Genomic DNA, 1,153,433 nt, shown 5'->3' on the forward strand with positions numbered 1-1,153,433 from the left:
CATTATTTGAGGTCTGAAAGCTCTGCATATGTTTTGTTATTTCAGCCATTTCTCTTTTTCTGCAAATAGGAGGGGGGGGGGGTAAAGGGGGGATTTGGGAGAAATATTGTCCGTAGTTTATAGAATAAAACATCAATATTCATTTTACTCAAACATAGCACACCTATAAATAGCAAAACCAGAAAAAAATATTCAGAAACTGAGTGGTCTCTTATTTTTCTTCTCAGAGCTGTATGTGCAATAAAACTGTTTACTTTTTTACGGCTCTAGTGCTCTACTATGTAAAGTATCTCAGATCACCATATGTAGTATAATACCATTATGTCACACATATAATCACTATGTATTATATCACCACTTATTTAGTATTTATTTGCTTTTTATGTATTGTTAACCTATGTGTAATACACTGTAAATTGCTTAACATGCTTCCTTTAAATCTTAGTTTTCTATAGTCATACTTTTTACTATTTTTATGTTATGTATGTTTTGTATGCTTTTTTTGTATTCTATATTTTTGTATATATACATTTATGTTATGTCCTCTGCTGTAACATTGTAAATTTACCCATTGTGGGATTAATAGAGAATAATCTTAATAAAGGAATATTGAGTGGAATTAACTATCCAGCAGTGTCACAAAGATGGACACCAAGTGGCCTCTCTTCATTTATAAAGCGTGCAAGATCAGGGATCAATGATATAATCAATATTAAAAATACAACTTGTAAAAAAGCCTGTAGATTTAAAGACATGTGGAGACATGTGGATACAGTATAATAAAATGTTTTTCCTTTCAAATTCTGTGTTCTTTCTTAAAGAAATTCTAAAACAAAAAAATGTGTTTTTTCCAAATACTTACAGACAACACTGCCAATACAGTGACATCATCTTTAGTAGCTTTATTTGTAGCAACTTTATTTTCCTGAACATCTGAGGCTATGACTGAGTCAGATTCTTTCATTCCAGCGCTCAGTTAGAAGTGCTTACAGCAGAGGTAGAGGTGAGAGATCTCTGTGAGGAGGAAAATATGTCAGCAATCTAAACAGCAGGGTGGGGTTTGTCTCTGTGGCCTATAAAGTAAAGCATGTGAACATGACATCCAGTTTGAACATTCTTTAATGAGATAAGTGCAGGTTTGGGGTAGGCGTCAAGTGTAGGCTTTGAGGGTGAAACATGTTGTTTTTTTCCAGTTATCAGATAGTGTAGTCCGTGCTGACCCTCACACTTCACTGAGAAATTCATGTGAAATGCTGATGAATGGAAGATGTTACTTATGAGCACAGCTAGTTCATGGAAACTGTGATGGGTGGTTAACCCTTTAAGGCACAGCGTCACTCTAAGAATCCACCTCATAAATGTAGCACACAGGAAGTGATGTAAGACCTTCGGTAAGGCAGAATTTATTTGATTTAAATATTTAGATAATTTTAGCACATAAACCAAAATGTTCATTATCCAAGCTGAGAAAACTTTGTAAATGATGTAGTCAGCACAACTTGGTGCACAGTGGTGACTCCTTGAGAAATAACACTTTAGAAATTATCTATGACCATGGCAAGCAGCATGACCTGGGATTTGAGCCAGCAATCCTTGGATTATAGTGGCAGTGGCTTACTCTGCTGCAGGGTTGTGCAAAATTTGGAATTTTAGAATTTAGTAAAAGGTTTCACCCAACAGAATTGGATTTGAATTGGAATTACAGGAAGTAGAATAGAATTTATTCCAATTCAGAGAAATTAATTATTTTCCAGATATCAGTGAGAATGTGATACTAACATACAACAGTCAACATTTCCTCAAATGGCCTAAATGTTTGGACAACTGTCACATTCTCATCCTATTCCTTGTCCTTCCTGATCTATTTTTGTGTTTTTTTCTACGTTGTTCTCCTTGCCTTTGCTCTAGTCTTCAGTACTTCCACCTGTGTCATTTATAACTCCACCCCCTCATTACTTGCTCCATCTGTGCTGCAGGAATAATTTAATAAATTGCAACAAAAAAAAAACTTAACATAGAGGTACATGGAATATACTGAGACATAAAAGACCTAGACAGACATGGAACCTGCACAAGAACAGACCCCGGAACACAAAAACACAGAAGCTATAAACACAGGAAACAGGAAACACCTAGAGAAGGTTACAAGGGGGCGGAGTTACAAATGACACAGATGAAAGCACTGAGGTCAGAACAACACAGAGCCATGTGCTAGTGAGCACATGGCTAGGAAAACATAAGGAGACCGGAAAAACCACAGAGATAGATCAAGAAGGACAAGGAACAGGACAAGACATGACACAGCCAATGAGGACCTGGATAAAGTAAGATATTCTGGGAAATTAGGTGCTGTCCTATAATTTTTTAATAATTTGAATGTAACAATTTTACATAATAACCATTTTAATAATCTGTTTTATAGCTTTATAGCTTTTATTGTTCATTTGCAGTCATATATTAATATCTGTATGAAATTCATATTGTAATCAAACAGTATGTAATATATACTGTCAAGTTTTTTTGTTAAATACACCTTAATTGTCTAGTATGAATTTCTTTAAATGTCATGGGATTCTAATTCTGGTTCCTGCAACTTAAGTATGAATTGTTTGAATTAAAAATTAAATCTATGAAAGGATTATAGCAACCCTACAATTTTGCTCATTTCCATTTTCCCCAATGGAATATCCAAAAAAGCAAAAAACTGAGAAACACTTTGCTTTGCTTCTTGCTTTATTGTTGCTGGGCCCAGAGCAACAGGCTGCACTGGAGGCAGGAGACACCTCCCACCCCACAGTGAGTTTTACAGCAGGCAAGCGCTGCAGAAGGCTAATTCATGCTTGCTGATGCAGTAACTGCTTTATGGTGACGTACTGAAGCAGGTCGAAGGCCATTAAAACATAATTACACAGCCTGTGAAACACAATGAGGATGCACTGCGCCAAACTGGCTGCTGTGTGGTGTATTCCCATAGCATGGATTGGGTCCAGTGGTCCACCTAAACATGTCATTAACCCATGACTACTATGTTTCACAGCTTGGTGAGCATTTGCATCCATTCATGAACTTTATGTAGCCATATAATAGGATATTCCAGAAGATTCCAGTACATCATGCATTCAGGCCCAAGCTGTCCAAAACTGGTTCAAAAGACATTATGTTTGAATAGTGCGACTTGAATGTTTGCCAAATATGAGACCAAGGAAGCATTTATGGGATGTGGTGGAGAGATGCGTTTGCACCAGAGATCCTGGACTTAAAAATACCACAGAGCTGTGTATGGCTGTCCACACAACATTGCTCAACATTATTCCATAAATGTTTCATCCACTTGGAATCAATGCCACTTGTATCAATACAAGGGTAGTGGGGGCCCCACACATTACCCGTTCATGTCCAATTACTTTTGATATGTTAATGTATACTCCTATTCATATCCTACTCAAAATGGAAATACGTGAGACAAAATATAAATATGGAAATACATTAGAAATCGTACTTTTAAAAGGTAATAAATAAATAAATAAAAATATTTTATATATATGATTTTGCAATTTAGGCTTTTTAATTCATGCAAAAAACAACTGTGTGTTTGTTATTTAGCCTTTAGTCAAATCTTACATCTCAAAAATTCATTTTGTTCTGTTTTGGTTTTGGCCAAAAGAAATCCATTTTAATGCATCACTAGTACGATACACACTATATAATCTATAACTGCTGTTTTACCTCGGTATCAAAAGAGTTAAACTGCAGTTTTGATCTACACAGACAAAGCACACATTTTCCAATTTAAGAATAGCAAAGTGATGACCGTGACATTTGATTCGCTACACTCATCCTATTCCCAACAGCCTCGTGCCACCTTCAATCACCCTACCCCCTAATAACTTACAGAGCTGCAATCAAGCAAAGTCAGTAGCGTGAAATAACATGTTTGGGAGCTTTAACTCTTTTCTTAGTAAACAATCAAAACATATCATATATGGCCCATGGTAGTAATAAAACCCTTGATGTTAGAGAGTAAAATCTTAAAATAATTTAAAACTTGTTTGTGTACAATAAAACTGATATAAACCAAATGTGTGTAAAGATCACAGCATGACTTTTATTAGTGTATTTCATGGCATCTATACACACTAATGAAATAAAGGTTTGAATCGGCTGTTACAGTCTTCTCAGGGTTATTGGCAGTCTGCCACACTATCTAAAGTTAATCTGATACATGTTTTTAAAACAAGCTCAAAGCCCTTTTGCCTCTTTGGAGTCAATTGAAGCAAATTGTGATGATCCTAAATTACATGGAACTACATATTACCAGGGATAGCTACAAATTATTTTGTTACTGGGAGAAAAATGCACTGCAAACTGCATGTAAGCATTATGGATTATCTCTATGCTCTTTATATGAAAGACACTGTACATTCACACAAAAACACAGAACCCTTCTAATCATACTGTGCTCTGTTTCAGCGGGTACTTTTTTTTTTCTACATGGAATTAGATATTATGAGGCATAGCTACACATTCTCTTGTTACGGGGAAAAATGCAAAATGAGCTTTAATTATCAAAAACATGTTTATTACTCTCCATGACTGATGATATGGTTACAGCTTTGTTCTTTAATGCAATATTCTGAAGTACACTACTCAGTCAGTGTGGCCCAATACCTTCTGATTTGCCAAAGGGGGATTTGGGCAGTAGTTGATTTAAAGCGTTGTCATACAGGCAACATGTCTAAACATGGACTATACTTTTAATACATTTTTAAGAAAATATGGTTAACTTTTAAGGATTTTTGATCATTTTGATAACAGGTGTTCATTTATTAAATTCTTTCAAAATGTAGAGCGCTGTTCCATCCAACAATCATGGTACTTTCTTAATTGTATTAATTGAGTCGGCTCCACCAAACTTTAACTTTTTAAATGTCTCACGTACCGGCAAGAAAGGTGGAGGTGTAGCTATGCTGTTTGATGATACTTTCCAATGCAAGCAGTTATCACTTGGTGATTTCACATCTTTTGAATATTTAGGTGCAGTTTTAAAAGGGACACCAAGAATATTACTAATAATTGTCTATAGGCCTCCAAGGTACAATGCTGATTTTATTGATGATTTTACAGATATGCTGTCTTTTATTTCTACTGAATTTGATCATTTTATTATTGCTGGTGATTTTAACATTCACATTGATAATCCCAAGGATAATTATGCCAGAGAACTCTATGATGTATTTGACTCTTTTGAACTCTCTCAGCATGTGACTGGAAGCACACACTGTCATGGTCACACCCTGGATTTGGTTATTTCGAAGGGTCTCAACATATCAACCTCTATTAAGGATGTTGCACTGTCAGATCACTACTGTGTATTCTTAGAAATGTGGACTTCAATACACAGTGAAGCCAGACAGATTAGGTACAAGAAGAGACAGATAAATGACATGACAGCTGAACTTTTTGTGAGCAAAGTGTGCTCTGCACCATGCAAACCATCAGACTCTGTAGATACTCTGCTGGATAGTTTTAACTCAAAAACTGCTAGAGTTTTAGATGAGATTGCACCAGTTAGAGTTAAAACCATGCCATGCAAGCAGAAAGCACCATGGAGAAATGATGCTGCAGTTCAGCTCCAAAAGAAAGAATGCAGAAAAGCTGAGCGCAGATGGCGTAAAACCAAGCTTCACATTCACAAAGAAATTTTTAAAGATAGATTGCGTGATTACAATAAAATAATGTGCACATGTAGACAAACCTACTTCTCCAGCATTATTAACAATAATATTAACAATAGCAAAGTTCTTTTCACTGTGGTTGACAGACTAACTAACTCACCTATATATATGACCCCTGAGCTAGTTTCAACTGAGAGATGTAATGAGTTTGCTAAATTTTTTAATACTAAAATCCACAATATCAGACAAGCCATCAGTACATCTCTATCCACCAAGGAGCCCATGTGCTCTCCAAAACCATGCAAAAGCATCATAGTCAACATGTGCCAGTTTAGCACTATTAATGAAGAAGTTTTAATTGATACAGTGAGTCACCTCAAATCATCCACCTGCAGTCTTGATACATTACCAACCAAGTTTTTAAAGAATGTTTTTTACTCAATATCAGCAGACATTCTTCAAATTGTAAATACCTCACTCATGTCAGGTGTTTTCCCAAATGCATTAAAAACTGCCGTTGTGAAGCCTCTCTTAAAAAAGAAAAATTTAGATACAAACTTATTGCACAATTACAGACCAATCTCTAATCTACCATTCATTGGAAAAATACTTCGTGGAAATGGAAAATAATGTTTCTGAGACTGTGCCAGTGACCTGTGGTGTACCCCAGGGTTCAATTCTTGGGCCACTCTTATTTAATTTATATATGATTCCTCTGGGTGAAATCATGCGTGACTATGGGATATCTTACCACAGCTATGCAGATGACACTCAGATCTACATGGCCCTCTGCCCAAACAATTTCGGTCGCATTGACTCACTGTGTAAATGCCTTGAGCAGATAAATAAATGGATGGGACAGAACTTTCTGCAATTAAATAAAGATAAAACAGAGATTATTTTATTTGGGAATAGTAATGAGAGGCACAGACTAGCTGCCTATCTGGATTCAAAAAGCCTAAAATCTAAAGAACTAGTGCGTAATCTTGGTGTACAAATGGACTCTGATCTCCTTTTAACAGTCACGTCAAAGCCGTCACCAAATCAGCATTTTATCACCTAAAGAACATAAATAAGATCAGAGATTTTCTGTCTAAAGCAGACCTGGAGAAACTTATCCACGCCTTTATTTCTAGTAGGATTGATTACTGTAATGGACTCCTAACTGGACTCCCAAAAAAGACCATCAAACAGCTTCAGCTGATTCAGAATTCAGCAGCCAGAGTTTTGACTAGGAGTAAAAGAAGGGAGCACATCACCCCATCCTTAAATCCCTACACTGGATACCAGTATGTTACAGAATAGACTTTAAGGTACTGTTACTGGTCTATAAATGTGTTAATGGTGCAGGACCAGCATATTTATCTGATGTGCTCCAGCAGTATGAGCCGAGCAGAACTCTCAGATCATCAGGAACTGGTCAGTTAGAGCTTCCTAAAGTAAAAACTAAACACGGAGAGGCAGCGTTTAGCTACTACGCTGCTCTTAAATGGAACCAGTTAACAGAGAGCATTAGAAGAGCCCCAACACTAAACATGTTTAAATCCAGACTGAAAACCTACATGTTTGATCAGGCCTTTAGCTCAGCTTAAAACACTGCAGCTCCGCCCACTTTTATTCTGTAACGGCACTTTTATATTATGTTTTATTCATGCTTTATTCTTATTAATTCCTTGTTGTTCTTTTACATGTTTTTAATTTAATTCTCTTTGTTTTAATCATGTTTTAATCAATCATGCTTTATTCTTATTTTAGTTTTTATTTCCATTTTTACTGTTAATCTTTTACATGTTTTTTTTTATTTTTATTTTTTTTATTTGATTTCTCTGTGTATTTTCTAATTTGTAAAGCACTTTGAATGACCGTTGTGTATGAAAGGTGCTATATAAATAAACTTGCCTTGCCTTGCCTTGCCTTGCCTTGCCTTGCCTTTCTTGTCACACTCTCTTTTAGCCTACCAATTCTGCATTTATTTGGTTTATTGATGCATGAGTTATTAGATGATGGCTAAGTTTACTATTTTGATACCTCTATGTCTGCAGTAGTACTTGTTTCAGCACCATTAGCAGCACCTCGTGGCTTAGAAAACCAGCCAACGTTGCCATATCCTCTTTCAGAGACTGTGTATGTGATGCAAGTCAGCACGATGTGGGCATAAAATCTCAGCAAAACTGGTCAGACATTTCAGTTTTTAGAATGAATATACTTATAGTAATACTAATATTACTAAATATATCTGGATTTGCAGGGACGGTTGCATCAACACACTGATGACCATTTATTAGAATATATTGTGACCTCCCCACTCAGAAATACACACTAAATAATCTTAAGAACAGATGCTTTAAAATTCACCAACAAAAGCTCTCAATACAAAGGAATGGATTGTTTATAGTATGTTTAGATTTCTATACAGTGGAATCTAAACCACTTCAGATTTGGCTCCCAAACAGACAGAACAGCTCTATTTGGAAAGTTATGCCTCTAAAGTGGGTTATTTGAGAATGAGTCAAAATGCACCGCAGAATGGATGCAAGCATTATGGATTATGTGTATGCTCTATATATGAGTGATATAGTGCAATTTAATGCTATATATTTGCAATACAGAACCCCTTCTAATCATAACCATTTTTACTGTGGTCTGAATCAGCGGGTGCTTTTCAATAAACTTCAATCTTAAAGGAAGCATTTTAAATGGCACATTTGGTTCGATGAATGAAACACTGCATACTGCTGTTTTCAATATTTAAGGGGGAAAAAGTATGATATTGCATAAGTTACCACATGTTATGCGTTTTTTTGAGAATACGAGAATCAGAAAGTGAATAATGAAAGAGGAACATTCCTCGGTGTTTCCTGTGTGGTAAAGCTGTATAAGTAAGAACAGAACAGGTAGTGCTGGGGTAAACCGAGCCTAGATAAACAGAGAGACGGAGAGGGAGGTGAGGATTGAAGAGGCAGGGATACTGATGCTTTATCATTAGGTGGATGGTGTGGACACTAATCAACACAGGAACGCTTGGCATGCTGAAAGAGGGTAATTATCTAGAGCAGCATCTTGTAGACTCCCATTCCTTACTTACGGCTCTGTACCTGATCTTTACCACATCTCCATTAAACACAAAGCACGTTCACGGCATCTACCGCACAAAACCTGTCTGCATTCCTAGTGCGAAACCTACAATAGAAAGGCAGACAGCATGAAACTTATTAAGCTCTGAAAAAAATGAAGAGACCACTTCTGTTTCTGAATCAATTTATTATTTGCAGAAAATGAGAAATGGCAGATTAAAAAAAAAAAAGATGCAGAGCTTTCAGACCTCAAATAAAGCAAAGAAAACAAGTTTTAAGAGTTCAGAAATCAACATTTGGGGGAATAACCCTGGATTTTAATCACAGTTTTCATGCATCTTGGCATGTTCTCCTCCACCAGTCTTACACATTGCTTTTTGATACATTTATGCCATGCCTGGTGCAAAAATTCAAGCAGCTCAGCTTTGATTTTCTGTTTTGTTTGTTTTGTTTGTTTTCAGCCATGTTTTCTGTTTTGGGGTTGTAGATCCTCCTAATAAGTATTACTTTTCAAATCAGGACATATCTCTACTTCTGTAATAATGTACTGCACTGTTCTCACCATATCTTGAAGTAACCCCGCCCCCAAGTCCATCCCTAAACACGTTTTCTTTCCCACTGTGTAAAAAAAGAGAAGAAACCAAATCATTCCACCTTTTAGTGATTGATGTGGCCCCACGGGGTTCACTTCTCTTCTCTGAAGAGGAAACCTCTCCTTCAGGCACCTTTGATGGTGACATAAATAATACTGTGATGTTTCAGTGCGCATATGACCTGATTATTTCCACATACGTATGCTTTACCTTTGCCATTAAAGATTGCTCATTCTCCATTCAAGCCAAGGCACGAGTCTGACAAGTTGACTGAGAAGTGGGGTTATACAAGCCATGAGATCAGAGAGATAAATGAACTATGCGCACATCAGGTTCTGCTTTCTGCTCTGTCTGAAGGACGAATAATTGGCATAAAAATGGCATGACCAAAACAGAGCAGTGTGGTACAGGTTACATAAACACTTTAAAAAGAAAGCCCTGCACTCTTTGAGAAGATCTGTCCCTTGTGAGGCAGTTCACAAAGAATAAAGAACTGATGGTAACGATTACGATCCACTGGGAAACCATTAGGACCATGTTTTTGAAAAAGCACCTACAGGAACAAAGACAGGCTTAAAGCGAACACATGACTTAAACATCTGCAATGACAGATACATTTAATAAAAGCAAATCAAGACAAAGCTAAAATCTCTCCTAAATGCTTGAAGGATAAAAAAAAAAAAAATTTTTTAGAAAGATCTTTTTTATATTAGGTCTTTATATTAGGTGCAATATGTGCTGCCATGCATAAACCTAAGGTCACTCTGCACAATGTTCAAACATCATCAAGAAAAAGAGAAGAGAAATATACATTCACATGCCAAAAGTCATGGGATATCGGCATGTAAACTGACCATGAAGTGTTACCTTTGGTCATGCTTGGGAACGCCCACACTTGTGCATGTTAATAGGTGTTATCTTGTGAGTGAGGAGTGAGCTTTGCGGGCAGGGCCGTTGCAACAAGGCAAGCAAACCAATCAATGGCCAGGTATGTGATTCTTGTAGTCGGGAAAATATAAAATGTTTGCAATCATTTAGGAAGAGGAAGAGGAAAAAAGTGCAGTAGTAGTAGAAAAGACAACAGGAAGTAAACATTTACATTGGATAAATTAGGCCTTATGTGTCTAGGCCTGTACAAATGGTGTAATTTAGCAGCAGGCAGGCTAGCAAAATATATAGGTAATGTTTATGTTAGCTACCTGCCTGGCGGTCAATGAATTTTGCCTTAAAATGGGGCATTTAACATTCATCGATCCACAGTGTGAATCTTTCTTTATTTATTTCTTTATTTAACATAATTCCTATATTGTAGCTTAATATTAAAACATTAAAACAGTTAAGGGACACATATGGAACTACACAGTAAACAAAAAAGTGTTTGGCCTCCACAATCCTCTGATCTAAACACCAACTGAGATGTGTGATTTGAGATGAGCTGGAGCTTCACAGTGTGAAGAAAAAGCAGTAACTTTTCCTCCAAGCACCTCCAGGAACTCCTTCAAGATGCTGAGAAAACTATTTCAAGTGTCCAAACTTTTGACTGGTACTGTAAATGCCACAGGTGAGTACAGTACAACATTTCTTTAGCTTTCATGAAACATGGAAAAAGTCTTGGGACAAAATAAATGGCATGTCAGTGTAGAATTCCCTGCTTTGGGTTTACAAACAGATCAAAATGAATCAAACAGGGTCTGTCCACATTTAATCGATATTTGAATGTTTTCCTTCTAGCCTAGCATTACAGCAACATAGCATTACAGAATGAATCTGAATAAACTATGCCTTTAAAAAAAAAGGTGCCATTTCATCAAGGTTTTACAATAGTAGTGCAATTAGTCTTTTCTAAACCAGTTTCTGTGTTGCTTTCTTGTTGTGTGCAGTTATATCTTAAATTTTTGGACTGTAGAGCTTGAGCTCTTTGGGTGGCACCATCCGAGGAGGCGGGGCCTGCTGATGCTTTGATGCATGAGCTTTCTAGGACACGGTCTCTGTAGTGGGTGAGCTGGGCTGCGCTAGGCTAGGCTATGCTCAGGGCTAGGCTATGCTGGGGTACTGGTGGTGGCTGGCGTCGTTTGGGTATGTTGTGGGATCACATGACAAGTGGGAGCTCTTCATTACATGACACTGTAAAATGTGTGACTCATCTCGGAGATCGTTAGTGGCTTTCCAGCCGAGCACCAAAGACAGATTTATGCTCTCCAGGATTTTTTCTAGAGGAAACAAAACTCGAGGGATCGTCAATGGGCTTATCTTCACCAGGCAACACCGCCTGGTGATGCTATTAAACAGCCTGTGGCGTAAGAATACGAATGAATCAGAATGGAGCGTGAAATGATAAACAAATCACCAACGGCTTTCGAGAATTGCCATATGTTTCTAGGTTCAGGCTCTTCACAGAAGCTCTTGAAAAGATGGAATGACACTGGAGTCAGATGGGATTTAATCTAAGAGTCTTTGGGGTATGCTTTAGATTTCGCCACAGCTATTTATGAGACCACAGGAAATGTGAGGCAAATGATCCAGCAATTGACATGTCTGGTACTGCTCCCTTCTCTCTGGTCAGAGCATTGCTTTGTGGTCAGTTAGCAGGCATCATGGGACAATAATTCAGTTTCTGCTCTTAGTTATGACTCATAGAAATGTCTAACAGGGACTGGGCTTTGCCATGACCCGAACACACATGGAAAAGTCTGAGGCTTGCTAATGTAGCACATTTAGGACATGGTAGGACAGTATGTTAATGTAAAGATAGTTCATAAATTACAACTAAAAGTACTAAAAGTACAACTTTTAATTCTGCCCAACACAATGAAGCAAATGGGGTGTGAAAAACATTTATATTTAAAATTACACATCCAGCATGTTTTGGACAGTTGTTTTCTCTATTTTCTGCAAGCTCCCGCAACATTAATACCAAACCCTAGACATTTTCTTCACAAGGAGGAGTTATTTACAGATATTTTCCAGTAATGTGGTGATAAAGTGATTGAAAGCTCATGAGTTAATAGACAGCTAATTATGCAATCATCACACATCTCCATGGCACATGCTGGTGGAGTGGTCAAGTGGGCTAAGCGCTGCCACTATGATCAGGAGATCGCTGGTTCGAATCCTGTTCATGTACTGTGCTATCAGCTGCCAGAGCCCTGAGAGAGCACAACTGGCCTTGCTCTCTCTGGGTGGGTAGATGACGCTCTCTCCCCACATCACTCCGAAGAGTGATATCCGCAGCACAAGGCATCTGTGAGCTGTGTAAATTTGAGGGAAAATGAAAAAACATTTAAATAAAATTAGTAGCAAAAACAATATGGCAGCAATCATCTTGAGCTAATCTTAACATAGCTTAATGTTTTCTTATGGAAATTACATTTTTTAAATTTGGCTGCCACATGTTCTCTGTATGACTGCATGCACTAAACTTAATGTCAGAATCATGATGGTTTGGGACAAACATGTGCCATTACAAGCTATTAACTATCCTTAAAAATTTGAAATATCCTGTCACCACAGGCCTCACTTTGCACCATATGCTTGTACTGCCTTCACTGCTTAGTAATTAATCAACATCCATACAAGAATACTGTAAATATCATTTTTCATTTTGCACCTGCACTTTAAAAGAGTCCATATTTTTTCTCTTACCCAGAACAGACCACTTCCTTTGCTTTATCACATAAACTCATATAAACAAATCCCATACAGTCAAGGTGCAATGAGGCACTGTTGAAATCTCTAGTGGTGCATACATCCCTGCTGAGGCAGTCCATGTGTACAGGGGATCCATCGACAGAAGACGACAGAAAGAGCAAATGAAGACAAATTTAGTGCTGGGTGAAATGACTTCAAATAAATATAGAGTTAATTGGACATTGAGTGTGTGTTCACTGCACAGATGGGTTAAAGGCGAAGGCCAGATTCCACATGTGCCCATCAAGTTGTCCAAACTTCTCCTTTTGAGACTGTACATCTGCAACAATTTAAAAGTACCGCCCATCTTTTGCACTGTACTTGCTTCACAATGGTGGACAGTGCTTGGACCCCAATAATCACCACTTGCAATGCAATTAAATGACAAAATGAAGAATTTATAGAAATCAACTGATTGTACATTAGACCAAAATTACATATTCGATTGTCTCAGAGCTGGAGTCTTTCTTTTAGGGTCTTTTTTAGTCAGGTTCACAGTCCAAAAACATGGAGATTAGATCTGTGTGAATGAGTGTAATTCCATATGCCAAGATTGACTGGATTAAAATAAAGCTCTGTGCAACTGGCTCCACTGTCGGAGTTTGTTAGTTGAGCGCTGAGTGTAAATGATGGTGTAGAGTGTTGATTGCTAAATGTTCTTGAAAGATGGAATATGAGCAAGACTTTTATTCATTCATTAAAAAAGGACTACAGTGTACAGGGATGCTATTGTTACAACCACAAACAAATGCGTAATCCAGCAGCTGATTAATCCACCGTCTTCATCAGATGCTAAAGAATTCCAGTAACATGACAGCAAAGGTCAGGATGGCCTGTCTTGATAGGAAACAGATGTCTAAAAACCATAGAGTTCTGTTGAACACTCACAACTTTGGCTCCTCCTTTTGACTTATTAGACATCCAGGGATTTTATCAACCTAATGTTTAACCCAGGCACTTACATCTTTCAATATCACAACAATTAAATAGTGCATTCTGAAGTATTACACAGCATACCTCACCTCTTAATAAAATAACTTCTAATTCATCACAATCCAGCTCATTTCCTGAAATGGAGAAGCTAAAATTGGATAATGCTTCATTTAGAAAAAAAAAATGCAACGGAAAGGGCCTTGTAGCCATAAATAAGATTTACAGATTGTGCTGTTAGATGTGTGCGCTGGCTTACTAAAGTGCATTAACTTATATAACCCAGCTAAATGTCTGTAATTTCAAGACAATTAGGCTCTCTAAGAATGGCTAGGTACAGAAAATAGCAGTTGGCAACTTTTGTAGAAAAATCCTAGTAAATGCCTGGCAAAACCTAAAGGTCCGGGTAAACATCATGGTTCAGTGCTATGAGAAAAACAAGCACCAAAACCTCCTAACTCATGGAAATGCAAACAGACAGTAGTACTCATGCTGTATATTACACTCTGTGGTAGCTGGTACCATAGACTGTAGGTGTTAAGAGTAGACTGGAACACAGCAGTTGAAAAGTGAAGCCCCAAAATTCTCTGGGGGGCTGGCTGCTATAGAACGTTTAACCCTGCCCAATCCCATGTGAGCAAATGTGGCATAAAGGAAACTTTAATTTAGAATGGCACATCCATTTTTTTACTGTTGTTTTCGGTGAATTCTCCAAGCTCTCCCCACATTATTACTTACCCCTAGTGTTTTTCTACTAAATAAAAAAACACTCAATGCCCAAACACAAACATTAAAAAAATAAAAGCTCTAATGGACAACTTTCTCACTGATTTTAAACGAAGCAGGCGCCTTAGTCAGACACCAATTGGTCTGAGCCAATTTCAACACAACGAAGGGTTGGGGAAGTTGAAACCATGTGTATTTTATGAACGAAAGCATGCACTAAACTGCAGTTCTTACATACTGATGGTTTAGGAGAAAAAAACATGTACAAATACACCCCATAAGGTTGTTATCTTAAAATATGAACGCAACCACTGGAAATGTCCTGTCACCAAGATCATCACTTGTCATCAGCATGGTTGCACTGCCTTTACTGCTTAGTAGTAAACCAATATTCCTACATGAATACAGTGAATATAATTTTATTTTGCACCTGCACTTTACAAAAATCCATGATGGTGGAGTTAATTGGTGGAATCAAGCAGGTTTTCTAATCGTTCCCAGAACAGACAGCTTCCTTCTTCTGCTTTATCACAAGTCATATAAACATATCCCATACAGTCAAGGTGCAATGAGGCACTGTTGAAATCTCTAGAAGTGCATACATCACTGCTGAAGCAGTCCATGTGTACAGGGACTCCATCTTCCAAGCTGCGGAAACAGAAGAAGGATGAAGACGACAGCATAACTGAGAGATGCTGTTGAGCAAGAGCAAACAAAGCATGCGCTAGAAAATACAGCGGGGACCAGCTGTATTTAGTGACCTGTCAAACATGGTTTGCCTAGATGAAATAGTGCTTTCGGATCTGGAAACACTGCGGCGCTAGCGAATAAACACCTGCAGTAAAGCACAGTAACAAAATATACAGAGAGAAGCTTTTGACTGGGGAGAGGAAAGATACAGGAGAAGATAGTACAACTGATATGTAGGACGAAGTTAACAGAAAGGGAATGAGTTCTCGACTATTCGAAAAAAAAAAAGAAAAGCTTAAAAAAACACCATAGAAAGAGAAAGAAAGACGGTGTTGTAGGAAAAAATGGCACTTTTGGATATTGTGTTGGTTTAAAAAAAAAAAAAACTCAATAGCTGCAGACCACCTCGGAACAACCTGACATCTGCTTGTGCATGAAGCAGATGTCATGGTGAATCCCATCACAGCAGCCTCATCTTCCTCATTCTCGCTTTCTCCACCCGGGACTCTGGCCGGCGCTCTGACATGTTTAATCCTGTCTAGTCAGGAACACGCTCAGTGGGAGCACCGAAGGAGCCCCAGTGACTCAGAGGTTTCGCTAAAGCTAACAGCTGCATGCTCTTGACACAGCCTCACTTGTGGAGGCATGGGCATTCCTTGAATAACTCCCTCCGAGATGGGAAGCAACCCATTGCCCTAAATATTTACCCACAGACTGGGGCCGAGCCCAGACATGGCCTCTCGATGGAAGATGCGAGAGCTTGAGCCAGCCCTTGTTGGTGTTAGTTACTGCCCCCATGTAAATACAGTGCAAGATCAGAGGCCATCAGGCCCATAATTAGTAGCGAGTTTATACCCAAACATCTGGCCAGACCAGCTATGTGCTGACTGATGTCTCACAAGGAACTTTTATGATGGGAACAAATCGACCAGTTTAGCAAAGTACTGTACCATAAGCTGCGACAAGAGAAACACGCCCTGCAGCGACGGCACTGAAAATATAGCAGTGTCAACGTGATTTAGCAGTAACCTTTAAATTGCAAGTTACTCACATTTAAAAGTGAAACTGTGGAATGAGTCTGGAGCAGGGAACATGTTTGACTGTATTTAGATCGCATGAGAAATTAAAATTAGTGTAAATTAAAATGAGTAATTCACCCAATTACAGTGCAGGAGAAGCTACCCCCACTTTGTGATTTAAATATGGAACCACAGTCTGTGAGTGGAGACATCTATCAAAGGTGGCGTTTAGCTTAGCTTTTAAATGGTCTGTATGGGAGCCAAGGGAAATGTCTGCCGGGGCTCACCCACACTTCCTGTGCAGGCTTGCCTCGACAGAGAGCAACACAAACCCCAAACAGCCATCTGAAATAAAACACAGCTTCCACACATATCAGCACCGGAGCACCGAGTGAAATAGTGCGGATGCCATAAATCAGCATAAACCGTTGAAATCAGACACACATACCACACATCTGTTTGTGCGTATGTGCATATACACAATCAAAACTCTTAGTAAAAGTAATAGTGCTACACTACATTAAGTAGATAACATTACATTCTCTGTATTTCTTCAGCTCCTAATTCATATGATAGCATATGAAACTGGTCTTCTACAGTAAAAGATGTATTAAAAGATGTACTGAGTTGAGGAAACATCCCAGCTTGAAGTGCACAGAAGTGCTCATCTACAGTATATTATATTGACTGACAGCGACTCTGTAAATAAAGCTTTCCACAAGCATTGTCTCCCTCATTGTCCCTTCTTAGCCTTAAATATAGAGTTTCCCAAAAGCCGCACAGAACTCTAAATATGTATTTCTGCTGTTCAAATTAGAGACTGCCTCTCCTGGTTGGGCAACAGAGCTCAACATCAGGCAGGGCTAAATATACGAAAACAAAACAAATGAAAATTATGAAAAAAGAGCCATGAAACACACCGAAAACACACGGAAAATGGCTAAACAAAAGCAAAAAACAAAAACACACACTTTTTTTTAACACCTCTGATCATTTTTGTGATGAATTTAAATTCTATTAGTGCAGAGAAACACATTTCTGCACAATGTAATGTTTTATTTAAATAAATAAAAAATCTATATTTATTTATTTCCTTTAAATGAATTACATTTAAATTTATTTCCTGTACAGATCTTGATCACTTTTACATTTAAAATATTAACAACATGCGTTATTTGACCAGAGGTATATGCTGTATATACTCTACATGATTGTAGTGTGCTAAATTTTGAGATACCTGGTCATTTTTCTTCAGAAATGAAGGGTATTAAAAATAGGTTTATCTTGATTCTGCTGGAGTCCATTGAAGGCTTTCTCTTAGCTTCTGGGGCATTTCTGTGGAATCATTCATCATTACTGGGGTCAGGATGTTGGATGATCAGCACCACCATTCCAGAAAACACAGTTCCACTACTCTCACCACACAACACAATTTAACTAATTTATTTGAACTTATTTGAACTTATTTTAGCTATGGGGAAACCAGAGGTAAGCCTGTGATGGTGTGAGCAGCGCTGACTAAGCTTTCTCTTGATATTTTTAAACTCTAACCTCACACTCGACTAAACAGACAGGGGCAATGTGTGAATGGGAGTTTAAAGACTCAATACTATACAATCAGCACACAGTAAAATAGCCTGAGAAAGTTTTGTTATTGCCACTCAAATGTGAATTACTAAATTGCGGTTCATTACTCAAACCCTCCATGCTTTGTGAGAGTGTAATCAAAATGGCCCATTTAGTTTGTATGATCTCGGTCCAGCTACACTGGGCAAACACCCTCATGTCTTATACTTCAGAAACTGGAAAGGTAGCCCAATTTAAGAATGTTAACCTTTAGTATCCTCCACAATAGCAAAGTGATGGAATATATATTTTTAATTGTGGCCATTTTTGTTTGGAAATGTAATGAAGACAAGTGTTTTTTTTTCTTTTTCTCATAAACCAGTATACAATGTTTAAGATAACACATTGAAATAAAATCAGTACATAAACCACAAAAACAAATAAATAAATAAAAAGAATATGTTGTATAAAACTACATAATTCCATTAGTAAAATATTTTAGCGTTTCGGTCACATACATTATTGTTATATCAGGCTTTGCCAATGGTCAGTTGTGAAAGATGGTTAAAATCTTTTTTTTTTGTTTGTGTTCGAAGATATCTTGAGGCAAAAAGCATTAGATCGATGTAGATTGATGTAAATAAATTTGTTAGCAGGGAAGCCAAGGCACCCCGCAAAATACAAATCCCCAAAACAAAAGGAGAATAAAAGTGATTAAAAGCTGCAACTAAAAGCTGGATGTTGGATAAGCTGGACAAGCTTTCTACTGGTTCAATGGGCACTAATTTGGCCATAGATGTTCTAGACATTAATAGACTTTGCGTAACCTACCTCTGCCGAGTAAAGTTTTAGGCACACTTTCTTTATTATGTTAAAGACCTTCGTATATTCTGTGCAAGGTGCGTCACAATGCTCGTTGCTACCTTGCACCCTGTCAACAGTTTATTTTATGCCTTATGCCCACGCCGTTAAAATAGCGAGTTCATGAATATATCCACACTGATGGGTGTGGTGATCTGGAAGTTAGGTGTGTTCAGGTAGATATCTGGCGTATTTCTATCTTGGTGGAGGGAATGACAGGTACGCCACTGACTGAATAAAACCCTGACAACAATGAACAGTCCGCTGCCCAATTCTGTCTTAGCCCTCAGGGCTGCAGAGCATAAACCGGACTTTTAACTCAACAATAAACAGAATAAAGAATTAAATAACATTGCTGTTCCCTTAAATGAGCTGCTCGCGTTCTGTCACAGAGTGAACACGGAGGTCTTTATTTTTTTGCTGAGATGCACAGAAGCGCTGCGCTGTTAAGATATGAACACGCCAAAGTCAGAGCGCACCTGACTCTTAAAGGGAATGACTGGGACACTGATTTACTGGTTTATTTCATGTTTTACCCAAAACACACCCATGATTAATTAAGAGAATTAGTACACGCCTTTTGTGCATTTTGAGCTGCGCAAGGCATATTTTTCTGCCCTCACGATACCAAAGACACACCCTAAATCACTCCCTAAATCCTGCTGTGTGAGGCGCAATTGACTAAATCAGGTCAAGGACTTGCATTATAGATCTAAAAAAAATTGCAGCTAATTAAATGAAGCCAAATCAACAAACTTAGATTGAACTTCATGAAGCTTTTTTTTAAACACAAAAGTAGAGACAATGGGAGATTATTTATCTTCACAACCATACCAAGCAGGCTACTGTAAGCAATTTCATGCCTTTACTCGAAACAGAAGTCAGTATTGCAAAAGAATTGCTTCCACGTGTATCAGCGGAGTGGATAGAGGAGTGGAGGGATATCTGAGGGGCTCACACAGAGCCCAGGCTTAATTCGGCATTCTTCAGCATTCTACCACAGCAAGCGATATCTCCTATTGTGCCCATCTGCCTGAGCATGCCCTGTCGCTTCCATGGGGGATAATCCACGATGGTGAGTGTATGTGTGTGTGTGTATAGTGCATATGGTGTTGAGTGCATATTCAAGAAAAGAGGAATGCTTTCCTCCTCATCTTTATTCCCTCAATGACCTCAAATGACTCATCCCCTTTCTTCACCCTAATTCCTCAGTGTTGGATCAGTCAGCGCTGCTGCAGCCATTTCTGACAAACGTTCTGCTCTGTGAGGGCTTAAGCACTCACGACTGAGTTTACAAAAGCATTAAAATTGTGAGTGATACAAAGGTCATTTGGATGGGAAAGCTTGGGCTCATTCCTGGACGAATGAAATCTAAGAAAACACGTCACTTTGAGTGATGGGCTCACAAACCAGTGTGAAACATGGTCAAAGTGAAGATTTTATACAGCACAGCGAAAGAGAGATAAATAAAGGAGATATCTGAAGCTACAGATGTCTAGGTGCATTTTTTTTGCCCCCAATCTATTAATTCTTAATGGATCTTTAATACATTGGCTAGTCATCTTTGATATTATCAGGCCTTCTGGAGCGCTTTCTGGAAGTGCCGACAGAAGCTAACATTAGTCTCTGTCTGAATATCACCTTTTCCCACTGAATCAAGGCTTGTCGTGTGGTTGCCAGCATTTAAATATGTATTAAATAAAAAGATTCACAGATTAAACAGCAGCAGACATGCTTCAAAAGAGGCCATGAAAATCCATCAGGAGTCTCCTGTGATTTAAATGTGTTGAAAGGCATTATACTAAATCTTTTTTTTCCTCAATTCAGGAGTATAAAAAAATAAAGCTCTAAACATGCCACAACACTCTCTTCATTTAAAATATTAAACTACTGCTCTAGGTTATCAAACATTCTAGATATTTTCTTGGATGACAAAAAAATTTATGGGCGATAAATCTGGCAACTGGGCAGGCCAAAGAAGTGTCGCAATCTGGCAGATACATTTCTGGGAACCCTTGCTCCCATGCTGTGTGTGGGCAAGCATTGTCCTGTTGAAATATGTCAGTTGGAAGCTCTGGCATGAGAGGAAACACTAATCCCTGACCTATCCTGAGACCTGTTAAGTCCTCCTACGTTGTGTTTTCATTGGTCTGAAGCAAATCGGACCCTAACCCTATCCCTATCCCTACTAGAGCTTAGATCGGGCCCAAAAATTCCGACCCGAGCCTGTGCACGTTCTGCCCGAGCCCGACCCAACCCGAACCATGAACTGTCATTATGAGCCCGAGCCCGATCCGCCCCGCCCCATAAACTGGCTGTTTTCGGGCTGATTGAATGAGCGAAATATGATCAGAATTATGTTAATTAACACTGTAACATAGAAGCATAGAACTATTATTTAAGTAAAATGATTTTTAAGAACAGCTACACACAGTGCTGCAAGTCAAACGCGGAGGAGTTCACGTGCGAGAGAGAGAGAGAGAGAGAGACACAGAGAGAGAGAGAGAGACAGAGAGAGATTTGCGTGTTCTGGTGTATGAGCTACTCACAGGTACAGGTTCTCACATACTGTATCTTCTGTTTCTCTTTTATCTCCTCGTGCTCATATTCTAATCCCATACATAATTCTGCAGCTCCCTCAGTGTTTTCTGTCGTATTTTGCGGCTAGCGGGAGCGCTTACAACTAACACCGAGGACTGCGAGGTGCCGCCGTGCTGCCGCTGTTGTGCCGACTCCGACTCCCTGCTGAATCCGAATCCCGCTTCGCGGACAGAATCGGCACAACATCCCCCGCTGTACAACTGCGGAACTGAAAACAGCGATTATAAATAAATTCGTTTTTTCACCTTCAGTTTTCGTTATTTGGTTTGTTTTTTTGTTAACAATAATAATTGGTTACTTAGCAACATTGTTATTATCACACCCGAGCTTTATTTAAAAATAAATATATAATTAAAAAACAGATGCCTACATCTCAGACTATTTTCTGGAGCCTGACCTGACCCGGCCTGAGGAAAGTGGTGGGAAATCTCAGCCGAACCGACCCGATTTCACCTTGGACTTATGGGAGAAGTTGGATCAGATCCAGCCCCACTTCCTGGACTTGTGGTTCTGCAGAAAGCAGAAACTTGTTAGCATCCCTCATATTACTACTTGAGTAACTAAAAAAGACCTCAATACTTCAACCTGACTGTCGTCGTATTCATTGCTAAAGATTCCAGTTTACAGCAATCCAGGTTTCTCCTGGAACACTGGCTGACGAATGGCCACCTGTAATTATTTACATATCTGCCTGGGATTAACTTTGCAGCAATACGGCATTATGAGGGTATTTACAAAAAACAAACATCATTCAGTCATTTTGGCACATCGCTAAAGTTTACCCAAGGCCGCAGAACCACACCGTGTCCAATTAGGATCCATTATCTTTAAATCCTGAGGTCATTCTGCCTTTTAAAATCCATTCATACTGTTTACACCATTGACCAGCAGCTGGCCCATGCTTTCTTTTCTCTTTTTTATCCAGGCACCTTCCTCCAGATGGTGTGCATGTAATATTATATCAGCCCACACAAAGCTCTTTGAAACGCTAAGAAGGACTGGATTTGTAAAGGCCTGAGGAAAAAAAAAAACCCAGAATGCCCTTGGTGACGACTGACTGGCTGATAGCCAGCGTACATGCACTTAGCTCTCGAGCTGCAAGTCTGAGGTGTTTTGTTTGCTACAGGGCTTAAAGTGTGAACCATTACATGAAAGACTCCTTAAATTAGAGATGGAAATTATTTAATCGTCACACGCAATCAGCGCTTCTGACGTCACACGAGACGGAGCTGCCCTGTCTCTAACAGGATGGCATCTGTGTATAAACAGTCTCTCTCTCCAACTGTCAGCCAAATTACCTCCTCTGACCAGTGTTTTTCTGCCTCCCCTTAGCAACCGTTAGTTAGCACCACAGCTTAAGCCACACAAGCCACACAAGGATGAATCGATGAAGGAGAAAAGGACGCCTCACTTGCTTCAGTCTCAAATATCCTTGTATTCTATCCAATTGTATCCCACATGATCACATTAGTGGCTGCAAGCAGTATCCCAGTTCTGCCGCAATATTAAAATGATGCATGCAAAAATGATTGTGATACTTTAATTGTGGATATACACAGTAAATCTAGACTTAACTGCAATTATTACACTTGGACAAAGCTGTAACAAAGACACACTCCCACTGAGCAACTTTATATTAACTTAGAGAGAGAAATCACAAAAAACAACTGTTAATGAGAAATAGTTCTTTTCTAAAATAGTGGCTCCACTGGTGGAGATTCTTATCCACCCTCCACTCCAAATTTAGGAGGATCAATACCTGCCACAACAAAATTAAGCTCATACGCCCCAAACAAAGAAAAGGCATCCACTAAGAATGCTAGGACCTCCTCCATAAAATATCCCACACATATCACTGCCACAATATATTTTAAATAGGATAGAATAATTAACTTCGGTTCAGACATAACTAGGTGATTTACTACCTAATGTCCTTGATGAAAAATACACCTCAAAGCTTGTTTTCTGCTAGTAGCTGTAAGAAAAAGCTCTAAGCTGGTTATTGGTGAACAAGATTGTTGAAAAGCTGGTCATTTAGATAAAAACATAACCTATACTGGTGAATAAGCTGGTTAAAAAGCTTTTGACTAACTTGATCATACCATTGGTCTAGCATAATCAGCTTGCTTGAAAACCAGCTACACTTTAAAAATTGAGATCTTAGCAAGGGTCTGGACTCTGTGGTGGCCAATTTATGTGAAAAAAAAAATGATCTCACCAAACATTTAAGTGATTCCACATGGTCGTTTAACAAATGAGAAGCTACTCCCTGCATCAGTTAAGCTTAAATAACTTGATTCCATCTAAAACATAATTGCCCATGGAGGAACTATCCAATGGGAAGATCTTATGTATTTGTTTGGTTAAATCCAGGTGGTGACTTTTTTGGCCAGGCAGTGTATATAAACTATATTAAAGAGTTATATATTTTGTTGTGTAAACCATCAAACTCTGCCAAGGCTTTTTTAGCAACTATTTTTAGTAACTTTCTGTCAACTTCAATCACCATACACATTTATCCTTTAGCCAGAATCAAAACAGCACATATTTAATTGATCTTTTTTGATGGAACTGTGTTGAATACAAGTCACTTTGGATTTTTAGTAAGCTCTTCAAAACAACAAATTCACAATTCTCTCCTCACAATACTGGCAGTAATGCTACATCTGTAGCTTTAAGTCTATTACAGTTACAACTGGGCTGCAGGTACTTGTTCATGCTGCATCCAGTTAAAAGTTCATTTAAACCATTCCTGTGCGTCTCATCCTGGACAAAGCAACGTTCATTTTCCGAAGGAAGAAAAAAAAAAACTTGACACTAAATCAGGAAAGATGACAAAACATTGGACGTGTTTTCTATTATTATCCTGTTTGGGCCACAGGGTTCCCATGTGGAGGGAAGAAAAGCTTGGAAGACAGAAAGAAAAAGAGAGAGAGCGCAAGACAGTGGAGGACCCACCCAAAAAGCCTCCCAGGGGAGGTGATAAGGGTTGAGGCAGCTCACAGAGGAAAAAACAAACGAAGCCGAGATTTGCCAGAAGCCCCAGCAGCTCCTGTGAATCCATCCTGTACTACACACACTAAAATCCTGCATTCTCCAGGCTAGTCTTGGCTAATGACATCTTTATCATAACTCATATCACTTATTAAAGGATGCACAAACTAAAGCCTGTCAATCTGAAGATTTGTTGCAACAATCTTTCTAAAAATAGGCCTACATTCAACCACAGGACCCAATTAATATCTTGAGACAGCTCATTCATAAACAACAGGAGGCCCTAAAAAAACAATAAAATACATCATCCCTTGAAAGCAATACTCTAATTCCTGCACCAAAGCCAAAAAGCAGAGTACACACTGTGTGTGCTGTCTATTAGAGAGTAGTTATTAGGCTTATATGTAGGGCTGTAAACTGGTATTAGTAAAAAAATAAAAAATAAAAATAAAAAACTATATAAAAATTGAAGCTTGTCCTTCGGAATTTCCTTCAAGTGAACACATGCATTTTTTAAACTGGGAGTTCATTTGAGTGTGCCAACGAGAACGGAAGGGAAAAGAGACATGAAAGAGAAAATCTGAGCACATCTGTTCATTCAACGTTTCTTCAGAAATCAAAGGTATTAATAGGGAGTTTGTCTCTCCTTTGCCGCATTTAACAGCCTCTACTCTTCTGGGAACACTTTGCGCTGGATGTTGGAACATTGCTCCAGCTGGTGCCTTCAATGCCAGCATCAACTCCAAAAAGCCAAAGACAGAATGTGTGCACTCAATTTTAGAACAGTTTGTGGCTTTAAATCAGCATCTACTATGTCTCTGTTCCAAAATTACTCCAATAAGAATGCAATCCTATTGATAATATACACAGTCTAGTCAGAATTTTATGACCACTTCCTTCTTTCTACACTTACTGTCCATTTATTGCAGCTCTAATGAGCATATAAGACATATGTGTAGTTCTTCTGTTTCTTCATATACTTTTAGGATACAGTTATCCTTCTTTCACTCTGTTCTTTAATGGTCAGGACCCTACAGAACCACAGGCACAGAGCCGGTTCTATTTCAGTGGTGGGTTATTCTCAGCACTGCAGTGTTGCTGGCTGACATAGTGGTGGTATGTTACTGTGTGTTGTGCTGATACCAGTACATCAGACACAGCAGTGCTGCTGGAGTTTTTAAACATGTCTGTGTCACTACTGGACTGAGAATAGTTCTGCCATGAGGTGGTGATATTATTCTGACTGTGCTGTGTATGTATACAGTATATGTGGTATGGGGAAGCAAGGGGAAGCATGGGGAAGTGGCCTCAGTCAGTCCCAGAAAGAGCAGCGGTGGCTCAGTGGTTAGAGTTATTGATGACAGGGTTGTGGGTTTGATACAGAGGTTTGGCAAGCTGACACTGTTGGGTCTTGATCAAGGTTCTTAACCCTCTTTGCTTCGGCCACATGTTCTCAAAAAATCACTGTATGGATAGGTTTTAGATAGGGGTGTAACGGTATAGGAAATTCACGTTTCTTTTCACACCTTGTGATAAATCCTACGGTTTGGTATGTTTATGATACGTTTTCGGTGGAAAAACAAAGAGGCTTGGCATTCTGTACAGCCTCATCTTTATTAACTTCATAATAACAACGGAACTTTATTCTCATTTATAATCATGTTTTGTTTTTTTGGGATGGAATGTTTTAATGAGGCTCGAGCACTTTTATTAAATGATTAAGACCAGGGTTCTCTCCTACTCTATCATCATCATAAGAGGCCCCATCTTTTGGATCTTGTTGAAACAAACAAATGGTTACGCTTTATAACATAGCCCGAGTTAAAACACTGTACACTACATAATACAGCCCGCTCCCTGTTGTTTTTGAGTATTTACTGAGTAAGTATTGTGTACTTATAGAGTAAGAACAGTAAAAATCAGATGAGCTGTGGGTTTATTAACAATTACTGTAAAACCTTGTGGTGTCTGTGTATTAATCAATACATGTTCTTTAAAATCTCAGCATTCCTGACTGCGTTATTGAAGATATATAAATATTATTGTATGTTTTATAGTCTTGACATTACAAATTATATGTTTTCTTCCTGCTCCACTCTTGACAGTTTTAAAAGCATAAATCAAATTCTCATCTTCTTTTTTCAAACTCATAAAATGATTAATTAATTAATTTTATAATAATTCCCTGGAGTGTGACTGGAATGAAGCCTTTAAAACTGCCATGAACAAAGAGCAAAACAATTATATATTATTTTACATGAAAATTGCACAAGTTTAGGGAATTGCAGGTTATTCTGTGCTTTATTTGTACCTACATTTATGTACGAGTTGGACGGTTCATAAAGAATACACGTACTGTTACACCCCTAGTTTTAGACACAGGACGATTGTCTTATCTTGTCACTGGATTGCAGGGGTGTCGAGTAATGAAATACAAATAGTTAGTTAATAGTTATCTGTACTGATTATTTTTCAGCCACCTTTTTCCTTCTACCTCTTATATTTTCACAAAATTATCTGAACTTTCTACTCCTTACATTTAAAAAAATAGCTTCTTTCATTCTAATTCATTTCAGTTCATTTTTATTTTAGCTTGTTTTGTCCTCTCATAAAAAATACAGATTAATTGCTCCATCCAGAGTAAATTTGATTGTGGTTGGATGAGAAGTATAAACATATATCATTCCGACACCCTGTTGGATTACACAAAATCCATCACACCTGCATATCATGTCACACTCCAGCAAGGACATAGCAGAGGTATGTAGCCAAGCATTGAGATGATCCATGGCTCAAGAGACTCAGGAGAACTTGAGACAAATGTCCAACTTAGCTTCTTTAATATATTTGCATTGTACTAAAATGCATTAATTTTCAATGGGCATATATGCAGCTGAAACATTAAGCCTAGTGCATTGAGCCTAGTGCATCCTTAAATGTTGACATTTTAATAGACCAGCATAGTCTTTATGGCTTTTTGAAAAATGTGTGTGTGTACATTATTTTACTTTTATACTTTAGTATAAAAAACAGGACTTTTACTTTGATACAAAAACTTGAGTTGATACTTTAACTTTTATAGAAGTTTTATTTAAACCCTAGTATTTATTATTCCACCCGAGTAAAGAATGTGAACACTTTTCACACCTTTGGTGTAGTCATAACGGTAGACTAGCACAAGTTTGGTGAAAATGGTTGTGTATCGGTGCATGTAGTCGTTTGGAACATTCACAGAGTGAGGGTCACTATAGAGTTCCACAGAGAATACATGGGCAAATAAATAAATAAGTAAATAAAGACTCTCTAATTTTATTTCAACTCATGAAATCATGGTGGACAAATGAGGTAAATGTCTGGGCATTGTTTGAGCGTTTACACTCCTTATTAAAAACACTGTCTGCAGAAGTCAAAGAAATGTGAGAAACACTGCTTTTTTCATACAGACCCAACATCTGATTTGGGGTTGTAATACCACTTTTATCCAAAGGTCATCTTCACTACCTCGCCCAAGGGAGGGCCCTAGTCTTCACTGTGGTCAGGCTCAGCTTTCATTTCAAACCAAAATGACAGATACTATTTTATCTCTGCATTCTCACCATAATTTGTGGGCAGAAAGCTCAAGAGCCCTGAAAGCCCTCTTTGATGCTTTCATGAAGTTTGTAGATACTTAGTGATTAGTGACATTGTCTCAGCAGTTTGTTGGAAGGTTAGCATGCTTATTTCCTTTTTTTATGTTTGACAGAAAAGCCACAACCTCCCACTGAAATGAATCAAAAGGAGGTACATGATGTGTGGAGTCAAAAATGAAGGAAGACTTAAACAGAAACACAAACAAAGCAGGATTATATTTAATAATGGCCTCATCTGTTAAGTGTTTATTTAAAGGACCAAAATTATATTTTCTGTAACAATTTATAATCAGTATGTCATCAGACATTAAGGAAACATTTAAGCGCATATTTTGACAGCAGTGCTTAAACCTGTATGTTCTTTGAATTGTCCATTACAGAGCCTCTAATCCTACACACTGCCCATTCTCCAAGTCCTGCTTACACACCCTGGGTTGCCAGGTATGAAGCACAATAGCAGGCAAACTGTGTGCTGCAGCCTCAGTATTTATGTAAAACATTTTGTGACTAGTGAGAGAATGCAAGTAAATATCGAGATCTGTAAAGTAGTAAATCCAAATCCAGAGTGTGTATTTTCAGAGCATTGTTTTTTTTATATATACAAGTACTTGAAAGCACTATATATTGTTGTGTATGGCACTACTTGTGTACCCCTTCTCCTAGGAGGAAACAGTCAGTATTAATTAACAAGCAAACGTGTTGTGAACTGAACCTCCTACCTATCCGTCTCAGCGTGTTCTTTGTTTTCTAAAGCCATATTTGGACGGAATTAGTTTCTCAGAGGGTCCTGGGGTAATTTTTTCTTTCTGTGGTTTTATTTCCATCCAGAACCACCATATGTGTGTTTTTCTCAGACGTACTTTGAGAAAATTACAGGGTGAATTTCCTACTGTTTTTCGCTGAATGTAAATTTTAGTCTCGCCTTTGGAGCGTCTGACGAAAAGACTAGCATGTTAGAATTTTTTGTATTTCATCGCCTAGTTTGACATTAGCCGCAACGTCCTCCCTGACTGATAATTATTAGGAAGACAGAGCTTTCTGTGGCGCACAGATGTAAACATGGGAAAAGAAAGTGAGACGGTGCTCCTGCAGTTCGCTGGACCAATGAAACAGAAGAATAATCTAATAATTATCTAATAATCTACTTCATCCATGAGATATTCTGTTTACAGGCACTGAAACCTAAGTAGTTACATCTTTACCATATCTCAAATTCTCTCTGGAGTACCTAAAGCCCATGATGTCCTCTTTGGGTCACCCAGGAATGAGCCCAGAGTCGCTTCTTCTTTGTCAGATTCTATGCTTCTCCCCTGAGATGAACTACGAACTCACGCAAGGACGTGGACGATGACTGGTCAGTGACTAACGAGTAGTGCTGCCAGTTCCCCAAGAACAACACAAAAACGAAGATAACTGCTTAATCAATCTGACATAGTGAACATCATGAGGGGCAAAAATGTTGTGTAGTCTGATCTTGGCATAATAAAAGGAGTTACCATCTCTGCTTTGTCATGCTTTGTTGGATGATATACTAGACTCACACTAGATTTGCATGATGTCATAAGAAGAAACCGGATTGACAGAAGTCCTGAACAAACATGCTGAAGTGTTTAAGAATGCATTTAAATACATGAAAAACATTAACATCAAACTGGACACTAAGCCAGATACCAAGAAAGATTTCTGAAGGCCAGATCCCCTACGCAATGAGGCCTACAGTTGAAGCGCGTTTAGAATCCTTACTTCAGATCAGGGTTCTGGAGTCGGTCAGTGTAATTGCTGAGCTAGCTGGAGGACAAAAAACCCTCAAAATGTTCCTTAGTCAAGCCTATAAAAGTTCAAGAGAGCTGCTTACTATAATCACACAAAGACCTCGGTAACACTTTAAAAGAAGATTACCTTTATAAAGGGTTTATAAATGGTTTACAATTAGTTTATTTATAGTTACTAATTAGGTTGTAAATGCCTTAAAAATCATTATTAGTCAGTTATAACACATATGTAGAAAGGGCAACAATGACCTGTTGTTTGCCAAATAGTGACCCCACAGCCATCTATATTGTTGCCCTTTCTACATATGTGTTATAACTGATTATTAATGATTTTACAAACAAAGGCATTTACAAACTAATTAGTAACCATTAATAAACTAATTGTAAACCATTTGTAAACCCTTTATAAAGGTAGTCTTATTTTAAAGTGTTACCGAGGTCTTTGTGTGTGATTAAAGTAAGCAGCTCTCTTGAACTTTTATAGGCTCTATCTCTAACATTGTCTGCTGTATGGTGTCATTTCTGCCTCATCTTTTTTACAAAGAGCAATGGATCAAATAAAGAGCACTTGAAAAACCTGGAGCTAAACTGAAAGAGCATGAGACTCAAATATGCAAATTTGAGTATTCAAATCCAAATGTGAATTCTTCCAGCGATTCCTAGAATACTTGGGCCATTGACTCAAAAGGTCTACACAAAGCTCCATCCAGCACCTCCAGCACGCTCCTACCTTGGCCTGCTGAACTAATATGAGAGGTTAATCTCGAACCTGGCATCACTACTTAAACTGCTGCATAAATTACTCAGTCAAGACAAAACCGTCAAGACTAGATCCGTGTGCACAAGCTTTTCCAAAACAAAGAAAGCTCTGCTAAAGTCTGAAGTCTCGACACATTTTGATCCAGTCCTGCCATTACAGTTAGCGTGTGATGCTTCACCCTGTGGGGTTGGCACTGTTATAGCACATATCACACCAGATAGGGATGAAAAAACCCATAGTGTTTGTGTAACGCAGTAACTAAAGCCCAGAGTTAAGAGTTTCATGCAAATGTGGACAGCCTCCCTGGTTGCCATTCCTGTGAGGCATGCTAAATCAAAACAAGAAGATATCGAATATGCACCAGAATATAGAAAATGCACCCGTTACAAGTGCAGCAACACACAGGAAATACTTCACTACTGTCTACATTGATGGTTATGAAGGTTAGTGGACAAAACATAACCAACTCTGTGAAATTTGAAGCCCTATCTGGTCATGCGCAATGACGTTACTGGGCAAGTGATTTGAAGGTCATTATGGAAATGTTTGCATGAAAGCACTTGTTAGAAGTTGCTTCTGGTGGCCAGGACACGGTCGACAAATTGATGACATATCAATGTCATGCTCATCATGTCAGAAGGTTTGCAACATGTCACAACTGGCCCCACTTCACCAGTGGGAATGGCTGGAAGGATCATGTCAACAGGTTCACTTTGATTTTGCTGGTCATTGTGAAGCAAAAATGTTCCTTATGTTCATTGAAATGCATAGCAAATGGCAGAAAAGTGTGTATAAATCCACCACCACAGAGCTTACCTGAACAGCTCATAAGCAACGTGAATTGTGCACAGCACATCCGGTCATCTCCTTATTAACAGGATGGATTGTGCAGAGTTTGAAGCATTCCCTGAAAGATTCGCATGGACAGAGTTCACTCCATCAGCAACTGAACAGTTTTCTACTGTCCTACAGAAGTGTGCAACATTCAACTACTTAATTCGCCCCTGCCCCACTTCTGATAAAAAGATGCTTGCTTACTAGTCTTGATCTGCTCAATCCTTCCAGGATGAACTTAGAAAAAACTCAGATTGAGAGATTGAAACAAAGCAGAGATTGGATCATCTTTTCAACCAGGAGATCAAGAATTGGCATGCATCTGCACTTGTGGACCAAATTAAGTTCCTGCAACTGTCATCATAAAGACAAGATCATTGTCTTTTACAGTCAAGACTATGGAGTATGTCATCTGGAGACAAGGAGCAGCTGCACCTACAGAGTTCTTCAACAAACTTTCCTGAACCTTTACAGTTAAGTGGTCCAAACTAGTGTCCACTTCATCTAAAGAGTCACTAGCTCAACATGCTGCATATGTCCAGAGCCTGTCACTGCTACAGGTTAACCAACACAGGTGGCATTTCCAACTCCCTCTGACAGCCCTGCTTCTACATTATTCTGTGAAAAAAAAAAAATCCACAATAGCAACCTCCATGATGTGAGAGTTATCAACTAGTGACATACCCTTAAGAATGGGGCAGGATAATTCCCAGGGTTATGGTTTGAGGTCGTCTACTTGGAAAGAAGATACAAACGGACTTATTTATTTGCAAGATTCTGCCGTTGCTAGAATTTCAAAGTCAAAATTGCTTTGTTACAAAGACTAAATTGAACCGTTTTCAAAAGTAGCACTTCTTGTTTAAGGGTGGAATAATAGGTCATGAAAAAAGCATCTATCATAAGTATTTGAAAACACTATGTTACTGTTACTACTTGTGTATCCCTCCACCTAGAACAAAACCATCAATATTAACAAGTAAACCAGTCCAGAACTGAACCACTTGCCTCTCTTCTTCTTTGTATTGTTTGTTGTGTAGGTATAAACTGATATAACACTAAAGACACAACAGTTGAAAGTTATACAAAATCTATATGGGATGGGAAATAATGTATATTGCAAACATATAGAGTAGCTAATATCTTGCCATTGCAGAGGTTACTGAGCTCGTCATGCAGATTTAATATCCTTAACATGGCAACACTCGTAGATGTTGTACTGCAGTAGCCATTCAAGATTCAAGAGGTTAAATCATGGAATTCTGGGAAATCTGCTTGTGTTACGTTGTAATTATATGAACAGGGTCTCAGCTTCAAGTTCTCTTCTGAATGCAAATAGTTCTTGCGAGGGAAAGCCAGCAGCAAAAATAGTGCTCCATGTTCAGACCTAGACCTGCACGTATTCAGTTCAGCTCATACACATGAACGTACAATACTTGACACATGATGTATGATTCCTGCCTTTAGGTACAGTGCATCACGTTGACTCAAAGATATTCCTTCATAAAATGCAGGGTGCTGAATGCTGGCGGACCAAATCAGCCATAACATTAAAACACTGTGCAGCTCTCCCTTGTGTCACAACAGCAGCTTCAGACATGTTGAAGCATGGACCCAGTGAGACCTCTGAATTTTGGGGGTCCTGAGCTTGATCAGTTGTCCTTCCTTGAACCACTTTGGTGGGTATTGACCACTGCATACCATAAAAACCCCCAGAACACCTCCCTGGTGTTTTGAAGATACTTTGACCAGGGATCTGGTCTTCCCTGTGCTTCCCTGCTGTATTCCACACCAGTTATATATTTAGGCCCAACTAGTGCTCCAAAATAAAGTCATTTTTGCTTTTGTTTTCTTACTGCTCTCTATAAATCAACTTCAAGAACTGACTGTTCACTTGCTGCCTAATACATACATCTTCCACTCCTTGACAGGTGCCAGTGTTTTGACTGATCGGCGTGTTTCCACACGTATGTCCACATTATACTGAGAAATAAATGGGTGAAGTCCAGGCATGCTCAACTCAAAAGGAAAAAAAAAATCCACATGCAGCACCAATTTGTTCAGTGACGTTCACACCAAAGAGGCACAGCCACACTATAAGAAACTCCTCTGTAGAAATAACAACCACTGGCATGATCATGTCTATCTTATAACATTTTAGTCATAATGTTAGAAATATACTGACCTTCATGTGGAGATGGAAAAAAGCATATTTTAGTCAATAAGTTAACTGTAAAATATATGCTGACAGTTTAACAAACACTAAAAACAACACAGAATCAATATACAACGAAATCATTTTAATCAAGCTTTACAGTTTGTTTGATGGGAGAATGAAATGTCTTATTTTACACTACACTGTTAATGGATTGGTGCAAAACTGCCTTAGATCAGATATTTGAAGACACTGTTCAGACACTGTTCACCTCACAAGGGATAGTAAGGGAAGGAGTGGAGGAATCACTGTACAACAGCATGAACAATCCCTTTAATTCCCCCAGAAAACACCACTCAATAATTAATAAAACAGGAGATCAACAAAAATAGATCACACGGTTAACAGCAAAAACAGAAACATTCATTTTGCTAACTACAACAGCAGAGCACCCACTAGATATTTGCTGCATTAGTGTTCATGGCTGGTGCTCCACAGCGTGGACCGTAGAAATTCTGGAGTTACAGTCCATGTTTAAAAACCGCACACGTAACAGTCTGTCAGTCAACGAGGCCAGAACCTCTGTGCCCATGTCTTCCTGTCAATTCTGCAGACAGGAGAAAAAAAGCAAGGATGTGAGAGTTGTTTAATAAGGTGGATCACAAATCTAGAGATAAAAAAGGTAAAATGTGTCAAATTAAATATTTAATAAGCAGACAGCAAACACAACCACCAAACACAGTAAATTTCATAAAAAGCAGAGCGCGAAAAAGAGGGAGAGACAGAGACAATGCCATAAAAATGAACTCTCAGTTAATTCCATTCTCATTCTTATTTAATTGAAATGGGTGGATTGGATGATTGCCTTCCCTATAGAGATTTTATAACTGCGCTCAAAATGACACACACAATTAACCATGTTATAAACCAGTCGGAGAAGACGAGAGCAGTGGTGTTATTCATTTACACCGCATTACTCAGGCCCAAACAGGCAACATCACAGTACAATTATCACTACAATAAAATAAAAGCATGCATGAAAAATACAATTTAACAATGACAGCAAACGGGACAGACTGACTGAAGCCTCTTCTTTATAAGTTTCTCAAATGTCTTGAAATTTCACAATATTTTTGATCACCGTACTTAAACGCAACAACACGAAATGGCCCAGTGACTGGAACAAAAAAGAACTAAAATTATTACAATTTTTCACAGATGTTAAGCAAAAACAGGAAAAAAAAACTGAAAATAGTGGCTGAAGTTTTTATAATGGGATTTAATACCCATTTAACTGTGCGTGTCATTTTTAATGCAGTCATAAAGGCAATGCAGGGAAAGCAGACATCAAATCCACTTATTTTAATCGCTCAACTATTGCTCAACCAAATCAGAAAAAGGTGAGACAGAAACACACACTCTTAGTGTTTCTTACTGTTACTTTTATTAAATCACTTATTTCACTGCCGACAGTGTGAACCAATTCAATTTTCTGTCTGCTCAGCTTCATTTAATTTGTTAATATAAATCTACTCCTGCATTTCAGGGCATGCAACACATATAATATATATATATATTTTTTTTTACATTGTCTTGTTAAAACCTACATCAACATTCTTTGCAGGCAGCATATTTTGCTTTGAGATGTCAAATGGACATTTCTGGCATCACAAAAGTGTACTGATACAACCCAATACCATGACAGAAGCTGCTAGCTTTTGAACTTGTCTAGAGCCGGTTTTCATCTTTGGTCTGAAACACACATTGTCCATTTCTGAAGATTTGTGGCCTTGCCTTTTATGCACTGAAATACCTCCCATGAGTCCATAAATGGATTAATTATATTATGCACTGTAAAGGGAGGTATATTTAATTCCCTTCTAAACTTTCTTTAAAGAAAATTGTTTTTAAATAGTTCAATAATTGTCTCACATTTGTTAGAAACTGAAAATCCTCTGCCCAATTTTGCTCCATTTATGGATACTGCTTTTGTAGCAAATTATGATACACTCACTTGTTGACATCACCTGATGTCTTTCCTCATTACTAGCCCTAAAATACTCCCGTCTTATTTTTCTGGGCTGTGTTGATGAAATGGAGGGATGGATAAATATTAACAAATAAAATGATGCCGACAATATAGAATGTGTCTGCAGGTGGTATTTTTTGTTTCTATACTGTTCCAACTTTCTCTGAATTGGGGTTGTAAGAAGTGATTAAAGCAGAACAGAATAACATTCTTCTGGTACATTACTGTGTGTTTAGACTTATATAGACGTTTTTGTTTTCCATTAACCATTCCAGTTGATTATTTAAAAAAAAAAAAAAAAAAAAGAATCCCACTTTTTTATTTAAGGTTTACCTGGTATCAGTAGTTGATCATTCTTTTGACTGCTTCAAAACACTTCCACTTGTCTGGGATGTAGAAGGGCTCGAAAATGTGAGGGAATGGTGTGTCGTACCCACAAACCCTGGCGATGGGTGCCTCTAGGTTTAGGAAACATTGTTCCTGCAAAAAAATAAATAAAAAGAGAGAGACAAAACACTGTTAAGTCAAAGCTGCATGGATATCACAGGTCTGCTATTGCAGGTAAATAAGAGATGATCGGTTTAGGTTGTGTGAGGAACTCCACCTGTAACCCGAACAAGGCTACACTTCATCTGAGTTGAAAGAGTTGCCTTGTTATTGTTTGTCTTCTTATGAACCGTGAGCAGAGCTCTAAGGACTGTGAATATGAAGCCCGTGTCAGCAGAAGGAGAAGAAACTTAGGGACGTGATTAGGGACGAGCGTTTCATAATCTCTGGCAGAGCAGGTTTGTACCTCATCCCACACGGCTGCAGAAGAGGGAGACTGAGCCAGCAGACGAGAGCCAGGAAAAACCTGAGCCAAAATGACCCACACTCGCTTTCATCAAAGCCACTCAGTCATCAAAACACTGCTGTCTGTAGCAGAGAGAGCACAAAGCAAGCGTCTGAGTCTTTCTTCTCTTTCTGTTTCCGCTGACCCTCATAGAGGAAGAAGAAACTGGTACATTTAAATTACATGCTGTTGTCCTGTTTGCTCTTTGACCCTGCACCGACAGCCTGCCAGCGTGTGAAGCAACAAACACACACGTGCCTCTTCTGTTCAATCAAATGCAGCACATGCCTGAGCTCATGCTTTCTGGAAATGGCTGCAAAGGAACGCCAAGCTTTTTGAGAAGGCCCCTGGGCAATGTGTTATTCAAATTCAGAGAAGGAGAATGAGAAGGAGGAGAAGAAAACAAAGGCTAGACAACCAATAAAAAGACAGATTCATTAGACAAAGATGAATTAGACAATAAAGACAAAACATAAACAAAGAAAATTATCAATAAAACAAAGAATAGGATGGAGAAAAAGAATAAGATCAAGAATAAAACGAAAAAAAAAAAAAAACAATAAGGAAGAGCCATAAATTAAAGAATTAAACAGAGAAAGAGGAACGACTAAAACAATAATGAAGATGAATTAGACTAAGACAATTAATTACATTAAAATAAGATAAAGAAGAAGGCAAAGAATAAAGTGAAGCTGAAAAAGAAGTGGACAAAGATGCACACAAAAAGACAAAGGCATATGAAAAATAAAAAGAAAGATAAATTAGATAAATAAGACAACAAAGAAGACAACTATGAAGAAAAAAAAATACCAAAAGATGAAACTGATTGAATAGTCTGAATACAAATAATTATTATTATTAAATAAAAATAAAAAAACAAGACAAAGATGTAGAATGAGGAGAAGAATACGAAAAAGAAAGAATACAGCCTACACCCACCTCACTGCATGACTCGCACATGCATGGCGATGGATCCTGCTGTCCAAATTCTTGACAAATTTACCCCAACCCACGGCTCCTAATCCCGGTCTGCCTTATTAACAGTCATTAGGCCTAATGGATGTGGGAAGTTTCAGCCACTGCTTTCCTCCCTTAACTCATTCCTCTTTATTGGCTATGCGAGTCAAGGCAGTCCCAAAACAGCATATATCCTATCAGCTCCTCAGCAGAGCTAAAACACAGACACAGCTTGATTTGTGATGTGCATGTAAAATCTGGTGAAGCAGAGTTCCAGCTTCTATTTTTCATTTGACATTACTACCACTGTGTATTGACCTCAGTATCTGGATGTCAGCTTGAATGTAAGTGTATTTACATCTACCCTCAGTAGGCAATTTATTAGGAGGACTCGTACGCCTGCTTAAAATCATGCTAGTATGAAGTCAGCCGATCATGTGGGAGCAGTGCACTGAATACAATTATAAAATCAACAGGTTTAAGGTAATGGTTGCATTAACCATCATACTGTGGATGGGGAAAATACAAAACAATAAAATCATGATGCATGGTTGAGTGTGCACTGTTTGTTGGTGGCAAATGGCCTTGTCTGAGTATTTCTAGAACCTGCTGATCTCCTGGGACGTTCACAACAACAGTCTCAAGACTGTACTTAGAATAGTGCATAAAAAACGCTCTGTGGCCTTGTTGATGAGAGGTCAATGGAAAATGGCAAAACTGGTTGGGTAGCTCAAATAACTGCTCTAAACTTACTCAGTTGTGGTGATCATCAAAAAAGCACTTCTGAATCCACAACATGCCAAACTTTGATGCAGACTGTTATGTCAGTTCTAACTCTTTCTGAGTCAAGAACAGAAAGCCGATACTGAACTGGAATTGGAGGCTATAAACAAGCATGAAGAGTTAAAGACTCTCAATTTCAAATCATTGCTTTCATATTACAGTCTATTTTTAATCATTATTGCTGACCCTGTGTATCCCTTCATGGCGTTAAATTTTACCCATCTTTATCTAATGGCTACTTACAGCATTATAATTCATCCTGACGTATTTTAAACTGGTTGCATGAACATGACAGTAAGTTTAGTGTCCTTTAGAGTCCGTCCCAATCAGGCGGAATGCTATTAATATACGCTTGAACAGTAGATTTGCATCAGAAAAAGTGCTGCAGGACATCTACAAGACCTACATGCTGCAACTCCATAAATTACTGACCCGAATCACAAATTGTTTTCCTAACACCAGAGACAGTGTCATTGGAGGTTCCAATAGACGCAAATTTCTTTTGGAAAAACTGTGGAGCACAACCTGACAACCATACTCGCATATTTTGCCAATGCCATAAGCTACAGATCTTCAGGAAAGAATTATAGAGCAACCTTAAAGAAGTGTTTCATGGTGCATGTCCATAAAATATTATACACAGATTTGTATCACAATTAAATAAATAAAAGTCCCCTCCCACCTCAACACTATAAATTATTTTTCAATAGGTATAAGATGGCTACCAAATGGAACATAAGGTATCAAAATTTGGCCTTGTCTGGATCTTTTAAAACAGTGATTATATATATATTATTTGTTTATACATTATTCACTCAATGTATACTTTATCAGCTACTTCTGATAGTATAGCCCTTATTCATTTTGGCATTGCTTATTTTGCAATGCATTTTTTTGTTACTTGTTAAGTTTTTTTTTTCTGAAAGTCAACTGAAGAAAGCATAGATATTGCTGAGCTCAGCTGAAAAAATATATATGAAAGTACCTTGTAATATGACTTAAAAAGATTAGAACACCAGACTAAAACACTAGTACTACTATAGTGTTCCTAATAAAGTAAGGGTATATAAACGCTTATTACGAAAAATGCAGTACTAGCCAAATGAACACAGGATTTAGTTGCAATAACGCAGAGATCAGTGTAATAACAACAGCTGAGACTTTTCAGTAAAGACCTAAGATCAAGCATGAACTAGCGTTATGAAAACACTGGTCCAATGTTGGCACATTTCAGCTGAAAGCAAGTACATGCCTGCTATATACCAGAAGCAGAACCATTTCCCAGAGAACACAGCTACTCTTACACAGATGTGTCCTTTCAAGCCCACATATTTAAAGATTTTGTTGTAAGACGAGAGGTCAGGATGTCGGCGATGAGTGATGTGGCTTGATTCTATAATAATCCTATTAATTTGAAGTAATAAGTCATCACTATTTTCTATAGCTTTTTTTTTTTTTTATTAAATAGCTCTCTCCTGGGGGCCTACATTTTCACAGTATCAGCCCAGCAGCTGCCAGAGGCCATCTTTTTAAGATTTGTAGCCAGGTGTAATTTTATGGCATTTAAGTCTTTACTTAGCCCTAAAGCAGATGAGTCCACCTGCCAAGCCAGCATGTGTCCGGACAACAGCTTCTCCTCAGACCATCTGACAGACTATTTCTTTTCTGTAATAAAAAGGAAGCAATCTTTCTAAATACGCTTACTGGAAGGGCACAAGAAAAGAACAGTCTGGTAGTAAACCACGGCATCTGGACAGTGAACTTCCGCAGAACTCCAGTTTCACTAAAATCAGTGTTTATCTACGGGAAGTGCATGATTACATGCAGCGTATTTTAAATGTCAGTATGAAAATATGGCAACATGGCAGACTTAACAGGGATAGAGTTTTGTATTGAGGTACGACTTTAAAATATGATTTCAGAGCTCAAAACTGCAGCTATAAATTTTGTCTACTCTACTGTCAGAAAAAAAAATAAAAAAAACACCCCGTCAGTGACAGCCGCAGGTTGGAGATTATTGAAAGCATAGAGCGACGCGGAAATGCCAGTATTACCAACCGTGCAAGCCAAAAAAGACAACCGAGAACTGCCTCCCTGTGGAGCCCAAAGTCAGATGAGGATAGCCACATTCGGAAAGTCGTCCGTCTGGTATTTTTTTTTATTCATGAAGAAGATTTAACACTTTTGAGATTTCACACTCGCTGAGAGCAAAAAACTTTCATTCAGACGGAGTAAAGGTCGTAATATTTAATAGTGACTCTTTGCTTTTCTTGAAATTAGGTCTGACTGAGGAACATTAAGACAAAGTAGGCCATAGTTCCTCAAATGCTTTAACACATGGGACAAATGTAGGCAAATACAGCCCGAAATCGTAACTCAGCTCTGCTGCCTTTCTATTCCTCATCATGTGTTTGTGATCTTACTGAAACTCAACCAAACAGAAACTTGTGCTCGAGCTCCAGAAACTCGTCTTAGTAATGAAACTGGACAATCAGCAACTACAATTTAATAAAATCTACAACACTGGAACACAAGCTTGGAACATCTGACTGGTTTACGTGACAGCAGCACACAAAATCAGTCTCTTTTTCCTCCAAAGAAACCATAATTACATGTTATACATTACAACATGTAACCTGGGTATTAACATTCAGAATTAATTTAAAAACAAATCAATGACCGACTCTAGCTAGATTCACATTCATTTTTAGATTTACTGCAAAACGTTCAGTACTGAAACACTTCCTATTATTAAAAAGATTAATCAAAAGCCCTGACTACACCTGGTCACTTGATGAATATTGTGTATCAGGATTGTATCTGGATAAAGCCAAAGCACATAAAATTGCAAGTGTAAATGCACCAAGACAGGTTTAAAATAGATACAAATTTGATCACTCAGGAGGTGGTCTGAGATGTGAGCCACATTTTAGTAGTGTAAAAACACCCATCTCTCCAAGATACTTTCAACAATCAAAACACTCCCAGTGCAACTAAAACACCAGTAATAATTGCTGTTAAATAAGTTCATCTACATATTTCATCCAACACAGTGATTGAATTTCAGTCTAAACTAAACAGAGATACAATCCAGGTACCAGACACATGAGGTGACCAGATGTAAACAGAGTCAAAGACTATTTTAATACGTGATGTCATGATCTACGCTGTACCTGATTAACCTGGATAATTAATAAAACCTGGTAGGCAGTAAATTTGGCAAAGGTAAGACTTGTTGACCCAGTAATTCAACAGTTTTAAGGACTAATAAATATTTGAACATTTCATTAGACAAGTTTAATTTGACTTACTTTCAAACAACACAGAGCAGGCAGCACCAAGAGAGTTAAATCAAGGGATGAATTATGCTTATTTTTTACATTCATTTTCAGTTTCTCTGCTGTCTTCAGTGTTCGAGCTATTTTTCCAAATTACGCCTCAATAATACTTGAAACACAGCACAAACAGAGTCAAGTTTAACTACTTTGTACACTGTAAAACAACCTTGCCTATAATTTCAGTTTTTAGTACATTAGCATCCCTCCAGAGCACATGAGTAGGAGGACATTTTGGAAATTCCTCCGTATTTCAAGCACATCACCAGTGAATGAAAAATGAGGTGGTCTGATTCTGCTGACAGTTATGAAAACAGCGGATGTCCTTTAACCTCAGCAGCAGTCAGATCAGAGTGAGGTTAACTGACTTTGATGTGCTGCTCACCTCCACATCTCACAGGGAAGAGCTCTGAGACTTTAACGCTTCATTCCTCCTGATTTCAAAATACAAAGTTCTGGGTGGAATTGAAGGCCAGTAGATCAGGCAGCTGGGCTCTTGTAAAATGTGGTAGGTCTGCTATAAATGCAGCACAGAGCTGGGCAGAGCACTCCTAGGAGCAGAAATTTATGGCAAGAGTACATAGCATATGGTATGAATTTATCACTTCCAAGAATTGGTTGTGTGGAATTCTAGTATTCTGAAATGTAAATATAAGAATATAACATGAGTAAGATAGATATGATAGTATGATAAATTATGGCAAACATTATTTTGATTAAGAACAATTAAAGTAAAGTGGGCTTTCAATTAATGAACTGATATGCATTTAGTATTCAAATATTAGAAAAGAAATAATCTGATTTCTTATATGCAACCAGCAAATAATCTCACACAACAATGTTAGGTAAACTGCAGAAATTCAATTTTGCTTAGATTACTCATTGAATAAAATGTATTAAGTTCATGTTAAGAGACTCAATCCTTTCTTTGAACTGATCTCTTGCTGGAACAAAATGTGTGTATAACACGCATTTTTAAACGTATGTTGTGATTATAAAGTATTATTACATGATTTAATAATAATTTCTGAAATCAACACAGGGCCAAACAGACATACAATGTCAAATATATAAATACAGACTTTCAATAGTAGTTTAGTGATGCAAAAAGTTCCTTAATGCATTAGTGATCATGATTTACTACAGCTTGAAGCTTCTTGCTGCCCACATAAAAAGGGATTGTTTGAAAGAACCCGTTGGCCTGAACAACACACATTACATCAAGTTCAAAGTCCAATGAGCTCAGTGCAGATCAGAGGAGGATGAGGAATGATGAGTCAGGAATGTCTTCAAGCCATTTTTGAACAACTGCAGATTCTAAGATTATATGTTTTTGTATTGTAATTTCAGAAAACCCCAAAGATTTAAGCATATGTAATCTTCTGACCACAACTATAGGTTTGTATATAGTGTATTGTGTATCTCCAAGATAGATATTCTTATTTAAACTTTTATTTGAAGAATCTACACAGCATTTATTATTATTGTTTCCTCCTCTCTGTTTAATGTGTCTTCCTGTGCAAAGAAAGCACTGGTCTACAATTTCTAACATTTCTAACATTTCATGAGAACTGACAGACACTTTTCACCATTTCATTCCATCTGCCCCAGAAGCCCATTTGAACGTACATGAGTTTAACCACTTCTCTCACATGTGCGCACACACACACACACACACACACACACACACACACACACACACACACACACACACACACACACAAACACAAACACACACAAACACACACACACACAAACACACACACACACACCTCACCACCACGCCAATCAAAGACACAAAGAAACAGCTCCAGGCAGGACAGGAAGCCTTCGTGCCTCACACAATTCCAACTGCTTCATGAGCAAAAGGGAGAGAAACAATAATCCAACTATTCCACTGAGGTGTCCAGGAACAGCCAGATTGACCTAAAAAAATTCCCCTGTTCCAGCAATGAATCCAGAAATAACAGGACACAGAACTCCTCTTCCAGTCTCAGAGTCACTGTAAGACACACTGAAGAGAGTGGTGAGGGAATATCTCCTTTAAGGCCTCAAACCTTCCTCCATTCCTATTTACTTCCCTTGTATGGACACAATATTACCATTGCTAAAATAAAAAAAAATGTAACAGGCCACAATGTACAAACATCTAAACTGAATGCAATGACTAATCGCAATATGTTTGCAACATGATATTTCATCTGTACTGGGCAGCGGTCACTCAGGTTAATGTGGTGTGAAAGTCGTTGTTCTTAAGAAACTTGCAGAACTTCGTAGAATTGTTCACACCAGTGGTGATGGGAAATAGTCAGAAGAAGAGCTAAATGCCTCTAAAACATAACAAAGCTGCACAAAACCGATTCAAATATGTTCACTGAACCCAGTTGCAAGCTTATAGCTTCTTCTGTTCATCATAGTGTTTAACTCTCTGTGTTAAAAGAAGTACAGCAATATTTTTTACATTTAAGTGTTACTTTTGTTAAAGGTTATTTGTGTGTTGTAGACACGGTCCCAATGGTTCCTTTGACTAAATTAGCAATGTCTAAATGCTGTTGGTCAGTCGGGAGTGAGGAGAGTAATAAAATACAGCAAATCCAGTAAACTCTAGAGGCAACTCTACAGGGCACACCACAAACATTCTCATTTTTCAACACCAGCAAGTGGCAAAATCAATAATGTGTGTTTTGTTGAAGTGTAAATTATTAGGGGAAACAAAGGAAATTATGAAATGACAGAGCATTAATCAACAGGTCTTTAGTTGGTGCAGTTCTTCTGGGTCCTTGGTGTATCTGGGCTATTGTGTCTTGTGTCAAGTGACATGCTTTGTATTTTTGGCCCAGGTTGATATAATGAAGACTTGTTTATTTGAGTCTGTTATTTTAAGCCTAATTGAAAAACACAGTTTTAAGAAGACCTTTTAAAAACCTACAAGACATGGCCACTACTAAAAGTCCTCTTTTTTAACATTTGTTTCTTTGCAAATGCTTCCCTTGCTAGTTTCTCACAAATATGCTGCAATTCTTTATTAGACTAAGAGAAAGGGAACAGCATTCCATATTTAATGGTGTACTTCATTCTCAAATATTGAGTTGTATACCAGTTTGTTGTTTGTCCCTCTTTAGGCCACTATCAAAAGGTACTGTCCAGAGATGACCAAGAGCACTCTGCAAGCTTTTCTGTTTGAGAGATGTGTCTACCCAGCTGTCCCTTTAATAATTATTACACAATTATTAACAATAAGTTATTGACTTGGCCCTTATCAATAATAGTTGCTCAGGCAATTCCTCCAACATCTAATACGTTATCTAAAAGAACTGAATATTTGCTTATCATCTAACGTACATCGCAGAACTTGACTATTCTGAGATATTCAAATGTCATGAGAACGGTATGTTGTGGTTTGTCAGTGTATATTTTATTTTGCAGGCAGAGTCTGTTTTGGTTAATCAGTGTATATTTGGTATGCTGGAAAAGACAGACCTCCACCTTCTGCAGTAGGATTTTCCAAATCACACTACAAATTCCTACAGGAACTTCTGTGTGTATGTAGGCATGGATGTTATATTTCAGGTTTGGATTAAACCCATACGATCAGACTTCAAATTTTCTATTCCCAGAAGGTCACCATTTTCCAACAAATACCTTGATTGTTCAAACCATTTCTTCTGTATAATTATGTACAATTAAGTAAATTGTTGTTTCTTAACCAACAAAATATTTGGGTTTTTTTTTTCATTATGATGTAGATCAGGGGTTAATCTTAATCTTAAACACAAACAGGCGGTGTGCCTGTGGGTTTTCATTTCAATCAAACAGAAGCATGTTTGATCACTTGTTTAATCATTTTTTTTTCGGTCTACAGATAATAACTAGCTATGAGGCGAGGTGACTGAAGAGTTGCAACCCCACCAGCTCTTTGCTGAGAAAACTGATGACCTCAGATTAGATTATCAGCCATTTAAAAGCATGACCTTCAAAATCCAGAAAATACCAATTTAATTTGGTTCCTGACAATGTGATCTAAGGCACTTGTGTTAACAAGAAAGTGTCAGTCACAGTGGCAAAACAGCAGACCCTTGAGGACTTGTGAAAGTAGAGGAAAAATAAATGCAGCAAAATATAGGCAAATCATGTAGGACAATCTGATTCAGTCTGCAAGAGAAATACAACTTTTTCCAGTAGGACAAAAACCTAAAGTATACAGTAAATGTTTAAAAAGTATTTTTGTATACTGCTCCAAAACATACAAGGGGGTAAATACTGTTCTCCATTTTTTTTTTACTTTTCTAATTTTTATCTAATTTTTCTTCTCAATTTGCACGGCCAATTACCCAACCCACTCATCAGGAATCCCCCATCACTATCATCAGTGATGCCCCAAAACCAGAAGGGTAAAGACTAGCACATGCCTCCTCCAGCACATGTGAAGTCAGCCACCACCTCTTTTCTAACTGCTGCTGATGCAGCATTGATGAGTAGCATTACAGCGCGCTCGGAGGAAAGCACAGTCACTCGGTTCCGATACATCAGCTCACTCTAGGAGTGATGTGGGGAAAGAGCGGCATCTACCCAAAGCCAATTGTGCTCTCACAGGGCTCCGACAGCTGACGGCAAGCTACATAAACGGGATTCGAACCAGCGATCTCCCGATCATAGTGGCAGCGCCTTAATCCGCTGGACCACTATGAGCCCGGGGTAAATACTTTTTAAAGGCACTGTAACTAAATGTATTTATTTATGTCCTACAAGTCAATGTGTTCAACAATTTCTAATTACTTGTCTCTCAGGTCGTTACCTGTATAGAAGAGCTGATCTCTGCAGCGAAGCCTCCGGTCACTGGAGCTTCATGACTGATCAGCAGCCTCCCCGTCTTCACCACCGACTATAAATCACAAAGAGAGTACAGTAAATTAGTCACATAATTCAATTATTTACTAATTAAATCAAACAGGAATTTACAAAAATGCATATCACACAATGTAAGATAATAAAAATACTAAGGGTGTAGAAAAAAATATATATACAAAAGTATTACAATATGTTTTGCAAAACTACTCTATCAATATGTTTTAATATTTTTAATGTTTAGCTTACATATAAAGGTTGGTAGATAGCAGTGTTGCACTTTATGCAATCAGATCAATAGGACCTAAAGATAAAGAGTAAACTTTTCTTTTATTCATGTTTTATAAATATATTGAACTGTAACCCCTTAAGTGTATCACCAATTTTCTTAAAAATACAACAGAAAGTTAAGAAATACTGACAAATACATCAGTCTGACGTTAGGATCTAAACTGAGCACTTCTTGTGATGTTTCATTACATTTTGAAGTGTTTAGTCTTCATTCAAAATCACATTAGCTTTTTCCTACTTGAGACTTTACAGCTACACTATGTGACCAGCAGAAAGACCTTCAGAAACACTTGGCACAGTAAAAGCATTGTTGAATGTCGAATTTGTACAAGTCAGCATTTAGAAGACCTTCCAAACAGACTTTCTTCCAACCAAAATGTCACATTTAGGTTCTTTATTGCGTGACATCTGCTGCGAGTGTATGAAGAGTTACAAGAAACAAACAGCTACAATCTTGGACCAGTACGTTTCTAGGACAACCTGTGCCACGGTGGACGGCCACCGTAATGCCTTATAATGACCATATGCCTCAGTGTTTAAATACAGATTATAAATTCACTCAAAACACCCCATGTTGCTCTTAGCCTGTTAAAAATAAACATGGAGCCGCAGCTGGCCACCCTCGGCAAAGCCACCGCAGGATTAGTCAGAGGCTGCGATGCTGGGAAGGGTCATCCTGCCAGCAGAGCATGTGTCACTCTATACTCAGAAACACAGAGATCACACACCTCTGGAAGTGAGGGCTTAAGAGGAGGGCAGAACCAGGTATTCAAATTCTCTTTAATTTGGGTCATTAAAAAAAAAAAAAAAAAAAAACGCTACCCGTCAAAACATCAGCAGTTAAGCCACACTATACACTAGCCATGTGTTTATACACACATACACACACACATAATGTAATGTAAACACACTCACACACACAATAGTACATTACTACAAATATCACATCTCCACCCCGTATGAACCCACTGTGTACCCAGCACTGTACATTACTTACATTACAGTCACATAAAAACACCCATCAAAACTTACATATACTTTTGAATTCACATTATCACCCAATTGTCCATGTGTAAATATCAATGTAAACACTGGTGTATTCGTAGATTATACATATTAACACCTTTAACAGACTGACAGTTCAATAAGGCATTTATAACGTAATTGTTTGTAGTTCCATATTTTTTATATTTCTATTATTATTTTTTTGGTACACAAAGACCAATCACCTAGGTTTTTCACTCACCTGTTTACCTGTATTAGGAACAATTTATAATTCTGCGTTGAACCTAGGCCATAGCCATACACATACTATATGCCGTACCCTCTGGCATGGCCTTATGCTCACCTCTTCAGAAATGTAACAATTGTGAAAAGCAGACAGCAGTAGCTGTGATTGGTCCCCTCATACTCATTTTGTTGCAGAGCAATGCAGAGTCACGAAAACATTTTATAACCTTATAGTATAAATGCACACAGCAGCGTATGGTACTCGCCAGGCTACGCAGCAGATAACACATTGACTGGATGCAGAACTAAAATAAATAAATATTTACTGTCATGTGAAAATAAAACTATATGATAGGATCTGCTTTTACTTAATCCTAACTCATATCTCAGTATCCAAAAGTAAATCCTTCCAAATATTTTAGTTTATCAGGTTAAAGTACAAGTTCTGTAACAAAGCATAAACAAACTAGTCAAGACCACACAAAAATCTTACAAGATGAGAAAAAATGCTATTTTGCATTTAGTCTTGTGAAGATATCTGGCCCTAACCAGTATACCAACACAAGTACACACACACACACAGAAAGAAATTAAATAAGTAGGCCACACACCCAGATTCTGATAAGAAGCTAGGTACTTCTTCGTTTAATGTCCACCGAGGATAATGATGTGATGTGAATGTAAAGTGATGCCTGTTTGCTGATTCAGTCTGATGAACACAGTGATTAAGAACAGCAGGCATCTCATCTGACTCCACTGAAGCCCCACATTACTGCAGGAGCAAGAGGCTCCACCCACAGCATACCACAGCGCAACAGGCTCCTCTGTCTCATATATACTTTACTGTCTTTCTTTCAGCTCTTCATCTCGCTCCCTGCACCTCCATTACCCTGAATTCCAGACTTTTCTCTCTTAGTTAAATACTGGATATAATATCTTAGAAAGAAACAAACCTCCGCTTCAAAGTGTTTAACTTAAAGACAAAAACTGTTAATATAAATAATTATTTTTTATTACACAGTCCAAGCAAGGATGAATGACTGGATAATCAAATCATTGTCTTTTTTTTTTTTTACCAGACAGAATTTTTCCGAACATGGCAGCAGAAGTATTATTAGTTTTAAGATTATTAGTTTTCAGATTTAATTTCTATTGAGGATTTACTACTTTTCTACTGGAGAACACTTTGTTTGTTTAGCAGGTACACTGAACAGCTGAAACTGAACAGCACCTGATTACTCTATGATAAACAGAAAAGCTGGAAATAAAGTTTTAATCATTCATTGTTGGGCAGAGATGTTCACAAGATGGTCCTTGCATTGTGAATTGAGTCTTTGGGAGTGTCAGTCTCAGATCTTTAGAGTGCAAATGCATGTCTAGAGTTATTGGTATGCGAGTGCAAACGAAGTCATACATCAAGTCTCTGAAATCAGTGTTCATTTTAAATCTAGAGTCTCTAATGTGACAGGTCTTTAAGATATTAATGCCAGTCCTGAGTCTCTGGAATAATAGTTCAAATGAGAGGTCTGAGTCTATGGAATACAAGCGCAAGTTAAGTCTCTGAGTCAAATCTGGAGTCTTTGGTATTCAAGTGTGAGTCGAATCTCCAGTTTCTGGAATACAAGTGCACATTGAATCTCAAGAACAGTCGAATTTCGTGCTGAGGGATGAGTGCAGGTCAATCTGGAGACTCTGGTTAAACCCTAAGTCTCTGATACAAAAGAGCAAGTTAAATATACAGTACAATGCTTGGTATGCGGATGTGAGTTGGGTGCCCAGCCTCTGGAATGAGAGCGCACATCAAATCTAGAGTCTAAGTCTAAGATTACAAAAGTATGAATCTAAGAGTCAAATCTCAAGTCAAGCCTTCAGTCTCGGAAATGAGATTCTGAGTTGAATCTCTGAGATGAGAGTGCAAACCTTAATCCTAGGTTTCAGTTGGCCAAGTGTAAATCAAGGCTCCAGTCTCTAGGCTGAGTTGAGTCTCATGGGTCTAGAATGCAAGTCTCTGCTTCGAGAGTGTAAGTCAAATTTGCAGTCTCTAAAATGAGAGGTCTCTAGAATATAAATGCCAGTCCTGAGTGTGAGTTCAGTCTCCAGTCACTGGAGTCAATAGAATGCGAGTGCAAGTAGAGTCTGTCAACTCTCTCAAACAAAAGAGCACATAAATTCTAGAGTCTCTAAAATAAGAGCATGAATCTCTAAGGGTCTAATATCTAATATATATATTACAGAGATTACAAGATATTACATCAACAATTAAAAAGCAATCATTCCCTTTTCAATCCATGTGGAGTGGCTAAGTGATGAACTACACATGACTCCTGGGGGAAGGGGAGGGGAAGCTGACCTATCTATCCCCTGTGTGTCACAGCTGCGGTGGGAGCAGTTTTTATTAGCATTAACCATGACTGACAGCTAGGATTCCACTTCTATGAAGCTAAGAGATTACCTCAGCCCAAAGCAACCAAAGCACATTCCCCAGATGCTTCTGACACAAGAAATCCAGGAGTGTTATTGCAGTACAGTGAGATCAAATTTCACTTTTCCTCTGGGGAGAGAAACTGGTGGCCCAGTTAAAGGATAAGCTGCAAGCTTTTAACTTTTCTTTTTTTTACCAGTACTGCTGTATTATATAAAGGCACTAAAACAGTGAATACATAATGGAACGCACCTTTGGTCTGAGTGCTTTAAATGCAATAGCAGTGAAACACAAGGCACTGTTTTGTCCATCAGTCATCACACAAATATTGTAAAGAACACCGTTTAACAGTCACTGAATCAGTCACAGAATCATTCGCTCAGTGACTAAGACCCTATCCACACGTATCTGGATATGTTTTTTTTGTCTGTATTTTGGCCTTTGACCTTGCATTCAAAATGCCATTCTGATCATCATCAAGCAGGATAACCCAGCCACTATGATCAGGAGATTGCCGATTTGAATCCCGCTCATTTAGCTTGCCATCGGCTACTGGAGCCCTGAGTGAGCACAATTGGCCTTGCTCTCTCTAGGTGGGTGAATGGCGTTCTCTCCCAGCTAGAAAAGAAGTGGTGGCTGACTTCACATGTATCGGAGGAGGCATGTGTTAGCCTTCACCCTCCTAGTTTTGGGGCATCACTGATAAGATAAGGGGAGTCCTAATGAGTGGGTTGGGTAATTGGCCTTGTAAATTGGGGAGAAAAAAATAAATACATTTTTGACCAGTCAAAAGCTTTTCAAAAAAGCTCACATCACATGCGTTTTGCTGGCACAAATAATTCCTTACACACTATATAGTGAACTATGTACGGTAAAAAACTGTATTTTTACTTACCTACTTCATATATAATATATAATGCAGAACACTACTTGTGGACTAGTGTGTAATTTGGGATTAAACCTCTATGTTTTCCTTCTTCACCATGGTGTGCAAAATAAAAAAAACTCAACCTCATGCAAAATTTCTTTCTTTATTGCTGGTTTTTATGGGCACAAATATTGGAAAATCTCTATTTAAAAATATCTTTTTGTGTGAATGTAGCCTAAATTAATAAAAGAACAGACGTGGAGTTTTTTTTTATCATTTAAAGCAGACATAAATTGTTTGTTCTGGACTGATGTGAGCATTAAACCTGTTAAGCTAAAAGCTGTTAATGAGAACATCACTGTAAGCGTCAGCACAAGATCTGCCTCAACGTTTTAGTTGTCAAGGATCGGAGAAGTGTGTGTAGTAGTGCAACACCACAACGACTGTCTGTTGTTAAGGAAAAGCAATAACATCCTGTGGCATCAAGCCACTACCTGTCAGCATGACTGTCAAATTCATCTCTCAGTTTGTTACATTATGCCTGTCTGTGACTGGCCTGGTCTTTAAAACGTCCTGCCAGAAACAGACAGCTCTCAGGATCATAACTGAATACCATAGATCTTCTTTCACATTATGAAATTCATATTCTTCACAGTTATATGTTAAAAGAGAAGAAATGGCAGGTCTGAAACATACATCCTCCTCTTTATGACTTCAATTACATTTAGCTCACAGCTAATGTGCTGACACTAATCACGGCCTACGCTTCAGCTGATGAGTTTATAGCAACATGTGCGGTCCATCATGAGAGGCGCTTTCCAGCGCTTCACAAGCATTTTAGTTTCTCTCTCACACTCACACACATACACACACACACACACTCTGCCACTGCACATCTGCCTCTGAGTGCCTGTCTCTCTCTCTCTCTCACTCGTTTATAAAAACGGCACAGGCAATAGCCAGTACTGTCAGCCAACAGTTTATTTACTCCTGGCCTCTCAACACCACCACTGTCCAACTTACTCACTTCAGTGACTGCCTGACCCAAGGGACTGTGCATGATGAATAAATAGAGAGAGGAGGTTTTTCTTGGACACTTGCTGCTGCACTCGCTTCACTTTCTCTGACTGAGACACACACACATACACACACACACACACATACACACATACACACATACACACACATACACACACACACACACACGTCTCCTACGTTTTTAAAGGCAAGTTAACAGCAGGGAGTTCTAAACATACTAATTGTGGGCAGCTCTTTAACCCCGTTGGCTCTGCAGTAGGGTTAGAGTTCTGAGAAGCAGGGATCAGGGTGTGGTTTGGTAAGATGTTTTATATTCTTGAGAGGTTATCTCATGCCAGGAGACTTGGGCTCTACATTATAATATAAAGTGACTGTAGAGACGACTATAGTAGAGACGATACGACTAAAGCGGCAACAGCCACACATACCACTGCTCTGAGAAGAGAACATGCTTAAAGCAGTTAAGTAAAAAAATAAACAAATAAATAAATATGCTTTTCAAAAGAGTCCAGATTTCAGAAAAGGATTTTAATCATTTTTCTGAGCAATTTTTGAAGTTTTTAGCAATCATTTAGAGACGGCCTGTAAAATGTTTTAAAGACCTTTTTTCAGATGAGAGCATGTGGAAGAATGTTTTTAATGCAGATCTTTGTAAATCAATTGTGTGAAATTCTTTAAAATGTAGAGAGACCAGAATCAGAATCAGACCAGAACATATTAGAATATATGTGCCCTCTCAACACAGGAAAATACTGTTTAAATACTACTTTAAATTTGTCAGGAAAAAATATATTATATTAAGGACTGTTGCTTCAAAGGCAACCAAAAATAAGTCTCTGTAATATGATAAAAAATATTATGTTTTTTTTATTTATTTTTACAATACACAATATATATCCCAAGAGTTTGACTGTTTTTTTAGATACTTAGTAAATTATTCAGATACACTGTTTGTTAATGAGATGTGCTGTTGATCAGTGTTTGTTAAACACTGATAATATCCACAACAACGACAAAAAATATTATGATACAATAAAAGATCTCCTAGCCTTTCCCTGAAATCCAAAAAGTAATAACAATAACAATTTTAACTTCAGTCAATGTCCTTTTCCTAAAGACAAGGTCTAAGGCTTTGTTTTAGCATAATCCTGCACTAAAATACTAAACTACAATAATAATAATAATAATAATAATAATAATTACAGTAATAATTTTAACTTCGGTCCATGTCCCTTCCCTAAAGACAAAGTCTGAGTCTTTGTTTTAGCATACTCTCTTTAAATACCCTCTTTAAAAAGACTTATTTCCAATGCTTAATTTTACTGTGCATCAAAAGTTAGCCCAAAATATTATGATCCACCTAGCACCAAGCTTAAATGCCTCCCTAATACTGTGTTTCACTTAGCAATAAGTCACAGAGCATAAGCAGTCCTCCATTTAAAAACTCTAATTAATATGCATTAGCACATATTTTTGCCTCATCCCTCCATCACGACTCCCCTGAAACTAAATACTGCAGCCTACTTCACACTATGGCTCGTGCTAGGGAGATGAATTTTATAGTCCACAGTCCATGTTGGTTATAAACACACGCTCCGTTGCCAGTTAGTAACATCTCACACACGGCCAACACCTACTTAAAACACAGATGTTAAGAGATATATGTGCACAAACAAATCACTTCTGTTAACAAGCAACAGCTTTTTTATTATTTTAATTTGTTTTCTTCATTTTCTTTAATTTATTTTGGGACACAGTGTGTGTATATGCATTGGGGTACATTAAGAATGTATTTTTTGAGTAGCATTTAGTAATACTTAATACTAATGCTAAATAAATCCCACAGATCTTCTACCTGTCCGGTGGTAAATGAGGTAACCTTATGACATACACTAGAGTATATGGACATTAGTAAAAGACTGAGTGGTTTTAAAATAGCTTACCAACTTTGACTGCTGTATTGTAAAAGAATGTCACCAAACCTGTTCATTTTTCACTCAACTACCTTGATAACCCAGCTGCACAAAGACCAATACTGCACTGCAATGCTAAAATTATTTAAAACACCCCTCCCTAATGCGCTAGTGGTGGTGAATTTCCCAAATATGGTTAGAGAACCTTACTGAAACTCAGTGATTACCCGTTTGTGTGCTGTGTTCTATATATGGCAACCCGGGGTGTGGAAACTGGACTGGGGGTACGGCAGTGGGCAGGTTTGGATGCTAAAACTCACACAGATTAGAATGACCTACCACACAGTTCAAATAAGGACACACTGACTGAAGCAATGCAGACACAAGATATGACGGTACCTAAACTCAGGATTTGATCATGATAGGAGTTACTACAGAAAATATCAACCATATCCTTTTCAGACCCTGCATCCATTACAATGGACATCATACATTTTCTTTATTTTAAACGTTATGTTGCACAGAACACTATTTAAGAGCTGTTGTCCATCAGAATAGATCAGGAACCAGCCAATTAACAAGTTTATAAATCAAAAAACCAGTAGCTTGTCACAATCCACTGCAAAAACACTGGAAAAAAAGTAGTACTAGAGCAACTGAGGCAAAGGAACAGCTAATTTTTAACAAATATAATGTGATTTAGAAAACTTTTTAATCACGTTTTTTTTTTTTTTTTTTACTGTTTAGGGATGGTTTGTGAAATAAAAAGTGCACTATGAAATATAAAATATTACACACAGGCTTTGAATGAAATGGATATAAAAAAAAAAAAAAGTTTATTGTATTTATTTGCTATAGAGGTTTTATAGTAGAATATTATAATCTTCTTTTCTGTTTATTACAGAGAAAACAGCATTACATTTTTTTTCATCACTGGAGATAATTAAATGTTATCAACCTTTAACCCTCCTACTACCCTCAGATTTGCCGACACTCTTTTTCCTCTGGATAAAAATGATCCCAGTAATTTAAACCTCTTATGAGTAAATTTAGATGAACATGTTAGTGAAGTTTATTCACCAGTTACTTTATGTTTATACATTATTATAATGTTTTATTAGTATTATATAAGTATTATAAGTATTCTTTTATAAAGTTAGGCCTTAAAGTAAAGGGATGTTTAGAGAAATACTATACAACTGAATGTCATAGAGACCTCAACATTATTACCACACAAATGAGTGTATAATATTGATATTTCTTATGTTTAATGCACATAAAACAGCCTTAAAAAACAGACATATTTAAAATATTTTATAATTTTTTACATATTGTCTTCGTCAAATTAAGAAAAGACAATAAATATGAATCACAAAACTAATGTCAACCATTTCATTCAGAGACTTTAAACATGGAATGAGGTCAAATTGACCCCAAAGATAATAGGAGGGTTAATGTAACTTGATGGGCTTGGCTTCAACAGTGAGCAACGAGTTCAACTTTTAACAGTAAACTACACTACCTAAGATAAACTGACTGATATATTTATGACAGGTGAGAAGAAAGGGGATTGAGAAACAGCATAAAAACAACAAAACAACAAATTAGATCTCAATGGAATCTACATATTCGATAACTAAACATAATTAAAAGTGAGAAGGAGCTGAGGACACAGGCTTTCATATGAGCAGAGAAGACAAGAACACGGGGACAGATAGACAGAAAGTGAGTGTTAAAGTGAGAGAGTTATCAGAGGGGTTAATGTCCTCTCTGCCCTTCGTCACGGTGCCTCAGTGTGCTTAAGTTCTGTTCCGGAGGCAGCGGTGGCTTCCCTTTACTGCTCATTGTGCCACAGGTCTATGATTAAACTGGGCCGCTTGCAGAAGGGGAATGTCATGTTTACAGCCATTCCCATACACGCCCAACATAATGAGAGTCGCTCTCACTCTGCCTACGCTTACCACCACACCACGGCAGGAGAAGACACAGCCACCAGACCTTCACTCGGACACTCACCGGAACTGCACGCATTCTTACTTACTCATTTTTTCTCTTATAAACATTTACAAACCATCACAAAATAAATATAGCATGGAAAATGCTTTAATAATTAGCTACATTTGGAAAAAGCCCACAAAAAACTGCTATAAAACATTAATCACACATTATAACCCTGCAAGACATATCACTGAGCTCCTTAGTATTTGTAAAACACTAGTCAGCTGGAAAATTCAGAAATAAAAGAGCGCTTTAAACCTTTAGGATCATTTTAGGACAACAGGTTCTTTATGTTAGTGCTGTGCCCGCACTCAAAACTGAAACCCACAGCTTGGCTTACGATGTCTATAAGTTTAACCATAGTTTTTTTTTGTTTGCTTGTTAATGTTGTCTGCATTTATAATTAGAAGTACACTAAATGACCAACACTGCGGTTCCTGGAACTCATAGTTTTGTTAGAGCATTATCAGTTCCTATTTTAAACAGAACAGAAAACTGCTCTTACCTAGAAATCTCAAACCAACAATGTAAATGTATTGTTACATATTTAGTGTTCATTTTGTAAATTCAATTATTATGTCTACAATACGCTTGCTTTCTGTAAATCTTAATTTTCAGCATCACGGAAATGAACCCTTTGACCAGGCCAAAAACAATTTATGCATTTAAAAGGTTCTGAGTGTTCACGGTACTATATACAACCACTAAAGAACCTCTGAATAATCTTAGTATCACTGCAAACCAAATTAAGATAAAATTTTCATACAGGGCTATATTTAAGTCAGTTTGTAATCTGCTCCAGGTGGAATATTTTTTACGTAAACAAACTTAAAACGTCGACATATTTGTAGAATGTGTAAAACTAACAGGTCTCACAAAGCAGAGTAGCGTTTTAAGACCATAGACTAGAAACCCCTTTCGAGAGTATGGTGAGGTCCATAACACAGCAGAGTAAACAAACACTGCTAACAACACATTGATCTATTCCCTACGAATTCACACACTCTCAGCTGGTGCACAGAGTTTGACAGCATTTTTAATGTGGTTGGTTCCAAAAAGTACCGTAGATTACAATTTGAGAGACAATGCAGTACATTACAGAAGCCCATGACGGTGCATTTGCATGTTGTAATTTGTTTAACAAACACCCAATATTGTAAAAAGTATTAAATATTGTGCCAAAAGTCAGTTGTTGCAAAATGACATTTTGACTGTGTGACCCATGCCTAGGAACGAGCAGAGTAGCAATTCTGTCCATCACCCTGCTGTGATCTCAGAGCCTCCTCCAGAGTGCAGGCCATCAAAATGTGACAGGAAGTGAGTGCTGAAATGTTCTGCCGCCAGTGCGGAGTCAGCCTGCCCGCAGAGCGCTGTCTTTGAGCGGTCTGTGTGCCTTTAATTGGAGGGCCACCACCGGCCATAACTCATACGCCACCATGTGATCTCCCTGACAAATAGAGTCCCGGTGCAGCTTGACTTCTTGCACACAGTCTTTTAAAGTGGGCAAGCACGATTAGTGCGCGCACACACACAGGCACACAGGACTGGCTGTCAAGCAGCCTGCATGCCAGGGGGAGACCTCAGACTGAAATAACTCTAAACATCCCATAAAGTCCCATTAAAGTCAATTCAGGCCAGTTAAAGCCTGATGTGCTCTACCTTTAGTGCTTACAGTACATCACCACCCACAAGCTTCAGCCACAGACCTGAGGGAGGGAAACAGTCTTATTAAACACACTGTAAACAGATATACATTAACTTTCCGTAGACACCTACTACAGAAGAGAAACAGTGCGAGTGCTGGGATTTTTTTCTAGTTTGCATCCTTACTGCAAAATCTGCAGGTATTTCAATATTTTATGCATCTTATCCTTATTTCAATTTTTTTATGCATCTTATCCTGTTCATATTCAACCGTCCTAGACTCGCTTTCCGCAGAGCTACCTCCAGAGGGTTTGGACGGTGGCCATGAAGGACACTTTTAGCTCTGGGATCTGATGCATGACCTGAAGCGCAGTTCAGTCAGCCCATGATTACACCAGAGCAGAGGCCAACACCGGCCTCACGCCATTCACTATGGCTAAATGGAGCTTCAACACATCATACGCTGCCCCATCCATGAGACAAAAAAACAACACCCCCACCCCCCCTTACGTGCATAATGCAGTCTCTGCCTCAAGCCGAACCCTCCAGGATCACAAGGACATGCACAAAAATAATACGCTCCTGGCTTTCCACGAGGGCCCTGCTATCTGCCTCAGCGGTGACCTCAATGATCTCAATCTGTCCAGAGCACTGTCCAAAAAACTCCAACCACCACGAGTGGAAAACAGCGAAACAAGCAGCACATCTACTCAATAGCCAAACATAATGGGGTTTGATGCTAAGTGGCCAGCAGTCCTCGCTGAGCATCCAGGCCTTGCCTGTCTCTCGCTCACTCACTCGCTCGCTTGCTTGCTTGCAGGCACAAACACACTCGTGTGCAAAGGCTGACAATATGAGGGCTGCAATTTATGACGACTTTGATTTACGAGCTCCTGCTCTCCTTGGCTCCGGTAACAGCTTATGGAGGCCAGAGAGCCTGCAAAGAGATAGATTGATGAGAAAGCTGCTTCTCATTGAGAGCACAATCGCTATAAACTTCGCAATCAAGTAACACACTGTAAGCGTGCAGAGAAGTCAGCAAAACTTTAAACAGTAAAATGAAAATAAGATATCACTGACAAAAAAAATCAGAAACCACTTGTCCTTTTTCCTCGCTTTTATGAGCCTGTGCGGACAGCTTGCTCGCTTCCAACGGTGACACAGAGAGGAATTTTAGAAATTTCACGAGTGCTGAACAGAGGAATGCAAGCGCTGGCTGAAGCTGCGGGAGTGTGAATGGAAAAGCAGACCTGATGAGAGGAACGAAGGAAGGAGGGTGAAAAAAAGACTGCAAAAGAAAGCACAGAGCACGTGAGGGAACACAGGAAAGAATGACACTAAAAGAAAAAAGGAAAGCGAAACGTTACATGGTGGCGGAATAGGAGGGTTGAGGAGGGTTGAAGCAGGCACTGAGCCATGAGCCAGCTTTTCCTGTAGGCATCTGTGTACAACCTGTCACAACTCCTGATAAATACAGCCCTTAAGGTAGCACACGTCTGGCACAGGCCACAGCGCCCATGTTGTGCAGCACTTTGCGGACTATGCGGAACTATGATCTGTTTTCATGTGGAGAAGTCAGCTCTCCTGCTCCCTTGCTTACTCCTAGCGTCCCGAGGGAACCTTTCGAAAAGCCACAAGGCTCTTAGGCCCCACTAAGCAGGTCTTTAGCAGGAATATGGAGATTATGCGTGTGGACCACATTAAGAAAAACATAAAAGAAAAAAAAAAAGCGCAGTAGGTTTTCAGGGCAAGTGTCAGGTTACTCCACATTTCAGCCTGCCCAAGGAGCTGATGTCTGGATCAGCCGCTGAAAAACAACCATGAGTAATTTTCCACTGATACAACCACCAAAACAACACCGCAATACAACACATGAGAGAGTTATGACACCCTGACCAACAGGCATGCACCGCTAGCTCCCCATTCCCCACCTCAGCCGAGCCCAGCTGGCCAGCTCCGACAGATGTGGATTAATAATGTAATTATATACATCAGCTTCAATAATAAAACGAGCAGGATGAAAACCAAGCCACTCTCCTTTATTCCGCTGCCATTTGCTCCCAATTGTTTCCAGAGACTTTCAAAAGCAACTTGCCAAAAATATTACAGTTGTGTGTCTCTGTCAGCAGATATAGACTTCAACCTCGTGACTAGCAGCTCTGGTGCCCTGTGCCTCAATAACAGCTTCCCTTTGAGGGAAGAATGGCTGCTAATCATTAGCAGCCCATCTTACATAAGGAACAGTCCCATTCATCATTTATACCCCTACCCCTAGTTTCTGCAGGTCACCCATACCATTGGAACTTACATCACCTTTGAGTTACAATTATTATTATCCACCCCTATGTCTTTGGTGATGAGGAGCTAAAGGTTCTTCTAGTTTGAATTTTCCCATCCATTTCACCATAAATAATCCAACAGCTTCAGGAGCTAGAATGTGCTAGAAGCTGCTGCACCATTTAAGGTAGAACGGCTAGCTAACTAGCTATCAAGACACACTATTATGGATGTATATGAAAGTTATGAAGAAAAGAGACAACATACACTGAAAATTTATTACACTGAGATGTTGCAATATACATACCCACTACATATGTGGGTTATTTGGTTGCTTGTGCAGGCATTTTGCTGCCGATTTCCATTTTTCCAACCTCTCACCTAGACCTAGACCATGTAGCCCTAACACTTTACCCACTTCACCCTCTATCCCAGCAAGTATAGGGGCAGCACGGACATTTAGACCTACCCTTAGGTGTGAACGTGTAAAATGGGGAAAAAGGTCAAAGTGGTAAGAAAGTAGAAGAGACAAGGAGTGAAATAGGATTGCCTCTTAGTCTGACATAGTGAAACAAAAAACGAAATATCTAAATCATTTACTGACAGCTCAGTGGACATGACTTACTGCCACAAAGGACAGCTTCATTTAAGCTTTTCAATCAGAGATTATTTTGCAGCCAGTTGAAGAAATCTGATTTCTAACGTCTAATCAGCATTTCAGCACTTCATCACGCCGGGGAATTCAGCAGAACACAACGGGCGACAGATCGGCGAGTTAGCTCAGGCTGGCTGTAAATAGCAATAATTGAAAAATCCTGGCGCAGCTGGATTTGGAGCCAGGTTTATGTTTGTTTGCTTTGGTTTAAAACAACCAACTGATATCCAGACTAATGAGAGATGGATCTCCGCCAGGACTTTCAATAACTGCACAAACACACCAGCTGCAAAGCTTTGCTGCTACAGCCAGTAAACTAAAAGTTGGCAAGTTAAGCTTTGTTTAACAGTGATGCTGTGAAAAACGTGCTGAGTAAAACAAGCCGAGAGCAAGGCAAAAACTAACAGTGTAGAATGTAACATGAATTTATGAAGTTTCACTGATTCAAAACACGCTTTCAGCATCAGTGCCACAGAAGCGTCAGATGTAAATTATTCTCAATTCTATTTCTTGTTCAAAAAAGAACCTCATTTACATGAATTAGAGGGCCTAAATTCATGTAACATTACTGAAAAGCCTACAAAATTAGTTAAAATAAATAAATAGATAAATAAATAAATTAGTCTTTTCACTTTTTCAGCCAAGCACCAAGTGTTATTTTGCCACAAATAAGTGCTCAGGAAGTACAATAAAAGCGTTTGTTTTCATCATTTTGTTTTTCAAAAGCCCGCTCTCTGAGCTACGACTAGCATTAACTAGGCTTCCAGATGGCAATAAATTGAACACATTTGTGTATTTTCATGCACGACATTAATGCAAATGAGACTTGAAATGCATAAATGTTTAAGAAGTTCTGTTTTTGTTTAAGTGACCCAGTATTCATTCATTCCTTTCAAACCAAATTATTTGTTATTCAGTGAACAAGGCAGCAGACATTCATCTTTATTGGCAGCATTCAGCTTTAGGGAACAACCCATGTTCAAGAAAAAAAAATTGATTTGACAATGTATACACCACAAAATTATTATATGTAATATAATTATTTTGTTCATAAGTTCTAGCCCATGTTAATAACGGTGTTAATTTTAAAAAAATGTGATTGCGGGAGTTACTTCTGTTAATACTTTCTTCACTTTTGTGCAGATTCATGTAATGTCCTCTTGAAAACTTACCATGTAAAGTGACATGACTCCACTCTCCCAGTCTATGATATAGAAGCAACATTAAGGAGAACTTAAAACACTAATCCAACAGAGCAACTCAGGCAGCATGTATCAAACAGGTTACTGTAGAAGTCATTAATTTACTTAATCATTGATTGAAAATTTCAACTGAGATAAAATGTTGACATAATCATGGTACACCACCCATAACCAATGTAATGTGATGGTAATTTAGCAGATTTCACTCTTGGAAAAGCACTCCAAGTAATGGTTCATCAGTCTACACAGAAATCCTGACAGATGTTAGCTTATTGGTTTGCTCTACACAAACTTGTGTATTGCATCCAACACACATACTCTGCACAGCTTCCAAAACTCAACAGAGGACATTTTCCAGACTTATACAACAAATTGTTCTTCATTAACACTCAATTGCCTTTCCTTTAAAGATCTGAAACTACCTTAAATACTCACTGAACACATGTGAACTGCATGCACAAACAAACTGTATTCAAGCTCTGACAAGCTGCCTCTCAAACTACTTAAGTGTTTAATTAATAAAGTGTGCTCAGTGCTGGTAAGAGCACGGAGGCCCTTGTTCCAGGATATTTCCACATGTCCTTCCAAAGACCTGGAGACTGGAGTCAGACCACATTGTGTTTGCAAAAGAACACAAATCAACTGAGGAACATGGCCCACTTTCTCAAATCTGAGTCAGAGGCGAGGAAGACTGAACCATGAGCCAGAAATGGTACAGTCATTTCCAAGGCAGGCAGTTCAGGCTTATGTCCTATAATATACTTTACTATGAGCTTAAGAGTTGTAGATTATCTGAAGTTAACCATCAGGAGAGACGATGGAAAAGCTCATAAAACTGGCAGTCAAAATACATGTTTGAGGCCAGTCCATAACACCACAACACACGCTGCCTTGTTTTATTTGAAAGAAGCATTATTGCACAATTTTTTGAAATGTCCAAGCTGTCAGCTTAAAATGATAATGCTTTGCCCCCAGAGCTACCTTTTTTCTATCCAAAATATAGGTAGATATTGAAATATTGAAGGTAGATAAAATTAACAGAAACTAGCATTGTGTCCCATGGCTTCTGCCATGTCTCATGGAGTCACTTCTCCGTTTCGGATATACAATTCTAGCCAGATGTTGCCAATCATTATCATTACCACCACCCACTGTGGTGTCCAAGGCACCTCCCTAAGGAGGATGGATGGATGGTTGGTAATGGCTTATACAATGTATTTCCCATACTTACGTGACAATGTTGACCAAGCAATGTTAAACACTAACACAACATCAGAAATGGAACATCCCATTTGTCAGGCCATTGCCTTGCCATAAGCATGCTGGCCAGTGGTTAGCTTCGCTCACAAGATGAAACCTCACAACTTATACAGGTATGATCATCTCAAAGTGGCCTCTAAGGTAACACTTCAAGTAACTATCCTACTATCAGGTAACTTTATTTTCAGTGTACTTTATAATCAGCATAGGGTGCTTAAAATAAGAGACTGCCTTTGGAAATTGCTATTTGCAGAGTTGTGTAGTTTTTTCTTCTATATTCCACCATCATGAGCAATTGTAGACAATCTGACAGAGTTTAAGCAGATATGCAGAATACAGGCATGCACCAACTAATGCACCCAACTGGCATTAAGAGTTGGGCAAAATGTGGTGTGGCACTGATCTGCTGCATAAAAAAAAAAAAAACTTGGCAAACCATAACTTAGGTTTCCATTCTGTCCAGCCAGTGCAGGGATTATACAAGGAGCAAAACACATCTTACACCAAATACAATTTAATACACCCTTTTATTAAGATTCTTTAGCAGCCATAGGGCTTTAGTTCCAGTGGAAAGGACAGCGAGACACTTCCTTTAATATTATATAACTGATGATTTTGGGGACTTGTCACTACGCAAGTGAAGAAGGACTTCCACTTAATATGGGTTTTTAACGTACTCCCCCATGAAAAAAAAAAACCGTGTGGTCTATCATTAAAGCACCACCCTGCCTTTTAATATGGTTTCATATTACTTCCACCTGGCTTCCTAACAAATAAACAGGTCTGCACTACAGGTTCTTTCAATAAGATCTGCATTATAGTGCAGAAGCACTTAGTAAATGAGGCGGACAGGTTGATAAGGTGGGCTGTGTGCAAAGGAGGGAAGCAGGCTAGGTGACTCTGGCACGTAGTCAGCTATCTTGATTCCTAGAATCACAAGGCCACTAGACACACACACACACACACACACAAACACAGTCACTTCACATACACACACTTCACTGGATTTATCATCATTACAAGACTTATTCTTAAGCCTATGCACAACACATACCAGGGAGTGTTCCATAATGAGTCCTTAAATGGCGTGAGCCTTCATTAAGAGATCCAACAAGCTTAGCCAACAGTACTGCATCAATACACAGCCCCAGAATTTTTTTTCCCCCTCCTTCTCCTCACACTGTCTAAAGCTGTGCGACTGCATGCTAAACAGACCTCAGATGAGCGATGTCACGTAGTCACTGTGGCTAAACTGACTGAATATTTAGCAAACAAAAGTATTCGACCGAAAACTGCAAAGAAAGTTGTTTTTTTTTTATTTTAAGTCATATTGCAGTTTCTTCTTGTGTTAGAATACATTCAGGTACGTCAGACTCACACTTCCTCCCCTGTTCCCACCTCCCCCAGCAGCACTGCACATCAGATTAGCAAATGGCAGACAAAGAGCAGAGAAATGGCAGGTTTACGTTCATTTTTTCTGCTTTACTCGCATTAATTAAATAAAGCATTCAGCCTCACTTTTATCTTCAAAAATCATTTGTTTTACACCTGAAACACACAAGCAGTACAGGGCTAGCTGAGCTAAAATTAGCATCTTTTGATTTCTCAGTGGAAGTCATGTGACTCAAGTAGCACTACTGGGGTAATTCATAACTAAAATTTTCACCTTTAAAATTTGTTTAGGGTTGCTTTCCTGAGTGAGCTATTAAGCTAGCTAAAAGTCTAACAGCAATGCTGAAGTTAATTCCTAATTAGAATAGCACTACAGTAAAAAAAAACAATGATTAAAAGATCACTCCCAAAAAAATCCAAGATTTTGAGTAGCACTACTGAGGGAATTATACTGTGCATTTGCTGGTTCAATTGTTCCATATTTGGCCACAATTTTCCATGCATCCCTGTAAATATATTAAAAAAAAAACACAACTCTATACACACTTATTCTGTTTGTCCAAACTTGTTCACATTTTAGCAACACGCACCCAATGCTTGTAGCTAAGAATTGGCAACTGTAGCCATCTGCTTCAGTAATGAAAATGCAGGGACTCCTCTCACTTTCATTAAGCCAAGGGAACCAAGTTCAAGATGAGGACACCTGAAAGAACAGCATTAACAGCCTATAACCAAAGCTACACTGTGGCCAGAAAATGTGAAAGTACAAAGCTCACCTTGAGTTCAAAGACTCGAGAGAGCAGGACCCCAAACTCCTGCTTTTAAACATCTAGAATGAAAGAATGAAAGAAGAACAAAAACCTCTACATGCTCGTCCAACATCCCTCCCATCCAGAAGCCGAACACTCAACACGTCAAAACTGCCTAATCTGTCAACCACGGGCAGAGCATAGAAAGAAGTGACTCACTTGTTCACTCCAGCGTTGCTGGGGTTAGCTGGGGATACCATATGATCGGAGCGACAAACGTCAGAGGGTAGGAACTACGCATGTTTACGACCACAGACTAGACAAGCAGATTTGCACATTTTTTTTTATTATTATTTCTGCCAAAAGCTACATATGCTGGACCCTTCAAGTTTAGCATTGCTCAACATGTGTGTTTGCATGTTGTTATCATTAATTAAGCCCTTCAAACAAATAACCATGTATCAACTATTTCTCACCACTGAGAGAAATGAGTTTCTTTTTTTTCTTTTCTGTAGTAAAGCAGTATTGGAATTAATGCATTCTCTACTGCAGCATTTACACAACACATGGCACATTTAGACTTGTATCATCATAATAACTAGAAAACAACACAAACACATAACTCTGTAACTATTAGTATTAAGACAATTTTCTTTAGAGAAATTACAGATGAAGACAGAGCACTGAGTACTGCTTCCTTCACCTTCAAACGACTATTGGAAACTGGAGAAAAATGATACAGGAAGAGTCAGGTCTGGCTGACCCACATGGCAACAGTGCCTTTAGCTCAGCTTAACACTGGACTAAGTCTCAGTTTCAGCAGTAAAGAAAAGAATTAGAGGTCTGACAGGTATGGTTATTTATTGGAATGGGATAATTATCAAAAATAAAAACTACAATATGTAGAGCAAACAAACATGACAAGACTTTGAAGATTTTGGGACCACTAATAAGATAAAGTCCCCAAACCGCTAATCATAACTTCCAGTAAGTCAAAGCTATTTTGCACAGGTCTCAGCAGGAATACGGCAACACAGCCTAAATAGATTTTAACGCTCCATTTTACCATGCATTTAACTGAGGGAGATTGAAGAGCAGTGAACCTCTGGGTTCCAGGCACATCTTGATCATGTTAGCCACGCGAACCAGGAGCGTTTGCTTTGGAAAGGTTGCTTTACTGTAGCGACTTACAGAATACGAAACAGTCAAAACAGCTCTAAAAAGAAAGGAGTTTAAGCCTTAAGATGGAAACAAGACTTCTATTGTAGCAGGAGCTGAGCTCTTCCAACTCTCACTGCCTGCTGGCCTTCAAACTACAAGAGAAGTGCCATTCCCAGTCAAAAGTAATAGACAGACAGCTCAATAATGGACTACAGATCTCCCATCACTGCAGTCGAGCTTAGAAACATATTGTTTAGCAGTTACCTACACAAGTAATGGAGGACCCTTCAGATAGCGTACCTTTTTCCATATGCCAATAAAAACCGAGAGCTTAGTCACGGATTCAGATGAGAGGCTGACTCAATGACTGACTCAAGCTTGGAGTCAAATAATGTAGACCTCCAAGGAAAAGAGTCCCGCTGAGGAGCACTAATTTAACTTGGATGTCGATATCATGGTTAGTAAAGTCATGTGGCTTAGTTTAAATATGTTAGTTACAAGGCTCCAAATAGGGGTGCAGGAAAAATTGATTCGAGCTTGAATCGTGTTTCTAACATTGAACGATTTAGAATCGATTCTCATTTTCAAAATGAGATTTTTTTTTTTTTTCGGGTGCAGCTACTGTCACGCGGAGCTTTTTAACTGTACCGCGGAACTCCTCTACTGTCGTGCGGAGCTCTTTAACTGTACCGCAGAGCTTAGCTACTGTCCTGCGGAACACTTTAACTGTCCTGCGGAGCTTTTTAACTGTTAAAGAGCTCCCCAGGACAGTAAATGAACTCCGCAAAACAGTTAAAAAGCTCCACGAGACAGTAGCTGAGCTCCACGGGACAGTAGATGAGTGTCGTGAGACAACAGCAACAGAACAGGGAAAGTTTTTGCTCTTACTGCTTCTCCCTATTAGGTTACAGAGAGGTGTGTAGTGTCGTGTTACGGTGTTTGTTGTTGCACCGCTAAAGTATGGAGGATGAAGAAAAAGAAATCCAAGCCATTTGAAAGGATCGGAAAAAAAATCTAATCGTGACCCCAAGAATCGATTCTGAACCGATTTATGGGATTCCCAAGGATTCACAGCCCTAACTCCAAGTGTATAAAGTTTGTACTAAGCATACTGAATTTTAACGGTTATCTTTAGAAGTTAAATGAGAAACTTAGTAGGTTGTCGTGTCAGACTGTCATGGGATGACTCTCGCATCTTCTTCAGTGATGAGACCCACTTGTTGAATCATTGTGTGAAGACACGGTTATCAACATCAAGACCAGTTTGTTAGATGTCACGAATCACAAACTCAGAAAGTCATGGTCATGGTTTGGGGTGCAAATTTGTAGAGTACAGAGTGGTGGGTCAAATGTGGCTGCTTTTTCTGATAGCCCAACTTTACATTAATAAAGTCCTGCAATTAGTGTCCCAACCTATTCTGAATTCAAGTGAGATTCTGCAAAAGGATAATGCTCACGCGCATACTGCTACACCACCACTCTACCATTTAACCTGCAGGAACTGTGTGAACATTCAAATCACGTGAAATGAATTATCACAGGACACCATGAGGAACCTCTACAACTTAATGCTAAAACATCTGGCATGTTCTATCTAATACATACTTAATTCAGAATAGTACTGCAATGAGACACTTCCTTCTGTATGCAATTATTAATGTTTCTGGGGTTCAAACAGATTTAAAACAGAACAACTATTTTCAATTAAACCAAGTATCTGTATCTTTTTTTTTTTACCAATACTACTTCTGTATGTATAGCTGAAAGAATACAGATCATGTCATATATATGTTTAATCTTTTACTGTTCCTTGTAACCCTTCGTTCATTATCAATAGCATTGCATTCAAACACTACTATTTTTGTGCAACAATTTCTTTGATAATGAGTATAAATTTTTCTTCCAGTATAGGCAATTTAAAAGGTTTCTTAATTTTACACACTGGCACTCAATAATGGCAGCATCTTTAAAAAGTACACAATGTTAATCAAATAGCTCTCAGCCAGGCTGTGTAAAACGGCTGTTTGATCATCAAATCTGCATACGCTCTTTTTTGCGTATTGCTGGGATACTTCTCTATAAATTGCACCAGATGAGTGTTTGTGTTTGAAGTATTGGCTTGTGAATTGAATGCTTCTAATCCCATAAAAAATAAATGCTAAGAAATACAAATACAAATACACTCCAAATCCAATCAATATCACCAGTAGTTTGTTTCTCTGGTCTGAATCAGTTAACAAGTTTGTTTACATGTTGCTTTTTTCCCGTCTTGGTTTGGTTTGGCTTCACACAAGAAGAATCTCAAGTGGAACAAAGTCCATTACAACAAACCATGTGAGCATGTTGATTCCACAAATTGGTTAGAGCTTTCTGGGGCAGGAGCAAGAAAGTAAACCCAGAAAGGTCCTATGTTTCAGACCAGATCGTATATCTGTGACGTAAAGCTGCTTTCACACACGGAAAAAGTGCCTCTGCATTTCCAAGTAGGTTTTCATTTTCACCATTTCAATAGTATGTGGGCAATAAATGACAAATGTGGTTAAACTGTAATTGAACAGCCATTCAGCTCCAACATGAGGAGCGTATTTGATAGTTGGGTCAGACAGAGGTCAGATCACGTTCTCAGCACAATCAAACCATTTCAGAGTTAAGGTCTCAGTGCAGTTGTTTCCGTCCGCACTAAAGTGTGATTACTGCTTTCACACCTGTGGAAACGGATCACGCTCCAAGAAAGAAAATGTATCAGAGTCTATTTCAAAATGTACTAAGTAGTGCTAGTGTGAAAACTCCCTCACTGCCCTAAACTAAACTGAATAGTAAGTAATTTAAATGGGTTAAAAAATAAAAATAAATAAATGAATACATTCAGAGTAAATAAGTAAATGTAAGGGAAAAAAGGAAAAACATTTCCATATTATATCATCCAGGCCACTGGTCTGGCAGGGATAAACTGGCCATTTTGTTTATCCCTTAAATGACCGACTATTACATTTACTGAACAGTTCCAGACACCAGAAAGGGGGAAAAAAAAACAGCTTTTCTCAGTTTTACTGCAATTTCAGCTGATTCCTTTTGTCAACAAGCAGCACGTGTATATATAGATCTGCAAGTTGATTACCAGTCCTGTGGATCATCCAGAGAAAGCAACAGGAAACCAGAAACAACATGTTACAGTGCAGTGCCGTTTTAATGACCGGGATACTGATCCACAGACGAGACCCATGTCTCCATACATGCAGAGGGCACCGAGCGGTGTGTACGAGCAAACTCTGACTCATAGTGAGCTGGAGACGCAGTCACTCTCAGTTGGACCGGACTCTGTTTTAGCATCTGGACCTAGTTCATAAGGTAATGCAGCAACTAATGAACTCTAGCCAGGTCATTAGATTCAGTTCAGTGTCTGCGCAGAAATGCAGGCTGACTTACCAGGCTCCACAAATGTTGGGATAATTGTGACCCTTCATTTCGCTATTAGGAAATACCCTGGGTTGAGGGCTTCAAATAAAAATAAAACAGCATGGCATAGGCCATTCATGTGCATTCTACACACAGCTGCTTTGTATCAACGTGTCCATGTCTGAAAAAAACATCTCAGATAATAAATGTTAGTTTTCAGAGCAAACAGGCCACACTACTGTGTGCAGACTGTGGCAGCGGTGATGACGAGTTTAGAAATGGATGTGAGTTTTACAGTAGCGACATACCGGAGATTTATTTAATCATTATATACGATTTAAAAGGTATACCAAGGTATACAACAGTTCCTTTAGAAGAGCTACAGACTGGGAGTGCTGTGGAACTTACTGTTTGGTATAGGGCTGCTATAGAGGTGGGAATCACAAGGCACATTTAAATAATAATAATAAAAAAAAATAAAAAAGTGCGATAAATCCAGTTTAATTAGACAAAGAACAGGGCAATCTAAGTCAAAATCACTGTTATAATATAATACATGATCTAATATAATCTAACATAATATCACCCAGTGCCACCTTAATTTTTGAGACTGTTTAAAAGTCGTAATTCTAACATTATAATCTAGAAATGAATGCTGCTGCACATCAGTTAGACATCAGTAAGCTACAGCAAAACAAAGAGGGCAATATCACTTTGAGATTCCAACCTCAGAAGTATTAAATGAGGTCAGAACACCTTCAGTCATTCTGTAGGGCTTGTCAAAAGAAGATAGTAAGGCAAAGCTCTATTGTGTTTCAGTGAGAATTAGATGAAGGACAAATAACTGCATTGTAACCTACATTACTACCTAGCAGAAAAATCTATGGCTGGTCTCTGATGATTGGTCAAAGTGGTTGAAAGGATGCTCATCCAGGAGAAAACATACTGGTTCAGCAGCTTAGCTCTTGATCAGCACAGCATATTCTTTGAATTCTTTTGAATTCAACCTATCAATGTGCGCAATTTGGCTGGCTATTAGCTACAAACACTAGCATTACAATAGAACATTACAGAGGCAGCTTTTATGAAAACCCTAATCATTTTTTGCCATTGAAAATTGAGATTAGGAGCCAGTATAAACATGGATACTGACCAACTTTAATCCATGATGTGACAGATAACGTCACTCTTCTGATCACACTGTGGCCATAGTCAATCCTTGGATACTTAACAAACGCATCTTGAGCATTGAGTTACTTCTGCAAATTACTGACTAAAAAAAAATACTGAATATTGTATTTATGCCAAATCACCACAAGCCACATTTGCCTAATCTTACTCTTAGGTTTAACTCTTAGCTAAATATACTTCAAAACCTATAAGCACACATGACAGTTACAGCCAGGCTGCCTGAAGATTCCTTAGCTTAAAAGAAAGTTACCTCCCAAAAGGACCTCTAGTGGTTGCACTCTGAACCTCTTCCTCAAGAACATGAATATTAGGGTGTTCCACAAATATGTACCCATCACACAAAGGCCTTCATCATTATTTACAGCCATGTGGGTAGATGGTAACCTCAAAAGAAATTCTGAGCCATTAGAGGAGGCACTTTCCTGTCCCTTCATGACAGGGCCAGCTTTCTGAGCTCAACGCAGGGTGGCCTTCCCACGCTACCTCCTCGTGCTTTTATGGTTACACTTAAAGATCACACATTAGGCCGTGAGCAGCGGTAATGGTATGCTTCCAAAGGAACTTTAAATACAGAAATGTAAGATTGTGAGAACGTACAGATTTAAAAACAGGGTTTACAACAAACTTGTTTTGCAAGACTCAGTTTTGAACTGTTTTTGTTTACTTGCAGAGCATTGTTTTCATCTGCTGGTCACACAAGCCAATAAATTCTATAAATACAAATCCTCTGTTTCCAATGGATTCAGAGCTTTATGACAGCTTCAAGAGATTTTTGCATTTGTTTCCTCTTTACTATGACCTTCACACACATCTGGCTATAAAATGTTTCTGCTTTGAGCTCTGATACAAAGTGAAAGGAAAAAAAAAATGGGCTGGGAACAAACGATTGTATTTTCGCACCCAGTAATCGCTGTTTTCCTCCACAATTGATTGATTTATTGTTTTACCTCTCAGTTAACAATACTGCAAAGTCTGATTGAATTTTGGAAAAAAAAACAATTGCGCTACTAAAAGTTGCACTACTGCTCCTACTCTTTCTCCCTTAATTAGAACCATTAGAAAAATCCAGTTAAAAGCAGAAAAGAATAGGAACATTAAGTTTATGAGAGGTGTCGTTTAGGCAAAGACAGCTTCATTCCCGATTACGTCAGCTTCCCAACACGCAGGACCGCCAAACAGCACATTACCGTAAACATGTTGCTCAGTTTCACAGAGTCTGTTTAACGGGGTGATATTCAAATACCACTTTGTTTATTTGAAAAGACAGCTTCGAACAAACAATCCGTGACGGAATAGCAAAATTTTTAGTCTTACTGCCAAAACAATGTGTGATAGATTCCAAATGACCCGCTCTTTTTCAGCACCATCCTGCCTCAGCCCGAGCAATATGAACGCTAGCCGTCAGTTAACAGTACATTTGTCAAAGAGGAGCTCTAAACCTCTATTTCAAGCTGCCTCCAAAAGCTCATAACCGTACAACCAATATTAAAACGCCAGGATCTGATCAGACATTTTCCATACTGCTTGGTTTGAAAAGAAAACAGTATTCTGGAATATTTTGGAGATGAACTCGTCGCTCCAAGCTTTTAAAACGCAAAATACGGTTGGACAGGGCTGTAGCCGAAATATGCTGCAGATCACATACACAAAAATACTGGGTAGAAAGATGTAATTTAGTGTCTGGGGGCACTAACATGCTGCGTTAAAAACAGCCCTACGCTTCATGAAGCGGTATATAAACTTTCACATTGTGTGTGGCATACAACTCAAGCATAAACAAAATGATGTTCACGCTCAGACTTCTAAGAAAGAAAACTAGATGAGGACAAACCACAGATCTGCTGTTTCTATACAGAGCAGCTTCTAGATATGCACGGTTTCAGTAATCTAGATCGATGGTCTGTTGATACTGGAGTTTAAACAGACTGTGTGTGTGTGCTTGTGTGCAAGACAAATACCATGCCCTACCTTGCATACAGTCTCTATATCCCATGGCAAAATAGTCTGCAGGTCAATGACCTCACAAGACACTCCAAGCTTCTCCTGTGCCATGGTAGCAACCTCCCTCATTACGTGGACCTGCAGAGCACAAGAAAAATATTATTGGTTTAAATCTCTTCCCAGATCAATGCATTATAACTCTGGCCGAAGCCTGACAATGCTTTGTTACAAAAGTTCTCCATATCACTAAATCAACTGTAGTACTGTGCACGTGTTCAGAATTCTAATCACTAGAATGGAATAGCGCCATTATTGTGCAAAAATGTTTTTCCCCCATCGGTAAAACACTAAAACTATATTACGTACAAATAAAATGTATGCCAGTAGAGTAGTGATTTAACATCAATGTGTTCTTTAAAACATCTCCAAATCTCTCTAATGGAAGTCAAGTGAAGGTAATCGTGTAAATATGTTTAATCCAATCAGGATTTTTTTTTTCGTAAAAAGTGCCCTAGAATGTAAAATTGTATTTAACTTTAAATAATTCAAAAACAAAAATCCAGTACATTTAAACTGTGAATCTCAAATATTGTTTTGTCCATTTTTATAACAAAATCACAAAAAAGCAAAACTGAATCTTTTATTAATCGCAGCATGTTCAAAACCCAAAGAGTGTCTTGGCTCATTTTAGTTGCACTAAAATTTACAGAACAATTTGAACTTTCTAGCCAACTAGCAAATGCCCTTAAAAGGCCTAAAGGCCAGTTTCGAGTTTTGCATAGAACCTATACTGTAGCCTACAATGCAGGGAGAGGTTTGTCTTCTACATTTTGGCCTCTTGTCCACACAAGTTTTACGAAAAAGCATGTAAGTGTGTGAATGTGTGTGTGTGTGTGACTTTACTTCCTATATAGAGAACTACAAAAGGCACAATATTACAACAGAGAGCATTAAACTAAATTGAATTCTGTTATATATTATTCTATAACAAATACAATGATATATGCTCGATTTAGAATCTAGAATTTCATGATGTGCATTATGTGTACAGCACATAAGAAAATAGTGTAATGAGGATTATTTTTTTTTATTATTCATGGTGTACTGATGTCTAATCAGGGCTAGCATTCAGAAGATTTTTTTTTGTATGATATAGGAACACACCAAAAATAGCAGAAATGCAAGAGAACAGAAATGCAAGAGAATTCTTCATCAGATCGTGTAAACTTTTTGTTATACAATATGAGTCTTTCCGCTTTAGGCTTAAATATACTTTATTTCAATGTGAGACAAGAGAGGACAGGCCTGAACAGCCCACTCCATGCATTATTGAGTATTAAGCAGTGAGGAACTCGTCCGTTTTACTTCATTAACTGCCTTCTTGCCACAGATTGAGTTGGAGTGCTGATGAATAGGGGAGTAATGGGGTGAGAAAGAAGAGGGAGTGTTTGTTTCGCAACAAGCTTTGATTTCCACTGTTTCAATAGATTTTTCCTCCTCCACAAAACACTGGCGTGAAACGAGGTGATTTCCTTGCTTCCCCCATGTCCCCTTACTCGCCTCTGCTCTTTGGTTAAAAAGTAAATTATCCTGCAAGCGGGATAAACCTGTCGAGTGGGAGCGCTGAGGCTTTGGACACCCAGAGAGCTATTGAAACCATAATCCTATCCCGCACACAGAGGGGATGAGGAGGAGAAAGAATCGGCTGAGCAGACGAGGCCTGTTCACACAGAGACGAGAAACGCAATTGGTCAGGGAGAGAGGTCAGCCCTGTGTCCAGCGGCTGCGTCCCTCGGAGCTCCCCTGCTAAGAGAGCCGAGCTTTTCTGATAGAACCTGCTTTAATCCACGGTTCTGCTTCTTACTTGAAAATGTCACAAAGCTCAGGGTCTAAATTAGAGTTCCACTCAGCCTGCTGCACCGTTCCACACGTGTTTTCTGTGGCTGAACCTGTTTGGCCTCCACCTGCTGCTGCTCATGGGGCCTACCTGTGTTCCCCAGGCAACCAGCGTGACGTCACTTCCCTCCTGCACGACCTCGGCCTGCGACAGGGGGAGGTGGTACGGTTCGGTGGGGACCTGCTCCACTGCAAAGAAAACAACAAGAAACGGAACATGCATGAGAACATGTTTAAAAATATATATTTAAAAATATCCAGTCCAGCCTGTCCTCGCTCATATCTGGATATGCTCATTATTTTAATAAGGCGTTCTTGGCAAAGAAAAAAATAAAAAAAGAGAAGAGACTCCAAACCCAAATAATAAAACAGTACAAGTCAACTGGAAACTCTGCTCACGAAGCCAATACGCTATACACCAGTCCAAAGTATCTGGACAATTATTAATGCATTTTCACAAGGCTTCATCAGTCACTGGAAGTCTAGGGGTATTCCTCTAAGCCATATATCAAAGCTGTCCATTCAGAAGACGTCAACTAAAAGCAGAGGGCTTTAATCAATAATGACAACAAATGTTTTAAAATGGGTCTAAAAAAATGAGATGAATAATTTGTGCCAGCACTCTCTGAGAGGTCATACATTCATATCTGTATGTCTTGGAAGAACTGCTCAATTAGCCATCCAAATGCAATTAATTGTCAATGACAAATTGTTTTTTTTCCATGTCACAAAACATAATAGATCCATTTAAATCAGGATTCCAAAGGTCTTTCTGCCACTTAATTCTTGATCTGGTGGCAATGAGCATGCCTTAAATGACACCAGAAAGACTAGGAATGGCCACTGTCACCAAGAAGGACAGGTATAAATTGGTTAACCCCATAACTTTTCCTCTACGCTAGAGTCTTTGTAATTTATTCCTTCTAATATCATATGAAAAGGATATTAGAAGTCTGATTGTAAAATTTATACAAATTGCCAGAGATATATTAGACTATAAAATCCACTAGAGGTCAATTTGTCTTAAAATAAAATATATTTTCATTTCTCACCCATACATCACTGCATATATGTGGACAGTTTAGGTGGGATTTTTGAAGTTAAGCATATCATTTTCAACATATTACAGTTTAATAGATTTTTGCCCCTAAAGGATACGGACAAAAAAAAGAGAGCTATTTCATTATTCTGTGTTTAATTTTTTCCTGTATTATTTCACAAAAATCAAAAGACATGCTCTCAAATGTGAGCCTGATTTCGGAGGACTCTAAAATATAATCAGATAGAGTGTAATATTTTCTAATTATCAAATTATCTAAAGGAAGGAAATTGGACAGTGTCTATATAACACCCAATGTATTTATTTGAATTGCATATGAATATTTGGCCCTTTATGAATATAAAGCCCTCACAATTGCCTACAAGGTGATGACAGAGCAGGGTCCCTCCTACCTGCACTTACTCCTAAAAGCTTCTACCAGATCAGGAGCATTGCTCACTACCTTAAATCAACTCCTGAAGACAGAATTCTTCAAAGAGCACTTACTCTCCTAACACCTCTAACAAACTAACTACTTCTAACCTCATTTAGTTCTCCCCCTCCTTACCTCCTCTATCCCACAATTTCCCTTGGCATCCTTTAGGCCCTGTCAAAAAATATTTTTGCCTTGAACTTCTATGTCCTCTATTGCTAAATGTACATTATTATTTGTTAGTGGTTTTGGATAAAAGCAGCCGCTAAATGCAATGTAATATGTTCACATTTTGGCATGCTGAGGAAGGCCTAAGGACCCAATCATTGCATTTTGTCTGAGTAAATTAAACACATAATCGGATATTATACTGGTGCTATCCAATTTCTCTCAGTCTTGCTTTGTTGTTTACAGATTCAACACTAGAAAAGAGGGCCTTCAAGGGGGTCTGTTCTTTTTCTTTATGTTCTAATTACTGCACAAATCCTTTATTAATTGAGGCCTTTTGTCAGAGCCCATGCAACCAAGCATAAAGCATCTGTGTAGAATTCAAGTAGAATGTCAGTAACAGCGGTTGCTGGCTGCAGTAATCAGTGCCACTCAAAGCAGTCTTACGACCCCTAGTCTCCGTATCCAGACACCCGTTTGGTTGGCTGCCACTTTCCTTCTTTTGAAGCATGAAAACCTCAACCAAGAGCAAGTTTCAGCATTTCCAATGAGAAAGACCACAGATATTTTTCAAGTGATTTTATAACGAAATCAGTGGATTAGATTTTGACTTGCTGCCCTAGAATTAGATCAACTTATGAGCTGACAAGCCTGGCGTGTTAAACCTAGTTCTCAGAAGTTTAAGGTCTGCTTTGCGTCGTGTGATTATTTCAAGGCAAAATGACCTCAGTGAGGTTCCAACATATGAACTAAGTAGAGCATTCGCAGTTCTCATTTGGAGCACAACACTGGTAGTGACGCACACTCTTGATAGTCACTGCACTACTGACTAGGGGGAGTAAGAAAAAAAAATCAAAGTATTGCATATTGTTTTGCTATAGTTTATCAATTATCAAAAGTTTAGATTTTTAATTATTAGTTTACATGTAAAGATTGGGCTGCATATCAGCAAGAACTTGACAACATGATACATATTGCATACAGGGGGTAACTATTCAGTTTATCGCAAAATACTGCAATACTATAAGCAAGGTTATATATTTTGATTGTTTAAATCTAATTTAATGAAGTAAAAAATTATATAAATATTGGGCTCTTTAATAGAATTTAAAGAGTATGATCTAAAAACAGACTACAACACTGCATCTAGTCGGCAGGGTTTAAATAACAGAATAGGAACCACAGTTCTCTTAATATTTAAATTAATAATTAAAAAAAGCAATGGTGTGCTTAAAAAATAGCAGTGTCATACACTGTTCTTAGACTCCACTGTTTTTGTTGCATGAAAAATAAGCTTTAACCCCTGAATCATTATAAGTACAGAGCCCTACTACTTACATTGTAATTGCATCTTTTTACAACAATTAAACTAGCGAGAAGTGACCTTAGTGTGTGCTGTAATGTGCTCCATATCAGAGAAACTGTAGTGTTTGAACTGAAAAGCTGATTTCCACAAGTGGAATAAAAAAAAAACCTTACCGGCCAAAAAAACCCACTGATTTGTCCAAAGACATAATCCCTCCTTCAGACAAAATTAAACTTTAATATATAAATAAGCAGTTATAGCTAGCAGACCCAGGGTGTTTTAACAGTGGTTTCTGGAATTGCATGTACTCGCATCAAATGTGCAATTTCCATCTATTTGAGAGCCCTGTTTTGTTTTTTTCTCTCCATATTGCCAGAACAGTCAGAGAGATACTCAAGCTCAGAAAAGCACAATAGATCAAATGCACCCGTAAGATAAAATGAAGCTTTAACAAAAGGGTTGAAAACAGTCTGTAATTAAATGTCATTTAGCTGTGAAGATAATTTAGTATTTGAGATCAAGTACAAAACCTTTAACGACCCATGATAGCTGTGATTAAGTAAATTGACGGCTAGAAGTTAAGAGTTGTAGCTTTACAGTCTGTGTGAGGGGAGGAGAAGGTTCTGGTGTTTGAAATGTGATCCACTTATACGTAAGAAAGTGCTGGGGACTGATATGTATTGCCTAAAACAGAACAAAAGCCTTCTTTTACTTTTGTTTTTTTTCTCTGCCTATATGCACTTGACTAAAAAACATTGAATATCTTAAATATATACACTACAAATCAATTTACAAAAAAGAGAAACCAGGACCAGTATCTGATCACTAAATACAGGCCACAACATCTAACTAGACAAGTGCATTTGATTTGTAAAGGAACACATGATTGTTGTGCAGCTAAAGAGGCTCTCAGTGGGTTCATATAGTATGGTATCCCAGGTTGTGGCATATAGCCATTGCACTGTGGATTCTCTGTGGTTGCTAGCAGGTGGTTGCAAAGGTGTTGCCATGCAAAGTGAAAGCTGTGGTGCACATTTATAGCAGGAGTGCTCGATGATGGTCTTGGAGATCTACCCTGTACAGTTTACCACCCCCAAAATCTAACACACGTGATCCAGGTCAATAAAAGTATCCTGGGACGTGCAAACATTTTGGAAACATTAAATATATTTAAGGTGTTAGACCTCCATGACCAGGAATGAGCATCACAAAACGTTTACACCTCATTCCTAAAGAGAAAAAAGGTGTATAAAAGCATACGTCACACAATCAGTCCTAACAATCTGGAGCTAGATTACAATACAAGATAGATAAAAATAATAAGAAGCAAACGAAGAAGATTAGCAATGTAAATCCACAATTAATTGCAAAGATTATTTTCCAATGTCTACCAAGAAAGCACATGCCTACAGATCAATCAGCTCTTAAATTAGCTCCTTCCCTAATCTCCATAATAAAAGAAGTGCCACATTAGGGTTTGCGTCATGTAACCAGGCTGCAATTTCAGAGATTTAACACAAGAGGGTAATAATAAACATACCAGGAGGCCCATTGTAACCTTTACTATCCCTTGCCCTCGCACAGATGCAGATGACTCAAACGAGCCATTATACAGTACGTTATGTACCTCCCATCATTCCAAATGTTCATCTAGCTGTCCCGCCAACAGTGGAAACAATCCGAGGAGCACATCAGCATCTGCCATATCCACTTGTGTGCCACTGTAAATAATCGACTCCCTGAAGTCTTAAACAGGCTATCTGTGCACATTTCTGCCTGCCATGCTGGCCCTGGCGAGGCGACTGCGGCCAAGTGCTGGAGTCTTAATAACGAAGCATCATGAAACGTCCATGAAATACTCATGGGGGCAAGTTATGGAAACACGCAGCCGCTCCCGGGGCTTAACTGTTCACAGTACACCCGTTTATGGCCTATCCATGTCCGCCTGGAAAGCGACAAAATATAAATATATTCAACAGCCTGCTTGTTTTCCACACTAAATTAATCTGAGCACACAAATATCAACTTACACAACAAGCAGAACAGTAATACCAACTACAACACAGGGGATGAATAGGAGCAATATTTCTTAAGACTGGTGGATGGCTGGGAATGTGGTGACACTTTTTAAGACTGGTTTCTCCCTAGACTGCAGGAAACTGTTTGGCTAAGGTTTTTTTAAACCAGGTAGCGAGAAAAATGAGAACCTTTCATGCATATTATAGTCATAAACCATTCTGTACCAGTATCAAAATACCACGATGTTATGCAACAATCTGTATTGGCCTGTCGTAATAGTAATTTTTAATGCATGATATATTGTCCCAAGAATAACTGCAATTAAAAATAAAACAAATCAATCTATGTCACTTACATAATGCTGACATAATAGCATAATAAGGCTATAGCCCTATCTGGACGGGATCACCTTCTCAGGGAGACATCTGTGAAAAATATTTAACCTTTCTACTCAGTGATAAAACTCTTGCATTCGGACTACAATTGAAAAAAACAGGAGGAAGGAACAGCAGTTTTTTTCTGGCTTTCTCGGTCACAACATCACGTTCAGTAGCTCCTCCATTTCCACTTGCTATTGTGATTACGTCGATCTCCGTGGAAACGCACGCCCAAAGTGTTATTACAGTGTCTGAAAGTGGACAAATAGCTATTTTATCAAACGCAAGGTGGCGAAACTCAGAGATGTGAGTCCGGACGGGATTTAAAATACCGTAGGAGCACGGACTTCATAGAAAAACAGTATGTAATTCAGCCTGTAATTTTCTCAGAGGACATGGTCATTCTGGATGGTAATAAAATCACAGAGGACACCCCATAAAAGAGAAAATTACCCCAGGACCCCCTGAGAAACTAATCCCGTCCAGATAGGGCTTATGACACCCTGTCATAAAGCAATAAACTTTAAGTTATTTTCATTAATCGCACGATAGGTTGATAATGTAATGGTCATGAAAAGTCTAAATCTGTTTCAATGTGTATATACAGTCTTCGCTCAAACGTATAAAAAATAAATAAATAAATAAAAACTCATACATGAGGATCATGGGAACAAACCTGCTGCTCTGTACAGAATCTTGGGCTCAAAGAAGATGCAGGGGTTTTCATCAGCAATGCAGGACAGCAGCAGCCCCTTAGCCTGAACTGGACCTCTAGGCACAACAACCTGAAGAAGTAAATAGATATTAAATAAACTTAAGGTGGGTTAAATGAACCTAGTTTAACCTTCACAAGCTTTATTTATTATTAAGAACAACAAAACTATTGCACAGAGCTTTATTAAGTTTTTCAGTGAGAGAAATGTTTTATTATGAACTGAGTTTGATGAAGTGATACTGTAGTGAGTGCAGACCTGTTTTCATGGAACATGGAAACAAAATAACATGGAAAAAGCCAGAAGACTTAACGCTGATTATAAATCTAGTGGAAACAAAAGTAATTTATTGTACCACTCCTCACATAATTATATTTGACTAGTGTACTAAAACAAAGTAACATATTGTTCATGGTTTGATTTCTTCACAAAGATTTCTGCAATGTGAAGAACACCGGCAAAATGATGAAACAGAGTCATAAAAAGGGATTTCAAAGATTAAGAAGGAAATGCATAAAACAGACTAGGTTTGTGTAAGCCAATAGCATAAAAACACTGTATGAACAAAACACAAAAAAAAAAAAAATCAGAACACAACAGTACCTGAAAGATTTGCATGAATCAGGACAACAGCATTTCTGTTTTGCTAATATACTATAGTCAAGAGATGAAAAGACAGTTATAACGACCATATCAAATCTAAAACACACCTCGAGATCAGAGTGAAAGAAAATTCAGCAAGTCTGCCCTTCCAAATAACAAAACTGTCTGAGGTGAGAATGTGGAGGATTTTAACTACAAGAAAAATTTGAATATGTTCCTTCAAGATTAAAAGTGGTTGTCTTGTGGAATAGCTCTAAGAAATATGTATGGTGTAGGGCTGCAATGATTAGTCATCATAATCAATTTTTATAATGTCAATTATAAAATAAAATTCTGACTAATTACTATCTTTATTTAAAAGATTACTTGCACTTTAATACACCACAATAAAAATGAAATAAATAAATGTTACAAATACATTTGATTACACTGTCACGTTATGGTAACTTGCTGCTCAGAAAAAAAAGAGACCACTTAAAAATGATGTTTCTTTGCTTTTACCCAATTAAAAACCTCTGGAATATAATTAAGAGGAAGATGGATGATCACAAGCCATCAAACCAAACTGAACTGCTTGAATTTTTGCACCAGGAGTGACCTAGATTTATCCAAAAGCAGTGTGTAAGACTGGGGGAGAAGAACATGCCAAGATGCATGAAAACTGTGATTAAAAACATATTTGGGTTATTCCACCAAATATTAATTTCTGAACTCTTAAAACTTTATAAACTATGAACTTGTTTTCTTTGCATTATTTGAGGTCTGAAAGCTCTGCATCTATTTTTGTTATTTGAGCCATTTCTCATTTCTGCAAAAAAAAAAAAAAAAAAGCTTTAAATGACAATATTACTATTTGGAATTTGGGAGAAACGTTGACCGTAAAAATCACTAAACTGACTCAGAAACTAAAGTGTTTTCTTAATTTGTTCCAGAGCTGTATATTATGTTAAGGCAGAGACTGAACAAAAAGGGGACAGTGACAGGTTTGCAACCTTAAGTAGGTTAGGTAAAACGTGCATTGGAACAGCAGCCGTGCTCACATTATTTAAATTTGTTTTAATAAATACTATTTCATTTTGTTACTGTTTGTTTAATGCATTTGATTATGGAAATTTCCTTCACAGAAAAACAGTTAAAAAAAAAGATCTGAAAGGTAATAAAAACTGAAACAAAACTGAGTGTGTGTGGCAAACATATACAATGTTTCATAAGAACATGCACCCAGCAGAGCAAACCCAATATAGAACTAATCCGTTTTATCCAGTTTGACCTTTCTGAACTAAGAAAAAAGTTTGTTATTAAGTGTGAAAGGCAGGCATAAAAAGAGCCGACATGTTTAACACCTACTACCCTTTGAGGGCTATCATTAAAATGCCAAGCTCATAACGGCTTGTCGGATGAGGCCCGAAAGCTGGCGGGAGTACAGGTTACTGTAAATCTGATATTAAATTATATTTAGCTCATTCTCAACTCCCACAGAAATGATTTATTTGTGTTGTCCTTGGACCACAGACCTGCAACACGGCTTTCCAGTCTGGTAATTTAATGTTTCACAGACTAATCTGAACATCAGATAAGTGGTGCAAACGGATGTTTTAGCAATGTTTTCAAATAAAATAAGGCAACAAACATTTTAAGAAGATTTAACTGCATCCCTCACACATCAGCAGCTACAGTCTTAGCTAAGGCTGGATTGCATTTATAAAAAAAAATACCACATAACTCAGTCCCCGGCCCAGACTTTCCAGATCTCCTACTTATTATAGACTAATTTCTGAGACTTTAATGTCAAAAAATGCCTTGGTGTACATACAGGCTCACCCTAGCAACACAAAAGGAGCCAGTGTGCTTCACTGTTGACATTAAATCTAATAAAACAAAGTTAGGTCTGATGTGGCTGAGAAGTAACCACAGTTCCAGCCTTCAATTGCAGCCCCAATTTCCCCATTTCTCGTCCACTTCCTGCTTCATATCCCAGTTTCCATTATTTTCAGAAGCACGGTCGCTTTGATTAATCTCCCCATCATATTTTAGGAGCCTAGAAGTGTTTACTTTAAAAAGGACATTAGTTGAGCAGATCACGGAAGCAGGACTATAACAAGCAGTTTTTCTCATGCATGATTCTAAAAATGCTTACCTTAAGGCCGGGGCAGTGAGCGAAGTAAGCCTCTGGGCTCTGTGAGTGGTAGAGAGAGCCATGACCCACACATCCCCATGGCGCTCGGATGGTCAAGTTCCCACAGTCATAAAGGTTGCCCGAGCGGTACCGGTACTTAGCAGCCTCATTTACAATCTTCAAAAAGAACAAAAAGGAAAAACACAAAAGTGTAGTGAGAAGACATGTTAACTAAAAAGCAAAACAAAAATGTTTAAAGATTTAAACATACTTGAATTTCACACTAAAAGTTGTTAGTTTAAATTATCTGCCCCTACCAACCAAATAATATATGCACTCCACTGCAAAGAATGTCTGAGTCATTGCAGCACTCGAGAATCCAGACATTTCAATTAGCGAAAATTGCAGTAGGTCTCCTCCTCAGAAGGAACACCTCTTCAAACTTTTTTATTTTTTATTTTTGTCCTGCAAGAAACCTTTGAACTGCACTAATGGAACCAAAGTAGATGTCCTACTGTAACAAGACATACAGAGCCTTGATTTCCACAACGTTTTATATGAACTGGCTGTAAGTAACTGTAAAAGATTTTAAAAGTGATGAATAAATTGGAGACATTCAATTATATTACCATAACTATAGGAAACTATACAATACGCAACACACAATACACAATATATTGTACGACTGTGTGATTTATTGTATTTCTATCTTGTCAATACATTAAAAGAGTTGCAGCAAAATCAAACTGCATTATCAATTGCAGCGACAGAGGGAGCCCTTCGCACTACAGACTGATCACATGACATAATGAGGTTGGAGGCAGAGTGAGATAAAAATAAACAGTGAACACACACCAAACTTCTTATCCTGGGAAACATTTGTGCACCCAAGCATATTGCCAAAAGTGCACTGCTAAAGCGAACATATTTTAATTTTCAATTCTGGTCTATCCAATATAGATCATAAATATAAATATATTTTTAACTATTTTTAAATAATAAAAATGACCAGATTCGTAATATTGTATCTGCAATTAAAAAAAAAAATACATGCAAATGTAATTTGTGTTAACTTAAATTGGTTTTTGGAGGTATGACACTTACACAAAGAATTTTAGACACACCTAATCATATATCATTTCATAGTCTAACATGGCCACAATCTTGAAAGCCACCATATTTCGTTTCCAAATTAAAAGGGTGTCTTGAGATTTTTGACTCACTCTGTATATTGAAAACTTTAGTTCTAAAAATATAGAATATTTGTTTACAATTAAAAAAAAAAAAAAAAAAAAAAAACAACAACAACCACACCAACAAGAACAAAAACACTGATCACTCTAGCATAAAACGCCTTAGTAAAGAGCAGTGAGGAAATGTGATTCAGAGACTGGCTCATGCAGCAGGAACCACTGTGGTAAAAATATTCCCCCATTATCACACACATCTGATATTCTCGGTTGCCTTGACGAATGAGCAAAAGCTCATTCATCTTCAGCGAGGCGAGGACACGCAGGCTCAGCATCAGGCAGGCAAAAGCTGCACATTATCCCTGCAGGTCTGCCAGCCAGCGACACATTCATCTTTACAAGGTAAAAACCACAACTCCTGTCAGGTGTAAGACACTGCATAACTACAGATACAGGTGTTTAAATGCTTCATTTCTTTTTTTTTTTTTTTTGATTGAGCTGGTTGCCTTCAATCAGTTAAACAAGCTCAAACTGTTGCATGTAAATGCTGTACAAGTTTAATGGTACCACTTTAAAATAAGACTACCCTTATAAAGGGTTTATAAATCGTTTACAATTAATTTATTAATGTTTACTAATCAGGTTGTAAATGCCTTAAAAATCATTAATAATCAGTTATAACACATACGTAGAAAGGGCAACAGTATAGATGGCTGTGGGTTCACTATTTGGCAAACAACAGGTCATTGTTGCCCTTTCTACGTATGTGTTATAACTGATTATTCATGATTTTTAAGGCATTTACAACCTAATTTTAAACCAAAAAACTAATTGTAAACCATTCATAAAACCTTTATAAAGGTAGTCTTATTTTAAAGTGGTACCAGTTTAATATTAGTACTAAAAAACATTTCTGCTAATGGTGTTGAAGTACCTGCATCTTTTAAGAGCACACTGGCATTCATGAATATTAGGGGTGTCACGATCTCGATATTTTATCGAAATCGATCGAAATGAGGTCATGTTGGGTTGGGGTGCGCGCAGGTTTTGTATCTGTATCTAACGGAGGGGTGGGTGCGCGCAGGTGAGAGCGTGTGAACTCGCTGAAATGCGTGTGTCAGTGTGACTTGAGAACACTGACTATAGATCACAGTCAGGTGGATTAAAAATCTTAAACTTATGATTGACTACACCTGTTGCTTTCCATTGAATTAAAAAAACAACTTTCTCTCAGATAAAGTTAATAATATATCTTTCTTAAAGAAAAAAAATTGTAATTCTCAGGGACCGAGTCTTATTTTTCATGTTTAACTGTTATAGTAGGATAGAGTTCAGTTTGTTAAGGCTTTAATTGTTCCTATTTTTTTATTTATTTTATTTTATTTTGCACGTTGCAGTCTTAATAGTGCACACTGTTGCTACCAAAAAAGTCACTAGATGGCATTACCATATATATATTAATAAATAATAATAATAATAATAATAATAATAATAATAATAATAGATAATATATTATTTAAATTTTATGAGGCATAAAATAATAAAATGTAAATATATAATAAAAAAGAAAATCGAGAATTGAATCGAATCGTGACCGTCAAATCAGAAATAAAATCGAATCGAGGATTTAGAGAATCGTGACACCCCTAATGAATATGTGTTGTGCAATATACTCAAAAAACATTCCCAAACAGCAAAAGTATGTTTAATCAGCATTGATTTACAATGTCAGAATTGATTTATTTATGCAAATAGTTGATTTTAGGTTAATTTAGAATTGGTTTAACTTAATGGTTTATATGTACTGGTTGTATTAAACTTGGCTTATATTAAACATGGTCGGTATTCTCTCCTTATATCTTGTACAGTGTCGAAAAAAGATTTAAATTAGGGCTAAGTGATTTTGAAAAATAAATATTTAATATTCTTTAAATATAAGCAATTCTCGATTATGATTTTTAGTTCTTACATAACTTTAGTTTTTTTATATATATGAGCAGACAGCTCAATTATAAGGGATGCACCAGCTGTTTCCTTTCCATTTAATGTCAAATGTTTCAACAGTAAGCAACCCCTTTGAACCTTACATGCAGTTTTTATATTAAACACAGTGCAAACAAAACATCCTTGTATTTCAGTTACGTTTTTTTTTTAAATATTAAAATCATTGCCACACAAAAGAGTTCACCTGATATGCCCACTGGCAGCTTGTATGAAAATGTACAATCTCGATAATCCCACTTTGAAAATAATTTGATTAATCAAATTAATTAAATTAACCTCCCAGCCCTAATTTAAATAATTTTAATAACTACTATTATTATTGTAGGCTTTGGCCTACAATCATTGTACATTATACACTGAGTATATGAAAGCCCCAACCTTTTAAAGCATTTAAACTGATTTTTTAAAAATATTGCCAAAGAGATTAGAATACAAAAACCTACAGTGTAAAGCCAGTGCACCCACCTGATCGAAAGCTGGAAAGATGTAGTCAGCAAACTGAATCTCTGCAATGGCAGTTGCACCTGCAACAGCTACACCTATTCCAAATCCCACTATGCCCTGTTCACACAGCGGGGTATTGAACACCCGGTCTTTTCCTGGTGAGGAAAGAAGCAAAATCTGATAAGCAAATTTGATAATAAACTGTGACACAACAGGCCAAAGAACAGACATCACAGACAGTATAAATAGGAATAAACCAAGATCCAGTGCAGACCAGTTGATTTTTAACTATATTAAGAAACAAAGCAAGGTAAAACCGGCACAAAGTGGCAGACTCATCCGTAACCACAATAACAAGGTTTTCCTCCTCTATCCTATAATCTAACAACAACCCACAAGAATTAGACTGCAGATATGGTCAGAGATTCTATTTTGGTTCATGCCAAGTGGCAATCGGCTTCTCTATTCTAGCCTTCTGGTCTGGTATGTTCTGTAAGAGCTGGCCTGTAAACCTGATCATTCAAATTAATCTGAAAAACATAGCCTGTCCATATATCACTTCCATGATTTACATTCATGGCTTACATGATCTACTGCAAGCACAGAAAAGTAGTTTTAAATTAACCAGTAGGCAAGAAAGTCTGTAAAGCATCTGATGAGTGACAGAAACAAAGAGGAATCTGATGGATATTTCAGAGTTAGCATCGGATCCAGATGTTAAATCTCCATTTAAACAGAATTATAAATCTACTGTTCGCAAATGGAAATAATAATTGACACTGAGTTCAAGGTAAGCTCCTTTCTGAGGATGGTGACAGTCATTTCAGAGATAATGCAATGTTTCCTGGCTGCCGTTTGCAATTGATTTCACAGAGAGAGCAATTTGAAGTGGATTGGCGGGAGGAGAAGTCACGCTTATAATGTGGAATTCAGGTGGACGGCAGCGGCACTCAGTAACGCTCAGCAGAGTGTGTGCGTCACTCGTGCAGGTAGCCATTGATGTGCCATCTCTCCTGTCTAACGAGATGGCATGGAAAATAATGATTCCTCACAAAAGGTCAACACCTCTGACGTCAATGAAAACAAAAGGGAGGGAGGGAGGGAGAGGGGGAGAGGGGCGAGAGAGAGAGAGAGAGCAAGCGAGCATGCGAGAGAGTGAGCATGCGATAGAGAGACAGAGACAGAGAGAGAGGGAGAGAGCACATGAGAGACACCAAATTGTGTGTATTTTAACTACAAGTTGCCAAGCAATCCATGAATCACCTCGTGTTTGTCCGGCATCATGAATATAATCATTTTAATGGAAGCGAACAGAAAAAAAAACAATACTGCTATTGATCTTAAAATTAGCGTGGCCAAAAATAGAACCAAACACAAACCAAAAACATCTTTACAAAAACGCAAAGCTACATGCACTTAATAATCCAATTACTGCAGAACTGATGTGATGAACGTGATTATATGAAGATGGGTAATCAGATAATGGGAAAAGAAAAACATTTTTTACATGAATCAGGCAATGATCAAACTTTTGCTTTGCAATTAGCCAGTAAACTCACAGAATATGACATTAAGTAAACATAATCTAAAAGCCTAACTTTATGAACATACACCAGTTAGAAGATTATTTAAATCCCTCAGGTCCTTTTGTCGCCTTTTGACTACATAATTAATCATATAACTGCTGTAATCTGATAATGAATAGATTTGGGGTGCATGTAAACACACTCACAATTTAACCATATACTGAGAACCTGACAGTGTGTCTTACCATCTTTACAACTTAACAAACCATAATGTAAAAATGGACAAAACCCACCTTTACTCCACATATTAAAACTAAAAAAAAAAAAACGCCCAAATAGTGGCATTACTCCACACAAAATTAACCCAATCTATGGCTTGCACTGGATATTTTGCTTTTAAACATATTCTGGGGGAAAAATACAACAAACACACCGCACAGGCATACCAGACAGACAAAACAGTGCGTTATCTTTTCAAAAAGTCAGATCTTAACTCAGAAATAATCATAACATGAACTCAAAAGTCTTATGAACATTATGTCTTAAAAGCTCAAATCCTGGTTTACAAATCCTGGTCAAATCAGTAAAAATCATGTAATCCTCATAAAAAAAGAAGGCAGCTGCTGCCATCTAGTGTTAAAATATGACCTACAACATACACATGCTTAAAAATGTGAAAAAACAAAGAACCAATAAGAACCATAGGCTACAGCGCAAAACACTCACCATATTTGTCCCGAAGTCCAACAGTACATCGAAAAACTCCACCAAAGGCAACGTCCTCTCCAAAAATCACTTTAAACAAACAGAAGCAAAAGTTACAAATAAGTTACCACAACAAGGTCACATCATAGAACATGCAGAAAGTTTGGTGTAGGAGGAATAATGCTATGTTTTTTTTTTTTTGTAATGCTAAGTTTTTTCACACTAAATCTTGTAGAAAGTCTTTTCAGAACACTGGAAGCTACTGCAGCTAAGTAACACCAAAATAATGCATCTTTAAATGTTGCACATTTTATGTTTTTATTTATTTATTTTTCATTCCCAGCTGACTGTGGTACTCCACAGTTCAATACTTCAATATTTGTAATATGATTTTAATCCAGGTCAGTTCCAAGCTCAGAATAAAAACATAAATATCACCTCCACAACATGAAAACCACTCTTAGCATTTTTAATATGCATCACTAAACAAAAACAAACAACAACAACTAAAGAGATCATCAGTCTCACCTGCTGTGGGGTCACTTGCAAGTGTGTTATCCAAGGCACTGGTTATAGACTGGAACAAGTTCATCTTCACGGTGGGGCCTGGAGGAGATAAACACACCGGTAAAGTTACAGCCATAATGGAAAACAAATATGTATTAAAAAACTGAATAAGCATAACAAAATAACTGAACCTATTTAGTAGCCATATGAGTCTGTATTGATTTATATTATCTGTACCCTGTATTTAAGAATAAATCTGAGAGGAATAAAGCGGCGTACTGAACTGCTCATGCCAAAAGAAGTAACATAGAAAACTGAATAAACATAGGATAATAGTAACACATCTTACAGACACTACAGCCACTGGTCTACGAAGTATTTACAGCGCCTTAACACATCCAATAACAATTTAACATAAGGAAGACTCAAGACTCAAGAAAGGACTTAACTAACACAAGCTAAACAGAAAATAAAACATACTTATTGAAAATATTTCTACCACACACACACACACACACACACACACACACAATACAGTTGTCTGAAAAAGATTTTGACCCATTAAATGTTAGTCAAAATCAAAACAAGTAAACACAAAATGCATTTTTTTAATCAAGGGTTTTTATTATTACAGAACAAAAAAATCAAACCTACATGGCCCTGTGTGAAAAAATGTTTGCCCCTAAACCTAATAACTGGTTGGGCCACCCTTACCAGCAACAACTGCAATCAAGCGTTTAAAGTAACTTGCAATGACTCTTTCACAGAGCGAGGAATGGATTTTAGCTTCACTCTTCTAGACTAAGACTTTGGTGTAGCCTAGTCTTAGGTCAGGACTTTGAGTAGGCCACTCCAAAGCATTCTATTTGTTTTTCTTTAGGCATTTAGAGGTGGACTTGCTTGTGTGTTTTGGATCATTGTCCTGCTGCATAACCCAAGTTTGTTTCAGCTTGAGGTCACAAACAGATGGCCGGACATTCTCTTTGAGAACTTTTTGGTAAGCTAACTGATTAACTAGCTCTTGAAGAATATGTTGTATGCTTCATTTGATTTTAGTCTGGCTGGCCATGCTTGTCAACCAGCTTGGATTTTATGAAGGTGCCTACTGCCTAGGACCGTGTTTTGTATTGCTTACAGGTGTAAGCAATACAAAAATATTTTTCTGTAGCAAAATAACTTAATTGCATCCTGGAAATTTGAGAGCTTTTAAATCTCTGAGAGGACACTTTGAGAAGTTGCCTGTTCACTTTCTACTCCACTTAATAATTTCAGATAAGTAACAGGAATCAACCCCAATTCTGCATGTTTGATAATAGATGTAAAAACTAGACAAACATAATGAAAGGACAGGAACTGTTTGATTTGTATTCTGGAAAATATTGATTTTACAATGAAGTTCAGGAAAGAGCCCACTTTATGATTTTATTCAATATATTTTGACATTAGCAAATTTACTTAAATATATATATTTTTATTACAAATACAATCATGATATCAAACATGAAAACTTTTTTATGTAATACTTGAATAGAAACACTCAAGATTTAGTGGTGTAATGTCAATTGACAAAAATCCTGGGCTGTTACCAGCCTGACATGCTGCTGTTGTTGTCTTTTCAGCAGGATACAACTAAAGACTGAAAGACAATTAAGCTATCTTATTATTACTCAAAGCAAACTCGTGCACAGATCAGGTCATGCTGAAACATTCTGTACCCAATGAAGTTATAACCTGTAAACCTGCTGTGACCTTCAGCTAACCACAGCATACACTACAGAAACCTGTAGTTATTTAGTTATACAGATAGTATGTATGTGACTCTGATAAATTTCCAGAGTCAGTATAAAATCAGGATAGTCTTGCTAGTGTGGAGCTGCAGTAACATCATCTCGACAGTTTAGTGTGAGGTGGTTAGGACTGAAAGTCTTTTTTGTGTACTGCGTTCAGCCGTGTTTCATATTATCGTAAATCTTGAGACTCGGCTCACGCAAACAGTGACGTGAACAATGTCAACAGCCAATAGGAGAGCTACGGGAAGAGGCAAGGCAAGAATATTTTACGTGACTGTTTACAAACGATTTAAAAAAGAACACATCTTACCTTTTATGGTTCTTACTTTAATATGTACACTATTTTAAACACAGGTAAAACTTTAAAGTAATTATATTTAAGTTATTTTATTTTGCAATAGTTTGTCCTACTGTGCAGTGTTATGTTTAGATACAAACAAGTTTAATAAATACACATTTAGCAAGAATAAATGTTCTTTATTGCATTAATAATCTAAAACAAAGGCAAATATATAGCAGTGAAACTGTGATTCTTTGCTATACAAGGTTGTAGCAAAAAATGGGGGTAATGAAGCTTATAGGCAGAGTTGTACACAAGGTGTATTCTATTAAAAAATATTAAGAACTAACAGTGTGGCAGTAAACAGACAATAAACTGTTTATGGGGACAAAAGCTGATTTATACATTATTTGTAACTTGTAATATGTATTGTATATAAACTCCACCAGAAGCATAATGGAAAATAATCTCAGAAAGAAACTAGCTGCAGTCTTGCAATTAGTGACCCTGTAAGATCCCCAGTCTTTCTAAAATCTTAGTCAGTGACTAAAAAGTCTGTGACTTGTCTTTAGATGTGAGAGGGTGTCACACTTCTGTCTTTTAAAAGTCTTTTAGTGTCTTTCGAAGTCGTGTAGTGTATGGACAGCAGTCAGCAGGCTGTGTGTGTGGTGAACAGTGTGTGTGTGTGTTGGGAGTGCAGTGTTCACCCCGGGCCCGTGTCCTACCGTATTTAGTGGGGACGGGGTCTGGGTGGAAGGCGAAATGAGCTGCATGCCGCCTCTGCGCTCTGGGTCTGGAGCTGCAGGTCGGGGAGAGTCTGAGCAGCGCTGTCCCTGAGCCGCTGTGCGCACAGGAGGACGCGGAGCTCACAGTCCGGAGGAGAAGCCGCACTGCCGCCATCATACACACACACACACACTACACCGGAACTCCGCTCGAAACGTCAGCGGAGGAGCAGCCGCCCGCCGCTCTGATTGGCTGAAACCAGGGGGCGGCTCTTAAAGAGAACCGGCGTGTTGATACAAAGGTAGGAGTATAATTCATTGTTATGTTTTATAAAAAAGAACTGCTAATTAATTCAGTTTAAATGTATTTATATTATGGGGGTCATTTGTGACAATATTATATAAATAAATGAATAAAGAAATAATTAATAAAAACGGTAAATGAATATTTAAAATGAGATTTAATTTATTCAAATATTAATATATTTATTTAAATATGAAAACGAAGCATAAATAAGTTAATGTAATTATTTTTTCGTAAATTTATTGTTATTTTTATCAAATTAATTGTTTAACTCAAATAATACATTTAATTATTCCGTGCGCGCCGTAGCAGTATGAAATAATTAAATCTGTCAACATCACCCATCAAGCTCAGTGGGCGGGCCTAACTCCGATCGGTTCAGACTGATTGGTTAGATTGCACAGAAAGCATTGATAAGAGATTACAGATGCTCGAGAGCAGTTCTAGTACGCTTTCACCCTTTTCTGACTGCGGCCATGCCAGCCTCTTAAAGTGTTCTTTAAAATTAGTTTTAAACAAGTTCTACTACTTCTAAAACTAGCCGCCGCGCTGTTTCCCAGATCGCGCATACACTAAAATTTACAGCGTGTGGAGGAACACATTTCAAAATAAAAGCCCCCCTCAATTCTTCATATCAAGTCAACTGCTGTGGTGTGGTATTAAAAGGAATCCACCTGTTATCACAGATCAGTTTCACCTAGCCCTGATAGTAGACTTCTTGTAGGTGTTACTTACTTAATAACAGGACATTATGGTGTGTTAATTCAAAATGAAGGCCCTTTAAATTATAACACTTGTTAAAAACAATAATGATTGTTTTCAGTCCAGAGTTCAGGATTATCTAAAACAACACAAAGAAAGAATAGGTACACTCTTTCAATTGGCTAAAAAAGGAATTCTTAAATAAAGCCACAGGTTCAGCATAGAATCATAAAACTCATTGAAACACTGAAACATCCATAAAGAATGTAGCATGTGAAGATTATTTTCCATACAACAAGCCATTAACGTTTTTCTGTATGGCATTAAAAAGCTTCAATTATCAAATCTGAGACCTATGATTTTATATTATATAGAAACATGTCTAGTGTTGTCCCTAGTGAAGATGTAAACACATTATGTTTACATATTTTAACAGTTGGAGAATTGGACCCTTCAGTTGTATTGCCTGTCTATGGGATAAAAAAATCAGCATGTTTAATTTATTATAGATATTTATGTACAGTGGTGTGAAAAAGTGTTTGCCCCTTCCTGATTTTTTGCATATTTGTCACATTTAAATATTTGGATTTTTCCTCCCTTAATAATTAACACCTTCATTTAAAAATAACATTGTGTTTACCTGTGTGGTCTTTGACTAATATTTAAATTGGTTTGATGTTTCCAACCAAACCCACCTTACACACCCTCTGCCCACCTTACCCTACCATCTGCTCACAATTTAAACAAAGATATAGTAAACACATTCAGATATAATAGATGTTCAGACATGCAGTTTACTGGACTTCACTGGAGGTCTCCACATTTTAGCATCAATCTGCCTATCCCTATAAATATTGCATTTATTGTTGGGAGAAAAGGGAAAAAAAACAGTAGCCAGTGTAGAAAACCATGAACTACAAATCTGGAGTAAGCAAACTGTCTTTTTTATAGTAAAAAATATTTTCTTCATTAATTGCAAGAAAAAAGTGTGTAGCTTCACACACGTTCACTACTATAGCACATAACTACTGGGGAAAGGTATTTCACAGGCACCAAAGGACTTAATATAGCGTATAGGTACGTTTATTTGTGAGAACACAGTGTATAAACAAAGACATAGAAAATGAAGGGAAAGTGACAGGTACAAATATGATTAATGGAGCCTATACCTGATATAATTCTCACAAGATAGCAACACAAGTTTGACAGACCACAAGTTTTTTAATCAAAGAAAAGCACAGAAATGTTTCTACTAAGCATTCTTCTCCATTCAAAAAACATCAATTGGCCAATATTAAAACTAAAATTTCTCATCTCAAGAAATCAAAAGATATTTAAGCCACTGGCTGGCATGTGCTCTTTATTACTCTTCACTTCCATGTGGACTGACTGGAACTCTTGACGCACTCGGAAACGTCCAATTTTTTCCCACTATTACACATCTTTGCCAGATTCTGTAATGTGAGGTAGAAAGATAGGGTTAGATTCGAATCAGTGACAAGCGTATGGTATTAAAACATTTGATGAATTTCAAAAGCAAGCAAAGAAATTACAGTAATAAAAAATGAGAATATTTTTACACAATCTCTAATAATTACAGACAACATTCAGCAGAAGAACACTCACACTTGCAGCTCTTGCAATGCTGTTGGGAGACTGCAAAGCAGCCAACTCATTTAGAATCCTCTTTAGATCATTGTTGCAGCTTTCTGTTAGGGATAAGAAAAAATACAATAATTTATTTATTTAGCACTGCATACCACTATTCTTTCAATTATTTGTCCTGGATGACAATACAACTAATCAGAGCAAACATGAAAGCACCCTTACATTTTTCACAGAACCTGCTAGTTGATTAAAAGAAACTGTCATGGTATTTGGGGACATGTTTTGTTTTTTTAAAGGTGATTGCAGGGCATGGTTGTGCAACATATCAGTGCTAAGCATTCTCCTCTTTAATCTGCGTACCAGATATTACAAAAAACTCATACCATAGGAATAATGTTTACTTCTGACTAGTTCTATCCATGTCTGGCAATCTTTCTCTTTCATCTGTTTGTGTTTAGTACTAGACTGAAAATATATAGCAGTCACCTGGCTCAGGAGGTTTCTGAGGCTGCAGCCATAAGTATGGATGGTCAAGAAGTTCTGCAATCGAGATCCGCTCTTTAGGATTCCGAATCAGACAGCGCTATGTACAAGAAAGAGATATTTTGATTAGATTTTTTAAATGAACTAAGTTATTGCAATCATTTCAGAATTATTGCACATTAGTCACATGGAAATGAAGACAATAGAGACCTTCAGCACATCCAGCAGATCCTTCTCTGGGATGTCAGGAAAGTCAATCTCATGGGACGGATCAATAATAGCGTGTAGCTTGGTAATCTGGTTGGTGATAGTTTGGAAAGGGGTTTTCCCATAGGTCATACAGTACAGGATACAGCCAAGTGACCACACATCACCCTTTGGGCTGATCTGTAGAACACAAAAGTTTAAGAAAGAGAGAGTAAAAACAATAATACCTTTAAGACACAGGATTTCCTTAATCAGTCCAAATAGTATTCATTATTAGACCAATGAGTACTCCTATGATGCATGTAATGAGTTTATACATTTACTTTCAAATATAAAACAACAAGGACTGCACATTACAGGAGAAAAATAAAATTAGGCATTCAGTTTTTCCTTTTTAAAACATTTCTGTGACATACTGCAATATTAAAGAGTCATTAGATTACATCAAACGTCAATGATATTTAAAGTGCACTCGGTGTATCCAACCTTACAGTAAAATGAATTATTAATATATAGTCTGCCCCTTGTAGATAAGTCATGAAAAATGAAAACAGTGAGAATAACATGTTATATAACAGGTTTGTCTATATTTGCCATACATGTCATTTTACATCATTTTAATGTGATTCACATGTGCACACAATGCAATGTTGATGCTGAAATATATCGTACAGCTCTAAAAAGAACTATTTAACATACTGTTAAAAGCATAACTATATGGTACCATGGTTCAACATTTTGCACATTAATCAATAACAATATAGAATAACAATATCCTCTCACCTTTGACCTTGGCTTTCCCCCCTTTGAAGAAGTGTCTTTTATGGCCTCTGGCGGCATGTAGTTTAGAGTTCCCACCTGACAAAAAGCATTATATTTATAACTTTAATACACACACAGATAGACAGCAAATAACTGCTTCAATCAAATATTTCTGGACTAACCTGCGAGTCCTTCACAACACTCGTCATATCTGGCTGAATGTGGTTGGCTATGCCGAAGTCAATGAGTTTTAGAGAGGCATTCACAATCACAAAATTAGCTGGCTTCAAGTCACTGTGGACAATACCTAGAAAATAAATTAAAAGAAATTAAATAAAACAAGTTTATCATTTCAATTCTAGTCCTAATATTGTATAGTTGCCAATTCACACTTACCATGTTTGTGGATGGTCTGCACTGCCTCCAGCATATTCCTCCAGTAGAACTTCCTCTCCAGCGAGTTGACAGTCTTGCGGTTGCGTAGCCAAGTGTTGAGGTCCAGGCTGCCACACTCCATTAACATGTAGATGTAGCTGTCAGTGATCTCACTACAACCAGAAAAGAAACATTCAGCATACAAGGGGAAGAAACAGATGCCATCCAGAAATGTTAGGGCAGAGGACAGACACACTTACTAGTCATACAGCTTGATGATCTGATCACTGTACTGCTGAAGGTGATTTAAGTGCTCAATCTCATTCTTGTAGCTTTCAATGGTTTGGGTATCCGCCTCATCCAAATTTACATATTTCACTGCATACAATTGTTTCTTATGGTCCAGAACTTGATACACCTGAAAACGCAACAAAAATTATATTCTCCATCACCCTATTCCAAGCTTAAAAAGTGTAAAAAAGCAAGATCAATTTTAAACAATTTTAGTGAAAATCAGTCATACAATACCTTACTGGAACCTCCTCTGCCAATCATCTTCAAAATGAAGAACTGTCTCCCTTTGATTGTGATTGACTCATTGGTGAAGACATTCACAGACGCCTGAAAGCAGAAAAACGCTCATGGATAACTGATACACAGACACCAGTAAAACAAGGACCTACAGTAACATGAAACTACTATAATTGTTTTTTTTAGCATGTTTGTGACCCAATAATCTTATAATCTCAAACCGTGATAACTGTAATAATTACCATAAACATTGTTACTGTCATTCTAAGATAATTTTATGCCACTGACAATGATATCATAATCTAATAATGCAATACGAGTTTTGAACATTTAATTATTAAACAAAACAAAAATACTGCAACTTGAACATCAAATGTTTAAATAGCCTACAGCCTATATCCTTACCTGTGATGGCTGTTGTGGACAGGATATCTGATTCTGTGGAGTGCAGGGTAAGGGAGTGTGGCTGACTCGCTGAGCTGTAGATGGAATGGACACTACAGGTGGTCTCTGCTTCACTACAGGCGTAACAAAACTAATGAGGAAGAATATGAATATGATCAGGTTAAAATGTCCAAACAAAGCAAATACTGTATGTACTTTAATATGAAATGCACTGTTATGTCATTACCTGTTTGGATTAGGTTCTCTGTAGTTGGGAGTCTGACTGCTAATGGCCATATTTAACCTGGGTGGCATTGAAGCAGAGGGAGTTCTCAGCGAATGAAGAGGTCCTGGTGTGGGAATGGGCCCAACAGCGGGTTTTTGTTCCTAAGGAAGTACATCATTCATATTCACAGGATGAACATTTGGCAAAAGACTAATGGTGTTGATTGTAAACAAAAATAAAAGTTCTGCCTCAAATCTAGTATAATTCCAATAACCCGGCTAATGTAATTGCTGTAGAAGTTCTTATTTGATTTTTTTTAGCTACTTGATGCAAAATCCATTAGCTTAAATAGTGTAAACATTTTTTTCTCTACGACATTCAATTTAATTGAGCAGATTTAATAAGAACAGAAACATAATACTGCACATTTGCAGAGGTCATACCTCTGGAGATGCAAATTTATTGATTCGTGCTGGAATCTTCCATTCTGATGAACTTTCCACAGCATTAGATTTTGGCTGCCAGTTATTTGTTGAAATCCTTAGTGGTGTCTCTTCTGCCCTTCCTCCTCCATCACTGTGAGTGCTTACTGCATCTGCAGAATCACGACAAACAACTAATGTGAGGCATTAAATTAATGATGTGGCTATATGAAATAATGCTATCATGGAAAATGAATAACCTGCAATGTGCATTCTGTCCTCTGCTGGAAGCAGCTGTGCTTTTCCTGACTTCAAATTGGCCATTGCCATCTGGAGAAGTTCAGCAGGTTTTGCATTTGACGCCATGGCCTTCTGCAGAATGTAAGTACTTTTCTTAGTGTTACCTGCATGGACAAAAATTAAGCAACGTTCAGATTCATGTTACTGCTTGAACATAAGCAGGTGCCTACAACCTTAGTGATAAATAAAATGTTATGTTTGAATATGAAAACTATTTATACATTTTTACCAACCTCGCGAGAGCTCAAACTGAGCATGAGCAATATGCACAAAAGCAAAAGCTTTGCTATTGGTTCTTGCAACGATGAAATTATCCTCAGCATCATCAGGGTCTTCAATTCTACATAAAGGAAAATGGCAATAAATGTATCTACTAATATCAATGTGCCAATTTGTAAAGATACCAAGTAAATCAGTCAAACTCCATTCATTTACCCTTTCAACTCAGCATATCTGATCAGCATTCGAGCATAGCTTTCAGTTTTGCTATGACGTGCTAGGGGAAGCCTGGAAAACACTTTAGAGTAGCATTCCAGCAGCCTGCACAGAAAGGCAGCATCTGTATAAGGGTCACCCGTTTTCTCCAGGTTTGTGAGGTAAGTAAAGCAAGCTTCAGGAGAGCCTGAGTTCATAATCTGGTTCATGTTTCCAGTAGTATCTGAAAAGAGAGATATATAGTTAGAACAAAAAAAAAATTATAAAATGATCACATGATATGATGATATATATATTAGAGAGAGAGAAAGAGAGACAGAATGGGGTTAAAAATATATATATAAAAAAAAAAAAAGAAAAGTAGTACCATCGAGTCTGGTGGTATCTTTCCTTTCTGGTCTGTGTAGGAGTGTTGTGGTGGAATCCGCTTCACTAGTGTCCTCCCAGGGACGTGGCTCCGGACTGACAACAGGTGGCTACACAAAACACCCACAACTATTTAACTATATACACAACACATTTTACAGGAACAGGTATGACTATATGAGATAAGATTACATTCAGAAATGTTACTTGTTACCTTCACAAATGTTACCTTGTTTACATTTGGTCAAATAACTTGGACTAATGTTTGTATTAGATTCTGATGAGAAGCATTTACACTTGGCAGCCGAATGCATCTCCAGTTAAACAGATTGGTTAGAGTGAATGGATTCGAAAATAAACTTGATTTACAACTAGATATAATCCTGATGCTCAAGATGCAGGGGGCTACCAGGCAAACACAGGGTCTTATACTATTACTTTACTGTAAATAGTACACAACTATGTGTAGTGAGAATACCTTCAGATTTAGCAGGTTGTAAGAGTCTCCATCTCCAGAACTCTTTTTTGAAGAGGACAGTGAGAACACAGAGGATGAACTTGATGTATATGTCAACCTAAGAAATAAAACAAAAACATTTGGGAAATATAATATAAATACATGCATACTATTATGGCTACTACTATTAAAACAACAACAACAACAACAACAGTATCATTAAGCTAAGAAATATACTCACCTAGACAAGGTACTCCCCTGGCTGACAGGCTCAGATTTGTAAACAACATTCTCATTTTCAGGGATTGACAGGGGTATCATAGGAATCCTCCCAGGCTGCACAAGGAAAGCAAAGCAATTAGTATCAACTGCATGTCAAAAACTCTTTCTATGAAAAACTTTAACCCTCACTTACCATGGCAATTGTTCTTTTGTGTTGTGAGCCAGACCTCCAGACAGGGAAATGGTCGTCCTGTGGACTGGTCTTCTGATCAGCTCTATGATGGCAAATAAGATTTTTTTATTTTATTATTTTAGTTATAGAGTTCATGTATTTTATGTAAAAACAGGTATAGACTTGTCACCTACCCTAGAGAAAAACTGCTAGCAAGCTGAAAATCATCCATTGTATCTGACTTTCCAGAGCCTCCTTTAGCCACAAAGTTGCTTTTTAGTGGTTCATGAACATTTTCAACTGCCGCCACTAAAAAATAATCATAAAAATAATAATTTTAAAAAGATTAAATATTCATAAAAAATGTCATAAAAATCACCACAAGTGTAAAAATATATAGTAAAAAATGTATTACTACTATTTAGTCTAATTTTAGAACACAACCTGCTAAATTCTCTTTATCCTCCTGGGAAAGGAGGCGTCGTCTTCCCAATTTTAGATTCTGCATTGCAGCTTCAAGACTTTTGGGTGGTTTGGCACCCATTTCAAAAGCCTTCTGAAGAATCCATGCACTTTTCTTCTCATTTCCTGTTGAGTCAGACCAATAAGATAAGAGTTCTTATGTTCTGTTTTCTTTGCTTTGAAGTTTGAACCCACTCTTACACAAATATACATACATACATACATACATACATACATACATACATATATATATACACATATATATATATATATATATATATATATATATATATATATATATATATATATATATATAGAGTGGTAAGCAAAATCTGGGCACCCGTGCTTAAAATATCTGGACTAAGTGAGCAAGAAAAAAAAATCTTAATTCAGAAAAACATTCTAAATTACAGGATTCTTTTTTTTATGTATTATTTTTTCTGTGTATTCAAACTTAAAATAACAAGAAGATCCAAATCCAAAGTTTGAGACACTACTTTTTTTACTTTCTTACATGCACTGCTCCTTTTTAACATTTAACAATGTAACATTTCTATTAAGTGGTATTTACAATACACATCAAAACCTTCAGACACTGTGGATTTAGATGTTCACACATTTTATAGTCATTTTTGTCACTTTAATCGCTGTAACTTCTACACTATTTGAACTAAATATGATTGAAACAATTAATCATTCTTCTTACCTTGCAAAAGCTCAAACTGAGCATAAGCTATATGAACAAAGGCAAAATCCTTGCAGTGGGATCTTGCAATGTCAAAGCTATCCTGTGCATCACCGACATCTTGAATACTGTTCAGAGTGAAAAGATTACAGATGAAATTACAATCATTTTAGATTCCCATACGTTTTCATTTGTAAACTGTAAAATCACTCATTTCACCAAAGAAGAATGATAGAATGTGACTTACGCTTTTAGCTCTGCAAATCTGACCAGCATCTTTGCGTAGCTTAAATTCTGACTGTACTTTCCTAATGGCATGCTTGAAAACACTTTAGTGTAGAAATCAATTAATTTAGAGAGAAGACTATGATCTGAGAGTGGATTGCCTTTCTTCTCCATCTTAGTCAAAAACAAATGGCATGAGTCTGGAGAATTGGAACTGATGATCTGGTTAATGTTGTCTGTGTCATCTGCGAGAAAAGAAAGAAAACATTATTGGACAGCTAGATTTGGTTTGGTAAGTCTGTTTAAAGCAGAATTTTAGTATAAATTAATCGTTAAGTTGTAACTGCAATGCAGTAAATGTCTTCTGGCCATTAAGGCATTCTGTTTGGCTGTTTCTATTCGTTTAAAGTTGAGTACTGCAGAGCCAGAGCCTTTTTTGGTCACACAGTGTACAAATTTCTGAATAAAAGACCAAGAAAAAGCCAAAGCCAATAAACAATCTGTGATAAACTATGATACACAGCCTTTTAGACATTGACTATTTTGAATTAGATATTTGCACATATTCTTCTGACATTTATTTGTATTGATTTTTTGTGATTAAATATATTGTTACAAAAACTGTTGGTTAGGTCTGCCACGATAATTATATTATCAACTTATTGTACAGTAACTTAATAGATTTCGATAATTGTGATATTGTTATATATGTTTGTCCGCATAAATAACAGTGAACAGTATTTTAGACAGTCGTGCAATAATCAATGCTTCAATGACTGTGACTCCATACACACAGTGTAAACTGCAGAAGTTGAAAAGTCAGGTATACAGTGGTATGAAAAAGTCTGGGCACCCCTGATCAATTTAATGATATTCCTTTTTAATCATTGGTTGTTAGGACGAGCAATTTCAGTTAAATATATCATATTTAAGATGAACACAGTGATATGTAAGAAGTAAAATGGAGTTTATAAGATTTACAGAAAGTGTGCAATAATTCTTTAAACTAAATTAGGCAGGCAGGTGCATAAATTTGGGGAACCCAACAGAAAAATTCCTCCTTTTGCAGAAAGAACAGGCTTTTAACACTTCTTATAGCTTACAATGAGAGTCTGGCTTCTGGTCGAAGGTATTTGGGACCACTCTTCTTTACAAAACATCTCCAGTTCAATCAGGTTTGATGGTTTCCGGGCATGAACAGTCCCCTTTAAATCACATCACAGATTTTCAATAATACTCAGGTCTGGTGACTGAGATGATCATTCCAGAAGGGTGTACTTGTTCCTCTACATGAATGCTTTAGTAGATTGTGAGCAGTGTTTAGGGTCGTTGTCTTGTTAAAGTATCCAGCCCCGTCGCAACTTTGTCAAGGAATCTTGAACATTGTTCTCAAGAATCTGCTGATACTGACTGGAATCCATGTGAACCTCAACTTTAACAAGATTCCCAGTACCTGCACTGATCACACAGCCCCACAGCATGGGGTAGTAGGTGTTTGTCTTGGAATGCTGTGTTCTTTTTTCTCCATGCATACCGCCCTCCAAATAACTAAATTTTAGTTTCATCTGTCCACAGCACCTTATCCTAAAATTAAGCTGGCTTGTCCAAATGTGCTTTAGCATACCTCAAGCGACTCTGTTTGTGGCGTGTGCGCAGAAAAGGTTACTTCTGCATTACTCTCCCATATAGCCTCTTCTTGTGTAAAGTGTGCTGAAGCAAGATGATGTAGGTCTTTAAAGCTGGTCTGTAGGTTGACTATGACTTTTCTCTCCAACATATTCACCTCTGCTTATCTAAGGTTTTTCTTGAGATGTTCCTCACAGTGGAATCTGACAGCTGAAATCTCTGAGATTTTTTGTATCCTTCCTCTAAATTCCCTCAACCATGATGTTGAACAATCTTTAATTTTAGGTCATTTGAGAGTTTTGAGGCTTCCATGTTGCCTCTCTTCAGAGAAGATGCAAAGAGGAGAAAACTATTGCAGCCCTTTCTCATAATTGGATTCACCTGTGGATGTAGGTCAAGGGACAGTGAGCTTACCAAACAAATGTTGTGTTCCAATAATTAGTGCAAAAAGTATTCAAATCAATAAAACTGCAAGGGTGCCCAAATGTATGCACCTGCCTAATTTTGTTTAAAAGTTTATTGCACACTTTCAGTAAATCGAATAAACTTCATTTCACTTCTTAAATATCACTGTGTTCATCTGCTATATTATATATTTAACTGAAATTGATGATCCAAACAACCAAGGATTTATATAGGAAAATCATTAACATTTTTCATAGCACTGTATATTTCCCAAACTTTGATCAATTAAAATGTTGTTGTTCTAAAAAGGGTAGACTTGCTTTGTTACGCTTTTATATTATCATCATTATGTTAGTGCCATTTATTGGTCCTGAAATGACAATACCATTCTTTATTGCAATCATTCCTTTGACGATATTTTGTCCACTTAAAAAAAAAAATACTGTGATAGACTTACTGTCGATTGAGTTATCAAGCTTAAGTTTCATATTTGTGTTTTATGGCACAACATTTTAATTTGCTATGGCTAAGACTGGACAACAGGGTGACATTCAGGTGTGCAGGTCAGGTAAAGGGTATTAGAACAGTATCCATGCTAATAGGAATCAGAGATGTTGAGCATGAGAAAATAATCACTGACTTAACAAAAATTAGTCGACTACCAAAATAATGAACAGTAAGAACTATGAAACAGTTCCTCAATATAATCACCATCATTGTAGTATCTCTTAATCTTCTCCAGTTTCTGAAACAGCATGGCCAGCTGGTGCTGCCGGTCAGTGCTCTCCTCCTCATCCATATCTACAGCTTTGGAAAAAAACAAGAGACCACTTAAAATGAGGAAGAGGAAGATAAATAATAACAAGTCAACAAACAAAGGTGAACTGCTTCAATTTGTGCACCAGGAGTGGCATCACGTTATCCAAAAGCAGTGTGTAAGACTGGTGGAGGAGAACATGCCAAGATGCATGAAAACTGTGATTAAAATCCAGTGTTATTCCACCAAATATTGGTTTCTGAACTCTTAAAACTTTATGAATATGAACTTGTTGTCTTTTAATTATTAAAAGTCTGAAAGCTCTGCATCCTTTTTTGTTATTTCAGCCATTTCTCATTTACTGCAAAAAGAGCTAAATGCTCTGAATGACAATATTTTTTTATTTGGAATTTGGGATAAATGTCCATAGCTTATAGAACAAAACAACAATGGTTATTTTACTCAAACATTTACCTATAAATAGCCAAATCAGAGTTGTACATACCTACAAACAATCAATCAGTCAATAAAACATGAACAAGACTGTCATTCTTTTCACATCAAAACTAATCAAGTGGTCACACCATAGCTGGCATTCTGCTGTATGTTTAGCTGACTTGATTAGAACTATAAATAGAAGAGAATGTTTAGTTTTTGTGTTGTTCTATAACTTTAGTGCAGTGAACCAGCTATCACTAGCTAGATTAGGTTAGAAAACAAGTTAACTAGCTAGGTTAATATGCTAATAGATGCTAACAGGTCCAGACAGTAAAAATCCAACCCAGGGTTTTGTACCAACTGCCTGGGCGGCTCTGCTGCAGATTTTCACTTTCTGGACCTGGGTTATCCACCTCTATCATTAAGCTAGCTCGCCTAACTAACTTATATATCATATAATTAACTACAAGACACGAGTCTCGTATGGCATATCAAACACACACAGACACACAGCAGAAACCACGAACAGAGCTGGGCTCATAATGCAGTCACTCAACACCGAGCAAGCATTAGCATTAGCTTTAGCTTTAGCTTCTAACAGATAAAATAACAACAACGCACTCCTGGGCATAAACTCTCCTTCCCCGGCGCTTTAAACGACCTCTTACCGTCCCAAAACAGCGGTGCTCCTCGGATAACTGTGTATTCTCAGTGTTAAACAGTTATTAATACAGTATATTCCGTACAGGACACGACCACAGGGCTGATATCTGTTTTCTCCCCCACAACTTTCAAAAATCTCCACCGAGCAGCGGCGGCGCCTGCCATTGGTCCGTTCAGAGCTGACCCCGCCCCCTCTCAGCTTTTCCGCTAAACAGACGACCTCTAGTGGAGTCGATGAGATCAGAGAACTTGTCGGACCACCAGGGCGCGCTCCAGAGTCCAAAATGAACGGGGCTCACAAGGTCATTTGAGCAAAATCATAATTTAGAAATAAACATGAATATACTTTATACCATAGCTGGGCGATATGGTAAAAAAGGAAATCTTAATATCATTTAAATATATTAGCGATTATCGATTACGATTTTTAGTTATTATAAAACAAGTTACATTTTTAATTTGTAAAATAGCACAATTTAAAGTGATGTGCAATTGTTTTTTTTCCAATATGTATTGTTTCCTTTACATTTCATTTTATTTATTTTTTTCATTTACAAATTGTAAGCAACCCCTCCAGCCTTACATGAAGCTTTTATGTTAAACACGCTGCAAACATAACCTTCCTGTATTTCAGTTAAGAAATAGTGTAAAATATGTACTAACACATAAAATAGTTATTTACAGATTTCTGACAGAAGCAAATTTCTTTTTATTGATATTCTTTCTTGCAGCTTCTATATATAAAGATATTGGTTTATGTACAATCTCAATAATTCTATTTTGAAAATTACATTAAAACAGTAAATTATAAACACAGATATTAAAGGTTTCAGCACCACATAGAGCATTGTAAACATGCAGCATCAACTCAACCACTCAGCTCTCAGTTTGTTGTTTTAGCAAAATAAATTATAATATTTTTTTAAATTAAATGGATATCCTGGACAAGTAGTTATTCAGTACTGTTAATTACTGCTCCATTCACCTTCAGGTATTGAGGACTCACTCGCGGGTTCCCTCTAGTGGTTTTCAGTCATATTCTGATATAACGGGAGAGATAAGAAGTAAGCAGGCTCTCCTTAAACCGCTCTTTAGGCCCAGTCTTACTATTAAACCTTTTGGCCCTAGTGTTAGAGCTACTTGGGCTTCAAACATAGATTTTTCAGAATCACACTCAAAACAGAGAGCTGAGAATCACTGGCAAGATGGCAGCAAAAAAAAAAAAAAAATCCCAGAAATGTAAGTATTTTCCTTGTTAAAGATTATGATAACCAATATTATCTTGATATTTTTGCTTTATATATATATATATATATATATATATATATATATATATATATATATATATATATATATATATATATATATATATATATATATATATATATATAAATGACTGAAAAAAACAATAGATGTAGTCCAGATTCAAAAACTAAAATATTCATCATTTTTTGCAAGTGTTGCAAGTAGTTTATTTTAAAATGTACGTCTGAAGTGCTGAAAGTAAAAGTACAGTACTGTGTTGTGTAGATATTACAGAAAGCAGTGGAAAGTTTGCAGAGCTAAAGGCAGAACGAGGTCCAGTTATAAGATCAGCTTGATCCCTTGATTCACTCAATAATGAGGAGCTTCATCAAACCCAGTAACAATGCAGAACATCTACCACTCTGGCTCCAGTGATAATGTGGGTAAATTACAATGAGTAATACTGCAGCAAATGTATCAGAGTAAGAGTATTACACTTATGGAAAATACGTAGTTAAAAAAAAGGAAGTAGGAGAAAAAAATAATACTCCTGTAGATACATTTTAATACTTAAGTACAGTACTAAAGTAGTTCTACTAAACATTTTATTCAAAAACAGTTTATTCCATTCTGGACACTGCATAACATGTAATCCACTGGGGTGCTTCAGGACACTCTCAGGACACAAAATTTTGTAACAACAACCTTTTCTCTTAAAGGAGCAGAGGGGCACCTGTATGGGAAGTCATTAAGATGTATTTTGAAAATGGCTTGATTTAGGGTGCTGAGTACACAATCATTTTTTCTAAGAAGTGGGCACTTTGTCTCTTTCTACAAAAAGTAGTATATGTCTCATATTGTGACCTATAATGTGAAACTGTACCTTAGTGAAAAAGACAAATAATTATAATTCCAATATTATTACAACACTTGGCATTGAAAATAATCATCAATATATTGAGCTGTCTATTTAATAAACTTCTTCAAAAATTGTGATTAAATTAGCACATTTTTATAAGCTCTTCTATTTAACCTTCAGTAGTTTTACAAAATGTTTCACCCTTTTTGAAAGAGCCTAGTAAAAAAAAACACATTCATCCTAACATCTTGTATTTGTCTTCACATAAATCAACAGAATAAGAAATGCGGGACAAGCATGCAAAAAAACTACAACAGTTTCAGACAATTCTTTTTTTAATGTGGATATACAGACACAATCCTTCTGGGATAACAGCTCTACAAACAATATCCTGTTTTGACAAAAGCAGAGCTTAGGTAATAAATAATACCAGAAAAGATTTCTTAAACAAAAGGTATGTGGTCCACAAAAAGATGGAAGTAAACAAACCAACAGGATAACCTTTTAGAAGCAAGATATTTAAAACAAAGGCAAATATATTTAAACATCTACATCTACATCTGCTACATTTGAGGAGCAAAATGAATAATGATGTGTGCACTTATTGGAGAAATGTATTGAACCGTGTGAGTATACAGTAGCATTGGAATGATAATATTGATCATGGTAAAAATTGCTAACGTGACATTTTATAAATGATCACCATTTATAAATGATGACTTTGCCACATCTCAATGCCATGTATGGTCTCCTTAAGTGAGTAAATTAATGAAATTGTCTACAAGAAGGGGTCCTAACATGCCAGTTTGGCACATGTTTGGTTGCTGCCATTTTCTTAATCATTTTAATGTTAATTTTGAATCTTGTAATAAAGTGTTCACACTGAAATGCAGCTGTAGTCTGTAAGATGAAACTGTCAAACGAGACACTTCATTATGGAGTTTGCATCAGAATAGTGTTTAATAGCAACAATTCTGCAGACAATATTCCTGCTTAAGCTTAGCAATAAGGCAATATACATATACCTACACAACACAGGAGTTTGTTATTACAACTGCTTTATTACTCAGGATTCAGCATAAGTACTACTACAGGATTGAATAGTTAGTAAACATGAGTAAAGCTCACGCTTCTATTTAACTATGAGAACATGTATAACTGTAAGAGGTGCAAGTCAACAGTAAGCAAAATAAGAAGCATACATACAAGAAAAAAGGCATGAAGTTATAAATATTAAAGAACTAATCAGTTATTCAATTGGCTGGCCTTGTTTGGGGGCCTCCAGTTTCCGTAGGGTTTCATCCCACTGGGTAAACTGCTTTGATAAAAGAAACATCTGGGCAAGTGTTAAGGAACAATACTTGTATGTGTCTTTATATCTGCAGCTGCTTTAGTGCTACACTTCAAATTCCTGAAATCACACGAGTAACATGTGAGCAGTGATAAAACATATTTCCCCACTTCTACAACATTAACAGAGAGACCATTGTGCAAAGAAGGATACCATCTTGTTGTATTCTTCAATCAGCCTCCTCACTTCTGCTGATAACTCTTCACTTTGGCCCTGTGAAGTTTAAGAAGAAAATATATTACAAGAGATCATGTAAAATGCCCGTTATATATATATATATATATATATATATATATATATATATATATATATATATATATATATATATATATTGTAGAGCTGGTTAGGGACATACTTTAAAAATTCAACAATGTGTTTTTATATTACAGTCAGAATATTAAAGTTATGTCTTACATTCTGCTTGATGTGAATTTGAGACAGGCGCTGCACCTTGGTAGTGAGCTCTGGAACAGCTGTGTTAATCAAGCAGAAGGAAGAAAAAAAAATATTACATTATTTTAAATATATATAAAAATATGAACATTTTGACATCAAGCCAATTTTGCCTTTTTAATATCCACCCAAGTTTATACCATGTAAACAAGCTATCATTATGTAACAGTCTACAGATGTGTACACCAGCTGGTCGACTGCACCTAAAATTACTAAAACCCATCATCTTACCTTTAATGTGATTACTGTCCAGCAGAGGTTGCAGGTTATTCACCTGTTCCAGCAGGGCAGCCTGGGAGCACAGGAAGTCTTCCTCTGTGAAAGGTTAAGAAGGAGGTGTAATATGTAAGGAAGTGTAATGCATAGCACTGAGCTCAGACCGATACTTGTGTTTACCCTAAAATATTCTAAAGATTACATTAAATAATCTGCAGTGTCCCCCTTATGTACTGATGCGATCCAAAGTGAATTAATGTACTTTAATCAATAGGTTTCAAATTTCAACAAACAGCAAGTAATTAAGAATCACTTAAAATCACAACACACTGACCAGACAGAAAATAAGAATTTAAGACTTTACGAAGAACATATTTGCTAGTGAAACACAACTACAACTAAGAAAATAGAAAGTGCTGCCATGCAGCACAATCTAATTTTCCCACATAATGTTAAAAACATTTGCCAAAACAAACGCAGACTGTAAACTAGTAAAATCAGAAAAACATTAACGAAAATCTTCTGACTGCTTTATTCCATAAGACCATTAGCAGATAATCTGGGTCTTGTTTAACTGTACAGTAAGGCAAGAATCAAACAGACTACCAAGCCAAACAATATGGCAACCTAAAGAGATCACATCTGTGAGTAGTGGGCTGTTCAGGGCCTGTTCTGTAATTGTAATTCTTCCACAGAAGAGAGCGAGAAATCACTGACCTGCTAATATAAACTCCAGTTTCATGGCATCGGGCACAGCAATGTGGGCTGTAAATTGTGGATCCAGATACTTCAGCAGATCTTCAACTGGTGAAGCAATAAATGGAAACAGGCAGATTAAAGATGGTGCAAAAAATCACAAGGACAAGGTGTAACAAAAAACATTGATCAATCCTCACTTTTTTTGTGAAGAATTTTGACTCGTTCCCTCTTGTTGGCTGTGTTAGCGAGGGCAGTGTTTATCCTCGCCAGAGATTCAGCACACTGAAAAATAGGTAATGCATTTGTACTTATTCAGGAATAATATTGACAGTAGCTACAGTATAATGTCACATCTGACATTAAATGCAGCTTGTGTTATCTAGGGTAATTTAACATTGGTAGATAGCTAACGTCAATATATGCATAGAATATCATGTACTTACCCAACTAACTTAGGGGACTAAGCATTTCCACCTGATGTTACACAAACATACAAATGCATCCCAAAAAATTGAATATCATTGAAAAGTTGCTTTATTTCATTAAATCAGTTCAAAATCTAAAACACGTAATATTATATAGATGTATTACACCTTGAGTGATCTACTGTAAGCATTTATTTCTTTTATTATTGATGATTTTGGCATACAGCCAATGAAAACCCAAAAATCAGTATCTCAAAAACTTATAATATTATATAACACCAATTGGTGCTTTTGGCAGTGTGGGCAGTGTGGCAAGTCCTGATGGGAAATGAAATCCGCATCTTTATAAAAGTTGTCAGCAGAGGGAAACAATAAGTGCTGTAAGATTTTCCAGGAAAACACTGCACTGACTTTAGACTTGATATAACACAGTGGACTAACACCAGCAGATGTCATGTCTCTCCAAACCATCACTGATCATCAGTAAATTTAAAATAGAGTTTCCATAATCATTGATGGTGTGCAGTGCTGTGTTTTTCCTGGAAAGTTTTGCAGCACTTCATGCTTCCCTCACTGACAACTTTTATGGAGATTTGGATTTCATTTTCAAGCAGGACTTGGCACACTGCCCACACGGCCAAAGTTGGTCTTATATAATATTTTGACTTTCAGAGACACTGTTTTCATTGACTGAAACTATAATAATCAACAATAAAATAAATAAATGCTTAAAATAGATAAACCTGTGTGTAATACATCTATATAATATGAGCTTCACATTATGAACTGAATTACTGAAATAAAGCAACTTGTCAATGATATTCTATTTTTTTGAGATGCACTAGTACAGCTACCACACCCACAGCAGGGCCAGTCCATCAAGCTCCAGAGCAGCTTGTCATCCAGAATAAAAACATAACATACCCAATGCGGAAGGCTAGGCTAGCTTGTTAGCTAACTAACGTTAGCTCTTGACATAGGGTCTGTTTTTCTGCATGACCAGCTGGTCTTGGGCTGTACCTTTTAGCGGGTTTTGCTAACTAGATAGCATCAGGATCAGCAGGGCGTTAGCCAGAAAAATAAATATTTTATATATTTTATTCTGTTTCCACCAAAAGCTAAAACACATAAATTTTTAGTTTAATACACTAAATACAGCAGGATAATATATATGTAGTAAGACTAAGCTAATTCACTATATCTGTAAACTGCTCTTTAAATCGCTTTTCTCACTGATATAGTCCTGCACTGCAGCTACACTTAGCTAAATCCGGATAGCAGCTAGCTTAGCTAGCGGCTGCTAACACCATAAAAGCGAGCGGTTATCTAGCTAACTACGTGTTTAGAGTTTCACCGTGTGGTCCAGCGATACCTTCACTGGTCTGCTGTTCCTCCCTCGTTCACTGTAAACGCGTTTCTCCAGCGCTTGAAGTCTGGCATCCAAATCCTGAAGACCTCCGCCCTCCATCTTTCTTTCTGCAGCTTCTCCTAAACGGAAATGACGTTTATTTTCTTCATCTGTTTCCTCTGGTTATGACTGCAGAGCAGCCTCCCTCTGCCCTCTCCCTCAGCATGAGCTTTCCTGCCCCAATATTAATAATAACTATTTACATTGCTCCATTTTCTTAATTTACTCCAACCTTTATTTAATCTCAGAGCACATTGTATCTACATTTTCAGTGTAGTCCAGCCATTACATACAATATCACAGGTGTCAGTGTAATGAAGTACAAATACTTTACCTTACTTAAGTAGAATTTTTGGGTATTAACATTTATACTGGAGTAATTATTGTATCAGACTAATTTTTACTTCTACTTCTTACATTTTCACACAATTATCTGTACTTTCTACTCCTTACATTTTAGAAAATAGCCTTGTTACACCTATTTAATTTCAGTGTGTTTTCATTTAAGCTTCTTTTCATTCCAGCCTATCCAGAAAAAATCTCTTCATCCAGATAAAGTGAATTTGATTGTGTTTGGGTAAGAAGTTTAAACATATACCATACTGAAACCATTACATTGGTTTATACGCAATCCATCGCACCAGCACGTCAGGGCACACTCCAGCAAGGACATAGCAGACGTATGTCAGTTTTCCAGACAGGAATTAAGCCTAGTCCTAAACAAAATGTTCTTTTCAATAATAATAAAAAAAAATCTAAAATGTTGTATATCCAAGACTAGGCTTAATCTCTGTTTGGAATACTGCCCCTAAGACCCTGCTAAAAATCCAACTCAAGCACAGCTGGTCATCCAGAAAGAAACTACCCTATGCTGGTCATTTAAGAAAATAGCAGAAAGACAGTTATCATTTGCAGTTTGTCGTTAGCCGTCATTAACGTCTGGAGTCTGTTAGCCTGGCTAGTATTGTTCCGACAGCTGCATCCCTGTGTTTTGAGGGTAAAAATTTAGAACTCAAGTAAACTATAGCCATAATCCATATATCATATCAAACAACAAAACCTACCCACACTAACCAGCAATCTGGTTAATCTGTCGATCTGTTATTAAAAAGCAGTGATTAATTCAGCTCGAAAAGACATTTAGCATCGCCAGTTAACCGTTAGCCATTGCTGCTAATCCGGTATTGTGAACATCATAACAGTCCTCAGCTTGTAAACTTACACTTGTATACCAATAACAATAAAGATCTTTTTTTTTGGACTATCTTTTTTATTGTATAAGTACAGTCTTGTTCAAAATATGGCCAAATAAATGACTAAAGTCTCTTAATATGGCCAAACAACAGAAGTTGACTATCTAAGGGGCATGTGACTGCAATGGGCCTGACTTACTGCATATTTTAATTACTTTGCCAAAAATGTTGATAATGACCTTTTTATACCCCAAAGATCAACTAGTTTTATATTTAAGTGACAATTAAATATGCATTTTAAGTGATAAATGTGTAATTTTATTAAAATATACTAAGACGGCATATAGAATCAAATAAAATTATAAATGTATATATTGTTATATTGTCATGTATACTGTTAATACACACAGTTTAACAGCCTCTTTACTGTTAAAGTAGGAAGACTGAAAAGTGCAAGTGGACTACTGACTAGTCCATAGAACCTGTAGGAGAATAACCTGGGGGGGGATCATGAAGTGATTGGGGAATGGAGATTACCCTGATGGGAAAACCAGTTCACGCCTCCTACCATCTGCACTTAGCAGAGAGGGATTATGAGGTCCATCCGGTCTCTTTGTTAACTCTGCTGTATGCACTGCCAAGGCCCTTTCCTTGTGTGCATGTCTGTAATATTTTCCTAATCTGAGTTTCCCTGCTTTATACATTTTATTTACCCTGATTCTGTCATGTTGTTACTTTAGCGCCATTTCATGCAGACTAAGATGAAATACGAACTAGAGAACTACACGTGTTATCTCATGTATCAAAACTATTATTAGTCTATGACTGGTGTATGCCCCATTTTCTGACCAGCAGTTGGTGGCTCAGTGTAAACATAAAAAAGGGCTATATTTTGCATAAATATGTTATATTTTTATGGTCAAACTTAATTCATCCTTGTGCTGTTAATTATATTATCATCATATTGAGTTCACATTAATAAAATATAAGATAAATAACCCTTATTTACAGATTTACAGTAAAAATAAACCATGTATGGTATGGTATGGTTCCCTTATTTTTAAAAAGTTTAAACTGAAAGACAGATTTGCCCCCCCTTGTTCCACAGAACAAGAGATCAGAACTGCTGCACGTTCAAGTCAGTTAACCTACAGTCAACTGATGTAGGGGACAATTTTTATTTTTTTCTATTTTATCTCAAAGTGGGGCATGGCATCATAGATTAAGCTCAGGCCAACAGGCATGGCTAACCACAAACCTTCAGTTAATTCAGTGACTTTAACTGAAGAGCAGAACATATGCATATATAGTATAGTTAGACAAGGGCATTACATTGGACATTCATACAGATTTTAATACATATTAAGAAAAAAGGAAAACCGAGAGGGGAAAAAGGGAGCAAGAGGGAATACATCATTAAAGGAAAACACTCAATCAAGTGCACACGTCCATTGTTTTAGCTGCTTTAGCTTCTACTAAAAATACAATAAAATTAGGGTTAGCAATTTTACATTTTGAATGTAATTTTTCAAAAAAAATAAAATAAGTGTTGTATTCTTTCATTTTATCATTCTTATCATAATCAATAATTTAAAAAAAGAGAGAAGGAAAAAGAGTGTGTGGGGGGGTTGTTTACAGAAATACATTGAATATTGTATTAATAGTGTATAGAACAACGGTAAGAGAATTAACATTATAAAATATAGTTAACTAATAGAATAGAATATTAGTAAGTGCTTATTTTTCATATACAATAAACTTAGGGTTTAAATGACTAAATAGTAATTAAATTAACAGTGTTATATTTTTTATTTGTTTATTTTATGATGATCAAAGCCATACTCAAACTAAACAAAGCTTAAAATTATGGACAATAAGCTGATGAATTTTTATTTAATCCATGGCTTGTCTGTTTAGGTTCTGCTTAGATATAAATCGTAAATATCCTTTTTATTTTTAGAAAGATATTGTTTTACATGACCATACTGATATAGGGTAGCTAACTCAATACATCATGACTTCTGATCCTGGATCAGCACAGAGCTCAGGGCTCCTTCAGCGCATGCGCAGTTCACTGCGCTGCACTCCCTGTTCGTTTTTCTTTTTTATATATTGAGACTGGAGAACCGCAGCCACGAGCGAGCGCACTCGTGTCAATAGCCATTAGGATGCTCTGCTCATGCCCATAGGCTGCGTTCGGGCCCGTTTCTTCAGTGATCCGGATTTAACTTACAAGCGAACCCGCTTTATTGGGGCGGCTCCTTTGTTCTGCAGCATCCAGCGGGATATCTGTGCGGTGTGACCTTGCGCTGAATGTCCTTTGAAACGGATTTTAATCCCTGAACGGTAAGGACACCGCTAAGATCATCTGGAGCTGATCTCCTGTTCCCCCTATAGCTGAGTAGCGGTGAATGGTGGATGATCGGTGCTGCTGCTGCTGGTGGGTCATAAATGCAGGTGCATCAGCCACGATAACCACGCTGACCACCAGAACCGGCTGCAGCGATAACACAGCTAACGCTAGCATAGCTAATTTTACCCTGTATCAGTTCAATAGTTAACCTAGCGTAGCTATCAGTTCACGGCTTTTTACCCTCTGCATACACCACGCTGCTGCTGCTGGTTCAGCTGCAGGTTTTAATGGGCAGTATCTCTAATTATCTCTGCTGTGTGGTTCATTTCTGCAGCTCCTACTCTCTGTTTCAGGCTGTGAGGGGATAAAAAGGTGGAGGCCCATTCATTCCCTTCACCAGGAATGGGATAGAAAAGATGCGAGGCTTGATTTGGTTCCAGGTCCACCTTAAATAGTGCCGCAGTTATACGCTCCAGAGGCTGCACAGGCCCCCAGTGGAGATGCTGCACCGTTTAAGGTGGAACGGACCGTTCCATAGAGCAGCCTGCTTGATCAGCCCTGGTGGGACCAATTTGTGAAGCACCTGAGTGATTCTCGTTGTACAGAGAAAGAGAGAGGCTGAAATAAGGTTAAATCTGAACCTCCTCGCGCGTTCCCGGATTACAAAATGGCTTCAGCTGTTGCCTGATTCTGATGATCTTTTACATCTCTGTCCGTGTAGGGATGTGCTGACACATGCTACCACAGCCTTTGTGCTCCAGGCCTCATTATTAGACCCCCCACCTCACCACCTCACTCACCCATTTATCGCCTAAAGTGTGGACAGTTAGATTTCTTGAAGCTGTGATGACTCACAGTTAGAGGTGTGCAGTATGACGACATTATGATGTAACTTAGTCATGATGATGTATTATACAATATGCTTTAGATAAATTTTGGGGGGTATTATAATCATTTTAAAGATCATCTGATTTGTGATCTGGAAAGGATGTTTCTGTTGCTTGTTTTTGCCACTCTCGTGCAGAACACCCGTATACTGCACTATGTAACTTTGGTGGAGTTTCACTAGACCTCTTAAGACCATTTCACACCAGCACTGCTCGCACCTCCATTTACTACGTGTACATCCGCACTGCATTGTCTATTTAAAAAACACTTTGAAAGTGCGGCGGCAAATTTTGAGATAAAGTAGCTTTACACTGCACAGATATACATGCTGGAAAACAGAATCTTCTTGCTATGTTTTGTTTCTTGCTCTTGCACCAGACAGCTCCAGTCAAAGGACACAGCGTATTTGCGTGGATTATTAGTGCGTACTTTGGTGCATTTAGGTTTACGCCTGTGTGAAACCAAACCAAACCAACAGAAAGAGCGCTCCAAATAAAATAACTCCTCAACTGATTCGGACAAAAGAAACAAAGTGGACCAAAATGGCCGCGAACCACAGACCAGATTAAAATTCAGTCCTACCAAATGATATGGTCCCTGCTGATACATGGTTCGGTTCATCTGCAGTGTAAAAGCACTTTATAGTTAGTTTGAATTTTTAGATCAATTACAGAAAGCTGATGCAGGCTGTTCTCTGAAATCCGGCTCCTCTTCGGCGTGCCTCCAAACGCTTAGTCTTGTGATTCCTGTATCTTTTGTAAAAGTGTAGATTAACCATTATTTATAAACAGAAATAAAAGGAATTCAAGGGTGTTTTGTTAACACTCATTCTGCAGGGAGACCAGATCCCAGTTTTAGAAATATAGTGTGCAGCCAAAATATAATATAATATAATATTCATCGGTGTTACTGCTTTTAATGTTGTACTTAATTAACCAGTCTCCCTTTATTCTTTCTAATTTAAGGAAAATTAAGACTTGAATTGCAACAATGGATATTGTAACACATCTCATCAACGACACAATTGAATTCTACAAATGGAGCCTTACCATTGCAGGTACGTCCACTTTTCTCTTTTTTCCTACTTTCTGAAACTGTCTCGAGTTGTTTTGCCTAATGAAGGAATTTCTTAAAGAGAAAGCGGTCATTGTCTTTCAGTGGTATCACTTCTGAGTGCTGTTTTTTTTGGGGGGGGGGTGGGACTTACCCATGATTAATATATGTGATCATGTATGTTCCCCATATTTATCCATCTTTTTGGAGTTATACCTCAGACGTCTGTTGATGTTATAAGAATTGTGAGTATTAGTAATGCAGACCTCCTTGAGATCTTAAATTAGAAAGATGGAGAGAGAAAAACACTAATTTTGTCTGAAGGATATAAATAATAGATACCGTATTTTTCGGACTATAAGGCGCACCGTATTATAAGGCGCACGATGAGTGAACGGTCTATTTTTAGTGTTAGTCCATACACAAGGCGCACTGGATTATAAGGCGCACTAAATGAAACTTTATTTATATCAGTTACAATAACTCTGAGCAATAAATCCTTCACAATATCTGTGAAAAATAACAACATCTGAGCAATAAATCAACAAGCACAGCAAGTACGTATTACTCCGCGACGCTCCTGACAACGGTAGCCGCAACGCTCCGACAGACCATAATATTATGTTGAAGCACAGCAAGTACGTATTACTCCGCGACGCTCCTGACAACGGTAGCCGCAACGCTCCGACAGACCATAATATTATGTTGAAGCACAGCAAGTATGTATTACTCCGCGACGCTCATGACAACGGTAGCCGCAACGCTCCGACAGACCATAATATTATGTTGAAGCACAGCAAGTTACGCATTACTCCGCGAGGCTTCTGACTATAATAGCGTGTTGTGCCGAATTCGGTGAATAAAACGGTTTTAAAACAGAGATAAAGATTGGATAAGTTTCATTTCTGGATGAAGTGATTTCCAGCGCTGTTTGGATATAACTGTGGATTACAGGAGACTGGATTGATGGATTCTCTTTAGTCTGGACGCGTTTTGAAGGTAGGACCTGTGGCTGAGCGCGGGTGTGTGTTCGGGGGGTGGCGGCAGTGACCGGAGGTTACCCCAGGACAAAAGGAGAGCCTTTTATTACTGGAAACATGCGCTCTGACGCAGCTCTAATTCATGAAACATACATCCTACAGTAAAAGCACAGTTCTGGAATCCGGAGAGCCAGACGGTTCGAATGGTGTATGACATGACCGCATTCGATGAAATATGGACGAACGATAAACGCAAATATGAGAGTTATGAATTATTAAAATCATAACCAAGGCATATTTCGCCCTAAATGTTTATTTTCTGAAAGGATATTCCGCTAAATAGGCTAAATAGCTCAAAAGCAGAGATTCTAAGCTTTAAAATGGTATATTGGATGTCTATATTGAACCTGTAACTGTTCATAACTATTCAGAAACACAGCCAGTTATGAAATATTAAATATTTCTGGCCAGCACGTGTTAAGAGGTTAACTTTACTTAGAAGTGGGCGCTAAAAAGAAACAGTTTGTGCTATTACCCCAGAACGGGTGGAAAGGAAAGTTTACCGGCACCTTGTTCTGGCCACGGAGCTACAGTGGAAACTAGCTACCCTGAACCACAGCCGAGAGGCAGTACGGCAGTCAAAGGTAACCGCGCGCTAGCCCAAGAGGGGGATCTTTTTCTGGCGTGGGTGAGGAATTCTGCACAACAGAGCGCCGTGTACCACATAAAAATCGAGGTCAGTAAACACAAGCAAAATCCATACACAAGGCGCACTGCATTATAAGGCGCAATGACGATTTTTGGGAAAAAATAAGTATTTTAAGTGCGCCTTATAGCCCGAAAAATACGGTAATTCAGTTTTTAAATTAGACATACAATACATGATGCAGAGGTACAAATCATCTGTTGTGTCCACCCTGAATGGAATCAGTGCTGTCACTATGAAGGAGACTTGCTGGTTTGAACCAAGTTGCATGCCATCAGCAGTTGGAGTCCAAGAGAGCCTAATTGGCCTTGCTTTTTCAGGTTTCTCGACATCACTTCTAGTGTGAGAATGTTCAGTACAGCCCTGTACATATCAGCACTGGGGAGTTGCACCTTCTGAAATGAGTTGGTGGCTGGCTTTACGTGTCCTGGAGGAGACATGTGCTTGTCTTCTCCCTCCCTTCTAGTGTTGGGGGAAATTGTTAATGATTGGGGAGTTCATATGAACAGGGATTGGGTAATTGGCCTTCCAAATTAGGTAGAAATAAATATAAAAACCCCTCTGCTTTAAAATAAGCTCTTTTAATTGAAGTACGTCACTTAGGATAAGCATCTGAAAGTAGGTTGTCGTCCTTAAACTACTCAAACACTTGACTACCCCACAGGGAATAACACCCAACTAACAACTTTGTATCAGTGTGAGTGTGTGTGCTATTTTAGGCGAGATTTATTACATGAACTGGATTGGATTCATACTTTTTATCCCTCTGGGACAAATTTGTAGACATAGACATGTCAAAAAATCACCAGTAGAATCTCAAACTCTATGTAATCCAAAGCACACAGTTCATCTGTACACTGTGGTGGCACTGCCATGTGTTTTGTCTCGTTTGGTTTTATGTGTTTTGGCTTTTGTTTTTATTAATGATGTGAGTGCAGACAGCAGGAGTGGATAATTCCTCACCTTGCAGAGGGATTTGAGACAAAAAAATGGAATGTGCTTTATTATCCAAAAGCCTGAACTCTGCCTCAGTGAGCATGCATTTCATGTACTAAATGCTGAACACTAAACTGCTGGCCCCAAACTGACAGGAACTGAAAATAGTAGAATTAGAGGCCTGGAAGGATGCCATTACATATCGTGTATCTGTGAGCAGCAAATGTTAAAAATCCGGCTTCCCTTTGGCGTGCCTCCAAACGCTTTAGTCTTGGGATTCCTGTATCTTCTGTAAAAGTGTAGATTAACCATTATTTATAAACAGAAATAAAAAAATTCAAGGGTGATTTGTTACCATGTCATTCTGCAGTGTGACGCACATGCTTGCTGATGAACTAACTGCATTCTACAAACCAATTAATGTGAAGTATAGAGAGACTGAATGTAGTAATGGTTATGTTATCATCAAACAGCAGAGTGAAACCAGTGTTAAAAATTACACATTTTTGAGCACAGAGTGGTCCCTCGGTCTAAAGTGCTGCCACTATGAGTTCGGTTCGATCCCCCGCTCATGCAGCTTTGCCATCATGCTGCCGGTGCTCAGAGGGAACAAAATTGGCCCTGCTCCCTCTGGGTGGGTAGATGGCGCTCTCTCCCCACATCACTCCTAGGGTGATGTCTGCAGCACAGGGCGTCTGTGAGCTGATGTACCGGAACCGAGCCGCTGCGCTTTCCTCCGAGCGCGCTGGCTGCTCTGTAATGCTGCAGCGGCGGCTGGCTTCACATGTATCGGAGGAAGCATGTGTTAGTCTTCACCTTCCTGGTGTTCTGGGGCATTACTAGTGATGGGGGAGTCCTAATGACTAATTGGCCGTGTAAATTGAGGAGAAAATGGAAAATTTTGAAATAAAATTAATAATGAAGAAAAAAAAATCCATTTTGTGCCATGAAATGATAGGACTATGTGTATAAATATCCAAATAATAAATCCTTCCTATGACCATTTTTACTGCAATTCCTTGCATATTCAACCTTAAAAATAAACATCATGTGAATCAGTAAATAGCTAAAAGAATAATTTTTCGCAAAAGTATTCACTAGATATACACACTAGTCTGATGCAGAACGTTTTTTAACATCTAATTTGCAAATTATTTTCTCCCGTTTCTTTCTGACTGATTTGCTGCAGATTGTTGTGGTGGTTGGATGATGTTTGTTAACCACAATTTTTTAACAGTGCCAGATTCTTGACTGGACTGAGATCAGCGGTTTGACTTGGCCATCATAAAAAAATAATAATCTTTTGTTATTCTACCACTTTTGTGTTCCTTGGATTCATTGTTATGTTGAGTGGTGATGTTTTTTATGTATTTGGCATCATCCATCTGTCTTGCCTAGACTCCACTGAGGAATCATATTCACATATTCAGAGCATGATTCTGCCAGCCTCATACTTCACTGTGTTGCGTAGTGCTTGTTGAGCAATAGCTATTGTACCTCATGTAGGGTTTTGAAATTTTCCTAAAATGCTCCATTTTTGTCTCAGCGGAGTACAGAACATCTGGAAACTGCAGATGTGCTTTGATGTGTTTTTTTTTTTCTTCATTATTTCTTCACTGTATTTCTTCACATTGATTGCGTCTTTGTGGTCTGCTTTTAAGGGCTGGCCATAATCTTTGCAGTTCATGATGGCATGATTCAGCTTTCATTTCCTCGCAGTTGCTCTAGCAGTAATCTGTGATCTCTGATATACAAACACTTTGATATTATTTTGTGACCTTTTCTTATCTTGTGCATTTCTGGGTTTTGTTAAATTGTATGTTTTTTCCTTTTTGTGCCATTTGTAATCCAGACTAGTTTGATGATATTCAAGGTGCTTGAATTCCTTTACCAATTAATGTACAGGGGTTGTCCAATACAGGTATAAATACCTCCAAATAATAAAAATTCACATTTAGGTTCTTTTAAAGATAAGCAATGTTTTGCTTCAACATTATTTTCATTGCACATCTTAGTGTGCGGAATTGTTAACTGAATCTGAACATGACTTTCCCTGCTTTTTATATTTTTTTTACCTTAAGGCAACTCAAGTTTTGTTGTTTTTTGTTCTTGTTTTGTAAATTCATAATGTAAAAATGCTATTTGATGCTTGTCTTTCGAATGCCTGTTCAGTTTAACTGGAAAAAAAAAAAACAATTACTGTTACAAATCCAAAATAAAAAAGCTAAAAGATGACACTGTCCAGTTGCTCACACTATGCAGATCTTCCAGCTAAGGGTATGGTACATTCATAATTAGGGCTGTCCCTAACGATTATTTTTTAAACGATTATTCTAACGATTATTTTTTTCGATTAGTCGACTAATCTATTCATTGAGAAACATATTTAAATAATTATTTTACGTTTTAAAGCAAACGATAAATTACTATATTTATATATAATAACAACAACAACAACAACACAAGCCTACTAAACCAAACCCCACACTTATAATCACTTACATGTACAGCACGTTGTTTAGATCTATAACGCTAAAAATGGATAAGCTCCCATACACCACAACCGTGTGTTGCACTGTTTTCTGTGACCGCTAGATTTTGTGACCACTGGCAAGTAGTTCTCAGCAGACCGGTGCACTGGCCGATTCGAAACGTGTTCGTTTCTAATGTTTACCCCGACTGGCCAAAACGGTTCAGTTTAGGGCTGAGGGTAAGGTGTAGGTATAGAAAGCTTCCGTTTTGCCAATGAACGCTCATAACCGTGAGCACTGGTCACAAAATTCCGACGGTGACAGAAAACGGTGTAACACCGCAGCGCCGACGGCGCTAGCTAAAATAACTTAAGGCAGCTAGCTTAGCTAAACACCTGAACTTATGAATAATGCTACTGTTTCTGGAAACTGCGAAATGCCATGCACAAATATAAACCAAAACTGTATAATTTCTGCCTGTGGCAGGTTTAAAACCTTTGGTAGACAGCCTTAAGTCTTTTTAAGGACACCCGCGGAGACCCTGATGTAAACGGTAACTTACTGTGTGACCCTGTTGACATAGTGCTCCTAGATGTTTGCGCTTCAAGTGCTCCTTTTGCACGTATGGCAGAGGACCACATTGTTGCCCTTTTGCGTGAAATGCTCCCAAACTTTAGATGCCCGCTGGCGTTTTTTTGTAGCTGGAGATTGCTCTCCGGAGTCCAAGCTCTCTAGAGCTTAGATTCTCTGCCCGAACCCGACATGACCCGAGGCCCGCCCGTAAATCCGACCCGGGCTCCAGAAAATAGTCCGAGATGTAGGCGTCTGTTTTTTAATTATATTTTTATTAAAAAAAAAAATAACGAAAACTGAAAGTGAAACTAAACTAATTTATTTATAAGCGCTGTTTTCACTACCGCAGTTCTACAGCGGGGGTGTTGTGCCGATTCTGTCCGCGAAGCGGGAGTCAGATTCAGCAGAGAGTCGGATTCGGCACAAACGCGGCGGCACCCCGCGGTCCGCGGTGTCAGTTGTAAGCGCTCGCGCTAGCCGCAAAATACGGCAGAAAACACTGAGGGAGCTGCAGAATTATGAATGGAGCTCTCACCAGAAAAAGCAAATCTCTCTCTCTCTCTCTGTCTCTCTCTGTGTCTCTCGCACGTGAACTCCTCCGCGTTTGACTTGCAGAACTGTGTTTAGCTGTTCTTAAAAATCATTTTAATTAAATAATAGTTCTATGCTTCTATGTTACCGTGTTAATTAACATAATTCTGATCATATTTCGCTCATTAAAACAGCCCGAAAACAGCCAGTTGGAATTTTTGGGCCCGATCTAACCTCTAATGCGCTCCACAGGCGCCGCCATGTTTACGACGCGCCGACGCACGTTATGCAAATCGATGTATTTTTGTAATCGATGACGTCGATTATGTCGACGCGTCGCCCCAGCCCTATTCATAATGTTAAGTTTTTGATGTGTATTTGTAAAATAAACTGCTCTGCTTATTCTCCCCTGGTTTACAGACAAGCGAGTGGAGAAATGGCCACTGATGGACTCTCCTCTCCCCACATTGGCCATCAGCTCCTCATACCTCCTCTTCCTCTGGCTGGGGCCAAAGTTCATGAAGAACAGGGAGCACTTTCAGCTCCGAAAGACCCTTATTGTCTACAACTTCAGCATGGTTATTTTTAACCTTTTCATCTTCAAAGAGGTGAGTCGAGAATGTGTTGTTGCAGTAATTAACCAGGGACAGATGTGATAATATTCACAATTTAATAACACAATTTGAAGTGTCCTGTAAAAATGTTTTTTTTAAAGAAGTAAAAAAGTTTGTTGTTTAAAATACACTGACATGTCAGATGTTATGGGACCTGGGACTAGACCTGTGTCCCATGATTGTTGTTGTTGTTGTGTCCAATGGAAGCTAAATAAAAACGCACTGGGGGGGCTTCCTGCATTGGAGTTGGATATGATCTCTGTTTCCGGAGAATTGTCTGTCGGCACGGACAGTTCTAGCCAGACACCATAGGTCACGATCATTACCTTAATCACTCTGTGGGTGGGAATGCCTTCTGTTATGTATTCTCAGTACACATAACGGTGTGGTTTAAGGAATGTTTAATTCCGGCACAATCCATCTGGCACCCACTATCACACCTCGCTCTAACTCTGTGCTCATAGCAAAGCAATGTGAACTACCACTGTCCAGTGTTCCACTTCCTGCAAGATAGCACCTCCAATATATACAGATATTGGCAGTTCCAAGCCATCGTTTGAGATGACTATTCATGTAAATTTTTTATACTGCAATCTATGACTTTTGGCATTGTCAGTGTATAGGGAGTACAGAGGTATTTGAGATTCAGCCAGAAATGTACGTGCATTGAGAGAGTAGTGTTTTCATATAGCATAATTTTCCCAGGAAGTACAACAAGATTGAAAACCAAGTTGAGAATAAAGCAGAAAAACTTACATTTTAGCCACCAAAAATGGCATTCTGTGGATGGGAGGCTAATATGCAGACAACATTTTACACTTTTATAAATCTAAATCTAGATATGTGTGGACAGGGCCCCATAAGATAGGAAAATGTAGGTGATTCTGGGATGCTAAATTAAAATATCAGCAGTTTGTTAATTTACTTTGTATCAACAGAAATAGCTGCTTTATTTTTCTTTCATTTTAATTGAGTTTAATATCTCCATATCGACACCTTTCTAAAATAATCACCTAACTATTTTTTTAAGCCATACAGAAAGCAAAAAACATATAACAGTTGTTTAATGGCTATTTAAATATTAGCAATGGTTTAAGAGGATAGTTTATCATACAGTTAAGCAGGAGAACATATCAGAAACAATACTTACTAAAACTAATTGTAGAGCATTTCAAGCTAGCTTATGGACTTGCCTACTTTTCTGACTAAAATGCAGACTAATAAGTTAACTTAATATTATAGTAAATATCTCATTACATACGAATTGGGGAAATTATTTAGTTTAAGTGACGGTAGTCCCCATCTTGGAAACCACCTTAATATAATAAGTTCCTTAAGTCACACTCGTACATTGGCCATTATCCTAAAGGGAAAGAATCAGATAATCTCGTCAATTCAGGATGTAGGTGAATCTACCACAGGTCTCTATGCAGCATCATGAGGAGATTATTATGAAAAAAAAATACAACACAGGCAAGATGCTAATTCCACTAATCAAAATGTGTTAACTGTTAACTGTATAGGACTGTAAGAACTCGCTGACCTCACCGACTAACACAGATCTTTGCATGTTTGTAATCTCCTTGACTGTCACCTCAAGTTTATCACTAAGGCTACTGCATGCTCTCTCCTTGATCGTCCCGTTCTTCAATCTGATGAGTCTTCTAATGGCTCTATTTTTACCTGTCCTATTTCAGCTCTTCCTCGCAGCACGGGCAGCAAATTACAGCTACCTCTGCCAGACGGTGGACTACTCGGAGAACCCTAATGAAGTCAGGGTGAGTAGGTTCCTGGAGCCCTTGTGATTAGCATCAGTGTGATTAGCATCAGCGTTCCTATGACTGCCTCCATGGCTGTGTCTGGCCATCGGAAACAAAATACAATGTTGATGCTCTGCAATATGATCCTGATTCTTATCAAGAGCATTCAGAGTGGGACTGTACAGGAGCTCAGTTTCACTGATCTGTGACACCCACAGACAACCCCTTCCCCCTTCTCCCAATACCTAAAGACTGACTGTCACAAATGTCATTGGGGCCAAAGATTACCCAGCCTGCGTAAGTCAGGGGTCATGATGGACTCCAGTGGTTATTTTCCACTACTCTATTTAAAATCACTGAGTTGAGGTCAAGACATGACACCCTTTCTAGGCCAGGAAGAGACATTTGGTACTGACCTAAAAGTGCCTTGTTAAAGAGATAAATCTATATTAATTTGTTTTTCCATTTGGTAAAATGCAAAAGTATATTTACTGTTTATTATTAATGTTATTCTAAACAGATGGCAGCTGCCCTGTGGTGGTACTTTATCTCAAAGGGAGTAGAGTACCTAGACACAGTGTTCTTCATCCTACGTAAGAAGTTCAATCACGTCAGCTTCCTGCACGTTTATCACCACTGTACCATGTTCACCCTGTGGTGGATTGGCATCAAGTGGGTGGCAGGGGGACAGTGTAAGTATTTTATAAGCATGTTTGTGAGTAAAAAGTAACATTTTACTACACTTGCAGTTGCTAAACCAGTTATATGTGAAATAAGCCTTTCATAATAAAAATGTCCCTGACTTAAGCCCTATTCGGACAGAATTAGTTTCTCAGGGGGACCTGGGGTAATTTTCTCCTTTATGGCAGGTCCTTTGTGATTTTATTCCTGTCCGGAACGACCATGTATGTTTGTTTCTTTTTGGGGTTTTTTTCCCCCTCAGACGAATTACCTACTGTTTTCTGTGAACTCCGTGGTGCTCCGGTAATTTTTAATTTTAGTCCCATCCGGACTCTTATCTCTGAGGTTCATGACCTCTCGTTTAATAAAACAGCTGTTTGTCCACTGCCACACACAGTAATTACATTTTGGGTGTGCGTTTCCACGGATATCCACGTAAACACAACAGTGAGTGGAAACGGAGGAGCTACTGAATGCAATGTCACATGACCAAGAAAGACAAAAAACTCACTGGTCCTCCTGTTTTTTTTGTTTTTTTTAACTATTTTTCACAGACATCCCCCCTGAGAAACTAATCCCGTCCGGATAGGGTTGTAGTGTACAATATATGGATATAACATAAGATATAACAGTTTTTACTGACCTCATTAATGTAGCTGTGGCAGTATGCCAACTTTTGTTTTAAAATAGTTTAATAATTTATTTAATTTCTGTTTTGATCATGTATGATATTTATACTTTATTCATACTTGTAAGTTCTTAATAATTTAAACTTCATAATATATAAAACAGTCTTAAAATGACAATAATAAAACAATACTTTTTATCACAATACTTTCTGGCACAAATTATCAAAAAATGTCATGTCAAAATAATTTTAGAGAATTGCCTAAATGTATGAGAAATGTTTAATTTTTTTCCTCTTGCAGCATTCTTTGGTGCTCATATGAATGCAGCTATCCATGTCCTCATGTATCTCTATTATGGGCTGGCTGCCTGTGGGCCAAAGATCCAGAAATACTTGTGGTGGAAGAAGTACCTGACAATTATCCAAATGGTATTATAAGCTTTCGTTCATTGTTGTTGTTTGTAATAATGCTGCTGCCATTAATAGATGTGATATTGTATGCCAGATGTTTGTATCTCTATTGTAAAGCCCGTGCCTCTAAAATGTTTGGTGAGAGCTAGTCAACTATAAATATATAAACTTAATTACCACTACAACTACAGATGAATGTAATTGTATACAGACTTGCAAAGCTCATTTGCTGTGAACACAATTTAACTCTTAGGGGTTGAAAGATTGGAATATTTTCATTTGTAATTGAGTGGTTCTATTATTATTATTATTATTATTATTATTATTATTATTATTATTATTATTATTATTATTATTATTATTAAATAGGCACTTACCTAAGGTTTACATTTATTCATGGTTCACCTTCTGTATTTAAAGGTATGTCTAGTTATCATGTATTTTTTTCTTTTCTTCATTTATAAGACATGCATGGTTTTTATGTGCTTGAAAAAATTAAGATGCTTTAAATGCTTCTTTGAGCAATTGAAGTTTCTGTACCAAAGACTGAACCAAGATTTATGTATTTGTTGCATTGTTTATATTCAATCAGGTTAGTTTTGATTTTGCCTTGCAGTTTAGTGGACTAATGAACCTGTGTTCTGTCGTCATCCCCTGAGTCTACCTTATGCTTGACACTAATTGGTTTGTAGAAAGTGATGCATGTGACATTGGCCTGTTAGTTCAGTGAATTGCTATTTTAATTCTTCCTTCCTGTCAGAATCTGACTTTCTCTGACTGCATGTGTGTGAACCAGTAGAATGAGCGTTACAGATTCCTTTTATTTCTCTTAATAAAATTTAATTTGTAGTTACAGCAGATGCAGAAATTGTCTGTGAGGATATAAGCACAACACTTTTTCATCTTGTAATGTTTAATAGGTGATGATGTAATTGATCTGAAAGGCTGACCCATTTAGAAAAGTGCTTTACATTGCAAACGAACCAAACCATGGTTCACCTCTTTCGGTCAAACCAAATTTAATTTTGGCCTTTTTGCTTGTTTTACACATGCAATTTTAGTTCTGAACCAAGATGGGTATGAAGGCCACCTTGCAAGACACACGTTTGGCTTCCTTATGAGATGGAGAATGAGTAATATAGCTAGAACGCTTATACACAATATTTCTGAAAACTAACTTTGAGCAAACTCACATGTTTCAGCCTACTTTCGTCATTTGCTGAGGAATCATTATACCCTGCCATATTCAAGTTAGCTTTATCATTAATGGGGATTTCTAAAGGTTGTTAAAGGTTAATTGTTGTGCATTTTTGTGACTGTATATCTGTTCTGTACAATCTCCTCCTCAGATCCAGTTCCATGTTACCATTGGCCACACTGCTCTGTCCCTCTATACTGATTGCCCCTTCCCTAAGTGGATGCACTGGTGTCTGATTGGCTATGCCCTCACCTTCATCGTCCTTTTCGGAAACTTCTACTATCAGACCTACCGACGCCAGCCCCGTCGTGAAGGTCCACCCAAGGCAGGCAAAGCTGTGTCTAACGGGGCTCCTAATGGCGCGCTGGCGGCCAGTAATGGAGTCACTGGCAAGATGGCAGAGAAGCCAGCGGCGGCAGAAAATGGAAGGAGGAAGAGAAAGGGCAGGGCGAAGCGTGACTAGAGCAGGGAGGGGACGAGGGGCAGGAACAGGCAGGATTCCATACAGACGCTGCCAAGACCACAGACTAAATAGCTGATGGAAGTGAAAGGACATTGGCTGCCTGTTTTGAGAGAGCTGTAAGATTTACAGCTCAGTGTAGGAGGTGTTTTTTCACCACCAGGCCTGGTGGATCAAATTAGAAATATCTGATAAGAACAAATTGTATTCCCTCTCCTTACAGCTGAGTGTTTTCGCTGATTATGTGCATAAGCATCACTGTAAGGAGAATTGATCTACTTACGCTGTGCCCACATATATTCTTTCATCACAGTTGTCTCTAGGTTGAGCAAGCTTTACGAAATGCTGGAAGAAATCTTGTTTGTTCTAAAATTAAATTAGTTTGAAGTTTATAGAAGATTGAATGTCAGGCTGGTTGGCCCTAGAGAGGTTGTTAATTACAAAACTTAACAAAAACTACACGTTATCTATTACAACAACAAGGGCATTTACGATCCGATTATGGATTTCTGCAGTTATTTGATTATTCAAACTCTCATGTAAACTGCATACTCTGATTCCTCAAAACGGATTAAGGTTTAAATACCAGAGAGCTGAGGTTCACTTTATAATTGTATTTCTTCATTTCGTCATGTACTGGAGAGTTCTGAGAATTCTTAGATTGCTCAGTTTGTGCATGCATGAAAACAGAACTTGGTACTGGTCTGTTGTGGCAAAACACTTTCAGAGCGATGATTAATCAGTTTGAATAATCTCATATTGTGGATTGATGGGTTAAAAAACACCAAAATTTGAGATTTACATGCTGTTTACATCACATCTCAAACACATTGATTGGGTTGCTGATAAACTCTTTTCTTTTTTTTTTTATTCTGCAGTAATTGGATGCTTGTAAACACACTCACTGTGACTTTTCACATGCATAAAAAATGATCAACACCCTCCTAACTTTACTTTCCTTGCGCTACTTTGTGTGATCATGCACTATTGTTTCTCATTTGGCTGAATAGGGTTTTAGATGGCATTCATTAAAGCTTGTTCAACCTCACAACTACTTTAAAGGAACAAATTTAAGGGGCAGAGCCTGATAGGTCAGTGGAATATCAACTCATGATCAAGTGGGGCTCAACTCCTTATCAAGGCATGATATCAGTATTCAGTAAATCAGTAAATCTTTCATATCTTCACTCTTTGCCTGTATGTCTGCCTTGTATGTCCTTGTCCTGTTGATTCCCATAAATTAGGTGGTCAGGCCAGTCTTTCTCAGAACAACAAACACTGTACGTTTACAAGCGCCTATACACATGCTCCAGGACCGGCTGAAACAGGCCCTTATTTTTTTTGTTTGTAGCTTATGTCTAATGACGCATCAAAAAGATTTTGATTAGTTGAATTAGTTAATAATGCTTGTGGAAAGATAATGCCATATATATTCCACTGTAGTGTTTTTCAGTTCCAATCTTAGAGTGCCCTGTTCAGAGCTCATGTTAGCATATTCTCTGTTCCAACACAGCTGTTTCAGCCCATAAAGAAATTAATAAATAACATAAAATTGCACAGCTGTGATCCAACAGGGGAAGTAGCTAAACTGTGTTTTTAATTATTAACAGGCGTACTCCTAAACACTTAAAACACATAAAATATGGCGAAACACCTGCATTATCTATTTGAATGTTATAGGCATCAACTCTGACGCACATCAAGAAGCATCAAATTATGCTGTCTTATATCTAGCTGAAAAAAAAGGGGTCAACCAAATGTGATTTATTTTTGTTGTTATTTATTAATTTATTTACTTATGTATTTTGGTTTACTTAATTGCTTAAGTGTTAGTTTTCTTTCACATTTCCTTGCATAATCTGATCGACATCGCCTAGCTCCTGTAAAATTGCCTTTTCCATCAGGTTCTTGGAAGGGAAAGTTTCACCTTCAGTTATAATCATGCATATGTTTAGAGATGTGATGCTGTTATTACATTTAGGCAGCTGAACTGAAGTTACATGAGCAAGACATGTCTGTCTATAGAAACACTCTCTGAAGCCTGCACTCTTTCTGAAATGTACGTCTATGAGGTCTGAAAATGTTACTCGTCATAAGTTTTCATTTTGAGTAATTATCCAAAAGAAAATGTAATGCTTGTGTTTTGTGTTCTTGAATAATTGTTTTTTTTATGTTGTATATGCTGTGTGATTTTGTACATTTGTGCTTTTAAAAATAAAATGGGTATCATGAAGGGACATTTCTCAGTCCAGATTGCAGTTTTTTTGAGACTACTTAAAAATGATGAGTTTCTTTTTTTTTTACCAAATTTAAACCCTCTGGATTATAATCAAGAGGAAGATGGATGATCACAAGCCATCAAACCAAACTGAACTGCTTGAATTTTTGCAACAGGAGCAGCATAAAGTTATCCAATAGCAGTGTGTGAGACTGGTGGAGGAGAACATGCCAAGATGCATGAAAACTGTGATTAAAAACCGGGGTTATTCCAGCAAATATTGATATTTGAACTCTTAAAACATTATGAATATGAACTTGTTTTCTTTGCAGAATTTGAGGTCTGAAAGATCTGCATCTTTTTTGTTATTTCAGCCATTTCTCGTTTTCAGCAGAGAAATGCTCTATATAATATTGTGGCGTGGAAGAGAAAGAAAGACCTGTGAGACTTATGCTGAATGCTCAACAGCTCCTTTATTGAACCAGCTTGCCACTCACTCACAGCCTTTAACAAGACTAGGAGAGCTAAAACCATACCCACAGAGCTCAAACAGCCCAAAGGCCACCAACCCAGCTGTGTGTCTCCCAGATGGCAGATCCAGAGTGGTGTCCACCCTCCCTTCATAACCCCTCCCAAGGGAGATGCCCCACCCCTGTCATCCTGGCACACAGGAGAACAGAACCATGCCTACAGGCAGCCACACACACAACCCAGAGCCGCCACAATATTTTTATTTGGAATTTGGGAGAAATGTTGTTCGTAGTTTATAGAACAACAAAACAATGTTCATTTTACTCAAACATATACCTATAAATAGCCAAATCAGAAAAACTGATTCAGAAACTTAAGTGGTCTCCTAAAAAGGATCATTATATATATTAGGGTTAGTTTGAGGTTTTTTTTTTTTCTCTTTTTGCCTATTACTTGAAAAATGAAAACTGTTTCTACAGCTTTCTACATTCTCTTTTACAGGTTTTAATTGCTCTTTCTAGCAGTGATCAATTCTGCAGGTTTTACCGCCAACCCAAATCTATCACACTTCAGTCAGTCGGTTGATTAAGCACTCCTAAAGGCAGAAACTAGATGGATCAAGTGCGCTTGACTGGGACTGGAGCTAAAGTCTGCAGAAGTCTGATGTACAGGAGCAGGGCTGCACTGATTTATGAGTTTTACTGGAATCTTGCTGTACCTCTGGTCACCAGTTGGAGGAGAATTGCTCTAGCAGCCTCTGCACAGTTCCACATGGGGAGCACATGCTGCATTTTTCTTCTGTATTTTATTGATTTTCCACTTTGGGTCATAATTCATTTCTGCATGACTCTTTTTCAGCTTCTCTTTATCTCTTAGATTTACACAGGCTGTTATTATCCTTACTGCCTTTTAGTCTGGAACATGCAAATGAGCTCTGTTTTGGTTGGCTACAGTGGGGCTGAAAGACTCAAGTCAATTGTTATGTCATCTGAGTACCAGCACACAGTGCTAAATTACAAATGGCAACATAAAACAAACAGTATGAGACAGATAATAGAGTACAAATGTGCAAACATGAATTGTAAAAACATCACAGTGTAACTACAATAAATACAGCAGGCATTTAACAATTAACAAATAGGACAGTGCAGGGCTGGCACAATGCTTTCTAAATGTGTGGGTTGAGAATATGGTGCTGAATTATGTAACAGGCTATGACAAATAGGTATGTTAGCTTATTACATATGTGAATACTATAGTTTCTGACGTAGGAAATATACAGTACTTTGCTAGAATACAGTTTTTTTCATTTTATTTCTAACTTTTGTTCCCATTTACCCCCAGTTTACTTGGACATTTACCTAACCCACTCATTACGATCCCCCTAACCATTACGATGCCCCAACACCAGAAGGGTAAAGACTAACACATGCCTCTTCCTATACATGTGAAGTTGCCCAGTAGCATCACAGTGCGCTCGGAGGAAAGCACAGCAACTGGGTTCCGATACATCAGCTCACAGATGCCTTGTGCTGCAGACATCACCCTTTGGAGTGATGTTGGCCTTGCTCTACCCACCTAGAGAGAGCAAGACCAATTCTGTTTTCCTAGGGCTCATGAACAGGATTCGAACTGGCGATCCCTTGATCATAGTGGGAGCCCCTACAATACAGTATTTTAAAAGCAAAGTTACCTGATAGTGTAAAAGGAAGTACATCAATAAAGATATACATGTTAGTGTGTGTGTGTGTGTGTGTGTGTAAGGAGCATGATGGTCATCCACAATACTGTTGCCTTTGCAGATACGTTTATTTTGTGTGTGTGTGTAAATATCCACAATGGTGTGAGGAGAGACCCCAATGACCTCCTAAGTTGACGTCTGCTGTAGACATTTGCATTGTGAGATTTAGAAACTGATTCTTTCCAACTTCCACACTTCAGACTGAAATGGCAACAGTTTCAATGATATTACTTGATTCATTTTTCTTCTTTGTGTATTTCTGGACAAACCTGGCTTTAATCATTGGGTTCACGATGATAATATCTCCTAGACAGGGCACTGTAGGACACCACAGGGTTTCTCCATGACATGAGCCTACTAAAAGACAGCCTGAATTAGAAAGCCTCCGTATGACATATATCTATCTTGAATACACAATTATACTCTATAATGGTCTACTTCATATTGCATTTATTTCATAAAGCATCATTGTACATCCATCCAATTCAACTTAACAGTCCATATGACCACCTCTCCCCTATTCATGCTCTCCCCCGTAGGAGCTGCCAGAAGGTAACCTCACACCGACACACCAGCTGCATCATGTCCCAGTGCCCCTCCCACCCCCTTTACCCTCCATCACTCAAAGGCTATGAGGGTCTCAAAACACCAATCAGAAGCCAGCTTCTCCTCCTCCTTGTGAGCGAAGGAGACAAAGGTTACCATGGTAACTGTACACAGCTGTTCTACATGCAGCCGTCTGGCTCCCCCTCTCCTCCACCTTCTGCTCATATGGGAGCCGTCATTTTGTAGGCCTTCATTCTGTACCATTGATTTTAGTTACTGCCTGTTTCTCTTTTTATGATGGGGCCTACACACTAGCCTTAATTTGGGGAGGGGCACAATGGTATGCCTTTATCCTAAAAAAAAGAAAAAAACCTTTAAATCAATCTTACTTTATTGCATGTATAATGTACATTATCAGTACATAAATTCCATCCATATTTGAGTGTTTTATGTATTAGCACTACATATAAAAAGGTTCTCCATATGTTGGACCTCCATATGTTGAGCCCTTACAATAAGTACCCATATATCATCCGTTTCTTCTATTTGGAAGTATATAGTTAATGTCTTTACTATTGTAAGTTAGTGTCTTTATAACGCCCAAAAGGAAGATAGAGTTGGAACAAAAATTCTATTAGAAAAGGGTTGTTTAGAATCATACTAAAAGAGCCATAAGGCATGATAAAAATCCTTTAATTTCTCCAAAAATGGTCAGTGCGCCTTATAATCTGGTGCTCCTTATGTATGAATTCTACCAGTCAGGTTGTAAGGAGAAGTAAAGCCACTAAGCTGAAGTACAGCGTTTCAGTTTAGTTCTTTAGCACCGGGACTGGAGCAGTATTAGCATTAGAGGCCTGTACAGCCTTGGACAGCACTGAATTAGTATAAGCATTAGCTCTTTCGCCATTTAGAGGCGAGTATATCGGACTGTAGCCTGTGCGTTTGCCGTCCCCAGTGGGACTTATGTATGAAAATAGACTAGAAAATAGGCATTCATTGATAGTGCGCCTTATAGTACATAAAATAAGGTACATGGCCTCCTTTATCTTAAATTGATCTTACTGTAGGATAGTGGTAAACTATAAAACATAATTTCTGAAGTTTTTTCCCTTATTTTATCTAAGCTAGCTAATCAACCCACTCACTAGCAATGTTCCCAAGAGCAGGAGGGTGAGGACAAGCACATGCCTACTCTGATACAAGGCAAAGGACAGGTTAAGTCAGACAACCAAATGCGTATAACACAGTAGAAACCAAGCAAATACAGTTTTCTCTAAGCTTTCTCAATTTATTGTTAATATTCTAACATGTTCTCTTCCCTAACTGCCAAAATATTGGATTTACAACCTGTCCTGTCAGTCCACTGAGTTTATCCATGAAAGTTATTTATGGAGTATGGAAAAAAGAAATATCAATTTTCTCTTTTGTAAGACAGCTTCTTCCCTAGACAGGAGCAGCAGACTGAAGCCTGCTCTGAAGACTAAAGCTTCTTGTCTTTGATGCTCTGTGTAAGCCCAAGTAATATAATCTCCTTCCTGCCTGTCGGAAGCTCAGCTCTGTGGATGAAAGCACAGCACATAGCAGCGAGAAGAGCTTGTGCTCCAGTTGAAATTCCTAGACATGCGTCAAACACATGCAACAACACAGAGTTATCCATTACAGATGATACAGATGAGATGAGAACATGGTCATATGACTCTGTTTTATTTTTTGAGCTACACATACAGAAGTAGTGTGTAACGGATGTGTAAAAAAAAAAAACATGCTGGACCTTTTGCAACTCTACATGAAACTATGTACTTAACTTATTGGTATCATGTGATAATCCATCCCATGCAGCTTCAATATGATTTATTCTGAATTTGTGGTAAGGTTGGAGTGTTGATAGTGCATCCAATAGAATCAATAGTGTCCCACGCATTTTCATCTTCTCTTGACAGAGCAAAATTAGCACACCACAGTGCATGTTCAGAAAACGTAGAAGATAGAAAAGGGCCAAGATTACATAGTTATGTCTATATATGGCTGAAATATTTTTGTCTCTTGTTTTTCCTTTTCTTTTGTTATTGGTTTTCTTTTTTTTGTGTATGTATTTTTTATTAAACTATTATTGCAAAAAAAAGGTAGGGCCAATGGTTGCAGGACCTCATTAACGTAATCCTGGCCTGTTAAAGTGCCTGTAATGAAGAACAAAGGTGATCTGGCACTGTGCAGAACTGCACCCCACATCATGATACCAGGCCCTCTGGACATGTAATGTGTGGCAACAAACTGTACCCCCAAACACAGATTTGTTGGTCATCCCCACCAAATTAAAAGTAGTACTTGCCACTGAAGATCATCCACTGCCATAACAGTCTGGCATGACTACCCACCAAGTTTAGTTCCTGTTGATTCATTCTTCCTGGGTGCAACCATGTTTCTGATGATAAGTGTTGATAGCAAGTAGCTGCTGACCTCACAGTTGCTGGGCAGTGTTTTTCTACATGTGTGTTTTCTAGGTATGTGTTTGTGTGCGATATTAAAGTGATTTTAATTTTGTCATTTCAGCCTGTATATGATATTCTGCTCAGTTAGTTTTCAATACTCAAGCTGTAAACCATTAATGATGTGGCTAAAATGTTAATGAACACTGAGGCAGTCTAATTATGGTTATCATAATAAAGTGCCTCACATTTCCCAGCTGCTGCAGATCCGTTCTCATACAGCTACCAGCTCTCAGCCACATATCATCATGTTGGTCTAACCATTTTAATCCGTTTTATCCATTTCCTTCATTTGCACACTCACAGCAGGGTAGCAGCCAGCTCATCCCATGATATCATCTTAGATGGAGAGTGATGTTAACTATACAGGATGAAACAGTACACTATTAACTCTGCCAGAATAAGACCTGCTACATGACACACAATACAGTTTTAAAGGTCTAGGCATTTTTTGTATGAAAATAGATCAATAGGGCTTGAATAGAGCTTCTCCTTGACAGGAGTTAGTGTAAGTTGTTTAAAATATAGATTCTTAGATTTGCTGCTGCTGTTGTACCATCAAAATAGAGGATACTTACCAATATTCTCTCTCTGTATAACTCTCACATCTGCCGTGAACACATATGAGCATTGTCAGAACAAATCCTTATATCGTAAAAATAGTAACTTTCAACTGTTTAAGGAATATGATAACTGACCCTGATTTGTGTCAGTATTACAGTAGCCAGATTTTTTTATATTTTTTTAGATTTTAGAAATATGATAGCTTATCATGATATGTGGCAATGATATAATAACTGATTAGAATTTATCTGAATAGTACTGTAATTAAGTATGTTATTTGCATCAAAAATTGTGATAGCAGATCATGATTTTCATATAATATGATAACTGATCATGAGCTGTGTCAATAATATGATAACTGAAGGTCTGTGTCAGTGATTGTGTTGTTGATTGATCATGATTTGTCTAAAAAATACAATTCTGATCATAATCTGAATCAACAATACAATAACTGATGATAATTTATCTTAATAATATGATATTGGATTATTATTGTCAGTATGATATGTAATCATGATTCTTCTCAATTATACAATAGCTAATCATAATTTGTGTCAAATACACAATAACTGATTAATCTGTTCCAATATTATCTAATTATATTTTGTCTCAGACATATGATGACTGATCATGATTTGTCTCCATAACACAATAAGTAATGATTTGTGTCAATATGGTAATTAGTAATGATTTATCCTAATCATACAATAATTAATCATGATTTGCATCAATAACATGATAAGGGATCATGGTTTGTCTCAATAATAAAATAACCAATCATGATCTGAATCAATAATACAATAATTGATATAATAGCTGATCATGATTTGTGTCAGTAACACAGTAACTGATTCTGATTTATCTCAATATGATATCTGATCATGATTTAACTCAATAATATATGATCCAATTCAGACTGTTCTCCTAACTAGTTCCCCAATGGTGTAACAAACTACCGTCCACTATTAGAGCAGAAGTCACCTCCTCCTTTCCTCCTCGATCCCATTATTACCCTGTTGGCCTCCTTTAGGCCCTGTCAATAGTTTTTGCCTTGGACTTGAATGTTGCTTTGGATAAAAGTGTCCACTTAATGCAATATAATGTAATGTAATTTATCTCAATAATATGATATATGATTATAATGTTTCTCAATATACAGCTCTGGAAATAATTAAGAGACCACTTCAGTTTCTGAATTAGTTTCTCTGATTTAACTATTTATATATGTATATGTATATGTATATGTATATGTTTAAGCACAATGAACAGTGCTGTTTTATTCTATAAACTACGGACATTTCTCCCAAATTCTAAATAAACATATTGTCACTTAGAGCATTTATTTGCAGAAAAAGAGAAATGGCTGAAATAACAAAAAGAGGCAGAGCTTTCAGATCTTAAATAATGCAAAAAAAAAAAAACAAGTTCATATTGATAAAGTTTTAAGAGTTCAGAAATCAATATTTGGCTATATCAATAGCCTGGTTTTTAAGCACAGTTTTCATGCATCTTCTTGGCATGTTCTCCTCCACCAGTCTTACACACTGCTTTTGGATAACTTTTGCAACTGCTGATGCAAAAATGTAAGCAGTTCAGCTTGGTTTGGTGGCTTGTGATCATCCATCTTCCTCTTTATTATATTCCAGAGGTTTTCAATTTGGTAAAATCAAAGAAACTCATCATTGTGGTCTCTTATTTTTCTCCAGAGTTGTATGTGATTTTGATTTTCATAATACTCAAAATACTAAACATGATTTTACACAATAATTTAATTTAATCTGTGCCAATAATATCTGATTATGATTTGTCGGAAATACGATGACTGACCACGATATGTCTCCACACACACAATAATTAATAATGATTATTTTCAATATGATAATTCATCATGATATGTGCTAAAGATACAATCATCATTCATAATTTGGATCATGGTGTGTGTCAATAATGCAAAACTGATAATGATCTGTGTTAATGATGTGATAGCTGAAGTTTTGTCTCAGCTCATAATATATTAACTGATAACTGCCAGTCTAATTTATCTAGCCTATACGTGCCTCCAAGACACACACCAGCTTTATTACTCACAGTATTTCTTGTGAACAAATACAGCAGAATGATCAGCTGTGAAACGCGCTGTGGGCCTATGGCTGATGCTTTAAGTAGTGGGTTTAATTTTAGTAGTCTACATCATCCTGTCCCTGTCAGACAGACTCCTCTGTTCTCTATAATAACCGAGGCCCCGCCCCCCCGGTGACGCCATCGCCTGTCGTTCAGCGGTGCTGTTGCAGGAGCGCCCCCTCCTCCTCCTCCTCCTCCTCCTCCCTCTCTCGCTCCATCCCTCCATCCCTCCATTCAACAGAGTGCAGGACAGGAAGGGATGCTGAGACGGTAAGGCCTCTCTCTATTAAAGCGATATGAATTTAGGGATTTACGGGTTTTTTACTGTGTTTTTCGCGGCGGTCTGTTGATGAAACCCGCGCCTGAAGAAGCTCTGATTAGAGAACAGCTGTAATCTAGTCATTTTAATCGGTCACCTTGGAAAGGTTATAAACGACGGGGTTCAGTTTATAGGGGCCTGAATAGATCAGGAATTATCACAAAAATGACACGTTTGTGTAAAGCACTGGATGAATGAAAACAGCACTGAGCTATCTAGCTATAGCACAGGCTACACCATCAGATTACAGCTGGGCTCTGGAGCAGGGAAAGGCTATCAGTATCACCCTGCTTCATATAGCTCCTCGTCTGCAGATACATAAATCACACACAATAACCCACAAATACACACACACACCGCTAAAGCTAAAATTACCCAAAGCCAATGACTGGCAGGTGAATCTGTTTATAAGCCATTTAACTGCATTTAAGCCCCGAGTTAGCTGAATATTAGACCAGGGTTAGTAGGTCTAGACACGACATGCTGCCATTAAACAGGTCTCTATGCATGTCTGCATATCCTTAGTATATCTGATCTATGTGACCAGCTGTTTTAGCAATAATTACACGATTATAAACATATCTATTAGGGCTGTGCCATATCGTACCCTACATAATAATAATGTTTTATTTAAATACCGTTATTGCAAAAATACCCCGAAATATCATAATATTATTTTAAGGCCAACTTTTTTATTTAAAAGGAAAATTAACATTGTTCTCATTTCCAATTAAATATCTACTACATACAGAATATATCTGTCCATTATCATTTATTTTACCTAAATCCTGTATATATGGAGTGCATTATTAATATCATGTTATGTTGGATAATAGACTTCTGTTACAGTCTGGTGAAAATCTCTCTTACAGTTTGTGCCATATCATTTCATATGCAATAATATCGCCAAATAAATCTGTATATTCATTTTGTTGCAGTAGTGTATTCTTGATATTTCTATTCAATGTTTTGTCATGTCCTTAAATTGAGTTACTATTAATTTCAGTCTCATATCTGCAATTATTAGGTTTTACCAGTAAATACTTATGCTAAAATCACCTATACTCACTTAGTTTAGTAATAAAAACTAAAATTACAGACGTCTACAGATATCTGTAACTCTTACTGCAAAATTAAGGTCCACATTTTCACCAATTAATTCTGACCAGTACAAATGACAATTAAAGATTCCTCTAATGTAATTTGACTTAAAATGATGAGCATTTGAGTTTTGACCATTAATTATAATAAAATTATTATTAATGAATAAAATCAACCTACAGTTTATTTTAGTGTTTAAGGGAGACCATGCGTAAAAGCGACGCCTCTATAATCAGCACCAGCGCAGCTCCGTGTTCAGATTAACTTGTCAAAAGATAAATCAGATGTCTTTATGGTAATTTACTTTTAAAACTTTAAAAACGTATTTTGATGTTGCTAAATAACAACCAACACACATCATTTACGACTCAGTAAAATATTAATGCAGTACACAAGGGTGTATGTCTGTATGTATTTAAGTGGCGTATGCTAAGCTAACTAGCTTCATTACTACTGATCGAATTTTCCACCTTAAATCGTGTAGCTCAGGAGCGGCTCCATAATGTAAACCGTCCTTGCGTTTAAGGTGGAACTGAAAAGCCGATAGGATACGCTGTTAAAATAGCAGTCAGTGGAGCCATTCCGAGCTCCAAATATAATGTACACTGTGTATACACGGTATAGTTCCGTTCTACCTTAAATCGTGTATTATAGTTTCTGTGGCACGGGAGAGGCTTTATAATGTAACCGTCGCTCCGTTTAAGGTGGAACTGAAAATTCCAAGGATAGGCTGATCAAATAACAGTCGGTGGAGCCATTCTTAGCTCCAAATAGACTGTCCACGATAACTTATATAGTCTGTTTAACTCCATATACACGGTATGGTTCTGTTCTACCTTAAATTGTGTGTGGTTTTTGTGTGGCACAGGAGCGGCACCATAATGTAGCTAACTGTCGCTCTGTTTAAGGTGGAACGGAATATGTCAAATTAGCAGCCAGCCGGAGCCATTCAGAGCTCCAAATAAAATGTAACTTACCCGGTGTTATTGATTACTGATTGATTATTTACAGTAGTTACAACTAGGCATGTTTGTGTGTAACGCTATATTTGCTCCCTCCATCCCTCCTTAAATGCAGCGGAGGAGAGGAATGGACGATGGTTGACACCTGAACACTAGAGAACAACGATGAATCCGGCCACAGGAGGCGCTGGAGAAATCCCACGGCAGGCAGACAATAGCAGCATGAAGCAGCAGCAGCAGAGAGCATCCTCCCCGGCCAGAGGCAAAGACGTTACACCCAAAACGCCCTCCAAAACCAAAGCCGTGTCCTCGAAGCCCAGCGGCAGAAACAGCCGCAGCAGCTCTCCCGCCAGCACCGCCAAAGACAAGCCGCCCGGCAAGAGCTCCGCGTCTGAGAGCCCCACTCTGAGGAGAGCAGAAAAGGCCAAGAAGCTGGAGGAGCGCACCAGTTCCACTGAAGACTCAGGGGGCACCGACGACTCCCCTTTGAAGGGTGACACCTACCGCGTAGTGTCTGATCAACCCAGCTCTTCCAAATCCTCCCAAGGGAAGGGCAAGAGTCAGAGAGCAGAGGGGGCAGCCTCCAGCAGCAAACAAGCACCCAAACACCCCGTGGGCTGTGGCCCTGGCTTTTGGAGAGAGGGATGCCTGCAGTCTGAGCTGATCCAGTTTCACATGAACAAGAGCTTGAAGAAAGAAGGAGGAGCGCAGTCCAAGACAGCAAGTTCTCCACCCAAGGAGAAGATGGAGCTGTCACTGGAGGCAGCACACAGGCCTCAGGAACCTGTGTCTAAGATGGACCAGGAGTTAGAGTCAGAAATTGACAGGCTGAATGATGAAAATGATGACCTCAAGGTAAGCCCTAAAGATCTCAAAGAAGGTGTATCGTAAACACGTCTTTAGATATTGTCGAGTGATATTTTTACCATGTTGCCCAGCAAAAGCTGAAACACTCTGTCACTGATGACACTGATGTAATGTGTTATATTTATCAGCATGAAATAGAAGAGATGCGAGCAGAGATGGATGAGATGAGAGACACTTTCTACGAGGAGGATGCCTGCCAGCTGCAAGTCCTGCGCAGAGAGCTGGAGAGGGCCAACAAGAACTGCAGGATCCTCCAATATCGCCTGCGAAAGGCAGAGCGGAAGCGTATGCGATACGCAGAAACAGGCGAGATTGATGGAGAGCTTCTGCGGAGTCTGGAGCAAGATTTAAAGGTGCAGTTGATATTGTGATAGTGAAATTGTGGGCTTTAGGCCAAAGATGTTCAGATATGGATTCTTTCATTCAAACCCAGTCCTGGATGTTGGACCCATTTCACTTCACTGGTACAGAGTGGATGCAGATGTTAATGGAACAGAAGGTTATTTGAGGCAGTGATATAGTTTGTAATACACATATCAGAGACACTATATGAGAAAGCTGGTCTTTTATGCAATATCGAATTTTAAAATATGTTTTATCAGGCCATATGATGTATTTTGTCTATAAACAGATCAGATGTTGCATACTTATTCTTCATAATAAAAATAACATTATAAAATGGGGTGACCAGGTTTGTGCAATGGACCTATAATGGAAATTTAATAGGAGGCTAAGTCATTCACACTAAATTTGAGTGCCAGAAGCAATGTAAATGTTAAGTCATTAATCATTAATTTCATCTGTTTAGACATTTAACCCCATTCCCTTTCTCATTTTTTCAGGTGGCAAAGGATGTATCTGTAAGACTGCACAATGAGCTAGAAAATGTGGAAGAGAAAAGAACAAGAACAGAGGATGAGAATGAAAAACTGAGGCAGCAGCTGATTGAGGTGGAGGTGACTAAGCAGGCTTTACAGAATGAACTGGAGAAAGCTAAAGAGGTGAGGGGTTTAGCATTAAATATTGAAGTGAAGTAAACTAAAGCACAGCACTACACAAGCAACTTATATAAGAGATGCCTCATAAAATGCTACATTAATTATTTAATAGTCCACCTTTATTGTTGCATGTCCAATGCCCAATGTTTTATAATCCTGGCATTTATGTTCCATTTGTATTAGGCGTCTCTAAAACGGAGAGGAGGCAAAGATCCACAGAAATCAGAAAAGAGGACTCCACAGACCCCAACAGAGGTAACAAAAATGCAGAAAAAGCAATTACTCGTAAACATGGACAGAATGCACTGTCTATGCATAAACTGCATTAACCTGCACACAGTCAGGAAACATAAAATGGAAGAGCAGGCAGTTCAGTTTTAAGAGCACAAAAGTGAGTGGGGGAAAGATTGCCAGTGAAACTCCAGTTTAGTTAGACTTAAAAGATATTCAAAATACTAACCTCTTCTTAATCCGATTTTTGCAAGCATATTTATAGATGCATAGAATGCATAAAATGCATAAAATTGAATCGCCTAATTTAATTTAGGCAGACCTGCTGCAATCTACTTCAAATAAACCTATTTATTAAATGCGTCTAGATTAGATTTGGTCACATTATTTGATTAGGAGAAAACAATGGTGATAAAACTCAGACCTTTTTCCCCAAGTTTATTTACTTTTCAGTTTCAACAGTTTCAAAATGTGTTGAAATGTTTCTACAGGAGGAAAATGATGACCTAAAGTGCCAGTTGGCTCTCATTAAAGAAGAAGCTGTACTGATGAGAAAGAAGATGGCTAAGATTGACAAAGAAAAGGACCGACTTGAACAAGAGCTCCAGAAGTATCGCTCTTTCTATGGTGATGTGGACAGTCCTCTCTCTAAGGGTGAGGCTGGAGGACCCCCCACCACACGGGAGTCTGAGCTAAAGCTGCGTCTTCGGCTTGTAGAGGAAGAAGCCAACATCCTGGGAAGGAAGATTGTAGAGCTGGAAGTGGAGAACCGTGGGCTGAAGGCAGAGCTGGATGACGTGCGTGGAGAGGATCTGGCCAGTGGAATATCAGACCCCTCATCCCGGGAGCAGGGTGAGGCACTGTTAGAGATGCGACAGCAGCTGCAGTTAGTGGAGGATGAAGCTGAGCTGCTGCGTCGCAACCTGGCTGATATGGAGGAGGAGAATAAGCGGGTGACGGGTGAGCTGAACAAACTCAAATTTAAGGCCGGCTCACATGAGGGCCCACGACACAGTGGAGGTGCGGCGGCAGACGGGGCAAAAACCGAGGCTCTGCAGGAGGAGCTGAAGGCTGCCAGGCTGCAGATTAACGAGCTGAGTGGGAAAGTGATGCAGCTGCAGTACGAAAACCGGGTGCTGCTCTCCAATATGCAACGTTACGACCTGGCTTCACACCTGGGTATCCGGCCCAGCCCTCGGTAAGGCTGAACAGTATTGTTTAGTTTCTTTTCAAGCCATATGCTTAGTATTATTTTTAATCTGAATTACTTGTTATATATTGAAACAGGTGTTCTAGTTATAAAAGAGAAAAGCAGTGGGTTATTTTTGAAATATAATTCCAAAAGAAATATAACTCCAAAAAACACATCAGTAGCTTGTGGACAATGCTACCATTGCAGTGAGTTAGACATGGTGCTTTGATCCAGAACTAATCATTCAATCAGTAGCTGACCTAATTTTTGGTCATCAGATCCTCACAGCATCAGTCATGATTGGAATGTGGTGTTTTCTTCGTCCTTTGCAGTCACAGCCCCAGGGACAGTGATGCCGAGAGTGATGGAGGCCGCAGGGAGAGCGATGACGACTCCTCCCGCCTCCCGCCACATCGCAAGCGTGAAGGCCCTATTGGCGGAGAAAGTGACTCAGAAGAGGTCCGCAACATCCGATGTCTCACACCCACTCGCTCCCTGTACTCTCCCGATAGTCGTTTTTTATCCCGAAGCCTCAAAGATCGGCAGCAAATGATTGATATACGCATAGAGGCAGAGCGTCTAAGCAGGACCATCGACAGACTTATTGCTGATACCAGCACCATCATCGCTGAGGCACGGGTCTACGTGACAAATGGTGAGCTGTTTGGCCGGCTGGACGAGGATGAAGAAGGCAGCCGAATACGTGAGCATGAGCTTCTCTACCGCATTAATGCTCAGATGAAAGCTTTCAGGAAGGAGCTCCAGAACTTTATCGACCGGCTGGATGTTCCCAAACCAGAAGATCGGGAGAGTGAAGAGCCCCTCTCTGTAAGTCTAAAGACATGCAGATCAAATTCTTACGTATTTCAGTCATCAGACACAAATTTTCTTCTTATTTCTCCTTCATATTCTTGCACTAGAACAAAAGTGAAATGTTTGATGCTTAAAAGTTTTCTTTCTTGCATAGCTGTTTTATTTCTACTTTGTTATTAAATGTTTAGTTAAATGTAGTAATGATAATTTCTGTACATACTCTTGGAGTGATATAGACTTTTAATAAATTGGTAATTATTGGTTGTTTATCAGTGCAATAACATCTCTACATAAGTACAATTTCTGACTTCTTCTTTGTTCACATTTGCTTTTCCTCCACATTTGCTTTTCCTGAATTTTATTTTTTTTGTATGTTTTTACACCCACTCATCCAGATGTTCCAGCCTATCATTTTGCTCATCCTTATTCTTGTTTTATTCTCCTCCCTATCATATGGTACTATTTTCAAACTGGTCTTTCTTTTTACCCTTTTTTTTGTTCTGTAAGCCCGCCATCTCCCCTCCTTTTTTTTACAGTCATATTTTTGTTTTCCTTTTCGATTTATTTTGGACATGTCATTAAGGTTATACAAGGTACAGGAGGCTTTTCATCTGTTTACGCACGGGCTACAGTTACTCAACCAAACACACGCTTTCAACCTTCAGTGATTTCTACAAATCATCTTTACAACAGCCTATTAATGTGGTAAGTAGAACTAATATTGAAATATCCTGGTTGCTTTGCTACATTAAAGTATAGAACAGACATTTATAATGCACATAGAAATTATTAATATAAACAAACTATGTCAGTGTTTTTTTGTTTGTTGTAGTTGTGAATATTTTGATGATATATGACATATGTCAACTTTTAAAGCTGTATTAATCCATTTAGGTAGTCCATGGTGAATTTAAAGTCATATTGTCAGCTTTAGTCTTCTAACAGATGGTTTTACTTGGATATTTGCTGGTATTTTATAGAATTCGTCCCTTCACCTGTACAATACTGTCAGTGCTGTTGACAGCAACACAACCCCAAAGCATGATAGATCCAAAGTGTGGCCAAGGAGTTCTGTTTTGACTTGAGTTTACAGCACATGTTTCCAAAACTCATCTGCTTGTCTGTAGAATTCTTCAAACACAGAGTTTTGTGATTTTAAGATTTTCTTCTTAAAGCTTTAATTCGGATTATGATTGTGCAAGCAACTCTAGTGTATATACACTAGAGTTGCCTGCACAATCAGAATCCTCAAGCTTACAATGCTAGTAATAGAGGCATTGTTCCATTCCACGGAAATTCATAAATATTACAGAGAAATTTTCAGCAACAGTTAGAATTCATGCATATCCACAGAACTAATTTTGCAGTCTGTTCACCTATCCTACCTAATTGTTCGTGCTTATCAGTCTCAACTTAATGTTGAGATGGCAGCACCAGGAAAACTACTCTGTGTTTAAAAAGTTTTTTTTAATAAACTACCTTTGTACTTTTAAAGTTTTCAGTGCTTCGTTTTATGTCAAGAATCTACCAATTAAGTATGGAGATACTTTGAGATTGTTAATGGCGTAAAAATAATGATTCCTTTGCACCAGAAACTCTATGCTAGCATATCGATAAAAGAGCTATTTTGGAATGCTGGGGGTGAAAAACTTATTTGTTATCATTTTCATTTCACTCTGGATGTCTCCTTTAAGTAATAGTTTGTATGTCTGATTAGAATGTAAAATTATTTAAGATTTATTTAGATTCCAATCAATCTGGTAACTCTCCTTAATTTCATGTTTGTTTTTTAAGGGGGAGCGTTGGGGCTGGATTTGTTTGGTGCTAGGCACCCCTAAACCTCTGATGCTAGAATATACAGCTCTGGAAAAAAATAAGAGACCACTTAAAAATGATGAGTTTCTTTGATTTTACCATGTTGAAAGCCTCTGGAATATAATCAAAAGGAAGGTGGACAATCACAAGCCATCAAACCAAGCTGAACTGCTTGAATTTTTGCAACAGAAGTGGCATAAAGTTATCCAAAAGCAGTGTGTAAGCCTGGTGGAGGACAACATGCTAAGATGCATGAATAGTGTGTTTAAAAAACAGGGTTATTCCACTAAATATTGATTTCTGAACTCTTAAAACTTTATGAATATGATTGTTGTCTTTGCATTATTTGAGGTCTGAAAGCACTGGATCTTTTTTGTTATTTCAGCCATTCCTTATTTCTGCAAGAAAAACCTCTAAATGACAATATATTTATTTGGAATTTGGGAGAAATATCTGTAGAATAAAACAACAATGATCATGACTCAGAAACTGAAGTGATCTCTTAATTTTTTTCCAAAGCTGTAAAATCTGGTTATTGCAATATTTTTCCAGTTGCTGTGCAGCTCTGAGTGAGATCTGAGCTCAGTGAGCTTTGGGGCGGGAGCTGTGTGTTTTGAGAGAAGGGCTGTAGAGAAAAACTCACGTCATGTGGGCAGTTATAAGCAGCTGGAAGAGAGATGCGCGGAAACGGGCAAAAAACAGGGACGTAAAACAGGCTGAAAGCGTTTACGGTCTTAGTGAGAGCAGCTGACATTAAATTTGGGTCCGTTTGGTGCGTTTTGAGTGCGTTTTCTACCTACCTGGATATAAACGGAGCTCAGCTTGCTACATACTGGAAGGTAAGACAAGGAGAGAGCAGCGCCTCACAACTCAACTAACAATTTTTTTTGTAACTTAGCTAAATTAAGCTGTTTACTTAAACCAGCGCGGCCAGTAAAACGAGGCAAATCAAAGACAGGTTAGTTTATTCTGGTTTATTATAGCTTACTGGTGGAAAAGGTGGCCTTGTAGGCTAGTAAATGAAGCGAAATTGGGACTTTTTAGGCGGTATTAGGGTAGATAACGTAAAGAAACAACACGGAAAGGACACGGGGACGCCAAACGGAGAGGAGAGGCGATGGTCAGCTCCGGACCTCCTCCTCCTACCTGTGATAAATACGGAGCTGAGCGCGGAGCTCCGCCGTGGAGCAGCAGAGTGGGCTGTGTCAGATAGCTACAGAGGAGTAAAAATAAACCCAAACTCTTACATCAGTGCGGCTCCGAGTATTTTGAGCGGTGGACTCTTGAACCGGTGTCATTTTTCCGTCGGCTGAGGGGACGAGCGGCTCGCTCCAGCAGTCTTCTAGCCGGAAAAATAAATAAATAGCGCATTAAAAACAATGTAAGAGAAGACGCTGGCTCTCTCATGCCGTAGCCAGAAGCTGTGGAGGTGTGGAGAGCAGGTGTGGACCGGCGGACCGTGGGGGACATGGCCGGGACAGCGCAGCGGACTCGGGGACACCCAGCAGCGGCAGCAGCAGCTCCGGGTCCTGATGGAGGACTTCAGACGAGCTTTAATACAGGATCCGCGTGGAGTGCCTGAGAGATGTGGAGCCCGTTTGGGAATGGGTCTGGGCTGCACAACAGCACTACTGGAGCTGCAGGAGGAGGTGGTGGAGGTGGATATGTAAGCAAAGCGCAGGGTTGGGAGTTTGTCCCCTGCTCCAGGCTGGAGAGAGAAGCTGCTGGTGGTGTTGGAAGGAGAAGGAGCAGAAGCCCCAGACCCTCCCCTCGCTCTCCAGCCTCTCCAGGGGCTCGCTTTTTCGAGGCTTCACCCACACCTCCAGCAACAGCACCAGCATCATCACCAGCAGCCTGTTCTGATGGACAGAGCCCGTGGCGAGAGCTGCAGGGACAGCATGCCAGGCTGAAGAAGAAGCTGGAGGAGATGAAGAGACGCCATGAGCAGGAGAAGGACGATTGGTTGAGGGAGAAGGAAGTTCTGTTGAGAGAAATGGCCAGCATACAAGTAATAATGAACAACCAATACGAATGAATGGGGGGGGGGGGGCAGTTAACACTGAAACTCCCACTGACACATTATTCTGACATTTTTCAGTCAGTGTGGTAAGGGTTGGGGGTTTCCAGCCTGTGGTTAGGGGCCTGTTATAAAAATAATTGTGTGATTTAGAACAGTTTGTTACCACACTGATATACAGACTGGATTAGTTTCTCAGGGGGTCCTGGGGTAATTTTCTCTTTTATGGATGGGGATAAAATCGTCCTCTGCGATTTTATCCCCATCCAGAACGACCGTGTATGTGTTTTTCTAAGATGTCCTCTGAGAAAATTACAGGCTGAATTACCTTTTTCGCTGAACTCAGTGGTCCTCCGATAATTTTAGTCCCGTCCGGATGGACATCTCTGAGTTTCGCCACCTCACTTTAATAAAATAGCTATTTGTCCACTGCTACACACCATAATTACACTTTCGCCACACGTTTCCATGGAGATCCACATGAACACAACAGCTAGTGTAAATGGAGGAGCTACTGAACTCAATGTCACGTGACTGAGAAAGCCTAAAAAATACTCACTGGTCCTCCTTTTTTCAATTTCAGTCTGGATGCAACTGAGTAGAAGTGTGAAATATTTTTCACAGACGTCCCCCTGAGAAACTTATCCCGTCAGGATAGGGCTTATGTTAGTATAGCAATAAAATTTCACACACATTTAATTAAAAAAAAGCAATTAACTGGTAATAAATAATAATCTGGGAAATATGTTGTTGTTGTTTGGCAATTCGTACTGCCCAGCCTATTTTGCTAATAAATGCTATTTGCTTAGTATCAATCATGCAAGTAGTATACATAATAGACACTAGCAAATTAGCAAATAATGTGGAAGTCAAATCGAGTTTTGATTACCCAGATTGGCTTTTGCCTTTTCTTTTCAGGGTGGGGAGAACCGGAGGATATTGCTGGATCTGAAGTCAGTTTTGGAGGAGGTGCAGTTGGAGGTGAAAAGGGAAGAGGGCAAACGGAGCGAACTGCAGCTGCAATACACAAAGGACCGCTGTGCCTGGGAGCTAGAGAGAGCTGACCTGAAATGCAGAATTGCACAGGTACTGAAATGTGTCCTTTCCATGTGAATAAAACATAAATTATTACCATAATCCATGATAAAATGGAAGAGCACAGAGAAATATTGATACATTTCAGTTTCACAATGTTTTCCATATGTCAGTGTATTTAATTTACCATGACAGGAGTTTGTGTTTTTGTCTGTTTACATTTTGAAGCTCCTGGCAGCTGACAACAGTTACATTACATTACATTTGGCAGACACTTTTGTCCAAAGCGACTTACAATAGTCGCGTCCTGATTACCACAGTGTAGATACCACTGCTTTTATACAGGGACAAAATGTTATGTTGGTATTTATCTATCAGTCATGTCCTTTACAATTTAACTGTAACTACACAGGTATACCCTTTCTTAGCCCTATCAGTTTCCAGTGCAGCATAAAGCATGTTTGGTTTCTATAACTAAAACACCGGGTGACTGAGAGTTCACTGAAGCCACTGATGACATGATTTTAGAAATTTCTAAAACAATTTAAGAAACTTAATTTTAAGAAAACTTTATTCCAGTTTCTATGAATGAAAAAGAGCATTTTTAGTATACTATAAATAGGATAGTTCAATGACAAAAGTAATTTGAAGCAAGAAACTCAATAAAAGGCCCGTTTCAGAGTCTATAGCGTGTGCCCCACATTACAGTGTAATACTGATATCCCATATGACCTGATGTCTCATATGACCTGCATTTACCCATGTAGTAGTAGTCACTGACATTTGGCCTTGGTTGACCCCAGCCCACCACAGATTGTTTGCATGTACACTGAAATTAAACCAGCTAATAATACATTGGCACCTCTACAGTATATTATACTGTATGCACTTGACTATAACAAGTACATTTCTTTCTCAGTATTATGATTTATTGTACTGTCATGTTTAAAAATTTCACCAATTATTAAGATAAAAAAATAAAAGACTAAAAGGCTCTGTGAAATTTCAGACATTCTCAGACTTCCTTTGTCTTTTTCTCTGTCTGTTTTAAACACTGGAACTTATTGATAGGTTCTGCTCCCACAGAACTTCTGTGTTTGACACCCTTATAAAGACACAGGCCAGACTTCTCTAGTGTGTTTACTGTCCTCAGAGAGAGCAGGTTTAATCCCCTCCTGTAGTTTATGCATTAAGCTTCGAGTGAGTCTCGCTAGAAGGCTCTCCTAATACAGTAGTGCAATGTAGTACTGTTGGGCTGAGGAGATGGCGAGGAGAGCTGCTGTGGAATGCTGTAGGGGTGTACGCACCTCAGGCAGGAAGTGCTCTGATATTAGATACAGATTTGTCCTGGCAGTTCATGCCGGACTTGGACCATGAATTGAGACAGTTTTGCTTTGTTGTGGCCAAGTTGCTAAAAAAGCTTAGCTGTGTCATTTGTGGATCACTTAATCAAGATTTGTGCATCTAATCTAATTGACTTTGGTAGTTGTGGCAGTGTTTTTTTTTTTAAAGACGGCCATTTTATTTCGCAAGTTGACTCACAATAACACGGCTGCACTTGTTTCTCTTCAAGAAATGTGGAAAGGATCTGTGTTTAGCTGCACACACCAAGCCAAAGTATTGGTTGGCATAGAGAATAGAATCCAGGGAGGAGTCGAATGAAACTGCTAAAGCCGCTTTCTCTGCAATCCACATCCTACCGCAGCTTATACTGCAGCCTCAGAGGACATCCCTGGTTTACCACCAAGCATGCATGGCCGGGTATTTGCCAGCATATTTCCCTGCATATTTTTGATTTTTATAACAGAAGTGGTGTACTCTGTGTGTCCCTGTTGCCCCACCCTTAGGAATGTGAGATGCTAAAGCATTGGTTCTGCTGTCTATTTATAGTGGTCCGCCTCTGTGACACTCTTACCCAGAGACAGAGCCTCAGTCACAGAGCCACCGCAATGATCATATTTTAAACTGAGCTCCAAAACAGCAGGTTGTTTCCCTCAAGCCAGATCACATGACACAAAATAAATAGTGCAGTGTTGTACATGCCCTTGGTTTGTAAACACACTGTCTCAACCCTTCTAGTAGGATGCATGTATATGACCATGTCCTAACCCCTTTTCATGGTCCAGTGGGTTGTTGTTTGTCCCGGACAGATTTGAATCTGGTTTTGTTGCTATGAAGCGCTGTCCTATTTCTGTCAGTGTTTGTGCTTTGGGACAGATGGTGAATCACTCATCATGTGTTTACCTGGCAAATGTGACTAAAACATATTAAAGGGGATGTGGGACAAAGTCAAAAATCATTATTTACACTGCTGTAACTAATTACTACTATTTATCTACAAGTTGTTTGTGCTGAATTACTATGAAAATAGAACATACATGTGCATAAAGAGGTTGGTAAATTAAATAAGTTGTGTAGATACTGTGCTGTAGTATAAAAATAATGACGTATTACAGTGTAAACCAAAAGCTTTTCATCATATCCTATTGGTTAGTAAACCATGTCCAAGAAAAAAGCGTTGGTACAAAGGTGCCAATGAAGCTATCAACAGCTTCTCAAGACACAAGTATCCTGTCACTTACAGTAGTTGTAGCAGTCAGTGTTGAGGAGAGCTACACAAGATTCTTGACAGGAACGCAGGGTTTCCATTTTAAGAGCAGCTCAATGGGATATGTTCACAAAGTCAAAGGACCAGGCTGTTTAAACACCTGCCACTGCTGCAGACACAACACCATGATTTATACTACTAGCCAAGGCATGCCCATAAATCACTGTGCTGCTGTTCACATCTGAATGAACTCAAGTACCAGTAACCAAAATAAATAGGCAGAGTATTCTAAAAATGTGAGGCCAGTGATCTATAGCCAGGAACCGAACCTGTGTAAATAATTCTACTGAAATAATGTTTTACTGTTTGATCTGCTTTCTGCTTTTGTTCTGACATTATACAGTGTTTTATTGGCAATAACACACTTGTGGCCAAACAATACTCACATTTTTAAATTTTTCAAAAGTTAATTTGTAAAGTCTACAGTTCTATACATAATACAATACGCAATACAATACATATCATGATACATGGGTTTCAATACAATTAATTGCAATAAATTGTAATACTGTAAGCAAGGTATAAAAATACAGCATCAATCAGTGTACTGTGTTTTTGCTCAACAAAACAAAATATTGTGATTCTTAAATATATTAATATATTCTTACACCCCTAATGGATAGCCTTTTGTACACAGACATGCCAAAAGTCATGGGATAGTGGTATGCAAATTGATCATGAAGTATTACCTCAGGGGACTTGTAAATGGCCACATGTCTATAAGTTCTGAGGTTTTATCTTGTGATAGGGCTTGAAAAGAACCTTACCAAGTTATACCACAAATGCAAAAATGGTCTCACTGTTGTTTACTAAAATATATAGAAATTGGCCTGTCACGATAACAGTTGTTTGTCCCAGAAATTATTGCAATAAACGATATTGTTGGCATTTTGAGACCATTAAATGCCACTAATATAATAACATAATATCACAAAGGAATTAAACCCTTTTAAAGACAGTATACTTACATATATACACATGTATATACATACTCATTGTGAAGTGTGGAGGCGGGGATACCATGGGTCCACCCCACACCATGACGTGCAGCCCCGTTCTGTCCCAGCTGGCCCGCATTGGACTGGCATAGACCTTGCCTCATTTTGTGCAAACACAATGGACGATATCACGATTAATGAAATGGTTGAGGTCATGTCCATTTATTGAACGATAAGTCGATAATGTTATTATTGTAACAGGCCTATATAGAAATGATTCAGTAATATATAAAATCTAGAACTAAAACTAGTTTCACTGAATCCATTACTATGAAGCTGCATCAGTTTCTGGCATCACTGCAGGCATGCATATTTCTCAATGGCATGGATCTCCTCTTTCAAAACACAGTGAGTATTGTGTCAGTGCTCATTAGACAGTCATGGAGGCCAAGTCCTTGTAACGTCTCTATGGCATATGGAATCTTTCAACACCTACTTTTCCAGTATGTGTAAAATTGGCTTTGGCTAATAATCTTATGGGATAAGTGTGAGGACAGAAGTCCCTTATATCCTCACAGCGTGCCAGCCATCCAGACTTTTCCTGTCCTCCTAACCCCTTTATTTCCACTTCTCCTTAAAAAAACTGTTTTAGCGTTTTCCTCGAAATATCCTCCACATACCCTTGTTTCCCTGTGGTACTCATTGAATACTTGACCCTTCCCCTCTGCAGTTGGAAGCCAAAGGACATAGCTCAGTGGTGGGAACGGTAAAGAGCTCGGAGGGTGGCGATACACTGAGGAGGGACCGAGAGGAGCAAAGGAGGCTGCTGGCTGACACCCACACTGCAGCAATGGACCTGCGCTGCCGGCTGGAGCACAGCGAGAGGAGCTGGATGAGAGAGAAATCTGAGCTGCTGGAACGATTTGACTTGGAGAGGAAGGAGTGGGAGAATCAGCTCAGGGACATGCAGTGCAAGATTGAGGAGGTGAGTCTGCAGATGGAAGCCAAGCCCAGGATATAGTGTGCCACACCCTAAAAGTCAGCTAAACAAACTTAATGCTGTCAAGCTTATATGGAACTAATTACTAAATTGATAGTGAGCTCCAAAACGCACCAAAAAAGGTCAGAATTAAACATGTATTAGACGTACAGTCGAATGCTGTGAGCAGACATTTATGATTGCTGAATTTGTGATTGTTGTTTACTGCTAAAAGTAAGAATAGGCTCATTATGTCGGATTTAATACATGCTCTGCTGCAGTCTTGGACTGTTAGTGGGTGGTGAAAAAGAAGCGAGATGGAATTACTGAACCCCAGGGGAGATCTGGCAGAATGGATTTAAATCTGACACTCTTTGGAAAAGAGATTAGCTTTTTAATGACACAAGAGAACTGGATTGAGAGCTTAACCAGTGGAACAATATGCTTTGAAAAATGTGAGCTGTAGCCCTCCCAAGTACAAATTCAAAGCCAACAAAAGAACAAATGAAAAGTGAAGGAAATGAATAACTCATTCTTATTTTTCTGAGCTCCTGCACTGAAATATATTATATATTGTGTGTACAAATGTCAATCTAGAGGTATTTGGAGGCAAGTGTGAGAATTCTCAAAAGTCTGTCTATCTGTTTCAGTTGTATAATGAAGTGAAGACCCACAGAGAAAGAGGTGCTGTTGGACCAAATGCAGATGCACAGAGGGGTGCCATAAGGCTCAGCACACGCTCTGCCAGCACTGTGTCCAGCTCCCTAACGGACCCCTCAGAGGCCCAAGGCAGCAGCTACTCTGAGCCTCTCACGCAGCGCAGTCACAGCAGCACCGGTTCCAGTCACAACCACAGCGAACTCAGTGACCAGCACTGCCGTGTTCAAAGTGGGCCATCAAAGCAACGCAGCTCCGGGAAGTTCGAGCACGGGGAACTGGAGACCATTAATACTGCAGAGCTGGAAGACATGCTGCAAGGGTGTCTGAGTAAAGTACTTGACAGCACGCCCACGTCTACTGGACAAGAGGACCTCCTCAACCCCTTCAGGACTTTTCAGAGCATGGACATCAACTGTGCGAGTGATAAAAAGAAGAACACAATGGCTCTCAATGCTGTGAGTTTTCCTGGCTTTCAACATTTGGTCACATAAAACATGACTTGGGTTACTGCCACCGCTTAGTTTCACTATCCCAGTGCTGTTGAATATTTTATTACAGTGCAACCCTTTTAAGTTTTATCTGGCAGAATTGTTGTTTACCGTAATACCATCTGACTAGCTGAGTTACTTATTTGTCTTAGGCTCTTAAAGAAATAGCAAGGGTAAGTGAGGAACTCTGCAGCTACCAGGATGAGATCCGAAGGAAGTCTGATGTCAAGAGGTAATTCCTAATAAGTTTTCATGAATTAAGACTGCGCTACACTTGCTTCATTGAGTAAATCTTATTTTCTTCCTCAGAAGCCGAAGTGAGTCAGCGTTCTTTCCAGAACAGGTTGAAATGAGCGAAGAGTTGGAAACAGTCAACGCAGATTTCAGCTTGAATGAGTGGTGCAAAGATCTTCAAGCCCTTGACAAGCAGAAATGGATCAACTGGGAGGATATCAAAAAGGAGTCGAGCAGGACGGATGACATTAAGCCGCTTGTAAAGAGAAGACAAGCCCCTCCCATCCCTGTAAGGAGCACATCTTGGTACCTGAACAGTTCCCCTGCCAAAGAAGTAGAGGCCAGTGCACCCGAACCACTCAAAGACAGAAGGTGTCGAAGCCCTTGCATTCACAGAAAGTGCAACAGCCCCTCCATAGTTCGGAAATTTGAGGCAATGCTACAAGAGAACGAGGGAAAGATTCTGACAGACTCTGGGATTGTGTCCTGCTCAGTGCCTCTTGATTCCAAGTGCAATATCAGCTGCTGCCAGAGCCGGTGGTCCTGTGATGGAAGCAGGTTTGGCAGCAGCAAGTCATCCACGTATGTGCCTGTCCAAAAATGCTTCTCAGATGTTAACATTGCGGCTGCAGGGGCTGAGTGCAGTCAAAACCAAATAGGTGTAGAGAATAAACAAAACCTGAATGGAGAGCATCTCATGGACTCAACACACAGGGACATAGCTACAGACTCTGCACAGTCTCTGGATGTAACCTCACCTTGTATCAATACCACCTCTCTGAGAAATGAGACATTAGAAAGGAAAACGGCTGAGTTCAACCGCATGCTCTTCCAGGCAGGCATGGGTCTTCGGTGCAATGAGGACAGTTTCAGCTCCACAGATGAGCACGGCACAGCTGACAGTACCACTGCCATTCCATTATCATATCTTGAGGACAATCCAACAGATATGCTTGCCGATCTCATGGTACAGCTTCCAAGGGACAAATGTGCAGAGACTGCTGCTCAGACATCACCACACTTAAAGAGCCACACAAGGAACTCCATTTCTGACCTTCCACCTCTGCAGCAGGGTCTTAAAATGAAGAAGGTTCCCTCAGACATATCCGAGCATCTAGGACTTAAACACGAAGTCTCTAACTTTGTATGCCTGCCAGTGCACACAGAAGACAAGGAACTAAAGCCTTTGTGCCTGGAGCACAGGAAGTCTGCTACTTACTTTGATGCAGGTATGAGAATCGATCAGACTACTTTAGATGTAAGTTCACCCCAGCTGAAACATCAGACAGATAAGCCCTGTAAAACAAAATCTGACAGCTCAGGTCAGCCTCCCGCTGAACCAAAATCCAAACAACCTGAACGTACACAGCAGGACACACCTAACACCAGGGCAAGAGTTTTAGATGAAAATCCTTGGAAACCTTTGACTCTGGCTGCTTATCCTCGACCAGTAGAGTCTCGATCCAACTATGGAGCAGTAGAAAGGATTCTGAAGAGTTATGAAAATATGGGACGACCCCAGCAAGACTCCAAAATGCAGTCCAGTCCAGGCAAGGAGGAGGATCTTAAAGAGCTTTTGGATATGCTGGAAATCCAGCATCAATCTAGAGCCAGTCATAGACTCACACACACACCTCACCACCAGGCTGTAACCCACAAAGAGGCACATGTAACTGTGAAGGTTAGTACCCCAGTGCAGAGAAAAACACTCCCTGAAACACAGCCATGCAAATACACACAAGACTGTTCAAATGAGGGAGGAATGGTATATGAGGTGCAGGTGTAGACGTCTCCTCTGTGTGTGTTCTGCATACACACAAACAATAGTGTGCCCAGCCAATACAACTATTAGTCATGAAAAGTCTTTCTCATGGTCTGAAGGCACACTGTAAAACAAAATGCTTTATATCCTATTATTTGCAGTGCTGTAGTGAGTTTTTCATGCATCTGGAAATATTTAAAATTTATCAGGGAAAATACCCTGACTCCAGAAACCTTTAAAAAGCACAATTAAAATTCCTGAAGTTGAATTCCATCAAAAATATTTCCAGGTTGCACAATGCCAAGCCCATAGCTATTAAGAGCTATTCAGTTTTGGTATGTGCAGAAAACGAATGCACCTTCTTATTATGGAGGTGAAGCTTTTTCTCTAGGCCACTTAAGTCAAAAAACTAGTAGCACAGTATTTTGGCATCGCCACCAGGTCTAAAATCAAAACCTTTCATCTCTGGCCCTGTTGGAAACTGCTTTTAAGAGAGGAGGCAGGGCTTGCAGTGCAATTACCAACATATTTCCATTCGGCCAGGAGAAAAACAGCTCTTGTCACAGGTTATTTTTGTAGATTACTTTACAGACTACACGCAAGTCAGCCACTCAAAAAGAGAGATTAAATGTTTCTCATCTACGGTCTGCTCAAAATTGAGGCCATTCACAGCAAACAAGGCTGCATCTGCATAAGGAGCAGTCATTTATGTACAAGCCAGGAATGCTTAGATATCATCCCGTAAGGCTATTCTCCCTTTGTTTTTCGAAACCTTACAGAGTGAAAGAGACATCAGCACACCAAAAAGAAAGAGAATACAGAAGTTTAATCCTAAATTGCACATAACTTCCTAAGTAGTATATTATTCATGCTACAAATTCTTAATCTAAACAGAGCAGAACAGAACAGCATTTACTCTAATTCATATAACAGAATCTGAAATATAGTGTTGTTTATGTGTAGTCATTGTACGATTTAGATTACTATATTGGGAGTACTATATGGGGACTTTTTGATTTGTTTTCAAAAGAATCCGTTTTCCAAAATTTTCACCTTAAAGAGGATTTCAAAAAGCTGTGATCAGTGTCCAAAAATGTCTATTTCCATGAGGCATAAAACTCCATTGATAAAATATCCAGATACCTTTGGAAGCAGCCTAAGTTTGATAAATGGTAGAAAACAGCTTACTGGCAGCTTTAAATGTATGAATTATGCATGCAACATTAAGGTTTCTTAAAAATGTTTGTCTCTACAGCAAAACAAAGAGTCCACATTAAGCGCCAAGAAGAGTTTCTCACGCCCAGCCTGTCCTGCAAAACGACGTCTGCCCTCGCGCTGGGCTAACCGCTCTTCCTCCACCTCATCTACATCCTCTCCCTCTCCCTCACCAACAGCACAGCCCACAATCTCCACACCACTGCAAATGTTCACCTACTCCGCCTATCACACAGAGACAGTCATCATGTGAGAACGTATAAATAAAAAAATATACGACTGATCAGTGTTACAAACAGGCTAACGGAGTACAATGCCTTCCTAGCTGAATGTTGCCTCATCTCTTCCTGAATACCTTTGTACATACCAACAATGACTGTTAATCCAGCTCATTTATCAAGTTACGTCCTGTCCTATTGTTGCTTTGTATTATTTACAATTTTGTATAGTCTGCATATCAAGCATATCTCTATCTGTTCCCATCTTGAGTCATGAAAAGCAGCTGCCCCTTTTCCATGATTCATACCAAAGGCTGTGTTCAGAAACCAATGATCAGATTTCCATTCTTTGTACCTAAAACTGCCGTGATATTTTTCCTTACGTTTTTAGATGCCTCCTTAACTTGAGGCCTAGTTTGTTTGTTTTTTTAATCATACCTTAAAACTGTAGTGTTGACAACTGCAATGAAATCATTTGTTATATTTCCTGACTCTTATAAAAATGACTTGTATTTAAAAGACTAGAATTATAAACTCACTTACCTGTTTAAACTGAGGTGAGACATATCATTAAAGTAAAGCCTACAGCCTCTGTTTCCTAGTAATAATGATCTTGAATGCGATGGCTTTTATCAGGTCGACACAAATAAAGTAAGTACAACACCTCATTTTCCTTCTCCTCATTGTTGAATGCGTTGCCTTTTTAGTGTCCAGTCAAATGCATTTTCTGCCCACAACAATTATTGTTCATTGGACAGAGACATCATATACCGATCAAACATTTTAGCTGTTACCTTGAGTGGGTGGGGGTTGTTTCTCAGTACTGCAGTGGCACTGGAATGGTGGTGGTGTGTTAGTGTGGTGTGCTGTACGAGTTGAGATTCTCCTACTGAGCTGCACCACCTTGTAGATGCAAAGTCAGACAACTTGCTGCACAGTCTGTATACCTCATCCTCTATTCTGTTGTCTCACAGTACTATGTTGGTGGACTGTTTTCTGTCCAGCAGCACTGCTGCATCTGACTGCCATGTCTGTGACACTGCAGTGCTGAGAATGATTCACCACCCAAACAATATCTGCTCTGTGGTGGTCATGTAGTGTCCAAATTATTAATGAACAGGGTAAATAGAGGACAAAAAATTATGCAAAGAAACAGAAGGAATACAGGCTGTAATTATAGCTCTACAGAATGTCATGCGAAGTCGAAAAAGTAACAATGGGCGTAGAAACAAGAATGTGGTCCTAATGCTACGATTGATTGGTATATATCAATAACATTCTGCCAAGCAACATCCTGTTCCTTTGATATTATGATAGCTACGTAGTTTGTTGACAGCCCCATTTCAATCCAATCACCTGAAATGGGTTCTGATTTCAGTATCTAGGACACAAGTTTGGACTGTGACCAACTTTAGTAGTCTGTCAGTCTGTCTGGGGATATTTTAACAGCCAGAAGTCAATAAGGTCTACCAAGTACAAGCACGGAGACACCTAACCCTAGCTGTAAAGTGGTACCCTTTGACTAAAATAGCAGGTGCGACAATGTTTTGGTGCCAGAAACCCTACCCAATGCTGATATAAATACTACGTCCCTTTCTTGAAGTGGAGTCATGCACAATTTCCTATTTTCCAATTGAGGTATCTGTGTAGGATCTGTGTTACCTTTTAATGTGGTTATGAGATTTGCTGCACAATAATCGCTTCATGACAAAAACAGAGCAACATCATAAGTTTGATGCAGTAGCCTTTACATATTAGAAACAATTGTTCTTTCCCTCATTGTGCACTTTTAAAATAAATCTAGAAATGTACCTAAAACATTTAATCACAGCTGTGGCATCCTGTTAGCTAAGCTTAGAATAAAGGCTGTTCCCATGTGTTTCACCCCATCTTTCTCCACCACCACTCGTCAACCATTCAGTCCCTCCTCCCCCAGATCTTTCCCACCAGGAAGCAGAAGGCCATGTAAATAGAAGTCCCAGAGCTGGGGCATCTGTCATGCTGTCACTCACTAGACCTGAAATAGGCATTTTACTGCCACCTTAACTGTCCTTCTCTCTAAGGGTGTGGTTAGATTTTGCATGCAACAAATATCCAAGACTGTGAGGTCAGAAATTCAATCTCACGAAAATCAGAACAGATCTGATTTGATTATTGAAAGACAGAGAACCTCAAAGCACCAAACAAACAACTTTTAAATGCAGTTATCAGTCTATTTATAGTGTCATGTGAACAGCACACTCTAATTTTTTAGATCGGAGTAAAGTATAGAAATCCGATTAAGAAATTATATAAAGAGAGATGAATTTTATCTCAGTAAAGCATATTTCTCAGTATTTGTATAGTCTTAAAGTATTCTAAGATTTTTTAGTCTGTGCATGCAAAAACAGAGTTTAACACAGCACCCGCAACAAGAAAACAAACCACTTTCAGAGCAACACTAAAATTGAAGGATTAAAAAAGGTATGTTCATAGTATGCCTCAGTGTATTAAAAATGTTAGGAAGTTGGGGTTTTCCATGATATTTACATCACATCTGATTCTGGATGGTTACTGGATGGTTGCAAAACAAAAAAAAATGATTACCTACTTGTGTAGACTGAGATTTCCCATTATCTGATTACCCAAGCTCATTCAAAGGTCTTAATTAGATTACCTACAAGGGCCAATATTCTGCAGTACTCATAGTATGAAATGCATTCACTGTGACATGGATTCCTTAAGATACTGAAAACATTCTTTGTAGGTTCTGGTACATGTTACCATGATTGATACAAGCACTTTTTATACTGTGATTCTCCCTTTTTCAAAAAATCTCAACGATATTCAACGATATATTGGATGCACATGGTCAGCAACAACACTCAAATAGAGTGGTATATTTAAGTAATGATTGATTGGTATTAACTGGCCAGAAGTGTGTCAGGAGAACGTTCACCACAATTAGACCACCTCTTGACACAAGGCCGGTTGGGTTCATAAATTCAAGCTATTGGCACCAAATTCTGACTCTACCATGAGTCAAATTCATCAGACTAGGTTATATATTATTTTTTATTTTTTATCTCAAGCTACTTCTTATATAGTATTATTGTTTTTAGCAGTCTGCAATCAAAGCTTATGCTTGGAATGCATTATGCAAATAGTACTTGATATACAGTACTAGATTTACACTAAGTGTAAATACCGGCAGAATAAGACAATACCCAAAAGTCGTTTTTATTGCAGTATATTGATATTGTTGCGATTCATTGCTCTCATCACTGACCTCGCGCGTAAATCCGGTGTTGTGCCGAATTCAGCACCCCTGTCAGGACAAGCACCCTCTCTTGGGAGTGTGCACCCACATCTTCTTGGCTTTGACTTTACTTAGAAAATTAAAATACCCAAGATGCTGTTCTAAGCTACACTGTCTCGTAAAAAACAATAAAAAAGAAACATATTATTTTTGGGAGGGACAACTCCACATATGTCTGATATCCCCCCGGTTTCTACGCCAATGAGTGTACCTAACAACATAATTGTTGTCAATAGTGTGATGTTACACTGAGAGTTATTAATAGAATGCTGTTATTTACATTTAGTGCAAATAGCATCTGCCTTATTTTTTGTATTTTATAAAATATATAGGCCTGTAAAATAGTTACATTATCTATTCACTGTACAATATATGGAATTGTATTATATCGATTGTATTATTATCATTATATTAGAGGCATAATATTTTGTTAAAATAATAAATAATAATATTGTTTATTGCAATAATGTCTGGGACAAGATATTGTCACAAAAATAGTTATCGTGACAGGCCTAGATATAGACCAGAAGAGAACATAAGGATAAGTCTGGGGAATGTAAGTCTAGAACAGGTATTCTAGCTCTTTTGTTATTATAAGTGTTCTAGTAAGCTCTAGCTAATCTTTTAAAGTCATAAAGCCATAAACGCTGGTCCTGAAGGCCCACTGTCCTGCACTTTTAGTGTTTTCTGTTCTCTGCTTCCAACCTAATATAACTAAGCCAATTTTTAACCTCTATGGCATGAATTGAAGAAAATATTTTTGGGGAGAAAAAATAAATTCACTGCATTTTTTGTGAACTTGGAAGCCCCTGTCGATATATTAAACTTTTGAATCAGATGTGGAAGGGAAGGGTAGGGAAGAATTAAAAAATGAGGGGAAGGGAGTCTCCTGGATTAAATATGAGATTCACTATTTTATCAGGATTGCTTCAACAAAGGAGGTCTACATGCATAATGTTTATAAAACTATTTAACTAAATATACAAGAAGAATATATGTTTTTAATATTGCTATTCATGACTTGCATGCCTCATTGTGTTGTGTGGAGACATGGCCTCTTACATTAGATTTATTTTTAAGAAAAAAATATTTAAAAAATTAGAGTATGGTATAAAATAGTGTAATAAACAAAAATAATGGTAATTGCCTTGGGGCAACACCATGCCATCGAGTAGAATGGGTGTGTTAAAGAAATAAAAACATTAAAATATGCCTTAAGGACCGTTACTGAGAATCACTGGCATCCAGGACGTTTATATATTTCTACAGTGTAATTCAGTCCTTTTGTGTGTTTTGGCTTTCAGTTCACTGTAGAGCAGCACATGAACAAGGACAGACCTGTAGAAAAATGCCCTTTAGAAGCAGGCCTGACTGCCTGCCCTTTGAAACCCAAAGTCGCAACCTGTAGTTAGAGCTGGTGTTTGGTGCCATCTAGTGACCTAAGTGACGCGCGATTTTTATTTTATTTCATTATTTTTTAATTGTTTAAACGCATCAATGTCTCTATTATTAAATTTTAATGATGAGAAGTGCAGTCAGGGACGTGTTATTATTTCTGACTGAAGGGCTGCAGGAGATGTAGGCTTTAGTTTATCACACAGTGATTTCTGACTCTGCTGACAGAGGAACTGAAGTTCAGCACTGCAGTTTCCGGAGGACTGATGAAGAGGCGACACTGAGCGGGTCCTGCAGGTCAGTAGTAGTTTGTGTAGTTTCTGTACTTTATGGGCTGTATTGATACATGTGACTGAAATGCAGTCCGATGTATGTTTTAAAGACGTTTTTGCGTGTCGAGTTTAAAGCGCGTATCTGGAAGAGTTTGGCTTTTTATGACCAGAGTCCCAGTCCTCACACTCCTATAAAACACACACCTAAACTCCTGATCTCTTTATTTTACTGTTTAAACTGCCTGAGACATTTCATCTCTGTTCCTAATTTATATAATTCGACACTGACTTCTGGTCTACAGTGTACACAGCTACTGTTCTTCCTCCTGATAGAGTGATGATCAGCACGGAGACAGTTCCTGCAGAGGGAATGTCTGTCTGTCTGACTTTCTGTCTGTCTGTCACTTTATATCTTCTAAAGATCGCGCATTGCAAAGCTTTTTGATCGGACGTACGGTTTGGCCGTTTTTTGCCAATTTTTTTGCCCAAAACACTTTATAATCTGATTTATGCAAATATGCTACTTAGCAACCGCCTAACAACACCCTAGCAACCACTTAGAAACGCCACAGCAACCACCTAGCAACACATTAGCAACAACTTAGCAACCACTTATAAACAACATAGCAACCACCTAGCAATCACCATGGATACCATAGCAACACCTTAGCAACCACTTAGAAACAACATAGCAGCCACCTAGGAATCACCACGGATACCATAGCAACAACATAGCAACCTTCACAGATACCATAGCAACCGCTTATCAACATCTTAGCAACTACCACAGACACCATAGCTACACCATAGTAACCCCCACGGATACCACAGCAACACCTTAACAACCTCCGGGAAACACCTTAGCAATCATTTTAGCACCTACCTAGCAACCTCTTGGCAACCACCATAGTGAGCGGATGGAGCAGATGCACTGCGTTTGCTTCAGGAAATGCACTTTTCTAGTTTAATTAAGTGATGCTTTTTACAACACCAGATTGGTTTACATCAGTATACACCCCTGAACTTCCTGTATGCTGCCATTAACATACAAAAACATAGTTTCAATTTTACTATTAATTTAGCCTTTGGATTATTTTTGCATGTTTTATTTTTCCTCTTTATCATATTATACGTTGTGCTTAGACTATTGTACCACATCCTTATCTATACTCCACTACAGAATTAGCCTAACAGCATTTCGCTGTACTGTTCAACCCTGTATTAGAGTTTTAGATTTTGGAGCATTACTGCTGATCCATTTTTTTTTAAAAGAGATACAAATGTCATATAATTGTATGAATGTGCATATATTTTATTTCTTATTGTATTTCTTTATATAGGTGACTTTCTGGCTTTTTTCTTCTGTCTCTTTAGTTGAGACAGCAGAATGGCTCTCTGTGCTGCTGGTCGTCCACTCCAGAACACACGCAATGCATTGGGAAGGTTTTTTAAGCAGAGCAGCGCGTTCAGCTCAAACACTAGTAACCCTCAGGAGGAAGAGATTCGACAGAAACTCCGGCAGTTTTCAGGAGGGTCTATAGATCTTCAGAAGCAGGAGTCAGGCATTGCAGTGATGACAGTCAATAATCCTGCCCTCATGAATGCCTTCTCAGGTACATAGTGTGACATGCCATTTGATCTTAACTACTATTGTGAGCTGGAATATTCAGCATTGTGTATCTGTTCAGTATTGTCCTGCTGTCTCTTTTGCAGGAAGTATGATGATAGAACTGGAGGAGCGAGTGAGTGAGTTAGAGACATGGACAGAAGGAAAAGGCCTTATTGTCAAAGGATCAGCAGGAACATTCTGCTCGGGATCTGATCTGAATGCAGTCAGAGCAACATCCAAACCAGAGGTATAATCCTTAAGTAACTGATATCTACATAACCAGCATTGTACCTGATAAGTAGTGTTCATATATCTATATTATATATCTATATTCATATATCTCACTGCAGAGTTCTAAGATTGAGAACTTGATTAAAAGCATTTTAGCAAAGGTTTCAAGTAACTAAATGCAAGTACTTTGTTACTTTACTTAAGTAGAGGTTTTGGTTATCTATGCTTTACTGGAGTAATTATTTTACTTTTTTCAACTTTTTACTTCTACTTCTTACATTTTCACACAGTTATCTGTCTTTTCTATTCCTTACATTTTAAAAACAGATTTGTTACTCCTATTTTATTTTAGCATGTTTTAATTCCGACTTTTCATTGTTAAAAAAAATATATTCAGATAAATTACTCAATTCTGATAGAGTGAATTCAATTGTGGTCGGATGAGAAATATAAACATATAACATTCTGATACCCTGTTAGTTTATATATTGGTGCGTGATCCATCACACCTGCTTATGATGCATCACACTCCTGCAAGGACTTCTTTAATATATTTTTATTGTACTAAAATGAATTAAAAATCTATATTTCTACCAGAGTAATGAATTTGAATGCTTTTGACACCTTTGCATTTTTGGTATTGATGAATTACATTTGTATAGTATCTTAGATATCCATATTTTTTCCATGCATGCACATTTTTATACACACATATGCAGGAATTTCTGTCTGTACACGTTTTTGCATCCATGTTTCTGAGTAATGGAACAAGCAGAGCACCAGCGTGTTGGAAATCTTACAGAAGGCAGAGCCAATGCATTTAGAGGAAAGCTCTTTCTGGCAAGTTAGCGTGCAAGGTCTAATAGTGGGTGCCAGATGGATGGGACATTCCTATTATGAAGTGTGTGATCATTTAAAATTCCTCAAACCACAGCGTTATGTTTGTAAATGTAATACATGCTAAACAGACGGGCGATTCAATGCAGGTCATTCATTAGAACCATGGGACTTGGCAAAAGTCATTGGACTTGCTACTAGTTCTATGTACTGTGTGGAGTGTAGCAGCCAGGTAGAATTTGGCAATTTCCTGTTGAATCAATTAAAAAGTATAGTTGTGTAATATAACAAAAACCCTGCTCTGTGCAACAGTGGTTCATGAGCTAATACCATATTTTTTTTCATCCTTTTAGGATGGTATGAAAATGTGCATGTTTATGCAGAAGACTCTAACAAGACTGCTTAGGTGGGTCTACGTCATGTTTTTTTTTTTTTCCAGAAATAGGACTAAACGTTATATCAAAACTTACCTTTGTCTCTTAGTTTAGGTTGCCTCTCATCTCTGTGGCTCTAGTTGAAGGAAAGGCATTGGGTGGAGGTGCAGAACTCACTACTGCCTGTGACTTCAGGTAAAAATACCCATTTACATTTTTATTTATAGCATTCAGCTAACACTTTTATTCCAGAAAGACCAGGAATCAAACCCCAGTTTAACAGATACTTTATTAATACCACTGATTTTATCACTTTGATATTCACTTTGGACATAGAGTGTATGTGACAGTAGTATGATCAGATATGAAGCTGTTCCTGGTTGTACTGACAATGAAAAAAACATGTTTCTGCTGGCAGATTGATGACATCTGATGCTGTGATCCAGTTTGTCCATAAACACATGGGCTTGGTGCCTGGATGGGGTGGTGCTGCAAGGCTTGTCCAGATCGTTGGAAGCCAGAATGCCCTACAACTGCTTGCTGGTGCAAAGAAAGTTGATCCACAGTTGGGAAGGCAAATTGGACTAGTTGATGAGGTGCTGAGTTTATCCCTTGCTTCAGAAAATTCCCTAATGGAGGCAGAAAAGTGGCTGAGTCAGTTCACAAAGGGATCGGCTCCAGTAATCAGGGCTGTGAAGAAAGTGGTGGTGTCTGGAAGAGAGCTTCCCTTGGAGGAGGCCCTGAGAACTGAAAAAGATATATTTGGGACTGTTTGGGGTGGGCCGGCCAACCTTGAGGCTTTGGCACGAAAAACAAAACACAAGTAAATAAAACTATGCGGATGTTTAAAATAATTTGTCATGTTGTCTGTTTGATCACTGTATTTTATCTGTATATCTATACATGAAACTTAAGACAAAAGTTGGGAACACAAGAGTAAACACAGCCTTTAAACAAGGTTTGAGCCATGCTATGACTACAAAACACTTCTGAGATAGTAAGAATAAAAAAGGCGCACTATCAATAAACGCCTATCTATATAAAGATTATAAGACACATTTTAAAAAGACACTATAAGGAACTTCTACTTTAGCAGGTCTCACCGCTGGAGGGTTGTGGGGGGGTAGGATGTTGGATGTTAATCTACACAGATTTCTCTCCTGAAAACTGTTTATTTGGGTGAGTAAAGTGCTTTTTTAGCGCTATTTTCAGTAAGCTTAGATTCCTGAATTTCTGCAGCACTAGGCTGGAGCATTAGCATTAGCAGCTAACCGCTCCAGAAGTGCTAATCAGGGTTAGCAGCAGGCTACAGGCCCATAATACATTTAATTAATAGTAAATACATTTCATTTAGCTGACGGAGTAATTACTGATGGTAACATTCCCCTGGCCTATTTTCCTAAATCTGGGCATTTACTATGCTTAGGGTATCCAAAACTTTACAGAACACACTGATGATTTTAATAATTATTTGTAATGTTCTATTAGGCATTAGCTGCATTAGGATTTGTTTTTTTATGTTTGATTAGGTACAAAGTGTGCTACTGTGTTATTGCCTCTCAATATAAAACAGTAAAATACTGTGTATTTGTATCTGTCATAAAATAAACATTTGTCATGAAGAAAATGGTCACACTTATAAGGCATATTATTGTATTGCAATGGTGTGCACTTTTTTTTCTGATTGCGGTCATTTATTTAAATTGATTTGAAGTTGGAGCTTATGTAAAAACTGGTGATTAATTAAAACTTTGTGCTTTTTTTCCAAGCACTCCTAGAAAGATCTGAGTTCCTATGGGATTCTTGATTATGATGCACACTATCAGGCAAAAGTTTGGACACATGTTAAATTCAGAGTTTTTTCATTATTTGAATAATCAAATCATCAGTGATGATGATTATCGTGATCAGTGATGGTTTGGAGAGACATGTCATCTGCTGGTGTTGGTCCACTGTGTTATATCAAGTCCAGTCAGTGCAGTGTTTTTCCAGAAAATCTTACAGCATTTCATGCTTCATGCGGATTTCATTTTCCAGCAGGACTTGGCGCACACTGCCATAAACACTAACTAATATTTAAATTTTGTGATTTTTTTTCTGACACTGATTTTTTGGAGTTTTCAGTGGCCATAATCATTAACAATAAAAGATATAAACGCTTAAAATAGATCACTCGGTATGTAATACATCTGTATAATATATGAGTTTCACATTTTGAACTGAATATACTGAAATAAAGTAACTTTTCAATGATATTATCATTTTTTGAGATGCGCGTGTACATAACAGTGGAATACTAAGAGCGCACGCTTTCGATTGGCCCAGCAAGTCGATGTGAAAAAGCTTATTTGTCCTTTCGCTCTTGCCGTAGCCTCGTTTGGTGAACTATTTTGCTGTCTAGCCTGAGTGTTTAGATAAAAACCTAAAAACATAAAACCACAGCCGAGCTGAGAGAGTCAGTGTTTGGTCTGCTGCTGAACTGAGATCTCCCTGTGCTCTCCTGCGGGCTGCTCTTCATACAGTAAGTGCTTTTACAGTTTGTTGCGGGTTTAGACGGTTTGTTTTGAAGTGACACGCGGGTTCAGCGTGCTAACAGATTAGCCCCTGAGCTAACCAGCAGGTCCATGTCTCTGAACTGAAAACGCGCCCTGTCTGAGTTCAGACACATTTTAGACCAGGGGGACTTTATGATCCAAAACTTCACCCGATACAGATACAACTGCCAGAGTGAGACTCTGTGATAGATAGATAGATAGATAGATAGATAGATAGATAGATAGATAGATAGATAGTAGGGGTGTAACGGTACAGAAAATTACACACCTCGGTATAAACCCCACGGTTTAGTACGTTTTAGGTACGTTTTCGCTACGGTTGGTGGGAAAATAAAGAGGCTGGGCATTCTGTAAAGCCTCACCGTTTGTTGACTTTATAATAACAATGGAACTTTATTATAAGCATGTTTTGTCCTTTGGAATAAAATGTTGTAACGGGGCTCGAGTACTTTTATTAAATGCTTGAAACCAGGGTTCTCCCCTACTATCATCGTGAGAGGCTCCATCTTTTAGATCTTGTTGGAACAAACAAACAATAAGCCTGATTGTGGCGCTTTATTAAAAACAAAAACAACAGCATTACTTTAACTGCTTAAACTACAAATATTTTTCCTAAGACTGTTTACAAAACCCACCTGGGGAAATCCATGCAGTTCCCAATCATAATCCATGCAGTTGCACACTAGAGACCCAGCACAGCTTGTTTTTCCAATGTGAGGACAATAAAAAAATGTTGGTTAGACTACAATAAGCCCATTTAGACAAACTAGTGTAAACCCCAGATATTTTAAAGCTAGTTTCATGAGTACAGAGATCTGAGAGCCTGCAGACTAACACATGAAAAAACAAAGAGCTGTTGGTGGACTTGCGCAGGTCCAAATACTCTCCTCTGGTGCCTGTGGTCTTTTGGCATGCAGGGAACATTTCTGACAACTTTCTTCGATACAGTGGTGGCATCAAACATCATTTATGGAGAGGTTAACTGAAGCAGCAGCATCTCCAACACTGACAGGAAAAGACTGAAAATCATCAGGAAGTCCAGCCATGTATTGGGTTGTCATATTGGCCCAATGGAGGTGGTGGGAGATGAGAGAATGAGGAGGATAAGGTTAACAAATACTGGAGAACCTGTCTCACACCTGTACCACTCTCTGATAGCACTGCCAGGCTGCTACACCCATGGTGTATAAGGGATACCTGTCTGGAACAAACAAACAATAAGCCTGATTGTGGCGCTTTAATAAAAACAAAAACAACAGCATTACTTTAACTGCTTAAACTACAAATATTTTTGCTAAGACTATTACTGGATGCATTTCAGTGTTTGAGTTCTTTTTAAGAAATATTAGCATTAGATTGTTAAAAATAAATTATATTAGTGGGGTCAGTCACTTAAAAATGGTAAAGCTGGAGCATAGAAGTAATTCTTTAAAATAATATACACTTTGAGAAGTGTTTGTGTTGGCTCAATTTGCAACAAATCTTTTGAATAGTATACCTGTAGCTCTCTTGGACTCACCGGTTCTTACTGTCTATTCTCGAATGACTGCAGCCCACATTTGGCCGCAGGACCGGAATCACCTAAAGAACCCTCTGAAGTCCCTCTATTTTTATGTGTAGTATTTAATATATAATATAAGAATATAAGTGTTTTAGACGTTTTAATGTAGTAGATATGTTAATCTGGTTTAAGTTTATAAGCTATGTTAGCTAACCCAATGTACAGCTCTTTTTGGCCTAACCTGAATGTAAGAATTTTTTCTCACACAAGAATAGATCCAGCATGCCTTCTTCGTGTGACCCCTTCGTTGATGATATTGAGGACATAGCATCCAGCCATGACCCAACCGCCCACCAGCGTCAGTTCTCCAGGCAGAGCGTTGTTCCCCGGGTACGGAAGCGAAAGGAGCATCTACCTGGTGAAGAGCTGCAGGCGGACAGGTGGGACTTAACTCTAGTGCATGCCTGCATAATATTTTGAATATATGTTTCATAATATTTGTTCTAAAGTGAGGTATGTTTCAGAGCAAAATCGTTGCTGTCAAATCAGCTTTCTACTAGACCTATGAAGATCCCACGAATTGTTTAACACCAAAATGTTAGGATCAGATCTTTTAAAACTCCTGTCAGTTGTAAGGGAGTCCACTGCAGATGCAGCACATCCTACAGCGTATATACCTGCTGTCAGTGGTCTGTGTATGGACATGACCTTAATCATTTTTGATTACCTGAATATTACCCTTGTTTTTTTATAGTGAGGAGATCCCAATGGGATAAAAGAGGACGTATGCTGACTTTGTTCAACGTGTTACTTTTTTAGTTATAATTTATATTTATATTTTACTGTTTTTCATTCGTTCATTAAAAGTGTGCAACTGCTTATCATTTTTAAGAGGCATGCAATTGTCACAAATTGACAATAATGTTGTTAATCACAATTATTTCTGGGGCATTATATTGTTCATTATACCACAGTTAGTTCCGACCCTGCAGTGTGATTGGCTGACAGGCGTTTTGTGAGTGCTGTTATCAGCCAGTAATGCACTGTTATCAAAGCTTTCCATGTGTTACTCAGCCAAATACAGGTAACCAAGCAACGATGCAGCTCTTACAGGCCAAACAGCGCAGCTACGAACAGGGCAGCAATGAAACTGTTTTAACTCTCAGATAAACTTTATAACCAAACGGATTATTTTTTCTCATCCTCTTTAACTTACTTGAGGTTTGTTCTACAACGTGTAATATTGGCACTGCAGCCTCGTGCATACGACCACAGCACAGCAGTGTCAATATTACACATTATAGTACTCCCTCTCGTGTATTATTGCTTAAATGAAATAAAGTTATTGCATAACCAAGCCTTTGTTAGTTACATTTAAATGAAATAATCTTTCATCACATCTTACCACAAACCTCACTGTTTTAGAGATATCTTCTAGCCAAAACTATTTTTACTATGTCAATGTTTTAGGGGCTTTATGAATGACTGTTTGCTCTGTTGTAATGATGTAAGTAATGATGGCCACTCATTTGTTCTTTAGTTAGCTGATTGCTTCTTGCCATAATATGAATTTTAACAGTTTTCCAATAGGGCTGTTGGCTGTGTAGTAACCTGACTTCTGCACAACAAAACTGATGATCCCAACCCCAATGACAAAGCAAGAAATTCCACTAATTAACCCTGATAAGGCACACCTGAAAACCATTTCCGGATACTACCTCTTGAAGCTCATTGAGAGAATGCCAAGAGTGTGCAAAGCAGCAATCAGAGCAATGGCTTTTTTGAAGAAACTAGAATATAAAACATGTTTTCAGTTATTTCACCTTTTTTGTTAAGTACATAACTCCATAGGTGTTCATTCATAGTTTTGATGCCTTCAGTGAGAATCTACAATGTATATAGTCATGAAAAAAAAAAAAAAAACGCATGTATGTAAATGCCTAATATACATCAAAAAAGAGTGAATAAGCCACAATGTTGTTTCTTTTTTGTCAGTCTTTGTCAGTCTAGTCTTTTACTGTTTGTGTTACGCAGATATGTATGTATTCTGTATTCTGCTGTATGTTTGCAAAGGTGTTTCTCAAATTATGTCATTTTTATATGGCTGCAGTGTGTTGGTGAAATTTTAAATGTTTTCTTTTTACAGTGTGATCCCGGGTACACAAAAGGTGTGGGTGAGGACATGGGGCTGCTCACACAATAACTCAGATGGAGAGTACATGGCTGGACAGCTGGCAGCAGGCGGCTACAAAATGACAGGTACCTGTGTAGACACACACACACTCCTCCCAACCTTGCATTATGAAAGCCAGTGAATACCTATCTGCAAATGTGGGCAAGTGAAACTGTGTGTGTTCTGCTAACTACATTGTTAAAGACTAGAAGATATGTCAGTTTTTCATTCATTGATCTGAATGGGTTTTTATTACTGTTAAGTGATATTTTTTATAAAGGTATTGGGAGTTTAAAGTGGTTAATTTGATCAAGGATACTTAAGTTTTTTTTACTGTAAAGGCTGTAAGCGTTTATGTTCGTACTGTCAACACCAACCGATTTACCGGTTAGGTGGGAAAATAGGAGGTGGTCTCCATATGTGTAAAGACTTATAAATCCTTATAAATTGCAAGTTTATTTCAAAGGCTCCCTCTTTTTAGCTAGTTTAAACGCTGTTACCCAATACCTGAAAGACCAACTTAGGCTGATGTGCTTCCATGCTAAACCTTTTCTGACAGGTCATGATAGAAACAGATCAAACTAAACTAAGTTGATGTGGCTGGAGCCAGCGCTGTAGAGATTCAGTCATAGGTTGCTTGGTCTTTGTAAAATCTTTGAGGGTGACAGGACTATCTCTGGTGGAGATTCTGACAGTAATTCAAAGGTCTGAAATGACTCGTGAGCTCTTACAGGAGATAAGTTGTTTGGATTAATGGTAAAACCAGCTGCATATTTTTCTGTATTTTACTGTAATCAAAGTATAAATTCATTATAAGATGATTACCTATGAAAATGTTTACACATTTATGTACAGTTCTGCGTTTTGTGAGTTTCAGTCAAATAAAATTTTAAGCTCTAACAAAAAAGAGGATAATGAGTTGATTTAGCTCTGTTTAAGCAGAGTCTAAACATCAGAATAGACTAGAAATATTTAAATAACAGTAAAATATAATCAGGCAAACTATTAGAAGAGGCTTGTCAGTTTTACTGAAAGCCACTAGATGTCAGTCTAACCTTTTTTAAACAAAGATGTTGTGAAGTCATTGCCAGCATTTACAGCAGTATAATAGTTTAGATCTGTGTGTATTTTTATAGTTTGTGCAGCCTGGCAGTCTGACTATTTCTGCTGTGCAGATTATACTTGGATTCATAAGTATATGAACAAGGACTTTCTGCTTTTGATGGGTTAAACCAAAAATATTGCATTAGCAATTTTGTTTTATAAATTATTTATTTGTTTATTTTTTTTACATTCCCTCCATTTCCACATGCTCTGTTAGTCATTGGATAAACATAATTATAAATAGTTTTTTTTTTTTCATACTTTACTGCAAAGGATTTCCAATGAACACTTGTGGTGGTGGTTGTTGCTGCTGTCATCATTGACAGTGACTATGATGATGGTGCTGATCTCGAAAACATCTAAAACACATCTTTTTTTGTTTTTTGTTGGCAGTAAATGTGATTTGTACCAAACTGCAAACTTGGCACTAACAACATTTCCATAGAATTAGTATTAAAGGATGTTATTATTATTCTAGTGGCTTATCGGAAAATGAAAGATGTATAGACTGGTCAATTACAAGGTTTACGCTGCTGAGTAATAGAATACACAACACAAGTAGAGCTTCAAATGATCTAGTCATTTCTACATGTGTTGTCTTTGGGTTTTAGGACACCGCCCATGTTATATTGCTCGTCTCAACCATTACTTGTCACATACTGTACAACCCTCCCCCCCCCCCCCCCCCCCCCCATTTGGAAATGTGAAAGATTTGAGTGTCATTGATGTGTTTTCTACTGGAGTGCATCTTTGAATTTGAATTGAAGGAATATTATTCAGACTAGATTATCGATTAAACAGAGGATGTGACAGGGTTATTAAACAGAGGATACGACATACTGTCATAATGTTTATACTGGATGAGGTGAAAGGAGGTGAGTGGAAATATATGCAGGCATGCACATTACAGACATGGTTTGAAATCTCTTTTATACTGTAGATTGACTATAAAGGTTAGACAGTAATATATTGAAAATGGCTGTTATATTATTGCAATATGTATCTCCAAAACAAACACTGTACAAGTGGAAGTAAATAATTTATTGAAAGAATTGCTTTCAATGGAAGTCAGTGTAAAATGGATTTGGAGCATTTCTATTGATCCATTTGTCATGACATTTTCACACAATGTAAATAGGCTGTAAAAACATATTAAAATAAAAATATTTTGTTTTCCAATGATGTATTGATTTTTAGAAACACAGTATTGATTTTTAATTATTAGTTTAAATGTGAAGGTTGGTGTCAGTCAGGAGTTAAGATGGTGTTGTGTTTGAACTCTGACTACTGTCCGGGCAATACTGAAAAAAGTTTAATCTTGATATTCTTCAGATATATGAGTGATTCTCGATTTGCAAATGTTATATTAGCTGTTCTTTAGCCAACAAAGAATAGCCAACAGCAGCTCCCATAAACTTTACTTGCAGCTTTTATATTGAACAAGGTGCAAATATAACCACCTTATATTTCAGTTAAGGAAAAATAAAAAAATATAAAAATTCCTGCCACATAAGAGTTCATTGCACGTTTCTTGACAGAAGCACAATCCTATCTACTGAGACCTCCTCTGGCAGGTTCTGAATGTTAAGGTGTATAATATTGATTAACTTTTTTTTTTTTGTTTTTTTTGAAAATCACATTAAAACAGTATTTCAATCAATTAAATTATTTGGTGGTGAGCTTTTTAGTCCTAACTCAGATTCGTACTGTACATATGATTCACAGCTGTAAATAATGTTCAGATGATGTGTTTCTCTACCCGGTGACTATATGTTCAGTAAAGGAAAAGTTGTCCATGGTTGGACAGTGCAGAGGTGGTGAGCTGATAATCTTGAATGTGGGCTGGTTGCTCAGTGCTGGGAATTGCCCGAGCTAACACTTACTTGCTCTGGCTCTGCTGGTGTTATTTCTATGGGACTTCAGTAAGCTCTCTCTCTTTTTTTTTTTTCCTCTGTCTCACTCTGTCTCTGTTATCCCACTCCCAGCAGGAGTTAACCAACAGCTCCTTGCCTGCTCCTTAACTGCTACAAGAGACACAAGGCCCCCGTTGTGTTAGCGCTTGGGCCCTGGCCTCTCAGGCTGGACATCTGGTAGCCATCAGCCTGGCTCTGTGAAAGTAAACTGGCTGCAGGAGCGACTCGGGTGCACCGGGTCATCTGGCTGGCTGTGTGCTTGTGTAAATCAGATATTCAAAGCTAAATGCAGCCTAAACAAGTGAACCAGGCTGACCGAGCTTGGTATGATGCTGAATGAATGAGAAGTGTGTGTTTTAGGGTGTATATATGGAACACATTATACAAATTTAGCCTTTTATCTCCTTTGTGGTGATTTCCTTAACTTTGACACTTGTTATCGATATGTCAGAATAACTGATCAGACTGACCCGACCAAGCTGAAAAAAATCAACCTTAGTAATGTGGTTATAAACACAACAATCACTCACTTATTTGGACAGTAATGTTGTCCATGCTCTCTGTTCTCCTGCAGGGCCACGGGTCCAGATGACAGTAATTATCTGGAGATATTTTAGGCCGAATGCAGCTACAGTCCGCAGCTGCCTTGAATTACATGAGACTCAGTCCAATAGGCAGGGTGTTTTAACAGCTTTCTCAGCTGGTGTGTGTTGGCTTGTGGTGTTTAGCTCTGTCCTCAGGAAACTCAAAGCACTTTGACCTTTTTCTTAAGTGCTAGGGATTGAGTTCATCAAGAAATGAGGTAAACAGAGAATTATGTCCCTGATGGAAAACAGAATGTGCTGATTTGTGCTTTTTAAGAGCAGAATGGTTTCATAGTCATTTTTAGGTTTGAGTGTGCATGGTATTCTAAGCTCAGCTGCATTAAATGTAATAAAAAAATAGACATCTTGAACTATTTTTAAAGGAGTTCTTTAATGATTGCACAATTTTCTATTTACCAAACTGTAAGTTAAGCAAGATTGTATCTTGGGTTTGCTTTTTCAGTTTTGCACTGAAGCTGAAAAGCTGGCAAACAATAGAAATGTAAGTCTATGTACACCATCAAGAAAAAAAGTGTGCTGAACTGTCATTACGGAGGTTCTGTTAAGGATATGTTTTTAGTAGCTTGTGACTACAACAAAATATATTTATACTGTGTGTGTATACAGCTCTGGAAAAAATAAGAGACCACTCAAATTTCTGAATCAGTTTCTCTGATTTTGCTATTTATAGGTATATCTTTGAGTAAAATAAACATTGTTGTTTTATTCTATAAACTACAGACAACATTAATTTGCAGAAAATGAGAAATGGCTAAAATAACCAAAAAAGATGCAGAGCTTTCAGACCTCAAATAATGCAAAGAAAACAAGTTCATATTCATAAAGTTTTAAGAGTTCAGAAATCAATATTTAATGGAATAACCCTGTTTTTAATAAGTTTTCATGCAGCTTGGAATGTTCTCCTCCACTAGTCTTACACACTGCTTTTAGATAACTTTATGCCACTCCTGGTGCAGAAATTCAAGCAGTTCAGCTTGGTTTAATGGCTTGTGATCATCCATCTTCTTCTTGATTATATTCCAATGGTTTTCAATTTGGTAAAATCAAAGAAAATTATAATTTTTAAGTGGTCTCTTATTTTTTTTCCAGAGCTGTATACACTGACATGACTGATCAGGAAATGGTATTGTACTGTATTTGTATATGTATTGTACACCACACAACTTAAATGATCAGTTAACATACTGATATGCTTACATTTGCCGTGTCCAAAACATGGAATACACCGTCTAGCTGAAAATCGAGATCTGATCAGTACTGTTTTGACTTTTTTGGCTGAAAATTGTTACGATCTAGTGCCCTTACATTGAGCTCTACATGTGTGCCAAAAACAGAAAGGTGTGAGGCCAGCATATTACACATTGCTTCAGCACTGCCCTGTCTGTTTTTAGGACAGGGTTCCTGGAGCTCTACTCAGAACCAACGCAGCTGGCTCTAATGTTCAGAAGTCCTTAAAGCCCTGAAATACTTGAGTCAGGTGTGTTAGATTAGAGATGGAGCTAAACTCTGTAGGGTGCTAGATTTCTAGGATATTGACTGAGCAACTGTGATAATGTATTGTGAATTTGAACACTGTTGAAGCACAGTTTGATACTGTATGTAAACCAGTAACTATGACTTCACTGGGACCTTTTCATGTATTTGTGGCTCTATGTTGAATAGGGCTGTATATTTTAATACTTCAGTGACACGATGCATATTGTTTAACAGGGGTTACAGTAAAATATATTTTAATATATTGCGCTACTAAAAGTAAGGCAATATGTTGAATTTGTTTAAAAGCAAAAAACTTAAAAGTAAAAAAACTTTTCATGGTATTATAACAGTGTGATGTTATTACAGAGTAAAATACAGCTATCTAGTGGTCAGGGTTTAAACATGACACAAAATGAACCACTGTCTGACACTGTATAAAAGAAATAAAACAGAATACGATAATTTGCAATTTTTTTTCAACTTATATTCAAATTTAGTACACAGCAAAAACAAGAGATTTAATGTTCAAACGGATTACCTTTATTGTTTTTGTAAATATTCACATTTTGAAAATTATGTCTGGAACACGTTCTAAAGATGTTGGGACAGGGGCAACAAAAAACTGAAAAAGTTGAGGATTGACCGAAAAACACCTTCATAGGAAAAGGCATCACCTTTGGGAAAAGGTGAGCGTCATGATTGGGTATGAAGAAACATTTCTGAAAGACTCAATCGTTCACAAGCAAGAATTGAGCGAGGTTCACCACTTTGTGCACAAATAGTCTAACAGTTTAAGAACAACATTTCTCAACGTGCAATTGGAAGGAATTTAGGGATTTCATCATCTACAGTCGATAAAATCATCAAAAGGTTCAGAGAATCTGGAGAAATCTGTGCAAGTATGCAGCAAGGTAGACAACCAACATTGAATGTTTGTGACCTTTGACCCCTTAGGTGTCACTGCTTTAAAATAAATTTCTGGTGGATTGCAGACAAAACACAGCACTGCTGAGCACAAAGCAAACAAGAAAATGGATGGATGGATGGATTGATAGTTAGATTACCATCTAGTACTAATATTAGCTACTAGATAGTACATCAATTTACTTTCTAGGTAAGTTAGGTAGGCTGAATGAATGAATTACACCTACCTGTATCAGTGAAATAAGTGAATGTCTGTGTGTGTAATATCCTGTGTTGGAGTAGAGCCCTGTCCAGGTAGTATTCTTGTCTTGCTCCCAGTAGTTACTGGTAGGTTTCGGACCCACCACAACCCTGATGAGCAAGAAGCATATAAGAAAATGGATGCATGGACCGATGGCAGGATATATGGATGTAATTGTGGTACTAATATTAGCCTACTCTACAGAGAGGCCTCTGTAGGGGCAGTAGTTCCGTCACTCCAGCTGAAAACATCAGACCTGTGAAACCCCAGCCTCTGTCTGTTGTGTTGGGCGCTCCCCTGGCCTCTCAGGCCGGATCAGTTCACAGCTGTGCTCTGCATGGGACCTGAGTGTTGCTCTGACAGTGGAAATGAGTCATGGGTGAAGTAAAGAGCTAAGAGCTTGTGGTTTGTCAGGGAAGAGGTGTGTGTTTGTGTGTAGGCAGGGTGGAGGGACCTGCTGCATGTATATATTTGTGCAAGTGTGGTTCAGGTATTCGTTTTTATCTTTTTTTTTTTCATGATGTGTCGTCTAAGATGTTGTTTCAAATGAGTTTCCTTTGTGATGTTTTTAGGGCTTGTTTAATAGAGGGTGTGTCTGTGTCTGTGTGCATGCAAGTGTGAGGGTGTCTAAGGTGAGCATGTTCTACTCACAAAGTCAAATGAATAGTTTTGTGGACTTCGTATTAACTAACACTTAAAGCAACATTATGTATCATTGTTCCCTTAAAATAATTGCTTCAGAATCACTGCTACACTATCCTGTAATATAGAGAATGGTGTGTTTGTGTAAAATCCTGTAATATTAGTTGTCTGTCTCAGTCCACATGCTTCTTTCCCTTTTCCATGACCGATCTGTCTTTCAGCTTGTCAAGAAATGCATGTGTAAAGCACTGGTGGCTCCTGACTGTAGTTTTTCATTGTAGTTTATTGTGTTTTTCATCAGTGTCAGGCTATCCAACAGCGTTATTTTGCACCACATTTTTGTCCATATGGTTAACCCCTACTTTGTAACAGGGAGATGGCATAAAAGCCTAGACTAGTAGTACTCTACCCCTTAATTCCACATGCTGTTTTAAATGCAGATGCTGGTTTTGTCTCTCTTTAACTTGTCAACAGATGCACATGTTCCGTTGGGGACATTCAAAACATAATTTGCATTCAAAACAGAGGTGCTGCAAGTATAATTCATTTCTCAGCTATATCAAAAAATAGCTAAAACAAAGGCAGTATTAGCCTTAACAGCAGTGTTGGGACATGAAACATGTAAATTTAACTAGTGATGGTCTATATTGAGGAATTTGGATAATCCATAGTACACTGATTTTTTTTTATTTTTTTATTTATTTATAATCAACCTTTTGTATTTGCATTTGTAATGCTCAACCCTCATTTCAAGTATGTGTAGGTGTAGATGAGTGAATACACAGGTAGCATTTGCTGTGTCCCTTTGAATACCAACCCTGCAGGCGTGGCTCCTATTGGGAGCAGCTAGTCATTTTTCTACAGATGCACTGGGAAAGTAAGTGCATTTTAAACATTCATAATAACCCACCCGTCCCCTTCCCGCAGACGTGCACACACGCAGCCCTGTCAGATTCTTTTTAATTGACTTGCTTTTGGCCGTCTGTAATTTAACACAATGAGTAAAAGCAGGTGCTGATTTTATGCACAGTTTCTTCTTTTCTCTCTCTCTCTCTCTCTCTCTCTCTCTCTCTCTCGTTCTTGCTCTGTTTCTTTCTTACAAACACAGTCAGACAGTGTCTGTCTGACTGCCACTAAAGCATTGTTTGTTACCACACAGGATGTGCATGGCTTGAAGACTAATTGTGCTACTGTTGTTTATTTCTTCCTTTTCAATTGTAGGAAAATAACTGTAATTACAGCTCAGGAAATCTATGATTTGAAGATTTAGATGTGGTTTGACTTTGGTGATGTTTTCCTGTCCTCATTTTTCTAAAGCACAGCAAGAACGTCTGTTAGTCCAAATCTCAACAAGCTGAGCTAGAGCTCGTCTTTTAAACAAACTGGTTCCCACCACTATTTATCTTTCCCTATTATAGTTCACATGAGTAAGTATTCTATTTTTAGTCTGTGGAGACAAAGGCTAATACATGGCTACTGAGACATGCTACTTTTAATATTTTACGTATTTTAGTTTTGTAGTTTTGTTTGGTTTTATTATCCTCTAAAATAAACTAGATCTGTCACGATACGTTTTTTTTGGACAATCTTTTTTTTTTATTGTAATACATTTTTAATTATTAAGAATAGGCAATATCCAGGTAAAAAGAAAATTAGCTGATGTTGCTAATGTTATTGAACAATACATTGAAATAAATTTATTGTGACCATTCGATAGGGCTATAGTGTAAATCATATTCAATTGTTTTTCCAACAAACACGTTGAAAGAACTGTGATAACATTGGGTATATCAACAATCCTAAACTGCATTATCTGCGTGCAGCAATAGTGGCAGACTGTGCTCACATGGCAAAACTAGGCTGGAGGCAGAGTGAGGTAAAGGCCCACAGTGAACACACTTAGCAATCTACTTCTTATTCTGATAAAAAAAAAAAAAGCCAGCCAAATCAAGCTGCAAAAAAACGTAATAAGCTTAAGCTCGTTTAGAATTTAAATTTATTGTGTTTCATATTGATATTGGGATAAATAAGATAAATAGATAAATAATATATATAATATAAAATATATATAAGATAAAAATATAAATAAATAAGCAGTAGTTTTTGTTTCACTAGACTTTACTTATGACAGATGCTCTGTGTTATTGATGGCTTTAATCTGATGTGTGAATACACACAGGTTCTTTGCATGAAAGAATCAGAACCTCTGTACAGCATTTTCCTTCCTTTTATTCAGTAATCAGAATAATGTTGGTTGTGATTCTGCCATACATTGTCTTGTAAGAGAGGTGTTGAGGAAAAGTGACTTTAGCAGCTGTGATTTCTGCTGCAGCGTCTTGCCTCCAGCATCAGGAGTCTCATTAGAGTCTAATTGTCTCATTAACTATGTATTACTTTAAGCAAGATGCATCACTTGAGGAGACTGTGGTTATTGTACCTCATGTATAAATTCTTATTAGATGGTATTTCCCTGCTTGGACTCCTGTATCTGGAATGTTGTATATATTAGCCTCAGTAGTAGTGGAATAACTTAAATTGAAACATTTTGACTGGGCCTGTCATACTACACTACAGTAGACATTGCACACAATTAATGACTCAGTTGATATCAACATTTAGTTTTCATGTATATTTATATGTAAATTTATTATATAAGAATCAAACATCAATATTTATCTAGTTGCACAGTGACATTGGATCAGTAATTGGGAATCCATACACAAAGGGTGGAATGTGATTGCTAAAGAAAAAGTATACATATCCCAAAATATTACAGCTCTGGAAACAATTAAGAGACCACTTCAGTTTCTGAATCAGTTTTTCTAAAGTTTGCTATTTATAGGTATATGTTTGAGTAAACATTGTTGTTTTATTCTAAAAACTATGGACAACATTTCTCCCAAATTCCAAAAAAATAAAAAATCACAGAGCATTTATTTGCAGAGAATGGGAAATGGCTGAAATAACAAAAAAAATGCAGAACTTTTAAAGTGAACAAGTTCATGTTCAAAAAAGATTTTTAAGAGTTTAGAAATCAATATTTGGTGGAATAACCCTGGTTTTTAACCACGGTTTTTATGCATCTTGGCATGTTCTCCTCCACCAGTCTTACACACTGCTTTTAGATAACTTTATGCCACTTCTGGTGCAAATATTCCAGCAGTTCAGTTTGGTTTGATGGCTTGTGATAATCCATCTTCATCTTGATTATATTCCATTTTTAAAAATCCGATAAATCAAAGAAACTAATCATTTTAAAGTGGTCTCTTTTTTTTCCCAGAGTTGTATAAAATAAAAAGTTGCGAAATATTTTATTGTTAAAGGCCTAATTTTGACTGATCTGTAGTAACTAAAGAATTGTTTGCATAAAAGTGTCTGAAATCTGATTTTATAAAATGTGTTCCAATACCTGTGTTCCACTTGTTTTTATCCCAAGTCCTTAATAGCAGAGCCAGTGTAGTTTTGGGAAGGTAGTTGGGATGATTGATTGATTTGAATAGACAGTAAACTGTACTACATTATAGTTATTTTATTAAACCTGATCTACACACACTTAAACAGCCATCTTCTGTAAAAACAGGTCAAATGTCCATTCATCCTCTTCTCTGGACATCATCTCTCTCAGTTCATTCTTAATTCCTCTGTCTGTTGAGCTTGAATGGTGTTATGCTACTCATGTAGTGAGCTTAGTGGCCCACAGGTGGCACTGTTCATCCACTGAATGGAAGCAGTTCTGTACCCAACGGTTGCTTAGATGACTACTACTCTCCTGAAATAAATGACATCAGATTTAATTTACCAAGGAGGGGAAAAGTAGGCTTGTGGCTTTTGTAAGGATGGAAAAAAAACACAATTTTGGGCAGTTCAAAGATATGTTTTTTTTGTGATTTATTTTTGTGAGTATTATTTTGAGTATTAGTCTTTTTATTGAAGTTTTAATGAAAACAAAGAATTAGTAAAGGCAAACACAAAAAACACCCCTAATAGGTCTTTCATACACTGTTAAAACAATCCTTTAACATTTACACTACACTATTAATATATATGTTTGGAATGTATAAGACATTACAGCAACATTTAAATGGAACCAAAATACATTGATATTAAAGAGCTGTTTTGTTTTTGATACATTGCTGAGAAAAAAAATATATATATATACAAATACAGTGTAATGCCACAATTACCATGCTGCATGTATTTGGCCACTACAGTAGTATGGCTGATGTATTTTTACCTATTTAAGCATTAAAAATATCCTTTAAAAGGTTTTATTGGTTAATGTGGGTTCCAGACTACAAGTAAGCAATGTGTAGTGTGTTTTATAGCCTTATGAAATTTATGTTGCTCCAATTATTCCAGTATATATATTATATATATATATATATATATATATATATATATATATATATACATATATATATGTATATATATATATATATATATATATATATATATATATATATATATATTTTTTTTTTTTTTTTTTTGTAAATGGCTCTTTTAAAGTGCAGTTTAATTCTGCTGTACCGTAACTTCACCTACTTTAAATGTCCACCCATAGATGGCACTGTTGCTCAATGCAGAAGGAAAAACTGACAGTTGCAGGAAAAAAACAAACCAGTTCTGTGCCAGACATTAACTTCATAGAAAGCCAGCTCGTTTACACCCTCCCAGAGATGGAGAGACGCATTGTAATAATGATTTACATAAAACAGATAGTACTCCCTGTAAACATTAACTGCCAACGGTTCCTACATCCTTGTTCCAAAAAGGAGTTTCAGGACGCATGGCCTTACGGATAAACAAGTTTAAGGGTGATTCACTTTTTCTTTTTTTTTCTTTTTCTTCTTCTTTCCATGGTCAGTTAGCATGATAAACGAATGCAAATTAATACCAGATATTACGTATGCACACATTTCTGCGGTTAATCATCTGTTTTGCTGCTTTGACCTGTTGAAGGGATGCTATGTCTTTTTATGTCTCTCTTTTCTGGTATCTGCTGGAAACTGAACACCTCTACCTTCCTTCCATTTGTTTCACGTGCGTAACGAGAGTAGTATTTTCAGTAAATGTGTGTGTACACCTTGCTAGTGCTGTTGCTCATTCATGAAAAAGCCAGCACTCGAAGCGCTGCGATTGGCTGAGCAGCATCTACGCAGCGCTACTCGTCTCTCGGAGGCGACCAATGAAGAAAGCCTTAGCAGCTCGCGATGGCTGAGCCTCTGCTGTTGGAGAGCAGTTCTCTTCTACACACTTACTGCAGCCTCGCCGACTCGCCCGGCACAGCGCTCCGCTGGAGCAGTTTCCAGCAAACCAGCGAGACCTCGCCGACTTTTCCCCCACCGCCACCAGGCTCACTTCCACCCAGACCACAGTGGTGAGGAGAGGGAACAGGGAGAGAGGAAAGGAGGGAGGGAAAAAGGGAGGGATGGATGGAGAAAACTTGGAAAAGAAAGGGACTACAGAGCAAGCCGTAGATGCGGTCTGGCCGAGTCAACAGCGAGGCGTGAGCTGCGGTTCCTAACAGTTCTGCCGAGCGGGGAATAAGATCAACTTTCAGACGAGAGAGAGAGAATCTCTGTGTCTTACTGCTGGAGTGAAACAGAGAGCGATCTCCCCAGATCTCACAGTAGAGGACCTGTGGAGCCATTTGGACTGTGTTAAATTTGCATGCCTGTGTGTGTGTGTGTTTGTCTGTGTGTCTGTGTGTCTGTGTATGTATGCGTGTGTTAATTTGATTTTGTTTTTTGTTTTTTTCCCATGTCTTTAAATCAACTTGCAACAGACATGAGGAGACTTTGAGACGGCAGATGAGAATTGGTCATGATATCAAAACGAGAACACATCTTCAGACCTCCCAACACCTTCTGCGAATGTCTTTGTTTGACAGCTCTATTTTAGGAGAACATGGAGAAACTAGAGACATATTTGTGTAGTAATATGTAATGTAATGGTTCCATTAACTTTTCTTTAGAAACAAACATATCTTGTGTAACCTCTATAAAAATGCAATAAAAATGTGTTGCTGCAAAATTGGTGAAGGAGACGTTACAGGAATTCAAGTGTCCCGTCACACTGTCCTGCCAACTGTCATCCACTGGGCTGTAGAACCATGCAATAAACATGTCTGATTTTAGAAAAGGTATTGGGACCAAAGGGAGCAGCCCATGGCATATTACACATTTAGAATTCTCTCATTTTTCAGAAAATATCATTTTTTTTGCATGTTTTTTTATAATGTGTGTCCCATACATGGTGCTTTAACTTTTTGCTTAGTGCAAGAAAGTAAGTCCCAAAAGCATTGCTTGGTCTGTAAGCTGTAAATAATAAAAAAATAATATTTATTACCCAATTTCCCTTTTATTTTTTTTATTTGGTTATCCAAATAACACATCCACTTAGTATGACTCCCCTTTTTCGCTTGCAATGCTCCCAACACTGCAGAATTACCTGGCAACCAATTCTGGGTATTCTGTGAAAAGTGCTGGATCCCCAGTTCTGATGCACTGGCCAACAGACACCTGTGCTTGACCTGTTATGCTGCGAGAGAGCAAGGCCAATTGTGCTCTCTCTGACTCTGGCTGCTGAGGATAAAGGTGCATGACCCTGTATTCAATCTTGCATTTATCAGGCCTTAGTGTAAATGCCTTGGTCTGCTGCGCCACCCAGAACCTCAAAGTGATTTATTATATAAAACATTACACATGAGCTCAAAACATTTTCTTTCTTTAAGGAATGCACCAATAACTACTGGTTTAGGGTCAGTATTCATATTCTCTAATGCACCGATGATGATAAACAAATAAAACCCCAGGTCAGCACTCTTAGACTCTGTGCCATGTTTCCTGTCCACACATAAAAGAGCTCTCACAGCTTGCTTGGAGAGCGAGAAAACATGTCCTTGACAGGCACTGTGCTTGTTTGGTCTGTGGAAGGTCTGGATTCTTTCAGTGGGCTGTTTCTTTGCTTGGTGGTCCCTCTTGACCTTCTGTTAAAGTGAGGAGGGAGGACGAGGTCTGCATGACTTATGTCAACCAGCCATTAAGCAGTAAATCCAAACTAGAGTGCCTTTTAATTGAAGCTCATCCTGAAGTGGCCTCTTCTGTCTATCCTTGGCCTATGCCGAGTAAATGTGCCGGCTGAGGTAAACACTGTTCTCATTCGGCCTTGTTTAAGGACAATAGTGACCATGTGGTCTCAAGCAGAGACTTGTGTTCTCTATTAGGTTTTAAGTTTGATATGCTGAGGTCAATATGGACCTGGGAACAAGTGCTGATATCAGATAAGCAGAGCAACACATGATTGATAATGACCATTTCTACATATGCTGAGTATCATGGCCAGGGATTGATGAAACGAGGCAAATTATATGTGGCCTTCAGGACCAGAGTAGGAAATTGAAACCCTTACACAATTTGCCCTATTTCATCAGACCCTGGCCAAATTGTCATATATATATATATATATATATATATATATATATATGTGTGTTTGTGTTTGTGTGTGTGTGTGTCTGTATATATTTATATATTTGATTTCCTACACATTGTAAGGTGGCACACCTATTTTAGGTTGTGTTTTGTAAAGGTTAAAGATTTAACATTACTGTACTTATTGTACAGGCCACACTTGTTTGTACCTATAGCCATGTTTACACCTGGTCGCTTCATGTTAATTGTGTCTGTATTGTATGCTGATAAGGTTCTCTTGGTAGTCAGATTTAAATCAGATTTCTTCAGAATTTGCTTGTTTCAGGTGTAATTGGTGGAATTTGTTAATTTTCTCAGCAAGACATGTGTGTTCACAATACTATAATGTGGCCCAAATGCATTTCAGTCAACCTCCTGGGGTGTTTTGAGGAATTGGATTAGTATCCAATAAATGTTTTAGAAATGACCTATTTTTGGACTTCCAAAAACTTAAGACACATGATTTGGCCAGGTGTAAACAGGGTCTAAATGTATAATAATATGACAAAAAATATTAAAAGCAGACAAGTACTCATTTAAAACCATGTTTATACTTGATGTGGTGCAACTGGTTTGAGGGTGTGTTTAAAAAAAAAATTATGCAATCATGGTGATTTTGCCTTCTTAGATTTACCCTGCATGATGTTTTGGTGCATAGTAGTGTACACATGCCTCTAACATTTGCTCAGGTTTTCATGCCATCTACTGATTTTGCATGGACCATACAGATCTTATTCAGCCTTCTCATGCTAGAATGTCAAAAACATGCTTAACAAGCTTAAAACATGCTTAACAGAAGGGTATGCATACATCACACATTACCAGTCCATCGCTGTTTTTGAACAAGGATGCGTTTAGCAGACAACTTTGAGTTTCATTGTATAATAGCCATAAAATTCAATTCCATACACTTCAATTCCATTATGGTTCTTGGTGATGTCAAATGGAGTGCAGGTCCTTTCATGATCATCAGTCAGACCAAGCTCTGTCCTATAATCTCCACCTTCCAGCCCCCCGTCGTGTAATGTTACTGTGACCCACAGTGGTCCTCATCTGATGAGTGCAACTTGCACCGCCCCTCTGTTTTTCACTCAGGACTCATATAAACCAAGCCCATCTCCAATCTCACATCTTCCACCTTGAGGTACCTCAGACTGTAAAGCCATTATTTTCAGTTATGATAGAGAACTGTTATGGGGAAAAGGAGAACCTAGATTGATCCAGAAGAATGGAACAACCAGCTATCCAACCCCCACAGCCATTTCCGCCATAGGCCTCCTGCCTAAGGAAAGGTGAAACAGTGGCCTTTCACCCTGACTTAATAAATCCTGAATCCCTCTTTTGGAGCCTGTGCTGCTGCTGGACTGGCTAGCTCGTATCAATTTTTATCCTAATGAAGTTTGATTGTGGCGGGAAGAGCTCTGGGAGATAGTGGGCCATTCCAACATTGCTGTCACCTCTGACATGTGGAAACTGTGGACTAGCTTTGTTTCAATTTGGTTCCTCAGTATAGGCTGTTGTCATACTGGAACTGATGGTTTCATTACTTCATTGCTCTTTGGTGATGACACATACAGAGCAGATCCAGTCATGACCATCAGTCAGACAGATCAGTCTCTGTGCAACCTTCTACCAGATGTGCGTAGAACTTCAGTGCCAGTGGATATTACACTCCGGTCCTACAGCATTAAGCCTAAGAAGATGATCCAGAACGCAGCAGCACGTCTGGTCTTCAACCAGCCAAAACGGGCACATGTCACCCCGCTGCTCATTGAGCTCCATTGGCTACCAGTTTCAAATTTCAAAGCTCTACCAAATTCAAAGCTCTTACAATCGCCTACAAGGTGATGACAGAACAGGCTCCTTCCTACCTGCACTCGCTCCTGAAGGCTTACGCTACCTCCTTGCCAAACATTCACACAAAGCAATCCAGACTTTTCTCATACAGAGTTCCCCAATGGTGGAACAAACTACCTTCCACTACCAGATCAGGAGAATCTCTCGCTATCTTTAAGAAACTCCTGAAGACAGAACTCTTCAAAGAGCACTTGCTCTCTTAACACCTCTAACACACTAACTACTTCTAACCTCATTTCCTTCTTCCCCTCCTTCACTCCTCTATCCTATTATTCCCCTTTGACCTCCTTTTATCCCTATCCAAAGTTGTTTTTACCTTTAAACTTATTTTACATTGTACTTGACTATTGTAAGTCGCTTTGGACAAAAGCGTCTGCCAAATGTAATGTAATGTAAAAAAAAATGTAATGTAAAAAGATGTTTCAGTTCCTAGACGTTATTTGTCTAAGTCAATACCAGACTTTGTTTTGTCAGACTGAAGAAGAGTCAAGTGAATGTCACAACTGTGCTGTTCTGCCCCAGCACACTGCAGTCATGTCCTTGTGGAAAAAAGAAAAGAAGAAATTGCAGCCATGAATAGATATGAAGAGAAAAAGCAAGCTCTTTAAGTCCTCCACAAAAGGGTGTGTAATTAAAGTGGCAGCAAAGGCCTTGTTTGGTGCATGAGGGGGCTGTGGGGGTGGCAAGTACGACAAACCAAATACAAGCCTGTTTGGAACTACAGTCGAACAAGATGTTAAAGAATGAGGGTTTTCAAGGCGGTCTTTAAAAGCCACTTTCTTTTACTTCCATATTTCTTTTCCTGCCTCGTCTCTCGTTCTTCTTCTCTTCTCTCACAAGATAACCCACTTTGAGTTTTCGCCCATCAATTTTAATGACTGCATTACCCTGACCACCTGCCGGAGCTGAGTGGGGTGGAGGGGTTGACCCGAGAAGACAGGACTCGTTACGGATTAATTCTGCATGTCTAGATCCTGGACGTGCTCTGGCGCGAGCCTCGCCAAGTAAATACAAATGAAAGGGGCAAAAGGAGCAAAATGCTTTTGAAAGCCCCCCCCACCCGACAACTCGGAAAGGCAATAGTAATTTGCATGCGGCGTGGACTTTTTGATGTTGTAAAGCAAAAAGGTCTGACTCAAGGCAAATGAGAAGCCACTGACCTTTCTGTGTTGTGGAAATGGTGAATAATTACGCAGACATGATGCGCATGAGCAATTCGGCAGCCAAGGCAAGTTGGTCAACTTATAGTTTCGAAAGAACGAAGAGTTTTGACAGCAGAGGTTCTTAAAGTTTGTGTTTTCGCATGCCTTCAAGTAGCAAATCGACTACTTGTGGAATTGTTCAGGTAACTGTTGTATGGATTTTGTTGGTCACTGGCGAAACTTAACGAAGTGAATATTGTATTTTGAATTTAAAGGAATCCATAGGGCTGCATTGATTGGGCATTAGTGACTTGGTTTGGCTTGGTTTCGATTCTGAGAGGCTGTCTACTGCTAAAGTGTCCTTGAGTGAAGGCTATTTATAAAAGCTCTGGTTCAGGGCATTAATATGCCTTGCAGTTTATATTGGTGGGATCAAGAGTTGCTGAAGTGACAGTAGGCCATTCTCCAGCCACTGATGCTGTGGGAGCGAGGGCCGCTGCCTGCCCAAACTGTCAACACCGATCAGCTGCAAATGTGCTCCTCTTTACATTCTCACACCAGAAGCTCCTTCTATCATCTCATCTCTCCTCTCTCTCTTGTCCTTCCCAGGAAATAAACAAGGGTTGTGTACAAATGTGGCCCTAGCGGTATAAGGCACCTAGAGGAATGTCTGGTCAATTTTGTTAATTAGATGTTGATTGGTTCTGTCTGTGAGCTAAACGCTAGTCTTCTATAATTGTTTAGATTTATTTTGTGTGTGTGTGTTTGTGTGTGTGTGTGAGTGTGTGTGTGTGTGTGTGTGTGTGTGCTGTGAGCAGAGCAGAGTAGGGCAGCAGCAGCAGCTGCCGGGAGAGTAAATACCTCTTAACAATCAGCTGGATTATCCATCACCATCAGCGCTGTCCTAGCAGCCCGGGCGTCCGGATGATGGCTGCTGACATTGCCCACTTGCGCACAGTCACTCTGGAAACCTCTTGGCGATGGCGTGCGTTAATAATGAAACATGGGAAAATTTCAGAGAAGTAGCAGCCTCTCAGTAATGCCATCTTTTAGATGCACCCCCCCAAGCTACTCCCCTTACTGCTCTGTCTCAATCTAGCGAGTGCGTCAGTCTCCCAAAACCGTTCGATTATTCAGGCAGTTCCTGGTGACAGTTTCATAAGTGGCATAAGTGAGGTAACTGCTGGACTAAAATTGCGTAGTGGTGCCACTCCAGTCCTGTTGAACTCTGCCCACAAAAGTTTGCAGCCTGCAGTACCTCAAAAACTCTGCAACCTGTGTGTGTTGTGCTCATTAGTACACATAAGGTAAATCTGATATCAACGTATAATAAATTGCTTTTCTAATGATTAAGAGTAAAGCATAGTTTTAGGTTTTATTGGAAAACTGAAGAGTTTCAGCATGCTACTTTTGATATACACAAACATTTCAGAAGTCATGGGATAGCAGTATATACATTGATCACGAAGAAGGCTGAAATTGGGAAAGTGGTGAGGTTTTACATTGTGATTTAAACACTGGCCAGCATGTTTATGGCAAGGAAAAATAAATCATTAGGCTTCAAGCAAGGCCTAATAGTAGGTAGGGGGTGGATGAGACCTAACCTTTCTATAGTAGTGCAGGAATTTTCACCTTCCTCAATCAACAGTGTTGTGTGTGCTGGAAATATGTGAATGTGTTAAATAATATTACCACTCACTGCACTGTCTACTGAGAGCGGTAATCTCTTAACATATCTTTATAGTACATGCAACTTTGTTGATTGTGACTGTGGCATCTGGCCAGAATGATCCATGCGAACAGAGAAGCAACTCTGGCAGAAATCATTTTTTTGTTTGGACCATTAATTGTCCTAGAAATAACTGCGATAAATGATCTTGACAAATGGCAAGGTTCATAACCAGCTCATTAACATTCCCAGGTTAAAACATATAGCGGACAATATCAGGGTTAGTGATATTGATTGATGATTGAGATCATGTTCATATTTTGTGCAATAAGTCATTAGTTTCCATGGCACATGTCAAACGGCTTAGGATGTAATACTAGTCCAATGTCCCATGTACAGTATGTGCACAGTTTGTACCTTTTATTCTTGGATAATCTGGTTGCTCTAAAAGTATCGTGTCAACTTTTGATATCCTAAAGTGAATAGAGTGAACAAAACCAAGAATTAAACATTAAATATTCAGATAAGTGAGTTCCCATTCTGCTACCATCTGCTACTGTTCTTGTCTTTTTACACAGTATGAGGTTTGGAGGGGCTGACCGCATTGCTCATAACTGGAGCAGAGTGGTTCTGCTTATATCCGTTACGATGAGTAGGAGATGGAATTGAGAATGGGTAATGGCTAAAAGCTTTCCAGGCTCTTGGTGTTTGTTTGGTGTGGTTTTTGTAATGGGCCTCTTAAAGGCACTGGTGGGTGGGGGTGCTGAGGTTAAGAGAAAGAGAGAGAGAGAGTGTGCGAATGCTGTTTAGTTTTTGGTTTGTTTTTCAGCTTCAACCCTGGTGCACTTGCCGCTTCTGCAACATGAATATGCCATCTTTTGAAAACATAGCTCTCAGAAGCAAGCGGAGCGGCATGCATTTTCAGACTGGAGCCTCATTCATTTGAATTAATGATGAGCGTTTATTTAAGTGAGATGAATTACTGGTGTGTGTCGCTGCGGGTTGGTTCTCAAAACATCACTCCCTCAGCAAGAGGCTCTTTGGCTCTCGGTAAGGAGCTATGTGTAAAACACTTCTGCTGACTGCTTGCTGTGTCCCTTTTTGGTGAGAGAAAATATTGATATATCAAAAGTATTGCGATATTTCATTTTGCAATACTGTATCAAAACATAGTAAATGTTTTAAATGAATAGTTTTACCTGTGGTAGACAGTAGATAATTTAGTGTTAAAACCTGACTGATAGGTCGGAAGGTTGTACTCTGTGGTTCGATATACTCTGTATATCCACTGTTGTGATTGTATATACTCAGATTTTATAAGTATAATTGGCTGTTTTTTTAATTTGTAGGAGTTTTTCTAAAATTATATTTAAAAATTTCAGCATCTCATGACAAAACCATATTGCCCTATACAGAATCATAACCCCTGTTTTGTGATGTGTACCATATTCCACTAACAGCTCTGTTTACTTCCTAGATGTCCGAAATCAGCTTTGCTTGCCCGTCAATGTCTTCATCTCCTCTCTGCCTGCTCTTTCACTCTCTCTCTGCCTTTCTCCAGCTGCCTCTAATAACCCCTGGAGGCCTCTCATCTGAGCGTGAGAGCTTTGTTTTTCTTTTAGGCTTTATTCCTGGTCTTATCAGCATATTAGTGAAGGAGATTTCCTCTATCTGTTCTGTATTTGTGCATGTGCCGAAGTGTGATGTCACCATGGGCCATCTGCTAGTCTCTCAGGCTAGGAGTGAAGGAAAGGGACGAGTAAACATGGATGAGGTCAGTGTGGCCCGTCTGGCGACTCCTAGGCCCAGTGGGTGAGCGTATGTTGTGGCTTGGTGTCCAGGCAGCATGGTCAGTGGGATGGGCAGAGACGCTACCTGCTGTGACTGTCTGCTATAGCCTATAGCCTACAGCCCTGTTTGTTACCCATCAGCCTGCTGGAGCAAACACGACAGGCAGCACTGCTTTTACTGGACCCCCGTGGTACAGTAGAACATTGGTGCTACTCAACATCTCCAGGCTGTACTCATCAGTATGAACACACACACTTGCACAGTCAGACTTCTGTTGTTTTCCTCTTAAACGTCTATTGGTTTGATGTAATTCTATGTATGAAAATATATATCATGTATTTTTTCTGTTCGGTTTTTACCAGTTTTACTTGAAAGATGCCTATAATACTGCATTCTATTTGAACTGGGAAGTTCGTAGTTCTGATTAGGACATTTTAAATGGAATGCTCCCCTAGGTCTGATTATCTACTCAGAAAGTGGAAAGAGCCTCACCAGTACAGAGTTCAGAATACAGGATGGCTGCCCCCACATCAACAGTAATAAAAGCAGTAGTATTAAGGCCAATTTTAACTTCTGGGTCAAACCTAGTCAGTCTGCTTGGATATACTGTTGCAAATAAGCAAATATTTGTGCCCCCATGGCAAAATTACATGTTTAGTTGATTTTGTAAGTTTAAATAAGAAGCATATTCACTATAGGGAGTTTTAATGCAAACATGCTATTTTAACAAATGGTGGGATTTGGATACAGGGCTGTCTCAGATCAACCTGACTGATCAGGACTGATCAACCACATTTCTTCGTGTTTCTGTTTTTTTTCTGTGCTATGTAGTGGTAGTGGTAGTAGTGGTAGTAGTGGTAGTAGTAGTAGTAGTAGTAGGAGAACCTACAGTGAAGGTCTAAGGGGTCGTGCAGTTGGTCATGGCTAACGTTCTTGTTTCTTGCAGAGCAGGGTTCACCAACCCTTATCCGAAGAGCTTCTAAGTTGCACCTGATTCACCTATTTTTTGCCTTTAGGAGTTCTTGATCAGTTGAATGGAGTATTTTAGATTTTAAATAGAGGTGTAAGCCACAGGATTGTAGCTCTCCATGAGTTGTGACCCCTGTTATAGATGTCAGCTTGGTACAGGGCTGGCTGCTAATCTATGCATGTTTCGCCTTATAATAGTCATATACAAAAACACATATTTCTCTATGTAACCCTGGAACAGATGAACTGGGTAGAAAAAGTCCCACAAAACTTAAAACAGCTTAGGATGCAAAATTGCTAAAGTCCCCTGTGGTCATCTGCTTTTAATGCATAGGAACACTGTCTCTCAGAAACTGGACTAATTTAAGTTTTGACATATACTTGTGCTTATAATCAGGGCGTGCAGTAAACTCCAATAGACCCGAAGTCTCTGAAGTTTTTTCAGAGTCTCTCCTGAAGGACTACCATGGAGGTCCTGTCTGGCTAATGTGAGGCTTCTCCAGGGGCTTCGTTTTAAAGGGACAGCTCCCCGGCGTCCTCATCTCTGCCATTGATGAGGATAATAAGGGCGTCCATCTCTCGGGCGACTTGTCTCAGTTGAAAGGAATGTTTATCAGTCCGCATGCTGTTTTCCCCCACAAATGTCTCCGTTCTCGCTCTAATGGGAAGTGATTGTCCCAACACAATTTAGATTTTCAATTTTGATATTCAGCATAAAACATTGGGAGTGCTTTATGCCCAATTTACATATAAAGAGGTCACCATGGACGAGCTGCTCGCTGGTAACATGCACAGGCATCTGTTTTGGGGTAATGGTTTAGATGTGTTAGATACTCTACGTGTGTGCGCACATGTTTAAATGGAAAATTGTCTAAAGCTGAAGGGACTACTACGTCTTGCGTCTTGAGAAGTATTTCACAAGTGGACATCCTGAACATTGTGTTTGTCTATTTGGCGAGATTTCAGGCTGGAGAGAGAGGTGAAAAGTGGAAAAATGTGACTGTATCTAAGTCATACACAGGAGGGAAGATCTGATCAATTATTCATCACGAAAGTCATTTGAAATTGCCTTTTTTTGTTTTGTTTATTAATTACGCTTTAAAGCAGATTGTGCTGTGGGATTTGCTGCATCCCGCTCTGCCTGCTGAATGCCTTGGGCAACTCTGTCACAGCCACTTTCAACAACTCCACAGGCAGGATTAACCGTCAAGGTTTCCATAAATTACTTATAGGTTTGCTTTTGATAACAAAGTTCTCCTTTCTGAACAGAGGCTCAGTGGAAGCTGCGGTGTAGAGGATTCATTTTTAATTGAAGACGTAGACCTCTCTAGGCTTGGCTGATTGTGTAAGCATGTTTCCTTGTGATGCTTTTAGGCCGGAACTTTTTTCTCCCCCTTTATTTTTTCAGTTAACGATGAAAGGAAGAGTCAACAGGGGACAGTTTGAGTCTTCCGCTAAGCTGTTTGCCTAATTGGCAAATTATTCAAGTGCCAAATTCACTATGTAGATTTTTTTTTGGGGGGTTATTTTTTTGGGCTATGTCCTTTTTGTGAGAATCATCTAATGATTAGAAAAGGTTCTGATTAGTAATAAACTTTGTCCTGTAGGTAAATATTGTTGGCAGCAGAACAGAGATTTTTTTTCCATAATTGGAAATGGTATTCCTGGGTGGGACAAGAAACAAAATATTTTAATAAATTGCATCACTGTACTGGTGTGACCATCCTTCCCACATTTAGATCCAAACAATGTAATTTCAATATTGATACGAACATTGCTTGGTTGCCTACACAAATACAGTGCTGCTGATACATGCAGTGCACTGATACAAGTGCTACTGTAGACATGGGGATTTTAGAATAGTTAACTATTGAGAAATCTGAACTAGGGCTGCAACGATCAGTCAACTAATCGTTAATTTGTAACAGTACCGCGTTACACAAAGTGCTGAGGACAGAGGTGCAATGGGAGATGGGTAAACGTCTCACTCACACAGGTCACACTTAACTTAGTTTGTGTTTTCAAAAGTGCCCAAACACAACAGATTATATATTTACTCACTAAATATCAGTACTTTCCACCAAAAAATAACATCTAGACATTTAAATGTCTTTTAAATCTCATGTTCAGCTGTTTCTGTTTTTTTTTTGAGATAGAGGACATGGCAGAAATAATAGCTGACTAATCGAAAAATTAATCATCAGATTAGTCGACTACCTAATATAAACAGTAAAATCAGTATTCCATAAATTAACAAAATGAACTTCAAGGTGAAATTCAGGTGGCAATTTATATAGCTTAAACTGAATTAGTTTTAGTTAAAATTTACTATTGTGGAATTTGTTTGTTTTTCTCTATAAATCTGTATATAAAGGAATTACAACCTAAATAATCTTATAATGGAAATATGAACAGATTCATCTGCTCTGATTTGGGACTCCACATCCATGTTTTAAAAGGACTCTTCCACCTGTTCAGTGTAACTTATCATCAGAGGGATATGATGTTTTATGTAGGAGCTACAGTTTCAAAATTGACAGTTTAGTTGTTTAGGCCACACAGGTTAGTTGATTAGGCCTTTTGCCACTTATATTCTGTTACATATTTCTTTCTTTCTGTTCTAGTTAAGTGTATGCACTAAGTTTCAAGAGAGTTTGTTAGTGTGTACTTTAGAAAATTACACCCACTGCACTTTGAAGTGTCATTGCAGTTTCGTCAGCAGAGAGATGAGAGGCAGGAGCTGGAGGCAGTTAGAACCTTCACAGAGGCAGTCTTGAAGCGTGTGCCATCAAGGATAGGGGATTGTGCTCGTGGGACAGCTTGCCCAGCCTCCTTAAGAGCATTAGCCCTCGCCTCCCAATAAAGGTGCTGGAGTTTGGCTGCGGCTCGACGCCTCCCTGCTGCCAAGCGTGTAACGCAGGGAGACGTTACCGACTGCACAAGGCACCTTCTAAGCCTATCAGACTGCACCAGGACCGAGCGTGTGCGTCGGATTAATATTGGGGGCGCCGGGGCGGGGAGGGTCTTTTTTTCCCTGTAGGTGGCAGATCTATCAGCTGAATTTCATTTCCATTTCAGTGGCTTCAGACGCACGCCGCCTTGTCTGTTAACAGCTCAGAGTGTGCAGGCAGTATTAAACTCTGCACCTTATCGCTGATGATTTATTTGATCGTAGTGATTACTGTGTGTGTGTGTGTGTGTGTGTGTGTGTACATTCTGTGTGTTTTGTCTTTTTCTTGTTTGACATAGTGGGCCAACCGAGCCATCTCAACTAAAAGACTGAAAGCAGAAAACAAGGAGCAATGGGTTCATAAGCTATTAAATATGATGTAAAACTGCATTTTGTGTTGATGGAAAGAAGATCACAGTAAATTCTTCATTCAGAACCTTATTTTTGAAGATCACAGTAAATTTCAGGTGTGTTTCTAATTTCAAATGCTCTAAACATAAGGCGTTTTATTTATAGCAGCAAAGCAATAACAAATCAAATCAAATTACTCAGAAATTCACTATTAAGACAGTGGATCGACAGACCAAATCTCCGTTGCCTGAATCTGCTTTAAAATACTGAAAAAAGTGCATGTATTAAAGCACAAGTATTTTTCGTTATGATCAGCTATACTGTTGTCATTGTAGAAATAGCAAAAATAATAAAAGTACAGCTGATGGGTAATGGTGGTGATAATAGAAACAGTTACTGATACTACGAGCAGGTTGCAGTATCTTGACAGAGAGCAGAAAGATGATATCTGGACGGACGGGTAGGAATAGAGAAGGAAGGAAAGAGCCAGAAGGTAACATGGACATGGGAGCACCCTAAAGTACTGGCATCTATCTACTGTTCACAACAGTCCACAAAACTAAGTGATTGCGTATCAGTTTACCACAATTTCCTGGAACACTGGTTGGATCTTTGTCTAAGTAGATGTTGATTACCAGCAGAGAACAATTAAACAAGTGACAACTCTTCCTAGATTAAAGAACAAATGAATAAAACAAAATAGCACAGAGTTTTTAAACCTTTTTTTCTTTCTTTCTCTTTGGTACGCTTTGTTATTTTGTAGTTTGTAGGCTGTTTGTAGGATGTATAACGGTGTGGAAGGTACCGTTTAAATATCTTAAATATCTTGTTTATATCACTTCTGCACCACAGCCAAAGTGACTCTGTAGTGAATATGTATCTGCTGCTTTTCATGTCTCTCCACTTTCTTTGCTGTGATCAGGGCTCACTGGGATGAATAGTGTTCACTAATCTGCTGCGGTCGCCAGGTGAATCTCCGTGATCCTTGACGGTCTCGCTTTACCTTCTGACCTCAGCGCTCCGTGCTGTGGTTAGTTGAAGCCTGAGGGCCTGTACTGACAGGTCCTAACCGCCTGGCCCTGCTTCCTCATGCAGTCATGCTCTGTTGTCATAGGTAAAGCTTAGTCAGGCTAAAGGGACCTTTCCCTTAGATAACACCACCAAGATTATAGTTATTACGAAACAGGACACGTTTCAGATGATCTGCTATCTACAGTTTCCAGGAGACTGTTGCAGGCCTGGATTTGCATAGGAGATCTGTGAAGGGATTTTAGTTATTTTTTTTTTTTTTAGTGCTCTGTCTGGGACGTCAGGTGAACAGTCAATGGAAACATTCAAATTTCCTTTAACTGCTCTTCTCGTGAATGCTCCCTCAAACAGAACTCTCCAGAAGTTTACACTACAACACATTCCTTAGTATGATGTGGAAGTTCTGTCCGCGGTGACCTTTTGAAAATGGAGAAACAGATCTTAGCCGTTCTGTTGATATCAGACTGTACTAAACAGAGACAAGTCCTGCTTTTGTACATGGCCTTCACCTCGTTTTGGCCTTGCTTTCTTTGACATGCTGCTATAACATTCACTTAATCCCATATATCTCCTTCTGTTTACACAACAAGCTGACACAGAGTTAGTGTTTCTCCCTGTTCAACGTCTCCTGTGGTGTCCGTGTGTTGGAAATCAGAACACACTGTTCTGTGGGCCTGGAGCAAGGCTCAACTGATGGTTAGAAAAAAAAAAGAAAACCCAGTCTGGCTACATTGCTGACCTTGAGTGGAATTTTATAGCGAACATCATATATTATTTGTTAAAGGCCTTGCTGGTGTATATCACCTTTCAGACTAGTTGTGCAGAGAGAGGAGTTGTTTAAGATTTCAGCCTGAGAGTGGAAGTCAAGTTTGGGCACTATTCTGGCTTTTTTCAATCAAATTCAGTGTCCTCAGTTGCTCTCTCTGCAAAACTGTAAGAAGAAGAACTCTATGCAGTAATATGTGTATAATAAGGCTCAGCAACTTTAATTATTGTCTATATTTGGACAAATCTAACCTTAGTCTTTTGTTAGAACCAGGTTTATCAGTATTTCCTTAAAGTTGATTGGAACTTGTAGTAGCCATCCAACACCTGATTGGCCTGGTCAGGTCTTTATTACGTTAAAACAGAAAAAAAAAATGATGAGAGCATCCAGTAGAAATCTGAAAGCATTTTTAATTGAAAATCAAACGTAATGCTACAACTATTATGTTTTTTTTGTATTCTAAAACTCTTCTATTCGACAGTTTTTATATTCTATAAAATAAAAATTGGGCATAACTTTATGGTCTCCTCCTTCTACACACATCCATTTTAGCTCAGTTGAGCATAAACAGCTCTATGGAAAAAAAAATTAGAGACCACTTTAAAATGATTTTCTTTGACTTTACCAAATTTAAAAACCTCTGGAATATAATCAAGAGGAAGACGGATGATCACAAGCCATCAAAGCAAGCTGAACTGCTTGAATTTTTGCACCAGGAGTGGCATAAAGTTATCCAAAAACAGTGTGTAAGACTGGTGGAGGAGAACATGCCCAAATGCATGAAAACTGTGATTAAAAACCAGGGTTAATCCACCAAATATTGATTTCTGAACTCTGCATCTTTTTAGTTATTTCAGCCATTTTCATTTTCTGCAAATAAATGCTCTTACTAAAACATATACCTATAAATGTTTAAAATCTGCAGCAGGACTACTGTATAATAAGATATTATTTGTTATTTCTGATAGTGTCAGACTTTTTTTATGCCTGTTCTGCGACACACACACTCATACATACACTCCTTCTCTCTCTCTCTCTCTCTCTCTCTCTCTCTCTCTCTCTCTCTCTCTCTCTCTCTCTCTCTCTCTTTCTTTCTCATGCCATCTCTACTGCCTGGAGCTTCTAATCGGTGACAAGCTCTCATGTTTGCCCTTTTCAAATCAGTTCTTTTAATGTCTGTGTTCTGTGCTTTCCCCCCCACTTCCTCTGCATTTGTTTGTTACAATTCGTCTGCAATGCTTTTTTTCCCCTCCTCTCTTTGCTTTTTACAACAATGATGTCCTCCAGTTGACCATGTACAGGGGCCGACTGCAGCGTTTATAGTTTTGCACATGCAAGCGTTAAGTTGTTGGGAGGGTAGGGAGCCCCCTTTATCTGGAAATAAATGCAAGAGGTATTTGCATTTCATTTGCATACGGCCCCTGCAGGCTGTTTGGAATGGCAAGAGGCTAAATTCCATATTTATTACCCGAGTCTTAACTAGTTTTCAGTTTTGTGCCATTTGCCTCTCATTTGCATGGGCTTGGCTTGACTGGGAATTGGGGGTTCGATGACCTAAATTGTTTTAATTCTTGAGAACGGAGAAAGCAAGCCTTGATTATTATTAATTAAATTAGGCCACTTGAGCGCAGCCATAAATATACGTTGGGATATTAAATGAGCAGCAGCATATGATCCACTCGCCGTGAAAAAGTAGTATATAATGTGTGTGTTTCATGGCTGACGCTTCACGAATGAGTGCATGGAGTACCTACTGAGAATTCATTACTTATTAATCGCCCTCCCTGGCCGGCGTGAAGAATGGGTGCAGAGGCTTAAGGCACACAGCCTAGGAACACACTTGTGAAGAAAATTACCTTGCTTTACACAAGTTAATTAGCTTTTCTTAGGTTTCTTTGTTAACTCTTGTGAAACGTGAATAATAGAAACTGGTATGGCAGGGATTAAATCTGCTGCAAAAAACAATGAGGCTGTATAGAACAGGAAGAGTGAATGTTCCTTTCTGACCTGTGAAGATTTCACATTGGCAGAGGTTTTGGCCAGAGAAAAGACGTTTTTCTTTTGCCTCTGCTCTTGGTTGCATTTCCAACTCTCTGCCATTTTGTTTTTTTTGTATTCTGTGCCACAAGTGCACTTAAGGCAGCAGCAATGGCACTTTTTGTGCTACACAAAAATAATAAAAGTAAAAATGATCTCAGTAAGTGTGAACACCCCTGATTGATTGAATATTTGTTTGTAAATGTATTTAAATCCTGTTTACACTTGGTCCCTTCATCTATCCACTGAGTATAACAGGCCTATTTGGAAGTTGTAAATGCACCGAAGATGCATTTGAAAAAGTTACAAATCTGATGTAACTGTAGGAAATGCTCTCAGACACCTTTGAGCCACGTTGTAAGCTCATCTGTCTCTCGAAGACGTATTAGACAAATACATTTTTGCTAGTGCAGCCAAAGTGGAGTGGATTTGGTTCTTCCATCCCACACTGCAATCAGAATTCAGTCTGACTATACTGACTAGACTATTTGACTACCAGTTGTTAATACATGTGGTTAAAAAACATATTGGGATACAATTCAGATACTAGTAAAAGGACGTGGCATCTGTAAATTAAGCTGGCACTTAAATGTTCCACTGGGCAAACAAACAAAAACTTCTGTAGACTGAATACTAAACTGAATATTTTTTTTCACCATTTATTAAAGTGGCAGTTTGTAAATTTTTGTTAAAAGCGATTAATTTCACAGATCGTGCTAAAAAGTGATTTTTCAAGATTGAATGCATCTGCCAGCTCTCATCGTTTCTAATTCTGCATTGAAGATCTGAGTGAGCAGATAAAGACTGCTGTTCGGATATCACCATGTGCACAGTAGTTCTTGTATTAGCACTATTAGCAGCATAACTGTTGCTCAGCTAACCAGAAAAAGCAGTTTCAGCCAGAAAACGGCTGAAAATGTTGTTCGTCTATTTCCAAACATTTGATACATGCCTTTTAGAATATCTTTCTAAAGCAAATGGATAAAATGAAGGTGATGCTTATGTATTTATTTCCAAGACTAAACCCTTTAAATAAAATAAAAAAGCCTCCCAACAAGTAGATTTCTCTAGTGAACAGGTGACTAGCTTGTGTTGCATAAACCTCCTATGGATTGGTGTGCCTAATCTTTTGACTGGTAATGTCTTTATTGCTTTCTGTGCACTGCGTCTCCATTGCTTCACTTTATTTGTACTTTTTCTTTGTGCTTTCTTAAATTTTTTTCTTACCAATTGCCTTTTTCCTCCACTTTTTTCACCTTTTTCCCCTGGGGAACTCTAATCTCTTGTGCATTTTGATGCAGCTCAAAGGCAAATTTGTTCCTCTCCACCCACCACGTCCTCCTCCTGCTGTGGCAGCTGCTTTTGTACCTGTGGCAGGTGTCAGTACGTAGCAGCTGGCTGGAGGGAGGGTCGCATTGAGGCTTTCCTCAGCGGGAGTGGCGCAAGTTTAAACCACCAGCTCACCAAAAGCACGCCATGCCAGACGGGACTCTTTGTCCCAGCTCTGCCACCTGGACCTGCCCAGAGAGATTTGAATAGAGGCAAGACTCAAATATTTACCTTTCCGCCCCGGGGCTGTGCTGTTTCACCCAGAGCTTTTATGTTGCATGCAGGGAGAAGAGCACTGAATCTAACACTCATCTGCACCTCCCAGCTCAGGACTAGCACGAGGATGCACTGCCCTTTTGTGCATCACTTAAGGGCAAGTGTTCTCCTGCACGCTTTTAGACTTCTTTGAAAATATTGACAAGTGTGGCACAGATAACATAGCAACCAAACCACGCACGCTTCATCCTGACTTACTGAAGCGGGTGGATGCAGTGATAAAACCAGCTAATCTGTCTCTAAATGACTTCCTGCTTTCTTTTATTGACTCTTGTTGGTCTCATGTATCATTGGACAATAATTTAATATAAAATAATATTGCAATATGAAATGTTTCAATAACTGTGATGTGATTATTTATAGCATCTGTGACTGACATTCATTATTGAAAGCATTACATAAATTGACTGAGCATTGTGAATTGACTTGCAGCGTGTAGGTCTAAACTTTTGGTGTGGGTGTTTTACTGTAGCTTTTTACTTGTTCCTATCAGAATTATAAAATATCGACAGAAGTTAGGATATACAGCTCTAGAAAGTATTAAGAGACCAACCACTCAGTTTCTCTGATTTTGCTATTTATCTTTTTTTTTTTTTTTTCAACGGTTAAGAGTTCAGAGAGCAATATTTGATGGAAAAACCCTTTCTTCAGAGTTTTCATGCATCTTGTCATGTTCTCCTCCACCAGTCTTACACACTGCTTTTGTATAACGTTATGCCACTCCTGGTGCAAACATTCAAGCAGTTCAGCTTGATTTGATAGTTTGTAATCATCCATCTTCTTTTTGATTATATTTCAAAGGTTTCAGTTTGGTAAAATCAAAGAAATTGATCATTTTTAAGTGGTCTCATTTTTTTTCAAGCTGTGTATGTTGATATTTTTTGCCATATCTCATATTTTGTGCCATATTGTATCATGTAATATAAAATCATTATGAATTTTTTTTAATGATAAAAAAATCCATATATTGATGATTAGTAAAATCTATTTTTATCTTGAGAGCAATCTGTTTTATATTTAGCTATTTATTTTGAAGACTTAAGTTTTTTTATTTGCAGTTTCTGTGCACTAAACATTCTGCACTTTATATAAGTATAACATTATCATTATTGTTATGTACAGAATCTGAAACTTGAATTTACTTTGAAGTTGTTTACAAAATGGACAAAAGATTTTGAACTGATTTTTTTATTTTATTTATACTGTATGCATGAAAGATTTAATTTTGTTACAGTAATATATTCTTGAAATTAAAAACTTTTCACTCTTTTGTCATATTGCCAAGAATATCGGTATCTTAAACAAAATCTGACACATTGCGATATAATTTTAGATCCATATCGCCCATCCCTAGCCTCAAGCACTTGTTTCTTTGTAAGCCTGAAAGTCCCTGAACCTAGTCATAATGCAATAGAGGATATCATGCAAACTGTCTTTTTTTTTTTTTTCTTCCTGCAACTACTGCTACTGCTGTGAAAGATGAGCCTATTCTCACACCTGCTGGTAATGTAATCACCTGAAGGGAAAGTTATTTCTTGCACTGTCACAGCCACAATCCCAGCGCATCTCTGAGGCGGCGGTTGGAGAGCATGCTGGGAGTGGAGTGGTCCATGGGGAGCAGGTGATTTAGCGTGGTGTGAGGTGCCTCCTTCAGTGGACCCCTCATCGCTTGCCCTTTTCTACTCATCGAGGCAGTTATTTTTTTACCCCCGCTCGACACCTGCTAAACACCCCACTGGGCTTTATAATGTGCGCTGTCACCTGGGGACGGGCATTATTTGAATATATGGATGTGCACGCTCAACTTAGTATTTGTTTACTTAAGTGTTCAATCTAGGCGTACATTGTTTATGCATAGTTTTTCCGTTTTTGCATACAAATTGACTGCACATAATAGATACATGAACATTAAATAATATAGATAAGTTAAATTAATGACCGTTGTAAATATGGACAGTGCTGTGAGCATCTCTCAAAGTGAAGCCATCGCATGTTTAGCACTTCTTCTGGCCGGTTGCAGTGTAATGTGTAGCTTTGCTCGTCCAAATGTTTCAATAACAAAACAGCTAATTTTCCATCTTATGCTGACTATACACTAGACGACTTTGAAAAGACGTTTAATATTCTGACACCCTCTATCTTCTAAAGACAAGACACAGACTTTTAAGTCACAGGCTAAGATTTTGCAAAGACTGGGGATCTGGCAGGGTCACTTTTTGCAAGACTGCAACTAGATTCTTTCTGAGATGATTTATAATTAATTATTATTAATTAATATTAATGATTAATTATTATAATTATTTATATTTTATGTACAATTGGAATGACACGTTAAAGAGACACACTTGCTCCCCACTCCACAGCTCCCCCAGTTTCTCCTCCTTTTGTACACTCTTTAATGAAAACCGTGGTTTCTGAGCCATCGCCAGAGTCTCATCCATGTCTAGTTCCACAAACTTTCCTGCGCTTGCTTTGGGCTTCCCGTAGCTCTCCTATTGGTTGGTGAAATTGTTTACATCACTGTTTAAGTGAGCCAACTCTCAAGACTTACATAATATTAAACAATGGTTTATTTTACCTGAACGCAGGGACGAGAAAAAGATTGACTTAAACCTTTAAAATCACTCGAAAATCGTTTGGTGTAAGGTCTGCATTAGTTTCTCCTCTAAACTGTCTTTTCCTCTCCAGTGTAGATTATTGCTAATATTTTTCAACAGAAAAATCCCCAGTCTTTTGAGAACATTTTTCTGTGATATATCGCAAATAGGTGGGATAGCAATTAGGAATAAATGGATTAACACTTTTAGCTGATACAGATCGTCTGCAGGATCTTTCTGTTCCTTACATGGAGTAGCTGAGTTGTAGTCAATCTGTCGGTCAACTACCTACCTAGTCAATCATACTATTATTGATTGCTGTTGGATGAATTAACAGACACTGTGTACAAAGTTCTTTGCAGTTTTACTAGTAAGTCTCATGTTGGAGTAAAGTGGCCTGTGGGATTTAATTAGTTCATAGTCTGCCAGATAAGTAAATGTTTTAAGATAATTTGGTTTTATAAACATGCAGCATACATTAAATTTCAAATTTCTGTATCATCTATAATCTTTTCATTTTACATAGTTTCACAACTCGTAAATACACATTTTTTGACTGTTCAAATGCAGTTTGCAAGTGGTACAAAACAGTGCTTTTCATTTTCTGACACCACTCCATCACAGCAAGATGTTAACATATATTTTATATATTTTGCATTTTGCAAGAAATACTCTTAAATCCTACAGTGGGTTTACTTATTTCTATTTTTTTTTGTATCAGAATTTTATTAACTTCAGATACTCATCCCTAACTTTGCCCATGATGTATAGAGCCACATTGACCATTACCAGAGGAAGATGATGAGCGCAGATGTGTAGGGGAATATTGTGAGTTCTCGGGTTATAAATCATACATGTGAAAATGGCACTCATTGTTGAAGCAGGGGGAAAAGGTCTGTTGCAGAGAATTAGGGTGAAAAGTCTTCCTTTGCAGCTTTGCCAAAGCTTTTGTCGCTCCAGATGTTGGACCACCATTATGTTGCAGTCCCCAAACGTCGTCGGACATGTGATGCTTGGAAATCAAAAGCGAGATAAATTTACTGGGGAGAGATAAAAACGGACAGCCTTATAAACTATGTATGGATGACGTTCAAGATGCGAAAGGTTAACTGTGGTAATTGAAGTGGCTTTGAACAGATCATTTTGATTGCCCAGTTGAGATGGTGGAGGACAAAGCCCAGGAATCCAGTGAGTGCTGACATATGCTAATGGCCCGGCTGTCCTGCCCTTGGCGCTCCCTCCGACCGTTCTGCTGGCCAACAGCTGGCGTCTTTATTTAATACTCGCTCTGTTTACCCAGCCAACTGACAGGAGCACCTTTCATTCAAATCTCCCCTTCTCCCTGAATAAAAGCTTGTCGGCGTTTCGCAAACAAAAACATAATCACGTATGTAATGGCTTTGAAATTGCATGTAAATATTTGCCGTGCGTGTTATTGTTGCTTGCCTACAGACATTGGCAGATTTGACATATTATCAAAGGCTTCACAGTTGGTTTCTCTCTCACAGCAGCGTTGAAAGACTGTCGTCCCACAGCACAGAGTCGCAGCCGTGCAAAACAAAGGAATAAAAGTCATCAGAACATAAAGTTTTATCTTAGGTCACAACATAGTCGCCTGTATGTTTGTCTAGGATGATGTTCTTTTGGGAAGAATACAAGAGATAAGAACAGACTCTTGTTCTTTTCATCATAGTTAAAGTAAATATGTAAATCCCAAATTCTTTTAGTAAAGTAGGACATATATATTCTCTAAAGAGGGGCTTGAACATACATTCTTTTATCTCTTTTGCTTTCTTTCCTTTTCTCCCCCTCCTCCCTCCCATCTCTCTCCCTTTCTCTCTCTCTTCCCTTGTCCTGTGAGCTCACTCTTCTGGAACAGCTGTCTCTATCGTTCCTTCGACAGAGCAGTCTTCATTAGCCTACAGCATGCTAGCCACAGTTGCAGCGACCGTGCTGCATGCCTTGTAACCAGATTACTTTGAGACCAGGCTAAATAACAAGATGGGCCTGTGCCTCCGAGGACACTTTTGCCCTTCATGCTAATAATCTCATAGTCTTTCTATCCTCAGCACTTGGCACTTCCATGAAGCTGCTAGCAGAATGCCTTGTTTGGCTTTGCTTCTAATTTTCAGCCATATTACTTTTTTTAGGGTCTCTGTGTAAGAAGTGCTGCTTTCAGGGGGAGTGCAAGAGTTGACGTCTTAGCCTGAGACAATTCTCTGTAATGCTTAATGCCATCTGTGTTACTCCGAAATAGACAAAGACCTGGAATTCTGGATGTATTGATGTCAGTTTCACAGATTTTTCCATCTAATTTACTTCACCACAGGTTTATCTCAGTAAGTTAAATTGAGGGGCAAGTCTTCTATAAAATATTAATATTTGATGCCACATATCGATAATGTAGTAAAAACTATATGATGTATCGCAATATTGGTATTTTAAAATGTATTTATTTTTTTGTAGGACTGTCAATATGCTATGTGGTGCTTTCCGAGGTGTAGCTTGTGATTGTTTATTAGTTAAATAAGGTGCATTTGTGGCAGTAATTACCATGCATTTTTTCCAGATAAGCTCATTTGCTGGCCATTTTCAGTCAGCTTTAGTTTAGTTTACTTTAATAAAAGGAAGAATTGCTGATTTTGTAAATATTTATATTTTTTTCTAATTGTATTGCTGATATTTAAAGCTCTTTTGTTGGTAAGTTATAAGATTGTTTGGAGTTCCTAAGTACATTTTTTTGCCACTAAAGGCCCAAAAACCAGCTATTTATATCAAGTTTGCTCTTAAATTCACTGGTAGTACTATGTGTTGCTAATGCTTTATATTGAGACCTTTTAACTGTGGTTCCACATTTCCGTCTGTTGTGGAAAAATAGTAAATAATGTTCATCATTGTTATTCTACATTCAGCTAAACCACTACAGTGCTATTTATGTTTTAACTAAAATCTCTAAATCTTCCACAGTGTCCTCGATTCAAGCTTTCATGCAACAGTAATATATGTTTAGAGAAAATCTTGCTTATAGACACTTCAATGTTTGCAGTCGTACTCAGGCTGGTGTGAAGTTTTATCTTAATGTGTGCAATAGTATTTGCACAAACTGAGTATGAAATTAGGATTTTTGCCCGAGTCCTCCTCTCAGCTGTGCATTTATTTATTTATTTATTTTTTAAACTGTAGTTTTGGGACAAAGCCCCTCTGTGTAAGCTGCTTTCTGCTCACCACAGGGAGGCGGATAGTTTTGTCAGTGACCGCATTAGTTCTTCAAGCATAGGACTGTTGGTGCACAGGCACTCAAAACACATTTTGCCATTGCTCTGAATGGGAGATGGCTTGTCAGGAGGCTTCTCTGGAAAATCAAGGTTTTATGTGATTTATTTTCCCTTCCTCGCGTCTGACTGTAAAGCGGCTGTTGTCACAGCCTCCCATGAATCCATTTATAATTTTAGACATGTATTCATGAAATATTCAACTGCTCTAAAACAACTCGAGTGTGGTGGAGAGCTGTTTTGACAAAGTCGGCTGTGTTGGCATTCCCAGTCACTTGAAATCTCCCTTTAGAAAGATAGACTGTCACCATAAGCTCTAGTATCACATCGCCCTCCTTATGCTTAACTTTTTTCCGTTTCCAGCGTGTTCTGTAGTGCTGGTATGTGCAGGAAGTGGTTTAGCTGTGCTGTGTAAGGTTATATATTGCTGTATTGCTCTGCTCAGTTTGGTAGTTCTGTTTGTTTGTTTGCATCCTTTTACATTTACATGCAGTGTTGTTCCGGCTTCATTGCAGCACATGTAACTCGTTTCCCTTTAATGCCCTGGTTTAAGTGTCAATGTTTATCATTGTTCCTCTACTTTCCTCCAAGCTGCACTCTAACCAAAACCATAATATGATGTTTGATATGAAAATAGGACAAACTACAGTAATAATAAAAAAAAATAAAAATAAATAAGGATTGGGCTATGTGGCCCTATAGTAATCTCAATATTTCAGGATATTTTTGCAATAACAATGTTAATCGCGATATGTAAAACACAAACCTGTTTTAGCATGTTTAATAATATACTACTGCAACAAAAATATGTTGATGTTTTATTTAGTATTTTGTGTTAATATATAGATTTAAACATTCAGTAGAAGCAAAAAAAAAATTAAGTAATGTAAGCAAGTCTTATAATAATAATAATAATAATAATAATAATAATAAAAAAATACTAAAATTACCATTAGTGCATTCATATAAATTGCAAACATAAAGAATTTTACGTAAAAAATCCTTAAATTTCACCACAATTAACTGCGTTTAAAACCTAATACTACTATCCTTATACAGATGTTTAAGATCATAAAACAGTATACAGTATGCTTATTTTAATCTAAAATTTTAAACATTAGGCAGTGATTATGCATTTCTAGTAAATTAAAACTTACTTAAGATTAATCCATAGTAGTCATATTTTTTTCATTTATTGAACTAAGAATGTCATAGTTTTTGATCAGTTCTGTCCTTTGCAGCATTTATTATTAATTCAGAGGTTTCCAAACATTTTCAGACATTATAGTGGCATCTTTGCAGCACCCCGGGAGCACTAAGGGTTAAGGGCATTGCTCAAACAGTGACGGCTTGTCAAACACTGTTATTAAATGCAAAACTGACATAGAAAAACAGCACCTCGTAATACAGTAAAAAAAAAGAAAAAAAAAGTTAGAACTAAACTAATAACAGCCAGCATTTGTACTATTCCTGTTGTTTACTGAGTGCAACACTTTGGCAGTGCAGACTAAAAATTACCCCTGCAAGAGCTAATTGGCAAAAGGTGTTAAATGAGATGAGATTTCACAGGTGTTTGTCTATTTAGATTAAGACACATGTGCGTGATTACTAACACATCTGTTTTTCTCCAAAATGATTGGTTAGTACGAACCATGCCACATTGCCTTGCTGCTTAATTCTTAGTGTTTCTCTTTTACCTTAAACAAAGTCTCATGTTTACAACTTGTAATTCAGAGAAGAATAGAAAAACTCGTTAAGTGCTTTCTGTGGCACCTTTAAGCTACAGAGATGTTGTATTATGCAACAAGAAAATAACATAAAAGCACATAAGGAAATCAGCTAGAACAAGATGGTTTGTGTCTTGCAGTCACCAAGTCAGAGTATGGATTTAAAAGCTTCTTATATGCTCTGGCAGAATCTGAGGATTGTTATTAATGCAAGGAATTTCAAAAAAATATTGATGAACTGTAACCCATTCACAGAAGAGTCCTCATCAAATTGTATTTGCAATTACAGGAAATGTTTCACTTTCTTTTTCTAGCCTGCACTGTAGATATTAACTTAACATGCTAACTGTGTTATGTTTACTGCTTGTGTCATATTTATGTAGTTGAATTGTGGTTGCGTAAAGATGTGACTTAAACCCAGAACAAATTTTATAAATAATTAAAGTCAGAAATACAGATAATGTAAAAATGGTTCACTTACTTTTTTTTTTTAATGCTGCAGTTGTTACTTTCCACAGCAGTATAGTGTGAGTTGAATGTATATCTTTATGGCTTGCTGTGTGTTTGTTAGGCTCTGTGACTGACAGCTGTTGCTGCTGTGTAGGCAGATATGCTGAAGGGTGACTTGGGTGGTTGATGGATGTGTTAGGGGTGCTCTGGTAGTGATTGGTGCCTCCAGCCAGGCGGAAAGCCATCAGAGGCGAGGTTTGCCAGCTCCTTCTCCAGCTCGCCTTCACCGTTTCTCTGCCTCGCCTCACTGGACCTCCTCCTACAGCTTAGCCGTCCCCGGCAGCGCAGGCCTACGGCCGTCACAGCCTGTTTGTCTAAGTGGGCCAGCCACTGAGCCACGGGCACAAATGCAATCAACAATCATTAGAGAGCTGTTCACTCGGCACCTCTGCCACCGGCAGACTCAGTCCCACACACAAGGCACTGTGGTGTTTCACCCTGAAATGTATCCACTCTGAATACAGTATATAATGCAGCTACTGGATGCTTCGCTTTATGTTTGTGTATTATTATACCACTAACCTTATAAAGCATCTTTTATAAAGCAAGTTTTGATTCAGAACAAACAAGTTAGGGATCCCTAAGGGATGCCCTAAGACAATAAAAATAATCTGTATCTGACTTCACAACTTGTTTTAGCTTTTGCTAAATCTGGGCAAGATACTAGACTGTCCATTGTCTTTATCAGAGGAATGTTTCTCTTTCATGTAGATCAGATTCAGATGGTGAACCATTATTATTATTTTTTTTTCTTCAGATTTATAAAGTTATGCTTTGTTGTTCTGCTGATGTGTAAATACAGTTAATTTTAGAGTGGTTGTTTATGGTCTTTGTAGTGTCTTGAGGAACATCTCTTAATCTGTGGATTGACTCCTGGAAAACCTAACTCAACAACATATGTTCCACATGGTCCTTAATCCCATCTGTTCAGAAGTATGTTTATTTTAAGATTGTGAAGAATAATTGCCACATTCTTTTCATTAGTTTGCCGTTTGTCCAAGTTTGCGAACCCTGAGACTAATATATTTTTCATTCACTAGAAGAAAAATCATTTTAAGTTGGCAAAAAGAACTGTTGGAAGAGTCTGGCAGAGTATTAATTGTACACACTCTAAATAAATTCTGGATATGGGAGAAGCAAGCTGGAACGATCTCTCCTCCTGGAAAGCCGCCTCAGCAGAGGGGGTTCACGTAATGAAACTCGTCGATCTTGTTAAACTGTTTCTAGTCTCATGCTATACGCAGACAAAACACATCACCTTTTGTTATGATTTTCACATGGACGAATGTGAAACAAATGTCTGTGTGAATTAGGGTGGTAGAGAGCATGGCTTTTATCTGCAGTGAGAGGAGAGAATGAACAGGCCTCGACACTGCAAGACTGTCAAAGTCAACATTTATTGATTTAATGACTTAAAACTCTTTAATGACCTCGTTTTAGGCATCATTGAGCTGCTGAAAAATGTTAATTAAGCCTTATTACGAGCTATGGACTTGAGCGGTCCCGATTGCCTGACCCAGCACTTTTTCGCCACTTAGTCCCATATGCGCTGGGATGAGGAGAAAAAAGGTTATTAGTTTTAATATGCTGTTAGTAGGAAGCATTATGGGTCAGGACATCCTTGACCTTGTTTTCTGTATTGCTGTGATGGGGAGTTTGAGTGAACCCCCCCAGCCCTCCCATCCCCATCACCACCACCACTCCCTGTCTCCCTCCTCCTTTATTTTTTTCATTAATTTATTTATTTATTTGCCTCTGCTCTGTCTTTCCCAAGGTCATGGGTGATCTCTGAATCTGGATGAGAGATGAGGGCTGCAGGGTTTGGGTGAGATGAGGGGGAGGGGTTATGGGGTGGCAGGAAAGTGGGTCATGCTCTCTGGGAGGTATGGGGGACCTGTGGATCAACCTCGGAGTACCCCCTCCTGACCAGTCTTTTTGGAAAGACCAGGTACAGGGCAAGGGATTTCTAAAGCCAGGATGCTGGTGTCTTATAGGTGGATGTTTGTGCTAGTGCTGGAAAATGGGGAAATTTAAACCATCTTTTAATGTTTATAACCTACCAAAGGGCTTCTTAGTAGGCTGTAAAGAGCATTTATGTGGCAGTGATTTTTTATTTTTTGACACTTCTCCTAAATTGAAATTATAAGGAGGTAATTTTGATTCTTGTTTAATATAAAAGCTAGTTGTTAGGTTGAAGGTAACTGCCTGGTATTCTGAATTAAAACTGCTAAATTAAACTGTTAAACTGATTTGTATTTATTTTGGTTTAATGTAAGTTTTATGTTGGCATAATTTTTACTTCCTTTTTACTGAAAATAAATGTTAAATGTTGCAAATTTTATAGGTCTAAATTGTGCATTTGTTGCTATTTTGGCACAACAAATGATGTAAAACTGAGTAAATCTCTCTTTTTCACTTATATTGTGTAATAACAAAAAAGTCTAATCTTATAAAGTCTAGTCTTACCTTGTAAACAATGTAAAAAGAGTTTATTTCAGGTCATTTTGAAGAGTTTCTATTGGTCTGTTCATCAAGAAATTTTGGCACAGTGTAAGGGACAGTTTTTCTGTTTAAATTATGTAATAAACTAAAAATCGTCAAAAACAGAGAAGTGTTTTTCACTGGACAGCGACGTTTTGCAATATTTAGCAGCCCCATGTGACACCCTTTTATTATTTATATTTTAAGCTAAGTTTGAAATCTGCACAAAAAGGATCTGCTCTTTATGGAAACGATTTACAGGCAGGTTTGTTTCTTCATAAGCAATAATTCAGCAACCTAAAGGAAACTTCTTCAAAGACATATATAAAAATGAAGGCTTTATGATACATGTAGGACTAGCTCAAGAGAACTACTCCCTTAATTCCCTCCAAAACATTAAGCATCTCAAGCAGGAAGCAGCTGAAATGACTGACTGAGGCCTCTTAGTCCGCCAGTCTGTAATCAAGTCATTACCATGCTCTCTGAAGATGCTGCTCTGTTTTTGGAGATGTAAAATGTAATTGCAGCTTGCTTTGTGAAATGATTGTGCAAATGACATCCTGGCTTAAATGGTGTGGAAACATTGCACGTAAGGGCATGACATAAAGAATTACAAGGCTTGCCTTTCTCTCTAGTTGCTGGTGTTTCCAGTCACAATGCCTCACACTCTATAACTTGGCTTAAGAAGCGTTTCCAGAAAGTTCATGCTGTCTAAAAGCTAATGTTTTCTCAGCAATTTAAAATTCTTCTAAGGGCATTTTCCATATCACTGTCTGGATTAAGATTAGTTTGTTGGTTAAATTAGTTGTCTGGTTAGGTTTTTCTAGTCTGCCTATACTGATTGGTTTGAAGAATGAGGTCAGCTTGGCGAGATGCTTTATTAGGTGTTGTGCCAAATTCTGCTTTCCTGTGGGAATTTGACTAACCTTTACGTGTACGTATCTCGCATTTTTTCATTTTTTTATAAATAGTTATAAATGAGGGATGATCTACAGTTACAGTTGATGCAGTTGTTACTTGGTGATGCTTAATGGAATGAAAGTTGAATTTTAGCCTGGAACACTGGTTCTTTTGCTGCTGAACGAGCGACAATATTGACTCTATTCCCTGCTTCAACTACCTGTAATTGTCTGAAAATCCACATAATCTAGAAAAGTGCTTTCACACTGCAAACAAACCAGACCATGTTTCATTTGATTCAGACTGAGAACCTTCTCTTTTGGTTTGAACCACCTTTTGCCAAGAACACGGCACCTTTCACCACTGCTAGTTTAGTTTTTGTTTGCATTAAAACCAACTTTTGCTATAGGCCTCTGTTGGTGTTGTGCTTCAAGGAAGCCCATGGTGAAAGGTTACTGTAAAGAATCTGGCCTCATCCTGACACGCAGTCATGTCAGAGACCATTAGTTAGTTAAAGTGCAACTCCCATTAAGATATTTCAAAACACGACATAGCTTATAGTTGCCTGTTCCTGTTTGGAATAAAGGTACTGATGTCTGCTGTAACAAAGCTCTTCTTGCTATGCTAAATGGAGATTTCATTACACACCAGGCAAGTCATTAAGCCCAGGGATGTTTTGGTTTTTCCACATGATTCAATATTTAGTTGGTTTCTTGCACTGCAGACATGCTGTGCTGTGTGTGTGGAGTCGCCCAGGGCATATTTGCCCTTGAGTGGCTTCGTGTGCCTTGCTTTCGCATGTTTTGTGCTTGCAGTGAACCTTGGCTTGTTGAGAGTCTCAGCTGTTGAGTAGGTTAGTGGGTCGGAGGTGTGTAATGCTGAAGGAATGTACGATTCTGTTCCAAGTGTGTTTGAGCTTAGCTTGAAGTTGCTGGTATTGAGCATTTTGAGTTGTTTTGGTGTTTAAATGAATAGTATATTAGTATGTCTTGCAGTATATGCTGGGATAAGGTTTTAGCCTTGCCCTTATTGGACTCTGAGTTTGGGCTTTGGTGGTCAGCTGAGGTGGCCTAGGTTGTTCTCCAGTTTGTTTAGCTTTTAGCCTAGTTCAGATCTTTGTTTGCTTACCTGGCTTTGCTGCACTCCAAGGTTATGCTCCCTTGTACATTGTGTACACCTGTCTCAGCAATGCTATATTTTCAGAAAGACAAAACCGTTGTGTTTTAACTCTTCACTCATGCCAGGTTTACACTACACTACTTTGAGAGTCGTTAGATTGTTGTACCTTTTACCCTACGCAACTTGTCATTTGTGAACTTTTGCAGTTAATTAGCCCCAATTCCTATTTACAAGACAAGATCTTTCACCAGCAGGAACACGCTATGAATCAGTCTGCTCTCTAAAATCACGTTTGGTCGCATCACTCATGTAAGTTGAAGCAATGCCATGTGTAAGAACCGTATTTTTTCCTTACAAAACGTATGTCCGTTAGTAATAAGCGATACAAGTTCTTTCATTAAATACACATTGAGAAGAAAAGAAAAGAATATGGATGAGAAAACAGTTGCCTGTCAATTTTATGTAACTTTGCGTTTTTTTCTCTTTCCCTGTGTCTTGTGCCCCCATTGGTTGTTGCTAGTCATGGCATTACCTGCTAGATACAGTATTTTTTGTGGCTTTTGTGGCATCTGCATTCACTCTGCAAACTCTTGGTTTGAGTCTTGAAGTGGTTCACCCATAACGACTAAGAGAACACCAGGCTAACATTGTTTTGCTATTGATCTAAGGCTTTTTCTTGTATTTTCCAAAAACATTGTGTAGGATAATCCAATCTAGGGCTTAGGGTTGCAACGGTATGAGATTTTCACGGTATGATAACCGTCTCGGAAAATACCGCGGTATCACGGTTATCACGGTATCACAGTTTGTTACATATATTATTATTTTTTTGTTCAATTAACTATTTATTGTAGAAACTACATCATCAGGTGAAGGAAACCATGTTTTTCCACTACTCTTAAGGGCATTAAGAGTGTATATATAAAAAAAAGTTGGTATATAACCAGATACTGCAGAAAGAGGGGATTTATTTCTGACATGATCCTCACAATAGAGATTTCTATTTTAAGGCTTTCACACCTTAAAACCTTCAACATATGAAAAACAGGCACGTCAGAATTTGAAAATTAACGCATGTAAATGAATGGCGTCTTTCACGTCCAGTCCGGCCAGTACCTTTACACGGACACGTGAATCCATCGTAGCACACACTTCACGCCAGCACCTGAGTGCCCACATTTCGGATAACTCAGCGCTTTTATCTCCTCGTGCTCATTTTAGTCCAATTCATAATTCTGCAGTTTCTCAGTGTTTTCTGTCGTATTTTGCGGCTAGCGCGAGCGCTTACAACTAACACCGCGGACCGCGAGGTGCAGCCGTGCTGCCGCTGTTATGCCGAATCCGACTCCCTGCTCAATCCGACTCCCGCTTCGCGGACAGAATCGGCACAACACCCCCCGCTGTAGAACTGCGGGAGTGAAAACAGCGCTTATAATTAAGTTAGTTAGGTTTCAGTTTTCGTTATTTGGTTCCTTTTCATTAACAATAATAATTGGTTACTTAGCATTAACATAGTGATTATCACACCAGAGCTTTATTTAAAAATAAAATATATAATTAAAAAACAGATGCCTACATCTCAGACTATTTTCTAGAGCCCAACCCGACCCGGCCCGAGGAATGTGGTGGGAAATCTCGGCCCGAACGGACCCGATCTCGGGTCGGGCCTCGGGTCAGGTCTGGTTCGGGCAGAGAATCTAAGCTCTAGTCTGATGCACTTTCTGCCGTTCTCACCGCTGTGTGCTGAGTAGCTGAAGCGGAGCAGAGTTGCGCATGCGCGGGTGAGTTTCTCCGCTGGCTTGCGTTTTACCGGTAATAAGCAAACACACACGGTATGATAACCGTGCATTTTAATACCACGGTATACTGTGAAACCGGTTACCGCTGCAACCCTACTAGGGCTATATGGTTGAAAAGGCATAGATGAAACAAAGCAGCCAACTAGCAGTGAAATGTGCTAATGTCAGTCTTTTCCTTAGCTGTGTGAAGCTATCTCTTCATGATGTAGAGGCCTCAAGGTCTTAGCATGCAGTCTCCAGATCCTGATGAGATCAGTAGCAGAGCCCAAAGCCCAGATGAGAAGTCTGCTCCTTTTATCATGTATCAGCCTGTCCTGCCGCAGCGTTAATATACAGTGCAAGCCCTTCATGCAGGTTTATGGGCAGAGTCAGCCGGGATCAACAGCCTCTATGCATACATGTCCACCTACGCGGCTGATTTACGCAGGAGGTTTTTCAGGACACCCGCAGTGGTATATCACGTAAACAAATTGACGTTGTGTGCCAATCGAGTTGGACCTCGGCACCGCCAAGGGGACACCGGGGAGTAATAGCTGCTGCACACTCGCAATCAAATGGGGGACAAAGAGCTTTCATAAAGTACAACTTTAATCCGTTTTTATTATTGTTGTAAATTATGGCTGATGGCTAGTGTTGCTTGCTGCAGAAATTCATGAATTTTAAAAGGGCTGCGGGGGGAGGCTGATGTCATATATGCACAGAGATGAAAAGAGAGGGGCGGCCTAATCTCGGCATTGTCTCTCCCCTTGGTGACCTCTGAATGAACGAACATCGGGGTCACTGCAGAGATACCTCTTTCTCATGGACACCTCCACCTCCTCCCAGCGCCACTTTTGTAGAAGTCAATTGAAATGCCACAAGCTTGACATTTCATACCGCAGGAATTATTTCTTCTTAAACTGAGGCTTAAAATGACTCTCTTCAGGGGCAGAGATTGAAGCATTTAATGACCTTAGTCTTGAACATAGTCTTGGCATTTTCTCTCTGCCATTTAAAAGAGATATTCAGATATTCATGGATTAATTATCCTGGCATTATCAATGGGAAACTTCAGAGACACGAATACTTCTCAGTATTTCCTCTTAAAATGTTTCAGGTGCCCTCTTAATGCTCTTGGTCATTTTTGTTATTCCACTTTACATATAATTGTCTACATTTCATACAAAAGTCCATGTCCTTTTGTCCAATAAAAGACGGTCAGATTATTGAACATATTGTGAACGTTTTAAGTGTTTATTACAGTCAATATTAGAATATTGATTAATTGTATCTTACATAAGCTCACCTTAAAAACTAATAAGACCAGTGTAGAAGCATATTTAGCATCAACACGGAACCACAGATGCATACCAATGCTGTATAACTAAAATTATACAGCATTGTATTGTTTAAAAACAAAATTAGGCAGATTTCCGAATATAGTACATGGTGCAGATTACTACACTGACTCTAATGGGGTTCTACAGCCATGGTCAAGCTTCATAGTTCTCTTTAGTGGTTAAACAATAACCTATGACTATGCTAGGACTGCTCATTGTGATGGATTCTTAATTATATCACTTGTAGCATGAGCTAAATTAGCTGCTTACTATACCTAAAAAAAAGGTATTTGGTACTTCTTTGACTACAATCCAGTGATAGTTTTTTTAGAGATATTATAGCATACTGGCATGTGTACAGTGAAAAGATAGTTTTGGAGCAGTTGATATTACCTATTAGCGATTATCCTGTCTTTTATCTTTAAGGAATCTAATTTCCTTCAATGAAACTGAAGGATTTAAAACAGCAGCACAACTCTAAAATTAGATGTTTGCTTATGCAGAATGCATCTGTGCTCCTGCAGTGTAAATATTAGCAATTAAAGATACAATGAACCATCTTAAAAGCATGAACCATTTTAGAGGGCATTTAGCATGATTTTTTTTTTTTGCTGTTTCAGCTCTGTTCTTTAGTAAAAAAATGAAATGCAGCTGTTCAGTTTTCCCTTGCTGGCTCCCTGCTACAGGGGAGTGTCTTGCGTCTAGTCTTTTATGCTGAGTGAAACGATGACTTCTGGAGGCCCCTTGCTGCTCAGACCCTGGCTGCTGAGGGTTCAACTCTCTGCCTCTTCTCCTTAACAAGAACTATGGCCTTCTTGACTAAAAACAGCTGGAGCAGAGCATATCTCTTCCCTGGACTCCTCTTTATGATTGCTCCTTAAGTACCATTTACAGAGTTATATAACCACACGGACGATGGGGCACTCAAACTGAATGGAGAGTTCGTAGCCACTGGTTCACAGTGCTAGCCGGGGCAGGACGCAGTGCTGGGTGGATGGGTGGGTAGTGCTTATCTGTGTGTGCCCCTATGTTGCAGCTGTGCTGTGCTGTGCTTGCCCCTTTTGTGAGTGCTGTTTAGATCAAAACCATCCTACACACTCATTTATCTTCTGTACTATGTCGTAGCCCATGGATGCAGAGGATGAGGGAGATTGGGTGAGAGGGGGTGGACTGTGAGTGCGTTGGCGCTCTTGATGCCATGGGGGTTTGTCTGTTCAGCCGAGCACACTCGCTTGCACCTGTGCACAGGACGAGTTCTGCCTCTAAAAGAGAAAAAGAGAGAGGGAGAGCATGAAGGAGAGATAGACGAGCACACACACACACACACACGCACACACACACACAAGCACACACACCAATACAAACATGCATCCTCTCTTGTCATTTTAACTCATATCACTACATTTCTATTCTTTGAACATGATCGAATATGATACAGTAGTTCCCTTACCCCTGTGTCCTCCTGCATCCCGCTGAGATAAAGGTCATTGCCATTGTGGACAGACTTTTTTTGTAATAAATTCAGGCACCTTGACATCTGCGAAGGCTTCCGACTCCATGTAGGACTTCCTGAGAGGAACAAGGTTCGACAGTTCCCAATCCTTGGGAGTGCAGTGCACCAGCCATAATTAACCTTCAGTATATTAGCTTGGCATGGATGTTTTCTGCCTCTCTTCGGAGATTCTAATGGCATGCCCTCATATACAAACTCTTGTCTCCACTCACCTCTGCACTCCTGCAGCCTGCAACTACTAGCGCCCCGGGAGTCCTGGAAGCGGCACAGGCCGTAAAAGAGTGCCATGTCCTTCTTCCCCCAGTCTCAATCTGCACAGCGGGTGGGGAAGGGTATCTATTAATATCCCTGGCTCGCTCACACGCTCACTCTCCTTCCCTCACTCAATCTCCTCCAGTACCTTCTGCCTCCCTGCTTGGGATGGAGCTAACCCCATTAGGGGTCTGTGTGCCCTTGCTGAAGTAATCATCTTCTGTCAGCTTGCTTTGATTAGGTGAATGACGGAGGTTTGACCCCCGCTTTGGGCAGCACTTTCAGGGTAAGGAGGCATATGCCACCTTTACCATTGAGATAACGAGGAGAAGAACGCTTGGGCAGGCATGATCAAATCCGCTGATAATGTGTTGTTGATTGGGATGGCTCAGAATAGAATTATTAATATACGAGTATTGTTTTCTTAAGGAAGCTAACCACGCTTTGAGCGTTTAGTGATTGTAGAGTCGAGAAAAAGGTAGGTAGGAGATTAAACGAGCTCAATTTGGATGATAGTCTTCAGCAGGTACCCTTATTTTGTCATTCCCCCAAAGTTGCTGTGATTATAGCTTTCAAGAGTTTGTTCTATGAGCAAACAGGCGATTGAACATGTTGACAGGCTGTCTGGGGCAGGTGGGGGTGAGGCGCTGCCCGCTGCCTTGCTGCCACATCCCTGTGGCCATTATTTGCCTGACCGATCATTTTACGGCGAGCTGAGCCGAAAGTGCAGCGAGGCCATTATAAAAATGTTGACCCTGTCCTCCCAGCTGCCACAGACAAGCTCCTCTTCGCATGCTGGACAAACTTTTAAATGATCACAATTACCTCAGCCTTCACTGTCTGGTACCCAGTATAATTCACCTCCCTACAAAATGAGCAGGATATTGGGCAGAAGGGCGCCACCAGTGTGTGAATTGTAGACATTTGTTTTTTTCGCTCATATATCTCCCCCACTTCCTCGGGACATTTTGGCAGTTAATCTCAGGATTTAGCCTCCGTTTTTTGGCGGAAGTCCCTGGCACTATTCACTGCACATTGGATCACTAATGAAAGTGCTTATGCTCCAGTGTAAAACTCTTTTGTTCCCATATACCAATAATGAGCTCAGCAGCAGGTAAAGTGTAATGACAGAACTGAGTGTGGGATAGGCCTGTAGTTTTATCCTGCCATCATCAGAGGTGCTGACAGGTGTGTCTACCCACTCTGAATACGTTTTCACTTTGGCTTCATCCCAAAGCCTCGGCTGCAGCTGATGTAGGCATTTTTTTCGCTGCATCACAGAAGGCTGTTTCAATCTGAAGGACCCTTTATATACACAGGGAAATGCAGACACAACTGATGTATGTATCCTTGCCCTTAGTTACCCACAATTCTCTACGCATTTACAGCACCACATGGCGGAAAATAAACAGCACCATTCGGCTCGTCACAATTCGTATTTTTTGTTTGGATGATCTCTTGTTCAAGATATTATTGCAGTAAAAGACAGTTTATGTTACTAATATGTAGGCCTGTCATGATGAAAATTATGGTAAAAATTACAATATGTAGACACAACCTCAATATTTTTTTCTGAATAAACCCAAATTATTTCTGGTTCAATATAGTGTATGTATTTTTAAATAGGTCTGTCGCAAAAAAAAAATACAAACTTGACTCATCATGTAAGAAAGCTAAGCTGAGTAATCAAAATGAGTCAAAGAGTGCTGGATGTTAATTTACACAGATTTCTCTCCTGAAAACTGTTTATTTGGGTGAGTAAAGCGCTTATTTATAGTAAGCTTACATTTCCAGATTTTCACTAAGGCAGCAGCATTAGCATTAGCAGCTAACCACTAGCGCTAGCCGCAGTTAGCACAGGTAAATGCCACCCGACAGCACTACACTGAGAAACCCTGAGTGTTCTGGTAGGACAGGGCGATATTAGATAGCAGTTTGCCCATGAAGCTTGTTTTAACACAGTAAACGTGCAGGCTACAGTCTGATATTCTTACTTCTTAATGGCGAAAAAGCTAGCACTTAGCATGTTTAGCGGCTAATTCAAGTGCTGCTTCAGCAGTGCACCTTATAGTGCAAAAATTAAAGTACTGTTTTAATAGGCTCCTTGCAAACAAAACAATGGGCAATATTGAGTTCAGCAAACATTATTGACATTATGTTTATACAGGTGCTGGTCAACGAATTAGAATAATTTGAAATAGTGCAATCATGAAATTCTTTGAATGCATTTTTTGTGCAGAAAGCAAATCAGGTGTTCACCGCACCTGTCCTACTCGTTAGACTAATCACAGAACTCGTTACCTGGAAAAAAATTTGCTCAGCTGAGCTTTCCAAAAGGCCCATTTAGGCCATTTAACTGTGACACTGTTGTTTTATTGAATTAGAATAATGGAGAAACCGTTTCATTGAATTAGAATAAATGCTCGAATTTTTGTTTTCTGTGAAGAGTGTTCACTGTGCAGTATAAAGTCAGGGTTGAGTAGAATTTCTAAGTTGTAAAATCAATCATGGGTAAGCAGCGCGACCTCTCAACCGGAATAGTGGCTCAAATTCAAGCACTTCGCCAACAAGGCTTGACCCAAACTAAAATTGCTGAGCAGCTCGGCATCAGCCAGTCTTCCTTCTGCAAAGCTCTCAAGAAAAACTGCAGCAAGCGCACCAACTGTTCCGGCGTCCGAAAAACTTCTGCTCGCGACAACAAGCAGCTGAGAAAGATCGCAGTCAGCAACCAGTTCAAGTCCACTTCCGAGCTCACCGACTTGTGGAACAAGCAGACCGGCGCTGACGTCTCCAGATCAACCACTTACCGTCGTCTGCGCGAACTCGGCTTCAAATCTCGCGTTCCAGCAGTAAAACCGATGCTGAACAAGAAACAAATGGAGAAACGGCTGAAGTGGGCCAAAGAACACGGCGAGTGGACTGCTGAAGACTGGCAGAAAGTGGTCTTCAGTGACGAATCACGCTTCTGCATCTCCTTCGGTGACCAAGGTCCTCGTGTCTAGCGTCGTGGTGGCGAAACCTACAACCACGAGTGCGTGAAAAGATCCGTCAAGTTTCCCCAGAGCGTTATGGTCTGGGGATGCATGTCCGCTCGAGGTGTAGGGAAACTCTGCTTCCTCAAGAAGACTGTCAATGCTGCCGTATATCAAGATGTTCTGGAAACGTTCCTGATTCCGACTGTTGAGGAACAGTTCGGCGAAGAAGACTTCATATTTCAACAGGATCTTGCACCGGCTCATGCGGCAAAGTCGACCAAAGATTGGTTCACTAAAAAACAGCTTGAAGTTTTGGCATGGCCGGCCAACTCGCCTGACCTCAATGTCATTGAAAACCTTTGGGCCATCGTCAAGCGGAAAATTCGCGACAGAAAGCCTACTACGCTGGACCAACTGAAGCAGAACATCGCCACTGCCTGGGAAGCTGTGAGTGCGGAAACTTGCGACAAGCTGGTCAAATCGATGCCGCGGAGACTTCAGGCAGTCATACAAGCCAAGGGGGCAGCCACAAAATACTGAGAAAGTGATGATTGTAATTTTAATAAAAATTATTCTAATTCAATGAAATGGTTTCTCCATTATTCTAATTCAATAAAACAACAGTGTCACAGTTAAATGGCCTAAATGAGCCTTTTGGAAAGCTCAGCTGAGCAATTTTTTTTCCAGGTAACGAGTTCTGTGATTAGTCTAACGAGTAGGACAGGTGCGGTGAACACCTGATTTGCTTTCTGCACAAAAAATGCATTCAAAGAATTTCATGATTGCACTATTTCAAATTATTCTAATTCGTTGACCAGCACCTGTATATTGAACAATAAATTAACAATAAACTATTGTGACATTGAATGCTATTAAGCACTGTGAATATTGGATATAAGTGTTACAGAAAGTAAACCATCTGGAGCAGTTTGTTTTGAAATCTTTGTTTTTTCTGTGATTAAAAAAAAGCACAAGATTTGCAGTTCAATTGCAAGAGGCAGACCTTTTCTGGTAATTTCACCATGAAAACTCATTAAACTGTTCCATGTGTGTGAGAAGGAGTCTTCACAGGACAGTCCTGCAGAGGATCTGCCCTTGGTTTTGCAACATAGCTACTGTATGCCTTTTTTTATCAAACAGCTCTAGCAGCCTCATCAGAGGAAGTCTTCTAGATATTTAAGTATTAATATCATTCTTTCCTTCTGCTGTCTTCACCCTTTCCCTCTCGTTTCCAAAACACAGAAACAACATAAGTCTTAGGGCAATATAACACCTTTCGCTTTTCATTCCACTTGTCTGTTCAGACATAGAAAGTCAAAGATGTCCAGCAGTGCTGTCTTCCACAGACGAGATCTCTTCTAGCAGTGTCAAGTCGATTCTTAAGCCCCGAACTTTGACGCTTGATTTAAACTGATACTGTAGCAGCGGTGGTGGAATTAGAGTTGTGAAACCCTCTTTAGAAATTCATTAGACAGCAGCCCCCATTTTTAAAGCAATTTCCTTTTCGAAAGCCCCTAAATAGGTTTTAAATACTCAGCCGAGGTACACAGTCACTAATAGTTTCCAAAAGCAGGGAAAAAAAGAATCCATCAAATGTTTAATGTGCCTCCTAAGTGGCTTTAGTTGAAATGCATTATTATCTTATTTGTTTCTCACTGTTTTATCCGGCAGCAGGAAATGGAAAGCAATGAAAATAATCACATTGTTTGGTTTAAGCTGCAATTATAGAGATAAGCTGACTAACAAACACACTCTCGCTCATTAAGTTCTGTGTAGACTTTCGGAGCGGAGTGCCTGTGCTTGTTGTTTTCTTCAGAGGCTTTAGTGCTTAACCACAAAGCAGAACTCTCTTCAATAGAAATAATAATGACCGCCTTTTCTACAGAGAGTACGTTATTTAGGTGACCTTGATGACTAAGGCAGTCCCCATGGCAAAAGGACAACAAACACAACTTTGAAGAGATGACGCCCTTATATATTGATTTTTTTTATTTTTTTTATGAGCATTTTATTTGTATGGTGAATCTTCCATCTGTCACTGAGTGCGTTTACATGCACTCCATAATCTGATTAGAATCGGATTATTGCAGCTGTCTGATTTTGTATGAGTAGTCATGCTGCATTAACTGCATGTTCTGACTTCTTAAATTGGAGTAAATACTAAATATCTGATTACAAGTGTAGGGCTGTACCACAATATGTTACTCATGCTAGTATTGCTATAGTTTTTGAATCAATGTCCTGATAATATTGGTATTTTCTTTTGAAAGGTGTCTATTTTGTATCTTTTTGGCTTGGTATTGAATGTTTTTGTATACTGCTTAGTAGTCTTTCTTTTCAAACAAGCACTAGGTGTAAATCTACATAGATTTCTCTCCTTAAAACAGTTTATTTAAGTGAGTAAAGCACTTTTGTTTATCTACAGTAAGCTTAGATTCCCGAATTTCTTTAGAACTGTGCTGGAGCATTAGCATTAGCGGCTAACCGCTCCAGCAGCGCTAGACAGGGTTAGGAGCAGGCTACAGGCCGATAATAGCGGTTAGCGTCTAATGCTAATGCTACTCCAGCCCCGGTGCTGGAGTACTAAACTGAAACTCCTGAATAATTCTGTAATTTGGCATAGTGGCTTTACTGCTCCTTAAAACCTGACTGTTAAAATTTATACACAAGGCGCACTGACGATTTTTGGGATTTTAATTGCACCTTACAGTGTGAAAAATACGGTAATTGTTTGTCTGTTTTATGTTATTCATTTTGATTCTTACACAGATTTTTGTTTGTTTCTACAGGGTGTTTGAAACTGTTATATTTATGCTAAATTAAGCTTTTACTTTAATTTTGTTAGAGTAGTAGATTCTTGAAATGAAATTATATTCATTTCATATATATATATTTGACATATTGCCAAGAATCATATTTAAGGGCCATATCGTCCATCTCTGTAGTAGAGCTGGGTTTTAGCTCAGTAAGCATATTTCTCAGTCTATGTATGAACTTAACCGGAGTATTCTCAGATTTTTCACATGTATGGTATGGAAAATAAGCGAGCAGCGTTTAAAAAGGCATGAACTGGTCTAAACTGATTGGAAGGGAGTCTGAAATGAAGAGATTTTAATGAATTCATTTTAAGCTTATGTTCATACAATGACTCGATGAGTTAAACTTACTCTCATCCTGTGAGATTAATTTGCTGGTTGGAATGAGTATCTAATTACACAATGTAATGTAAATGCATTGGTCTGAATACAAATGAACGCAATCACCTGCATATAAACGCACTCAGTGATGTGCTTTATATTTAAAGATAAACCTCAGTGATTCCAGGTACAGTCCTTGTAGTGTTCCGATAGCGTGCCAGTGCCTTATGTTGTCTCTACGAAGGCCATGCTGTATTAACCCAGGCTGGATGACTCACCCAGCCCTGTCTGGCAGCTCTCCTTATCTGTGGGAGGAACTGTTGTGTCAACCCCCCTCATCCTCCGGGACAATAGGCCTCCTTTAAGCCCTGTCATGTGCCGCTTATTAAAGTAACACATTGCCTCAATGTGAAAACAGACCGACCATTATGTCCGTCATCCTTGGCCCCTCACACTGTAAGTGACCCTAATTATGTCCTTTTATGAGGCGCTATGTAGCCCATCCTTTTGTGTTCCCAAAATATATTGTCCATGTTAATAGATCTGTATAATCACATGGTTGCACGCACAGATGTTTGCTGACCATGACCATGTGACATTTTGACCAATAAAGCTCTCTTTTCTCTCATTTTTAGCAATATAACTGGTACTTGTTGCAGCTGTGCTCTCAAAATAGATGTGCTAAAAATAGATTTTTTTTTTTAGCAAATTCCATGTATCTAATAAAGACAACAGTTTTGTGTTCTGTTGAACACAGAGTGCTATCGTCATTACTACGATCAGCTTGTACTTTTTTATGTTATACAGGGAATTGTTGCACCGTTTCACAAGTATACATGGTGCCCCTTTCTTTAAGTCTTTGTAAAGACTCGATTAAACTTTAAATAAATGACATATAGTAATTTTAATTTTAACATATAGTAATTTTATAGTAATAGTAACTTTTTAATAATCTAATAATCTATTGGACATTACATACTTATGAACAATGGGGCAGTGGGCAAAAATGAATTACAAATTAAAATTTGTGTTTCAACCTTAATCTTCTGTAAAAACTGTGTAACTAACTACTCAGTTCTTTGCCAGAATACAGCTAAGCTACATAGTCCTTTCTTCTCGTTGTTGATCAATTAGCCAACTTCGTCTCACTAGCTGTTCATTTTACACTGAAATGATCTTACTAGCCAACAATTTGACACAGTCAAAAAATCATAAAAAAGTCATATTAACTAAAAAACCTCGAGAGACAGAGTTGGACACAGTTTTCAAAATATTGCTTTTCATTGCTTAAACAGTGTTGTTAAATTCCTTCTGTTCAGCGACTGTGTTTGTGAGTTGTGGTTGAGCATCTGTGTGGCGCTGTGTGTGTGTGTGTGTGTGTGGCATTGTGTGTGTTTCAGTTCGGATTGCCCCGCGGGAATGGTGTGTTCTGCCAGCTGATATGGCATGTTGAGGGTCAGAGCAGCCAGACGGCATGGGGAGAGAGCGTATTTGGCCCCAGGGCCAAACGTCTCTGAATTAGCACTAATTCAGCTGTCTGCACGGCTGAAGTCCACCCACTGCTTGGGCAGTGTGTGTGTGTCTGTGTGTCTGCGTGCGCGCGCCTGCCTGCCATATACATTTAGACCTACCAAGCATACTGCTATTCCCTACTCAGTTTCTCTGATCTTTTAATCAAACATCTTCACTGCTGGGGGTTCTATGGCGTATGTATGGGGCATTTAGTTTAATTTTGGGCTGTAGGAAGCCGAAAGTTACACAGACACACACGTTACACAGGCATTAAATATGCATGTTGACATCAGAATATTATGACTACCTCCTATGTTCTACATTCACTGTCCATTTTGTCAGGTCCACTGACCATATAGGAGCACTTTGTAGTTTTATAATGACAGGCTGCAGTGTTTTTGTTTTCTTAAATTCTTTTTATCACTCTGTATGTCCCCCAACCTAAGTGCACAAGTCTGTTCTTGTACGAGTGGACGAGAGACAGCAGTGCTGTTGGAGTTTTTAAACGCTGTGTCCACTCACTGTCCACTCTGCTTAGTCACTAGTAGATTAAAGATGTTTTCCCACCAGCACTGTTTTAGTCCGGTTAAAAAGTGTGGTTTGATTAAGCAGGTGTGAAAATAACAGTAATCACACTGGTGCAGATTAAAACAACCGGACCGAGACTAGCTAGAGGAGGTGCCAAATGAACTCTGGAGCGGTTTGCTTGTGGTGAGAATGTGAATCCGGTCTCGATCCGACCCAGATATCAAATATTCTTCTTTTATTTAAGCTAAACTGCTCATAAGGTGCAGTTTAATCTGATATATTTCTTGCTCCTGTGCCAGACAGCTCTGACCAATCAGAGGAGACTGTGTGCTCACCTAGTTTATTGGTGCGCATTTTGGTTTGTTTAGGTTTATGTCTGTGTGAAACCAAACCAAACAGACAGAGAAAATGCTCCAAATAAACTCACAAACTGAACCTGACTAAAGGAACGAACTACAGGTGTGAAAACGCCCTAAAAGTCAGAGACAGTAGCTCATCAGATGCTGCACAGTTTGTTCTGGTCTACTTTTGTTAGTAAGTGGATGCAGTTCATGTTTTTAAATGTCCTAAATGTTACATAGGACTTGTTTGAATTTGCAAACAATGTACCGTCCATTCTAACAGATAACAAATTCACCTGGCCCACCACAATGTGCGCGGTACATTTATTTTTTTCTGTAATGGGTATATGTTTCAGTTTTTTTATTTATTTATATCATCAATATTACTGTTATTTCAGTCTAGTGACCTTTTACGCAATGCACAAAAACATCTATGGATTTCTGAGCTTCATAGTCGTTAGTATCCAAATCAGGTCAGCGGTCCTCGCTGTCACAAAGCATCGTCCTTGGTGTCATCATAGCTGACCCCGTTTGTACTGTTTACCCTCTGCCTGTGTGTTTCAACCCCCGCTCTTTATGTAATATTTGTTTATGACAGACTTTTGATATGACTTTTTTCATAGTTGGGAAAATATTGTACTGTGTCGCTGCCGAGGCACAGAGCCCTTCTCAAACATATCTTCCAGCGTCAACAGAAAACAGCAGCCACTTCAGCTTAGAGTGCTGTGGCAGGCACTGTCCCTACTTCTTATTTCTGGAAATGGCAATTGCCCTATACACCATATACAGTCTTCCAATATGTATGTTTTTGTTTTTTTTCCCCTCCCCTTTTTCAATTAGGTGGAGGCATCCAGGCCTGAAGAGGTCATGGGTATATATAGAGAAGCCCCATGCCATTGGCTGTTTTGAAGAAGTGAACTGAGCTGGAAAGTAATCATTTTGGTTCTATATACCCACCTTGTTTCTTGGACATTCACCAGGGTAAATCAGCTTTACATTGAGGATTGCGGTTTGGTCTGTGACCAAAGGCTTTCTCTTGGGTCATCTGGCCACTGATGAAATGGCTTGGAAATGGCTTGGATGAAGCAGTCTGAGGTTTTCTCTGGTGCTTCAGGGGTACTGGGCAATATACAGTATATTGCTTAGGCGTGTGCGTGCGTGTGTGCATGTATGTGCGTGCGTGCATGTGGCATATATTAGAAATATTGCACAGAATATGCAATGGGGGATATTGCACAGAACAGGCTAGTTTACAGGGTTTAAGATGCAAAATAGAGGCAAAAAGACTTAAAAGTTAATCTTTGTGCATGTGTGTACAGTCCTTGATTTAAGAAAAACGGTACGGGGTTAGGCTTGTCATGATGATGATTTCATTTTTAACTGTATTGTTCAATATTTTTTACATGATGTCTATTATTTAGAATTTTGCTGACCTCAGTATTGGCCATTAAGTTTTTGTTTTGTTTTGTTTTTTTGTTTTTAGCTAGGAAAGCAAATTAAAGTAAATCTGCCCAGAATATTTTGAAGAAAATAAAAATCAGTCACAATGTGTAAATATTCTTTATAATTATTATCTAATTGTAATTATATAATTGTACTGATCTAATTATCTAATTTTTAATGGGTATAATTGTTATTTTATTATTTTATCATTATATCATTGGTATAAAATGATCCTAAAAGGACAGTAACACTGTTATCGCAATAATTTCTGGTATACCAGATCTTCTAATAAAATATCATGACAGGCGTAACTTTGCTGTAGGGAAGCATTAGCTAGTGTGTTTATTTCTTTCCCTGTGTGTTGCTTGCCTGCACTTGTTTGTTTCAGTCACAGTTTCAGCCTTGTTCCACAGAATGATCTATGACTGCAAAGTGGAGCTCTTCAACACCCGAAACCTGAAAATGACATTTTCCTGCCCGAGCATTAATTGATGTCGGTTTGTTTGGGGAGGTCTCCGGTGTGGGAAATGTTGGGATTGTGGTGTCTGGAGTCCCCGCCCCTTAATGAAGCACTTCCAACCCATTTGTGGCTGCCAGGGAGTCCAGACATGCGCTGCTTGAACAGGCCCAGATTTGCAGCACTTAATTTAGTCTTATCTCCCTCAGTCTGCTCGCACAGGCTGGGCTTTGATGCTGAGATTTCTGCTGAGACGGAGACCGAATGTGGCCTGCAGCATTACTGGGGTCATTTTAATAACACTGAGTGGGAATACAGCCTATAATGTGACTTGGTGCAGTTCAAACAGAGCTGATCTAGTGCTCAGATGAAAGGACTTGGTCCTTGTAATTTCCAGAGTCAGCTGTAGGCTCCTGAAATGCAGATATGATGCATCTGTACCTGGCTCCTTGTATTTTGAGTCTGCTGTCAAAACCGTAATGGACTCATAGAGCATATTTTGTTGGTCTGCCTCTGCAGGATTAACTGATTTGTTGTTGTTGCTGATTGTGATTTTATTCATTAAAGCAGGGAGTAATTGGTGCAAATAAAATTAAGATAAAAGCAGTTTGCTTGCTGCTAATGTTATGCTTCTGGCTTACTATTGGCATATATAGACTAGGCTGGAAAATCTCTAAATTGTTGGGCATTGGGCATATTTAAAAAAATAAAATAATAATAAAAATACTTTCCAGTAAAAAGTAAATATTTTTTCCTAAAATTTTGATGTCTATATACTGCAAAAAAATTCTATATAAATTCTAAATATTCTGGTACAGGGAAAACTAGCCACTAGATTTTTAACAATTCTGTAAGGAATATTATGAATTATTCAGGTCCAGATGATTGATGATTACTCTTCCATCTCAACTCCTTTTAAATTTTCTTTACCATTTTTAAAGATTTTTAGACTCTCGTATCTTCATTACAAACATGATATTATGGAACCAAAAATTGGTTCTTCTCTGGTATTAGTCCAAGAACCACTTGAAGCAATGATTGTGAATTTGTAATCCCTTGCAAATGCCAGAGTAAGTGATAAGAAAAAAAAAAAGCTGAACAACCAAGAAACGCACACAAGCAGTTACTAAGTGATGTCAGCCTCTGAATTGCACAAATAACAATTTGGAATTGTGTTATTCTCCACAGCAGAGTAATATCGGTCACCTCAGCAACTTGTGAGGGACTAGTGTGATTAGATCTTGATTGGCGACAGCATGCCCGCGGCTCTGATAGCAATCAGCTCTCACTGTGGTGTAAATTAACCAATCAAATTACCCAAAACCACACAAATACAAAACACAATTTCCTAAATGACTCAATTAGCCTTTGGTCTGCAGTGATTCAGAATTATGGTGAACGTGAGCTGACATGAGAAACACTGAAGCAAGGCTGCTGGAGGCCTTCCTGTTTGCTGAGCTCTCAAGCAAATGCATGCAAATCGGCTTACCTTTCACAAGTGCGTGCGTGCATGTGTGCGTGTGAGCGAGAAAGTAACTGAGAGTAATACTTGATATTTCAGTTTATTGAATAATTGCTTTTCCACAGGTAAGATTTACATACAGTTCATAATATGCACGCCTGTCTTTCACATTTCTGTACTTAGAATTGAGGTTTCTTTTTGGAGTATTGAAAGGAATTACACAATAAAAAACAATAATTCCTGTTTTCCTTATTTGTCGCATTATAAGGTTCACCGGATTATACAGCGAACTATTAATGAACGTCTATTTTCATGCATAAGGCACACCAAATTATAAGTAGCATTATGCAACACTAGTAAGGCATAGGGGTGGCGCCAAATTTTCCTTCTAGTTCGCCACTGGGTGGTGGTGGGGGTAACTAAAAGTTAAGTAAAGCTTAGCTAAGTAAACAAAACTATTTTTTAAAGTTACGACGAGTTCTGGATTTTAATTTACACAGATTTCTGTCCTGAAAATTATTTATTTAGGTGTATAAAGTGCTCATTTACAGTGTTTATTTACAGTAAGCTTCATGCTCGCCTCTGAACGGCAAAAGAGCTAGCACTGTGGTTACTGGCTCATGCTAATGCTGCTCCAGCAGTGCTAGCCGATGTTAGCAGCAGGCTACAGTCTGATAATACTCACCTCTAAACAAGGAAAGACGTAGCGTTTAGCTCAGTCAGCAGCTAATGCTAATGCTACTTCAGCAGTGCTAGCTAGGGTTAGCAGAAGGCTACAGTCTGATATACTCGCCTCTAATTGGCAAAAAAGCTAGCGCTTTTTTTAAGTGCTCCTTATAATGCCAAAAATATGGTGATCTAAATCATGGTATCATGGTATAAGCAGTACATAAATTAAAGGGATGGTTAGGGAATGGCCACATCTGTGGCATCTGTGCCCAAGTTGTGAGGTGTTATCTTTGTAAATGAGGGTGAACACTGAGCAGTGTGTCCATGGCCACACAAAAGGAATGGTCAGAGTTCAAATAAGGTCTGATGTTGGGTTTAAGATGGATGGGATATTCCATTTCCATTCCAAACTGTGTGTCTGTTTAACATTCCTCGATTTACAATGTTGTGTGAATACTGTCTGGCAATGCGCCATAGAAAGCATTATGTGACCAGCTGTGATTGGCTGGAATTTTTAGAAATCACTTCTACATTCAGTGTAGGCCACCAAAAGTTGAACTTTGCGTGGCTATGGGCGTGGAAACATCTCTAGAACTGGGGAATGTAGAGTGGGGTTTAGCGTACAGCGGTGTGGCTACTGTATGCAATCTGATGGCGCCTTCAAGCAGAATATTGCTTAAGGTACAAAGTGCAAAAACAGAAATCCCCTGATATCTTATTAGCTGTGTTCCCTTTTTTTATTTTATTTAATTTTTTTAATCGGATTGTTTGCCTGTCCACTTCCTGGGGTTGTGAAGGGGGGTTACTTGAAGCTCCTGTGCTTTATGCTCGTCCTTGCTTGTGGCAATGTATCACGATGCCTGTTTACCCCAGCAGCTCCACCTGACAATCTCCACCTGTCTTTACTGACTGTCCAGTCTATCCACTACAGTTTTTTAAGCTCACCTGGGCCAGTCTGAAGTGCCCCCCAACCCACCCCTGGCTTCAGCCATGCTCCTGGCTCTCCAGGTTTTTTCAGCTTCTTTTTGACAGCCTCATTTCTCAGCGCTGTCCCCTCAAGGCCAGGCTACTGCGCTGCCTGCTGCTCACCACTGCACTGCCGGGAGCTCCGGAGACTCCACGTCCTGCCCCAAACAAACAAGCCTGTCCAAACAAACCAAGCACAGTTTACTGAGAGACGAGAAGCAGTGAATTCTCAGTAGCTCTGCTAAAAAGCAATGTTTAGACAAGCACTTTTTTTGCTTCTGGTTTTATTTATTTATTTTTAGACACTTTTTTGCTTAAAACATAAAGAGCTAAAATGTACCATTTGTCTTTTCACACTCTGCAGTTCTATATTTGAAATGATTCCATTATTCCATCATCCTGTCTTTTTTATTGCTGGCCACAAACCTTTTTTCAGGGGAAAAAAATAGAAAATATTATTGTTTGGGGGAGGGGGGGGGGGACTACCATATTATAAATGTCTAAAATTGCTTATAGGGGTTAATCAGTTCTGTTCTCATTGCTAAAAAATATGATGTGGTTCATCTTATCAACACGCTTAAGAGGTCTTTCCAAGTTTTTTTCCCTCGTACAGGATTTCAAAATGTTCCCAAACCGTGCTTGAATTGCCTCAAAGGAGGCATCTTTACAACACACTCAAATCACCTTCTTGTCAGTTTACAAGTGCAGCAATTCAACTCTGGACTCCACTTTCCTGGAATTGATCCACCAGAACTGGCACCTCTTGATTTAGAAGGACAACCAATCTCTTCGTGGGCAATATATCTGTGATATTTGTGAAGGAACCTCAGTTCAGTCAGTAGAGTTCACGGTCTACAACTGATGAACATAAGTGAGGGTAATGCATTGAAGCCTGTGTTTAACCCTTTATAAAATAGTCTGTTTGCTTATTTTGACAGCCATCTTAAACTTGTACATCTGGTCACTTGTCTTGTATCTTCAGTATGTGTAAATGTGTCCCAGATCAGATACGCATCTGATCCTTTAAACCACTTCAGGAGGTTCTCCTGCCAGTACAATCAAAACTGTGTTCCTATGTAGGCATGTGATCCATGTCTGTAAGGAAGCTTCTCAAGGTAAAACTGTGACTTGTAAGACAGCAGCCATCATTAGCATCGCACAGGAAGTGGCGAAATGAATAAAAAACTGGTGGCTGCATAATGAGCAATTTGCATATTCCATTTCACACAGTAATCATATTTCAGCCCTAAACTAACTAAAAACATGTTTGATTACATATATGGATTAAATCTTATCAAGCTACAATTCAGATAATAGCCACACTACGTAAAAAGAAGAGAACAGAGTTGAAAAGTCAGTACACCGGGGCGGTGCTTGGCAATGGCGGAGTGAAGGCGTCCCTGCATGTGCTCTTAGTATATTCTTTCTTTTCTCCTGTTCAATTTAAGGTAATCTAACTGTTAAACACTCGTATTAGTGCCTACAGTAGTGCACATCTGGGGGAAACTTGTCTATGAAGATGGCCAGCAAGACCTCTTCCAGAGGCAATACCAAGTCAAAAGATGCGGCTAGTCAGGGCACTGCTAGCCACCCTCATAGCACTAGCTCTAAAGTGCTAACTCCAAGCTACATGAGAGAGCTGATTGATGCTATCAGGTCAAATGTCTCCAGAAAGCGAATTTCGAACGTCTGTTACTCAGCTGCAAACAAAAGTATCTAGGCCCAGTTCAGAAGGGGACACTTTTAGGTGAAGGGTGCATCTGGAACTTGTGGGGTTGTTTTGAAGATTTATAAGACAGGCTCTCTAAAGCAGATCCAGTAGATAAAGAGGATATAAGAAGAAGGAGAGGATTTTTCTTTGCAGCTGGATAGAAAATAGTTTCAGCTTGCCAAGCATGTGAGACTCAAGGATGTAAACCACCACTCTGATCTGTCGGTTTCTATTCATCTATCTGTTTGGACATTTATCTTTTCCATTTATTTCTTTTCTGCTTATGATCTCAGCTAAATTTGTTTAGCTTAAAGCAGCAGTCAATTGTGTGGGTTGTTAATAGAATAGTTGAGTGTAGAAAGCTGTTTTCCACATCTTTTATAGAGAGGACAAGTAATGAACCGGCTGTGTTTTTGTCTTAGAATAGCCTTTGTTTGTCTTGGGTTTGATTTTGATCTTTACTGTTTTTTCCCGCTTGTAGATTAGAGTGTAATACTGTTCTGACCTGGGCTTGTAGTGTTTTAGTGTTTTACAACTGCTGATGTGAAAACACTAGAACTCTTTTGGGGGACTGAGAGGGAGAGGCAGCTGATGAGGAATGTAGTCCCGTCTATTTGAGATGTTTGTGTCCATTTGTATTGCTGTTCAGAACAGTATTTTTAGTGTGCGTGTGTGTTCACTAAATGGGTCTGTCCCTTGAGTCCCGTTGTTTTTCAGTGCTGGGCTCAGGTTGCTGTAAGTCTTGTGAGATTGGAGATGCAGGAAATGCAGCTGGGGCATTCACACCCACATACCCAACCATACCTTCATCACACACTGCACACAACCCTGTCCTTGCTGAGACAGGGATGTGAGGGAGTGTGTCTGTCTGGCACACACTGTTCAACCATAATGCCTGAGGCAAAATCGTTTGCTTAACGCCTAATGTGTTTATCAATATTTAACCCCTTTTGGTTCAGTGGCCTTGATCTCCCTACAGAGTTATTGTTAAAGGCTTTGTTTTTTGTAAAAGATAAAAGAGGGCAGAGCAGAGCCCCTAAACTCCAGTACAGTGAACTTGTGGGGAAGGTAAAGAGTTTGAGGATTTATTTTTAATGCTGTCTAAATAGTGTGGTCACTTTGTGATAGTGGAGGAAACGCAGGTTGTGTGACAAGGTGGAGAAACCTTATTACTGCAGTATTGTGATTTTTTTTTTTTTTTTTTTTTTTAGTAGTGTTTTAAAGGATCACAAATCTGACAGATCAGATAATATCAGATCATGGTTTTTGATTCATGGTTTGGATATTTTGGATTAAAAGAAAAAAAACTCACTTTGCTTTCTGTTTATTAAAACAAAGAGTTCTAGGATGTTGAAGACAGGGATGTTTTATTATTATTATAATACTCTCCTCTGAAAAGCAAAAGAGCTATCCGGTAATGCTAATGCTGCTCCAGCAATGCTAGCCAGGCTTAGCAGCAGGCTACAGGCCGAAAATACTCAACTCTGAACAGCCAAAGAGCTAGTGCTTAGTGTGGTTAGCAGCTAATGCTAATACTGTTGGAGAAACTCCTGTATAATGCTCCACTCCAGTGGCGTGGCTTTACTGCTGCTTACAAAATGACTGTTAAAATTCATACTAAAGGTGCACCAGATTACACTCTGACATTTTTTGGGAAAATTAAAGGATTTTAAGTGTGCCTTATAGTGCGAAAAATATGGTGCTTCTAATGCTGGTTTGGGGCACTGATTCCCTGATCGAGGATGTTTATTATGTGAGGCACTTTCCTTAGCCCTAATTCAAATCATTGCAAAAAGATATTTTTTATTCACAGGAACTCGCATGTGGTTGGAATAAACCCATGATAGAATGTTTCTGCTTGTTCCACTGAGCTCATGAGTGAGAAGTATTTAATATAAAATTATTCATTGCTTTTTTTTTTACTAGCAGAAGTGGTAACTCAGACCACTAATCGAAAACACCTCCAGCCTTCTTATCTTAAAAAAAAAAAAAAAAAAAAAAACAATTCCCCAAATTCCCTGAAGCTGGAGTGAGCCGCAGGTTTGGAAATCGTAGGTCAACAAAATTGTAACGGAAACCATTAATTGGGCAGGCTTCATATAAAACAGTGCTTTTTACGTGAACTAATTTTCCATTTCCCATTCTCTACACTAATGATTCATGGATGTGACTTGTCTTTACGAGAAGTGTCTGCTTGTTTTGCATCAGGTTGAGTTTACGAGACTTCTCTGGGTGGACTAAAGATGGATTTAATCATTGGCTGATTGTCCCTCAGCTAGACGATCTGTTTTCTTTTTCTCTGGCCTCTTCAGCTGGGCTGTTACTGTGCGTCTCTGCCGATTGCGAGACGCGCAGTGAACTGTAAACAGCTTATTAGAGGAATGGAAAAAAAGGTAGTGAGTCATCTTAGGCGAATAAGCCTCTAGAGTTGCAGTGCTGTTTGTTTTTATTGTTTTCTTGATAAACATGGCTGAAGACTGAATGCTGTCTCTGATTATTGATTATTCTTTTCAGCTTGCCAGACTTTACTTTCATTGTACATCCAGTTTCTACCACTCAACTATGATCTTTGCTAAATTTCTACAGAAGGGGGCTTCCTTAATGTGAATTCTGTTTGGGTTTGGAGCATCTTGCCGTCATCTTGTTGTCTCCTCTAGGTTTATGGACTGCTTTATCAGTTATGTTAAATTTAAGAGTGCTAGGCAGCTGCTCAGAGGAACCCATGGCTCTTGGCCTTTGGAAAGAATTTGAGAAGTCAGACAGACACACAGACAGACACTTGATTGATCCTGAAGGAAATATAGCAATTGATCTACATTTTGGTATTAAAGGCATTAACACTAAAATATAACTTCAGGCTTTTAACGGGCATTTTTCAGCAGGATAATGCTTGCCCACACACAGCACCAGGAATATCTCAGATATTAACACATGCTTGGTTTGTGTGCTGTTTTCTTTATGCCAAATCATATCTCATCTTGTCTTCAGGCTACAGGTATCCCAAACCTGTACAGATTTCCCTAATAAACTTAGGCCGCGTCCACATGAATCCGGATATTTTTTAAAAAACAGTTTTTGTCTGTGTTTTTAAAAATATCTTTGTCCACACAATAACACCATTCCACTTAAAAACGCTAAAGTTTTCTCGCCACTCCACAGCAACAGCTACTACAACTACAGCTGCATGCAGCGCTTTTTGGTGCCTCCGGTGTATTTGGGTTATGTGAGAATAACATGTAAACTTGGTATTAATCCACAAGTCGCAAAGAGAACAGAACCAATCCAGGTGCTTTCCATGTTTCATGCTCATTCTGAACAGGCTAAGCTAATGTTAACAAAAAGCAGGCATAGTGCAGACTTACTGTGTGACATAAGCGGTTTCAGAAAGCTTTGTTTTCCACATCCACATGGCTCCGCTGGTAGCAGAGCTTTCAAAAATCTCCACCTTGATGTTTTTGGAAGACAAAAACCTATCCACAGATAAAAATTTCCAGATTTGTGTTGACTGGGTTTTAGAAACATCATTTTAGCCATCTACATATATAATTGTTACATTCTCATGTTTAATTAATTTGGTATTTTGTCTTGATTTCTAAATCAGTGACCTGTAGTGTGAAAATTGTGTCTTAGAGAGAGAGAAAGAGAGCGAGAAAGAGAGAGAGGGAGAGGTGTGTGTGTGTGTGTGTGTGTGTAGGCTCATGAATGCTTGACTGATCCTGGGTAACGGATAGTATGTGAAATATCTAGTTCATTGCTGTGGAAGGGAAAGAGCAGGAAGCTGTGCTGCCTCAGACACTAGTGTGTGTGCACTCGTGTGTGTGTGTATGTGTGTGTGTGTGTTTGTGTGTGTGTGTGTGTGTGTGTGTGTGAGACGGACAGACTGGATGAAGTCAGCACCACATGTACTTAATAGTTTCAGCTTGCAGAAATGTGACTGATTACTTATTTTACTGTTTAACTCACCCCTCACCCGTTCTCTCGTTCCAGATAACCCGAGTGATGCTGATGTGTGGGTGCTGAACAGCTGCACTGTGAAGAGTCCAGCAGAAGATCACTTCAGAAACTCCATCAAGTAAGAACTCTGCCTGACCCTGATTGACCACAGCATTCTCATACACCTCCACTGGTATTAAAATACCAAAGTGAACCTCTTTCTCTAGTCACGTAAATAAAGCCGCTGTGGATCAGCCTGTGGTGAGGAATGCGAGAGTGGCAGGTTTGTGTTTGACTAGGGAAAACATGCCAGGAATGACCTACGTTTTGTGTGAGCCAGGGCTCAATCCCAGCCATGCTGATGTTTCCAGAAGACAGACCAGCGTCGTTTGGAAATGTCACATTGCTTCCTCTGAGAAGTGAAGTGGGTTAATGTGCACAGCTAACCTGCTCACCATGTGGAAACTGCTGTCTGACACTTCTCACTGTCTCACAACACCACTCTCTCTCTCTCTGCACACACGCAAGCTCTCTCTCTCTATTGAGCGCTTTTTTTTTTTATCCTTACATGATTCTGATCTTCTCTCCGAGACAGAGAGAAGATCATGAACACAACCTTATATATACACTCTTTTATAAAAAGGTTTAGTAACTACAGTACTATGGTAAATTACTAACATTAGCATCAAGTACAACCCTATGGAAGTGCATAAAACATCATAAACCAACTGTTTATTAAAGCTGATGTCCGTAAGTTTTGGGATTTAAGGCCCTCTCTGGTAAAAATAGCTCTGAGTTCCCCTTCTGAAGTCTCCATTGCTCCACCAGCCGCACGCGTTCAGTAAAACTGAGCCAGATTCTCTTTCAGAGGCTGTACTCATGATGTGATGTGGCCAGAAGACAGAGAGAGAGAGAGAAAGAGAGAGAACGAACTACACACAGTTTGTTTTTACTATGGGTGAATGAGCTACTGAGCTCTGAGTTCCCCCTTCTGAAGTCTCCATTGCTCCACCAGCCGCGCTCACATTCAGTAAAACTGAGCCAGATTCTCTTTCAGAGCCTGTACTTGTAATGTGATGTGGCCAGAAGACAGAAGAACTCCCACAGAAAGCGACCCGACACCCCAGTTTTTAGAATGACTATATTAGGCTTAGCAGGGATGGTTGTTCCAGCACACTGGTACCATTAAACACTATGTTATCCCTTCTCCACTCAGAAATGCTTTTGTTTTTAGTTTAGAAACAAAATAATATGGACTGCCACTTTAAGTAATTTAAAGTATTTTCTGCATTAGAAATAAGTTATGCAAAGTACATTTAGAGGGAATAGGCTACTGGCAGCATTAAAACAAGCAAAACATATTAGATTTGACTTGGTCTTTGCTTATAGCAGGATCATCTTTACAGCCATTTACTGGCTTTGTATGGCTATGCTGTTGATATTTCAGATATGCTGGATCTCTGAAACCTTTATGCCACACCGGCAATGTTCACCAAACAACAGGGAGTGCATACACACACACCAGACAGTTCTGGGAAAGTAGTACATGCAGGAGAGATTTCTGCATTTTACAGTTATCTAAATCAAACTTTAAAAAACTGTGTGACATGGCTTCACCATGCATAGGACCAGTTTTCAGAAACATGCCATTTCAAATTGGACATTTGTAGTAAAGAAACAATTGTTGTAAATGTAAAAGTGATGTGTGTTCGCTGCAAGTAAAATGGTATAGCGTATTCCAGAGGCCCTTGCGGCTTGATATGCCATTGTTGTTTTTTTCTGTTTTTTTTTCTTCCTCTCCAAGAAACCCTTTTTTAACTCGTTTTACGCAATTCGGCTTTATTGCTATGCTGAATTTTTCTTTGTGAAAAAAAAATGGTTACTTTTTTTTTATTTTATTTTTTTTAAATTCTTTTTAATGAACATCTCTGCACAAGTTGTGTTGGTTGGTGTGGCACAGTGGTTAACATCACTACCTGCTAGTGAAAATACCACATCAAGTGATAGACTGGGTTTTAATTCCCAGTCTGGATGACTGAATGCTAGGCTACACCAATAAGAGTCCTTTAGCAAGACTCCCAACACTACATTGGTCCACTTCTGTAATGGGAATAACCTTGTAAGTCACTTTGGATAAACGTGTCCGCTAAATGCCATACATGTAAAAAAAAAAAATTGTCAATATGATTCCCTTTTTAAAAGGCTCAACATTTTGATCTGAGCAATAAAAATGTATTTTAATAATAATCATACTATAAATATTAATATCCTGTAATAAGAGGCAGCTCTAGTGTCATGTGACCTTGGCCACCGTCTTGGCTTCACTGTGGCCCTGATCTTTGCTCCCCATTATCCTGTGTTGCTCAGTGTGTGCAGACAGTTTACGTTACCCCGACTCCTGCTCGGCTAACATCAACATTTGTCTCTGCTGCAGCTAGATATGCCAACACCAGCGCCTGCCTTTCGTCTTTTGTGGGTTCTTTATGGCCTGTTCTAGTCCACTGTTTGGAGTACAGAGTGCCTCGTGTGTACACAGGAGGTCAGAAGCAGCAGTGGAGTGAGCCAGACTGGGACAGGGTGAACTTCCACTCCCTGAGTTTGCCTTATTCAACTGCTGCTCAAGTGTTTTCACTGTTAGTTAACCTGGAGCAGACAGAGATCACATGTAGCTTATTGAAGCAAGAAGAGATATTCTTTCAAAATGATGACCGTTCTCATACAGGCCATGCAGCATAACATAGGAATGCATGGCAGTTGGCCAACTGAAAAGATGATAAAGCTGGTCGGCTAAAGTTAGCTTTAAGCCTAGCACGAATTCTTTTTTTTGTTTTTATACTTTTTTTCCTTGTGCACTGCTTATAAGTGCTCTATGATTTTGTGTACTCTGGGACTTTTACACACCAAAGATTAATACTTTATAAGTTCTTGGGCACATTTATTTTAAAGCAATACATTGTTTACTTTTCACTTATAAGGCACTCTATTAATAAAGCGCACTGTCAATTAGCACTTATTTTTTGGTCTATGTTCATACATAAGGCGCAACGGATTATAAGGCGCATTTTAAGCGACAATAGTAAGGAACAAATGTGTCGCCACGGTTTCCTTCTAATTCAGCAGGTCTTGATGCTGGGGGAGACTAATTAAAAAAAATAAAACATTAAAAAGTAAAAAAATATATATATATATTAATGTAACAAGTGCTGGATGGTAATCTAGACAGGTTTCTCTCCTGACAACTGTTTATTTGGGTGAGTAAAGCGCTTCCCTTTTATTTACAGTAACCTTAGAATTCCATTATTTTAGCACAGTTAGCAGCAGTGCTTAGTGCTAGTGAATGTCGCCTGAAATCGCTATATATACTGAAGAACCCTGAGTGTTTCGGTAACCCAGGATTATTCTATCAGCCAGCGGTTTGTCCCACAAAGCGGCATACGCGCAGGCTACAGTCTGATATACTTACCTCTGAACAGAGAAAGAGCTAGCGCTGCTGTTAGCACCTAATTCTAATACTACTTGAGCCTCGGTGCTGGAGAAAAAACTTCAGTGAAACTCCTGTGTAACCCTGCAGTTCAGTGGAGTGGCTTTACTACTCCTTAATACCTGACTGGTAGAATTTATACGTAAGGTGCACTGAAACTAACTGCACTATGTAACACTAGTAAAGTAAGCAGGACGATGCTTTGAGAGCTGTGTAACGCTGCGTAATCCAAGTCAAAGCTGTGTAAAATCCTATAATATTACTCTACTATGATAATTCAAGACTGCATGCTTCTTCCCTTTCAATGTCCGTTATGTTATTTTTCAGCTTGTCCAGAAATGCATGGATAAAGTATTGCCTCAAAATTTAAGTTCCGCTTTGTGACTGTGGCCACAGGAGTCCAGGAGGTAGAAGTTTCAGTTTTCACACAATTCTGCTTTGATCGTTTCTGTATAGACTATTGTTTTACTCAGTTTTAGCCTTGCTTTTTTGTCAAGTTTTTTGTTTTTAACAAGTCCGTTGTGCAGTCTTAAAACCTATAAGTATGGAATAGCACAAGTAATGTATTTAATTTATACATATTCTAGCAAATTAAATACAGTGAAAGAATGTGAAGCAGAATGAGATTAGCAGTTGAGAAATTATGTGTGCGTTTGGAAATGAGCTTGTTGTACACACATTGGCTCATGTGTGTACCTGTGTCTGGCTTCCTGTTTGTGTAGTTGAGCCCTGCAGAAAGCTGTCGGGTAAAGCAGCAGAATAATGATGCCGGTCTTTATGCCATATCCCGGCGTCTTTGAAGCAAACAAGACCGCTTCAGCCAACTATCAAAAACACACAGACGTGACGAGGAAAGCGAGTGAATTTAGAGTAAACATTGGATTAAATGAAATCCTGGCGGGAGTAAAGATATGGTGTAAGCTCAGACAGAGTTCTAATCCCGGCGGAAATGCTGCGGAAATGACTGTGTTTGTGCAGCGTAAATTGTAGTGGCACTGAGATAAGGACACCACTGAGCTTCTCATTATGGGACTAATTGAAGTGAGAGGTAGAGGTGTGTGTGTGTGTGTGTGTGTGTGTGTGTGTGTGTGTATAAGAGAGGGAGAGCTGCTGCCGCCGATGCCACTGGCTCCCATTCTGGCTCCAATCTGCAGTCATTAATCTCACTCAGCTGTGACGCTGGGTTAGCCGTGTGTTCCACAAGGGAGTGTGTGTGTCTGTGTGCGCGCATGTGTTTTTCGGGTGGAGGAGTTTATTTATATGCCAGACGCTGTTTTCAGATAGGCTTGGATGGTGAGAGCTGGAGTGTGGGAGGAAAGAGGATTTATTTGTTTAGAGAACGCATTGTCTGTTTTTGGCCCTGTGCTTGTGTGTGTGCGTCTGTGTGTCCATCCTTTCTTTTCATACACTCTGTTTACCAGTTACATTAGTAGGCCTGAGCTGTAGATCATCAGGTTGTGTTATGCACTGTATTTCACAGATATAAGGCGCACCGTATCATGAGGAGCACCATCAATGAACGTCTATTTTCTGGTAAATTTTTATACATAGGGAGCACCGGATTATAATGCGCATTTTAGGTGACAGTAGTAAGAAACAGGGGTTTTGCCATTACCTTCTAATTTAGCAGGTTTTGCTGCTAAGGGTCGCCTAAGTAAACAAAACTGTAATTCTTAAAAGAAAAAAATATATATATATATTTTTGGCTGGATGATAATCTACACAGATTTCTCTCCTGTGTAGTAACACCCTTCTATTTATTTATAGTAAGCTTAGATTTCCAATATTTTAGCATGGTTTGCAACAGCGCTAGGTGCTATTAGTAGCGCTTAGCGCTAGTAAATGCTGCCCAATAGTGCTAAACTGATGAACCCTCAGTGTTCCGGTAAACTAAGATGCTATCAGCTAGTGGTGTATCTCACGTACCTTGTTTTAACAGGGTAAACTCATTGGCTACAGGCTGATATACTCGCGTCTAAACGTCGAAAGAGCTAGCGCCTGGCATGATTATCAGCAAATGGTAATGCCTCTGCACTTAGCCTCATAAACCTCACTGAAACTCCTGTATAACGCTGGACTTCGGCAGAGTGGCTTTACGGCTCATTACAACCTGACTGGTAAAATTCATACATAAAGCGCACCGGATTACAAGGCGCACTATCGATTTTTGTGGAAAAATAAAGGATTTCATTGCAAAAAAATACGGTAAACGGTCATGTTGTGTGTACAAAATTGTTGGGACACCTGCTCAATTATTGTTTCTTTCAAAATTATGGTTTCCTAAAAAGAGTTTATCCTGCTTTTGTTGAAGAAACTGTCTCTACCCTTCAGGGCTGATTACTCACTCTAAGAATTTTGAGGATTGCTGTGAGGATTTGGTTTTATTCAGCAGTAAAAGTACTGTTGAGCTCTGGATGTTGAAGGTTTATCACAGTTGCAGTAGCACTGTCTAGTGGCTGTAGAAAGATTTTTCAGAAACAATCAGTTTTGATCTTAAAGCTTAGTGAATGTTCTTTTGTTTGGTTATTTGTTTGCTAACATGAATATTAGAGCTGATTAATTATTCATTCACATGAATAATCAAATATCAAATGATTTGTTTTGTTTTGTATCTCTAATGGACTATGAATTAGATGGTTCCCTGTACAGGGAAAAAAAAGCCTGTTGACTCAAAACACGCATTAAAAATAATAGACGCTAAAACAACTGTCCAACTGCTTCTGTAATTAGTGTGTCAGCTCTGTTCTCCTGCTGCTGTTCTGGAAGGAAACATTCACAACTGCCTCCCTCTGAGCTACACAGGCTGTCCACAAACTGGACACAGTTCTTTCTGCCGTGGTCTCTCTTATACAAGCCATTGCAGACGACACACAACAGACAACAGTTGCTTAATTCTTGGGCACAATCCCATTTTACCCCTTGGTCATATCATTTAGCCACACTTTTCCGTTTTGAGTGTTAATACCTAGGGGAAGCTTGTTGGAATATAGGGGTAGCGTGAAATGTTATGGGTAAATGGCCTTTCAAACTTTTTCAGATGACACTCCCCAACCCCCACTTTTTTTTCTTTATAACCAGCATAAAAAAATAAAAGTAGATTGTCTTGGAAGCTGATAAGCTAGCTTAAGTTCCTTTCTGGCACCTGAGGCTGCTGCAATGTTCTCTAAGGTGGTGTGGAAAATTCCAACAAGAAGCTACTGAATAGCTAACTTCAGCTTCCATCACAATTAGGAGTAAATAGTTTAAATCCAACTAAAGTCCAACAGTTATGTTGACAGACTGGCGGGAAGGTCTATAGTAGTCTAGTTGGCTGATTAGTAGATGCATTTTGATGATGTATCAGGTTCTTGAAGTGTCGTCTTGTTTCTTAACCAATTCTGCTCGTAATCCTGCATTCGTATTAGCAGGCGACAGAGCAGATTTTCGAACTTGGATTGGCCCAATTAATTACTAATTCTTCAGAGCAAATAAATACAGTACATGGTGGCCCAAGCTCCCCAGATTTTGCTTTCAGAACCTTTTCTTCCTTCTAGCATTTTATTCCCAATCTCAACAGTGTGGTTCTGATGAGCTTTGAGATCGTCGGTTTGAATCCTGTTTATGTAGCTTGCCATCGGCTACCGGAGCCCAGAGGGAGCACAATTGACCTTGCTTTCTCTGGGTGGGTAGATGGCAGGGTAGATATCTCCCCACATCTCTGCAAAGGGTGATGTCTGCAGCACTTAGCGTCTGTATGCTGATGTATCGGAACCGAGTCGCTAGAAGTAAACAAACAAAAAAAAAAGAAGAGTGAAATAAGAGTGGAAAAAAACAGTGTGGTTCTGCACATGGAAGAGAGGCTCAAAACCACCACTTCATCTTTACATGTTTTATATGATGCAATTTTGCATATTTTCACTAGGACATGAAACAATACAGTGTTTCAGCACTGATATTACAATGTACACATGCACAATTATACCATTATGGAAAGTGCAGTGGTAAATGACACATTTCAAAACCTTTACTCTTCATTTTATTACAATAATTGATGCACAGAAGCATGATTTAATATCAAGATGTTGAATCAATGACTTCTGGTGAGATTAGGTAAGATTTCTATAGAATCTAAATATTAAAATATATATTGCAGAAAAACAAAATATCATAATGTAAATCTTTCCGTTTATTGTGCAGACCCAACATGATCTAGGACAATTTGAAGAAATATTTAGTGTGGAAAAAAAAAGTAAATAACAGCTCTATACATATTTTATCCAACACACCGACTGACCATGTTGAAACACGCCCACACAAGACTGTCTGAGCTGCCAAGAAACCAGAATATTGGGTTGACATCAGCAAATTTTTGCCTGCCAGTGTGAACACAGGTAGCTCAGTTTCAAAGGGGAAGAGTGGCACTCAAAATTGTGGTGACTGTACATATTTGAAATAGGATTGGGCCTTGGTGTTCGACCGTTAGCAGCCTGTATGTGTCCCATCCAACCTCCCAACCTAAATGGACACCAGCGAAGTTTGATTAGGTCCGTGCTCATCTCTGCTTCTCTGGTGTCCTCAGTGTAGAGTGCTATTTACTATGGAAATGCTGTAATTTACATGAAAACTGACATATTAAAGCAGGGTTATGTTTTGCATTTGATGTGTTGTTGTTTTTTTTTTTTCTTTTCTTTTATCCTCACTGGCACATGCCGCTGTGAGGTTGGCCCAGTAGCTGTGTGGAAATGGAGGGGGGCATGCTGGGATTGGAAGCATACTGCTTGTCCCCTGGACTCCTTTATGTGATTTATACTGCCTCAAATGAGATTTAACCCAATTTCTGAGTGACAGAAACACACACATACTGTCCTAGTGCCCTTTATATGCCAGCAGGGATTTCTTTTATTGATGTATCTAGAGACACAAAAAGCATTTGCTGATGCTGAGCGTATTTTTAAGCCTATTTTTAAAAGGGTTGGGCATACAGAATGTTTCTTGGGAACAAACTTTAATAACTAATGGAGTCAAAGCAATTACAATTTGACTTAATTTCCAAAAGGTATAAAAATGGCTCATTTCACTTCAAGTTTTTGGGCTGTTGTGAATGTACTGCACCTTTAAACTTTTTGTAAGGTTTAAAGTTTTTTTTTTTTTAGTTAACTTTTTAGTTTTTAAATGTTGCTTTGTTTTAGCATTTTTTTTCACATTTCTTTTTAGTTTCTTTCTTTTCTTTTATTATTTTTAGGAATTGCTTATTTATATTTTACTCTTTTATATGTTTAGTTTTTTATTTATTCATCTGTAGTAGGGGTGGGCGATATGGCCCTAAAATAATATCACGATATTTCATGGTATTTTCGAGATAACAAATGACAAACCACTTTTAAATAAAATATTTAAAAAATACACTTTACACTGCAAGGAAAAAATATATATATATTATTACATACAATATAATATTGCACACCCCTAAGTGAGATAAAATAAAATACAAAAATTTTATCAGATTTGTAATAGAAGTCAATGATCCAGAATTTCATGATACTAATAATGCATTCCAAATATCTCCATATATCCAGGATTAAAGTAAAATAAATGATACTGGACAGATTAAATTTGTTTCTAGTAGATATATAATGGGAAATGGAATGGCACGATATTTTAGGGGTATAATATCGTTCACGATATAAAAAAATTTTGACGATATTATCGCACCCCTAATCTGTAGTTGAATTTTTATTAGTTCTATTACCTTTTTTTACTTATGATTTTATGATTCCTACTCTTAAATGATTATTTTTACCTTATTTGTTTTATATCTTAATATTTTTAAAATCATCCTTTTTTTAAAATGATTCTTATACCATATTAAAAAGCTGTTTTTATTTATTTTCTATTACTTATTTTATTCTATATACATTTATTTATTTTTTTTGCTGTCAATTCCTTCTCCATGTAATTGCTCAGCTGTATTGTAAATGAGGGCCACCCTCAATGTACTCCGCATTTAAATTTGGAGATTTGATTAATTTTCAAATTAATGCTTCAAATTAAGCAGCTTTATGAAAGTCTAAAGTATAAAGACAGTATAAAGACAAACAATGAACAAATCATAAAGCTCAAAACTCAGTGAGTAATCAAATTATGGGGGTGATAAGGTAAGGTGATGATGGAAAGTAAAAATGTATTGAAAGCTGGAGAAGATCCCTTGAAACGCCCCATGCTTCTCCTGTCAAAACTGCTCTTAAATGATCATATACAGCACCTTTAACTATTTACATAATCTGAAGTTTTGATCAGGGCTGCCCAAACATTTGCATTCCAATGTATATAACGTGGAAGATCTTTACATTTTTAATGTTTCTCACTTACAACAATTTTTTTTTAAATAATTATTTATAAGAAAGCAAATTAGTATTCTGTGGTTGCCTCCAGAGAAGCCCTTGTGTTATTGTAATATTATGATGCTACAATGCTTTTGTTATTGTTTTTAATAGCATTTAAAAGCCAAACATGACCTCTTTTTTTCCAAACCAAATTACAAAAAGTTTGTTAGATAAAATATCAGTTCATTAAAAATGACAGAACCATTTATTCATTCGCTAAACTGACTTTGGGATGGCTCTTGTTTCACTAATTGTCATTTTCTCTTGATTTGCACCATTGTATTCAGCTTCCGTCAGCAACCGCAAATTGACTCACAAGCCCACACACTGTGATTGTTGTAATGCTGCTGAATATGTAAATGATATTTAAATGGATTGGGAAAGAAGAATAGGGCATTTTTAAACAGACCGTTTTAAAGATATAAAGGTTTCCTTGACAGAAAGAGACGCTTCTGGATTTGAAATGGCATTAAAGTGTTGTTTGGGTGTGTGGCTGCTGCCTGCTATTGGCTTTAGGCACTTTGGTTTCCAGCTGAAACACTACCCTTTAATTCATGTACTGATTTAATGAAATAGGCTTTACGCTTTACAAAAACAAACATTTAGCAGTTCTTTTTGTTGTCTTTTCCGAACACTGTATACTCTAGATTAGGGATGCGGGATATTGGAAATATTCCCGTAATTTCCATAATATTTTTGCGATAAAATAAAATGCAGCCATTTTCACTATTTTTCACCAGAGGTCATCGACCCAAAACATCAAAGTAAAATAAATGCAATTAGGTTGATATAATGTGTTTTTGGTTGATGGAATTGTAATAAAAACATGGAAAGTACCAATTGTGCTCTCTCAGGCTCTGGCTGCTGGTGCTGCATTTGTCTGATCAGCCACTCAGAGCCCCATGGTTGTAATAAAAACAAAAAAAATGGTTTCATAATCTGATTGGCTCAGCCATATTTTGTGTGATCAGAAAAGCAGCACATATCTGTAAGTGGTTGGTTAGTTAAGTCAGTCAGTGTGTGAGTCAAGAACAACTGACAGGGGTGAACAGCTTGTTGAATTATCATCATATCAGTGTTTTAGTTTTGTTATTGCTTGTTCATTCACTTGCCAGAATAGCCAGACCGTAGTCATTGGTTATAGTGTTTTTTCCACCAAGTTTGTTGCTGGTAAAGTTTTCCTGTCATGTTTTAGCTGCTGGGTTAGGGGTGAATACATTGTATTTATATTAAGAGGTTCGGTGCGAGAATGTAACTCCCAGAATGCTTCTGAGCCAGTTATTAGTTTACAACATTTTTACATAAAATAAAATCTGCATAATTTGCTACAAACTTGATGTTTTTTTATTGCTATTTGTATAAAAAAAAAAATATTTTCCGTTTTTGTCAAGCCTTACATCATCCTTTATTTCTGTAATTTAAAGAGGCAGCAGTTAATCGGTCCCAGTGAGCAAGTACACACACACACACACACACACACACACACACACACACACTGTGTGTCCACTGTCCCAGCTTCCCCAGTCTCCTTTATTTCCTCTCATGTGACTGTGCTGTGGGAAGCTGTGGGTAGCGTGGTGTTTGCTGATGTTTCACAGCCTTCTGGGTGGGTGCACAGCCTGGCACATGGCTGCCTCCCTCACACACACACACACACACACACACACACACCTCTCCTCGTGCTTGGTCACACTTTTGCCACGCACCCTCTCCACTCCTGGCACGGTGGCCTTAGAGTAACAGTCAGACTGCTATTAGAGCTGCGCTATTGTTCATTTACACAAGCTCTAGTGCCAACCATGTGTGTGTCTTTAGTTTTGTGTGACTGCCTGGTTTATTACATTCTGTTACCTATAAAACCTAATAAAATACAGAGCATTTTTTGCTGTTGCATGCATTTTCATTATTTTTAACTGTAAATGTTCTAAAAGCACAAAAGGTATGTGTAATCACTTTATTAATTTGTCTTTTCTTAATCTTACCCTGTAGAGCGTGATCAGGCTCAGTCTGGCATGTCACATGCTATATTAGTCAGGCTGTGTGGTGGGTTTGTGTGATTTAATAGGGGCATACACTCACTGATTCAGTACTGATTCAGCTACTTTAGAACAATGATTGGAGGTGAGTTATTTACCACTAGATTAGTTCAGAGTTACAGAGATCCCATTTACCCCTAGCCAGTTCATGTGACTAATATTGTATCATGTTAAGATTTTAAACCACATGCAATTATTTGTGGATTCTTGGAGTCTGGCTGCTGTGTGAAATGGAATTTGCATGCTGGCTTGTTATTATGCTGTTATTACTATTCTTTTGGTTGAAAGATGTGTACAGTAATACTACGGTATTAATGTGCCTCAGATGTGTATCAGACCCTTTCCTGAAGTGGATTAATGGATCAGATTAGTATATGCTTTTTTTTATTGTGTAAAACCATAGAAAAAGCATTGTACTTATTGCACCAGTCACCTATAGCACTGAAAATATTTCAGCACACACACAAGCACAAACACACACACACACACACATTTTATATGGCTGGTCTTAAGGGGGCAGTGTCCTCTCATATACACAGTGTTGCTAAGTGAGCAGATTGTAAAATCTTCTTCAGTTTAGGAGAGCTGTAGTGATTTTCAGAAATGGGAGTGAGCCTCCTAAACCACAGAGGAACAGGGGTGGGAGGGGGTGTGGTTAAAATTACACACCCCAGCAGCTGTAGTTAAATGGTGCTTTATGATTTTTATATTTTACTGTTACGTTTTTACTGGTTATGATTTATAAGCTGCCAACTATTTTAGGCTGTTTTTGCGAACGTGTTCCGAGTAGGTCAATCACAGTAATTACATTATTGACTGCTTGTACAGTGTATGGACATACGCTCAGTGAATTTTGCTGACCTCAGTGTTGTCTATTGTGTTTACTTAGTGTGAAGAAACCAGTAATGGAAATGAGCCAGTATGTTACTTTCTTCTGGGTAATATGGCTCTAAAATAATATCTTGTATTAATAATATCATATCCAATCATATATTAATAATAATAATATTGTTAGTATTGGCTATTAGATATTGGCAATATGACATAATTACAAATATTTGGTTGCTTTTTAAAAATGTATTACATTTGGTGGAATAACTCTGGTTTTTAATCACAGTTTTCATGAGTCTTGGCTTGTTCTCCTCCACCAGTCTTACACACTGCTTTTGGATAACTTTATGCCACTCCTTGTGCACAGATTCAAGCAGTTCAGCTTGGTTTGATGGCTTGTGATCATCCATCTTCCTCTTGATTATATTCCAGAGGTTTTTTCAATTTGGTAAAATCAAAGAAACTCATCATTTTTAAGTGTTTTTTTTTCCCCCCCAGTGCTGTATAATCTTTTTAAACATTTTGAAGAAACTATCTAACTAAGACATCTATATTCTATAAACATATAACAGGAAAACTATAATGTATAACTTAAATTATATATAATACAATATATAATATAAATAATGTAATTACTAAAGTGCTGAGTAATTTGTTCATCTATCTTAACTGCAAAATAGGCTGCTTCAAGACAGAATAGTTATTGTAATTTATCTATCACAGTTTTATTGTTTTATTGTTTTAAAAACTATAACTGTTTTTTTGTATAACTGTGTGATACAGTGTTGTCAGTATATCTGACAAATAATATTTTAAAATATTAATATAATTTATCGTAATTATTTTATGGACAGTGTATCGTCAAGACAGGCCTAGTGCCAAGCTCTGCAGTGAATGTAGGCTCATAATCTTTCCAGATAACACTCTGCTGGTTTATCTCAAGGTTTTATTGCCGTAATAACTGAAGTCTGCACTGAAGGCCGGTTGGTTAGGACAGTGAGTGTATTGATGATGATTGCTACTGATAACGTTGTGTCCAGTAAACTCTGATGCTGCCGTAGTTCCTGTTACTTCCTCTCTTAATTATAGCCGTATTACTGAGAGAAAGAGAGGAAGTGTGTGTTGGCTTTGAGTGAGTGTGTGTTTACAAGTCCTGCATGGTAACAAGGAGGCTTATGAGGGTCTGTGGTCAGCCTGAAATCACCCGCACATGAGGGGTGGGACTCTGCCAGGGCAGTATATCACCAGGACATGATGAGGCCTGTGTGTGAGTGTGTGTGTAGGGGGTGGGAGTGGGGAGCAGCTGCAGAGAGGCCTGGGCCATTGTTTTGCTGAGTTTACTCAGCCTCTGAGGGTACATGTGACCACTGGCTGCTGCAATAACACACAGACACACACACACACACCAGCACATGCACAAGACACGGAATGTTGACATTTTCACATGACGAACTTGTCCTTGGTCTAAACAGCCACTCTGTGTGCAGGTCAGAAAGGCCTGACCCTGTGTGTGAATCGTTTGACTCAGATTCTGCATTGTAGCACTCAAATTAAATGTAGTCTGACCCTGAAACTGCATAGACTGCTTCTATACAGCATCTTTCTGATGTACTGGTCAGCTTACGCAAGTGCAGGCAAGCACAGTCTAAGACTCTTGAGTGTTTTTTTTGCAAAGATACAGTACATTTCAAGAGTTTATACAGATAAGAGATGTTAGACCGTCCTTGATGAGAGTTTTCCTCCCTCGGTTTGGTTTGTTTTCACACAAGCACAAACCTTAAATCAACTAAATGTTCCCCAACAATCACGCAAGTCCATTTTCCCTTTTGATTGTTCAGAGCAGTCTGGCATAGGAGCAAGAAAGGTAACTATAGCAAGAAGGTTTTGAGTTCCAGACCAGTACGTATAGTACTGCATATAATATATCAGATTAAACTGCGCCTCAACAGCTGTTTAGCTCAAACCTGAAGAGTATATTTGACAGTTTGGATGGCTCAAGACCGGGCCATCTTCTCACCACAAACTAACCACCTACTCTTGTGAGTCTGGTATGGTTGTTTTGGTCCCAGGTTCGATTTACTGTTTTCACACATGCCCAATCAAACCTGAGTCTGTTTTATCCAGGCCAAATAGTGCTGGTTAAAAAACAATTTAAAATCATTATCTTTTCAAATTTTTCAAGGAGCTCATGTTTAAAACAGTTATTGTGAAAGGCCTAGTATCTTGTGTTCTTTGTATTTTTTTTATTTATTTTTTTTTTTTTTTTTTTTTAGGTACAGTGTTTCCCATGTATTGGGTATTTATACATGTAATGCCAGAAGGGTAAGCAAAGACTTTTTCACTTTACTCAGTTGTTTTTAAAGCATTCGGCATGTACGATGTGTACAAAACATCTAATGTATGATAATGCTGTTTTGATATCCCAAAATTTGGAATGTAATAAATTACAATAGGGGTGGGCGATATGGCTCTAAAATAAAATCACGATATTTCAGGATGTTTTTGTGATAACGATATACTTGCCAATATAGGAAAACAGAAAAATAATTCATTCATTTCAGGAATATAGTATAATGGTATAACAGTATAATCACAATGTGGCAAAATAAATAATATAGCATAAAATAATATAATGCAGCAAAAAATATTGCAGAATATTTAGTGCATGCATATAAACTGCAAACTAAAACAATGATACAATAAATACACCTAAAGCTTCACAGTAAATAATAGACTACGATATGGATTTTTAATATCACGATATTTCTGTGTCACGATATATTGTATACGATATAATATTGCCCACCCCTAAATTACAGTCTTTAAAACATTAGTTTGAGCTCCTAAAAGCACTTTTCCCAGGCTAAGAAGATCTCTACCTCACTTTACCTCCAGCCTAGATCTATTATGTGAGCATAGTTTGCAGAGTAAAGAGCTTAACGCAATGCGAGTTATTCATAGCAGTTTAACAGCTTTTACAATGTGTTGTAGTGAAAACTCATTGTGATAATGATAAATAATGATTATCATTACTGTATTAATTTATTCAGCCCTATTTAGCATAATTATAATAATAATATAATATAATATATTATAATAATATAATACTCCGATTACTATTCTTCTTACTCTTCACACAATTTTTTTATGTGTTTTTGATCTTAAAAATACATGCTGTTCAGGGCTAGGATAGTAATATTTAGCTGAGCTTCATTTAACCTTAGAATTTGTTTGTTTTCCAAAAAAAATGGCTGATTTCCCCCCCCTGCAATTTATGCTTTATGTGCTCCTAATGTGACTGTTATGCAATGTAGTATTGTTGAAATGCTTTATATGATGTTCTGAGGAAATGAAAAGCCCTTTACAGAGCTTTTATGACATTTCATGAAATTCTAAAGCAGTGCAGGGAATAATTTTACAGCAGTAGGCCACAGTGTGTTGATGCCTGCTGTTTGTCAATGTTTTTAGTTATAAATGTCAGTGGCTTATCTGACATGAAGCTGATGATCTGACATTAAGGGCAGCCTTGGTCTAAAGGCTAGTGAAGCGAGCTTGGTTGGAGATGGTTGCAGGTTCAGTCCTAAGGAAGAGCATCCATGGCTTTGGTGAAATTGTTCATTTAAGCTTCCCCTGAGCCTACAACCACGACAGTGGTCACTGGTCACCTCTCTGAGAATATGTTCTCAGTGTCTAATTGACTAGTGTGTGCAGTAGGTTTCTGTTGTACTAGTGCGAAAATGTTAAAAAAGCGTTAAATTGCTTAATCTTATCTTAATGAAGATTCTTGGTGTAGAGTTGAGGGTAATGTTACTGCCTTCTATACAGACTAGGGTCAGTTAACTAATGCTTGAACGAAACTAATGCTAATTTGTGTGTAGGGGTGTGCCATATCATATCATATCCAATGATATTGCCAACATTTTTGAATATTGTGAACGAAATTATACCCTGAAATATTGTGCTATATCACCCACGCTAATTATCACGTCAGGGTACTACTGACTGTTCTCATTTCTCAAAATCACACTGTTCTCATTTCTTATTATATATCTACTAGAGATTATATCTGTCCAGTTTCATTCGTTTTCCTTAATCCTGGATATATGGAGTTATTTGGAGTGCATTATTAGTATCATGACATTTTGGATCATTGACTCTTGTTTACAAGTCTGATCAAATTCTTATTTTTTTATTTTTTTCAGTTAAAGGGGTGCCATTTCATATCGTATGCAATAATAAAAATTTATTTGCGTTTTGTTACAGTATTGCAGGGGTCGGCAATTAAGTTTGGCCGTGGGCCAGATATTTTCCAAGCTATTACAAAAAATTGTGGTTTTGGAAAATGAAGTGTAATTGGATGGAGAGCTACAGACTAGTAGCTCTCCAGCCCAGAGGGTTGTTGAACCCAATTGCAGAACAGTTGATCTCAAAGCAAGTAATCCCAAGATAAAAGGAAAAAATAAATAAATAAACACACCGCTCCTCACGTGGGATCGAACTCGTGTCGTGAGGGTCATGGTCCAATACACTAACGCTGCCCCGGCTAGCGATTTGGGACCCAACCGGGGGGAAAAAAACACCCAAATAAGGAGAGCCCAAGAACGGGCGGAAAAACGAGAATGGGCGGAAACCAAATTTACACCGAGCGTGGCCGAGAGACAGGGAAGAAACGTAAACAAAAGCTCACTAGAGAAGCATTTTATATACTTATCTTTTCATTATCGTTCATTATAGTTCAAACAATCTCACGGGCCAGATGTTTCACGCCTGCGGGCCGCATCTGACCCCTGCAGTAGTGTTTTTTTTTTTTTTTTTATAATCTTTTTAATTAGGTGTTTATCATATCGCAAAGAGAATCGTTATCGTGAAATTACCATAAAATATCGCAAAAGTATTTTAGGGCCATATCGCCCACCCTTAATTGTGTGTCTTTGTAACCATATTAAAGTGTTCTTCTCTAAATATTAGGGATGATATCTCTTTAAAATTCCAATATGTACTGTTGATAAGCAGAAGTAGCAATTGATTGGTGCAGCAAAGTGGGTATCAGTATCATGCCCTCAGTATATCCAACTAGGGTTTTTTTTTTTTTCCCTTCCATCCATGCTACACCAAAATAAGTCTCTGGGTTTGATACTGCAACTGTGCAAAATGATTTTTATGCAAGTTACTCTGGATAAGATCAACATCATGCCATCAACATGGTGTAAATAATACTAAACACTTCTAAAGCTCAAGCTAGGAGATCAGCCACTGTCTAATTGCAACTTCCCTACTACTAGGTGAGTCACTGTATCCTTATAGCTCTGTGGTTGTGTGTCTATCAGTCAATTGGGGCTGACCTGTAGAGCATTGCAGATCCCAGGAGTCAGTGTGGTAATTGGCTGTACATCACGGTTCAATACATGAACGTATCAGGACCAGAAGTGACCTTGAGACCGTGCTAACCTTCCTGAGGCCCTGTAAACAAGGTAATTTTAATTCTTTCATTATCAATGAATGGGTCACTTCCGGGACATTTGGAGCCCATCTCTCATTGTTATAACTGCACTGGGGCCCTTGACTTGGCTCACGTTATCGATTGAATCCTATAGAGTGGAAGTGATATTTCGAATGTATTCCCTTATAATGGAATCTTTTATACTTTTATACAGTATGGAAGTCACTTTTCATGTGCACCTAGTAAAAGTAATCAGATTTGTATCTTTTTTTTAATGTGACTTGGGTGAGATTGTACTTTTATTTGTATGTTCCTTGGCCTTATGACCAGGTATAAGATCTTTCAAATCTCATCTTGACCTCCACAGTTCCCCTGAACTGTCATTTCAACACAGTCTGCATTTTATAGTGTTGCTTGGCTCTCTTCTTATAGCTTTCTTTCTCTTATGGACATCACTAGCTTTTGTTTTCAGATGATTAGGCCAATGCTTAGAGGAGACAGTTTTGAGTGTATAAGGTTTGAAGAATCCAAGAATGTGTAAACCTTGGGAAGCTGACAGTTTCTAATTTTGTAGGCCTCAGGCCACGTTTGCTAATCGAGGTCTGAGGCCTTGTCGAAAAAGTGTGATGTAATGCACCCTATCCGCTAAGGCAAGATACCAGTCAAGTGAAGGCAATAATATAATAAATATACTATTTAAACATTTACAAAATAGATAAAGAACATTTTATGGAAGCTTATGGAGCTTTTTTAATTAGCCAAATTATGTTTCTGTGGAGTCTAAGTGAATAGAAAAAGAGTTTGTATTGTGAGAGGTGTTGCAGTCTGGTAAGCTGGGAGACTTCTTGGCCTTGGCAGACAACAGTTAAGCTCCAGACTGTAGAGAATAAATGAGTTTGGCTCTTTTCGTGCGCTGGGACTTCTCATTTATAATGCTAGAAGGAAAACGCTATTACTTATGGAGTTAGGAGGCTCCCAGGAACTACCAACCACATTGCCGGCTGTGTGTATGTGTGTAAGGGAGGCGGAGCAGTGGGGAAGTGAGAAGTGTGTTTAATGAGGTGTAATTTTGGAAGCAGGCAGCCTGTGTGAGGCTGGGGCCTGTAGGCTGCTGCACTCTGGATGAGGCCTAATTCAATTTCCTGAGAATGGAAGGTAATAATGAAGCTTGCAGCTATTAATGAGCAAGGCTGGTGGGGGGGTCATCAGTCTTTCTCTCTCGCTTTCTCTGTCTCTTTCTTTCCCTCCCTCTTGTGAAGCCTCACTCTCACACCCTTTCTCTTTTGCTCTCTCTCTCTCTCTCTCTCTCTCTCTCTCTCTCTCTCTCTCCCCGTCTATCTATCTGTCTCTTCATCACCTTTTTGCTCACACAGGCTGAAATGGTCAGGTTATATCAGGAACTCAACTGTGTGTGTGTGTGTGTGTGTGTGTGTGTGTGTGTGTGTGTTGGGGGTGGTTATGGGCTTTTACATCCCTTAATTGTTTTGATGTTGCCGTCTGAAAACAGTGCGGCAGTTGATTCACCCCAGGAGCCCTGGCTTTAATTCCTCTTTCTCCCCCTCCACCACACACATAAACACAAACACACATAAACACACACAAACACACACACACACGCTCACACACACACACTCGTGCTGAACCGCTCGCTGTACATATTCATCCAGAACGCTCTGTCCCTAGAGCTTTTAAAGACAATCACCACATATAATCTTCATTTTCACTTTCATGTTTCTTTTTGAGCATCTTTTTGAGACCAAAGTTGCTATTCTCCAGTTAAGGGGAAGTTTAGGTTGTTATTTGAGACACAGTGTCTTAAGATCGGTCAAAAAAAGGAGGGTCAGCCAATTGATTTATGCATCTTTTGTGGGGAAAATAGTTTTTTCTTTCGTTATAGTATATATACCATGACAAAAAGAAGAAGCTAATGGCTAATGATTTTAATTAAATCCATAAACACTAATGGTAGCATTTGTAGGTTATAAACATTTTAATGAATCTTGCTTATCTTAAATTCTGTGTGCAGATGTAAAATGTGTTTTGGGGAATTTTCAGCAACCGACATGATTTATCTGAAAACCGCCAAAAAATAAAATGACTTTAGGTGTTTGGCTTTAAGTGAATAGATTAAATTATTTATACTGAACAATGACAAATTTATTTTTAGGACATGTACTTTATTAGTATGTCTACTGAGATGTTTAAAATGTTCAGTGTTTGTTAAAGTATTTTTTAATCGTAGTTTTCTGTATGTTTTTTTTTCTTGGAAATGCAAGAAGCAAGCAACATTTAGATTGCTTAAATAAAGCAGTGATGGAAAAAAAGTGGTAAAATTAATAAAAACTCTTTGGCCAGATGTTTCATTTTGTTTGGTTTTCACTAAAATACAATTCATTTCAATTCAACCCTTCTCTCTCTATCATTGAAAACATGGGTTTCGTATTTTTACATCTACTTATTATTCGGTTTTCAGGTATCGGTTTTCACAACATCCCAATATCCACTCTATACCAGTTCTCTCTGGAATTACACTTACTGAGACACACATTCGACTCATCCCTGTCTCCAGTTCCTATGATACAGTAATGAACAAGCTACTCTGGTGCAAAAAGAAGCAGACAAGATGTGAGAGCATTTTAAAGAAGAGAGAGAGAGAGAGAGAGAGAGAGAGAGACCGAGAGGAGGAAAGGTGAAAATGTGAAAACAGGAATGTCATAATGGCTATTAAACGACTGAACAGCTGAGATGGCTCTTCAGCTGGGATTGAGAGAATGGAATTAATTTGACTGTAATAAATAAAGAATAAATTAAAAACATTGACATCTTTTAGCTGTGCTAATTAAAGGTTATAATTGGAGTATTTCAGTCAGCCATATTTTTTATTTTTTTAACTTGGATATTTGCTATAATTATGTAAATTACATAGCATTTTCCCCTAAAATAAGATAATTACAGTTGGGAGCAGCTGTAATTGATGTCATGGTTTTCCAAACCCTGTTGCAAGTGTCTTGTGCCTTTTTGCAATGTGTTTTCTTTTTCTCCAGAATGTCTGTTTTTTTTTCTCCTGGAATTATTTCTCATGCGTTGGCTGTGTTAGGCTTGGTTTGGCTGTGCTGTGGAAGGAGTCACATCAGAAACACTCTAGTCATCACGTCTTGAAGGCCATGCGTTTCCATTACTTGATGGGAGCGTTAGCGTCTTAGCTCCACTGTAAATCTAAAAACAGATGGCTACGTTGGGTGTAAATTAAAAATAGTTTTCTAAATCATAGAATGACCTGTTGCCCTGCAGTTAGGGAATATTCCTGCACCGTTAATTAGTCCTGTAATAATCCTGGTGTACCTTGAGACACGTTTTCAGGTGTCTCGCTCTTTTTCTCACCTGGTTCTTTTCTTGTTGCGATTTGGTGGAAGGGAGCCGGATCACAGCCTTGGCCTGTGTCTTCGCCCTCCTTTGGAAGTTAACAGTTGTTAATGAGTGGATGCCCTGTTCAGTACCCAGAGCTAATTAGCTCCTAGCACTCAGGCAGAGCTGTGGGGGCCTGTTTGCAGACACCGAAGGAAATGCCACATCCCTGGTCATTAGTGGGCCTCTGCTAGCAGCAGGGAGTTAATGCAGTATGGTTATACTGGGTCAGTTTGAGTTGGTTTTCTGAGCAATAGTGAACAAAGTCTGCTGCTTCATAGCAATAAATGGAGAGATGTCTTTCTTTTGATGCTCTACCATTCATTAGAAATGTTTAAGGTGAATTGAGATAGGAACCTAATCCTGGGGATCTGAACACAAGCACTCTTAATATAACAAATTTAAAATCCTTTAATTTTTTTTAAAATCAACCATGTGCCTTATTCTACCAGTCAGGTTTTAAGCAGAAGTAAAAACACATCATTATAAGAGTGAGTTTTCTGTGAAGTTTCTCTAGCATTAAGGCTGGGCCCAGCAGCATTAGCATTAGCCGCTAACCGCAGCACTAGCTCTTTCGCTGTTCAGAGGCGAGTATATTAGACTATAGTCTGCATGTTTGCCGTGTTGAAACAAGCTACGTGGGATAAACCGCTAGCTGATAGCGCCCTGGCTTACCGGAACATTCAGGGTTCATCAGTCTAGTGCTATCAGGCGGCATTTATGTACCGTTAGCACTGCAGGTAGCGGCTAATGCTGATGCTGATCCACCCAGCCCTAGTGCTGGAGAAACTTAAAAAACTCAGACTTACACAAAATATTGGATTGTATATAAACGGAAGCACTTTACTCACCCAAGTTTTCAAAAGAGAAATCTCTGTAGATTAATAACCAGCACTAGTTTGACTGTTTTTGTAAGAATTTATTTATTATTTTTTTATTTATTATTTTTTTTTTTTAAGAATTACAGTTTTGTTTACTTAGGCGCTTCCCCGTTAAAAGGGAAATATGACGACACCTTTGCTTACTTCGTTGTAGGCATCCTTACTAGTGTCACTTAATGTGCTTATTATCTAGTGAGCCTTATTTATAAATATATATATATATATTTTCTATTTATCTATCTATTTATATATATATATATATATATATATATATATATATATATATATATATATATATATATAAAAACGAAAATAGATGTTCATTGTAGTGGTGCACGAAATTGGGAAAAAATAATTTGACATTGCAGTGTTTTTTTTTTTTTTTTTTTTTTCGACGTTATATATCGCAGTATTAAAAAAATGCCAGACCCGTGATGCCACCAGCCACACCGTTACCCATGCACCTAAGGAACACAGCAAAACAACAATAATCTGCCCTTTAATCAGACATCAAAATGGCCTTTTAAAAGGTAAATAAGAGCATTTGTTCATGTTTTCTGGGATTAAAAGCGTGATTTTAGTTTTAACTGGAAATATGGTGCACAGCTTTTCGTCGCTGAGTTCACAAGCATGTGCCCAGCCATGTGGAGGCTATGTGGTAGTCTCTTTGTAATATGTTTTTTTGTTAAGAAAAAGTATACTGAGTGTACTATTTTAGTGGTGAGTCATTCTCACCACTGCAGTGACACTGAGATAGTGATTGTGGTGTGTTGTGCTGGTACACATGTGTCAGACACAGCAGTACTGCTGGAGTTCTTAAACACCTCAGTGTCACTGCTGGACTGAAAATAATCCACCAACTGATGAAGGACTAGAGGATGACCAATACAAACAAATGTACAGCAACAGATGAGCTTCCCTCTCTGACTTTACATCTACAAGGTCCACTGTGTCCACTGCAAGACTTCCTGTCGTCTCCCCAGACTATTCCTTTTCTCATGTTTGGAGACTGAACTTGATGAGGTTGGCCCCCCTTATCTCTCACACTGTTCCCTCCTGTCCTTGGAGGAGGTACCATGTCGATAGTTGAGGTGTTTTGGAGTTGGATCAGACTGCTGGAAGAGGCCCGGATACTGGATACTGGAGAAGTATGTGACTTAAGATAGCTGAGTGCAACTGAGTGATGTTCAGCAAGGAGGAGTGAGTAGTGATAGTGAACCTAGTGAAGAAAGAATGAGAGAAAGATATGAGGAAAGGCCTCTGTTTGGCAGCTCAGCATTATTTGAATAGTTTGTAATCATTAAATATCTGTTTTGGTTACCCGATACTTTATTAAATCAAGTCTAATAACTTTCTGGTGAACATGGACAAATCCCAAATATAAATATTTTTCCAAACTAAGTCTGGCTTAGGTGCGTAAGACCTTTACATACCACTCTATACACTACACTGATCTGCCATAACATTACCATCACAGATGGGTGGGGTATATAAGAGAACAGAGAACAGTCAGTTCTTGAAGGTGATGTGTTACAGCTGGAAAAACGAGAAACAAAATAATCTGATACACTTTGAGATTATCCAGATAGTAATTGCTAGGTCTTAGCACTATACTGACTATATTAATATTTTATTGCAGCAGATTTAGAATAAAAATCACTATTATTCGATTATTTATTTATTTTTTTTAAGAATCTGTCACTAAGAATAATTTGTCTAATTTATGTGTGATCTGATTATAAATACTGTGAATCTTGAAAATTTCTGTAAATATCGTGATACAATATTTTTTATAGACTTTATCATCCAGCCCTAGTTTATACAGATAAGAAACATCTGGTCAGGTCTTGCGGGCTTTTCTCAGTATGCAATGGTTGCAGTGGTTAGTTCCTACCAAAAGTGATGCAGTTCGGTAAACTGGCAACAGGGTCATGACTCATTAATCTGATCCATGTGAGAAACGCCACCTCGAAACTTTCCAAGATTTAAGGAATCTACTGGTAACTAGAGGTGAGCGATATGGCCCTAAAATAATATAACGATATTTCATGTTTTTTGTTCATGATAACAATACTCTTGGCCATATGACGAAACGCTGAATAAAAAACTATTTAAAAAAATGCACTACTACAACAAAATGAAAATTTAATATTATTATTGCATACGATATGATATGGCACACCCTTAACTGAGATATCAGATTTGTAACAGAAGTCCGTGATCCATTCCAAAATATCTCCATATATCCAGAATTAAAGTAAAATATATGATACTGGACAGATATAATCTGTTTATAGTAGATATGTAATTGGAAATGGGAACAGTGTGATTTTTTAAATTTTTTTGCTAAAAACAGAAAAAAGTTGTACCCTGATGTGATGATTAGGAATGGGTGATATGACACGATATTTCAGGGTATAATATTGTTTATGATATTCAAAAATGTTGGCGATACTATTGTGTATGATACGATATGGCACACCCCTATGGGTAACATGTTGGTGCCACATATTACAGGACAGCTTCAGTGGTCTTGTGAAGTGGTGTTAAAATTATGACTAATTGGAGTATATATTGCACTCTATTCAATCATAAAGATGATGGTGCTTTAAGTCCTCCTGATTCTTTTATACACCGTTTTTATCCACCAATAAGGGTCTGTTTTGAACTCTACAACTCTAACGTTACATGTGTAACAAGCTTAAGATGTAAATTCAGTGTAAATAAGAGCACCATATAACTAGAAAAAAAACAAAACCCAGGTTCTCAGTGCAGTCAAACTATAAATTCTGTATTCAGGAGATCTGTTGACTGTTAAGACCCTGTTCACCAGCTGCCCTGGTTGCTCAACAGTCTGTTTTTATCTATACTTGGCTTTAACATGATTATGCTGTGTTGGCTAACAGTGCTGGGCAGCATGCTGCACAAACACAGCTGCGTTTTCTTATTCCATACTAAAACATGTGAAAGATTTACGTTCACAGCTGTAAGAGCACAGCAAAGGTGACCAATAGGAGTATTTAACTAAACTGTGGGACTGGATATGCAAGTTTATGTTGCAGGTTAATTAGTGGTTTCCATCTGCAGTGATGAATATATGGCCTAAATAAATCTGTAAGCAGTGTTTGAAGATTGAGGTATAATATTTAATTGCACTGGTACACTGGTACTACATCAAAATTCATCTTTTTTTTATAGTAGCAAATGCAAACATTATGCTTACACTAGGAACCCTGATATATACAGCATGTTAATCATGTGAAGATTAATGGGTTTCTACCTCTCCTTTTTGTTTTAGTGCAGATATAATGGTTTGGAAGTTCAAACAAGGTATATGCTAACTAAAAATAAAAAATGAGCATGAGTAATAATAAATCATGTACAGTTTGACAGCCCTCACAGAAAGAGAGAGGAAGGGGGAGCAAGACAGATGAGGACAAAACATTGGGCATGATTACTTGCATGTGACAATGTGGGTAATCTAGTCTAGCCTGACAGCTAGAGAAGGGTTCTGTTTTTTTTGTTCTTCATTTGTATATTTACAGCTCTGGAAAAATAATAGAAGATCACTTAAAATGATGAGTTCCTTTCATTTTACCAAACTGAACTGCTTTGCTTTTTGCACCAGGAGTGACATAAAGTTCTCCAAAAGCAGTGTGTAAGACTGGTGGAGGAGAACATGCCAAGATGCATGAAAACTGTGAAAAAACAGGGTTATTCCACCAAATATTGATTTCTGAGCTCTTACAACTTTATGAATAAGAACATTATTTGAGGTCTGAAAGCTCTTTTTGTGGCGTTTTGTGTCATTTCAGCCATTTCTGATTTTATGCAAATAAATGCTCTAAATGACAATATTATTATTTGGAATTTGGGAGAAATGTTGTCTGTAGTTTATAGAAGAAAACAACAATGTTCATTTTACTCAAACATATACCTATAAATAGCAAAATCAGAGAAACTGATTCAGAAACTGAGATGGTCTCTTATTTTTTTCCAGAGCTGTATATGTGTGAGTGTGTCTGTGTGGTTGTTTTGGAACCTGCTGCACTTTTCCTATACTTGAGGCTCACGTTGTTGCTTCACTCTGTTAACGTCGCCGGTCTGTGCCCCCAAGGCTATCTGGCCTGTTTAAGGATAGACATTCCTGCTGACTTGTCTGAAAGAGGCTCTTTGTGTACGTATGTCTGTCATGTCCTACTGATAGTAGCAGCTCTATCTGCTGCAGTGATGAAGTAGCCTGAGTGTAAAATAAGCAAAAAGGCTTAGGACCGTCTGAGCACTTATTCCAGCAATGAGATGCTTATAGGCTCTCAAAAACTGTGACTATTTAACATTTGATAATTGAAAATTAATCATAATTGATGTAATCAAAACTTTTGATTAACTTGATTTTGACCCTGTATGTTATCTATTTTAGATTTTTTTTTTAAATAAACTGTGCCCTTAAAAACATAATGCAGCCAGTGTAAATCATGGTATTTAGCCATGTCATGTTTTAACACCCTTGTTCAGTTCTTTTTCAAGGTAAATGTTTAATTGTGATACTGATTTGAGATAATATCACCCAACATTAGTAACACTTACTAATTGGATATTAATTGTAATGCTGTTGAACACTACATTTAAATTATGTTTAAATTGTGTTCAGCATTCATGTGTTATTAACTATAGCAGCTGCTTCTGCAGGAGCCATATGAGTTGGATTTGAAGTGGATGGAAGCCTATGATTTTTGTTGGACCGCAGTTCTACTCTAATCCTTACATAAACACTGGTCCTGGTGGGCCACTTACACTGTTGGAATTGTTTGTGCTGTTTAAACATTTATGGAACAATTTAAAGTTTCTAGGTAAGTTAAGGGGGTCTATTAAAGTAAAATGTGACCTAATTTGCCACCAGTCTTACTTCCTTTACCTTTACTTTGCTAAAGTTTGGTACTTTAGCTGCAGTTTTCACAGTTTAGCCTTAGAGAGAGAGTGAGAGAGAGAAGCAGATGGCCATTAGAGCAAAATGGACAGAACCTTATTCTGACAAAGAGAAGCCGAAAGGACACGGTAAACGCTCTCACTTTTCTCTAGCGCTCTGTGCCTCAGAGGCTGGAACAGGTGTGAACGACGCAAGCCAGCTCCCTCGCCGCCCCGCGGCTGCGGCTCGGAGACTGAGGACTAAATGAATTGAGATTCATGTGTGCTTGCACTGATCTGTTGGTTTGTAACAGAGCCTGGACACTGTCCAAAACCTCCAACGGGCAGCCACAGATCTCCTGAGTGCCTTTTCCCATCAGTGGCTGGGGTTTCTTTTATCTTCCTTTTTTTTCTTTCTCCTTTTTCTTTCCAGCTGGTGAGGCATAATGCAAAACATGGCCTCGTATTGGTCTTGTACATCTTTTACGGTCAGAGGCTCATCAGGCTGATCTTAATCTATAGGGTACTCACGTTTATGTACATAAATGTGCCTCGAGCAGCAGAAGTATCTGTGCTACAATTAAAGGAAGGCACACTGAATCCGTTTCCTTCAAGCTCGCTGTCGAGCGCAATTTAAATGATCAAGGTAGCGCGTGTTTAACAAATAATGACCCGGCCGAATTCCATACGTTCATTCGGGAGTTTTAATAAAGCCCTGCCTGGATTTACATACATCCGCCTGCAATAATGTGTTTATTATTCATGAAGCTGTCTGATTAAATTGAAGTTAATTGATAACAGACGTAGAGGCACCTAATTGAAATCCTGGAACAGGCCCAATTGCCTCAGAATGTGAATTATACATTGGAGCATGTCAGGTAAATATGGATATGGGCGTGTGGATATGAACAGGCTCGTGCTAGGCGAGTGCAGGCAACGTTTGAAAACAAGCTGAAGGGTCTTGCTGTCCGTCTCTCTGCGTTTCTGCCTGTCTCTCTTTGTGTCTTTGCATCCGTCTAAATCAGCTTTTTAGCTGGTAGCGGCAATTAGCTTCTGGATAGACAGAGCAGCATTCATTCAACCTGAAGAGATGGTAATGAGGGTGCTGCTATTCTCTGCCAGTGTCAGAAATCAGTCATGCTATCCCTCTTCATCTTGTGCTTTTTCCCTGCTCATTCCCTCTGTCTATCTATCTTTCTCTCTCTTTCTAGCTTCTGATCAGTGAGGCTCGGGCTTGATATTAGACTGCATCCAATATCTAGATGTTATTCAGTTAGTCTCTTATAAAACATAGTATTATTGTTTAAGCATTCAGATTTTTTGTAGAATTTTTTGGGTTTATACCAAATTGTAAATCAGATTTGTGTGAGTAAATGCAAAGGAGACACCTCTGCTATATTTGAGATCTGGTATTACCTTTCCTCCAGTTTTATGTGTTGATCCTTTCTCACATCAAAACACAATGCACAATATTCATCTGTTTCTGTATGTGTATTCAATCATTATCTTAAGAATGTGAAAATGAACATCTTTAGATGGTATCTATAAGGTTTAGAGTGATCCTCAGATTCCCTTTTGTGCCTAGAATACACCTACTCTTCTCTGGAGTTATATCTATTTTAAAAATGTATATATTGCATAGGGAATCAAGATGCAGCACCTACTTGGGTAAGGCAAATATTGGATGACGATCTCGTAATCACAGTCCATTTTTGGTGATTGGATTTGAGCCTGCGTTCTTTTTGAACTTTGACGTTCTACGTAGGAAATTTCAATTGGAATGCCAAAGTCGTAGTGACTCATCATCTCAAAGTTTAGAATTTAAGACCGGCATTAGTAACATGAGTACTATTATACAGTTTATTAGCACTACTGTCTATTTCTATATCTATAAATCCGTCCTACGCACGCTACTAGCCAACTTTTGTTTTCATGGTGTTTGGATGCTCAAACTAATGTATAAAATGCATATTTATTAACTGGAATCAAATGTTAACATGGGAAATATATTTTAAAAGTAGGACATATTTTGGTTGAACTTGCTATAAAACACTGGTAAACTGGTAAACTCAAGAGACTTGGCTTGGTTAAGCGCATTTTTGGCAATGACAATACCATTCAATTATCCTAAATAAGGTTTTCCAAGGTAGATGGGATGCAGCATAATTCCAGATTGCAAACCATAGCCTTTTATTTTCTTTGTTCTGAAGCCCAAATTTTCAAGTTCATTAACTCTTAATATAAGGTAACTCTGTCATCACACACAGGGGCCTGTATGCAAATACTATTGATTGGCACCTAATAAACTGTATACTTTGTTACATATGTGATCTATTGCCACACAGGTTTGGCATTCATTCATCTTTTTCTGCTACCTTCATTGGCTGACGACCTAAATGCTGTAAGTAAGGTCTAATAGAACTCTTACCTGTTGCTACTGGAGGGTATTGGAAAGGACCTGTTTCTCAATTCTGAGCCAGGATTCAATCATTGCCAATTTCTCCTTGGCTTGCTTGGTCTGGCACAGCATAAGCCCTCATGATCTTGATCTTGATCTGACTAGAAGGCTCTGCCCCATAATGCAGTGACCTACAATTGGAAAGTGAACGATTTCCAGTTTTCCCCTAAAGGTCTGTTTCCCCTCTTTTCATTTGACCATGCATATGATGAATGTACGTTCTATATAATTTACAGCTTCGAAAACGCAATATAGGTCTCCTAGAACTTATGATATAAAATGACCACCTGGCAGCTTTAGAGGTGCCATCTGTTCTTAGATGACCTTCTGACTGCATGCAGACCAGCTGTTGTTTTCCAGTACATATGGGGAACCATACATACAGCGTTGGAGCTCCCCTAAATATCATATGGATTAAGAAAACATCCTGCAGAGCCACACAGCGTCATTCAATACATGGACTGTGCTTTGGAAAGAAGTTAGGGATACATTGAATGCTGTAAGCATTGTAATATATTGTTATATATTGGATAAATCAAATTTTAGATAAACTGTCACAGTAAAAAAGCACACTATCATATTTAAAAAAAATAGTTTTCTAATCAGAAGAGTAATAATAATTAAAAATCAATTCTGGATCACGGTGATGGGCATGTGTAAAACACTGAAGTACAATTGCAGTACATTTTTGAATAAATGCCACTTTGCCTACAACATAGTAAATAGTAAAAAAAAAACTGTCACTACTGATGCATTTTCACAGTTATAACATGCATCACGATTAATACTATGTATCATGAAAATGTGTTTATGTGATAATGTGACAATGTTTTTACTGTATAAAACAGCTAAAACAGTATATATTTAAATTGGCCAATTAAAAAGCAGTGCATAAAATGTTTGTAGGATATTTTTCAATTTTTTTGGTGACTTGGTTGCACTCTTAATATTAGAAATATCTGTTAAAAATGAAATACAGGTGAAATACAAGTCCCTAAATGGGGTCAAATTGACCTCAAAGATAATAAGAGGGTTACATGGATCCTACATGGCATCCTGTGAATTGGGCTTAGGTGGGGTGTGAAAGATGCTATCGGCTTTTTGGGAGCAGCTCCATTAATGCTACAGTGGGGGGGCTTTAGTGCTACAGTGGGGGGCTAGAGGGGTAGACTTTAAAAAGCTGGCCCCTGCCTTCCAGACACACTGTCCTTTTCTGAGCCTCATTAAATCAATAATTCACTACCTTCGTTTAACGAGATCCCTCATTTTGGAAATGAGCCTGGAGACATTCTCTCTCTCTTTCTTTTGCGAATTTCTTTATTTATTTTCTCTCACTACTGAAATTGCATAACCCAGAAGATGTTTTGGAGCCTGCCAGGCAGAGTTCTGTGGGTTGTTTTGCTGCGCTCTGCTTCGGGCAGTTCTCCAACGCTGAGCTCTTTCTCCGCCACAACCGTAGCTTTGTGAGAGTTGATCGCCTGAAAGCGAGAGTTCTCGATAGACGGCCTTTCAGATATCATTGTCTGTGTGTTTAGTCACATAAAGTGGAGTGCTTCCAAACATGGGCCATAGAAATCACACAGGCATAGAAATTAGGTTTTTGAGGACACTGAAGATAAAAGTCTTTGTGTGTGAGAGTGAATTCTTCTTCTTCTGCTTCTGAATTAATGTTTAATCAACTAAATTTTTTAATGGATTCTCAAGGTTTCCCACTTCCAGAATTCGACCCTCTTGATTTGTGTTGTATGTTTTATGTGTGTGTGTGTGTGTGTGTGTGTGTGTGTGTGTGTGTGTGTGTGTGAAGAATAAAAGCACTGATTACCACAAAGGATAAAACCAAGTTATTATTATCTCTCTTTCTCTACTGTTTTCTATGTGTAGGTAGGTATTTACTCAGTATTGCACCCTTTTCCTGCAGAGCTGCAGGGCTAATGGTTAAGGGTAAAAAAAAAAAAAAAGCCTTAGTCATCTGGACACAATGGATGGTTGGATGGATGGATGTGTGGATGGATGTGAGTGTGTGATTAAACCCCTCCAAGATTTAGTGCTCTGTGATTGCTAAATCCATTTGCACATGGTGATTTGATTTGGGATTATTGCTTTGCCCATTAGCTAGCACACTCACTGGCATTAGTGGTGCACTGCAGGTACCACACAGGATTATCCAAATGTACTAGAGATTTTAAGCACCCTTTACTGGCTTAAAAATACATGTACATAATCCATAGACCCAAGGTACACTGGTACAATCTTGAGACTGAGTTTAAAGGTGAAGGTTTTATATTGGTTTATATTTTCACATTAACTAAACTGACCTTAGATGGTTTTGTATTCACGGTGACATGTAAGAACATGCATTTACTTCACATCACTTGGTATTCAGGATTCTAGGGCCCAAACAGTCCCAGGTTTTCTATGTTTTTTCATTTCGTGTTGGATTAAATGTATATTTTGTTGGTGAAAGGTCTGGACTGCAGTTAGGCCAGTTCACCACACAGACTCTTCTTCTTTTTGGCTGATAGCAAGCCTGATGGTCCTTCTTGTTTTGTATGAAAAAAATCTTTGTGTACAAGTGAAATTCCAACTCAATCTGATCACCAAATAATGGAGCTTAAGTGAAGGCTAAAGGAGAACTGTGGACCACTTTCTTTCAATCCACAGGTCATCTAATAGTCACACATAGTAACACATTTTCTGAATTACTAATTGTGGTGTTCAAGATCACCATGTAATATATCTGATTTGCTGAGCCAGGTTAAGCCAGCCTTAATAAAAATACTATTATTATATACATATACACATACATATACATAGTATATATACTATGTACATATTCTCTAGCATTTCCAGTAAGCATTAATATTTTTGATGCTTCGAATTACTGATGGGACTAGTCAAGCCATGGTGTGTCTAATTCAATAAATAAAATGAGTTACGAATTATAAAATAAATGTCTTAAATAACTTTTTTTAAAACAATTTATTTAAATATGTATTTTATATGTATTAAGGGAACATAATTATGATGTAAATGTAAAAATTGAAGAATTCGGTAGACAACGAAGGGTATTTGATGGTTCATACTGATAATCAAATGTAAATGGGTATATAATTAAATTGTATTTACTTGGTACAGTGTATCCTTTTTATATGTCTATCAGATATTGCATATTATTTTATAAAGAATTGTAATGCAAAAAACACAATGCTGATCATTGTGTTTTATGCATTACAATTATTTCTAAAATTCGCAAAAAACAATGCTGATCATTGTGTTTTTTACATTACAATTCTTTATAAAAATATTCAATTCACTTATTGTACTTTTGCAAACCTTTTGTCACAATGGCAGGAGAACTTCATGTCAAGGTCATGCCACTCTCATTGACCTTTCATGGATCACCTGTTTCTGATCTATAAACCATTCCTAATGTTTTGTAAACATATATGTGATACTGATAATGGCTGCTGATAAAAGTGCCCCATCTGCGTTGCCTCAGAAAGTTTGCCAGTGCTTTGGTCTTATCAAGCCTGCGAGGCTCACAGCAAGGTATCTCCCACCTGCTGCATTCTAGCTGTATTTACTTTCCAGAGACTCTCGCACCTGTCACCTCTGCTGCACTGGCTTAGGTGCGCTTGTTCTCGTGCGTCTGTTGGCTAAAGTGCAAAGTCATGGCTGTCCCACATGGCCTGGAGCCCCAGAGACGTTGTCTCACCTGTTTACCCAAACCGTCTCTCTCAAAGTTAAACAAATCTGGCTCACAATCATATCAATTAAATGCAAACTTCAACAAACAGAGCGCAGCCCCCACTCACCCCGTCCAGGACGTGTTTACAGTGTTCTTTTGGCATGGAGGCAAAAAAGCTCCATGTTTAAATACCGACTGCATGGCAACAGGAATCACCCGAGGCTGTTAAAGGCGTCGGGGAGGGAGGGGGCTGCTTTTGTGCGTTTTTGTAGAGCTCTGCTCTGGAGGCATATGGGAAGCACTAGAGGTTCTGGTTTCCTTTCAGTTGTGTTTGTGCGCAGCAGGCAGGTGCTTGTGTGTTTCTCATGATTGAAAAAAAAAAACCTGGAGACCTGGAATACCATCCTGTGTAACAAACAGCATATTTAAATAACCCATTTATTTGTGCACCAAGCTGTATCAAAAGGGATCCTGTTTACGTTGATAGGCCAAGTGTCATTGAACAAGAACTGGTACCATGTGCCATTATTTTTTACATGTCCAATAGAAGGTAAAGAATACTGTACTACCTGTGGAATATGCAAATGGGGACCTCCTGCATATGAATGTAGATGTGTTTTCTACTTCTGAGCCACTTGTCTGATTAAACAGACAAGTCTAGCCAGGTGCTATCGGTCCCGATTAATTCCACCCATTGTGCTGTCCACTGTTAGTGGTAATGCCACCTACATCTCCTTGCCAAGAACATGCTGGCCAGTGTTCAACCTCAACTTATAAAGATGTTAATGTTCCCAAGCCATCCCCTGATGATAAAATGTTCTGTGATACATGTCCTCTGTACTACTGTCTCATGACTTTTGACATGTCAGTGTGGTATAGATGGTTCTTTTGAGTTTTTTTTTTTTTTTTTTTTTTTGCTGAGCAAACAAGGTTTTTCAGTTGCTTAAAAAGGCTTTTTTAGTTGTCTTAGTGTTAATTAACTATTACCTAAACTAAAACCTTAAAGAACCCGGTTTTTAGTGTGTGGCCAAAAGTCCATTTTACAGGAAAAAATAAACAAGCTCAAAAACATGGATATTTTGCATTTTGAATTTTAAAATTGCCTTTATTTTAAAGACAGTACAAAATGAAAGGAAATTAACATTTTTTTTTTTTGTTTCACCTATTGTTAACACGTTTTCCATCCAGTCATGATTTATGGTAAACTGTTCTCCAAAAAGAAATTATGAAATATTTTCTTAGTTAGTTAGAAAGTTAGTTTCTATCTTCTAAAATCATTAATTGCAAATGTACTTTTCAAAGTAAGACTAATGGTGCAACCTAAGTGCCTACTAATTATTAATATCACCTAGTTCTATATATACTAGTATGTATTATATAGAGAAAAGTCGTTTTTGGGTGTTTTCACAATGTAAACTGTTATTCAACACTGCTATTTGAAACTGTCATGTCTGGAACCGTATTAGGAAAAAAATAATGGATAACAGTCCAAATGCAGACGAAACAGTGGCTGTTGAGCTTGCAGTGACCTATGTGGGCAGAGTAATGCTTCATTACTTCTTGTTATTTCAAAACTGAATAGCATTTTAATATGTTGTGTACCAACCTCCCTTAATCTTCCTTAGATTTATTTCTTAGTATGCAATTGAGACACAGTGTCTCCTAACTTTTATTGCGCGGTGATGCAGTGATAATGTTTCTGTGGAACCCTTTGCACTCTAGTTCAGTGCTCGTGACAGATGGCGTTGGGGGGTTAATCGCAGCCAGGCTCTGATGTTTACCTGCAGTTGTGACAGAGCTGCTGGCCAGATGCCTTTTTGTTTGCTCCAGGCCAAGTTTCTAGCCTGTTGGGATTGTGTCTCTTCTTCAGACGCTCATGATAAGGTGTTTGGATTGAGACTCTGTGTTCTCATCTCCCCTGGAGACTCTTTATCACTCATTTGTTTGCTTTAGCCTCACACTGGAGACTTTGATAGTTTGTGCCTGTGAATCAAAGACTATCTTCTTTTCAGAAATCTTGATTGCAAAGCTGAAATTGAGTTTGTATGAGGTCGGATGTTTTGAAATAAAATATTTCAGCTGAATGGCGTGATTTCCTTTTTTTTGTGATAGTCAGGACTAAGAAGGCAGAAGTGGAATGTAAGGGCACCTATTAAGCCAACTAGTTGTCGGTAGAAGTCATTTTACCATTGGAGAAAGCTGCTGTGAGAAAGCCATGCCACCCTGGATTGGCAATTTAACACTATATTGTGTTGGAACAGTGCTAGGCACACTATGAAATCCCCAGGGGTCACCAAAAGGTGACTCACAACTTTTATTTTGAAGAAGCCTCCCAGAAATTTAATTTCAAAGTTTATCTATGTACTTTTTGAAAGGGAATCGACCTTGGATCTTCTGTAGAAGCTGTTGAGTTTTTAAACACCTCAGTGCCACTGCGCTGCCCACGATCAGTGTCCTGTGGGCAGGGCATGAACAATTAAAAGATAACCATCATTAATTGGGCAGCTTCTGTTTCTGACTTTCTCCATGGTAGACATTGTTTAAAAACTCCAGCAGCACTGCTGTATCGATTCACTTGTACAAGCACAACACACACTAACACCCAACCATTATGTTTGTCACCAGTGTCACCTCAGTCCTGGGAATTACCCATGTGTTTAAGTAATCTATAATATATCATGTATTGTAATAGTATGCTTGGTGGATGTGTGTTCAGGTCTACACTGCAAAAAAACGATACTGTCAGATTACAGATTATTAAAGAAGTGGCATTTGCTTCCTGTCCACCCTGCCAGGTACAGAAGAGGTGTTTTTCACTTGAACCCAGAGTGTGGACCGGTTGGGTCCTGAGTACCACCTGTTGCTGGATCCTTAGTGTATAGTTACAGACCTAGTTGGTGTAACAAATGGATGGAAAGCTATCAGGTTCGGCCCATTCAAAGCAGAACAGTGTGCTCTTCTCTTAGTCGTTTCTCTGACCTTCGTGAAGCATCTGTTTTCTGTATAATCGGCCGTTGTGAGCTAGGGCCTCAGGAACACTGGCCACATGGTTCCTTTCAAGGGAGCCCTTCAGCACATGCAGTTATTCATGCAGAGGACGGTGTGTTCTCTCGGTGGAGAGGCCCAACCCTGGTCTCCTTTCAGACTTGGCACTGCAGGAGGTAGAGTCAGGGTTGTATTGAGGCGTACAGCTACCAAAAATTAAAAACTGTGAAACCTAGTAGGGCCATTTGGAAGACGTTGGGCATTTTTAGCATTTTTTTTCCTCAGAAGTCCTCCTTTAACCTTTGGAAGAATTCAGTGTGGAGAAATTAGGTTGGATACTTTTCTTCCTGCTTTGTCTTGAGTAATAACTCTACAGCTGCAATTAAATATGTATGCCTTCTATGTTACATGTCAAATAAAGTAGCCACTATCACTATGCAGCCAGTTTGTTCAGAGGACACTGCAGATCCCCAGCACTGATACATCAGTTAACAGATACGTTTCCCGGCCAGTATTACAATGGAAGTTATGAGAGAGAGGGCATGAATTACCCACCCAGAAAAGCATGGCCAATTGTGCTCTCTCAGGCTCCAGCTGCTGAGGCTGCACCGCTGTAGTTTAAAGGAAAAACCTTTTAGAGAAAGTTGTGACTAGTGTAGATAAGGCCTGCATGAGGAAGTCCCAGTGTTTTTGTTTTCCATGTGTTCCTGTTATCAACCTCCATATAGAGTACAGTAAAGCATAGGGGTGTCCGGTCTTTTTTAGCAAAGATCCAGAATGGCTGCAGGTAGGTCTGTCACAGAAATGACATTATCGACTTTCTGTACAATCTGTAGACGTGATCTCGATATTGCACTTCTTGTTTTTGTTAACGAGGAGAGTCCGTTAGTGTGAATAAGCTGGTTTGGTTATAACATTTTATTAAGGATGCACTGAAAGGATTTATTTTTGCCACAACTGGAATAAAAATAAAAAATAAAAAAAAACAACCACCCCCAGAAACTTAATAATGGTATGTATTAATTTTGCCACTTTTAGCAAAAAGGTTTTCCTTTTTTTTTTTTTTATACGTCTTTAACATTCCATATCATGAAAGCACTTATGACCTAAGATAAATTAGCATTATTCTTACATTTATCTGTTTTGTCACTTTTGTTTGGCACTTTTGGTTGAATATTTTTTATATTCTAATTCCCTTCCCAATTTATATTAATCAAAAGTTCAATAATCTTTTAGAAGATGGAATTGTATCACGTTTTTATACTTTTTATAGGACTTCAAATATTAGTGAACAAAATAATAAAAAAAAAAAAGTCATCTCAAAATTTTACTCTCAACTGATCATGTTTATTGCAGAAATGCACTTCATAGATACAAAATAAACTAGAGATTATTTGTCTACGAAAATAGTCATTAATTGCAGACCTTCTACTATATCAGTGTCTTTAAATACTCTTAAGATTACAATAATAGTGTTTACCACAATTATTTCTGCAGCTATATGAAAAAGCTTGGACACCTCTTGTATACAGCCACATGTATATTCATACATGCAAGTCATACAGTGTGACAGCCAGGAACTCCTGACCTTCCCTTGCATCAGAGCACCTGGGGCATCTTTATGCTCACATTCATGCTGGAGAAGAACACAGGAGAAGAGCAGACCAGTCTCTGGTTCCAGTTTCTGTTTGGACCGTGGCTTGGTGCTCTGAGTAGAGCCGTCACCGGCCTCTGCGATGGTATTTAGAGATGCAGCTGCGTCACTGTGCCGTTGACTGTAAGTGTTGACATGTCTTCTGAGCCGACCTCAGACTGACCTGCGCTCCTTGGTCGCCTGTCAGCTCGTGCCGGAGCCTGTTCGGGTGTGGGTGCTGTGGCCTGGGGGTGGTGTTGCACTCTGCAAATGTTGGTCCTTTCCAATGGGCCGGCTGCCCATTCCGCTGAAACTCTACTAAAGGCCAAACACTCACAAGCCGAGGAGAATTCCAGCCGAGTGCGTGAATGGGCCTCTTGCTGTAGGCCCCTCGCAATGTTGACAAAATGAAGCAATGTTTGAAATGGCCTAGAAGTACAAGGGAAGTGCTGCAGCACTGCAGGAGCTACTAATGGACATGGATTTACATTCAGAAAGAGGACTTGCTTCAAGTGACACATGACGAGAAGCACCTGATGCTTAAAGTGGAGCGCGACGTGCAGGCGGTTTCTCGTGCTGTGGCACTTTTTTCATCTCCTGTTCGCTCATGCTGGGTTCCATGTATTGCAGGGTAAAAGGAGTGCATGCTGAGTATTTGACTGCATTGCAGTCCTAATCTCTTTCTTGACCTAGAAACCAGAGCACTTTCCAAATTCAAACACAATTTTGGTTTGAAGCTGTGTAATGTAGCAAGGGTGCCCATGCTGACCTCGCCATCCCTGCAGCCTCTATCTGGCTGCAGGAGAGTGTTTGTTTTGTAGCACATAGCCGGCAGGGCTTTGGGTGATTTATTCCTGCAGAGGCAAAATTGCAGACAGTCTACAGCAGAGAGATTTAAAAAAAAATTCTTGATAGAGCAAGGTTTTCTACATCTGAACAAGGGTTTTAACAAGCAACTGTTACTCATTTAATAGGCAAATAATAATAAAAAAAAAACATTTATTTGGATTATGAAATACTCAGTTATTAAGTAGCATGTGTAGATTATCAGCTTCAAAATTTAACTTGAATTTGTGCATTTGCTTTGCTAAGTAAAGTGTGATGTGTCACCAGCTAATAAACTATTAAATTAGGAGACAACTAACTTGTTAATTGGTTTGACGAAGTCAATTAGTCATTGCACCCCTAATCTCAACATTCTTTACATTTACATTAAACCACTTATAATGCCTTGCCCTGTTTGCCCTGTGTTTCTGGTCTCCCTGTGTTTCCCCCTGTAAATTCCCAGTCACGTGTGTGTAATTTGTAGCTCTGCCCCTCGTTACCTGTTTCCCCAGGTGTGTGCTTCCTGTATGTATATTAAGTCCCCTTGTGTCTGTGTTTATTGGTCGGTCTTTGCACCTTCCTCTGTCGTTTGTCTTTGCACAGTTTTTCCTAGTTCATTGCCATTGTTCTTAGTTCGGTGTTTATCTTGTTGTTTATTTCTTGTTTATCCTAGTTTATTGCCTTGTCATGTTTAGTTTGTTCTGTCTTGTTTTAGTTCCTTGTTTGTTAGCCTCCCTGTTTGTTTGTTTGTTTGTATTATCTCTCGTTTGTTTTGGTTTTCTATTTTTTCTATTTAATAAATCCTTCATGTAAAGCTCAATGATTTTTGAGATTGTAGATGAAATCACAGAATTGAGGAATAAAAACAGATTTCAGATATCTTTAGAATAAATGCAAAAGTTGTCGTAACATTATCCAAAAATAAGGTGTATCATTTAGCACCTGCACTTACTGCAAATACTGCCATGCGCATGCCTTTTTGCACACACATTATATCACATATAACCTGTGATTGGCACAGCTTCCTGTGTGAGGCGCACATGAACTGTGGATTAATTGATTAATTAAATTCCGCCTTAACAGGGTGGAATATAGTTTTATTGCTGCTGTTACTTTTTACGGTAATACTACCCTCAGTTTAGATGCAGAGCTGCACTGAAAACATAAAGACTGAGCTGCTGTGTGTCATGTAAATGAAGCATGTGGGTAAAACCTTTTGTATATTGCCCTGTATTTAAGTCAAAAGGCAAAATAATGACCAATGGCAAAAGTGTGAAAAAAGTCACTTGTACAGATGAACAAATGGACTGTTGTCCAAATTAGTCATTACTACAAATAATGCAGTAACACAACACACTAAAGCCATAATTCTTATAAGCCTTACCCCCTCCCCATTTCTTTTTTTTTTTTGTTGATTACAAAAATGCACTAGTAGTGTAAAGGCAGACTGCCAGACAATGAGAGCAGACAGACTCACTTGCCTTGGGATCTACTTATATAATATATTTGGTTGTTTGGTTGTTTAATAATCAAAATTTACTTCATTATATACAGTGTCATTAAAATAAAAAATGAAAATCAGAATTTGGTGTAAAAAATAAAAGCTTGGATTTAGTATGTTTTCCTGACCAAGGAATTGAATCGTCGCCTGCCACGGGTAGGGTTATATTATACTTTTCTCTACACCAACCATCAATCTCTGTAGATTTTAAGGAGTTGAGGTGTTGCTGTATGAATTCTATTACCTCTTACTCTTATTTTATTTAAGCCCAAATCCCCTGACAGCTCAATTGAAAGAAAACAGGCTCGTACCTTTCCGTTAGTCTTCTCTCTTTCCCCGATCTTGTTCCCTTTAGACACTGACTAGTAATTATCAATCCTTCCCTTCTGCAAATGAGTTTCACTGAACTGAATCTGCCACCTTTTCATTATTGTAGCTGCTTAATTATGTTTGTTATACCTTTGATTAGACTCTGATGGACAACTGCTAGCTTCCCCCGCCATCCCTCACCGGCTAATTACTGAAGGCATCTAAGCCTGGATGAGTCTTGTGAAGAACAGCATGTGATCTGACCTTCAGTGTTTTCTTCTCCTGCACGAGGGATTGACGCTGCATTGATTACTGCACCTGAGGCGCTGCATTGAACCGTGCTGAAGACTTTTAAAGCCAGAACAGCAGTTCTTCACTTCACACTCCGCAGCCTCTTGCGAGAGATTTCGGCTTGTTTTTCACACAGTTGAGCTGGCTTCAGCTCTTCGTGCCATAATTTGTGTGGTTTTGCCTGTTTAGAACCCCTTAATTAACAGAGCGAGCACTCTTGCTCTTCTAATTGTGCCCTTTTCCTATTTATGTGCGCAGCAGCTTTTTGCAATCTGCAGAGAAAAAGCTCCAAATTAGGCAGCCATCTCGGGAGTTTAGAAAGTTTACCGTTAAAGTTTATTTGGTTCACCCGAGAATGTTAGTGTTAAATATTCAAGTAGGTTCAGAATCGCTTTGATTCTTTTTTGGAGTCTTCAGAAGAAGATGTTTTTTTTTTCAGGCAAGGGAATGATTAAAAGAAGATTTGCCCTGAATTATTGAAAATGTTTTTAATCTAGTCATTGTGGGAAATGGATAAAATGACAAAAGATTGCTTTAATTAGTTTTTTTTTTTTTTTTTTTTTTTTTTTTTTTTTTAATTCTTAAACATTATTTTTCTCACAATTTTTTTTTATTCTTGTCTCCAGGTGGTTGGATTGAACTCCTCACCAATTACTCGGCCCATTTTAGTTAAGTGGTTAATTGGTTGGGGGAAGGAGGTCATGAAACTCTCTGTGCCGTAGTGCTCTCCATTTAGAATAATGGACAGGACCATTAGATTTAAGTGATTTTCACCCTCTTAAGAATGGTGGACTTTAATCAGACATAAGGCCCTTTTTTACGTTGCGAACATGAATATATTTGTCCTTACTGTAGGTCTTCTATAATGGGTAACATTTGTGCTCTTTATTTGACTGCCCCTCATTTAAAGCTGCTTTTAATTATAAAGTGACTCCCTTACTGCGCAGCATGGCCACCAGACTCTCGGCTACCCCGCCTGCATAGAAAAATCAAACGTGATCAAACCACAGTCTAATTGGGCTGGCAATTAGTCTGTGGTGTTCATTCGCTCGTGCCCTCCTGCTTTCTCTCTTTTGGTCATGTCTTTTCTTTTTTTAATGCGGTCTTTCTTTTGCCGTTTGCTCTCTCCTGTGCCCTTCTTATGATGTCTCGCATAATACAGTGCAATTATAATACAGTGAATCTCGCACTCTGCAGATTGAGCTCCTCTTGTTCATTTTTTACTATATACATTACATCACTGCAGATGATGCATTATAAGGATACTTTTTTTTTCTTGGTCATTTTTTAGATTTTTTTTTTTGCTTAATGAATTGAGTGTTGTGTTGATGGTGGAATTATGCTTATTTTTGTATAATGGTTGGTTTTATGTCACCAAAAAAAACTAAACAAGTAAGTCTATTTTTAGTTTTGCCAATAATTTGAACACCCAAACTGTCTCTTACACTGTCGGTGTTGCGCTGGATGGTGTTTGAGGCAGAAAATAATGTTTATAAGGTCTAGTTGTGTTAGAAAGGCTTGTTGTTTGCAGTGTAAATGATGATGATGATGATGATTTTAACATGACCCTCGACTTTGAGAAGAGTTTACTCTTTGTTATCTAAAACTGGTTTATAGTTAAATGTGATTGCACATTTTGAGAATGGACATTTTATACAATGGACATATACAGCTCTGAAAAACAAGATTTCTTTGATTTTACCAAATTAAAAACCTCTAAAATATGTTCAAGAGGAAGATGGATGATCACAAGCCATCAAACCAAGCTGAGCTGCTTGACTTTTTGCACCAGGAGTAAAGGCATAAATTTATCCAAAAGCAGTGTGTAAGACTGGTGGAGGAGAACATGCCAAGATGCATGGAAACTGATTAAAAACCAGCAGTATTCCACCAAATATGGATTTCTGAACTCTTAAAACTTTGTGAATATGATATTTATGAATTCTTTGCATTATTTGAGGTCTGAAAGCTCTGTCTTTTTTGTTATTTCAGCCATTTCTATATATATATATATATATTACTATTGAATAATTTATTTTCCATCTTGTCTATAGAACACCAATAAATCACTGGTTATTTCACCAAAGCCCAGGGAGACCTTTTACATCCTTTTTTCTCTAGCAGTCGTCACAGGAGTTTTCTTAAACTGTGATGTAGTGACCTTTTAAAAGCTAAAAGCTGGAGGTCAGCATCAGCATTTCCTTTGAGCATACATCCTGTTTATGTGCTTAAATATTATCCTCTTTGCGTACCAGTTTATAGTTCGATGGTTGACCGTTTAACAAAAGAACTTTGTGTTTGGTGCAAACACTGGGTCGTGACACCTGACAGCACAATGCCGCTTAAGTGTAACGAGGCTGTTGCTGTCCTTGCTTTCCCATAAACATGCAGCATAGAACATGCAGCGAGGTGTGCCCTCTTACTTCCAACTGATTTGCACCTGTTTACTGTAAACACTGCCTCTCTGAATGAATCTTGGTGGTGTGAGCGCTACAGGTGTAGCAGATTAATGTTGAACAGCACTGTTTCTCTGTTTTACAGCATAGTGGGGATGCTCTGGCTCTGAGCACACGAGGGAATATTTACTTTACTTCGGAATTGCTGAGCTCACCCTGACTGAATAAAAATGGATGGTGACAGCAGGGACAACAGGGGCCAAAGCTCTGTCTGTTTATATCTGCATTGGGTTCTGTGTGGAAGCCAGTGGTCACTGCTCACTGCTCCCTTTTGTTTGCTGTTTTGATCCATTGGAGCACTGGACTGGGCCTGGGGTCGGGGATGTGACCTTAAAATAATTTACTTACTTACTTATTACTTACTTAATATTACACTTATAGTAACACTCCTCTGGAGGAAACTCACTCATACATTGAGAGGGAATAGAAACTCCACCCAGAAAGGGACTTGAACCCAAGACCCCAGTGCTAGGAGGTAAACGTGCTAACCACCAAGCTACCGTGCCGCTTAGTAATATAATACTATTTCGCGTAATTATGCGATAATGATATTCTTGGCAACGAAATGACAAAACACTGAAAAATATTCATTTAATATATTAAGAATATATTACTGCAACAAAATAAATGCTAATATTTTAATTACATTAATTACATTACAAAACATTAGAATTAGTTTGTATTGTGGTAGAAACGCCAAAATTAGTCTGTATTGTGAACAACAGTAAATGTAGTAGAAAAAAAATTACTAATTTAGTGTAAAATATTAATGTAAAAAAAATAATGAAACAAAAAATCAAAACTAAAGTGTAGCGTATTTAGTATGTACCACAAGCAATTATGCAAAAATACCAATAAAACTTTACAGTAAATAGCAAAACTAGCACAAAATAGACAGATTTTAAGACAGTATAGACTTTTTTGTTTCCAAAATTATAATAATGTAGGATAGAATAGTGAAAAGAGAAAAGGATATTTTTCTGCAAATGCAGGATATGTCTAATTTCATCATTAAAAAGAAATTTAAATATCACACATCCAGAGTACAACACATCAGAAACAAAAAAATAAATAAAAAATGCACAAGTCTTGATACAAAATGGTGCAATATGTTAATACTATAAATGTAATAGAATAATAAGGTACGGATAAATAAAGGATAATTTGTTGCACATGCTATCAAATGTGTTATGTCTGACATATTCTACAGTGCTGTCCTGAAGGAAGCAGCTCATGCTCAATAATTATTGTTGTATTTAATGAGTAATGCTCACCTAATTGTGTACGATATGATATGGCCCACCCCTGGCCCTGGCCTTTTTGCTCCATACCAGCGATTTCTGGACTACCCCTGCCTGGCACCACTTGGTATGCTCCACCTGATCCAATTAATCATTTAATTAACAAGCCTTTCCTGAGTTCAGTTGGTGTGAAAACAGTAAAATGTGTCCCGGACCAGGGTAGTCTATGACAGCGGTTAGGAAACACTAATAGAGACTTTCTTGCTCTCTCGCTCTCTCGTATCCCACCTCATCTCCCCCCGCCAACCCCCCCCCCTCCTCAAGAGAGCTTTTATGACACCCAGTGCTGAGAGCTGACACTGTGCTAACAAGGCACGCTACTGACAGACTTGGCACCGTTTTAATGATGCCGACTCGACTACTGTAGGAACGACACGTCTGCAACATTTTTAGATTTTAATTTTTTTTTGCACTGTGTTGACAGAAGTGTCCTTTTTTTTTATTCCAGCCTTCCAACTCAGTAGTCAGTGCATCTCAGAGAGTGAAATGTGCTTGTTTGCATCTGTGTGAAGGCCTGTTTTGGACATTGTATTATATATTTTTTTTTCAGTCGCAGAAAAACTGTTAGCATTTGCCTGATTTACTGTTGGCTGGACCCTCCACCACTGGAGGAGCAGCATAAACGGCCCAGGTGGTCTGCATCTGCATCTCATTTGTAGCTCTGCAGGTGATCAAAGGCCTTCATAGGGTAATCCCATTACTGTTTTTAAAGATAAAAAGACATGTTCCTAAGCAAGGGTGTGGGGGCAGGTGGGCAACCTCTCTGTCTCAGTTGAAATTTAATCAAAATGACTTGGACGTAAGTGTAAAGGGAAGGTGTGTTTGCAGGTTTGGCAACCTGATGCATCTATGGAGGAAATTGAAATTGTACTTTTTTGTTCATGATTGTGAAATCAAATGTGGAAAAAGATGGAAGTTAATGGCCAAATGAAATGATAATAATTTTTGTAATAAAAGTAATAATTTCCTATGACGTTTGCCAAGTCCCATGGAGGCTAAAGAACACTGCACTGGCCTGATGGTTTTGGGTGTTGCTCCTCCAGTGAGGTAGTAGGGTTTTTAGTGCTTTCCATTTTCTGGGGTAAGTGGGGTAAGAATGACAGTGTGTGCATGTACAGAAAAAACATCAGTTCAGTCTCTGCAGTTAAGGAGTCTGATTGCTTGGGGGTAGAAGCTGTTGCAGAATCTGGTCGTGCTGGACTGGATGCTGCGGTACCTTCTTCCCGAAGGCAGGAGGGAGAACAGTTTGTGTGAGGGATGGGTGGGGTCATTCACAATGCTGGTTGCTTTGCAGATGCTGCGGGTGGTGTAAATGTCCGTAATGGAGGGGAGAGAGACGCTGATGATCCTCTCAGCGGTCCTCACAATATGCTGGAGGGTCTTGCGTTCAGAGACGGTGCAGGTCCCAAACCAGGGACCTGCACCTACACACATGACACTGGGCGGATTGAGGCATATTCAATCTCCACACAACTTCAGAAAATAAATGTCTTTCTATTTATAACCCACTGTCAGATTGTTTTTCAAATGTGTAATTCAGGGTCTGCTAGTAGGTTTTTTGAGAGATGGCAACCTTTCATTACCTTTTTTAAGACTCTTACTGAGTTAATAAACGAGGGGGTTGAGAGGGAGGAGGGTTAATTATTTTATTATTTTATATTTATATATTTTTGTATTATTTTTATTTTGTATACTTTTTTGTGATTTTTTTTTCTTCTAGATTGCCATTTTGTTGTATATTACGTGTATATTTCTTTAAGTATGAAAATGGATGACTCCTGTACAAGTATTTTGGCTGTATGTCGGTCTGCTTTTTTCTTCATGTTGAGTCCTCAATAAAAATCATTTAGGAAAAAAAAAAAAAACGTAATTCAAGTCACCTTGTCTTAAGCAAGCCAGCTAGGGTTCAGCCTCACTCACAAGAAAACAGCTAACAACTTAAACAGTCTAAGGTAATTCCAAGCATTTTGTGATGTAATACTACTGATTAATTTACCTACTAATATCCCATGACTTTAGGCATTGCCAGTGGTATGTCCATGTAAAATGGACAACATCCTGGTGTAAACTACACGACAGTCCAGTTTACAGATAATATAAGAGAATTAGCTACAATAATCTAGGCTTAAAGTAGCCTGAACATATGGAGTTTTACGTTCTCAATGTTTTCTTTAATTCAGTTTGCTGTATGTCTGTCTGTGCTGAGCGGAGTGCTCTGGATTGCCTATACTTTTCCAGCAGATCAGTAAGATAAGATTTGTTGGAGTGAGGCCATTATTGCCTGTGGACGTCATAAGTAAGACCCTGCAATGTAGACCAAATGAGACATTTCTGCTTTGGGTTATTTGGTGTTATTGTTCATCCTGAGCTAGTTATGGCCTACCTGGAAAAGGACTGTTTTTAAGACGTGGCAAGTAGCAAATTCTTAGAAAGCATGACTCGAGAGACATAAAGCAGGAGGTGGAGTGGGCAGAATGTGCCTTATTCAGTCTTTTTAAAAGTGCAGATTTTAGGGCCCAATCTCATTTCATTCCTTGGCCCTACCACTTACCCCTACCCCTTTATTTCGAGTGTAACCCTTTCTTTGGAACAGAGTTACAAGGGGAAGGGGTAAAATCCTCCCAGTAAGACTTCACACTAACCCTTCAAGCACTTGATATGCCATCAGGATCGCTAAAGTTCAGTAACCTAGCTTCTGGTTAACTAGATAACTTTACTGCATTGTATGTCTTCAGACTGTGATGAGGAGCTGACATTAGCTTTGATTAGCTTCTATTTTTTTCCATTCCACCTTAAATACGGCAGCCCCTGCCATCTGTTGCACCATTTAAGGTGGAATGGGAAAGTTAGCTAGCTAGCTACTGAGACAAACTACTACCAATCTTTTTTTTTATGCCTTTTATGAAGAATTTAGCCATAAAACATTGAAATACACATTTAACCTATGGTATTGTAGAGCTAATCATCACTTTTAACAAGACATATACTTACATTTATGGGATTCTTTGGTCACTTTGTTTACCAGTGATTCTTTTACCCCTTGGTTTGAAGGGTGCCTCTTAAAAATCTTTGTGTGAAGGCCTAGAATGCCCTATCTCTTCCCCCTACCCCTCCAGCCTAATAAGAATAGGGACACCCTCTACTTTTCGCTTGACAAATGAATGAAATGAGATTGGCCCTAAACCAACCTTTTTGGGGTTTGTAAGAAGCGGACTGACGATGTCATTGTGGTTTATTATGATTGTAATTTGACTGTGTAAAAACAAGTGATGTAAATTATGTAGTATAATGTGTGTATTATTATGTAGTTACATTTTAATTGAGACTCTACCTCCTTTCAGTCTACGAATGTGTAAGTGCAGTGTTATGTAGAGTAACGTTTGATGAAGGCTGGTTATTGCTCATGTACTCGAGATCTTGAGGTAAAGAGTGTGATAAAGTATCAAGGTCCCTATAAATTGTGAATAAAGACAGAGATAACAATTTCTTAACTCAATGGTATTTCTTCAAGGAAATGTTACACGTAAAGCACTCTTCACAGTTTAACACTCAATCAACAATGGCAAGAAGCAGCTGCCAGTTTCACACAGTGTACTTTCAGTTAGAAACAGCCGTCCACCTCAAGGACTCTATCAAGCACTTGGGGGCTCACTGGGTAAAGTTGTCAAAATAGGCATGAAAATACAAAAATGTTGTCAGTTCAATATTCAGGCCTTGCTCTGGAGATTTTCATTTACAGCAAACTTGTTTCAAATGTTGTCTCTATTAGAGCACTATAACAGTTTAAAGAAAGCTTGCTAAAAGCAGCACTGTATCGTAGGCAAATATACAGTGGCGTGAAAAAGTATTTGCCCCTTTACAGATTTCTTTTTATTTTGCATTTTTGTCATACTTACATTTTTCAGTTTATCAAACAAACTTTAAAATCAGACAAATATTACCTGAGTAAATATAAAAAATAACTTTTTACATTATTTAAATACTAACCACAACCAGGCCTGATTTACCGCCAGACCTGTAGAATCAAGAAATCACTTAAATAGAATCTTTCTGACAACATGAAGCAGATAAACGATTTCAAAAATCAACACAAAATGCCCCAGTCTGAAAAACTCGAACCGATGAGAAAACAGTAATTGATCATCTATCAGTCTGGAACAAGTTACAAAGTCATTTCAAAACTTTTGTGACTCCAGAAAACCACAGTGAGAGCTTTTATTCACAAAATAGAGAAAACATGGAACGCTGGTGAACCTTCCCAGGAGAAACCAACTGACCAATATTATTCCAAAAGGGCATGAACAACTCATCCAGGAGGTCACAAAACAACAAAGAACATCATTTAAAGAACTGCAGGTCTCGATGATTCAATAATAAGATAGAGACTGTTCAAAAATGGTCTCCATAAGAGAATTTTAATGCAAAAAACACTTCTGAACAAAAACAACACAACGACCCATCTCACATTTACCAACAAACATCTTGATGATCTCCACCAGAACTTTGGATAAATGTTCTTTGTACTGATGTGACAAAAGTGGAGTTTTTTGAAAGGTGTGTGTCCCATTACATCTGTTGTAAAACTATCACATAATTTCAGAAAAAGATCATCATACTGAACGTAAAACATGGTTGTGGTAGTGTGATGGTCTGGGGCTGCTTTGCTGCTTCATGGTTTGAATAACGTGCTGTAATAGATGGAACCAGGAATTCTGCTGTTTACCAGACAATCCTGAAGGAGAATGTCCAGACATCTGTTTCTGACCTCAAGCTCAGGCGTACTTGGGTTCTGCAGCAGGACAATGACCCAAAGCACACAAACAAGTTCACCTCTGAATGGCTAAAAAAAATATATAACATTTTGGAGTGTCCTAGTCAAAGTCTGATTGTGATGCTGTGGGTGATCTTAAACAGGAGGTTCATGCTGGAAAACCCTCCAATATGGCTGAATTAAAACAATTCTGTAAAGAAGAGTGAAACTAAATTCCTTCACTGAGATGTGAAAGACTTTTAAAAACTACTAGCTATCAGTAAAGCTTGATTGCAGTTGTTGTCGCTAAGGTGGCAAACACTTTTTCACACAGGGCTAGATTGGTTTAAATTGTTTTTTACCTTTATTACATAAAATTTTCATTTAAAAAGTGATTTTTATATTTACTCTGGTTATATTTGTTTAATATTAAAGTTTGTTTGACATTCAGAAAAATATCAGTATCACAAAAAAGCAAAAAAAAAAAAAGAAATATGTAATGGGCAAATACTTTTTCACGCCACTGTACATACATTTTACCACCACTGTGAAGTTAGTTATTATCCATCATCAGCTGTACATTATAAATGCATTTATTCAGTAGTTAGACCTACATATATAAATATATATTTTTATTCCTCCGCAGAAATTGAAACAAGATCGAATTCCACACTCAAGCAGGCTCCTTAGGAATATTACGACCGTCTTACAGAAAAGAAAGTCCATTAATCTGATTCATGGCTCTGATACAGCCGCAGTGGATGACATAGTGGTGTTAAAAGATGAATCCAGCAGAGCTCCATGTTTTAATGACAAGGCCTTGATGCGTTCCTCTCCACTGCTATAGCAACATTCTCCACATTACCACTTGAATGTTTAATGAAAAAGACCCTCAGAGCCGGCGGAAACAGAAGCAGAAGATGTGCCTTGTGCTAACAACTGTGTGCTAACAAAAGCCGAGCCAAGCTCTTTTCATCCAGCAGGGGAGAAAATACGCCGCTGTGCTACTAACAAGTGTGGCTAGCAGAATCTGTCTTTATTAAAATCATCTAGCTATTTTTCCCCTGCCGCTCCCCCCCCCCCACCTCCTGCTTAATGTAATGAACCTTGCCTTGAACCTTCTATTTAATTGCTAGCGCCCCACTTCTTCCTTTTTTTTCCTCCTTTTTTCCTGTGAAAGGAAAAAAAAAATAGAAGTTACGATTTTTCATTCCATAAATTAATTTTCAGGGAGAGCAACTGAATAGCAATTTAATTAGGCAGCTGGCATTGTGCGAGCTTTCCAGCGTTTTTCAATAAGAACGCTGTTTGGAATAAATAATGATCCTCTGAATAAGAGGCTTTTAACAGCGCGTCAACACAAACGGGCCCTGTGATGAGCCGTGCCACATTATGCTGCGGAAAATGGCAGCCGGGGAAATTAAGTGGGGGGAAAAATAGACTTTCAGGTTTGCCCCTAATGAGGCTTGGGTTTTGCTTTTTTTTTTACGCTCTTGTTTTCTTCTGTGCCTTCATCCTGGCCTCTTGGCTGCAGCCCTTCTTCATGCCCTGCTAATTCCTGGGCAAGAACCTGGTCATTGGACAGGCAATTGATGTCTAGTATTTATTCCATGTATACAGTAGATATTTTCAGCAGGGCTTTTTTTTGGGTCTCTGATGTTTCACCATTTTTCATGTATCTTGATCCTTCCTCTGTTTCAGCTATATGCAATTTTAGTTGTGTGGGGCTGGATTCCTGCAAACTTTTTTAACTTAAGCCCACCTGATTTAGTATGTCTGTTAGAGCAGAAAAAAAACAACAAAAAAAAACAAAAAAACAAAACAGAAAACTGTTTTCCACCCTTGTTCTTTGCCTATGTTTGTGATGCTATGTCTGACTACTGACTACACTCCACAGTGTTTCAGTGGGGTTTTCATCACAGCTCTGATTTTGCTTATTTTAAATAAGAATAAAATTACTCACATTTTGCCCAATTGAGTCACTTGGTTGCTCCATTTTCCTTTTTTTTTTTTTTTTTTTTTTTTTTGGAAAACAGTATTTTAAATTCATTCAGGGGCATCAGGGGGCTTGAGAACATCCACAGCTTTATAAGGTGTTATCTTGTGAGTGAAGCTAAACCCTGGCAAGCGTGCTCATGGCAAAGCAATGTGAATTATCAGAGTTGAAGCGAGGCCTGATGGTGGGTGCCAGATAGATGGAACTTTGTATTTCTGAAGTTGTATAGATGTTTTGCATTCCTTGATTCACAATGTGTCACGTGTGCTATGATCGTGACCGGTGGCATCTGGCTGGAATGGTCCATGCGAACAGACATGAGGCTTGTATTCACTGTCTGCTTACATAGATTAAATGACGATTTAACACTTGAGTTAAGTGGTACAGCTGGTAAAGCATTGGTCCTATCATTGCAAGATCACATATATGTAAAAAATATATATATATATTTTTTTTCACATAAATGGCACCAAAAATATTTTTTTATACACTGCATGGCCAAAAAGTCACCACCACCTTTAGCTTGGATTGCAGCACACATTCTATGCGGCATTGTTTCATTAAGCTTCTGCAATTTTACAAGATAAATTTTAATCCAGTGTTGCATTAATTTTTCTCCAAGATCTTGCAGCGTTGATGATGGAAGAGTCTGACCGCTGCACAAAGTCTTCTCCAGCACATCCCAAAGATTCTCAATGAGGTTAAGATCTGGACACTGTGGTGAACTCTCAATCCATGTGTGAAAATGATGATCTCGTCCTCCCTGAATCACTCTTTCACAATTCCAGTGATGGAATAACCTGGTCTATATTCAGTATATTCAGGTAGTCAGCTGACCTCATTCTTTCAGCACATACTGTTGCTGAACCTAAACCTGACCAACTGCAGCATCAACCCCACATCATTTACTTACTTAATTCCAGGTGGAGTTTTTTTTGGACAGGCAGTGTATATATTATAATATATTTTGGGAACTTGTAATTTAGGTATTTCAATGTACTTTAAAAATGAATGTGAGTTAATGTAAATCTGCACAACTTCTTTCCTTACATCTATTTCACTATAATGTCAGTTAACCATGTTTCCTGGCAGTCGCTGTCTGAAGGCATTGTGCTGATTATGGTGTCGTGCCACACTGAAGAGATGCTGCAATTACAGTCACTAATTACAACAGTAGTGTTGGCAGTGCCTGTTGCATCATCTGCTGGTTATAACTAGCTGGCTGTTTGTGTGTTTGTGTGTTTGTGTGTTTGTGTGTTTGTGTGTTTGTGTGTTTGTGTGTGTGTGTGTGTGTGTGTGTGTAGAGGCCGTGACTGCTTGTTCTTGTGAGCATCACTGAAAGTCAAAGCTCCGTGAACAGTGTAGAGTTCAGGAGGTTTATGAAGTTAGAGGAGAGCGTTAGGTTCAAGGTAATGCGATGGACTGGCTAGACATTACACACATTGCCTATACGTGTATGTGTATATGAAAGAAATGATGCTGTCTCAGTTCTTTGACAAAAACCTGAACATACGCTTTAGAAATCATTCTTTTTCCAGTCTTCTTTTTCCCTCTGGCGTTTGATTCCATCCCACTTCTCTGCTGATCTGGTTCTGCATACTCTTTGGAGGCAGCGTGTTTCAGGTCTGGAGCTGAGCCTGGTAGTTTTATTTGTCTTTAGCCTTTTAGAAAAGTCAACTGAGGTAACTTTCTCAGCCCTGAAGCTGCTGCTGCTGTATTTTTGTATGGTTCTAACTAGGGCTGTGCCATTTCGTATCATATGCAATAATATCGCCAACATTTCTCAATATCTTGCACAATACTATACCCTGGAATATTGTGCCATGTTTCCCACCTCTAATTATCACATCAGGGTACTACTTTGTTTTTTTTCCTGTTTTTAGCAAAAGAAAAATTCACACTTTATATATTTACTAGAGACAGATTATATCTGTCCACTATCATTCATTTTACTTTAATCATGAAAATGTGGAGATATATGGCATCCTGGATCATCTGATTACATTTTTCTATTTTTTAATATCTCAGTTAGGGGTGTGTAATATGTATGCAATAATACAGTTTAATTTTCATTTTGTAAAAGTAGTGTATTCTTGAAATATATTTTTAACTTTTGTCATATCGCCAAGAGTGTTGTGATTGCGAAAAAAAACTATCGCCCAGTTGTGTGACTTATAAATATATAAATAAACCTACTTAAAAATGTTCACTTCCTTAAGGAATCAAGGAATTGCTGTGCAGCTAAAGGGATTCCACATATAGTTGCTGGGGTGTTGCATGCATTCCAAGGTGGTATCTATGGCATTTGCTAAGTCACTGCTAGAAATATTCTGTGGATGGTAAGGTGTTGATATGGTGTCTTAAATAGTTGATAAGGTGTTCCTAGATGGCTGATAGGTGGTTGCTTAGATTTTGCTTATAAGTGGTTGCAAGGAAGTGGCTATGGTTTCCCAACTGGTTGCTAAGGTGTTGCTAATTGATTGGTGCAGTATCTGGGCTTCTTGCTATGGTGGTGTTAGGTTCTTGTTGAGTGGTTGCTGTGGTTTCCCAGGTGGTTGAAAGGTTGCTGCTTTTATGTCCTAGGTTGTTGCTATTGTGTTTCTAGGTTTATGTTTAATGGGCGCTACAGTGTGATGTTGCTTAGAGTAGATATTTGCTTGAGTTTTGCTTTCTGTGGTGGTTTCTGTGGTGTCCTGGGTGGAAAGAAGACTATTAATATTGCTTTCCAAGCACAACCATAACATTCCAATTCTGAACTCTTAAAACTTTGTGACTGAATCTCATTTTCTGTAAATAAATGCTCTAAATGAAAATCTTTTTTTTGTCTGTAGTTTATAGAATAAAACAACAATGTTCATTTTACTCAAACATATATCTATAAATAGCAAAATCAGAGAAACTGATAAAGAAACTGAAGTGGTCTCTTATTTTTTTCCAGAGCTGTTTGTTTATGATGATTATGATATGCTACCCCTGTGCAGCCTCACATGTTTAATATCATCTGACATAATTCCAAAATGATGGACATGACTGTTTATAAACTGACTGATCAAATCTCTAAATTTGGAATATGAAGTATTAATAAATTCATATCTGTGTGAAATTACTTAATACTGTTTCCAGGATGCCATGTTCTTCCCTAAGCATTGATTGAATTATGAATCCTGGCAGTGACTTGATTCATTGACTTGTCAAATGAGCGTCAAATAAGAGACTCCAAACTTTCTAACTGGTAGTGTACTTTAGAGCTTTGCTTGCAGACTTATTTTTGACGTTCCAGGAGAGAAGATATTAATATTGTAAGCAGAAATCAAAAGTCAACACTCAGATCTTTTCAGGCAAATGTTCTCCGATATGAAAGGCTGCTTAGTGAATTATGAATTGCTTTAGCATCGTTCTTTTAGTCTTTATGCATCTAGTCTGATAGTATCCTGACTTCTTTATACCCCAATGCACAAAAAGTGCAGACTTCTGTGTAACAGCCTTGAGCTCCAATCTTAAGCCTCCATTTTTTTTTATTGTATTAATCCTGAGGCTTGTGCAGGCTGGACAGTGAGGCAGAGGCTACTGAGAGCTTCTCATGCTGACCAACTTCTGTCAAATTTCATCCACTGGGACTGTATCAGACTTCAAGGTCTGCAGACTCTGCAGCATTGAATGCATTCAGACTTTATAGCAAACACACACACACACACACACACACACACACACATATATACCTCAAAGTGCCTTTGCACACCAACAATCCTGTTTCTGAAGGCTTGGTCTTTCCTTGTCCAGCCAGCAGGACTGATGAAATCACTGCAGTCCATCTCGTCTAAGGATGCCGGACTGTGAACCTCGCTCCCCTGGGGTCGGCTGATAGCTCATAGCGCAAGGTCGAGCGGCTGGATACAGAGGGGATATCGCTTACCAGATCAGCTCAAACAGGTCCAAACCAGCACATAATGTCCCAAAAGGACGTCCAGGCTGCGCCTGCCAGGTGTTTCTCTCTCTTACTGGATCGCTGGCTCTGAATGATGAAAGGTTGTTTGGCCTAGCAGTAACACACAGCAGGGTGCAAGCTGTTCCTTCGCTTACACACACACACACACACACACACCACTTGTCCCTGCATGCCTAATGCTGCACACTGTGGACCAGTCTCACTTCCAGCCTTATTGCAATCACACCTCTGAGCATTTCATAATGTTTCATAATACCCTGAGGTCCCCACGACCCTGAGGTACTTGCGAGGCAATTGATACTGGACATTTGTAATTTCAAGGTACAGTGCTTTGCAAAAATATTGGCCCCTTTAAAAACTGTTTGGATCTTGGTTGCTTATAAATTACACTTTTATTAAATTTGAAGCAACTCCCATGTAACTCATTTGCACATGTTTAGCAAGTTGGAGAATTTCTACAAAGGGATGCAGTTTGTTGTTGCTTCATGTCAAACTTTGTCAAACCAAGTCTTTGTTTTGAAAGAAATAACCCTTAAAATAAATTAATTTAAATTAAAAGAAGTTGAGGAAAAGAAAGTGTAGCTGTTAAGTAAGACCAAAGTGAAGGGACAGGTCAGTGGTGTCAAAAGCTCTGCAGAAAACTGCAAGGTGTAAAATGTCATATATTTAATTATTTCAAGGCTTTGTGGACATTTTTTTTATTTTATTTATTTTTTTATTTTTTTTTCCAAAATCCTGGATCAGACACGTGTCCGATCATATGCTTGCAACATGAACATAAATGGTCTGGTCAGAGAGTTCTGACTCTCTGAAAGAATTTGACTCCTATTCTCATGCCAAAGTAGCCTGTAACAGTGTGGACAAAACAGATTAATCTTGTAATTTTACTAGTTTCTCATCATAAGCATGAAACACAACATAAGCGTAATCTTCTGTGTATATACTGTTTTGTGATTAGCATGGATGCTAAAGGGATTCACAGTCTGGCAAGAAGATGGGATTCAGCTTAACGGAGGCAATGGAAATAGACATCTCCTGTGGATATGTGAAGTTTTACACACATTAAGTTCATACTACAGACAGATACAGGTCTGCCGAGACAAAAAGTAGCCCTTTTTCAAGTAAAATATAAGAAACAATAAACAGAAAAATGTAAAGTAGCTAAACTATATGGGCAAGTTTCCCAGACAGTGGTTAAGCCTAATTTTAGACTATATTTTTCCTTTTTATGGTATAATCTCCATTTAAAAATGGTCTGTAGTCCAAGACTAGGCTTAATTCCTCTCTGGGTAGCTGTCCATAGGAGCATTAGGAGGAGTGTTTGTCCCATGCAGGCAGATTAAAACAGTTAAATGATCTTGAGGCTTCGGTTTAAAAGGCATTCTTGTAAAATTTGGTTCCAAATTGTTGTCTTCTCTATATCAGTATTCATTGTAAAGGTTTCTGCCCTTTGCCAATTAGGCCTTTGTGTGTCTTCTGGTGCAGAGTGGGGTTTGGAAATCATGCATTAATTACCACTAATCTCACTCTGAACTCCGAACAAACCAGTGACCATTACAGACAACATACTGCCTACTAAATATTTAAGTAGTTTGAGTTCCCATCAGAGGAAAGAGCATGCTGTGGAATAAAGGCACAATGCTGCAGCATATTTTACTCAGTTGCTCTTTAGAGATGCCGTTAAACACCTGCTCCAGGTGATGATTCGAGCATTAGCACAAAAACAGCCATCAGACAGAAGGGGCCAGACCCATCATACCAAAGCAAAGGAAATGCCATTGGCTTCTTTGCTAAATAATAAGGCTGTAATAAATGCATTGTGTTAAAATGCTGTTTTGTTGTTTGCATGCTTCATTAAGAGCTATGGTTGTGTTTGCAATAACAGTATGCAAATATCTAAATTATTTATACATTAATATTATATCTTAATCACTGCACTGATGCTATAGCAGTTATCTAATGGATGTGTTTAAAACGAAAAAAAAGCCTTGTCTGCTCTTTTTATAATTTTCATTTATTATCCACAATTAAATTCAACTGTGCTCGCACTATTGTCATGATTGTTGTGATTTCTTTTTAATAATCCTTATTTGCATGTTTATTGTATCCTATCAAGACTCTAGTGTCATTAAGTGTTACATAATTGCTTAGTATTGTATTAGATAAATATATCCCTCTTATTGTGAAATGTTATATGAATTAACACCTAATTCGTGGCATTAGCCAGCCTTGCTGAGGGAAAAGAGCAAGAAGACGTTTTTTGCTGATGTGTGATTTATGTTCTTTAGTGCCAAATTGTTCTGCAGGGGGATGTTGAATTAATTAATTAAAATATGGGCTTAATGAAACACTTGCAACAGCCTTTCTTACATAAACAGCTCTTTTTACAAATGAGAACTCGAGTCTAGCTGGATATTAAGTTCTATTGAGTTGCATTGAGTAGTACGTTTCCTGCTTTAGCCGTGATTCTTTTCTCCCCAATTTACACAGCCAATTACCCAACCCACTCATTAGGACTCCCCCTATCACTACTGATGCCCCAACACACCAGGAGGGGGAAGACTAGCACATGCCTCCTCCGATACACGTGAAGTCAGCCTCCGCTTCTTTTTTGAGCTGCTGCTGATGCTGCATTACCGAGTAGCATCACTGCGCGCTTGAAGGAAAGCGCAGCGACTCGGTTCTGATACATCAGCTCACAGACGCCCTGTGCTGCAGACATCACCGTAGGAGTGGTGTGGGGAGAGAGTGCCATCTACCTACCTGGAGGGATCAGGGCCAATTTTGCTCCCTCTGAGCACCGGCAGCTTGACGGCAAAGCTGCATAGTGGCAACGCTTTAGACCGCTGGACCATTTGGCGCCCAGTTTTGATATTTTTTGAGGAATGTATACTATAACTTAGTTAGATAATCTTGTGTTTTTTCTGGATGTTAGCAATGGTGTTTGTCAGTACAATCTGCTGCTGTTGTTTTTGTGTAACAATTTAAAGTTGAACCAAAGTCAAGGGTCCTGTCGATTAAGAGCAGCATTTTTCAGATTCACACATTCCTGCCTATTATTGTGACAGACTCTGAAATCCTCACTGAATGGAATTTGAAGTGATGTCCTGCTGTCGTTCTCTGACATTGACAGTAAGTGACATTGCCTTTACAAGCCTTAAGCCCTTCATAGGTTTTGTAGGGGAATTCAAAAGCAGTCATGCATGAATACGTGGCAATTAAAGCAGTTAAACTTTATTGCACTTGTGCGTGTTTTTATTATACATGTGTCAGCCTTAACCTTTTGGTAAACCTCTTGTTCCAGGAGAGGCCAGTTAAATCCCTCCTTTCGACATTTCTTTATATTCAGATTTCATGCGCTTGGACAAGGTCATGCCTGGATGCTCTAAGTGAACTGCCTTAAACAGCATCAGCAGCCTAGTGTATCAGCTCAGTCGTGAATCATTGCTTAAATACTTAATAGTTAATTGCATATATGTACATATGTACAGATTAGGACTGGACAATATGCCCTATAATAAATATATATATATATATATATATATATATATATATATATATATATATATATATATATATATATATATATATATATATATATATATATATATATATGAAACTATTTTATATCAGATATAAAAATGATTGTATCCTACTTTCCTTACCATCTGAGTGAGATTTGATTCTAAAAATTCACATGCTGGTTGTGTGGAATTTGGTTTCTAAAACCCAACAGACTATATATAATAGGAATATAATAATTACAGGATCAGACTATGACTTTATTTTACTGTTTCTTAAACCCATAATGCAGTGCAATCTACTGTTTAAATATACCATACATTTTACTTAAGGTTTGCAATAAAGTGTCTCGTGTCTGTGCCGAAGCTCCTCTGAGCTCAAACCAGACTCTAAGGTTTCCGAGATGGCCGCGACCAACGCTCGCGAGAACTGCGACCTGCTTTCCGACCTTTAGTTCTAACAGTCCTACAAGGACTACTGGTTTATTCTTTACAAACTAACATACAGACACTCTGGCAGAAGCTGGAAAGAGATCGAATATGTTGGTGAGAGCCAGAAAACGAGAAAGAGAAACTAATCCGCCTGAAACATTTATTACTTAAGGTTTATTACGTGTGTGTGTGTGTGTATGTGGTTTCGTCACGTCTGACGTCAGCCTTTACGGGCGAGAGCACGCTGGCGTCCCTCTGTTTGACTGCCGCTTCTCCCCGCGTCTCTTGTCTTTGCCTGTTTTTTTTTTTTTTTTTTTTTTTTTTTTTTTTTTTTTTTTCCCCCTCTCTCTTCACCCTGAACTCTCGGCTCTAGTGAGCGGCTGTGCGCGGCTGTTTCACCCCGGACTCTCGGCTCTACACGCCGGCCCAGTGAGCGACTGAGCGCGGCTGTTTCACCCCGGACTCTCGGCTCTACACGCCGGCCCAGTGAGCGACTGAGCGCGGCTGTTTCACCCCGAACTCTCGGCTCTACACGCCGGCCCAGTGAGCGACTGAGCGCGGCTGTTTCACCCCGGACTCTCGGATCTACTCGCCGGCCCAGTGAGCGACTGAGCGCGGCTGTTTCACCCCGAACTCTCGGCTCTACACGCCGGCCCAGTGAGCGGCTGAGCGCGACTGTTTCACCCCGGACTCTCGGATCTACTCGCCGGCCCAGTGAGCGGCTGAGCGCGACTGTTTCACCCCGGACTCTCGGATCTACTCGCCGGCCAAGTGAGCGGCTGAGCGCGACTGTTTCACCCCGGACTCTCGGATCTACTCGCCGGCCCAGTGAGCGGCTGAGCGCGACTGTTTCACCCCGGACTCTCGGATCTACTCGCCGGCCCAGTGAGCGACTGAGCGCGGCTGTTTCACCCCGGACTCTCGGATCTACACGCCGGCCCAGTGAGCGACTGAGCGCGGCTGTTTTCACTCCGGACTCTTGGATCTACTCGCCGGCCCAGTGAGCGGCTGAGCGCGACTGTTTCACCCCGGACTCTCGGCTATTTACGTCGGCTCAGTGAAGCTACTGAGCGCGGCTGTTCTTACCCCGGTCTCTCGGTTCTACACGCCCAGTCAGTAAGTGACCGTTCACTACATACCCAGCAATGCTGCCTTTATTTATGTGGGCTCTGCTATCTTGGGCTCCAGCTCTCCCTGGCCCTCTTTTCACTCAATGTTTCACTGAGACTTGCTATAGTCTGCAGTCCTTTTCCTATTCTCCCACTGATTTACGTAAATTTAATAACTCCTACCGCTTATCAAAAGCTGTTTCTGTGACTGCCTGTAAAGCTGGCATACTACCTCACCGTCGATATGTCCATCGGGGCTCGAGACGGCATCGTAACAGAACTCTCCACTATTCTGCTGGGACTAACATTTGCTCATTCTGGACTACCTCTCGCCCAGTACAACAAGCTGTGTCTTGTGCTGCTAACCCATTTAACTTAAGCACTTTACCTTCTGCTAACAATGGTACTGCTGTTGCACTGCTTAATGTTCGCTCCCTTTCTAACAAAGCACTTGTGCTCCAGGAGTCTATATTAGACAACTCTATCGATATACTTTTTATAACCGAAACCTGGCAGCAAACTGGTGATTATTATTCTCTGAATCAGGCTACCCCCCCTAATTATAAGTACATCTGTAAACCTCGTTCCTCTGGTAGAGGCGGTGGTCTTGCGGTTATTTTTAACAACAAGATCACTGTTACTGAAGTAAGCATTACATCTGCTAATTCCTTTGAATGTCTCACTATTAAATTACCTGGCTCTGTCACTGCAATACTAGTCTATCGTCCACCCAAACCTAATCCATTATTCCTGCCCGAGCTGTCTGAACTGCTCACTCTTGCTGGCACAATTTCTGCCCGCTTGTTGCTGGTCGGTGACTTTAATATCCATGTTTCAACCCATGACTGCAAAGCTGCCTCTGATTTTCTGTCTGTCCTCGAGTGCTTCTCTTTTACACAACATGTACACTTTCCCACACATGACAAAGGTCGGACCCTTGACTTAGTCTGTACCTCCTCGCTGCCTGTTCTCAACCCTCACTCTCTATTGTTTCCACTCTCTGATCATAAACTTATCCTGTTTACTGTCCCTCTGATCTTCCCCCGCCGCTCCACCAAAAAATGTATCTCTTTCCGTAAGACTCAGTCTATTGATCCTTCTTTTCTTAATCAATCTATTTCTTCCATCTTTCCTGTTACCTCTGCCCCATCCTCTCCTGAATCACATGCACTGCTGCTAAATTCTGCCCTTAATGAATCCCTGAATATACTAGCCCCCCTGAAAACAAAAATGGTGACCTTTCCTACCTACTCCCCCTGGTATACTGCAGATCTACGTAGCATGAAACAGGTTGGTCGTCAGCTAGAACGTCTCTTCAAAAAAACAAAACTTACTGTTCACGCGAATGCATATAAGCAACATCTGTCTGCATATAGAGATGCTGTTAGTGCTGCTAAGACAACCTACTTTTCTGACCTCATTAACAGTCAGCATAGAACAAACTCTCGGCACCTCTTCTCAACAGTTGATAAGCTATTTAAAAGTCCAGACAGCACTCTTGTACCCTCTCCAGCCCTTTGTAACACTTTCCTACACTTCTTCGACTCCAAAATAGCAAATATTCATAGATCCCTGATCTCTGCTTCTTCTGGACCCCCCTCTCACTCCTCTCATACTACCAACCTCTCTCATTTTAACATTTCTTCCGCCTCTCTTGCTGCCTTTAACAGTATTGACTCTTCCTTTATCGCTAATATTGTAATGTCTTCTAAGACCACAACCTGTGCTCTAGATCCACTCCCCACCAACTTAACTAAAGCCTGCGTACCTGCCTTGCTCCCCCACCTCACTGTTCTCATCAATCAATCACTTCTCCTTGGTCAGGTTCCATCTGTTTACAAAACGGCTGCAGTCACTCCTATACTAAAGAAACCTGGTCTCGACCCTTCTGACCTCAACAACTATCGCCCTATTTCCAATCTCCCCTTCCTGTCTAAAGTCCTTGAAAGAACTGTGGCCTGCCAATTGCAACATTATCTTGAATCACAAAACCTATTTGAACCCTTTCAATCTGGTTTCCGACCCTTCCACAGTACTGAAACGGCATTGGTCAAGGTTATTAACGATTTACTGGTAGCTGCTGATGCTGGTGCTCTAAACATTCTTTTGCTACTAGATTTAAGTGCTGCATTTGACACAATTAACCACTCTATCCTTCTATCTCGACTCTGTGAACTTGGCATCGTTGGCACTGCCCTGGACTGGTTCTCATCTTACCTAACTGACAGAAAACAATTTATTTCATTGGCTGGCTATTCCTCCCATACCTCTGTGATTAAACACGGAGTACCACAAGGATCAGTCCTTGGACCTCTCCTGTTCATCATCTATATCCTTCCTCTTGGGCCTCTGTTGCGTCACTTTAACCTAGACTTCCACTGTTATGCGGACGACACCCAAATTTATCTTAGCACTAGTTCTATCAATAACCCACCCACTACTCATTTAGAAAGCTGTCTCTCTGCGATCCAGAACTGGATGAAGGACAATTTTCTCATGCTAAACAGTAATAAGACCGAGCTCATCCTAATCAGCACTAAAGCAGTCCTCAATCAAACTCCTACTCTCTCTCTCAACTTTGGCGGTACAGTAATCTCTCCCTCTACCCAAGTCCGAAATTTGGGCGTTCTTCTAGATTCCACTCTCTCTTTTACAGCTCACATCAACTCTGTGGTGAAAACTGCATTCTTTCATCTGCGCAGAATAGCTAAAATTCGACGATCCCTTACTCAGTCCACTGCTGAAATACTCCTTCATGCTTTTATTTCCAGCAGACTAGATTACTGTAACTCCTTGCTTGCTGGCATTAGTTCTTCCTCTATCCATAAACTCCAGATGGTACAAAACGCAGCTGCCCGTTTACTCACTCACACTCGCACCCATGAACACATTACACCTGTTCTCCAAAATCTTCACTGGCTCCCTGTTAAATACAGGATTCAATTCAAGATTCTCTTACTTACCTATAAGGCATTAAATAATCTTGCACCTCCTTATCTGTCAAACCTCCTTCTTCCTTACAGACCATCTCGATCCCTTAGGTCTGCTACTGCTGGACTTCTTAAAGTCCCAGCCTCTAAACTCTGTGGCTTTGGTGATCGGGCTTTTTCCAGACTTGCTCCTCAACTATGGAATTCTCTCCCATCTGTGGTCAAACAATCCTCCTCTCTTTCCTTGTTCAAATCTACACTCAAGACTCACCTCTTTTCTCTTGCCTACGGCCTTCCCTCTGTTTAATGTACTATACCACTTATCCCTGCTGTCTGTTCTCGTACTATGTTGATTGTCTGTCACCACTTGTTGTGTAATGTTTCTATTTGTTTTCACAAATGATGACTGTAAGCGTCTTTGGGTTTTAGAAAAGCGCTATATAAAAATAAAGTATTATTATTATTATTACGCTCTACAACTGTAGGGGGAGCCTACGAGCACAAAATCTCAATCCTACCTAGTGGAGCTTGAAGAATTATACTTATATAAGTTGTATCATATTGTATATCAGACATACCCCTGACCCCTAGTATACATGGTAAATACATTTACCACATGTTTTGGTGAAACCAGAATGGGTTGTGGAGTGTTTTAAATGGACGAAAGTGAAAGATTTCGGATTATGCTTTCAGGCTGGTGCAGGTCTGCCTTCAGTTCTGAGACCTGCTGTTATCTTCATAAGTGCTGTGGCTCTGGTATTACCAGATAATTTGGTATGTGCTATTAGCCTGAAATGAAGTTCTTTTGGATCGCAGCAATCTGGCCGGAGCTCGAAGGGGAAATATTGAAATCCTGAAAGCTAGGGGTCTAAGCTTTTCTGAGGAGCTGGGCAGATTTCTGTAACATCTCTTAACCTGATCCTTTTACCAGCAGTCATAGGAGCTAAAGAGAACAGTGCTTAAAGAGGAGACAGTCAGCATCAGTACTCTACAGGTTTTCTCCAAGTAGATTATCAGTAGGGCTGGGTATCTTTTTTTTTTAAATTTGTCTGTTTGTACCGATACGGTACTTTGAATTGGTACCGATACCCAAACAGTACTTTTTTGATACCTTTTTTCTAAATTGTAACCAAAAATACAAATTTTTTTTTCTGTGCATATTGCTTTATGAATTCCAGTTTAAAGATTTTTTTTTATATCAGCCTTACATTGACAAAATTAAATTAAATTAGTGGTAATTTAATGTATTATAATTTAGATTTTGTTGTTTTAATGCTGCTAGTCCCCTGTATTTTTAAGAAAGTGGCAGTAATAGTGTAGTGTGGTTTAGGTCAGCCAGACCAGAGTTTTTTTTACTGTATTTTAACATCTCAAGAGAGTGAGAGAGAGGGACCGATCAAGTGATAGAAAGACAGTGCGAGTTATCCAGAGAGAGAGAGGGAGAAACAGCACGATTTAGCAAGAGGGCCAGCAATCGACTGAGATTTTAGTACAGCAGTGCTGTGTTGACAATTTGATTGATCACCAATTTGAATTATTACAGCGAAAATGCAAAGTATCAGAATGAGACACCACATTTTTATTTTTTTATTTTTTAGTACTCATTAGTTCAGAGACATTTCGATCTGTGCCTTCTTGGTATTGAAGTTCAATATTCAGTCCTAGTTATCTGTTCCTAGGTGATAGACTGGATTATAGATGATTTGGTTGGTGAGTGGTATTGGGTGATACTAATTACCCACACATTTATGTATTGGTAACATATTTCAAAGTCATTTTTATTTGAAAATTGCTATTGTGTCAAGGGATCTGAACTTGCAGTCCTTTTAAACACAATTTTCCTGATTCCTGCTTTAAATAACAAATGTATACACACACACACTCATCATTACAAAAAAAATAGTTGCACATGGAAAGAACTGTCTGATTCCACATTTTGACTGATATGGGCAATAATTATTGATCTACTCACATAAAAGTAGTGGGTACCTTGGAAATGGAGCAGGTGTAACGTGCCAGATCAGAATCTTAAAATCTAGTTGTAAAGGTTCATAATGGTGTCCTGTGATAATTAAACCATACAATTCCTGCAGTTTTTGCAGTAAGGTCTTGTTACTCTTGTTAGCGTTTCAAATATGATCCCATACATTTTCAATTGAGGATGGGTCTGGCAATGCTGCTGGCCATGGCCATTTCTTTAAGGCAAGCTCCTAAGATGGTAGCAGTATGCGGACAAGCATTGTCCTGTTGGAATAAAGCACTGGAGTTTGCATTCGGAAAAGACTTGCAGATTGAAGGATTTGATTACTGTTTGTCTGTAAAGTAGGCATAATGAAACTTATGTATAAGCAAGGGCAGGACTTTTTTAACCCCTCTCTGCTATAGGCCAACTGCTATTGTTGCCCAGAAACTGTGTTCTGTTTTATTTCTTGGTGAAATGCTTCAGCAGATGACGAGCAGGGAAAAACTGTGAAATATTAAGAGAACTGGTGATATGGATCTGATTTCCTGGAATCTCTGAGGAGACAGTGACAGACTCCTCATGGAGAACCAGCAGGCAGGTATCATTAGTAGGGCTGCAGCTATCGATTATTTTTGTAATCGAGTACTCTACTGAAAAATCGATTTGATTAATCGAGTAATCGGATAAAACATTTTTTTTTGTTAAAGAGCAATTAAAAAGGCATTTCACTTAATAATGAATGACCAATTGGTTTCCTTGTTTAGATAAGTTATATTTTTAAAATCACAACATACATTTCCAAATTGCAAATACAAATAAAAAAACCACAATAAAGAAATAAATACCACAATTACAAAAATACATTTAATTACATTACTTTCAATTTTGGATTTCTTGTAAGTATCAAATATAGGGTATTAATCAATAAAAAAAGGCATAAACATCGTCTTTGTGTTGTGCATCTTAGCTTCTGAACAGCAGAGACGTTGTCAGTTCTGCCAGTGTTGGATCAGTGTGCTGCATTCTTTTACCACCAAGCCACTTCTCCAAAATATATCAGGACCTGTGGAATAATTGTGAAACAGAAGTATTACAAATGTGGGTTTTTTCTTTATTTGTATGTTGGACTACTTGGGTCTAATTACATCACTAAGACTAATAAGTCTAATAATAAAGTCATGGCCGTGCATTTATGAACGCATTGGGGCACATTAGGCACTAGTAGTAATTCATATATTATCCAATAATATTTTATCCATTAAATAAGAGACACACACTTCCTTATATGAACAACACAGTGTTCATACACAGTTTCTGTCTCACTGGTCAAATGTACTCTTAGATGAAGAAATCATGCATTTAGTTTTCAGCCAAAGTAACTTCAGTGTAGCTAACTTTAACATTATTATTGTTTATATTCTGAACTCCACAGCGCTGTGTTTACTGTTTCGATAAAGCATGTATTCATTCGAAAACTTGTCTCTGTTCTAATAAACTATAAGTAATAGACAGTGTTTCTATTAATAAGCACTCCACGGCGCTGCTGTTATGTTATTAAGGCATATTAATGTTAATCTCATTGATTTATTATAAGTTATGTTTACCTGCTCTCTCGGCTGTCCTCAGCTCAGATGGTGCAGCATTAAAACGCGCTGTTTTGGGAGGCAAGGACGCGCTGCACTGAATACATGTCACCGTTCCAACCTAAAATGCTTTTATTCCTTTAAAACCGCTGTTTTCTCTCGCCGCTTCCATTTTTGCCGCTGCTCAAACCTCCGTCTCCTTCTTCCCGGGTGAGAGTGACGTAACGCTGAGCGCGTTGTCAAAATAAAAGTCTCGGAAATACCGCGCGCTGAGTTTATTAATTAAATAAACGATTACTCGAGGCACAGAAAATTAATCGATCAATTTTTTGAATCGAGTTACTCTATTTACTCGAGTAATCGTTTCACCCCTAATCATTAGCATGTTAGAGGAAAAACTTTCAGACACTAGCAGCTAGGCTATCTGATGCTGATTGGAAGCAATCAGGGAAGTGTGATGAGGTTCTATTTCTTTTCCATGTTTTTGTTTTATATTATATATATATATATATATATTCTTTCTTTTTCTAGTAAGGGGCCTGATCCCCTTTGGAAATGGGCAGATTCAGAGCTGAAGCCATTATCAGCGTAACTCCTTTAGTCTGATCCTTCCGTTTCAGCCTCTTAAAGATTTGCCCTTAATAGCATCTCTTCTTTTCCTCTGCTTCTTCTTTTCCTTCTCATTTTCCTTCCTCTTCTTTTTTTCCACTTTCCCATCTCCTTATCCCTATTTCTTCATTCTTTCTTCATTATAGTCTTACAGACATGAAATGACTTGATTCATATATTATATGTAGATGGTCATTCTGCTCTCTCATTCTGCCATATGACCACTAATAATGGTTCACTTTAGTATTGTATGTATAGTAATGTGCATATATCATGCTTATCTTTTTAATCAGTCTGCTGAACATAAAGGAGCAATTTGTAGTTTGTAGGATAATTACAAACTGTAGTCCTTCTTTTTCTCTGCATACTTTATTATCCATACCTTTACCCTGTTCTTCACTGGTAAGCACCCCACAAGACCACCAAAGATCAGGTTTTATTTGACTGGCTCCAGTGATATTGACATGGTGGTGGTGTGTGTTGTGCTGGTTGGATGGTTCAGATGCAGCAGTGCTGCTGGAGTTTTAAACACTGTGTCCACTCACTGCCCACGGAATTAGACAAAAGTTTCTGTTGCTGCACAGTTTGTTTGGTCAGGCTCTTATATATTTTTTTAATTTCGACAATATATATTGCGATATTAAACAACGCAGGACCCGTGACATTACCATCCTTGCCCCCACCTGCATGCTGTCTCGCGTCAGAGATCCAGACCGACCGAGAGCTGAGCCAGTGCTTTAGAGTCTGCCAATCACTTAAAACCCAAGGAAAACAGCAAAACAACAACAATCAGGCATTTAAATGGCCTTTTAAAAGGTAAATATAAGCGTTTGTCTGGGATTAAGAGCATGATTTTGGCTGTTACTGAAAATATCTGCGCAAAACTGTGCTGGACTGAGGTGCACAGCTTTCAACACGTCCATTTACAAGCACGTGCCCAACCATGTGGATGGAGGTCATGCTGTTGCCTCGTGTTTACACTCAACCCAGCTCCCCCTCCCCGCCACGTATCTCAGGCAGCAGCAGCCTCTCACTCACACAGACACAGAGACAGCGCTGCTCACTCAGAAAATAACAACGCTGTGCATCTTCTTCTTGTGTCATGAAATGAAAAACATTGCAACATGACATGTTTGATTCAATTGCCTTAGGTGACATTGCATGTCCTGCGTTGTGACTATTACGTATGCGCACATTGCGATTACTATGCTTAAACAATATGTCGTGCAGCCCTATCATGCTCTAGTCCTTCATCAGTGGTCACAAGATGCTTCCCACAGGAAGCTGCTGTCTAAATATTTCTGATATGTTCTCAGTTTGGCAGTAACACTGTCGTGTTTAAAAACTCAAGCAGCACTGCTGTGTCTGATCCACTCAATATGTCTAATTTGGAGTCTGTATGTATATTTTATAATACAGCCTCTTTATTTAGTCTTCATTTATATTTAAAGACTTCATATGCAGGTGTAAACACTTGCTGCTTGACAGGAGCAGCCATTGTGTTGCAAGTAAAAACTGCCGCATTTTGATAAGCATCCGCATTAGTTGGCTATCCTCATGTTTCTCAGGGTTGGCTTAGTCAGAGGTGTTAGATCTGACTGCAGATACCTTGGAGCATCCCAGTGGTGTTGCATTGCATTTCCCTGCATTTCTAAGGCCGTGTTGTGTAAATGAGGCAGCTATGAATGCCTTCACAAGCTCCTAGCACCCCATTAATCCCATCCCAGCCTAGTCTGCTTTATAAATCTGCTCCCATCCCTGCCAATGTCTCTGCTGTCAGCTTGCATAACAAGCACAGCACAGTGCAGTGACCCAAGCGCTCAGTCGTTTGAGGTCAGAAGGAGTTGATGGGAACCTCTCACTTAAGGCCTGCAGGATGGCCCAAAGGCCTGGTGTCTTATTGCTTTGATGCTTGATTGTTATCTCCAGGTGCGATGTTGAATGTAAACAAAGCATTATGGCAATGGTGCATTATGGCAGCGCAATCTCGCCTCTCACAACAGTCCGTTTTTTTGCCGATAGCATTCTGTTGTGTTTTTAAAGGTGGAAACATAACCGAACTGATCTGTTTGACAGGTTTATCACAGATAGTGTTGATACTGTTTTGCTTGTCAGTTTATTCACTTTGCACAGTTCTCTTAGTATGGAAATAGAAGGAATTCTTCAACCATTTTTTTACATTTTAGGAGAGAATACCAAGCAATTGCTCATTATTGATTAATGAGAGTATTTAAGTAGAAATGCTAACATGCAGAAATGAGTGAAAAGCTAGTAGCTTTCCTTAAAATGTCATAGCCTTTAATATCTCACCTATTTACCTTTTCTGCATTTTCTGCATTCTGTCTCTTGCCAGGACACTTTAAGCCTAGCGTAGAAATCCAGGCTGTTTTTATGTTGCTCACTGTGTTTCTGTCCGAGTTTTGATGGCTTGATCAGTGACTTGTATAGAGAACTATTGTGTACGCTAATATAATTAAGTGGTCATTAAAAAGAATAAGAAAAAGAATTTAAAAAGAGATTATCTGGCTTAGTGTTGGGCAGTATACTGGTTCATACGGTATACCGGAGGGGAATTTTTCACATACAAGAGCAGCACAAGAGATAAAACTCCCTAAAACTCTGGATATAAGGAAGTAATTATAGCCCTTTTAAATAAATAAGTAAATAAATAAATAAGTATTTATTTATTTACTTATTTATTTATTTATTTGTATCTTAAAGGATAATTTTAATGCACTCTAAACTGACTTAATTGTTAAACTGGAGAATTTTAATACAGTAATGCCTCTAATGGCTTCAAAAAAACATTGTAAATTGATATTAAACTTGTCTTAATTATGCAACAGAGCTTTTGAAAAATATCTCTTTTAAATACTTAAACATTGAGTACTTTTGCTCCATTTATAGTGTTTTTGGAAAAATAGTGTATATTTAAAAAGGAAGCTGTGTTAAAGTTGTTGGTGTATCTCTTTTTAAGGTCTGTTGTTTACATTCTTCAACTGTTTTTCTGCTAATGAAGTCTGATTTCGTCATATATTTTGTGGGACAAAGTAAACCCAATAGTAATCAATGCCTTAATTTAAACCTTAAACCTTATATATATATATTTTTTTTGTGTGTGTGTATGTATATATATATATATATATATATATATATATATATATATATATATATATATGTATACATATATATATATGTATGTATGTATGTATATATACACACTCCCTAACAGTTGAGTAAGTCACAAACCTATGTAAAAGCCCAGTCGTGCAAAAAAAAAATATAAATAAATAAAATTAAAATGCAGTGATGTACTGTGAAACCATCAGAATCTTGAAAAATACAGTGATATATATTTTTGGTCATACCCCCCGGCACTAATCTGTATTTTAGTGGGAGTAGCTATCTCTGTATTCTACTCGATTTTGTGGCACAGTTTAACTGTCTGTAGCTTATTGCGTTTTATACCTCCGTAGTCCGCTCCTGGCATTAAGCAGTTTGCCATCTAATTCATGCATATTAGATACATTAGGATACGCCAAAATGTTTTTTTTTTTTTTTTTGTTACAAAAATGCTGAGGGGTCAACAAATTTGGGTGCTTCCTACACCAAACAGCTTTAAACCATGTCTTTAGCTAAGGCTGCAGTGTTCGATGCATCAGTTGTTGACCACAGTACTCTTGAACAGTCGTATTAAAGTCGTTATTCGTTTGGAATGAGTTACAAGTCATGTCTGAAGTTTGTTTGTATGTGAGTTAAGCGCAACATGGACTTGATTTGCTAACTCAAGTGCCCATATACTGTAACCCAAATCCCTATATGTACTGTAACCTACATGTTCAGTAGCACTCAGCATGTTTCTCATGTAACTTTACGGAAATTCTGTCTTTCCAAGAAGGGCATAGGATCTAGCCAATGGGTGGTCTAGATAATTGTTTGATTTGAATGTTCTGGCCTTTGTAATATGCATACATATTTCACCACCATCCCATTTGGATCGTACCTGAGACAGGTGACAAGGTAGACACAGTTGTTTTAAAGCCAGTGAGGCTTGCATTATTTAAGCGTGGCGTTGTCCTCCCAACAGTCAGTCGCCATTCAGACTCTGATCAATAATTTACTCTAAAAATAAAAGAACACAGTGTCTGCTGCTGAATCGGTCTGTCAGCAGTTCTGCTTTTATAGCTGTAACGGAGCTTTTATTCTGTTGTCTTGTGCAAGTTAACCCACTGCTCTTTCCCTTTTTCACCATTTCGCTTACCTGGGGCGTAGTGATCAGAAGTGTGTGGTGCAGTGGGAATATTTTTTAAGAACGCTTGTTATTCCAGGCCGCTGCCAGACAGTGCTGTCTGTTCGGGGAGCCTCCCGTCCCCGCAGCTCTGCGGTGGAGAGCTCCCGGCCGACAGGCGGATGCAATAATAAGTCTCGTTTTTTGCATCAGCATGCGGGCTAGGAGGCGAAATGCTCTAATGCTCTGCGGAGACGCTCGGCCGTCCCCCAGAGGAGCGGGCTTGCGCGGAAGCCACTTAAGCAGACTCTGGGGCGACGCTTTGGCTGGCTCAAAACAGGGCTCATTGTTCCTAGCCTCTGCCATTACGAGAGGACCGCCTTCTGCATAATGCACAGGCTTCCTGACACACGCTGAGCTCTAATGTGCCTCCGTGCCGCCTGCAGTGACACAGCAGATCAGGAGCCGGCGTTTGAGACGCTGCCCGTCGTCTGCAGCACCCGGGGGCATCTGCCCAGCATGCAGAACGAGGGGATGCTGATATTAGAGTTAGCCTGAGTGAACACCAGTGACCCCTCAACCGAGCACATACAGCTGTATATACTGTACATGTGTGTATGTATGTATACATACGTCCACTTACATACACACATACACACACACATTTCCACCCTGATGACCCACACTACAGCAGATGTCTGGAGAGATCAGATGGAGATCCCTTGAACCTGGTTCAGTTCTGCAGGGGTTCTTCTGCATGCTGCGATGACCATTTGTGTGTGTGTGTGTGTGTGTGTGTGTTCTCATAGGGTTCTGTCTCATCCATTTCATATGAGAATATCTCTCCACATCTTCCTTTCCCACACCTGTATAATTGGTGAGGTGTTATCTTGTGAGACCTCCAGTGAGTTTGAGTTCTAGTTTCTCATGGCAAATAGATGGTATTTGAGATTGAGCAAGGTCTAATGTTGGGTTCCAAATGGATTGGAAACTTTTTGTTTTTATTCGAGTGTTTCAGGCATTTAACAGTCCTCAATCCACAATCTCATGTGTACGGGAATATGTCAAATAAGGAATCACAACATTTAAACTGTCCTTTCAAAAAGAAGTTACATATCCCTAATCAGTGCTGGAAACCCTATAGACATATCCAGCATGTCAGGACAAGGTGAAAGTATGGGACATGATGCTAGTTCTTGTCCTATGATTTTTGGCATGCCAGTATATAAGTCTCTGGGTAAAAGCTTCAGTTAAATACCATAACTTAATAGAAGATTTATTTTAAACACATTGCGGATGGTCCATTTTAGAGCGCTAAGTGTTCCAGTGGTCTAAAACACTGCCGCTACGATCGAGAAAATCCTGGGTTTAAACCCTGGTCATGCAGCTTGCAATCAGCTGCCCTAGGTCAGAGAGAGCACAATTGGCCTTGCTCTCTCTGGGTGGGTAGATGGTGCTTTTTCCAGTCATCCCTTCTAGGGTGATGTCAATCAGCACAAGACGTCTGTGAGCTGAAGTATCGGAGCAGAGTCGCTGCGCTTTCCTCCGAATCGGCAATGCTGCATCAGCAGCAGTTTGAAAAGAGGAGGTGTTTGGTTTCACATGTGTCGGAGGAGGCATGTGCTAGTCTTCACCTTCCCTGTGTTGTGGTATCACTAGTGACCGGGGATATACTGCAGACTAGCAGGTTGAATGGGTGGGACAATCGGCCTACCTAAATTGTGGAGAAAATGGGAGTAAATTAAAAATAAATATTGAAAAGAAAAACAGAAACAAAAAAGAAAACAAAGGCAAAAATAAAGATAAATTTTTGGAATTGTTATGACAGTGTTAATATTATGGAGTTAAACATTTATATGTTAGAAATACACTTTTGCAGGTTCATTATGTGCTAGATAAACATTGTCTGATGCATGAATATGTTGTCCAGTTTTATTTTTCTGCTCTATATTTTATGTGTATATATATATATGTACATGTGTATATATATATATATATATATATATAATATGGTGTATATATATATGTATATATGTATGTATATGTATGTGTATGTGTATATATATATATATATATATATATGTATATATATATGTATATATATATGTATATATGTATGTGTATATATATACGTATATATGTATATATGTATGTATATGTATGTGTATGTGTATATATATATATATATATATATATATATATATATATATATATGTATGTATATGTATGTGTATGTATATATATAAGTTAAATAATAAATATCCATTGCCAATCTTATATTCATTTCTTTATTTTGATTTTATTTGCTTAAGAAGAAAAAGTGATTGCTATTAGGCACAGAATATACTTTTTTTAATAGTTTAACAACACTAATTTTAAAGCAACTGTAGAAGATACTATATATACATAGTACATATTGCACCACACTAAATGTGCCTGGATCCAAACATCCTGTGGGTATCCTTGACATAAATGGACTTGGCCATGTTTAGATTTCTGCATGTTAATGAATCATATCTCCTCAGGCTATCCTCTGCTTGGTCTACTGCATAATATTAGACTAGATCTGATCTGAGCCTGCAGAGGTTTCCCCTATTCTGTGCTGTATATTCTTGAAAATCTTCACCCTTTCTCCTCTTTTTCTCAGTCCAAAAATCATGGTTTTCCCCTCCAAGCAATTTAGTCTATAAGCAGCAAATTCTTGAGCTGCTAAAATATCTCCCTCTCCAATATTTCATTTTTTTTTCCTGGCACTCTCAAAGATTTGTGCCTGTAAATCCGTGAGAGCTTTCGGTGCATGTTTCTTCCTTTCAGAAGTGTCTGCTGCTGTGTAGCCCTGGAGAGAGCTGATGGAGTGGCTCTAGTCTACAGAGAACGCTACGCTGACAACATGAAACACTACATGCTGCACGGTGCTGCTCTACTTGAAGACCGTTTTTTTTCACAGTCGTTGCCCAGAGCTCTTTTTCGGGTTTCTCCTGTCTTCAAGCATGCGGGATCACTTCTGTAAAACACTGCCGAGCCGTGGAGGGGTGGGCGGCTCTGGAGACATCCCATCATCACTCACTTCTCAGCCATTGAGACTGCTTTTTGCACCTTTCTCTCTCTCTCTCTCTCTCTCTCTCTCTCTTGCTGTGTTGTTGGTGATGTATGTTAATGCTAATTGGTGACATGTTTACATGAGTTGCTGCTATTGGTAGCTTCTGTTCCATCCGCAATGTTTAAGACATAATGTTTTTTTCCCCCCCTTTATACTCTGTAGTTTTAGATTTGTTTAAAAAAGTAAAAAATAAAATTGGATTAAATTTGTTTTTGTTTATGCGTGCAATTAGATCCGACATGCACATCAGTTATGGCTGGAGCTCAAGTAATGACTAATATTTTTAATAAAGGTAATAAAGATATTATATCAATAGTTCTCTCAAAATCTCTTTTCATATCTAAACAAAGTGTGTAACTATAGCTGAAATATCCCCAAAATAAACATAATATTGTTGAATCAAAAATCAAATTGGAACTCAAATCAAATTGTGACTTTGTGTATCAGAATTGAATTGGTATTCGGTATATCAATGATGATACCCAGCCCAACAATCCACATGTGGTTAAAGATTTAGATTTATTTTTTACGTTTTATAAACACATACAGTTCTGTAAAAAAAAAATAAAAATAAGAGCCACTTAAAATTATGAGTTTCTTTGATTTTACCAAATTGAAAGACAAAGGAATATAATCACGAGGAATGGATAGATGATCACAAGCCGTCAGACCAAGAGGAACTGCTTGAATTTTTGCTCCAGGAGTGGCATAAATTTATCCAAAAGCAGTGTGTAAGACTGGTGGAGGTAAACATGCCAAGATGCATGAAAACTGTGATTTAAAAACCAGGGCATTTCTCATTTTCTGCAAATAAATGCTCTAAATTACATTTTTTTATTCAGAATTTAGGAGAAATGTTGTTCGTAGTTTATAGAGTAAAATAACAATGTTTATTTTACTCAAACTTATACCTATAAATAGCAACATCAGAGAAACCGACTCAGAAACTAATGTCTTAATTTTTTACAGAGCTGTATGTTTTAGTTAAATTTTGTAGAGCAAATTTTCATATTCCCTCATTTCAAGACACATTGAAATATTTGGGATATTGGGCTTCTCTGCTGTTTGTGGTTTCTCAGGTGTGTTTAATTATTTAATATTTTAAAATATGTAACATTTTTTCTGGCAAAGTAAGGACCTGCTGAGAGTCAGTAAAAGTCAAAGAAAGAGTGTACTTATGTTTGTTTTTTTAAGTGGCATCACCATAATATTTGGCACATGGCACTGGACATTATAGGCAAAAACAATATTTGGCAGTATGTGACCATACATCTTTATCACAAAATTATTTTACCTTTTTTAAAATCAATAAGCAGTTGTATTTAAGTGATGGACCCTGCATTCTTTTTTTTTTTTTTTTTTTTTTTAAATACAAACTGCTCAGGTCGCTTATTTGGCTCTGAGTTCTCCTCCAGGTTGCTTTCCTATTGTTGACTGTATGGGGCAAAAATGGAGTTCAAATGTAGTGGTATGTTTTGAGTCGACTGTGTGGAAATGTCTTAAGCAACATTTTTACCCTAACCTCACTGTCTTGTAATGGGGAGAGTAGTGCTGCAAATCTGGTTACTCTGGGCTTGGCACGCTGCTAACTGCACTGTGCATCTCTGGTGAAGTGAACAGAAAACACTCTGTAATGATGCATATCTAAAGTTACATCTGTGTAAAATCTCGGGTCTACATCAGTCTGAGTTAACATTAACTTTTAATTAATGTTCTGTGTCTCTCAGCTTTTTATATGCTTGTAAAGTAAATGCACATCTATTAGCATAAAAATAATTGGCATGGACAAGATTAAGTTGATTCGAGGATTTGATTGTTGGTTTAAACATTTGATTGAATAATTGCGCAACCCTAGCTTTGATAAACATGTTATTATTTTTAAATTTAACAGCATCCACCTGGCTCCCAAGCTTTTGGAAGGTCAGAGTAGGTGTGTTTTATTAGACTTGAACTGCAGGTAGAGGCTGAACTGTTGACCGGTGTCTTCTTGAGCATAGAACAGGTGAAGTCTGTACTGTGTGGTTTGAAACAGTTCTTGAGCTGAGATGTTTTCACTGCAGCGCTCACATAATCCAACTTCACTTCTGAAGGATCTCATTTCCCAGAGTTATTCTGAGGATACAGTTCATCTGGAGTTCATGCCGGCTGCTGCAGACGGCATGAAAAAGTGCGGGTGTTCTAATCAATGGGACTGCTTTATGTAAGCAGCCTTCAGACGGCCGCAAGAATATCAGACAGTAATCCTCTCAAAAGAGTGTGAAACATTTTCAGTCTTCTGCAGTTATTCATAATTCCATTTGTTTTGTAGTCGACTTCAGTGTATATATACATGTCTGCGTCTGTGTGTCTGCACAATATGCTCTTTATAGTGATTGTTCACAGTATAGAAGAGTGTTACAAAGCTTCATAATCATGTGTTAGAAAAGCACACATCATTTCCATTTAAATAGACTTGCTGTATCATCTCTCTATTTCTCTCTGTCTTTCTCAGGAAGGCTCAGGAGCAGAATAAGAAGGTGGTGGTGGCAGGTTGTGTTCCTCAGGCTCAGCCCAGGATGGACTACCTCAAAGGCCTGAGCATTATTGGGGTAAGTGTTTTTCTCTTCTGTAAATAACACGAATTGCACGTACCACAAAATGCATTCATCGTCAACTAAAAAAGTTTCAAGTTTCTTTGCTAATGTTCTTTAGGCAAAAGAAAAATCAGTAAAAGGTTAAAAATGTTAACTGGTATGATCAGCTACAGATTGGTTGCATTGCATGTGTAACTCAACATGCCAGGCGTCACAGCATGGAGTTGTAGAGGTTCCTAATGGTGTCCAATGATGATCCATTTCATGCAGGTCGAATTTCACACAGTTCCTACTGATTTTGTGGTAACTTGATGGTTGTTCAGTGGCATCCTACACACTTCACTTCCTACACCTAGTTGGTCTAGTCATGTGGTTGACCGTGTCATAGAGTTTTCGAGGCAAGTTGTTAAGATGGCAGCAGTATGAGGACGAGTGTCATCTTGTCTTCTTAATCTCATCATCTTAATCTGGCACCACATGAAATTGCACTGCACATGACACCAGACTCACCACAGTGACTTCACAATGACTCCTCAATGTTCTCCCCAGTTAACAAGGCCAATTACCCAACCCCCACTCATTAGGACTCTCCCTATCACTATTAATGCCCTAACACCAGGAGGGTGAAGACTAGCACATGCCTCCTCCGATACATGTAAAGTCAGCCACCGCTTCTTTTCCAACTGCTGCGGATGCAGCGTTTCAGAGTAGCATCACAGTACGCTCGAAGGAAAGAACAGCGACTCTGTTCTGATACATCATCAGCTTACAGACGCCTTGTGCTGAGCGACATCACCCTTTTCAGAGTGATGTTTGGAGAGAGCGCCATCTACCCACACAAAGAGAGCAAAGCCAATTGTGCTCTCTCAGGGCTCCGGCAGCTGATGCTGATGGCAAGCTACATGCACGGGATTCGAAGCAGCGATTTCCCTGTCATAGTGGCAGCGACATCATTCCAGCACCCACACCCACATTTTGACATTGTAGTTTGTTTGACTGCTCATTTTTTTAATCAGCAGTATTGAAAGCTTGAAAAAGACAGGGAAGTGATGACTGTTGATAACACTTGAAATGTTTAAGGAAACAAAAGAGTGTAGGGTAAGATTCGTCTTAAATGGATTCAAAAATGTTAAGTAACTTCCTAAAATTACCTAGTGATTTTTGTTTGGATTTGATTTGATATTTGAGTTTTAAGGAGGTATGGTAGTGCCCATTCACTTTGCATTTTTGCTCAAAGATTTTTTTTATAATATTTTATCTTTGCTACTAATCTGCACTGTATTTCCAAATGTTTGGCAAGATCCTTTTTAGTTAATCTATTCTGCTACTGTAATGCATGCATACTCAGCTTTTCAAGCCTGTAGAAAAGTTTTGCCAATAAAATAGGACTTTCTGGAGTCGCCCACATTACCACCCTTATGCTTTAAATTGCAGAGCAACTGCACTATCGCAAGCTATGCCATATACAGCAAGTTGACTCGATGCAGAAGTTTAAATTAGCCTTAAGCTCTGATGTTCAGAACAGTGAATCTGTGTTCTCAGGAATGATTGAGCTCCTTTCAGTAATTCTGGTATGAGTAGGAGGTGAGGTGGATTGGTGGTGATAAAACATCCTGACATCTGAACACTTGCTTAATGCAGCCAGATCCTCACAGCAATACTCTAGTCTGATCTAGTAGAAAGCCTTTCCTCAGTAGAGACTGAATAAAGCCTTCTTTAATACCCTCGAGTTTAAAGAAGCATGATATTATGATGAGTATGATATCACTTTCATTTTTTCCCCTATTTGCCTTGACATATTTATATTCAGATGTGCAGTTATATCTTATTAAAAATTGCTGGTTTCTTCCTTACATCATTATACTGCATGAACCTTTTCAGTCAGAGAAATATGTGAATGTATTTTTCTGCCTTTCGGACTTCGATCGACTTTCAGAGAGAAAAAACAAATCTGAACGAGAAGAAAAGAGAAATTTTTCCTGAAGTCTTGGTGGTGTGTTGTTTCCTCCAAGCCCCCTTTTTTCTTGCCTCCCTCAGTGTGGAGGTCTCAGTGGTATCCCCCTCTCTGTAGCCCAGCTGGACAAAGAGCAGTGGGCAATTTAAATCCCAATGTGTCAGGGGTCGAGCACCGGCAGTGGTGGCCTGAAAACCCTTCGGCCCCAGCAGGGCCCTGCCACCCGCTTTTTATTGTTGTTATTATTTTTTTCCCCCAATGAAGTTAAAAGAAGCGATGGAGAGGAGGTAAGTACAGTCTTGGTGAGAAAGGACATCGATCGCTGGCCGGTGTGATTGGGTGGGAGGGTGAGGGGTGGTGTAAGGGGGGCGCGCTCATCTCCTGGCCCAGCGGGGCAGCCACTGGAGCAGTGGAGCATCCAAATGGCAAAGAAGGCCTGCTGCTAGCTGACCGCAGACAACCACACACTGACCCTCAGTCTGCAGGAGAGGGAGCTTCTGGACAGCTTCGATTATTATTACATTAAAGGAAATGGCCCACTTTTGTGGTCAGCTACCTGCTCTGCTGTGGGGAGAAAAGGATGCAGAATTTCCCTTTTTTCTTTTATTGCAGTCGCACAGCCAGAACATGATTTAATGTCTAAGGATTTCTTCTTTACTTTTGTTACTGGAGTCATGCGGCATTTCTGTAATGCTTTTCATGCACTCTTCATTTTTCACGTTAAAATTATTGTGTTTTTTTTGAATAATGCATTGTGGGGAAACTTACAAATTACTGGTGTAGTGATGTTAAGCAGCTAAACAAAATAATAGTCCATCAAACTTCTTGTCTGCTTTTTTTCTGGTCAGAGTCTTAGGTGGGTCTCGCATACATCCAGGAGCAATTTAGCAAACCTTCTATGTAAGTTTTTGGGAGATGGGTGAAAACCTGAGGGGACAAAGGAAGAACAAATCAAGCTCCTCATAGACTGGAGTGCAGATTGAACCCACCACCCCAGGCTAGTGACACACATGTACAGTAGTACAGTAGTCTGTATATAACATAACACTCTACATACATCAGGGGAAAAAATGAGGAGACCACGTCAGTTTCTGAATCAGTTTCTCTGATTTTGCTATTTATAGGTATATGTTTTAGTATAATGAATATTGTTGATTTAGTTTATAAACTGCAGACATTTCTTCCAAATTCCAAATAAAAATATTGTAATTTAGAGCATTTATTTGCAGAAAGTGAAAAATGGCTGAAATAACAAAAATATGCAGAATTTTTAGACCTCAAATAATGCAAAGAAAACAAGCTCATATTTATAAAGATTTAAGAGTTCAGAAATCAATATTTGGTGGAATACTGCTGGTTTTTAATCACAGTTTTCATGCATGTTGGCATGTTCTCCTCCACCAGTCGTACACACTGCTTTTGGATAACTTTATGCCACTCCTGGTGCAAAAATTCAAGCAGTTCAGCTTCCTCTTGATTATATTCCTGTGGTTTTATTGAGTGGTCTCTTATTTATTTTTAACAGTGTTTTAGTCAGCTTATTGCAATTATAACATTAACAATGCCCCATATTCCAGGCATTTTGTAGGATAGCATTATCAATTTAGCACATATATTTATTTGCCCATCTTTGTTCCTTAAAGACTCACTTGTTGAACTCACCTGTTGGATGAAATTATATGAACATAACTACTATAGAGGAAAACTGTGTGAATTAGCCTTTTTTTCTAATTAGGTCATAGTTTTTTGTGTCTGAAAGAATTGAAACAGTTTAGATTCTTTTTGTTTCTTGTAAGTATTGAGCTGCGATTGCTGTGAGATCCAGATGCCCTCCCGTGCAGGTGAGTCTGCCCTTAGTGCGCTTTTTCCTAGACAACATATCGACACTTGAAATAGCCTCTCCTCCCTGACTTTCAACCAGTTGTCTTTGAAAACAAAACCTGTGAAGAGGGGATAAAGATCTCGGCCTGGGGTCCAGGCTGAGCCCACCTCGGCTCAGTGCTCAGAAGTCTGTGGCGGATGGAGGCTTCTCGGCCTGATGACAGGTTAGCGAAGCTAAAGGCCCGCCTTCATCTTTCAGAGCTCCCTTTCTCTCTGCTCAAAAAGCCCTCAATAAAATTACCCTCCTCCTTCCTCTGTTCCTGTTGACTGCAGGCCTGGACCATGCTGCTCTGGTGTTCAGAGAACACAGCGGTGCTCGGGCCCCTGCAGGGCACCTGTTCTGAAGGTCCTGCTGTTCAGAATGGACCCAGACAGGCCTGCCATTAGGGAGATATTGATTTTGATTCCTTTGCTTGTCATGCATATAAGTGGAGGCTGGTGAAGGCTGGGTGCCTCTCTCTGTCCGTGGACGGCTGAAATCGTCCAGTAGGAAAGAGAGAGAGAGAGAGAGAGAGAGAGAGAGAGAAATATCTAGAGAGAGAGAGAGAGAGGGAGAGAGAGAGGCAGCGCTCTCTTTGGGCTAGGCTATTTAGCTGTCGGGGTACGGAACGCAATTGCAGCACATTTTACTCTAATAGGTCAGATTGAGCAATCTCACAGTCCCCATGCAGAAATGAGCGCAGTCAATGAAAGGCTAGTGGAGTAGCGGTCACAGAGGCCTCCAGAGGGGAACTCTCGTGTAGTTTTCTCTCTAGCACTTCCATCTGTGTGTTTATATGAAGCCACTTAGATTAGGAATTTTTAAAACCTTTTCCTTTTCCTGGATCTGAAATTAAATGTATTCCATCATCAGCACAATAATGATTAGCAAAAATAATTGTCTTCTGATAAGTGAAAAAAAATATATATATATCTGCATAAAATTTCAGGCAGCGATTGACTGATTCTCTTATGTTAGGTGAATATAAGCTGACATGCCAAAAGTCATGGAGTATCAGGTAATTAATCAAGGGTTCTTTAAGGGTGCCTTGAGAATGCCCACACCTGTATATGTTGTTAGCTTGTGAGTTCCAAATTTGGGGATTTAACATTTCTCGATCCGCAGTGTTGGTTGCATGTGTAACAGAAATACATCATGGAAGGCATTACCACCCACAGTGGACAGTGTAACGTCTACTAAAGTCACTCGCAGAAGCATTCTTTAGCTTCCATTATCACATGACAGAAGTCATTGGATATGCCTTCTATTAGGTATTTACTAAATTTGCATTCAGTGGCTATATAGAGTGGCTTTATACAGATAAACTGGTAAACGTGAAGATGCTGGAAATGGCTCTTTAAGTGATGCAATAAAAGAACCACAATTAATTCCAATAATGGTTCTAAAGAAGCATGTGTAAAGAGATGTGTGATTTGTGAAGATCTTTAAATTGTTATGTCATGGTAAGGTTTTCTAGACATGTAGAAGATTATTGCAGACACAGGTTTGATTTGATTGTTTTCCACAGGAATTTTGCTTTTAGCTTTTCCTTCAATTTTTGTTTCCAATTCATACTATTCTCGGTCCAATTTACCTGTATGTTAATTCCACTGGCTATTATTTTACATGCTGCTATTTTTGTTCTAAGAGAGAAATCAGTTACTCCCAAAACACCTAGTTCTCTACTTGTATAGATGAGTTTGTGCTTTACCTCTCTAGATGTATTCCACAAAAAATTTACTAAAAATTTTAACCCATCAATCTGTAAAGGGTAATATACATGATAAAAACATATATTTTTGCAAAAATGTACGTGCCTGGTTTTAGGCATGGTGCTAATAGGTTCATGTTCGTCTGCATCCTATTTTATTGTCAGTATTTCCTCTACAGAGGCTTGACAAGCAGTGTTTCAGCAATGTGTGCAAATTTAAATAGATGAATGCTTTCTTTACATAAAGATGTCCACAAAAATTTGAACATATTAGTAGTATTTGTAACTGAATCCATGCTGAACTCGTACAAATCTTCATGTTTCTTGTGGAACAGTAAAGTACTTTAAAACGTGCCTGCTTGAGAACAATAACTCAGCAAAGGTTCTGCTGCTTCTTAATCAGGGAATATATTTCTTCAGGGTCCGATTTGAGCAAATAAGACAAATTTAATCACAATTAACTACACACTCAGCACGCTCGATCGGAAACGTACACTGGGAGGAGCCGATTGAAGTTTAATGCCTTCCCTTCTTCCCTTCACCACTGATCTGCTTAATTACCTAGTAATTGTTCTCAACAAGAAGACAGGAAAGATGTGCCTCAGAAACGCTGCTGTGTTTATGATCATGAGCTGTTTGCATATCACAGTGGAATAGAGAGCTTTACGCTGAGAGATCTGATTCCTATCAGCTGTCAGTTACAAGGGAGTGTGTGCAGTTCAAACACACACACAAACACAAGCTTCTCAGGCTTTAGAGCTTGAGCTGTGACAGAAGACTGAGATGAACAGATCTGATAGAAGTGTGTTTCCATCAACAAGTTTCAGCAGAGCTTCTGAAGCACTGAGTGTTATTCTGTTTTCCACATACCCAGGCTTAGTTAAAAAAGCTTCCATCATGTGGATTATTCAGGATTAGGGGATAGGTTTGTATTGATGGAAAATAAAGAAGTGAATAATGACCCAAAACATGTATATATTTTTACTACTTTTACTTTAATGTCAGCAAATGGTCTGTTAACAATCCTACCTCTTACTTCCTATTTCCCACTGTCTGTTTCTCAATCACTTAAACTCTGGAATATATCAAGAGGAAGATGGATGATCACAAGCCATCAAACCAAGCTGAACTACTTGAATTTTGGCACCAGGAGTGGCATAAAGTTATCCAAAAGCAGCGTGTAAGACTGGTGGAGGAGAACATGCCAAGATGCATGACTGTGATTAAAAACCAGGGTTATTCCACCAAATATTGATTTCTGAACTCTTAAAACTTTATGAATATGAACTTGTTTTCTTTGCATTATTTGAGGTCTTAAAAGCTCTGCATCTTTTTTGTTATTTCAGCCATTTCTCATTTTCTGCAAAAAATGCTCTAAATGACAATATTTTTATTTGGAATTTGGTAGAAATGTTGTCCGTAGTTTATAGCATAAAACAGCAATTTTGATTTTACTCAAACATATACCTGTAAATGACAAAATCAGAGAAACTGATTCAGAAACTGAAGTGGTCTCTTTGTTTTTTCCAGAGCTGTATGTTTGTTTAAAATAGACTAGAAACTTGGTGGTTTCCACCACCAGCAATTTATGAGCAGTAAATGAATAGTATGCTAATGTTACAGCTTACTTTGTAGTCAGGGGTTAATTGTAACAGATGGCTGAACTGATTGTAAAAAGGCATTTTCTGGTAAATTGATACAAACACTTAGTGGCGTTCTATCTTTTTTCAGCCAAATGCATAAAACAAATTAACTGCATCCAAATAAATGCATGCAGCGAAAAGAGTATGTGCCAGATTGGGCATACAAAAGATAAACATTCAATTAAATACGGATTTTATTTATATACTATATATATATATATTTATCTTTATCTTTAGACAATTCTTATGGATATGATAATCAAAAAAACTTCCATGTGCAACAATGTGACCAAAAAAAAGGTCTTGGGTTTCAGTTCTGGACTCTGTGATGAACTCTCTCAATCCATGTGTGAAAATGATGATCTCATGCTTCCTGAATCACTCTTTCACAATTCCAGCCCCATAAATCCTGACATTGTCATCTTGGAATATGGCCGTGCCATCAGAAAAGAAAAAAATCCATTGATGGAATAACCTGGTCTATATTCAGTATATTCAGGTAGTCAGCTGACCTCATTCTTGCAGCACATACTGTTGCTGAACCTAGACCTGACCAACTGCAGCAACACCAGATCATAGCACTTTCCACACAGGCTTATACAGTAAGCACTAGGAATTGATAAGTGTTTTTCTTAAGGCTACACAACTGTATATTTCCAATCCCTTCAGTTTCTTTTGTTGTGTGTGTGTGTGTGTGTGTGTGTGTGTGTGTGTGTGTGTGTGTGTGTGGAAATGCTATTACTTTTACTATTACATATATTTCAGAGTTCTAGTGATTTTCTTCGTTTTTTACCAAATGTTTAAGTCATGTACAATCACAATCATTCAGGACTTTTTTTCTGACCACATTCCTCCTCAAAGATGATGTTTCCCCACTGTAATTACAATTTTTAAAATGCATTAAACAGTTCTTAACTCGGTTTTAAAAGTTGCAGCAATCTCCTTGGAAGTTTGCCTGGCTTGATCTATGCCCATCTAAGACCAAAGGAAATCTTTTCCTGGTTGTTTACCCTAACTGATGCAGTGAGTAGCTTCTATTGGTTAAAGAACCTAATGCCAACTGAAACATAATTACCCACGCAGTAATTGTCCAATAGTAGGCTCTAAATTATTTTTTCTTAGTTAAATTCTTTTTTGGCCAGGCAGTGCATGTACTATATGTACATACACATGTTCAGACCTCGACTTGTTTTTATCAAGTCAAACTGACCTGTTAAGTTTCTGAACATAGTTCAGTATGACTGTGACCGACTGACTATTCGATCTCTCTCACTCTTTCTCTCCTTTTATTTCCCCCCTTATCTTTCTGTCCATCTCTCCTCATCTCTGCTTATCTGTCTAGGTTCAGCAGATTGATCGAGTCGTGGAGGTGGTGGATGAAGCAGTCAAAGGTGAGTTGTAATCTGGTTGTAATCTTTTTTTTTTTTTTTTTTTTTCCTTCTGTCTCTCCTGACACACATGTTCATTTGACTTAATAAAATTATCTCAGATTTTATGATGGTTAATTGATTTCCACTGCAAGATAATGAAGGTGCAAAGTTTAATTCAGAGCTTTACAGTCAGGAACCTTCATTTTTAACATGCTTGTATTTTCAGCATAATTTTCTATTTTTTTAAAACATTTTTTTTTTTTGCTTCTAGGCTCTTAAATGTTTTTAAAAACTTTCTTTTAATTTTGCTCCTTTCCTCTGAATGAGTTTTTTTTTTTTTTTTTTTTGCTGAGATGTGGCCATGATAATTAAAAAGGCCCGTTTGACCTTCAGCCAGAAGCATCCGCTGAATATGAATATAATTTACAAAACTGATTTCAATAGGTCAAACTGCATTTGAGGAATGCTAGGTGAAGGCCCTTGACTTCCTTGAATCAAAGCAAGAGAGCATAAAATACCAGTAATTGGAAGCCTTGCAGCAAGGCCTCAGTGTGTGAAGCAGCATTTGTAAGTGTAGAGCTATGTACGGTAGACTCAGAAGAGGGTTTCGTTCTTCTATATGTTGTGGAATGTTAGCATGCTTAACTATTTGAGTTGGGCAATATGGGGCAAACAGAGCTGTGGTAGGTTTTAAAAAGCTACAGAAAGGGAATGTCAGTGATTTCTATTCAACATTTTGCTCACAGTATTCTTAATTTTGACTTGATGCCTCCAACTGTGCTCCACAAGTCTCCAAGAATGCAGTGTGCGACCAGAGTGTCCTGACATTGCTGTTTAGGCAACTTTTATCCTGTGTTTTCACATTTGTTTAAAAATCTTTTGATTTAGTACACAATCGCAGTACTTTTTTCACGCCTCTTGTTTGACTGTTGCACTGCAGTACTGCACTAATCCACCTCCAGCGTATTGCAGTATTTTGAACATTTTAAACTTTATTATTAGCTAGGGCTGTAAAAGATCACATGAAAAGTAGGCATAAGAAGATAGCGATATACACTATCCCACCAACCAAAATGTCTCTATAATACAGAGTACTGAAAGGTCTAAAAAAAGTCTGTAAATGTTCTTGATACTTTGCATGAAATGCGCATAAACACGTAAATTCGCTTTGCCATCAATCTCTCAGACTCTCACGCTCTCTCTCTCTCTCGCTTGCTCTCACTCATTCTGTCTCTCAACCACTCACTCCCTCTCTCTCTACTCTGAGATATTATAAAACAGTAATAAAAAAAAAGCTGATTAACACCACATATATAAACATAATTTAATTTTGCCAATCTAATGCTGATATTCTATTAAAACCAGTGTAGAGGAAAAAAAAAACGAAGTACATGCTATTTTGAGAGACAATAGTTTGCCTAGAAATGTCACTATGGCATCCACACCCTCCCTCCGCTGATTTGTTAAAATCTCTGTCCAATTTATTTTAGGCTAATTGTTGTGTTTTTTTTTTTTTTTCATAAAAAAAAAAAAAAAAAACCAAAATGAGAATAGATATCTTTATATATTATTTGTAGGGAAAAAAGTTGTTACCCTGAAAAGGTTTATGGCCTAGGCGAGTCTAAAGTAAAGTTAATTTAGCTATACCAAACAGCAGCAGAGGTTTATTGGTTAATTAGAAATAATGTACACTTTTAAAGAGGTTGGGTCAGTGCTGTAAATTTAGAACTGAGCACAGGTTTAGTCTTTTTTTGCAGAGATATGGAGGAAATCCTGGAATCCACACTTCTCCAGCTGAGTCTTTAGGGTAAATGCTCCAGTGTGTGTGTGTGTGTGTCTGTGTGTGTGTGTCTGTGTGTGTGTGTCTGTGTGTGTGTGTCTGTGTGTGTGTGTCTGTGTGTGTCTGTGTGTGTCTGTGTGTGTGTGTGTGTGTGTGTGTGTGTGTGTGTGTGTGTGTGTGTGTGTGTGTCTGTGTGTGTCTGTGTGTGTCTGTGTGTGTCTGTGTGTGTCTGTGTGTGTCTGTGTGTGTCTGTGTGTGTCTGTGTGTGTCTGTGTGTCTTGTCTTGGGGCCTCCCTGACACTCACCCTTGTTCAGACATGATTGGGACTGAGGCCAGTCTCACTGTAGTTGGTCTGAGTGCTGAATGTCCACCCGAGGCCTGGCCTTGCGCTCTCTCACTCTCTCTGTCTCTCGATATAAATGGACACCACAGTCTGAAACACCCTCAGGCCCTCCACTGAGCCTGTCACTTACAAATATGAACAAACACACACACACACACACACACACACACACACACACACATATACATGCACATCTCTCCATCTCTTATTTTTGCTCTCCTTTTCCTTTTTTTATTTCTTTGTCTCTGCAAATAAAAAGAGGATGAGAAAATACGATCTGTTTGGTTATAAACGTTCAGTGAGTTAAAATGGTTCCATTGCTGTTCTGTTTGTAGCTGCACTTTTTGGCTTGTAAGCGCTGCATCATTGCTAGGTTACCTGTAGGTTGCGGAGTAATACATGGAGAGCTTCAATTACAGTGTATTACTGGCTGATAATGGCACTCAAAGAATGCCTCTCAGCCAATCACATTGCAGGGTCAATAACTGTGTCATAAAATACATGAATATTTACAAAGCAAGGTACAGTTCTAAATATCTGTCTCTAAAAAGGCATGTCAAGTTGAAACAAAAAATACATATTTTGTTTCAGACAATAAGCAGAGAAACAGAATGAGAGCTCTGGAGTTGCTTATCATGTTTATAGAATAAAAGAGGCAAAAATATGTTGAATACATTATAAATCACATCTAAAAAATCATACTCTGTTACAGGGCTTTAACACTGGAAAACGTAGGTGTGAATTTAACACACTTAATTGATGGCAGCTGGAGGTTTGAGTAATATTCTCAGTGTTGCTCACCTTTTGTAATAAGGCTTCAGTCTATTCGATTAACATTTCTTTGTCAGGGCTTGGGGTCATGAAAGATATATTAAAGGAAAAGCTGAATAAATGAGTGGAGAAACAGGAGCAGGCTTTTCCAGACATTTGTACAGCATGATACTGTAAAGTATTAATTAATATTCAACCATGCCCAGGCGCAGAAAACCTTGATCTTGATTCTAGGTGGCAATTCTTACATTTTGCAGTCAAGTATAATAATAATAGGGTGTATTCTTTTTAGTATGCTGCAGTAGCAAATGCTATAAAAATACAAAACTATTAGAAAGGTCTTTGGATAATAGATACCACTCAGATTCATCCTAGAGATATTAATGGATTGTCCTTCCCCTTTTTTCCCTTTTAAATTGGAACACAGCTATTTATTTTAGGCTACACCAGCTTGATAGTCCTTGCCACATTTTCATTCTCACCCATGCATACATGCACACACATGACACACAGCATAATCTTAGACCTCAACAGAATTCTCCCAGTGATGACAGCAAAGACAAAGACTTTAAAATAACCTTAATGCTTGTTTTCTTTTTACTTTCTTTTAGTTTCTTTTAGTAACTGGATATCCCTCTCAAAAGTACGTCGGTCATCCCAGTGCAAAGAGTTTAACACAGAGCAGAACTAACACACACATCTAAATACACAAAATGGCAAAGGGTGCAGACCACATTTAACCACCACCGCCATCACATCAGGGTCACAAAAGTATCAGTCAGAAAAGTATTAGAATCTGTTCCAAAATTTTTACATTTTTATCTCTCAATAAGTATCCCTCTTTTTTGGGGTGATGTTTCAACTTTAAGATCACAGATTTGAGTGTAATTTAAAAACTCAAAATCAACATTTTTAATGGTCTTAATTTATTTTGTTCTATTTTATTTGTCCTTTTTTTTAAGTATGAAAGCTAAAATTCTTATTCACTTACTCATTCACGCATATAAATGCAACATTCTCCAGTTATTACTGCAGACCTCAGCAGAATTCTTCCACTGATGACAGCAAAGAGAGATACTTCAAAATAACCTTGTTAGTGATTTTTTTTCCTCTTTCCCCTTTTTTCCGCTTCGTGCCTTTCCATCTCTGCACTCTTTCTAAAGGTGAGTTCGCTCTCTGCCAGCCTCCCGCTGGCTCTGCTGTGCAGAAACACGGCTGGACCGGCACCCCCCCCAGCCAGCGGCCGCCTGATCAGCCTCCTCTGAGAGTTTATCAAACTACCACACCATGAAAGATGACAGTGGAAAAAAGAAAACCCTGAGTCCCCCACGGCGAAGGACAATGGGAGAGAGAGAAATAGCAGGGGGAAAAATAAAAAAAGAAAGAGACTGTAGTGCTCCACTGCCCCACAGCTGCCAAATTACAGAGTTTCTCCATTTGATCCATTCAGAAGCTGTGTACTGCTTTCCTCTGAAAGCAAAGGAACAAATGCCTTTCATACATGCTGTCGGTCACCAAATTGCTCTCTTCACTCTAGGAATTAGTGGCTTTTATTGATGCTGGTGGAAGGTGAAATACTGTTCCAGTTTTATTTGGATGGTATTATCTTTAAACCTCTTGATTCTTAGCTGTAAGTACTGGGGGGACGTATAAACAAAACAATTGCACAAAACTAATAACCAATGAGATGAGATCTGTAGAGGAAAGATGAAGCATCGAAAAATTAGATTCTTTACTGTAGCAATTTTTGGCAAGTTCTGAACTTAATTTGTGAACCTTGCACGTCTCTTAATATATTTGGTAATTGGTTTTAAATTCTTTAAAAATTATTATTGCAATAGTTTCAGTTTGTATCTCTCTCTTGCTCTTGCTCTGTTGAAACACACTCTTTAGACACTCTTTAAATTGAGCTCTCACCTGAATTAGTCGTATTGAGTTAAAAAAGAAAAGCTGAAAGTGGAGGACATACTAGTAATGAGACTCTCAGTGTGTAGTATCACACTTTACACAAGGTGAAGGACCAGTTTTGGCAAATTGCGTCTTTTTCACCACTACTGAAAACACAAGAGAATTTATTCATTATGTCTTGTTTTAATACCGAACAATTTTCTGCCAAAATATTCATTTGGAGACCAGGCAATATGTCTTTGAATTCGCTAGTCCTGAGAGGCACTTAAATCTTGTGAATTAATGATTACAGCAGCTCTGAATGAGGTTTCTTGTACGCAGGACACTGCAACTCCTTGTTTAGCCACTTGATTAAACTAGATGAAAGTAGTGTTAAAAAAAAAGTGTTGCATTCTGCTTTGCACGCATCGGTTTATTTGTCAACCTGGCATTTTTTACACTATATTTGAATCAAATTTTCATACTTGTAGAATGTATAAAACTAACATGCATCTTAACAGTAGTAAAGTAAAAGGAAATAAAGTTTACCACTCAGCCCAGTACCACCAACAACAGCACAGCAGGAACTCTACAGCACAGTTCTACCCAGGAATTCATGGGATCTCACAGCTCATACTTTTTGACAGTTTGACAGCATTTTATAGCTTACAGCACATTTCATCTTGAGGTATAACCCAAGGAAAATGACAAGCTCTGCACTATGATGCATTGCCAAGGTTGTATACACACTATAGCCTAAATCCCGGCCTTTGATCAGTATTGTATGAACACTGATTTCAGTATAAATCTACGATATTTACATTTACATTCAGCGTATTTTCCTGATCTAGCATACCTATGCTTACCAATTTCACCCATTTTTTTTTCAAATGTGTTCCTGCAATCAGCCATAGCTACACCTCTACTTTCATCAAAAAAAATGGCTTCAATTAGATTAACATTTAATCTAATTGAAGCCATTTTTTTTTATGAAAGTAGATGTGTAGCTATGGCTGATTGCAGGAACACATTTGAAAAAAAAAACGCAGACCTATTAAAAAAGCTTTCAAAAACTTTGGTCCAGACCCATGATTTATGACAGTAGGTCAAGTTTTGTAGGAAGGTTATACATTAAATGGTTATTTAAGCAATAATACACGAGAGGGGGTGCAAAACATATAATATTGGCACTGCTGTGTTGCACAGTTCCATCATCGCTGTTTATTGAAAGAAAATATGATCTATTTGGCTTAATATATCTGCATAGTTCTATTACTGCTTTGTTTGTAGCTGCGTAGTTTGGCTTGTAAGCGCTATATCATTGCTAGTTTACCTCTATGTGGCGGTGTAATACATGGAGAGCTTCGGTTACAGTGCATTACCGGCTGATAATGGCACTCATAGAACCTTTCAGACAATCACATTGCAGGGCCAGAACTAACCATTGTATAATTTTACTTAAATCTGATTGAAACAAACAGATACATTCTTTTAAAGTAAATATATTTAACTTTTACGTTGTAAGCAAAGAATAGTCTAATACATACATTTTTGCCACTTTTTGCATTTTGTTTTTATTATAAAACCAAACAAAAATCTCTAGAATCATCCCTCTCTAAAGTAAAACAAATGAACAGAATCCTCATTATGTATTTAAATATGTTCTTGCATAATTATATTCAAATTGTATTGCAAACCAACAGTAATGACCTGACTTTCACAGCTTTGACCGTGGCTCTGGGAGCATTAAGAAGAAAGATCCTTGAGATAAAGCAGCTCTCAGAGATCTTCTACTGACTACTGATTGCGTTTCTCAGGTTTCCAAGCCTAAGGCAAGAGAGGAGCCCGGTAACAAGAGATCCACCACTTTTAACAGAGCCAGCGAATCGGAAAATGACCTGCTACACCTCAGCCTCGTGTGTGCTTTTTTCCCCGTGCAATTATTTGCATGTAGATGGGTTGGATGAATTATTTAGCAAATGCTATTAGTTCATGGCGTGTAAGTCTGAATGCGGAGGCTGTAATTAAATTCTGCCAGCGATAAGCGCAGAGGAGCGGGATGAGTGTGTGAACCCCCGACACCTTGAAAGGCATTAGGAACCTCGTTATCTGATTCATCTGCCCAGACGCTTTATTAAAAAAAAAAAAAGCTTCAGTGCAAAAGTCCTGCCACTCCAGAGATCTCCACTGGTCCAAGTGTCATCTCTTATTCTTTCCCCCTCCTCCCCTCTCTGTATTTCTCTCTTGTGATTCCTGTATTTTCAGAGTGGACATTATGTATAACGGTGTGTAAGAGGTTTATTTGGGAAAACTGTTTAGATTGTTTTTCTTGTTAAATCTGTATGACGAGAAAGGTCAGATCATTGTTATCAGTTTTTAACCCTCCTGTTATGTTCATTTTTCAGGAACAGGGTTCATTTGACCCGGTGCATGTTTACTTATCCAATTATTATCCAAAATATGAATTATCCAAAATAATAATTATTTTTAAAAAATCCTAACAAGCAGTGTGAATATTTTATTACTTACTACTTTGCTAATTATTCTATCAATATTTAGTGCAATGGTGTTCCTTACCTCTAACAGGTAATCCTTAACCTTAATTAGGATAACACCGCACAACAAATTTGTTGCTTTTTGTTTCTTATATATTTTTGGGTGCTGATCATGAATATCACACCAAAATGTACGTATCACGCATCGTTTAAGAGAAATCTTCAGTTTTATCATAATATTTGCTTAAATTTATTGTCGAATGAGCTGGCCACACGAACCGCTTATTGAGCCTGCAAAGATATTTTTGCCTCCTCTACACATAAAACTGAAGAATGAAGAATTTTGTGAAAGCACTAAACAAGGAAGGCGAAGGTTTTCGCTATTTAAGACAGATGTTTCCAAAATAAGTGACACGAAGATCAAAGAAGGCATTTCTGTTGGTCCCCAGATCAGACATGTTATATTCACTGGTTTAAAAAAAAAAAAAAAAAAAAAAATTAAGACATGTTTAAACTGTTTTTAATGTTTCACTATTTTACTACTTTTGAAAAACCAACATATTATACATAATAGCTTTTCATAACATTGAAACATAACATTGCAGTTTTGTTTTAGTTTTTGCTTATTGCAGGAGGTTATATGTTAATTACACAAAATAAGGTAAGCAGAAAAGGTTTTATACTGAAAAAATACTTTTAACTATTTTTCTATCTTTAAAAAAATTTAAACGGGTCAATTTGACCCGTAACATAACAGGAGGGTTACAGGGATGTGTAATAATAATTGCATGGCCTGCACTGAGATTTCTTAAATTAGTGAAGTGAATTATAGGTGAAAACTCGGATTAAATAAAAAATTAATTGAATACAGATTTAAAGGTCTCATTCCATCGTTTTTTCATTCATTTTAAAATGTCTAGATGTGGTCTCTAGTATGAATGAATGCCATGTGAGCCATGCTCTGGTGGTTCAATTAAGCCCTGCCTAAATTCACTGGATTAGTGGTCTCTGAAGAAAGACAGGATTTGGGCTTTTGCTCATGAATATTCAGACATGCAAATATATCGCCTCTGATTGGCTAACAGCACTGCAGCAGAGAACGCCTACCTGCTGCTTTTCCCCCCACAGTCAATTTTATAGCTCTAAAACTCAAAGGACAAAATGTTTTCAGAGATACAGCCTTCGTTACAAAGATATAGCACTGAGTGGTGACAAGGTAAAGTTAACCCTAAAACTTCACTTAATTTCAGACTCTCAGCGTCGTTCGGCCACGCAGTTCTTGAAATATCATATATCAAAAACTGTGGGATGAGTTAAGCAGTGAAAATCTAAGGAAGTTAAAAGACACTACAGCAGTAAACCACTTAAAGTTGTTACAAAAGCCTAAATAGAATTGCTTGTATTAAGTCTTTGACATTAATTTATCTATGAAAATGGGCAAACATAATATCAACATACACTCAGGCTTCATAAAGCTTCTGTAACAATATTTATCTCTTCACTATACTTGAGCTACATTAGCTGTAAAGCTTCAAAGCTTAAAAGTCAAGTAAAAAGAATCTAAATCACTCGACACAGACGATCTTAAGGGTATGAAAAATAATGTTTTCTGCTGAAGTGTCACTCTAATATAACCTTAGAGAACCTGTACGATGCTCCAGTCAGTTTTCTGCTTGTTTGCTGAGATTTGTTGTTGTGTGGGAGCAAGGCCTTCATTGCAGTCACACTAATGGGGACTCCTTGGCTGCTGGCATCGCTCACTGGAGACCATTTTACTGTCTACATTCCACAGTTATGAGCTATTACACAGTGGAGAAGTGCCTGAGAAAGATGCAGGAAAAGCACATTTCTACTTAGTTGCGTTCAATCTGCATTTAACACTTGGCATTCTTCATCTTGAAGGATTGCCTGTTAAAAGAATTACATCTTTCTAGACTTGCTTTCTTTGTCAACACCTCTACAGTTTCTATCCTACAGCACTGAGAATGAAAGCGAGAGTAATTTAGTGCAGTATTTCTTTTTCTCTCTGTAGGTCTGTTTGGCCATTGTGAATCTCTGCAGTGAAACGTAACAGTGATTGTTTGTGTGTGCCCTTGTTCTGAAGGTCACTCCGTCCGTCTGCTGGGTCAGAAGAAGGATAATGGCAGGCGACTGGGGGGGGCTCGATTGGATTTGCCGAAGATTAGGAAGAACCCTCTCATAGAAATCATTTCTATCAATACAGGGTAAGCTGTTTTTTCTCTCTCTTCTTTTTTCTTTCTTTCTTTCTTTCTTTCTTTCTTTCTTTCTTTATTTATTCATCTATCTTTTAGATTATTCAATATTCAGAGTCGGTGAAAAATCTGATTTTTGCTTGCTGCCAGACTTGTGTGGTGACACAGTGCTGTTACCAAACCCCTGCTTTCGTACCAGGGATGGTACATTTCTGGTTGTTAGATTGCATTTGCCTGTAAATGTTTAAATCCTTGAGGGTGGCTTGGTATCGTTGAAAAATTTACGTATCGATACTTTTTCTAAGTTGTATCTTGGGCTTGGATCCATTCTGCAAGTACTGAAATCAGGCACCAAATTTTTGTAGACTTTTCGGTGCTCAGTCTTTTTGCTCTGTGCATTTTTGGTATCAAATTTCAATACTCAACCCTATCCCTGAGTGCTTTATTTAATTACTAGTCTTTTTCTGTTTATTCATATGAGTTTGACAAAGTCTCTGTCAACCTCAAGAGCTTGTAGGGTTGAAAAAAATAGCTTAAAATGGGTAAAAAATAGTGATTGTAAGTGTTATGGAGAGGAGAAATGTGGAACAGATCACACTTATTAGTGAAGAAAAAGTACCAAACGACTAAACAGTTCTACAGTCTCTATGAAATAATAAAAAAAAATCTATTTGTCCTTAGTTGCAAAGATTTTAATGAGTAAATCAGGCCTGAGGCATATCAATAAAAGGCTATTTATACCTGGCATTAAGAGGTGATTGTAGTGATTGCCTTTGTGTTTCAGGTGTAAACACTGCCTCTCTCAAACCACATTTAGAGTTGGTTAGAAACTGAGCTTGCTAGCACTTAATACAGTGAGGAAAAACTGATAGCAAGTTTCAGTGTGTCTGATAAAGCTGAAGCTTAAGAGATGATGGGATTCGTCAGGATATTGATTCAGAATATATAGCACTAGTTGGTAGTGAACTACCTAAAGAGACGACATGCACCGACACTTATGGAATGTCTCTCACAGTTCTCTGATCTGAATGTCACAGAATTATTTAGGTATGCCAAAAACACAAGTACTAGGTGTAAATGAATGTGGTTAAAATCTTATCAAAATAAAGTGACCCGGTGTAAGTTGATGAATGGAAAACTTGTGTGTTCCTTCTCTAAGTTCATGTTTTTTTTTTTCCGTGAGTAATGACTCACAAAGTGTGTGTAAACGTCTGAGAACAGCACACATCACCTTTAAGTTTGACCTGTGTGTGAGAGAATATGAGTCGTGAAGGGGAGGTGAAGGCTGGTTCAGTATGATTAAAGTAATTAAAGTTTAAAGTAAACTTTCCACTCTTCTACACACACACACACACACACATTTGAGGCCTGCCGCTTTTCAACCAAGGCCTTACCACTTGCCTGTGACCCACAAGTGCGCAAGCATGTGCACAAACCCATGCACACCCCACAACTACACACCCATTCTGTAGGTGGAGTTCAGATGTGTGGTTAAAGACTCCTCTGTTCTCCAACACGACAAGGTTAGAGGTCAGCTCTCCACACAGGAAACAGGGTAGAGCAGAATTCACATCATGCGACGTTCTCTGTGTGTGTGTGAAGATGACTGAGAGAAAGTAGGGGAAGGTGGGAGTGCATGTTTTTGTTCTTTTGCATTTCTATTTCACTGTTTTTTCTGTTTGTGCATAACACAGGGGGGAGATTGCCAAATCTCAGCAGTGAACACACTGCGGCATACAAAATGTGTTTCTTATGAAGTTTTATTCATGAAGTTACTGAAGAGGTGGTCAGCACCTCAGTGACTTTTCACTGCTGCACTGTTCTCCTGCGTGTGTACGGTGAAAACCAATTGACATGATAAACAGGTTATGCATATTAATGACAAATTCAGCACCTATTTGGGTTCCAAAATGAATCGGAGGTGCGGGAAGGCCCTTAAATTGGCGTACAGGAGAAATCAGGAAATTCGAATCTACAAATCTACAAGTCGGGAATCGTTAAATCAGAACCTGGAACCAGAAATATGGCTATACCATTCAGTTTGTTGGTGGTCCTGTAAAAGGTCTATAGATATGAAGTGTATATTGTGTGGTAACCAATAATCTTTAACCAGTCCTACTACAGGCCGATAAAACTCACCTCGGAGCGGTAAAAGAGGTGGCGTTGTTAACAGCTAATGCTAATGCTGCTCCAGCAGTGCTAGCTGGTGTTAGCTGCACGCTACAGGCTTAGCACGGTTAGCAGCTAATGCTAATGCTGCTCCAGCCTTGGTGCTGGAGAACTAAACTGAGACTCCTGTATAACGCTGTACTTCAGCAGAGTGGCTTTAACTGCTCCTCACAACCTAACTGGTAGAATTACATACATAAAGTGCACTGGATTATAAGGCACACTGACGATCTTTGGGATTAAATTAAAAGATTTTAAATGCTCCTTATAGTGTAAAAAATACTGTACTGTAAGTTGTGTCTAAAATTGACATTTCTAACAGAACATCATCCTTTTCAGAATCATACTCTCATCAACTCCACTTTCGAGTACCTGTTATATATATTTATATCATCATTATTGGACTCTTTTATATTATGAGCACTGCCACATTGTGTTATACCAGTTCTCACAGCAGGTTCATGCGATTCTGCACATTAGCACATTGCCATCATTACCAAGATGGCGGCGCTCCTAGCGAACACCCTATTTTGAGCTGTTTTTACGTCGTTTCTGAACCCAACTTTACGCGCCCCACGCGTGAGAGTTACAGCAGAACCGAACTTCTGAGGATTAAGGACCGTTTGGTCAGTAAAACAGCAACTATGGACAATAATATCCGAGCTACGCTGGGCGAGCTGCAGCTCCTCCGCGCTCCGGCGTGGGGGAGCGGATCGCTGCAGACAAAGGGCAAGAGGAGGAGGCGGTGCGAGCGGCGTCAGAAGAGAGGAAAACACGCTGGGGTGCTAGCCAGGCTAAAGGCTAATGCTAACCGACCCCCGATTCCGTCGCTTTTCCTCTCTAACATCCGTTCTTTGGATAACAAGCTGGACCTGCTGCGGCTGAGGATGAATGTTTCTGAGGAGATGAGGAACTGCGCTGTGATTTGTCTCACGGAAACCTGGCTGAACCAGACCATGCCGGACTCAGCCTTCCAGCTCGCCGGCCGGCAGCTCTTCCGAGCGGACCGCAGCCAGCTATCCGGGAAAGCCCTGGGGGGCGGCTTGTGCGTCTACATAAACAAAGGTTGGTGCACAAACTGCGTGTTGGTAAACAGCCACTGCTCCGAGGCGACAGAACAGCTGACTGTGAAGTGTCGTCCCCACTATCTGCCTCGTGAGTTTTCGGCGGTGTTCGTGATTGCTGTTTACATAGCACCGGATGCTAATGCTAAGAACGCGCTGAAGGAGCTTTATGACATCAGCTCTCTTCAGAATAAGCATCCGGACGCGTTCTACGTGGTAGCGGGGGATTTTAACTACGTAGAACTGAAGAACACACTGCCGAGGTTTTACCAACACGTGAACATTCCAACGCGAGGTAATAACACGCTGGACCGTGTTTACTCCTCTGTGAAAGACGCTTACAAAGCCTTCCCCCGCCCCCACCTCGGGCTATCGGACCACATCTCCATCATGCTGGTCCCCGCATACCACCCCCCGCTGCGACGCTCAAAACCCACACAGAAAACCATCACGGTGTGGCCCAGTGACGGCGCCGCTGTGCTGCAGGACTGCTTCGGCTGCACAGACTGGCAGGTCTTCAGGGAGGCTGCTGAGTGTGAGGGGGAGCTGGATCTGGAGGAACACACATCTGCTGTTCTCGGGTACATCAGCAAGTGTGTGGAGGATGTCCCTACTACCAAGACTGTGACTTGCTACCCGAACCAGAAGCCCTGGCTGAATGCAGAGGTGCGTTCCCTGCTGAAAGCCAGGGATGCTGCCTTCAGATCTGGAGACTCGGATGAACTCAGGAGGGCTAGAAGAGAGCTGACTGCTGGAGTTAAGAGGGCAAAAGCTGCATATGCTCAGAAAATCCAGGGACACTTTTCCTCCCAGGATCCACAGAGCATGTGGAGGGGCATCAAGTGCATCACGGACTACAAATCTAACGTTGCACAAAGCTCCAAAGACCCATCCCTGCCTAAGGCTCTCAACACGTTCTACGCCCGCTTTGAGAACCCTGACACACCCCCCCAGCACCAGACTCCCACACTCACCAGGAGAGGAGCCCCTCAGCGTGACACCAGCAGAAGTAAGGAGGACGCTGAGGAGGATTAACCCCCGGAAAGCTGCCGGCCCGGACAACATCCCCGGACAGGTGCTAAAAGACTGCGCAGACCAGCTCTCGGACGTCCTGGCCGACATTTTCAACGTGTCCCTCATCCAGGCAGCTGTCCCCACTTGCCTGAAGACCGCCACCATCATCCCGGTCCCCAAGAGCTCCACAGTGACAGGTCTGAATGACTACCGGCCAGTAGCCCTCACTCCGATAGTCACAAAGTGCTTTGAAAGACTGGTTCAGACCCACATCAAAGCCACCATCAACATCACTGTGGATCCACACTAGTACGCATACAGGAAGAACCGATCCACAGAGGATGCCATTTCCTCCGTGGTCCACACTGCCCTCACCCACCTGGAGCAGAAGGATTCCTACGTTCGGATGCTCTTTGTGGACTTCACATCTGCTTTCAACACCATGATTCCTCAGACACTGATAACCAAACTCTCCTCACTTGGACTGAGCTCTTCCCTGTGCAACTGGGTCCTAGACTTCCTGACCAACAGGCCGCAGTCTGTGAGGATTCACAACATCTCCTCCCCCTCCATAATCCTCAGCACTGGCTCCCCTCAGGGCTGTGTGCTGAGCCCCCTCCTGTTCACACTGCTCACATATGACTGCTCACCTCTCCATCCAGGCTGTCATATTGTGAAGTTTGCGGACGACACGGCAGTGGTTGGATGCATCACGAACAGAGATGAGTCCAGCTACAGGCAGGAGGTGGAACACCTGGAGGATTGGTGCAGAGAGAACAACCTCTGCATCAATGTAAAAAAGACAAAGGAGATGATTGTGGACTTCAGAAGGGGCAAGCATGCCCACCTCCCCCTGCACATTGGAGGATCTGCGGTGGAAGTGGTTGACAGCTACAGGTACTTGGGTGTGCACCTGACCAGCAACCTCACCTGGAGCAACAACACTTCCACTCTAGTCAGGAAGGCACATCAGCGGCTCTACTTCCTCAGGAGGCTGAGACGAGCTGGACTCGGGAGCGCAGTCCTCACCTCCTTCTACAGATGTGTGGTGGAGAGCGTCGTGTGCTCCAGCATCAATGTGTGGCATGGAAGCTGCTCTGCTGCAGACAGGAAAGCACTGCAGAGGGTGGTGAAGGCTGCACAGAGGATTGTTGGAGTTAGCTTCCCCAGCACCACAGACCTTTACACCTCCAGGTGCAGGAAAAGGGCCACCTGCATCAGGAAGGATCCCACCCACCCAGCACACGCACTTTTTGTCCCACTCCCCTCAGGCCGGAGGCTGCGGAGCATTAAGTGCAAAACAACAAGACTCAGAAACAGCTTCATTCCGGAAGCTGTAAGACTCTTTAACTCCACTTAACAAACACACTGCACTGACACCAAGGACAGATTACTGTTTACTGTTTACCAACATGGTCACTTTACTTGCACTGAGACACTTTATCTCCACTGCTCTAATTCACATTATCATTCTGCTATAGCACACTTGCACTCTGGACTTCATGTTGCTGAACCTTTCTACTCTCTATTTATTTATTTTTTATTCTTGGGATATTTATCTATCTATTTTGTATATTCTATTTCTTTTATTGTATTCTTTTTTTATCTATTTATCTATTAATAACAGCTCTTTGGGTGTAAAACTGGATCGTGAGATCACAATTTCGTTCCACCTCATGTACCACATGTGATGCGAATGACAATAAAATCTCCTTGAATCCTTGAGCTATTTTAGTAATAATCCATTACCGAAAAATATTCAGTGCTATTAACGCAATGTGTGACTAAATAGGATGTAGATGTTGTGTGTAAGGCTTAAGATATTAAGTTATTTAGTGAATTATTTAGTATAATTGTGGGTATTTGTGAAATAATGAACATTTAGCTGGCCTTTTGATTTGTTTGGGATCAAAATGCAAAGTAAAAAAAAAAAAAGATCTCTGAGGCAAATTACCACTCGAACCACAGATGCTGCATTTTTAATGGCCGAAATGTGAAAAATTGCTAATATTTACTCTTACAGTTCATAATAATGATCCAAATTGCCCAATTATCAGTAAATAATATATCAACCTCTGTGATAAATAATTAGTAGCAGCTAATTAGCAATATCTTGTGCACTACTATTCTACATCTAGAATGTTGTGTGTGAAGGCAGGCAGTTATATAGTGAGGCGCTCGGCTCAGCTGTGTCCTCACTACAGGGGTCTTACTTAAGTGACCCTTTGTTTTGTTTTTTTATCTGGTTTCGCATCTCGACCTTGTCCAGTGCATTCCACACCCCAGTGACCACAAAATAAGAGTCAGTTCTATCTATCAGGGCTTGTTTACTCTTTTTTCCCCCTCTTTCTCTTTCTCCTCGCTATCTCCACTCTCATTCCAGTGATGGTTCTGTGTTCTCGCTTTCTCTTTTCCAATGCTTTCTCATATAGCACTGTCTTCGCCCCTGTGGGACACTTATTTTCAAAACAGTTCAGATTCAGCAGAGAGCTCTAAACAAGAAGTGCCTTCAGTGTGTTTGTAGGTGTGTGTGTGTGTGTGTGCGAGCGCTTTATTAGGAGCCCGCTGCGTGGGCGAGTGGCTGCTCCGGCCGTGTGCAGCATGCACCCCGATCACAGCATGCGGCTTTGAGGTGGGCATCAACTGATCACTTGCCTATGGTTCCCAATTTAGCAGCAACCTGCCTCCAGATTGACTTCATGTTTGGACCCGGGAGGGTGGCTGTGGTGCCTTTGAACTCTGACACTCATCCACCTTGACCAGAGCGCTTTCTAGTCCAGCTTTCATTTTTATGGTGCATTTCAGTTGATTTCTTTTCATCTGTTTGCAATCCCAGAAAGTCTGTCTATTCCAGAAGCTCACTGCTCTGCTGGATCAGCCAGTCACTACTTTTTTGTAGCATTGTCAGAACCAAATTCTGCATATCCAGCCATTTAGGATGTGATTGATTAAAAGCTGGCATTTCATAATTATTTCATAAAGCCATGTTGATCCAAATTATTTCTGCAAACAAAAAAAAAAAAAACGCAAAAAAAGAAATAAAAATAATAATAAGGCAGACATGCTTCTCAAGTAGTTCAGAATAGCCAACGAATGTGGGAATGTTAAGACTGGTATTCCAAAAGTGAACAATAAAAAAAAAAAAAAGGGGAACACCATCAACTTTCTCTTGCATAAAGCAGACGCATGCTAGGCAACCCATATGCGAAAGAGCTCTTCAAAATATTAATTCCTAGGCCTGGCACATTTTCACATACAGCATTGGGTTCAGATTGGGCTCTCACCAAATCAAATTCACTATTTTTAGGCTTTTTACATTTTTCTTTTCATATGACCCATATACAGCATTTTATTATGCTCTTAAACCAATGCATATATGCAGAAAAACATTACTTCACATGAAGTTTCAGTTTCATTTTTAGCAGGATCATAGGAAGGAAATATCAAGGAATTCTGGTGGCTGACAGCTTGACTTATCACCAAGAATGCGTTTTCTGTACAAAAAGCACATTATTCAGCAATAAGCACTTCTTTGCTTTGTGTCCTTGGTTCTTTTAACGTTTTTTTTTAATATTCCTTTGACGCTGCAGGCGCATCCTCCAAATAATGTTTGCAAAATGTGCCTTTAAATTGAGTTTGAGCACAGACTTTACTCCAGAACAGTCTGTTACATCACTATCCTGCCACTGAAAACCTTCCTCTCCGCTGTTGTCCATTTTCCCTTCTCAGCAAATGTTTTGAATCGCATTGCTGCACATCAGTTAGGTATAGAATTTCAATATCATATAAAAAAATGAAAAAAAAAAAACCCAAAAAAACAAATAAAAATGTATAATGTTGGATGCAGTGTGTTTTGTTGGTAACAAAAACACCTGTGTCACATATGACTAAAAAGATGGGTTTTTTTTGCCACTTTCACTTGTTATATGAATGTAACCATTGTTTCTCTCTCTCTTGCAATAAAATTTATTTTTTTAAATCAGGTTCTGATAAATTACTGGATACAATAAAATAATTTTAAACATTTATAATCAGTGCAAAACCTTTTTTTTTTACATATTTAGCATGATTTGAATCTGGCACTTATTTTTTACACTCCACAGTTTTATAATTGCTGAAATAATAGAAACACTTTTTTTCAGATTTTTTTTCTGTTTCTAAAGGATAAGATGACAGCAATTAAATAGAAGTAATATAACAAAAAAACCCAAAAGAAATAAACTTATTCAGAATTGTTGTGAAGCAACTAATTACATGTCTCAAGCTACAAACTACTGAAAAAAGTGTATACTGTTAATTTTGCACACTATTTTTATCTGTAGACATAGGACACAGAAATTGGGGAGACTTTCATAGACGCTATAATAAAATGTTATGTGGTTAATTTTTGCTTTATGTTAACTGGAAGCTTATATTGACTAAGAAGCTAAGGAAGGAAGCTAATGAAGCTAATATATTTCATTCAATATAAACTGTTCAGACGATCAAGATTAGCAAGCTATTTCATCAGAAAAGAGTCAGTTGGCCTCGTTGCAATGCAGTTTTTTTAGCAGTAGCAGGATGAAATCTTGTGGGAGAAGAATAAGAAGACCTCTAATGTACGCCGTCAACAAATCGATTCACAAAATGAGGACTGAAGCCTGACACTTTCTCTCTGAGGTCTGCCTCGTTTGTTGAGTCTGTTGTACTTCTGTTTCCAGCGCTACATTTTAATCTGCATTTTTATGATGCCGCGTCGCTTGACAAATTCCCCATCATGCCTGCTGCGTAATTAAAAACCCCTCTCTCAGCGACACTTACCGACAAATGAGATGAAGGCAGAGACACCTTGAGCTGCCTAGGTACATATTCCTCCACAATAACTGCACTGTTTTTGGAGCCTTCAAGGAAGCTTTTTTGTGTATGAAGTCTCTCCCGAGCCTCTCCAGGCAAATGGAGTTGCTGTAGAATGTAATTCGTACTGGTGCATTTGAGAGCTTGTTTTGTCGAAGGTCACTAATTATCTGTGTGCTAATCTGTGTGGAAAAAAGGGTCTCAGTAGAACATGTTGGATTAGGGTCAAGTCCCTGATCCCTGTCTTTGACTGCCTAATGTGATGCTTTTTAGCTCCTTTCTGAAGCAGCTTAAAAGAAAACAAAGAGCGCTTTGGCCTGCGGGAGGGGTTTATATTCAGCATGTGAATGTATAGAACCTTATTACTTAAGTGATGGCAATAGCTTGAGAACATATACATTATACAACAAAGCTTTTCCATGCATATATTGAATTTAAGTTAATAAGGGATTTGACATTGAGGTCAAGAAATCCATTTTAATAGAGTACAGCTGAGAGGGTGGAAGGTGGAAGGTGGATAAAGGTGAATTAGTGTTATTATAGTCCTCATGATTGTTGTTTTATATTGAAAGGGATATTTTCATGTTTGAGTGACAAATTATATAGTAAATATATATGCACCAACATATTCAGCAACCAAACTATTCAGAGAAAAATGGCAAAATAATGTTTTTGATGACCCAATCAAATCTCTAACAGCTGGATTGCTAAAATATTCACTTCTTGTAATAATTATTATCTTTAAAAAACAGGATAAATTACTTTTAGGCTATGTAATTGATTGTGAAAAAATGAATTGAAACCTCTGTTCTGTATTCACTCTTTGGCATTTTGCCAAATGTTTTATTTTATTCATAGTATCAGCCCAAAAATATACAGCTCTGAAACAATTAAGAGATCACTTCAGTTTCTGAATCAGTTTCTCTGTTTTTGCTATTCACAGGTATATGTTTCAGTAAAATGAACATGGTTGTTTTATTCTATAAACTACGGACAACATTTCTCTCAAATTCTAAGTAATAATATCGTCATTTAGAGCATTTATTTGCAGAAAATGAGAAATGGCTAAAATTAAAAAGATGCAGAGCTTTCAGACCTCAAATAATGCAAAGAAAACAAGTTCATATTCATAACGTTTTAAGAGTTCAGAAATCAATATTTGGTGGAATAAACCAGATTTTTAAATCACAGTTTTCATGCATCTTGGCATGTTCTTCTCCACCAGTCTTACACATTGCTTTTGGATAATTTTATGCCACTCCTGGTGCAAAAATTCAAGTTTTTAATTTGGTAAAATCAAGGAAACTCTTCATTTTTAAGTTGTCTGTTATTTTTTTCCAAAACTGTAATTTTGGTTCATTCTTAATATTAACTTTGCAAATGAATTTATGATGCCATTGGTCAAATGTCCGTTTTACGGACTCGAAAATCCCAAAATTAAACAGGACTTATTTTAGGCTTTTAATGATTAAATTGTTAAATACACAAATGTAACTTTCCTCTCGGTTTATTTAAAATGTTAAAATGCCTTCACAGCTCATGTCACTCACTCTTCTTGACGCTGTGGTGCTATGGACTCCAATTAAAATGTATTTCTAATATTAAAACTGTTATTTTTTATTCTATTTAAGTCATTTTAAAAACAATCCCCACAAAACTCAATTTATTCACCCATTTTGTATATATGCCCAGATCTGAATATATACCTGAGTATATTCTATATACTACATTCTTGCCCAAATCTGAAGTAATCACATTAAATCTTACCCTAAATGGAAATTAAATGCTTTCTGACAAACTCCACAAAGAAGGTAGGATGTAAGTACCTGGTCATGTTATCTTTAACCAGTATTACAGAACATTTTTACCTCAAATTAATGGACATTTGTTTTATTAAACCGCAGACTTTATCAGTACAAGATGCTCAAGTTCCTCACAGCACCAAATCAAGTCAGTGTTGTTGTTTGACACTACATATTCTTAAATGAGAACGTGAATTATCATCTTCATCATGTTGTGTCAAAGCTTTAAACACCATCTGGCCTCAGGGTTGTACGGGTGATGATGACAGCTTGTTGCAACTGTTTGTTCAGTATCTGAGTGCTGAAGTGGCCTTCGCTACTCCTCCAGCTGGGGGAATCCAGCTCCTTTGATTGAAGTTTAGGCCCTCAGCTATGAAGATTGGACACATGCATGCCTCAGAGCCTGGCTCTCGCATTTGTGTTGGACAGAATGGGGCTTAGGCGAGTTAACGGAGACGTTTAGTGCACAATCAAATGAACAGAGTTTTCCCCCTTACCCCAGCTGTCATCAATCATCTAAAACTTTTAATGATTGGTGTTATCTCTGTTGTTGTATTGTTGCGCTGGAACTGTTTGGCTAATGTAGAGAAGTACAAATTTGTTACAAATCTGATAAAATTCTTGTATTTTTTAAAATCTCAGTTAAGGGTGTGCTATATCATATCATATATGCAATAAGAAACAAATAATATTCATTTTGGAGCAGTAGTGTATTCTCAAAATATTTTTTTTTAATTCAGTATTTTGTCATATCGCCAAGAGTATCGTTATCGCAAAAATACCATGAAATATCACGATATTATTTTAGGGCCATATCGCCCATCCCTATCCTAAAGCACTACAATGAGTATTTGAATTGTTAATCTTTTTAACAGGTGCCTTTCAAATCCTGGCAAAAAATTAAATATCAAAAAGACAAAGGCACTCTGTAGGGAAAAAGGACTAAAATCCTTTAATGCGTCATGGCAAGTAGATATAAAAACAATAAGGCCAATGCGTTGCGGCCATCTTGGCCTTCTTCAGGGCATAAAACATGAAATGGAGGCAAAACATAAAATGGCACCCTTAAGGATCAAATGGGTGGAGTCACCGTCACATGTCTATAGTCATATGATTATCAAAAAAACAAAAAAAAAAAACCATGTTTATATTAAATAATAGGTCTATGCTTCTTCAGTGTTGCAATATTAATTCACATCATTTTAAACAGATTTCACTCATTTGAACAGGCTGAAAAAAGAGAAGTGTGTGTGTGTGTGTATATATATATATATATATATATATATATATATATATATATATATATATATATATATATATATATACAGTGCCCTCCATAATTATTGGCACCCCTGGTTAAGATGTGTTCTTTAGCTTCTCATAAATTGAGTTTTGTTCAAAATAATATAGGACCACGATGGAAAAAAAGAGTAAAATACAACCTTTAACTCAAGTGAATTTATTCAGTAGGAAAAAAAGCCACCAGATTTTGTTTTAAAATGTCCTGGTATTTTAGAGCATTCATGATGCCATGCACCCTAACAAGGTTCCCAGGGCCTTTAGAAGAGAAACAGGCCCACAGCATCACTGATCCCCCGCCGTATTTCACAGTGGGCATGAGGTGCTTTTCTGCATACTCAGCTCTTGTGTTACGCCAGACCCACTTAGAGCATTTGTTGCCAAAAAGCTCTATCTTTGTTTCATCTGACCAAAGCACACGGTCCCAGTTGAAGTCCCAGTACCGCTTAGCAAACTCCAAACGTTTGCGTTTATGATTGTGAGTGAGAAATGGTTTCTTCCGTGCATGCCTCCCAAACAGCCTGTTGGCATGTAGATAGCGCCTGATGGTTGTTTTGGAGACTTTGTGACCCCAAGAAGCTACCATTTGTTGCAATTCTGTAACAGTGAGCTTTGGAGAACTTTTTATTTCTCTTATCATCCTCCTCACTGTGCGTGGTGGCAAAATAAACTTGCGTCCTCGTCCAGGCTTGTTTACCACTGTTCCAGTTGTTTTAAACTTCTTAATAATTCCTCTGACAGTAGATATGGACAGGTGTAGGCGAGTAGCGATTTTCTTGTAGCCATTGCCTGACTTGTGAAGGTCAACACACATCTGCCTCACTTGAATGGTATGTTCCTTTGTCTTTCCCATGTTGAAGATAAATGGCCTCTGTGTCACGTCATATTTATACCCCAGGGAAACAGGAAGTTGTGAATTACTAATTAAATGTTCCTACATACTCTGATCAACTTCGTAAACTACTGTAGAAGTGACAGAAATACTTTTATTAAATTTATTTCCTAAGAATTGTTAGGGGTGCCAATAATTGTGGAACAGGTGATTTTATGAAGAATAATTATTTCTTAGTCAGGGATTTTATTTCCCCCTTAAAATTTACTTGAGTTAAGGGTTGGACTTTACTTTTTTTTCCCATCGTGGTCCTATATTATTTTGAACAAAACTCAATTTATGAGAAGCTAAAGAACACATCTTAACCAGGGGTGCCAATAATTATGGAGGGCACTGAATATATAATGTGTATGTATATGTATGTATGTATGTATGTTTAAATCGGGCTTGGGCTCATTATGGGGCATTTATGGGGTGGGTTGTGTCAGGCTTGAGGCAGAATGTTTATGGGCTCGGGCCAGGTCGGGTTGGAATTTTTGGACCAGAACTAAGCTCTAATAGATACTCAACTAAAACGTGAGTTCTTGAGAACTACATTGTGTGCATATTTTTTTGTTATATGCTACCACAGTGTTTACTAAGTTATTTTATTTTATTAGGCAAATGCTAAATCTTTAAAAATTTGGACAAGGGACAGGGTTTGAGTTGCAGTATTTATTTTACTATATAATCCAGGCTGACCAGTATTTCTATTCTCTATTCTATTTCTATGTTAGTCCAAGTTAGTTGGGGATGGTAATCATTGTAATGGGTGTGCAGAAAAATATCAGTGTCTTGGGATGAGCACTGCTGCTGAGCACTGGTTCAAGCATCTCTCAAACAACGTTTAGCCCGAACCTGTTTCCTTTTGAATATACAGTTTGTGGACTATAGAAGTCAAACCATAATGTGGAGAACTTTACAAGACAATAATTGGACCAAACCCGTACAGTCAACACTAGTGTGTAGAGTATAAACTATATTGGTTGTACACCTTGAATAGTAAGTTGGTTTTGTAGTTTGTTAAAGAAAAAAAAACATTATGCCAAAGAACTTACAAGTCTGAACATGTTTTGCTTGATCGGCTGCTTTTGTGCTGCCTGAGTTTTATCTATGAATAGACAATTTTGTTCCTGCCCTCTTGCTCTGCAGAAGTTTTTCCTAGCCCCCCGTCACCTTTGGCTTGCTGAAGAGAGTGGGACTGGCTCTGTGTAAAGCTGGTGCCTGTTGTGGAAAGACTCCATCTATGTGTGATTTGTGCTGTATTTGATTTCTCTCGATGTAATACACATTGTGTGTGAAGGCTTCTCTCCTGGGCTTGTTCACATTCATAGGGCACATTTGAAATGGCCTGAGGTGACTGTTCTGAAAAGCCATAATTTTTTTTTTTTTTTTTTTTTAAATGTTACACTAAATTTTTTGATTAGCTTCAAGCATGAATGATTGTGGGTCACAGAAGGTTGTGAATGGTAAACTGGCAGCATTCTTTGATATCCTGCAGAGGATACAGACAATTTTATTCTACTGAGTGCAACATCCTTCAGAGTGACATAACCAAGAATTGCGTGCAGTCTGAATTGCACGCACTGAATCAAGCCTCTGAGACATGGCTCATGTCATCACTTCAGTAACCTGCTCAAGACTTAAGGCACATTATATTATTTAAATAAAGTGACAAATGATCTGTGCATCTGAACCCCAGTGTGCATCCGGAGGCTCTTTCTTCTTCTTTTTTTTTTAAATAAGATTGTCTGAGCTGAATATGACTCACAATCACTCGTCTAGAAGGCAACACTGTTGAGTCAGTGTATGTTAATTCACTGCTCAACAACCCTGCCATCCACTACGTTTGGGCACGGAGATGACGAAGCTTTTCATGGCAAAGCCTCTTTAAGACAGCCATAGTAATCCCTGTGTAAGTCGCCAAGGCTAATGGAGCCTGGCGGGAAGACAGACAAACAAATAGAGGGCTGGAAGGAAAACTATCTGACCTCTTGACCTCTTCCATAACCTGCTGCTGAACTTGACTTGTTTTAACATGAGCTTTATTTTGATGAGTCTCTAAGCAGACAGATGTGTTTTGGACAAATAAACACAAGCCTAGAGGGACGTTTAAGCTTTTGTAGTTTAGAAAATCGATTGTTGCTTTCTCTGCAAACCAGTCATCCATCAGGTCATCAGCTATGCTCACACACAAGTTGCTCAATCAGTTTTTTAGTTATACCCTTAGCCCAAATACATTAGACACAACACTCTTGAGTTCACCAATTGACATTCATGGAAAAAAAGACAATGCTTCATCTTTGCCAGTACCACAGGAGCTGTCAAGATGTTTTAGTGCCTGACAGCTGGGGTAACCACAGAGAAATTGTTATTTAAAAAAAAAAAGTTATATAGTCCTGGATATCCTTGGGACACTTTTTCTCACAGTTTGAATGTGAAGTTTTGGGTGCTTCCACACCTAGCTTATTTTAAGGGTCCGTATGGTCATGAAAAGTCATGGAATTTGAACATGGTCATTTCCAGGCCTGGATACGTTTTGCAAAATTTTGGAAAAGTAATGAAAATTTGGTCTACAAATCTTTGTGTTCAGTTTATCGATGGAGAAAATCTATTTTGTGCTAACAAATACATCAAATCAGAGTTAATTCAGTAATTTAGCCCCACACAATGGAGCTCTCAGGATCTGAAAGACATTTTATTATTAAAGATTGTGTGTCAACATTATGAGATTTATTTTAGGCCTACCATAATATATAATGAATTTTTTGGTTTTATTTTCCATGTCTGCATTGATGGAAATGTATTGGTTAAAAAGTGTAGGAACCCTGTTATTTGGTCCAGACTATTAGACTTTTTAATTTGATCCGAAAAAGCTAAAAACTTGCTGTGAACAATGGTCAGTTAAACCATGTTCGTATGCAGTGAGAAAGCAGTTTTTGTATTGTTTGGACTTCCGGATGTTGAGGCAGATTATCATTAATTATTCAGCAACAGAAAAATAATAAAGTAATGTAAAAGTAAAGAATCTGACTTCCCTTTAATTGCAGTTGCATCATGTAAGAGTTTGTGCACAAACTCCTACGCTCATGACTGTATCTACTGTAACTGTAGATTAATTTCAGTGCAAGTGAAGGAGTTTGAATTTGAACTCCTGGAAAGGTAGACTACAATCTGTGATTACACCAGAAATGTGTTACTTTTAGTGATAATAGTCTATTCAAAGTCAAAGTCAAAGTGGTTTTTATTGTCATTTCAGCTATATACAGAGTACACAGTGAAACGAAACAACGTTCCTCCAAGGACCATGGTGCACATAAACACAGTGTAGACAGAACAATAGTGCAACATTACAAAAGTGCAGACAGACAATACAACACAATACAGACAAAGAATAATAAATAACAAGACAGTGTGCAAATTTTGCAGTGTGCAAAAAAGACCAGGTGAGGTAGTAATTACTCTATTACACAGTGTGCAATAGAGTCCAGTGAGGTAGTAGGGTTTTTAGTGCTTTCCATTTTCTGGGGTAAGTGGGGTAAGAGTGTGTGTGTGCATGTACAGAAAAACTATTCGTCTATTCGTATGAGGGCTGTAAATATTTTTTTAGGAAAAAGTAACACTTGCTTAAAGGCAAAGAGAAAACTTAAGGCTATTTTTTTTTATTTAAGCCAGCATGTTAACTGAATGTTTTTAGCCTTGCAGCATAAACTGTAAAGCACAACATTCATATCAGGCTTTGAGAAATTCACAGAAGTGGACAATCGACAATCTGTCCTTGACGTAGCCTTAAAACACAGATGCTTGTTTTACCTGGAAATCGGCTTTCTAAGAATCATCTCTCTACTGTAAAACGTCCATGACCGCTTTCTCTTCCCTGGCTTTTAGTGGAGTGCTCTTGTTGTATTCTGCTGGCCGGTGAGCGTGACCTTTCTGTGGCCGCGGCTGTCAGAGTGTAAGAGTTTTTGCCAGTAGGTGCAGTCATCTGAGTAGGTGGACAGGGGGTCAGAGCTAAAGAGTAAAAGTGTAACAGTTAGGGCTTCAGCTCAGACACAGAGCTCCCAAACAGAGGCAAGACCTTTAACCTATCACCTGCATGCTCTGGCCAACAGGAGGTGCTGACCGTTTCCTTTATCACACGCAGACTTTATCCTCATGTATGTCTGTTTGGTAACTTGATATAAAGTTTTTTTTCCAATCTAGACCAACAGTGAGAACACAGAATTAAGTGACAGATGGGAACCGACACTAAAATAATTATGAAAACCTGAAGAAGGAAATAGCTGTGTAATTCAAAGTATTTAAAGGGTATTTTCTCAGACCAAGCACACTGAGATCTTTGAAAAGTAGGTGTTCTTGGTCCAGTCCAAAAGTGACTCTGGAGTGGGAAATTAGTGGTGAGAATGTGATCTAAATCTCGATCAGACCCAAACATCAGCTGTACTTCATGTGTTTGAGACAAATAGCTTCTGTAGAAGGTTAAACTCAGTATATTAGTTAGATATTTATCTTTTAATTAATACCTGCCATTGCTCGAGATTAAATAACACAGATATACACTTTACTAGTCCAGATGCACTGTTCTAGCCTCAACCAGATCTGACCAATAAATGGGGAGAATGTATTTACATGGTCTGTTGTAATGTATTTTGATGTGTTTGGATTTTTCTCTGTATGAAAACAAACCAAACTGTGTAAATAATCCATATTTACAAATGTGTTAACTAGTTTAGACTATAGCAAACAAACTATATGTATGAAAAAAATTGAGAATACAAATTTGATGCAACAACTAGAGTTGGATCATAGGAGGATATTTTATTATTGTGATAAATGTTGTTGAGATTAAAAAAATATTTTCTGCCACACATTGTGCATTTTGTCAGGATATAATAATGAAATATACAGCTCTGGAAAAAAAAAATAAGAGGATTGGCTTCTCTGATTCTGCTGTTTATAGGTATATGTTTGAGTAAAATGTACATTGTTGTATTATTCTATAAACTACATACAACATTTCTCCCAAATTTAGAGCATTTATTTGCCGAAAATGAGAAATGACTGAAATAAAAAAGAGCTTTCAGACCTCAAATAATGCAAAAACAACTCCCTCCTCCCCCAAAAAACATGTTCATATTCATAAAAGTTTTTCAGAGCTGTATATGTTTACAATAACTAAATATTTTTAGAAAATGACTAATAGCAAAAGAGATTCAAGTCATGACTGTATCTGTATACTTGCAAAAAGAGCTTCATATTTTGAGTATGTCAATCTACTTGTCCCCAAAACAGCATTTATTCATCCGTTCTTTCATTTATTAATTCATTATTTAGTTAATTTAATCGATGCATCCTCATGTTCTCTAAAATACAAGTCATACAGTTTTGGACATACAGTAAACGCAGTATTTGTGATGTGGTGTAACTACATACATATATGATGTAGTAATAATAATAATAATAATAATAATAATAATAATAATAATAATAATAATAATAATAAAATACATTTACATGATAACTAACGTGTCTATATTTATACAAACCACACATACACATACAGTTTGTTTCTGCTTTTAAGCGTACAACCCCACACCCTACTCTGTAGTATTTCCCACCATGCTTGCTGTCGTTGGCCGCTATGCGTTTCACTCATACTCTGGGGCTGCTTGTTTGGATGACACCGTTGTGTTAAGTAGACAGTTAGACATCTTGTCCCCTGAAGGCTTAGTCTGAGTCGCATTTATTTTTCTTATGATGTGCTAAGTTACCCTAAAGCAAACCTCTATGTTCTAAATGAGTGTTTAAATACACACACACCCTTGCACACAAATACACACAGTGTTTGTTGTAAATGCTTCAGGAAAGCATATATTGAAGAAACAGGCAACTGTCATTAAAGCAGACTATCATTTACTTTATGTAGAGCTCCGACTTTCAGTATCAGAAGCTGTAATATCATGGAAGGGCACATAGGTTCACTTAGGTTTATTTCTAAGTGCACATGAATTATTCAGGTGGTGTAAGTTGAAATTAAATAGGAAAATCCATGGGAAAAACAAACAGCTACTTTGCATTAGAGCTTCTCTTTCGGTCATGGCTAGAGAAGTTGAACAGGTTGTTTGTTAAATGGAATACTTCCTTTTCTGGACAAAATTGGAAAATAGATGTTACTGTTAGGCTATTATCATGGCCTAAAGGCATTTTCAGAGCTCCTAAAATGCCCTTGACATATGGAGACACTTGATTGTAGGATTAATTACAGATATCACTACAGTAGAAATAAAAAAAAAGAAAACAGTGTTGTGCTGTATCAGTGTGGATGCAGCTGATTATGATTTCAATTGCTATGTCTAACTGTAGATTCACCTTTCTTTGTAAACAGAAATTAAAGGACTCCTAGAGTATTCTGTTATTAGGGGTGGAAATCAAAGGGCGTCTCACAATACGATATTATGATACATTGATAATAATAATAATATCACTATTCTGTAATAAGACAATTCTCTACAATACTTTATGACCTCTCCATTACTGACGAGAATAAAATACTCCTAAACAAGCAAAATTAGGAATTATGTATTTATTGGTGTCTGTTTTACATAATTTTTTCGGATCTTGGGTGATTTGAGTGCTTGTTGTTTTTAATTAAAATATCAATAATATCAAAAATATCAAAAGTAACACTCGTGTGTACATAGAGGGTCTGCACGATATAGCGTTTAAGCATAGTCATCGCGATGTGTGCATGCGCAATAATCACATCGCGGGACGTGCAATGTCACCTAAGGCAATAAAAACAAACAAAAAATAGATACTTGGTGTTCTGAGTGAGCAGTGCTGTCTCTGTGTCTGCTGCTGTGAAGGGCAAGGGGGACGGGGAGACCGCATGGCCTCCACATGGTTGGACACGTGCTTGTAAGCAGCGCAGACATCCTGTTGAAAGCTGTGCACCTCAGTTCCGCACAGTTTTGTGCAGATATTTCCAGTTACAGACAGAATTACGCTTTTAATCCCAGAAAAAGGCCATTATATGCTTGATGATTGGTGTTTTGTTGTTTTCCTCTGGTTTTGAGTCCTCTGGTTTTGACCGCTGATTCAGCTCTCGGTCGGTCTTGGATCTCTGTTGTGAGACAGCACCTGAGACATGTGGGGGCGGGGCTGGTGCTGTCATGGGTCCTGCGTTGTTTAATATTGCGATTTATATCGCTGAAAACAATATTTTTTTCTTCAGTATCATGCAGCCCTAGTATATAGCAATATTGATGCTTGTTCCAGCCCTATCTGTTGCGTTAGTTGTGAATTAGCATGGTGCATTTGCAATGAAGGGAGGCAGATTTAATAATATCTGAATGGGCAACTGCCAAAGTAAGATTGAGATTAGTGATATTAGCAGGGTATTTTGCAATAGCTGATTATGCGTCCCTTTCTTTTGGGGTATATCTATTAAAACTACCTTTTTTCAAGGCTGAAACTTGTATTAAACATGTATTAGCATATTATCCAGTGCTGTCTTTTTCCTGTCCCCTCCAACGTAATGTAACAGTTAGCCTCTTGTTTTTAGACCCAGTGAAACCAGAACTAATACATGGACGCCCAGCCAAGTTGTAAGAGCTGCTCTGCTCTGGCTTAGCTTTTCAAGTTGCTCTGACATCAGGCCTGACATTTGCAGTGTGTGGAGATAGAGGGCTCTTTGTCCAGTGGTGAAACTGTCACTGGGGGGTTTCCCCTCGTGAACCAGGACACATTATCGCTCCCCTCAGACTGATTCTCATTGCCCTGGCCCACATCTTTCACTGCCCACATTCAGTCCCTGGCTGAAGCCATCACGGGGCTCCTCTCTTCTGTTGACCTTCGCAGCCTCTGTTGACCCTCATGAATTGTGGGTGTATGGTAATCAGAAGCGCTCGTCCGAAGCGGCCCCTCTGACGTGCGGAACGGTTTCCGTGTCGTTTTCTTGGCTGACTGTGCGTGCCGGTGTGTGTAATGTTGTGACCTGTTGACCACTGAGGGTCTTTACGCAGGATTAAAGGCGGCTTTGTGTCTGCAGCTTTAAATTCCCTTTCTGGTTGCTTGGCATAATTCTTGAGTGAGTTGTGGTGTGTGTGTGTGTGTGGGTCTGATGTAGTGTTTAGTTGCTGGGCAAATAGTGGTATTTTTATTAAGAGAATTCTTCACCCAGAAAAACTCGCAAGTCTAGCTGTGAGCAACGGTAAGTGGGGGGCAAGTTTGCTGTTTAGAGGTTAGAGTTGTTTCCTGTTTTATGTTTTGTGCTGGTCACTACCAGATCATTTTATTTAATCCTGTATGTAAAGCAACACTTCCAAATAATGAATGACACTGATTTCGTAATTATCATTAGTTTCTAAGGCCCCAAAATTGAACCCTGTGGTACTCTGAGTTCTGAAATATATGCTAAACTAAATGATTTCCACATCGTTCACATTTGTTTCTGCATTAGGATTAATAACTGAATAGTAAATCTACAGTTATAGTTGTTAACCCTTGAACTGTTGAGCAGTGGTGCTGAAGTATACCTGCTTTGCATACTCTAGTGGTTTTCTTGGGTTCTTGAGGAAGAGCTTGTTAATTAAAGGCTTGGTTGTATCTGGTTGTTCAGGGACAGAGGCATTGTATAAGACAGGCAGCAGGTCAGGGGGTTCTAATGCGTAAAGTGTCCTTGAGTTTGGGAAAGGGGCTGTACAGTATAAATTAAACCACTCTAACATGTTTCATATTACAGACATCCTCCTAGATATTAATATTTAATATGATATATGCAGTGCATTGCAAAAGAGTTCAGCCTGTGGGTGAAATAACCCCTTAATTGAGGAATAAATCTGAACCAAGGCTCTAAAAACACAAAGATCTGAGAATTTTCTTAAATAAAGTTAAAGGCTAACAGGCGAGGAAGTGTTTTTATATATCCTCAAAAAACTGTTCGATCAGTTGTTATCAATTGGAAACTTTGCAGCTTACCAAAGCTGAGGGAGCTTTTGAAGAAGAAGACATTAGTGGGAAGCCTTACAGTTACATTGAAGACGCTGTAGAGCTCTGAAACTGGAGTAACTTTTTTACTTTTAATAGCAGCTTAAAATTCATGTGGATGTCCCAGTAACCTGTAATAGAGAGAACTGTATGTTCGTTGCTTCTACTCTCAATTGCTCAGCATGCTACTAAATACTAAAAGTGTGTCTCTGATTAAGCAGGCATGACAATGGTTCTGAAAAACTGTGTAAAATCCTAGAATACTTCCATCCCCTACCTGTACTGTATCTCTCAGCTTGTCCAGAAATGCATGTATAAAGTGTATCCTTTAGGGGTAGCTGAAAACCAGAATTAGTCATGTGACTGTAGTAGAAACACAAATTCTTGCATAACGCTGTTTAACATTAATCAAGAGCTCTTTCTACAACAGCTAGAAGATGTGTGTGGGTTATAAGCAACCATTTCTATCAGAAAAATTGTTCAGACTAGAAGTTTGCGTTGCTGATAAGTTCCTCTGTGTGAGAATATGAGCAATAAATTATGTATTTTATCTCTTCCTTCTCCTATAAGGAGTTACACTCAGCTCCTCCACTGCGATCGTTATTCCCAGATCACTGATAACACGGCTGTTTGAGTTTACAGCATCAGCCCAATCAGAATTGCACGCAGGTTGTTTACCGAGCCCTGGAGGGACTGCAGTGGGTTTTTTTTTGTTTCCGAGAACCACGCTGCTGCTTCTCAAGCAAAGGTCAGATTAACATGTCGCCAGCAGGCAAATGCTTCATGAACTTTTCTCTCCTAAACCAGTGGAGCGTTTGATGGCCCTCCGCGGAGTGCACGGCAACATCGGCTGCACCGTCTGCTCAGAGCAGCGGCTGCTAGCACTGCACTGAAGGAGGTCACTCTCTCAGACAGCATGGCATGAACGTCCTGGTAAATCTCAACCGTTAAGCAGAAACTGCACCACAGACGCGCTATAAAAAAAGCCTTTAAAAAAAGCATGCCCTCCTCTTTTTGTAAGTGGGTTTGTTTATTGTCGGGGCATGGCCCCAGTCCGAGTACAAGCTCTTGACAAATAAATTTTTCCTCTCGTTTCTGTTTTATCAAACAAAAACAACACAAGGAAAAGAGCTAAACAAAATGTTCAGCTCTTGTAAACACCCCATGAAGTCCCCTCTAAAAATGATTTGTCCAAGTGGTTAAAGGTTGTTTTCTTGTCTTTTCTATGCAGCACTCTGAGCGCTGTTGCAGTTTAATCGTACTGATGTGTAATGTGAAAAACATGAGCTTATGGTTTTGGCTACTTCCCCAGATTCCAATGCAAAGGCCACAGTGACTCTCTGTGCTACTATATATATATCAGCATGATGGTTTTGAGTTGGAGGAAATAGGCCTCAGCTGTACCTAACTGAACATTTTTTAGCTAGTATGTTTGAGTGGTGGTGTGTTGATAATGTATTGCTAATTTTTGAATATAGATAAAATAATAATTGTATTAAACTGAAGATATTTGTCCAAAGGTTATAATGTTATTTATGTATTATATACATTACCTGGCCAAAAAAAAAAAAAAAAAAAAAAAAACATTCACCACCAGGATTTAACTAAGTAAATGATCTGGGGTTAATTGCTGCAGTTGGTCAGGTCTAGGTTCAGCAACAGTATTTGCTGAAAGAATGAGGTCAGCTGTCCATCCATCAATGGATATTTTCTTCCCTGATGGCACGAGCATATTCCAAGATCACAATACCAGGATTTATGGGGCTGGAATTGAGTGGAAAAGAGTGATTCAAGGAGCATGAGATCATCATTTTCACACATGGGATTGTTCACCACAGAGTCCAGAGCTTAACCTCATTGAGAATCTTTGGGATGTGCTGGGTGGAGAAGGCTTTGTGCAGTGGTCAGACTCTACCATCATCAATGCTGCAAGATCTTGGTGAAAAATTAATGCGACACTGGATTGAAAAAAATCTTGTAACATTGTAGAAGCTTATTGAAACAATGCCACAGTGAATGCGTGCCACAATCAAAGTAAAAAAAAAAGTATAAACATCCACCATAATGTCCAGACATCTGCTCTTAACATTAAGTGGAGGGTAATCCACTCCAGAGCATCTTTACCCAGAGATATTTGGTTTTGGTTTTGAAGTTCTGGTGAAGCAGAAATATTAAATGTTGGCAAGTCTTTCAGGCCAGTCATTGGCCTTACAGCTAACCCAAGAGTCTCACACCCAATGCATCTACTGGAGCTTCAGTGAGTTGAGCCACTTCTCTGAGTCTGAATGTTTTGGATTTTAATCAGTGGTCAGATTTGGTATCTTCAATCATAGCTTCTTTTCTTTGGAAGAGGGTGGATATGGGTTATATGCTTTTCCACAAGACTCTCATTTTTTGTGTTATGTTCGTCACTCTTGTTTAAGTAAAATTCTCTATTTTTTAAATGGACAGTTTAAATTTAGTCACACTAACTCTAAGTTAGTCACACTAAATATAAGTTATCTGTAGATCCATTATGGTACCGGACGTTCTAACCCAAAGTCAACAAAGATGCCCTCTGTCCACTGTTGTCAAAGAAAATAAGGTGAATTGTTCATCACTGCATTCCTCAGTATTCTGCTGTAGAGTCAAGTATTGATTTGATTATGTCTTCATGAAAAACATCTAAAAATGATGAGTTTCTGTGGCTTTCTGAAGAATTGAGATTGCCCGTGTGTGCGTGGTGCACTAGTTGATCGTTGGTCATCTGGCTGCTTTGGAAACCTAGATAATAATCAGATGATTCTGCCTTCGGTCACTGATGGTGAGATGGGCTTTGGAGAGTTGGCTTGGAAAGGGACGGCAGCCTGATGATGTAGAGGTCTGTCAGGCAGCAGGCGGAGACTGACCCCCTAATGTTGACCCCTGCATCCAGCATATCAGCTGGAAGTACACCTGCGAGGATGGCTAACCTACTTTTGCTAGCAGCGGGGTAGTCCAACGCAGTCGGGCCCCTCTCGTTGCGCCGCCAGGCCCAGCATGTCTATTTATCTTGGCGGTTAACGGCGGCGGAAGCACTGGCAGATGGAGACCTGCGTTCGCTGCTGCACCAATGACACCACATTAAGGTGATTGAAGTGCGGGTTCTGCCTCTTATTTCATATTTGACAACGTTTGTTTGTCCAGAGGCCTTAATTCAGATGTCGACTGATTGGAACAATTGAGGAAGGTATTGCTCCAGTTTTGAGAGTTGGGGAAAGATGGTGGGGGGGAATGGGCTGAGGGTGAGTTTCTCACTCTAGTCGGTGAACACTACCAGATTCAGTTACTTTTGTTGAAATTTCTAAATATAATATAATATATCTGGTGAAACAGACACATTAAGTACTTACATATCTGCAGGTAAGACATTAGCCTAACTTTCATACTGACTGTGTTTTCTAAATGGGGCCAGACTTGCCATAGCTCTCATAAATGTTCACTTTTTCAGTTTCTTTGCTCTTTTTTGGGGTGTTCTCCTTTTTTTTCAGCTCTCTTTAAACCTCATTTGCTCAAGTGCTCATTAACTCTTGACAGGGCACAGCTGTTTACTGAAAGCCATTCCAGTTAAATATAAAGCTGAAAAACATATTCTGGTTGGTTAAACACTTTTTATTATTATTATAATTTTTTTTTTAATAATTACTATTTTTTTTTACTTAATTTTTTGGGTGACTTTAGTATTATCTACAATAATAATGGAAAACCAATTAATTTAGTGTGCACCCAAACTTTTGATTGGTACTGTATTATTGTTGGTTTTTAAACCTTCATGTGTTGTCCTTAAAAATAGGACATGGTTTAAAAGGGTTTTAAAAGCTAACCTTAGAGCTCGAAATCTGCCAAATCTGCTGGATCCTTAAAATCGATTCAATTCTTTGGGTAAGGATGTTCTGGTGTTGACCTTTCCTCCACAAAATTATAAAGCATATGTATGGACGTAGGTATCTATGGTCGGTAGATCAGTTATCATTTTAATTTTGTTCAATTTGGTGCCTTTAATCCTCTTCTATAGAAAACAGTAGATAAAATTACATGGTGCCCCACAACACTCTTTTTGTGTGTGTTTTTTTTTGTGTTGTGTCTGAACCACTGTTGTTCCAGAGAGATGATTACGATGGGGGGAGTTTTACAGAGTGAATTCATGAGTCGATGAATGCTAACAGATTGGAGTGCCCCATCAATAGTGTTTTTAATTGAATTAAATCTGCAGTTCAGCTAATCATATTGAGCCAGTTAGGGTTTACTACTAGATTTGAGTTAATTTGAAATCTTTCTCCTGGAATTCTCTGAAGGTTGAAGGGGTGATGAAGTAAGTGGGTTTTATTTGACTCGACCAGTAAAGCGAGCGTTCTTGGAAACGTTCTTCTTCCACTAAAGCAGTTTCTCTTGATGGTAGGATTGCCTCTTGTTAGCGCCTTTTAGATGTGTGTGGAAAATGCTGTGAGCGCGGGGGCTCAGAGGAGCTTTGTGTCAGTGCTAGCAGTGTTTAAGCACTCAGGGTTTTAGTGGCAGTAAGATGTGAAGCACTGAGCTGGAATGCCCCAGTGGCTGTAAACAAGGCCTGCTGCTTGTGCCACTTCTGCAGACGCGGTCGTTAGCATCTTGGCCCGTGAAAAGGGGTGTGGGGTGGATCGCGTTTGTCCTGAAGAATTACCGGGGATTTGTTTGTTTGTTTGTTTATTTATTTGTTTTCTTTGGTCTTTTACTGGGATTTACGAGGGTGCAGAAATCGTGTGAGTGCACAGGGCAATTTATCAGAGCTGTTCAAGCTCGGCTGGACAACATCTATCTAATGGGCTTGAAAGAATTGGGCAGTGGCATTCGGCTTAGCCACTGAACGTGTTGATGGCCTGCTTTGTTGGGCAGCAGTATTTACGTCAGTTTGTCTGTAGGTTGGCTTGGATGAAAAACTCAAATCTACGTCAACATAAAGCAGCAGTGTTGCACACAGTGCATTTCTGGGTTTGAATAATCTGGAGTGTAGTGTTCTGGAGTTTATTTGCAAGGTGTTAAGTGAGTGTAATTTAGCTCCCCCGCTGTTGCTTCACCCATACTGCTTTTTTGCAGTTTAAAGCAATGATTTGTACTCACTTTGTTTGAGTATGAACTGTATTATTGCACTATAAGGGGCACCAGATTATAAGGTGCATTTTATGCAACACTAGTAAGAAACAGGGGTGTCACCATGTTTTCCTTCTAATTCAGCAGGTCTCGTCGCTCGGTGGTAAAACCTCTAAAGCTAAGCTATGTAAACAAAACTGTACTTCTTTAAAAAAAAAAAAAAAAAAGAATGCAAAGATTTCTTACACAGATTTCTGTGTTTATTTGGGTGAGTAAAGTGCTTCAGTTTATTTACAGTAAGCTTAGATTTCCAGATTTTCTCTAAAGCTGGAGCATTAGTGTTAGCATCTAACCTCTGGCAGCTAATGCTAATGCTGCTCCAGCAGTGCTAGCCAGGGTTAGCAGCAAGCTACAGGCTGTTAACACTAAACTCTGAACTGCCAAAAAGCTAGTGCTTAGCATGATTAGCAGCTAATGCTAATGCTGCTGGAGAACTAAACTGAAACTCCTGTATAATGCTGCACTTCAGCAGAGTGGCTTTACTGCTTCTTATAGCCTGACTTTTAAAAATTCATACATAAGGGGCGCTAACGATTTTTGGGAAAATTTAAGGTTTTTAAGTGAACCTTTTAGTGTGAAAAATATGATCTTGCCTAAATTGAATAGCTGAGACGCACTAAATAAGGCAATATCTACCAAACATTTTTTTAGTTCATTGCTCAAAATAAATATTTTTGTATTTGGTGTCTCGCAAATTCTTACTTACCATCAGTGTGTAGTCCTGTACACCATTATTTAGTCATATTATATGTAATGGTTGCTTGTCTGACCACAGTGTTGTAGGCTGCAAGAGCAAGTTACCATTTTATTTTTCTAAAAAAATGTGATGTGAAGGTTATTTTGGCTGAGATTTGCACTGAAGTAGCTTAGTAAATTAGTGTTCCCATGTGATGTGATGTGATGTTCATACATACACTCAAAATCAGTGAATTTAAAGTTACAGGGAGTTTATTCCACAAGGCAGAATTTGTTAGGCAGGAGTTACGTGTTGGTGCTGCTGGTTTAAATGACTGCAGGCCTCTGAAACTTTGTCTTCCTGAGGCAGATGCAAAGCTACTGAAGACACAATGGGAAATTAGATTCTCTAATGAGGAGATGATGTTCAGGCAGACTGATAAGGCTCTTGATCATTAGGAAGACAAGAAAATAGCTGTGGCATTTTGGATTGATGGTGAGGCACCAAACAAAGGCATCATTTCAGTAAACGAGGAGCTCATTTGTATTCTTCCACAGAGGAGTTTTCACTTTCTTACTTTGCATCAGATGTCTGCCAGCAATTCTGTGCCTCTGAAAGTGCTTAGTAATACAGACAAATTTTGCTACAAGTGTTCTTTGGGAGTTATCGGAACATTTATCCACGTCTCCCAGGGCTGTGCATTTGGAAGGTAGCAATTTTCATCTCATCTTCTCTTTTAGAAGTATCTCTTTCGTTTTGTCCTGTTCGGTTTCTGCTTGGAGGTAGTGCTGTGATTGTAGCCTTTTTAAAAAAAAAACATTAAGGAAAACTATTTGAACAACTGACAAGTTTATTTAAAATAAACTTTTTGGAATGTGCCAAAACCAGACTACACAATATAAAAATGACTTAATTATATGTGCATGTAGTATTATGATGTATATGTATATTCATCAATCAAGGATAAAAGTATGACCGCCTCCTTGTTTCTACACCCATTATCCATTATCCTTTTTTTTTTTTTGCAGTTCTAAAAACACTGACTGTAATTCTTCTGTTTCTCTGCATACATTAATGCCAAGATGCATGACCACTTAAAATGATGAGTTTCTTTGATTTTACCAAATTGAAAACCTCTGGAATATAATCAAGAGGAAGATGGATGATCACAAGCCATCAAACCAAACTGAACTGCTTACATTTGTGCACCAGAAGTGGCAAAAAAAGTAATGCAAAAGCAGTGTGTAAGACTGGTGGAGGAGAACATACCAAGATGCATGATAACTGTGATAAAAAAACAGGGTTATTTCACCAAGTATTGTTTTCTGAACTCTCTATAACTCTATAACTTTATGAATATGAACTTGTTTTGTTTGTGTTATTTGAAGTCTGATAGCTCTGCATTATTGTGAATAAAAAAAAAATTGTACGTTTTTTGGTATGTTTAATGTTCCTAGGTGGCTTTCTGTAAATGTTAAGGCTTTTATTTTCTAATTTTTTTAGGGATAACTTTTTTCCAATTTGGCTGATTGTTTGTCTCATTGTGCTCAAAACAATCCTGGCCTGTTTCCTCCTTGTTCTCTGTTTATGTCTGTCAAAGAAGTGCCTTAGCCAGACCCTCATCGCTGGCTTTTCCCAGACTGTGCTCTGATACCACTGAAAAATTGCCCCGTGCTCAACCTCCTCCTCTTCTTCCTCGTCTTGCTCCTGAGCCTGGGCCCCTGCTGTGCTGGCCTGTGGGCCCCTGGAGGGTCGCCTGCTTCCTGAGTGATTTCGCTGTCCGACAGGCCCGCTCCCAAAGGCAGTACCGCACAGCAACAAACAATGGCTCTTATCAGGCTCACAGCCGACTATAACATATGAGCCCGTTATTCCTGAGGCCCTTTCTCCCGTGTAGCAGGGGCAGGGTCGTGAGGTTCACCGGCCTGCCTCTGTTTCCAAATGCGTGAGCGCTCTTTGTGTTGCTGACTACAGGCAGTCCAGAGTGTGAGCTCAGGAGACTAATGACCAGATGAGGGATAAAGGCTTCTCCCCTCACTGATGGCTGCTGTGTCGTCACTTCAGCTCACTTCAGTGACCCTAGTCCCAAAGAAGCCTGTCACCAGAGAGACTGCTGCTAGGTATTGGTTAATGGTGTAGAATGTTATCTTTCCAGGAAGGCTTAGCTTTAGGAATAAAGGCCCAGAACCCAGGATGTTCTTTGTAGCTCATTGAGCGTATAGCTAGACTTTTAGGTAGGTTAGGGTATTTGCTGTTTTACTAAGCAAACAGCAATAATGTATTTATCTTTGACTTGCTGGCTGTTGTATATTGAATGTCTCTACCAGAAAACACCAATAGTAGATATATTCCTTGGGAATATATGTAAAAAAAAAAAAAAATCTTGTCAGTTGTACATAAAGACATGTTAAGATTTAAGACCACCAACATCTCTAGCTATTAAGTAGGTAAACTTAACATTTTGTTTCTTTCCAGTTGGATCCATATTGAATTTTCACCCATAACTAAAAAAAAAAAAAAAAAAAAGCCCGTAAATTAACTTTTTTTTTCTCAAATCATCCCTTCCCTAACTCCAAAACAGTTTTTAGCATTTTTTTTATTAGATTCTGTGATGCTTTTTAGCCAAACTGACAGTGTAGACAGAAATCGGAATGGACTAATGTGACAATAAAAAGATCTCATGAAGCAGTTGGATAAAAAAAAGTGTGGTGCAGGTTTAAGTGATCCTGAGAGCTGGTCAGCTCATCAGATCTATCTTTTGTGAGTTGGTGCAAGTCACCTGTGTGTCACAAGACCCCACAGTTTTTTATTCACTTTCTAGATTGCAATACAGACCGCATCCCTTACAGCAGCAGAATTCCATTAAAGCCAATATTAAATATCTGTGCCTTGATAGAAGTATGTTGTTTTTTTATATTGTATGGAATTCTCACAGAGATGTGTGTAAAACTACAGTGCCTTATGGAGGAAACAAAGTAAAGAGTTTCAATACCACTAACCAGACATCCCTCTCGAGAGTACTTACTTACTCGCCTCAAACGAATGCATCAGCTGTACAAGAGCTTCCAAATGCACCTAACAACACTTTGTACACAACAGAGCAGTTGGAAGAAATATGGAATATGGAAGAAATGTTTTACACAGGAATTTACAGACTCTTACACCTGGTGCTTGGGGATACAGTGATTTATATGTGGTTTATTTCGCAAAGTACGGTACATTTCATCTCCGAAACCGTTCAGAATATTACAGAAGACCTGCACCGCTGTGCAGTTCTTTGATTAGAAAGATAAATGTGGCAACCACCACCAATCTTGATTTGTTTTGTATTGTGATTGAAAACAAGCAGGGTCTTTTTCCTCTGTGATGAATTTAGGGGGCTTTACTGTGTTGCTCAGTCAGTGCTGGAAAGTAGATGTGCAAGCATGTTCTACAAAAGTGTAGTGTAGCTGTGGGCAAAAATGGAAGAATGAGGAGGAAAGACACTGTTAACGAACTGTGGTCAGTCTCATGCCCTCTATGTCTTGCTGGTATAGAGCTTTTAAACAGTGCATGTCTCAAATAAGAACTCAACAGGATCTTTGTCTTTTTTGTTCGAGGACAGTTAAAATCACACTTTCTCTTTCTCTCCTGCTCTTCTCTCTCTCTCTCTCTCTCTCTCTTAAAAAATTAAATATGATGAAACTTTGTTAGGAGTGATGCTTTTGAGGTCGACTTAATTGAGGCTATTGATTTTGTGTGAAGTGAGTAATGAAATGCACAGATGAATTATCCATAACTGAGTTTATGCTGGATGATGCTTTGAGCAGAAATGAGCGGATCGTTCTCCGGGGCGATCCCGTGAGGATGCTGGCTGCAGGAGACAGAAAGGGGTTTGAAAGGGAAACTGTGTTTGATCTGGTGTGGTCTGATGGGTGTGAAAAATGATCCGGCTCGTTCAGTCGCTGGGCCGGAGAGTAATGCTTCTTATTAAGCCATGGGAGAGCTAAAGACAAAGTGTGTGTGTGTGTGTGCCTGCCTCCATGTTGGTGTTTAAGACATCATGAGACAACATTCCATTGGCCTCTACGTATTTGACATCAAAGCTGACGCTAATGTTGAGCGAGGATTCATTAACTAACACAATGAAGTGGGAACTGCGTGTGTATGTGTACACAAGCGTGGGGTGTATGCGTGCACGTGGGTGCTGGGTGATTAATGGGCCTGACATTGCTTTGCTCAGCAGGCTAACAGTTGGAAAGGTAGCAGAAACAAATCACCCCGATCTGCCCCGCAGCCAATACCTGACAAGCTCATCAGCTGCTAGACGTGTTGAAACGTCTCCAGTGTTGGAACCATCACCTTACACACTCGCTCTTAGTGGTACATATGTTCAGGACCATTACACCGTAGGACTGGGGCAGTATGCAAAATAACTGTGACTTCAGCTGTTTGCAAGCCTAATCAGAATAACTTCTATATAGGATTTCTTTGAATGCTATAGTGCATGTTTTGACCGATACCGCTACAAATACTGGATGGTTGCCAAACTTGGACATGGAATGATGTCTCCTGCAGATACAGTATGTTAATGGTTGCAGGCTGATTTGACACTGGGTCTTGCCAACAAAGGTCTCCACAGCCCTTTAAAACAGTAGCTCTGAGACTACGTTTGGGTGGTGTACCTCCTGATGAAAGATCATTGACTGTTGCTTCTGATATACATCTATAGTGTCGCTCCTTAGCAAAGGCAGTATTGATGTGCTCATTAAACGCCCCCATACATGAACCTGATCGTTCTTGGATCCCAAGCAAAACCTGGTTTAGTTACTAAATATGATAAAATACCAGTCCAGTTCAGTTCTGTTTTATCATGCTTTTATCATGACTGCACTTTGAACAAAAGCAACAGTGGTTGGGCTGACAGATGATCTAGATGACGACAATGGAAACGACCACTCTGCTTCTCTCAGTCCAAATGTGTGGATTCTCTTAATGTCTGTCAACTTGGCAACATGTGTTGGAGTATGTACTTAAAGACTATTTGCCCAGTTGACAGACTTTCACAGAGGCTTCATCATTGACTGTGAAACCATGCTTTGTTTGGCATCTGACAAAAGTCAGGTTTGAGTTCGGAAGCCCCATGGTGAACAATTTAGTTCTACATGTAGAGCAACGCTCTGCTGCCCCAACTGATGATGTCCTGATCTAGGGAGCCATTGTATCATGTGACCGTTGTCACCCCTTAAAGCGATATGAGCTCTGGTTGTGCAGGAGGTCCTGCCGCCACGTGTTGACTCTTATGACACAGCTTTTCAGCATGGTAATGCTCACCTACACACAGCAAGGATTTTCCACAAACCACTCCGCCAGACTTCAACGCTTTCTTTGCCTTCTTGGTCACCAGATTCATCACAAATTGGGTGTTTAAGGAACCAGTTGGGAAGCCAAATTTAACAGCGTTTAAGTGTGCAATATTTACAGGACTAAGGTAAAATCTTGTATCCAGGCTAGTATTGACCTAACATGTATGATTTTTTACATTCACACATTCCAAGGACTACTTCTTGGTGCCTGATTTTTGTCATTGAACATATATTCCAGTGAGAACCCATCTTCAAGATAAACAGACCAATTGTCATTTTAAACAATTGGGAAAATACAATGAATGGGGGTCTGCAGTTTCCATTCCCTAAAAAGAAAATCCCAATATAAAACAGAAGGACTAACAGACACCTCTGACCAGAGAGCAGAATTAATAATATAAACTCTTTGGTGCTTCATATGTTGTTTTCCTCCTCAGTACAAAGCAGAGGACTAGTGCAGATGTTCTGGGTCTTTTTGAATTTCCCAGTATTTCACATTCACAGAGTGTTGCATTTCAAAATAGCCTACTTACATCTTGCAAATCAAGGCTTTTTGTATTCCTCATCTCTGGAAAATTGCAGTGAACATGCAGCTCTTTCATATTAAAACAGCTGCCTTATTACATCAAAAGAGGGAGCCGCCGTTCTTCTGTGTGATATAAAAATGGTAATACCTTAATTTCATCCGATTCAGCCCTATCGCAAATAAATCAGAGCATGAAAACCTAATCAAATGTTCTGACTTTTCATAGCGCCGCCGCATTGTGGAGGAGGGGATAAATTAGTTTGGATTTTACTTGTTCAGCACACTGCGGACGCCAGAGGCCATTCCATTATGCACTAGAGCATCAAAATGCTAAAAATGAAGAGGGGGAAGGGAGCAATTGGTAAAAGTTGCACTGCAGAAAAAAAAAAGTTTAGTTGAAATCCATGACGAGAAAAGGAAGGAAAGGAAGGGGGGAAGAAAATCATTAGTAAAGTTTAAAGCGAATTTAAACAGGCCTCTGTGCACTTTGTAATTTAAATTTCCCTGGCAATTATAGCGTGGGATTTTCCTGGGCCTGAGAGTACAGCTCAGACCCGTATGCTGAAATACTGAATTAGCGCGAGACAGTCAGACAGGGCCGCTAATGATCCCTGCTGCCCTGCGGTCGATTTCAGAGGTAGCATCATGAATTGATTAAAGGGAATTTAGGTCCAAATTGTAATTGCCTCAGATAATAAACTTTATCTGCTACAGTTATCTTAAAAAAAACAAGACTAGTTTTGCTTCTGTCCCTTTCTGCCTAGAGGCTAAATTTGCTGGATGAGAGAGCTGTTGAAGTGCTGCGTTGTGCTTAAAAGTCATTCAAGTCTAAGTCTAGTGCCAAGTGTGACTGCATGTTTTCCTTCCAGCCAATCAGAAGCGTTCCATCAGGTGTTTGAAGACTGGCCAGTTGATTTAAAAAAGTGGAATCAGGTGAGCTGCTTTTTGTTTAGAATGAAAACCTGCAGCCACACCGTTTTTCTTTTTTTTTTTTCTTTTTTTTTTCGAGGATATGATTTGACAACCCTGGTGTAGACTGTATGGAAGTTGCATCTTGTGCAACTCACAGCAGAGTTGAGAAGGAAGGCCATGTGACTACCTGAACCTTGCCAATATTTCTTTCTGTTTCTTTCATATTTTTTACGTTATCTCTATACGGGAGCATGCACAGCGGCTGAAATAATAGTAAAGTAAATCTGTGGGTGATGTGTGTTATTTTGGGAAGTTTGCAGAATTGACAGAACAGCAACTTTTTAACTTTTTAATCTAAATTCTGCTTTCTGCCCTGTTTACTTGGTGGGGTTAAAAATCTGTATTGCAACCAGCCAGCAAATATCATAAGAGACGTTTTGACTTTACTTGTTAATAGGGATGCTCCACCTGTTCAGCAATTAAGACAATTAATCCCAAAATGACAAAAAAGCATTTTTATTTCAGTTCAGTTTCCTGTTTAACCACAGGTGCCACTTCAGAATTTCCCTCTGGGATCAATAAAGTATATATCCCTCTGTCTGTCTGTCTCAATTCATCCTTCTTTTTCCACCAATGTCGTCCAGTCCACTCTTATGTGTGCAGCCTTTAGTTGCAGACCCAGTTCATCAAAGTTTCTTCAGTCTACGAGACATTGGCTTCATGCTGGTGTCACTGGGTTTTATCACCTCAGAGAGCGAGCTCAGACAAATTCAGCAACAAATGAAACGTTGATCCTCGGATGGGCCAGTGCTCTGCAGGACGGTTTCCCTTGAATTGCTGTCAATTGATTTGGTTTAAGTAGTGGTGAAACAAAACTAGACTGATTAAATAGTACACTTAAAAATCAGTTATTGGTAGGGTTGGGCGATATGGCCCTAAAATAATATCACAATATTTTTTATGAAAAGTGTTCTTGGCAATATGACAAAACACTTAAAAATATATATTTTTAATTTTAAGACTATACTATTTAATCGAAATAATTTTTAAACTTTTGTTTAGTACAACAGTTTCAAATTGTTTTTTTTAGTTTTTTATTTAAGCAATAGAACACGCCAGGGAGTGTTATCGCAAATAACATCACTGTTGTGTTCATGACAGCCGTGATGTTATTCGAATTAACACATGACCTTGAGTGTTATATTGCTTTTATACTTTATTCTTTTTTAAAAAAAAAGTTTGAAGAAAATAAAACAAAGGATTTTACAAAAAGTAGTTCCACAACAAGTGAACTGTAACAGAACTGTAACTACAAAACGGCATATGGTTTTTACAGGCTAACACCACAAATGTTAACTTGACATCAAAATTTGAAATAACTGAAGAACAGTGAAAGTTAAGGTGGTTCGTAAAAGTTGAACTGTAAAGTAACGCTGAAACTCTTCTCTCCTTCTCCACCGAGTCATCTTCATATGAAAGCTGCATGTTAGCGAGCATTTCTTCCTGTTTGCCGGGTGATGTTGGTTAGCTAGCTAGCTGGCAGGCTCGCTGCACCTGCAAAACTGCGTTCAGGTTAGCGTAGCTTGCTTTAGCTTACCATAAGCTTAGCTTAGCCTAGCCTGGCTGGTTAGCGTTCTGGCTATCAGACTGTGTCTGATGCCCCCCCCAACATTTTCCAACAACATAGCAACCACCACAGATACCCTAGTAACACCTTAGCAGCCAGCCACCTAGCAACACCATAACAACCACCACAGACACCTTAGCAACACCTTAGCAACCACCTAGCAACATGTTTTGGCAACTACCTAACAACCACTTTGCAACACCATAGCAACCACCACAGATACCATAGCATCACATTAGCAATCACCTTGAAACACCTTAGCAACCACTTAGTAACACTATAGCAGCCACCTAGCAACCACTTAGCAACACAATAGCAACCACCACATACACCATAGCAACACCTTAGCAACCAGCAGAGACATCAAATTACCAAGAGTCTATTTTGTATAGAATAAGAGTAATGTAACAAAATCACAGATTAACCAAAATAATGTAACAATTAATTTACCACAAATAGACTGATATCCTTAAAGCTTCACATAAAATCTTTTTTTTAGTTTATTGTATGTTGGTTATTGTGTACAATACAATTTTGCATCTCCTTTTTATAAACCTTAGACATCATTTAGACACTTTAGCAACACCTTAGCAACCACCTAGCAACAACCACTTACCAACACCATAGATAGCACCACAGATACCCTAGCAACACCATAGCCAGCAGGGACACCATAGGAACCAGCCACGAATCAGCACTGCAATGAACCTCCTGTTTCGAGGAAATTCCTTTTGCAAAGAATTTCCAAGTAAGCTGTGGGCCAGAAAGTTTTACACCACTTAAGAAGGTTTGATTTGTTCTTTTGTTAATGTGATCCAGCCCACTTCTGGAGATTGTTTAGTTTGCTCACTGAGTGAAGGTATCTGAACTCTACAGTTGTAATATCAATATGTTCTTATTTGATTTAATGCCCTGTACAGCCTGGGAGTCAGACATCTGGAAAGGGTTTCCAGCCATTCCAATTCTTCATGTTGTTCTGCTAAACAATTTAACACCTTGTTATAGTTTATTTCTTGGACTCTCTGAGGCAGATAATCTGATGGTGGGAGTTGGGAAATAGGACACTCCTATAAAGCAAAAGTGACTGGAGCCATCTGACAGTGGGCTTTCCCATGCCACCGTGTCGTCATCACACATACGCTCGTAAAACAAATTCCCATGCCAGTTGTTTAGTCTTCATAAAGTTCAAACAAATGTTAGTTGATTCTCAGGACATCAGCACCGTTCAGCGTGGCCTGCAGATCTCCAGCATTACTGAAAACAAAGCTATTGTTATTGAAGTTATTGTTTGGTAATTTACATAAATTTCCTGTATCCAGATGACCATGACATTTTGTACAGACAGAATTCAGGCCTCACAATAGCTGTTATTATAATGTTATGCTGGATAATCTTGTCTATTCTACAGACAACAGTTTGCTTTATACTAGAGATGGACAGTATGCTACCAATATTATATTATGATGCATATTGTGAACAATGTGTGTCGTGAATGTCGCCTAGCTTTGCCAAACATTCACACAAAGCAGTCCAGACTGTTCTCCTGCATATTTCCCCAATGGTGGGGATTACCTAACTACCTTGTACTACCAGATCAGGAGCGTCCCTCACTGTCTCTTTAAGAAACTCCTGAAGACAGAGCTCTTTAAAGAGCACTTACTCTCCTAACACCTCTAACAAACTAATTACATCTAACCTCTTTTCCTGCTTCCCCTCCTCTATCCCACTGTTTCCCTTTGGCCTCCTTTCAGCCTTTTCTGAAAACTCTCTGTATATATGATATATATATATATGTAATATATATAAGATAATATATATTTACTCTGATATTTACCACATCAACAATATGCATCGGTCACAGCAGGGTTCTTTATGACTATACTTAGTACATTGATGTATTTATTTAAAATCTGCTGCACATCATTCAGCCTGAAATGAAGATTTATTTGAGTAGACTTGTCACATATATTTATTTTGTTCTAAGTGAAATATTGTCCCAGAATTTTAAATAGAAATTATCTTACGATTATTAAGATTATTCAGACAAATGAAGTTTAGTTTGTTTAGCCCCTTTATGAGGCTCTTCTGGTCAAGTACACATCATTGAGGTTGCTACTGAGGTCAGGAAGATATATTGTACAGTAAGTCGATTTTGTATATTGTATTTTCTTCTCATTTTCTGTAATTCTTTTGTGTTCCGGAAAAGTATCACAATAAAACACATAGCCCACACCAATATGATGCTAATTATTAATATAAATGACCAATAATATTGTTAACCTTAAATCTAAAAGAAGCAAACTTTGGCCCTCATAGAGTGAGGTGCTGTTTAAGGTTCAGTCTTAGGATCATTCAAAACTCCTGGGTGTTTTAAAAGTACACTACACGGAAAGAGCAGTCACTCATATTTGTCTCAGTTGATGAACTGCAGTCCAGAACAGTAGACCACTTTGTTCCAGGGGTTCCCGCACACATTTCTCTTTTATTACCAGTAGACCCACACTTGCCCTTCCTCACCCCCTTCAGTCATCCACCAGGCCTCTGCTGCTGGAGTTGCCTGTACAGCCCAGTAGTACCTCAGGCAGCCCCTCGAGGAATGCCCTTATTGTCTTCATATGTTCCTCAGGGCGTTTGGCGTCTCACTTAAGGACTTTTGGTTTTAGTGCGGCCTCTTTGATGTCTGTATTTTCAGCCTAAATGAAGTTATTAAATTTGTGAAATCTTTTTTTTTGAAACATGGTGCAACAAAGACTTCTTTGTATGCTGAGAGATTCACTCTGCTTTAGACCATCTGGAAGAGAAAGAAGAAGAAAAAAAAATCAAAAATTAAACTCAATAAAGCAAAAGAAAGTCTTAAGGGAGAAGAAAAAATAAATGGAAAAATTGATCTCTACACATGAATTGAACTTCAGTGGCCTCTTTGGAAACTCCAACTCAAGAGAACTTCTTTCAACATCTTGCTCTCCCTCCATATCCTTCCTAAGGCCTTGTCGGGACACTGTAATTAATTGTGATAGGCTGGAGTTGATCTGATGATTAAGCCTGTTAAAGCTCGTTAAGGCTGTCCGGGATGAGCGTGAGAGACAAAGGTGATTCTATAAGCCCCGTAATCCTCCTCTCTTGGCTTTTAACTCCTGGCACTGTGACTCAAATTGTCTAGTCATTCTTCTGCTTCACTGTCTCTGACCTCATGATCTCACTGTTTGTTTTGCCTGACTCTACCTATACATCCAGAACATGTTGAAAGGGAGGGAATTGTTGCTTTTTAGTAAATGTTCTGTTGCGTGGAGAGCCTAGAACATGTTCTGGCATGTCCCTCCACACACTGTGCACAGCTGAAGGTGGTGGTGTGTAGGGGAGGTTTTGGGTTTTCCTTTATGAATGTTGTCCGTAGTGTCTTTGTATCTTATATTATAGAGCTAATGCTTATGTTTTTAGCATATGTTCTAGTTCACGTTTTAATTATTGTAAAATATCAATGATTTTGCTCTTTGTAGGCATGCAGACGTTTATTTTTTTTCCCACAAGTTTTTTTTTCCACATTTCTTAATTTTGCATCTTCAGAAACACTGTGAAGAGTACCAAACTTCAACAGAAAGTGATTAATATTACATTTCCACTAAGTAAATGGTTTCTTGGTAGCTAATAAAACAATAATTTTTTGCACTATAAGGCGCACCAGATTATAAGGCACACTATCAATAATCGTCTATTTTCTTACATTAAATGCACCAGATTACGAGGCACATTTTATGCGACACTGATAACTAGTAGTAGGAACAGGGGTGTTGAGCTAAGTTAAGTAAACAAAACTGTAATTCCAAAAAAAAAAAAAAAACATGCGTCAGACAAGTCGAACGAGTGCTGGAAAACTGTTTATTTTGCTGTGTAAAGCACTTCCGTTTATTTACAGTAAACTTAGATTTTCAGATATCCACTAAAGCTGGAGCACCAGCATTAGCATGAGCGGCTATCCACTAGCAGTTTGCGGCTAATGCAAACTGACAGTGCTATGCTGAGTAACCCTGAGTGCTCTTGTAAGCTATAGTGGTATTGGCTAGTGCTTCGTCCCACATAGCTTATTTTAACATGGTAAACGTGCAGGCTACAGTCCGATAAGCTAGCCTCTGCACAGCAAAAGAGCTAGCTCTGTGGTTTAACGGCTAATGCTAATGCTGCTCCAGCAGTGCTAGCCGGGGTTAGCAGCATGCTACAGGCTGATAATTCTCACCTCTGGAGGGCCAAAGAGTTAGCAGCTAGTGCTAATACTACTGGAGAACTAAACTGAAAACTCCTTTATAACTCCTGTATGTATCCTGAGTGGCTTTACTGCTCCTTACAACCTGACTGGTGGAATTCATATATAAGACGCACTGACGATTTTTGGGAATATTAAAGGATTTTAAGTGTGCCTTATACTGTAAGAAATACTGTAGTACTCATCTATATATATATATATATATTCTATATAACTATATTCTTCAGACTAAAACATATATGGCCAAATGATTAGATTAAGCAATTATTTAACACGTTGCAACGAACAAAGAATGTGAAAAATGTTGTAATGGTTTAAAAACTAGCTCTGCTGTGGAGGATTAGTTTTTCACCATTTTTGAATGGCCTGAATAGACTGGACGCATGTGCATGTGCCATTTGCGCAAAATTACTGAACACTGATGTCCCCACAGCCTCATCTCCAATAGATAACTGTATGAGAAATGTGAATGCGTAGAGACAGAGGTGGTCAATGCCTGGTCACATCCTCCGAATGGACCCGGAAATACCAACCCAAGAACCTTGGGATTCACATTGGTGGAAGCCAAAAACGCCAAGAGACATGTGGACGATTTGGACAGACCTTCTCAAGCTTATCAAAGCAGACATAACACAACCAGACCTGAGCCTTTTCCAGTGTAAATGACACCTCAACAAAATGACTGAAGCCACAGGATGCCAATTAGACTACCTTGGAAGCAGAAACCATTTATGATGATGTCCTTAATTCTCTTTAGTGTTGTAGGTGGGCAGAGAACTATGGGTAACTGAGGGCAGAAAGGAAAGGTACAGCAGTTGCATCCTCAAAATCACTCCGCATGTTACCTCAGATGCTACCAAGGCTTTGGTACACAGCTGGTGTATTTTAAGCTTCATTAGCAGCTTAACTCTGTAGTTACCCATTACCTCCCACTTTACCAGAAACCTCCTGTTATACCGATCCCCAGGACACTGTGTGCCATGTTTGTTTGTCCTCTACAACTGCAAACAACTTGAAAGCATGGATGTTGAGGCACATTTTTGCTTTCTTTTTTTTTTTTTTTTTTTTTTTGCGCTCTACATGCCCTTGATGATATTCCCTCACATCCTTTTGTAAGGTGCACAGCTAAAAAAAACAATAGGATCAACCCTTCCAGTTATACAAGTCCACACTTTTTGTAATTACCTCATAGTGAAAACCCCACACGTGATCCCTCGGACTTGATGCACAATTAACTTGACTCTTATCATCAGCTTAATGCTGCCATTCCTCTCCACATGCGCAAAAGTCCCATCCTCTTGGGCGGTTCCTTTCCAAGCAGGGGGTTTACATTATTTAACGCCAGTGGCCTCACAAGGGTCCGGATTAATAAATGAAGGAATGGATGGGGGTCTGTTGAGGCTTCTATGCCATCTCCAATTCTCCAGTGCTGCCGAAAAGCTGAGGAAGAGGAAGTGAGCGGGATTCCGTTAACCAGGGGACCAAACCTTTTGTGATCATATTTTGTCATTGTGTATTGTCTCCTATAATTATTGGAAAGCAAGGGAAGGCTTATGAAGACTCTAATGACAGCTGGTGGCAGAAGAATTCTCATCATTTTGCTTGTATTTAGTAACATTAACTACGAGTATTAAGCTAATTAGAAGTACCCAAGAACTTCTGCTAGAGACTTGGAACACAAATCCTTTTTCATTTTTCCATTTTAATGACAATGGTGTAAAGCACATAAATTTTCTCTATAGGTGTTAAGTTGTGGTGAGATCATTGAATGCTATAGCTCATGATTTACATCATTTACATGCTCATCAAACCATAGGGGCCTTTTTACTCCTGCCAGGATAGAAATGTTTCATCATAAGATAAAAGTAATCAGTCAGAATAAATGTGTATTGATTTGCACTGACCTTCCATCTAAGGGGAGATATGTCGCACTACGATCCTTGTAGGCCAAAAACCCTGAGGGCTTCAGCATTCTGGCTCATTAAAATAAACACACGTTATGTCATTCATCAGCTAATTCATCAGCTAATTAGCAAGGCATTCATGAATTGCATTTAGAGCATTAGCTGAAGGAACATGCTAATCTCTGCTGAGCTGTGGACTGGAGAGAAGCCAGGGCTTCCTGTTCTACCGGGACAACTGGACCCAAACCGTCGGTTACACACAACTAGCAGTCACACAAAAACACACACTTTCCAGGTATATTTGCTGATGTAATTTCCATAGCAGATGTAAAAGGTGCTGTAAATTATGGTTTAGACCAAATAGCTAAAATTTGGTCCAAAAAAAGCTTAATTTCAGATAAACTTCAGATTGAACTTATTATAGAAAGTTGAGGCAGTCTATCATCACCTGTTAAACAATAGAAGAAGAAAAAGAACCAGTGCACTATTTTGCAGCAGTATGGGCACACCAGATTATACTGGTAAGTCCCGTATCTACTGTAACTATAGATTATCCATTATAAACCTTTATGAACAGAAATGGTCATCCTTTTATTTTGGGGAGCTTTTAAAAAGAGAGTAGAAGAGCCTGACCTATGAGAGATGTTTTGGGCTCTTCCCTTTTGACGATCTGGCCAATTATCATTCTCAGGCCAACCTAGAACATCCTTTAACACTCTACTCTTACTTGCTAACTCTTGTGGAAAAACATAGAGAGTAGTTTCTTTGTTTATAGTTTTGGCACAGTCTTACTCCTGAAGCCATTTCAAAATGCCACTATTTCTTTTCAACAGATTCATAGTAGTTAGTTAATATATTTACTTGTTTACAGGTCTGGTGTTTGGTCTGGCAGAGGATCTTGGGAGAAAGCCCATTGGGTGTTCAATAGGTGCTGTAGCACCATTAATAGAAAGCTGATTTGAGGGGACGATGCAGGGCATGACCTTTTGTTATTCAGCTTCAAACATAAAGGCATGTTTTTTATGCATTGCAGCAGGGACGTTTTACCCAATAGGATTTACACTGAGTTTGATCTACTTTTCTGGACAGTATTTCAGTTAAGTAGGAGTCCTGGTGCTGTGTTCTGCGACTGTGTGTGTGTGTGTGTGTGTGTGTGTGTGTGTGTGTGTGTGTGTTTTTGTGTGTATTGGTTGTAAAGGCCCCATCTGTGTCTGTTTTCTCTGAAGCCTGGTCATGTGACTCATCCTTCATCTTTTAATGCCTGGTTTAATTTGGGAAAGTGCTGTGAGATGGATGGTCTCTTTTAAAGAACGTCTCATGTCAGCCATGAGATGCCTGAAGCATTTACCAAAGTCCATTTATCCAGCCAGCTTGGCTTTTTTAAAGAAGCATTATACCAGATAGCGGAGCTAACAGCATGCACGAGCCTCTGTGTTATGATGGGGAAGATTTTTAGAGAATATAATGCAAGAGAGCTTTGTTCCTCTCAATCCAGCCATTGTTCCACAGGCTAGTTTTGGAACTTTGCTGCATTTTTAGATCATTAGCATTATGCATGCAGTCTGGAACTTGATGTTTCAATATCCACATTAGCATAATGTTGTGGATAGTTTGTGAAGTTTATAATCTTTCTCAGTGGGAGAGAAAGCTCCACATGCACATCATTGCTTATGTTGTCAACAAACTCGCCTCCTTGGGCATCATTTTAGTTCTTCGAAGGTCTTTTTTTTAAATAATGTAACATGCAGTACGACCTTATTAAAATTCTGGACGTAGCCTGTAGTTAAAGGAACGTTTGTGTAGAAATGCTAAGTTTGCCAGTGACAAATGAAAGCCATGAATAAAAGCTCTTCGTATCTTTCTTTATTTATTATTAGTATCTTTAGCTCCTCTTTTCTATTAAGAGAACACATTTTTACACTCTTGTTTGATGGTTGCCACCAGATTTACGTCTGATAAGCCTTTGTGACTATTCTTTACAATATGTATTCTTCACTCAATGTGTGACTGTAGGTCCAAAATCTGTGGATGGAATGAGATGGAACTAGCCACTACTGAACTCTATTAGTGCTTCTTTTATATTATTGTTATTTTTTTTTAAATCTAGTGTTAAATGCTGTTTTGATAATATAGGAAACCATCAAATATGGTTTATTAACTGCTCTGCTATATGTTCAGGACTTCAAGTGGGTTTTTTCAGCAGTATTATGCCTGTACACACACAGCAAAGACTGTTTCCTCTGTCTTCAGATTTAAAATTGTGCAAGATCTACAGACACATCTGCAACATCTGTGGGCAAATTTGCCACAGGATGCCTTATGAAACCTGTATGCCTACTTGCTCAGCCATATCTCATTTTCTATCCAAGCTAAAGGCATTCCAACAGGGCACTAGAGCAATTTCAGTTGTACAGTTTTCCTAAATACACAAAAACACATTGTTTTTTCTAGTATTGTAATCACTCACTCAAAAATAGAGACTACTTAATGATGATCACAGCCATGATTTTTTGCACCAGGAGTGGCATAAAGTTATCCAAAAGCAGTGTGTAAGCCTTGTGGAGGAGAACATCCAAAGATGCATGAAAACTGTAATTAAACTTTGATTCCGACAGCTCCTTATTTGTGCTTTATTTTTAAAAATATGTTTGCTTAGTCTATGGGAAATTTCACTGTTTCTGCCATGTTATTTGTTATTTAAGCTATTTTAGGCTGTGCTTGTGTTATTCTCACTGTTTATTCTCTGATAAGCTAATCTTTGTCTCTCTTTCTGTCTCTCTCTTTTTTTTTCCACACAGCTGTTTGAATGCTTGCACATACTGCAAAACCAAGCATGCCAGAGGAGACCTGGCCAGCTATCCCATTGAGGAACTTGTGGAGAGAGCCAGACAGTCCTTCCAGGGTGAGTCAGTTCAGCGACTCTCTGGGTCACAGAGAGTGAGTCTCCAGAGGCTGGCAGGCTTATTTTTAGCCATTCTTAGTCTCCGCCAGTCTCTGAAAATGGCCAGATCTGGGGGGGGACATCAGTTATTAGCGTGTTAAGACTGATTGATTTGTTTTCATAAGGCTGCGTGTGTGGATGTGTGTGTATGTGTGTGTGTGTGTGGTGGCCAGAATGCTCCTCAGGCCCGTCACGTAGTATGTTGTAATGGTCATAATGGTCGCTGGGCAGAGATCAGCGAGAGACACTCAATAAGTTATCTCCTGTAAACTGCCCCAACCAATCACCTTAGCTAATCAGCCACTCCACCCAATCACATTGGTGTAAGGGCTGACCTCACTGTGCCCTTGTTTGTAATATTAACTAATAGAAGATGTAATATGTTGGAGTGATCTTTTGTGTTTTGCTGTCTGTGTTCCTCATTCTTTACAGTAAAAGTGCTTAAAAGCTTAAAAGAATCACTTAAAGATCCTTATCAAATATTTCAGTAATAACTGTTAGTGTCATTTTAAACCATTTTTTTAGGTTCTAGCCAGAAATCATTTAGAATCTTTTACATTTAAGGATGTACAACATGGTCAGGAAGACTCGTATTTCACTGGACTGTGTGGAAGGAAGTGATTTACCCACTATGCCTTGTACCAGTGCTAGTTGGCAAGCTTAGAGACTGTTACTGTAATTCAGCGTGTGTTTGTGTTCTGAAACACTGCAATTATCGTGTTTTTGCCTATTATGTAAAAGCTTGCTATTTTATTTCCATAAGTTTGCTTGATTACCATCTTCATGTATTATTAGTGAACTGGTCAGCCTACTTTATCCCATTTGTAAGTAAGTTAGTTTTCCTCTGTTGTGAGGGTTTTTTTTGGCTTTGGCTGTAGCTGCAATAAAGACCAAACTTCTAAGAGAGAGCAAATGTGTTAATATGTCTATTATGGTAATTTTAGGCCATTTTATGCCACTAATGCACTATATGGGAAAAGAAACGCTTACAAATTACACATACAGGTGCTTTTAGGATCCCCTTTCTAAATCCATAAGCATTGATATGGACTTGGTCCCAATATAAGGTTTGGAACTCGGCAGTTATTGCATCAGCAGAGTGTTGGTGACTTTTATGCTTTATCCTTAGCAGTCCTTAGTTTATCATTCATGACATTACTTCAGATGTATGACATGGTGGCTGGCTGAAGAAGCGCATAGTTTGCAGACTGTGTTGCTGTTCTCTTAGCCCGATGTCTTTGAGTGCATCGTAGAAGCATGACTTGCAGTAAGTGATCTCTCACCAAGAAGAACACTACCCAAAAGAAGAGAGTCTGAGAGCCTTTTAGCAGGGCAGTGGTTATTCAGTGATTATTGGCTGCAATAATGCGTTTTTGCTTAGTGTCCAGACCAGTAGTAGGCTTTGGACCCAATACTTAGGCTGAACTAGGTTTTTGTAGCCATGTTTGATCTTGTAGGTGTCAAGGATGCTGTTGCTATGTTTTAGTAATTAATTCTGTTCCACGGCAGACCATTTAGGCTGCAGGTTGGGTATTTGGGAGCAGTATTGTCTCTGCCCAGTTCCGACCGCTTCTCAGACCCTAATTAAGGTATTTTCCTCTTTCCATTTCATGTCGTGATACCAGTGTCTGCTTGGCTACTCTTCTGAACCATCCGGCAGTACTGCAGTTCTCTGTGTGTGTGAGTGTTTGTATGTTTTTGAACATGCAGCTCTGTGGTTTCTGGTTTAGGCTGAGGTACAGTGTGTGCTGGTGTATGGGCACAGCAAAGGGAAGAGAAACTAGGCGGCCAAGAACCGACTCGTGAGGAGGAAGCTGCTTGGGAATTGGCCGTTAACTTGGCTTCTGAACAGCCGATGGAGAAAAGAGGAAGTGCTCTGGCTGTACTGGTGCCACACTCATGATTGAGCTGTCTTGAGCAACTTACAGCGAGCTCTATTGAACGTGTGTTTGTTTTCTGGAAGCTTGTTTTTAGGAGTTCAGAGGGCGTGAGAATGCTGTGTGTTTTTTATGGTTTGCTCAAACATGTTTACATGTGAAACAGAGTTACTGTGTGGGTGTGTATCTACTTCACTTTCCTGACTTACTTCACTTTCCTGTGTGTGTTTGTGTGTGTTTGTGTATGTGTGTGCCTTCTGCTTTAGAAGTGGAGGTCAGTGTTATAAAAGGCACTGCTTTTTAAGGCTAAATAAAAAAATTGCCAGCAGTTTAGCAGAACCATAGAAAAATATGATGCGTCACAGTAAATACACTGTGTCATTGATCACTTAGTTTTGTTGGTCTATTTATGATGCAAAAGGCAGCTAGGAATTTCATATTTTGGGGAAAAAAAAAACAATTTGCATCAAACTACGAGACGATTTTTTTCCTGTTTAAGGCACTTTATACTTTTATTAGGGGTAAGACAATATAGTAATGTGCGATATATTGCATTGTTATGATATGATATTATTGTATTGTATCAAATCATAACAATGTGTCAAGTGTTAATATTATTATTTTTTTAAACATAGACACTCTAAACTCCCTATGGCTCATGGCCCCCACCACCCGATTTGACACCCCCCACAATTACTGCTTCATTACTCCATGTGGTGCCACTAATTTAATGCATTTATACATTTATACCTTTTCTCATTTAAGATTTTTTTTATTCTCTTCAGTAACACAGATGCCGTAAAGTATTGTAGACAATAGCCTATACATGGTGTATCATATCATATTGTTATCATGGGCAACGTATCTTGAGGTGATAGAGAGATGTCCTAATACTCCCACCCCTTACTTTGATCTTGTCCATTCTGTGGAAAATTCACATTAATGGAAACACTATTGCTTTATTGAGGAAATATTATTTTTAATTTGAATTGTCTGTCTGCATTGCATGGATAGCTATTTTAATATTCTCAGTATTGTTAATATATGCCAAGATACTTTTTTGCCAGATTTGTAATGGGATTTTCAACATCTTTCAGCACATGTTCACATTCTAAAGTATTTCTGCTCTAATTTTTACTCTCTTTTAACAAATGATTACAATCTGAAGGATTTTTACTCTATTTTTTACTTTCTTTCAACAAATATTAACAATCTAAATTATTTTTAGTCTAATTATTACACTCTTTTTAACAAATGTTCACAATCTGAAGTATTGTACTAAAATTTTTACTGTCTTTTAACAAATATTAACAATCCGAATTATTTTTAGTCTAATTATTACACTCTTTTTAACAAATGTTAACATTCTGATGTATTGTACTCTAATTTTTACTGTCTTTTAACAAATGTTTACAATCTGAATTATTTTTACTGTAATTTTTACTCTCTTTTTAACAAATGTTCACAATCGAAAGTATTTTTACTCTAATTTTTACTCTCAACAGATGTTAAGATTCTGAAGTAGTTTTGCTGATCGAGAGCCTGGTTCATGGCAAGGATAACGTGCTAGTGTGAGAAGAGATACAAATCGAATTCCTGAGGCATCAGAGGTTCTCCTTTTTTATATATTTTTGTGAATCAAAATGTTTGAGTCATTCAGACTGTTGCCAATGTAAAATCTTGGAGAAGAAATGATACAAATAGTAAATAAACATGCAGGGAGATAGCACAGGTGCTTTAGCTGCCAACCTTTCAAACAATTAAGACTGAACCTTTCACTGAGAACATTCAGGCATTTACGTTACACTTTTATTGTCAGATCATAAGGAAGTGTTGTCTATTATTTCAAGATCCTAATCTAGAATATAAAGTGTTCCCCAACCATGTTTTCAACAACAATCTTAATCTTTCCAACCGGCTTAATCTTCCTCTGTGCTGATTCTCTTAAGATTTGTTGTTATACAGAGAAATCTCTTGTCTGATGCAATGTGGTTGTTTTAATCGTTTAATGTACTACAGCAAAAAAGCACAAGTAAGACGAGTAAGATTAATCTTAGATTATGATTAGGATTAGATTTGAATTAAGATTACTGTCAACATTTAACTTATCCATGGCAGAGAGGACACTCATTCACTCTACTAACACCTTAAGATAAGGGGGGTGAGAGCTCACTCAGAGGGGTGGACAGCCACCTCAGCACCTGGGGAGTCATTGGGGGTTATACACCTTGCTCAAGGGCACCTCGACCACCTCCGTGTGAAGTGTAATTACGGTGTGTGGCAGTGGACAGATAGCCATTTTATTAAACGCGAGGTGACAAAACTTAGAAATGAGAGAACGGACAGGACTAAAATTACCGGAGGACCTCTGAGTTCAGCGAAAAACTGTAGGTAATTCAGCCTGTGACTTTCTCAGTGGACGTCTGAGAACAACACGTACATGGTGGTTCCGGACAGGAATAAAATCACAGAGGACCCCCCATAAAAGAGAAAATTACCCCAGGACCCTCAGAGAAACTAATCTTGTCCACACACTGGTGCCACCCTGTACTTTATTTTAACTATTAGAAGTCAGACTTCATTTACACTTCGGCACTTCATGCATTTTAAGTATCAAAATTGTATTATTTGTATAATTATATTGTATTTTTTTGTATACTTGTAAGTTATAGTGTAAACTGAGAGAGAGAGAGAGAGAGAGAGATTGTTTTATCAGTTTATCCTCCGCGTGGGGTTTTCAGGTGTATGAGCTACTCACAACAGGTTACTGTATCTCCTGTTTCACTGCTTTTATCTCCCTTGCGCTGATATTCTAATCCCATTCTTCAGCTTCCTCAGGGTTTTCTGCCGTTATTTTGTGGCTAGAGCGAGCGTTATAAATAAGAACTAACTCCACGGACCGCAGGGTGCTGCCGCCCTGCCGCTGTTGTGCCAAATCCCACTCCCCGCAGAATCTGACTCCGCTTTGCGAGCAGATTTGGCACAACACCATGCGCTGTAAAACTGCTGGACGGGAAAACAGCGCTTATAAATAAATTAACAATCACAAAAACAATGGGTATTCTATTAGTAATTTCAGTTTGTTTTAGTTAGTTTTACAAACTCTCAATACAGTTCCAGTTAGTTACCTTTTTTCTTTTAATTACCGTTTTTATTAGTTTCAGTTAACGAAAATCTTATTTTTTACTTTCATTTTTTGTTATTTTGTTCGTTTTCGTTAATGGTAATACTTGGTCACATGATTTTATCGTGATTTTCACGCCAGAGCTTTATAAAAAATAAAAATAGCAATAAAAAACAGATGCCTATGTCACAGTTTATTTCCTAGAGCCCGACCCGAGGAATGTGGTGGGAAATCTCGGGTCGGTCGGGTTTGGACAGAGAATCTAAGCTCTAATATTGATATATCGAAACCGAACTGTGATACCGTGGCCCAAGGACCCCGATACGAACCGAACCGTGGCCACACTGTACAGTTGCATCCCTAGTGTAAACATGCCCAATGTGCATTAAAACAGAGCTCTTTAGGGAGTGATCTGAGATGCATTTAAGGGCCTATTAAAGCAGTGTAAAGATCCTCTCCCTGTAGAACTGAAACATTAGTAATAATCAGTGCAAAACAAATTAATGTTCATGTAAAGCCCCTTGTACCACACCAGTCTGGAGAGACATTTGGCTACGAAGTGTAAACACGTGATTAAACTCGTATCAGGATATAATGTAGATACTATTGTCTGTTACTGCCCATCACAACAGAAGTAGGCAATTCTGAATGTATTATTCCTCACTCTTAGCTTAGCTCATTAAAACAAGCGTTTAGGTAGAAGAGGAGATGTATTAATGATGCTTTTAGGTGCATTCAGACAAAAAAAAAAGTTATTTAAATTTTTCTTTTGCTTAGGTATGAAATTAACTGCTTTTCCTTTTGTGCCGTCATATCATTGAGTTTGAAATAAAAAAAATGTAATTTACTTAAACTATATCACAAACAGCTGTCATAATACACTACAACATAGGTAAAGCGGAGCATCCCGTCTGTTTCTCACTGCTTTTTAACCTCCCCTCGCTAATCACTTTTAACCTGATGCTTAGTGAAGCTTCTATTCCGTGGATTTATTAAATTTATCCCCAACTTTGGATGGATTTGCGTTATTATTCAAAGGCGATTTGGGGGTAGAAACCTGCAGCACTGAGTCACTGAGGCACTTTGAATGGCTCGTGTTTGAGTGGCAGGCAGGCTTTATTTATTATTTATTTATTTTCTCTTTATTTTGTCCTGTTCCTCACGAGCCAGCCCGGGTGCTGGGCGGAGAGAGGCAGGGGAAGAGGATGAGGAGGCTGGGTGCGCACTCCTTCATCAGAGGAGGACAGCAGCTCCACCCCAGCTTCTCCATCAGAGCAGCACTGCGTCTTTGAAGCTCAGGGAAGGATTTTTGGGCTTTGTGTCTTTTACTGTGATTTCTATTGGAGAGAGGATTGTGAGTGGTGTGCCATCCTTGAACCTGGAGCTCATCTTACTCTTATTCGTTCTATCTCTGTCACTGTTTTAGACGTGTTAGAATGCGAGTGATCTAATGCTGCAACTACCTGTCCAATACGGCTTGGGTTTATGAACCCCTGTACTTTTTTTTTGCTGTGACCGCCTCCCCCTTGTTCTGTTACCAACACACCTTAATGTTGTGCCACAGTTTCATTATTCCAAATCAGAGAAGGTCATTAATCACATTCCCAAAGGACTGGTGTAGCTGCAGGACTTATTTAAAACAAAGCAGGAGAAGAGAAGATTGGGGATATTGTTGGTTATAATTATATAGTATCACATTTTCTGCTAATTTTTCACGTGTTGGAAAAAAAAACTGTTATTAATTTCTTGCTAAAGCACTAAGTGTATATAGTCTTGTGTTAATGGAAGAGTGTTGTAGGTTGTAAGAGCAAGTTACATCCTGCAGGTAGTAACTTGCTCTTATAACCTACAACACATGTGGACAGAGCGTTAAATATTATAAAGCAAGTGTTTGTAAATAAATGGTGGCTTTTGTTTGGCAGCAACACTTTCCTGTGAGGTTTGAATAACAAGTAATGAATAACATAAATCGCTAACACTTTCTAATAACTTTCATTAACATATTTTTAACTAATGATAAGTAAATGTAAACAAAGCATTAGTTCACCAGAATTTTTATATCAACAAATGCTTACACATGGCACTTAGTTATCAGGATGGATATTCATATTTAGAAATGTTAATACATCATTAGCTCATTAGAATTTGAATATTCATAACTCACTAGTAATAAGACTTTTAAACCTGACAAATGTTTGTCAATTGCAGTTCATGTTGCAAATGTGTTTTTTAGTATTTACAAATATGTTAATATGTAACTTTTAGTTACTTAAAATGTAAAAGATAATAGTTATTAATCATTAGTTAATGGTATATTAATGAAAGTTATTATAAAGTGTTACCCATACATCTTTTGATAGATTATTTTTGTTATACTTCTAAAACAGAGCTCTGCTTTGATTTACAATGCTATGTATATATATATTTTTTTACTATGAGGCCACCATAACTGGTTTTCCTCTGAAGCTACAGTGGAAACTAGCTACCCTGAGCCACAGCCGAGAGGCAGTACGGCAGTCAAAGGTAACCGCGCGCTAGCCCAAGAGGGGGATCTTTTTCTGGCGTGGGTGAGGAATTCTGCACAACAGAGCGCCGTGTACCACATAAAATCGAGGTCAGTAAACACAAGCAAAATCCATACACAAGGCGCACTGCATTATAAGGCGCAATGACGATTTTTGGGAAAAAATAAGTATTTTAAGTGCGCCTTATAGCCCGAAAAATACGGTAATTTAGAAATTTTCAAAGTGTAAGTTTATGTACATTGACGTAGTTTTTAATTCTTCCTGCTAGGGCTGTATATCATTGTGTTGATTGTTATTGCAGTATTGGCTTTACAATACTAATATTGCAGAGAGCTGCAGTACACAGTTCAGCATATCACAAAACCATTACTGTGAGCCTACATACAAATATTAGTTACCGCTGAGTGTCCAGTACATTTTTCTATGTATAAATATACATATGTATATTTTGTTCATGACATGACTGGTTCATCCTGCTTCTCTATAGCTTAGTAGACATTATTCATGAACAGAGACTTTATTAATTCCTGTTTTTTTGCTCAGTATTCCATTATGGATTCATCAAATGCCTTCCATTCCTCTCCTAGTGTGATTTGAGTCATTCTCTTTCATTTACTGTTGGTCTTATTTATAAAACCACCTTTTGTAGTCCTGTGAAACCACACTGGTTTGGTATTACTCAGTACTTTTATTGGATATGATTTGGCCTGAGTCATTTTTTATATCTTTGCGCTTTAGACACTCAAGTTTGTGAGTTGTTAGGCAAATGAGCTGGGAAACGTTTTCCATAAACCGTCTCTGTGAATTCAACTGCCGTCTTTAACCGGGTACAAAGGCCTTGTTCTTTCTCTCTGAATTTGTGGTTTTGACTCCACTTCCTTTCTCTGAACAGATGTAACACACAATGACGAGTTGGTGTGGGTGGTGAAAGCACTTCTTAAAATCAAAGCTTTAGGAAAAAAAGCCTTCTACTATTGTAAGGCCTGTAATCATTGCTGTGTAGTGACTTGTATTACTATGGAGTGTTCTAATACTACATATTGAAATACCACATAATGGTTATCAGCCATAACATTAAAACTACTATCAGAGACTGTCAGTGAGAGGGGAGCAGGTGATCTCATCCAACGAAGGATTATAAATTGTTTATTTAACCATCTGGGGTTTAAGAAACACCCAGCATGTCAACTAGTTTGCCATGATGTATCAAAATTATTAACAGACAAAAATCTTCATAAAAGGCTTAATTTCTCTGTTCATTTCTGCACATTAACAGTATTATGTATTGGAATATCATCTAATGTTTTCTTATAGAGAGGAATTAGTGCCAAATTGAAAAGTTTGTGGAGATCCTTTACTGTATTGGCAGAAAGAGGTGGAACAACATAACATTAGGTGGTTGGTAAAAAAAAAATGAATGATTTTTAGATATTGTAATAATGTAACTATTACTTTGTGTAATTCAATGATGGACACTATCCACTGATACACCAAAAACAATGGGATTTATTTCAATATGTGAAGTAGTCGTGTTGTGAAATTTTACCCCAGGGGATGCATGTGAATGCCAGCTCCGGTATGAGTTGTGAGGTGCTATCTTGTAAGTAAGGCTGAATATGGGCCAGTGTGCTCACAGCAAGTCAATGTGAACAACTAGAATGTTAGTGTGGGCCAGATGAATGGGATATTACTAATGTTTTCACAATAATAAAATGATGACTTTTGATACATTACCTGCCTAAATATCTTAATACTGATACTGAAGCAAAAACCTAAATCATCAAAAATGAATGGACTAATAGCTTGAACTTGGAACTTACATTTTTGTAGCAATAAAATAAAATAAAAAAAAAAACAGAAAAGTACTAAATAAATGGAGTATTGTACCATTTTTAAAGTAAAAGTATTGAGAAAAAGTATTTTACAGACTATAAGGTGCACCATATTATAAAGCACACTATCAATGAATGAATGTCTATTTTATGGTCTATTTTCCTTAATAAGGCGCAGAGGATTATAAGGCTGGTTATTTGGGTGAGTAAAATGCTTCCATTTTTATTGATTTATTTTACAGTAAGCTTAGATTTCTAATATTTTCAACAGCAAGCTTAGCAGCAGCAGCGCTAGCCACAGTTGGCAGCAGCCCTAGCCGCGGTTAGCAGCTAGCTTGTTTTAACACAGTAAACACGCAGTCTACAGTCCGAACTACTCACCTCTGAACAGCAAAAGAGCTGCTTAGCGCTGGAGAAACTTCCCTGAAACTCCTGTATAACGCTGCAATTCAGCGGAGTGGCTTTACTGCTCCTTAACACCTGACTGGTAGAATTCATACATATGGCGCACCAGATTAAATGGCGCACTGACAATTTTTGGTAAGATTAAAGGCTTTTAAGTGTGCCTTATTGTGCGTAAAATTTTGTCCTTTTCTAGAATGGGTATACAGTGAAACCTAATACCTTAAATTTCTGAAGTTTTTGTCAGGACAGTATTATCCATATTGAACCGTGAAGTGCCACTGGTAGAAATCACATCTACCAAAAAAAAAAAAAAAAAAAAACTAAATCTTTCATTGGGACATGAAAGGGACAAAGCGGCATTATGAGTTTTTTTTACTTGGCTTGTCAGCTTGACAGTGTAGTATAACGTATTGTTTTTTAATAGCGAGGGCACCTGTGCTCTGTTTTCTCCATAGGTAAAGTTCTGTACAAACAGCTTTAGTACAACTACAGCTTCCAGATCTCTTGCAACACTTGTTGTTTTTAAAGCTCATCAGGGTGTTGATTAGCATGAAATGTCTTTTTTTTTTTTTTTTTCTGGTACCACCCTCCCTCCTGCATTTCAGTTTAACCCTCGTTATGTGTTGCAGGCACAGTTTAATCCATAGGCATACGTAGAAGGGCAGTATATGTACGTTGTGTGGCCTTGTGCGTTTTCCCATCATTAACTCTTAGCCTACAGACTTATTAAGCAGAGGTCCTGCTTTGATTTAGGGAGTTTTTCTTTTTCTTTTTTTTTTTCTTCGCTCTGTGTTTCTCCTTTGCTGGCCTGCGCCATCTGTTTATCTGTGAAATGGTAATAAAACTCTACATTAATTACTTAACAGCGGGAGGCCCATTACTGAGCTATACTATGAGACGTTCATATGTGAAGACTTTATTGATCTACGGTGAAAGCCATCAGCCTGCTTTTCATCAGCCAGCACCTACGAGCCTTCAGTAGCGCTCGCTCTCGCCCCCACTCTCTCTCTCTCTCTCTCTTTCTCTTTCTCGCTCCTCATTCTGAGTCCCCCCACTGATTCCTCATTTCTGCTCTAACTAATCCGCAGAGCCCTTTCTGCTCCTTTTTGATCCTCGTTGCCGTACATAGCAGATGAGCATCATTAACCCTGCCGTTCGGTTTAACATAATCTCGCCTCCACAGAGCTGCGTGGCTTAGACGCTCATGTAGTCACATAAAGTGGGGACAGAAGTTGGCATCACAACATAGTATGCTAACCTCTGCAGTGGCGATCTTATCATTGCTCTCAATCCGCATATTAATGGGCCAGATCAGTTTTGCAGGAGGTCTTATCGATCAGAGTGAAGAGATGAAAGTATTGATAGCCCACGCCTGAAATCAGCGAGCGAGTTTGCTGATTTACGCTAACAAGTTATTATTTATTTAGCTCTGTTCTTTTATTCATGATATTTTGTAAGGCGGTTGAGCACCCTGAACTTTCATTAGGGATTCTATCGATCAGACTCTGCACTGGCCATCAGAAGCCACGCGTGCGGGACGTGTCCGCATTAGCTTTCACAAACCCCACGAGAAAACAGGAGATGTTCGACTAGTGAAGTGTTTAGAATAGCAGGGGCCGGTTTCCTGGAATCACAGGTTTAGTTTTGGAATGAATAAGAGGTAGCCTTTAATCTGTATATACACTTTATTAGAAATCTGTATTCCTTAAGCTCCACTTGTTTGTGTGCTGGGTTAGGGAGTGTAGCCCATCTGTTGATGTGTCAACTTCGCAGTCCAGCACAACAAAGCAGGAGGTTCTCTCAGAGTCAGCATTGATTGTATACTTATGACTGCAGTGCTGGTATTAAAGGTAGTTCTAAGACTTCTTCAATGCAAACATATTCAAGTTAACTTAAAGATCTATTAACTATATTAATAAGTGTATTAATATACTATGATAAACAAAGGTAAGGACTGTTTGAAGCATCAGTGTACTCATATATTTAATGGGACTGAAAGGAGCTAGCATTGTTTCCCATGACTTTTGCCATGTCCCATGGGTCCTAAAGACCTGCAGGACATGCATGATGGGATTTCTATAATATAAAAGAAAAATCTGGTGTGAAATGGACTTAGCGTGTATTGAAACATGATAACCAGTACACAATTTTGTCAAGTATCCCACCACCATTCACCCCCAGCATTTCGAAATACAGCACTTTTAGCCGATGCTCCCAACAGGCTCACAATGCCAGTGATCGGGCCAAATGGCTATTTTAACATTATTAACAAGCTCAAAGTAGCTCTACACTTGTTTAGTAGAATTCTGAGCTACTTTATTAAAACATACTACTGTGTTTATTCACACAGTACCTTGAGATCGTTCTCTGGGCGCTGCCATCTTGAATTTAATTTAACAGTAATTTGACCAACAAGCACAAATGAATAGGTAAGATAGGGGAACAGATATGCAGAATGCATGAAAGTTATAGTTACACCTCTGGAAAAAAATTTGCACCAGGAGTGCAGGCATAAAGTTATCAAAAAGCAGTGTGTAAGACTGGTGGAGGAGAACATGCCAAAAAGCATGAAAACTGAAAATATTCATTTCTGAACTCATGAATATGAACTTGTTTTCATTGCATTATTTGAGCCACTTCTTTTTTTTTTTCTTCTAAATGACAATATATTTATTTGTAATTTGGGAGAAATGTTGTCCGTAGTTTATAGAATAAAACAGTAATGCTAATTTTACTCAAAGCAAATGAGAAACTGATTCCGGAACTAAAGTGGTCTCAGTTTTTTTCCAGAGCTGTATATATGTTTGGCAACAACTGGAATCCAAGCACTTCCACAGAATTCATTTGGCAAAATATTTTACTCTGTCATGTTTCACTGCACCCCAAATCCGTTTCCCATCAGATTCCTCCTGATAAAATGCATGTCTGAGTTTTAGTCAGATGTTCCTGGTTACAGTCATTACCCTAGACCAACCAAGACTTAGTATTTGGTTATTTGATAAGTGTAAAAATAAAGATGCTATTTATAAGGCCACATAATACATCTCACATTAATCATTCAAATTCTCAACAGCCTTGAACATGAAGCTTTAAAACAGCTTTAAAACTGGTCACTTGCAAGAAACAATAAAACTGGTTGCATTCAGTACATGCTTAACCTTTATTCTTGTTGGAAATCAAGCACCATATTAACACACAAAAGTAATTCACTCACAAGATTAGCACACTTAAGTCTATCTGTGATACTAAGCTGTTTGCTCTGATTTAGACTGTTGGTGAAACATTTTATAAGGGAAACCAGAAATCAGCAGGATCTCACAGACATCTTTGCAGTTAGTTATTTTAACTGTAATGCTGCTGTGTACAAAATAAAGAGGAGGTTGCTTGAGTGTTTTACTAGTGAGACAATGTGTGCCTGTGTTTAATTATTACTACATTAAATATTTTATTTTTGGAATATGCAGAGTAGCAAAAATGATTTAAATGCCCATTCATAGTGTGTAGGGGTCTGTTTCATTAGAGCCTATTTTTCATCTTCTTACTGCTTTTACTCTGCATGCTAATTAGAGTTAATGGCTAGTTAATGGCTTAACTCTTTAAGAATCCCCAGACCCACTAGTGAGTCCAGACATTTGTCAGACATTTATTTATTATAGTCACTATGGTTAAGGAATAATAAGCTTTGGTGTAATATAGTTGAGATTTCAGGAGGTTAAGTTGTAGTTGATTTATCTTTTGAATGATATAATGCAGCTTGCAGTTGTTGAGTGAGCTAATATGAGTTATTGCAGGCCATTGGAATTACAGTGATTAATACAGTGTATATCACAACATTTCTTACATTTTTACATTATTTTTTCAGCATTTAACTGACTTTAATCTTTTATCTGAAGTGACTTACAAGGTTATTCCTGTTACAGAGGTTGGTGGGCCAGTGTAGTGTTTGTAGTCCTGCCCAAGGACTCTTATTGGTATAACATAGCATAGTCAGTCTCCCCGGTCTCCCACACGATGTGGGCAGGTAGTGGTGTTATCCACTGCGCCACACCAACCACCACAACATTTAATAGTAATATTGAGGCTACATTTGATATCAGCCTATCAGATCTTATTTTACAACGGAAAAAAAAATACATTACCTGAAGGCAAGGCAAGTTTATTTATATAGCTTATATACCTTTCACACACAACGGTCATTACAAATGAGAAAATACAAATTCATGTTAGAGAATAACAATAAAAATGAAAATAAAAAAAATAATAATAATAAAAATAAAATTAAAGCATGAATAAAACAGGAATCAAACATGATTAAAGCAAAAAAAAAAATATTGCAGAGCTGTAGTGTTTTAAACTGAGCTGAAACATTGCGGTTGGTTTACATTGTGTTACTATCTGGATGCTATGAGGTTGTTTTACTGGTGTTTACTAGGTGGTTTCTGTGGTATCATAGGTGGCTGCTACAATGTTGCTAGCTAGTTGCTATAATACCTCAGGTGGTGGCTAAGTGGACCGTTGTTTGATTTATTGTTTTATTGTTATATTTGGATCCTCATTAGCTGCTATTGCAATAAATGCACATAACAAAAAAAAAAGTTCTATACTAATAAATAAATTTACAACACAATAAGCAATCACAACAAAAAGGAAGACAAGTACAACATATCTTTTTGTATACTAGATGAACACAAATTCATACACAATACGTACACAAAACAATGATAATAGGATTAAGAAGCTTTTTAAGAAAATAATTGGTATGACTGATAATTACTATTTTAAATCCATCCCTTATAGTCCCAATTCTGCATGTCCTTTAGATATTTTTTTTGTGCATTTTTATCATAGTTACATTTTTAGGGTACCAAAACCTATGCACTTTATTCATTCCACCAAAAGCTATGTGGAAAATTTGATATGGAATGATGTGGAAAATTGATAGTTTGATGAGATTTGCAGTGTGAATCCTTAATAAGAGGATGAGTACTACCATGAATCAGTGACACTAATGCTCATCATTGGTCATACAATAAATAATCATATCAAAACCAGCCGTGATATACAGGACTCAGGCCTCTGTCTTGCCGGTTGTTGGTGTTTTTGGATTATTCCACAGTCTTTACTGGCTGGATCGTCATGCTAGGGTTTTGTGGTTCCCGGCACTTGTGCTGCTTATGTGAACCCAGCAATGAGTCCAGCCAAGTTCAGCTGGGGTCTCATACTCTCTCCTCTCTCTCTCTCTCTCTCTCTCTCTCTCTCTCTCTCTCTCTCTCTCTCTCTCTCTCTCTCACACTCTCCCTCTTGCTCTGTGGTCAGGTCAGTGTTTACACATTCCCATGCGCCAGTCTTGTGCAGAGTGCTGTGCTGAGCCCTAAATGAGACTCAGATGGTGGAAGACTGAGACTCTGCCCCATTTCTCTCCACTCTCACTGCACGTCACCTTCAATCACACGCCCACACCGAAGCCTTCCAGACGTGCTGCCTGCTCCAGGGCCTAGAGCACACACTCTGGCTGGTATTAGTGACTTTGCTGGGTGTAATACCAAAATAATACCAAAGTCATCCAAAAGCACTGTGTAAGACTGGTGGAGGAAAACATGTATATATACACGCATAGATAACACAGGCCTTCCTGACACACATTACAGTCTCCAGACAGATTCTAAAAATAAATATAAACACTATATACAGAATTTGAAGAATCTTATCTTTAAACAAATGCGCACACACACACACACACACACACACACACACACAAAGGGAAAGCAGTGGGTTAGTCAGGTCTCTGCGAGGCCAGCTCCATTGCCACTTTGGCCGCACTCCGATCGATTGTGCCCTCCTGTTGTGATTCTCCTTCCCTCCCTCAGGGCAGAATCTGCTCCTGCTAAACTGACCACTTCCTGCAGCAGCTGCTCCAGTAAAAAAAGTCTTGTCCACAGCATTTTTCCAAACACAAGTGTGCGGAAAATGCCATGGGATCAGTCTGTTCATAAAGTGCTTAAGCAGCTGCTTTTAGAGTCATTTTATTCTGTTCAGATAATTAAAGCAGGAGTTTGGCCAACAAATCAAATATACCAATTTTCATAAATATTCTCCTTCATTCCAGACATGTTTCTGACCCTGTATGACATAAAGTTGTAGTAATGATTTAGTGTGATAGAGATCAGATCTTTTTTTTTTTTGCTTGTTTTCAGGGTTATGTTGACGAGTCAGATCTTATTTTTTTCAATCAGATTTGAGTCTCTTTCAAACCACCTCCTAATGTGGTTTGTATCTGATTTGAAAAGTCAGATTTCATGTGGTTTCTGGCTGTTTAGACTATCAAAAGTCAAACAAATAATCTCCTCTCGTTTCGTGGTACAAGCTTTTTGCTGAAAGGTGGGACTATTTGTGAACAGAAGCCATGTTGAGCATTACAAACAATAATATACAGCTCTGGAAAAAAATGAAGAGACCTATTTTATAGGTATATGTTTGTTATTTATAGGTATATGTTTGATTGAAATCAACATTGTTGTTTGATTCTATAAACTACGGACAATATTTCTCCCAAATTCCAAATAAAAAATTTTGTCATTTAGAGCATTTATTGGTACCACTTTAAAATAAGACTACCTTTATAAAGGGTTTATAAATAGTTTACAATTAGTTTATTAATGGTTACTAATTAGGTTGTAAATGCCTTAAAAATAATTAATAATCAGATATAACACATACGTAGAAAGGGCAACAATGACCTGTTGTTTGTCAAATAGTGAACCCACAGACATCTATACTGTTGCCATTTCTTCGTATGTGTTATAACTGATTATTTTACTATTTTACTCAGCTTGTCCAGAAATACATGTGTAAATCATGTCCTGTAGTGGTTGTGAAGAAATCAAGTTACACTTGAGAAATACCCATTCTTGCTAAATGCTGTGTCTGTGTGTCTCTTTCTGTTTGTGTCCCTTTGTGTGTGTCTCTCTGTGTTTGTCTCTGTATTTCTCTCTCTCTCTCTCTCTCTCTCTCTCTCTCTCTCTCTCTCTCTCTTTTTAACTTTTATAAAAGCATGAATGACCTGGAGAAGTTTCAGCTGGTGTGGTGTTGTGAGGAGGCTGTATGTTCAGTGGAGGAGGGCGAGCTCTTTTTTGCACCAGAGTTGCTCTGATTATTTTACTCTGATTATGTGATTTTACTGTGTTCTTGTTTTTAATGATTAATGCTGCTGGTTCTATTTGTTCTTAAAATGCTGTATTTATTTATCTATCTCATGACTTTTTATGAGTTGAATCCAATTGGATGATGTTTTTTTTGACACTTGATTTAGAATAAAGAGTAGTTAAAAGTCAAAAAAAAGTCTCTCTCTCTTTCTCTCTCTGTCTCTCTCTCTGTGTCTCTCTGTATTTCTCTCTCTCTCTTTCTCTCTCTGTCTCTCTCTCTCTGTCTCTCTGTGTCTCTGCCTTTGTGTCTGTGTGTCTCTCTGTGTGTGTCTCTCTGTGTGTGTCTCTCTGTGTGTGTCTCTCTGTGTGTGTCTCTTTGTGTGTGTCTCTCTGTATGTGTCTCTTTGTGTGTGTCTCTTTGTGTGTGTCTCTTTGTGTGTGTCTCTCTGTGTTTGTCTCTGTGTTTGTCTCTCTCGTTCTCTCTCTCTCTCTGTATGTCTCTCTGTATGTCTCTGTGTGTCTCTGCCTTTGTGTCTCTCTGTGTGTCTCTCTGTGTGTCTGTCTATGTCTCTGTGTCTCTTTGTGTGTGTCTGTGTGTTCTGTGTGTGTGTGTCTGCGTGTCTGTCTGCGTGCATGTCTCTGTGTCTCTGTCTGTCTGCTTGTGTCTGCGTGTCTGTCTGTGTGCATGTGTCAGTCTGTCTGCGTGTATGTTTGTGTGCGTGTCTCTGTGTCTGTCTGCGTGTCTGTCTGTGTGCGTGTCTGTGTCTTTGTCTGTCTGCTTGTCTGTGTGCGTGTGTCTGTGTGCGTGTCTGCGTGTCTGTCTGCATGCGGGTCTCTGTGTCTCTGTCTGTCTGCGTGTCTGTCTGTGTGCGTGTCTCTGTCTGTCTGCTTGTCTGTCTGCATGTCTGTCTGTGTTGCTGTCTCTGTGTGTCTGCATGTCTGTCTGCGTGTTTGTCTGCGTGTGTCTTTCTGTGTGCGTGTTTCTGTGTGTGTGTGTGTGTGTGTGTGTCTCTGTGTTTGTGTGTGTGTGTGTGTGTGTGCGTGTGTGTGTGTGTCTCTGTGTTTCTGTGTCTGTGTGTGTCTGTGTGTGTGTTTGTAGACCAGCTGAAATTCATCAGCAACACCTTCATGCTGGATCTGCTCAGTATTATAAACACCCTCACCTGACAACCCCAGGAGAGCAGAGCATCAAGACTAAGTGTATGTGTAAATGTACGTGTGCACATTCACAAATCTTTGTGTGTGTGTGTGTGTGTGTGTGTATACATAAATTTGTAAGAGTCTGGCTGTGTGTGCTTGAAATGGTAAGGTGTGTGTGTGTGTGTCAGGGTTAAACAATCAGCGGCTGAAGTTTTGGAGGAGAGCCGGTGAGCTAAATAAAGGGCTCAGCATTAATGAATAGCACTCTCAAATATTTACACACCCGTGTGAGCACGGAGCACACTCGCCCCTGCAGCTTACCCTTAAACACACACAGCCTAACAGCAGTGCTTCACCCACACACCCCTAACACTGACTGAAAGCCTGTTAAGGTCAGTAAGCATGGGCTCATTTGCATAAAGCTAACAGACCCTCACTAACTTTGGTTAATTATTAGCTGTTTTGGCTGAATTGTTATTCCTGGTAGAAAGCCAGTGAAATCCTCTGATTTATGATTTGCTTTCTTGCATCTGTTTACCCACAAATAAACCAGCAATAAATAGGACATGTTGGATTGTTTATGCCTAATTAGTGTGTTGCGTTCCTATTAAGTTTTGTTTTAATCTTCTGTATTATTATAATTTCACCTGTTTTTATTGGAGCTGCTGCTCCTCCAACAGTTTTCGAGATAGCAGAACATGTCCGTGTGCTTTTATATGTTTTTTTTTTTTTTAAGTGCAATAGTATTCATGTTGTAATGGTTAAAAAAAATAAATTGTCCTGCCCAAATCTAGTGGTATGTTTAGAAAGGTTACATAGATAAATTCTTATTTGATGTATTAATAGTAAGAATGTGACTTTTTTTTTTTTATGGAAAATGCCCAGATGTGGTTTTAGAAGTCTATTTACAACCCTGTTATTTTCGCCTCAGAGTAAAGTCATGTAGCCTAGCAGAGCATAGCGTACTATAGCCCAGCTTTGATTGGATTGTTTCTGTCCTCTCTCTCCTCTTGGTGCAGTATGCAGTTAGCTAGCTGAAGAAATTGTGGCCATGTTAGATATTAAATAAGATTGTGTAACTATTGTTACAGTTGCATTAGGATATCTCTAGTGATGTATACAGCTCTGGAAACAAATGAGACCACCTAAAAATTATTGAAAACCTCTGGAATACAATCAAGAGAAAGATGGATGATCACAGCCATAAAACCAAGCTGAACTGCTTGAATTTTTGCACCAGGAGTGGCATAAAGTTATCCAAAGGCAGTGTGAAAGACTGGTGGAGGAGAACATGCCAAGGGGCATGAAAACTGTGATTAAACACCAGGGTTATTCCACCAATATTGATTTCTGAACTTGTTTTCTTAGCATTATTAGAGGTCTGAAAACAGTCATTTCTCATTTTCTGCAAATAAATACTGTAAATAACTGTTTTCCTATTTTTTTATTTGGAATTTGAGACAAATGTTGTCTGTAGTTTATAGAATAAAACAACAATGTTCATTTTACTCAAACATATATCTATAAATAGCAAAAATCTAAGAAACTGATTCAGAAACTGAAGTGGTCTCTTAATTATTTCCAGAGCTGTATATTTTAGATTCTCTTTTTTTTAGCACATATTTGTCCATAAATATCTATTAACTATATGCATATTTCGTACAGCAGTTCTCTTCCCTGCAGATATTCTGTTTTAAAGGACTCTCCAGAAGCATTAACACGTGTCCTGCTTTTGACTTTTCCCAGCCACCTCAACACACACCAGGGCCCTAACCCTCCAGATACGGCCCATAAATCTCTCCTAGTGTCTGTCCATGTGTCTCTGCGCAAGTAGGGTGACCAGGTGTTACAGCGGTCACTTCCTGTTTCCCCTGGTAGCCCGCCGCTCCCCGGACACTGAGACTGCCAGATGGCCTTTTTCTTCCACATTATGCCACCGAACACGACTGAAGGAGCGGACCTCCCCGTTTCAATTACGAGAGGACATGGTGGTCATGGAGGACACACACGGGCCCACATGCTCTCGGTTTCCCTGCGCGTCCGCACTGCTGTCCGGAGCAGTGGCTCAGAAAATACGCTGACCAGCAATCAGAGGAAAGCGTGTTCCTTTCTGGAATGCTGCGCCGGACCACCGCTCTCCTAAAATGTTTCGTCTGGCGTGTTCACCACTGACCAGCAGCAGAACACATGTAGTCATTAGCCGTGAGGAGATGGACAAATAAATCTGAGAGAGAGAGAGAGAGAGACGCTGAAGGAGAGTGAGTCTAGACAGTGCAGCCTGAGTCCCCACTTTTTTCCCTTTACTACAATTTCCTCTGTCTCTCTGTTTACCCTGGTGAGAAAATATACTTAATTGCACTTATAACATATTGAGAAATGTCTAAGTATGCTGTAAATATACTAACCAACTACTGACCTAAATATATATATTTAAAGTACATTAATGTTATGCTTTCATCAAATGTTTGAAAGTAAACTTTGATCATACTTTTTAAAAAGTACAGTATAGTGTATTTAAAAAAAGGCTACTATGAAGTACAGATTTAGTTTAATGTGATTCAATATGCTTCTAAAATCCTAATTTTTAAATATGCTTTTGCACATTTTTAGCAAAGTGTGTTAAAAACAACCGTTACTGTAGTTCACTTAAAGTGCAATATATCATGTAACTTTTTAAAAAGTTAATTAAATTACAACTACTCATAAAAAAAATACATTTAAAACTTGTAACAGACTAAAAATTGCAGTAAAGTAAAGTATAATAAGCACAAAAAAAGTTGGTCTATTTTAGCACTCTTTAAATATACTGATTAATAATGTGGCTGCAAGTACACTTTAGTGCACTATAGCATAATATTTCACTAGGTTATTAAGATTGATCTTAATACAGGTTCAGATCAGTGAATTGAAAGGCAAGTGCTCAGGTTAAATGGTCTATTAGCAGAAAAAAAAAGCGTATTGGTTCTCCTTTGACCTTCTTTAAAGACAATGCGAGTTGCTTTATTGCAACAGTCGCTGTGACGTCATTGCTCAGTGCTGCACTGCACTACATACATACATAGCCTCTCTGTAGAGCTGCTAATAAGGCCTTCTGCGCAAATGTGCATATTATGGCAACCGCATTAATGTTTGTAACATTTACAAATGGCTCAGGCTTAATGACTCGATCACTAAAGTAGCAGGAATTGGCAGAATTGGCCGAGTCAGCAGTGCTCTGCTCCTCGATCCAATCCACCACTGCTCAATCAACAATAATCAATAAACAAACACCGATAAAAGACTCACTCTCGCAAGGTTGTTGAACTGGCACTCAGAAAAAAATCAAATAAATGTAGCCACAAACAACGCCTAGGCTTCCAGATATGGTGGACAACTTCACATGCCTTTATCGGTTTATCAGTATTTTTCCAAGGGCATGTTTTGTGTCCCTTGGATTAAAACACTGAGTAAATCTATATGTCAGTTTGTCATGTTCAAAGTAGTGCAGAAACATGCACAACAAAGTGTCTTTTTAAAAGAGATTCAAAAGTTTCCACCGGTCTAGAGCCATTGCTGACTGGAGAACAGCCCATTTTCAGTCATTTTTTGTTATTAATCATGTGGTGTACGAAGTTCTTTTTCAATAAGTGTGATTTTAGTGTAAGATGGCCCATACATATGATCTAATTATTATCCAGCCAGCTAAATATAGCGTTCTTGGATGATGTGCTTATTCTTCTCACCAAGTACTTGCTCAATTTATTTATGAACTAGTCTGGATCAATACCTTAATACTATTTACCACCTTTTGTCTTTTACCTTGATACCATTTAACACTTGGAGGAAAGCGCAGCGACTCAGTTCCAATACATCAGCTCACAGATGCCTTGTGCTGATCGACATCACCCTTTCTTTGGAGTGATGTGGGGAGAGAGCACCATCTACCCACCCAGAGAAAGCAAGGCCAGTTGTGCTCTCTCAGGGCTCTGGCGGCAGCAGATGGCGAGCTGCATGAACAGGATTCAAACCTCCCAATCATAGTGGCAACGCTTAGCTCATTGGACCACTCGGAGCCCAGCATTTAATAATGTTAATGTGTTTTCAACTAGTATCAGTTTTTGTAGTTTGTAGTTGAGACATTACTTAAACATTTAATGCATAAAAAATAATGTTATAATGTCGTAAGTGCTGTTATTTGTGACGCATTTTGTAAAGTGTTACTAAAGCAGCTTAGTTCCTGGTGTTAAACAACTTTATTTGAGTTTTTTTTATAACAATATGCTTTAGAATATTTATTATTGTTGAGACAAACTTTATTAATTAAATTGTCTTTTTAATTGTCTAAAATACTTAAACCTATAAAGGTGCACACCATTCACATATTAGAATTGTTTGATACATTTTTCTACAAGCACTTAGCACGTACATTCTTTGCAGGTTTTTAAATAGTACTACACACAGTGGCCTATAAGATAAATGGAGCTCATAAAGTGTCCAGTGAGTCGTGGAACATTGGGGAAAATGTTTTAAAACATAATTGCTGATAATTCATGTTCATGTTATATAATCAAGATGTGTGACAGATTATTTTTCTATCACTTCTCAAGAGTCTTAATTCATATACACACACACACACACACCTTTACACTTCTCTGGAACATCACACCTTGCAATTCATGTTCACACCTCTCCGAGTGTCGCATGTTCATGCTGCGGTTTTACATGTACCAGTGTGAATCTGTGATCAGATCATCTGTCTGTGTGATTATGATTATTTTCAGGAGTTCAGCAAGACTCGCTCATGTTCTCAGATAGGTTTGATGAAAGGTCATCAGGTTTCTGTGCTCACTGTGCTGATTAGATTCAGCTTCACTGGCCATTTAGTCATCATATGCTTTCTAGGTCTGAGCACAGTTTTTTGATGTTAAATTAAACTGCAGATTGATTAATGTCAGTTTAAATATTTTATATTTATCAACTACTAACATAAAAAAAATACAGTTTAAAAATATTCTGCTGCTGTTAACAGCTTTGTATACATGTGCACAGTGTTGAGAATTCAGTGATGTGAGGTGAGACAGGTATACAGATATGTGTTTGGCTGGGTTTGTGTCTATACTGGTTGAGGATGAGATGAATGGAGTGCAGCATACGTGTGTGGATGTGTGAGGTAGACGTATTAAAGCAGACCAATAAGTAGGAAGCTCATTTATCAGTGGAAGAGAAGAATGAAAAGGCTATCAATATCTGCAAACATGCCTGGAGAACATTCCTCATTCCATGTCTGAAGTAGGTTGAGAAATATCGTAATATTGTATTGGTATTGTTATCAGTGATGGCACTGTCCAATTAAAGACAAGTATCTTCATTTTTGTCGATTTTTAGATAGATAGATAGATAATCTGATTACCCCCTGATTACCGCTTTAGTTACTTTATGGATTACTTGATTTTAAACCTAAGTCACTTTTAATTTAATCCACTTTTAATTCCGTCCATCCTTTCAGTTTATCCAGCCGGACGCTACAATATCTTTTTACTAAGGAAAAAGACAAAAACATTAACGCACAGTGACTTGGATAAGTAATTTTTTAATCTTTAATCTGATTACTGAGGAGTTAGATTACTCGTTGCTGAAAAAAATGGTCAGATTAGAGTAACACATTACTGACGTCCCTGATTGTTTATAGTGTATATTATTAACAGTTACTGAATATTGAACGCCTTCAAGTTTCGTTTTAAAGAGTAAATGTGGTCCTCTTTTTACAGTGTAAAATCCTTGTGTTCATCATCCTCACCTTAACTGTACTAGCACAGTACTGTTCATCATCCTCACTGTTTTAGAATAGTATTGATCATCACTCTCATGGTTGTAGATTTCCCTCATCTATTACTCTTATGGATCTAGAATCCTTTTGCTCATCATCCTCACTGTTCTAGAATAGTATTAATCATCACTCTCACGATTTTAGTATAATATTGTTCATCATCCTCACTGTTCTAGTATAATGTTGTTCATCATCCTCACTGTTCTAGTATAATATCGTTCATCCTCACTATTCTAGTATAATAGTATTGTTCATCATTCTCACTGTTCTAGTATAATAGTATTGTTCATCATCCTCACTGTTCTACAAAAGTATTGTAAGTCATCCTCAGTGTTCTTGCATAGTATTGTTCATCATCCTCACTGTTTCAGTATAATATTGTTCATCATTCTCACTGTTCTAGTGTTATATTGTTAATCATCCTCACTGTTCTAGTATAATAGTATTGTTCATCATCCTCACTGTTCTAGTATAATATTGTTCATCATCCATCAAAACCTTCTCCCAATAACTTGGTTCATCTTTCAAATGATCATTGGCATACTTGAGGCGCGCCTCCACATGTGCTCTCTTCAGCAGGGGTACCTTTCGGGCACTGCAGGATGTGAATCCATTGTTGCGCAAAGTGTTGCCAATTGTTTCCTTGCAAACTGTGGTCCCAGCTGCCTTCAGGTCATTTGCTAACTCCTGCCGAGTGGTTGCAGGACGATTTCTGACCGTTCTCAGCATCATTGCCACCCCACGAGGCGAAATCTTCTTTGGAGCACCGGGCCGAGGTCTGTTGATTGTCATGTTATAGTCTTTAAACTTTCTGATAATTGCACCAATAGTTGTTACTTTCACATCCAACACCTTACTAATCTTTTTGTAGCCCATTCCAGCTTTGTGAAGGTCAACAATTCTGACTCTGAGGTCCTGTGACAGCTCTTTGGTTTTACCCATGTTGGAGACTTGAAATCTGTGTGATCTGTCTGATTCTGTGGACAGGTGTTTTTCACACAAGTGATTAGTGAGAACAGGTGGCTTCAGGTCAGGTAACAAGTTGATTGGGAGTGTCTAACTGGTCTGTAAAAGCCAGAACTGCTAATGAATACTAAGGGATCTTATTTCACTCCATGAAATACAAATCAATTAATATATATTCCTTAGATTTATTTTCTGGATTTTCTTTTTAATATTCTGTCTCTCCATGTAAGAATACATCTACCATTAAAAGTATAGAAAGATCATGTCTTTATTAGTGGGCCAACGAAGAAAATCAGCAAGGGATCAAATACTTCCTGGACTCACTGTATATGTCTCACTCTTGTGTTTGTTTGAGGATCAGTGACACATTTGGGTGTTTAAAGACTTCTGAAAGTGCAGTTGGGCAGGGAACTATGCAAGAGGCTGGAAAGCTGCAGAATGAAGGGGGCGGGGCAGCAGATGGTGTGCGGGCGTCGCCTCTCACCTGCAGGTGTAGAGTGGGACGCACCTGGTGCTGCTGCTGTAATCCACACAGCTCTGTGCTGAAGTAACACAGGCCTACTGTTGTAAACCAGCACAGCAGAAAGTCAGCGGAACTGACAAAAAAAAAAAAGAAAGAAAAACGACACGCAGAGCTCGTTTCTGCTTTTTCCTGTATTAGTTGTGACGGACAGTACGAGCAGCAACAACAGCTGATTGACCAATGGGAGGGTTGAGTGCTATAGCATGATTAGAGGCCTAAAGAGCACATAAATAAACAAACAAATAAATAAATGAATAAATATGCAAATATGTAATAGTGCCTTTAGCTTTAATGCATTAAGGCACAAGATTAATCTGGAAACTTAAACACATAAATGTATTTTTATCTGCAATTGTATCTTAAATGTATTTTAAGTTTGGCCCCAAATAATTCACTCTTTTCGCAGAGCCTAGTGACACATTAATGGAATTATTTAGCAGTGTATACACAATCTATACATACATACATACATACATACAATCCATCAATACTGTTGATTTACTTTTTAATTTACATTGAAATATGGATTAAATCTCATAACTAACTAATTTTTATACACTTCCCTCCTCTCCACTTTTTCACTTACTCACTCACTAAATTGTGTAATTAATTATTTATTTTAATCGATTTACAAACTATTTTGCGTGCACACAAACAAATTTGCGTGCACACACACATATAACACAATGTATGCGTTTTGTACAGTTGCATTCATTCACTACACATGGTCATGGCCAGCTCTGCAAAACAAGGAAGACAGTCTAAAACATGAGAAGCACAGAAACGAGAGCAACTACTGGAAAACGTGAGGGAAGTGAAACCAGGCATAATAAAAACATGGATGCTGAGCAAAGCGTGACTCCAGGCTGACTCATGATGCTGTGAACACCCTGCCGAGGGGAAACATGTAGCGCCGGAACCTGACTCAAATATTACGACTGAGAGAACATCGCTTCAGGGATGAAGGGGAAACACTCAAATAATAGATTATTTTTACTTATTCCACTGTAAAAAAAAAAAACGGTTCCAAATACACAAAACTACTTTATTCTGTAACAAATCATTAAACTGTATTCAACTCAAATGAACACTCTGAATGAATGACGTGTCCAGTTGTATTTACTGAGTTAAACAAAACTGCTATTTTTAAACTGAATTTCACAAAGAGATTTTTACAGTTTAGGGAGGAAGAAAATCTAAACAGTACCACTTAAAAGTACATATTTGAAAACTCAGTATGCGCAGTAATTTAATTTAATTTAAGTTTAAAAACAGAAAAAACAATAAGAGACACATATGGAATTACAGAGTAAACCAAGAAGTGTTTGTCCTCCACAATCCCCTGATCTAAACCTGATCAACTGAGCTGGAGCTTCACTGTGTGAAGGAAAAACTGCATCTATTATTCAGCACCTCCAGGAACTTCTTCAATACACTGAGAAAACTGTGTTCCTGTGCTTTAATTAATTTGAAAGAAGGTTGTCCTTTGACAGATACTCTAGATTTGAGATCATGTGACCCAGCACTTTTTATAGAATATAACAAAATAAAAAAAAATCTCTATGTGGTGGAGAACATTCTCTGATGGTTACAGTAGCAAAGCAGTCATGGACAGGACTCTGGGTTTGTTTGGGTTTGGTGGGGCGTTCTTGGTGTTTGGGTTGCTGTGTTCTGGCCTTGATGTCTGTAGATCAGAGTGGAGAATATGGGAGTGAACCCACTCGCTGATTAGCCTGAGGAGAACACTGTAACCCAATGTGGATCCCTGCACTGCTGCTTAGCATTGATCTGCTCTGTGTGAGACTGTATGTAGCTGCAAAGTGCTGCTCATTAATGTATAGATTTCAGCTGAAAGCAGCCTGTAAACAGTCTGGCCTGGAACCTGTGGAACACTGCATTCATCAAACAAGTGTCCTACAGAGTACTTCCATAAAACCTTAGAAAAAAAAAGAACAGTATTCATGAGAGAGAGAAAGAGAGAGATGAGGCAGAGAGAAAGAGAGTTTGAGAAAGAGATCAACAGAGGCAGGGAGAGAAAGGTGGAGAGGGAGAAACAGGGAGAGTGAAAAAAAGAGAGAAAAGCAGAGAAATGAGATTGAGAAAAATATCAACAAAAGGAGAGAGAGAGAGAGAGATCTAGAGAAACAATGAGAAACATATTGAAAGAGAGAAAGAAATAGAGAAACAGATGGAGAGACAGTGAGAGAGAGAAATTGATATAGGGAAACAGGGAGATATTGAGGCAGAGAGAGAGAGTTTGAGAAAGAGATCAACGGAGGGAGGGAGAGAAAGGTGGAGAGGGAGAAACGGACAGTGAAAAAAAGAGAGAGAAGCAGAGTGAAAGAGATTGAGAAAGAGATCAACAAAAGGAGAGCTAGAGAAAGTAAGAGAAACAGAGCGAGAGAGAAAAGGAGAGTGAGAAACATCAGAAAAAAAAAGAAAAAAATCAGAGAGAGAAGCAGAGAGAAAGAGATTGAGAAAGAGATCAACAAAAGGAGAGCTAGAGAAAAAAGAGAAACAGAAGGAGAGAGAAAGACAGAAGCAGAGAGAAAGAGAGATTGAAAAAGATCAAAAGTGGGAGAGAGGGACAGAAGGAAAAAGAGAAATAAGGGGAGAGTGAAAAAAAACAGAGAGAAGCAGAGAGAAAGAGAAGTTGAAAAAAAAGGGGGGGGGGAGAAATAGGGAGAACAAAAAACGGAAGCAGAAAGACAGACAGAGAAAGAAAGAGAGAAATATAGGGAGAGTAAAAAAACAGAGGGAACGAGAGAGGTTAAGGAATATTTAAAAAGCCAGTGAAACGGGGAGAAAGAAAATAAGCAGAGAGAAAGAGATTGAGAGGGAGAGGGACAGAATGAAAGAGAGAAACAGAGATAAAGAGAAATGATGAAACAGAGTAAGAAACACAGACAGAGAGAGAGGGGGAGAGAAAGATCAAGAAAGAAAGACAGAGAGAGAGGAGGAGAGAAACCGAGTGAGAGAGAGAGAGAGAGAGAGAGAGACAAAGAAAGAAAAGCAGAGAGAGAGAGAGAGAGAAAGACAAGGATAGATAAGCAGAGAGAGATAGAGAGAGGTGTGGATGAAATGGTAAGAAATTGACTGTGTTTTGTTTTTGAGTGTGGGGGAAGGGAGGACAGAATGATTTAACCAGTAGGTGGCACCAGTGCTTTAGAATATTAGCCATTCTGATCCCCCCCCTCCCCCATCCACTATTCTCTCTCTCTCTCTCTTTCTCTCTTTCTTTCTCTCTCCCTCTCTTTAACTTCTCTATCTGAGTCTCGGCTCTCTCAGCTCTTCTAAAACGGCTGGTGCTGAGAGCCTCGCCATTCATCTCTGACCTTTCCTTCTGACTTACACACACACACACACACACACACTCACACTGTGTCACCACAGCTGTGACACACACAGGTCCTATTCTTTTAACAGCTACCTCTTTATCCGCACGTGTGTTTGTGTGTGTGTTTATTTCCTGGAGTGTATGCAGAAGAATATTTTAAGGAATAAATAATTGAGTAAAATAATGGTAGTGTTACAATTACAAGCTGAGATGAAAAAAAAAAAAAGTGGTGTATCAGTAAACTGCAGTGATTAAGTCTCTCACGAGGGTGTGTGTGTATATAAGTGTGTGTGTGTGAAGCACGTTTTCTGGGTTGCCGGGGATCCCTTAGCATGCCGCTGTGCTTGTTTACTTTACAATTGTTTATTTACACGAGGATTGTTGTTTGGTCTGCGCGTGGCGGGCGCACAATGAGTGAGTGAGCGAGTGTGTGAGGGAGTGTGAATGGAGTGTGCAGTGCTCTGCATCCCTACGAGACGCACTGAGCACCCATTGGTGAAGGATGATGTCACTGCGGGCTCTAGCTCCGCCTAGAAGAAATGTGCGAGTGTGTGGATGCAGCATGGAGAAAGTGATGGTGCGTGAGATGGAGAGAGGAACACACACACACACACACACACACGTGTACGCACACAGATTGTTGAGCTGGACACTCTCAACACTTAAAGCTTTGAGCTGCTTTGCTCTCTTGGTAAAACACACACAAAAAAAACATGGTAGAAACACATTCACACTTAACACTCAGCTAACTGCCATCTATTCTTAGCACTAGCACTAAACACAAGTATTACAAAAGTGTGTGATTACTGGAAAACTGTGTAGTTTATTGACACACACACACCACACACACACACAAACACACACCCCACACAAACTTATCACCTCTCGTTTGGGCAGGTGACTCATTGACAGGTGCTGGGTGATATTTGAACATCTTATCTTGGGCATCTCACATCTCTCTCTCTCTCTCTCTCTCTCTCTCTCACACACACACACACACACACTCTCACCCTAACCCTTCGTTCTACTTTCCACCTGTTGCTATTTGAGTAGAATGTTAGTAGTTACTATTAGTAACTGTTAGTAACTATCACTTACAAAGTTACACTATCACTAAATGTTTGTGATCACCTCTTTCTAAAGAATGCATCCAATTACATTACCCCTGCACCCACTGCTGACACAGATGTGCAAATGTGCAAAAAGCACAGCTTATCTATTGCCAAAAGAATAGGAATCTGTGAAGCAGATAAACCTTAACCTATTGGCACGATACCTAAAAAAAAGCCAGACATGGCCTTAAACATGTGGTATAAATTCCTAAGCACTGAGCTGTGGAGCTGTGGTGCCCCATCCGCTATTTTTTTTTTTTTATTTAATTTTATTTTTATTCCCCACTTTTTCCCCAATTTACAAAGCCAATTGCCCAACCCATTCACTAGGACTCCCCTCTTATCACTAGTGATGCCACAACACCAGGGGGGTAAACACTAGCACATGCCTCCTCTAATACATGTGTAGTCAGCCCATGCATGTTTTTGAACTGATACATCAGTTCAAAGACACCTTATGCTAAATGACATTACCCTAGGAGTGATAAGGTGAGAGAGCACCATCTACCCACCCAGAGAGAACAAGGCCAATTGGCCCTTATGGCAAGCTACATATATAGAATTCGAACCAACGATCACCTGATCATAGTTGCAGCACCTTAGTCTGTTTTACCACTCAGAGCACCCGTCCACTACATTTAAGATGAATTTTGGTGAGGTGGGCTGATCTCAATTCAAGTCATCACAGCAATTCCTCAACATCTTTTGGATAATAGAGGATTTTTTCTACTGGAGTGAATGAGATGGTTTCCTAAGTCTCTTTGGTGGAGCTGCACCTCTTACAAGAACTGCATACCCATATCATAATTGTGTAAAATCCCATAATATTTCTCTACCACATCAGTCCACATGCTTGTTTTACTTCATGCTGAAGTCTGAGTATAAGCTAGAAGGTTATAAAGCCCCCCAGCATCTTGGTTGTTAGCATGCCAGGGCTCTAGACACTGTGATTGGTTGAGTGGGTTAGTGTTTACTATTAATTGCCTAGTGATTGTGAGTCGGTTGGCAAAAGAAAAAATAAAGGTATGCAAGGTGTTTTTTTTTTTTTTTTTTTTAAACTGTGCGTTTCTTGTTGGCGCCATCACTTGAAGAATTTCATGCTTTCTGGAGCATTGATGACCCCCTAGAACCCTCTTGACCAACCTAGTCGAGGTTATTATCAGATAGGCTTGTTAGGAGTGTGGTAAGGGAAGAGCACATCTGCTCTTGCACACACATCTTTTTTGCTTTTGTCATTTTTTGTTCGCAGTTCGTTAAAAATGGGGGAATGGTGTCACTTTGCAGGCGTGACAGTGGTAGGAACTCAGTGGCGGTGGGGGGGTGCTTGGTGTTTCAGGAGGAAACGTGATGGCAGCAGCTAAAACGTGTGCGTGCATTTCATGTGCAAGTGCATGCTAATGAGATCCACAGTTAATGAGACATTGACAGGGCAGTGGTTGGGAGTGACATGTCTGCTTTGAAGTGCAAGAGTGGTGCAGAATGGAGAGAGACAGACACACACACACACGCACTAAACAGAGCAATTTGATTCCAAAGACCACCATCAGAATTCTTAATGCATTTGTAAAAGCCAAATGTCATGGGACTAAAATTTTGTCCCATGGCCTTTTCTATTTTCCATGTCCCTTGTAAGCTTAAGAACACTGCACAAGCCTGCAGGGTCTGTGAATGTGGGGTTTGATACCACCTCACAACTTTTACATGAGTGGTGAAACTCAAGCCTTCACCTAATGTAACATTTTTTGAGCATTTTACTTATTTCTATACAGTCCTGTTTATTTTTCTTCTTTTTTTTTAAGGAGGGAAAAAAACAGGACTGTATATTGAAATAAGTCCGATAAATGGAAAAAGGAAATAATAATAAACAAAACAAACCAAAACCAAAGTAGGAGATACAGCCCTTTTTTATTATTCCCTTTTCCTTCTTCTTTTACCTTCCTCCCCCAAATCCACCTTTATTCTTTCCTTTCCTCTCATCCTCCTCATTTTTTTTTCTTTTAACCCCCCACACTTAGTTTGAACACATATTAGGCATGGGCTCCTCCAAGCAACCAATCAAATTATTCAGATTTTATATTGGCCTATGTTAACAAATGTCTGTTCAGTGGAATTGAGGAAATCCAATAAGATCTGGAAGACTAAAACTAAAAGGGGACTTCTCATATGCTGGTAAGACAGGCACATCACAACCCCTATAGGACTAGCAAAATCATGATAAAATCATGTCTTAATACAGAAGGTGGGGCATTATTGCAAAAACAATGTTAATTGAAGGGACATAATCTACAATCAGCCAGCTGGTATACTTTTCCTGTTTCATGAAAACAGCCCATTGCCAGTTTCCTTGTACACTTTTCTTATTTTTTATTAATTTATTTTTTAAATATGGGACTAATAAATGCAGCCTTGTTAGTTAATCAAACATAGAACAAAATACATTCCACAAAAGCTAATGCACAGTTAAAATAAAAAAAGAAAAACATATTTTTAAAACGTTAAACTAATTGTTGCAGAGGCTGAAACCATGATTAACAAGGCATGTGGCTTGTAAGGAACTTACATTTCCTGGTTTTAAACTTTGTTTTAACACATTTCAAACATGGGCTCCTCTAAGCAACCAATCAAAAATAATTTTAGCATTTAAGCTTACAGTTTCTATATGGCCACTGTTAAGAAATGTCTGTTCAGGGGAATTGTGGATGTCAGATAAGATCTGGAAGACCGTGTAAACTAAAATGAGGGTTTTCATATGCTGGTAAGACCCACATATGACTACCAGAAACCATACTAAAAATGTGTTGATCAAGAACAATCAGTTGCAATAGTATAATGTTAATAATTTAAATAACATAAGCTACAATTAGTCAGTCAACTAGTATACTTTTTTTCCATTTTATGAAAACAATTGCACATTGCACACTTTCTCATTTATTTTTAATTTGGGGACAAGTAAACACTGCCTTGTTTGTTAATCAAGCATAAAACAAAATACATTCCACAAAAGCTAATGCATAGTTAGTCTTTTGTAACATTAAAAAAAACACCTTTTCAAAATATTAAGCACTCTAATTATTGTTGCAGAGTCTGAAACCATAATTAACAAGGCATGTGGCTTGTTCAGGGGAATTGTGGATGTTGGACAAGATTTGGAAGACCATGCAAACTCTAAACTGAAATATAACAGGACTTCTCATATGCTGGTAAGACGGGCAAATCCCAACCCCATAAGACTACTAGAAACCACGATAAAACTGTGTTAATTAAAAACGTGGGGCATCACTGAAACCTACAGCTAGTATACTTTTTCTATTTAATGAAAACAACACATTGCCAGTTTTAAAACGGAACGGATCTGTCATGTTTTGGGTTGTGTTTGCCACCAGTGACAATGGAAATGATGAATGGCTTTAAATAACGTTTTTATAGATGGAAAGGTTTTATAGATGTTGTGTTCTTCTACCGGGTTGAGTAATGTTAGATTTACACTGTCTTAGATTTGGGATGTACTGTAGAGCCTGTTAATAGAAAGACAGACAAGAGCAGACAGGAGCTTAAAGAGTCAGAGCTTTCAAAGTCAGACGTGACCGGAGGACCAGACCCTGCAATCACTTGCACAAGATCTCGAGACAACTCTTGTGGTGGCACTGGTTTAAAAAAAAAAAAAAAAAAAAAACACGCACGCACGCACACAGCATCATCTAGATTAAAGTCACAAGAAGGTTCACTTTAATTGTTGTCAGAAAATCACACTACTTAGTGTGATGTAAATGCCGTTAAATTAGGACTGGTGCTTGACAGTGTGGAGCTCTCTGCATGACCACTGACCTTTTAGGCCACATGCTGAACTGAGTAGCACCTCTTGTAGATGAGTGTCTTTGAGAACTCACACTCACTCAGTGGTCTTTGATTATCAGCTTATAGAAGGCTTCTTATTTTACAGCATTAAACCAATAGTGTTTTTAATAAAATACCAGTAATCAAATCAACAAACAATGATAGACAAGTAGCAAAAGATTGAACATGCTTCTTATTTATGCACATCAAATCTGTAGACATGTATAAGAAGTGCTTTTTAAAGCACGCTTCTCAACACGGTTTTGATTTGCGGAGGTAAATCGCTTCTTTGTGACAGGTGGTGAAGGCAGGAGGAGAGATGGGACAGGTCCGTGCAGCACCTCCGCAGCACAGGGAGGTGTAGAGACGGAGAAAGGGAAGGTGTGGGATAGGCTGAGGCGAGAGAGTGCGTGTGTTTCTTGCGTGCGGGTGGAGATGTCACTCGCTTTAATCTTCCACTGTCGAGTGTTTATATCCTCTGGGGCCCTCACATACAAGTGCTATGGCCACACACTCGCACTTCTCTTTTCCTCTCCTCCTCTTTCTGTCTTCTCTGTTTTCTTCCCCTCATTCCACCTCTCGTTTCCTCTGTCTGAGATGCACACACACACACACACACACACACACACACAAATACAGTTTTCTGCACCAGTCTTCCTAACCCTTTGGGGCTGAGCTTCAGTTTGGGAGCAGGAGAGCAGAGAGAAGTTGCTGTAAACGGAGGTGAAGTTATCAAATGTCTGCAAAGTCATCTTTATTTCTGATGAGACTCTGGACAAGTCCAGCTAGCTAAAAGCTTATCTTTACTATTATCGTGTCCACATTTTATATTTAACCTCAGCGTATCCTGTTAAGTAAAGTGCACCATGACATGTGACAGCTGTCTCCATTAAAGTTAATAGGATGCAACAAGAATGCATCAAAAATAGCAAGAGTGCACGTACTGTAAAGCTATGCTGTTAGTTAGCAGTGTCGCCACATGCTGAAAAAGCTCTGCATAGTTCACCTTTATGCTGCATCTAGCCAATCAGGGTAAAGTAGGCTGGTATGTCACACACATACAAGTGTAACACACAGAGCAGACTTCATTTTAAACATGGAACAAAGCTGCAATTGCAGTTTCTGGATTCCAGATTAATATACAGATTTTTTTTTTAACTTATTTTATTGAAGATCAAGTAATATTCATCATTTTACACTTTTTTTTCCGCTGTAGTCTCATGCTATAGGTTATTTCTTCCATGTTAAGTATCACTAATAGATGCTCTATCTAAGATTCATATGTTGGGACAGTGGTTTTGAGCCAGTTCACAGTTATACACTTAATTGCTGCTGCAAATAAAACACATTGTAGGGGTCAAAAAGTGGTGAAATACAGCATCCTAGGAATGAAGGTCAATGTGGCATTCAACCTTGCTTTTGATCAGTATCGGCAATAGACCAATCATGCTGCAAGATGTTCTGCTATTGGCATTGGTCCTTCTATAGGTTTTGCTATACTGTAGTTTCTGTTCCAATTCCAGGATTACTTAATATTGAGATGGTACCACATATTTAATGTGTACCAGAGCCACTTTTTGCGTGTCTCCTGACTGCAGAAAGTGAATGTTTGCTCTGTGTAGATGCAGTACTCTTATTTTACTCTGTGGTCTCAGCAGGTGAGTGCAGTGTGACAGTTAGAGGGGCGGAAGTTTCTAGATGCGGTCTCTGATATCCATCTTGTGTGTATTTCCTCTTTAGTGGCTTGGCATGTTTCTCTAACAGGTTTTAAAACGTATAGATCTGAGATCTAAGTTTTATTAGGGCACGTAACAAGATGAGTTTTAGGGTATTTTGGTAGTAAAGGCAGAATTTGGAGATACTAAGTACTTGTTGTATTACTTCAGTGGGAATAACCACAGTGTTTATTGCATGTACGGTTCTACTCATGACTCCAGTTGGTAGTCTTAAACTAGGTACTGGCTTTAAATGAGATGCTTTATATCTGAACTGTAAGTACAACTAAATAAAAAATAAGAGATTATTTAAAAATTATCAGTTTCTTTGATTTTACCAAATTGAAAACCTCTGGAATATAATCAAGAGGAAGATGGATTATCATGAGTCATCAAACCAAGCGGAACTGCTTGAATTTTTGCACCAGGAGTGGCATAAAGTTATCCAAAAGCAGTGTGTAAGACTGGTGGAGGAGAACATGCCAAGATGCAAAACTGTAAAAACTGTAATTAAAAAACAGGGTTATTCCACCAAATATTGATTTCTGAACTCTTAAAACTTTATGAATATGAACTTGTTTTCTTTGCATTATTTGAGGTCTAAAAGCTCTGCATACTTTTTTGTTGTTTCGGTCATTTCTCATTTTCTGCAAATAAATGCTCTAAATGACAATATTTTTATTTGGTATTTGGGAGAAATGTCCGTAGTTTGTAGAATTAAACAAAGATGTTCATTTTACTCAAACATATACCTATAAATAGCAAAATTATAGCAAAAAAAGAGCTCTAGATATATTCTCCACATGTGTGTAAGAGGCTGAAGAGCAGAAATGATTCAGGATGAGCAGAAACAAAAACACCAGTCCCTATAGCAGAATTCAACTGTGCGTTCATCCTTTGCTGAATGTCACATGTTACACTGTTACAGACGGTTATACACAACCGGTGACACACACACACACACACACGCCCATGTAGATATTTATATACACACCAAATGTGAATGTGAAACCCACAGAAACTAGCTTAGAAGCCGTCAAAACAGTCATCACAGACACACACACACACACACACACACCACATATATACACACATGCATTGGGTGTGTGTTACTCCACTTGCCCTGGGTTTCTGCCAGTAGCTGTACAGCTCCCCAGCAGGGTTAGAGTGTGACCCAGAAATCCAGCAGTGCCGAGGGATGTGTGTATGTGAGAGGACTGCCCTGCCGGGTGTGTGAAAAAGGTTCAGAGCAGTGACCCTGTGGAGTTTACACACACACACACACACACACACACACATACACTCGTGCACACACACACACATACAAAAAACATTTGGCTAAAAACAACTCAGCCTCGTCTAGAACACAACCCAACAGCTTCTGCTACCCATGCATTTCCTTTCTGTTTTTATATATTAAGATTTTTATCTTAACATCTGTATCTCTCTCTGTATTTAATTGCATATCTGTCTATTCTGTCGTTCTATCCCTTTATCAATCTGTCTTTCCTGAATATAAAAGTTTGCAGACACTTTCTATATTCTGTCTGAAATCATGGTTATTATTTTTGGGGGTTGTTTATCCATTGTGTCTCTCATTCTTAAGCTCATACAAAGTCAAGCTCAAATCTTCTTATGTATCACTTTCCACATACTTCTACCCATGCTTTATGTTGGAATGGATGTTAAACAATACCTTTACTGGAGATAATGTTGAAATCTAGTATCTAGAATCTAAAGAAAACATGAAGATGGAGGTTGTATTCATGTATTTGCTATAAAGGATGAATGAGACGTAGTGTAAACTCTTCAAAAAGTTCCCCAATTGTTTTATTGTCTGCTGAAGTTAGTGCAATGGTGTTAGTGTTGAATATTGAGTATGAATGTTTCTGGATCACAAACAGCCTTAGAATTTATTTGATGGTGCTCCATCTATCAATCTGACATTCTGTAATCTGTAACATAATGTGATAATAATTAACTGCTGTATGTTTATATATATATATATATATTGTTACCATATGTTTACATGTGGCATTGCATGAGTGCGTTTTATGGACATACTTTATGGTTTCAATACATTTTGGTGCTTTTAGTGGCATTTAGAGGGGTATACTGACATGACATGACATTACCTGACTTTGCTCGTCTACAGTGCACTCCCTCGCCTCACAAGCTGTGTGGTGTTTTGCATGTTATATTGTTGTAATTAAAATGGTCTGTGAGCTGGTGTTAATTGTCCTCTTCACTCAAACATCTGCATTTTCTTTTAAGCGAACAGAAGGAATAGATTCGCTGTAAATACATCATAAACAGCTGCTAAATACCAGTGGGTGACGTGTGCATCTGAGGAATTGTTTTGACTCTCTGACTGTGAAAGAAACCTCTTTAATATTTTTGCTGTTACACAAAAAATATCCGTCTCCGAACCAGCAATGGAGAAATGGTGGATTTTTAAAGTGGCAGCTCTTGTAGCACTTCTGTATACAGAGATGGAGTCATTTATACTCTATATTGATTTAACTTAAACAAACAAGCAAACAAACATTATTCAGCATTGCTTATCAAGATTGGTATGAGCTTACTGCCCTTTCACAAATTGGCTGTTTTCCAGCTGAAATATACAAGCTGTACAGGGTTAGGATAGTAATGTTAGCACGCTAAGCTAACTTAGCAAAACGTCTTGCTGCATTTCTGTGTAAACGTCCCTCACTTGTGATTTGAGTAGCACTGCTAAGGTACCTTTATGATTCAAATAATTAGCTACTGAGGAAAAGGTATGATAAAAATAGCCCTGCCGAGGTAAATTTATGACTAGATTAGCAGTGCTGAGGTCATTTTTTTTTTGTTTGTGCTTTGTTGGTATGTCTGCTGGGATATTAAAAAATGGGTCGACTAAATAGTTTTAAATTGCAGTTTTGCAATAGCAACACAAAATACATTAGTAGTAGTTTATTAGTGTGGTTGCAGTAGGCAAACAAAGTATTGTTCTTAAGTTTTCTTCTTCTTCTTCTTATTATTATTATTATTATTATTCCTCCGGATTTTTACTAGTGCCGCAATTTTCGCTAAAACGCGCGTCCTTTTCGGGAATGGTATATAATTTTTGAGATATGAAAATAAAATTTAGATGACCTATAGAACTTATCACGTTCTTTCCGAAAATATGATGTAAAAAACAACCACCTAGCAACCACTTAGCAACACCATAGCAAACACCACAGATACCATAGCAATACCATAGCAACCACCTACACCACCTTAGCAAGCACCTAGCAACCACCTTAGAAACCACCTAGCAACACCTTAGCAACCACCACAGATACCATAGCAACCACCTAGCAACACCATAGCAAACATTACAGCTACTATAGCAACACCATAGCAACCACCGCAGATAACATAGTAACACCTTCGCAACCACTTAGCAACACCATAGCAAACACCACAGATACCATAGCAATACCATAGCAACCACCTACACCACCTTAGCAATCACCTTAGCGACCACCTTAGCAACCACCTTAGCAACCACCTTAGCAACCCCATAGCAAATACCACGGACACCATAGCAACACCATAGCAACCACCGCAGATACCATAGCAATACCATAGCATCCACCTACACTACCTTAGCAACCACTTAGCAACACCATAGCAAATACCACAGATACCATGGCAACACCATAGCAAACACCGCAGAATACCATAGTAACCACCTAGCAATCACTTAGCAACACCATAACAAACACCACAGATACCATACCAACACCGCAATTTTCGCTAAAACGCGCGTCCTTTTCGGGAATGGTATATAATTTTTGAGATATGAAAATAAAATTTAGATGACCTATAGAACTTATCACGTTCTTTCCGAAAATATGATGTAAAAAACAACCACCTAGCAACCACTTAGCAACACCATAGCAAACACCACAGATACCATAGCAATACCATAGCAACCACCTACACCACCTTAGCAAGCACCTAGCAACCACCTTAGAAACCACCTAGCAACACCTTAGCAACCACCACAGATACCATAGCAACCACCTAGCAACACCATAGCAAACATTACAGCTACTATAGCAACACCATAGCAACCACCGCAGATAACATAGTAACACCTTCGCAACCACTTAGCAACACCATAGCAAACACCACAGATACCATAGCAATACCATAGCAACCACCTACACCACCTTAGCAATCACCTTAGCGACCACCTTAGCAACCACCTTAGCAACCACCTTAGCAACCCCATAGCAAATACCACGGACACCATAGCAACACCATAGCAACCACCGCAGATACCATAGCAATACCATAGCATCCACCTACACTACCTTAGCAACCACTTAGCAACACCATAGCAAATACCACAGATACCATGGCAACACCATAGCAAACACCGCAGAATACCATAGTAACCACCTAGCAATCACTTAGCAACACCATAACAAACACCACAGATACCATACCAACATCTTAGCAACCACCTAGCAACACCTTAGCAACCACTTAGCAAAACCATACCAACCACCATGGACACTATTGCAACACCTTAGTAGCTACCTAGCAACTGCTAAGCAACCAGCATAGACACCATAGCAACCAGCCACGGGTCAGCACTGTAATCACACTCACAGTTTCTGCAGGAACTACAATCTAGTTTAATTTATTCTATGGCGAAGAAAATATCAAAATGAACAAATACATACAAAAACTGTTCAGTATTTGGTACAACTTAATTTTGGAGCATCTCTAAGTCCAAGCTATTTTGTACCGTTTCTATTGGCCCATTTATGACTACTTAATGACTAGAACAACTGCAAAATTCTGATTATGAAAATAATCAGAACACATGTGACCGCTAAATCTGCTCTTTTTTGTTAAAGTGCAGATCTCCCCTGAAGAACTTGTGCTGCAGGGCTTTAAGCTGTGATTATTCATTGTTATTGAAAGGCCTCAGTGGCTGAGTGTTTAGTCCAGCTGCTCTGACCAGGCCTTTGCTTTTTGTCCAGCACTGCTGGTGCAGGAACTGAGTCTTTTCATCCCATCACTGTGGCAACTGTTCAGGTTCTGACCCGGTTCAGCCTGGGTCAGCCACCTATAACTCAGTCCGGGGGGCTGCTTAGAGCTTAAGCTGTCGTTGCTCAGGCAACAGCCAGAAAGATGGAAGAAATGGGGAGTGTGAAAGACGAGTGCTCTATATATGGCTTAAAGAAATTACCATAGTAGGAAAACCAGTCGTAGTTAATCTGTGGAATATTATTATTAGTATTACTGGTCTGAACAGCCAGATCAGAATGCAAATGTGACTTTTATATCTGTTTAACTCTACATTTGTCATAAATACATGCTGAGGAGAAGGAAAAAGAATGACAGTAGTGATAAACGTAGATGAAGATGTTTGCTCTATCTTGTCTTCTTGCTCTCATGATAATTAGTATCTGATTTCAGGTCTCCTTCAGTGTATATTAGCATTTCATCTGTCATTTTAAAGATTATTTACAGTTAAATCAGTGTCATATTACAGTTTAATTAGTGTTGTTTTGATTTTGAGTGGTGAATTGACATAGATAACATCTAACTTCTCTACATTTAACCTAAACATATACATATATAGCCTACACAGACACACACACACACGCACACACACACATATATATATATATATATATATATATATATATATATATATATATATATATATATATATATATATATATATATATATATATGTGTGTACATATATATATATATATATATATATATATATATGTGTACGTATATATATATATATATATATATATATATATATATATATATATATACGTACATATAGATATATATATATATTCAGACTGCATTTGCATTTAATCAAAGTGTATTATAAAACAGGTAGTTCTGACCCTGCAATGTGATTGGCTGAAAGGCGTTCTATGAGTGCCGTTATCATTTTCATTGTTTGCCAATACTGAAACTACAACTGACATTATTTTAAATACATTTCAGCATTGAAGGTCGGTCATGTTCAAGCTAGGATGCCCATTTTGGTACTTTTCCTCTGGACAAATATCAATCAACCTTTGTTTTTTAGTTTGAAATATGCTTACCTTCATTTTCACTGCAACCAAGCATTTATATAACTTAAAGGGACTGAAGAAGATATAAAATAAAACAAAATAAAAATAAAATTGAATATATCATGTGAAATATTGTTCTTATGTGCATATGCATCACCCATCACATTAAAGTGTGTAATGTTCATACAGTTTACACAGTATAGGTCATAATAACAGTATAGTGTGGTAGGGCTGCACGATATTGGAAAAAAAATTACATTGCAAATGTTTTTTTTTTTGACGCTATATTTCGCAATTATAAACGATGCAGGACCCATGAAATAACCAGCCGTTGTGTCCATTTAAGAGCCGAGTAAGTGCTGAGCACCCAAAACCTGAGGAAAACAGCAAAACAATAGGCCCTTTAATCAAGCATTTAAATGGCTTTTTAAAAGGTAAATAAGAGCGTTTTTGTGTTCGCTAGCCGTTATGAGCGAGAGAAGCTATCTGAAGAGCACTCGGTCAGCACAGTATGGTAATCACGACCTTGTAGCAAGAGAGAGATAAAGAGATAGAGATAAGCATCAGGAGCAGGGAGATCTGGCCTTGTGTCAGACTGAGAAAGGCCGTCCTCTCTGGGCAAAAAAAAAAAAAAAAAAATCTAGCATTAAAATGCATGTCTTGATTTATTTACACAAACCCTCCTGTGCCCCAATTCAGCCGAAACACAATGACAGTTCAGTCTAAAGAAAAAGAGAAATACAAGCACCAAACTCTCTGAAAGCAATTTGCAGCAATTTGTTCAATCTTATGCATCTTTGCACTTTTATATTACTTCAGGAAATGTGCTAATAAAAATAAAAATCCACGCGTTCCAAATGCACTGCACACGAGGAGCCAAGTTTAAATCACTTAATGTGAATTAACTTCCAGACACCAACACTATCAGTAACTCCGCGTTCCAATAAAACTGGTAGGCGAGTTTGCCTTAACTGTTCTTATGTGGCCTCTTCACCCAAACGTCTGCTTTGCCATCTGTTTCGTGAGCGAATGCACAGGCTGTGAGATAAATGGATCTTTTCAGAGAGAGTTTCAGAGAATCACAGCAACACAACCATTAAAAAAAGAAAGAAAAATAAAAGACCTGCATTAATAGTGAAAAAAATGAAGCAGTTCAAGAAATTAAGGGCTTTTGAGGTTGCATAACTGGGTAAGCCTCAGCTCTGTCCACAAGACATGAGATGCCTGTCTCAACTTTCTCAGTTAGAATGATTTTATTTTAACAGGCGTGTCTTTGCAGTAACAGAACCAATTTTTACAATTTTTCAGTTTTACCTTCTCCTCCAGGCATGTTCAGCTGTCCAGTGCTGCTGCAGTAGCAGTGCTTTAAAAACATGGGGTTGGCTTCTCAAGGTTGATGACTTGTGATCATGTGATAAGGTGAGACTTAACTAGCAAGTGCAATTGCAGAATACAAAGCAATTCAATATTAAAAATGTTATAAAGCATTCAGAATATGCAGATATAATCTTAATGACTCTAAACAACATATGTTGAGATGGTCTTATGCTGACTAGTGATGTAAAACATTTTTTTTTGTCTTTAATGTGTAAACAGACAATGAAAGTGGCCCATATCTCATCTTTTTCAGTGTGTTTTAATTAAAATAATGGTATATACTTGTATGTTTGGGGGGAGATAAAATCAACGCGTGCGTGTGTACGTTGGGCGGGGCAGATTGCGGCAGAAGTAGGGGTAAAACTTGGTGCCTTAATTGACTTCATTAAAAAAAATAGTAACGCGTTACTGATTCCAAATTAACAGCACGTGTTAACGCTTTAACGTCCACACCCCTAGTGGTATTATAATCCAAAATTCTAATATGCAGATCACAGTTCATCTAACTTTTCATCAGTCCAATTTGACATTTGTCATAAAGGCATGCTTAGGAGAAAAAAGGGGAAAATCTAGTCATTGACTGTTAGCTTTTAGCCTAGTACAGATACCAGCAATGATCTGACTGTAAGTGGTGCTTTGCTTTTAGCTTGACAGAGCTAGCTTTTAGCTTTGATACCCACTTGTTTCCATATTCCTCAATGATGCTGCTTTAAAGATACTTTAAAAAGCTTTTGGTTGTTTTGGTTGGGTGTATGCATATTTTGGAGGTATAAATATGGTGTAAACCTGAGCCCACACTGTTAACATTGTTGTTTCTGGCTTTTGGAATTAGCTTATACAGTTATACGCTTCAGATTTGGTTATGCTGTATTGTCTTTTGAATTGTATTGTGTTTGAGGTTCACAGTGTGTCATTTCCAAGTTTGTGCAGAGTCCTGAAATTCAGCGTTCTCCCTTCCACTCATTACACTAACCCACTATGAACTACCAGACAAGTTTACAGCCCTGCTTTACTCTATCTGTTCATAGCAACTCGCGCATTGACTATGTGCTCATAAAGAGCATTAAATTAAGTTTTTATCGGAAAGCTGCTTTTTACACTCTGCTGACGTGAGCGAAATTTTTTTTCCACAGCCGAACGGAGAGTGCAAAGTTAGATATCCGCCGGCCGCTCGGCCACAATAATGAAACGTGTCCGTCACAGTGGCTTTTTATATTCGTTTTATAGCTTGATGCTTTTGTGCAGGCGTCTCGGGGAGGCGCGTGCGAGGGGACGGGGCGTAGGGGGGCTGAGACGGAGCTGTCTGACATTTCATCTTGTCTCCAGCAGCACTAAATGTCACTTCAGGTCTGAGGAAAGGTTTGCGCTTGACTAAGCGGCCTCTCGCCACATATGTCAGGTTGCTGAAGCCGGATGACTTTGATCGTCAGGGGAGCGAGGCCGTGCTCGGGTGCTTGGCCCTCTTACGATGCATGCCACCCTGCTAATGCGGCCTGAAAGGTCCGAGGCAGCGGTCTCTCCTTTTGTTTCTTTCTCATTTTTGCTACCTTTTTTCCAGACCTGGGACCACGGCCACCAGACAGATATATACAACTAGTGAGGCAGTCAGACAGAGAGACAGGAGCATGCATGCTATGCTGTCCAGCTCTCAATTTCTTGATCGTGTAAGACACACTAGGTTAGAGCCAATTATTCCCTCCCCCTCACTGAGACTTCCACTGTTACGGTCCTTATCTCACGACACTAGAAGGGTGAGGACATGTACTTGACGTCTCCTGACACACGTGCAGATTCTCCCTCAGCATTTTTTTCGTACTTAAGGAAATTGTTGGATCCCCGGCTCTGATACATTAGCCAACAGACGTCTGCGCCAGCCAGCATCACAGTAAGAGTGACGAGGAAAAAAAACGCACATCATCTAGCCAACCAAAGAGAACATGGTCAAGAGCACGCTTTCTCAGGCTCCAGCTCCAGCTGCTAATGGCAAAATGGCATAACCCAGAATTCAACATAGTATTTTTAGCAGGTTCTTATTCTTAGTTCTTAGTCTTTTACTCACTGTTGCCCCAAGTTTGTCTCTTGTGGGTGGGTTTGAAGCTGCTTGTTAAACTTGCAAGCTACTTATCGAACAAACCATCCACTGCTTTCCTAAAGACATCATATTTCCATCAATTGTCCATGTATGTACTCATATTAAACAGAAAAAAGAGAAAGTGGTGGTTATGTGCCTTTCTTCCATGTTCAGAATCACACTGTTGAAAATAGGAACTAAATAGTAATAGGAAACAGAAGTTAGGAGATCAGATCATGGAGACCTTGAACCCCATGTCAGTAATTGGTCAAAAAAATGTTTTGGTTGGTTTTGGCATCACTTTAGAATCGCTTTAGAATGACACTTTCCATGCCATAATTAATTAGCTTGAAGTTTCTTGTTGCTCAGGTGCTGTACTGTGCTGTTCTGAGCTTTGTGAAGTATTTTTTACAGAGCAATATCTAACAGTGTAAAAAAAAACAATGTTATTGTATTACCTTTTGAACTGCCCACAACATTCTTCCACGTTTATTTTCCCTCCAAAATCCCTGTTTATGTGCAAAGACACATCGAATAAAATAGAAAATTAAACACTCTTCCAAGTTCTGAACTACACTGTTGAGAATAGGAAAAAAACATACTGGTAGAAACCAAAGGTTCAGCGAACAGAAAGACTTTATGATGACCACTAGTGCTGTTTGTAGATAACAGTACTTTACATTATAAGTAAGTTTATTTCTTTGTTGTATGTAAAATAGGGGGGGTATGGGAGGGGGTGCGGGTGGGGCGATTTGGTCTTGCTCCCTTGGTGCTGTGAAATAGCCATTAAAATTGAGTTGAGTGACAGACTCCTGTAGCTGGAGCTAGTAAGCCCGCCGCCGGCTGAGCGCCCCTCCGGCTTTAATCCATTTGCCAACTTTAATTTCACAGGCTATTCATCCTGTTTAAACGGCACCTTCCCACCATGCAATATTTATGGCGCACGGAGAGAAGGAAGCTGTATTGACAGGTAAAGTAGACGCCTGGCCTCCGCTGGCTGATTGAAGCTGCAGGGGTCCTGGCAGATAAACAGCAGGCTTTTAGTGGGTGTTACTGGGGCCCTTGTCTTCAGCCAATCTCTCCCCCGGTCCAGATTTCACCAAGCCGTCTCCCACTTTCTGCTCCAGCACCTTCCATTTGGTGGCCACTCGCGAGGAGGGCTAAGCGTCAACATTTCTCAAAGCCGTGATGCGGTGACCTGCGTCGCTCCGATCAATAATTCAGCCGAGCAACATGTTTTTCACATTTTGAAGTCGTTCCACTATTGCCTAGTGGGCATAAGGGTGTGACCGAATTTAGCCTTGGGCTTTGAATGGAAGTACTAAATCACACTGGATACAGTCGAATTAAATATAGTGATTTTTGGACATGTATGCATATAAGTACTTACTTTATAGATGCACTTAATCGGTGTAATAGGATTGGTTATAGATTGCACTACAGACTGTAGCCCATCTGTTTCAGTGCAAGTCATTTGTCAATTTCTGACCACAGGGCAACTCTGGACCCAAAATTAGTCGGAAGGAGGACCACTCTAAACACAGCAGTGGCTCGCACTGACTCCTGCAGTTCCTACGCATGTTAAACCAGCATTTTAATTGGAGTCATGCATACATGCATAATAAACGTCTGCAGTTGATTCGGTTACCAGTTAACTAAATGAATAAGCAAGGGCTCTGCAGTGGGCTGCCCATGTGTTAACTATTTAAGATTTAGGATGTAAAAATATGATGCGCTTGTTTTAAGGGGTAAGATAAAAAAAAGTTAAATTAGCAAGCTGGCACAATTTAGGCCAGTGCTTTAAAAAAAAAAAAAAGAAGCTGCTGTTATGGGGCTTGCTCTAAGTGGGTGGGGCTCTGTTGAAGATTGCCCATTTGTTGTTTTAAACATTAACACATCAGTGAGTTTTTAGCTGGAGCTCGTTTACATATGTAACCTTTACTTAACGTCAAACGCTCGTCCCGCCCTACAGTCATGATCAGACCCACTTATACAGGCCAACATCACTAACATACTGGTAAGGCCCACAGGCCTTTGCCTGGAGAATGTTAGTACAGTATATAAAATGTAGTGTGTGTAAATAAATATACTTAGAGAATCTGCATGATGGGGCAAGTAGTTTATTTTACCCCAAAGCACACCATTCTTTGATTTTAAACAGCGCACCAGACTGTCGTGTATTTTTGACCTGGCCTGGTGTGTTGGGAACTGGTGTATACAAACTGAGTTTAGAGTTATTATACCAGATTGTACCCATCTGTGTTTGCTTTTTTGTTTTGAAAAGGACAGAATGGAGCTGGCTTTCTATTAGCTGGTAAATACTGGTATTTGAACTGTAAAATCTCTGTAGAATGGCAAATCGAACTTCTGCCAGACACAATGTCTGTTTTTGTTTGTTTTTGTTTAAACCACAGCGCTTTATGCCAGGACCAGACTACACATTTCTAGTGTCTGTGTGATTGCTTTTCTGTTTTTTTGCCCATCCTAAGACATTCCTTCACACTGACCAATAAAATGGCATGATGGAAAAACTAATTAGACGAGACAAGACCACCATATTAGCTATTTTGTGTTCACCTCCACCTTTAAACTGTCCAGAAATGTTGCTAAGTAAAAATGTTCAGGTATTGGTATTGACAAGTTAATTTATCTTTTCTTTAAAAGATAGATGTCCTATACTGTCTGTCTTCTTTGTTACACTCATTAATAAGTCTGCCATCTTTTTTTTTTTAATATTCTTTATATATTTTTCTTCTGTAGCCATGATTGGCATAATTGTCTTGATCCTACTTTTTTATGGATTTGATCTGTCTAATCTGACAGTAGACATTGAGAGACACTTTTTGTGTGTAGTCTGAGTTTTGTATTAGTTAAAACTAGCTTTAATTGCTCTGGAGAACTTTTTTTTGGGACAGAACTGTTTTCAGGGTTGTGAAAGACCTTGTTTTAGAGCGCTGAATTCAGGCATAGTTTGTTAATGTACCTTATTCAATGCACCTGACAAAACTCTATACCAGAAAATCAGAAATCACCAAACTGGACTCTGATATGACTCAGACCTTTAAGAAATCGTCTACATGTTCTAATGCTGTCGCGCAGTGAACCCAGTGGCCCAAATCCATTTTTTTCATATGAAGTTTTGGTTTAATCTATTCAGCCATTGTTAAAGAAGCTATCAAGGAGTTCCAGTGACTAAGAGGTGGGCACATCACTAAGGAAGCGTTCAAGCTTGCTGTAAAAAATGACAGCAAAATGTTATTTAGCCATTGGAACTTCTTTGATTTGAATTCTTGGTTTATTTACTTTGTTTTAAAGCTCTTAATTTCATCCTTTGGTGCTGCAATGCTTTTCCACATCTTCCCCAACTTTTAGTTTAGTTTGAATAGATACATCACCTTAAATATTTGTGGTCTGTAAAGTTGCTATCCTGCCTCTAAGACCTTTACTCACTGCTTTTGTCCATTTTCTCTTCTTCTTGCATCCAGTTTTACCTTCTCCTTGCGCCGTTAAAGATAGCCATATGCATTCTGATCTGACTGTTCAGACAGTCATTAACACCTAAGAAAACGACCCATATTTAAATAGAAAATTTGTCAGACCATGTGTGTCATATCTGTTGGAAAACACTGGATTTGGGCAACTCTTACCTCATGTATGTATATGTATTATTGGTTATATCACTGATTGCTCACAGTACTTTGGTATGGAATGATGTTTACTTGCTATGTAATACATGTACACTATTGTACACTGGGCCACTGCTGATGAGAACTGTCCACTGCCTGTATCTTCGGGGCCGTGCTGTGGCTTCATCTACTGTTGCCCCCGGGCTGCCGATACCGATCAATTGACAGAGATAAAAAGCCACATCAAGGAAGCCAAAGTGACGGGTAATTAAATTTGCGTGAAACAGAGACTAATTAGTGAGCTCTAATCAAGGCACACTTTCCATTAGTCACAGGGAGTTCAGACGAGCAGGACGATTAACATCCTTAAATGTTTTCAAAACATTTGCGAGATCGCTCCGAGCCACCAGAAGCCCCCATGCTAATCTCGCAGACATTAGTCAGGGTGTATTAGAAGGAATCAATCCGTGAGAAAGAGCGGAACAGGGCACCGTAGCTTGTTAGATGAACCCCCCCTCCGGCCTTCTTCATAACCTATAGACTCCTCCATATGTAATATATAGGCCATTCCCATTCCCATTTGCACTGAACAGGGTGGAAGTGAAAGCCTTCTGAGCTGAACTTCTGCTAATTTATCTCAATTTGACACATTTCCTGGTGATATTGAGCTATGCCGAGATATTATGAGGACCATGATACATGTTTGGAGGCGGGATCTCTATCTAGAGCAGGAGATTCATGCTTTTTTTTTTCCTTTCCTAATGCAAAGGCCTAATCAGAATTAGCATTAATTGTGTGGGCGAAATGGGCCTAAGTAATTGAACTGGTCGGAGATGCGCTTAAATCAGAGTGACATATCCTTAAGCACAAACGTACCTTTCCTGAGTTCCTGAGAGCTTTCTCCTCCAGCTAGAGCACGATTCACATAATCATTTCTCATTTTCTATTTATTCATCCACCACATGCATGCATACATGCATTCATACCCCCTCCCTCCCTCCACCACCATCCTTCTTCTGAGTTTCCTCTCTCTTAAATTTTATTTCTCTCTTGCTTCATCTCTGTCTGAATATCTCTCTATTGGTGTGGTTGACGTTTGCCCCGGAACTCTCGAGCACCCCCATTCTGAAGCAGAAGCCCAGGGGGTGGAGCGAGCCCCTCTGAAGGTCAGACAGAGCCTGGACATCATTGCCACTAGCTTGAATAATTATGGTGGCATTCTGTTTGTCTCTGTTTGAAGCCCAAGGTGTAAAAACATTCAGAGAGAAATGAGGGGAAAAAGCCCCTCAAGTGCTAGAATGAAGTGTTCTTATGCATTAGACGTTCATGTATCAGGATCTAAAAGAGGGGATAGGGAAAATGATCAGAGTGTTGGGCAGTGTTGTGGATGAGATACTGACCTGATAGTAATGGTACTGTGGTGTAATGCCTTTTAAATGAAGACTAAGGCAATTTGGTTGTCTGCATTTCTCTAATCAGTATTTAAAAGGTGACAGTCAAACAAAATAAATAATCAGCGACACATCTGTGTACGAAAGGGAGTGCTATTTTAGCTTGCCCAAAAGTTTGTGCTTGATTTATTTTCTATGTTTTCTCAGCGTGGTGATTGTGGTTAGGTAGCTTAATAGATTGAAACTGGGTTAGCTTTTAGTGTATCAGCTGCCTAGCTTCTGCACACTTTGCACAGAGTCTGGTGATATACATTTCACAATACCATTACAGAAATATCTGATTTACTGCATTACTGTAATCAAGGCTGTATGTTCAATCAATGTACGTTGGATATGTTTTGAAATAATATAATTTTTAGGGAACCACTCAAAATATAATCACATAAAAAAAATCTGAGTAAAAGAAAAGAAAAACGAATGTATGTAGTCAAAACTCTGGGGAATTAGGGCAGAGTGCAGCAGTTGTATCTAGAGATTAGGGTTTAAACACATCACAAAATTAACCACTGTCTGTTAATTTTGACTCTGGTCATTGTTGCTAGGTTGAAGTACATTTAAAAAAAACCTTGAAAACAAAGTAAAAAATCATAAATAAATAAATTATCTATAAGAGACGGTTGCTAGATTCTGTGTTTCTCATATTTGCTCAAATATGGCTTTCTATAAGTTGAACGTTTTAATTTGACCCTAGTTTAAATTGTTTTTGCTTGTAAATACTTTGACAATTCATATCTCAGACTGTCTGTTAGAAATGGATCATCTAGAGTGTTATTAATCTTTCCACAGACTCTGAACATGCATAAAATGAGCTAAGACTTTTATGTAATAATTTTGAGGTTTTGAAATCAACCCATTTTATAGCTTTTTTTTTTTTCTTCAAATTTTTTATCCTATTTTCTCCCCAGTTTACACAGCCAATTACCCAACCCACTTTTTAGACTCCCCCATTACTATTAATACCCCAATACCAGGAGGGTAAAGACTAGCACATGCCTCCTGCGATACATGTAAAGTCAGCCACCACCCCTTTTCCAACTGCTGCTGATGCTGCAGCATTGCAAAGTAGCATCACAGCGCACTCAGAGGAAAGCGCAGCGACTCGCTTCAAATACATTAGCTCACAGACACCTTGTGCTGATCGACATCACCCTTTGAAGTGATCATCTACCTATCTACCCTCCCTGAGAAGATAGCAAGGCCAACTCGGGGCTCCAGCAGCTGATGGCAAGCTATGTGGACCATGAACAAAATTCGAATCTCCTGATCATAGTGGCCGCTCCTTAGTCCTTATAATAATAAGGAGGCCACAGTGTTTCAATTCTTCATGGTTTCTTACTTCCATGTTCTGTTTGTTATGCAACTACGCTGAAGTAAATACAGTTCTCATACTAAAAATAGCTCTGTTTTTTAGATGTGAAAGCAGGAATGCCTTGTATTGCATCAATGTTACTTGTGGTTATATTTCTTTCTTTATTTATTCATTGGGAATTGCAGAAGTGAAATGAAACCATCTTCCAGAGGGGACTGTCTTTTCTTGGCTTCTCTGTGGACGATGCTTTATGTGAGATAAAGGGTGCATCTGTGTGAGTCTGCATTACTGCTGCCACTCCAGACCTTGTCTGGAGATCAAGCGGGAGTGATGGCAGGGTCTGGTCCTCCTTTCTCACTTTGCGAGCTCTGTCTCTTTGAGCTTCTGTCTACTGGAGAGATGCTAGAGAGTGAGTGGATGGGGGAGGGTGGCATCCGTCTGCTAACACACTGCTAATAGGCTGCATTGTCCAGCCCAGTGCGTGGCAGCTGCTGCTTTGTGGCTGTGTCTTATTGCTACTTAGCTTGCAGAAAGGAACTGGTTTCAGGCAGTAGAAGGAAAAGGGGTGCAGCTAATTTACCCCTCTATACCAACCCTGGATTTAAAAAAAAAATAAAAAAAGAAAGAAAAGAAAGCTATATCACCACGAATGAGAACAGCTCTTTTTTTTTTTTTTCTACAGCCTTTCACCCACAGAGCTTCAGGGTATACAGCCAAAGACAGGTGGAGCCTATAGACAAGCCAGGGCCCACTCTTGTAACTGTATCATCCTCTCTTCATCTCCCTCAAAGCCAGCGCAGAATCCTATTAGGCCCCTCACTTCTCACCTCTGCCGAGAGCACCGGCGAGGGACACGAGAGACGGGGCTTTTTGAGGCTCCTCACTAGGGTTCGAAAAGCCGAAGCCTGGCGAGAACAAGAGACTTGGTGAGGTTTTGATGTTTTTGCCTCCTCCTCTTTCTGCACAGAGGCCTGGTGAGGAGCAGGTGCTGTGTGCACGGCACGGCCGCTGGCTACATGCTGTACGGCCTGCCAGAAGTCCGATATCTCGCCGTTGTGAAGCAGAACTCAAGTGGAGAACTCGAGTTTTTAAATCCCGCTGATTTGAAAGTACAGGCCGGATGGGTCACGCAGTTGTGGACCAGAGGTTTATCATATAGAGTGGAATTTTATCTAAATAAATCATGGAGGGATTCAGACCAGCTCATAGTAAAGATCCAGGATCACTGTAGACTCCTTTCATGAAGGCCATGGAGGTGGTCCCTGCTCTTTCTACCTCTCACTTTCTTACAGTCTCTGAAAGTGACCGTAATCTGTGGTGGTCACTGCTTGTGTGACATTGTCTATGTTTTTTTGAAACTAACATAGAATGTCAAAAGAGCTTGCAGAATTCAAAAGCCTTTCTATAATATTTTTGCACATAGAACGTATTGCATGACCTCATTCAACTTTTCCCATCATTTTATATTCAGCCCCCTTTGATTACACTTTTTTGCAAAACTGCTTTAATATTTTGGTAGGCTTTTAACATAACGTAACATCATTTTTGTTGGCTTTAATTGTTCAACTGTGCAGTAGCATTCACAATTGCTCGCTTGTCTTATACCCTAAACACAGTCAATAAACATAGAACATTACTGCACTTTTACTTTCTTCCTGTGTCTCGAGGAGTGACTTCTGGCTAATGCGACACAATTTACATCACGCAGCAAAACAAACACCGGAGAGAGGAGAAAGATGCACGTTTTCTAGCTGAAAATATTCTATTAGCTTAAGATGATCAATATCAAGGTTGGATGTTCACTCTTGCTGTGACAGAGTGCTACCTAACTTCAAAAACACAATGTCAAATCTGAAGAAACGTTTAGAGTCGCAGTAACACACTTACAGAACAAGTCCAAAAGGTGGTGCGAAGCCTTTAGTAAAGTGAGTTTTGGCAAAATTGTTATGTTGAGTGACTTAAAAATAACTTAAAAGTAACTTTAAAGAAACATAGTTACTTTTTAAATCAAGCAATCCATGAAGGATCTAAGTTACTTTTTAATTTGGTAATCTGTGATCAATATCAGATTACTTTTTTAAGTAACTATGCCATCACTGCTACTGCTACAATTTTTGGTCTCTTAAATAAAAACTTGAATAAAAACAGATATATCTGGAGCTTGAAGTTACCTCTTACTAGACTTTGTCTGTTTGGCTGAGAGTTTGTCCCTGAGAGTTTGTTGTTGTTCAGTTGTATCTTTTGGAGGACGCTTGAAGTTTAATTTTACATTTTTTACGTTTTAAGTTAAGACGGTAAGGTCAACTTTCAAATCATTATTAGTTTTAATTCAATGTCAACAAATGCCTGTAAGCTGGTTTATGCACCGGACTACTATCAGTTATGAGTAAAAAAAGTAGTAAAAAGATACAGTGTGTTGTTTTATAGGAAGTTTCAGTTGCTTTTTTTGTTAATTATTAGTTAATAGACTCAAGGCTGAAAGACGGTCAGAAATCGTAAAGCCTTTGATTCTACTATGTTGTTTAAACATTAGTATTTATTACTGGTGTTCCACATGGACTGGACAGGGATGTGTCACACACAAGACACAAGTTGTGGTATATATTTAAATATAAAATATATTTAAATATTCATTTGGTAGCAAATCCTAAATTCAAATGTCTTTTTAATTACTTTCTTTAACTGAATAAAACCTTTGCTGTTTCCTAATCAACTTTTAAGAAATAATTAATTTGTGCTCCTCAGTTGGTTATCAGTGCCATTACTGCTAAGTATTTTCAATAACAAATTAAATTATAAACTGTTATTGCTTAAATAATTTCACATATCATAAACACACAGTATTTCTTCATAATCTGCTTCTGATGGTCAGGAATTGCTGGCTAAATGGGAATAGCATGCTTCATTATAAGCAAACAGTGTGATAATGATAATGTTAAGGGAGGTTGGGACACATTTTTACAAGCTATTTGCTGGACATTGTAAACTAAATCTTGGACTTCTTTGGTGATGCACCGTGACAAATTGGAATGATTCTGGGTTGAGGCTTAACCTGGGGCTAGGAAAGCAGCCCTGCACGTCCATCAGCACCACACCCTCATACATATTCAGATTTTTTAATTACTTAAGTCTTTTATTCCAATGTCACTCATTTTCATACAAATTGTAGTACCCCCTCTGTGTTTTCTCGTCACTTAATTGGCTTGTAAATGACTGAATGGGCGCATCACCCGTAATTGGCTTGTGAATGAGTGAATAGAACATCTCGCCATCTGGCTTTTTCAGCGCTGTGGTGGAGAGGATATAATGGCAGGTAGCAGAGCAGATGCTTGCCCAACACCAGGATCACACAGGAGATGTTTTTGGTGTGATAACAGACAGGGTTGGAATATCTTTAGTATAAATAAACTCTAAATGTGTATTTTTGTCTGCAAACAAAATTTCTCACATGCATTCTTCTTGTGTCACAAAAAATTTGTCCAAAATCATGTGTAAAGACTTTTATACATACTAGTTTGTAAAGTCTCCAAGTCATTTTGATAGGGATTAATATAGTCTCTTACTAGACTCTGTCTCTTTGGCCCTGAGTTTCTTGTTGTTCAGCTGTTTCTTTTGGAGGAAATAGGATTTTTTTTTAAACGTTTTAAGCTAAGAACAGTTTGGTGACAAAAATGTAAAAAAAAAATAAAGGTAGGCAGTGTGTTATTTTATAGGACGTTTCAATTGCTTTTTTGTTAGTTATTAGTTCATAGACATTTTACAGATGCATTTTTCTGCTTTTTTTTTTTTTTTTTTTTTTTAGAAATAGTGGTGTCATTCAACTAAAGGAATTATAGCAAATTAATTACAAGTTAAAATACTTGATCTTGTATTTTTCGGAGGGAGAAAAAAAATAAATTGTGCAAAAAGCGCATTGCTAACTGTTCATAATTTACTGTTTTTTTATTATATTATTTTATTATCTCAGTGCATTTTGGATTATTTTTATATTAGAGTCTCTCTACTAAGTAAATATTTCAGGAAGAGCGTAGCATCAAACATAATAAAGCTCAAACCCAGAAACCTTCATGGAGGAAATGAACACTACCATACACACCTCACATCTCAAACTCGACTGCTTTAAAACATTAACAGATAAACAGGAGGATTCAACCTGCTAGAAAAAGAAGTAACATGACAAACCTGAGCTTCACAGAGCAGAGAAAGAAGAATGAGAGGCAGAAGCAGGTATAAGAGTCTGTATAAGAGAGACTGAGTTAGTAATGAGATTTAATTCATATCTCAAAATAAATATAAAATAAAAAGTTCTTATGAACTTAAGATGATGTAAACCTAATTAAAGATCTATACATACATCACAAACAAAAAAACTGTGTTTTTTAGAAGGCCTAAGAATCTTATAGAACTAGAAACCTTTTTTCAAGAAGCAATGAGTGAAAATCCCCCAGACAGGCAGTGAGAAGGTCCGGTCCATTGGTTTGATTCCTGTTTCAGATACTACTTCACTTTCAGAAGCTTTAAAACCCTTAAATCCCAGTACAGTTGAAAAATAGCCACATATAGCCTGAATGTCCAGGCTGGACAGAGCCACAGCTGTGGGATAAAAGCAGCATGAGGCTGTTTGTCTGCTGGCTGGAGGTGTTTTTCTTTCTTTCGTTCCTGTCTATCTAAATCACTTCCCCTGTCTTTCACTCTCAGCCTCCGCTCAGACGCTGACCGGCTCTACAGATCCGTCTCCATCGCTCTGCCTGATGAATGAGATTTTGTGATGCATTGAATTGTTTCCTGAAGAATCGTAATTGAGTCGATTCTTTGTGAGATCAGAGATTCACACCTCAGCACAGGATCTTTAATCCTTCTGTCTGCTGCTGCTGGCTGTGCAACCCAGGAGCTTATCAGCCATGTTGGCCAAACACTCACACTTAAGGCACTTATAGCAGTGTTCGTAAGTACGAATCATTTACACGCTTGGATTTGAAAGGCCAAACAGGGGATTAGGAGGTAGTTAGAACTTTTATACTCTTAAAGTGTTGAGAGTAGTGTGTTTAGTTTAGTGTGATTACTCTCACACTCTCTTGCTCAACCACTTAATTCTTTACATTGACAACAAAGTTTTCACTTATTAAATTTACAGAACTATATTTGTTACATATACATACATTAATACTTCCATGGCTTATCAGTCACTTTCATAACCAATTATATACACTTATATATTGTCTATTCTTCTGTGTTTTAATTTATGTTTAAATATGTTCTTATTGTATATTGTATATTGTTTTGTTGCTGTTGGACGCCCGGTGTTTTTTCCACGGGGAAACTTTCTCAGCATGGTTAGCTAACAGTATTGTTTGTTTAATGGGCTTAATAAGACTGTTATCTTTAATTTGACCCTATATATGATGTATACAGTACAGGCCAAAAGTTTGGACACACCTTCTCTTTTTTTTATTGTGTTTTCTTTATTTTCATGACTATTTACATTGTAGATTCTCACTGAAGGCATCAAAACTATGAATGAACACGTGGAGTTTTATGTACTTAACAAAAAAAAGGTGAAATAACTAAAAAAAAATTCTAGTTTCTTCAAAACCACCCTTTGCTCTGCTTTGCACACTCTTGGCAATTTCTCAATGAGCTTCAAGAGGTGGTCACCTGCAGTGGTTTCCCAGCAGTCTTGGATTGGGTTCAGGTCCGGTGACTGTGGAGGACAGGTCATTTTTTGTTAAGTACATAAAACTTCACATGTGTTCATTCATAGTTTTGATGCCTTTGATGCCTTTTTGTTTGCTGCTTTTTCATTTGTCTGTGTATATGTAACAGCACTTGGGGATTGTGTCAGTACACACACTTACTCCACAAAGCTGATCTTGTTGGAGTACCCTTGCTCCAGTCCTTTCAAAGTGTGGGTTTATTGGAACATACTAAAGAAGACAAGAGAAGGCAACATGATAAGCATTTATGTTACAAAATGAACCAATCATACAACCTTACACATACACCCAGGAGATGACTGCTCCCCCAATGCAGTGTTCTGCATCAGAGTCTGCTTAAATCATACCCCAGGCTCTGCCCTCTTCATTTCAGAAATAATCATGTTTACTTGCTAATTCAGTGAAATTAGGGTTCTGATTTAGCAACAAAACAAATAGAGAAAGAAAATGGAACCGTTTTAATAAGTCTGCATTATCATGGAACAGTAAAGTGAATCACAACTAAAATCAATTGGCCATGAAGTGGAGAAGAGACAAATAGTGACACTAACAAGTTGTGGTCCAGTCTTAAACCTACTAACCCCTACACAGTCTGGACTAGATTAGTTAGTTAGTGTGTGTATTTGTCCATTACAGTAGTGTCTTTTTCTCCAGGAAAGGGAGGATGGCCATCAGTCCCAATGCAGTTGAACCCAAATGCAGCTGTTTCCTAACCACCCACACACACTCTCTCTTTCACTCACATAAACTCACTCTCAAGCTTCACTGTGGGGGTCTGAAGCTCCACACCTTTCCAAAAAACGAAGCAAGGGACAGAGTTTCCACACTATCCCTTTTTCCATCCCTCTCTCCTGTGCTCTCTTGCTCTGGCTCTCTCTCTCGCTCTTACTGTCTCTCTGGAAAGAGGAACTGTATATGACATCAGTCGCTGAGATTTGGAAAGAACGCACTGGCGGGGCAGAATAACATTCGCTTTTAACGAGAGCTAAGCTAATGGAAAAGCCCCGCACCACCTCTCTCACACCCACAGGTTAACCCTCTTAGGTCTCGTGGGGTTTACATGCCTTAAATCCCTTTTGTCCTCATTGTTTTTCACTGAAATTAGATGATCTATTATTGAAAAAGTGGTGCTTTGCAAAGCAAACAACTGTCCATTTTTATGGTTCTGCATTGCAAAGCAAAAACACTGCAAAATAAGTTACCAAATATCAAATTGGTAAGAGCCTCCCATTGGATAATTACTTCATGGGTGATTAAGTTTTAGCTAGCTCAAGTTATTTAAGCCTAAATGATGCAGTGAGTAGCTTCTCGTTTGTTAAACGACCATGTGGAAAGACACATCCTGTGGACGTAGAAAAGAAGTTAATCTGTTTCAGAAGAGTCAAATTATTTACAATCATCAAGAAGAGAAAACATCTAAGATGATTGATGAAACTGGTAAAATCAGGTTAAGAAATGTCCAACACAAAATTCTGGACTTGTTTACTGCCTTTTTGCATTCTTTTTTTAAATTAATGATCATGCAAATGCACTTTTAATACCCAGTAATCAACCATCATAGCAAAGCAATAGCAAACCTGTAAAAAAATAGTGGCAATGTAACTACCACTTAGCAATAACATAGCAACCACCTAGCGACACCATAGCAGTTATAATTTATCCACTTAGAACACCATTTCAGCCACCTAGTATTAGCCGAGGAACCACATAGCAACCACGTGGGATAAACGTGGGATAAAAAAAAAAAAAAAAAAAACAGGTAACAACACCTGGGATGCTTCAAAAATCGATTAGCAATACCATAGAAATGATCAAGAATACTCTCACAACCACCTAGCAACATCATAGCAACCATCTAGCTAGAATCCACCTTGAATACCATTCTACACTTGTCAAGGGTTTATAAATTAAAAAATATAAAAAAAATCTGACATAGTGGGGGAGATGTCTCTAAAGCAAATCTAATAATTTAATGTGCTGCTGTCAAATAACTGTATTAACTGGATCTTTTTTTTTTCCATTTTCTCCCCCAATTTACAAGGCCTAATTACCCAACCCACTCATTAGAACACCAGGAGGGTGAAGAATAACACATGCCTCCTCCGATACATGTGAAGTCATCAGCCGCCTCTTTTCGAACTGTTGCAGCTGATGTAGCATTGCGGAGTAGCATCACAGCGCGCTCGGAGGAAAGCGCAGCGACTCGGTTCCTATACATCAGCTCACAGACGCCTTGTGCTGATCGACATCACCCTTCGGAGTGATGTGGAGAAAGAGCACCATCTACCCACCCCTGAAGATAGCAAAGCCAATTGGGCTCTCTCAGGGCTCCAGTAACTTATGACAAGTGACATGAATTGGATTTAAACCAGCAATCTCTTGATCATAGTTGCAATGCTTAACCCGCTGGACCACTCGGAGCCCCAAAAATATTGGTATCAACTTTAAAATTAAAATTTAAAGGTGCCATCATGTGACCAGAAATTTAGAGCTACTGTAACAGTGTGGAAACATTCTCTTGTCCTCAGAGCAGCATGGGATTAGTGTGAGCTTGGCCTTGACCGTGTATATCTGTGTGTTTGAGTGAGTGAGTGAGTGAGAGCTGCTGGTCTTGCTGGCAGATGCAGTGTATAAGTGGCACGCAGTGGGCTGGGATGTGTGGTGTGTAGAATACGTCTCTCCGTGGCCCTGTCAGATCTGCTCTATCGACTGTTTCTCCGTTTGATGCTGTATTCTTATTTGTGTGGCTTCTGCGTGTCTTTTGTGAGGAGTTCTCCCCCACTGGAAGTAGTTTAGTGAATAATTGACAGGGCAGCGGTGCGAGCCCAATCGATGTTTCATTGATAATTAATTGATGCTTAGCGAGAGCTGAGAGTGAGTTAGTGTGTGTGTAGGGTTGTGTGTGTGTGTGCGTGTGTGGATTAATATCGACACGTGTGCGTGTGTGCGTGTGTGTGTGTGTGTGTCCTGTGAGAATGAGGTTCAGGGTTGAGAGTCGGCACTCACTCATTAACTCCTGTCCCGGATCCACCGAACTGAAACGAACCACCAGCTGAAACACTAAGCAGAGGAGTCACACACTTCAAAGAGCGATACGCTACCAACACACACACTCGCGCACACTAGGTATTCTCTCTTATTCTATATCGCACTCTTGCACTCTCTCTCAAAATTCTCTCTTTCTCTCTTTCTCGCTTTCTCTTCCTTTCTGTTTTTCTTTATTATTACTATTGAGAAATTTAGGTTACTCTGACCTAAACTGCTATTGATTCACAGTATTGGCAGATATCGATATTTTTTTTTATACACATTTCCTAATGTACAACAAAATTATTATACTATGTCATAAATAGTATGATAAATAGTCTTCTGGAAAAGGTCTGGAAATTTAGTTTAAGTGACAAATTTATTGATTATCTCCACAAATCTGTATCTTTCCAGAGCAGATAAGCTTTAAGTCTATTCATACCACACCTACCACACCCACAGGGGTATAAAGCCCCATTTATATAGCGATATAAAGCCCCCAGCATTGAGCTGTGTAACAGTGTAACAGTGTTCTCAGGAATTAGACTGGTGCTCGATCCAGTACCTGGATGGATGATCACAAGCCATCAAACCAAGCTGAACTGCTTGAGTTTTTGCAGCAGGAGTGGTTATCCAAAACCAGTGTGTAAGACTGGTGGAGAAAAATATGCCAAGATGCATGAAAACTGTGATTAAAAACCAGGGTTATTCCACCAAATATTGATTTCTGAACTCTTAAAACTTGAATATGAACTTGTTTTCTTTGCATTATTTAAGGTCTGGAAGCCATGCGTCGTTTTTGTTATTTCTGCCATTTCTCATTTTCGGCAAATAAATGCTCTAAATTACTATTTTTATTTGGATTTTTGCTCAATATCTTTTTCAACTAAAGTGAAATATAATATTTTGTTTTATTCAAATAAGAATTTTTCTGTATATTGTTGTCCAAACTATTTCTTCCAGTCTTCCAGTAACTGATAATGTATGATCATATTAACTAAACATTAGCTTTCCTTGCATATAAGGCCCTGCAGCATATGTGCTGCATAAGATTAAATGTAAGAATATAGTGTATAAATGATAAAATGTCCTCAACCACATTAACAGTGAGCTACTGGCAAGCTTTTATTCCCTGTATTTCTTTACTGTATCAAGTTTCTTACTGTATAAATAGTACATTCTTTAGCTATTACCATTCATAGCAGTCGTAGCAGAGTGGTGTGTAGGAGAGCAGTGTTAATGCTGTTAATGTGTTTGTGAAGATATTCACGACCCCCTTTGCATCATTCATGCTTAGACAGAGCTCACCCTCATTTATGATGACAATGGATTAATAATGTAAGAATAAAGCTTCCCATTAGGCCTAATGCAGTTGGTCCTGATCTGATGGGTAGTCAGTGCTGACGTCCTTGAATTATGGACATACGCACGCACGCACGCTTCTCTCATATGACTGTAACCGCGTCTCCGTGGCTAATGATCCTCTGTCCATTAAGCCGGGCTTGTTGAGGCAACCGTGGCGGAGAGTGACCGTTTTCAGGTGGACGATGATGATCTGTTCAAGCCATTAACGTTTCTATAGCTGAGTTATAAAAGCATGGATGATTCATTTGTCATAATGTCTCTCATTTACCGGTTGTCATTAGCCCTTGATTGTAAGAGATTTTTTTTTTTTTTAACGAGAGCGTGTTAGAAGAATGTATTCTGTAGTGGTTTTATCAATTCTGTATAGAAGAGATATAAAAAAGGAAGTCACACATTATGTTGGACTTTTTATTCAATTAGTCACTTTGTGTCTGGGGATGTACTATTTGCTGGAAATGTACAAATGCAGATGTGTGTGTCTGTCTTGCAGAGGGAGTGTGTGAGATCTGGCTGACCAGCGAGGACACTGGTGCGTACGGCAGAGACATCGGGACAGATTTGCCGTCTCTTCTTTGGGAGCTGGTGAAGGAGATTCCGGAGGGCTGCATGTTGAGACTGGGAATGACCAATCCGCCCTACATCCTGGAGCACCTGGAAGTGAGTTACTCGTGCTGCGTGCCACACAGGAACACATTCTGTGTCCCATATATTAGAAAACAAGGTTTTTCCTGCTTTATTGAAACGGAGGATTTATATAGTTTTTAAAAAGGAACTGTACTATTCATTTAACAACCTATCCAGTCCATACTGCAGCACAAAAAAGCAGTATGTTTTTTACATACGTTTTATTTTACGTGTAGTATGCTCATAGTAGATTATCAAGACAATGTTCCACATACAATTACACTGCCTTCACAAGCTTCTACTTTTTTTTTTTTACCAAAAATTGCATTAGTGGGCAAAAACAGATTCACAGACATCCCAAGGTGCAAAAATGTATTTCAAGGAGCTACCCCCCAATCATTTAGTCCCCCATGGGCAAGGCTAAATTCACTATTACAAACTGTTCAGCGGGCAAGACTTTCATTTTATACTTTTACCAGATATGGATATACTTTAGAGTAGTCAGAGGTGAGATGAGTTTTGATGGGAGCCATGATGCTCCTGAACGCATCCCCTCCAGGATGGGACAAAAATACTGCCCACCCACACCAAAAACTGATTGGCTGACTCACAGACTCTTTGCAGAGAACAGACCAATCAGAAGCCTTTCTATTTTGCATGTGCTTCATGAATATACACATGTATCTCATGAATATGCACATGTATCTCCTCATGCTTTTATCTGTATTTTGTATTTATTGTATTTTAAACCCAGTTTGGCCATTCTCTCCATTATCTTTTAGATCTTTATTGTACCACTGTTAGCACAGTTCAGTTCCGGCTTATAAGAACCGCTGTGCTTTTAAGCGAACCAGCCCGCGTTTTCCACAGGTTGTAGTGGAACCGTCAAAACGTATTCCAGGCGTTTTCAATTTGGTCAAATCAAACGAACTCATAATTTTTCAGTGTTTTTTTTACAGAGCTGTATTTGTTATAGACAACCCTAGTTCCTAACAGTTGGGACGCTCTGTAAAATGTAAATAATTACAGTAAATAAAAACAGAATGCAATGATTTGCAAATCTTATGAACTCACATTTTATTCACAGTAGAACTTGAATGTAGAACCGAGCGTGTATCAGATGTGGAAAGTTGTATTTAGAACCAGTTCATGATATAATGATTGCAGCAACACAGCATAAAAACATTGGGGCAAGGCCATGTCTACCATTTTATCTCACTTTCTATTCTCTTAACAGCAGTCTGTACATTTCTAGAAAGTGAGGAGACCAGTCGCTGGAATTTTAGCCTTTCTTGTCTGGAGTAGAATTTTAGCTGTTCGTCAGTCCTGTCTCGTCTTTGCTGTTTTTTTTTTTTTTTCATTTCATGATTAACCAAGTGTTTTCTACTGGAGAAAGGTTTCTCTCCTCTGTCTCTCCCTGATTCCTGAGTTGTGCGGGACGTAGTCCCCCTGTCAGAGCGAGAAGGGCTGGGGAAGCACTTTTCATTTGCTGAGGGTTAATTGAGGTTGTAATTCTGTCCCCGTATGTATAGATTACGTTCATGCTCTGTTACATTCAAATTAAAAACCACTGAAGATTTTTTCCCTCTTAAATGAAAGGAAATTACAATTAAATGCTAATTAGAAATGTAGCCAGGGTTGTATATGTGCTGTAGGACAGTTAATGCCATCTCTTATGCTAATGTGATACATGTTGATTTGTGGAATACAGTAGGTTTTAGGCAGGCTGTGTGGAGAAGGAGAAGCTGGGCTTTTAGGACGATATGTCTGGAGTGTGGAGCTAACGGATGTGATTGTTGTTGGAAATAACAAGTGCTGTCTCTGGAGATGCTTGACTACATTCCTCTGAGACAAACTGACAAGTGTGTGGTTGTCTGTGTGTGTGTGTGTGTGTGTCGTAGGAGTATGATAGTAAAGTGTGTGTGTGTGTTTGTGCTCTTTTCTGCTTGAGTCAGCCTTGTATTGCAGAAGAATATTATTTTCTTCATGTTTTTTTTTTTTTACTCCTGTCACACTCTCGTCTCCCCCCGCTTCTCTCTTCTCTCCTCTTTCTCTCTCTCGCGCTTTCCTGTTCTTTCTCTTTTTTGGCATAATTGAGAATGCTGAGGAAGTGACAGAACAGAGTGCTTTTGGAAAGAGAAGTGGAGAGTGTGTTTAGCAGGTTAACACTAGTTTAGTGAAGGGAGGTACTGAAGTGTGATTATAACTCTCACACACACACACTCCACTGAAATGGCATGCTACCTGTCAGACTGCTAGACACTGTGCTGATTATAGACTGAATAGAGATGAGTGTAAAGTGTGTGTGTGAGAGAGAGATGGAGAGAGAGAGAGAAAGAGATAAAGAAGCTGAAACAAATGGAAAAATTAAAGCTTCACCTTGGTTAAGTCACTAGTATGTCTATTGTTCATGAAGTAGTGTTACCTCATGGCTTGAGGATGCATACATCTGTATATGTTGCGGGGTGTTATTGTGTAAGTGAGGTTGCCAGCACTGGCCAGCATGCTCATGGCAAGTTGATGTAAATGATTGATACTCACATCGTATCATATAAATTTTGTGAACGATATTATTCCCTGAAATATCGTCCCTTATTACCCACCCATAATGATCAAATCAGGGTACTAAATTTTAGCTGTTTGTAGCAAAATAAAAATTCACACTGTTCTCATTTTCCATTATATATCTACTAGAGACTATAGAGATTATATCTGTCCAGTATCATTAATTTTACTCCAATCCTGGATATATGGAGACAATTGGAGTGCATTATTAGTATCATGACATTTTGGATCGTTAACTTGTATTACAAATCTGATAAAATTCTTGTATTTTTTAATATCTCAGTTAGAGGTCAGCCATATCATATAGTATTGTATGCAATAATAAAATAGAATTTTCATTTTTCAGTTTTGTCGTGTCGCCAAGAGTATTGTTATCCCCGAAAATACCATGAAATATCATATTATTTTAGGGCCATAACGCCCACCCTAAGTTCGAAGTGATGGTGGATGCAAGACTATGGCTAGGTACAGTATTTTACTTCCATATATGTGCAGGCATTTATCATTCATTACTCTTTCTACAGTGTCACATGTGAACATGTGAGAATACATGATAAAAGTTTGCAGTGCAGTTGTGTGGTAATGATTGTGACCGGCAGCATCTAGCTAGAATTGTCCATGCAAACAGACAAGCAACTCGAGGAACAGTCACATGCCCCACACATATGCCCTGCAGGACAGTGTGACATCCTTCATTTCCATGAGATATGGGAGCAGAAGACCAACCAGCCATTCAATCAACCAACCAACCATTTAATCAACCAACCAATCAACCAACCATTCAATCAACCAACCACCCAACTAACCATTCAATCAACCAACCAACCATTTAAGCAACCAACCAACCAAACATTCAATCAACCATTCAATCAAACAACAAACCATTTAATCAGCCAACCAACCATTCAATCAACCAACCAACCATTTAAGCAAGCAACCAACCAAACTTTTAAATAACCAACCAACCAACCAAACATTCAACCAACAAGATTTTTTTCTGTAAACTCCAACATACTGGAAACTGCAGTGTTTACTGCAGAAACTCAGTGTTTCATCAAATTGTGGAATCAACGCCACATTCTGTTAATTGTAGCTAGCTAATCTAGCTATTCAGAGACATTGATATTCGTGACTTTAGCTCAGGATTTAGTTCTAAAGTTTAAAAACCCAGCTTTAAGCTAATTCTCTCCTGATTATAAGGTAAAATAGCTTTTCCTGCTAACATCTTGATCATCAGCTTCAAATCTGCAAACTTTGCAGACTTTTTCAGCAGATCTGCTTTCTCAGAAGTTCAGCATGTCTTATTCATTAGTAGATCATGGACGCTGACCCTGGCTATGACCTGTCATGGCTCGTGCAGTTCCATGTGCTGCTGTTATAAAAACTGTGGCCTGTGGGCACATTGAGGAACAGATTGACTCATTTGAACCCTCAGGCTGCTCTTCAGTATCAGATTTCAGACATTGATTGGAATGCTGCACTGCAGCCTTGCTTTAGTCTTATACAAAGTTTATCACTGAGTCCTGCTGCAGCAGCTCACAAACAAATTTATCTAAGCCCAGCTATATATGCTACACATATTTTACTGCTTGAGTTGTGCTCTGAGCTGCATGGCTAATGCAGCAAACGACTAGTGATGACTTGTGGTTTGACACAGTGCATGCTGTGGTCCAAGAAAAAAAAAAATCCATCAGCAAGCTTTGCATTAACCTTGCTAAATGTGTGCCTACACAACATGCTTTAAAAAAAAGAAGGCATATTACATTGGACATGTAAGTTAGTAATTTTTAATGTTCTCATGCATTTAGTTTTTTCCTCCCTTTTATGCATATAAGCATCTTCAGCTACATATATAAAATGCATAGCAATAAAATGCATATATGTAGTTAAATACAGCAGTTTATGCACAAGGCTTAAATGGGCCATTTGAAAATAAGTGAAATACACCCGTGATCAATGAGAGCATGTTTGCCCTTTCAAAGAGAATGGATAAAATTCCCATTAAAAATATTGTGATGTATTAAAAAAAATAGAAATTGCTGAAATAACAAACATGGGCAGAGCTTTCAGATGTCAAATAATGCAAAGAAAACCAGTTCATATTCACAGATTTTAATAACAATTTTTATGCATCTTGGCATGTTATCCTCCACCAGTCTTACACACTGCTTTTGGATAACTTTATGCCACTCCTGATGCAGAAATTTAAGCGGTTCAGCTTGGTTTGATGCTTGTGATCATCCATCTTCCTCTTGATTATATTCCAGAGGTTTTCAATTTTGGTAAAATCAAAAAAACTGTGTTCATGTGTTGCAAAACTTTTTTTCTGGCAGTGTAGCTCCATCTGTACAGTAATATATCATGAACTTTGTTCATGTAGTATGTTTGTCTAAGTCTGCACATATAGCAATACAATCCTTTACAAACTCCTTTAAATCTGAAGGGCAGGGTAAAATTAAGCCTAATTGTAATGATTTTGTTATTTGAATTTGGATTAGAATTTTGCCCTGTTCTTGAGATGTGTGTTGGATATAACATGCTCAGTGCAAGTGTCTCTTCATGTCTAGTCTGTAGTATTTTGGTAACAATTACATACATGGTTTTATCCTAGCCAATTCTGTGAATCTGTAGATGTTGTACTTACACAGGTATAACATTAATTCATTAATTGCTGTTATTAAACACAATTTTAGATTTTTAGTATACAGTTTTATTTAGACTGATAGTCACTGATACCCACGTACTTTCTTAGCTTTAGCTTTATCGCTCACCTGGTTTGGAGTCCCCTTTTTGCTCAGTAAACAATAAAATGAGACTGTCACAAAGACTGTCACATAACTGTTTTGGGAGATTAAAAGCAGCATTTTTGCATTTTACGTAAAAAAGACCATGAATGAAGATCATTGTAGTTCTGTTCTATGTACATAAAGCGAAAAACAAAACATTTTAATTCTAAGGCAACTTTAATACATTTATAAGTATATTTATTATGAATGCAGAGAATGTGTGCAGATGAAGTGTGTACAGACTCTGTGATTTAATCAGTTAACATGTAACATAAAGTGTGTGTGTATATCAGACACTTATTTTATATGAGTGATTTACTTTAATTGTAGCTTGTTAAAACGCACACACATCAATTCATCCTCAGCTTCATAGATCCAGTAGTTCACAAGCTTCGTCGCTTCATTACGGAGCTTTTTGAGATCTGAGTGCACTCAGCAGTGCACCTCTTGCATGTGCTCTCCACTCTAGCGCCCTTTCAGGTGAAGCGCACTTCAGCACAGCTGATTGGGACAGAGCAGCTCAGGTCACAGCGCTACTTCCTCGACTGTGCAGCTAATGAAATGTTGCAGCGGTCACGCGTGGCTAGGTGACCGGGACCCGACCGCATTTTTCATAAATGAATATCATTACGCTTCCTGAAGACTTGACGACGACGTGGCTGAATGAAGGGTCGCTCAGGCAGGACCTGATGACCTCATCTTCTATTTGCTTTGCCTTTCTCTGTCCCTTTTTTCTTTTCTTTTTCTCTTTTCTCCTACATGACTGGGCTGCAGATTAGTGAGCCATGTCCAGTGTGGTTCACCACAGCAGCAAGCCTGAGAAAGTGCTGGATGTGGGAGTGAGTGATCAACAGCATCTTATTTGTAAGCTTTTATTCCTGTCTGTTTGTTTAATACTTAGTTTGGATCTGGATTTGTGATGCTAATATATATTTACACGGTGTCACTACTAAAAGTTCAGAAAATGGATTATCGCAATATGCATTCAATCCTAAAATCAACAAAATGTGGGTAAATTTTACACCAAATACTGTAGAAAAACTATAGAAATCACAACGGATTGTTAAATTTCCTTAACACGTTTTGTGAAGAGAAAAAGAAAAATGTGCAAAAAGAGGAATGGGACGATAATATGGCTAATGCACGTTAGCGGTTTCAGTCATTATTCCTGAGATTTCTTATCCAGTGCAAATTTGTCATATTTTCCTGACATCCTGTATTAAAAATACATTATTTTACCATCCAAGGTAAAATTAGTGTTTTTCAAATAGGGCTATAGACTTCTTAGTCATGATTTATAATGCTACATTACTGTCCCTTCCATTAAAACATGGAACATAAAATCTGACCCCAGCTCAGTATTCTTTACAAAGCGGTCAAAATCCCAGCAGCTCTAGATGAGTAGCTAAGGACATCTTTGGCCCTCCTACTGGCTGTTGCTTTCTTGGCTTATCCATGCCAGTGGGATGCCGTTTGCGTTGTCTCCGACAAGTGAAGTGAGATTAGTTTGCAGGAGAGCGATTGCTGCTGTTCGATCTCTCTCTCTCTCTCTCTCTCTCTCCTGCTGTGTGATTTGCTGTCTCTCTTTAACATGCCCTTTATTCAGCCGAATGAGAGATATGCAGGAACTCGTGGTTCAGTTGATTGCAGTGCCGGCTCTGGGGGCGCCGCTGCAATTTGTATTTGGAGCGGCCGCTAATTTCGCATCGAGCTCGGGCCATTTTCATACTAATGAATCTCCCGGGATGCTTGGCCCATTAGAGACTTGATGTAGACACGACTGATGCAGCCAGTTTGATCCATCTGTTGAAGTTGTAGCTTGTGATTCTGGCACTTACTTGAAGTGAGATTGAGGTTGAATAAAGTGAATGAAATGGTTCATCTCAGAATGTTAGCAGTGCTTCTGTGAATGGTAGAGTGAATGGTACTTTCATTATTCTGTGGTGTAGAGAGAAATCTAATTGATATAGGTAAAGAAAAAACTTCATCATATATATTAAAAAAAAAATATATATATATATATTTATATTCAGCCTTTAAATTGAGTAAAAATAATATTTAAAACTGCAGTATTAAAACATGCATATATTACAAGTATGAATTAATTTAATTAAATATTAAATTGAATCATTTCATTTTTTTTTTTTATTTCATAATGGTTTTATAAAATTAAATGAACAGCTCTTTTACATTAATAGGCTCTCCTTGCTAATAAACCTAAAGGACAATATCAAGGTCTGGAAACATTAACATTATTGAGGCCATGGCCTTATACTGTTTGGCCAGTTAGTGACATACGTTTTATGGCAGATCTTAAGGATACCATAGCAACCATTATATAACACCACAGATACCAACTTGGATACCTAAATACAATGTAACTCTCCATTTACAGTTACATGTATTTACAGAAATTATAAAATCAGCCAGACAAACATCATGCAGTATAGATAAACACATTCTAAACACTTCAAAATATATAATAAAAACACAGTAATTACCTGTAATAGGTTCTAGAGTTAAGGCGCAAAATGAGAGTGGCGTGGGTTGGTGATCCTCCATCATTCTGACTTTCCTAATGCTCTTATTACTAAATGCAGTCAGATGCTCACATCAACAAATACTTCTTTAATACCCTTGATTTCAGAACAAACAATAAGCAGGTCTGTGGCTGTGTTCAAAAACTTCATTAAAACTTTCCTCCCTGTTTTTATTTTGTTCTTGAAGTTGTACTTCAGTTTTCCACAGTTGAGAACAGCAAAGCTGTTGCCGTTTCCATTAAAAGCTGTCCTTCAATCATGAGAGAAGTTTTAACCTCAGCAGCAGAGTATTGCTATGTGTCTCTCTCACTGAAAGAGTTGTATTTGGTTATAATTGGGTTTCACTCTTAGCCGCCACCTGTCAGAGCTCTCCTCACTAATCCTCTGTGGGCTCTTCTGCTAGAGCTTCCTCCCCATCCCCATCCACACCTTCTCTCACAGCTCCTCACGGGAGCACTCACATGTTTAAAGCCATTTGCTATTTCATGGTCTGTGATGGTCTCATGCTCCCCTCAGCCCACTATTACCTACAGTTTGTCTGACCAGGTAAATATGTGTTGCCTGTCTCAGGCCTTTTCAGATGTTTTTAATGCATTTGAGTATGTTTTTTTGAGAAAGGAATTCAAATATTCGACTAGCCAACTCTATTTTGATAAAAATAAATAAATAAGGAAATAAAGAAAAAAAAAAGGAGATCGCTGGTGTGAATCCCAGCTTGCCATCGGCTGCCGGAGCCCAGAGAGAGCGCAATTGGGCTTGCTTTCTCAGCATGGGTAGATGATGTCGATCAGCACAAGGCATCTGTGAGCTGATGTATCTAAACCAAGTCAATGCGCTTTCCTCCTCGGCAATGCTTCATCAGCAGCAGTTTGAAAAGAGCCAATGACTGACTTTACATGTATCGGAAGAGGCATGTGCTAGTCTTTACAATACTTGTGTTGTGGCATCACCTGTGATGGGGGATATACAGCTGAGGAGCAGCTGAATGGGTGGGACAATCGGCCTAGCTAAAAGGGGGGGAAATGGGGAAAAAAAAAAATAATAATAAAAAAATAATAAATTAAATTATAGAATAATGTAGTTATGTCCCAATAACCCCATACATAATGTTGTACATCAGAACTAGAGATGGACCTATCAGTGTTTTTGAGGCTGTGTCCGATTGCCGATCATCTTTCATCTTGATTGGCCGATCGCCGATACCGATCTTGGGCAGGGCCAAATGACACATTAATGCCACACATGTGCCAGGTAAACCTGGTACAGATTTCCTTAATTTAGTTGTGTGTAAATATTTATAAGACACCTGAATTTGTATATTTATATGCCAAAACTTCACGAATGTATCCCAAAATCAGCCGCCTCACAGCCTGTTATATAGCTCATATTTACTGTTGAGATATAATTTAATAATGTATTATTTAAATAAGAACAACAATAATCTAATGTTCCAGCTAGAGCTTAGATTAGGCAAAAAATCCAGCCTGACCCTGTCCGCCCCATAAACTGTTATTACGAGCCCGGACCTGATTTAAACTCATGTTAGCATTTTTAGTATTCTTTTTTGCCACCGCCATGAAATACCTTGGAATATAAACCACTTAACAAAACCAAAGTAACCACTTTTGATATCACATCAAACACTTAACAAACACCAGAGCAAACAGCAGGCAACACCATAAACGTCACCTGAAATATCATAGCAACCATAGCATTCTGTAGCAACAGCCTAGCTATTGCATGAAAAAAAAATCCTTTTTACAAGCACAACCACTCTGCATTTCCTTCAGTAAATGCGCTTTTCTAGTTTATTATGGATTTTATCACAGATGTGCTGTTATGTAATGTTTTTCCGTCCAGATTACTGCTCAGATACAGTTCTGAACAATTTTCATGACTGCCTTATACTTGTTTACTGTACTGTATAAGGACATAAAAAGGTGACACAGATTTTACTTTGGCTGCAAATAATTATTGGCAACATCTTGTAAAAATAAATGTGCCAAAAATGCTTATACGGAAGAGTGTTATTTTGATTACCTGAAGAACATTTCAGCAGATGATTTTTCAGTGAAGAGAATCTAAGGACCTAAAGTTTAAAGTTTAGAATTTCTTCACATGATTTAAAGCTTCTATACCAACTAAATATGACTCCTCTCACATACCTTCAAGCCAAGAGCAATAGCAATTTTGGATGTGTGTTTTTTTTAAGAATAAAGATGGAAGGAGGTGGACAGCATGTGGACGCTTTGAAATCAAATGCAAACTGCACAGTTCCTTTAGGGTTAGCTAGATTACATCAGGATGCAATGGGCCAGCTGCAGAGAACACATGTCTGTGCTGCTAATCTCTCGGACAGATGTTTGATACTCCACAAACCTCCTTTCCCCTTTCTGCCCATCTATTTTAGAACATTTGGCTCGGGCAGCGCTTTTCCGTTCAAATATGATAGGGAGGCTTTTCATCCTCTGGTTCTTAATGTGCTTTTTCGGGCGAAGCCAGCCAGAACCGACGTGTGCCTTCCAAAGAAAACAGCAATTATCCACGAAGCCCAGGTTTGCCTGGCCAAGAGGGAAAAACTGAGAAAATCATTAGAATATGAGTCCTAATTACCGTGTGACAGAACTGTTATTATCCAAATATCAGCTACATTTGAGACGGTTATAAAGGAAAAAGAGAATGTGGAGGGAAAAGGAGTGAAAGAAAGGGTAGAGGGGAAAAAGTGCTGAGTGTAAAGCAGGAATGGCACGTTTTCAGATCTCACACCCCCATCCCTTTCTGCCCATATCATGTGCATCTGTTAGCTATCAGAATAGTTGGCCATGTTGATCATTTAATAGTCTTCTTTACCAGTTTTATCAGTAAGAGATGAAAGGATGATTTTTTTATGCATAGACTAGACACTGGGAGTTTGCCAGGTTTGCCAGTGTTTGGACATTATTTTTATTACAGTCTTTACTCCTCTCAGATTAGTTTTATTCATCATTCATTCTTCTCTATCTGATAAATTGAGAATGTATTACAGTTACTGTACTGTGCTGTGCTAGTATTGTACACTGTATTAGTCTGTACTAGTTTAATAAGAATGGTGATGAATGTTGCTTCTAGTATAGTTTTTTGTTGTCGATTAATATAAATCACTGACCATTTGTCAACTGTATTAGATGTTGTGATGTTTGTGATGGTTCTAGATGGACAGATTGTTTTGGGTCTGTTTTTTTTCTCGTATGGAAAACAGAGACCGCAGTTAATGAGGTCTGGATAGAACTGAAACTAGATCAGCGTCGAGATATTTTCTGACTGCAGACTGTGGTTTAAACTGACAGCCTCGACACTTCTTTCTCAATGCAGTGGTTTGCATTTGACAGGCAAAGTCACCAACTGAACCCAGAAATACTGTATTAGGTAACTAAAATTAGCTACTTTTGCCAAATGTAGCATTTTTAAAGCATTAGCCCTGGCTCCTGCATCTCCGCTGTGACACTCAGCATCTTTAGATGAACCTTAACTCACTTTAGTACCGCAGAGGCCTTATTAATGTCTGTGCTCTGAATTATCTGATATAAATAGGCTATTCTTGGTCCAACCAAGGGATGTGGTTTTTAAATGTGTGATTTTAAATAGGTTTGTTAGAAACGTTAGTTATGTAGAGGGGATGGAGGCTGTTCGAGACCCTGCCATTCTTATGGCCTTCTTAAACATGCTCGGACGCCGCAGTGCCTGTTTTAGTGCGTCGTTGTAGGCCTGGCCTTTGGGACAAACCCTGGCCAATATGGAAATCAGTGATCGTTAGCAGCCCATGTGCCGAGTTACGGGCTGTCTTCTGCTTATAACAAATGATCCTCAGAGGGGCCTCTACCAGCGGAGAGCTCGTCTTGCCCATGCCTGTATTAATCACCTGTGCCCATCTCTCAGCTTCAGAGCCATCTGGATCCTCCTCATGTCCCCACACCCAGGGGCTTAATCTAACCGGGGAGGTGCCTCCTTTTCCTGATATATAAATTCCCCTGAAATTTAAATGATAAAAGAAATGATAAAGCTCTGATTGAGACTTATCGTGAGTATTAGAATGAAAAATCGGAACTGACGCTTGTTAATTTGAGCTCAGGCTTGCCTTTAATGACAGATGATGGTCATGTTTCATGACTTTTGGAAACTGATTTCAGTTAATCATTTATTTTTCCAGGTTAGTATTTTCACCAAGCAAGGATTAGGACCTTTTAGGATATTATTGTGAGGATTGCTAGCGCACAAAGTTAAGCGCAGCGACTCTGTTTTAATACATCAGCTCACAGACGCCTTGGGTTGATAGACATCACCCCAAGAGCCAACTGTGCTCTCTCAGGGCTCTGGAAGCTGATGGCAAACTACATGAACAGGATTCGAACCAGCGATCTCCTGATCATAGTGGCCGTGCTTAGCCTGCTGGACCATTTAGAGCATCTACTTTTTGTTTTTAATTGCAACTATAAACAGTTTGTTACATTTAATTTGAAGGTTATCTACATAGGTTTTTCATAACACGTTCATAAGCATTGAATAATGTATCTATAAAGCCAGTACGTATATTGTTACACTTTTTTAAAACATCTCATGAAATGAAGTGCTTAGGTACCGGGAAATGTATAACGTGTTTAATGTTACCTGTATTTTGCCACTCAGCATTTTAACTGTGGTCTGCCAAAGTGCCACTTTAGTTTCAGGGCCTCCCAATCCTTCAAAAATAGGCATCGGCCTCATAGACTCTACATACTACGTCTATGATGCTTCATAAGAGTGTAAGAAAAACAGCAGAGGTTCATTACTTTTGTTTAAGGGCATCAAACTCCTGAAATAAAGCTAAAAAAAAACCCATACTTTATTTAACAGGTAAGCACTGTCCTGTTCCCAATTAGAAAGGGGGGGGGGGTGTATATAAAGTTCTTTATATATATATATATATATATATATATATATATATATATATATATATATATATATATATATGTATATATACATATATATGTATATATACATATATATGTATATATATGTATATAAAGAACTTTATATACACCACCCCCCTTATGTCTTATCTCATATTATATGTACTGACACGCTATTCATAAATATCAAATGTAGGGCTGGGCGATATGGAAAAAAATCTTATTACGATATAGTTTTTCATATCAGCCGATATCGATATGTATCACGATATAAATCAAATCACTTTCTGTTACACTTAAAGGTTTCTATTTTTACTCAGAAGTGACAGAATAAGGGAGTTATGGACAAAATCACTAGCAGGCTCAGAGCCTTGTGGACAGACACTAGGATGTTAACATCTTGCCAGGTGGGTACAGCTTTTAAATTAATTTTAAAAAGGGGACAAATATATAAACTAAAAAATATGTAAGACCCTTTACATTATATGTCTGTTTAATTTAAATTGCAATAACACTTTATTTATTTTTATAAAATTATATTTAATCAAAAGATCATTCCCCTCCCTGAATGCAGGCAACTACATAAAGCAAAATACAAGAGTATATCACAGTGTTCATTTTGACAGGTGATTTTGATACAGTCTTAGTCTTTTCACTAAAATGTATAATAGTTTTAGTTACATTTTAGTCTATCGGATATTATTAGTTTTAGTCAGATTTCAGTCTAGTTTAATTTTGGTCATATAAAAAGTATGTATTACATATGTTTTACTGTTTTTCTATTTTCTATTTGTTGTAATTTTAGATAATTTACTGCTTATGTTTTTTTTTAAATAAGAGCCTTTAGTTTTTTTTTTCATTTAAATTAAGCTAACATTTAAATATTTAAAAAAAAGTGGCCTATAATGGAGGTGGGAGGAATAAAGTCAAGTTTCTGAAATGATCCACTTCTACTGCAGTACAGATTTATACTAACATTACTGGCTTTCAGTAGACTAGACTTACATTACTTAAGTGTATTTAAAACTCCAGTTCAGTAACAGCAATGTTTAGCTCAGTTCAAATACAGCTAGACAGATTATATAATCTTCTGTATTTAGTAAAATATCCAGCATAACAGACTCTCTATCTGTTAAAAACTATAAAACACAAAGACAGAGGAGAATGCTGCCCTCAGGGTTTTCTAACAGAAACAGTGAGAGTTAGGAAAAAAGATGGAAAGTGCTTCCTTTCTGTGTGTTTATATACTAACCCCTCACTCGTGCTGAAGTTAACCTTAATTTACACGAAACGTGGATTAACACGGCTAACGTGCGTTACCCATTAGTTTATTAGAATGTAAAAAGCAGTGAAAGCATCTTAGCTAATGATGACAGATTGCACAGATCCCTTTTACACCTAAACATCGCTAACTTTAAACTGGAGACAAGCTAATCTAACTAGCAGCAAACAGAGCAGCGTTACCTGCCTTCAGAAATCTGAACAAGCTCACCTCTCTAAATATCTTGGAGACGCATGCCTCATATTTAAAAGGTGAGTTTTCCAGTGTAGCGCCGCTGAATAGTATAAATGAAGTTTATCCAGTAAATGGGAGAGAAGGAGCCGCTATGTGAGGAGTTCAGAGTGGAGGGGCTCGGGGGGTGGGGCGGAGGGGGATGGTGGAGAGGGGAGGGGAGGGGTTGTACTGGGCTGAGCAGCAGTTCAGCGTGCTGCCTGATCTCGTGCTGCGCCTTTTCACAACGCTACTTAAACGGGAAATAGAAAATTTAGTTTATCGAATTTCTCGCCCCGACTTATCGCGATATATAGTTTCCTCGATAACTATCGATATCGTTTTATCGCCCAGCACTAATCAAATGATTACATCATAAATTCATTGCTTAAATGTGTTATAAAGCAGCTTTGTATTCTTTCAAAAAAAGTGTAACTACAAACTTTGAAAAGAAGAAAAACTGAGATAACTCAAATTAATGTTAACACTCACACTAGCCACAATCCCTCTCCCCCAGCCCACCCTCCACATGTCCTGTGGTATAGTTTGATTGGAATCAGGGGGAGCCCTACATTGCCCGTCTTTAAGGAGGGCAATGAAAACGTGAGAATCCCGGAGTAAATAAGATGCATATTAAAAGGTACCTCTGCGGAGAGGACGAGATGCAGGGCAATCAGATAGCATGGCGAACATGATGAATAATTAGATGTTTCTTAATTAACAAGTCGGCATCGCTCTCTCTATCGCCCCCAATCAGATCAGATATACCAAAGCAATTTCTGATTTTGGTCGGAAATTAAAGGTCTGTTTGCCCTTCCTACGCTTGAAGATAACGGGCTCTATATTGAATATTCAGTTCTTCAGATGTGTTTTTTTTTTTTTTTTTTTACTTTTATAATCCTGAGTTTTAATGACGTGATCAAGCCTAATTATTCAGTACAGTCAGTCAAGTATTCAAACAGTAGCACACTATTTTTAGTTTTAAATCTAGGTGTGAATGCTGAATTTAATTCAGCTTTAAGTAAAGTGGTTTGATAAAACAATGAATGCAATAAATGGTTTGATGTTATTTAGTCCCTACATTTTAATATTTTTAAAAATAATTGTACAGTTAAATCATATTATTATCTTGAATTAGGGACATAAATTGGGCAAAAAAATAAAATAAAAATGATAGTCGGAGAGCAGAAACATTTCAATGTCTAAATTAGTAATTAAGGAGCTTAGGAACACCAAAAGACCAAAAAAAATATATATATACTGTATATAGTCACAAAATTCCTTGGTGAAAAAAAAAAAAAACAAAGCTTACTCAAATTAAGAGCTCTCTTAAAAAGTGTGTTTTTTTATTGTTACTTTGTTAATTCTTTGGATGGATTTGGAAATAAGCCAAGGATAATTAATGAATTAAATTGAATAAAATTGATTTACTTTTCCTAAAAAAACATTCCCAAAAGGCAATAGTTTAAAAGCAACTTTTAAAAATGTTGTTTGTCTCTGCAGTAGAATCAGAGATCTTGGTGAAAATTTATACATTCATATATGGAGAAAAAAAGATAGCGTTCATTCTCTGTTAAACCTGGCGGAGGGTGTGTTATGTCATGGGCATAATGAACAAGTCTGAACTCCAGTGTTAGCACTGAATTGTCTTTTTTATTTTGGTTTAAAAAAAATGTAAAATTCAATTTTTAGAAGTGTTGTAGATCCAACACAGCTTTAGAGACTACACACCTCCTTCACTCTTGACTTCTGATGTCCAGACTAGACCACCTGCACGTCTCGGGTTCTCAGTCTGGGGAGAGAGCTGTAAAAAGGGAAGGTTATTGCCCCTGCCCTCCATTCATCAACCTGAACACAGCCTCCCTCTGACACGCTTCCAGCTCATAATTGCATTATTGTAATGGCTGAATAGGTCACTGTTTTACATATCAATTGAAATATGTGCACAGTCTGGATTCGCCTCAGCGGGGCCATTCAAACGCTTCTTCATTCTCCTTCTCCAGATTGTCAGAAAGGAAAATAAACCTGACACACACCCGCAACTCTGCTACTAAACTCTGCAACTGGTCCTGGACCAGCCAATGATCTCCTCTCTGCAGTACATAAACAGATCTGGGAAAAAATAAGAGACCACTTAAAAATGATGAGTTTCTTTAATTTTACCAAATTGAAAACCTCTGGAATATAATCAAGAGAAAAATGGATGATCACAAGCCATCAAACCAAAGTGAACTGCTTGAATTTTTGCACCAGGAGTGACATAAAGTTATCCAAAAGCAGTGTGTAAGACTGGTGGAGGAGGACATGCCAAGATGCATGATAGCTGTGATTAAAAAACAGGATTATTCCACCAAATATTGTTTTATGGACTCTTATGATGAACTTGTTTTCTTTGCATTATTTGAGGTCATTTTTGTTATTTCAGCCATTTCTCATTTATGCAAATAAATGCTCTAAATTACAATATGTTTCTTTGGAATTTGGGAGAAATGTTTTCTTTATTTTATTTTTTTTATTTTACTCAAACATATACCTATGAATAGCAAAATCAGAGAAACTGATTCAGAACTGAGTTGTCTCTTATTTTTTCCATTGCTGTATAAACATAAGCTGGATAAGTTAGATAACTTATAGGTTGTTCTAATTTGACTTCAATATCTCCCAATCCACAAGCATTTTCATATATATCTACAAATCAGCCATTGTGATGCATTTTTTTAAATTAGTGGTGTAAATAGTGGTAGTGGTTTTGATCTGCAATAGCTATGTGTAGCATATCAAAATCTTTGTAAGCTCCCCTTTCTAATGAATGCATGTACTGTATTTTTCACACTATAAAACACGCCGGATTATTAGGCGCACTATTAATGAACTTCTATTTTCTGGTTTATTTTCATGCACAAATGGCACTGGATTATAAAGCGCATTATGCAACACTAGTAAGGAACAGGAGTGTCGCCATGTTTTTGTTCTAATTCAGCAGGTCTCACTGCTTATTACGGTTAGCGACTAATGCTAATGCTGCTCGAGAATTGCTAGCCGGGGTTAACTTCATTTTACAACCTGACTATTAAAATTTATACTTACGGTGCACCAAATTATAAGGCGCACTGATGATTTTTGGAAAAATGGAAGGTTTTTAAGTGTGCCTTATATATTATATACATAATATTACTATAGAGAAATACATTGGTATGAAATAATGAGTGTCACTAGTGTAGATTACTGAAAGACTGAAAAGCTGAGTTGATTTAAATTATTATTTATATTTTATTGTATTTTTTTCCACAGTGGAATCTGTCAGTGAGCTGTATAGATAAGTACATTTGCAAAAAATGTTCAAATCTGTGTTCATATAGAAATGTTTTTATGTCACTGTTGTTTGTACAGCACATTAGCTCATAAAATAAAATATTAAAAATAAAATTGAAATTCCACTTTCTTAATACTAAAACAGATTTTAAATAATATTTGTCTTCAGTTTTTTTAATGATACATGAAGTGGGTCTTCATGACGAGTAGACTGGTGATATTGAAGCTGTCAGACTGACACCCTGCAGCCATTATACTTTTCTCTTTTTCTCTCTCTCGCTTTATCTCTTTCTCGCTTTTAATCAGTTGGAGGGTGAGGCAGGTGTTGGGGCCTCATCTCCGTCCATTGCCATGCAGTGCTTGTGCGACTTCCCATAATCCTCTGGTGCGGGGTGGCACTAATTCACTCAGCCCCCTCTGCATGTCCCAGAGCAAGTGCCTCTGATTTATCTCACCCACTAATCAGCCGCTATTCTTCAAACTAATTAATTCTTTTAATTCTGATGGTCTAATGCGGAACCCCACGCGGGGAGACTCGGCTGAGACGAGACGAGGCAGGAGGGGAGGCTGACAGCGGCACAATGGTTTTTGATTGTGAAGATGGACCACAATCAACAATTTATACAAAAAAAAAAATCTCAGTTTCTGTATTTTCTTTTTCATGATGTCATGATGACAAATCCGGTGGGATAATGTGTCTAAATGATGGAGATTGTGAGGCAGGAAGGAGGCGACAGCTGCTTCAGTCTCTGAGAGAGTTCTGTGCGTCTGTGCACATGTGATTGTTACACACTCTGTCTGAGTCTGTCTGGGTTTCTTTTTCTCGTGTCTCAGCTTTGTCTTTCTGCCTGATTTACTTCCTGTAATGGATTTCATACTCCATGCTGTATATACTTAATATATACAGTGCTGTGAAAAAGTATCTGCCTTTTTTGCTTTCATACTTTTGTTCAAATTATCAAGCACATTTTAACATCAGACAAACATAATCTCAGTACATATAAACAGCAGTTTCTAAATGATGATTTAATTTATTTAGGGGAAAAATACAATCCAAACCAACCTTGTCCGATGTAAAAAAAAAAAAAAGGGTTTATCAATAAACTGGGATTAGTCACATTTTTGGAAAACTTCAATTTGACAGACTTGCAAACTAAAAGAATTGTTTAATAGAACCTGACAACATGAAGCAGCTAAAAGATCTCATAAAGCAACATATTATGCCCCAATCCAAATAAATTTAGTCTGGAAAAGATTATTCACAAAAGGAGAAAACATAACACAGTGGTGAACCTTCCCAGGAGTGGCTGGCTGACCAAAATGACCCCAAAAGGGCATGAACAATTCATCCAGGAGGTCCCAAAAAACCCAGAACAACATTTAAAGAACTATAGGTCTCACTTGGTCTCAGTTTGGTCATTGTTATTGATTTGAAAACAAGATAGAGACTGTGTGAAAATGTTCTCTATGGGAGAGTTCCAAGGCAAAAAAAAACAACAACAAAATACTACTGACCAAAGAGAACACAAAGGCCCATATCTCATTTGCCAGAAAACACCTTCATAATCCCTTGGATTTAGAAATATAATTAGTTCAGGTTGGCAGACCAGGAAAAAGTGGAACTTTTTGGAAGGTGTGTGTCCTGTTACATCTACCATAAAATTAACACATAATTTCAGAAAGAAGAAAATGTAAATCATAATCAAGAATAACCTCTGTATTTAAAGAACAAAAAAATACACCCAGCCCTATGAACAAGCTAATGTGAATATCTAACAGTATTTATATTTTGGTTATGTTTTTTTATTTATTATTATTATTAAACATTATTAAACAATTTGAGCACAAAAACTCTGGGGAAACCGTTTGTGGTAATTAGCTTAGCTAATGCCAAATGTATTCTGTGTTAATTAAACAAATAAACTGTTCTAAATCTAAATGAACTCTTTTTCTCCTCATAGAGGTCATAGAGTACACCCGCACTGCTTCTCTCTTTTTCTTTCTGGGTTTTTCTCTTTGCCCCTCTCCCTCTCTGCCACACTATTATTATGAAATTAAAACGGGAATTTAGGAAAGTTGGAGCTCTGGGCTGAAGATTTGGAAACAGATGTGCCAGCCTCGGCCAGCTGTGTGCTCTTAAACATCTGTTGTCTGGCTTGTTTTAAAACGCGTCTTTTTTTTTTTCTTTTTTTTTTTCCTTTATTTATTTAATTGCATTTTTGTTTTCCTCTCTGTCCCTGCTGCCCTCTGTTAGATTCTATCCTCAAAGGCCTGTAATGTGTTTTGTAAGGTATCTGGGTGGTGTTTGAGTGTGTGTGTGCGTGTGTACGTATATAACATTGTTATATGCTATTACATAATAAATATAACCTATTACACAGTGATTTATTCAGAGTTTTAGTATGATTCATTAACCAAGCTTAAATTAGATAATGTTCTTCTGGCCTTCAGTGGCTGTGAAGACCTGCTTCACTGCTTTATTAAGATTCGTCTTGCAGTCATTTTTACAGGCACTGTCTCCTCACTTTCCCTAGTGTCTCAGAAGCTTCTCCTGGAACCGGTGTCTTTTAAAGTGGACATCAGAGCTTTTTTCCATCCTGTGAAGTTGAGATCTCCACTGGTGGGCTGGTGGAAAGCAAGAACCTGCTGAGACTTTCGCTCGTGTCCTTTGTGGTTGGAAAATGGAAAGGCCGTCCACTCCAGTACTCATCACTCTTTGGAAATGCGCTGATTCTCATATGCGTTCTCCGTTTTGTCTCGCCAGGCTGAAGCGAGGTAGTGGATAACTCGGGCTGACACTTCCTTTAAAGCTGTGGAGTGGTGTTCTCATACTGAAACACCGCTCTCTCTGCTGCTGCATCGCTATTCTCATGTGTAACAGCTTAAAGTTTCTACTGGGGCATATCCAGAACACTGTGGCTAGTCACAAACACACAGGATTCAGGATTGGTTTTATGCTGTATACAGTGGATTTCCTCCCTCTTATTGTGTGGCAGAGAATATTTTTTCCCTTTATATGTTTAATCGCGTTATCAGGGCATGGTTGCTATGTCCTTTACACCAGGGGTCACTAATAGGCGGACTGCGATCCGTGTCCGGACCCAGACGTTGTCCAATGCGGACCCAAATCGATAAACTACAGAGAAAAGTTTAATTCTGACAGTGTTCATTTAAAGCGGCAGAACTTTTCTTTTCTTTACGGTATACCTGCTTTGCGGCGCAGTAAACTCACAGACCAATCACGTGTGGTGTAAGATCATCAAACGCTCGCCTCTGCCAATCAGATCTGTGCAGACCACTGCGCTGGATGGTGAATTGGGACGCGGCCATGAAAAACGCCTTTATAAAGAGATAAGGAGCCTGAGAACTGGCGGAAAAACGAGAATGGGCGGAATATATGTATATATATTATGTATAATATATAATATGTAATATATATATATATATATATATATATATATATATATATATATATATATATATATATATATATATATATATATAGTATACAGGATATAGCACTGAATCATAACACAAGTTAAAAATGGCGACGGTCCGGACCTTGGACTTACAAAATTTTCTCCGACTGGACCGTACTTAATTCTAATTAAATACCCCTGCTTTACATGACAAAATAGGCTGATATTAGGATTACAGAGAATTCTCTGCATTGTCAAACCATGTGAAAACCACATTCAGGAGATTGAAGAGCTTATGGCAGAGCTACCTTCCCTGTCCGTTCTTATTTTGCTGTTTTACTGTTGTAATAATAATACATTTTTTCTTAGCGGACTAAGCAGAATGTTTAGACAATATGTGCGTGCTGGGAGTCTGTGGGAGCCGCCGGTAACCAAGGATAAACTTCAGAAATGAACAACGCTTTCAGAGAAAAATAGATAAAATGTCTGCATGTAAAAATCGTGATAACTCTATTTTGAAAATCACTATAAAACTGTAATTTGAATAAACTGAATTAATCGTAAAAAATCACCCTGCACTACTATAAATATAAGTTTAGTGTCCACAGTTTTGGATTTTGGCTAAAGTGGATTTTTATAAAACCCACACACAAATCATAAAGTATTTTGCCTGTTGATATATACTCACACTTTCTTCCACCATAGGTCAGTGTTTATATTTCTGTGCATATTGAATCTTATTCTTTATTTTTCTCTGTCTTTCTCTGTCCATCAGGAAATGGCTAAAATCCTGAACCATCCACGAGTCTACGGCTTCCTGCATGTCCCCGTCCAGTCAGCGTCTGACAGCGTGTTAATGGATATGAAGAGGGAGTACTGCTGTGATGACTTCAGGCGTGTGGTGGACTTCTTAAAGGACAGGTAAGAGTCTGCCAATACAAAGAGTCAACATAAAGACATGTGCTGTATATAATGTCATTGCGCTTTATTTTCCTTTCCTCTTCAGTTCTAGTAGTTAATACAGTTGAAGACTGCAAATTTGATGGAAGATTTTGTGCATTTGGTACCCAGTAACCTTTACTTTACAGTACGACTTTACTTTATTATATGGCTCATATGTTGAGCTAATCATACTACAGTGTGTGCATGTGTGTGTGCGTGTGTGTGTAACTGTGTGTTGAAACCAGGGTTTGAATGTGAAGGTGCAGTAGCCCATTTATTTTAATAACATGGTGGATAACGTTATACTTCATGGACAAAGGGAACAATGCAGTCGATGGCATGGATTAAGTCCTGACATTTTACAAATGCCAGTTTTGATGATTCTAATAAGGTGTTCTTATGGTTTATCAGCGTGTGCAGTGGCTGCACTTAAGAGCTTTTGTTTGAGAGCGGATCAGCCACAGCTGCACTTGCGGCCAGTTTAAGATGTGCAAATAAGTACATAGAGCACAGCTCATGTTCTCAGACTGGGTTATTATAATACTCATTGTACTTTAGCTTTAGATTTTAGCCTTCCTCTGTCTTTGTCTTCTATTCTGTTGTTGTTAACCTTGCAACAGTTTACGTATCTGTTTTTTTTTTTTTTTGTGCCTTTATTTTTCATTCACATTCACATCCACTTAATGATGGGAATTAGACTGTGAATGAACTTTATGGGGATTTTATATATATTATATTTTGTTTAGTTTTATAATTAAAAATAAAAAAATGGTTGTTTGTCTGGTGCAGTGGATAAAACCACTGTATGCCAGTGAGCTACCATGTCATGTGGAAGTCTGGGGTTCAATTCCCAATTCAAGTCTGGGTGACCATACTGCTATATCTACACCAATAAGGGCAGAGTCAATGGGCTAGGCTCCTAACACCTTATTGGCCCACCTATATAATAGATATAACCTTGAAATTCACTCTGGATAATAGATTCAGATAAATGTCATAAATGTAAATTAAGACCACATACTGTACAGATTAACACATTTAATGCATCTATTTGTTTACTTTGTTGTTTTTAGGGTTGGACAATTAATTTAAAAATGATTGAAACTTACATTCAGAACCTCTAACTGACATGCTAAGTTTATTAATTGGTTGGTTCACTGTGTCAAAAAACAACTACTGTCAAGTTAAATGGGTGCATGCATATGTGTTAGGGCTGCATGATATTAGAAAAACTGACATTGCGATTTTTTTGTTATTTTGTGCTGCAAATGCAATATTGACAATAATTTTCTTAAAATTTTTCCAGATATTAATAATTCACTCCTTGAATCAAAGATTGGATAAATCATGATATAATCTGCCTTATGCTAACCACACACTCACTTTCAATCGACTTTTAAAAGTCTTTTTAGTCACAGACTGTTTAGTCACAGGATAAGATTTTGCAAATACTGCAGATCTGGCAGGGTCACTATTTGCAAGACTGCAACTAGATTCTTTCTGAGATTCTGACCTTTTTTTTGTAATATTAATGATTAATAATTATAATTTTTTATCATATTTTATGTATAAATGGTAGGACATGTCAAAGAGACACTGAACGCCAGTACCCAAAAAAAAAAAAAAAAAAACGACTTAAACCTTCAATCCTAACCACCTTACACTGAACCATCAAGATGATGCGAATGCAACTCAACTCTAACAAGACTCTCACAATTGTATCCCGACTCGAAATTTGTCTGCAACAGTTAAATTGCTTTAAAATTGTTTGGTATGAGGTCAGCATTAGTTGTGGCATATTATTCGTCCTTATAAAATTAGTTTTATTATTTCTTAATTTTTTGGGGAAGATATTTCCTTTGTATCTGAAATCCATTGTAAACCTCAGTTTTGTGTCATTCTGTCTACGTTCTCTGCATTGCAAAAACCATAGGGATTGCATTACCCTACATTGCATGTCCTGCAATGTGAATATTGATCTTGTGTGCATTGCAATGACAATGCTCAAACAGTAAATTGTGCAGCCCTAACCTTTACATTTATTTTTAGGTCTTGTCTTGATTTAAAGAGCAAACTAAATATTGAAACGTGTACCGAATTCTTGTTTATTTGGTCTTATTGTTTTTTTGCACATTCATGGATTTCCACAATTTCCACGTATACTGTATTGATTGCGGTATTATAGTGCGGAACCTGCTACCTGTGTACTGTGGTATGAAAGCATTAGCCTCGTTGTGTTTGGTAGTGTATAAGAACTCCACCTGTCTGTTTGGAAGTCAAGCAGACCAGCTCTGTTAAAAGGAGGTGCTCAGGGTAATATTGCAGAGCAAATGAGTGTGTGTACTCACACACACACACAATTACACACACACACATTCACATCCCATAAACTCTGCCATCAAAAACACCCTCACAGAGACAGAGTAATTACCAGCCCTGAATGCTGCTTTTAAGATCCTCCTGTGTGTGTCTGGTTGATTTTTTTTTTTTTTTTCTCCCCTTCTCCCCCTTTTTTGTTTCCTATTGTGGTGAGAGCAAATGGAAAATAACCTGGTTATTTAACACACACACACACATCAACACACTCACACACATAAACTGCAACTAGGAGCATTTTATGATATCACCGTTCCCACCAACTGTTGTTTTAATTACAAAGAAAAGAAGATGAAACTGTTGTTTTGGTTGTAGAGGTTAGAATTGGGTTTAGTGTTTACACCCATGAGCAGCATGTGTGTGTGTGTGTGTGCTCATGTTCCCCTCTTCTCCAGCCTCTAGTTCTGCTGAGGATGTGGATAATAAATAGGCCATATCTGGCAGGGGAATCCAGCAGTGGAAAGCAGTGACCCTGGCACCGGACTCTTGTCCAGATCAGGGCTTTGTTGACACTCGTCTGGCTCAGCAACAGGAGCATTCCATGTCCAAACACAGGGTCAGTCTGCTCTCAGAGCAGCATGCCCTCAGTTGTTGTTTTTCTGTGTTAGGCTTTTTTTTTTTCTTTTCTTATTGCCTGGGCTGCTTTAAAGAAACACACGTGGGCGCACACACACACAGACACAGGCCCGAAGCCAGGTCCTAATGCTCTGAATCAGCCTTAACTTTATTTTATTATATTCATCTCACCCCCACCTCCTTTTTCCTTCTCGCTACTCATCATTTTTCACTCCCTGTATCTCCTGGGGGAGTCATTCATATGGCTATAATATGAGGTTATATAAGAATCTAATCCTGCATGCCAAATAAATTCACAATCTCAGGTTCTCTACATTTTAATTGAGTTCAGTTTCTTATTGGCAGAAGGCTGCACCAAGAAAACCTCATTTTGATTCTCCATTTTTTTTTTTTTTTTTTTTGTTTACAAGTGGGGGAATAGTTGGCTTAATGCAGAGAAAGAGTCAATCAGAGTGTTAATTTTAGGGAAGGGTTGGGACTTTTCCCTAATGTGAATTGACCGTAACTTAATGCAAACAGGTGCTGTGTCCCAAACCACACACTGTCACACTAAATAGTTTGTTTAAAATAGTTTACCATCTTTAGAAGTGTGCTAATTAGGGTATCAAGTAAAGTATAGAAGGGTGTAGTTTGGAACACAGACATTGCTTTCATTGGGTTGTGGGTGAAAACTGCATACTTTCAGTCATAACCATGTAAAGATCTAAAGATCTGTTGTTTTTTTTAGAGCAGAATAGTGCCCTGAGGTTCATACTGTTTTTTTTTTTTTTTTTTTTGAGAAAATAATTAAAGAAAATAAGTTACTGTTACTGTTGAGAACACATACAACCCTTGTTTATAATAATTTATCATCAAATTTTTAGTGCAACTATGTTGTTCTCTTATTGTTCTTGTGTTTCTTCCTTGGACTTGTATCTACAGGGGTTGGACAATGAAACAGAAACACCTGTCATTTTAGTGTGGGAGGTTTCATGGCTAAATTGGAGCAGCGTGGTGTTTAATCTTCATTAACTGCACATTGCACCAGTAAGAGCAGAGTGTGAAGGTTCAATTAGCAGGGTAAGAGCACAGTTTTGCTCTAAATATTGCAATGCACACAACATTATGGGTGACATACCAGAGTTCAAAAGAGGACAAATTGTTGGTGCACGTCTTGCTGGCGCATCTGTGACCAAGACAGCAAGTCTTTGTGATGCATCAAGAGCCACAGTATCCAGGGTAATGTCAGAATACCACCAAGAAGGACCAACCACATCCAACAGGATTAACTGTGGACGCAAGAGGAAGCTGTCTGAAAGGGATGTTCGGGTGCTAACCCGAATTGTATCCAAAACACATAAAACCACGGCTGCCCAAATCACGGCAGAATTCAATGTGCCCCTCAGCTCTCCTGTGTCCACCAGAACTGTCCGTTGGGACAATAAATTATTGTGGTCTAAAATCAGGTGTTTCAGTTTCATTGTCCAACCCCTGTATCTATGTACTGTAATTCATCCCGTGTTCCTCCTATTCACTGCAATTTATTTTTAACCACTGCCAAGGCCAAACTGCATCTTTTCCTTCATGGCACGTCCCTAAGCTTTGATCCACAGCCATGCTGACCTGCACTTATCTGTTTGTTGTTGGAAATACACTTTTTTTTTTTTTTTTTGGTAGTTGTTAGATGCCTCCCTAGCTCACTATGACCTCACTGAGATCTTCAGAGCTACTAAGCACTAAGCACTGATTTAAACTCCATGCTCAAAATTGAACCTAGTTGTTAAATTAATGAATAGGTTTATATGTACATGGCTCTATATAGAGCTAAATGTTAGAACTAGTTGATCAGCATCCCATAAACTGTCATAGAAAATTGAGTTAGTCATTTAGGTGCTATTCTACCAGCACACTTAAATAAGCTAAACATCTTGATGATGCATGAGCTATCAGGTTTTCCAGTAAAAGTCTCCCTTCTCATTGAACTGTGTGTAAGAAATATGGGCTGTTACCTCAAATTCTGTAATTCCAAAACAACAGCTGTATATGTGATAATCCAGCAAGGTCAGCCAGGGAGGGAGGGAGGGAGGGAGGGAGGGAGAGAGAGAGAGAGAGAGAGAGAGAGAGAGAGAGAGAGAGAGAGAGAGAGAGGGAGAGAGGGAGAGAGGGAGAGAGGGAGAGAGGGAGAGAGGGGGAGAGAGGGGGAGGGGAGGGGAGGGGAGGGGAGGGGAGGGGAGGGGAGGGGAGGGGAGGGGAGTAAAGCAAGATCATAAAATACAGATGTGATGTCATTCTGGGTCTGAGCCATAAGCTTGCTAAATGCTTTACACAGTTTTTCTCTTTGCTTCAAATGTACACTGCAAAAAAATAAATCTTAGCAAGTGAAATTTTCTAAATTTATTTTCTAAATTATTTTCTTCTCTGATGAGACTTTTTGTCTTACTAAGTATTGTAAGTGTTAGATTATTTTGCTTATTTTAGGGATAATTATCTTAATCATTCTTACGTAGAATTTTTACCTTATTTTAAGTAATTTGAACTCAAAATAAGCACAATCAAGCAGCAATTAAGTTATACTGTTTCTTGTGTCCAAAAACAGTGACACTTTTGCTTGTTTTAGGTGTTACTTCACTCATTTTGAGACTTTGCCATTGCTTTTTGATATAAATATACTAAGAAAATGTTGCTTATCCCAATGGGAGATTTTTTTGCTGAATATACATGTATTTGTCTTAACTTGCATATATTTTGTCTTGTTTTTGCCAATGGATTTTTTGCTGTGTAGTCAGTCAGCCTAGTCAATATGAGTGTAGTATACATAAACAACTAGTATATTCATATACAGTATGTACAAATGAACACACTGTGGACAAAAGTATTGGGATACCTGCCATCACATTATATTCATCACTCCTTGTCAAATTAAGACGGTTTAATTAATAAATCGGTTTATCCTGCTAAAATTGGATTAACTATCTTTGCTGTGCAGGGAAGGCTTTTTGATATTTTTTTTAGCATTGCTGTGAGTATTTTATTGCTTTCAGTAATGAGCATTAGTAAAGTCAGGATGTTTGATGATCACACTCCACCTCATCCCCAACTCCCAACTCATCCCACAAGTATTAGATGGAGCACCATCATTCTAGACACCACAGTTCCACAGCTTCACAACTCAGTGCTTGTGATCTTTATTCCCCTCTATTCAGCATCTGGCATTAGGTATGGTGCAAATAGGCTCACGTTTTGGTTATATACAATACTGTTAAGCATTAAATTATCTAATTAATTGCATGCTCTGATTAAAGAAATAAACTAGATTAATCCCAGTCATCACTTTTTGCTAGAATAGATGAATTAGTAGCTGCTTTTTGATATCAGAATGATGTTTCTGTTAGTTTTTGCTGTTTGATATGAGATGTGCATGATGTCTGTATGTTACTCTGTTTTTTTAGTTGTCAGCTCTTTTATTCACTTACATCCCATTGCAGGGACAAAAACTGTAGTGCCCAGTCAAATGGATTAATCACAGAAAACTAAATCTAAAGAAAACATAATGCTGATTAATTAATAGAAAGTAATGTCTTAATTAAACCGCATGAATAATATATATATCTGCAGTTAGTATACAGGCTGTGCGTTAGCACATCTTTATGAGCAATGGGTGCAAATTAAAGTAGCATGAATGATTTAATCAGAAGGGGTGTCCACAAAACTCTGGACATATAGTGTAGATTAATCCATATTAAATCAAGAACAATAAGATGGATTCTACTGTATTTTGCAGGGTATAGCTGGAATGCTGGCTAAGCGGCTTCACCGCTAGCCACTAATGCTAATGCTCCAGCTTTAGTGCTGGAGAAATTCGGTAATGTAATTTGCTTAAAAGCACATTACTCACCCAAATAAACAGTGTTCAGGAGAGAAATCTGTTTTTTAAATCTTTATTATAACAGTTTAGTTTACTTACCTCAGCTTTACATAACCTGGTTAGCGACGCCCATTATACTGAATAATGGCAGTACAAGGCTGTTGTAGTGCCACCTTTTGGTAATACAACTTGTGCTTTTATTGTGTTATGAAATGTGTGACATTTTTTAATGCAACTACATGCAAAACCCAGTCTGATAACTGCTGTTGTGTCCTTGCTTGAGGTATGTTTCATGCCTTGGAGATAAGATTGTGCAATGTTAATTACTGGTTAGCTACATTACCCTTTTTACTTCAGTGCAAAACTAAAGAAGCAGGAAGCAAAACACAGCTGAGCATAAATACCATAAACCCATGACATAGTTTACTGTTCAGGCACAGTTTCTGTTTGTCACAGCCTCCCTCAGAGTTTTGTGCTTGGCTTCAGAAGTACACAAATACACAGACACACACACACACACACACACACACACACACACACACACACACATGCACACACTGCTTAGGTGAGAGCTGGCATCATACTGTCTTTCTGCAGCGGCGGGCGAGTGGCGTGCGCCTGATGTTTTGATTAAGGCGTGTTTGTGTTTGGCCGTGTCTGTGTTTTGATTGCTGTGCTTTGCGAGTGTGGGTTTCCGTGCCGGTGGGGGTTGGGTGGGCCGTGCAGCCTGGCTCTGTTACATGACGGATGAGTTTCACTGGGAGATAGAATGACTCAGAGCTGGTGTATCACTGGAGTGATGAGTGAGGACTTGTTTATGCCTGTGTTTGTGTGCCTATTTAGGCTGAGACAACAACAGTGCATGACTGCAGTTCATTAAAACAGATATTAACTGCTTCTGCTGTTGGGGCTAAGGGTGTAATGATGCAGAAATTGCTGTAAATATGAAATAAGAAACAAGATTTCAGTGTAAACAAAAACAAAGGTAATGGCATTTACTTCCACATGTAGGTTTGATTCCAGAAGGGTAAAACTATGGATCTGGTGCTGCTTTATTAAAAGTCTCTGAACTCAGCATTACAGAATTGAAAACTGATTTGCAGACAGTGTGATTAACTATTGTAAACTACACAGATGCCATGGGATATTAGTTTGTAGAGCTAGGTTCACAACTCAATTCAGATTTTTTGCTTAATGTGGCTCAGAGCAGATTTTGTTTTTATGGCTGTGTGAATGCGCCATATCCGATTTTTTTCAAATCTGATCTGAGCCACTTCCATATATGGTCCTAAATTGGATACTTATCCAATCCAATAACATGCAACAATTATGCATCTTTTTACCTTTTTTTTATCTTTTTATAGCTGATAAAAAAAAACAGCAAAAGCAAACTGCCTGACCTTTTTTCACCTCCTCGAGCTGTTTGCTCTCCACTCCAGCAAAATATGCTCCACATAAAAGCTGCTAACGCATCCATTTCACCTTAATAGAGCTACGAGTCATCTCTTAAATATGAATAATTTTTGTTATTTGTGAAGAAGGTGGCGTTTATATGTGTATTAATGAACAAACGACTCAATTCATATTGAATGCAGCACTTTGCATTTCACTAATATTATGCTACATTTTTTAAAATGTATTATTTTGGCACATTTATTATATTATTATGAAATATCCTAAAAAGGCAGATTACACTTAGGAATTAAATGATTTAAAGCCTCTGCAGCTGATTGTTAAAAAATTGCAACCATTGTTTAAAGCATCAGTTTAATTCCTTATAATAAAAGTGTAGGATAAATCGGTTGAAAGAATAATTCTGTGAAACACTGTGCATTCAGCTTTAGAGTTAGCGTTTAATTAGACAAGTAAATCTATTCCAGCCAAGCCATACTTTTGCAAATTAGCAAGCTTGGATGGCTTACTTGTTAGACCATATAATCACTGCTATGGCTGCTGTACTTTTTCTTGTGCTTAATTACAGAGCATCCATATCTCAGTATGAGAAACAGAGCGAGGTTTGACTAAACCCCTGAACAAATGTTTGCCCAATCAATTCCCTTTCTCACCACCCGCGTTCCTCCCGTTTGCTTGGGGTTAGAATTAGGAAGTTTACCTACAGAGAGGAGCCCCTCATACGCGACCGGTCTGAGCGACTTGTGGACCGATATGTTTTTTCATGCTTGTCTTGGTTTGCCAATTAATGAGATTTCCGCAGAAATGGTTTCTAGAAAAACTTATGCTAATGTTATTGATGCCTAAGCCCGTTTGAGCTGTTTGCAGAGGCTTTTATTGTTGTGCCTGAGAACGTGGAAAGATTTTTTCTTGTACAACTGGGGCAATTAGTGTTTCACTCATTTGATTGTACTTTTTGCCATTTATAAATGTATGTTTGCCTTCACTGATGTGTTTTGAGTTTGATGTATGGTAATAAGACCAGTATTGGTATGGACTGAATGTATTGATTTTTTTTTCCAGGAATTTCTAAGTGTAGCTTTCTTAGCTCGTTAAGAATTTGATGAAATCTGTGCTCTGTCTGTGGCATCGAGCATTGCTGAACTGCAGCACCCTGTAATCCACAGAGAGGATTAGGCTGTCTGGTCAAGAAAACATATTGTTTATAACTGTTATTACTGCTGTGTTTACTCTTGCTAAATGGTGTCTTACATTTTTTTTGTCCACGTTGCTCAGTTTCTCAACATTGCCTGAATCTTGAATTTTTGGGGTCAAATGTATTTAAAACACTGTTGAACTACACTGATGAGCCTACACTGTGGTTAGCGGTGATCGCTTGTCTGTTGTGGTGTTCTACTCACTGTATTGGGATAAGTAATGCACTCTCGAGAGGGGTCTCTGGTTAGTAGTGTTAAAAAAGAAATCTTTCCTCCACGAGACATTTTACACATTCAACAACCATGAGATTAAGTCAGATATGGTAAGAATTGCCTTATTGACAAACTTGCTGACAAACTTGCTGCAAAAAACGTAAAGCGTAAAAAAAAAAAAAGTTCAGCTGAAAGAGCTGAAGAGCTGAACTCCAGCATGATATGACCTTACACATTGCTCCACCAACTTGCAAAATATGGATCTTATGATCTGAGCAGCTCTAAGAATGGGCTGAATTATTGGCCAATTTCATATTTGGGCTGAAAATCAGTGTTTTTTTTTATGTCTTCTTTGTATAATCTGTAATTTAGGTCATAAGAAAATATAATAGTATTTTATTCAGTGAGTTGTTTTCAGTCCTGCTCTCAAAACACCTGATACAACTAATCACCTACTTAAAGTCTCCTTCCACTAAAATCAAATTTTCTTGTTCTTTGTGAAATACAATAGGTCTCTCTAACAAATGGTTAGAATTTGCCTGTGCAACACCGTCAGCAAGGTACAAATGAGATAGGTAGGTGTGTATGTTTAGAACAGATCTGTTTACACTAGTTAAATAGTTTAGCCAACCCCGGGTGGATTTTTGCTTTCTGGACCTGGACTACCCAGCTCTGTGTTGACCTTGGTTAAGATAGGATCTCCGGTGGATTTTGCCTTTTAACAGAGACTCTAAGCACTTTTTTATTTATTTATTTATTTATTTATTTATTTTTTATATAGGCAAAACCGCTTATATGACATTCATTCATACTAGAGACCACAACAGCGACTTAAAAATGAATGAAGAAAAAAAAAACATGGAATGAGACCTTTAGAAGCTTCTCCTAAAATTTACTGTGTGTAGGAGCATGAAGAACAACATTTATGATCAAAATTAAATCTATTAACGACTGTAAAGCTGAACTTTAAACTATCGGATTGTCCTCAGATGGCACAAATCAGTCTTCGGCACCAACTAAGCCGTCAGCCTCACAGCTAAACATCCCCTGACCACTGTCGCCAGCTTCTTCCTCAGTTTACTCATTCTGATGACTTTCACTTCATCGCCGAGTGCTCAAGAACCAGGGTTTGTGTATTCAGAAAGTACACGTTCTCATGCGTATTTACAATGTATGCATATACACACATATACAAACACATGGATCTTGTAATAATGGCTTGCTTAGCCTCGATTCCACTGACTTCTTTATCAGATTTCTACAGTGGAAACGTTTCCATAATTACTAATGTGGCTTTTTGAGCTGGGCCTGGTTGAAAGTCTCACAAGTAAAGCAGGCAGGGATCTTCTTTCCAAACAGACATGCTACCTTACATAAAGCAATGACCCTGACCTGCTTTACAGAGGCTGCTGGCAGGAGCCAGACAGATCTTTCCTGGACATGCCGAGGCAGGAATTCACCCCCGCCGCTCCCACCCTAAGAGGTGGCTGAGTGCATGGCTACAAAAGTAAGTGGAGCCTGACCTTCTGGAGAACCTTGACCAGCTTATTTTCTTTTCAGACTGATTTTTCTTTTCTTTTCTTTTATTAGTTCACTTAGACTGAGCCTGCTGGGTGCCAAGACCATTAGTAGAAGAAGGCCAGTAAGTGAGATGAAAGCAAGAGATGAAAAAAAACAAAAACAAGATCCTGCTATATAGATGCTGCAACTAATGTTTTTTTTTTTTTAGTCAACTGATCTTGTGATTATTATTATTATTATTATTATTATTATTATTATTATTATTATTATTATTATTATTATTATTATGTAGCAGATTAAAACAATGACCCATGCAACACATATATGAAACTTAAGCTTGATAGCTTAAAGTGACAATGTGTATGTTTTGGGAATTGAGGGACCCCCCTGTTGAAATGTGTAACTACACTGAGCATGAAGAAAAGTAGTTTTAAAATTTGCATTGTGGTACAGCCTCTTTTCAGAGCAGATGATTTTAGCCATTTGAAAAAGATTTCTTTGATTTTTCAATGTATGAATAAGCAAATAAAACCTTAGTTTGCTGTTCTGGTATCTCCTTGTTCGCAGTAGCTCTTTTATCAGCACCATTAACAGTGCCATGGTTACAAAAGAAGCAAGCCATACACGCTTAAACCATGGCATTACCTCCACTGTTTCACAAATGAGCTGGTATGTTTAGGAACCATTTTCTATTATTCCAAACTCCGTTCTTATATATATATATATTTGCTTCTCTGTACTTTTTCATGAAGTCTTTTGTAAAGAGTAGATTGTGATACCTTACTTCCTGCCCTCTGGAGGCTGTTACTGAGGGTCTTTTATATCGGTTCAACATCTGTTGCTTAGTACACCAGTGATGACTTTCTTCTTCAAGACATTGCAAACAATTGTCGTGGATATTTGTCCAATGGCTCAATAAATTTTCCGTCTTCTCTCAGCTTCACAGTTGTTTGTTTTTCACCTATAGACAGCTCTTTGTTTTTCATGTTGGTTATTTCTTTAACAAAAAATGCACAGTCTGCACAGATAAAACCAGACTCTGAAACTAAGCATAGCAATTCACCACTATTGTTTGTTTAAATAATTAGTCAACAAAACACACCTGTCACATGTTCCAATACTTTGTCTCAAAAGAAAATGGGTGGGAACAGAAATCAGAAATAAATGGATTAGCTTCACTGTAATACCTTTGGAGGGGACAGTATTTATCTCTGCAGAGATGGTTCAAGTAGCAAATTCATGCCATTTATTAGTATATTTTGTCTCCTCCTCAGTCAGATATACTACTGCTGTCATTTCTTAAGGAAAAATCTTAAGGATTGCTGCTTTAATAGAATATATTTGTAACATTAATACATGTAATCACCCAAACATTAAATGACTAGTAATCTTTTAAACTTAAGATAATGTGCAATTATGTAACTTAAATTAAGCTTATTAGGCACTGCCCTAGCATTGAGTTAAAATCTATCTATCTATTAAAGCACTTTGATTGACACATTTTTATGATTAGCATTGTTAATTACTCAATCTAATCATCACAGCACTAGTGTTATCACTCTGCTCCTAGCAAATGCCGCATACAGCTGTTTGTGTTTGTCAAAGTTATACATTCTGTACTGTTTAAAAACACATGCTGAGACACAGTGTTGAATTTAACAGTGTTTGTCACGCATGGCCCTCTACTGATCCCATTCATACTTGATGAATGGTATTGACAGATCCAGAGCAGGGGCTCCATCAGGTAGAATCGACCACCTGCCCGTGTTATTTGCATGTTGCAGAACTGACATTCCGAGCCTGTGGAGCCCATAGGCTCACTTCCACACTGTTTCATAGCGCCCCTGTCATTGACATTCAGACTCTGCATTAGAACTGTGCACAGCTGTGTTTTTCTTCATTGGTTAAACATTCTGGCCCGATCTTTGTTCTTTATCCCTCTATTGTGACTCTGAAAACAAGGGTTGATGACATTCGACCATGGAGCAGAATGCAGGGATACTCACGGCAGCAGCTGTATGCAGCTGTACTGACAACAGGTAGGCACTTGTTATCAAAGCCTGAGCCGCCACGTTCTTATCACGACCGTCTGTTGTGTCCTAAGCCTAATGGATTACCTGGTGATCCACCAGGTTGTGGTTATGACATGTTAACTTAACTCAAGTATCATTTGTGAGAGTGTAATAGAGACCAATGATTTGGGTCATAAGCATGCGGCGTCTTCTCTTCGCATCATTATGTTTAAGACCCTGGGTCAGGGTCAACCAGATGGTAGACCCATGGTGGGAAACCCCACTTCTCTACGTCTTATCTTACCTACAGGCCCTCATCAACTACTCCATCTCTGGAGATCTGTGAAGACAAATAAGCTGCTCTCCATCAACAGCACAGCCACCAATAACACACAGGTCACAGAGGTCAAATGCCTCCGGCCTTCTCGGATGACCTAGGGTGTGTTTGGTACCTCCAAAGTTTAGAGCAATGTCTTGTTTTACCTTCCTGTTGCCCCCCAGCCTAAATTTCTCTTCAATCGGAATCATAGGAATTGCAATACTTGCAGTAGTTAAAGACAGATGCATGCCTCCTTCGATACATGTGAAGTCGCCATTGTGGCATTACAGGGCAGTCAGCACTTTTAGAGGAAAGTGCCAGATTCCCAGCTCGGATACATAAGCTAACAGACGCCAGTGCTGGCCAGGATCATAAATGGGTGACAAGAGAAGATAGAGAAGATAGCACAGTTTACCCACCCATGGTACAGTAGATGGCATGGTACGTTGTGCTGGCCCAAGCTCTGGTTGATGACTGGTGAAGCACCATGACCTGGAATTCGAAATGTGTGTTCCTCTGGCTATAGATTCATCAACATCTTAGTTTGCAGTTCAGGCTTTTCTGCTTTTATGATTTCTTTAGAAGCCTGCCTTTAATTTTAATAAAAAAAAAAAAAAGTTTTATAAGGTTTATAAGTCACTGTTAAATATATACTGTATGTTCCTCGAGAAACACTTTTGCGTTCTTTATTTTAAAACTGTGTAACCTCTTTAAATACTTTGAAAAACCATACTGAAAAGTTTTTTTTTTTGTTAAACCCTTTCAAATTGAAAAACCTCCAAAGTATCTCAAGGAACCTACACTTTTGACAGTGTGGTTTCTTGACAGCAAAACATCATGACCATAGCAGGTGCTAGTCATCATCTTTCACAGAGCTGCTGTGATTTCAGAGAAGCTATATCTACAGTTCTATGCAGCAAAAGGAGAACTTGGTTTAAAGCTCCAACAGGAGCAGAGACTCCTCTCTGGAGAACAGAACAATGTCCAGACGCTTGCCTTCCTACGGAGTGGAGAATCTGGCAAAGAAATCAGTTATTCTTTGGGATTAAAGCATGGGAACACAGCCATTTCCTTCAGCTCATGGTACACTGGCTGCTATACTCTTTGATTGCTTTGACAAGCTGCACTAGATTGATTTGCTTGAAGTGATCTATCTATAGGCCTCATATGGATAATAGTAACATCTCCCCCGTCTGTTTCAGATCAGTTTTCCCAAGAAAACAGCATCTCAGCTTTGCAGGCAAATTGCGATTTCGAATCCAATGTAGTGATTAGAGGCAGTGTCACAGACATTGGTGATGAATGCACGGGTAATATAGAATAAGTGGACCCTTCATTTTGCCACCTCTCCAGGAGAGAATGCGCTGAAAATGAAAGAGGCTTTGCTGTAATGTCGGGGAGAATTCATTAAAGGTGTGTGAGCAAGGAATAATCTCTCACACTTCTAAGGCTCATTATTCGTTAGATGCACTTGGCGTAATGCTATACTTCAAATGCATTGTTTTATCATAATGGTTAATTTGTTTAACTTTGTGAAGATTTTTTAAGTCAATTAAAATGAAGATTTGAATGTACTTCTCACAGCTTCATATGAGCTGATCCTTTTATGCTAAGAAATGAACGTAACTGCTTGTACTAGAAGTCTATAGTGACACAAAGTGGCGACAGTGGTGGCAGCTGCAGTAAAGGCCAGGTTGAACGGTTGTACGCTGTTACACTACATTAAAATGGGATACATTAAATGAAATAAAGCAATTTTTATCAATTTGCTTAGTTTAGTACCTCTTCACGAATGAGCAGTTTTTAATGTGAGAGATACGAGCTGAACAGGGCCAGTATAGTAACGGTAGCTGAGGTAACTTACCCTTGCCATTTCTTTGGTTACTAAAGACTGGGTGCCTTTTTATGTGTACGTTTTAATTCACATATGATCTACCGGGGCTCTGTCATCTTGTTATGGCTTTTTTATACTGAGAAATCGGAAAAGGGCAGTGAAGTGTATGTGGATGTGTGGTGCAGACACCAGGATCTGTCATTTTAAATAAAAAAAAGCCCACTGCATAGTTTTGTAACTGATTTTGAAGCAGCAGTGGCAGTAATTGTATGTAGAATATTTTATATGCTGTATGTTTAGCAATATAAGGTGCTTAAAATTCTTTAATTTTCCCCAAGTCAGGTTATAAAGAGCAGTAAATCTACTCTGCTGAAGTACAGATTTACACAGGAGTTTTTCGGCCTGTAGCCTGCTGCTAACCCCGGCTAGCACTGCTGAAGCAGCATTAGCATTACTCACTAACCACGCTAGCTCTTTTCACATTCAGAGGTGAGTGTTATCAGCCTGTAGCCTGCTGTTAACCCCAGCCATCACTGCTGGAGCAGCATTAGCTATTAACAGTTAGCTGCTAATGCTATTGCTCTAGCCTTAGTGCTGAAGCAATTCAGGAATGTAAGCTTACTGTAAATAAATGTAAGTACTTTACTCACCCAAATAACAGTTTTCAGGAGAGAAATCTGTGTAGATTAACATCCAGAGCTTGTTTGACTTAGCTTAGCTTTACTTAACGTAGTTATCTACCCCCAACAGCATCCAGTGGAGAGACCTGCTGAATTAGAAGTTTCTTATAGTGTCTCGTAAAATGCGACTTGTGTGCGTTGTGTATGAAAGTACACCAGAAAATAGACTTTTATTAATAATGCACCTTATAATCTGGTGCGCTTTATTGTTGCGAAAAATACGGTACTGCAATTTTTGCAGAGATAACACTGCATAGGAAAGGGTAGTTTGTGTGTGTTTGTGTGTGTGTAAAGTCAATATAAAATATTTGGGTTTCTCTGAAGACACGGTTTAGGCCAGCAGTGGAACTTTATATAAAGGATGTGTGATTATTGCTCAGAACACATGCTGTCATGTTAATAATGGAGGCAGAGGAGCTGAGCACGTAGGTGTCATTTAGTGGAGGACGCTGCCATGAGACACAAAGTCTTGGAACTGAGGGATTAATGGCTAGCACTGCACTCAGGGTGACATCTCAGGGGAAGCCGTGCTGTCGACCCATGACACAGTGTACTCTCAGAGCTGAAGTCAGTTTCCGAAGGCATACAGGAAGCTTGCTGCTGGAAACTGTACAGCTGCATAAGACCTTAACACAGGGGTTGTTTGGTGTTTTTTACTGTTGCTGCTTATTCATGATCAGCAGTCAGAGACTTTTGTGGTAGAACACACAGTACAGACATTACAAATTAAAGAAAAACAAAAATCTTTTTTTTTTTTTTTTCGTATTTGAACTTTTAATTACAAGTACTACCCTAATTAATGGAGATGCATCAATCTTTGTTTTGGGGCTGATGCCAATTACCTTTCAGCATACCAGTCAAGAGCGGTTTTCCATGAAACACCAAAGTTTCTCGGCAAACTTGATAATGTACATTGTAAAGAGCGTCTTGTGTAGAGTTTTGTGCATTCTCTCTCTTAGGATGGATAACACTTCATTTAAAAAATTCGGCCTAACTGGGAATTCATGTGTTGAATATGTTGAGCTCAACGTTTCATTAGCAGTATTTGCTATCTCTGATGTGTCTGATACTCACTGTACTGGGCTGAAAGATATACTCTTGAGAGCGGTATCTGGTTAATGATGGAAATTGAATGAATAACTGCAGCCCTGTCACCTTGTTCAACCCTGCAGCAACCCTTAAAATGTTGTGTATGTATAATTTGACCAGCTCGTAGGATGAGCAAAATTATTGGCCTGTTTCCATTTGCATATTTGGATGTAAAATTGACCAATTCTAATACATAACCAGTCGTTCAAGCCTATGTTTCATAGTAGTATGAAAGTAAAATATTTGATTTTACAGGCTTTTTTTGTCTTTTTTTTTTGTTGAGCAAGTTAGGTGCTTACTTCTTCTTGATTGAAACAAATATGAGTGGTTCAAATCCACTTGACAATTGTTTGAACGTGTGTTTTGCTTGTAGGGAAATGAACAGACTTTTTTAATGACTTGAACATGGTTAATGTCACAGACTTGCTGTTAATTTGACTAAATAATATACCCTAAAGCTTGATAAATGTACTTTTTTCGTGGTTGTTTAATGATGTCACCTGCTTTTTATTGATTTGAGAGTGAGAACTTTGTTTTGCAGTAAGAAAGTTATTTCAGGCCACAAAATTCAGGCCACACAAGAGAATTTAACCCAGAAAAAAAAGAATTCATCACTTGTGAGCTGTTAATGTGAAGTAACTTACCACCAATTATAAATACTTGAATCTGCTGAGCAGATGAGGTGTGCCAAATGCCAATCTATGGGTGGTCCTTAACTCATTAACACATTGAACAGGTGTTGAAAGAACATTTCTAATGCGTTTATGAGTTCCAGATTGCCAATATTGCAGTTGTTCTCTGGCCTAGAAGAATGCCAAGATGTTAAAGTGATCCCAGACCAGATCCCACACCAGCCCCAGTATATTATAATGGCATTATAATTATGTACAACAATAAATATTTTGTTACACCTTTTCATAGGACAACACTGAAGATAGGACACTTTGATATAATGTATTCAGTCAATGTACAGTTGTAGTAAATGTGCCATTAATGTCTAAACCACTGGAAACAAAAGTAAGTACACCCCGTAATGAAAATGGCCAAATTGTGCCCAAAGTGACAAAATTTTGAATGACCACCATTACTTCAGAATGTGGGTCTGTGACTAAAAATGGAAAAATAATTCACTAAATGAGTCATAGGAGAAGCTTTAAAGGAGATAATATTATTGTTTTTTTAACAATTAATCCCGGATCCTCACCGGAGAGTGATGACGCTGCATATATGCTTTATCCCACTGTGTATTTTGTGTCGAAAGTGCTGGGACAGTGCTGGAACTTTTTCCGGTACAAGCTCAGTCCTCAACGTATTATTTAGAAAATTATTTAAAAATATTATGTGGGAGGCACCGGGAAGCGAGGTAAGACAGCAAAAGACTTCAGAAATTAGTGCTTTCGGATATTTTAGATTAAAAGGATAAAATGTCCCTATGTAAAATCGTGATTACTCAATTTTGAAAATTACATTAAAACTCATTCCAATTCGCTGAATTAGTCATTAAAATCGCTCAGTCCTAGTTGGCACCCTGGAAAAAAAAAATGTTTTAATACAGTAGGTCATCTTTATGATTCTCAGAGTGTTCTTTGCCATGAGGTGCCATGATGAACTTCCAGAGACCAGTACGAAAGAGTGTGAGAGTGATAACATCAAATTTAACAGGCCTGCTCCCTATACACACCTGAGACCTTGTAACACTAACAAGTCACATGACACGTTTTGGCCATTTTCTTGTGTTGCCAGTGGTTTAGACATTAATGACTGTGTGTTGAGTTATTTTGAGGGCACATCAAATCTATCTACTTTACATTGTATCAATGTGTCATATCTTTAGTGCTGTCCCATTAAAAGATATACTAAAATATTTACTAGCATGTGACGGGTGTACTCGCTTTTCTGAGATATTGTACATGCTATAATCAGGACTAGTCACAGCCTTATTGTAGACATTACCACAGTAGACTTTCTTCCAGACAGTGTGTTTTTCTGTTTTTTTCTTTCGAGTTGGGCAACTTCAGTAGATGAACTTTGAATGTAAATGCTGTTCTGTGTGCAGGTTTAATCAGTGCTCTCCTGCCTTTGTATGAACATGAATCCTCAAGTTGGAACAAAGCGAGCTCACTGTGGGAATCAAAGGCCACTGTCTGCTCATTATTCCGGCGATAAGCAGGAGTCCATGTCAAGTGAAGACAATCAGCTGCTGTTTGAAAGTGCAGAACAGTACCCTGGTCCTGGCACAGTGCCAGCAAGGCTCGCGCCATAACACTTAGTCAGACGCTCACCGTCTCGCACTTTAATCATCCTGAGAGGTGTCTGAGTAGATGTCAGAACACACATGGAGTTCACAAACTTTATTATTCCTTACCCACAAAAGTCTTTTAGATTTTTTCCTTATTTTTCTTTTTTACATTCTGTATGGCTTTCTTATGTCTGTTTTCTTTCTATTTTTTATTTGCAATAAATGTCCAAATGTTGTGGACATTATCTTCACATTAATGCATACAAATACTTCAAGTTGCAGCAGTTGCTGACAAAATGCACAGCTTGTGGAATGTTTCTAGAGAAGTGTGTCCAACAAAATAGGACTCTTTGGGGCAGGTAAGTTGTGTCCCAATATGTTTGTTCATGTAGTCTATCTGTCTTTCTTTATTACTATATTTATTTTTTGTCTATTTTTTTTCTCTCTTCCTGTCTGGATGTATTTATTTTATATCTTTTTCCATTGTCTTTCTCTCTTGTTTCAACTCATTTCTTTTCTTCCGCTCTTGCTAATTAAACAGGCTAGGCTCAGTAATGTATTTGCAGTTGGTCTTTTCATTTCTCCTGCGCTGTGTCACCTAGAGGCCACTCTTTCCCCAGCCCCAACCAGACAAACTCCACTATCAGTAGCTCCGTATCTGCTCTGAGGTCACTGAACCCGGCCTGCTGTTTAACCTCTACCTCTCTGTTTGTTCACTTAATGCACTTAGTCTCTCACCTGTCATAATTAATCATCCTTAAATAGCCCCGCCGTACCGGCCACAGCCAAAACACTGTTGTCTTTTCCTTTGATCGCGTCTAGCTAACGTCCTTGTACAATAGCTCTCGATTATACTCTTCGCTCCTGCCAAGTTCCTGTGCTTTGTTCTGTTTGAGTTTCTGATTGTGGAAAGGAGTTTCCTTTGCTGAGCAGATAGTCCGAGGCGAGTCACGGAGCTGAATCCATCTATAATGTGGCTTTTCTCCCTGGAGAAATCCCCTATAGGATCAGCGAGGCTGGAGGGAGGAATACTGAGCGGCTCAAGCGGAGAGCGCATGATTCTGTTGGTGGCAATTAGAAAGCTGGAGACTTCTTAAGCAGCTTAGGAGAGAGCTGAAGAGGTGATCATGAGCATATATTCAGAATGAATTGAATCTGAGGATTCAGCAACGATCACCCATAACATTAACATCATCCGTCCATTCGTCTGACTTTCTGATTTGAGTCGTCGAATCTTGGAAATACAGAATAATATAATGCGCTGAAACCTTATAATATACATAATATTATACTTATAACGTATGAGTATGTATTTATAACGCCATAAATAAAACAGGGTATACTTAAATAATAAGTAGCTGACTGTGTAATTGACGCATATATGCTTCATATGAAGTTTCAGTTTCATTCTTGCCATATAGAGCACTGAATCTGTCAAGTTTCCGTCAACTTTTTTTATGCATTCATGTCCTGTAGCTGCGTTTTGCCACTTCATCAGAAACACCCAACAGTTGCCACTCAAGTCTGTTAATATTATTCAAACAGAGACAGCACCTTAAATAGAAAGTCTGTTACCTTACTATTTTACCACTCAAATCCTCATTCATTGCTGCTGTCCATTTTCTCATCTACTTGTGTAAAGGTCGCTTGATTTTTCACCTGGCTGATCTGAATGTTATTTATTTATTTATTTTATTTATTCAAATCATATTTATTTATATAGCTCTTTTTACAATTGATGATGTTGCAAAACATCTTTACAGAAGTGTGGTAGCAGGACAGAGAATCAGAGAAAACATTGAATATACAATACAGAAGCCCCAGTGAGCAACGGAGGTGAGGAAAACTCCATCAGAGCTGGACGAGGAAGAAATCTTTAGAGGAACCAAGGCTCACAAGTACCCTGTACTATCACATGTACTATCTATGCTAATATATTGTATAAGGGGGGGACCCATCCTCCTCTGGTCAGACAACTTAATGTTAAAAAATGAATGATAAAAAGTCATTATACATCTACATATGTCTAATGCATATGTCTGTTACATTTAACAATACTTCATAGAGTCCATGTGAATTTGGATGTAATCTGTAATAGAGAGTGAGCAACTAGTCCAAGGCTGGTGGCATAAACTGGGGGGTGAGCAGCTGATCTGTGGTCGGTGACTGGGAAGCCTGCTGTCCAGAAACTTTCATCAGTCTGGCCAGACAGTTGACTGGAGAACGTGAGGGTCAAATATCCATTTGTATCACACTCAGTTTTTATGTTAAATAAAAAAAAAGTTACAAAAATATACATTTGTTTAACAGTATATTGCTTAGATCTGTACCGACCTGTTTGTAATCATATTAAATGTAATTTTTTTGTTGTTTTTATTGTAATATTTCAGTATATGCAAATCAGTGATATTAATATCAGTAGATTATATGCTTTGCATATAGGGGGAGCCAGGTATCTGTGTGTTAGAACAGAAGCAGGCCTGACTCTGTCTGCGTATGTGTGTGTGTGTGTGTGTGTGTGTGAGTGTGTCACCCTGGCTGGAGAGAGCCCGAGGCAAGGTTAATGTTTCACATGTGGAGGAGAGAGAAGCGCGAGAGTTAGGCCCTTCAGGGAGAGAGAGGGAGTTTGGCGCGCTCACCTGCCTGGCTGGCGGGACTTCCCGGGTCCTGTGTGCGAGACCATGTTATCTCACACACCTGAGTGACGAGCTGAGTCACGCTTCTGTACACTCAACCCGCCAGTCTGACGCTCCTCTGGGGCCCGTCTGCCTGAAACTCAGTGTGGCGGTTAAGAACAGGCGGTGTGTGTTTTTTTTTAGGACATTAAGGTTCATATTACCATTTAGTCATTTAGCCGACTCTCTTATCTAGAGCAGCTTACAAAACACGCAAACTGTGGAAACCAGAGGAGATACATAACATATAATCTGTAGAACTGTACTAGAGAATTAAAAACCTAAAGAAACTAGAGCTGTGCCAGTGGTAGACACAGTAAAGACCCAAGTCATAAAGAAGGAATTGTCCTAATTATTTTAAATGAAGGCATTACAATGATCACTACAAATCATGTAGTGCTAAATTTCCTTCAGGATCAATAAAGTGTCTGTCTGTCTGTCTGTCTGTCTATCTATCATGTATGTATAGAAACTGAGCTTCAAAACCCGTGTTCAGTTGGTTGTTTTTTTTTTTTTTTATGTTGTGGAAAATCAACACATTTGCATATACACACACTTCTTCAGCCTGTAGTGTTTAAGCTCCACTAGTTTATGCTAGAGTTGTATGAATGGTTTCAGATCCATTGTCTGCTTTTTTAAATTCATTTTTTATTTATTTATTTTTATTTTCTTCTAATTTGTATCCCATTTTCTTCCCAATTTACAAGACCAATAACCCAACCCACTCATTAGGACTTCCCCATCACTAGTGGTGTTACAACATCAGGAGGGTGAAGACTAGCACATGCCTCCTCCGATACATGTGAAGTGAGACTCCGCCTTTTCTCAAACTGCTGCTGATGTCTTGGCTGCTTGCCAAGTAGCATTACAGCGCACTCGGAGGAAAGCGCAGTGACTCGGTTCTGATACATCTCACAGCTCACAGATGCCTTGTACTGATCAACATCACCCTTTGGAGTGATGTGGGGAGAGAGCACCATCTACCCACCCAGAGAGCAAGACCAGGTGTGCTCTCTCAGGGCTCCGGCAGCTGATGGCAAGCTATATGAAAAGGATTCAAACTGGAGATCTCTCTTATCTGCTTTTTTTTTTTTTTTTAATACGAGACATTAAATGGTGGCCACTCATAGCAGTGGTCATGTACATACCAGTCTTAAAACATTAAACATTACAAAGAAAATCAGAGGAACGTATAAATAACACGTTATAGTGCCATAACATTAACACCACCTCTTTGTTCTACACTTATTGTATTATTTTAGCACTCTGTAGTTCTTTAATTGCAGATTGTAGTCCTTCTGTTTTTCTGCATACTTTACTTTATTGTCCTTTTACCCTGTTCTTAGGATCCCAGAGGATCACCACAGCACCAGCTGGATAGGAGTGTCTAATAGAATGAACACAGTGTTTAAAAACTCCAGCAGCACTGCTGTGTCTGATCCACTTGTATCAGCACAACACACACTAACGCACACCACCATCATGACAGTTCAGTCACTTCAGTGTTGAGTGTGACCCCCCACCCATATAATAGACACTCTGTGGTGGACCGGTGGGGTCCTGAGCATTGAAGAACAGGGTGAAAGGATGATAAAGTTTACAAAGTAAGAAACAGAAGGACTACAGTCTAATTATAAAACTACAAAGTGTTGCTATAAGGTAGGTGGAGCTGACAACACAAGGAGGTGGTGTTAATGTTTTGGCTGATCAGTGTCGTTTGTTTTATAATGAAGTAGCATTTAGGATTAGGCTTAGTTAGACAATGTTCTGACAAGGTGTAAATACAAAGGTGTGTGTGTGTTTATTTGATGACACACCTGTTAGCTTGGGTATTTTAACACATGGGTATTTTATTTCATGCACACACTCACTTGTATTTATACGTTTTCCTTCATCTTTTTATTTCTTGATTTTTTTTCTCTCCACTATTCACTTATTACTTATTCACATAAACACACACACACACACACATGCGCACATTTCTTCTCTCCTCTAACCCCGACTTCCTCCCACACACTCTCTCGCTCTGACGTTAGTCTCAGTGGCCCCTCATTTAGCTGACTGGCTGAGCACTCTTGTAGGTGGAACCGGTTTTAGGTGTGGACTGTGACTGACAGCAGGATCCGACTCCAGCCCTCAGGGGCAACTGCACAGGCCTGCTGTCTTTTAACCCCTTCAGGTCATGCTTTTGTCTCTTTTACAGGCAAAGTGATCAATATCTATCATATGATAAATCACCTTTAAAAAAAAGTTATCACTTCACATTAGTCTTAAGCCTTTTATACTCAAGAGGTATAAAGTAGAGGTGTAATGTCAGTGATTTTTTAAAAATGGCTTTTTTTAAATTTATATTTTACAAAGGAATGCACCAAAACATTTTTTGTTTGCCAATACCAACATTTCTGCAACATTTGGCTGAAGGCCAGATATCAAAACACACTAAGATAGTCAACACTACCAGAGGCTGGGGGAAGAGGAGTTGTGGGCCTGCTGCCTCTGCCGAAAACATCCAAGCATCAGCAAGATCGCTGCAGTATAAGAGAGTTTTTGTCTTTTCACATATTAAGCCTTAGACCAAAAGTGCTGTTTTTGCCATTTTTGGCTTAACATTTTTGGTTGACAAACATTCAGTGCAGCCCTGGTACAGTGTACTTTCCATAAAAAAAAAAAAATATATATCTCTATGATCAAGAGATTGTCGGTTCGAATCCTGTTCATGTAGCTTACCATCGCCTACCTGAGCTCTGAGAGAGCATAACTGGCCTAGCTCTCTTTGGGTGAGTAGATGAACTCTCTCCCCACACTATTCCAAAGGGTGATGTCAATCAGCACAAGCCGTCTGTGAGCTGATGTATCAGAACCGAGTCACTGTGCTTTCCTCCTAGAGACAGTAGCTGACTTCACATGTATCGGAGGAGGCATGTGCTAGTCTTCATCCTGCTGGTGTTTGGACATTACTAGTGAGAGGGGGAGTCCTAATGAGTGGATTGGGTAATTAACCTTGTTAATTAGGGAGAAAATCGTCGGATAAAAATTAGAATTTTTTTTATTATAAAAAAAAAAATTATTATTATATATATAAAAAAAAAAGATCTGGTACTTTTATCCAGAGAGTCATTTAAAATAATTTGGAGAATGTAGCGTTAATGTATTCTTGCAATAGGGTTGCACATTTTTATCATACCCTATTTGTTGTTCTATACATAACAGCACATGTTTTATAATCCTGCCCATGTTTGTTATTTTGTTATTATACATTTTTATTTTTTGTAATTATGTTAATAGTTCCATCACTTTGGTGTTCATGTGCTGCCCCTTTACGAACACACTACCATATGTGTGATTTCAACGTCCTGTTCCCATCCAGTTTGAAACATGGAGAAAAACTCTAATACTGAGCTAATTAAGCGACTCATAGGAGTAATTGTTTAATAATTATATTCAAGGTAAAAATATTTAGTTAATCGTGATAATGATTTGATGTCAAATCGCCCAGCACTAGCTGTTATGGCGTTGACCAACACACCTACTTTAGTCATGTGGCAGACACAATAAAAAGGGTTTTTTTCTGATAATAATAGAAACATTATATTTCTGTAATATTGTGATGCATTAGTGCTCATGGCTCATCATGCATCCCATTGAAACTGCCATTTATTTTTTAAGCTATGTATCAACTGTCCTCTCCTTCTCCTCATTTGAGAAAGAGAGAAAAACAAACATATATTCACATATATAAACAATATATTCATTCGATCATTTTTCCAGCTATCGTTACCAGTATCAAGTGACTGATGCAGAATTGTGTTTGTAACAAGACACTCCTTGTAGTGGTTTGGGTTATAAATCTGAATTTATTACAAGGTGTGTTTGTCTGAATTAATTATTGCAATTATTCTACATTTATAATAAATCCCCTGACATGTTTCTGAATGTCATTCATTACACTTCACAGATTATTTGAAAATGAAATGTAAGAAGTGCTAATATGTTAAGAAGGTGTAATTTAGACCTTGTGTTATGCTAATTGCTACATTGGGGTGACATTCAGTTCTAACAGTTTTCTATAGATTAATCTTGTTAGATCAGTTTACATACAATATTTTTTTTTTTTTTGTTTTGTTTTTTTCCCCCTTTCCACTGGTGGCTCAGTGGTTAGAGCACTGGGCTATGGAAGACAGGGTTGTGGGTTTGATACCCGTTACATCTGTCATGATTATTAAGTTATTACATCATTGTACTTCTTGTACAGTAAATTGACGTGACCTCGGCCATTTTTGCTGACTGTGATATTCATTGTACCTCCTTTATTATTTGTTTTGATATGAAGGAATTTCACCAGTATTTTAGCCATGCAGCCACGCAATTACCAATGCATTAGTAATGGTACTGTGTAGAGATGGACTGATCAGTGTTTTTGGGCCTTTAATTTGATTGGGTGATTTCCAAAACCGATCGAGGCCGGGATTAATGCCACATTAACCTTTCTGGCCAAATTTGGTAATTTCGCATAATTGTGGCCATCTTTAAACAAACATTGGAATTTTTTTTTTGTTTTTTTTTAGAAAACGTGTGTAGATTAATGTCCAAGACTTGATTCCCTTGAGAAGCCAGTACTGCATGAATGGTGGTGATGGGCTTCTGTAATATGTTGTACATTGTTTCTCAATGTGAAATGTGCTTTATTAACCACATTAAACAAACACTGATGAACTCCAGCTGAGAGAGTCTCTGAATCACTCATAGATGCAACAGTGTGGACTTCAATTTAGAAACACAACTGGGAAAAATGGCTTATCCAGAACTAAAACTTATCTCTGCTACATGCAGTATGGGCTGTCGAGAGCGGTGTTAGCCAGTTAGCGAGGTTAAAATTGTTCTTTCTCTGTCCTCCATGAGGTTTAGCTACACATATTCCATCAGGAATATGAACATCAGGAACTCCAGAATGGCCGACTGACTGCTGGCGAGCGAGTAGTGTTGCAGCTCTTGAGTTCTATCTGGTGTTTGGAAGAGAAATTGTAGGTTCCTGTGGCCAGTGACCAATCCAGAAATGCTGTAAACCTCAACTCCTGAATATGAACTGAACGGTTCTATGCAGACCATGTATTTTTGCTGAAATTCAGTCGATGCAATGCACAGTTGAGCAATTTTTCTATCCATAATACTCTGTGAAACAGAAAATAAAAAATAAAGAAAATAAATAATTGATATAGCTCCCAATATATTAATTAAAGTTCATTATCCTTTAAAAGTATATCAGGTAGTGTAAAATGACAATAATATCACAATTATTTTTGGGTTGTTGTATTGTCCAAAGACTCCATTCCCTCTGTGTGTCCAACCAAAGCGCAGCAAATATGGTTTTCTTTAATTTGTACTGTAATCTAAAAGATGAGAAATAAATAAGTTTTAATACATTTGATCTTACAGAGAATATTTTTGCTTTGATTTAACCTTTACAAAACATTGAGTGAAATATTACATAATACTCTGTTCCAGCCAGCAGAATTTTTCAGTTAGAACTCGCTGACATTCAAAAGAAACAGATGTCAAAAGCTTTGACCCGATGAGCAAAAGAAGCGTGTGGTTCTTACCTCACCTGAGCTGCTCTTGCTGTGTCCGGACAAGTCTTCTTTGGGGAGTGGAGGCCTGACGAAAACAGGAAACCGATAAAGACTGGCTTGTTACGTTCATGACAAGCTGCACACAGGTAGCTTCCTTTCCACTGATTATGTCTCACCAGCCCTGAGTCACTCATGAGCAGAAAGGGAGAGAGAGAGATAATGACATGAAAGCTCTTCTTCTTTCACTCTCTGTCTCAGAAAGAGAAGTAACTTACTCACATCCTCACATCCTGGTCAAAAAGATGACTCACTTCAGGCTGTTATGTTTTGATTTATGTTTTCATCATGGCTTACTACTAATGTAGCTTTCTTGCCTTTGATTTTATTATGTTTTTGTGTGTTTTGTTCAGTTAATTGTTTGAATGTCATTGTGTCTAGATTTCTGATGAAAGAAGTAATGCTACAATATCTGTAGCAGGTGTGAAGGTAACTTCTTTAAAACACTGGAGAACTAGATATAAACTGGCTGTGGAACCACAGAGTAGAGCTCAAAGTCTAACTTTAAAAACGGCATTATTTTATATGTGATCCATTTAGCTTTTGCATTTGCTGGTGGTTAAATGTTCTTTGAAATCATTTTTTGTTGTATTTGATTAGAGCTGTTAGCACTGCTATGCTAATGGTTACTCACTGTAAGAGCTAAACGAGAGGGGTATCCAGTTAGTTGAGGTAAAAGTCTGCATATTGCTTCCTCTATTAGGCACATTAACTTTACACATTCTTTAAATACAGTATGTCAGTTTAAGAAACAGAAGTCAGACTTATGTGAAGAAATCGAGTACAGCCTAGGAGTAAAACGTTGTCTGGTAATGAGTGTATGCACCTGTGTGCCAACTCCTTTCTTCCATTTAGTGGTTGAACAAGGAACTGCAGCTTCCTATGACTATGAAGCCCCTAAATGTAATCTCTCACATAGCTGCTATAGCATTTATCTTGTGAATATGATCTGATCTGCTCTTAGGATAAGCTAAATTAAATACATAATGGCCAATTGCATGTTTTAGGTACAAGATTTTCAATACTAATGCATATCTCGAGGGGGGGAAAAAGAAGAAACATAAGCCCTATCCAAGTGTAATTAGTTTCTCAGGGGGATTTCAAACTTTAACTCTTGCATCCAGTAGGGTTGCAACGGTATGAGATTTTCACGGTATGATAACCGTCTCAGAAAATACCGCGGTATCACGGTATCACAGTTTGTTACATATATTATTAAATTGACCCTTAAAGAAATTACAACAAAGGTTTTTTGTTCAATTAACTATTTATTGTAGAAACCTGGAACAACTATATAGATAATGTCTCCTTAAAAAAAATAAACTGTACACCATCAGGTGAAGGAAACCAGGTTTTTCCACTACTCTTAAGGTCATTAAGGGTGTATATAATTATATATATATATATATATATATATATATATATATATATATATATATATATATATATATACTGTATATATACACACACACACACACACACACACACACACACACACACACACACGTGTCACACATTACATGTCCTCTAAGAAGTAAAGATCCTGTGTTTAAACTATTCAGTACAATTATTTAAGTTTAAATTATTTAATATCTGATAAACTGAGCCTGGGTCAGTGTCTGATCAACAACTGTTGTAAACGTCCGTTTTACTGCCAAGTTGGTATATAACCAGATAGAGGGGATTTATTTCTGAGTCTGGTTTTAACACATGAAAAACAGGCACGTCAGAATTTGAAAATGAACGCATGTAAATGAATGGCGTCTTTCACATCCAGTCCGGCGAGCACCTTTACACGGACACGTGAATCCGTCGTAGCACGCACTTCACGCCTGTACCTGCGTGACCAAATTTCGGATAACTCAGCGCTTTTGCGGGCGCTTACCGCATGGGTTGTGCACGACTACAAAGAAGTTTTATTTATGTTCAGATTAAAATTATAAACTAAACACATACTTTGCGCTGCACGGCGGGGTGGTGTTCTTGGAGATGGGAGAACAGGTTTGACGTATGTCCACCTTTAGCTGTGACTTTACGGCCACATTGATTATAAATCGGATAACCATCCTCGGGTGCGTTCGGCGGGTCTCTGAAATAGTCCCACACTGCTGATTTTAGTTTAGCCTTTTTTTAGGCAGACGGAGATTTGTTTAGTCTGATGCTCTTTCTGCTGTTCTCGCCGCTGTGTGCTGAGCAGCTGAAGCGGAGCAGAGTTGCGCATGCGCGGGTGAGTTTCTCCGCTGGCTTGCATTTTACCGGTAATAAGCAAACACACACGGTATGATAACCGTGCATTTTAATACCATGGTATACCGTGAAACCGGTTACCGCTGCAACCCTAGCATCCAGACTGCAATTGGAAAAAACAGGAGGACCAATGATTTTTTTTGTTTGTTTGTTTTCTCGGTCACATGACATCGCGTTCAGTAGCTCCTCCATTTCCACTTGCTGTTGTGTTTAACATGGATCTCCGTGGAAACACACGCTCAAAGTGTAATTATGGTGCATAGCAATGGACAAACAGCTGTTTTATTAAACGCATGGTGATGAAACATCGAGTTTAGCAAAAAACAGTAGGTAATTCACATCTGACAAAAACACATACATGGTCATTCTGGATGAGAATAAAATCACAGAGGACCCCCCTGTGATTTTAAAAGAGAAAATTATCCCAGGACCTTCTGAGAAACTAATCCTATCCGGAAAGGGCTTTAAAAGTGAAAATATACACACGAACCCAAATCGCTTTGCAAATCAGGGTATCAAACTCGTAACCCTGTTATCACTAACCCAGTAATGAGCCACCACTGCCCCAAGACTCTTCTTTGCTTTATAATTTTATTTCTAATTTTTCCCATTTTCTCCCCAATTTACACAACCCAACCCATTCATTAGGACTCCCCCTATCACTAGTGATACCTCAACACACCAGGAGGGTGAAGACTAACACATGCTTCCTCCGACACATGTGAAGTCAGCCACCGCTTCTTTTCGAGCTGCTTGCTGATGCAGCATTGCTGAGCAGCCAGCGCGCTTGGAGGAAAGCACAGCGGCTCGGCTCCAGTACATCAGCTCACAGACGCCCCGTGCTGCAGACATCACCATAGGAGTGATGTGGGGAAAGAGCGCCATCTACCCACCCAGAGGGAGCAGGGCCAATTTTAACGCCGGCAGCTTGATGGCAAAGCTGCATGAGCTGGGGTTCGAACCGGCGACCTCCTGCTCATAGTGGCAGCGCTTTAGACCGCTGGACCACTCGGCGCCCAAGACTCTTCTGCTGGTTGTTTTCCTGCTTGGTTTGGTTAGGATCCATTTTATTTTATCACTATTGACTTCACTATTCACCAGCCTTATTTTGCTTTTGGTTATTGTGCTCTGTAGTCGTATAAATCTCCCTAGATACCGTCAGTCTCTTCTCATCTCATCAATTAGGCTTTCAGGTCTGTTTCCTTGGCCTCTCAGGTAGGTCTTTCAGATGTGCGAGTGCACACGTGTGCCTTTGACAGTTTCTTTCAGTCTGGCTGGAACTGTGATGTGTGCTCTCTCTCAGGCTCTGTCTTAATTACTCCCTGTTAAAGAGATTCTCATTAAGCCGCTTTCGTTAATTTCATTAGGGAGGTCAGCGTGCTCCACCTGCTAGTCTTAGTCAGAATTCCATTCACCCAGAAGCTTTTGGCGGATACTGGGACTTGAGTGGTTCCTGGGCTTTAATAAGCTCCTTCTATTCTAGCGGAATGGTTAAAATAAGTTGGACACACTTGGTTTGAGATGAGTGAATGAAGCAGCTAGGGCTCAATACTGAGAAAAGCAGAGAGTAGATGGGAGGAAAAAGAATAATAAAGAAAATACTCCATAAACTTCCTCCTGATGCAGACACATGCATTCTAAGGAGAATTGGCTTCCATGGTGCCTAGTTTCACATTAAGATCTCATTCTCGAGAAAGAGCTGCAGAAAGCTATCTTTTGTTTTGGCAGATTTCTTATCTTTGATTGAAATGAGCCAATTTTTATATTGCTGCAGACTGGAGCACCTCTAAATGGGAGGGGCTTACCTCCAAGTGGGAGGTCCACAGCTTTAAATAGAAGGAAAGTGTGCGTCATTATTAGTTGAGGAGTGGTGTGTAGTTTTTTTAAAACATATTTGCTCTGGTTATAAAATTAAAACATGTTTACTTACTTTCAAGCCAGCGATTAAGGATATAAAACTACACTGTGCGTTATGTATATGTGCAAGTTTACCACAAGTTCTTGTGTAAGCTAGTCTAGGTATGTTAGTGTAATATAGTTAGCCATGGCTAACATGGGTAGCTAGCTAACTTGCTCCACACATAACACAAACACTGAAGCATTTGAATTAGCTTTTTATCTAGTGGATTTTGAAGTAACAAGTATAACTAGTTTATATATTTTATATTATTGACTTTATTAAACAAATTAAATCTGTACAACATGAAGTATATGAACAAAAATACATTGAACAAAAACAGAGTCAGTCACCCATCTGCTGCCACAAGTTGAGCACAAAACAAATAATTTATTATATTAACACCACTTGCTTTATTGTAAATAGATCCCCCTAATACCGCCATAGTGGATCTTACCATTCAAAACATGCACTCTGAAAGTGTTCTGTGGTGTCCAAAACCGAAATGTTAGCAGCAGACCCTTGAAGTCCAAAATATTATGACTTTTCCTTGAATCACACACACACACGTGAGCCTTACATGACCAGGACCACATTACTAGTTTACATGCAGCCTTATGGATGCCTTGGTTCCTGCTTGTTACACATCACCTTAAAGAACTCACTCTTCACCTGCTGCCTGTTATATTCACCCCTTATCAGATGTCACTGTAGATGAAGATCATTAACGTTTCTTCACTTCACTTGTCAGTGGTGCTAATGTTTTGGCTGACTGGTGTAAACATAATTGCACTGGCAGGGTAATCAGTCCATAGGTGTCTTTGGGGTATAGATACTGATGTAGTGAAATGATCAAGGGCTTTCTGTAATCGTATGCATCATTTTGGATGTTGTATGGAGATGTTACAAGTGGGCCACTTGTCATAATTACAACCTCTCTCTTTCCTGAAAAGCTAAAAAAATGGTACTGAAAAGCTTAAAATTGTACATTTCAGCAAAGTTCAGAAGTTTGAATGGTGCTGTCAGTACTGTTTCTGTTTGGAATGGGTTTAAACCCCTTTTTTCCTGGTTATTTTTCCCAGTTAGTGAATCATTTCAAACAGATATTCTTGCATATAATAAAATATGACACAAAGCTAATATTAGCATAAAGATCTTAATCTTTGATCCTGACAGCTACACTCTTCTTGGGGTTGTAGAGTTCTGAAATCAATATGTAGTTGAAAAACTCTTTTTAACTCTGTGTTTTTAATCACAGTTTTCATGCGTCTTGGCATGTTCTCCTCCACCAGTCTTACACACTGCTTTTGGATAACTTTATGCCACTCCTGGTGCGAAAATTCAAGCAGTTTGGCTTGGTTTGATGGGTTGTGACCATCCATCTTCCTCTTGATTATATTCTAGAGTTTTTTTTTTTATTTGGTAAAATAAAAATAAAAAAACTCATCATTTTTAAGTGACCTCTTTTTTTTTTCCAGAGCTGTGTATGTATATGTGTATATGCACTCATGCATACTGTATTTATATTAGTTTAGGTTATTGTCCTTTTTTTTTTTTACAGCAATTGAACATTTGTAATTGTCAGATTGATTGTAGCAATTATTAAATTATATAAAAGTGTGCTTAAAAGGTGTAAACAGTGTCTGTTAGTGATTCTTTGATCGTTGTTTGGTTTTAATGTAATTTAATGTATGATGGTAGGAAGCCACGTTAAACTTGAAATTGTTTGCACCATATGCACAGCTTATGGTACTGCTTATCGCTGATAATTCTAATTATTCACAGTATTAAACAATTATAAATAACGACCTGTTGGCCAAATATCCAAACAGCACTTTTGTTGCACATTGACAAAAAGGATTTTGTCAGTGTGTCATTTTATTGCAAATATTTTAAAATGCTAAACAACCCCAACTTTTATTTATTTATTTTGTTTTATTGACTATACCCTTTAACAAGACTTTAACAAGACTTCCAGTACAACTCTGAGATGTGCCACCTGCAGAAATTCTCGGATGACACTGCCATCGTTGGGTGTGTGAAGGGTGGTCAGGAGGAGGAGTACAAGAGACAGGTGGATGACTTTGTTGCTTGGTGCCGACTGAACCAACTGCAGTTGAACATATCCAAGACCAAGGAGATGGTGGTGGACTTCCGTAGGTCTGGACCACCCTTGCAGCCAGTGTCCATCGAGGGGGTTGATGTGGAGACAGTAAAGACCTACAAGTACCTTGGTCTGCAGCTGGACAACAAACTGGACTGGTCAACAAACACAGACACCCTGTACAGGAAGGGACAGAGCCGGCTCTATTTCTTGAGGAGACTGCGGTCCTTTAACATCTGTAAGAAGCTTCTGCAGATGTTCTACCAATCAATCGTGGCCAGCATTCTCTTCTACGCTGTGGTGTGCTGGGGAGGCAACATGAAGAGGAGAGATGAATCACGGCTGGACAAGCTGGTCAGGAGGGCCGGGGCAGTGGTTGGAATGGAGCTGGACTCTCTGGTTACAATAGCTGAGAGAAGGACTTTGGATAAACTGCTTTCTATCATGAACAATGATAGTCACCCACTTCACACCACCATCATGAAGCAGAGGAGTGTGTTCAGTGGCAGACTGCTGTCACAGAGCTGCACAACAGACAGACTCAGAAAATCCTTCATTCCGAGAGCCATCAGACTCTTTAACTCCTCCCATCGGGGACGGGATGCTGCTGATGACTGAGTTTAATCCAGGCACACCACTTGGACATTATTCAACAACTTAATTATTTATATTAACACTTCCCCAACCTCGCTTACATTTAAGTATACCTTACTCATGATTGGGTATTCACATTTTCACATTCTCTTTTTAGAACTGTCTTGTAACGTATGCATACTTATATTATATTATATTTCTATGTCACATCAGTCACTTTCGTAATCGATGTCATTGCACTTTACTCTGTTAATTATTTAATTATTTATGACCATTAGCATCTACTGCACTGCTCCGTTTACAGATAGATCCTTACCTTGTATAGTTATTTTTATTTATTTTTTATTTTTTTATAGCCTTATATATTTTCTATTCTTCTGTGTTTTGATTTGTCTGAGTATGTTTCTTATTGTATTGTGTTGTTGCTGCTGGATGCCTAAATTTCCTTCGGGATAAATAAAGTATCTATCTATCTATCTATCTATCTATCTATCTATCTCTATCTCTATCTCTATCTCTATCTCTATCTCTCTATCTCTCTATCTCTCTATCTCTCTAACATTCTGCATTGCTTAAAGCAGCAATAGGTAGGATTTCCTTGTTTTTTTTTTTTTTTATTACAGCTTGAAACTCACTGCAGCGCTGCATTGAGGTGTAATAGGAGGAATAGCGGTGCTCTCGTGTCTGTGCCAGAGCTCCTCTCAGCTCAAACCAGACTCTGTAAGTTTTCCGAGGCGGCCGCGACCAACACTTGCGAGAACTGCAACCTGCTTTCCGACCTTTAGTTCTAACAGTTCTACAAGGACTACTGGTTCATTCTTTACAAACTAACATACAGACACTCTGGCAGAAGCTGGAAAGAGACAGAATATCTTGGTGAAAGCCAGAAAACGAGAAAGAGAAACTAACCCGCCTGAAACATTTATTACACTCTGCAACTGTAGGGGGAGCCCACAAGCACAAAATCTCAATCCTACCTAGTGGAGCTTTAAGCTGTATTCACTGCATTGCTCCGAGAAATAAGCTTTGGTTTTTGTTTCCCACAATTTACAAGCCTCTAATTTATTTAAGGTCTAAACTGCAGAATCAGAGCGCAGAGGGAATTGCCATCTCAGTGAAATAAGCTCTGTATGTAAATGCCTGTGATTGTGTGGCGTTATTACTGGCAGTGTAATTACATGTAAAAGCACAGAGAGTGCAGAGAGAGCTTTATGTAGCTATAAAACAGCAGACACTTTCAGTAATTGTAGTGGTTTTACAGAACAGAGTTCACTGGTCCTTCTTGTTTTTCTGTTTGTTTAGTCACAGAAACAGCTCATGCTAAATTGTCCCAAAACAAAAACGTAGCTTGATCTTGTGTGATATTTGCATATCGGGATGACATGAGAAATTATGTATTTTAGCCTGTTTCTGACTGACTGAATCTGGTTCAGCACTTTTAGTTTACAAACTTTTTGGAGACACACGCGTCAGTTTATAGCTTCCCCCCCCCCCCCCCCCCATTATTCCCATGATTACTATTAAGGTTGAACGCCAGTCAAGAAGCCCATATTGGTATTGGTCCAATAATGACCAACATCACTGGATTGAATATTGTAAAAAAGCAGAATTTGACATGATCTGTTAACAGCCTAAAATATACAAGAATTCAGAGCAGCATGTGTTCAAGCCTAAATGCCAGTATTTCAGGATTCAAGAGAAGTATAATATTAGTTTCACAGTTTGAGCATGATGTTATTTAAATGTCTATCTTCAGGAAAGTGTGTTCAAACAAATGCGTTATTAACAGTCCAGTATAAGGGGAGCTGCGCTTTGGTAGTAGAGGGTTTTTTTTTTTTTTTTTTTAGACAGACAAAATTCATGTGGTTGACATTTGTATGAGGGATTATAAATCATGGGAAATGTGTATTTTTTTTTTTTTTTTTTAAGCAGGCTGTGGTGGGCGAAAGTTGGGGTCCCTGAGTTAGCCCTATAATTTGGGCTAGGTAGGCTTTTTCCTTAAACACAGACAATGTTTTATGTATTGTTTTTGGTGCGTACACTGTGTAAGTAACATGAATTTTCTTTTTCCCGGAAACTCAGACAAGGGAATTTTCTGATTGATTCATTTTTTATTAGGAAAAAAACATTAGATTAATATTAAATGACCAAATCTGATGTGACTGGCTAATTGCTGAATTGAGTACAGCCCAAGTTGCAGTATAGGGTATATGGTGTTTTTGTGCCTCTCTAAACCAGGTAACATCAACCTTGGACATTACTTAGTCTTGTCTGCAACCAAAATTGATTATTGAATTGATAATTGAGGTCCCAGGCTGAGGTTCTTCTGACTGTGGAGGACAGTAACATCTGGCAGAACAGAATGAAGCGGTTGAGAGTTGATGCAAGGCTAAAGCCTGCTATTCAGGACTGAAAATACCTCAGGCAGCAGTGAAACTCGACTCCAGGAATCACAGCACAGTACGTATGCCTAAAAGCATGCGGATAGGCATTTGTGAGCGACTTTATTGAAAGACAAAGCCTGTGACGCAGAGACTGTCCGCCTCTCTGCCCTGTTCATCCCCTTGGACAGGAAGCAGACGCCTCTTTCTGGCTGTTGCCCTCAACCCGGACTTACAATGGACTGTAATAATGACGAGTGGTCGTCACCGCTGAACTCTTCTGTGGTGTTTTGTGCTTGGCCTCATGGATTTAGGTGGTTTTACAGACTGTAGGTACTCTAGATGTGAGATACTTGCACAACGCTGATGCATTGACTGATGCAAGATCTCTTGTGCTACTTGGCAACATGCCCCCTTGCATAAGGAAGGTCATAGTACAGTATAAGAAAGAACAAATGATCTTGTTTTTTCCGACAGGTGTAAGATCAAGCCCAGCTGTTGGGAATCTGAAGGATGAGGGTTTTCTCAGTGTCAGTGAGGAGAGACTGGCTTAGCCATGAGGGCCTTCACCACTGCTGAATATACCCATATCCTCCCACAAGCACTACCATCAGATTACTGCAGCAGATTGATTTCCTTCTGGACTTTCTTAGGATTTCAAAGTCCCGAAGTCATATCTGCTTTTCATTGAGTGGGGATAGTTTGGATTTTCATCACAAACCAAGAGGACAACATTCATGCTGAGTGTTTCAACATGAGCATGTTTTGGAATAAAGATAACGTCAAGAAATTTGAGGAACAAGAGTTAGACATCTGTGTCAGAACAACGCAGAGTTTCTGCTGTAGACTGTGCAAGTATGCCTGTGCCAATATGAGCCATTACAATGCAAAAACACTGGCTAGGTCACTAGGACTCCCTGAATCACTTGCAAATCTCCCAACATTAGGAGGATGAGGACAAGCTCATGCCTCATGCCTCCTCCGATACATGTGAAGTCAGACAACACCTCTTTTTGAACTGCTGCGCTGTCACAGACATATATGGCTGTGTGTAAAGCCCAATTTATGCTTCTGCGTCGAACCTATGCGGCGTAGCTTATGCGTATCCAGTTATGCAGCAGAGCACGTTTATACTCCTGCATGCGCGTATTAGTGGCTCTGCAGTTTAAACTGTGAAGACGGGAATGTGTGGGAGGGGGTGCGAGGTCTGGCGGACCAATCACAGCTGCAACTGTCCGCGTCACACAAAGCGCAGTTACATTTACAGAGAGGTGCGCATCAAGTTATGGCGTAGGTTTGACCTTGGAGTATAAATTGGGCTTAAGAACACCCGATCTCTTGCTCCTATACGTTAGCTAAGAACAGAGAGATTGCCTGTACGGCCACTGAACCGATTTAAGCAGAGGAGGGTGAACTTTGTGTTTATCTGCCCACTGAGTGACAAAGACAAGGAAATGCAGATAGATTTGATATGGTACGTCATCTTCAATGATTTGTCTTGCATTATTGTACCCATAATCCAAGTTCTTCCAACTGATTTTAAATGATTTTTTTTATATACAAGCAAACGAATCACATTTCTTGCAGTATGTGTCACCACAATGCTTTAGGCTCAATCGTAGGGTGCAATTTTGGGTGTGTAGTGGATACTAGAAGTAAGGATTGACACATCTGTGGGTTTAAATGTTCAAACCTCTTTACAGTTTCACAACTTTGGTTTCATCTCAAGCGTCCTTTCAACCTGTGGACATGAGATTGAATAGTTGTAAAGTGCTAAAAGAAACCCAACTGACATTTTGTTTCCATGTTAAACTCAAAGCCTCGTAGCTATCCTTGTTCCTACGGGACATATAAAATCCTTGGCTCTTTTCCCATTTACCACATACAGAAAGGAAAAAAGGCACAATCACATAGTTTTCCATATCCCTCATGTAATGCTGCCACTGATGGGCCAGGGCCAGGCACACCCCAACCGTGTACCCTCCCGCATACAGAGCAGGTGCAGAAGAGTATTTCCTGTGGTTGCTACCAGTGTGAGTGGGCCGAAAGCGCACTAGGGAGGGAGCAAGGACTAATACTGTGGACTGAGGATGGGATTGTTCCTGACATTCTTCTTTTTTGGAAAGACATACTTTTGCATCGTTCACTTGCATTCCTGAAAGCTCTAAAGTTGCATATCTCAGCCTTACAGGATGTGTTTCAACATTTGTCTTGGGATAAACTGGGATCTGCTTGGGGGCCAAGTAGTGTAGAATAGTAAATAGAAAACAGAAAATCAGTATCAGAAAATATAATGAGGAAATCAATCAAGGGAAAGATGTGGACCTGACTTATTGATGTTAGTGATTCACATATTGTCCTTTCTATGTGTTACAGTACTGAAAGCTTTATGTAATCTCTGTGGGACTGAGAAGCTTGGTAAACATCGTTTTGAGCTGGTCTTTTTTTGATGGAACACCATTGTGTTTTTTATTACTGTTTTCATTAGGTCTGGGGTGGAGAAGGGGGCGGGGGACCTTTCAGGTTCAGAACCTCATTTCCTGAAGGGAGTGTAGCTTAGAAGTGAAGCGTGGCGTGGTGACCTAGCTGTGCATCACTTTTCCTCCCGTGAGATCCCGTGACGCTCCAGGCCAAAGTGTGTGTAGTGCTCACTGGGACCACCGTAATCCTGGCTGTGTTTGTTTGGTTTAGTTCTCCAGTACCCTCTCCTGCCTCTTTATTGAAATCAGAACCAGGCTGATCTACAACAGGCCTCTGTTTGTGTAGCCAGGCACTCGCTGCCCTGGAGCCTTAGGGAATTTCAGAATATCCTGCTCGCTGTTGCAGCCTTATCTTGGCAATTCCATCAGAATGAATCCTTCCCCTGAAGACAACTGTTTTCATCATCCGGCGACCTGGTTTATTTTTCAAGCGTGGAATCATTTTGGAGATCCTTTTTGTGGAACGTTGGTATAATAGCTTGGGGCTTCTGATGTAATATGCTGTAGTGTGGTGTAGTGTCCCTCCACTATTTGCCATGGATCTCTTAGGGCCTTGTGTTTGACTGCGGTCACCCGTCGAGAAGCGTCTAGGGCCTGAAGAGGCCAGGTGGCAGAGAGGCCATGCCAGTTGTCTCTTACTCACTCTAGCACCCCACCACCTGGAGACGTGGCTATGCCAGGGAGCCGGGACAGCCTGCCATTTCCCCCCACCCCCCCACCCTCGATCTTCGTCCAGGCTAGTCCTTACCCACTCAGATCAGATCATCAGTCCGAGATCATAAACTCCTAGTACTAGACCTGTTTGAACAGACACCCTACTGGAGTCTGGAGACACATGCTCAACCATCCCCCGCTCCACCTGAGCCTCCATTATTGCTCCCCTCTCGCCCCTATGCTCCCTGCGCACCAACGGCTCATGTGCAGCGGGGCTGTCCTGACTCCCCTCGTAGTTCGGCCTTGACGGGCCATCTGCTGAGCCAACTGTGCCGGGCTGGGCCCTGGAGACTCCGAGTTGCTATCAGCCCCTTCTGCTGTATGCGGCCATTAATACCCGATATGACCAGCCAGGGTTGGTTTCACAGTTTCACATAACTTAGGGGGAGAGGGATGGGCAAGTGAAGGAAGATTCTCTTATAATTGTCTTTTTGTCCTTCTGACTGACTTATCTTAGTTCTGTTGATCATTACATCCAGTTAAACGACAAAAGAGGAACTTTAAAAGTCTCATTTCATTGTTTTTTCATTCATTTGAAAACGTCTAAATGTGGTCTCTAGTATGAATGAATGCTTTGTTAACTGTTTATTAAAAAAAAAAAGTTATCTGGTATATTTGTGCTCTAGTCCTGTGGAGGATTGGAAAGGAGAATTGATAGGATGTCGGCTCCTTCAACAGTTAGAAATTTTTTCTTTTTTGTTTTATTTATTGGTTTAAGGTATGCAGCACAAAAAAAAGAAATTAGTTTACACTAATAACAGTCTTTGCAATGCCATATGCTATTTTTAAACATGTGTAATGCCCTGCTTAGTGCAGTTCAACCACTGACCTAGTCTTAGAGTGTCTGCAAAGTGCAAAATCCACCGGAGATCCTATGTAAACACACAGAGGTGGGTAGTCCAGGTCCAGAAAGTAGAAATTCACACAAATTCACAAATAACACAGGAACAAACTTGCCAATGCTGTTAGCTCCTATCTGACAAGGCGTAGCTTGAGAAAGACCTTTGTGTGCAGCATGCATATACAACTCAAAGAGATTATTGTATTTTATAAAGAACAAAAAAAAGTGGATTTTAGCGGAAGGAGACCTTTAAACTTTAAGCTCACTTGTTTTTGTTCGTCTCAGCATTCCAAAATTCAGTGCTTACAATGCTAGCAATAGGGGCACAGCCTTACCCATGCAAAGAAATCACTATTTTTACACCATTAAAAAGCTCAAAGTAGCTCAACATATCACTGGTAGAATACTGAGGGCTCTTACATTTAAATCGGGCACAAAGAACTTGCACAAGAAATGCACAGGTACTTTATTACACTTTAAGACACACACACAAGTACCTGATGGTACATTATACAGGCAGTTTTCTGGGTGCCTTTTCTCATCTTGAAATCAAGTCATGGTAACGAATAGTTGCCAGGTATAAACAGACCCTATGAAACCCGCACGTTTGTCTTCATCTATGGTATTCCATCAGTGTCTGCTATCCTACTGGTTATTACTGGGAAAGTAGAACAAGTCACTATGGAAACTGTGTAAAACATTTCACATCTAATGTATGAATCCACATCTTCCTCCTTCAAGTTTTCACCGCTGTTATTTAATTAGAAAAACGGCTGTTGAGCGAGATCTTATAGTTGTGAACCTTCGGTGCTTCATGACATTGACACTGGGGTAACAGGTGAGCTAGAGAGTGCGAGTCTGTTAGTGTGTATTGAAAGTAGCTCTGTGTTCACAGGTACAAGAGTGTGTGCTAACTCAGCGGGGAGTGTGAGCACCTGTAAGGTAAAGAATGAGTTAAAAAAAAGAAGGAAAAAGGCATATGATTTGTTTAAAGTGCCAAGTGACACCAGCGTGACTGGTAGGTCCTGAGATACGTGTTGTTCCATGGAAGTGAAAGAGGCAGCTGTAGCCAAGCCTCCAGGCTCTCAAAAGTACATATAAACACAGTGTCCCGTCGCTCGGTGGAAACAAGAGGTTTTGGGCAGCTGAATGAGTGCTTAGATCTTGTGTGTTTAGGTGCGCAGATGACTGGGCCTGTATGTGTGCTACAGCTGCCTTGTTTTTCTCGTACAGGTGTCAAGTGAGCCGAGGAGGCCTCAGGCCATGGGTGGGGAGTGTGGAGGCGTGCGTGTGTCTGAAATGGCACACCGGTGTGGAAACCGATCTGCCAGGCTCTGGGCCTCCAGAGGGGCACTCTCTTTACTCTCAAAAGCCTGATGAAGTCAGCAGCATAGGTGTGGCTCCATTAGTCACTTGGAGCAACAAGAGTCAGCTGGGCCTGCCTGAATACACAGTATCTCCCACTGTGCATTCTCAGTGGAGCTAGAGGTTCAATAAAAGATGGAGTGTGACTAGAAAAGACACAACACTGTGTGAGAAGCAGATTGGATTAATAGAGACTCATTGAGGAAAAAAAAAAAAGATGTTGGAATTGATTTACACTTTTATCTTATGTCATATATGTAAGAAAATCGCAGTCACAACTGTGTTTACAGTATTAGAACGGGAAGATAATGAACTAAATGTACTATTTAAATGTTCTAATAGGCTGCAGTAGTGTAATATATGTGTATTCTCGTAGATGTTGCTGCTGAGACTGTAGATCCTGCACACTATAAATGCTTTATTGACGATGAATCCGGTAATTGAAACTTTCCAAGGAAGTGTTGCTGTGTGTGGGTGATCATTGTCCTGCAGAAAATGCCATTTGGAAGCCCTGAAAGGCAATAAAAGGCAACAGGAAGGCTGCATGATATCTTACACATAACACTGAGCTCTTAGGGCCCTCTTTAGACTACTAGATGTGACTGACTTTTATATGCATGTGGCTTACCAGATATAGTTGGCAGATAGACAACCTAGATGGCAAGTCGTTTGTCAATATGGCCATCCTTTTTCTCCCAGTAAAATGAACAAAGTCTGTTGACTGTGCTAATGACTTTGAGTACATTATAAGAACATATAGTGTGGTGTTCTCCCCCAGCAGGAAGACCTTCAGAATTACAAGGGTCCCCTATTTTCGGTCATCTTACATGCCTTTAAAATAACCTATTTTAACTGAAAAATATATACAATAAAGCTTTTATTTTAATAATAGCAACTCTTAACCTGATATTGGTGGCTAATAATATGTGTAATAATGCATATTTTCAGATCGCTCAGCTTATTTATTTGTGTTTACATGGCGTTTCTGCACTGGGCCTATAGGATCCAGCGGCTCTCAGTGGTGTATAATGACATCGCATTTATCTTGTGTGTGCATCCAAGCTTGTATTACATTGGGAAAATATGGCAACACCCTTGTTCTCTTAGAATTTGTCTCCCAAAGTAGTGTACAATATATTAAAAAAAATCGATTACAACATTGTTATCAATACTAAAATAATGTTTTATGACAAGATTTTTTGTAAGAATAAAGTGCAAGTGTTGGTCTAAGGCAGGAGGTGATGTGTTTTGAATTTTTTAATGCGATTGGCAGAGAGGAAAAGGAAACTACGCAATCGGCGGAACTGGCCAAAAATAGGGGCCGGCCGAAAATAGGGGACCACATGTAATCACAGTCAGTGATTTCTCACCAAGAGGCACACTATTCAAAATTATCCTTTGAGAGCCTTTTTGAAAGGCAGTGGATGAAGCATATCTGCGTTCTCAAGTTGCAGGACCCAGTGTCAAAACAGACAATCCAGTGCATCACTTTTCGTTAATATTGATTGTTATAGTGTATTTACAGCACTTTCTCACCTCCTTCTACCTTTTTTCCCCCTCTGTTTGACGTTTCTCCTCTCGTACAGTAAATGTACAGCACACTCAGTTCATCTTCACTCAGACCGTGGTTTCAGGATACAGCCTTGTAATTGCGGTCTTCTGCGGAAAGGCTGGAGATGATGTCTTTGATTTTCTATTAACTGCTTGTTCTGTGGCTCTACAGTACAAGGTTCTCAAGGTGTGTGTGGGCATGTGTGTGTATTTCAGAGGCAAGTATTACTCATTCCTGATCATGTCTCTTTATTGATGTGTACAACTTGGCAGAGTGTGGGCCCTGCGCTTTATGAATTAATAGGTCTTTTATTGATCCGGGTGGATCAAAGCGAAGCTTTGTATAGGATGCATAAATCCTAAACGCTTCAGCGGAATATATTAGAGGAATTAAAAGGCGGTGGTTGAGAAACACGGCCTAGCGTCATAGAAAAGAACACACTGGAGGATAGAGGAAGCTGTGGTGCCACTATGCTGATAAGCTGTTCCCATGAGAGCTTGACCCAGCCTTCGCCTTTCAGTGTTTGCATGACCTCTTGCCTCCTGTCTACCTGGATTTAAAGGAAGAGTACGTCTATTGGTCAAAAGCTCTGAAGCATGACACATAGGAAATGCAGGTTAAAAAGGAAGCGATCTTAGTGACTTACGCCATTCCATAAAGTGTTTGAAACCAAACAGACCAGTCTGTTTGAGATTGCTTAACAATTAAACGTGATTTGATTGTGTTTAGACCATGGACTATATATAACAGTAGACTTGATGGCAGCAGTTTTTGTAACCTTTATGTAACCAGGTAATTAGAAGCAATCATTTATTTACAATGGCAGCCTGGCAAAAGCAAAGCCTCTTGAGGAACACACAAACATAATGGCTGTACAAACATCAAAGGAAATAGGGAGCAAAACAGGACAGGAAAGGGAGTCAATCAAGTCAATCTCTTAAACCCTTTGGTGGATGGCTGCTGTACAATATTTTACCCAGCCAATCCAATGTAAGTAAATAGAGCAGAAAGAAAACGTTTTTTTGTACGTTTATACATTCATTAAAACATTAATTCATACATTAGTTCATTAGATTTGGCCTCTCACATGGCCTAGCCTTCTATTTCAACTACAAATGCTATGGCTCCATGTCATGGAACAACATGCTAGCTTCCATCTCGGCTTTTGGACGAACCTTTTGGCTTCAGAGTGTCGCATTAGGATTGAACGGGGGCACATTGTCCACATTGTTACATACAGTTTTAGGGTAACATATATTTGCTTAACTCTTAGTGGTTTAAATTTACGATTTCCCAATTTACAAGCTTCATTAACCTACCTACTTGACTGGAAAACTCAAAAAGCAAACTTCTGATTATCACCTCTACAATTGGAGAAAGCTAGGTAATTCTGATTTCTTTTGATTAAATTCAGTTTTGATATCTGGCTGCTTTACTGGTTAAAGTTAAAAAAAATCGTCCAGTCAAAAATATCAGGCTAACTGAGATGTCTGGGGTGTTGGTTAAAGAATGCTAAACTGCTAAAATTTCCATTTTTGTAGACAAAATGCCACTCAAGAGAATCAGTCAACGTAAATGGTATTTGAAATATACAGACACTTACTGCTGTTAGCTGCAGTTTTTCTTTTTCTTTTTCTCTCTGCGTGTTTGTGAAGCTTGTGTGCATTATCTCCATCTCATTAAGTGGCACCGTATTCCAGACGCGTCCGCTGCTCTGTCTGTCATATTCCCTCTTTAATAAGAGCTCATTAATCTCTAGGCCTTCGCTGAATGCCACACTGACTGTGTGCGTGTGTGTGTGTGCAAGAATATATGCATTAACAGTCAGCCTCAGCCCGCCAGCACCTTCCTTTCAGCCCCTGAAATTAAAGCCTTGCAGGTTTTTTGCAACTGTGTGATCTTCACATAATTACAGTAGCTGAAGACTTTTTATGTGCGTTCTGGTCAGTTCCGGTCAGCCATGGATGCTTAAGTCTTAAAGAATCCTATATTTTCTTATTTATTACAAATTCTTTTAAAAAAAATCAAATGTAGTTTTGCATTTACAAAACACAGGTTATTTTAAAAGGGTCATTAATGTCAGACAGTAGTAACAGACACAAATGCTCTTATAGGCTTCTATCTGTAATCTAAATTTATTTTGTCCAAGTTTGTTCACATTCAGAAAAGCTTGTAAAATCTTACGAATTCAGAAAAACAGAATAGTATCACTAAAAATCATATGAGCAGTGTATCCAATAGTTCAAGCACTTCCATATGAACCATATGAACCTTCCGTGTTCCGTATGAACACTTTTTGGTGGAGCTGTCTCTTTCATTTTTAATTTTTTATTTTAGTAAGTAACTTTCCCTACTTCCTCCACTGTGGCCATGGTTGTTGTTGTCAGAAACATTGAGTCTAAACAGCACTCTAGTAAATGTACATCTTAGAATCCATTCCAATGTAAACAATGCATAGAAGTATGTGGGCAGTGACCAGTACTTCATTTGAACCCAAATTGTTAATTGTCATACCTAAAGGGAGTATAAATGAACCATTACATGACCATATTTCAGAGTTTCTATATCTCTGAGAAATAAACAGAAATTCTTTTTGGTAAGAAAAAAAAATCTTGGGTTGTGGTTTTATGAGGCTAAATTGTTCACTATTCAAGTTATTGTTGTAATTTTATTGGAATTATTCAGCATCTAATGGGTGAAAAAACAAATGTGTGAAAAAAGTGCTACACAAGTTTCTTCATCTGTAGAAAACAAATGTGGTTAAAAATTATAGTGTTCATGTATTAAATCATTACTAAATGATTATATGCAGATTTGCTGACATGCAAATTTCAGTGTGGGATGTTTGTGCAGCTTAAATCCAATATTTCAGCTTAAATTCCAGTGGATTTATAGGATTAGCCATAATGCTGTTTTGCCGTTTTTAATTCCTTCTCTGCTCAGTACACTATTTCAAAAATTCTGCATGAATAGACCAATAGGAATGCTGAACAATTATTTGGGCAACCTCTTATTTTGCAGTATTTTATTCAAAACAACTTTCTAGCCTCCAGTACAGTCAACAATTGGAAAGATGCAATGACATTTTGTGTATTTGTGCATTAACTGTCTGACCTCAGAGCAGCAGGAGGTCCTCTGTCTTTAGTGGAGATGGTCTGGACTGTGTGATGCCCTTCACAGCTTCCTGTGGTCTGCAGCTCTATTAGCCATGATAACACCAGCACTACTCCACCAGCTTATGTACAGAGGCAGGGCCGTTAGCTGTGTGTATAGTTTGTTTGTGCTATCAGCATAGCTGATAAGCATCAGTTGACTAGATAAGCACATTTTTGAGAGAGCGTTGGGTCAGAAATGTGGGTCTTCTAATGTCTGTGTACTGCAAACCATTAACTAAGTTACGTACATTACTCTCGCTGAAATAGTAACTTATTTGAAGAGAGAAAATGCTTTTTTTATTTATTTATTTATTTATTTTTTACTCATTCCTATGATATGTATCATAAAAACATATGAGCTAATCACCATCAGACCCAAGTTGTTATGTAAATCCGACTACGTGACTGAAGATTTGCATGTTGCCACGGGCTGGGGAAGAAACGTTGAAATGATATGCGAGGAAACAACAGTGCAGGATTTGAATGTGAAAGGCTAAAAGCTAATCCTAGCCTGGTTTACAGCACTATCCATTCATTGGCAATGAATAATAAAAAAAAATAAAAAAAAACATAACCACAGTGTTTTTTTTTTTACAGACATCAAAGAAAGCTATGCAAAACAAGCATATTATAGCAGAGATATTCAAATTATTTAGGAACCCACTATAAAATTAAAAACAGTGTCTTGTAAATGGGCATATAAAATCACATCAGGGTACATCGTTTTACCCTGTCACATAGCATCTGTGCAGACATGAAAGTAAATATATCTTGTGCATTTTAACATGTAACAAAACTGTGTTAGGAGATTTATGTTGGTCCAGTCTTATTGAAATATCAACAGTACTGTAAAATCAATATTGTATTAGGACTATTAAGGATAATTAAATCAAATTAAAGTACAATATACAGCTCTGCAAAAAAAAAAAAAAAGTTAAGAACACTTAAATTTCTGAATTAGTTTCTCTGATTTTGCTATTTATATGTGTGTATATGAGTAAAGTGAACATTTTCGTTTTATTCTATAAACTAGAGACAACATTTCTCTCAAATTCCAAATATAAATATTGTCATTTAGAGCATTTATTTGCAGAGAATGAGAAATGGCTCAAATAACAAAAAAAAGATGCAGAGCTTTCAGACCTTAAATAATGTAAAGAAAACAACAAGTTTATATTCATAATGTTTTCAAAAATCAATATTTGGTGGCATAACCCTGGTTTTCATGTATTATAGCATGTTCTCCTCCACCAGTCTTACACACTGCTTTTGAATAACTTTATGCCACTCCTGGTGCAAAAGTCCAAGCAGTAAAGCTTGGTTTGATGGCTTGTGATCATCCATCTTCCTCTTAATTATATTACAAAGGTTTTCAGTTCGATAAATTACAAGAAACTCAGAATTTTTAAGTGGTCTCTTTTTTTTCCAGAGCTGTATATATTTCATCTATTTAGGATGTTAAAAAAATTATATTTCAATGTTGAAATATTCTCAATAATTATTATTACAATATTATTAGAATTATAATTTATTTAGTTATAGAGGTCTAATTTAGTTTTTCCAAAACCTGCTTAATGTTGCTTTATTATTGTTTCTCATAATTATATTTGGACAATTTCATGTTGTTGTCTTTGTGATGATCCTACCCTGTGTTATAATATGGCAGCAGAGGTTAGCTTAAATAGAATAACTGAAATATGCAGTCTTCATATTGGAAGGAAATGTAATAAATAACTTGTGTTACTGTGAACCTCATAAAGCTGGCTCTTTGTGAAACGCACTAAATCACATTTTAGAAGTCTGCACATATCCAGAGCATGAGTGGCCTTCACTACAGTAAGGACTGCAGTTGTAAGACTTTTGATGGATTAGAATACGAAACCTTGAGGTGGACAGAGCCAGGGACGTGTATTGGCTTTGCATTACAATGATGACTAAATTTTGAGTCAGTAGCAAATGTACACGAGCAGAAAAAGCCTTTTCAGATGCCAAGTGATTACTTGCAGTTATAGTTGACTTCAGTGACCCTGAATCCAGCCCTCGCCTAAATAAATTCCCCCAATTTTTAATGAAACCTCTTTTTATATATATATATATATATATATATATATATATATATATATATATATAATAAAAATAGCTTTTTTGCTGCAGATTATATGCAGGTCAGCCTGGGAGGGCAAGCAGAAAGGTCATAACTAGGAAGGGCATTGAGTCCAGTATAAGAAAACACCCACACACATGTATCAAGCGGTTGGCGGTCTTTCCTGCAGGGTAATGAAGGGTGTCTAATCTGCGCGGGAACGAGAGAGTGTGGAGGGAGAAAGAGCGGGAGAGTCAGCGTGCCGCACTGTTGCACAACACTTCCCTAAACACACCTGCCTGCACTGGTTTACACCACCACCTGAGAGCACATGCTGACTTTCTCTTACTCTCCTACATACACTACAAACACTAACCCCTCTCTCAGTGCATGCTGGGATTCATCCCCAGTGAAGAGGCTCGCTTTTGCAATTAGCCATATTTAATTACTGACACTTTTACACTGTAATTCTACAGTAAACTGGGGAATGTACAGTTCTGAATGTACAGTATGTGGATTAGTGGTGTAGTCAGGACCAATACCTGCACACTGACTATGTTTACAACTAGCTATTTTTCCAGAACAACCTAATAAAATTTTTCTTGTTAAAGAACGGGAAGAGACGAAGAGCTTATGCCCTCCGTGTCTTCCATGACTTCCGCCATGCTGCACATGTGCATGCGCGATACGTACTTAAACATTCCGATTGGGGATCTAATTGGGTACAGGTGTTTACAATTATATTATTCTTCTATTTAACTGATTATTTAAAGCAAGGGTTGGGAGTTAAGTCTGGCTGCCATTACGTAGCAGGCCACAAGGGGAGGGGGGTAAAATGAAGTGTAATAGAATGGAGTGCTACAGACTAGTAGCTCTCCAGCCCGGAGGGTTATTAAACCCAATTGCAGAACTTGTATTTGAAATTACCTCAAATGCACTACTCTATTCTGATTGAGGCATTTACGTAGTCCAGTTATTAACAGATTATTAGGCTGCGTGTAGACGTAGCCATTAAGACACTGAGTCAAGGCCAAGTCTAAAATTAAGATTTCAGATTAAGAAAACTGTAGCATATATTGATTGTACATTTGATTGTTTATACACCCATTATTCAGTTGTTTAGCTCCACTGAGCATATGAAAGCTCTTTGTAGTTCTATATTTACAGACTGTAGACCTTCTGTTTGTGATAAGTTATTATTTTTCTTTTCTTTTATTCTGTTATTTAAACCAGGAGGCGTTCATATGCAATGCTTAATCGTGTACATTATAGGAAATTTATAATAGATAAAAATGATCTTTAAAAAAACACTCATTTAAAAGTTTTTTTTGCGTTTACTACAATAATCATGTCATATCAAGGAACCAAAGAAAACCAAAGACCTGTCTTTGTGGTGCTAAACAGCATTGTGCAACATGTCCGCTACCTGGTGTCGTCGTGGTGGGTTTAATGAAGAAAATAGAAAATTGAGCTGTTAAGTATTTTGATTTATACTCACTTAAATATATATACTTTGATTTAGTATCCATAAAGGTAAATGTTCACTTTCTGATATAGGTTACCTCACACAGTGCCAAGATTAAACCACTCGTTTATGGTCGAGTGGTTTAATGGTGGAGACATTTCTAGTTGCATAAAAATTCTCTCATTGCTTGCTTTTCTACGTTGACCTATATGTTTAATTGCCAGGCTTTAATTCAGTTGTATGGCACTTTGTACAATAGATTTGTCGCAAAGCAATTTTCCAGCCCCCTAATTATCAAGCTGTCAGGAAAAGCTCCCTAATAGCAAAAGGAAGAAAAACTGAGAGGAACCAACACTGAAATGAGGAAAAGCCACCCTCCTGTGGGCCGCGCTGAATAGCGGCATCACATATTTTCATTCCCCCGATGTGTTGGGGTGGAAAGCATGAAACCCAGCGCAGTTTCTTTAAGGCTGGGCTTTGTTTAGTGTTTGATCTGTTTAGCGCGGCAGCCGCGGATGCTAAGTGTCCTGGCGGTATTTATTTCGCCCAAATCATTTGGTAAGTAGTGCAAATGAGCATTTGCCAGAGCCCTCTAGTTCCAGATAAGGTCCCGTGGGTCGGCCTGGAAATCGGGTTTTCTAATCAGAGCTTTGAGGCCCCTCGGCCTCTGATCACACTGTGTGTGGAAATGGACAGCTTTTGTTAGTCGTAATGAGAAATAAATCATTCCATTTAATCTGCGAAATGCTCTGCTTATTGCTTTTAAGTCAGTTTGATGGAAGTCATCAGCTGCTGGGTGGATATGAGCGAGCAGGAGGGGGGCTACTATGATTAAGTGGAGAGAAAAGAGATCCATTGCTTATGGCTCTAATTGAGGATGTAGATTTTCTTTTCGAAACCTCTCATCTCGGAGTAGACGCAGCTTGCATATTTAAAATAATCAAACAATCAAAGGGTTGGGAGTGTTAAACGAATGGCAGAAGATATGATAAATTCATATGGGGCTTTTTTAGCTCTCCCAAACTAGGCAAAAAAAAAAAAAGAAAAGAAAAGATGTAGGCCTGGTAGATTTTTTGTCACACACACGGCCGGTTAGGAAATGCGTGTGAGTTTTTAATTATACAGCCTGCTCTATGATGAGCTTTAATGCCTCTGGGATCTGAAGGGACTAACAGTATTTTTGCTGAATTGATTGACCACAGATACATGATCTTTCCCGATGACTTTCCTTTGATGAAATGCTCATTCTGCCCTCAATTTTTTCATGCCATTTGCAGGAGAGCGCTATATATCAGCACTTCTGCACTTTTAACTCAAGCTTTTGAGACCCAGCCTCTTCAGTATAGGCAGCCCACAGTGGAAGCAGTTCAGGTCAACCAAGCATGTTTACAGAAGTAGCAATTACATTCGAGTTTGAAGGCCGTTGATGAAACGTGACTGAATATATTGTGACCAGTGTTGAGGCTTATACAATGTAATGCATTAAATCACATTTCTTCTAAAGATGCACTCAAATTGTACTGTACAGCAGCAATATTAAACTGCTCTAGTGCTCAAGGCAGCAGAGCACCTAACAAAAGGATTTAGATGGCTCAACATACAGTATACCTTTTAATTGATTAGAAACTGAAGTACAGGCTGCATTTTATTTACCATCCAGCAACTGGATGTAAAAGTAGCCTCCTGACTTTTATTCAAAGTCATTTTCAAATCATTTCTGTTGATCCATTTTACCTGAAATGAAATGACACAGTATAAAAGATCATCAGCCAGATTCAAAGTTTCAGAGTTTCACACATATAGTCATACACTGTACTAGAAGCAGCTGCCTGCTTAAATGGAGCCATAACATATAATATAAAGATGGAAAATTGTAAAGTGTAAAGATAAAGCATACATAAATCAGAAGAAAATATATGCATAGTTATGGCATGCTTGTATATACAGCTCAAATACAGGAAAACAAATAAGAGACCACTTGAAAATGATGAGTTTCTTTGATTTTACCAAATAGAAAAGTGGCATAAAGTTATCCAAAAGCAGTGTGCAAGACTGATGGAGGAGAACATGCCAAGATGCATGAAAACTGTGATTAAAAACCAGGGTTATTCCACCAAATATTAATTTCTGACCTCTTAAAACTTTATGAATATGAACTTGTTTTTTTTTTTTTTTTTTTTACTTATTTGAAGCCATTTATCATTTTCTGCAAATAAATGCTCTAAACGAAAATATTTTTATTTTTAATTTGGGAGAAACGTTGTCTGTAGTTTATAAGTAAAAAAAAAACAATGTTAATTTTACTCAAACATTTACCTATAAATAGCACAATCAGAGAAACTGATTCAGAAACTGAATTGGACTCTTAATTTTTTCCAGAGATGTTTATATTTTAAATTATTGAAGTGCTGAATTTAACAGTTGTATACAATATAATGATTTAAGTTAACTGTCAAAGTGCAAAATATATTGTGCAATATAAGGCTAAGATACTAAACTAAGATGGCGGTAATAATTTGTCAAAGAAGTATAGATACAATATTGTAGTGTATTGTATTTTTCCTAGTTAATGTCGTCACTGTAATTCGGGAGGATTGGTGAATAAATAATCTCTGTATGAAAAGGTGTATCCAAACATTTGACTAGTATTGTACCTTTCCTCATCTTTTTTTATGTTGTTTGTACGAAGTGTGCCTTTACCGTAAACACTTTACAATAAGGACACAATAATTAACATTACTTACGACAGACAGGATAATGTCCCATCTAATAATGATTGACACTGGTTAAGACATTTATTAATCGTTATCATTTTTAAACTAACATTATCATTGTTATTTACTACATTCCTAAGCATTAACATTAACATTTAGTATATTTTATAGTGTGTTAACAGAGACATTACTTTAATCAGGTACTGTAGGTTATTAATGATGTTTACTGTATTGTGTAACCCACATGCTTGCTTTTCACATACTTTTTTTTTCTCTCAGCATTTTACTCCCTCATTTTCCTCTTATGTCTAGTCAGACTAAGAATGTCACTGGTACCAGCTTCATTTTCATGTGTCTCAAGTAGTAGTATTAGTAGCTTTTTGCACAGTTTTAGATGATGTAGAAGTCATCACAGTAACACATTTCTTGTCCTCATTTTCCCACATCCACATGATCCACTGTTACAATTTTCTTTTATGGGGCAAATTGCAGCTAAACTCAACCAGCAGCCAAAGTGTTATGAAATTACACTGAAGCAGCCCAAAATGACCCTCTATTTTCCGCCTGGCTGGTCACTCTTTGCTGGACTCTTGGCTGTGGCCGGAGTGCTGCGCTTCCGTCAGAGAGCTGATGGAGGCCTGCCGGTCAGCGGCTCAGCTAATTGAAAGTGAATGGAACGATACTGGCGGGTCGTACCATTTTGAGACGACGCTGGGCCATTATCCTCCCTGTGCAGGGGCTAATGAAGCGTGGGCAGCGTGCGAATGAGACCAAAGCCCCGGGGTTTTTACAAGCCGGTCAGCTTTAGTGATTACGAGGGTCGCGTAATGCTTTTCACACTGGTTTTGAAATGTCTTGTGGTCTTGGTTTGAACCTTGAAAGAAATAAGATTCTCAGCATCAGATATTTAAAAAAATGAGGACTGAGATGGACCGAAATATAGAGATAGTTGAACAGATTGATGAAGAGTTTAGTAATATTGATGTAAATTGGAGATTAAGAGTCGCAGCAAGTAGGATTGTACAGAAATCCTAGGCCAGGGGTGTCCAAACTTTTTTTGTTGGGGGCCAGAAGGAGAAATATATTTGAAGTCACGGGCCACACTCTGTAATAAAACAAATAATGAAATATGCCACTTTAAATAATACATTTTCCTGATTATTTCATTTACACATCATTTTACTTGACTTACTATCTTTATCTTTGACAGTGTTGTGTAAACTAAGATTTTTCAAATCTTTGTATTAAACTCCTTAATTACGTAAACTTTTAGACTCTTTGTCCCGTTTTTCTGTGCTAGAAATGCGCACTCTCTCCGCTTTTAGACTCTTTGGCCTGTTTTTCTGTGCTAGAAATGCGCACTCTCTCCGCTTTTAGACTCTTTTGCCCCGTTTTTCTGCGCTAGAAATGCACACCCCCTTCGCTTGGAGACTCGTTGACCCGTTTCTGACACCTAGCGTTCAAACTTTGAATCCGTAGTTTGGGCCGTAGTTTGGACACCCCTGATCTAGGCTCTTTTGGTTCACAGTCCTTGTTTAGCCTGATTGAGAATCATGTTGGTCATGAGAGAATTGCATGACATCTAGCAAGTAGAAAATTGTAAGTGAGCAGGACGAGCAAAGATAAAGATATGTTACAGATATGTTTCTTTTTTACTCTTGTCCAAAAATCAAAGATGCTTGTTGTATGAGTAAATACAATCTTATGCAAATGTGTGTGATCCAGCTACGTGCAATTCTTGTCCTCTATAGAGAATAGGCCTGTGGCAATAATTACATTATCGACTTTTCATACAATGTATGGACTTGACCTCAATCATTTTTACTGACCTCAGTCTTGCTCATTGTGTTTACTTGTGTGTCTGTTATCAGATCTGTTGATTTTAGCCAGTCCCACACTTCTGTTCACTTGGCTGCTCTTTCTTGGAAGCGAGGAAAAATCTGTGAGCACATTTATTGTATGTATATATAGAAAAAGAGTGCTGTGCACCCAAATATCAATCTGTCAACAAGGATGTCTATATACACACAGTGCAGAGTGCTACAAGTACAGATACGGGATTAACTGCCACAGTTTAACCCTGAAAGTTTGGAATACAGGTTTTACTGCTATTGTAGTTTTTTGTATTGTAGTCTTTTTTTTTTTTTTTTAGAGAGACGAGGGTATTTAATAAAATATTAAGACAGGAGGGTTTTAATCATATCTGACTCAGAATGTATCGAAACTGCTGTAAAATGTAACTATAGAGTAAAAAATAATAATAATACATGCCTAAGTGGACACAGTGCAGACTTTTACCATCTTTTTCTGGTTACACACTGAAAGATCATCACTCAGCCCAGTACAGTGTGTCTCAGAACACAGCACAACTAACAAACACTTTATATAATAATAATATTTCCCCACATCACTCCTAGGGTGATGTCCACAGCACAGGGCGTGAGCTTATGTACCGGAACTGAGCCGGTTCTTTAGTTTTAACTTAGTTTAAAAAAAAAATCACTTCACATATACACTTAACATACTGGGTTCTGCTTAAACAAAACATGTTTTCTGAGGCTTGTAAGATGTGCATATTTTCATGTTGCAGATAAGACTGCTGCAGAAATGTACAATTATGTTTACTGTAGTGTTTACTGTTAAATTTACTATTGTGTTAATTGCATAGTGTAACTATGTAGACACAGACTTTTACACCTACAATTATATATGGCTGATTTTTACAGTTGTCATCCTGTCAGATTTTGGATGCTAATTAGTTCCTTGCCTGCAGGGTAAACCTGTCTGTGCCCTACACAGGCGCACACACACAAAAACACCCCCCCCCCCCCCCCACACACACACACACACACACACAAGCAGTTCAAACACACAGAAACAACAGACTCAGTCAAACTCATGCTCCCACACTTATTACAGTGTCTAGATGTGCAAATTCAAAACTCTTTACATCTACACACACACACGTATTCACCCCTGTTGAATCTGTAGTGGCTGAGTTGTTGGGGGTTGAGGCCAGAATGCTGTGTTTGGATGAGAATATTACAGTGCCAAACAGCTGTGGCAAGAGACTGCATCAAGAGCCTTGTGAGAAAAAACACACACAAACAACACAACACAAAAAAAAAAAAAAAATCATGTGCCTGTGAACAAGCTCTTCTCTGCCCTACCGCACTGTCTCTGTCCTTCGCACAGACATGACAAGTCCCGTTCTGTTTCTGTTTGAGAGAAAACAAGGCCCGCAACACGCACTGCGCAAATCAAAACGCTCCATTAGCATTTAACACATCACAGGACAGCGGCGTAAACAGTTCTCTCAGGGAACGCAGCACATTTTTTTTTTGATCCGGGACGAGGCAGCACCACACCACCACTGCATGGAAATAAACTCCAATTGAAGATGAGAGGGCAAACAAACAAAACAGAAGAAAGCAAAAAAAAAAGAAACATACCATGCTATTTCAAGCTATTGATTTTTCCCAGACTACTGACTAAAGAGTAGGCCTCAGTTTAGTGATGACTTCAGGGGATCTTTGCTGCCGGGCGTGTATTCATCTCTTGGAAAAAGAAGAAGACAAAAGAAGACAACCTTGGGTTTGAGTGTGAAGTATGAAAGAGCTCCAATGATCTCCTCCAAGGCTGTGTGTTCACTAAAACAAACACATTTGGCCCCTCTTATCAGCGCTCAGTGTTTGAGAGGGAGAGTCCTGGGAGGCTCAAGTCTGACTTCTGTATAGTTTTCCTTTTCTCCTCTGTTCTTTCGGGTTTAAATAGCTGTGGTGGTGGGGCTGCTGGTGAAGCCTCAGCACGCACGCACACAGCAGAGCAGCCTGTCCTGGAGCTCAGGGCTGTTTGGCTTTGTTTATCCTGTCTGACTGATCCAGTGAATGATTGTAGATAAAGTGGAAGGAATATTTAATGACCTTTGCTACGGTTGAGTATTTGGTCTCCACTGTGTTGTAGACACCCTAGCCCAAAACCAGTCAAGGCTGGAGCTTATTGCTGTTTATTCCACTCAGACGTTCATAAGGCATTAGAGGAGGCTTATAAGACTATAGTGGAAATTGCATTGACCCGGGGAGGCTTTAAGAGAGGACCGGACAAGACCTCTCTAAAGGTGATCTGTAGGATCTAGCACAGTTATGTCCAGAGATGTATTGTTCTGATATGATATGTAGTTTTCCTCTCTCTCTCGGGTTTGTTATTACTTTTCTCAGATTCCTTCACTTCATTGTTATACACTAGTCTACAGGTGTTGCAGCTGCTGCTGATGATGTGGTGGTGTGCGCTGATTGGTTGGGCTAATACAGGGAAGTGACGTACAGCTACGTACAAAAAAAAAATAAATAAATAAATAAATAATAATAAAAAAAAAAGAGATCACTTAAAACATGATGAGTTTCATTGATTTTACCAAATTGAAAACCTCTGGAATATAATCAAGAGGAAGAACTACTTGAATTTTTGCACCAGGAGTGGCATAAAGCTTATCCAAAAGCAGTGTGTAAGACTGGTGGAGGAGAAAATGCCAAGATACATGAAACTGTGATTGAAAGTTGAGTTTAGTTTGTGTGTTCAACTCTCTGTAGGGAACAGATGTCCCAAAGATGAGGTTAAGAGCGAGCAGAGTCTTCAGTGCAGCCAGGTTGGTCTAACAAGTTTAACCTTGGAACCAATAGAATCTAAGCTGGATAGTGCATGCTTCGTCTTATATATGTGCTTTATAGATTATTGTATATCTGTTCTTCTGAAGATGGAAGTAAATCTCCTTAGTGGTTATCACACTGTCCCACAGAGGGGTTACATTTATGTGTAAATTTTTCTCTAGATTTTATTTATTATATTTTTAGCAGGTACACAAGTCAGATTTGTGGAAGGATTTGTAATCCAATTAAATTTTATAAACTCTCTTTATGTATCAGCTAGCCTGTTAAGTATGGCTTAAATATGGCTGCTATATCACGATATTCAACATTTTTGAATATCGTGAACGATATTATACCCTGAAATATTGCGCCATAACACTCACCCCTAATTATCACAGCAGGGTCCTACTTTTTGCTGTTTAAGCAAAATAAAAATTCACACTTTCTCATTTACAATTAAATATCTACTAAAGACAGATTATATTTGTCTAGTATCACTTATTTTACTTTAATCCTGGATATATGGAGATATTTGGAGTGCATTATTAGTATCATGACATTCTGGATCATTGAGTTCTGTTAGAAATCTGCTAAAATTCTTGTATTTTTTTATATCTCAGTTAGGGGTGTGCTGTATCATATCGTATACAATAATAAAATGTAAGTTTTGTTTTGTTGCAGTAGTATATTTTTTTATTATTTTGTCATATCGCCAAGAATATCGTTATTGCGATAATACCATGAAATATCATATTATTTTAAGGCCATATCGCCCACCCCTAATGTCATCTATAAAATCATAATAGCCAAAGGGAAGCTTAAATTCAGAAACACCCAGAAATGAGGCATGAGTGACCAGAAGTTTATGCTTAGTACTTATTCCTTATCACTGTACGTTTTGGTTTACTTGTAAGGATACCCATGATTGCAGCAAAACAAGTACAACATGCACACACTTTTCTTTCTCTTTCTATTTCTTTTTTTTTTCCTTCTTTCCTTCCTCTCACTCACTCAACACACAGAGACCCACGGCTCGGGAAGGTGTTAAGGTGCAAGACCAGCAGGTAATACATAGAGACAGCTCAATATGCTCCTTTAATTAGCAAGTCTGCCTTGCCCGCGAGGGGTAAAGAAACCTCACACAGAGAATACACTCCACTCCCTGATGTTTCTCCGTCTGCCCACACTGACACACACACACACACGCGCACACACACACACTATACTTCTCTTGCTGGAACCTGGTATGAGATCTGGATTGAGGCTATCAAAGCAGTGTGGAAGTGGAAGTTTGTAGAGGAGAGGGAGTAAGTGAGTGAGTGAGTATTTAGGGGTCAGCAGGTGTGTTTTGGTCAGTCTGCTCCGTGGTTTACCGGGAATCTGATCAATGAAAACGTTCCTTCTCGACACTCTGGGTGGTCAGAGTGACCATATGTTTTCTGTTCGATGATGAATTGTGTCTTTTTGTAAAAGTTTTATATAAAACTAATTCCCTGTACTCAAAGAGTTGTTCAAAGATTGTTGCTCCTGTTGTGTTGGAGCCTTTCCATCCGTTAGTCTTCACTCCTGGCCTGCATCGAGACTCTGCACACGTCTGTGGGCTGCCGCATGCGTGAGCATACACACACAGAGAGAGAGAGGGAGAGAGAGAGGTGTAATTTAAACACATCTGTTCAAATATGCATCCTAGATCAGGCTGTGACTGGCTGACTGGATCACACTGGAGTGGTTGACAGGTATTGTATCCCTAAAGTCCACAGCAGATGGTTTTTATTAGAGCTGAGATGGAGAATGGGAGCTGTATTGTGATATTGCACATGGAGTGTGTGTGTGTTTGTATATGTGTGTGTATGTTCATTTTTTAATTGATGGAGTGTTCGAAGCAGCATAATTACAAACAATAGCCGTAAGCACATTTGGGAGTGGGAGAAAAAGCAAAGCGGCGGGTTTGGTGGGTATATGATTTGGCTGTGTCCCCAGAATGTATGAATATGTATCAGTTTTGAATTTTCCAAGGCCAAGAATTGAGTGAAGTTGCTCTTTCCAGTTGTGGGATGTGTGTGTTGAGCTGTGTGCTCTCTCTCTCTCTCTCTCTCTCTCTCTCTCTCTCTCTCTCTCTCTCTCTCTCTCTCTCTCTCTCTCTCTCTCTCTCTCTCTCTCTCTCTCTCTCTCTCTCTCTCTCTCTCTCTCTCTCTCTCTCTCTCTCTCTCTCTCTCTCTCTCTCTGTCATTCTTTCTGCCCTCCCAATTTCTCTCCATCACCAGGAAAGTTCAATTTATTAAATTTTCTGCCCAATTTAGAAGGCCAGTTACTCAATCCCTCTTAATATGAACTCTCGTTAACTCTAATTAATGAAACTAAAACGGTAAAGACTAGCACATGCCTCATCTTAATGCATATTAGGACGGCCACCACCTCTTTTTAAACTGTTTAGCTCCTGTTTTCGGAGGAGAGAGCAGTGATCCAGCTCCACAGCATCAACTAACACGTTGGAAGTGATGCGTGGCGAAAGTGCAATCTACCAAGTAGGGCTGCAACGATTACTCAATATAATCGACAGTGTCGATTATTTACATTTTTCGACTACAAAGTTAATTATTGAATAATCGTTAATTTGTTACAGTACCGCATTACACAAAGTGCTGGAGACAGAAGCGCAGTGGGAGATGGGTAAATTTCTCACGCACACAGGTTACACTGTGTCTCTCAAATTGCCCAAACACAACAGATTACATATTTACTCATTAAATATCAGTACTGTAGACATCTAAACAACATCTACGCATTTAAACGCCTTTTAAATGTTGTCTTTAGCTGTTTCCATCATTTTTAGAGATGGAGGACATGGCAGAAATAATCGTTGACTAGTCGACTAATCGAAAGAAAAAAAAATCATCAGATTAGTTAAAAGAGTGCAAGGCCAATTAGTCACTCTCAGACTCCGGCTGCTGATGTTTAGCAGCATGATCCAGGTTTGATCAGCCGATCCTTGGATCACAGTGACTGCAACTTAGTTTGCTGGACAACTGTTTTGTGGGCCAGCAGAGTAGTATTATATCCCACTGATTAAAAAGTAACTCCATTATGAAACCAACCAGAGGAAATGAAGAGAGTGACTGTAGCGATTTCCTTTCTGGCTGTTTTTTTTTTTTTGCTGTTTGATGACTCTTTGTCATATTGTGTTTAAAAGAGTTCCACACTAGGTTTCTACTCTCTGCTCTAGCTCTGACTCAATGCCTCTTTGTCTCACTTCTGTGTGGTTTAGTCAGAAGATAAAGGCCTTTAACCTGATCAGTTTATTTGAGAACATGAGCTCTTTTTATTGTGACTGAGCTAGAATTTAAAATTAGCCATTTACACCTGACCTCTTCATGTGATTTGTATCTGGTTTATGTATGCTGATGAGATTTTATCCACATATATTTGCAAGACAGTCAAATCTGTCTGGAGTAAGGCAGAATAAATGGATGGCTGTGTGGGACAAAGTGTTGAGATCCACTCGTTATGAAGCAACCGGTTGTTGATCCATTTAGCCCCTTCTGATGCTGGGCTAAAGATGGTTGCCTTCTTTAAAATTCACAGTCTTCATACTTAGGGGAAGCCAGTGCTGATGAGAAAACAACACTTAAGACTGACGAGCTCAGTGATGTACTGCACAGGGATGAGATTGGGTGTACTGGGAGGGGGCTTGGTTGTCGAATGCATATTGCAGAAGTTTGCGAAAAATATTTCACACTTCTATTAAGTGATAAAACTCTTGCATCCGAGTTCTTTGGCTTTCTCAGTCACGTGACATAGCGTTCAGTAGCTCCTTCATTTCCACTCGCTGTTGTGTTTATGTGGATCTCCGTGGAAATGCGTGTCCAAGGTGTAATTACAGTGCATGGCAGTGGACAAATAGCTTTTTTTTATGCGTTTAAATTATATAAAATTTTATTATTAGACCACTTATTAAGGAGGTATAAGTGACTGGAATTGTATCTGTTTTAAATGTGTCTTTGGTGTTTTTTATTTGTTGTTGTACTTGCAACCAGTTTTCCTTGATTTTCTTTTTTTATGGTGGGACACAGAGAACAACACGTTTTCAGTCATCCCCTGAAATTAAATATCATTTGAAGTGTTTAGTTTGGGGCTTCCATTTACTGTAACCCTGTAAATGTCGTTCTTGTTATCAGGAGATCAGGAGCCTAATTCCCTGTGAGGCCACAGCCATCTGTGGCCAGAAACAGAGAAGAGCATGCAAGAGTCTGTTTGCTAATGTAGCAGAGTTTAGAGTTAGTGTTCTCCTCAATAGAACCTAAAGACAAGTTCTTCTCTGTTAGAGTTTCTTCTTTATCGTGCCCAAATGGCAGTGGTCATGTTTAGCTTGAACCATTGGCTATACTGCCCCTATAATTTTCAGGGGTGCTGCTCCATTCTGTCTGTATCTATAAGCTTTCAGAAAACGTGCACAAATACATTTGCAGGAAAAAGTATGTGAACCCTTTGGGATTACTTGGATTTCTGCATAAATGTGTCATTAAATGTGTTCTGATCTTCATCAAGTCACAACAATAGACAAACACAGTCTGCTTAAACTAATACCACACAAAATGTTATATGTTTGCGTGGTTTTATTGAACACAGCATGTAAACACTTACAGTGCAGGGTGGAAAAAGAATGTGAACTCCTTGACTAATTACTTTTCTAAGCACTAATTGGAGTCAGGAGTCAGTCAACCTGGAGTCCAATCAATGGATTGTGTTGGGTAAAGCTGCCCTGCCCTATAAAAAACACACACCAGTTTCTTCATATCTCAAGAAGATATGAACACATTTAATGACCAATTTATGCAGAAATCCAAGTAATCCCAAAGGGTTCACATACTTTTTCTTGCAGCTGTATAGATGAAATGAATGATATGAATTTCTGTCCATAACACTGAGCATAAATGAACCTTTTGGATATGTATTAGATTCATATATTCATATATGACACATCTTATTTATGCATTAGATCAATCATTTTATGTAAAGCTTTTTTTTTTATCTTATTATGATGTTAACCCATTGAATCATCAGAATTAGTAAAGACTCGCCTACCAAAGGCAGGAACATGTCACATGAACATTTCTTCAGAATCTTATAGGACTTTGTGTTCGTACTATGTTACTATGTACTATGTAAGATGGAATTATTCTGACCTTGGTCGTCCATATTCTATCTACTATGTCAATGGATTTGCTGTACTCCGTCTTTGATTGGATCAATCCACTACCAGAGAGGGGTCAATAACTGTCCATATCATGAGATTGGCCCTGTTTTTTTGTCCTCTGGAGTTATGCAGTTCATCTTTTCATGGCAGTTGATACCTCATTAATGCCCTTTTTAAGACAGCCTTTCATACAGCGATCTGCAGGACTGACGCACGCTGACAGACATATTGGCATATCACGGCTGAACTGTCTGCACATGCTGTACTTCAGATTATGATTCTGAAATGATAAAAGCAGACTTTCCATGCAGGTGTTTCTATCTGATTTTTGTTCTTGGCTAGATGGGAATATTGTGATGGTAAATCTCATACCATATATCATAAACAACATGAATTAGTGCATAGAGATTATAAAATGTTATAAAATAAAAAAATGTTTAGGTCAGAGAGAAAACAAAGGTTCACAAGTACCATATCTTTCCCCTCTATAAATCTCACTAGATTATAAGGCACATTTACCTATGAACATCCATTTTCTGGTCTATTTTCATACATAAGGTGCACTAGATTATAAGGTGCATTATGCAACACTTGTAAGGAACAGGGGTGTCGCCATGGTTACTGGTGGTTACTAAGGTAGCTAACCTAAGTAGCTAAGCTAAGCTAAATAAACAAAACTGTAAAACATTTCAAATGAGTGCAGGATGTTAATCTGCACATATTTCTCCCCTGTAAACTGTTTATTTGGGTGTGAAAAACGCTACCATTTACTTACAGTAAGCTTAGATTTCAGAATTAGCATTAGCAGCATTAGCATTAGTGGCTAACTGTCCTTAGCGCTAGTAAATGCCACCCGATAGAGCTACACTGAGGAACCCTGAGTGTTCCGGTAACCCAGGGCGCTATCAGCTAGCAGTTAGTCCCTTGTAGCTACAGGTTGATAACTCACCTCTGAAAGCATGAAAGAGCTAGCTAGCGGTTAGCGGCTAGTGCTAATACTATAACTAAACTAAAACTGTATTTCAGAGGAGTGCCTTTACTGCTCCTTACATCCTGATTGGTCAAATTTATACATAAGATGAACTGGATTATAATGGTGCACTAACATTAAAGGATTAAAGGATTTTAAGTGTGCCTTATAGTGCTTTTTAATTATTTATGTTCATATGATTTTTGTCTGTCTTGTTACCTGTTTACTGTTAAAATACATGATTGTTTAAAATTGCTTCATGGAATCAAAAGTGGTTCTTATTTAACAAATTTGAGCAATTCATGTCCTGAAAGCCTAGATTTTGATTTAGAAACACCTGATTCTAAACGAAGGGAGAGAATTTAGCTTTTTTTTTTAAATATCAAGATAAATGTAGATGTAGCCGCAGTGCTACATCCACATGTATACAGTTGTTTACAAAAAACTAATATGGTAAATATTCTTCTGTTTTTTTTGTTTTGTTTTGTTTTGGGGTTTTTTTTTATCTCTGTTCAGAACCACTGTTCTTTATCTATATGTTAAAGAGTTTTTTTTTGTATGTTTTTGTGCGTCTTTTTCATATATTTTCAGATATTGGTTGGCAGTGGCACATTTTTGTGAAAAGGTTATAATTACTGGCCTTGACAGGGTTTTTTTTGTGTGTGTGTCAGACAGAAGTCTCTCATTCAGAGAGGACTGTACTCACCGAGCTGCCGAGTGCTTCACTCTGAGGAGTGCTTCTGAGAGACGCAGCCTCGTTGACACCTTATTACCTTCTCAAATCAGATCCCCTACCAAGAGTATCCGTTACTATAGAGACACTCACTCTCCCTAGAGACTATCTCTTTCTTCAGCTCACTCTTTTGAGGAGGTGCTGTGAAGACAGACGCTCCGCTGTGAAGCCTGCTTTCAACATTTCTCCCTTCCTGGCTAATCACAGAAGAAAGTCTGAAATGAGTTGCTCAAGGCTGGTTTCAGAGGATGAGTGACAGGTGACACGATACAGCGATGAAAACTTGTTGCCAGAAATGAGACGGTTAACACACTTCATCCACCTGTAAACCATTTTCACTCACAATCAAATCTAGACTCTAGCTAATACAATGAGTTGATCGTCTGTGGAACGTATTGAAGCTGTAATTCTGTGCGATCAAATTTAGCCTTAAAAATTGCATTAATATTTTGAATTACTGATTGATGCATTTTACAAGTGCTTATATGACAGTTGTTTGTCATTTCCTTAGTACTGAAGAAATAATATACACTTTTTGGACAAAAGTATTGGGATACCCACAAATTACAATTATATGAGCTTCTTTGATTTTACCAAATTGAAAGCCTCTAGAATATAACCAAGAGGAAGATGGATGATCACAAGCCATCAAACCAATAAGTGACATAAAGTTATCCAAAAGCAGTGTGTAAGACTGGTGGCGGACAACATGCCACAAGATGCATGAAAACTGTGATTAAAAACCAGGGTTATTTCACCAAATATTGATTTCTGAACTCTTAAAACTTTATGAATATGAACTTGTTTTCTTTGCATTATTTGAGGTCTGAAAGCTCTGTATCTTTTTTGTTATTTGAGCCGTTTCTCATTTTCTGCAAATAAATGCTCTAAATGACAATATTTTTATTTGGAATTTAAGATAAATGTTGTCTGTAGTTTATAGAATAAAACAACAGTGTCTATTTTACCCCAAGTACACTGCAAGATATTTTTCATATTAGATTAAATGTGCTGTAATAATAAAATATATTGTCCCTGATTAAAATGCTTAGCAGAATTTATATATTTGACCACATTTTGATCAAAAGTTTGCTTAGTAAAGTCTACAGAAATAAAATAGTAAAAAAAAAATAGCAAAATAAGATTTATTTATTGTTTTTTTTCCTATGAATCTTTTTATTATTATGGTCTGGCCTGAGAACTTTTATCATGAATATTATGATATTGTTCTCTCAAGTCATTAGCTATTGAGCTGAGAATGCCTGCATGTAGCATATGATATGTGTATATTTGTCAATCTCAGATCTTCAGTTCTGCAGATTAGACTGGGTTCTAAGTGATACTGAAATATCAAAAATATGTTTATTATGTTTTTTATTTAATCCTTTCTGTAGCAATAAATATCGATTATCAAATAATTGTCCAGCCCTAATAGAATCGCTTGTCTGTTCACTTAGACAATACTAACCAGACTTGTTAATTACCTCTCAAACTAAGATTAATCATTTTGACTGGCAGATAGAGACGCATGAGTGGTCAGTCCACCGAACACATTTCCAATGTTCTATAAGCAGTATGCTTCCCACTACTCTACTCCATCCAGTGTTTGGAATTGTACCTGATGATGCAAGGCTTGCATGCAGCTGCCCAACACTGAAAATCCATTCCATACGTCTCCCAGCACACTTATTTTTGGTGCTGTGCAAGAGGAGGGTTTGAACTCTACCGGTGCAGAGTTAGAAGAGTGTTGGTGAAAAGTTTTTTTATGCACTTGGTGGATGAGTTGCTGTGGATCCTAAACACTTCCACTTTTCGAAAAATATATCTTACAGCTGATGGAGTAGTCAAAGAATTTCATGAATTGACATTGTTGCAATGGTGCCAACCTATTACAGTACCACAGAGGAGTTCGGGGAGCTCTATAGGACCACCTATTCTTTCAGAAAAAAAAAACGTTTTTAAAGGCTGAATGCTTGACTTGGTGCTTTATTTTATACACATGTGACAATGGGACTGAGTCTGACATTAATTCAGTAACTTAAAGGTGTGTCCAAATACTTTATCCATATCGTGAGCTATTTGTATGAGGGTATACTATCTCAGTACCTCAGTAAAATTAGTTTGGCTTTTAGATCCGTTTCTTTAGACTGGTCTTATACTTGTATTAGCCATTGTTGCAACAGTGGCATCTTTGAACCAACACATTCTTCCATAAAGCATAAAAAAGTTTGTAAAGTTTGAAAGCTTGACTTGGTGCTTGATTTTATACACTTGTGACCATGGGACTGAATGTAGCATCTGAAACCAATTCAGTAACGTAAAGGTGTGTCCCAATATTTTGTCCATATAGTGTGCTATTTATATGATGGCATACTATCTCAGTACCTGTCGTTTCTACAAAAAAAATTAGTTTGACTTAAAAGAAATTAATTAGAAGCTTGCTATTAAAGTATGTAAATTTAATTTTGTAGTTTCGTGTATGTTGCCATGTTGTTACTGCAAAAAATGTCTTAAAAAATGCCCTTTTCATCATAGTCAAACAATTTCATTGAAAAAAGTTTCTAAGGCCGATTGCTTGACTTGGTGCTTGGTTTTAAACACCTATAGTAGGACTGAATGTAGCACCTGAATTGAATTCAGTAACTTAAAGCTGTGTCCCAATACTTTATCCATATCGTGAGCTATTTATTTGATGCTATACTATGTCAGTGCCTGTTGTTTCTACTGAAAAAAAATCTGTTTGGCTTTTAGATATGTTACTTTAGACTGATCTTACACGTGTAACAGCCATTGTTGCAACAGTGGCATCTTTAAAACAACAAATTCTTTCATGGAACATAAAAAAAAAAAAAAAAAAAAGTTTGTAAAGGTTGACTGCTTAGCTAGATGCTTGATTTGAACACTTGTGGAAATGGGAACATCTGAATTCAGTCCAGTAATGGAGAAGTGTGTCCCGATGCATTTGTGTAAATACAATGTTCCATCTACGTAATGATATAAAATGTTTTTTTTTTGTGAAAATGAGTGAAACCTGTAGAGTTGGGTTTCTGAGTTTGTTTGTGTTTCTCAGATTCTCTGTTCATGTGCCTATTGGCTGTTTTAAGCAGCAGTCTTACATATATTTTGTTCTTAAAGCTGCTAGCTTGTGGACTGTCACAGTTTTTGTGGACAGTTTGTTATTTATTTATTATAATTTTTTTAGTTATTTTGTTGAGTTTTATTACATAACACCTTTTTGAATGCTGCACCTCACAAATAACCCAAAGTATAAATAAATACTAAAACTAAGCACTAATAAAAAATAAAAACTTATACAATTAAGCAAACTCTCTCCAAAATCTTATTCAAGCTATCTGAATTGAAGGAGAAAAAGTAAAAAATGAAATATTTACCTATATTGAAAAATTGAAAAACTATTGTAACTCTGCTTTACACTGCAATTCTCCATTTCTGATTGGCAGAAGAATCATTTACTGTTGGTACACATACATACATTTTTTTTTCTTGGCATGTCTCAGTGGATGCTCTTCCTTCTCACTGCTCACAGTCTGAGTACTTCTCAGAGCTCCATGTGTTGACAAACTCCTCCACCCACTCGCCATGCTGGTGGTGAGCCCCACATTTCCACTTCACAGCCCCAACCGGCTGTGCACATCCCGGGCCGAGCCGCCGACGGCTGGTTGGCCACAGATGGGTAGCGGTGCATTCTCCATCGGATGAATTGGTGAATGTTTAACTTCACAGATTGCCATGTGTCTTGTCATCCCACTACTTCCTCCACGCTCCTCCCCCCGCCTCCTTTCCGTATAGCTGTCCTGTTGTTTGCGCCTTTATCTTTATCCCACTGCTTGCATGCATCTGTTGTGTAAACACTCACCTCCGCCGGGTGCTGTACGGCAAGGGAAGGATCTCGTGCCTTCAGTTCTTTCCTCCCAGAACCTTTGGCAAACAGTGAATTCTGAATAATTTGCTTTAGACAAAGAAATCTTTTTAGAAGCCCTTCCTCCCCCCAGCCTAACACTTGCCAGTGTAATTCCAAGTTTGGCGATTTATATTATTTTTTATTTCTCCGTTTCGATTTTAATTAAAAGGATTTAGGCTCTGCTGAGAATTGTTCTTGAGCAAATTTAAGTGCAGGTAGGTGTAAAATGTAAACACTGTGGGAAATAAATGCCACCGCACGCAAGGGGAATGTGAACACAAGCTGAGCTTGAAATAAGAAATTCTGCTGTTTGCTTGCAGATAAGGCTGCTCTGCTTTACTGATCAGTAGGTCCATGTCCCTGATGGGTATTTCCCTCTTAGTTCATGGCAGTGGACACTGTAGAAATTCTACACAGACGGGCATGTTAACAACCCTGTCAGTTCTTATGACAAGATTCTGCTCTGTTTCTGATGAATTCTTTTTCCTCATCTTCTGCAGACGTGTCCAATAGAGAGCAGACCACTGAATAGAAATAGTTTTTGGAACAATAAAGAAAAATCTATATCACGATGATATCAATACTCTGTCTTTAAAACAATTTTGTGTCCATTTTGTGTTTGTTTTTCTCTTTAATATTAAGATTTAATATTGGATTTTTTTTTGTATAATCGTTCAGATTTGCAGTTTATAAAGCACTGAATATTTTAAATTAGTATTGCTGTAGATGTTTTGCTATTACATTATTTTTATATAATTGTATATGTATTTTGTTACATTATTATTTCATACAAAAATCTATTTAAGGGTCTTGCTGAATTACAAAATTTTGTTTCTACTGAATGTGTTTAAACTGTACTAAATACAACTAAATTAAACCATTAAATCATTTCTCCAACAATGTCTTCATATCTCAAAAAAAACAATTAAATATTGTAATATTATTATTATTACCCACCCCTACCACTGATACCTGAGATAAAACAGATATAATAGCTTTATTCTACTGTTTTTGCGCTGTTTCTCCTACATTCTTCAGGGTATCTGTAGATACATAAAAAGACATGTTTATATTCATAAAAATAGAAATGCATTAACTTCATCTTCCTGAAGTCTTATAAAATGCTACAGGCAGTAAATACAGCTTAATTTATATTTCCATATTCCACAAGTTCAATATGTGAGATTGTTTACTGATTTGACAGCACACTGAACTAAGAAAAATAAATAATGGCATTGTTTGTGGCTCTGATGGGATGCTATTTTCAGCTATATCCAGGCAGGTTTATTACTGTACTTTTTTGTAGCTATTGGAGACAACAGTACTGGAGGCATGGGGGAGTGTAGATTTAATGCAGGAAAAAAAAGGAATTATAAGCTTGCTGTTAAAGTCTGTAAACTGTAAACGTTTTTTTGTTGTTTTGTGTATTTTACCATGTTGTTAATGCAGAATAATGTCTTAATACTGTCTCAGAGTGATATTGACAATTATTAAAAAGCTTAAAATGTTATTTTCCTCTACCTGTAAAGACCCCTTTCATCATGGTCAGCCATTATAAAAAAAATGGCTGGCTATTGACGTAAATTATTATTTGGCATAATCCAGTCTTTCATTGCTTCCTGACTGACTGAGATTGATCCCTTGCAAAACGTGCACCTCTCTCGCGCTGTTAGGAATGACATGGTGCCTTTCGTTAAGCCTAATTTGAGCTAACACAGCAGAACGTCGGGTCAGGTATCCACTGGGGACTCCCCAGCTGGAGTTCATTAGTGGCATTAGTGGATGAAATTGAGCTGCCTTCTCTGTCTTCTTCCAATAAGTGCTCTCTCTCTCTCTCTCTCTCTCTCTCTCTCTCTCTCTCTCTCTCTCTCCATCCACTAACTACTCCCCTTGTCATCCATACTAATATCAATAACAGACCACTAAGAAAGTGTTGTGGGTTATTTTGCTGTAAGGACCCGTGCCTGTCCTTCGTAGACAGTGTGGTGTAGTAATGAGGAAGGGTGTTTTTGGTGAGGCAGGGTGGTTGCTTGGTACTTGCACCGAGCTCGCTAACTTGCAACCTGTGGCAAAAACTGAGGGTATGTTTGAGGGACAAGCCCAGCACTCAGGCCTGCTGCTTCTACGCTCAGCTGTAATTGGATCTCCTGCATAAACAAACACCAAATGTCTTTTCCTTGAGAGATATTGATAGTTGACTGTTGGCAGAAGCACCATTTTACCTGGAGACACTTGGAAAAACTTGAAGATCCTCTGGCCGTGTCTCTACTGCTTGACAGGGATGCTAAAATTAGTGTCATCCAGTTGTCTGTTTTCCTTTATTCTAAGTGGCAGCTGAGGTCCTGGAACTGGGATAGCTTGGTTGCTTGCATGCCATTGCATTTCCTTGCGTTGTCAGGCACTTCATGCGCTTGAGAAAAGCCATTTAATGCCCAGTCTTGAGCGCATTTTGGACATTTGGACACCAGACTTGTTTTTTTTTTATATTCAGTCAAAGGATCATTCTAAAGAAATGTCCACTTTTAGACTTTTTCTTATGCTTTTCTAAGATTTTAAAGTAGATGGTGGTATTATGTAACACATTTACTTTTTTTAACGAAATGACTGTGACTGATAATCAAACCACATTTTGTCTGTTGTGGTCTATCTGCTTAAATGTGTTATTTAATTGATTTTTCCACAATTCCATTAGAATAAAGTAGGTGGTACAAGTGACTTTGATTAAACTTTATATGAAGTGATTTTTGAGCCAATTAAGAACATTTCAGATCATTTAAAAGAGGCCGTGTGCTTTACTATGTGCCTTAGTTCATAAATTTCTTAAAGAAAACGTATATAAATAGAAATTTCAAATAGACGGTTCTGATTATAGATTATTGTAGTTAAAACTAACATTAAAAAAAAAAGGTATGCACGGACCTGGTCCTCTTTCCTTACCAGTCTCCCACATCATATACACAGTATTGTTGAATGCACTCAGATATGGCCAAAAAAAGTACTGGTCTATGAAGAAGAAGAAAAAATAAAACTTACATGGTTATGTCTATGTATGCCTAAAGTATTTCCATTTTTTTTTTTACTAAGATGTTTGTATAGCTGCCTCTTGTTTTTCCTTTTCTTTTGTTATTGTTTTTCGGTTTGTTTTGTGTGTAGTTTTTTTTTTGTATAGTTGAAAATTGAATAAAACTATTATTATTATTAATAAAAAAAGGTATTTACCTCTAAAAATTAATTCTGTGAAATTATTAAAACAAGAAAATATTGCTAAATTGAGGGCTCAAGTAGGTTTAATTGTTGAAATACATTCTTTTTTATTTTAAAACATGAATAATTATAAATGTAACCTTGAAACTTGTTTGTACAAGTCTAATAAATAAACAATTCCTTAGAATGAGCCATACAGTTCATTTCCTATTGTTGATATGAGTACTCGTCCACTATTAAACCTCAAGCCTAATTCCAGTAAGCTCTGTTCTTCTCAGAATGGCTGGAATGGTCGTGGAGTGGAGGAACATGAGCTTAGTCTTACCCTCTGCAGCGTTTTAAGGGCTATAAAGGGCTATTCTTGCAAACACTGCAGCACACGTAGGAGACTTGGACCGTAGTTATCTCTAACCACGGACAGAGCGAGAGATGCTCCCTAATAACGTTTAAACTGGACGTATTATAGTACCTCCAAAGGGCTGTGCAATCATGGCTGACAAGCCAACAATGCATCAAAGAGTCCTCCATCTGCCAGAGCGCACGGTCAGCCATTGTGGGGCCGAGCACTGGAGGAGAGGGCTATCGGTTCTATCATTTCTTTTTTTTTTTCCTCCACTCTATTCTTCCTCACCAGGGAACAGGGGCCTGAAGAGGTAGAGAGAAGGTAATGGATTTGAGCGAGAGAGCATTACACCCCCCTCTCCATTCGCTTTCTCCCTCTTTCTCGTATTGTCCTTCTCTCCAGCACCTGATGAGCTATAGATTCCTTTCTTCTTAAGAGAGGGAGGCGTGGATGCACCTACTTTCTCCAGTGCGCTGCTGATCTGGTTCAGTCATTCTGCGCTCTGCAGCTATGAGGAAAATTGTTTTGTGAGATTAAATTGATGTTTTTATGATCTAATTAGTTGAGTTGTATTCAAGACTTTGTTACACTTGATGCTTCAACATTTGAACACAACAGGTTAAGATTGTAACAACGAATCACTGAAACTGTGGATGAAAGTACAATACAAGGTTGTCTACAACCTAAAAGTTGTGTATACAACAAAAATTATAGTGTAATTGTTAACCATTGCCATTTTACCAGAAATTGCACTGCATCTTTAACAGAACCTGCTGAAAGCTCAGCATGGTGAAAAGTTACTAAACTAAGTAAAAGTCAAACATAGCATGTCTGCATGTGGTGTGGCTCTTTAATGTGATGTGCATGCTTATGACTGTTGTTATCAGCCACACAAACTGTACTTTTGCTCTATTATTGGTGGACAACAGTGATTCAAATCTACTGCAAGAACTTAAATACTAGTACTTCACTATTTGTGTCTTGTAAGTGCCTCTCTCACACTGAGTAGTAGGGGTGTGACAAAACACTAATATCATGAGACGAGACGAGACACGATAGTGGGTTCACGAGACGAGATAAGATATAAAAATAAAATTTTAAAGAAAACATCAAAAATGAAAATGAAAACTAGAGTTTTATTTGACGAAATCATATAACGCAACAGACTGGTTTCTCTCACACATTGATTCTATAAGAAATAGAAATAAGAATAAGAATAAAAGGTCTTAAAATAGTGCAAACAATAAGTGCAAACCACAACCAGTCATATTAAGCCTATGGTTAGTGTTTTCTTCTCCTAAATCTCTTGTAATTTAACTATGCATAAACATAACCAGTCATATTAAGACTATGCTTGAAGTGCAAACAGAGACAGAACATTTTTTTTAAAAACAGTACAGAGCTAAGGGATTAGTACACCTGCCTATGAAACAGTCACGTGTAGGATTTCCTTACAGTATTTACATATGGGCTGTGTCTTGTTGGTTACTCTGTTACCGTTTATTGTTTCCACTGGAGCAAAAATGCAGCCAGATATACAACTTAAAAGTAGCAGAAGCATCTTCTATGCAAATGCCCGAATTTTCCTCTTCTGCTGAGAGCTGCTCTTACTGCTCAGCCACCACACTCTCTGCTATCGCTACTGTGTTGCCAGATCCCTCTTAAAAAGTCCACAGTAAACAGTGTTTTTTTTCCCCACGAGACAGGTTTAAGCTTGATGTGCCATGAGAGCTCGTCACACCCCTACTGAGTAGTATAGCATTTTTGAGACCAGTGCAGTTGAGGTGTTTCATATTTGAAGGAGCACATGTGTTATATATATTTAATAACAAACAAATAACAGCACTTTTTATTTTCCCAGTTTATCAATTAAACGATTGATTTTGGAATGTACTGTTGCATATTATGATAACACCTTGGTGGTTACCACACTGCTCTGTCCCTGTATATGTCTGAATCCTATAGCCTTTGCATATTTGCATATATCACACCCTATCTCTGTGATATGAGCTAAAAAAAAAAAAAAAAAAAAAAAAAAATCCAGTTCACCTATAGGGGCTTCCTCCTTACTAGTTCATGGGGAAACAGATAACCTAATTTTCTGTGTGTCCTTACATTACTATGTACAATATATGACCTTTATCAACTGGTCCAATGATCATTTCATCAGATCCATTATCGTCAGCAGTTTGTGGAATGCTAGCTTTCTAGCGTGCCCTCGCTACAGCTAACGAGGTAGGGCATTGGAGGTCTGATCCTCTGTGGACAGCTTGCCTCACTAATTGGTCTCAGGATATTGAGGCATGCCTCATTGTTTTCAAAATAGCACAACCTTTAAGAAGCACTACTTGAGGGCTCCTGACTACTCTTTGGAAAATGACTAATTCTAATGGACTGCGCCCAGTTAACATACAACTACCTGACATAATGAAGCCAAAGGCCCAATCACATTTCACCTCTTGCCCCTACCACTTCATCCTACCCTTCTGTTTTGCGTGTTTACAGCTTGCCAGTTCTTATTGGAGTAGAGGGGTAGGGTGAAGTTTCTTGGTTACATGGCTCTCCAAATGGAGATTTGTATAGCAGTTAAAATGTTAACTACCATTGTTTTATATTCGTTTTTAATGTAGTTTTAATGTGTTATGGCTTTTTCTTCATAACAAGCCCCCCCAAAAAAACTAGCTACATTGTTAAATTTTTCTTTCCACCTTAAAGGTGCAGCAATTACATACTGGCACCTAAAGCTGCTGCTTCGTTTAAGGTGGAAACTCAAATATTATAATTAAAAGCGACTATACATACAGTAATTGTTGTAACTAAGTTTAAAGGGCAAGGTTAAAACTCTAACACAAGCTAGATTTGCTCAGTCTCAAAGTTTTTCTAGTTTTCTAGTTTATAGTTTTCTCTTCTCTAAGAGACCACTTCAGTTTCTGAATCAGTTTCTCTGATTTTGCTATTTATAGGTATATGTTTGAGTAAAATGAACATTGTTGTTTTATTCTGTAAACTACAGACAACATTTCTCCCAAATTCCAAATAAAAATAATATTGTCCTTTAGAGCATTTATTTGCAGAAAATTAGAAAATAATGCAAAGAAAACAAGATCATATTCATAAAGTTTTAGGAGTTCAGAAATCAACATTTGCATCTTGGCATGTTTTCCTCCACCAGTCTTACACACTGCTTTTGGATAACTTTATGCCACTCCTGGTGTCATAATTCAAGCAGTTCAGTTTGGTTTGATAGCTTGTGATCATCCATCTTCCTCTTGATTATATTCCAGAGGTTTTTAATTTGGTAAAATCTCATCATTTTAAGTGGTCTCTTATTATTTTTCCCCAGAGCTGTATATGGTGAAATATAGTGTTGTATAAATAAATATCATTTCAGTGAAGTATTTGCCCTGTCCCCTTTCTGTTTTATTGGTTGGAGAAACTGAAACTGTATGGATCTTTTTGAAACACAAGCTTCTTATTAGCTATTGGATCTCTGTTTGCAAGATAAAGATTTACAGACTGGTTAAATCGCTGCAGCTTGAAGCTATTTTCTGGGTTTTTCAGCAAGCTCCTAATTCGACCCCCAACCTCTCTTATGAAGCTCAGAAATGTTTTATTGTGGGACTTTTTTTTCTCTCTCTCTCTCTCTCTTTTTCCATCCCGATAATGACTGCCATCCCACCAGAACAGCGAGGTAGGTGCAAGATGTGGCAATGGGGGCACTGGGGGTCCGAAAGAGCATGAACGCAGCTGAAACTGTACACTGCACACTGCTGAGGCCTCTCTCTCTCCCTCTCTCTCTCTCTCTATGATTACCCCCATTACCTGAGCTAAATGTACGCTACAGAGCAGTGAAAATTGCCTGGAATTCTGGAGGAAGAGGGAAGTAAAGAGAGCGAGAGAGCAAAAGAGAAAAAAAACAAACTACATAGCCTATCTGGCTTTGCCTTAGGGTGAGGAGCTAGGACCCTGGTTACCCGCTAACCCCATTCAGTTTATTCGTCTCCCGATTTTAAAAGGTCAGGGATTCATAACTGCCTGTGGACACTCTTGAATATTAATGCTGGCTGAGGGAAGGAGCGTATCAATAGGTCAGGGGTTATCTGCTGAAAACGTACAGCTAAACCTAACATGATTAGGAATGAGCATTACGCCGGGTATTGACAATAAGCATGCACGCACAGCAGCTAGGGTGAAGGAGGAGCAGGGTTACGGGAAACAGAGAGACAGAGATATAATGGAATCATGCTACCTGATGCTTGTCTAGGCAGGGTACATGATTAGGTTGCATATGTATTGCGGTTATTTTAGCCATTTACCACTAAATTGGACCATTTGGTTCAGCCCTTCTTCCTTTGAAGTGCTATTGAGATGCTATCTAGGGAAGAGGGCATTACAGCCTTCCAGAAGTTACTCATAAATAATCTTGTTTGTCCAGCAGCTGACAGACTTAAAGCACTACTGTAACTGTACTGTATGTTGTGTGAGTAAATTTAACCATTTTGATGCAGCTCTTAAGGTGGTATAGTGTATAATTGTTGTGCATTTTATACTGTAGTTTGTACTTTTTTCCCTCTATTTCTCTAAATATTCTAGTATTTTTTTTTCCTTTGAACAAGTTTTTTTTTTACTAAATTAGTATCTAGTTTCTAGATAGATAGATAGATAGATAGATAGACAGATAGACAGATAGACAGATAGATAGACAGATAGATAGACAGACAGATAGATAGACAGACAGACAGACAGACAGACAGACAGACAGACAGACAGACAGACAGACAGACAGATAGATAGATAGATACTTTATTGATCCTGAAGAAAATTTAGCAGCTAGTAGCAGCAAAACACAACGATAACAGGGGTGGTAAAATATGAAAGCACAGTAAGAAATAGAAAAGAAAGGAAATAGAAAATAAAAGAGTATAGTAGATTCTAACTGAGATTTGAAATATTAACTATACCTTATATGATATAAATAAAATTAAAAAGTGCTAAAAGAAGAACATGTACATGAATATATAAACACAAAAACTCTGTGTGTAAGTAACCATCCGTAGATCGGAGCTAGTGCAGTAATACAGAATAAATAATAATAACACAGGGTGTGCCATATCGTATCTCATAATAATATTGTTGATATCTTTTTTAATATTGTGAACGATATTATGCCCTGAAATATTGACCCATATTACCCACCCCTAAATATCACATCAGGGTACTACTACTTCTTTTTACTTTTTGAACTGTTTTTAGCAAAAGAAAATTCACACTGTTCTCATTTCCCATTTTATATCTACTAGAGACAGATTATATCTGTCCAGTATCATTTATTTTATTTTAATCCTGGATATATGGAGATATATGGAGTGCATTAATAGTATCGTGTGGATTCTGGTTCATTGACTTCTGTAACAAATCTGATAAAATGTATGTTTTTTTTTTTTTTATATCTAAGTTAGGGGTGTGCGAGTTCATATTGTACGCAATAATAAAATTAAATTTAAACATTTTTATTTAATGTTTCGTCATATCACCAACAGTATCGTTATCGCGAAAATACCCTGAAATATCATATTATTTTAGGGCCATATCGCCCACCCATGAGTTTCAGTATCCTCTGCACTAACCGTTAATATAGCTAACTTCCTGGTCTTCAAGTGTCTATGTCTCTGAGGATCAGCAGTTCCAAACCTGCTAACCACCATCAGCGGCCAGAGCCTGAGAGAACACAACTGGCCATGCTCTCTCTGGAAGCATTGCAAGTGATAAAGAGAATTGTTGTGATTGGGTGGTTTAATTGGTTTAACTAAATTGTTGTTTGTTTTTTACATTTTTGATTAATATTAAGACATTAAGACAAATAAAGACATTAAAACAATTAAGGGACATATCTGAAATGATTTAGGATCATATGGAGCTTCAAAATGAAGGGAAAGCAGCAACTATTTTTCAGAACCTCCAGAAACTCCTTCAAGATGCTGAGAAAACTAATCCAGCCACTAAGAAAATACCAAATGTGCAAATTTGTCCTCAAAGCTAAATGTGGTACTTAAAAGAATCTAAAATATAAAACATATTCTGGATTGTTTAACACTTTTTGTTTTCAAAATAATTCTACACATGTTCCTGAATAGCTTTAATGTCTTCAATATTCAGTTTAAACACATTGAAATGAGACACATTGAATGAGTGTCCAAACTTTTGACTGTTATTGAATATAGCTCATCTGCTGTGAGACGCTTGGACAGCGTACCCTGTGAATGAGCTTTAAAGGCCATATGATTATTATTGACTACTTTTGAGGCTTTTTCCCTGAAGCATGAAGCGCTTCATTCTGCTTCTCATGTGCTTTTTGTTGACCATTCCATTTTCTTTCAGGCAAGCCTTTGGTTTTGGATTCTCGTTGGTTGGTGATCAATAATAATGGAATAAACGGGAAAGAAAATCAATCAGTCAATTTCCCTGCAGAAAGCCTAATTTAATCAGTGTATATGTGGCTAATTGATGGTTGCTGAGGCTGCTAATAGGCTTGTGTGTGGAGAATGAGTCTAGTGAGACGTTGCGGTCCCCGAATGTCTCCATGGTTCACTCAGTGTGCAGTTTTATCCTCGTGCTCAGTGCTGCACGGCACACCAGTGTTCTGCAGTTATGAATGTTAGCAAATGTTTAAATATCTGTAGCTTGTTTAAATAACAAACTTGATGTGATTGTGAGCATGGCTCTCTGAGGGAACAGAAGAAGGAGACTAAGTAGTAAGCTAATTGAGAAATTGTGTAAAAAAAAGAAAAGAAATAAAAAAGAAAGGAGCTGCAGTGTAATGTTAGTGCCAGCCTGTAAAAAAAAACATGAGCACCATTAACTTTCCTTCTATAAAAATAATAGTTTGTCAAATTTGCTAACAAATCTGCTCAATAGATACCAAATGCATTGCCAGACTCATTAGTCATTCCCTCCCTCCAGATTGAGCATGCCTCTCAGACTGCTTTCATTGAGTTTAAGGTTCAGACAAAAGGATTAAAGATACCCAAATTACTGTTCCCAACTTCCAGCAACTGAGACAAACTAAAGTTACTACAATACAATTTAACCACCAAGCTGCTGTAAGAGGGTCAGCATACACCAGTACAGATTATTGTAAGAAGCAGTGAAGCCACTCCACTGAAATACAGTGTTATACAGGAGTTTCAGTGAAGTCTCTCCAGCACCGAGGCTGGAGCAGTATTAGCATTAGCCGCTAACTGCTGTAAGCACTAGCTCTTTTGACGTTCAGATATGAGTATATTGGACTGTAGTCTGCACGTTTACCATTTCAAAACAAGCTATGTGGGACGAACCACAGTCTAATATCACCCTGGCTTACAGGAACCCTTAGGGTTCCTCAGTGAAGCACTGTCATTAGCCGCTACTGCTAATGCTGCTGCACCCAGCCTTAGTGGAAATCTGGAAATCATAATTATATATATTATAGTTAAATTATAGTTTACCTTACAGTGCAAAGAATAAGGTACAATCAAATGATTTCATTGTTTTATTGCAGTTGTACAGTAAATTCATCAGTAGATACTTATACAAATAATTGAGTACTATTAGTAGAGTGACTATTGCGTATTTTAATTTTTTTTTTTTTTTTTTTTTTTTTAAACACTTTGCATACATGTAATGTGTGACTGCAAACAAAACATAGGCCTATTTATAAGGTCCTGGTGTGGGTTTTTTCTCTTTCAATGATAAAAAAGTGACATGCTAACAGCCTCCCTTGTGGAGAATAATCATGTCCTAATTTGATTGATTATCTGAGCACTATGATTATCATTGCTAACCTATCATAATTGCTAGTTGCCAAAGGTAGATTTTAATTGACTTTTTTAAGTGACAGGCTTACTGTAATGCAGGCTGGTGTGTTGATTATTTTCTGTGTTTCTCTCTCTCTCTCTCTCTTTGTCAGAGTGCCGGGCATCACTATTGCCACTGACATAATCTGCGGCTTTCCTGGAGAGACGGATGAGGATTTCCAGGAGACAATGGAGCTGGTGAAGAAGTATCGATTTCCCAGCCTCTTCATCAACCAGTTCTACCCGCGACCTGGCACCCCTGCAGCCAAGATGGAACAGGTCCCGGCCCAAGTGGTGAGTTTGTTTGTGTGTGTGTGTGTGTGTGTGTGTGTTACAATCTCTCACTAATTAAAGTAAAACCTCATCTGCTGTATACTCTGGAGCTAGAGGGTTGTAGACACCTGCTCACCTGCTCACCTGCTCACCTGCTCAGCCAAGTTGTGTTGCTTCTAGAATTAAAGTAATTAAATATTAATATGGGGTGATGAAACATTGCTGTAAGGGTTGTATTTGCCCTTTGAAGCATTTGTCACAAAGGTCACAAAACTCCTCCTGAACTATTTCGAAAGGTTTTGAAAGATGAAGCACGACTTAAGAGGGGGGCAGGGGGGGCAACCACCTACCTGTGATGCCCTTATGTTTGAAAATCATTGATTAAAAAAAGATTAAGATCTTAAGATTAAGCATCCTCTCAATGGATAAAGTCCAAAACAACTCAATTAAACTGAATTTCTCAGGTCGTTTTTGAGTAGTACTCTACTTTCAGCTTGTCTCAGCATCTGCTGAGCAGATGTAAACAACAGGCCAAAACCAGGAGTTTCCCACAGCAAGATTAAGGAGAGCCTTCCTTCAGCTTTACTGCTGGCACCCTGTCAGCGCAACTGCGCCGTCCACATCCTTAAGGTATAGGCTTCCTGTCAGAGCTCCATAAGAGGCCTCACTCATCACTAGGCCTTTGAAGGTTTGTTTATCCAGGCTTTTCTAGCCGTTGCATTCGGTCTCAAAGTAAGTTCATCTAAGCTCCAAATGGAGAGTAGCATTGCTGACAGAAGTCATGGCAATTCAGTGTAGAGAGAGTTTAAATATATAAATTCTGTCTTTGAGCTGCCGACACTGACCTCTGACCCGTACACTTTCAGAACACGTATAGTTGGACAGGTGTGCATCCACTGACATGATCAGACTGGTAGCCTGGATGAGTTTTTTTAGACAGCTGGTAATGTCCTGGTCTGTAAGCATGTAGAAAGCAGTGACTATTGGGTTTTTAACTGCAGGAATCTGCAGGGAGTTTTGTCAGGATTTTCTGTGCAAACACTGACAACCAAAAACTCCAGCTAAGCCCGCCTTCAAAGCGGAAGATATGCTCCAATTATGTCATGATTTCTCAGCTGCAAGTGGCCTTGAACAGTCTTGCTCTGTTAAGTGGTTATTTTTAAGGATTAGTACCTTCAAAGATATACTCTCTTTTTTTTTGGATCTCGTCTGGCTGTGTTATTGAATTTGTGATGATTAATTCTCTTTGCTCCTCACTTCTCTCCTTACTCTGCCATTCTCTTTCACTCTGCGTTTTCTCTCCTCACTTCACTTTTGTTTCAGTAATTCTTGGTAAATTGCTCAAAATAGAACTGTTTCCATGGGCGAATGATTCACTAATATGAACTAATATTTGGCACAGGGAAGCTAATATTTCACACTGACCCAGTTTTTGTTTATCATGTAGACTATTTTAAATGTACTATCCTTGTCCTTCTAAGTCAAATGTTTTTTTATTATTATTTTTGCTATTGTCAGGACTTTCTGGCCTTTTAAAGCAAACATGAAATGTGCTGCAAATCAAAAGATCAAAATTTGTTGGTCTCAGTCTGCATCAACTGAACCATGGACCGGACCAAATGTAATAATAAAAATATGAATTCTGGTTCAGACTTTGGTCTGGACTTTTAGGATTTGTAAATAATGCAACAGGATTTGTGTCTTTAGTATTTAGGCTTGTAGTGATGTTTCTTTTTTTCTTTGCCCCTTTGTCTGGTCCAATATCTGCTATTATTATTACATTGCTCTTTTTTTAAGGTTGTAAATATTGTAACATTGTAAACTGATACATTTCATTTGTAAAAGGTGGCACAGCCAATAAATAGCCGATTAACTGGGCCAATTGCTAAATTTTCCACACTAAAAGGCGCACTGGATTATAAGGCACGTTATGCGACACTAGTAAGGAATAGGGGTGTCACCATGTTTTCCGTTTAGTTCAGCAGGTCTCACCGCTGAGTGGCAAGACCTGTAAAGCTAAGCTAAGTGAACAAAACTAATTCGTAAAAAAAAAAAAACATTTTCAAAGAATTTCAAACGACCGCTGGTTGTTAATCTACACAGATTTTTCCCTCAAAAACTCTTTATTTGGGCATGTAAAGCACTTCTGTTTATTTACAGTAAGCTTAGATTTCCAGATTTCCACTGATATACGCGCCTCTGAACTGCAAAAGAGCTTAAACCGCTTAGTGTGGTTAGCAAATAATGCTAATGCTGCTCCAGCAGTGCTAGCTTTGGTTAGCAGCAGGCTACAGGTCTGATAATACTCACCTGTGAATGGTGAAAGAGCTAGCACGGTTAGCACCTAATGCTGCTCCAGCAGTGCTAGCCGGAGTTAGCAGCAGGTTACATGCTGGTAACACTCACCACTGAAAGGTGAAAGAGCTAGCGCTTTGTGCGGTTAGAGACTGCTCCAGTCTCCAGCTCCAGTGCTGGGGAACTAAACTATAACTTTTTGCTTCTTACAACCTGACTGGAATAATTCATACATAAGGCACACCTGGATTAAAAGGCGCACTGACAATTTTTGGTAAAATTAAAGAATTTTAAGTGCGCCTTATAGTGTATAAATATGGTCATAGCATTATTAGATATAGGATTTATAAAAATATTTCCCAAATACTGACCTTCACTTTATTTTATTTCTTTCCTCTAAATCCTTATTTGAACCTATGTTTATTCTGCTTTCACCCTCCGTTTTTTGGTCTGTACTATTTTTAAACAGCTTCCAGAGACATTATTCATTCTTTTTTGTGTCCTTATCCAAAATATATAAAATTCTCTACTGCCAGGATGACGCTGTAAACAACTAAACTTCAGTGGTTTAAATGTTGATCAAAACCAGCGAGGTTGAATTTGAGGTCCCCAGTACACTTGAATTACACTCTATATAAATCTAATAGGATATAAATATAGTAGAATAGTAGCATATAGATTTAGTATAATAACATTTCCATGTAATTTAACTCTGAAAGGCCAGTGCAGCTTTGAGCAATTTGGTTGGCTGTGGGGGGGGGGGGGGGGGAAAAAAGCTCATTTGAGATATAATGGCCTTCATCAAGTCGAATTTCAGATTCACTCTACCCATTATGTGAAGAAATCAGGTACTTTGTGATATAATGAAAGCTTGGCGTGATGAGGGAAGTAAATGGATCCTCTGCATTGTGTGAGTATAATTTCTCTCATTACAGTTCCGTGGCAAAGGTTACCCAACTGGTGACTTTGTGTCAGGCTTTCTATAAATAATTCAGGGAATGCTTAGCTTACGTCTCTTTATAAAAGGTATGTAAATGTGAGCTATGTCAGGGAATGGATTTTTTTTTCCATCTGTAGTTTGGGTCAGCTTGTTGACATTTAAACTGTAGTCTGCATTTCTTGCTTAAGTGTGGACAGATGTTGGGTCTTTGTCTTTGTTCACTTGTTGTCCGTTGTTTTTCCATTCTGCCATCCGTGCACAGCGGCGTATCTCCACCAGACCCATTAAATACGAGCGGTTCTGCTGTAGGAGAACCATGGGATACTTACAAGTGTGTCACATTAATAACTCCTCCAGATGGCAACGCCTGCCAGACTCGCGTCAGCCGGGCCCGGGCCTGCCGGCGACCGCAGGGGGGGACGAAAGACCAAGGTGGGATCCGTGGATCGTCCAGATCTGGCGCTTTGGTATCTCAGCATGTTTAGCCCATCTCATCTGCGGGACCCTTCTACTTCTCTTTGATAAATGGCTTGAGGTGGGTAATGGATTGCTGTGTCTCGTCACCGCTGGACGGATGGTCGGCGTGTTGGGCCTGAAGAAATCTGGCGTGCAGGTTTAGGCCAGTCTAAAGCAGGAGCTTCCCGAGCAGGACTGCTGTAATTAGTCCCGTGTGACGGAGGAGGTTAGCAGAGATAAATTAGAATGATCTCCCGGAATGTTGCTCTTACCAGCCGGACAGGTGTTTACCCTGACAGTTTGTCTGCTCTGCCCGTGCTGTCTTTAACCAGGGGAAATTAAATGGGCAACCCGGAGTAATACTTAAGCTGTAGCTGGGGTAAACGGCTGTGCCAGTTTTACATGCGTTGGTGGGGCAAGGTCAGAAAGGAATACCCAACACGTGTGAAAGTAAATTTACCTTGAAACGAATGCAGATGGGCAAGGCCTTTCTCACCCTAATGCCACGTCCCATCTGATGTTGGGGTAATACGTTATGGCAATTTGGGGATGTTTAAGACGTTCTCTTTGTTAGAGCTTTTTTTCTAATACTAGCTTTAAAAGGATTTAAAGTGATTTTCAGTAGTTCAGTTGTATCAGTTAAATGGGTTTTCCATCCAAGGTTTCTGTGACGTGAAACTAAATGGAAATAAGCCCACGCTTGACGCAAAACGTCCAAATATTAATCCAAAAAATCTAATTTCCTACAACCTGGGACTGTGCAATATTAAGTACAATATTTCATTGTTGAATAGGACAGTGGGCAATCTGTCACTTTTTTGCATCTTTTTTGTTTTCTTTCATTTTCCAAATTTTTGTAATTCTATGCTCTTGGTAATTTATTTTAGTTAAATCATATATATATATATTTTTAATTGTATTGTTTGTGACGCCGGAGAGGATTGTACCTTAATTTTGTTATACTTTTGTTATATTCTATTCTGTTCTGTTCTATTCTATATTGCAAAACAATTTAAAGGGCAGGTCAATGTTTTTCTTATAGCCACAAGTTCCTCTGGTATGTCATACCTTCTTATTGCTTTATGTACAGCGCATACACACTACTTTGTACTCCACACAGTTCTTCAGCAGGTATAAAGTTGACACTGGTGGTCTGTGAACGTAAATGACTGGTCCAGTGGGTGGGCCCACCAGGACACACAGCTTTGCAAAGGTGAAAATCTGAAAAATGGATCTGCTCTGCTATCTCAGAACTGTCTGGTGTGTTTGCGTTCCTAGATGTGTGGCGGACGTTGTAGGGGTGGCACAGAAATTCCAGTCCTCTTTAAGAGGGCAGCTGCTCATCCTGCTCTGCAACAGCCGTTATAAAAAGGCCTGCAAATGACTGAATATATTATTCTTCTTTTAGCAAATGCTAAGCAAATCTTTGTTTTGCTTGTTAATGTCTCAATACTGTAGTGGTTGGAAACATGACTTAGTTTGCATTTATCTGATGAAATTGGGTAATTGTGCATGAATTGTGCAAAACAGCCTTAGATTGGATATAAACCCAACTAAAACGTATAAGTTAATTTTATTTATTTATTTGTCTTCATTTTATTTTACTTAATTTTTAATTAAATAATAATCTGAACCCTTAATACACTGAATGTACGTCCCCATACAATCTAAAAGAAAACTAATGTTTAATGGAAGGTTGCAGATTAATTTACTGGGTAATTCTTTATTTCCAAAGAGAGAAATACGCTTCTTGTTTACTGTTGATTGGCTTAACAAGAGATTGTGGTGCTTATTTGCCTCTTTTACTGTACATATTAATTTATTTTCTTGTGATTTGACAGTTTATTCTGGACAATCTCTTTTTAACATTAATCCTTACTTTCTGTGATTTATTTTTATGAAGTCTTAATAAAATGGCTTCAGATCCTTTTTTTTTTTTTTTTTTGCTGCCGCTGCCGCCACTGCTTTTCAGCCTCTCTGTTCATTCTTATGTCTGGAGGTACGTAGGTGGAGACTGTGTTCTTGCTGCGTTTGTGTCTCTGTCTTATTTGTCTGGGGATTAAGTTGATAGCTATGTTCTATTTGTCCAGATCTTCAAAAGAGTCTCATCTCTTTCATGGACTTTGGGGCCAAGCTCTGCATTCTTCACTGGGTGATTATGTGTGTGAATGCTTGGGTTTTACAGGATATGCTGCTTTCTTTTTCACATATTGAGCTATTGAGTAAAGCAGTCTTTGTGAATACATTTATTTTCATACTACCAATTCTGATGTTTTCAGCACTGAATGTTTTGTATAGCACTGGAACTTTGGATCATTTAACAAATACATGTACTATTTAAGAATAAAGAGTTTCCACCGTTCCTTTAGAAAAGATGAATACTGATTTGACTTCTTTTGAAAAGTGATATAACGGAGAATAGATGGATGGCCCTATGATCTATGTCTGGTGAAGGACACCAATGGAATCACAGAATATAGGCTTTCAATAAGATGCAGATAAACAGACAAAAATTAACTGTGGGTAAAACAAAATTTTAGTATTGGTTGAGAGTCAATTGTTCTCTTAAAGTTTCTTAGAAATGTTATTGCCTTTGGTCGTACACAATTCTTTAGATGTTCAGCAGATTAGTCTCACTTTAAGTTTAGACAGCTCTGGGACTGTAAGGGTGTGATGTGTTGGTCTTCCTTCATTTGTCCCTTGGGAAACCGACATACAGCTCTGGAAAAAAATTACAGACACTTAAAAATGATGAGTTTCTTTGATTTTACCAAATTGAAAACCACTGGAATATAATCAAGGGGAAGATGGATGATCACAAGCCATCAAACCAAACTGAACTGCTTGGATGTTTGCACCAGGAGTGGCATAAAGTTATCCAAAAGCAGTGTGTAAGACTGGTGGAGGAGAACATGCCAACATGCATGAAAACTGTGATTAAAAACCAGGGTTATTCCACCAAATATTGATTTCTGAACTTTTAAAACTTTTTGAATATGAGCTTGTCTGAAAGCCCTGCAAATAAATGCTTTAAATGACAATATTTTTATTTGGAATTTGGAAGAAATGTTGTCCGTAGTTTTATACAATAAAAAAAACATGTTCATTTTATTCAAACATGTACCTATAAATATCAAAATCAGAGAAACTGATTGAAAAAAAACTAAAGTGGTCTTTTAATTTTTCCAGAGCTGTATATATGATGTCTAAACAAAACATATAATTCTGGATTCTTTCAGTAGATCAGTAGTATTTAGAAGAACACTAAAAACCTCTTATAATGTCAAAATGATCTTTTGTTTAGTTAAAGAAACTTTCATATTAATAAGCTACAGGATTCTGTGCATTTTTCATACTGTATTTTACCCCTGTCGTTTGTTAATTGGGTGTGTACGTTTCTAAACAACCTAAGTCAACAAATATTTGATGAACAGCACAGGGCTTTAACTAAATTTAGTTCAGAAACAGCGATGAGAGATATGGTGAAGATATTATATTACAGTATTTATCCCAAAACACATGATCACAGTGAAAATTACAGAAAAAAATGTCACAATCTAATAAGGTATCATTATATAGCCTAATTGTTTTTGTGTGTACAGAGATTACAACACAGCTCAGCTACTTGTGTGTTTATATGTGATCGGTACTGACACATGTTGACATGTTGAAGTGTCCGAATTCACTTGTAATTCTACCAGTACTCTATCATAGCCATAGCATCAAATATCTCCTTTAAAATATCATAAATAGAACCCTTTAGAACCTCTTATACTAAAGACTATACTAAAAGTTTGTTTCACCTCCTTAAAAACAACAGGAAACAGCATTGTGTTTTAGGCTTGCCTAAAAGAGGCCTCCGCTACACCCTGAATGCCCCAGTTGTACCCCACTAAAGTCTCCCACCTATTAAGTTCACAAAGGCATGCACTAGAGCATCATTATTTTCACCTGATTTTCATATATGTGTAGCCGCATATGTGTGTGTGTGTGTGAGAGAGAGGGAGATGAGAGCGAGAGAGAAACGAAGAAGGTGGGAAGTGGAAATTGACATAATTTGCATCATCACTGGGGGTTAATAGAACATAAGCCAGAAGAAATGAGCATATGATCTTTTCTGTGATTAATGGACTCTGCTGTTCTCCGCTCCTCTGTTCTTCTGCAAATGCTGTAATTCTAAGCTCTGAGGATTAGTTCTAATAATATACTGAACTCATGACACTCTCTCATGTGCAGATATAGTGTGCATACTCTTGTTGGAGTTTATGATGTGGACAGGAACAATTCATAATTGGTAAAACCACATCTGCTAAAAATATTTTAAGTTTAATTAATGGCCCCTTGCTTAGAATGAATCTGTCACAATAACTGAGCTTTTACAACTAATAATCTCAACTATTTATACTTTCACTAGCTTTCAATTAGCAGTAAAGAAAAAGGAAGAAATTAGATTTTTTTGGTTGATACATTATTCCTTAAAAAAAGCTCTTGCACACAAAAACATAAAAAAAATTGTTTTCTACTGATAATTTATCAATTTCAGCATAATAATGCTTTAACACCCTTTAAAAGAGCACTTGCATTTTAACAATTAATAATTAAAGTTAAGTGTTAAACGTTAAGTGTGTTTTTTAGCTTTTAATTTTTTAATACCAGATCGCCTCAAGTATCAGTCTTGTATCATTCAATAATTACGCAAAAAAAAACAATGAAAAATGATGCAGTGGGCCATATTGACATTAGTGAAAATAAATGAGGTCATGTCCATATATTGACATATTGTACAATAAATCAATAATGCAATCATTGAGACAGGCATAAACCTGTTTTCTCTTCTATTTAGTTTATAGTCGTGTATGTAATTTTATAATTTCATTTATTGCATTTGTTCTGGATGCACTGGAATTATAATTCTTGGTGAACAACTGAACTCAATAAAACATTTAGCCGAAATTATGTGAGATTGAGTTGAAAATATGCTAGTATTAGAGAAATTACTAGAGTATGACTTAAAGTATAATATTTATTTATTATTAATTGTTCTTCTTATTTATCTAGAAAGGTCGTTCGCAAAATAATATTCTCTGCATCTAGATGAAGATGAAGAAAAAAAAAAAACGGTACCTACCCATGGATGTCAGAGGACCTGAATGACACCGTATCAAGCCTCAATATATCATTCACATTCTGTCCGAGTACAAACTGTCCAAGTTCCATCCCACAAATGAAACCTGTCCCTGAAGTAAGAAGGAAATTTCTCAGCCGGCTTTTCAGCTTGAAAATCTTGCCTACAAACAGCGGCATAATTATTTCTAATAAGAGCAGGAAATGGTGGGTCATTCTGCTGTAAGGAGGAGTAGAGCTGGAGATAGAGATAGAGATAGAAATGGAGAGCGGGGAAGATGTCATTATCGTGACATATAAATGGGTATTTCGTATCTGTTATGCACACCATTACAGCAATTTTGGGCCTAATGTGTCCTGACTCCCACCCTTCCACCAGCCTTCCACCCAACCAGCCAGTACCTTCCATCTTCCCTGGCCTTGGATGTTGTGGAGGCTTCGGATGAAGAAAAAAAAAAAAAAAAAAAAAAAAAACGAGATGTGGTTATTTCACTTATCAGGTTGATTTTTCATCCTTGGCGCATCACTTAAGGCATGGAGCAATCTCAGGTCTGTGGCCCGAGAACTCTGAAATATTGAGTTCTCAAGGTCATGAGGATATTCTTTCCTTTTTTTTTTTTTTTTTGCCCTTAAGTGAAAAAAATGAGATTTGAAGAGAACCAAACATATTCTCTTAAGACCGTAAGACCACTGGCTTGGTTTTCTTAGATCTGCAAGCTTTCCTTCCCACCCCTCTCTCTCTCTCCCTCTCTCACTCTCTCTCAGTCTGATGGCCAGAGGGCATACTCTAGGAGCAGGAGATGCTCCGCAATTTTCCGGACCGGACAGAAAAGAGCATCTGAACTTTCTCTCTCCTGTTTTTCTTCCTTCCTCCCTCCTCCCCTCCCACTCTTCTCCACTCCTGCCCAGTGGAGCAGGACGAGCCGGGCGTTATCGAGCCAACCCTGCTGGGAACTCATTGGCTGAGCTCAGGGTTTGTAACCCTGAGGTTGTATTCAGCCTTATCCTCGTCCATGGTGAGCAGCTCATCTAGCTGGTAGAGGCGAGAGAAGCAGGGAGAAGCGAGATCATTAGCCAAACCTGAAAATTTCAAATTCTGCAGCCCTAGCTAACCCGGATCTAATCCTCTGTGCCCTGCACTGAAGCATTAGAATGCCCTTACCTAATGGGAAGTGGTATGGGTTATGTGAGGAGGTTGGCTTCACTACTCTGTGTTCAATTCTTAATACATGAACTGAAATATTTATTCAGTTTGTTTCTGAGGAGTGAGGAGCTAAGGGAATGTAATGCTATGGCAGAAGGATTGCTATCTCTTGTTACTTTCCAGTGAGCCATGTTTGCTTTTTGATGCAGTTTCTTCATAATATAGACTTCCTAGTAGTCAAAGTTCTGTGTAGAAATAGGAATACTTCTTGATTTCACATATACACATAGGTAGCTTAGCTCAGTAAGTAGCCTTTTAAAGAGTCTCTCCCAATAAAACATAACGTAAATGTGGTTTATCACACCTGAGTTCAGTTTATCTAGTCAAACCCATTCCTGATTACTTGGAGAACATTAAGGCTTGTCTCAATTTTGGCAGACAAACATTTTGTTGACTCCCAGGACGTTTGGGAAAATAGTCTGTGGACTAATGGGACAAAAGTTTAACATTTAACATCAGAAAAAGAGCATCATACCTACAGTAAAACATCGTGAGGGAAGTGTGAGGGTCTGGGGTTGTTTTGCTGCTTCAGGACCTAGAAGACTTGCTGTGATAAATGAAAACATGAATTCTGCTGTCTACCAAAAAAGAGAATATCCGGCCATCTGTTAGTGACTTCAAGCTGAAGTGAACTTGGGTTAATAATCCAAAACACACCATCAAGTCCACCTCTGAATGGCTGAAGAAAAACAAAGTGGCCTAGTCAATGTCCTGATTTAAATTCTGTTGAAATGCTGTGGTTCTTGGGAGAAAAAGAACAAGAAGAAGAGCTTCCTAGAACTAGAACTTCCTACAGACACACAGGCACACAATTACGCTTCACTTGCTTCACTTGAAAAGCAGATTTATAATTGAGCTGTTGAAAAGAGTTATTGTGCAATAATGGGGGGTGGACAACTAATCTAGGCTTGTAGCAGTTGGACTGAGGTGGGTAGCAGAAAAGCCTCATGGTTGAAATTTCATCAGTGTCAGATTATCAGGGTCATCTGCAAAGGTAGAGAGAGTGATGCAAAAGGTAGCCCAGACATGAGAACACCCTGAACCACTGGCATCCGTTCACTCCACCAAATATTGTATTGTATTAATCTTTTAAAACGTTAAGTTTTCAGGCATTCAGTTTCTTTAGTTGTATTCCTTTTAAAGATTTGCATTTTTTTGGGTGAAAGTCCAGTTCTAATCTTTTGCACGTTTGTCACTCTTTAAATGTTAGGACAAAAAAAAAATCCATATCTAAATGGCCCTGCGTAAAAAAGTATTTACCCCCGAACTTGGGTTCTGCAGCAGGACAATGATCCAAAACACACCACCATGTCCACCTCTAAATGTCTGAATCATATTGAGATGCTGTAATTCATGCTGGAAAACCCTCCAGTGTGGCAGAATTACAACACTTCTCTAAACAACAAAAATTGTATTGTATTAATATTTAAAAACATTAAAGCAATAGGAAAACATAAGACAATATTCACCAGCTTTGTATGAACAGGTGTGTTCAGATTTCTGACAGATACTGTAGTTTTCCTTCTCTTTTCTTGTCTTTTCTCTTGGTCTTTTAAAAAGCACAGCTCTCTGTGAGCGAGCCTCGGCCTAATCAGTGTTCTAATTAGGCCTTTTATAGTGATCTGTACGTGCTTTAAATGATAGCATTAACTGCCTTTATGCATCAGCTCAACTCCCCACTTTTGCGATTCATTACAAATTAAAGATATATGAGATCTTTCAGTAAAAGAAGAACGGTGAGAGGCTTGGTTTTCTTGTAGGCTAATATAGTTTTCTTCATTTTCTATCTCTTTTCCTCTGTTTTTTTTTTTTTTTTTAACCTTCATCAACTATCTCATTTTCTTATGTCATCCAAGCCTGCTTTCAGTAGTGTTCCCTAATGATAATGTTTTGACTAATGTTCAGCTGTTAAGTAATGTAATTTTTTCCCCTCTTCTCTCTTGACAGAAAAAGCAAAGAACCAAAGAGCTATCTGCACTGTTTCACTCCTACAATCCTTATCACCATAAGGTAAGAACCAGCATTAGAAGTTAATGGGTCTCTTATTAGATCAGATCTTTATAGCTGTATTTACATGTAGTTGTCAGTTAATAGCGCACCATATTGTTATATAATAATGAGTTTATCCTCACCTGGAAAAGTGTAATAAATAATAGTGATGGAACGATGCACTTTTTTCAGCTCCGATCTGATTCCGATATAAAACTGCCGATACCGATACAAATACAGATAAAAGGGCTCTTTAAGTTTATTATTAGTACTATGATTAAGGTTACATAATGAGAAGTGTACACAAGTGAATTTAATGGAAATGCATTCCAAAGTCATTTATTTAACACACTTTATATACAAACACAATAGTTTTCTTTTTTTTTTTTTATTAAATATTTTAATTATTATTAAATATTTAAAAAAAGTTAAATATTAAATATGTTAAATATTAAATACAGGGCTCTAGACAAATTATTTTACACTGGATGTGCAAGAGACTTTTATTTTGACATGCAGCATAGTGGATTAGCTGCAATGGCTAGCGGCTAACCGCCGATGCTAACTGGATTTCCGAGCTGAATTAATCACTGGTAAAAACAGACTGTTTTCTCAGTACTGGTTAGAGTGAGTAGGATCTGTCGTTTGATATTTGATGTGTATTATGGCTGTAGTTCTTTTGAGAACTTTTTTTACTTTTTACATTCACAATGCCGGATTGCAGCTGTCTGCCTAATGCTAGCTAGGCTAACAGACTGCAGCTGTTAATGGAGATTGCTAACGGCTAACTGGCAATGCTAATTGTATTTTCAAACTAAATTAATTGCTGTTTTTAAACAGCAGATGGGTGTGTTTGTGCTGGTTAGTGTTTGTAGATCCTGTGGTTTTATAGGATATGTGGATTATGACTATAGTTTACTCCAGTCTGTAGTTAATAACTTTACAACACCAGAATGCAGCTGTCGGTCCAGTGCTGGCTAGGCTAACAGACTAGACTGCTGGTGTTATTCTGTTCACCCCTCGGACGCTGACTTTACAAATATTACATGTAGCCGCCCTGCTGTTTGGCCTTTTTTAAACTGAAATCAACATTTTTTCAGCTTAAGTTTACTCAGTCAGCCACAGACTAAAGCTGCTGGTGGTTCAGGGTAAACAGGGTAATATCCGATGCGATAATTACATCAATATTGACACCGATACCGATTTTGTATCTGATCGGTCCCATCTCTAAAAAATAATACAAAAGTCTGACAGTAAAACAGCAGCATTAGCTTCATTAGCAAACATTTACTAGAGAACTTCCTACAGAAAGGCACCAACAATCTGTTCTTCACTTGAAAAGTGTTCTGAGGCTGGTAAACAGTGTCTCCAAATGAATGTGTTTTTTTCTTTTGCTTTCTCTGCTTATTAATATTTTAGCATTCGATTGGAGAGGAATAAATTGCTTCTTTCTGACATTGAAGGGCTGTCTCCCTCCACCCCCCTCTTTTAGATTACACCCCTGGTTCTGGATAATGGTTTTCCAGCATTCTTCTTGTCAAACTTGTCATTGTGATCTCAGGAGACATCTTTTCACTGTATTTAGGAAGGGAGAGCTATAGAGAGAGCGAGAAAGAGCGAGAGAGTGCAGGCGAGTGCAGAGTGTCATGGTCTTGGGGCATCTGGTCAGGAAACAGCGTGAGCCCTGTAGCTCTTGTCTTTTAATGACATCATTAAAATTTCAGCAGAGCTAAGCTCTTTTAGTTCTCTCCATCTCCTGCCCATAAAACCCATCGTCATTCCTGTTGGTGTCCCTGGAATCTGCCTGTTCCTTACTGGTTTCACAGTGCCAGCCTCATTCTCCTGACTAATTACTGCTGTGCGCTGTAATCAAGTCCAAATTGAATAAGCCATAAAGGCAGGAGGTGAAGCTCTGTTGGGGGACGTTATGGTGTTATAGCCGGAGAAAGTGCAGCGACAGAGGAGAGAAATCCTGTAAATTGTGACAGTGACAGAGGGAATGGTGCAGTTTATTGGGAAGTTGACAGAAGATTAAGAAAGCTGTTTTTTTTGCTCCCTGTGAACTGGTTAGTATATTTGGAGGCATGTCTGGAGCGGCTGTTAATTAGAACATGGTTGAAATGATACGTTGCTGAATTCCATTCTGCACAGTTTGCATAATGTAAATAACAGAAAAACACAGACTGTAAAATAAGCTTTAAATAATATACTGAATACATTTTGATGCCATCCAGCGCTATTATCTACTGTGCACTATAAGGCTCACTGTATTATAAGGCGCACTATCAATAAACATCTGTTTTCTGGTCTTTTTTCATACATAAGGCACACTGGATTGTAAGGCGCACTATCAATAAAAATCTATTTTCTGGTCTATTATCGAATAAGGCACATTATGCGACACTAGTAAGGAACAGTGGTGTTGCCATGTTTTCCTTCTAATTCAGCAGGTCTCGTCGCTGGGTGGTTAAGTTAAGTAAACAAACATGTAATTCTTTAAAAAAAGAAATATTTTGAAGTCAAAGAGCGCTGGATGTTAATCTACACAGATTTTTCTCCTGGAAACTGCGGTTAGCAGGTAATGCTAATGCTGCTCCAGCAGTGTTAGCCGAGGTTAGGAGCAGGCTACAGGCTGATTAATACTCATCTCTGAACAGTGAAGGAGCTAGAATTTAGCGTGATTAGCAGTTAATGCTAATTCTGCTCCAGCGAAGTGGCTTTACTGCTCCTTTTAACCTGACTGGTAAAATTCTTGCGTAAGGTGCACTGACGATTTTTGGCTAAATTAAAGGATTTTAATTGGCATTATAGTGCGAAAAATACAGAACATTTTGTTGTACTGTAGGAAACTTTGTTGCTGTCTTTTTTTTATTAACAAGGTTCTGACGTTCTTTATCAGGTGACTTCATTGGCAACTGTAGGATTTTGAGATTTAATCTGAGCCATTTTTGCACCAGAACAACAGATAAGAAGTAGAACATACAGTTCCTGGTTGGTAGGCAAGCTGCTGGTATTCTAATGCCACAAAGTGATTGATGGAGATTTGTGGTTGTTGTGATTCTTTTGAGAATTCTAATAATATTATCAACACACTATAATCTTCAGGGAGCCACGTTACTAGAAATCCTAAACATTTCTGTCTTTCAGTGGAAAAAATGAAGATGAGTACTGATTCATGTTCTTCATAAACCCATGAAGAAGAGATTGAACTACAATACCCTGTATAGATGATGAACTTTTTATATGTTCTGAAGACGTATATTTTGAGGTAATTGAAGGCTAATGTAAGTAAGTAAGCAGTAACTTATTTCTCCAAACAGTCACCAGTTATACAATTTATCGAAACTGTATGTATTGTTTAGTGCATCTTACAAGTGGTTAAAATTCCTTCTGTACATAATTTTTGATGACACTGATTTCTGCTTTCTGTAGCAGAAACCTGTACTTCTCAGGCTCATGTATAGTACCCATCATCCCCCTGTGCCAAGACATTACACTGTTTAAAAAGACTGCACTTATAGCTTACAGTTAATGAAAGCTAATGGAGTGAGCAGTTAGTATTGTGGCATTTGCATAGTGCTGACTGTACTTAAATAGTTCCCACATTGACCATTAGCATCATTAGCATTTAGGTGTCTCTTTAACTGCCTGTGTCTTTTACCGGGCCAGAGCAGTAACTCTACATTTAGTCTAGACTTCACAGATGATTCATAGCTGTAAGAGTACAGTGTATGGTAGCTATCGCCTAAAAACCTTGGACCTCCTCCTTTTTTTTTTTGTTTTTTTTTGGGCATAATGTCAGTGTGGCCGCTGTTCTTTGTCATTTTGGAGTTGAATGATGAATGGCAGATTTGGCAAACTGTGGTAAAATGTGTATCATTTCCACACAGATTCACATTTATACTGATTCATATATTTTAATAATATATAGATTCACGTATTTGCTTAAGCATTGTGGGGGAAAAAAATCTATGAAATAGTAAAAAAAAAATAATAATAATAAAAAATTGACCTTGATTGATATTGATATAGTTAAAAGAATTAGATGGACAGAATCAGCAATATTCTAGTTCATTTTTCTATGTAGATACATTATGTACATACAGTTGCAGACTTCAGAGGTGTGTCACTGCTAAGCTCAGACAGCAGAAAGCTTCTGCAGCGTTCTCTGAGACGGTTATTGACCAGTTTCTTTAGCTTCCCATTCGGATGCAGCTTGAATAGGTAACTGTGGTAATTCTGCTGGCCGTTTTAACTCAGACGTGGGAGAGTAATGAGTAAGCCCTGGTTCACTAATCCTTTTCTAATGATGCATGAGCCTCCACATTGGCTGCTCGCGATCGTTTGGCATTAAAGTGCTTAATGGAGACACCTTCCTGGGGTCTGTTGGATTTGTTTCCTGGTCTGCGTTTATCTGTCATTCTGAGACAGAGACGATGAGACTGCAAGCGGGAGAACAGACAAGATAAAAGAAAAGGAGTGTGTGATAGAAGGACTAAAAATCTAAAGTTAATGAATTAAAGTATAGATTAAAATTTGATTTGGCAGCTGTTGCTTGAACTGTTTTAGCTATATAATACACTTGCCAATTTATGTCCAGTATGTCTCACAGTGCCAGAAAAACTACACAAGCAAGTCAGTGTGACATAATTTAAATGTGTGATATAGTTACATACTTTACACTGTGCTGATAGGTAGTTTGTAGTGTTCTGGTTAGGGATGCAACTAATTGCTACACTTAAACAGTTCTATTATTATATCCATTACAAGTTTTTTTATTTATTTTTTTATTCAGTGACGTTTTGAAGCCATTATTATTTTGTTGGATGCTTTATATTAAAATAATGTATTGTGTCTAGATCATTTTACATAAACGATTTTACATCGAACAGAGAACCAGAACAAAGCTCAGAATCGCCCCTGAACATGCTGATCTACCCTCAGAAGTGAGAAATATTCTGAATGGAAAAAACAGACAGATTATTGACTTATTCTACAAGAAATTTGCATTAAAAACAAAAACACATATAATTAACATAAATATTGGGACATCCTATTCTTTCATTTTCAAAGGTATTAAAAAAGGCTTTTACTAGATTCTAGAGCACTGCTTTGAGAAATTGATTCTACTACCTCATCCCAAACTTTCCAATTCATCAGGAAAATTATCGGATGGAGTGTCATCTGTTCTACTCCTCCACAGCTCAGTGCTGGAGGACTTTATATCCTTCCAGCCCACGCCTGGCCCGCAACTGTCTCTGTCCCATGCTGCTGCAACACACTTGCCTAGAACATGCCTAGAATCACTTTAGACTTTAGAATCAACTTTTTGAACTTTGAGAATCAAAACTTTTATACTAGCCTATATCTATAACTGATTATATATAACTTCCGGCGCCGACGCGAGTGGCTGCCTGTTCCAGTAGCTCCGTCTCCTTTCAAGAATTTCCCCTCGGGGATCAATAAAGTATCTATCTATCTATCTATCTATCTATCTATCTATCTATCTGATTATTTGCCAATTATATATGTTTTAGCCATTTTTGATCAATGCTGGGTCATTCTTGAATCTCTAGATCTGTTACTTTCTAGTCCTTCTTAGTGTCATTTATTGTCATTATACTTATACAGGGTTTCCCAGTACAGAAGAACACTGTTAGACTGTTAGATCTCCATTGCAGGAATAGAAAAGGAACATGACCATTCTTAGAGATGCATAAACATTTAAGAGCAAAAGACAACAGACAGTAAATACTAGTAAATACTGATACTAGCCTAATGGCGCCAGTGTTAATTAAAAGTAAATAAGCACACTTGTATACACCAAATGGGTTTTGGCAGTACCAATGCTAGAGTTTAAGTTTTCAGACTAAGAAAAAAAAAACATTTCTTTCTGGAAATCTTTTAGTTTTGTGTTATAATGAAAGCTTTGCTTCAGTATTATATATATTTTTTTTATAACTACAGTGAATTTTGTTACTGCTAGATTTTGTTTCTCTAGAGTTGATTCCAGATATTTCTCAGTCTTCTTTACTTCCTCATCTTTAAAACCACATAAGAAAAAAAAATAAAAATAATATCCGACAGATGACTAAAATAATTAGATGTATATTGCATTGAACAGGTGCATTGTTGCCAACTACTCAAATACACACTCCTTCTCCCTGTGTCTCCTCTTTTGTCCCTGACAAAGTGCTGGTCTGAATGTGTGTAATTAACGGTAATGGACGGAGCTCAAACGTCTTTTACCAGTGCGCTCCACCATCGTGCCACCCACATACCGTCAGATTTGACGTATATGAGGAGAAAGAGAAAACGAGGGTCAAAGGGCACACTGCAGACTGCTCATACGTTATGAACAAGATCAGGACGAGTTGGACAAATCTATTTTTTTTTCTCTTGAACAGGTTGTATTCATGCTATTTCAGTAAATACTCTACTTATCAACACTGGTAATGATGTAATGTGATGCAGGATTATACTACATGCAGTTCTATAGAGTGTGTGGGTGTTACTATGTGTACATCTGCTCATATGGCTTGTGTGCATAAAAACATTAGTATATAAATCTACATCTTTTTTATGACTAACTGTTAAACTATCAGTTTCTTCATGCATCCTTATATACAATTTCAGTCAAAGATCTGGACAAATATTGGCTTTCAGCTACTTTATGTTACACACGCTTGTCTAGGCAGTGTAAAGACGTTCCTTAAAAATTATGATGCACCATCCGGTACTTTAGCACTAAGGTGGGTTTGTGATTATCCAACACCACGTCTCACTAATGCTATGGTCTCTATATGCAATCAAAATCTCACAGCTAAGCTATAAAGAATATTTAGTAGGAGTAATTTGATAAACTGCTGATAAATTGTCACATCAGGGGACAGTTTGGACATCCTCTCACCTGTATATTTTGTGAGGTGCTATCTTGTGAATGAGGTTGAACAATGGTCGGTGTGCTCCTCCACCAGTCTTTCACACTGCTTTTGGATAACTTTATGCAACTCCTGGTTGGTTTGATGGCTTGTGATCATCAATCTTCCTCTTGATTATATTCCAGAGGTTTTCAATTTGGTAAAATTAAAGAAACTCATCATTTTTAAGTGGTCTCTTATTTTCCAGGACTGTGTAGATTACACACATTTTCATTTTAATGTGGTAAAGAAATAGTTTATAGTTTTTTTTTTATAGGCTGCGCTGTATCACACTGTGACTAAGTTATTACACCACTATTACATTATTATGTAACATGTAGTTATATATTTTTTTTCTATTGATAGACTTCTTTTGGGCAGAACAGGCTGTGGTCACAGTGTCTGGTTCAAGTAGCAACCTGTTTTCCTTTTACTGGCAGTGATGTTCATGCTTGTCTTTGAAAACACTGTGTTGTCCAATAGTTTTACGGGTCTGCTGGGTGTATTTGCATCCTAGTGCCATAAATACATTAAGGCAAGGTTGTTATGTAAAAAAAAAAAATCTGGGTTTTAAAGTCACTAGACCCTCATTATTTGACTGTGCTGAGGTAAATGCAATATTTCATTCTAAAAGACCTTCAAATATGTTTTTCATCAACTTTCAAAAACTTGATCCAAAGGCTTATGCTGAGTTAAAGGAGCTAAATTTGGCAATATTTATAATGACAGAAAATTGAGAGCTTTGAGAAAGCAAACACTTTTCCTCGCTGCTAAAGCAGAGTTATTACTGATGGCTTACCTTACTCTCTAATATCAAATGCTGTTTCAAAAACTGCAGGCTGTAAATCTCTCTTGAACTCATCTGGCCTGAGCAGTCTGAACACATGTGAATGTTTTTAGTACATGTAATTCTGTTTTATTGCAGTTAAGTCCTTAATAGCTTCCAGACACCTTTTATCAATCTTATAGTTGATATGTGATGATGATTGCAGCACAACAGTACAAGCTGGTGTAGATACCACACAGTTCAACAGTTACAGCAGCACATGCTCACTATCAAAGACGTTTGGAAGTGAGACAAAAGGAGCAGACCTAGTTTAACTTTAGTTAGATACTGATCAAATCTATAGCCTACATCTCTGATCAAAATTTTACACACTCTCTTAAATTTATCGAGTGATTTTTATTTTTTTATTTTTTTTGTATCAAGCTGATGATGTGTAGTCTATGAAGTGAGGCGACCAAGTTCCTTTATTTTGAACCTGCTGGAAAAAAAAATCCTGGATTAAGATGGAACATAAAAGGAAGCATTTGCTCAGCAGTCCTTGCAGTGCTTCGTCTTATAAAACATAATCCCACATTCATACATACACAATATATTTATAGGGCCAGGTCATGTTTGTAAATGAGAACTGGTTCTCAAACATTTTACCTGGTAAAATAAAGGTTAAAAAAAAAAAAAAAAAAAAAAAAAAAAATATATATATATATATATATATATATATATGACTATGAAAATGAATATTTCACAGTAATTGCAGGGTTCATACGGTCATAAAAAAAAAAAAACTGGAAAAGTAAGAAAAAAAAAAAGAAAATTTCCAGGCCTTGATAAGGTGTGGAAAAAAAAAAAAAAAAGTTTTGGAAAAGTCATGGAAATTTCGTCTACAAATTTTTGTGTTTCATTTTATCGATAAAAGAAATCTATTTTGAGCTAATAAATACGTCAGCTCAGAGTTAATTTAGTAATGTAGCTCTACGCAATGGAGCTCTCAGGATCTGACACACATTTTATTATTATTAAAGAGTCAACATTTTATCTGATTCATTTTAGACCTGCTATAATCAATTTTAATTTTAATTTTAGTTTATTTTTATTATTAATAAATGTTATTATTTATTGTCGATTTCTGCACTGATGTTTTAAAAATTGTATGGTCATGAAAAAAAACATGGACCCTGTAACTTGTTAATAATTTGTTGAACAGGTTTATACCGGTATACATTGTGAAGAGCTATCTAGTGAGCGAGGTTGAACACTGGTCAGCTTGCTCATGGCAAGGCCAGATGTTTTTAGTCCATAGTGCCCTCTGTCTATAAGCAGGAATACATCATAGCATGCATTACCACCACAGTGGACAGCACAGTGGTAATAATAATCGTAACCAGGATGAAATATTCATTGTAAAATCTTCTTCCAGTGTTGTATAGTGCAACCTACTCCTAGATTAATGGTACAACAGAGTGAGGATATGCTGATTGGTCATTATGTCGTTTCTGTTTTGTCATTAGTAAACTAATGGCTGCACTTCAGTCCTGCTACAAAGGCCTCAAATGGACTCATAGCTCTTTTAACCACATAATCACAAAAAAAAGGATGATGCATTCTTTGTTGTGGTTGATGTTGAACCACAAAGCCAGGCCCTTTATAACGCCCCAGTAATAAAAAGAGGTTTCATATATATTTCTCTCTAAATCACTTTCACAGTCAGTGAATTTCACCAGTTCGCCAGTTCCTGAAAGTGTTTCCTGGTTCTGTCTGCTTGTAGATTAGCCGCTGCATGTGCAGCGTTCTGCTGGGGTTTTAAAACATGCCTGTGCAACAGCAGTCCCCTTTGTAGCCGTGGATGGATTGTTTTCTGTCTCTAATAGATTTATTTCTTAATCCACTCTCTCTCTGTCTCTCTCTCTCTGTTCTTTTGATTATGTGCTGTGTGGATGTGTGTTACAGATGGATGTGTTTTTTGTACTGAAGCCAACTAGAATTCTAGACTTGACAAAGAGCTGGAGGAGGAAAGTATCATCCCAGATGCATTGAAGTGCACACACACTTACATAAACACTGTGTGCTGCTGCTGCTGTGTGAGTGTGTGTTTGTTGTTATGCTGTTTCTGTCTCTCTCTGTGCAGGGAGGGAGTGTGTATCCACATGCATTGGCAAGTTTAGCCAAAACACTGTGGACGCCTTAGCTTTTGATTTTGTTCGAGTGGAGTGGAAGTGAGAGAATCTGTACAACACAGCTGTGTGTGTGTGTGTGTGTCTGTACACAAGTACATATTAGAGCAAAAATATTCTAACTGTATTACTTTGTCCATGTCCAAAGCTCCCCCCAAAAAATGTCAATACTTATAGAGTGATCGCATATATATATATATTTATTTTGTATTGCAGTAAATCAAGTGCAGATATCTGTGGAATAGCATAAATCCATACAGTGTTGTAATTGCGTTCTTTTAACCTACAAAACAATAACTGCACTGATATTACACTCTAAAATAATATCACAAAATATATCTGAACTTGTAATGGACATTGTTGGCTATATTAATATAATACTGTATACATTTCAGGATCGTTTTACTGCAACTAAATTAATGTTTAAACATTTAGCAATAAAAGAAATCAGTAAAAACATTTGCCAAAATGTTACCAAGACATAAAATGAATATGTTTAAAAAATAATGTAACTTTTTTTTTTATATATAAAAAATTATGTAATACTATTTCACTAAATACTTATGTATATGATGATAAACTACAGTCCTTACAACAAGCAAAACATATACAGAATTCTCTCCTTTTAAGACACAATTACTCTTTTTAATTAGATGATGACATTGTGTACAATTCAATATACCACACCCCTACACACACAACACATGCTGGCTTCTAATTACATTAATAGTAGTGTTTTAATGTTTTTTATTGTTTTTTATTGTGTTTTACAGACATTTGTCTAGACACACATGCACTATTGAGAAATACAGGAATTGTGTACAGATATAGATACATTTGGCTATATGTATATGTGTTTAATTTGGACACATCACATATATCATATATATGTATCAATACAACCTGTGGGATGTTTTCAATAGAGAGGAATGAAATAGCTGATTACTCTGCCTAGCAACAGGGTTGTCTCCAACTCCTCTTTCCCTTTCTGCATGTAATCTTTTTCTCTTTCTCTTTGCTTCTCTCTTCTAGTCTCATCTTTTTTGAAATGTCCCCTCTCAGTTTGTCTCCTCATCTTTTGTATGGCATCATCCTCTCTTTTTTTCTTCCTCTCTTGTTTCCTCTCTCATAATTCCCTTACCTCCTTTTTTGTTTTCTCTCCTCTTGTCTCATTTTCTGTCCATTGCTCATCATGTCTCATCTTGTCTTTTCTCATTTTCTTTTCTTTTGTCTCATCCTCTGTCTTATCATCCCTTCTCATCTCATTTTGCTGTCCCCTCTTCCTTCTGTTCCTTTTTGCTCTTATTAAAATCCCCCTTCAGTTGTCCCTTCTCTCCTTGTCATCACTCATTCCTCTTTTCTTTATTTCTGTCCTTTTCTCCCAGCCTCAACTCCACTATCTTTTCAATATCTTTATCATCTCATCTCCTGTCCTGTTCTTTTCTCCTGTCTCCTCTCTTATCATCCCTTTTAACTTTTGTCCCCTTTTTTCAGATTATCTCACCTCTTGTCTCACATCTTCATCATAGTCAATTGTCTCTGCTCTTCTTCTCTCTGCCCCACGTTTCTCCTTTTATTTCCTCTCCACTTCTCTTCTCATTTTTGGTTTTGTCCCTTTTGTCATATTGTTTTCTCTTCTTTTCTACCTTGTTCTCTCATCCCCTCTCCCATCATCTCATTTTTTGTCCTGTTCTTCTCTCCTGTCTCCTCTCCTTTGCCACCCTCTGCTCATCTCCGCTGCTATTGCGCCCCCTTCAATTGTCTCCTCTCGCCTTGTCTCATCCCTTTTTATATTATCTTCTCCATTTTCTCTAATTTTCTCTCCTCCCCTCTCTAGCCTCCCCTCCACTCCACCATCTTTTCAATGTCTCTTTCATCTCATCACCTGTCCTGATGTTTCCTCCTGTGTCCTCGCTTATCATCCCCTCAACCTTTAAAATATCCTTTCTCGTTTTCTGTCATCTTCTTCTCTCTTGTCTCATGTCTTCTGATTTTTGTCTCTTCATCTCTCTGCTCCTGTCCTCTCTTGTTGTTTCCTCTCAATTTGTCCCCTCATTTCTTGTCTGGTCCATTGTCATATTGTCTTTTCTTCATTTCTCTCTTGTCCTTTCTCCCCCTCTCCCATCATCTCATCTACTGTCCTGTTCTTCTCTTCTGTCCCCTCTCCTCTCTGTCTCCACCCTCTTGTCTTGTCTAGTCTTCTCTTCTCTCCCATTTCCCCCTCTCATCCTGTTTTTTTCTCTATCATCATCATATTTAATCGTCTCGTCTCCTCTCTCTCACTTCTTCTCTAGTTGTCTTGTTTTAAACCTCTCCTGTCCTGTCCTATCCTTAATAAACAACAAGAATCACCCATGAGCTGCTGTGCAGATGAGTTTGATGGATTTTCGACAGTCTTCTCTGTGACGCAGGTGGACATTAATGTGTAGAATCCTTTCTTTTTTGGAAATTAGGATTAGAGGACAGTTGTTAGAGCGGGTAGTCTTGCGGCTGGCAGACAGAGACGCAGGCTGTGTATGAGTGTAGTAGCAGTAGGCCTGGGGCGCTGGCCATGTGTTCTTTCTTTGTGTGTGTCTTGTGTGTGTGTGTGTGTGTGTGTGTGTGTGTGTGTGTGTGTGTGTGTAGCTGGAACAGGGATAACTCATTTCTGCAATAACCCTCAGCTTCACTGCCTGACGTTGGGAATAAATTGCTCTCTTAGCGATGCTAATATCCTGTGCTGTGAATGAAGTAATTACACTGGTCCTGGCCGCTGAAAGAGGCGTAATTATCACCATTCTGCAGCTACGGCTACACAGAGAGAGAGAGAGAGAGAGAGAGAGAGAGAGAGAGAGAGAAAGAGACAGAGAGAGGTGCCTTTTTAAAATTTAATGCCCAGTGCCATTCCCCCATCCACATCCCTCCCTCTACCACCAAACTCTGACATGCACCCTGCTTTGTGTGCCTGTGAGTGTGTGCGCGCTTGTGCGCATTCATTATTCAAAGTGTCTGTCTAAACCTGTTTTAGCAGCTTCAGTGTGGATCCAGCCAAAGTAAACATTATTCTCTTATTTTCAGGCTGTGTCTGTTGAACAGGGTCTAGTCTTAACCTCCATGTGTATGAGAGCTCACTGAACAAGTCAAACTATCAGCTTCCCCGTGTGTGAAAGAGCATGAGAGTTCCTGCACTGCTCTCACTGTGAGGATGAAATTTCTTCAGATTGATAACATCAGAAATTAGCGGGAGCGAGGACCTTTTTCTAATACTCACTTCTACAGAACTAAAACAGCAGGAACATTACAATACCAGGGTAAAGTCTTTGATTAGGTTTAGGTCTATGTCACTGAAATTACGTTCAGGGCAGTAGGTTTGGCCAAGCATTAGTTAGTAATGTTAGTTAGTTCATTTCATGAATACATTCAGTAGTAGAGTTAGTAGGGTTTAAGGGTTATGTTTAGGGTTAGCAGGGTAGACGCTATGGTTATGTTTAGAGTTAAGGTGGAGGTTATGTTTAAGGTACAGTACAGGCCAAAAGTTTGGACACACCTTCTCATTCAATGCGTTTTCTTTATTTTCATGACTTTTTACATTGTAGATTCTCACTGAAGGCATCAAAACTATGAATGAACACATGTGGAGATTTATGTACTTAACAAAAAATGGCCTGGCCTCCACAGTCACAGGACCTGAACCCAGTCCAGATGGTTTGGGGTGAGCTGGACCACAGAGTGAAGGCAAAGAGCCAACAAGTGCTAATAAACACCTCTGGGAACTCCTTCTTTCCTTCAAGACTGTTGGAAAACCATTTCAGGTGACCACCTCTTGAAGCTCATTGAGAGAATGATGCCAAGAGTGTGCAAAGCAGTAATCAGAGCAAAGGTGGCTATTTTGAAGAAACTAGAATATAAAAAAAATATTTTTTAGTTGTTTCACCTTTTTTTGGTAAGTACATAAAACTCCACATGTGTTCATTCATTCGTTTTGATGCCTTCAGTGAGAATCTACAATATAAATAGTCATGAAAATAAAGAAAACTCAATAAAAAAGAGAAGGTGTGTCCAGACTTTTGGCCTGTACTGTAAGTGTTAGGTTGAGATTAAATGTTAGTATGGTTAAAATTGAGGTTATGTTTAGGGTTAGTAGGGTTAAGTCTGTGATTGTGTTTAGAGTCATGGTTGGAGTTATGGTTGTGGTTACGGTTAATAGGGTTATATTTAGACTTATGGTTGGGAATTTGGTTAGAGTTAGATTTAGAATTGGGTTAATAGGATTAAAGTTAATGTTTAGGGTTATACTAAGGTTATGGTTAGGCTTTTAAGGTTAATCTGAGCATTATGTTAAGAATAAGGGTAGCAGGGTTAAGTCAGAATTAAGGCTAGAGATTTGGCTAGTGTAGCATTGCAAAAATCATCGCCAGTCCTCCTACATATTTGGAGGAGGAGAGGAGTGTCTGTCTACATTGAACAAGGCAAATATTAGTTCCTTTGTGTGCACATGTACATACTGTGTGTGTTTATAGATGTGTGGGTTAAGCAAGGTATGCGTTCTGCTTCATTGGAAGAATATATTGTTATTTTTTTCATTGTCATAATAGATACTACAAATCGTTTCCTTATTGACACCACCTATTTGTGGTTGTTATTACAGTTATAACCCTATTACTGCTGGTCAGTCCTTTAAATGAAGCGCAACAGGTCTGTCTGAGGATGGCTAATCTGGTATTAAACAATTAAGAAATGTATTTAATGCAGAGTTCAGACACTGCCATAGCCAGAAAAGGACAGAAAAGAAATATCCACGTTTTCTGTGGGTCCTTTTTTTGTTGTATTTTTACGTCAGCAAACAGTATGCAAATTAAGGTATTTTTAATGACCAGGCCCAGGCAATACATGTTTATACATTTTAACAAGGTTGCATAAAATGCACATACTCTTCTTTAAAAAAAAAAAAAAAAGTATTGTGTTGTAGAGGTATAAAAATATGTATTGAGATTGTGATACTTATTTAAGTTGGAATTGTTCAGCCTTACAAGTGTTTAAAACCCTTCTTTATACACATAGTTCCACAGATCAATCATATATTTTCTTTAATTATTGTAATGTTTTTTAAGTTTTATTTTATTTTTATTTTATTCAGTATTTATCAGTGTCATAAAGTATTACAGTGTGACTTTTGTCCCTGTTAATGTTCAGCCCAAACAAGAAACAGCTTGTTCTGTCCTGCTGTCTGAGTAAAAGGCCCATATTGGCCCTTAGGAACCATTGGCCCTGTTTTTGGGCCTCTGTGTGTTTTGTGTCTGCACGTGCGTGTGTGTATATGGGTGGGTGTGTGTGTGTGTGTGTGTGTTTGAGTTTATCATGGTCACAGGCTGTGCTGGGAGGGAAATCGGCGTGTATTGGCACTAGAGGAGGCTGATATTGTGTACAGAGGTGTATAAAGAGCTTGAGGCCACTGGGCCCGGCCCCACTGTTTTGGACTATGATTAATGCGAACTATCTATGGCCAGATGGTGGTGAACAAGGTCCATCAATCAAAGTGAAAAGACTATTGAGCAATTCTCACAATGCTCGGTTTAAAGCTGAGGGCCGGCTCAAGTCCCCAACCTCAGCAGCGGCCAGACGCCCAGCAGCCGGCTGCTCGAGAAGGCCTTTGGTAGGCTGGGCACACAGCCTCACTGGGCCTGGAAGTGTGCGGACTGGGGATAAGCCCGGCCTGGGCTTAGCACTTCTGAGACGACCACAATAAAGGAAGAATAAAGGCGTGTGTGTGTGTGTGTGTGTGTAGGATAAAGTCTGCCTGTTTATCACAGCTAGAATTTATACCAGTATCTGCCTGTTTCAGCCACTTAGGAGCAGGACTGCACGATATAAACAAAAAAACAAAATACTGTGTGTAAATTGATAAATATACCTTGTAGTACATGGTAGAAAATTCCTGAAGGACATGCAGTATGGTTGCACAGATGAATGGGGAACAATTATGAATGAAAAAATGAAAAATAAATGAGTAAAGGTCAGTATAGCTGTGAATTACAGCTTAGGAACCTGCCTTAAAAGAGTACATACAGTTTAGTGACTGTCGAGCAAATTAAACTCTAGGTCTTGGGCATGGATGAAAAGAGATGAAAAAACTACAAATAGATGAGTGCAGGTCAGCATAGCTATGGATTAAAGCTTAAGGACCTGCACCAAATAAGAACATGCAGTTTGATGGTAATTGGACCAATAAAAATCTAGGCATTGGCCATGGATAAAAAATTTATTAAAGTAAATGGGAATATTGGGGAATGCAATTAAAACGACAAATAAATCTGCAGCTCATTGTGTATCAGTCAGATTGGCATGCACTTTTGCACCCAATCGCACAATTACACTGAAATATTTAGAGTTAAAAATGTGAAAAAATTAGATATATCAGGTAACATTATAGTAGAACATTCAGCAGATAACATGTGGATGTCCTGATCTTCAGGAATCTCACAGTCGGTATAGTGCTGTGGTTTACACTAATGTCTTCAACACAGTGGACTGGAGTTGATGTTCCTACATTAGTGTGATATATTAGCAGAAACAAAGATCAGCTGCTCCTCAGGTGACCAAGAATATCAAAGTAAGACGTCAGCAAAAAAAAAAGCTCCATCCACAACCTCATAGAATAGGATATTATAGCAGGGCTGCAGTGCATGAACCCCTCATTACAAAGACAAATGCACACATCCACTGCTCTGCAGAGATGTGAGGAAGACAATGCATCATCCTTTTTCTTATTCCACACCGGTAGGAGAGTGCATGTGTGGCACAGAGCAGAAGAATAGTGCAGGACTTAAACGATCGACCCCTACAGTGAGACGATGCTGTTATACTATGACATTTTTTCTGATTCTCTACTGTTCTGTACTGTATGTCCTGTTTGTAAACTGATCATGTAGAGTGTTACCTCATGGGTTGGCTTTGGAATACCCACGTCAGCATATGTTGTGAGGTGTTATCTTATAGTGAAAACACTGGACAGCATGCTCAGGCACGTCTCATCAAACAGGAGTTAGCAGCGCTAGGAACAGCATGGCAAGTTAGTTCCTGTATTATTTGTGCAAATAACACATCAGTTTGATGTGCTTTGCCCTGTAATTCAGAGCTAAGAAACAAACTGTTTGAATTGGCCTGTGGAACTCCAGCAGCGAAGTACAATTGAAATGGGTAGGTGTACGTTCAAAACAGTTCTGTTTGTACTAGGTAAAAGTAAATATTCACCCCTGGGTTTTGTTTCAACTGTTTGGGCGGCTCTGCTAAAGCTCCGCTTTAGGTTTACATAGGATCTCCGGTGGATTTTGTGTTTTACAGAGACTCTAAGACTAGGTCAGAGGCTGAACTGCACTTCGCTGCTGGAGTTCCACAGGCCAATTCAAACAGTTTGTTTCTTACACAAGACACATACTTTTATTAGTGTAAAAGTGTCTTTATTTCAAAATGTTTCTAGCTGTAGTCCATCTCACAGGCTCGCAGTGCTTATTAGCCAATCAAAGGTGATATATTTGCATATATAAATATTCATGAGAATGAGCCGAAAGTCTATTGTCTCCACTCCCTCCACTCTTCCAAGGGACTAAAGCAGTGTTACACTGGATCACCAGAGCACTTTTTTTTTCCACAAAAACAGCTCACAATAGCAATCATTCATACAAGAGACCACAACTAGACATTTTAAAATGAATAAGACCTTTAAAGATATTGTTTTAGTCTTGTTCTACTTTATATTTCTGCTTCACTCTGAGTGCCTTAATTAAACACTTCACTCCTTTTGCGTAAAGATTAAAACATTAAAACATTAATATAGAGTTTTTAAAAAGTTTGCGTTAACATATTGGCATTATGCCTAATGCTCACTGCTTAACTGAACCAATTTATAGTGAAAATGACACACTTACAATGTGATGCAGTTCCATTTTTAGAATGGGCATATGGGCAGTGATACTAATCACAGTGTAAATGCCTCTGGCCTGGCGTTCAGCAATATGTCACTTAGATTTTCGCCCACAGGAGAACTCCAGTATTACGATTTATTATTATTATTATTTTTTTTTTTTTACTTTAAACTCATTATACTCAATTAACATCTCCACAGATTCTGGCACTTAATAGCAGCTAATGCTGTAACAGTGTCCAGCATTTGGATTAAATTAAACAGTCACTGCTTTTTTTATGTACAGTACCTGTGTCTGATGCATTGAGTCAGTCCTATTTAAACACACTGGAGTTATGCATTGGACTTCCTCCAAGGGAACTTCCTAACTTCATGCGCAGCCTTATCTAAGAAGTCATATTATTTTTAGATTGCAACTAATTTGGCGAGAAAAACCCCGGGGTGCGTCTTTGTCAGTGAAATGATTCCTCCATCACTGTAATTGCCTCCTGTTTTCAGGGTTTGTCTGTGAAATTATGTATTTATTCATCAGGAAATGAGAAAACAACAGTGGTGATGGTTTATAGTCTCTGCTGTTACACCCCCGTCAAGCAAATCATATCTTCCCTCGACAAATTCAATCAATTACCACAATTCATTTGTTGGGTTTAATTACTTTCACTTGAGACGGAATCTTTTTTTTTTTTGTTTTTGTTCTTTGTTCCAGCACCCCCCCCCCTCCCTCTATTACAAGTGACTAACCTTTGTATGTTGCTTACTTGACATTTCTGCTGTGTAATTCTCTCTGTGTCTGTGCTCCACGATAATTAAATCTCCTTCCAGCTGAAGAAGAGGAAGAGGACAAGATGAGCCTTTATCAGCGCTGAGTAACTGAACACAACAGCAAAACGGTGTGGTGATTGTGTTACCTTGTTGCTTTCAAGAATGTGGGATTATGTTCCGAGTAATGGTCAGAAATTGATGGCTAAACACAGGTCTAAGTAGTAGTGTGCAGGTAGTACTACTGCTGCTAATAATAATAGCAAGGATTTTTTACCAATAAAACTCTATAAGACACAGAGCATATACTACTCTGGGAAGAAAAAAAATAGGAGACCACTTAAAAATGATGAGTTTCTTTGATTTTACGAAATTAAAAACCTCTGGAATAATTTTAAGAGGAAGATGGATGATCACAAGCCATCAAACCAAGCAGAACTGCTTGAATTTTTGCACCAGGAGTGCCATAAAGTTATCCAAAAGCAGTGTGTAAGACTGGTGGAGGAGAACATGTCAAGATGCAAGAAAACTGTGATTAAAAAACAGGGTTATTTCACCAAATATTGATTTCTGAACTCTTAAAACTTTATAAATATGAACTTGTTTTCTTTGCATTATATAAGGTCTGAAAGCTCTTCATCTTTTTTGTTATTTCAAACATTTCTAATTTTCTGCAAATAAATGCTCTAAATTACAATTTTTTTATTTGAAATTTTGGGAGAAATATTGTCCGTAATTTATAGAATAAAACAATAATGTTCATTTTACTTAAACATATATCTATAAATAGCAAAATCAGAGAATCTGGTTCTGAAACTGAAGTGGTCTCTTTTTTTTTTTCCTAAGCTGTATTTTACTCAGGGTTTACTCAGCTGTAACACTGTTGTCTGTACTACATACTTAACACTCAAAAGCTAGTTAGTATTAGTAATTAGTACGCTATTGGGACACACCGTTGTCTCTTAGGCAGTTGCGTGTTGCTTCATTTTTTTAATGCTGTCAATTTTCTGCCTCTCTCTTGTGGATCTACTCTCTCCCTGACCGCTCTCTTCTCCCAGCACGCGTCGCTGTTTTCAGGATAAACAGACTGTTGATTAGTGAGTGAGTTGGCGGTTGGGCCGTTCAGCCAGCAGAGCTGCATATATTACAGCTGTGTGCGGAACAGAAATGAAGGAATTGTGCCTTTCGTCCCCCCAACCTGCCGGCAGGGTGCCTTCCCTACAGTTTCCGATTCCGAGGTGAGCAAAGGTTGCCATGGTGCCACCTCAACCAATCACAGCCTTCTCCCTGTGTACGTGCTAAGCAAAAGAAAGAAATTTGGGGGATGAGGGAGGAAGGGGAGGGGAGGACCCCATTTTACAGTCGCCAGGAGGTTTGTGAAAGAAGAATGAGAGCGCGTGTCCCAGGACATGAGAGCGCACGGGCCTCGCCTGTAAACAGCCTATCACGTGTGAGCTGACATAATGAGTTGTGGCCGCAGCACTGTTTATCATGTTTATAGCGTATATTTTATTCGACAGAGATGACACAGGACGCCTTCTGGACGGCAGCAGGGGTCCAGAGCCTTCATAAACTAAAAACTGTAAAATAAAAGCGAGAAAAAATATTAATTTACGAGCATGATTATTATGATTATTGTTTTTAATGCGGGTCAGCTCGCTGACCTCCACTGTTGTCATATGAGGTTCTGTAAAGGAAGTAGCTTACTGCCCCGCTGAGTGTTTTACAGCGAGGGGTGCATCGACTTGATCATCCATCAGTGTCGGTTTGTTTTTAAAATGGAAAAGAGTCTGAGGGTAAGTAGAGGAATGGACAGGTTGTGCAAGTGGGGCTTCTGGGATAGGTGTTTGGGTGTGCATGCTCGAGGAGTGGCTCCTGATTGATGATACATTGATATACAGCTCTGGAAAAAATGAAGAGACCACTTCGGTTTCTGAATCAGTTTCTCTGATTTTGCTATTTATAGGTATATGTTTGAGTAAAATAAACATTGTTGTTTTATTCTATAAACTACAAACAACATTTCTCCCAATTCTAACTTAAAATATTGTCATTTAGAGAATTTATTTGCAACAAAATAAAAAAAAAAATGGCTGAAATAACAAAAGATACAGAGCTTTCAGACCTCAAATAATGCAAAAAAACAAGATCATATTCATGCATTTTGCATGTCTTACACACTGCTTTTGGATAACTTTATGCCACTCCTGGTGCAACAATTCAAGCAGTTCAGCTTGGTTTGATGGCTTGTGATCATCTGTCTTCCTCTTGATTACCGGTATATTCCAGAGTTTTTCAATTTGGTAAAATCAAAGAAACTCATCATTTTCAAGTGGTCTTTTTTCCAGAGCTTCTTTACTCCTCTTTTTCCCTTTTCCCAAGCATCACTATTGGTCTTTTTTATACAGTTTTGAAACACTATACTCAATAAATAGTAAAAAGCAAAATTCTGTAATGTACTGAATGAAATCAGAATTAGCATGAAAAATATTAAAAACTGTTAGTCTGTGCATTTTCAGTGCCACTAAGTAACTGAAGTAACAGAACTTGACAGAGCACTTGACAGAGTCTATGTTCTAAAACTTACTTCATTATCTCAAGATAGCACGCAGCCCCACCTTAAGACAGGGTTTTTTGGTTGCTTCCTTTTTTGGTGCTACCTGATGCTGTTCAGTCCGATTGCTTGTTTAATTATTTGGTTGTTTTTCTTATTTGGTTTATCAGTTAAAATATAAAGATGCCATTATTGTTATTTTTCTTAATTTTTTTATTGTATCGATGTGTTTACTTGTAGTTAAATCATGTAATTCTAAAAATAAAGGTGCTTTAAATGGTTTGTGGAACAATGCCAAATAAGGCCTACGTTTGGTTCCGTAAACAAAAACAACAGTTTTGTAAAATAAATGTAAAAGAATCATTAAATCGGTCAATAGCCTTTTAAATTAGTAAGAAGTTAATGTTGTTTAATAAGTCCTTCACATTTACACATTTCTGTTATAAACATGTGTTATAAATGTGGTTCTTCTGTGGCAGTGGCCAAATAATAATAATAATAATAATAATAATAATAATAATAATAATAATAATAATAAATGTATTTTTAAAGGGTAATATGATGGAGCAATGAACACGTTCATGTACATATATGTAGAGAATCTACACTTTTCTCAGAATTCTCTTCTAATTCCTGTCAAATTCAAGTGATCAGTCAGTGGTGTGTGGATTCAGCTTCATAAGGGTTAATTCATCTTTATTTTTAAAGCAAGTTCAATCACGTTTTCTAATGTTCTTGTCATGGTTGGTTTGTTAGCAGCCAAGGTGTTTCATTGGACTTAGTATGTTCCGTCAAACAGGGGATAATTACACTTGTCATACAGAGCTGAAGGTGCCGCTGGTTTTGTAATTATTATAGTGGGAGTTCTGTGCTGTTTTCTTTTTTCTTTTCTTTTTTTTTCTTCTTCTTCTTTTTATTCTGTGCAATTGATGAGTAGTTTGGCTTTCACAGTCTTAATTGGCTGGACGTTACCATAGCAATCAAGTTCAGGGAGTAAAAGCAAGACAGCAAGTGACACAGTGTTGATGTGGGCTCTGATATACAGGGATTTATTCTAAACTTCATTCTTTTTACTGCCTGTCTCTCAGCAGGGCTGCTTGAACTGCTGTTTACTGCCAGTGCGTGCGATGTGATGGACGTTCATTCTGTTTTATTAGCCAAATTACACACGTTTTCTTTATGGAAATGTTCTATAGGAGCTTTTCAGTGCTGTCACAGTGCCTAAGTGTTTGGAGGCTTCACATTAGAGACAGAGGGTGTTCAGTTTTAGATTGGCTTTATTTATCTGAGTACGCGCTCACTCTGAATACATGCTCTGAATTTATTTCACAGTTCCTGCCATCATTATACTGTTGTCAAAGAGAACCAAGGCCAGTTCATATAAAAAGCATTTTCAGAAGTGATTGTATTTGCTGTAGAAACGAAAATATGTTATTCTTTAATAGCAGAGTCGCTGAAAAGCAGGGTTATTTTTTTGTGCAAATAAACGTAGAGCTCTTAAAGCATTGTAGTGTTTTAATTTGGTTGAAACTGAAATAAAGGCTTCTTTTGGTTTTGGCCTAGAGTAGGTTGTAGAAGGTCTAACATTCAACCTCAGTGCACAAAGTGCTTGTTTTTGTAGAGAGTCAGTGTGTTTTTGTGCTGCATCTCTGTAAAACAGAGGTAAGTGCTGGATCAGTGCTGCAGTGTAGCTTTTGTTCTTTTCTTTTAAGGTCGCAAACTCGTATTAGCAAAGAGGTATGCTCTTTGCCAAAAAAACATCAAATAAGCCTCTGTTCTACTGCAGGGCCAAATGGTTTTGTTCTGGACCCGTTAGACTGGTTACAGTTCAGCATCTTCTAAGCTTTTTTACCGTCTTGGAATTCATTAATAATACTTTATGAACACTGACATGCAAAACTTCATAGGACACAAACTAGTATCACGTCCCTTGTCCCATGACTTTTGTCATCTTCACTATATTAGTGTGAGGTCTCCTGCATTGAGCTTGCATGAAATTTCTGCCAATCGCACAGCTTTAGGACAGTTTTAACCAGATATCACCAATTATGATCATTATAATTCACTGCGCTGTCCACTCTGGGTAGTAATGCCTTCTATGAATCATTTCTGCTATATGCATGACACTATGGCTTAAGGAATATTAACTGTCCACATAACTTCAACACTTGAAAAGGTCCCAAGACATTAAGACTTAAACCTTGATCATTTGTTTGAACTTTGATAAAGTGTTCACAAATAGAACATTGCAACATATACGGGTGTGCGTGTTCCCAAGCTATCTCCTGAGGAGCACTTCGTCAACATCTTGCTCACTGATATCCCATGTTTTTTGGCATATGGTTGTAAAAAATAATAGTTAAATAGTCAAATGCATCCGAAAACGTGTATGATGCTATAATAAGTTTTAATACAGAGATTGTCTGGTTTTGTACAATGCTCTTTGCTATCTTACACCTTGTGAACAGTCTATTTTCACGCCTTGTGCCCCCGCCGTTAAAATAGCGTCGTTTTGGAATTTAGGAATAAATCTACCCTGATGGGTGTTGTGTTCTGGAAGTGAATTGTGTTCAGGTAAATTTATGGTGTGTTGCTATCTTGGTGGCAGAAAACACAGGTGCGCCACTGACTGAAACAAACCTAGACAACAGTCAATCGTCAGAGTCGCCCATTCCTATAGGGGCACCACATCCCCACTCATTAAACACACTCACGCACAAGAGTGCATTTTAACTTGTCAATAAACAGAATAAAGAATAAAATAACATTGCTGTTTCCTTAAATGAGCTGCTGGTCAGTTTCCTCTGCTGAGACGCACAAAGCGCTGTGCTGTAAAGATACGAACGCGCCAAAGTCAGAGTGCTCCTGACTCTTAAAGGGAAAGGCAACTAGCAGACAGATTGGTTTACAGTATTTCACCTTATGGCCAAAACCCACCCATGATTAATTAAGAGAATTAGTACACACTTTTTGCACGCTTTGAGACGCTCAAGGCATATTATTTGTGCCCTCATGATACCAAAGACACACTGAAACACCTTAAATCCAGCTAAAATAGGGCTCTTTTTGCTGTTATCAGGACAAAGAAAATATTTTAAAAAGTAATCTTAAAGGGAAAATGTCAATTATCTGTAAATGTGATTGATTTTCATATTAATTGCGTTGAAGTAACATGCAATATTACACATATTGTCTTTTGTAAAATGCTTTTTAAAATATTGATATTTTCTTTTTATAACTCCGGAGTTTTTTTTTTCTGCTTTCCATTTATTTAGGGTCGGCATTTTCTTTACTCAAATTTAACTCAAATCTCTTTCTGCATTAACACAGACCAGCGACAGACCCTAAACTAGTTCACTTATACAACACCACCACTGATTTTTTAATGGATTCAGCCCACACTGGCCCTGTGCTTTATTTATTTTTTTGCTTTTAAAAAGCATAGGGTTATGATTTAAGAACTGCATTTATGGCTGAATTGTATACATCGTCCCACAGCTGTCCTGGGAAGAGGTCCAGTGATCTGCAGTGTTATGTGAGTGCAGATTAAGACATATTGTCTCCTCAGGAACGTGGCAGACACACTGGCGACGCGATTAAGAAGGATTTGGTTATGTGTCTGATTAATTGTGTACAAATCTCTTGGCGCGGCTTCGGACAGATCTGCGCTGTATCTTTTTATGACGGCTCAATTACATCCAGCGGGCTTTTCCCTCCTCTGCTGTTTTATCCCATTCTGCTTCTGTGATAAAAGTTTGTGCCTGAGGTGTTTTTTTTTTCTTTCTCTATGATGGAGACTGCAGAAAATGATTGTTGGTGTAAAATGAGGCCTTAATTCACCCTCTCACTCTCTCTCTCACTCTCTCTCTCTCTCTCTTTCTATGTCTTTCTCTCTTTCTATCCATCTCTTCTTTTCTCCGTCTATCTCACCCCAGTCTAATCACTTCGGGGCCGTACCAGCCAGTGAAATTACCTGTGCCAAATTGCAGCCATTTCTGCAGCTACTTTGGCCTGCTTGCGTTGTTTCTCCGAACCATTTCTTGGAGGGTTGGGGGGGGGGGGGGGGTTGAGGGGGGTTGAGGGGGAGTAGGGATGTAGGAGAAAAACAGAGCAAATAAGAGTAAATGTGCAGCACTGTGCTCATCTCTCCTCCTTTACATCGATCTGCTCCTCCTTACACAAGAGCGTGTTAGTGTTCGCTTCAGTCAAACACATTCTGATGTGTGCTGTAGCGGAAAACATGTCTACACATTCACGTGTGCTGAGGAGACTCTTCAACCTTTCCGCCTATTTTTTCAGTTGTTCACTTTTTTTCCCACATTTTCAGTTCTTCACCTTTCAGCTTTTCACTTTTGCAGCCCTATGCATATTAAGGCTTCAATTTTAAATGCTTCAATTTCAGCTCTTCGTTTTTCACTGAATAATTTGTCAGCACTTCACTTCACCTTCTACTTTTCACTTTTTCATTGCTTTACATTTGATTCTTCATTTTCTGCTTCAGTTCTCAGCTCTCAGTCCTTCACAGTAGAACTCTTCACTTTTCATTGCTTTTCTTTTCACCTCTGCACTTTTTCAGCCCTTCACATTTCAACTTTTCACGTTTTCATTGCTTTTCTTTTCACCTCTGCACTTTTTCAGCCCTTCACATTTCAACTTTTCACGTTTTCATTGCTTTTCTTTTCAACTCTTCACTTTTTCAAACCTTTACAGTACAACTCTTCACTTTTTTCATTGCTTTCTTTTCACTTCTTCACTTTTTCAGCCCTTCACAGTCCAAGTCTTCACTGTTTCATTGCTTTTCTTTTCACCTCTGCACTTTTTCAGCCCTTCACATTTCAACTTTTCACGTTTTCATTGCTTTTCTTTTCACCTCTGCACTTTTTCAGCCCTTAAAAGTACAAGTCTTCACTGTTTCATTGCTTTTCTTTTCACCTCTGCACTTTTTCAGCCCTTAAAAGTACAACTCTTCACTTTTTCCATTGCTTTCTTTTCACTTCTTCACTTTTTCAGTCCTACACATTTTAACTTCACAGTACAAGTCTTCATTTTTTCATTGCTTCTCTTTTCACCTCTGCACTTTTTCAGCCCTTAAAAGTACAACTCTTCACTTTTCCATTGCTTTCTTTTCACTTCTTCCCTTTTTAGTACTACACATTTTAACTATTCCCTTTTTGATCCCTTCACTTTTCACCTCTTCACTTTTTCAGCTCTTTTCTTTCAATTTCCAGTTATTTTTTAATGCTTTACTTTTCAGCTACTCATTTTCTTCACAATTTCACCCTTTTCACACTTAGATTTTTTCTGCTGTTAATGTTATGTCTCATGCCACTTTTTTCAGACCTTACCTTTTTCCTTTTCTTTCTTGCTTTTCTTTTCATCTCTTTTAGAACTTTTAGTTCTTCACATTTCAGCTCTTCATATTTTCGCAGCTTCAGATTTTTTTTAGCTCTTCACTTTTAGCCCTTTCTTTTCAGCTCTGTAAAGATGAAAAGTTATGCACTGTAATCATCTTTTTTGTATGTAGAATTTATCATCTGCTCTCTAATCATTCATTGTTAGTCTGTTTCTCACTGCCTGATCACTATTGACCCTGTTTATGTGGTGAAATGTTCTTATCACCGCAGTGACACTGTTATGGCAGCAGTAGAGCTGTAGCTTTCTCTGTTGCAGACGTTGGTCTGTGTTAACTGCAGTCAGGTGTGTAAAATTTTAACTGTGCTGTGCTCCGGTGTCCTCCGTATTGAACAGTGCCTGTTTCAACTGCCGTTTATTCAGTGTGAAACATTAATGCGTATGAAGGACACTGCTCTCTGAGGCTGATGACCCGCTGCAACAACACTTACTGTTTTGACAAATCTGTCCAGTTTTTGATGTATGTAACTGCTTTTGACAGCAATAATTTATTTGTCTGTGCCTATTCAGAAAACTAATTGATCTCTGTGAGTAATGAGACGATTTTCCAGCGCGCGAGTGACATAACCACGGCTGTGCCATTCGCTGTCACTCACGTAATTACACAGCCTGTGCTCCCAGCTGCACTGGAACAGCATTAGCTTGTTTAGCATGCCACAATTTATATGGAAATTCACTCTAATGGTTTTGGGCGAGGAATCCATGGAATCTAAAACATTTGCAGGATTTGCTCTGCATGTTTAGCATTTGTTGGGTTTTTTCCCGTCTTTTTGGAGATACGGTATAAATGTAAGATCAACAAACCTAATCGGGAATACATTCATCACCATATTCATAAGAGCTGCAGCTGTAGGGTGTCTCTTTATCTGCCTTAGGAAAGAAAACATCCCACTTACTGCCTGATAGGTTTTTTTTTCTGGTTATCATACTATATAAGAAGTACTTGTTGACTACGACCACAGTGTCTTAGTTGTAGTTACAAAAACTACAACTAACTATATATATTTTTTCTTATTCATAGATCATTAAATAAAGCAGAGTAATTATGTTAAAATGGGGATCCTAATCCTTAATTAATCAGCTATTACATCTATAATATAATTACATCTATAAGTATAGGTTTACAGATAAGTGAAAAACTGTATAAATGAAAAAGTGTATAGTCATTCTTCGTATGTAGAAAGAAACAACAACATATAAACATACATTTCAGTATTTGCATAATCTTTTTCATGTGCACATAAGATAGATTTGTGGCTGGGAATAAAGTGCAGGATGCAGAGTAGGTTTGTAATATAGGGGTGATTTCTTGGGGCAGGCGATGGGCAACACTGTTCTACTACCGTACTGGCTGTTCAGAAGCCTGACGGCCTGAGGGAAGAAGCTGTTTCTGAACTGTTTGGTTTTAGTCTTTATGCTTTATGCCTCCTGCTGCTATATAGCTTGTGATAACAGGCATTGGCTTGGGTGGGTAGTGTCCATAACACAGTTAAATATGTATATTAAGGATGCCCAATCAGACTATACTTTTTTTTTGTTCTATGCTTTCATTTAGTCCTTGTTTATTAACATTCAGTGTAACACTGTTTGAGCAAACAGGCTAACATGCTCAATAGAACTTGTGCTATTATCCATTTGTATTGCACACACATTTCTAAATGCAACTTTCTCTTGGAAAAAAAATTTAAATAACAGTCTTTGCCAGTTTACCTCCAGGCTTTTACTGAACCTGCATATTCAGAAGTTGCAGGTTGCCTTTTTGCTTCGGCCAGCTGCGAGCCGTGAGCACACTCAATGGAAAGCTGCAGAGCTTCCGGCTGCATTCTCCTGTATACCTCCTGTCTCCTCTGGGAGAAAATCAGGAGGTCCAGGAGGAGACTGGAGCCCGGGAGGTGCTAATCTGGAGTCCAGCAGGGGGAAAACCCGGCCTTTCATCACAGCCTCCTGCTCTTCTCTCCTCGCTCAAAGGAACGTTCACTGGAAGCGGGAGCCTCCATGCCTCAAGGAACACTAAATCCTCCATGGGCAGATGAAAAGATGAAAAAGTCTAGACTGTTTCTCAGTTTGCTTTTTGTTCAGATGGATATGTCTCAGGTTTGAGACTGTAAATCATGAAATGTACCTTTCTGGTAAATTCAGTGTTGATAATGGTCCACAGCTCCAATAATATCTGATCACCAGTGTTCCTGTGGTCACAAACTGACAGGAACCTTCTGAAAGGACCTGTAGAATATCGGGTGCTGTGTGCAGGTGGACAGGTCTTGGGCCAGCTGTGTTTTTCATAAGTGAAAGGTGGTGTCTTTTGGCTCTGAGCTGGGTCTTACTTTCCTGCAATCCACTGCTCTGGCTGATAGCTCCGCTGCTGGCCGAGACAGATCACATTTCTTCTAGGTGCAATTTGAACTGGGCAGGATGTCTTAAAAATGGACAGTAAAACGCCTCAGTAGAGAAGAGGCCTGCAGCTCTCTCAGGCACATCCCCGCTGTGTCTCTATCTCTCAGATCAATGGCTGATTTATGGACTGGGCTGGAAAAGGACCCTGTGCTGAGCTGGGCAAAAGAGGAGACTGTAAAGCATCATGTTAACACTGTAAAACCTCCTGTTAAAGTGTGTGTGTGTGTGTGCTGGGGGGTGTTGGAGACCTTTAGGTTTCTCCTCTGCAATGTAATAAATGTGAAAGGATCTTTTATTTGTACCTGCCTGGTTGAAACCTGTTTTCAGAATAACTATTTTCACTGTTTTTCGTTTGTGACGCTGTCAAGGAGCGTCTGTGCTTTGATATCTAGATGGACAAACACACGAAAACACACTTTATGAACCATAAGAATGAATTAACAAATGTGTTGGTAGTGCAGAGTGGTGCAGAGAAACACCTGGTTTTAGACCACAGTAATCTATTGTCCCGACGGACAGTTCTGGTGGAAACAGAACAGTTAAGGTGCACATTGAATTCTGACGTGATTTTGGCAGCTGTGGATTTATGTTTTTTGGATACAGTCCGGGTTAGCACACGAACATCCCTTTTAGACAGCTTCCTCTTGCGTCCACAGTTAATCCTGTTGGATGTGGTTTGTCCTATATGGTGGTATGCTGACATTACCCTGGATACCGTGGCTCTTGATGCATCACGTAGACTTCCTGTCTTGGTCACAGATGGGTCAGCAAGACGTGCACCAACAATTTGTCCTCTTTTGAACTCTATTATGTCACACACAATGTTGTGTGCATTGCAATATTTTGAGCAGAACTGTGCTCTTACTCTGCTAGTTGAACCTTCACACTCTGCTCTTACTGGTACAATGTGCAATTAATGAAGATTGGCCAAAAGGCTGGTCCGATTTAGCCATGAAACCTCCCACACTAAAATGACAGGTGTTTCTGTCATTGTCCAACCTCTGTATATGTTATTGAGCGTTATTGCTGACCATGTGCATCCCTTCATGGCCACAAGTTGCTCATATTCTAATGGCTACTTTTAGCATGATATTGCATCCATGTCACTAGCTCACTAGCTCTTCTCCCACTCCAACAATAAGGCATATTGCCAGTATGTTTGTGTCCTATTCTATTAGCACAAATTTTCTACAAGTATTATATAAGCTAGGTTTGTGCAATTGCACTTTTATGTCACTTCTGGATGTAACTTTTAAATAGCTACATGCATCCACTAGAAGAGATGTTCACAACTATTCCTTTGTGGCACCAATTAAACATCTAACACCAATTAAATCAAAGATGTGTACTATTTTAGACTGCACTATACCAATACCAATATTCTTTCTGTTTTTCTTTTGTGTAATGTGCTATTTTCTGTTATTTATTTTACATTTTTGCCTCTGGTCTTTGCTTAGTAGTGCATGTTAACAGATTTTTGCACATATGTACTGTAGGTTAAAAAAAATATATATATATGGCCTGGCCTCTCATGTTGGAATACTCCCAGGAGTATCTCTTCATCTCAACTATTGCCCTTCCTTTCATCTGAATGTCATTTTGCAGAGTGGGAATTTCTCTTGAAGAGATGCCATTTTCAGAGCACCATCTTCCACATCCCATTCTGGATGGATCAGAGAGCACATATTACATTACATTACATTTGGCAGACGCTTTTGTCCAAAGCGACTTACAATATTGAAGTGCAAATAATAGAAGAGGTTAAGTACAAAAATAATAGAAGTTAAAAATAAAGCATCTATAGATAGGGCCTTAAGGAGGTCAGAGGGAAATAATGGGATAGAGGAGTAGAGAAGAGGAAGAAGGAGATGAGGTTAGAATTAGTTAGTTTGTTAGAGGTGTTAGGAGAGTAAGTGCTCTTTGAAGAGCTCTGTCTTCAGGAGTTTCTTAAAGATAGCGAGAGATTCTCCTGATCTGGTAGTGGAAGGTAGTTTATTCCACCATTGGGGAACTCTGTATGAGAACAGTCTGGATTGCTTTATTGCATATGTTCAGCAGTAGTAAAGTGTATATATATATACATATATATATATATATATATATATATTTAGTGAGAGCCTGTTGAACTCTGAGCTTGCGTGATGGACGCTATTAGAGCATGTCTGGCCATGTGTTCCCTAAAAGCCTCACTTTTCTTTGAACTCAGTGCTGATAATATCTGACTTTTTTGTTTTGTTCCTGCTGCTCAATGCCCAGTGTTTTTAGTTTGTTAAAATAGTAAATCCTCCAGTAGGTTTTATTCAGTGTGCTTAGAGCCCTGGAGAACCTCTTGATTTCAAATGGCAACTCTAGCAGGCAGAATGTTTCCCATTTAGTTTAGTGTTCACTGGCTTTCTGCTTGTCAGTTAATGATGTATTGACTATTTGCAAAAAAAACTACTGATCTATTCAGAAGGCCAATCTTATGAATTTTGACTTCCATGCATGCAAACATATCACCTTTGATTGGCTAACAGCACTGCAGCAGAGAAGGCCTATCTGCCTTCCCCCACAGTCAATTTTACAGCTCTAAAACTCAAAGGAGAAAATGTTTTCAGAGATACAGCCTTAGCTGAAAAGATATAGCACTGAGTGCTGGGTAAAGTTAACCCTTAAACTTCGCTTAATGTCAGACTCTCAGCTACCTTGTCAAACCGTGCTTTCCTAGTGTATAGTTAAGGTCTCTGTAAAACACAGAATCAACCGGAGATCCGATTTAAATTACTTACACAAGATAGCTAACACTAACTAGCTGGTGTAAACACAGCTGTAAGCTGACAGTGTCGGCTCTGCTGCAGCTCTGTCTGTGGGCGGTCCGAACCAAGGTGGGCAAGCCCATGAACTCACGAGTTGACAAAGACTCCGAACTTTGAACATTTTGTCTTACTAGCTACTGCAGACAATGAAGGGGTTGAAGAACAGCTTCATACGCAGCATGCATTTACAACTCAGAGTAAGAAAAAGTGGATTTCAGCGGCAGGGGACCTTAAAGAAGTCTTTTTTTTGCACCTATGCTTTTGTAAGGTGTGCAGGATGTAACTTTTATTGTTCTGTTGAAAAATGCATGGATGTTCATGAAAAAGAGGTTGTCTTGAAGACAGAATTGTAATTACAAAACCTCATGTCCTGACAGACCTTATACCCTTGCTTTGAGACTTGTAGCTGTGGGAACAGTCTTTATATCTTTGGTCTGGGACACATGGCATTCTGATACAAAAAAAAGGTCTGTAATACTGATATATTTCCACTGAGTGAAGCTCCATCCTGGACACCTCTAAGCTTAGAGAGGTCAGTACCCCTTAAGGACATAAGGCTTCTGTTTGGCACAATAAAGTTTAAAGCCTTGTTTTTTGATGCAATGTATTTTTAATGTACTGTAGTGCCTGACAAAGGGATGCCTAAAAAGAAATTCCTTACTTCCTATAACAAGAAGTCAACGTTTGTATGTAGTTTCCAAATGTCCTTATATAATGTTTAGACTCTTGTACTGCAGATTAAGGGAAAACTTGGATTGAAAGGAAAAAAAACCGAAGTATCCTGGCAGATGGAAGACTCCTCCCTGTCCCTGTCATTTTAATGATGTAGAAATCATTACACTGTCAGAATTTATCTGAGCTGACCGAACTTCACACGCTGCTGGGTTGAGGACCAAGTGTCAGTAATGGAAAATACTTGAAGAGGGAAGAAAAAAGGCTTCTGATCTTCACCATAGTCTTTGAGAATGGAATCCATCAAAGCAGGCTGTAAAAACAGATGCACGCATTCATCCCTTTTTCTCAGGGACAGAAGGGCGGCTGTGAAATATGAAGGGAGGGGATATGACAGTCTAAAGACGGAGAGCTTTGTTTCTTTTAAGGAACATCCCTCCTAATCCGGGCAGGATGGAGAACAGAGGATAAAGAAGGAAAAGATAGCATAGAGAAGGAGAACCAGCACTGTAGCCATTTGGCACGGAGCAGACGGGGAGAAGAGAGGCGATGGGAAGAGGGAAAAGTGTGAAAAAGAAAGAGATTAATGGCAGAGAGACGAGGCCTGGGACAGAGGCTTGTAAAACAGAGCTGGCACCGGGCCAAAAACATGGTTCTTCCAGTGCCACTGCAGAACCTTCTGGACTGATTTAGCGCAGCAGGGAGGAAAATGTTTGATAAGTCGGATTTTGCTTGTGTTTGTCACGAGAGAGGAGGTTATTTGGGGATTTTGCTCTTCATGCATCTCCGATTCCTGGAAAAGGAAACCAAGCAATGCAAGTAGAATAAATAGAAAAACAAGTGTACACTGTTTTTATATAGAACAAAATGCTGTTTACTGTCTAAATAAAGGACAGTACAATTAAAATAAATAACATAATGGTATAAGCAATCACTCTCTTTTTAAGTAATTAACCCCTTGTAAGTCAGCATTTCAAAGCTTTAAACCAGATGACCTCAGAAAATGTAACGCATGCAATGCATATTAATGATTGAAAACTATTGAAAAAATGTAAGCATACACTTAGTTCTTCACAGTGTCATAGGCCCTACTATTGAACCCTGTGGAACTCCACAATTCACCATCGTTTCTGTATTAGTAATGATTGCAAAATATTAAGTCTAGGGTTTAAGGGGTAGCCATGTAGACTCTGAAGTCCATTACACTGTCTCACACTCGTATTATGTCCTTCTGTCTCAAGCTTTACTACATGTCTCAGTACACGTACAGCATTTACAAGGAACAATAATCAGTAATTTGCTGATTGCAAAGTGGGTAAGGCCCACACAGAAGCTCCAGCTTCATGTGTTTGTGGTTATATGTAGTGTCTGGTGGTGAACATACCTATTTTTTTAAGGCCAAACAGCTTAATTTAGGTCTCATCAGTCTATAGAACCATCTTTTAGTTGATTGTTCAGTTTCTTAAAGGTCTATGGGGGAACTAAAGTCTAGATATATAAACAACTTTTATTGATGAAGAAAGCAAAATGTGCAAGACTGTTAAGATTCTTCTTAGAAATCGTTTTACCTCTTAAAGATATTCTTAGAACTATATGTCCAAGCCAAGAACCATTGAGAACCTCTTATTGTTTTAGAGTATTGGACACTATTTACAGCCTCCATAGTATAATGATTAGCTTCACCCTGAAAGAAGAATACAAAACTCAGACTGTTCCACAGTCCATATTTAGTCTGCTATAGACGTTTTCTCACACTTTGTTGGCAAATAGATCCACACAACTGAGCCAGAAGCTGCTCCAACTTTAAGATTACTACAAGCTGACCTCACACTCTGTTACACACCATGGAACTGGGTTCAGATTTAACGATTGAAGTACCTACTAACCTGGAGGTGTCAGTTTGGATCTGAGAACGGATCACCCAAATGAATTTATCCTATCAATCATATAGAATCCTGGTCTGCCAGACAAACAGCTTACAATCTCCTGAAGTATAAACCCACTCTGAAAATCCCTGGTTCATGAACACGTTCTTCATACTTACAGTTGATAAAGTTTTTCTAAAGACATTTGCAGGAAAACAAAAAGAGAGGGATAGAATGGCTATTTGTCATCTTTGAAAAGCCGTGTCCTGAGGCCAGGTCAATAAATAATCAAAAAATGAAAGGCTCTTTCTGTCCAGGGAGAATCCTTGACTCCTCCAAGCCTGGAGGAGGCTGCTGTTTGTAGTGTGGATTCACTGGGTCTTATGGAGCACCCACCACTGGAAGCATCAATAAAGCCTCTGTGGGGCAATGTGGACTCATTAGAAAGTGACCAGAACTTGATAAGATTCAGTGTTTTTTATGTTCAGGTTTTCAAAAATCGTTCCAATTTTATGCCACAGAATAAATGAAAAAGCCTAGATTAATTTTTGTTTTGTTTTTTAAAGAAAAAACGATCTCAAAACTAACATTTGCCATTTGTATAAAGAACATTTTTTATGTTCCACCAGACATGCCAACAAAGCACAAAATATTTACTTCTAATATCTAATTGTGAATTTACTTCACCAGTGCTACTCTAGTCATACAGAGTAGCTACCTCAGAAGTGCAACTTCAGTCATAAATGTACCTCAACAGTGCAATTTCAGTCATAGATTTAGCATTAGCAGTGCAACTGTAATCATATGTTTACCTCAACAATGCAATTTTACTCATGCATTTACCTCAACAGTACTATTTGTTTAGTATTATAAATGCTTATCTGGTCACACATAAGAAAGGCAGGCAGTCTTTTAGTGAGCAAACCAACAACAACAAACTAAGTTAGCTAGCTGTCTTAGCTAGCTAAAATGACTATCCTAGCCCTGTACAGCTCATATATTTGAACTGGAAAACAACTTGAGGAGGTAGTAAACTGATGCCACACATGAAAAGTTATGTTAAATGCTTTATTGAGTTTAACCTAAAAATGAACTTAAACCTGCAGGCTCTCCAGCGCTCTGATACGCAATGGTGACACAAAAATAAGTTAGTCATTGTTTTGTATAAGTTATTCAGTCTTTTTAAATTATTGGCCTAATAATTTCAGTTGCCAAAACTATGTACATCATTTCTGCTGTATTTTTATTTATTTTGTAGGATGTCAAATGAGTGAGACGTGGAAAGTAAAGTATTACTTTCAGATTCACCAGTTATTGGAAGAATAGGGGATTACGTTAACAAGTTTAGACACCAGACTTGCTCTTGACACTGTAATCTCCTTATTCAGGCCTAGTAGATGAGTAGGGCATTGCATGACTGAGAAAGAGAGGGAGAGATGAGAACGAAACTCTGATTACTCCACTGGAAAGGACTCATCTAGTTTGTGCAGACTCAGAGGCGGTCCCAATGGGTGGCTAATGTTGTGGAGTGTGAAGTGGAGAGGCCAGTCTCTTTACTTGCTGTTTGAGGAAAAGGAAGTGGGAGAGCTTTTCGGAGGAGGCTGGGAGTGGAGCCCTCTTTCTCCACCCAGCAGCGCTTCTTTCAGTCTCCAAAGGAAGCTCTGAAGCACTAAATCCTTTTATCAGCCTAGTCTGTACTGTGCTGAGCCCATCATCACTGCATATGCCTCAGTCTTTTGCTCTCTCTCTCGCTCTGTTTTCACTCTACAATTATTATCAACCCGTTATCCCTCTATTTTTTTTTTTTTTGTTCCTGCCCTCTCCCCTTCCCCTTTTCCCTCCACTCCACAAGACTGGTTAGCATTAGCATGCTCCTGATGTGGAGTGATGGGGTCAGTAGGAATGTGGGACAAGGCTGTCATATGCTCTCAGCTCAGGGCCCAGAATGTGTCCTAAGGTTTTTTACTCAACTTGCATAATTCTGTAGCACACTAACATCCATCCCAGCAATCGTTCCACCAATGGTACAACTAGACCAGCGCCTTTCCAGTGTAAACAAGTCCACTCATGTTTTGCAGCCTGCTCTCACTTTCCAGTTTCTGTTCAGTTTCATTATACACAGCTTTGCCCCAAAGGAAGAAAATACCCTCATTTACCAATGACTGCTCTTCCATCGCCAACCTTTAAATCACAATCACCCAGCTATTTTTAAATTCAATTTTTTAATAAGCCCAAAGCGCTCGAAATTATTAGCTTTTTTTTCGCTTGGTTTAACCGTGTCTAGATGGCAAAGACATGCTTTGCTGTGATTCTGCTCTTTGATCATTGTCTCTAGGCTATATTCTCCACACTGTGTACCAATGTTCTATCCTATAGGATAACAGCACTTGTTTTAATAAGCTTATTTGTGACGGGATTCTATTAACTGAATCAAAAACAATGGAAGCGAGCTCTCAGTGTGACGAATTGGATTGCTGTCTGCTGTGAAGGAGCCCTCTAAAGAAGTTATGGAGATATATTATTTTAAAATGAAAGATTTGCACTGACTCGAAGGGATGTGTTTCTTTAAGTGATAAGGCTATTGATTCCCAAATTAGTTTTGACTGTCTTGTACGGATTAGAGATATCAGAGAGGGATTGTGCTTCATTTATAGTATAATCTTTCTCAAACCTGCTTTTAAAAGGAACCAAATCTCGACAGCAAGCCCTGAACAAAGAGAAGAAAATCATAAATGTTTATGTATGTCTTTTATTCGTGTTGATCTTTGTGTGACAGTTAGCTAACATTAGCCACTGTCAAATAAAGACTCACTGTTTTAGTTGGCCAGCGTCTTTGGTTGCATTCCAAATCCCACATTTTCTTCTCATATAGTGCGCTCCTTAGGCTCCTTAGCCTCTGTAGAGCATTGTATTGGTGTATAATGCTATGGACTTATAAATTTATGGTCATGTTGATGTGTGTCTCAAAAAAGAAAATCCTTAAAATGTACATGAAGTCACAAATGTACTTCTCCAGAAGAGTCTCAGCCAGCAGTGCTAGTGTCATCCTCCAAAAGCTCCAAAAGCACTCGACTTTTGGCTTGAATTCTTCTTGGAAGTGGAGTGCGTGTGAATGGCACCTTTCTGCTTCATAGCAACCGTCCTCATACACTTTGTAGCCGCCAGCCAAATCTTGGCATACTGGCAGCCTTAAGTGCAGAATCATGTTAAACCAATCATCCACTTGCAAGATGTTGAAGTACTCAAGACACCCTGACCGTTTGACAAAACTAAGACTTACCAATTGTTCATAATCAGACAAAAAATGTGAAATAATCTCTTTAAAAATTAAAACAATCAGTTTTAAGTTTTGTTTAATGCATTTTTCGCTTTATGCGTTCAGTATTGTTAATGCCTGTGATGTCAGTCCAACCCCAAAGCATGATAGACCCCCCACAATTTGCCTTTACTGCTTGCATGCAAGCTTTTTTGTTAGTCTTTACTTCCACAGTTCCCCTGAAGTGCCATTTATTTGTACTTTTTTTTTTAGAGCTATAGTTTGTTAGCTCTTGTCTGAAACATTTAACAAGCTTGTAAACTTTGATAATAATTTTCCTCTTGGTTGCGTTGTTTCAGATTGTTAGACGAGTTCTTAGATGTGTTTATGTTTATCTATTGGCGAGAAAGGTTTAAAGACTGAATTGGTTCCACACATTTCAGTTTCAGTACATTAGAATTACATAGTAACATGTCTCAGGCCTGTTTTACTAATTAAAAAATACAAGACTGTGGGCTTCCAAACATCAAACAATTGTAAAGTTTGACGATTTACATTTACATTTGGATGATTTAGATGATTTTTCAAGCTTGGTCATATATATTCTTCTGTCAATTATGCTGATGTGCGGGTTGAAATAAATGAAGATTATTTATTGATTGATTATTAACGATCAGAGTGTGTCGTAGAAGAATACTTTGTTTTCTGGTTCTGATCAGGCTGGCACCTCTCCTCTCTGATCCACCCTGTATTTGTCAGCTTCACGCACAGTGGATGAGTTCTGTGCTCTGAGCGAAATCTATGAGCAGTATTTTAGCATGCCTGACACACTCAAGGTTCAAAAAGCAGATTTTGTGTTTATAAATGCTCTAAGATCCCAGAATCCTGCTCAGTCAGGGCTGCTGCTGCTGTAGCCTGATGGATGGTTGGTTCTGAAGCTGCCTGGCTACAAATTACAGTGGGGTCACCTGGCCTGAATAGGCAGTTTGGTGAATGTGTTTTGTTGTATATTGCAGGTTGAGAGGGGCTGAAATGAATAAAGCAGTACACAAGCTGTTCCTCACATCTCACGTGTACTTTTCCCTGCTTTGATCCTGTTTTCATCTCTTGTGGTGACCTCTTGTAGGAGAACAAATAAACACACACAAAGGCACACTGCACTCAATAAAGGATGAGCGCTTTTTTTCTTATCCAAAAGTACTGGTTATTGTCATTGTACAGATCATAAAAAAATATTAATTATTATGAAATAAATGATGGTATTACTTTGAAATAAGGCTCCTTTATTAAGAGTTTAAAACTAGTTTATAAATAAGTTTATTAAATAGTTATAAATTAAGTTGCAACGTTTCCAAGCTTTGAAGTCCAGGCAGAGACCAAAATAGTATAAAAACTGAAGGTTTTACATTTACATTAATACTTATAGCATTTGGCCGTCGCTCTTATCCAGGTTATCTTATTACAGGGTTGGGCCAATGTAGTGTTAGTGTAGAGTCTAGCCCAAGGACTCTTATTGGTGTTGAGCAGCATTCAGTCACCCAGACCGGGAATTGTCTCCCACATGATGTGGTAACTTACAAGCAGGTGGAGGTGTTATCCACTACACCACACCAACCACGGAATCACTGATAAAATCTGGTTAAAAAATATAAACGCATAACCAACATTTGGTTGCTAGCGTTTGGCTTAATAATGCACAACAAATATTTTTTTTTACTTCTTTACTTGATCTCTACATCAGGAAGGGGCTTTCTTATTAGCAAGGCAACCTTTATTTGCATGTGATGACATAAACCAGCATGCTGATTGGTTGTGTTTGTTTATGGACGGAACTTTACATGTAAACAGACACAAGGTTTGGTTTTCCCAGAAATCGATTTTCACTATCCTCATTTTTAGTTCAAATTTCCCAGACTTTTTCTTTTTTTTGGTTTAATAATCGCTTTCTTGTTTGTTGCCACTTGTTTGCTTGTTTGTCCTTAAATCTATGTTTTTAGTCTCAAATTCCATCCGTATTCTACACATTGTGGAAAGCATAGGGCCCTGCTTATAACTTATATGTCTGCAGAGGTGACGGGCATAAACTCATTAATCTGTGCCTGTGTGCCATTTCAGGAACAGATTTTTTCACGTTACAGACAGATACAGGTCACTCACATTTATAAATGTCAAGCATCAAAATAGCCCAATCTGATCTGAGAGAAAAAAAAATCTGAATTGATTAATGAGGCTTGTAAAGTAATTTCCTAACACATACGTCCATTACAATGTACATAACGGTGATACAAGCGCGGCTCGGCCCAGCCAGCTGCCATTCATCACCTTTAATGAAAACTCCTGATAGGTCTCAGTGCGTACCCCTGTTGCACCTCATATTGGTCAACCATATGCCACCTCCATCCCTCACATCTGCTGCCCTGCCTCACACACAGCCTGCCTCTGTCCCTGCCGTGTTGGACATCTTGATATCTTTTACATTAGTGGAAGAACTGCTGATCTGATTCAAGAGTCTGTTTCCTTATTCCATGTTTTTACCACATTGGATTGCCTGAATAGAAGAGAGTTGATTCCAGATTAGTACTCTGTTCCAGACACGCGCATCTCCGTCCTCTGGCTGACAGAAGAGATTTCACTGTACAAACAGGAGAGATATGGAATTAATTATGCAAAACGAGTTGAACAAATCCAAGCGAAGAGATGAGGAGAGGTCAATGAATATTCAAATGACGAAGCCCTATTTAGGACACCAATTTACATGTCTTCAGTTGGACTCATAACAGGCTTTCTGTGCCAGCAATCTGCTTGGTATCTAATGCATCATCAGAGTCAGGTCACAGAGAAAAAAAAAAAAACACAAACCCCCACTCAGTTTCTGATGGCTAACGTTATTAAATAACACAGATTCCTCATTAGAGGTACACGCACGGTTTGAATATATTTTAAGCGGCCCACGCGCGGAGAGAAAACTGATTTTCAAATTTGATTGACTGAAGTCTTCAAGGTGACTTTTTAGTTGACTGTGAAAACTTCAGCCTGAAAACAGATTCCCAGTAATTGCACACCAAGCCCTAATTTTCTTCGCTACCCTGTTATTATGTATACATATATACATCTTTCGATACGGTTCAGATTACCTGGCCTCCAAGATGCAATCAGCAAAACTGCATTCGCTAATGAAACAATCAAAGCCTTGAGTTCCTGCTTGTTAACAATAACCCTGTTGACTTTACCCATAATGTTTCACTTGTCTCTGTGATTGATGGATTTCCCAGATTTGTATTTCCCAGCCACACGATGGCTTTACTGGGACTGCTACATTTTAGGTCCTCTTCTTGAGAAACAACAGCAACAGAATTCAAATTCTGGCTTCTTCTTAAACCATCTGTAGAACTTTTTTAAGCTCCTTTATTCATAAAATAACAAAGATCTCAAAGACCTTGAAGAAGCACCTCAGCAGACCGGGTGGATTGTTCATAGGTACATATATTCCAATCCGACCCAGTGGATTGAGGGTCAAGGCTGATCAGGCATCAGCTTTTAAAGTTCCAATTCAGTTACTATACGCTTAGTATTGTTGGCGTAGCAAAACACCTGATGCTCTGTAGGCTTCTTTAACATATATGATTCTCAGCTGTTGCAATACGGAACTTCTTTGAAAACTACTATAGACAGTGTTCGAATGTGACCTTATTTCATTGATAGAAACGCATCGATAAAAAGAGCCTTATTTTAGCGCAGGTCAGTGAAGTTACCAGTTTGCAGCCAAAAAACAAGGCAGAAGAAGAAGCTTCTAATTCTAACTCTTCGTTCCACCTTAACTAGTGCAGCAGTAATATTGTGTACATTTCTAACTACTGCAGTATTTAAGGTGGAACTGAAAGTTTGAGTAAAAGGCTACTTCAGCTTATCTTTAGGTCAGAGCCAGGTTGTAAATGTGATACTGTAAAAAAAAAAAAAAAAAAAAACAGTACACAGAACAAGAGTTAAGCCAGTTTAAGTTTTAAAATGTCAGAAAAAAAGCTGTACTCTAAATCACATACAAAAAAAAATCATAAACGTTTTTTTCTCTTTTCTTTTTATGGCTTTGTTGCCCATGTTGCAGATATCGCTCAGTGTGCTTGTGCATTGATAAAGATATTTTGTTCTATTGGATCCATTTCCCACACTGTGTCTACTCTTGAATTACACCTGATTTAATTAAACTGTCATGGAAATACTTTGTTCTGCAAGTAGAAGAACTAGGCTTCTTTCTAGAATTAAAAGTCCATTAAGCACCAAATGAAGAATGTTAATGTAGTGTTTTTAAAGAAGTTAGAGCTGTATGGTCAAGTAGAGGTCAGTTAGACTGGATTATAAAATGTTAAACACACAGTATATAGTTTAGAACAGTCATTCAACAATTGATACCAAACCAAAAAAATCTGTTTAAAATACCCAGTTATATGAAATGTTCCCTAAAAATACAGTGATTTACTAGTTTTTAATTAGTGTTAATTAACAACACATCTTACATGAGTAGTTGACCCACTGCCGCCTCCTGATTGGCGAACAGGCTCTAGCCTGCTAATTCTGTGATATTAAACTATTAAACACATCTTAGTACACTGCCTTGCACTTTTAACCACTAGAACTAACTTTTATAGGGTTACAAATATAAAAGAACTGTTTGGAAAAAAATTCACCAGCTAAAATACATCCTAATTTTTTGAAAGTCACAAACATTGTCGATGCCATAAAATGGCCAATATGTTGCTAATGTGGCACAAAACACAAACAAACAAATATACCTGAGTAGTTGGGCTGTATTATTTATAGAAACACACAGATTGCTTTACAGATTAAATCAAATCAACCAACAGCCGTTATTAAGGTACTCTAATCGTATATTAATTGTTTGGCAGACAAAAAAAAACATAATTAGGACACATCCCTGTTTTTTCATTTCTTCTGCTCCTCTATAATAATTATACTGTGTATGAAATACATTGTATATATATTTATTTTTTTCTTTTGGAACTCACAATGTTCAGTGTGCAGCAGTATCACCAGCAGGCAGATTTCCAGGGTCAGCGAGTGCCTGAAATTTGACATTTGTGTGTAATGTGTTTTTTTTTTTTTTTTGATTGTTTTTTTGGTGTCTGCCTCACACAGTACAAGAACAAGGGCCGCTAAATAGCCGGCAGTGTCTGAAAGTGAAAGGACAGCAGGCGAATGGACTCTGATGCCTGTTGTGTTGTTTGTCATCGGTGACGAAGTAGTTTTGTCATTGTTGCGAGCGAGCGCTGTGTCAGAGCTGTCCCACTTCAGCGATAATGGAGCGAGGGAGAAAGAGACACACAGTGAGAGAGGAACAAAACGGAGAGTGCATCTGTCACTCGCTGCATATGAGGCACTAAAGTGTCATTAGGTTCCCCTGAGAAAGAAGATGAACAGAAGTGAAGAGGAAAGGGAGAAGAGGGCCGCTCTCCGGAGTAAGCCGTACTCGAGCGCTGTCTTAGAGGAGAATTAAGAGCTGGATGCTGCTGGATTCACGTACTTAGAGTTTGACTGTTTGACTGACAGTTTCTATTCCCTAGTTTTCTCTCTCACCTTTTTTCTCTCTTGCACTTTTTCTCTATGTGCAACATTTAGTGGAATTGGGGGAAAGGTCTTTGTTGAAGCAAATAATGAAGCAGGAAAGAGATATGACTTCATTGGTTTAGTTCTATAGGGAACATGGTAAATCTGGACCATTGCTCCAGAGTCTAATCTTTATGCTCCCTAGCAAATTAAAACTGTTTTTTTTGCCAATGAGCATCACTGATAAGTGTTTTTCTTAAGGCTACACAACTGTTTAGTCCCCATTCCATGGGTTTCCTTTGCATTGTGTGTGTGAAAATGTTCTTTATTATTCAATATTTTTAATGACCACATTTCCTCTTCAAAAATAAGCGTTTCCCACTGTCCCTGTAGTTTTTAATAATGCGTTGGGCAGATTTTATTAGTTTCTTCTTAACCTGATTTTATTATCTTCTTAATTAATTTCTCTGCTTTCTCTGATGAACATCTTTTCCACGGCCTCTGTTGTTTAACAAATGTTGTTTTACTCACTGCATCAGTTAGGGTTCAGTAACTTGTGTGTATATATATATATATATCCTTGACAGTAGAGACAATAAGCAAAATACACCAACAAAAGCAAGATACACCATCATTTATAATACCTTATAATGTACTATGATGTTGGTACAAACATTGAATGAGCAGGTGTCCCGATTATTGATGGGAAGGATCAATTGGCTATGCATCTGTTCACCATTCTTGAGCCAAAATATGCAAATTGGCAATAATTAAACGGATCTGGTCAGATCATACGATCCAGAGATCCCCCCCTGCTTCTTTGCAGTGTTAAGCACTGTCCGGACGGGATAAGTTTCTCAGGGGAACGTCTGTGAAAAATTACTTCTACTCAGTGATAAAACTCTTGCATCCAGACTGCAATTGAAAAAGCAGGAGATTTTTTTTGGCTTTCTCAGTCAAGTGATATAACGTTAGGACCACCCCCTTCCCCCCCTTTTCCATTTGCTGTTGTGTTTACGTGGATCTCCATGGAAATGCGCACCCAAAGTACCCAAATGTGTGTAGCAGTGGACAAATAGCTATTTTACTAAACAGGAGGTGACGAAACTCACAGATGTAGATCCAGATGGGACTAACTTTACTGTAGGACTGTAGTGAAATACAATAGGTCGTTCAGCCTGTAGTTTTCTCAGAGGACATCTGAGAAAAAACACATACATGGTCAATCCGGACTGGAATAAAATCCCAGAGGAGCCCCAGAAAAAAAGAGAAAATTACCCCAGGGGAAATTACCCCTGAGAAACTAATCCTGTCCAGATAGGGCTTTACTCTGCTTTTAAGACTTTTTTTTATTACAACTAACCAGATACCACTCTTAAGAGTACACCACTCAGCCCAGTATACCTGGTATTGGCTATTGTCAGTCACACTGAAACACAATTGGAATCTGCCCCAAGTTCACTGATCAGACCGTCTATAGCCCAACACCTTTGTACATTTCACTACAAAACTATTTCAGTAGGTTTTAGACTGAGGTTTTTTGATTAGGACATATCCAAGGGCAAACACCTTTTCACACAGCTCAAGTGTCTCTTTCATTGCACTTCGCATTCGCAAGGCCAGTATGTGCCGTTGATAGCACAATACAGTGACATTGCCAGTAGAATTGTGTTTTGTGAACATTTGGATTAAATAATGTTCTACACTCTTCAAAATAGCTGCTTCTTAGAAGAAACATTCTGGGGAATCTGAATAGTGGTTGAGTTTGTTGGTAGTGGCTTTTATTAAGCCAGATATAAAGAACAGCCTTTCAGTTTCATTTCAGGTAAAATGTTGTGTTGCTTCTTTTCGAGATCTTATGTTGTACCTGTTTATGAATTATCTTATAATAAGTGTGCCTCCAGTGTCTGAGCATAATATCAGAGCTGTAGCTTGTTAAACTATTTTTATGTTGTTTTGGATAGTAGACTATGAGCTTTTTGGGAAAACTAATAAAAAAAAAAATATTATTTAAATCTTGTATAAAATGCTTAAAACTGTATTTAATGTATTGTGTAGTATTGCAATCTCATAGTTTCTTTGAAATATTTTATATGATTATTTTTTTTTTTACTTCTCATAATGATTGGTTATGTACCTGCTGTATGTAACTGTAGCTACTTTAACCGTTTACAGCAGCTACAGCCTTTTATTTAGAAATCTGTCTCTGTTAAAACTGAAAAGTGACAGCTTTCTTTTTTAAAAACACTCCTCTGTTTTGTGTTCCAAATCACACACTTCTATTCCAGTTTACACAAACACGCCAGTTTACTTAATACAAAATTAATAAACTTCTAATGAAGATCTAAATGTTTTATTGTGTGAGGTGAAGAGAGGTGGAGTTAAAGAGAGAGAGACTCACTGTATTTGTGTGAAAGGTGGACAGAGTGCAGGGTCTGTGTTTGTGTGTGTGAGGTGGAGCGAGCACGGAGCCCATGCTAGTGTTAGCCTGTTAGCTTGTTAGCTCACTAGCCTGTTGTTATTTTGCCGTGGTTGTGATCGACAGTTTCAGCAATACATCGATGACAGTAAATGTTTTTTTTTTGTTTAGTTTTTTTTCTTTAAACATAACCAGCTGGACTCTACAATATCTTTTTATTAAGAAAAATGATGAAAAATGTAACGCACAGTGACTTGTTGACTGTTAGCTTGTTATCTCACTAACCTGTTGTTATTTCAGCACGCTTGTGGCCGACAGTTCCAGCAATAAAACAACGACTGTAAACGTTTTCTCGTCTGTCCTTTCAACACAACCAGCCGGAAACGCTACAACATGTTTTACTAAGAAAATAACACAAAAGTAACACACAGTGACTTGGATAAGTAACTTTAATCTAATAACTGAAGGTATGATATTGAGCTCGTGTCAGTTTATTGTATGACAAGTTGATAATGTAGTTATCAACAGTTGTTGCCTCTAAATATGTGATAAAATCTCAAATCAGTCCAACAAGTTTTGCTTTAAGCATATGACTAAACATATACATAATCTGAATCAAGCGAACTGAACTACAAGTGTAAACACAGTTTAAGATTCTAAAAAACACCAGTTCAGTCAGGTGTTCACGCAGTGGACTGGTACTGTAAAGTGCTGAAATGGAGGCTGGTTGTGCATGTGATTACACACAGATCAGCTCTCAGAAAGAGGAGATTAGTGGAGTTTTGGTTGGGAAAGGGTGTCTTTGTGTAAATACAAGAGAGACGTGATGTATGGCTTTTGGGTGTGATAATGAGGGCCTCTATTTGTGTGTGTAGTGGCTGCAGCTGTGTGGTCGATATGAGCCTCATAATATCCATCAGTAATGGTATTATTCTAAGTCGTGTAATTTGTGTTGCTTGGTTGTGATTTGGGCTGGCGAGCGAGTAATTGTAAATAATGAAAGTGATCATTTTCCCAACCTAGAGCCAGGGGATGTGAGTGTGCGAGCGTGTGTGTGTGTGTGTTTGTGTGTGTGTATGTGTGTGTGCACGCGCATTAGATGCAGGTGCACAAATGCTTGTCGAACTGTGTGTGCCCTGGCATGGGGTAGTGAATGTGTGAATTAACAGCAGAGTGAAAAGAGAGAAAGAGAGAGAGCCCAGAAACCATTAAGGCAGCACACACACACACATGCACTTTACACACACACACACACACACACACACACACACACATTTTAACTACACATACACAGGGACACAAATTTCCTTTCTTTTTAAGACACACACACAGACATATTCCTTCAATCGCACATACATATACTCAGACCCCCCAACTCAGACACACACACACACACACACACACTCACTCTCTCTCAAACACTAATACACACACAGGGCTGGGTAATTGTTATTCAGCTGTTCTTAATGAGACTGGGTGCCCAGTGGTGAGAGACTGGAGTGCTGCCTCTCCTTTGTTATGCTAATCATGCACTATTAGAGCCGGACCACATTTATGTTCTATCTAATCGCTCTCTCTCTCTCTCTCTCTTTCTCTTCCCCCCCCTCTCGCCATCCCTCCCTCCCTCCCTCCCTCCCCTGTTCCTCACCCCATGCCGGGTGACAGAGCGAGTGTGTGCCCCTAATTTGATTCCTTATGTTACTCACCCTGTGTGAATACTTCAGCTGCCCTGGTTTATCTTAAAGTCTGCTCATCTTCTGATGCTGCAACTGGATACAAACAGTTTAAATAGGTTAATATCTCTGTCAGTCAATCTGTCGATCTGTTCATTAATCTATCTATCTATTCCAAACTTAGTAGTAGTTTTGCCTAATTGTCTTGTGGTCATATATTTTCACTACCTAGTAAAGCCCTCCTCATCTTCGGCTTCGTCTTCATTGTTATTTTAATACATTAACACCTTCATTACTTTTTTTGATAGTTGTCAAGGTAACAGCAGGGAACAAATCATAAAATATCATCCAGATCATCCAGCGATTTCCGTTCTCGAGTATCGTAAGCATCTCGAACGGCATGCCGTCATGTCTGAAGAGGGCGCTGAGCTCCTTCCTTCACATGACTGAAGTGCAGTAAGGTGAATTCTTAAAAGAAGAGACCCTTTAGTGTTGGGTGCTCCCATTATGCTGCTGCAGGCTCCATACATTTTCCTGTGAACAAACACTCCATAACGTTTAGCGCCTCTTATCCTCCATTTCTCAAAATATCCGGCTTTCTGGAAATGGAAATGGAAATGGGTGCAAGGGTGCTTTCTGTAGCAAGACTTGCTTTGTTTTTTTTATATATAAAAAGAAGTTTTTATATCATAAGACTCAGGTCACTACAAGTAATAGAAGTTTAAAGGCCACCAAGCACACCAGCACTGTGCACACATCACGCTTTAATCATTATGTTCTTTTCTTTAAACTGGATCAAGATGTTGAAAAACCTCAAAACAAACAAAATACGCTATACACCTGTAAAAACTAAGGAACTATAATGGGCCTTAAAAGAGAAACAAAACCCCCTGATATTAGCTGACTTCTCCCTGAGCTCAAATTTGGAAAATGCTTAAAAAAATAAATAAATTGGAAGGGGAAGTTTGGGAGGTGCACTGGGTGATGTATGGGTTTAGAGACAGGAGAAAGAGAAAGAGCTGATTGGAGTTTATTGCACTGCAGCAGCAATAAGTCACAAATGATTGGACTTCAATAGGGGGGCGGTATTATTATTGATTGATTGATTTACATATTGTGAATGTCCATGCACCAAAGTACAAAAACACATTTTCCCATTGACACAGTCTCCTCATTAATAGTACAGCTCATAGGGATTTATATATGTATATGGTACAGCTGATCTAAGTGAAATGATTCGGGGGTACTGGATAATTATTCGGGACTAAAGCCCCGGAAGCCCACGCCAGGCGACACCCCTGGTAAGGGAGGTTAAATTTGGCACAACACATAGACACAGATTCACAACATACTGCTTGCTGATGCACTTTCTTTTACAAATCTATAAACTTCAATTATAGTGGGATGAACCCCACGTAGGTGATAACAGGATGTAGCAAAGTCTTTTAGTCCTCTCTCTCAAGTGCAGTAAAATCAAAATTAAACAGACTGAAGAACATGTTTTGAGACCTACTTTTGATCTGAATGTTGCAAAAGTGTTTGATCTTTGAAAGAAGTTGATTTTCTTATAAACTAAACAGCACATATGTATGTATGTTTTAATTGAACCAAAATTATTTTTTTTCCTCTATAACATCACTTAAAGAACCATTTGTAGCACTGTATGTAAATATTGACAGAAACAGTGGGCATCAGCAGCAGCCATCTGTTGTGAGGATTTTTGCTTTTGTTGCTTTAATAGCCAGAAGTGTCAGTGGATTGGACAAAAACATGGCTGTAGACAGATTAGAACAACACATCCTGGTTAGCAGTTGTGTGCTTCTATCACTGTGCTGAAGACTGAATGCCGCAGATGAAGGAATCAGACCTAAACTTTAGAACTATAGAAATTCGAGACAAGGTTTGTGCTTGTGCCAAAGTGATTACACAAGCAAAAAAAAACTTGCCAGCTTCTCTGGTTAAGGTGTAACTTAGTGTATAAAGAGCAGAAGTGGGTAATGAAGTGCCTACATGTTAGCAAATTGTTGCTGCTGTTTTATTTATTTATTTATTTTTAATCCTGAGCATTCAGATTTATTTTCAATTAGGTGCATTATCCCGAGGATCTCTGCAGGGTGCGTGGGTCGGGGGTGATGGAGCTCCTCTGACACCAGCTAAGAACGGAGGATTTGGCTCCGACTCCAGCAGGAATCATCGCTCGCTCTCGATAAGAGTGCTTAACGGCACGTCCGCTCCTTAAAAAAAAAAAAAGCAGAAGAAAACGAAGGGAAAACGCAGCACTGTAGAGCTTCGTATTTTCTTTGTCTTGTGCAAAGCTTGTCTGCGTACGATCGGAATATTCCAGTCTTTGTCTTCCGCTCTCTAAAGCCCTGTAGATTAGCAGGATTGTTTGGACTGGACTTGTGTAATTATTATTTCAGCGCTGGTTCAGATCCAGCCCGCCTCGCATTTGTTTTCACTCAGCGCGGCTTTAGCGGAGATCCTTCACGAGCTGCCAATCCGATCGCTGTCCCGTCCGCCGCTGTGGACTCAGCCGCCGCTAGGCTGTGGATCCCGCAGCGTGGTGTAATCCTTCCTCCATATTTGCTGCTGTGTTTGTTGATGCCGCCCGTAATCCGTCGGCCTGCTTTACTGTCAATTAAGAGGCAATGTGGTCTGCCTGGCCCAGAGCCGAAGCGGTGCTGGAGTATCTCTGCAGCATCTACACAGTATAGCAGTTTACAGTATAGTAGATGGCAAAAAATAACAAACATACTGATGTGGCTTGGAGTTAATGAAACTTAATTATGATTATATAGCATGATTGCATTTAAAGCAACAGTCCTTAATATACTGTACTATGCAAAAGTTTTAGGCACCAAAGCAAATTACACTAATCCATTTAGATAAATATATGAGTGATTATATATTTATATATTATATTGTATATATATCATACAGCAATATGAGTGATGTTACCTAAAAAAAACGCCACATATGATTTGAACAGATGCAAATAAACATACATACAGTAAAACATAACAAGGAATTCTCATTTTTAACTATAAGTATGTGATATCCTGTGAGCCGAACTGAAGAACAAAGTGTAGTTCCACATTTCTCCTGAATGCTCTCAGCCAGCCTGTGTTTATGTACAGTTTCGTCAGCAGCTCCCCTGATTTACCACTTTACCAATTTACAAACCAGGTGTAGATATGATGACTCTATTAAACTCAGATGAGGAGAGATTAGGAGATGTTTTAAAGAAAACAGTGCTGTTTGTATTTATTGTAATGCTAGTGTTTTACTGAGCTAATAAACACTTGCTTCACAGAAAAGACACTTATTCTTTACTAAAATTCCCACAGGTACCTAAAACATTTGCTCAATACTGTATATATATTTTTTTCTTACAACCTGAAGGCAATAGTATTAGTAGCTAAAAAAAGCTAAAAATATTTATTCTAAAAAAAGTTGTCTAATAGGTTTCTCGCTTATTACCTGAGCAACTCTGGTGCTGCTAATGGTGCTGATACTGATACTACTGCGAACATGGAGATGTCAGAACATGCTCAGTGCAATTACTCAACTCACTCTCATCAGAGAGATTTATGCATGGTCACTTTAAACAATGCCAGTGAACTCAGACCTCATGAAGTATGATGTGAGGCCTTGTTATTTAAATTGAATTAATGTCATGGAAATACAGGTTTTTGTTATTGCCTGCAATTGCTTTAGTGAAAAAAAAAAATTTGATAAGCGTGTTCTTTCACCCAAATGAAACCTAATGGGGACCAGTTAGCATGGTAGCATTTGCTCAATGCTAACTTAGTCCTTTCAAGTTTCCATGAATTATTAGCACTGTTGGTTCTTTTTGCATGAAGTACGCCTTTAATCTAGCCATCTATTTGGCAGCAGCGGCAGTGTTGGTGGTCTCCTGAGGCCTTTCCCGGTCGGCTCAGATGTATGTTTCAGCACAGAGAGGGGGTTTACAGTGTAGCGAGCGTGTTTTTCCCCCAGTTTTCCTCTCTTTCTACACGCTTTCCCCTCACATCTCCGCGTGATGCTGGATGAATTCGCCAGCGCTCGGGCTTTGGATCCGCGGCCACACGTTCCTGTTCAAAAGTTGATGAGGGGAAAATCAAAGGCCAAAGCAAGGCGGCGGCCCTCCCCTCGAGCTCAGAGGGGCGGCGGGCTTCACGGGCTCATACTGATTCGGCCTCGCTCCAATAAATCACGGCCTCCTGTACAGAAAGCAGCTTCAGATTCTTCTCCCCCACCTTACTTTTCTTTTGCAGTGACAATCATGTTCTCGTTTCCTTTCCAACATGATCTGGAGCTGGAGGAGGCCTGTCTTTGATTGCTCGGTACACCTGTCCGCAAGCTTTGAACGTTAAGAATGTCCTCCAGTCAGCCCGAAGGCGAGCGGGCTGAGAAACTCTTCCTTTCACTTTGAGGAGGAACGTCTGTGGAGTCTCCTTCCGCCAGCAGAAAAGCATTGACTTTTTTTTTTATTATTAACCCCTTATCTTACCCATTAACGTAGCTGATCAGCCAGAGTGAGTTCCTTTTTCATTCGTTTTGCACCAGAGCTAGCGAAAGCTGTTGTTGCTAAACATATTGGTGGCAATAGGCAAAGATCATAAAGATAATAAAAAAAATCTTAAGCAGACTTGCTTCTGTTCTTTTATACACTGTATAATCAAGTTCTTCTGATTTTTTTTTTTTCCTGGAGAACTAGTGTCCAGAACTATGCAGAGAATTCCCTACTTAAACACATCTGCTAAACATGGCAGTTGATGAGCTGATGAGATTATATGGGTGTGAACCTTTATTATCTTTATTATTTTTGAGTACACTTTCAGTAAACTCAGATGATTTACCATTAAGCAATACTTTTCCCTATATATGATTGTAATGGGCCAGTATACATTTTTTCCAGTTATGATTGGATTCCAATACACAGCCGTCAATACAAATGCTGAGGCTAAAGCTAAAGGTTAAATCATGAGGCTGAAATTGACCACACATTATGTGTTATTAGAAAAGCGACAAATAAATACACAGATGCATCACATTAATGGGCATTCCATTTAATTGTATATTGTATATATGGCAGCCAATTGGCTGTGAAATCTGATTTATTTATGTTTTTCTGCCACAGGTAGTGGTGGGTCATTGAGTGTATTAAATTGGAGCATCTTCTCTGTAATCCTTTTAATCTGCTTTTGTCTGCTGGAAGTGTATTGAGTTTTTTTTTTGTTTGTTTAGTTAGTAGTATTGTAAGATAAACAGATCTTTAATTATTTAGCAGGCTGGCATTTGGCTACATAGATAATGGTAAGATGTGGAATGGAATAAGTGACGTCTCTAAAGTTCTGTTATGTTACGTTACAGTGAGTTTAAAGTCCAGTGCAAACTACGGACTGGATCAGCAAGAGGATCGTAATTGATGAGTGGATGACTTAAATGACCTGATATAGTAATAGATCAGACTCATCTCCAATTTATGATGCTTGTAGTCACCAAAATAAGATGTTCTGTTAAGGAAATTGCATTGTCTTAAATTTTTTTTAATTTTAATTAAATTTTTATTAAAAGTTTTGTAGATAACAGATGCCCCGTCCACATCCACCCCACCATGCTCCGCCTACAACCACCCCACCATGCCCTGCCCACAACCACCCCACCATGCCCCGCTCACATCCACCCCACCATGCCCCGCCCACATCCACCCCACCCTGACCCGCCCACATATACCCCACCCTGACCCGCCCATATACACCCCGCCCACATACACCCCGCCCACATACACCTTACCACTTCCAGTTCACCTTACCCACAATAACTCTCATTTCTTGTAATTTTTCTTTTAATGCCTGATGCCATTTAAAAGGAATTCTTTTGTTTTTGTACTTTTGTACACAGACATAGATAGTAATAAATAATTCCTGAAATTATGAGTGGTGTTCTTAATGAGATCTAACTGTTCTAGTTAAACCACTTTGTAGTGATGCTTTATGACCTCATTATCAGTACAGTATAATGCATTAAATTCCTTGATTTGTGAAGATGCTTATTAGAATGAATCTTTCACTGTTTACTTTTAAAATTCTTTGAAGCTGCACTGATCCAAGGATTATTCTCATTCCTCCTTCATCTTTACTCAGCAAACCAGAAGAAAACAGCTTGCTTTTCAAATACTACAATAATAGTGAAAGTTTGGCACTGCGAACATAAAATTCTTTTTGTTTCTCTTCATGAATTCTAAATGGGTGTTGTAGGCGGAAGAGAAAAGGAAACAAATCTTGTTGTTCAAAACTCACCTGCACATGAACTCTCAGAGCAGCAGTGCAGTTTTCTTTTTTTTCCCCAGTAAAAACAATGCTTGTCTTGTCTTTGTTTGCAAAAGATCAAGAAGAAACCAGTACTGTCTTGCTCTGCTTTTTTATACACATTCACAGAATGCCTCACTTTTTTTATTTTATTTTATGACAGTTTTTTGGAATATAAAATGCGTCGCCTTTAAATTGACTCTTGCTTTTTGAGATTCATTCAGTTGCTGTAATTCACTGAGAGCAACACACATGCATGCACGCACACACACACACACACACACACACACACACAGAGACACACAGAGTGACATGCTCCCCATTTGGAATTCAAGCGGTCATGCACCTTGAAGTGTATTTGCGGTGCATTAATGGTAATTGCTCCTAAGTTTTCAAGCCGAGGTTTTAAAGAGCACAATTTAGTGCATTTCCAATACAGCTGTAATTGTGAGGGGAGAGCCTCACAGTTGATGGAAGAAGAAACACCATTTTTCCTAAAGCCACAGAGCAAAAGCTGTTGAAGTGCAGGTGTGTTTTTATATGTGTTTGCTGATTAATAGACCCTTTTTATGCCTGGAGTTTCTTATAGAATGATTTAACATGTTGAAAATGAAGCATTTCTGTTCTGTTTTGACATAATGTCCTCTGTTCTTTTCCAGTTCTCCTTTTATTTAGCTTTTATAAGACTTTTAACACTAAGGGTTGGTTTCCTGGACAGGGATTGTACCTAGTACTGGACTATCAACATTGTGAATGGAGGTACTTCTTTGAAAGAGAGATGTAGTATCTAGTTAAACCACCCGTTGCAGTTTATGGCTTTGATTAACTTGTGTCAGTTTGATAACATTTATCTATCTAGTTCAGGAATAAAAAGCTGCATTTTTGGATGTTACAACAAAGGTTTGCACTTTGTCATTGACATCTACTGAAAAGATGGGAATAATTAGTATTAAAGTGGGTGAATGTTTATTGGATGTTAAGCAGCTTGCTCTGTCTCTTTGGTGTTCCAAGATCCTGTTTACACCTACTCACTTTTATGTCTTAAGTATCAGGATTATACACAAATAAAAATCCCATTAAACCAATGTGAAAGGTTGTTTGAGGCACATCTAAGCATTTAAATGTGTTTACACTGCAGCAGTGTGAACACATTTGAAAACCGAATCACTCTTGGTGTGTTCAGGTGTTAAGTGTAAAAGCCCCTCCAGATACTAGTCATATGAAGGGACCAGGTCTAAATGGGGTCCTAGTTTACTGGTGGTAAATTCATGTTCCCTATGAAATATCCTTAAAATTTGGGGATTTTTGGGGGCATTACTGCTGCGTTTTTGCCTGTTTTTGGACTGTTACTTAAATAAATGAATAATGTCATTCTTGGTTTCATTAGTTTACATGTTTTTTTAAAGAGACCCATTATAGCCACTGCTGTGAAATCAGTTATACTTCTTGAGTGGAATTACTGTTACTACTTTTTCTATTAAATCAATGTCACAAACAGTATGAATGGTGAGAATTCAAATGTAGACAGGCAAGTATGTCCCGGGTGTAAAATCACTTCCTGTAATCAAAGACATTTGGTCCCTCTTATTGAGCCACTTATATCAACCTAACATACCCCTGAAAGAAGACCTTTAAGTTCAGGCTCTTTGATACAATATTTGTCATATAAATTTTATACTAAATTTGGCAAGCTGGCAAAATACATATGTTGGACAAAGCTCACACTGCACACTCTGTAGAGGAAGGACATGTACTTTAGAGTAGTATATGACTGATAAATAAGTTTCTAAAGGCTTCAGTTACCAAGCTTTAAAAAGGTTTTTTTTTTTAACAGATGTCTTTGCAGAACTCTAGGTCAGTATACTACAGAGACTTTTCATAAATATGGGTCCAGATTCCTTATGATCAAAACTGAGGAAACAGAAACAGGAAAAGCTCTTTAACCCTTTAATATCCTGTCCAAGAAAAAAGTAATATTGGATAATATATATATATATATATATATATATATATATATATATATATATATATATATATATATATATATATATATATATATTTATGTTTATATCCGTCGTACACACACTGGTTCTCTACGTTCTCAGTGCACTTAGTGTACACATTACCAAATACTGGCAGTTACATATTTCACCCAGGTCATTTAAATGGTCATCCCCCCATTGTAAGCATGTGTGCAATACCAATATTTACACTCAGCAAATTAAGTTCTAATTCAGAAATCCTTACAATCAAGATTAGATGTTTACAATAAAACAAGTTAATAGAAAGTTTCCACTCTCCAATCTATTATCACTAATATAAATATGACTGCATTTTACATTTCTTACATTCATTCATTCATTTACATTAAAATATACACTATACAAACTTGTCTTAAAACAAAAAATGTGATTAATCACAGAATATTGTTGTGATTAATCATATTCATTTTTTAAATCGATTAATATATATATATATATATATATACACCTCTATAAACAATTAGGATGACAAAACACACAAATACAGAATAAAAATAATAATAAAAAGTGTCCACTGTAGAAAATAACATAATTCCATTCATCAAAACCTCCAAACCCCTGAAACTATATGCTGACTTTGAGTTTTATAGTAGACTGTATCTTCCTTCCCTCAATTAAAAAACCCTATTCAAAATGCTTTGCCGTGCAAGACTACGCTTAATCCCTGTTTAGGAAACTGCCTCTATATGTTTCACTAAAAGCAATCAACACATTGAGTAATCTATGAAAAATGAAAAGGCAAACCACTGCAAGACTCTCTGCTGATTGGCTAAGCTAAGGTTGAGCTAAGTTCCACACCTTCTTTAATAAGTTATGGGGACTCTAGCATAAGATGTGCTCTAGCAAATGTTTAAGTAGAAGGTAAAGGGTTAAGAAGATCAGGAAGAGCTTCATTATGGAAAGAAATGCTCTCCTGAACCTGTAAACTCAGGCAAAAGCAGGCACATTACATTAAATATCATTTCAATGGGCCTTGCTTTCTTTCAGTCTGCAAATAGAGCTGGAACAATTTGCATTTTTTAAATACTCCTCTTATCTTTCTCTCTCTTTCTCTCTTTCATGCTGATGCTGCTGCACACAGGCCTCTCATTCTGCATGCGAGGTCTGGGTCTCTTATTAAAGCTCTTTTTGTGTGTGTAATAAAAACAACAAGCAGCAAAGAGCTGGTTTGTGATTTTTTTTGCAAGAGTCCTCTTTCCTGTTTTTAAAGAACCTAAGTGCCTTCATTTTGCTGTTTTTATTATTATTATTTTGATTTTTTTTTTTTTTTATACCTCCTTCACAGTCAACACTGGTGTGCCGCTCGCTCCTGAAATCTAATGGACAGCCAACAATACATCATCTCCAACAGAATTTAGTTTCCATGCCAACCGTGTTTTTTTCTGCGCCCCCTCATAAGTCGCACCATTAATTGGCTCGTCAGAGAGGACATAATGTTTTGATTGTATAAAAAACACTTACAGATAGTATTATAGTAAGGGAATGGAATCGGACGCATCGGTCGCTTTTCCTGCGCCCTTTTCTTTTTTTCTTTTCTTCATCGCTGATTTGAATAATCAGAGTAGCGCCAGCCTGGACATGTTCTCCTGCCTCTTTCTTTTTTTTCCTCTCTGTCTCTCAAATTAACACATGTTAATGATGTGAAACTTATTTGTTCATGCTTTCTCTCTCTCCCTTCCTGAGACCATTTGTAATAAAAAGGAAAGTATAAAAGACACAAATCTAATTTGGATTTCAACCATGCACATAAATGCCACATTTTACAAGCTGATATAAAACAAAAATGTGCTTTCCTGACCTACAGGCAGGCTTTAAGAACAAGCTGCAAGCTGAATATAATGCACTTGTTCAGGGTAGAGGTGAACGCAGTGAAAGAAGCTCAGATTTCAATAAACTGTGTTGAAACCTCAGGTTTAGCAGATGGAATAAAGGTAAAGTTCATTTTGTGTTAAGTGCAGTTTTTGAGTTATTCTGTGGTCAGGGCTCCTTATTTTACTTTATTTTAGTTCACTTTCTTTTGAAGGTAAAACAGTGCAACTCGGTTGTAGGACTGTGTGTTGGCAAGAATTTGACGATACAATACTTATACAGGGGTTGTGACTCAATATCGGGTAAAGCTGTAAACATTTTTCTCATTTAACATTTAAACTTAAGTTTTATGATGTTACCTTTAAGGCTCTGAGAAGTTCAGTGGGCTAAGCGCTGCCACTATGATCAGGAGATCGCCGATTCGAATCCTGTTCATGTAGCTTGCTCTCAGCTACCGGAGCCCCGAGAGAGAACAATTGGCCTTGCTCTCTCTGGGTGTGTAGATGGCGCTTTCTCCCCACATCACTCCGAAGGGTGATGTCCATACGCACGAGGCATCTGTGAGCTGATGTATCAGAACCGAGTCGCTGCACTTTCCTCCAAATGCGTTGTGATGCTACTCGGCAACGCTGCATCAGCATTAGATCGAAAAGAGGCAGAGTCTGACTTCACATGTGTCTGAGGAGGCATGAGCTAGTCTTCACCCTCCTGGTGTTGGAGCATCACTAGTGATAGAGGGAGTCCTAATGAGTGGGTTGGATAATTGGCTGTGTAAATTGGGTAGAAAATGGGGGAAAAATACAGTATTGCAAAACATACAATTATGGTACTGCAATATATCAGTGTTTTTTTTTTTAAACACACCTCTGAGGATCACTGGAGCTGGATTCTTGGCTATGGCACAATTGGCTAAGCTTTCTCAGGGTTGAGCTCGTTCGCAGTGTGATGCTGGTCAGCGTCTGTTAGCTGTTGTATCAGAGCTAAAGTGCTGTGCTTTCCTCTGTTAACTGCATATTGATACATCAGCTGTAGTTTAAAATGTGCTAGTCTTCACCCTTCCCACCCTCGGGATGTTTCTAGTGATGGGGGGCATTCGTATGAATGGAGATTAAGTAATTAGCCTTTCAAATAAAAAAAATAATGAAAGTAGCTAATGCTAACATCATATCCATGCTAGTAAACAAACACACAGGCACGACAGCAGTGCCGGATAAATCAGACCCTGTTGAGACAGCAAAATCAAAGTCACACTGTTCAGTTTCTGCTTTACTTCAGGACTTTTTACTTCAGATGTTTCAGGGTTGCATTTGATTATATGTTTACTTGTTTTGAATAATATTAAAGTGTTTTACTGTAGGATTATACTTAGTACTTACTTTTAGGGCGTTTTCACACCAGCACTATTTGGTCCGGTTAAAACAAACTCTGGTCCGTTTGTAACTTTAGTGCGGTTCGATTGAGCAGGTGTAAAAACAGTAATCGCACTCGGGTGCGGATCAAAAGAACCGGACCGGTACCAGCTAGAGGAGGTGGTCTCGGTCCGGTACCAAACGAACTCTGGAGCGGTTCGCTTTTGGTGAGAACGTGATCCGGTCTTAATCGGATCCAGCTATTAAATATAAGCCATTTATTTGAGCTAAACTGCTGATAAAGCAAGCACAGTTTAAACTGATATATTAGCCAGATAACGCTAATTACCACAGCTGTGAACAAACACTGTGTCCATGCTCGCGCCGTCTGCGCTGCATTCACTGCTCACAGCCGCGTGACTCTGTTTATTATGTATAAATCTGCGCTGCGCGTAGAAACTGTGTTTGAAAGTGCAGCGTTTCAGCGTTCAGTGTTAAAGCACAGATATTTGCACTGGAACACAAAATCTTCTCGCTGTATTTACTTTTTTCGTATATATATATAACGTACTCCCGTGTCAGACAGCTCTGACCAATCAGAGGACACTTGCGTGGTTTATTGATGCGCATTTTGGTGCGTTTACCTTTATGTGAAACCAGACCGAACAGAGCGAGAAAACGCTCCAAGTAAACGAACTCATTAACTGATTCGGACCAGAGAAACGAACTAGAGCTGTGAAAACGCCCTTAGTCAGTAAGTACTGTTAGTACAGGATCAGTGTTGTTAAAAAATAGAAATTAATCCAACCAAGAGTCTCTAGCATGTGCTTTGTCTTTTTTTCTGCTTGTGTTGGTGGTACAACTTTATTTTGCTTTTCTTCTTCAGTTTTATTGCTTTCAATGCTGCCAAAAGTTAGTTTGTAGTATTTCCACAGAAATGGCTGTGTACACATTTAAAGGGGCCCTTTAGTATAAGGTTTGAGTAGAACTCAAAGTGGCTTTAATACATGAGTAAGTTAGAGGTTTCTAATTAATTGGACTGTTAATACGTGTATACAAGACAGCTACCTGTTGTTTAAGATTGTAGATCATTCTTAATCTATCTCTCTTTCTCCTCTTTTGTCACAGATTGGTGAAAGACAGCATGTGTTGGTCACGGAGGAGTCATTCGATGCACAGTACTACGTCGCTCACAACAAATTCTATGAACAGGTGAGTCCATAATTGTTTTCTTTGTTTCTAAGAAGATGTTGCATCTAACAGATGGAATATCACAGTCTATTATCAAACTGGAAGACCATGATACATAACAGAAGCCATGCAAACATTTATTCAGTCAGTATTGAAAAGCTACAGTATATACAGTAGTCTCTATTTTCACTGCAGGCATCTCATTCTGAGATACTATTGGTCTTGCATGCACAGGTCTATTTGCAACATTTTCTATGTTTTTAGGTCAAGGAACTGTAAAGGCCATTTCAAAAGCTTTGGTGTGCATCTATTCAGGGAATCCATGATGATTTTGAGTTAAATCTTGGGTTATTATCTTACATCTTTTTAGTTTTTAGGTTTTTATTAGATCATTTTAATGAGTTTCCGTTATTTTCTAGGTCTTACATTTCTACATGTTTCATATGTAGAGATGCATGCATCACTGCACAGTTGAACAGTGTACCATCCCTCTTTCCACAGATAAACCTGTAAACTGTATTTTCACATGGGAATTGATTTTGGTTTGTGCTTGATTTGATTTGAGCGCTTGGTGTTTAAATCAATGATGTTTGGGAGATAAAATCTGGTGATCGGGGTTTCAAACCAAACCTCCTCAGCCCTCTGAGGAAGTAGAGATGCTGTTGGGTTTTCTTCACCATGTTCTGTCCATGTAAGTTCCTGACTGATGTGGACACCAAGGAACTTGAAGCTGCTGGCCCTCTACACTGCACTTTCATTGATAGGGGTGCTTCCTGAAGTCCACATGATGTTTGTTTGCTAAATTTAAAGTTGAGAGTTGGATGCAAGTGTGCATGTGTTTTGGGATCAAAACTGATCAGCTGATCAGTGTTTTGACAAAGTAAGACAAATTTATTTTAAGAAATTTGGTCAAAAACAGCAAAAAAAGATGAGATATGATAGGAAGAACCTGACCATGCTTGTCTGTAAAGCAGCCTTTCATACATCTTCAAATAAATCAACTTATCCATGATTGCAATCATCAGATACATGTTTGAAGTTGAGGTGTTTAAAGGAGGAGACGGAGAAAACAGTTTTGCAGTCTCGTCTCCAGGCTTTAAACTTTGTAAAATCTCTCTCTCTCTCTCTCTCTCTCTCTCTCTCTCTCTCTCTCTCTCTCTCTCTCTCTCTCTCTCTCTCTCTCTCACTCTCTCTCTCTCATATACTGCCTCTGTAATTTAGGCTTTAGATCTATTGGTATTTTTTTTTTCCTCACTTTTTAAAATTTTGTAAATGCACACACAACAAAGCAAATGTATCGATGTTAATAAAATGAGACAAATTACTGTTATTAACATATCAGAATTAAATCATTTTGATTTTTTCTATCCTTCACAAGCATTAAAGTGTCAACTGACTGATGTAAAATCTATAAACTACACCAAAATTCTATTTTCAAAATTATAATTTTCTGAAGTTTAAAAGCCTTAAGCCAAAAATCCACACATTAGCAACAACACCACACAATTTGTTTTTTTATAATTTTTTGTATTTTTTTTATGTGATATGACATGAAATGCAGGAATTAGTCAATTAAATTAGATTACACTACCTCTACATCTTCAACACGCTGTTATGACACTTGGTGTGCAACAACCTTTATGTTAACCTTCACAAGTGTGTCTACATTTCATATTAATATATAATTAATCTCTAATAGCGTTGTTGATGTCTGGCGTGTGTTCATGTGTGTTTTGCTGTGACCGCCCGTGTGCAGGTAGTCGGATGAAGGGAAGACCTCTTGGACGAGTGTCATCGTGACTGAGCGTGCGGGGCTTCTGCTCTGAAGGGGTTGGTGGGGTCATGCATCCAGCCAGCCATCATTGATCGTTCTATTATGGGAGCTAACAAAAGCCCATCTCCAGAGCCATCGATTGAAGAGAGCATGGGCACTCTAATCTAGGATGCAAGCTGTCACGTTTGCTTTTTCGCTCTGTCCTCTCATCCCTTTCTCCCCCCTTTTTCCTCAACCTTGATCCCTGATCCTGCCATTCAAAGTGGCGATGTTCTCCAGGGTCTTTTGGATGTGACTGTCCATGAAGGAGATGAAGATGGTTTTCTTTGTTGCCGTCTGTCTCGAAGTGACTCATTAAAGGATCACTGGATGTGGTCTGATGCTTCTACCTCTGCGCTGCGAATACAAGTGATGCTGGTCACTGGCCAAGGTCGTGTGATTGTTGTGGATTATTGGAACAACACAGACAAATGTGTATCTAGTGCAGTACTGCATAATTTAGGTCTTTTTCATGGCTTGATAGTACAGTGCAGTTTGTGAAAAACCTTTACATTATATGTTTTACACTGACATGGTGTTGTCTGTTATTGACTAGCTTTGTGTCCCATGACTTATGGCATATTCCACTGAAGCTAAGAACACTGTGATCTCTGATCTGTGGAGTATGAACGTGGATGTAACGGTTTCTGCTACAATTGCATGTCCGTTTGCATGGACAATTCAAGCCAGATTCTGCCAGTCATGATCATTATCACCTACTGCGCTGTCCACTGCGGGTGGTAATGTTTTGTATGGAAAATTCCATGTTTCACTGATGTGCAAGGAATGTTTAATGCCCACACAACTTCAGAAATGGAATGTCTCACTCTCTTATCACAAAACAACACCTCACAACAACAAATACAGGTGTATGCGTTCCCTAGCTGTCCCCTGAGATAAAAGAGATCACGGTTACCGGATTTGTTTCACACTTATCAGGTTGCTAAGGACAGTGAATAGAATTTCTAGTGGTTCTTAGAAACGCTAATTGGCGGATGCAGATCTTAGCATAAATTCTTTCCCATTCATGACAAGAGAAAACAAAGGTTCCTTCCATTTTTCCTTCAGTGACCTGGGACTCGTACAGACAACAAAAGCTATTTCAAGTGTAACGCTTTATAGATCCAAACCACACAGGCTATTTAACCCAATTCTCCCCGTTAGCCTATTGCAATCAGTCTTCTGAGAGCCAAGGGTTTCACAAGGCCACCAGTGGCCCTGAAGTCTTCATTAAGCAGCCATGTAGTACAGTATCTATTAAAACGAGGAGATTGCATGTTGATCATTTACCACTTAAGCATATCTACAGCTCTGGTAACAAAATGAGACCATTTAAAAATGATGAGTTTCTATGATTTTACCAAATCGAAATGAAAACCTCTGGAATATAATTAAGAGGAAGATGGATGATCACAAGCCATCAAACCAAACTGAACTGCTTGAATTTTTGCACCAGGAGTGGCATAAAGTTATCCAAAAGCAGTGTGTAAGACTGGTGGAGAGAACATGCCAAGATGCATGAAAACTGTGATTAAAAACCAGGGTTATTACACAAACTTTATGAATATGAACTTGTTTTCTTTGCATTATTTGAGGTCTGAAAGCTCTGCATCTTTTTTGTTATTATTTCAGCCATTTCTCATTTCCTGCAAATAAATGATCTAAATGACAATATTTGTTCTTTGGAATTTGGGAGAAATGTTGTCTGTAGTTTATAGAATAAAACAACAATGTTCATTTTACTCAAACATATACCTATAAATAGCAAAATCAGAGAAACTGATTCAGAAACCGAAGTGGTCTCTTATTTTTTGTCCAGCAGCAGATGCATGAACATGTTTACTGCATGGCTTGAATGGTTAGCAGGAAGAAAATGTATAGTATATGTATGTTTTAAAGGTGTGAGCATAGACGCAGTGTCCACGAGAACACTGTGGTAAAGAGAGTGTAATGGCTCGTAATGTGGGGTTGAAGCTACCAGCCTGTTTTTTATTGAGCTGTATTGATCTGGACCCTCTCATATAACTCTGGGCATGTGTAGATCGATAGAGAAGTTTCTGTGGAGCTCTCTCATGCACACAGGATGTGTTAAAGAACATGTTGAGCCTCAGGTGATGGCTCAAAACTACTGGCCTACAGATGATTTGTGAACCTTGCTCATTCTGTTGGGAAGCAGACAGTTATTTTATTTCTTTTTTTTTTAAGCAATAGCCTAAGTAATAGCCTGATACTGCTCAACAAATAGCAATACACTAAAAGGCATTATGTGGTGTGGTTTGTTGTGGTATAAACTTTCTCCAATGCAGAGAAAGATAGTACCTTTTTCCGGTTTCATTAATTATATTATTATTAATAGCAGTCCTGAGATTCAGACTTGTAATCTTCTTCTTGTTTAAATCCCTAAACAGGTCCTGGTTCCCAAGAATCCTGGTTTTAAAGGGAAGATGATCGAGGTGGACATCTACGAGTCCGGGAAGCACTTCATGCGGGGTCGCCCTGTGGTGGATGCTAAAGTCGTCACACCCTCCATCACCCAACCCCTGCAGAGAGGGGAAGTGTCTGGTCTTTCTCAGGTCAGTCTCATCCTCACTTTTTTTCAGAACAGTTACAGTCAGACCAGTTGATGGGTGGCAGGTTACTGTCACCCATTAAACAATAGAAGAAGAAAAAAGAACTAGTGTTGGGCCAAAACCACTTCATATGCATGAGCTTCACAAAGCTTTGTGTGCAAAAGTAACTGTAGATTAATCCATCTTTGTAGAAAGAAAAGAAATCAGAGAACAATCTGTTACACACATCCTTCTGCAAGATGCTTGTATGCATTTTAATGGAATCGGATTCAAACTTAAGCTCAGTGTCGGGTATAGGGATATGCAGCCCTCGCAGGTGATGAAAGTTTGACGTTGTAAAGTTCAGTAGTGTGCTCACAAAAATGTATAGGCTTTAAGGTCTCATTCCATCGTTTTTCATTAATTAAAAAAATTCTAGTTGTAGTCTCTATGTGAGCCATTTTTGTGAAAAATGTGCTCCGGTGATCCGGTATAACGCTGCTTCAGTGCCATGGAGGAGTGTGCGTGGGAAACGATAGGATTTCAGCCCTTGCTCATGAATATTCATACATGAAAATATATCGCCTCTGATTGGCTAACAGCACAGCAAAGCTTCTTTACAATCTAATATGTTACTTTACAACATGTGTAATGCCCTGTTAAGTGGGGGTGGGCAATATTATATCAATTACAATATATTGTGACACAGAAATATCATGATATTAAAAATCCATATTGTGATAATAGGGCTGTTCTGTCTTAAAAGTAGTCTATTATTTACTGTGAAGCTTTAGGTGTATTTATTGTATAATTGTTTTAGTTTGCAGCTTATATACATGCACTAAATATTCTGCAATATTATTTGCTGCATTATATTATTTTATGCTATATTATTTATTTTGCCACATTGTGATTATACTGTTATACCATTATACTATATTCCTGAAATGAACGAATTATTTTAGTTTTCCTATATCACCAAGTATATCGTTATTGCAAAAACACCCTAGAATATCGTGATATTATTTTAGAGCCATATCGCCCACAACTACTGCTAAGTGCAGTTCTGCCACTGACCAAGTCTTACAGTCTCTGTAAAATGCCAAATCCACCGGAGATCCCATGTAAACCTATAGTTACTCACAGAGGTGGGTAGTCCAGGTCCAGAAAGTAAAAATCCACCCCAGGGTTGGCTGAGCTGCAGCAGAGCCGCCCAGGCAGTTGGAAGTGAATTTTTGGGAGTGGATTTTTACTTTTAGGTAGAGTAAACAATTTCAAAAAACTGTTCCAAACATACACCTACCTGCGCGAGGCCATGAATACTAATTCACGGGTTGACGTAGACACGGGAGCTTTTCCTGATTGACTCGATTTTCAGAACATTTTCTTTTAATATCTACTGCAGACAGTGAAGGTTGAGGAAGGGTTTTATGTGCAGCATCCAGATATAACTCGGAAAGACCTACTGTGTTTCACAAGAACAAGAAAAAGTGGATTTTAGCAGGAAGGGCACCTTTAATGTCTTAAACAGCTCATATGTCAGATTGGCTGTCACATCACAAGACAGAAATAAAAAAAATAACTAATTATTGAATGTTATTTTTTATTACATAAGTGGAAAATAAATAGTAAGTATTACAGTATTCCGACAAGTAGTGTAAATACAGTCTTGTATATGGGTCAAGTTGTGTACTTGCATTGCTAGTGAAACGATTTCTAAGCCAACTTACCTTTTAACAGCAGGACATTTCAGGACTCAACACAACACACTGCAGATAATAGAGCACTCAGCCGGTTGAATACTGTCTCAGCACAGCCAGATGTTTACTGAGAAACCAAAAGCTTAGTGCAGTTTTGCAGACTGTGTTCTAGAGCAGATCTATTGCTGTTTGTCTAAAAAACTTTATCTAAGTAGAAAAATAGGACTGAGATTTATCAGCTTTTCATCAAAATTCTTGGCGAGTGTCTGTCTGTGAGCACGCCATGTCTGTTCAAGTGTATATAAAACACTGTGGAGTAAACTGACAGTTTTTATGTTAACAAAAAATGCATTTAATAGGCTCTGAAAAGCCAAAATATTTCTGTGGTCAGTGGCTAAAGTGACATGAATCTAGATAGAAGATGAAGTAGACAGAAGTGTAATTCAGAGTTCTTTTACAGTTGAACTCTGCTTTTTCATGACTGTATGTAAACCTGTTATCACTTTTTCCTATCTTCTTATCCGTATCTCAGTTCCAACCAGTGACCTCTGATCTTAACACTCAAACAAAGCAGAAACACAGGCGCTTTATTTTGTAGGGTTGAGATTTGGTATCTGCACAGTTTGGATATTTGATATAGAGTAAGAGATGCTATAGTAATTGCTGACAAATAAATGTTTTACAACACTGTATGACTTACTTTAATGTATAAAAACAGAAAAATATATTTCTTTGCACAGCCGAATGCTGTGCCAGCCATTTAAAGTAATAGGTTTTTTTTATTGTATATTAAACATTTGTGTTGTAAAGTCTGTTGTACAAACATGCAGGAGGAAGACTTTAATTTAGATCAAATTTAACAATTTAATTGTTTATTATTATTTTTTTTGTCATATTTGTCATCAGCCTAGGTCTATATATATATATATATATATATATATATATATATATATATATATATATATACACACACACAAATCTGGCCTTTGCATGGTGAACAACTTGTAAGACGGGCAAAAACGACCCCCTGGGTTGACCAAACTAGTGGCAGTTGGGATGAGGACAGCAGCAACTAGCTCACTGTTCCCTCACTGATTCTGCATTTGGAGAAGCTGGAGAGCGCTGACCATGCATGTGTGATGGAGGATCTCCAGCAGGACTAACAGCATGCTCAAGATAATGTTTCTCTCTCTCTCTTTCTCTCACTCTCTCCCTCCGTCTCTCTCTTTCTCATGCCAGAACCAGCCATAAAAGCTGATGGAGTGTGAAATTAAAATGTGTATCACATTTCGGTGTCCTCACTGCTGTCTCCTCAGCACAGATGTGTGTGTGTGTGGACATTTGTGTATAAAAAAATACACGGCAGCCCCAGATTACCAAAGGAATGACAAAAAGTGACAGTTAAGCCAGCCATGTAATTCCCAAATTACTTATGGAGGACAGCCTCCACCTCACCTTGATTTCCTTCTCATTTTGTGGTGTTTGTGTTCATGTTATGTGCAGAAAATCCATCTTTTTACCCTTTTTCTAAAGCATCGATTGGTCACTTGAAAGTACTCAGCCATGCCTTAAGTCATGGGATAGTATTACCCCAGGAGAGAGCTTGGAAACGGCCACACCTGTATAAGCTGTGAGGAGTTATCTTGTGATGAGTGAGGTTGAAAACAAGCCATAAATTATCGGAGATTGATTGAGGCCTAGAAGTGTGTGTAGGACGAATTGAACATTCTAATTCCAAAGTTGTGCAGGCATATAACATTCCTCGACCTACAGTGTCGTTTGTGTGTGTGTGTGTGTGTGTTGTGGAATGGAAATCCATATTTGAAGGCATTACCACCCACAGTGGACAGTGCAATGAGTGATAATGATGTTAAAGAACTGCATAAACCAATTAACTTTCTAATAAACCACCATAAATTCAATTCACTGTTTTTAGCAACCTAGCAAGTGTGAAATAAACTCGATTAACATGATCCCTGTTACCTCAGGGCACATCTTGAGAATTCCCACACCTGTAAAAGTTGTGAGGTGTTATCATGTGAGTAAAACAGTGGAGTGAAGGCAAAGTGAATTATCTGTTTGAGTTTAGGCAAGGTCTGATAGTGGGTGTCAGACATGAACATGACGTTACATTTACAATGTGAATGTAATGTAGATTAGGAAAATTATGTACGCCTGCACAACTGCAGGCGTACATAATTTTCCTAATCTACAGGGTAGTGTGTTCCGGACATACATTATTGAAGGTATTACCACCCACAGTGGACAGTGCAGTGGATGCTAATGATTGTGATTGGCAGCATCTGACCAGAATTGCCCATGCGAAAAAGGCAAAAGATTCAGACACACATCGTCACATCCACAGTCAATGCAGGAAAACCCTGGTGAAAAAAAAACAGATTTATGAAAATATATTAAAAATATATTAATATTATGCTTTCATCAAATGGTTGAAAGTAAACTTTGATTATACTTTTTAAAAAGTACAGTATAGTGTATTTAAAAAAAGGCTACTATAAAGTACACTTTTAGTTGAATGTAATTCAATATACTTCTAAAATACTTATTTGCAAAGTGTGTTAAAAACAATACTGTTACAGTACTTCACTTACATGTATTATGTAACTTTTTAGAAAGTAAATTAAATTACTACATTGGTAAAATGTTTTCAAAATATATTTAGGTATTACATTAATATAACACCTACAATTTTAATATTAGTATTAGTATTTTAATGCTCTGTATTTATAATTTGGGAATATATAAATCTATAGGATACATTGATAAATAACATTTAAATGTCAAATAAAAAATGTAAAGTAAATTTGCTAAAAATTGCTGTACAGTATATGCAAATATATTTTTATACCCAACGAAGTATACTAGAAGTGTGCTATTTACAAAAGACAGGAACATGAAGCATATTTGTGCTCAAATGTAAATATATTTAACATCAATTCTTAGTCATTTTTTTTTATATACTCAGTGTATAATAGTGAGACAGTTGTAATACTCATTAAATGTATTATAAATTTACTGTTAGCATATTTAAAATATGATATGGGGTTACATACAGTACATGAAGTAGTATGTTTAAATGTCACTTAAGTATTTATAAATAGTTCCGTTTTAGTACAGTTAAAGTATAATAAGTACAAAAAAAAAGTTGGTCTATTTCAGCACTCTTTAAATATACTGATTAATAATGTGGCTACAAGTACTCTTTAGTGCACGATAGCATAATAATGCTTAGTATACTTTAATCTACTTTTTTCTTCCACTAGGAGATCCAAACTTATATCCTGCAGTCAGTGCAGTGCTCTTTAGCTTCAACTGGACATAGTGAAAGTTATAGAACCTGACACTAGTTTCTGTACTAGTGATATTAAACACTAATGTTAATAAAAGTGCAGTACATTCCACATACTCGGTTAGTACTGAGTGTTCAGTCTACGAACCAATTGCAAAAAATAAATTGCAAAATAAAAGTATATGCAAAATCATCACCAGCTTAAGAAGCTCTGCAGACTCAAACAATTTCTTTTAGCACCCATTTCTAACCACAGCCTGGTAGCAGTTTCTTCAGACTCAGCAGTTTTACTTTTTCATATTTCTCTTAAATCACTTCAAAGAGTCACATGTTTACACACGGAGACGTAAAATAAAGAGGGAGAGGCAGTCTCAGAGGCGGAGGGAAGAGAGGAGGCTTTTAATGTGATTTATTGAGGTGTGAATTTATTTAAGGGGAAGCGGAGGTGGGTGGGGCTGTGTGTCCAGGTGTGTGGATGTCCTCTGGCACTGTGAAGTCACTCCTTTAGTGTCTGTACTCTGTGACCCTAGCTTATAATGCCACACGGCTGTTAGGACCATGCTGCGGTTACTGGCTCGTGGGACAAAATGTGAGGTGCTTTATGATCAGTGGCTGATTGCAGAAATAACACCATATGTATGATGTTTTACAGGTGGAATCTTAGAAGCCTAGTTTAAAGCCTGAGTAAAATATGAGCAGAATTATTTTCTGGCAACCCCATTGATTATATACTTTCACTAATAAATACACTGACATGGCAGAAGTCATGGGATAACAATATGCAAATCGGTCAGGAAATGTTACCTCAGCTTGGTCAGCTTGCTCATGGCTGTGTGATGAGAATTGTTGGAGTTTGAGCAAGGCCTAACAATGGGTCCCAGATGCATGGGACATTCAGTTTTTGATACTGTGTCGATGTTTTACGTTTAAAGTGTGAACAGAGAATAAATTATTAATCCTGTAGGTCAGGGGTCAGCAATTATGTTCGGCTGCAGGACAGATATTTTTCAAGTCATTACGTGCCGGGCCACCAAAAAAAAAAAAAAAAAAAAAAAAATCTGTTTTGGAAAATGAAGTGTAATGGAGCGGAGTGCTACAGACTAGTAGCTCTCCAGCCCAAAGGGTTGTTGAACCCAATTGCAGAAAAGTTGATCTCAAAGGAAAAAATAAATAAACAAACACACCGCTCCTCACACGGGATCAAACGTGTCATTAAGGTTGCGGTCTAATACACTACTGCTGCCCATGCTAGTGAATTGGGACACGACTGGAAAAATACGCCCTTAAAAGGAGATAGGGAGACTAAAGTCACACCGAGCTCAACAAAGTGTCATGGAAGAAATGTAAAAAAAAAAAAAAAAAAAAAAAAAAAAAAACGCTTGCATTTTATTCTTCTTTTTTTTTTTCACCTGTTGGCCGCCTATTGCCGACCCCTGCTCTATCTCTTAAATTATGTTTTTTGGCAGGAAAATATTATTTTTAGACGCTGGTTTTGGAGTCCCTGTGTGATGTAGCTAGTCAACTTAAATTTTGATTTTGACTTTTGATAAGAAGCTGATTATTTGAAGCAGGTAATTTAAAGCAATGAAACACCCTGGTCTCCAGGACCAGAGATTAGAACCACAGCATCATCGTGAATAATCTAAGAATATAGAACTTAGTCATGCCATGCAACATAATATTAAAGATGAACAAATAAATTAATACATGAGGTATGATACGGAAAATTGTAATAATCAAAAATATGTTGTGTTGCCTGAGAGCAACACTATGCTATAGAGGGTCCGACCCAAGCCAATGCATGTTCTGCCTGAGCCTGACCCGCCCCATAAACTGTCATTACGAGCCTGAGCCCGATTTAAACCCGACATTTTAGTAAGTAGAGCAATAAAACATTTTGGGGCTGTTTAAATGAGCAAAATCTGTTTAAAATAATGTTAATTTACATTACAACACTAAAAAAGCATAGACGTATTATGTAAAAACAATGTTTTTTTTTTTTTAAGAAAAGCTAGACACACATTCTACTGTGCAACTTTTATTTAAAACACAGTTTGATTTTTTACTAAGCTTTATTGTGGTAATCGTGCCATAACTTTATATAAAATAAATATGGCATTAAAAAACAGATGCCTATGTCACAGACTATTCTCTTGAGCCTGACCCAACTTCGAGCCTCGGATTGGGTCGGTTTCAGGCAGAGAATCTAAGCTCTACATTCAGGTAACTCTGACATAAATTACACACACTTACACATACATGCCATATGTCATGAAACATGAAACTCATGGCTTTGTGGGTGAGTGTTCTGTTACAGGCTGTACCTCATGACCAGATATTACTCGGGTGCTGGGTCATTCATACCACAGCAGTCACTCTGACATGCTAGTGGCACAGCTTTTGTTCATGGTGAAGGTGTGACTATATTAGGTTGAGTGTTGTGACCCAAATTGTCAGGAAGGGATTAACAGTAGACCACATCAGGAACAGGAACAGTAGATCACATCAGATTCAAATTTTGTGAGTCCTGAACAGAAAGCAGAGTCTGTGTTGGGAACAGGTACACTTGAACTGGACAGTTGAGGACTGATGAAGCATCACCAGTTCAGGTCAATGTTGGGTGAACTCCAGCATGAAGAGGCTCCCTGTCACACAAGCAAAAGTTTGTTAACATTAAAGTTTATTCTGTGTTTTTCATTGGCTTTCTGACTTTTTAGTAACCAAATCTGAATCCATCCAGTAGAACATCTTAGAAATGTATTTTCTCATGCTGCATGCCTGAAGTAGAAGATTGGTAGTTTTAGGCTGAAAAGTGCTTCTGACAAATCTCAAAGAAATGTTTCGAGCATCTTGTGGAATCCATACCACAAAGAATTGACACTAAAAGCAAAGAGTATTAATATAGAGCTATATGTTTTATGTAAAGTGCTATGTTTATATTTAAATTTTATTAGACTTAACCCCTTAACACTTTAAGACTTAATAAATACTCTAAGGTGCCTTATTCAGTGACTACAGGGATTTATGTGGAAAGTAGGTCTAGTCTAGTCTATATATTTTAAAGTGTGAAATGACATGTTTGGCCCAGGCCTTTTATTGTGTTGGTCTATTTTTTTTTTTTTTTTTTTTTTTTTTTTTTTACACACTCTATTATGGACTCTATTAACACACAGATTGTAGCATGTGCAACACACGACCGTCAGAAAGTGTCAAAACCAGCATTTCTACTTAAAATCTCTTTTCTGTTTGCCAGTTCCAAAACTAAGTCAGATGCTAACAAGGCTGCTCTGTGTTCTCCCAGCTTTTGCATCCTGGAGCCTGAGCCAATCACCATATCGACTCTCAGCGGCGCGACCTTGAGTTTCATGCCTCGGGTCAATTAGTAACTCCTCTCTGCGAGGCTGGCGGTAGAGATGGCTAAAGCAAGTTTGTGCTGTAAATAAGAGAATGCGGGAGTCGTGTTTGTGAAGCACCTAAACAAACCGGAGCATGATAATAGTGTGGAGCGGCGTGTGTGGGAACGGCACGGAAAAGCTGCGTTTCTGACACTTCTCCCCCCCACCACTGATTGTGGGAGGGCATCTCGGGCACCGTCATTTATTTTCCCGAGAGTATAGCTTTTGTTTAGTTCGTAATTTATTTATTTATGTTCATGCTTAGTTAGATGTGTTAATTGTGTGTTAAGTGACGGGTCAGTGAGGACTAATTGGAAGCCCCTAAAGGTTCATATATAGAGTTGGCATGCTTTTAAAAACTCATTTTTTTTGCACATATACTATGGTCAGCTTGGTCATCAGTTAAAAAGAAATAAAGTAATCTAAAAAGTACATGCACTTAATTTGCATAGAGATGCTTAAAATAAAGCATGCAAAAAAAAGAGAATACATTGGACATCAAACCTCAGTGAACAAAAAATTCAAGTAAAAAATCTTGATACTGATATAAATTGTGTAATTAGCTGAGAACAACAATCTTCCTCATATTTTTACTCAAACAAAGAAGAAAAGATATTGGTCCTGCTGCAGGATTCCTAATGTCTTCATGTACAGTGGCTTGCAAAAGTATTCACACCCCTTACTACTTAACTTTTACATTGTCATCTTACAACCAAAAACATAAATGTATTTTATTACGATTTTAATAGTTACATAACAATAACACATACTTGTGAAGTGGAATAAAAATAAGACATGGTTTTTAAAATATTAATGAAATACAAATCTGACAATTGCATTCATCCCCTATAACAATACTTAGTAGAGCCAATTTTCAGTGCAATTACAGTTGCAAGACTTTTGACATATGTCTCTATCAGCTTTATATATCTAGAGACATATAGAGATTTTTGCCCATTCTTCTTTGCAAAATAGCTCATCAAGCTCAGCCAGGTTGGATGGAGAGCGTCTGTGAACAGCAATTTAATTGCCATGTCTTGCCACAGAAGCTCAATGGGATTTTGGTCAGAACTTTGTCTGGTCCATTTTAACAAATATATATATATATATATATTTATATATAAACCATTCCATTGTCGTTCTAGTTGTAAGTTTAGGGTCACTGTCTGGAAGGTGAATTCCTTCAGCACTTCTTAGTTTAGGTGGGCGGCCATGTCTCTGTAGGTTTGCAGTTGTAAAATACTTTTCCCATTGTTGGATGATGGATTGAACAGTGCTCCTTGGGATACTCAAAGCTTGGGATTTTTTTTTTATAATCTATCTCTGCTTTAAAGTTCTCCACAAGTTTTTCTCTGACCTGTCTGGTAAAGTCCTTGATCTTTGTGATGGTGTTTGTTTACTAGTGTTGTCTAATAAACCACAGAGGTCTTTACAAAACAGATGTGTGTTTATACTGAGACTAAATTACACAAGCTGGACTATATTAACTAATTAAGTGACCTCTGAAGGGAGTTGACAGCATTTTGGATTTTATTTGGGTTTCAGAGTAAAGGGGCCTATTTAACTTAATTTTTATTGGATGTCACACTTTTTACATTTGTTTTTTAATGATATTTTAAAAAGCATTTATCATTTTCATGCCACTTCACAATTATTATAACTACTTGAAATTGGTCTCTCACTTAAAATATTAATACAATACAAGTTTGTTTGTTGTTGATAATTAAATAGTTTCAGCACTCTGATTCTATTTGACTAAATAGAAAGAAGCTTTTGCATCTTTTGTGTTACCCATAACCCCCCACCCCCTTTTGAACCGCTGTGTTTTCCCGCTGTACATGAGTGAATATCTTGTTAGTGCATTTGTGGGCTGTTCTGGGCCTTCAGAAGCAAGGGCACCATTTGGTCAGTGAACAATTGAACTCCTGAATGCCCATGCTGTGGTCTGAACATTAATCACTATCTCTATTCAGATACACAGAGCGAGGGAGTTAAAATCCCTTCATCTCCCTCTCTTTGCTGACCCATGCATTCTTTAACTTTTTCCACTGGGTGACTGAGCTCACCCAGACACCACCTTTACTGCGTGCTGGTGTGGGTGTGTGTAGCCATGCATACAGTGCCAAAAGCACAGCAGCAAGCGTGTGTCATGAAAAGGCTGCTGCACGTGGTGCTGAAAAATAGATATGCCATTAAAAAGTGTCTGAAGGCAGGTCTCCCGCCACCACGGCCCTGCTTCCCTCCATCCCGCTGCTAATGCCTTAATAATTCACTTGCAGTCTCGCCAAACACCTGGAACAGGGGATTAAAAATGATGAAGCGCTTAATTACGCCAAACCCATGCCCATTTATTTGTGTGTGTGTGTGTGTGTGTGTGCGTGCACACTTTGCTATACAGGCTCTACCACTGTTTTGGGATTTCTGGGCCTTTGCATCATCACATGGCCCTGTGGCCAAGGCTTCCCTTGAGTAGAGCAGCCGTTTGGACGTGTAGTCGACTCCGCAGGGGTGCTCGCTGCGAGATCCAGTCACCAGGCCTATATAGCCAGCTTCAGGCTTCACACACTCCTATCCTCCTTCCTTTACATTTAATACCATCTCACAGCCTTTCCAGAAACAACAATTGAGCTCCACAGAAAGGCAGATGCAATTCTTACGGTTTGTTGCTTTGACGTTGCGTAATTCGTACATTTCCGAGAGAAAAATAATCAGGTTCTTTCTTTGAAACATCTCCAGTTACGTAAGTTTCGCCTTATTGTTTACTGAGTGCTGTTTTTGTTCTTACTAATTCATAAGAAATTCAGATATCCTTGGCTTAAATGTTTGGTTTTGATCGGATCTGCCAGTGTCTGCCATGTATCTTATTTTTGTTATATTCGATAATTAGTAATTAGTTTGAATTCAGTAAACATAACAAATTTGATATAGATTCACACTGCTAAAAAAAATATACAACAATATTTTACTAGATATTCATGAACGTGAATGAATACCAGACACTCCAAAATAGTAATGTAAATTTAATTGAAAAAGAGTTTAGTTACGTTAAGTAAATGATGTGGGGTTGATGCTGCAGTTGGTCAGGTCTAGGTTCAGCAACAGTATGTGCTGAAAGAATGAGATCAGCTGACTACCTGAACATACTGAATATAGACCAGGTTATTCCATCCATAGATTTTTCCTTCTCTGATGACACGGCCATATTCCAAGATCATGACATGATAATGGCAGGGAGCATGAGATCATCATTTCCACACATGGATTGTTCACCACAGAGTCCAGAGCTTAACCTCATTGAGAATCTTTGGGATGTGCTGGAGAAGACTTTGTGCAGCAGTCAGACTCTACCATCATCAATGCTGCAAAATCCTGGTGTAAAATTACTGCAACACTGGATTCCAATAAATCTTTTTTTGTTGTTTGTTTTGTTTTTGGCCAGGCAATGTATAGTACCAGTTATTTCAGATAAAAAACACTGGCTGTGAAAAGCATGTAAACACATTTTGCGTTGTTGCACAGCAACAAAAGGCAACTGCTTTTTGTTCAATTGTAGTCACTTACAGTAATACAAAACAAGGCTTAGTTTTCATGTCTGTCAATGCAATAGCCAACAGGAAATTGCAGAAAATTGTTGAGTACTTTGACCTAAAGTAATCATTTGCAAATAATCTGAAAACAGTCAGGAAATATATGCCTGGTCATGTTTCACAGTGAAAAAATGGCAATGCTACGCTGTACCTATTATGCTGCTTAAACAGCTCTGACCAGTTGAGGCATGAACTCCACCAATTTGTACTTTTCTGGCTTTTTCTGTTATTCTCCATGTTTATCACTGTGGCTGGGGCATCCATGTCCCTGTTGCTGGTATATTGACTGTCCTTCTTGGTTGGTACAGACCACTGCATACCAGGAACACTCCACAAGATCTGAGTTGTCCAGAGCTTGCCATTTGTCCAGCAACTTCTAGATTTGACTGTTTTGTTTATTACAGCCCACCGTTTTGCAGATGCCATTATAACAAGATAATCAGTGGCGTTCACTTTGATATTTTAATGACAGATTTTTTTTTTATTTTATGTTATAGCTGATCTGTGTTCCAGAGAAGAACCAGACCTGATTGTAGTGTGTGTGTGTGCATTTGTGTGTGAGCGAGCATGAGCTTGTTTGTGAGAGTGTATGTGTGTGTTGGGATTATCCCCCCGGCTTAGTGGGAGAGTGATGGTGTCTGGATGCCGTCTGGAAGCTCAGTGGTCGCGTCCTTGATCTCTCTTCACCTCCAGCGAGCCTTCTCAAGCTGCAGCCTGAGCTCTGAGCCAGAAGACTGCTGGGTATTGACAGCATTTGATTTGTGTGTGTGTGAGCGCGAGCGAGAAAGAGAGTGAGACAGAGGGTGTTGAGCCACTGTTGGAGCACAACGCAGACACGGATCAATGAAGTGTCTGGACAGAGTTCTATACTGGTGGTCACTCCTGGCGACATCCATCAGAAGGGTACACAGAGAGAGAGTGTGAATCTCTTGGAAACAGTGTGACTGATGACATACATAGACCTGACATTCTGACCTCGACTCACACAAACAAGAAGACCCGAGTTTCCACTATTCAGCAAACATACCGGCACCTCTGATTTACAGCCTCACTGATGCTATTCACCTCCAAATGTGGAAAAGGGGATCAGCCTAGGTGCCGCTGGAGAAGCGTGCACTGCATTAAGTCTGCATCTTTGTGGAGTTTGTAGTTCTGCTTCAGTTTGCTGGTGACTTTAGTTCAGGTATGTTGTGAAAAACCTAGACCCTGCTTTTGGGGTGGGTTCCATGTCTGGCCTGGATAATTTTATATGGAGGGCAAAAAAGGACTTCATTGTCCCTCTCGAATTATCAGTAGAAATAAAGCATTAGCCAGTGTGAGTGAAGAGTGCTTTAGTGTTCTCTTATCAGTGTAGGCTAGTCCCAAACTAGTCCAGTCAAATCCCAGTTGTCACTAGGATTGTATTACTTGGTAAATAAGGGTGTGCTTGAATTTGTACTTAGATTTTCTTGGTCTGGACTAAGCAAAAAATGATAGATTGTTGTATTTTAGTCTTGGTTTGATTTGTATTCATACTGACAAGGGCGTAGAAGCGGGATGGGGGGTACATTTGCTAATATAAATCAAAGCCCCCCCCCCCCTATAGTGTTTTAGAACAACTTTTGTGGAAATACTTTTAATCACAAACAAACCACAGAGATTTCACCTCCAGCACTCTGTCCTCTCCCTGCAAAACCAGCAAGCTGATTGGCTGTTTCTCCTGAAAGGCGGAACTCTATCCCTGAACTGGAAGTGTGATTGGCGTTCAAAGATTACCCATTTTACACAGCGGTCAGTGGCCTGTCTCCTCATTAATAGTACAGCTGATCTGAGCGGGAAATATATCGTTTTTGGGGGGGAAACCAATCCGTCTACTTTTGATATTTTGATTAGGTGGGATACGTGTCATGGATTTGTAACCTTGAGACTAGAACCATATCATCTTTCATTGGAAATTCAAGTTTCTTTCACTGTCAGGTTAGGTTTTGATCTTGCTGTGAGCTCTTCAGTTCTGCTAACTGCTGATGTGATGCTCTGGAGAGTCATAGCATAAGACTAGCAGTGATATGAGACACCAACAGCTCAGAAAAATGTGCAGGACATCCTGCGACCACGTTTCTTCTCATGGCATGTCTACCAAATGGCATTTTTCAGCAGGATAATGCTCCCCCACAAACAGCAAGGATTTGCCATATTGCTGCACTTCATTGAGTGTAATACAGAGAAAGTAGCATGTGTTCGGAGTTCTGTTCAGTTTAGGGAAAATTTGGAAATAATTTCTAAATAATTCCCTCAATCCCTACTCACCAACTAGGTGCTGTTATCTTGCATATCATTGGTAAAAGAGGATTCAGTGCTACTTATTTGAAAAAACATAATTCTTTATTTTCTTCTTACTCCTTGTTTTTCTTTGCAACTATTTCCAAGAAGCATCCATGTGTGAACACTTTAATGATCTAGAGTGCTGGTTTCTCTGAAGTGAAGCATTGACATGTATCATTCACCTGTATTCATAGCAGGATTTTTGCTTGCAAGAGACAAAGCAGTTGGCAAATAACCCCAGAATCAATTTCATGCAGAGGAAGTGGTATAGTGGAGCCTCATCCAGAAGTTTTAATGCCCTCCCACCAGCTCCCTGCGGTTCTCCCACCGAGCAGCCAGTGCCTCTGAAGCTCTCTACATTAGTTATGTCCAACTTCACATTGGCTTTATACATTCTTAGGAGTGGAGCGGTGCTGAGATTACATTATTCCTTTCCACCAGCCCCCTACTGCTCTATTATAGTATCATTGAAGTTGGAATGTGGGTTCTGGCGCTCCCTCCCTTGAAACGCCTGGAAGTCTGCTTTCTTATTCAGAAATAAGGGCTCATCGCTGAGCTCTCTGTGGCACTGCTCTGGTGGGAAAGGGCTTGCAGAAAGGTAGTCAGCTTTTTTCCTACAAAAAGTTAAGCTAAGTGCAGCAACAATATGTAGAGCCTGCTGTTCGTGAGCTGAACAGTTTGACATCTGTTGGAACTGAAGTTTTGTGGACAATCAGTCATTGGTTTTTGGCATTCAGATCGTTTTACTGTGTCATGAGAATACTAGTGAATCCCTGGCTGTGTCATCCCAGTTTGGGCTGAAAACTCAATGCATATATGCATCTTCCAGCAAAAATGTCAGAAAACTGATTACAAATGGCTCAGTCATGCGTTAAAAATATTTAATTTGAATTCCTGTGCTGAAGTACCAATGCTCTGTAGGCATTACAGTGCACCTGATAAATAAACTGACGATCCCTCGCTGAGGCGAACTTGGTGTGTTACAGCAGGAAACCTATAGGACAAGAAGGCAAGGGTTGCCACATCCATAAAGCCCCATTTAGGTCTGGATTCTGGAAGAAGGACAAACTTTAGCAGCTTACACACAGAGTGAACAACCATCTATATTAGCTATATCATTTTCACCAATTGAGTTGTATCTATATAGAGCTTTTTACAAAAAAAATGTCACAAAGCAGCTTTACAAAGATAAAGATCCAAGACTCTTATGGTTAGAGATGAAAGTAGCAACAGGGACTGAATTATGAGAAAGTGAATGTGTATCAAACACGTGTTCAGTGTCATTGTTAAAGTCCATGCAGGTTAAACAGCTGTATGTACAGCTATGGAGTGGACGAATTGTTTAGTGCAGAGTCCCAGAACAGGCCTGCCTCACAGCGGCAGCAGGGCAGTGGTGAGCCGGGCTGGGCAACATCAGGACATCTTGGTACATGTGAAAGGAAGAATGAAAAATGGCATTAGAATATTAAGAATAAAATAGCCTTGTATATTAACAGGGAGGTTGTTCCAAAGTTGGGGAGCTTTATGTTTTTTTTTTTTTTAATAAGAGGGAGTGATAATAAGTGTCAGTGCCACTGTCTTGGGAGCGGAGTGCACATGGAGGGCTGTAAGGTGTAAGAAGTTCCTCCAGATAATGCAGGGCTAGGCCACTGAGAGATAAGTAAGAGAGCAGTAAAGCTACTCCATTAAAATCCAGTATTATAAAGTAGTTTCTGTAAAGTTTCTCCAAGCTGGAGCAGTATTAGCATTAGCTGTTAACTGCAGCGCTAGCTCTTTTGCTGTTCAGAGGCAAGTAGCCTGTATCAGACTGTAGTCTGCATGTTTAATGTGTTAAAACATGCTACATGGGACGAACGCCTAGCTAATATTGTCCTGGTTTACCCTCAGGGTAACACTCAGGGTTCCTCAGTGTAATGCTGTCGGGCAGCATTTAGTAGAACTAAGTGCTGCTAACCACAGCTAGCGCTGCTGTTAACCAAGCTGTTGAAAATTTTGCGTACTGTACACAAACGGAAGTGCTTTACTCACCTAAATAAAGTTTTCAGGAGAGAAATCTCTGTAGATTAACACCCAGTCTGTTGTTTGATTTAGACAAAAGTCCTTATTGGGTTTAGCTGAAATATAAAGTTGAGTGTCCTTAGCAAAACAGCTAAATTTAATACAATGTTTACGAATTATTAGATAGGACATGAACCAGGTGATAACCAGGTATAATTCCTATACAATCTTCTAACCTATCGAGCAGAATAGCGTGATCTATGGTGTCAAAGGCAGCATTAAGGTTTAGTTGTACATGGGTGGTGTTACTCTTAGTAAAGCTCTTTCAGTGCTCCTTTTCAGTAGTGTGGATAAACTTCAATCAACCTCCGTTATCCCTACTGAAATTAAAAGTAATGATTCCTTGAAGTTTATTAATGATAAAATTGAGGACATTTAGACTAAAGATTTATAGCTATAAACATTGATCAATGCTGCACTAGCACCAAGTTCAATCAAAATTTTCATCATGTATATTAGATCCAGTACCCATACAGCTATTTAAACAGGCATTGCCAAAAGATGGTAAACCATTACTTGACCCAGTCAATGCATCTCTTAGCATGTGCAATGTATCTAAATCTCTTAAATTGGTGACCATTGTCAAAAAGCCAAATATGCCCAGCCTAAGGTTATTAGAAGGATTATTTGCAATGTTATGAGGAAATAGTATTGACTGTCTTGAATTAAATAAGCCAAGGAAGATGCTCTTGAAAGCAGAACAAGATTGGTCTTGGGAGCCCATCAGAGATAAAGTTAGATAATGGAGGCCTGGCTTGGTCTGGTGAATCCTACTGGCTGACTAGATCATTTTTCTTTGCACTGTATAAGAGCACCGTTTAGAGGTGTAAAGGCTGGATAAAGCGATCCACTGGCTGAACTGATATCTTCTTGTAATTGGATTTAACGACCGCAGGCTTTTCAAGGTGATGGCTCAAGAACACAATGCTTTTTCTCTATTTCCTCCATTCTGGCCCGGCTGACTCCCTAACTTCATAAAGATGCAGTGCAGGGTAGCTAATGCAAATTCAGATAAACCGCTGGTATCAGAAGAGCAATCTCATGATGCATATCTACACCAGCACCTGCTGCAGATTACACTTACCACCATGGCGGAGCTGAAATATTGAACTCATAAAATGGTCATTCAGATTGATCCTTCTTCTTTAATAGGGACACTTCCCTCCTCCCCCGACCTCACACACACACACACACACACCATAAATGAACATCATATTAGGTTGGCTGTCAGGGCTGTCCAGCTGGGAGACATCTCTCCATTACAAATGAGACTTTAATGGGCTAACACATTACAGGATACAGGAGTCCCAATTGCAGCCATTTTACCCAGTGACTACTGGCCACTAAAGTTAGTCTTCAATCTTTGGCTATTTTGTGCTGTAAATGCCCTGGATCATATATGTCTGCATGGTGGTGATAAATGATGATTATATATCTCCCCTTAACTCACTAGCACTGGACAGATGGATCTGTTTGATAAGTTGAGATGAGGGAGATGACGTGTATGTATTTGTGTATTGTGTTTGCTGAAGAAGTAGGATTGAGTGAATTATGTGACCTAAAGTTTTTCATTAGTCTCTATGTTTGTGCCTGTATCGTTTAAATAGTGGTCACAAGCTGCTTGTGATTATATCTGTGCTGATTTTAGATTTCAGCGTGAAGTGATAGTTTTAATGCTGTTAGTACCAAAACTCTTACACTGAAACAGGGTTTATAGTTGTTTCATAGTTTATAGCTGTTTACAGTTGCAACTGCTGCAGAGATTCAGTGTTGCGTATCTTATTGTGTCTAAAAAGTGCAGTGCCAACTTTTCTGCAGTCATTATGAAAGAGAAAAAAATCAAGAACTTAATCATGTTCCAACTGTAAATATTATATAAACATAATCGAAACACAAAGATAAGATCATATGGCAGAAGTAACGCCAAAGGTTATAAAACATCAATAAACATTTTTTTTATTAAGTGGGCAGTTTTAGCTGGCAAGCTCTGAATTGCTAAACGTTAGTTTTTCTTTTTTTATTTCAAGCCATAATCTGTTCTAATATAAAAACTTCTTTATATTAGACTTAGAAAACCCTCTTTGGACACTCAGGTTCCCAATACCCAAAGATCTCAGCATATGTTTTCCCCATTCTTCACCACAGTTCTAATTAAATTACAAAATAGTTTAATACACTCATCCTGTCCCTGTTATAGTGTAAGACTTTTGGTACTAACAACATTAAAACTTTCACTTCACGCCCAGCTTCTAATTTTCCTCAATTATTAGAAAAAAATAAAAATAAAATTTAATTTCTGTTTGATCAAATTATATTTTCGTACTTTGTTGTTTTAAGTTCAATTACTGTGTAGAAAACGACTTGCATTCCTTGATTCAATAATATTTAAATTGTCAAATATTATATTGCAGAATTAGGAATTGAAAACCAATTAACAAAAGGTACACAGACCCACAGACTACAACACAAAATAACTTTTGCCATGTCTCATTAAAGCTAAAGAATGATACATTGAATAGGTATGAGGCCTCTAACCTTTAATATGGATGCCCACTGCACTGTCCACGGTGGGACAATGCCTTTTAAGAAGTATTCCTAATGTACACTTGACTTTGTGGTTTGAGAAATGTTAAATGCAAGCTTAACTTCAGAAATGGAAAGACTCATCCGTCTGGCAGCCCCTATTAGGCCAGACTCAAACATATTAGTCTCACTTACAAGACAACACCTCACAACTTATACAGGTGTGGGCCTTCCCAATCCATTACCTGAGGTAGCACTACATAATCAATCAGTTTGTATTCTGCTGTTCTATGACTCTTGAGCTTGAAACAATCTTGTTTTGAAATACCTTTCTGTTCTCTCTGTTTCTTCTTTCCTTAGGAATTAAAGGATTCATGTCAGAATGGCTTCCATGCCTCTCCGGATTCCACTCTGAAGATCAGTCGATCATGGAGTCTGGATAGTGAAGGACTGAAGCTGCTCTCAGTGGGCTGTGCTCTCCTGGCTGTTATAGGGTTTTTCATATTCGAAAAACTTTACTGATACCATGTGACATCGCATACAGAGGAAGGAGCTACAGATCAGAGGAGAATCAGAGTTAATGAAGAGTTAAAGTCAAATGAAGCACACTGGTTCCTGAGCTTTTGGACTTACCTGACTGAGGACAATAAGGAATGTGCTATTTATTTTAAATTCAGATTTAAAAAATTAAAGGGGTTTATTACATTTTACTTAAGAGGTGTATTTGTTTCTGCAGGCGTACATAATGTTTTAGATATAACATTTTGTAATGTTATTGTTTTAGTAAAGTTATCAGGACAGTTTGAACGTTTTTAATTTTTAACTTTTTTTTTTGCTGTGTCTCATTGTTGGCAGGCAGGCTTATTTCTTTTTTTTTTCTCCCTGATCTTTTTTCCTCAACATAAATCAACCCTAATAAATGAGACTCTGCACACTCCTCACTGTCTCCTGGGTAGTGTTTCTGGAATGTTCTTCTCATAGGGCTTTTAGCAGTGGGAGATTGACTTGTTGATTTTGTCTCCCCCAAAGCCACAGCGTGTGTTTGACCATAAAATGTCCACTCTGTGAAAAAAAACAGGTGTACAGAAGTGCAGTTGTCAATGTATCTAGGCCTGTATGGCTTTGTGCTTGAAGCTTTGTCAATTAAAAATGATAATTAACCTTTATTAGGTGAATGAATAGATACAGGAGATTTTTTTATGCTTATTAAAACCTCTCCTTGAGAAGGTCTGTTTTATTTGTAGATCTTGTTCTGTACATACATGATTTGGTTAATCAGTGGTTAATTAAGTTACATCAGGGGCGCTGCTGATGGATTTTAATTCATGCAAAAGCTGGGAAATTAACAATTAAAATAATTAGTGGATGAAATAAGAACCAATTACAGCTGTGATTTTTTTTTTTCTTTTTTCGTTTTTACACCTACGAAAATGCCTTCCGTTCCATAACTACTGTAATATAATATAATAGTTCCAATTAAAATAAACTTGTTTGATACTGATATACTATACTATATTTTTCTTCAAAGTGTGTGACATGCATTACCTCACAGCCCAAAGCCACCTGTCCCTCTGTTTCTGTAAGACCGAAGCGTGTGAGTCTGTGGATGATCCCATGAAATGACGAGACCCGAGGGCATCGGTTTACGATATCCTATTGACTGTAGCCTCAGAGACCCTGCACAAGAAAGACCAAAAAAAAAAAAACATGGATGTCACAATGTGCCCACAACAACTACCCAGGGCTTTAAATCCTAGCATTGTTATAACCTGCAATATATATTTACAAATACGGTGTCCACCATAATGTTTGGGACAGATACATTCTGTAACCACTACTATAGTTTTCATTTTCGAATCATACCAAGCCAGTCAGACATGATTAAAGCACACATTCCATTTTTTACATTGAGATTTTATATTATGTTGCTGCAAGGTGTTGCAGAGGGTCAGTTTACTGTGTTAAAACAAGCTATGTGGGATGAACTGCTAGTTAATATCGCCCTGGCTGACCAGAGCACTCAGGGTTGCTTAGTGTAGAGTTGTTGGGCTAGCAGTTAGCCGCTAATGCTAATGCTAATGCTCCATCTTTAGTGCTGGAGAAATCTGTAAATCTAAGCTTACTGTAAATAAACTGAAGCTCTTTACTCACCCAAACAAACAGTTTTCAGGAGAGAAATCAGTGTAGATTAACATTCAGCACTCGTTTGACTTTAAAAGAATGTTTTTTTTATTATTATTACAGTTTTGTTTACTTAGCTTAGCCATACTTAACTTTACTTAGTTAGCTATCCCCCATCACCACCCAGCAATGAGACCTGCTGACTTAGAAGTTCCTTATAGTATCTCCTAAAATGTGCCTTATAATCCGGACCAGAAAAATAGGTATGTTTTTATTTATTAAGAATACAAGAGGGATCCTTGCAAATTGATAGTTATACTAATTGATTTTTTTTTTTTTTTTAGTAAAATTTATATAATGCTTTGACTATGGTGTTGGAAATGGTCTTTCCCAGGATGACTATGTAACGGGTATGATTTAATAAATCAAATATCCACTATCATCAAAACACAACGTTTTTCCAGATATAGCTTCATGTATTTGCATAACTCTGCTTGTGGTGACACATCACCTTATATTTTATACCTATATTTTATGTAGGTTTTTATGCTTTTTTTCTTTTTTTTCTGTAAGTAAGTGCTCTTCTTGACAGGTCATAGCTACTGCCCCTTGAGTGACTCTTTCACACTTTTCAGCAAGGCAATTCAGAGCCCTGTTCTCGTTCACATTTGAATGACAGCATGTTGTGTGTTTGAAACCTCCGGGCACATTGTCAATTAATTTTAAACAAATATATTTCCCCCCACCGTCTGCGTGCGGCAGCCTCTGCGGCCTTCCAGGGGTCCACTTTCCCCTCCTGTGCGGGGAGATTACTGTTTAATTGGCAGCTTCTCGAGCGTTGCTCCTCCGAAAGCCGGGGAGAGAGTGGAGAGCTCTGATTGACAGGTCAATGCTTACGTGGGAGTGAATATAAAAATGGCATTTGTTCTCGGTAAACACAGCCAGAGGGGAATTGTTCTGCGGCAGGAGGTGGGGCCGGGAGGACGGCCGTGTCGTTTATTGCTGCGGTGAAGATGCGCATCCATATGTATAGAGGACGAGGCCCACTGTAAAGAAGGCGGCGCACTCCCGGTGACCTGAGCTCCGAAGTGTGAGCGCTGCTGGCTCGCCCGGCTTATTGGAGGTGCTGAAAGTTCACTCCTGCAAATAGCGTTGTGTGGAGAGCTTCTGTCAGCTATGCCTGAGGGATCGGAGGCTCATAAACAGAGCTCGTTTATTAGCACTGTTTTATAGATGCGCATCTTATTTCTTCTTTTGCGCTCACTGGTGCCTAACTGCGTTTATTTAATCGGAGCTGGTCTTCTGCGTAGTATAGAAGTCTTGCGTCATCCCTGCAAATTCACTTTGGGTCGGCATGCTTTAATGATTGGTAATGCACAATCCGGAGTCACACTGGATTGGCACACGCTTTTCATTCATGCAAAATTGACGTGACGAGTGTGCTCCCCTCCCTGAATCTGCCCTGTGTTGAAGTTACAATGGCCTCACTGTGTGCATCAATAACATGGAGCGAACCGAACTGATTTCCATGAGGAGAAATGTCGCCTTTTTTTTTTTTTTTTTTTATATATTGAAAGGAGAGCTCTACAAAACCAACAGCACTGAGACCACATAGAAGAACAGGCTGAAACACTGAAGCTTTGAGACGGAGCCTCACTAGACTTTTCATACATGTCATGGGAGATTGCATTATGAGTCATGTATCATGGATTTTTGCAGAATTCCTCTCCTCTCCTCTGCCTCTGTTGGAAGCTGCTGTGTGTTTATTCAACACTACAGAGGCCGGACCTGTAGGGAACTGACTTGGCAGGGCTATTCATAAACTGCTGTCTGCATGGCTTTCTGCAGACAGAGTCTCAGCTGGGTGGCCCTTGTGTCTAGGATTGGAGGCTCTCGCCTCTTTATCTAATCCACGCACACCCCTCTGTTGTTGCAGTGCACTCTGGGACTTCCAGAATGCATTGTGTGAGAGATTTCTGCTGCTGAGTGTGTTGGTCACTTGCCAAACTTGCTAAACATGTGTTCAGGCCTTTGCCTTTGACTTTGAACAAGTTTAAGTGTTTGAATATGTTTGAAGCAAACATTTAACATATTAGAAAGATAGTTGCTTTCTAGTGTTCTTGAATCATTTGTGCTTAGACACCTAAACATCCTAAACATAAGTGAGATAAAGTGTGGCATTTTGCAGATGTTCTGCAAAAGACAAAGGTTACTCGATAAACTGCAATTCTTTTAAGGGGAAAACTTTGGGGAAACTACACTGTGCCCAAATGTTTGACAATGCACTTTCAAATGAATGCATTTAGCTACTTCAGGTTGCATCCTTCGCTGATACAGATACACCAATGAACACACTTACACAGCTTGTCTGGTCCCTGTGGAGAATTATGGGTATCATGCCTAATGTTAGGTGTGGTTGTTGATCATCCAACATCCTGACCTTCAACCCTAATAATCTCATCACTGAATGCAATCAAATTCTCACAGCAATGATCCAAAATCTTGTAGAAACCTGGTATGATTTTAATTACGATGATCCATAATAGATGTGTCATACGCTCGATTAACACTGAACCGAATATGTATTAAATACAACTGAATTAAATATAGATAAATTTTGTATTTACTGTATTAAATAAACCCTAAAATGGTAAGGTTAAGGTTAGGTGTAGGGATATATTCAATAGAGGATTACTTACATTCAACTTAGGTAGTCAATTAACCTTCAACTGTATTTATTACCGTTTTTTTCTTACTATAAAGCACACTGAATTATAAGGTGCACTATCAATAAACATCAATACATTTTCTGATCTGTTTTTATACACAAGGTGCACCAGATTATAAGGCATATTTTATGCCACACTAGTAAGGAACAGGGGTGTCGCCATGCTTTCCTTCTAATTCGGCAGATCTCACAGCTGGGTTACTTCTGGGTTTAATTCTTACAAAAAACATTTTAGATGAGTCAGAAAAGTCAAACCAGTGCTGGATGTTAATCTACACAGATTTCTCTTCTGAAAACTGTTTATTAGGTTTATTTAAAGTAATCTTAGATTTTCAGATTTCCACTAAAGCTGGACTGTGAGCATCAGCGGCTAACCACTAGCAGGCTTCAGGCCCATTATACTCACCTCTGGAAGACCAAAGAACTAGCATGGTTCGCAGCTAATGCTGGTAGAATTCATACATAAGGCGCACGGGATTGTTAAGCACACTGACGATTAAAAAAAAATAAATGTAAGGATTTTAAGTGTGCCTTATAGTGCGAAAAATATGATGAATGCAATTGAACTCTATGAGGTGTCTAAAACCAACCAATAACTTTTAATAAAGTGATGCCCAATGCCTTCCCTGGACAGTAGAGACAATTGCACCAACAAAAGCAAAAATACTTTTTTTTCAGAAAGAAACAATGAATGCAGAGCTGTCTGAACACTTTTATTCATATTGCTTCTAGTGTCCTTATATAAAGTTTCAATAGAGAGGCCAAGAAGAGTTAGTAAAGTGCATTACACAGCCCTGAAAATGACAGTTGGCCTTGGCTGTTGACTGTTATTCTTGGTATATCCACCCACTAGAGATTTAATTGTCAATTAATTCTGCCGTAATGTTTTGATGTATCTTTGCCATAAAATCTTTACTTCAGACATGAAAATCTATGGAGCCACATTTAACTTCTACGCCAGCACCTGTCAGTGAAATGGATTTACTTTCACACGCATGGAAGACAGAATGTCAAGCTGTTAAAATCCTTCTCTGGTCTACCTGGTCTGCTTGACCTCTTCTTATACATGCATTCTGATCTCTGAACAGTAGTAGACATGGCATGGACACTCTACTACAGCACTTTCTTTATTCAACATGGCATTGTCACAGATCACATGACCAGTGTGATGGGAAATGGAAAATTAGAGATTCTTTGTCGCAATTGTCTACTACTTGAACAGGACATCTTGACTTGTCACTGCTGCAGTGGGCAGATATAGACTAGTCAGAAAGAGATAAAACAGGAGCAATTCACATTTTTAAGGCAAACTTCTCTAAACTGCACCCTGTAAAACCAGTTTCCTGCCCTAAAAGCAAATGTAGTGTGCTAGAGAAAAGATTCACACGAGGCAGCATGGTTCTTTTAAGGAAGTGCACACGTCCCTTAAATCACACAGTAAATGAAGCCAACCATCTAACATCTCACGCAGTAAAAACTCTAGAGAGGTGACAAACAGATATTAACCCAGTTCATGATGGGTTAGACAAAACACAGTTTACACTCTACCCAAAGCAGCAGTATTGAAACATAACAAAACGATAACACCTGAACACTCTTACTGATTTATGAACATCAATTACAGTAATAACACAGTTCTAGCTCAAAGAGTGGGCCAGCAGTGCACCATTAGATAGGAAGCACCGTCCACTGGCCCATCTACTGCACTCACACACTGCATTCACTCTGGACGTCCATAGCTACGGTTGCCAAACAACATTTTTTACAGAGATGAAAGGCCATGTCTCATTTACTACCAAAATATTAATGTCTTGAAATATGGACATTGAAAATGAGTAAAGTATGTGTTCAATGCTGATGCTGAGCATATAGTTTCTTTTGGCATCAAGAATGGCTACAGAAATTATAAGTAGTTGATTAGTTGACACCGACACTGACACCATTTATTTTTTTTCTAATAATTGCCCCAGACACAAGTAGCTCCTCCCTTTCCACTTTACACTGCATTGTGGGATAACTGAGTATATTCAACTTTTACTCATTTTTTAACATGTAATACTAGTGCATATCAAAAATTAGAATATTATTAAAAAGTTGCTTTATTTCAGTAATTCAGTTCAAAAAGTAAAACTCATATTATATAGATGTATTACACACAGGGTGATCTATTTTAAGCGTTTATTTATTTTATTGTTGGTGATTATGGCTCACAGCCAATGTAAACTTAAAAGTCAGTGTCTTAGAAAGTTCGAATATTCTGTAAGTGTTGGCAGTGTGGGCAGTGAGCCAAGTCCTTCATAAAAGTTCTCAGCAATTTGTCACCAACTGGTCTTACACAGTATTCTAATTCTCTAAGACACTGATGTTTGGGTTTTCATTGGCTGTAAGCCATAATCAACAACAATAAAAGAATTAAACGCTTAAAATAGATCACTGTGTATATAATATATGAGTTTCACATTTTGAACTGAATTATTGAAATAAAGTAACTTTGCAATGATATTTAATTTGTTTTGGTTAATAACTTTTTTATGTTTGGGGGAGAAGGTGATTACAGTAATAAGGGGAATAAAAATGTTACATTACATAAGATTCCTGAAAAGACTAATAACTGAAGACCAGTTTCCTTTTGTTTTTTCTGATGCACCCTGACATCTAGCACAGGATTTTTCATAAACAGTAATATATATAGTACATTCCACATCCAGACATCACATAAAATATTACATTTGTTTGAGATGCAATCGTACAGATAAAAGTATCAGCCTTAATAATTTGTATGCAATTGGGACACACCCTTTTTGTTCCTTAACTAGGCTCTTTAGGAAGACAACTGAGTGTAGAACAAAATGAGATGAAATATGTCTGGAGTATTGCGGTGGCCCAGGTGGTAGGAGCTATAGTATTACCATGATATTTAAATGAAACAAAGCTGCTGTTTGCACACTTGGTGGATCAACTTCTTATATAGTAGTATAGCAATGTATTATAAAGGGGTGAACATTTCCTTTAGCAAGAAGTCATTAGAATCCATACACATCATGAAATACTGTAATAACAAAGCAAAAACACCTAAACAAACCTCTGTCCAGCCAATCCCCAGCTTTAACAGCACCTCATCAGCTTAATCTACTTTGGCTCTCAGCTGGTTAGCTGCATCATGCCTACGCTAGACATATGAACCCTATCACTCTTCAGTACAGATGAATGAAATCCTGTGGTTTAGTCTGGCCTAAAGAAGCAGCCATCCGTTAGAGAGGGGTCCTGCAGTATCGGACACTGTATTAAGCCCCAGCCAGTCAAGCATGTGATTGAAGGCCTGCTTAGCCACTGTAAAGCTGTCTGATTACTGCCGACATACGGCCCTGCAGTTAGCTCTCCATCCAGATCTGCCCTAATGACTGACAACTCGGACTAATTGAAGATAAGTTACACTATTTGGGATGCCATAATGATGTTACAAGGACATAATGGGGGATGAAATTAAATGCAGGCAGAAGGCTGAGCGATGGTCATTCGCATCTTAGGCTGATTGCAAAGGGCTAATTGCCTTTGTCTTCCACTGCATTCACTTTGTTTAATTCACCATAGCAATTTGTGTTCAACCAGGAGAACGAATGAGTGTTGCAGGTTTAATCACTGGTCAACTTCTCAGTAGAAGAGAATTGGTATGTGGGGGACAAAAAAAAAACTTCTTTGTCTCTACAAAAATTTTACTTGACACATCTACTGAGACAGACCAAATTTGGCAAGACAGTTTCTATTTTTCTGTAACTAACATTTTACTTTTATAATTTAAGAATTTAATAAGGAGGTATCATGATAAATTAAAGTCTTAATTAAAGTCAGCCCAGGCCTTCTCCCAGATCATGTCTGAACCCACACAGATCCTGCCATACATGGATGGAGAGGGAAGAACTGAACCCCTGGGCAGCCAGCAGGACCATCCTGGTAATGGCAGGGAGGAAATAACGGAAGACTGAGAATGTTACATCCGAAAACGTCAAATGGTGTGTAAGCCATGTTCTAGAGCTTTAACTTCTGTCTCATCTTAAGTCTGTAAGTCGATTATAAAAAATTGTCGACTCCAAATTTTCATTGTCAACTGAACATTAACCCTCTGGGGTCAATAAACTCACCAGCATGTATCCCAATGTTTGTGTTAACATCTTTCCAATGATACAGCTCAGCAAATTTATCTTGTGCCTCTCTCGCCGTGTCTAACTGATGGAATTATCTCCTTTGCATCTGCCTCTCATCTGTAATTGGTGGATCTGGGCTTCCACCAGTTTTAAGTGTGATGACTTTAAATGCAAACTTAAACTAAACCTATTAAACTTGTTTCTTCACCGAGGTAAATAATCTGGCACGGGGACACAATGAAAATTTTAGCCCTTATTCATAGTCTTGTAACTCCAAACATGAGTATCATATAATTCTGCAATAAGACAGACTTGAAATGCAGACTCTACAGGTTTAGAAAATGCATGAACAGTCTTTCTGTGTTGTTTTATTGCAAATATATTAATAGAAATATCAAAACACTAGCCAGTTGTTGCACCCCAGAGAATTAATTTGCAGCACTACACAAAGTACTGGGGACACTCAACTCCAAAAGTGCCCAAACACAACAGATTATACATTTCCTCACTAAATATCAGCGCTTTTAAAGGACAATATTTTGAACATTTGAAGGATATTTAAATCCTGTGTTTAGCCGTTTCTATCGATTTGAAGCAAAGACTTCAGCTAGAAAGCTAGAAACTGGAGCCACACCCACAGCAAGCAGAGATGGAGGACATGATGAAAATGATTGTTGACTAATCGTCTAAATCGTGGAAAATAATCGACAGATTAGTCGACTACCAAAATAATCATTAGTTGCAGCCCTATAAAAAACACTTTGCTGATAAGTTCTCTGTTTGGAGCAGGGCCATCCTTGAATGTGTGAAAGAGAGTGAAAGAAAGTGAGAAAGAGAGAGAGCAAATGACCGATTGCTTATGGTACTTTGTGATACTGCTTCACTGTCTCTTACTTTTCTTTAAGGCACTAAAAATAAGAGATACAGCACTACAAACACCATCAACTTCCTCAGCAAGCTCCTCAAGGCCTTTATGACAGGCCACCCTAGAGTCATAGCTGCTTGTCATCATTGTTCCTAATTAGCTGCTGTTCACCTCTTTGCCTTGTGCTGTGTTGTGGTTTTGGCTTTTTATGTTCTTCTAGTATTTTTTTCCTGAGCGTTCGCTGAGTGACGGGGGGTTCAGTGGCAGTTCTCCCAGCAGGGGGCTTAAAATCGAAACAAAATTAAAGTCGTTTGTAGCAGCTGCCTTGCAGCGAGAGAGAGAAAGAGGGAGAGGGAGAGAAAAATACAGAACAAACAGAAAAAGAAAAGAGGAAGTTGGAACGTACCCTGAAGAGATATTCATCCTGTTTTGTCATGTGCCGTGGCCCTGCTCTCAAAGAGTCTCCTGACATCCTCAGTTAATTTAGTGTCAACCCCACCAGCTAGCTTTCTCTCTTATTCTCTCTCTCTTACTCTCAGAAAGTCTCTTCTCACACAGGAACTATTCATGGAGAGAAAAGTGGGGGGTGGGGATCATATAGGGCAGCGCTGACAGAATCCTACAATGTCTGTTACCCACAATCCTCCGGTGCTGGCGAGAGAAGCAATTACAATTTCACAGGTTGGAATTAAAATCCCCTGTGGTATGTGATAGAGTAACACGGGCTGTCAAAGTGATTTCAAGCTGTTTATCTCCCCCTGCATTAAGACTGAAAAGTGAACAGAGAACGCTGATTTTACCTGAGTCCCTTTTCTGAAAGGAAAGAACGGCAGCAAGGTACGACTGAACGCAGTTATGATGATGCAGCAAAAGGCACGTAGTAACAATCCTCTTTTTGTGACATGATGAAGAGCGTTTCTAGGTCACTGCGTCTTTAAAGGAAATCTCGGAGGGATTTTAGAGTCTGAAGACTGTCTCGCTGCAAAAACTCACAACCTCTTTCGTTTTCCTGAGTTTATCTATTCAGACAAAAGAGGTGCTCAAATATAACACACCCTCTTTGTCACGTATTCACACACTTCAGTGGGTTATCTTCACAAATACTGTATAAAACAGGAATTAAAGACAAGACAAGAGTCCTGAATTCACTGACTAGGCCAGATTGAAAACAATTGAAAGAACAATGACAAATTAATCAATGGTTTTAAACCATTAAAAACTTTTAAAACTCTGCTTAAGTGTAATGACTTTAAACTACTTTTCACCAGATTAAAACACAGTCAGATTTTTAAATATGGAGACTGTCTCACTGCAAAAACTCACTATGCTGTTTAGACAAAAGAGGTGCTCCGAAATAACAAACCGTCTTTGTCACATACTGTATTCGCACACTTCAGTGGCTTCACAAATGCGGTACATAACAGGAGTGTGGGATTGGAGAGGGCAAGGAATTAAATACAAGACAAGAGTCCTGAATTCATTCACAAGGCAAAATTAAAAATAATTAATGGTTTTACCATTAAATACTCCTAAAGCCTTTTTTGATATACACTGACATGTTGAGGTTCTATGAAATGTTGAAGATGGGACTGCAAAGGACTGCTTAGAAACACCAACATCTGTATGGGTTTGAGGTGTTATCTTGAGAGAGTGGTTGAACACTGGTCAGAGTGCTCATGGCAAGATGACATGGATCATCAGAGTTCAAGTGAGGCCTAGTGAGTAGTGGGTGCCGGGTTTATGGGACAATCCTATACCATGACATTTGGCCTTTTAGTGTAAAACAGGAAGAAGCATGTTATCTCCCAAATGCCAACTCTACGGGGGAGGGAAAAACCTTTTTAACTTTAAGTGGAATTTATTTATTGTGCAATTTTGTAACATTTCTATAAATCAATTCATGAAAGTTTAACAGAATATGAAGAACAACTGCCAGATTCACATTATGTCATAAAAAAGTAAAAATGGAACAAATAAAGACACAAGGTTTCCTGCAGCTTCTCAGGTGTTCTATAAACTAGAAGCAAAAGGTCACTCCTTTTATTCCACCTAAAAAGAGCGTATAAGTCTGTCCAGCAAAGCTTAGGTAAGAAAACAGTTTCCTTTCTATGGGGTCAAATATATACACCTGAAAGCATTTATATTATGTACAAAGCTTTAGGGCTGAAAGATATACCGTATAAATAGCCTGAAACTGTCCAATTACCCTGCACTATGCTGACAACTTTCAGTTCTCTTTTCACTCGGAACGAACCAGTGAAATATAGGAAGTTGACCACCCCCCACCCTAACGCTCATGCAGTTATTATTGTAATACAATTGTGGTCTAGCAGCTTAGCAGATTCAGACACTATGAGTGTTTTTGGAGTTTATTTTTGTAGTAATTTCAGTTTCAGTTTGAAAAGAACACTTGGGTCCTTAACCTAGCTCATCACAGACTGCAATAATATTCTACACATTACTGTGATGTGTTGGCTCTTATAACTGCCCTTGACCACCCAATAACATCTAATAATCTAACTATTGATATCAAAGCAAGTCTTCTGTGTGAATTTGATAAGAAAACTTGACTTTGGTTAAGAAAAACTATTTATATTTTGTACCAACGTTCACAACCACAGCTCCATTTGAACCATGGGTGCATTACATTACTTTTAAGACTGGTTCCCAGTCAGAGAGAGATTAAGCCTAGACTGTATTTTCCTTTCAAAGGAAATTATCCATTTACAATTGTGTGAAACAGCCCCTTAAATTAATAGCAGATTATAAACACATCTTGGCAACGTGACATCATTTTTTTTTTTTATTAGTTTCAGTATCCTGAGCCAAGCTGTAGAACAAAGTTTAGTTCTCAGCCGACATGTGCATGTTCAGTTCCATCAGCAGCTCACCTGATTTAACATCAGTAAGATTTGAATGACCAAAACAGGTGTTGATATGATGAGAACTAGAAATAACTGTATTAAACTCAGATGAGAGATTAGGAGATGTTTTAAGTAAAACAGGGCTGTAAAAGCTCTGCTTTTTGTAACATTGCGGTTTGTATTTATTGTAATGCTGGTGTTTTACTGAGCTAATAAACACTTACTTCATAGATAAGAAGCTTTTTCTTTACTTAAAATTCCCACAGGTGCCTAAAACATTTGCACAAAACTGTGTGTGCCTTACTTTACCTAGGAAACACAAAGCACTGAAATAACACTGAAGTACAATAATGTGCTTTTGCCATTTGAACCAATACCTATTTACGCTGACCCACAATTAATAAAATGAGAAAATCATCTTTGAATGAGAAAACGTGGTCAGCATGCTCTAGCACAACAGTATTGGCTTTTTATTATTTCACGTTTTTCATTCCACCTTAAATAGTGCAGCAGCTTGGGGTATGTGTTATCTAAAGAGGAGACCTGAAGTTTAAATAAGAAGCATCATAAAAAGAAGTCAACTTCAGCATTGCATATACTGCAAAAAATCCATTGGCAAAAACTAGACAAAACATATGCAAATTAAGACAAATATATGTATATTAAGCAAAACAAATCTGCCAATGGGGTAAGCAACATTTTCTTAATAAGATTTCAAAATGAGTGAAGTAACACCTAAATCAAGCAAAAAAAAAATCACTGTTTTTGGACACAACAAGAATCAGAATAACTTGATTGCTGCTTGATTGTGCTTATTTTTCAAATTACTTAAAATAAGGTACAATTTCTAAGTAAGAATGATTAAAACAATTATCCCTAAAATAAGGAAAATAATCTAACACTTACAATGCTTAGTAAGACAAAAAGTCTCATCAGAGAAGAAAATAAGATTTATTGCTTTAAATTTAGAAAATTTCACTTGCTAAAATTTAGTTTTTTGCAGTGTAGTGGTAGTTGAAAACTTTGAACACATTTCTCGCTCTGATTCCATTGGTTTCTAACCAGTGTACACTACCAATTTACTCTTTGATATGCTCTTACTTGACTGAACTGTGATCAGCAGGCCAAGTCTGAGTCCGTACCCATTATACACTAATCGATTTTCAAACTTTCCAACTGTGGAATCTGTAGACTAGAGAACTGACTGTACTGAGAACCAGGGCTAAAATCAGGGCACAAATTTGCGTACTGTAACCGCAGCCTTAAGTAAAAGTTGTTTTTTGTTTTTTCCACATCTTGAGACAAGTGGTGTGTGTGTGGTATGTCATTAAAGACGTTTAAGTGCATTAATAAATTGGTGCTCCGTTCAACTGGGAGTTTGCCAAGCTGCAGTCAATGTTGGGTGGCATCGTCAGGAGAGCCTGGCGTCCCTTCAAACCCCCTCTTCTTACCTCCCTCTGGCTGTACCAGGTGGCATCAGCATCGGGACAAAAGCAAGATTGTTCTTTCACACCTCCCCCCTCCTCCTCCTTTTGCCCACTCCTCCCTCCTCTTCTAATAGGAGGGGATAATCTGCCTCGCTCTGTCGACACTTACTTGATCCAGGACGGGCCTGACTCCTGCCCCTCTGACACTCTTAATCAGGTTAGTCATGGGCTTGCCGTTTGATTTGGGGCCAGAACATTCTCCAGAGCTCAGCTCTGAACGGGAGAGTGCCGGAGGGGGTGAGCACACTTTGCCTCCTGCTCTGGCTCACCTCAGATAAGAGTGCAAGACGCACTTTAGAGAGAGAGAGAGGGAGGCACAGCTCCCTCAATACATACCCAAGTATCAAAACACGGCAGGTTTACAGAGGAAGGGCTTCATCAGCAAAAACAAGCCTCTTCCAAAAACTATAGATAAAGGATGCCAACCAGCAGATAGAGTTTTTAGGGAGAAAGAGTCAACAGGAAGGTTTATGGGTCAAAACATGTCTCAAACCAGTTTTAGTTTTAGTGGAGTGCATATATTGTGTATAGGTGTATCTGTGTGTATGCATACACCTTCTTCAGGAGCTTTTGTGAGCCTGGTCACCCCCATTAGCTGTTCTGCTCCAGTAGTTTTGAATACATTGAACATTTGCGTGGGCTCGGCCGATAACAATAAACCGACGTTACATTTTTGCATACCTGGTTTGATAATAAAAGGAGTGTCCCAGCTCTCTCGTTTACTTTTCATACGATCTCCATGCACAAGACCACAAACAGCCTAACCAACATCAGAGGCCACTGGACGCAGAAGGTGAAAACCACAACAGCCGAAGCTCTTTCATGCTTGTTACTGCAGTCTGAATTTTGTTTGTGTTTATGGTTAAGTGGCTGCAGTCGAGTTTGGGGTTTCTTAAGCTTAGCCAGAATTGCATTTTAGCCTTTACAGACCTTGGTGATTAAATATACAAGCTACTCCATGATCAGTTTAGCCAGGTTTTAATTACATGTGAACATACAGCTCTGAAAAAAATAAAATTAAGAGACCACTTCAGTTTCTGAATCAGTTAAGCTATTTATAGGTATATGTTTAAGTAATATGAACATTGTTGTTTTATTCTATAAACTACTGACAACATTTCAACCAAAAGCCACATAAACATGTTCATTCGGTCATTTAGAGCCTTTATTAACAGAAACTGAGGAATGGTCAAATTAACAAAAAAGATGCAGAGCTTTCAGAATTCAAATAATGCAAGGAAAATACGTTTCTATTCGTAAAGTTTAAATATTTGGTGGAATAACCCTGGTTTTAATCAGTTTTCATGCATCTCCGCATATTCTCCTCCACCAGTCTTACACACTGCTTTTGGATAACTTTCTGCCAGTCCTGGTGCAAAAATGCAAGCAGTTCAGCTTGTTTTGATGGCTTGGCCATCTCCCTTTTGATTATATTCCAGAGGTTTTCAGTTTGGGCAAATCAAAGAAACTCATTGTTTTTAAGTGTTCTCTTCATTTTTTCCAAAGCTGAATATTGGGCAAAAAAGATCAACTGCATTTAGGTGACTTAGCTTTGTCCAAACCTATATACAAATAAAACAACAGTAACTTTTTAAGAGCTGGCTAACGTGAGGTAAATTCTGCTAAATTGATGCATAAATAGATGTGGGCAGTGTCCCAATTCAATTGAATTGAAGTTGCAATTATACAGTGTAATATTAGAACCAAATCTACACAATACTCTCAATCAGAAGCAACCGTCCACCTGGAGGACTGTATTGAGTGCTGGATACCCAATACAGATTGCCACTCCATATCTGGGAAAATCTGGGTATTTTAAGTGATTAAGGCAATTTAGGGTAACTAGTTCGATTTTATCACTCTGTGATTAGTCTGTTATTTGGATGAAACCAGCCCCTAGCCCCTAAATGAAACGCAAACAGATATGAAAAGACCACAAAAGCACCATCCTGATAAGGACTTGAACCCAGAACCCCAGTGCTGAGAGGTGACTGTGCTTCTACACAATAATAATAAGATAAAGGCTATGTTCTAATCTTGATGGTTTGCCTTTAATAGGATATTATTCCAAATGTTCACAGTACCAGCCCCCTTTTTTTTTACTAACAGGAAGTAATCACTAAGTTCTTTTACCATTATTGCCACTGTAATTGCTTCGTTACCAGCCTTTACATATACAACACTCGGGGATTACACTGTATTACACAGTGCCGAAGTCACATCGAAGGACAATTAAATCAAATGTCGAATTGCAATGTTTTGACTCTTGACACAAGAAGCTGTAGATACACAGTGCTGTCTCTGTGTCTTTGTAAGTGACAGGCTGCTGCTGCCTTAGAAGCACGAGGGAGAGGGAATAAGTAAACTTGAGTAACCGCATGGCCTCCATCCACAGGGTTGGGCATGTGCTTGTAAACGCACGTGTCCTAAGCTGTGCACCTCAGTCCTGCACAGTTTTGGGCAGATATTTCCAATTACAGCTGAATTTACACTTTTATTTCCAGAAAACACTCTTATTATTTACCTTTTAAAAATCAATTTAAATGACTGATTAAAGAGCTGATTACTGTTGTTTTGCTGTTGTTTCCCTCAGGTTTTGAGTGCTCAGCGCTGACTCAGCTCTTGATCGGTCCGGACGTGAGACAGCGCACGGGTGGGGGCGGAGCTGGTGACATCATGGGCCCTGCATTGTTTAATATAGCGCTATATATTTTGTCAAAAAATCTTTAATATCGTGCAGCCGTAGTTTTGAGTATGCAACGTTGCTATTTGACACTTTTATTATACTACATATGTCAACTGTCTTATTGTTAGCAATTAATATACAATTGGGATACAGCCATGCATTATGCTCCAAATTGCAGGAAAATTAAATGTGTGGTATTGCTTTGGAACCCCTCACTGTTTTTAGATTGGGACTTGCAACGACAAGCTTTGAATGCTAGCAGTTCCTGTTCTCTCACACCCTTAATGAGCATATCTTAGGCTGGTTAGAAAAGGAAAGGCCCTCCTGCCTCTACCTTTCTCACTCCCCACCACCACCTCCCGCTGCTTTTCGTGTAGCACCCTTCCTGCGCGGCACTCGTCCTCTCAGCTCTCAGCAGGTCCGGGCTGAGGTTAGCATGCGGGACGAGCAAGCCCCTGCAAACATCCATCTCAGCGGAGGCTCCCGCACCTCCTCCGGGGCTCTGGACGGGGGATGTTGTCTGCTACGCTCCCAGATTGATTTTATATGCTTGGCTGTTGTTTGCCCTGCTCCTGCATCTCCATGTCTGCCTGTGATCTGTTGTCCAAATTGATGGATGTAATCGCTCCTCCTGTACAATGTGGTGCTCTGAATTACCGTCTCGCAGGAGGGGTGGCAGAGGGCTCGGAGACGGAGGGCGGGAGAGAGAGATAGAGAGAGAGGGGGCAAAGGCAGTGGATGGCTGTCAAGGGACTGGAGGGCTTGTGTGGTTGCTCTTTGATTAAAATGAACGGGGGGGGGCCACTCGGAGCTGTGAATCAGCAGGGGCCTCCTGTGCAGTCCCCACATCGCTTATTAGCATCAGTGTAAGCACTGCAGAGGGAGTGTGGGTGGGAGCGACAGTGGCGGCGTTGCGTTCTCATTGCATCAGTTCGCAATAACAAGATTGGGAGATGTCAGGTTGAGATGGGATAATGGCTTTTGCATGCTGTCACAGGGCCCTGGCGATGGCTTTTTCACTCTGACATTCTAATGACACGTTGTTGCGCTGCGGTTCTAGAGCACTAACATGTTAACAACCCACTACTGACCGTCACCTCTCAGCTGTCCGGCGCAATTGCACCTTTGGCGTTCGCCTGCCCATGCTCTTTAGGTTAGTAAATTAAGTCAATTAAAAGAAGTAGAGGGCAGAGACAGCAGCTCGAGGGAAAGAGACACCAAGGCAAATGTCATCAGAGGTACCAGTTTCGCTGTACAGAAGTTAAAGCTAGAGAAAACTAGAGAGTACAGTTCTAACAGAAACAGAAACTAAAATCTGCTGAAAATTGATCAGATGTGAAAGACTTGTGGTGGTAGAATCTAAAAACAAAAGTTTGACTAAGATAGCTATGTTCACAAGATTTTGGATTAAAATGCTCTGCTAAAATGGTAAGGTGTAAAATGGTATGGTGTAGATGAGTAATTGATAAGAGGTTATAAGTTTTGCTATGACATCCCAGGTGGATTCTAAGGTGTTGCTGGGTGGTTTATAGTGCTGCTTTGCTATTGTGTCAATAAGTCACTGCTATATGGTTGATATGATGTAACTTAGTGGTTGCTAAGTTATTGTGATGTTGCTTGGTGATGTCTTTGGTGTTACTAAGTGGTTAAAAAGGTATCCATGTTGTTTTTATGGTTTTGGTAAGTGACTGCTATGGTATTGACAGGGGTTTGCTTTGTGGTGTTGTTTTACATTGTGGTGATGCTTGGGTATTGCTTTGGTGCAAGTAAGTGGTTAATAAGATAATCAGGTCTGTTGTTATGGTATTGGTACAGGGTTGCTATGGTATTGCCAGGGACTGACTATGTGGTGTTGTGTTACATTGTGGTGTTGCTTGGTGATTTTTACTAAGTGGTTCATAATGTATCCAGGATGTTTTTTATGGTTTTGATAAATGATTGGTTTGCTCTGTTGTTGTTCACTAGTTTCTAAACAGTTTCTTGGTAGCTGCTGTGGTATCCCAGGGGGTTGATATGGTATTGCTTTGCGGTTGCTATTCTGTTACTATGGTGATTGCTAAGGTGGTGCTATGTTTTAGCTAACAGAGTGGTATCCACAAGATTAAACCTAATTTTGTCTAATTGGTCCAAAGACTCAAAGACTGGAGAGCAATGTAGGAAAAAGTTCAATAAGTTAATGTTAGAGGAAGCTTGATTCATTCCTATGGAGAAAAAGTGCATAACAATTTTACAAACACTGATTAACAAAACAATTCTAGTCTTATAAAAACATAAAGCTACTATTTTATTATTTTAATTATTGTGCCAGATTTGGTGATTGTAGCTTAAAAATGTGACACACATGTCAGTCACATTATCAGTACCTCAAAAAGTATAGGAGTAGCAGCGGCTTCAAAACAGGTGGAACAATAAAGTTACTGAAACTTGAATGAATGTCTTTGTCAAAGTTTCTCTCTTCCTTTTTTTTTACTTCTTTTTTTGTTGGTTTGTGTTTAATGTTGTCTCTGGGACACACTTAAAGCAGCAGTATCTGTAATTTGTTGGTTCTTTAAACAGGTCAGGATTGAATTTGTTTACCATTGTGAACTGTATCGTTCTTCTTCTATGCAGGTTGATGTAATAGATGGTAATTGACGTGGGTGTACAGCACAGAGTCTTTTTTTTTCTTCTTCCTCCTGAACACGCTGCGTGATTATCTAATCGCTCGGGGTGTCTGGGCCCTCTGCCCAAGTTATTACACTCATAAGCTAACGGCGACCGGAGTTGCTGCCATGTTACAACATCCATTATGGATTTCAGCAGCTGTGTTCACAGTCACTGTACCACTCTCGTATTTGTGTAGTGTTTTGGAGGCTGCAAAAGTTCAACTGGCCTTTGATGATTATTAAGTCGGATAGAGACTACAGATACAGTGTTGATTCAATGGTACACACACACTCTGTTTCCGGGGAATATTTCAATATTAATATATAATGCAACAGAAAAAAAGACTGTGCATTGTGCTTAATCTGCTACTTTATGCTTCAAAAGAAGTGACATTAGTCCTCAGACCAGATGATGTCAATGAAAAGATAGAAAGAAACAAATAAAGATTAAAAAGATAAATTCTATTTGGACTATTTTATTTGGACCTCATTATGTAATCTTTTTGATAAAAATTTGGTCAAATATCTAAATTCTGTTAGCTTGTGCATTATCAATTTAATACATATTTTAGTAGCCCATGATGACTCAAAAATAAAGGTGAATAAAGATTCAAATGATCAAAAAATGGCCTAGGATCAGTACTTAACAGAAATTAACAGCATCATTCATTGATTAAGGTTCATTAAAGGGAGCTGCTCTCCAATTACTACATTCAAACTGAGCAGAAAGGGCAGAACAGAATAGGCTTCTGTAGCCTGGTAACGTCAGTGTGTGATTACGTACACCACAGGAAGTGACTTTTGTTTAGTTTATATACAGATATAAATTTTTATGGATATATGTATGAATTTTCATAAATAACATTTCACTTGCTAAAGACAAAACTAAAGGTAGAAAGACCTACAAACAAAAAACAACTGAAGACAGCTGCAGTAAAGGCCTGGCAAAGCAACAAAAAGGAGAAAGTCCAGTGTTTGGATATGTGCAAAGTTTTTCCATAAAGTATTAAAAATTAGCATTTTATAATAGTGAAGGTCATTTACTTTTCAATTACATTTAATTACGTTTGAGCCTCTGAAATGAAGAGGTTTAAAGAAAAAGTGATTGTAATTCCTAAATGCTTCATATTACTTTTTTTTTGTGCAGCCCCCTTGACTTAAACCTAAAAGTCTACACTTTAATTATATCTCATTTCTCATTTCAGTGTGGTGGCATGCAGAGTCCAAATCATGAAAATTGTGAAAATCACTGTGAAAATATTTCTGCCCCTAACTGTATATTGCATTGACAGGAATTAACCCATAAGAAGTGAACCCAGACCTAGTTTTAAATAATCATACAAAAAAAAAAAAAATAATAATTGAGCAGCTCACTCTCATATTATTTCCTTATTGTGACAATGAGGGAACATGACTATAAATGTGTTAAGGTTAAAATCCTAATGTAGGATAAATTAAATTTCATTATTATTATTTTTTTTAAATCATGTTAGAACTAAATATATGGAACACAAAACAGTAGAAGCCTAAAACAAAATGCACATTTAAATAAGATCAGATCATACAATCTAACATTTACTAACTGTCTGTGATGCTCTCAGGATGTTCAGTATGTGTCACTTAGGGACTTCATAAATTACAGTGAAGGACAGATTTTGCTGTAAGAAACTTTAAACATCCTTTAAAGGCTCTGTGACACATACATCACCATAGGCTTTCTGGGTTGAGAAATACAGCTCTGGAACAAAATAAGACACCACATGAAAATTATGAGTTTCTTTGATTTTACCAAATTAAAATTTTATGGAATACAATCAAGAGGAAGATGGATGATCACAAGCCATCAAAGTAACCAAGCTTGCTGCTTAAATTTGTGCATCAGGAGTGGCCAAAAGTTATCCAAAAGCAGTGTGTAAAACTGGTGGAGAAGAACATGGCAAGGTGCATGAGAACTGTGATTAAAAACCAGGGTTATTCCACCAAATATTAATTTCTGAACTCTTTAAAACGTAAAACTATGAATATGAACTTGTTATTTCAGCCATTTCTCAGTTTCTGCAGATACATGCTCTAAATAACCATATTTTTATTTGGAATTTGGGAGAAATGTTGTCCGTAGTTTATAGAATAAAACAACAATGTTTATTTTACTCAAACATACACCTATAAATAGCAAAACCTGAGAAACGAATTAACAAACTGAAGTGGTCTCTTTTTTTTCCAGAGCTGTATATTGTGATATAAACATTGGCCATATTGTCCAGCCTTGGTTCTACTTTTCTTTAGCTTACATAACTGTACATAGCTGAATGTAAGATGGCATAGAGTTATATTATAGTGCATAAGGATCTTGGAAAGTCCTGCAGTTGGATGAGAGAATTGAGGAAACAGTTTAAACTCTAAATACATTTTCAATACAGCACAAAAGTACAAACATTGATTTCTGAGATGAAAGCAGCGCATTGGTCTCTGATCTGTGCTGAGCTCCTGGGATGAAACTCGCACTCAATAGAGAAACATACATCACAGCCCAAAGAGAATGCTTGATTGCTTTGGTTTGGCTGGAGCATCAGATGAACAGATGAACAGTGGCCATGCAAGGCCTTGTCCGGCAGATGCAGAATGCAGTATATACTGTCTAAAGAAAAAGGGCTGCAGATGTTTGTGTAATATTTTTTCTATAACTGTGTTTTCCAATCTCTTTAAAAAAACAACAGTGATTAGTCTTGAAGGCCGGTCTTAGAAGCTGTGTGGTTGTTCTTAAAGGTATACGGCAGATTTATCGCATTCTGCCCCACTTCCATAAGTTCTAACCCTCTCTGATCCTCTGATCTTAATGTATTATTTTTTTAACACCATGAAAGCGAGAGCACATTCTTTACCCACGTTTCAAACATGTATCTCCCGTCTCCGACCCTTTTTGATCTCTTTCATGGAAGTCTGCGCTGTCATTGGCAGCCAGCTCCAGCTCCAGTGTGTTGGCACGAGCTCCTCTCACTCAAGGAAGCAACGGTCTTGGAGACCTCCTGGAATCGGTAACGAGTGGCTCTGGCTTAGGTGCTCGCAGAACAAAGCAGACTCACCCCTCTCTGAAGTGGAGACCCAGACTGGGTTTCCATCTCATATACGTGTGTGTATGTGTGTGTGTGTTTGTCTGCGGGTGAGAGCGAGAGAGAGAGAAAGTGAGCTTGTGGCTTCGACCAGTGTGGACGGCTCTGTTTGAAGCACTGTACACCGCCTGAGATCAATGATCCTCATGTGCTGGCCATTGAACCAGTATCCCACCGTCCCGTATTACAATGGCTGCCCCTGGGCCGACGAGAGCCTGACGTTCGATATTGATCAAGCTGTCTGACCTTGCCGAACTTTGGCCCTGTTATGTTGATCTGATTGGCAGACTAAATTTGATTTTTGATGTATTGATTTTATTTAATTTGCACCTCTTTCTGCTTGCGTCTGCTGACAGGACTTTTGTCTTGGGATCACAGAGGGCACATGAAAAATGCTGGCAACTTGTCACATACTCGGGCTGTGTATTGGCAAGTTCTGATACATACAATTAAGTATTCGCTTACAAATCATTGAACTCAGGTTCCAATTACTTCCGTGGCCACTGGTGTGTAAAACCAATCACCTACGCAAGCACGTGCAACAAGTCCAGTCATGAAATTTCCTCACTACTAAATATTCCACAGTCAACTGTCAGTGGCATTAAAACAAAGCAGAAGCAACTGGGAAAGAGGCAGGGAACTTGCTTTGTTGATAAAAAAAAAAATGACAAAGCAGTGTGAGGCAATCACTAAGAGAAAGGTATAAAGTATTATAGTGTCAGCAGGCCAGGACAAGGTGAGACAAGTGCTGATTAGAAAACACAGGTTTATTCTAAACACAGATCTCTAAGGGATTGGTGTACACAGTACAGCAGGTAAACAATAGGGCAGAAGTAAATTGCAACATACCAGAACATAGAGCCAAAACCAGGGTTGGTATATGGCAAGACAAGCAGGTTAAACAAAGAGTAGAAACGGGTTGAAAATGCGTTGTAACAGAGCTAGAGAACTAGTTAATACATGGCGAGGAACAAAGGAAACAGAGGGTTATTTATACAGGTGCACACAGGTGTGAGCAATTAACAAATGAGCAACCAGAAGGAAGGTGAGGCCAAACATTGCAGAGTCATTGTAGTTCATGAGCTGGGATTGCTGGGAAATAGAGCCTTTGGAGGAAAATTTGTCCTGAAAAGGCAGACTGACAGCATCAGGGTTGACATAGAGACTCAGACTTAAGTAAAAGTGCAAGTCCTCAATCAAAAAAAGGAACTTGAGTTGAAGAGTCCTTTAAGTATCAAACTTGAAGTACTAGAAGTACAAAAATATTCAACATTTTTTATACTCAAGTATTGCATGTAGTTTATTCAAAAATGTATTACTCAAGTAATAAAAGTAAAAAGTACAGTACTATGCTAAATAGTTATTACAGACAGAAAGCAGTGGAAAGCTCTCAGATACCGCTTTTCCAGCAATGTGGAACCAGCACATTCTGGTTCCCGAACCTAATTTCTAATCTTGAACCATTCGCCATGTTTCAACCAACAAAAGTAGGTTGTGTAACCAGGAGCGTTCGTTCGCAGCAGGAACTGAAGAATATTAGGTTCTTTAGCGTGAACCATGTTCATCATCGCTGTCGAACACCCTCTGTTGATGTTTTGCAGATGTGATGTTTTGAAGATTTCACTAAAACTGGTGGAATAGTGGGCTTGTTCGCCCCAGCCAAACCTCTATCCCAGCCAAACCATTTCCAAGTTCCTTTTCAGTTTGTGCTTTGTGTGTTTGACTGTTGCATTCAATCATATCTGATTGCAATGCAGTGGTTGGTGTTAGTTTCACCCAATCCCCAATCTGTTTGTGGATTTTGCCAGAGCAAACAGCAATGCTGTTCTCGCAGTGGGAGTCTTTAGATCGCTAATTAGAAATCTAATTGGATTTGACAAAAACAATGCACTTTTGATCCTCCTTCTTAAGGATGTTCACCTCACACTAAGCTAATTAACTCTCACTAAAACGGATACCGAGGAGATATGCAGAATTCTGCCATTAAAGCTTTAGTCAAATGCTTGCCAACAGGGTTCTATACCATCATTTCATTTCATCATCAGAGACTCATGAGAGAGATATTTTTAGGCCCATTTTAAATCAGTTGTACTCTGCAGCCAGAGGAAAACAAGGTAATGTTTTTTTTTTTTTTAATTAACCATTGTGGATCTGGCATTGCTAGTTATTAATGGTCTACAAGTATAATCAACCTGATTGACTGGCATGACCAGCAAGTCCAGACTGGTTTAGCAAAATAACCAGCAAAACTAAGCTGGTTAATTTTGTTTTTCTTTAGTAGAGCAACTGCTGTTGTGATTTACCATTTATCAAATGAAGTCATTGGTGCAACCAGCATTAGCAAGCTGTCTGGTCCACATGTCCAGCTTGACCAAGCTAGGTGACCAGCATGAACCAATGAGATAAAGTTGGTTGACCAGCATGACCAGCATCACCAAGCTAGGTGACCAGCATGACCAAAATCAAAATCAGATGACTGAAAAGCTGCTCATCCAGAGGATCAAACGACCTACTGGTAAGCTAGCTGCTCAACAACCTTGACTAGGGCTGGGTTTCAAAATTCAATATTAATAATGTACCGACCAAAATGTCTCGGTACTACCGAGTAACAAAAGGTCTAAAAAAAAATAAAATTAGACTGTTTTCGATACTTTGCATGAAACGTGCATAAACACGCCAAATGCGAAGAGCCTGATGCACACAAACTCTCTCGCTGTGTCTTGCTCTCTTGCGCCGTCTCTCATTTACTCACTCTATCTCTCTACTGAGAATACAGGGGACTAACAGCATAAAAAAAAATTGTCAGGATTATAAATAATTTTTTATGCTGTTTTTGTTCTTAATAAAGCGCCACAAACATGCTTATTGTTTTCGTTCAAACAAGATTGAGAAAGACGGGTATGAGAATTAGATTACTCATGTTGGCTGTTCAATAAATACATGGTGGTAGAATAATTACTGCTTTTTGTATTTTTTGGTAACAATTTAAAAAACAGCTATTGAACAAAAGTATCGTTTGGGTATCAGTATCGAATTCAAAGTATTGTATCTGTATTGAAAATTTTAAAACAATACTCATCCCTAACCTTAACCTTCAAAGACTAGCTTAGACCATACAAAACCAGATACCAGCAAAATCAGACCATTTCTTTTTTTTTTTTTTTTTTTTTTTTTAGCAAGGATATACAGCTCTGGAAAAAATTAAGAGACAACTTCAGTTTCTGCATCGTTTTCTCTGATGTTTATGTTTGAGTAAAATGATCATTGTTGTTTTATTCTATAAACTACTTATTCTATAAACTTATTCTATAAACTATAACTAAAGTAACAAAAAATATGAAGAACTTTCAGACCTCAAATAGAAAACAATTTCATAAACATTAAGTTTTAAAGGTTCAGAAATCAATGTTTGTTGGAATAACCCTGGTTTTTAATCACAGTTTTCATGCATCTTGGCATGTTCTCCTCCACCAGTCTTACACACTGCTTTTGATAACTTTATGCCACTCCTGGTGCAAAAAAAAAATTCAAGCAGTTCAGTTTGGTTTGATGGCTTGTGATCATCCATCTTCCTCTTGATTATATTCCAGAGTTTTTTTCAATTTGGTAAAATCAAAGGAACTCATCATTTTTAAGTGGTACTTTTTTTCAGAGCTGTTTTTTTGCCTGACAGCAGGAATATCTTACCTTCTATCTTACCTAGACCTTGCACATCTGCATATGGCGACTGCTGTGTCAAATAAACAGTGAATTAATCTTTGTCAAGCATTAGGTGTAGTGACTGGAGAAAAGCTAGCATATGTCTCAATACAGGGACTGTGTCGCGCTGGCGAAATAAATTTGTGTCATTAAATTCATACGGATGTACTGTAGACGACATGAGTACACACACTCACTCACCCTGTGTGTAATCTGTCTCATCGTCTCCCCCCTTCTCTAAAGTGTGTCAGCCCAGCACCTGCTGTTCATTCTGTGAGCCAAAAGGAGCATTAATCAGACTGATGTGTTGGCTGCAGTAATTGGTTTACTAAGCACAATACAGGGCCTCTTCCCGCTCCATACACAAACCTAGTCAATTGTGTAATGAAGAATTAAAGAGTCTTTCAGGCAGGCAGCCCTGCAGCCGGTCCTGGACTGGACTACTGGCAGCGGCAGCCGTTCATCTACATACTGCAGGATTTTGGGAACATGATCATGAGGTCATATTATCATTATTATATAGAAGTCTTCTGCTGTTGAAGGTGCACGATGACTGGATCAGTGATTCAGACTCAGTGGGTTCCCTGCTGAAACCTTTAAAGTCCCCACAATAAATTTACAAAATATAGGTGTGCTTAGTTAGTGCTTGAGAAAAAACAAGCTCAAGGTCTGTTAAAGCCAATTTAACAATACAAAAGCATAAATAACATGTAATTTTCCTGGTGAAAGAAAATATATACTTAATTGTACTTAAAACATATTGAGAAATATTAAAAAATATTAAAAGTACATTAATATTGTGCTTTAATCAAATGTTTGAAAGCAAACTTTTATCATACTTTTTAAAAAGTACAAAATAATATATAAAAAAATAGACTACTATGAAGTACACTTTTATATTAATGTAATTCAATATACTTCTAAATACTTATTTGCAAATATACTTTTGTACTTTTTTTTGCAAAGCGTGTTAAAAACAACTGTTACATTAGTTCACTTAAAGCACAATGTATCATGTAACTTTTTTAGAAAGTAAATTAAATTACATTTATAAAACTTTAATCAAATTAAAGTAACATGCTACGAGTACAGTATATTAAAATATATTTTTATACCCAATGAAGTATGCTAGAAGTGTGCTATTTACAAAAGACAGAAACAAGAAGCATATTTGTTCTCTAATGTAAATATATTTAACATCAACTGTAAGCATATTTAAAATATGGAGTTACATACATGAAGTAGTTTGTTTAAATGTTACTTATAATATATATATATATATATATTTATAACATTTTAAATAGTTCCATTTCAGTACAGTTAAGTACACTTAAGTACAGTATAGCACAATTTAAGTAGGATTTTTGTACTATTTTTATACAATTAAAAAAATCTACGTTTTCACTGGGGTTATTATACATAACCAGTTTTGAGCATATTTCTATATCAAATTTAGAAAATAATATTGTTGTTGTGACATATACAGTACAGTGTGTTACATTAGGATTTTAACATAATTACAGAATAGGTCATGTGACCTCTTTCTCACCATAAGAAATATGTACAAGGAGCTGCTTTATTCAAGTACAAGTGTTTATAATTCAAAATTAGGTGTGGGTTTTCATATTTTATAGGCCCCAGTATTAATATGTATTTCCCTGTTTTAAGAGAGCACATTTTGGAAAAATTGTAAAGGAATTAATGTGTATGTTGTAAAAAGTTACAAAAGTCAATTAATTAAAATGAGTGATTTTCTTTTGAATTACTTACTTCTAGTGAATTTTTATTAGTCTAATATATTTCTCCCAATTGGTAGAGATGGCACAATCAGGTTGGGTTAAGTTCAACAACTTTTACAATAACATAAAGTGACTCAAAATGTGCCCTACCAAGTTGAGCAGAATGTTAAAGGGTTAAATAACAGTCTAATCTAATATAAGAGAAAGCTTTGAAAGCTTTTTATTTTTTCCACAGAGCAACTGCTGTCGATGTGATTTAGCAACGAAGGCATTGGTGTCACCAGCTGCCCTTGGCAAACCCTGGCACAAAGCAGGCATTGTTCTCAGATTTAATCCGCTGCCCTCACTCTCAGCAGGGTCTGCCGATCTCAGCCGGCATGCTGTGTGAAAGCTGGCAGTGTAACATTTTTAAATGGAATAGAGGTAGTCAGTGTGGTCAGGGAGGGCTTCCAGTAGCTCATTTTGGAAATCTCAGAACTTCAACTTCTGTGACTTTTTAGATTCTAATCTCTCTTTAGTGACTCAGTTGACATTCTGTGTCATAAATACACTGTGGTAATCTCCTCTATTTGAAACGTCTCTACACTTTCTGTGTTGCAGACAGATCTGCACTATTTACAATTCACTAAAGGATTTTGTGACATTTTTAGACATCAGGAAAGGTGGTGCCAAGGCCTTTAATGGCTCTGAAATGGTTATTAATGTCTCAGGGAGCTTTCACATCCATGTTTCCTTCTTGCTGAACCTTTGTAGCTAGGCTATTTAAAGTGAGGCCTGCCAGGCTTGTTCTATTTGTCTGCACACTATTTTTGTGCTGCACAGTGTAACATTCAGAACTTTACAATTTAACACTCCTACACTCTTTAGAACTTTCACCTGGTCACTTTTTTTGTTTATTCTCACAACTGAATATGGGCTGCAGCAATTTGTCTTACAATATAAAGCTATATGTGACAGAACAAACAAATTAGTTTTCAGCCCTGTTCTGTCCCTACTCAGTGCATACACATTACTCAGCTATTTTTTAGTACTAATTTAATACCAATTCCCCCTTTAAAAAGTTATACATTTTGCTAGCTTGGGACATTTCACATATTTTACAGTTTAAATGTATGCTACTGGGACACATTTCTGTTTAAATAGCTGCCGGTACAGTCACATGCATTCATACACTCACCTGTACTCTCTTCCTGGTCTGACAAAGGGCCCAATCATTGTTTTAGCTGCCCTTATATAGGGCCTGAGCAAAATTGGGGCATGCTCACTGGGCCCATTTTGGGCCATACCATTTTGAAGGGGTTTTTGAGGTTTCAAAATATTTTAATTATTCTTTCCTTTTCTTATTTTCATGTGTATTTTATTGGTTTGTGGCCTATGATATGAATAATGAATATTTTGAATATTTTGATTTTCCATTGTATGTTTATTGGATTTATTGTTTGTTTTGTTTATAATTGTATCCCAGCCATGACACACAATTGAATGTTTGTGTTTTTTGCTAAACTAAAAAAATGCCTTCATAAAAATGTTTGCAGTTTTTACAATCAGTAGTGATACAACAAACACAATTTCTGCAAAACACCCTCTGCTCATGTGGGAACTTACAACTGGCATTTTTTCAGCAGGATAATGCTCACCTGAACGCAAATGTCTTAATTTATCTTGATTCATCACCAATAGGGCATTAATGGGACCGGTTTAGATGGCAACTCTGAGTGTGAAGGCTTTGTGCAGTGGTCAGACTCCACCATCATCAATGCTGCAAAATCTTGGTGAAAATTAATGCAACACTGGATTGAAATAAATCTTGTGACATTACAGAAGCTTATTGAAACAATGCCACAGTGAATGTGTGAAGTAATCAAAGCTAAAAGTCGTCCAACCAGATATTAGTGTGTGATATTTTTTGTGGCGACTTTTTTTGGCCAGGCAGTGTATACAGGGCCATCTCAAAAAATCAGAATATTTTTGAAAAGTTACTTTATTTCAGTAATTCAGTTAAAATGTGAAACTCATATATTATATAGATGTATTACACACATTTTAAGCATTTATTTATTTTATTATTGATGATTTTGGCTTACATCCAATGAAACCCAAAATTAGTGCATCAGAAAATTTGAATATTATATAAGACCAATTGGTACTTTTGCAGTGTGGGCAGTTTGCCAAGTCCTGCTGGAAAATGAAATCTGCATCTCCATAAAAGTTGTCAGCAGAGGGAAGCATGAAGTGCTGTAAGATTCTGTGGGAAAACACTGCACTGACTTTAGACTTGATATAACACAGTGGATCAACACCAGCAGATGACATGTCTCTCCAAACCATCACTGATCATCAGTAAATTTTACATTTCATTTGTAAATCAAGGGAGCAGAGTCTGGAGGAAGAGTGGAGAGACACACAGTTCAAGCTGCTTGAGGTCTAGTGTGAAGTTTCCACCAATCAGTGATGGTTTGGAGAGTCATGTCATCTGCTGGTGTTGATCCACTGTGTTTTATCAAGTCTAAAGTCTAAAATCTTACAGCACTTCATGCTTCCCTCTGCTGACAGCTTTTATGGAGATGCGGATTTCATTTTCCAGCAGGACTTCGCAACCTGCCCACACTGCCAAAAGTACCAATTGGTCTTATATAATATTCTAATTTTCTGAGACACTGATTTTTGGGTTTTCATTGAATGTAAGCCAAAATCATCAACAATAAAATAAATAAACACCTAAAATAGATTGCTCTGTGTGTAATACCTCTATATAATATGAGTTTCACATTTTGAACTTAATCACTGAAAACAAGTAACTTTTCAAAGATATTCTATTTTATTGAGATGGCCCTGTATGTATGAAAGGATAGATATAATGAAGGCCCAAGGCTGCTATGTTCTTAATGTATAACGCTATCATCAAAGGCCGATTTTTTTATTGTCTTTTTTTTGTGAAAAAGTGCCTTGAGAAACAAAAAGATCTAAAGGCTATAGTTTCCCTGCATAAAACCATCTCAGAACACAAATCACGGCCATGCCACTCTGAGTAAGAACACTCACTCTGATCCTCTTTGTGTAATCTCATACGGTCAGTCTTGGTTAGTTATAAGAGGATTCTGCCGAATATCTCCATTCTTCAGCTATTTCTCTACATCTTTATGAAAGAGAAGCCATAAAAAGAAGAAGCTTCTGCTCTCGACCAAAACACTGCAGTAAAAACTGAAAGCTACTTTTCACAGCAGAGTCCACAAAGCTGCATCAAAGGCTGGATCAGCACTAAACTCAAGTAGCCAAGTTTTACTGCAAGCCATGGATTCTTAGTACGTAGGGTTTTTTTGCTAATGGGAATTTGGTGAAGGGGCTGCTGATTTGCTGAAGATTAGAAGAGTCACAATTACAGTGTTTGTTTGGGTTACACATAATCTTCCAGTGTCAGTTTATTATTAGATGGACATTTATTGGTTACATTTTATGACCATTTAGAGCTATATTTTCATTATTTAATTTTTCTATTTAGTATAGTGAAGAGGAAATGGGCTTTTATACATTTTTTAATTTTCTTGTTTTATTTCTAGTTTAAAAACAAAAATGAAAAAAAAATATTTTCTTGATTTCCTGATTTTTCCTTTTTTGCATCTTGTAATAAAATCCAACTGCATCTTGTAATTGTATTTATGTAATTATAATTTATTCTGTTTGTAAAATGTAGAAATAAAAAAAATGAAAAATTGAAAAATAAATGGAAAAAAAAAATATATATTTTTGGTACCACTTTAAAATAAGACTACGTTTATAAAGGGTTTATAAATGGTTTACAATTAGTTTATTAATGGATAGTAATTAGGTTGTAAATGCCTTAAAAATCATTATTAGTCAGTTATAACACATACGTAGAAAGGGCAACAATGACCTGTTGTGTGCCAAATAGTGAACCCACAGCCTTATATTGTTGCTCTTTCTATGCATGTGTAATAACTGATTATTAATGATTTTAAAGGCATTTACAACCTAATTAGTAACCATTAATAAACTAATTGTAAACCATTTATAAACCGCTTATAAAGGTAGTCCTATTCTAAAGTGGTACCTTTTTTTCTTTAAGTTTTACACCTAATTTTCTGTTTTCTAAATTAGACTCAAACTGTCATACAATTTATGTTATGATAAATGACACGCACACTTCTGTGCACGCACACTGTCTTGTTATGTATTATTCTTTGTCTGTATTGTGTTGTATTGTCTGTCTGCACTTTTGTACTGTTGCACTATTGTTCTGTCTACAGTGTGTTTGTGTGCACCATGGTCCCTGGAGGAACGTTGTTTCGTTTCACTGTGTACTCTGTATATAGCTGAAATGACAATAAAAACCACTTTGACTTTGACTTTTGACTTTGATGTGTAGTATTTATAACACTTTTAATGCGTAAGAATATGAACACATTCATAATACATTATAAGCATGTCTAAACCTTAAAAAATGCATAACAGCATTGTAAACATGTTTATTATGCCTTATGAATTATGATCAAATGTGTCATTAGCTGCAATTGTTAAGTCAGTACATAGAATCTCAGTCCCAGGTTGCATAATTCATTATTACAAACTAAACTGCCTACATACAGTACAAACACACAGACACTATAAATACTTTTAGTCACTCTTGAATTATACTTATGTGTGACAATATAATAGTCACTTATAATGTATATAAGTTTCCCATCTTGACAATAGATTTAGTACAGATGTATATATTTTAACCTAGATGTACAACTTACTATAAACACGGCTTATGATGCATTGTGATCATAATTCACAATGCATTAGGTGTTATTTAGAAATGTAAATAGCCATGTTTATAGTGCCTCACATATCACTATCCAATGAAAAACAAGTATCTCCATTTTTGTTGATTTTTAGTTCACTACATAATTTGAACAGACACACTGTCCCTTACACTGTGCCACAATTTCATGAAAAACTGACCAATAGAAATACTTCAAAATTACCTAAAATAAACTCTTTTAAAATCTTCCATTGAAAGTTTAGAAGGTTTTTTTCTTTCTCTTGTAAATTTGCTGTTTTGGAGATACTTGATTTTCACTGGACAGCGACAAAATGCATTATAATGTATTGAGGATGTGTTTATAGAGTCATAAAGACATGATATTCATAGAAAGTCTTAATTGTATGGACTTTCTCTGAGAAAACAGAAGTTGCCCATCACTTATTAAACCTGGCAACCACACAGCTTCAGCTAAACATTTCAGACAAATCTAATATACAAATATATATATACACTTTACTATGATTTGCTATGAACAGTAAGCCAGAAATAGCTTCCCGTAAAGCTGCTGGAAAGTTAAAGGCTGATGTGTTTGCTCAAGACAAAAAGATAAGGCCTATAGAGTCACTTCAGTAAAGTCTTAACTAAACTTCTTTAATAGTTTAAAGACGCATCCTGAGGTTCCAGATTAGCTTCTGCTTTGTAAGTCTATTATAACCCAGACCTGGCAGCATTTCAAAGCTTTCTTTGAAAGTCATTGTTTGCGACAGCAAAGACTGAATGCAGCTTTGTTGCAGGGCAGTTTTTGTCTGTGGACGTACTGCATAAACTCCACTCACTGTAAAATCTAGCTTTGTCCCACTTCCAGCAGATGTAGCCGTTGTTTTCCACCCGAAGCAAACAAAAGATTTGTAGTGGTATTCTTCCTCCTCCCCACAGCAGCAATAAATCTGCCTGGTGTGCTCGGAAATTATAGACAACCTCAAGGGAGCAACAGCAGCGGAGGAATAACTGCTTTGAACTGCTGTTTTGAACAGAACAGCACAGCAAACCTTATAGGACCTTTACATTTCTTTTGCACAGATGCATTTTGGGCACATATGGAATTTATACAGCATAGCCAAGCACTTCTTACTGTAGAGGCCCTGAGCAGCCCCCCACTGTTGTTTTTCAGTGTTGATTCATTTTGGAGTCATGGACACGGGCAGACCTCATCCAACACAATGGACTTTCATTAGTTATCATCCACCGCTTATGGAGTTACCGAGCTCTGTGCTGATTGGAGGCTTTGTGTTTCCTTTATGTTTTATAAAGTGTGTGCTCACACTTTATCAGACTTTTTAGCTACACTCCTCATCCAAAAGCCCTACATAGCATACATAGCACTGTAGAGTGATCCTGATATGTGAACATCAGGCACAATAATGTTTACACTACATTTTTTTTAATCTATGTAAACCTAGTTGTTCAGATGGAAATAATTTGCATTTAGTGGTATGATGTGAAATATTTAAGTTACAAAAAGACTTACAGTTATTCACAGATATGGTAACTGGTACCCGTCACCTAAAGAGCCACTCCTGGTGCAAAAATTAATCAAAGGTTTTTAATTTGGTAAAATGAAAGAAACTCATAATTTTAACTGGTCTCTTATTTCTTTCCCCAGAGTTGTATTTCTCTATTCATTCAATAAGCACACACTAAATAGACATAAAAAATATACTTACATTTATGTGTAACTAAAGCTGCAGCAATGATACAAGAAACTGCACAACAATTTACCCAGTTAAACACTAACTTTCCAAGCTGTAAATGAGATTAAACAGGGTTAAACCACAGCTACAAGTGTATCTACCAATAATCCAAGCTATATGGCAACACCAAAGGTGACCATAGAGGATATACTATCCTACGAAGTCTTAACCTTAAGCAAGTACAAATACTTCAGTTAGAAAGCATTTAAGTAGAAGTTGAAGTATGATACTTTTTACTCAAGGAAAATTACATTCTCCATATTGTACATAAAACACTGAATGTAAATATCTTTTTTTTTTTACACTATAAGGCGCACTGGACCATAAGGTGCACTATCAATAAACGTCTTTTTTCTGACCAGTTTTTATACACAAGTTGCACCGGATTATAAGACACATTTTCATACTCTCTTCTGAATGTCACATATTAGCCTGTGTCTGTCAGGGTGCAGTAAGGAAGGATGAGGAGAGCGGACGCAAATGCGAGGGTTTTTTTTTAACAAATAACAAAACACAAAAAATAAACAAATAAAGGACTGGAACTAAACTGAAAACAAGAAACACGGAGAGCATTGGGGAACTACAGACGCAACCATAACAGACGATACAAGTACAAGGATCGACACACGAGAAAGGAAACACGGACAATAAATAGTGGTGGACACAAACGGGAAACAGGAAACACCTGGGACTAAGGGGCGGAGTTACAAATGAACACAGGTAAGTGGAAAATAACTGGGGAAGAAACACAGAGGAGCACGGGTCACGTGGGAGACACAGGCACGAGGAACAGGTAAACAAACAGAGAAACATGACAACAGACAGGAAATAGGGCAAAGACGTGACATTGAATGGCAAAAGAGCTAACTAGCGCTGTTCGCAGGTAATGCTAATGCTGCTCCAGCAAATATTTTTATTGTTTTACTGTGTTTTAACATGTTTTTGTGTAGCCTTGTTTTTACCATTTCAGCATGTTATTAGCATTTTACCATGTTTTTATCATGTTTTTACAGTGCCATGTTTTTAGTCTTTATAATGTTTCGCTTCTTTGAATCAGGACGGAAAAACTGCTAATAATCAAGTTTAGTTAAGAGCAGGATAAATAGTTTAACCAAAATAAAGGTTTATGCTGATAACCCTGTGTGCATTCATCCATATTTATTAGATACATTACATTTTTCCAGTCATCTGATCTTTCAGTTTATTCAGACTATTATAGTTTAGGTGAGATGTTTTGACGCTCTTTTTACAGAATTTCCTTAAAGGGAAAAGTTCAGCCTCTTCCTGCTAATGCCTGATTTCTAATGACTATTTTTGTACTCTCTCCGTTGCCTGTTTGAATAGATCATTATAAATAATTAACTGATCTAAAAGCCCCCCTTCTCGCCTCATTTGCAGTACCTTCTTATGCTCCGTAATGTCTCTGAGTGCTTCTCTGTAATCAACAGTCTCAAACGAAGCCATGCATAAGTAATTACTCCATCGAGTGGCAGGCCACTGAGTACTGGAGCTTGACTTGCTGCATGACCTCATGGCCAAGCAGCACTAGCCTGCCACTCCAAACTCTCCTCCAGTGGACAATCACATTCAGCAGCTCAGTGCAGCTCTGTCCTGCTGCGAGGGCCTGCTCTGAACAAGGCAATTTGATGCCTAATTATCCCTAATGCGGCTGATCATTGAACAATCAAAGGTATTAAGTTTGTGTTTGTTAATCAGGCGAGTTGGTTAATTGGAATAAGTTAACAGACCACTAGTGTGTCTAATTTAAGGGGCGTCTGAGTGTTTATTGCCTTTAATCTATTTTGAGATTTTAATTTGGCTGTTGACGTTGCCTCCAAACCAAGACGCTAAAACCAACAATAAAAAGAAAACAATAAAAAAAAAAAAAAAGAAACATTTTACAAGACTACAGTCTATTCACAAATATTTTGATTGATTTGTGAGTAGTGGATTATAAGCCTATGTCTTTATATAAAGTGACCACCAATGGCATTGTTACCTATATATGTGTTTATATACACAGTGTTGGAAAAAAAGAAAAATGAGACCACTTAGAAATTATAAGTTTCTTTGATTTTACCAAGTTGAAAACCTCTGGAATATAATCAAAATCAAACCAAGCTGAACTGCTTAATTGTTTGCAGCAGGAGTGGCATAAGTTTATCCAAAAGCAGTGTGTAAAACAGGTGGAGGAGAACATGGCAAGATGTATAAAAACTGTGATTAAAAAACAGAGTTATAGCAAAATCATATATAGAGGTTTTCAATTGGTTAAGAGATAGACTGGGTAATTGCAATTATTTTTGACCATTTTAAAATGACTTTAAATATATTAATCTATATATTATTTAACAAAATATTGCATATTTTTTTTTAAGAATTACAACCAATTATACATATTCCCTTTATTTTCACAGGTTAAAATAATTGGAGAGAAAAATAGCTCCACATTTATATACCCAGATTGGGTGTGCTCCTCCATTATTTCCTCAAAAAAAATGATAGATTTTAAAGGTCTGGAGTTGATTCCAAGTCTACCAAGTTTGCATTTGGTAGCGGCAATAGGAACTCTTTATATGCGGGTGAGATCAAGATAAATCATTTAAAAAAAAAGGAATTCACTGCATTCCAGACAACAAGAAAAGGCCTAAAAGAGACCGGACATTAGCTGTGGTCTTCCAGTAGGCAAGTGCACAATTCTTTCTTTGGTGAGGAGCCCTCTCTCAAAGCTAGTTCTCTACATCTAGTCAAGTTAAAAACTTTCTTAAAATAGGTAGACATATCACTGCAAGTCTACAATCAAGAGATTATTTCATTGATTCAAACACAGAGGTTTAACTACAAGATACAATGTACAGGATACACTCAAAAATACAAAGCCTAGATTAGGCTGTAGGAGACTAAAACAACTGTTCTATAAGAGAACAAGATTCATTGGACAGATGAAACCAAAGACAAGCAGGATGTATAACTTATGTGCGAGCTTGGTGTGAGCTTTCTCCTCCACCATTGCGGTGATACTGGTGCAAAACGTATTTAATGATACCGGACTGTAACAAGTCCACACAAGTCAACTCCTGAATCATCCTCGATAACGCAGGAGGAGCAAAAACACATGCAGGTATTTGCACTGTACTCAGATATCTGCAGACTTTTGAATAAAACACTACTTGTGCTGCAACTGATGATGTTTCACGAGTCCAACTGTACAATTGTACAGTTCAATACTTTAACACTATCCCAATGCGATTCTGCCACTATAGAGATAAAACACTCCTATATGTCCTACTTATCTTTGATCATGAATTTCGCTGTTGGCTTAGGATGAATTGTTGACACAAATGGAGTCAAATGTAAGATTTGACCTTTGTGATTTTCTTGGGGCAAAGGGAAACTTTAACGTCGGAATATCAGCTCAAATTATTCCACCTTGACATTTGAGGCCAGCAGTCGCTTTAGCATTCCGAACCTGGACAGGAGGCGAAATGTCACCTTTTTTTATTTACTTGGGGAATTCTCCAATTAAATTTGACTTTAAGGCGATACAGGGCCTGTGCGTTTGCTCTGTGTGACTGAATAGAAACAGTCCGTCTCCTTTTGGTGACATTTTCAATAATGCTGATGGTTGAACCCTACAATGACCTTTTTCCAGTCAATTTAGGGGCTTTCTTGCACTCTCTTCCTCTGCTCGTCTCTCTAATTCTCTCTCTCTCTCTCTCGTTCTCTCACTTAATAAATCTAGGCTGAACTCAGTAAGTAAAAAAAAGAAAGCTGAGAATTTGGCACAGGATCTGCTTAGGTCTGCTTTGACCCATCAGTTTTACAGGACCAGATCAGCAGACGTTTATATTTGCATCACTAATAGCTGGTCAAACAAGAAAGAGGAGGGGGTTGGATATTGCAAGAAAAACTACAAATACTACAGAAAACTACAGCTTTGTGTTAATAAAAGGTGTGATTGAAATCACTGACATGTTTGATTGCTTATTATATTATTTCACTTACGCACCAATACATAATGACCTGAAAGCATCAGAACCATCCTATTTTAACCTTCTCAAAAATGTTAACACTTTATTTGCGCCATTTTCGTACTAAAATCAGTATGAACAGAATGTATGCTACTTATACATCAGTCCAACTCCACATTCCTCATAAGTTCCCACACAGAAGAAGGTAAAATGGATGAGTCGCAAAAAGAATTGCTCTTTTTCTCATGTTGTCAGTTTAGAAGCATTAACTGCTAAGACGATTGCTGGATAACGGGCACATAGAAAAAAAAATAAAAGTTATATAGGGGCTCCAAGTGGTCACTGCCACTATGATCAAGAGATCGCCGGTTCGAATCCTGTTCATGTAGCTTGCCATCGGCTACCGGAGCCCTTAGAGAGCACAATTAATCTTGCTCTCTATGGGTGGATAGTGGTGTTTACTCCCCACATCACTCCAAAAAGGGTGATGTCGATCAGCATGAGACATCTGTGAGCTGATGTATCGGAACCGAGTCGCTGCGCTTTCCTCCGAGTGAGCTGTGATGCTACTCTGCAATGCTGCATCAGTAGCAGTTTGAAAAGAGGCTGTGGCTGGCTTCACATGTATCAGAGGAGGCATGTGTTAGTCTTTACCCTCCTGGTGTTGGGGCATCACTAGTGATAGGGGGTATCCTAATGAGTGGGTTGGCTAATTGGCCGTGTAAATTATGGAGAAAATGGAAAAAAAAAAGAAATAAAACTGTTTGAACAGTCTTAAAATAAATGGATTTAAGCCACTTTACCTACTGTACAAATTTAGCATTGTTTAACTAAAGCTTGACTTGTATCTATCAGAATACATAATTGATCACATCAATCTGCTGTATCTAAGGAATAATGTAGATTATTTAAAGTATAGCTTAGTATAGATTGGTCCCATCACCCCTCTGACACGGTTCCACAGAAAAAACAGACCTGTGGGTTTTAATTGCCATAACCTTCAGTGGTGTGAACTCTAAGGCCAGGAGATGACTCCAGCCAAGTAGTAATTATGAGAGGCTCTGTACGTGACTACACAATGTTCTTATCTCAACATAGTTGTGGCTGTGCTGCATAAGTTCTGATTCTGTACCATTTTATAGTGCATTGATTAATGCATTTATAAAGTTTCAAAATTAATGGGGAAACTTCTGAAAGACATCTGAAAGACTCTGGAGATGCGAAATAGTAAAGGGAAAATGTACGCATAGTGTTTTAGATATTTAAATACATTTAACAAATTTTATCAGTTTTACCAACATTAACATGTTAACGCATTCAATTAATATGGAAACATTAAGGCGTGATTTATTTGTAACCATTTTGTACCCAATGTCCTACAGTATATGCATTTTTAGTGTGTTTGTAGTGGTATTTAATCATGTAACAGCATCTCTACTGTTCAGAAGGTAGATTACTTTCTATTTATGTTAAAATGTGGATAAAATATGTAGGCCTGTCACAATAATCACATTATCGACTTATCGTTCAATAAATGGACATGACCTCAATCATTTTAATAACCATGATATCGTCCACTGTGTTTGTACTTACAAAATGCACTTACATATATTGTGACTGTGAGGGTGGCCACCGTGACCTGGTAAAGCAGACAGACGCACAGAAAGACACAGACACAGAGAGTGAATGAACTCAACACGTACCTTAATTAGGAAAAATGCCCTCATCAACACCCAAAACAAACTTAAAGAAACAGTAACGGCTGAGTGCGGCTCTGGTCGCTTAACTTTAGCATCTCTTGGCATTGTGTTGCCTCAGTAAGTTTCTTTATGTCGGTCCAATGTGGGCCAGCTGGGACAGACCAGGGCTGAACGTCAAATATATATATATAACCTACTTTGATTTAAGCTGGGAACTTTTTAGGTTCCAAAATTAGGTGTGTGAACAGGAATGGAAAGTTTCATGTCTTTAAAAGGGTGTAATTCCTAATATTATGTTATCATATATATTATCATATATATTAGTGCCTTTTTATGGTCTTAAAATGGTCTTAAAATGGCAACAATATTGTTTATCGCAATAATTTCTGGGACAACATATCGTTTGCAAAAAATTATCGTGACAGGCCTAAATATGGATGCTTTCCTCATGAGTGAAGGTTGCCGCTTCTGTAACTTTTGCCATTTTTCCTTTTCTTTCTGTTTAATCCACCCGTTTATCTCAAGTAGGTTCCTTCTTACTTTTTCAAAATGTATACTGTTTTTATATATATATATATACATATATATATATATATACTGGCATAAGATCTTCATATAAATTCAAGTACTGATTATAAAGTCATTATTCACAGCCTATGAACGTGTTATGAAACCCTTATCTTAGTACCTTTTAAATAAGATAAGATAATTTCTATTGCGTTTCAATTGTCTGTTTAGAGGAATTTCAATAAGACCATCAAGATAAGTGGAAGTGACTCATGTAATAGAAAGCAAATGCTGTAAATGCCACTAGATTTGATCTTCAAAAACAAAACATATACTCTAAACAAGCCCATCCCACATGATATCCAGTCATTTCTATTTGTCTTAATACAGGGAGAATTTCCCTGGACTTCAGATAGGTCAGGGCTTGGTATCAGGGCTTGGAGTTTAAGCACAGCATATATGGCTATGAAGGATATTTTCTGAGTGTTGGGATACGTAGCCTATATGTCCGTTGCTAAATAATAAACGTATTGATTTCAAAAGCTCCGGACAGAGCATAGTCCTATGTCTCACGTCATCTTAAATTGATTCCATTTGTATGACTTGAGAGGAGATGATATCAAAATTTAAACATAACCTCAAAGTAAGTTCACAGCAGAGGTTACGGAAGCCCCCAGACGACGCGCTACTTACATTTTTCGAACTTGTGTTTTTTTTTTTTTTTTCCTCCCTTTCAAACTTGAGGAATCTCCCAGGGCTCCGCACAGCCACAGCAGCTCAGAGCTCGCGTTTGATATATAGACAGACAGCTTTCCAGCTCGCAAACAAGTCACGCTCACTTACGCTCATGCACTGGAACTCGCCTATTTTAGCTCTCCTTCTTTGGAGCTTCATGATTTGAGGAGCAAAAGTTTTCAATGGAATTCTACAGTCGAGTCGGTGCCTAGCACGCCTTTCTGCTGGAGCCGTCACCTGGGTAGGAACATTTATGACACTCTGGCAGTGTATAGTCTATATCTTCTGTACTACAAAGAAGCCTTTATTGTTTATGTAGTATTTATGAAGCTCCCTGTGTCCCATTACCTATACACAAAAGACACAGGCTGACTGAGAATATGAGCTCCTGCACTGAACCATATTTCATCAAAGCATATAGCTGTAGAAGCCAGCTGTCAGAGATTGGATGAAGCCTTTGTTCTCATTGGATGCTGTTGTAAGTCAGGCTAATTTAGTTCCCACAATCAAACTTAATACAGATTAATTTAGTTTTATATGTCTGTTTTTTTTTTTATTATTTTTTTTTTATTATTTTTTATTTTATTATTATTATTTTTTTTATTATTCATACGGTACAGGAAAAATATGTTCAAAATGTAGTAAAGTAAAAATCTACAAAAATGGGGCAACATTTTCTTCTTTGGACAGTGGTGATATACAATTAAACTGAACTGATCTTGGACCTCTCACAGTACTTTGTCAGTAAGGGACTGTATCAAAATAAGAGAGATCTTATTTGCATAGAATGACTTTTTTTAAGTTCTGTATTTATTAATGCTCATGTTTTTTTGCATTACCTGTGACAAGAGACAACATGTGTTTTCCATGAAGTTCATTGATTTGAGCTACTTTCTGCTTAAAGTTCTCCATGAGATGATGGTATGGCATGTTACATCATGCAATGGTGCCTTTGCCTGCCTTGCACACTGGTTTAAATATACTACCACTGAATTATTATTATTATTTTCATATAGAATTACTTTACTCACAGTAAAATGCCCTAAGGAATTTCATATTGTTTGATGTGTCCTCTCTGATGCTGTACTAACAGCATGCAGTACAGCTGGCATGTGTTTTTGTGTAAAAGCCTCTGATAACTATATTGTTGATTTGATGGCTATTTTCAGTTTACTATGTCATTTAAACACACAAGTTGCCCTTTACACTGGGGCAAAATTTCTTGATGAATGGATCAGTAGAAATTGCCCAAACTTACCTAAAATCAACTCTTTGTACATTGACTTCCACTGAAAATTAAGGTTTTAACGTTTAAGGTTGTAAATGTTTTTTCATTGGACTGTAACACAATCCTGTAACACAAGTACCTGAGCATCACATGAACATGAGTTTCAGTGGAATAGATAATAAAGGGTCCTAAACTTCACGTACAAAGGCCATAATATTGTCAGTGTCAAAAATTAGCCTTAAATTTGAATAGTGGCCTAGATATTGTGTAGTTTTTTTTATTGTTTATGACTTTTTTGTTGTTTATTTCCAGATTTTAAAATGGTTTCAGGCTTTTGGCCTTAGCTGCAAGAGAATGATCGACTTTAGTAATCCTGTATGAATATATAAAGAGTTCATTTTGCAAATAAACTCTTCATATAGAACCACTGTCAAGCCAGGTACACTATATAGCCAAATGTATTAAATCATCAAAATGATTTAATACAGGCGTTGCAATCGGTTCAGCAACACTAAGGCATGTAGACTGCTTCTATAAACCTTTGTAATATAGTGGGGTTTTTTTGGGTCTTTTTTATCTTAAAATCCACTGAAATGCTACTTCTGTAAAGCTGTGTATCACAGTGGTGTTGCTGGGTCCTTTAATCTAACACTCAAAAAGCAGAAAGTTTACGAATCACTAAATTAGAATATGTAACACATTCCCAATATATTTGTACATGCTAATACTGTCTGTGTATTTGTTTTCATAGATCTACAGCTGCTTGGCCTCATTCCCAATCTTCCAAGCTTTGCAGTACTTTACATTCTATCCAGTCACTGTCAATTTGTGCATCCCCTGTCCAATCAAATCGTCCGTGTGGCACATTATTTCACTACTGATCAAGTGTTGAATTGTTGACATGCTTACTGTCTTGTAGCCACTACAAAGCTGTCAATCACAAGCCTCAGCTGAGATACTCGGTACAAGCCTATCACTCTCCAAGTTGCCCATGCAGCACGATTTTCCACACACACAGACTGAGACTGTGACTGCATAAGGAACAGTACATTGTTTAGAAAGGTACAAATATGTCTTTTTCATGTTGTTTGTGGTGGTCAAAAACCTTAGAGTCTAGCTAAAAAATGCGAGAAAAAATATTTTCAGTTCATCAGTGATTATTAGAGTATAAGGCTGACGAACAGCGAGCGCTAAGAAGAGCTACTTTAAGCCAAGGCTAATTGCACCCAGCATGTGGTAAACACTTATTACAGCTTGACAAGCCTAGATTTTGTACGTTTGGGAATGAGGAACCTAGAAACAAACTGTCATTGCACTGCCTCTAAAGCTCTTACAGTTGTGGTCTGCCTGGAGACCATCCTTTTATGTCATTCCCTTTTTCCATTCTGTTTTATTTATCCATTTTCTCTTGCATATCTCCCCACCTCCACGTTCCAAATCCACTCCCTCCACAATTTGACTTTAAATTTTCTGCTTTGAATAATTTACAAACATGGGGCGAAATGAGTTGAGCTGTTTTTTTTTTTGTTGTTAAAAGGGAATGCCTAATGATTGCCAACGGGGTTCTGAGCTAATCCGGAGACCTTTCAGATCTGCTGCCACCCATGGCAGCCGAGGCGGAGGAGGCCAGGGATCGGCTCTGGGACACATGAAGGATCCCATCGTTTCCCATTAGCTCACATCTACTGTCTCTCTTCCCTCATGTGTATCTGCATGTGTGTGTGCGTGGGTGGGTGGGTGTGTTTGTGACTGCTCCCCTTCCCCGATCAAACCCCTGAAATGAGTACACCTCCCCCATGATCGAACTGGGACCTTCAAGGCTTCTGCTTCTGCTTCTGCGTGAGCTGAAGCCGCCTGCCTCTGTAATCCTTTTGCCAATACGTCTGATGCACTCATTTCCATAAGAGAAAACGCCTTCCTTGTGTTCTTTTTTCATACTTTTTATATATTTGACACATCCAGGTCAACAGAAATGTACATAGCATGCACATTTGATGTCCTCTAATTGACGGATTTTCACATGCAGTGGGAAATAGAGTCAGGACTTTCTTGTGAAAAAAACTTGTTTCATGTAAATGTGGGCAAACCTTCATCTCAGTGTCAAAAATAAGGTTGAAGAGAGAGCTCCCGTAGCCGATGGCAAGCTATATGAACAGGATTCGAACCGGCGATCTCTCAGAGCCCCACAGAGTTTGTTTTTAAAATGTTCGATGTTATCATTATTTATGTGAAAAAATTTAAAAAAAAAATTCTTGCCACAGTGTCGTCACATGATGTTCACAAGTGGCATTACCCCTACGCCTCATTACGACTACGACTATTTTCTATTACTGTATTACCGTCTCTTCTTAAGTCAGTCCTATTAGGGAGCAAGAAAGGAATAACCGAATAACGAGCAGCGATTCTCTCCTAAAATGTTGGCCTACTGACAGACACCCTTATTCACCCTCCACACAAACACCAGGAGGGTGAAAAAATAATGCTCCACCAGTGGAACTGCCAAAACTACACTAAATAAACAAACACAAATAAACTCGAACACATACAACCCACATATAACCCCCCACAAGCAACATAAAACCCTCTAAACAACCACAAGAGGAAGAGGGAGGGTGCTGAGCATGTTGGAAGCTCCTAACCCAGCCCCCACCCCCAAAAAACACAGCGCTGCCACAATATGTTTGTGTTTACTGAGCAAATATTTACAAGTAATTATATTTAGGCATGAAATTTCAGCAGTCTGATGCAGGGGTGGGCGGCTGGATCTGGACTCCAGCATAGTTTGCTGATTTCCTTGCTCTAAAACATCTACTAAAACTGCCAATTAAATTAAAATGTGGGTTAAATCAGGTGCGCTAAAGCAGGACTAGCATACAACTGTACATGAATTCATCCATCCAGAACCAAAACTTTCCACTTTTTTCAATGGTCAATAATTTATAGTACATTTCTGCTATACACCCACAGCACTGTGTAATGCACCATGCTCCATCTATCTCAAAATTGAATTACTAAAGTCTAAATGGGATTTTGTGAAACCCAAGATGCACGTGTGAATGTCTGCAACAGCAAAATGCACGAAAAAGCCCTAACCAGGCCTCAAAGGTCACATGCTCTATAAGATCATATGGAGATAATCCATGTAGTGTAGGTCATATTAGCTTTCAGGAGAACAATTCTGCTGTTTACGGGAACATAAGCCATGGTCCTCCACTCGTCTCTTTTTATTTTGGATGCAGAGACAAATCAACAAATGACTGATTGTCAGGGATGATTCTCTTCAGCAGGGCCAGTTTCAGACTGTGAGGCTTTATATTTTATTAAACTCTTAAACTCTGCAGAAACTATGGTGATTCCTGGATTTTCCCAATTAATAGGAATAACTTAGAAACAACTCAAAACAGTTTGCATTGATTTACATGTAGCAAATTTTGTTTGGATCAAAAAACGTAATGCTAACTCATATAGACCAACAAACAAAAGGCCTTGCTTAGATCTCCTTAAACATACAGTATAAAGTAGTTCCACCTTAAATCACCAAATCATCATCAACTGTTTTTATGTCCAGCAGAACATTCTGGACTGGTCACTAGTTACTAAATGAAGCTAGGCTTTTCACAAAAATAAAACCTGTATATGAGAGACTCCTTTTTACACTATGGTCATATACACTATTTTTATATAATTTAGAAAGTTTATTAGCAGATGTAACAATCTATATCTGAGACATGTCATAAGTAGTGAAGAAAATAGTTGCAATAAGGAAGTTATGCAGATGTTTTGTGCTAGTCTTTCAATTTCAACCAATCAATCAACCAACCTTTATTTTAAATCGATGATACATTAAGGGGTAACCCTCACTTTCAGTGCAGCCGAGCCTTTGCAAGATTAAAGGGACTGAAAAATAAGTTGAAATTATAAAAACAAGCAGACAATATGAGAGATTTAATAAAGAAGAAATAAAATAATTCAGAATAAAAGGATATACAGACAGGCTAAAATGTAGAGCGATAAAACAAAGAGATAAATAATAAGAATAATAAAATATAAACACAATTTAAAAAATTGAGGACTAAAAGATCATCACAATTATAAAAAAAAAGTAAATGATGGAACTAAAATAAATAATAAGTTAAAAAATTATAAAATTAATTAATTATGAAATTAATAAAAGTAATAAAATTAATTAAATAAAAGGACTAAAAGGTAAAACATAAAACTAGATAAATAAAAAGATAAAATAATTTAAAAAAAAGGAAAATGAAAAAAAAAAACCTCAACTAAATGAGATAAAAAGGTAAAAGGCCAAAGGTAAAAAACATTAAAGAAATAAATAAAAGGATGAAATTAATAAAATAAATAAAATACAAGGACTAAAGGGTAAAACAAAATAATTAAAATAAATAAAAATGTAAAAGAAAAAACACAACTAAAAAACAGTTACAGGCTGTCTGAAGGTGTTTAAATTTGCCATGGGTAGTTTAAGAAAAAACTGCTTGTGACAGGGGAGGTTCATATTGTGGCACTTGAACCTGAAACTGTGAGTATATGCAGCCTATGTGTAAGAGAGTGCAGGTAGGAGGGTCAGCGGGGCACAGTGCCTCGGTGCCTCATATCCCATGGTGCACTGCTGGCCCACGCTACGAGAAGAATCATGAGTTACAGTGTTAAACGCACAAGAGTGAGTGTGTGGGTATTGATTATTATGCTTATGGATTGGGTTTGTGGCTGTTCTGGCATTCCTGCAATTGTAGAATGAAAGGTTTACTCTCTAAGCACTTCTAAGTGCTGTAAGTGAACAGTTAGCTTGTTAATAATGAGCCATGCTGCCTCATGTTGATTCTTTTTCTCGCATGCCACAATATAAATGTCTTTTTTTTTGTGGTTTAATACTGCGTGTTACATCTCTCAACCAAAGTTCACATCCTCTAAAGTGTTTGAAAGTCTCAAAATTCTCACAATCTACTGAACTCAACTTCAGATCTGCAGTAATTATGTGTACAAACCACTGCCCCCGTTCCAAATTCACTTTATAATAAGCCTCCAACAACTCTGCCACCTTTGACCTTCAACACCATATCTGATGCCCGCTGTCCTGGGGTCCCTCATATGTCAGTAGGGTGTTCTCTCTTACACTGTGCTTTAGATGGCATGTGGAACAAGGACAGATGGGCTGTGTTTTTTGTGTAAACTCACACGGAAAACTGAAATCTCAGCTGCCGCATGTTGACCTAGTGAGGAATATACCATATGTTGCTAAATTACATTCATGGTGCTCAAAGTGTAATATTTCAGAGACCGTGAATAATGTATGTAATGAATTAATGCAATTTATTAATAATCCCACTGATTATCCTTATGGTTAAATGCCAGACAGACTTGTATACATCATCACAAAAATATCTTCATGTAATTCATTTCTGATTAATTCTCAGTTGATTAAAAACAGATTATGTAATACCTCTGCTTTACAAAGCAGAAATCATGTCTTTTTCCTATTTTCTTCAAGTTTATTCTGTTAACAATACAGAGAAAGCCTATAGTGACAGCAGTTTGTCAGGAGATCACCTGTTATTTTTTGCTTTAAGTAAGTAGCCCACCATCACCAGTAGTTCCTTCACTGCAGTTTCATCCACCTAGTGCTTTTAAGCTCTGTTAGTGTGATATCTATTCAAAACATGTATTTCTCAAACATGACCATACGTTTTATGGGACAGACGTATATCTCTATATATATTAAATTATTTCAATTTCAAACAGGTTTCATGTATACTTTACATATAAGTACAATGTATGTTTTACTTTATTTGGCCATATCACTCATATATGCACATACGACATTTGCAGAAAAAAAAAACCTGTGCAGAAAGAATGCAGCATAACTATCTGTGCATTAATTACAAAACAAATATGGTGGACTGGCACTATTAATTCATTAGTAATGTTCATCGTTTTCATTACAGTATTCATTTTAATTTTCTATTTCTCTGTCTGCCTACACAGAAAGAAGTTCCCAGAAGTTCTTCGGGTGGTTCCATCTACTCACCCAGAGAGAGCAAGGCCAATTGTGCTCTCTCAGGACTCCGGCAGCTGATGGCAAGCTACATGACCGGGATTCGAACGAGCTAGGATCTCTTGATCATAGTGGCAGTGCTTTACAGTTATTTACTTTGTACTAAGGGTGGATGTGAATTGAATAGGCATCATTAGATGTTTTACAACAGTACATTTTAAAAATAACCCTCAGCATCCAGGTTCAAGTGTTTGAGCAAAGATATTTTTGTTATCTTTAATTGTGAGAATGTTGAGAATATTGGACCACTCAAATTGGTGGGAGTTCTCTGTTGTTTTTTTTTCTGGTCTTAAGGCAGTTGCAGGACTAACACTTCATCAAAACACCAACAGTGAATTATCCAGAACATTCCCAGCTCCATTTATACATGAGCTCACTCAAACATGATCCTCACTTCTTACCAGGGAGCTACTAGAAAGAAATCTGGATTATGGATATGGGTGAATACACCACCCTTCCTGGATAAATCCAGTGAATGTTCCAGATTTCAGTGCATGTGTGAAACTCGTTCAGCATGTTGGTTTTACTGCTATTCTAAACAGAAAGGATGCACTGGGTTTTAGGTCAGCTAGGCCACTCTGTACTAATTGCATTTAAGCCCTGATTAATGTTATGCTAATGTCATTATGAAGACCCTAGCAGCAGATGTAGCATCTATTCATGATTTTAAATGCAAAACACACCAAGGAAGGGCAGAGAGTAACATTCTCAACAATCTCATAATTAAAAATAGCAAAAAGATATCTTTGCTTAAACACTTTAACCTATTATTTTTTAATATTTAAAAAAAGTACTATGGTAAAACATCTAATGATACCTATTTAATACACATCCATGCTTAGTACAAAGTAAAGAACAGATGAGATATCAAATAAGCTGTTTTTCTACCCAGAATTTGATCATCTAATGTCAGATTCTCTGTTTTTAATATTGGGTTAAGTTAAAATCCACTCTTCTTTCTGGCTAACATGTTAAAGTCAGTACATCTCTGGTTAATGATTCTGAAGCAGAGTAAACTGGCACCCAGGGTGGCATGATGCCAAGAGGTAAAACTGTCCTGTCCCTTCCCATCAGCCAGAACATGGTTCTTTCCGAGTGAATGGGCTCTGGGGGACTAAGCCCCCATCTGGCAGCTTTCTGATGTGCCTCAGATCGCTCTGGTGGAGACAGCAGGCTTATTACCCCAGTGACCCGATTCCCAGTTGACCCTCAGCGACCATCTCCAGAGGGACTGACCCTGCCTGACTCATCTGCCTTATTTTATAACAAACAACTGGATCTCAGCAGTCATGCTGGTGAAGGATCGACTAAGCGATGGAGGTTTCAGGCCTCTTCTGTCACACTGTCACAAGGTTGTGAGGCTCATTACGTTTGTGTGTGTGTGTGTGTGTGCATATGTTGCCTTCAATATGTGTGTTTAGATTCTAACAGTGAATACAACAAAATAATGCCAAGAAAAATAATTTTATTTCAATATTAAACCACAGAGGTGAGGACATATGGTCAAATTTTGCTCGAATAAACATATACACTGAACAAATAAATTAATAATGCAATGTACAAAGCTTGTGTATATGCAATAGAATATAATAAAAGTTGTCTTGATTTTTCTGAGTGCACTTTTCCCCAAATTTATTGTACAGTTTCATCTTTTCTAGCATCACTGGAACTATCAAGGAGTTCAAATGGCTCAAAGCTAGGCTCATCACTGGGAGTGCCTTCAACTGTAGCCACATCCTTATCTGGCAACATCTTATAAATATCTCTGTTTCTTTGAGGAGAAAAATCCCTTGTTTATTCATCACACCACTGAAAGTGAAAGGGAGGTACATCCACTATGCTAATAAATGGTTGTAGTGTAGAAGCTAATTGGAACTGTATGAGTTTCAAGTTCATTTAACAAATTTCAAATTTCCACTTATATCCAGAGTTGAAAGTCTGAAAAATGATACACTGTAGTTAAGATAAATGAAAAAAATAAGAAAAAAAGTTATCATAGCTTAATGATTAAATATTTTTTTTTACAGTGGTGGTTAACCATTAGCACATCCCTCTTCACATGCTGATGCATCATTACTGGGTAGCCAACAAACTAAAACTTGTGGGAGTAAAAAAGTGACCCGCTGGAGTGCCCTTTCTTGCAATACATTATAAAGTGCCCTGGAAAACATCAAATGGCCTATAGTAGGTATAGTGATATAGAAGTGCCATGCCAGTGGAGTAAATGTGATAATATGCATTACAGGTGTCACTTAATGGTACAAGACAAAGTCTTGTTTAAAAAACATCTTTCACAGTTGAATGTGCATCAATTCCATCCATTAATGTTTTCAGTTTTAGACAGACCCTCTCTAGAATGTACAGACTCCATGTCAATGCAGTAGGTACTCTTTTCATTTTTCTGCCACTTCCAATACTCTATGGAGACTTTGGTTACATTTTAGTAGTCCTTAATGAAGTGAAAAATTCAGTCAATAGTTAATCTGACCTTCTCCGTGACTGGCCTTTCTCTGTCTGTACTGGCATTTAAAGCAGAGACATGGCCAGTCTCATTTATTGTTCCTCATGGATGTTGCCACTGACAAATGATCTGAGGTGACATGGTGCACAGACTGGGTCACGCACCACCGTCGCTCCAATCTGTGTGCCAGGCTAGTGATTCTAATCAACCTTTCTTTTTCTCCCTCATTCCTCCTGAGCCTGGCTGTCTATCCCCCTTCACAGCAGGGCTATCACCTTCACCCTGAGATTTGTCAGGCAGCCCAGAGTGGCAGCACCGGTCCTGGAAGTAAGCCTTGGAGCAGGCTGAGTGATCTGAGCTCGGTTCTTCTAGGTTCTTGTCTAAAGCCTGGCTGTGCTGTGGGTGAAGGCTGAGAGGTGTGGCAGTCTTCTGCTTGGGGAAGTGCTTGTTCTGAAGCCTTAGGGGATCTCCCCGTCTCTGGTGTGTCAGAAGGGTTGGATTGTGTTGAGGGGCATAAAGGTGTTCTCCTGGGAGCGCTGTAAGACTGTCACGTTTTTCAGTCATGCTCGAGCTGGAATGGAAGTGTAGAGAGAGATCCAGGCTGCAGATTTGAAGGATGTTACTGGAAGTCTTTTGATGTTATTTGATGGCTTGTATATGCCAGGTGTCAGGTGCTTGCAAATCGTATCTGTGGAAGGAATCTGGGACTAAGCTACTTCATTCAGATACTGTGGGCTTCCAACAGAGCAATATTTACCACTAAATCATCTTTTTGTAAGATATATAAAAACCCAATTCTTTTCAATTTGAAAAAAAAAAACTTGTATAAGACAAGAAACATACACTTTTTCCCCCCCACATAAACCTGTATTTTATTAACATTTGACATTCTGATGTCTGATAGCGACATGCTATAAGCTAGTAAGGACTGAACACAACAAAGTGTTGCCCAGGACATAAGATTAAGATTTAAAACCATCTAGAGTTTAACACCTGGTTAAATTGTTTATCCCCTTAAATAAACATATACGCAAAAGTACATATACACAAACTACATAAACACAAAGTTCTTAAAAATAGAATACAATAAAAACTAGATCTAAATATCTCATTATACCACACGCCAAATGTATTCTGATGATTTCATATCAGCAATAAGAAGACCACAAACCACTGAAGAACACTGAGAGTGCAATATTCTGCTGGAAGTAACCATTAGAAGCTGGGTAAATTAGGGTCATGAAGGGATGCACACGGTCAACAAAAATAATCAAGTACACAGCATAATTTAATCAATGACTGACAGCTATTAAAAGAACCAAAGTGTTCAATATAAACACCCCCCACACCCTTTATCTCCACCAGCTGGAACAGTTGATACAAAGCAGACTGGTTCCTTTATTTAAGGACCTTTGGCACAAAGTGTACATCATAGTACATCATAGTCTTTTAAGGCAGCAGAGTCTGTGAACACCACTGAGATAATAGTGGTATCTCATCTGCTTTTAGAGATAGGGGCTAGACCATGACAACAGAAAAGGACATGATCAGTATGTTGCCCTCCAAACAGCTATTTGCTGAAAAAGCCAAGCCATAAAAAAAGCAATTTGCAGGCTTGTATTATGGGAAGAACTGTGATAGGAACACTTCACAGCTTTGGGGTGGGTTTTTTTTTTTTTTTTTGGTGAGAAGGGGGAGATGACAGGGATGGCTGTCACGAAAATAATGACAGCAAATACTACACAGACAACTGTGGCGAGAAAACAGTCAGATGCCACATGACGGGGCAGATGGCAACAAGGAAGTTATGTATCGTCACTGTAACACAAAAATTATAATTTTTAAATCACAAGTTTCAATGATAGTCGATGTTAAACGATTTTATTCCAAGTCATTTTGGTGCAAAAATGCAAGTTTAAACACACCCAAGATCATTTAAAATAAAAATAGTTACAAATCTGATCACCCAAACCACTTCAGGAGGTAACCATTTATAGGCAGCAATCCTCTTTAACCAGAAATGCCAAAACATGTCAACAAAGTGCCTAAAATTACAAGTACCAACTTCTACATCTACGTCTACTTGCTACACAATTATCAAAATGCTCCAAGAGACATAGTGATGGCAGGATGTGAATTTAAATTATTAAATTAGATGGTGGAAGTCTCATTTTAAGCACAGTAAAATGAGTATATCCAACCAACAGAGCTAGATGAATCTTCAGGGCCATCATTTCTTCATATAACACATTAAAGCACCGCCACCTCATTGCCACCACATTCCCAGGTGCAGATTTTTGATCACAGCACTGCACATCAAAAGGTCAAAATCCAATTAAATGGAAAATCTGCTTTAAAAAGGCCAAGGTAAACAGGATTGAATTGCAGAGCTTAAAAATCACAAATAAGGCCAATACAAAATCCTGTTTGACAGCCTCTGTACCACGGCCACAGTCTTCCCCAGTCTAACATTGAGGAGAATGCCAAGCCCAGCAGATTCAGCCAGCCTTGGCCTCCTGCTGCCTTCATAAATATGCAGAGTGAACTGAACTGAAATGTGTCTTTAATTAAAATGTGAGGATCCAGTGCAATGATGAAAGTGGTCCGGCAGCGGGGGTTTGTGAAAGAGTTGGAATAGGCACATTTATTCCCTGCAACCCCATGCTGTCCTGTGGCCATGTTCAATGCCTGCGCTTGCTTTTTGCAGATTCAAGCCCAGGACCTCAAGCTGATGAAGCTCAGTTTGAATCCAGTTGAGGGTTACATAAGCCATGTTAAATGTCCGTCATATTTTCAGGCATTTTTTTTTTAAACAGTGATGAAAGACATTAATTGGAAAACCAAAATAATACAGCTGTGTAGTTTTTAAATATATATATATATATATATATATATATATATATATATATATATATATATATATATATATATATATATATATAGGTAGTTTAAAACTAAAGCAGAGAGAAAAACCTTCTGAAATAATTTTAGGACTGTTTTAAGTCTTTAAAATGTATCAAGACTGTTAGCGTGTTAAGAAAGTGGAATAAGAGCTCAGTAAAAACTGAGACCAAGTGCTTAATTTGCTGAACCATTAACCTTAGAAATGTATTCAAAACCAGTGTGGTAAATTCAGCTCAAAAATGAATGAACTCTCATTAACTGATCCATACTCCATATGGCCAATAGTATGTGTACACTTTATTACCACACTAACAGTTTAAAAAATAATTGAAAAGTAATTGATCACAGCCATTTTTGTGTGACATTTACTTGGTTCAGTTAACTCCTATTAGCCCAAGCCTTAATGTTAGTAAAGGAGCTGTAGCTTTTTTTATGTTTTACAGTTTATTTGTACCTGGGCCACCACAGCAGAGGATGCCTTGCTATTCTGATCATGATCATATTACATTGACCGAGTTAAAAGTATAAACTCTTCTGTCATTAAAACAAGTAGCAATTAGACAGTTACACCATAACTCAAGTCTGAAATCATGTACAGTGGGTACGGAGAGTAATTAGACCCCCTTTACATTTTTCATTCTTTGTTTCATTGCCGCAATTTGTTAAAATAAAAAAAAGTTCATTTTATTTCTCATTGATGTACATTTCTAATCAGCGGCCCATATTGACAGAAAACAACAGAAATGTAGAAAATTTGAAATATCACATGGTCATAAGTATTTAGACCCTTTGCTGTAACATTTATTTTTAACTCACATGGTGTCCATTTCTTCTAAACCTCCTTAAGATGGTTCTACTCTTTCACTGGAGTCCAGCGGTGTTTAATTAAACTGATTCGACTTGATTAGGAAAGGCCTATATAAGACCTCACAGCTCACAGTACATTTTAAAGCAAATGAGAAGCATGAGGTTGAAGGAACTGCCCAAGGAGCGCAGAGACAGAATTGTGGCAAGACACAGATCTAGCCAAGGTTCCACCCAAGGTTCCTAAGAGTGGAACCTCCATAATGCTTATATGGAGGAAGTTTGGACGAGCAGAACTCTTCCTAGACCTGGCTGTCCAGCCAAACTGAGCAAGGGCGGGAGAAAAGAGAGGTAAAGAAGAACCCAAAGATCACTGTGGCTGAGCTCCAGAGATGCAGTTGGGCAGAGGTCTCAAACTCCAGCCAATCAGGAAACAGCAGACTGCGACTTCACACACACATACGAGCCTCACACAAACAGAACAGCTGCCTTCAACTGCAGAAGAGAAGCTGAAAATGGCGAAATATAGATTTATAGAGCTATAGATCACTGAGGTTGATTAAAAATGAAAAATCTTAAAATTATGATTGACTACGTCAAAAAAAAACGTCACAGATACGCCCACACGGTGAGCCAAGAGATCCGGTGTTCTGTCGAGTTGTGCCACCCTGTCAAACCACGCTTCCCTTTTGTATATATTTAAAGGTAAAAATACAAAAGAAGCACAATATTAGAAAATGTTACCAGTAGAAGTTCATGTACTATTATTTTTGGATAGCCAAAATCACTGTATCAGGGTAAATGTATGGTAGTAAAAGTTTATTATAATCTATTGTTGTGGTTTTTTTTTTAAGATATATTTTTATTATTATTATAAATTGCCATTGCATGACAGTGAGTCCAGGTTGTTAAATGCACAAAAAATACTAGAAAACAGAATTATTATAAAACGCATGAGAAATAATAAAAACAATTTAGGTCAGCGCATGCGCAGTGTCTTTAGGAAGTACGTACTGATTGGTAGCATTACTCGATAGAACACCAGCATGGCAGAACGGGTTGAAGAAAATACATTTAGTGAGCCCAGCCTCACCCAGACTCTACCTCCAGCGCCCCCCAGATAAAATGAGTTTGAGACCGCTGTAGTAGGGAGATGGGAGAAAGTTCCACAAAGTCAACAATCACTGCAGCCCTCCTCCAGTTGGGGCTTCATGGCAGAGCGGCCAGACGGAAATAAGAAATAAGATTCTCTGCTCTAATAAGATGAAGATTGAACTTTTTGCCATCAATTCTAAGCAGTATGTGTAGAGGAAACCAGGCACTGCTCATCACCGGTCCAATACAATCCTAACAGTGAATCTGCTGTAGCTGCAGGGACAGGACGACTGGTTGACTGGTTACATTTACTCAGAACTGTTCTTTATTGTAGTGAGATTTTTTCCAGCTCTATTGTGGCACAACAGTCTATTCAATTCAATTCAATTTTATTTATATAGCGCTTTTTACAACAAAAGTTTCACAAAGCCGCTTTATAGCGAAAAACAGGTCAACACCTCTTATGAGCAGCACCACAGAGATACCAATTTTTATGGTGACACAGTGGCAGGGAAAAACTCCTTTTAAGAGGAAGAAACCTTGGAAGGAACCAAGACTCAGTCAGAGGAACCCATCCCACTCGGGTTGACCCGCTCAGTACAAACAAATAACAGATAACAGAACAGTCTAATTGTCTGCTCATCAAGTGTAAAGAGATCATAAATTCAACCCCCTGCAAAGGCTTAGCACACAGATAACGTGATGGCCTCCTGTACACAGTAGAGCTAAAAAAAAAAAAAAATAATAAAACACTTCAGTGCAGTCAGTTAGTTTATTAATTTAAGTTGGCTTGTGATATAGCAGAAGAAGCCACTGCCAGATGTTTTGTCCGAATGTACAAAAAATGGAAAGACAAGGATTTACAGGATAGTAACATTATGCATTATCAGTTTATTATAGCTAGAAATCTGTGATATTTTTAAGCTAATAAACTATAGTCAATCACTATAATGAATCCTCTGACTTCATGATTTCAAAGGCACAGTAAACAGTGAACCTTGAAGGATATACTCGATCCAATATGCAGGAAATTATATGATTATATCTAGTGTCATTATGAACCTAATATTGGCCATTTCAACATTTCAATGTTTTTTCAGCCAAATGATTTTCTTTGAAGCTATGAAGACCTCTTTGTCCTTGAAAATGAACAAATAATAATGCCAGCATGGTGTTAACTGTTCTAATGCCTTTTCTGAACTTTCTTCACACTAAACACTAAAACTTTCCAGATCTGTCCGCAGAGCTCACAAACAACATTTATTAAAACATAAAGATGAAAGATTTAGTGGTATCGTGTAATTCAGGCTGGGAAATGAGATCTGTTTTCTATAACATAATTAGCCTTGGCTCAGTGTGAAGTAAGGAATACAGTATTTCTAGTGTTAACAAAGAAAAGACTTCATTTAAAAGCATTAACAGTGGAGGTCAAGGCCATTAAAAAACCCAAAAGGACATTTTCACACATGCCAATTTGTACCAGGCTCACATACTGAGTCTGGAACAAATGTTAACCAATGAACTACTTAAGCAATCAAATTACTTTTGAGTCAAACCATTTAATCCTTCAAATTAACACATATGTTCCTACTGTACGATGGTCAGTCATTTATAACAGTCCATTACAGAGCCAAAAATGAAGTGCAATACGTGCACACGGACTTGATTGCAGTGTTTGGAAACAGCACTATTGAAGAGCTTGAAGATATTTTACTTCCATTAACTGTTTTACAGTGAATTATTGTGCTGATGGGTTGTCAAATTATTCTTCCACCAGAACAACAGGAAACATTTTTTATTTATTTATTTTAAATCATAAATAGAAACACATGTTAAAGCCATTCCAGGGCAGTGGAAATAAATCTTCTGCATCTAACTCTATTGTGGCAGTGAACACACATACATCCACAATGTATTTGTGTAATGTAATGTATTTAGATGTTTAATTTATTGTTTCCTATTCTCTTTACATGCTATACTATATTCAATTATTTTCATATTAGTTTATATATGTTATTTTTAAAATATTTGCTTATTTGTATCTCTGTTCTTTATCTAGCTTGCTCTTTGCCTGAGCAGAGTAACAGATGAATTGTATAGTCATTTTCCCAGCAGGCACCCTGCATGCAGATGCTTGAGGAACAAGCTTATGAGGCAGTGCAGCTGAGCTCTCTTACTCACTACAATCATGACAAGTGACTAGAGGAGGTGAAAACTAAGATGTCTTTTGATAATGTATGCCCAGTAATCCCTGTCCATCAGAGAGCAAGAGGCAAATCAACTGATGTGAGATGTGTGGCTATTTAGTGCTTTTTTTTTTTTTTTTTTTTTAAATAGAAAATGTATTTATGCAAGTGTCATTTACTCCATATGTTGCTTTGTCATATATACAGAGGTGTACAAATACTTCATTGCTGTCCTTTTTCTCTCCTATTGTGTCTTTTTGTTGCAGTATGTGGATAGATAACAAGAAAATGTAGACAATTTGAGCAGTATCCAAATGTTTTGAAGGTCCAAAATTGGGTATTTGACTGTCAATTTCTCAGCTTCAGAGCTAGCTACAGTGATAAAATACATTGATTTTAATTACACACATTCTTTTCCTTAAAAGGGTACCTTGCATTGAGAGATTGGGTATAAATAAGGGTTTAAATCAAGGGTTCACCTGTTTTTGGAGGCCCAAAATTGAGTATTTTGACTGTTAATTGCTCAGCTTCAGAGCTAGCAAGTACAGTCATAAGACAAAGATGCTTAATTACACATTATCATCTTTACAACGATATCTTACTTCAAGAGATTGGATATGAATAAGAGTTTAAGACAATTTAAGAAGCTGGGATTGCTTTTAGCCTACCATCCACTTCTGACATTTTGCTGCACAATGGATTACTTTATTCCATGTCAGAGAGTGCACAGTAAGGGGACATTTGTAACGGTCATTACAGTCCATTACAGAGCCAAAAATTAAGTCACACTACTAAAAGGAACCCCAAATTAGGGCACTACATGATGAATGCAGGTCTTCTTCTGAGGACACTGTAAAAAACAAGTCATCAGCTCATAGATTAGATGGTTTGTTTAGCAAACCATTTTCCTTTTAAAAAAGTTAGAAAAAAAAAAACGTAAGCTGGCCGCTAAGACTTTATTGTATTGCTAACGTCAACTAGGGTTATCTGGGCATTCGCTATTGCAGTGTTTTTTTGTTTTTTTTTAACCCTGATTCTGGAAGTCCACTGTTCTGTCCTGTCAAATCATTAACAGCCTATAGTTAAGTTGGCTTGGTAAAAGTGGCTGTGGTTAGGCAGGAAAAACATTAAAATGTGCAGAATAAGGGTTGATAAACACTGTGCTAGTGTAAATACATGAGTCAAGGCAACACAACTGTTTTAGAATGGTCTTGTTTTCTAGACGTGGTTTGGCTATTCTGAATTTCCTGTAAAAATATTGTTTAGGCTTTATGGTTTATTACTTTTATTTACTTGGATTATTTGACTATTCCAAGGTAAATATAGTTTAATATGATATTTCTCAGTATATGTGCACAGTACTTAGTTTACCTTTTTTTAATCTTTAAACATACCTTTCAGCCTTTTATATAGAGGCACATTATCTGAACTAGAAACTAGATACTCGTGTGACATTAACACTTCAGTCAGGCTTCAACACTGTACATCACTGATAAGTGGCTGCTTCATGATCCTGCTATATATATATATATATGGTTTTATATATATATATATATATAAATGTGTGTGTGTGTATGTGTGTGCTCATGCGGCTATAAATACACTAACAAGACACAAGATAGAAGCTGAGAGGAAGATGTTCTGCTGTCACATTTTCACGTACCCGCTTCTTCTCACAAGAACAACATGTGTTTCCAGAAGATCACACCTTGGAGTTCCGTTTGTCATTAAGTGCCAGCCTCCTCGGTCCTGTTCTGTCATTGCACCCTGAACTGGAGAGGTGTGTTGGTGCTCAGAGAAGGTGAGAGTAAGGAGGTCTGGTTTATAGCAACATCACATCATATATTGATCTCTTCAGAGACTAATTTGACAATGTTCTCAGGAACTTGCACTTAGGCACAATCCCATTTTACCAACTGGCCCCATCCCTGGGTCTTATCTATGATTTTGCACGTTCACGCCCAGAGGTAGGGGGCCTCAATTCTTGTTGATATATAGGGGTAGGGTGAAGTGTTAGGGCTACATGGCTCTTTAAACTAACCTGGGGGTTGCAACCACCAAGAGGGTCTTGAAATTGACCATAAAGGACCAGGAAAATGTTAATGTTTGACTGAAACAAGGCCTTGCTCAAAAGCTCTGTTCTTCAGTCAATCACAGAATCAAACACAAACATTTTTTTATACTATGCGGCAATGTAGACGTAGATGTGGATATCCAGCAAGACAATTAAGACTGTTAAAGAGAGGCTGATGGCAGAAACTAGAAAATATTGGCAGCTGGTAAGTATAACGGTGCACTTACACTGCTCTGTCGCGTCAACGCCCATGATCGCACTGCCCGCCTCCAACTGGTTGCATGTGGGCATTACAAAGGCGTTCCCTGCGTTGTCCAATTAAATCGTTTTAATAAATGGGAATTATTATTTCCTTTAAAGTCATACATATAAATGTGTATTTATAGATATAAATGTTTGATTGAGCTTCATTACACTGTCTAATGAGCAGAATATAGACTAACAAAAGCAAACATTTCCAATTAAATTACATATTAATATTTTAAAAACCCACCAGAGACCCCAACAATCACAGCAGCCTTTCTCCTCGCTGACAGTGTCCCCGTGAAAATCAGCAGGGACTTCACAAAGAACAGGGAAGCAACAAAAAATTCTTCCAGGCTTCTCTGGACGCGTCAAAGCGTAACTAAAATGTTTTCATACGCTGCGCTGAGAACGCGTATCAGGCAAACACCTGGTCTCTGATTGGATAGACGCATCGCATTGGACGGATTCATTTGCATAAAGTTCAGCTCGGCTCAACTTTTAATCGCATTGTATCCCCCGCTCTCGACGCATCGGAGCCATGATGCACCGCGCGACTGCGTTTGACGGAGGCGGCGCTTCCCATTGAAAATGAATGGGATCCGTCGTTGAACGTTGACGCGACGGAGCAGTGTAAATGCACCGTAAGCGTCTTTGTTGCAAGGAATGTACACTCATTCTATCATCATGTGTGCAAGACTCTTAAGTTTTAATAAATATAATCGGAATTGCTTTAGACTTAAGCCAAAGGGTGCATTGAGGAGAGCTTAAACTGCAATGCCTGCGATTCATATGCTCACACTGTTAGATCCAAGTGACACGCTGCGACATAGGGGCTCACACTGCGCATCATCGCAGCCCATAGGCAGAGCTCAGAGCTCTTTCAGCAAAATCAGGGCTATTAAATAATTTATTCCAATATGTTTCCTAAAAATTCGCTTTAGATGTAATTGTAAGATGTAGGACATTAAGATCATGATACACTAAAAATAGTTATCCTGTTCATGCGACTAACTTGTATGCATAACGTAAATTACACTTCACTGACTACACAAATCGAAACTATAATGCAGACTTAGATGAGCTCAGAAACATACTCTCAGACTCAATTCCACATTGCATCATAATTGTGGGTCATATTATGGGTACATTTGCAGTGAATTCTGCGAAATAGGTCGTGACGTTAACAAAACGGCATGCAAGAAGTGTGAGACAAGCAACCAAAATTTCTGGCATGTCAGAAATCCTTTATTGCTTCCAACTGCTCATTTGCAGCTGGTTTGGGCAAATAATCGGACATCTCTTCCCCTCTCCCACTGCACGACAAATGACGCACGATGAAGCTGAAATTCAGCCGGATCATGAAACCCTGTCGCATCCGACCAGATCGGGCTTAAAATCGGGCTAAAATCGCACTGGCTTTAACATGACTCAGGTTTCTGCATACAAGTTGTGGATCTGCACATTCAGATTTTCCTAAAAATGGAGTGCTTTTTAGATGGGAAGAACTGGAAGTGGCAATACAAAACAATGTGCAGTAACTCTCACTTCCAGAAACTTAAAAAATAGTAGTCAAAGTAGTAAAATCATTTTGGAGTGGGTTCCAAATGTGTGTCAGCTCAAAATTTGAATAACTCCTGTTTCAGTTGAACATAGTCTCAATGTATTATGGCCCTTTTCCTCAATACATAAACTTGATGTTGTGATAGCAGAAGAGCTGTTGTGATAACAGCCTCTCTGCTATCAAAACAGACTGGCAAGAACTGGCACCTTTAGCCTGCTTATGAAGTAATGTTCTTTTATTTGTATTTTTTTTTTTTTTGTTTCGGGTTCTTGAAGGGTTTTTCTCATTTTTAGGGGGAGGATTTTAACCCCTTCCTGTCAAAATCAAGGGTTAGGGGTACAAATGAGAAATGAGGTTAAGCCTTATATTTGAGACAAATCCTGTTCAGAGTCGAAACTGCAGTAAAAAAAAAGTGCGCCTACGATGTGAATGTTTTAAGCAGTTTCCCACTAACTGTCCACTCTATGGACATGTGCAGCAGATCTGTTTTCCAGGGCAGGGTGTGAGACTATTAAAGTCTTTCACTGCAGGTTATCTCTCCTGCCCCCTGGCTAGAGAAAACTGGGTGAAAAAAAAATAAATGGCCAGGGGCCTCATGCTCCATACTGCATTCCTGAAATCCCAGCAATATAGCTTAGTGCTATGATAAACTTCATCTGAAAAAGCGATCAGGACCCGCCACTAGCTGCACTAAGCGTTTGATGTCCACTGGACATATTGCACCAAGTCCCATCACACCCTCGGTGCCGGATTGTCATTCAGAGACAGTTTCTTTCAGATCTGCCTGTTATTATGTGTGTTGACGGTAGGGCTGTCCCTAACGATTATTTTTTAAACGATTATTCTAACGATTATTTTTTTCGATTAGTCGACTAATCTATTCATTGAGAAACATATTTAAATAATTATTTTACGTTTTAAAGCAAACGATAAATTACTATATTTATATATAATAACAACAACAACAACAACAACACAAGCCTACTAAACCAAACCCCACACTTATAATCACTTACATGTACAGCACGTTGTTTAGATCTATAACGCTAAAAATGGATAAGCTCCCATACACCACAACCGTGTGTTGCACTGTTTTCTGTGACCGCTAGATTTTGTGACCACTGGCAAGTAGTTCTCAGCAGACCGGTGCACTGGCCGATTCGAAACGTGTTCGTTTCTAATGTTTACCCCGACTGGCCAAAACGGTTCAGTTTAGGGCTGAGGGTAAGGTGTAGGTATAGAAAGCTTCCGTTTTGCCAATGAACGCTCATAACCGTGAGCACTGGTCACAAAATTCCGACGGTGACAGAAAACGGTGTGACACCGCAGCGCCGACGGCGCTAGCTAAAATAACTTAAGGCAGCTAGCTTAGCTAAACACCTGAACTTATGAATAATGCTACTGTTTCTGGAAACTGCGAAATGCCATGCACAAATATAAACCAAAACTGTATAATTTCTGCCTGTGGCAGGTTTAAAACCTTTGGTAGACAGCCTTAAGTCTTTTTAAGGACACCCGCGGAGACCCTGATCATACCTGTCAAGTTTTGGACTTTAAAATAAGGGATTTTTTCCGCCGCCCCAACAGCCCAACCGAGGGCTTGTGCTTTATATATATATATATATATATATATATATATATATATATATATATATATATATATATATATATATATATGTATGAAATTGAAGGGTGCACAAATTTACAAGAAGGACATGGATCAGATATATTCCATAAGTAAATAATAGTCCTAAGGGGCCTACACAATTACTAATCTTTCATTAATACTTCTTTCTATCGTTCAGTCCACTCCTGATCAGTTCAGTTAAATTCAGCCCTCTTCACATTTTCTCTCTCTCCAGCTCAACCATCTCTTCTACCCCTTCTAAATAATACATTACACCACAATACTTGAGATTTAAACAAATTCTAACAAACCCTAAAACTAGCCCTGAACAAATAGAGTTTGGAAATTATAGTTATTGGCTGATCAGGCACATAAGGGCAGGGCATTATATATATATGTAGATTTTTCTCAAACCCTGAATACCTATCTAGCTAATTCTAAAGTTAAGCTAACTGAGTCACAAGCTGGATTTTATTAAACACACAATGGGTTTAATTTATGTTTTGATTCAGAGAAGAGTCTTCTTAACCAGCTATCAGAAACAATCTCATCACAGTTTACATGGTTAGTTACCTTTCTTTTAGAAAAATCTCCGTATATCCAGATTAGTTTTAACGACAGCTGCTCCGACTAGCTGCCTGAACTCACAGCGAGGGGCGGGGCTTCCCCCACACTAAACAGCTCTCCGCAAAACCAGCAAGCTGATTGGCTGTTTCTCCTGAAAGGTGGGACCTTCTCCTTGAACCGGCACCACGATTGGTTAAGAGACACACAGCGGTCAGTGCATTGTCGCCTGTGGCCTATATATTTTTTTATTTAGTATAATACGGGAAATTTACGGGAAAATACTAATACGGGAGGACGGCGGGAAAGAGGAGTAAAATACGGTAGTTTCCCGGCCAAAACGGGAGACTTGACAGGTATGCCTGATGTAAACGGTAACTTACTGTGTGACCCTGTTGACATAGTGCTCCTGGATGTTTGCGCTTCAAGTGCCTCTTTTTGCATGTATGGCAGAGGACCACATTGTTGCACTTTTGCGTGAAATGCTCCCAAACTTTAGATGCCCGCTGGCGTTTTTTTGTAGCTGGAGATTGCTCTCTGGAGTCCAAGCTCTCTAGAGCTTAGATTCTCTGCCCGAACCCGACATGACCCGAGGCCCGCCCGTAAATCCGACCCGGGCTCCAGAAAATAGTCCGAGATGTAGGCGTCTGTTTTTCAATTATATTTTTATTTAAAAAAAAAATAACGAAAACTGAAAGTGAAACTAAACTAATTTATTTATAAGCGCTGTTTTCACTACCGCAGTTCTACAGCGGGGGTGTTGTGCCGATTCTGTCCGCGAAGCGGGAGTCAGATTCAGCAGAGAGTCGGATTTGGCACAAGCGCGGCGGCACCTCGCGGTCCGCGGTGTCAGTTGTAAGCTCTCGCGCTAGCCGCAAAATACGGCAGAAAACACTGAGGGAGCTGCAGAATTATGAATGGGACTAGAATATGAGCACGAGGAGATCAAAGAGAACCTTCACCTGTGAGTAGCTCTCACCAGAACAAGCAAATCTCTCTCTCTCTCTCTCTCTCTCTGTGTCTCTCTCTCTCTCTCTCTCTCTCTCTCTCGCACGTGAACTCCTCCGCGTTTGACTTGCAGAACTGTGTTTAGCTGTTCTTAAAAATCATTTTAATAATAATAATAGTAATAGTTTAAATAATAGTTCTATGCTTCTATGTTACCGTGTTAATTAACATAATTCTGATCATATTTCGCTCATTAAAACAGCCCGAAAACAGCCAGTTGGAATTTTTGGGCCCGATCTAACCTCTAATGCTCTCCACAGGCGCCGCCATGTTTACGACGCGCCGGCGCACGTTATGCAAATCGATGTATTTTTGTAATCGATGACGTCGATTATGTCGACGCGTCGCCCCAGCCCTAGTTGACGGTTTAAGAACTTCATCATTCATCACTTGGCTCTTCAGTTTGAAGCCTGAATTCCAGGCCTGTTCTGTATGTCTCCAACACTATACCTCAACTCTTACTGTAATAATATCTAAGATTAGCTAGAATCTTTACTGCCAGTGGAAGAATTTTTACATGTTAAAAGGTGTATATACAGTATGATTTCTATAGATGCAAGCATGTTAGAGCTCTGCGCTGAGTAATATGCCATTATGCTTAGCTTTTTAAAAAAATCCTTGGCAGCAAGACAGAAATGATCGTTTTTACCATTACGTTAAAAGAAACGTAATACCTCACTGATAAAAACTTGATGACATTAGGCTCACATTCACATTATTAGCAGTATTATCTGCTATCATTTTCTGTCAGTGTTTTTTTTTTTTTTTTGTCTGTTGAAATATTCCTTTAAAGTCCTGGATGTAAGAGATTTCAGTACACCATCAAGCGCTTGAGAGGATGGGTAAATGTTCCAGGCTTCTTTGCAGCGTTTTGGCTGGTTGAAGGCCGGTATCTCTCGCTCCCAGAGTAGATGTCTCGTTCCTGGGGAAGATGTAATCACACAGAGCATGGCTCTCGCACACTTAGCCGGGCGTTTGGCTTATTTTATCATATTGGCTTGGCTGTGCAAATGACAAGGGTTTTATTCCGCCTCGGCAGTTGCATAGCAACTGTCGGAAAAGTAATTTTCAGCTAGCAAAGCTTTCGAGTCGAACTGGAAAACATCTGTCCGTGTTATTATTATTTTAATATATTTATATATATTTTCCATCTTAATGCATCTTGAGCAGTGTCATTTTGGAGTTACGCCAAGAGCTTCATTTTTAAGTTAAAAATATTCGAGTGAAATGTTTTGAAAAAGCTAAATATGAATTAGGGACATAAGCAATTATCTTGCTTTCTAAATCATAACAAGAACACAGATGTGAAGCTTCTGTTAAGATATCTTTAGAATTTATAAATTATGCAGTTTTAAGTTGTTTTTTTCTGATCACACACCTTTATTTATTTATTTCTTAAAGAGTCATTTGTAACAATATTAGGGTACCGTGCCTTGTGGCTGTAGGATAGTTGTACATACAGTGGCTTGCAAAAGTATTCATACCCTTTGAAAATTTTCACACTTTTTCACCTTACAACCAAAAAAGTATTCATCCCCCCCTATATCAATACTTAGTACAGGCACCATTCGCTGAAATTACAACTGTAAGTGCTTTGGGGTTTGTCTCTATGAACTTTGTACAATCTATGAGATTTTTGCTTATTGTTCTTTATAAAACAGCTGAAGATCAGCCAGGTTGGATAGAGCGTGTCTGTAAACAGCAGTTTCCATGTCTTGCCACAGATGCTCATTGGTGTTTAGGTACGGATACTGACTGGGTCATTCTAACACATGAAAATTCTTTGATCTAAACCATTCCACTGTAACTCTAGCTGTATGTTTAGAGTCATTGTCTTGCTGGAAGGTGAATCTCCTTTCCATTCTCAAGTTTTTTGCAGCCTGACATCAGGTTTTCTTCCAGGATTGTCCTGTACTTAGCCCTATTCAACTTCTTCAACTTCTATGTCCCTGCTGAAGAAAAGCATCCCTACAGCATGACACTGCCACCACCATGTTTCACTTTGGGAATGGTGTGTTAAGGGTGATGAGCAGTTTTACTTTTCAGCCACACAAAGCACTTTGTATTTAGGCCAAAAAGTTTAACTTTGCTCTCATCTGACCACAGCACCTTCTTCCACATGTTTGCTGTACAAACAGCACTTCTTATGTCTTTCTTTCAACAGTGGCTTTCTTCTTGCCACTCTTCCTTAAAGGCCAGAATTGTGAAGTGCCCAACTTAGTTTAGTTTACTTAGACCTAAAGTTTTAAAGATTAATTTAGCCATTTAAATCATTTTACTATTTTAATAAAAGCATCAAGCCATATAAACCTGTGCAAAAGTTCCTTATCCACCCTGTCATCTTGGAATAAAGTGACCCTTAACATCAGTGACATCACAACCTTCATACTGTTTTATTTTCAGGGGACTGAATCAAATTCATATTTTAAGAAATAAATCATTAATTCCACTTAATATTTCTCATACTGTCTCCATACTAAGATAAAACTCAAGCTGTCCAGTATGTCATGGTAAAATGATAATGAGCCATTGTGTGTGTGGTAGAAAATGTACGCGGCCTGTGTGAACGGCTGTGGGCGGCAGCAGGGAAGTCCAGCTCTAGATGCTAATGCTGGCAGGGAGCGTTCAGTAACCTCCTCGTGCTTCATACGACTTGATCGCTTGTGAGCGGCTGCTCATCCCCATAGGAGGGAAAGGAATGCCTGATGTGCTCTCTCTATGCATCTCATAATATCCTAAAGAAGAGGCCTTTGAAAGCATAATCTTTTGAAAATGAACTGAACTTGGCCTTTGAAATCTGCCAAGTATTAAATATTGTATTTTTCAGATTTTTTATTGATGAAGGAGGCAAGTGGGATCACATCTGCCTCTCAGAAGACAATGAAAGCAGCTTAGAAATATGATTGGCCGTAAGTGATGTAGAGCCGGAATGTGAAAACATGCGCGCACAGACACACACACACACACACACACTCACACGTATTTACTGTATATATACATATTATTTTTGAAGGGATTTAGGACAAGTGGTCATAGTGTATGTATTGTATGTGGAGTGGACAGTAAGAGATATTAGCATTTAAAATGCCAGCTTAGTATTTGCAAGCAAAGACATTATTACAAACTCAACTGAGAATCAAGTGGTACTCTTTGATAAGTGTCTCAGTCGAAGATTAAAAGAGAACAATTTCCTTATGAATATATTAACATTTTATGAGTGAAATCAGGCAATGGAAGTCTTCGCTGCATAAATAATGTGCAGGCTTAATAATATTGCCTGGCAGGAAGCTTCTCTTGACAATTGAAATGGAATGAGACATTTCACAGTGTGTGCGTGTGTGTGTGTGAGTGTGAGAATGTGTGTGTGAGAGAGAGAGTTTGTGTGTTTATGTCTTTATGGGAATGAACCTGATCCTGATGTCCTCAGGACAATGTAAAAACATAACATTTTCTATATCATGAACGTTGTGGGGGCATTGAGTTGCACAATGTAATTATCAAAGAACTGTAATGTGTATATAAAAATGTAAAGATGCTCTAGGTGTAGAACTGTACCAAACAGAAAGAAAAATATTTTTTAAGTAAATATCTGTCAAAATTCACTGACGAACCTGTGATTATAAATAAATAAAAAAATACAGCTTGGGGCGTTGAGTGGTCCAGCGGTCTAAAGCTCTGCCACTTTGAGCAGGAGGTCACTGGTTCGAATCCCAGCTCATGCAGCTTTGCCATCGAGCTTCTGGCGTTCAGAGGGAGCAAAATTGGCCCTGCTCCCTCCAGGTGGGTAGATGGCGCTCTCTCCCCACATCACTCCTAGGTTGATGTCCACAGCACAGGGTGTCTGTAATCTAATGTACCGGAACCGAGCCACTGCGCTTTCCTACGAGCGCGCTGGCTGCTCGGCAAAAAGAAGCGGTGGCTGACTTCACATGTATTGGAGGAAGCATGTGTTAGTCTTTACCCTCCTGGTGTGTTGGGGCATTAGTAGTGATGGGGGGAGTCCTAGTGAGAAGGTTGGGTAATTGGCTGTGCTAAATAGGGAAGAAAATGGAAACAATTAGAAATAAAATTAAGTATGCTACTTGATTCCAAGTTCCAAGTTTGCATGACGCATTGCATTTAATTGAGTATTGTGGCAGCCCTGAGTGGATTGGGGGGGGGTGGCGGGGTAGCAGTTCCACTCGTCCAGCGCAGTGTTATTCACCATCCTGGTGTTAGTGTGGAGGGTGAATAAGGGTCTTCACCACATGGGCTGCCATTTTTAAAGGGAACCACTGCTTGCTGTGGTGATTTCAAGTGCCCTTGTTACTTTACCCCTGGTAATGTATATTAAATCCAAATTTTAGGATCTATTTGAGAAATCCATATCAAAGCTATTTTGCTTCTAATCAGAAAAAAAAGTCAACATAATGATAATGCAATGTTGGGCTACTGTACTAAATGCTTATCTTAAATGTTCATAATGTTTATATCAGCATAGCATTAGCAACTGACATGGTAGTTATTATCCAAGATGGCGCCGCAGAACGAGACACTGGTCAGAAGCGCCATCATGCTTTGATTGTTTGTGTTGCCACATGTAAGGCTAACACATTCACATACAGTGCAGTGCAGAGGAAAGCCTTAACATCAGACAAGCCTTGCTAAATAGCATTAGTCCTGATTTCTGACTCACAATTTCTGCTTTTTGGAAGTATTAGCAGCTGAGCTCCTCAGCAGAAGATGCAAGCGGACATGTAGGCATGTCCACTTCTGAACAGGACCTAGAAAGGTGTTTTAAAGGCGCTTTACCAAGACCTGGCTCACTGAGGCCATCCCAGACAGTGCTTTCCTGCTCACCAGCTTTCATCTCCACAGAGCAGACCGCGCCCTGGAGCTCCCGGAGAAGAGTTAAGGCGGCAGAATCTGCTTTTACATCAATCAAGGCTGCTGTACAGAGGTCAACGTGTTCACAAAAACATGCAGTCCTGACCTGGAGTCTGTGTTCACAAACTGTAAACCATTTTACAGCCTGCAGGAATTCTCCTCTGTGGTGCTAGTAGGAGTTTACCTCCCATCAAGCGCAGGTGTACGTGCATGTGTGAAGCGCTACACAGTCTCTTAGGCCAGATCATCTGTGCAGAGCACCAACACACAGACTGTTGTTGTCATTTTAGGAGACTTCAAAATGATGTTCACTGATATATTGTCTTAAAAGGTGCATATTGATCGGTTCCCCATGCTCCTCTGGGCCTGTCTGACCATTCTATGGTCCATCTCCCAACCTACAGACAGAAGCTCAGTGAGGCTAAAGAAAGGCTTCAGGACTGCTTAGAAGAACACACTGAACAGGGAGATCAGAGCTGCAAAAGAGAAATACTCTACCAAGCTGGACAGGCAGTTCAGTCACCAACCTAGTCTTTGAGTCTCTGTAAAACACCAAATCCACCGGAGATCCTATGTAAACCTAGTTACTCACACAGAGGTGGGTAGTCCAGGTCCAGAAAGTTCAAAATTTTACTTTTAACTAGTGTTAACAGAACTGTTCTGAATCATACACACCTACCTATCTGAATTGTACTTCACTGGTGGTGTTCCAAAGACAAATTCAAACCATTTGTTCCTTAGCTCTGAATTACTGGGTAGAGCCTATAACATTGATGTGTTATTTGCACAAACAACACAGGAATGAACTGCAATGCTGTTCCTAGCGCTGTTATTTCCTGTCTGACAAGATGGTGTCGCTGCCTGTCTCTACCTGTGGGCGGTCGTGAACCAAAGTGGGCGAGGCCAAGAATACTAACCTAATTCACGGGTTGACGTAGACACAGTGCTTTTCCTGATCAACTCATTTTTCGGAATATTTTCTTTTACTAGCTACTGCAGACAATGGAGGTTGAAGAAAAGTTTCATGTGCAACGTGCATATGCAATCACAAAATTCCTCACTGGCAGGTAAGACTGGGAAAGTTCACCTCAGGAGCGAGGACAATCATTAAGAAGGTCCCCAAGAGTGGTGTTCCCTTTCCACTGCTCTTCTCACAAAGGAGTGTACTTCCATAGACTACTCAGTCTAAAATCATGAAGTTTGCAGACAGTTTGACAGTTATTGGTCTTATCCAGATGAGTCTGCTTACAGTTGGGTTGCCGAGCTGGTGGTCCTCTTTAGTCTGCACTACATTGTTTACTGCTGCACTCAGCACTTTACTGTAAATATACAATATATCACTATCCAACATTGCTACCAGGACCTTGGGGATTTTGTGCAAAATGTAGCCAAATCCAAAAATGTTTCATCATCTAGTACAAAGTCTTCTTGTAAAACGTCACATATTAATGATGATTTTTAAATCTAAGTATCTTAGATCACAAGTATTCAGCTTATGTTTGCAACCTTGCCTTTTATGCACTGATATCCACCTAATTAAATGGATCATTAAATAATATTATGCACTGTATAGGGACAAATATGCAAATCCATCCAGCCTTTCTTTGAGAATAAATGTTTTTAAAAAATTGTATATTTTCAAAAACATTAAACATCTGTGATGTTGGGTCTCTTGGGTTGCCAAGTATGGGCCTTCAGCATTAATCAGCCAGGCAAGCAGAGAGAGTCTCTGGGGACAAAATCAAGCCCAGGTTAGAGTCTCTGATCCTGGGGAGCTCAAGGTCCCTCACTCCTCTTTCCCGGCTGCCGAGTGATAGCTGTGGAGTTTATTCTAAATTATTCCCTGAAGCTCCATGCCAAAGAAACATGTTTGTTTTTGCCATCGTTTCTGCTGAATACAAGATGCTAACACTGATGATAACATAGGCAGACAGTCAATCAGAGAATAAGTAAAATAAGTAATGGGTGATGTCTGATTTTGGCACAGTATGTTATGTAAACACAAACAATCTGAGCTTTATTTTATTTTATAATACTAATAAACTGTTAAAAAAACTCAAATAATAAAACAAAGTTTTCCATTAGAGCAATTTTAATAGAAAATTGAGGGTTATTTCATGTACAATTACAATAAAAGGTGAAAATATTACAATTCAGTGGAGCTTTCATAAAATGAAACAAATATTTTTATATTACACATAATGTAACACCAGGAAAAACAAATATTTTAAACGCCAAGGAATTGTCTTCTTATACACAAACTTACACTAAAGAAATGAACTTTTAACAATGTGTATGCAAAACATAAAAGTAAAAAAAAACCTTAACCTCTGACTGCAGTTTAGATGTATTATAACACAATATTAGCAAAAGGATGAATGGAATCAGCTTTCTTGATTAAATATGCAAATCTACAATACATAAGCTCTTTTTATTATTTGATAATAAGATCTTCCAGTTTTATGCCAGCTCCCATCTAACAGCAAAAAATATCACAAAAAATTAATTGGTTGTTTGGTTTGGAGTCGTATAGAGATTTATATTTAAATGTGAGTTAATATTTAAGCTATTAACTTAAGAGATAAACCTATTAATAGCAGCCATATAAACTAGACATCCGTCTATTGCAAGAGTGTCTGGTGGGTTTCATCATTTACTGTGTCCAAGAATTGCTATGAACTGCCAACTTTCACTGGAAGGGGTAGTAACACAAAAACAACCAATCACAAACTGTGTGAGTGTGATATTTATGGGCAGATCATTGTAAAAAGGATGCGGCAAAAGATTATACAAGCTGGCAAACCCAAAAAATATAATTCACTTTCTGCAGTGTTTGAATATACTTGAGAATTAATTTACTGTATTTCAATATTAATTTAAAAGGTTTATATTTTATTAAGATATATATTCCTTGCATTTCTTTACTGTAAAATAAAACTGCCTATTGTTTTATTAATGCATCAATGAGCTATGGTCTATACTGACTAGTTTAGTAATACAGTTTATTTAAAAATAATAATAAATAAGGCCTTTTCTTTACGTGATTTGCTCATTGTTTCTGCTGTTAAATCTATATATTTTTTTACTCACAAATGTGCTTAATGTTACCTAATATTTAAAGCATAAAAAAAAGAAAGCAAAGAAAATTCGTAAATCTTTATTTTGTTAGTTATTTTAAACAGATAACTACATTAATACATGCTTGTATTTGCATGTTTAATATATAGTTATTTTTAATTAACACCATGACATTAAAATATAAATAACGGTTTTGAATAAAATGTGCACAAAATAAGGCATCTAAAAAGTTTTAAGTTTACAGTTTTTTTAAGTTTACAGTTTTGGAATGGTGGTCCTCGTAAGACTCCTATCATACAGCTAGTAAAGTGGAATTGCTCATGCTTTCTGAAAAGCTCCAGGAACATAATGATGGGTTTTCATTGCTTCGCTGATCTGTTCAGTCCCAGGATATCTTTCTTATCAGGTGTCTTTTAGATGAGATATAAAACGGCTGGTTGCAGCAGTGACTGTGCAGCCATCCAATTTGCATCAAAATGTGCAGTGCATTCATTTCTGCATCATACAACCTTGCTGGTACAATGCATCCAGCATGTAGACTCTATACTCAGGTGAATTCATGATATACTGAAGCATAAAGGAGGTACAACATGCTAATCATTAGGAAAACTTAAGTTTCAAATCTAGACTTAAACAATATTGACTGTGATCCACCTATTATCCACCTTTCATGGTCAGGACCTCCACAGAGAGTTATGCATGTTGTGCTGCCCTGAGCAGATCGGACATTAACAGTAACAGTGCTGCTCTCTCATAAAGCCACTCAGGTGCTTGTGCAGTCTGTCATCTCAAGACTAATTACCAGCAAATGAATCTTGCCTAAATGCATTTAGTTTGATTCAGCCAGTGCCATAAGTACAGTTATATACACTGATCAAGCATAACATTATGGCCACCATATTATCATTGTTTCTACACCCATTAGCCTTTTTTTTCAGTTCAATCGATGATATAGAAGAAATTCTGAACTAGTTGCAGGGTTTTGGTGGCTCGCAGTGGAAGACCAGTCAGTAGAGATTTGCAGTAGTCAAGTGAATGGTAACGATTAACTGATATATACATTTGTGGTAATATTTAGTCACTGATTTCATTTGCTAGAAATGTTAAACCTCTGGAATATAATCAGGATGAAGATAAATGATCACAAGCCATCAAACCAGGCTGAACTGCTTGAATTTTTGCACCAGGAGTGGCATGAAGTTATCCAAAAGCAGTGTGTAAGACTGGTGGAGAAAAACATGCCAAGATGCATGAAAACTTTTATTAAAATCCAGGGTTATTTCAGCAAATATTGATTTCTGGACTCTTACAACTTTATGAATATGAACTTGCTGTCTTTGCATTATTTGAGGTCTGAAAGCCATTTCTCATTTTCTGCAAATAAATGCTGTAAATGCCAACATTATAGGGGGAATTTGAGAGAACTGAAAAAAGGCTAGAGGGTATAGAAACTATGTGGTGATAATGTGGTGGTCATAATGTTATGCTTGATCAGTGTATATAACTGTACTAATGGCACTGAAATGCGTTAAGTCAAGATTCATTTGCTGGTAATTAATGAATGGGAACTACTAATTCATATATAAATTTGTGGTAATATTTAGTCACTGATTTTATTTGCTAGAATATGATTATTTTTTAAGAAAATTGTCATTCTCATTAATAAAAAACATCTGCAGTTTGGGATTTAATAATAACGTATGTGATGTAATAAAGACATTAAATAAGACCCAGCAGTTTGAATGAGCACCTGTATAAGCTTGCCTAATTGAGCAAATGGCTTTAATGAGCTGTCACAAGTGGGGCTGTCACGGGTGACACATATCACTAAAATATTCCATCTGGGGATTGTTATTGCTGAACAGCGCCAGTGCTGTTAAACATATTGTTAACAGTACGTAACACTGAGTCTATAAAATGACAGATGTCAAGTTTTAAATGAAAATAAAAATGCCTTAAATCAGTTAATTCTGCCATTTCTAATTATTTAAAAATTAACACAAATAACAGAGCAAGTGCTGTCATGAAGTGTGAAATGTCTTAATGGTGTTGGTCATTTGTAATGTAACACAGTTGTGAATGAAACTCGAGACATGTCAAGACACGTTCTAGATGAAGATGAAATTTCGGTAACACTTTCTATGAATAGTATGTATATTAGACTCTATAACACTTTTATAACACATTATAATGCATTTATAAACCTTTATAAATATGGCAATGATTAAATTTATATTTAATCATGTTTGAATCATGTTTTATTCATGCTTTATTCTTATCTTGCTGTTATTCTTTTACATGATTTAATTTGACTTCTCTTTGTTTTAATCATGTTTGAATTGATGATTGAATTCATGCTTTCTTATTTTATTTTATTTCCATTTTATTGTTTCTCTTTTACATATTTTTAAATTTTACTTCTAATTTTAATTTTCAAATTGTAAAGCACTGTGAATGACCGTTGTGTATGAAAGGTAAATACACAGGCTATATAAATAAATTTGCCTTGCCTATAAATATTTAAAAAAATATATAGCCATGTTTAGTATGCATTATGAATTTTGATCATAATGCATCATCAGCGGCATTTACAAGATGCTATATATTGATAACAACCTCAACAAAGCTGTGCTAACAATCATACTTAAATATTGCAATGCCTTATATTAGTTTATAATGTATTATAACATGCCGTTGTACACTAAGTAAAAAGACATCAATTTTGAGAATATATTAATAGTGACAGAGACATGATATTTTATGCCAGATGTATATTTAGCATACCCCAAGCACAGCTTGTGATGCATTATGATTTCAATTCATAATGCCTTATAAACATGGCTATAATGTGTTATACATTTTTATAAGTAGTTATAGTCATGTGTATAATGTCTTATGAATGCATTATAATGTGTTATCAGTATGTTTATAGAGTGTAATAGACTTGACATTCATAGAAAGAAGAAATGTTACTGAAATTTGATTTGATTTGAAAAATGTGTTTTTTTTTTGTCATTTTTGGAATTGGGTCCATCACACTGGGTCTCAAAAGTGTGTGTGAAAATTTCTGCATTTTACAAACATCATGTGTTGTGATTTTTTAAGAAACTGAAGAAAAGTAATAGGAAAATACTGGTAAATGAGATACGTTGTTCTCTGAAAATTTGTACTTTAGATAAAGCAAAGGTTGTTCATATTGTTAAAGCCAACTGTTAGAATTCTTTATCCATTACAGTGCGTCTCTACATATTACTGTAGTTTCTAAGCTAGCAGCTGCTTGATTCCAGGATGGTGGGCGTACTGGATGTGTGACTCACTATGATGAAACCATGACCAGTTGCCTCTGTGTCTCACAGTTGGACACACATTGCACAAATTTAGGCCACGATATATTTAACATGTGATAGTCAAAGCTTTGTAACACATACTACATTCAGGAATATAGCGTATTATGTTCATTTTAATTAAAAAAAGATTCAAACACAATACAAACATTTCTTAGCTCTGATTTCATCATACAGTAGACAAGGCAAAGACTTAAACAAAGACCAGCTTAAAAAAAACACACACACTGCAGGGCAGAAGAAGCAGTAAACGCTTGTATAAGAATCATGGTTTAAAAGGCCTTTTATACCTCCTCATATACCTCCCTTCCTCTGCTTTCTCCTTCTCCTGGGCGCAGTAAATGTATGCAGCCTGTATGTATTGCACTTGGAGTGCATCAGAGATATTGTGAAGGTTTTTACAGGAGCCTTGATCCAATTATTGGGATATTGCCTCATCTCTATAAAATCAGTGACTGATGAGGCAATGTGAAGACCAATACGAGAGGGAGCAGGTCATCCAGTATTGATCATAGGACTTGAACACACACACACATTCGCATTCGCACACAACCCCTGCCTTGAAGTCGAGATGTGGATTCTTTAGGGACTCAGGCAGTTCTAGTCATTATCAGTGGTGTAATTTAGGGCTCAGTATTCATCATTCTAGGGAAGTTGTAGTCCTTCTTTGAGGACACTGTGGACTGGAAAAGGGCAACCTGGCTTCTGCTCTAGTCTTTCCTTGGAAAAGGCAGTCTGACTCCATACTTCTGCAATACCATTCATCTAAGAGTAGCCAGTATATGTAGTCGATTTATTTTTCATTAAAATTTCAAGGAGAAACATTGTAAATGGAAAAGGAAGTAGACATTCACAAGCCTAAAGTCACCACAGCCAATGTTTGGTGGCACAGTGGTTAGTATGTTTGCTTATCAGTGCTGGAGTCTTGGGTTCAAGTCCCTGTCTGGGTGGAGTTTTCTTGTTTTCCCTGTATCTTTGTGAACTTTCTCCCACAGTCCAAAAACATGGAGATCAGTTGTAGTGCTTACTCTAAACTGCAATGGTATGTGTGCAGGTTTAAGTAAGTACAGCTCTGGAAAAAAATAAGAGACCATTAAAAAGATGCATTTCTTTGATTTTACCAAATTTAAAACCTCTGGAATATAATCAGGATGAAGATATACTTGTTTTCTTTGTATTATTTGAGGTCTGAAAGGCATTTCTCATTTTGTGCAAATAAATGCTCTATATGACAATTTTTTGGGAGAATTTGGGAGAAATGTTGTTTGTACTTTATAAAATAAAACAACAATGTTCATTTTATTCAAACATATACCTAGAAATAGCAAAATCAGAGAAACTGATTCAAAAACTAAAGTGGTCTTTTATTTTTTTCCAGTGCTCTATGTGTGTAAATGCATGTATGTGTATATACAGTTGCAAGAAAAAGTATGTGAACCCTTTGGGATTACTTGGATTCCTGCATAAATTGGTCATTAAATGTGTTCTGATCTTCATCTAAATCACAACAATTTATTGAACACCACATGTGAACATTCACAGTGCAGGGGGCGTTTGTCTATTGTTGTGATTTAGATGAAGATCGGAACACATTTAATGACCAATTTATGCAGGAATCCAAGTAATCCCAAAGGGTTCACATACTTTTTTTTGCAACTGTACTTAGATATGGCACTCCTTTCTAGACACTTCTTGTCAATATGTGTATTGATTGATTGTTTATTGTAAAGGATTGTGTGGTGTGTTGATTTTAAAATGTCCTTGGGTTCATCACAATTTTAAGCTATTTTTATGGCTGTAGGTATTGCTGAGAATTATAGCCAAAATTAATATGATTTTTTTTTTTTTAATTTTGGATGCTAGAATATAAGATGTATTCTCTGGAGTGATGGACTATCATCCAGAACCTCTGAGTCTCATTTAATGATACCTTTATACTGATCATCTGATCATTCTTCACTATCATCATCATTGATACTATACAATTACTAATTCTCTTGTGGCTGAATGGAAACAGATCCTCGCAGCAATTCCTAGAAGGCTTCATTGAAGAATAGATTCTGTTACATTAGCAACGAGGAGGAGGAGGGAGGATCCCTATGAATACCCTTGTTAAAGTGTAATACCACAACCAACATACAAAATCTGTGTGCAATCGTTTTACAAAGACTCCAGAAATATAATGCTAAGAAGTTCATAGAGTTGGTGGAGTTGTGGGTAGTAGTTTCATATAGCCTGGTTTTAAAAGCAATATTAAACCAAATATTTATACAGTTGTTATTGCTATAAAGATATTTTTTCACATAATCCATCATATAGTAGTTTCATGGTCACAATAAAATATGCCATAAACCATACAGGACATGCAGTAGAAAAATTGTACAGTTTAAAACTGCTAAACTGCTGTACTGCTGTTCCAAGAAGCTTTTCAATAAGGCTTTCCCCTACGGTCATTATATACACGCTGTGCGCTCTGTGCTGCACTGAAAGATCCAATTTCTTCTTCTTTTATGAGGCTGCAATTGGATACTTTGTTAATATTATTCAAGCTGAAACTTTGCTACAATCTGCTTTATGCATTTTAAGCCTGTATTGAGGCTCTTCTACTTTTGCATATCTTGTATATTAGCCCTTGTTTGCATTTTGTATGTCGTAATTTGGATTATATTTACAGGGTAATAGCTACCTCCACCTTCACGTGTGTGATTTGGCACGTGTCAAAATTTCTATGCACTAGAATTGATGGAATTAAACTATGAACCATTTTTTTAACATATAGTTTTTAAAACACAAAGAGGTTTTAAATAATATAGACTTGAATGATGTATTGTCACAGTCCTTCAAAAAGCTTAAAATTTCTCCAAAATGGCAACTTTACAGGAGACAGACTTTTTTTACTTTACATTTTAGTTTAAATAGGAGTCAATGTAAAAAGATATTATTTCAACTTACTTTGAAGTATTTCTATAGGATAATTAATCAGGAAATGTTGATCAAATGACTTCTATTTCTATTTCTATTACAGAGGTGGTACAATGTTGTGTTCGGAGTCTGCCCCAGGGACTCTTATTGGTGTAGGGCAGCATTGTCACCCAGAACAGTTATTAAACTTACATGATGTGGTAGCTCACTGGCAGGGGGTATTGTTATCCACTGCGCCACACTAACCACATTTTACTGATGAAAAAAAAATATATATATAAATTGTTGTACCCAAAGGTTCAGCAACCAGTGTCGCTACCTTTTCTGAACACACATTAGTGTGCTATTCCAGCAGAACAATGCTAAAGCTTCCCTTAAAGACATAGATGCTATTCAACCAAATTGGTCAGCTGTGTTGTCAGACCTATCTATGATTGACAATATGTGGGATGCTAATCAACATGCTTTCAACACTCCACCTCTACAGCAAATCTGCAGCAACTGTGCAAATGTTTTAACTGCATGGGATAGATCATTACAGGACACATTTAGGAACCTCTACAACTCCAGGCAGAGACAGGTGGAATGTTGTGTTGTTACACATGCGTTACACACTAATTTTACATGTGTGGTGTAAAGAATATTTCCCATATCAGTCTAATCGTTCTTATTCACTTACTGTTCCTCATAACCTGTACCTTTCTTGCAAATAGCATTGAAATCCAATACTTCCCTTTGGTTGCAACAAATGCTACCAACATCAGCGTGGATCTAAAATTGAATTTGGCCAGACCAGTCAGACAACATTATAGCAATATCACTGTAACTATTCAGCGGCAGATATATACCTCTGGATACACTCTCCCATCAACTGAATTATATCTTTCCCTTTTACTTTTTTTTTTCTTTCTCAGCTCTTCCCATCCCTTTGCTATACGTTTGGTAAAAGTGCTGTTTCCCACTTTTCCTTTAAAAATTTAAATGGCCAAAACGAGTCTGGCAGCAAAAAAAAAAAATCACCTTTCTTCCATTTTGCTCTGACATGAAAGACCATTCATAAAGAAATATTAATCATTGGCGGGTGAGCGTAGAGAAACCGGGGCCATTAATTTTAACTACTGCCAGCTTCTTTCATAGGCGCACAGTGGGAGTCTAATGAGACTCAAGCTGAGAGGAGTTCAGCTCAAGGTGTTGAAGGAGTGGGTGGAGGGTGAGGGGATCATAGAGTGCTTCGTGTTTCTGTCCCTTCTGGCCTTTCTCGCCTTTACAACAGCCTCTTGACAAGGAGAGAAGAGAAAGAAAGCCATTTCCAAGCACCATGAGGCAATGAAAGAGCTAGAGAGAGAGAGAGAGAGAGAGAGAGAGAGAGAGAGAGAGAGATACAGTTAAAAGAGTTTTGAGGATATGTCACCTTGAGAAGTTGGAGAGGATGTTCGGAGAGTCCTAAGCGAAACCGCATTACAGATGCTAATGTGCGAACAAAAGGCCAACATCCAATTAAAAGGCAGCGACTCCGGGGACACAGCCAGCCGCAATCCAATTTCCAGCAGGGCCCTCCTTCTCCCTCGGCCCCCTACACATGCTTTGGGTTTAAAATCCATCAAGGCCCCTTCAGATCTTGTCCCAGCTTCACCCCACCTTGGGAGAAATGTGAGCAGTGGGGGTCAGGGAGAGTTCAGAGGAAAAGAGCGCTGCTTTAACCGGCTCCCTTCACTCACTATCTGTGACGCCTGGAGCGCATGTGGGTCTTCAGAGGGGACTGGGATTGAGCCATTGAGTGCTAGCACACAGGGGAAAGATATCCACGACCTGCTGACGGAAATCTCTGGTGGAAATGAAATGAAATGAAAAGGGATAGAGTGTTAGGAAAGCAAATGGACTGCAGCCCATTTGTGTCGCGGTCAAGCAAAAACCTTCAAATTTTTAAAACATCAACTTTGTGGGAAAAAATAATTATCTCAACAATGATTGTTTCCAAATCTTTTCAGGGCATTTCTATATGTGAATTCATCATGAGAATCAGTTTAAAAAAAAAAAAAAAAAACAGATTTACAGATGGTAAAAAATTGAATGAAAAAAAATGGCAAAAAATGGAGATGCACTTTTTTGCGTGACAGTGACTATATGGTAATATGGGAGAGATTTGTAAGAGAATGGAGAGAACACAGAGAACTGGAATTTGGATGCATTTTGCGCTGTAGTAGAATGCTGGACCCCCATCTGATAAGTAGAGCAAGGACTGAGACATATAGCAGAGTTAATGGAAGAAGACAAGGTGACGGTGGGTTATGAAAACATTGTGGAGAAAGCACAGATGGGCTTCTTAGGATGTTGGATTGCTTGTAGGAGGAGTTTCAGGCATGTTTCTCTTTCAAATATTTAGCTATTTTTAGGGCTGTTGGTTGATTAAAAAGTAAAAAAAAAATACAACTGCACCATTTGGTGTGATTAATTGTGATTGAATCACATTTTTCATTCTTAAATTTGAATGTCGATATCTAAAATGTTAACAAAATATTTAATAGGGATTCATATTATATTAGTGGTGTCAATAGCTTAAAAACACTGCACTGACTTTGGACTTGATATAACACTGTGGACCAACACCAGCAGATGACACGGCTCTCCAAACCACCATTGACCATCAGTACATTTTCAAAAGAGTGGAGAGGCACACGGTCCAAGCTGCTTGTGGTCTAGTGTGATGTTTTTACAATCAGTGAGGGTTTGGAGAGACATGTCATCTGCTAGTGTTGGTCCACTGTGTTTTATCAAGTCCAAAGTTAGTGCAGTGTTTTCCCACAAAATCTTACAGCACGTCATGCTTCCCTCTCCTGACAACCTTTATGGAGATGGGGATTTCATTTTCCAGCAGGACTTGGCACACTGCCCACCCTGCCAAAAGTACCAATTGGTCTTATATAATATTAAAATTGTCTGAGACACTGATTTATAGTTTTTTATTTGAACTGATTAACTGAAATAAATGAACTTTTCAATGATAAAACTTTTTTTTGAGATGCGCTAGTACATAAGAAGCTTGGTTGGGACGTTTAATTAGAGTTTTCTTGTTTCTCTGCTATGTTCTTGCTGAAGTGTGATGTGATGTGCAGGTGTGATGGAACGTGATAAACCAATATGTTGTCAGATTGGTATTTTTTTATACTTTTTATCCAACCACAATCAAAGTCACTCTATCCGGCTAGTTTTTTTTTTTTTAGAATGACAAGCAAATAGGAGTAATGATGCTATTTTTAAAGTGTAAGAAGTAAAAGGTATATATCATTGTGTAAAACATCTAAGGAGTATAAGTAAAAAGCTGTCTGAAAATTAAAAAGTATTTGTATACTTTATTACTTGACACCTCTGTACGTGTTCTATGTAAATTGTGTCGCTTTCAGGACCAGACAGACACCTGCAGATGTGACCGTAGGTAGTAGGTTTTATGACTGAGTTGGTGAGTGATACAGCTGGGTTTAGTCAACACAAGAGTAACTATAGAGCAACAAAGACTATAATCACATGACAAACGCAAGATAGTAAATTAACAAACAGTCAGAAAGGTACCCAGAACCAGATTGAAAAAAAGATAAGAGACAGTAACCCAGGAGAAAAAAAACAGACATGTGTTGGCAATACTGAGAAACAAAGAGATATTTATACGCCTAATGAGGAACACAGTTAAATACAATGATTAGAAGTCAGGTGAGTGAGAACGTGGGAATTATGACAGGGAGAGGTGAATTATGGGAGTTGGAGTTCCTGGAATCAGTCAAAAGACAGAAAGATGCAAAAGCATGACATGAATAAACTATTTTAGAAGAAATCATTGCATTCTGTTTTTATTTACATTTATTTTCATTTTGAACATTGATGCACTCTATCAAGTGACTGGTACTGTACATTAACATGCTACCAACGACTTCAGATAAGCCCTCTTATCTGCAGCTTCAGAGATGGCTTCAAGTTGAGCTCTGCCGACCTGCCACTGAGTCTGTCCCTTCCAATTACAGAAAGACCCGCGGATAAACCTGCTGCCCTGTAGGAACACCTCAGCTTCCGACCGTATCAAACAGGTCCACTGCTTTCATCTGGAGCCTCTGCAGCCCGACTGGCTACACATGTGGACATGTTTGATGAGGGGTGGACGCTGTGATGGGGAAATGAGACCAAGGAGATTTTCCATACCAACACTTAAAGTATTTTTATGTTTTCCTCTGTATTAGGACTGTATAAAAACAAGTTGTGGGAGTACTATCTATCAAATGAAAAAAAAAAAGAAAAACTACAGAAGTCTACTCTAAAGAAATGATGAAACCTACACAGACCTCCACAGGTCTCTGGAAGTTGATGCCCCAAGGCCCCTAATAGCATTACTGAACCTTCCCCCTAAAATACGTGAGCATTTGTTAAGAACTTCAATGCAACTGTTTTTTTTTTTTTTTTTTTTACAAAAAATATTTTTTCTTTACAAAAAATTGCACAGTGTAATAGGAATTAAACTAATCTTTGTGTGTAAATGCAATGATATTTCTAATTTGTTCCTGAGAAGGTCAAGGATGTCACAATCTGGTAGATACATCTCTAAGAAACCCTTGCTGCCTGTGGGTGAGCATTATCCTGTTAAAAATATGCCAGTTGAAAGTTCTGCCATATTGCGCAACACATGTGGCCACAGCATGTCCTGCGATTAACACTGAACTGTTAGTGCCCCTTATATCACCACTTGGGGTGATCAACTGTTGTATGGAATGCATTATTACACACTACGGGTAGGTGATATGACCCTAAAATTATATCATGATATTTCAAGGTATTTTTGCCCTAACTATATTTTTGGTGAAATACAAAAACATTGAATAAAAAAATATTTCAAGAATAGGCAACCGCAACAAAATGTATATATCTGATATGATATGACACACCCCTTATTGAAATTTTCAACAGACTGTAACAGAAATCAATGATCAAACATATTATGATACCAATAATGCGCTCCATAAATGAAACCGGACAGATATAATCTGTCTCTAGCAGATATTTAATGGGAAAAGAGAAGAGTGTGAATTTTCCTTTTGCTACAGACAGCAAAAAAGTTGTACCCTCATCGTAATATTCAATAATTTTGGCTATATTACTGCGTATAATGCAATATGGCACCCCTCTATTATACATCTTTAAAACTATCTACTTGATATACAACTGCATGCTTTGCAAATGTTGACTTTCTTATGAAATGTTGCTGGAGCATCATGTCAAGCTTTTATCTTTATTCTTTTCAATTAATTAAATCTATTAGATCGATCCACCAATAAAATTGTGGAAAATCAAAATCAACCTCTCACAGGCTCACAATCACACAGCAAACATCTCAAGAGCTTTTCTAAGTTTATTCAGCCAGACCATTTCAATTATACATAGTTAATTAGCTCATGTCACAGTCAGGGTCATTTGAATTCTAGTTTTTATATTTGTGTAATGTATAACACATCAAGTTCATATGAAGAAAGCAAAAGAATTATTGACCTTGATATTAATATTCTAGCCATAGTAACCATTTTTACCAACCTATTCAAAGGCTATTGAAGAAAGAAAATTGAATACGCCAAAAAATATACAATTTGTGTCTTTTAATAACACTTTTACCATGGTATACTCAATTAAATAGTACAACTCTGGGAAAAATAAATGACTTAAAAAAACGTATAAATTACGAGTTTCTTTGATTTTATCAAATTGAAAACCTCTGAAATATAATCAAGAGGAAGATGGATGATCACAAGCCATCAAACCAAGTTGAACTGCTTAAATTTTTACACCAGGAGTGGCATAAAGTTATCCAAAAGCAGTGTGTAAGACCAGTGGAGGAGAACATGCCAAGATGCACGAAAACTGTGATTAAAAACCAGGGTTATTCCACCAAATATTGAGCTCTGAACTTTTGATTTATGAATATGAACTAGTTTTCTTTGCTTTAGTCGAGGTCTGAAAGCTCTGCATCTTTTTCGTTAATTTGACCATTTCTCATTTTCTGCAAATAAAGGCTCTTAATGACAATATTTGTATTTGGAATTTGCGAGAAATTTTCAGAAACTGAAGTAGCCTCTTAATTTTTCCCAGAGCTGTATAATATTTAATTAAACAGTATGTGTTTGGGTTCAGGAATTAATACAAATTCAAAATATAAATATGTGGGTTGAGGAATTCATACTAATTAGTGTAGCTTTATGACTAAAATGAGTAAAATGCAATCCAATTCAGTTCCTTCTCTTTGTGGCCTGGAAACATATTTCGTGATGCCTGCTTTAAACACTGAAGCAGCCTTGGTTGAAGGATATGAGCTGCTATAAGACGTGTTCAATTTAATACTTAAATTTGCTATGTTTTTTAGTGGTACATCAAAATGTAATTATGCTGAAGGTCAGTGATTTAAAGTTAAACTGTAAAAAATGGCTATTTAAATATAGTGAACACAAACTGTCACTTGCTGTCACAGAAAGTACCCTTTAACTTACTTTACCTTTGATATGGCATAATGTAACTTTACGACTGATGCAGTTTTTTTCAGGCAAAGGCAGCAGTTGCCACACATGCTGCTGAGGAACCATGTGCAGGAATCATTTGGAGGCAGATTTTTATGCTGTATTTAAATTAAATATGAACGCCTATGCCCACCACATAAAAAAATCTTTTTTTTTTTATCTGAAAGTATAAAATATTTTATGTATCTCAAAAATCAGACCAATCAATTTAGCTGTTCAAAATAACAATAAATCATCTTAAAAAATAACATCAGATAAACTCAAAATAATCAGAACATTATACATAATAATGACTTACCGTCCCAAAATAATAAGAACATATCTAAAAGTAATAAGACAGCAATACCATTATTGTTATAACTTAGAATCTAATGTCAATTCACTCAGTAATGAATAAAGTAATGATTAGTAATATTTTTTTTTTGTGGAGAGGATGGATTTCCATATTAAAACAACTTGTCCTGAGATGTTTATTTTTCTATCTGAGACCCTTTGGCGCACACAGGGCCCTCACGCAGGTCACTCACACTGAGTTATGCCAGAGAAGAACCACTTTTTGATGTAATAAAGAACTGTATATTGATCCAACTTATCAGCAATTTTTAAAGATTTTAAATGTGTTTGCTGAAGAAGGGACAGCACTAAAATGTGCAGAACAGAAGCACTCAATAAGCTGATGGTGTCATTGTGTGTCATGATGAGACAGATGCAGCAAACAGAATGGTGGAGTGGGCACTGTTGTTCAGGAAGGCCTGACTCATGCTCTATTTTCATGCTCAGTACGGCTGTGAAACACTGGGTCCTGCTCTGATATGAGACATGTGTTACTCACTTAGCTGGGAACGTATTTGAGAGACAGCCATGTGTCTGAAGCAAACAGCAAATTAAAGATAATTCAGAAAAAAAAACATTCATAAAGTCTTTACGTACAGTATGGTCAAAAATACAATTGGTAACAATTGGACACGAACAAAAGAAACACTTAGCAGACGAGTTAGCAAACTAGATCACACTTGTCTCCTGTGGTGCGCCTGCTCTTCCTATACCTGTTGGATTTGTGTAACTTAATTTTAGCTAATTTTTTTTTTGTTTGTTTATTATGATGTTATTTGTAAAGTACCACATAAACACTGTCTCTTCATATCCCAGCGTGAACAGCTGAGGTCAGAGCACAGGGTAGTATATGTTGCAGCACCGGCTAAATTAGTGATAGGCAATATGATCTTAAATTAATTTAACATTTTACCTTGATCATGATAAATGAATCATTATTTTAATAAACAACAAAAACTTTTTTTTATTTTTTTTTCGACACAAGCTTCTAAAGTTGCTTAACAGCAGTGTTGGGCACGTTACTTTGAAAAAGTAATTAGTTATAGTTACTCGTTACTTGTCCAAAAAAGTAACTGAGTTACTAACGGAGTTACTCCACTATAAAAGTAATTAGTTACCAGTAAAAGTAACTATAGCGTTACTTTTTATTATTCGCCCGTCAAAAAAAAAAAGGAAATCAATTATGCATTTACTATTATTATTAGAAAAATAACAAACGAAAATAAACCCAAAATGTTGACAAAAAATATAATCTAACGAATTTCAAAAAAATAAAATGAAATTCTCCACACAACCAAAGAAAATTACTAAAACTTGTAATACTGAAAAAAGAACGGAAAAACGCGTCTGGGGATGAAATTAAACAAACCAAGCCACACTCAAAGGAAATATGTATGTATAAACAAAACAAAATAATGGACAAAAACAACAATTTAATGCCCGTTAAAATGGTATTAATATAACAGCTTCACCAAAAGGGAGAAAGCAGCAGCACCACAAAAACCGGAGCAGCTAAAAAGAGCTTAACGTCCTTAATTCGGAACTTGGGCTTAGAGCTTAGATTCTCTGCCCAAACCGGACCTGACCCGAGGACCGACCCGAAATCGGGCTCCTATTTTTATTTTATATAAAGCTCTGGTGTGATAATCACAATGTTGCTAAGTAACCAATTATTATTGTTCACTAAAGCGAACGAAATAGCGAAAACTGAAAGTGAAAAAACATTTGTGTTAACTGAATCTAATAAAAACAGTAGTTAAAAGGAAAAAAACATAACTATCTCGAACTGTATTTTGTGTTTATAAAACGAACTAAAACGAACTGAAATTACTGATAGAATACTCTCATTTTAGTGTTTAATTTAGTTATAAGCGCTGTTGTACAGCGGAGTTGTACAGCGGGAGGTGTTGTGCCGAGCGCGCGGCACCTCGTGGTCCTTTAGTTCTTGTGTAAAGTGCTCGCGCTAGCAAGCCCACCCTAAAAACTTACTGAACAGAAAAAATAAAAACAAAATAAAATTAAACTATAATAAAAATGAAAACTGTAATCACGTAGCTCTGGGCGCACTTGAACGCCTCCGCGTTTGACTTGCAGCATTGTGTGTAGCTGTTCTTAAAAATCATTTAAATTAAATAATAGTTCTATGCTTTTATGTTACAGTGTTAATTAACATAATTCTGATTATATTTCGCTCATTCAATCAGCCCGAAAACAGACAGTTTATGGGGCGGATCGGCTCGGGCTCATAATGACAGTTTATGGTTCGGGTTGGGTAGGGCTTGGTCAGAACGTGCACGGGCTCGGACTGGGTCGGGTCGGATTTTTTTGGCCCGATCTAAGCTCTACTTGGGCTGTCCACGGCAATCACTGAATTAATTAGAGCACGCAAATCGTCACAATTGTGCCTCACTTCACCACGCCAACCCACAGGCACAGCTCAAGTTCACCGGACAGAGGAGGGGTTAACCAGGGCAAAGCGAAGTTAAAAAAAAAAGTTAATAGAGCGGCTAAAGTAACGTGCAGTAACGGGGTGTCGGAAATGGTAACGGCGTTATAGTTACAGTCATAGTAATTAGTTAGATAACTCGTTACTGAAATAAAGTTTTAACACCGTTACTCCCAACACTGCTTAACAGTAGTATGCTTTTAAGTGGGAAAATATTAACAGAATATTTTTTAAAAAGATATAACAGATATAGACAAAATTTATTTAGTTATTTATTTTGTAATTTTTAAATAATTACTGGGTTCTACCCTGGAGCTAAAACGGATTCAATGTTTTATCCAACAGTGGCAGCTTAGTAAATGCAGGTATCAAACCCGAAAACCTGTGATCGATAATCCAATATAAGCCATATAATGTTTTTACCAGTAGAGGAATGGTTTTAACCTTTTGAGGCACGGTGGTCACTCTACATTTTCTAAAATGTTTTAATGTTTTTTGGGGTCCGTTAAAATTTAGCAATTTGTAGAAATTATGTAAGAACTTTTGTTCTGCAAAAACTGCTAACATTGATGTTTTGATTATATTTTGGAGCACATAAACCAACCTGTATGGCACCAAGGTAACAAAAACTTTCCAGCCTGCTATAGATATTAAATTAAATATGCAAATGATAGTCAGCACTACTAGTGTGCAGTGGTTCCTTAGAGAAACCACTTCAGATATTACCTTTGTAATCAGTATCAATCCTTGTAGCAGTAAATCTGACATTTTTTAAGAACTTCTCTGTGCTTGCCGGAAAGGGTTAATAAGTTTGAACTGTTTTTTCAAATGTTGCTCCTTGGCACATTTATGGGGATTTACATTTTTATTTATGACATTTAGCAGACACTCATCCACAGAGACTTAGAAAAGTGCTTTGCTGTCCACTAAATAGCCTAAAATCCAAAAACACCTTCATAATTACATATTGGAACAAAAGTGACATAACCTTATGCTTTGCCTGATTCATAAAATATGCATGACTGACAAGGACATCAAATAATTAAGACATTTAAGTGCAACCACAATCCTTTAAAAGTGCAAGATTAGTTCTGAATTAAGGACTAATGGATTTAGATGGGACTTAAGTCAGCATTTAAAGACAGCAAGTGACTGTCAGGATGTCCAGGGGATGAGAGTATATATCTAAATATCATATGAATAAAATCATAAAGGATGGTGAGGCAGTGATAAGAACACAGTATTTTAAAGTTGTACTGCTGCATACTGGACCAGCTGCAAGGGTCTGATGGAATGCATAGGAAGACCAGCTAATATAGATATGCAGAAGTCAAGCCTTGAGATGAGAAGGGACTGACCAAACACCTTGGTGGCCTTTCAAGACAAGAAATGTAAAATTCTTTGGATGTAGTAGTAAAGAAATCTGCATGAACACATTTTTTTCAATGATAAATGGTCATACATAACTCCATCAATACTTAGTACTTTTGTAGATGGAGTTGGCAGAAAATTCTGCAACAATATCTAACAATTTATTTTCATCACATTTAATGCGGAATTCAATTTACGTCGTTTAAATTTGACAACAATCCAGTTAAACATTTTGATGAATGTACACAAAGCATTTGCCTCCCCAATTAAAACAAAAAGGGATAAAGACTTGAGTTTACCACAACTGGTTTAACAGTCATTTACCAGTGTTTTATGGTAATTTCAGACTTAATATGTGCCAAAATATGTCCAATGTTTTTATTATTAGCATTGTCAGAATTAATTATGTAATATTTGGCACATTTGTCCACAAATAGAATTTGGACTGTACTGTGTGCACAACTAATTTAATAGCATACAAATATATTAAAGTTCTGTATAATTCTGTATATCGTTAGGCTGTATAATCATACTGGTTTTACTACAGTAAATCTTGGATTCTGAACTCTCTCAACTTTGAGTAGGAAAAATTGCCTATAAGGTGATAACAGAACAGTTTCCCTCCTACATGCACTGACTCCTGAAGGTTTACGTCACCCCATGGCCGCTGTGCTTCTTCATTTTACGCCGCCCAGCTTTGCCAAACATTCAAACAAGAAATTTATACTACTCTAATACATAGTTTCCCAATGGTGAAACAAACTACTCCCTGAGCAAAACCGTCTCTCGCTATCTTTAAGAAACTCCTGAAGACAGAGCTCTTTAAAGAGCACTCTCATAACACCTCTAACAAAACTAACTACTTCTAACCTCATTATCTGTTTCCCCTTCTCCTTTATTCCTCCTTTCTTTCTCCATCACAATGTTACCATTTTTGCCTCTGTAAGGTCCTGCTAAATGTTTTACTTTTGTCTCAATTTTTTATGTACCTCTTTATAAGTCTCTTTGGATAAAGTGTTAATAAATACAATGTAATGTAAAAAAACTGACTTGTGGGAGTGGTCCAGTTGAAATGTCATACTTGAAACTTTTTCCTTTGATCACAAATGTTCTCAATAAAAATAAAATCTATTTTACACAATAACTATGATTCATAAGAGTTCAAATCCATATTTAACACTCATCTATTTAAAGACCCTAGCAGGCTGATTAGAACTTCATATTGCTGTTAAAGCAGAACATCTAAAGCCAAGGAAGCATGATTCAGAACCATGTCTGAAACTAAATTAGTGTTCATGTTTTTTCTCGTGTTTCGCAACAATATATATATATTTTTAATCCCCATGCGGGGAAAAAAAAAAGGAAACCAGTTCAGACTCAGGAAACCAATGTCCTGTTGGTCAGGCTTCTGATATAGATCCATATGCAGCTTGGCCATGGCATTTAATGTGTGAATCATACTTGTTGTGCTTCCCAAATGTCACACAACACCTTTTCCTTTACTGCCATGGATTTAAGAGCAAATAAACACATCCATGCTGTTTATTGCAGTGTGACACAAGCTCGGTTAATACATGAAGGATAGAAGGGTATTTGTAGGGAAATGTCACAGAATGTAAATGACTCGGGAGTTAGTGGCATTAAGACTGCAGTCTGGAGGCATTTACCAAAGTAAAAGTTACGCAAGAACAGATCTAATGCCTGGTTATTATATGGAATTCCTTACACAAAACTGTCTGTTTAGATTTTCAGATGGCCTATGCCTTTTTATGTAACAGGTACAGGTCTAGATTGTGTAGAGGGGATCTTGTTTATATTATTTTCTTTTTATTGGGGACTGTGGCAAAATCAGTATACAGGCACACCGTGGCATTTTTTACAGACCCATTTTTAAAGAGAAAAAAAACTCATCTTGCACATGGCATAGCATCAGTTCTTTTGTGTTTTTGTGACAAATGTGTTCTTTAGAGCAAAAACATGGTTCACGGGAATCCTGGTGAAAGATGTGTAATTCTGTGATTCTATCATTGATAAGTCATGTACTGTGCAAACCACAAATACTAAAATATTCCTTATTACACAGCACACAAGTTGTGAAGTGGGAACCCTACAATGGTGTGGCAAAGTTATATAGCGCAAAGCTGGAACAACTATTTCACTATAGAGGTGTACTGCATTGTAATGCACAGTTTGTGGGTCTCTATATACTTCGTTCAATATTAGTCAGTTTCTGACTACAGGACCACTTTTGTCCAACTGCTTGAATTTTCTGCACCAGGAGTGGCATAAAGTTAACCAAAAGCAGTGTGTAAGACTGGTGGAGGAGAACAGGCCAAGATGCACAAAAACTATGATTAAAACCAGGGTTATTCCACCAAATATTGATTTCTGAACTCTTAAAACTTTATAAACATGAACTTGTTTTCTTTGCATTATTTGAGGTCTGAAAGCTCTGCATCTTTTTTGTTATTTCAGATATTTCTATTTTTCATGCAAATAAATGCTCTAAATAAAAATATTTTTATTTGGAATTCGGGAGAAATGTTGTCCGTATTGTAGTAAAACAACAATGTTAATTTTACTTAGACAAATAGCAAAATCAGAGAAACTGATTCAGAAACTGAAGTGTTTTTTTTTTCCAGAGCTGTATGTTAAACACTCTTAATACAAGGTTGGAGGTTATAATGAAGTAGACAAACAGTGTACATCATCAGAGTCGCACTGAAACCTTGCAACAAACGCCAGATTTACACTTACTAAAATTAAAAAAATATTTATAAAAACAAAAGTATTTGTATGGCATAAAAAAGTAATATAAATGTACTAAAGCACAATAATTAAGCAGTGACATCTCATTTAAATCTGACTTTCCCTGAACACTTGAACACTTACAACCTAAATTTATTATCCACTTCATAAATTGAACGTCCTGCTCACAACAAGGCCGATTTAAATGACTGCAAACATCCAGTCTGGCTCTTGCTGCAAATCCACTCACAATACATCATCAGCGAGAAAACAATGCTGTCAGCCACTTCTGACTAACTGCATTTCCCTGCTAGACACAGAGGCCGATAAATTTGCTGCTGGTGGAGGGAAGGAAGCTAATAAAACAGGAAGTCTCATACGGTAATGAGTCAAACATACGGCTGCATGATGGGAACATAAAAGAGCTCATTTGGCAGCAGGGGTAAAGGTTCAGAAAGCGATGTGCACCGCCACCGGCTGATGAGTCCGGCACTACAAACGTGGCCTAATGCACCAGATCTACTGCATGGGGATGGAAAGGACAGCGGCATTTACTCAAGCGTGGAGAATGTGAGCTGGAGAGGCCAGACGCAATCATACGGGCTAATGTCTTCGGTCCCTGCGCGCACTAGTTAATTTATCAGCCGGGGCTGTGCTAACATGGGTGAATGAGCTGAACATGTTTGTGAGGTGTCTTTAGCCCTTATTGCCTGGACATGGTCCAAATGTCAAATCCTGCTTTGTGATGTTTTAGTGATTTGAAAGGTTGAACTGGGTGAACTGGTTGAACTGGGCTGCTGCTGCTTATATATTCAATATAAACTCTTATATTGTACCTACACCCCAGGTGCATCCCAGACCTTCTCTGGTCTTTCATCAATAGTACCATAGGCTTGAGTGTAGGCCTTGGTGATATGACCTTAAATCAATAATCACAATCAGTTGAACAATTCACCCTGATTCTGATGAAGGCACAATTATTTTACTGAATGACAGAAACGGTTTGCGAGTTATCCTCCATATTCTTTTTTATGCCACAAACTGGGAGAGTGTAAACTTCACTTTTTGATGGGAACAGTATACAAACAGATACAGTCTGAAAGTGTATTGGGCATCAGGCTATTTTCAACCTAGCAGTGGCATTGGTATGCCAGATATACAGTGCCCGGCAAAAAGGAGGTCACCACCTGGATTTAACAGGTGCAAACAGGTAAGAGCCTCCCATTGGATAATTACTGCATGGGTGATTATGTTTTAGATGGCAACAAGTTATTTAACCCTAACTGATGCAGTCAGTAGTTTTTTGTTTGTGAAACAACCCTGTGGAAAGACACATCCTGTGGTCGTGGACAATATATTCATTTGTTTTAAAAGATCAAATTAATGGCATGCATAGAGCAGAGAAAACATCTCTTTCTTGCTGAAACTTCTAAAATTGGGTTAGGAACTGTCCAATGCATTAATACAAAAAGTGTAAGGACAGTGGGAAATTTCAAAACATCATTCCTTTAAGGACGTAATGTGTTCAGAAAAAAAATATTGAATGGTTTTGATTGGTGATTACTTTATTATTTGGTAAAATCAAAATATAGAAAAATAACACTAGAACTCATGGCTATGTTTAATAGTGAAAGTAAGAGCCTTTCAAACAAAAGGCCTTTAATTTCCTAGAAAAAATAAAGATTGAACTCTAGAGCAATGGAAAAAGATCATGTGTTCTGGTGAGTCCAGATTTATGTTGCTTCAGAGGGATGGGCACCTCAGAGTAAGAAGAGAGGCAACTAAAGTGATGCAACCATCATGCCTAGTGCTTACCATACAAAAGCCTCTATGGAAAGTGCTATGATCTGGTGATGCTGCAGTTGGTCAGGTCTAGGTTCATCAACAATATGTGCTGAAAGAATGAGGTCAGCTGACTACCTGAATATGCTTATACCGGAATTAATCGGGCTGGAATTGTGAAAGAGTGATTCAGGGAGCATGAGATCATCATTTTCACACATGGATTGGCCACCAGGGAGTCCAGACCTCAACCTCATTGAGAATCTTTGTTCTGTAATAGAGAAGACTTTGCACAGTTTTCTAAATCTCCCATTAATACAATATCCTGGGGAAAAAAGAATGCAGCTCTGGACAGAAATAAATGTTGTGACATTGCAGAAGCTTGTGTAAACAACTGCATAGAAAATGTGTGCAGTAACCACAGCTGAAGACTTGAAGTGACATCACATGCTACCAAAACACTACCATAACTGTGTCTCTGTCGCTGCTGTAGTGAGAATGATCCACTACCCAAATAATGTCAGATCAGCAGTAGTCCCACAGTCGGACACCGACCAGGGAGGAATTTCTGACCTATTGTACATATCGGTTATCATAAACTGCACAGTGAATAAAAGTAGAAGATAGAAATTTCTGATTTAGTAGACATTTTAATGGTTATTTAATTGGACAGGATACAGCTATGCTTAATATTTTTTTAAGTTATTAAGTTGTGATCAAATGGCACACATACATTATACATCTGCATGAATTTGAGTTACTTTCAGTCGCACTAGCATGACGCTGCTCTTAAATAAAACTTGTATTTCCATTTCCATATGTTTTTAGTAATTTTTACTATTGTTTGAACCAAGTAGTTTGGCTGTGTACTGTGTTAATAATTGTGGATGACTAGTCCAATAGAAAAGCTGTAAAATATAATTTACATTGCCTTACACAGTTTTCATTGGATAGCAAAGATACTGTTGCTATAAGCAATAATAGCAAATAACTAAATAATAAATATACACTCCGTTATTCATTATAAAAATACAAAAACATTCCAGTCATTTCAAAACTATTACACATACACTCTTTTTTAGTATTGACAGTAACTTTGCCTCTAGAGGTCATTTGCATCAAAGCGTTGTTTTAATTTTAATTTCTATAAATGAATCACAAAACATACAAAAATAACACAAGCCATTTATTCTTTCTTTCCTCAGCTTCTTCAGATAAACCCTGCTAGCTCTCAAACAGGTCCGTCTCCAGTCCTAAAGGCTTGGCACGCTCTAAAAAGTCTGAAATTGGCAAGCGTTACTTCAAACCCCACCTCTGCTTCAGCCCTCATGCCAAACACAGATCAGTCATTTTCTTTGACAGACAGAGACAACGAATACAGCATTAAAAAGTCGCTGGATGCTCTCTGCACCATAATCCAAGAGAAACAAGACGGTGCTTTGAGCCGCTCCCTTTGTAGTGTTCGACGTCAGCTCCCTCTGCCTCGTAGATCCACACACACACTCACTCACTCACAATCATGCACACGGGCAGGCGAGAGCGTCTCAGGCTGCTCCACAAGCCTACCCCCAGAGGCTAAATCTCAACAGCTTCGGTGCAGACGATAATCCACCTTTAAAAAATGCAGCGCCGGTCACTGTCTGGAAGAGGAGAGAGGAGGATGGGACGACAGTGGAGAGGAGCTGATTCCTTCCAGACGAACGCCGTCCCTTCATCGGCTGCTGGGCAGCATGCAGTCCCAGAGATTCTCCACACGATGGCTGGCGGCACAGAGAGAGAGTTAGAGTGTGTGTGAGAGAGAGAGAGAGGGAGAGAGAGAGAGAGAGAGAGAGCAAGCAAGCTATGCCAGTTACTGCTCTCTCTCTTCCTCTCTCTCCTTTTCTCTCTCACTCTTCTGTCACTCTCAGCATCCAGACAGAACTGGGACTGATTTAGGTCACCCATTCTGGGGATACCTTCTTCCAGGCTAAGGAGGTTTCCGAAAGGAGCAGAGGGAAAATTGCATGCACGACAGGCCTTAAATCACCTTGTCCGATGAAGAACTACGGAGCACTCTCTTCCGAAACGAAATGCGACACTACAGAGAAGAAACCCCTCCATGGAAGGAGTACCTGGAGCATCGGGAGCACCTGAAGTTTGAAGTTCTTACGCTCTACGATCCGATTGATCAGCTAAGTGACATGCTCTTCTTGAGTCAAAGTGGGGGTATCGGTCAGAACAGGATGGCGAAAATCAATGCAGGACGTGGCTCAACGAAACCCCTGGCGAACGATGCAAATGCACAAAGTCTTGGCGAATAGCGCCGTCCTCGCTTTCTTCAGAGCCACGTACAATCCAAAGCTTTCTTTCTAGGCTTTTGGGCTTCTTCCTAATGTCCAGACGAAGGAAGGCTAAGCCCCCCAGACATGACTGGGTAGAAGAGTGGCTGGAGAAACGGCAGACGAAGCGGATATGCACTGTCTAGCTTGCTCCCTCGCTGCTGAAAGCAGAAGTGAGCCACTGCTGTGTGTGTGTGCCGGTGTGTGTGTGAGAGAGAGTGTATGTGTTGAGTTTGTGTGTGTGTGTGTCTACAGAAAAGAGAGTGCTACTGCATTTGCTTCTGCTGCTGGAGCTCAGTGACATGGCAGTCAGCTGACTAATGGTGGCATCACTCAACTCACCCCTTTCAGCCTTGTGTGTGTGTGTGTTAGTGTGTGTGGTGGGGCGAGGGGCTGTCATCCTCTGCCTTAACTCTCCAGCCACAACTGACCACTTTGCTACTGCCCAGAGGACTCAACTGTGGTTTAAAAAACTGTCTCGCTCTCTTGCTCCCACAGGCTCTTGGATAGAACTGGCTATATAAAACACTACAGAATACCTTATTTAGATTATATTAAATTGGCTTCCAATCTTATTTACAATTGGCAGATGTGGCTGTAGGGTTTTATTCTAAACAACCAGAAGCCACAAGTGATTCCACTTGTTCAATATGTCAGTTTTCAAACAACTGGTGTCCTGTGCTTCTGATAGGATGGAATGGAAACCTGTAGCCACACCTAACTCAATTAGATTGATTCTGCACAGTTACTCCTAAGCATGAAATAATTTCAAAAGGTTTTTTTCAGTGATAGCATAAATTACCCATCCACCTATTACTTTTGCAAATGAGGGAGAAAAAATATAAAGAGAACGTGATACAGTCATTAATTTAGACAAGACAACCATATTCACTATACTAGCCTGGGACACAGATGGAATATGACCATTTGTGCAGTGAACACACACACATACATGCTAGTAAGCAGACAAACTGGTGAGAATTTTGATTAAGAAAAAGAAGACCGATTAAGAAAAAATGATACAAAAAAATCTTATCATAGAAAAAAAAGATTTACTGCACTACCCCTATGATTGCCCTAGTATGGCCTGCTAAATGACACAAAACCATCCAGACCCCAACAAACCACATGCTGACTTCACATACAATCAATCCATATCAATATCCCAATACCTCAAAGGAATTATCTACAACAAATACAAAAGCGATCCCTCAAACCACTTCAGGAGGTGACACATCCATCTCTCAAAGATAAATTCGACAGCCAAAACTCCTCCCAGTACAACCAAAACACCAGTAAACTGCCGCACAATGAGCAGATTTGCATCCGTCCCAAAAAGCAATCAGATTTCAGATTTAGTGGACACTCAGTTCACTACCAAATGTAAATACATGAGGTAGAACTTTACCCTGATACAATCCAGGTAGGTGTAAACGAGGTTGTGATCCATTTCTGTGTTTACATGTGGAAGAAGGTCTTTCTCATGCAAAAAACACTAGGGGTGTGACAAGACACTCATCTCATGAGACAAGAAGAGACATGATATTGGGTTTACAAGAATGAGACAACATTTTATATATATATATATATATATATATATATATATATATATATATATATTATTTTAAAGTTGGTATAAATTCACAGAATGTAATAGTTTTTTTTTTAATTCTGTAAGTAATCATTTTGTAACAATGTTTTGTAACTGATTATAAATTATGTATGATTTACCAAAGGCAGTAAAATACAGAACAGTATGTCAGTACTGCAGCTGATTTGATTCTTTCCTGTATAATCTCACATGAGTCTCTTCAGATCTTAGACCTATTGTCACAATCGCCCTTGGAGGGTTCTGTATTCAACTGGCATCACCCTTGAGGGTTCTATACAGACCTGGCAACCTATGACTGAATCTCTTTAATCAGTAATGGTTGCAGCGGTACGTGTTCTCTGTGATTTTTTTTATTTTTATTATATTTCCAAATTTTTATTATCTGAATGGTGTTTTGATTTTAGCCCTGTCTCGCACTGTCTAGATATCAGTATTAATGTACATTTCTTTTATAATATAGATCAAAATATAGTATGTTACACATACAAGGAATCTGGCTTGGTGAGAGACATGTAACAATTACACAGACTACTGACAAATATTACACTATGAAAGAAGGTACAATGAACAATAAATAGAATAAGAATAGAGTTAAATGCGTTGTGTTTATTACCACACAACAAAGCGTCTGGGGGAAAAAGTTCAGAGGGACAGATACAGAGAAGCAGGTGTGTGTGTATGTGTGTATGTATCAGAGCAGAGAGGGGAGAGGAGGAGAGCAGCACCTCTCTGCTCTAAAACTCACTTGCCTCTGTATCTCTTATTATGATGCTAAGTGGGTGAAAGCAAAGCTAATAAGGTTTTTGCAGGTGATAAAAATGTGAATAGAGTATGGAGGGTGATACTAAGTATTTTAGTTACGCTGAAGCAGACCAGGTGCAGCTGATTGCTGCCATAATGATCAACATTTTCTTTTGAATATCTGAGCTTAAGTCTCGTAACACACACATAACCCCAGACAGGAAATATTGTGCAGATTTAATCTTGTAAAATCTCATGGCTTGAGATTGTGTCACACCCCTAAAAAAACACTATCATTATTATTATTATAATTTTTTTTTTTTACATTTTTCACATTTTAATACAATCAGAATTTGTTAAAATGCCATTCATTAGACATAGAAAATCCCCAAAATGATTTTAAATGTTTCCCTTATTCCTGTAAAGCTGCCGTTTTGAAGATGGGGATAGGGACAGGGATTTTCTGTGATAGTGACAATAAGCTAAGCTCTTTGGTTAACTCAGGTAACCAGAAAAAGTTCAAAGTGGTACTCTTTCACTGAGGTAAAGTCATTCAGTTCTCCTCTCACCCCTATAGTACCAGAGTTCAGAGACAGAGTGTGTGTCCTTGTCTCTTTACCTTTTTCTGTGAGGTGGGAGGTATTGTCTTGCCAGAAAGCCCAAGTCTCCACTGGACGCAGGTCTGGCATGGGCTGATGGGTAATTTCTCAGATCGTGGGGGTCAGTGCAAAAGCTTTAGCCCTGCATTCTGGTTAGGTGAGGGTGTTAATGCACCATATGTCCCTGTAATTTGCCACAATCGCCCTGCCAGCTCTTGCCAACACCAACTGCCCTCTGGCGCACTGTTCCCTCCTGAAGCCAGAGCAAATCAGCTTGCTGGTAATGGGCACAGGGTGAGAATTGTTTTTTTTTTTTTTTTTTTTTTTTTGTGCAGTAGTTGTGTGGTTGGAGTTAATAAACAGCAAATCATAATAAAATACAACAAATTGGGTCTTGTTTTTTTTTTTTTTTAATACAACTTATGTTGCAATTAATTTGTCACAATGAATGTTATATTAGCAGTCACTACTGGTGACCTGACATTTTTAAAACGTATAAATGTACTTCATCATAATGTTTTATCAAACTATATTTTCTATATTTTCGTACCCATAGTGCAATTACAAACATTAATAATTATATAATTATATAATAAAGTAACATTAAGTAACATTATTAACTCTTATGTAAATCGATTTGACATCATTCTTAGTACATTTCTAATATAGTGTATGATAGTGAGACAGTTGTAATACTCATTAAAGGTGTTATAATTTTACTGTAAGCATATTTAAAATATGGGGTTACATACATGAAATAGTATGTTTAAATGTTACTTAAGTATATTTAAAATAGTTTCATTTTAGTCAGTTAATTACACTTAGCACAGTTTAAATAAGACTTTTGCACTATTTTTATACCATTAAAGTATAATAAGTACAAAAAAACTTTGTCCTATTTTAGCACTCTTTAAATATACTAAATAATAATATGGCTACAAGTACACTTTAGTACACTAAAGCATAATAATGCTTAGTATACTTTAATCTACTTTTTCTCACTAGGTTAGTCCCACATAGTGTCTCCTTTTATGGCCTTACTCTTTTTATAGCACATATTGACATTAAATTTAATGTCAGTGTGATCACGGTTATGAGCTAGAGAGGAGACAGGTGTCCCAAACAGTAAAATGCCTGGAATAGACAGAAGTCAAGCATATGGTGACATTTTTGAAATTTCAGGAGTACTATTTCCCTGTTGTATGAGCGTGTGGGCATGTGCGACAGAGCATATAGCTTCTTTTGTACAGAATTCAGATGAAGACAAGTGAGATAAGGAACCCAAGACTATCAAAAGGTTAAAAGGTTTTTAGATTTTCTTAACTGGAAATGCATGCATTCCAATATGCCAATTCACACACAACACATAATCGCATTCAGCAGTGTGTATTCCTAATACATTATGAGTGTATGGACATTGTGCTTTACTGTATCTAACCTAAAGAAATAAATACAATTTGCTTGCAGCTAAAAATCAGCAACTGGCTTTTGAAATATTTAAAAGGCACAGACCTTTTTTACATCCTGATACACATCATCCGCCACAGCACACAAACACCCCCAACCCCCCCAAAAACACTCACACCCTCCAACCCTTATCTGCAGGCTCAATCTCAGCTCTCTCCCATGCCTATCAGGTGTGAAGAGCTTGCCATTTGGCCATAATTGGTGTTCTGTCACTTTGTCAATCCAGTGGAAAATGTGTCTCAAACGCAGGCATGGCCATTTTGCCTGACAGTCAGTACTTATTCACCTTTCAGCTCCAGTTTTGCAGCCAATATGTAGCTCCATTTATTTTGTTTCTGGATGAACAACAACATCCATGCTTGGTCTATAATTTTTAAAATTATTATGGAAGGACTGGGTGATTTTGTGTGTTTAGAATCACTTGCAAAAAGTGTATCAAATCCTGTGACTATCTTAGATACTAAGGCATATAACACATTATCATACAATATAATTCCTCTAACAGCAACACCATCTACAGCATCTACATGGAAATCTAAACTGATCATAAAACATTATCTCAGGGGATGACTGTGACAATATGCTTACAAATGGAAAAGTTATTTCCGTGTGTCTAATAGTTAATTCTATTTTAATTCTGGAATGTGAAAAAAAATGAAATTATAAAAGGCTATTCTATAACTAGATGAATTTAAATGTGTCTGCTTTCTCTTCAGAGGTCCCACTCCCCAAACACTCCATATCCATCTGTTGTCCATATCCTGTTCTGCACTGCTGCCCAGTGTCACCAAAGAGCTGAAAGGACTTTTCCCCTGTTACCACTGTCCTGTCACACACCTGTCTCTCAGTGTTCTTGTACAGTATGATCTTGGTATTCATGAACCCAAACAGTTTCACTCATGTGAGCTTTGCAAGAAGGCTATAAAAAACTCTACGCACGACTGTCCCTCTTTTTCACTCTCCCCTGAGAGCCGAGAGCTTTCAGACTGAACACGAGGCAGTCAGACATCGCTCAAACATGCGCAGGACTGGCAAGGCCTTGTGTTTTGTTTGTGAAGAGTTGGCCTTTGGAGAATTCATCTCCCTGGGTAAATAATATAAGCCCAAAAGATTCAGTATCAATGTTTAAAGATATAGTCTGCCACAGGTGCTGCTGTTTATGGTTTATATACACATATATACACGTACATATATATATGTACTGTGAGAAGATATTTGCCCCTTACAGATTTTTGTTTTTGCATTTTTGTCATACTTATCAGACAAATATAACCTGAGTAAAGATTAAAAGCACTTTTAAAATGAACTATTCAAACCAATCTAGCCCTTTGTGAAAAAGGGTTTGCAAACCCCATAAATTAACTGTGATTAACCAAGCTCATTACTAACAGACCTAGAATTCACCTAGAAGTCAAGAAATCACTTAAATGTAACCTGTCTGACAACATGAACCAGCAAAAAGATCTCAAAAAGAGACGAAGAGAAAACAAACAATCTGTCAGTCTGGAAAAGTAGGCGAGATAATTTCTAAGGCTTTGGGACTCCAGCAGACCACAGTGAGAGCTATTATTCACAAATGGAGAAAAATTGGAACGCTGGGAAACCATCTCAGGAGTGGCTGGCCGACCGAAATTATTCCAAAAGGGCATGAACAACTCATCCAGGAGCTCACAAAAGAACCAAACACAACATTAAAAAAACGTCTGGTCTCACTTGCCTGAGTTAAGGTCAGTTTCAATGATTCAATAATAAGAGAAAATGTTAAAAAAATGGTATCCATGGGAAAGTTCCAAGGCAAGAAAACGCTGCTGAACAAAAAGGACACAATGGCCCATCTAACATTTACCATATCATCATAGAACACGGGGACTCCAATGAATTTTGTATATTACAAACAAAAGTCTGTTGATAATGTACTAAATATAATTAAATCTATCAAATCAAATGTATTTTGGTAATTACTGCAGGAAACTTAGCACACAATTAGAATATAAGAATGCAATTTATTACAAAGAGTACACTTCTTGTCACCTCACACATAGCCACAAGATACCCCTCCTCCTTCCAAGACCTCTGCCACAATTTGACCCCTGCTTACAGGTAGAGATTTGTAATAAAGTGGCTGGTGAGTGCATGTGCACAGGTGTTGAAAAGGTAATGTAATCATATGCACACTTACGCTAATGGACTAGCGCAACACCTGTTGCATTCACCAGTCCATGGAGGCTTCTAAACGTTGCCTGTCTGTAACCCAATCTGTCTGCACAACAGCATCTCTCAGCATATCACCTTTCGCCTCCACTTCCAACTGGTGCTGAAGGGAGCAGATGTTCAGGTTGCCCCCTCTGAACTTCTGAAATCAAAGTTTGACACAAACAAAACTTGCTGGTGGGCACGCTAAGAGCTGCCTCTAACACTGATTAACTGGGCATTACCAAGCAGCTGGTCTGCAGATAAGATAAGTAGGAGCAGTGCACCTGTTTAAATATGCTTTCCTTGATATGACAATCAATACATTCATTATAGCACAGCAAAAGTGTTGTCCCTTGTCAGTAGATGACACAGATTTATGTACTGTAGCTGTTTTTATCCCTCTCTCTCACTTTCTTCTGTACATACGGCAATGTGCACACTGTTTTAAGGGGGGGGTGGACACTAAGACTGCACACAAACACATCATTTATATTTATATCTATATAACTCTAACCTTCATCAATGGTCAAGCATTGACCATGCGGATCATGAAGCTGCTGGATACTGTAATCTGCGGTGGACCACTCTCATGTGTAGGCACTGCAGTCCACACTTACAGCTTTTGTAATGCTTTATTCTTGATCTTATTATTTCTTATTTTATTTCCAATTCATTGTTGTTCTTTTACGTTTTTAATTTTACTTATTTTTATTTTAATCATGTTTGAATCATTCATGCTTTATTCTCATTTTTTTATTGATTTTCATTTTTATTGTTTTTCTTTTACATGTTTTTTAGTTTCACTTCTCTTTGTTTATTCTAATTTGTAAAGCACTTTGAATGGCCGTTGTGTATGATGTACTGAAATCTTATTAACTATAAATCCAGCTGCTTATTCAGCTGAACCTGGATAACTGGTTGTTCTAGTGGGTAATTTCCACTAAACTGCATGACAATAAGTTCATGGAACGTTTCCATAGTCGAGAACTGCAAGTGTCTTTGTTTGGGAGAACACCTGGCTCAGGTAGAGCTATTCAATTGCCTGCTGTGTGTGGTCTTGTGCTGGCTGACCAGCCGACATGCGCTGGAGATACAGTCAGTTGCCTGTTTGCCATGTGCCAAAACACGCCTTGAAAAACAGAAAAAAAAAACGGCTTAAAGGAGGAGGGGAATATCCTGAAGAAAAAAACTGATTAACTGCGTTTACTTATTAGATATACCTTAAGCTATTTAGGTATATAAAATAATAACATATAGATAAAAGCTGAGATCAGAAATGTGATTTTACACATTTATGTTTGATGATTATATTCTGCTATTAAACAAAACTCACACAATCCCTGGAGTTATTCACTATCCAGTATTGTGCTCAAAGCAGCAGCGGCACCTGTAGCTGTAGGTATAATTGTATGGTGGAGTTTGCAGCACAGTTGCTAGTATAGAATATTTTTTTGTGGGTGGGGGGGATAAACCTCTGAGGCATTATGTAATTTGCTCTACTGCTGTAATAACAAAGACCTGAAACTCAGATGCCTGCAGTGCAGCTCTTGGCTTCACTCTGCCATCTAGTGGCCAAAATTCCAGTAAATGTTCCTCAGAGGTAGATGTGAAAATACAAAAGCCACTCATTAATAAAAAAAATGTTCTGCTAAGAACTGGGTCATGTAATTTTTGGCACGTTTGTGATGAATATGATGATTATGATGATGATGATGAGAAGGAGGATGCGTGAAAGAAGAGGGTGTTTATATTAATACAGTCAATAGCACACACACACAAAAAAGTGACCTAGCGATCTGGGGTGAGCAGGGGTGAGCACAATTAGACATTGTTGGTCTGCAGTGAGAGCAGGTGAGGAGGGACTGTGTCACTCAGGCTTAGTCTGAATGTGAAAACCTCTCTGTGCCGAGGACAAAAAACTGCCTGCCTTTTCACTAACTCCGCCCATCCAAGGCAGGCAAGGCAATAATAAGTGTGGACTCTTTTTTTCTCTCTCTCTCGCTTGCTCACTCACACACTCCCTCTGTCTCTCCCTCTCTCCACATGGTTCACAATAACACCACCACCACAAGGCGTCTAGTCTGCAGTCATACACACAGACTGATACACTAACACACGGTGCTGGGGAGAGTGAATATGTGCTGTTTAGGGGAGAAGGGACGAGCACAGTCCAAAGAATAGATTACAGAATAAAAAGGCTCATATGCATGCATATATAGAGTGTGTATTTAGCTTAAAATTATGAGACCTGCTCAGAGACAAATGTACATTAAACTAACAAATATAAATAAATAAAAAAATACATACATATATACACACACACACACATATATATATATATATATATATATATATATATATATATATATATATATATATATATATATATACATACACACACACACACACACATACATACATACATACATATACACACAAACATTTAATATTTACCAAGTTATGAAATATATAAACAAACACTGATCAGCATGTCTCTGCAACCCCCAAACTGCCCTCCTCGTGCTGCTGGAATGAGGTCAGACCCAAACACCCCTCATCGCACGCGCCCATTACCATCCCTCCCACCCCCCTTCTACTACCCTTCTCCTGCCCCTCCTCGCTACACAGTTCCAATCAGCTCCGGCAAGGGGCGTGGCCACCTCGGTAAAGCAGGCTGGAGACAGGCGCTGATTGGCTGGAGGAGGAGAGCAGGAGAGGCATAAAGAGCGACTGGGTCCATGCGAGTCGAGACAAGAAGAGAGAGAAAGAGTGAGCGAGCGAGCAAAAGAGAGAGGAAGAGAGAGAGAAACTAAAAATCACTGGAAGAGGAGAGAGAGCAGAAACACGTTAGAGAATAAGTTTTGAGAAACAGCAAGAAGGAGAGATACTACACGCGCAACGGGAGCAGAGAGGGGGGCTATGAGGGGAGAAAGATCAGCCAATCTTCCTCCTTCTCCTCTTCTACTACTTCATCACCATCTTCTTCCTTCTCGGGACTCGCTTCCCCGAGTTGACACGAACTTTTTTGCTTCGGCTGAAACTTGTTTGGACTTACAAAGAAGAGAGAGAGAAGAGGACAAGTTCTTGTTCACTTGTTGAGGTGCTCTGCTTGTTGACTTGCTCTTAAAACTAAAGAAAGAGAGAAACAGAGACATGGTGCAGAAGGAAGCGAGCAGCCCCGCTGATTCGCTCTTCGAGTCCGGGACGATGGAGGTGGACATCAGCTCCTCTTCATCTTCATCCTCCTCATCATCATCGCCGCCGCGCATGGGAGACCCGGGCTGGTGCAAGACGCCGAGCGGCCACATCAAGCGACCCATGAACGCCTTCATGGTCTGGTCCCAGATCGAGAGGCGCAAGATCATGGAGCGCGCACCGGACATGCACAACGCGGAGATCTCCAAGCGCCTCGGCCGCCGCTGGAAGCAGCTGACAGACGCCGACAAGGTGCCGTTCATCCGGGAGGCTGAGCGGCTCAGGCTCAAGCACATGGCGGACTACCCGGACTACAAGTACCGGCCCAGGAAGAAGGCAAAGACCGCGGGTGGCAGTGGAGCTGGTGCCGGTGCTGGCAGTGGGACCACTGGAGGCAAATCGAGCTCCAACAAGTCCTCCAAGAAGAGCGCGAGCAGCAAGTCTCAGAAAGCGCTTGAGGAGCAGCAGCAACACGCGTCGCTCTACAAGTGCAAGCCCGCCTCCTCCAAGAAGTCGCGGCGCGTGCACGCCCTCGGTGGCGGTGTCAGCAGCAACAGCATAGGCACGGCGGCCGTGCCAGCCAGCCCGACCCTCAGCACGTCGGCCGACTGCGCGGACCCCATCAGCCTGTACGAGGACGGAGGGAACGCGCGGGAGCGCGCGGAGTCTCCCGGCGCCGGGGGTAAGAGCGCGAGAAGCACGCACGTGTACGGCTACAGTTACAGCTACGGCTTCGGGGGCCGCTCGTCTCCCATCCAGTTTTCGTCCGCAGCGTCGTCGCGGTCCTCCTCCACGTCGTCCATGTCCTCCTCGTCGTCCTCCTCAGACGAGGAGCTGGAGGACGAGCTGGCGGACACGAGCGAGAGCCCGGGCTTCGACAGCGTGTCGCTGGGCAGCATGGGCAGCTGCTCGGCGGCGGCGCTGGACCGGGACGGGGAGCTGAGCTTATGCGAGTCCGGCTCGCACTTCGACTTCCCGGACTACTGCACGCCCGAGGTGAGCCAGATGATCTCCGGGGAATGGCTCGAGTCCACCATCTCCAACCTCGTGTTCACGTACTGAAAGCGGCGCGAGGAGGACCGGAGAGAAACACAACCCAACAACATTAGAAAAAGGTCTCGCGAGACTTTGAAAAATGTTTGTTTCAGCAAAAGTTTAAGAAAGAAGGACTGAAGGACTTGTCTCGGTGGGAAGGCAATAGGAAGAAGAGCTTACTGAGAAGACTAGAAGACCAGAAACCAGAATAATAATGGTTATAAACTTTTGTTGTGAACTGGAAAACTGTGATTGTTTTGCACGCACGTGAAGGGCAGGCGTTTGGTCCGCCAGTTTTTTAAAAATACATTTTTAACTTAAAAAAAAAAAACTAAAAACAAACCAACAAAGGGACTTTTAAGGACTTCAGCGAATCGCCATGTGAACTTTATTTGCTTAAGAGGTACATTTTTTTATCGTCCTGGTGGATTTTGATGAACAAGGTGAGTTAAGGATTAAAGAGTGAACTTTTTTGGAAGAAAAAAAGAAAAACATGAAAGAAAAGAAAAAGAAACGCATGTAATCTGTCCTCTCTTGTATTGAGATTTTTTGTAAGACTGTGGAGCAGTTGACTTAGCAGTAGGCTTATTTAAGTGGGTAGGCGGCGCTATGTTTGGTTCCTATAAAAGGAAAAAAAGAAAAAAGGAAAGAAAAAAAATCACCAGCTGTTTTCATGCTTAAACTTCAGGATTCAAACACAAACTCAAAATCTGTGCTGAACTTTATACTCAACCAATTCAGGACCAAAATTCTCCTGTCTTTCTTCTTGTTCTGTTTCTACAGATGTGTTGAGAAATGCTCTCTGTTTGTTGTGTTTCGTTTTCTGTATGTGTTCAGATGCCATTTTATATGGATGTATTTATACAGTACTGGCCAAGTTTCTTGCTTTTCTTATCTTTTTCTTCTTCTTTTTTTCTTTTTTACTTTATTCCTGTCACACACTCACAACGTCTGTCTCCTTCTCAGAAGAAGGGCTAGAGTTTTAACTTGTTGATTTTTTTTATATTTAAATGTAGACTTTTGACACTTAAAGAGAGGAAACGTTTGATTATTTTCTCAGTGTATTTTTGTACAAATATAAATATAAATATATATAGATCTATAAAACAAGGGGGTATCAATCAGTGTGAATGGCTGTTTGGATTTCCTATCATTTTATGAACCCAGGTTGGCTGATTTGGCTCTGAATCCGCCTCCTGTCCGTGTTTACAGCTTCAATCTGCAGGCGTCTTAAAGACACAGGCTCACCTTTTCCAAGACGACCCCCTGTCTAGCCTTTGAAAGGACATTTCTACATTTCACTCCAGAGTCTTGCTGAACACACAAACACACAGAGATTGTAGCTTTAAATGACCAAATCTCTCGGCGTTTTATATCGAGAAGTTCGGGTTTTCTTTTACAACCACTGGACGGAATTTAAGTCGTGACATATCGAACCGACGATTTGGAGTCCGCAACGATTTATTGTGCTGCGACTTTCATTGTATTTGAATATTTTAATCTTTTCTACTTGTCGGCTAAGTATGGCTAATTGTTTTAGTATCTTACGGCATGGTGGATAGATTTTGTATTTCCGATTCAGGTTTATAGCTGTTGTGTTTAAAAAAAAAAAAAAAAAGAAGAAAAAAAGTAAAAAAATATGAGGAAAATCGTGAAATCATCTTTGTACAGTTGACTGTATTATAAGCATAAAAAAAGATGTGTGTTTTATGTATGTTGTTGCGCTCTAACATGACAGGCACTAGAACAGCTATCTTTATACACTTTTTGCTTAGCCTACTTACTTTAAAGATGGTTGTTAAGGATTTTATAAATATATATATACAGTTGAATTATATTAACTTTATTTTCATTCATTCTGTGCAATATGCTGTGTAGAAATATTGTTTTGTCTAATCATGCCATAACACATTTTTGAGGGGAAATCTTATGCCAGCTAAATGTGTCAAGTCACTGCCTGTCAGATTGTTAATATACTCCTGTACAGAACCTTTTTTTCAGGAAGGAAATAAAATCAGCTGGAACTGAACCCTAACCATGCCCCCATGACTCCTTTCTCTTTCAGTTTTGCATTAAAGTAGGCGTGTCTTGCAGTTCTCCACATGCAGGATCATGCTCCCAGAAGCATGCAAAACACGTGTCTTTCAGTACCTTTTATATACACTGCATATATAAATCTTTTTACATCTGGCAGTTGTTCTTCATGTTGTGTCATAATTTCATAATAAATGGACCAACAGAAATGTAAAAAAATCTCAAAAGTAGAATATATATTTTTCACACTAAATGACCTCTGAAACATTGCCATTTTTAGAATTTTAGCCTACTTATATTAAATATTATTATGACTTAATATTATACATTATATAGTACAAAAAGCTCAACTGACATCAAGTGGGTTTTCTCATGTAATTAAAATCAACCTTATTCCACAATAATTTTAATTCTACAAAACTTTAGAGCATAAGCATACAAACAGTAATTGTATGCAGCATTTTCAGAATAATATGTGTAGAGGATGTGAACATATTTAAACTTATAAAAAATAAAAAAAAATGCAAAATGTCAATGAAGCCAGTAATTCTTACATTTGCTTGCACCTATGTGTGTATTTAACCACGTTAGCATACCTAGACTCAGGTGTCGCACAAGCACATCTCAGAAAAATGACTGAAAGGTGATACACTGGGGCTTCATGTATTCACGTGCTTAATGTCTAGCAGACTGTACCTCCCCCTCCCCTCCCCCATCACCAGACACCGTCTGTTTTGAGGTAGGGGGGATGGGCAGCGAGGGTCCTCCAGCTCCATGTGCATTTCTGCATGCTTAGTCTGTGCTATATCAAGAGATTTTATAAACAGATAGCTTACCCTTTATGGGCTAAATGATTAAATAGATGATGCTGGCTTGATAAGGGATGGATCTAATAGCCATACCTGTTCAGAAAGCCTGCCACTTTAAAACATGGCTTTGATGTGACTGATAAAATAAAAAAAGAGAGGACTCTCTTTTGCCTGTTATTTTTTTTTTTTTAAATGTTTATCCCTTAGCTGAGTTTACTCAAGCTTCAGCACAGACCTGGGAGCAACTCAACAGGATGCTTTGGACAAATCTCTCCCCTCTATGGGAGGGGTGTCAGACATGGAGAAGAGAGGAACTCGCTCGCTTGTCTTGGAGAAGGCTGGAGAGAAAAGCGGGCGACAGAGATAGAGAGCGGTCAGACGCACAGTGAGAGTATTGTTAGTTGAGTTGTGTGTGGGCGTGCACATTGTCCATTTGGCTGAATGTTCCATGACTCTATCCTCTATGAAAGAAAGATTGATTATGTGCAAATGTAAGATCTATTAATTGAATAACTTCACTAATGTATATGTATAATTAACATTTGTATTTAATGGTGGCCTTTTATATTTAGCTTTTTGAAATAATTTTGTTATGTATTATCATGTGCTTCTGTATATGCGTTTTCCTATATGTGTTCAAAATGTTACACAAGTTATCTATAAACATTATATCTATTATAGTTATTATACTTTTATTATTATACTTTTGCTAAATCAAATTCATTAAAATAGGCTTATAAAAAGATAATTCATGCCAACTGCATTTTTAGCATTGGTTTAGCATTGTTTAAAAATTGTACAGTGTAAAAAAACTCAAATATGATCACATATATGCTTAATATTACCTATGACCCCCCCCCCCTCAAAAATAACATTTTTGTTCTGCCAACAAATAAATGAAGATGATAGAACATGGTTTTCACACCACTAACCATAACTTTGCATTGTGTTAGGCCTTGTATTTGTATCAAAACAGTACTTGTGACAAGTGTAAAGCACAATCAGTAGATATGTTCGCATAATCAGTAGTGTTTGCACTTTAAATAGTGATGCATTGCCTTAGGAAGAGCTTGCTCTTGAAGTGAACCATGAAACCAAACCCTGTTGTGCAAGCCCCAAGTAATCAGACATTTTGGAATTTACAAAAATGTTTGGATAATCACATCATTGTAACTTAACTTCTGACCCAATACATATCCATAATTCTCAGTTTTCCACTATTCATAAATTGTAAATATGTACAGGTACAACTTGCATTATATAATAATGTTTAACAATGGGTTGTTATTTAATTACAAATATTAATTCCAAACTTTTTGGACAATAACAGATATGCTTATGATCTATGACACAGAGCTACATTTTCCAAAAAAAAGGTTTGTTTTGCAATTGAACAAGTAATGAGTTTAGTCAGTGGTCAGATCTAAACGATTTGAAAGAAAAATTACCCCCATTTATTTCTGGTCAAGGTCACATTGATTCTGAAGTTAGTAAAAAAAAAATATGTTTAGATAATGCTTATTTGTGAAAAACATGCATTTAAAAGAACACTATATGAAACCTGCTGTAGTCATTTGCTGTTGTAGCTCATCTGCCTTATCAAGGAATTAGTAATTCTGCAGTCTGAGAAGGTTTTTGGCTCGCCACAGTTGTACAGAATGATTATCTGAGGTAGGTAGAAAACTGTAGGTTTTCTGTCAGCTTGAACCAGCCTGACCATTCTCTATGACCTCTCTTAACAACAAGGCATTTCCATCTGCAGAGCTGAATTTTTTTTTCTTCATTACACTATTCTATAGTTCTTGAATACACTCTAGAAAAAGAATGCTGAAAAGAGAGATCAGCAAGTTCAGAAATACTCAATTCAGCTCATTGACTCCAACATTCATGCTACACACACCCCTTTCCAATTTTGCTGCTTTAAATCTGCATGATTGTCCACACCGAAGTGCTGTCACATGATTGGCTCATTAGATAACTGCATATGTAGATAGAACAGGTGTTCTTAATTAAGTGCTCTGAGAGTCTACTGCAGAGCAGAGTTTACAGAGCTTACACTCTATTCATTTTTCACAATAGTTGCAGAACCTATTAAGAGGAAGGCCAGTCTATTTTTGTCCATCATTTTCTGTTGATGTAAGCTGTGGGTTAGCTAGGGTCTGTTTTTTTGCAATATGTGTGTGTACTCAATTGTGTAGGAGTTTTATGGCCAGCTGTGGAATACTGTGTGTTGGCTAAAAGTAAAATACACTACATTTGTTTTTTATGTTTTATTCTTATCTATTAGTTAATACCGTTTGCTTTGTTTTCACAGGAAAATGGTCATGTAGTCAGACAGTTTTCAAAACTTCGTTTTTAAAAACAGTTTTTAGAACTAAAATGCTTTCAGTAGAGTTTTCAAAAGTCTTATTAAAATGAGTGTGGTTGTAGCACATCTATGGACTAATCGTTTCACTGTTCTTAGTAACTCTAATAGACTGAAAAGGTACTACACATATTTGCATTATGCCACTGTCAAAGAATTATAGTGCAGATACGCAAGACATAATGCAGCATTATTATAACTATGCCAAAATTTACAAAATGCAAACAAATACATATTTCAATTCCCCATATGAGTGCCATCTTGTTGTTGAACACAAACACTTTTGAGCTGTATATGATAGGGGTGGTAATCACAAGGCATCTAACAATACAATTTTATTATGATACATGTATGTTGCCTGGTATAATATCACAATACTGTGATTCTGTGACACAATACATCACAAAATACGTCTTCTTCATGTCACCTGTATTAAATAAGTTTAAGCCAGGACACTGGAATGCCAGTTTTACACAATTTGACAACCAATATTCTGCAATATTTACTGTAGGATTATCCTATTCATTTGATTAGCACCACAACATGGAGTACTAAAGCAGCAAGTTTAGTAAGTCAAGTTGGCAGGCAAGTCTTAGGGAGTTTAGTGCACCTATGTTTAAATAAAAATATGGATATTTGATGCCACATATAGATAATGTATCACAAACAAAAACGATATATATGTTTCCCTCTGCTGACAACTTTTATGGAGCAGGACTTGGCACTTTACCCACACGGCCAAAAGTACCAGTTGGTCTTATATAATATTCTAATTATCTGAGACACTGATTTTGGGGTTTTCATTAGATGTAAGCCATAATCATCAACAATAAAATAAATAAGCACTTAAAATAGATCGCTCTATGTTTAATACATCTATTTAATATATACGTTTCACATTTTAAACTGAATATACTGAAATAAAGTAACTTTTCATTGATATTCTATTTTTTGAGATGCACTAGTATGTTTTTGAAATATATATTTTCTATTCTTTAAAACTGTAAGCTATGTATTCTGTACTGAGACCACTCAGTAGACCATTTGTAGAGTAGTAGCCATACACATATTCTGTACTCACTCAGTCAGCCCCAGTCAGATGAAAAGACGTTGAAAAGTCTTCGTTCCCGGATGTCAGCAGACGATCCAAATGTGGCTGAATTTGGAATTCCTGACATTTGTGTGACATCCTTTACTTGTCCAAAAAATAAATAAATGAATACAGTACCAGTCAAACGTTTGGACACACCTTCTCTCATTCAGTGTTTTTCTTTATTTATATTATACATTGAATATTTTTATTAAATACTCAAAACAATTAAGGGACACATATGGAAAAAAGTGTTTGGACTTTAAATGTCTTCAATGGTGTTTTGGGATGAGCTGGAGCTTCACAGCATGAAGGAAAAACAGCAACAACAGTTCAGCACCTCCAGGAACTCCTTCAAGATACTAAGAAAACTATTCCAGGTGACTCTCCCTCATAGACATGAAGAGACTGAAATTTAAATACCAAGAGTGTGTAGATCTGTCCTCAAAGACAAACTTGGTGCTTAGAAGCATCTAAAGTTTGTTCAACACTTTTTGTATACAAAATATCTCCATTTGTTCCTGTATAGTTTTAATGTCTTCAATATTAAATTTACAATACAATAATTACAAAGTAATTAAAAGTAAAGGACCCATGTTTAATGAGAGGAGGTGTGTCCAAACCTTTGGCAGGTACTGTATAAGTTATAAATGAGTTATCTGCTATTTCTAATTATTAAACAGTAACCTAGCTCCTGTGTAACGTTAGCTCGTTAAAACATAGTATAACACTAGCTAAGTTAGCTGTTAGCTAGCTGTAGCAAAATACACTCGTTTGACGTTAGTTGTCAGCAAGCTAACATAAACAGTCTGAAACAAACGTTATTTTCCTTTAAAATAAACGACATATTCAGCTGACAAGAGTTATAAAACATCACTTTTTACTGTACGAGTTATTATACACAGTATAATAACATATTCTTACCTCAAAAACACAAAGCGACGCGTCCGCAGGTTACAAACAAACAAACAAACAGGCCTGATGTGACATGTGAGGGGCGCAGGATTAGACTCGCGCACAGATGATTTGCAACACCTGTGACTCCAGCGCGTGCAGCGCTGCACAGACTGGCTGATCTACAAGTCATAGTACCCAGCAGACGTCAGTGAATATGTTATACAGATCGGTAAATCTGTTATGTTAACTTTAAATAAAGGATTTGAGACATTTTAAAATAAAAAAAAAGACTTCACGCATAATTACAACATAAAATCCACAGTGTTAAAATCACTAAACATGTAATCTGCTGGTGTTGATCCACTGTGTTATATCAAGTCTAAAGTCAGTGCAGTGTTTCCCCGGAAAATCTTACAGCACTTCATGCTTCCCTCTCCGGACGTCTTTTATGGAGATGCGGATTTCATTTTCCAGCAGGACTTGGCACACCGCCCACACTGCCAAAAGTAACAATTGGTCTTACATAATATTCTAACGCAAATTTTCTGAGACACTGATGTTTGGGTTTTCATTGGCTCTAAGCCATAATCAACAATAATAGAAATAAATGCTTAAAATACATTACTCTGTGTGTAATACATCAATTCTATTTTCTGAGATGCGCTAGTATGTGTAGCTTTATTATAGTGATTGGCTTTCTAACGACAAACTTGCAATAACTATATGAGAAATTAATTTGGCATGCTCTTTCCTGCTCTTCTACAGCTCTAAAAAGATATGCACAATTAAACAAAAATAAATTAATTAATTAAAAGAAAAATATGTTGCCTCTAATTGTGTGTGCCCACTGGGTCAGCCATTGTAAAAATGACAGGACTAGGGTAGTGTGCTCTCCTGGTATTAGTTGAAACTTTACATCATTATTTTAAATTGGCTATAGCTGTATTTGTGTTCCTGGGAATCCAATTAGATCATCAGGGTCTTTGATTCCGGCTATATTTTTAAAACGGTAGAAGTTTGTTTTGGCGACTGCTTTAAAACAGCTGGTGAAGATGAGATCTGAGTTTATTACAAGGCCAAACATTTCAGAGTTTGTCGTTAGTTTTAGAGCCCAGAAATTGAGCAGTTAATTAATATGAATTCTCACTTAAATAAAAATTGGCCTCACCAGTTGTTTACATTCTCCAAACACCAATACAGCGAGTCTACTTTGGTGATGTCATCTGCAAGCAAGACAGATGCATATATCTGCATAACTATGGTGATCAGTGTTGTTTTTCTGTAGGATTTGTCATACATTTAGCAGAATATTGAAATTAAACAGAAGCTGTCCTGATTATTGAAAGGTCATTGGGGGATGCCACATGTCATAGCCAACAGATCAGATTATTAACGGACAATGGCGACATAATAAATAAGACCTAAACCAATTCAGGACTGTTATGTAAAGTTCTACCAAGTTGCCTGACCTGTCCAGAACTTTATATGAGCTACCATTTGCTAACTAAATAAAGAATTACTTAAATTTGAAATTCAGCAAATAAAAAGTACTATTGCTAGAGAATCTGCGTGAATATTGAAAAATGACTGTTGAGTAAAACAGCTTAAAAAGCAAGAGAATCAATTACTTGATGAATAACACTACTTTAATACAGTACATGTTTTAAACAGTATACTTTCGATAAAGTGCTTTAATAACAAGTGTTGACACTTCAAGTTAATACAGTTTTAAAATTGTTTAAGTTAAAATAGTTTTACATTGTTGGGTAACTAATTTGATATGTTCAAGCACAGTTTTCAAAAGTCTTATTAAGTCTCATCAAGTTCAGATGTAAAAACTGCCAATGAGCCAAAACAAAGACTTTTGCCTGAAGTCAATCAAATTAAACATTTGACCAAAGCATGATTTTTTTTTTTTGCTTTTTAAAGGAAAAATGTATGATCAAACCACAATTAAAAAAGTAATTATGTAACTTTTACGCAATAAAATAAAATGCACAATCAAAATTTTAAGAATCAAAAGTAAAAATGTTGCAAATTTAAAAGTGAAAAAATGTAGCAAATATATATTTAAATATACTTGGTTACTTTAATATTATTTGCAGTTATTTTGAAAATTGTTTTAGTTTGCATTTTGCCAGTCTTTGCTTTTATTTTTGTGTTTTTGTGGATTTTCTGTGAATATTCTGTGAATTTTCCTGCTAAATACATTTGCTTTTAAAATGTAGATACAATGGCCTTTTTGTAAGCCCCACCCACCCGTGTCAAAACTTAGAAGCAAAAAAATGAAGCAGAAGCAGAGGAGTGATTCCAGAAGCAAAAGTGTTTAGCAGCATAAAAATCCATAGAAAATCCAAAGAAAATCCACAAAACACAAAAATAAAAGCAAAGACTGGCAAATTCCAAATCCGAAAATATTAAAAAATAAATAAATACCAAGAATAATAAAGTTACCAAGTTTAATTTAGTTTATATTTGCTATATAGTTTAGTAGTTTAGTTTTTTTTTTTTGGTATGTTTTTAGTAGTTTTTTTAGTTAACTTGTTTTTAATTTTGGTCTATTTTAGCTGTTTTTTCACATTTCTTTTATTGTTTCTTTCTTTTTTATTACTGTTTTTTGTTTATATACATTTCACTCTTTTATGGGATAGGTTTTATTTATTCATCTGTAGTTGCATTTTATTAGTTTTATTATCTTTGCTTTTTTTTTTACATATGATTTTATGATTCCTAAACTTAAATTCTTTTCTTTTTACCTTAATTGTTTTATATCTTTTTTTTAAATCAAATCTTATATATCTTTTTAAAATGCTGTTTTTTTATTATTGTTTATTTATTTTGTTTACATTTTTTGCTGGGGTATATTGTTAATGAGGGCCACCCCCATTGTAAGGTTGGTTGATTCATTTATATATTTGTTTTTTTTCTCTTTTGATTTTGCAACAAACAGTTTTTCCTTTTTGATTCTTTAAATTTATTTATTTTTTATTTTTTATTTTTTTTTTTTTGCGTAAAACTTTTGGCACAAAATTCACTCCAGACACGATGATAATCAAGAAGTTAAAACAATGATAAAACAAATAAGTTAATAAATAAAAAACATATATTTAAGAAAACTTCAGAAAGGAAGGAAACTATTGTAAGTGGGTTGAGTTTGTTGTTGGGGATGAAGCACGCGCGCGTGGTATGGGATGGTTGTGGTGGTGCTGCTGTAAGTTCTGGTGGTGCGTGTTTTCTTTGTTGGAGAGGAGTAGTGGCTGCGGGGTGGTCGAGCTTGGGGGGGGGGGGGGGATGGGGGGCTTATCCTGTAATAAGTCCCCCCGCTCTTTGGCTCTTTGTTTTGCAGTTGGAGCCGCTGCACGCGCTGGGCGGGACTGGGAGTGAAGTGAAGAAGGCGCGGCCGAGCTACAGTACACCCCCCCCCCCCCCCCCCTCCACCCCACTTCACTTCACACGTGTAGACAAAGGGAGCCATCAACACAGCCAGCAGAGCAGCACCAACACGACTTCTTCCCCCACAGTCCAGCTTCCAACTAACTTCAGCCAGGAGCCCGGATCTCCTCAGAGCCCGCAGGTGAGTGCGTGATCTCCCGCGCAGACAGCAGGCTTGGAGGGTTTGCGCGGTGCGGGATGAGTTTTGGAGAGGGGGGCGGGGGTGTAAAACTTCTCTCAGAGTTGGTGCGTCAGCGCGCAAACTTGGAGAGCTTTCCTTTGTCCGGCAGCAGCAGCAGCAGCTTTCAGGGAAACGCAGCAGCAGCTTTTTGGGATGCTCCTCCAATTAGAACTTTTTCCACATCCACACCTGGATTACTGCCAGCAGCATTATGGGAGACGATCTGTTCAAAAAGGTTTTATTGCGTTAGTTTGTTCTCTTTTTCTTTTGTTTGTTGTTTTCGTCGTTTCTTTGTGGGACTGGGATCATGACGCACGAGCACACAGGCTACACACGCGCAGCTGTCAAAGTTGATCATCGAAACAAAGTAGAAGTTCGATGCAAAAAAATTAAAAATACGAGCTGAGATTTTATTTTTTCAGTGTTAGAGTTTCTATTTTACATTTGTTTGGGAAATTCTACGTTAGGGACAGTATAGAGCTCGCGAGTTGCTGTAAGACTTTGCCCAGCCCTTACTGTAACCTACAGCATGTAGCTCATTTCTCATAGTGATGTTAAAAAATAAAATAAAATAAAAAACACATACGGACCTAAACCGCCCTTTTCTTCACTTTTGTGGACTCTCGTGAAGACCCGATCTTCAGAACACCGAGAAGAAAATCTGCAGATGAGCAACAGGTACAACAAGCCGCCGCCGGCTCCTTTGTTGAAGAAGTTGGAGCAGTGCGCACACACTCACACTGACTACACACACACTCTCACATTCTACACACTCGCCTTTTCCTTTGTTCTGAACCTGCTGCAAAAACACATTCACATAACTTCACATAACACACTTTTTAGTTTCACCAAAACTAAACCAAAAGCAAATCCACAATTTTCCTTTAACTTTTTCTCTTTCTCTCATAGAAACTTAGAAAAGAAACAAAATAAGAATAAATAAATGCGTAATGTACAAAGAGTCTTGATGTACTGAAGGACAACATTTAGAGAACTTTTATTAATGGAAAAAAGTTGTATTTAGAAATGTGTAGCAAAATAATACAGCTTCTATCTAGTAGTAATACTAAAACATGTCAAATATTTTACTTTTTACTATGCATATAAATAAAACATGTAACCCAGTCTGAAGCAGGCAGTCACCACTTTTAAATAAAAAAATATTATCAACTTTCTAAACTTTCCAAGCTAAGCACATGACCCTGCACTGGTTTGGTGCTTTATTATGAAGAATGATAAGCAAAATATGTTACTCTTTATTAGGCTTATTTTACTCTTAAACTTGTAACTTAGTCTGAGCCAGACAGTCAACAATTTATAATAATAAAAATCCCAAATTTGATTACGTTGACAACTTTCTAAACTTTCCAAACTAAGCATATATACCCACACTCCCACACTACTTCTATGCTATAAATAGTATAGAAATATATTATAAAGAAAAAAAAATAATTGAGAAAAGACACTGTAAAGAGAATGTACAGCATTTCAAAAAAACTTAAAACTTAAAACCTTTCATAATTGTTCATCACCTGTGATGATGTCCTAATGTCTTCCATTTTCCATAATATTTAATCTATCTCAAACTCTTAACTTGAAGTTTGTTCTGCACCAGCTCCAAACATGCTCACAAACCAGACAAAACACTGAACTGATGTTACCCAAACACTGCAGTGAGTATTTTGTCTGAATCCACCACGTTCCTTTAACTGACTCATAGAAACTTAAAGAGAGATTGAATAAGGATAAAACTTATTTAAGTGTCTTGGATGTTTTTCGTTTAAAGGTTTTGTTTAAAAATTTCTTATTTAAAAAGTCAAAATTATCCATCAGCATAATGCTTTATATATCGTATTCAAAACAATTTTTCTGAATAGAATTGAATCTGATCCATAATCTTAACTTAAATTACACTTTTTTTGTTTAACAACTGTTAAAGGTTTTAGAGTTTTAACTTTTAGATGTGTATAAAATGCAGACAATATGTTATTGTGTAAAATGCTAAACATTTGTGGAATTGTTCTAGCCTCGAAATATGGAGTTTGACTTGTTCATATGGCTGTGGCTGAGAGTATACTCCAAATGTTTATAAAAATGAAAGTGAGCTCTTCAGGCTAAAGCACATCCCCTCTGTCTCTTCACACCACGCTGCTCAAGTTAGCAACTGAGATAACTTTCCCTCCTCAGTCACAATAAGTGTGAAAAAGATGAATTTAAAGTTGTTGTTTGTTACAGATCTATGGGACCCAGAAGAAAACTTAATGACGATCGGGACACCTGTGTTCAACTTTTGGATTTTGGATAATAATGACTTTTGCACGGCAGCACTGCTAGGATTACTCTTCCTGATTGGGATACTGCTTTTCTATTGGATTACTTTACCATTTCTACACACCAAATAGATGCCAATCTCGGTAAGTATACATGATTGATTGATTCTTTAAAATTGTTTCTTTTTATTCACAATGGTATCCACTCTGACTTGATTTATTATATTGAATTGATATGTGTGCAAAACGGTTGGACATTGATTCTTACAGGCCCTAGACCGTAAGCATCTATTTAATATGGGACATTCCATAAGACCTTGTTCATGTAATGAAAACAATAATATATAGTATATTACTTATGCAACATTGATTTTAACTTGATTAAGTGAAAGATCAAACTAAAAGCATCAATGGAATATGACAGTGGGTCATGTTTCAAAGGTAATACAAGTACTCATATTTACTTTAATATATACAGCTCTGGTAAAAAAAAAAAAGAGACCAACTAAATATGATGAGTTTCTTTGATTTTACCAAATTGAAATCCTCTGAAATATAATCAAGTGGAAGATGGATGATCATAAGCCACCAAAACAAGCTGAACTGCTTGGATGTTTGCACCAGGAGTGGCATAAAGTTATCCAAAAGCAGTGTGTAAGACTGGTGGAGGAAAACATGCCAAGATGCATGAAAACTGTGATTAAAAACCAGGGTTATTCCACATAATATCAAATATTGATTTCTGAACTCTGAACTTGTTTTCTTTGCATCATATAAGGTCTGAAAGCTCTGCATCTTTTTTTGTTATTTCAGCCATTTCCCTTTTCTGCAGATAAATGCTCTAAATGACAATATTTTTATTTGGAATTTGGGAGAAATGTTGTCTGTTCTTTATATATTTATATTTATTCTTTCATTTTACTCAAACATATACTTATAAATAGCAAAATCAGAGAAACTGAATCAGAAACTGAAGTGGTCTATTCATTTTTTCTAGAGCTGTATATTGTATTTAAATGTAACTTTTTGGGGGGATTTGTGCATTTTTGGGCAAGTTCAAATGACACTTCAAGTGTAATTACAAGGAATCTTCTTTTTCCTCACTTCTGTTTTAGTTCTTTTATTTATTTTAATTATTAGAATTTTTAAGTTAAGTTTAAACTTTTTTGGGGGTCAGTTTAATTGTTTTTTTTGTTTAATTTTTAAAACAAAAGGATTCCTAAAACAGATTAATCTTTTGTCAGTCTCCAGACTTTTAGACTCTGAATGTATTTAGTAGTTCCACTGCATTTCTATGTTTTTTTTTTTTTTTTTACTGTTTGTCATTAGTATCTACTCTAACTTAAAGTAAAACTCTTGTCCAGCAGAATGAATGTAGACAGAATTCTACATCTTAATCATGGGGCACGAAGATAGACAAAGACAAATTTTATCAGCTGGGGCTAGAAAAAAAAGTGATTCTCATCAACTCATTTTCCCTGTTTAAATTAGTGGTGCAATGTTTTTCAGCAGGAGTGGAGCTGGACAGCGTCTCAGGGTTGGTTTGCTAGAGAGAGCAAAGGCTCTGCTTTCTTTACAGAAATGTCCGAACCCCCCCAAATAAATCCATTTCCAGCTTATAAACGTATCACCTATTGAATTGGGTTGATTGATCAAACAAATCCCAGCTCCTACTCCTTCAGTGTGCTGCTGTGCTTTTCATCCTACAAGTTGTGTGTCTCTGGCATTACAGCATCCGTCCATGATGTCATTAGGAGCCAATGAAATGTGAGCGGGAGCCATTGCAAGCTGCCAGTGACCACCCACAGCCACACCCACAATCCCCCTCATCCCTGCACTCACTCGCATGCACTCGGTTGGTGTGCCAGTGCACACGTGGTGACGGCCACATTGAATGAACGGCATGCAGCGATAGATGGTGGTGTAAAAATGCAGTGTGTGTGCATATATGTACAGTATGTGTGTGAAAATAGTGTAGCATTGGGAATAGAATAGTGAGGCATGAGTGAGAGGGAGATTAAAGTCTTATTAGGCTTATTGGAGATGTCTTACATCATTAGAACGGCCAATTGAAGTCGTGATTTGAATGGTATTGTCTATTTCTAATCTTAATAGTACAGTAAGAGTCGTTAGAGGTTTCCAGGCGATGTAGAGAATTCCAGAAGGTGATGATCACGCATCTGACTGAGCCGGTGATGAGCCGTCCCCCGCCGTAACCTCTGTCTGCCCTGCGTGAGTCATTCTGTAAACTGCAGAGATTGCACAGCCGACTGAATGATATCACCATTATGCTCCGGCTCTGAGCGTAACTGTACACTGTTTGAAAAAAGAAGCTGAAGAAAGGTCTCACATCTCCACCATTCTTCTCATTCCTCTCATTGTGCCGAGTTCTTCTCATTCCCTCCTGATTATGAATGTGCTTTGGCACAGCCGCACTCTTTAGGCCAGCATTACCAATTGTCATGACAGCCTACCTTTCAGATTCGCCCAGCGCCTGTGGTCAGCTCAAGAACCAAAGAGGAATATCAGGCTTAGTTTTGCTCCCCGGTGCCTGCGGCCTCAAGATAAGTGAAAATGTGTGCTAAAACGGAGCCAGGGACAGCGACCAGAGTAAATTATTTCTTTATGACTTCACTCCGGGAGAGCTCTTTCTCTCTCTCTCTCTCTCTCTCTTTTATTCACACACACATACACATTTTCTCAGTACTTCTTTTTGGCCATTGGCATGTTTGGTAATTATTGTACACTGTAGTTTTAAAAGGCCCATTTTGCCAGTCAATTGAATATATAGGAAACTTCTTTTTTTTGCCATTCACAGCTTCAATTATTCTATCATTCACCATTGTTTCAACATGTATTAAAATCACTTGAGCAGTCACAATAGTTACAGTACAATTATCGACAGTTATCAACTTCTCATACAATAAAATAAGAGCCCACTTCAGTTTCTTTCTTCACATTCAGTTTCTCTGATTCTGCTATTTATAGGCATATCTTTGAGTAAAATGAACACTGTTGTTTTATTCTATAAACTACATGAAAAACTTCTCCCAAATTTCAAATAAAAATATTGTTATTTAGAGCATTTATTTGCAGAAAATGGAAAAAATGGCTGAAATAACAAAAAAAAGATGCAGAGCTCAAATAATGCAAATAAAATAAGTTCATATTATGTTTTATAAAGAGTTCAAAAATCAACATTTGATATTTTGTGAAATAACCCCGGTTTTTAATCACAGTTTTTTTGCATCTTGGCATGTTCTCCTCCTCCAGTCTTACACACTGCTTTTGGATAATTTTACATCACTCCTGGTGCAAAATTCAAGGAGTTTAGCTTGGTTTGATGGCTTGTGATCATCCATCTTCCTCTTGATTATATTTCATAGGTTTTCAGTTTGGTAAAATCAATCAAAGAAACGCATCATTTTTAAGCGGAGTCCAGCTCAGTCATTTAAAAACAGTGGCTTTATTCTATTATTATGTATTATGAATTTAATGAATTTAAAAACATTTTCATATTCCATTTCCAACGTCGATATATTTGTAAGTTAATTTGATTTTTATTAAATTAAAATACTTATATATTAGCATTATTATGCTAAACAATAAAAAAATCTGAAATTGACAATAATATCACTTATTGCAAATATTTCTATGGAGCAAGAAAATGGTTACAATGACAGCTCGAGTCATCTCAGTGTATCTATGGGTAATAATTATATTGCAAGACATGAAAAATCATGTCAAGTTCAAGTTTTTTAATCTTTTATTGTTGCTTTACATAAAAAAGTAAAATGCACAGTCTTCTCATTTTCCATGAGGTATCTACCAGAAATCTGTGTATTTGTGAATACACCAGGGGTTAATTAATAATCACAGTATGTTCGATTACTGACTTTCCTTAGCAAAAAATGACTGCATCTTTTTTATATCAAAATATTTATCGCTGAACAACAAAATATCACAACGCCATTTATTTTCCAGTATTACACAGCTCTATTGTAGATTTTTTTTAAACAAGCTAATATAACACTCAAGTAGTACCTCTGGAACACACTGCACCTTTGCATACACAAAACCCGAAGCTTATCCAGTAAAATCTTTATACGCCCAGTTTAGGGATTATGCTGTGGATAAATCAGCATCTATTGTCAGCAGACCGTTCCGTCCGGGCAAGAGGTTATGACCCCTCAATCCTCACCGCCTGCTAAACAGCAAATAACAGCTAAGAGTGCTAACAGTGTTATTGTGTCTGCCAGCAGCGGAGATTATATAGGAAAGATGTGATTATCCTGGAAGAAATAAGTTCCTCTAATACACCGCAACATCTGCGTCCCAAAGCAGACGGCCTAATAAAATATCTGTGCATTGGCTGACAACACATCGGAGCATATTGCATAAAATATAGATATTTTATTATACCTATCTTTTTAAAACCATTCATCAAATGTTACTGTGGAATGCACTGATGATAGACAGAATGATAGATCCTCTCTCTGTTATTTGGTTACTGTATAAGTCTGTTTTTGTTATTAGTATTAGTAAATGTTTTAAAAGCCCTGGGATTAGTTTCTCAGGGGGACTGTGAAAAATATTTCACACTTCTACTCAGTGATAAAAAAAAAAAAAAAAAAAACGGTAACTGGACCGGTAAGTTATTTGGCTTTCTCTGTCACATGACATCGCGTTCAGTAGCTCCTCCATTTCCACTCGCTGTTGTGTTTAACATGGATCTCTGTGGAGACGTGAACCCAAAGTGTTATTATGGTGCGTGGCAGTTGACAAATAGCTTTTTTATTAAACATGAAGTGATGAAACTCAGTAGGTAGTTCAGCCTGTAATTTTCTCAGAGGACATGGTCGTTTCAGACGGGAATAAAATCACAGAGTACCCCCCATAAAAGAGAAAATTACCCTAGGACCCCCTAAGAAACTAATCCTGTCCGAATTGGGCTTAAAACAAAGTTCCAAGGAAAACATGAACATAATAAAGACATTTAAGATAAAATATAAACCATTGATCAAGGTCATGAATGATCTAAAAAAAAAATGCTCTCCAAGCTAAATTTGCCCTTACATAAATACTCTCTACATTTTTGCTGATAATAAAACAATAAAATAATCATTAATTTACATTATGTTCTGGAATATGATACCAAACGTGAAACACCCAAATTCAGTTCTCAGACTTAACTAACAAACACTACAGGGACACCTAATAAAAAAATTAAAATAATATGTAATACAGTGACAAGCCTAAAGTCATTGATTAAACATGACTTGTTTTGGCATAGGAGAAAGCTTGGAAATGCCCACACTTGTATATGTTGTGAGGTGTTATCTTGTGAGTAAGGTTAAACACTGTCCACTGGGCTCAAGGTGAGGTGACGTGAATATTTGGAGTTCGAGTGTGATCTAACGGTGGGTTAAAGAGGAATGGGACATTACATTTCTGAATTTGTGCAGGCATTTAACGATCAAAATATGAATTATTAACTAAAAAAATTAGCTGGAGTGGAGCTGCCTGATATAACATTTAAGCATCATTATTGCGATGTGTAAATGCGCAATAGTTACATCGCAGGACATGCACCTCATTTTGCAATGTTTTGATTCTTGACACAAGAAGTAGATACACAGCGCTGTCTCTGTGTCTGTGTAAGTGACAGGTTGCTGCTGCCTGAGAAGCGGGAGGGGTAGCACAAGGGGAAGGGGGAGCGCAAGGGGGGGCAGGAGTAAACACGAGGTAACCGCATGGCCTCCATCCACATGGTTGGGCACGTGCTTGTAAACACACGTCAGTCCAGCATAGTTTTGCGCAGATATTTCCAGTTACAGCTGAATTCAGGCTTTTAATCCCCAAAAATGCTTATATGGACCTTTTAAAAAGTCATGTAAATGCCTGATTAAAGGGCCGATTACTGTTGTTTTGCTGTTTTTCTCGGGTTTTGAGTCCTTGCTGCTGACTCAGCTCTTGGGCCCGGCATTGTATAATATTGCAATATATATCATTCAAAAAAGAACATTTGCAATGTTAAATTTATCCTATATCATGCAGCCCGAAGCTGGGGTTCAATTTTTGTTTTTAGTAGCTATTGCTCTATAGTATCGGCTTAACAGTACAATTATTTTTATTTACAATTTTATCTGTAATAATGTAAGTAATCTGTGAGACAGATGTTGGAAAGGCAGGATTAGTCTAAATATTACAGAAACAATTGAGACATACCCACCAACTCATCGCAGATTGCCACATAAGGTCACAGCAGTTTCACAGAGGGAAAAACGGGGGAGAGAGAGAGAGAGAGAGAGAGAGAGAGAGGGAAGCATGTGAAAGGGAGGGAATGTTCAGCCTCCCCTGGCCTTGTTTGCATGTCTAATGAATTGAGAATCTGGGAAGGCTGACACACTGCTGCTGTGTAAGCCTGGGAGATGCTCTGTTTAGTTTAGTCATCCATGCTGACCCACTGAGAATACAAGGGTAAGCTCTACAAATGTCCTCTTCTCCCCTGTCTGCTGACCATGTAACACTGCCCGAGTCCGAGGCACAGGAATAATCATCTCGGCCCACTTGGGAGCAGAATGTATCCCAGAAAGGAAAGTTCCCGTCTTCTTATAAATTAATCAGTAGTCATAACATTGCATTAGTGATGCAGGGCTAAGCAAATGGATGACCAGACACGGGGTATCTTCCTGGCAAGGCCTGCATGAAGTCATTTTTAGCTCTTTCCGCATTTCATCACTCTGATATAACCCAGGTTAATCTCAGCACTGACTGTCCATCCTGGGAGGGTGGAGTTGGACTTTGTCTCCACACTCATGTGTTTTTTATATATATTTCATATTAATCTATAACTTGACCTTTCTGTTGTTGAGGCATAGCTGTGCATCACATTTTCTTTTTTATATGTACATCAATATGTGTACTTTTAACACACTTATCTTACACCTTCTACAAGGCGTGTTGCAATGCTCATTGCTATGTTACACATCGTTGACAATATGTTTTCTTCCCTTCTACCTGCATTGTTTAATTAATTGGGGTCCATTTGGTCCATCTGATGATGCTCAACTGACATTCAACTAACATTCAACTGCATGTCTATTAAATGCAACTGAACTGAAAGGTGAAAGTAAATGATTCTCTATTGAATATAACCCAACATCCAACTCTAACCCAAACTCTAATCTTAACATTTTAGCATTGGATTTAGAGTTAGATTTAAAGTTTAGATTAGGGTTAAATGTAGGGTTAGATTTTAGGGTTGATTAATGGTTAAGGTTAGGTGTAGGGTTAGATTTTAGGGTTGATTAAGGTTAGGGTTAGGTGTAGGGTTAGATTTTTAGGGTTGATTAAGGGTTAAGGTTAGGGTAAAGTGTAAGATTAGATTTTAGGGTTGATTAAGGTTAGGGTTAGGGTAAAGTGTAGGGTTAGATTTTAGAGTTGATTAAGGGTTAAGGTTAGGGTTAAGTGTAGGGTTAGATTTTAGGGTTGATTAAGGGTTAAGGTTAGGGTTAGGTGTAGGGTTAGATTTTAGGGTTGATTAAGGGTTAAGGTTAGGGTAAAGTGTAGGGTTAGATTTTAGAGTTGATTAAGGGTTAAGGTTAGGGTAAAGTGTAAGGTTAGATTTTAGGGTTGATTAAGGGTTAAGGTTAGGGTTAAGTGTAGGGTTAGATTTTAGGGTTGATTAAGGGTTAAGGTTAGGTGTAGGGTTAGATTTTAGGGTTGATTAAGGGTTAAGGTTAGGGTTAGGTGTAGGATTAGATTTTAGGATTGATTAAGGGTTAAGGTTAGGGTAAAGTGTAGGGTTAGATTTTAGAGTTGATTAAGGGTTAAGGTTAGGGTAAAGTGTAAGGTTAGATTTTAGGGTTGATTAAGGGTTAAGGTTAGGGTTAAGTGTAGGGTTAGATTTTAGGGTTGATTAAGGGTTAAGGTTAGGTGTAGGGTTAGATTTTAGGGTTGATTAAGGGTTAAGGTTAGGGTTAGGTGTAGGATTAGATTTTAGGATTGATTAAGGGTTAGGGTTAGGTGTAGGGTTAGATTTTAGGGTTGATTAAGGGTTAAGGTTAGGGTTAAGTGTAAGGTTAGATTTTAGGGTTGCTTAAGGGTTAGGGTTAGAGTTAGGTGTGGGGTTAGATTTTAGGGTTGATTATGGGTTAAGGTTAGGGTTAGGTGTAGGGTTAGATTTTAGGTTTGATTAAGGGTTAAGGTTAGGGTTGGTTGTGGGGTTAGATTTTAGGGTTGATTAAGGGTTAAGGTTAGGGTTATCTGTAGGGTTAGATTTCAGGGTTGATTAAGGGTTAAGGTTAGGGTTAAGTGTAGGGTTAGATTTTAGGGTGGATTAAGGGTTAAGGTTAGGGTTATCTGTAGGGTTAGATTTCAGGGTTGATTAAGGGTTAAGGTTAGGGTTAAGTGTAGGGTTAGATTTTAGGGTTGATTAAGGGTTAAGGTTAGGGTTAGGTGTAGGGTTAGATTTTAGGGTTGATTAAGGGTTAGGGTTAGGTGTAGGGTTAGATTTTAGGATTGAGTAAGGGTTAGGGTTAGGTGTAGGGTTAGATTTTAGGGTTGATTAAGGGTTAAGGTTAGAGTTAGGTGTGGGGTTAGATTCTAGGGTTGATTAAGGGTTAAGGTTAGGGTTAAGTGTAAGGTTAGATTTTAGGGTTGCTTAAGGGTTAGGGTTAGAGTTAGGTGTGGGGTTAGATTTTAGGGTTGATTATGGGTTAAGGTTAGGGTTAAGTGTAGGGTTAGATTTTAGGGTTGATTAAGGGTTAAGGTTAGGGTTGGGTGTGGGGTTAGATTTTAGGGTTGATTAAGGGTTAAGGTTAGGGTTATCTGTAGGTTTAGATTTCAGGGTTGATTAAGGGTTAAGGTTAGGGTTAAGTGTAGGGTTAGATTTTAGGGTGGATTAAGGGTTAAGGTTAGGTGTAGGGTTAGATTTTAGGGTTGATTAAGGGTTAAGGTTAGGGTTATCTGTAGGGTTAGATTTCAGGGTTGATTAGGGTTAAGGTTAGGGTTAAGTGTAGGGTTAGATTTTAGGGTGGATTAAGGGTTAAGGTTAGGGTTAGGTGTAAGTTTAGATTTTAGGGTTGATTAAGGTTAGGGTTAGGTGTAGGGTTAGATTCTAGGGTTGATTAATGGTTAAGGTTAGGGTTAGGTGTAGGGTTATGTTTTATTTTGAAGCATTTCCATTCAACATATGGTTAAGTTGCAGTTAATAAACACTCAGTTGAATGTTAGTTAAATGTCAGTTCAGCATCAACGATGCCATCAAATGGACCATCTAAGTAAAGTGTTACCTAAATTTCTGGCGTATCATCTTGGTAACAGAAAACCAAGATGCGCCATTGACTGAATAGAATCTAGACAACAGCCAACGCACAATAAACAGAATACAAAATAAAATAACATTGCTGGCAAGTGACAGTCCTTATTATTTTGTTTCTTAACTGAAAGTTAAGCATTTCTGAGTGGAGAACAGACAAAATATTGTGTTTAATTGTACAGTGTGCTGAAACGACCTTCCCTGCTAAGCCTAATGTATTCCTTCTAAAAACTGTGGTGTCGGGTCGCTTTAGCAGGAGTTCTTTTGGCCACGTCACGTGTCTTTACGTACTTATGTCACATGTACAGCCTCAGAAAGAGGATCCGGCTCAGTTTTACTGAACGTGTGGGGCTGGTGGAGCAATGGAGACTTCAGAAGGGGAAACTCAGAGCTCAGTAGCTCATTCACCCATAGTTAAATCAAAGAAACGAAAGAGTGAAGCAAGCCAAAAAGGAAATCTATCTATCTATCTATCTATCTATCTATCTATCTATCTATCTATCTATCTATCTATCTATCTATCTATCTATCTAAGATGTAAAATATAATTGTGTGTATTGTATCACACATATAATATTTCATTACATTCAAACAGCTTATTCTTGGTGTGTAATTCTTTTATTGTCGATAAATGTATTTACTGTACACACAGCCAATCACCTGGGTTTATACAAATTGCCACAATTGATGCTTTTTAAGGCTTTATTGTATTTTTACTCATACCTGTAGATGGCTGTGTTAACAGTAGAGGGCAAAGCCCTGGTTCTGTTGATGTTAATGATTTGTGCTGTGTTGGCCTTGGCTCCGGCAGTGTGCAGGATAATGACATGTACACTCAGGCATGCGGGTTTGTTAGTCGAGCAGCATGTCTTGGAAAGGCTGCAGCAGTCCTCTGATGGACTGACATGGCCGTAGCTGTTCCAGAGAGGTGTGCTTTCTCTCACAGCTCTGTTATAACAGCTGCTTAAGGAATGCACTGTGAATGTGCCTGGCTTAGCCATGCCTGGCATTGGAGATGCAAAGGGTGGAATTGGGCTGAGCACTGCAGGAATTGAACCCCATACTGGGTTGTGTATAATCCCAATTGCAGTATGCAACAATATAAATTCAACATGGCATACAATATATATATATATATATATATATATATATATATATATATATATATATATATATATATATATATATATTAGGGAAAGGATGTGCAAATGTATGTTTTTATATTCTTTCAACAATCTTTGCTGTTTGGTATGGTGCTTAGTAGAGAATCTTCCATGCTGATATGTAATGCACAATCAAAGGCCACAGGAAGACTAATAAACAGAAACACGCACTCCATGTAGTGAATGTTTGGACATATACACAGATTCAGTAATGCTGCAGGGCTGCATGTTATGAATTGTATGCCATGTTGAATTTATATTGCTGCATACTGCAATTGGGATTTGCCTTCTAAAATATATTAAACCCACACTGATGAAACATTACTGTGATGCAAACAAAGATCATACACAAAAATGCATATTTCTTGTTGATCTGGTGGCCTTTATGAATCCAAACACCCACATAGATTGCTCTAGGATGCGTAGGAATTATTCTGAATGATTACAGAACACAATAAACCATTCATTGATGTTTTCTGCCACCTGCCATCAACTATCTGTGAGTAATCCAGCTCAGAAAAATACAGTTGGAATTTAGGCTTCTTAACTCATATTACAACTCAAAAATTTCGTTAAGGTCAATTTAGAATTAAATTTAGTCTAAGGGGTAAGTCAGACCAGTGCTGATTAGTGACATTTTAGAGTTTATTTAAAGTCTGTTCAGGGTCTGCTCACAAGTTTAAATGTGTTTTAGATCATATTGTGCTCTTTTGTTACGTCTGCAGGGACGATAACATGTTTAGTGTTAAATAAGCTGTAGTTCTGTAATTGCATTTTCTTTAAACTCTTAACAGGATTTGTCCCGTATATTCTCCTACAGGAAACTCTGAGAAGTTGTCTGTTCACTCATTGTTGGTTGATTATTTCCTGATTTTAAAATCAGGAAATATTGATTTTATAATTTTAATACAATATATTTTGACAATTGCAGATTTACTTTCATATATTTTTCAATCTTTTCTATTACAATTACAATTAGAATTTTAGGAACATTTCTTATCAAACATGAAACTTCTTTTTATAAAATACTTGAATAGAAATCCTCAAGATTTAGGCGTGTAATATAAGGCAGACAATTTATAAAAATGCCTGCGTGTTAAAAGGTTAAAAGGTTTGAAAACCTGATAAAAATGTGTTTGTTTTTCAGCCTTATGCCAAATGTTTCATTTTGTTTAGTTTAGGTTTCAGCAAAAAAAAAAAAAAAAAAAAACTCATAAAAACTTAAGCGCATCACTATAATGAAAACTTTAAATAATAAATAAAATTAAGCCAAAGAAATATCACTACTGTAAAGGCCAATGTTGTGACATTGGCTAATGAACAATGTATTATGCAGTCCTTCTTTGTTATTGTTACTAGTAGTACAGTTGCAGTCGTTGGTAAAATTCACACTTCAGGGTTTTTGGAAAGGGGACCTGTGAGAATGTGTTAAAATGCTCCACATGTGCAGGCCTCTGTTGGATTGGCAGAGTTGCGAGAGCGCTGGAGGGAAGACAGCAAAACGGCAGGTTGGATGAGCAGTAAAACCCAATTTCCCATGTAGGGCTTTTGAAGTCCACATGCTTTCATCACATGCTCGATTAAACCAGTGAGCAGCTAAGCTTTGTGAATAGCTGTTGTTGTAACCTCTGGTTCTGCCTGTAGCTATCCCAGGGTCAGAGGCTACTGGGCTGCTCTTTCCTCATCACCTATATATGCTGATCACTCTCAGCTGTTGTACTTGTTCACATGCTTCACTTTGCCTTTCTTTATCACCCTTTTATTTGTATCTAGAGTAGAGATGTCCTGATCTGGTCCGGGGGGTCCGTATCTGGACTGATTCAAGGATATTTAATTTAATTTTAATTTTAATTTAAGATCTTTAGTTTTTAAATTAAGCTATGGTCCTCTAGGCAGCATTTACAGTTATTATCTACAGTCTGCTGCAGTAAGGAGCATTCTCAGAAGATAAAAAAAAAACAAAACAGTTTAGAGCATGCAGTGTGGACTGTTTTATAGTGGATCATGAAACATATGTGGTGTGCCAAACCAACTAAAATATGTTCAATTCTGTCATATGCATCTATAGTGAACTTCCACTGAGTCTTTATTCTTAATTTATGGATGGTTGGCAGCGGAACTGTGGTGCTAACCTTTTAACCAAAAATGAAAGGCGCAATTAAAACCCAAATCACTAATAGTGCACCAGTATAAACTATAAAATAACTTTTATACATCAGTAGATGACAAAGAGAAAAAAGATTTATACATATATCACACATGAAGTTTTTTTATAGCCAAAGCTGTATTGGGCATTTTTGTCTTTACACTATTCGGTTCTTACTGGCACTTTAATTGGCATAGTTACTAAGGTAAAATAGACAGTTTATTTTTTTCCCCAGAAGGCAAATCAGGTTTTGGTGCATTTTGTATTTGGTATATACACTTCAGTTTCTGAATCAATTTCTCTGATTTTGCTACTTATAGGTATATGTTTGAGTAAAATGAATATTATTGTTTTATTCTATAAACTACAGACAGTATTTCTCCCAAATTCTGAATACAAATATTGTCATTTAGAGCATTTATTTGCAGAAAATGAAAATTGGCTGAAATCACATTTTTTGATGGATCTTGGCATGTTCTCCTCCACCAGTCTTACACACTGCTTTTGGATAACTTTATGCCACTCCTGGTGCAAAAAATTCAAGCAGTTCAGCTTGGTTTGATAGCTTGAGATCATCCATCTTCCTTTTGAATTTATTCCAGAGGTTTTCAAACGTATCATTTTTAACTGGTCTCTTATTTTTTTCGAGAGCTGTATATATATTTTACATTGACTGGGAGGAACAGCACTGCTAGTCACACACAAGGCCAAGAGAGTGGCTGTCCAACTATGACAACCACAACAGGTTTCATATTTGGCAGAGAGGGTCTGGACTTCACAGCCTGCTAGAATGAAGTGTTAACGCACCTGCTGTAGTGCCAACTCAGGGTGAGGCCCAGTTTGGGCACACATGCAATCACACCATTGAGCTTCTCACAAAAGCCTTTTAATGCACAAATATTGTTCCAATAGAAGATTTTGTCATAAACCTTGGCCAAATATGGAATTTAAATGATTATTTAGGTTGGATGAGTTCTAATTTGTATAGTTGTTGAAGGTGATATGGTTGCAGAAAGGAAAATGAGCAAGTCACCTCATTCTTTCTGACTATTGGGTTCACAGTGTTGAATGATGATTAGCAAGTCTGAGTAGGCCTTGCATTGAATTCCGCACACACATTCAGCATGAGACACAATGATATTCCCTAAGTATGCATTACACCAACCCTACTGTTCCGCTGTTCTTTTATAGCCTCATAGCTGTGCCATGGCTTGCCTCATTACCCAGTTCCACTGTATCCTTTCTGAGACTTCCATCCTACTGAAGAGACCTCATTCAACAGTCAGAAAGAAGAGTTTTATCCTCGATTCTGTAGCAGAATCAAATGATCCCATTGCTTTCTCTGCAGCGTCTCATCCCCGTGGTGTTCCAAATTCCCCAGAATGGCACTGCACTGGGCCCCCACCAATACACCCACCCCCCGACCCCGCTCCCCTGAGCCTCTTCCTGCCTTGTGAGGCAGCAGGCAGGGTGGTGAGAGGGGGAGAGCAGCTAATGTATTTGCAGTGTGCCTGGAGGGCTAATCCGCCGCCTTGTCTGCTGCTCGGTAAAAACAGCCGATGATGCATCAGACTACAAAGCCAATGAGCTGTTCCTCCAGCAGTGGGAGGCAGGGCTGGCTGCGCTCAGCCGGTGTGGGGGGCTGTCACTGCTAGCGCAGTAATTAAATGCGATAAATTATACATGGCGGAGGAGTGGCACTGACTGGCAGGTGCAATCGAATCTACGGCAGCTGAGAACAGAGAGCGGAGCGAGCCAGGCAGTTGCCCCCCAGCTCCTGCATTTGTATAGAAATATTTCCAAATTAATTTTAACTTATTTCTTACTCTAAATCATCAACAGAGGCATGCTTGTTGTCTCACGTTTGCCTCTTTAGCTTTGTTACGAAGCTGCAAGACTAATGTAGCTGAGCAAATAATGGAACAAACAGTTAGCATCATGCAGCTAATTAACACTGCAATCCTCAGCTATCATAAACAGCCATCAAACTGCATATCAAAAAGGGAGATATGCTGCATATTGGTGTTTTTTGACACTATATAACATTTATGATCACACAAGGTAAAAACAATAGTGACAGCCATCTTGAAACCTGATTATTAGATGTCATTTGCTAGTTGCTACATTAGCCATATACTGTACAAAACTAAAGTGAATTTAGACACATAATGGGTTTTGAACTGCAAGTAGCATCACAGCGCGCTCGGAGGAAAGCACAACGACTGATACATCAGCTCACAGACGCCTTGTGCTAATCAACATCACCCTTTGGAGTGATGTGGGGAGAGAGCACCATCTACCCACCCAGAGAGAGCCCCAACACCAGGAGTGTGAAGATACTGCTGATACAGCATTGCCAAGTAGCATCACAATGCTCTCGGAGGAAAGCGCAGCGACTCGGTTCAGATACATCAGCTCACAGACGCCTTATGCGGATCAACATCACCCTTTTGAAGTGATGAAGGGAGAGAGCACCATCTATGTTTCACCCAGAGAGAGCAAGGCCTATTGTGCTCTCTCAGGGCTCTGGTAGCTGATGGCATGCTACATGAACAGGATTCGAACCAGCGACCTCCCAATTACAGTGACAGTGCTTTAGACTGCTGGACTACTCTGAGACCCTTGGCTAATAATATTAATGCCATTAAAATCTACTGCCACAAACAAGAGAGTTTTAGCTTACAATACTCTTGCCATTGCAGTATCTGACCTGTCATTTGTTGTCAGGGTGCCGACTGTCAAGGTTTCTGGCATAACCTCCTATCCTTAAATCTAATTCTGACTGAATCCAAGTGTTTGCCTTTAGGAATTACTGTCAAAAGTAAAGTGCTTAATTTTGGTACATGTCTGGGGCTGAAACACTTGAAGTGAATAATTACAATGAATTGTTTAAATTCTTACAGCCATAACGTGTACTTAATAAAACCTAGTGACTGGGATACAGTGTACATACATTTGTAGAATGAATCCTTGTCAGACTTTTGTACTGCCTAAACTGTTTTATCATATATTTTACAGGCTGTCTCTCATAAAAGCAGACTCAGTTCTCAGACTATGTTTCTGGTCATACTGAAGGCCACTCTGCCCCTAGTGGAGGCTACAAGTCTTGCAGGTCCCAAATGGAAGAGATGATACTGTGGATCATGAGTAGATGCAATGACTTTTGTACATTTAAACCTTTTTTTATATATAGTTTTATTCTTAATCAAGGTTATCTTGATAGGAAAAAAAATATTAGAGTTTAAAGGCTAAAGATTCATTGTTAAATACTTACTGGAGCTGAAGATATGCTTTTTCTGAGCATGCAGAAAATGTAAAATGTTCTTAATCCATTAACTTTGTCTTAAGATGTTTTGCTATGATGTTTGGAGGACCAAGACAAATCGAAAAAAAGGTTTAAAGAGCAATATTATGCTGTCTGGTGCCAGAGAGAGGCCTGTATTTTTAATGGGAATTTAATAAACTATTACTTGTGCGTCCTTTAAGTTTGTATGCATAACCATTCATGGTGGACTAATAATGCTGATATCTCCAAAATATATATATATGTATTTGTGTTTATACTGATGCCAGCAATGCAGAGAAACTGAAAACCACCATCCGTTAAAGACAGGCAGATTTTATTCTTTAGATAACACATTCTCAATGCTGGCATCTGTTTCACACTCAAACCCCACACGGCTCCCAACTAAGCGTAAAATGTTGGCTCACCGTGATCCAAACTTCCTGTTGAGTCTTGACGCATTTGAACTTTCAGCTATAAAGGCAATTGAACTCACTCACATGAACTCACTCCCCAACCCACACCCGCACACACACACACACAACCCCCTCCCCAACACATATTGCACACATACACTCGCACACACCTCACATCTCACTATCTCACTCCTGCTGTGTCTCCAACTCGGCCAGCTGGCAGGATGTGTGGGGCAGATAGAGGAATGCTGATGTGGTTCTCACTCTGCCAGCATCGCGTCCCGGAGAGATTCACCAGCCTGCACGCCGCAGGAGCCGCGCTGGCGTACGCCTCGCCTCCCAGACACTGGCTGCACGATGACACCACATCCATAACGCTCGCACGAGCGCCGCCGCTTCACACCCCACACTTTCTTGGCCGTGCCGCCGTCAGTGGTCTGTCTGATCCACAGGACGCTCGTGCGTTGAAAGCGGTCACATTTGCATTCGGATCTGATGACGTGCTGCTCGGGATTTAATCTGTGCGAGGATAAGGGTAGAGCAGAGGCAGGTAAATACCTCACGCTTCACGAGAAACCGGCAGCGGCACGAGTCGAAATAGCAGTGGAAATCGTCAGAATAAGCCGTTAACTTTCGCCGACTTTCCGCAGCTTATCAACAAAGGGTCCTAGGAGGCCTGGGAAAGAGGAGTTGAAAGTAGCGCCAGGGGTCTTTAAAGTTTATCTCCACTGGGCTTTAAAATCAAGGCAGGTCTATATCTTTTTTTTGCAAAGAAGAGGGGGGGTATAGCTCTGCCAATTTCAAACTTGTTGAACTCAGGCAGGTGAGGACAAATCTGCAGCATCTGCTGTGAGAAGAAAGGAAAGTAGATTACCTTTTGGAGTTTGCTAGGCTGTGGGGAATGGTCATGGCAGACTGATAGAGATTGGGGTCACTGCTACAGGGGAAAGGCTTTAAAATATGGCGGTGCCACAGAAAGTCGGCACAGAAATTTCATTGATGTCCACACTATATGGACACAAGTATTGGGACACCTGCTTATTCATTGTTTTTGCAAAATCAAGGGTATATCTTGTTGGAGTAAAAAAATCAGGGAGGACTTTGTGTTGGATTTTTGAAGCATTGCTGTGAGGATATCATTGCATTTAGTGAAAAGAGCATTAGTGAGGTCAGGAATTAGATCATCTCCACCTTAACTCATCAATTTACACAACCAAAAGTACTGGATGAAACACTAATGAAACATTAATCCAGAGAACACAGTTCCATTGCTCCACAGCTCAATATGGAGTGGGGACAGGGTATACCCCTCTAACCCACTCCTGCCATATTAGGCATGGTGCCAATAGGTTTATGTTTGATGTCTGCTCCAGACAGTTCTATTCAATTGGCAGTACTTCTCTATAGGGTCTAGATAAACTGGCTCTGTGTGTGTGTGTGTGTGTGTGTATTTTCACATCTGTGTCAGCAGTGAGTGCAACCTAAAGCTGAATGCATTCACTAGACTATTGTCCACAATCAACTGAACAAATGTGTATGTAGGGCTTCAAGGACTGACTAAGCGCTTACAGATAAAAAGTCAAATATAAGGTTTACTAGAGCAACTGTTAAACAGAGCTAAGGTCAAAAGGCCTAAATGAACCAAACAACCTGGCAGACAAAACCAAGGGGCGAAACCAGTGGTCAGTATGCACTGGTAGTGGTTGGCAATACTTTGCAAAGATATTGGGCAAACAGGTGTAAATATAAACAGACAGGTAATCATAGACACCTGAGACAGATTAGTATTCAGGTGATGTTGCTCGTGAAAATGGCAGTATTATAAGTGTAGTGAAAGGAGTCCAAAGTGTGACAGTGTAGTGTATTTTGGACCATTAATTCTCTGAAATACTGAAAGATCAGTGTTTTGATGTCTGGAAACAACTAGCCAGCTTCTGTTTTTCATGTGAATCTCATTGTTGATGGGTTTGTTGCAAATGTTGATGGTTGCAGATATATTGATTATCACGACAGCAGTCAGCATTCAGAAGTTTACAGGAATAATAATCGCCAGTTTGAGCAGAGAAACATAACACTTCATTAGCAGAATGATGCTGCTGTGATATTTGCTTGGCATTCTTACAGCGCCCGAGTTAGAGCTGGCTCTGCCTCTAGCACAGTCCCACTACTTCTAACACCCAGAACGGAGTAGCTCTTAGGGCCTTGTTTGCAACTGTGGAGAATAGCCTTCCTCCCGCTCATTAACCTTTGCTAATACCCAGCATATATTAATAATGCTCAGAGGAAAAGGTCAAAGCATCCCGGCATCCGTCACCTCTCCATCCCAGCAGCTTCCCTCGTTAGGAGCGCGCTTTGTAAACTCCAGCCATGTTGGGTGACTGGGCTGTACATGCCTGAAGAGCATTCTCTGTGATTTAGAGCATCGTTTGCTAGCTGAGCTTGCAGTAGAGGCATGTATGTAAATAGTTGAGATTTATTCTGGGATTCAAGCTGACAGCACAGCAAGGCTCTGCGCTCAGCCTCAGGTGCCCTTCCGTTCCATATCCCCGCTGTGCGGGGCTCAGGTCTGGCCAGGAAGTGTGCTCGGGCTTACATAAACAACTCAAACGTATGTTAGCCCATTCATGTAAACACTGCCTGTAAGCCAAACAGTGTCACTTTTTCTAATGGTTGCTGTTTGCAGCATGACCCTTCCAGCAGGATCTAAACACTTCTTAAAGAATGGATTGTTTAAGCCATTATTCAGTTTGCTGCAAACATTTTAAAAGTGCTTTGAAGAAGAAGTTACGTTAGTTAGTTATGTTTTTACTGTAGTTAAGTGTTTTTCGCTCCTAGTCGTAAAGGCCGCCTGCCCTGGATATTTTAGGCTTTGTTCAGACTGTAGTCAAGTTGGATTTGTGTCTCAACATCAGGCCTGTTGAAAGACATGTCTTTGCTGTTATTTGCAAGTGAGTAGTTTGGATTTGCATGCCTGTACATCATAAATGTATCTGAATGGGTTTCTGTGTAACAAGGGTGTGTCATTAACTAGCCTCTGCCACTATTCTTTAAATACATATTGGGAACTTGATTTGAGTTGTCGTTTGTCGTATTGCAAGCAATACACAACACAGTTAATACTTAACATTTGAGCAGCCAGAGTGTCCAGACTTAGACACATCTGTACAAATCTAATCGCATTTCAAACCACCTCCTTATCAGGTTTGGATGTGATTTAGAAAAATTATGTATAAAGAAAATATTTTATCAGATTGTTATTGGACGCGGAGGTGGACGCAAATGCAAGTAATTTAATAACAGAAATAAACCAAAATAAACACAAAACTGGATAAATAAACAGACAGACAGGGAAACTAGAATAAATACATAATGCATTTAATACACTGAAAACAAAGAAAGATTTACAACCTAACAGATAAGGCAACACAAAAACAAAGGGGCTATAAATACGGAAGTTAACAGGACACACCAGGGAACAGGTAACAAGGGGGCGGAGTTACAAACAAACACAGGTGAAAACACTTAAGGTGAAGACACTGGAGGAACACACAAGGCCATGTGCAGGGAAAAGTAAATAAACAAACAGGAGTGCAGGAAACAAACAGACAGAGAGACAGAAGAGATACAGAACCGACCAAACGTGACATTGACTTTTTTAAAGCAAATCAAGAATAATATAGTTTATGATTTAGACCAAAAATGTGAAACGCAATAACGTTGTCTGATATTTTCTGACTTTGATGTAAAACACAATTAGTTAAAGTAGCCCAAATATTTTTCCCGGACTAAGTAGTTTTTGTTCACTGTGGCTCTTTTCCAAAGTCTGCCTCACTCTGCCTCCAGCTTGTTTGTCATGTGAGCACAGTTTAAGTTTGGAGTCATTCACAATGTTACAATGCAGTTCTTTCAATGTGTTTATCATGAAAATTAATAGCATGATTATGCAGAAATATGATTTATTCTACAGCCATACTATTCAATGCTTAAAGAACACTTTATTTTATGACGAAGAGTCTAATTAGTCTTGTTTATTGTATGAAGCACAAACAGGACATTTTGCGTGAAAATCACTGTGCTCATTGTGGGACAGTGTTTAAATTGTGCACATGAGCAGAGTCTGTTGCTGTTGCTTGATAATGTATTTTAAGTTTGCAGTCATTCAAAACATTATCTCAGTCCTTTCATTGTGTTTATCATGAAAATTAAAAGCATGATTATGCAAAGAATATGATTATTCTACAGCCCTGCCATTACTGTATAAATAACACATAATTTATTACAAAGGGTCTAATTAGTCATGTTTATTTTTTTTTTTGCATAAATCATTCTACTCATTGTGGGACAGTGCTTAAATAGTAATTTTTAATGATATTTTGTTTTCTAATGCATTTTGACTGTGATCAAGTATTTTTTTAATATTGCAAAATAATATTTTTACCATATCACCCAGGCCTAATCAGATTTCATGTGGTTTCTGGCTGTCCAGGCTATCAAAAAAAAAAAAAAAAAACAATCTGGATACAATCTAGATAGGTAGTCCAAACATACTAGTTGCTCTGCTCTAACACACCCCTGCAATTCTGAAAGGATCGGTTAATTAACTGTGATTGGCTGAGTCTGCTCTGTTATGCAAAAGGCCTCCAGGACCAGGATTAAGAAACACTGCTGTAGTGCCATGTGTATGTGCACTATAATAGTTTTTTTTTTCTAGTTTGGAGAGTGTGTGTATGTGTGTGGTATCTGTGAAACTGTGTTCCATGACATTTGGGCCACATATGATAGTGTTACTAATAAACCCATTGTGTGATCTTTTGAAGAGGAGAAAGAACATGATGTTCCTTCACAACAAGGAACCACTATATGATGAAATCTGACAATTCCATCCTTTTTAAAAAGGTGGTTTAGATTGGCTCTTCATGAGCCATTTGATATAATTATACATTTATTTATACAGATTTCATCATGTCCATTCAGACACAGTGTTCTGCCAAAGACAACTACTAAAGATGTGGACTGATGCTTTAAGACTGTGGTCTCTGTGACCTCCGTTTCTCATGGGGATCATAAAAATGTTTTATAATCCCAGTTTTTTTTTCCTGAATGCTAAATCCAACCCATAATTGTTCTTAACTACACAGGAAAGCATGGAATGGGATCAACAACCATAGACTATACTGCACTCATCATGAACATGAAGATCACTGCAGTATTGGGCTTCCAATGTTTTCTTCCAGTGAACTTACTGGGCCAGAAGGAATCCTAACCGCTTAGATTAATAAATTAATAGTGCTGAAAGTGCTTTTAATTTCTTGCTAGTGACCATGATTGACTTTAGCACATAGAACAGATTGTTTGGTAAGATTTCTAAAAATCCTGTATTCAAAATGCATGATGAATGTCTTTATATAATGAGTTATTTGCCATGCATAATGCATTTTTAATGATTGTCATAAGCATCCATAATAATCCACAATAAAACTTAAAGTACTTAAAGTGAAAAACATAACATATTATGAAGTATGTGGAGTATGTGACTCAATAAGGCATTTTACATTAATATGTACAATGTTACATCTTTGTACTTTACAATGTGTTGTGTACATCTCTTGAGAAAATTAAGAGGCCACTTCAGTTTTGAATCAGTTTTACTGATTTTGCAATTTGTAGGTAAATGTTTGAGTAAAATCAACATTGTTGTTTAAGCCTATAAACTACAGACAACATTTCTCCCAAATTGTAATAAAAATATTGTCATTTAGAGCATGTATTTGCAGAAAATGAGAAACGGCTGAAATAACAAAAAAAGATGCAAAGCTTTCAGATTTCAAATAATGCGAAGAAAACAAGTTCATATTCATAAAGTTTTAAGAGTTCAGAAATCAATATTTGCTGAATTAACCCTGGTTTTTAATCACAGTTTTCATGCATCTTGGCATGTTCTCCTCCACCAGTCTTACACATTGCTTTTGGATAACTTGAAATGTTGAAAGGAGTGAGGTAGGGAGATAATACTGAAAATACTGTATAAACTGTTAAACATGCTGGCGGTAGTTTCATGCTCTGTAGATCTAGAGTTTATCAACATAAGCGGTAATGATGGGGCCAATTTGGTGAGTCTAACTGGGTCCCAGTAACAACACATGTCCGTGCAAATCCACATCCATGTACAGTAAACCCAAATGCTGAGTGGGAATCAACAAGCCGGTTGTGCTTAAAAAAATCCAACAAATTGAATTGAATTTGTTTTTAAGGTGTTTAAATTGGTCAAAAGTGGTCAAAACTCTGAGAGAAGCTGATGGCTACCTAAGCATCTTGTTCTGGTCCAACTGATTGTCAATAGTTAACCAAATTTTAGGTGTGTAGTATTTTGACCTCATTATTGATTTACATAGCATATCTTCTATCCTAAAAAAAGGGGAAAATGTCATTTTTGTTTTTTTGTTTAAAAAAACATGTCTATAAACTATATAGCACTCAGAACTACACAACTGCAACAATAAGTGATTTAATGAAGGCTAAAGCTTTTAATGTAGTATTACATTCATTATAAGTAAGTGTTTTATGAGTGCTTTGGCATGCTCAGAATGAGTAAATGTCAAAAATAATAAAAAAGGAAAATTTCCACTATTTATATTAGTCATATTCTCATGCCTGCAGCAGCAATCTCCCAGTAATAGTTTAGCAGAAGTTGCCTTATCAGTGTGCATCAGAACGACACGACTGTTGAAAGAAATCCGGGGGGAACACGCTGAACAGGAAAGAACAGCTGTGCCTCAAATGTCAGGGTAAGACTGCTGATCTGAGTTCAGGTTTATTTTCCTTTCATTTATGAACATGGCTGTGTAGAAAGGGAAGTGCCTGATCCTGGACCAGCACTTTTCCTCGGAGGCGCTGGAGCCGTTACAACCTCAAAGTGGTTCCGTATGTAGGAACACAGATTAGCGTTTATCAGTTGGCGCTGTGGCAGTTAGAATACTCTGGTTTCTCTTTCGTCAGGCCTCTGATATGCTTTGCTAAAGCTAAAGCTGTGGGAGAAGTGTTGTCTCAGTTGTCCCTTTTCCTGTAATACCGCTCACTGTGTCACTCACTGAGGTCCACCTACCTCAAAACTCTAGCTATAGCTGTCAGGATGGCAGTGACACTGATCTAAGGTGAGATACTGTACATAAGTCCACATACAGTGTCGTCATTTCACCCTGTTCTTGAATGGTCAAGATCCAACATGGCCACCATAGAGCAGGTATTTTATTGCCCGGTATGGCCAAAAATGCATATCACAGTATTTTTCAAAATTCTGACGGTTTCACAGTACAGTGCCCTACACTATAGTGCAAGTGCCCTACACCATTGTGTGCATTTATACTTGTGCATTTGTGTACTTTGTTGCTTCAAATGGTACTTCGAGGGATGTTCTAGAAGAATCCATTTTGGTTCCATAAATAACCATGTTTGTAATAGAAATGTGTAAATGTAAAGAACTTTCTAAAAAAGTGGGTGTCACACCTTTATTCACCATTTATTTCTTGTATTGTCCTGTTCCTGTCCTGCTCTTCTGTTTGTTGCTGTTTTCCTTGCCCTATGCTCCTATCACATGGCTTTGATTTGTTTTCCTACCCCATATGCTCTGCCCTGTCTCCACCCTAGCCCCATTCTAGCCATTAGTGTTGTCACCTTGTGTCTTGTTTGTAACCACGCCCCCTTGTTACCGGTCCCAGGTGTTCCTCACCCTCCTTCTGTATTTAAGCCCCATTGATACCTGCGTTTACGTCCATCCCGTCTGCCTCAGTCTGTGACAGTGGGTCCTCTATAGCATGGCAAAAAGAACCATTTACAGCATCTTTTGGAGAGCGGCTCTGAGAATATGTAATTTTTGTTTGTTTGCATTAATTAGTGAAAACATTACTAATGATTTTGCTTTCAAATAAACAAAACATAAACTATGCACATAGCTCTTAAAATCCACAGTAATTTAATTAGTTTTTTAATTGAATTATTTTATGTAATATCAACAATTTAGTCATTTAAATTTATTTTAGTGTTTAACTTATTTAACTAATATTTATTTAAAATTTACTGTAAAAATGACTTGTTTCATATAAAAGTATATTGTAGGGTAAGTAGGGGATGTCACTTATGGGCCCCTTGTGTTCAGAAATAGCCCTGACTGCAGAGTTTATCTACACACCATCAAGATGAGCTGACAAGAGGATGCTTCTAACTGTCAAGTCAAGTTTCTTTAATGAATGTTCTCACATGGGGACAGTAGTTTATTTTAACTTAACAATATTATCTTTGCCATTTGGGAAATTTCTACACCTTTCTACAGTAAGTAAATAAACTAGTTTTAAACATAAAATTGGATTAGAATTTTTACCTGGCCCATGTTTCTGTCTGGACTGGCTGTAGAAACTTTTGACTGGGATTCCTGTGATCTTGTTTTCAAACAAATTAATGTAATGTTTTGTTCTATAATCACTAAATGGTATGGAAAGTGTCATTAAAGGGTCAGTGTTTTTTTAAAAAAATAAGCATCATATTGACATATTGCTATCTTGGCAAAGAATAACACACTTGCACCACTGACTGAAAACATCGCATGGAGACATCAACAGTCAGACGTTCATTGCTATCTTAGCAGTACATTTTTTTTACGCCTATACCCCTACTTGTTATGTATGGACAAACCATAAGCATGTGCCTGTTGGCAGCTAAGCAAAGCTTTTTTATCAAAAATATGCAATATTAAATAGCATTACTCTACATCAGCACAAAATATAGGTCATATTACTCAAATGGCTTAAATCAAGCTGCATAAAGTGAGATTGATAACTCACCTAAATATTTCTAAAATAGAGCTAGAGCTCGTTACTCACTAAGCGGAGCTTCCCCTATACCTAGAAACACCCCAAACCCAGGATGGTTGAAGACTAGTAAAAGCCTCCTCCGATTCATGTGAATCAACCACCGCCTCTTCGGCAAATTATGCTCTCTTGGGGCTCTGGCAGTTGATGGCAAGCTGCATGACCGGGATTCAGTCTAGCTATCCCCTGATCATAGTGGCAGCACCGTGGTCCGCTGGAAAGTATCTAAAGTGAATTAGCAAATAATGCAGCATTATTTTGCCCACCATCCTCCTCCAAAAAATCACAAATGCAGACCCAACCCATAAAATGAAATCTGGAGATCAATACTTCGTCACTACTAGACCTGTGTATTACAATTGACTTCTTCACTGTCCGTCCCATCTATAAGATTGTGCTAAAACCCTCTAGTGATCCAAGATGACCGCAATTCTTTTGATCACAACATTTGCCACCAGATTTTGAAGATTTCTTTTTCACTAAGCAAATTAGACTTTTTTTTTTACTGACTGCTCTTTAACATCTTGTTCAAGCTCTAATCATTTCCAAACTTCACCACTGCAGTTCTTTTCTTGCATGTCTTTCCTCCTATGCCTTTTCTTTTCCTCAGGGTATTCAGAACGCTGCAGTTCGTCTGGCTCATAACCTCTCAGACCTCTCAAACATATCCCTCGTGAATCCTCTGCTGAGATCACTTCAGCGGCTTCCTGTGGAGGCCAGAACCAGACGCCCTGGTTCTCACATTCGAGCTTAAAAGGCTCTGCAGATTGGTTCAGAAGTACTTACTGCATGCCAGCTAAGGTCATCAAATTCCAGGCTCTTGACGTGCCCTCCCTTAAAGTCTAAACATGGCCGTAAAGAAAAGCCTCGCCACTTTAGTGTCCTTGGCCATCAGTGTTGGAGCAAACGTTCCCCTGAACTAGAAAGTCTTTTAAATCCTCTGCTGTGGTCTGGAGACTCACCTCCTCCTGCAGTACCAAGGTTGACATCTTTTTCCACTTCATTTCATTTTTCACTGCAAAACCAACAGGTATTTTTCATTTAACCAACTGAATCACACTATAGTAGAGAAAGTAAAATTACTAGTACTGTCATTCTTTCCTGAAACAAATATTCAATGGTTGTGCTACATGGTTGCAGATGTGTTCCATGTGGTGTGTATGTTGCTGTTATTTGGCTGCTATATGGTTGATAGATGGTTGCTTATGAAGATGCCACTCCATGACAGTCTGACACAACACCATTGCAGTCTGTGGAGGTGTTGAAATGGTAGCTGGAGGCAGCTGTGTCATGCAGCTGTCTGCCAATGGTGCTGGCTCAAACAAGAGAACTCATGGAAGGCATCACTGCTTTCTGAATGTCCACAATCGTAGCTATGGGGTCACTCTGCACACCATCTTTGTGGTCCCTGGTTCTCATGTTGCCGGTGCATGCCTTCTTCTATTCACTGCTGCCAACATCATGCTATGGCAATATCCTTGGTATTCAAGTATTCAAGGATTCAAGGAGACTTTATTGTCATTCACATCACATGTGGTACATGAGGTGAAATGTAATTGTAATCTCACGATCCAGTTCACACCCAAAAGAGCAATTGTTAAAATACGATGAATAAAAGATAAAATTCAATATAACAAAATAGGGAGAGGAGGACAGTCGCAGCAACATGAAGTCCAGAGTGCAAGTTGCTATAGCAGCATGGAGAAGTGTGAATGAAAAGCAGTAACATGATAAAGTGTCTACAATGTGTCTACTATGGCTCACAATATGTCAATAAGACCATTGTGCTTCTTAGAACATTCTGATACAACCTCTCTTTAAGTCTTCCAGCTTCTTGAATTTCTTTCAAACTTTTCTCAAAGGCAAACTTCACTTTCAAGGGATGCTGTCAATACAACAGCATGAGTCAGAATACATAGTATTTAATTTCATTTTTTAAGCCAATTTTATTTATATATAACGCTTTTCACAAGAGAAGTTGTTACAAAGGAGCTTTACAGAGTAAAAAAAACAGGTCCATGCCTCTTTCCTTATGAGCAGCACCACAGAGATGCCAATTGTTGTAGTGACAACAGTGTTAAGGAAAAACATTCTTACATTAAGAGGAAGAAACTTTAGGAGGACCCAAGACTCAGTCAGAGGAACCCATTCTACTTGGGTCGATCTGCCCAGTACACACAGAATAACAAATAACAAAGAATAACAGAACAAAACAACAATACAGAGAGATAATGCGGAGCTATGGGTAATGTAACAGGTACTAATTTATGACACAGCGGGCAGTGGGGCATCATCAGGAACATGGCATCTCTATACATGTAGAAGAGATAGATAGAGAACACAAAAAGGCAGAGAGATGAAATTAGTTTTGACTGGATTTATGTAAAACTGAATATAAAACATTATCAGAGTGTGATTATCTATCTAATGACTCCAGCAGATCTGAATAAAACAGCCTAACTAAAGGGATTGAGCCAGAAGGTAACATAGACATGGAGACACACTGAAACACCACCATCCACCCACTCCACCATCTGTCCACAAACCTGAGTGACTGTGTGCAGTGGGAGAACAACAGCACCAGCATCTCAGTTTACCACAATTATGTTTACCCTATGTCCATGAACCCCTGAATCTGCAGCCTTATCGAAAGGGAAAAACAATAATTACCAAAACCTAAATTTAACAAATGAGTTTTAGTCTAGACTTAAAGATTGAAACGGTCCCGAACATATTCGGGGAGATTATTCCAGAGTTGGGCAGTTTTATAAGAGAAAGCTCTTCCTCCTGGAGAGCTCCTCTAGATTCTGGGAACTACTAAGAAACCAGCACCTTGTGATCTAAGTAATCGCAGTGGTTCATAATAGGAGATGAGGTCTGGCAAATACTCAGGAGATGAGCCTGTGTAGGGCTTTATATGTTAACAGGAGAATTTTGTAGTAAATGTGCTGATAGGACTGGACTAATGTGGTCAAATTTTGTAGTTTTGGTAAGGACCCTGGCTGCAGCATTTTGAACTAGCTGAAGTTTGTTTAAGTTAATCTAGCCTTGAGGTATAGAAGGCAGGTACTGATGTACAGCACTCACAGCATTTGCATAATCAGTCAGGTGCAGCGATAAGGAACCTCCTTGCTTATATCACATGTATGACTGATCATTCTCAATGTCTCAACATTTCAAATCTACCGACCAAGTTTCATTCTTGTTAGCTTTAGATTTCTTCTTGGTGCACATACTCTTTGAATTATAGACGTGTATATTATTGGTTACAAAAAGTCAGACATGATTTCTGGTCATGATCTCTCCTTTGCTCTTCAGCAGAAGTTGTTTTGCTATCGCGACTGGCGCGTAACTTGTCACACGATAGTGACAGATTTGAACGTGCAATGGAAGAGTACGGAGAGGCAGTGTGAACACACCCGGGGTTAATGCGAGCATGCTTTTTGGTTATGAACAGAAAAAAAAATCTATGAAAAAACACTTGGTGAACGTGACATAATTTCTACACCTCACTAGGGGAGCCGTCTCAATCTAAATAGCTCTCTGTATGATATTTCTCTAGTTTTCTCTCACTCTTTCATGCCTTCTCACTCCCTCTCTCCCTGGGTGTCTATTTCTCACTTCTTACTTTGCGAGTTTGAAGATTCTTTCATTCACTGCTTGCTTGACGTTCAGCCAATTAAAAGCTGATCACACCGCTGCAGAAATGTGGACCGTGTCCTTATTAGACCCTAACGCTCCTCTGAAGTCTGCGGCCGCATCGCAAAGCAAACAGCCGGCTTCTTTTTACACATGGTGGCATTTGGACGCGCTCACCTCCTGAGGGTTTGACCTCTCTGACCCCGTTTCTCTGCCCTTTACTGATGAGGTGCGTCCTGCCGCCAGCAAAAAGCACATCAGCTACCACACGTGAGCTGTTGTTTACTCCGAGCTGCTTTTGCATATGTACCTCAGTGGTCACGCATACTACATCACAGATCTGTTTCATTTCTCTTGGCCTGGACAGAATACATTGTGTGTGTATGTGTGAGAGAAATGTACTGGGAGTGCAGGTCTTGCTGACCATAATCATAAATTATACAACCTTTGTATAACAAGCTTTTATAACAAACATTATATGCAAACAAATTTGTCTTAGTAATGGAAAAACTCATACATGTAGTCTAAATAGCTGCTATTTCTCTTTTTCACATTGTAGAATAATCATTTGAGAAATATTTAGCTTTTATCTCTACTTGTTTAAAGAAAATTTGATCTACTTCAGGTGATTTTATTCCACTGGCAGATAATTTAGCCTGTTGCTTGCTGACACAGATGTGCAATAGGGCTCTCTGAAGCAAAAAACAAACAAATTGGCATCACACCTAATGGCACCACCAGTATTGAGCAGTATTGATCTCTAAAAGGATGGAGCTCCTGACCTCATTAATGCTAATTAAATCCTCATAGGAATAATATCCTTTATTTCATAAGAAGCAATTAATGAGGAGCTGTCCCAATAATTCTTGTCCATTTAGTGTAATACCTGACAAATCCCAATGATATTGTAAAATGAGTAAAATTAATCAAAACAAAGAAAACATGTTACAAATAATTCATCTCAAACCTCAAAAATAACAACGTTAACTACATATAGCTCTGAAAAAAAAAAAAAGAGACCACTCAAAAATGTCAAGAGTTTCTTTGATTTTACCAAATTAAAAACCTCTGGAACATGATCAAAAGGAAGATGGTTGATCACAAGCCATCAAACCAAACTGAACTGCTTGAATTTGCATAAACCAGAAGTGGCGTAAAGTTATCCAAAAGCAGTGTGTAAGACATGTGGAGGAGAACATGCCAAGACGCATGAAAACTGTGATTAAAACATCAGAGTTATTCCACCAAATATTGATGAACTTGTTTCCTAAGCAATTATTTGAGGTCTAAAAGCTCTGCATCCTTTTGTTATTTTGGCCATTTCGCATTTTCTGCAGATAAATGCTCTAAATAACAATGTTTTTATTTGGAAGAGAAATGTTTTCTGTAGTTTATAGAATAAAACAACAATGTTCATTTTACTCAAACATATACCTATAAATAGCAAAATCAGACAAACTGAAGTGGTCTCTTAATTTTTTCCAGGACTGTAGTGTAATACCTGACAAATGTAAAATTATTTGTTAAATGAATGTGGTAAGAAAATGAATATTTTTTGCAGAGACCTTTAGGTGTTTTATTGCTTATTTATTACCAATATCTTACCTTCTATTCTACTTATGCACACGCATTGGCGTAACCCTTAAAAAAATCCTTTTATTAATGTGTTTGTTATACAGTTACTAAATAAGAAATAATTCTTCAGTTAGGCTATGGTTTTGTGTTATTCCCGACAGTACTCACAACTTCTAAGTGTTACTCAAGACTCCTGTGGAATGCTTTTAAGGTCAAATAAATCCTGATCTTCAAGCTCTTCCTGTTTTCTCATCAGGATCTTTACATCAGGAGAGCCCGGAGAGCCCAGTTTACCCTTTCAATCAAACAAATGACATTTGCAGCCGGCCTGAACGGATGCGTACATGTCCCGCACAGACAAGACTGAAGGAAGCCCTGATGAGAGCTTCAGACTGAAGAAGAGCCATCTGTAACAAGGATTTCCTACATAATGCTGATGCAAATGTATAGCAGATTGTCAATTTTCAGATTTAGGATTAATAAATATGATTCATTATGAACTTCATATTCCAGGAGGCAGTGTACATAGTAATACAAAAACGCCAAACAAATGATTGTGGAAGTAGAAAAAAATGGTATTTACACAAACTGACATACTATAATGCAATGGCGTGGAGTTTATATAGTGGGTACTCCTTCTGCAACCTCTCTGTCTTGACTGAGTTATATGAACTTAATACACATTAACAGCCCACAAATACAGCTACAAACCACAAAAGTATATAATAGACCCAACAAACAATGCTTAATTTTCCTACAAGAACAGGCGCTCAACAAATCTCATTCATTTGTATGCCTACAGTACACCAGAGCAGTCAAAACATTAAGTACACATAAAACTCACCAGTCAGGCAGCATATTACTTAGTTTCACATTGAAGGGCAGCCTTTAAAAAGGCTTTTTAATATAATATGACACAATATCTGTCATATTTCCATAAAAGTTAGCTAAATATTTAATTAATCCAGCACGCTCGCTCCGTTTTATGACTAATCAAGTCATGTAGCGTAACCCCTTCATCCGATTGCAGAGAAGGGGTTAGACAGCCATGGCCCCGCCCCCGGAGTGAAAATCATGATTCTGATTGGTTAGATTGTCCCATGACTTTGCTAAAATACTCATGACTACACCCTTCTCAAAATCAGGAGACCACGCAGACATGTGAGCAGAAGCCATTTTAAAAAGCTTTGATTGGTCAGTACCGCTGTCAGTCAGATAAGAGTCCTGTAGCAACTGAAAAACACAGACTTATTCTTTGAATTAGTTGCTGTTTTTTATGTTAGTTAATTTATAAAATAAATGCTTACACTTACAATAATTATATTATATACTTCCTGATTAAAACAAATAATTAATTATTTACATGCACTTTTTGTCACCCCTTCTCTGAAGGGTTAGAAGGGCCTTACTGCACACCACTGAAGCAACGCGTAGCCCCTTCAGCAGGGCACCGAGAAGGGGTTAGGCATCCATGGCCCCGCCCACGGAGTGAAAATCATGAATCTGATCATGAGTCCTGCCACTTTGCTAATATACTCATTACCACACCCATCTCAAAATGAGCAGAAGGGTCACGCAGACATGGGGGCAGAAGCAATTTTAAAAAGCTTTGACTGGTTAGATTGGCTGTCAGTCAGATAAGAGTCCTATAGCAACAAAAAAAATGCAGACTAATGCTTTAAATTAGTTGCTGTTTTTTATTTTAGTTTTTTTAGTTAGAAGGGCCTCACTGCACACCACTGCTATAATCATGGGACAGGAACCAGTGTTATGCCCCATATACTATAGCATGGAAGCTAAAGAATGCTAAACTTACATTAGGGATATGTGTGGGGTCTCCTGTGGATGTGATTTCTGCCAGACAGTTCTATTTGGACACCACCAGTCATGATCATTACCACCCATGGTGCAGCCAAATGTGGGTGGTAATACTATGAGATATCCTCAGTAATCACATGACACGGTGGATGGAGGAATGTTAAATGCCCACTGTTAGGCCTCACTTAAACTCCACGTCAATTCACGCCAGCTTGCCATAAGCGCACTGACCAGTGTTCAGCCTCACTCATAAGATAACACCTCACAACTTATACAAGTATTGGATATCCCCTATTATCACATGCCAGTTTCCTCATACATTTTAAACTGCCAGATGATAACAGTCAGCATTGTGTGATGGCACTGCATTAGTGCCTGTTTATTCACAGGCTGTTTCCACAAGTTATTTAGAATTAGGATGGGTTCACTGACGCTACAGTCCACAGAATCTTAATGCATTAGACTGTTTGTTTTCTTGTACTGATTGGTGTCTGGTTCACTGTGTGTGTGTGTGTGTGTGTGTGTTAAATACAGCAGGTCGTGTCAGATTGTGAAATACTTTTTGTTTGAAAGTCTGTTATATAATAATGTGAAGGAGCCACAAACTGGAATGAGGAGTTTGTCATGAAAATCCTGTTTGGAGCGAAGAAAAACACAACAGTATTTCACAACATGAAGCAGTGTATATAAAAAAGGGAAAAACTTAGGATCTCATGAAATTTATATCCTATACAGTTCTGAAAAAAGATCACTTAAAATTGATGAGTTTCATTGATTTTATCAAATTGAAAACATCTGGAATATAATAATCAAGAGGAAGATGGATGATCACAAGCCATCAAACCCATTTTTGCACTAGAAGTGGCATAAAGTTATCTAAAAGCAGTGTGTAAGACTGGTGGAGGAGAACATGCCAAGATGCATGAAAACTGTGATTAAAAACCAGGGTTATTCCACCAAATACTGTTTTCTGAACTGTTAAAATGTCATGAATATAATCTTGTTTTCTTTGTATTATTTTTTTTGCAGCTATTTTGAATTTTCTGCAAATAAATGCTCAAAATGACAATATTTTTATTTGGATTTTGGGAGAAAAGTTCTCCGTAGTTTTAGAATAAAACAATAATGTTTATTTTACTCAAACCTATACCTATAAATAGCAAAATCAGAGAAACTGATTCAGAAACTAAAGTGGTCTCTTATTTTTTCCAGATCCCATAAAAAACAAGTTGAATTTTACCATTTATTGCTAATTAATGATCATATGTTACAGTTAACTTACAATTCGATTTATTTTTGTCAAGTAATGTTTGATTTTCACTGTTTCTAAGTAAAACAGGTCACAAATCATGATCAAGCCAATTTTGCTCACTTTTGTGTAATAAAAGTTGATGAAATGTGTAGAACATTGTTTTCTAAGGTGGAGTTACTGGTCATTGTCTTGTGGCATGACCTAAATACATCACAGCTTAAACTCACTTCAGCTTGGTATTGTAAGCTCAATGGTTTTGAGGCTTTCTGGTCCTGAAGCAGAAAAGCATCCCAAACCACACAATATACACATACACCATTACTGACACCCTCTACTTCCAGGAGAAGCTTAGTGTTACCTGAGACCTGGTAACACTAACGAGTCACATGACCTTTTGGAGGGAAAATGATAAGCAGTGCTCAATTTGGACATTTAGGGGTGTAGTCCCTTAGGGGTGTACTCACTTTTGTTGCCGGTGGGAAGAATACATTTATACTGTTATATATATTTTGACAGTGTTGTCTCGTGAAAATATATACTTAAATATCTGCAGAAATGTGAGGGGTATACTTACTATTGTAATTGTTACACTGTAGATTCATTTATTTTCAGCAGAAGCCTTAAAATGTTAGTCAGCTGACATTTTAAGCTCACAATTTGGAAGTGATTTTTACCACTTTACTCCAGATAGTTCAGGTCCATTGAACAACCTTGTTGAACCACTATATATTTTTTTCTCATTTGGGATCTATGTTTTGACATGGCCATTGTAGATCATTCATCTCTTTGTAGTTTATCGTCTGCAGTTTTGCTTCGGCCTTGTGCTCAGAACTACTGTCACCATCCTGGTGACACCAACGTGAAGTTTCTCTGAAGCGGTAATTTTAAGCACTGGTTTTTTGCACCTTCCATCAGTGTTTCAGTAACAAGATGTCCAGTGCCTGCTGTGGAAAAATCTTCCCCACAACATGATGCAAACCCTCCATTCATTGTTAAGATGATGTTTGCTTTGTGCCACACATACTGTTCTGAAGTTTGGGCCAAAAAGCTCCATTTGACATCCAACTCACCACAAACCCTTATCCCACATTTTAGCTGAGTCACTTGCAGATTCTTTCTGCCAAACTCCAGATGTACTTTGATATGTTTTCCTTCAGTAATGGTTTCGTTCTAGCCACCCTCTCATACAGAGTGCTTGTGTGTAGAGCTTTTGATACCAGTAAGTAGTGCATTAACCTGTGTAGCTCTGCAGAACGGTTGGGCAATATGGTCCTAAAATAATATGACAAACATTTGAGGTATTTTTGCGATAACAATATGTTTTATGTAGAAATATTCTACTGCAACAAAATAAAAAATAAATGGTAAAGTTGTATTTAATATAACAGTTTTAAACATTCAGTAGAAACCAAACAATCTGTTAACTTTTGTCTTTTTTTTTGCAAACAGCAGGGACTTACCAAGAATATTTAGTATAAAATAATATAACAAAATAGATCATTTAAAAATAATGTAATTAATATAAAAATCTGCCACAAAACTAAAGTGTGGTAACTAAATATTGTGTGCTTCCCTAACAGATTGTCTGTAGCAATGAAAATAAACTTGGATAAAGTTTGGATAACGTTACGCCAAGCAGTTCACTTTGATTTGATGGCTTGTGATCATCCATCTTCATTTTGATTATATTCCAGAGGTTTTTAATGTGGTAAAATCAAAGAAACTCATCATTTTTAAGTGGTCTCTTAATTTTATCCAGAGCTGAATAAGTCATGAAGACAGAGAGTGGTGAGTACTGTTTCCGACACATTCAAAAGACTGGAAACTGGAGAAAACTGGTACAGAAAGAGTTAGGTCTTCCTGACCCACATGGCAACAGCTTTAGACTTTAGTTCAGCTTAACATTGGCCTAAGTCTCAGTTTCAGCAGTGAAGAGAAGAATTAGAGCTCGGACAGGTAAAGTGCAGTAATAAAGTCATTGATAAAATGATCAAATAAAAAACAAAACAGCTTGTCAGGGTCATGCAGCACTGCTACTGGACTACTAAAAAATAGAGGTGTTCTAAAACTTTCGGTAGTGAATAAAATGAAAATAGCAAAACAAATACAAAATACTATCTTTTTATACAAAATATTGCTGTTATAACAATCTGGATTTCTTTATGGCTTAAAGGCTATGACTATATTTCAATGTTCAGTAGATATGACACACCCCTAACTCTGTAGTTGTTGTTGACCTCTGATGACATTTATACCTGTAATCTGGTAAGATTATAATCACCTGAATTTGCACTCTGTAGTCAAATGCATCTCCAGTTAGACAGATTGAAATCTGATTGCTGTTTAGGGTGGAATATTCAAATCTGCTCCTTACATGGGAACATTGTAGCGTTTCATATATTTAAGTTGGTTTTTGTGCTGAAATATAGATTTTTTTTTTTTTTCTCCCAATTTACATGGAAAATTACCCAACCCACTCACTAGGACTCCCCATATCACCAGTGATGCCCCAATACACCAGGAGGGTGAATACTAGCACATGCTTCATCCATACATTTGAAGCCAGCCACCGCTTTTTTTTAAGCTGCTGCTGATGCAGCATTGCCAAGCAGCCAGCACGCTCAGAGGAAAGCGCAGGGGCTCGGTTCTGATACACCAGCTCACAGATGCCCTGTGCTGCGGACATCACCCTACGATTATCTATAATAACCTTCCTCACTGACACAGATCACATGCCCAGTGATGTACTGCATGTACATTGTCATAACATTTGTCTGAAATGCATTTAAAGTGGTTTAAGTAACCAGATTTGTATCTGTTTTAACCTCCTAAGACCCTAAAACTCTTGCATGGCATGCTTTTTTTTCTTTTTGGGCTAATTGGCACCTGATAAGTGCACAGAAAAAGAATTATCTTTTTACATTGTGTAGTTTGTCCACATATGTCCACATATGAGGACTTTAGTTTTATATTTCTGTAGAACACAATGAAGTCGCAATTAGTAATGATGTGCAAAACATTTATTTTGTGCCTGAACACAGCAGCAGTATTTTTGCCTGAGTGCAAAACAAAAGTAGAAGTAACAAATGTGCCCCTTTGAGCAAAATGGCAAATTTGAAGTGCTGCTTCAGCAGAAGACATAACAAAGTAAAAAAAAATAAAACATTACTGTATTCACTGTTTATTTAAATTTCTGAACAAAATCGAAACTGTAGAGCAAAATTTAATGTTGTGGTCTAGACAACCCAAAATGTGATGTCCACACTTGTGGACGCCAGGTCTTAGGAGGTCAAAATGTGTTTTGGGTGTGTTTACACTTGGATGTTTATTTGGCTTGGCCTTATCTACATATAATCCCAAAAAATCAAGAAAGATGAAGTGACCAAGTATAAATGGGATCTAGAGTAAGGTGCTTTATTCAGTTCCTAAATGGTATAATGCTGCTTTCATTCTTTACACACTAAGAAAAGTAAGTAAAGATTTGTAATTAAAAGGGTACAAAGCTTGTCGCTGGGGCTGTACCTTATATTGAGGTACAAAAAAGTACCTTTCAGTGAAAGTCCTTTTTTGTACCCATGGTTTTTGTGCCAGTAAATATTATAAAGATTATAAACATTATCATCAACTAAATATGGCTCAAAAACTTGATGATCCAAAATTGTCTGGCTTTCAAATAAAAAAATGTGCAATTAAAATATATATTGTTTATTAGTACAGTGATACAGAATACTGACTGTACCTTTTGGCTGTTTAAATGGTACAAATTTGTACTTATTGCTGTAAGAAATTACTTTGTACTTCATAGGGAACAAATCTGACCCTGTAAAGACCAATATTGTACCATTGAGGGTACAATTATGAAGAGTGTACCTTTGAGTACAAAAAAGTACTTATATCATACCTCTGTTTTTTAGAGTGTACCATTGATCCAGCAGTGCTCTCTTGTGTATCTAAACACTTTTTAATATTTAATATTATTGTACAGCCTTTTCCTGTCTTGCTCATGAAGAAAAGGTGATTCTAGATAGAGGTCGGCCGTAATGTAATCTTTTTCATCTGGGTAAACATGGAGCAAAACCAATATTATTCTCACATTAATTCCATTTCAGGGTTAACAAAATATGACACAGAACAAAATAGAAAAGTTTCATTAATAATCTATATCACTGTCTTGAGCTTTAAGGAAGTTGAACACTTTTGCAAGGCACTGTTGATATAATAGAGCAGAAAAACAGCCTCGCAGTCTGCTGAGCCTTGAGCCACGACTCTGTCATCTTCCTGACCAGACAATCAAAGCCAAAGCCCAGGATGACCCTGCAATGAACCTGGAGAGCAAACAGGACAGAGTAACCCAAATCATTAATAATCAGTTATAACACATACGTAGAAAGGGCAAGAGTATAGATGGCTGTGGGGTCACTATTTGGCAAACATCAGGTCATTGTTGCCCTTTCTATGTATGTGTTATAACTGATTATTAATGATTTTTAAGGCACTTACAACCTAATTAGTAACCATTAAATGTAGTCTTATTTTAAAGTGGTACAAATGTTATAATTACATGGCCTTTTTTCACAGATATAGAATATGATGGCAGTTGGGTGAAGGCATGTATTCAGTGTTTTAAACTGTTCTTTGGAGTATAATTAGTAAATATGGGACTTTGGTTGCCTAAAACCTATTTATAAATCTTTTTAGATATTTTTTTTTTTTTTTTTTTTTACAGATGAAGCTTCTAGCTTGCAAAAGCCATATTTTAAAGCACAGTTTTAACACTGCAACAAAAAACCCCACATATTTTATGTATTACCTATGTGTGTTGCTGTACTCTTGTCATGTCTGTTGATCATGATAAGCTGTTTAGTGAGCTAAATAGATTGTAGTATGTTAGCTTTTAACTTTGACCCGCACTCGTTTCTTTAGGTTTCATTTTCTTGAGTCATACTGGTAAGAAAACACAACCCAGCACTTTCCCTTTTGGTGTGTGTGTGTGTGTGTGTGTGTGTGTGTGTGTGTTTAGCTCCAGTTTGGTTATCAGCTCAGGTGGTCCAGTTAGTTTTCAAGCAAATGGATGATGAAGAGGGCAGATGGCAAAAGCCAGCATTAGCTTATAGCCTAGTATGGATCCCTTTTTTGGATGCAGAATTTGAGCTGTGCTTTTATGCACACTGTAATGGGGAAACTGTGGCCAAACTGAGGCCTGGCTCAGTACGATTACTAGCAGAGTCTGTTGTTGATGTGCTGCTTTCTAGTATCAACAACACCATACTTATGTATCACTAGCTTTGATTAGTGTTTAAATCAGTATAAGTACAACAAGTTAAGCCTGTTTTGTACTGGTTTTGGAATTGGCCCAGCTCTGTTTTAGTTACGCTGGTTTTGGTTTTATTTTGAAGAAGGAGACATAAGTGTTTAAGGTTCACAGTGTGTTTGGCCAATAGCTCATGTTATTTAACTATGCCAAGAAAAATACAGTTTAACATTTTAGAGCTCCTTTAAAAGCATATGAAACATTGGGATTAAAGATGTGTTATGTTACTCTAATACATAAGAGCAAGGAAACATTTCACAAAAACAGGAGCACATTAGTTGTGTGTGTGTTTTTAGCTTCAGTTTGGTTTTCAGCTGAAGTGGTCCAGTTAGTTTTCGAGGAGGACAGATAGCAAAAGCCAACATTAGCTTATAGCCTAGTATGGATCCCTGTTTGGCTCCCCTAGCTTTATTGATTTATTGCATGCAGAGTTTAAGCTGTTCAGCTGGAAAGATGTGGCCATTAGGCCTAGTTGGTCCTTAATACTAGCAGAGCCTGTTGTTGATGTGCTGCTCTCTAGTATCAACAACACCATACTTAATTTGCCATTGTGACATTTTTATTTATCACTGATTGGTGTATACAATAGCTCATGTTATTCACCTATGCCAAGAAAAATGCAGTTTTTTTTATTTTAGGGCTCCTTTAAATTAAACACATTAAACTCTGGGATTAGAGTTGTGTTAGGTACTCTTATACATAAGAGCGAGGAAATATTTCACAAAAACAGGAACACATTTGTGTGTGTGTGTGTGTATGCATCCTTTATCATGTTAAAAGTTCTGTGTCATCATGTGCAGAAGGATTCGTCCTGTCTGGGCTGGAGGTGTTACCTTGGTGTCACAGTGTCAGTATCTATAACAGCCAAGTTTTCGTTTTTTTCTACCGCATAAATCCGGGCCTGGCAGGCCAGCACACTTTCTGGAAGGTCACTCCCTTAAGCCTTCGCCAGTGCCGGTGGTTCTGGGCCAAAAGCTCATGACATCCTCAACACGCCTCAGCATGCACCTCTCCCCGTCCTCAGACCCCCTGCTGCACACAATGATGCTACGCTAGCTGCATGAAGAGGGGCGTTTGACTAGGTGGCAAAGAGAGAGAGATATGATGCCTCTGTGTCTGATCTTTAGGAGTTCTCCCTATGGTCCACTCCTAAAGATCAGATCTTGTCCAATTTTAAAGTGAGGTGAGTAGCTGAGTCCAGCCAGATCCCCCATTGGAAGCCTTGGTTTGGGACAGCCATGGTTATTGGCTACAGTTCACATTATGGACAGACTTTGTCCAGACTGGGAGCGATGCTTTATGTTGCTCTGTCTATCCGGAGGCTGATTTTTTAAGGGTGTGTTTAGCAAAAGATAAAAAGTAAAGGCATGTGGCAAAAGTATTTTTTAGCATTTTTCAATATTGATGTCAATATTGATCCATAAACCTTTACAAAATGTTCAAATTTAGAGTAAAAATCCACTTGGTGTAGGGTTATAACAAAAATATAACAAACGCAGTAAAATTAATAACATGCCTATGTCTTAGCATAGCACCCTAAATGTTCTGCAAAGTTTAGAGTGAAATGTATGCCATTATATTAATTGAAATATTTTATAATTGCACACCATGTAATTTGTTTTGCTGATCTGAACATCTGATGGTGACACTACTGTATTTTACAGTTTTTTTTCACTAGGAATTGAATTGTGAACTATCTACCGTACTATTACTATTATTGCTACTGCTATTACTAATGCTACTCTATGTCTACTACTGTTACTATTACTGCTACTCTAATTCTACTACTACTAATATTATTATTTGTACTGCTACTGCTACAACATCTACTTAGATACTACTACTATTACCCTTACTGCTAGTCATATATCTCTACTGTGCAACTACTACTCTTCTACTACTACTGCTACATCCACACCAACAACTACTACTGTAGTAAAACTACTCCACCTATTCTATGTCTTCTTTACAACTACAGCTGTTACTGCTACTGTCATTAATACTACTCTTGTACTACTACTACTGTTGTTACATTTCCAACTACTTCTGCTACAACCACTAAACTGTAACTACTACTCTACTGTTACTACACCATCTTCTCTTCTTATACTTTCTTCTACTACTACTGCTACTCATACTACTACATTTGTGCTACTACTGCTCTACCACTATTGTTACAACTATTACTCTACTCAACTAATGCACGGTAACTATACGTTACTATTGCTACAACTAGTGCTACTGATATTGTCATTATTACTATTCTACTACAACTACAACCGCTGCTACTTCAACTACTATCATAACTGCTACTCTATTCTGCTGTTACTTCTATCGTATTTTTCAGACTATAAAGCACATTTATCGTAAAGTCCTTTAATTTTCCCCAAAATCATCAGTGCACCTTTTGTATGAATTCTACCAGTCAGGGATTAAGAAGCATTAAACCACCGCTGAAGTGCAGCATTATAAGGGTGAGTTTTAAGTGAAGTGTCTCCAGCACTAAGGCTGGGTGCAGCAGCATTAGCATTAGTTGCTAACCGCAGTGCCAGCTCTTTTGCCGTTCAGAGGTGAGTATATTGGACTGTAGTCTGCTTGTTTGCCATGTTAAAACGTGCTATGCGGGACGAACCGCAAACCGATTAGCGTCCTGGTTTACTGGAACACTCAGGGTTTCTCAGTGTAGTGCTGTCAGGCAGCATTTATGTCCCACTAGCCCTGCGGTTAGCGGTTAATGCTAATGTTGCTGCACCCAGTCTTAGTGCTGGAGAAACCTTACTGAAAACTCACCTTTGGACAAAATATTGTAAATCTAAGCTTATTGTAAATAAACAAACGTGCTTTACTCACCCAAATAAATCGTTTACTGGAGAGAAATAAAATCTATGTAGATTAATTACAGTTTTGTTTACTTGGACGCTTCCCCCAGCTTCCCTTGCTCACTTCGATGTAGGCATAATCCGGTGCACCTTATGTATGAAAATAGACGAGAAAATAGATGTTTACTGATTGTGAGCCTTATATTCCGGTGTGTCTTATAGTCCAAAAAAATACTGTATGTTTAATACTACACTACTACTACTACATCAGTTACTTCTATCACTACTCTAGGTCTATTACTTCTACTACTAGTATTACTACTACTACTGTTCTACTACTAATCCTTATCATTTAATGCCTCAGTTTGCACATACTTATGGCTCAGTTTAGTTTTACACTATTTTCAATAGAATAATTGTCCTTTTTAGCATTCCCAGGATTTCAGACATGGTTAAGACATTTTAGCACCATCTTAATCCATTTTAACTACAAGCTGCCAGAGACAGAACTCTGCACACTGGAAACCTCAGGCCCCAGTGAGCAGAGACAGTCGTTAAAGGCCAGTTATGGTGAGAGTCTGGGCTTTTCTCTGGGAGGTAGAAGGGCTCTGTTTTAATTAGACACAGCTGAGTGGACCACCCCTCCACACACACACAAACACATGTACATACACACACACACATACACGCGCACACACTCACACACCTCAGGTCTATAATCCAGTCCTGGCTTATAAGAAGTGCTGGAGTTTCCAGGTCTTCCTGGGTGGCCTATCAGTCATACTGCATGAGGGGCTTTAGAGAGGCTATTTTTCTTGGTCAGTGACTTCAAACGCACACAGCTTTCGCCCCCCAAATAAAAGGTCTGGTCAAGCGGTTTGCTGCTTGAGAGGAAGCTGAAAGCATTTGGGGAATGTAACAGGGGACTTTTAATCAAACTGCCTTCGTTTTATCCCCCCTCGATACAAAGAAACTAGTCACAGAGGGGCATGAGCTGCCTTCTTGGCACACAGCTGCTGTCTGATATTTGTTTAAAGATGGTTTTGGTGTAGGCTGTAGGATTTTGTCAGAGGTGCATTTATTCAGTTTCTGCAGTTTTTTGCTGACAACTCTAACCACACTGAACACAGACAGTATTTATCTCTTAACTCTTCGGAGAAGAGGGCTTTGCTTAGAGGCAGAGAGTGAGGTACAAGGCCAAGGCCCCCAGTACAAACTCCACAAATTACCTGCCTGTAGCCTGAAGCACTTGTGGTGTGACCATGAACTAATCTGTGTGCTGACGATTTGCTTTGGTTTCAGTGAGTTCAGATGTTCGGTATCAAAAACAACAGTGTGTACACACCTAATGGATTGATCGTAACTTGATTTAAAGATACTGTATTTTCTGCACCATAGGGCGCATTTAAAATTGTTATTTTTTTTCCAAAAATCGTCAGTGCGTTTTATAATCCTGTGCGCCTTATGTATAAATCATTCCAGTCAGATTGTAAGGAGCAGTAAAGCTACTTGACTGAAGTACAGCGTTATACAGGAGTTTCAGTGGAGCAGTATTAGCATTAGTTGCTAAACATACTAAGCATTAGTTCTTTCACCGTTCAGAGGTGAGTATTATCGGCCTGTAGCCTGCTGATAATCCCGGCTAGCATTGCTGGAGCAGTAATAGCATTAGTCGCTAACCGCACTATGTGCTAGTTCTTTCGCCAGTCAGAGGTGAGTATTATCGGCCTGTAGCCTGCTGATAATCCCGGCTAGCATTGCTGGAGCAGTATTAACATTAGTTGCTAACCGCACTAAGCGCTAGTTCTTTCGCCGTTCAGAAGTGAGTATTATTGGCCTGTAGCCTGCTGATAATCCCTGGCGCAGTATTAGCATTAGTCGCTAACCGCACTAAGCGCTAGTTCTTTCGCTAGTTCAGAGGTGAGTATTATCAGCCTGTAGCCTGTTGATAATCCCGGCCAGCATTGCAGGAGCAGTATTAGCATTAGTCGCTAACCACACTAAGTGCTAGTTCTTTCACCATACAGAGGTGAGTATTATCGGCCTGTAGCCTGCTGATAATCCCGGCTAGCATTGCTGGAGCAGTATTAGCATTAGTCGCTAACCGCACTAAGCGCTAGTTCTTTCGCCTTTCAGAGATAAGAATTATCGGTCTGTAGCCTACACGTTTACCATGCTAACACAAGCTACGTGGCACAAACCGCTAGCTAATATCGCCCTGACTTTCCAGGGCACTCAGGGTTTCCCAGTGTAGCACTGTCAGGGAGCATTAGCTGCTAACTGCGGACCGTAATGTGATATGTAGAATGTGTTTGATCAGGTCTCGCCCAAAGTCTTTAATTTAAGAGTTTATGTTGCCTTGACATGAGAATGTTGGCAAGTTTTCAGCCTCACTCACAAGATAATACCTAACAACTTACACAGGTGTGAGCATTCCCAAGTCATGCCCTAAGTTTGCAATTGACTCGTACATGTCACTGTATATCTGAATCATTGCCATTTGTCCATTTATCATAGAAATTTTTTACATCATAAGGAAGATCATTGCCAGATTCGAAATGTATTAAAATGTGTAAAATATAAAAAATGGAGATGGAAATTTTTGCGTGACAGTGGTGATATCTTTACAGATAAAAAAATATGTACATGGTTAAATGAATCCCCAAATTAATTCAGAACTGAAAATGAAAACAAAAAAGAGTAGAGGTGGGATTTGTTGAACACAGTCATTATAACGTCCTAATTACTATGCGTGCTTTGTTAAAAGTTAATTACGGGAATGTATTTTCTTGTGAATGCATTTGCGTCAGCTGAATCATTTGCAAGGTACAGTGGGTTTATATGACTCACTCTTTGGCTGTGTTTGAAATGGGCTGCTACTGTACATTTTGTGTCCAAATGTAGTAGGTAGAATGCAGTACGTGAACAACATTAATTTCTCCAGTACAGGAAAGACTTCTGTATTATGTACTGCAGTTACTACTACTTTTCCAGCAGTGCCCCTGGTGCCATAAGACTGCTATGTAAAATGACGGCAGAGATACACAACAAAAGGCAGGTTAAAGTTCATTTTAACACTTGCTGGCAAAAATGAAATGAAATAGAGTGTTCAGCATCACTTATTAAGATTGGTATCAGTTTACTCAGCTTACAAGCTCTTTACAAACTGTCTGTTTTAAGCTTAAATACACAAGCTGTACAGGGATAGGATAATAATATTAGATAAAGTAACATTGCTCTTGTTTATTTATATAATAAGATTGGCTTCTTGTAATTTCGATTAAGCAATAATACACAAGAAGGAGTGCTAAAACGTGTATTATTGGCACTGCTGTGCTGCGGTCAATAGTGACAATGTTACACATTATTGCACGAACCTGGAGTGTATTACTGTGATTATATCACAGTTCTGTTAATGCTGTTTATTAAAAGATGTTGAGTTAAAGAGGGTTAGAAAATACATATCTGTTATATTAAAATAGCTCCATTGCTGCTCTGTTTGTCTTGTAAGCGCTGCATCGTTGTTTGTGGCGGAGTAATACATGGAGAGCTTCGGTTAAAGTGCATTACCGGCAGATAACGGCACTCATAGAACGCCTTTCAGCCAATCACATTGTAGGGTTAGAACTAACTGTGGTATAATATTGATTTTTAATTTAATGTAGTATTGACAATCGAACAGAAGCAATGGAGCACCTGCATGTATAGATCCACAGTGTTGTCACTGGTGTGAAAAAGGCTTAATTTTATATTATGAATGCTCATTTTAACCGTAAAACCCATTTAACCTGATGTAAACTACACTTCTCTACCTTTCCCTCTTCTCTCCTCTCCCTGTCTTCCTTATTTCTCTCTTTTCCTGTGCACAGAAATAAGAAGATTAGTTTGAGCATCATCTTGTCCTCACTTAATATATTTATCACTTCTGCTAAGTATGAGTAGTGAAAACACTGCACTGCTCTGGTCAAACGTTCAGTATACATGCATGCAGTGAACTAATTACATTAAATTAACAGCAACAAAGTGTTTTCAGGAGAAAATGAAAGTAACCGCCTGTTTTAACCCTATAGTTTATTAGTTTGGGACATGAGCGAAATGGTAATACTCGTATTCTGAATGCTGTACTGTATGTATTACTTTGAAACACTGTATATAGCACACAGGGTGCAGTTTAACCCTTTCAGACCTGAATTATGTGTCAGTGTTGAAAATGAATATTTTTAAATTAATAATGTTGCTGTTTTCTTTCTGCAGTGCACATAAAGAAAAACCCTAATATTGCTGCTTAAAATTTTTCATGTTGCTATAACAAGTGAATTTCGCAGATATGGGATCAATAAAGTTAAATCTAATCTAATTTAAATCTAACCTATTATTATATAAAATGTATATTACCATTAAATACACTAATTAATTAAAATAGGTAACCTGGAAGCCTACAACATAAAGTGTTCTAACTTACATAAAATTAGGGCTGCAACGATTAGTCAATATAATCGACAATGCCGATTATTTAAATTATTATTATTTTAAAATCATTGTCGACTAATCGTTAATTTGTAACAGTACCGCTTTAAAGAAGGCAGAAATAATCAGTGAGTAAAAAAAAAAATAATAATAATCGTCAAAATAATCATTAGTTGCAGCCCTACATACAATTAGTAAAAATTAGGTCTTCATGAGTGTTATGTGCAACAAAACATTTGTAAAAATAAGGAAATACATGGTGTCTATTGTAATGGATGCAGGGTCTGAAAGGGTTAAAGCACAGTCTATTGGTAGACGGCCAGTACTTGTGTAGCTTTGTTATTTTATAGTGCTGCAATCAACTCTGCTATTACAAACAATGGGAGATATTCCAAACAAAAAAAAAAGTTAAATAAGGAAACTAAAGAAAACTCTGTCTATGAATAGATGCGCCCACACTGCTACTGTATATACAGTATTTTTTCACTTGTGGAAAGTGAACATAGGAACTTTCCTATGTAGGCGGGTGGGTGGGCGATTAGACATGCGCTCCCTCTGTTGGTATGGTGTTCAAATGTTTAAAATAGAATATTTCTGTACTTAAACACCTTCTAGATTTATGTTTTTTATTCCGAGGTTAGGCTAAAACCCACAGTTTGCCCAAGTTACTGTATACATTTTCAAAGACTTTTACTTTAAAACAGGAAGAGCAGAGCTTTAGGCCACCATCATTTTCATGATTGTGTTACCGACATCCTCACGGTTCTCTTAATCACCCCGGCAGCAGCGTGCTGTTTGGCCACTGTTAGTGGGCAGCTTGCAATGAGCTCTGTGTGATCGTCTAGGCCATGTGGCCTTCAAAAGCCTCCATTAATGCGTCTGCTGAACTCAAGCCAGCTGCTTGTAATCCGCTCGCCACCTCGTCCTGAAGTGAGTGAGTGAGTGTGTGAGTGTGTGTGTGTGTGGGTGTGAGTGTGATTCAGGTTCGAGTGGGAGGTATAGCACCTCTGTGAGTACATGTGTGTGTGTGTGTGTGTGTGATATTTGTGTGAATTTCATCTGTGTGTGTATGTATGAGTGTGTGGTGTGGTTGCTGAGCTACTGTACATTATGACTACATTGTGATTTAATGTTCTTTAAGTGGACTCACATCATTAAAGGGATACTCTCAGTCTCTAGTGCTTTTTTTAAAACTTGGACCTGGAGGCCACGGGTTGTAGGCAGCATATATGGCTGTGTCCCAAAAAACGTGCCTGTTTAAAACCACTCACTTTATAACACTGCATGTTTGTGATTTGGGACGGATCTCCAAACACTAATATATTAAAAGGCACTGAGTAAGAATAAACTAAACGTGACAGGAAATTGGCCGCTTTGTGATGCCCCTGATTATGATTACTATTATTATAATGATTTTTCACAAGCCTCATTTTTTTCCCCCATTTTTTTCGCACTATAATGCACCTAAAATTCTCACATTTTCCAAAAAAATGACACTGCATCTTATAATCCAGTGCGACTTATGTATGAATTCTACCAATCAGGTTGTATTAAGCGGTAAATCCTCGTTTGAACTCGTTTGACCCCCACGCCTATCCAGCGTAACCTGCTGAATTAGAAGGAGAACATGGTGACACCCCTGTTCCTTACTAGTAGTGCTTAATGTGCCTTTTAATCTAGTGCACCTTATGTATGAAAATAGATTTAAAGTAAACCTTATATTGCGAAAAATGCTGGTTAACAGCCCATTATTGAGTTTAGGTGGTTGTGTAAAAGCAGTTATTGCACTAAATGTGCAGGCCCCCTGGACCAGTTTTTTTTTAAACATGATTGCCATTAACATTAATGTGGTTTAATGCTTAGTCTCCTGAAATATGTTCATTTTCCCCCAAGACATGTCCTCTGTTTTGGATGTAACAGTGATGTAATAATGTTAATGTTAATGTTAATTATCGTTAATCCTCAAGCATACCTCACCTTATCATGGTCCCGCAAAGGCCTACTTGAACCACCCTACCTCAATCTCCTAACCAGAGAGTATGGTATATTCTATGACTCCAAGACTAATTTTATCATAGACTATGTGCCCAAAAGTATTGGAACACCAATACTTTTCTGCAGGGCGTGTGCATCTGCTCATCTGTGTCAGTTGTGTCAGTAAATAGTGTGATTAAAGAAAAAAAAAAAAAGTAATTCACTCATTATTCATTCATTCACACACATTGAATGTAGAAGTTAGAATGTTACTTTAAAAAGCTAGTTTTTATTAGACAGTAATGCTGGGTTTCATACTTATCAGCGTGTGTGTGTGTGTGTGTGAGAGAGAAAGAGAGAGAGACAAAGAGAGAGAAAAAGAGAGAAAGAAAGAGAGAGAGAAAAAAACTGAAATGGATCAGTAGCAGAACTACTTTAAAGAGCTCGTCCCAATCCTGTGTGTGTACTGTATGTGAAGGCTCCATGTGCGGCTTATGCTTTTCTCCCCCCCTTATTTATTTCTCCACAAGCAGGATGTTGCCACTAACTGCTCCCTGCTCTCCTCCTGCAGACCACCCTCACCAGTCATCTCATATCAGGCCCACCCAGCTCTCACATGCGGTCAGACCAGATCTGCCCCCATGCCTGGAGGAGGGGATAGGCCCCAGCAGGCTTAAAGGCATAGTTCATCCAAAAATCATATTCCACACTGTTCCCATAGATGTGCTCGGTGTGTGAAGTTTGCTCCTTTCAGATTTGCACTGGAGCTTCAAGTGGCAAATGTTAGTGCGATATCAAACCTCACCAATTAGGTGAAGCAGAGTGCATACTTGAAGAACCACACAAACCACATCACTGAGTTTAACAACCTGAAATACAGTCGCTTGTGTGATTTCTGACACTGTAAGATGTTATCTGTTATATAGATAAAGGGGAAAAGTACACACAAAATTCAAGTCAACTCCAAGTCAGCAGGTCTATTTAAGATTACCTAAGGCAACTAAATGTTGTTTGAGGTAATGGGGGGATTTGTATGCAGTTTGCATGGTGCTAATTGGTGGGGTATGCTCTTTCTTTACTCATGACCACATTCGTCTTGTATAGACATGTGAAAAAATATATATTTTTTAAAAATATTTTTTCATACTGTACATTTTATAACCTATTATGGACATTTAAACTCTCTGGTGCATTATGAAAGAATTTATAAATTAATATGAATCTGAAAAAGGAATGTAAATTGACTTCAAAACTAGTTTAAATTGGCTGTTACACTGTTGGCAAAACAATCTACATGTCAAGAATGGTTAAAACAACTTGTCAGCATGACCAGGTCAGGATGTCTTCGCAAGTTCAAAGCAAGTTGTGTAAAGAAGTCTTCAGCAATCCTTTTTTAAATTTTTTTATTAATTTCTTTCCCATTTTCTCCCCAGTTTACATGGCCAATTATCCAACCCACTCATTAGGACTCCCCCTATCTCTAATAATGCCCCAACACCAGGAGGGTGAAGACTAGCACATGCCTCTTGCAGCATTGCCTAGTAGCATCACAGCGCGCTCGGAGGAAAGCGCAGCGACTCGGTTGCAATACATTAGCTCACAGACGCCTTGTGCTGATTGACATCACCCTTAGGAGTGATGGGGGGGAAAGAACGCCCACATCTACCTACCCAGAGAGACCAAGGCCAATTGTGCTCTCTCAGGGCTCTGGCAGCTGAGGGCAAGCTACATTAACAGGATTCGAACTGGCGATCTTACAGCGCTTACAGTAGGCCTTTAACAATCCAAAAAGATATTATTACATAACCTACAGGTAGCTCAGTACCTTGAGAAATAGACTGCACAAGTTTGATGTTCGACGAAGGAAACCCTTAACAACCCGCCAACGAAAAGCCTAAAAAAAGAAGTAAACCATAACTTTATATATATATATATATGGACTACAATTACGCTACACAGGGAAATTCAAGCCTGAGGGGAAGGCAGGCTAAATGTTCTGTATTTTTGTTTTTTGTTTAAGTCTATAATGGTCTGCTCTGAGATGGTTGGTGGTCTCTGTATGTCAGACTGTAGGTTCTGTTGTATGTTGTCAGAGCTTATGCTTAGTTTGTGCTGGCAGCTCCTAACTGCTCGGGAGGAGTTTATGGCTTTCTGGCACACTAACTGCGATTCATATCAGCGCAGGACAGCGATTATGAGCCGCTCAGGACCGGGCGGTCAAAGGAAATGGACCAGCTCTCTCTCTCTCCCTCTCTCTCTCTCCTTCGTTTTCTCTCTACCACTTATTCCCCCACTTCGAGCTATGGTAATGAAGGTAATTAACTCCAGGCTGGGTGTCTCGTGCTGTAGGCAGTGTCAGTGAACAGGCAGATTTATGGAGACGACCGCTAGCATTTCAGCACTATGGAAATGCAATACACGCATGCTGCAGCGGAATGCAGAACAAGGTTAGGATTTGTACGAACAATTTAATTCCGATTCTAGCTGGAGGGGGACCACCCACTGACTTCTGGCAATCGCCTCTGGCTGTGTCACCTTGGTAGGCTGGAGAGGACTTTTTTTGTGTGCATGGTATTATGTAAATAGTGATTTTTCGCCTTCAACAGTACCTTGAAACCCAAGGCCTTGAACTCATACATCTGTATGTAATATTCTTATGCAAGACATTGTTTGTACATTCTTGTCTGCAAGGCATTTAATGAGGAATACGGCTTAAGGAATAGTAGTAAAAATACTAAGTTAAATAAAGCTCTCACTTAAATATGTATGTGTAATGTGTATGTGTGTGTGTGTGTGTGTGTGTGTCTGCAATGTATAATGTGTAATGTGTATGTGAGGTGTGAGGTGTGTTATGTTCATGTGTGTGTGTGTGTGTAGGTGGTTGGGGGGGAAGGAATGTGTGTCGCAATTAAATTTCTTTCCCAGTGTCCGGTGATTTATTCCACCCCTCATCCTCTGTTGCTACATTAGTTCCCAGCATCCTTTGCCCTCTGCATGAATTTCATCAATTATGAAATTTATATGTGATTATGCAACTGCCAGTCAGACTCATCAATTATTAATGGCGATCCTGTCAAACCTCAGTAGTGAACTACACAATATTACAAGGACTGTAAAGGTGCCAAATAAAGTGTTTATTGAAAATATTAAACAGTTATTTAATAATAATATGAGGGAATTTTTTTTTTTTTTAGTTTTCCAGTGAATAACCGAATGGCAATCATAACATTTCTTCCTTTTGATGAGAAATCAGTTAATTTCTTTACTGTTATAAGCTATTTTGTAAATTGCTTAATAAATGAAAAAACATAAGTCTAAATAATGAACATTCTGTTTTTTTAGTGTTCATTTATTACTTATACTTATATAAATATTAGGTATGGGAATTTCTTTGGGGTTAAAAATGGCCGGATGTTATTTTACATGTCTATTTACAGCACTGTTGTTTTGCCTAAAAAATGTAATATACTATTTTTTCTTTTAATAGTGGGCATGTCAGGATGACAATACAAATTGATCAAAACAAACCTCCCATAAAAGCTCTGCTGGTTTACAGCACTATAACGCGTTCATATATAGATCTAGTTTTGGTAACTGTCATAAAAAAACACTGTGATTATTCCCAAATCTTGGAAATCTTACTATCTTACCAGAAGAGGTTAGCTATCAGACCTGCGTTCACTTACTGAATTTGTTTTTTTTTTGAGTCTGACAAGTCGACCAGCCAAACAGAAGCCAGAACATTTCCTTTCGGTCATGTGTCAGCTGATGTAGTCCATATTTGTTTTTGAGGAAGTGGACAGTAAAAGGTTAGAGATGATAATCGGCTGAAGTTAGCGTTTAGCCTTGCGTGGTTTACAGTTCAACTCTACAGCTTTTCCTTTATCTTGTGCTACATTTGAGCACCCATTCTGTTAATACTGATACAGGACAGGGTCACAAGGTCCAGTTTTGTTTATGTAGCCGCTTGCTTTCCCATAAATAGCAGAGTCTGGTGGAGATGTGCTGCTCTCTAGTATCAACAACATCTGTTGTATTGTTTTGCCACATTTGGCAAGGACTTTTACTTGTGGGCTGGGTTTATGTAAATTTTAGGGTTGGAAATATAACAAGTCAAGACTGTTTCAAAAATGTTTTTTTTTTATGAAGAGACTACTGTATTTGAGATAATCATTAATAATTTTAGTAAAATACACTGTGACATTCTTATTTTTTTTTTCTCTCAGCACCCCACATTCCACATTTTTTAGTGTGTATTTCTTCATGTTCTGGGATCAAATATTGATTGTATGATGGAAAAATGAACATGTTGAGATATGCAATGTTCTTGATGAAAAAAAAAATCTTTTTCTATTAAAAGTAAAAGTGTTTGTTTTCTTTTGTTCACTTCAGACAAAAGTGTGACAGCATCATTTACCTGCATTCATATACTGTACATAAGATGGAAACACCCAGAAAGACAAGACAGTAATACACATTTTGGAGGTGTGTGAGTATAAAAGCATATACACCACAGCACTGATAATCATGGGTGGGGTTATTCCCGTTCCATCAGGCGGCCCTGCGGAGATTGGAATTTGAGCCACAGGTAGCTATTAAACTCCCGCTAGAGCTGAGGCGAGTAATTTAAGAGCAGGCTCTGGCTCATGGAGGGTCTTTGCTGGAGCTGAAAGCTTCCGCCCACAAACTTGTGCCATTCCCCTAGCAAACCTATTAGCGCTGATTGTGGAGATCTGGCAGACTTACGTGTTTGTGCCTTCTTGTCTGCTTGTCTGGCCAGTATGGATGCAGGAGCGGGAGGAAGGATGGAATCTAGTAGGCGTCTGTCTCAATGGGACATCTCCCCGCTGAACTTCATACATGGCGTATCTTTCCATTACTACTTTAGTGCCGTCATTTATGTCCCATTAAGCTCAACAATTGCCTCGTGATGAGCTACCAGGAGGACATTGGCATTTCTCAGAAGCAAACCATCCCTCACTTCCCTGACATGTCCTAGTTGTAAAAGAGCCATAAAATCAAGGAAACATCAGGGGATTTGTGCTGTTGTAGCTCTACTCTGCTAATGGAAATGGACAGACTGTCTGAGGAGATTGGGGCATAAGTGTAAATGCAAATGGAAATGCACCAAATCGCAACAAAGCAACATTGATTTCACTCCTGTAGTTTCCAATGTAGCCACAAGTTATAACTACTGTATATGAAGCTGCAGAAGTGCTATCATGAAGTGAAGGTACAGAAACAATTCCAAAAAAAATGTGACACTGTCTAAACGATTAATAAATGCAAAGGATAAGAGAATAAAATAATTGGCAACTCTTATAGACCCACTCTTTAATCACAGTAGATTGTAGGACACATATCAGATGTTGGAAGTGAGATCTGCAGTGCCTTAATTGAGGTCTCACTTAACAAAGGATAAATATTTCAATACCTTAATTATGTAGAAATTTTGGTTATCTATACTTGACTTTAACTATTTGACTTAATTTTTCACACAATTATCTGTATTTACTTCTCCTTCTACGCCGTGTTACTCCTACCACTCCTATGCTCCTAGCTTTTTTTTCATCAGTCAAAAAAAAAAATCCAGCTAAATCTCTATATCCAAATAGAGTGAACTTGATTGTGGTTGGATGAGAAGTATAAAGATAAACCATTCCACCATCCTATTGGTTTATACATGACATAGCAGAAGTATGGGTAACACTTTACTTGGATGGTCCATTCGATGGCCTCTTTGATGCACAACTGACATTCTACTAACATTCAACTGCATGTCTATTAAATGCAATTAAAAAAAAAAGGTGAAAGTAAATGATTCTCTATTGAATGTAACCCTACATTCAAATGTAACCCAAACTCTAATGTTAACATTTTGGGATTGGGTTTAGAGTTAGATTTTAAGCTTAGGTTAAGGTTAGGGTTAGGGTTAGGCGAAAGGTTAGATTTAGGGTTAATTCATGGTTAAGGTTAGGGTTAGGTGTAGGTTTAGGTTCTATTTTGAATAATTTACCTTCAACATAGGGTTAGGTTACATTGAATGGACATTCAATTCAGTGTTAGTTGAATGTCAGTTGAGCATCAACAAGGCCATAAAATGGACCATTCAAGTAAAGTGTTATCGAAGTATGTTGCCTAGTATGAAGATGATCCATGCAGAGACTCAAGAAAATTCGAGAAAGATTTTGTGACATTGTTTTAATGGTCCTTAACAAATTTTCTATGCCTATACTGTTCTATACTGTACGTTATATGACCAAAAGTTTCATAGAATCTGGGGAAATTCCGGTGCACAAAGAGTATAGTCAGTAGTCAGTATTCAAAATTAGATGCTAGGGATCTTCAGACCCTCAGGTTGCACTGCATTAAAAAAAAAACAGGCATGATTCTGTCCTGGAAATCCCTCAGAAAATGAGCTCAGAAATACTTCAAGACATCACTGTTTGTGAGTACGCAATCTACATCATGCAAGTTAAAGCTGTATCACAGTAAGAAGAAGAAGAAGCCATATGTCAACACCATCTGCAAGAGAAACACTGACGACTTCTCTGGGCCAAAGCTCATTTAAAACGATTTGAGGCTAAATGGAAAAACTGCTCTGTGGTTTGATTAATCAAAATGTGAGCTAATAAATAAGCATTGGACCAGAGACAAAAGACATCATAGGTACATCATAGAACATTTGGGTTCAATAGATCTGTAGATCATCTACACTTGATCTCTATTTATTGTGTGCTTGGCTTGTATCTAAGTTCTTGTCCAGCAGGTCCAGTGTTTTCTTTCTTTTCTGTTTTTCATTTTTTCATTTTGGGCCAAATTCCAAACTCTTCTAGGGGGTCTGCTCTACTGATCCGAGGCTCTCTGATCCAAAACACATGATTTTAAAATTCGGTCCAAAAGACATTTTTTTTTGGTTTTGTTTTGTGGTCAGGGCAGAAGAAAAGCATGAAGAAGATGCTGTAGCTGTGTATTTTCTAGCATACCCTCATGCGCTACTCTAATCTATTTTTTCTTTCTTTCAGGATAAATAAAGGATTGGTCATCTAATCCTATATCCCGTGCTCCCAAAGTCTATCGTCAAGGCCGTCATATTGATTTCAGGCTTTCATATTGTTTTCCTATAGTATAGATCTATTGCTACTCTATGCTGGATGTGTAGCTCCATACCTTAAGGGCTGCATTTGTCTGTAGCGCTGCTGTGTCGAATTTCACCTTGACATGATGCTTCACGCTAACAGATCTGCAGCGCCTGTCCTCACCTGAACCCTATAAGCCCATCCAATCTCAGCAGACAATAAGCTGAGATTTCCCAGGGGGGATATACAGAAATATCTCCATTCATTTCCTCACCGATAGCCTGTTTGGATGAACAGACAGCCAATGTTAAGGAAAACAGACCAGGCTGACTTGTGGATTACTCATGTTTTTCTAGGCAGGTTCTCATGGCAGTTCAGTCCAATGAAGGGAGGCATTAGCGGCAGATGGATGCAGAGAGTTTAAATCTCTCCTCCGGAGAACAGTGTAGGTTATTCTTTTTACCCTTACTAACACACGTGCAATCCAGATGTAGTATGTGTGCAGTGCTTTGTACAGCAGAAATTGTCTTAAATCTGATTTTGAGGTGTTCCTTTTTGAAGAAGCACAACAGTGTCCCTATATTCTTAATAATAAAGGTGCTTTAGATGATTGTTTGAGAGCCATAGAACAACCAGAATTATTTTTTCGCTTGTGTGTATTAGAGATGTATTAGTGTAAAGAATATTTAATTTACTTTAAGGCAAGAAACTTAAAAAATGTTGTTCACACTCTCTCATCTAAAATACAAACATTATACAAGGTTCTTATGAAAAATATAGCAGAAGAAAGAGTTAAGAAGTAAAGTATAACAAGTACTAGTTTTTAGATGTGAACGGCCCAGATGAACATGGTTTGTGACTAATGGCAGGGTAGTGATGCCAATGTTGAGTGAGTCTAATGTTGCAATAGTGATGCTAAGTCCAATACAGAAGTGATGCTGACAGCAGAAGTGATTCTTTTTACAATGCTAACACTGTGGTAGCGATGCTGGGTGAGCTGGTGGCCTGCTACTAACAAGCAGTAGCATTGCTGGGCAATTTTTCTGCTCTTAAGGATTTACTGTTAAGAATATACAGTAGAATAAGTGTTGGTACCTTAGTTTTAGCATCTGTTTTGTACCAGAACAGATGATTTTGACAAAAGCAAAAAAAAAAAAAAAAAAAACCCGGAAAGATACAGATGTATCAAGTAACAAAGTAAAAATATTTTGTTGCCTTACTTAAGTATAAAGCTGACATCTGACTTTTTTTTACTTATAATTATCTGAACTTTCTACTCCTTACATTTTAAAAATAGCCTCGTTACTCCTATTTCATTACAGCTTGTTTTCTTTCTAGCTTTCATGCATCGTTAAAAAAAAAAAAAAAAAACTACCCAGTTAAATCTCTCCATCCAGATAGAGTAAACCTGATGGTGGTTGGATGAGAAGTATAAACATATACCATCCAGACACCCTATTGGTTCATACATGACATAGCAGATGTATGTACCCTAGAATGAAGATGATTTTTGGCTCAAGAGACTCAAGAGAACTGGAGCAAAATGTCCCAAATAAGCCCCTTTTTAATATATTTGCATTATACTAAAATGCATACGTTTTCAATAGGCATATACGCAACTGAAAGAAGCAGCCTAGCGCATCTCAAATTTTCCAACTTTAACATTTTAATATAACATTATAGTCATAATGGCTTTTAGAAAAATGTGTTTTGGGGTGAAGTAGGGTAGTGCACTATAGGACCCTGTGTCAAAGCTTAAATTTTTGTCCATAATGGTATTTTTTCCCATTACATTACTTTTTCTTTTATATTTTAAGTAATTTTGAAACCAGTACTTTTAAACTTTTACTTCAAAGTAAAAATCTTGAGTCGATATTTGAACTTCTACACAAGTAGAAGTGGAAACGCTTGGTGTTCATGCGTATTTTATTGAAGTTCATCAGTCACTTAGTTAGTCAGTAAGCAAAACTGCCTTTTAAAGGACACCCATCTTGAAATGCATTGGACAGTGATGCAACCTTCAAGTTGGCCTTGGAAATTTGAATCTAGGGTTGGATAATCTGCATTATGTGACTCCACGCCAGTGCGAATACATACAGTATCATGACCCATAAACCTCCGATGCCCAGTCTTTTCATCTAATATGATTTTCTCACACTCAGCAATTCCAATAAGACGAACGAACACCAGAAGAAAAACACAGAGTGGTTGGCAGCCCAGGACATACACGAGCAGGCTGCTTGTACGTGTGATCTCTCCGTGCTGCTGGTGTCAAAAGATACTAGCGCTGCTTTTGCTGCGTGTCAGGGACTTGTCACTATCTGCGGCAGATTTGTGGCTGGCTTTGAAAGTTCACACACACATGGTACACAGAGTGGAGCGAATGAAATTGCTTATGCTGGGAAACTTTTTGAAGCCTTTCCACTAATGTACCATGCTTGTGTGAGGCATGAGGCGAGATGAGAGGGAGAGAGAGCGAGAGAGAGAGAAAAAGAGAGAGAGAGAGAGAGAATGACAACTAGCACTCGAACGCCCTCTTTATTTCTCCCGCAAACATGTCGATGGGTGAGTCACGCATCTTACTGATCTTACTGCTTATGATGGGCCTGGTGATACACACACATAGAGAGACACACACACACACTCACATACTCATACACACACTGTATACACTCATACACATGCTTGTTAAAACAGCCTGCTTGTGAAATAGTGCTGATGAGGCAGTCTTTGCTTGCCTCCGTAAAATTATATATATGTCCGTCATAGTAATTAACTCAGTCACAACCAAAGCTGTTTTTTATATAAGTGTACCATGTGACAAGATATGAGAGGTTGCGGAAGTAATGATGCCTTGCTGAGGACAGAATTAATACTTCAATCTGATCTGGTATCTAGATCATAAATGGCCCTTGAAATAGGATGAAATGAAGGATATACCATGAGGAAGAGCCCTAATCAAGCACAACTCTAAAGTCACTCGAATCGCAGAGATTCATTAAGTCGTTTGTTATCTCTGACGTTAACTTCTTTCTCTGTATGTATCATCTTCAGTTGACCTACCCAGTGAACGAAACTCATTGTAGACCCATGTTCTTTTCCTTTCAGCCTCTGTTTGGACCTTCTTTTCAGTAGATAGCGCTGCGGCTCACGCTACTGAAAAGTTTTTCTCCGCTTAGGTCTTTATGTCGAGCATGACTGTGTCTACAAATACCCAGGATTACAGGTAATTAAGCCCTCAGATTCCTCCGTGCCTCGTTTGGCAGATCATTAAGTCACTTTTTCAGCGCGAGAGAAGGGGATCTAGTCACCTCCAGGTCTGCAGAGATGACCTTACCTCTCTCTCAGTGCTTAATTAAACCGTGCAGTGTCGCGCATCCGGCATGCTTGGCCCCCTGCCTCCGACCGAGCGGATATGTACTGGGATCATAGAGAAGCATTTACCCAGACAGAGGAGTCGCTTGAGCTCTCCGAGACAGAGCTAAAGGATGGTCTTTTGGACCCGGACTGACGCAAGGACATTTAGGTTTGAAGTGTTATTTTTACTCCTGCAGTCCCGGCCCTTAATTAACTGAATCTCCAGCACATTTATCTTAATCGTAAATGACATCATATACCAGACATGGCTAAAGCCATGTTTCCATGTTTAATGCTTAAATATTAATTCGAAAGGCAAAGAGATTTTGGTGCCATTTTCATGATCTCATTTATTTAAAAAATATTGAACCTTTTTAGCTCGTATTTTTAGTTGTGGCAGTATTAACTTTTACAATATTCAGTAAAATAGTCTTGTAAGAGGTATAAAAAGGAAAATAGTTTCGGGATATATGGGATTTTATCTTTACTTAAGCATGGTCTTGCCCAATACTCAAAGGAGTATACATAAATGTAAAGATTGAGCATCTGTATATTGGTATTTTAAGGTGATTTTAAGCCCTAATATCAGTGATATTAATCATCTGATATCTGAAAGGTTACAAGATGCTGCAGTTTCTTACTCAACCACTAAACTGAAATGAGCTCAATCGAGACTAAAGAAGACCTTCGAGAGCTGAATGTTGCGGGTGTAAATACTGGTGTCTGACCCAAATTCATGTGATTGTGAAGACTTTTTGAAACCACTAATCAGATATCCCTCTTGAGAGTCCATCATTTAGCCCAGTACAGTGAGTAACAGAATTCAGCAGAGATATCAAACACCACTAACAACACATTTCATTTTAGGAGACATTTTGACAGAGCATTCTAGAAGCCCTACACAATGATGCATTGTCAAGTTTGCCTGTAAAACTTAACGTGGCCTCCAGCTGCAAACTCGATTGGTATCTGTGATTGGCTGATTAAGCTAAAAAAACACTCAGCACTCAGTACTGGCCTCGCAAACTTTGATTGTTGATCATTTTAAAGATGTCCTACAATCCTGTTAATTAGTAGTAGTTACTAAAAGTAAGTCACTATGCATATACTTAAACAGTATCAGGATTGACTAAATAGTGAGAAAAGCTAATGTACAGTTAAGTCATTTAATTAACTTACATTTAGTTAACACAGGTTCAGTTTTGTAGGTGCTATTTTTGCTCAATTCTACTGTGATGTATGGAAACCCCAGGGTGTTGATGCTTCTACCTAGACCCTAAGCACAATAGCCAATTCAGAAATGCCAGTAAGGTAACTCAGAACCACAAGCTGGTTAATTACTGAAGCACATCACTGTGGAAGGCTAGCAAAGAGTGTTTGATGTTTTTTTTAAGAGTTGAATATTCTGTGGTTGAGCTTCTTAGTTTTTTATTTTATTTTATTCAGTTTGCCGTTGTATTTTTGCCGTGTGAATGTGTTTTGCTCTTGGGGCATTCATACTGAGCAGTGTTAAACTGTAACTCACCTGGGTGTAACATCAGGATTAGTCGCCTTGCATTTCCATCCATTACCGCGCCAGTAGAAGAGCATTTGGGCGTGAAGAATTTTTAGATATGAATCGATACTTTTCCTATCAGGTGAAATCCTACCTGAGGACAGCCAGACAGTCGGGCAAAAGTGGCGAGAGGAGCTCAATGCTAGCAGCAGCCAAGCAGCAGCAGCAGGGCGCTTGGCTCGCTAGTCCCCAGTAACTGGAGTAGGACTGATTTGGATCCGGTTGCCTGACAGATGTTGAGCAGAGCCGCGGACACGAGTGTCCCATTTAGCAGAGCGGGATGCAGGCGCCCCCGGTCCGGCCTGCACAATGCGGCTGAATGGGCAGGTCGGCTCCGATGGCAGTTATCAGAGCCCGGCCCCAGGAGACGGGCCACTCACTCGCACGTGGAAATGATATGACGAGATGGTGTGTGTTTCGCGCTGGCTTTGCCCCTTCCGCGAGGAGCAAGTCATTAAGTGATTGAGTTTCCGGAATGTTCAGCAGATGCCCTACCTTGAGGCAACTGGCAGGCCAATTGTGTGCTTTCTCTCTTGCTCTCTCTGTCTCTCTCTCTTTTTTCTTTTCCTTACACACACACACACAGTCCTTATCAACTCATTCAGGTGTTCCTTCTCCTCAATTGCTCATTTCACATTGTTGCTAGAAAGCGCGGCACCCCAGGGGGCACACATGGCCTGTCTGTCTGCACACTTTGACTTTGAACCTTTCTCCCTCTCCAAGATGGGGTTTCACTGTGGTTGCTACACACCCGCACCTTCCACGGTTGAGCCATACAGTAGCTCACAGAAGCAGCATGGCTATGGAAACATGAGCTGTGCCTGATGGTATGAGATCATAGGAGAAGAAAATAGCTGGGAGAGGAGGAACGTAATGAAATCGATCAAAGGCAGATGATTAAAAGACACTGATCATCATGACTAGAGGCTCAAGTTAATCAGGGCTTCCTGAGCCCTTGCACTGTGGATGGCGAGGAATCAAGGGTTGTAATTTGCAGTTCCTATGTGGTAAGGCTCATTTGGGCACCGTCGTGAGTCAGTCAGACGAGAGTTCGGAAAGCCAGACTCATTATTTGCTGCACAGGGATGGGATGCATTTAAACATTCACACATGCTGCCCAGAATTAGGAGAGAAATATCACTTATTATAAAGTAAAAAGTAAGAAGAGTGTAGCATGTAGTTTAGGTGATTCACACTACAGTGAAATCAAGTTTCTAAGAAGATTCTTCTCATGAGCATATGAATGTACTATAATAGGTTGGCACTATGGATGTTAAGTATAAGGCACACATGGACGCAAAGAATGCCAATTGAAGGGGTCCACCGGGACCTTTGGTTTAAAACCGAAGGGTCCTGAGATTTCATAGGCAATGGAAGTCCTGGATTGCCAAATTTTTGTGAAGTTTTACGATTTTTCCAACTTGGAAGCTATGCGGATTTGCATGTCCGGACATCACAAACGTACTAGCATGGTTTGCTGTCGCAACAAGATTGGCATCAGTAACTAACCTATGGTGCTCTTCTTGGACCCCCACCCTTCTGTCAATTTTAAATCCAACTAGGGCAGCCAGAAATCAGATTTCATGTGGTTTCTGTCTGTTCAGACTATCAAAAATCACTCTGGATACAGTCTAGAATGCTAAATGCCAACAATCTAACTAATGGTAGTAACTAACTTTTCATGTTGTTCCTCTACCCCCACAGTTCCGTTACTCTGAATTTTATTTAATTGTTCTTGAGCCTGGGAAGCAGAAAAACCCAGCCAAAACCCATCACTCCAGGACCAAGGATGAATTATATATACCTATCCTGGGTGTTGTTCACTGGGGAGAGCTGCAGAAGTTACAGATATGCCCACAGCTAGCAACTAATGTGACATGTGACAGAATCTGTGACATGTCAATAGTGTGCTCAGTTACTAATTACCTGCCTGGAGTGGTTAAGATACATTAGCAGCTAAATCTCAGGGTGGTTTTGTTTTCCCATAGTCGTGCGTCATCATTGGACCCACCCTTTTCTCACGTGAATGAAACTGGTCAACAGCAAAGAGGCTGATCTTCAACAAGAGATGGGATTTCTGCATTTGCAGAGAAACTAGTGGCCCTCAGGTTCTCTTTTTAAACAGTGGACCTGGCTACTGTGTTACGTACGACATATTAGCGAACTGAGACCTTTTTTTTTGTTTATTATGGTATGAATTACAATGTAAATACATTGGTAGGATACAGATAAATATGGCTGTTTTACCTAAAAAAAAGTTACACCCAGAAAGTATCAATGGACAGGAATGAAACTAGCATAAAGTGATAAATCACACATCCAACATTGTCATGGTGTGGGGGGATGCAATTGTGACACTTTGACAGCACAATGTTATGTAACCTTGGTTCTAAAACCAGTGGCCCTACTTTTTCTGAGTGCACTATTCCAACAGGACAATGCTCATATGTATACTGGACTGACTCAAAAGCTTGTCCAAATATACATGTTGTGTAATGGAGAGAGAAAGGTGTCTAAAATAATCCTATATTTTAAGATCATCATACAAGTCTAAATTGCTCTATATATGTCTCCAAATATAACAACAATTGTGGATTGAAATATGTTGCTTGTAGTTAGTATTAAAACTTTAATACACATGTTTTTAGCACTGCTAATGCTACGTCACATGGTCTATGCTAGCATGTAGACTAACTAGGTAATTATGCCCTATTTTTTATATGATTTATACCAACTAAAGAGAGGAGTGGAGAGGAGTACAGAGGTGCCCTCCTACCCAGATCTAAAGGCTGTTTGTTTCTAAATAGCTAAGCTAGTTATGCTAGTCTGAGCGTGTTTTACCCTAGAAAATGTTACTCTTTTAAGTATATTAGCGTGTGAGCCTGTAAATCTCTATAAATATTGAATATGCCCTTTTGTAATATGTTGTGTAATGAAGAGAGAGTATGCTAAGTTGCTAAGTAATGCTAAGTTATATATATATATTATTCCTAATAACCTTTACCTTCCTTCCAAAAGTATACTACAATTTTGGGTATTATTTTTGCATTCTTTAGTCAATGAGTGTAATTTTGAGCTAAAGAATGGAGTGGCTTGGCCCTGCCACATTGAATGATGTATCTCAGGACAGAAATAAGGATGGAATTAGTGGGACTTTAAGCTGCTATTCACTGCCAGCATGATCTAATCCCTCGTCTATCAAACTCAACATCATTGTAAGCAATAAACTAAAGCTAACTCTGGTTCTAATCCTATCCTATCCTTTTTACATTCACATCATTTCTCTTACAGAATGATCCTGATGAGAGCTATCAGTCATGACCAATTCCAAAGTCTTGGCAAAGTCCTCCAGAGTGATATACTGTATATATTGAGTGTGAGCTCAACACGATGACATTCACTCTCTGGATTACAGTATTTACTTTTTTGTTTTACAGTCATTTAAACGCTCTCTCAAACTCTGAGCCATTGGGTGGTGGTCCACAATGTCTCAATGAGTTATGGCATGTTTTTCTAATGGTAGGCCTGGAGTTTCAGTCCTGTGGGACTCAGAATAGCAGGCTTTGCCACTCCTGGTTGAACCTAGGTTACAGCCAACATCTTTTTTTTTTCCACAGAATCTAATACAACAGGTTATCACTAGTGTCTAAAATGAAAGTGTTTATGAACCCTCACTGTGGTATTTGCAGTGTTCCAGCAGTTGGTGAAGATTTGCATGCTCTGGGAGTGCGTTGCTATCAGCAGTCTGCAGTGAAATATGCAACTGTGGTGTCGTGTATCACTAACGCTTGACTCATGGCTCTCCCATGTGCTTCCTCTTAAACAGCCAGGCCTTGCTGCTGCTGCTGCTTTTTTCCCACGACACACTGGAATCACTCTTTCTGTGCTGACACAGCAAAGAAGATCATCTAGATTAGACAGATTCTGATCATGAGAAGAAGCCTCTTGCTTTCATATGCATCAGTGATCTGGAATCCATAACAAATAAATATGTGTTGCTCCTTTCTCTGAATAAAAAGAAGAAAAAAAACACCATTGACAAAAAATAATTCAAAACACGGCATGCAGTTATGTTTCAGGTAGTAATATAAATGATTACAGGTGTGATTTGATTAGACACTTCTTTCCACAAGAGGGCGTAAAACTGCTTCTTCTGCTATCCAACCCAATTAAAAGGCTTTTAGAGACTACTTTTGGGTAGTGTACCTCTTGGTGAGAGATCATTTACAGCTAGATATGCCTCTACAACACATCCAAAGACATTTTGCCCAGTTGATAGACTTTGAGAAAGGGTGTATAATTGGACTAAGAGAAGCAGGATGGGTGTATTGACAAATTGCCCACCATGTAAGCCATGCATTAAGCTAGACATTGTTTTCTTTCTATTGCAGTGGTGCTGTGAACGAGAAACCTGGACTGCTATAGAGTGGAACTGCATTGCCTTTAGCAAGACATCCAGAGTCCAGAGCCAGATCAGGTTCAAGAATGAAGGCCTTGTGGTGAGTCCTCAAACCTGCCTTTTTGTTGTAGAGTGACACACTGCCTTAACTGCTGGTGTAAAGACCTGGGAATCCATTGCATACAACAGCTGGGCACCACTAGTAGTGATATGTTAGACACTTGCCATTTTTTCAGAGAGATAATGCTCACCCACCCACAGCAAGTGCCAGATTTATTGCAAATCACGCAATACTGGGACTAGCAGGAATATCAGCTTTGGCAGCCCACAAGTGTGCATGATCTACAGGCCAGGCTGCAACATCTGTAGGCAAGACATCTTTGCAGACATATAAGGTAATACATGCAGTCGACTCAGTTGGCACCACTTTCGAAATCCATGCATTCAAGCATAAGTCTTGCACAGCGAGTTTAAACAAGGGTGCTTATCCGTCCCCCATGTCTGTCCCATCATGACCCACTCTGCCTTCTTGGCTGACTGCAGGAACTGTCAGGAGTGATTCCTTGAGGAGCTGTGAGCACAAGCAGGGCTGAAAAACCTCCTAGCGGCGGCTTGCACCCCCTCTCTCTCAGCTCGTACCGAGACTGTAATTAAGAACAAGTCCTGCTCCTCTGCCTCCCACCATGAGATGATTAACTTTTTTTCCTGCTCTTTCAATCTCTGTCCTCTGTCTCTTCCCCTCCACATATCTTCCTCAGTCTCTCTCTCTCTGTCTTTCCCACCTTCTATCCTTCCTTCCCTCTCTCCCTCCCTCCCTCCCACTCCCGTTTGCTTTCTGTCTCGTTCACTAATCCATGCACACCTAATCTATTTTTCATTGCCTTCCCACAGTCAATGCATATTAAGCGAGAGGGCCGTGTTCAGGCTAGCTGGTGCACGGGGTCACGGGCGGGTGCTCGTAGCCTTGTGGAGGGCACCTCAGTTTGTGCCTACCACGGCTGATTTCCGCATCACAAGCTGTTTGTTTCGTGTTTTGCTCGTAATGGGAAAGAAAACATACAAGACTTTCCTCATAAAGCTGTTAAAGAAGCTTCATCTTCTTTAACAGCACTAAAGCCATTGCCTTGTCTTCCAGGCGATGGCATAAAATGCGTATGTCCGCCCAGTGCCAGACAACATCTGTCCTCTAGACGACTTTAAAATGCAGGACATGACTCGGCAGGGTGGCTGCTGGAGTAGAGGTCTCTTCAGGATATGGGATGACCACCAGGTGCTCTTAGCGAGAAAGGATGGCGAATTACAGGGTCTGACAGAGCCAGGGAGGAAGGGAGAGAAAGGGAGATAGACGAAGAGACAGCTAGACAAAATGGATAGAGAGAGAGACGGAGAGAGAGAGAGAGGAACATCGATAGGGTGAGAGATGATAAAGTGTGTGCGTGTGAGATAGAGAGAGAGAGAGACTCCAGTGGGAGATTGTTACTAGACTCTAATGAACTCCATTTGTGGTGCAGGCGAGTCAGTGTTCCAGCAGCCGAGGTTCAGACAAGGTCACCCCACAGGGAGAGGGCTGGTGGGCCGGCACCGTCTCCACCAAGCTGCTGAGAATCACACTCGCTGCACTGCATTTGTCTAAATATATGACTTGGACGTCAATCGAATGTCCTCCGCCAACACTGGTATGATATTAGGTTTCATAATGCAGAGAAAGAAAACAGGGCACACTCTGTGCTACGATGTAAGTTTGTGGAAAATATGCTTTAAAAGGTAAAGATAGCATGAATCTCCCTGCCTGATATCAGCATAATCTAAAGTAGCACTTAGAGATAAAATGTTATTTAAAAAAATACTTCTACCTTGACTTTCCACTGATTGCGGTCTACTTATCTTTGCTATGTCCCATGAAAATGAAAGAACCATGCACTGACCTGTGAGGCATCTGTATTGAATTCAGATGCGATGTCTGAAGTACCAGAGTACTAGAATTTTGTCTGTTCGCAAGGAGAGCCAAGATCATTTCCGCCCTCTCTCCAGGATGTCCTTTGTGGGTGGTAATGCCTTCTGACATATTCCCAATACACATACAGTACAACACTGTGGATTAAGGAATGTTGGAAAAAGAATGTTCCATCCATCTGGACCCACTATCAGATCTCACTCAAACTTAAACAATAACTCACTTCTTTAACCCATGAGCCCGCTCATTTCTTCTTGCCATAATTACATAAATCACACAAGATAACACCTCACAACTTATACAGGTTTGGGAATTGCCAAGCCATGCTCTGAGGTAACACTTGATGATTACTTTACATACTGCTATCCCATGATGGTTTGGAGCCCACTTTCTGACCAGAAGACTGTGGTTGAACTATATTATCCGAGTGGTGGATCAATTTTCACTCACTATGATACTGACAGGAATTGTGGTAGGACGTGTATCTCTGGTACACCAACCCAATGGACCTGCATGATAAGGGTGCTTAAAAACCTATTTGTTTTTTTATACAGCCATTTTTTCATATAAGAAAGCAATTCAATGCACTTCACAATACCTTAATTATTGAAAGAAGGCAATAGAGACTGCATAGGCTGGTTTGAACCAACAAAAAGGCTACAGTTACTCAGATAACCACTCTGTACAAGTTGAGGTGAATAGAAAATATTCACAGACTGCACAACATGTCCAACTTGAGGTGGAGGGGAATGGGCTACCACAGTGGAAGAGCACTATTGGGTTCCACAGCCACGAACAGAAAGCTGAGGCTGCAGAAGAAACCAAAACACAGCAGTGTAACCCACAGCCCAGACTGGTGGAGGTGATGTACTGGTGTGGGGCTGTTTTCTTAGCACACTTTAGAGCATTTTAATACCAGTCCGAAATTATTTGAATACTACATTGTATTTGCATACTGTCACTGATCACTTCAATCCCTTCACGACCACAGTCTGCTCCTCTTTTAACGGCTGTGTCCAGCATGATAATGCAACACGTGAGCTACAACAGAAGAAAACCACATTAAGCTTTACTTCAGTCAGCCAAGAACAGAAAGCTGAAGCTTTTGTGAACACAGGCTCACCAAAAACGGCACAGTAGGAGGCTGGAAATATGTAGCCTCACAGATGGTCACATTTTGGCACCAACAGAATGAAACCATGGATATGTCAGCAGTGCAGGATGGTGGATGTGGTGCAATAGTGTGGGGTTTATTTCTTGGCACGTTAATGCTGGTCAATTATTGCTTAAATGCTGCAGATTTATTACTGACCATGTGAATCCCTTCATGGCCACATTTCCCTCATCTTGTAATGGCTACTTCTAGCATGATAATTCTGTAGTGTTCTAAAGCAAAATAGATCTCAAACTGGTTTTGTGAGTTTGACAATGAGTATTAACAGTCACTGAATTGGAGTCCAATAGGAGACATTTGGGATGGGGTAAAATGGGATATTCTCAGCTTGAAAGTGCTTCTTAAAAATCAGTAAAAAGCTGTAATTGTGTGACCCAATCATGTCAACATCTCTTTCTCTCTCTCTCTCTCTCTCTCTCTCTCTCTCCATATTTCTTTTTATTGTCTGAGTCTGTGTCTGGTCAGCCGGGCTGGCCATGGGTGAAATTAGTGCCTGATGTCCTGTGGTGAGGGCCATGTGTGCCCATGGTTGTCCTTCCATTCACCTATTCTTTTCAAAGTCTCTCCTCTCTCTCTTTCTGTCTCTCTCACTCTCTCTTTCTCCCTCACTCCACAGCCATTTTCAAATGGTTTTTGGGGGGGCTTGTCCCTTTTCTTTTTTCTTTCGTTCTTTCTTTGCTTTTTCTTTCACTAGATGCTGCAGATTGTGGTCAGAACCAATTTACCGTAGCATGTCTCCGTCCTTTCTGCTGTTTTTTTTTTACTATCGCCAGTCTGTTAGCAGTGCCATTGCTTATAGACTACACAGTGTTTAAAGTCATGACTTACAGATTCGTTCCCATACACACTTAGACTCTTTTTTTTGTCAGTGTCAGATTGGACTCGGCAGGGCCTTCGTCTCAAACCGCTGCCTGGTAATTTGCCTTGATACGTAACGATTACTGCTCCTAACTCCCTAGAAACCCAAACAACCAGGGAACTGTATATACACTCCACTGCCCCGCTCGGCTTTGCAGAGTAAACACACACACACACACAAACTCGCAGAATAACTCACACAGACATGCACGCACACTCATGTGCTGAGGTCATGCAGTGTAAGCAGGCCTTGCCTGAACCTCACTCTGCTGCCAAGCCTCACACCTCCCTGATTACAGGCTGTTTTCATGGCTCTAGTTAAGGGGGGTGGGGGGACTTTCCAGCCTGGCTTTCGTACCCTGGTGTTTCTCTCGGCATGAAACCATCCACTAGGGGAGAACGCAAGAGGCTGAGAGAGTGAGAGAGAGAGAGAGAGAGAGAGAGAGAGAGTAGGGGTAAAGCGAGAAACCAAAAGAGAGGGAGCAGAAATAGAGTGACAGAGCAAGGAGGACGCCCACCCCATACTGAGGCCTTCACCACTTGACTGTGGGAACAGCATTGGCTAGGTTTTCACCAGAGCCTGTGATTAGCTCGGTCCTCCCAACCCACACCAGGGGCCAGAGAACACCACTTCAGTGTCTTGTGCAAAGTGCATGCAGCATGTGTGGCACAAACCATACACTGATACATACAAGTGGTAATACTAGTGGTCAACCACTCGAAATCCTTGAGGGTAAGCATTTTGTGTCCGTTTAGCCTGGATTACTGTTGTTCTGCACTTACCAACAGGTATATTAGAAAGTCCTACCTTGTAGTTTATTCTCACATTATACTCAACAATGCATGATAACCACCTGCCTTATAGATCCAATATACACTTATTGACAGAAATACAAACTGACACACCCCAGATCTCTGAAAACTTAGGGTGCATCTACATCTCAGGCAGATATATAAATGATTACGGGTGTGGTCTGATTAGAAACTGGGTCTTGCCACAAGAGGTCATGCTTCAGAATGCTTCCCCAGCTACTCTTGGGTAGTATACTTCTTGGTGAGAGAACGCTGACTGCTAGACATGCCTTGCACACATTGGTGGATAAGCATATCAGGTTCCTTTTCAGTCAGCCAAGAACAGAAAGCTGAGGCTGCAGTGGACAGAGGCTCTCCAAAACTGGACAGTTTTTAGACTGGTGTGATTCAACTAACTTTCCTCAGTAGTACACAGATGCTACTCTAAGTTTGATTAGTGTTACTGCCATGCTGGAATATCCAGCCTAGCACATTTATTCTTCTTTTTCTGGTAGCTGAATTGGGATGCTAAGTTAGTCTTTGATGGTGAAGATCATTGAAAAGCTTCTTATAAAATGAAAAACTAGCTGGTTAACCAACTGTTGATCAGCATAGTGTATTTTTTTATTTGATTTTGGTGATACATTGCCTTGATAATTGACCACCATCGCCAGCAAGACCATGCAAGGTCATGGTGGTCAAACAGCTTGGACTTATTGGTAATGGTTGTTTGTACATTGATTAAATAGGCTTGCTGGTCAGTCAGCTTGCCTATTGTGGTCATGCTGATCATGCTGGTTGACCGCCTTGGTCAACCTGGGTTAAACTAGTTTTTTTGGCATTTAAGACCAGCTAAACTATAAATACCCATCTCTTTATGGCCTCAATTTACAATCTTCTAATAGCTAAAAATAGTGACATGTACAGCTCTGGAAAAAATAAAGAGACCACTACAGTTTCTGAATCAGTTTCTTTGATTTTGCTGTTTATAGGTAAATGTTTGAGAAAATGAACATTGTTGTTTTATTGTATAAACTACAGAAACCATTTATCCCAAATTCTAAATAAAAATATTGTCCTTAAGAGCATTTATTTGCAGAAAATGAGAAATAGCCGAAATAATAAAAAATATGCAGACCTCAAATAATGCAAAGAACACAAGTTCATATCCATAAAGTTTTAAGAGTTCAGAAATCAATATTTGGTGCATTAATCCTGGTTTTTGATCACAGTTTTCATGCATCTTGGCATCATGTCTTACACACTGCTTTTGGATAACTTTAAGCAGTTCAGCTTGGTTTGGATGGCTTGTGATTATCCCTCTTCCTCTTGATTATATTCCCGAGGTTTTCAATTTGGTAAAATCAAAGAAACTCATCAATTTTAGGTGGTCTCTTATTTTGTTTCAGGACAAAGTTCTTCTTTTGCCAGCACAACTACACCTAAAGTTTCCACCACTGCAGATATTCCCCCTAAATCACCTACACTTGAATTCAGTACAGCTCATTATTCCAGCTGGTACCTAATAATCTGCCTGCTCTTCTCTGTAACAGTAGCGAGAGTTGCTGGAGCTATTCAACACTACGCGCTGTCTCCTGAATGCCCTCTCCTCAAAGTTTCACCATGGGTTATTCATCACGTCGTGGAATATTAATGTACAGTGAGTCTTCAGCGCGAGCTGACGCTGATTAAATTGCAGTAAGCTCTCCAAGTCTATCAACAAAGCCGGCATATGGGTTTGTGAATTATCAAGCGCCTCTCGCTGCGAGTTGGAGTCTCGGAGATTATTAAGACCCAGGCAGTCTCGCAGGCACCGCGGTCCCTGTCCTCTGCTCAATGGCATTAGGAATCGTGCAGGGGAGATGGAGATGGAGTAAGGAATCGCTGTTTTATTTGGTTATTAAGCGCTTCTGGATGTCAGAGCTATTAACCTTGAAATAATGTCGAATTAGAGAGTAAAGCCCGAGAAGGAATTTTAATTTATTTTATGCCTGGAAAGTTTTTTTTTTTCCTTTTCTTCTTTTTTTTCCATTGCAGAGCACATTCATCTGTAAGCTGAGGGTAAAAATAGTCTGTCCTGATTAAAAGGGGTGGCCCTACATGAAAGAGAGAGAAAGACATGGAATGGAATGCGTGATTTGTGTGGTCTCACCTTTTCATTCCACTCTCCAGTCTGCGGATGTTGTGTACAGACTCTTCAGACTGCATTTAAGCTGAGTCTTTGTCTCGTTATCATGAGGTGCATTCCACAGTCAAACAACCGCAATAAAGGGCCAATTTGTCTGCCACTGCAGCCCGGAGATGAATGGTTTGGCTGCTTGGAGGTGAACAGTGCATTTGTGTATACAGTCTGTTTTGATGAAACACTGTGTACTAATCTCAATAAAATCACCTACTGCATAGAAACATTGGGTAAAGGTATAGTGCAGTACTGTAGCCTATTTTTTGCCTAAGGATGGTGAACAATCTTAAACATAATACAGATGATTCATACAGTTCTTTGAGTAAATGGTGAGGATCCTTAGATTGGTTATATGAAGGTTATTAGACCAGTGGTTTTGAACCTGTGGGCTGTGGCACCCCAAGTGGGCTGCAGTGGTACTGTTGAAGGGGGGGGGGGGGGTTGGGGGGATCAGTTAGCCTAAAATGTCTTTTGTTCTGTTTTGCAGCTTTAAGATGTGACAGATATAGTTGTAATTATGTGGTTTTCAAATTATTTTTAAAAAAGAGCGTGCTGATTGGTCTGCCATAGTACAGTCATGTGACTGAATAGGTCAATTATTAGATAAGCTATTTAGTTAGCAGCCTGGTGTGTATAAATGATCAGTATTAAATATAGCTCATCCTTCGTTCATATGCACAAATTTTTGATGTAACCCAGACTTGATAATTATTAAAAATCTAATAATGTGAATAGAGAATGTTACAGAGAAAACTTAAGAAGACTAATAGTATTATCTGAACCCTGCACCTCAAGCTAAACTGAAATTTAACTGCTATTTACTGCTATTACTGTAGCTTAAACGTAATCTGTCCCTAACCTTTACCATAACCTAAAGCCTAGTTACCCATAGTATAACATGAAAGTCTAACCATTTATGTCCATTTACTTCTTTTTTGAAAGCTTCAAAATGGAGAAATGTAGCATGGGTGAATCTGTAGTGACATTGTTTTCACACGCTTCTTTTATGGGTTGTGTTCATGTGGCAAAACAGCACCCCAAGTGGACGGGAGCCCCGTAATGTAGGTATGAATTATAAGAAATGTGTTTGTGTAATTGTACATTATGTCAAGAGTCAAGAGGCTTTTATTGCCATTATATATGAGTACACAGTGTAGTGAAATTACAATCCTCCGGAACCATGGTGCAACAGACAACATAAAGTGCAAGAGTGACGATAACCCATGGTGTGTTGTGGTGCACTTTAGTTGTATATGTATTTATTTTTATGAGATCATCATATCATATTTTGTGTGGGGCACAGAAGGGCAGAAAGTTGGGTTAAGCTTAGAGACCCCTTGCTTTAAATCGTTAAAAGATACGTCAAGCTCACAATCATCTTCATTACAAACACACACAAATACTGAACTTTTTGGAACTAAAAGTGTTTTTTCAGTGTGTTTGCTCAAAGAACCACTTGAACCACCTTTGTATCTAAAAGCCTAGACATTTTGCTCTCCATCATTGCTGTAATATCCTTATGCTCATTCATTGTCATTCATTCGCTGACCGTAAGTCCAGATATATTATTTGTGAAATATGTTATTCTCAACACAGAATTCATATTCTGGTACACAGTTAAGGCACTGCTATCTTGAGAGGGTGCTACTACCTACAGTAAATAACAAGAGCTTTGTCCACTGATTACAGTTCATACGATGCATCTACAGGTAAACTTTAACTCCAGTACCTTGATTTTTCAAGGTACACAGCTTACACAAGGTAGACATGGACCATGAGTGTAGGTTCTTCTACGATATGTGGTGGTGGTTGTTGGTGTTTTGCAATGGTTACCACCAATACCTGCCAGTGTAGTACAACACCAAGTTTTCTGGGGTTCAATTCCTGGTCTGGATGACTATGATGCATCACAGTACTACGAGTCTTTGTTTGAATCCTGAGTCATGTTTGTTGCTTTATCTTCAACAGCCAGAGTCAAACAGACGAGCACAATTGGATAGGTATATGGCATTCTCTGACATCATCATTCAATCAGAGCTGGAAACCATGTGCTTTTTCTATTGGTTCATGTTGTTTGCTGCATTGGTGGCAGCTGGAAAAGAGGCGGTGGCTGACTTCACATGTATTGGAGGAGGCATGTTCTAGCCCGCACCCTCTTAGTGTTTGGGGCATTGCTGTCCATAGGGGAAGTTCATATGGACAAGGATTGGATAATTGGCCTTCCAAATATCTAGCTTTGTTCGCCATATTTGGTGCCAAATGGAAGGAATACTATGTTAGTATTAAAGACTTTGGATTATTGTCAAAAATGTGTACTTTTACTGGTTTTCCTTTGGATTTGAGCATAAATTGAACAGATTCATATCTGCTGTGGTTCATCAGGGTGAGAAAAAAGGGTGAGCAGGTTCACAAGATGCCTTTTCTCCAAGGCAGACTCATTCTGGCCTCTTAAATTTCACACAACATGTTCAGACTCAGTTTTACAAGCAGAAGCTCTCTGCCGTTCCACACCTACACTACCTCAGTAATTTGTGCAGCCCAAAAATATCCTTCCCTCATGATCTTGTAATGAGCTCCTCCCAGGGAGTTCTTTCCTGCTGCCTTTGACCCGACGCCGCTGACGAAAAACAGGTGTCCAACAACACTTAGGCTTTCCCTGGATCCTGTTAGGCAGTGATGGTTAGCAGAAACTGAAGGCTGCTGGTGGCTCGGAGAATCATATTCTCCAGACAGTCCACAGTAACCACAGCCTGAGGACTTTGGAGGTTCTAACATTGACTTTGGAGTTGTGCCCTATCCCTGTGCTTTCTGTTTATCATCATGTTTTCTCCACTTATGGGTACATGGATAAGTTTGGATCGGAGCCGACAACAGTGTTGTGAAGAAGGACAGATACTCAGCATCCTATGATCCACTCAAATGTGTGTGTATTTTAATTGATCCTGAAGTGTTACCTCAGAGGACGGCTTGGGAACCCCCACATCCTGGAAGTGAGGTTGAACACTGACCAGTGTGCTCATGGCAAGGCTACAAGCATTATGAAGCCTGAAAAGGTTTTTGCAAGGCAGTGAAATGTGCATAGGTATTATGGTAGCACCATAACAGTGTGGTAGGAATTAGGAGTTCTGAAGGTAGCTCTAGAGATTAGATTCTCTGCCCGAACCCGACCTGAGGCCCGACTTGAACTCGGGAGAGGTCGAGTCGAGATTTGCCACTACTTTCCTTGAGCTGGGTCGGGTCAGGCTCTGTTTTTTAATGCTATTTTTATTTAATATTAAGCTATAGCATGATAATCACAATAGTAAAGTAACAAATCAAACTGTATTTTGCACTGCACACACAACAGCTCCTCTGATTATCCGCCCTTAGCCTTATAGCTGTTTTATGTGTTTTGCTCTATGCTTAAAAAAAGGTTTGTTCAGAAAGTATTTAATATTCTTAAACATTGTTAATTTTATTAGAGTAAATGAAAGTAATTGTAAATTTTGTTATTGTTCTTGGTCTATTTTGGTTTAATGATTGTGCAATGCTTAGGATTATTGCTGTTTTATACGTTTAAAAAACTGTTTAAAAAAAAATTATTTGTTCAGAAAAGGATTTATTTTCTATATTGGATATAGTTTTATTTACAATATAGTTTTAATTAACTATATTGGAGTAGCCGGAGAGATCGGTTATTAATTAACATTTTTCTTAAATAATAGGTTTATGCTTCTTCAGTGTTGCAATGTTAATTAACATCATTCTGAATATTCTGAACTTTGTTTAGTTAAACAGCCTGAAAATGATTTTAAAAAGCTCAGTTTTAACACTCTACTTACTAAAAAATGTCTTGTTTAAATTGGGGCAGGTTGGGTTGGGTTTGGGTAGAATGTGCACGGGGTCGGGCCGGGTCGGGCTAGATTTTTTGGGTCTGATCTAAGCTTTAGGTAGCTCCGAGATTGTTTGGTAGTCTCTCCTCCTTTTGTTTAGGGTTATGTAGGCAGTTTTATTTTGCTATGTTGCGCATTAGTTGTTTATGTATAAATGAAGTTAGTTGTAGCTGTTCTGCTGGTTGAGAATTGTATATTGTCATAAGTTTAGAGCCGAGGGAGGGTAAGAGTCTCTGCTGTTGAAAATAAAGTTGCTCAATGGGATGGCATACTGGTTTGACCAAATACAGTAAATGGTAACACTTTATCACTACACAACCAAATCTGTTCAGCCTAGCAAAACGGCTCTACTCTAAAAGGTTTTATGACGAGTTTAGGAAGCAGTGGGACACAGAGTACAGACAGACTGTGACCAGACTAACAGTAAAACAAACGCCAAACAGCCCCAGGATCTGAACTGCTTAAACTCAGGCTTTATGTGCCCTTTGTGATAACATCAATAGAGGCCCACATTAGCCATCCTTTACAAGGCTAATGCCACTCCCTGACATTTTGTCGTACGGTTGTATAAAAATCAGCTTTAGCCAGCTTTATATCTTTCTTTCTCTCTCTCTCTCTCTCTCTCTCTCTCTCTCTCTCTCTCTCTCTCCTTTTTCTTCAGTCAGTTTCACTTTTTCTCTCTATCCATCTCCCCTATTTCTTAAGAGTTTTAGAAGCAAATGTAACCAGACAGGGCTGAGTCTGCAGGCCGAGGGTTATTCCTGCCTTGCATATACAGCGGGTTTCCAATCCACCAGTGATCCTGAGCAGGAAAAATCAGTTTTAATATGGTATATATGGTTTAATATGGTAATATGGGTTTATTTTGAAGTTTATAAAAGAGGCATAAAGATCTGGCCAATAGACCAAACTACTGAAAGCTGAACGTGTCCAAAAAAACTTTCTTTCAATTTCCTTAGATCTACTTGGAGATTTTGCCAAATTTAATTATCCAGGATTCATAAAACAGTCAGGAGGAATGTCAGTATAGATCAGCTACCTGTTGGTATCGGCCAAGTTTCAGTCCATATAAATGCGATTTCTTGATCCTGACATCTAGTCAGATCATATGATCTCTTTTTGGCAAGTTGCTTTAATTAGTGGCATTCAAGGATAAAGTCCTGCCCTTCAACAAAAAGAGCCAATCAGCTTGCTGGTTGTGAAGAGAGTGGAGAAGGGACATAGTGCAAGCGAAGAAGCCCCCCCCAGAAGCCCACATTAGCCATCCTTTACAAGCCTAATGCCACTACCTGACATTTTGTCAGACGGTTGTGTAAGAATCAGCTTTAGCCAGCTTTATCTCTTTCTCTCTCTCTCTCTCTCTCTCTCTCTCTCTCTCTCTCTCTCTCTCTCTCTCTCTCTCTCTCTCTCTCCCCTATTTCTTAAGAGTTTCAGAAACAAATGTAACAAGACAGGGCTGAGTCTGTAGGCCGAAGGCAGTCGCTGGTCTTCGAGAAAAGGCAGTAACTTTAATAGGCATGTAGAGTGTTGTAAAGGCCTGCTTTTGGCCTACAGATTGCTGGGTGTTGTCCCAGGATGGAGAAAGAGAAGAAAAACGTGTGGAAAGTTGGATCACCTCTTACATGCACTCAGGAATCAAGGATGGGATGTTAGCTCCACCAATAACACTATTATATGCTAGCAGGCCTAATTACATGCTAAGTGGCAGCTGCTAGCTTTCACTTCTCATCAACCCTGAAAAGCACTCCTCTGAGATAAGACACAGAAAGAGAGTAGATGTGTGTGTGTGTGTGTGTGTATCTGGGCATGTGTGTGTGTTTTTGTGCATGTGATAGACTAGGCTGTCCAGGTTCTGAACTTATTTTTGGACTCTGGATCCCCACCCTATGTTTGTCTGGCCTGTGAGTGTTTATTTCAGGAGCGGGAATGGGCTGTCATATCTTACATGGGATACTTTTAGAGATGGTGACAATGAAAACAGCACATTCATTTAAGTCGATTTGTTTATTGGACCAGATCAAAAGCTTGATAAGGGCATGAGGAAAACATCCAATTTCTGAGGCTTTATCTCAGCTAAATGTCTAAAGACATGATATATCGTTATCGTTTTCCATCATCTTCATCATGGACTGGCGCTCTGTCCTAGGGGTATTCCTACCTTGCATATACAGTAGGTTTTTTCCAACCCACCAGTGATCCATACCAGGAAAAATCAGTTTTAATATGGGTTTATTTTGGAGTTCAGAAAAGATGCATAAACGTCAGGCTAATGGACCAAACTACTGATAGCTGAATGTGTCCAAAAAAAAAAGTTTTTATTTTTTATTTTTTAGATAACTTTAGATCTACTGCCAGATTTAATACTTGTAGGTATCGACCAAGTTTCGGCCCTTATAAATGCAATTTCTTGATCCTAAAAACTATTAAAGCATATGATCTCATTTTGGCATGTTGCTTTAATTAGTGGCATTCTGCCAGTCCTGCCCTTCAACAAAAAGAGCCAATCAGCTTGCTGGTTGTGCAGAAAGTGGAGGAGGGACAGCGTGCAAGTGGAGAAGCCCCCCACCTCCCACCTTCACTGTGGAGATCTGCACAGCTGCAGTAGCCAAAACAAGCTGAAAATCATGTTTCTTGTTTATTATTGAGTCAAACACTACAAGCTGTTCATGGGTTTTTTATCACATTGTATCAGGGGTATATTATTATGTTTCTGAAATTAAAAGCCGACTTTTGGTTTCCAGTATTTGGTTTCTCCCCATTTAAACAGATAGAAGGCTTTTCTTGCATGACTCTAAATAAATGCCCATCTGTGTTGCAAAGACGGCTGTCAAATGAACTGACCTGCCTTTTAGGATTTGGGTTATACATAACAACTAGTGTTTTCTAGTGTTTCTTGTTGGCTGTTACACTTTCTACTCATAAATAAGTGAGCCATGAGGTGAAAAGGGTTGAGAACCCATGATTTAGATGGATAGCTAACACAGTATAACATGCATTAGCTCGCTGATTCATTCCATTCTCCTCCTTGACTTGTGTGAGTGATCTCTGAAAAGGGCAGCTAGATGCAGTAATTGTACAGTATTAGCAGAAGAAAACATGTTTCTGTATTCGTATTTGAATAAGTCAGGGAATAAGCGGATTCCCATGGCCCATTTATTCGACTGTACTTGACAGCAGGTAATGATTTAGGGAGAGTTCTCTCAATTATTTATTGTAAGAAAGGTAAGAAGTGTGTGTTCCCTCACACACAATTAGCTGAGTCAGATTTCATTTCATAAGACGTTTCAATGAAGGCTCGGTAAGCAGGCAGGTCCACCTCAGTTCACTTTATGTCTCGGTTTAAGCCCATGCAAGTCTGACAAGCTGACAAACTACCTTTGGCCAAGCCCTACGTATGGTAATTCAGTCTAATAAGCAACGATTACCACCGTCTAATTCCTTTGGAATCCAAACAAAAAGTAAACTGTGTGTACACTACACCGTAATGCTCAGCTTGCAGAGTAAACACACACACACTCACTCACTTACTCTCTCTGTTTACCTCACACAGTTTCACCCAGTGACTCAGTATTAACCTTTCTCGCTGTTTCGGTCCCTCGTTGTGGAAAAACGTCGCCTCCACCTTCCACGAGTCCCGGCACGCAGCTCCTGACCCACTTGCGTTCTCTTGTTATGGATCACTTGTTACGAATGCCCCCATTAATGGACTTTTCAGATTATTTACATAATGGCTGCTTTCCTCTGGGCCTTCTTTTCTGCACCCTGAGACTTCTCTGATTTATATCACAGAGCTTCACCACCAACTCACAGATGCTGCACCCTCCTGCCTCTCCCCTAAACACACAAACACACACACACACACACACACACACACACTCACAGCCATATTAGTTAGCTAAACCCAGAGAGCCAATGCTGCGTTCCATTCCCAAGTTCAGGATCCAGTTCATCAGAGCTGCACATCAACAGTAATAGAAGCAGCAGTAGTCTCAATAAATCATACACACACAGTGTTGTCCTTTTGAACTTATCTGTAAACATTTTTTCATGGTGTCTGGAGGTGCAACACACTGTGTTGTTGACAACTGGCAGCATGAAACCACAGCTAAACCTGAAGAGCTAAAGTTGAATGTAAACTGGGAGAGCTAAAGTAAAAACTGAATCAGGAGAGCTAAAGCTAACAAAAAGAGCCTTAACTAAACCTAGAGAGCTACAGTTAAAGTGAACCAGGAGAACTAAGGCTAAACCAGGAGAGCTAAAACTAAACCTAAAAGGCTTAAATTAAAGCTACACTAGAAGAACTAAGGCTTAATCGGGAGAGCTAATGCTGAACTTAGAGAGCTAAAACTAAACCTAGATAGCTAAAATGAAAACTGAACCAGAAGAACTAAGGCTAAACCAGGAGGGCTAAAACTAAACCTAAAGAGCTAAAGTTAAAGCTGAACCAGGAGAACTAAAGCTGAACCAGGGTAGCTAAAGTTGAAGCTAAGCTGGGAGACCTATAGTAAAAAACTGAACCAGGAGAGCTTAAGCTAAACATGGAGAGCTAAAGCTGATCTAAGAGAGATAAAACTAAACCTAGAGAGTTCAATTTAAAGCTGAACCAGGAGAGCTAAGGCTAAACATGGAGAGCTAAAGCTAATTAAAAGAGCTCAAACTAAACCTAGAGAGCTAAAGTTAAAGCTGAACCAGGAGAACTTAGGCTAAACATGGAGAGGTAAAGCTGAATTAAGAGAGCTAAAACTAAACCTAAAGAGCTAAGGTTAAAGCTGAAGCAGAAGAACTAAGGCTAAAGCAGGAGACCTAAAACAAAACCTAAAAGGCTTAAATTAAAGCTGAACCAGAAGAACTAAGGCTTAATCAGGAGAGCTAAAACCAAACCTAAAGAGCTAAAGTTAAAGCTAAACCATGAGAACTAAGGCTGAACCAGGAAAGCTAAAGCTAAACATGGAGAGCTAAACCTAAACTAAGAAAGCTAAAACTAAACCTAAAGAGCTAAAGTTAAAGCTGATTTAGGAGAACTAAGGCTAAACCAAGAGAAGCTAAAACTAAAAAGCTAAACCTAAAAAAAGTTCAAATGAAAGCTCAACCAGAAGAACTAAAGCAAAACACTAAGCCAAAGCTAAACCTGGAGAGCTAAAGTTAAAGCTAAACTGAGAGAGCTAAAACTAAACCTGGAGTACTAAAGGAAAAAATGGAGAGCTAAAGCTAAACCTGGACACCTAAATTAAAAGCTAAATTAATGGACTCCACTTAATTTACATAATGGCTGCTTTCTTCTAGGCCTTCTCAGGTTTATATCATAGATTGTCACATCAAATTATGGATGCTCTAACTTCCTCTCCACCTCCAACACACATGCACACATATACACATATGTGTGCACAAACAGTACCAGCCATATTAGTCTGTCTCTTTGCTGGGTATCAGCCCCATCAGTGGCATTCAGGGAGTTGTGGATCTGTCCCAGGAGAGCAAAGAGCCCTAAGAATTAACCGCGCTGTGTGGGAGGTCACAGCCAGCCCTGAGGCTACTGACCCTACTCCTCTAGGACAGCCAGGTCTGGTGCAGAGGGGTCAAAAGGTGGCTAATCCATTATGCCAGTGAATCGAACAAGACATGACGGAGTATGTTTGGGCATAATATGCTGTGGCAGGTGTGTTCCATCAACTGACAGATTCTTTCAGATGTCCCTTAAGCGGACATCAGTACATTTAAAAATATAAAAAAGACATATCTAAATCATTAACGAGTGACCTTTGCACGCAGTACAACCATGCAACAGAACAAACAGTTTAGGTGACAGTGGAAGAAAATGTTACAAAACTCCTGGAAACCTTAATCTGAATTTTATTTCAAATTATGTAATTCTGGCTCCACAGGACCAATCGTATACATGTGCAAAGTATGTCTGATAGATATCTTCCCAAAGTTTAAGAAATGTCTGCTGTATTTCACCAGTATCACTCTCTTCTTAATATAGAATTGGCTGGACTAAAAATAGGTCTGACTTACATCAACACACCTGGCCAATCACATTGCTCATATAGCGCTACCTTCTTTTCGACATCACACTCAAGTTTACTGTGTTTTTGGTAAACTTTCAGATATCTGCAACTATAGTTGGTAATACTAGTTGATAACACATTAAACTCTATTTTTTAAACTCTATCTAAACACCATGAAAACATGTCAACAGACTGACAGTACTATAGTTGTAGTGTATACAACTGATTTACGTGATGTGAGAGAAGTAAATTGTACAATATTTTTTTTACTAATATATTGAAATACTAATATTAATATTGACCCTCATATTGGATTTTAAACTCAGGGATTCTTAACCTGGTAAAGTAAAGCTAGCTCTAAACCTGGAGAGGTAAAGCTTAACTGTAAACCCAGTCAGCTAAAGCTATACCTGAAGAGCTCTAAACCTCGATAGATCTAAACCTGGAGAGCTAAAGCTAAACCTGAAAAGGTAAAGCTTAACTTTAAACCTGAAAAGGTAAAGCTTAACTTTAAACCTGGAGAGCTAAAGCTATACCCGAAAAGCTCTAAACCTGGATAAATCTGAACCAGGTGAGCGCTAAAGCTGGAGAGATACAGGGAGATCTAAACTTAAAAAAAAACTGGAAAGCTAAAGCTTTAAACCTGGAGAGCTGAAACTATAACTAAAGACCTCTGAACCTGGATAGATTAAAACCCAGAGCGCTCTAAAGCTGGAGAGCTACAGGTAGAACTAAACCTGGACAGCTAAAGCTAAACCTGAAGAGATAAAGCTTAACTTTAAACCTGGAGAGGTAAAGCTATACCTGAAGCGCTCTAAACCTGGATGGATCTGAACCCGGTGAGCTCTAAAGCTGGATAGACACAGGTAGAGCTAAACCTGGAGAGCTAAAGCTAAACCTGGAGAGGTAAAGCATAACTTTAAACCTGGAGAGCTGAAACTATACCTGAAGAGCTCTAAACCTGGATGGATCTGAACCTTGAGAGCTCTAAAGCTGGAGAGTTACATGTAGATATAAACATTGAGAGCTAAAGCTAAACCTGGAGAGGTAAAGCTTAGCTTTAAACCTGGAGAGCTGAAACTATACCTAAATACCTCTAAACCTGGGTAGATCTGAACCTGGAGAGCTACAGGTAGATATAAACATAGAGAGCTAAATCTTTACCTAAAGAGGTAAAGCTTAACTTGAATATGTTACAAGTTTTAAACCTGGATAGATCTAAACCTGTAGAGTTTTAAACCTGGAGGGCTACAAGTAGAACTAAACCCGGAGAGCTAAAGCTAAAACTGGAGAGGTAAAGCTAAACCCGGAGAGGTAAAGCTTAATTTTAATACCGCGCTCACTGGGGGTTCTGTATTCTGTATTTTCAATGTTAAATGTTTTGCCTGATTCTTTGTCCTGTGATCATGTCTCTGCAAAGCTGCTATACAAATAAATTTGATTTGATTTGATACGTTAAGAGTTTTAAACCTGGATAGATCTAAACCCTGAGAGCTCTAAAGCTGGACAGCTGAAGATAAACCTGGAGAGCTCTAAGGTACCTGGAGAGCTAAAGGTAGATCTAAACCTGAAGAAATAGACTAACCTAGGAGAGCTAAAGTTTGAGCAGTGATTGGCTGACTCTTCCCTGCTGTCCAAAGTATGTCACCTCTCCGTTTCACAGAGGAGGTTCATGGCCCTATTGCCCAATGAGTACCTTGCTTATTTGGCATGGGCTTCACGTAACACCCAAGTTTAGGATATACAAAAAAAAAATCTATAAAAATATATTCATCAAGATGTGTACCAAAAAGGTGCTTTAAAATTGAGCACACTTTGCTGCGATGGCACAATAGTACAGCCGAATTCAACCAAGTCAAAGTCAAGTCAAAGTCAAAGTGGTTTTTATTGTCATTTCAGCTATATACAGAGTACACAGTGAAACGAAACAACGTTCCTCCAGGGACCATGGTGCACATAAACACAGTGTAGACAGAACAATAGTGCAACAGTACAAAAGTGCAGACAGACAATACAACACAATACAGACAAAGAATAATAAATAACAAGACAGTGTGCAAATTTTGCAGTGTGCAAAAAAGACCAGGTGAGGTAGTAATTACTCTATTACACAGTGTGCAATAGAGTCCAGTGAGGTAGTAGGGTTTTTAGTGCTTTCCATTTTCTGGGGTAAGTGGGGTAAGAGTGTGTGTGCATGTACAGAAAAACCATCAGTTCAGTCTCTGCAGTTAAGGAGTCTGATGGCTTGGGGGTAGAAGCTGTTGCAGAATCTGGTCGTGCTGGACCGGATGCTGCGGTACCTTCTTCCCGAAGGCAGGAGGGAGAATAGTTCGTGTGAGGGATGAGTGGGGTCATTCACAATGCTGGTTGCTTTGCGGATGCTGCGGGTGGTGTAAATGTCCGTGATGGAGGGGAGAGAGACGCCGATGATCCTCTCAGCTGTCCTCATAATACGCTGGAGGGTCTTTCGGTCAGAGACGGTGCAGGTCCCAAACCAGGCAGTGATGCAGCTGCTCAGGATGCTCTCAATGGTCCCTCTATAGAAGAGTGTGAGGATGGGTGGAGGGAGACGGGCCTTTCTCAGCTTCCGGAGGAAGTAGAGACACTGCTGGGCTTTCTTGGCTGTAGAGCTGGTGTTCAGGGTCCAGGTGAGGTTATCTGCTAAGTGGACAACCCGTCGATGTTGAGTGGAGAGTGGGTGTGTTGTGCTCTCCTGAAGTCAACAACCATTTCCTTTGTCTTGTCCACATTCAGGTGAAGGTTGTTGACTGTACACCAGTCTGTCAGCCGCTGCACCTCCTCTCTGTATGCTGACTCGTCGCCTTTGGTGATGAGACCCAGCACGGTTGTATCATCGGCGAACTTGATAAAGCTGTTAGAACTGTGTTTTGCAGCACAGTCATGAGTCAGCAGGGTGAACAGCAAATGACTCAGGACACTGCCCTGGGGGCCCCCGTGTTCAGTGTGATGGTGCTGGAGGTGCTGCCCCCGAACCGGACTGACTGGGGTCTCCCCGTCAGAAAGTCCAGGATCCAGTTGCAGAGGGGGGTGTTGAGGCCGAGCGAGCTTAGCTTCCTGATGAGGTTCTGTGGGATGATGGTGTTGAATGCTGAACTGAAGTCTATAAACAGCATTCTGACGTAAGTGTCCTTCTTCTCCAGGTGGGTGAGGGAGAGATGAAGGGTGGTGGTGATAGCATCGTCCGTGGAGCGATTGGGACGATACGCAAACTGCAGGGGGTCCAGTGAAGAGGGCAGTTGTGTCTTGATGTTCCTCATGACTAGCCTCTCGAAGCACTTCATGATGATGGGTGTAAGTGCAACGGGACGGTAGTCAACCTACACCTAGGTTGACACCAAGAAGCTTTTAGAAATCAATAGAGCATGAGCACTCAAACCTGAAACACTCTTACATATGAAGAATGGAGGAGAAGTGTCACAGTGGTAATTATATCATAACCTTGTTTTCTGTTTCTGTGGGGGCTGACAGACTGTGATGAATAGTAAGTAAATTGTCATGTTAAATGGTTCTCCAACCAGCCATGCTTCAGCAGGTAGTATTTACCTACTCGAGATGTCAGAAAGAGAGGCAGAGACAGAGAGAAAGAAACATCAGTGGCATAGAGAAGAAGATTTTTTTTTTACTAGATTTTGGACAAATGCTGTGAGGATTTGACTGTTTTCAGTGACAAAAGTGTACGTGAGGCCAGGATACCAACTCATCTTCATTTCATCCCAAAGGTACTGGATGGAGTACCATCTTTCCAGAGAACAGAGTTTCAATGCTCCACGACCCAAACAATGGAAACAAAGCCTGTCACTAAAAAAAAAAAAAATCTTGACAATATATTGCCCTAGAAAGAATTGCAATAAAGGAAATTATTGTTGTTTTAAGACCCATTTTTGGCCACAGATATAATGATGATATAACAATGGAATTCCACTTTTGAAGCTAAATAAACTTTCAATAATAGAAATGTTTAAATATTCTGGTTGAAATACAAAAAATGTTAAAAAATCCTAAATAAAAATGGCTGATCCTGAGGTCAGCAAAAATAAGATAATTTAGATCATTCCCAAATATAGTACAGTAAGTTAAAATGTAATGTCAGTGAGGTGACAGGTCTACTGAGGGCTTTATATCCCTCAATTTTAAATGTATCTGTTAAAAAAAATCCTATTCTACTTCTACGTCTATTAGAATGATCCTAATATGGTTTTCCAAAACCAGAGCCAATTTCCCCATTGATGTAAATGTTACGTGTATTTTCCTAAACATACAACACTATTTTACCGGCACACAATCGTCATACCTGTTCACTATGCCTTGCAGGTAAGGTGTGAATGAAAGGGAATACACTATAAATCATTATTATAATGTTGTCCTAAATTCACCATCTGTTCCTGTCATATTACTCACATATATCACACACCTTTCTGAGAGATGATGCAACTATTGCAAGTGAGACCGTCAGGCAAGTTCTACAATCTAAGGCTGTGTTGAGACTGCCGGCCAATCAGATTTGTTTTTCAAGACAGATCTGTTGAAATGACTGTCTGCACTGTTATTTGCAGTGATCAGTGCAGTGATTCTTGGACCTCCACAATTCCATCACCCGGGATTTGATGAGATTGATGTTTGTTTGTGTTGTGGATGAAGCAGAAGTGTCTGGACTGGGACATACAGTAACCAGTGAAAAGTTTGGACACATCTTCTCATTCAGTGTTTTTTTTTATTTCTTAATATAATTATTTTTTTACATATTAAGTGTTCATTAAGAAGTCTATTTTCTGTAGTAACACCATCAGAACTTCAGACAGTATTTTTTTATTTGAACTGTGCAGTATATCACAGAAATCTGTGTGAGTTTTAGTCTCAGAATCTGCCCACTGCCATTCCCTTAGTCCCATCTCCGCACTCACGGTTGCCAGGTAAAGACAACAGCATGCAAACAGTGTGCTGCAGTCATGGAAACAAACAAACGTGCTATTTCTCAGCTGAACAGGTAATCACTGAGCTTCAGTAAGGTTTGCTAACCATAGCAAAGTAATCTTCCACTATCACTAACACGGCAAACATGTATACTCACCTAATAAGCACTTGGTGTCACTTGCCACCGTGTGTCAATCTGGCAACCCATGTGAGCTTCTCATCTGAAGAGGAGGGAGTGGGGCAGAAAACTCTTCTCGCTCGCATTTATAACTGATGGCAAATACAGCAACTATTGTTCAGCACCTCGAGGAACTCTCTCAAGATGCTGAGAAAACTATTACAGGTGACTCTACCTCATGAAAACACTGAGATTAAGTGTGCAGATCTGTCCCAAAGTTTCTGAAGTATAACACATATATTCTGGTTTGTTTTGTTTTTTTTGTTTAGAAATTATTCCACATGTGTCACCTATTTAGCTTTACCGTGTTTAATAATACATTTACAATGTAAAAAGTCCTAAAAATCCTAAAAAGGAGGAAAACACATTGATTGAGAAGAGGTGTGTCCAAACTTTAGACTTTTTTTTACTCTGCATATTTGAATTTAATCGCATTTCAAACCATCTCAGTCTATGTTCACACTGTTATCTAGATTATATCCAGATTAATTTGTGATAGTCTGAACAGCCAGAAATGCCACAAAATCAACAGTTAAATGACATTTCTAAAGACAGGTCTCAGTCTAAATGTTCTGGTTTCTGCAAAATTAGATTTTAATATATAATTCACACATAGCTCACAGTGCAACAAACAACAACGTTATCAAATACAAAGTAACGGAAGTGCGAATTTCCAAGAACTGTGCCAAAAGTTAGCTAGTGACTCTGACCTTGTTACCACAGACCATGCAGATATGTTTGTGATATCTGGACGTTCAAATCTGATCTGGTCATTTGCACCTACATATAACAGTGCGGACAAATAATCTCAACAGATCTGATTTAAGAAACAGTCTGAACATAGCTAAAATAGGGTTTGGAAACTGAATTTAATGTGCTTTCTGACTGTTCAGACTAGCAAAAAAAACATGCGTCCAATCACAAGTCTCCTCCTGCCACTCTGGATACAATCCAGATATGACAAAAAGCAGATTTGTTCTGGTAATCTGAACATAGCCTATTATCTTTCCTCAAAGTGTTCCTCCTTAAATCCTCAAATGTTCTAAATCTTCTAATGAAAGCTGGTTACCGGTTTCCTGTTCTTCATTAGTTCAAGCCATGCCAGATGTAGGTTGTGAACAGCACTGTAAACTGGCGGTCATACAAGGCCACCGTCTACCATCAGACAGACATACTGTATATATTAGAGGCCAGCTCTCTTCTAGGTGCTCATTAAACCGAATGCTATGACTCCTTGGGGAGTTTAGATGTCTTTCACTGTCCACTCTCTCTTTTACACAACATTCTTACTTTAGTTCTCTAAAGTGCTTCTGATTTCTGTCTGCTTACTTGCACTCCACTAGTCAGTTGCATCAGCTGAGTATAGCTTAGATAATAGCCCTAGGTTTTTGCTGAATTTGCAAGTTGCTTGTATTGAATTGTTTGCACCAAGTAAAGTCAAAGTTTTCACTTACAATATCCAGCCACTTAACTGTAGATGTAACGTTTGCTGTAAAAAAAAATCATGGTAGCTAACATGGCAGTTTAGGTTAGAAGTCAGTTTAAACAAAGACAAAAGCGGGACTCATTACTAGAGATAAACTTTAAACATTCTGCTTTCATCTTGGCCGAAACAACCAGTAAATCTGTGTTTGTTGTCATGCATCATGTACGGATGGCCTGGCGTCATGGTATAGGGGTTCAATTTTGTATAATGCCAGATAGGGCTGCAGGATATTCAAAACATTTTACAATGAAAATGTTCTTTTTTCAACTATATAAACATCTCGATATTAAATAATACAGGGTCCATGACCTCACCAGCCGAACAAGAGCTGAGTCAGCGCCGAGCACTCAAAACCTGAGGAAAACAGCAGCAAAACAACAGTAATCGGCCCTTTAATCAGGCATTTAAATGGCTGTTTAAAAGGTAACTAAGAGCGTTTCTCTGGGATTCAAAGCGTGAATTTCATTAAAACTGAAAATATCTGCGCAAAACTGTGCTGGACTGAGGTGCCCAGCTTTTAACACATGCGTTTACAATGTGCACGTGCCCTGCCATGTGGATGGAGGCCATGCGGTTACTTGTCACTTGCGCTCCCCCTCCCCTTTGCGCTTCTCAGGCAGCAGCAGCCTGTCACTTACACAGACACAGAGACAGCGCTGTGTATCTACTACTTGTGTCAAGAATCAAAACATTGCAACATGAAGTTAGCACCTGGACATCCCTTTCAGACAGCTTCCTCTTGCGTCCACAGTTAATCCTGTTGGATGTGGTTTGTCCTATATGGTGGTATGCTGACATTACCCTGGATACTGTGGCTCTTGATGCATCACAAAGACTTGCTGTCTTGGTCACAGATGCACCAGCAAGACGTGCACCAACAATTTGTCCTCTTTTGAACTCTGGTATGTCACCCATAATGTTGTGTGCATTGCAATATTTTGAGCAAAACTGTGCTCTTACCCTGCTAATTGAACCATCACACTCTGCTCTTACTGGTGCAATAATGTGCAATTAATGAAGATTGGCCACCAGGCTGCTCCAATTTAGCCATGAAACCTCCCACACTAAAATGACAGGTGTTTCAGTTTCATCGTCCAACCCCTGTATTTCTTCTGAATAGCACTGCAAACTGAATAGCAGAACAAAAAGCAACACAAAAGACAAAAAAGCAAGGAGTACAATTTTAGAGTATATGTTGCTGAAATCTGTCTAATAAGACAAATTAAATATTGCATAGTACAGAGAATGTTCTCTGTTTCATTCATTCCTGATTGGCTACAGTGGGTAGCAATCATCAATCTATGCACCATCTATCTACCATCACTGTACGCAGTACTAGTTAAAATGCACCATCAGTTTATTTGTTTTTTAACTAACTACATTCATTGTGTGGTTAAGGATAGACTTCCTTGACATCCTAACATACAGTCAGATTAACTGGTGCAACTGCCTACAGATATGCAGATGTAAGCAAAAAAAAAAAGAATGAATAGAAGATCCGTCTTGCCTCGCAACTACATCAACAACAAATTGCTTTTCAAGGCCACCTTGATGCGGCCTTGAAGTAATGACGCCTCCCATAGGGAAAGTACTGATCACCCAATTTACTTCTCCCCCAAAATTTTGGCCTCTGGAAAGTAGGTCACCGTCAAAGCAAGGGTGCAAAGGGAGCCATGAGCAGCTAAATTAGATCAAATTAAGAACAGTTAAGAGCATTTGCTCCGTGTTTCCTATTAAAACCCGATTAAAACCGAGACATCACTGCCCTCTCTCTGCTGCTCTGCATCACTAAAAATGAAATGGTTTGAGGAATGAGTCAACATTTACAAGCCCATGTGTCAGACTGTTGGCAGCGGCTCGGCTCCTCATGCGTTCTGCTCTGAAATTGCTTAATTCCCCCAGTCTGAAGTGAAGGACTGCAGCTGAGTTCAGCAGATTGGACTGAATCTCTGAATCTGCTATAAGGAATTCAAGCCTTTGGATGCCGGAGACGGCATGAAGAGATGACAAATCATGTCATCATCACTGCATCATCACCAGTTCTCTGACTGGCTCTTCCAAACTTGAATGTCTCACACACTCACTCGTTTTCCTTTGGCTGGAGTAGTCGGTGGAGGAATGCCAGGCAGAAGTGTGTTTAGGAGTTTAAACCCATAATTCATTTACGTGCAAAATGACTCAAGCGAAAGTAGAAAAAGTAGAGTCTCCTTTTGGCTCCAGAACGTTGTTCTTGAGTCAGTGTCTATTAGCAAAGAAATGATAGACTGTTAAACTGTTCTCTTTACTTTCTGTGATTCTTTTGAAGTAAAATAATATACTGTAGCAATACTGATTGGGCAACCTTTTAAGTACGAAATGTATGCATCCATTTAAAACAATGTAATTGTTTCTGCCTACATACTTCTATGTGTCCTTTACATTGGCATGGATGTTAATCAATACATTTAGAGGGCATATGGAGGTCCAAAGTCAAAAGTTTGGCAATGATAATAATAATATGTGTATTTGCTACTAAAAAGACGAAAGAGGCAGCAGTATAAATGATGGTGTAAAGCTTCACCATAAGTTTCTTTTTTGCCATTTCCATATGGCAATGGTCATGTTTTGCCTAAATATTGACTACAATACACCTACAAAAAATAGCAGTTCTGCTGAATTATCCTAACAGATAGAAATTAAAGTACCATTAAAAAATACTTGTCACGATAAGTGTAATAATTGTGTTGTAATGCTTTCTTATGTCCTATTAATTACTCATTTGGGCTTGGCGCTCCATGCTTAATGCACCATGTAACTCTGATAAAGCAGGCAGGCCAACACTCACAAAAACAAAATAGTCATATTCATGTAAAACCCTGTAATACTAGTCCACTTATTCAGTCCACATGCTTCTGAAAAAAAAAAACGTTCATTTTGACAGTTCTACATCTTTCAGCTTGTCCACAAATGCATGTGTAAAGCGTGTGTTCCTTTAGACATGGCTCAAAGCATGAATTCCATGCCATGATTGTAGGGGGGGATGCCCATGAGAATTTCACATACAGTAATTCTCACATAACGCTGCTTTGGATAGCCAACATGTAACTGTGTAAATGTAGCTGGTTTTACCCACCTCCCATGTGACTTTTATTTACATATAACCTCAATAGCATATCAGTAGATGCTAGAGTCAGCCTACAACACCTGCTTCTGAAGAGCCATCTGTGTTTTTAAAATGATAGTTTGTCTTTGAGAGAATAAGGCCTCCAGTGCTGGCCTCAGTTAACCCTGCGCTTTGCGGTGTAATGATTATTGTTAATGGGGTTATTCGCTCTGTGAAAAAAAAATATGTTGCTGTAATTCTTTTTTAAGACGCCAAACCCTCAAAGGCTGTGATCTGGGATGAATTAGGTGGTTCTAACTAAAATTTGGCACCAGGACCGGGATACATTTACTGCCATTATCCCTGGTTTAAAGGTACCATTTCTCAGTTTGTATGAATGATGCATTTGAATAAACAGTTTTACTCATGTGCCCAAGGGAATGGTGCTAAGTGTGACTTCAGGCCAGCAGCATTTAGTGAGGAAAAAAACAGTTTTGAACTTGATATCAAAGGCTTTTTTTTCTTGTTTGCTTGGGTTTATATAAGGGTTCGTGACCTCGCTGTGGAATTCTCCCAGTCTCATGAGGTTTTAGCGTGAGTGAGTTGCCTCTCAAAGTCATCCAGCAAGACTCAGAGTTGGGGAGGACACGTTTGAAGAAATCTTTGCTTTCTCAACACTTTTGGAGGCTTGTTTAAGTGATTAAATGAGAACAAAACACACGCATAGACGAGTCGCAATCATCATGAAGCAATACTTTCATTTTCCGCCTTCCTTAATTATGATAATGCTATTTCCAGTCGTTAATTACTGCCAATTAACCCCTTCTTTGCCTTGCGCCAAAACGCTGGGATCAAGGGGATCACCCTGGATGTGTTTAATGGCGGAAAAAAGTCAGAAACAAGACTAAAATCCCTTCGCACTTGAAATCCATTTCTTTGAAAGCTCGTCACGTGAGGTGTGTGAAATGAATAATAAATGCTACGCTGACTCGTTGCGTCTGTGGACTAGACTGCGGCTCATGCATTATGTATTGTTATTTCTGGCTAAGCATTCAAACGGCACGGCGGTGGTGGCAAAGTGGCCCTCACAGTGCATTTCTGCTTCCATTTTTTCCTGCTGCAGTTTGATCTCGCCTCACTTAACTCCGCGTTTCTCATGTGCGGTAATCATTAGCTCGTACTAAGCCCAACGCCCCCTGCTTTAGTCAGAAGCTCCGTACTCTCTTCCTTTTCTTTAAACAGCTAGCATTGACTCCATTTGGGAGAAAACGGAAAAGAAAAAACATATTGCGAGCGAACGAGCGCTTGGCGCCGCTTGGAGCTGAGGTGTCATCACATTCCTCAAACGCTCCCGGTGACATCAGCCAGAGAAAGTCAAGGGAGCACAAAAAAATCCCAATAATTCCAAAAGCCCAGGCCGCTCAGGGGAGCTCGGGAGGACTGTTATGTGACAGCAGTGTTTCTGCTTCTTCTTTCATTTCAGCTGACTGATCGTTTCACACCCCACGCCAAGAGGGATTGTGGGATAGAAAGAGTTTAAAACAAAGAGAGGCCGAGGGTAGTGGAGGGAGGGAGCGAACACAGAGACTTTTAGAGCAGTAGATCTGTGCTCCACCCTTGACATCGGGCCATCTGGGCTGACTTCTGATTGTCTCCTTCTCTCTCCCAAAGCTAAAAGAAGCTGTCAGCTTCTGCTGTAATCAGACTTTATGGTTTCAGCTCCAGAGCAGGAAGCTGGACGCGAGGTACAAACACTAGACAAAAGGCTTGGTCAGATGGTCTGAAAAAAAGACTGCTTGCTGGTCCAAATCTGGTTCATGATATTACATAGCGTTGTTTTCAACTGCCGGGCTGAAAGGTTGTAAACATGAAGGGTGACTATTCCGGTGGCTTTTTGTTTACATGGACATGGTTTGGCCCCCTCAAAAAAAGGCTTACAAACTGGGTCGGGCCTGAGTTTCTTGGTTAGATAACGTTGTTAGATCATTCTTTGGGGCCACTGATCCATTCTGAGGGAGGGCGTAAGGATGTTGGGATCTGTTGATTGGCTATCTAGGGCTTGCTAACACACCAGTAGAGTGTTAACTGGTGTGCTAATGTCGCAGTGGGCATGAGGCTGGCAACCAATGTGCCAGTGCTGCACTAGTGAGACTGGGTGACATCATCTGTATTAAGCGTGCTAACGCTGAAACTATTTTCAGCAGCATAGCAAATGGAAAAGGAAACTGCTGTAACAGGTCTGGAAAAAGTCCACCTGTAGAGCAAGTGATTATTTTTGTGGTTTTGTTTCTTTTTATGGTCTTCATTCTTTTGCTTTATTGTGTTTCTCAGATAATATGCCTATATGGGGCCTGTATTAGAAGCCCAAATAGAAACCAGTAAAATTTTTCAACAGGTTCAGTGTTGGTTCCACATATGTCAGTAATATAGGTCCCATTCAGGAACAGTGATAGGGATGCTACATGGACCCCATCTGGGTTGTAAACTGCACGTGGAGAATAGATGGGACCCCATGGGAGATTTTGGTGGAGTGTAGTAACGGAGCCCATTTAAGAAGCCCAACATTAACGACACAAAGACGAACCCACTCAAAGCCTGTGACATATATTTCATCATATCATATCACCCAGATTTGTTTCTTTAGAAAAAAGTTTAAAGTTTAAAAGTTTAGAAGTTTAAAATACAGAAAAATATTTTTGTAGTTTTTGCAGCATTAAACCTTTTCTGATAGATTTAAATCTGTTTATATTATGACTGTTAATATACAGCTCTGGAAAAAAAAAATCTAAATTATGAGGTTCTTTGATTTTCCTAAATTAAAAACCTCACAAGCCATCAAACCAAGCTTTTGCACCAGGAGTGGCAAGTTATCCAAAAGCAGTGTATAAACCTGGTGGAGGAGAACATGCCAAGATGCATGAAAACTGTGATTAAAAACCAGGGATATTCCACCAAATATTGATTTCTGAACTCTTGAATATTTATGAATATGAACTTGTTTTTTTTTTTGCATTATTTGAGGTCTGAAAACTCATCAAACTACATTTTTTTTGTTATTTTCTGCAAATAAATTCAGGAAATGAGAATATTTTTATTTGGAATTTGGGAGAAATGTTGTCTATAGTTTATAGAATAAAACAACCATGTTTATTTTACTCAAACATATACCTATACACAGCAACATCAGAGAAACTGATTCAGAAACTCAAGTGGTCGCTTAATTTTTCCCAGAGCTGTATATGTATGTTTTATTTCACACATACTGTCCCAGTCTGTTTGACCCAACAGAAATTTTAGAGGCTTCAAAGTGTAAAAATACACAATGTAGACCAAAACTGAGGCCCTGTAGTTTTGTGATTGCAATGTTTTTTGAAAATTGTAAATTATTTTAAGTAAACCATAATCTGTGAGGGATAGAAAAAGTTATATTAATTGAGATAGAGATCATGCTTATGGATAAAACTTTATTTTTTAACTGTTACAATATTTAAACATACGTTACAGCTGTTCCTGGAACTGTTTACACGTTCTTTAAAGCTGGAGGTCGCTGGAGATATATCACTCAGTATTCCATACAGCTTTAATTGCTAGTCTTGTCACATTAGACAGAGTGTCAGCGTGTAGACAGCTGAGAGTAAATTGTGTAACATGTACTTCAGTTGCATTAGCCATGTCTTTATACAGTAGTTAGCCCATTCGTTATACTGTATATCAGCAGGGTTAGCGAGAGTGTTGAACTGGGCAGACCTTGAGTCAGTTATACCTGTTTTAATTGCTTGTGCTCTCGTTCAGAGTTTGTCCTCTTCTGGCACCTAATGGTAAGATCAGGATTCTGTATTTTGCCTGTAAAGCTGGATTTGGCTAATGGCTAATGCTCAGAAATGTTTTCTTTGCATATATATTTAGTGTATTTCATTTATTTTCTGATTTACATCATATAAATGTATCTAAATGCACATTAATTAAGGGGTACCAGAAGTGCATTTTTTTGGTTGGGTTGGGTTGACATGTACAGTAACAGCAGCTATCCTCCACATTCCTTTGGACCTTTTTAACAAGTATGTGTCAGAAAAGCATCATACATGGAAAAGAGAGAGGCAGAAAAGAGACAGAAAAACATGTCAAATAGGCAATTTGGGCTAGTTGAAAGCATGAAGCGCTTTCTGTCGGAATGGATGGATCTTGGATCTTGTGCCATGTTATGATAATACAGCCCATAATTTATTCTGGAGCACCAGACTCTCAGCTCTTCCTTAAATGCTGCCTGACGTACAGAAACCGAGGATCGGCCCCACCTGTCTGCTGCCATGTTTGTCTCAGGAAGAACGCCATAAAAGGGAGCTGATGGTTAAATGAAGCAGGTGGGGCTCGCTGGACATGAATAGCTGATGAAGTTTAGGGGAAGGAGGGGTGGGTCTGTGGTACAGAGAGAAAAAAAAAAATACAAATAAATAAAAAAAAAATGAACCAATGAATCCTTGGTTGGTGTTGTGGCGGCATAGATACGGTGGGCTTGAACATGGCTCAGCTCCCATTCCCCCCCCCCCCCCCCGCCCTCTCCTTGTAGATGTGTTGGATGTGTGAGCTGAATACTGATGAGGCTGTTTTTTGGGAGATTAATTTCCATTTGGAAGCAGGGAGTGGTCCCCCCCCTCCCTCCCTTTTCTGCAGAGCAGTAGGTTTTTACCACTCTCCTTCTCTTCTCTCCTCTCTTCCCTATTCAACACCAACCCACAATCACAGCCCCATGGGCTCGCACTGACAAAACACCAAAACACAGCTCATGTTGTTGTGAACCAAGACTACAAGTCACACTACACTTAGGTCTAGACATATGTGGGTATGTACATAAATTCTTATGGTGTAAAATATTTTGTTTTTTTTTTGGGTAAAAAAAACCCTCGGAAATATAGGATTTGGCAACATTTTGGGATGCCACATCCTCCCACCCTCCCTCCCTCCCTCCCTCCCTCCCTCCCTCCCTCCCTCCCTTCCTTCACTGGGAGGGTCCTCTTGCTTCTTTTGCCCAAGGCTTGTGCTTCATCTTTGACGCTTTTTTTTCATGCTGTCTGCTTCTCGAGATTATCAAAATCCATAAAAAGGCTGAATTTGACTGACCGGCTCAGCCTGGTTCAAAGTGTATGAATATATATGCATTGGATCCTTAAATACGCCCAATTTGATGAAGCTGGGAATGCACAATATTTACTGGAAATAGAATATTCTGCTATTCTGCTAATAAGAAATTTGGTTTAATTGCACTGAAAAAAAACAATCATGCATTCAGGATCTGATTAGGTTTAAGGAGGCATAACTGATAATGTAGTTTATGCTGCTGGGGTATGCTAGCCTAGCACAAATCAGAGCATTATTCTAAACACATTTTTAGATATTTTAGGCATTAAATATTATTGTAGTTTTCCATGGTAACACTAGTTCTTTTTTTTTCTAACAGAATAAGCAAATAAGCTGTTGCCGGCCAATCCATGTTTATGCAAAGCGTTTACCACACATTAGTGTTATTATCTTAGCTTATGCTAAATGACAAAACAAGAACAAGCTAGTTCATGCTTAACTGTAATAGAAGCACACAAAACTCTTTCCACTGATGACTTTCCACGGACAGTAGGTATAGATCCCTCAGTCAGACGATGCACAGTGCTGGTAATACTATCAGACTAAAAGGACAGAATCTTCAACTGATCAATTGGGTGAGGTTCTGGTGGGGGTTGATGGGTGAGGGGTGGTGCCCGGGTGGTTCTATGCAGGTTTTTTATTGTGGCATCGCAATATGGGAGCCATCCAAACAGCATAAACATGGCGGTGGGCAGCTGATCTGTGGTGGGTGATGACTTACAGAGAATTCCTTCAGTGTGACACTTCCAGACAGGTGACAGAAGAACCTAAGGGGCCAACAACCATCGGTATCAGACAGGATAGGTGGACAGACTTTATCTAATTATGGCTAATGACTCCTGCAGATCTGAATATATGCGTTGAAAACTGCCAGAGCTGCAGGTCAGTCCTCAGTGCTCATTCTGCTGGACCTCTCGGCCGCATTCCTCCTAACTATACTCTCAAACATGGGGATCGCAGACAATGTGCTGTCATGGTTCAGATCGTACCTCACTGGGCGCTCGTTCAAGGTGTCATGGCAAGGACAGCTGTCCTCAGCCCGCTCCTTATCCACTGGGGTTCCCCAAGGTTCGGTACTGGGACCCCTTCTCTTCTCCATATACACCACCTCTCTTGGTCAGGTTGTCCGCTCACACGGATTTTCCTACCATTGCTTTGCGGATGACACCCAGCTATACCTGTCGTTCTCACCTGAAGATCACTCAATCTCTGCACAGATATCGCAGTGTCTCTCTGACATATCCTCATGGATGAAGGAGCGTCACCTTCAATTAAATCTCTCAAAGACTGAACTTCTGGTTATACCAGCAAAACCATCTTTTCAACACAACTTCTCTATAAGTATCGACTCTCTCTCTCTCTCACCGACAAAGGTTGCTAGGAACCTGGGTGTTCTGGTTGATGACCAACTCTCCTTCACGCACCATGTGGCCTCAGTTGCTCGGTCCTGCCGCTTTGCGCTCTATAACATCCGAAAAATTAGACCGTTCTTGACGCAACAGGCCACCCAACTCCTGGTGCAAGCGGTCGTCATCTCACGCCTCGACTACTGCAATGCCCTGCTAACTGGCCTCCCGGCCTGTGTAGTAAAACCACTCCAGATGATCCAGAACGCAGCAGCACGTCTGGTCTTCAACCAGCCAAAACGGGCACATGTCACCCCGCTGCTCATTGAGCTCCATTGGCTACCAGTTGATGCTTGCATCAAATTCAAAGCTCTTACAATCGCCTACAAGGTGATGACAGAACAGGCTCCTTCCTACCTGCACTCGCTCCTGAAGGCTTACGCTACCTCCCGGCCACTGCGCTCCTCCAATGAACGTCGCCTCGCTTTGCCAAACATTCACACAAAGCAATCCAGACTGTTCTCATACAGAGTTCCCCAATGGTGGAACAAACTACCTTCCACTACCAGATCAGGAGAATCTCTCGCTATCTTTAAGAAACTCCTGAAGACAGAGCTCTTCAAAGAGCACTTACTCTCTTAACACCTCTAACACACTAACTACTTCTAACCTCATTTCCTTCTTCCCCTCCTTCACTCCTCTATCCTATTATTCCCCTTTGACCTCCTTTTATCCCTATCCAAAGATGTTTTACCTTTAAACTTATTTTACATTGTACTTGAATATTGTAAGTCGCTTTGGACAAAAGCGTCTGCCAAATGTAATGTAATGTAATGTAATGAATATAACAGCCTAACTGAAAGGAAAGAGCCAGAAGGTAACATAGACATGGGTGCATCCTGAAACAGTGGTATCCACCCACTCCACTGTCAGCAAACCTGAGTGATCATGTGAAACCACTCAGCAACCACCAGGAAACACCATTGTAACCCCTAAAAACCCCTAAGCAGCACCAAAGCAACCACCTGGGATACGATTGCAACCACCAAGAAACATTAAAGCAACCACTTATTAACCATATAGCAACACCATATCAACTATCTGGGGTAATATAGCAACCACTTAGTAGTGAACACTTAGCAAGCAGAGTGTGAAGGTTCAATTAGCAGGGTAAGAGCACAGTTTTGCTCAAAATATTGCAATGCATACAACATTATGGGTGACATACCAGAGTTCAAAAGAGGACAAATTGTTGGTGCACGTCTTGCTGGCGCATCTGTGACCAAGACAGCAAGTCTTTGTGATGTATCAAGAGCTACAGTATCCAGGGTAATGTCAGCATACCACCAAGAAGGACGAACCACATCCAACAGGATTAACTGTGGATGCAAGAGGAAGCTGTCTGAAATGGATGTTCGGGTGCTAACCCGGATTGTATCCAAAAAACATAAAACTACGGCTGCCCAAATCACGGCAGAATTCAGTGTGCACCTCAACTCTCCTGTTTCCACCAGAACTGTCCGTCTTGTGGTCTAAAACCAGGTGTTTCAGTTTCATTGTCCAACCCCTGTATAATGTAATATAAACAAAATTAACTTTTCCCACAATGAAGGGAGGGGATGTGTCCATCCACCCCCACTTGGATTATGCTCCTTTTACTGTCATTCTGCACCAGTTTCTGAGGTTTAAACAGCTGAGAGCGTAGGTGTAACTTAATGAGTAAGCAGGTATTGCATCTTCTCTCATAGGAACAACACACTTTACACACAGGTCCCCACAATAGAGCACCCTGGTGTGTTTGTGTCTCTTAGGTCAGGGTAATAGTAAAAAGTTCTCCCCTTTAGCAGAAATTGCTTTCTCCACTTTGTTAAGTAGGATCCAGGTCATAAATATACTCTCTCTCTATATATATATAATAATAATAAATATACACACATCTGTGTGTGTTTCCATCATTCCCTGAGATTAAGATAAAAAAAAAAAGTATTTTTTTTCTCCTCCATTCAGGACAATCTTTGCTATTGCTCCCTTCAAACGTAACTGCTTGGTGATGAACACACCACTTCCATTTCCAATGAGAACGCCACTCCCGAGCATATCTGTGCCATATATTTTCATTCCTTTGTGATCGTAGGGAACTGGGTTATAGATTTTTCCATATAAATGAGCAATATAAATGTTTATTATTATTACAATATTCCATCTGCCTCCTGCACTCTTCCGCATTCAATTATGGTACACAGAGCGCCGGGGACGGGGCCGGTTGGCCCGCGGTATACGTTTTTCTTTGCGCGGGAGGATGTAAGGGACCAGAATTGCGATTTTTTATGGACGCTAGCAATGTATGGCGAAGTTGAAAAGCACGCCAAAGGCAGGGACTAGTCATCAGAGGCCATCAGTTTATTTATTTATTTGTTTTTTTTCAAGTGCTTTTTATTAGCAATAAAAGATCGGGTCTGGGAAGCTGTACAAAAATACAAAAAGTCATTTGGCGCTCAATGATGTAGCCCACGTTCTCTCATATGCACTGTATATCATAGCATGTAGTGATATTATACATAGAATGTGCCTGTCCTATTTATTTAAAACAAAATTAGCTTTTTGAATGTGCAGTTTACTGTGATTAATAGTGAAGAATCTCAGTTTTTCTTGAAATATTGAATAATAGATATTTAAAAAAAAAAAATTGTTCAGATAGTGAATGGAGAAAATGAACCACAGCTATTTTTTTTAAAACTGTAAAACCTCTACTGACAAACTAAACTTTAACAGATAAACTTTAAAAGGATAAAGCAAACATGGACAACTTATCCTTCACAGAAGCAGCAATAGTGCGCGTGTGAAGGAGAAATGCAGAGAGGAAGGAGGTGTAAGACAGTGAGAGTTAGTTATGAGATTTAATCCATTTTTTTATTTTAGCCTAAATCAAAAGTAATCTACCTTCTAATCCCAACAGCAGTGACTAGTGGTGTGCCATATCGTATCGTATGCAATAATATCGCCAACATTTTTGAATATCGTGAACGATATTATACCCTGAAATATCGTGCCATATCACCCACCCCCCTAATTATCACATCAGGGTACTGATTTTTACTGTTTTTAGCAAAAAAATAATTCACACTGTTCCCATTTCCCATTATACGTCCACTAGAGACAGATTATATATGTCCAGTATCATTTATTTTACTTTAATCCTGGACATATGGAGATATTTGGAGTGCATTATTAATATAATGGGATTCTGAATCACTGATTTCTGTTACAAATCTGATAAAATTCTTATTTTTTAATAATATTAATATCTAATAATATTTTCATTTTGTTGAAGTAGTGTATTCTTGGCATATTTTTTTTTTATTCAGTGTTTTGTCATATCACCAAAAGTATAATTATCGTGAAAATACCATGAAATTGATATTGATATTATTTAAAGGCCATATCACGCACCCCTAGTGGTGACGCTGTGTTTACTGTGTTTGCTTCACGAAATAAAACTGTCTGTAAAAAGAGTGAATTATGGGAGGAAGGTGAGTAGTAAAGGCATTGCTTAGTCAAATGAATCATTTGTTGTGTCGAAAAAGTTTCCAGGTTTATCATCGCATGCGATAAAGCATTAATATTGAAAGTACACATTTATTTATTTATTTTTTAGTTTATTCACGCATCCTCCAATCAACCAGTCCAGAGTTTTCAATGAAGACCTCTTTATTCAGCTTCTTATTATCAGCACGGCCTTCCTTCCCCAAGTAAGCAAGGGAAGCTCTCCAGCGGCATCATCACTCCAACGTTGACCTTGGAAAGAGGAGGAAAAGGAGGACTTATCCGAGGAGTTTTTAAATAAATAATCAGGTGGGCCGCCTCTGGCACAATAACTACCTGACGCCCTGACAGAGGATTGACAGGGACAGAGAGAATTTGTGAGTGCAGGGCGGCGCTCCTGCAGAGAGGGCCTTGATTGCCAGTCTCACTCTGTTGCGTGGCGTGAATGTGTGTGTGTGTGTGCGTGTGTCTGAGAGGGGAGGGGAGGGGGAGGACGGTAGCCCATATGAATTCTAGTTTCTAACCAAAAAAACACATCCCAGCCTTCACCTGCTGTCACCCCTCCACGCCTCAACACAACACCAGGCGCGCAATTAGACCCACATGGAAGACATCCCAATTTACGGCTCCAAAACGCTCCGCTCCGTCTCGCTTCCGCCAGCTTATTAAGGAACAGTCGGGGTTAGTTTGTGCTCTTTGTTAAAACAGACGTTCTTCACTCACTTTTACACACAGACTGAGGGAGGCCGTGTTGTGTCTGGGACACGGGGAGGAGGGGCTTAGTCATTTTATACTGTCAAACTGAATTGTGGGATAATAAATATATAAATTGCAAAAGGATGTAGAGCATTAAGCATTACAGGCTTACAGGATGAAATCTAATCTAAATAACTACATATACATCTCTGGAAAAAAAAAACTTCAATTTCTAAATCAGTTTCTCGGATTTTTCTATTTATAGGTATATGTTTGAGTAAAATGAACATTGTTGTTTTATTCTATAAACTACAGACAACATTTCTCCAAAATTCCAAAATAAAAATATTGTCTTTTAGAGCATTTATTTGCAGAAAATGAGAAATAGCTGAAATAACAAAAAAAAAATATCAGAGCTTTCAGACCTCAAATAATTGCTCAGAAAAAAAAAAAAACATATTATAAAGTTTTATAAGTTCAGAAAACAATACTTGGTGGAATAACCCTGGTGTTTAATCACAGTTTTTATGCATCTTGGCATGTTCTCCTCCACCAGTCTTACACACTGCTTTTGGATAACTTTATAACTTTATGCCACTCCTGGTGCAATAATTCAAGCAGTTCAGTTTGGTTTGATGGCTTGTGATCATCCAACTCCCTCTTGATTATATTCTAGAGGTTTTCAATTTGGTAAAATCGAATAGGCATAATTTGAAAAAATATATATATTTTCCCCCTATGTTAATGCCATACAAAAGTGCAACTTTACAAAGAAAAAATAATTTCCAATAGAAAACAATGTTATTTTAAAATTTTAAATTTTCAAGAAACTAATTTTGAAGCATTTCTATTGGACGATTGGTTCATTTACCATTAATTTTGGATATAATGTGAAGTGCCAAATTCAAATTGTATTAAAAAATGAAATAAATAAATAAATAAATAAATAAAATAAATAACAAAGTTTTTATTGTTTTCCAGCATTGTATTCAACATGCTGTGTTTAAAGCTAAGTATAGATTTGTTATGTGGTTTCAAATAATATAGCTAACAAAATAAAAATCTTAACAATTTTACTGCATTAAATATCAGTAACTACCATCAGAAGTCAATGTAAAAATATTTTTTTAATTATTAAAATTTTCAAGCATTTCTATTGGTTGATTCGTACATTCATAATGAAATTTTAATGCAATGTAAAGAACAACTTCCAAATTCAAAAAGTATCAAAAAGTAAAACAAAGATACAAGTTTTTATTATTTTAATTTTTTTGTTAAATATTTTTTCAGTGCTGTATTTGTATGTAACTTACTAAGCAAAAACCTTATTTGTTTAATTTGTAATTTGTTTTTTTAAAGCTAATCTATTTATTTTTTTAAACCGTACACAGCTTCATTAACATTACATTCATTTGAATTTTGAATGACTGCATCAAATTAAGACACGTATGCCATTAATTCACGAATGCCTGTAGCATAAATCACGGTGGAGAGAAATGGTTTAAAATGCATGTAGTTAATTAGAGCCTGCGCTTCTAGGTAAAGCTATGAAAAACAGTGTGACATTTGCTTTTACACGTGAAGACATGCTCTAGTGTTGAGACTCGTGTTCCTATTTAAATCAATCATAGAAATCTACACAGCTGATTTCTGAGTGAGGTAGATTGAGGCATCACTCCTAGAGGTCATGACCTCTTCTTTATCTGACCAAACACTTCTTTTTAGTTCTTCTTTGTTGCTGTAATTAAACGTTGATGATTTCCTGGTTTATGATGACTTTAGTGAGGTAGTGCAGCTGCACCATGTGGGTTTTCTGCTCCTGCTGGACAAAGCCCCTCCTTCAGTCCGGACAGCCCAGATCCAGAGGCCTTTAATCCATCTGTTTCAGCTCTTCTTTTCCTCTCTTCCCTCTATTTCCTCTCTCTTTTCTTACCCTCATTTCCTCTCTCTCCTACCGTCATTTTCCTGGGTAGTCTACACACCAGGTGTCTCTGTGTGAGTGGTCACATTGTTCACTTTTGTGAGGAAGGGTGAACAGTATGCACATGAATTTCATTTAAAATATGCTATTATAAGTTTTCTTATATGATGATGCAACATATTTAGACAATTTTCCGCAGTAAAACAATATTGGTAACACTTTTTATGAACCCTCTATTAATAATGTACTATAAATGCATTTATAATGCATTATATGACATGCATAATACCTTATAATGACTGTTATACGTCTGTATAATAACTCACTCGAAGCGACATTCATTACATTATACACATTATAAACTACAAGTATAAATGTTTATTAAGAAAGAGGTAATAATGCCTTATAATATATGTTCATAAGAACATTGTACAGTGTAGTGTTGTTATGCACTATAACACATATTTGGTATATGTTGGTATAATGCATTATAATATGCAGCTATGATTTCTCAAATTAAGCTTATATAAGCCTTATATACAGTCATTACTGACTTTAAGTAAAGTGAATTTTCATATGCTTTTTAAACATGAAGTACATATTATTATTCTGCCTCACTATAATATCTTGACAGTAATGACTGTATATAAGGCTTTATAATATGTTATGCACTTATATAAAAGCTTAATTTGAGAATTTGAGAAACAATGGAACACAATGCCATTACATAACCTATCGATTCTGAGACCAAGCAATACCCCATGTCCACTACAAGGGACACATAATATTTATATGTGTGCAGTTCTGATTTTTTTTTTTTTCATTTTATTTATCTCTTCTATAGCTTCTTTTGCTCTTCAGTGCTCTTTATTCCTTTAGTACTTTATTCCTTTGGTACTACATGTGTTGCTCTCACCAAGCCAAATTCCTTGAATGTGTAACATCCTTGGTGAAATAAAGTGATTCTGATTCTGATAAAGTATATAAAAAATACTGTAACTTTCTTTTTGTTTAAACTCAATGCTTAAATTATCTAAAAAAAAACAACAACAAAAAAAAAAAACATTGGATACCTTTTTATTAGGGTCATAATCAGTTTGTTGGCAAAATGGCCATATTATTATTATTATCACTTTAAAAATGTATATAATATGGCTTTTTCAGTGTTTTTATTTATATAAAAGGATTAAAAACATACAAAAAGTTAAATGCTGATAAATAAAATATAGCACACTTAACAATACACAGCATTATATGCAATCTATGCTGACCGCTGCACTCTTCATCATCATGAGTGGAAACTATAGCTATCATTCATCATCTATTCTCTGCTTTAGTGCACACTGCATTTCTCAGCCTCTGGACTCGCTGACCCTGGTGTGGAGCAGGTGATCTGTCCTCAGCATTCACTTTCAGCCCATTCAAATCGCCCACCTTCATTCTAACGGTCGTTCACTCCGAGCCCAGGGCGACTGCTATTCATTTCTCTGCGCTGCCGGACAACAGAGGACTCGTGTGGTGCTTGTGTGTCACTGAGGTTAGCGCACACAAAAAAAACGCTCGCTGGCCTTTCTTACTACAGCTGGAGAAGGAGAAAGAGAGAGGGAGAAAGAGAGAGAGAAAGAGAGAGAGAATGGGAGAGGGCGAGACTGAATTAGGCATACGTTGGGCCTGCACAGGGGCAGACCAGGACAAAACCGTGCTGATAAAGAGTTGGGAGGAGTGTAGGAGCAGCGGGGGTCCCAAACACAGGCCCTTCTTTTCTGGACCACTCGGCGTCCCATTATCCCACCGGCTACATGTGGGTCAGAGGACAAATTCCTTCAAGAACACATCATCTGTCCAGCCTCGCTCTGCTGCCATACATCCTGGCCGGTGCCCTGCACTCCTCAGTGCTTCAGCGTGAATTCCTAAAACTAAATAAAAAAATATAATTAAATATTATACAATAAAACATGGAGGAAAATCTTGAAATACATTAAGTTAGAGATAGTTCCCATCTGTGTTGACTCAGTTTTATGTTTGTGTTTTTTAAATGGTTTTAAATAACTTTTACTCGATACTGGACAAAAAAACTGCAGAAATTGCATATAATGGCAATTTTACTGGAGAAAATCTAAACTCTTAAAGGAAGTCAATGTAAATAATATCTTTATTTTCTCAGATATTCCTCATGAAAAAAAAAAAATTATATATATATATGTTTTTATATATATATATATATTTTTTTTTTTTTTGTTTCAACAACACTATTGAATGACAGGATTAATAAAGTCAAACATTTTATTAGAACGGAGAATGGAAGTCAATGTAAAAAAATAACAAAAAATGTATTCTAAGTAATTTGGAGCGTTTCTTCTTTATCTTATGTTAAACATTGACATACTATAAATAATAATGGTAATAAATTACAATAATGGTCACAAATAGCAGTACTTATGACAGTAATAAACAGTGTTAAATGGTTATGCAATGTCTCAATTAATTATTAATTTACACTTGTTTAGACTATTTCAAACATTGCTAAATTAAATTTTAATAGTTGGAATATATTATTTTATTTAGATATTAGTTAAAAATGTTGCATGGATTAATAATGTTCTACCTACTTTAACTAAGTACTGTTAATTAATGCACTCTTATTGTAAAATGTTATTATAACAACTACTAACAACTTCAGTTTCTGAATCAGTTTCTCTGATTTTGCTATTTATAGGTATAGGTTTGGGTAAAATTAACATTGTTGTTTTATTCTATAAACTACACATTTTTCATGTATCTTGGCATGTTCTCCTCCACCAGTCTTACACACTGCTTTTGGACAACTTTGTGCTGCTCACTCCTGGTGCAAAAAAATCAAGCAGTTCAGCTTGGTTTGATGGCTTGTGATGTGATCATTCATCTTTCTCTTGATTATATTCCAGAGGTTTTCAATTTGGTAAAATAAAAAATCTCATCATTTTTATGTGATCTCTTATTTTTTTCCAGAGCTTTATGTATTATACCATGTGTTCGCTCTAATTCATTTTCATAAAAATATATATTTTTATGCCAACAGAGGAACACTATTTTTTTACACATAACTGTATGTATACTTTAAATACAACTTCTTGGTCAAAGTTTTAACACACAGCAAACATGTTTTGCTGCTGTTTTAACTCATCCTATACTGTCCGCGCTGTGGGTCACATCCAGCCAAACATTAATCCAAGTGTTCTGATTCCTTTGTGCTACTCAGAGGCCTGTATTAGCATATGTATGAAACGGTTCATTGCTGTGCTGCTAATGCCACTCACTCCTCTCTTTTCTGCAGCCAGCAGTGGGGGAAGACCCAGAGGCGGCTAGAAAATGCATTATGCTTGGATGGAAATATGGAAAAAGGTTTAAATGGGAGCATGCGTCTCTATTTACGGCTGTGCTGTTTGTTTAGTTGTATTTTGGCCATTTTAAATTACACGTATGATGCTTCTGGCTGTTTTGATATATGTTGTTATGTAAGATAAATCAATAGCATCTCAACTCATGAAGCCAATTGACTCATAATTCACGGTTTTTAATTCATCAGTCTCCCTGATGCCCGCGAGTCACATATAATCTCCCGGAATTCAGAACGAGTGCCCCAAACGCGCACACAGGCCACAGACTTTTTTTCTCTAATCGCGTGTGGGAAGGAGAGAGAGAAAACAGAGAGGGTTCTGATTGGCCTGTTCTCTGCAAAGAGTCTGTGAGACAGCCAATCAGTTTTTAGTGTGGGCGGGCAGTGTTTTTCCCCCCTACCGGACGGGAATTGTTCAGTGAGTGAGAGAAAGCAGATCATGGCGGAGGCAATATTAGTAATTATTGTAATATGATATGAAATGTTTTTGATGTTGTGCAATTTTTTGTGATATTGTAACTGTCAATTTTTGTCAAATAAAGGCTTTTTTTCAAAAAAAAAAAAAAAAAAAAAAAAAAAAGGAAAGCAGAGGCAGGGCCTTCCAAAAAGAAAAAAGATAAAACTCATTTCACCTCTGAATACTCTAAATTTAATAATAAAAAAAAGTAAAATTAATTAATATAAAAGTAAAGTTTCGTTATGCTTTGGTGCGTGTGCAAGTTTTTTTTTTTTCTTTTTTTTGGCGGGGTTGGTTTGGGGGGGGGGGGGGGGGGGGGGGGGGGTTGGGTTGTAACCTCCCTGAAATCAACTTTTGCAACTTGGGATGTCTGCTATCATGACCTGGGTTTGAAAGTTCTGCTCCATGGCATCTGGGTTTAACATAAGTGAGAAGATAAATGAAGATAAAAGAGCTGATTCTGAAGTATTTCTGCTCATGCTGACGTCCTGCTTAGTTTATGAATAGCTAAAGCATAAATAAGAGCACATTTTGAAAAAAGTAAAAAAAAAAGGAGAAATGAGGTTTTGTGTGACAGGTGTATTCTATAGGTACTGTACATGTCATGCAATACTCCTTACTCAACAGCAACAGCTGTGACATGCTCGTATAAATATACAATTTAACCCCTTAGACTAGAGCTAGGCTATATAATATTTGATCATAAATGATATCATCTCTTAAAAAAGCATATTGAGGATATCAAAAAAATCATGTCTAATTGAACGGTGTGCAGCAAGAAGTGAATAGAAAAGACTGTACTATGCATGAAATAGTATATTAAAAGCGGTTTATACCTTATATAATATATTTATAATATATTTTCATATTAGTGAGATTAAGCTACAGGCATTCATTCAGAATTAAGAAATATATTATGGTTAAAAACGCGGGCCAAACTGTATCTAAGCTAATACTTCATTACTCTCATAACTGCTGTCATTATTATTTTTTTATAGCCCCAAACATAGCACCCTGGTGGATCTCCACAAGATGTGCTAAGCCAAATGGCTATCAACTACAGTAATTCAACTTATGACTAAATATCATCACTGTCCAATGAAAAACAAGTATCAGCAAAACAGCACCTTTACAATGGAGAGAAAAAAACCTTCTAAACGTTTAATGGACATTAGGTCATTTTAAAGTACTTCTATTGGTCTGTTCATCAAAAAATGTCAGCACAGTGTAAGGGACAGTGTGTCTGTTTAAATTATAAAGTAAACTAAAAATCAACAAAATGGAGATGCTTGATATATCCTGTGGGGTGTTATGGGTTAATATTGTAATATATATATGAGGACTGAAAAAAGGCTGCATAAGCAATAGTAGGCTATTTTAATGTGACACTCGTATAGAAAAGGCGAGTAAACATCTTATTTTTCTGTTATTTACAAAAAAAGATATGATTCAAGATAAGTAGTAAACACCCTTAGTGTTCGATGCAGTCCTCCAGTTTACACTGTGTGCAATTGGCTACCACTTCTCATTGGTGTGTGTGTTGGTTTTGTGTTGACTGTAAAGGATTGTATATACTGTACTGTAGTGTTAAATGTCCTTGAGTATTACAAGTGTGCTAAATAAAAGGTTATTCATTCATTTATTCATTTTTTAAATTCATTTAATTGTTTAGACTTACTTTCAATGGGTGAAAAATCTTAAAATATAAGAAAATACAGTGAATAAACAGCAGGTTGTTTTCAGCTGTTTTATTTCTCATAGAAGATATAGATTAGACTAGACTAAAAATAATATAAAAAAAACACATTTATAAAGCAAATTAAAGTCAATTGTAGTTTTAAAATTCTAAACAAAAAAGGTATCCCAGATATGCCCTCATGGTCAGTCCATTTTTATTATTTTTAGATATTCAAGACACTTTATCACTCTAATAACTACTGTAATTGTTCCCAATAACAATGTTATAGTCCCTAGAACATACCCCTGTGGGTTTCATTAAGGTTACCAACTCATTTCCTAAGTTAGTTTCTACAAATGGATCAATACCTCTATAGAGTGTTAGGGGTTAATATGATAGTATGTGGGCTGAATCAAAGCCTGTGTGTGTGTGGGTGTGTTTTGTGATCTTCTTTCATGTCGCGGATAAGTAAACAGGAACACTCAGGCCTGTCTGTGGTCAGAGGAGGAGAAGGAAGTAACCGGACTGCAACAATAGAACAGCAAAGGATGGATGAGGAGAAACAGGGAGAGAGAGGCCTAAAGCTCTGGATCACTTCACTTGTCTCTTAATGTTTCCTTCCCTCTCTCTCTCTCTCTCTCTCTCTCTCTCTCTCTTTCTTTCTCTCCCTCTCTCCTCCTCCTCCTCCCCTTTTCCCGTGGAGGATTTGAGAAGTAGAAAGCTTGCGAACGAGAGACGGAGCCTTGGCTTTTCTCAAATTACAGGCCAGGATGAATGCTGTGCGTTTAGGCAGTCGCGAGGCCCGGGAGACTGGGTTATGGCGATAGCTGTGGGTGCCGTGTCTAGTGCTCTGCAGAGATGAATGCTCTAATTATCAAAGCTCAGGAGAGAGTTCCCCTCCAGTTTCTCCGGCCCACTCACTCTCACTGCTGCCATTGTATCTGTGCCTCGGCTCGGGCCGACGCACATTAGCACCAGAAGTGTCTCTAATAAGTTTAAGCTCCCGCCAGCCAAAAAAAAAGAGAGAGAGAGAGAGAGAGAAAAAAAAAGTCCCCTCAGCCGGTAGTTATCTGGCTGGATTAGCCTGTAACAAGGCCCCATTCCGCCTCCGTGCGCTTACGCTGCAAGTCTTTTGCCTCCGTCAGGCTCTTCTTCTGCCCTTGCATTTTCCAAATCTCCCAGTCAGTGTGAGACGCCCGTCCTTTCACCTGGGCAAATTGGCCCAGAGAAAATGGACTTGAGAGGTGAGCCGAGTCGGGGGGCGGAGGGGGCTTAGAGCTTTCACCGCCGCCGCCGCCGCCGAGAGCAATTTAGCATTTCAGTCGACACGCTCATTTTCTTCGCTCCCGGGCTGACGGAGGGGAAGTTAAAGGATGCATCATATAAGGAAATGTATTCAGATCCATTTGGCTACTGTCACTGATGTATTTTGGATAGAAATCTAATTTAGTCTGCCTGCTGCACTCAGGATCTCGCAGAGGAGGCTCACATTCTTCAGCTGAAAGCAGCGAAAGTTGGTGCTGCTTTACTCATTACCGCTATTAGTGTTGTTCTGCTTTATTAATTAAACCTCCTGAGCAATGAGTTACATAATGAATGGCATTAAAAGGTTGCTTTTATTTCCACAACAAACACAAACATTTCATAATTTCAGATGAAGTAGTAAATATCTCCTGTTCTACTTATGAACACCAATAAAGAAAAAAAAAAGTCTGTATGTCGCCCATAGGCAAAATGAGGCTATTTTATTCTGGTGTTCATATAGAAAAGGCAAGTAAACCTAGTCTATTTCTGATATTTGCATACATCCACCACACTGTGTGCAACTAGCTGCCAGTTCTCGCAGGTGTGTGTTGTTTGGCAGTAAAGGATTGCATATACTGTAGTGTTGACTGTAAACTGTCCTTGAGTGTAGGAAGTATGCTGTATGTGAATGCAATACTGGGTCAGTTCTGTGTCTGCCCTTTGGACAGAAGCTGTATTGACCTACAATGAAGTGAAATAACTGAAAAAAGTCTTTAATTCCTTAAGAAAATGACTCTGAATTTGCATTGTGATTAGGGCGACTTAATCTTTGATGTTACAAAGATGGCTGTGCCTTGTAATATTATCCAACATTGATATTCTCATTATGTTTTTTTTTTACCCCTCTGTTTATTTTGATAGCTGTGAACAAGTGAGAGAATAGCTTAAACTGATACCACCGCCTACAGCTACAGTCTGTAGATTGTTTTAAATATCTTCCTACCACTACACTGATTTAAAAATACTACTAATTGCCAGTCATTACCATAGTTTCATGTTACCCTAGTGATGAAATATTTTCCACCTATATACATTGACTATTTTAAGCTTTACATCTAGTATTTAAGTTAAAATATTGATTCTGCTTTTCATGTAAAAGGTCCCATGGCATAACTTTTTGCACTGTATTGCCAAACGTATCTGCTTATCTGCTTTGTGTTTGAGGTTGTTTGAGTCTTGAGTGGTGAACCCACTGCATGAAACTCTCTACGCTATTGATAATACTGCTAATCTTTTTTTTTTTTTATCCCGCTTTTCTGAACAATTTTATTTTTGCCAATTATCCACCCATTCAGCTGATTAGCTGCACTCTCCCTATCACTAGTAATGCCCCAACACGAGGAGGGTGAGGACTAGCTAGCACATGTAAAGTTCAGCCATCGCCTCGTTTCAAACTGCTGCTGATGTAGAATTGCTGAGTAGCATCACAGTGTGCTTGGAGGAAAGCGCAGCGACTCGGTTCTGATACATCAGCTCATAGATGCCTAGAGCTGACCGTCATCACCTTTTGGAGTGGTGTACGGTAGAGACCTCCATCTACCCACCCAGAGAGAGCAAGGCCAATTGTGCTCTCTCAGAGTTTTAGCAGCTGATGGCAAGCTGCATGACTGGGATTTGAATCAGTGATCTCCTGATCATAGTGGCACTCGGAGCCCCCCAATTTTTTTGAGCTAATCTAAAAGCCACATGAATTTTGGAGGCCTATAGTGATTAACTCTTCTGCGGACTATATTCCTTAGCATTTGCTGACCCTGCTCTGTTATTTTACAATGACAGTGTTAAATACTTTTTCTTTTAACTACTGAGACAAATTATATTAAAAATGCAGCAAATTACAGATACTTTCAATAAAATCTACCAGACCACTCTGATTTTAGGATGAATACATTAGACATTGCAGGGATGGCTTTGCAAGGACACTAATACCATTAATTAGATGATTTTATCCCCTCTCAACTCAGGAATACTATACTACTGCTTTCAATTTTAAAAAAGAAAACAATCTTACAGACCGCTGCTTTAAACAAAGCATGCTAAAAATGTTGCTTATTGCCTTTTGAGTGAGATGTGACCTTTGAGGAAGACAGTGGCCAACCCAGTTCACATGAGACTACATGAACCCTCTAAGCTCCTACGTTCTCACATGAGGCCAGTGTCATACTAATCTCTCTGAACCCAGCAACCTCAACTAGACCAAGCTCTTGCTGTCCACAGGCCATCTGGACCCAGCGGCCCCTTCCTGTATTATACCGTCACTGATTCCAGGCCGGGTCAGCTTATTATTAATTTGTAATGCTCCTTAAATTAGAGTAATCATAGAAGTTCTCAAGGTCTGTGGGCTGCAGAGCACCGCCAGGCACAGTGTGCTGATGGTAACGATGATACCTTACATGCATTCTGAGTTCCCAGCCGTCAGTCAGATTAGGGCTGCAAGCTTGCAACCGAGGTGAATTCCATCCCTGTGATGTCACGTCTGAGAATCCAAGCCTCTCGGGTTGCAGCGACAAAGGCATGTTGAGTTTTCATGTTTTCTCACAGACTTTAACCCTATCAGACCAACCGCTGTGCCAGAGGGACGAAACCCCACATATAGTTTGTCAGTGTGAATCATTTTTCCTTCCATTAGTTCTTTACTGGGTGTTCTACAGCCAAAAAAATAAAGGTTCTTAAATGGTTCTTGGCTTGGAAGTATGGAAATTTACAATTTACATTATTGCGAGGTTCCTTAAAGCAGCAGTCCCTAAGATATCCCCTGGTAAAAGCAGAGTGGTCTGCTAGGTGTCATTCCTGACACTGTCAGTCCGCCAGCTCAAGACTCTGAACTAATCCCTAAAGACTTCACTTCCCAGCATGCACCCTCACCAGACTTCCCTGACTCACCACACTGCTTCTATGATGCTACAGTGTTCCTGCTCTCCGAGTTACTAATTGGCTCCACCTGTCCTCCCTAGTATATATATACCCCTCTGTTTGCTCAGTCCAATGCTGAGTATTGAATCTAGCTTTGCTAGCTCTTCTATGACACGTTCTATTGTTTTTGCCAATGTATTACTCTTTTTTGTATTTCCGTTCATCATCTATTGCCTTACCTATGCTTTTGATTACCTGTTGCCGACCGTTTTTGTATTTTCTGACTCCTCTTTTGCCTTTTCCCATGCATGTTTGCTAGATATACCCTGCTTCGCCTGACTAATCTCTGGTATGTTGTTTACCTTTGCTGCCATTTTGTTCCTGACCTTGCCTGTCCCTCACAACTCTTGTGAGCCTAGTCCCTATTGTAATAAAGTGTCATTTTTATCTGCGAAAGTGTGTCCTTAGTCTGGCCTGTTGGAACCTTTTGACAATATTTCATAAGTTAACAGAATGAACAAAACAACATACCTTAAAAACACAGAACTTCTCTCAACATGATCTTTGCAATCAGAATGGTTGTTATCTTCCCAGATCCTCAAAACTTTTGGACTGTTGCTTTAAAGTTTTAAAAGATTCTTCTCACACACTGAATTGGTTCCACAGAGAACTGTGCTGTGTACGATTCTCTAGGATGAAAAAGGTGTTCTCACTAAAAAGAAACCTTTTCTGAACTTTTAAGATACACTGACTTGTCAAATGTCATTGGACAGGAATAGGTATCAAGTCCCATGACTTTTGCCATGTCAAATGGAAAAAACTGTACCGACCTATGGACTATGTGTGTGGAGCCTCATATGTTGAATTTGAATTTGTGGAAGTTGCTTCAGTGTCTGTTTGCAAGGACGATTCTAGCCAGACACCACCAGTCATGATCATTACTACCCACTACATTGTCCACTGTGGGTTATAATGCCTTTAATGACATATTCTGGGTAAAAACATGACACTGTGGATCAATTAATAAGTTAAATGCCTTCACAGTGCCCACCCAAAATGGAATGTCTCATCCCTCTGGCATATTTTTAGACCTTGATTGATAATTAATTTCCTGTTCTTGCCATGAACATTGATGACTGGCCAGTTTTCAGCCTCACTCACAAGACAACACCTAACACCTTATACAAGTGTGGGTACTCCCAAGCATACTTTTTGATCAGTAAAAAAGTAAAACCTGCAAACATACAATAAACAATAAATAGCAGCCGAACTGTACCCCCATTCATTTATACAGTGTACCAGGGAGAGGGATATATGAGGAATATATTGAGTCTAGCTCTTAGAATGCACAGCCAAAAAGCTAAAACAGGCCTGCTGCACTAAGCCTTGTGTGGGGGATCCGGGTGCAAATTGGACGTGCTCTGTCTGTGAGTTATGTATATAAAACTGCTCCACAAACCTAAGGGGGCACTCACACGGAAGAGTGCCATATCCCTGAGCCAGGTGTGGATTCTGTGGGCTTTTCTCATTCCGCCACAGCTCACATATATTTTTTCCTTGTGGATGGAGTTAGGTTGGAATAAGGTTTAGACACAGAGTGTATTCCAGAAGTAATCTAATTCAATATCAACCTAGTAATCTAGGGGCAGGGTGAGGGATTCAACACAATATTACACTTCACACTAAATAGGCAAAGTATAAGTACCTATTGTGCTGTTTTCTGAAACATAAGAAACCTCCTTGATAGTTCTAGAACCTCAGAGGATGTCATCACTATCCGAAGACAATCTCTCAATATTATAGGGGTCGGCAATTAAATTTGGCCACGGGCTAGATTTTTTCCAAGTCATTACGTTTTGGAAAATGAAGTGTAATGGGATGGAGTGCTACAGACTAGTAGCTCTCCAGCCCAGAGGGTTGTTGAACCCAAGTGCAGAACAGTTGATCTCAAAGCAGGAAGGAAATAAGAAATTTAATAAATTAACTTACCGCTGCTCACATGGTATCAAACTCATGTCATCAGGGTCGCAGTCCAATACAATATCCCTGGCCTGGCTAGTGAATTGGGACACGTCCAGGAAAAAATGCCCTTATAAGGAGATAGGGAGCCCAAAAACGGGCAACAACAAGAACAGGCGGAGACTAAAGTCATTCTGAGTGTGACAGAGAGACAGGGGAGGAACGTAAACAAAAGCTCACCAGAGAAGCATTTTATTTATTATTTTTTTATTATCATTCATTACAGTTCAAACAACCTCTCAGGCCAGATGTTTCATCTTGCCGACCCCTGCAATATTTGATGATAGTGATCTTCTGCCCCTCAGATGGCACTGCATTAAACACAGGCCTGATTCTGTAGTGGAAATTGTTACATGAGCTCAGGGACACTTCCAGAAATCTGATATCAAGAAATTTCTGTGGACATTGTCTGCTGTGCAATCCACCAATGCAAGTTAAAGCTGTATCATGCAAAGAAGAAGACACATGTCAACACCATCCAGAAACGAACTACAAACCAAAATACTTTTAAATAAGCTTTTTAAAGATGTTTTGCTTTGGACAGTGACAATATGTAGGTGCATTCAAATTTATTTTCGAACAGAATATTTTATAAAACAAAAGCCATGTGACCACCTTAATTTCATGTTGTTTATTTATTAAAAAGTGATGCATAGTGATGTGACATATGATGCATTTACACAAAGCAATCCAGACTGTTCTCCGAAATAGTTACCCAATGGTGGAACAAACTACCTTCTACTATCAGAGTAGGAGTGTCCCTCGCTATATTTAAGAAACTCCTGAAGACAGAGCTCTTCAAAGAGCACCTACTCTCCTAACACCTCTAACAAACTAACTACTTATAACCTTATTTCCTTCTTCCCCTCCTTTTCTCCTTTATCTGATTATTCCCCTTGGCCTTCTTTAGGCCCTGCCTCAAATGATTTTTAACTTTTATTCCCCTTTATTGCTAACTGTACATCATTAATTGTAAGTCATTTTGGATAAAAGCATCTGCCAAATGTAATGTAACACAATGTAATGTAATGAGTAGAACTTAAGTTAAACATTTTCCAGTGGGTTCAACAAGGAGCCTTGGCCTAATGTTTAACTTTTAGGCAAATAATCTGTGCCCATCATGTGCCACAAGATTTACCCATCGATTTTCCCACCCCTAGTTTTTTTGTGTCCAGTTCCATTTACTTATCAATCATGTGATACTGCCAGTGCTGGGAGAATTAAGGCTGGTACTGTAGGTGTTTCCTCTGAGCCACATGAAAGCAGCCAACCACATATTTGCAAGCTGTCACTAACACAATGTAACTAAACAGCTGAACACGCTTGGAGGAGAATGCTAGCTGTCAGTTCATGTACATGTCAACTGATAGATTACTCTGAGTGATGCTACCCAAGAGAGAAGGAATTTCAGCCTGTTCAGGCTGTTATTTTGAAGCAAAAAAGGTAAAAAAGGCACCTTGAAAAAGAAGCAAAAACAAATACTGAAGATAGCTTTTGTTCTCTGTTGGAGAATGCTGATGTTCCCCTGAATATCTGACCCTTCGCCTCGGTTAAGCTTAAAGTTCAGACAGCCATACTGCATGATGAAGATATCCATAGGGATCGCTGCGTAACAGTGACGCATTTGTGGTTTTGGATGGAGGCCGACCCGAAACTATCGAAACTCAACAAAACCATATGTAACACGCAGTTAAATATGTTGTAGACATGCATATTGGAAAAATTACAGAGCAGAAAACTCCTACACTGTGGAATGAGGGGCATTTCTGAGTGCTAAAGTGTCCCTTAAATTTACGTTGTATGTGATTAAGCGAGTTCAGTACAGTTCAAGTCCTGCTGTAATTCTTCTCAGCACTTTGGAGCTGAAATAAAAATCCCTCCCTTCCTTCTGTTGTTGTTGCTGAAAGGGGAGTTTTTTTTATTCGCAAGAGCTGAATTATTGTTTGAAACATCCTATTTAGTTTAATTACTCTACAGCTGTTATGGTTTAGGTCTTTTTTTTCTGAGGCAGAACATTCCTACCGCTAATTTTAAATGGTTTCTCCGCTATTGAGTGTTAAGGCGTAACACACCCTCCAATTGAAAAACCAGGGCTCAATAACTAGGCCCCGGCCAGCCCACCAAAACCAAAAGAAGTGGGAAGGCACTCAAGAGCAGGCACTCACAGCTTTGCCTGATGGTACAAGTCTGAGAAAACAGGATATTTGTTTGATTAGCACTCTTAGCACAGTCTGGGCTAGAGCTAGCCTAGCGGCACTGAGAGCTGCAAGGCTCCAGGATAAAACAAGATGTGAACACAGATGTGAGGCCATCTGAGGTTAGCTTGCCCTCTTCTGATGTAGGCTGTGTCTGAAACTAAAGAAATACTAAGAAAAACTCAGGCAGGATTCTGAGGCAGGAAGGCATCAGTAATGTCTGAAGGAAAGTTTAGTTATGTAGACTTAAGGGAACAGAGTGATCCAGCGGGCTAAGCACTGCCACTATGATCGGGAGATTGCTGTTCAAATCCGGGTCATGCAGCTTGCCATTACCTGCCGGAGCTCTGAGAGAGCACAATTGACCTGGCACTCTCTGGGTAGGTAGATGGTGGCCTTTTTCATCATCACTCCAAAGGGTGATGTCAAACAGCACAGGCATCTGTGAGCTGATGTATCAGAACTGAGTCACTGCACTTTCCTCCAAGCTTGCTAGTAATCTAGACTTCTGTGTAATTGGGTGAAAATGCTAATGGCTAATTATAACAAGATATCAAGCTAAGCGTATTTCAGACAAATCTACAGGAATTGAACACATTCTTGTAGGGAGTCGTTTCCAGATTTCCAGGTTTAGTAGATACTTGTGAGCTCCACCTACATTCACTATTCATTACATTACATTACATTTCATTTGGCAGACGCTTTTGTCCAAAGCGACTTACAATAATGAAGTACAAAAGTAATAGGAATTAAGATAACCCATTTTTAGATAGGGCTTAAAGGAGGTCGAAGGGAAATAATGGGATAGAGGAGTGAAGGAGGGGAAGAAGGAAATGAGGATAGAAGTAGTTAGTGTGTTAGAGGTGTTAGGAGAGTAAGTGCTCTTTGAAGAGCTCTGTCTTCAGGAGTCTCTTAAAGATAGCGAGAGATTCTATTCCCAGCACACCTGACCCAACTAATCAACCTATTAACACTATCATGGCTGGACAGGACCCAGGCAAATAAGATGTAATAAGATTTAATAATCAGCAATAATAAGCAATACAGAGGAAGTAAAAAAAAACAGGTACCACTTTAAAATGTCAAATTCCACATGTCAAATTCACATGGCACCTCCAGGACGTCAATCACCAGAATATTAATTTCACCTGTTCACACCCATACACCACCTTCACTCAACACACACCTCACTAAGTATTGTTGGTTCTCTACATACAACACGTTTATTATATTGCCTGTGTTACCCTTTTCATGTATGAACGTGTTTTGTTTTTTGGTACCACTTTAAAATAAGACTACCTTTATAAAGGGTTTATTAATGGTTTACAATTTGTTTAATATTGGTTACTAATTAGGTTGTAAATGCCTTAAAAATCATTAATAATCAGTTATAACACATATGTAGAAAGGGCAACAATGACCTGTTGTTTGCCAAATAGTGAACCCACAGACATCCATATTGTTGCCCTTTCTACGTATGTGTTATAACTTATTATTAATGATTTTAAGGCATTTACAACCTAATGAGTAACCATTAATAAACTAATTGTAAACCATTTATAAACCTTTTATAAAGGTAGTCTTATTTTAAAGTGGTACCAAAAAACAAAACACGTTCATACATGAAAAGGGTAACACAGGCAATAAGATAAACGTGTTGTACGTGGAGAACCAACAATACTCAGCGAGGTGTGTGTTGAGTGAAGGTGACGTATGGGTGTGAACAGGTGGAATTAATATTCTGGTGATGGACGTCCTGGAGGTACCATGTGAATTTGACATGTGGTCGTGTGAGGAAGTGACGTCAGCGTGTTGTGCATTGTGGCACAAACGCTTCCTTTTTGAGCTGAACAAACGAACAATTTGAGCACACAATGAGTTAAAATATAATGTTTCCATAAAATATAATGTTATAATGCTTGAAACAAGAATAATCGTGTGAGATTACATCAGCTATGTGGTCTGTGTGCCACTCAAGATTTTTTTTATTATTAAAACTGAAACGATGTCACGAAATAATAATCAAAAGAATGAATGAATAATGGCATTGAAAGCTTTATTTCTTTCAGTTTATGAGTGTTGAGTGTATTGATGAACATCAGCTTGGTGTTTATTGTGGTACTGCTGTGCTAGTTACATAGCTAACGCTAGCTGCACTGCACTGAGAGAGAGAAACATTGGAGGGGCGGACTTTCGTTATTTAGTATTCATTATCAAAATAAATAATTTCTTCATTATTTTCTTTATAATTTATGTTATTTTTTAAACATTTATTACAGAAGCTTCCTAGCTAATTTTCCATTTACAGTTTTCTGTTCTTTTTACAGTGTAGCAGTGAGCTTTCCATAACTTTACAACTTCAGGACACATGATTCCCTTTTAATTCAGATACAGAGACCTTCATCACTAGCAAGACATCAAGTCAGCATTTCCTGCTGCGTATGCTGCAGAGCACCACTGGGAGAAGAGTATCCATGATTAGCCGTCCCCTAGGAGCTAATGCAAGGCGACATGTTGAACATACAGAATGTGCTGTATGTCTTTTTTTTTCACGACTGGCACTCTCTAGAGGAACACTCCTCCAAATGTTGTTTCACACATGCCCAATATTTTTACAGAAACATGCTTATATGCAGCGCACAGACCTCCATCTCCTGCTTTAGCTTGTGTGTGGCTTTATGGGTTTATTTATTATCTGTGCACAGATCAGTACACGTAAGAAAGACAGGGTAGTCTACAGGAACACACTTCTATTTTAGAATCTTTAAAGACACCCCCTCTGTCAGGATGCAGCTTTCTACACTCTTCACATTCTCTCAATTCAGATTCTGTTGTAAAGGTATACAGCTCTGAAAAATAATAAGAGACCACTTCAGTTTCTGAATCAGTTTCTCAGATTTTTGCCATTTATAGGTATATGTTTGAGTAAAATGAACATTGCCGTTTTATTCTCTTACGATGGACAACATTTCCCCTAATTTCCAATTAAAAATATTGTCATTTAGAGCATTTCATTGCAGAAAATGAGAAATGGCTGAAATAACAAAAAAGATGTAGAGCTTTTAGACCTCAAATAATGCAAAGAAAACAATGTCATATTCATAAAGTTTTAAAAGTCAATAATCAATATTTGGTGGAATATCCCTGGTTTTTAATCACAGTTTTCATGCATCTTGGCATGTTCTCCTCCACCAGTCTTACACATTGCTTTTGGATAACTTTACGCCACTCCTGGTGCAAAGATACAAGCAGTTGGCTTGTGATCATCCATCTTCCACTTGATTATATTTCACAGGTTTTTAATTTGGTGAAATCAAAGAAACTCTACATTTTTGTCCAGATCTGTATTTTGTTTAAAAGTAAACTTATTAGCTGCATCAACATCATATATTTGCAGTATATTGTCGCTGTCCAATAAATACAAGTATCTCTATTTCTGTAGATTTTTTAGGTTGTTGCATAATTTAAAAATACACACCGTTTCAGACCTTCTGGATGAATGGACCAATAGAAATTCTCCAAAATTACCTGAAATAAACTCTTTTTTTTACACTGACTTCCACTGAAATTTAAGAAAGGTTTTATCTTTTCCCTTTAAAGTTGCTGTTTGGAGACACATTTTTTATTTGACACCGATGATATTATTATGCAAAATTTGGGCACCCAAAGACATATGACACAGTTTATCATCTTGTATTTTATAGAGAAGTAGTGAATAGCCTTGTTGAGTAACCAAACATAAAAACAACATTTTCAATGCTTATTTTAATGCACATGTACTCTCAGTGCAGAAAAATGGATTCCAAAAATACCAGAAAATCCTGAATCCAACCGACAAACCATCTGGCTGATTCTAAAAAAGAGAAAGAGAATTCTACATCATGAAAATAATAACAATAGTTTAAAACACCTTAAAAAACACCCTTCATGTTATATCATATTGGTAATGCCACTGGCAGCAACACAATCCCTAAATGCGATCAATCCATCCACAGGCTTTACAGTTGGTGCAGATTCTTGGTTATATCTAGTTATATCAGGGCTTTGAATTGTCTTTCATAGCAGCATATGAGCATTTTTTTGGTCTTTTAGATCTCACTTTGACCTCCACAGTTCCCCTGAACATCCAATTGTTTGTAAGATTTTGCTGAAAACATTTGTCTACCCTGTTATAGACTTCCCCAGCCTTCAGGGCATAGATTATTTTTGGTTTTATATATTCAGACAGTTGCTTAGATGTCTGAGAATTGTTTGTAGAAAGTTTAAAGAGTCAGCGAACATAGATTTTCATAAATGTATAACAGTTGCTCAAAATATACTGATGCTTGTTTGCATTTTTAAGGACAGTTGTGCAATTTGCTTGTCAGTAAAGTGGAACTCTATAGAGTGATGATCTGGATTGCATTATCGCTTAAAATATCGCAATGTTTTTCTTTTCAGAGTCCAGCATCTGCAGGAGGGAAGCAGACAGTGAGGTCCTGAATGGGTAAGTGGCTTTTGTTCTCCTGCATACGGTTACATGAATACAGGTTTTGATTTTGGTGTTCTTTGCAACTGCCACTTTTCTTACACTCCCTACTGACCAACCTTCAGAATGATGTTTCTTTTATGCAGAGCACTGCTGAAAACAGGAAGGCCAGTGGTTGATAAGCAGTTCTTTGGGTCTAAAGGTTGCTCTGACATCTTTGTTACTCCAAATGACACACTTGTTCTTTTACACAAGCAATGGCCTGCTGTTTAACCCTTTCTTTCTTTCTTGCACAGAGAATTTATTTCACAATGTCAGATTTACTGATTTGGACAAATTACAAACTATTAAACTGAAGCAGGTTTTGGTCATGATTTTATGTCATTTCTGTAGTGGTTTCTGTTCTCTAAGTACACTGTGCATTTCCTTGCTTGGGTAGCAAAAATGTTGGTTTATGTGCTCAGAAATATCATCAAATAAGTAAATAAATTGTCCACTGGGCTGCTTTATAATATCATTGTTAGCTGGGCCAGACCCAGCTTTGGAGAAAAAGTACAGTAAGGTCACTTCATGTGTGCTACGTTTTTACTGTTCCTGGAAAACATTTAAAATGTTCATAAAATGTAGAGATTTCCTCTTTAAACACAATTAAAAAGTGAGAAATTATGTCATTTTTATACATATACAGCATATCCCTAGAGTTACATCAGAACTTGTGCTGCATTCCATTTACCATTGAGTTTACTGCGCTAAGATATCAGTTATCATTGTTATCATTGTCCCAGGTTAGCATTGCTAACAATACTAACAACTGAAAACTAAAAAAAATGACAATAAAAACACTTTTACAGTTAAAGGTTGGATAGCATTGTGTTTAGAATTGATGTAATGATCGATTTACAATTATGATCGGGAGATCATTGAGGCATTCGAATCCCGTTCATGTAGATGGCACTTTTTTTCCTCATCTCTCCAAAAGGGTGATGTCAATCAGCACAAGGTGTCTGTGAGCTGATTTATCTGAACTGACCACATGTATCGGAGGAGGCATGTGCTAGTCTTCACCCTCCTGGTGTTGGGGCATTACTAGTGATAGGGGGAGTCCTAATGAGTGGGCTGGGTAGTTGGCCTTGTATATTGGGGGGAAATGGGATACAAATTTGAAAAAAAAAAAAAATAAATAAATAAAAGGAAAATTGATAAATGAGACACAAATAAATATAAGTGCTTATAAACTGCATAATGCTTATGCCTTTAATTCTGTTGGTGTGTGGTGCAGCCATCTTGGATTCTCTTGGAACTCAAGGTTGGTGAGGTTCTCACGACTCTGCAAGTAGGAAATCCACCCTGTATAAGTGCTCTATTTAAATGTTCCTACTTGAAATTAAGAAGTTCCAATATCTGAGCTCAAATGGAACATTGCATTAGTTTCTAATAATCTTTGATTGAAGTAGATAGTACATTTCCTCATAGTTTAGTAATTGATATATAAACAAAGTAATTCCTTGTGGTTTGATGTAAAATGGTAAATTGGGGTGAAAGCTCCTGACTCATCAGGCAGAGTATCCAGTATTTCATTTAAAAAAACATTCTGTGGAGAGCTTTTAGAGGCTTTAAACTCTCCAGGCGTCTGGATTCTATCACCACCACTGCGAACAATACTGACTTAGCAACTTTTACTAGGACTGGGCATTTCACTGCAAACCACTCTCAATGACTTTGTTTACAGACAAACCGTTTAATTATTCAGAAACTATGAGAATAAATCAGGGGAGCTTTCCTTTTAGCAAAGATATGGGAACACTTATTTGAAGCTACTTGAGCATTTAATGTAGATTTAAAAATAAAATGATGATTAAGTGATGATTAGCCTTAATTATTAGTATAGATGACTCAGATACATCTGCAGATTTTCAACGACTGCTGAGAATCCACCAACAGCCAATAAAAAGCTCTTAAAATGAATAAATAAAGTAGCATGAATTAAATCTAAAAAAAAAGGTTAACGTCTGCTTCTAGCTTAGCTTTTAAATAAATAAAGTGATTATGGCATGAGTACAATCATACTGTACTGTCTGTACAACATAAACTGTAAAAGCTAACACATGCTGAACACGTCTTACATACATGACCCTCGCCCATGTGTGTTTTAATCATTTATTATTTACGGTTTTAACATAAGTACCAGCAGCAAAACTGCTATAATTCATGCTTGTTTTGCTGTATATGCCTCCTGGCATGAGAAGAGCCTCAGTGTTCAGTGAGCACACTCTTCAGTTTTACTTAAGCTGCATTATTAAACACTTCTAAATAATCTTGCTGCCAATCCAGTGTCAAAATTTGCCATAGACCGCTTTAACCCTTTAAATATAAGTTTATGTAGGCCACAATCAATCATACTGTACGATGTACAAAATATTATGTTTAATGGTACCAGTTTTCTGGAACGATCATCCCTGCTAAGCCTAATATATTCATTCTAAAAACTGGGGTGTCGGGTTGCTTTTTATGGGAGTTCTTCTGCCGCGTCACGTGTCTTTAAAAGCCTCTAAAAGAGGATCCGGCTCAGTTTTATTAAACGCGAGCAGCTGGTGGAGCATTGGAGACTTCAAAAGGGGAAACTCAGACCTCAGTAGCTCATTCATCTATGGTAAAATCAAAGAAACAAAGGAGTGAAGTTTCTGTCTGAGTGCACTCTCTCTCTGTCTGGCTGAACATAACCTGGAATCGGATTCATCCGATGCAATCCCGAAAATCCTGTAATATTACTTAGTCACCTCAGTTCACAGGCTCCTTTCACTGATTGTTCTGTTTTCCACAGCTTGTCCAAAAATGCATGTGTAAAGCTTGTTCTTTACAGGTGGGTCAAGGTGTGAAATACAGTTTCCTGTTGCAGCAGGAACAGAGCATATTGCTTTAATAGAAAAGTGTGCATTATACAGCAGCTATAGCCACACTCTAAACTTGTTTTTGCTTTGACCTTGCTGTGCTAATCGACTGTATTTGAAGTGTTTTGGCCGAGCAGTTCTTCAAGCAGTCCTTTGTAGATCTGTCCAAATTCTTGCATGCACACAATTAGTGTGTGTGTGTGTGTGTGTGAAATAATTACATACTTTCAATCTACTGATGCATTTTAGCTGCCTCAATGGAACTCGGGTCCATTCATCATCACATAGACTTTTTAAATTGTGATTCATACCTAAATGAAAGGAGCCTTAATGAAATAGCTAAATAGATAATCGCTGGCGGATCTTAGATTTCATAGTCCCACTTGCCCCACTGCAGATTCCACAAGTGAATCATGAGTATGGCATAAATTAGATGTTACTTTTATGACCAGATTTGTTCATGAAGTTATCTCAGTGGATTGCTGCAGGCTTGTTTTGAGAAAATAACACTCATCATCAAGAAATAGTTGCACCCAGAGGGAATGATCTGACAAGAATGAAACTTGGTGGGTTGATGTGCCATACTGTCATGTTTTCACACCTTAGCCTGTGTCTGTCTTGTGTATTTCCCCTGTTTTTGGTCCTCTCTAATCTCGTCTTCTGTTCTCTTGTTTTGTTTACCTCCTCATGGGCTCCATGGGCTCAATGTCCCTCAGATGGGTCTGTTTTGTTGTTGGTCTTGTCTCCACCTTAGCCCCGCCCTGTCATCTGTAACCCCTCCTGTCTTATTTGTAACCCCGCCCTTCTCATTACTTTCACAGGTGTCCCTCGTCTGTGCCTGTTCGTAAATACCCATGTGCTCCTTTGTTCAGATTGTGTTAAATTTCTCTCTCTCTCTCTCTCTCTCTCTCTCTCTCTCTCTCTCTCTCTTCTCTGAGATATTATAACACAGTACAAAATGATCTTGTCTGCCTGACCTAAACCACACTATACTATTATTACTGTCCCCTCACAAGAATACTTGGAAATTCCAGCATAAAACCACTAATGACACCACAAATATAATTTAAATTTGCCAATGTAATGCTGATATTCCTTGAAAAAAAGCTTCTAAAAAATGAATTGCATCCAGTAATATGCTTTGGGAAAAATGTTTATAGTTTAAGCAGTTAATGCTTAACAGTATGCTGTTGTTTTTGTTCTAAAAAAAGTAAAAAGTGCCAAAATCATGCTCCTTGTTTTTGTTACAATATCCATGTTTTTATTCCGGCCACTCTGGTCACTCCATGGACACACCCTCCAAGATGCCCTACTTATAATATTTTTATAGTTTTACCATATGCTGTTTATTTATTGTCCACTGTTTGCATTGTTATAACTTGCACTGCTAAATCATTATATAACTGCATACTTGCACATCCTGTACAGCTGACATAATTCTTTTCAAAATGCACAGCAACTGGTGTTCATTGTGTTTTACTGTGTTAACTGCACCTCCATTATATACCTCCATTATGTATAGAAGCCTCTTATGCTGACAGTATAAGAAAGAGATTACCCATGTTGGCAGTTAAAAAACAATGTTGTATCAGAATAGTTATCGCTTTTTGTATTTTTTGGTTGCAATTTTAAAAAAAGGTATAGAAAAAAGTACAGTTTGGGTATTGTTAACAAGTTAAAGGTACCATTATCGTACCAGTATCCCAACCCTACTATTGAACCTGTGTATGGAGGGACTAGAGGTCAGTGGCCTGCAACCAGTGGCCCTACCATTTTTATATGCACATTCTGGTGCACTCTGGTATTTCAACAGGACAGTGCTCATCCAGACACTGCTGCTATTGCCAAAACTTATGACACCCCTACGACAAAATCTCTTTAGGAATCGTGTTGGATGGTATTCAAGCTGCATGGCATGGGTTATTACAGGACACCATTAGAAAACACTATAACTCCATGCAGTTCTACTATTACGACTCCATAATCAAATTTGTTAGTTGAACTATTTAATGTTTTAACATTTTTAGCAAAATAAAGATACATATTATAAAGAGGTTATATAGAAACAGTCTCTTATAGTAAAGTCTTTGGCGTAGGCCCCGTCATTGGCCCAGCACTTGATACATCTGGAGGGTAAAAACGACCATCAGTGTCTGAAAGGCAGCAAAGGTACTGAATGAGTGATTGTTATTTAAAGGCAGAAGGTAATTAGGTGACGTAGCATTGGAGTCTTTAGTAGAACTTATGCTGCGCTTACATAGATGTTGGGAATGTTGCGTTACGCAAATGTGTTAAACTCTGTGTTAAATTCTGACTGAGTAGCTCAGTGAACAGAACCACCAGCTCATCATTATCAGTGTAAATTACTCATTTGTTGTTCCTGATAACGTTATCTTTGAATCATCTTCCAAATAGCACCGCAATCTGACACTTCCTTCCGAGTGCGACTAGTATTTTTGCAATCATCTCTTTGTTTACAGTATCAGGCAATGTTTTGATCACCTTTCTCACGAGCAGACGTCTAACAGGTTTTGACTCATTGGTGTCAATATTTCAGAGCAGAAACTCTCAGAGGCTGCTGTGTGTGGAACTTCACTCGAGAGTGATGGGCCGGCGTGACAGCATGTGAACTTCTGAGTCTGTCATCCTGGGCCTTTCATGAGACCGGTTTCCAAACCGGTTCCTCGTTCAGTAGCCGAAGGCACGTTTTTCTCCGTCTCTCGTTTTTTTGGCAACTCTGTCATGTCTGAGGCTCACAGAAACAGATGTGCTTTAACGCTCTCTGTGGGTTACTGGAGCTAAGCTGTGTTGTGAGAGATCGACTGCTGCTGTTAACAGAGTGAGCCGCGACACGCTTAAGAAGAAGCGGACGTGCTGCTGTGGGTGTATCGGAGTTCCCCCGGTGCATGTGCGGTGTGTGTGTGTGTGCATATGTAGGCATGTGCTGTGTGTGTGTGTGTGTGCTGTAAGTATGAGTAAGAGTAAGCGTGTGCGTGTTCATGCTTTATCAGGACAAAAAATGTCCTGACTTTGCAAGAAAAGAGAGAAAAACAGGGGTGAGATACAAAACAAGCCTGACAACTCTCAGTGTAAATTATATATCAGTCTATTCATATGGGATACATGTGTGACACCATGTCCTGAAAAACCTGCATGTGTGTGTGTGTGTGTGTGTGTGACTGGCTGTTTTTGTTTTGGAGTGCTCTGGTTATCTGAGTGACTCAGTTGGGGAAGTGCCTGTCAACAGTAGTCTGCCTGAGGGAGTCAGACACAGAGAGAGAGGGAGAAGGAGCGTTTCGGTGTGTGTGTGTGTGTGTGTGTGTGTGTATGTGTGTGTGTATGCCTGTGTGTGTGTCTGTGTGTGATTATACATAGCCGGCAGGCCCAGTCTGTCAGGTCATTGAGTTTCCTCGACGAAGGGGGTTTTGTGTGTATGTGTGTATATGTGTGTGTGTGTGTGAGACACAGCGTAGAGGATGGATCAGGTGGCATGCAGAGTGTTGACAGGAATCTATGTGAGGCCCGCGTGTATCTGTGTGTCCATGTGTGTGTATGTGTGTGTATGAGTTTGTGTGTGTGTTTGTGTGTGTGTGTGTGTGTGTCCACACCATGCAGGGCAGGCCTCGACTGTAGCAGGGCAGGAAGCGAAGCAGCAGGAGCACGCTCTACTTAGACAAAGCCTAATCAGTGACCAGCACTAAGCTTCCTCATGGACTCATGCATGCACACACACACACACACACTTTCCCGCCACTCCGTCTGGCCAGTTCGCACGTGTCTGGCACTGTTTGTTTCAACACTGGAAAAGTGTTGTGCTATATAATGCAGTAGACTGTAGTCCCAGTTTATTGCCTTTCCTCCTAGATATAAAATACCCTGAGCCTTTTCTCACTAGGGATGCACTGATGTGAGAATTCTCAACCGATGCTGACATCTGATATTACACACCTTAATAGAATGTCTTGCCCCTTCAAAAAAGTCTCCACCTGGATTTAACTAAGCAAATGATCTGGGGTTAATTGCTGCAGTTGGTCAGGTCTAGTTTCAGCAACAGTATGTGCTGAAAGAATGAGGTCAGCTGACTACCTGAATATACTGAATATAGACCAGGTTATTCCATCAATGGATTTTTTCTTCCCTGATGATACAGGCATATTCCAAGATAACAATGTCAGGGCTGAAATTGTGAAAGAGTGATTCAGGGAGCATGAGATCATCATTTTCACACATTGTTCAGATCTTAACCTCATTGAGAATCTTTGGGATGTGCTGGAGAAGGCTTTGTGCAGTGGTCAGACTTTTCCATCATCAATGCTGCAAGATCTTGGTGAAAAATGAATGCAACACTGGATTGAAATAAATGTTGTCACATTGCAGAAGCTTAGCAAAAGAATGTCACAGTGAATGTGGGCCACAATCAAAGCTAATAGCGGTCCAACAAAATATTAGAGAGTGTGACCTTTTTTCTTTTTTTTTTATGGCAACTTTTTTTTTGGCCAGGCATTGTAGCTAACGATGCCGAGGAAGCCATTTTCAGTTTTTAGCTTAATAAAAATGATAAAAATACTTTTTTTTTTAAACTAAGATTTAGACTTTGTGTTCACAGACAGTTTTTTTAGATAATAGTTTATGTAAAGTTAGTGTTTGGCATAGACCCCATCTTCAGCCCAGGTATGCAGCATCTATACACTCATAAGCGCTGAAGCTTACAGTTCTATTGTACAATAGCCATAAAGGGTATGTCTGATTCTTTAAGTGCGTCTGGATACAGTATTCTGGAACTATCAACATGTGTACTTTCAGAATGGTGATAATAACAACTTCTTTTTTTTTACCCAATTCTTTTCTGTTAGTTAACCAAGAGCATTACATTCTCTGACTGCCATACAGTAAAATCAGTTTAAAAAAATTAAGATTATGACAACCATACATTTAATCAGGCACTGCAATTCATTTGAATATACTTTATATCAGATCCACATCACACACACACACACACACTGTAACAATCTCAACCACTAAATTCAAAAGCTCACTACACTCTCGCATGGTGAACTCTGCACTGATGTTGGTCTTTGCATACTGCAGGCCAGGAGGTGGACGCATTTTTAATGTCTGGCTGAGGCAAGGGAGGCGTTTTAACATATTCGGCCTCCGCTGGCTGTGCTGTACAGCTTTAACTGCACGAGACTTAGCATGTTATCCACGTGCTCCAGAGTTCAGATGTCACAGGGTGAGAGTGTTCCGATGTGCGGATCACAAGCAAAGAGCACAGCTCGTGGGTTGATTACACTGTGGAAGGGCATGTGCAACTCAACCTGTGCTCTGTATAGGCACTCCAGCATAGAAATGTAATACCATTTATTATTGATAATACAATATCAGATTTTATCAGAGTCTGCATAAAACATATAACACACAGTATTTTTCAGAGTGTATTAATGACTTGAATAGAGAAAATATGAATTAAACAAGAATATGGCAAGTTAGATATGCAAAATTAGAGCACTTTTTAATTCATATGCTAAATAAACTAAGCCATATTGAGAGAAAAAAACATAAATAGGTGTGCTTTCTATAGAATACTTATGCACATATGTTGCATCAATTTTTGAATAAAAAAGATGAATCCGTAACCAAGAAACCAAATGAGTTTTCTCATGTATTGCCATCTAAATGAATCCTGTTCATCAGAGTAAACTTTTGCTATTCCTTTTCTGGGATGGTCCTGATGAGAGCCAGTTTCATCTTAATGTTTTTGAGGGTCTTTCCGACTGCACATGAGGATACTTTCAATGCTTGATGGCCTTTTATTTACTTAGTTGAGTATTTTATGCCATAATATGGGTTAGATCATTTTAAAAGTAAGTACAACATAACAAATTTCACTTATCTATTGTAACTGAACAGGTGGTCTTTCTGACCTGAATATATATCTCTGGAAAAAAAGTTTCTGAATGAGTTTCTCTGATTCTGCTGTTTATAGGTATATGTTTGGGTAAAATAAACATTGTTGTTTTATTCTATAAACTACGGACATCATTTCTCCCAAATTGTTATTAAAGCATTTGCAAATAATGCAAAGAAAACAAGTTAATATATATAAAGTTTTAAGAGTTAATAAATCAATATTTGGGGGAATAACCCTTGTTTTTAATCACAGTTTTCATGCATCTTAGCATGTTCTCCTCCACCAGTCTTACACACTGCTTTGGATAACTTTATGCCACTCATGGTGCAAAAAATCAAGCAGTTCAGTTCGGTCTTCCTCTTGATTATATTCCATAGGTTTTCAATTTGGTAAAATCAAAGAAACTCATCACCTTTAAGTGGTTTTCAGAGCTGTAGCTCAAGAGGGAAACTACTGATACTCATAATTCCAAAATATTTATACTCTTCCACAATCTCCAAACAAATAATTGTTTAGAGACTCATGCCAATGAAAATATCATTACATCTTATACTGTATATACAGGGGTTGGACAATGAAACTGAAACACTTGGTTTTAGAACACAATAATTTATTTTGGCGACGGACAGTTCTAATGGAAACAGGAGAGTTGAGGTGCACATTGAATTCTGCCGTGATTTGGGCAGCCGTGGTTTTATGTTTTTTGGATACAATCCAGGTTAGCACCCAAACATCCCTTTCAGACAGCTTCCTCTTGCATCCACAGTTAATCCTGTTGGATGTGGTTCGTCCTTCTTGGTGGTATGCTGACATTACCCTGGATACCGTGGCCCTTGATACATCACAAAGACTTGCTGTCTTGGTCACAGATGCGTCAGCAAGACGTGCACCAACAATTTGTCCTCTTTTGAACTCTGGTATGTCACACTTTATGTTGTATGCATTGCAATATTTTGAGCAAAACTGTGCTCTTACCCTGCTAATTGAATCTTTACACTCTGCTCTTACTGGTGCAATGTGCAATTAATGAAGATTGTCCACCAGGCTGCTCCAATTTACCCAGTAAAACCTCTCTGTTTCATTGTCCAACCCCTGTAACTTATTTAATGGTTTGGATAAGTCATGTACGAAAAAAGGGACCATTTAAAAAAAAATTGACTCCACATTAAACTTTTAGCTTTATTTATTTTAGCCTTTATTACATAAAAGAGGGTGTCTCATATTGCTTCTTGTTACCAGGGATGGGGAACCGTGTCCCCTAATTCCCTCTTAGGTTGCGCTCCTGGAAGCAGGCTGTTACAGGGCCTCTTCCTGAGGAAGACACAGCCCCAGTTGAACAGGCTGCTGCGTTAGTCAAACAGGATGTTTGCGGAGAGATGCAGAGGTGCCACAGGCACCTGCAGCGAGAGCTCGCAGACGGCCTACGCTAGATCAACATGTTTACAGCACCGCTGAGGATCACCACTTCTGTTACTGAAACCAAACGACACGTGCTCAACTCTGACTGTTCGAGAGGATGTACACATTGGAGCCGCGCGAGCAGCGGAAGCACGGTGTTTAAACGGTCTTTAGGAGGTATAAAAATACGCCCGGGGTTAATGTTGTGTTTTACATGGGATTACTGTTCTGCTGAAGCTGCTGTATTGTACTATAAGCATAATAAACACAGCCTACATTACGCATTGTTCTATAGCTGGTTTAGAAGACTACTGTACATTTGTTACTGATGGTAAACATGAGCAGTATGCTAAAGAGCTTCCAGTTAGGTGTTGGAAATGCAAAACAGTAGAGTACTGTATCTAGTCAACAAGTTGGCAAAAAGGTGGAAATCCTCTTTGAATAACAGAAAGCCTGGACTTTGTAGTTTGCAATTTTTTTAAATATATTTTCAGGATTTTTTTTTTATTTTACTGGGCTGGAGGATGTGAATGACCTCAATTAAGCAGTCAGTTATGCGTGCTGTGTTGTGGTTTGTCAGTATATTGCAGCAGGATCGGTGACCTCTGAGACATACAAAGTGAGACCTACTGACTGATTTGAGTACTTATGTTTGCAAAGTGTTACTTCCTGTGATATATTTTAGCAGTGTGGAAAAGTACATGGACATAGAATAGAATATATTTTAAAAGTGTCCAATTTCTATTAGTAAAAGGTTTTATAGTGCTATTTTTGGTCAAATATAGAAGTTTTCTGATATGTCATTGTTTAAGCTTTTGATAAAAAAAATAAGGTTTTCAGTCTCATATTCTTAAACTTCTATTTCTATACTATAAAAAAACTGTCTTTAAAGATTTGAACTCTAACGTAAGTAGAGGATGTAAATACTACTATATAAATATAAATACTACTGATCGTAATGATGTCACGGACTGAGACAGGCGGACATAAATGCAGGTAATATTTAATTAAATGAAACACAATACAAGAATAAACAAGAGTAAGAAGACACAATTGTAAAAAACAGACTAGGACAATTAAACAAAGAAAACTACAGGGGTTGGACAATGAAACTGAACATCCCTTTCAGACAGCTTCCTCTGTATCCACAGTTAATCCTGTTGAATGTGGTTCGTCCTTCTTGGTGGTATGCTGACATTCCCCTGGATACCGTGGCGCTTGGTGCATCACAAAGACTTGCTGTCTTGGTCACAGATGCGTCAGCAAGACGTGCACCAATAATTTGTCCTCTTTTGAACTCTGGTATGTCACCCATAATGTTGTGTTCATTGCAATATTTTGAGCAAAACTGTGTTCTTACCCTGCTAATTGAACCTTCACACTCTGCTCTTACTGGTGCAATGTGCAATTAATGAAAATTAGCCACCAGGCTGGTCCAATTTAGCCATGAAACCTCCCACACTAAAATTACAGGTGTTTCAGTTTCATTGTCCAACCCCTGTAGACTAGGAATAACAAAACTAAGAAGACTAAACAGATTAAACATTACAACCAGCATGAAAAAACAACATCTTAAACGACACATGCCTGGGAACACAAGACAGGAAGAGGGGACAGAGAGGACAGGCTCACATGGAACCAAAATAGAGAAAAACACAAGACAGACAAGCTAAGGTGTGGAAAAAATGAAATGCTTGGCATGCTACAAAAAGAGTTGGCAATTTTAACTTTGCAAATATATTGAGTTAATGAGTCACAGGTGAGTTAAATCAGTACTCCGGGGAAGATGATTGAGAAAAAAAAATGGATCGTTTGAGGTCCTTAGGCAATTGGGGATAATAGAACAGAAGGAAAACTAGAAACATGACAACTATTACCTTTTTTTAGAGCATCTTCCCAGCTCTGACTAAAGCTCACAATGGTTAATAATGGTGAGCTAAAGATTAAAACATCTGGTCATATCAAGGAACTATTTATTTGCATCTTTAAAATCTACAGCCATCAGCAATTACCAACCAGGAATCACCATGTGCTGGTTCACATCTCTTGCCACTGCTATCTTAGCATAAAAAATATGCATCATCATAAGGGCTTCAAGAGGTCCAGCAGGCTAAGCGCTGCCGCTATGATCGGGAGATCGCCGGTTCGAATCCTGTTCATGTAGCTTGCCATCAACTGCCGAAGCCCTGAGAGAGCACAATTGGCCTTGCTCTCTCTGGGTGGGTAGATGGCACTCTCTCCACTCATTGCTCCAAAGGGTGATGTTGATCAGCATGAAGCGTCTGTGAGCTGATGTATGTATATTGCAGTGTGATGCTACTCGATAATACTGCATCAGCAGCAGTTTGAAAAGAGGTGGCTGACTTTACATGCATCATTTTGAATGCATTAAGAAACGGAGGGATGCAGTATTTTCCACTGTGTCTAGTCTGAACAGGCAATGTCACCGTAACGACCCCATTCTGAGGTGAGTGATCTCGGCGAGACGTAGCTGCTGCAGTGTGAGACGGCGTTTAATCTCTTGTCTTACAGCGCTGACTGAAAGTGATGAAAGATTTACATTTGCTGGAATCACCTCCCCCTTCATTCCAGTTCTCCCCCCACTCAGACTGTTTGTTTGTGGCGGAGGCTTTGCCAGACACAACAATGACGCATACACACTTGTGCATCTCCGTCTGGGTGTCTTGGGATGTACAGTATGTCAGCTCCTGGGCGGAGGTGTCACGCTCTGTGACACATTGTTGTATTCCCCAGCAGTGCTGGAGCTCACGCGTAGTTTTTGATGTCCTTTGCATTCGTTCATTAAGAGCTCCCACAAAGAAAAGCAAAGCTCTGAGTATCTCTTCAAAGCCTGGCATCGTTAGAGAGGCCAGTGGGCCAGCAGCAGGTGGGCAGCGAGGGGGAGATCATGTAGAGATAACAGAAGGGCTGGACTTTGTAGATTTTGTGTAAGCTTTAGAGGTTTTCTGCAATGTTCTGTATATATTTTCAGGACTTTGTGTTGACCTCACTGGGCCGGAGGACCTGGAATGACCTCAGCTAAGTGTTCAGTTCTTCATGCTGTACAGAGGTTAGGAAATGGTAGTGCAGCGGAATGGGTGACCTCAGGCCATCACAGTGGGACGCGGTCTGGGACAAAGATCAAAGTCGGACCTACTGGCTGATTTGAGTGCAGAAGTTTATGTAGTTTTATTTCCTGTGATATATTTTAGCATTGTTTTAAAGTGTAAGCATGCAAGCATATATATATATATATATATATGTATATTATATTATTATTACAAATTATATTATTAACACAAACTGACACCAAATGTATATTTGTTCTCTATTATGCTGCTGTTGTCTTACAGTGGCGTGAAAAAGTATTTGCCCCCTTACACAGTTCTTTAGTTTTTGCATTTTTGTCATACTTCATTTTTTCAGATTATCAAAAAATATTAATAATAGATAACTATTATCTAAGTAAATATACATTAACACTTTTTAAAAGGATAACTTTATTTATTAAAGGAAAAAAGTACTATCCAAAACAATCAAGCCCTGTGTGAAAAAGTGTTTGCCCCCCCATAAATTTTGAAAGTTCAATTTCACTACTAGCCAAAACCAGGCCTGATTACTGTCAGACCTGTAGAATCAAGAAATCACTTAAATAGAACCTGTCTGACATCATGAAGCAGAAATAAAATAAAAAAGATGAGAAAACAACGTGAAACAACAGTGAGCGCTATTATTCACAAATGGAGAAAACATGGAACACTAATGAACCTTCTCAGGTTGGTTGGCCAACCGAAATTACTCCAAAAGGGCATGGACAACTCATCCAGGAGGTCACAAAATAATCCAGAACACCATTAAAAAAACTGCAGGTCTCACTTGCCTCAGTTAAGTTCAGTGTGAATCATTCAATAATAAGAAAGAGACTGGTCAAAAAATGGATTCATGGGAGAGTTCCAAGGCAAAAACACAGTCACAATCATCACATCTCAACGATCCCCAGGACTTAATATTCTAACATTCTAACATTTCTAAAAATATTATTTGGACTGATGACAAAAGTGGAACTTTTTGGAAGGTGTGTGTCCCGTTACATCTGGGGCTTACAAAACTCTGAATTTTAGAAAAAGAACATGAATGTAAAACATGGTGGTGGTAGTGTGATGGTCTGGGACTGCTTTGCTGCTTTAGGACCTGGACAACTTGCTGTAATAGACAAATAAATAGAACCAGGAATTCTGCTGTTTACCAGACAATCCTGAAGGAGAATGTTCAGCCATCTGTTCATGGCCTCGAGCTCAGGTGTACTTGGGTTCTGCAGCAGGACAATGATCTAAAGCACACAAACAAGTCCTTCTCTGAATGGATTAATTTTTTTTCTTAAATAAATAAAATGATCAGTTAAAAAGAAAACTGTAGGGGGGCAAATACTTTTTCTGGCTATATTTGATAGAAACATTAGAAGCATCGGGCAGTTTCTCATTTGAACAGTAGCAGCGTTAAGGTGCCACACTTTAACCGTTTTTACAAACATTTTTGGTACTTTGTAGCAGCAATTCCATAACAACGTTAAGCTAAAAATTAAAATAACATAATTAAACACACATCTACTTACACAGGTGGTTTATTGTGTCAGTACTAAATCAAAACGATCATAATTGCTGTTCTGGTGTTAAACCAGGTATTACAGTAGAACTTCACAACATTAAACTGATATATTTGAACTGCTAGGAAACAGTTGTCACATTAATCAGGTTGTAGCAGCATTCATTTTTTGAAGTCCAGAGTGGTGTAATTTTGCTATATTTAAATGTTATTCAATTCTCTTTATTGAATTTGATCTTAACCAATGGCTAGCACAAGGCATGTAATGAATGTGTTTTTTATTCGCACATTGCAAGGTTATACACACAACAGTTATGTTCCATTAAATTCAAAACATAATATAATATCAAAAAAAAAAAAAAAATACAAGTGAGAAATATTCCAACTGCACCTCAAGGTTAACTGATTGTAATAAATTAAAGCAGCATGCCTTCAGGCTGGCCACAATAGAGAAATCAGAAAACAGCGCAAATATGAAAGTTCATAAACATTACCAAAAGAGACTCATACAAATCAATCTAATTTTAGCCTATTAAATACAATATTGGTCAAAACTGAAAGGAGACCAGTACCTTGAGAGTTTAACTGACATAGATGACCATTAAATCATTTGTTTAGCCTTGCTGAGGCAAAATGAACTAAAATGATCACTATAAGATATTATGAGATCAGATATTTTCTCAGATCCTGTCAGATTTACAGATTTACTCACTACTATCCATGTTTTATTAACACATCTATTCAGTTCTGTGAAAAGAATTGTGCTCAGTGTACAGTTTGGCTGTTTATGTTGTACAGCGTAAAAAATAACATTATTACATATGAACTATACCTAAGCCTGTAACTGATTTTGTTTGGACATTCCTTTTTTTATGCATTTCTGCATTGAAGAGTAATATTAAAGTAAGCTAAACTATGAAGAAAAACATAGAATTATTTAACAAACAAAAAACAGAATATGATTTATATTTTAGATTCTCTGAGATGACTTTGCACATCTTATCGCCTGGAATGGCTTTTAGTTAACAGCTGTGCTGAGCTTATCAAGAGTTAATTACTTGAATTTCTTGTCCTCTTACTGTGTTTGAGAGCATCAGTTGTGTTGTAAAGAGGTGGAGTTGGTAAACAGTGAATAGCCATATTGTTCTAAACCATATTATGGCAGGAACTACTCAACTAGGTAAAGGTAAAAGATACTTTATGAAGTGAAATTGAGTCAATCTAAAAAATAATAATAATAATAATAAAATAAAAAGTCAAGAATTTAAAAGTATCCTTAGGTGCAGTTGCCAAGACCATCAAAAACATTATGATGAAACTGGCTCTCATCAGGGCTGCCCTGGGAAAGGAAGACCAAAAGTTTCCTCTGTTGCACAGGATAAGTGTAACAGAGTTAACAGCCTCGCAGATAAGAGCCCAGCTAAATGCTTTACAGAGTATTTTGGTTGGTTTAAAACTTTTAATTTACTACATGATTCCCTATGTGTTGCTTCATGGGCTGACTTCAGTATTCATTTACAATATAGGACAACTGTATCATTTCAAATATAATTGTGATATTTTGATTTCTAATTTTTAATATTTTATGCCACATATAAATATGATATAATAGTTTAATAATACAGTTATATAGACCAATTAACTTTTAATTACGAAGAAAAGGTAGATATTAGAATTTAATAGTATGTATTTGAAAAAATATTTTCATTTGTGTTCCTGCATGTGAGTGTTCTCACCACATGACTTTCATTTGTTGCTCCGCCCCCTTGTTACCTTCCTCAGGTGTTTCTTATTTACTGTTTTGGTACATGTGTTTCTGTCCTCTTTTGTCGGTTCTTGTGCTTTTTTTTTTTTTTTTTTACATCTGTTAGGTTGTAGGTTTTCCTTTGTTAAAAGCGCTTGTGTACTCTGTACTCTTTACACAATCGCAAAATGAGGTCTAAGTGACAATAATGGACATTAGTAAAGTGATCAATCTTACAGTAAACTATTGAGAGATAAGGAAGAATAATAATTCAGTCATAAAGAAATGACCAGCATTACTTAAAACTCCATACTGTAAACTTTAGATTTTCCACATCATTTCTCAGCTTTGTAATTCCGGGACCAATAGTCTTTGTTCTGCTCTCATATACTTTCTTCAAAAGCTTGTTTCTCCTTGGTGAAGCAATTTGGAACGGAAAGAAGAGAAAATGTTCAAAATAAACAGTGAAAATAGACCACCCTGGCTGATGCAACTTGCGGAAAGCTCGGCAGCATCCATCCGTGCATGAAGGAAGTGCTCATCCAGGCAGTATGGACATACAAGCCTTCCCTGGAGGAGGGGGGCAGACGGCGGTCTCTGTGCCCGAGTCCTTCTGGGCTGGGGGCGTCTTATTCTCGTCCTTCAAGACCTGAGTGAACCGTTCACCTCTTTTGTGTCTAACCCAGGTACCTTGTATGGTAACCTGCAGTGATGTCATTAACATGTTACTTAGTAAAACGTTAGTGACATTTTTATTAGTAACGAGTAATCGAACGTCTTACTATTTCCAATACAATAATCAGAATAAAGTTACTTATCCATGTAACTATGTGTTTTGTGTCATTTTCGCGCAATGTCTGGCTGGAGGTGTTGAATCGATGGACGAGAAAGATAACAGGCTAAAGCTAGTTCCCTTACACTCTTTCTCTATCACACACTTGTCTTATACTCTAAACACAACGGTGCAATTTTAACAATCAGTAAACACAGAACATTAATGCAGATTTACTACAGTATATATATATATATACATGTACTTTCTTTTTTCGTCTCTGGGAGTGACAGCTGGCCTATGCGACACACATGTAACACCAGACACTATTCTGAGTTTGTATCGGCTAAAGATGATCAATATCTAGGTTGGTTGTTCACTCTTTGCTGGTGATAAAGTGCTTCAAGTCCCAATGGTGGAGCACAGCTTCCAGTAAAATAAGTTTTGCCCAAACTGTTATGTTAAGGCACACAGTGACTCAAATCAAGTAATCCATAAATTAAGAGTAAATTAAGAGGTAATCAGTAAACAGATTACTTTTTCAAAGTACAGTGACTATACTATATCCTGATAACCTGCAGCTGAGTTGAATCAGGCACCAAACCACTTAAAACTGGACAGGCTGGACACCCCTCTGCTAGGCCTCACCCTGTTTCGGGGCCGTACAGCCTGAATTTATGAGGCAGCAAAAAAAGGGTAATTTCACCATTAGTGGCGAGTGGTCACGGTTCCATGGAGATGATGATAAATCATGTTTTGCTGTCTTTCTCTCTTCAGTATCACTGTAAATTCGACTGAAGCACAGTTTTATGATGAGTGAAATGTTGGAGTAAGTGACTAAAGCTGAAGCTGGAATCATACACAAATTAAATAGTCAAATAAAAACAATAATTAAATGTTAATAGTTTACTGCAATAGTTTACAAATGTATTTTTACTTCATTAATTCACTATGTTATGCATGAGCACTGCTAATGGTGCTGATACAAGAGCTACTGCAAACATGGAGATATCAGAACTGCAAACTCTTCATCTGCTCATTCATGCATCGTTAAACTAAACAAAAAAAAAAACACAAAAAAATTCAAACTGAAGAGAGTTGACAGACTCCTCGCTAAAATCAGCAGATTTAGCCACGCCTTAAAGAGATCATAATACAATGCATGGTGTAGTTAATTTTTCTGCGAGCTCAGTGCAATTACTCAATTTCTAAATCAATAAATACTACTAAAAAAGTATAATACAGCTAATTATTTAGTGAAGAAAAAGTTATAAACAAATTTAAACTTTTTACGGGGAATCTGGCATGCTTCTCCAAAAGATCTACCAATACAGATATCGACACCTTCCTAATATAATCATATCAATCGACTAATTTTTTAAAAATATTTAAGGAAAGTTGTTATAGCTACTTAAAAATTAGCAATGGTTTAAGAGGATTGTTTATCATACAGTCAAACAGCAGAAAAAATCAGAAACAATCCTGATTCAAAATTTGACAAATACTGATTAAAAAGACAGAAAACTGTTGATATTTTAACATTTTAACTGCCACAAATTTTAATGCATTTCTAGCTAACTTTATGGACTGAAATGCAGACTAAACGTAGATTCATTAAAACTCAATAATAGCAAATTCTACCACAGGTGGCCATGCAGCATCATAATACGAGAGAGATGAGGCAAAAAGTGAAAGGTGACAGCCTTATTTTCGCACTATAAGGCACACATAAAATTCGCCAGTGCACCTTTTAATCCAGTGTGCCTTATGCATACATTTTAATGCTAATGCTCCAGCCTTAGTGCTGGAGAAATTCAGTAATCTAAGCTTATTGTAAATAAACGGAAGTGCTTTACTCACCCAAAGAATCATTTTTTTATGGAGAGAAATCTGTGTAGATAAACATCCAGCACTTGTTTGACTTAAAAAAAAGCATTTTTATTACAGTGTTGTTTACTTAGCTTAGCTTTACTTAACTTATTTAGCTTCCACTCCCCCCACCACCACTTCTCAGCAGCAAGACCTGCTGAATTAGAAGTTCCTTATATTGTCTCTTAAAATGTGCTTTATAATCCAGTTTGCCTTATGTATGTAAATAGAACAGGAAATAGAAAATTCATTGATGGTGCGCCTTATAATCCAGTGTACTTTATAGTGCGAAAAATACAGTATATTGCTCACTGGGATTTTTTTTATTTTTCGTTCTGCTTTTTAAAAAGCTGGTCTGTGACATCAGTAAAAAGTGCTACATAAAAAATAGATTTGACACATGCTACATAATTGTTTGTTGCAGAAAGTGACAAAATTTTTGTAAATTAAAAAAAAAAAAAAAATATATATATATATATATATATATATATAGCTAAAAATGTGTGTATTAAGCTGTATGTAAAAATTTCTTTACGCTTATAAAAACATGGCTTCTAAATTATTAATTAAATTAAGATATTTTCCTACGTGCGACAAGTTTCAGAAAAATGCATCCTCTTTCCACATCTGTTTGTAGTGCTCTCGTTCATTCTCTCTTACTTATCATCTCTCTCTCTCTCTCTCTCTCTCTCTCTTCTCTCTTCCACCTCCTCCCCTTCATGCTGCTAACATTATTCTCCACCTCTGATGACCAGTGAGCTGAAACGGTGAGGTCAGGGGTCAGCATTGATCGGCTGCCCAGCAGGAAGCCACTTTGACATTTGGAGGCTTGTGAGGTGTGCTCTTCTTTTGCTCTCCAGTGGTATTTTCCACCCAAGCGAAGACTAATGCCGGCCTAAAGTATGCCTCGACACGACCTCCCCAAATGATGACCTCTTGAGATCCTTCCAGCTTCTAAAGCAAAATAAACCACAGTGTCAAATATATGGAGCCGAGACAGCGCTGACCTTGAGGTGGCTCTCTACAGAAACGTGCTGGACATTGATATTTTAAAGTTTTATTTTCAGCGTATTTTAGTTTTGCGTTTAGTAGATTTTCTGCTACAGATTTGCTGTAGCATTAAGAGAATTATGGAACAGGGTTGACTTTTTACACTTTCTCAGCATAAGTGAAGTTTTGGCTTGCAGGTGTTTTCATGCAACACTTTGAACAGCTCTCACACACATAAAACACACATAAAAGTATGTATGATAACTGTATAAATCTAAATAAAATATTCAGTGACAAATAAGAAAGACCAAGAAATCAGTTAGAAATTTCCCACTTATAAAGAGGATTTAATAGTACAGTAAATGCATTAAATTAAAAATAATGCATTGTGCACCTGCGTTAATTACAAGCATATAAAATAATAATGTGTTCAAAATTTTTTTGAAATGAATAAAACCACAGCATTAAGAGTGTCAAAACTTTATGAACAGGCCTTACAGTAAAGATCTCACCACATACTGTGGTGAAAGTGCTTTACTACTGATTTTTATGATGTTGGCCTACAGTGGAAAACCGGGGATACATTTTCCCTGACATGAAACAGAAAATATTTAGACAGGCAGATACAACATACTTGTGCTGGGCACCGATGTAATTTGGCCTCCACCTTTAACCCATCCTGTGCAGTGATCACACACACACACAAACACTATTAAGTACACTCAGAGGACTCACATAGCGAAACAGTGAGCACACATGCCCGGAGTGGTGGGTAGCTATTGCTGCTGTGCCTGTGGAACAGTGAGGGTTAAAGGCCTTGCTCAAGGGCCTTGCATGTCAGCCAGTCAAACCCGTGTACTGAACTCACAATCTTGTAAAGCTCCAACCACTACCAGAGTCACCACTGCCTTGTTTTTGATGTCCCATTACTTTTGCCATGTCCCATTGAAGCAATAGAACGCTGCATTGGCCTGTAAGAAATGTATGTTGGGTCTCCTGCATTGAACAAGGGATGTTATTTATGTTAGATCTGCTTCTCTGTTTGCATGGACACTATTAGCCAGACACTTCCGGTCACAATTATTAGGACTCACTACAGTGGGCTGTCCACTGTTTGTGGAAATGCCTTCTATGATGTGTTCTCTGTACACACAGGACTTTATGAATTGAGGAGTGTACAATATCTGCATAACTTTGGAAATGGAATGTTCCATTAATCTGGCATAAATACATCTTTATTATACACTTATTATAGAGGTGCACACCATTGCCTGGCTCTAAATGCTGTGGAAAGAATTTACTTTGTTGTAACTGTGCATTTTAGTTCCTTTGAAACCAGCAGTAGCCATTTACTTATGTAAACATTTGTTGATGAATAGATCAATAAAAGGCTCTAAAATTAGTTGGAATTAATTGGTTACATGAACCTGCATTAAAAATTATGAGAAAATGTGGCCACAGAGCAGCCCAGCAGTCTAAAGCGCTGCCACTATGATCAGGAGTTTGCGGGTTCGAATCCCGCTCATAGAGCTTGCCATAAGCTGCCGGAGCCCTGAGAGAGAGCATTGCAATTGGCATTGCTCTCTTTGGGTGGGTAGATGGCACTCTTTTCCCTCATTACTCCTAAGGGTGATGTCGATCAGCACAAGACGTCTGTGTGCTGATGTATCGGAACCGAGTCGTTTCGCATTCCTCCGAGTGTGTTGAGGTGCTACTTAGCAATTTGAAAAGAGGCAGAGTGTCATGACTTCACATGTATTAGAGGAGGTATGTGCTAGTCTTCACCCTCCTTGTGTGTGGCATCACCTGTGATGAGGGATATACAGCTGAACAGTAGCAGATAAATGGGTGGAACAATTGATTGGTTATGGAAATTTGGAGATTTTGCTAATACAGCAGCGAAATCTAAAAACAAAACATTTTATTTTTTCAGAAAATCTGTCGAAATATCATGGTTATGTTTTTTTTTTTTTTTTTTTTTTTATACATGCACAAAAATGCACAACTGAAGCCACAAGCCATTATTTTGTATGTGTAGTGTGTGTAATTTGTGTGTGAGCACACACATACACGTGTGTGTTTCTTCCAGCTAGAGATCCGTAGTAGAACTCTGACACCTACTGTACTGAACACACACTCCACTGCTGCCTCCTCAAAGACCTGCTCGGCTCACAGTCGTCATGTGCACAAAACAGTCGTCGCTTCACGCCGCCGGTTTAATTTATTCCGGCTCTGGCACCCTGGCGTCTGATATGAAAAAAAAAAAAGAAAGAAAAGAAAAAAGTGTTACAATTCATTGCCATCACAAAGCTGCGTGCGGAAGTGTTGCCATACAGTTTAAATTGCATTACCGGCGATGTCAGCAGGAGCTGCATATGTTTTATAGGAATTTAGTACGCTTTTCAATATACTGTAAATACATAATGCTGTCTGCTGCCAGGCCATTTGCAAGTGAATGGATTCTCCATACTGTTAGAGCGGCGAGACGCTGCGTAGGAGGGGGCATTTGATTTCGTGAGATTGCGCTGAAAACGGTCTGATATCGGATGCAGGAAATCAATGCAGAACACAGCGAGAAATACATTCAGTCATCTGCGTGTGTATATTATCATATAGCAGTGTGAAAAAGGACTAAAGCAGCTTAAAGCTTTTCATCTTAGTCATACGTATGTTTTGCCAATAAAACACTATATAACATAAGAAAATACAGACATTATTTAGATTTGTTAAGTTCTATGAGAAGCAAATTTCATTTACAGGCTTGAGAAGAGGGAGGAGGTTTGGAAATGGTTTAAATATGAGTTAATGTTTTGATAACAGTATATAGAAAACTAGTAAAGGACGAGTGCAGGTGCGGCTGACCCACAATGGCAACACCTTTAGCTCCCTTGTGAAAATAAAATATATGTTAAATTATGCTAAAATAGGACTGTTCTTAAGTTATGTAGTTTTGGAACTACTAATTTGTACTTAGTTACTAATTGTTTGTAATTAAAATAATATGAACGTGCACTAAATTCATACTGAGTATATTTGTCATATGTAATTTTCACCACTTCCAAGAGGAACATTAAAAACAAATAAAAAATATGATTAAAGTAAATATTTAACACAGCTTTGTCATTGCTGCAAGGATCAGCTGTTAAAAAATATTTCTTATTTTTTATTATTAACTAACTAGAGCCAACTTTTTAAGTGTAGTTTAACACAAACGTTTAGTCAGTACTGTTTAATTAGTATGAGAAACACAAAATTAATGTTTTGCTATCAAATTTGACTGAAGTACACAACTTTTTATTGCAGAAAAATCGGCTCCTATGCACACATTTACTTAAAGTATAGTTTTATTATAAAAAAGCACAGTTTTATAAAATAATGCATAGTAAATATTTTTATTTTATTGTAAGTACATCACCAGCACAAAATTAGCACAGCCAACTAAAGTATATTTATATACTGCTTAATTAGATAAAATATTAAATATGAGAAGATATTCACACAGACAATTCTAGTCAGAAGACACTGGTCACAATCATTAACAATCATTAACTTCTGTGATGCATTCCTATATCCTTGTATGTACAGTACATGACACTCTGTGAGTCTGTGAATAGTTCGACTTGTGTTCAGCCTCACTCACAAGAAAACACCTCACACCTTATACAGTAATGAGCATTTATAAGCTGCCGTAATCAGTCTACATACATTACATTTTTACACATTAATCCATCTCTCTTGTGAGGGTACATCATTTGGACCTGTAGTTACATAACTGTACAGTTATTTAATGTTTGAATATAATGTACTGTATGCATGAATATGTTATATATGTTTTACATATATAATTACACGCTGGAAACGTGCTGAATTAATTAGTTTTGCTGCAGCACTGTGCGTGCACACTTTTGTTAGTTAAATGTGATAGTGATATATGATCACTGTTTTCACTGCCTGTTTTTTTTTCATTTTCATAATCCCTCCTCGTGCATTTCTGCTTTTATCAGATTTCTTATTTTTTTTTTTTTTTTTTCTTCTCGCTCAGACTTGCTCGCATCTCATCAATTCTATTGCTCCTCTTCTCTCCTGTATGCTGTATGAGTTATTATCTCTTTTCTTTCCATCACTCTCCCCTCTTTCTCTCTCTCTCTCTCATTCTCTCTTGCTGTCCGTCTTGCTGCTTGTCTTGGCTGGGCAGACACATGCTGCCTGTCTGGAGCAGTGTGGCGGAAGGTTTTTTTTTTTTTTTTTTTTTTAGTGCCGCCTCTGCTCATTGGCTACCTCCCTCACGCAGCTGGTCTGACCCAGTAAACTTTACAGTGAACCTCAATCCGGGCTCTGAGATTGGCTGGCGTCGGGTCACGGGACTGTTCTACATGGACACACCCTTTTTCTGCTCCTATCCCCCTCCAAAAAAAAGAAAAGGAAAAAAGCCCCGCTGCCTGGCACTGAGGCACATCTCCTGGCTGCCGTGGAGGAAGAATCCGGAAAGCTGCCTGGGAAGGAAACTTCAGAGCCCTCAGCAAACAAACAGCGGCACAATCACTGTTATGATTTGTGGGTGAATATTAGACGGCAGGATATCCCCGCTACCGCAGTTTGTGTCTGTACAAGCCTCGTCTCTCCAATCAGCATCACCTTGCTCTGATGGCCCGGGAGGGAATATCTGAGCTTTGGATGTTGCTGATCTTCCTGATACCGACCAGGCTTTCCTCCCCTCTTCATGTGCCACGTTTGATTTTGTTTACAGCCTCAGACACTCCTCAGAATTTCCCACAGCTTTATTTCTCCCCTCCTCCTCCTCCTCCTTCTTCTTCTTCTTCTCTCACTCCGCCGCTCTCTGTTTTCCCATGGCCCTTCCCCGCGCAGCTGAAAATCTGGGAATATTCATATCCATCCGGAGCGGGGGGTTTCCCACATCCATATCGTTTTCCAGCGTGCTGAGCCGAGGCCCAGCTGCATAAATAGAACTTTCTAGGACACGGATGTTTTATGGCCAGCACTGTAGTCAGGCTCCACCATCACTCTTCCCTTTACTCTATATAGCTCCAGTCAAAAGTTCAGATTATATAGCTTATATAGCTGTTTGCTTAGTGTTTATAGCCATAAAGACCCTACAGACATTTAGATCATATCTGTGTCTCTTAATTCTACTTTACACTGTAAGCCTGGATACGTTGAACTTACTTTAAAAAAAATGAGGAAACCGGTTACCTTAAAAAAATTAAGTAATGGGTAATAAAAACTTAAGTTTAGTATAACTTAGAACATCAAGTTATTATAAGTGAAGGGGAAGTTGATAGGGCTGCAGCTATCGATTATTTTAGTATTCGAGTACTCTAGTAATCGGATAAAACATAACATAAAAGATTTCATAAAATAAGACATTTCTCTTAATGAATGACCAATTGGTTTAATTTTTTAATTCACAACATACATTTCCACATTGCAAACACAAACAGAAATAAAAACACAAAATAGACATAAATACCACAAGTAATAATTTAATAATTAAAAATGTAATAAATTAAGTTAAATGATTTAAACTTAGGATTTCTTGTAAGTATTAAATATAGGGCATTAATTATTAAAAAAGGCATAAACATTGGCTTTATGTTGTGCATCTTAGACAATACAGTAAGTTCGTGGCCGTGCATTCCGGCCAGAGTAACTTTATCTCGCTAACTTTAACATGTATTTGTTTATAAACTCCACAGCGCTGTGTTTACTGATTACATAAAGACTGTATTAAATGGAGAACTCGTCTTCGTTGTAATAAACTAACCACACACAGTAGACAGTATTCCAAATAATCAACACTCCACAGCGCTGTCATTATGTTATTAAGGTACATTAATGTTAATTTCATTGAGTTGTTATAAGTTAAATTTACCTGCTCACTGCTTCAAAAACCTCCGCCTCCCCAACCTGCTTCCTGGTAAGCGCCCTATTTCACATTAATCGTCCGCGCCAAAATTCGTCCTCTGCGTTTTAAAATTAATTTAACGATTTTTCGAGGCACAGAAAATTAAGCGATTTTTTTTTTTTTTATCGAGTAACTCAAATTACTCAAGTAATCGTTTCACTCCTAGAACTTGATTTAACTTTTTAATTTTTGTTATACTATACCTTTTGTTAAGGCAGCCGGTGTGCTCAGTTTGTTTAAGTAATGGGGAATGAAAACTTGAGTTAGCATAAATTAAAACATCAAGTTGTTACAACTAAAGGGGAAGTTGATTTATTTCTAAGGTAGCCCAGGAGGAATCACTACACACTGATGGTGAGTGTCAGAAACTGTTGGACTGTTGGACACAGCCAGTATGCAAATAGATTGTGACAGAAGCCAATGGAAAAGAAGCTGCCAAGACTAAACAGACTAAACTCAGTTATTATAAGTTGGTTCAACTCAAGGATCTCAGTTTGAATGTGTATATGTGCCCACAAATGAGTATTGTTTAGAAATAGCCAATTTTATGGAAAACAGACTTCAAGTCTTCAAGTTCAAGTTCAAACAACGTATGGGTTTACAGTGTACACATTTTCTACACATTATCTAGTACTTCCTGCCTTAAGTCTTAACGCTTATGACGATCCACCCACGAAAAATTTCACAAAGTTCTCAGCAGCTTGAAATGCTTTCAGCATATGTAGAACAGTCTTCAAGGCTGTTGGAAAAAGTATCCCAGATTTCTCCTCAAGATGATGGAAACTGTGGTGATATAGTCACTGCCAAGCACCCTGCCTTCTCATAGCTCAAGCTGTATCTATTCTAGGAATAGATATTGGTGCCAATTTGACCAAAATTAAAGTTAAAAGCTAAAATCCTCTTGTTTCCAGAACCTAAATCCAAATTTGAATCTGTCCTGTCCTATGACCTTTACCAGAAACCACCAATCACCATCATTAACACCCACTGCACTGTTGACTATGGGTGGTAATGCCTTTTGGGACATATTGCTGATACCCACTAATGACACTGTGGCTCAAGGAATGTTAAATGCAATGTCCTTTATACAAAATATCAGGCCTCACTCAAACTCAGTTAAACGGTAATTCACATCACCTTGCCTTGAGCATGGTGACCAATGAGCATGGTGACCACTCACAAGATAACACCTCACAACATGAACGGGTGTGGGCATTTCCAGACCTTCCCCTAAGGTAACAATTCACGATCATACATCATACATGCATACTGCTGGGGGGCTTTGAGAGGTTAAGTGGGCTAAGCACTGCCACTATGATCAGAAAAAAACGCCAGTTCGAATCCTGTTTATGTAGTTTGCCATCAGCTGCTGAAGCCCTGAGAGAGAACAATTGTTCTCACAAATGTTCTTATCTAAAAATCAGCTTTTAAATAAAGGAAATTCATAATGTGAGTGTGCTCATAAAGGACCCTACACTTAACTTGCACAGTTATTGTAGCATATAGGAAGAACGTGTCACGCAGTTGTGTGCAGGCATACACTATGATTTTAAGTCCAGTAATTGTTTGAACACAACAGAGCAGGGATCAGATTTTCCTCCTTTGTTGCCAGGCCTTCTCTTCAGCACAGTCACTCATACAACTGGACCCGACTGCGCTGCCAAGAGCTGGACTGAAATAGCTGTGTGAAAAAATCTAATGAACACAGTTATTCACAGTTTTTTTTTTCCATTACTTTACTTAAAATCTGCTCAATCAGCCAAGACATGTTTGGTGTACAAACAGTTTAACTCTCCTATTTTGTTCATTTGTCAGGAACACCAATGGTGTTCTAGGGTTATTTTAAATCGGTACATGTTTAATTATACAAAAGATATCTATAACCCCCCAAAAAATCCTTACAAGCAGTGTAAATATATTTTTTTACCAACTCCATTAATAATTATTCTATCAATATTTAGTGCAAAAGTGTTCCTTACCTCTAACAGGTAGTGTTTCAATTAGGAAAATTCACTCGTTTTTCATAAAAAAGACATCCTTACATCCTTTTTCAATGTTTCACTCCTTTATTACTTTTAAAAGACCGACATATAAAACAATAGTTTTACATAACATTGAAACATAACCTTGTAATTTTGTTTTAGTTTCAGTTTTTTGCAGGGGGTGGTCGCAAATATGTGAGATGAACCATTTTCATAATATATGTTGATTACACTAATTAAGGCAAGCAGAAGAAGTTTCACACTGAAAAAAATACATTTAACTATTTTTCCAAGATCTTCAAACTTTAAAACGGGTCAAATTGACCCGGAACATAACAGGAGGGTTAAAAAAAAACTAGTCAGTTGAAGCAATGTAGCTCTTGATCAGCCTAATATATATTTTTGGTAACACTTTCTTTGAATGTTATATCTGTTAAACACTAAAGATATACCCATAACAGATTATAATGCATTCATAATCGCCGCTCGTGCCTTGTGCCTACGACCACAGCACAGCAGTGCCAATAATACATGTTATAGCACTCCCTCTCGTGTATTATTGTGACTATAGTACAGATCCATTATTGCTGTTTATTGAAAGAAAAATATGATCTGTTTGTTTATAAACACTCCACAAGTTAAAATTTGTTTCATTGCTGCTCTGTTTGTAGCCGCGCTGTTTGGCTGGTAAGCACTGCATCGTTGCTAGGTTATCTGTATATGGTGGATTAATACATGGAGAACTTCGGATACAGTGCATTACCGGCTGATAATGGCACTCATACAACGCCTCTCAGCCAATCACATTGCAGGGTCGGAACTAACTGTGGTATAATCAAGATTATACATACAGTATTCATAACAATGTATAACCTATCTTAACCATGTTTATCATGCATTATGAATTGTGATCATAATGCATCTTTAGCTGTGTTTGTAAGATGTTATAAGTCAATAACAAGAAACTCAGTCCCAGCTTGCTGAATGCATTATGACTAAAAAGCTGTCAACTATAATGCTTTAATTATTTTAAATCACCCATTAGGTCTTTGTGCACTACAAAAGTAAAGTGACAGACTTTAATTTTGAGACTAGATTATTAATGATAGATATATACTATTTTACATGCATATTAAAAGCACAGCTTATTGTTTATTATGATCACAATTCATAATGCATAATAAACCTATCTATAATGGGTCATGCATTTTTGTAAATATTTCAGCCATGTTTATAATGCCTTTTGAATGCATTATAATATGTTATGAAAGTGGTCTTATAGAGCGTCTAATAGAGATGACATTTATCGAATATGTTTTTTTTTAAGCTTGATGATTCACCTGGTCTCACAGCATTTACCAAGCTAGTAAACCAGTAGGACAAGATAGTTGATTAATTGGCCATTAATTGAATTGGTGAACCAACACAACCAGGTGGTCCACCAATCTTGGTGGTCAAGCTGGATGTCATACTGGTGGACCAACACAACCAGGAAGACAAAGCTGGTCCACCAGTATGACATCCAGCTTGACCACCAAGATTGGTCAAGTTGCTACTGTTGAGGTAATTAATTAATTAGAGTTAACCAGACACTGTGATGTTTAACCTCTTGAGTCCCTGTGTCCTCTTATGAGGATGCTACATTTCTGCATTTATGCATCATAATACTTCTACTTCTAATACTAATACTCATAATACATTTTTTAAAACGTTGACCCATTGGCCTCATATGGAGACATGGCCCATAGCCCATACCTGTCAAGTTTTGGACTTAAAAATAAGGGATTTTTTCCGCCGCCCCAACAGCCCAAACGAGGGAAAAAAAAATAATATATATATATATATATATATATATATATATATATATATATATATATATATATATATATATATATATATATATATATATATATATATATTTTTTTTTTTTAATAGATTTAAAATTGAAATTGAAGGGTGCACAAATTTACAAAAAGGACATGGATCAGATATATTCCATAAGTAAATAATAGTCCTAAGGGGCCCACACAATAATCTTTCATTAATACTTCTTTCTATCGTTCAGTCCACTCCTGATCAGTTCAGTTAATTTCAGCCCTCTCCACATTTTCTCTCTCTCCAGCTCAACCATCTCTTCTACCCCTTCTAAATAATACATTACATTACATTATAATACATTACCACAATACTTGAGATTTAAACAAATTCTAACAAACCCTAAAACTAGCCCTGAACTAATAGAGTTTGGAAATGATAGTTATTGGCTGATCAGGCACATCAGGGCAGGGCATTATATATATATGTAGATTTTTCTCAAACCCTGAATATCTATCTAGCTAATTCTAAAGTTAAGCTAACTGAGTCACAAGCTGTATTTTATTAAATTGGGTTTAATTTATGTTTAGATTCAAAGAAGAGTCTTTTTAACCAGCTATCAGAAACAATCTCATCACAGTTTACATGGTTAGTTACCTTTCTTTTAGAAAAAATTCCGTATATCCAGATTAGTTTTAACGACAGCTGCTCCGACTAGCTGCCTGAACTCACAGCGAGGGGAGGGGCGGGGCTTCCCGCACACTAAACTGCGCTCCGCAAAACCAGCTAGCTGATTGGCTTTTTCTCCTGAAAGGCGGGACTTTCTCCTTGAACCGGCACCACGATTGGTTAAGAGACACACAGCGGTATGTGCATTGTCGCCTGTGGCCTATATATTTTTTTATTTAGTATAATACGGGAAATTTACGGGAAAATACTAATACGGGAGGACGGCGGGAAAGAGGAGTAAAATACGGTAGTTTCCCGGCCAAAACGGGAGACTTGACAGGTATGCCATAGCCTCTATTGGTCACATAATAATATGACACTCTATTGTTTAAAAAACAAGATGGCAGGAATCCCATTCAAAGGTTTCTACAGCCAGTCCAGCCAAATAAAATCATCCAATTTTACGTTTGAAACTAGTTTATTTACTTACTGTAGAAAGCTAAAATTTAGTTTTTGGAATAATTGGGTTCTTCTGATCCTAAATGACAAGGATAATTTTAAAATGTTAAAATAAACCCATATGCGGAAAATGAGTTTCTGTACAAATTACAAAGTTTAGTTTTTATACTTGTTAGGTCCGACTGATTCCACATAGATTGAATTTTTTTAAATTAAAAATGCACAGCTAGCAAAAGTCCAGATCTCAGGAGGTTAAAAACTCCAGCAACACATTCAACTTTCTATACAGGAAAGTTCAGAAGTAAAAAGTCAGATTTCCATAGATTTCACATAATTTTCCAATGAATTTGCTAAAATACATGTAGAAGTTTCCTTCTTTATTTTTGCATTGGCGCTCTAACGCTAATGTGGCTAACAAGTAATGGAAACCTATACTCCACTAGTTTACACTGTGCATGCCTAAATCATTACACACTTCCCTCAAACCACTTGGAGTAATCCTAAATCAAGTTGTTTATGTGGTTTCTGACACTGTATAAAATAGTAGCATATATAGAAATGTCTAGACATATATAGGACCAAATTGAGGCTTTAAGATGGCAGCTTCTGCTAATATTTCAGCAATACAGCAAACATTCATCCACTCTTTCTTCAAGGCAGCTTCTATTTCCTATTGCTTTATTTTTATTACAGCCATGGCAAAACACAATAAAGCTGGCCTCTGGCCTGCTGCACAGTTGGCAGAGATGTGGTAGGTGTAGCACGACTACAATAGGAAAAATTTCATGGCTTAGGTAATGGTGTGGGTGGGAGTCTCTAGCAGTGTGAACCTCAGAGGAGTCTGGAAGCTCTTCAGACCACACACGTTTACCTTTATTTCACTTATAAAGTCTCATACATACACTGCCTGTGCAAAGTTTGGAGGCGTCTGGCTTTTTAAAATTAATAAAAGAGCAAGTTTTCATTAGATTGCATAACATAAACATTAGCTCCTGCCATTTACTTTGCAATATATATATATATATCTTTGCAAAATTATGTCTTGCATTTTCTAAACTCATCTTCTCTTAAAACAACACTTTTTAGGTGTTTAAACAACCTATGGGCCAACAAGTTTCGTTCTATAGTTAAAAACGACAAATTTATTTTTACTTATTTTTACTAGTCTACTTTATTAGACACACCTACCTAGCTGCTAAAAGTCAAAGACAGAAATAATCCTCTAGTTCTTCATCAGTGGTCACAAGATGGTCCCTACAGGAAGCTGTCCACAGGACACTGCCCACAGGATGCTGCCGGCTGAATATTTCTAGTTGATGGTCTTTACTTAGACCAAAAAACACCAGCAGCACTGCTATGTCTGAGCCACTTGGAGGGGAGTATAGCTGAGTTGTAGTTAGGCTGTCAGACAACTAGCTAGTTAATCATACTATTATTGACCATGTGGTGCTGTGCTGTGAGTTGCATTGCTGTAACATACTCAGCAGTATTTATTTTTTGGTCTGAATGGAAACCAAATTTCATTTACTTCTTGTAATCATCACCAGTTTAGTCCCTCAGAGGTTAGTCTGGATGGTAGTAGCTGTGGTTCATCTTAGCAACCCATCTATACAGAGTATAGCTCAACTCTGATGCTGTAATTTGATTGAAATTATTTTTTTCAGAATAAAACACATGAACATCACTTTACTGTTCAAACATTAGACTTACTCATTGATGGATAGTCTAGAGCACAGGTCACTAGGTGGGCTACGGTTTGGGTCTAGACAGAGGTGTTGTCCAATGTGGACCCAAACCGAAAAACTACTGGAAGAATTCAATTGTGACAGTGTTCATTTAAAGCGACAAAATTTTTCTTGTATTTAAACTCAGTAAACTCACAGACCAATCACGTGAGGTGTAAGATGACCCAACGCTCTCTTCTGCCAATCAGATCTGTAAAGATGCGGGAAGCAAAAAAATAAAATAAAATAAACACACAGCTCCTTAAAAAAAATGGGATCAAACCCTTGTTTTCAGGGTCACAGACCAATACAGTACCGCCGCCCTGTATAGTGAATTGGGACGCGGCCTGGAAATATGCCTTTCTAAGGAGATGTGGAGCCCAAAATCGGGTGGAAATAGTTTATAGTTTAAACAACCTCACAGGTCAGATATTCCATATTTGTGGGCCACATCTGGCCTGCGGGCCCCCTATTGTCAACCCTGGTATACAGAATATAGCACTGAATCATAACACAAGTTAAAAATGATATAGGGTGTGAGCAATTTGCTGTAACGGCCATCATACTTCTCTCCATCCAAAGCTCCTCCTCTTTTTAAAGTCTGTTAGCTGGGCAAAATGTCTTTGAGTGCACTGTAGAGGCATGTCTATTGGTGAAGAGTTCCTCACCAAGAGGTACACTACCCACTGCATGGGATATTACTGCATGCTGAGTTTGCCAGCACTCCAGGCTAAGTATGTGTGTGTTAACCTGTGATGTGTCGGCCCACCATGGACCTAACCATATGTATGCAGCTACGATGCTACAGGATTGAATGAATAAATGAATGAAAGAAAGTGTTAGCAATGATAACAGGCTTAGTCTCCAGTGTGTGTGTGAACCTCAGGATGCCAGTTACGATGCAAAGTGTTTCCTCTTCCCCAGTGTGTGTGTGTGTGTGTGTGTGTGAGCCTCAGGATGCCGGTTATGATGCGGAGTGTTTATGCGCTGTAATCACGACATGAGAAATCCAGCGGATTTGTGCCACGTGTGATCTTTAAGCCACTGGATGAAGCCCCTCAGTAATTATCTTCAATCTTTCTCTTTTTTCCGCAGAAGCGATAGGGGAAGAGATCAGCGGCCCGGCTGTAATTAAGAGAGACGAGACCGAGGTAAGCAGGCTGTGTTTAAAGAGCTCATTGAGCCGGCGAGTGGCCGTCATGTGGTCAGAATTAGAAGCATGACGAAGCGGATGAAGGCGTCAGTCTCAAAACCGAGGCCTCTTTCCCATCAGAAAGCTTCCACATTAGAGCAAACACTGTTCTTGAGAGAGCTTTGAATTCTGGGAAAGAGAGTTTAGAGAGTGGGACAGGGCTGAGGTTGGGATGGGAAGAAAGAGAAAGTTAGAGAAGAGAGAGATGAATGGAAGTGGGTTTGGGAACCGACTTGCTTAAGAAATACTATGGATGGAGAATCAGATTTACTTTAACTTTCTTATTTTGACTGTAATCAGTCAGCTAAAACATGTTTAAACTTGATTTGGGACAAGATAAAAAAAATATATAAAAATCACACTTAAAAAGAGTGCAGCCAGTAGTAGCTGTTCTAAATCCGCATTCACTATAAAGGACAAAAGTATTGGGACACACCCTTGTAAAAAAAAAAAAAAAAAAAAAAGTATATTAAGTCTATTTTTAAAAGTATACTTAACAGGGAAAATTACATACTTGTTAAAATTAAAATAAGTACTTAAATACATACTAAATGTTATAGTATAGTTATAGTTATAGTTATAGTATATTTCAGTTGTAATTAAGCTATAATATATTTAAACACAACATAAAAGTATTAAATTGTGCTTTTTTGTACATTTTGTGTAGACTTAAATAGATTTAAGTATGTGTTTTTTTAACAACACTTGAAATATACATAATACACTTGAAATATATTGTAATTATACTACTTTGCGTATTGATGCACACATTGTGTACATCTTAATGCTACTGGAAAAAATATACTAAAGTGCACTTTAAGCAGTATTAATTGTCACTATATCAATTGTCACCTATCAACACAATGCATAATATAAAGCATATTGCTTAAAAATACATTTAATGTAAACACAGAGAAAGTATATTGTCACATCTTTGCCCTGTTTCCCTGTGTTTCCCGTCTGTGCTCGTGTTTCTGTTTTTGTTTACCTTTTCCTTGTGCCTGTGATTTCCCCACGTGCTCCTGTCTGCAGCGCATTGATGTCCTTACCTTTACTGTTGTCACCTGTGTTCATTTGTAGCTCCGCCCCCTAGTCCCAGGTGTTTCCTGTTTCCTGTCCTTGTCCGTGTGTATTTATAATCTGTGTGTTTCTGCTCTCGTTGTCTGTTCTTTTCATGTTAACGTCTGTATAGGTTGCGTTATTTGTGTTTTCTCAGTTATCTGTTCTAGTGCTCTCTGTGTTTCTTCATTATTTCGTTTTTTAGTTTGTTTGTTTCTTTGTTTTCCTTCTTGTTTAACCCTTAGAACCCTACGGACGGATTTTCCGTCCAAAATCTAACCTTGTGTTCTCAGCTTAATTACTCAGGAATCCCTTCACACATCAACATAATCCATATATGGTTGGAAAGGGCGGAACTTACTCTTTCTAAAAATATCAATAACATCCCAGTAAAATAGTGAGATCTCCTTCCCCAACCAAACATATGGCACTACTTTATATAGTTTTTATTTTGCATTTTTATTTATTTAGACTAAAAAGTTTACATTTTTGTATATAGTTTTCTTTGTGTGTCCTGATCAAAATACTGAAAGGTATAGGCTGCTCTGAGTGTCAGTTTTTTAGTAATCTACATGTATCCTAGAGGTGTGATTATCAAAAGAAAAATAAATCTGCCTGATGCTCTCCATGTATTTTGTCAAAGTAATAAACCATGTAATAAACTATCATCAATATTCTTATGCTTTCAACTCATGAACACTCAAGTCTACCCATTTTGAAAATATATCTTAGGTGTAAATATATTTAAAGTCTTTACATTATGAGCTCATAGATTTGATGGTCAACTCTGCCAAGAATAAAGCAGAACTCTTTACCGAAGATGACTACGAAACCATGACAGTTTGGCACGACTACCCACCAAGTTCTATACCTGTAGATTCCTTCTGGCTGCAGCTATTTTTTTTACAATGAGTGTTAATGACAGCTGTAAAATGTATTTATTTTTTTTTTTCAAAATATCACAGTCATGCATTTGCAATCTGTATTTGCTAATTTATGCATTCCCCCTTTTTAAAATATTAGTGCTAAAATTACTGAATTATTTTCTGTAATTTTATAATGTGGTGAGAGACAAATAAAGCAATTTGAGACAATTCTTCTATAGCAAATGTTTCTATTATTATTATTTTGTATGTTTTTTCCAGCTTCCTAATCCTCACTCCCTCAGTCTAATTTACTAATTTACAAAGGCATTAGTAGGTTGAGGATCAAGCTAATACCCCAACAAACAAAGAAAACATTTCCTCAGCCTTTTTAATTCATTATTTTAATCATTACTCTAATAGTGCCAGAGGTTCTTGAGGGCACTCTAAATCCAGCAATAGAGACTTTGAATGAATGAAAGCTTGGAGCATCAGTGGGCTGTTCTTAATTGTTTGTGTACTCACTCACTATTTCAGCGTTCAGCAGTTCAGTGCTGGATGCTGTTTGTTCAGCAGTTCCAGCACTAAGCGTTGTCCCACTGTGGGTCCGGCAGCACCACCTCCTCTGTGCCAGTCACGCCCACGTGTGCCCAAAGCCCTGGAGTATGTGGGGCGCGGCGGCAACGGCAGAGCTGGCAGAGAGGGGGCTGGTGAATAAAGCCAGCTGTGGCCCTCCATGCCTGCTGACCACTGGGCACTGGACACTACTCCATAACCCTCCAGCAGCTTAGCCATGCTGTCAACTGGTATAATTAGTCCACCACAGGCTCGCTGTCAGCTCACTCTCTCACTCTGCCAGTCGAAGGCAGCTGGAGAATCTGCGGCGCTATTCGGCTCCTCCTGCCCGGGCTGCTCAGGACACATGGGCTATTAAAACGAAGCGCTGCGGGACTCCGGTTTAGCCCCCCACCCTAATGAATGTTGAAGCCTGATGAATGTGCGTATCAAACTCAGCCGCCTCTTTGTGATCAGATTGAGAAATTGGTTCCTGCATTTTTAACCCTGAGAAGTCAAGCAAACGTAAAAAAAAAAAGAAAAAAAATTGTTTTAATTTCATACAAAACAAAAAAACATCAAATCACTCATAGCTCAATTAAACAGCCAGAAAAATTAAGTTTATAAGTTTACAGAAAAAAAAGTTTATAACTGAAAAAATAGATTTTTATTATATATTTTTGAGTTTCACATGAGGCTATTGTTGTGTATACAGCCTTGTTCTGTAGAATCTTTTACATCTTTGCCAAATGAATGTTGACATCAAAGCAAACTAACTAGACTAAGAATGTATGAAATTCAAAAGTACATTGCAGCATGCAAGGTTATTCGTAACTAGAAAATAACCAATTACAGCTTATGACAAAAAAAATGGGAATGCATAATAGTTGCACAGCATTTCTCAACATTTCTCCCCAATATAGCTCAGCCAATTAACCCACCCACTCTAGAATGCCCCCTTTCACTTATGATGCTCCTGATACATGAGAATTCATCCACTAGCTTTTTCAAACAGCCTTCAATGCAGCCAAAAAACTCAGAGGAAAGTGTTGAATATCCAGTTCTAAAACATCAGCCAATAGATGCATGGGGTTGCACAGCTTAAGGCTCCGTCCACACACATCTGGATATAAAAAAAAAAAAGAAAAAAGAATTGTCTCTGATTTGGCTTCTGAATATCTATCGAATCCCATGTTTATTTCAGTGTTTTTGAGTGGTATGGTGTTTCTGTGTGGACAAAGATATTTTTTAAAACTGAGACATAAAACCTTTGTTTTTAAAAACATCCAGATTCATGTGGACGGGGCCTAAGTTGTTCCTATTTCCAGGCAATATCCAGCCTGTTTCCATGTGGTAGCTGTGGGGTTGCTAGGTGGTTGCTGTGGTGTTTCTAGGAGGTCACGTAATGTAGGTGTTCTCAGGTTATCACTAAGCTGGTTACAATTGTATTCTATGTGTTAGTAGCTATGGTGTTTCTAAGATGTGGGTAGGTGGTGGCTGTGGTATTGTTAAGTGGTTTCTAGGCGGTTGCTGTGGTGTCTCAGGTGGTTGCACATGTTATGTCCTGTGGTTGGTTTTGTGTTACTTGTGTTTGTATGTTTATGATATTTGAAAGGTGCACATATTTTGTGCTATGGTAGAAAATTTTAGCCAAAATCCAAAAAGCTGTATCCACTCATCATAAAAAAATTATATATATTTACACCCAGAATGAGTCCAACAGGACAATGCTTGTCCACATACCAATGCTATCCTAAGAGTGTGATCGAGGACACAGATGCTATGCCATGTTCAGACACATCACACATGCCAGACCTATCCCTGATTGGAAATGTTTGGGTTGCTGTTGGATGTGCTATCAACACTCCACCCTTACTGCAAAATCGGCAGGAACTGTGTGAGAAAATTTAAGCTGCATGTGATGAATGCCTGGCATGCTGCTTGTAGCTCAGGAAATATGACCAAGAGCTGCCTATATTAATCTAAAGTTTGTATCATTTATTGTTCCTGGGAATGTTTTATATTATATTTCTTCAGAATAGCATTGTGATCTAAGACTTTCATTGGTTACAACTAATTGGTAACATTTTTATTTTGGATGGTCCATTTATGACTCATAGATATTTAAGTAACATTCAACTGAATGTCTATTTAATGCACATGAACTCTAGGATGAATGTAAATGATTCAAAACCATAACCACAACCCAAACCTTAACCCTAACCTTAACCATGAATCAAGCCTAAAGCCTATCCCTGACCAAAACCCTAACCTAAACATTAAATCTAACCCTAAAATATTAAGATTAGAGATTAGAGTTTGGGTTAGCGTTAGGTTTAAAGAGAATCATTTACTTCATCTTACAGTTCAGTTGCATATTGTCAAGACTGGACAGAAGCCAGAAACAGGCAGATTTGAAAAAGGAGAGAGGCTTTAATGACAAGACTAAGAATAAATGCTAAACAGGTACAAACCAAGAATGATAGGTGGCTAGTCAAAACTTGTCAATGAACTGAACAAAGGAGAGGGTATAAATAGACAGAGAAGCAGGTGAAAACAATCAATAGTCAGGTGACTGAGACCAAGTGAATTTCATGTGATGATGATTAGGAATGTCAGCAGCATTCTGGGAAATGGAGTCCGGATCAGCTTGGAAGACAGAAGGAAGCGTTAATAGACACATTTAATAGACATGCAGTTGAATTTAAGCTTAATGTTAGTTAAGAATCTGTAAGGCATCTCTAATGGACAACCAAATAAAGTGATTCCACCTATTTTTTGCAGCATTTTGCAGCATTCTTTGATGAAGAATGTAGAAGCCTGGATCGCACAATCTGGTGTTGAAACAAAGTTGATCTTAAAAACTGTGAGATAAGGTATGTGATGAAGATATTATTAGCATTATTTAAAAATAAAATAAATAAGAAGAAGAAGAAGAGGAAAAAGAAGAATTATTAAAAGAAGAATAGTTGTAAGCATCAGTTAAATAAAAGTAAAAATAATTATCTTTTTTCTCAAGTTAGCGCACACATAACCCATTGCAAAATGAAGCAAATTGAATGTCAAAATTCCAAAATTAGATTGCAATACATCATCAAGGATCAAACTAAGCTGACAGTAACATTTTATAGAAGAAGAAAAATAAGGAGAGCACCTCGACTGCCACGCTCACTAAGCGCCGCACCTTAAACTACTGTGGATCTGGTTTGTCAGAGCAGAAACAGCTCCATGGAAATGGGCTGCAGATTTTAACAAGCTATATTTGATTTGCTTGTTATCGTGGAAACCAAAAAGAACTCCCCCAACACTTTAGGAGAGGGTGGGTGTGTGAAGAACACACACACACGTGTGCACACACACACACACACCACACACACACCCACACCCGGCTTCCTCTGAGAGCTGCAGTGGGCCTGCTGTTGTTTTGCGAGACTTGAGGGTTTTTGGGGAAAATAATGAGCTCATCGCTCTAGCCCCAAGGTACCGCTGGCAATTACCATGATCCATGCTCGCTCTCAGTGGGGCCCTTTCTTTCCTCTCAGGTTTTCCGGGACAGAGAGGGGAGACCTGCACTGGGAGCAGACATTTCTTTTCTTCTGACATCTGGATTGGAGGGAGGGAGGGAGGGAGGGCAAGGCACAAATTCAAAGCAAGGAGTCTGTTGCTAAATATGCCCACTTTATTCATGCAGCGGTAATGAAAATGGCCCCCGTCCAAGAGGCACCAAACACGTCCTTGGAGCTGGAGTTTGGCGGCTTCGACAAATTAACAAAGACTCGAGCGTGAACCCGGTAAACAAGCGGGGGGATTAATTGCTGGTACATGCTCCGAAGGCCTGAGCCTCCGTGTGTTTGTGGGTTCACGAGCAGATTTTTGTTGCAAAATCACTGCAGCATTACAGTAAACTGGTGCAGGAATCTATTTTTTTTTGGTCTCTCTAAAGTTTGGGGAAAATTGAGCCTGTCCATCAAATAGTAACCATTTATTATTATTTTTTATTAATTTTAAATATAGTAAACATAGACAACAATTCACATTAAACAAAACTAAAATGTGCTTTATTTAGACTTTTATTTTGTTGCCCACGGAGGCACTTAAAATCACTAACAATACAAAAAAGAAATTACTGATTACTGAAGTGGTAGCTATATGGTCATTCATTAGAAGAGATAAATGTTTCTGATTTATATTAGAATATTAGAATATTATAATAATATTATATTAGATAATATTCTAATATTAGAATATTAGAATTTTACTGGTATGTTTTAATTAACAATGTAAAATAAAATAAACAGCAATCCCTGTCTGGGACACTGCCCCATAGTATTTGTCACATAGACATAAATACACCAGAAAGTGTATTGAATGTATGCTAACATCACAACACATATTATAGTATTCTAAATAAGTATATGCATTCTCAGTGTCACTGTGTCTACTGCCTTCTCAGCACGTTTAAAACTGAGTGTTACATTTGGGTTGAGAACAATTGGGTGGAGTTTGGGTGGGGCTAGGTCGGAGAAAAGTCGAATGGAGCCAATCAAAAACTGTGGTATATATTCCACACTCCTGGAATCCAACCAAACACCACTAACAGCTTTGGTCTTAGTAAACATGCTTGTCAACCAGCTTTGGTCTTGGTAAACAGTCTTGTTGACCAGCTTGGTCTTGTTGATCAGTATGATTGACCAGCTTGGTCATGTTGATTAATCTGGTTGACCAGCTTGGTCTTGTTGATCAGTCTGGTTGACCAGCTTGGTCTTGTTGATCATTCTGGTTGATCAGCTTGGTCATGTTGATTAGTATGGTTGACCGGCTTGGTCATGTTGATCAGTATGATTGACCAGCTTGGTCATATTGATCAGACTAGTGGACCAGCTTGGTCATGTTGATCAGTCTGGTTGACCAGCTTGGTCATGTTGATCAGTATGATTGACCAGCTTGGTCATGTTGATCAGTCTGGTTGACCAGCTTGGTCATGTTGATCAGTATGATTGACCAGCTTGGTCATGTTGATCAGAATGGTTGACCAGCTTGGTCATGTTGGTCAGTATGGTTGACCAGCTTTGTCATGTTGATCAGTATGATTGACCAGCTTGGTCATGTTGATCAGTATGATTGACCAGCTTGGTCATATTGATCAGACTGGTGGACCAGCTTGGTCATGTTGATCAGTATGGTTGACCAGCTTGGTCATGTTAATCAGTATGGTTGACCAGCATGGTCATGTTAATCAGTATGGTTGACCAGCTTGGTGATGTTGATCAGTATGGTTGACCAGCTTGGTCATGTTAATCGGTCTGCTTGACCAGCTTGATCATGTTGATCAGTATGGTTGACCAGCTTGTTGATCAGTATGGTTGACCAGCTTGGTGATGTTAATCAGTATGGTTGACCAGCTTGGTGATGTTAATCAGTATGGTTGACCAGCTTGGTCATGTTAATCAGTCTGGTTGACCAGCTTGGTGATGTTAATCAGTATGGTTGATCAGCTTCGTGATGTTAATCAGTATGGTTGATCAGCTTGGTCATGTTAATCAGTCTGGTTGACCAGCTTGGTCATGCTGGTTGTCTAGCTTAATTGCATTTTTAATTTTTAGACCTATGATTTAGTAACTGTAATAAAAAACTTTTGCTATCATAACTTAACATATAACTTCTATAAATGCTAAGTATGCATCTTATGTTATATGAGGTCTAGTTATTGAGGGTTTAGTGTTTAAAGGGTTAAGCATGTTGTCATGTTGTTCTATTAATTCTGAAGTTGGCTAATTTAAATCTAAACAAACAAACATTTTCTTAAATATTTTATTGAATGAAATCATTTCAATCTAGGTGCCCCGAAATATTTGAAGGACAACGTAAGTAGGGCAAAATTGTCTACCTGTTACGGTTGGCAGATGCAACTCACTGGTCACCATCTGTCAGCTCCTGTTAGGTCCAGCGGTGGACAGTAACATCGAGCGTTCGCCTCAGGCGGTGGTAACTAAATGCAGTCAGTCGCACGACATGCTGTCTACGTGTCCCTGTGATTGCCACACATGCTCGTGTCTCCCGTTAAGTGAGCCTGACATCATATATAATTGACACTTTTTCATCTCTGGCCCGGGGCATGGCTGGAGCCTTTGTTTCCAGTGTCAATTCCATCCTGATTTCTCGGCATCCTCTTCAGTTCAAATCATGCGGACAATGTTTTCACGTGTTTTTAGTGTTGATTTTTTCATAGGCCACTGTCTGGTGGTTTCCAGCAGGATTGGTTTGGTTTAGTACACACCAGTACAGTACAGGTCACATTTCTTAAAAAAAATGTTCAAACTTATTGAATTCCAACATAAATGAACACAATATCTGATGTCATTTGAATAGATTTAATTTGACCTACAGGGGTTGGACAATGAAACTGAAACACCTGCTTTTAGACCACAATAATTTTTAATATTGTCCTGACGGACAGTTCTGGTTGAAACAGGAGAGTTGAGGTGCACATTGAATTCTGCCGTGATTTGGGCAGCCGTGGTTTTATGTTTTTTGGATACAATTTTTGTGACTTGGTTACTCTAAATTGCCCTTGAATTGTTTGCTCTAAATTGCCCTGGTGTGTGCATAGTTGTGTATGTGTGTGCGTAAGTGTGGGTATGATTATGCATGTGTGTGAATATGTTTATGTTTGTATATCTCTATTTCCAGAAATGGATTAGCACTTTATCCTTGGTCAACTCACTAAGCTCCTAGCGCTTTAGGTGGACGGTCGTTTCCGGTTAAGGGTCCACTCTATGTGATTGGCTACAGCTTCTTGACAGTGTGCCTATTGAGTTTTGACTGTAATGGATTGTTTAGGGTGTTAATTGTAAAAGTATTCTTGGGTTTCCTGAAAAGGTGTTTTATATGCATTTTTCATTTTTTCATTTTTGGCTGGATCTTTTGATCCAGAGGGATTTACATGGGAATAATTTTACACAGGTATTTGAATTAGGCATTAGGACTCTTGTAAGTGTATAGAATCTCAACATGCATTCCCAACACCATTAAAGAGGACAGTATCTACAGTATATATAGAGTTACAGACTGTTTATTCCACACAGTCACTGCTGATCAGATAGTAGATAGGCCATTGACCATTTGAAGCATTTTCCCAAAAACTGAGGAGTTAGAGGATGAATTTACTTATCTTAAAGCTATATTTGGACAGGATTAGTTTCTCAGGGGGTCCTAGTGTAATTTTCTCTTTTATAGGGGGGGTCCTCTGAGATTTTATTCCCGTCCGAAACGACCATGCATGTGTTTTTCTCAGATGTCCTCTGAGAAAATTACAGGCTGAATTATCTAATGTTTTTTCGCTGAACTCCGTGGTCCTCCGGTAGTTTTAATTCTGTACAGACGCACATCTCTGAGTTTCGTCTTCTTACGTTTAATAAAATAGCTATTTGTCCACTGCTACCCACCTCAATTACACTTTGAGCCTGTGTTTCCACAAAGATCCATGTAACCACAACAGCGAGTGGAAATGGAGGAGCTACTGAACGCGAAAACCAAAAAACACACTGGTTCTCCTGTTTTTTTTCAATTGCAGTCCAGGTTCAAGAGTTTTATCACTAGTAGAAGTAGAAGGGTTGAAATATTTTTCACAGACGTTCCCCTGAGAAACTAATCCCATCAGGATAGGGCTTAAGTCTATAGAGAAATACTGCACTAATCTTGACTAGACTAGTAACAAGTTTCTAATGTATGTTCAGATTAATTATTAGCAGTGTTTGAATTCAGTTGCATTTCAGTGATCTGTGGCTGTCAATTTTTGCCCATCTCATTAACCCTTTGAGGCATGGTGGTCACTGTAGGAAACCAACTATTTTTTCATCTAATTTCTCACATGGCAAATAGGTTTAATCCCTACATTCTTTAAAGATGTTAAATCCTTTTTTGGGACAGTCAAAAATGTATCAAACATGACGTGATGGAAGAAATCTAATCTCAGCATAGTTGATCAGTCATTTTTAGACCTATGATTAATAACTGTAATAAAAACTTTTGCTATCATAACTTAACATATAACTTCTATAAATGCTAAGTATGCATCTTATGTTATATGAGGTCTAGTTATTGAGGGTTTAGTGTTTAAAGGGTTAAGCGTGTTGTCAAGTTGTTCTATTGATTCATGCTATTGTAAAGACCATGGGCCCTATTTAAAATCCTGTGCAAAGCAGGTCACAATGCTTATTTCTATCTTACACCCTGTTTACAGCCTATTTTCATGCCTAGGAATATATCTACACTAATGGGCGTAGTGGTCTGGAAGTGAGGTGTGTTCAAGTAAATTTCTGTTGTGGGAAATACAGGTGCGCCACTGACTGATTAAAACCTAGACAACAGTCAACAGTCAGCCACCAATCTCTCAATATCTTAGCCATGCAGGAGATCCGGGCACGTTGCACATGCTGAATGCGTGTACACTGCTGTTTGTTACACACACATATGGACGAATCCAGCTTTTAACTCAACATTAAACAGAATGAAGAATAAAATAACATTGCTGTTCCAGGTCAGTTTCCTCTGCGGAGACACGCAAAAGTGCAGCACTGTTAAGATATTAATGCGCCAAAGTCAGAGCGCGCCTGGCTCTGAAAGGCAATGGCAACTGGCACACTGATTTTTTTAGCTTTTTGAGCCGTGCAAGGTGAACTTTTTGCACCCTCATGATACCAAAGACGCATGATACACCCTAAATGAAGCTGCGAGATGTTCAGCTGACTTTTGTACTAAATATCTCTAAAACAGGGCTCTAAGTGTTCATTTGTTTTTCTTCTTTTGTTTGCTTGCTTCTACCAGTAGTCTCCTCGTATACCTGTAGTTTTTGTTCTTCCTGCGAAGCTCGTTCTGGCCCAGTAATGCTCACATTTTGACCATTTCATGGTTCACTTTAATAGTTTCTAAGTTGTCCATATCAGTAAATCAGACATTTTGAAAGAAAAAGTATTATCCAGTCATAATCAACATACAGGTCCAGTCAACCACACAGTAATCTTTTCATCTGTTAAGATTTTCAGTTTGTTTGCCAGTGACGTCCCTCAGATAGGTTGGAGCTTGACTTTGGAGGAATAATAAGAAAAAAAAGAAAACTGACTTTATTTTTATACCTGAGGAGCTGGCGGGTACATGGCACGTACACACCCACACACACACACACATATAGACAGAAATACATACTCCTTCACGCTGATCTCACGGGTGATCCCTTATTAGATTGAATATCATCACTAGAGCAATAAAGAAACAGGGTGTTTTTTTCATTCCTCTCCGAACTTATTAACAAGCTTACTTTATCCTTTAAGGCTCACACTTAATTGCATTTGGAGGGGAAATCGGAGCTCGGCTTGAATGCCTAATGAGGGGTTTTTGATTAAGACAAAGGGTATGTTTTCTATTACATCTTTTATTTATAGTTCATTTTTTATAATATTAGTCACAAATGTCAAACCCCTCCTCATTCTTTTACACTTATGAGCGATGGGCGAACATCGGCACATGGTCCATCAGCACTGGTTCTAGTTATGGCCGATGGGCTCTGCTGGCATGAGATCCCATCAGCAGTCGTGGCTTGTTAAGATGAGTGATGTCACTGGCTGACAAATGTGTGCTTTCTAGCCTCTTGCCTGTCGGGAGAGCAACAATTTATGACTATTTGTGTGTTTTGTGTTTGGTGGAGATGGGAGAGGACAGCGTTGCAATGATTAACCCTTAGGAGTTATAGTGATTATTTGTAATAAATATCTCCTATCATATATATATATATGTATATGTAATAAAACAAATATCAAAGCTGTTTATTAAAGGCTTAGAATCCATAGTTCATGGATCTTCTGTGCTGCAATGAATAAGCAAAAAAGAAAAAAAAAATCATATCAAATTTTATTTTAATTTATTCTTACCACCCCGAACAGTAACTAGGCTTTTAAAGGGTTAATGATGAGTTATTGTGACACTACCTCATCATTTACCCCTCAGAGGGTCTCAAAGCACCCCCCGTTGGCCTGACCGCAGTCTCCATTCAGGCTCCGGTGGTCAGACAGTGGTCATAAGCTGTGATTCACAAGTCCATGATCTGCCTCGAACCGAGGGGGTCTGTCTTATATACGTCTGCTTACTCAGTTACACAGTTCCAGCTCTCTGCATGACGCCGTGATGTAAAGCGTGTGAAGCAGTGGTTCTGATTAAACGCTGGCTCCGAGCTCTCTGAGAACCGGGCGCAAGGCGTTCGCCAGTGTTTGGGCCCCTTATTGTGGTCAATCCCGCGTTCGGTTAATTGCGCTGACGGAACCGTTACTCATTTAGCGCTAAACTCATTCTGGTGTGTGTGGAAGTCACAAAGGTGGTTTTCTCAGCCACAACGTAATTGCCCATCAATTAAGGCACAAGTCACGTTGCTACGCTAGTGATGCTAAGCGAGGGCCAGCCAGTTAACTCTTTCTCACCATTTAGATGTTGCTTTTTTTTTCGATAATAAAAACAATTTGCTAGTTTGAAACATGCCATTAGCTTATGTTTTAAAGAAAAGAGAAGAGGAGAGGGGAGAAAACTCTGAGAACTTTGCACTGGGGATTGGACAGCTTTAGCTTGCCATATAAAGCAAGTGCCTAGAGTTCGGAAGGAGAGATAATAGAGTTAAAGGAAGAAGATGGGGCATGAAAAGCTTATCAGGTCACATAATATAAGTCCAGGGAATTTATAGGATGTTAGATCGGAAAGGGGAGGTCTTTTAGTCATGTTCCACCTCTCAAAATGTAGTTTTTTTAATAACAATAATTAGGGCACTATGTTAGTCATCTATAGTCATCTATAGCGCATCTATAGGGCTTGTCAGTGTGTCTTTGGTATCGTGAGGGTGCAAAAAATGTTATGTCTTGAGGGTTCGAAACATGCAAAAGGCATATACTAATTCTTTTAATTAATCATTTGTGTTTACAGAATGTTCACGCTGTGAAAGTGCGCCAGCAGATAATTTAAGGGAACAGCAACGTTATTTTATTCTTTATTCTGTTTATTGTTCAGTTAAAAGTCGGGCTTATGCGTCCATGTGTATATTCAATGAGAGGAGGTGTGGTAGACTTATACGCTAGTGTTTTTGAAATACACTGTCCTGTCTTAAATTGTCTTGTTTTTATTGTCTTTATTGTAATGTTATAGTTTTACTCATTACACTTTTGCACTTTATGCACACCATGGTTCTGGAGAAATGTAATTTTGTAACACTGTGTACCTGTACTCAAATGTAATGACAATAAAAGCCTCTTGACTTGACTTGAATAATAAAAAGTGTGTGTCTTATAAGGTTACATAACTCAATTAATCAAAACCTCTGCAACAATAATATGCAGAACAATGAAAATTTCACCAAAACTGTTTGCATGTGTAGTTGGTTGATGCATGAAAACTGAAAAGACATACTATTAAAAGAAACAGTGAAATATTATGGATCTAATAGTCTAATGTAACTCCGATGCAGATGGGTAGAAACGTCACATAACCAGGTTGAGTTAAGTTCTACACCTTCTTTAATAAGATATAGTGACTCTGTGAAGGAATGTGCTTCACCAAACAGTTCAGCAGAAGTTATAGGATTAAAAAAGGGTGAAGTCTAGCGGCATAGAGTTATATTGGATCTATTCGTCATTTTCCAATCGTTCTGGATGATGTATAGCTGAGCTTAGTCCACCCAGAATCTAACTAATGATCCACCTCTGCTTTTTCCCCTCAGGAACTGACTTGGATAAAGTGTAATCCATAAAAGTAGACAAAAAATAGAAAATAAAAGCTAGAATTCCGGCTACAAGCTTCAACCTGTCGTTATAATTACATTATCAATTCATCATACAATATTATTTGTTTATTCTTTAAACATTTAACTATTCTGATTTCAATATCTGAATATTTTTATATATTATAAGTAAAACACTTTTGTTGTTTTCTTGCTCATTGAAAAGCATTAAAACTGCATTACAATGTTATTGTAGTATCATTACATAGTAACCATTATATCATTACATACATACTGTTGTTCAATCCAGAGTCAGCTTTTTTTTTTTTTCAAATTTGATACTATAAATTATATAAATACTCTAAATGGATATAATTATGTATTGAATAGGATTTTGTGTGTATATGTGTATATGCATTGGCACATGGAGTCCTCCAGGTAGATGGTTGTTTCCGGTTGAGAGTACGCTGTGCGCTATTGGCTGATGCTTCTTACCGGTGTGTGGATGACTGCTGAGTATAAATGGTCGTGTGTAAAATGTGTAAATTGTAAAGCGTCCTTGGGTTTCTAGAAAGGTGCTATATAAGTGTAACTTCATTCATTTTTTCATTGACATACTATCATGTCCCATGACTTTTGCCACGTTGCATAGAAGCTGATGAATTTAGCACTAACCTGCATGATATGCGTGTGGGAGCCTCCTGCATTGATAATGGACAATTCTAGCCAGACACCAAATATCTAGATCATTTACCCACCCACTGCACTGTCTACTGTGAGTGGTAATGCCACCAGTGTAACACAGTGGATCAAGGAATGTTAAACATTTGCACAGACATACATACAGTAATTCATGTTGCCTTGCCATGAGCATGCTGACCAGTGCTCAACCTCACTCACAATATAGCACGATAAATATGGCAATATTTGTTTTGTCTATACAGTCATTTCTTGAATTAATGTACTCATATTAAAGGTATCCCATATTTTACAAGAGCTCTACATGATCTATAGTGAGAGCCTGGTTCTCTCAGAGTTTAACTGATGATCTGCTTCTGCTTTCTCTCCTTAGAAACTGCTTTTTTTTTTGGTGAGATGTGCCGGACCTCCATTCATCACCAGTGGTTCAGCTTTGCTGCAAACAGAAGCAGTTTGTGGGAGAAACACTGAGACCCTCAGAAGGAGGAGGATGAGGAGAAGTCCAGGATCAGCAAATGGGAGCAGAAGGGGAGCAGAAGAAGCCTCCACCCCCTGAGGCAGAGCAACCCCGGGTCGGCTTCATCCCAACCCCTTCCAATCTATTATCACTCCTGTTGCTACAGGGCGCTGAGCCGTGGAGAACTTTCACCCCGGACTTATTTTCAAAGGTGGCCTCTTAACACTACCCCCTATGACCACTACCATCACTACCAACACTTCTCTATATATATTTTTTTGTCTAGACCCTTTAGATTCCCCCCCTTAGAGGACTAATACAACCTTATGTTTTATTTCTATTCATCTCTTATTATATATACAGTATATTGGAGGGAGGAAACTTTATTGTTAATACAGTTACAGTATATATATATTTATATATATATAGGGGTTGGACAAGGAAATGGAAACACCTGTCATTTTAGTGTGGGAGTTTTCATGGATAAATTGGACCAGCCTGGTGGCCAATCTTCATTAACTGCACATTGCACCAGTAAGAGCAGCGTGTGAAGGTTCTATTAGCAGGATAAGAGGACAGTTTTGCTCAAAATATTGCAATGCACACAACATTATGGGTGACATGCCAGAGTTCAAAAGAGGCAAATTTTTGGTGCACTTCTTGCTGGTGCATCTGTGACCAAGACAGCAAGTCTTTGTGATGTATCAAGAGCCACGGAATCCAGGGTAATGTCAGCATACCACCAAGAAGGACGAACCACATCCAACAGGATTAACTGTGGACTCAAGAGGAAGCTGTCTGAAAGGGATGTTCGGGAGCTAACCAAGAGTGTATCCAAAAAACATAAAATCACAGCTGCTCAAATCACGGCAGAATTCAATGTGCACCTCAACTCTCCTGTTTCCACCAGAACTGTCCGTCGGGACAATAAGTTATTTTCAGTTTCATTGTCCAACCCCTGTATGTGCAGTACATTGGACGTGCAGCGCAGATGTAATAAACGGAGTCATGCGTCTATAAGCAGTGAATGCTGCACATACTGCGCTCACTGTGTAAACAGCGTGAAGCAGCAGAGACAGTGTTTGTTCATAGCAGTATATTATCTGGCTAATCAAACTGTGCCCTATCAGCAGTTTAGCTCAAATAAAAATAAGTATATTTGATAGCTGGGTCTGATTGAGACCAGATAACGTTCTCAAAAAATAAATAAATAAATAAATAAATTGCTAGTGGGCGGGGGCGGGGCAGATAACGGCAGAAGTTGGGGTCAAACCTTGTGGTGTAATGAATTGCATTCCAAAAATCATAATGCGTCACTGATTTCAAATTAATTGTGTGTGATACCGAATTAATCTATATATTTATTCACATCTGTATATGTATATAATAAAAATAATGTTTTTTTTTCTACAGCCAATAAAGTTTAAGGTTAAAATAAATGATGACTTATTCCTTGCCCATACAAACATACAGTAATGTGTCAGAAACCTTCATATAAATGTGTTTATTTCCATACTATTACGTTTTCATATAGTACAGTGTTAATACACTGTATATAACACATCTGCAAGCAGTACATTCACAGCAGAACACACAGCAGAAGTTTCTGAATCTGGTTCCTATTATCTGACAACACACACTCAAATTACTGCGAGGTTTTAAAATCCTCAAATCCTTAACCACCCTCTAAAAAAAAAAAATGATTTACAGAAAAATAGCATGTTCTAAAAGGCTATCTACTGAGCTCTGTACATCTCCATTCTTTTTCTGCCCCGAATCAATTGTTTTCTCTCTTCCTGCCTTTTTTTTTTCTTTTGTAAATCAATTTCGGCTCCAGGCTAGTCTTCCTTCTAGGCAGCGTCTGCTTTGATTCGAGCTCCCACCACAGCTTGGCGGAGGAGCGCAGGCAGCCTTGAGTTCTTTAAGGGATTTATAATCCCTCCCCTCCAGTCTGTGCTTACTCGACTCCAGCTCTGACTTTATCTGCCGCCCTCCCCGGGACCGCTGACGATGTGAAGCTCTGAACTTTGGCTGGATTCAGCGGGAATACTGTCAAAGCACCAGCGCACCTTCCAGAGCAGACACACCTGCAGGGCCCGTGTCCTTTAACGGCCTCAGACGAAAGGAGTGCATTACGATACAGTGTCTGACTCATTTCCCTCTACAACTCTGGAAATTCAATACTTCTTTTTTTTTTCAATAAATCAAAGCTTCAACAAATATTGTTTGAAGTGTACTAGTTGACAACTTTATTTATTGTCTATTCTAAATTCTATTATTAAATGTTGGCTGTTCGGGTGCTTTAAAAGCTCTCGTTATATTGTTTTGTTCACTGAACTGATAAAACTGATCATTAAAATCATTATTTCTATCCCATTTCTATTAAAATGACAAAAAAAAAAACTATTTTTCATGTTTTTCATGTACAAGATTACTTCAGAAGCAGCACACATTCTCTTCTCTATGCAGCAATAAAGCAGTTTATCATTATCATTCACTCACCTGAGCTAGAGACAAAACTGAGAGAGAGAGAGAGAGAGAGAGAGAGAGAGAGAGAGTCTGGTTGTATAAGTAAATAGTCTCTTCAGTATCAGAGACTCTCTATGATACGAGTCTGTCTGCTGTTATCTCATGTAAAACAGCACCACCTATTGTCAAACCAGTGTACTGCATGTCTGCCCACCCACTGTCCACCTTTTAGAAGATCTACATTTTGCACTCTCATTTCATGAGAATTTTATGAATTTTCTATGTATCTATCTTTGAAAATTTCCATAAAGGTTCCTTGATTTCTATAAAAAAACCTTGTTTTATTTTGTTTTTTTACAGAGATGTGTGAAGATGAAGAACATTTTTTTATTAACTGACGATATAGACATTTAAACCAGTGTTTATTTATTTTTTTATAATTTTCCCCACATATCATACCTTCTATTCCACCTTCCATAATCATACTAAAACTAGATCTTACTAGAACTTACAATAGGAATAGGGCCTATGGAATTGATTATAATAAATTACAGTACTGTAGTTATATATTTTTTTTCAATAAATGAAAAACTGAAATGTTTGAGAACCAGTCCTCACTTACAAACATGACCTGTCCGAGAAGCCGCAACAGAAAAAGGTCCACGGCTCATATAAAACAGACACTTAAAAAAAAAAAAAAAACGTGAACAAACCAAGGATAAAACAAAAATTTGAGATGAACATAAAACAAACATATCAATTATGAACTGTTTACAAAGCAATATTAAAAATAGAAAAAAATAGAATTTATAAAGGGGGTATGTGATGAGTTATGAGAGTAAAGAACTGAACTGAAGTTTGGACAATGAAACTGAAACACCTGTCATTTTAGTGTGGGAGGTTCCATGGCTAAATTGGAGCCACGGTATCCAGGGTAATGTCAGCATCAACCACCAAGAAGGACGAACCACATCCAACAGGATTAACTGTGGACACAGAAAACATAAAACCACGGCTGCCCAAATCACGGCAGAATTCAATGTGCACCTCAACTCTCTTGTTTCCACCAGAACTGTCCGTCGGGACGATAAATTATTGTGGTCTAAAACCAGATTTCCAAATATTCATTGTCCAACCCCTGTAAGTGTGAGTTTGCACAGTTATTACAGAGTCTAAATGGTTAAGCAACAGAATAAATGTAGTGTTTTGAAAATTACAAGTGAAAAAATTCTAGAATTTGATCTGGAGAACACCACTTTATGATGTTTTTTGTGCCACTAGTGATGCCACAGTTTGAGAAGGTTCTATATCTTCATGCTTTTCTATGGCATTGCTTAAAAAAAAATTAGAGAGTAGAGAGTAACAGGCAATAGGATAACGCTTTGAACAAGGATCAACCATCAATATTTAGCAAATAATAAAAGCAAATGAACCTCTTTTGTAGGGCCTTGTGCCTAGTACTCAGGTGATCTACTTCCTGGAAGTGTCATATGCTGTGTCATGTGAACGGTATTGGGTGTAATGTCGGTGTGAGTTGCATCTAGGGTAATGAAGTCCGGAGGCTGCCCTTTTAGCACCAGGCGTGACACAAGAATGAAAAATTTAAATTATTTTTTTTTATTTAGTACTCACTTGTATGTCTCATTGTAGTGGACTTAGTTATGGTTTGTAACATTATCTGAAATATAAATAAACCAATAAATATAAGTTAAACTAAGTTAAAACTTTGCCTTATGCCTGATGAAACAGTCTGCCTGCCACTTTCTACCCCATTTGTTCAGTCATGGACAGTTTTAGAGCAAGTGGTTTAGATTTGTTAAAGCATTACTGAATAATTAAACACTTGTCTTATATTCTATGATTTAGGAACAAAGTAGGGGGTTCTAATAAAGTGACCAATGAATTCAACATATAGACACTGATCTAACAGACACCTACTGTTTCTTAGATGAGCAATGCTAATGCTAATTCAGCTGAGATACTTATCAAACTCTTAACCAACCCCAGTGGCTCTCAGACTCTCAGTGTCTGGAGCAAAGCAGTCAGGCCTGGTCGAGCATCAAAGAGAGTCGGTGGGGTGGTTTGAGACGGAGCGTAATGCTGCTTTATTAACTTGTTAGCAGGGGAACTACTGAGAAGAACATTTTAAAAGCTCTCACTTTGAATCTCTGGGTGTTTCAGCACTTTTCTTTCCATCTACACCTGTTTAACTACCTCATAAAGACGTCCATATGTTGGCAAAGTTAAATTTTCCTCCCACTGAATTAGAGGCTGATGTTAAATCTTTATTAACCTGTTAAAATGAGCTACTTGGCTGTAATCACAAATGAACCGCAGAAGCATGTATAAATATTTGTTGGTATTGATTTCCATGGGAACATTTTTTTTGTAGTTTTATTTCTGTTTATTTGGAAGTAGGGGTTTTAATGTGTATTTTGCCCCACACATGTTGAAATAACATTAAAATAGTTGAATCCAGAGTATCCAAAGTGTCAGATTGCAAGGCTTTTTCTGAAGAATATAAAGAGGTTTCTACGAACAATAAATGAATGAATGATTATCAGCACTCCACCCTTACCTCACCCTTAGCTTCAGAAACTGTGTGAGAAATATTCAAGCTGCATAGGATCCCTTGTGAAAAAGTTGTATATTTAAATATAATAATAATGCACTTGGATTATATGCAAATAATTATAGTATACTTTTTCTCCTTATACTTTTTAATACCTTGTAATATTTTACTTACTTAATCAGTATTTCAGTAAACTTTGAAAAAGTATACTTTATTGGTTGCGCTAATTTTACACTGGTGATGTCCTTAATAAAATAATATATTCATAATATTGTTTTATAAAACTGTGCTTTTTACGATAAAATCCCATTAACCATTTCTGCATTAAAACTTTATATATTTCAGTATATTTCAGTGAAATTTGCTAACAGAACATTTCTCAGAACAGAACACGTTTCTCAGACAAATTAAAACTGTGCTGATGAATGTTTTGTGTGTTAAAAGTAGACTTTAAAACTACTTTAGTTGTGTACAAGTTAAGTAACTTCAACAGCTAATGCTTGCAATAAGATATCTTGCTTTTGTTCTTACCAGTTTATGTACACTATTAAAAATGTATGTGATGTGATATACAGGGGTTGGACAATGAAACAGAAACACCTGTCACTTTAGTTTGGGAGGTTTCATGGCTAAATTGGAGCAGCCTGGTGGCCAATCTTCATTAATTGCACATTATCGCACCAGTAAGAGCAGAGTGTGAAGGTTCAATTAGCAAAGTAAGAGCACAGTTTTGCTCAAGCTATTGCAATGCACACAACATTATGGGTGACATATGAGAGTTCAACAGAGGACAAATTGTTGGTGCACGTCTTGCTGGCGCATCTGTGACCAAGACAGCAAGTCTTTGTGATGTATCAAGAGCCACGGTATCCAGGGTAATTTCAGCATACCACCAAGAAGGACCGACCACATCCAACAGGATTAACTGTGGACGCAAGAGGAAGCTGTCTGAAAGGGATGTTCGGGTGCTAACCCGGATTGTATCCAAAAAACACCAGAACTGTCTGTCGGGACAATAAATTACTGTGGTCTAAAACCAGGTGTTTCAGTTTCATTGTCCAACCCCTGCATATACTTTAATCACACTTTTAATATGTTTTTAACATTCATTCGGACAGCTCACGCAAATATACTTAAATTATATTAAATAGTGGAAAAAATAACATACAACTAGTAATAATAGTAAGTAAATTTTGTGCAAATTTATATCATTTTAATTAAAAACAGGTAGTAATTAAGTACAAATAAGTGGTTCCAAAATAACATAACTTAAGTAAAGACCTATTTCAGCGTAATTTAAGTATATATATATATTTTTTTTTTTACAAGAGATGGATTATTACACGGCACCATATAACATACTGTATGTGTACCTCAATAAATATTTCCCATATCCATCTAAATATTTAGTCATGTATTGTTCCTGGTAATCTTTGCAATCCTATGCTTTTTATATATTTTAATGCACTCAAATCTTTGCTTAGTATTCAGGCTACACCTGTTTTTTTCTGCCTGTTGCGATTGGGTTGTTCTTTCCAGTTTATCAGCATGGAAACGGGCGTTTAGGAAGAGACCTCCCTGTCTACACCCACCACAATCACTCTGCACTGCAGGCAGCTCAGGAAAAAAAACACACAGATTATTATCAGCCTTACATCAAAAGAGGATGCTGGTGAGCGTGTGTGTGTGTTTGGATGTGTATTAGCTCATACTGGGGACAAAATGTGATTAAAATCACTAGAATTCTGACCATACGCAAGGAACATACAGTGGCATAAAAGAATTTGAAATCTTTGGAATGTCATGGTTTTCTGAATATATTGGTTATAAAATATGATCTGATGTAAGGGGTATTGACAAATATAATGTGTCTAAAAAAGTTGTAGTGGAAAAAGTAAGAGAACCAATAGCTGGTTGATCCCCTTTGCCAGCAATAACCTCAACCAGGTACTTCCTGTAGCTGTAGGTGAAACCTACAAATCATTCAGGAGGAATCTTAGTCCCTTCTTTCTGGCATAACTATTAGATGCCTCAAGTGCATGTCTCTCTTCAAATCACTGGGTCATTGTCCTGTTGCATCACCCAACTTCCACAAAAGTTCTTCTGATGCACAGACACTTTCGCATAATCCTGTAGAATATTTTGATGCACTTGGAAACTGGCGCTGGTCAGGCCTTAATGTATTTTATGACAAATTTATGCACTATATGACTGAAAATGGGTTGCATTTTACGTTGCCAATGTTTGATGAGATACATTAAGCAAGAAAAATAGGCCAAAAAGCTCAGCCCAGCCACCTTGTCACATAAAACAGATGTACATTGTTATTATACCAATATTACATTTGTTTTGCATACATAAAAGAAAAAAAGAAAAATAAAATTATATTTTTAAGCTTTCGAGTCCTTTTCGGCTTTCCTTTGTCTCCTCTAAATCACACAGTCACTGACAGCTCCCACAGGTCTCGTCATCTCACTACTAATCATTGTGTTCTTCTGTGTTTTCCTCTTGGTTTGTATTTAAATACTTCTTTGTTCCTTAGTCAGCTTGCAAAGTATTGCCAACCTACCTGCCATTGCATATTAAGTGTTTTTTTGTCTGTTTACCTGTGTAGAACCTCTTTTGCTTTGTTTGCCATCTCCTTTTGTCACTTGGTCTACTCTCTCCTTAGCCTTTCTAATTCTGGTTGCCTGGTTCTGGTTGGTTGTCTACTTGTCTTCTAGTTTCTATCTTAGTCTAGTCCATGTCTGCCTTGTTTATTACCCTGTTGTACTGTTTACCGGCTCCAACCTAGACTTAGATCGACTAGATCTGACGATGTGGAACTGTAGACAATTTTTAGGATTAAATTTACCATTCTGTCACATCCATCCATACATTTCTACCACTTATCCCGGGGTCCGGGTCACGGGGGCAGCAGCCTAAGCAAGGCCCAGACCTCCCTCTCCAAAGCTACCTTTTCCAGCTCTTCTGGTGGGCTACCAAGGCGTTCCCAGGCCAGCCGAGAGATATCATTTCTCCAGCATATCCTGGGTCTTCCCTGGGGTTTCTTTCCAATTGGCACACCTCACCAGGAAGGCGTTTAGGAGGCACCCTGACCAGATGCCCGAACCACCTCAACTGGCTCTTCTCGACATGGAGGAGCAGCAGCTCTTCTCTGAGCCCCTCCTGGATAACCAAACTCCTCATTCTACCTTTAAGGGAGAGTCCAGACACTCTACGGAAACTCATTTCCACCACTTGTATTCGTGATCTCATACTTTTGGTCACTACTCAAAGCTCATGGCATCATCAATCAGTAAACAGAGAGCTTCTCTACAACGGACCAGCTCAGAGTCCACAACATGGCAGATGCTATCAACCATGAGCTCCATCCTTCCCTCACTTGTGAACAAGAACCCAAGACACTTGAACTCCTCCACTTGGAGCAACAACTCATTCCCAACTTGGAGAAGTCACTCCACCCTTTTCCGACTGAGAACCATGGTTTCTGATTTTGATTTCGGCGGCATCACACCCTGTCACATTTTATTGTAAATTTGGTTCCTGTATCTAAATAAAAAGGAAAATATTGATTAAAGCCTTTCTGCCTGAGGTTGAAAAATATTTTTTGATATTTTTGCTAATGTACACAATATTTTGATGAAAACTTCAATATGGAAGTGGCAGTGTATATAGTGGAAGTGGTAGTATATAATAAAGTAAAAAGAGAAAAGTGGATGTTTTAATTGGCCAAGTTTGTGGTTACTGTTGGGTTAGGTGTAGCGCATTGCTATTTACATACACGTATACACAAAAAACACCCCACAAAGACAGAATTTGCTAAGTGCGGACCACGCCTTATAGAAGTAGAAAAGGAGGAAGAAAAAGGGGAGGGAACTCGGGGAAATTTGGGCTGGAGTTCTGAACTGCGTGCTGAAGAAGCGTGCAGTTATATCCCCCCCTTTTTATTTAATGAGAAGTGGAAGAGTAGAAAAAAAAGGGAGTTGCAGGGGAGGAGGTGGGTTGCGAATTTTTCGTCACGAGAGGTAGTTAGTTAGGGGAGGTATTTATAGGACGGTTGATTGATACGGGGTGGAGTTAGAACGTAGAGTTCGGGCGTGGTCCTTCTCCCAAACTTTTGTTATTACATAACATCATATACAGAAATCATCTGTGTGTCTGAAAGATTCTGGCAGAAATCTATAATCCTATCAGTTTGTGGGTCTTTGTGTCTGTCTAGACTAGAGCTGTCTGTATCTGTTGACTTAGCTGCAGTCAAGGGCAAAGCACTGCACTCACAGAAGTCACATAAGTACATACAGATTCACACAAACAGAATAAGGTAAGATGTATATTCATAAACTGCCAGTCTAGGTCATTCACTTCATGCACTTTTAATCATTCCCCTAACAAATCAGGTATTTGTTTTTCTGTCTGTCTATCTCTGACTGCCACCTCCTGACAGGCGCAGTGTTCCCAGGTGGCTGACTGGCAGCTAATTGACAGTATTTTGTCCAGCTGGCTGCAAAGCAGTTTGGGATCAATCAAACATGCCCACTTTCCAGCACTTGTACAACTCCAAGATGATGATTTAAACAAGCAAATCTGCATTTGCCCAACTAGGTAGTGGATTATTGTTCACAGTGCAACATTGACACTGCTAGTATAAATGGATCAGACACAGCAGTGCTGCTGGAGTTTTTAAACCTCCCTGTCCCTGCTAGACTGAGAATAGTCCACCAACAGCGTCATGTGACCAGCATCCAGTGACAAGTGATTAAAGACTAGAGAATAACTAATTAACTAACTAATTACTCATAATTCTCAGTGTATTTAACTACATTTTGTTCAGAAAAAATGTTACTTTGCAACACGTTTGTTTAATTAGATTTAATCAGAGTATCTTAGTAGATTTTACTACAACAATGTAACGCCAAATACTCCCATGAGTTTTGTTATTTACTTAATAGTAGTAGTAGTCATTTTGAAATTCTTTAGTAATACTTACCAGCCAAATATTTTATTTATTGAAATATTAATTCTTGTAGGTGTTAATACATGGCATTTAATTTCCAAAAACACATATTTGAAGTATAAAATGTTCAAAATATTAGTAAGAATTTTCAAAACTTGCTTGCTGTTTCCATGAGACCTTGGCAAACTGGTAAATGATGGAACTTCCTGTCTTTAAATTGTTTCAACATAAAAGTCCCAAAGTAGCTGTCACGTCCTGGCCCTGTCTCATGTCTGTGTGTTTTCCCCACGTGACCTGTGCTCCTCTGTGTATCTTGTCAGTAGTTTTCTACCACGTGTCTCATTTGTAGCTCCGCCCCTTCCCCAGGTGTTTCCACTTCTAGTGTGTTTCATGTTAGTATAAATAGCCCTCCTCTGTCACATGTCCTTCGTCGGTCTTTGCACCTTCCCATGTTGTTTTGTCTCTCTCAGTGTTTCATTGGTCTTCTTAGCGTTTCTCTGTTCTCTGTTTTTGCATAGCCATAGCTCTAGTCCCTTGTACATATCCCTGCTTTATGTTTAGCTGTTTATTTCTAGTTTCCCTGTTATTCTCTTGTATATATTTTCCTTAGCCCTGTTAGTGTATTTATTATCTCTTGTTTGTTTAGGTTTATGTTCTTTTGTTTCGCTAGTTTATTTTGGTTATTGGTTTTTGGTTTATCTTTGTTACGTGTTTACTTGTTTCTTTGTTTATTTATATATATTTATTAAATTTCTTACCTGCACTTACGTCCGCCTCCCCCTGACAGTAGTAAAGTCTTGATGGTTGCACCACATGATATTCTATCAAATGGAGATTGTTGGACAAAGTTTGCTTGTATATTATGATAAAAATATAATTACAAATGCTTTGCAATTTTGTACAGGAATAAAAAACACATTGAAAAAATATATAGATTTAGAGTTATTTTAATCGCTGAGCGTGGTGAAAATCTCCGCTGCATTTCGTGAGAAAAAAGTTGGAACAAAAGCTGGCATCTCTGCGCATGCATGGATCCTGTAAGAGACCTTTTACTTGCAGTTTTCAGATTTGCTTTTCAGAAGAAAAAAAATTACAAAAATGTGTACATTTTCCTTGTCATTTAGACTAGAATTTAAACGTGTATTTGACGACAAACAACTACACAGAAACACCAAGTAGTGCATATAATTTTATGTGAAATTCTTAAGCAACTAGACTGTACTAGATTATTTTTGTAAATAGTACTTAAATAAACTTAATTATGTTTACAAAGTCACAAAAAACATTTTTTTACAGTGTATGTAGGAGTGGACAATGAGTGAACACAGTGTTTAACAACTCCAGGAGTACTCCAGTGCTGAAAATGACCCACCACCCAAGTAATAGCTTCTCAGTTGTGGTCCTTTGGGGTCCTGGCCATTGAAGAACAGGGTAAAAGGTGGATAAAAGATTGTATGCAGAGGATCAGGAGGACTACAGTCTGTAATAATAGAACAATGTGCAGAAATTATACACTCAAATAATGCATCAACCAGTCCAGGAAGTGTTGCAATCTGGCAGAGACATTCCTTGGACACCCATGCTGTGTGTGGGCGAGCATTATCCTGCTGAAAAAAATGCTAGTTGGGATCCCTGCCACGAGAGGCAACACATATGGCTACAGGATGCGCAGGATGCACATATCGCTGAGCTGTTAGTGTCCCGTGCATTTTTACTAGAGATGACCGACTGCCATATGCGATGGCTCCACAACACCACCCACACAGTGGACAGCATCTGGCTAGAATGTTCTGAGTGAACAGACAATTTCAATGCAGGAAGCCCCACATGCATATTCCACAAGTCAGTGCAGCACTCTTTAGCTTCTATGGGACATGGCAAAATCATATGAGATGACACTTATTCCTGTTCCATAGCTATGTAGTAACTATGTTAAACATAACACTAATAATATTTTACTGAGTTTACATACACTATGCTTTTATTTACAGGTTTTATTTACAAAAAAGTGATATTTGAATTCCCATTACAGTTTTTTTCCCATTAATAATAATTGTGCAGCACAATTATTTAACCCTCTATGGCATTGTGTTTTTACTACTCTCCTGCCTTGCTCTCATTATCATTTGTCTATTCTTTTCAGACCTATTTTTGTGTATTTAGACTATTATTTTTGCCTAGCCCTTTTACGGACGTGACTGTCCTTGGTTTGGCCCACAAGAAAATTTTAATTATCACTACTTTTTCATGATAGCCCCAACAATAGTGATCTACATAACGCTGCCCAAATACAACAAATAAAAAAGCTTGTTTTAGTAAGCTTACCACAGGAATGTAAGAATATTGCACATAATAATATAGCCATAGATATGCCTTGTACCATTATATTAAAAATACAATAAATAAACACATAAAAATAAAGTATGGTATGAGAAGGAGTGTAATCACCAAAAGATTTTGGTTTGTTGCCTGAGAGCAACATCATGCCATAGAGGGTTAAATTAACACACAGAGGATAAAACCTCCTCTCAATTCTTCAAAATTCTTAACACGTTTTCTGCTTTACACACATTTTACAATTCAAAACACACAGTTCTCTGCATAAGACTCTACAATCTGCCATTCAAATTGACAAAACAGCACAGGCGAGCAACTTCTTACAACAGTGGTAGATGCTCCAGAGATAAGAAGAGGTAGAGGAAGAGTGAGAGAGAGGAAGAGGGTGAGGAACAGTGAGAGGGAAAAAGTAAAGCTGGTAGAGGAGCTCATCCCCAAAGAAGACAATACATTTCGAATGGAAAAGAGCTGGACAGAGAGTTCGACCCAACTTTAGCCATTTTACTGTCACCCTGGTCATTTGAACGTTTAGACTGTAAATATATCTGCTGTGCATATTATCGCTGTCCTATGAAAAACACTTATCTCCATTTTTTTCGATTTTTAGTTTAATACATAATTTGAACAGACAAACTGTCCCTTACACTGTGCTAAAATCTTTTGATGAACTGACCAATAGAAACTCTTCAAAATGACCTGAAATTAACTCTTTTTACATAGACTTTGATTGCAAGTTTTCAATGTTTTTTTCTCTCTCCTGTAAAGTTGCTGTTTTGGAGATAAGTGTTTTTTTCATTGGACAGCGACGATGTGTTGCACGGAAGATGCACTTGTTTGGTGGAAAAAATATTACAGCAGCATGTGTGTATCTGTGTGTATCTGCCAATATTTCTGTGCATTTAACCAATATAAAGGATTTTATATAATTTGAACTATTTCAGTATTATGGTAAAGTTTACTATATATGAGAGAGCTATTATTCCCAACAGTGTGTAATTGGTTAGACAAAAGTATGGGTGGGCGATATGGCCCTAAAATAATATCACAATATTTTCGCAATAATGATACTCTTGGCGATATGATTTTTTAATTTAAAAATAATACTGCAACAAAATGAAAATTACATTTTATTATTGCATACGATATGATATGGCTCACCCCTAACTGAGATACAAGAATTTGATCAGATTTGTAACTATAGGCAATGATCCAGAATGTCATGATGCTAATATTGCACTCCAAATATCTCCATATATCCAGGATTAAAGTAAAATAAATGATAATGGGCAGATATAATCTCTGTAGTCTCTAGTAGATATACAATGGGAATTTTTTACAAACAGTAAAAAAGTAATTCAGGGTATAATATTGTTCATGATATTAAAAAATGTTGCCAATATTATTGTGTACGATACGACAGAAGTCTATTAATATGAATAAAGTGTTTGTTATTTGGTGCAATAGTTTTTGATGCAATAGATTTTAATAATAATATATATGTAGTTTTGATTGCAGTGCTTCATTTTGCAGGATATATGGGGTATTTAGCAGGTTGGGTCTATGGTTTTGTGAATTGTGTTAAGTATTTTGATAAAAACCAGCCTAGTTTACAAATTTGTCTTTTAGCATTTTGAAAAAAACTGTAACATTTATATTAAGAAAGATTATACTTCTTATATGTGCAAAATAAAGGCTCTGATTCTGATTGGATTCGGCTGTTTCTCTGCTGGCGCTGGACGTACAGAGAGGAAGCCTGACCCACCAAAGAAAACATGTGGGGACCTATGAAGTTGTGTGTACAGTGCTTCATTTGAAGTTGCGCTTAGATTAACAGCGCTGCCCCAGGTGTTTATGGGTGGATGCCTGGCCGCTCGCTCGTTAAAAACCGATGGCATGTTTATTTTACATGGTGAGAGGAAGGATGGAATTAGGCACTTTTACCCTACTGGGTTTAGACCTTTTCATGACTTTGTGCTCACATTTGTGTTCTATTTAAACAGGGGTGTAACTATTGATCTTTATGGTTCATTTGAAATGCATGAGGCCACAATTAACGTTCTGTGTGATTTGCACAGTGTGAGTGATGGCTGATTACGGGAACAAGCACCATTATACAGCAGAGACACAGTACTGTAACCAATAGGGCTGTCCCTAACGATTATTTTTTAAACGATTATTCTAACGATTATTTTTTTCGATTAGTCGACTAATCTATTCATTGAGAAACATATTTAAATAATTATTATTTTACGTTTTAAAGCAAACGATAAATTACTATATTTATATATAATAACAACAACAACAACAACACAAGCCTACTAAACCAAACCCCACACTTATAATCACTTACATGTACAGCACGTTGTTTAGATCTATAACGCTAAAATGGATAAGCTCCCATACACCACAACCGTGTGTTGCACTGTTTTCTGTGACCGCTAGATTTTGTGACCACTGGCAAGTAGTTCTCAGCAGACCGGTGCACTGGCCGATTCGAAACGTGTTCGTTTCTAATGTTTACCCCGACTGGCCAAAACGGTTCAGTTTAGGGCTGAGGGTAAGGTGTAGGTATAGAAAGCTTCCGTTTTGCCAATGAACGCTCATAACCGTGAGCACTGGTCACAAAATTCCGACGGTGACAGAATACGGTGTGACACCGCAGCGCCGACGGCGCTAGCTAAAATAACTTAAGGCAGCTAGCTTAGCTAAACACCTGAACTTATGAATAATGCTACTGTTTCTGGAAACTATATATATATAAATATAAACCAAAAATGTATAATTTCTGCCTGTGGCAGGTTTAAAACCTTTGGTAGACAGCCTTAAGTCTTTTTAAGGACACCCGCGGAGACCCTGATGTAAACGGTAACTTACTGTGTGACCCTGTTGACATAGTGCTCCTGGATGTTTGCGCTTCAAGTGCTCCTTTTGCACATATGGCAGAGGACCACATTGTTGCCCTTTTGCGTGAAATGCTCCCAAACTTTAGATGCCCGCTGGCGTTTTTTTGTTGCTGGAGATTGCTCTCCGGAGTCCAAGCTCTCTAGAGCTTAGATTCTCTGCCCGAACCCGACATGACCCGAGGCCCGCCCGTAAATCCGACCCGGGCTCCAGAAAATAGTCCGAGATGTAGGCGTCTGTTTTTTAATTATATTTTTATTTAAAAAAAAAAATAACGAAAATAACGAAAACTGAAAGTGAAACTAAACTAATTTATTTATAAGCGCTGTTTTCACTACCGCAGTTCTACAGCGGGGGTGTTGTGCCGATTCTGTCCGCGAAGCGGGAGTCAGATTCAGCAGAGAGTCGGATTCGGCACAAACGCGGCGGCACCTCGCGGTCCGCGGTGTCAGTTGTAAGCGCTCGCGCTAGCCGCAAAATACGACAGAAAACACTGAGGGAGCTGCAGAATTATGAATGGGACTAGAATATGAGCACGAGGAGATCAAAGAGAACCTTCACCTGTGAGTAGCTCTCACCAGAACACGCAAATCTCTCTCTCTCTCTCTCTCTCTCTCTCTCTCTCTCTCTCTGTCTCTCGCACGTGAACTCCTCCGCGTTTGACCTGCAGAACTGTGTTTAGCTGTTCTTAAAAATGATTTTAATTAAATAATAGTTCTATGCTTCTATGTTACCGTGTTAATTAACATAATTCTGATCATATTTCGCTCATTCAATCAGCCCGAAAACAGCCAGTTGGAATTTTTGGGCCCGATCTAACCTCTAATGCTCTCCACAGGCGCCGCCATGTTTACGACGCGCCGACGCACGTTATGCAAATCGATGTATTTTTGTAATCGATGACGTCGATTATGTCGACGCGTCGCCCCAGCCCTAGTGACCAAACCTTTTACAGAGCCCTATGCTATTTTTAACAGGTTTTAGATTTACTCTACTGCTATACAGTGACTAACAAAAAAAATATGCACCAATGTAGTGGACCTCTAAAATACAGGGACTTCATAATGCGAGCAGTAAGTGTTTATATAAGTGTGATAAAGAGTGTATAGACACACTGGTGGATTTCAAAATGTCTAGCTTTAGCGTAACATGATAAACACACATATGGATATGTGGATATCAATATATGGGGCTTTTGTGCATAGTTTACATATACTTAATATACACACTTTATATAGTTTTCTCATTCCTCAAGATGTGCCTTGTCCTCAGTGCAGCTCTGGCTTAGTTGAGTAGTTATGAATAAAATATTTTTAAAGAACAAAACCTTTATTTTGTTAGGGTTTTAAAGAGATTGTTTTAATATATTAGGACATTAAGACAATTTAGACATTATTCATGTAGAATTATAAAAAAATATCAAGCTATTTACACATATTCAAGACTTTCCTGTCCACGTTCTTATCTTGGTATAACCCTCTCTTCAAAAACCTAACTTTTGATATTAGTGACATCATAACCTTTACAATGTTGTTTTTAAGGGACTAAAGACACTTCAGCAATGAATTAGTTTAAAATTAGTTTATCAAATTAAAATGTATCTTTGAAACAGAAAATGGTCACCATAAACAATTCAAAATATCTGTAGGTCTACCCCAATTTTATCAAATGGCAATTTTAGCTTAATTTTAGCTTTGTCCACCCTGTCATTGTCCACTCTGTCTATCTATAACAATGTACAAACCCATTGTTTATGTATGTATGTATGTATATACAACACTAGTGGCGCCTCAACACCAGGAGGGTGAAGACTAGCACATGCCTCCTCTGATACATGTGAAGTCAGTGACCGCCTCTTTTCTAACTGATGCAGCATTGCCGAGTAGCATCACAGCACGCTTGGAGGAAAGCGCAGCGACTCGGTTCTGATACATCAGCTCACAGATGTCTTGTGCTGATCAACATCACCCTTTGGAGTGATGAGGGGAAAGAGCGCCATCTACCCACCCATAGAGAGCAAAGCCAATTCTTCTGTCTTAGGGCTCCAGCAGCTGATGGCAAACTGCATGACCGGGATTCGAACCAGCGATCTTCCGATCATAGTGGCAGCGCTTAGCCTGCTGGACCATTCTGAGCCCAAAACAGAACAATCTAAAATGTTTGCAACTCTAGATCAGCTATGTTTTTTATCAAATGCTAATTTTCTCAAAAACTGTCCACCCATTGTAATGCAGTTTGCCATAACAGGATGGAGGCATGCATAAGAGGAAATAAAGTGACTAAGCTGGGAATTTTTAAATTTAAGAGCTAAAATGCAGAGTTTCTGATAATGACACATTTGCAAGCTGGCCATACTGAAGATTAATCTTCTCAGAGGTCCTGAGAGGTCATGAGGTGGACTCTGACACTGAAAAAAAAGACCCTGAACACAGAGGCTGACTGTAACAGCTCTGAGACGTCTACAGTCCCATTCCGTCGCACCACATCTGGCAAAACACAGGAGCATGTTCTTACGTGTTTATTTTAACAGGAGGAGAATTTTAACGGGAATTTGCTTCACTAAGCCTCAGCGGGAGTATCAGGGGAAACGCTGTCAGCCTGTGTGATGTGTTACGATGTGCATAATCTTTACAGGTGGCGTCGGGGTATGGGGAGATGCTTGATGTTTCTCGTCAGATGGACATATGTGACATCAAAGAGACACATTTGTACTATTTATAATCCAACCAGGAAGGATGTGGTTTTTATGATCTTTTTTATGATTTGCAACCAACTGCAGCATGAAGCTCTCTGCTCCCACTATGATATCAGAGTATGTTATTCAAACTCCAGTTTCTATCCACATAAAACCTGTGGTGGGCTGTTACCCGCAAAGCTGGACAAATGTCTGAAAACTCAATGCACTGTCCTAAACATACAGTACAGGCCAAAAGTTTGGACACAGCTTCTCTTTTTCAATGCGTTTTCTATATTTTCATGACTATTTACATTGTAGATTCTCACTGAAGGCATCAAAACTATGAATGAACACATGTGGAGTTATGTAGTTAACAAAAAAAGGTGAAATAACTAATAATAAAAAAATAATAATTATATTCTATTTTTTTTTCAAAATAGCCACCCTTTGCTTTGCATTCTCTCAATGAGCTTCAAGAGGTGGTCACCTGAAATGGTTTTCCAACAGTCTTGAAGGAGTTCCCAGAGGTGTTTAACACTTGTTGCCCCTTTGTCTTCAATCTGCGGCCCAGCTCACCCCAAACCATCTCGATTGGGTTCAGGTCAGGTGACTGTGGAGTCCAGGTAATTTTTTACATTGATACTCCACATGTGTTCATTCATAGTTTTGATGCCTTCAGTGAGAATCTACAATGTAAAAAGTCATGAAAATAAAGAAAACGCATTGAATGAGAAGGTGTGTCCAAACTTTTGGACTGTACTGTACATACTATTATAGTATAGTACAGCGTTATATAGGAATTTCAGTTTAGTTTTCCAGCAGTAATAGCATTAGCCGCTAAGCACTAGCCATTCAGCCGGGCAGAGGTGAGTATTAGCGGCCTGTATTCTGCTGCTAACCACGGCTACCACTACTGGAGCAGCATTAGCATTAGGTGAGTATTATCAGACAGTAGCCTGCGTGTTTACTGCTTTAAAAACAAGCTACATGGGACGAGCTGCTAGCTAATATTGCCCTGGTTTACCGGAACACTCAGCGTTCCTCAGTGTTGCTCTGTCAGGTGGCAGTTAGGCGGCATTAGCAATTAGCCGCTAACGCTAATACTCCAGCCTTGATGGAAATCTAAAAATCTAAGCTTACTGTAAATAAACTGAAGCACTTTACTCAAATAAACCCAAATAAACAGTTTTCAGGAGAGAAATTTTGTATAGATTAACATCTAGCACTCGTTTCACTTGTCTGACTCATCAGAAAATGTCTTTTTAAGAATTACAGTTTTGTTAACTTAGGTTAGCTTAGCTTTACAGGTCTTGTGGTGAGACTGCACTGGCTACACAACACCACAGCATGATGAAACTGCCACCAAATATTTTTTTTAAATATCACTTAAATATAACACTTCTCTCTATACTACTCAAGAATGCAATCGTCATTGTTCATTCCTCTCATTAGCTTTCAGTAATACGTGTCTTAATTTAAAACATTGTGAAAAATAGTATTTTAATATGAAGTTTTTTTTTCGCCAAACCTTAACTAAAGAAAGTCACTTTTATGCAACACTATTTGTTGTTTAGTTTAGTTTAATTTAGGGTTATTTTAGGGTTACTTTGTAAACTATAAAGCCATTTTTTTATATTGCAGCCAAATATAGTGTATTATTTTTATTATTACACTGTGTTTTACTAATGGTTCAGTAATGGTCATAGGAAGCACTGGAGCAAAGGAGTGCAGCCTTAATGCGTGAGGTGGACTTCCTTCATTAGATGACAGATTCATAGGGTGGCTGGACTTGCAAGAAGTCTGTGTGTAATCGAGTGTGTGTTTGCATTAGCATTTATATGTGTTCCTCTGAATATGTGCTAGTGTGTGAAGGTGAACCTGGATATGGGAATGGAGACATATGGGAAAACTCTGTGTGTGTGTGTGTGTATGTGTGCACATATAAAGGTGTGTGTGTGTGTGTGTGTGTGTGAGTGTGAGTGTGTGTAGTGGGTGGCCCGTGGAGCAGGCTGGCAGCAGCTGGCAGTAACTCTCTGAACTCCCTCATTAATAAATGATCACAGACTACCATCTGGAGAGGGCTCTGGCCCTGTGTGTGTGTGTGAGCGTGGAGTCAGGGTGGCGGGAGCGAGAGACGGCCTCGTCAACCCTGGACTTACAGGACGTCTGTTCATACGCCTGCCCACTGAGGTCATTCAGGGAGAGAGGGAAAGAGAGAGAGAGAGGAAGTGAGGTCCACAGATCCAGATAGAGATAGACAGAGAAACATACAGACAAGGGCCATTATCATAACGCTTGTGTTTTATCTTTTGCAACTCCTTCTCTCTCTCTCTCTCTCTCTCTCTCTCTCTCTCTCTCTCTCTCTCTCTCTCTCTCTCTCACACACACACACATTCTCTCACACACTCACTCTCTTTACTCTGTGGTTCCCCTAATGACTGCTCCAGCACTCCAGAACTCTCCCTAAATGGCCTTTTCTGAACTTCTGCAGCTCTCTCTCTCTCTTATGAACTTTTTCCCTGTGTTCCTCATGTGTGATCCTGTCATAACCCAAAGCATGTGGTGGCTTCCACACAGTACAGCAGAAGCCTGTTTTATACTAAGGCCTTGACTTTCTAAATCACACTGAAGCAGAAATCACACAGGAATTCAGGGATTCTATGTTTTTTTTGGGATTATCCTATATTTAGGTGAACCCTTGTGTGAACACACTCACACTTTTTGTCCTGCTCCCCTCAGTCCAGAGGCTGCAGAGCATCAAGTGCAAAACAACCGGACTCAGGAACAGCTTCATTCTAGAAGCTGCAAGACTATTAAACTCCACCTAAACAACACACTGCACTGACAATTTACCAGGACAATTACTGCTTACAAACACTGTCACTTTAAACTACACTGAGACACTTTATCTTTTACTGCTCTTTATTCACATTATCATGCTGCTATAGCAACACTTGCACTCTGGACTTCATGTTGCTGCTACCTGCCTACTCTGCCTATTTTTTTGTGTATTTATCTTTATCTATTTTGTTCTATTCTACTTTCATTGTGTTATTTTATCTATATATCTATTTTAACAACAGCTCTTGGGTGTAAAACTGGATCTTGAGATCACAATTTCGTCCCACCTCATGTACCACATGTGATGCGAATGACAATTAAGTCTCCTTGAATCCTTGAATCCTTATTAAAAGGAAATATACTTAAAGGCTTTAAAAATATGTTTATTTAGGTAAAGAATACTAATTTTTTATTTAATTTACTCAATGAAAATACACAATAGATAATCTTTCTCTGTATTCCCATAAAATGTATTTTTAAGCAATATGCTTTAAATTATACGTCATGTTGATAGAAAATATATGTAGTGGCATTAAATACTGCTTAAAGTGCACTTTTTTAGTGTCATTTTATTTCCAGTGTGCACCATATGTGCATCACTATGTAAAGTGTATTAAATTGGATTTAAATATAGCTTAATTAAAATGGAAATATATTTAAATTTCCATAATTTCCATCATTTTAAAATGAATGTATTTAAGTATTTATTAATTTTTACAGCTAAAAGTACTTAAATATACACTTTACAAGGAAAGGCTTTTTTGTGTTTTAGGGTGTTTTCACACCTGCATTTTTATTGGTCTGGTTAGATCAGTTAAAACTGGTTTATTTGCACCGATGTTGCAGTTTGTTTGGGCTGGTGTGAACACAGTCATTTCTGTTTCAAATACAGATGCACACCAAGACTGTACTGAGACCCACGAGAGAAGGTGGTCTCGGTCCGGCCCTAAACAAACTCTACAGCAAGAAAAAAATAAATAAAATAGAGACCACTTAAAAATTATGTTTCTTTGATTTTACCAAATTGAAAACCTCTGGGATATAATCAAAAGAAAGATGGATGATCACAAGCCATCAAACTAATCTGACAACAAAGATGAACTGCTTGAATTTTTGCACCAGGAGTGGCAAAAATTATCCAAAAGCAGTGTGTAAGACTGGTGGAGGAGAACATTTCTGGACTTTATGAATATGAACTTGTTTTCTTTGCATTATTTGAGGTCTGAAAGCTCTACATCTTTTTTGTAGATTTGACAATTTCTCATTTTCTGCAAATAAATGCTCTAAATGACAATATTTTTATTTGGAATTTGGAAGAAACTTTGTCCATAGTTTATAGAATAAAACAAAAATGCTAAAAGCCGCGTTTTACTCAATCATATACCTAAAAATGGCAAAATCAGAGCAATAATTTTCTCTTAGTGAAATATGCTAACCCAAATTCACAATAGTTTCTAATTTAAGCCAAAAAATAATAATAAACTGAAGGCTCAATGGTGTTGATATACTGTACTGTAGTAATGTGTTCAGTTTTAAAACTTTTTTACAATTTTACATTTTTTCATTCATAAAAATCTGTATTTAACTATTTTACAGTCTAGTAAAAAACACTGTTTTTAGTTTTATTAATCATTTGAACCCTGTAGCTGCTCTATGCATTATATAAATCATAGATGAACAGACCAATAGAAAAGCTCAAAACTGACATGGAATCAACCTATTATTTTACATGGACTTCCAATCAAAGTAACACTTTTTCCTTCCTTGTAAAAGGGCATTTTTAGATACGTGTTTTCATTGGACAATGACAATTTACATAAACTACAGGCCTAATATCAGGTATCATATCAATTTTTTCCAGATGGAGAGTGTCAGGTCATCCTGGTGATGCAACAAGCCATGGCCAGTCTATATCCAGAGCTCATGCTGCCTGATTAAAATGAAAATGTGAGCGGGGCCAGTAAGGCATGGACGCACTGCAGCGCTGCCTTGTCCTTGGACGAGAGGAGAAAATCAGCATAGGTCAAAGCGGGTTTATTTCAGTCAGAGAGAGAGAAAGGCAAGGAGAGTTCACGCAGGGGGCGATCGGGGACGCAAATGAAATGCAGGCCTCCACCAAGAGCTTCTTTTGAGCAAAACAATCACGGGGGCTCGACCCCATACAACCCTGATGAAAAATTCATGTGGCTGGTTGGAAGGGAAAAAGGGAGAAGGGGGAGAATTTTTCCACCACATTATGAAATGATACGTATTCATGGCTGAAAAGTGCCAACTGTTGCACTGTTTGCGTTGCGTAATAACTTCACACACTTGCTTGGCTCTCCTCTCTTAGCCATATGTTTCCTTGGATCTTGGGTACATGGTATTAAATTTATATTAGTGAGTATATTCTGACACACATCTGTTTTTGTCATTTTTTTATGTGTCTGGACTACAGTGCTTCAGTGTAATAAACTACAAATGTTTTTAAACTGAAAAAAAAATGAAATCAAGTATTAGTTCAAGTACAGGTGGAATACAATTGATTTTAGAAGCTTGGTGTGACTTTTGCAATTGCACAAATATAACCTGATCAGTATGTGATGGTCTATGAGCTTATCTGCACTGATTCAACTTGGCATCAGTCTGTTAATTGTCCCTCAATACTCACTGTGGTTGGCAGTGAACAGTACAGTTCACTGCAATTTATTTGACTGGCACTGATAATAAAAGTGTTAGAAAAGCATTCCCTATCCCCTTTCCTATGACCCCTTTATTGAAAAATCTTTGATGAAACTTGCCGGTATACAGTTTGCACAGAATATGAAGAGATTTTCTCTGTTTTATGTTTACTTTAGGCTGTTAAATAAAAATTAGCATTTTAATTTGCCCTACATCCAACATGTGCCTGAACAGCTGATGCTCTTAAACTGATGCACATGTACCTAAATAGCAATGCTTCACGTGAAGTTTCGGTTTCATCTTCGCTAACATTACAGGAGCTACGGAGGAATTCCAGAGGCTGGTAGCTGGGCTCATCACCAAGGATGCATTTTTTGCCATTTTTTTTGCCATACACCATGCCACAAAAATGACATATCTGCGTCAAATACAACAAAATTGATTGGATTTTAATAAACTTTTAGACTACTGTTAGCCTTAGAAACCATCTACTACTATAAAACTCCTGCATCCGGACTGCAATTAAAAAAAAAAAACAGAAGAACCAGTGAGTTTTATGGCTGTCACATGACATCACTTTCAGTAGCTCCTCCATTTCCACTCGCTGTTGTGTTGTCGCTCCGTGGAAACATGTGCCCAAAGTGTAATTTGGCTATTTCCTTAAACAAGAGGAGACGAAACTCAGAGATGTCCATCTGGACGGGACTAAAATTACTGGAGGAAAACTACTGGAGTTAAGCAAAAACAGGTAATTCAGCCTGAAATTTTCTCATAGGACGTCTGAGAAAAACACATACATGGTGTTTTCAGATGAGAATAAAATCACAGAGGACCCCCCCATTAAAAAGAAAATTACCCCAGAACACCCTGAGAAACTAATCCTGTCCAGATAAGGCTTTAGTGAAAGTTTAGATTCTGACCACAGAGTTACTCTCGGCTGAATATTTCTAGAAGACAGAAGGTTTAAGAATGTTTAAGAATGTACAAGGACAGGGCTCTACTTCAAGGTGAAAAAGGACTTCTTCTCTCTAACTTTCCCTTTCTCTCTCTCTCTCTCTCTTTCTCACACACTTTTGTTCTTTTATTCTCTCCCTCTCTCTTTCTCAGTCTCTCTCTACATAACAATGAGAGCATTGTGAGTACGTGCTATGGTGCTGAAAGCCCCGAAAATGGATTTTCAAGTTCAGGTTATTACTCTCCTTTAAGCTTACTCTTAATCATGCAGCAATCCTGCAGCTGTCAGGGATTGGGAGCTCACTGGATCGATCCATGCAGAATTTGAGCTTTTTTTAATCTCCAGGACTGTAGCCCCCCCGCTTAAACCTGCCGGTCTGCTCTGTCAGAACATGCTGAAGTACAAAGTAGGTGCATGTGTGAGAGTGTTTTCAGCCCTTTGTGGGAACCGGGGCTTGATTTGAAGCAGGGATGGTGTTCCCCAATCAAAGAAAGTGCCCAAAACTCTTTTATTTGTAAAACTGCCATTTCCCTCACTCTATACCTTTAACGTCCGTGTTTTATCTCAGCTAAGATGTCAGATATTGATACAGTCATATGAAAAAGTTGGGCACCCCTATTAATCTTAATCATTTTTAGTTCTAAATATTTGGGTGTTTGGAACAGCCATTTCAGTTTGATATATCTAATAACTGATGGACACAGTAATATTTCAGGATTGAAATGAGGTTTATTCTACTAACAGAAAATGTGCAATATGCATTAATCCAAAATTTGACCGGTGCAAAAGTATGGGCACCCTTATCGTTTTATTGATTTGAATACTCCTAACTACTTTTCACTGACTTACTGAAGCACAGAATTGGTTTGGTAACCTCATTGAGCTTTGAACTTCATAGCCAGGTGTATCCAATCATGAAAAAAGGTATTTAAGGTGGACAATTGCAAGTTGTTATCCTATTTGAATCTTAAGATTCAAGGGATGCCCAAACTTTTTCATATGACTGTATTTTAATTTTATTCATATTTAAAAGTTATTCACAAAGAATTAAATGTACAGTCTTGATACAATACTATTTTTGTAAGACTGTCACATAGTGGTTGTAGTAAATAGTGGCCTCAATAATATTTGGAACAAATAGATTTCTTTATATTCTGATGACAAAAAAATCGTATTAAATCATAAACTCTGCTGTCCACAAAAGGCCAGGCTATAGTTTGCTCATGGTTGCAGAGTGTTTTTAGGTTTATGAGACTAAGAATACACAACAGCATCTTTCAAAGTGAAGAAATAAGTGTGAAGGCTATAAGAAACTGATTCAAAGATCCAAAGCATAGCCCCTCATCTCTTAAACATGGTGGTGGGAGTATTATGACCTAGGCCTGTAAGCCTGCAGTTCAGGAACGTGCCTTCAAACTTATTGGACAGTGATTTATCCTACATCCCACATCAAACTAATTTCTAGACTGGCCAAATCAGCTACCAATCCCCAACACACGGTCACTCAACAATGGACACTAATCCAAATAATATCTGATTAGAGATTAACTCAAGATAAATGGATAAAAGAGTGTCTCTAACACTGATGCCACATTGACTTCAGTCTGCAACTATATATATCTATAGGGGACCAGTAAGGATGGGGAAGCTCATTCATCCATAAGGCACCTATGTGTGAAACTCATAAAGTGGTCACTTAGAAAAATAGTGTTGAAGATTATGGTTTACAGCCAATGAAAACCCAAAAATCAGTGTCTCAGAACATTTGTATATTATATAAGACCAATTGGTGCTTTTGACAGTGTGGGCAGTGCGCCAAGTCCTGCTGGAAAATGAAAGAGGGAAGCATGAAGTGCTGTAAGATTTTTTGGGAAAACTCTGTACTGACTTTGGACTTGATAAAACACAGTGGATCAACACCAGCAGATGACATGTCTCTCCAAACCATCACTGATTGTGGAAACTTCACACTAGACCTCAAGCAGCTTGGACCCTGTTCCCTTACTGATGGTCATTGATGGTTTGGAGAGACTTCTCATCTGCTGGTGTTGCTCCACTGTGTTATATCCAGTGCAAAGTCTTGACAATCAATGTATTGTTGCTTTCAAAACCTTTTAGCTTCTAACATATTTAATAGCAGAAGAAAAGAGATCTAAATCTACATCTTAGGTTTAATAATAAATACAGTTTAAAAGTTATTTTTTCTTCTTTGAATTAATTCATCTCTACATTTAAACACAATGTAAACAACAGCTGGTATTTTTTTTTGTATTCTATAAAAACAATTAATTCTAAGCCTGAAACACAGTTTATGTGTAAGTCTTCCACTGTGTGTGATGTAAGACCACCTCTCTCTACAGCATCTGCTATCTTCCTAGGCTTCGGGAGAAGCTGTCATAGCTAATCTGCTCGGCCGGCCCACGGCTCCATGCAATAACCTCTACCGCCACTAATTAATCCTTCCCTGACAGTGAGGCCACTAGCGCATGCAAACCATTAACTGCATAATCACAATGCTAATGGTCCTAGAGACCATCATTACTGCAATCATCACTCCAATGTTATCACACGTCTTACATATTAGATGTGAATAGTGCTTAAAGCAGCTCACAGTTTGAAGTCTCTTGCTGTTGTGGATGAGCAGAGCTGCGCGTGCTCGTTGGCTGCTTGTGTAACAGCAATCTACCTTCGTTTATTTTTTTTACTTTTAGTGAAAGTAAACAATTTTAACTTTTATTGGAGTCAAAATAGGTCACGCTTCAACATAACATGAAGAGCAGATCGTTCTTTAAGGTAATACAGCTTGACTCAGACACTTCAGAGTGTAACTGAAGGTTGACAGCATAAAAGATCTGATGGAACAGTTTTAGCTTTTCTTCTTCACTGTCTGGATTCCTGCTTGTCTGTCTGTGTGGTAATATAATGGTTTGCTATTTTGTAAAGGTGATGCTCAATTTTGCAATTTGCAACAACAAATAGTTTTTTTATATATATATATGTTTATTCTTATGCTGCATATTATCTGTTCACTACATTATTCAGTTTAGATTCTCTGCCCGAACCTGACCCGACCTGAGGCTCGGGTCAAGCTCCAGAAAAGATGTGGGCATCTGTTTTTTAATTATATTTTTATTTTATATAATGGTCTGGCGTGATAATCACAATGTAGCTAAGTAACCAATTACTATTGTTAACGAAAACCAACAAAATAACAAAAGCTGAAAGTGAAAAAAAACATTTTTGTTAACTGAAACTAATAAAAACGGTAAAAAAAAAAAAACATAATTAACTAGAACTGTAGTGTGTGTTTATAAACCTAACTAAAACAAACTGAAATTACGGATGGAATACCCTTCGATTTCATGTTTGGTAATTTATTTAGTTTTTTATTTATTACTTTTTTAGAGACTTTTGCCCATTCGTCTTTGCAGATTAGATGAAGATCAGTCAGGTTTGATGGACTATCATGTCTTGTCACAGACTCTCAGACTAAAAGGGATAAAAGGGATTTAGGTCAGGGCCATTTAAACAGATGAATATTCTTTGATCTTGGCTGTATGTTCAGGGTCATTGTCTTGCCGGAAGGTCAATCTCTCCTTGCTAGTCTCAAGTCTTTTGCCATGAACAACAGTTTTTTTTTTCTTCCAGAATTGCCCTGTATTTGCCTCCATTTATCTTCCTATCAACTCTGACAAGCTTCCCTGTCCCTGCTGAAGAAAAACATTCCCCATAGCATGATGCTGCCACCACCATGTTTCACAGTGGGTGATTTGGGATGGTTTGTTCAGGGTGATGAGCAGTGATGCTTTTCAGCCACACATAAAAGTAGCATATTCCACATGTTTGCTGTGTCCCCTACATGATTTTAAGGCAAACAACATGTGGACTACACAACTTTTAGTTGTCCTGTTGACTAATTCTCTCACCTGAGCAGTGGATTTCTGCAGCTCCTCCAGAGTGACCATGAGCCTCTTTGCTGTGTTAATTTGCAGAGCATTGACCAGGTATTAGCATGAGTGATTGCATCCTTGTGTGAAGTCCAAGTTTGTTTTAGTCCATATGGTTTAGACAGCCAGTTTGCATGATGATCAATGTTAAACCTTAAGCTTCCATTACTTTTCAGACTCGTAGCTTTAGTATAAGCAAGTCTACTCTTGGCTGATCAGCTACGTTCACAGTAAAAGGGGCGATTGTGTAACTTTGATTTGTCACAGAACTGTTCGTTTTTAAAAGAGACATCACTCTCTTTCTCAGCAGTGGCCTTGTTTCATAGCTGTCGGTGGAAAAGTCTGCCTCAAAGAGTCTGTCGGACGTCGGCTACCTGACAAGTGATAAAACTAGCTGTGAAACATCACACAGAGTGTGGCGCTCTTGTCAATGGATGAAGGCTCTTTTTGTTTACTTTCTTTCCATCAGAAGCTCCGGCAGTCGTTTTCTGCGAGCGCGGCGTCTGAGTCTCGCTCCTCAGCGCCCGCACGATATCAAACAGTCCTCTGGGAACTTCTCACCTTGACGGCGTTTGAGCGACAAAAGCGACACTTTTCTAGATGAATCTGCAGCGGGCCACCCACAGAGCGAGAGACACAGAGAGAGTCTGACTGACAGCACAGAGAACCATCCCCATCTAACCCTGCTTTCACTTCTGACAACTTCCTTAACGATGAGGAAGATGCTTAAGGTTGGTTTAACCAAGAGGAGGAAAGTTAAACTCAACTTTCAAAGCCTTTTTGTTAACAAGACGAATGTAAAGCGAGCTCTGCTGCTGAGTTATGAAAAGAACATCTTGAGGTGTTTGAGATGTTTCTACTTATAGTTATGGTCACAAACCATAAAAATCCCAGCAAAAAATAATAATAAATGCACTTATCATCATGGAAATAAAAAGTTGCACCTAGAAAGAATGGAATGGTGGGAAGTGGTGCTAGACTGTCATCTACATTAATGAGTCCTACTTTCGTCTTGGGGTTTGTTTTCCAACTTATATAGTTGGAAGGATGCAGCTGCTATGCAAATGTTTCCCAAAACCGTAGTCTGAAAACGATAGATAGTTCCATCTATCGTTAAATCACACAGGTGCTTCCCAAAAACATAGTTCTACTGAACGTTTGCAAACACTGTCATTAAGTTGCTTAGTTGGAAGTACAGCTTAGGAGCTTAAAGCTTAGTACATGGAAGCTAGTCAGTAAGCTGAAAACTATCGTTAATGTTCTGATAGGAACATATAAACATAAAATCCTTTGAACGTTTTATTTTTTTATTTTTTATGATCTTGGTAGGTTTTTTGCATTTTATTTTTATATATTTTATTTTTTAGTTAACTTGTTTTTAATTTTGGTTAGTTTTTGCTGTTTTTTTTTCCACAATTCTTTAAGTTTAATTTATCTTTTTAGTTATTTTCTATTTATATTTTTCTCTTTTATCCCATTCATTTTATTTATTCATCTGTAGTTGCATTTTATTAGTTTTATTAGCTTTAATTTTTTTGCATATGATTTTATGATTCCTACCCTTTACCTTATTTGTTTTATATCTTTTAAAAAATGTATTATCTTATTAAATTTATGTTTTTTAATATTATTAGTTTTATCTTATTTACTTTTTTTGGCAATCCTTTCACTATGTAATTGCTCGGCTACATTGTAAACGAGGGCCAACCTCAATTTACTCTGAGTTTAAATAAAGGTTGATTAATGGATTGATTGATTGTGCTGAGTTGTATGATGAAAAAGTGAGTATCTCCTAAATAATGCATTCATTAACATTATGTATTCAGGTCACAGTTCTCATATTTTGGCATTACATCACAAAGTTTGTGAGTTTTTTCACCGTTTCCCGCTGTGAAAATCAGTCCAAACACGTTTAGAAACATCATAGCTCGGACTACGGTGCTTCAAACCAACATAGTTTAGATTATGGTGGTACGAAAAGTACGATGGTTTCGAGAAATGGTGACCCTTATTATAAAGTGTTACCCTTCCTTCTGAATCAAATTGCAATCTGACACTTCCTTCTGGATGTAACTATTTTTGCAACTACCTATTTAATGATGAGTCTAAATAAAAATAAAAATCCTCGAAAACAGGGCTAAAAAATAAACGCATCCCTCTGAACCAATTTCAATTATCTCCATCAGCGACATAAGCCATATTAAAAAAAAGGTGAATACCAAAATAGTTTTTTTTTTCCACATTTGCATGCAAATGTGGGGTAAGCTGTCAAAAAGTGCTATAATCAGGAATGATTAGCATAAGCATGTGACTCCTAAAATAAGGCAATTCTTAGCCTCGCCCCAGGCTCATTCAAAGAAACTAATCCTTAATTGTGTACGTGTCTGGCATATTCATGCTAATGCAGAGCAGGTCCAGCCTGGTGGGGCATGAAAAAAGCTCTAACGAGCTCGACGCTTTTCCACCTTCCCTGCGTTTTCATTTTTTTTCTCCTGTTTAATGGAATTACGATCAAAGCCTCAGCATCGCGTATTGTGCGTTCCGACGTCAGTCACTCGTTTCTGGGTTGAATTTGATCTTCTCAAGGCTTAAAGGACTGAAAAGTAGGCAGACTGCGCCCGAGGATAAGTTAAAGGGATGAGAATAAAATGCACACAAGCAGCGGAGGAGGGAGCAAAATGTGTGTTCTTTTTATATTGCCAGATTTATCTTTTTGTTTACAACTTTCTAGTGCCTTGAAGCGTGGCATTTTGTGTTTCAGCAGAATCTGATCTCTGGCTTTGATTGTAAGGGCAGGTAGAGGATAAGAAAAGAGCAGAGGAGAACAGATAAGGTAAGTTATTAAATGATACACAGAGACTCGTCCTGTAAAAGTAGGGTGGCTCATGAGTTAAAATGGATTACACACTTATTTCAGACTGACTTTTCTGTACTAATATCTGGCCTATATTCACATTTGACTGACTGTCAGCTCTGTTATAATTAAAGTTTTTAAACCATAAACACAGTGACATTTTCCAATTATCCATTATTTTGTGCCTACATGTGTTGCCTTAAAAGAGAACTCTGGTGTAAAATGGTGTAGCAAAAAATGATAAAAAGTACTTACCTTTGATGAATAGCACACCTCCGTTCTCTCACAGCGTTCTGACATCCAGAAATGTTAACAGTTTGTCCAAACATCCTTCAGACTGGGTAGACTGGGCATAAATTGCAACGATAAATCGCTTTTTCCACTGTTATCCAGGCTGAAAGTAGCTCCACACCTTCTAGCAAAAATCTGTAGAGCTCTGACATTTAAAATGAGGCATTAATAACTTTAAAAAAGTGAACTAAACTGAAAATAACATAGATATACTGTATATATACATGGACTCCACATACAGTACAAATGTAAACTCACTGTCAACTTCATAACAAACCCCCTACGCCGATATCAGTGCTATCAGAGTCATGTCAGTGTCACTGCTGTGCTGAGAACAATCCATCACCCAAATTGTGTCTTAATAACTTTATTAGGAGCAGTTTTTTAGGTCTGACCAAAAATAAATTAGATTAAAAAGAAGTGTCAAACACAGAGATGAGCATTCTCCTCTGTCTTATATCAAAGGATGAAAGTATATAACATATGCAGTCAGCTGATTAGTTGACCAACCAACCATTAAACCAACCAACCAATCAACCAACCAACCAACCAACTATCCAACCAACCAATCAACCAACTATCCAATCAACCAACTATTCAACCAACCAATCAACAAACCAACCAATCAACCAATTAACCAACCAACTATCCAACCAACCAACCATCCAACCAACTAACCAACCAATTAACCATTAAATCAACCAATTAACCAACCAACTATCCAACCAACCAACCAACCAACCAACAAAAAACAATTAAGATTTAATTAAGAAAAAATATTCTAACAAACAGAGACGTGGACAAGCTAAAATGTAATATAGCAGAAACATAAGTAAGTAATGTAAGTAATAAATAAGATATGAATAAATTATAAGAACAATCATAAAATAAAATACATAATAAAAATAATAAAAAAGTCAAAGCTAAAATAAAAAGATAAACTCAATTAAAACAGTTACAGGCTGTCTGAATTAAAAGTTAAAATAATTAATTGACACACTCATATGTGGTTTTTAATGTGCTTGTTGGTCTGCACACTTTCTTCTATTTGAACACACGTTTCTGGGCTGTTTATGCTGTTGTCTAGAAAACCCCTGCTTTAATAAACATGAGTGTGTATGCATGTGTGCTGTGCCACTCCGGTGTGATAAATTCAGACAGGTTCTGACATGTCCCCACCACTCCCACCCCCACCCTCCCTTACCTCTGTGCTCCTGACACTTCTGTGGCCCAAAGGGCCTCCACAAAACTTTTGAGTGATGGCACAGCTGGCTCGGACAGGGACCTGTCTGCCCGTGAACGGACAGGGCCACGGTGCTGAGGTCGAGGAGGAGGGAGGCCTTGACCCTGAGGGTCCTGAGACTGCGCTGCTGTACCCCCAACAGACAGGATAACTGGGAGGCATCCAGACAGAACCGCAGTATAACTGGCAGAGGCAGGGCTGAGCCTGACATCATCGGGACACTCATAGGGGGATCTGCTTTAGTCCTGAAATCAACTTCAGCAACTATTCTAGTGAGAACTTTTCTGACTTTCTGGGCCCTTATGAAATGACTGAGTAGAGATGTATCTTAGTCGCTCCATTTTGATATTACTTTAAAATAAGACTACCTTTATAAAGGGTTTATAAATGTTTATTTACAATTAGTTTATTAATGGTTACTAGTTAGGTTGTAAATGCCTTAAAAATCATGAATAATCAGTTATAACACATATGTAGAAAGGGCAACAATGACCTGTTGTTTGCCAATTAGTGAACCCACAGCCATCTATACTGTTGCCCTTTCCACATATGTGTTATAACTGATTATTCATTATTTTTAAGGCGTTTACAACCTAATAAATAACCATTAATAAACTAATTGTAAACTATTTATAAACTATATATAACTATTTATAAAGGCAGTCTTATTTTAAAGTGGTACCAACATTTTTAATAGAACATTTTCAGTGAATAAAAAAATCTCTAACTAGGCTTAATCTTTGTCTGAGAAACCAGTCCAAGGATTTCTTAGTACCAGACACCAAGAAACACAAACATTGATGTCAGTGGGTGGATTATTATCAGAGTAATGTGTCTTTTGGCTCTCAAAACAAATGACTCAAGATTTGCACTTATTTTGACTATTTATAAGATGCAGACTAAACAGAAATCATATTAAAGAAATCAGCTTAATCACTTTGATTTCCAGCTGCTTAACATTGTTGACGATGACAAGGTGGACAAATTTAGCCAAAATGGGTATGTAATGAAAATGTGTTGCAGGACAGTTTTGAACTGTTTATGATGACCTTGTTCTATTTTTTTTTATAATTTTATATATATTTCTATTATTCTATTATTATTTCTCCCCAATTTACAAGGCCAATTACCCAACCCACTTATTATGACTCTATTAGGACTCCTATCTGCTGCTGATGCATCATTACCGAGTAGCATCACATCGCAATTGTTACACCCCCCAGGTGTGGGTAGGTAGTAGCAGTTATGCGACCCTGGGGTTAGCAGGGCCTGGATAGAATCTGGATGCAGGATACAGAGAAGACACGGTGAGACAGTGTTTTCAGTTTCAGGTCTCAGATTCAACTCTTTTCTTTATTCAACAACATACACAAACCAAATCACTTTAGTCTTTTTTTCCTCTTTCTTTAGCAGTTTCCCGAACACATTGCATATTTCTGCACTCCTCATACAGATCACACAGAAGATACTTAACCTTCTTAGTTACCCAAAACTCTGTATCTCACAATACATCTCTAGGTACACATTACTGTTACCTTGATCAGCAAACCTCCTCAACACTGTTACAAAAAAAAAAAAAAAAAAAAAAAAAAAAAAAAATATATATATATATATATATATATATATATATATATATATATATATATATATATGTATATAAGAATATATAAAAAATATTACTTCATATTAATATATTTATATACGCATACATATACCAATACTCACACATTCTACATTAACAAAATTAACATTAATTAACAAAATTCCATTAACTTGTACTAAGCACACTTTAACTCCATGTTAGTGCTTTTAATATCTCATTTTAAGTTGAGTTTTTTTTTAAACTTGTATCTGCTTAGAGTATTTTTAATTGACCAAAGTAATAAACGTGAACATAACTAAATAAAACAGGAATACTAATTAGAGAAATGTAAAACTGTAGCTTATTCAACTGTAATAAACCCCATGCTGTGGTTGGCAGAGGCTCTAGCTTCACCTAACAAAGCCAAACAGGCTCTTTAATAGAGAGTAGAATTAAACTGGACACTTTAGAAACACTTACTTCACCTACAGAGACTTAGTTTAGTTTTATATATACATATTTTTAATTAACTCAATTATTTATGTGTTTTTAACATACACAATGCGTGTTACTGAGTCAAAATGGCTGGTGCCGCTTAATACAGGCGCGAAATGGCGGCAGCAAGGCGCGTAATTACTCCAATGAGTTAACTAGTGTTAGCGGGAAGAAAATAGAGAACAATAGCGTCGGCCAGGTGTATAATTAGCAGGCTGCGATAGCTAATGCTAGCGTCAGAGTAATAGGAAACAATAGCGTCGGCCAGGTGTATAATTAGCAGGCTGCGGTAGCTAATGCTAGCGTCAGAGTAATAGGAAACAATAGCGTCGGCCAGGCGCAGAGTTAGCAGGCCGCGGTAGCTAATGCTAGCGTCAGAGTAATAGAAACAATAGCGTCGGCCAGGCGCAGAGTTAGCAGGCCGCGGTAGCTAATGCTAGCGTCAGAGTAATAGAAACAATAGCGTCGGCCAGGCGCAGAGTTAGCAGGCCGCGGTAGCTTATGCTATTAGAATTACACGAGAAAATAGCGACAAACGGACACTATTACAGAGCGGAGATCGTAAATACTACAGCGAAAACACACGAGAGATAGCAACGGACTGAAACACGGTTAAAGAGCGGGTATATCTCACGCCAGAGCGAGGGGAATAACAGCGGAGCGCCGGCTAGGCGCGGTTAGCGAGCGGCGGTGGCTAATGCTAACGGCGGAGAAATACAGCGAGAGCGCCGGCCAGGCGCGCAGTTAGTGGGCTGCGGGAGCAAACGCTGCCCGATGCTGAGCGTCCACCAACACACAGGACCATAGCGGCTCATATTACACACCGTAACACTTTCAAAGCATATACACACTCAAATAACCCTATTATAGTGCTTTAGAAACATGTATACGTGCACAGTTTCACATATTTTCCCACCTGGATGCAGGATACAGAGAAGACACGGTGAGACAGTGTTTTCAGTTTCAGGTCTCAGATTCAACTGAGACTAATCTGCTGATGCCCACCTAAGCCTCTGTATAGCGCCCGCCCCCTAGCACTGCTCCCTCTACTGGACTGGATGATTCACAATACAATACAATAAACCCATTTAAAGCAGAAAAGATTATATATACAGATGCAAATAATATTAATATATAATATATAAAATAATCACTTAAATGTGACTACACTTTTAAGGGTGTCACACAATCAGAGGAAGGCACAGAGACTCGGTTCTGATACATCAGCTCACAGATGTCATGTGCTGAGCGACATCACCCTTTGAAGTGATGTGGGGAGAGAGCACCATCTACCCACCCAGAGAGAGCAAGTCCAATTGTGCTCTCTCTCAGGGCTCCGGTAGACGATAGCAAGCTACATGAACAGGATTCAAATTGAATTGATCATAGTGGCAGCACTTTAGACCACTGGTCCACTTTAAAAGAATGGTACCCCACCTGCATAAAAAAACTTTATAAAATGTACAAAATGTAACCTTAAAGTGAAGGTTAATGTCCCTCTATATTTTAATAAAGTGTTAATTCATTGTGAATCTTGCAACGCAATTTCATCACAGCCAGTGTTTTTTTCAATTCCCACCAGAGGATGGAAGCTCCTTTTGTGAAGCAAAAAATATGTAGAAAAAAAATGTATTTGTGTTACTTTATGGCATTGATTTTTTTTTTTTGCTATTATATATATTTTTTGCATAATAGCACTGCAGTATGGTATTATAGTAATGCAAAACCTTTATAGTAACTTAAATAGCACACCTTTATAGTAACTTAAATAGCACACCTTTATAGTAACTTAAATAGCACACCTTTATAGTAACTTAAAGGTAATATGTAAAGACAAGAATAATTTGTTTTCATAAAGACACCCTTCATCAAAGATCAGACTCTGACTAAAGAGTAAGTCTTGATTTATTACTTTTATGTTTTTTTTTTTTTTTTTTTTGTTTTTTTAATCGGTGACACTAACCTGTGTAAAAATTCCAGCAACACTATTATGCCTGATGCAGTACCAATACAACACACACTTGTGTTCTTTCATTCCAGTATTGAGAATTTTGGTCCATTATACAAATAATATGTGATCAAAAAAGTAAGTCAGTTGAAAGGTTTCACTGAAATTAATGAAAGCACTGGGATTATGGTTAGAGCAGCAGCATAAGATGAAAACTAAGTTTAGGGTTTTGAGTTTGAAGTGTAATTTTGCTAAATCTAATCCATCGTCTTAATCTTGTGTGTAACACTAGCTCTTCTGACATCTTGACCTTTCCTATTTATGAGCACAAATAGCTTTAATCACTGGTAATATCATTCTGCATAAATCTTCTTTAATGAAGCACATAATCATATAGCATATGATATATGCACTCATAAGAAGTGTTACTCTTAAATGAACAGAAACGTTGGTAAGTTGCTATGAACCCTGTATTCATAATGCCTTATGAATACATTTATAATGCATTATATGACATGCATAATACCTTATAATTTGTCACGTCCTGATCTTGTCTCATTTCTCTGTGTGTCCCACGTGACCTGTGCCCCTGTGTTCTGTTTCAGTACTTTTCCACCTGTGTCAATTGTAGCTCCGCCCCCTAGCCCCAGGTGTTTCCACTTCCCTTGCGTGCTATAAAGCCTTCCTTTGTCTCTTGTCCTTCGTCGGTCTTTGCACCTTCCCCTGTTGTCTCGTCTCTCTCTGTGCTTCGTGGTTTATTCTGTGTTTCATAGCCCTAGTTCTTGCTTAGTGTTTATTTCTTGTTTAGTTTTCTAGTTTCTTGTTTCTTCCTCGTTTCCCCAGTTCCCAGCTTAGTGTTTATTTCTAGTCCTTCCCTTGTATATATTCCCTGTTTGTTTATTATTATTATATTCTCTAGTTTGTTTGTTTTAGTTCTCTGGTTCCTCTCGTTTGTTTTGGTTTTTGGTTATTTGTTTATCTAGTTTCATTTATTTAGTTCACTCCCTTGTTCCTTGCATATACCTCCCTGTTTTATGTTTAAGTGTTTACTTGTTTCTCGTTTCTTTGTTTATTTATATTTATTTATTAAATTATTCATTTTTTGCCCTACCTGCACTTGCGTCCGTCACCTCGTCTCCCTGCCTGGGTCAACCTGACAATAATGACTGTAATAAGCCTGTATAATAGCTCATAAGTACTTGCAGTGACATTCACAACACATTATAAACTACAAGTATAAGGGTTTATAAAGAAAGGGATTATAATGTCTTATTTTATATATTCATTAGGACATTGTACAATGTAGTGTTGTAATGCACTATAACACATATTTGGTATATTAATGCATTAGTGTTTTCATATGCTTTTTAAACGTGAAGTAATTTTTTTTTCATTCCTCACTGTAATGTCTTATAGAGCATTATGAGTGCTCTTTATTGGTTTTAAGAGAAGTGTGTTTTAACGTGTTTTTAAACAAGTAAATGTTATTATGCCTCACTGTAGGCATTTGAAAACACACTTCACTTAAAGCCAGTAAAGAGCACTCATAATGCTCTATAAGACATTACAGTGAGGCATGAAAAAATTTACTTCACGTTTAAAAAGTATATGGAAACTCACTTCACTTAAAGTCAGTAATGACTGTATATAAGGCTTTATAATGTGTTACACACTTTTATAAAAGCCTAATTCGAGAAATCATAGCTGCATATTATAATGCATTATACCAAAATATACCAAATATATGTTGTAGTTCATTACAACACTACATTGTCCAATGTTCGTATGAACAGATATTATAAGGCATTATACACTGTTTCTTTATAAATCCTTATACTTGTAGTTCAAAATGTGTTATGAATGTCACTGTTAGTACTTAAGAGTTATTATACAGGCTTATTACAGTCATTATGAGGTATTATGCATGTCATATAGTGCATTCATAATGCATTTTGAATACAGGGTTTATAGGAAGTGTTACCGAAACTTCTAGTAGTTTGCAGTCCGGATTAAGCTTGTCTGCCCAGCAGACAAGGACAAAGCTGGTGATGGGAGCATCTGTCGGGCCTGGGACCCACAAGGCAGATCCAGGACCAAATTAGCGGCTGCTGGATGACACCATATTGCGGACGACCAAAAGACAACTGCCCTGCTCTAAGACCCCGACGACCTGGCTTTGTTAGAGTCCCCTTAATGTTTTGGAGAATGCTTTCTCCCCTCCTTTGGAGACAGCAGAGGGGGTCAGTGCTGCCCCTGACAGTGCCAAGGTCTTCCCTCTGGTGCTTGTTAAAACGACAGCTTTTTGCCATGTGAGTGTGGGCAGCTCCCAAAGAGCACAGAGGCTGAAGGCTGGTGTCAAGGGTCTTTGTCTCTTTCAGGGCTTCATATGGCAAGTCGTCTGACCGTGCACTGTGTCTGTCTGCCTGCAAAAAGAAGCTTTGAGGAGCATTTGTGCTGTGCTTTTTTTAAAGAGAACTTTGATGGGGAAAAAAGGAAGCCTGCCCAGATGAGTATAATTCTGTGTACAATATCATATCATCATATTATTTGCCACATATCAATACTTCAAAACCCTTTTATACTATCTTATCAGTACTCAATCTCTCAGTCCCTTTGAATCCTTTTTCACTGAGAGTGGCTTACCCGAGAGTTCACATGAGGATAAGTAGTGGTGGAGTATTATCACTGTCCAATAAAAAAAAAAAAAAAACATGTAGAGTATCTCCAAAACAGCAACCTTACAGGAGAGAGATCTAACCTTCCTAACTTTCAATGGAAATAAATGTAAAAAGTTTATATAGGTAATTCAGAGAATTTCTATTGGTCCATTTATATAGCTTGCACTTAACACAAGGTACAAATGCTATTAGGTGTGTAGTCTGATCTTATTTGGATTTTGTAGTACTTTTTTCTTATTCAGTGAGAGAATTTCAGTCTGTTTTGAGCTTGAGCAAGTGCAGTAAAGTCCAGTTTATTGTTTGCCCCAACATAACCAACAATGGCAGTTGTTTAAACCCAGGTATAGAACCCATAACCCCAAGAGCCATAACATGGACGTTAATATGCTTTAAGGTCCTGAGAACTGGACTTTTGCATGGTGTGCATTTTTTATTTCTTTTAGCTATCTGGGATTAGTAGGACCTATAAAAACAGTGTCCCATATTATTATAATTTTTAGTAGTTACTTCTTATTTATATTATATATTATTGCTAAAATGGATCATGAAGGGATGCCATATGAAGCTTTAGATGTTATTTTACATAAATAATCTAGTTTCAGACAAAAAAAAATTGATGATGAGAATGTTGACCTGGCTCATGTTTCTGTCTGGACTGGCTGTAGAAACTTTTGACTGGGATTCACGCCATTTTGTTTTCAATCAATGGAGATTAATGCTGTCATGTGTCTATTAGATGGAATGGGCCGTGTCTCCATATGAGGCCAAAGGGTCAATGTTTAAAAAAAAAATTAAGTGTCATGATGCATAGGAGTAGAAATGTAATGTCCTTATATGTGGATGAGGGTCTAAAGAGGTTAACCATTGAGTCACCACTGCCCTAAAGATTTCAGCTCAGGATCACAGCTCATATCCTGGCCAACTGTATGTGTGTGTGAGTGTGTGTATGTGTGCCTAATATGCTTAACTGCTGCTGTATAGTGTATATTCTATGACAGTGTCTCAGGTGATTTGGAAATTGGATGCTAAAGAGAGCGAGGCTTCACAGTTTGTATAATTGTGAATGGTCATCCTGTGATTTCGTTCCATGGGACTGAAGGACACTCCGTAGGCCAGGATGTAAGACAAGGCAAGATTAGACAAGCCGTTTTTCCCAAACTAGCCAGCCCGGCGCTGACCTATATAGGTAGCCCAAGGAAGGTTGCCTGCTCAGATGGCATTAGGCCTGGCGAAAGGGCACAAGCAGATTCTCCTCTACACAAGTCTCTGTGGGTTAGCGTCGCGGGCCGCTCTCACGCAGGCCGCAACCGGCAGGAGCGTAGTGGTGTTGGCATATGTTACCCAGGGTAAGGCCCGGTTCGCGTTGTCCTGAACGGATGTCAGGACGCATTAGGGCCAGGCTGCTTGTGGTGGATCGCGGCGGGGAACCCCCTGCCGGGAGCCTCTGCTGTCACAACCTTTAATTACACGCAGGCCGACAGCAGCGCAGATGGCCGAGCGTATCCAGACTCGGATGCGAGGCAGGGTTCAAGTGCAGGCGGCTTCACACTGGAGGAGTGCTGAGGGTTTAGATCATGCCGGAGGAAGATGGCAAGACATGAGAGAAATGTTCCGCGCATGGGAGGTCCATTCGGTTTACAGATGTGCTTTTGGGCTGGTTACATTGTGGTGACACTTATCACAGTGAAAGCAAACAGCCCCCCACCGTCCCAAAGGCACCAGCATTACTGTCAGAATCAGAGTCTAAATCGAGAGTAAAAGAAAATTGCTGAGAAATGTGGTGAGTTTTTTATTGTTTATACAACATGTAAGCCTTTTCATTGATTAGACACTGATTAGACACTTTAGAAAGTCAACATTTGTAGCTGTAGCTCATCTTTTAATGCAGAACTTGTGTCAGTCATTCTGTAGCACTTCCTCAATGGTAAGTTTCAGGTGACAGAGCTGCTTTTAGATATTGAATGGTTGCCATATTTCAATCTAGCAGTGACACTGCTAGGTTTTACACTTTAAAAGGCAAGGGTCAGCAATTAAGTTTGGCCACGGGCCAGATATTTTCCAAGCCACTACTTGGCGAGCCACAAAAAAAAAAATCTGTTTTGGAAAATGAAGTGTAATATAATGGAGTGCTACAGACTAGTAGCTCTCCAGCCCAGAGGGTTATTGAACCCAGTTGCAAAACAGTTTAATTCAAAGCAGGTTAACCCAAGAAGAAAGGGAAAAATATACATAAAGAAACACACCGCTCTGCTCGAACCTGTGTCGTCAGGGTCGCGGTCCAATACACTACCGCTGCCCCAGCTAGTGAATTGGGACAAGGTTGGGAAAAAATGCCCTTTTAAAGAGATATGGAGCCCAAAAAAACGAGAACGGGTGGAAAGTAAACTCCCGTCGAGAGCAACAGAGAGACAGGAGAGGTATGTAAACAAAAGCTAGCCAGAGAAGCCTTTTATTTTTAGTTTTTTCATTATCGTTCATTATAGTTCAAACAACCTCACGGGCCATTTGTTCCTATTGCAGACCCCTGCTTTAGGGTATGTCACTTTTCAACTTACCTTATTCATTTTATGCATTGTGGTACATAAAGCCTTCACAGAGCTCTTTTTTTAGCCCATGATCTCCATCCTGGTCCTTTTCTTTCTTTCCCAACTGTACGTCAGCAGGTAGTCTTGGGTCTTTCTTTTCGTCTTTTTACTTCGGGTGTCCAGATGTCTTTGGCCTTGTCTACCATCGACGCAGCTTCATTTCCTCACTCAGTGAATTCATTTCTGCCATTTCTAGTAGCTCCTCAGTTTTGACATGATTTCCCCAATGTATTATCAGTTTCCTTCATAGGCATTAGTTATACGCTTTGTTCACTTTTCAGGTTTTGCATCCATACATCAAAACCGGCACCACCAGTTTCTTATAGAGCCTCAGCTTGGATCATCTTGAGATGCTGTTGGAGCTTCAGGTGTTTTTCAGTCTAATTGACAGAACTTCTGACCTGTTTTTTAGGGTCTTCATTTTTTTAACTATACCATGTTAAAAACAGTTTTACCTTTTAGGAGCCTTTTATGTGGTGAAAATGACCAGACTTGGATGATAGGCAGAAGGTATAATAAGGTATGGAGAAACTAGGTTCTTAAGATATTTTGATATTGTGTTGCCATACCATCAGGCCGACATTCTCATACTGCAAAGCAAGATAAAACAGCAAGAAAATAATTATTTCTTTTACTAGCTGTCACGCCACCACCAAACACACAACTGACATTAGTAGTGACATTATACACATTCTGAATCAATCAATCAATCACACAAAACACATTCTATTAGTGTGATTCAGTATTTAATAGTATATTATTTAAATCATTTTGGTAAAAAAAAAATAATTTACATGAAAGTTTGTATTGACTTTTGCGCAGTAGTTATAAGCTCTGTTCTCATTAGATGCTTGCTTAAATAAAACAAAAACTAATATTTCTATTCAACATTTTAATTATATGATTAATAAAATAGAAGAAACACATTTTAAAAAAAAAAATAAATTCAAGCAGTTCAGTTTGGTTTGATGGCTTGTGCTCATCCATCTTCCTCTTGATTATATTCCAGAGGCTTTTAATTTGGTAAAATCGAAGAAACTCATCATTTTTAAGTGCTCTCTTATTTTTTCCAGAGCTATGTATATATACATATATGATGTGTAACATATTACAAGTACAACTTATGATGCATTATAATTACAATTATGTTTAATAATGTTTAATAAGCATGTTTAGAATGTGTTATGTATTTTTTTTGTATTTAGAGCCATTGAAACTAGTCCAAAAATAAATTAAAATCACTAGCAGATTGTTTATTATCCTTTATTCACCAGTTATATGAGATACAAACCCCCCCCATCCTGCGTTTACAGTATGTTTGGGGTTTATATTTGCGATGAAAAATTGAATTGAGCTCTGTGTTGTGGAAGAAAGCATCCAGAAATCATGTCAAGCACATAATGACATAAATACGACAGTAGCTGGGCGGCTTCGGGTGGATCACTGAGCACTGACCAGAAACACAACGTAGATCATCCGCACTTATTAAGCTGACGGGAGGACAGATCCAGGTGCCTCCTGTCCGGATCAGAGGTCGAGGAGTGGGGGCAGCAGGTGACCCGTCTGAGGGCAGGTGATCAGGCCAAATAAATCCACTCACATGCTTCCAAGAGACAAAAACGCCTAGAAACCCCGAAGCTCAGAAGCTGTGGGCAGTCGTGCGAAGTGGTGGAAGACATTGTGGGCTTTTGTTTCATTTATTTCTGCTCTGAAAGCCAAGTGTCAGGGCACTAAACGCTGCAGCCTGGCAGCTGCACCCCTGCACGGGGAGTCCCAGGTGGCACGGCCCGCGCTCGCTTTCAACACTATGTGAAAGTGGCTCACGTCCAACTTCTCCTCCATCCTCGTACGAGTGAAGGCCTGAGAGCCTTGTCGGTCAGTGCATCTCTCCATTCAGGCCATGCTGAAATGAGTTTAATGGCGTGTGTATTATTGCAGGACGCATCAGACTGAACAAAAAGGCCTCTAATGAACAAACTCCTTCAGAAGAATCGTAAAGCCCTGTTATTAATGACCGTGTTTGTTCTTGACCTGGCATCTGCTCTATTTACTATTCCAAGCAAGTTGCCAGTGAGGCTTTAGAGTTTTGGTTTCATATTTGTAATGCCCTAAAGTAGTTTGGATGATTATGTGCATTCTATTTTCCAGATTTTCTTTTATTTTTGCATTAAATTTTTTGGTTACATTATTTTTTTACAAGAATTTTCTTCAAGAAAATGAAGCTTTGTGATTTTTTTTTTTGCAAAGAAAAGAGTAACAAAATTAAATGAGGCTATATTTTTGGTTTATTGATTTATTAATGTGAATATTAGTTCATGTAAACCACTTTTTTCCAATTCTGTTTGATTCATCATTTATCCATTTGTTTAATAAATTGCATTATATTTCAGGTGGGAATAAACAAAAACAAGAAGGGACAAGGGGGACAATACATACACATAGACGGAGAAAGAAAAATAGGAAACACCTGAGACAAGGTAACAAGGGGGCGGAGCTAAAAATGAACAGGTAGGCACACAGAAGACTGGAACAGAGGGACACAGGGACAGACCACAGACAAACGCAAAAACAGGACGAAGTTGTGACATGATAATACATTTGATGAATTTCAGGATTGGGTCTTCTTGAAACAATAAAAAATAGCTTTGCATCCTTTAGGAAAACAGTGTTTTTTTTGTCATATATATTTGAACATGCGGTCAACCATTTTCTTAAAATAAACACTTTCTTGAGAAAATCAAAGGAATTAGTGGACTTGCTTTTTAAACTTACTTCATAAATGTCACAAGTTTTGGTAACGTTGTAAAAATTAAGTCAATTGATGAATGGATGGATGGTCTGATGGATGAACAGCTTAATAAATAGATAAATGTTTGGATCTATAAATGCTATCTCTATAACTAACCCAAACACTTTGTAGTTGTTTTTTATTGATTAGAAAATGGGGGGATCTCTCTCTAGGACTCAAACGACTAGTCAGACTCTCACACTACAGATAAAAACAGATAGAAAGGGTGAAACAAGGTTTAATCCTACAGTCAATAAACAGGGCACACAACACAAATGCATTCAAAACAGACATGGGCAAAGCAGAATCGTGAATAATGAAATAATCTGAGAGTCAAATAGCCAGAGATCCAAACAAACCAGGTGAACAAAACAACAAAAATAAAAGCATAGGGGTGAGGTTGGCAATACTTTGCAAAGTTCCTATTTAAACAGACAAGAATTTATACAGAGTGGGCTAATGAGTCACGTTCAGTGTCATTCAATACTCAGGTGACAATGACTATGAGAACAATTCATAATTGTTTTTGGTGAGTTGCATGTGACAGAGTCCTACAAAAAGAAAGGAATCATGGGAAATGTAGGTTGGAGACCTAAACATGGGATGCAAATTGATGATGCTTAAATATAAAATTGTAGAAATAATACATTTTTGTTCGGGACAAAGCCAGTCAGCACATAGGAAGAGACAGTAAGTAAAAAGCACGGTGAGTTCTGGTCATCTGCTGAGATGTATTTGGTTCCTATCCAGGCAGCATTAGTGAGAGAACGAGACCCACCTGGGTGTTCTGGCTGAACCCTGGTGTTTGTTGACTGATGTGGTGGAGGAAGAGCCCACTTCCTCTACCCTGCCTGCACCAACCAGCAGTTGTTCAAACACACTCTACCGGGATTCAGTCCAACCCCATCACTCTACCACTGAGGGATCTGAGGAGCTCACTACTGAAGGGAGTCAGAGTGTGGTCAGGGTCATCAGTGAGTTGCAGCATGTTTAGGACGTTACTTTAGCAAAGAAAAAGTACAAAAATGCTGAGTTAATGCATATTAAGCAGCAGCATGCTTTGTATCTGTTCATCAGTATATATATTCTTAGCAGTAAAAAACAAATCTTTAATAAAATCTCTTTCTGTAGGCCACTTGTCATCCTAGACAATCACACAAGCTTTTTTTCGGTAGAATAATTAATTAATCGGAGGAATAACTTTTTCCTGTCTAAATAGTTCATTATTATTCATATTTGTAGTTTGTAATTTGTAATTTATTATAATGTAATGTAATGAAATATTTTTATCAGTTTCAGGCTTACATTAAGAAATTAAACCTATAGAAGTCAATGAAATGAGGAGCACAACACTTATTATGTCTCCCAGAAGGAGTTAGGCCTCATCATTAAAAACATTGATAGAGTAACAGGTCATATATATTAAGATATATTAAGTAAGATTAGCTATACTAATATACAGCTCTGCAAATAAAAATAAGAGATCACTTAAAAATGATGAGTTTCTTTGATTTTACCGAAACAAAAACCTCTGGAATATAATCAAGAGGAAGATGGATGATCACAAGGCATCAAACCAAACTGAACTGCTTAATTTTTTCACCAGGAGTGGCATAAAGTTATCCAAAAGCAGTGTGTAAGACTGGTGGAGGAGAACATGACCACTCAAAGCCATTGCATCTACATTTTAATCTTTTTTACTTTTTTGAAATGCTTCAAAATTACTCTGAATAACATCTTTTTAGACTGACCTTCATTAACATTAAGATTTTTTTAAAACCAAAAATGCATGTAATTAGTGGGATGTATTTAAAAAAAATATATGTAAAATAAAAGAAGAATAATGCAAACAAATAATAAAAAGAAGAAAATGTTTCATTTGTACATTAACAAATAAGTACATTGATTGCTTAATTAATTAACAAACATATATATTTATAAAGGAAAAAAACACCGCTAAGAAGTTGACTGCATTATATTACATGAATAAGAAAATTAAAATAATAATAATATTAAAAATAATCATGATTACTGTAAATCATCCGCAGAAATCAGTACTGTGCTTCTTCACACTCTTGTCTCTCATTCTCCCAGCAAGCTGTAATGCTGCCATCAAGCTATCTTGAGTGGAACAGCAGGATCCTGCATAATGCTTTAGCCCACCAGCATCCCCACAGCAGCCCCCTTTACACTACTTTACACTACTGTACACAGTACTGTCCACAAACTACAGCACCAGCTTTCTCCAAGTTTAAACCCCATTCTGAAATCCTGTTAATGAATAGTTTCGGTTTTACACTCTGTATTACTGCTTCTTCTTGTGTTTTGTAGCATTTGGAAAAAGACCGGCAGGGAGGGTGGGAGTGTGAAAGAGAAGAAGAGAGAGAGAGAGAGAGAGAGAGAGACAGAGAGAGAGAGAGAGAGAGAGAGCACTAGTGGAAAGGAAAGAGAAGCTAGAGAGGGACAGAGAGTGGCGTTCCACTACGCATTGCCCTGCAGACGACACAGCTGATCTGAAAACTCCTCTGCCTCTCTCTCCGAAAGAACAGAAGAGCAGAAAGGAAGAGCAGAGTGAGTGAGGAACAGTCTGAGACTCGAGCACCTAACTCTTCCAATCAGAATCGTGGAGCATCAACTTCATTTCTCTTCAGTCATATTGCAGTCGGGACTCTCTGGCAGCTTTCTGCTTTACCCGAACATCGTCCTTTCTGCTGGAATGAAGGGAAACAGAAGAGTGTGACACTCCGGAGCGACTCTACACAGCCTGCCACCTTCATCGCTGAAGCGTTTAATACCTGCACACCTCCTGGACTCCGCTGTGGGCTTGTGCACGGATCTATCTGCTTGGACTCTCCCGGTTTGTCGTGCCTCCGTTTTTGTGGTTTGCAATTATTTTTTTCAGTTTTAATTTGAGATATGTGATTTTTTTGGTGCCATTAACAAAGCAACATGTTTAGCAGTTCCCATCCCAATATGTTACAACAGACAATTGGATAAAGTTACATTAAAGTATAGTTCAATAGTATACAGCTTTGGAAACAAAATAAGGACCACTTACAAATGATGAGGTAAACATTTTGAGTTTTTCAAGAGGAAGATGGATGATCACAAGCCATCAAACCAAGCTGAACTGATGAATTTTTGCACCAGGAGTGGCATAAAGTTATCCAAAAGCAGTGTGTAAGACTGGTGGAGGAAAATATGCCAAGATGCATGAAAACTGTGATTTAAAACCAGGGTTATTCCACCAAATATTGATTTCTTTGACAACTTTATGAAAATGAGCATTATTTGAGGTTATTTGGTGTTATTTCAACCATTTCTCATTTTCTGCAAAAAATGCTCTAAATGACAATTATTCACTACAAATGTTCTCTGTAGTTTATAGAATAAAACAACAATGTTTATTTTAATCAAACATATTTTATTTCGGAAATTTAAAAGAAAGTCAAAAAAGGGCAAGTGATGGAGATTGGAAGCAAGTCGTGTTTTTTCATGGGATACAGCAATGACAAATCTAAGACCCAGAGGACGACAAAAAAAAAAAACACTCTAATGGGAGTATCTTATATATTCTTATATAGCATCTTTACAGGAAAGAGATATTATCTTTTCATGGAAGTCAATGTAAAAATAGTTTATTTCAGTTAATTTTGGAGAATTTCTATTGGTCCATTCATCAAGAAATTTTGACACAGTGTAGGAGACAGTTTGTGTATTCTAACTTTGTATATTTTACGGACTATAAAGCACACCAGATTATAATGAACGTCTATTTTCTGGTCTATTTTCATACATAAGTCACATTTAAAGCAACACTACTAAGGAACAAGGGTGTCACCATGTTCTCCTTCTAATTCAGCAGGTAACGCCGCTGGGTAATGGTGGTGGGTGAGTGACTAAGTTAAGTAAAGCTAAGCTAAGTAAGAAAAAAAACTTTCAAAGACAAACGAGCGCTCGATGTTAATCTACGCAGATTTCTCTCCTGAAAACTGTTTATTTGGGTGAGTGAAGCACTTCTGTTTATTTACAGTAAGCTTAGATTTTCCAGATTTTCACTAAGGCTGGGTGCAGCAGCATTAGCATAAGTGGCTAACTGCTAGCACTACAGCACTACATTGAGGAACTTTGACTGTTTCGGTAAGCCAGGGTGATATTAGCTAGCGGTTCTTGCCAAGTAGCCTTTTTTAACACGGTAAACACACAGGCTACAGTCTAATATACTCACCTCTGAACAGCGAAAGAGCTGGAGCTTAGCGAGGTTAACGGCTAATGCTAATGCTGCTTCAGCAGTGCTAGCCGGGGTTAGCGGCAGGCTAGAGGCCGATAATACTCACCTCTGAGCGGCAAAAGAGCAAGCGCTTAGCGCAGTTAGCAGCTAATGCTAATACTGCTCCAGCCTTGATGCTGGAGAAAGTCTACTGAAACTACTGTATAATGCTGTACTTCAGCAAAATGGCTTTACTGCTCCTTACAACCTCACTGATAAATTCATACATAATGTGGTACTATGTATTGAACTAAAAATCAACAAAAATGGAAATACTTCTTTTTCATTGGACAGCGACAATATGCTCAGGAATATTTAAATAGAGAAAAATGAATGGATCAATGTAGTACCACTATGCTGATTCATATTGCATGAAGACAGAGGTGGGTGATAGTAAATTGAAGCCCCTCCTGTGCCTTAATTGATTGCTTTTCTGCCTCCAACTCTGACAGCAGCACATCTCATGGACATACATGGAACTTAAGAGGATTAAAAGTGACGTTCCAATTCTGAGGAGGCTTCACTTCACACCTGCTAATACTAATGCTAAAGCTCACAGAGGCGAGAGACTGGCCAAGAGACTAAAGAAAGGCTAAAGAGAGGAAGGTGTAAGACTGAAGCTTCTACATAAAAAAAAACATAACCAGAAAAAAAAACATCCCAATATTACAGAAATGAATATACTAAGTTGAAGTAGAGAATCTGAATAGCACTGAAGACAGAATAAAAGAAAGATTAAAACTTTTTTTTGAATAAACAATGAGGCATTTAACTGTATGCAATTCTCTTTATCCATTAGTAAGGTGTATTATTCTTAATGCTTCTTAATCAACGGTTGCCTACGCCCTCAATACCTTATTCTACTCAAGTGTACATCTTACATAAAGCACTGTTTTAAAGATTATCTTATAATTTTATTAGGGTAGTCAGTGACTTAAAACAACTGGCACTTCAGATGGTCTAGCTATAAAACATCTTTTTAAAGACTGATTTAGACTTTTAGAATCCAACGTTCTTCTGAAGAATTGTTCTTCTTTGCTCTCCCAGAACTGTCTAGTGTGTTCACATTCCCAGATTCCCAGATATTTTCAGGTGGTACCGAGATTTCAGCCCTTATTACATGGGCCACTGCTCATCGTGACAGGGGTCTCTGAACTGCAAATAACTCAGCCCTTAAAAGATTTGATCTAGCTTTAAAGATGATTCTGCTTAAAGCAAAGAATGAGTTTATGCTTGTTCAGATTCCACTGCTTTTTTAAGTACCATTTAGAAGTTTGGACACATGAGGTAGAGCCACCTGGAATAGTTTTCTCAGCATCTTGAAGCAGTTCCTGGAGGTGCTGAACAATAGTTGCTGCTTTTTCTTCACACTGTGAAGCTCCAGCTCATCCTAAATCTCCATCTCAGTTGATCAAGTTTAAGTCAAGGGATTGTGGAAGACTGCGTAATTCCATAAGTGGCCCTTAATTCTTTTCATCGCCTTTAGTATTAATCTACAATGTAGAAAATAAATTAAATAAAGACATAAAGAAAAGAAAAACATTGAGTAAGAAGGTGTGTACAATTTCTTGACTAGTACTGTAACTGTAGTGGATGGAAATACAACTTATTTTTTTGCAGAAATTTCATCATTTTGCATTATTTTTGGAACATGTGTGGAAGGACACCTCACTGTTCCTTCTGTAAATTTTATTTCTAATTTTCTCTCGCTTTTCTCCCAATTTATTTGGCCAATTATCCCACCCCTTCAGCTTCTGCTAGCCAGCTGTATATCCCCCATCATTAGTGATGCCTCAAAACATGGAAGTTAAAGACTAGAACATGCCTCCTCCGACACGTGTGAAGCCAATCACATATTTTTGAAACGCTGCTGAACTTTTTGAACTCATTGCAGAGTAGCACAGCGACTCGGTTCGGATACATCAGCTCACAGATGCCTTGTGCTGATCGGCATCACCCTAGGAGTGATGCAAGAGCGCCATCTACCCACTGTGCTTTCTCAGGGCTCCGACAGCTGATGGCGAGCTGCATGACCGGGATTCGAACCAGCAATCTCCCAATCATTGTGATCACCTTAGTCTGCCCGGACCACCCGGAGCTGTACTACTCCAGCTGCTGCAGGTGTGATGAGGAGTGTGTCTGTCTGAATCAGCCAATCAGCCTCAGCCTCACTACTTCCTCAGTGTGAACACTGTAATGACCTGATCTGCTCTCTGCTATCATTTATTAACCTCTCAAAATCTGCTTAAACAGATTTTATCTTTATAATATGCACCACCCAGTCTGACCTGTGTGTGTGTGTGTAGTCTCTTGTCATAACTAATCACCCTCAGCTACTGTCTGGAGATAATCATGGCTGTAAAAGGGGTCAGCTGGACTTCAGGGGTTTTTCACATGGTTGCGTCATCTCATTGCAGGGCGAGCGTTAATCTAATTGAGTTTGTCTGTTACTGCGGGGCACAGAGAGGCACCCAAACCAACTGATAGACAGAAATAACTCAAAGCTCATCTCAGGACTCTGGGCTTATCTAAAGAGCCATGTTTTTAATATGAAATGTGATTGTGACAAATATTTAAAAAGATATTTATAAAGATTCTCGATGTGTCAATTTCAAGTTTCTTCACGGACCTGATGATGGAACCAAATATTGTTCTTCTGTGATAGATTCTAGCCAGACGCCGCTGGTCATGATCATTAATACCATTTGCGCTGTCCACAATGGGTGGTAATGCCTTCTATGGTGTATTTCCATTACACATACAGTACAGGCCAAAAGTTTGGACACACCTTCTCTTTTTCAATTATTTTTTTCTTTATTTTCATGACTATTTACACTGTAGATTCTCACTGAAGGCATCAAAACTATGAATGAACACATGTGGAGTTTTATGTACTTAACAAAAAAAAAGTGAAATAACTGAAAACATGTTTTATATTCTAGTTTCTTCAAAATTGCTACCCTTTGCTCTGATTACTGCTTTTCACACTCTTGGCATCATTCTCTCAATGAGCTTCAAGAGGTGGTCACCTGAAATGGTTTTCCAACAGTCTTGAAGGAGTTCCCAGAGGTGTTTATTAGCACTTGTTGCCCCTTTGCCTTCACTCTGTGGTCCAGCTCACTCCAAACCACCTGGATTGGGTTCAGATCCGGTGACTGTGGAGGTCAAGTCATTTTTTGTTAAGTTTTTGTGTTCAATTATAGTTTTGATGCCTTCAGTGAGAATCTACAATATAAATTGTCATAAAAATAAAGAAAACGCACTGAATGAGAAGGTGTGTCTGTACTGTATTCACGGTGGATTAAGAAATGTTAAATGCCTGTACAACATTGAAAATGGAATGTCCCAATTATCTGGCACCCAATGACAGACCTCAATTGAACTCTGATTACTCTTATCATCATGCCATGAGCAGACTGGCCGGTGTTTAACCTCACTAACAAGATAACACCTCACAACTTATATAAAATTAAACAAAATTAGAGTATGGCGCAGAAAGCAGGAAAAAGTTAATAATAATCATTTCTTTCTGCATTTATTAAGATGTCGCAATAATGATGCACTGATGCAATTCTCCTATGTTTTTTGTTTTTGTTTTAAATGTTAACACTTTACAATAAGGTAATTGACACTATTTAATACATTATTAATAACATATTAAAACATAAATAGGAAGATGTATTTTAGGAGAAAATATGGCTCATTTACTTTACCAATCATTCAAGTGACTGTCATTTCAGTAACGGCTTCTCTCTCCAATATGTCCAGTATCAGTATTTCTGATATTTCTGTAGTAACAGCCATGTGTTGTACCCAGTGGGCAAAATACCCCATAGCATCTAAAGGAGGTTCCTATGGCTGTCTGCCAACTCAATCAGCCAGAAGTACAGATGGTTTTAACATCGGCAAAATGTTTGGTTAACATGTGGAACATAATTTAGGACATTTTCATCACTATTGCTCTAGGAGACTTCAGAAAAAAATATATACATTTTTGTTAAAGCTTCGCTATAATTGGAAAGCCAGTGCTATTTTCCTAAATTTGTATCCGTATAGTGTTATATTAACTGATACGAACTTAAAAATGTAAACAATTTTAAACTTTATTTTTACCTGTATAATCATATAATTACCTTTAGATAAGTTAAAGGCTTTTATCCTATTGTTATCCTATTTACACTTTAGGTTTCTTGGGTTTCTTGAATAGGATTGTATCTGGTTTATGTCAAGCCATGTAACAATAACAATGTAAACACAATGTAAAGACTCATGTAAAAACAAATCTAATAACTCAAACCACTTCATTTGAGCCACATATTCTATTTACAAAGAGCAGGTAAAAGTGGCTCAAATTCCAATCATTTTTGTCATATGTGAAAAAGATGGGTCATTTGAGATTGAAAGGTAAGAAAAACATGAATTCCTATTTGGGCAACTTCAAATATGTGGTTTTGTAAATCAATAAAAATCACAGCAATGCAGCTCAGCCTGGAATTTTTGCGACTTTTACAAAAAAAAGCAGAAGTACAAAAGGCTTCAAGAAAAGGAGAAATAGATGTGAATGGACAAGAACAATGAGTGAACAAGGACGCAAAACAAAGCAGTATCCCTGGCTCAATAATGTGCTATATCTACAGTAACCTCAAATACTATATCTGTAGGAAAGTTTTAGTTGATTCAGTAAGGTGTAGTTTATAGAACACCCACTAGAGCCCTATAGTTAAATGTTATTCTTTTTTGTTAGCTTATTTTTTAAATTGTGAAGATTACCACATGCCTCCTCCAATACATGTGAAGTCAGCCACAGCCACCGCCTCAACCAGAGCACTTGGAGGAAAGCGCAGCGACATCACCCTTTGGAGTGATGTGGGGAGAGAGTGCCATCTACCCACCAAGAGAGAGCAAGGGCTCCGGTAGCCGATGGCGAGCTACATGAACAGGATTCGAACCAGCGAACTCCTGATCATAGTGTGCAGAACCTAAATAAACTATATGACAAGGTTGTCCCATCAATGGATTTGTCTTCCCTGATGGTATGGGAATATTCCAAGATGACAATACCAGGATATAAATAGGCACATGGAGTGACCATGTGTGAATGGTGTCCACATTGAGCTGTGTTTTTTCAGTTGGAAGTTTCTCAGGATAATTCTGCATGTAAACGAGGAGCTGCTTAAGTAGGAAAGTAGCCCAATCGCTGCATGAGATCATATAACTTTCCCAAACCTCCAGTCCTGTTCCCATGCCTCCAGTGTGACATTTACTGACTGCAGAGCTTTTCATGAGCGTTTAATACCACACATGTTTCTCACATATCAGAAATTCCATCTGCAGAAGTGGCTCCACCGAGAACCCTAACACTCTAGATAGAGGCTGCTGGGGTGCTGTTGAGCAGTGTTTCAAGTTAAAAGCCTCTCCATTTTCATTTCTCTACAGTGAAATTAAGAAGTAATTTGAAATCTTCTTCTAAGAATCTAAGAATCTTTGTTAAGCTGTAGTTTGGGGAGTTAGTCTCCTGTTTTACACTTATAGTGAAGTTCTTTTCCAGCATTTTCTCATATAGAGTTATATACAATAACTATTTATAATAGTTCAGGATGGCTGTGGGTCATCTTTAGTGATGAGTTCTGGTCTTTATCTTTGAAGACAACCAACAAATCTAGTATGTGATGAGGCACGGTGGTCAACACCAAGATCAATGGTTTCACTGTCCCATTTCCCACGTTCAGGGGTCCTTTTGTCATGGCATATGATACCAGATTACCTTTGGTCTTCAATACAGGCACTTTGACTGCCAAAGTTGCTATAACTGCCACCAGTGGCTCTGCTTTTTCCAATATGGAGGACAAAAGAAATTATGTAAGTATAAATAAATAAATGTACATATAAATGAATAAATAGGTTCATTATAATAAATGATTAATTAATGGATAAATACATTTTGTCATGAAAAAGTACACACTTAAAATTATATCAGGAATCTATTTCCATGCATTAACCTTTATTTTGAAGCTCTTACTGCTTTTTATTTCTATATTTATTGATTGATGTATTTCTACATGTATTTATTTATTTCAACATTTGTTCATTAATTTAGTTTTGTATTTCTGCATTTGTATGTACAAATTCTAAAGGCTTCAACAAGCTTTTTTCACTTTAAATCTTCAAATAAACACCACTAAGACTAAGGTGTAGTGGTTTTACAAGAAGGTATAAAATAAATCAGGCTACAGAATATAAGTACCTGAGTACCTGAGAATATAAGTATAAGTATCTAGTTATAGTTATCTAAGTATCTAGATAATACCTTGTCGTTTCCATCACAGATTACCAAGTTCCAGTCCAAATTAACAAGTTACAGGTTAGGTCTAAAATTGGGTATTTATATAGAACCCGCTCCTCCTTAAGTCAATCTACCAAACTTACTTTAGTCCAAATGAATATATTGCCTATGTTTGATTTTGGCGATATCATTTATGGACCTGCTTGCAAAAGCCTTCTCCAGAAACTTAATGGTTTCTGTCACTCAGCCATTTGGTTTGCTATAAATGCTCCTTTTAAAACATCATTGCTGTCTTTACTCTGCTCTAAAGTTGGCCATCGCTACATACTCACCGTTTGATCCACTGGTACATGCTTATTTATAAAACTCTTCTTGGTTTGTCTCCTCAGTATCTATGGAACTTGATAAAGTATTCATCTTCTGCCTATAATACCGGTACTGCTCAGCACATCATGCTACAGGTCCCACTGATCAATACAGTACTTTGTTACAACTGGACAATTTTATTTCTAAGTCAGCTTTTAAGACATTTTTGAATGAGAAATGTTGTCACAGGTCTGATATTGTCTTAGGTTTGTCATTGTCTGTTGTACTTGTGTGTTTGTATTATTATTTTGTAAATAAGAAGTTGTTCTTAATGACCTGGTTAAATAAAGAATAAAAAAATAAAAATAAAAATTAGGTACGTGGTCCTATCCTCGCTCTCAAGCAGGATTGGTCAACTGCTGAATCAGACAGAAGCACTGGGGCCACCGTATGTAAAAAAAACTAAATCAAAGCTAAACCATCTATTACTCTCATTGGCTAATGATTTTAAGAGCCATGTGCCAAATGACTACCTTCTACTTGGTTCAGAAAGGGTAATGGATGGTTTAGTTTAGTTCAGCTCAGCACTGATATGACCAAGACACGTCGGCTCTAAGGGTTGGGTCAGTCAAGTCAGGGAGCGAAGTTCCACCAGATTTATAACTGATAATTGTTACTTATTAATCATATAAAAATTTATTCTTGCCCAATCTAGGCTCTCTTTGGGATTCAATGACACTCAAATATGGAGGACTCGTGGTGAGCATTTCAATCCTGCCTTTGCTGTGCCCCAACCACTGGTGTGATGATCTCAGGAGCTATTGCATACAACAGTCAGTCAACCCTAGTAGTGATATTAGGGACACTAATGCTTCAGCAGCATCTATAGGACACCCTGCGTCCACATGTGTTGCCTGTCATGGTAGGGCTTTCAATTGGCAGCAAGGGCTTTTTTTCAGGAATGTCTCTGTCAGATTGGAACACTGCACTGGACTGCCTGATCACAATTAAGTATTTAGAGGACCAGTTGGAACACCACCTTTGGCAACCAAGGAGTGTGCAGGATCTACAGGTCAAGCTGCAACACCAGTGGGCAAATTTGCTACAGGATGCCATATGAAACCTTTATGCCTTTACCTGTATCACCATTCCAAAGTACATTTACACATATACACATTTCTTTAGTTCCAACAATGTCCTCTTTGTGTGTTATTCTTTTTTTGTCAATAAGTTTACATTTATTGGCCAATTTATTAGAAACTCCTGTATTTTCTCAACTCAAAATGATGTTAGAGAACAGATGTCAAATAGTATATGACAACAGCTGGGCTACAGTGAGTAATTACATGCATATAAGGCAGATGAGCATCATAACATGCTTAATGAGCAGACGCACGATGGGTAGAAGGTTTCTTTGAATTAGACACATCTTGTAAGAAGACCTATAACAATCTCAAGCCAGCCTTTCCACCACTAAATCTAACAGCCCTTCCACCTGGTCACGTCTTTACGTTCACACATGTGGAGGAAACATCGTTTCAGCGGTACCTCCCCCTGTTGGTGGGCTCATTAATGCAAGCTGTAGCCGGTGTGTGATTGATGCATGGCTCTCTGCAGACATGCCAGACTTGCGCAGGGCAAGTCAGGCAGGCTGGGGGCCGGACGGCTGCAGGCTGATGAGACTGCAGCTCTAACAGGGTACTGTGTCATTGTGTCAGCAGGCAATTGAGGTTATTATGGGGCAGGGCAGGCAGACGGGCTGGGAGGTCAGCAGACCGTGACATCATTAGAGATTCAGCCTGACCTACTTCAGATAGAGCGTATATAGAACCTTCTCTTCTCTTCTCTTCTCGTGTCTTCTCTTTATTTCTCTTTATTTCTCTTCTCTTCTCTTGCCTTCTCTTCTCGTGTCTTCTCTTCTCTTTTCTTATATTGTCTTTTCCTCTCTTCTCTTCCCTTGCCTTCTCTTATTTTCTCTTATTCTCTCTTCTCTTATTTTCTCTTATTCTCTCTTCTCTTCTCTTATTCTCTCTTCTCTTCTCTTCTCTTGTTTTCTCTTCTCCTATTCTCTCTTCTCTTCTCTTGACTTGTTCTCTCTTCTCTCATTCTCTCTTCTCTTCTCTTATTCTCTCTTCTCGTCTTTTCTCTTCTCTTCTCTTGTTTTCTTTTTCTTCTCTTATTCTCTCTTCTCTTCACTTCTCTTCTCTTATTTTCTCTTCTCTTATTTTCTCTTATTCTCTCTTCTCTTCTCTTATTCTCTCTTCTCTTATTCTCTCTTCTCTTCTCTTATTCTCTCTTCTCTTCTTTTCTCTTCTCTTCTTTTCTTTTCTCTTCTCTTATTCTCTATTCTCTTCTCTTGACTTGTTTTTTCTTATTCTCTCTTCTCTTCTCTTATTTTCTCTTATTCTCTCTTCTCTTCTCTTATTCTCTCTTCTCTTATTCTCTCTTCTCTTCTCTTATTCTCTCTTCTCTTCTCTTATTCTCTCTTCTCTTCTTTTCTCTTTTCTTCTCTTATTCTCTATTCTCTTCTCTTGACTTGTTTTTTCTTATTCTCTCTTCTCTTCTCTTGTTTTCTCTTCTCTTATTCTCTCTTCTCTTCTCTTATTCTCTCTTCTTTTCTCTTCTCTTCCCTTCTTTTCTCTTCTCTTCCCTTCTTTTCTCTTCTCTTATTCTCTCTTCTCTTCTCTTCTCTTCTCTATCCTCTCCTTCCCTGCAAAAGAAGGACAAAAACACAAGGAATAATGGCAGAAAAAGGCAGGCACTATTTCTTTGGGAATAAGGGTGTTCAGGATGGAAAGCAGCTACTCTATAGTATTGGACTTTGCATGGGTAGTCTGTTCAGACACCTCCTTTTCTCCTATGCTAGACATTTATACATTTAGTATTTTTATGGAAGAAAAAAAAACTTTTTACTACTGATTATTTTAAATTATTATTTTTTAAATCAGGAAATAAGTCAAAACAAAGCAGAACTCCAAAATGATGCTGCTCAGATGCTTGGCATAGACAAAGATGGAGATGATGCCAGCCCACAAATAAAGTGTCCCATTCGTCATCTTCATTCGATTTCAAATCCCTTAAACAAACAAAAAAAAGGCATTATAATGTGCAGCCAAGAATGCCTCTCAATCTTGTCAGCTTGCAAGGTAAACTTGTTTGTGTGCTTTAGATCATTGTCCTGCTGCAGAACCCAAATACACCTGAGCTTGAGGTCAGGAACAGTCATTATTTTGTTTCTAAGCTAAGAACAGTAGCATTTCCGAGTGGAGAAGGGACAAAAAAAATAGTTTAATTGTCACTGCTAAGCCTAATGTATTTATTCCTAAAACTGGGGTGTTGGGTCACTTTTCGTGGGAGTTCTTCTGGCCAAGTCACGTGTCTTTGCATACTTTACCTCTGAAAGAGGATCCGGTTCAGTTTTACTAAGCTCGAGCGGCTGGTGGAGCATTGGAGACTTCAGAAGGGGAAACTCAGAGCTCAGTAGCTCTCAGTAACTCATTCATAGTAAAAATAAAGTGTGTTGTTGAAGTGAAGTTTCTGACTGAGCTCTCTCTCTCTCTTTTTGACTGAGCACAACCTGGAATCGGATTCATCCACTCTGAAAGGAGGCCGCATCACACCCTCCCAGTTTAAACTGATTCTTCCACATGCTCTGGGCAATTACCCATTCTCACCAGAGAGGGCCCTAAATCCCAAAACTTACAGACATCAGCTTTAAAAAGTGCTTTTTATATTTACTCAGGATTTATTAATATATATATAACACATTTTGAGAGATGTAATTAGTATTAATAATATAATAATAATACATTTATTATATACACAAGTACTTAAAATAATGGCTTAATTTCTTACAGTAAGGATTCAAACCATGCTAATTTCAATGTAGTGCACTAGAATTAATTTATTCTTTGCCCAATTAAAATACAACCCAAACATCTTCCTCCTCTTTTTTTTAAACAACTTACCATAGTTTCACTGTAATTTGAAATGCCCAACAAAATAATCACCCACCATTCAGAGAATATAAATAACAGGCAGCTGAAAGTGCTACACGAGGAGAACTACAGTATATGACTAATAAATGAACTGCAGCAGATGATAATGTACTGAAGAGGCTGAGTTCATGAGCAGCACACACATCAAACTTCGCCATTAAGTGTTGTTAGACTATCTCTGCTCCCAGGTGGGTGTCCTTTTTTCCCGCCATCATTTACATTACATTTATGCTCTCCCCTCTGTGTGAGTGTGTGTGTGTGTGTGTGTGTCACCAACATAACAATGCTCTGAGTGCACAGCAGATGACAAAAATTGCTGCCTGCAGCTATTTTGAATTAAAAAAGAGGGAAGAACCACATTAAAACAACTTTATATAATAAGGCGCAACATTTTGCGCTACACTAATTCTGTGCAGTGGTGACATTAGACATTATTCTGGCTGGATTCACAGCCTGCATTCGCTTTTTAATTGGAAGTGTTTCCTCTAATCTTTCCCCGGATTCTTGTGCTGTATCTGAAACATAATGAGACACAGGCGCAGACACACATAGAGGAGGAAGGATGGAGAGAAGCGGGTCTACAACGAGTCTTAACAATCTGGAAATGGGATTTTTTATCAATATCTATGAGATTAAAAGGACTGACTGCATTTCTCTATTTTGTGCATGGATTTATTTTTTAGTTTTGGCTTGTAAACATCTTTTTAGGACCATGTTGGAAATTTTGCTGATATGATAGACCAGAGACTGTAAAAAATATGGACACCATGTCGCCGTTCCCATTCATTTAATGAAAATGAAGCCAAAATTTTCCGCCATGTTTGCGATCCTGAAACCCGAGTCTGCGCAGTAGAGACCAGAGGAGGGAGAAAGACTGTGGAGAGACAGCCTACTCATTTGAATAAACCCGCCCCTGAGGGCTGCCTCGAGGTCACAGGCTGCAGAGCGGAGCAGAGCTGACCGTCTGTTATTGGTCCCAGCCATAACCAGCCCTTTTACAATAACCACACCTTTTTAAATAGAGCTGAATAACGTTTTAAAAATGAGTTCTGCGGGAATATAAAAATTTGACAATATAAGCAGAGGTTACACTAGCTGTTGCATTTAAATAATGGAGGTAGAGTTACAGTATATTGGGAAAAAACGTGATTGAAAGTTGTCTGTTTTGCCATTGAAACCTATGGAGATGGGTGGGGTTACACAGCTTTCTGCAATCGAACAGCAGGGGGCGCCCGACCTGTGGTGGCTTCACTTTTGAGAGATGATGCTCTGTCCAGCTATACACAGTCTATGTGATAGACCAATAGCTCTAAAACATGTTAAATACCAGCATGGCATACTTCTGAATTCTCTCTCTGCCTTATTCAAATCCTCAAACTACAAGTCCACCATCCACCTCATCCCCAATCATGAACAGTTATACCACCTGAGTACTCATCCTCACCTGAGTACCTATCAAATTCACCCGTCTCATTTATACCAGAGTAATTTAACTATTATGATCCTGCTTCCCGCTTATGATGTCAGAATCATGAGCATGTTACATTAAAGTGCTTGAACACAAAGGTTCTTTATTACCTGATTTTTAGAAAAAAAACAAGATCATTGAGTAGTAAATTTGTTATTGACAGAACAATAAATAGCACTTGTTGAATTCACATAGTTTACAGATTAAAATAATGTTCACAATCAACAAATAACAGCAAAATAGGGCACTGTTAAAATAAAGCATTGTGTATCATTCAGAACTGATTCTGAGGGGTTTTGATGTCATGACGGAAGGTATAATGCACCCCAAATGTGTTCTGTTTTTACACCGTACTTATGGCAATAACTTACTGTATGAGGAAATTCACACCATAATAAAAACAAAAGTGGTTTCATTTTATAGTTGTTAAATGTGAGCGTCTCTGAGCTTAAAATTAACACAAAAAAGTACATACAGTGCTGTGAAGGAGTATCTGCCCCTTTACAGATTTCAGAGTTTTTTTTTTTATCATACTAATATTTTTAGATTTACAATCACATTTTAATATCCGTTTTTAAATGATAACTTCATTTATTTAGGGACAAAACTGGTCCTATATGAAAAAGTATTTTATACCTAAACCCAATAACTTGGTTGTGTCTCTCTTTTGGCCACAGCAAATACAATAAATCATTTGTGAAAAGTGGTAATGAGTCTTTCTCATCTCTTTGGAGGATTTTGATCTGCTCATCTTTGCAGAGTTGTTTTAATTTGGCCACATTAAAGGGTTTTCAAGTATGAACAGCCAGTTTAAGGTCATGCCACAGCATCTCAATTGGAGTTTGATTAGGCCACTCCAAAACCTTTATTTAGTTTCCTGCTGGTGTGTTTTGGATCATTGTCCTGCTGCAGAACCCAAGTACAGAAGTACAGCTGAGCTTAAGGTCAACAAATGAGGTCTGGACATTCTCCTTTAGGATTTTCTGTTAAAGAGCAGAATTAATGGTTTCATCTATTACAGCAATATGTATGTATTTATTGGCAAATAATTTCCTCGAAACTGTAATATATAATTTTTTAAATACTGCTGACGATTAGTAATTTTTAGCATTTTCGGCTTTAACCTATTTTTTTATATATATTTATATATATAATATATATATATATATATATATATATATATATATATATATATATATATATATATATATATATATATATATATATATATATAGCATGCATTTTAATAGCAGTAACCATCGAATGGCTGTTCTGCTGTGTAACATAACTGCAAAAGCTTTTGACCGACAAGGCCTACAGCCTGGAACTGGGGACCTGAACGCTTGTCAGTCCAATCATGATATTTCCATGTTATTTTTCCCCCTCCGCCCTTCGGTTGCATTAATACGCCACTGTTGTTTTGGTCATACATCACTAAAGGGGCCGGAGCTTCATCTTCCACAGGCTGCTGATGACGGACGACGGCGTCGCAGTGTGAGCAGGCCCTTTAATTCAATGTGCAATCAGTTTGATGGACAACCTCTCAGCTGACTACAGATGAATATGGGCCCACTATTTCATACCTGTTTTTTTTTTTTCTATTTTTGGAAACATGTTTAGGTTTCGTGTGCTGTGTGTGCCTATATGCATGTGTGTATATGCATGTGTGTATGTATGTATGTATACGTGTGTGTGTGTTCCCTGTGTTCTACAGTGCTATTGAGATATTGTTGGCTAAATGAAATCCAGAAATACCATTATAAGGAGGAAAACCCTGATGACTTGGTTCATTTTAGGACAGAGAGGAATAAACAGGCATAGAATGCTTATATTACACTAGGGTCCTAAACCTGTACATGATCCAATTTCAGCATTTAAAACATTAATACAGCAGGAAGCTTAAAAATGATGAGTTTCTTTGATTTTACCAAATTGAAAACCTCTGGAATATAATCAAGAGGAAGATGGATGATCAAAAGCCATCAAACCAAGCTGAACTGCTTGAATTTTTGCACCAGGAGTGACATAAAGTTATCCAAAAGCAGTGTGTAAGACTGGTGGAGGAGAACATGCCAAGATGCATAAAAACTGTGATTAAAACCAGGGTTATTCCACCAAATATTGATTGATTTGATTGATTTCTGAACTCTTAAATCTTTATGAATATTAACTTGTTTTCTTTGCATTATTTGAGGTCTAAACGTTCTGCATCTTTTTTATTATTATTATTCTAATAATTATTATTTTGCAAATAAATGCTATAAATTATAAAATGTTGTATTTGGAATTTAGGGAAGATGTTGTCTGTAGTTTTTAGAATAAAACAACAATGTTCATTTTACTCAAACATATATCTATAAATAGCAAAATCAGAGAAACTGATTCAGAAACTGAAATGGTGTTTTAATTTTTTTCTAGATCTGTATATATGATTCTCATTTTGAGATTTATTTTTAATAAATTAATATTTTAATAATGAATCGCTAATTTCTAAGTTCCTTGTAGTTGTTTTAAGTGGTTCAATTTATAAAACATGTCTTATTGTATTGTCAGATAATTTTAATGAGAAAATTCAAGAAATGTAAAAAGAAATAATGCTTAAAACAAGCAAAAATATCTTCCAATTATATGCAGTATAGTAACCATGTGTCACGTCTTGTGTTGTAGGCGCTCCTTGTCCTTCCACACTTAGCTCCAACGGAGGTTCTCAGTTAGACAACCAGGGGTGTAGCAGCAAATTCGGGGCCCTGTACACTCTCAGTGACAGTGGGCCCCTATAAATGCCAGTACACAAGGAACGTGAGCAAAAATTTTCATGGGCCCCTCTCTCTACTTGGGCCCTGGGTGGTCAGGTCCACTTTTCCCCCCACTACCACGCCCATGTAGACAACTACAACACCCAGAATGCACCACCCACTGACATCACACACATTGCCGATCACGTGACACCTCACCTGCCCCGGCCAGGAAGTCCTGAGTATTACCTGCAGTATAAAAGGACTGCTCACACACACACCTATTCCGTGTATTGCCTGGTTTCACCCACATTTCAAAGCGTTTATTTCTGTTATTGTTCTCTTGTGTATGACCTTGCTTCTGTTTATCGACCTTGATTTTTTGCCTCGCCTTCACTGTGGACTTATTGTGTATTACCTGGACTGTTTACCGTTTTTGGATTTTTGGATCACCTCTGATACGGCCTGCCTCGTGTATGAACATTGGACTGCCTTTAGACTCTGGTATGGTCTTTGCCTCCAGGTATCTGTTTGCTGACGTTATTTACTCCTTGCTGTTTACCCTCTGTACACCCTGTAGGTTTTTAATAAACATCTTAACTGGATCCGCGAGTGTCTGTATTCTGTACCCTACCATGACACTATGAAACCACACTGTTGGGTCCCCGCTACAAATCTGTTACTCTTTGATTTGATGAGCCAATTGTTTGTCACGCTGCAAGTATTGCGTAACACACTTTGAATCCAATTTGAGTGCCCAAAGCATTCAGACTGAGATGCTTCAGTAACAGTTGATTGTATTTACATTTCAATCCCCTGCAAATGTGGTTTGGATTTAATTAGCAACAATTTAATGCTTTATTTATTGTTCAGATCGTCAAAAAACAATCTGGATTTAAACTTCTTTCATTAGTGTTAAACACTTTAAACGGCAGCTTCCTTCATCAGAGAATCTGAGGAGCTTTAGTGCAAAAAAGAAAGTCTTTATTCCAAGAGTACAGCAAATCAAAAGCTGGATATTTCTGCACTGGAAGAAAAGAAGTGATGAAAAGGCTTTTTACTGATTGGGTACATTAAAAAACGGTTTAAAACGGGAAGCACTTTGAGCTATTTTTCTTTTTCTTTTTTGAAGACTTCAACAGCCAGTTACAACAGAACGATCCTGTAACAAATTCAGGTTCATTAAGAAGAAAATGAATTGCTTTCCATAATGAGCTAGAGCCATTTATTAATCAAGCATGCCACTATACTCCTCTACAGTCATTTATTATAATCAAAAACGTACATTTACCAACCGAACTGATCCAAGATCGGCTCTTACTTCGTAACCGTGACCTTAATGTATGTAGATCTGCAGAATTTTCTGCGTGTTTGACATGTACAGTGAGGCACAACCCCCCTGTGTTATAAATAAAATGAAGCTACTGAGGGGGAAACGGTGAACTGTGTTTATATTGATTAGCTGCTGAATTGTAAGTGCGTTTAGACAGTTAAAAATATATCAAAGTCTGCGTAATAAATACTGCTGGGGATTTTGCTTCACTGAACGAGGAGCACAACAATTAAATTTGGGTTTTAATGATGTGCTTTATTCAAATTGCTTCAAGTCCCGAAGGCCCAGCTGAGACAGGTGACTTATTGACTTGAAGTTGGAGCGCTTAGATACAACACCAAAAAAAAAAAAAAAAAGAATAAATAAATAAAATTGGAATTAACGCTGACAGATTTTAGCGATCCGAAACTTTTTTTTGAATATATATATATATATACATGACACGAGTAACTTTAGCGTGAGACCCAGCGCCTGCCTTGACGCGTATTAGACATGCATGAGCGCACTTGTGAGAAAAATTCTAATTCAAATTAGCAGCAGATCTTTAATGTCCTTAGAGATCATGCATATTTGCTGAATTCTTGCTGACTGGAGGTTCTAGTCTCGTCAGCTTTGGGTTTGAAAGGAAGCAACATGGTAATGGTACAGGAGAAGAGCGAATGTGTTGATTAAACTCAATACATACTATACATGCAGCATCTCCCCTTATTACCAACGCTTTATTATTACACACACTTTATGTTTTACTTTCCACTGTGCAGAAGTTCTCAGAGCTTTGGGTAACACTTTACATTAAGTGTTGACTAACTAACATAAATTAATAATGCATTAGTTACCATGAATTAGACATGAGGTAATACATTAGGTAATGTTATTAAACACTCAACTACAGCATTAATTATTGTTTCTTTCACATTACAAAAAAGTTGGTGAACTATAAATCATGTACATTATTATTAAAATATACTTTACTAATGTTAACAAGGTAAACAACTAACAAGTCAAAAAAAAAAACAACCAGAATATGTTTTATTGTATTATAGATTCTTCAAAAAGTGACCCCTCTTGCTTAAATGACAGTTTTGCACATCTTGGCTGGATTTTCTCAGTTAGCTTTATGAGGTATAGTCACCTGGAATTCACGCTTTCAGTTAACAGCTGTGCTGAACTTGTCAAGAGTTAATTACTGAGGTAATTGAATTTCTTGCCCACTTAGGACCTTATTTTAGTGATCTATAGACGAGACGTCATTTGCGCATCACGCAGCTGGATTTAGGGCGTGTCGGTGTGTGTTTGGTATGGTGAGGGTGTAAAAAAAAAAATGATGCCTTGCATGGCTCAAAACACGCAAAAGGCATGATATACTAATTCTCTTAATTAATTAATCAACGTGTGTTTTAGGCGTAACGTGGAATCAACCAATCAGTGTTTCACTCACCATTCCCTTTAAGAGCCAGGTGTGCTTTGACTTTGGCGCATTGGTAGATTAACAGCGCAGCTCTTTGCGTGTCTCAGCTGTTTTGCTTTGAAGGTGCACCAGCAGGTAATTTATGGGTAACAGTAATAAAAAAATATTTTATTTCGTATTCACACCTGTGTAACTAAGATAGGTATGGACGGGTGACTGTTGACTATTGCCAGGGTTTAAATCGGTCAGTGGCGTACCTGGGTTTCATGTGTTTCATGTGTATTCTAAACTCCAACACTAATTTAATTGCGCAGTCACAAGGTGTGAAAAAGGACCATTGATGGGGTGTATGGTAGCAAAAACCATTGTGATGCGCCTTGCGCAGAGTGTACGATAGGGCACTTAATGTGTTTGAGAGTCAGTTGGGTTATAAAGAGGTAGAGTTGGTATGCAGTGAATAGCCCTGTTTGAGTAATGTTCTAATCCATATTAACTACTCAACTAAGTAAAGAGTAGTAAACAGTCAATCCAAAATAAATTCACGAATTAGGAAAGTATCCTCAACTGCAGTCCTAAAGACCATCAAAAACATTAAATGATGAGGACTGCCCCAGGAAACGAAAGACCAAGACTCACCTCTGTTACACAGGATAAGCTGATCAGAGTTACTAGCCTTAAAAACAGCAATTTAACAGCAGCCCATATAAGAGCACCTAAAAGCTTCACAGAGTGTTTTTGGTTTGTTTAACATTTTTAAGTTACTATATGATTCCTTATGTGTTTCTTCATAATCTAGATGACTACAATATTTATTTGCCATGTAGGAATAATAATAAGAAGGTGTATCCAAACTTTTGACAGGTACTGTATCTACCTAGTTAACCATCTGGTATATAGCACCTTCCTATGAGCACTTGGATGCTGTAACACTCCTCACCCAGCACATGTGGAGCTTGTTAATTAGCTAATGAAGTGAATCACCTGTGCTAGAGGAGGAAAAGCACAGAGAGGAGGTGTGCTCCCTTTGGAAACCCCTGGTTTACAATCTGTTCCACATTAGCAATTTGTGGTTACATGCTTTAGCACTCAATAGAACTGGCGGCACTCAAACACCACTAGTGGCAGAGGCGTCTCAATGGTTAAAGCAATGCCTAGGTTCTCCAAGATGTCAGTTCCCCTTTCACTTGTTATAACAAAAGACATTTAGCTGCTTAAAAAATGTCTTTATTTTATATGTAAATGATTCCAGAATTTATAGCTCTTTATGGTATTGATCATGTTTTGATCAAAATTTAATCAGTGCCTGTCTTTTTTTTCTTTTTTTTTACTTATTTTTAATGTACAGACTTTAAATCAATTAACACGTTTAACAATTGGATATTAACAATTTTATTAACAATTAATTAACCATTTTTCTGTTATAGTTAAATTAGAGTGTATATTAGTTGAACGAATAATGATTTTGATTTTGATGATAGTTACTCATTACATGGCTTATTACTGTGAAAGAATACATGAGTAGCACCAGGAGGATTTTTTTTGTTCTTTTAGGATGCAGATTGCTTATTTGAGTTGATCCAATCTGGACACTACAGGGTTTATTCAAATGATATTTGATTTCATACCTCTTTTAAATATTTTTTAAAACATTAGAAGTACATATTATTGGCTTAAAATCAGAACCAGCAATGATGTCATGAGATCTACCGCAGACCCCCTAATGAAAGTACACGTGGATTACGCTAATTTGAGACAATAAATGGCGTTATAATGAAAGAATAAAGCATGGAAATATGAAGGTAAGCCTATTCTTTTGGTGTATTTCACAACAGATCAGATCAGAACAGATTTGTCAAAAACACTTCAGTTTAGCGCGAGGTCAATGCTTTTTTTAGAAACAATAGGGTTCCCTCCTTTTCACAATGTATGAATCATATTAGTGCATTGATACATTCCTGAGTAATTAACCTGTTTAAACAATGTGCAATTTTTAACGCAATTTAAGTCTATGGGGTTCTAAGGGTTAAGTTAGATTTGTGAAACTTAAACTCAAAATTAATGTTATGTATGATGACATATGTCTCTCCCTCTCATGATAAAACATGATAAAATATAACATATAGTGCAACATTTTTGCAACCTTATTGTTAAGTATTGTCAGTTTAAGATTTTTTTTTGTAAAAATGACCAAAAGTTTAAAATAATTTTCTAGCAGGGCTCTAAGTGGTCCAGCGGTCTAAGGTGCTGCCACTAAGATTAGACGTTTGCGGGTTTGAATCCCAGTTATGCAGCTTGCCATCAACTGCCGCAGCCCTAAGAGAGCACCATTGGCCTTGCTCTCTCTGGGTTGGTAGATGGCGCTCTCTCCCCACATCCCTCCGAGAGTGATGTCAATCAGCACAAGGCATCTGATGTATTAGTGTATATCGATGTATATTAAACCGATGTTACTAAATAAGAAGCACATATTTTTTTTTTTTAATTTTATCTAAACATATTAATTTGGCATTTCTTAATAATAAGATTGCAAAAATGTTGCACTATATTTTTCTTATTTTTTTACAGTGTAGGGTCACTCAGCCTGTCCTAATACAGGACCTGAGAGAGCACAGGAGACCGGTTCTGCAGCAGTGTTTTCGGTGTGAGATTAAGAACAAAAAAGCTTCATGAGGATGAAGGCAAGTTTCATGCTGTTCATGCTTAATAAACTCTGCATGGTTATTTGTTTTCTTTCCATTTGCAAAATAAATAATAATAAAATACGTATGTGCATTATGAATGCTTATTAGAAACCATAAGCAAACAGCCTTTAGGGACACAAAGGAACTCAGAAGCTCAAGGTTTAAACCCCCACAACATCCTCACGTGAATGAAATGAGATTTTTAAATGAATATTGGGAATACACGTCTAGTTTTCAATCTACTGCTTTCAGGGTCTCTTAAATGATTTAATCTGTTTGTTTACAATATGCAAATGACACGGGTAGTCCCCAAATACCAATGTAAGCTTTGCGGATCTGGATCCTCCTGTGTGTTCTGGTGTTATGGTTGGAGGTTAGTGGAGCGATTAATTGAATTATTCCTCCCCCTAAACTTTCAGTTTACTTCCTTTCTAATTTGTGCTGCTTCATGAGCTTAACTACCATACAGGTCCACTATAATGTTAACTGTATAGGTGTTCCATTATAGACTGAAGCCTGTTTTTTTTTTTGTTTGTTTTTTTGCATAGATTTTCAATTATCCTATTTACCAATTCATTATTGGTCTGATTCATGTTTTTCTATTGTCTAACACTGAGAATCGATGGGGAAAAAGAATTTTAAGTCAGTGCTTTCAAACTTTTTTGGTAAAACATTCAGTAGCACTTTAAAATAAGACCTGGGGTGTGTTTCCCAAAAGCTACCAATGTTAGCGAATAACAAACAAACTAGTGCATGAGGTGAGAAAAGAATGAGCCAGTTCTGCAAGTGTTACCCAAAGTGAAAATTAACGAATGAGTTCAAAGAACGTCTTTGTTGACTCCTTCCCCGAAACAGAGCGCTCAGTCAAATCACACACATTCAACACTGCCAAATATGCAGTATTTATTCATTATTACACCCAAAAAATGTAGAAATGTGTTGTAATCAATATCATTATGCATATTCCGAAATCCAAATAACAAACTGATGAACTTAGGAAAGTACAATACTTTCAAATACACAAATGACTAAATAAAAAAAAACATAATATATATAATAATTTATATAAATATATATATATATATATAATAAGAAATAACCTTACCCAAACATTTCCTGTAGAACCTCTCTCTTCAGGTCATGTCACTGCATCTTTATTGGATTGAGGTCAGGACACACCAATAGGCGATGTTCTTCTGTTGAAGATATTAAGTTGTTGATTTACTTCTATGTTTTGGGTCGGTGTCCTGCTGCATCATCCATCCTCTGTTGAGCTTCAGTTGGCGGACAGATGGTCTTAAGTCTTCCTACAAAATGTCTCGGTTAACTTGGGAATTCATTTTTCTGTTGATGATTGAAATCCATGCAGGCCCTGAGGCAGCAAAGCAGCCCCAACCATGATGCCCCCTCCACCATGTTTTCACATTTTTTTTCACATGTTTTCATAGCTTTGTGTGTTCCTTCCAAACAATTTTGGTTTCACCTGTCCACGGTATATTTTGCCAGTAGTGCTGTGGAACATCCAGGTGCTCTTTTTTGCAAACTTCAAACGTGCAGCAATTTTTTTTTTTTTTGGACAGCAATGGCTTCCTTCGTGGTGTGCTTTCCTAATTGTAGATTTGTCAACAAAATGTTAGCATGTGCCAGAGATTTATGTAAGTCTTCAGCTGACACTCTAGGATTCTTCCTCACCTCATTGATCATTCTGCTGCGCTGTGCTCTTGCAGTCACCTTTACAGGATGACCAAGCCTAGGGAGAGTAGCAACAGTGCTGAACTTTCTCCATTTGTAGACCGTCTGAAATGGGTGTACAAAACTGATGTACTTAGGCCTTGTACAGTACTCTTAAATACACAAATGACTAAATAAATAAATAAACATACTCAACATACACAACACTAGTCAAAAGTTTGGACACACCTGTTCTCATTCAGTGCGTTTTCTTTCTTTTTGTGATTTTTACATCGTAAATTTAATATTGAAGACATTTAAGCTATACAGGAACACATGCTGAAGTGTTAAACAAACCAAAATATGTTTTATATATTTTATATTTTTCTAAGTAGTCACATTTAGCTTTGAGCACACAGCAGCACACTCTAGGTATTTTGTCACTGACCATTAATGAAGATGTAAATCATTGGTTACACTGATTTTCCTAAATAGGCTGGTCTACAGCTTCTAACTGCACACCTGCAAGATGAAAATGCAAAGTAGTGGTTGTAAATAATAAAGCAATTATAAGCTCTGCAGTAATCACCTGAAAGTAAAGTGTTTAATGCAGTCAGTTGATTATGTATTTGTTTATTTATTATATTCGTTATTATCAGTGATTAAGGAATGTTGGAAGCATTCACAACACGTAAAGTGAAGAAGCAGAACTAAGTACGCTGTTGTCTTCATTTCTCTCAGAAACAATGCCCCTAAGCTAACAGGGAAATTAACGCCGAACAGCCGAATGACCTTTTTCCGTTTAACAAACAACCCACCTCAGATAACGAGATGCAAATGGAGGGGAAAAAAAATAATTAGGAATCACACACTGCTGGTTTGAAGCTTTCCTCTATTCCAGCGGGCGACATCAAGAGCAGCACTAGCCATTTCATGTCTGAATGGGAACCTGCCTGACTCCTAATGAGGCAGGGAAGGTTGTTTACTGATCGTCACCTCTCGGCAGCTTTGTCCAATTTGTTTGTGACCCCTGCCGTCCTCAGCCAACATGATGAAACAGCGAGACATTCGGAGCGCCGGTTTCAGGTGCGGTCCACCGCACGCACCGCGTATTCCCCACAGGCTTATTAAAATTAGATTTGCATTTCAGATTCATCTGAAAACTTCTTAGGCGTTTTTTTTTCTCCCCTTTTTTTTCTCTAAGCGTAGAGATTTTTGAATAATGATCATCTGGAGACTCTGACACTGAGTCACTTTGGAGTTTAAATACAAATTGCAAATCAGTTCCAGTGCTGAGTTAAATGTCAGCTTTTAAAACGCTCTTTACTTCCAAGCTCTGTAGCAGTGAGTCAGGCTGTGACATCACCTGCTGCTTTATTTGCTCTTTACACTCCGATGCTGCGGAGGTGCGAAGCTTTCCGCTATTATAACTGTTGAGTTTTAACATAGTTTCAATTCTCAAGCACCGGTAATAAACACAGTTTAACAAGGCTTAAAGACAAGGGATGCAACAAAAAAAAAACATGACAATGAAACTGAAACACCTGGTTTTAAAGCACAATAATTTATTGTCCCGACGGACAGTTCTGGTGGAAACAGGAGAGTTGAGGGGCACATTGAATTATGCCGTGATTTGAGCAGCCGTGGATTTATGTTTTTTGGATACAATCCGGGTTAGCACCCAAACATCCCTTTCAGACAGCTTCCTCTCGCGTCCACAGTTAATCCTGTTGGATGTGGTTCGTCCTTCTTGGTGGTATTCTGACATTACCCTGGATACCGTGGCTCTTGATACAAAAAGACTTGCTGTCTTGGTCACAGATGCGCCAGCAAGACGTGCACCAACAATTTGTCCTCTTTTGAACTCTGGTATGTCACCCATAATGTTGTGTGCATTGCAATTGTAGCCCTCCTATGAACTAATCTGGTAATTTGCTTACTATTCAGCAACAACAAGGCTGAGTAGATGCAGGATATATAGGAATTTGCCACTCTAAGGACCAGTACAACTAGGTTTGTTAAGGAGGTGGTGGTGTGTGTCAGCATTAACCACAGACAACAAAAAGTAACAGGAAATGATTGGCTTTACTGGTAAGAGAAATAGAAAAAAAAACATACAAAGCACAAAGTGTAAATTCAAAATCAATACCCAATAAATAATTTCCTAGATATATTATAATTATATTATTATTTATGTTGTCTTTAGTTTAGTTTGATTTAGCTTTTATTTATTAGGTTAAATAATTAATTGTAGTTAGGGTTATTTTATCTAATTTAGTTTACTTCTATTTTGGTTTAGCTTTTTATATTTTTTTACTTTTTACTAGTTCTAATTGTACACCTTAAGTTCAGTTTTTTTTTAATAAACCCAATAAACAATATCCAAAAAATCAAGGAAAATAAAATACAAATGGTATTAACTTTTAAATAAACAAAAAAAATGAAAGTGTTTTCTCAGTCTCTAATTCTTTATCATACCACATAACCGGGCAGTTCAGAATGAACTGAGGAGGGTTCAGGAATGTCAGTTCAGTTCCATTGGGTGGCTCGCCATCAACTTTGTGAAGAAAGGGTTCCAAGATGAGATGAAATCTTCTCTTCAGGATTTCCAACGTCCTCAAAAAACCTGACCTGCTTAAGCGAAACAGGTACAGTAAACCACTGATCTATATCTAAATCTCACTGACCTTCTCTCTTAGTTACATTTAATACACTTATGTACACTACTCAATATATAAACTAAATAACACAGGTTTCTTTTTTTTTTTTCAAAAATAACCTTTCTCTTACAGGTCTTCAGATTGATAACAGGTAAGTATTTCAACATTCTGTATGTCTTTTTTTTATATAACAATTAACATATTCTCTCTTTTTTTTTTTACAGGTATTAAAACCACAGAAGGCATATCACTGAATGCATATTAAATTCAATAAACCATTTAAATGCAACAAATATAAGCTTTTTTCCTTTAAACATAACCCACAACTTATTTTAAGAAGTGAATGAAATATACCTCTGGGATGAATGTGTATCTTTTGCTCCTTTTCCCTTTTTAGCTCAAGATACAGCAGCTATGAGCAAAAAAAAAAAAAAAAAAAAAAAATATATATATATATATATATATATATATATATATATATATATATATATATATATATATATATATATATATATATTACTCGAGGGCAATTAATTGAATTTTGGTTAAAACTCAAATAAACAACATTTTTTACACTATACTTTGGTTTTCATCAAACTATCTGGTTCATTTATATGCGAACATCATTAGCTTTACTAAGCTCAGGGGGGTTGCATCAGACCATGTGGCCTAGCATCATGGCTAGTTTCCTCACAATGCAGCCTGGCAGTTTAACTAGGTTGCTTAGATAGTCAAATAACTCTTTTAAACTCACCAGACATCGAGTTATGAGCTACTTGGTGTCTCCTCTTTATTAAAGTTGTTCGTTGTAGCTTAAGCCTTTAACTTTTAACTGTATTTGCAAGCACAACTATGGATTTCTTTGTCTAGATTTGCAGCTAGCTACCACAGCTCCTTCTTCAGGCACAGCAAGGGAAAGAAAAAAGAGAAAATGGTGTCTCTCTCTCTCTCTACTGCTCTGGCCACGCCTTCTCAGCAGAAGATGAGGCGGGATCAAACAAGTCTCTGCTGTCATTGGCTGCAGTACAGCACACTAGATTCAGCTCAATTAAATAAACCCCTTAAGTGCTGAGGAGTTTTAAACTGGAATGCGTTAGTAACTCCCTTAAAATGGGGGTTACACAATATTTTGAGCAAAGCTGTGCTCTTACCCTGCTAATTGAACCTTCACACTCTGCTCTTAAGATTGGCCACCAGGCTGGTCCAATTTAGCCAGAGTTCACTTCAGCACTAATAAATAAGGACGCTTACACAATGAATTCTGAATTGCAGGTGTGAAAGGAGCCCCAGACCCCTTCTGGTCTGGATGAACGGACCCAAAATCTTGGTCCTCCCTTCAGAAGTGGTCCTGGTCCATGGTTAGGTCTGTTTACAGTTTAGAAATTGCAAAGGATGTTTGCATTTGTAGGGTTCAGACTTTCAGACCAATTACAGAAAGTTGAAACTATTATCAGCTATTAAGCAACAGAGGAAGAAACAGGATTGAAAAATAAGCAAAAACAAAAAGTTTCAGAAGAACATAAGGAGAAGAGGTGTTAAAGTATTTAGGTGAAGTATGGTTCAACACAGAAAATGTGTAGTAGTTCCTATTCCTCTATCTGTTGGCAATACTTCTCGACAGGGGCTAGACTAGCTGTATTTATGTATTTGCACATCTGTGTCAGCAATGTATTTTTATTCATTGATTAGAAAGGGTGTCCACAAACATTTGGACATCACAATTCTGTAAATCATCGCTGTCCAATGAAAAACAAGTATCTCCATTTTTGTCGATTTTTAGTTTATTACATACTTTGACCACACAAACTGTCCTATACACTGTGTCAACATTTCTTGGAAAATGGAAAAATAAAAACTCTTCAAAATAAACTCTTTTTACATTGACTTCCATTGAAAGTTTAGAAGGTTTTTTAAGATACTTCTTTTTCATTGGACAGCGACAGTATTCTCACTGCCACACAAAAACCTTGACAGCAAAATTTCTGGCGGATGAACAAAATGAGTTTAATATCTGAACATCTGACTTGGTGTTCTGTTGGACGTCTGTGGACAAACAAGATACTGTACGATTTTTTATCCGAACCCAAGTCTGAGTTGATCATTTGTTGATGTCATTCGGACATCAGTGATAGATGTTTAAAAGACATTTAAAAAAATACTGCAAAAACTTTCATTCCATTCTGTGTGAATTTATTTTTTTGTCTTGAATGGTAGCAGTACAAAACAAGAAAATCTTTATTTATTAATCATTTAATTAATCCCTTTTTAATGTTCTATTCTGTTCTATTTTTATTTGTACTTGTTGCATTTTTCTGTTGTTCTTTTGTATTTGTTAGTAGTATTTTTTGTTGCAGTGTTAAACTGTTTCGTTCAAAACCTTATAAGTTCTAATAGTTGCATTACTCTTCTATCACACTCTGTTGAACAATATTTTTGGGGCAGTTGCTTTTGCTGAAATGAGTTCAGTTTCTTTTTCCTTTTTTTTAATAAAATCTCATTTTTTTTTACATAAATTCTATCACAACCCTGCTGTGCTGTGTCCACTTATTTCCTTCCTTTCAGTCCAAACCCCTTTCCAGTTAAGTGGTGACCTTACTATGTATAGAGAACAAGTGGCGAATGAACCCGGTGACATGTTTTAATAGCACATTTGGAACCTACCTTTGCCTAATTTAAGACCATTTGCTACCCTACTGCTTTTCTGAACTAATGAGAGAACCTCCTTGACCCAATTTGGACAGAAAAAAGGGGCCTATTTGACTGATTTGGGCATTGTTTAATGCACAGCCCAACAGCCTGAGGTCCCATGTGCTTCGCATTATCATTAAAACGGCAAGATCCAATTTTACACGCGCGTCATGTAGCTCTTTGGCTTATAAATCTGAGAGGGCTGATGATAAACCTCAGCAGTACTGGAGGCTAAGCGTATCTCTGATGAGGGGTCTATCCTTCTATCCTGCTCGCTCTGCTTTTTTTTTTTACTTTTTTTCTTCTTCTTCTTCTTCTTCTTCTTCTTCTTCTTCTTCTTCTTCTTCTTCTTCTTCTTCTTCATGGTTTTAGTAGACCGTGACCTGCGCGATGAGGTCAGTGCTGTCCTGCTGTTGAGCTGCCCTGCTGTTGAGCTGCCCGGCTGACTTCCAGCTATGCTAACAAGCTAAACAGGTCTCTCTTTGTCGCAGGTGATGGGGATGGCTTTAATTATGGCGGAGATTAAGGGTCTCGTTGATTGCTGCGTAGTTTAGAAGGTAAGGTCGGGGCAGGGAACCGTGACCCATTAAATAACGAGCTCTTGACTGTAAAAAGTTACGTCTTAGTTTGGAATAGGAGGAAGTGAACTGTGTATAGTGGAGGGAGTGAAGGCATAGCAGTAAATGGATTACTGTGGCACCTGGGAACAGGGTAAGCAGGGGAAATAAATCTTAATAGCAAAAATGTCTGCTTTTTTAGCCACTACACTGCTGTGCAATTTTTCACGTTTTTCTTTTCTTTTTTTTTTTCACCGCTCATATTGCACTCTTTTGAAGCAACTTGAGAAACTACACACACCAAAAGAACAACACAACTTATTCCACTTGTCATTTCCCAGGAACACTGCAGCTCATTTCACAGTAATGACTTGCCAAACAAAAAGTTCTTTTCTGTATAAAAACAAAAAGGCTCGCCGCCTCGCTAGCCATCAAAACACCAGTCCAATGTGCTTAGCTGGCAACATAAACTCGCGCGAGTCTGACAGCACCATCAGGATTACATACACAGTGTGAGAACGTCGCCTACGCCGCTTGATAATGACGCGAGCCGTTCCGTCGTAACTCACAGAGACTTCTTCATTTATCCTGTCCCGTACCCCCTGCCGAAAGACATTCATACTTCAGGCCCATTCCCTGGGCATTTCCACCATCTGATATGACACGCCATAAATCAGACGCTGCCGGCTGACACTTCTTCAGTGGGCTCCGAGTCGAAGAGAAAGAGAGAGAGAGAGAAAAAGAGAGAGAGAAAGAGAGAGAGAGGGAGGGAGGGTGCCAGCGGAGATTTCTTTCACAGATAACAACTTGCTGTGGAAACCTTTTATTCACAGTGGATCAACTCAGAGTTTCTGAGCTCTATAAATCACTCGGTCAGTAGGTGGTATGGCAAGCCTGACAGTCTTTCCATCCTCATGATAAACGCATTGGTGGCAAAAGGGAGATAACTAGACATCACCGTGCAACATACAGTGTCTGTTGCACGCCGCTTCCGCGTGTTGCCTGATGGAACACCTTGAAAGGTAAACTCGTTTTAATCTTCTCAGCTCAAAGATAAGCAGTAGGTTTTCTTTTGCCTACTAATTGATTGCCAGTTCAAGAGAAGCACAACTATGTTTTCTGTGTGAACAAAAACATTCTAATTTCAAATGCTTTTAAATACACTGTGTTACAATAGAGTTTTCAAGATTATGACAAATATAAAATTAAGTTTACCTGTACTTTAGACTATTTTTTTTATACATTTTATACACTTATTATTGTCAGGTGTGTGCAGGGAGAGAACGCAGAGAGCAAATGCAAATCCAAGTAATTTATTGAAAATATAAACAAGTAAACAAACAAAGAACCAGAAATAAAGAAAAAAATAAACCAAAACATAGAAACACAGGAATACACTGAGTAAAAACTAAGAGAACCAAAAACCTTACAGACGTGAAGACTAAAAGAACCGACAAAGCAAACAATAATAAAAACAACAACAACACAGGACTATAAATACAGACACAAGGCGGAAAAGGAAACTGGGAACACCTGAGGACAGGTAATGAGGTGGGCGGAGCTAAAAATGAAACACAGGTGCCCTAACACTTAAGGCAGAGACACGGGAGGAACACACAGGACCATGTGGAGAATGGCACAGGCACAGAGGATGAAAGATAAACAAACACAGAGACAGAACAGGACAGGTACGGAACAGAGCCAGAATGTGACAATTATAGGCTTAATAATTGTTATAAGGGGTTAAATGACTTTTTAAAATAATATTAAATCATAAACTTTTGAAGATTATTAGATTTCATAATTTTCGTTTATCCTTTTAGCTGTTTTCAGAAAAATATCAAGCTATTTAAACATGTGCTGAATTCCCTGTCCGCCCTGGCTGCATCCAGAACCCCTAAAGTCACTGCTTTTTTATACTGATTCTCCTCCTTTTCTCTGTGACCCGAAAACTGATTTTGCGACACCACCTTTCCACCTGTCCAAATGCCAGAGGAGACGAGAAATGCTCTTAAATTACCCCCTGAACGACATCTAGCAGAGGATACACAAGAAAGTTAATAGCACATATGCTGTCTAAGGTTTTATTAAATACATCTTCTTCTTTAAAAAGAGAATTTGGGCATATTCTGATCAGCAGCATTATGATTGAGTTCTACATTAGTAAATATCACATCTGAAAGGAATCACCCCAATTACTGCTCTATCTCTCTCTCTACTCCTGCTTTTCTTCTTTCTTCAATTCCTCCACCTGCTTTCAGGACAGAAGAGAAGGAATAGAAAGGAAGAGGGGGGAGAGGAGGAATAGCAACAGCTTCTGGATGCAGCCCCTGTCATACTGGGATAATCCTCACTTTAAGAAAGTAAATTTGACATCAGAAATTTCATACTGTTTCTTTCTGAAGACACTTACTGAATGTTAACTAATTGATCATAAAAAAAAACACTTTTACATTGCATAAATTAATATTTAGCTAAAATAAAGCTTAAACTTAAAATATTCATAAAAATATTTCAGCAAATATTGCTGACAAAGAACAAGGTCACCATGAACAATTCAAAATAGTTGCAACTGTAGGTCAACTACATTTTCATTAAATGAAAGTAATTAAGTTGGGAAAAAAACTATGTAGTCTAAAGGCTTACAAACATGATGAAGAGTCAAAAGGCACAGTATTCTGCTAATGACCCAAATACATACAGATCACATCTTCTATCTGAACCCACACATTTTTTTCTTGTGTGCAAAAACATATTGGAACTGTGACTGTCAGGTGTGTTTAGTTGCCCAGGTGGGTCCCGATACATTCATTATTAAAAAAAAAATAATAAAGTATTAAATGTCTACACTGAGATTTATTTGTGCAGACTATGCATTTATAGTTATATAGGAGTACCCAACATAAAAAAAATAAGAGAACTGTCTGTGGGTGAACAACAAGCAACTGAAGGACAATCAATCAGAACCATGGCACAAATATTGTCCATAGCCAGAACAACAGTTTGGAATGTTCTGAAGAAGAAAGTCGTCACTGGTGTACCAAATCCTATGTGATGAACAGGTAGGCCAAACAAAAAAAACACAGCAGTTGATGACAGAAACATTGTGAGTGCTGTAAAGAAGAACCCTAAAATAACTGTTAGTGACATCAACAAGTGAGGTATCACAATCTACTGTTCACATAATACTTAATGAACAAAGGTACAGAGGCTTCACCAGAAGAAAGATAAAGATGAAAACCACTAGTATTTATGTGAATAGGAAGACCAGGCTAGGATTAACCAAGAAGAACAGACACAAGCTTGTAGATTGATTATGGACTGAAGAGACAAAGATTAACCTTTAACAAAGTAAAGGAAAAGGTAAAATTTGGAAAAAGAAAGGATTTGCTCATGATCTCCAACATACCAGCTCATCTGTGAAACACAGTGGAGGTAGTGTTATGATTTGAGCTTGTATGGCTTATTCTGGAATGGGTTCATTAGTCTTCATTGATGTACAATAAAGTCTGAAGTCTATAGAAACATTTTTTTCTGTGAATTTAAAGAAGGATGAAACTGAGATATTCTTCATCATGCAGGCAGATAAGCATGGAAAGGCATTACAGGAGAAGTATGCAGAAGTTTAGTGATGTCAATGGATCAAAGACATGATGCAGATATTGCAAATAAGGGATGTACAACTACATATTAAGTCTTATTCACTTTATTTTACTTCAGGTTTATCTGTTCCAATCTGTTGCTTACAAGAAATATGGGTGGGTTCAAGCAAAAGGTGCTATCTTCTGAGCTGTGTATCAGATCCAGATGTAAATACCTGGAAATAAAAGCTAAAATCTTTTGTCTCATATTCATATTTTAATGTCAAACTCAAAAGTTTTCGGTCTACAGCTGAAATAATGTGATTAATCTCACTGTTTTAATACTTTGGGATGGAACTGTATGTTTACTTCTTATTTCCTGGTTAGAAAAAAAATCTGAATATTTACAATGCACTAAAAAATTGTTCCTGTCCTAAATAATATCCTAAATATGCACAGTGCTTCTGAATATAGTGCGTATCTGTATTATATGATGCACACTCTTTCTTTTTTAACCAGTAGATTTATAGATTTTGACACCAGTCACCTTTTAGTGAAGAGCAGATCGATTAATAACAGTCTTAAATGTTCCCTCGTGTGTGTTACAGTTTCTCCAGAGAGTCAGCAGAGAACAGAATCCTCAGTAAGCTTTTAAAGCATTTAGCCTCTTTCTACATTTAAGTCATCGGGTGGAAGAAAGCATCAGGTTGGATTGATCCACAGTCACTTAAATCTATCCCTCAGGAGATGAGCTGGAATTGGTTAAATTAAACCAACTTTGTGCTCCATTAAATAATAGGGCCAGACACAGAGCACAACCTTAAAGAGACCCTCTCCTGAGATCAGCGTCTGAAGACGGGGTCCTTTAGGTAGAACTGCCTCAGACATCCTGAAGCAACAAACACACATGACTGCTGAAAAACATCCTACCTTACTGATGCTTCTTATCGTTTCTTCCTTATATAATGTATAGTACTTTAGATAGATTGTGAATAAATCTTTGCTTCATAGGGGCAGTATCTAAGCAAACACTGAATTTGAACTTTCTTGAAAATAAAGATTTTACTCTCTATTTTTTCTCTATTACAGTGCAATGAAAATCCATTGTTTTTTTTTTTATGTATAGCAGTTTCTTGTTTTCAAATCAGAAAAGTGCATACATTTTCCCATATATACAGCTCTGAAAAAAAATAAGAGCCAAATTGAAACCCTATGGAATATAATCAAGAGGAAGATGGATGATCACAACCATCAAACCAAACTGAACTGCTTGAATTTTTGCACCAGAAGTGACATAAAGTTGTCCAAAATCAGTGTGTAAGACTGGTGGAGGAGGAAATGCCAAGATGCATGAAAACTGTGATTAAAAATTCTGATTTCTCTTAAAACTTTATGAATATGAACTTGTTTTCTTTGCATTATTTGAGGTCTGAAAGCTCTGCATACTTTCATTTTTGTTATTTCAGTGATTTCTCATTTTCAGCAAATAAATGCTTTAAATGACATGTCAAAATGATATATGTTTTTTGGAATAAAAAAATGTCCGTAGTTTATAGAATAATACAACGATGTTCATTTTACTTTTAATGTATACCTATAAATAGCAAAATCAGAGAAACTGATTCAGAAACTGAAGCGGTCTCTTATTATTATTTTTTTTTCAGAACTGTAGATGTATGTGCTAAGCATACACTTACATTCGTATATATCAGTCAAACTTTGAACACACCTCTTCTCATTTAATGTGTTTTTTATTATTTTTATGATTATTGTACATTGTAAATTTAATATTGAACACATTAAAACTATACAGGAATTTTGTCAATATATATTTTAGATTCCTCTAAGTACCACGTTTAGCTTTGGGGTCAAGTCAAGTCAAGTAAAGTAGTTTTTATTGTCAATACTGCATATGTACAGGACATACAGAGAATTGAAATGATGTTACTCTCCTTCCCAAATTTTACAGCAAGTACAGATAATAGATATAATAAAGGAGAATGGGAGACACTATGTGTACAATACAGCAGGGACACAAATAGACATACATGAGACAGAAACAAGGTGCAGTAGTGTGGGGGAGAACTAGATATATAAATATAAGTAAAAAAAGAAATAGATATATAATATAAAAGAGTGGGAGACACTATATGTACAATACAACAAGACACAATAAACATACGTAAGACAATAGTGCAATATTGATGGTGATTGAGATGGAATGACAGTATAAATAGTATATAACAGTAGTGCAAATATGGTATATAGCTTAAGGCTGGTAAAATGAATGAGTGCGTAAAGTTCTTAAAATCAGATCACACTCTTGGTAGAGTCACCTGGAAAAGATTTCTCAACGTCTTGAATGAGTTCCGGGAGGTGCTTATCCTACAACACATTTGTGCATTGTACATACATGACCCTGTGTGCTGTATTTTTAACAATGTAACCAAACTAAGCAGATTTAACTGTGGCGAATAACAAAGACTGTAAGCTGTAGGGGTTGTCATGTCCTGTTTGACACTTGAAACACAAATCCTAGGCGACAGTGCTCACCTCCCTGCATGGCTAATTGTTTCTAATGGGCAGGAGGGCTGCTGGGCATGTTCATTGACTCCGTGGAGAGAGCGTGTCAAGAGGTTGATGTAATTCGGCCCAAGATAAATGTTTTACAGAGAATACACAGCATGATAAATGACACACAATTTATTTATTTATTTCCTTACTTACTTATTTATTTATTTTTGGTCAATCATTCTTTGATTTGAGGTACGATACGTTTTTTTTTTCTCTATTCTCTTTTAAATATTTGTATTATATTTGTAGTAAAATGTCAAATGCAAATTATTTACCTATTGTTTGCAGAAATAAAAATATTGTATAAAAAAGTATGCTGTATGCAGTACCATTTTGTACAAAAAAATCACATACACACTTTTACATACAGCATGTGGGTATTACACAAATGCACATAGAATGGGTGAACATTGAGATATACTCAAAGAATGAATTTAATGAGTATTTTGTGGTGGTATGTATGATGTATACGATGTATATGTTACTTCTACAGGGGTTGGACAATGAATCTAAAAAACCTGGTTTTAGATCACAATAATTTATTGTGGCGACGGACAGTTCTGGTGAAAACAGGAGAGTTGAGGTGCACATTAAATTCTGCCGTGATTTGGGCAGACGTGGTTTTATGTTTTTTGGATACAATCCGGTTTAGCACCCGAACAACCCTTTCAGACAGCTTGCTCTTGCATCCACAGTTAATCCTGTTGGATGTGGTTCGTCCTTCTTGGTGGTATGCTGACATTACCCTGGACAACGTGGCTCTTGATGCATCACAAAGACTTGCTGTCTTGGTCACAGATGCGCCAGCAAGACGTGCACCAACAATTTGTCCTCTTTTGAACTCTGGTATGTCACCCATAATGTTGTGTGCATTGCAATATTTAGAGCAAAACTGTGCTCTTACCCTGCTAATTGAACCTTCACACTCTGCTCTTACTGGTGCAATATGCAATTAATGTAGATTGGCCACCAGGCTGCTCCAATTTAGCCATGAAACCTCCCACACTAAAATGACAGGTGTTTCAGTTTCATTGTCCAACCCCTTGTATATACATTATATTTTATATTAACCTTATAATAGCCTAAAAGAGTGGCCCCTTCACCTGTGTCCTGCCACTTTTGAATCACCCTATATATGTTTATATATGTTTTATTGGCATGTTCACAGCACTACGATTGGTTTGCAGATGCCACATATTACATGTTTTTTCACACAGTGAAAATTTTCAAATGTGTTTGTACATGAGTTGCGTGTACATTAATTTACATGAATTAATTGTAAGTCTGTGGTATTTGCATTTCTTTAGTTTAGTTATGGCAAATCCACTGGGGGACCATTGTTCATCTTTCTGGTGTTAGGATGGAGGGTGGATATGGACTATGACACAATTAAAACATTAACTGCCAAAACTGTCAAATAACAGACAGTTCATTCTTATGAAACATACATATTTCAACTTTGTTTTTCTCAGTCTACATGTATGTACCGATTTCATTTATCCAAGAGAATCTCACTAAAGGACACGGAGCGTCACCCAGCAGCTGGGATCGACTCTGAATTCCCTGCAGATTTCCTTCTTTCACTTACTCCACTGCTCTTATCTGACACAGACTAATAATGCATGTCATGGAGATTAGCCTCCCAAATGGTCTGGCATCATTTAATTAACCGCAAGAACTCAGACCCTGCTTTCTGAGACGTGACCGCTGCGCCGGCTTTCAGATTAAAGGCGGTCTCTGGTCAGTTTGTCTCTCTGGCCTTTTCTGCTTTAATTCTGGTAATTCCTCCATGTTTTAAACCAAATTAGAAGCGTTTTATCTATTACGTCAGTCGTTCCACCAGTACAGTAGTGGTTTAAAGCATCTCATGCTCAAAAGATTTAATATGAATGTTTAATCTCACTAATAGAAAGGTAAATCACTGGATTTGTTCAGATATTTATATTACATTCACATGCAGATATACCGATTCCTAACTAGAAACATAATGAATATGTTTGTTTGAAACAATGTTAATATAGCAGTGGTTCTTTGCACAGGGCCAAAGTTTCATGGTGGCTGCATCAGAATAAATACCGTTTTACAGTGACAGTAACTCGTTGGTCATACTTTTAGTTTTTTCGGCTTGACAGCAATGATATATGTATGTTGTCATGCAGATATATAGAGTGTTTACCAAAGTTTTTTTAATTGATAGTTAATTGAGAATTTTTAAATTTTTATATTATTAATCTTCTTCTTAATTAAGCATGTTAATTTCACTTAAAGTACAAGACAATCATGTACATTTGGTTTATAAAAATACATTCAATTCATTACTCTCACTTATTTAGCACATATACTTGTCAAAAAATGTAAAAAATCCTTTATCTCCAAAAAAGGTGTTCTGTTTTTTTTTTTTTTTTTTTTTACTTTCAGTGAAAGTCAATGTAAAAAAAATGTTTTTTATCTTTTTTAGTCTTTATGGGGCATTTCAATTGGTCCATTAATTAAAGAACAACTACTTAATTCTAAAATGTCAAAAAGTAAAACACTAAAAAATTTTTTTTTTGAAACAGCAATGATATTTTATAAATATCATATAGATATGATGGTTTTGGATGCTACAAAAAAAACAATAGTATAGATCTGGATTCATTTGGACACACAAGCACGTTAATTCTGAGGTTCATCACATGATCTTGTTTGTTGCGAATACAATTTTGGGTTAATTTTTTTTTTTTATATGAAACCTGTTCAACATCATTAGTAAGTACTGTACGGACCTCTGCATAGAATTACAGCAACATAAATCGAGGTATGAAACGAGGTGATAAATCATGAATGCAGAGGTTTTAGAAAACACAAACCCTGAAACCTGCAGCGCTGCATGTTTCACATACGCCGTTTGAGTTTTCCTCTGTGTAATTTTCCACTGGAAGCAGAGCTTGTCCTTATCCAAATGTTTGATCCCTCATTGCCTCGTTAGCAACAGTGTGCCGGTAACCTTTAATATTCATGGACTTTATTTACTCGTACACTGCGCACGCAGTTTGTTAGCCGCTGCTGATGAACGCACCACCCTTACACTTGTTTTTGCCCCAGCTGGTTTTAACCAATGAGTACACATGGGAAAAAAACATGCAACCCATTAATCTTTTTATGCATGTGCTACCTAAGCATGGCGGTAATTGGATAACGCATTGTTTCTTGTGCAAACAGGACATCCATAATATCTATTATCTTCAGATTACTCTTCCGGGAGTTTTCCCCTCTTGCTTAGAAAAGCCTCGCTCGGAATATCCGTCTTCCCAGCTCACGTAAACTAGTCTTTAATAAGCAGTTTGGTGAGGGGGCGGATGGCGGCTCTTTCTCCCTGCCAAGGATGATATAAGACGAATAAGTAATTAACTAATTAACCTGAAGATATGCAGGGTTTCATTTGTCTCCATGCACTTCTTATATTAAAATGCGCTTTAGAGCTTCTACGTAATCACATCAGCTCTCGGAGGTGAATAAATAACCATCTGTTGTGATTTCACTTCCTCCTCGTGACCGGGGTGCCGTCTTTTTTCACCTCCATGTCTCCGTCTGTTCCTCTGTGGTGTCAGTGTCCTTTATGCCCTGTGGTCCGAGCGATGCTCTGTGAGTTTTATTTATGCTGGCTTCATAAAAAAAAACCCTCCGTGTCCTGAGTATCATGATCAATCTTGCTAGGAAGCTGTGAACGATGACATTAAAACCCCAAACATAAAGAGAGACCTGCTCTTGCCCTTGGCAATGAGATCAGATGATAACCAATGCTTGACGTCATTTTATCTCACACTAGCTCACTGTGAAACAAGAGGACAAATTCTGCTGAAAGTTAACAGAAGTTATAAATGTTACATAGTTTTGCAAAAAAAAAAAGTAAATATAAAAAGCTGTTTTTAAACAATAATTTTATTTATTAAAGGAAAAAAAAAACCTATCCAAACTAATCTAGCCCTGTGATAAAAAGCTAATAACTGTTTTTGCCAACCTTTTGGCACCAACAGCTGCAATCAAGCTTTACTCATAACTGGTAATAAGTCTTTCACATCTCTGCGGAGGAATTTTCTTCCACTCTTCTTTACAGAATTGTTTTAATTCAGGCACATTGGAGGGTTTTTGAGCATTGTCAACCTGTTTAATATCATACCACTAAATTAGACTTTGACCAGGCCATTCTTAAACCTTACTTTTTTTTTAAGCCTTTTAGAAGTGAACTTTTTTGTCTGTTTTGGATCATTGTCCTGCTACAGAACCCAAATACACTTGAGGAGAAGCAGCCCCACACCATCACACTACCCCCACCTTGTTTTACGTTCAGTACGATGTTCTTTTTCTGAAATCGTGCGTTAGTTTTACACCAGATGTAATGGGACACATACCTTCCAAAAAGTTAAACTTGTCACATTATATATATTATTCAAAGTCCTGGGGATCATCAAGATGTTTTTTTTTTTTTTTTGCAAGCATGAGACGGGCCATTGTGTTCTTTTTATTCAGCAGTGTTTTTGCTTTGGAGACCATTTTCACTAGGGTTTCTACCTGTCCCAGTTTCCCAGGACTGTCCTTCTTTTTAATATTTGGTCCCGGAAAAAAAAAATGTAATGTCCCGGTTTTTCACTAGGTTAGTTTAACTGACTATTTAGACTTTTTTTGCCTGCATTAAATGTGTCTTTTTTTCTTGCTGTTGTGCATTATTGTGCCTCATTGGTGCTGTGGGAGAGCACATCAGATTCAACATCACCACATTTAAAATAACTCAATAGAAATTTACTGTATATAATCTTAAAAGATAGAAGTGAAGATAAGAAAACACACATAAGCCTGAAACACACATCATAGGCATAGGCATAACTTTTTTGGCATAACCAAGAGGGTGCAAAAGCAAGCACAAGCTAAGCTCACAGGTAAGCAGCAGTTCCTAATCATAATTAATGTATTTAAAATATTCATAGCTTTGAAAAACCCTACTTCTCAAAGCCGTCTCTCATTCTGTTACATCAACCGTATATATTTTTTTGTTGTACACACGTGGCAACCTTAATTTTCACCCAATGTCTCTTTCTTCTTATTAAATCATTAACATTGACCTTAACTGAGGGAAGTGAGGCCTGCAGATCTTCAAATTGTGTTCAGTTTTTTCTGTGACCTCCTGGATGAGTTGTTCATGCCTTTTAAAATAATGTCGGTCAGCCGGCCACTCCTGGGAAGGTTCACCAGAGTTTCATGTTTTCTCTAATTGTGAATAATAGCTCTCACTGTGGTTTGCAGTCCCAGAGCCTTAGAAATGACTACAGGTCTGGCAGTAATCCAGCCTGGTTAAGGCTAGTACAATTGAACTCCCAAAAAAACTGCTTCCCAAAAAGTGTGATTAATTAATGGTGTGGATGTTTTTTTTTCCATTATTACAGTTTTTCCCAAATGTTTACACAAAAAATGTGGAACTATGCACACAAATCCAAAAACATGAAGCTCATGTGTCAACATTGTGACTCCAAACTGCTAAACTGTAAACACAATTTTATATGTTCTCACTCAAATATCATTCTAAATCACAGCTTTGCAAATCACTAAACACAAATTTCATCATTTAGAACACCTTGCTCACGTAAGAATCACTGACCTCCAAATACAAAACCCTTATTACCAAGAAGTCTCACACAAGTTGCAGCTATATAAACTTAATTAGAAGAACGTTTCAATCATTTATCAGAATATAAAAGAGGCCTCACGTGACTGATACAGCCCTACTATGTTGTCATCTGGGATAATGTAAGTTTCCACTGGGCAGCTCTGGTCAATGATTGGTTCTCTAAATCCACAGTTTGTTGTGCTGCACCTTCCACCATATTCCCCATCTCTCAATCCAATAGAGGAATTCTTTTCTGCATGGAGGTGGAAAGTGTTTGAACGCAGACCCCACGAGCGTGTGGCGTTACTTCAGGCAATGGAAGAGGCATGTGATGACATCCACACAGCTGATTGCCAAGGATGGATTCGTCATGCAAGGCGTTTTTTCCCCCGCTGTTTGGCTAGAGAGAATATTGCAGCTGAGGTAGATGAGGTCCTCTGGCCTGACCGAGAACAGAGGCGTGATGAATAGTAATCTGTTTCTTTGCATTTTGCAATAAATACATTTTTGTTACCTCTTTGTATGTGAACTCATTTTCCTCGTCATGTTTCTCATTGTACTTACATAGGTAAAAGTTACAGTTTTGGAACTGTAATTGCATACACATTGCATACAGTAAAAATGGCACATATACATATACACGAAGTACTGTAATGCTATATGGGGGAGTCCTACACAACACAAAATAAATATAAACAACAGAAAGCCAACATATTTCCATGGACTTGTGTGCATTTGAATTTGTAGAGTGGCCTCATGAAGTCAAAAACAGAACCAAATACTTCTGATAAAAGTGCTTTGAATTTATCTTATCAGTGTTTATTTGATGCTCTGTAAGAGATAAGCATAAAATAGTTGTGTGTGTTGTTTTGGTGGAAGGAATCAGTTTTGCTGGAGATTTGTAGAGTTTTAACAAAGGAGTTAATAATTTTCAGTTTGTGTTTAGAGTTTTGAGAAACTGAGCCAAGTTTTTTAGAAATGCGTTTAAACATTTGAGAAAAACTGTAAATGGCATCATTATTCAAAAGTGTTTTTTATATTTACTCAGGTTATATTTGTTTGATATTAAAGTTTGTTTGATAATCTGAAAAATATTAGTACGACAAAAATGCAAAAACAAAAGAAATCTGGGTGCAAATACTTTTTTAAGACACTGTAATTTTTATGGTGTACCAACTGCTACTACCCTATCTATGTACCTAGTGCCCTAGTAACAACTGTCCAAAACCGATGAGACAACAGTTTAAATCTGTGTAACTCTAGCCATAGCTGATTAAGTTGTAGTATTACCGGTATTGCCTGTAGTATTATCCTTCAGCATGTCAACAAATGCATGTGACATGTACAGTGTAAAATAAGAGGTGTGAATTCCATAACTGTAGTAGGGGCCCATTTGCTAAAATAAAAACTTATATTTTAAGTAACACTGATAAAAACACTATAAAACTCAATTGTAAAGAATAAAGAACATGAAAAGTTTGCAATGCACTGATCTTTGGCAGCATGATGCTAACATTCCTCCTTAAAACAGCACAAACAGCACCTCCATAAATTCTGCACCATTCGAGGTGGAATAAGAAATTTTAGCAAGAAGCCAGAGAATGACTCCAGGCCTGTGATTGCAGCAGTGTCAGAAATAACCACGTTCTGAATTTACAGGCAGAAATATTTTACTGAGATGGTAAAATACCAGACACATGGCTGACAAATGGGAACGTGCTGTTTTAAGCGAATAACGAGGGAAACAGCTTGCAGGTGTGTATTTTAATTAATACAGGTGTTGCTGAGTTGTGTCTGTGTGGTACAAACACACTGTGTGCTTGGAGAAGCAGATTATTTTATACCAGCCTTACATCAAACCACTTTTCAAACAATTTCACCATCGCAGGCACATTTGCAATGTTGGAAAATCTTCTCGATTCTCTATCTCCATCATCCCGGTTGTTTTTGTGAGAAGTGGTCACACTGATCAGTCTTTTTCTTGTATCTAATAGTTTTTTCTTGTGTTCTAATAAATGGCATCAATGTCCCGACACAAACATCCCTGCAATGCTTAAACGCTTAAAAGTTTCAGTGTTCATATCATTTCTTTAATAATTTAATATCAACAAAAGGGTTAAAAATGATAACACATGCTAATTGATGTAGCTAAAAGAACTCTCCTGCTGTCTGCCTAGTATTACTTTAAAATGCTGTGCAGGGGATCAAACTATGTAACTAATGTTTTATATTTGTTTGAATGTTAAATATGCACAGTACTGACCTAAGCTTATATTATTAATTATATTATAATACTAATATTTAATCTATAAAATCTATAAAACATATGGAATTTGTTATAACTTCACTAATGACTTCACTAATGCTGTTAGTTGTTTAATTTATAGTTGTTTAGATGTTTAATTTATCTGATTTTACTGCTTATATTTGAGATTAGTTAATTATTATTATATTAACCAGTAAGACTGTAACTGCATTCATTTGAGTTATACAGGTAAATAACACAGTGTATTAAAGACATGAATGCATTGTGATATAAAGCAAAGGTTTTACAAAATTTTATTGCATGCTTACATTAGTTTACAAAACACATCATTAATAAATTATGGATTAAGTCTTCATATTTTGCACATGTTCTTATAATTACAGCTTGTGATTGGTTGAAAAGAGAATGTGAATTTGAGCTCTTGATATAAAATGGTTTTGCATAATTATAGGGAGATTTGTTTATTTGTGTGGGAACTTTTGTAAAACATTTATATTTTTCTCTTCAGCAGATTGCCTTACTTACATTAAAATATTCCATATAATCAAAAGCTATCTGGCAGAGAGAAGAAGAGAGACACAGGCAGAGAGAGAGGAGAGACAAACTGATGGAAACAGGCAGAGATGGAGAGAGACAGAGAGAGCGAGAGATAGGGAGAGAGATTGAGTGAGAGAAAGAGAGAGAGAAACAGAGAGAGAAGGAGGGAGACAGAGAGGGAGAAGAGACAGAGAGAGGGAGAGAGAAACAGGCAGAGATGGAGAGAGACAGAGAGAGAGATAGGGAGAGAGATTGAGTGAGAGAAAGAGAGAGAGAAACAGAAAGAGAAGGAGGGAGACAGAGAGGGAGACACAGAGAAAGAAAAACAAACAGAGAAAGACAAAGAGAGAGACAAAGAGAAACAGAGAGAGCGGGAGAAAGAGATGGGGGGGGACTGTTGCTTTTGCAATTCATGCCAATAAAGATATTTGCATTTGAATTTGAGAGACAATCAGTGAGACAGAGAGAGATAAACAGACAGAGATGGAGAAAAAGAGATGGAGAGAGAGAGACAGAAAGAGAGACAAACAGAGAGAGAGAGGTGGAAAGAGAAAGAAACAAATGGAGAGAAAAAGGGGGGGAGACAGAAAGGGAGAAATGTAGAAAGAGAGACAATCAGCGAGATGGAGAGAGACAAACAAAGAGAAAAACAGAGAGAGACAGGGATGGAGAGAAACAAACAGAGAAATGGAGAGAGAGATAGAGTGAGAGAAGGAGAGAGAGAGAGAGATTACTGATTGCAAATTAACAGCTTGCATTAACACTTCAACATTGACAGCCCTAGTTCTAACATAAATCATTAAAAATATAGAAAAAGCGATATACTTGATTTAGTTTAGTAAAGATTTCACTTTCTTTCAGAATGTGTTCTGTAGTTGTTTTGGCAGACCTGGATAGAATCTCTACAAAAACAATGGAGAACAATGCTCAGAATTCTGTAGGATCCAACAATCCCGCATCTCATTCCAGGGGGTGTCCCGTCACTTTCCAGCGCTGTACTGAAGCCAGATCGGAGGATGGCCTGAGGAGAGGAACAGTTGGCAGTCACATTTGGCGGGTTACACTCTGTTAGACAGGAATGGGTTAGGTCTTGAGGGGGATGCCGTCGTAGATGATACCTAGTTATTAACGCTGTTTTGGAGCATCGGCAAGCTGTCGTGTCCGACTGCCTCATTACCCCAGTGGTGTCCCGGGCCCAGTCTGCACCAGACACCATAAAACACCAAAGCCTGCGTGCCAGCTTTTCTTCTTAAGATCTGCCCTTTCAGTGACTTTCTTTCTATGACTTGTTGGCAGATGGATGGAGAATAACATGATCCAGCACTCCCCAAACACGCACGCCGCTGTTAGCAGATGTGTCGACCGTGTTGCCTCATAGTAGCAGTTAATAGCGTCTACCTACATCCAGTACTGTAGTATTAAAATATATATACACACTAAGTTACCCAGTCACATGTCTCTTACCAGGAAAGCACTTAATTGTTCAAATTAAAGAGCCTGACCTTGTTGGAATCTAATTAATTAGTGCAGTACAAAGGTTAATTACACCTGTGAGAGGCTCATGCATCATAAAAAAGGGAAAAAAAAACACTCGTCTTTATTCACCTTGTCAGTTGTTGTGAAAATTGGTCATCATTCTTTGTTCATTTTCATATGAGATCAAAAAAAAGACAATCCGCAGATAGTAAAATAAAATAAAAACTTGCAACTGTTGAAGTACTTAAATATAGTGTTCTAAACAAAGATTATTTTTTTTAAATGTAGATTTTACTTATTTGTAATAGTCAAAATACAGATTACAATACAAATTAACAGATTTAAAGATTCAAGAATTTTATGTTTCAAAAAGAATTTGATTGTAAATATATTATACATCTTGGATGCCACAACTAAGAAACAAATAAACAAAAAAATAGCAGCAGTATGCAAAAAATGTTTTTTCCTGCTCCTTGATTCCCTCTACAGTCAGGAATTGGAAAGACATTTTACACATGCATTTCTGGACAAGCTGATAAAAAATCTGGGTGCTTGTCTACACTTACCTCAATTCTTTACCAGTAACATAGTGTATATAACATAGTTAGCAGTATGCCTTGCCAGAAATGATGAAGAAATTATAAAGGTGCCATTACAGGTCATTATTCTCTATTACAGTGGAGCTTCAACATGATCCTAAGGTGGATGTTTTAAGGTATAAACACACTAACGTTGTTAAACGTAGACAATTTTTACAACAGTTAACTTGTATTAGTTGTGAGCAAGTTAGTGCACATGCATGTTAAAGCACCTAAAATGTAATATAAATGTGATATATGACTGAAAATTAACACAATTAATGCCTGTTAGGTTAGGTTTTTGTTTGTCTTGCTTTTAATCTAATTATGTCAGAGTTAGTCAGTTTGGGTCTTTTACCAGCATTAGTTCATACTCTTTGTTTCAGGGGTGTTTTGTTAAAAATAATTGTTCTGCTCTTTTCTTGGGTGCTAACCAGCTTGGTTTTTCCCAGAGTGCTACTTGATTACACAACAGTTTTTAATTATGTGCCATTTTTTTATTTACCTTTTCCTCATGCTTTTTCTTGATTTTACTAGTTTTATTTAAAAATGCCATGTTTTTGATTCCACAACCCCAAGAAATAAAATGGTATAATAACAATGCCATATATTTGTCAGCGTGTGCAGAGAAAGGACATAGAGAGCAGACACAAATGCAAGTATAATGTAATTAATAAACAGAAAATAAACAACAAAACAGAAATAAAACAAGATAAACGAAACAACATAGAAACAAGGAATCCACAGAGACTAAAAACTTAAGAAAAAACAACAGCCTAACAGGCATAAAGACGTACAAGAACCGACAAGGGAACACAGAAACAAAGGGGCTATAAATACACATGAAAGTAGACAGGAAACACCTGGGGACAGGTAACAAGGGGGTGGAGTTACAAATGAACACAGGTAAAAACACTAAGGCAGAGACACGGGAGGAACACACAGGACCACGTGCAGGCACGGAGGAGAAAGGTAAATAGACAGACAGGAGAGACACAAAACAGGACGAGAACATGACAATATTAAAGATTTTAGTCATTGTCATCCATTTGCAACATTCAGTCATGTATATTTGGAGTGTACTTTAAGCACAATGGCTGTGTTTTTGCTTTTGCTTTTAGTTGGCTATTTTGGTCTAAAAAAGGAATAAAATATGCCTTTTGCTCTTCTGTGTGGCCTTGAAAAAGCCTTTTTAATGCTACGACTGAGGCAAAAGAAAGTAAAAGTACTATCAGGTAATTTGTGGTCTCATATAGTACACTCTGTGTACTACCCTCCACTTCACTTCTCATTGCTTACTTCTGACCTCATAACCACTGTTGATTAGAAATGATTTGGCCGGTTCTCAGCACTAACATGGCAATGGTGTTGTTTTGCGTCTGACTCTGGTACGAGTGAATCTGGCACGGCAGTGCTGGTGGAGTTTTTTGCACACTGGTGTCAATACTAGATTGAGAGTGGTCTGCTCCTCAAAAATATCCAGCTAGATGCAGCTCTGTGGTTAGAAACTGACCAATGAGGACATTTGTGACAAATTAAACATGGCAACAGACTGACAGCCACAGTTTTAGACTAGCATTTGGTTTCTCGAGTTGCTGCGTTTTCAGCCAGCCAGTTCAACCAAGTTCTTCCCATGAGAGGATTCAGAGCCTCAATATCTACAAAAAGGGTAAGAGAGGACATCTCAATACATATGAAATTTTCATAGCAGAACAGATGAAGAGCTGCGCAGTTCTGCAGCGAGTGTCAGCATCTTGTTCTTGTATCTCCCTCGTCTGGTAGTAATTTCTTGCTGTGAGTCTGAGAGAGACCTCCAGGGGCCTCGAGTGCTCCAGGGCTGTGTTCCGCACTCTTATGACTTTAAGGCTGCTATTCTGTGTTCATATTTCCCAAGAGAGGACCTAGCCCAGACCGGATATCCAAGCCACTTTCAAAATCTCCAAGCTCCATATTTTTCACTCCTGATCAACCACCTGGTTGAAGGGACCCATTCACCATGTAAATTGCTGAGAACGGCCGTTTTCTATCCGTGTTGCATTCATAATTGACAGGAAACTCCAGAGCGAGAATAAATGCGTCTTTCATTTATTTCCTCAGGTATGTGTTTTTTTTTGGCGGTAAGAGGGAGAAACTGTGTCATGAGAAGAGAATCGTTTGAGTGTTCCAGTTTCTAAAGAAATGGAGAATTTCTCATTTTGCCGTTGTTGTCAGACAGATGCGGCTGCCTCATTTTCCCTTTGAGTGGTTTTACAGGCTTCCTTTTTCATCATTTACAGCACTCTCAGTCTCACTTTACAGCACTCACACTCTCGCATGCTTTTCCTTCAGGAGACTACAGTTATTAGTGTCATTTTACAATACATTTGTTTTAAAATGCAAAATAATCATAGAATTCATTGGAACCACAGAGGATTCCTGTCTTTTGTTTTTTTTCCCCCACTGGTATAACTCAGGAACAACTCATCCAGTTTGCATTGCTTTGTATGTACTTACTGATTAGTACTCCATCAGTTGTAATGAAAGTCTAAGAGCATAATGGGTTAAAATTACATTATGCAGCAATTGTAGGAAAAAAGTAGCCTAGTGTGGATCATTTTTACATTGGGGTGCTAACTGTTTAAGACTACTCCACCCTAATCTCGGATTGGATATTTGAGACCTTTATTTTGAAGTTGATCGCACTTTATCATGACCTGTGTTTACCCATCATTTAACTGACTTGTGTGCATTTAAGGAAGCCCAATATCCAAATCACCCTACCTCAGAATTACAGCTTCAAAAAACATTTAGGGTGTTTTCACACTAGCACTATTTTGTCCTGTTAAAATGGACAAAATGGAAAAAAAATTGTACTCTTAGTGCGGTTTGATTAAGCATGTGTGAAAACAGTGGTTTGCTTGTGATAATTGTGATTGCGGTCCAGTTCCGACCCAGCTATCAAATATATAATTTTGATTTGAGCTAAAGTGCTGTTTCATTTTCTTTGGGTTTTGGCCAAAACGGTTCGTTTTGGTGCATCACCGACACTTGAACACAGGCAGAGTGATAATGAGCAGTGGCTCCCCACTGGGTGGGAATGAAGCGTGCAGAAGAGTGACCATTTCTCTGCTTAGCCGCCATAGAAAATCAATAGCCACTTGTTCTCCCTTGAATGCCTCTGCCATCTTTGAAGTCATTGCTCTTGACAGGCAAGTGTCCCGAGGAAATAAAATATTTTCAAAGTGCAGGGCGAGGGAACAGGTGAAATGCTCATTTTCACGCCGGAATGGAAAACGACAGCAATCGCATACATGTCAAATAGAGGAGAGGGATGGACTGTGTTTTCTGCATTCGGCTTGGAGAGAATGGCTTCAAATTGGTGTGGAAATTGTCTCGCGGTATTCCATCTGAACTGGATAAGCACTGGGATAGCATGATGCCATTCAGAATTGTGTCTCGTCTTGGTAGCGCTTTGTTAATAAAAAGCATGAAATTTGAGTATGGAATATGAACCAGCTATACAGTGGCTTGTTATTCCAGTGCAATTTTTTTTTAAATATATTTTATATCACAAGTTTACCACAGGGTGAATGATCCACAGAAGAACTGCATGCTTTTATCACCAAGGATGATATTGTATGTGTGCAATAACACTTATTGTCATGCAGATTTGGTTTGTGCATTAGCTTTACTCTTGCTTCCCACTATGAACAAAGGTTGTCAATGCCTTCTCGACAGAGCACTCAATGTTAGTTGGTTGATTATACCTTGTCAGTTGACTGGAGATGACAGTTTAATCCATGTAATTGGACTGAACTGAATCCTGCTACTTGCTCTCTACAGACATTTCAGGCCTGTGGACAAGACCTCATCTTAAGGTCTCTTTTATCAAAATGAAAAATGATAAATGATATTAAAATATGATGTATTAAGAAGATTTCAGTTAATTTCAGTGACCAGTATCATTGTGAATGTAGTCAATAACTCCAGACACTGATAGGTAGAGCTAACAACTAAAGCAACCCTCTACATAATGATGGTTTGTACGATGTTACCTCGTAATTGCTAATAATGAAGTACTGTTGTAATGTTATGGGACAGAAACTAGTATCAAGTCACATGATACACACGAGCATGGAAATAAACATGGATTTAGCCAGACACAGACAATTCTGTGGATGCCAACTCTACAATACAGTGTTCCAACCTTTTCCCACTGTCAAGATAACACCTAACAAATTAAACAGGTGTGGACGTTTCCAAGCCGTCCTCTGAGGTCAACTGACATACAGCAATCCCATGAAATTTGACATGAGTATACACTTCATTAATAAATGAATGTTAATAAAATGTTTGGTTGCCCCATAATTTGTTAGTATCGTATTTTTTACACTATGAGGCACACCGGATTATGAGGCACACTATATATATATAAATAAACGTCTATTTTCTGGTCTATTTTCATACATAATGGACACTGAATGGCACAATATGTGACACTAGTAAGAAACAAGAGTGTCACCATGTTTCCAGCAGTGTTAGTCGGGGTTAGCAGCAGGCTACAGGCAGATAATACTCACTTCTGAGGGGTAAAAGAGGTAGCACTTAGCGTGGTTAGCAGGTAATGCTAATGCTGCTTCAGCAGTGCTAGCCAGGGTTAGCAGCAGGATACAGGCTGATAATGCTCAACTTTGAACGACGAAAGAGCTAGCGTTTAGCACGGTTAGTGGCTAAAGCTAATACTGCTCCAGCAGTGCTAGAAAGAGCTAGCGTTTAGTGTATTTAGAACGGTTAGCGGCTAATGCTAGTACTGCTCCAGTCTCGGTGCTGGAGAACTAAACTGAAACTTCTGTATAACACTGTAGTTTAGCAGAGTGGCTTTACTGCTCCTTACAACCTGACTGGTAAAATTCATACATAAGACGCACTGATGATTTTTGGGAAAATATGGTACCTTAAAAACAGTATATGCTATGGAAATTGAGCTTAAAAGTTGGTTAAGTTTAATATATTTAAATTTGTGATGAAGATACAACTTGCAAAATGGAACTAAATTTTCGGAGAAGGTTCTTAAATGTTGCTACATAATTATTTCCTTCCTCCAGGCCTTTAATCTAAAGTAACAGGGGGCAAAGTTCACTTCCCCATCTCAGACATTCTATGACATGGTCCGAACTACCAAGTTGGATTCTGCAAATATACAGTAGTTTTGACCCTGAGCTAAGATAAAGGAAAAAGAACAGTTCACAGGAATTTTGTATTTTTCTGAATAATGAGATGCCCATCATTTTTCCCCATGTTGTTTTCAGAGCTCATCTCAGAACAGGGGCACGCACTACTTCAGAATAAAAAGCCCTGACTCAGTGATTATACAGTGCCTATGCATCACCAGTGTCTTAACTTTCATACGGAGGTGCACGGAAGGCAGTCCAGAGTGGCAGTGAATACAAATTAGGGAGAAGGAACAGTGACAAACTGTGACCAGGAACATATTGCTCATCATTCATTATGTTCCCACTGACATGTGTGTCCACTCATTAAGCCTAATGCTGTCTACATGCAATTTTTCATTTGGCGCCACACCTGCCCGTGTTTAGCTATTCACCGGTACTCGTGCGAGCTGAGAGAACCACGAGCTGATGCTTGTTTTATCTCATTCAGTGATCAATTAATCACCATCTTCATTTTCATCATCATTACCATCATCATGATCGTCATTAACATCAGGAACATCATCACAATCTAATCTTTCGCTAAGAAATTACTCTCGTATCACGAGCTCCAGATGGGCTTACAGCATCAGACATTAACATACAGAATCATGCAGTTTTTATTATACGCTATTTGGGCAAAAGTATTGGGACACCTGCTCATTCAGGTTTCTTCTGTTTCTTCTGAAATCATGGGTATCAAGGGAATAGCTGTCTCTATTAGAGATTAGATTCTCTATTTCTATAGAGAATCGATTTGATTCTATATATTTTTATTTTATATAAAGCTATGGTGTGATAATCACAATGTAGCTAAGTAACCAAATATTATCATTGACAAAAACAATGAGCTGAAAGTAAAAAAAAACATTCTCATTAACTAAAACTACTAAAGACGGTAATTAAAAGAGGAAAATGTAACTAACTGGAACTGTACTATGTACTTATAAAATGAACTAAAGCGAATTGAAATTACACATAGAATACCTTTCATTTTCGTGTTTATTCATTTATTTATAAGCTCTTTATAAGCATTTTCACTTTTTTTGGACAGTTGGTTGTTTGACAGTAATTGCATATTTGTTTTAAAGATTTCTTTTGTTGAGTTTTATTACATACTACCTTTTTAAATTCTGCATCACAATAACCCAAAGTATAAAAAAAACAAAACTAATACTAGAATTAATAATAACTAAAACTAAGCACTAATGAAAAACAATTAAAACTAATAAACTAACAAACCCACTCTTAAAACTAATTAAAACCTGAATTGCAGGAGAAAAAGGGAAAACAAAATAAAATTAAACTATGATGAAAAATGAAACTATTATAACATTGTAAGTAACAAATCAGACAGTTTATAAAAAGTTGCACCAGTTAGAATATTATAATAACGCAGCTCTGGGGCTCACGCACACGTGAGCTACTTTACTTGTCTGCATTTGACTTGCAGTGTTGTGTGGGGCTGTTCTTACACATTTTTTGTAAATAATAGGTCTATGCTTCTTCAGTGTTGCAATGTTAATTAACATCATTCTGAACAGGTTTTCCTTCATTTAAACAGCCCAAAAACAGCCAGTTTGTAGGGTGGGGCAGTCTCGGGCACATAATGACAGTTTATTGGTCGGGTTGGGACGGGCTTAGGCAGAATGTCGGTCGGTCGGATTTTCTGGACCCGATCTACCCTCTAGTCTCTATTAATTTTGGAGTATTGCTAATGAGGATTTGATTGCTTCAAATGGCAAGAGTATTTGTAAGGTCTGTATGTTGGAAGATCACCTCACCTCATCCTCTCCGCTCCCCAACTTCCAAACCCAAGAGTATTGGATGGAGCACCATCCATTCAAAGAACATAGTTTCACTGCATTCAAGTCAAGTCAAGTCAAGTCAAGAGGCTTTTATTGTCATTACATCTGAGTGCAGGTACACAGTGTGATGAAATTACGTTCCTCCGGAACCATGGTGCAACATAGAACAACAAGCAATAGACAACATGAAGTGCAGGAGTAGCAACATGGTACATGGTACATGTACATGGTAGCAACAAGTCTTTGATGTTTATCTCCTCCAGGGAGTCCTATTCTACTGGCAGTGTTTCTCTACAGGTAGTAGACAAGCTGTGGGTGTGCTTTTGCACATCTTTGTTAGCAATAAGTGCAACATGAAGTAGTTGAAGGCATTCATGAGAAGAGTACTAAAGAGTGTCCACAAACATTTAAATAAACATGTATTATTATACATGGTCCACATTATTATTTAAACATTATTTAGGTTCTTAATTATTCCGTATCAGCACAAGCTTGTTCTTTTTCTTAAATCCTGAGATTTCTTTCAAACAACCGTGATTTTTTATTAAAACGAAGGTGGCAGTCAGCAGTAAAACACAGGTTATTATACTAGATGTGTGCACATTTAAACATGTACAGTTTAAAATTGATTTTATCCTTAAATCCTCTAAAGCGGCTTTGAGCGAAAACTTGTGTTCCTTGCACAAGTGTAATTTGTGCTTTCAGGCACTTATAAACGACAAGCGTTTCACATGCAATTATGGACAATCTGAGGGAAACACCATAGAGCAACATTGCGCAATTTGATTTACGGCATGTCAGTGTGCCTTTGCTATTGTAACGACGGGACAAGTAAGCCCTGCACGGCTCAAAATGCAAGAAGTATGCACTAATTTTCTTAGTTAATCATGGATGTGTTTGCGGCTTAACGTGAAAGAAACCAATTATTGTTTGTTTCACTTGCCATTCCCTTAAAGAACCAAGTGCGCTCTGACTTTGGCATATTGCTATTTCAGGGGTGCAGCTAGCTGGATGTGTCCAACATTTTTTTTTTTTTTTAGCAAATGAAACTGGCCTGCTTGTTCACACTCATTCATTCTATTTACTGTTGATCAAAAAGTTTGCATAGTTGACAATGGGCACACACTATGGGTTTGTGCACTGCTGCATGTCTATGTGTGTTTAGAAAGTCGGGGTGTATGCACCTGGCATTGAGGATGCACCGGGTGGCAATTCACTGCCAAGATAGGAATGAACATCTGATGGTTGACATTGGTTCAGGATGTTTTAGACAGTGGTGCAACTGTGTTTTCTGTTTCCAAGATAGCAATATGCCAGAAATTAACCTAAACACACCTCATTTTGAAGTGCAAGGTGTGAAAATAGACTGTTGGGTGTAAGATAGCAATGTCAAAGATGTTACTCTCCCTCTTACATGTCATTGCAGCAACACAAAGACACATTTAAGCGCTTATTTTAAGTTTTATTATATTAGATTTCATATGAGAAAACTACCATTCCTACAAAGTAAAGAATGTAGGGAACATGCTTAATATTTATCATAAAAAATAATGGTGGCCTTGACTGTACTACAAGAAAATAAGAAAACCCTAAATTTTTTGAACAGAGGACAAAAGAGAGAGAAGAAGAGATTTGATCTGTAGTACATCATTTAATGCCATATCTGCCTGCATATCTGCCTACATTAAGGTGCTGACATTCACTATCTGTCTTGGGGCTTGTTTAATCTCATTTATTCGTATATGATTGTTATCAGTTTTTTTTTTTCAAGATCATCGGCATTACTGTCATCCTCTTATTGTCACTCTTGTTGTCATAATCTTCATTATCCTCATTTTTATCATGATCATCAATGGTGTTATCATATTTTAAAGTCTACGTTTATAGTATGAGCATTGTAGAGAGATTATCTAAAGCAGATTATCTTTATCAACACCATCAGCATTATCATACTTATCAGCATCATCATTATGCATATGTCTAGCATATCCTAGAAATATTAGAAACGCTAATAGAATTAAACATTAAGATGAATAACTTACCTTTGATTCAATCATGATTCAATTAAGCAATAATACACTCAAGGTTTGTGCTATAACGTAATATTGGCACTGCTGTGCTGCTCTACGGCACTCGGCACTCTACAGCACACAGTGTATTATTGCGATAATACCACAGTTCCATTAGCGCTGTTTGTTAAAAGATTTTGAGTTAAAGAGGACGTGAAAATACGATCTGTTTGGTTATGAACACTCAGCGAGTTAAAATAGTTCCATTCCTGCTCTGCTTGTAGCTCTGCTGTAAGCGCTGCATTGTTGCAAGGTTAGCGTAGTGACCTCTATTTTTGGCCATGTATGTGGCGGAGTAATACATAGCTTACAGTGCATTACCGGCTGATAATGTCCCTCATAGAACGCCTCTCAGCCAATCACATTGCACGCTCGGAAATAACTGTGGTATAATTGTACATGTAACTGAAAATATTGTATGGATGTGTAAAGAGAGAAGTCTTAATCCTTGGGGGGCTGAAGGTCAAAGAGAACAATTGTTTGAAGTCCCTTCATCATCTTATTACAGTATTTTAACTGTATTACAGCTGAATAATTATAATTCTAATTATTATAATTATAACAGAATAAACAGTTGTGAACTAGGCATGGCCTGGCTATTGTGTCTACAGTCTACCAAGGCAACCTATTAAAAAGAAGATGCTAGAATGGGTGGAACTCAAAGCACAAGAATGTTAGCAGAAAAGGAAATAAACAAGAAAACAAGAAAACAGACATGCCTGCATTTGCATATACTGTATATTAATTATAATAAACGAGTCACTAAAGTATTGTAGCATGACTTAATTTCTCTTGCTTAAATCTCTCACGATCTGTGAGAAAGCTAGGCTACTTTTTTTTTTTAAAGAGTGTAATTTCATTTTTTAAATTGACGCGTCTGTATAATTGAGACACTAAGTCTAGAATGAGAGAGCGCCGCGATTAAAAGCCAGCCCAGTGGATTTATGAAGCGTGTACGTTGCTTCATGATTATTTCTAATGTTCCCTCAGAAGTGACCGGGGGGTGGGTGGTGGTGTTCGGGGAGAGGCTGTACAGTGGCCACACAGCAGCACTTGAGAAATGGAAAGGCGCTGGAGCTTTGCTATGCAGAGGAGCACTAATTTCACCATTTGATGTAATTACGGTGTCTCCGGCGCGGACGACGGAGCGGCGAGATTTATATTCACGCCTGTACTTCCTGACATGAGGATCCTATGACATGCACTAAAAGGGGCATTTGTCATTGAGATCATGCAAATGTATGCAGCGAGCACCCTATATCACAATAATTACAGCCCCTTCCTACGAGCTAAACTCATGATTCTCTCTGTGCTGCCACGGCCGCTGCACACCCCCTCCTGTGTTTCAAAGCAAATGACTTTCAGGCTGCGAACTAAATCTTGCGCACTGTTCCATATTTTTCCTTTGCTTTAATTTACCTGCCCTCGTTTCAGTGTCTGTGTTTGGCTTTAATAACTCCATAACTGGCTTAAATGCTTTAATTATTCAGCAGACAGATTGCGATTGCTGAAATTATTCCTCTAATAAAGTTCCCTCCGGTGGTTTATTTCCGAGGTATTACTGATATATTGAATATTTCAGCCTCACGCATTGCCGCAGTGACGGTCATCAAAAAGGCACACGGAGGCCATCAGCTAGTTTCCCACAGAGGATGAACGTCAATATGTAAAGCTAAAAATATCTCACTTTTAGTAAATGGATGCTCTTTAATGAATAGGTCCCTTTACACAGCAATCATTGAGGTCTAGTACAGCCGCCCTACGATGACCTGTGCACAAATTTCCTTTAAGACCTTTTACCCCTTCTGTTAAAGCCATCAATTCATCAATCAATCAATCAACCAACCAATGAGTCTGCACATTATCATGATTAGCATTTAGCCTTCTCATAATTTATGATTTACATCTTATAATCATAAAAAAAATCCAAATACACACTTGTTGAACAAGTCCAGTCTCCAAAACCGACATGAACACTGACCTATAGGCTTAAATACACAAACAGTCAAACTTAGAGGTGTAAATAAGCAGATAAATGAGCAGAGAAATTGCTGGATGATCAACAATTTCTCGCAAACTCCCATCAAATATCTAGCGGATTTGATATCTATACTATTTGGTTCTCTAAATCCAGTAGTGTGAAAAGTGTTGTGACTGGACATTAGTTTCAGCAACAAGCAACAGCCAATCAGAACACAAGACATGAGTTGAGGAGAAAGCTGAGGGTGGAGTTTTGCATTAATGATTTGTATCCATTTCTTAGCTATGCACTTTTTTCTTCTTCTGTGTGTTTTTTTTTTTGTAAATCAGTGTGCAAACAACTTGCACAGCTGCCTTTTGTTTCTTATTGACATTCATTTTGGTAGAAATAAAATTGTTGGCAAATTAATGCTATATTATTACTTAATATTTTTATCATTTGCTTTTTGTGATTATTAGAAGTAACTTTCGTTACATTTATTCCTCCATATTAAAGAGCCATTAAAATACCAATTCCGGGAATGAAGTGTGTGTTCGTGTATGTGTGTGTGCGTGTGTGATATTAGCTCTAATAAAGCTAGAGGTTTCTAATTAAGCGAACTGCGACTGTATATTTGGTGAACTCCCCATATCAGTAGACTCTAGTCAAGTACTAGAGCTGTGTTGATTAATGCAATGGATTAACTCATGGTTTCTTTCTCGCTCTCTTAATAATGCTTCCCCTCTGCACCACCATAGAGCGGCAGATTAATAATGTTGAATTAAATGGCAATTCTCACTTACAGAATATCCAAACGCACACACATACAGCTGACAAAATTCTCTCAGTCACAATACAAAAATGTTTTATCTCCATAGTCCAGATAAACCTCTGTTTTGGCGAAAAACTGAAAGGCTTACGGCCCGGTCAAACTGCCCAGTTAATGGTGCAGCCAAACCTTCCTGCTTCCTCTGTGAGAGTGTAAAATAAATGTACCTTCAAATGTTAATGTAGCCTTTAAGGTACGACATGGTCCTTAAGGGCTAATTGTGTGCTTTATAAGGTATGCTCCATTTGTTTTTCCAAGACCCTATTTGACCTTTTTTTTATGAAAAATAAAATAGTAAAAGTAATGGACAAGTCAAGACAAGCATTATGGGGGAAACACAAGTAGCAGTTTTTTAGAACTCTGTAGAATGCTGCCTATTACAGTAATGCTACTTAATAGTTTAGGGATAATTTCACCTATTTTTGTTTGGGTCTAAATAATTTTTTTTGTTTGAGAAATAGCAATTCCAATTAAAAAAAGAGATACCATAGATACCATCATCATCGTCCAGCCCCGCTAACATGATGCCATATCCTCACTGAATCACTGAAAAAAAAAAAAAAAAAAAAAAAAAAATATATATATATATATATATATATATATATATATATATATATATATATATATATATATAGGATTGGGGTGAGCTGGACCACAGAGTGAAGGCAAAGGGGCCAACAAGTGCTAAACACCTCTGGGAACTCCTTCAAGGCTGTTGGAAAACCATTTCAGGTGACCAACTAGAACATATATATTTGGTTTTTTTAGTTATTTCACCTATTTTGTTAACTACATAACTCCACATGTGTTCCTTCATAGTTTTGATGCCTTCAGTGAGAAAAAACTAAAAAAAAAAAAAAAGTGTAAAAAGTGTTGTGACTGGAAATTAGTACAGCAACAAGCAACAGCCAATCAGAACACAAGGAGATGAGGAGAAAGCTGAGGGTGGAGTTATACATTAATGTTTTTATCCATTCCTTAGCTATGTGCATTTTACTGCAAATAAGTGTTTAAACAACTTACACTGCTCCTTTTTTTTTCTTATGGACATTTATTTTGGTGGAAAAAGCGTGTCTCATTCATGGCATCACATCAGTTCTCACATGCTTTCTTTCTAAATGTGATTTTCAGAGAGCAGACAGAGTTTCCTCCATGACTTTCCTCCATGTTGCTAAGCAGCGATTCCACATTACTCAACAAGTTGTGTAGTAAAAAAACATACAACAGTCTGATGACTCCAAAACTTATAACAAAATATAACATAATAATAATAAAATAGAAGATAATATAACAAAATTGGCATTGTTCCCAAAACAGTAAACAAAAAAATTGCATGAGTTTGACTTTACAGGGACTGCTTATCCGGAGAGTCACATATTTAGTAATTGATTTTACTGGCATGAACAAACTAATATATTTAAACTTGGTCACTGTTTATGTCTCACCATGTACTGTATGTAATAAATGATGGCTGCAGAGTTTTTTTGGTTTTTTTTTGTGCTGCCTCATTAACATGTTTTTTTTTCTTTTCTTTCAGCTCATCTATGTCAACAAAACCCATAAAATAGATAGTAAACTTTAGTCACTTTAATTATTATTTACTTAAAAGAACAATTGTGACGCCAGGTAGAGAGGAGTGACGCGAGTTAAAAATACAGACAGGTTTATTAGCAGGAAGGCTAACAGGTTCTGCTAACAGAATAACCAGGCAAACAATGATCTCACCGATAACCGAAGACGTAGTCAAAAATACAGTCAGAGTTTGAAACCGAGAAACAGTCCAACCATACAACAAATCCAATAAGGGCAAAACAAAAGACATAAACCGATAATCCGAAAACAGGGTCGTAACGAGAAGGCAAAAACAGTGATCAGAAAAACGCTTAGTATGCAACATGAGTCGACAATACCTCACGGTGTTTGTTTACAAACGGATGCCTTAAATACAGGAGCTAGACAAGAATGAACCGGAAGTAATTCAGAATACAGGTGAATCAGAGCGTCGGAGCGTAATGCGATTGGGTGAAGGTGAAAGGTTATTATTAATATCATAACCAGGGGCATTCTGGGAAATGGAGTCCAGTAGTGTGGAAGGAGAACAAGGCTGCGTGACAACAATCACAATACAAAATATTTGTATTATTTTTATTTTACAGTCATTAGCAAGTACTAATAACTAATGAAGCTCTAATAAAACAGAATGTCCCTCTATTTTAAAGACTATTTTAAAGTGTCAACTCTTGCCATTGGGTAGTTTTACTCTCTCCTTTTGATTCAGGTGCAGAAGATTCAGATGGAAATTTGCACGTGATTTATTACAGCTGCATGCTATTTTAATCACCCCTCTGAATGTTTTACAGATTTGTAAAGCCATTAGAAAAATCAATACTTTGCTTTTAGGTGATGATTTAATTAATGCAAAGTGAAGTTTGTCCAGAACACACTAATAGCCGAGCACGGTCAGTAGCAGAGTCAACTGTACTATGACCCGTCTGAGAAGAGGCGGTTTGATTACATTGACTGCACTGCATTGATTTAGAGCAGATGAATAACAATATGCTTTCAGAAAGCTGAATAATGTAATACAATCAGAACGGCAGAGAAAAAATATGCAATTTTCTTGATTAATATTGCTTGTATAGGAGTTGCTCACATGGGAGGAATTCGAGTTAATTCAGTTGCTTTCTCATTCAGAGAGAAAACATTATGTACAGTGCCCTTGATCATGTTTGGAACAAAGGCATAATTTGTTTTTAATTCGCCTCAGTTCTCCACAGTTTTACATTCTGCATATATGTTGTACATACAGTACATGCACTGGAACATTGTACTGTTACTTTGCTACATTGTTTACATTCGGTTCTGGTTAGTTTTGGTTTCACACTGCAGTTTATTAAAGTTCTCATTCCATCATTTTTTGAAACATTTTAAACAGTCTAGTTGTGGTCTCTAGTATAAATGAATGTCACGTGAGTCGTTTTTTGTGAAAAAAAAAAAAGTGCTCAGGTGTTTCTGTTTAGCCCTGCTTTAGTTCACTGAATTAGAGGTCTCTGAAGAAAGACAAGCTTAGGCTCTTTCTCATGAATATTCATACATGCAAACATCTCGTCTCTGATTGGCTAACAGCAGTGCAGCAGAGAACACCTACCTGCCTTCCCCCACAGTCAATTTTACAGCTCAAAGGACAAAATGTTTTCAGAGATACAGCCTTAGTTATAAAGCTAAAGCACTGAGTGCTAGCTAAAGTTGACACTTAAACTTTGCTTAACATCAGACTTGAGCATCCCCACGGCCGAGAAATGTTATTAAAGCCGCGATGTGAGCGCAAGTAGTCTCCCCACAGCAGCGACGCCAATATCCCCCCCACATGAAGTTACTCTTTGATGTAGATTTCCTAACGTCTCTCAGATCAACTCGTATTTCTGAGGATTTTCTTTTATTAGCTACTGCAGACAGTGGAGACTGAGAAACAGTTTCATATGCATAATGCATATACTGTATAACTCAAAGAACAAGAAAAAAAATGGATTTTACCGGAATGAGACCTTTGGGGGGAATAAAGAACTTTACTACATCCTGACATCATCAGCTATGTTGGCTGCATCTCTTAATACTTCATATTTATTGGTTTGTAGAATGTTAGTTATGAGTTTGGCGAGTTGTTTTGCCAGGTGCTGTGACGAATTCTAGCTCTCTGTCTGAATCTGTCTGACTTCCCATCAGCAGAGTGAGTGTAGAAGATGATCCTCCTTTTATTTCAGATTTATTTTTTTTATTCAGGGTTTTTATTCAGGGTTTATTCTACTCTTACAGTAAATCAATAAATTCTTAGTTTAAGCATTCGTCAGATTCAGATTCATTGTTTTTTTGTTCAAGCTAAACACTGACTATTCATAGTTATATTTGTTATATCTAATGTGCTATCCCATGAAAATAAATAATAAAACATCTGCAGAAATGTGAGGACTGTAACTCATCAAAATCCTGACATTTGCAGAAAACATTACTGTCACTGCTCTCATCCAAGACAGCAATAAGTCTGCTTACAGAAAGGTTGTTGAACAGCTGGTTTTCTAGAGCAATCACACTGTCTTGGAGCTGAACATGCTCAGAATAGAGGAGGATTACAATATATGAAAAGACAGATATGACTGTGGAGTTCTTTAATCTCCGGGGAACTACAAACACCAGAAGCCTGAAGTGAGACATCAACTTTTTCTCTCTATCACAAAGAAAGCCAAGCATGCATGTTATCTTCCAGCTGAATAAGTTCAGGATTCAGGATTCAGTGGTTCTGCTGGTACACAGGACATTCACAAACTGTATTCATTCTAAACTCTTTATATAAAAGTTAATATATACAGCTCTAAATGTAAAACCTCTGGAATATAATTAAAAAAGGAAGATGGATGATCGCAATCTATTAAACCAAGCTGAACTGCTTGAATTTTTGCACCAGGAGTAAATGCATAAAGGTATCCAAAAGCAGTGTGTAAGACTGGTGGAGGAGAACATGAAGCCAAGATGCATGAAAACTGTGATTAAAAACAGGATTATTCCTCCAAATATTGATTTCTGAACTCTATGATAACTTTATGAATATAACCATGTTATATTTGCATTATTTGAGGACTGAAAGCTCTACATCTTTCTTTTTTGTTATTTCAGCCATTTCTCATTTTCTGCAGATAAATGCTCTAAATGACAATATTTTTATTTGGAATTTGGGAGAAATGTTGTCTGTAGTTTATAGAATAAACCAACAATGTTCATTTTACTCAAACATATACCTATAAATAACAAAATCTATATCAAAGAGATCAAAGAGAAATCAAAGAGAAACTGATTCAGAAACTGAAGTGGACTCTTATTTTTTTCCAGAGCTGATCACCACAAAAAAAGCCACATGATGCCAAGGGTGGAAAACAGCACAATTGGGTATAATTTAGCCATTCATTATGTTATAAACCATTAATAACCAGCTAAAACTATAAGTAAACTATACCTAATATTTTGTTTGATGATGAATGTATGTGTTTTACATATCCATTTAGGTAATGTAACAAAACAACAGTTATACCTCTAGACGTCTAAGTGTTGAAGCAGAATCTGTGCTTCTCCCCTTTCTCTCACCTTCTAGTGTCTAATCTGACTTTCACCTCATGAAAGCTGTAAAATGGGAAACGATTCTGTCGGCATAATAAAATCTATCATGATTTAAAGCAATAAAGATATAATTTAATTCAGAATAGCATTAATCCGCTGCTCAGTGAGGTAGAAGGGGGTGCAGTAATAATGATGTGTTTATTGTGAACAGTGAGAGTCCTGCAAGGGCAATGAGCACGGTGTCTCTACCCTCATTTTTAAAAGCTGTGAGCTCCATTATCTCTAGCATTGGCCAGCATCAGCTGCAGGTGTAACGTCCTTGAAATGGATTGATTCCCCCATTCACTTAGCAAACATTATCTTCCTCACTGTCATTTCTGAGCTATTAAACTTGGTCTGCGAATTAGCACAAGCCCTCGGCCATGAGTGGCAGACACCCTTCAAGTCTTTTAGCAATGTAGCAGCTGCAGAAAACAATTAGCACATTTAATATTTCATAAACAAGTCAACAACTGACATTCTATGTAATATAGATGCAAACAGCTAAAGCTATGCTTTGCTTCTCAAATCAGATTTTTTAAGAACCCACACTGTCCACACTGGCTTTGTTTACATGCAAAGATTTCCTCCAATCCGAAGGAATTCATTCGGATTCTAGAATTTGACTGAGGTGTTGTTATATATACACTTTTATTCAATAGTCTAAGTAAACTCTGTATATATGCATGCTACAAGTAAACCGATCAAACCTAACATGCATGTGTAGTATCGCTTAGTGTACTTATAACTATGACACTGACAACTAGCATCATGGGATGGCATCCAGCATGAGAGGAAAAACAGCAACTGGTTATCTAGCTATGTTTCCAGAGTTTGCAGTAGGTATGTTTATTTCTTTAAAATGATGATGGACTCTTTATTCACAACTTTATTCACATTTTTTTGTTAAAGACGGGACGAAACATAGAGCTTATGTCCTTCATAAGAGCTTCAAACATTCTGAGACAAGTGAGCTGGATGCCAGTCCCACCACCCATGACTAGGAACCAGTGGATGAAAGTGCTGCACATGTACATACACGAAATTGGATGCCTAATTCTTCTGATAAATTGGATAAGGAGCACGCTCTAACTCCTTATCCTAACACCTTATTAACTAACCGCCCTATAAAAACCAGCTCTAACTACTTAATGGCGAAAGTTCGCAAACCCAGCACCTCCCCAGCAACCCCCTTCATCCAATCTACTACCACTTTCCTCAAGGAGGGGCTATATCCATCAGCAGTTCAGAACTCCAGCCCAAAATTCTCGAGTTATCCACCCCCCCCCCCCGCCTTTTTTAATTAATTCTTTCAAGTGTCGTCCGCACTTAGCAAACATCCAGATTCTATTTAACTGATTATTCAGTTCGATTGGATAGAAATTGTATTCAGAATGGCCTCAATCAGACTACTCTATTCCAGTTGAGGTGTTTACATGGGCGTGCCCTATTCCGATTGAGCTATTAGTCCGATTATTAATGCATTATTAGGCTGCATGTAAACGTAGCCACTGATATTTTTTGCAGTAACTAGATCAGATCACTAGCAAATTTTCATGTGTCGCTATGGTATTATGGTTGGAGTCAGTATCTAACCATTGGCACTTCCGTTTTCCAAGGTCCCATTTTGTCATGTTGTGAGTGACGCATACAACATGGTTAAATCTGATTTAAGCATCCAGAGTGTCCAGACTGATTGTAATCATATTTCAGAAATCAGAAATTAATCTGAATACAATCTAAATATGCCAAAACTTGGATTAGTGTACCAAACTAGTCAGCGTACAAAAAATAAACCCCTGGTACATTTTTCCAACAACCATGAAGACGCTTCACCAGAGTTCCCAAGTTAATCTCTTCATTCAGTGCACGTATCACTTATATCCCATCCTACAGAACCAAGCTCTTATTTCTTTAGTGAGACACCTATAAACCTGAACATTTATATTATATTAACAGATCAGAAACACTGTGTTAATTTCTAGTACAAAACTACAGGATATTATATTATGCTATTACACATATGTATGTATCAAGTAGAATGGTGTGACATTTTCCTATGTATACTATGTTCATTCACAAATTGCTGAGCTTTTTTATTGATGGATGTTTTATTGAGTGTGGTTATATAGTGTGTGGTAGTTGAGGAAGAATTAACATTAATGCTAAACACTAATGTTAATGTTAATAATGCTAATTTAGTTATGTTTATTTCAGCTGTCTCTCTAAGGTTACTGCTGTGTCTTATGATCCTTTCTTTTGGAATGAATACCTTTGTTTTAAATACCTTTTTATTTATAATGAGGTTTGTCTTAACTAGTGTCAGTAATAATAATTAGTTGAGAAATTCTTTCCTAAGTGATGTTAATTAATGTACCCTTATTGTAAAGTGTAAACTTTATTATTTGATTATGAATTAAATGTAATTATTTCAGTAAAATATGTGCATCAATTTTTATCATTTTTATAAATTCTTTTTTCATTTTGATACCATTTCAGTAAAAAAGCAGTAATCCTGCAATTCTTTTCTTTTTTCCCTCATAGTTACAAAACATTGTACCATAGACCAAAAACTCAACAACCATAAACCAATCACTGAAGAATATATCAAATGAACACGTCTTAAAAATTTGGCATTTTGGTGCTCTTATATGAGGTGCTGTTAACTTATGAGGCCGGTATCCTGTGCAACTCTTGGTCTTCCTTTGTTGGGGCGCTCCTAATGAGAGCCAGTTTCATCATAACAGTTTTAATGGTCTTTTGATGCCATTTGATGCCATTTTTTTGTGGATCGATTGACTTTAATTTTTCTCTTTACTTAGTTGAATAGTTCTTGCCATAATATGGATTATAACATTAATTAAATATGACTATTCACTGTATACCAACTCTACTTCTTTAACTGATGCTCTCAAACACATTAACAGGCAAAAAAAAAAATCAAATAATTAACTTTTGATAAGTTCAGCACAGCTGTTAACTGAAAGCCTGAATTCCAGGTTGTCATCTAAGGAACAGGTGCTACTTTGAAGAATCTAAAATAGTTAAAACACTTTCTTTTTTGCTAAATAATTCCATATGAATTTCTTCATAGTTTGGGTGACTTAGTATTAATCTACAATGCAGATCATTTTAAAATAATGAAAAAATGGTGTATTTAAGGTGTGTCCACACTTTTGATTGGTACTGTATATACAGTATTTAACCCAACTGTTCTCCAGGTGTACATTCTTTTGTCTGGTGATGTACGTTATATTATCATTTAGAATTAGTTTTAGATTGATTTTGTCTCTGTGTCCATTCTCAAGGACAACTGGGGCGGCACAACACTGAATAAAATCATCATTATTTAGTAAAAGCCCAGAGTGATCCAACTACAAATCACTGTGTAATTTTCCAAAGTGCAATCTGTTCTGCTTGCTGCAACAATTAAAGTCATTGTCTTGCTGAAACTGGAAATAAGATGCTAATAAGAGGCTAATTTTAGAGTGAAGGCTTTAAAGGTTGCAATTCTCATTCAGATGCACCTGAGTAAATGTGAAGAAGTGTTCAGTCTAATAAAACACGATTCTGCTGCTTTGACCTCCAGAGATCAAATCTGAATGAACATAGCTCTTCTCAGTATAAGGGCAGAAGCGATAGTAATAATGTTATGATGGTGAATATCTTCATCCATACATCTGGTAGGAAAGGTAACTATTAATGATCCAATCTTTTCAAACAAGAATGCATGCAGAATAAATATGACCACGAGGGACATTATTGTAACAAATAGAGTCATTACTTCCCTGGACCACTTAACCTTCTGTATTAGTCGTACACTGTTTGAGGGGGATGTATGCAAACCATGGCAACCCATCAGCGCTTCGAAATCCAAAAGCCTGGGTCAGAGTGGCTGCTCTTCAGAAAGAGCTGTAAGCGAAGACTAATAGTTCCCATTATTCATGGCCAAACATTAGAGGTCATTGTGGTTTATTTAGCTTGTTTTGCGGCGCACTCGTTCCTTTGAGGTTCTCGCTCCTGCTCCCGCTCTTTCAGGTCCCTTCTCTTGAAAATAAACCAGGATACAATCTAATAAAAAGTACAGCTGCTTTTATTTCCTTTGTGCTTCGCTTATAGATCTGGAGGAAAATCTATCTTTTATGATGAACTAAAATGATCAATACCCAATTAATGATAAATACACGAAAGCAACAGTGGTTCTTTAGTGTGTGTGTGTGTGTGTGTGTGTGTGTGTGTGTGTGAATGTGTGTGTATAAGTCTGTCAGTGTATTTATATATATATATATATATATATATATATATATATATATATATATATATATATATATATATATATTATTTATTTATTTTTTTTTATTTTTATTTTTTTTTTGCCTTGACCGAGAAGCTAATGGAAGAATCAGTTTTGCTTGTTGAAATCTGTCATAAAATGTCTCCTAGCATGAAAGAAGTTCCTCATATTTGATGGTAACTGAAGAAGAGTCAGTAAATGAAACCTTCTAACAGTAGAAACAGTGTCCCTGTTCAGTGACAGCTTTATTAGCCTGTCAATCAAACTTCTCAGTGGAGTCGTCTCAGAAACCTATTTTCTGTGGCCCACTGTTAAACACAGTTGACAGAAATATTGAAACTTTATATTAAATGAATTAATCAATGTAATGATTTACAAAATAGACCTGCATTCAGGCCATATGCATGATATCCACATACTTTAATACATTGCAGGGTTTTGAAGCTGCTGGATTTTGAATGTTGTGGCTTATTTTTTTATTTGTTTAGTAGATTTTGGACTGAACTTAAATCTTTGCAATGCAACCAGGCCGTTTTTTACAGTCATGCATGATCTCTTAAAAAGCAAGAGAGTGATATACTGAAATCTGGCTTTTACAATCAGTGATGGGAGTAACGGCGTTGAAATAAATGGCGTTACTAACGCCGTTACTTTTTTCAGTAACGAGTAATCTAACTAATTACTCTGACTGTCACTATAACGCTGTTACCATTTCCGACACCTAGTTACTGCACATAACTTTATCCGCTGAATTAACTTTTTTTTTTTTACTTTGTGCATACAGACAAAGACGCACTAGTGTGTGTTGTGTGTGTCACACGGGAGGGGAGGATGAGATAACCACCTAAGCAATGATTGTTTCTTTGCTGTCGTGCACTCTATTCATCTGTCTTATGAAACACGCTCTGAGAAGGTGGGGGGTGGGGGGGGGGTTACGGGGGCGAGTAACACAATAGTAACGCAGTAGTTACTTTTACTGGTAACTAGTTACTTTTATAGTTAACTCAGTTACTTTTTTGGAGGAGTAACTAGTAACTATAACTAATTACTAATTAAGTAATTAAGTAATGTGCCCAACACTGTTCACAATACAGTTTAAAACTAATATTATACATTAGTGATAAAATCTGATGAAAATCTAATGAACAGTTTGTAGCATTTGGCTCAAAAATGCAAAAAAAAAAAAAATCTGCTTTTTATAGCTACTGTGCTTGCGCATATCTCCACATTGAGATTGGGCTTCTGCACTTTCAGCACAACCAGCATGCTGATCTGCTCTTTTTCTTGAATCACGGGTTTTTATTTCCCCATTGCAAGTGCAATTTTAGTCAGTGGCTGGTCTCATTATTAAGCTTAAGATTAGTATGCTGAGTAAATAATCTGTTTTTTTCTTCACTCTGGTTGGATTTTTGGTAGTTTTGGTAGTTGTTTCAGTGGTTTAATATCTGAATTACAGGAATCAATCAGCCAAAGTGTTTGATTCCCTCATACAGTATGTGAGGATGGTGATCAGAAAACTAATGCTTATACTGAGTTTTACCAGAAACATCAACTGAAGTGTTAAACACTCAAATTGGGTGAAATCATCTATAACAGAGGAAAAAACACAGTGTCAATGTTCAGTAACAGCTTTATTAGTGTGTCAAACTAAAAAATTACCAACCTCTCAGCCACCTATATTCAGTGGAACACTGTTAATGTTAATTGTAGTTAGGAAATGTTGAAATTTTACATTAATTCAGCTCAGTCATGTATAGAATCCACTAACCAAACTTGATATTTTAAGGTTTCAGTGAAATGGGCATTTAGTTATCCATCATTTTTGTTACAGATGAGCAAACACTAGGGAGTCGATATGGGTTGGAGACCCCAGCAATTTCCAGAAGCAACAGTTCATGAACGCTGCTTCTGATTTCATTTACATATATATTATGTACAGGTTGACCTGCAGTGGTTCCTCTACGAAGCAGGAACTTTCTCATGACACTTTTAGCGGGAACATGTGACAGATCTCCTGGGCTTTTGATAACCATTTTTCATTTCCTAGTCCTGTCAGAGTGTGGCTTTGACTCGTTGCGAGAGCGTCTCCTAGTCGTGTAAGACCTTCTTTGAAATCTATCACATGCAGTGAGCTAAAATGTTTGTTTATGATCTCCTTTTCTTTCTAATGGCCGTTTTTTTTAAACGTCACACTGGCCCCTCTTGTATGGCATTCCACGGAGGCTTTAAATCCCAGCTGTTTCATGAGGCTTTTGTACCTGGGCATTCTCTAGAGTACATGTCAGCCTGGTTGCATTTGAGGTTTTGGAGTGAATTTGAATGCACATAAATAACTTTAATAAATAAATAACGTAACATACATTCCAATTTCTGACCTTGAATGTCAGAATCACTGTTATATATTTTTTTGCAGTTTGCAGTATGTTTGAATGCACTATGCCCGATACACTCATATCAGTACCACACATAATAGCATGTATGACTGCTGTAATAAAAGTATTTATCCATTTATCCAAATAATTATCACCAAAATATCTGGTTTCTTGAGTTTCAAAACTGGCCAATAAGCCTAAGAAGTGTAGCACTCAGTACATGCAGATAAAAATGCTGAAATTGGGTTTGATAGAGCTAACAGCGAAAAGGGCTAACAGCACAAAGATAACCAAAACAGACACGAGCAAGGTAAAGTCATCAACTAACCAGAGTCAGAGCCAAATAACAATATAACAAATAACAAGAAGACACAAACAATCCAGACAAAAAATCCAGAACGCAACTATAAAGCAAGACAAAAAGTGTCTGGGATAGTTGGCAATACTTTGCAAAGTAAATTTATATTATTTATCTATACACAAAGAAACAATGAATCACAGGTGAAGGTAATCAGTACTCAGGGGAAGATGAGAGTGTGAACACTTCCTGATTGCATGACTGGTGACATGTGACCTCCAGATAAGTACTGAGAGGAATCTACAGAGCCAGGAGGGAAACCTGGATGTGTGACAGTTAGGTGGCCATTGAGTCAAAAATCAAGGAGCACACTTGTGGATGAAAACAGCATATGTACATAAATTGCCTTAAATATTTTCAAAAATCACAGAATGTGAAAATAAATGATGTCCATTTCACATCTTTTCACATGTTGACTTCATTTAAACCTGGATCTATATTCTATGTTAAAATTTCTTGGTGAGTGTTTTTTTTTTCCTTCTCCTGAAAACTTTGATAATACGCATTTTTTTTTTTTGCTTGACAAAAATTATATACAGAATAGGTTCTGGTCTTATTATGAATCTTTATTTTCTACAACAACTTAAGCCCTTCCAACAAATAACCATATATGCACTTTATACGATCATATTTCTCACTTTTTGGAGAGATGCATTTTTCTTTTCTTTTTTTACGTAAAAAATTTAAATGTGCTTTAAAAGACTATAAGGCACTTGACATATGGGTTTTCATTGGAGGGGCTCAGTTATGATTGGAAATAAAATCAATAAAAAATAAATAAATGAATGAAACAGTCAATCTACTGCATTTCTCATGGGCAGGTTAGTGAGGTTGATGGTTTGGCACATGAGGCCCTTAGCAAAGACATGCTGCCATCAGAAAAGATCAGGTCAGAAAGAACACTGACAAATAAATGACTTTTCACAGCAGGTGAGCAGTAGGACCAGCGAGAAGCGCTCTGGATATCGAGGCATTTGCCACATGATTGAACATTTTCTCACTGGCTTATGCTCAAATTGCCAGACCTGACCCATAACCTTGCTGGCAACACTCATTCAGCTGAAGCCTGCTGCAGAGCAACAGATGCTTCAGAGCGCCTCTGTGACCCTCAACAACAAGTACTTGATTCAAAATCTCATTAGGAAAATATGATAATCATGTTAAAATTTAGCATCAATCTGCTGCGCATTTCATTAAAGGTTTTATAGGATTTTTTTTTTTTTTTTTTTTTTCGGGCTGATGAGTTTGTCAATTTAGAGGAATACACAAACATCCCCTGATCTGAATACATGATGGAAACAGCTCAATACAGCCCATTTAATCTACTGTCTGTATTTCAACAGTGCAAAGATGAAGTCTGGGTCTATAAATAAAGACCAGTGGTTTGGACACATATTAAAATTAAAAATAAAAATAAATAATTGTTGGTGCGGTGCAGTGGATAACATCATTACCTGCCAGTAAACTACCCCATTATATGGGAGACTGGGGTTCAACTCCTGCTCTGAAGTTTGTTTCCAAAAGCATAGTTGCTAACTACCACAGCAACTTCCATAGTTGGAACGATGAAACACAGAGATAACTATGTTGGAATCGTTAAATCTAACAGGTGTTTCTCAAAACCATAGTTCTACCCAACATTCGCAAACAGTTAACGTTGTTAAGTTGTTTAGTTGGAACTACAGCTTAGGGGCTGTAGTTAAAGCTTAGTTTCCTCTGATTGCGTCATCGATGACGGAGTATGCAGTACATGGAAGCGTCCGTTTTAGTAAGCTGAAAAATATCATTAATCTACTGATAGTAACATATAAACATAAAATCCTTTGAACAAGTAGCTCTCACTGCACTTCTTAATATATTTATGTGTTTATGATCATGGTTGCAATCATCAAATACCATCGCTATACCATGCTGTGTGTGTGCTGGCTGTGTAACCTTATCCAAACTGTACTTTAATCAGTCGAGTAATCAATGAAAACAATCGTTACTTTTATGGCAAAAAAAAAAAAAACATGTTTAGAAACATCATAGTTTGGACTACGGTGCTTCAAACCACCGTACAAACAAAGTGCGATGGTTTCGGGAAACGTTTGTACTTCAGATGATTGTTAGGTTAACAATGCATTGTACCATGTTAGCTTAAAGCTAGTCGCTGTACAGGAAACACACTCCTGGTTGACTATGCTGCCCTATACCAATAAGAGTCCTTGGGCAAGACTCCCAACAATATGCTGGCCCACCATCTGTAACAGGAATAACATTGTAAGACAATCTGAAAAAGAGTGTCAGATAAATGCCCTAAATTAAATGAAAATTAAAGAAAAGAAAAGAAAGTAAAAGTAAATACAGTATTTTTTTTTTCAAGCAAAATAATATATTAATTTAACATGGAAAAAAATGACTTGACAAATGTTTGCAGAATTCTACATTACTTAAACTCGAGGTGGTGTGTCAGGATGCGGGCAGGAAGGACAAGGAGAGCGCCGGGTCGCCGCCGAAGTCCGGCTCGGAGAGCACTGGGTCGCCGCTGAAGTCCGGCTCGGGACCGTTCAGGAACCAGGGCGGACAAAGGCATGCGGGAGGCAGAACTGCCCCTGGAGGCAACGGCCGACGGGCTGGTGTAGGGAGGTAATCTCCCTCCTCCTCCTCCGAGCTGGACGCAGGTGTGAGGAAGTCTATATAACCCCAGAAAAAAGACTCCTCACAACCTGCGTCCCTGACAACACGGTGCGCCCCCCCAAAAAGTGCTCCCCCCTTGAGAGGATCCTCCTCTGGCGAGCGGGAGCGCTGAGAACGCCGCTGCCGTCTTTTCCTCCTCCGGCGCCAGTTAGCTGAGGAGTTAAGAGAAGGCTGCTCCTCCAGCACGCCGCGAGAAAGGGAGGTGCGGCGGATCGCCAATCTGGAACCCAGGTAGAAGCCACTCGCTGCATCCATTGTTCGGTTGGTTCTTCTGTCAGGGTGCGGGCAGGAAGGACGAGGAGAGCGGATGCAAATGCGAGTGAATTTATTACACAAATAACAAAAGACAAAAATAAACAAATAAACTGAAACTAAACTGAAAACAAGAAATATGGGAAACAGAGACGCAACCATAACAGGCTAACAAAGCACAGGAACCGACACGAGGGAAAGGGAGCACGGACTATAAATAGTGTAACACACACACGGGAAACAGAAAACACCTGGGGCTAAGGGGCGGAGTTACAAATGAACACAGGTGAGGGCAAGAAACACTGAGGAACACGGATCACGTGGGAGACACACTCACAGTCACAAGCAGAGACAGGCACAGAAAAGGTAAATAAACACAGAAACACGAGAACAGACAGGGACCACGTGACATGGTGATTATCTAACAAAGTTTTATTGAAGCTCTGATCAGATTCACCGGATTTGATTCTTGCATTTAGATGCTCACAAAGTCTTGATAAATTGAATTAGGGGAGTTACTGGAGAACTGGACAGGCTTTTTATATACAACCTATACAATCAACAAGAGTGTGGGTACAGTAGACTGTATGATGCACACCAATCTCTACCTTCAATCCAAAGCTTAGGTTGCAGGTGAGGTAGGATGGGTTCTCTGTAGGACTGAAGACTCCTCCTCAGCAGCTGATTGGTCTCAATATATGAGAAACAGTCTAATGAGACTTTGTGGTGCTGTCATCAGAAAGGTCACACCTCTTACAATTGCGGTAGAAAAGATTTTTTCCATTTCAAGGAAACCAAATAAAGTGCCAATTAAAAAAAACAAAGTTCAAAGCTTTTTACCTCTATTATTGTACAGTATGTGCACAGTGAAGTGTGGGTAACAGAAAGCCACAAAGGTTACATCATTTACACGCTTGAAACCTCTCCTGATATCGGCTGCATTTTAGGCTGTACATGTACATGAGGAGCCTTGAAAAGCACTGAAAGTTTTGAAAACCTTTTTTATATTATTATTTATTATTATTATTATTATTATTATTATTATTATTATTATTATTATTATTATTATTATTATTATTATTATATAATATTACCGTATTGTACAGACAATAAAGCGCACCATATTATAAGGCATTATACTATCAATGAACATCTATTTTTTGGTTTATAATTTCATGCATAAGGCACCATTTGAGCAACAGTAGTAAAGAACAAGGGTGTTGCACAGTAATCTACACAGCTTTCTCTCCTAAAAACAGTATATTTGGTTGAGTACAGTGCTTCCATTTATTTACAATAAGCTTTCGTAGATTTCCAATATTTTTAAAAGTGGTGTCAGTAGCAGCGCTAGCCATGGTTAGCAGCACTTATCGCTAGTAAATGGCACCTGATAGCGCTAGACTGAGGAACTCTGAGTTATGCGGTAAGTTAGGGCTCTATCATCTAGTGGTTCGTCCCACATAGCTTGTTTTAACACGGTAAATACGCAGGCTACAGTCCAATAAACTCATCTCTGAACAGTGAAAGGGCAAGGGCTGCAGTTAGCGGATAGGGCTAATGCTGCTTAGTGCTGAAGAAACGTCACTGACACTCCTGTACAGTTCAGCAAAGTGGCTTTACTGCTCCTTACAACCTGACTGGTAGAATTCATACATTTTAAGCGCCTTATAGTGCGAAAAATATGGTACATACTGCCTGTAAATGTACCTGGTCACCAATTGTTCAACACGGAGCAAGACGCCTCCAGTCTAAAGACGTGCGCATGTGAAATATGAGTGTAAGAATTAGACAGCTGTGCAGGGAGCAGTGAAGTATATCATCAAATCTTCAGAGATTGAGAGCGAGTCATTAACGGCTGAATTTATGGTGGACATTACATATAGAATTCCACATTCCCTGGGTGGCATAAAGCACCAATTATAAATCAGGGGCAGATGTGCACCAAAGGGACTGTTCCTGTATGGCAAACCCAGGAGGTGTGGAGGAACCCCATTAAGTCCAGCGTAGAGGATCACGGTCCAAAATTATACGCTGCATTCTGAAACAATGCGTGAAATGCATTCCTTATTGACTGAGCAAGTCACCAAAACCCACATGTTTGTCCCTGTGGTAACACCTTGCATGCTATACATAGTCTACACAAGCCTCTGCGGACAGAAGAGGTGTTGAGGAGCTGTCATGAATTTATTGGTTTATCTGAATTTATTTGTCCATGCGATGGCCTATATTTTGACAATGCCGTCCCTGGAGGAATCATTGCATGTGGTGGGCTGTCCTCTAGCTATAGCCATCTTCTACCTTTTCCTCTAAACCAAGGCAGGGAGAGGGCAGGAGAGCTACAAACAGAGCTGCCAAACTGGAATGATACAGAGAGACCTCCTTCTCTGCAGCTACTGTAGCCCAATCATATCTCATTAGCAATGATAAGCAAACATCGGCAAAACATTTCCTCAAATAACTTGGTTATATATGTGTATATATATATTTTTTTCTAATGTAAGAATCAGATAATGTTGTGTCCTGGTATTGCTTCGCTTTGCAACGAACAGCACCAAAGTACCATGTTGTTGTTGTCTGTGACAGGATGACATCATTTGCATGCTGTTGCTTCGAATGGTCCAGATGGTGTTAGCGCTGAGGATAATGATGATTGTTCTGTGTGTGTTGTGGGACCACAGACACTTCTGATCCCCATCCTTTCCCTCCATCTAAATGATGAATTGTTTGGTGAAAAATCTAATTTACACGATTTCCTTTGACCAAAATGACCAAAAGTTGGCTTGCAGCACCACAAAATCAAGTCTATTTGACATTTATTTGAGTATCACTTTATTTAAAGGGTGCAACCGACATAGTGGCTTCATAACACATTCATAAACATCGAATAATGCCTTTATAATGCCTTTATTTTTTTATAAAATGGCTTGTGTCATGCTAAGAGTACCGACATAAACTAATCATAAATATACTACCAGTAATACTGGCATGATATAGGCTAGGATTACTGGTACTATATTTATGAACAGATTATGTCAGCTGATAGCATGACACAAGCCATTATATAAAAAGAGTCTTTAGTCACTATGCTTATGCATACATGTAGAATATCATGCTTAAATAAAAATTAAAATTTGTTAAAGTATCTAAAACAGTGCATATATTGTCAAAATGAGACTTGGACCCATATTTGTGTTATGTATGTATTTATTTTAAATAAAGTTTGAGCATTTGTTCATTTGTTGGCAATTATGTCTTTATCCACATTAAACTGTTACATGCTATAACTGCTTAATGAAAGTGTTATGAATATTGTGTTATAAATAAATGATGTCAATACAGCCGCATTTAATTCATAAGCTCTCTTACCTCATGTTGCTGGTTATACCATAAGTAATTAATACTTATTAGTAACAAGAATTGATTGTTATATAGTTGCATTATTCAATGCTTATGAATGTGTTATAAAGCTTATATATGTTGGTACACTTCATGTACTAAATGTAACAGATATGATAATATAATGTTCTGTGTGTGTTGTGGGACCACAGACACTTCTCATCCCCATATTTTCCCTCCATCTAAATGATAAATTGTTTGGTGAAAAAACTAATTTACACTATTTCCTTTGCCCAACGTGACCAAAAGATGGCTTGCAATGTTATAACATTAAAAACGGTTTAAAATAATACCTGTTTAGTTGATATTAGTGTGCCGTGCAGAGTCTACACATATATTCTACCACATAATCAAGTTTATTAGACAGTTTTTTGAGTTTCACTTTATTAAAAGGGTGCTACCTATGTAGTGGCTTCATAACACATTCATAAACATTGAATAATGCCTTTATAAATCAATTATTTCAAATTTTTATTAACAGTTTGTACTAATAATGAAAAAAATGCATTTATGAATCAATTCTTTACTATATTAATAAATAGCTTATATCGGTACTCTTAGCATGACACAAGCCATTTTATTTAAAAAATGAATATCATGCTTAAATTAATATAAAAATTTGTTATAATATCTGAAACAGTGCATATATTGTCAAAATGAGACTTGGACCCATATTTGTGATATGTTGTGTGTCTTTATTATAAATAAAGTTGGAGCATTTGTTGGCAATTTTGTCTTTATCCACATATATATATTATTTTTTGTCACCCAGCTTGTCCTACTCTGCTTAATGAAAGTGTTATGAATGAATGTATATGATGTCAGTGCAGCCTTATTTATTTGATAAACTCTCTTACGTCATGCTGCTGGTAATAGCATAAGTATTTAATACATATTACTAAGAAATATCACAAGTATTGCTTGTAATAAAGTTGCATTATTCAGTGTTTATAAATGTGTTTTAAATGTTACATATCTATATGTTGGTACCCTTGAAAGAAAATGTTTCAGACATTTAACATTTTTAACATTTAGATTACTTAACATGGGTTCAGACAATATGTTTAAACATGTTGTTTGCATAATGCTAATTGCTAAGGTACCGTTTATGTTTCCATTTGGTAACTACATAAGCTTTATAGCTCAAAAGATGCCAAGTTAAGACAACAAGCCGGTAATGTTGGGGCTAATTGACTGCATTTTGGGAAAAACAGAAAGAAGAAAGAAGAAGTGTGTGAATTGTTTGCCAGGCTTTTGTTTTAACACATTATCCCACATTGAGCAACTGTTAGCAATCCATTTTCTGCTCTATCACTAAGTATCCATACACTGCCCATCTAACACACACAGTGTATTATTATTGTGTATTCTTGTTTTTGCAGAGCAGCTGCCTGCACTGAATGAAAGTGATCCCCGCAGGGAAACGCCTCTCGGCATGTTCTTCATGCCGCCTCTTCAGGTAATCAACCCCTTTCTCCAGCCTTTCCCCTCACAGTGCTGAGACAAATGGACTCTGTTTTTGGAGCACGGGCTACAATTTACATGGAGTAATTTAGAGCTTACACATCACAGCCAAAGACAGACACCCCCCCCCCCCCTCCCCCCCGGCTCCCATAGGGTCAAGAGGCAGGAGCGGCCCAGGGCAGAAAAAATTGAAAACGCGGCTCACGATGAAATGAAATTTGTCCCCTTTGTCACTTGCGGTCCCTCCCCATCTGTTTCGGGGGTGCAAACTTGTCGGATCTTGGGAGGGGAATGAATGAGATGGGGGGCCAAAGGTAATATATATTTATGAAGCCTGCGGTAAAACCGCCATACGTGAATTGAGGACACGGCAGAGGCTCAGAGGACAGATTTGGCAAGTAAAAACATTTCCGGGATTAGAGCGCGATCTTAGGTCAAAAGGAAAAAATCTCAAATCTGGAGACGGCTGATGTGCGGCGCACGGATGCATGAAAGAACAGATGAAGCAGTTGTGTCTGAACGCCTGAGGCTGTACTCACATGCTGATATGGTGCTTTCAACCAAAATGCAGGGTTTCATCAAGCTTCTGTTGGATAATAATGAACTAAATAAAGTCAGTCTTAATGAATGAAGCCATTATAATCTTCTACCAGGCAAATTGAAACCATTTCTTTGTGCTAAGCCCTTCTAAAATCTACTTTTTTTCTGTTGAGATCAGATCTCATTTATGAACTCCAGTGTTTCTTTCACCAGTATTTTTTGGGAAGTTTAAACTGAGCCATGTTATGGACTTACCTATGGGATTGCTTTCTCTCTTTTTCTCTGAATTGACCTATGGTCACAAGCAGTCTACCTACTTCACCAAAAGTTTCAGAATCATGATTTTGCTAATAAGGTAAATGTTTGAGTAAAATTTTAACATATTTGTTTTTATTCTATAAACTACAGACATTTACCCACATTTTTCCCAATAATAAAAAAATAAAAATATTGTCATTTATAGCATTTATTTGCAGAAAGTGAGAAATGGCTGAAATAACAAAAAAGATGCAGAGCTTTCAGACCTCAAATAATGCAAAGAAAACAAGTTCATATTTATAAAGTTTTAAGAGTTCAGAAATCAAAATTAGGTGGAATAACCCTGTTTTTTAATCACAGTTTTCATGCATCTTGGCATGTCCTCCTCCACCAGTCTTACACACTGCTTTTGGATAACTTTACGCCACTCCTGGTGCAAAAATTCAAGCAGTTCAGCTTGGTTTGATGGCTTGTGATCATCCATCTTCCCCTTGATTATATTCCAGAGGTTTTCAATTTGGTATAATAAAATAAACTCGTCATTTTTAGGTGGTCCAGAGCTATATAATACAATTGAATTGGCACCATTTTATTATTACCCTTAATGCAAGATACTTTAAATCAGGCAGCACATAACACCCTAATGGCAAAAAAGTTAGAAAGCTGTGTAAAAAATAATGTAAAATAATTTTCTTCACAATAGATTATAGAGCACATAACTGATGCTGAAAGTGACATATTTTACAATTTAAAACTTGATGAAAGCATTGGATGTCTTAAAAGATGGAACAGGAAAATGACAATGCTGGAAAAAAGCTCCAATATCTCACATGACATTTTATAATAAGATGAGCAGAGGTTCACCAATTTGCAAAAATAAATAAATAAATAAAACAAATTCCGGTAGTGTCCCTGATCCACACAGGGCCAATAGTTTGAGTTTGTTAATGCAACATAACATTGCAATGACTTTGGATATCCCACCCTCTCCTCTACAATACATAATATCATCAAAAGATTTAGTGAATCTAGAGAAACCTTTGTGAGCAAGAGTTTCTTCACAGTTTCAAATTGAAGAACCATAAACGTTCTTCAAATATCTTATACATTTTACAGTAACATTATTTAAAATTGGTCATATTTAAAAGTGATGTTGCATTGGAGTCTCCTAGTAGAACTTTAATAAAGCTTTTATTTTAGTGGTTATGTTGTTTCAGTGGCAGTTTGAAAATGTGGTAACTGGTTTTATGCAACTCTTTTGACTCTTTTGACTTGTGCTGGTTAAATTGTAGGAGGTTTGTCTTAGCTAGAGGTTAGAAAATGTATAAAATCACACATTTCAGGCGTGGAATTCAATAATTCAGCTGCTTTAGCTGCATGATGTACACTAAACCATTAGCACATGATAGCTTATAAACAGCATACAATACACAAATGACATAACCAAATTACTGTACTGTACTTAACAACTCCACATTAAGCACAGTGTGTGCAGTGTGCAGTTTGCACAGATGCATGAGCCTCTTAGCTTCCAGTGCAAAACTAAAGAAACAAGCTTTTTTAGATGACATTTTTGGAGTGTATGTGTGTGAGAGAGAGAGAGAGAGAGAGAGAGAGAGAAAGAGAGAGAGAGATCCATAGCACCCTATTCATTTAAACCAGAAATACTGTTTGTTTTCTCAGACAGTGCACTAAGGGGGGTGCAGGGATACCTTTATCATTCCATACACTTATTTATATACGATATTACCACCTGCAAAATAATGGTTGTGGAAAGGCATTAGCTGAAGCGAAACAGTGTCGCTGGCTGCTCGCCGGGCAAACACAATGAACCAAGATGGAAAAATAGATAGGGGGACAGGAGAGAGAGAAAAAGAGAGAGAGAAAGAGAAAGAGAGAGAGAGAGAGAGAGAATGAACCGCATCGTCCGTCCAGATATATCATTCAGTTTCGATACAATACATTCCGTCTTCGTCTCTCCACCACCCCCAATGCACAGCTGGTGGTTACCCAGTATGGGGGAGAGGCACATATAGATTAAACTCCCTGACCGGTCTGCCCCTGAAAAGGAGGGGAAAAAAAAATTCTAGAGAAATGAAGTATTTCCCATGTGCATCATGTGTTTGTATTGTCATGGCATGGTATCTGCTTCATATTGATGTGCAGGCCAGCAGACAATGCGGGGGACCTCATGCCGCGCGGGCCGAGGGGTGCAGACAATAGTGGGTTTCGGCTGGTGAAGGCGCGGCCCGGGCGATGGCCTGGGGTGTACCAAATGTCAGCAGCATCACAAACTCTCACATGGGGGGTGTTCTGCTCCAACCCCCCTACCCCAACACAATCCCTGCCAAATACGTGGCAAGTTCAATACACACATCATCTAGTGTTCCATATAGAGGTGGGTGCTGCACACTGGTGCTGAGCTTGAGGGAGGGGCTTTGGGAGGAGTCCCGCATAGAAACATATTGCATGGAAATAAGGAGAGCAGTCTAGTCTAGCTATTATTTTATTGTATTTGTCTATAAAAGATCCCTTTATTTAGCTGTAAACAAATTGAAATATTTTAATTAAAAGCCTTGCCAATAAATGAGATGCTCTAGGGCAGCTGCTATGAGCCTACGGTCACCAACCAACCAATGCCAAGTGTCAACTAGAGAGTTATAAAGTGGAATTGCATAAAAGTGAAGGGGCTTCATCTCCATCTGGCCTTTGTGATAAAGAACAAATTGTTTAGGATCAGTCCCTCATAGAGATGGAAAGGTTGATCGGTTAGCTATGCCTCAGTATCAGACAGTTGTATTGCTCACTATGCATCCCAGCTTAGCTTGACCTCATCAGTCTGGTGGTTAATTTTTTCTCACTTAATCTCAAACTGACTCAAACTCAGAAAAATAAATGCTTTTTTACCGCTAACTAGATATCCCTCTCAAGAGTGCATCTTTCAACCCATACAGTAAGTAGTTATAAGCAGTGCAACACATGAGCAGCAATGTTAGCACTGCAACACACATCACCCTTGATCGGTATCAGAAATTCGACATGCAACAGAGGCGACTTTTACCAACATTGGGCCAACATACTGTTGCTACTATCTGGGTGATTAGCGCTTACAGCAGACTGATTAGTGGGTAATGATAGTGACCAGCAGCCTCTGGATGGAAACCACATGCAAATTCAATGCAGGAGACCCCATACACATATTTTACAGGTCAGTTGTGTCAGTTTACATTTTTTTCCAGTTTCAGGAAATTGCAAAAAAATGGCAGAAATATAAAAGGTGTATAAAATTAAAAGTATAGTAACTGAATAATTGAATTAAAAGGTGCTGCAAATAGTTATTTGAGTGACACTCATGAAAAGATTAAAAGTTTCTTACATACTCACACACACACTTAAAAATACAAACATGGTTCTTTATGGAACCAGAAGTGTATCTTCTATGTCAGTGCAAGATTATTGAAAGCACCAATATATTTTTTAAAGAATGTTCAGCATAATTAAATATCTTTAATTATGAACACTACTGTTATGATGTAGAAAAAAAGTGTTTCAGTACATTCAGCCTTTTTTCCTAAGATTTTAATGAGCTGTGAACAAATAATAGAATTAAATGCTTTTATGATGCTTTTACTGTAAATTCCCCTGGTTATTTAAAATGAGCTACTACATGTTTTTTTTTTTTTTTGCTTTGGAATAAATCCACACTCTTTGTTGTGCAGAAGTTACATGGCTAATGTGTGCAGAATCGTGAGCCGATGCTACAGTAGGTCTCTGTGAGTGTACCACGCTGGTGGAGATAATGAGTCCCTCACACCTGCAGTTTATCTATGGTCACAAGCCAGAGGAGCTCGAACTTTAAGTGATGAGAAATCATTAGTCTGACACGCGTATTCAGCAGGGGCTCTTCTCTCCTCCTCTCCTCTGCTTACTCCTGATGACAGTGACTTATAGTCTCGTACCCGCTCGGCCCCAGGTGACACCGATGGGAGGACAGCGGAATAGCTCACGTGAGAAAACATCACCTTCCAGCTATTGATCAGTGGGTAGAGCGACAAGGGTGCACATTTCATTAGGAGTCAGATGGTGGCTTTGGGAAACAAAGGATTAACTGCATGTGCATACATAAGAGCTAACGCAAGGAAAAAACGCAAATTAGCTTGTCCATTGTGCCGGAACTCACATTTACATCCGTCAGCTATAATACTAAAACTCAAATATATAATATTGTGTAAGATCCCTTTAGAAGAGATTTGATTTTTGCATAAATCATTCCACAAGCCTTTTGAAGGTGTCCTGTGTTATCCGGCACCAAGACAATAGCAGCAGCAATTAAGCTTGGGCATCTGTACCATGTTTCTGGTTTGTCCTTAGAGTAGTTTTGGTTGGTTCTGACCACTTCATACTGTACCTGAAAGACCCCACAGTGTCTGCATGATGTTTTGGAGATGTTCTGATCCAGCTATCTTCTAATCTCAATCTGATGTGCGTACCCTTTCACTTGTCCATTTTTTCTTGTTTCCTATAAATCAACTTCAGGAACTGACCGTTCACTTGCTGCCTAATATCTATATCTCACCCCTTAACAGATGCCATTGTAACAATGAATAATAATCAATTTTATTAATATCACCTGTCAGTGGTTTTAATATTTGGATTGATTAATGGCTTACCACAGTTTACGTATTTTTCACACTATAAGGTGCACCTAAAATCCTTTAATTTTCCCAAAAATCGACAGTGCATCTTATAATCTGGTGCGTTTTATGTATGAATTCTACCAGTCAGGTTGTGAGAAGCAGTAAAGCCACTCCGCTTTTAAAGGAGTTTCAGTGAAGTTTCTCCGGGCTGGAGCAGTATTAGCATTAGCCGCTAACTGCAGTGCTAGACCTTTAACCATTCAGAGGTGAATATATTAGACTGTAGTCTGCGTCTTTACAGTGGTAAAACAAGCTATGTGGGATGAACTGCTTCTGGCTTACCGGAACACTCAGGGTTTCTCAGTGTAGCCCTGTCAGGTAGCATCTACTAGCGCTAAGCACGGCTAACTGCGCCTAGTGCTGCTGCTAACCGCGATTAGTGCTGCTGCTAACTGTGGTTAGCGCTATTGAAAATATAAAAAAAATAAGCTTACTGTAAATAAATGTTTTTCTTTTTAAGAATTACAGTTTTGTTTACTTAGGCACTTCCCCAAGCTTCCCCATTAGAATGGAAACATGGCAACACCCTTGTTCCTTACTTTTGTCAATTAAAATGTGCATTATAATCCAGTGTGCCAAGTGTAGGGTGACATGTGCACGTTTTGGGTGGTTGAAGAATAGGCGCACTGCTGCATTCTGGACCAACTGTAGTGGCTTTACTATGAAGGATAATATCATTATTAAAATTAAAGGTCCAAGCCAAAAAATGGGATACCATTTGACTTATTTAGCGTACAGGGAGGGACGCAATGTCCCTTGCTGTGGGACCACATGTATCTCGCTACTCCTTTTTGTGATACAAATTTACCAAGACAAGACACCCGTAGAGACCATATTAGTGCTGGGAATAGATGGAATGTAGTCTCTACTTGTAACCTATCATTGCAATGCAGTGAACACACACACATACACACCAGTGAACACATATACAACCGTCTCTATGGTGCACGGGGAGCAGCGAGGGTTAAAGGCCTTGCCCAAGGGCCCACAATGGCAGCTTGCCTCTGTCCAATGCATAACCTTGTTATTGATGGCCCAGTGCTCTAACCTCTGAACCCTCACTGACCAAAAAAAAAAAAAAAAAAAACTAGTATCAGCAACAGGCTGGTATCAGCGCAGTAGTTTCTACCACTAAGCTACAGTAGCTGGAAAGAACAAGGAAGCAGATGCTTTGCATTGCCCAAATGGGGATTTAAGATTTTCAGAATAAAAGTCTCTACCAAGAGATTCTCTACCAAGATTCACACATTTGGGGAATTCACAGGGTCAACACAACCAGAGTGCAATTGGGTGAACCCCCTTCTTGATCATGGTGTATTGTGGTATTGTTGACTGACAGTGCAAACCTTTTTAAAACCATTGGATTGGATGTAAGGAATATTAGGGTTGTTGTTTTTTTTTTTTGGTTATTTTTCCATTTTAAAACATATTCTCGTATAACATAGAAGTTCCATAATTAACACATTCCACCACAGAATAGACCAGCATATCTCAGCTCTGTTCCTAAAGGCCCAATATCCAACACATTTGAAGCAACTAACCAGCTCACTGACTAAGATAGACTACACAAGAAGGCAGTCAACAACTGTTTCAACCTACTGTTTAACTGAAAGTGGTATTTAAATGGTCAGTAACACTTTATATGAATGTCATCTCTGTTAGATGACATTGATAGAAAATGGTACCAAATGGTCTTTTGATGTCAATTGATGACTAAATTAAATTTGGCTGCAATTCAAAAATGCAGTCCAGTGGTCTTCTTTCAAAGATTAAAATTGCTCATTTTAATCAACGGTACTTTTTTGCACATATTACATCCTTATGTGACATAAAGTATGCAGTGAAGAAAAGTGTAGGAATAAAGATTTCTACTCTAAATGTCCTTTAAGGACAATAAGGTTCAAACCAGTAAAGTCAAGTCTTGCAATTTGTGCAACATCTACATTTGTTTTAGCTTCTGTAAAGGACGAAATGGAAAGAACAGAAAACAACACTGAACATGATGCTCTTGTTCTATTCCCAATTATTTCAGCTTTGGGCGATATGTTTTAATAATGAGCCGTTTCTCTGAGGAATGTCCGGGCCTTGCCAGCAAGGCCTTTCTCAAATGTCTGCTTGAGCTGCTTTAATCTGAGGCTCATTACAGTGAGAAGAGCAGCGCTGGTGGAACACAACTTCCCTGTGGCGTTGAATTACTTTTCCACAGACCCCCACTCTCACCGGTGCCCCCGTGAGACTCTCCACACATGCACACTGCCAGGTCCAGGCTGCTGTTATTGAGTTTGTTTCCTGCTCTGAGGCTGCAGGTTGAAATGGGCAGAGTAAGGTCTTAGTTGTAGACTATCACAGTTCTACTGCACAGGCTGATCTTGGTGAAGCTTCAGTGATTTCCACATTTACTATTATTACTCTTTTTCTGTACACTGTAAAAATAAAAATAAAAATGAAAATGTCTTAAAAATATTGTAATTTTGTTTGGCAACACTGTGGTTCTACTATATCCTACTTAATATGCTTAACAAGAAAATTATTTCTAACTATATTTAAATCTCAAACAAACACCAAAGCATCATTATTGTCACAATACTTATAATTAATAAATATTTTAGTAATTCTCTGTTTTTTTTTTGTTTTTTTTTTTGAACATCAGAAAATGTCTGTAAAACACAATCCTTTTCTGGTAGCAGGGGTGGCAGAAATTGCAAAAAAAAAATATCATCAAAAAAACAGTAAAATGCATAATCTGTTATATCTGCTTAACAAAAGTATTATTTGTGTAATTACAGAAAACGTTACATTTTTAACAAAGAAATTAAAAAAAAAAACATAATTTATGTATTCCACCTACAGGGATTTTTTTTTAGTAAAATCACATAATATATAAAAAAAAACAGTACTTTCTTTTCATTTTAAAGTAATTTCCAGAGAAAGTCAGATAATAAAAATATTAGTATTAGTTTTGGAATTATCTATATGCAAGTATGTAATTTCTGGCCAAAAAAGATCACCACCTGGATTTAACTAAGTAAATGATCTGGTGTTAATTGCTGCAGTTGGTCAGGTCTAGGTTCAGCAACAGTGTGTGCTGAAAGAATGAGGTCAGCTGACTACCTGAATATACTGAATATAGACCAGGTTATTCCATCGATGGATTTTTCCTTCCCGGATGGCACGAGCATATTCCGAGATGATGATACCAGGATTCATGGGGCTGGAATTGTGAAAGAGTGATTCAGGGAGCATGAGATTTTCACACATGGATTGAGAGAGTTCACCACAGAGTCCGGACCTTAACCTCATTGAGAATCTTTGGGATGTGCTGGAGAAGTGCTGCTTTGTGCTGCTTTGGAGAAGTGCTGCTTTGAAACAATGCCACAGTGAATGCATTCTGCATGGATGGCAGTGTATTCATTTAAGTTGTATTCAACAGTGTAACTGCAGACAGCCTCAGCATTTAACCGTTGCTCACCCGCTCTCACAATGACTTCATTTACTGCCATCTTCATATGCTATCTTCAAACGATGGGTCTTGTGGACTATAAGAATGAAATATCTTTTACATACTCAGCTTTCTCGAGGGTTTATAGCCAACCCTTTGCATGAATCCAGCAGACAGATAATGATGTAATATGTAATGTTTCTTTTCTGCTAGAGCCCCCCGGCCTTCGTATGACTGAGCAAGCTGATGAAATTGGATTTGAGGCTATACCTGACCCGTTTCATTCCCTTATCCACACTGGAATAGCCTGTCTCCGGCTTTATTTTAAACTGGAATTAAATTAGCCACTCCACTTTCTGGTGAAGAGAGGGATATTGGCTCCGCTCCTCCCAGCAGGCTAACATCATAACCAGCGCAGAATGTCTTCCTCCGATGTCTATGAGTATTAAAGTTTGTATGTTATATAAGAGAAATGGCAGGTGGCAAATAACTTGCGTACTGATCCAGGTTCTCTCAAAGTCTTTTTGCTCGTGGAATTTTCATTTATGTTCGGTTTCTTGAAAGAAGAGAGATGCAGCAATATCACATAAAAATGAAAATATCAAAAACACGCCACATACTAACCATGTTAGCCACATTATCATACACACATCATGCGCCAACTCATACTCATGCTTTATTTGAAACGCATCTTTTAAGCCATGGGCAGTAGCTCATGGGTGCTGATTAAAAACACATTACAGAAGTTATTTTTACCTTTTTTACTTTATACCATTTACTTTATCATACAGTTCCACTGTGGCTTGACCTTATCCAAGATATTCAAAAATGAAGTTAGATTTAGCTAGAGACCAGAGAATCTACATTTACATTGTTCAGTATCCAGCATGGATCTGTAACTAAAAATCTAATTAAACTATACCACAGGGGAACCACTGTTGGTTTATAATATAGAAATATGAGTGCGAATAAAATTTGATAAACCAATTATAATTGTTGCTCCTAAATTATGGAATATTCTACGCAAAGTTGCTGCTTCTGTGGAGTTTTTGAAAAGCAGTTTATAGCCATTTTAGGCAGGCGTTTTATCCCATTTTCTCCCCAATTTACACAGCCAATTACCCAACCCACTCATGGGACTCCCCCTGTCACTAGTGATGCCCCAACACCAGGAGGGTGAAGACTAGCACAAGCCTCCTCCGATACATGTGAATCAGCTACCGCCTCTTGCTGAACTTACTGAGTAGCAGCACAGCGCACTTAGAGGGAAGCACAGCATCTCAGTTCTGATACATCAGCTCACAGATGCCTCGTGCTGATCAACATCACCCTTTTGAACCATCTACCCACCAAGAGAGAGCAAGACCAATTGTGCCCTCTCAGGGCTCCAGTAGCCGATGGAAAGCTACATGAACAGGATTCAAACCGGCAATCTCCTGATCATAGTGGAAGGGCTTAGTGCACTGGATAACTCAGAGCCACGTTTGGATTCATCAGACATGTTGCTTCGAGTTGCATGATCCTGTATTGTGTTTTTATGTTTTGTTCTTATGTTTTTAGATTTTAGATTGTGAAGGATGAACTGCATTATAAAACACTCTGGGACTGCTGTCTGTGATAAGTGCTGTATAAAAACATTAAATTTACTTACTTTAAGTTTAGAGGATGTTACACTCCTAACACTGTGTATCTAGAAAGTATGTGGGTGAGTTTTGGCTGGATTCTATTTCCTTGTTTTTTTTTTACTGAAGTACACCTTCAGTTTGACCAGATAAGATCCAGGGCTAGAAGGTAATGCCCCCTGAATGCAATCAAATCCTTGTAGTAATGCACCAAAATCTAGTTATGAACCTTCAATGGACAGTAGAACAGCTACTCCAAAAAAAAAAACAGATACAAATTATTTACTGTATAAATAATACTGCCAGCCGTGGCAATTCATCTAGCTGCCTGTAATGCTAACATTATTCAAATGCCAAACCACAAGCTAATGCAAGGTATGCATTATATAAACTAGAGGCAGTTTTATGAAGTAATGTTACAGAAAATTATAATAGAAAATTCAATTCAATGGTATTAAAATGTATCTGTAAGGGTCAAAATATTATGTTTTAGGGTGTCCCCATGTCTATGCTACCTTCTGACTCTTTTGTTACAGTCTGATCTGCAGGAGTCATTAGCCACACTCTGATAATGCTTTACTTTCTTTTTGCTCCATACATGTACTCAGAACATTGCCCACATGTTAGAGCTTTGATCGGGCCCAAAAAATCCGACCCGACCCAGCCCGAGCCCGTGCACGTTCTGCCCGAGCCAGACCCAACCTGAACCATGAACTGTCATTATGAGCCAGAGCCCGACCCGATCCGCCCCATAAACAGGCTGTTTTCGGGCTGATTGAATGAGCGAAATATGATCAGAATTATGTTAATTAACACTGTAACATAGAAGCATATAACTATTATTTAATTAAAATGATTTTTAGGAACAGCTATACACCGTGCTGCAAGTCAAATGTGCACCCAGAGCTACGTGATTATAACATTTTTCATTTTTCATTATAGTTTCATTTTATTTTGTTTTTCTTTCATCTCCTACAGTTCAGTAAGTTTTAATTCATTTTTAGGGTGGGCTTGCTAGTTTTTGTTAGTTTTGACACATCTTATCAGAGAGATGAATCTAAGAAACTAACGAGAGAGAGAGAGAGAGAGAGAGATTTGCGTGTTCTGATGTATGAGCTACTCAAAGGTAAATGTTCTCACACACTGTATCTCCTGTTTCTCTTTCATCTGCCTCGTGCTCATATTGTAATCCCATACATAATTCTGCAGTTTCTCAGTGTTTTCTGTCGTATTTTGCGGCTAGCGCGAGCGCTAATAACTAACGCCACGGACCGCGAGGTGCCGCGCGCTGCCGCTGTTGTGCCGAATCCAACTCCCTGCTGAATCCTATTCCCGCTTCACGGACAGAATCGGCACAACACCGCCCGCTGTACAACTCCGGGAGTGAAAACAGTGCTTATAAATAAATTAAACATGAAAATGAGGGTATTCTTTCAGTAATTTCAGTATGTTTTAGTTAGTTTTATAAACACACAATACAGTTCCAGTTAGTTAGGTTTTTTCTTTTAATTATCATTTTTATTAGATTCAGTTAACACAAATATTTTTTTCACTTTCAGTTTTTGTTATTTTGTTCATTTCCTTAACAATAATAATTGGTTACTTTGCAACATTGTGATTATCAAACAGAACTTTATATAAAATAAAAATATAATTAAAAAACAGATGCCTACGTCTCAGACTATTTTCTGGAGCCCGATTTCAGGTTGGGCCTCGGGTCAGGTCGGGTTCGGGCAGAGAATCTCTACCACATGTCCCTTTTATCTGGTCCACGTTACCTTTATCACTTTAGTAAAAGTTTTTTCAGTAATTTAAGTAATCTGAAGCTTGCAATCGGTGCGATCAAATCCTGCTGTGGTAATTTAGCAGTCAGTGCACTACGGCTAGCGAGAAGAGTCTGTAACTGTCTCGTTAAAGTCAGAACTGTCTCTTTCGCTCTCTTTCCCCGCGGGTGCAGCATCTCATTGCTCCAGCCTGCGCTCCTTCTCCCCTTGTCAGGGCTGTGAAAGGCAGAGGCTAGCCGGGTCAAGAATGGGTAGAGTTAGTTGTTATGAAGGCACGCTCCCCTGGCGCTCTTAGTTGCTATGGCAGACCACAACTCTGTTAGTGTCCTTCACCTCCGAACACACACCAGGACATGTGGGACTTCACCATGTTTCCTGATAACTTCCCTCTCCTGGATGCTAACAGCGGCGGTGAAAAGTGTACAGTTGACCTGTCCAACAAATTAGCCGCCCAGCTCCTGCTTCCATGGGGTTTGAGCGAGGCAGACATGCCTCATGATTTTCCACTGTAATAGCCTTTGTTATCGTGTAACTGCGGTAGGAATTGTAGAGGGCAGTGGGAAAGAAGAGCAAACCAAAAGTGTTGCTGGTGTTAGCCGTGATCTCTTAAGACCTCCATCTCTGTAAGTTTAATGGGTGATTATTTGCATACACTTGACTTTCAAGACTTTCAGATTGTAGTTAAAGCAGAAATCTTTAAGATTATTTCTGTTGAACTAAAATCAGTAGTACTTCTCAATGGGGAGAGGACAAACTATTCTAATAAATTTGATCAATGTGATTCCTTGATCCTCCCTGCAAAGCCAAATAATGTGGTCTAGTAGGTGTTCTACTGGCCACAACAGCTTTTGCTGGTTACCTGATCAATTTTGCTGCTGCTAATGGAGCTAATATAACATGAAGATATCTGAATGGCAAACTTACTGTATTTTTCACACTATAAGGCACACCAGATTATATGGCGCACTATTAATAAATGTCTATTTTCTGGTCTATTTTCATACATAAGGTGCACTGGATTATAAGGCACATTTGCAGGTCTTGCCGCTGAGTGGAGGTGGGGATAGCTAACTAAGTAAAGCTAAGCTAAGTAAACAAAACTGTAATAAAAAAAGACTTTCATTCAAATTCAAATGAGCGCTGGATGTAAATCTACACAGATTTTCTCCTGAAAACTGTTTATTTGGGTGAGTAAAGCGCTTTCATTTATTTACAGTAAGCTTAGATTCCTGAATTTCTCCAGCACTAAGGCTGGAGCATTAGCATTAGTATTAGCGGCTAACTGCTAATAACTCCTGCATAATGTTGTCCTTCAGCAGAGCTGCTTTACTGATCCTTACAACCTGACTGGAAAAATTCATATATAAGGTGCACTGAATTAAAAGGCGCACTGATGATTTTTGGAAAATTTAAAGGAAAAATATGATATTCTTTGACTGCTCAGAGCTGTTGAGCTAAAACAGAGCACATCAGAGCCTTTGCTAAAATGTACATATTTATATGCTCTGATCAGTTACCAAACCACATTGTACATTTTATAAGTACTTTTCCTCATGCTCAGTGCAACATTAGAGTACATTTTCGTCAGCTCTCTAAATCTCCAACAGACTGCCACTTTAAACAGTTTAAAAACTGTTGTTTACACATGCAAGAAGTTATTTTAATGAATTCAGAAGTTATTTTGAATATTATAACATGTTGCGTCCTCTGTGCAGACCAGTATTTGTTCACTAAATTATATTTGCCTTGATTACTTTTCTCCAGTATTAGTGTAAATAAGGTTTTTATTGGCTGCAACAGAGGTACAGACAATAAACCTGCTTAAGCCACTGCTGTCATCTACTGTTTTGCTACACTAAGTCCCAGCATACTTGAAAATGGCAGAAATGGCAATCCCAATAAGAGATTCCCAACGAGTTTACAGTATGGCTGGAACTCCTGTACTGACTGGCATTACTTGACCTTATTGAACCGAGCATCTTGCTGACGATCCATTCTTGTTTAAATCCACCACCAGAGGAGTTACAGCACGTACACATCAACACTCTATATATTCAGTGATTTCTGGGCTCTACTGTGCTTTCTGTCACTGTTAAAGTGATTCATTGTAAGGAAACGGTTGAAAAAGTACATAACAATACTATTCAGAAGGAAGATGAAGGTTATCAGGAACAATTAAGTATTAAATATGTAGATTGATATTGGCAACTCTTGGTCATATTTACTGAGCTTGTGCGTTAAAGGTAAAGTTTTAAGAGCACAACCAATAGCATCCCACACATTTTCAAATTTTCAATCAGATTCATCAGATGCACTCTTAAAACCCCTCCAAACATTAGATTCTATGATATACAGTATTCATACCCCTTGAACCCATTTATTTTATTGGGAATATGATATTTGATGGACCAACAAAAAGGATGTTGTTATAAAGTGAAAGGTACAAATTATATATATATATGTTTTTTAGTCCTGTCATAGATTTTCTATAGTATTTAGTTCTAAACTAGTTCCTGGCTATTCTTTTATTTAAACCATTCTCCTGTAAGTCTGGCTGTTTTTTTTAAGGTTGTTGTCCTGCTGGAAGGGGAATGCTGCAAGATTCTCCCAACTGAGCTGTGAATCTCTGCAGCTCCTCTAGAGTGACCATGAGCCTTTTGGGCTCTTGGCCTCTTGGTTTGCGAGTGTAATGTGAACAAAATGTGGAAAAATACATGAAGTATGAATTTTGAACCTTTTTTAAGACATTTTAACAGCCAAGAAATGCAGTCCACCTCTGCTGCAGCCTAGGCTTTGTAACACAACATTCATTTTTATTAAAGATTCTATTGTACAGTCACTGCTCAGTACAATGCAACAAAAGGTTATGATTAAAGAGTAGATTAAAGAGCAAATAAAGTGTCATGAGTGTTAATATGGCTTGTTGGTCTTCCATCATATCTGTATTAATATTTGGAAAGTCCCCAAAGTCATTAAGTATGTGGGAAACTATTACATTTCAAGTGTTGCATTCAGACGTTGTTTTCATGCACTTGCTTATTGTACAGCACTAAAATTATTCCACAACAGCACAGCTGACATCTCCAGGCTTTTTTCATCCTCCTGTGGTCCTGGGCATGTTGACCATACTGAGGACAGAATTAATAACAGAAATGAGCCGCTGCCATCTCCTCCAAACCGCCCTATTTATTTCCCAGCCCAGGGCAAATCTAGTCTAAATTTGTTTCAATTATTCTTATTTACCCGAGTAAATATGTAATCATTGCCAAACTAAAAAGGCACACTTGCATTTCATATGCACAAACAACTCTCCCAGAGCTGTGCACAGTCTGGACCATGACATCATGAGATTTACTGAAGTATGTGGCTCGTAGCCACTGCAGGAAGCAATAATTTTGAATGATTTTAAGCAATCATTAATGAGTAATCGTTAATCCGCTATGGTCTAGTGTGATGTAAGCAGCTAGGCACTGTTGGACTATAGGGGACTAACAGAATCACAGTTTCATAGGACTCCACTATTTTAATTATGATTGGGCCTTGGTACTAATTAATTTATTATGTCACTGAATTAACAATCACCCTTGCCCAGACTCATTCTTTCACTTGTGTACTCTTGCAGAAATTTCATTCATTTAAGGAATCACGTCGCCAATAAAAAGATAGGGGATCTGAGCCGGAGCCGCAGCATCAATGAAACCCTCATGAAGATGGATAGATGCGAGAGAGCAATGTTCAGTGCCTGCGGTCCACAGGGACGGCTGTAAAATACTGACTGTGTCACCGTGCCAAGACAATCCCTGAGAGCTGTACAGCGGAAGGCACACGTTATTGATCGTGTAGCTCTCAGTGAAACATTCATGCTTTATTTTCCTCAGGCACTAAATTGAAGCTCCCCGACTGCTTTTGGAGATCAGGTCTGAGGGAATGTATGCTTAGTAAGTCTTTAATTACTGAGATAATTACTGAAATGATTGCCTTTAATAAAGCTTAAGGCATGAGCTAAAGCTTTAATTTTTTAAAAATATAGATATTTTTTTCCATGATAGACTAAACAATGCTATTGTTGTGTTTAGGCAACTTTCAGACTGATTTATGAAATGTGTTAATGAATCTTCTTAGCGCTGAACAGTCCAGAAGGCTAAGCGCTGCCACTATGATCAGAAAATCGCTGTTTCGAATCCCGTTCATGCAGCTTGCCATCAGCTGCCGGAGCCCTGAGAGAGCACAATTGGCTTTGCTCTTTCTGGATTCTGATTTCACATGTATCAGAGGAGGCATGTTCTAGTCTTCACCCTCCTGCTGTTGGGGCATCATTAGTGATAGTTGGAGTCCTAATGAGTGGGTTGGGTAATTTTTCGTGCAAATTGGGGAGAAAATGGGATAAAAACCTAGGAAAAAAAAAAAAAAAACATCTACTACACCAATGTGATATGCCAAAAGTCATAGGATAGAAGCATGTTTATGAAGATGATCATGAAGTGTTACCTCAGGACACAGCTTGTGAATGCCTATGCGTCTATAAGCTGTGAGGTGTTTTCTTCTTGTAAGTGAGGTTCAACCCTGTCCAGCATGCTTATGTCATGGTGATGTAAATAATCTTAAAGCAAGTTCATATTCATAAAGTTTTAAGAGTTCACAAATCAATATTTGGTGGAATAACTATGTTTTTTAATTACAGTTTTCATGTATCTTAGCATGTTCTCCTCCACCAGTCTTACACACTGCTTTTGGATAACTTTATGCCACTCCTGGTGCAAAAATTCAAGCAGATCAGTTTTGTTTGATGGCTTGAGATCATCCATCTTCCTCTTGATTATATTACAGAGGTTTTCAATTAGGTAAAATCAAAGAAACTCATCATTTTTAAGTGATCTCTTATTTTTTTTTTCCAGAGCCATATATGCTTATATTAAGCAGACTATTCTGACTTTTAATGAATCGAGTAAAAATCCCTGAATTTATTTCTTAAAGTTGAATGCATAAATCAAAATGACTTGACTGATGTGTTTTTGCACTAATTACTTAAAATTATGTGAAAATTCGAATTGAGGCTAATTAAGGTAATTGTTCCTAAAATAAGCAACATAAAATTACACTTACCACTTACTAAGCTTGGTAAAACCAAAAATCTAATCAGAGAAAAAAAAAGTAACATTTATTGCCTTAAAATAAGATAAAATTTTGTCATACACTAAATCACTTTAGTTAACTAGATAATCTAACTACCAATTATTTAAATTCTTAATTCTCAATTGTTGTACAAGTTAAAATACATATTTCAAACCTTAAAAGCTAACAGTGGTAACTACTGCACTGTGGGCTGGTGTAGACAAAAAAAAAGTCAAGGGCTGGATTGAGTTCCCAGTATAGCCGTGGGTGCAGCACAAGTCATTCAGACAGCAGAGATGACGTAATGCTCGCTATCTGCCTCAAGCTCTGTATCCCTGCCTGACACAGTCAGGTAGGGAGGAAATAAATAAATAAATAACAGGAATTGTTTTGGCTCACAACCAAGGGAACCAATCAATCTTAACGAGAGTGATCTCATTCCTATTAAGTTCATTTGTTCCATTCAAAATCCAATAACCAAACTGTCAGTAATGCTGGAGCGAGGAGGAATGGCTGCAGGCTGAGAGATATCAAATTGAAGCTTGTTACGGATATTTACATTAATTCAGGAGGCCACGGGATGACGCGGCAAGCGCTGTCGTTTAAAAGAGATGTGCTCAGAATATATCAACTACTTCAATCGCGGTGCTTGAGAGCATCATGCATGTTTAGATGGATCACTTTATTTACTAATGAATGAATTCAATTGTGGCAATTTCTGTATTCACGTCTATGTTAGAGATCCCATATGCTCGGAATATATAGTGGGGGTCTAGTATACTGTAACTTTATTATATTATACTGACAAACCAAATGCCGTAAGACACTGGACTAGTATTGTGTGTCATGATATTTTCCATTACCCAAAAGATAACCAATCTCAAATCTGAAACGCAAAGGAAACAACACTAACGATTATATTGAAGTTTATATTAACTCTACCTAGGAATTTTCTAAATGCTTCCACTGCTGGTGTTGCTATTCACCTGAATATATTGGACCTAATTGGACATAAAATTACTTTTTACAAAAGTTGTCTGACCAGAGGAGGATTGGTCCCCCCTTATATATTAGCCTTGATAGTACATGTGATAATATAATGTACATGTGAGTCTTTGTTTGTCCCAAGATTTCTATCTCCTCCAGCTTTGAAGCAGTTTTTCATTGCTTCTGTCTTGCCACTGGGGCTTCTGTATTGTAAGTTCAATATTTTGTCTAATTCTTTGTCCTATGATCACATTTCTGTAAAACATCAGTTGTTAAGAGAGCTATATAAATACATTATGATTAGATTTTTTCATTTTATTTTATTTTATTTGATTACCATCATCTACAGTGTCAAATGTTAAGTCAAGGGTGCTTAAGTTAAGACATTTTTCATGTGTATAAATAGTCCCCTGGTACCTGTCCGTGGTTGTACGTCCTTCCCTCAGTCAGGTTTTGTGTTTCCTTTGTGTTCATTGTCTTCATATACTTATATATACTTATATATAGTGTTTCCTTGTTTCTTTAGTTTTTTTCGTTTGTTTGCTTATTTTTTGTTTTAAAAAACCACACTCACAAGAGCATCTGCTCTACTCTTCTCTTTCCTGCTCCCAATCTGACATTATGGCTTTGATAAGCTTTTACTAGCAAGAGTAGGTTACAATTAGGCAATGAAAATGTGAAGCAGGCATAGTAAAAGCACCAATATTGTATGATTATTTAATTAACACTCACTAAAACAACTGCGAACACATTGTTAACGTGTTTTCAGTAAAGACCAATATTAAATTCACTTAATACAAAACACTATGGCTATTAGGTTTGTTGTCTAATTACCTCATTTGCTGTTTTTTAGTATTTATTTCTTGTTCAGTGAGAGATTTTTTTTATGTGGCCCTTGGCCATACAATGCCATACAATGCACAAACAGTCAGTTATTAAAGATGATTTGATTTGGATTAGCTGGTAAAGAAGAGAATGCTATGCTTTTCTTTCTTGTATGTGATATTACGGATTACAATTTAACATATCTGGTTAAATGTCTTACATTTTAGTTAAACTATAGTACTTTTTGTTGTTATTATGATATATATTGTTATATATTATTTAATCGTTATAGTCAGCTCCACTCACTGCACTCTCTTGCTTTGATTCTTCTCTCAGCTCTTTTTCTTTTTTATTGCAACCCGCCACAAGTGATAGAGTCCAGCAGGGCCCTTTTAGGGACTTCAGGTCCCCACTGGCCTGGGCTCCAAGCAGTTACCTCCTTTGCCTGGTGGCTTGAAGCAGCTCTGAGCCTAATAATGTCCCATTTCCATTTTGTTTAATATAATGCAGTAATAATACAGTAGTTTATATATTTCAGTCTGATCTATATGGCTCTCCATCAGCTTGACTTTCGCAGCATGGTGATCACTGCAATTGAAGCATTGCCTTTGAAGCAGCAGGTTACGTATCAGTCGTCTCACATATCTGATTACATCTCCCAGATCTCGCACAGGCGTACAGTGATGCAGTCCCAAAAACATATGACCTGTGTAGAGGGAACACTGCTGCCTGCCATAAACAGTGCAGTGAAAAGTATTTACCCCCTTACTGATATCTTTAGTTTTAGTTTATTTTTGTCATACATTTTTTAGATTGTTAAACTAATTTTATTATCACAAATAACCAGGTGAACACACACAAAAAAAAATGTTATTAATTGATGATTTTATTTAGTACGGGGAAAAAAGCCAAACCAACCTGGAAAAAGTAATTGGCCCATGAGTTAAGTTTGATTAAGCACATTTTATGGAAAACAGACAAAAAATACACAATAAACCTGTAAGGGGCATTTTTTTCTTTTCACAGCATTATAGCTATCAAAGGGGGTTCTTTCACATAACTAGGAAGATGTTTTTATTTATTTTTCTCATCTTATCTATGACTTTATTACTGCATTTTACCTGTCAGACCTCAAATTCTTCTCTTAACTGCTGAAACTGAGACTGAGTTCAATGTTTAGCTGAGCTAAAGGTGCTGTTGCCATGTGGGTCAGCCAGAAATGACTCTTCATAAACCACTTTTCTTTCCAGTTTCCAAGAGACTTCTGAAGATGTAGGAAACAGCACTCACCACTCTCTGGCTGCATCTGTAATTTCTCTAAAGAAAAGACTTCTACTTGTAATAGTTACCGAGTTCTCTGTGTTTTTTGTTGTTTTTTAGTTACAATAGTAACTCAATCTGTTCTAGAACTGCCTTACTACAGCAAATTCACTTTTTTTTATTCTACATTTTGTACACTGGATTTTGTACCATTTCCAGTTATTCACTGGACCTAAAGAGATTAAATGGCAAACATTTTTTTTTAGTCAAAGGTAACTGAATGAGAAACTGTATGTATGATAAACAGTCACAGAACTTAAAACACTTATTTTTATAACAGTTTAAGCAATTATATTATTTAAAAAAATCCTGCAAACCTAAATTAGAGCTGTAAAGCAGACCAATTACAAAACACCAAAACTGTTCCACAACAGTCTACTGTAACACAGGAAAGCAACCATACCACAGCCAGAATCTACTACATACAAGTTATTACACAAACTAGACCCTGTGACTGTGTTTTTGCTTGAAACATGATGAATTGAGAGTCAAAAGAACGAATTGAGAGTTCTTCCTTTCTTTTTTTTCCCCAGTACTGTACTGTACTGTATTTGTTTTGTTGAGTTAAAGATAACTCGATGTGAAACTGTGTTTAGCCTGATTAGCCGGACACCCTTAAGTTAAGAGCAAGAGTTCAGTTTATTGGAGTGATAAAACAATGACATCATTTTAAAGACCATTATTAACAAAAATCCTGCAAAACCATATCAGAGCTTTAAAACAGAGTATGTTGAACTTATGAGTACACCTACTACTGTTATAATAGAAATCCTTTTATATTCTCAGTATTCTCCTTTTGGGATTCCATTGGTATAAAACACAATGTTACAGCTCTAAAGTAAGAGGTGTCAGTGCACTGAACCAATAGAATTAAATAAACAAACTCTCTGGCTGGCAAACTGACCAGAAAAAGTCAGTAATTACTTTATTACACAGTTATTAATAATGAATTATCACATAGACATGTCAGGTCTGCACTGAGCAGCTGTTTTTGTTCTTAATGTATGATCCTGTATCACTAGTCATAACCAAAAGCCTGTAGTGCATGCTTCACTTACAGATATTCACAAATATATAAATAAATAAGGCGTTATAGATCAGATCCTCTCAGTGGGAATGCACCAGCTGTTACACGGTGTTGTCTCCTCCTTGGAGATACAGTAAAATATCAGAGAATCGAGATATACATAATCTCATTACTGGCTCCGTGATACATAAAATGCAGCAAATTCACTTCTTCGAGTCAGCAGGGAGAAAGATAGGCGATCCACCAGTTGACACAAACGAGGTAAAGTGGACATGATATATGTGCTGTTAATGCATGAAATGATATTTTAGAGTGGCTGATAAGAATGGCTGATTGCATTATGCTGTGGGTATTCTCCGTGCATAAAACCTATTGCTCTTCTGCTGCATTTCCTCTTATCTGAGATGGTGGAGGATATATGTGGTGTTTGGATGCAACCCTGTTGAGGTATCCAGAGATTCAGTGTGTAAAGGGACTGGTTACACAGACACAGGCCAGATACTTTCAGGAAACATCATCTCGCGCTCTATCAGATTCCAGTGTTCAGCATAAAAATGTGCTGAGATGAGGATTTCTGAGCTTTTCTCCTACAGCACGCTGAGGCCCCCTACAGGCCTGAAAATGAAACCAATCCACAAACAGACTGTGCTGTGGACACCAACACGCACTATGTGGACAAAAGTGTAGGGACACCTGCTTGTTCAGCTAATTAAATAATAATAAATAAAATAATTTATACTGATTTTGTTGGAGTAACAATGCAAATAATGCATTTCTGTGAGGATCTGCTTGCATTTGGTCACGAGAGCAATAGTGAGGTCAGTTAGTGAATCACAAGATGATCACCACCCTACCCCACCTCATCATCCATCATCAACTCCCCAACTCATTCCAAAAGTATATATAAGAGACCACTTATGATGAGTTTCTTTAATTTTACCAAATTCAAAAACTCCAGTGAGCTGGATGATCACAAACTGTCAAACCAAGCTGAACTGCTTGAAGTTTTGCACCAGGAGTGGCATAAAATTATCCAAAAGCAGCGTGTAAGACTGGTGGAGGAGAACAAGCTAAAACACATGAAAACTGTGATTAAAACAAGGGTTATTCCACCAAACATTAATTTCTGAACTCTTAAAACTTTTTGAATATGAACTTGTTTTCTTTGCATTATTTGAGATCTGAAAGCTCTGCATCTTTTTTGTTATTTCAGACATTTCTCATTTTCTGCAAATAAATGCTCTAAATGACAATATTTATATTTGGAATTTGGGAGATACATTATTAACAGATATGTATCAGATGTTATATATATATATATATATATATATATATATATATATATATATATATATATATATATATATATATATTTTTTTTTTTTTTTTTTTTTTAAGTATTTACAAAGGTTTTAATAACCATTAATATACGTATTATAAAATGATTAAAGTATGTATATTATCTAATTATTTATAAACTATTGATATATTCTGTATTAATTATCATTTATATTTATAAATTATTTATAAACCCTTTATAATGAGCCTTATTTTAAAGTTGTAGCAAATATTTAAACTGTCAAACATTTATGCTTTAATTTTAACTAGTCAGCTGATTTCTCTTTACATAGGCCAATTTCTTATTAATCCCAAAACATTATTTAATTCATTGGTATTTTATGAACAATGTATTACTCATGTCGTGCCTTTTGTCTTATGATACAAACCACACAGACCTATATTCATATTTATTTTCAGATTTATTTGATATGTATAAATTTGTACATTCCTAATATGAATACTGATTTTAAGTGAGAGCATATCTATACATTTTAATTACTATTTATTTTCTCTCAAATCTTGAGTCTGATGAAAAATTAGGTTCATGAGGCAAATAAATGCCTTTTTAAAATGCATATTTAACTGCTGTTTTATTACTGTTACTGCTGAAATACCATAAGCATACAAAATATTCATCAGTTGATTTATTTTCCATGGTTATCTTTTTTATAATATTAATTAACAGTATGCATATATTTATATATAATATTCTTTTCCAACATTCAAGGACACTTTTACAATCAACCCTCTAAACACTGCTTTACACTCAGCACTCACTACACACACTAGTGTGTGAACAGTGTGTATTCTGAACCAGAAGCAACCGTCCACCTGGAGGACTGGAGGATTGTGCACTAAGGGGTTTATCCAGGATACCGCCAAAAACCCTAATTCCCACCTGGACATACAGACAGTTACACACACCAGGGCAATGTTAGCGTAACCAATTAATCTGATTCCTGGTGTTTTTGGACTTTGGGTAGAAACTGGACTCCCCAGAGGAAATCTAAACAAACACATAGTGAATAGAGACCCAAGACCCCAGCACTGAGAGGCAAACATGCTAAGCCATCATGCTACCATGCCACCCATAGTTATCACTAAAAATCACAGAGTAACAAGTCCAGGTCATTGACTCGTTGCATGAACTTCAATTAGACCAGAAGAAAGCATTAGAAAGACAGCCAAACAAACATTAATTCTCTCATAAAACAGCAGCCCACTGATGGAGACCCATATCCACCCTCTAACCCAACACCAAGAGCAAGACACTTCACCAGTGGAACCACCACAACTAAATCCAATATTAACAATACTGTTAACACCACCCTACCCACAAACAAGGGTCCTTTTCTACTAAGAAATACAGCTCTAGAAAAAAAGTTTCTTTGATTTTACCGAATTGTAAACCCTGAAATATAATCAAGAGGAAGATGGATGATCACAAGCCATCAAACCAAGCTGAACTGCTTTAATGTTTTGCACCAGGAGTGGCATAAAGTTATCCAAAAGCAGTGTGTAAGACTGGTGGAGTAGAACATGCCAAGATGCGTAGAAACTGTATGTACTTTATGAATATGAACTTGTTTTCTTTGCATTATTTGAGGTCTGAAAGCTCTGCATCTTTTTTGTTATTTCAGCCATTTCACATTTTCTGCAAATAAATGCTCTAAATGACAATATTTTTATTTGGAATTTGGGAGAAATGTTGTTTGTAGTTTATTGAATAAAACAACAAGGTTTATTTTACTTGAACATATACATATAAATAGCAAAATCAGAGAAACTGATTCAGAAACTGAAGTGGTCTCTTCATTTCGATTTTTTCCAAAGCTGTATATTATATAGAAATTGTATGCATGTTTGGGATTAAAGTCACTTTAATAATTATTGCCTGCAAATAATGATAAAGCTCCTTATTTTCCTGCTTTGTCTTTTCCTCCTGTACAAAATATCTTTTTGTTTATACATTATCTTAAGTGTTAAAGTCTGTCCTCTGATTGACCTTTTCTCTGACAAAAAAGAAGCAAAAGTAAAAAAAGAACAAAAACTGAGCGAGAGATAACAGAAATGTGCAATTAGTTCCCTGTAATCACAAAGCTCCTCACAAAGGTGCATGCTGGACCAGCTTTGATCTGGCGCTATGACGTCCAGCGCCAGCCTCACAGGCCATCCACAAGGTGCCACACATGTTGATTATGATTGCATGAATTTCATACAGTCTCTGAGAATGGATTAAAACTGAGCATCGCCTGTAAGGAGCTGTTAATTCATGGTGGCACGTTTGTTTGATGAAGGGTGAAGGAAATTAGCTGCTAGGGAATGGAACCTTTGAATATCTGAGGCAGGAGACATGAAAAGGAATCAAATTTGAATGGGAAACCATAATTCTTGCATTTTATACATGATCCGTTTCAAACTTTGCACGTTTTTTTCTTTTTTTTTTTCTTTTTGAGGGTAATGCAGATTGATGCAAAGGCAATAGAGAAGGAGCTTCATTTTGCTGTCATTATCAAATGAGAAGATGCGCACATTGGCGATCACAGTCTTTATGTTCTGTATATGTGTATTTGATTTTTCTGTGCTCTTCAAAACCTATATAATGACTTTTGCTGGGAATGTTCTTTATGTGAAAATCTAAATGTATTTTTTTTTTACATGGCAGAATGTCCTCAATTCAATTTTTTGCAGCACTGAAATGCCTGGACGGCAAAGCTTTTGCAATATCCTGTCAATGGCACATCTCTGCTGCATCTTGAACTTGAATAGGCATTGTATGTTGGAAGCGTGCAGCGGCTTTGACTAACACAATCAGCCCTGGGTCTATTGCGGCTAGCTTGGATGGAGGGAGGCCCATGTCAAAAAAGAGACAGATGCATCACAACAGCCCTGATTTTCTCTTTTTTTCTATGAACTCTTGGATGCTTTCATCACCGTGTTCATCTTAAGCTATGAATAGATGTCCAGTTCTTTCTGTCATTTTAATTTTTTTACGTTCAAGATCAGACAAGTAGGCCAAAGTGAATAGAAAAAGGGTACGGATGAAGAAAAGCTCCCCCGGTATATAATTCAATACTTCTCAGCTGTGTTTCCTTCCTATTTCTTTTCTTCTGAATCCAATTCCAGCTATATGATGACTGGCATAAGGATGAAAGAAACAAAAAAATGTACAAGGTTCTCTTTAGTAGTCAAAAGTAAAAAAATAAATAAAAAACTTGATTCTGTAACAGCTTATAAATGATGAGTTAGCACAACACACACTATGAAAACTGCACAAAATCACCACACACTTCAATATCGTTGCTGTTACAAAAAATATATATATTGTACCTCTATAATAACAGCTTTACAGGAGAAGAAAAAACATCATGATTTTCAATGGCAGTCGATGTAAAATGTAAATGTAATTTTGGAGCATTGCCCATCACAAAATTGGATGCAAACACATGTTTTGATGTCTGGTGGAAACAGAAGAGTTGAGGTGCACATTGAAATTTGCCGTGATTTGGGCAGCCGTGGTTTTATGTTTTCTGGATACAATCAGGGTTAGCACCCGAACATCCCTTTCAGGCAGCTTCCTCTTGTGTCCACAGTTAATCCTGTTGGATGTGGTTCGTCCTTGGTGGTGACATGCTGACATTACCCTGGATACCGTGGCTCTTGATACATCACAAAGACTTGCTGTCTATATATATATGTATATATATAGCCTGAACATTAAGCTAATTAGCAATAAAGGTTGCTGTATACGATTCTGAAAAACGACTTTGACTGTTTGTCAGTCTTGTCACTGTCTGTCTGCCTGCCACAGATTTTAGTTCTCTTCAGAAAGACTCCATTTCCCAAGATGCATCTGTGCTCAACCCTCCAGACATGCTGGATCTGGCTCGCCCTGCTTCTGATGATAGCTCACACCTGGACTCTTTAGTTTAAATAGCCCCTGTTTTTTCTCACTCTTTGTCTGGTATTGAAATTTCCTTAGCTCTTTTACCTTGCATTTCCTTGTATTCTGATCATTTGTTTCTGACCCTTTTTGCTTCTCCATTTATTCTTTTTGCCTAGCTCTTTATTGTTTGTTTCTTTTCTTGTTGCCAATAAATTTTTGTATTTTCTGATCATTCCTTTGCCTTGCCTTTTTTTCTGGATTTCCTGTGTAAAACCCCTATGCCTGCTCACTCTGGTTTGTTGTTTGTTTATGCTGCCATTTGGTTACTGACCCTGCCTGTTCCTGACTATTCTTATAAGCCTGATCCCTTTATTTAATAAACCATGTGTTGGTCTGTCCTGTGTTTGGCTCCGATGACACTGTTGAAATTTGAACAAGCACAGCTCTCCCATTAGTGATCATTCACAAGCTCAGCCCACCATCATATTTATTCACACTGTGTGCAAACAAACTGTTTTACAATTGCTGCTGCTTTTTATCACAAACAGTTACAAACAAGACAAAACTATACTGAGCTATGTTTTATTTTTTGTGTGTGTGTGGAAGAGCAAGAATATGTCAATGTAATCCACCTATCCACAGGTATAGGAACATCCACATCCCTTTTTTTTAAGCTTTTTAATATTCAGAGGTCTCACCAAAGTTTACATGTATTTTTCCCCTCCCCTTCACTTCTCCTATCCTGTACATGAACATGAACATTGCTCCTAATGCTTGGCCAGAGCAGCTTTGTTTGTTCATATGTGTTCATTTATTGCCTGGATAACTTTAGTATTAATAGGAAAAAGTAAAAAAAATCAAAACACTGAATGAGTAGATGTGTCTAAACTTTTGATTGGTAGTGTACATGTCAATGTAATGATGATATACTGTTTACTACCATTCAGTAAGTGAACTGTAAGGCTGAATTTAGCAAAAAAAAAAACATATACAGCACCTTTAAAACAAAATGGTTTAGCAACTGTAGACTGAAGCAAAATATTAATTCTCACATAAATCTCCTTAAAAGTTTGTTGTATAAATTTTTATCGAATTATTAGCTACACTCGTCTTATAACTAGGGCTTAACAACTCTAAAAAGTACAAAAAAGACAACAAACTAGCCTTTTCTTGTCCACTACAATAAAAAAGCTGTGTACATAGCAGAATGAGTTACAGCTCATGCTGTTACTTCTCAGAATTGCCCGTCTCAGAAATGCCTGTCCAGCCCATAACTGATGTCCTTTCTTGGAAGTCTAGTAAATTAATACTGGCTCTTGCCATAGATTAATAGCTTCCGCTTTGGCTGGGCCCGAGTGCTCTAAGGCATATGATGAAAATAATGCCTGTTAATGGCAGTCGAATGTTAAATTATGTTAATGCGTCTCAAAACCATTAAGAATGTGGCAGTGCTTAATAAAGTGGGTATCTTTTTTACTTTTTAATACAACCATTTGGCACTGGGTTACATGAGAGGGGAGCATTTCATTTCAAGTTAATTGCTCCTCTAATTTTATTCCTTGGCATTTCCTTTAATAGAGGGTATTATAAAATTTGGAAATTGTTGATTTAATTAAGGACAATTATGAGCCCTGGAGACAAGTAATACCTGACAAAGTAATGAGGCGCAAAATATCTCATCCACAGATCAGTTTCTCAATTGTTACATCTCTTTATACTGTTGGCCAGGCTGATTTTTTTGGCACAGTGCTTTTAAAAGAAAGGTACGGTGACGTAAAATCATTTTATATTTCTAGACACTGAAACAATCTCTGGAGGTCTCGGGATTCTTTATTTAGAAACATATCGACAAAATAATGCACCAAGATAGAGTTGATTAACTAAAAAATATACTGAACATATACAGTACCAGCCAAAAGTTCTGACACACCTTAAATGTAGTGATTTTCATTATTTTATTTTCTACACTGTAGATTAATATTAAGTAATCCTAACCATAAAGAAACAATTTAAAGCTGCAGGTCATCCCATACATACATACATCACATACATTGTTAGTGTCCCTCGTTTCACTACTAGGGGTGACTGACTGTTGCAGGCAATGGCTCCTCAGATCATCACACAGTTGGGGCAGTGTGTCATTCCACAGCAAAGGAAGGACCTTCATTCCTGAATCTGTTCATCATTGGATCTCAACCAGAACTTTGACATGTCACTAAAGACAATATAGTTCCAGACAAAAGCAGTCTAGGTTCCTTGTTCATGACAACACTCCAAATTAAGGCAATGGTAGCTAGATTACAGATGGACTAGATCAGGGGTCGTAATAGGCAACCCAGATGTGGTCTGCAAGCATTAAACATCTGGCCCGTGAGGTTGTTTAAACTATAATAAACGATAGTAGAAAAGATTAATAAAATACTTCTCTGGTGAGCTTTTGTTTACATCCCTCCCTTGTCTCTCTGTCGCCCTCGGCTGGCTTTAGTTTCTGCCAGTTGCGCTCCTTAAATCAACTGTTCTGCAATTGGGTTCAACAACCCCTTTGGGCTGGAGAGCTACTAGTCTGTAGCACTTCATCCTATTACACTTCATTTTCCAAAACTTTTTTATTTTATTTTTTGTGGCCTGACACGTAATGACTTGGAAAATAATTTTTCAAGCATTTAGCTATACATATCTTATCTGTCTGGTCCCTATAAAACAGTACTGCCAGAAGAATTGGACTGTCTGGACCAGATAAATAGCTATGAACATACTGGCACCATGCAGGGTCTAAAGGTTCATAAATCCCTAAATCTATCTTTCCTGGAATGTTGGTACTCCATCCAGTACTTTTTGGGATTAGTTGGGGAGTATGGGGTATATGAGATGGGGTAGGTGACAATACAACATCCTAACATTACTTATGCTTTTATCACTGAATGCAATCAAATCATCATAGGCATGCTCCAACATCTAATAGAAAACCTTCCCTAAACAATAGCGGAGACAGTGACTCCAACAAAAGCAGGTTAAACTGTTGTAAAATGCTTGATTTTAAAAGAAGCATTTTTTTATCAGGTGTCTCAATAAATTTGCCCATAGAGTATAGCAGAAAAATGTTTGGACTAGAGGGTTGCTGACAAATTGCGTCGAAAGTCAATGGAAGTGGATTATGAATGTATGTCATAAAGTGGATGATGACTGGCAAATAATGGATTTAAAGCAATTTTGGCCCCATGCCAGCATCAGCAAAATGATCCTGTGCTACACTGCAAGGCCAAATAGCATAACCTTCCATTAGGATTAGTCCTCGACATGAGCGCACTTCTTCTTGAACTGATTTGCTTAGAGACACTTTTGCGCAGATCAATTGTCCATAAATTGCAGCGCCGCGAAAGCACGAGATGAGCTGCTAACACGACACATGCAGTCTGTCGATATCAACCCGAGCAATTCTGCAAACAAGCCGATGGATCTGCCTTTAATGCACACCATAAGCTGCTTTGCGACTTAGCGTGTGGGAGAACGTCCCCAGCTGCATCTGTATGAAGCTTCATTGAGGCAGGATTTAGAGCTGAAGAAAGTGTTGATACATATTTGAAGCTACTGCGAACGGCCTCATCATGCTAATCTGACACCCTCGAAGCAAATGGTGTGAGATTGAGATGGGACACAACCTAATCCATCACTAGGAAGCCTTGCCTCCTACCTCCTAAGTTCTTGCCTCTGCTCTCCAGTAGACGCTCTGTGGAGCAGGGACGACTTTGTTTATCTGTGGGGAGTTGAATGCTAATCCTTGTTATTGAGATCGAACGATTCTCAAACACTGCTGGCCATCTCTAAAGCCGGTGTTGATAAATGTGAAATTAGAAAGTCAGTATGCAGGAAAGGGCAATAGCATTGGTTTTCAGTTCGTACTCGGTTCAATACTGAGGTATATGAAGGCCATCATCCACATAAAAATACCAATAGTGATGGGTACACTGATAAATGTATGGAACTGTATGGAAAACAAAACTTTTTAACAGAAAATGTGCTATTACTGTAACGAGTGTCCTATTCTTTCTAATATAATTCTAATATTATAGTTCCTAATACTCTAGTACTGTTTTTTATACCATAATTGTGCTTCTTGTCCTAGATATGCTATCAACTAATGTTCTTTCTTATAAAAAAATTGATCAAATTGATTATTATAGCATGCTATTTTCCTGTACAAAGCAATAATTTAGAAACCAATACACATACACACCAAATAAATAAATAAATAATTAAACAAATGCATACAGAGACATAAAAAAAGGGTATGTGTTTTGTGAATTATACAGAATCCAGTTAAATGAAGACATCCATATAATGTATATTACATATAATTATTTATTTTATACTTTACAATTTGTCTATAAAATTAGATTCCCTGATCCAGTCAGAAAAAGGACAGTTTTTTTGTGTCTCTAATTGTTTGTTGTTGTTGTTTTTTATTATGATTAATTCAGGTAGTTTTTCTGTTGCGTTAAAGGGCCTGGATTGACATGTATCAAAAGCTGCAGTATCATCTTTGGAGAGTGTCTGTTTAAATCAATGTAATCAAAATAAAATTAAACTCAGGACTTGCCTGTCTGGTATGATCCAATCAGGAACTGTTCCCTAGACTCCAGTCTAGAGTTTTAGAATTGCTCACACCTGTTTGTGTCACGGATGACCCAGGCAGGGAGATGAGGAGGCGGACACAAATGCAGGTAGGGTGAAAATAAATAATAATTTAATAAATAAATAACAAGAAAACAAGGAACAAGTAACATGAAACAAAGATACACAAATAACCAATAACCAAAACAAATAAGGGGTTAACGATAACAAAACAGGGAGACTTAAGAAACAAACGAGTAACTGAAACAAGACTAAAATAACTAAACAGAACAAGGATAACCAAATAATAAAATAAACCAAATACTAACAAACAAGGAACTAAAACAAGACAGGATTAACTAAACTGGGCAATTGAGAAAAGAAGCAAAATAAACAAGGAGCTAGAAGTAAAACGAGATAAACACTGAACTAGGAAACGGGATATGAAAACACAGAGAAACGCTGAGAGACAAAACGACATGGGAAGGTGCAAAGACCGACAGAGGACAAGGTGGCAGAGGAGGGCTATTTATAGTAACATAAAACACGCTAGAATTGGAAACACCTGGGGAAGGGGCGGAGCTACAAATGAGAAACACATGGTGGAAATCTACTGACAGGAGACACAGAGAGGCACAGGTCACGTGGGGAAGACACACAGAGACATGAGACAGGGCTAAGACGTGACAGTTTGTCATTTACTTTGTGTATATACGCCTCTCGTTTGTCTCAGTCTTTGCAAAGTATTTCCAACATACCTGTTTTTTTTGTTTGTTTTTTACTGAGCTGTTTCTGAATTGTTAGGGTTCTGTTTTCGTTCTCTGTTTGTGTCTGGGTCGTAATTTCTCATTTTTGGTTTAGATTCTTTTTTACTAATCTGGTTTTTGACCCTAGCCTAGTTTTACAGTTTTTTCCTCTGCATTGCGGAAGTCTGTCCTGTTTGCCTCTGGCTTGTTTTTATGTCTGATTTTTTTTTTTATGGCCTCTGGTTAGTCCAGTGGTTCTCAAACTTTTTCTATCATTTCCCACCTCAGAAGAAAGTGGAAATTCCACGGCCCCCCTCTCACATGTTGCCCTAACAAAATCGTAATAAAATACACATGCAAGTTTTAAATTTTGTAATTTATTGAAGTAACATCCATTTCTGTCTCTAAACCAGAAGGTTAACATTATAACACTAGATACAATGTTGACATCAATTTTAAAAAATTAAAATTTGAGAAAATTGGTCTACTTATTAAATTATGGTTTAGTTGCATACTTGTCAATCTGTCTAAAAAAGAAATAAGCAAGTGCAGGTAAACAAATGAAACTAAAACTATGCCTTATCACAGCAGCAGTGATTGCAATGAGCCTGTTTTGCACTACACATCTTTTCATGCTCAAGGTTAAACTAAGATTTTTATTTTACACATGGATTGTTCTTCTTCCTCCACTTCAGCTACAGTGAAACCAAAAGCACGATATGCTTTATTATACTTTTTTTTTTGGATGCAATAATTTTTTTTTTTTTAAATCATCTAACTTCATGGCAATATTTTTTTTTCTGATAGGAATTGTTGTCTTACTAAGAATTGTAAGTATAAGATTGTTTTACCTACTTTACGAATAATTATCTTATGTAGTCTTACTTTGAATTTTCTCTTCTTCTTGTTTTTCAACTTATAAGTAATTTGAACTGAAAATAAGCACAAAAGAAGCACTAATGCCTATCTCTCCTTCGCCCTTTTTATTGAAAAAAACAGACACTGAAGGCATTGAAGAGACAGGCTTAAAAATGTTCATTTCTTCCGATTCCATGCGCCCCACCTGCAATACCCACACTTTGAGAAACTCGGTGTAAGTCTGTCAAGCCTCACAGGTAAGAAGAATCTCTGAGACATTATAGAAAGCCTCAAGTTTCTCAAAGCTAAGACAGTTTGGAAAATCATGTGAAAACACTCAAATATCTTCTTACAGAAAAATAAATGGACATTTTCTGCACATCATGAGTAAAGTTAAGGCGCTATAGCTGTTATGCTTGGTGAAAAAAAAAACTGCTTCATAGTTTCCTCCACAGTCTGTCAGCCCCTGGATTCTAACAGTGCTTACTGAAAAGTCTGAAGTTAGGAGTTAGCTGGCAGCTGACAAACCTTGACTGTATCGATCTCTGTATCCTTGGGAGATGCTCAATAAATGTCTTTGCTGAGAAACTGGAGCTACTGTTTGTTTAGGTTGCATCTTTCATAGCTCCAGGAGGTTAGGAGCCCTCAGTGGTGGAATGAAGAGTCTGAAGAAGCAGAGAAGGTTTGCTGTGTGGTAAAATTTTCAATTTTCCCATTATCAGTGGCAAATAGAACCAAAATGTATTTTCATGATATGGTTGTTCATATCAGTGTTTCCCTAAATATATTAGTGAATCTTGTAACTAACAAATAGTGGAATTTGGAGTTTAGTTATTCATAGAGCCCTTTAAACCTCTATAAAATTATCATCTACAACAGGTGTTACACCATAGGAAAAACAATTTAGCCATTTATGAAAAAACTAGCATTCAAATTTGACTTTAAATCAAATTCTTGCATGTAGAAAATAGAAATAAAATCGGTTGGTTGTTGGGGTTTTATTGCCACTTCAGCACATATTTGGCTATTTGTGGCATAAACTTGGTTTTATATGTCAAGACAGAGCAAAGTAAATATATTTTGCTACATATATATTAAATTAGGTGTTTGAGGTTAATATGTGTTAAGAACTTTAAGATCTTTTTTTTTAAGTCTTTTATATTCTTTTCTTGGTATACAGAAAAAATCATAAACCTCAACCACCAAGCAACATTATTTTTTTGTTTGATAAATCAGTCCATCATGGCTTTTATCTTTTATTTAGCCCAAAAATAGTTGTTTTAGCCCAAAAAGTTAGGCCACGATGGACTGGGATCTTTTTCAGACCCCATTTCAACACTTTTTACCTATTCATTACAGTTGATTATGAAGGTGGTTAACATTACAAATTTTAGTCCAATGCAGCTGTAAATATTCTGCAATACAAAACAAACTTTATACAAAAAAAAGACAATGCCACTGAATGGATTTTCATGCCATAGCCACTCCAGTTTGAGAAAAAGAAGAAGAATGAAAAAAAACTCTATTACGGAATTCTCCATAACGTGATCTTTCTAAGGGTCTGCATGGTCTGCAGATTGAAGCCATGATTCCATTCTTATTCTGCAGACCATTTATATATGCATAGCCAAACACATACAGCAGCTGCCCCATTCTTCGTGCCTCTCAAGCCCAGCCTGTGTATCACTGCCTCCCTGGATTTTTCATCAGCGGTTTCCTATGTCATGTTTGAAAGAGCGCCAAGGCAGATAACATTATATAGCAGCACTGCTCCCATATACCTAAGCCCAAGATAGACAGATCGCATTTCCAATTCGCCATCCTTTATTTATTCAGTTTAGACGCGGTCGAGGTTGTGAACTTCTTCTGCCGGGGAGACGTGACGAAGAGCACATGGCATGGCCGGATTTTTATAATATAGAAAATTTTACTTTCTTTTTAGTGTGTTCTTTTCTCTATTTTTACATTTGACTCGACTATAGCAGTCCACAGTTCTGTGGTTTATTTTTAAAACAAAGAACATGTACCAAAAAGGGATCTTTGGAGTGATGTTGGTTCCCTAAAGATCATATGATAAACGATTATGTCATAAAACAGTTTTGTAACTAAGAAAAAAAATGCTAAAAGACTTCAAACACTTGTTAAAATGTACAGGCAGAGAAAATCAGAGTTGATTTTATTGGCACTGCAAAAAAAAATGTGTTTTATTTTTATTGGGTTTTACTATAAAAACAAACATTGAACAAACAAAGCAGAAATACAGTAAAGATCTCCTCTCGGGGTGGAAAAAAAAGAAGAAAAACATACAGTGGTGGATCGTGAATTTAGACCGAAGCTTCAGTGTATGCCACAAATGTCAAAAAAAAAAAAAAAACTGACAAAAGGAGGGTAAAAAACACTGGTACAGTAAGGCTACTAGAACATCAGTCAGTGTGAAGCTAATGACACTGGATTTTTTTTTTTTAGACCTTGTAGAATACTTGGTTGAAATAAATAATTTAAAAAAAATCTGGAAAAATTTCTTATTCAATCTTTTTTGTTTGTTATGACTGGTCTAGGGGTATAGTTACAGTGGGGGAAATGGGGGAAATGAAGTGTGTAAAAAGAGAGAGGACACACACACACAAACTATGTTGGCCTTGAGCTATGTATTCTCACAGTGCTGTTTACTTTTCTACACATATAGAATGATAAAAAGCATCTTGACATGACTTGACCTTGTTTTTACGAAATAAAAAAAATATATCTGATATTGTGGAGATGCCAAGAAAAGACGCTGTGAACTTTGTGTAGCACACAGAATACATTCCAGTTTAAACTCATACCTGTATGAGGAAGTTCTGTGTCCCAAACAACCTTGAGGCCTGTCTTTTATACTCAGTTATACAGTAAATCTCCTATAAGGCAATGGCATGAGACCAGAGGTGCACTACCTACTGCGAGGAGTTCCAGTGAAGGATGAAACAATTCTTCTGCAGAATGTGCCAAGGAACTACATAAGCCTGTAAAGAAAAGAACTTTCATTTTATTCTCTAAAAGCAGAGATGTATAATAATAATGTAGAACTACTTCTCTACTGTACTTCAGGTTTGATGAAGCTCCTCATCATTAAGCGAATCAAGCGATCGAGTTGATTTTATTAAAAGAAGACCCATGCTCTCATTCTGCCTTTTACTCTGTTAATGTTTGACTGCTTTCTGAAATAACTACAAAACACAAAACTAGCACATACAGTACTTTCAGTATTTTCAGTACATTTTCACTTGCATAGAACATTTTAGAAAAAGATTGCAATACTTACGGGGCTTAAAGAACAAAAAGTCACTTTATTTGATAGAGCACTTTTACTTTTACTTAAGTCTGGGTCTCTAGTACTTTATACATCTCTGCCTGAAATAGAGTAAAGGGTATTTCCAAAATCTTACTGGAAAATGTCAGTATGTCAGGTTAGCAGTAAGGAGACGTGGAGGCAGACGCAAATGCGAGCTATTTATTAACAAAAATAATAAAACAAAACAGAACATAGGGACTAGAAAACACTAAAACAGAAACCAAAAAACTAGCGAGAAAAATAAATACAAAAAAAATCAACAATTTTTATACAAGAAGGAGAATAGGAAATAGGAAACACCTGGGGACCGGTGACGAGGGGGCGGGGCTACAAAAAAATCTAATTAGAAAGCACATGGCTAGGAAAACAGGCACAGGAAAAGATAGAAACACAGAGATAGAACAAGATGGAAAGAAAACAGGACAAGAACTTGACAGTTAGAGATGACTATGCCAAATAGGAGAGAATAAATATATGTGCATGTTGAACAAGAAATTATAGGGGTAACATTATTTCCTATGGGTTTTATGGTAAAAGGAGTACAAAGGATTGGGGTCTAGAAATGGTAAATCCTGTATTTTGTGGATTGCATTCATTCTTTTTATGCTACACAAAGGGAACAAAAATCGTAAATACATTTTGTCATGTCAGTACTTATCAAAGAAAGACTAGTAATGCAGTTTGTCACCAATGCAATTTACTCACCAATTCATACCAAATAAATAGTCCATAGTAAATAAAATTTTCCATATTGACTATTGTCTTCATACTGTGTGCATGCACAATGATCACAACCAAACATGTATACGGTACATATATAATTAAATTTTGTTTTAACTTAAATATTGCAAGTAGTTTATTGTAAAATTTACTACTGATGTGCTGAAAGTAAAAGTACAGTATTGTGTTATGTAATTATTACAGAATAAAAAAAGCAGATAAAAAAAAGAAATGGAGTAAAGGTATTAAAGTCATCAAAGATATTTAGTACAAATGTAAAAATGGAGGTAGGAGAAAAAAAAAATATTCCAGTAAATAGAGATCCAGCATTTTACTACTTAAGTACAGTAGATAAAGAAGTAGTTCTATACATCCCAAAACCCAGGGCATGCAGTAGATTTGGTAATAATGATTTACACCATGAGTTGTCTTATAACAAAAATAATTATGGACTTTACTCAAGCAAGGGAACTTGTGTTACCAGATTTGGGTTCATGTCCCTTTAAGCAATGTATGTTAAGCACACTATATTCTGTTTAGATCAGTTTGGCGGAGGCAGCGGCAGGGTGTGTTGAGGAGAAAATTAGGGTTAGGTGGCTGCTGCTTCGTCTCTCTCTCTCTCTCTCTCCGCCTCGTGTTAGACCAGTTACATCTACGGCTCTCCCCTCTGTTCTCTGAATGCTAGCTACCTTTCTTTTGGAGTGTTTGGAACTGTTAATAAATGAGAGAAGCGCTTGGGAACTCACCCTAGACTCCTTTGACTCTTCCTGAAAGAAACCGAGTGCGGTTAAAGTGGGTATCACCCTAGAGCAGTTGACTCTAGCCCAAGGAACTGCGGGTTCCACTGGTTCCCGTCTACGGCCGGGAGAAACAACTGCCAGGAGAAGAAAGGTGACACTGGGGGCTCGTTGTCCGGGATAATCCGTCTTTCAGTGGTGAGTCTCATGTAACTGTTCCTAATGAAATGGTGAAAGAAGCTTCGAGAAGGCAGCACAGTTCAAGCAGCTCAGCTAATATTACCCTAGCAAATGTATGGCAAGGCAGTAGGAGAATGTAAACACGAAATGGCGTCGGAGCAGAGAAAAAGTTCCCCCGTAGAAGCAAGTCTCCGCACTAATTACACCAACTATAGCAACCCATTCATGTCTCTGACAACTGTAAATGAGAGTCAGCGTCCACAAATGAGCTGGCACGAGGGGCAGAGTAGTTCTGACTGTGGAAGTGCTGCATTTAAACGCAGCAGCAATCCGTTTATAGAGAGCGCGGAGCTGTTTTTCCCCGCGCGCGTGCACGCGCACAGAGCGCAGCCCGAACTTTTCCTAAATGACGGAGTTTTACCCGCGCACTTGGCGCGAACCAATCCGTTCCTCGTTGACATGGAAACCGCTGCAGTCAGCGCGAGAGGAAACGAAACTTTAGCCGGACTGCAGAGTGCTCAGAGCCCCGGTCGCTGCAGAGCAGTGCATTCAGTATGTGAGCGCCCCCAACTATTAAACATGCCGCGCGCTACCAGCGTTAACCCTTTCACTCCCGCGATGCACAAATGCAATGCAGAAAGCACACGCGTTGTTTATCCTGATGTCTCTGGCCAAAACTCTCTAAATCTGTTCTGTTCATGTGAAGTATGTGGTGTGCAGAGTCAGCATGTACTGCAACCTGATACACATTGCTGTCCAAGAGGCCAATCTCATCCATCTCAAGCCTGTAATAACATGCAAGTCAGAAGTAAATGCACCCCCCATAATTGTGTTTGTCCCACCTCGTGTAACAAACCACCTAGTTACACACAAGATGATAATTCCCCCAACTGTAGTGGTGATGAATGTAGCAGCCAAAGAGAAAGGGTCCCTGTATTACGCCCAGGGCAGTTTGATGGTTCTTCATCATGGAAGGAATTCCTGTACCGTTTTGATAGCTGTGCAAAAGCTAACAACTGGACAGAGAATACTAAAGCCACCCAGCTCAAGTTTTGTCTAGTAGGTGCTGCTGGAGCTGTAATTCACAAAAACCCAAAATCTGCACAGTGGAGCTACAGACAGATAGTTCAGCAGGTTGAGGCTGCTTATGGGCCAGAATCAGAGCATGCAGCTGCAGTAGCAATTGAGCTGAGACAGCGCATTCGCAAGTCAGGTGAGGCCTTACATGTTCTCAGAGATGACATTTATGAAAAAGTGTCCATTGTATATTCAGACCGATCAGAAACTGAACAAGATAGCATTGCTGTAGAGGTGTTCACGAATGCACTTGGGGATGCTGATGTCATACAAAAGCTGCTGGAAAACAGACCACGCACACTGGCCAAGGCTTATGAAATTGCCCACAGGTATGAGACCACAAGGCGGGCAGCCACAAGTGTCACTCAACTTATGGCCACTAACTCATATAAGAACTTTGAACGGAAAAGCAAAACAGCTGTAGTGCATGATAGCAACACTTTGAGAGAGGGAGATGACAAAGACAGCATAATGGGAGTGCCTGTTGAGTGGAAGCGCAGAGATAGCAGACCCTCATCATTTAAAGGTGGAAAGGGGAAAAATATTAACTGGGCTGAAATCAAGTGTCATAACTGTTTCGGGATAGGGCATATGAAACAACACTGCCCATCACCCAGAAAGCCAGTTAAGCCCCACCAAGCTCAGAATGTAAACAGCCCCCATAACCATCACAATGCTCCAGCTGTGCTCACTGTGAAAAATGGCCCAGAAATGTGCATCCATGTGCTTATACATGACAGGGAAGTCTGCGCACTGCTAAATAGTGGCACTCGAAGAAATGTTCTGCCTCTTCGCCATTTTAACGAAATCCACCCTGATGTTAAGCCCCCATTGCAGCCTTCTACTGTGCAGTTTTTACAAGGTATCGGGCCTCTGAACATTTCTGTGCTTGGAGAAGTTCATCTCCCCATCCAAGTTGGTAGCCAAATGGTGAGTGCAAACTTCTTGGTGGCTGATGTGGCAAAAGACACTGATACAATCTTGGGCCATCCATTCCTAGAGCAGTCTAGAGCACGTCTTGATTTTGGAAATCAGAAAATCATGCTGTTTGGGGAGCACATTCCATATTTCGACCCAAACCAAAGAACTAGGACCCATATTGTCAGAGTAGCACGTACAGCCACATTGGAGTCAGGGTGCGAGTACATCGTGCCGGGTAATGCCCACTTTCGCGGACCTGAGAAGGGGAGGTGGTGTTGAGCCCAACCAAGGGGTTCATGGAGAAACACAGAGTGCTGGTAGCAAGAGTTGTTGTGAATGCTCAGGCAGCTAATCATGTTCCCATCCGTATGTACAATCCTGGTGCGTCAGCTATTACCATAAAGAAGGGTGCTGTAGCAGGGGTCCTCCAAACTGCAGAGGTAGTTCAAGTCCATTCTATTGTGTCCACAGAGTCCCGACCAGATAATTCTCACGTGGCTGCTGTTCCCAACCATCTACAAGATTTGTATACTGAAGGTGCATCTGTGTTGAACCCAGATGATAAGACAAAGCTATCCCAGCTACTTCAGAAATATGGAGATGTCTTTTCTACTGGACCTGGAGACCTCGGCCGCACCACACTGGTGCAGCATGACATCCAAATCATGCCAGGCCCTCCAATAAAACAACCTCCACGTCGCATGGCCTGGGAAAAACAAATTAATGCTGATCAACAGATAGAGCAGAGCCTTGAAACTGGACTTGCAAGTCAGAGTCATAGCAGCTGGGCGTCACCAATTGTCATGGTACGCAAGAAGGACCAATCCTATAGACTTTGTGTTGACTACCGGTCTTTGAACGAACGCACTGTCAAAGACGCGTACCCTTTACCACGCATTCAAGACACTCTAGACACCTTATCCACTGCCCGCTGGTTTAGTACATTAGACCTGGCTGCCGGGTATTGGCAGGTAGAACTCACCCCCAGGGCTCGTCAGGCAGCAGCTTTCTGCAGTAGGAAAGGGCTCTTTACCTGGAATGTCATGCCTTTTGGCCTATGTAACGCGCCTGCGACGTTCCAGCGTTTAATGGATCGTGTTCTGGCCGGCATGCAGTGGGAAACCTGTCTTGTATACCTAGACGACATAATAATCCTGGGCAAAGATGCTTCCGAGATGTTGAAACGCCTTGGACAGGTGTTTGAGAGACTCCGCCAGGCAAACCTCAAGCTAAAGCCAGCCAAATGCTGTCTTTTTCGTCGGCAGGTAGCATACCTTGGGCACACTGTGTCCGAACATGGCATTTCCACTGACCCGGAGAAGATCTCAAAAGTGCGAGAATGGCCACCGCCTCGCAATGTCTCTGAAGTTCGTCAGTTTGTTGGTCTTGCTTCGTACTACCGACGATTCGTTAAAGATTTTGCTGCTGTGGCACAACCCCTTCATGCACTTACCCGAAAGTATGCACGTTTTCAGTGGACAGCAGAATGCCAGGAGGCGTTTGAGGAGTTAAAAAGGAGGCTTACCTCTGCTCCTGTTCTAGGCTATCCCCTCGACACTGGTAACATAATTCTGGATACAGATGCAAGCAATTTTGGAATTGGGGCTGTCCTATCTCAGGTGCAGAATGATGAGGAACGCGTCTTGGCTTACGGGAGTCGCAGACTGTCTCAAACAGAGCAAAATTATTGCACTACCAGGCGGGAACTCTTGGCTGTTGTAGAATTCACCTCTCACTTTCGGCAGTATCTCCTGGGCAGAACTTTCACTGTACGAACTGACCACAGTAGTTTGCGCTGGCTCATGCGTATGAAGGAACCTGAGGGCCAGCTGGCCAGATGGCTGGAAAAGCTTGGGGAGTATGACTTTAAGGTCATCCATCGTCCAGGTGCTCAACACTGTAATGCTGATGCGATGTCTAGGCGACCATGTCGAAAATCCTGTCCCTGCATGGTTCCAGATCCATCCTCTAGCAGTGAGCGTTTCAGTGACCAAGCAGTGCAGTGTGACTTAGGCTGCAGTGAAAAGGTGGACGTTTCTTCAGCCGAGTTCATGCCAGTGGGGGTAGATAAATCACCCAAAACCACACTATCAGAGAAAACGGGAAATCACAGAGTTGGGAAAGAGGCTGCTAATCTGATGGAAAGAGTTCACTACACAGGCACAAGTGAAATAAATCCTTTTCAAGGTTGGACCGCAGGGCAGCTGTGTGAGGCACAGAAAACTGATCCCGACATCGCACCAGTCTGGAGGTGGTTAGCGGAGGGGAACCAGCGTCCTACCTGGAAAGAAGTATCATCTTACAGCCCAGCTACAAAAGCGTATTGGAGTCAGTGGGACAGATTGGACTTCAGAGAAAACATCATATACAGACAGTTCTACAGCTCTGAGGACCCTGTGTATCACCTGCAAGTCCTGCTGCCACAGGTCTACCGCCATGATGTAATTAGGCAGGTGCACGATGGACCTGTTGGGGGCCATTTTGGGGTAGAAAGGACCCTGACCCGTCTGCAGACTCGATATCACTGGTATCAGATGAAGGAGGATGTCATGTTCTGGTGCCGCACTTGCACTAATTGTGCCGCCAAGGCCCGACCCCCCAAAACGCCCCAAGCACCTATGGGTACTGTTCGTGTTGGAGCACCCATGGAGAGGATTGCTATTGATCTGATGGGCCCAATGAATGAGACAGAGAGATATAATCGCTACATCTTGGTTGTGCAGGATTATTTCACAAAAACTGTGGAGCCATATGCTCTGCCGAATGACCAGGCTGTGACAGTGGCTGATGTACTCACTGCAGAATGGGTGTGTCGTTATGGTACTCCTCATGTTTTGCACAGCGATCAGGGCTCCAACTTTGAGTCAGAAGTTTTCCAGAGAATGTGTGATTTGCTGGGAATTGAAAAGACTCGAACTACACCCTTCAGACCACAGTCAGACGGGCAAGTAGAGCGTTTCAACTCCACTCTGCAAAAGATCCTGGCTACTACAGCTGAGCGTTGCCATTGGGACTGGGACATTATGATCCCATATGCTGTGATGGCATACCGAGCAACAAAACACAGCTCCACAGGGTTTACACCCAACATGATGCTCTTCGGGCGAGAAATAACAGAGCCCATTGACATTGCAACAGGCTTGCCACCGGGACATATGGAACCAGTAACCCCCCCCCAGTATGTCACCCAGCTCCGGGAGAGGCTCGAGCTTGCACACCAAATTGCCAGAGATGCGCTAGGACGTTCTGTCGAACGAGCTAAAAGACAATATGACAAAAACTTTTGCAAGACCCACTACAAAGTAGGTGATACTGTATGGCACCTTATCAAGGGCACTAAGCGAGTGAGAAACAAGGTGAGAAAGTTCCTACCTTCCTATGAAGGTCCCTACTTTGTTCTTGGCCAACTTGATGACTTAGTGTACAGAATCCAAAAGAGTCCTAAAACGAAATGCAAAGTAGTGCATCACGATAAACTGAAAGCTTACCACTCACGTGAGCAACTGGACAACAGCTGGGTCTTCAAACAAATTGAAACATGGAATCCCACAGAGATTCCACCACCAACTCTTGACACAGAGCCTGACCCTGACCTTTCCCATTTGTTCATCGAAGAGCAAACAGAGCTAGAACCTTCCGATGTCACTCTAGACAGTGAACAAGTCCCTGCAGAAACCTCCAACAACTCAATGAACACTAATGCTGTTCATCATAGTGGGGGTAGCACATTGCAACCAGAAACACAAGGAACTGTAACTGAACATTCTGCAGCCCACACACCCAAAGGGCGTCCAAAACGGAGTAGGAAAGCTCCAAAAAGATATGGGGAATGGATTGTTTAGAGAACTGGACTTTGTGATTGAAACGTTTAGAAAAAAAAAAAAAAAAAAAGAAGATAATGTTTGTTATTGTGATAAGCAATCGTTGTTACATTTGTTAAAAAAAAAAAAAAAAAAAAAAAAAAAACCTAGCGCACTGGTACTAAAAAAAAAAAAGCTCTTTGTCAAATGTATTTGTTGATATAAGTTAGTTTGGGGGAGCCGTTAGCTATAAAATAAGACACATTTCCTGTTAATGTTGCAAATTATCTGTGTGTGGTAGGTTTGTTTATGCCTCTTTCAGGGTTGGACCTATGGAGTGCTTCAAGAAACTGAAACACTATGCCAAGCAGCTAACTTACTGCATTGTGGACATCAAATCACAACACTTTTCCCTAACAAAAAAAAAAAAAAAAAAGGAGAACGAGCAAACTCGGTACTACTCAATACTGTGCTTTTCCCCCCTCCTCAGGAAGGAAAATGGAGATAAAACCATAAGAGACACCAAGTTCTTTTCTCTTTCATGAAGTGTTACTCCTTTGCTAGGGGACATTCACTTTAAAAAAAAAAGACTGTAATGTGTGGTGTATGTGCTGGATTGGTGATATAGGTTATACACCATCCAGAGTGGGGGTAGTGTTACCAGATTTGGGTTCATGTCCCTTTAAGCAATGTATGTTAAGCGCACTATATTCTGTTTAGATCAGTTTGGCGGAGGCAGCGGCAGGGTGTGTTGAGGAGAAAATTAGGGTTAGGTGGCTGCTGCTTCGTCTCTCTCTCTCTCTCTCCGCCTCGTGTTAGACCAGTTACATCTACGGCTCTCCCCTCTGTTCTCTGAATGCTAGCTACCTTTCTTTTGGAGTGTTTGGAACTGTTAATAAATGAGAGAAGCGCTTGGGAACTCACCCTAGACTCCTTTGACTCTTCCTGAAAGAAACCGAGTGCGGTTAAAGTGGGTATCACCCTAGAGCAGTTGACTCTAGCCCAAGGAACTGCGGGTTCCACTGGTTCCCGTCTACGGCCGGGAGAAACAACTGCCAGGAGAAGAAAGGTGACACTTGTGACCACCTGCTCATGATGTCTGGGGCTTAAAGTCAGTTGTCTGCCTGACATTACACCACAAAATCTTGAGGATTTCTATTCAAGCATTACATAAAAAGCTTTGATGTTTGATAAGGAACATTACTGAAAAGCATAATTGTAATTGTAATAGAAAATATAACAAAAAACATTTAAGTAAATCTGCTAATGTCAAAATATAATGAATAAAATCATACAATTGGCTCTTTCCTGAATTTTAAAAGCTTTTTTAAAATCTGATTTTTCTGAATACAAATCAAACAGTTCATGTCCTCCAAACCTTTAGTTTCGTTATATTTGTCTAGTTTTTCCATTTTTTTTAAACCTGCAGATTTTGGGTTGATTGCTGTTATATGAAATTAATAAAATTAAGTAAAGAGAAAACAAAACAAGCAGCTTCTCCAAGTGTCCTGTAGGAGATTTCAAAGCCCTCAAGTTTTAAGAATGTAAATTACTTATTTTACTGCAAAAAAAGGGTTTTGTGTCACCTACACCTGTATCCTGTATACAGGGCAAGACATTTGAAAGGGTTAAAGAATCTCAAAGCATTTTAAAAGCATAGTTTCTGTGTGGTATCTGGTGTCTATTTGACTGAAAGACATTGAGACTTGTTTACTGCATTTTCTTGACATACTAAAACAACATGCTTTGACTCTGACTGCCCTTACCACATTACTGGAATGGCTTACTGTATGTCATTTTGGTGGCGTTACACATCCAGCACACACTGCTATAAATTCCTGACATCAAAGCTGTAGCTCTTAGACTGCAGAAGAGACGACTGTTTTTTTTTTTAAAGAGAAAGGAATGATGTTTATGATGTATGAAAAGAAAGGACACAGTAAGGATAACTGATGCAGCAGTGGAGACAAATAAGAATCCAGCACTGGAGTGTTATACCAGCGTGTGCTTTCTTTTTCCCCTCATTTTAAATCTTACGTCTTGCTTAAATAAACATTTTTCAGCAAGCTAGTTGCAGAGAGCAGAGGTGAGGCGCACAGAATGATCGCCCTGCCAAAAGTTGCATTCTAGCACGTAAGCATTTGCCTAACCATTAGGCATTTTTCATTTTACCAGAGCCCCCGAGGTTACGCTAGCTTATTACACACTCCGCGATGCTGTGCATCGGAAAATGAATGTCTTGATAAGGAGCAAAATGCAAAGTAGCCAAGGAATATGCAGCCCTATTCATTTTGCCGGCGCATATTTGGTGGAAAAAAGGAGGAAATATATAAATAAATATCCGCCCAGTTTTCTGACTATTGCCTTCCTGGGGGGCTCCGCTAGCCAATAAACAAATGTGCAGCTGCATCATCAACACAATGTGTCAAATGAAAGTTAGCGAGTAAGGGAACAGAGTAAGCTCCATTCTCATATAAAAGCCAAAAAACCCTGAATAAATGAATAATGATGTCTCATGAATTGGAAATAAGAAAGCAAAGTCAAATTTGGTTACAACTCTAATTCTGTTGTGGCATTCGCTGTTAGTCTCAGCGATTAGGGAATAAACCCGGGAGATAAACCGTTTGCCAGGACAATTCAGTTTAAAACAGTATAGAATATATATATATATATATATATATATATATATATATATATATATATATATATATTTGTATAGAGATGTGGGAGTGTTGGTAAAATTTATTCACATCTAGCTTTACATCAAGAAAAGATTATTTAGACCTTTAAATTAAATAGTAATTCACACTCAAACTCAAAAAGACAATACTATATGTTGAAACCCTAACTAATTTAAACATAATAAGTATACATTATAATGTTAAAGAATTTTTTTCATTTTATTAGTAACATCAAAACACATCATACTGTACACGGTGCTTAATCATTTGTAAACAATTTTCTATATTTCTGCATAAATATAACATAAAACATTATCCGATTATCACCTTTCACATCCTAAATGTAGAAAAAGAGAGAAAAAAAAATCGAGTGATACATTGTAGGCCATGTTTATGCAGGAATTTAGACATTTCTAAAGGTTTAATCTCAGTAGAATAATATTATATACAGCTCTGAATAAGTTTTTCTGATTTTTGCTATTTATAGGTATATGTTTGAGTAAATGAACATCCCTATTTTATTCTATAAACTACAGACAACATTTCTCCCAAATTACAAATAAAATATTGTCACTTAGAGCATTTATTTGCAGGAAATGAGAAATGGCTGAAATAACAAAAAAGATGCAGAGCTTTCAGACCTAAATTACCCCAAAGAAAACAGGTTCATATTCATAAAGTTTTAAGAGTTCAGAAATCAACATTAGGTGGAATAACCCTGGTTCTTAATCACAGTTTTCATGCATCTTGGCATGTTCTCCTTCACCAGTCTTACACACTGCTTTTGGATAACTTTATGCCTGCACTTTTGGTGCCAAAATTCAAGCAGTTCAGTTTGGTTTGATGGCTTGTTATCATCCGTCTTCCTTTTGATTATATTCCAGAGGTTTTTAATTTGGTAAAATCAAAGAAACTCATAATTTGTAAGGGGTCTCCTATTTTTTCATGTATTAAAACATATTTAGTACTTAAAGTAGAGGAAGGATGATTAGAGTCCAAGTAGTATATGTTTAACTTAGGGATTAGATGGTAGTTTCACTGTGTACTCTGTAAAGGCCATGGATACTGAAAACAATAAAGAAAGTAGAGGAAAATCTCACTTCAAGGAGTCAAGGAGTGAAGAAGTGAAGCTCTTAGGACGTGTTGGTGGTCAGTACAGGAGATAAGACGAGTCGACATGATAGTATGAGTGGGGTTTATTACGTGCTGTTGGTTTGTGGCATCTGGGAAATCACTTTTCAGATCCAGTTTTACACATAAAAAAGTCTCACAGTAATATTACAACAGCTACTTTGATCTAATACAGCGGCCAGTCCAGGGATAGGAATTCCCTCATATGCTTCTTTTCCTGATGTTTTCTACATATGGTCTGTGCTGCAGGGGGCAGGAGAGGGGTCACAACACAACAATAAAATACAGCACAAGTCAGAACAGCCCTCGCCGTAACATAATACAGCCCACAAACTGCATTTCTGAGCGAATCTCCTGCTCTATAAAGTTCAGAAACGATGTGCTTACACACTAAGTACAATCACATTGTGTGCAGATTTGTCTGGGCTGGTGCTTGACCACAATGGCAATATCTTCATGCTGCGAACTGGTTTTTCAGTATGTAGTTCACACTGAAAAAAAAATGATGCGTAAAATTTACTTAATTTTTTTTTTTTGCATTTTTCTGCTTTTGCCTTTTTTAAGTAAACTTAATTTCATGTTAATTTAAGTAACTTCAACTCAAGACTCAGAGTTTCAAGACTTAAATGTTACATAGAGTAAATAAGTGAACTGAACGTCAGTCAATCTTTTCTTTTAATAAACTTTACTTCATTTATTTTTGCTGAATCAATCCTTTCTTTTAGTAACATTTACTTAATTTCTGCATACAATATTACCTAATTACAATTACTTAATTTATACAATATTATTCAAATAGTTTATGATACATAATATATTATAATTCCTGAAATGTAAATATTTTTAGTTAAAACACACATATTACACTGTCTATACACATGGATGGCATGTGATTCTTTTTTTTTAGCATAATAAACATGTCATCCATGTGTTGAGACAGTAAGACAGTGAGACTTGGTCTGTTCACAAAATAAATCTTTGAGATGATGTAAATATTTGAATGTGTGTTTTACTAAAATGATATATAATAATATTGTATAAATTAAGTAATTGTAATTAGGTAATATTGTATGCAGAAATTAAGTAAAGTTTACTAAAAGGAAGGATTGACTGAAGTTCAGTTCACTTATTTACTCTATGTAACATTTAAGTCTTGAAACCGAGTTGAAGTTATTTAAATTTACATGACATTAAATTTACTTAAAAAAAAAGCAAAAGCAGAAAGTTGCAAAAGTTTTTTTAAGTAAATTTTACGCATCATTTTTTTCAGTGCACAGTGCCGCTCTGGATTTTCTAATTAGCAGTGAGGGCTTTGAGGCGTAATTACACTTCTGTGTAAAACAGAAGAAAACTGAATGTAATTCACAGCAGCTGATGTGAAACACTTGACATCCACTGTTCATTATTACCTTTTCAACCTGTACAAAGAATTCCAAGGTGAATAATCTTAGCACTTATCCTTTCACTTCAAGTATGTTTTATTAATGTTGGCAAGATATTTTTGTCTTATTGTTGGCAAGAAAGGAATTATCTTGGCACGTAAAAATAGAAAAAAAAAAGTATATTGTTTGATATCTTTGAGAATGAAGAACAAGTATCTACATTTTTGGCGATTTTTAGTTAACTAAATAATTTGAACACATAAACTGTCCCTTACACTGTGCCAAAATTTCTTAATGAATGAACCAATAGAAATCCTTCAAAATGGCCTAAAAAAAAATCTTTTTACATTGACGTCCAATAAAAGTTAAGTAGGTTTTAATCAGTGGCATGAAAAACTATTTCCCCGCCCTACAGATTTTTTTATTGTTGCATTTTTGTCATTCATACATTTTACTAACTTTAATATCAGACAAATATATCCTGAGTAAATATAAATAGCAGCAAGGAGAGCATGTGGAGAGCGGACGCAAATGCGAGGTATTTATTAAATACAAAACAAAACAATGAAACAAAACATAAAAAATAGGAATTTACTGAAACATAGAAAAAAGAAAATGCAACCTAAACACATACAAGAACCGACAACTGATACTGAAAACAAAGGTCTATATATATATGAAAGGGACAGGAAACACCTGAACAAAGGTAACATGGGGGCAGGGCTACAAATGAAACGCAGGTGAAAACTCTAAAGGCGGAGACACGGGAGGAACACACAGGACCATGTGGGGCATGACATGGGCAGGAAGGGAAACCACAACCAGACCTGATTACTGCCAGACCAGTAGAATAAAAAAGAAATCACGGCATGACAACATGAAGCAGCTAAAAGACCTCAAAAAGCACATAAACACATTATGCTGTAATTTGAAAAAAATCAAAAACAGAAGAAGTATCTATAGGAGAGTTCTAAGGCAAAAAACACTGCTGACCAAAAAGAACACAACAACCCCTTTTCATATTTGCCAAAAAAATTATTGATGATCACCAGAACTTTAGGCAAACATTATTTGGAATGACGTGAATAAAGTGTAACTTTTTGGAAGACATAAATACAGAAAAAGAACATCACACCGAATGTAAAAAAACAAGCCTGGAGAACTTGGAGAATATATGGAGAATGTTCAGCCATCTGTTCGTGTTCTCAAACTCAGGCGTACTTGGGTTCTGCAGCAGGACAATGATCTAAAGCACACAAACAAGTTCTAACTAAATGAAGGTTTAGAAGTGGCCTAGTCAAATCCTGATTGGGATAAAACAATTCTGTAAAGAAGAGTGGAACAAAATTCCTCCACAGAAATGCGAAAGACTCGTTGCCAGTTATCAGTAAAGCTTGACTGCAGGCACAATCAAGTTATTAAGTTTAGGGGGCAAACACTTTTTCGCACAGGGCTAGATTAGTTTGGATAGTTTCTCCTTAAATGAATAAAATGTTCAAATTATCATTGCAAGAAGTGTTTTTTTTTTATTAACTTATCTTTGTTATCTTTGTCTGATATTAAAACTTGTTTAATAATCTTTTTTTGAGATAAATGTTCTTAATCTGGGGCCGTTTTAAATTGAACTCTGTAGGATTTCATTTAACACTGTCAATTTAACTATGTACATAAAAGCATGATGCTTTACTGTTGATTTTTATTTTCGCCAGAACCTGCCTGATTAAGCTATGTGCTAATTAATTTAAATAAAAAAATACCAAGCCTCAATTTGCACAAGAAATATGAGTGTAAAACCCCAGATTTAATGACCACAGCACTGAGGGCATCTGTGCCTTTGATTGGTAGACCTCCAGAGCCCTGACTTCTGTGGTTATCAGTCAAGTAATTGGAGACTGATGCAGTGAGAGATAATTAAATTAGAGGAGCAGAAACTAAATAATCCTGAGGTTCATATTTCACATCAATTTACATATTTAATGCTGACCCTCCATTTCCATTATGGGACATTGGGACTAAACTACATATTAGGGACTCTAGTCCATTATGTTACAGGGACCTGAATAAAGCATATGGAAACATAATGTCTGGGGAAATATCTGTTTAGCCAGAGTTATAAAATTATGGAACTAAAAAATCTTTTTAGGAATGCTATGTTTGTAATTCATGTAATTCAATGTATAATGAATATATAACACATTATATAGCATACATAATACATCATAATGATTGTTGTAGGTGATAATTGTTAAGAGATATTCATAACAAGTTATACAATACAAGTATATGACCTTATAAATGTTTCATAATGCATTTTTGTTGAAGATTATTGTATATAATATAATGCGGTAACACTTTCTATGAATCTCTATAATCTCTATAAGACTCTATAAACACATTACTAACATTCTATAACATATTTATAAAGCAGTATAAACATGTCTATACACATTTATTTAAAAAAATATATAATGCATTAATATCTGTGTTTATAACATGTTATAAGTCAATTCCAAGAAACTCAGTCCCAGCTTGCAGAATGCATTATGACTAAAAAATGCTTCCAACTTATAAACACACCCTGTATAATTAATGCTCTAAATATATTTCATTATTTAACCACTCATGAATTATACTTGTCTTGAATATAATATTAGTTATAGTCACTTATAATAATGTATTATGACTAATATATCTGGTAACACTTTCTATGAATGTCATCACTATTAGACTCTATAACCACATTCATAACATATTATAATGCAGTCATAAGGCATTATAAACATGGCTATAAATATTTATAAAAATGCATAATCCATTGTAGCCATGTTTATAAAGCATTATGACTTGTGATCATAATACAATATAAGCTGTGCTTATACTGCATATGTTAAAATAGTGTATATATATCGTTAATAATGTAGTCCCACAATGAAAGTCTGGCACTTTATTTAGAGCACACAAATACCTGTTATAATGCATTATAATTGACTATAATTAATATTATGTTCAAGGCAAGAATAATTTGTCAGTGGTTGAAAATATATTTACAGGATTACTGAGGGTGTGTTTATAAGTTGGAAGCTTTTTTAGTCATAATACAGTCTGCAAGCTGGGACTGAGTTTCTTGGTATTGATGTATAACATGTTATAAGCACAGCTATTAATGCATTATAATCACAGTTCATGATGCATAATAAACATGGCTATGATGAATTACACATTTTTATAAATATGTATAAGCCATGTTTATAATGTCTTATGAATGCATTATAATGTGTTATGGGTATGTTTATAGAGTCTTATAGAAATGACATTCATAGAAAAAAAGTGTTACCATATATCTTTGTGCAATTCAAGTAAAGTGACAGACTTTCGTTGTGGGACTTGATTATTATTGATAGATATACTGTATACTATTTTAACATACATATCATAAACACAGCTTATAATGGATTATGATCACAATTCATAATGCATAATGAACATGGCTATAATGGGCTATACACATAAATATGTATAGCCAAGTTTATAATGTCTTAAGAATGCATTATAATGTTGTTAGAATATATGTTTATAAAGTCTAATAGAGATAACAGTCATAGAAAGTGTTACCTATAATGCATTATAATGCAAACATGTCTCTTTGAAGAGGCATGTCTTACTTTAATTTGTTACATACAGGATGTTGCTATAAGTTCGTATAAGTTATAAAAGCTATATAATAATGATCATTGTATGTATAGTACAGGTATGTATGCCATGTAAGGCATTATAATTGCATTCATACTGCAATTATATTCATACTAGGAAATAATACCAAAATTCTATATGAACAGACTCAGCTAGAAGACCATATATATCTCCATTGCAGGTAACAGGATTGAGTGTAAAAATGGTCTATGGCCTGTGATGACAGGGTCATGTTTATGCTTCAGCAAAACAGAGGTCAGCTGACATAAAGGATGAGCGCTGTCTGAAATGTCGCTACAAGATGAAGACACAGTAAGAAGATCCACTTCCACACGTCTGTCCTTTTGTTGGAAAGATACCAGATGCTTTTTCTGTCAGAGGTCAATGGTAAATACATTTATATTTGTTGACTGCTTGGTCTTGATAGCTTATTTCTCCTGAGCCAATCACAGTCAAGTGGCAGGTTCAGGTCAGACGTTTACCATATGCTGTACAATATGATGCAGGTTGTGTAGGTTACATTTTCTGCTAGACACATTCTATACAGCATGTATAGCATACAGAATAGCATATTATGACTGTAATGAAGTACATACAGCACTGGAAAAAAAAGAGATGACTTCAGGTTCTGAATCAGTTTCTCTGATTTTTTCTATATTTCTATTTAAAGGTATATGTTTATGTACAGTGAACATTGTTGTTAAACTACAGACAACATCTCTCCCAAAGATTTCAATTAATTCCAAATAAAAATATAGAGCCTTTATTTGCAGAAAATAAGAAATGGCTGAAATAACAAAAAAGATACAGAGCTTTCAGACTTCAAATAATGCAAAGAAAACAAGTTCATATTCATAAAGTTTTAAGAGTTCAGAAATCAATATTTGGTGGAATAATCCTGTTTTTTATTCACAGTTTTCATGCATCTTAGCATGTTCTCCTCCACCAGTCTTACACACTACTTTTTGATAACTTTATGCCACTCCTAGTGCAAAAATTCAAGTAGTTCAGCTTGGTTTGATGGCTTGTGACTATCAAACCAATATATGTTACACATATAGAATGCAGCATATGCAGTATAGTATGTGTTTATGACCTATTTAAAAGGCAGTATAAATTAAAATAGGTAATACATTTAAAGGTTAAATAGCAGCAATACAATAACTGTAATTGTCAGTAGAAATATCTCACAGTAAACATTTTATCTAAACAGTAAATACTGTATAGTCGCAATTTACTATTTATATACTAACAAAAAACCAAGTAATCAATAATAACCCCATTCAGCTTTTACCCACGATCCTGACTGACATTATCACTGTCAAGAAAATTGATAAAATGGCATGTCTTAATGATGGTTCATCTTAATTGCATTAATTTCCTATGACTGTGATGTTAATTAATTTCACCCTGAATTAAATATTTTTTCTCTTTTTTTCAGTGCATGCTCAAATAAGACCTTCAAACAAATAATTATAAAGCAATATATTTTTTTCCTTTTAGAAGATGTCTGTTATTGTTTTACTATTGTAACCTTGTTGTATTTTATTGGTAAGGACCTTCAGGAATTAATGAATAAAAAAGCATAAATAAACCACATTTGAACTTTTTCAGGTAAAATTTATAAAAAAAAAAAAAAACTTGCAAGGGCTCAAACGATGTAGAACTGAATACATTTCAGAGAATATTTCAGATATGATGAGTAGTGTGAACAAAAACTGCCTGCACTTCAGATTTCAACATGAGGCAGCACTTCTTATCCCAACAAAATAGATTTATTATAATAAATGCTTATGATTGAGACCACTGAAAGAAAGAGTTCTCTTTAGCTCTCAGGAAGTGAAAATGTCTGGAAAAAGCTCTATGTGAACATAAATAAGAAACACTGAGAGGAACCAGTGTTAAATGACTGATATAGTCTACATGTACAACCCGAATTTCAAAAAGCAAGGACACTGTGTTGTAATAAAAACAGGGATTTGCATACTACATTATCACATAATATATTCAAAATAGAATATAGAACACATCTTATTTATTTAATGAAAAATATTTCGATTTTTTTAAAATAGGGCAACAAGTGGTATTAATACAAAAAATACACATGATGTCAGGATTGAGTGTAATTTAATAAATAAATAACAAATAAACAAATAAACGAGTAAACAAAGAACAAACAAACAAACCAAAACAAACGAGTGAAGCAAAAGAACATAAACCTAAACAAACAAGAGATACTAAAAATATAACAAACTAAACAGGGCAGGGAAATATATACAAGGGAATAAACTAATAACTGAAACTAGAGAAAACAAGAGAACTAAACAAGAAATAAACAAGAATATAAATATACACAAATAGAGCGGAGGACTAAGGCAAAAACACTAGGGCGAAGGAAACAAAGAAACACTGAGAGAAAGTATGAAATACTGAGAGAGACAAAACAGGTGAAAAGGTGAAAAGACCGACGAACACAGACTGGAACACTAGGGCTATATAACACACACGGGAAGTGGAAACACCTGGGGCTAGGGGGCGGAACTACAAATTGACACAGGTGGAAAACTACTGAGACAGAACACAGGGGCACAGGTCACGTGGGACACACACAGGCATGAGGACAGAAAGGAAACAGGGTCAGGACATGACACATGAGTATAAAAACATATTTAAAAGGGACACAATCTGTCCGAAAATTTGGACAACTTTTACCAATCTTTTAAAACTTTACAGTAAAATACTTCTTGACATAAAACTGTGAGAACATGGCTATCCCACCATCTACAGTACATTATATCATCAAAAGATTCAGAGTATTAATCCTTTTGCCCAAGTGACAAGGCCGACAGTCTCGTATTGGAGTATTGGATGCTGGTGATCTTTGGGCCCTCAGGTGGCACCACATTAAAAAACGACATTATTCTGTACTGGAAATCACTGCAGCTGCCACAGAAAGCACTGCCAGTGTCACATGCTTTTAAAATACATAGAAGATTACATATATAAACACAATTTAGAAATTCTTTGTTTTTGTTTTTTGGGTCAAAGTTTATTTTAAATAGACTGAGGCAAAAGGAAAAAAAAAAAATATATATATATATATATATATATATACTTTATATATTTATTTGTGCTGTGGAACCATCTATACATTAGCTAAATACACTGTGTAGTCTACTTTTCAGGGGGCTATGGTGATTGGAATTGGTCTTTGGTGTTTCCAGGTGCAAAGAAGTGTTTGAAAACTTGTAAAACCAGCACTTTTCAGTTATTTTTTTTTTTTATAGAATATGTGCTTATATACATTAAAACCACTTTACCAATTAGTTAAATGATACAGATAAAATTTAGTAGTTTTTCAAGGATCTGTAGTTATTTAAAGTTGACTCATGGTGACTTGTGTCCATATTTATTTGTTTGGTTCTCAAAGATAAAATGTTCAATAATTTGGGGAGGGGAAATTACTCTAAGAATTCCAAACAGTGTTCCAGACACAGTGCTTTGCTTCACAGCGTGAGGACTTCTAGTCTCACATGTACAGAGGTTAGCTGTGAGGTGACGTCCAACTATCAAACTTCTTTATCCCTTTCCTTGGCTCCTTGCCATTCCAATTTATTCTGAGTTTGTCATCTGGATGACGTCTTTCCAGTGTAATATCCTGGTGGATGCCGTTCTGCAGTCGTTTGGAGGACTTTATGGAGCTCAGTTGTAAGGGAGTCCATGTCAAGGCTGACCTTATGAAGGATTCGGGACACACTGAAAGAAGCATTAAGCAGTGTGTCACAGCCACATCGACCTTGCTCCATGAGTCACTTTAAAAGATTTCAGCTGAACGCCACACGGCCAGACAGCGCAGAGTGCTTCAGGCCCTCTATTTCTTCCACTAGTGTTCATCATCCAGACCAGTCTGCGGGACTGATTAAAATCCAAGACATTTGCTATGTTGACAAACAGCATAGCCTTAATTATCAGCTGGAGTATCATCTGGACGTGCCGCAAAGATGGAACTCAATCATTTCCGCTGTTAAAGGCCCTACAAATGGTTATTTGAGCAATGGCCTAGAAGAAGCACTTTTGGTTTAATAAAGAACCATGTTTGAAAATTTTTTTATTGCTGTCAGATAAAAAATCACAATTTTTGCAGCCTTAAATATTTTGTGAATGGGACAGTTGTTATTTACTTTTTATAATGTAGATATTATATAATTGCTGTTTGCACAGAATTCAATGCAGAATGGTCCAATAGAAATACTCCAAAATAACCTGGAATCAATTTTGACTGAACACTGCCTGTGCAAATCCTTAACCTGTACAAAGGTGGATTCTTTTCACTTGTATGTCTCTTTCTAAAAGAAACGGTTGCTTTTTATTTCAGTATTGAATCAATGCATTGCGTATGGTGTAGCTTGAATAAGTGCGCCACGCAGCTGCCCGTGTTTATACCTCTGTGTTCGTGTTTAATCCGCCAAGGCAGGAATGTGTGGGTGGGAACACATTGGCCATAGGAGTAGTTTTATGGAAACAGAAGTTCCATCACCTCATCAAAGTGTACCTCCACATATACAGCTTTCTCAGTTTCTGAATCAGTTTCTCTGATTTTGCTATGTATAGGTATATGTTTGAGTAAAATGAACATTGATGTTTTATTCTATAATTACAGACAACATTTCTCCCAAATTCCAAATAAAAATATTGTCATTTAGAGCATTTATTTGCAGAAAATGAGAAATGGCTGATATATCAAAAAAGATACAGAGCTTTCAGGCCTCAAATAATGCAAAGAAAACCAAGAAAAATCATGTTTATAAAGTTTTAAGAGTTCAGAAATCAATATTTGGTGGAATAACCATAGTTTTCTTGCATCTTGGCATGTTCTCCTCCACCAGTCTTACACACTGCTTTTGGAGAACTTCCCCTGCCTCCCCTGGTGCAAAAAATCATGCAGTTCAGATTGGTTTGTTGGCTTGTGATCATCTATCTTCCTCTTGATTATATTCCAGAGGTCAATTTTTTAAGTGTTTTTTAAGAGCTGTATGTTATGAATTCTTAATTCCATTTTGGGATGGGATTTTACATGTGAATAAAGTAATTGTTACAGGTGTATTTTGATCTTGTCAGTCATTTTTACATTTTACAAACTGTGTGCTCACATGACAGTAAAGGTTTCTTCTACCATTGAACTTTTCTCCCTTTCAGATAACTCACATGACTGGGTGTAAAACAACCTTTTAAAACAGACTCTTAGAAAAGTTTATCAAAGGTTTATCAATCTTTGAAAACCTTTCAGAAAAATATATATAAAAAAAAAAATAAGACATTGGATATCCCTTCATCTACAGTACATAATATATTCAAAGGATTCAGAGAATCTGGAAAAAATCTGGATTTGTGCAAACTGGCTGATAAGTAAACTCAACTTATCTGGTCTTACAGTTTAACAGAAATAAAAAAAGTTAAATCAACTTCCTCTTTAGTTGTAATAATGTTTTAAGTAAATTCAACTTATCCGCACTTACAGTGCACCGATTCCCATGACATTTAAGCTTTGGCAACTTCTACCTTCCACCAAATACCCTATAACAATAAGAAAAATGGTTGTGCTGTTTGAATTCAGTGTGAATTGTCATGTTTGTAAATATTCCATTCCATTTTGTATGACCTAACAGTAAAAAAGATTGATTTTTCCATTGGATATAAAAGCATTTTTGCAGAACTTTCGCTGTTTAAATTCAGCCTTCGGCAGAAAAACATAATTTTTTCTAAAGCTTGAGTGGCCTTTTCACTACATACTTTTTTATACTTTTATTCTAGTAATTATTTAGGCTGCTTTTTCTACTCTGACTTAGTCGTATTGTACAGTAAATACAGGAATACCTGGGTACAAAGCAGGCTATTCTACTCACCTCTGCTGAAGTCTATCTTTTGCCGGGAACTGTTTGCAAGCTTATCTTTATTTCATTCATCACTGGTTAGTTTCTGATCACAGGGACGCTCGTGCTCTGGTATTATTTGGCTGGTAAACAGTTCTCAACACAGGGGTGCTCTTACGAGAGCATCAGACAGAGTGACCTTGTTGGGAAAGTGCTTCCATACAAAGCATACTATGCTGTTTTCTAAGGTAAATATTTGTGCACAATAACGTAGCTCATCATTTATGTTCAGAAAAACGTATATAAAACGTACACTGATGATATTTCGGCAGGACAAAGCTCATCGTGCTACACGCCGCGTTAGCAGCCAACTGAATACAACAAAGCCGAGGGTCGCTGGCTTTGGTATGCGCGCCGCTCTACACATTATTCCTCATTATGCATCACCATAAATGCAGCTGCCGTAGACTAGCTTGACAAGACCCCATTGATTTGCAGTCACTTCAATGATAAGGCAATGAAGGTGATGAATTATGCTGCTTGCCAGCTTGCAATCAACAGAACTGATTTTTATTGGGCTCCATTGACCCATGAATGTGCCAATGTGACGCTGGTACAGAAAGTGATACAACACGCAAGAACTACGAGCATCTTTCAACGCCAAACTACTTACATCTATAAAAATGATTTAAGTGAGCGTTTCCCGTGCAAAGCTTATACGCAAGTGAAATATTAGTCATTGGAAAGCATTATGTACTGCATTCTCTATATTAATGCTCTCATATTTAAGTCTTAATACTCGAACACTGCCAGGATGTGTACGTAATGCTTTACCATGCATCATGTTGTGTTTACATTGCATATTAATGAATGAAGTGATGCAATAAATCACGTTACTTTCCTGTTTTGCTCATTTGCTCTGATTATTCTGATTTTATGGCTGGTCTCATAAATAAAAAAAAAAAGCCGTCAACATGACCAGAGTGTAGAAAACAGTCTTTTAGTATCTGTAATTAGTACCGATCAGTAATAGTACATGTACAGCTCTGGGAAAAAAATAAGAGACCACTTAAAATTAATTCATTATAAAACCAAGCTGAACTACTTGAATTTTTGCACCAGGAGTGGCATAAACGTATCCAAAAGCAGTGTGTAAGACTGGTGGAGGAGAACATGCCAAGATGCATGAAAACTGTGATTATTTCACCAAATATTGATTTCTGAACTTATAACTTTATGAATATGAACTTGTTTCCTATGCATTATCTGAGGTATGAAAGCTCTGCATCTTTTTCATTATTTCAGCCATTTCTCATTTTCTGCAAATAAGTGCTCTAAATGACAAGATTTTTAGTTGGTATTTGAGAGAAATGTTGTCCATAGTTTATAGAATAAAACAACAATGTTAATTTTGCTCAAACATATACCTATAAATAGCAAAATCAGATAAACTGATTCAGAAACTGAAGTGGTCTCTTTTTTTTCAGAGCTGTATATGTACAGTATATGTAGTGAGTTTTTAATGTTTGATTCAGGTCCTGTGTAAGCTGGGGTGTTATACTGGGTTTACATTAAAGTGGCTGGAGCAATTGGCCTCTTGTTGGCCTAACCCTGAACACACACACACACACACACACACACACACATATCTGAATGCACACAACACACACGCACACTGTCTGCCTTGCCTTGTCCTTGTCAACAGACTAAAAATGAGACTTTGAAACAACTCTTTCTCAAAAAAGGATGACAGTTTTGTCATCATATTTCAAGACAAGGATACAGTGATGGGATCCTGCACTTACACAGGTGTAATGCTTTACTGGGTGGATCAGGCCTGCAAGGAATGAAGAGTACATTAACATCAGTCAGTGCTGCCCAGCTGCTGCTGCTGCTTCAATTCTTCAACTCAGTTCATTTTCACCGCTAGCCTGTGCCTTGACCCCTTATACAATACAGTCAATTCTGAGACACTGCTAACATGCTTTTTAGAACGATAGAAATAGAGACAGAGATACTTTGGTTTCACTCATAAAATAAGACTTTACTTTTGAATTTAACACTTTGATTCATAGATTCTTCTGTGAATGTAATAGAGGAGAGTGAGCTAATACAGGTGCTGTAACGCCAGACAGGTAGGATAAAGATAAAGATAAAGACTGGTTTATTTACAGAACCGCAAACAGAATAGCACAGCCAGATAACAGGTTTAACAACACTCACAGTGTAAACAGGAGACGTAGTACAGGAAACAGTCCAAGATCCGAAGCCAGAGAGACAGTCCGATAATGCAACAAAACCGATTTGGGCAAATACAAAAGGCAAAATCCTAATACAGAAAAATGGGTCATAACAAAAAGGCAGACAGAAAAAGGTTGGGAAAAACGCTCAGTACGCAACATGAGTCGACAATACCTCGCAAAGGACAGACGCTGACTGAAACCTATATATACAAAACCTAGAATTACTATGAACCGGTGTGTGAGAGGAGAGCCTAGAGACGTGACAGGTGCAGAACACCTGAAACTAACTGCACTGTGTAACTTTGGTGACACCTGTAGGAAATCACGTGCATGAAAAGCAGAATGAAAAATAAAATAAATCTTAATGCAAAAAGGTGTTCTCAGAGAAGAGCACCTCCTGTTGGTTTGTGTGCTCTATGCTTTTCCAAAAACCTGTTCATTTAGAATTAGCAGAACTCACAATGTTCTGCTTCTCAGAATGTGAGGCTTCTAGAAAGCTGATAGGTCCAACTTCCTAAATTATCCTTCCCTACTTTATTTTTCACTTCATCTCCTGACAACTCTAAGTATGACTTCCTACATACTTCTCAATAAATGAATCAAATCATTTTGGCCTCACAGAGACATCTGCTTTTTGAAGTACAAAAATTGGGTAAAATAGCAGTAAGTACTGTTGTTTACTACAGAGGATACTAAAGGCTTTTCACACCTGAAAGTCTGGACCAGACTTTTTTTCGGTTTCACTTAAGAACTTTACTACATCCTGTCTTCATCAGCTATATAGGCTGCATCTTTCTATACTTCATACCGTCACTTCTTTACCACAAAAAAAACACCTCACCCAGAGCCTTCAGCAATCAACTATAAAATATAATATACTTTAAAATGTGAGCAGTAACTGTATGTTATTATTAGTTATATTTGTTTCTGACATTTAGAAGGGTTTATATTTATGTTTACTATACAGACGTAATAATTGTAACCAGATGCTCATTCTCTCTCTCACACATCCTGCAGTTTTGGAAATAAAAAATGAAAGGAGAAAAGCACTTCGACTGAACATAAATGTATTTTATTTCACTTTGCCATTATTGAACTGAAATTAAAGCGGCTCATGCTTTCCATCGGCTCTTCAAAACTTAAACCAATGAGAAATACACAGATCTGTAAAGCTATATGTAAGGGTTTGTTTCTTATCACCAGGTCACATTTATTAAAATAAAAAAATATATTAATTAATTAATTAAAATCTCGCCCAGCGCTTTAAAAATGTTACTGGCTGCTGTAGATGCATGATGGACAGATATAAAACTCATTTCAGTTAGATCAGGGGTGTCCAAACTTTTTTTGTTGGGGGCCAGAAGGAGAAATATATTTGAAGTCACGGGCCACAGACTCTGTAATAAAACAAATAATGAAATATGCCACTTTAAATAATACTTTTTTTCTGATTATTTCATTTACACATCATTTTACTTGACTTACTATCTTTATCTTTGACAGTGTTCAAATTGATGTTTAATTTCATGATGTCTCTTAATATTAAACTCCTTAATTACGGTAACTTTTAGACTCATTGGCCCGTTTTTCTGCGCTACAACTGCGCACCCTCTCCGCTTTTAGACTCTTTGGCCTGTTTTTCTGCGCTAGAAATGCGCACCCTCTCCGCTTTTAGACTCTTTGGCCTGTTTTTCTGAGCTAGAAATGCGCACCCTCTCCGCTTTTACTCTTTGGCCCGTTTTTCTGCGCTAGAAATGCGCACCCTCTCCGCTTTTACTCTTTGGCCTGTTTTTCTGCGCTAGAAATGCGCACCCTCTCCGCTTTTACTCTTTGGCCCGTTTTTCTGCGCTAGAAATGCGCACCCTCTCCGCTTTTACTCTTTGGCCCATTTTTCTGCGCTAGAAATGCGCACCCTCTCCGCTTTTACTCTTTGGCCCGTTTTTCTGCGCTAGAAATGTGCACCCTCTCCGCTTTTAGACTCTTTGGCCCGTTTCTGACACCTAGCGTTCAAACTTTGAATCTCACATTATAAAAACCTGCTTAACAGCGGGCCAACTTTCATTCTACTTCTAAAAAGGAAACGGGCCACAAATGGCCCACGGGCCGTAGTTTGGACACCCCTGAGTTAGATAAACTTAAGGTGAGTAAGGACCTGTAAAGTTAATCAAATATTGTCACATATAAAGGATAGGTTGAGGTTTTGGTGTGCTGTTTCCATGATTTGAAAGTGAAACTAATGTCAGCTAAGTGTTGCAGCTTTTACATAAACAATAAATAAATTATTCTTCCTATAAATGAGCTGCTGGTAAAACTTCAGTATCCTCTGCTGAGACGCTCAAAGCGCTGCACTCTTAAAATAAGAATGCAGCAAAGTCAGAGTGCACCTGCTTCTTAAAGGGAATGACTACTGAACTACTACAATGAATCTAGCTGTGCAATGCACAAATTACCAGTGCGCTTTAGATCACTAAAATAGAGCCCTTCTGCTCTGTTGACCAAAACCCCACAACTGAAGTCTTACTGGAAAGCCCAGGATGTCACGTTGACATTATAGAAGGAATCATACAGATTACATAAATGATGCTTGCTATACATATAGGTCTGAGATTTATCTCAGATAAGGACTACAGTGGTTAAAAACTTTGCCAGGTCTTATAAGGATCTCTTAGCTCAAAAGTGTGTATTTTACAGGGGTAACACATTACTGGATTCTAAGTAAATCTGTTCCTGGAACTAAATTGGGCTGATTTTACTACTTTTCTCAGTAATTCCAGGGAGAAGTAGTGATGAGCATGAAAACACTGTAGCCTAAATGTTCCAAGAAAAAAGGCAGGACTACATAGCACTCCTTGTACATCCCAAATGGAGTTAATTGGCGCTCCATCACTCTAAAAATGGTTGCTCCTTTATAGACTTCTACCTGAAGGCATGATGGGCACTGGGCATGATGACCTTAGATTCACCTGAGGCTGCTCCAGTCATTTTGTACACAGATTATGCAAGCTATCTGTGTGCAATTGAACGCAATGGAAGCACTTCTAACACAGGAAACGGTATAGCGAAGATCAATACACATATAAAAGTAGAAAGCTAGCACCGGACGCGCAACATGAAGAACAACCTGAACTTCTATCCTCTTAGCTCTAAAAACATCCTCCGTTATTGTTCCTTGGGGACACTCTTACGCAAGCAGCCCACGCTGTCTGTTCCCTGAAGCTCCTGCACAAAGCCCATCAAGTAGCTTCGCTCTATATTAAGCTTTCCCCATGCCTCTCTCAATTTCTTTCTCAGCAGGGTGCACGGTGTTTTGGTTGATATTCTATCCCCTCTGGTTTGAAGAGGTCGCCGGTATCAAATGTCTCAGGGCGGTTTTGGGAACGGTTGATTTTTATATCCAAATGAAGAGGATTATGTGAACTCAGATCCAGCTCCAAAGCACAAGCTGGAACATAAAAGACTGTGCTCGTACATGTGGCCTAATTTATGATAGATCATTCATAAATATATTTCTATTGTTGCACAAAAACAGTTTTTAGGAAGTCTAAGTCTGGGTAGAACTAGACCTACATAGAAGAATGGGATAGTTTTTTTTTTTGATAGTAAGCAGATTAAGGGTAATCTTACACTTTAATTATACATTATTGATACAGAGCATTCAATACTGAACATGACTGGACTAAACAGTACATACACCTTTCACTAACAAATAACGATGACATGATTTTATTATTATTGACGAGCTGTCAACTATGCACCACACAGCTTGATTTAGGGTGTCAGTATGTCTTTGCTATCGTAACGACAGGAAAAGTACACCTTGTGCGGAAATGGTCTTAATTAATCATAAGTGTGTTTTGAGCATAATGTGAAATAAACCTACCAGCGTATCACTTGCCATCACCTTTAAGAGCCAGAGATGCATTCTGACTTTGGCAGATTGGTATTGTAACGGCGCAGAGATTCTCAGCAGAGTAAACTGACGAGCAGGTCATTTACAGGAACAGAAATGTTATTTTGTTTTGTATTGTGTTAATTATTAATGTAAAACTTGAGTTTGTGCTGACTTGAGTTTATGCTGCTGTGCGTGGGGGGTGTCCAAGATAGCAATGAACGTCTGACCATTGACTGTTGTCTACGTTCCAATAAGTCTGTGACGCAACTGTATTTGCTGTTGCTAAGATAGAAATACGCCAGAAATGTACCTGAACCCACCTCATTTCCAGACCACCACACCCATCAGTGTAGATATAAGCTCCGTTAATATGTAAATCATGCGGGCGCAAGGTATGAACATAGGCTGTCCCCTCATTGGCTGCGTCCAGAAAGCCCAAAAGTTACTGCTTTTTCCTACTGATCCTCCTCCCCCAAAACTGATTTAGATTTTTGTAACTGTCTTTCAGTAAAGGACAAATCCAGGGCACCCTACCCAGGAAGTCTTTTAGGGATTTCTGAGCACTCCCACAGGGCACACCAACACACTTTTTTTATTAATAAACTATTGATTCATTCATTTATTTATTGGATTTTGTAATGCATTGTGTAGAAATAATACAAAACAAACATCACAGTAGAACCTACAGTATATTAAGTGTGCACCTCAAGCATGCAACTACAGTTATCAGCTGAAAAATGTGTGCATATGTACAATATATATGAATTCCTCTGGATTTATGAAGTGACACAAATCACTCAGCTCAGCTCAACAGTGTGGCAACAGCACCATCCGTCTGCAGACTGTGTGAAATTCCTTCATATCTGTCTCTCTCAGGCTGTGGATTAAAAGTGTGTGCAGTGCTGGGGTCAGGCATAGTGCTCAGTGAAGCTCCATAAAGTGCTGCTTAAGGAGTTGAACTGGACCCATTTCACTGTGCATCATTACACTGGGGTAAGGCCAAAGGTTACGCATTTCATTAAATCCTTCACTGCTCTCAAAGCAGTGGTTCTGTGAAGAATCAAATTTCATCAGTTAGTCATGACTAGGAGTAGCAGTGACAGATTAATTTTGTATATTGTAAAGATAAAGGTATGGTATACAATGTCAAAAGTTTAGGTACTTCTGTTTGAGATTATTTAATGATTAATTAAGGATATTGTAAGGATAAAATGTAAGTGTGCCATTCCCTTTAAGAGCCAGATGCACTCTGACTTTGGCAGATTGGTATTGTAACTGTGCAGAGATTCTCAGCAGAGTAAACTGACGAGCAGGTCATTTACAGGAACAGCAATGTTATTTTGTTTTGTATTGTGTTAATTATTGATGTAAAACTTGAGTTCTGCTGTGTGTGGGGGTGTCCAAGATAGCAATGAACGTCTGAACACTGACTGTTGTCTACCTTCCAATAAGTCTGTGATGCAACTGTGTTTTCCGTTGCTAAGATAGAAATACGCCAGAAATGTACCTGAACCCACCTCATTTCCAGACCACCACACCCATCAGTGAAGATATAAGCTCCGTCAGTATGTAAATGATGCAATATTTAAGAAAATGTGAGTGTGGTAATTTAGGTGCTAGCATTTTTAAAACAAAAAGGTGTAGATGTACAACACATTGTGCAACATACAAATAGAACATTACAGTAAATACAGCAGACTAGAATAACAGAATAACAGAAAGGACAGTGCAGTATTGTGAGTGGTGACAATAAGGTGCAGAAATGCATAGCATGCTATGACATAAAAAATATACAGCATTTCTATAGAGTTAGCAGTAAATATTGCTGATAGGAAGACTCTGCACAGTGGTCCCTGCACTCCTGTACTACTTTGTCTTTTTGAGATAGTGTGCTGCTGAGATGGATGGACATCTTCAGATGTGAAGTTGAGCCAAAGAAACAGGAAGGAACTTTCCGCTGCTCCAGCAGCACAGAGGGATCCTGAGGAGAGGCAGGAGGGTTTTAACTCATAGCAGTGAAAGGAGCTGCAGGAAACACTGCCTGACACATAAAGCTGAAGAGCTCACAGTGGGCCTGGACTACCGATCCAAGCTCCCTACCTTTACACAAACACACACACACACAAAGCATGCACACATATTTACACACAGTTACTCCCACACTACCTCACTAACTCATACACACATATAATCCTGCCCTAAAGCCAAGCCGAAACCCCGATCCCAGACTTACCACAGCAGCTTTGTGTATGTGGGTGTGGGGGGTGATTTTTGTGTTGTGCGGATTTAATTTAAGGGATTTAACAAAAAAATATAGCATTCACTGTATTTTTTGTTTCTTTTTTTAACGTAGCGTCTCTATTTTCACAGGCAAGTAAATGGACAATTGATTCCCTGATAAGTATTGGTTTATGTCCAAGTGTGTGATGTTCCCACCATTACATTACTTCAACATTAAGTGTTGATTTTACATATTTTCACTCTTAGGCCAGAAACAACCTTAATCTCAAGCAAACTCAATGCAAGTACACAAAAGCAAATGCCAATATTAAAGTGGAATATCACAGTTTTATTTTGTGTGCATTGCAGACAGAAAAGAGTGTTTCCATTTGAAACATAATTCAGGTCTAAAATGGTTAGGTTAGAAAGGAAGACTAGCATCTGTTACTTGGAGGAAGGTCTAAGAGATATGTTCTTGTGCATCTCAAAAAAAATGTACTGTAATATCACTGAAAAATAAATATTTCCAAGTGTGAAACTCATATATTATATAGATGTATTACACACAGAGTAATCTATTCAATGAATTTATTTCTTTTATTGTTATTATTTTGGCTTACAACCAATAAAAACCCAAAAATCAGTGTCGCAAAAAATGTGAATATTATATAAGATCAATTGGTACTTTTGACAGTGTGGGTGGCAGTGTTGGGCACGTTACTTTGAAAAAGTAATTAGTTATAGTTACTAGTTACTTCTTCAAACTAACTGAGTTACTCCACTATAAAAGTGACAAGTTACCAGTAAAAGTAACCATTGCGTTACTTTTGTGTACTTTTGCGGCTTTCATTTTCCAGCAGGACTTCATTGCCCAGGTCACATTGCCCACACTGCCAAAAGTATCAATTGGTCTTATATATTATTCACATTTTCTGAGAAACTGATTTTTGGGTTTTATTGGCTTTAAACCATAATCATTAACAATAAAATAAATGAACATTAAAAATAGATCACTTTGTGTGTAAATCTATATAATATGAGTTTCATATTTTTAACTAAATGAGTGAAATTAAGTAACTTTTTAATGATATTTGAATAGTTTGAGATGCACTGGTAGACCGAGTTAAAGGCAGGAGAATGATTACAAGTGCAAACTTAGATACAGATATTAGCAGGACTTTACATTAATTTAGTAGTGGCAATACAGGCTTGTTTCTTCTCACAGTATTCATAATTACATATTGCATCTGTTACCTTTTACACTTTTTAAACCAATAGTCCCATTTATTAGCTTTCAATCAGATTGTATGTAGATGACGGATTAGCAAATTAAGGGTTTCTAATAAAGTGATAAGAGAATGTATGATTATCTCAGACTGGAGTGTTATATTTGCTCTATATTTGGCCCCGGGATAATACTGTTGTTCACATCCAGGTGATTGAAAACTAAGGCTCTGTTTTTTGGCCTCTCTACCAGAATTACTGCATCAGGCTGAAGAGTTCTGGTTGTGAAACAGAGAGAGGTGAATGTGTTCAGACACTTCAGGCCAACACCTGATGTAGCTCCATGCTCTTATCTGCTGTGGGCCCTCTTGATGAAGCTAAATGAAGGCTTCACAGTAAATTACCCTTCAGACCCACTGGACCCATTGACCCTCTCTCTCTCTCTCTCTCTCTCTGCCTTTCTATCTCTCTCTGTAACAACTGAATGGTAGCACTGTGGAAGAGCTCACTTTCTGAAGTCCTTCAACCTGCACCCAAAACCACAGTGCTTCAGTTCATCTGACTATTCTTAGGATTGCTGGTATGATCTGAAGTAACTAAACCATGGTTCGGTTCGGTTTCCAACAATAGAACATTTTCTATTTTAATGGTACATACTTTCAGACCAATTACAGGACAGGCTTTCATCACCCATTAAACAATAGAAGAAGAAAATGAACTGGTGTTGTGCCGAAATGCAACTCCCTTTTGTATATACAGGTAAGTGTCAGGAAGCAGAATGGGTGCAACAGATTACACTGTTGATTACACTACTAATAATAAAAAAAATAAAAATAATAATAAAAAAATAAAAAAATTAAAAATACCTTCTCATTATTTTTTTCCCTTTGATGTAATACTGAAGTCATCCAGACTATAAGGAATCATATAATACACTTAAATGTGTTACACAAACTAAAATACTCTGTGAAGCATTTAGGTGCTCTTCTCTGGGTGCTGTTAGCTTGCGGTTTGTGAGGTAGGTAACTCTGATGAACTTATCCTGTGCAAAAGAGGTAACTCTTGGTCTTCCTTTACTTGGGGCAGTCCTGTTGATAGCAAGTTTCATTATAATTTTTTTGATGATCTTAACGACTGCACTTGCGGGTACTAAAGTTTTTAAATATTTAAAATATATTTAAAATATAATATTTTTACTTAGTTTAAAGGAAAAGAGGTCAGATGGGAATTTGACTTGAGGTGTAGTAAAACATGATAATTAGTATGAACTTTTGCCAAATAGCCCATCTTCACTAATCCACAGCATTCCTAAATACAGTGCTTTTAGACAATGCTCCCAACAGGCTTACAATGCTAGTGATAAGAACATAGGCTTGCCTGTGTAAAAAAATCGTTATATTTTACACCAATAACAAAGTAGCTTAAAGTCGCGGCACGCTTAATTGGCAGAATTCTGAGGGTCCTGACATTTAAAACTCGGCTTGCGGTAGTTCTCTGTCACCGGCATCTTTAAGTTAAGCTACAATAAATCAAGTGAAGAGCACGAACGAATAGGTAGGATAGGGAAACAGATCACAAAATGAATTCTGTGGAAATAAATAAAGGCATAAATTCCAGCTGTTGCTAAAAATACCTTGGGGTAACTCTATGCCCCTATCACTAGCATTGTGCGCCTAATGGGAGTATAGGCTAAAAGCGCTGTATTTCAGAATGCTGTGGCTTAACAGAGGTGGACTATTTGACAAAAAAGTTTATACTCATTATTATGTTTCACTACACACCAAGTCAATTTCACACCAGATTTCTCCTTTAAGTAATTCTTGCCATGATATGAATTAGAACATTATTTAAACGGCGCTATTTACTGTATACCAACTCTATCTCTTCACAAATTCATAACTGATGCTTTCAAACGCATTGAGAAATTCAAGTCATTGACTCTTGACAAGTTCAGCACAGCTGTTAACTGAATAATTAAATATGTTTATTTTTTCATAGATTGGATGACTATAGTATTCATCTACAATGCAGAACACATTAAAACAATTTGAATAATTTGTTTTACAAACAAATCATAGTCAAGTATATGGAGATGCAGCCTACAACAAAAAAAAACACAAAATTTGTTTTTTTCTGAATGTGAGAAGCAGTAATTTAATTTAAATTTTTTGATAGCTATAACGATATGATATCCTCTGGATATTTTTTTTTAATCACTTAATCGCAGAGAGACTCTCACCGAAGCCTTTACGAAGGCTGTAGCTCCTCAGAGACAGAGAGATTAGCTCACCATTTGGGGAGAGTTAGAAAGAGAGAGAGAGCGAGAGAGAGTTAGAGAGAGAGAGAGAGAGAGAGAGAGAGGGAGGGAGAGGTGAGCTCATCATACTTGATTAAGACTGTCACGGTTAGATAGCGGTTGCAATTAGCCAGGCCGGCTGGAGAGAGGGACAGGGCTTCCTTTGTCCTGCCGAGGGACGGAGGGAGAAGGAGATGACGGATGGAGGGATGCGGGGAGGAGGTGGAGGGGACATTGGAGACCTCGAGAGCGAACGAGTGCGGCATCTGCTGTGTGCGCTGCAGGGAGAGAGCTGGCTGGAAAGGATGGATGGACGGAGGAAGGAGAGGTGGTGGATGAGCGTAGGGGGGGAGGGGGTTGATGAAGTGTCTAGGGGTGTGAAAACCATCCCAGCATGAGCGCGTGCACACACACACACACACCCAGACACACACTTTTCTGTTTTAATTGTTAGGGCACTTCCACAACTCAAAAGAGTGCTGCTTTTCTCTAAGACTGGACAAAGTTGTGTTTCTTTTACATGTAGACACATGGAAAGGTTCATATTTATGGTTCTATGTGAAAAATATATATAATTTGCGTTCATTTTGGCATTTTTAATCCATGTTATGTGATGACTTATTGACTTTAGGCCCTCTCTACAGTCAGGATTTGTAATTCACACTTTAATTTACTACTAAAGGACAAGCCTTAAACATGCATTTCTTGACAAGCTGAGAAATACACAAGCATGCAGGCTGAGGCAATATATTACAGAGGAAAGAGGATTACAATGAAGTAGCCGATAATTCAGGGGAAGTATGGAGGTCAAATACTGGCTAGTATTCAGCCTCACTCACAAGAAAACACGAGGAAACATATACAAGTGGTCATTATAATTATATGGTCATTATAGTTGTCCCCTAAGATAATGTTTCATGAGTAATTTACATATTGCTGTCCCATGACTTTTGGCATGTCAGTGTATTAAGAGTTTTAATGCTTGCACTGACTAGTTTTCCTATTGTTATCCAACATGCTCAGGATATATTTTAACTTTAAATACATTAAAACAAACATACTCAGAAGCCTTCTTGATTTGTATATTCATTTACATAGGCCATTGATGTACATCAAACATTTAACCATAGCAATAATGTGTCTCAGCAACCTTTGTACAAACAAAAAAAAATTGTATACTCAGAAAATTAACAAAAACTATGAATATTTGACTAAAGGTCCAAACTTTAGCATAGACTGGACAGAAATGGTTGCATAACCAACATATTAAATTAAATTAAATAAAAACACAAAAATGGAGGACCCAAGACAAATCATTTCCAAATCATTGCCTTTTTTGCTGAGCACTACTTTAGGAACTTTATCGAACAATCTGGCATGCAGAACATGTGAATGTCATCCATAGAATTAGGCTTTAAAGATGAAGATGACCATTTTATTGGCTTCATCGTGTTTGCTTTGACAAGCAATAAATTTGATAAGACTGCTGATGCTGCACAGTTTTACCGTGGGCTTAGGTAAATCCCTGTATTTTCTAACCTTAGCATGCTAGTTCACTTTACTGAGCGTAAAGCAGCAGGCACCACGGGACCCCCCACCTCATTTTATATTGTCACTTATGGCGGAACGGCGGGCGGCGCTTCGTTAAATCATTCTGCCATAATTGCCCGCGTTTACTTTTCCTGGGCGGCCAAAACACGGGAGTCTCTCAGGCCCAATAAATGGAGCCAGACGCATTTCTGATTAGGGGGACCTCTCATTTTTCACTAACAGTATTTTCATTTTTTTTCCTCCTTCTTTTCCCTTTTCCCCGAGCTGCAGACAGTTGGCATTAGATTAAACGCTAACCGGGGGTAAGCCTGCAGCAAATGCCCCCCCTGAATTCATCAAAATCTCCCTCGCTCTGCTCACGGACGGAAATGACCTTAAGCTAGTTCTAAAGATGGCTCTCCTCTCCGTCCTGCTCATCTGCTGCAGTCGCCCCTCCGTATTATCTGACCACCCGGCCTGTCTCGGGAGTTTTATTTGCATGCCGAGTTCTTTTATAACTCTGAGCTGTAAATGTTACTCTGTGATTAAGGAAAGTCCTGGGGATTCAGTGCTGGGGGTTGCGACAGGTTCAGATGGATCTTTTGTTAGAAAGGTTCAGGTTATTTAAAACAAAACACAATGCTTTTGCTGAACTGTTTTCATAAAGAACGCCTCTAGAGAGCGGTGTAATACATTTCACTTACAGCCGGAGTCTGAGACCGAACTGATTTTAACACTATATGTTATACTATATGTTTCTGGGACTATAAGCTATAAGCTGGACTGCTTCATCTCAGCACAAATGGAATTGTAATGTAGAGTAATAATAAGAGCTTTGAAATAACTTAATCAGTGTGTATTTGATTCTGATTGGGGGTTTGGTCTCCAGGGACTACACAGGACAAACCAGGACTAATCCATCATCCGTAATGGGAGCGAAATGAACACTTTGATTGAGGGAGTCTATCAAAAAGGTGACAGATATGATACTTGGTTTTATTTTTTGACAGCATTTCACAACTGAAGAGCCTCATTTTTATCTTGTTTCTGATTGGTGTGAAATAAATTCATTCATGGCTAAAAGAGAAATTGTCAAGTGAGGACCGTGAAATGGGGAAAAAAATCATGCATCATCACAGAATGATACAGATGTAGAAACTCTGGCAGTAGAAATACATAATATTGACAAAACTATCTGCTTGACTGTCTTGCATTTGGTGATGTAAGGCTTAAATTTACCTGTTTGGCACCACACCTGTGGCAATGGAAGTGATTGGAACTAGATAGATAGATAGATAGATAGATAGATAGATAGATAGATAGATAGATAGATAGATAGATAGATAGATAGATAGATAGATAGATAGATAGATAGATAGATAGATAGATAGATAGATAGATAGATAGATAGATAGATAGGATAAAATATAACAATACATATAAATATAATAAAATAAAAAAATTAAATGTGAGGTATAAAAGTACAGTCTTTGGCAATCGATGACATCAGTGGCAATGTTGCGGTTCCAGAGGGTTTGGTGGGCTGTTACTTGAGCAAGGCACTTTAACCCTCACTGTTCCCAAGCTGCCAAATTAATTATAATAATAATAATAACAACAACAACAACAACAACAACAACAACAACAACAACAACAACAACAACAACAACAACAACAACAGGCCACAGTCTGTGATAATATTCCTACAGTACTATGCAAAAAAAAAAAACAGAAATAATTGTTTTGACTAATTACTTGACTAATCAGACAAAAAAAGTACAATAAAACATTATTAATTATATTATATACTGTGTCTTTGACATGATCAGACAGTACACAGACATGATCAGATCATCAAATCAAAATATACTTTATTAGATCAAGTATGAGACAAGTCAGAACGAGCAAAGTCAACAGAGGTAAACAGCAGCAATGAAGATTAAACATACCAGAATCAAAACACAGTCCAGAGGTTATACACAGCAAGGCAGTATCAGAGGGCATCCAAGAATCAGGGTCGGTTAAAAAGCAAGAGCGCTAACACAGGCAAAGGGATGACGCTTTGTAAATCCGCCAATACTCGGAAAGGAGTGTGTGGCATAAGGGTGTTTTTATATGGGTGAGAGCAGGTGTGTTCAATATTCTGGTGATTATCTTCCTGGGGGTGCCGTGTGCAGTGATATGTGATGTCAGTATGCTGAGTATGATGAGCTGAGTATAGGAGAGACTGGAGTGCTTTTAGTCCATTTTAGGAATTAATTATAAGTATCTTCCTTTTTTTGTAGGGTTTTATGGGAATTTAAGTTGCATTACAGTAATCCCAAACACATTCAGTGATGTTGAGGTCTGGACCCAGCTTTTGTAATGGATGATAAAACTAAGACTATTTGGTAGAGCAGTGTGAACAATCTGAGTGATAAAAAAGTGAGTGATCATTAGAAATTACATTTTCTCTGTTGCAACCTACATATCTGTTTTGTCCTGTTTTGCAGGTGCATGGTGGGGGTAAGTCAAACTGTTAAAGTTGCAAGCAAGAGTGGAAATATAATGCCTTTTTTGCAGTAGCAGGACCAAGCCCATGCAAACCATTAGTATATAGTTGATGATGGATGGTTGGTGTACAGTCACTCATACAAATATACAGCTCTGAAAAAAAATAAGAGACCACTTAAAAATGATGAGTTTCTTTGATTTTACCAAATTGAAAACTTATATACAGTTGTGGTCAAAAGTTTACATACACTTGTAAAAAAACATAATGTTATGGCTGTCTTGAGTTTTCAATAAGTTCTACAACTCTTATTTTTCTGTGATAGAGTGATCGGAACACATACATGTTTGTCACAAAAAACAGTCATAAAATTTGGTTCTTTCATAAATTTATTATGGGTCTGCTGAAAATGTCACCAAATCTGCTGGGTCAAAAATATACATACAGCAACAAAATTTGTCAATTTTGGTGATGTAGCGAGTTGTGTCAATCAAATTAGCTTCATGTCATGGCCTCTTCACTTCTTGTAAGTGATTCTGATTGACTACAGCTGTTGACTTCTCATGAGCCCATTTAAATAGGGCTCATTTGACCCAGTGATTAGACTCAGCTACAAAAGCTACAATGGGAAAGTCAAAGGAACTCAGTGTGGATCTGAAAAAGCGAATGATTGACTTGAACAAGTCAGGGAAGTCACTTGGAGCCATTTCAAAGCAGCTACACGTCCCAAGAGCAACTGTGCAGACAATTATACGCAAGTATAAAGTGCATGGAACAGTTGTGTCACTGCCACGATCAGGAAGAAAACGCAAGCTATCACATGCTGCCGAGAGGAGATTGGTCAGGATGGTCAAGAGTCAACCAAGAATCACCAAGAAGCAGGTCTGCAAGGATTTGGAAGCTGATGGAACACAGGTGTCAGTCTCCACAGTCAAGCGTGTTTTACATCGCCATGGACTGAGAGGCTGCCGTGCAAGAAAGAAGCCCTTGCTCCAGAAAAGGCACCTTAAGACTCGGCTGAAGTTTGCTGCTGATCACATGGACAAAGATAAAACCTTCTGGAGGAAAGTTCTCTGGTCAGACGAAACAAAAATTGAGCTGTTTGGCCACAACACCCAGCAATATGTTTGGAGGAGAAAAGGTGAGGCCTTTAATCCCAGGAACACCATGCCTACTGTCAAGCATGGTGGTGGTAGTATTATGCTCTGGGGATGTTTTGCTGCCAGTGGAACTGGTTCTTTGCAGAAAGTAAATGGGATAATGAAGAAGGAGGATTACCTCCAAATTCTGCAGGAAAACTTAAAACCATCAGCCCGAAGGTTGGGTCTTGGGCGCAGTTGGGTGTTCCAACAAGACAATGACCCAAAACACACATCAAAAGTGGTAAAGGAATGGCTAAACCAGGCTAGAATTAAGGTTTTAGAATGGCCTTCCCAAAGTCCTGACTTAAACCCCATTGAGAACATGTGGACAGTGCTAAAGAAACGGGTTCATGCAAGAAAACCATCACATTTAGCTGAACTGCACCAATTCTGTCAAGAAGAGTGGTCAAACATTCGACCTGAAGCTTGCCAGGAGCTTGTGGATGGCTACCAAAAGCGCCAAGTTGCCGTGAAAATGGCCAAGGGACATGTAACCAAATACTAATGTTGCTGTATGTATATTTTTGACCCAGCAGATTTGGTGACATTTTCAGCAGACCCATAATAAATTTATGAAAGAACCAAATTTTATGACTGTTTTTTGTGACAAACATGTATGTGTTCCGATCACTCTATCACAGAAAAATAAGAGTTGTAGAACTTATTGAAAACTCAAGACAGCCATAACATTATGTTTTTTTACAAGTGTATGTAAACTTTTGACCACAACTGTATAATCAAGAGGAAGATTGATAATTACAAGCGAACCAAGCTGAACTGCTTGAAATGTTGCACCGGGAGTGGCATAAAGTTATCCAAAAGTAGTGTGTAAATATGGTGGAGGAGAACATGAGAAGATGCATGGAAACTGTGATTAAAAACCAGGGTTATTCCAACAAATATTGATTTCTGGACTCTTAAACCTTTATGAATATGAACTTGTTTTTTTATTTATTTATTTTTTTTTGCATTATTTGGGGTCTGAAAGCTCTGCATACTTTTTGTTATTTCAGCCATTTTTCATTTTTTGCAAATAAATGCTCTAAATGACAATATGTGTATTTGGAATTTGGGAGAAATAATGTCTGTAGTTTATAGAATAAAATAACAATGTTCATTTTACTCAAACATATGCCTATAAATGGCAAAAGTTGTAAATAACTATTGTATGTTTAGGAGTTGGACAATGAAACTGAAACCCCTGTCATAGTTTCATGGCTAAATTGGAGCAGCCTGGTGTTTAATCTTCATTAATTGCACATTGCACCAGTAAGAGCAGAGTGTGAAGGTTCAATTAGCGGGGGGTAAGAGCACAGTTTTGCTCAAAATATTGCAATGGATGATTAAAATAAGACTATTTGGTAGAGCAGTGTGAACAATCTGTGAGTGATAAACAAGTGAGTGATAATTAGAAATGCCATTTTCTCTGTTGCAACCTACATATCTGTTTTGTCCTGTTTTGCAACAATAGATCAGTATCTACAATCTGTAAACTCAAACGATCATATTCAGCACAGTGACGACATCCTAAGGCAAAAGCATCCAGGTTAACATCACAGTCTTCTGCTGTAAACACCATCTACAACAACCTAGCAGCAAGAATCCCTTAACCACTAGCCCATCTGCCTGGGTTTCATGCTGGGCCGTTGTCTCTCCCAGTCCACCCAGGAGCCATTATCAGCCTGTCCCAGCATCTGCTTGGGCTGCCTGCAGCGAGGAGAGTCAATGCTTACGGGCTGAGGATGGTTAGTGGCGACGGCGGCGGCAGCAGGCCTCATTTCTCACTTGCTAGCATGGCTAAGGTCACCTTCAGCGGAGCCCTTTCCAAAGCATGTGTGATTACTGACTGCAGGCATCATTAAGGTGAGGTAAAAAGAAAAATCGACTTGGCTTTCCAGCATTAAATGAAAGCGTTGTGATATCTGTAAGTTAACACATGCGCCGCTTTAATTATCCCTCACGGGTGTGAGTGTTTGCATATTTAAATAAAAAAAAGAGAGCGGGAAGATCTCCAGTGGGAGTCATGAGACATGACTAATATGTCATTTGTAGAGAGGGATATTTTTTTGGGGGGGAAGGTGGGGATGACAACATAGCATAGATAATGACTTCACGAACATACATTTACAGTGTGGATGTCACTTTGTTAGCTATTGTAAGTCAAGTGATAATTAAAGCCAAACTGTGCTTTTTGTGTGTTTTGTGTGTATAGCTATATTTTATGTACGTATATTGTAAATGCATTAAAACAGTGCATCTCTGAAATACTACCTTTATAAGAGAAGGAAAATATATCTAAAGGACACTGTGTGCAATTCCAGTTAAGCTCAAAAGATGTTGTTCAAAAGAACAACAGTGACACAAATCGAATCTCTAAAGTAATATGTTTATTTATTGAACACAGCCAAGGAGACTCTCCTGGTGAGCACTCCAGAGGTCTTCAAGGAGACAGGGTGATTAAGCATTCCTTAAAAAAAGGAATAGCCATGTCTATGGTCAGACCTCTACTGGACCACCACAGAACAGGTATTATTGGGGTGGTGGGTCATTCTTACTCATATGATTGGTATAATGGTTCAAGTGGATCAGAGGCAGCAGTGCTGCTGGAGTTTTCAAACACCTTAGTTTTACTGCTGTACTAAGAATAGTCCACCAACCAGAAATATCATATGGGCAGTGTCCGGTGGGTATCATCGGGTGGGCAGCTTCCTGTGACCACTGATGAAGGACTAACACACTGTCCTGGAATAAATAAAAACTTCTGTCTCTGATTTCACATCTACAAGGTGGATCAGCTAGGTATAGGACTGTGTAACAGAGTGAACAGTGAAAGGAAACAGTGTTTAAAAACTCCAGCAGCACTGCTGTGTTTGATTCACTTGTACCAGAACAACACAAACACACACACCACCACCATGTTAATGTCACTGCAGTGCTGATATTGATCCACCACCCATATAATAGCTGCTCTTCTGTGGTGGTCCCAAGGGTTCCTGACCATTGGGTAACAGGGGGAAATCATTTTGGACCATGTCTCTAGGTCAATTCTTTATGAAATGTGAAAAAAAAAAGAATAAATAAAAGTCAGTTTTACTTGTAAACCTGTACAGCAAATACAAATTCAGTTTAATAAGAGACCACTTAAAAATTACATGTGTCTTTGATTTTACCACATTAAAAATCACAGAAATACAAATCAAGAGGACGATGGAGGATCACAAGCCAACAAACCAAGCTGAACTACTTGAATCTTTGCACCAGGAGTGGCATAAAGTTATCCAAAAGCAGTGTGTAAGACTGGTGGAGGAGAACATGCCAAGATGCCTGAAAACTGTGATTAAGAACCAGGGTTATTCCACCAAATATTGATTTCTGAGCTCTTAAAACTTTATGAATATGAACTTGTTTTCTTTGCATTATTTGAGGTCTGAAAGCTCTGCATACTTTTTGGTATTTCAGCCATTTCTCATTTTCTGCAAATAAATGCTTTAAATTACAATATTTGTATATGGAATTTGGGAGAAATGTTGTCTGTGGTTTATAGAATAAAACAACAATGTTCATTTTACTCAAACATATACCTATAAATAGCAAAATTTGTATATTACTATATACACGTTTATAGTACATATATTGATTACAAACTCCTTGTTGATGTGACTATTACTCAACTTAAAACCACAGAACCACTGGTGACCATATATTCATAGCAAATATAACACACTACTGGCATAGTAGAACAGTGTGTGGTTCTTTCTGAGAATCTTATATCAGACATATCATTGTTACTTGGAGTTTTACATGTCAGTGTCATCGCATGGCTAAAAGTAGACCACCATCCAAAAATATCCAGGCAAAAGCTTTCTCATGGTCATTAACAACTGACCACAGAGATGCTAAAGAAGGGCTGACATTTGGCTGACACAAACTGTGCACAAACAGATGTGCTGCAGTACCCAATTTTCCACCAGCAAAGTGGAACTACAAGGTAGAGGACATGAATAAAGGGGGCCATGACTGTAGAAATGTAAAATGTACCTTAAATCACTGTGATAAAGAGATTCAACCTATAGTAGGCTATGGCTGATCACATCCTACCTATGTTTAACCCACACAGTAAAAGTCTTCAGTGTTTTTCTCCAGGTGATATTTCAAGGCTTGTTACAGCAATACAATATTTCGATATTGCACGTCAGTACGCTATGCTGAATTGCCTTTCCATTTTGTTCCAAATTAGGCAGTTGTGTGTACATGTGAATATTGCGAGGAATATTCCTGGCAGTAGACATGCCTGCGGCCCGTGCAATAGGCAGGGGCTTGATCTATGGGTTGCTGGCTTGACGTTGGAAGGCGTTATTGTTTTAGGCCGTGATAGATGGGAGCATTCCCCTGGGCTTTAAGTGCAAATGGAACGACGCACGTCATCTGCGCAGCACGCCGCACCAAGACAGATTCAATTTCCCACTCCGAGACTTCCGCTGTATCAATACACCCGAGCGGCACGCTTCCCGCAAACCTGATCAAGCTAGCATACAATAAAATGAGAAGCACTGCTCTCATACGGCCTCAATATATTTGCTTTAATTGACTTGACTCAACCTTTCTTTGTGCTTTGTTCTAAAGTTAGGGCAGAAAGCCTACAGGAAATATTTTGCCGATGTAAATATTGCAGTACTGGCTGTGCTCATTGTGTTTCATTTTACAAAAAAAACTGCAGCAAATCACAGCGTATAGCATAATGGTCAGATAGTACAAAGCACAGCTGCTTCACAAACTAAAATTTACTCAGACTGTGACCGAAATGGCTCTCTACTCCCTCATTAATGTTGCACTATATAGGGACACACTGTGTAGTTCACTATGTAGTAGCGGTAAAACACGTGTGAATTTAGACACTACCGCATCGTTAACATGCGCCGTCACTATTATGGCTGAATGGCTGAACTGTGTTCAAAACTGGTTTTTATGTATGAATATTTATTCCTTTCATTAATTGTGAGTTTATTTTTATGTACTGCAACTACTTTTCTTTGGTTATTTTGTCTTATCAAACAATGCACAAAACACATATATTATAACAAACATACAGATAAAATCATTTTAAATATATATATATATATTTTGTAATTAGTGATATTTAAGATATTTAAAGTATTTCTGCTAAAGGACTTATTATTGAATTAATATTGAAATATTATTGAATAAACAGTGTTTGTGTTGGTTATTATGTATTAGTATTATTTATTATTGCTTGTGAGTTGATTTTTATGCACTGTAATTACTTTTCTCTGGTTCTTCTGTCCTATCACAGAATGCACAAAACATATATATTACAAAACTGCGAATAAGATCATTTTAAAATCATAAAATCATTTTAATTTTTTTTTTTAGATATTTAAGGTATTTTATTTAAGATTATTACCTATCATAAAATGCACAAAACACATATGTATAGTACAAACATGCAGATTTTTTTCTCTTTTTTTGTAATTGGTGATATTTAAGATATTTAAGGTATTTTATTTAAGTTCTGCTAAAGGAAATTCGAATAAACAGTGTTAGTATTTAATTTAATTATTTCATTGCTTGAGAGTTGATTTTTATGCACTGTAATTAATTTTCTTTTGTGCTTGTGTCCTATCATACAAGGCACAAACACATACATGATACAAACTTCAGATTCAATCTTTTTTTTGTAATTACTGATATTTAAGATATATGAGGTGTTTTATTTAAGATATTCCAACTATTTTACTTAAGATCATGTTGAAATAACCCCTGTAATACTGTTGATATGCTGTAATAAAGACCGTACATTTTTTTCTCCATCCACTGAATTAACTGCAGCTACCAATGGGAGTCCTGCATGTAGTAATTGGTGGGAGGAGCCAATCTTTTAAATGTAAGATCCAAGATGGCTGCCAGAGGCAGAGAGGACTGTTGCTGCACCATGTGCTGTGTTTAAATATGGTTTTAAATGTCTTATTTTAGGACTTCTCAGATGGAGTGTTTTGCTTGCATGTTGTAAGTGAGGAGTTTTGCTCTTTGTGCTGGAGATGTGCTTTGATTTCAGTATTTTACCTGTCACATTTAACATGGTTTTATAAGAGGTTTATTTGTTGTGCATGCAGGGGTTTCAAGCAGGTAAGAAATGTTCACATGTACACTTCTCTCAATGTAGAAGCCCTAAGTAGTTAGCTTTTTGTAGTTTACTATTTTTTGTGATTTAGAGTAATGGAAAGTGGTGTTTTGTTCTGTTTCTTTCTTTGGTTCTTGCAGTGTGCTACTAGAGAACATGGCTGGTTAGAATGTGTGACTTTGGTTCTGTTGTAAATAAAGCTCTTATTTTAGTTTTGTTGTCTGATTTTACTGAATTTATGTATTTCCATGTTTTATTGATTCCACAACCTCTTAGATTTAAAGTAGAACACTAACAAATTGTCACTAACTATCTCTTAATGCATAGAAAATAACTAAGTACAAAGTAATGCTGGGTAGGCTAGGCAGAGGTTTTTGTAACTCTGTGTAATGACTGAAATGGGCATATTTCACATGGCAAAAATACTGAAGGTTGTTGGAAATTAATAAGCCAAACATTTTTAGATTTTTATTATTATTTTTTTTTTGGCCTATAAAAATTTTGGTTTAACAAATTCTCAATCCAGATGAACCTTAAAGGCACATTGCATGCTGCTGTCCAACACAAGCCCTTCTACATCCCTTTCATTAAAGAGGTGCAGCCCACCACACAGGTGATTTAGACAAAATTGCAAAAATTCTCCCTACACTGCAGTGTGAAACCAATAAATGGACCAAATTTTTACAAGTTTTAACAAACACATGAATCTTGGTTCTAGGGAAGGGACTGAGCCTAAGGAGTACTGGGGGAAAAAAATTCCCTGTGGGCTGCTTAAAACCTGATTGAAGAGCTATCCATTTGAATTTTGTTCTGGCCAATGGTGAAGTATGTGCCATATAGTTTCCCACAACATAAAATATTACCACTAATGAGTTAGTTAGAGAAAGTATCAGGAAAAAAAAAAAAACGGGCTTAGGAATGCTTTTGAATGTTAATGAGTTATCTAAACTGTTCCTGAATGGAAGTAGCTCTTTAACTGACAACTGTTTAATGTTTGGGAGAAGGCTCTATCATTTTCATGTCCAACACACTTAGGGCAGGAGAAATTATTTGATACTGCCATATTAGTCTCTTATTAAAAAAACAGTTAACTAACCTCTGGTCAATGGTTGAGAAATATAAAGGAAAATGCAGTAAATGTGTATAGAGGTATCAATATTTTAGGATTTTTTTTTAATGTATACCAAAGTGCAGAAAATATACTTTGATTTTAATACAATGGTATTACAATGGTAGAAATTGAATAATAAGCAGGCTGCTCATATAGATGTGAACCTGATAAAACACACAAAAGGTTGCAGTGTGGACCCCAATACCCAGAACTTTACACACTGTAGCCCAACTGTTACCCACGGTTGTTTAACCTCCCTCTAGCTAATACTGACTTTCTGACCCCTGATTTCCAGGTACTGGTTGAGACACTGGTGATGTGCAAGATAAGAAACTATAAAATGGACACATACTCCTCCTGTATAGTACATACACTCATGACCTCAAAGTTCACCTTCCAAAGAGAGATCAGCCTTCACACCGACACACTTTCCAAAATACTATCAGCCACATTTAACATGTTCTTGACCTCTGCATGACCTGATACAAACACCACCATCCACCTCTGGCTCAGGAAAAGGTTTTTTTTTTCTACTGTACTCTGATCTACTGTGCTGCACACACTGAGAAATAGATCAGGCTTCCTCCCTCCAGTTCCTCTGGTGTGCTGTAGTAGTTTTGACAGGGGTGCAGTACATAGTTCAAGGTGACACACGTCTTCCAGGAATTGGTCAGAAGGCACTCAGGAAACTTAAGAAAAAAAAAAAGAAAGCCATGTTTAACGCTGACACCTTCCTCGCCATAAAAGCTGGATTTTCGACTCACTACACATGGCAAAGATTTCAGCAGATGCTGTTCATAAACAAGAGCTTTGTGGATTCTGACAGGCAAATAAAAAGAAAATGTGTTCAGAGAGTCATGAAATATCAACTGTCTTAAACCAGTGGTTGATTGAATATTAATGAATTTAATTTATTAATCATACAGGATTCTTTGTTTTAAATCACTTTTAGAAAGATTGTCCAAAACACACACTGGTCAAGCATAACATTATGTTTCTATACCCATTATCCACTTAGTTTCAGTGCCACTGAGTAAGTACATTTTGTAGTTCTAGAATTTGTATATTTGTAGTCCTTCTGTTTATTCTGCACTCTTCATTACCCTCCCTTTAGCTTGTTTTCCAACAGGACACCACAGAACAGCTAATATTTCATTGGTGGGCCATTCTCAGCACTGCAGTGACACTGAATTGGTTGTGGTGCATTAGTGTTGCAGAGTTGCCAGGTTTGCAGTTTTCCCACCAAATTGGGCTTGTTTGAGAATCGCAGGTGGAAATTCAGAGGTGGCAGAGTATGTTTTTTTTTTTTTGCGCTACTTTTAAAAAATGACTACAGCCACCAATTAAAACAATGATTGCAAAAATAAGAACCAGGAGAACATGACAAAAGGACATCATGAAAATGAAAGAGGGGGGAAAAAAACCTAACCAAAAGTCACAAAACAATAAAAAAAAAAAAAAAATTTAGAGGAAAGAAGAGAGTTCAGGAGGGGCCAGAACAGAAAAGAGTAAGTAAAAGTCTGTTTTTTTTGGTAATTGTTACTATTAAAATGTTCTTGGCTAGAATAAAAAAACTGTTATAAAAGAACTCATAACACTAATGTTTAATAACTTCAAAACCAATAGCAAGACTGCTAATAAAATCAAGTAATAAAGTCATATATTAGTTGTTTTGCCATTTGCTTCAAACATGTGACAGACATACTTTGGGCTAGTTTAAGACTAAGCTTGGGCTGGATATTTTTGTTGGACCTGGCAACCCTGGCATGCTATGTTCCAGCTTAAGGGTAGGCCGTGATAAACTTGTCTCCATCCTTCCAAACCTCGACACACCAGGCCAATCAGACACAACCATTCTCTGGTGTTTTATTTTTCTATTGTGGAATCAATAAGCTTCAGATACAGTCTCAGCTGAAAAATAATACAAATATTCCTCCCCATCTAACTTTAACCATGAGAAAGCAAAGAAACTCAAAAACACAACCAAACCCCCCAAATAAATGGGCTACACCCCCTGCTGCTTCCAAGCTAGAAAGTTTAAGCTGAAGTTATGAAATTTTACATACCACTGGAGAGCATCAAAACTAATCACAAAAGCTAAGTAACACAAGGTGAACAGGCCACACTGATTAACTTCATGGTCTGGCTGCTCACATCACAGTAATGGAAAGGAGGATAAACCTGGGGTAGCTGGTCGACTTGGTTATAAACCATCCTACAACTCCAGTCCAACCAATTAGCACACAGAGTCTCAATCAGCTGAGGAAGCACACCTGTAGACTAATAGATAATCAGAGGAACCAGGGAGCTCAGAAAGGTGAGCATGTAAACTGTGTGTTGTTCTGGTATGAGTGACTAAATTTTTCCGGTCTTACACCTAAACTTTTTAAGCAATTTCTCTGTCGCAGACAAATTTCCAGAGTCTGGCTAGAGTTGAGCTGCATTCGAGTCGCGGTCGTGTCATCCCAAGCGTTTAGTGTAAGGTGGTTACGATTGAAAGTTTTATTCAGTCGGGTTTGTGTCCTCGTGCTCCGATAAAATCAACCATGTTTAATATAATCGCAAGTCTTGAGACTTGGCTCACGCAAATAGTGATGTGAACAATGTCAACAGCCAATAGGAGAGCTACGGGGAGCCGCAAGGCAAGCGCAGGGACGTTTCTGTTCACTCAACCAGGGTCGTGTCTGCATTCTGCAATGTCTTTTTTTTGTCTCTTCTTTTTGGCTGTTTTTATTTCTGAACTGCAGACAGCAAGACAGCTGAGACCAAGTGCTTCTGTTTCTGCGTCACTGTTGATCAGCCTGTCTTTCTGTCAGTGGCGTGCAGTGAATATAGTGGGTACCCCTTCTGCAACACCCCCCCCCCCCCTTAATGCCCCCCACCCTGGCGTCGGCCGTACAACAAATTACAATACCTACATATTCTCTGTCTTGACTGAGTTATATGAACTTAATACACATCAACAGCCCACAAATACAGCTACAAACTACAAAAGTATACAATAGACCCAATAATCAGTGCTTAATTTGCCTACAGGTACAACCGTTCAACAAAGATCCCTCATTTGTTTGTCTACACTACGCCAGAGCAGCCAAAACATTAAGTACACACAAAAACTCACCAGTCAGGCCGCCTATTATTGTGAATTAGTTTCACATTGAAGGACAGCCTTTAAAAAGGCTTTTTAATATGATTTGACACAATATCTGTCTCATTTACAGTCGCAATTCCATGACAGTCAGCTAACTATTGAACTAATCCAGCATGAGCTCTGTTTATGACTAATCAACGCGTAACACCTTCAACACTGCGCTGAGAAGGGGTTAGACATCCATGGCCCCGCCCCCCGTAGTGAAAGTTGTGAATCTGATTGGTTAGACTGTCCTGCGACTTTGCTAATAGAATCATTACTACACCCTTCTCAAAATCAGGAGAAGCAGCTCGCAGTCACGCGGGGGCGGAAGCCATTTTAAAAAGCTTTGATTGGTTAAAACCGCTGTCAGTCAGATAAGAGTCCTGTGGCAACTGAAAAACACAGACTAATGCTTTGAATTAGTTGCTGTTTTTTTATTTTAGCTAATTATAAAATAAATTATTACACTTACATTAGCTATGATATATATATATATATATATATATATATATATATATATATATATATATATATATTTCCTGATTAAAAAGTATGTAATTATTTACATGCATTTATTGTCACCCCTTTTCTGAAGGGTTAGAAGGGCCTTACTGCACACCACTTCTTTCTGTTAAACTCCACCAGAAGCATGATGGGAAATAATCTCAGAAGTAATCTCAGTAGTTGCAGTCTTGTAAATAGTGACCCCCAGTCGTTGCAAAATCTTAGCCTGTGACTTGCCTGCAGCTAAAAAGTCTGTGACTTGTCTTTAGATGTGACAGGGTGTCAGACTTTAGTCTATTAAAAGTCTTTTCAGAGTCTTTTTAAAGTCATGAAGTGTATGGACAGCATACCACCACCACCATGTTCTGTGTGGTCTTTACTATTGAAAAAAAAAATAATAATAATGTATGCAGAGAAATATAAGGGCTACAGTATGTATTAATATCACTACATAGTGTTCATATGCAGTATTCTCAGTGCAACTAAGAAAATGGATAATGGTTGTAGAAACAAGGAGGCTTGGTTAGTGCAGACTGACAGTCCCAAGCAAATAAAAAAAATAATAAAGACAGAGAGCATGAAAAAAGGAGAAGGACAGAGTCTGAGAAAGAGATATAGAGAGAGAAATGTTACTACTGTCCTTGAGGAAAAGCAATGAATACAAAGTTAGCCCTCACCCATAAGCTTTACAAATTCGATATGAGCCAGACGAGGCCTGTTTTTGGGCCATTTGACTTTCTTTAGCTCCATAAAACCCAAAGTATATTCAATTACAGACCCGAGCAAGACGATGTAACACAATTCCACCCCAGCTGACACGGGTCGTCTCTGACATTGACTCCTGAAATTTCTTTAATATCATCCATAATTGACTGACCTCATACAGTTCAACTCAACAGTGTGAGAGACAGATATGTCATTCTAAAGCACAGCCACAGAGGGCAACACTTTCATTTAAAAACAGAAAAAAAAACACATCATCCCTTCCAAACTCACCATTCAGCATTTTACCAAGTTCCAGGAACTTCAGCAGCCGTTACAGGGTCCGAGTAGCGCTATTTTCTGGTGAAGCCCCCAGAGGAAGAGAACGCAGGCTGGAGGGCTATTTGCTGGCTGTCAGTTAGAATGGATGTGGTGTCAGTCTCTCGTAAATGGTTGAAAACCTGTGCCGGAATGAAATAAACCCACACTGTAAGCTGTGGCCAGTGCACTACACCAAATTGAAAAACAAATCAAGAGAGCGGGGGATTTAAACACTTGCTGTTTATCAGGGAGGAGAGATTTGTGCTGCTCAAATCCCTCTTTCTAGCTACAAGAAAAACGGTTCCTGGTAAAAAACATTAGATCAGAGTCGGCTGCAACTGCAGCTCAATAAAACCTTCAATGAATGACCGTTTATGTGAAGATTTAAGGGCGAAAGTATCACACAGTGAAGGGTAGCAAGAATCACCAAGTAGATTTACAGTTTAACACCGTATCACTTCAGATTTTCTCTATAATTCTGCTTTTCTTTGGTTAACGATATGTGAATGAGCAGATGACTGAGTTTTCTATGCTGAAATCCACAATGTTGGCAGTAGCTCTTGCATCAGCACCATTAGCAGCACTGTAGTTGCTCAGGTTAACAGCAAAAGTTGTTGTTCTACACCTAACAATTAGGATTTCTTTGGCAATTATGACCTGATCAGCAATATTTAACATTAAAGCAACAGTCTGTAAGTTTTGGTGAGAATGTTTAATTGCAAAAAAAATACTTTTAAAACATGCATTGTGGTATGACCTCTTTTTTTGTTTATTCCAGACTTACTCTCTTCCAAGCTCACTACATAGGATTTCACAAAATTTTACTCACAACCTTAATACCATTTCCCAACAACATCTCCTCACTGTCCAATGAAAAACAAGTATCTCCAAAACAGCAAACACAGTTTGCCCTGCTAAAAAGAGGCTTTATACCTTTACCAAACCACATAGCTAAAAAAAATGAAAGAAAGAAAAGCCATTGAGAGCAGAAGCAGTGGTAGATCATCGTGTTCCAAGGACGATGGGTGCAAGGCTGCAGGCAGTGTGAGATGTGGGCCTCTGTGAAATCACTGCGACTAACGTGTGTATTTGTCATATAGCCGCAGGTCTCAATTTCCCCAGGGACGCCCCGAATGCCTCATCAAATGATGCGATGTTCCCTTTCATTGGATTTCTGTTGTGTACCTAAAAGCTCTGTGGTCCATTCGTCTTGAAAATAACGCCATCCTTCTCGGGCCTTGTGAGGATGGTGAAAGTCTGGCCTATTCATCGTGCAGGATGCAGTCTATGGGGCATGACTGTACACAGCCTGCTTTATCTGTTTCTGCTTCAGTTCCATACATCTGGATTTTTTTTTTTCCCAACATGATGGTGTGAAGAATATGAATGCACACTTGTAAAAAAATATATAAAAACAGGTGCCAAAAGGTCAAATCTACTGAGATTTTAATCACAAGGTTTAAAATGCGTTGTGTTTTCTGATAAAAGAACTATTCGTTGATCAATGGACTGAAGGGTCAAAACCCTGACATGACGTACACAACAAAACAAGGGTCAAAAAAGAGATCAAATTCTTTTAAAATCAAATCCTCTTAAAATCTTGGAATGAAAATACATTTACTCATAAAGAATACAATTTAAGGCTGTATTACCCTGTAGATGGGAGCTACATTAGTTCAGTACAGTAGTAAATCCTTCAAGATCCTCTGTGGTGGTTTATTGCCCAGGCTTTCGCAGTGTTGCCACAGACCGAAGACCAAAGAGAAGAGCCACTGCTTTTTAACTTTTTTGTAAAAAAAAAAAACACTAAATGCCCCCCACCCCAGCCCACCGCCAGCAAGCCAGCTACTTTAAACAAGCTATTTGAAGCCAGACATGAACTTGCTTCCTCAGAAAACTTCTTCCTTCTTCTCGGCTACATTCCCTTTCATCTACTTTCTCTCAGTCAGGGCTGTAATATTGATCTACGGGTGCAGTGATTAGACAGGCGGATAAATGATGTCGGAGGTTGGGGGGAGTTCCTCTGGGGGGCCATTTCCTGACATCTCTCCAGATTACGGTCCGACGCGGCTCCATCATCGGAGCAGGCGCCTTTTTGGCCTAAAACCCATCAGGGCTCTGGAATGTGAGGAGGTCATTTCGAAAAAAGGAACCCACAGAAAAACTCCTCAATTATTTTAGACTGCCCGGCGATGGGGGGCGCATTGGGGACCATTCGGACTTAACACATTAAAGAATTCATGAAATGAAACCGCGCCGGCCAGACACCCCTATATGACTTTCCGCGCCTGAAGCTCTGCTCGTTTCGTGTGGGGACCAATGCCATTCCAGCGCCGCTGACATTGATCTATCCTTGAGTCTGTGGCTGTAGGACTCTGAGTGAAACTTGCAGCTCTGAGCATTAAGAGAACAGCCGTCGATATGAATCTTGCGGTAATGATTTTCTTGTCCCGGCACGTGTTATTCAGTAAATTGGCTGTGTAGACCCCCCAACATTTCAACACGCTGGAAGTGAATGGAATGTCGCGACACGCTGGGAAAAATGGTCTCCCCGAATCCATTTGCCTCCGACCTCTGAGGCAAAGGCAGGACACAGAACCCATACTCCAGGTGTGTACAGATGTATCACTTCCCAATTTGTTCAGAACATTTAAGTTTATTTAACATTGAGTCGTATGGCAGAATTTGGCCACTTTTAATGAAGTGACATATTGCCACTGTTTAAAACTGAGAAGTATTAAACAGAATCTTGTTTGATCCTAATCAAACCTGAAATACAAATCTACATGCACAATTAATCTCGCTTTTATAACTTTAATAATTAAAAAAATCTTGAAAAAAGTCTTGTGCATTTTAAGGACTTTTTATTTATATGTATACTTATTTTTTTGTACAAGATGATAAGATAATCATGATTAAGACATAAGTCACCAACTCTAACAATGACTTATCTAAGAAACAAACACACATCAATTTATTTATTTGCTTATTTATTTATTTTATTTATTAGTTTTTGGGTTATTTTGGAAATTCCACTATCAGCAAAACTTCAGAGGTCAAGATGTGATCTCAAGACAGAGAAAACTCTCAAAGAGAACATTTATGGTAAGAGAGGCAAACCAACCCCAATATGTCTGCAGCTTCCCCTATAAGAACCTGCATTAAAGTTTAGCAATATCAAGTGAAAATATACCAATGTGCAGCAGAAAGGAGGAAGAAAATCTTATTCAGAAATTCATGAGTTTTTGAAGTTTGCTACAGAATATCCATATAAGTAAATTAGTAGAAAGAACTGATGACTAATGAATAAATTAATAGGACTCTTTGGCTACAATCAGCCAAAGTACTTTAAAAAAGCATGTAAGGCATGGGGATGTATTTGCCACCTGTAGATGTTTTTTTTTATCCACAAAGTTTTTGCACATTTTGTAAAAAGATGAATAAAAAACTAAATGAAAAAAAAAAATGTAAAAGAAAATAAATATTGTAAATAGATTTTCACACTAGAATGAGGATATTACTGAAGCAAAAACGTGAAAAAGTGGGATAGAAAGGGGTTTGCAGAGTATTTCTTATGTCATAATTTCCACACTATTAAATGCACCTGTATAAGAGCTGCACACACAAATTTAAATAATTTGAACATATACAAGTTGCACTATAAACTGACAATAAGCCACATATGACTATAAACTGCACTTTTAATTAAATAGGCTAAGTACACAAATAACGTTAAGTACCGCAAACAGTGCTGCGACATGGTTGGTTTTAAAAAAAAAATACACTAGCCTGTAACCAGGAAAAGCCACGAATGTGAAGTTGTAATATTAAAAGGGAAAAGTAGATTAATTACTCAAGCTGCCAGTTTAAGAAGCTCAGAGGGAAAGGAGCATTTCTGTTCATGATCTGTTAAAGGACTGCTGTGATTATCATCAGTTAGTTACATTTATAACCTATTGCTTATTGATGCTCTGTTGATACAATTAAATAAATACAGTGTCCAGATTTTCCGAGGTGTCGCTACTGATAGCCTAGCCTGTATTGTACTTCGGCACCCCCGCTGCGAGATTACTCATGTGGTGGGAAAGCACACATTGGTTCAAGGAGGCAAACCAACATACACATCACAAATCTACAGCTGGTCATTCACAAGTGTCTGCAACACCATTAAAGGCCATCCTTTCCATTTAAATAATCCCTATATACAACTGCTGGAGGGAGGATTGAGATGTGGGTGCCATCCAGTACACTGTACAATTGTGTTATATGGTGTACAGCGTGATAACACTGTGCTATTGCCTTTTTCTCTGGCATGTCCTGTGAATATGAATATGAAAATGATTCTGCCAAGATAAAAAAACGAACATTTAGCATTCGCTCCTGGTCATGATAGTCACAATCCCTAATCTAAAGTATATTCGCATAACCATAATAAATAGAAACATGGCTTATTTTGTGTGTTTTTCTGCTGGAAGACTGCTGTTTCTAAACATTTGGATGGAAACCCAGCTAGTGCCATTGGAAATTTTGGATGGCTGGGTGGAAAAATTAACTCAAAACAAGAATAGCTCAGAATTAGAGACTTACCAAGTCCAAGTTTTGCGCAAGTGTCTATATTTACAATCCATCCAATTAGAACACCATACTTTTAATTTCATGATCTTGGTGTACAGTTACTGTGGAACAGATGTTACTCAAACCCACAGGTTCTGGAGTTCCCCTCTGTCTGGTATTCTGTCACTGTCCAATGGAAAACGTATGTAAAATGCATCTTCAAAACAGCAAATTTACAGAGAGAGATAAAACCTTCCTAACTTTCAAAGGAATCAATGCAAAAATTCTTAATTTTAGGTAAATTTGTAGAATTTCTATTGGTCCATTCATTAAGAAATGTTAACGAAGTGTAAGAAACAGTTTGTGTGTTCTAATTACATTGTAACCTAAAATTTTCTAAATTGACAATACTTGTTTTCATTGGACAGCGACATTTTGTTCTTCCCCTCTTTAACACTCACTCTTCAACTTAAGATATGCCTGTTAATTAACTGATTAGATCAGGTGTTTAGAGATCAGAGAAGACACTCCAGGACCAAAATTAAGAACCACTGTTCTTTCCCACATATTCCCAGGCCTGCTGTACCCCCTAGTCCAACACATTTAGTGTTTCCTGCTCTAACAGGCCCACTTCAGCTCAGGAGGAGCTCGTCAACTGGCTGATTAGCTGTGTCAAGTGTGTTTAAATCTGAGTAAACATTGTAATATGCAGACAGGGAGTACTCCAGCCCTCCTCCAGCAGTTTTCAACTCCAACCCAAATCAAACATTTAATTCCACTAGGCTTTTTACTTCATTAAACTTTGATATATTCAGTGGTATGAAAAAAATTGGGAACCCCGGATAATTTTCAGATTTTCCTTTGTAAATCAGCAATTTCAGTTAAATATATCATATTGAAAATTAACACAGTGATATCTGAGAAATATAAAGTTATCCAAAAGCAGTGTGTTAGACTGGTGGAGGAGAACATGCCAAGATCCATGAAAACTTTAATTAAAAACCAGGGTTATTCCACCAAATATTGATTTCTGAAAACTATGAATAATGAACTTGTTTTCTTTGCATTATCTTTTCAGCCATTTCTCATTTCCTGCAAATAAATGCTCAAAATAACAATATTTTGTATTTGGAATTTGGGAGAAATGTTTTCTGTTTACAGAATAAAACATATACTCAAACATATACCTATAAGGGCGCTGAGTGGTCCAGCGTTCTAATGCGCTGCCACTGTGAGCGAGAGGTCGCAGGTTCGAACTCCCGCTCATGCAGCTGCCGGCGCTTAGAGGGAGCAAAATTAGACTTGTTTCCTTCGGGTGGGTAGATGGCGCTCTCT

At 38.3% G+C, this 1,153,433-nt stretch overlaps 8 protein-coding genes and 4 long non-coding RNA genes across 23 annotated transcripts; 6 read left to right on the forward strand and 6 right to left on the reverse strand.

Moving 5' to 3' along the window:
- Positions 1 to 33,687: 33,687 nt before the first annotated feature.
- bckdhb (branched chain keto acid dehydrogenase E1 subunit beta) lies at positions 33,688 to 93,015 on the reverse strand. Its single transcript, XM_007257266.4, has 11 exons — positions 92,814 to 93,015; positions 90,040 to 90,117; positions 89,533 to 89,601; positions 87,302 to 87,435; positions 83,664 to 83,819; positions 80,887 to 80,995; positions 74,960 to 75,057; positions 73,000 to 73,110; positions 46,295 to 46,381; positions 35,926 to 36,072; positions 33,688 to 34,170 (listed from the first exon to the last, which is right to left on the reverse strand). Exons 1-10 carry the CDS (start codon positions 92,989 to 92,991, stop codon positions 35,932 to 35,934), a joined length of 1,161 nt encoding a protein of 386 aa, XP_007257328.3. The 5' UTR covers positions 92,992 to 93,015; the 3' UTR covers positions 33,688 to 34,170; positions 35,926 to 35,931.
- Positions 93,016 to 94,886: 1,871 nt separating this feature from the next.
- Positions 94,887 to 106,191, reverse strand: ttk (ttk protein kinase). 2 transcript variants are annotated; one of them, XM_049480605.1, is made up of 25 exons: positions 106,036 to 106,191; positions 104,884 to 104,979; positions 102,164 to 102,386; positions 101,938 to 102,044; positions 101,214 to 101,357; positions 100,964 to 101,078; positions 100,791 to 100,872; positions 100,617 to 100,711; positions 100,397 to 100,493; positions 99,920 to 100,028; positions 99,553 to 99,775; positions 99,351 to 99,457; positions 99,078 to 99,221; positions 98,839 to 98,990; positions 98,417 to 98,556; positions 98,191 to 98,320; positions 97,783 to 97,875; positions 97,515 to 97,672; positions 97,276 to 97,427; positions 97,062 to 97,186; positions 96,909 to 96,975; positions 96,121 to 96,299; positions 95,914 to 96,010; positions 95,446 to 95,528; positions 94,887 to 95,273 (listed from the first exon to the last, which is right to left on the reverse strand). In XM_049480605.1, exons 2-25 carry the CDS (start codon positions 104,969 to 104,971, stop codon positions 95,190 to 95,192), a joined length of 2,994 nt encoding a protein of 997 aa, XP_049336562.1. In that variant the 5' UTR covers positions 104,972 to 104,979; positions 106,036 to 106,191; the 3' UTR covers positions 94,887 to 95,189. The 2 variants fall into 2 exon arrangements, with proteins under 2 accessions (XP_049336562.1, XP_007257327.3); XM_007257265.4 differs by having other exon boundaries at positions 96,121 to 96,297; positions 96,901 to 96,975.
- Positions 106,192 to 108,451: 2,260 nt separating this feature from the next.
- dctn3 (dynactin 3 (p22)) lies at positions 108,452 to 112,796 on the reverse strand. Of its 2 annotated transcripts, none has more exons than XM_015607873.3 (7): positions 112,651 to 112,796; positions 111,051 to 111,135; positions 110,872 to 110,958; positions 110,170 to 110,253; positions 109,900 to 109,958; positions 109,639 to 109,698; positions 108,452 to 109,470 (listed from the first exon to the last, which is right to left on the reverse strand). In XM_015607873.3, exons 1-7 carry the CDS (start codon positions 112,744 to 112,746, stop codon positions 109,384 to 109,386), a joined length of 558 nt encoding a protein of 185 aa, XP_015463359.2. In that variant the 5' UTR covers positions 112,747 to 112,796; the 3' UTR covers positions 108,452 to 109,383. The 2 variants fall into 2 exon arrangements, with proteins under 2 accessions (XP_015463359.2, XP_007257325.2); XM_007257263.4 differs by having other exon boundaries at positions 112,633 to 112,793.
- A 3,163-nt stretch (positions 112,797 to 115,959) lies between these two features.
- Positions 115,960 to 132,359, forward strand: elovl4a (ELOVL fatty acid elongase 4a). The gene is made up of 7 exons (XM_007257264.4): positions 115,960 to 116,225; positions 118,086 to 118,177; positions 124,791 to 124,978; positions 126,682 to 126,762; positions 127,265 to 127,436; positions 128,355 to 128,482; positions 129,814 to 132,359. The coding sequence occupies exons 2-7, from the start codon at positions 118,111 to 118,113 to the stop codon at positions 130,123 to 130,125; spliced, it is 948 nt and encodes a 315-aa protein (XP_007257326.3). The 5' UTR covers positions 115,960 to 116,225; positions 118,086 to 118,110; the 3' UTR covers positions 130,126 to 132,359.
- Positions 132,360 to 140,449: 8,090 nt separating this feature from the next.
- Positions 140,450 to 161,389, forward strand: LOC103033673 (protein SOGA3). Of its 6 annotated transcripts, none has more exons than XM_022673775.2 (9): positions 140,450 to 140,539; positions 142,767 to 143,506; positions 143,647 to 143,871; positions 144,361 to 144,519; positions 144,700 to 144,771; positions 145,239 to 145,945; positions 146,272 to 146,767; positions 147,336 to 147,457; positions 151,503 to 151,660. In XM_022673775.2, exons 2-9 carry the CDS (start codon positions 142,817 to 142,819, stop codon positions 151,534 to 151,536), a joined length of 2,505 nt encoding a protein of 834 aa, XP_022529496.1. In that variant the 5' UTR covers positions 140,450 to 140,539; positions 142,767 to 142,816; the 3' UTR covers positions 151,537 to 151,660. The 6 variants fall into 6 exon arrangements, with proteins under 6 accessions (XP_022529496.1, XP_022529495.2, XP_049336387.1 ...); XM_022673774.2 differs by lacking the exon at positions 140,450 to 140,539 and adding an exon at positions 141,950 to 141,984; XM_049480430.1 differs by lacking the exon at positions 140,450 to 140,539 and adding an exon at positions 142,597 to 142,657.
- A 4,195-nt stretch (positions 161,390 to 165,584) lies between these two features.
- echdc1 (enoyl CoA hydratase domain containing 1) lies at positions 165,585 to 169,591 on the forward strand. Of its 4 annotated transcripts, none has more exons than XM_049480574.1 (6): positions 165,585 to 165,711; positions 167,027 to 167,299; positions 167,400 to 167,542; positions 168,717 to 168,769; positions 168,852 to 168,932; positions 169,156 to 169,591. In XM_049480574.1, the coding sequence occupies exons 2-6, from the start codon at positions 167,074 to 167,076 to the stop codon at positions 169,562 to 169,564; spliced, it is 912 nt and encodes a 303-aa protein (XP_049336531.1). In that variant the 5' UTR covers positions 165,585 to 165,711; positions 167,027 to 167,073; the 3' UTR covers positions 169,565 to 169,591. The 4 variants fall into 4 exon arrangements, with proteins under 4 accessions (XP_049336531.1, XP_049336532.1, XP_049336533.1 ...); XM_049480575.1 differs by having other exon boundaries at positions 165,613 to 165,711; positions 167,061 to 167,299; XM_049480576.1 differs by lacking the exon at positions 168,717 to 168,769 and having other exon boundaries at positions 165,613 to 165,711; positions 167,061 to 167,299; positions 168,847 to 168,932.
- Positions 169,592 to 171,078: 1,487 nt separating this feature from the next.
- On the forward strand, positions 171,079 to 643,368 carry cdkal1 (CDK5 regulatory subunit associated protein 1-like 1). Of its 2 annotated transcripts, none has more exons than XM_022673769.2 (15): positions 171,079 to 171,258; positions 173,069 to 173,233; positions 174,940 to 175,052; positions 242,184 to 242,268; positions 319,576 to 319,672; positions 328,169 to 328,217; positions 337,578 to 337,698; positions 382,915 to 383,018; positions 444,915 to 445,081; positions 466,863 to 467,008; positions 547,190 to 547,370; positions 559,316 to 559,378; positions 619,133 to 619,216; positions 623,417 to 623,581; positions 642,792 to 643,368. In XM_022673769.2, the coding sequence occupies exons 2-15, from the start codon at positions 173,076 to 173,078 to the stop codon at positions 642,951 to 642,953; spliced, it is 1,695 nt and encodes a 564-aa protein (XP_022529490.2). In that variant the 5' UTR covers positions 171,079 to 171,258; positions 173,069 to 173,075; the 3' UTR covers positions 642,954 to 643,368. The 2 variants fall into 2 exon arrangements, with proteins under 2 accessions (XP_022529490.2, XP_022529489.2); XM_022673768.2 differs by having other exon boundaries at positions 171,080 to 171,258; positions 173,064 to 173,233.
- On the reverse strand, positions 308,316 to 309,499 carry LOC125802453 (uncharacterized). The gene is made up of 2 exons (XR_007439590.1): positions 309,169 to 309,499; positions 308,316 to 308,627 (listed from the first exon to the last, which is right to left on the reverse strand). It is a non-coding gene; the product is annotated as an uncharacterized LOC125802453 (long non-coding RNA).
- LOC111193350 (uncharacterized) lies at positions 638,718 to 642,847 on the reverse strand. The gene is made up of 2 exons (XR_002650467.2): positions 642,760 to 642,847; positions 638,718 to 639,272 (listed from the first exon to the last, which is right to left on the reverse strand). It is a non-coding gene; the product is annotated as an uncharacterized LOC111193350 (long non-coding RNA).
- On the reverse strand, positions 643,293 to 757,834 carry LOC111193348 (uncharacterized). The gene is made up of 4 exons (XR_002650465.2): positions 757,595 to 757,834; positions 756,662 to 756,770; positions 643,977 to 644,108; positions 643,293 to 643,493 (listed from the first exon to the last, which is right to left on the reverse strand). It is a non-coding gene; the product is annotated as an uncharacterized LOC111193348 (long non-coding RNA).
- On the forward strand, positions 748,764 to 752,407 carry sox4b (SRY-box transcription factor 4b). The gene has a single exon (XM_049480578.1). It carries the CDS (start codon positions 749,296 to 749,298, stop codon positions 750,397 to 750,399), a length of 1,104 nt encoding a protein of 367 aa, XP_049336535.1. The 5' UTR covers positions 748,764 to 749,295; the 3' UTR covers positions 750,400 to 752,407.
- Positions 757,835 to 760,979: 3,145 nt separating the features above from the next.
- LOC103031659 (uncharacterized) lies at positions 760,980 to 794,360 on the forward strand. The gene is made up of 3 exons (XR_007439589.1): positions 760,980 to 761,141; positions 763,416 to 763,594; positions 794,112 to 794,360. It is a non-coding gene; the product is annotated as an uncharacterized LOC103031659 (long non-coding RNA).
- Positions 794,361 to 1,153,433: the final 359,073 nt, after the last annotated feature.

The sequence above is a fragment of the Astyanax mexicanus genome, chromosome 6 (assembly GCF_023375975.1).
Source record: "Astyanax mexicanus isolate ESR-SI-001 chromosome 6, AstMex3_surface, whole genome shotgun sequence".
In the NCBI taxonomy this organism is placed as follows: Eukaryota; Metazoa; Chordata; class Actinopteri; order Characiformes; family Acestrorhamphidae; genus Astyanax; species Astyanax mexicanus.

Coding starts and splice junctions, on each gene's coding strand:
- bckdhb (XM_007257266.4), bottom strand. CDS start 92,991: ATGATGGCGGCAGTGCGGCTTCTCCTCCGGACTGTGAGCTCCGCGTCC. Junction 89,602..90,039: donor TGCAAGTGACCCCACAGCAG/GTGAGACTGATG, acceptor GTTTGTTTAAAG/TGATTTTTGGAGAGGACGTT. Junction 36,073..46,294: donor AGATCAGCTCTTCTATACAG/GTAACGACCTGA, acceptor ATTTTTTTGCAG/GAACAATGTTTCCTAAACCT.
- ttk (XM_007257265.4), bottom strand. CDS start 104,971: ATGGATGAGGAGGAGAGCACTGACCGGCAGCACCAGCTGGCCATGCTG. Junction 100,494..100,616: donor CAGGGGAGTACCTTGTCTAG/GTGAGTATATTT, acceptor TTTATTTCTTAG/GTTGACATATACATCAAGTT. Junction 98,557..98,838: donor ATAAATTTGCATCTCCAGAG/GTATGACCTCTG, acceptor GTACTTCCTTAG/GAACAAAAACCCGCTGTTGG.
- dctn3 (XM_007257263.4), bottom strand. CDS start 112,746: ATGGAGGGCGGAGGTCTTCAGGATTTGGATGCCAGACTTCAAGCGCTG. Junction 110,254..110,871: donor ACTGGAGTTTATATTAGCAG/GTCAGTGATTTC, acceptor AACCTTTCACAG/AGGAAGACTTCCTGTGCTCC. Junction 109,471..109,638: donor TTGAAGAATACAACAAGATG/GTATCCTTCTTT, acceptor ACACTTGCCCAG/ATGTTTCTTTTATCAAAGCA.
- elovl4a (XM_007257264.4), top strand. CDS start 118,111: ATGGATATTGTAACACATCTCATCAACGACACAATTGAATTCTACAAA. Junction 124,979..126,681: donor ACCTTTTCATCTTCAAAGAG/GTGAGTCGAGAA, acceptor GTCCTATTTCAG/CTCTTCCTCGCAGCACGGGC. Junction 128,483..129,813: donor ACCTGACAATTATCCAAATG/GTATTATAAGCT, acceptor TCTCCTCCTCAG/ATCCAGTTCCATGTTACCAT.
- LOC103033673 (XM_007257261.4), top strand. CDS start 150,153: ATGTGGAGCCCGTTTGGGAATGGGTCTGGGCTGCACAACAGCACTACT. Junction 150,576..151,502: donor GAGAAATGGCCAGCATACAA/GTAATAATGAAC, acceptor TTTTCTTTTCAG/GGTGGGGAGAACCGGAGGAT. Junction 156,151..156,794: donor TGCAGTGCAAGATTGAGGAG/GTGAGTCTGCAG, acceptor TATCTGTTTCAG/TTGTATAATGAAGTGAAGAC.
- echdc1 (XM_049480574.1), top strand. CDS start 167,074: ATGGCTCTCTGTGCTGCTGGTCGTCCACTCCAGAACACACGCAATGCA. Junction 167,300..167,399: donor CCTCATGAATGCCTTCTCAG/GTACATAGTGTG, acceptor TCTCTTTTGCAG/GAAGTATGATGATAGAACTG. Junction 168,770..168,851: donor ACTCTAACAAGACTGCTTAG/GTGGGTCTACGT, acceptor CTCTTAGTTTAG/GTTGCCTCTCATCTCTGTGG.
- cdkal1 (XM_022673769.2), top strand. CDS start 173,076: ATGCCTTCTTCGTGTGACCCCTTCGTTGATGATATTGAGGACATAGCA. Junction 173,234..174,939: donor GAAGAGCTGCAGGCGGACAG/GTGGGACTTAAC, acceptor TTCTTTTTACAG/TGTGATCCCGGGTACACAAA. Junction 623,582..642,791: donor AAGTGTCTGGTCTTTCTCAG/GTCAGTCTCATC, acceptor TTCTTTCCTTAG/GAATTAAAGGATTCATGTCA.
- sox4b (XM_049480578.1), top strand. CDS start 749,296: ATGGTGCAGAAGGAAGCGAGCAGCCCCGCTGATTCGCTCTTCGAGTCC.